At 48.9% G+C, this 1,153,433-nt stretch overlaps 3 protein-coding genes, 5 long non-coding RNA genes, 1 other non-coding gene and 1 pseudogene across 24 annotated transcripts; 5 read left to right on the top strand and 5 right to left on the bottom strand.

Annotated features, from left to right (window-relative positions):
• The first annotated feature begins 171,703 nt into the window (after positions 1-171,703).
• LOC123589321 lies at positions 171,704-190,227 on the top strand. Its single transcript, XR_006708258.1, has 3 exons — positions 171,704-171,901; positions 178,804-178,884; positions 188,880-190,227. It is a non-coding gene; the product is annotated as an uncharacterized LOC123589321 (long non-coding RNA).
• Positions 190,228-248,779: 58,552 nt separating this feature from the next.
• Positions 248,780-331,445, top strand: LOC123589669 (annotated as a pseudogene).
• An 18,176-nt stretch (positions 331,446-349,621) lies between these two features.
• LOC123589240 lies at positions 349,622-360,955 on the bottom strand. The gene is made up of 3 exons (XR_006708227.1): positions 360,735-360,955; positions 351,991-352,041; positions 349,622-351,450 (listed from the first exon to the last, which is right to left on the bottom strand). It is a non-coding gene; the product is annotated as an uncharacterized LOC123589240 (long non-coding RNA).
• A 7,575-nt stretch (positions 360,956-368,530) lies between these two features.
• LOC123589785 lies at positions 368,531-928,973 on the bottom strand. Its single transcript, XR_006708461.1, has 7 exons — positions 928,238-928,973; positions 820,042-820,335; positions 553,814-553,872; positions 552,742-552,880; positions 383,928-384,077; positions 369,373-373,350; positions 368,531-369,033 (listed from the first exon to the last, which is right to left on the bottom strand). It is a non-coding gene; the product is annotated as an uncharacterized LOC123589785 (long non-coding RNA).
• A 2,532-nt stretch (positions 928,974-931,505) lies between these two features.
• LOC123588869 lies at positions 931,506-939,354 on the bottom strand. Its single transcript, XR_006708046.1, has 3 exons — positions 938,856-939,354; positions 934,823-934,930; positions 931,506-933,612 (listed from the first exon to the last, which is right to left on the bottom strand). It is a non-coding gene; the product is annotated as an uncharacterized LOC123588869 (long non-coding RNA).
• A 50,477-nt stretch (positions 939,355-989,831) lies between these two features.
• On the top strand, positions 989,832-1,042,252 carry CASTOR2 (cytosolic arginine sensor for mTORC1 subunit 2). Its single transcript, XM_045460991.1, has 9 exons — positions 989,832-990,141; positions 1,023,998-1,024,068; positions 1,034,873-1,035,066; positions 1,035,461-1,035,593; positions 1,036,121-1,036,244; positions 1,037,019-1,037,129; positions 1,037,521-1,037,603; positions 1,040,924-1,041,018; positions 1,041,098-1,042,252. Exons 1-9 carry the CDS (start codon positions 990,029-990,031, stop codon positions 1,041,161-1,041,163), a joined length of 990 nt encoding a protein of 329 aa, XP_045316947.1. The 5' UTR covers positions 989,832-990,028; the 3' UTR covers positions 1,041,164-1,042,252.
• Positions 1,042,253-1,049,467: 7,215 nt separating this feature from the next.
• RCC1L (RCC1 like) lies at positions 1,049,468-1,085,422 on the bottom strand. Of its 3 annotated transcripts, XM_045460986.1 has the most exons (11): positions 1,084,248-1,085,422; positions 1,078,614-1,078,743; positions 1,075,473-1,075,601; positions 1,074,534-1,074,600; positions 1,072,762-1,072,813; positions 1,071,807-1,071,891; positions 1,064,152-1,064,333; positions 1,059,665-1,059,752; positions 1,058,634-1,058,807; positions 1,056,531-1,056,616; positions 1,049,468-1,050,350 (listed from the first exon to the last, which is right to left on the bottom strand). In XM_045460986.1, exons 1-11 carry the CDS (start codon positions 1,084,566-1,084,568, stop codon positions 1,050,273-1,050,275), a joined length of 1,392 nt encoding a protein of 463 aa, XP_045316942.1. In that variant the 5' UTR covers positions 1,084,569-1,085,422; the 3' UTR covers positions 1,049,468-1,050,272. The 3 variants fall into 3 exon arrangements, with proteins under 3 accessions (XP_045316942.1, XP_045316941.1, XP_045316943.1); XM_045460985.1 differs by lacking the exon at positions 1,056,531-1,056,616 and having other exon boundaries at positions 1,084,248-1,084,631; XM_045460987.1 differs by lacking the exon at positions 1,075,473-1,075,601 and having other exon boundaries at positions 1,084,248-1,084,631.
• Positions 1,085,423-1,092,890: 7,468 nt separating this feature from the next.
• Positions 1,092,891-1,101,805, bottom strand: LOC123589213. Its single transcript, XR_006708219.1, has 4 exons — positions 1,101,494-1,101,805; positions 1,100,627-1,100,690; positions 1,095,469-1,095,588; positions 1,092,891-1,093,791 (listed from the first exon to the last, which is right to left on the bottom strand). It is a non-coding gene; the product is annotated as an uncharacterized LOC123589213 (long non-coding RNA).
• LOC123589209 (general transcription factor II-I repeat domain-containing protein 2B) lies at positions 1,100,960-1,152,110 on the top strand. Of its 14 annotated transcripts, none has more exons than XR_006708218.1 (17): positions 1,101,294-1,101,485; positions 1,109,956-1,110,059; positions 1,119,767-1,119,905; positions 1,122,356-1,122,475; positions 1,125,765-1,125,948; positions 1,126,111-1,126,139; positions 1,127,874-1,127,928; positions 1,128,264-1,128,307; positions 1,131,488-1,131,565; positions 1,134,707-1,134,763; positions 1,137,873-1,137,935; positions 1,145,083-1,145,160; positions 1,146,277-1,146,360; positions 1,147,214-1,147,397; positions 1,147,720-1,147,748; positions 1,148,649-1,148,724; positions 1,150,307-1,150,364. XR_006708218.1 is itself a non-coding variant. In XM_045460977.1 (17 exons), the coding sequence occupies exons 2-16, from the start codon at positions 1,109,961-1,109,963 to the stop codon at positions 1,148,711-1,148,713; spliced, it is 1,275 nt and encodes a 424-aa protein (XP_045316933.1). In that variant the 5' UTR covers positions 1,101,294-1,101,485; positions 1,109,956-1,109,960; the 3' UTR covers positions 1,148,714-1,148,724; positions 1,150,307-1,150,402. The 14 variants fall into 14 exon arrangements, 13 of the variants coding, with proteins under 13 accessions (XP_045316926.1, XP_045316933.1, XP_045316928.1 ...); XM_045460977.1 differs by having other exon boundaries at positions 1,148,682-1,148,724; positions 1,150,307-1,150,402; XM_045460970.1 differs by lacking the exon at positions 1,148,649-1,148,724 and having other exon boundaries at positions 1,100,960-1,101,485; positions 1,150,307-1,152,110.
• LOC123589843 lies at positions 1,106,408-1,106,515 on the top strand. Its single transcript, XR_006708488.1, has one exon. It is a non-coding gene; the product is annotated as a U6 spliceosomal RNA (small nuclear RNA).
• Positions 1,152,111-1,153,433: the final 1,323 nt, after the last annotated feature.

Raw genomic sequence — 1,153,433 nt, 5'->3', positions numbered from 1 at the left:
TTCCTATGTCCTGCATCGAGAAGTTAAGATCTCAGAATGGTGGAAGGCATTCAGAAGTAAATTGGCACATGGAAGCTGGAACACAGCATGTCATCTGTAATTTTTTGTGCATCTTCAAAAGCACAAAGTGCCATTCAGAGGTTATATATAAGCCCATGCTCTAAAGACAATTGACTGAGACACAATTGTAAAGATAAGGCCGAATCAATTGAGACGTAATGGAAAAGGTCAAATCAACAGGTTATCATCATGTTCACAAAGAGTCTGCAGAAAGCCAGCCAGATTTCTGTCTCTTTGGGGACCGCAGAGCAGATAATCTAGAGGACTAGTCCCAAGGTAGGCAGAACTTCCCACATACCGCCCTCACACATGCCAGCACCATCTTGAAAGATAAATGGTTCACACCCTTGAAAGTGACTCAGATATGAGCTCTTGGCTATGACCGATGCACACGGTCAAATAACGTGACGTCGGGAAGTCTCCTTTGAGATGGCATCTTCTACGTTATATTATGTTATGTTATTTATTTTTTATTATTTTTAACACTTTTTGTTTATTTTTGAGAGGCAGAGAGAGACAGAGCATGAGCAGGGGGTGGGGGACAGAGAGAGACGGAGACACAGAATCCGAAGCAGGCTCCAGGCTCCGAGCCGTCAGCACAGAGACCGACGTGGGGCTGGAACCCACGAACTGCGAGATCATGACCCGAGCCGAGGCCAGACGCTCCACCGACGGAGCCACCCAGGCACCACCGAGATGGCATCTTCTCAAATGGCTGACTGGTAGAAGGAATTGGTTCCATTGGTTGACACTCAACAGCACTGCCTCCTCTCCTTCAAGCACACAGCAAGGGTAGCGATATCTGCAGTAGCTAATGTTTATTGGGTAACTTCCCAGGTGCCAAGTCTGGACTCCAATCTTCACCCATATTGTCTTAATGGTGGTTCTTCTAGGCAGGCGCTGTTGGTGATAGGCAGTCTCTGGAAGCAGATGGTCCGAGGACGGAAAGGATGTAGGTTTACTGGGAGTAACATCCCTGAATGGGAAGGTGGAAGGAAGCTGGATCTGTCAGAGGGGAGCTGTTGGGCCAACGCAGAACTCGCCACGTCTCTGCCAGCCCCGTGGGGAGTTTGAGAGCACAGACTGCCCTCTGGAGGAGTCCTTCATGAGGCGGAAATGACCTGGCCTGAGTCCCACTTCTTCATTCAGCCACCGGCCAGGGGACTCCTTGAGGCCCGTGTGACCACAAGGCCCTAAGCTGAGGCGTACCCCAAAGGCATTAAAAACTAGAGGGGTCGGCTAAACCTCTACATTCTTCACTGCTTCCCTGAGTCTGGCGGGTGAGGTCAGGGAAGCATGGACCAGGAGAGACACTTGCCTGCAGTGTTCAGCCAGGAGGAACAGACCCCGGAGGTCGAACCCCCCGGGTCCCTAACCACCTGCTGTACAACGGAGGCCTCTCGCGGAAATCTTGCAGAGACCTCACAGAGATTAAGTGCACTTGAAGGCGCTTGAAGTTTCTTTGAAAAGAATAAAGGTCCATAAACGTTCAAAGGATTTGACAAATGGATATTAAAAAACAATAAGCAATATCCCATTTATTAATTTTCCTCAATTTTCCCTGCCTGCTGTTTGAGACATTTTGTTCCAGTTCCCAGAGAGGCATTAAGGAAGACTTTTCACAGCATATGAAAAGTATTAATAATTTGGGATGGTCTTAATTCATTTCATGATTCAGTTCTGCCAAATCTCCGGAGACCGCTTCTAGCCTGGTAATTATAAAAGGTGCTTCCAAATCAGTTCTGACTTGATCTTACGCTATTTGATCGTTTTATTATTCCGTTTTACTTTATTATTCGGTTTGATTTGGTTCTGTTAAGAAACCTAAGGCTACATAAACTGTGTATTTTATGTCGTTAAAAGTTCTGTTGAGATACATTCTTATATAAAAAGGCCCTAATGATAAATCGATGTCATTTATTTTTAAATCCTCGACACCGCTCACAGGCGCACGCACGGACACTGTGGGTAGAGTGGGTATGACTCGATTTGAGCTGCTCTGTCCTCACGCTTTAAACACGTAGGTTACTTTGTGCCCGTGCCAGATACGCTACGATAGGATTTTATTTTATAGCTGGTGAGTTTGATGTAATTGCAAAAGTCAAGAGGGGACTTTTAAGGTTCATGAAGGCAGGGAGGGCGGGGCTCTTATTCCTCTGCCTTCTGCATGGGGCTTTGCGCGTAGAAAACAGTCAACAAATAGCTACGAAGTGAGCGAATGGAAACCTATGGAATCATACAGGCCTAGGCTCAAACCCTCAGCATGGTGCTTTCTAGTTAGGACAGCGATAAAACTCACGTTGAGTTCCGCGCTCCTTGGTTTACCAGTAACCTGAGGTGAAGAATCCTTCCTTTCAGGGCTGTGGGGAGGATTGAAGACTGCATTGGAATGGAACCTTCCTTATCCTTCTGTTGCCAATGCCAGCGGCCCCATATCCATTAGTTGAAATCCTAACTCTCCCCAAACGAGGGTATTAGGTGGGCCTTTGGGAAGTGCTTCGGCCGCGAGGGAGGAGCCCTTCTGAATGGGAGGATTCCTTAAAAAAGAGGTTCCAGAGAGATCCCTAGCCCCTTCCTGTGTGTGAAGACACGGGAAGAAGGTGCCGGCTGTGAACCTGGAAGAGGCCGTCACCTGACCATGCTGGTGCCTTGATCTTGGACTTCCAGCCTCCAAAACTCAAAGCAATCGCTTCCTGTCATTTATAAGCCACCTGGTCTGTGGTATTTTGATGAAGACACCAGCACATGGGAGCTTTCAACAAATGATGCTGTGCACAATCTTACCCGCCCCATTCTACCCTCCCTTTCCCTGCCCCTGTGGGATGAAATGCTTTAGCAGAACTGACAGGCCGTGATCCTGACCTGAGTGAGTCTTCGTGGAACAACGGTTTGGTTTCTTTGGATGGGATGTACATCCTACCAATCACTCTGGTGCTTTGTCGAGATTTGACGGCTTGTGTTAGTATGAGCCGGGAGCATATCGTTTTACGTACACGCACACTTCACGAGCACGCGTGCGATGCTGGGTTCTTAGCGCTTTCTTATCATCCTCACCGTGGTAACGCGCCCGTTCGATTGAGATGTAGACACGGTTATCGTGATCTCCATTTTACGAAAGAAGGAACCGGACCACAGATAACATGTTTAATTGCTGCTGCCGGTACAGATGGGAGTCACACAGGGTGACCTGGTACCGGGGCTGTCCTAAGTGCCATCCTCTCTTGCCTTTGATGAGTAAAGATACCCCGAGAGGTGTTTTGTAGAAATTAAAGTCAAACCACTAGCCTGAAGGCTCAAATAACTTTTTTAAGCCAATTCACTAAGTCGTCCAGTTTTTTTATTTTTATTTTTATTTTTATTTTTATTTTTATTTTAGAGAGAGAATCTTAAGGAGGCTCCATGCTCAGCACGGGCCCAATGCGTGCCTTGACCCCACGATCCGAGGATCGTGACCTGTGCGGAAATCAAGAGTCAGACGCTCAACTGACTGAACCACACCGGGTGCCACTACATCATCCAGTTCTGTTGGAAGTGGGTAGACATAATTCTTTTTATTCTAAAGTAAGTAATACCTTTGGCTTGGAGGCTCGTGCACAGAACACACACACACACACACACATCATCATCATCATCATCATCATCATCATCAATCATCATCGTCATAGGAGCCCAGGTAGCCCTGGTTCATCTGGGAGTTGCATGTGACCCGTTCACTCTATGTGTCATGCGTTCATTAACAAACTAATAGGGGCGCCTGGGTGGCCCAGTCGGTTGAGCGTCCGACTTCGGCGCAGGTCATGATGTCATAGCTGTGAGTTCGAGCCCCGCGTCGGACTCTGTGCGGACAGCTCCGAGCCTGGAACCTGCTCCGGATTCTGTGTCTCCCTCTCTCTCTGTCCCTCCCCTCGCTCATGCTTTCTCTCTGTCTCAAAAATAAATAAACATTAAAAAAAAATTAAACAACAAACAAATAGATCACTCAATCAGTTTTACATTTTGATATCTTTCTTTCCCTCCAATCAGTCTATCTCGTTTAGCATTTCACAGATGAAGTCCACTCAGTTCAAAACAGCAGGAGTCAGGTAGGCCCATTAGGGAAAGTCACCATTTGAATTACCTAATTCTGTTGAGTGAGTTTAGACAGATGGCAGGTCAGTTAAAGTCCGATCGGTGACCAGGCTGGGTTGGTGCAGTCGAAGGCAGAGGGAACGGCAGAGAGGCTGATGTTTATGAAATGCTTGCAAAAGCTATTTGACAATGGGCACACTGGCTTTCTGATTGCTCTGGGTTTGAACGAGCCTTTGTTCGGATAACAAAGGAAGTTCTGATATCATGACGGGAAGAAAAGCTGCCTGTCCTGAGTTCTGTATTGCCCTGGATGTGTGTGGCTACTTGCGCAAGCACCTGTACTCCTGGGAATATACCACTAATATTTGATCATACACTGACAGTAAGGGTCCCCTTTTTTATGAATCAGCATTTTCTTTCTTTTTTTAAAAATTAATTTATTTATTCTGAGAGAGAGAGAGAGAATGAGAGTGCGAGCAAAGGAGGGGCAGAGAGACAGGGAGAGAGAGAATCCCCAGAAGGCTCCACACTGCCAGTGCAGCGCCCGATGCAGGACTCGAACTTAAAAACCGTGAGATCGTGACCTGAGCCGGAGTCGGACGCACGACTGGCTGAGCCACGCAGGTGCCCCCCCGGATCGCTGTTTTCATCTTCATAAACGAAGCCCTACCGAATGGGATTCAGAGCAACTATCACCACCCGTGTCCGGGGCAGAGGGCGCTAGCCAGCTTGGCACTCTTCTCCCGCGAATCTAGATACATCCTTCAGAAGCCCTCTCAGCATGGGGGGCCAGGCAGCCCCTGAGCCAGGACGGCGCTGCGTCCCTGAGCCATTCCTGAAAGTGTTCAAGCAGAGGCTGGCCGCCCACCCGTCCCTTAATGAGGGAATTTGCACGTTGAATCAGAGGTTCAGGATATCAGTGGCCTGCAAGCATGCTTATACCACAGAACCTTCTGGTGGCCTTCAGACAGGTGTTCACTGACTAATTTTTAGCTGAGACGGCTGAGGTCCAGCCAAGACCTGTTGAACCCCCGAGGCTGTGACCCGGGAGGCCGTCATTCACACATTGTCCTGAGCTGATTAGGATGCTTGGGAACGGGATCACATGACCTCTAAGGTCACTTCTGAATTCGAAATCTGGATTTCAAGACTCAGCCCAGCCCGGCGCTGGGGATTTGGTGCATCCTGCGGACGGCGTCAAGGGCGTGGAGTTTCTAAATCACCCGGAACACAATTAGCCAGAACAGGTAAGACCACCAACTGGCCTGCCATCCTCGTATGAGGGCCAAATTAGACTCCCCACGTTAGCCGTGTTCTCAGCGATATTAGTGTTCCAAGCCCTAATGTATTGTATTTTATACTTTGGAGAGCTGGAAGAGAGTACTAATTACATGCAAGTTTCCCCAGATTTCAGCTGGGAGTATTTCACATGAAAGTTAATTGTTCTTTGGGGGTTTTACCACTGGTTTATCCAATTAACGCAGAGTTTGCCCATATATCATGGTTCTACGTACAGAAGGGAAACCATATTATTCACTTGGATAAAACGGGGCTTGTTCTGAGGGTGTCGTGGAGCCGGGCCGGACTGCTTCTGGAACACGCGCACGACTGTCTTCACCTGCTGTCTTCTGAGCTGGAATGAGGTCTGCTCTGTGGGAGAGCAGCAGACATTGCTGACGAAACCCAGCGATTTAAAAAAAAAAAAAAAAAAAAAGAAAAAAAAACCCAAAAAGGCCAAGCAGGTTTGCTTCCAAGGCTTTCTGCTTACAGTCGTCCCCAGAAACTTGGAAATGGCCTTAGATCAAGGGCAGGAATCGTGCCAACCATCCTCCCGTTGGTATTATGCACAGGTGTGGGGTGATGAGGGACCGCAAGGCAAGTTCAGGGCGGAGCACAAGCCGGCACCACCCCCTCCCCAGGAGGGACGTGTGTGACCTTCCTCCAGCACACCTGGCCTCCCGCCCGAGGACAAAGGAAAGGACCAAAAACAAATGGTTAAACTGCTCCAGTCTCCATCGGTTTACAAATACCTTAGTAAATTACAAGAAAAAGGCAGTCCTATCAGTCGTCTAATCTCCAGAAACCTGTCGACTCAATTTCCTGGAGCCCCAACATCACCCTCCCTTCCACAGTGATGTGGGGAACAAAGGCCAGAGGAAATGGCAGATAAAATTGAATTTCTTTGTAACCTGCAGCCCATTGGCAAATACTTGAGGCCGGCAGGGTAGTTTCTCCGGGAAATCCCTACTGTCTTAATGTTAATGGCTTTGCCGGAGGAGGGAAGAAACAACCTTGGCTAGACCACCGCTAGGCCTCCAGTCATCTGTGAGCCCTTAGCATATGGAAGATCCCTTTAAGAAACTTCCTCTGGATTTTACCTCCCCGAACTTCATAGGATATAACCAGTCAGTGTGCACAACCCCAGGGTAGCTCTTTCCGCCCATGGGTCCTGTCCCTGCGCTTTAATAGCCTCACCTTTCTGCACCAAAGATGTCTTCGAGAATTCTTTCTTGGCTGTCAGCTCCGAACCCCACCATGGCCCCAAATACTCACCAGGGGGTACTCGGTATTTCTCTCTGTCCTCGCAGATGTGGCCTATACCCTTTAGCTAACTCCAGCGTCTGGAATTGTTTTCTGATGGGCCCTATTGTTTTCCAGAGAGAGTAATGGCCTTGAGGTTAAGCTTACCAGTCTAACCAATACCATTTCTGCCGAGCCCTGGTCAGAGCTCTGCTTCTGCCCCAGTTCCTTCCCTCCTTGGAAGCTCTTGAGATCAACATGGGGTTCACCAAGAGCTGTGGGCCTGCTCTCTCTCGAAAAAAAAAGAGGGGCGCCTATGTGGCTCAGTGGGTTAAGCGTCCAACTTCAGCTCAGGTCATGAGCTCACGGTTCATGGGTTCGAACCCCGCCTTGGGCTCTGTGCTGATGGCTCGGACTGGAGCCTGCTTCGGATTCTGTGTCTCCCTCTCTCTCTGCACCTCCCCAGCTCGTGCTCTGTCTCTCTTTCTCTCAAATATATATAAACATGAAAACAATTAAAAAAGGGGCACCGGGGTGGCTCCGACGGTTAAGCGTCCGACTTCTGCTCAGGTCATGAGCTCACGGTTTGTGGGTTCGAGCCCCGTGTTGGGCTCCGTGATGACAGCTCAGAGCCTGGAGCCTGCTTCAGAGTCTGTGTCTCCCTCTCTTTCTGCCCCTGTCCCGCTCATGCTCTCTCTCTCTCTCTCTCTCAAAAATAAATAAACATTAAGAAAAAAAGAAAAGGAAAACAAAACAGGACAAGAAAGGGGAAACCCAGATATCACGAAAGGTTAATTTTTCTTTTGAAGATTGTTTTGTCCTTATTCGACGAAGAAAGGGTCCGAACGGCTGGTGTTAGTTACTTCTGGAGTCTGGTTAATGGAGGGCTCCAGGCAGAAGAGGACTGTTTGCTGTCATTTGCTATTTTAGAAGTCCCCACTAAGAACTTGGTGATTGCCAACAGGGACCGGCTGTTCATTATCAGACTGACTGAAAGCCAACTCTCACTTTGTGACTGCCAGCGGGAGGGACAGACAGAGACAGCCAAAGAGAGGGGCAGAGGGAGAAAGGGGGCTTCCTCCCTCCTCGGAGAGGTTTTCTTCGCTTTTTGCCAGGGGAAGGGCCTCAGGTGGGTGAGCCAACCCTGGATACACTTTTTGCTGTGGCCGTGACTCATCCCTAACCTTGGAATGATTCCGACTCCCGACTCCAGGGAATTGGCTGGAAACCGCCAGCTACAGATGGAAGTTGGGGGATTCTGTCCTTGCCCCAGCCAAGGCAGTCCGACCAGCGTGCTTCCTCCAGATCCCCACTTGCCCTCACGAAACCAGTTCGCTTCAAAGACCTCTGTTGAGCTCCCTTTCTGGTAGACGGGGCTGCTTTGCAAGACAAGGTGGTTTCTCCAGCAGAAATGACCAACTGGGCTCCGTGGCATCTCTGCTCGCGCGTCAGCAAGATACATCTCGGTGCTTTGAGGCACCTTCCAAAGAGGTGGGGCTCATGGTCACGTGATCTCAAGGTGGGGAGTTGGGTAGGGACACATAAAATCCAAATTAAAAAAAAAAAACATTTAGTTTTGAGAGAGAGAGAGACAGAGCATGAGCTGGGGAGGGGCAGAGAGAGAGGGAGACGCAGAATCTGAAACAGGCTCTAGGCGCTGAGCCATCAGCACAGATCCTGAGGCGGGGCTCGAACCCACAAGCCGTGAGCTCATGACCTGAGCCGAAGTCGGCCGCTCAACCGACTGAGCCACCCGGGCGCCCTGGAAACATACAATTTTAGAACAAGGGGAATGCTAATCTAGTCCCTTCACTAGGGAATGTGTGCTTAAATCTAGAAATGAAGGGGAGGGAGTGCTTCGAAGTGATAGCCATTATCATTATTCTTATTCTAAATCTAAAAAAAACACGGGACCTGGAATTAGCTGACATTTTAATAGCATGCATTGTTTCTTCTTATGATGAAAACCGTTTTCCATTGTTAGACATTTTGAGGACAAAGGAATGATTAAAAGGTTCCCTGGAATTTTTATCGTGAAGAGTTGCACACTGTTAATACTTCGGCATCCTTCTTTCCATTGTCAGGCCCTAACCTAAGGGGGAGAGGGCAGAGGGCTTGTGTGAGCTCTAGAAGGGCAAGGACCCCCAGAGAGTAAATCGTGGGATGAAGGCTAGAAACCGGGTCTCCTGGGTCCCCGTCTGGTATTCTTTCTGCTCTGCTGTGCTGCGTAGAGACTCGTTCAGACTGTCCCTCTAGGGGCGCCTGGGTGGCTCGGGCCGTTCAGCCTCCGACTCTTGGTGGCAGTTAAGGTCGTGATCTCAAGGTTTGTGAGTTCAAGCCCCACGTTGGGCTCCGTGCTGACGGTGCGGAGCCTGCTCGGGATTCGCTCTCTCTCCCTCTCTCTCTCTCTCTCTGTCCCTCCCCCCCCCAAGAATAAATAAGTAAACTTAAAAAAAAAAAAAAAAAAAAGACCGTCCCTGAAAGCAACAGGCCTCAGGACCTGCAGGGTGGGCCTAGAAAAGGAGTTTCAAGGAGGCCCACATACCCTCGGGAGGATGCCAGCCCTGCAGGGTGACACAGCTTTGCAAACTTCTGTGAAGGTCAGCGTGCCCCCTCCCTTGCTGGTGCCCATGCCTCTATGTTATGCCAGGCCCTGTGCCAGGCCCCCGGGGCGGGCTGGGCTCACAAACCAGACCCAGTTCCGCCATTTATAGAGCTAACGTTGAAGGGGACAGAGCTCACGTAGAATTGTGTGTGTGTGTGTGTGTGATGCCTGATTCTTCTGGCACCTTCCGTTCCCTTTCTTGTGACCTACCTATGGCCTGCGTGCCTGAGAGAACACAGCAGGTACAGGATCTTTTGTGAAGGGACCGGGTGGAGCGTTCGTGCGACGCCTTGGCCTTTTCTCTTCCATCCCTGGTTGCGACGATAAAACGGAGCGTCCAGGGAAAGTTTGAAGCCACCGGGGTTGTTGGGATGATGATTTGGGTCAACGCCGTTGTTTCACCCCCGGGAAAACCAAAGCCCACAGACTCGCCCCTAAGTGACTTACCTAGAGAGAGACCGGCAGCGAGGATGCTCCTAGAACGTGATGCTTTCGGACTTTCTCGCAATGCTTTTCATCAAGGGAAGCAAATAGGTCACAACTGTGCCCTCAGCGAGGTCGGTGCATAATAACAGATAGCGTGTATGGAGGGGGTCCTGGGTGGCAAACGCCGCTCTCAAGGTGTTCTATGAGATAATTCATTTAGTCACGATACGAGGTGGGTACACTACTGTCCTCATTTTGCAGACTTAGGACGCGGCGCATGGAGGGTTAAATCAGTCACACGGGTCAGGAGCGGGAGGGTCAGAGGAGGAGCCCAGGGACCTGTGCTCAACCACGACAGGGGGCTGACTTTCTGAAGGACAGCTCCCCGGAAGCAGAGGGCAGTCTTGGAGCATTGCTTCTGGAGCAGATGGAACCCAGTTCCAGGGAACCTTGGCTTGCACCATGGCTTTAATGCGTCCTCCGCTTCTGGCTGGTGGCTGGGGACAGGGAGCCACGTGGGCAGGGAGTGACTCTCCCCCCACCCCCAAGGTCCCAGCGATATCTCCATCCGATGGCTCCAGGTCACACGGACTCCTCCAGAATAATAAGAAAAAGGCGGTTCAAAGGACAAATAGAGACTTCATCTGGAACTTTGTAAAAGGCCCCTTCATCCAAGGGGCCAGCAAACAGATGAAAAGGGCGCTCCCGCTTATCGGTAAGCAGAGAAATGCAAATTAGCACCATCATGTGATTTTATCACACATCCCCCGGAAAGGGGAAAATGGAGAAGCAACTAAAAAATCCCATACGTTGCTGGCGGGGGATGTAAATTGGTTGAAGCACGTTGGGTGTCTGTTTGCCAGTGTTTACTGATCTGATGCCGGATATACGCGCACTTAGCCATTCACACCTTCCGTGCCTCGGTATATACCCGGCAGAAATGCGTCCATATATTCACCTGTACACGAAAAAAAGCAGAGCCATGCCCCAAAGTCAAGCAGACGGGGAGGCGGGTGGTTTGCTGATGAACGGAGTCGCAGTGGGCATTTGAAAACAGTGGGGGAGAGCCAGACGTGAAGGCGTCCTATCGGAGCTAAGTGACAGGGGGCAGAGTCGGAAGATGAGGGCCTTGAGCAAGGGCTGGGGAAGTCAGCGGGGGGGGGAGGGGGAGCCTTGGCTCCCCCAGAGAAGGGGAGGAGGAAGGAGGAAGGAGGAAGGGAAAGCCATACCCTGTGGCGGGTCGTGGGCAGGCATCGGGGAGAAAGAAAGCCCGTTAACTGAAGACCAGGAAACTAAGAGGGAGACAGCCAAAGGGGCCAAATTGGTGCTCCTAACTCTCTCTTTGGAAGTACACTACACCCTTACGGCTGTTTCCTAGGTATGAAGCTAAAAGATGTGTGATAGAAGCCGGCGGAAGGGTTTGAAGAAAGGGAAGAGGACGGAGGCCAACAGCAGACTGGGTGCAGGAAAGGAGGAGGCCTTGCCAGTGACATGGAGACACTGCTCATGGTGGCGTCAGGCCTTCCGAAGGCATCATCTCTGGTTCTCAGGGTTAGCCTTCGGCCCTAGGAGAGAGACTAAAACAAACACCCCCCCGACCCAGAAATTTTGGAAGTAACATTTACGTTTGGTCCCCCCCCCGCCCCCCCGCCGCCCAAATAAGAAGGAACCGATATTGTTGAAAAGTAGAGCTTGTCCTGTCGAACATTTTAATTCGTGCTTGGTAGACCAAGCTAATCATGGTGATGGGCTCTTTCCCTGGTCGTCTGTCCCCAGTAAGACTTTGTCGTGTACCGGGGCACCTGGGTGGCTCAGTCCGTTAAGCCTCCAACTCTTGGTTTCAGCTCAGGTCGCCATCTCCCGGTTTATGAGTTCGAGCCCCGCATCGGGCTCCTTGCCGAAGGCGCGGAACCTGCTTGGGCTTCTCTCTCTTTTCCTTTCTCTCTGTCCCTCCTGTGTTCTCTCTCTCTCTCCTCTTTCTCTCAAAACAAAAAAATAAACTTAAAAAAAAAAAGAAAGACTTTGTGGTATACCTTGCTGCTAAGAGATCCCTGTGGCCTTTGGTCTCCAGCGGTGAGTGGAATTTGCAAGAACATGGTTAGCTCCTAGGCTCCGACCACAGAAGAGTGATAAGATGGCCACGATTGCCACTGTGGGCTCAACAGTGAATATTTCATCCGAAAAGGAATAACTTGAATGTGCTCCTTGGGCACGTTAGCGCACTGGGAAACGAGACTGCTAGAATTAGGCTAAAAGCTAAGAATTAGATGGAAGGCCTGTCTGTTTTTCTTCCACGACCTTCCACCCTGTGCCTCGCAACCGGAAGCAGCCCCAACCATAGGCATGTGTTTGGCAATGTACGAATGTGCCCACCTGTGTGTGAGTCACAATGACCCGGGGCGGGGGGGCATCACTGACATTTCTTACGGGAGGCCACAGATGCCAAATGATCCGCAATTCTCTGTATAGTCCAGGAAAACAATTGTTTTGTCTCAAACGCCTGTTGAGAACGCCAGACGCATACCCCAAGTTGTAGGTGTAGCCCTGGAATGAGGTACAGCCTCCATTCGTGTTTGTCTGAGAGGCCCATAAGTCAGCGGACCGTGACTCAGGGGGCCGCGCTCCCAATTTTTTGCAATTTCTCTGCTGAAATCTACTTGGGGGCTGAGACCGTGCCTCAGTTACCTTTGTGTATCCACAGGGCTTGGCAGAGTGTCTCCAACTCAGCAGGTGCTCCTTAAGTAGTTCCCAAAGCATCGGATAGATACAGACGTTCGTCAAGGCATCTCCGGTCTGTCTGGACAGGAGGGCCAGAAGTGCGGTACGAGAACAGCTTTTAAAGACCGGATGAATCTGAACCACACAGAGGAGAAGTAACAATCGTGAATAAGGTGCAAACGAATGGAAGGGGCTTTGTGGTGTTTCTCTCAGAACCTTCAGGATTTCATATCGTATTGGGCAAAAGAGTGGTTTTGATCCCAGGACGTGCACGTCCTAATCCCCGGAACCTGTGGATATGTTTCTACGCACGGCAAAAGGAACCTGTTGGTATGATTTGAGTTGGCCATTTTGAGGTGGGAGATTATCCGGGATTATTTAGGAGGGTCTGATGTAATCACGATCGTCCTTACAAGAGGGAGGCGGAGAGTCAGAATCAGAGAGAGCCTGAAGATGCCGTGCTATTGTTTTTGAAGATGGAGAAAGGGGCCGTCGGCCAAAGAAAGAGAAGGGAGCAGATTGTCTCCTAGAACCTCCGAAAGAACGCTGCCTTACCAATCCATTTTGGCCTCTGAGCTCTGGAACTGTAAGAGAATACATTCGCGTTGTTTTAAGCCAGTACATTGTGGTAATTTGTTACAGCAGCGATAGGGCTCTAATACATACCAAAAGAAAGAACCCAAAAAACAGAAAACAAAAAAAACAAAGCAAAACAAAACAAACAAACAAACAAAACAGGAGTTCAGGAGTAGATGTGTTGCTCAAGGTCACAGAAGGGGTTAATGCCCAAATCGGCCAAAACCCAGGTCTGCCGATCATGCCTGGAAGCTATCATTTCTCAGAGCTCTGCTCTCCCATCGGATGCTGTTATGTGAACTTGGAGTTGGGACATGGGTCACAGCCAACCGATGCCCAACCTGGATGTGTGGGGGTATTTAAGCTGAGGTCTGGGGGAAAATACCTGCTTGTGTTATTTTGAGGCTCCTTTGGAGGGAGCCTCCAAAATTCCCTTGAATGAGGAAATTCCAGTTAAGTGCCTTCTCTCTACCTGAAATTTCTCGTTGTTTTCCCCAAAGAGCAGCAGTGGCCATGAGCAGCGGATCCTGAGAGCTTGGTCCTTGGTAACATCAGCAAGACAAAACCCTTGGGACCGAGTGGCTCACCCCTTTGGCTTCATACCATATCTGGACCTCACAGGAACGGGAGTTTGGAGGGCGTCATAGCATTTAGCCCTGCCTGAGCCCTGTGGGCCACCGCTCAGGTCTGTAGGGAGGGTTCTTGGTAGAATTTGACTTTTAGAATAGTTTGTGTGTGTATGCATGGCCTGGGGGTGCAGAGAGAGAGATCTCTCAGAGGATAAAAGTGAAAGCATCTTAGTATGGCTCATCTGAACCTTCTCTGTTTCCCCATCTCTGGCATCAAAAGCTTCATTGGGGTGATCCAATATGGAAGCAACAATGGCTTCATAACAAAGGAATCTGTTCCTTCCTTTTTCTCCCCCCCCCCCCCCCAAGAAATGGAAGCAAGAAAGTAGACAGTCTTGGGGTAGCCGGGAGCTTATCACACCTCCGGGAACCTGGGTTCCTTCTCTGCTCCTTTCCTACCATCCTTAGGGCATGATTTCTATCTTCAAAATCATCTCAAGACCCCAGGAAGCATCTGGAGATCCAGCCACGCCCGGGCTGAGGCAGGAAGGAAAGCAGATGAACCAACACGGACCCCCACGGTCTGTCCTGATCTTAGTGACACCCCTGGGTATCCTGCTCGGTGGTTTCTATGTGCTTTCAGTGATCAGAGCTTAGCCAGGCCTCGCTGAAAGCCAAGCGGGTATACTGGGGTCCTGTGACTCAGGAGAAAGAATCAGTATTGTCTAGGCCACCAGGATTCTGTCACCCCTTTTGTGACCACATCCGCGCCGTGTGCTTTTAGATCCCCAACTCTCCCAGAAGCTATATGGCTCCCACTCCCCCATATAGAGAAGGTTAAAGTCACCCTCTTTGCCCCTTTGTGTTCTGGAAAATGGCTCACTGCAGAGACCCACCCTTGTCCATATGCCTTAGAGAAGGACTCACAGATGCCTGCTTTGTTTACCCAGACACAGACCTTCCAGATTTCCCTTCCTTGCCTCAGGAGTGATTAGCTGAACTGTTGAGTCCCCACCCGCTCGATTGGCACAAAAGACTTGTCACCCAAACCGGGGGTAAGTAAGCCTCTCTTTTTCCGCCCGCGGCCCTGACCTCTGGCCCACCCCTTCCAGAGGGAGCCGTGGGGTCCCTTCGAGAATAGGCTGGCCTCAGGTTAGATGACATTCTCTAACTCACTACCCAGTCGTGCGGTCTCTTCATCTCCCTTCCCCACATCCGGTTCTTTCTTAGCTTGAAAAGAAAACCCCTTCCTGCCTAACCCTGGGTGGCTTTGTAGATTTTGTGATCAGAGAGTGTATTGCGATGGATAATCCTTTTGAATAACAGTCTCTGTCTCCTAAGTCCGGATTCGATTTTATTCCACAGCCCAAAGTATTGGGGCACGAGGACACTTGTGGATGAGAAGGCCGGGGCCTGTTGGCAGGCAAATCTGAATTCCTGTTCTGCCATACTGCTTGTGTCCTCCTGGGCACCTGCTGTCCCTTGATGACTCAGAGGAGGGGGCGGGGAAGTCAGCCTAAGGGGCCTCGGAAGAGCTTCTATAGTTACTAGTAGCTATAACCATACAGCAGGAAGTTCCACAGAGATGTTACTGCCTGGTACAAAGGGTAGGGAAGGTTCTGTTGTGGAACAAATCCCGGGAGCCCCCGGGGTTAAGCAGGATCAGCAGGTCCCCCACCCCCGGCCAGGGAAAGGAGGGGGTGGCGGGGCGGGGGAGGGGTGGTTTCACAGCTACCTTGCAGAGCCTCTGGAGAATAAAGTCTAGTATACTTGGCTTCCCCCAATTATGTGACCATGAAATGCTTTCACGAACCAAACACCTAGGAACATCACGGGGGAACAGTTTGGGAGATGCGTTTCAAAGCCTCCCCTACCTTCTTCCGCAGTGGCCTGAGGCACCAGGCGGAAGACAAACTTCCCTTTGAGCTATTGTGGGGACAGGGGATTGATGTGCCGGTGGCCAGTGCTGCAGGCTGGCTGGCAGTTCCTTTCTTGAAGCAGGAGGTGGGGTTGGTAGCCTCTGTCCTGGGGAAAACGCACTAAATGGGTCAGATTTCCCAACAGGAAGATGCTCTGTTCCAGACACATGTGATTTACGACAGCTTTTGCCGTGACCTTGGCTTTCCCGTTTGCGAGCAGTGTCCCCAGGGTATGGGACTAATGCACGGTTGTGAATTTTTCATGGCAAGGCACGTATTTGTGCTATTGGCCTCCTGGGCAAGGGAAAGAATGCGTGGCATGTCGAGAGCAACAGGAATTGTTAGGTAAATCTTTATTCCCCCAGACCTCCCTGCAAAGACCCATTATTCGTGCCCCACTCAACCCTTCACTCATTTACAAACATTGATCGAGCAACTTCCATTTCTAAGTACTGTGGGGGCTACAAAGATGTACAAACCAGAGTGGGGACATGAGTGCTGGGGTGGCAGGTGTGAACGTGGAGAGGAGCGAAAAAAAGGCTTCAAGTGGGGTTCCCTCTTTCGAGTGAGTCTGTCGCAGTCTCAAGAGCCTGCAATAAACACGCTCATCTTGTAAAAATAAGTGTTCCCCGTCCTCTAGGGGCCCCCCGAGGGATCAAATACCAGGTGTCTTGTCAGGTTCAAATCCCAGCTCTGTGATCTTAAGCAAGTGTGGGACTGAATCCCCATTTTCTGTAAAACGAGGGGATGGAAACATAGTTTTGAATTTTTTTTTGAAGTTTTATTTATTTTGAGAAAGAGAGCACGAGCAGGGGAGAGGCAGAGAGAGAGAGAGAGAGAGAGAGAGAGAGAAGCTCAAGCAGGGTCTGTGCGGTGAGCGCAGAGCCCGACGCAGGGCTCGAACTCACGACCCGTGAGATCATGACCCGAGCTGAAATTGTTAAGAGTCAGAGAGATGCTTAACCGACTGAGCCACCCAGGCGCCCCGAAACAGTTCTTGAAGTTTTTCTTTTTCAGCTCCAAACAGGATAGAGATGAAAATACACACACATCAACACCAGAATGGACAGACGTGATAGAATGTTCACGAACGTCCGTACGCACACGTATATGCAAATGCGCGCCACTCAAAATGGGCACAGTAGAGGCTAGATTGCCTTCAGCTCGATGTGAGGTGAGACGTGGGGTCTTTCTCTGTTACATGGGCTTTGAAAGAGGCCTGAGCGTCAGAGTTGGAGGGGTGGGAGCCCGGGGTGGCGCATTCACGGCGAAATGCCAGGTCCATTGCCCAGTCTGGTGCGGGAGATGTCAGGGCGCCTGGGGGGCTGGAGCCCAGTGTGGGTCACCTGGCTCTGGCTTCGGCCCCATCCCGTCTCTCCGGCGAGATGGCTGTGTGTTTGCACCTGCTTCTCCCTGCCTGACTTGCTCTTCCCCACCTCCTTGGGCGCCTCCTCTGCAGGCTTCAGATTCCCCCCTCTCCCCCCCGGAGCTCCTCAGAGCCTGTCCGATGTCCCCCACTCGCCCTGTGTCTCACTATCCGGTTTATTTTCCTGCAGAGCGCCTCTTACCATCCACGGGAACATACCTACCATGCCTTCTCTCTCAGCTGTCCCTGGCCATAAACGTCGTTTGAATGAATGAATGAGCTGGAATTCATTCATGCCATGAAGTTCCGGGGAAACCTCCACTGTGTGTTTCTCAAGTGCACAGAGCCTGTATGAAAGTTCACGTCGTCCCCCGCCCTACCCAGCGGCCAACATACAGACATACGCGTGGGCCACCCACAAACACGCCAAGATGTTTTAACCAAGTAAGGACGTCCGGTTCCCCTGCTTTCCGGGGTTTGGCAAAAACTTCCCTCGAGGCCAGGAGTGGGGTGGGGGTAAAGCTGCACAAACGCTGGGCTCTCGTTCTTCCAGAGCCACGCCTTCGTCCCCAGACCAGCAGGACCTCAGTGCCTATCTTGGCACTGTTCCCCCCAACGGCTGCCTTTGCTAAGACTACCCCCCAACGCTGCCCTCTGTGACTCTGGCCCCCTAGATATTATTGGCCCCCCCCCCCCCACCCGCTCAGTGCTTCCTGCCCTGGCACTGTTCCTGTCCCACTACCCTCTTTGGCCCTGCCTCCCCTCCCCACTCCCCCACCCCCCAAGGCTACACTGTCCACCCCTCCCCCCCCTCCCTGTATCCCTGCCCTGCTCTCCCTGCTGCTGCCTCTAGAGAGTCTCCCTCCCAAAGTTGGATACCGATTCTGGGCCCTGACAAGGCACCAAGGTCGCCTGGGCAATGGGGAGCTGCGATCTCCTGCCAGGAGCTGCTTTCCCTGCGGGGCCCACGACCCCCTTCCCTGCCTGTGCCTTCTTCTCCTTCTCCTCCTTCTAGGTTGCACCTAGTTAGCGGGTCACGGCCCTCAGGCCCTGCCCGGATCTGAGCTCAAGCAGCCTTTGCCTTGACAGCTTCTGCCCGGGCAGCTGGTTCCCACTTTGTGCCAAAACTCCGGAACTGGTTTCCAGAGAGGGCCGAGGCCCAGCTGAGAGTTTGCACAGGTGTCACCCAAATCCCCCAAACTACGAGGATCGGACTCAACCGAGTCAGACATGTCTTGCATCATTTAAGGATCAATGTTGGCCTCTTAAGTGAAGATTGTGGCAGTAAACAAATGAACAAAAACGAAGGCACAAAACAAAACAAAAAACAAACGAAACACGGTGGCCTGAGTTTGAGCACTTGAACTCTCAGTAGTAATTGGCAAAGGATACTCCTAAGCTAATAATACTAATAATAAAGAAAGAATAGAGTTGAGTGATATTAACGTAAGCCTTTACTTTAAGAGTTTATACAATACTTCCGTTTCTAGTAAGGTCTCTCCTGGATCCTGAGAGCAGGACTTCATCATCCCAGGAAACTTGTGGCCTGGAGGGTGGCTGGCCTGATGTGGTTCAGCCCGGGAGCAGCGAAGGGTGGAAGTCAGCCCACGACCTCCTCGAAATTCTCATGCGCTTAAAAACGTCTCTGCCTTCCTCTTCCGTGGGATCTCCTTGTGTGGGGAGGCTTGGGTGAGAGCCAGCTGGGGCTGAGAAGACCTGAGAAAAATCATCAGGTAGGACCTCTTGTCGGTTTTTCTAAGGAAGAAAAAGAAGGAAGTTCTGGGAGGGAGGAGGCAGAGCCCCACTTCTGCTGAGAGCAAGAGTGAACTAATCAGGGCCCTTCTTCAACGTCACTTAATCTCATCATCAGCATCAGATGGAAATGACTTTGGGTGACATCCCGAGGCCCAGATCTTAACAGGGCCTTGAAGCCTCTGCTTTCGTGCTTTGGAATACTGACATCACCCGGCTCTGAGAAAGCCCAGAGACTCCTGAAGGATGAGAGACCGGGAGGAGAAGGGGGCAGCCCAGCCAAGAGCTAGCAGTAGCTGTGCGTGAGGCCATCTTGGATTTGTCAGCCGGCCATCCAGCCAGCGGAGCGCATCTGCGGGGCGGGAGCGGGGTCCAGGGGGGAGACCAGCCAAGGGACAGCATGACCAAGCTCGCTGTGATTCTGTGAAGCTCTGGGAAAAGAAGGAATTGTTGGCGTCTTAGGCTGCTAGGGTTGGGAAGCCAGAACTGAGACAGAAATGGAATGCGGCCAGAACCAGAACCTAAAATATGTGGGATCGACTTTGGGACCAGTGGGCGTCCGGAAGCCGCAGCCCGTGGAAGAGGCTGTTAATGAGGCTGGGAGAAAGGGCAGCCCCTGGCACGTAGCCAGACTGAATCCCGAGGGATCTAGGGAGCTCAGAACTCGAGAACTTGAGATCCTGGCTGAGGCGATTTCCAACGGCAGTCTTGAAGCGGTCAAGTTGCTTCCATAACGTAATTTATTTTATCTGCCTATAGGAAGAGATAGGAAGAGAGAGAGGAACCGAGGAAGGAGCGCTTTTGTTTTATTTTATTTTCAGAGGAAATCTGGAAGGCCCAGCGTGCGCTGGGTTGAAAACGAAAATTAGTGTCATCCGTGATGGGTCCCAGCCAAAGATTCTCCGAGTCAGAAGCGTCCTCAGACCAAATCAAGGGAGTGGCCGTGAGACCCTTAATTAATCGTTCAGATTGGGTGGCTCAGTCAGTTGAGCATCTGACTCTCGCTCCGGTCATGATCCTGCAGTCCATGAGTTCAAGCCCCGCATCGGGCCCGCTGCCGTCCCCTCAGAGCCCGCTTCACATCCCGTCTGCCCCTCCCCTGCTTGCACACGCTCAAAAATAAATAAGATATTAAAGAAAAGAAGAGTTGAGATTTGAAGCAGGTCCTGCTAGAACCTTTTGGTCTCACAAGGGCGCTTCTGAGACTCTGAAGGGCATGGCCTTGAAGCAGCCTCCCCTGTGGCCCAAAGGTGGGCAAAATAAGCTTGGATGTGGCTTGTGTCGCGGGGGGGTCAACCGCCATCGGTTCGTGGGAACGACAGAGTTTTCCAGATAGCTGGCAGTGAATTGGGATGGGAAACAAGTTTGCTTCTATAAAACAGCTGTAAAAAAAAAAAATAGCTAATATATACTAAGTGCTTGCCATATGCTGGGGCCTCACCACCGCATTGCTGGGAGACAGGGGCCGTTCGTCGCACCTTCTCCTCGAGAGACAGGAGGTTCAGAGAGGTGATCTGCCCAAGCCCACGGCACACAGCCGGGAATCCCCTCCGCTCTCTGCCTCCTATGCGACCAAGGTGATGACTTGGCTGGTTCACCCTGCCATTCGACTCGACCAACCACACGTGGAGGAAGGTTAAGATGTACTCCCTCCCCCACCATCAGTCAGCAGAGTGACAAGTGCCTGCTGGTCCCCCCCTGTGCCATTGTCCCTGTCCCCCTGGGGGGGCCCTCCAACTCCCCAGAGGAATTTCAGAGGGATTTCTCTGCCGGCTTCTAAGCTGGGAAAGTAGGTCTTGGCCGGGTTACAGCAAGCACCCCGTTCAGACCTGATAACCGTCTCCTGGCCCTAACCAGCCCCTGCCGATAATAGTTGGTGGGATCCGCGTGGGGTGAAAGACCCTCACACCCTGTTGTCCGACAGGATAATCCCTCCCTGGGGAAACTGCACTCTCCCCGCCCCTACCCCTGTCCCAGGGTTTCTGCCTCAAACTGCGCGTCTCAAAACAAAATGTTTATTCTCTTTCCATCCTGAGGCCCTGGTGCATGTGCTTGTTCCCCGCCCCCCTTCCCTCAGGAACAGAAACTTGAATTGCTGGGTAGAGAAAACCAAATTACTGAAATACAGCAAAAAAAAAAAAAAAAAAAAAAAGGGGTGGGGGGGAAGAAAGAGAGATCTTTCTTTTTCGACTCCTTCAGGATGAACACAGATGCACAGCTTGTGGTCTAATGCCTCGATTTGAGTAGTCAATACAGAAAACAGAAATGATATTTGTAGAGAGGAAAGGAATGAAGATATCAACATGACCGCAGAGAACAGCAAACGCGAAGAAGGCGGGCTGGGTTATGAGACTGACAAGGGTGAAACCCCGGGACAAGGCCGGTCCTGCGCAGCGACGTGGCAGGTGGATTTCCACACGCTAGGAATGGCGACTGGATTTGCCTGTGCCGTCAAGCACTCGGATGCTTCAGTGCATGGAATTCAGCTCTAGAAAACTCACTTCTTTGGACAAGGGTGGCCACTTATTAAAAAAAAAAAAAAAGCGAATAGCAGTACCTAAAGTTATCTAATACTTGTGACATAAGGAATTTACATGTATTTAATCTGGATTTTCATAGTTTTTTAAAATTTTTATTTGAGAGAGAGAGAGAGAGAGTGAGCGTGAGTGGGAGAGAAGGGCAGAAAGAGAGTATCTGAAGCACGACGGGGAGCCCGATGGGGAGCTTGATCCCACAACCCTGGGATCAGGACTTGAGCTGAGACCAAGAGTCAGACAACTGACTGAACCATTCAGGCAGCCCCTAATCTAATCTTTACAACAAACTTATGAATTGGGTACTCTTATTATCATTACTGTTTTATTGATGGAAAATGCAGAGAGGTAAAGTAACTTGTCCGAGGACACACAGCAAAGAAGGCCACAACCGCAATGCTGTATTGTCTCTCCTCATTTATGGTGGCGGGGGGGGGTGGGGGGGGTGTCAGTCGGGTCTATCTTTGGCTTCTTTTGTTTTTTTTTTTCATTTTTTTTAATGTTTATTTATTTTTGAGAGACAGAGAGACAGAGCGTGAGTGGGGGAGGAGCGGAGAGAGAGGGAGACACAGAGTCCGAAGGGGGCTGCAGGCTCCGAGCTGTCAGCACAGAGCCTGACGTGGGGGTTCGAACTCACGGACGGCGAGATCGTGACCTGAGCTGAAGTCAGATTCCTAACCAACGGAGCCACCCGGGTGCCCCTTCTCTGGCTTCTTACAGGCATGTGCTTAGGAGAGACAGGAGGGACATCTCCATGGGTGTTGGGGGTGCAGGGTCCCTGAATCCTACAGGAAACTGATTATGAGAGCCACCGTGAACTCGCTTTTCCAAGTTTACCACATTGGCCAGGGTTGACTGGGTTTAGATACCAGGCCCAGATAGAAGTTGATTTTTGAAGACACTTGGGAGGACCCACAGCTGATTTCCTAAATCACGGCGACGGAGGACCGCACCCCGACCACTGCGTGTCGGGGACTGACGGCCTCTGAGTAGGCAGGGATGTGTTGCCTTTTGAAGCCGGGTTCCCTGCTGGCCATGAAAGGAAGGGAAGAGCACTGCTGGGGCTTCAGTGGGAATGCTTGTCCTTGGGTCTCGGGCTCTGGGAAGGAAAGGGCTGCAAGTCCCTGTTGGCTGTAAGAACCTGTCATCGCACTCGGGGAAGTTGCCTCGGCAGGAAGCCCCGGAGGGCAGGGGGCAGAGGCCGCCATCACCAGGTGGGTGGGCTTCTCCCGTGTTCTCGTGCTGACTCTCACCAGCTGCTGTATTCGGGAGCCTATTGCCTTGACCTTCAAACGGCGGATTGCTCAAGCCCAGGGGAAGGGGGACGACTCACCTCCTTCCCTTCCCGGAGGGCGCCTCGTCGAGCTCCGTCCAGACGCCCCGTGCTGTCTTCCAGACCCTTCTCTTCCCACATGGAGCGAACTACTCTGTACCGTGTGCCCTTGGGGGAATTGTGCCTGGGCTCTCCAAGTGGACACTTTCTAAACAAAACCAAAAACGGTCTCTGGTGAGAGAGCAGGCCTCCGGATGACTCTACAGTGGCCTTCTGGACTCACCGTGGGCTTTGTCCAACATCTCGCGTTGATTAGGAGGAGTTTGGGGTCTTGGAGGAGGGGGGGGTCCTCCGCCCAGCTACACATCGCTCATGCACCTGCAGAGCGTCGATGCCGTGGTTAGTGGCTGAGTTGGGTCGTCACGTTTTGAACTCCTTGAAGGGGAAGATTAGGCCTTCCGGTCTCTGCTGGGTAGAGGGAGCACGGTATCTTGCCCAGAGCACGTGTTCAATGAGATAATTTAATGTCAGTTTTTCATAAACGTGTAGAATATCAGCCAGCAATGAAAGGGCAGCATGTCCACGGCTGGGCCCAGGGAAGCACGTGGCAACGTGTTCCCGAGGAAGGGGCCGGGCCACGCACAGGCCCGAAGGGGGAGGAGGAGCCAGGAAGGTCAAGGCACCGTGAAGGGCGGTGAGAGCTGAGCGGACCAGCTTGGCTAGAGCAGGAGTTTTCGAAGGGGAAATATGTTTAACTATATAGTTTGGGGCTAGATGTTTTTTTCATGTTTATTTATTTTTTGAGAGAGAGAGAGCAAGCAGGGGAGGGGCAGAGAAAGGGGGAGACAGAGGATCCAAAGCCGGCTCTGCGCTGACAGCAGAGGTCCTGGGGTGGGGCTCACACTCGTGAACTGTGAGATCATGATCTGAGCCGACGTCAGACCCTTACCCGACCGACCGACCGGGCCACCCAGGCGCCCCTGGGGCTGGATTTTTCAGGCCTTTTAGTTTAAGCTCATCTTACAGACGATAAGTACCTACGAATTCTAAGGACGGAAGTGATAGAAATACTATTTTTTAGGAAGTCTGGAGGACAGATGGATAAATAGATAGCCTCTAATTTTTTCCAGATCACAGCCTTCTCTTGAAAAATCGCCAGCCCACATGCCTCTCTGTCTCTGTGTCTGTCTGTCTGTCTCTGGAAAGGAAACTTCAACCCATATGGGGTGTATTGAACGAAACCAAGTGATAGAGCCGCGGCCCTTGGGGAATCTGAGCCCTCCGGGGTCTGTCATCAGAAGCCTTCCCCTGGGAACCCCGTGAGGTTGCTTCTGAATTTGGTCCTTCACGGGTCATGTGATGCTGCTCGTCATCTGGGGTGATAACTCTGTAGCCTCCCACTTATCGAGGAAGACAATTTGATCCCGACTCTTCAGGAGACACAGACTTCCCATTTTTTTGGCGGGGGTGGGGGGGGAAGGGGGATCGCAGAGTCTGTAATTGGGAAGTGACACCTGCTGGGGCAGGCTGTCTGGTAACATCAGCCCAGGGAGACGCCCAGCCTGGCCGTGGTTGCCCTCGGCCTTGACGGTGTTGGGACAGGCAGCCGTTCCCACACGTGGCGTATCTATAGTTTGAAGCAAAAGTCAGCATGTCTATTCCGGAAGCCTCTTCGGCTTAAGAAATGAGCACCTGTTTCAGGTTGGGCCAGCCCAGGTTGGATGCTACGAGTCCTGTTGAGGAAACCCTTCCTGTCTCTTTTCTGAAATTCAGGTAACAATGAAATCCACCTGATTGGGGGCGGGGGGCGGGGGGGGGGAGGGTGAACCCATGGAAGGAAGGAATATATTTGAAGTTCTTACAGCAGTGCCTGGCACATAGTAAGTGTTCAATAAACGCCAGTCGCTATCATGATCGTCGTTTCTATGGAGTCGACCGGCAAGAGGCCCGACATCATTTTCAGCAACTCTGTGCTTTATTTTTTAAATAAAAAAAATAATAATATGTATATCGTTATTCTTTAAAATGCTGGTTTCATTTGTCACTGAGAAGAAAACCCGATCTGATTTTCGGTTTGACGTCGACCTTCCGGTGTGTTCTGGTGGCCCGGTGTTGTTGGCACCAGAGTCGCGTGGTGGGGTGACGCGCGGCGTTCGAAGAACCGAGAGCTGTGCACACAATATCCCGTGTGACAGTTGGCAGCCAAACACCCGATATCCTCTCCTGTGCATTTCTAGCCTGGGGGATACTGTGTTATATTATTACGCGCTGCGTATATTATACGTTATACTGTATACATGCTATGTTATATCATTGTATCATTCTAGGTGGTGACTGGGGCTCACAGGTAGTGAGGGCACAGGCCATGTGCTATACTTGCGTTGTGTCTTTTCATGCCTTCAACTATCACGGTGCAGCTGAGGAAACTGAGGCACGACATGTTCAATAATTCCCCTAAGGTCACACAGCTGGCAGAGGGGCACGTCCAAGTCTAAACGCCTTATCTGCTACACCACTGCTTTTAGGTCCCCATCCTTACAAGTGACACATAAGAACTCATATCCTAAAAGGCAGCACGTCCTCCCTTGGGTCTGGACGCCCTGCCCCGATACCTGCGATGACCTGGCTTTGGAAGTCACCACCTCCATAGAGCCCTCCGTGATACCTCCCGAGTGAAATCACCCGCTGTCTCTTCTGGGATCTTCACCTTTCATTGATATTTTCATTATTCCCTCCGGTCACGCTCTGCGAGACCTCCAGCTTTGCGAGAGCACGGATGGCATTTTAGATAAAGGACGGCCCTTTGACGTAGCTGATTTGACGCGGCGGTCTTGAGGCGTGTGTGTGGCTCTTCTCGTGTTAATCGGGCATGGACACCCCTAATGATAGTGAAATTTCTAAATCACGCCTACATCCGGGGCGGTCGTCATCGCTTTATCTCCACTGAGTGCTTATCCTGTTCTAAGCACTGTGCTAAGCACCTCACGCGTAGGATCATGTTTATTTCTCCTGCTCTCGCATTGGGCCTGTTATCACCTTTACGGTGGGAACCGGGGCTCAAGGACACAAGGCCGGCAAGTGGCAAAGCCTGGACTTGAACTCCGATCTCGCAGCGAAGCTGGGCCGTCCTAACTCCATCCAACCCTGACCACGACCACCCCTCACCACCCCCCCCCTCGATTGTTCCTGTTCTTGACTCCCACTCAGCCCCTTGTCCCCCCTCCGTGACCCCCACCCCCACCGTATCCCTGAGTCTAGGACAGCCCTGGAGGGGCTGGTAAGTTCAAGTGTAGCGTGAAAGGGACTGGCATGCACAGATCATAGAAAAAAATAAATGAATCGTAAAACCCTTGCAGTGTTCATGACATCTGGTTCCCACGGCATCAGTCACCGAGACACGATGGCAGAAGCAAAGCAGTGCCTCCACGGTAGCTGAGGGCCTCATGGTGGAGGTGTCTGTGTGTGTGTGTGTGTAAGATGCTTACGAACATGGGCCCAAGGAATTTCTGCTGCGTTCTTTTTCATTATGAAGTGATTTGATCCCTTCGTGCCCGAAGAGCTGCGATTCTGCAATCACTCATTCATCAGTTAAAATAGAAACACGGGACTTGGAAGGGCCTTTAGAATCCAACCAACTTGACCACCGCGTTTCACGGCTGAGGCTCAGAGAACAACCCAAGGTCCGCTGGGAGCGTCCAGCAGTGTGTCCCCTCTAATCCCCCTGACATCCCCGGCTTGCACAGCGGCGACAGAGTCGCTAAGGATGGGCGTGGCCCTATTTGTTTGGAGACGGGTACCAGTCGGAGGGGGGAAGGAGCCCGGAGACTCCTTTCCTCCCGTCGGCCTTCGGTACTGAGGCCGCCCATGCAAACTGCCGCTTGGCGTGGCACGTTCTTGCGCATGGTGACTTGTGTGCTGTTTCTGTCACGCCAGAGAAACTGACGGTCTCATCGGTCATGTGTGCGGAGCCCGGCTCTGGGGCCAGAAACCCCTTTTTATCCGTGGGCTCACCATCTGGCTGTCCCAATACGGTGTGATTAATCTGAGCTGCCAGGGAGAAGAGAGAGGGCTCGAATCGCGGCAAGTGACAACAGGAGGACGGTCGCGTCACCCGTGCCAGTGATGGCCCCGGAAGATTCAGATGTGAATGAAGCCGTGCCCCGGGGCCCGCCGACAGAGGCATACCTATGCCCAGCCGGCCTTGGCATTCTGGGGCGATCCCGATTCGAGAACCCTTTGCTAGGGAAACCGCGGCTGGCTTTCGAAGCAGAAGGGCTGCGTGGGGCCTTCCTGAAAAGATTTTCCCTGCGGCCCAGATTTTAAAGTCTCGCCGATACGAACCATACCATTAGACTAGGAAGTTGAGAGCAGCGTTCCTGTGCCACAGGCAGAAATCGGTCCGCTTTCATTGTTCTTGTCAGTCCTCGGGGTCTAAAGTGAGTCATTGCTTAAGAACTGAGCAATGAAAGAAATGAGGATGCCTTCTGAGCGTTAAACTTTCATCTGGATACATAATAGATCAGAGCGTTGCCCTGCAAAGTCACCTTAAAGAGACAGGAGGGATAGACGGCCACCTCATTACGGCTACTCACGTCCTCAAAGAAACACCTTGGCAATCAGGAGAGCCCCCGCAGGACAGGAAACGCAGGTGACCTCGGGGGCTGGGGGGGTGGCGGGACCCCGGGCAAAGGTCTTGAAGCAGTTGGGGCACACGGAATCCATGCCTAACCAGCCCCAACTGTTTGGGTCCCCTTGCTAAGGTCCACTCTGCTTGATTTTGAGCCTCTCAGACGTCAGTCCAGCAAACAAACTCTCATTCGAATCATGTGCTTCTCCAGCACTCTTGTTTTTTTTCCTCTCTTACGTGGCAGCCGTCAGTGTTCTCACTATAAATCGGGAAACTGCTGCATCTGGTTATAGACATCAGGCCTGCAAGTTTGGTTACCATGAGTCTTCCCCTGAGCAAGGAATCTGCTGTAGGTGAGCCAGTAACGTCACACTTGTGGGCAGCGGGGAGCGAGGGCAGAGGCAAAGTCCTGGATGGTGGTATGTGAGCTAAGATTGGACGGGGCCACATCCGGAGGGCCCTTCGCGGAGGAGAACCATCCTGGCTTCCGGGGCGTGGAATGTATTCCGACTTCATTCCGTCAAGGCCAAGAACAAAACATCGTTTCCCTTTCAGGGCCGCGGCCTGATAGAAATATGCCCACAGATATTCCTTGAAGGGTCATCTGTGATGAAACGTGAATAAAAATGCTAAATAACACGGACCGATGTGTGGGCTTGAGTTAAGACGGCTCGGCGCAGGGCGCCTGGGTGGCTCAGTCGGTTAAGCGTCGGACTCTTGACTCTAGCTCAGGTTACGACCCCCCGGTTGGTGAGTTCGAGCCCTGTGTCGGGCTCCGCGCTGACAGCGTGGAGCCTGCTTGGGATTCTCTGTGTCCCTCTCTCTCTCTGCCCCTCCCCTGCTTGCTCTCTCTCAAGGTGGGGGGAAAAAGACCACTTGACAAAGTCTGGGGGTGGATGAAGTCAGACTCAAGAAACAGGGTCCAGGCTGCAAACACAGAGAGAATTTTCATCCTGGACCCATGTGTCAGTTCCTAGAGGCAGACAAGAGAGATCTAAAGGTAAAAATCGCCAAGCCTCAAATTCTTTGGCTCTGTGGTTCTATTCGGAGGCAAACGGGGAAAAGCCAAAGCCAAACAATAATCCTTATCATCATTAATAATCGTACTCATTGCTATACACTAGACCGGAATAAACGGGTCCTTTGTGTTATGAAAATTACACTGTCGGCTCTCCCCACAACCTTCTGCGTGTTCAGCGGCCGCTTCGGCTCCCCAGGATCCCCACCATGGTTGCATGGAATCTTCAAGAACCAAGTATTTTTGCTTAGCTGTGTTTCGTATGGGATTCCCCTCTACGGTTTCGATACAGCCCTTGTGTGTCCCCTTCCCAACCTACTTTCCGGGCCGTGTTCCAAGTAGGAAAAAGGCAGACGGGTGCGATGAGCTCCCGTGTTCCAGCTGAGCGAGCCCCTGGAACTTTCCAGAAAGTTCCATTCAACACTTACATCTCGTAAGCTGGCTGTGTGGCGTCACACGGTTACCTTTCTCTGCAAGAAAGTCCGGGGAGGGTATTTCTTTCTTGACGGATGAACGCGACGTAGCTGGGTTTCTGACGGACGTGACGGAGGAGACAATGACGGAGAGGTGGTAGGTTGGCGACGGGCAGTCTCTGCCATGGCTACCAAGCCAGAGACCTGGGACTCCCCCCCCCGCCCCCCCGGACTCCTCCCTCACCCTCTAGGCCTCCAAAGATTTCTTTTTTTTTTTTTTTTTTTTAATTTTTTTTTTTTTTTCAACGTTTATTTATTTTTGGGACAGAGAGAGACAGAGCATGAACGGGGGAGGGGCAGAGAGAGAGGGAGACACAGAATCGGAAACAGGCTCCAGGCTCTGAGCCATCAGCCCAGAGCCCGACGCGGGGCTCAAACTCCCGGACCGCGAGATCGTGACCTGGCTGAAGTCGGACGCTCAACCGACTGCGCCACCCAGGCGCCCCATAGGCCTCCAAAGATTTCTACCAACACACCAATATTTCACAGACTGGTCTCCCCTCCTATCCCTTCCTGTCGTACTTAACCTTCGTTCAGGCGCCATTACGTTTCCATTGTAGTGTCAGAATTTCGACTGGCTCCCCTCCACTCAGACTCCTGTTCAGATGAGCACGCTTCTGCTCTAGGCTCCTCGGTGGCTCCCCATTGCCCTCACAGTGAAAAGCAAATGTCTCATGCCCAGGTTTCCTCATGCCCTGTACGTACTTTTTCTCTCCAGCTTCACAGCCTTCCTTTTCTCTACTTTGCTACCGGTCTTTCCACAGCACCGAAGAAGATTGCGTGCTCGGGACCATCTTAGAGTTCTCGCTTTCTCTCACACCCTGTATCTGGTCCCTCCGTATGTTCTCCGCCTTCAAAACATTTGCAGAATGGCGGGGCGCCTGGGTGGCTCAGTCGGTTAAGCATCCGACTCTTGGTTTCGGCTCAGGTCGTGATCTTGTGGTTTCGTGAGTTCAAGCCCCTCATTGGGCTCTGTGCTGGCAGCTCGGAGCCTGCTTGGGATTTTCTCTCTCCCTCCCTCTGACCCTCCCCATTCACACTGTCTCTATTTCTCTCTCTCAAAAAAAAAATATATATATATATATACATATATACGAATGGGATCCCTTCTTGGTAACAATTGTTGAACAATGAGTGAGTAAATGCTCACAATAATGTTTTGGCAGACTGTTTTTTTCCTGTGGTTTGGTATTTTCTCTGGAAACAGCCAAAGCCTTGGCGAATACCAGAAGTTTAAGACTTGGAAAGGAGAGGGGTGCCTGGGCGGCTCGGTTGGTTAAGCACCTGACACGATCTTGCGGTTCTGCGAGTTTGAACCCCACATCGCACTCTATGCTGTCGACATAGAGCCTGCTTCGGATCCTCTGTCCCCTCTCTCTGCCCTTCTCCCCCTCACGCGTGGGCTCTCTTTCTTTCAAAAATAAATGAACATTGAAAACTTTTTTTTAAAAAAGACTTGGAAAGGAGACAAGGGTAATTGTCTCCAATAAGGATAATGTCTGGATGCTTCTTTTGGGGTTATTTGTTTTGTTCCGGTCCCCGAAGGAGACAGGATAGCACAATAATTATGCCAGTGAAACACTGGAGCTGAGCTGTCAGGTTTCAGCTCCTGGTCCTAGTTTTGTGATGTTACACATCTGCCTTAGCTTTCTCTGTGCCTCAGTTTCCTCAAATGCAAGGCGATGGGGACAATAGTGCCTCTATCCTAGGGTGGCCGTGAGGGCAAAATTGTAAGTGCTTCAGAAACCCTTGGCAGTGGGGGTCCAGCAATCACTGGGTTCTGACAAGGCTTTTCTAGGTGATTCTGATGCACATTGATGTCTTAGAACCACTGAGCTGAGGTTTTGTTACGCCGGACGTGGTTGCTCCATCATGACCCAGGGACTTGTTAAAAATGCAAAATCCCAGGGGCGCCTGGGTGGCTCAGTCGGTTGGGCGTCTGACTCCGGCTCGGGTCCTGATCTCGCGGTCCGTGAGTTCGAGCCCTGCGTCGGGCTCTATGCCGACAGCTCAGAGCCTGGAGCCTGCTTCGGATTCTGTGTCTCCCTCTCTCTCTGCCCCTCCCCGCTCCAGCTCTGTCTCTGTCTCTCTCAAAAATAAATAAACATTATGGGGCGCCTGGGTGGCGCAGTCGGTTAAGCGTCCGACTTCAGCCAGGTCACGATCTCGCGGTCCGTGAGTTCGAGCCCCGCGTCAGGCTCTGGGCTGATGGCTCAGAGCCTGGAGCCTGTTTCCGATTCTGTCAAACAAAGTTTGACAACAACAAAGTTTGGGCAGAGTTCCCAAAGTGTGGTCCCTGGCCCAAGAGCACAAGTCCCACTGGGGAACTTGTGAGAAGTGTAAATTCCTGGGGACCGTGGGTGGCTCAGTCGGTTAAGCATCGGACTTCGGCTCAGGTCACGATCTAACGGTTCATGGCTTTGAGCCCTGCATCAGATCCTCTCTGCCCCCCTACCCCCGTCCCTCCTCTGCTGGTGCTCATGCACACTCTTTCTCTCTCAAAAATAAATAAACATTAAAAAAAAAAAAGAGGGGCATCTGGGTGACTCAGTTGGTTACATGTCCGACTCCAGCTCAGGTCATGATCTCGCCGTTCGTGAGTTTGAGCCCCGCGTCGGGCTCTGTGCTGATGGCTCAGAGCCTGGAGCCTGCTTCGGAGTCTGTGTCTCCCTCTCTCTCTGCCCCTCCCCTGCTCGCGCTCTGTCTTTCTCTCTTTCTCAAAATAAATGAACGTTAAAAAAAAAAAAAAAAAAGCAAAAGCAAATTCCTGAGCCCCACCTCAGACCTATTGAATCAGAAACCAAAGGTCTGGAGCCTAGCACTCCGTGACTTAACAATCCTTCTACACGATGCAGGCTGAAGCCTTGGGAACCACGGATCTCGGACCCCAAAATTCCGTCTACGGCTGGCCGGTGACCGTGGGGGTCACGAGGCTGATTAACCACTCCAGTTTGCCACGGACTGAAAGATTCCCCAGGACACAGGGCTAACCTCGGGACAGTCCTGGCCAAATCGGGGTGGTTGGTCAACCTAGATCAAGGAGGTTTCCATTTTTTATGGAGCCGCACAGAGTCCATTGCGCTGGCCCAAAGCGTCCACGGAGGCTGACAGATGTGGTCCGGCCGTGTGCCCACGAGCACGAGGAACGTATCTTGGTGACGAGCTGACTGGTCTCTGCCAGTTCTTGGATTGTGACATCGGCATCTGGTCTTAGCAGTTCAACAGGAAGGGGGAAAAAAAAAAAAAACAAAAAAAACCCAAAAACCAAAGCTCCCCCAGCAAGCCTGTCCCGCGTTTACAGGAGGCTGCAGCTGGGATGTGATGGAGTGAGCATATGGCTTTAGGGAGGCCCATTTGGTTCACTTAGCAGAGTTCCATGGCCTGTGAATGTTCAACACATTTTAACATTGAAGTCGTCAGGCAGCTGGCCCCATTCCTGCCTCCCTGCGCTGCCTCTGAGGCCGGCTGTGCGGAAACAGAGGCGTGGGGGCAGATGATCTCCAGCGAGGCTGATGGAAGGGAACAGAGCAAGGGGCTTTCTGAATGCATCACCTGCTCCAGGGCGGCTCAATTCAGGCTTTATGCAAATGTCACGTCATCTGCCGAGGCAGGGAGGTTGTGTTCCTGTCAATAGGAGGACCGGCCCCCTTCGGTCAGGGGGCTTCTTTGAGGCAGAAAGAAATTAGGACACATGCCAGGCAAGCCTTGGCTGGCGATGAGGGGGGGAAAGACACGCTCTGGAATACGTTCCGAGCCGGATTTGCAAATGGGAATAAAGCGGGGGCTCTCCGGTTGGCAAGGTTTTAGTCGGGGTCATTTTTTTTTTCTCCCTGGGCAGAGCCCGAGACACCCTGATCTTTCGGACCCGCAGACGGGGAGGCATCGCGTGTGGTGGACGGGGCACCAGAGGACGACCTAGAAGACTGGACTGTAGCTTTGTCCCACCTGCAGCTCAGGGTTGTACCACGGAGGACCGATCCTGCACTTGATGAGTTTACCGGGGCTCTGCCACTCTCTTTGGCCTCTTGGTGGCCACCTGGATGGACCCTTTCTAGTGGCGGCAACATCCCCTCGTGGCCATCCATGCCAGTCCTTTGCTTATTGGCTCTCGGAACCGTCACCAGCTTTCTCTGTAACGTGCAACGAAAACTACAGTTCCCAGGCTCCTTTGCACCTGGCTGCTGGCTGGGCTCCGCCAGTAGGGGGAGCCCGCGGGCGATTGGAGGGCAGAGGAAGGAGCACCCTTCCTCTACAATTGCTACAATTGTAGCTACAATTGCCCTCCCATCGTCAGTCCCGCTCAGACCCACTGTGGTTCACGTTTCTGTGGGATGGACCTCACAGCTCCTGGGTGCTAGCCACCCCACCTCTTCCCTTTGTCTCCAGCCCTGGGTGGGGGTGACGGGTGGGGGTGGCAGCTTCCTGCTGGGCCAATATCTCAGTTACCTTACTCTTCCTTCTTTGATGTCCTCGTTCTTCTGTCCCCTTCACCATCAATCCCCTCTCTATAAAAGGTCCTCTTTTTCGGTGACCGGCAGTGGCTTCTGTTTTCCTGTCTGGACCCTGACTAAATCAAGGTCCACACAGCTTCTAGGCTGTCTCTCCCGTGGACCCCTAGGTACCAGCCTTGCAAGGTTTAGAACTGAACCCACGAGGCCACCCTTCTCATTTTGGAACACAAAATCATCCTTGTCCGTTTCCTCGGGCCCTTAATTTTCTCTGTAGATTTGGGGCAAACAAAATAGCTGTGTTTTTTTATACGAAGACACGGATACATTGTAGTGGAGAAGATTTTAAGGAGACACGGAATCCGGAGCGGGCTCCTGGCTTCGAGCTGTCAGCACAGAGCCCGACGACGCAGGGCTCGAACTCACGGACTGTGAGATCTTGACCTGGGTTGACGCTGGAGGCTTAACCGACTGAGCCACCCAGGTGCCACTCTTTTTGCATTTGTAAGCAGCCAGTGAACACCCTCTTCATTTCAAAGTGCCTTAGAGAAAAGGTATTAAATGCACTGCCTTAGATCATGGATGGGTAAACTTTTTTTGTAAAGGGCCAGATCGTATTTTATGCCTTGCCAGCCGAGTGAAATCTGCTGTAACCGCTCAGCTTGGGCGCTGAAGCTAAAGCAGCCTTAGACCCTATGCCAATGAATGACAAGAGCCACATGCCAATAAAACTTCATTACGGGGGTGCCCGGGGTTTCTCGCTGCACCAATCACGAACTCCCAGTGGAGACCGTTTCGTTTTCTCCTCCTCGCCATGGACTTGGGGAGCCCTCGGGCCATCGTTACCCCATTCTCTTCCCCTTGGCTCCTGCAACGTTCGCCAGGACCGCCTCCCTCCGTCACCTCATTGTGTCCTCTGGGACACTGCGTAGAGTCAAGCTGGGCTCTGAGCCACTGACCTTCCTTCCGTTCACTTGATGGAGTGACTCAGGGCCTCTCCCTCCGTTTGCAAGGCTCGCCACATGCCACACGCGGCATCCCCGAACGAATACAGCTAATCAGTGTTTGCAAAGTGACTCCGGTGGCTGAGGCGAGAGCCACCCAGAGGGGCCAGGTATAATCACTGTTATATCTGTGGCTTACCTAATTCCTGGTCCACCCCGGGGTGATTTTTTTTTTTTTTTCTTAAGTGTTGATAATTGGCGAATTACAGTGTAGGTGCTGAAAGCCAGCTGTGGTTGTAAGTGGCGGGTACGTTTCTGTAGGTGGCACCGGGGCTGGGCAGAACTGTTGACAGACGGGTTAGGGAAATTATAGCTCAGGTTCCCGTGCAGCTGCTTTGAGAGAACGTCGGACAAAGGACATCCCTGAGCAGATGCGCCAGTAGCAATCAGATGATTTGAAAGAGCCGTCTGATCGATATTTGTGGCTGGATAGAGAAAAGATACTTAACGGACTTCTGCGATCTGAGAGAGAGCAGAACGCCAATCCGGACGGCCCATCGTGTCTGGGGCTAGAAGCGAAAGGATCCAAGAGGAACAAACCAGAAGTCACATGCCTTGCACCTGGTAGGCGCCTTAATAAGAGTTTGTGAACGAATGCATGCACGCGTGCATGCATGCATGCGTGCATGAATGAATGATACAACTGGGCCCCTATCTATTCCCAAGTTCTCTTATTGGCGAAAGAATGGGTCACTGAGGATTATTAGACACCAAGGAGGCTCCTTCACTGACCGGGTGCTCCCGGATTTCCTTCTGCAACAACCCAGTGCGTTTGTAAAAGGTTGTTTTTACCGAGACTGGTTTTCCACCTCTGTCTTTCCCGGCCGGCCCTGAAGGTATCTGAGCTTGTACCTCCCGTGCTATCGTTGGAGGACGTCTGTCCTCATCCGCCCCTTTCTCCTGCTTCTCTGGGAGGCCCAAGTGTCCCAACGGCAGCATGAGCGGTGGGCAGGAGCCTCAACTGTCCACGCTCTGTACTTGCAAGAGAAAAACGATCGCCCCTCAAATTCAGTGGGGGCGGTGATCAATCCAGGGTGTCACAGGGGCCGCAGTGCCAAGATATCCGTGGATGCCAGAAAGAAAGCCTTTGTTCGAGGAAGGCGGGCCAACCCGGGGGGGGGGGGGTGGGCTGGGGAGGGGGGGGGAGGTGGGGACCAGGAGCCCAACAGGGTGAAAGAGGGGTGTTGATGGATGTGATGTGAAAAGAGGAGAGGCAAGGTGCCAGACAGCTGGGGGGCCGACGGCGCATCCGTCGCCCTCCCCGTCAGCCCTCTGCCAGCGCGGGGACGTGGGTCCCCTGAACTCTGACAGGTGCAGGGCAACTCTGACGTACCTCCCATGAATGAGGCAGGCTGACGCTTCTCAGGGCACCAAAGGCCATTCACGGGCTCGCGCTGTTTGAAAGGAACCGTCAAGAGGAAGCAGAGGGTGATGGGGTCAAGAGGAAGCAGAGGGTGATGGGAACAAGCGGGCAGTGTGACCGGCGTGTGATCTGGGCCTCTAGTCGCGTCCTCCCCCGCAAAAGGGGGGCCCCCCGGGCCGGCCCGTTTACCTGCGTCAGCCTAGAAGAAAGCCATTGTTGAGATAATCAGCTTTGTTCTCTATGCAGACATTCTGGCCTAGGGCTGAACAGGGACTAATGCCCCTGGCGGGGGGCGGAACAATGATGACATTCATGAGTCAGCATTAGGTCAGGACTGCTGCTGTCACGGCTCATTATTTGTCGCTTTTAAGGGAGATGCTTTTTGCCTGCAGCTAAGCCGCCGAACCGCCTCGGGCGAAGGGAAATGCATGTGACTCCGCCCTGGTGTGTGCGAATATTTACATCCAGACCAGGCCATCCGACGACCTGGGGGGAGGACCCCACCACAAAGCAGCCATCTGCAGGCGAGGCAGGTGCCGAGCCCTGCCTTGGTCTGTCACCTGCCTCGGTCTGTCGACTACACCTTCCCGTTCTCTCCCAGCCACGCGGAGGGGGCTGCTCCGACCTGGGGCAGGGAGCAACCGTGGCTCGGGGTCCACACGGCTCTTGGTGCTGAGAGGAGCCTTCGAGGAACCATCCAGCAGCACCAACGGGGAGAATCATTCTTGTCCCGGTCAAAGAGCGTTGTTATGGGTGCGGTGTCTCTAAGATCGCTTCTGCAAAACGTGTCAGAGGCGTCTACAGTGCCGGGACGGCTTGGATCGTTCCGTCTTAGGTCTCTGCAGCAGAACAAACTCGGAGCTCCTTCGGAGGTGTGATGGGGTGGGGAGCAGAGGCTGGATGAGACTCAGGGCCCTTCTGGGCAGATCCGTCCTCTTGCTTCCTACCACAGGCTGCTGTTGGTGGCTCAGCCAACCCTTGGACGGGGGTACAGGGCAAGGACTTCCTTTAGCAAATAACATTGTTACGGAACGAGGCTGGAACGCTGGTGGAAAAACCAAGCGGCACTCGGCACTCGGAGATCTTGGCGGATCGGAGATTTTTTTAACACCGGCAGGCTCACAGAACTTTTCTCCAAAGATCTGAGCACCGAATGCAAGCGGGAAGGGTAATTTATAGTTGCTAGCCTCCCTATTTGGGGGGTTTTCGCGCCAAATCAGGGCAAGAAGAACCCAGAAGAGGGGTTTCTCAGCCAGAGACCAGAGCTTATTTTAGTCCCGTCGGCCGTCTTATGGTGTAAAACTTCATTCATTTTCCCAACAATCTCAATAATCGTCCACGTGGGGCTTCAAAGGGGACTCTACCAATTTGATTTTTATAAGCGTTCTTCCTGGTTATGGACAACCTCTGGCATGAAACTCGCACGTCCGACGGATGGAGTAAGACACATGTTCATCAAAACCGCTTTTTTTCTTTTTTCGGAATTCTGTCCCAGCTAGAAAAAAAACCCCAAACCCACAGCCAAACTCAATATAGCTCATTCGGATTCCACGCATGACCCCCAAACAGCACGTTCATCGGGGAGTGTGCATACAGGCGGCTTTGTTCTCCAGCGTGTCCCTTTTGCAGAGCGAAACGCCGAGGCGGAAAAGTGCCTTTCCGGGGCAAGGAAAAGAACACCGGCCTCGCATTGAGGTCAAGGCCTCCTCGGCTCCGGCTCCTGGCAAACAGCTGTGTGTCAGGTGTTTACACGCCACGGGGTCTGGAGAAACGTGGGCAATTAAAAACAAAAGGCTTCTATCCGTCCATAGCATTACCCGAGCCTAGCTGGGCTTGCAGCTTGTAATGTGTTATTTATTTTTGGTTTTAATTGCAGGCAGTCCCAGAAACATTAGTGTTATATATAGTGCTAGGCTCAGCAGGAGTAATTAAAAGGCGGGGGCCCTCGTGGTCGGTAGTAAAATGCCAAGTGCTGGCTGTTTAAGAAAAATGTACCATTGATTTGCCATCAGCAGAACACAGGGTGTTAGGAAAGAACAGAGGAGAGACGCCAGGCAGAAAACACTCGCGGAACCGAAAAGGTTTATGCCCGGGGCCCATGCGTGTGTGCTGAGTTCTAGAGACAAGACAACGGATTTGGATGAGCCTTTTGAAGAGTGCCATGTGACCCTTTCCAGGCTGGAATGGATATTCTTCTCACTCTTTATGACGTACGGGGCAACACCAGAGTCCAGACGGTTCTACCTTGTTAAAAAAGAATACGGCCCTCTCTGGGAGCAGATCAGGGGCGCATTTTTTTTTAAATTTTTTTTCTAACGTTTATTTATTTTTGAGACAGAGAGAGACAGAGCATGAACAGGGGTGGGTCAGAGAGAGAGAGAGGGAGACACAGAATCTGAAACAGGCTCCAGGCTCTGAGCGGTCAGCACAGAGCCCGACGCGGGGCTCGAACTCACGAACCGCAAGATCATGACCTGAGCCGAAGTCGGCCGCTTAACCGACTGAGCCACCCAGGTGCCCCCCATTTTTATTATGACCTGTTTTTGCTTTGATGCTTTGGGGACGGAGGGGCAGAGGGAAGGGAAGCAAGATGGTGAGGGTGACTGAGGAACAGGAGTTTGTGTAAAGATGTAGAAAGAAGAGGGGCGCCTGGGTGGCTCCGTCGGTTACGGGCCTGACTCTTGACCTCCGGCTCAGGTCGTGATCTCACGGTTCGTGGGATCGAGCCCCGTGCGTGCGTCAGGCTCTGTGTTGACAGGGTGGAGCATGCTGGGGATTCTCTCTCTCCCTCTCTCTGCCCCTTCCCCACCCCCTCTCTTTTTCTCTCAGAATAAAGAAATAAAACTTAAAAAAAATCGATTGTAGAAAGAAGAGGGGGAGAAACTGGAAGGCTTACTAAATGTATCGTCCTATGTAACTATGGCTCCTTTCATAAATACGGAGCATAAGGCTCAGGGAGTTTAAAGAAAGCTTTCCATAAGGATCCTGTGTGGCTCAGCTGGTTAAGCATCTGACTCTTGATGTCGGCTCAGGTCAGGATCTCGCAGTTCATGGGTTCGAGCCCTGCGTTGGGCTCTGAGCTGATAGCTTGGAGCCTGCTTGGGATTCTCTCTCTCTCTCTCTCTCTCTCTCTGTGCCCCGCCCCCTCTCATGATGTCTCTCTGTCTCTCTCTCTCAAAATAAATAAAACCTTAAAAAAAAGAAGCTTCCCATAGCACATGAAATATGGTCGCATTTATGTGTTCCTAATACGTACATTAGCATACACACGGATGTCGGGGGCGTGTCCACGCGTGACTCCCCTCCCGGCGCTGGGGCAAAGTAGAAAGGGCAGACTTTATTTTGAACAATTTTTCAACCACACGGCAATATTGAGGGCGCAGAGGAGAGCAGTTTGGGCTGTAAGTATCTCTTATTACAAAACATCTTGCATTCGATAAACACAATAATAGCGATAGTTAATGCTCGGCACACTAACGGGTGCTCACTATTGCACGGATCCGGTACTGGTATAAGAGTTTTTCATGTACGACCTCAGTTAATCGTCCCCCCCCAATGCTGTGATGTTATTACTCTTACTGCTAATATTGCTATCCTCACCTTCTAGGGGAGGTGACGAGGCACAAATGCTTAAGAAACGGACTCAAGCTTCTGCAACTAAGAAAGGAAGGAGCACGAATCACAACATAGACAGCTTGGCTACAGGGCAAGGTTCTTGACCACTGCACTGCATTGGTTCTGAACAATTATTAACAGTCTTTCCAGGAGCCTGAAGATTAGCAGCTCAGGGGGCTGGAAGCAAGGCAGCATGAGGGGTTTGCTCCAGGGCGACGATGTTCTTTAGGGAGGTCCAGACAGGCATGCCCCAGGGAAGGCAATGGCCTACTGATGAGTAGAGGCCCGGGTCATTTTGGAGGCCAGAGGCACCCTGCCAATGCCCCAGGAAAGGGTTTAGGAAGGAGCCAAGAAGGGCAGCCATTCCCTGAAACAGGACCGCAGGTGATACCACAGTCGTGACCTGTATGAGGACACTTGACTGGGGTGGGTAAAGCTGGGGTCCAGTACGGGTTCTGCCTGCCAACACACGCACTTGTGTGTCTATCCCGAGGAAGTCCAAAGAGCCAGAGGCGGCCAAGCTGTGGACCTTTGGAACCCCATCTGCCCCGAGAGGCACCAGTCTAATTTACAAGTGGAATTTTACAGGTTAGCCCTGAGCTCAGATGTACCAGAGTGGGGGGGTGTTCCCCTGGAACCCACAGAGATGCCCAAGACATAGGAATTCGCTTTCCTTGATCTTGGTTCTTTGGCTCAGTCCCTCTCTATGGGTGGCTTCAGCGGCTGTTCTGGGGCCGGTGATGGGCTCCTAACTACAGCTGTTGAAAAAAAAAAAAAAAAAAAAAGGAGAAGGAGAGGAAAAAGAGACTTAAACTTTGCCTGGAATTTAAAAATCTCTCTCTAGCCTATGCTGGGTCTCTCTAGATGGTGCTGACCTGTGGAAAAGCCCATATGGCAAGTTCAGAGTCTACTCTGCCCAGGTTCAACTGATGCCAAGATGTAGAAGGATGTGAGACACTGGCACTGACTTGTCACACGTGTGCAGGCTGTCACATGTCAGGGAACAGGCGTCCCTGAGAAGCTCTGGAAATACCTGGGGGCCCCTGTTGATAGTCAGGGCAGGTGTAGGGGTGGAGGAGGGAGAATGAAGCCTCCGAGGTCAGAGTCCTGCTTCTCAAAGGCCAGTCTTCCAAAGAACTTGGGAGAATGGAAACCGGGTTTGAGAAGGCTCGGGGTACCACTTACCCCTGGCCCGGGAGTTCTGGGTCTGTTTCATTTCTGCATCGTTTTCTCCTCATCTTTCTCCAGCCAGTTGGTTGGTACCGTGCCTGGCACAGACAGGCCCCTCTTGCCGTTTGCTGCCTGGGCCGCCTGTGGATTGTTGGTCTGGAGCAGCTCTGAAGGGCCCCGTTGTGCTTGGACCTTTCTGGTGCCAGCCCCAGCAGATGAGGCGATTGAACACAAAGGGCATTGGCCACAATTGAGTGTTTGAGGCTTGTCTATCTGGGGCCCTTAACAACCCAGTGGGGAAAAGCAAATGTAATTTCTTCTCTTGGTTTTGCCTCAAATGCATCACAAATTAGAATCACTTCATGTCCGAAGGCTCATTAGAAAATGTTCCTGAAAGGCAACGCAGCCCATTAAGGCTCATTCTGAAGAGTGATTTTTATGTTCTTCACATTTGTGTCTATATTTGTTAAAGATCAAGTTCAATTTCTGAAATTTCCAGATGTCTCGGCTCAGCTACAGATCTGAGTCAGAACTCTTGGGGGATACCCCACTTGGTAATAATAAAGTTTCCCACCCCTTCAAAAAGCCCAACGTTTTAGCCGAGGGAATCATTATGGCTGCTTAAAACCCAGAATTGCAGATTGAACTCGTTTCATGAAAGTCATTTTCTGGAAAAGGACTGATCTCAAGTTTCCGTGCAGATAACTGATCTCAGCTGCCTCACTGGGTACCCACGGTAAAGGGCAACTTTCTGGATGTGGTCATTCTGGAGTCCTCACCTGCTTTCCTCTTCTTCATCACTCTGAGTCACTGGCATTGGAATCTGGAGTTGTCAATTTTAGAGATTTAATCTTTAAACCAAACGAACGTGGTGTATTGTGATCTCTACTTTTCTGCGAGGAAACGAATGCAAAGTTACGAAACGAGACCCACACCGCTCTTGTAATGGGCCAGGTCGGATGCCAGGTGGTATCTTGGGGGATCAAGTTGGGGTAGGCTGGGGGGGTGCTCCTTGGAGTGGCCAGAAGCAAATGAAGCTGAGAGGACAAGTGGAAATTGTATTCGAGAAGGAATCCCGAGGTCAGAAAGAGAGAACCTCGTGTATGCTCGGGGCCAATGGAAGGGTCTGGGGAGGGATTACTGAGCCAAGATATTCCAGAAAAAAAAGCCCAGGAAGGAGGAGGGGTACTAAGAGCGATGTTGCTGTCCAAAGGCAGATGTTGGGCTCCACTTTTAAGAGAGTGTTTCTGGCTCTTTCCTGAGTCCTGGCCCGGCCGACAGGCCTGCCTGGTTTAAATGCTCTTGCCAGATGGGGTGGCATCACCATTATATAGGTTTTATCATTAGAAACAAGACTTGCAGGCCCTTAGTTTTGGATCAGCCACAGGATATGTTAGGTATCACTTGTTCTCCAGTATTTCTTGGTTTCGGCTCAGGTCATGATCTCACAGTTCGTGGGATCAGGCCCCGAGTCGATTCTGTGCCGATGGCACTGAGCCTGCTTGGGATTCTCTTCTGTCTCTCCCAAAATAAATTAAAAAAGAATCTAAAAAAATATACCTTAAAGAGGTTTCTGGGTGGCTCCGTTGGTTAAGGGTTGGACTTCGGCTCAGGTCACGATCTCACGGTTCGTGGGTTCGAGCCCACGTCGGACTCTGTGCTGACAGTTCAGAGCCTGGATCTGCCTCAGATTCTGTGTCTCCCTCTCTCTCTCTCTCTGCCCATCCTCTGATCATGCTCTGTCTCTCTCTCTCTCTCTCAAAAATAAACATTAACAAAAAATAAAAAATATATCTTAAAAAAAGAAACCAATAAACTTGAAGAAGAAGGCTCATCTACATCATTGCTCCCTTCTTTCAAGTTTTGATCTGGTGCTGAAATTCTCGCCTCACAGTTAACTAAAGCAGGAAGGGCACAGTGGTTAACCGTCTTGGGAGACAGCTATTTCCGGAACTGAAACGCGGCGGGCCCTTCCCTACGCTACGTACACGAACCGCGAGCAATTCTCTTAACCTTTCCGTCACTGCAAAACAAGGTAACCGTGTCCACATTTTAGGGGTTTGGGAGAGATTTCAATGTAAAACATGAAAGTCCTCAGCACCGTTTCTTTTTTTTTTTTTTTTTTTCAACGTTTATTTATTTTTTTTTGGGACAGAGAGAGACAGAGCATGAACGGGGGAGGGGCAGAGAGAGAGGGAGACACAGAATGGGAAACAGGCTCCAGGCTCTGAGGCATCAGCCCAGAGCCCGACGCGGGGCTCGAACTCACGGACCGCGAGATCGTGACCTGGCTGAAGTCGGACGCTTAACCGACTGCGCCACCCAGGCGCCCCTACTCAGCACCGTTTCTATATAAGAGTCTAGTTTAATGTAGTTCCTGTTCTTATTTGTTCACTGGGGAAATTTAAATTTAGTGAGGATCTCAAAAAATTGCCTCAAAGTGGTTTCCTGAAGACAAGGACACAGCAGCACCTCATTTGTTCATGACTTTTGCCGCCTGCCTAGCTTTACGCAGATTTCCTATTCTACCTGAAACTCGGCTTTCTCATCTGTGGAATAAGGAAGAAACTTCCCCCGGGTGTTGAAAAATTTCAGGAAAGTCAGTGCTTATCCTCTGGATATTCAAAAGTCCCCCTCCCTCTCCTGCCTCTTGAAACTCCTAAAATAACTCCCCAAGTGATTGGTTTTTTTCTTTATGGTCTTGAAAGATCCCCTCCAAGAAACTTGTCTTTCTCTCTCCCCTGTACACAGAGTGACTCCAGGACGACCCCATTGGTTCGCCTCATGACCCTTTGCGTTCTGGGCAGGCCTGGCTGGTTCTCTGGTCTGGTCCAGAAGGGAGAGGCCCTCAGAAAGCATCGCCATCCCACCACTAAATGGGGTTTGGCTGTGGACCCTACGTAGAAGGCTGTCACACGACCAGCCTACTGGGCACATGGCACGTACAATCTCATGGAGCCTAGAAAGGGCATCTGGCTCTGCAGATGCTGTCTTGAAATTCTTGACAAGGGGCACCTGGGTGGCTCAGTTGGCTAATGGTCCAACTTCGGCTCAGGTCACGATCTCATGGTTCATGAGTTCGAACCCCAAGTTGGGCTCTGTGCTCACACCTCAGAGCCTGGAGCCTGCTTCCGATTCTGTGTCTCCCCCTCTCTCTGCCCCTCCCCTGCTCACGCTCTGTCTTTCTCTCTCTCAAAACCAAATAAACGTTTAAAAAATTTTTTAAAAAAAGAAAAGAAAAGGAATTCTTAACAATTTTTAATTTGTATGAAACTCTTAGTACCTTTCAAGCAGGGGGCCCCACATTTTCACGATGCGCTGGGCCCCTCAAGTTACTTAGCCAATCCTGGTGGGGGTGAATCTATCGATCTCTCCTTGATTGAATGAGCCAAGCACAGGGAAGGGATTTGTTGGGGTGGGGGACACAGACTGGAGAGCCAGAATGCTCTGGAAACTCTAGTGGACGACACACCTTGGTAGCCACAGTGCGGAACACTTTAGGGCAGAGACTCATGAGATCAGAGTTCTTCTTAGAAAGGTTTGTGGAGAACGGGGAAGGAGGCAGATCCCCCAATCCCCAGGAAAGCCAGGTGTTTACAACACCCTATCCCCTGTTCTTTGGAACAGTGTGAAAGTTTTCCCTTAAGACTTGAGTGAGGTCAGCTGACGCCCAAGGAGCTTCTTGGATTGGGGCCCCCACAGTCCTGAGCCCGAACGGGTTGCAGAGCTAACACTTATCACAGAAGCCAAGAGAGGTTGGCCATTTGAACAGGAGGGAGGCTCATGGATGCTGATGGGGCTCTAGAAGTCTCGGCATATCATGGCCCCTCATACTCTACGTTGCCATTGTTTATGGGTCTCTGTGAGCCTGGGAGGACTCGCTGGACCCATTGGGCACATCAAGGACCATTGAGTAATCTCTGAGAGCCTGACTTTATTGAATACTCCCTGCTAGAATGGCCCAAGGAGACCACAGGCTCAACACGGCAGCTACTGGGAAGCAGTCCCTTCTTTCTCGAAGCGATGTGTATACCATTGATCTCAACAAACTGTCTGCGGTCAAATGATCCATCTTTCCCTCCTGTTTAGGATTCTTAGTTTCTGGAACAGGCTGATGGTACCAGAGAGGCACTGTGGAGGTGGGTCTACGTGTCTGAAAGCCTGGTGTACGTCAGTGCCCTCAACTCTACCAAGCATATGGGTCTCCCAAGTCAGATTTGCTGGGGAGGGGCGTGTGCATGACAGAGGATGTTCACTTGACAGGTGGCTTTTGTGAAATGTCTTTCTTGAGTTACTTTGCCGGGTGGATGTAAAATATAGTTTCGTTTGCAAGAAAAATGAATTTATATCCCCTTCCTTGAGAAACCTTGTGTTACTGCATGGGATAAAAGCTGCGTACAGCAGGGGCGCCTGGGTGGCTCGGTCGGTTGAGCGTCCGACTTCAGCTCAGGTCAGATCTCGCGGTCCGTGAGTTCGAGCCCCGCGTCAGGGTCTGGGCTGACAGCTCGGAGCCTGGAGCCTGCCTCCGATTCTGTGTCTCCCTCTCTCTCTGCCCCTCGCCTGCTCACGCTCGGTCTCTGTCTCTCTCAAAAATAAATAAACATAAAAAAAAAAAAAGCTGTGTATAGCAAAATGCCAAGACAAAGGGGCCTTTCCCGGGATTTCTTACTGACTGGGCTTCAAAATGAGGTAGGAATGAAAAACATAATACTAATTATACAAGTAGGCCACAGACGGATTTTTTTGCGGGAAATCGCCAAAATACCCAGAACGCACCGAGTGAAGCAGTTTGGACTGTATCCTTTTAGACCGTGGCCATGCATTTTCCATCTCGTGGGCATAAATCTAGCCACACGGAGTCAGATGTTCAAGAAATATCATGCTTTTCATTTTCCATAACTCACTGTGCTATCTGATTTCAACCCCTCACTCTGTCAAGCTGACAGAAAATTTAGCTGTAGACACGTTGGAGTTCTGCCATCGCATCGGTACGGCCAAGTGGCGGGTCTTAGGCAGTGCTAAAGCCTGGAGGTGCCTGTGGGGATTTGGTCCCTGGTCCTCACAGGTAATTCCTCAGATGTCCCTTGTCCCCGCCCTAATGGTCTTCCTAAATTATGGCTCTCTGCTTCCCCTTACTCTGCTCGGGGCCGGAAAAGTCCCCAAAGGCTGCAGACCCACAGCCTGAGGACGAGTCCACCCTCTAGAAGCCTCTAGAAGTTTCTGCTGCATCCTTAGCAGGACAAGAGTGGCACCCGGTTCCCAATCTGGAAACCTCAGACTCCTCCTTCCTGCTCACGAGGAAGGTGTCCTTTCTCGAGCTCTCTGTCCCCACGTGGCTTATCTAGTTCCCCTGCTCAAAGGGCCCACCCCATTCCCTCAGTGGAGTCTGACGAGTCTGTTACAGAAGAATTCTTGGGCTTGCAGGCTACTTGTTTCTGCCCTACTCAGATCCCCGGCTCTGGGAATGACCGAGCTTAGCTACCAGTTTGGGATGCAATTGGGGAAACGCGTCTAAGTTACCCACATGCTTCGTTCTCATTTTATATACCCATATTCTCCCCTAAACCTGTTCCTGCAGTAGCTTTTCCAACTCCTTTAAATGGCCACCTCTTTCTTTCCCTTTCTTTCTTTCTTTCTTTCTTTCTTTCTTTCTTTCTTTCTTTCTTTCTTTCTTCTTTCTTTTTCTCTCTCTCTCTCTCTTCCTTCCTTCCTTCCTTCTTTCTTTTTTAAAGTAAATACCATCCTGCCTTCTAATGGCACAGATTAGTTTTTCTTGTTTTGTTTTGTTTTTTTAATGTTTATTTATTTTTGAGAGAGGAAAAGCAACCGAGAGCAGGGGAGGAGCAGAGAGAGAGGGAGACAGAGGATCCGCAGCAGGCTCCTCACTGACAGCAGAGAGCCTAGTGTGGGGCTCGAACCCACCAACCGTGAGATCGTGACCTGAGACAAAGTTGGACGCTTAATGGACCGAGCCATCTGGGGGGGTCCCTCTTTCTTTCATTTGCTTTGTCACGTTCGTTTGCTCCGCTGCTAAACACTGCTGCTTCCACCTCCAAAATGCAACAGGAACTCGAGCACTTCTCCCCAGTGTCCCCTGCGCTTCCTTTGGTTATCCTGGTCCAAGTCGCCAGCTTCTCCTCATCTCAGGAGCCTCCTAAATGACGCCCCTGCTTCTACTCCTGGCCCCTGGACCATCTCCTCTCAGCACAGCAGCCAGGGTGGCGCGGGCGACACAGAACTCGGGTGATGTCAGGGGCGTGTCTGAGATGCCATGTGGCTTGTGTCCCCTTCAGAGTAAAAGCTGGAGTCTTCAACATGGCCTCCGGAGCCCTCTATAAAGTGGCCCTTACTACCTCGCTGGTAATCCTTGTACCACGCCCCCTTCCTTTACTCCTCTGCCCCACCCTGGACGCTGGACTCTTGCACTGGCCCATCCCTTTGTCTGGAAAGCTCTGTCTGCACGTATTTACACTACACTCACCTCCTTCGGGTCTCTGCTCTTTCTGTCACCCTATTCAAATAGGACAGTCCCCTCCCGGCACTCGCTCACGCTGCCTTATTTTTCTCCCTGCCACTCGCTGTCATCTGATGCGTGGCATATTATACTTGCTTATTTGCTTCGTGTCCGTCTCAACCCGCCGGAGGAGGAACTCGGAAACTCAAAGGAAGTTTGCTCTTTTGTTTTTCATCGCGGATTCTCTAACCACCAGGACACTGCCTGGCACATAATAGGACCCCAAAAGATAATTGTGGAGTGAGTGAATGAATGTATGAATGAATAATTGGATAGAGAAACAGTATTTTCTGCCTCCATGTTTTATATAAATGCATTCATATTATAGCGATGTTTCTACCCCGCTCTTGTTTTCCTTTTAATAATAGATTGTGATGGTCTTTCCGTGACAGTCCGTAAAGAAAAAACACACCGTTGTCCCTTAACGGCTGCAAAAGCAGTGTGACTCTCTACTAAAATGTGCCCAACCGGTGTCCTACGGGTGGACTCGTTTGCAATTGCTCTCCATCACGAACGACCCTGACTCTTGGCGCGTTCAGATTCCTGGAGGATAAACGCCCAGAAGGGGACGTACGCGGTGAAAGGGGTGAAGTCCATTTGGCCAACCTCGTGTGCGTTTCTGCTCTGTTTCCCCTCCTAGGTGAGCGTGTTTCCAAGCCGGTATTTTCTTCCCCCTCGCTGATTTTCTTCCCGCTTACCCTTGCTGGGGAGAAGTTTTCAATGATTTGCCGGTGGTGGTACAATTGGTGAGCGCGTCCTATTTTCAGCTGCTGGGGACATGTGAGCCATGAGTTGGAGTTTCTGCAGATTCAGCTGTGATGGATTTTCTCCTTCCCTCAACTCCTTTGGCATTGAAAATCTGTACTGCCCAAATTGGGGCTTGATTGTACATTCTCTCATACCGTTTCGTGGAATTAATCTTACTCCTCAGCCAGATGATTAACTCTTTGATGGCGGAAGCCGTGTCTGTTAGTCCCGTGGATTTTTGCATTGCCCTCTGGATCCAACCCAGTGGTCATCAGGCTGATCATGTTCACTGGACACGTAAACCGTTGTGTGTTGAGTGCAAATAAATTGGTGCTTTATGGCATGGTGGGTGGTTTCAGAGTGATCACAGCGGTTGGGCAGAGCCTTGGGGGAACGGTTGGAGGTTTCCAGATAGACAAATCAGGGGAGAATGTTCCAGGCAGAAGAAAAAGAATACACATGGTGAACAGGCACGGGGGCGGGGGGGGGGGGTGTTGAGGAACCCACAGTGATTCTCCATGATGAGAGTCCAGGGAGAAGATAAGGGACTGGTCTGAAACGAGCTGGGAAGATTCCACTGAGGCCACCTTCTGAAGAATCGTGCCACCGTGATGTATTAGTGAGGATACCTGTGATCCCTTGTGTCACCAGTGCCGTGTGCCCGGCTGCAGTGATCTGAAGTTACTTTTCCCTGTCATCTGGAATGGCTGGAGAATAACTGGGATCTGTGGATGCTGGGGGTCCTCCAGGTAACCTAAGCCCTCTCTCCGTCTCATACCCATCTCTCAGCTTTATTATCATCAGATTAAACCCCTGCCTCTTCTCAGATTTGGGCACATGAATCCCTGGGCAAGAATTGACCTTGAAGGGCCTTGGGTGGCTCCGGTTTGACACCTAAGTCTTGATCTCATGGTGGTGAGATCAAGCCCTGGATTGGGCTCTGCACCAGGCATGAAGCCTACTTAAAAAAAAAAAAAAAATGACCTTGGACTGCTCCCTTTGGCCATCGTCAGAGGATGGGGTCATGAGGCTTTTTTTTTTTTTTTTAATTTTTTTTTTCAACGTTTATTTATTTTTGGGACAGAGAGAGACAGAGCATGAACGGGGGAGGGGCAGAGAGAGAGGGAGACACAGAATCGGAAACAGGCTCCAGGCTCTGAGCCATCAGCCCAGAGCCCGACGCGGGGCTCGAACTCACGGACCGCAAGATCGTGACCTGGCTGAAGTCGGACGCTTAACCGACTGCGCCACCCAGGCGCCCCATGAGGCTTTTATTTGAGTGCTGCATTTTGTTGGAGAAAGAAGTTCCTTAAGTCACAACCAAACAAACAAACAAACAACGACAACAAAAACCCAACAAATAACGCAATCCACGTAGCACCCTGATTTTGCATTTGCTACAATTGATTAAAAGATCTGGCTTTCCTTCAATGTTTGGAAACGAAAACGCAGAAGGTCCTGAGTTCTTATGGTTCCCTGGTGGGCCCAAACAGCCCTAGACACCAGCCGTTGGCAGTGATAAAGCAATTCATTAAAGACAAGCTCCTCACTTTCCAAATCACGAAAATTAAAACCCATTCCACGTGATGTTAGAATTATGGAGAACTCTCTCTGCCTCCAAGATGTGGCCTTCACGAAGGTCCCGGAGCAACTCTCCTGCTCCAGAGCATGTCATTTCTTGCGGAAAAGCGTGATAACTTTGTCTCCTGAGGAAGCTGCGTGACGGGCAGAATTTGTGCTCTTTATTTCTCTGGTCTCCTCTCTCTGGCACCTAGTTTTGTAAATGCGAGGATGATTGAATGCCTGTCTTCGTAAAAACATGGGACTGCTCCTGTGAAAGATGGCAGGGTGGCCTCATTCTTGATTGCTTGATGTTGAGATGTGAAAAACTAGTATGCTGACCAGGAATACTGAAATCACCCTTCAGTATTCAATATAATCTTGTAGGTTTGGCAAGAGCATTATAGCGCGTGGAGATCTTTGAGTGCGGGAAGCCGAGAAGCTCCTGTCCACATTCCGTAGATAAGTTGGCACCTGAGAATGGTTTGTCACCTTGGAGATCATTTGGTTCCGTCGTTTCCCCTTTGCATCTGACCTGCTCCAAAGCTAACGAAATGCCCCCCAAATGTCACAGTTGCCTACTGGCAAAATCAGTGCAGGAACCCAGTCCCTGCCCCCACATCCAGGGCATTGCATCACAGAACACCACCTCCTTGCCAACGTCTTGAGAGCTGGAAGTCAATGTATAATGGGAGACCCTGAGCTCTGGTGGCACAGAGGGACACAAAAGGGCAGGAGCGGGGCGGGGGGTGGGGGGAGGGAAGAAGTTTGCAACACAGCTGCCCGCTGCTGAGTTAGAATAAAAATCAAAGATGAAATAAGAGAAGTGACAGCGGAGAACATAATGCAGTATATAAACCTGGGTAAAGCTGGGCAATGGATAATAAAAAGTGAAATAGGGTGGAGGGGGTGAGTGGATGGCAATCACATCTATCACTGGTGCTTTGAGCAGAGGAGACAGCGAGGGAGGCCAGAGGAACTAGCGGCGACTTCTTGCCGTCCCCATTAAAGAAACTTCCAAGGGCTCTTGGAGGAAGCCCAACTCCGGCTTGGTATGTTGGCCTTTCTGCTGTTCTCACAAGGCTTTCGGTGCCCTCAGACCTGGGACTAACACCCGATTTCACACTAAGTGTTGCACAGATACGACTCTATGTCACGGCTCCTGCCAACGTGTCTGAGCTCACTGAGCCACCCCCCCCCCGCCCGGACTTCATGGTGCCACCCACCCCAGGCCTGCCTGGAACCCCAGGCGTTTCCTGTGACCTTCATAATCACCAGCAACACCGGCTTTGAATTTCTTGGATGCTTCCAATTGGGTACCATGCAAAGTTCAACCGAAGGGCCATTTCTCAATAGTTATTTTTAAACGGTTTTTTGGGGGGAAAGAATCTTTAACTGGGAGACAAAGAGCTTGCACATAAATCTTCCTAAGCAAACCTGCGTAAAGTACTGATGCAGTTTATAAGCTGTAAACTAGGCTTTTATTAGCCATTTATGAGCCATTTTTTATGATGCAAGTTTAATATTAAACTATAAAGTTTGCAATGCACTTATAAAGACAGATAGACTCATTCACTTTACAATTCTTGACTTGGATGCCTGGCAAAAGCCAACTGTATCATGTCATTTCAGCAAACTGGCCCAGTTGGGACGCTGGAAACTGGTGTGGGATTAGGTCTGGGAATTGACAGGCACTGGGGTATGTTGTAGGCAGGAGTGAGAGGGAACAATCCGCTGCAGCCATAAAAATAAATGCACAAGCTGGGAGGTAATTTTTCTTCTGACTTTTCTGGAGCGTGGGGTCTTTATAGCCATTTAGAAAAGGAGTATTCTCTAGAGTAGCAATTCTCTTTTAGAGCAGCAGCAATATATTGCCATTTGATTTTGTGCAACCTACCTTCTTCCTAATAGATCAGCGTGGCTGGTACTCTTTTATTCAATGTGATGAAAATTAAGTTTGTTTTGAGAGCTCGAGGCCATGTAACTACCATAATAAGGGATAACTAGGAGAGGGATCAATTTAGGATGGCTGATTTGGTTTTTCCTAGGAAAGAAATACTTGGCACATGGAAAGCGGCTGGCCCTTAGTGGACCTGATGCCGAATAAATGAATTGTCAGCGGAGGATTATTCTAATCACAAGCTGCACGCTGTGTGACATCTCAAGCTTTCTGTCTTTGAACCACACTTTTGAACGCTGGAAGTTTTTTGGGGTGTTTTGGAAGGATCAAAGACTCAATATAACACCAAATGAATCAAGAGTGGTCACAACCCTTTCACTGCTAGATGAACCACCCTCTCCCCCTGGGGTGTACAAGCATCCACAGTCGTCCCACAGTACACTTGGTGGCCCGTCCCCACTGGGTGACTTTGTGACAAGGGTTTGCTCCTCCAACTTCTCTCTTGAGGCCAAGTACCCCTGTGATCTTTTCCACGCATTAATTTGTTCATTCTTACGCCGCTAATAAGTGCCAGACTCTTTTCTGGGCACTGGAGCTCTACTGAAGAGCTTCGATTTTGTCTTTGTCGCCATTTGCTAGAAGCCTTGACTCATATGAGGGTGTGCTCCACTCTGCCCAGTGTCCAACTGCACCATCGATTCCACTTTCTCTCTGAAAGATTCCTCTCATGGCTTCACACTTCCTGAAGAGTTCTCTGGAACCACATTCGAGGAGAGGCTGTGTTCTCCTGTATCCTGTGCAGGGCCAGTTGTGTCTCCCTTTCCCTGTGTTGCTACCCCCACACCATTTCTGCTGGGAAGCTTCTGAAATCTGATCAGACCGCAGCCAGCCAAGCTCTACTCATTATCTCCACCCTCCTTCCCTCTTGACCCATGATTCTTGATGATCTAATTCACTGTGCTCCCCTCACTCCTATCCTTGACCTTGTTATTGGGGCCTCAATACACCCCTGGATGGAGGGTGGTCTAACTACTTGGAAACTTGCGATCTGAATATCTTACCCATAAGGACCCTTTCCCAACCACAATGGGGCCTCTCCCCCTGCCCCCCATGTTTCTTTCCTTTTCAGTACTAACACACCACCTCTGAATCTCAATCCTTTGATCTTCACTTCCTATCTTCCATTTTATTTGCTTTACTCACTACAGTAACTATCGCATTGAGCATGCCGGTTCATGAGTTCTATAACTTGCTTTCCACTCACTCTCTGCTCCCTGGAATCTTTACTTCTCTACAGACCAAGCCTACATTCTATAATCTGGCAAATACCCTCACACATCTTACCTGGTTCTCTCTCTTGCTTGGGCTTAACTCATTGAACCCTATACTTGGTTAAGCTCAATGATCTATATATATCCTCCTTATTTGCTCCTGAGAACTAGGTGGGGGGGGGGGAATCACTCTCCAGCTATCAAGCCATTATTTTCTGCTCTCCTGCACAGTAAAACCTTCTAAAATATTATCTGTGTTGTATATCATCTCCTTAACTCACCTGCTTTCCTCATTCACTCCATTGAAACCACCATTGTCAGGGTTTCCATCAACACCCCCATTGCCAAGTCCAGGAGCCACACTTTTGTCCTCATATACTTAATTCCTCAGAAGCATTGATACTGATGACTTTTTCCTCCCCCTTGATGTACCTTCCTCTCTTGGCTGGCTTGAGGTTTTCTTCCCATTTCTCTGACCATTATTCACAATCTCCTAAATCTTAAATTACCTAAGGCTTTGCCCTAAGACCTTCACTAAATCCATACATAGAATTTTTATCATCTCATCAAATTCCATAGCTAAAGATATTATCTGCTGGCACATGACTGTATCCCATATTAGTTTATTCACCCTCAAGTTCTCCCATGAACTTTAGTCATGCCATTGTCTCACGTATCCACTAAGATATCAAATAAGGCCACTACAACCTGGCACACCCAATCTGTACTCTAGATTTGTCCCATTCACAGTTGTGCCTTCGCTCTAGTCTTCCTTCGTGTATGAAATGGTGCCACTCAGTTACTCAACTAAAACAAACAAAACAAATAAACAAAAACATGTAACACCCAGACCATCTTTTTTTTTTTTTTTTTTTTGCTATTCCTTCAAAATAAATTCTGAATCTGGGCTGGCTTCTTCTCTGACCAATTGGTCTGATATACTTCTCAAAAGTCCATTGACTCTACCATTTTACTCCATTTAATTGTCCCTATGGATTTTATTATTATGAAATTGTTGGTTGGTAGGTTGGGTGGTTGACTGATTGATTGAAACAGGTCTTTATCCTTCATGAGTATAAATTTTAAGAGGGTAGGGACATTTCCTGATTCCTTTTCCGGTGTTTCTCCAGAACCCAACCCACTACTGGCACATGGTAGACTGTTTTTTGTTTTGTTTTTTAATTACCCTTTCTACTCTAAAATAATTGTTGATTCACATAATAAAGAGTGATTCTACACACTTTTTACCTAGTTTTCCCCAATGGTAAAACCATGCTGAACGATCGTATAACATCACAACCAGCAGATTCACATAGACACAATCCATTGCCTTTATTTAGATGTTCCAAGTTTTACTTGCTGTTGTGTGTGTGTGTGTGTGTGTGTGTGTGTGTGTGTGTGTGTATGTACTGAGTTCTGTGTAGGTCTGTGTATCCACCACCAGAGTCAAGAGTAGCAGTATTATTTTACGTTCCCACAGCAACGTATGAAGGCTCCCATTAGTCTGAATCCTCATCAGCATTCGGTATTGTCACTATTTTTATTTTATTTTAGCTATTATGATAGATGTACGTTGATCTCTACTAATGCTGTTGGTTTGCACTTCGCTGATGGATAATGATGTTGGGCTCATTTTCATACACTCCCTTGCCATCTTTGGTGAAATGTCTCTTTGTGTCTTTTGCCCGTTTTCAAATTGCACTGTTGGATTTTTTGGAGTTCTGAGAGTGCTTTAGCTTAACCCTTTGTCAGATATGTGGCTTGAAAGTATTTTCTCCCAGGCTGTAGCTTCTTCTTCTTTTTTTTTTAATTTTTAAAAATCTTTATTTATTTTGAGAGAGAGAGACAGAGCATGAGCAGGGGAGGGGCAGAGAGAGAGGGAGACACAGAATTGGAAGCAGGCTCCAAGCTCCGAGCTGGCAGCACAGAGCCCGATGTGGGGCTCGAGCTCACTGACCGCGAGATCATGACCTGAGCCGAAGCCAGACTCTTAACCGACTGAGCCACCCAGGCGCCCCTGTAGCTTTTCTTTTTATCCTCTTACCAGGATCTTTTGCAGAGCAGAAAACTTTAATTTTACGATATTCAATTTATTATTATATTTTTCTTTTATTGCCTGTGCTCTGGTGTCGAGTCTGAGAATTCTTTGCCTACCTTTAGGTCCCTAATATTTTCCCATATGACTTTTCTGAAAACTTTATAGTTTTACATTTAAACCCATGATTCAATTTTAGTTAAGTTTTGTATAATACAGCGTGGCTTTTGAGTAGCCTTTGTTGAATGAGTCATTAAATAAAACAATGATACACAGTATCCTGAGAACCATCATCTAATGAAACCAAACTTAGCAAGTTACACCCCAGCAATCGTGTCTTAATTTTTACATCAGTAATGAATCTTGAGTACAGCAGGGCGAATCAACCTTGAATTTTAACTTAAGACGTGATATAGGGCTGTATAAACTCTAGGCATTTGGGCTTGTGGGTCCCTCTTTGGTCGCGGAAGTTTCAGCGTGCAAATCTTTGTAATCGTGAAACCTGCCTCAAAGCCATGGTGACAAGTAGAGTCCCAGTCATGATGGGGAAATACTCGAGGAGCCAGAAACCTGGGAGTCCCCAGGATCTCCGATTGCTCCTATACTTCCAGCCTGAAAGGTATCATAGACATTGGATTATATTCTAGGAGGAAAAAAAATCAGACTTTGGGCTCAATTTTTACGATCAGCCTTTTTCTACCCTCCCTGTTTTGAGTGTCTGATTTCTCCCCAAACAGACAAGGTGGGGGAGAAAATATTAAGACCCAGAGATGGAGGGTGAACCCCTCCTGAAGCTGTCTGATAACTATTCCAGGGCCAGAGCCTCTGATCACTCTGCCTGCATCTAGTAAGAATGTTAAGGCAACGTTCCGCCTCCGAGTGGGATCCTGCTGCAAAGCCGAGGCGCCACGATATGTTTGATATGAGTATCAGATAACACACCCACTCAGGGCTGGGTTCTTTAGATTCAGAGATTTGAGGGAGATGAATCAGACAAGATAACTACCTGCCAGGGCATCAGAGTTTACAAAGGACTCAGACATGTACTCCCGTTTCTGAAATACTAGGCAGATTCCGATGATCGTCACGATCGGGACGATAAAACCGTGCAGGATACCAGAGAAATGCGAGAAATTGATGTCAGATTCTTTAATGTCAATCAATTGTATCTAGGCTCCAAACGAGTCCAGTTAGATTCTGCTTGATTTTTTTTTTTTAATTTTTTTTTTCAACGTTTATTTATTTTTGGGACAGAGAGAGACAGAGCATGAACGGGGGAGGGTCAGAGAGAGAGAGAGGGAGACACAGAATCGGAAACAGGCTCCAGGCTCTGAGCCATCATGAGCCATCAGCCCAGAGCCTGACGCAGGGCTCGAACTCACGGACCGTGAGATCGTGACCTGGCTGAAGTCGGACGCTTAACCGACTGCGCCACCCAGGCGCCCCTGGTTCTGCTTGATTTTTAAAAACAGCTTTATGAAGATGTAATTCATGGACCATGCAATGCATTGCTTTCAAGTGTCCAATCCAAAGGTTTCATTGGATTCAACGTTTCGTGCAACCATCACCAAAAATCCATTTTGGAACTTTTTAATCTTCTCCAGAAGAAATCTTAAACTCCTCTGCTGTCTCTCTCACTTCTACCCCAAGTCCCCCAGCCCCTGGCAACCACCAGTCTATTTTCTGGCTCTATAGATTTGCCTACTCCAGAAATTCTATGAATGCCATCATAAAATGCGTGGGTAGTTGTGTGATTGGCTTTTGTCACTTAGCATAGTGTACTCAAGGTTCATCCATGTTGAAGCAAGGGCTAGTTCTTCACTCCTTGTTATGGCTGAATTATATTCCATTGTATGGATCTACCACAGTTGATATACCTGTTCATCAAATGCTGGGCATTTGGGTTGTTTCCACTTTTTTAATTTTTTAAATTTTATTAAAAAAAATTTTTTTTAATGTTTTATTTATTTTTGACAGAGAGAGAGAGAGAGAGACAGAGCACGAGCGGGGGAGGGTCAGAGAGAGAGGGAGATAGAATCCGAAGCAGGCTCCAGGCTCTGAGCCATCAGCACAGAGCCCGACGCGGGGCTTGAACTCACAGACCGCAAGATCATGACCTGAGCCAAAGTCAGACGCTCAACCAACTGAGCCACTCAGGCGCCCCGGTTGTCTCCACTTTTTGACTTGTATCGTGAATAATGCTGGAACGCACATTCGTGCACATGTTTTTATATGGACGTATGTTCTTGTTTCTTTTGAGTAGGCACCTAGGAGTAGTCATATGGTAACACGATGCTTACACTTTTTTTTTATTTATTTATTTAAAAAAAATTTTTTTTTTCAAGGTTTATTTATTTTGGGGACAGAGAGAGAGCATGAACGGGGGAGGGGCAGAGAGAGAGGGAGACACAGAATCGGAAACAGGCTCCAGGCTCTGAGCCATCGCCCAGAGCCCGACGCGGGGCTCGAACTCACGGACCGCGAGATCGTGACCTGGCTGAAGTCGGACGCTTAACTGACTGTGCCACCCAGGCGCCCCACGATGCTTACACTTTTGAGAAACTACCAGACTGGTTCCCAGTGCCTGCAGTTTTTTACATTCCCACCAGCAATGTTTCATCAAACACCAACTCTGATTTCACCACATCCTCACCCACACTTGCTATTCTCTGTGTTTTTGATCATAGCCTGCCTAGTGGGTATGGACTGGTACCTCCCTGTGGTTTTGATTTGCATTTCCTTGATGGTGAATGATCGTTACGTATCCCTTCATGCACCTATTGACTATTTTGCATCTGCTCTGAAGAAACGTTTCTGCAAGTTTTTGCCCATTTTTCATTTGGACTGTTTGCTTCATTAGTATTGAGTTGTGGGCGTTCTTTAGATATTCCAGGTACAAGTTCCTTATCAGACATGCAATTTGCAAATATTTCTCCCATTTACAGTTTGTTTTCACTTTCTTTTTAAATATAACTTACTGTCGAGTTAGCTAACATACGGTGTATACAGGTTGCTCTTGGCTTTGGGGGTAGAGTCCCATGATTTGTCACTTACATATGACACCCAATGTTCATCCCAACAAGTGCCCTTCTCAATGCCCATCACCCATTTTTCCCTCCCCCTGCCCTCTCCCATCAATCCTCAGTTTGTTCTCTGTATTTAAGAGGCTCTTACGGTTTGCCTCTCTCTCTGTTTGTAACTATTTTTTTCCCTTCCCTTCCTCCATGGTCTTCTGTTACGTTTCTCATACTCCACAAATGGGTGAACACATAAGAGCAAAGTCACAGGATATAAAATCAGTGTACAGAAATCGGTTGCATTTCTACACACCAATAATGAAGCAACAGAAAGAGATATCAAAGAATCGATCCCAGGTACAATTGCAAGAACCATAAAATACCAAGGAATAAACCTAACCAAAGAGGTAAAAGATTTGTCCTCACTCTCTTGATGGAATTCTTTGTAGCACATAAGGTTTAATTCTGATGATGTCCCACTGGGTTGTGTTGTACAATCATTTTAGTACAACGTGAGAGGATTTTTGTCGAGGAGTTTCTTCTTTCCTATTCCACTTTTTGAAAGAGCCTGTGAAGGATTGGTATTAATTCTTCTTTAAACATTTGGTAGACTCCACCAGGGAATTTCGACTTTCTTTCTGGAAAGTTGGTTACTCAATTACCTTTACTTGTTCTAAGACTGTTAAGATTTTCTTTTATCCTTGAGAGTTTTGTTAGTTTGTGTCTTTCTAGACATTCCCCCTTGCCCCCACCATTTCATCTAGGATATCTCATTTTGGGGGCCACACACAAATTCACATTTTATTTCTGCAAAGTAAGGAGTTGCGACTTCTCTTTCATTCCTGATTTTTGTCTGCTCATTTTTTTCTCGGTCACTCTTTAAAGACTTCAATTTTGTTGATCTTTTAAGAGTCAGCGTTTGGTTTTGTTTCTTTCCTTTCTTCTGCTTGCATTGATTGGGTTTAGTTTAGTTTAGTTTAGTTTAGTAGGGTTTTTTTTTTTCGTCCAGTGTCATATTTTATTTATTTTTTTTTTTAATTTTTTTTTTCAACGTTTATTTATTTTTGGGACAGAGAGAGACAGAGCATGAACGGGGGAGGGGCAGAGAGAGAGGGAGACACAGAATCGGAAACAGGCTCCAGGCTCTGAGCCATCAGCCCAGAGCCCGACGCGGGGCTGGAACTCACGGACCGCGAGATCGTGACCTGGCTGAAGTCGGACGCTTAACCGACTGCGCCACCCAGGCGCCCCCAGTGTCATATTTTAGATCTGGTTATTTATTTGAGAATTTTAGTCTTCTGCAATGTACACATTTATAGCTCTCCATCTCTTTCTAACTGAGCACTGCTTTGTCTTCATCCAATAAATATTGGTACATTGTGTCCTTATTTTCATTCATCTCAAAGTATTCTGTAATTTTTCTTATGATTTCTTCTTTGACCCCTTTAGAGAGTGTTGTTTAATTCGCACATGTTTATAAACTCCTCCGATGTCTTAAGGTTGTTAATTTCTAATTCAATTTTGATTGGAGAACATACTTGAGACAGTTTGAATCCTTCTAAGTTGACTGAGGGCTTGATTTGTGGCCCAGCATATATGGTCTATCTTGGGGCATGTTCCATGTACACTGATAAAGAATGTGTATTCTTCGGTTGACAGATAGAATGTTCTACATGTCCGTTAGGTCTAGTTGGTTTATAGTGTTGCTCAAGTCTTTCTATTTTCTTGTTGGTCTTCTGCCTTGTTGTTGTAGCCAATACTGAAAATGGGACTATTGATGTATCCAACTATTAATGTTGAATTGTCTATCTCTCCCTTCAACTCTGTCAGTTTTACTTCAAGTATTTGAGGGCTCAGTCGTTTGGCGCATATGTATTTATAATCGTTGTATCTTCCTGATGGGTTCACGTTTGTCTGATATTCTAATAGCTCCTCCAGCTATCTATGACTGTTGTTCGAATGATGTATCTTTTATTCTGTACCTTTACTTGTAACCTTTTTGTATCTTTGAATCTAAAGCGTGTAGCCTATAGGCCGCATATTGTTGGATCTCATTTGTTTAGTCACTCTGACAATCTCTGCATTTACATTGGGTTATTTAACTCAGTTATGTTTAGTGTTATTAATAATACAGTTTGATTTATGTCTGCCCCTGTAGCTTTTGCTTTCTATATGTCTTATGTCTCTTCTTCATTTATCTCTTCTTCAGGGCTTTCATTTCCATTAAGTGAATATTTCCTAGTGTTCCATTCAACTTCCTGTGATAATTTTTATTTTTTTTTATTTTTTTTTTATTATTTTTTTTTTCAACGTTTATTTATTTTTGGGACAGAGAGAGACAGAGCATGAACCGGGGAGGGGCAGAGAGAGAGGGAGACACAGAATTGGAAACAGGCTCCAGGCTCCGAGCCATCAGCCCAGAGCCTGATGCGGGGCTCGAACTCACGGACCGCGAGATCGTGACCTGGCTGAAGTCGGACGCTTAACCGACTGCGCCACCCAGGCGCCCCCCTGTGATAATTTTTAAATGACACATGTTTAATGGCTGTTCAAAGTCCAGCAGTATACTTTTTAACTTATCAGAATGTGCTTCATATTTATATTAACAATTCCAGTGCTTTGTAGAAATGTTACGCCCCTGTAGCTCTATCTGCTCGTCTGTTTTTTCACTATGACAGTAAAAAGGCAAGATTTTCTCTTTGTTTTTGTCTCTCAACATTTTTACTGTGATATGAGTGCAGATCACTTGGGTGTCATCCTACTTAGAGCTCACTGAGTTGTTTGAATGTGTAGAATAATGGCTTCCTTCAAATGTTGTAAGTCTTCATCCATTACTTCTTTAAGTCTTTTTTCTGTTTCTTTATTGATATTCTTGTTTGATGAGCTACTGTCATCATGCCTTCCTTAACCATTTAAGCATGGTTTCCTTCAGTTCTTTGAACATATTTTTAACAGCTGCTTTAAATCTTTGTCTGTTAACCCAATATCTGGGACCTCTCAAAGGCTAATTCTGTTACCTGCTTTCCCCACCCCCAATGTATGGGTCACGCTTTCCTTTTTCTTTGCAAGTCTCATACTGTTTTTTAATCAAAGCTGGATGCTTTAGATACTATATTATAGCCACAAATACAAATGCAAATATCCTCGCCTCCTTTTCAGGGTTCACTAGTTTTGTTCTTTGTGTGTTTATTTGTTTTTGTGACATGACTGGACTATTTTGGTGAAATCTAGTCCCTTCACGGTGTGCAACCTCTGATCTAGTCTCAGTTACTAAAAATTTGTGAAATAAGTGAGTGCATAAACTGTGTTTTCCAACTTCCTGCTTTTAACCACTTTTTAGAAGGGACATCTCTTCTAGATTGTGTGGATTTTATTTTTACCGAGTTGGAGAGTTTTTTTGTGTGTCCTATGAATTAACTATTATTATTATTATTTTTTAATGTTTATTTATTTTTGAGACAGAGGGAGACAGAGCATGAATGGGGGGGGGGGGTCAGAGAGAGAAGGAGACACAGAATCTGAAACAGGCTCCAGGCTCTGAGCTGTCAGCACAGAGCCCGACGCGGGGCTCGAACTCACAGACCGCGAGATCATGACCTGAGCCGAAGTCAGACGTTCAACCGACTGAGCCACCCAGGCGCCCCAAATTAACTATTATTTTGAAGATACAGAGGCACTGTGGGAAAGCTAAGAGATGGAATAAATGACACCACTATGTCCTGCTCCCCTTCTAATAGCCTCTGTCTTCCATTTAACATTAAGTTTTCATTAAGCATTTCCTTTCCTCAAGGTACACATGATTCAGCTTTTTTCAAAGCATTATACCGCCAGATGGAAAACCTGCTTTAAATGCTTTCTCTTGAATTCATAGTGTGCCTGGGGCACCCGTTGATTTACCAGCAACGCAGGCACAATAATATTTTCCCCTCTTGCCTTAAAAGAATTTTAGGTGTTAAAAATGATGGCATAAGTATATCTGGAAAGTGTTGCAAAGATGTTCCCGTGTAAGGCCCTGTTGCGGATGTTATTATTAATTAGGAAGGGTTAGATGCTAAAACGGGGGCAATCATGCTCTTGGATCCAAATGTAAACAAACATGCTTTGGAGAAAATATCTGTTAGGAAAGGTCATGACTTCCATCTGCAATTGGAATTCACGCCCATGCTTTTCCAGGACCCACACAAGCCATCCTTTAGGTATTAGTGTTTCCTCCGATAGTCACCTTTTGCAAGGTGACCCAGATGTGAGAAAGTGTAGTGGACGAACACCTGGGGTGAAATTAGTAGTTTGAAACTGACTCCTAATCCTGCCTGTTTCTTCTGTCTAATTGTGCCCAGATCTGTTTATTCTCCAAGAGTCTCAGTTTCATCCCCAGCTAAATGGGCATCTTTCACGGTATCGTGGGAGAGGTTACGTGAAAAAAAAAACAAACAAACCATCATCACCATCCTGGGACATGGTCTGAGCTCAGTGTTAATAATAGTACTCATCTCCTGAGTGTGGACCCTGGTCCTTCTTCATGAGATGATGCCTCCGTTTCATTTTCAGGGTCTCCGGGGCTCCTGGCATAGTTTGAATAACAACAGTGGAGGAAGGACATGTGATCTCAGAGACTGGTTGGATTTTATGGCGTCCTCCTGATATCTTCCTAGTGTTTATCAGAATAACTAGCAGGGCACAGGACTTTAAGGATGTGGCACTCTAGAATGGTAAGCACCGAAGAGAAAAATGTATGCAGAGGCGGCAACAATCAGGTCTCCTCGGCCATTGGAAATGACCTGGCCACATCGGGCACTTAGAAATAAGTTAGGGACCCACAAGAAGAATGGGGGGCCCTAAGGGAGCAAGGTCAGGATACAGGGAAACTCTTTTGGGAACATGAGAATTTTCTGATGTATTGTCCCGGCACGAACCGTGAGCACGGAGATCTGTCCCAGCGGTCCATCAAGAACACTGTTTTGTGATTTTCTGCTGCAGAAATCGTGTCTCGAAAACGTTTATCTCCCAAGAACAGTCCACTTAAGTAATTTATTAAGTAATTTATTTTCTCATTCTGACTCCTTCAAGATATATCCATCTGCCAAAGAGAATTTCTGCTTTTCAGGAGATAAAAAGCAAATGACTTCTCCCCAAATTCTCCCTTCTTTTCTCCCTCCCACCTGTATCCGCCCCTCTCCTGGTTTTGAGACCCCCCCCCCCTTTAATTGATTCCCACCGAGGCCGTATTTACACGCAGTAGGGCCAGTGCCAGGCATTAAATTCCATTTTATCCTACTTGTCTGCCACGGGTGAGTGGTGGGGGGGTCTGTATCCACAGCGCAGTCAATCAGCTGTGTTACTGTGCCCATGAGGCTTGTATTGGGCGCCAGGGGATTACTTCCTGTTGGCTTCTCAACGAAGGCGACGCGTTCTACCTGCATCAAATAATTATCGACGCTGCCATCCAAATGGCAATTTTGTGCTGTTCTGAGAAGAAAAATAGCGCATATGGGTTTGGAGAACAGCGCATCTCCTTTCGTTATGTTGGAAGGTACAGCTCCTATAAGTAGAAGTTGCCGTTTCTTCTCCAACCTTCCAAAGGACAAGTGTAAAAACCACGTAGCTTTCCGTGTGAAAATGAGGCCTGAGCTCTGTGTTTCTCTCGGCTAATATTTGTCTGCTAAAAAGGAAGCAAACAACCATCGCAGGAAAAAAAAAAAAAAATGTTCTGCCGGCCACTGCTTTCACTTAACTTCGGTCAAGTTGAATCCAAAGCTTTTTCATCGCCACATAATCCTTTGCTTTAATGTTTATTTATTTATTTATTTTGAGAAGGAGAGAGAGAGAAAGAGTGCGTGCATGGATGGGGACGGGGCAGAGAGAGAGAGAGAGAGAGAGAGAAGGAGGGAGAGAGAATCCCAAGCTCTGCATGGATCCTGATGCGGGACTCACTCCCACGACCCTGAGATCACGACCTGAGCTGAAATGGGGGATCGGATGCTTAATTGACTGAGCCACCCGGATGCCCCCATCACTGCATAATTCTTGTGATTCGTAGTAACAACGGTAATAGGCATCACAGAGCAATGAAATAATTCAGTGTGGTTCCTATGGGTAGGCAAAGGAAGGGCTGAAAGTAATCCAAAGTCGGCCTGATTTCAAAGCCCATTTGCTACCTTTTCTACTCTATACTGTCTTCACTCCTCTCTCCTCGGCCTTAGTTTCCTGTCATTACAAGTGCCTAGAGCCTGCTGCCCTACCTCCTTGCCCGCTCAGCTGGGTCGTTAATGCTCAAAGTCACGGCTGGAAGTGCATCCCCACTCTTCCCTGGACCCGGATCGTGGCTGGCCTGGCTAGTAATTGCTTGTACACACGCGGTGATAGCCATCCGTGGTTAACTGGATACCAACTCTATGCGGTGTAATACCAGGCATCCACTACCTGACCCCTTTTCTTTGGCAAAGCACTCCTTCATTCCCCCGGGTCCAGGTAGACCAGTTGGCCGTGATCTTCCACTCGTGTGGCCGAGGGTTTGGCAAGGGGTCAGGTGAGGCCAGTCAGGTTCTCCTGGGACGAGACCCCGGGGGGGGGGGGTGGAGCGGTGTCTGGATATACCTGAATTGAGGCATTGCCATGGTATCACCCAGCATCGATAAGAGATCCCATCACGAAATCCCCCGAAACGCTATGATTCCGGCCCTTCCTCAGGCCCGGTTTATCTGCTGTTTGATTTTGCGACCCCCAACCACTCCAATTCTTCTCCCTGAATCCCTTTATCACCTACATTCACCAGAGTGGATTTGAGCCCATGATTGCGTGGTTTCTTCACTAAGGGATCCAGAAGCAGGCCGTGGCTTTAGAAGTTTGGCTCGCGACAGGACTTGGCGAGGGTGACCTGGCAGTCTTTGAGCCTGAGGAAACTGCCATCTTGGAGAAGATATTGAACGCCTCCCCCTTCCTGTGTGTGCAGCATCTTTTTGGCTGAGGTGTGAACAACATTTGCAAAGAGTTGTTTTCACGTTCTGAACACGAGTCGCTGCACAGCAACCAGAGCGCATTTGTTTGCTTGTGATTCTGGGTAGAGAATGAGAGGACCCAAGTGATCTGAAAATTCAAGAGCGTGAAGCTCAGAAATAAAAGCCTTCAAGGGTACAGGGTCTCCTCCTAGAGTGATGAAAATATTCTGGAACTCTGTGGCCATGATGATTCACAACAAGGAACCTACTAAACGCCACTGAGCTTTATACTTAAAATGCTCAGATGATAAAGGGGGGGGGGGAAATGCCATTTTTTTTTAATATATGAAATTTATTGTCAAATTGGTTTCCATACAACACCCAGTGCTCATCCCAAAAAGAAAATGCCATTTTGAATCAAACCCTTTTTTGAGCCCTACTTTAGTCCGTTTCATTGGGAATTCATGTCATAGTAGAACACGTGTTCATGTTCTAGCCCCTGTAGAAAATGACAGTAATCGCTCAGGACACTTGGGTAAACTGGAGGGATGTGAGGATGCCCATAGATGGCTAAGAAAAAAATTCATTTTATTTTCCTTACATTAAATGTGACTAAGAGAAAAAGTAGGAAATATTAGGGAAGATATTAACTATCAAATTTGTATGAAACTTTTCAACACAGTCTTGCCACATTTTTTCATGAGAAACTTCAGCAAGCTTCTGTCCACATAACTTTCCGCATCATCCCTGGCTTTATTGAGACATAATTTACATACAGTAAAAGTCACCTATTTTGAATGAACAGGGATGAGTTTCAGCGATTGTCTACGCAACCAAAACAATCCAGGCGTAGAATGTTTCTTTCGAGTCCAAAAGCATGGTACAGAGCTTTCCCATTCATTTGCGGTTGATTCCCTAATCTGACTCCTGGCATGAGTCAACCGCTGATGTGATTTCTGTCACTAGAGTATTGTCTTTACCAGACTTCCGTGTAAATTGTATCATATAGTGGCATTTTGTCTTTTTCTTTTTTTTTTTGAATTTTTTAAAATTTTATTTAATTTTTCTTAGAGAGGGAGGGACAGAAGGAGAGAGAGAGAATCTTAAGCAGGCTTCAGGCTCACCACGGAGCCCAACCCAGGGCTTGATCCCACGACCCTGGCTGGGATCATGACCTGAGCCAAAATCAAGAGTCGGACGCTCAACTGACTGAGCCACCCAAGCATCCCAATTGTTTGACTTTCTCTTATAATGTTGTTAATATTGTTCCATGGCACTGTGTATTTCACTCCTTTTTATCACTCAGTAGTATTCCATTGTACAGATAGATAATAATTTGTTTATGTATTGTTGGTGACATGTTGGGTGTTTCAAATAGCTGACTCTTATCAACAAAGCTGCGATGAACATCCACGTCAAGTCTTTGGGTGGACATTCTGGTTTTATTTATTTGAGTCGTCCTTCATTTTCCGGTGGTTTTGCTTAGCGATGGTAAGTTTATGTTCAGCTTTATATGAAGCCACTTGACTGTTGTCCAAAGTGGCTGCAGCATTTCACTTGCTTACCAGAACTGGAGGAAGATTCCAGTTACTCCACATTCTTACCAACTTTTAGTGTAGCTAATAGTTTTAACATTAGCCATCTTAGTAGACGAGTAGTGGAATCTCCTATTAGTTTTAGTTGGCATTTCCCTAATGAGCGGTGATGGTGAGCATCTTTTCATGCATGACCTTTGTTGCTATTCGTATATTCTGTTTTGTAAAGAGTCTGTTTAAAAAATTTGAATGTTTTTTCTTGGACTTGATTAACTTGTAAGACTTATTTTTAATAATTTGGATATATGATCTTTGCCGTGTGTGTGTGTGTGTGTGTGTGTGTGTATTTTTATAAAGATGTATATGTATTAAAGATGTAGGGGAGACTGGGTGGCTCAGTCCATTAAGTGTCCGACTTCGGCTCAGGTCATGATCTTGTGGGTCGTGAGTTCAAGCTCACATCAGGCTCTGTGGTGACAGCTCAGAGCCTGGAGCCTGCTTCAGATTCTGTGTCTCCCTCTGTCTCTACTCTTCCCCTGCTCACACTCTGTCTGTCTCTCTCTCAAAAATAAACAATGTTAAAACCTTTTTAAGCTGTAGATATATAAAGATGTATATATAAAAATGTTTGTGTATATATATATGTATATATATATATATGCAGACATACACACACACATATATATGAGTAAGGATAGATAGATACAGAGATATGTCTTTGTCAGATATATTAAATCTCTGGTATGTTAGATATGGTAAATATGTATCTTTGTGCTTTTAACTGTGTCTTTTTAAAGAGCAAATGTTCTTAATTGTGATGGTGGCCATTTTATCAGTTTTCCCATGCTTTTGAATCTTTTTAAAGAAATTTTTGCTCAACCCAGTGTCATAAAAATTTCATATTGTGTTTTCCTCCTAGAAATTATTGTTTTGTGTCTAATGTTTTGGTCTGTGATCCAGTTTGAATCAAGTTATTTGTATGATGTGTGGTAGGTTCATTTTTTTAATGCTAATATCCAATTATTCCAGCAACATTTATTGAAAATTCTAAATATTCCCCACTGAATGATCTTAGTACCTTCATTAGAAATCAACTGACCATATCCATGTGGGTCTTCTTGACTCCGCCCTATTGATCTTGAGGTCTACCCCCTTGCTAGTTCTCTACGCTTATGATGACAGTTGTAATAAGTATTAAAATTAGGAAATGTAAGTCAAATTCTTTTTTTTTTAATGTGTGTATTTATTTAGGTAATCTCACACCCAACACAGGGTTGGAACTCATGACCCCAAGATCAAGAGTCGCATGCTCTTTGAACTGAGCCAGCCAGGTGCCCCATGTAAGCCAAATTCTTTGGACAACTGCAAGCCTTTAGACCTCCCATATAATTTTTTTTTTAATTTTTTTTTCAATGTTTATTTATTTTTGGGACAGAGAGAGACAGAGCATGAATGGGGGAGGGGCAGAGAGAGAGGGAGACACAGAATCGGAAACAGGCTCCAGGCTCTGAGCCATCAGCCCAGAGCCTGACGCGGGGCTCGAACTCACGGACCGCGAGATCATGACCTGGCTGAAGTCGGACGCTTAACCGACTGCGCCACCCAGGCGCCCCTAGACCTCCCATATAAATTTTTGAATCACCTTGTCAATTCTTCAAAAAAGTCTGTTATTTTGATGAAGATTATTTTGAATATACAGACTCATTTGGGAAGAATCGTGATATTAGCAATGTTTGAACCCTTGAAGCCATCCGTGTCATATGTTTTTCCATTATTTAGATTACTTAGGCTTTCTTTAATTTGCCTCAACAATTGTTTCGAACGTTTTAGCATAAATGTTTGCACACTTTCCGTAACATTTATTCATAAGTATCTGATTTATCGTTTGCCTCTCGTTGTACATTGACTTTTATTTCACATTCCAATCATTCATCTACGGTATATAGAAACACAATTTTTATATTTTTATCTTGGAAACTTTGTAAAGTCATGTATTCATTCTTAGCAGCTTTTTGTCGATCGTTTTAAGATTTTTAAGGCACATGGTCATGTCATGTCCAATACAGATTTGCTTCTTTCTTTCCAAATTGAGTGCTTAACAAATGCTTTCCTGGCCAACCTCAGTGGTTCAAACATTTAACACGATGCAGTATAGAAGTGATGGTAATGCACATCCTTGCCTCGTTCCTGCTTTTTAAGTAGAAAGTGTTCGGTTCTTCACCAGAGGATGATGCTAGCTCTGAGTTTTTCATAGATGCCCTTTACCAGATTGAGGAAATTTCCACATATTTCAAGCTTTCTGAAAGTTTTCGTTTCTTTTTCGAGCATTTTCTCTGCATCCATTGTGTCTTTTCCTCCTTTATTCTACTGATAACTGATATTTTCAGCTGTCACGCCAACCTTACATTCTGGTATAAACCCTTCTTGGTCAACACTTATTATCCTTTCAGGGGTCCCCGGGTAGCTCAGTCGGATGAGCTTGATGTCAGCTCAGACCGTGATCCCACAGTTGTGGAATGGGGCCCCGTGTAGAGCTCTGCACTGAGCATGGGGCCTCCCTGGAATTCTCTCTCTCTCCGTCTCTCTCTCTCTCCCCCTCCCTCTGCCCCTCTCCCCTGCTCACACGTTCCCTCTCTCCCTCTCTAATATAAACAAACAAATAAATAAAATTTATTATCCTTTTATATATTGCTAGACCCCGTGTGCTAAAATTTTGTGGGATTTTTAGTGTTTTGACAGATGTATGTAGATGTATATTGTCTCCTTACAATATATTCGTCTGGTTTTGTTAGCGTAACACTGGCTCCCAAAATGAGTTGAGATGTAATGCCACTATTTTCTGAAAGATTTTGAATAGAATTGCAAACATTTCTTTGGTATATATTTGCTAGGGAACATGTTCCTCTGTGAACATATCTGGACCTGGAGGTTTCCTTGCCAAAAGCTCTTAGTTATGAAGTACATTTCAAAAATATGTATAAAATGCTAGTCAAGTTCACAAACTCTTTCAGGGTCAGTTTTGGGAATTCGTATTTATCAAGGGATTTGTCTACTTTACCTAAGTTGTTGAATTCGTTGACACAAAGTTGTTCATAATGTTTATTTTTCTTTTTATGTTGCAGGATCTGTAGTGACATCTGTCTCATTTGCGACATTAATAATTTGTGTTCTCTCTCCATTTGTCTCTCTTTTAACAATCAGGTAGAAGTTTTTCAATTTTATCAAAAAAATTTTTTTAGGGGCTCCTGGGTGGCGCAGTCGGTTAAGCGTCCGACTTCAGCCAGGTCACGATCTCGCGGTCCGTGAGTTCGAGCCCCGCATCAGGCTCTGGGCTGATGGCTCAGAGCCTGGAGCCTGTTTCCGATTCTGTGTCTCCCTCTCTCTCTGCCCCTCCCCTGTTCATGCTCTGTCTCTCTCTGTCTCAAAAATAAATAAACGTTAAAAAAATTAAAAAAAAAATTTTTTTAAAGGATCAGCTTTGGCTTTCATCGATTTCTTTATTGTTTGTCCCTTAAAAAAGTTACTGATTTCTTCTTGCCCATCTTTATTAATTCTTTCCATCTACTTATCTGGGGTATTATTTTCTGGGGTTTTTTGGTCTGTTTTTGTTTTTGTTTTGTTTTTGTTTTACGTTAGAAGCTTAGAGAACTGAATTTAGACCGTCTTCTCTATGAATTTGAAGTTATACAATTCCCCCTAAACACAACTTTACCTCTATCTCCCAAATTTTTTGTATGTTGAATTAGTATTTACCTCCAAACACTTCTCTTTTCTTTTTAAGTTTTATGAGACATAGATTATTTAGGAGTATTTTGTTTGGTTTTTCTAATATTTGGAGCTCTCTAGATACTTTATTGTTATGACTTTAATTCCATTTTAGTTAGACAACCTATCTGTATGATTTCAGCATTTTAAAATTTATTTTTTTAATGTTTGTTTATTTTTGAAAGACACAGAGGGAGAGAGAGAGCATGAACAGAGGAGGGACAGAGAGAAAGGGAGACACAGAATCCGAAGCAGGCTCCAGGCTCTGAGCTGTCATCACAGAGCCCTACGTGGGGCTTGAACTCAGAACAGTGAGATCATGACCTGAGGTGCCCCAAGATTTCAACACTTTAAAAGTTGTTTGGGCTTGTCTTGTGGCCCAGGGTGTGGTCTGGAAAGTGAGCCATATGCCTTGGAAAGACTGCTTTGTTGTTGTTGGGTATGGTGCCCTGTTAATCAAAGTCTGTTGATAGTCAACAAAGTCAAAAGTCAATGTAACTGATAATGTTGACTTAATTATTTGTATCCTTGGGTATGGGTTTGCCAATTTAGTTTCAGTTTTTTGTTTCCTTGGATTTTTTTGTTTGTTTATTATTGCCTTCCTCTCTTTTGGGGGGAGGAGTATCACTTGGTTATTTTTAAAAATCCATTTTTTTTGGCTTCTAACTTTCCTTCTTGCATTACATTGCAGTGGTCCATTTAGAGGTCGCAATGTAAATTCTTAAGTTCTGACATTTATTTATGGTTAATATTGTACCATTTCATGAAAAAGTATATCAACGGTGCCACAGAGACTTTGAAAATTTCAGGTATTGTATTTGTTCATCTACAGACTTTCCTTTTAAGAGAATCAACTGAGGGTTGATGGGGGGTGGTGGGAGGGAGGGGAGGGTGGGGGACGGGCATTGAGGAGGGCACCTGTTGGGAGGAGCACCGGGTGCTGCGTGGAAACCAATTTGACAACCAATTTCATATTCAAAGCAAATAATAAATGAATGAATAAATAAATAAATAAGTAAATAATAAAGACTTCCATTGTTTTCATCTCCGTGTTCTTTTTATTATTTCTACGTGTGTGCTGTCACTTCCTGCTCACGACTGGCGTGGATCGCTTCACCGAGCATCGTAGTTATAACGGCTCTTGTAAACTCCAGTTTTGCTGATCCTAACATCTGGGTTATGTTGGAACTGACGACAGTCCATTTTCTCTTGCGAGCGTCTTCCATCTTCCTGTTTCTTTGTATTTCAGATGCATTTGTTATTCTGTCTTCAACATTATGAATAGGCAGATGCAGAGCTAGCGGATTTTTACATCTTTCTCTGATGAGTGTTAGTCGGTTTGGTTTGGCGGGCGATCCGCGTGGACGTGAACCTCCTGTTCATTGCTGTTTCTTGGTGGGTAACTCCCATTTCAATTCAGATCTTGGTGTTTTACTGAGTCGGTGTGATTCGTTTCCATGCCCTTCGTGGTGTAGAGGTTAGCCAGGGCTACGGAAGGACAGAATTTCCGGATGGCATCTCTGGTATTTTGCCCCTCTCTCTCCAGCGGCTACAGTTGACCCAGATTTAATTGGTCTCTTGGACGGAAAGCTACGGTTTCTCTAGCAGCACCTAGATGGTTCCATGCTTCGCGCCAACTGTGTTTGGCCTCAGGCTAAAAATTGTGAAAATAAGGACTTCGTGTTACTCTCCTGGCGGCGGGGAGTCTCCAATGGGACGTGCCTGCTTCTGTCCACTGTCTAGGGCCTTCAGGTCACAATTTGTTTTGTGTGACAACCACAGTTGATAGTTATTACCTGCAGGTGGGTTGGCCTGGTTGGCTCTTCCTCAGCTATGACCCTTCGTGAACATAATCGTTCACATCAGGTTTATGCTTGACAAGTCTACCCTCACTTCCTGATACTGACCTTTGGAAAGACGATCTTCTCAAATTTCTGAGACTCGTCATTGGCAGGAACGTTTATTCACCCTGGTAGGTGGTAAAAAATTTAGAATCACTTTTACAGCTCTTCAAAATTTGCAGTTGTTCAAAGGGTAGTTAGAGGAGCTCACAGCTTCTCTCTCTCTCTCTCTCTTTTGCCCCGACAAACGTAATGCTGAAATTTTTTTGTGATAAGGCGAATGGGTTTCAGATCCAACGGAATGTTTTCATATCAAGTATTTCAAAATAAGGATGATGTGCTAATTAGTGGAAAACACATGCATTGTTAGAGCAGTCACCCTGCAGCTAGCCTGGTTGCCACTGAAAGGGCCTATTAGCTGCAAAAATGTGTGAAGGCAGAGGTTCAGAGCCCCCGGAGCTTGTCTTCCAGAAACACCTGCTGATAACTCAGCCTCCGAGATTCCAACACTTGTTCCTTCGCCTGCGCCCCTGACTGCTTAGGTATTTGGAACACAAACTACACTAGCAGGTCGGTGGGCCTGTTGTTGACCGCGGCACCACACAGCTGGGGTTCAGGACACATGGAACCTCCCAGCAGCCCTTAGAGAATTGTGGCAAGTCACGGGTATTGTTTCCCCTGCCCCACGCTTGCTGAGATATTAGAATCCACTGTCGGACCCACATCTGCTCAGCTCGCCTTCCTAGGAACCCTAGATGAAGCTGTTCATGCTTCCGTGCGTGGGCTTTGGGTCTCCAAGCTCCAGTTGGATGCCAAGGAGGCGGAGAAGCTGGGGCCAAGACATAACTCACTTGTAACCCATTCACTTTCGTCCACTGAGAGACCCATCTTTACTTGGTAAGTACTTACAACGACGATTGTGGTTGAAAAATAACGTACTTTCATCGGAGATGGTCCAAAGCCATGATTTCGCTCACCCAGCATTCTACCCCTACTCTGACTCCCCAGCTCCTCCCTGGGACCTTTCCTCACCTTCCTCCTTCTACGTGATGATGACTCATACAATTTGAGTTGTTAAGTCCTGCAGGGTCTCTCAGCTTTGCTGTGCATTGTAATTCCTTGAAAGCTGGTTACAGGGCAGATTCTGATGGGGGGAGTTGGATGGAGGTAGGTGGAGAGCAGATTCGGCACTTTTACGAGCTCCTAGGAATGCTGCAACTGCTTGTCTGTGGGCCATACTGAGGAAGAGGGATGTATTTTGACTACCACCTCTGTATTATTATAGGGCATCAATGAGAAAGTTCTGTGGTTACGAGGGTGGGAAACGGGATTTGACTGCCCTAAGTTCAAATCTTAGCTCATCTGGTAACTAGCTTTGTAATACCCTGCAAGCTATGAAAACCCTCTGGGCCTCAGTATCTTCAGCAGTAAGTGAAGCTAAGACAACATCTCTCCTAACGAGGTTGCTGCCATGATTAATGGCATAATATGGGTAAGAGTTTAGAACAGTGCACACACCTAATAAGGTCTCAGTAAATATCAGCTATTGTTATTATGTCTCCCCTCAAGTGGCTTACAAATTTATTGTAGCCAGACACACAATTTCCCAATCAAGGGAAAACACGAACATCTCATCTGAGAAGCTTAATCAAACCCCAAAGTGTCCAGTAGAGCAGATGTGTTTTATTGACGTCAGGAAATTTTCTTAAAAGAGGTAGCCCTTGAAAGTCGAATGGGATTTAGATGGCGGGGAGATTCACCCACACGGCACAGAGCCTTCAATGTGGATGCTGTCCTTGAACTTGATCTAATAAATCATAAGCAGAGTCCATGGACTCCTAGGGAGGAGAGAAACGTGATTGTTCTAGTTATGGACGTGTTGGTGGTAGGAAAAATGGGGCTCACACAAATTAACACAGGGATAGGAGGTATATTTATAGGATCTTCCTGCAGGGAATCCTAGGAAAAGCTGGAGAAATAATGTGGATTCAAGGAAGCACAGAAATAAAGGTCATTCTGGATGGAACGTTGTCTCATTTCCATTCATTTTCCTTGTTTTTTTGTTTCCCACTCTCCTTCCCGACGAGTTATTAGGTTGCTCGTATGATAAAATCAACTAATATCTGTGGACTTCCTGGCATATACTGGGCACTGTTCTAGACGTTGGCATTAGATATATCTGCAAACCAAAAAGATACCATCCCTTCCCTTGTGCGGCTTCTATTTTAGCAAGGGAGAAAGATAATAAGCAGTGGCCATGATAAACAACTACATTGTATAGCCCAGAGGCCCACGGAGGCAGATTGGGGTCAGGACTGGGAGAACGATGGAGAAAGAGGGCAGACGGGTGTGGTGATGCCTGTTAAGCAGACGCTGGAGGGACTTTGGCTCTTCTTCTCGTGAAATGGGAGCCACTGGGGAGTATGAATCCAAGTATGAACATGGTGGGCTAGACTTTTGAAAAGGATACTTCTAGCTCGGTTTGGAACATAAAATGAAGGGGCAAGGTTGGAAGCAGGGAGGCCAGTTACAATAGAGAGACGATGATGTCTCAGACCAGGTGGTGAGAAAGGGTCAGATTCCAGACACAACGAAGAGGAAGATCCAGGGGGATCTGCAGATGGACTGGTGATGGGATGGGAGAAAATTCCAGTATGTGAATGCTATCAACTGATATGGGGAACACCTGCAGGCAGAGAAGTCGGAAGGCCCGAGTGAACACGTGAACACGTCCAAGTGGAAATGTTGAGGAACAGCGGCGTGTACACGTATGGAGTGCCGGGGAGAGGTTTAGTCTAGAGGTATGGACTTTGGAGTCGGCATATGGATGGCAGTTAAAACTTTGAGGTCTGGAGGAACTGTAGGCGAAGGGACCGAGGCCTGAGACCCGGGCACTCCAATGATAAGAGTTTGGGGAAGAAGGGGAATCCAACAAAGGAAGCAGAAAGGCAAGCCATGAGGACACCTAGAGAGTCTTGGTTTTTGGAAGCCAAGTGAAGAAAGTACATCTGATGGAGAGGAAGCGAGTAACCATTGGTAAGTGCTATGGGCTCGTGACGTATGATGTGGGCTAAGGATGCGCCACGGCATTCAGCAACATGGAGGCTGTGAATGACTCTGACGGGAGCCGTTCCTGCAGACCAGGAGAGGTGACAACTCAACCGAAGCAAGCAGAAAGAAAGAACGGGGGGCTGGGAAGTTGGAGACAGGGAGTGTATTCAGCTTGTTAGAGGACAATCTGGGGGAGAGAGCTGTATGGTTGTGTGCATAAGCCTTGGGGGCCGGGTGGGGGGGTTGCTTCTCTCTGCCTGGCTTTCCTGGGTCACACCTGGCCCCCTGGGGCCAAGGTCTTGTAGCTGTTCCTGCTCTGGGATCTTGCTATCAATGTGTAATAGAAACCCTTCTGAAGAAGGAGGAATCATACTACACAGAAGGAAGCTTGAAGAATTGTGATTGTTCAGACAGCAAGCACATAGCTGTCTAAGTAAATAGCAGCCTGCTGTGTAAATTTCTGCCCTGACCCCCTGTGGCCGACGGATCTTGGACAAGCCCATTAGGAATCAGTGTTGATTCCACCACCCAATGTATCATCATCCTTCTGAAAACTATTTTATGTATTTGTTCCAGACAGCTTTTCAGAGAAACAAGTTTCATCTGTTTATTATCGACAGTATAAAAAAAAAAAAACAAAAACAAAAAAAACAAAAAACTCGATTTTTGTTTTTTATCCTAAGATTATCTTGCTCACTTTCAAAAATGGGAAGAAGGAGTGGTGATAGTTGATTTTACACTCAAGTGAACGTCTGGGCACTGAACGCGGTGAAGCAGAGATACAGAGATTGTGGGAAGCCCCCTGCTCTTTGTTCTAGGATGCATTGTTGTGGAAACTTTGCTTTTTTCCAAAAGAACACGCCTGCATCTTGGTCTGTCTATTTCCACTCTGTCTTCGGAGACAGGTCATACAAGAACAGGGTCGCGAGACATCGGTTTTCCTGATACAACAAATGAGGTTCGTGACAAATGCCGCGATCTCAGTAGATTTGCTAGGATCGGTGCTTCTGGTTTTGTTCTTTCGTTTTCCATTGTGATATGATGTCCTACCGACACCCATTCCCTGTGATGGCAAAGGAAACTGCCAAACAGCAGACCCGCTGATTTGGTCGTGGTGCCATCAGAGTTCGCGGTTGCCCTGGCTCTGTTCTTTGTATGTTCCTGAGTCCGGATACGTTTTACGGGGATCATTGGTCAGTATTCCAGTCTTGCCTCTGCCCTCCCTCAGCTCAGGGCCGCTGTTCCACTGAGGGCTGATGCTTCATTCTGGGGTCTGTCTCCAATGTCGGCATGGTGAACTCTGGGAAGCCGAGGTCAAGGAGTCCATTTTTCCTTATGGTGTGCGGCACGTCGTCCCCACGAGGCTCAAGGCTTTCACCGTGCTGACAAATGAATGATAATAGCAGTGATTCCCTTATTAGGGACAGGTGAGAGACTTCTCAAAGAATAAAATGAATGTCCAGATGGATATTCCAAGTGTTCGGTTTAGCACGATGTCATCTTTTGTATGCCACATGTTGTCCATGGATTCAGAATATTCATGGGGACTTTTGACAAGGTCTGTGTAGGGTTCATCCGAAAAAAAAAAAAAAAAGAGTTTCTGGGAGGAGGGTTGGGGATGCTGGTTGATTTGGGAGTTGCAGAGAGATGGTAAGGTATTGGGGAGGTCATCCGAAGCGGAGGGGGGAAGCCCAGCCAAAACTCCAGCTCTCACTGTGGGCAACGAAAGCTTAAGCCTGCAGGGAATCTTCGGGAAATGCTTTAAAAGACACATTTCAGAATGATCCGAACCAAGGAGCGAAGGAGCTGGGGTATTTATATTCCCATCGGTTAAGGGATGTGAACATCCTGGAAGGATACAAATCCCCAGCTCCTTCTATCCCTCCTTACACACAGGCTGCATGGGTTCTGGCAGCCCAAGGCCGGCCAGCCAACAGCGACGCTGTTCCAGGCTCTTTCAGGTCTGACAGGTGGGCACGGACGTGGTAACGGAATCTGACGGGGTTTGGGCCCGGCCCAGACAGGGGCCTTCCACCCTGAAGTGCTAGTTAGTAAGCCGTTGTTTTCTTTGTTTCTCCTTTTTACTCCCAGGATCAATCTCTGTTAATGAAGGAAAATGCCTTTTAACGTAGACGATAACGCACGGGAAGGCACATCTTGGAATGCATTTTCTGAACGGTGACGTGTGGTCCGCGTGTCTCGTGATCCTTCTGGCAAAGCTGCTGTTGCCTCCAGCTTGGTGGTAGTTATCAGCACCTGAGAGTGTTAGTAGACCGCATTTCTGAGAATCAAAGTGATGGGCGAAACTGCAATACAATTCCAGTTACGCGGAATCGATAATCGTCCAGACCGAGGCCCCGTGCCTTGCTTGAATAAATTCAGAAATGAAAGAAGAAAGATCATCCCGACAGCTGTTGATTATTTCTCTCCTGGGGAACAGTGGCCAGTGAGATCTTCACCAGGGGCTTATACATATATAAAATATTTTAAATGGTGTATGTTTGGGGAAGAGGCTGTTTGATCTGGGTCTGGCCTCTGGCTCTCTTACTTCTTTGATGTTAAAAGTGCCTGGTCCTGCCTTGATATTTAATCTTATTTGAACCCAACCAAGGACTTCTGAAGCCACAGGGTTGGCTTCTACTTAATGTTTTATACGACTACTGTCCAGGATCATGCCTTCTTTTTTTTTTTTTTTTTTTTTTTTTTTTGGCCCAGTCCCCCTTGAATCAGGCCATTCGGTTTGGATTCATTTATCTTTCATGCGTGACCTTTAGTGACTTAAACAAGCTAGTATCCACCTCTGGAAAGTTCCACCTACACCGGTGTCCCCAAAGCTACCACCCCGTTGCCCTCAACTTGTTCTCAGCTCTCCACTGGGAACTCCCGGAACGCCTTCCTGCTGCGGCTACCCACCATGATGGTTCCTCCTGGCGTAGAAGAAATAAATGCAGGGTGAAGGAGAGGCAGGGGTGGGTATGGAAGCCATGTGGGTGACGGAATTATCAGGATTCGTGACTGGACGTGGATGTGAGGGGGAGGTGTCCCAGATGATGGATTACGTGAATGTTGGTGCCTTCCGTGGAGAAAGGACCTACGAGAACAGAGCAGGCCTGGCTAGCAAGATACACGGATACCTTTAGATCTTCCTTCCCATTGAGTAAGACGCAGCCAACATCAGTTGTGGGTGAGAGCAAACCTCACTGTTAAACTGTTAACGTTGATTAACAGCACAGTAAAGGACGAGACGTGATTATTTTCTTCGTCATGTTGCTAATGATAGGGCTTAAATTTAGTAACATGCAAATAACTAATAGACTACATTTCCCATTGATAACACATCTAGAGTCTTAAGAGGCTTCTCGTTTGGTGAGAGGCACGGGGGAACCTCTTTCTGGTTGTGAATCGATGCGATTTAATTAGAAATAATAAAACTTCATTGTACTTGACCGGGAAGTTACCCGGACGTGTAAGGTTGGGTGTAATCCAGTCTCATTTTCAGGAGTTGAGCCAGGAGACCTGGGGAAGGATGTCTGGGGGTGTAAACTTTCTGTACTAATGGGGCTGGCATTGCTGAGTCAATTAGATTTAATTTGGTTTCTTGTTTGATCCTCTGGCTGGCCCATAACTGAAAACCTGAGTATTTTCTCCTATTACTATTGTCCTCAGACAAAGACCTCTCGAATTCACACAGCAATCTCTAATGTAGCTCTCTATTTTCATCTGCTCTGTGTGCAACCTTAACTGATAGCTATTCAGACATTTATTTCAGATAGCAGTGCCTGTCATGAACTGAGGGTCCTTTGAATCTGGGCTTTTGAGATCCAAATTGGTAGCCTTGGAAATTTCTTCTTCGACAAAGGTCTGCCGAGGGCTCTTCTCATCTGGGAGAAGAAGGAGAAGAAAAACAGAGAGGCTCACAAAACCTTCACCACCCTCTTTTATCTACAGAATTACCAAAAATGTTCTTAGAAGAATGGTCCACGCAGACCTACCTGACGTCTCACGAGTATAAGTAATTCCTGATTATTTCTAGTTTCTCTGTTTGAATCTGGGTGTGATCCAACAGACCCATTTTTCACGGAGTGGATATGATGTGATTTCAAATGAGAGAACCAAAGGGGAGAATGAACACATCAGCTAAGTACTGCAAGGAAGGACCAGTTCTCGGCTTTGGGGAATGCAGCCCAAGAGGAGAGCGCTGTCCGCGCTGGAGCCACCTGGAGATATAAATGGCCAGAAAACTTTATCCACCAGAGCTTGGAGACCAATAGCAAGTGTTGAATATTCACAGAGGCATTAATTTGTGTCGGACACTGTCCTAAGCACCCTTTCTATATTGTACGTTTAACGATTTAGGTCCTATTATCCCAAAGTTCTAGAAAGTGAATTAGCTGGGTTTCTTCAGAGAAATGAAACTCATAGTTAGCACTCTCCAGGGAAACAAAACCTGACACATTATAAGGAACATAAAAAAGAAAATCCCAAGATCTACAGTCGGCAAGGCGGAGACTCAGGAGACCTGATTGTCCGTGTCCAGTCTGAGTCTGAGTCCGAAGGCAGAAGACTGATGTCTCAGCTTGAAGACAGTCAGACAGAAGAGGGGTGAATTCTCCCTTCCTCAGCCTTTTTTTCTATGCAGGGAAGCCTTCAACTGATTGGATGAGGCCCACCCAGATGGGGAAGGACCAGGTGTTTACTCAGTCTACCAATTCAAACGTTAGTTTTATCCAGAAACATCCTGATTGATACACCCAGAATAATGTAATATCTGGCACTCTGTGGCCCAGCCACACTGACACATAAAATTGACCACTGCAGATAGGGAAACTGAGGCACAGGGAAATAAGTAACTTGACTAAGATCACACAACAAGCACAGAACCAAGACTTTTGGCTGGAGGACCAGGTCTGTAACCGCTATGGGACATTGTCTCTCTATGCCGTGGTCTAGGACGCATGTCAGAGGTACATCACATGGTCCTGTCTCCTTAACCCTGTAAAGGGAAGTCTCCTTGAATGCAGGGCATGGAATTGGATAAAAAAAGCATCTAGCAAAAATAAAGGGGGTTTTATTAATGCCACAAAAACATGAAATGTAAACACAGGGAAAAATTAATCTGTTTTTAACCATGGTGAAGTGTTTAATCAATGGTGGTTGAATTAATCAATAGTTTTTGAGTGAGTGGATTTAATTATTGGTCATTTGCTGAAGTTTATTGTGAACATGTCCAGCTTCCACAAATGGATGATAATGGACCCATGGGCCAGAAACGTATCTTGTACATGTCTCTATTTACCACAAGGTCTTACGTGGCTTGTGGGATCACGGGAGGAGCCTGATAAGTATTGGTTGATATGGTTTGATTGGTAACTAAAGATATAATTAATATCTTTATTAATATTAATAATAATTAATTATGAATAATTATAATTATATATAATGATATTCATAATGAATAATTAATATTCATTAATTAAATGAAGTAATCATTACATATGCTGATAAGTATATGTACATATATAGTTGTACATATATATGTGCATATACATATACACATGTACATATACAGTTGACCCTTGAACAATGTGGGTGTTAGGGACGCTGACTCCCTGTGGAGTTAAAACTCCATGTATAACTTTGGACTCCCCTCACCCTTAACTACCAATAGCCCAGTGTTGACCAGAAGCCTTACCAATAACACAGATACTCGATTAACACATATTTTGTATATTACATGCATTATATACTGTATTCTCACAATAAAGTAAGCTAGAGAAAAGAAAGTGTTTTTAAGAAAATCACAAGGAAGGGGTGCCTGGGTAGCTCAGCTGATTGAGCCTCTGACTCTTGATTTTGGCTCAGGTCACGATCTCACTGTTTGCAGGTTTGAGTCCCGCGTTTGGCTCTGTGCTGATGGCGTAGAACCTGCTTGAGATTCTCTCCCTCCTCTCTCCCTCTCTCTCTCTCTCTCTCTGCCCCTCCTCCTGCTCTCCCTCTCAAAAACAAATAAATAAACATTAAATAAAAAGAAAACCATAAGGAAAATACATTTACAGTACAATACTGTATTTATTGAAAAAATCTGTGCATAAGCGGACCCACATGGTTCAAGTCTGTGCTGTTCGAGGGTCAACTGCACATCGCTTTTCAAGAAGAGGAGAGTATAGAAAAGTTGTTCAATAAATACTGTTACTGAATCCAATTTAAATATTTTGCAGTGGGAAAAATTCTTCCTTTTTTTTTTCAGCAGAAAAATAAAGAGGAAAAGGAAAAGTTTTTGCTCAGTTTCATCCTGACGACGGAGATGGGGGGTGGGCACAGCCAAAGCAGATTGTAATGAGCAGAATGACTTAAATAGTGGAATGGTCGGCTCTTGTCTACAGGTTTACAGAAATGAAATTAAACTTGGGCTTTCTATTGCAAAACAATAAGCAAATTGAAGGCCAATTATACCAGCTCATCAAAAAAGGCAGGCGGACTGGAGAGGATTTTGCATTTCTGAGTAGAACGACTTTTCAGATGAAAGAATTTATTACAAGAAATTGAGAACATCTGGGCCATCAAAGACAGAATGCAGTGAATAATTGGACAATCATAGACTGGCATCCATTTGAATGAGATGCACTTCCTCGGTTCCCAGTAGGGAAAGTGTTCAAAACTCCTCATCTAGGGGGAAATGAAGCTCAGCATTTAAAACATGATTCTCCTACCTGGTTGTTATTTGGTTATGAAAGAAATCTAATTTGGGAACCTCAGTTCCGCAACGTTACGCTTGTGACCAAAACTAGGGGTAGAATAGAGAAGTGGTTGGCTCTACCCTCTGTATTTTAAGCACTGGGTTAAGTCTTACCCGTTATTCGTTTCGGATCCCAGCAACCATTACATTCACACCCAGCCATAACGACTCTGCTTCTCCCCATCCTTTGCTTCTCTCTTCTTTGACGTCTCGAGAACGAGGGGCCACCCTGCTGACATCTTGCAGGTGCCAGACGGATGCTCATAGCCATCGAAGCCATTGAACCCGATGGGATGGGCCTTTGGGTGGTCCACGTGAGCAGGGCTGACCTAACCTCGTCTTCACTTCACTGAGGGCTGGGCATCCTCCTTGTCTGTGATCATGATCGTATCCAACATCATGCCCTACTTTAGGTTAAACACTGAGCCGGACAGTTTACACCCATACGCTATTTTCAGTCACTCCAGTAGTCCCTCTAGGTGGTAGTGATGACCCCGTTTTACAGTCAAGGACCCGAGGATCAGAGACAAGATGATCAGTCAGACGATACAGCCCAGAGGACACTGCATAATTAAGTCAATGCTCAGTGACTTAAAACCACAAACTTCTGATGAGTGATGTATGCAAGTGCTGAATCACTCTATTGTACACCCGAAACGAATATAACGCCGTATGTTAACTATACTGGAATTAAAATAAAAAAAAATAAAACCACAAACGTTCATTTCTCATTCAGACTACACGTCTACCAGGGGTGGCATGGGGTTCTGCTCATTGTAGTCACCTGGGGACGCAGGCGGATGGAGCGGCCGCCATCTTAAATTATGCCAGTCTCAGTGGTTGAGGGAAAGGAAAGTTCTGGAGGAGCGTCAACTTTAAAACATGGCCCTAGACTTTTTCCATCATCTTCCAGGGAGAGGTGAGGCCTATGTTCTCTCCTCTTGAATCTGGGTGGGCCTATGACTGCTGTGACCCGTGCAGTACAATGGAAGTGACATTGTGTCCCCTCAATGCTAGACCAAGAAGCTTCTTTCTTGTTTGCTGAAGCATTCCTCTTGGGTCCCTGAGCCACCACGGGCTACCCTGAGGTCACCATGCTGTGAGGAAACCCAAGCACGTGAGAGGCCACATGTGGACCCCAACCTGTCAGGGTCATCCCAGACCAGGCACCTTCAGATATGAGTGAAGAGCCTCCAGATGATTCCAGCCTCTAGATGTCACCCCCAGCCACCTACGTCTTCCCACCTGAGGCCCTGGTCATCATGGAGGAGACACAAGCCATTCCCACTATGCCTTGCTGTACTTAACAGAATCCATGAGGCCCAGACAATGGTTATTTTACACTACTAGATTTCGGCATGGGTCATCATCGAGCAATAGAAAGCCGGAAACACGAGATGAGGGGAAAGAGAATCATAGGCAAACATCAGGATCCGTGCCAGACGTAAGCCTGGATATTTACTGGCTCCTAATGACACGCTTTCCTGGAGAAAATGGGTCCATTTAAAGGGCTTTGGATTTGGTCACCAGAATCGGCCTTGCATAGACAATGTGCTCTGATTTGCCACCTCCCATCTTGCCAGCTTCCTTCATAGACCTGACCATACCTATGCCCCTCTCTTCCTGCGGAGACCTGATTTTGACATCTTGCCCACCTTCTGGTCACCCTCTGGTTTCAGCTTTTGGTGGTCTTACTGTGCTAACTTGACAGAGATAGCTGTTCTCTCCTCCTCTTCCTTCTCCTCTTCTCCCCTCTTCCGTTTTTTTCTTAGTTTGGGATTGGTCTGAGACTAGTGCTGGCGACTCACAAAGCACACACTGAGCTTTCTCAAAGATGCCTCCGTTTCTGACAGCTCAGATCCCTTTTAGAAAACTTACGGAAGCCTCCCTTTCAGGCTTACTCGAACCTGACCAGCAGAGAGGAGGGTCCTTCTCCTGCTGTCTGGAACCCCGTCTCTTCTCCCACACCGTCTGGAAACCCCCTCTCCTGGCTCACGGACCAGGCACGTGTCCCAGAGGATGAGGGTAGCCCGCCACAGAGGCACGGCACTCTTCTCGTGAGTCATTCTCGGAAAATAAAGGGCTACTTTTCTAACCCCCGTTTTGCAGGAGAAAAAAGTCCGGATCTCAATGTCACAGCACTATGTTCTTTTCCTCCAACTGTCCCCCAGATGAGGTTTGGTTGTCGAAAGACTCGAGCCTTTTCCAAAAGCTGAGGTTTCCAAGGATGTGTCCATTTGAAACGGGCTTCTTGGTAAATTTACAATTTAACCACTAATTTCACCTCCCTTTTCTGGAGGCTTTCAAGTACCCTTGGCTGTCTGGCATCCCCTGAGACTCTCGGAAAGCCTGAAACTTGTATTCCGAGCACTGAAGTTTCGGCTGTCACTTTGGGGGGAGGTTGAAACAAGGGTGTGACATCAGTCTGGGTCTGTTTTCCAAGACTGATAGAAAAATGACCCGGGTGAGCACCCCGAATGTAGGTCAGGAGACACTTTCACATCCCCCTTCCTGTTGATGGGGCCCCTGTCAACCTTGTGAGAGGCTCTGGTTTAGGTAGTGTCAGCAGATTTATCAGGGGCACGTTGGAGGCTCGTGGGAATCAGCAGTTTTGCTTTGCCGGGATTTTCTAGAAGAGCTTGCTTTTGCCTCGTTTCATCTGAGTTCACCGGAACGGAATAATTTCAAGGAAACAGCAATTTAGACACTCGAGTTTCTCACGGCCCTTGGACTAAATCATAAATCAACTCCTGCTCACTCGGAATGGAGCCCCCGCCTGGATCTTCCAGAAACTTCCAAAGACGATCGTGGGCATTTCGGTTAGGCCTGTGGAAACTGCCAGGCAGCCAGTTCGTTTTCTGCTTCTCTTTTCTCCTTCAATCCATGCTCATCAGGGCTGAGAATAACAAGGCTTGTAATATATATTTGCATGTCAGAGATGGGGAAACTGAGGCTTAGGGAAATGAAATAACTCACTGAAAATTTTAAAAACCTGTTAGTGCAGTTGAGCGGACCACAACGCAGATGCCATTTCTATCCCAGGGCCTTGCCTTCGCACCTTGCTGTGTTTCCATTCTCCCAGTGAATATTTATTGTTGCAATTCCCGTAGGGATATAAGACCTTGACGTGGATTTCTACAAAAGGAGAAACTAGACCCTAAAAGTGCGCATAGAGATATGATTAAGTAATCCACGTTGGATCAAATTGCAGAGTCAAAACCGGATGACGATTTTCAAGTTGTCTGGTCAAGCCGGTTGTGTTTAGGCAATGGGGACTTCTGGAAGGAAGGCAGGAAGGAAATGGCGCTGCGGGGTCGATCGGGTGCATACAAATGGCATAGCATGCATAATGGCGTTCGTGAGGAATGATGACAATCTTAATGTCAGGGAATTATGATAATCTTAATGTTTCTTTCGGGGAAGGTGATAATCAGCCAGTGTGATTGATAGTTGCTGCCCTGACTAAGTGCCTTTCTGTTACTACGGTTCCTCCCCTGGATCACCTACCAGTTGCCCTGCCTCTAGCAGCAACAAGGTTAACGTCTGGCATGGGAGGAAACTTCCGGGGCCCCTTTCTGTGCTAAGCCCAGCATCTGATCTGAATATTATATTTTAGTTTATTATTTTAATACAGGTGTTTTTATGCTGTTTCAAGTCCCTTGCCAAATGGGGTTGTATATTAATAAATGAAGAAAAAAATTCACTGTTTGTCCCATTATTTCAAAGAAATATATATTATATTCCTTAGTGTAAAATAAAGACACATTAAAGCCAATGATAACCATCATCATGTCAAAAGATGAAGAAAAAGATTCCCGTTACACAAGTTTGGCATTTAGTTACTGTTCCTTTACCAGCGACTGGTAATTGAATAGCTAATCACCCTACCTTCTGCCAGTTTCCCCCATTTAACTAATACTAAAGACCCAAAGACTCAGAAATATTCATCGTGTAGATTAGACCCCAGATACCGTCTATGCACGAAAAGTAATGTGATTTAAGAAGAGAACATCAGAGGGGCACTTGGGTGGCTCAGTCAGTTAAACGTCTGACTCTTGACATCAGCTCAGGTCTTGATGTGTGGGTTGTGAGTTCAAGCCCCGCATTGGGCCCCACTTTGGGTGTGGAGTCTACTTAAAAAAAAGAAGGAGGCGGAGGAGGAGAGGAAGAGGAAGAAGAAGAAGAAAAAACATTAGAAACTTTGCATCACAGAGTCCACGTATCCATTATCAAAGTCTTTGCACATTTTTTTCAGGGAACCTGCGACGTTTAGGAGGATACAACCGACAGCTTACTTTGTGGCTCTCAGACTGGAGCGGGCGTCAGAATCACCCGGAGGGCTTGTTACAACCCGGGATGCTGCTTTTCACCCCGAGGGTCTGATTCAGTAGGGCTGATTCGGAATTGCAGAAGCTGCTGGTCCTGGGAGCACACGCTGAGAACCACAGGCTCGCAGCTGTATGGGTGCCGGGCCAGTGCCTTGATGGGAAGTCTGAAGACCTTTGGGTCTTTGGGAGGAAAAGTATTGTGGGAGGGTCTGAAGACGTTTTTCCTGAGGTTGTGGCCGAAGAGCAAAGTTCAGAGAAGTGACAGGACTGGAGGATGTCAGGCCAATCTTGGGACAAGTGCAATTGGACTTTAGCAAAGGGAACCCTGGAAATCCGAACGGCCCTCGGGGATGACATTTGAGAAGTGGTTCTCTGTGCAGCTTGTCGGGATTGCAGACACTTAGCCCTCTCTGTTGACCACCACCACAATCTTCTGGTTCCTCCTATTACGCCTGGAATGTTGCCTTCTCCGTCTTGTTTTGGAATTCACTCCTTTCTACCCCTCCCCTCAATGTCAGTGTTTCCATGATTTAAATGGTCAGTCTCTCTGGGTCACCTTGTTTACGTCCGTGATTTCAATGATCACCTACCAGCAACCTCGTTCTGGAACTTTGGAACTGCCTTCTCTAAATTTTTCAGATACATATCCCACAGGCACCAAAAATGCAGCGTGGGGCCCCTGGGTGGCTCAGTCGGTGAAGCGTCCGACTTCGGCTCAGGTCACGATCTTGTGGTTCATGAGTTCGAGCCCCGCGTCGGGCTCTGCGCTGACAGCTCGGAGCCTGGAGTCCGCTTCGGATTCTGTGTCTGTCTCCCCCTCTCTGCCCCTCCCCTGCTCATGCTCTGTCTCTGTCTCCAAAATAAATAAAAACATTTAAAAAATTGTTTTAAAATGCCGTGCAACCAATATTAAAAATGCTGGACCCACGAGGAACCCACAATGTGTCTTAGTTAATGGTGGTTTCATTCACCAAATCGCCCAAGAAAAACCCTAGATATCCTTATGGATTCTCCTTTCTCCTTTCTGCCCCATCTACCAGTCCTGCAGACATTGACAACTCTACACCCTGACCTCCTCTTGCCTCTCTCTCCTCTTCTCCGTTTCCATAACCACATGTGGCACTGGGGTCCTCATTAGCACCTTCTGAGGTTATTGAACTTTTCAGCTTCCTGAGGGGCCCTGCCACTCCGCCTTCTATAAGTGCCACACGCTTTCTATTCTGACCACAAAAACATCACGGTAATTTTTCCAGCTCAAAAAATTTAAATCGTTCCGTATCTCCTTCACAATAAATCCCAAGGCATCCAAGGCATCTCATGACATAAACCCAAACGACTTTGGCAGCCTTCTCTTCCTCTTCTGGCTCACGTGTCCCTAAATTTCAATTCTGAGCTAACACTGTTGCTGAACTTGCCATGTTCTTTAACTCTCTTGGCCTTGACTAGTTGCTTTTTCTGCATGGAATATGTTTCCTACCCTTATCTGCCCCATCAGTCTTATTTTCCCTTTGATACCCTGCTGGCTTATCATTTCCTCTGTGAAGGCTTCCACAACTGGGCCATGTTGAGTTTGTTGTTCTTCCCTCCGGGGTTTCTTGGCAAATCGGAAGAGACCTGATGATAGCACACAACACATCGTAATCGTCGTTGTATGTCTGTGTCCTTCACGAATACCTCTAGGGCAGTGTCCACAGCTGCCCTGTCCCCGGCCTCTAGCAAGGTATCTGGCACAAAGTGGATGTCAATACATGTTTGTTATACGAATGCTCTCGATTTCACGCTCCAAGAAATACGACCCAAAGGGACGTCAATACTATGCCATGGTACTTCTTTGTGTGAGTAGGAGACAATTCAATGCACAATTTTCACATTTTTCAATAGCATAAAATAAGCAATGTTTGGGCATTACCTGGGAAATGTATTCAATTTTCTTCTTGTCTGGATCATTTCCAGCATGTATTCATGTCAACTAGTCCTCTTGTCTGTAATCCTCCTCTTGGAATAAGATGTTCATTTCATACTTTTATTGCCTTGCTTATCACGAGTTGTAACCGCTATAAAAGAAGCTCCCTGCATTTATCATAAAACTGGAAGCTGTAATTAGGAAATGCACAAACGCACTGGGATTGACTCCAGACAAGTGACTACCACCGAGAGGCAAACTAAGAACCTGAGAGCCTTTTCATCTGAAAGGGACAAGGGTATTCTCCTCTTGCGGGTGGGGAGAGGGTAGATCCTAGCAAAGAAGGGTCACCACGAACAGCTGTGGGAACACCCGGTCTGGAACCTAGTGTTTCTGTACTCATCTATAGGTAGACTTCCCGCTTGGTGTATGACCTCTCACAAGGCAAAGACATTCTTCACACCATCCAAAAGTCGAACTCTCGCAGGCGTCAGAAGCCTGTTACCGAACACTTGAAAGGTGGTCAAGTAAAAGAGGGAGTGAAGTCATTTACGGCCATCTGTTGACCCAGAAGTCAATGTTAGAACGGTGAATGGAATTTAGAGAGAGGCAAGATTTTGCATTAAATTAGGAAGTTGGTTTTTTTTTTGAAAACGAAATCAGTTACCCTCTGCTTGGTGAGTTAAGGGACTCCCATGATAGAAAGACAGTCTGGATGGTGATTTGCCCTGGGTAATATAAAGATGACTTATGTTTGGGAAGGAAGTGGTCTGGGGGTGACCTGGGATTCTTTGAGGACATCATTCTATAGAACCCTGATCTCCTTGCCTCCAGAGAAAATGTTGCTACCTGAAGAAACTGGATGGTTGATGGCCGTTCTTTGGATAACCGCCATCTTGAATCATGAGCCACGATATTAAGTCTTTCCCCAGTTCGCTCCCTTCTGCAAGGCTTTGAGTGGGTGTTAAAGGGATGAGCCTCCTGTAAGAATTCTCTAGGCAGAGATTGGAGGGAGGCGGATTCAAATGGCAGCAGAAATGCTCAGTTTTGTCCTGATTTTCATGGCTTGTTACACAGCCATTCACATGTTTCTTTGTATGAGCGATATAATCACAAGCTTTCAAAAGGACAGACAGCATAATGAATGGATTGTAAAACATGCTCATAAAAACAGTAGAGTGTGTCTAGAAGTGTGTGTTATCTGCTTTTGATTTACTGTGTACCCTGTTTTGCATTTGCCCCTCATTTGCAAGTTTTCTATTAAAAATAAGCATTTAATGGGCATGCAATTAATTTTAATTTTTCTTTTTTCCCCCCGCAAGGTGATAAAAAAGTGTGGGGTGGGTGGGGGTGGGGGGCATTTTCCAGTCCTGACAGAACATTGATATTATAGCCATAGAGTTCATTACAGCGTAATTAATGCATGCTAAGTATCTTGTAAATATTATGTGGTACAAGCTCTAAATAAATACACACTCCAGCTGGAAAGATCCGCTCCACCCCTGCTCGTTTGCTCCTAACCACTTCAGCACAGTCCCCAGGGACTCTCTCTTTCTACAAACGTGTTCCCATCCCAACGTGTCCACCTCTGACTCCTACGCTGTTCAAGGATGTCAGCATTTGCGGATGGGCTTAGCTGGATAGAGTGAGTTTTCAAAGGGGCTGGAAAAGTCTTCCTCTCCTACCTTTGAGACGATGCCTCCCCTCAACCTCTCATCTGCTATCTGTACTTCCTAAAGAAAACAACAACAACAACAAAACCCCCCAAGCCTTAACACCCTCAGTGAGAGAGGTGGTTCCAAACGCAAACCGCTGGGGTTGGGGTCCACCTCAGGTAAATGCTGATCTAGAATAGATCCTCTGGTTGGAATGGAACCGTCGTCGGACCACGAGGTCTTGAGATTCCTGGGAAGAAGAATACCTAGAAGAGGGGACAGGGCCCCACGAGTGTGGCCGAAGTGTCCAGAGAAAAACTTGACCCACTTCGAGTTAAGGAAGTCCAAGTATATACTATGACACCATGGTCCTGGAGATACCAACAAGACAACGTATGAACATCCTGAGCACCGATATCAATAGGCAAACCAGCTGAGGGTCTTGAGCTCATGATGTCAATCGTAGGCAGGGACAATTAAAAGTCTGGGCGCAGGGGAGCCTGGGGTGGCTCAGCTGGTTAAGCCTCTGACTCTTGGCTTTGGTTCAGGTCACGATCTCACGGTTCATGGCTTCTTGCCCTGTGTGGGGCTCTGCACCAGTGGTGAGGAGCCTGCTTGGGATTCTCTCCTCTCTTTCTGCCCCTCCCCTGTTCACTCTCCCTGCCCCCCTCTCTCAAAATAAATAAATAAACATTAAAAAAAAAACCAACACTGTTTGAACAAAAAAGGATGGGGCAGGGAGATAATCCTCGTAAAATACTAAGGGCAGAGCCTGGGGAGATGGAACCTTCAGCACATGCTGGTGTTGTTCATTGTTAAGGCACATGGTCTCTTCTCCTGGCATGGTCATGACGCTAGAGAAATTCAGGCCTCTAGTTCTGGTGGAGGTAGAAAGGGGACCTCATGGAGCTAGTTTATGGCTAATTTTTTAAAATTCTTATTCTCATGGCTGGGATGTACGAAAGGATACAAAGTGAAAGCAGCAAGGGGAAAAGGCCCATGGGACAAGCTCTGAAGGAAACCAGGCACCGGCTCCCAAGGCTTAAATCCTCTAAGCATGGGCTTGCAACAACACGGGTAAAATGTTGTCTACCCAGAAAGCTCCTTAGAGACTCAAGGCCCGTGGGCTTTAGTGGAAGCTGGTCACATAGGCACCCTTCCCCCTAGCGCGTGCCCCAATTCTGGGCTCCCGATGTTCAACATAAACTGCAGCGGACCTTTAAGCAACATGGGTTTGAACCGCGAGGGTCCACTTACACATAGACTCTTTGTTCGATTAAATATTGTGCAGCACCGGTAACGTATTTCCTAGTCCTTGCGACTTTCTTTTTAACATTGTTTTGTTATTTGAGGAGAGTTGACGAACAACGCGAGATTAGTGGCAGGCGCACGACGTAGTGATTCGACAATTGTGTATGTGATGCTGTGCTCATCTCAGTGAGTGCAGCTGCCGTCTGTCGCCACGCAATGTTACGACAATATCATCGACTGTATTCCCTACACTGTGCTTTTCATCGCCATGGTCTGCTTATTTTATAACTGGAAGTTTGCCTCTCTCACTCCTAAGGGCCGATCTTCTTGAGTATCGTTGAAGAAAACAATCATCCCGATGCCTACATAAAACGTCAAGGAAGATTTTATTCAAAACTATTGCAAATACGAGAGAAAGATGGAACCCAATTCCAAATGTAATAGGGACAGATGAGAACGAACAGGTAATGGGCTGGGTGGGGACGTGGGTGGAACATTAAGTTGGTGGAGAGAATTTGATTGGCTGACAAGGATGGAGGACTTTTTTTTTTTTTTTTTGGTATTTATGTAATTTTGAGAGAGAGACAGACAGACAGGCAGTGGGAGAGGGGCAGAGGAGGAGAGGGAGAGAATCCCAAGTAGGCAGCCCAGAGCCCAGTGTAGGGTTCATACCCACGACCCATGAGATCATGACCTGAGCTGAAATCAAAAGCCAGATGCTCAACTGACTGAGCTACCCAGGTGTCCCAGGCATGGAGGAAATTCTTGAAAAACTGGCTCAGCAGCCCAGGGACTGGGACTGACTAAACTTTAGTCAAGGAGAGAAGATAATCCCTTCTCTCCTTTAAGGAAAGAAGAGTCATTAGTCTTTCCTCTGGACGATATAAGTCCCTTTCTTACTTGGTCATCTTTTGTTTGTGAAGAACCAGGTGAATCTTCTGTTGAGACTTAGTCCTAGAGGGTTCTTCCTGGAGGGTGTGAGCCACCAGACATCTTAAGAGGACCTACTTTTTAAAAATACTTGGCTGCATTTTGTGAAGGTGGGAATTTGTTCTTAGAAGGACAATGGATTGACATCACACACACACACACACACACACACACACACAAAGAGGGTATATCAATCGGGATTCAACCTGAGAAACTTAACCAGTAGGGTGGATATATGTTCATGCATTTATTGCAAGGTTGATGTGATGGTGGGGGCTGGCTATGTCCAAAATCCATCAGGGGATAACACTGTGAAGGGTAGATCCCACACGGGCTGGAGCTGGGGGTTGCAGGAGGGATTTTTCCCCTCCCAGGGAAGTCCCAGACCTGCTTTTAAGGTTTTCCGATGGATTGAATCAGGTCCACCCAAATTATCCAAAATAATCTCCCTTACTTAAAGTCAACTGATTAAGAACACCTAGGTGAGTATTTGATTGAATAAATGGGAACTGTAGATGAGCCAGTGCAGGGTGGGGCAGGGTGGGGGGGGGAGGGGGACACCACCACCACCAAAGCTAACGAAACTTTGCTTTAAAAAATGCAAACCTGGGGGCGCCTGGGTGGCGCAGTCGGTTAAGCGTCCGACTTCAGCCAGGTCACGATCTCGCGGTCCGTGAGTTCGAGCCCCGCGTCGGGCTCTGGGCTGATGGCTCAGAGCCTGGAGCCTGTTTCCGATTCTGTGTCTCCCTCTCTCTGTGCCCCTCCCCCGTTCATGCTCTGTCTCTCTCTCTGTCCCCAAAATAAATAAACGTTGAAAAAAAATTAAAAAAAAATGCAAACCTGGAAATAAGGCAAAAGAGATAATAGTGTGACCCTCTAATGCCACGTCAGAGCATTTTCTCATATGTCCTCAAGAGGATCGTCGGACTCTCTCAGGACTGTAACTGGGTTTGACCAACAACCGATTCGGACGCAAACATTTCACGGTCCTGTAGAGCTATGGACAAACGCGTGGAGAACTGGTGATGTGTGACGATGTTTTCTTTCCTTCTGCTTGGGAAAGAAATAACCCCGAAGGCTTTATTGCCCTGCAGGACCTCTCCCTAGTTTTGTACCTAACGTGGCGGTCTTCCCTTCGCATTTGTCCATGCGTTATAGAAATCCTAGTGTCTCCTCCTCCAGAAAACCACTTCTGTCATTCTGCTGGCTTCCCCAGGAGAGACTTAAATGAAACTCTGACATGCAGTCATTATCTATTTGTTTGAAAATGATGTTTTTAACGATTGGACAATGACGCTCCGACAGGCCCGGAAGGGGGGTGTAGTCACGGATGGGTGGTTGGGTAGGAAAGAGACCTTGGAGAGAGAGAGAGAAGGGGGTAGCTGTTTGTGTATGAAGGGGTAAGTTTCAGTCCAAACGAGGTAGAACAGGTCTCACTGGCTGGCTGGAGACAGACCCGTGGAATGTAGTTCTTGAGAGGGTAAGGACAGACTTTGCTAAGCCTCTGAGGAGGCTGAACTAACCAGCAACAATTTTCCATGCCCTTCCTTCCCACCAACCCCCAAACCGGAGAGCGTGAGAGAACATTCTCACACAGCTTCTGTGTAAACCAAACAAGGAGCCCTCCACAGTGGTACCGCGACCGTGGTTGAATTGAAGGTCAAAGGCAAGCGATACTCGGGACGGTCTCATCCAGTGCCTTTTAGGTTCTGAAATTTCCACCACCGGTTGTTCCTTGGGCTTCAGGCTTTGACAGACATGATTCAAAGCAAGGGGTTATCAATCCTTCCCAAAGGCTTCTTCTTAATTGCTTTTATCATGTAAATGGATCCCATATCAGGACACGGGGTGTAAAATACAGGTAACCAAATTTACTCCTGGAGCCATTTTAAAGTGTGTAATTCAGTGGCATTAGGTGCCTTCGCAGTGTGGTGCCGCCCTTGCTGCTGACTAGTTCCCGCACATTTCCATTAACCCAGAAGGAAAGAAACCCTCTACCCATGAGAGAGTCCCTCCCCCCTTTTCCCCTTCTCGTAGCCCCTGGCGACGACTTGCTTTTTGTCTCTATGCCTTGTACACTGCTTTATTATGGTCCTCAACACTCACATGTTGAACCCTAACCCCCGGGGGGATTAGGAGGTGAGACCTTCAGCATGTGATTAAGTTTAGATGAGGTCATGAGGTTGGGACTCCATGATGGGATTAGGGTCCTTAGAGAGATTAGAGGGTCCTAGGAGAGATTAGAGCTCTCTGCCCTCTCCGCCGTGTGGGGACACAGCCAGAAGGCAGCTATCCACAAGCTAGGAAGTGGGTTCTCACCACGCGTTCAATCTGCAGACACCTTGACCTTGGATTTCCAGTCTCCAGAACTGTGGGAAGAAAATGTCTACTGTCGTTACAGCAGCCTGAACTAAGATTACAGATTTGCCTGTTCTGGAGACCTCATACATCCATGGCCTTTTGTACAGTATGAGTATTTTTTCCATTTTTTATTTATTTGAGAGAGAGAGAGAGAGAGAGAGAGAGAGAATCCCAAGCAGGCTCCATGCTCACCACTGAGCCCAATGTGGGGCTCGATCCCACGACCGTGGGATCATGACCTGAGCTGAAATCAAGAGTCGGGCACTCAGCTGACGGAGCCGCCCACGCGCCCCCATGGTACAAGCATTTTTGATGAAAGGGAAGGGAATGACTGGAGAGCCCAAGTCCACAGAGGAGAAAGAACAGAGAGTGAGACTCGCGAGCATGGGATACGGTCAGAGGCCGCCTTAGAGCCCCTCTGCAGGTCAGGAAGGAGAGGCATGGTGGCAGAGTCCCCGTGAACTGTGTTGACTTCATTGGCCCATCTCCGTACATGGCTTCCAAAATGAGTTACAAAGGGCCAGGGTGAGCGTCTTACGGTGCAGGTGTGACTTTTATGAAGACCAAATAAAAGTGGCCCTAGTCCCCGAGCCTCCTGGGAGAGCATCATTCAGAGAGGTGGGCAGGCACCTGCCAGGGCGGGTCCGTACCCAGGCTCTGCGCTCTGTGACCCCACCTTCTCCCCCACAAATCTCTCTTCCCTCTGTCTGGCCCTCCCAACGGCAGCATGGCATTCCACAGGGTGAATTTGCACCCCCCGCCCGCAGCTACTCAAACCCACAGCGGAACTTCCGGGCAATCTGAAGCCCTGCTTGTTTGCCACCATCCAGGCAAAGCACATGGGAGCCCTTTCGGGATCCAAGCATGTTACAATCAAGCCACTCCAGGCGCGGGCCTCTAATAGTACAGTAATCAGTGGTAATCACCCATACAGTTTATGTACAGGAGGGCCTAATAGGATGCATGCCTCTGTGGTGAATACATTTTCATTTATAGGACTAAACGCAGGCATACATTACCTGTTTAATTAAAAACAAAATTCTCCAGCCAACAATTTGCTCCCTCTCCTGGGTGCATGCTACATACATTAGCGATGTTTCCTTTAAATCTACTGATTACGTATTCCTCAAGTAACTTGTCATTGTGTGTGACCGCCTGCAGTGTCTGAAGGGAAACCCTTGCTCCTGGCTTCTCTGTGCTGAGACATCAGGGTCCCCGCGTGTTGCTTGAGTGCAAACATGGGACCCAAGTGCAGATACGTAGATGGGTGACGGTCCCCGTTAAGTAGGATGCCAGAGGGCAGTGGCCGTCCGGTCCGGACAAGGGAAAGGCACTGGGAGCTCACTCTTTTTTTTAATGAGTTTTCCAAATGTTCATTTATTATTTTGACGGGGGGAGGAGCAGAGAGAGAGAATCCCAAGCAGGCTCCGTGATGTTAGCACAGAGCCCGACGCGGGGCTCGATCTCACAGACAATGTGATCATGACCTGAGCAGAAATCAGGAGTCAGACGCTTCAACAGCTGAGCCACCCAGGCGCCCCTGGCAGCTCACTACTTCTAGGAGTTTTAAATACTTCTCGCGTATTTGCCAGATTATCTTCTCCTTGGCCCCTATCTTGGATGTAACCAGACACCATGTGTGCAGGTTTGCGATGGTTTTCTCATTGAAGGAAAACAGGTGTCTCCAACACATAGATGACGTATTGACAGTCTTGCTGAGCCCTATGCGTGAAAAGTTGGACGGGGGTTGAAAGGACTGAAGAAGGTGGCATCGCCAGCTGTCGCCCAGCCTTGAAAACGTCTGGGTGCCCTCCTCCGTGATGTCCTTGTTTTCAGATGCCCTGTGCTTCTGACCGCGAATGCTCCCCTTCCACAAATGCATGCATTTACAGAAAAACCGTGGATTGCAAGTAACTTATGCGGCGAGTTTTCTGCAAGACGAGCAAACATTTCTAATACATCTCGAGTCGATAAACAAGGGGTGTCTTGCAATACGAGTCGTACGTGATGCCGAACGTCACATGATCACAACTGAGCCAATGGTTCTTGACATTCGCTGTGATATATGAGTTCTTTGGATTACAAGCATGTTTCTGGAATCAATCATGCTCACAGACCAAGGTTTTACCGCGCTTACGTGATGAGCATGAAGAACAGAAGAGTTCCATCTTCAAAGAGCTCCAGGGTTGGGGTGGGAAGGAGAGGACTCAAAAGAATAGTCCAGTAACTTTGTGTCTTTTCCACCGCTGTTCACGAAACAAGAGTGGAGGTTATTTGAAAGAATGATTCAACGGGCTTCCATTTATGGAAAGACGAAGTCCTGGGGATGAAAGGCACAACATAGGGAATAAGGTCAATGGTGTGGCGATTGTGCTGTGTCATGACAGAGGGTAGCCACACTTTTGAGCACAGCATAATGTGCAGACTTGTCAAATCACTGTGCTGTATTCCTGAAGCTAATGTAACGTTGTGTGTCAGCTGTACTCAAGTGTGAAAAATAATAATGATAAAAATAAAAAGGATAATAAAAGTTGAAAAATAAAAGGATGATTGAAGAACAAGATAATACCGTTAATGCAGGATGAAACAGGGGTATACGGGGTGGGGGGAGGGGTAAAAATGGCGGACTCAAAATGGAGGCAGGAAGGGAGAATATGAAGGAATATGGACTTTGGATTCACACAGGTCCAGATGGAAAACTAAGGTTCACGGCTTTATAGGCATTTCTTGAACTTCTCCTAGCTTCTGTTTGCTTATCTACAGATAAGCAAGAGTAACCAAGAGTATATAAACCAAGAGTAACAAGTCTGGCAAGATAATATCTGGATGTGTTGACAGAAGCATATTCCTTGTCTTTCCTCCCTCCCTGCTCACCCCCTTCAGTTTACTGCACTCCTGGCCCTTCCTCATGTAGTTGGTGTGCAGAAAAGAGTTAACATTATAGGCCTAAATGCTCAACTTGGAAAGACCTGCTTGGGAGGTTGACCCTTGGCTGTCATCTGGAAACTTGGATTTAACCTTGATTGTTGCTGCATTGAACGGGCATGAGGGAATGGAGAGGCTCCAGGTTCGTTTTCTGAATTGTGATTCGAATGCTCAACTGCATGGGCGAGGTGGTTGTTGACGAGGATGGGAGATCTAGGATCTGGTTTGGGGGAAAGACAATGAGTTCAACAGCTGTGATCCTGAGTTTCAGCAACCTCTGCGATGTGGTGAGGTCTGTATGTGGTGTGGAATTCAAGGAGGTGGTCCAGGATGGGAGATACAGCAATGGAAGTAGTCAGAGTATACCTGGAGAGTCAGTATTACCAAATGGCCGAGAGCTGCCGGGTCCCTGAACCCACATTGACCAGAAGTGATTCTTGCTTTGCCGCTTAACTCACTTCTTGGCCTTGGGCAAGATATTAACCTCTCTGTGTTTCAGCTTACTCACTTAGATCATGAGATATTGATGGTCAATACCTACTTCTCAGGCGGCTGTGAACATTACAAGTGTTAGTGTGCACAAAGCTCCCGGAAGAGTCCCTTGCATATCAGCAAACTTAAGGAAAGAAAGAGAAGAGAAAGATCCAATGTGGAACCTTGCCGTCCTCTTGATCCTTAACATGTGGGTGAAGGAAGGGCCCAGCCTAGCTTGTGGGCAAGATGCCATCAATGTGATGGTGAGAACCTAGGAGAAGTTATCACAGAAGCTAAGGGGCGAGAGAGTAAGTCGCTAAAGGAAACAAAAACCAGCATCAGATGTCTCAGATGTCCAGTAAGTTAAGGACTGAATAAGCACTTGCTTATTTACTCACGTGACAAATATTTTTTTCATGTTTATTTATTTTTGAGAGAGAGGGGGTGAGAGAGAGAGAATGTATGAGCCAGGGAGGGGCGGAGAGAGAGAGGAGGGGGACTGAGGATCTGAAGCGAGCTCCACACTGACAGCCGAGAGCCCGACGCGGGGCTCAAAACCATGAACACTGAGATCATGACCTGAGCCAGAGTCAGACGCTTAACCTACGGAGCCCCCCGGGCAGCCCATCACTTGACAAATATTAACATGTTTGCTTGGAGCCAAGCAACAAAAAATCCCAGCTCTCACGGAGCTCACATTCTCACCGGAGGATGCGGACGTGGTCAGAAAAGAGAAGCGAATTGCGTGTTTTGGCAGAAGTCCCATGGAGACAAATAAATCAAGAAAAAGACACGGGAATGCCCGGGAGGGGACGCATTGCTATTTTCTATTGGAGCAGGTCGGTATTGTAAATTGATGGATTTAGAGAAGGTCGCACAGAAAAGGGGGCATTTGAACAGACTATTAGTGACCTTAGGTTGTAGCTGTTTGTGGAGTAAATGAGAGATAAGGAAATGGAAGCAGAAAGCATGAAGTGCTATTTCAAAAACTGGACCTTGGAAAAAGAAGGAGTGATATCGGATGTAGCTGGAGAGGGACTCAAGGTCAAAGGAGAATGTGTATTTCAAAATGAAAAGACTTTGGCCTATTCATGATGACGCCCATTTTCGAGATGAGAAAATTAAGGGGGGAGAAGCAAAGCCTTGCTCAAATGTCCACCGCGCCGGAAAGTGACAGAGCCAGAATGCAAAGCCAGGGGGGCTAGGATGCCGAGAGCCCGCAAGATCCCGTTGTAGATGGCTTTCGCACACAGCCTCATCGACGGATGTCTAAGAATGTGCTGCCTGCCACCTCAGCCAAGGTGTGAATGTCATTCGACATCTTTCTCGGTGTCTGTCCAGCTATGTCCCTCATTCCCCACTGGGGATGGTCAACATCCATACCTCTTTCCCTAAAACCACTTGTCTGCTGCTGGAACGCAGGCAGGCAGGGTTAAGGGATTAGAATATATTGTCAAGAAAGTGTTTAAGGTAAGGGGCCCTTGAGTTTGGGCGGGATAGAGACACAATCATGCCCAGGAACATAGGGAGAGAGCCCAGGTCTCACACGCGATCAAGCTGATCAAGGACCAGGAAGTGTAGGTGGGATGTTTCTGGAAGGTGATTAGACAGGCCTTTGCACTGGGGGAAAGTTTTAAGCAAAGGGTGCAGAGTTATTAAAACCTAAATTGCAGCTTAAACTATGTACAAAGCTATTCCCATAGTTTGCATTTCTTTGAAGTTTCTCTAAAACTTTTAAATCTTCCATTCCTCATTTTGCTACACTTCCAACTTGGGCATCTTTTTGTTTTTAATTTTTTTTCTTTAACGTTTGTTCATTTTTGAGAGACAGAGAGAGACAGAATGCAAGCAGGGGACGGGCAGAGAGAGAGGGAGACACAGAATCGGAAGCAGGCTTCAGGCTCCGGACTGTCAGCACAGAGCCCGACGTGGGGCTCGAACTTACGAACCTTGTGATCATGACCTGAGCCAACGCCAGACGCTCAACCAACTGAGCCACCGAGGCACCCCCATCTTTGGCGTCTTTAATCTCTTTTTGATCCCCCACTGAAGACCTGAACCTTCTCTCCTACACCTCACCTAGCCCACAGCTTGACATGTGAGGGAATTTCTATTTCTGCCCTCCAGCTTTGGGCAGAACCAGTAAGAAGCGGTCCCAGAACTCTACTGGAATAGATGACACAGTTGACCCTCCCTGTGTCCCTTGCATCACATATGCAGATATAACTTCTGTTCATCTAAATACATCTTCCTTTATCCTAAAAGGGAAATACCAGGGGAAAAAAAAAAAAAAAACCTTCATTAGTTTAACCTAAAAGGACTGGTATGGAATTTGTATTTTTTTTCCTTCATTATTATTTGTTTTAAACGAAAGTCTTCCTAATTTCTTTTATTTTTTAAATTTTAATTTAAGTTTTTATTTTAGAGACAGAGCGAGTGAGCAGGGGAGAGGGACAGAGAAAGAGAGAGAATCTTTTTTTTTTAATTATTTTTTTAACGTTTGTTCATTTTTGAGAGACAGAGAGAGACAGCACGAGCGGGGAAGGGGCAGAAAGAGGGAGACACAGAATCTGAAACAGGCTTCAGGCTCTGAGCTGTCAGCAAAGAGCCCGACGTGGGGCTCGAACTCACAGACTGTGAGATCCTGACCTGAGCCGAAGTCGGACGCTCACCCGACTGAGCCACCCAGGCACCCCGAAAGAGAGAGAATCTTAAGGAGGATCCATGCCCCTCACAGAGCCCGATGTGGGGCCCGATCCCACAACCCGGTGATCGTGACCTGAGCCGAAATCAAGTCAGGCACTTAAGAGACTGAGCCACCCAGGGGCCCAATGATACAAAATTCTAAGTTGTCATGGTTTATAACATTTTCAGATGTCTTATACTTGGTCCCATGGCAAATTGGATTCAGTGCTTAATTCTAGTATCGTGGCCAACCTTTCATCATTGTTCACTTCTTGGCTTAAGTTTATTCTTTGGTGGTTTATTTAAGAAAGGTTCATGGGGACGTTATTACGTAAGGCCTTGGAAGACCAAAGATGTTCGTGCTTTATAGTTGAGTGACAGCTTGGCTGGGTATGAATTCCTTAAATTACACTCTGTTGATATTGCTCAAGTGGTTTTTGTCTTGTTTTGCTTTGGTTTTAGTAATGAACTTGGTATAGAACGATAGGAGGCCATTTGGGTTTTTCTTTCTCTCTACATAGAAGAAATTTGCTATTTTTTGCTTGTCTTCGCTTTTGCCTTCTTTCTTTATCTTTGAAGTCTGGTAAGTCCACACAGGCACACTGAGTGTTAGCTACTGTTCTTTTTATCGATGCTGCCTGATTCCATATCAATCATTTCTTTTCTAATCCAGTGGTAAACACTTCAGACCTCAGTCCAAAGCTGGGGGTTAGTTAACAGGATGTCCATTCTTGGTGGCCCCTGAATTGGACCCTGATATATTAATTGTTTTTTTTTTTGTCCGATATGTATTGCTAAAAAGTTCTTTTTATATATGCTCCCCAAATATCCATCCTATAATTGTCAAACATCCTTTCCAGTTTCCAATCAATCAAAAAATGTATTGGGTGTCTACTCTGGGCCTCCAGTTATGTTAAGCCCTGCTAAAAGATAAACTGAGGCATATTCAGATTTTCAAGAGTTTATGTGAGCAAAAAGGGATTCAACTTGAATCAAGCCGTATCCCATCTAGTGGGTAGGAAAGGTGTTCCAAGGAGCTGTACAAAATGAAAAACTTTTATAGGCAGAGGGAGCTGGAGCAAGGAGAAGAGGCGGGGTGGTTATTGGAAGGTCATGTTCCTTTAGGGGATCATCTATTGGGCAGATTATCTGCGTGGTGCTAATCAGGTGATTCCTGACAGACTGATCTAAGATTCCATTCCTGGGAGAACTGAAATTGTGGGTAAGTCGGTTTGGTGACATAGTACTTAGCATAAGTGACTCCATTTTGGACTGGTTGTCTTGTTTTTGTTTTTTTGTTTTTTTTTAACAGCATTAAAGGGGATAAATGTTATTTTTTTTAATGTTTATTTATTTATTTTCAAGAGAGAGAGAGCACAAATGGGGTAGGAGCAGAGGCAGGGAGACACAGAATCCGAAGCAGGCTCCAGGCTCCGAGCTGTCAGCACAGAGTCTGACGCGGGGCTCGAACCCACAAACCAGGAGATCATGACCTACCTGAGCCAAAGTCGGGCGCTCAGCCAACTGAGCCGCCCAGGTGCCCCAAGAGGATAAATACTCTTAAGAGATCCTAAACCTTGTGGGGACATAGAAAGCAATTATAAGTTTTATTTCAGATTTTGTTGCTACTTACTGTAATTACAACGAGAGCTTAGTTGAGGAGACAAAGGTGAGGCAGCTTCGCGCAAGCGGTAAATTTTGAATTGGAAGATGCGTGGGTAATATTTGGATGAGTGAATGGAGAGAGAAATGACATCCCAGGTAAGTCATGGTGAGGACAGTGAAAATACTTTTTATATTAATTCAGAATCGGCACATAGTAAGGACACTAGCAGGAGACTGGGTTCGCTTCAGGAAGACCAGGGTATAAGACAGAAGGCTCCACATACTATGCAAACGAGGTGGGCCAGTGGTGGCTGGTCTTTACTGGCAGACCCAGGGCGAGGCAAACCTTTTGGGGCATCGCAGACGATGGAAATAAATGATGGCAAGTTCCAGATGTTGAGTCAGTCCAGTAGGAGTGGTTCCTCACGTTGCTTTGGATCATGAACAAAAGGAAGGGAGAAGCATCCCGAGCAGAGCACAGAAAAGTGAGCTTAGTGCTAAGTGCTGAGGCCAGGATGGAAGGGGATAGACAGCGCTTGTCATTTGAGGTCTGCGTTTGTAAGGATCGGGTTTTTGTTTTTTGTTTTTTGTTTTTTGTTTTTTGTTTTGAGATGGGCAGCCTGAGATGATGACTTCACATAATTGAGGCAATATTTCAAGTGATATACGCATGTTCCTGCTGGATAGATCTTCTTCTCTAACTAGCCATCATCCTATTTTATAATGTTATCATATTTTTAATTATAGTCTACATACTTGTTTACGGCTATTTGCCGTATATCCAGGGTGACATTATGATAAATTAGTTTTTAGCCATTGTCTCTGACTGCTCTTGGCTACAAACTGGGCCATAAATATGGCACCTGAGAATGCTTGTTCAGATTATTTATCACGCTGGTGGGCGACCTCCATAGCAATGGCCCGAGGCAGAATGGCCTGACTTACAGGAACCCTTGGAGGGGGAACGTCTGCATCCACACTACGAGGCTCTCACATTAAAACGTGTCTGGGAGCAGTGTCGACTGCTTGCGTGACCGAATATTTAGGGAAGGGTGTGGTACCGGGGCTCCTGCCTCTCCCCTGATGGCTGTGGCTGTTGGGCCACGTAGGGTGAAAGGTGGTTGGTAAACCAAGAAGAAGGAAAGAGAAAAAGCACCTGGAACTGTGGCGTGTACATAGGAAGTTTCAGGAAATGGTAGCGTCTCTTCTCCCTTCTGCCCGGGCAGAGGGAAACGGACCAGAAATGGACAATAGCAGCTTACTGAGATGCCTCATGTTGGCTACCTCCGAGTGCAGCCAGAGTCCATACGAAACATCCAGCCGGGCAGGAGTCTCATGTTGTTTCTCTTACTTGTCCAGCTGTGGCTTGCCTGTGTTAGGAACGGGGCTCCTGCCCGGTCCACTTGGGCCAGATCCCATTTACGGTATCGGTTGTAAGAGCTGCTTGAATTTGTTGAGCGTGTGTCATAATGTGCCAAGTGCTTTCTACGAACCGTATCATGGAATCCTCATATAGGCGCATGAAGACGAGACACAGAAGCGTGGAGCCTTTTTGCTCGAGGTCACCGTGTAGGCACACCTGTGGAGCCTGGGTGAGAGTCCACGTTGGCACGACTCCAAATCCCATGCCTCTCACCATCTGTTTCTCTTCCGGCTCTGGCTTTGTTCTCATGGAATAGAGTATCGGCCCCGGGAGCCCAGGTCCCCAGCGATCAGTTTTCCTATCCCTCTACAACAGAATTTCATTTCTGTGTCATCAATATCTGTGGCTCCGCCCTCAACCCTTCCACTTGCTTTGCTTCCCGGGCCTCCACGAAATGTCACTCTATGGCTGCCATTTGGGAAAGAGACACAAGAAAAGAGGTGTCCTGGGCTTCAGTGGTGCCAACCGCCCACGTACGATGGAGAGACGGTTAAGTGGCTACCTCGTGACAGCCAGCTGCACTGGAATGATACAACCAGGAAAAGGAAGAGGAACAGAGATTATAGCGATAATGGCACTGGGTATATGGAGGCCATCACTGGAGAAGTGCAGATGCCAGTTCCTGTCTTGGAAGAAAAAGGCAGAACTAAGGGGCAAAGTTATGTCTAGCGAAGGATGCCGAAAGCCAAGTAAGTCCTTGCCGTTCAATAGGGTCAGTAACTGGGAAGTCAGGGGACGTATCGGAAACAAATAAGGGGCAGCCTATCGACTACTGGTGGGTAATGAGCCTCTGGCTTGGGCTTCATTTATAGGATTAAGTGTCTTCCTACTTACGAGCTTGGCAAGTTTAGGGACCCTCTTAGCCGTCGAAAATTACCTCCATAAGCACTTGAACTTACGTAGCCAGAGATCTGGATTATTGCCTCTTCTTGTTCCAAAGCTTAAGAACAAGATTGATGCCCCATGGCCCTCCACGGAGCTTGGAACCACCCTACTTGCATAGTCGGTGTTTAATAAATGACGCTGTTGACCTCTGTGGATAAAGAATAGCACCAATTTCATGCCCTACCCCCCACGTCCCTCAGGGGAAAATTGTAATGTTGCACATGGGAGCAAAAAGGGTACCAAAGGGATGTTTGACATTTTAAGAGCCGATTTCAGATGCTCAGAGACGTCTAGCGAGGCATTGCGTTTCTGCCCTAGCAACATCTATGATATATTCACAGCAGGTAGCATCCAACAAAACCCTGCCATCACACGGGGTTAGCTATTTGAAGGAGGCAGGTCAGAATTCCAACAAAAGTTTTGGCAACAGAGAAGCGTGGAACACAGAATCCCTTGCTGACTGAACCAAATCCCTGGACACAGAGAGAGAACAACTGAAGGGACGCTCTGATGAAATAAACCAGCAATCGCGCTCGGAGAGCCAGACGGCTGGAAAGAGCATTGCCCCCACCCTTACAAAACAAAGCAAGAAATCTAGACACGTTGAAAATGTATTGCTTTTCTTGAGTGCATCAAAAAAGCCCAGCAAAGGTGGGAGAGAGATGGCAGGAGAGAGATGGGTATTTGCAGGGAGGAATGGGATCTTAGCTTCCGGTTACCTGGGCACGTGTCACTTGATGTCTCATAAATGGGTAAGCAGATTCGGCTGGGACTGTTTCCATATTGCCGAAACTTGTTAGTGCAGGCTGGTGTGCGAGTCGGGCATCCTTGGAAACTGCAGACATGGGCAAGTTCATGCTATAGTGCTCTCTGGGGGGGGGGGGGAACTCAAAGCCAAGTGGGTGACCTCATGCTACATAGGAAAAATCATAGGGAAAAATAGGGATCATAGGGAAAAATCATGTGGCAGATTAACCCACATCCTATACACAGGAGGCTGCTAGAGGAATCCGAAACTCCCGACGTGCTGAGCATACCCATAGCGAGGACCAAAACCCAGGCCAGTTGGGTTGGCATTCAGCCCCCCCTCCTAACTAGGCGAACAAAAATCTCCACGCTAACAGCTTAGCCGATAGAAAGGCATCATCTCCAAACACGAAAAATATTTCTCTCAGTACTGACGGTCCCACCTAACATACGTGGTCTTCCGCAGTTATGGGGCATATAAAAAGGGAAGAGAAAATACAGTCTGAAAATACGAAGCAACCCTCCAGAACCAGGCTCCAGACACGAGGATGCTGGAACTCCCAGACAGGGAATTTTCAACACCTGTGACTCGTATGTGAAAGATTCTAAAGGAGAAGAGTAGACAACATGCGAGTTCAGATAGGCACTCTCTGGGGAATTAAAATAGCTATCATCCACTAAATTGTGAGAATTCTGAGGATAAGTTCGTTGCTTTAGTTATTTCTGTATTTTTATGACATTAACTTTAATGACTCATTGGTGTTCCTCCGTTGTATGGTTCTAATGCTGGACATCTTGGTTTATTTCCGTTATTACCTGTGGTAAATACTGATGTGATGGCTGGCTTTAAAACAAAGCTTTGTTCTCAAAGCGGAGTACTTTCTAGGGTACCAGGCAAGTAGCCCTAAGGCATGGACCATCCTGGTGTGTGTTTATAGATTGGCAGGTAGGCGGGAGGGGTCAGATGGTATGTGAGAGGGGAAAAGGGGCAGGAGACGAAACCTAAGAGAAAGGGCAGGCTCAGATCACAAAGGGGAGCGACATAAACCGGGTTAAAGATTTTACCTTTCGTTCCTAGTGATATGGGAAGCCATTGGAGGATTTTGAGGAAAGAAAAGAAATGGTTAGATTTATGTATAAAAGAACCACTCTGGTCATGATTCCAAGACTAGATTATTAGCAGCGGGAGCAGGGAGATCAGTAAGGGGGAACCCCTCAGGCAGCCAGAGTCCCAGCGCAGGAGAAAGAGGCAGTAGCCTGGCTTTACCATTAACTGGCTGAGTGATTTGGGGAAAATCATGGCATTTTTTGGTTTCACTTTTCTTACCTGCAGACACATCAAATACGGGAAGAGAGAAAAATCACTCTTTCAGGTTGACAAATTACCAAAAGATAACTGTTAGTTGCTTGTTCTTTCCTGTAAAAAGTGATGCAACTAATCACAGGGTTTTTAGGATTTCCAGGCTTGACAGGCTGAGCTGATCCAGAGAGGGAGAGTTAGGGCCAAAATTAGAGACCCAGACTTAGGCAGAGGTGGCCCCAAGCACACGTTGAACTGAAAGTCTGGGTAGACCAGAAGCACAGAACCATGATTCCCCCCAAAGAGAAGATAATCAGAGATGTACAGCCCCCCAAGGCAGATTTGTTGCCTTCTAGAAAAAAGAGATAAAATATGTTTATCTCAGTCACTTTTAAAATTAAGAACAGGGGGGGCGCCTGGGTGGCTCAGTCGGTGGAGCGTCCGACTTCAGCTCAGGTCACGGTCTCACGGTCCGTGAGTTCGAGCCCTGCGTCAGGCTCTGGGCTGACGGCTCAGAGCCTGGAGCCTGCTTCAGATTCTGTCTCCCTCTCTCTCTGACCCTCCCCCCGTTCATAAATAAATAAAACGTTAAAAAAAAAGTTTAAAAAAAATTAAGAACAGGGGATTATTATCCCCTGGGGATTAAACTTCTGATCCTATTTTGTGACCAATTAACAGGGGATAGTGGTAGAAATAAAAAAGGAGAATGTGAGGGTTAATTTTGTGTATCAACTTGACTGGGCCATGGGGTGCCCACAGAAAACATTTTCCTGGGTTTCTCTCTCTCTCTGTCTCTGTCTCTCTCTCCTTCCTATTGGTTCTGTTTCTCTGGAGATCCCTGAGTGATCTGGAAGGTCTGAGAAGGGGCTCAAGGAGTCTGGTGAAATTAGGGCAAAGGAGATGATGTGACCACAGAAGCAAAACAAGAAAGAGAAACAAAGATACAAGAGAAGTGTTAGAAGCCAGAAGGACAGCCAGGCACCTGTGGAAAGGGAGGGGGGAATGTGTTGAGGGAGGACATGAGGGACTCCTGGGAGGCTGGTAGTGATCTACTTCCTGATCTGGGTGCTGGTTTTTGCTTTGAGATGATGCCCTGAGTCGTGGGTTTATGTTTTGAGCATTTTTGCCTCTTTGTGTTTTATTTTACAAAAATAAAGTTCTCAAAGAAAAAAGAAAGAAGGAAAGAAACAAAGGGAATGAGAGGGAGAGAATGATAGATATGGAGACATGTGGACAGGGAAAGATATAACTCAGCAGGTTTTGAGGAAGCTTACCGAGGGTCCACTGACTTGTTCCTTAGGTTGAGGTATCCAGAGCATTCTCCCACGGCCCAGTACTCCCTCTGCACGACGGCAGCCTTCTGTCCTTCCAGCAGCCTGTCCTTCTCTCCCTCTCCACCTTCTTTTTTGCCGGCATGGAGACATTTCCTGATTGCATTTCCCAATGCCACTGACGCCAGCCCCGAGCCCCTGGAGCCCTTGCTTCTTCCTCTGACCAGCCTGGACCACGACATCCATCATGCCAATTCTCCTGCTTGACCTGCTCACTCCCAGGATCCTCTGTAAGACGAACGCCTTTCACCAACCTGCAATCTTTGATCCAACCTCCAGTTTTACTTCTCCTGTCCCTCCCACAAACACCACTTCCGCAGACATTTATCGAAGGCCTATTTTGCTGTGCTGTTCCTCCGAGCTGAGCCCACAATTCGGTTTCATGCTTCTAAGTTCCCAAACAATGCAGGTCCTTCCTTTTCGACGATCTCTTTCTCCCTTGTCTGTCAAACTCCTGCTCGTCTCTTAAGACTATGTGGAGACGGTATATCCCTTCTTCACAAGCAACTACTATCTTACCCTTCCAACTTTGGGCTATTATTACGGGTTGGATTGCACCCCCCAAAAGGATATGTTGAAGTATTATCTTCCAGCACTCTGAATGTGAACTTTTTTGGAAATAGTCTATTTATTTCGAGAGAGACAGAGAGAGAGAGAGCAGGAGAAGGGGAGGGGCAGAGAGAGGGAGACAGAGAATCCCAAGCAGGCTCTGAGCTGTCAGTGAGGAGCCCGACGTGAGGCTCCATCCCAGGAACTATGAGATCATGACCTAAGCCGAAATCAAGAGTAGGATGCTTAACTGACTGAGCCACTCAGGCGCCCCTGGAAATAGTCTTTGTAGATGTAAAGAAAATAAGACGTGGTGATTAGGGTGGGCCCTAATCCAATATGACTTGTGTTCTTATCGGAAGAGAAGAGATGTGCACAGAAGAAAGAGACAGAGAATGGAGTTCTGCCATTACAAGCCCAGGGACACCAAGGGTTGCTGGTAAACCAGGAGCTAAGAGAAAGCAGCAGATTCTCCCCTAGAGCCTCAAGAAAGCACGGCCCTGATTACCCCTGACCCCAGATTTCCGGCCTCCAGAACAGTGTGAGTTACAGTGCCTGGAAAATCGCCATTTTCTGAATAAAAAATTTCCTTAATGGATGGATAATGAAATGTCTTTGACTAGGGATATGTCGTGTATGTGCTTTGCCTATGTGGGACGTTTGTTTTGTCCCTGTATGCCTCAGAACCCCATTGGCAGGGAATGGGCATTCAAAGAACATTGAGTTAGTCATTGTTTACAAGTCTTCAGCTGCTCTCATCTATGAACCTGTAAAGCAAACTTGTTCGGAGATGTGGGACCCGAGGCCCATTTCGCACCCTCAGCCACGCGTGCCTCGGGAATACTTGAGCAGAGTCTTAGTGGAATGTTCTGTCATGGTTACACAAAGCCCAGACCTTGAAGGGCACGAGAAACAACCACATGATGCTTGATGGCTAGTTTACAGTTTTGCTCTGAGCTGTTAAGTTTCACTGATTTGGTAATTTTCACCTAACAGAAGGCTCTTCTGAGAGCCACTTTGCGATGAGTAGAAAAGCTGAAACCTTGCCAGAACTCTGTTAGGCTACAGGCCACATCTGGATCTGTATATGTTATCCATGCCAGGCATTGACTTAATAGGCTAGATTAATATAAGGGCCCTTTTTGCTGGGGGACCGTGATGCTCCTTTGTTCTTTTAACTTCTTGGTCTATGCTCCACACCCCTTGCCCACCACACCACCTAGAGCTCTGACCCTCCTCCAGAAGGGAAGCTAAGTGGAGGGAGATGGGAGACTCTTCTACCCCTTGGCATCTCTTTTTAGAATCCTGGCTTGTCCTTCCCCCTCACTGCCACTCTTCCTCTCCAGCTCCAGCTCCCGCACACTGTGCGGAACAAGTATATAACAAAAGTTTGTTGAATGAGTGTTAAACATCCACATAAGCCCACTGGCCCAGGCACACAGAGGCCACAGTTGCAAAGACTCTCCCGTCAATTGGTTTCGCCATATGGAAGTGCGTGTGCCATTTGGCGGATGCGGCCAAGTGCCTGCGTTTGGTGAGCTTAGCGCCGCTGTGAAGGTTTGTTTATGTAGCACCCATTTTTACACATTATCTTATGCATAACTTCGCTATCAAAACGAATAAAGAGCTGGAACAGCTCTTCCCCCAAAGGAGAGAACCAGCGTCTTGTTTTGTTTTGGTGTGGCTTGTTTTGTTTGGTTTGTTTGTGTCATTCTGTTTTGTTTTTCCTTCTTCCTGCACATTCAGGAAGCATCCGAAATATCATCTTACCGTCAGGCTGACCCTCACCTGGAGTTAGTTGGCTTCTCATTGCCCTGACAGACAGCCTCTGCCAGGTGAAAAGGCTCGGGCTCTTGGTCACCACTGGGCAATTGACGACACCGCAGTCTGAAGCTTCTGTCTCGCTTACCTGGGGACGGATGAGCCACCACCGTCATTTAGCTCATGGACGTGGTGGCTCATCAGCGCTCAAGAGTCAAAGTTGACAGCGTCGCTTGAAATATTAACGTTGTAGGGCTGTTTCAGGAAGCCCCATCCCTGTTCCGAGCTTGCGACATTCTCTACCATTGAATGCTACACGCCTTTCTTGTCGCAGTGACCATCCTCTTTAACACTGACGAACTATCTCAGTTGGAACCTTTCCTTGGGGACTGTGGGGCAACAGAAGCAGCAATAATATCTTCCTTACTAAGTAGCAGTGGCTGCTTTGAACTCTGCCTGAATCATACTCAAGCTTGGAGCTGGATCCATGGAAGGGGGAGGGGGGGCCGGTTACATTGAAAGAGCCACTGCATTGGACCCCTCATGCCCATGGCCAAAGGCATAAGTGTGAACATGAGTGTGGCAGATGGCCCTCATGTCCATCTTCACCCTTCCCTCTATCCATGCCTTATGCCATCAGACTGTCCAGCTCCTCCCACGAAGAGGCAGAATCTATTCCTGGACCCGGGATTCCAGGTTTAGCCCTTTGAGCCTCGCTTTGGCCAATGGGATGGTAGCACACACAACACAAAACAGGAGGCCTTGCAAAATGCCTGCATGATTGTCCTTGGCCATGCCCCTGAGAAGGACATGCCTGGGCCAGTCTACTGGCCCCGGGATGAATGAGGTTCATGGGAGCAGAGCCAAGTTGCTCTATCTGAGCTCGACTAGTTTAGCCACACATGCACAGAAGCCTCAGACTGTATAATGAGCCGACCCCCCCCAATGGCCAACAGATTAGTGAGAACAAAGGATTGTTTCAAGTCCCTCTGTTTTGGAGTAGTTGGTTACCTTAGCCTTATTGTGACTGGCTCTAGACTGAATGTTTCTGTCCCCCCAAAATTCACATGTGAAATCCTCATCCCCGATGTGATGATTTTCAAATGTGGGGACTCTGGGATGATTAGGTCTTGAGGGTAGAGCCCCCATGAATGGGATTAGAGATCTTATGAAAGAGCCCCCAGAGAACTCCCTGGACCCTTCCGCCATGTGAGGAAACAGTGAGAAGACGACCGTCCATGAGCCAGAAAGTGGACTCTCACCAGATTCCAAAGCTGATGGTGCCTTGACCTTGGACTTCCCGGCCTCCAGAACTGTGAGAAGTAAATGTTTGTGGTTCATGAGGCACCTGGTTTAGGGTATTGTGTTACAGCAGCCTGAATGGGCCACACATAGCCTAGTTAACTGATACTATGGGAAATTTCAGAGAAAATAAGTGGCCGGAATTGCTCTGGAATTGTAGTTTGAAGTCTGTGAATAGCCTTAGTTGTAGGCCTTTCCAAGATGCTCTCAGTCTGACTACTCTGCACCAGTTCCCGTCTCTATGCTGGTCCAAGCCATCATCATCCCTCACCTGGGTTTCTACAAGACCCTCCTACCAACTTAATTGCTTCCACACTTGCCCTCTTACAATATGCTTGCCACACAACTGCCTACATACACATTTAAAATCTAAAACAGATCATGAACCTTCTCTGTTTAAAAATGAATGAATGAATCCAAACTCCTATATAAACTAGCCTCCTTCCCCTAATGTTCACGTACCCGGTTGGTTCCCTTTGTCCCCTCTGCTGCAGGTGCTTGGCTTTCTACTACTTCCCCCTTCCTCTTCTCCCACACCCAAAGTTGATTCTTCTCCTGGGGCTTGACCCCTGCTAGTCCCTCTCCTTGGAATACTCTTCCTCCTAGATTTCCGCATCGTCAACCCTCCTTCAACATCAGCAATAAGATCTTTGCCTGTAAATGTGCCCCCCTAAACTCATCATATAATACCTTTCCAACAACTAGTTACTCACTATCTTCTACTCTGCTTTTCATGACTCTCAGTCATGACTCTCTGGAAGTCTTTCTACTTGCTTCTTATCTGTTTCTCCGTCTGGACTGTGTGCTCCTGGAAAGGAAGGATCTTGTCTAGCTTGTTTGTTGATGTATCTCCAGGGCCTGGAAGAGTAGGAGATGATCAAAATGTGTCAATGGAATGCATACATGAAGGAAGAAAGAAAAGGAACAAGACAGCAGACTTAGAATTAGGTGTTGGTCTGTGGGTCTAACTATGGACATTGATGGATCAAACATCTTTGTCTGGGATTAGATCTGGACCTGTGTCCCCAGGTTAAACAAAAGTCAAAGGTGGACTGGTACATAAAAGTCAGGTTAAAAACTGAGAATAAACTGAGGGTTGATGGGGGGTGGGAGGGAGGGGAGGGTGGGTGATGGGCATTGAGGAGGGCACCTGTTGGGATGGGTACTGGGTGTTGCGTGGAAACCAATTTGACAATAAATTTCTTATTTTACAAAAAGTTAGGTATTAACAAGCATTCCAAACTCCCTGAAGAATTTGGACCATGGTGTGTGTGTGTGTGCACGTGTGTGTTTAAATTAAAGTATAACTTACCTAAAATATAATGCACGGGTCTTCAATGTTGAGTTGGGTTAAATTTGGCAATTGTCTGCCACCCCAAACAAGGCGCATAACATTTTCATCATGACCGAAAGCTCATCTGAGCCCCGTTCTGGTCTGTTGCTTACCCCTCACCGTGCCCTTCCCCATCTGCTGATTCCTATCAACAGATTTCTTTTTCCTGTTAACTAGACTTCATAGAAAGTCATAAATACATCGTAAAGACATCCTGTGTTCCTTTTAATACTCAGTATAACGAAGTCGAAATTCAACCAGGTTGTTGTTTGGATCAATTGTTCGTTGTTTATGGCTGAGTAGTATTCCAAAATTTATCATTTAACTGCTGGTGGTGAGTACTTTTTTTTTTTTTTCCAGGTTGAAGCCATTACGAATAATGAGAAGGCTGCTAAGAGCATTCTGGCAGAAGTCCTTTTGTGGTCATATGTTTTCATTTCTTTTGAGTTAAAAACCTAAGAGTGGGATTGCTTGAGTCACAGCTGATGAATGCTCAACTTTTATATGAGAATCGGCCAAAGGGATTCTACTATTTTATGACAATTCCACCTCACATTTCCAGTTGCTTGATAGCTTCATCAACACTGATATGGGCCATCATTTGAAATATTGTAGCCACTCTAGCAAGTGTGAGGGAGCTCTTGTCATTTCCCTAATGACAGATAGACTTACTAGTCATTCATAGATCTTTCCTTATAAAGTATCGATTCTAGTTTCTGCCCATCTTGTATTGGATTGTTTTCCTGCTTTGTTGATTTGTATTCTGGACATGAGTTCTTTGTCAGATATACATATTGCAAATATTTTCTCCCCGTCAGTAGCTTGGTTTTTTTGTTTGTTTGTTTCTGTTTTTGTTTTTTACTTTCTTCACTCCTTTTGATGACCTTAATTTTTTTTAAATTTTGATAAACTCTAATTTATCAACATTTTCTATTGTATTTTTTTGTGATCCATCTAAGACATATTTGCCCAGCTCATGAAGATTTTCTCATACCTTTTCTTCTTGCAATATTATGGTATAGATCATTCTTTTTTTTTAAAAAAAAATTTTTTTTTCAACGTTTATTTATTTTTGGGACAGAGAGAGACAGAGCATGAACGGGGGAGGGGCAGAGAGAGAGGGAGACACAGAATCGGAAACAGGCTCCAGGCTCTGAGCCATCAGCCCAGAGCCTGACGCGGGGCTCGAACTCACGGACCGCAAGATCGTGACCTGGCTGAAGTCGGACGCCTAACCGACTGCGCCACCCAGGCGCCCCATGGTATAGATCATTCTTATGTGTGGGTCTAAGAGCCAGCTTGGATTAAATTTTGTGTGTGGAGTGAGATAGACTTTGAGATCTCATTTTTATTCACACGCCTCTCCAGTTTGGTCCAGCACCGTGTGTTAAAAAGATGTTCCTTTTCCCATTGGATTGACATGGTACTTTTGCTAGAAACCGATTGATTATTCAATTGACTATTCAAGTACCATTTGCTGAAAAGAGTATCTTTTCCCCATTCGGTTGCCTTAGCACTTGTGTCAAAAATCGGTTGGTCATATATGTGTGGGTACACGTCTGGGTTCTATTTTCTGTTCCGTTCGTCTATACCCCAATACCACACTGTCTTCAGAGCTGTAATTGTATAGTAAGTCTTGAAATTAGGTCATATACATCCTCCAACTTGTTCTCCTTTTTCAGAACTGTTTTGGGTATTCTAAGCCATTCATGTTACCATAGAAATTTTAGATTTGCTTTGTCAGTTTCTACACCATTCTGCTGATGTGTTGATTGGGATTGCATTGAATCTATGGATTAATTTGGAGAGAATTGATATCTGAATAATAATGAGTCTTCCAATCCATGAAAAAGATGTATCTCTCCGTTTATTTGTCTTCTTTAATGTCTCAGAAATACTTACGGCGTTAGTATATAGATCTAACACATACTTTGTTACATATTTCTACAAGTTTTGAGTTTGATTGCACACCATGGAGTTTTTTAAAAGTTTCATTTTCCAGCTGTTGCTAGCATATCGGAATATAACTTATTTTTTGTATATTTACTTTTTGGCTATAGTAGCCTTTGCGTATAATCTTCATGATTTTCTGCATACGCAGTCATGTCATCTGCGAATAAAACTAATTTTACTTCTTCCTTCCCAATCCGGATGCTTCTTTTATTTTATTTTTTCTTTTTATACTCCCGGATAGGACTTCCAGGGCAATGTTGAAAAGAGGCAGTGGAAATGGGTATCCTTGCCTTGTTCCTGATGGTAGTGAAGAAAGCATTAATATTCACCATTAAACCTGATATTACTTTTAAGTTTTGCATAAATATCCTTTATCAAATTGAGAAAGCTCCCTTCTCCTCCTACTCTGACGAGAGTTTTTATCATGAATGAATGTTGACTTTTCTCAAAGGATTTTTCTTCATCTTGAGATTATCATATAATCGTAACCAACTGAGCTCAGACAACTGAGCCACCCAGGCACCCCAACATTCGCCACGCTAAAGCAAACAATGAAGTAGCATTTAGTACATTCCATATGTTGTGCAACCATCACCTCTATTTAATTCCAAAACATTTTTATCACCCCAAAGGAAACCCCGCACCCATTAAACAATCGTTCCCCCTTCTCTCCTGCCTACAAGTCTCTGGCAAACACCAATCTGCATTCTGTCTCTATGGATTTATCTATTCTGGATATTTCATGTCAGTGAATCACTGACATCTCTTCAGAGTAGGAGATTCAGAAAGTATAGTCCACAGCCAACGGTGGATACAGATATATCTGTTTCCAGCAGCATGGCAGATTTTATAACCCTTCTTTTTACTTACTAATTTTTGAATATGAAATTTATTGTCAAATTGGTTTCCATATACACCCAGTGCTCATCCCAACAGGTGCCCTCCTCAATACCCATCACGCGCCCACCCTTCCCTCCTACCCCCCATCAACCCTCAGTTTGTTCTCAGTTTTTAAGAGTCTCTTATGATTTGGCTCCTTCCCTCTCTTTTTTTTTTTTTCCTTCCCCTCCACCATCATCTTCTGTTAAGTTTCTCAGGATCCACATAAGAGTGAAAACATATGGTAAATGTCTTTCTCTGTAGGACTTATTTCACTTAGCGTAACACTCTCCAGTTCCATCCATGTTGCTACAAAAGGCCATATTTCATTCTTTCTCATTGCCACGTAGTATTCCATTGTGTATATAAACCACAATTTCTTTATCCATTCGTCAGTGGGTGGACATTTAGGCTCTTTCCATCATTTGGCTATTGTTGAAAGTGCTGCTGTCCACATTGGGGTACGAGTGCCCCTCTGCATCAGCACTCCTGGATCCCTTGGGTAAATTCCTAGCAGTGCTATTCCTGGGCCATAGGGTAGATCTATTTTTACTTTTTAGAGGAACCTCCACACTGTTTCCCAGAGCAGCTGCACCAGTTTGCATTCCCACCAACGTGCAAGAGGGTTCCCGTTTCTCCACATCCTCGCCAGCATCTATAGTCTCCTGATTTGTTCATTTTAGCCACTCTGACTGGCGTGAAGTGTGGTATAACCCTTCTTTTTAAAACAACTAAAAATATTTTGTTGAAAATATTGAGAAAAGCCTTCTGAGCTGGCAAGAAATTAAGGAAATCTCAGGATTTAAGGGAATCTCAGTTTCATTCCAACAAAATGAAAGTTGGAATTTAAGGGCACCCGGGTGGCTCTGTCGGCCGAGCATCCGACTTTGGCTCAGATCATGATCTTGGAGCTCGTGAGTTCGAGGCCCACGTTAGGCTCAGTGCTGTCAGCGTGGAGCCTGCTTCAGATCCTCGCCCGCCCTCCACCCAATCACTCTCTCTTAAAAATTAAATAAACACTTTTTAAGAAGAAGGTTGGACTTCAGAAGGGAAAAGAGCTTGGTGGTGGCTTTGGCCTTGGTAATACCACCAGAAATGACTGATATCCCTATGCAGTTTTGGGGGGCCTAATGACATAGGTTGGTGTCATTGAGTGTCTGATTCGATGGGGTGGCTAATAGGAGAACCCCACAAGAACCGTGACCTCTTAAGTCTCATTAAGACTTAAGCCTTAAGTATCGTGTACGAATAAACGAGACATATACTTTCTCCACATCTCTCTTTGTTCTGGGCCGATGAAACAGATACATCTACCTTTGAATGTTCAATTACGAATTGGCCTTCATATAGGGTTGTAGCCCTGAATCATCCTACGTGGTTAGCCTGAAATACTTCAAGCTGAGAATTTATCGTGAAGCGATCCTAGGTGGGTAGTGTCACCTAGACTTTCAGTGGGAACCCAATCAATACGTGTTAGAACGTACTGAGCCTTCCATAGATGTCGGCATCTTCAAAAAAGGCCCCCAAAGAACATTCACAGATGGCATTTCATGGGAAGGTGACTCATATTCAGTGTTCATAAAGCACACAGAAGTGCCATCGTCTGAGCCAGCAGGGCCACAGACAAAAGGATCAGATGCCTCATTATTCAAATGCCGGGATTATCAAACACATAATGTTCAATGACTATGATTAATACCTTTGAGGAAATAAAAGAGAGATGGAGACTGTGGGTACAGAAATGCCCAAGTAGATCAGAAAAGTGAACAACCAGGACTTCTAGATGGCAGGGTGTCTCCTGGAGCAGACTGTGCCACGTTGCCCCATGACTGGGACCCCCCCCTCCACCTCTTTGAGGCGAAGCTGTGCCAGGAAAAAAAAAAAAAAAAAAAAGACAGGTTTGCTCCCAAAGAAGGTTTGCTCCTAATTAGATCACTTCTTCACGTGTCATCTCCCCTCTATGACCTGCCTACTTTTGGTTACTTTACAGAATCTTTGGGAGTTCCTTTTCGTGTCTTCTCTAGAATTCAGAGTTGTAATTAGCTGGATGGGTGAGCCATAAGAGTATCTCACCATCATGGAACCCAAACCCTACCACAGTATAATGATTAAAAATACTAAATTAACAGGGGCGCCTGGGTGGCTCAGTCGGTTGGGTGTCCAACTTCGGCTCAGGTCACGATCTCGCGGTTTGTGAGTTCGAGCCCTGCGTCGGGCTCTGTGCCGACAGCTCGGAGCCTGGAGCCCGCTTCGGATTCTGTGTCTCTCCTTCTCTCTGCCCCTCCCATGCTCATGCTCTGTCTCTCTCTGTCTCTCAATAATAAATAAACGCTAAAAAAATATACTAAATTAACATTGAAATATTAACCCATCCTTAGACTTCATTCAAATTTCTTCAGTGACCCAACTAATATCTTCTTTCTGGTCTAGGACCCAAACCGGGATCACACATTGAATTGAGTCACAACTCTTTAGCCTCTAACAATCTAGGACAGTTTCTTGGTCTTTCTTTGGCTCTGCGTTCCTTGGCTCATGGCTCCCTTTCATCTGGAAAACTAATAATGGTGGGTTGCGTCTTTCCCATACCACATAGCCTGTCCTGGTGGCTATTTTCACATCTCTTTCTCTGATTTTAACCCTTCAGACCTCCTCTTTAACTTTTAAGGACTCTTGTGATTACATTGCTCCATCTGGACACTCCAAATCTAAATCCCCCTTTGCCCTGTGGCTTAATATATGTACAGGTTCCAGGGATTAGGGCGTGAACCTCCTTGGGAGGCCACCGTTCTGCCTACCATATGTGTGCTATAGTTGAAAATCATCTTCACCTTCTTTTCCAACTCTCATGTCAAAATGTCACCCACAGTCATGGTTCTCCTTTGTCTAGAGGGCTCTAGTACTTGGGGACTTCTGTCCTTCACCCTTAGCCAGCCCCTGGTGGTGCATTCCCTCACTTTTTTCTTTACTGGAGAGAGAGAGAACACGAGCAGGGGAGGGGCAGAGAGTGAGCAGGAGAGAGAGAATCTCAAGCAGACTCACCATGGAGCCCAAGGCGAGGCTGGATCCCATGACCTTGGGATCATGACCTGAGCTGAAATCAAGAGTTGGACACTCAACCAACTGAGCCATCCAGGTGCCCTGACTGTCATGCATTCTCTATTGGAAATATCCCTCAAGTGTCAAGGATCAAATTATTGACGCAATCTGTTGGTCCAATAGCCTGACACCGAGTGACACTCCCGCCTATTGCCCTGAAGTTGCTCCCTCTTAATCCCTGGAAGTAGAATAACATTTTACTTAGTGCCGACTATTCTGGATTTTGGAGCTTGCCTCTGGACTTGGTTTGTATCCCCCCTCCCCTGTGTCCCTGGGGTTCCTCTTGGTGTCTGTCATCCGTGGGTCTCACTTTCTTCCCCTACACTGGGGGTTCCCTAACATGATTCAAGGAACAGTAGTATTCCACGATGCACTCCACCATGTGTGTGCACAACACATTTTATAAAAGGAGTTGTCTGTCAGGCTCCTCAGGGAATTCCTTTCAATGTCTGAGGGCTTATTCTGTAATAAATACTCTCAAAACCCATTCCGGTTGAAGCCACAGAGGATGAGAGACAACAAAGAGCCTCCTTGAAAGAAAAACTAAGAATAACACAGTCAAGGTGCATAGTGGGTTGACTTGTGTCCCCCCCCCCCAAATATATATCCAATCCTAATCTGTGGTACCCAAATGTGACCTTATGTGGAAATGGGGTCTTTGCAGAGGTAGTCAAACTAAGATGAGGTCATACTGGATCAGGACAAGCTGTAAATCCAATGACTTGTGTCCTTATAAGAAGAGGAGAGGACTCTCAGATGCAGAGAAACAGGGAGAGACAACTCCATATGTACTTGGAGGGAGAGACTGTAGTTTTGAGTGCTGGAAGCTACCAGAAACTAAGAAGAAGCGAAGAAGGATTCTTCCCCACAAGCCTTCAGAAATAACATAGTCCTGTTGACACGTTGGTTTCAGACTTTCAGCTTCTAGAACTGTGAAAAAAATAAATGTTTGTTGGTTGAAGCCACTAAGTATGTGGTAATCTATTATGGCAACCCAAGGAAACTAATACAAGGTGGTACCTCTCAGAGAGCAGAACTAGAGCTGAAATCACAACTTCTATTATATACAAATTTGTACTTTAATTTTTTTTAATGTTTATTTATTTTTGAGAGAGAGACAGAGCATGAGCAGAGGAGAGGCAGAGAGAGAGGGAGACACAGACTCCAAAGCAGGCTCCAGGCTCCGAGCTGTCAGCACAGAGCCCGATGTGGGACTCAAACTCGGGAACAGTGAGATCATGACCGAAGCTGAAGTCAGATGCTCAACCAAGTAAGCCACCCACGTGCCCCTACACTCCCCTTATTTTTGATGACAGATGTTAGTATTATGAAAGAGAATAAAATGTGGCAAACTATAGTCCCTGAACCAAATCCAGCTGGCTGTCCAATTTTGTAAAGTCCTAACTAAGAATAGTTTCTGTTTCTAAGGCTTTATAATTATTTAAACACACATATTTATATATAAATATAATATAAATATAAATATATATTTATAATATATTTAAATATAAGTAATATATTTATATTATACAAATTATATAAATTTATATATTATATATATAATTATATAAATATATAATATAAATACTATATTATATACAAATATTATATTTAATATAAACACTATATAATTATAAGTAATATATTTATATAAAATATACTTATATAGTATATAATCACTATAATTATATAATTATATATTATATAATTACTAGAGTATTATATAAATACTATATAATTATAAGTAATATATTTATATATAAATATATAATATATATATTATATATAAATGTTATTATATATTTACATATAAATTATATATTTTATATATAAATATATTACTTATATTATATTTATTATATTATTATTTATTTTATTTATTTTTTATTTTTATTTTTAATTTTTTAATTTTTATTTATTATTATTTATTTATTATATATTTATATTATATATTATTATATGTAATATTTACTATATCATATAAATTTATTACTTATATTATATTAATTATATATTTTATATATAAATATATTACTTACAATTATATAGTATTTATAGTAAATATAATATTTGTATATAATATAGTATTTATATTATATTTATAAATACAACATATATATATAAATACAAATTTATATATAAATCATCATATACATATATAAATAAGTAAATATATATGTGTGTGTGTGTGTGTGTGTGTGTGTTTGCTATCTGGCCCTTTAAAGAAAAATTTTGCTTACTCCCGAGCAGAGGAAAGAGCACACACTCAGTATGTACTGGGTTCTGTATGTACTGACTTAGGTTATTGTTGCCTCAGTTTCCCCATATGTAACATGAACTACAAAATCCCTGAGATCCCTTCAGTCCTAAGATTTTACATGAACGATACGAGATAGTCCTATTAAAATAGACTCATCTTGTTGATATCAGCACCCTCACATCTGTGTAAACGATGGCAAACAATCATTACAAAGCTGAGATTTAAAAGGGCTCCTGTAACAGGTCCCCAGAGAAGCCACAATGTGAGCAGTAAGCTGGGAAGTGGGGGTGTCAGGGAGGCAACGGGTGCCTGGAGAGGACAATGGGCACTGGGTTCCTACCCTGCATTCATTAGCCCTGGTCTCTGCCTAAGGGAGCTTTGTGACTCAGATTACAAATTTCTCATCTACGACTAACTGGCAAAAAAAAAAAAAAAAAAAAAAAAAGGAAAACACCCATGGTGTGTGTGTGTGTGTGTGTGTGTGTGTGTGTGTGTGTGTATGCAACATCTGATTTGACTACAGCAGCAAGAAATTGGTCTTTTGTGAATTGATGTGATTTAGAGACGCCTACAAAAATAAAAGTATGGTACTCCAGGAAGAGATGACTAAAATACCAGTGTTTTATTGGAAGGATGCTGTGCAGCTAACAAATTGTGGCGTTCTGGAAATGGAGAAATTGCATCTTTCAGAGCGCCAGCATGCGCGAGTGCACGGGGAAGTGTGCTATTTGGCTGCACTTCAGCTACCATTAAGCATACCTGATATTTTCCTGTCTTCTCGGTGCTGCTGTGCTGACTTGGAAAGGTGGGTGGGGAACGTGTTCCCCAGTCGAGCACATTCTGTTCTCTCCTTGATGGGATTCCAAACCCATGACTCCTGTCCTCTCTTCCAGGGAGGGGAAACTCAATCCGTTTGGTACCGGGTGAACATGTTGAGTGATGGCCGTGCTAACACAGATCCTTTCCAACCAGCATTTTATGTGAAGAAAGTCTGCTTGGAAATTTTCTGCGCCGTTTCGAAGGGAAGAAATGCCACATTTCTGGCGAGCGGAAGTTTCTCTTTGGGAGAAGGTGAATTAATATAGGGATCCTTAATGAGGCCAACGCGTGTTTCCTTTTCCTGAGTGTAGAGCTCAGAGTGAAAGTCTTCTCTTCTTTTTTTTGGTATCTTACATGTGTACTCGAAATAACCAAAGTGTGGTGTTCCATATCAAGCCCGCGTGGCAACTAAACTTCTAGAGTAGAAATTCCTCACCTAAAGACTCGGTTTTTAGCAAAAGATCTCTTTTCTACCCAGCTGTCTAGCCCGGTCCATGTTCTGTCTCGTTCTGAAGGAATAACATGTCAGAGTTACCCAACTGATCCCGGAATTGTGTTAGTTTATGTGGCTAGAAGGTGAAGTCCTTCTAGTCCGGAATGATATTAATTAGTGGTCAGGAATCAGAACGTAGCTTTCTGCGATACGCAATGGCAAGGTACAATGATTGCTTGGGTTTACCTGACCTAGGATCTTTGCACAACTAAGCGACCAATGGGATGGACCAGCGTGAGGGATCCGAGAAATCCCATGTTTTCGGGGGCAGGATGGCCACTTCTAACAATAGAGAATGACAAGCTCAAGTCCCCGAATCCTTGGCTCAGGGCATGATAAACAAAGACTCCCTAATGGCTGGTTTAAAGAAAAAGCAGAAACAACAACATAGTGAAACTCTAAATTTCTGCAGCTATAGATCTGAAGTAGCCAGAAATTACATAAAGAGATTAACTCTTTGGTTACTGAAGGTCAGTGACCATTGAATCAACGTCTCGGTAGGTCTCTTATATGAAGGTTCAGGCATTGATCGAGAAAGACTGACATGCCAAAAGCTAGAACAGGTTTCTGGGAAGATTCAGAGGACTCCGGGGATATGCAAACTCCAAACCCACCCTCAGTGTCCCCCACCAGCCAAAGAGGAAGAAAAGCTCTTCTGATGTTCTTACTGAGAACTCTCAGTTCTTACTGAGATGTTCTTCCCCCAGTGTTTGAAGAGGTTGTTTATCCTTTATCGATGACTCTGTAATTCCTCCAAACTCTCAGTTTCCAGAACCAGAGTCAGATCCCGCCATGCCCGAAGGTACTATGAGAATGGGGGCATAATGAAAGAACGACAGGAACTTGCTATTTTATAAGAGGAAAGGAAGTTGGGTAAAGTATGTGCCAGTAGAACGTAAGCAAGCTTGACCTAGGACCGTCTCCCACAATATTGGATCCATCTGAATTTACTGACATGAGTAAACTCGTCAGAGATTCTGGATGCAATGGGCTACTCCGAAACGAGTTTTCCTTCTAATTTTTTGTTCTTGTTGTTGGTAGACTGAAACAGAGGCTGAGCGAGGTTCAGATATGAGAAACTACTTGATATAACATAAAGGTCTTCAGGGCAGAGGGATTTTGCAGTGGGTTTATCATAGGGCTTCCAACCATCTCCCTAATAGTATCAAAAGCCAGAGAAAGAGACATAGCCTTTCACAAAGGGACTTGTAACCATTTACAGGCATAAAGGTCCTGGCTTTCTGGGTATGATTAAACAGTGGCTCTGAGTTAGTGCTAATTCTGGGGACCTAGAATGTCATTGTCGTTGAGCAGTTAGAGTGGGGTGTGAACCCAAACCGACCTCACAAGTGCCCGGTGGGCTCCTAAAACTTTCCTGAAGTTGGTTTTTCCAGTTCTTATGGGTTGGAATAATTATCTTGTGCACTTGGGAGAACAGGCCGTCCAGATGTCCTTGGAGTTCCTCTCATTTAACCAAAGAGCAAATCATTTCTGAAAAACCCCAAAGAATGGCATTGCTATCAGTAACGCGGAATGGTAGATGTTTGGTATATGTCAGCGGTGGCCAGGTTTCAGAGTTTGGGATGGATCATTGTATATCGAATCAGATGGTCATTCCGATTGGGGCTGCTGGCCCCGATATCATTTTCTTAGTGGATTGGTCCCTGGTGTGGCAAATTTTTTTTTTTTTTTTGCCTCTGTCTCAGTAAGAACATCAGAAGCACTTTTCTTCCTCCCCATAGGGTCATCAGTGGCGATTACATCGGCGTAATCTTACTTCAGGTTTGAATCATTAATCTGAATCTATGCTCTACAATTTCTTCTTGATAAGTTAAGACCGATAAAAGCAGAAGACTAAAACTTTTAACTCATGAAGGGCAGTAAAAGAAAAGTCATGGGCAGGGGGTTCTAATATCTTTGAGATGCTTGATAGTGAGTGCTCCCTGGAGGCCAGGGTGGACGGTAGGGAAACATGACTTCTCAGCATGAACAGGGATGATGGGATTGTGGGAAGGTGGAAAGAGTTGGCATCAGAGGCAAGGCTGATATAATTGCCGTGATGGGCAGGAAGGCTAAAGCAGCAATTAAGGTGACATTTTCTGTAGGTATCTTTCATGATGGTTAATGGTGATGTTCCTAAAGGGGAAGCTGGGTTCCCGTAAGAGAAGGATCTGCAATATCGCTAACCATAAATGGATAGAGGAGAGAGAGAGAGAGAGATTTCCTCAAATCCTTCCTAAAATGAAGCTTTATCTTTTTGTCAGGGTAACTGAACCCTAGGAAAAGGAGGATGCCAAGAATTTTTGAGGTCTATTGGACAGAAAGTGAAATTGATTCCAGGGAATCTGATAAAGCCAACCTTGTTCCATAGTTAGAGTCAGAGCTTAGGCTAAAAATCAACTACCCTAGGGGCGCCTGGGTGGCTCAGTCGGTTGAGCATCCGACTTGCGGCTCAGGTCATGATCTCGCGGTCCGTGAGTTCGAGCCCCGTGTCGGGCTCTGTGCTGACGGCTTGGAGCCTGGAGCCGGCTTCAGATTCTGTGTCTCCTTCTCTCTCTGCCCGTTCCCCGCTTGTGCTCTGTCTCTCTCTCTGTCTCTCAAAAACAAATAAATAAATGTAAAAAAAAATTAACAAAAAAATCAACTACCCTACAATCCAACAATTGCACCTAGGTGTTTACTCAAAGGATACACAAATGCTAAAACAAAGGGATACATGCACCCCGATGTTTACAGCAGCATTATCAACCATAGGCAAATTATGGCAGGAGCCCAAGTGTCCATCAACTGATCAACGGATCAAGAAGATGTGGTGATGTATGTATTTATAACATATAAATATAAATACAAATGTGTATACATAAACATATGTCTACACACACACAATGGAATATTACTCAGCCATAAAGAGGATGAGATCTCGCCATTTGCAATGACATGGATGGACCTAAATGGTATAACGCTAAGTGAAATAAGTCAGGCAGAGAAAGACACATACCGTTTGATTTCACCCATGCGTGGAGTTTAAGAAACAAAACAAGCGACCATAGCGGGGGGGAAAAGAGAGACAGAGAGAGGAACACCAAGAAACAGACTCTTAACTACAGGGAGCAAACTGATGGCTCCCGGAGGGGAGATGGGTGGGGGATGGGGCGAGATAGGGGATGGGGATTAAGGAGGGCACGTGTCACGATAAGCACTGGGTGCTGTTTGGAAGCCTTGAATCACTCTGTTGTATGCCTGAAACGACTATTACATTGTATGTTAAACGGAGTTTCAATAAAAACTTTTAGAAAGAGCTTATTGAGAGCAGTGAGGTTTGGGCCCAAATCAAATTGCTTTCGTTAGGCCCTCAGATCTACACGTGGTTATTTCATCCGTTTCCCAACGTATGACTGCAACTGATGTGTTTAGCAACTGGGAGATTTCTCAATTTTATCTTTTCACTGTAACGATCACGGCTCGTGATGTTAAGAAAAGCCAAACGGAGCCTCTGGGACTTACTCAGAACTGGTCATTCCCAGCACCGATATCAAATGCTTGAATGATGCCAGGGTGGCCGTTCTTATCCCATCTCCTTTCGATGAGCCCTTCTGGTCTCTGCAAACACCAGGCGGGTCTTTCCAAATGACAATGAACTCTATAAACTTCACAAGGTGACAACCCCGAATACAGCTGTTGTGCCAGATGTGTTACATTTACCGGGCAATCAACACAGGCTCTGGACCTTGGTGTGTGGCCGTCAGTTCAGTGAATGCTGTCTGCTTGGGACTCATTAGTCCGAGACTCAAAAGCGGTAAGTATTTGCATAGCAAAGACAGCATTACCCCCTCTCCGTGGATCTTGGGGCCGCAAAAACCTGCCCGTTTCCCGTCAGAGTGCAAGCTAGGGATGTGGATCATCTTGAGATTCCGTAAGAGATTACCCTGGCCCGCGATACTTTTGACATCAATCCATATTAACCGGGTTAGTGGTTAGTGGCAAGCACTAGAATATTCTGACAGGCATACACATGCCCAATGAGGACATAATCCCCATGAAGATGAAATGATATAGGTGTCGAAGCACAGCTTTCTTCTAAGATAAGAGACAAGCCACTGTACCTTGTTCTTATCACTAAGAAAGAGACAAAAAGAAAGAGACATCACTAAGAAAAAGGTTTGGTGGGCCTCTGGAGTTTAGAGGCAGCATATGCTATACTTGTAAATAATGCTCCAACCCATTTATTTTGGGACCTAACACATTGTCAGTTTTGGAGTGGGATGCAGAACAAGAGAAGTTCGCGATTGGAGTTCAACCTGACGTGCCCCTGGACCATTTTGATGGTCCTTGGATAAATGAGGATCACGCAGGGCGCCTGGGTGGCTCAGTCGGCTAAGTGTCTGACTTCAGCTCAGGTTATGATCTCACCGTTCATGAGTTTGAGCCCCGTGTCAGGCTCTGTGCTGATGGCTCAGAGCCTGCTTCGGATTCTGTGTCTCCCCCTCTCTCTGCCCCTCCCCTGCTCGTGCTTTGTCTCTCAAAAATAAATAAACATTGAAAAAAGTTTTTTTTTTTTTTTTTAAATAAGGATCATGCAAGAAGCTTCTGGAAAGTCCCCCAAGGGAAGTTTTGTCACAGACCCTTAGAGTTCTAGGAGAAAACCATGACTTTCAGAGCCGAGAACCACCTTTATCTGGGTCGCCTCTTTAGATCCTCTTAATATCCTATGGCTTTAGCCATTTGCTTGTCTGGAGCTGTCCCCACAGAGATGAACTTCAGTGGGCTCACAGATTCCTAGGACCCTGAATGGTGCCTCAGTCTATGTGTCCTCCTACCCCTTCCCGTGGAGAAAAGAAATCTCCCCAGAGACTAAAGCATCGGGCAGTATTTCTTACCATCCAATCTGGAAAATGATTTGTCAAGGAGATTTAGGACCCGATGAGGGCAAGACTAGAATATTTATGTCTAGGAGTTTAGGGGAAGTCGTGCCAATGGATTTCCCGGAATGGGCCCAGAATGTAAAAAATATTGGTACCCCGGTGAAAGCCCACAAAAGGTCTTTACTGAAAATCTCGCTGTAATTAGGAATATGCCAGTCAAGGTGCTTGCTTAATGAGTTCAGGAACTGAATGTTTACAGAGGCAGCAATACAGGTATACGTTGATTAGGAACTTAGATTTAACTCTTCTGATCTGACCTGGCTTCTCATTAGTCAGCGACCAACACTGAGTCCCAGTATACCAATATTCCTAGCGATGGACGGCAGCCAATAACATGCGGGTCTAGTGATCTCATTAGACTTTAATTCATCCCAGAGTGGGATACAATCTCTGTTCACTGAGGAGACCCTTATTTTGGATTATTTTTCCCCCTTGTCTTCTGTGCTTTTGCAAGTGTGCTTTTGCATGTGCGGGCCCCTCAATGTCATCTACACTGACACGGCGGCTCAATCAACGTGTGGTCCGCAGTGAAAGACGCATGATAATGGGTTATACCAGTGGCGTTCTTTGGTCTTATCGTGCACTCCAAAGTAGCAAGTCGTATGGAACAGTGGAGTAGCCTCTCAAAGATTCATTTATGACACTATCTGGGAGACAGTTCTTTGCCATAATAAGGTGACGGAACCCAGTTCCCCGAGAACAATCGGGTTGTTGCTGGAGGCAGGGAGAAGCAGGGATAAAACGTTGTGTGTTCTTCATACACCTACTGTCTCCTGCACCTCCACGTGGGCAGGATGACCAGGTGTCTTAGGACCGAGGCTTTAGATCCACCCACAGAGAAGAAAATTACAATTTTCCAGTTCCACTTGTTCTCCAAAAGTGATGAAAGTTCTGGGTGTTACAGTGACTGACAGCGATGATTTTGCCTGTAAAGGGCAACTTGACTTCGGATCCTCCATAACGAAGCTGGATGATGTAACTAGCAAGACTTTGGCTCCCCGCCGTTGGCGGGTATACGGTGCAGACGTGGACGTATGTGGAATACGTGAGACCTAGTTCCAGTGATTAGGCAGCACATCCGTTTGTAATGGATGCGCGGTAAGAGGAAGAACGATAAACGCTATGTAGGTGTCATATGAACAAGACCGTGGCCCCTGCTATACCTCTGGTCATTCGTCGGCAAAGTTCTTCCTTTCAGGTTCTTCCTCACTCTGAAAATGCAAGGTGATAGATAGTCCCTCGCCCCAGTTTCCAGAAGGTAGGCTGTGGGCTCTACCCAAAGCTACGACAGTCAGATGATACACCCCACTGGTTTAAATCTTGAAGGCGTGATGTAGACACATACACAGGAAAATGACAGAATTCTCCAGGTGCTGGCCAGAGGAAAGCTACAGGGACGGGTGTCCAGCATTGGAGACCCAACTCGCTCTAATCAGACCACTGGGTCATGCCGTGTTCTCACCTCCTGTCTTTCCAGCTTGATGCCCCAAGTCATTCCCCTTCCTGCTGAAGTCATCCAGCGTTGGTGTCTGCTGGGACCAAGAACCCCGGTAAAGAGGCAATTCCAAGTCTGCGTGAGTAAGGGGACGTCACGTACGAAGTCAGGAGGAAACAGCCATTCTTACTGGTACGAAGAAGGAGGCTTCTCCTCCATTGTGATAGGTATGTTAGGACAATGGAGAGTTACACACAAGGCTGAATTTGGAACCTCAGTCCCTGTGCGGTGTTTTTATTCTTTAAAAGAATTTTTTTTTTTTTTTACATTTTTATTTATTTTTGAGAGACAGAGAGAGACAGAGCGCGAGCGGGGAAGGGGCAGAGAGAGAGGGAGACACAGAATCCGAAGCGGGCTCCAGGCTCCGAGCTGTCAGCGCAGGGCCCGATGCGGGGCTCGAACCCACGAACCGTGAGATCATGCCCTGAGCATGAAGTCTGACGCTTAACCGACTGGGCCACCCAGGCACCCCTGGGGTGATTTTATTCTTAAGCCCCTGACCTGAAGCAATGGTTGGGGGAAGGGGAAAAATAGATTAGCTACATAGCTCTCATATGTATTTTTATTGAAATCCTAAGTGGCTGTTTGTGTATCGAGTTTATTTCAATAGGTTTTATGCAAAGCCTAAGCTTTAAGACGTGAAGATTTTTTTTTTTTTTTGACTTAAAGGATTTGAAATGAAAGACTGGCTCTTTTTTAACCATGGCTGAGACTTTTGTGATTTATGCTAATGGGTGGCAGATGATGTGTGCAAAGATGTTCATCACGGTGCTGTTTGGCGGAGAAAACTTGGGTAGAGACTATTGTGTCAAACAATAGATGATGAGGAAAATACGGCAGAGTATGTGAACTCACCAAGCCTCTTATTTACGGAGATTTTAATGATTTCACAAAATACTTGCGATCCAATATTTGGGATATGGTGTTCGCTGAGAAAAATAAAGTTGTGCACAGTATGATTACAAGCCTGCAAACACACTCATGCGTTCCTGCCCGTAAAACCTTCTAAAGGGAAATACGTGATCGCAATGTCTATTTTATTCATTCATTCATTCATTCATTTGTTTATTTAAGCAGTCTCGACACCCAACACGGGGCTCGAACTCAGGACCCTGCGTCACATGCTCTACTGACTGAGTCAGCCAGGTGCCCTGCCATTTTATATTTCAATACGTTTTCCAAGGGGCGCCTGGGTGGCTCAGTCGCTTAGGCGTCTGACTTCAGTTCAGGTCATGATCTCACGGTTTGTGAGTTTGAGCCCCGCATCAGGCTGTCTGCTGTCAGCACAGAGCCTGCTTGGGATCCTCTGTTCCCTTCGCTCTTGGCCCCTCCCCCGCTTGCTCTCTCTCTCTCTCTCTCTCTCCATAAACTTTAAATAAATAAATAAATAATTTTTTGTGATTTTCCAGAGTTCTACAAAGGGCATGGACAGTTTCTACCATAAGATAAAGATGCGGTATTCACTCTCTGATTCTTCCAACTTTTCTCTAAGTTTGAAATTTTTTTTTTTTTTTTTTAATTAAAGGCATGTGTCCTTCGATGGTATTATCACCCATTAGCTACCTGACTTCCTGGCGGGTGGCAGTTCCTTTTCTGTTCTAAGGCGGATCGGCGTGTCGCAAAGATTGTGTAGGCTTTGGGGAGAGACACATCTGGCAGAATCCTGTTTTTTAGTAACTGCATGACCACTGGCAGTTTATTTACTCTCTAGAGACTCAGCGTCCTCATCCGGGAAAAGGGGAATAATAATATTCCCTTTGGGAAGATCCAAATGTGGGTGAATTGCCCAACATACCATTTCATCGCGGCTGTGCAAAAAATTGCAAATGGCTTTTAGCCGGTAAGTCTTCTTGGAAGGCTTCTCCGATTCTCCAAAAGCGCGAATCAGCATTGCCTCGATTATTTATGAAGCTCCGAATCTTTCATTCGTCTTTGTGCTTGGAATAGGCCGACCTCTGCGGGTCTCCCTCAAGCACAAAGCAGAGAGAAGGACTCTGAATATTTAGGCAATGAAAAAAAAAATCTATTTACCACTCCCTGATCATTTATAATTCTGGGCCAGGTACCTTACGAAGGGTTTTTTGTTTGCTTGCTCGCTTGTTTTTAAACGGACCATTCACTGAATCTTTACCACGAGGCTATGAGGTAGGAGAGGTACCAAACCCTGTGAGAGTGATTTTAGGAAGGAGGGAGGCAGGAAGGGGTTCGGAAACTTGTCTCAGCTGGCGGTGTCACGTGTAAACTGAGATGCCTGCGCTCTTGAGCCTACGCTGGTCCTTCACTGTCCTGCCCTCTGCTTCTCAAACTTCATATGAAGCTGAATTACCCAGAGATCTTGGTAAAAAATGCAGATTTGGATTTGGGTGTCGGTTAAAGTGGAGATCTGCGCGCTATGCGCTCCCATGGTTCTGATGAGCTTCTGGATGGTCTGGATGGTGGTGGCCCGGGGGTGGGGCGGGCGGGGTGGGGGGAGGATCACACTGATTAGGGAGGGGATCTAGAAGATGAAATCCAGCTCGTATTTGTTGCCCGGGTTCAGGTGACCCGGGATGGCTCCCCGCTTCCAGGCCTGCCGTTTCTTGTTACCCAGCACCCCATGTGGGTTGTAATCCACAGCCAGTTCAGGCCGTCGCGGGGCTGGGCTCTAGCCCATTGCTGTTCGGTACTCTCATGGGTCTATGCCTTTACCCTGCCCCTTCCGCATGAAAGGGTCTCCTTCCTCGGGATGTCACAGCGGTAAATGCTTTCCTGACCTTTTTCAATCCAGCGTCAGCTGTCGCTTCCCCTTAGAGTGCCATGAACACGCTCTCGTTTTCAGCCCTCAGGTTTAGGGCTGTACTTGGTCTGAACTTCCGGATCTCCCTCCAGATGGTGGGCTAGTCAAGGGCTATTGCGGTGCTCTGTTTGTCTGCATACCCTTAACACCGAGCAAGTGCTCGTCCCATACGGGGTCCTCAATCCGTGTTTGTAGAGCGATGGGTAAATGACAAGTGATTGGCAAGGGGCACCTGGGTGGCTCAGTCGGGTAGGCATCTGACTCTTGGTTTCGGCTCAGGTCGTGATCTCAGGGCTGGTGGGTTGGGGCTCCACCTGTACTGACAGGGAGGAGCCTGCCTAGGATTCTTTCTCTCTCCTTTTTTCCCTGCCCCTCCCCCATTCACACTCTAGAGCACTCTCTCTGTGTCAAAATAAACAAATAAACTAAGAAAAATATGATTGGCTATAGGAGTGAACAGAGAAGGCAAAGATGGGAGGCCACACTTTTTAGGCTATAACAGTAATCTGCAAACTCTTTGGATTTTTAGAAGGGGAGCTCCCTTGTAAACATTTGGGCATGAATCATATGCATACGTATGTAACACATCTTATTATATCTTACATACACTTTATTTTATTTTATTGTGTTGTATTTTTTTTTCAACGTTTATTTATTTTTGGGACAGAGAGAGACAGAGCATGAACAGGGGAGGGGCAGAGAGAGAGGGAGACACAGAATCGGAAACAGGCTCCAGGCTCTGAGCCATCAGCCCAGAGCCCGACGCGGGGCTCGAACTCACGGACCGCGAGATCGTGACCTGGCTGAAGTCGGACGCTTAACCGACTGCGCCACCCAGGCGCCCCTTTATTGTGTTGTATTTTAAGGTTTTTTTTTTTAATTCATTTTGAGGAGAAGCTAGAGAGCATGAGCCGGGGAGGGACAGCGAGAAAGAGAGAGAGAATCCCAAGCAAGCGTCTTAATGTCCGCGCAGAGCTGACCCGGGGCTCAAACTCACGAATCGTGAGATCATAACCTGCGCCGAAATCGAGAGTAGGACCCTCAACCAACAGTGTCCCTTACGTACATTTTAAAACAAACATAGGGTCGCCTGGGGAGTTCAGGCTGGTTAAGCGTCCAAACTCCGGTCATGATCTCACAGTTCGTGGGTTTGAGTCCCGTGTCGGGCTCTTTGCTGACAGCTCAGAGCCTGGAGCCTGCTTTGTTTCTGTGTGTGTGTGTGTGTGTGTGTGTGTGTGTGTGTGTGTTTCTCTCTCTGCCAATCCCCCACTCACGCTCTCTCACTCTCTCCCTCTCTCAAAAATAAATACACATTAAAAAGTTTTTAAAAAATAAAACAAATATATTAAGCCAGGATGATTTAAAAATAAAAGAAATAAAACGTTTAATAGTTTATTAGCGCCCAACAGTGGAAGGTCTTGTAGGCTCTAGGGTAAGGAGTGTGCACCCACCTCAGAGACCCCCGGGCCAGATGGTAAGTGAAGTCACTACATTTACTAAGGGGTAGAACGCACTTTAATGGTGCACCCATGAGTATGAATCAGATGAAATAAATCGGGAGAAAAGAAGCAGGTCCAGGTAAGTATAGGATCCCCAGGGCCCGGGCCTTTCCATTCCTCTGGAGACAGAGCCAAAAATTATACAGGGTGACCTCAAACCCAACCCAAGAAATCCCTGCGGTTTGATAGCAACGTGCCTCCTCCGCTCTGGGCCGGTGACTGGATCGTGACACTAAAACTGGAAGGACGCGAGGCCCCAGGGGCCCCAGAGGATGATTCAAGACTCACCCCCAATACACGCTGGCTGAAAATTAAAACACTTTATTTAGCATCAGATAATTTGAAACCGGAGTTTAATGGTCTTCGATAGGGAGAAAGAGGTCCCTTGCTCATTTCACTTTGTTACTGAAATTAAACATTTAAGCCTTTAAGGCACTCATGTCCTTGTTGGAGGAGGAGGAAAGCCTATCCAGGGCAAGGGGCCACCCAAGAGTAGAGGCGGGAGCATTTGATTCGGCTGCTGAGGATGCGAGGCCAGGGTGTGCGGACCCACGCCCTTTGCGCACAGCTCCTGCTGGGATGGTACTTACTTAACTCCTGGCAAGCCACAGCTCAGTCTGGCAAGGCGGTAACTCTCCGTGGAGGGTCTGTGGGTGTCAATGCCCTTGGAGGTTAACTATGGCCTCCGAGAAGCTCTATGATATAGACACCATACGTGGGACTCCAGCCTGCACATTTACACCTTGATTTGAGTGTGGGTCACTGCAAGCATCTTCCCAGAGGTGCCCCGGGGGTTAGTCTCCACTCACTGCCCCTCCTGTACTGTGGTGTCGTTGATCCTTAGCTCTCGCCTGATGAGAGCCTTCTGAAACAGATCAGAAGCTGCTAGAACTCTGGTGGTTCAGCCGTAAGAGTCCCTCTTGAACCCGCTCCACACCTTGCCCCCACTCACCTGGAAGAGCTGTGCCAGGTGGGTCTGAGGCTTAGGTATCATTTTCTCTGTCTCTCTTCTCTCTCAACAGCTATGTTGCAGACATTGGACACCGTCCTTCATGTTACCCCCTTTCTCTTCCCAACTCCTAGCCGTCAATTAAAAAAAAATATATATATATGTATATGTATATGTGTATATACATATATATAATATTGAAATATATATCATTGAGAAATCATTGAAAAAATTATATACTATTGTAAAATATATATATCATTGAGAACTATATACGAGATATTGCAATAGTTTATATATACATATATATATAATATCGAAATATATATCATTGAGAAATCATTGTAAAAATTATATACTATTGTAAAATATATATCGAGAACTATATACGAGATATGCCAATAGTTTATATATACATATATATAATATCGAAATAGAAATGTATATCATTGAGAAATCATTGTAAAAATTATATATTATTGTAAAATATATATATCATTGAGAACTATATACAAGATATGCCAATAGTATATATATATATATATATATATATATATATATATACACGTATGTGTGTATATTTGTCAATGAGAATGTCTTCGGAACTCTACAAAGGAGGTTTTGAGTTGTAATTAGATATAGTTCATTGTGCCAGTTAACTCTTGCTGGTTTTCCCTTTCTCACTCAAGTTGACACCTCCTCTCTAACTTAGGTGTCCCACTTCTGAGCCCCAACAGTCCCTCCACAGACTGTGTTGCTAACAGCTAAGTGAGTGTTTGATTAAGATAAAGAAGCCTCATGCCAGATGGCGTGGGGCCAGATTCCGCCCAAGCTGTGCACCTTTGGGCGAACTACCTGACTGCCTCTTCTACTTTTGGCCTCAGTTTTTTTCATCTGTAAAATGGGGGTAATAAAAATGTCTTCCTTCCAAAACTATTGCAAGGATTAAACGAGGTACGTATTTAAGGTGCTCAGAACAGTACCCGATAGGGCGTAAGCACTATAGGAAATGTTGGCTAATGTTATAATGTTATAATGATTTGCTTTGTTGCCTCTCTGATCCGATCTGCCCGTCAGTTTTTAAGGTAGGGTCTGTATCTTATATATCTTTGTGTTTCTGGTTTGTGCCCGGCACTGGCATAGGATAGATTTATGAGAAATGCTTGTGGAATAGATCAGTGAAACCACAGATGGTTTAGGAAAGGAGCCTGAAACAAAATCGTATTCTTTCCTTGTAGAGTGAAAGATACGCTATAAGTAAATTTTATGTACTTACCTGCCAGCCCCTTACACAATTCTGATGGGTAATCAATACTGCTCCCCCCTATATTCTAACATCTATCTCATTACAGATTGTACAAGCTCACTTTGCTGATGAGGTGTCAATAAATCCCGTCTAAGCGGTAGAACGGTTTTTTTGAGAGAGGGCAGGGGGGAGGGGCCGAGGGAGAGGGAAAGAGAGAATCTTACGCAGGCTCCACGCCCCACGCGGAGCTCGACGTGGGGCTCGACCTCACCACTGGGAGGTCCTGACAGCCGAAATCAGGAGTCAGATGCTTAACCAGCAGATCCACCCAGGCGCCCTCTGTAGAACATTTTAGATGGAACCCCCAGTGAGTGATTCTTAAAGCAAAAGCGAAATTCCCGCCTTCCCGTCTCTACAGCATCCCCTTATTCGGACCCTCATCTGGGAGCTGGGTTCAATTCTTCAGATTCCTGCAGGCTCTTGTCCTGCTGGGGGGGTTGGGAACACGCGGCTGTGCCACAGACCTGCTCGTCTGCGTTTCCTTTCCGGCTTACTTGTTTTGCTTCCTCTTTCCATGTGTCTCTGTTATCCATGGCTGGTAATGTTTCCTCTAATGTTTTCACGCTTTCCCCACTTCTTACTTAAAACGAAAGGTGCCGAACAGCCTGGCCAAGTCTGTAAGCTAGAGAGCTGCCTGGGCCTCATTTTCCTGGAAGATTATACATTTAGTGCTTCAGAGGCCGTAAAAGCCTACGACGGTGTGGGAAAAAACCTTCGGTCTGCCAAGAGTCCCTCCCAAAGGAAAAAAAAAATAATTAACGCTTAGAGTTTATTTTTTATTGTAAAGTTTGGTGACAGTGATATTTTGTATCAATGAACTCCAAGTTAAATTACTTATGCACAATCTATCAAATGGAAAGGTTCATCGTCTGAGCGAAAAAGTCAGTTCATTGTGATTATCTAATTCTGCTTAAAGAACATGATTAGGTACATTTTAATAGCAGTATCCAGAGGCCTGACTATAAGCTTATATTTCTCATTAACAAAGCTTCATGCTTGGCTAGCAGGCCTTGGGATCAGCTGCCATAAGAAAACACTGCTTTTGGATCTGTTAAATCATCAAGACAGCACAATCTTAATTAGACATTTAAGCTAAAATGACTGTTTGAACATTGAGGCTTCCTTAACTCTTTCTTAATTTTTTTTCCCCCCCATAAAACACAGACGTGTCATTTCCTGCCAGAGTCAACACAAAAAGGCTTTGAGACAGGAGCTGGGGGCGGGGTAATTTCACTCCTTCAACCTGCCTGCTATCTGCAAAACCACTGATCGAAAGCAACAGATTGAATTGACTATTAGCACCTGATTGCTCGCTGAGCAGGTTTCCATCTTGTCCATCCATCCACCGACCATGTCTGTTTTCTGTCTGGTTCTACGGATGTAGGCCACTGCTTAAGGCACCCTGGAAGATGGCCCAAGCACAGTTTTAAAGACAAAACAGACCCCACGGGCTGCATGAAAGCCTCGCTCCTTTTCGCCCGTTCAGTAAATGTCCTAAGTCGTCACAGAACTCGTTGATCCAATAGCAAGCCATCTCTCCTTTTCATTGTGCTCTGATAGAGACAAGTGACACAAACATGGGGACATACTCCAAACCAGATTTCTTTTCTCAGTATTTCAGATGGGCTTTAGCGGCGACACGGCATTCCCAAATCTAGAAAAATTTATGGACGCGCGGCTTTGCCAAATGTCTCCAAACCTACATTTCTTTTCACATTCTCAACTCTTGTCTTGCTTATTAACTAATTTAACTATTTCTGTGAACCATGCTTATTAACGATTTAACGAATATCTCAGCCAAATGCTTAGGTAATGGGTCTCTACGAAACTGTATGCATGTGGGGGGGAAATGGCAGAGGTTGGAAAGAGATACGTGGTTCTCTGATCACGATTGTACAGGATGTGAATGTGGAGCTTACACTCTTTTTTTTTTAATGTTTGTTTATTTATGTAGAGAGTGGAAGCAAAAGAGGGGCATGGAGGGAAAGAGGGAGAGAGAGAGAATCCCAAGCAGGCTTCCCGTTGTCGGCACAGAGCCCGACGCGGGGCTCAAACTCACGAACCGTGAGATCATGACCTGAGACTAGGTCAAGAGTCAGGCGCCGAACCCACTGAGCCACCCAGGCACCCAAAAGCTTAAATTCATGCCGAAGGGGACACTTGTGAGGATCAAGACAGAGACCTATAAAAGCAAGCCAATTCTTTCTAATGAACCCCACGAAGACTTGTAATTTGAAGTCACTAGGTGCCTTCTGGCCACCCGCCCAGTGTGCTGGGAGAGAATCGTGCTCCCCACACTGCAGACAGCAGGACCATATTCCCCGGAGAAACTAAGCTAGAGGTGTTCCAGGATTGGAAGCATCTGTTACAGAGGCCAGCATCTGGAGAATTAAGTAAGCCTCTTCAAATAAATCCAGTCGTTATGTTTCAACAGTCTTCAGGATGCTGGCAGCCAGGCATCCTGGCTCCACACAGCAGAATAGAAGCTCTTTCTCCAGAGAAATTTAATCTCCTCAGAGAAAAGATATACAAATACCAATATGGCAGTGGGGGGCGTTTCCAGCAAAAGTATCAGCTGGCCACTCAATAGTAAAGTCGACCCGTTGAAAAGCCTCATCTGTGCTTGCAGAAATTCTGATTCACTCTCCAATGCCTCCTTAAATATGAACAGATGGTCAAGGAGCAATCGACTTTTAGGGGAAAGTTTCATATATGCAAAGGGGCGAACTTGAAAAAATAAAGCGTTGGGCGAAAAAAAACGCAGGAAGCAGATGTGAACTCCAAAATGAGTATACCTGATATCACCAATGAGTGACTGAGCCACTCAGGTGCCCTGCGTGTCCCCTCTCTTAATGATCCCATGTGTGGCCAGTAAGAGTCCAGAGTCCAAGATAAGTACCCTTGAAACTACGTAATGATGATCTAAAAAGGAACCTTTAGACAATCGAGAATAAGCTCTTGGAAATTAAACATACAGATAAAGACTTGGGTGGGAAACAAAATATGAGAGAATGAGATAACCAGTTAGGAGAGAGAACATTCGAGGAGGTCAAGGAACATAGAAGAAAGGAAAACGTGCCAAGGGAACGATCAAGGAAATAATGTAGAAACACTTCCAGACTGGAAGGACACGTAAGGCAAATCATCATGAGAATTCAGGACAAAGGGACTCAAAGGAATCAAAAAAAGCTTTCCAGAAAGCAAATCAAAGGACCAAGAATAAACAAAGGCATCCAACTTCAAACGTAGAACACCGGAAATTCAAAGACAACGGCACTATGCCTTCACAAACAGCATCGAAAAGTATATTCTAACCTAGAATTCTACATGCAGCCAAATTATTATCATTCAACTATGAATAACAAGGTCTTTAACACAAGAGAGCCCTAAAGGATTTCCAGGACAACCAAGGTTAAGTCCATAAAGACAGTGGTACGGGAGGTCTAAAGAGAAATCAGTTCAGCCTGGAGCTGGAGGGTCTCCAGAGGGGTTATCCCCAGAAGACGAATGAAAACAGAGAGATCGTCACATGGTAAAGACTTGTTTTGAGAGACGTGTCTCAGAGGGGAGGCGTGGTAAGAGCTTAGGCTCCTGAGTTTGATCTCGCGGTTTTTGAGTTCGAGCCCCGCGTCGGGCTCTGTGCTGTCAGCTCGGAGCCTGGAGCCCGCTTCGGATTCTGTGTCTCCCTCTCTCTCTACCCCTCCCCTGCTCATGCTCTGTCTCTCTCTGTCTCTCAAAAATAAATAAATGTAAACAAAAATTTAGAAAATATAGGTAAAAGTGCTGGAAAACGGTTGCTTCCGTGGGATGGGAGAGGGATCTGATATTTTTAAGGAAGGTCTTTTAGTTTTATGTGACTTTAAGGCCATGCGTTATTTTTTTTTAGAATATTTTGAAAATCTGAAAATAACAGCAAATGAGGGTTATATCTCATCGAATTTGGCAGGCCAAATTGGTGCTTCAAGAACATTGGCCACATTCACTCTGCAGTTTCAGCCTCCTGCCTCCCACGTGACCAGATACACTTGGGGTCTATGTACCCGAATTTAAGAAGCGTGGGCTAGGCTTGGTCATGATGGGAAAAGATACAGTTTCCATTAGGTTTTCCCCACTCTCGTCTTCTGAGACCCTCCCTCCATGCTTAGATGGTTTCATGTCCCCAATCTCTCTCTCTCTCTTTTTTTTTTTTAAATGTTTGCTTATTTATTTTGAGACAGAGTACAAGTAGGGGAGGGGCAGAGAGAGAGAGAGAGAGAGGGAGAGAGAGAATCCCAAGCAGGCTTCACAATGTGGGGAGCCCGATGCGGGGCTCCCACTCACGAACCGCCAGATCGCGACCTGAGCCGAAGTCAAGAGTGGGACCCTCGGCCGCCTGAGCCCCTCATGTCCCCTCTCTTAATGATTCCACGTGTGGCCAGTAAGAGTCCAGAGGCCAGAGACCTTTGTCGGTACTGACCGTGAAAGCAAGGCTCAGGGAGGTCAGCGATTTGCTGATGTCCCACAGCAGTGGTTTCGCGATGGTTTCCAAGCTGGCCATTTGGGCCGGTTGCTATGATGCTTTATTATAATCCAAGCCGGAGAGAGGTAGGTCTATTTATATGTCCTTTCAATTTTTTCTCAGCTAGAGGCTGAGCCCACGGAGAGGCTATTGAGCACCAGCTGTCTACGGTTTATATTGTTAATTCATTCAACTCCATGCCTTATCCTCTCCGGAAATCACCGCCATCCCGCTCACCGGCAAACAATAACTCTGGGGCGCTTGGTGCGGCGGTTGCTAACAATATCAATTACCCAGTTTTCTGCCAATTCCTATTAGACTTTTTCTAACTGGAAAATTTACACCGTGTTATTGAATTAAAAACAGCGGAAGGCTTTGGGGAATTTCAACTAATTAGCCGGCGTTTGTAAACCCCTTTGTTGAAGATAATGTGTTTACATGGCGGATGCCAACCTTTTCACGATGGGGGTCTGCACGGGCCACGGAAGGTGCCACGGTGGCCACACTTGGCTGGGCACGGCGAGGCCCACGTGGCGAAACTCATTTTTCTTTGTGACGAGGTGGGATGCCCCAGCTCACTGGCACCTAACCTGGCATCTTAGCATGTTGATAATTACACTTGGGAGAAGCTTTGGGCTTCCCAGGCTCCCGGCTGTGCCTTTTTCCAAGCAATTTCTCATCCGTGTCAGCAGGGCAGCTCCGCATAACTATTTTACCGATTCTCCACCTTTTCGTAAGCTTGTCCCCGCCCCCCCACCCCCTCTTCCCCGCCGTTGACTCCTCTTAGACCTCTTTGTCTTTCAGAAGTCATGATCCAGTTTTTCAACGCTAAGATACTCTACTGGTGATACTACGTATGGCCCATAATCGTTCATTATCCGACCTGTGGGTACTCGTCACGTTAATAACTGCACGGCTCCGGGGAAATACAGCTGAATTTGCCCTGGTAAAGGGGAACGGAGAAGACCGACGTCCCTTTTGGCTACAGCGGATCTGCTGGTGTGGTTCTCTCTAATGAAGACTGAGAAAGGAACCGGGTCAAAACGTAAATTGTGATCCTTTGTGGTCTTTTGACACAGGCTGCTTAAATGCAGCTTTCTTGACGAGGGCGGTCGGCACACCGCGTATTTTCTAAGAGTGATGCGAAGAAATAATATCCGTTCTTGCGATAGCCGTACGTATTTTAATGAACTGAGTACTTTAGCTCAGATTTAAGGACCGGCTTGCCACATAACCTCAGCAAGGGCAGAAAAGTGTAACCGGCACCAAGTTATTTCCTGAGCTGATGCCTGCTCAGATGTTTTAAATCCGAAAGAAAAGGTGGGTTGATAAATAATTGAATGTGTGGATGAAATGTTTAATCCTTTCTCCTTTCTAGGTCCGATGAGTAAATTGTCACCTTGGAGTTACAAATTAATATCCATGGCAAGTATTTTAATTTTTTTTTTTTTTTTTTTTTTTTTTGAGAGACAGACAGACAGAGCATGAGCGGGAGGGGCAGAGAGAGAGGGAGACAGAATCCAAAGCAGGCTCTGGTCCCTGAACGGTCAGGACAGAGCTCGATGCGGAGCTCGAACCCACGAACCGTGCGCTCGTGACCTGAGCCAAAGTCGGACACTTAACTGACTGAGCCACCCAGGCGCCTCGTGGCAAGTATTTTAAAGCACTGTATTCATATTTACAGGTATGTTGTCGGCATGCCCTTAGAGGTTGCTCTTTGTATTGCCTTCTAAGGCAGCATCTGAAGTAAAAGAGGCCATCCCTCCCTCATGGCATATCTACCCCGCATTCTTTGTTCTGTGCGGAAGGTAATTAAAGTCTCCCTTGGCCTTCTGTAAAATGGTGGGGCGGGCAGGACTTGGAGGTCTTTAGTTAAAATTCAAGGAAGGTTCTGTTCTCACTTCCTCCTGATTGTGTCCAGTGAGGATATTTTTCACTTAATTTCCACGTATTTGCGCTGATGTGCAAAGAAGTGCTCTCACTGAGGCTGGCGTCGATGGCCTGCTTTCTAGGCATTACATCACGGAATTCTGCATCATCCCTAATGGGCAGTGCGGCAGGATATCTTTCTGCTGAAAGGGACAAAACCCAACTCGAGGTGATTGGAGTAAAAAGGCATTTGTGGCTCCCAGAGTAGAAAAGTCTAGATTTGGCTTCATACTTGCTGGAATCAGGTGCTCAAAGGGATTTGCCTCACTGCAAATCTCAGCTGTACTTTCCTTGGTGTTGGCCGGATTTCACGTAGGATTTCCTCGAAGGGGCACATAACCCACAGGCACACAGAACGTGGCCCGAATCCTCCCCTGAGCTGGGGTTTTGTCTGCGATGTGTGTTGCAATCTCTTCAGAACTTGGGACCGTGCTTGGCACGTAGTAGATCCTCAAAAATACTTCTTCAATGAATGAAAAATGGTCCTCCTTGGTTCTCATGCCCAATCTTAGAGCCTGGGGTTGGAGTCAGCTCTAGCTGATTCATGTGGCGAAATGAGGGGTGGGTGGTTCAGTTGGTTGGCTCAGGTCACGATCTCACGGTTTGTGAGTTCGAGCCCCACATCGGGCTCTGTGCTGACAGCTTAGAGCTTGGAACCTGCATCGGATTCCGTGTCTCCCCGTCTCTCTGCCTCTCCAGTGCTCATGCTCTCTGTCTCTGTCTCTCAATAATAAATAAATGTTAAACATTTTTTTAAAAAGGGGTGCTATGAGCTGAATGATGGTGTTTCCCCAAAATTCATATGTTGAAACGTATTCCTCCATTGTGATGGTATCTGAAGGTGGAGCCCTTGGGAGGTGACTAGTTTCATGAATTAATCTCAGGAGTGGGATTAGTGTCCTTATAAAGGAAGCCTCCACCATGTGAGGGGGGCTAACAGTGAAAAGGTGGCCATTTATGGACCAGGAAGCGGGTCCTCATCAGTCAGTGAATCTGCCAGCACCCTGACCCTGGACTTCCCAACCTCCAGAACCGCGAGAAATAGATTCCTGTCGTTCGTAAGCCACCTAGTCTATGGCCTCTTGTTAGAGCAGCCGTGTCACGTTGGCCAAAACTGGACTCACATCATGAGAGTGCATGTTTCCCCAGAAACGGTTGCCAGAATAGAGGAAAATAAATGCTGAACTAGAAAAGCCTAATAGATTGGCCATGTCACCGTGGCCAACAATAGCGTTCCATATGGAACGGTGAGAGAGTGATGTAATAACTGGTCGCATGGGATCCTGGGACTTCATTTGCTTTTGCATATACATTGCTAGGTAAAGGAGGGACGGTGACTCACAGGATTATTAAGATGCCGTTGCCAAAGAAAGTGGAAAAGAGACAGTGAGGCGAAACAACAACGTCACTCCAGAGAACATCACCAGGAGCGCCAATAGATTTAATTCAGGGGGCGCAGAGCTGAAGGGCGACCAAGTGATTGGGGCGGTAACTGGATGAAAAGCAATCTCTCCTTGTGAATCGGGAAAGTTTTGAGTATTTGGGAACGTGACAGGCGTCATCTTCAGTTCCTGTGCGGGGAGCACAATGCAATGAGGGCACAGGAGGAAGCACGAATGCCCACCCAGAGCCTCTGGGTGTGCCGCCACATTTCCTGGTCTTCCGTGCGATTGGACGGGTCACGTGACTCATTCTGGCCAACAGAATATGAGTGTGTCATGCAAGGCCAAGATGGGTCCATAATTGGTCGGTCTTCTTTATGCGCTCTGGTCTAATGTCGTCCCACCTGCCTATGGTAGGATGCCAGGGAGAACGTGGAGTCACAAAATAGAGCCACCAGGTGAAAACAACCGAGCGCCTAAATCAGTACTTCAAAGACCACCATATTCTTTTCGTGAGACCGAGATATGGGTGAGAAACAAAACGTGTTTGTGTTCGGCCACAGAGAATTTGGGGATCCTTCGAGTCAGCGGCTAGCCACAGGTCTTGAATAATCTGCGGCATAAAGGCAGAAGCAGCGAGACAGGGTTTGAGGGGCTTCTGCAATCACGCAGGCTGGAGGCGAGGGTGGCTTGGAACAAGATGGCAGCAGACGTGATCGGAAGAATGTGTGGATTTTGAATATGTTATGAAGACAGAGCACAAGGACTCGACCGAGGATTCGATGGGTGGGGGGGGAGTATAAGAGAAAGAGAAGCCTCGGTGATCACTCGAAGATTCTTAGCCTGAACAATACCAAGGATGGGTAGACATTTACTTAACTGGAGAAAACTGCGAGGAAAGCAAGACCACGGGAGGAAGGAAACACAGACATCATGAGTTCTGTTGCAGACATCAAGTTTTGTGATATATTCAGCTGGGCATTGAAGTAGGGAGATCAAGGGGACAGATGGACAAACGTCTGGAGTTCGGAGATGTCTGGGCCGGAGATACTCACGAGTTGTCAGTGATCGGAGGTATTTTCCACCCCAAGAGCAGATGAGATCACCACGGAAACGATCACACATAGAGAAGGAAAGCAGGTATTAGGAATGAACTTTGACAGTGGACATGTGCAGATGGAGAAAAGCGAGGAGCAACAAACGTGGGGGACCTAGAAGTTGGAGCTAAAATGGGTAGAAGCTAACTAGACATTCTAGAATGTTCTAGAAGCACGAGCGACTGAGAAGTTGGAGCTAACACCAGGTAGAAACAGACTTGTGAGAGAACGTTCTCGAAGCATGAGCGACTCGGAAGTTGGAGCTACAACGGGTGGCAGCACACTCATGAGAGAACGTTCTAGAAGCCAAAAGGAGGAAGTAAAGATTCATGTCAGATGCTGCTGATAGGTCAGGTGAGAAAGGGAATGAGCACTGACCCCTGGACCCAGCAATTGTGGAGACCATGAATGTCCCAAACAAGAGCCGGTCCAGTGACAATGGCGGGGGGAGGGGAGGGGACAAAAGCCTTGTGTTGACTGCATTAAAGAGAAAACGCTTGGGGAGGAGAGAATTCAGAAAGGATGTACATAAACCCCTTTTCTCAAGGACTCCGCTAGCCAATGAAGTGCCCCCTGATTTTATTCGGTGGGAAGAGGCAATGATTCTTTTCTTTTGCTACACACATCCCTGTCTACACCTCGGTTGTGTGTCTCTGGATGAGCACCTCTCCCCCACCCTGGGCCCCGTCCCAGCCCCTGCATCTCTTCCTTTATCCCTTCACCATCTTCATTAGCGCCCATGCTAATTGCTCATTAATGACTCCATTCGGTCCTACACCACCGGCCTGCAGAGGACCTCTTACCTGTCAGACACCGTGCTGCATCCGGACCCATCGCGGCGGGTAAAACAGCCTACAGACCAGAACAGGGTCGTTAAACCTTTCTGCTTGTGACTCCCCTGAGACAATTTTGGAAAAAAAAAAAACCAAAAAACTGCGATGCCTCTTTCACCCAGACTTCAAATTTAAAACGAGATGTGTGTGTTCTCAGCGTCTTGCGGAGGAAGGAAGGAGAGAGGGGGCTCAGCAAACACCTTCTGGGGGACCACCATACCCCACGTCCAAATACATTAACCTACTACAGGCTTCTTGTTACACACAAGGAGTTTGTCATGGTCCTCAGGGAGGAGGGGCCTTCCGGAACCAAAGGCAGGGACAGGAGACCTTGCAATAGGGCAGCACAGCCGGTGCGGACCAGCCTGGTGGTTCGGATTCAGCAAACTTCAAAAAGACCAGTTGGAATGAATGCGGATTCGAAAATCTCCCCAGCGAGAGCCGCTTTGGATTAAGCCAGGCGGGGAGACTTTCACTTTCTAAACTCTCTTCAATTATTGACCTGCCCTACTGACTTATTGTGGATAAGCTGTTTCTTTATCATCTTTGGCCCATGTTTAAATTCATATCTAAATATTTTCATCACGAGTATACCCGAGTGCAAAAGGCATTATTTCCAGTGAATGCTAAACATTTCATTTAGAAAAGAAAACCATTACGGGGCACCTGGCTGCTTAGCCAGGGCAGCATGTGACTCTTGATCTCAGGGTCAGGCCCCACCCTGGACATGGAGCCTACTTAAAAAAAAATAATAATAAGTAAATAAAACACAACAATCACTATCTTCTTTTAAAAGTATCCAATAGATGGGATGCCCGGGTGACTCGGTCGGGCTCGGTCGATTCTTGGTTTCTGCTCAGGTCATGATCTCATGGTTTGTGAGTTTGAGCCCTGCATCGGGCTCTGCACTGACAGTTCAGAGCCTACTTGGGATTCCCTCTCTCTCCTTCTCTCTCTGCCTCTCTGTCTCTCTTTCTCAAAATAAATAAAGAAACTTAAAAAAATAAAAATAGAATAAAAGTACCCAGTGGAATCTACATATCGTAACACTGAAACATGACATCATCTATTTTTTTTTTAATTTTTTTATTTTTTAATGTTTTTTTTTGAGAGAGACAGAGACAGAGACGGAACACAAACAGGGGAGGGGCAGAGAGAGAGAGGGAGGCACCGAATCCGAAGCAGGCTCCAGGCTCCGAGCTGTCAGCACACAGCCCGACACGGGGCTCGAACCCACAGACCGTGAGATCATGGCCTGAGACGAAGTCGGACGCTCAACCGACTTAAGCCGCCCAGGTGCCCTGCATCATCTATTTTTAAAACATGCAAACAAACCCTCCTTTAGCGGTGAGAACATTTAAGATTTCCCTTACTAAGCCTGTATTTCCAATCTGATCTCTATCCCCCACACAGGATTTTATCCTAATATAATAGTTTGGGCTTGAAAGACTTTTATTAGTTCTCTTACCATGTTTCGCTGCAGCAAAAATTCGTACTGTAAATGCCCTCCAGCCAAAGGCCAATCAGAACGTGCCTGTAATTGAACAAATCAGGTTTATTCATTGAAACGAGGGAGAGCACACACCACGGGGAACCATTGGACATCTGAGGACAAGGGTGCTTGATAGGGTTTATTACACGACTTGAACTTTAAGTAATTGAGGGAACGCTTAGGGTAGCTTGGCTTCACTCTGGATTGGATGCTCTCGGGGAGTGGGGGCAATTTTATGATGGGTTATCTTAATTTTATGGGGATGGTGGTGTGCAGGGTAAAGGCTTCTAATGGTACGGAATCCTCTTACCTGGGACTTTGTGCTTTCTTGGCCCCTTCTTTTAGGCAAGGACAGATGAAGTCAGACTGCAGGATATTAATTTGCGACGGGAGATTCTGCTGCTCGCGGTCAAGAGGGTGTCTCCTGAACCTTGTCTGTAGTCAGACTAGGGTCAGTCCATTTTCTCTGTTGTAAAATGAGTTGTTGAACCCTCTGATGGGACAGTGGCTGCCCAGGAACATTTAGGACTCTGGACCCGATACCTCGGCCAACTGTAACTTTCCGGCAGTTCCCGGAAAGCACGTGATTATTAGTCCTTGTAACAGGTCTCAAAGCAAGAGGCCTAGACCGTAAACCCCAGGCAAGGAAAACATATCCCAGCATCCAGCAGGGCCTGTGTTTAGAGACTCAGGCGGTTTCTTCTTTTCGCCCAGTCTTGAAACTTGCCCTGTAGTATTTACACAGGGGCCTCAAGCTTCGAGGAAATCAGACGCTACGTGATTGTCCATGGTAAGTCTGGCTAATGAAGTTAGACTCATGTATTGGGTACCCAGGGAAGATGCTGTGTTATTTACGACATCTGCTGGGGTCCATGACAAGTTTCAGATCACTGTGGGACCTGCAATCAGGAGGGTCTGCATGAAGAGGGCATCAGTCTGGCCTCCCGGAGTGCCCTGTGTTTACCTCATGCTGGAGGTTCCTGAGAGGGGTGGTTGTTTGGAATATCTCGTAGTCTCCAGTAATTACCCCCAAACTCATAGGTACATGAGAGGGAAGCAGGCAGGTGTGAGCCTGATAATTGCTTCCGAAGTACAGTCCCAGTGGGGCACCCACTCTTTTGGGAATATAAGTATCATTTATCACAACAGGAACGAATCAATTCGGTGTCCATTTTCCAAGGGTTCCCCGTTGTGCTCAGGAAATCCTTGTGGGTTTTAAATCATTTAAGTCAAGGATTAACCCAAACCATTTACCTCTTATGATATGTGTATATACCGTATATATACGTATATATATATGTATATACACCATATATATATATATGTATATATACGGTATATACACCATATCATATATATATATATATATATTTGTTCTTTTATCATTTTCAAGTTAGTAGGTTTCGCTAAGGGCAGTTAACATAGGCATCTACACTGATCTAATTTCTGTGTGAGGCCTAAATGTCAATGGCAAATTCAGCTCTGTAGAGCAGAATGTCTTGGCAATTTCTAGTTGTTTTTTTTTTAAAGCATGATCCATCAATAAATAGATATACATCAGAAACACAAAAAAGTCTCTAGAAGGTTCGAAAAAGGCGTGAATACTTCCCCAAAGAGGTTTCCTTACTCCAGACAAAAGAGAAAACTAGAAAATCAGGAACTGTCTCTTCTTAAATAAACGAGCACTCCTATCACATCGTTTTAATAATTTTGATAACAAAAAAATAAATGAATAAAGAAATGTAAATATATAATATCATCGAAAGGCAATTGCTATAAAACTGTTACAATTGCTCAACAAAAACAATTTGGTAATCTACTGTCATTTAAGAGGTCAGGATAAATCATGTTTAATGACCAGCGTTTTTGGGGGGGCCTGGGTGGCTCAGTCGGTTGAGTGTCTGGCTTCTGCTCAGGTCACGATCTCACACTCGTGGGTTCGAGCCCCGCATCGGGTTCTGTGCTGACAGCTCAGGGCCTGGACCCTGCTGCAGATTCTGTCTCCTTCTTTCTCTGCCCCTCCCCCGCTCGTGCTCTGTCTCTCAGAAATAAATAAAATATATAAAAGAAACCTTAATGACCAGTGTTTTGTACTTGTTTCTTAATTAAAAACTGTCCTAGCATCCAAAGATTGTTTGTTAATTAATTCAAAGATTTGTCTAAAGTCTTTTTTTTTTTTTTTTTTTCAACGTTTATTTATTTTTGGGACAGAGAGAGACAGAGCATGAACGGGGGAGGGGCAGAGAGAGAGGGAGACACAGAATCGGAAACAGGCTCCAGGCTCTGAGCCATCAGCCCAGAGCCCGACGCGGGGCTCGAACTCACGGACCGCGAGATCGTGACCTGGCTGAAGTCGGACGCTTAACCGACTGCGCCACCCAGGCGCCCCTTGTCTAAAGTCTTAAAATTAGTTATGGTTCTGAAAAATATAACTTGGCTAATACACTAAGTCCTTATGATTTGTGGTATTGCGAGAGTTGCATAAAATTAAACCCTTTAAAGACACATCCATCATCATCATTTCATTTTTACGAACGTAATTTGATGTGTATAAATTTTTAATTTTAAACAAGCTATGGAGACAGTGGTAACTGAAGTAACTCGTAAAACCAACGTAGGCAGTTTAGAAAGTTGAAATAGGAGACATTTAATTCTGTACTTATACCAGTAAAATTTTGTGCTGGAAGGTATTTTTACAAGGTCAACTCATGTTTAAAGACTGACTCATGCCCCAAAGTCTTGTTTCATCTTAGCGCTAAAGCCATTTCTCCCCTAACCTCATAGCTGTAATAGCAAAGGCTATTATATAAATATACTTTGGGGGGGTCCACAAAGAAAAACACCACATAATCACTTCTTTCTTTTTAGACATTGTTGGGTGTTTATCTGGACTAGATATTCCTGGAGTGCTGACTTAGCAACTGAGCAGTGTTTTGTTTTAAATCTTTAACCTCTCTTTCCCCAAGAGAGAGAGGGAAAGAAAGAGAGAGAGAGAGAGAGACGTACAGTGAGAGAGAGAGAAAGAGAGACAGAGAGAGAGAAAGAGATAGAAACAGAGAGGGACAGAGACAAAGAGAGACAGAGAGACAGACACCAACAAGAGGAAGCAAGCTCCAGGCAAATACAAAGTTATCATTATAAAATGCTAATCATGTCTTCTCTACAGAGGGAGGACAGTAAGTCTAGATGCAAAAAAAACCCGAAGTTTGCCATGTGTGTTCAGAGAGGGTGGCATGCATCTGGGTTTGATGTAACTTCTGGGCACGGGACAGTTTTCTCAGCCCAAGCAATCAGCCAGTCGGCAGTCACGAACTCCCAAGTGCTGAAATGGCAGAGGCGTGACTTCTGGGTTAAACAAAACGCTCCCTCTTTTAGACAATCAAGACAGATAATGCCCTCTCGAGGATTTCTTGTTCCAAGCTACCTTCCAAATGAATACTCTTCTTCCCACCCAAAGCTCCCCAAAGTGGCCACTGCCATGTTGAGCGGTCCCTGGTGAAATGGCACAGTTAACGACAGAGCCACACAAGTTAGCGTTACAGCGAGAAAGCGAGAGGAAGTGGGTTTGGTCTGGGAGAGGCATGGTGTAGAGTGGAGAGAGAGAGAGAGAGAGACAGTGTGGATGGGAGGGAGGCACAGAATAGACAGGGGAGAGGCACAGTGGAGAGAGAGGAGAGGTAACAGTGTAGATGGGAGAAAGACACAGTGTAGACAGAGGAGGGCGCCGTGTAGACGCAAGGAGGCACTGTAGGTGGGAAAAAACAGGGTGTAGATGGGAGAGAGACATAACATAGACAGTGGGGAAGCAGAGTGTAGATATAGGGGAGATAACAGTGTAAACGGGGTAGGGGTGCAGTGTAGATGGAGGAGAGCCTCAGAGCTTCTGGAATCCATCAGAAGGGGCTGATTTAGCTTTGTGGCTCTGGGTCCTGGCCAAAGGCAGTCCTCACCCAGCCATCATCAGGAAGCTGGTGATTCTCAGCTCCCGATTCTCAGAAGACGAAAATAAACACAATTCTCAGAAGCACCAACACAGACCTGAAGGAATGTCCTTATCTGGTTTGAGAATGGTGATCCAGATCAAAGTTGGTCTGAAACAAGATGCCAAGTGCCAGGGAACACAGTGAAGTCCTCAGTCCCCGGGGCCCAGCCTGGGGACAGATTGATCAGCCCCGTTCCCAACTTTTGCCCGGGATGGCCAATGCCATGCGTCAATCCGGCCAGGCCACAATCCAGTCCCTGGTTATTCGGTCGAACGTTAACCTGGATATTGCTATGAAGAGGTTTTGTGGATACGATCCCAGCCCATAATCAGTCATTTTAAGTGAAGGAGGTTATTCGCCATAATCTGAATGGGCCCGATTCAAGCAGCTGAAGAGTCTCAAAAACAGAGCTGAGGCTTCTCCGAAGAAGAATTTTCTGTGGATACAAGCTTCAGCATGTGCTGAGAGTTCCAGCCTGCTTCCTGATGGCCTGCACTCCGGACTTTGGACTTGCCTCACCGATTCATTGCAATAAATCTACTATAGACAGGTCCTACCTGTTCTATTTCTGGTCGAACCCTCACTAATACATCTCCCGGTAGCCATTTCCTGTTAGAGACAAACAAGGCTCTCTAAGACTCTAGGCAAGCAGACAGACCAGGAGCAGGTGTTAGAAGACTGGAGAACAATTTCATCAACGTGCAGGGTAAATATGATCCAATACACAAGCTAAACCCCGGAAGGCTGGGATATTTAACAAAATATCAGAGCTCGATGTGGCATGAACTTATCTCTCGGTCACGTACGCGGGGGCGGGGGGGGGGGGGCACCTCAAACACGTTAGAGACACAGCAGGTCTCGGATGTGAATGCCAGCACCGGGTCCACGGTTTCCATCCTGGACAGTGAGGACTGGGGCTGGATCTCGGGGGTACCTCCTTTTCTGTCTTCATAATTCTTCTCTGGAAGTCTCCTTTTATGGAAACCTCACCTAGAAGAGAAGAGCGGGGCTAAAGTAATCATCGGAAAAGAGGCAACAGTCACTCCTATTAGCTGGGAGAGGGTGATGTGTGGTACTATCATCGTGTCCACGATAACTTTGGGCTATCGACCCTGTCCCCCAAAAGTCTTGATTCCCAATGTGATGGTATGGGAAGGCGAGGTCTCTGGGAGGTGATTAGGTCGTGCGGGTGGAGATGGGATCTGTGCCCTTCTAGAAGCGCCTCCATGGCGCTCCCTAGCCCCTTCTGCCATGTGAGGACAAGGTGAGAAGATAGTCCTCGCGGAGCCCGGAAGCGGGTCCCCACCAGACACTGGATCTGCCAGAGCCTTGATCTTGAGCTTACCAGAATCCAGAACTGTGAGATGGGAAAAGGATGTTTGCCATTTAAGCCACCCAGAATGCAGTATTTTCAGTCTAGTGGCTTGAACTAAGACACTTTGGTTTCGTCTGTGCTTAGATACGATTCTGAAATCTTTTGTGTTTTGTCCGTTTGTTGTGGCTGTTTTGTCTCCCTGCGTCATAGTCACAGAGCACAGAGCATCAGACGCCAGTCGGATGCTGGCTGATGTCTGTGGATTGCTGATGTCCCCCAGGAGGGCACCGTGGTCTGGCTGTGAGCTCCGGGACGGTCCTTGGACCGGTTCTCGGACAACGCCAAGGTCTGTTCCTAGACGACGTCGGAAGCTTCCCTTTTCCTTTGGTGTACGAATTGAAATTCGTTTTGATTTTTCATGGTCCAGGATTTATTTTGTCTAATGTGAACTGAGCTACAAATAGTGTAATTATTATTATATCCTATTTACCCAGACAATAGAAATATATAGCATATTGTGATCACTTCCAAACATAAAGATTTTAACGGAAATCACATCTTGATGAGATAGAAAGGAAAGTTTTCGTGTAGGTCGTGTATTTATGAATAAATATTGCTTATTCCTTCAACGAAAATAGTTTGATACATTATTTATTCACTTTCAATTTTTATTTATTGAGATGCTGAGAAAACTCATGTCCTTAAATGAGTCCATGGGAGCAGAATTTTAAAAACAACAACAAAAAAGGACAACTCAATTTTTTTGGGTTCGCTGCAAAGCATGCATTTTGATATACTATCAGAAACTAATTTTAATGAACTGCCCGTTCACGATGTAATGGAGTCCTCAAATTGAAAGAAAAGAATCAGCAACTACAGAACTTGCAAAAGGACTTGTTTTTCCGTTGTTAGAGCTTGTCCTTTTCCAACCTCGAGACCAACATTTTAAATTCTCCTTTGTTCAAAACCCCAGAAGTTTCCCCACCCACCCCTCCACCCCCCCACCATGAAGAAATGCAATTTTGTGGGTGATGGGTGAGATGTGTGTCTGTCTTTTGCACAATGTGAGCAAGGTGACTTTTTAGGGGAAAGTGAGGACAGAAACCACGTCACCTCCACTGCAGGTGAATTCCCAGTTAAAAGAGTTTGTTGTTGTTGTTGTTGTTGTTGTTTTAACAAAGAATATAAATGTATGATGAGACTCTGGATGTTGATTCTCTGAAGCCATGCGAGCTAAACACCTGTTGGCAAGTCTATTGCTGTCCTCAAGATGACCTGTGTTTGACTTTGAAGACTCATCAGTGACCCATACATTGCTTTCCTGGGAAGATCTGCACCGATACAATAGGATCATTATGGACCAGGGTCATTTTATTGTTTGGCAACGTTGCCCTCATGCCTTGGATAGCACCTCAAATACTGTCTCTACACATAGGAGTTTCTCTGCAAATATTAGCTATAGTGGAAGAATCCATTGTATTGTTTTAGGTGAGGAAACCCAATTAAAAATGGCGGCCATTGTATCCCATGGAGTACCAGTCCTTTTCCAAGAGGTGGCCAACAATTATCGAGTGAATATTTATCATTTATCATTCATGGAATACGTATACGGGCCTGGCACTTAACATACCTGTGTGTCCGGATACGTGCACACATCGCCTTACAAGATACATATCGTTATCTCCATTTAATAAGTGTCCCGAAAGAAGTTTCTCAAGCCATAGAGCTAATAGATGGTCGTGCAAATGTTCTAATTCCGTTCCAAAGCGCCTGTTGTTTTCCTTACCTCTTCGTCATGCCTGGACTTACATCCTGGTTCTCCTGGAGAACACAACAATTTCTTTAAAAAAAAAAAAAAAAAAAGCGTCTCTGTTTCCTAACATTGAAAAGGAGGAAGAGGGGACACCTGGGTGGCTCAGTCACATGAGCATCTGACGCTCGGTTTCGGCTCGGGTCATGACCCCAGGGTCGAGGGATTGAGCCCCACATCAGGGACCCTGCTAAGCGTGAAGATTACTTAAGATTCTCTCTCCCCCCCCCACCCCTCTCCCATATATGTGCATGCGCGCACGCTCTCTCTCTCTCAAATAATAATAATAATAAATATTTTTTAAAGTTTATTTATTTTTGGGACAGAGAGAGACAGAGCATGAACGGGGGAGGGGCAGAGAGAGGGGGAGACACAGAATCGGAAACAGGCTCCAGGCTCTGAGCCATCAGCCCAGAGCCCGACGCGGGGCTCGAACTCACGGACCGCGAGATCGTGACCTGGCTGAAGTCGGACGCTTAACAGACTGCGCCACCCAGGCGCCCCTGTTTTTTAATTTTTTAATGTTTATTTTTGAGAGAGAGAGAGAGATCGTGAGCAGGGGAGGGGCAGAGAGAGAGAGAGAGAGACACAGAATCCAAAGCAGGCTCCGGGCTCCGAGCTGTCAGCACAGAGCCCGACGCGGGGCTCGAACTCACGGACCACGAGATCGTGACCTGGCTGAAGTCGGACGCTTAACCGACTGCGCCACCCAGGCGCCCCAATAAATATTTTTTTAAAAAAGGAGGAAGAGAAGGTCTCTCTTGCACTTGTGAGACGAATGTGCAAAATACCAACATGCATAGAACACTTGGCATATTTAATAAATGCTGCTCTCCTCTCCATCTGAAGGGAGATTTGGAAGGAAATAGAAATAAATCCGTCGAACTCAGGACTGATACATTTGGCTTTTGACTGGACTGGGTGACATTTTTTGGTGAACCAAAACATTTTCCAATTGACCAAGTCTCAACCCAACCTCACCAGCTACTTGGCTATTTTGAAAGCCCTTCTTAATGCAAGACCACTTTAACACAATTCACGAAAGATGGATTCAATCCAAGCTGCAAAGATTAGAAACACTCCACAATTTTCTATCATTTTAAGAAGGAGAACACAACCTGAAAATGGAATATAATTGGGGCTTAGAAGCATCTCTGGGCTGCCTGTTTTAGTCTCATTTCCTCAGGAAGTATTCATATTTGATCTCTCAGTACACGAATGGGAATTAGAACCACTCACTTTGCCTTTGAAACAGGCAAAGGGTATCAGCGTGGATGTCAGGCACGCTGTTGAACCACATCAAACCACTGATCTGATCTTTAACAGCGAACAGCCCCCGGTCTGTTTAAAGGCAGAGGAAATTCTGCAACATGAAGACAAAAATGAAGGCAAGCTGATTCCGTTCTCTGAAGAATTTCTTGCCTCCAGATTCAGTCCTCGTGGATCTGTTACTTTTATTTCCTCTTGTTGTACATTTGGTGAAACAGTATTGAAACTCTGGGAATTTATATATCCCAATGTATACAAACAGATCTTAAAGCAAAAGCGAACACAGGGAGAAAAAAAGGTGGGGGGGGGAAGGGGGGGACGGTGCCTGGGTGGCTCGTCTGTTAAGCATCTGACTTTTGGCTCAGGTCACGATCTCATAGTTTGTGAGTTCGAGCCCCACATTGGGCTCTGCGCTGACCGTGCAGAGCCTGCCCGGGATGCTCTCTCTCTCTCTCTCTCTGTCTGTCTCTCTCTCTCTCTCTCTCTCTCTCATTCAAGATAAATTAAAAAAGAAGAAAAAAAAAGCAAACACAGGATCTCAGAGGCGGTAGGCATCCAATGAGGCAAGTTGGCTTTACATGGAAGTCTGGACCTCAGAAAGATTTGGGAAAAGTCTTTTCCCTTTTCCCTCCCTACCCAAGTGTTGAAAAGCTCTTAGGAGGCAGAGGGACAATCTGGAGAACCTCCAAAGTCTTCTTCTGTTAGCTTAGCCACCTGCAGGGTTTTGTTCTTTGCCCCGGTGTGGCAGAGTCCCCTCCCAAAGGAATTTGGAAAAAAAAAAAAAAGGAATGTCCCCTCCCTAAGGAATGTTAAAACAAACAAACAAGCAAACAAACAGAACAAACCCTCTAGGCAACCTGGCTATAAGCTTTGCTAGACATGGCTCAGGACCTTGTAACTTCAGACCATTTCATCAGCCTGCATGTTTATGTGTTACCCTATATGGGAGACAAAAAATATCTCTATATATCTGACTATGCCACGTGGTGTTCAGGTCTCAGTTCTTTGGGTAGGAACCCACCTGAACGGTGCCAGTGCCCGCAGGTAATAAAGTTGCTTCCTGGAAAGAAAAGCCTCAGGGTCATGACCCTCTGTGCAGGAATCCTGCTACACTGGGAAGGGTTAAAAGACGCAGCAGTGGTGACAGGGGGGAAAAAATAGAATAGGTATGCATTCCTCTTCTGGGTCTTGGCTGGCTTTCAATTCCAAGTTCCTCTTTTGAGGTTGCATACGGGCCCTGTGTGTGCTACAGGAGGGAAAGGTACCAGGAATGCAATGCCATGAGCAGCACAGACTTTCTGTTGTGGAAACACTTAGATGGCTTCCTGGATGGTGCCCCCACCGCACTGCAGGACTTTTGAGTCTCTTCCCATTGGACACCATTGTGGATGGAGTTGGCTTCCTTAGGCTGTCATCAGGGCAGATGTCTTTCTGCCACATGAAATCCCAACTCTAAATCCCCCTGATGACTCACAGACAACAAGTGACCAAAGCGTCGTGGCCATCAGCGGTCATGGAGCCTGTATGCCGTAATTGTTTCCTACCGCTGCTCTAGCAAATTATCACAGATTATCTTAAAGCGTCTCCGGGCAGATTTATTCTCTTCCAGTTCTGGAAGCCAGAAAGTTAAAACGGGTCGGCGGGGCTGGTTCCTTCTGCAGACTTAAGAGGAGGAGAATCCATTTCTTTGCCATTCTCAGCTTCTAGAAACTATCCACATTGCGCAGGCCAAGGAGGCAAAACGCAAGATCACTCCAATCAAATACCTAACCAATCGAACAGAAAGAAACAAAGATGGCATGTTGCAAGGCCAATATTGAGTCAGTGCCAAAGGAGCTGCCAGGGGCCAGAGAGGCTATTGAATTAAAACTTAAAGTATAACAAACACCTAGAGTTCATGCTAATGTAAATGCATAGAATGAGGAAGGAAGGAAGGAAGGAAGGAAGGAAGGAAGGAAGGAAGGGAAGGAAGGAAAGAAGGAAAGAAAGGAAAGAAGGAAGGGAAGGAAGGAAGGGAAGGACAGGAAGGAAGGAAGGAAGGGGAAGGAAGGAAGGAAGGAAAGGAAGGAAGGAAGGAAGGAAGGAAAGGGAGGGAGGGAGGAAGGAAGGAAGGAAGGAAGGAAAGGAAGGAAGGAAGGAAGGAAGGAAGGAAGGAAGGGAAAGGAAAGGAAGGAGGGAGGGAGGGAGGGAGGGAGGAAGGAAGGAAGGAAAGGAAGGAAGGAAGGAAATGAAGGAAGGAAGGAAGGAAGGAAGGAAGGAAGGAAGGAAGGAAAGGGAGGGAGGGAGGGAGGGAGGAAGGAAGGAAGGAAAGGAAGGAAGGAAGGAAGGAAGGAAGGGAAAGGAAAGGAAAGGAAGGAGGGAGGGAGGGAGGGAGGGAGGAAGGAAGGAAGGAAGGAAAGGAAGGAAGGAAGGAAAGGAAGGAAGGAAGGAAAGGAAGGAAGGAAGGAAAGGAAGGAAGGAAGGAAGGAAGGAAGGAAGGAAGGAAGGAAAGGAAGGAAGGAAGGAAAGAAGGAAAGAGATAACTCTTCATTGCAGAATAATTCCAAATAACAAATGTGGAAGGAAATAGAATGAGGGAAATAGAAAATCCATTAGAACACCTTAGTAATAATTACTGCAAGCAAAATTATTATAAATTGTAATTGCACTGTTTTTCCTCTGATAGTTTGGCATATGTACAGGATACGTATAGAACAACAACAAAATGACCCATGTTCATGGCAGTATTATTTACAATAGTCAAGAAGTGGAAACAACCTAAGTACCCATAGACAGATGAATGGATAAGGAAAATGTGAGATACATACATATCTCCAATATATGTATATGTATTTATATATATTGGAATAATACTCAGTCATAAAAAAAAAAGAAACCCTGCCATTTGCAATAACATGGGTGGACCCTGAGGGCACGATGCTAAGGGAAATAAGGCAGAGAAAGAGAAATACTGTATGATCCTGCTTATAGGTGGAAGCTAGAAAAGAAAAAAATAAATAACTCAGAGATACAGAGAACAGATTGGTGGTTGCTGGAGGCAGGAGTGTAGGGGTGGTTGGGTGTAATGGCTGAAAGAGGGTCACAAGGTGCAAATTTCCAGTTATAAAAATAAATGCGTCCTGATGATGTAAGGTACATGGTGACTATCATTTGCAATACCGTACTGCATATTTAAAAGATGTTAAGAGAACAGATCCTAAAAATTCTCATCACAAGAAGCAAAGTAACTAGGTATGGTGATGGATTTTAGCTAAACATATGGTGGTGATCATTGCACAATACATGCATATATCAAACCATTTTGTTGCACACCTAAAACCAACACAATGTTATATATCAATTCTATCTCAATTAAAAAAAAGATTCGCTGAATGATGGGCGAAATCACTGGATGAAAGTGTAAGGAGAGACATGATATTTGCATAGTCTCAAAGTATGCATGATATTTGCACAGTCTTCCTCAAAAGTAATGCTTATGGATTGGTAGGATCCATATTTCTGGAGAAATCCCCCAGGCAGCATCTTAAACAAGTGACCAAGCTGAGAACCGATTGCTATAAAATGCGGCAACATCAGGTACTCCTGGGTGTGATGCACCGAGAACTCAGAACACATCACCTCGGTAAAATCCCTCCTGATAATTCATGACCTCAGTCCAATCACGGGAAAGCAGGCAAATCCAATCTGAAGTGCTGTCTATGAAATAACGGAGTCTCAAGGTCACGAAAGGCAGGAGAGGCTCGTCACAGTTGGGAGGAGGCTAAGGAGACGTGAAAACCAAATGCCACGTGGGAGTCTGGATTAGATCCTGGGACAGAAAAAGGACATTGGCAAAACCTGGGGAGTGCTGATTAAAGTTTGTAGCTTCGTTAGTAACATTGTGTTCATGTTAGTTTCTTAGTTTTGGTAGTTTCACGAAGGTTATGCAGAATGCTACCATGGCCGGGGCCAGCCTCAGTCTAAACTTACCTTAAGATGAAAAGTCAAAGTGAAACCAGAGCAGGAGGTAGTGTTGGCAGCTTTCCGCATGAATGCTTTCTTCTGAATGCTCACGTCGCTATTGTCCCATGGCTGAAGGCATGATCTGGTAAAGAGTAAGGAGTCCCTGCCTTTGCTTGGCAGAGTTCCGGGAATGTTTTCACAATGGTTTTCCCATTTGAGCCTCTCAGCAATGTGCGTGATAGGTATAGAGTGATGCTCTTTGTGTGTGTGTATATATATATGTGTGTGTGTGTGTGTGTGTGTGTGTGTGTGTATGTGTGTATATATGTATATATATGTATATATATATCTGTTTTCCGATATAGATAGGATACATATATATATCTATGATATATATTTAAGATATCTATGATATATATAAGATATACACATAAGATATATATGATATATAAGATTATATAAGATATATATGATATATATGTAAGATATATATCATATATATGAGATATATATGTTATATATATGTTATATATGAGATACATAAGATATATATATGAGATCTATCTCATATATAAGATATATATATGATATATATAAGATATACATATATAAGAGATATATATCCTATATATAAGACATATATCATATATATGATATATATAAGACACATATCATATATATGAGATATATATGTATCATATATATGAGATATATAAGATATATCTCATATATGAGATATATATGTATCATATATATGAGCTCATATATATGATATATATATAAGATATATCTCATATACATGACATATATAGGTATGTCTCATATATATGACATATTGACATATATAAGATATATCTCATATATATGACATATATAAGATATATCCTATATATATGTGATATATATATATGATATATATAAGATATATATCTCTTATATATAGGATGTATATATATATCACATATATATATATATATATATATGAAGATATAAGGCTATATATGAAATATTTTGTTTAGGGATAGTACAGGTCCTGCTAGACACATCTACAGAGTTTCTCTCCCTGATAACTTTTCAGCATTCAGAAAGGGTGAGGGTTGAAGCCTTTCCTTACTCTGATACTCTTTTAAAGAGCTCCCAACGATCTGCAAGTCTGACAGCCTCGTTTGCATGTACCTACAAAGTTCTGGCTCGCTCTCGTGGCTCAACCTGATCATCTAACAGCCACCGCACGACAGAGTCGATTCAAGTTTTGAATTTATGGACGAGTCAGCTTTTCTAAATTTCAAAAGCACCTTTGAGGATGGCGGGATGGGTGAGCGAGGGATGTGGGCACTGGGAGTGATAAGAGTTTCCGTGGGCTGGAGCTTCAGACACCCACTATTCACGCCCGTGTTTTGATGTGGTGATTTCACCTGTCACCACCCCAGGGTGAATTTAGGGCTGGAAGCGAGTCTATTGGCAGTCTGGGTTAAAAACAAATGCAAATACATTCTGCCACGCTACAGAGCCCGTCCTTCCCTTTCTCAAAGCACGCCTAAGCAATGGAGAACGGCAACTGCCTCAGTCGGCTTGGGGCTGCCATAACAAAGTACCATAGATGTCGGGGTGACTTAAACAAAAGACATCTATTTACTCGCAAGGCTAGAAATCTGAGCTCAGAGGTCAGCAGGGTTGTTTCCTGTTTCCCCTGAGGCTTCTCTCCTTGAAGTCTAGGTGGCCAGCTGACTTCCCCTGCCCCGTGAGTGTCTATAACCACATTTCCTCTTCTTCTAAGGACTATAGGATCTAATCTATAGGCTTGGAAGACATCCTAATGATCTCATTTGAACTGAACTCTTGAAGGACCCTGTCTCCCCAGGCCATCACCTTCTGAGGTGCTGGGTAGATTAGGGCCCCCACCTATGAATTTTAGGGGGACACCGTTCAGCCCAGAGCAACGTCTTTGTTACAAACACACAATCGACCTGGTCGCACTTGACAAGCTTCTGCGGGCTCCGTAGTGATCCCCAGCTCAGGTCTGGCTCTTTATTCCACTTAGGGGGGGCTTTCAGATTGCAGTTGCTACAACCACAACCTGGGTCCACCGTAAAACTGCCCAGACGGGGTCATCTTAGCGCCATCGAGTATCCTATAACATCCCTCTCATTTCTTCCCCATGCCGTAGCCTGATGGTTTCTTCAGCATATGGCCGTGAGGGAGATCGCACCCAAGACGCGTTTTCTCCCTCTCTTTCCTTGTGGTACATCTGATGCCTCAGCCCGCTATTTATCTCAGGCTGTCAGTTTCTGAGAGGTCACAGTTTTCAGAGAAGGTCGTAGTAGATTGTCCAGGGCTTGGACCAGAGGACAAGTGGCCATTTGAAAATGGAGGCTTTATGGGGCGCCTGGGTGGCTCGGTCGGTCGAGCGTCCGGCTTCGGCTCAGGTCACGATCTCGCGGTCCGTGGGTTCGAGCCCCGCGTCGGGCTCTGTGCTGACAGCTCCGAGCCTGGAGCCTGCTTCGGATTCTGTCCACCCCCTCCCCCCCGCCCCTCCTCCGCTCATGCTCTGTCTCTCTCTGTCTCAGAAATAAATAAACATTAAAACAATTTGGAAAAAAAAAAGAAAATGGAGGCTTTATTATCATTCAGGTGTGTTGAAGCCGACGCATCAGCAGACGTTGCCAGTGAAAACTGTTCGTTTCTCACAGTTCCCAAGAGGGAACATGCCATCCCATGCAGGCCACATGGGGAAGCACCAGGGTCGGTCGGGAGCCACGGGGAGATACAGGCAAGAGCTTTTATGGTGGTTTCCATGGGACGGTACATGTGAGTTAGGGTCAGCGGGCTTAGGACTGGCTAGTGGGGATAATTTCTGCAGTCTCTGGGGTATAAGGACTTTTATTTTTTAAAAAAAATTAATGTTTATTTTTCAGAGAGGGGGAGAGAGAGAGAGAGAGAGATAGTGGGTGAGGGGCAGAGAGAGAGGGAGACCCAGAGTCCGAAGCAGGCTCCAGGCTCCGAGCTGTCAGCACAGAGCCCGACGCAACTCATGAACCCCGAGATCATGACCTGATTCGAAGTCGGGTGCTTAACCAACTGAGGCACCCAGGCGTCCCTGGGGTGTAAGGACTGTTTTAGTTGCCTTGTACCTGGCCCTGGGGTGATTAAGGCAGGCGACTATTGGCCTGGAGGACGAGAGCCCAACAGGGGAGGTGGTGGGGTGTAGGCTCTGAATTGGATGGTGTGTACGTGACAGATAGGCCCGTGGGACAGTCATTTACCATCTGTAAGAACTGGCTCCCCCTGAGAAGGGCAGTCTCCTTGGGGTCAGTAAGGCCCCAGATGCTGACCATCAGAGTACAGAGAAGTGCTTAATAGGGGCGCCTGGGTGATTCAGTCGGTTAAGTGTCCAACTCTTGGTTTCAGCTCAGGTCACGATCTCACGGTTCATGAGTTCAAGCTCCACATCGGGCTCCACGCTGTCAGTGCAGAACCAGCTTTGGATTCTCTCTCTCCCTCTCTCTCTGGCCCTCCCCTGCTTGCGCTCTCTCTCTCTCTCTCCCTCCCTCCCTCAAAATAAATACATAACCTTAAAAAAACAAACAAAGATGTGCTTAATATAGTGGCCCCTACAATCGTCCCACTCCGGGAACCATTGGTTCATGTCCTGAACTGGGCTGAGACACGTGTACCCCACCTGCCCTCCGTTGACTCAGACCCTCTGTCCAGAGAGCAGGGGAGACAGGCCGTTAGGATGTGAGGCATCCAGCCTACTTTGCTTGGCCAATAGAAAACAGTAGCCCCTGTCAGAGTTCTCGGGCTCTGCCAGGTTGCTCTTCCGAAAGGTGGCCATGTGCCCTAGCTCACTTCCCCCTCCTGGGGAGCCCCACATTTGGCTGGCAGTCGCTGCCACGTGGTGGTGCGTGTTGGCCAGAAGGAAAGGGAGCCGAAGCTGCCAGAGGAGGAGCCGTGACATTGGCAGAGACTTGGGGCGGCGAAATCATCGTCCGAGCTGGACAGAGGGCAAGGAAGTGGCGAGACGGCAGGCAAGGCAGGGGTCGAAGCAATCCCATCCCACGTCTTGGCACGGGCGTGGCAGACATTGGACTTCTGGGCACCCCACACACGGGGTAGGAGGACCGCGCTTCCTGGGAAGGGCCGAGTAGCAACCGAAGACGCCGCTCTCTGATCCCGTCAACCCCCAAACTCATCTGAAAATTAGACAAAGCCGGTGCAGGGTGGGCGGTGTGGAGTCCGGGAACCCTGGGGCAAGGAGCTGGCCAGGAAAGGCCCCTGCTGATAAGGCCCTTAGGCAGGCTTCCTCTGGTGTGATACCCTAGGGTGGATGGAGAGAGTTGGGGACGCAGTGAGCTGTGTGAAAGAGAGATAGCCTGGACGCCACAGGAAGCATCCAGAGGTGTGGATGCGACGGTCGCCACACCGTTGTTCCGTTGTAAATATCCGTGAACACTTACTATATCCTGGGTACTAGACCCTGGGATTATAGTGATGAGCCCACCACACGTGGTCCCTGCCTGGTGCTTAGATCGCTTTCACGGCCCAGCTCTGGTCTGCAGTCCTCCAGCAGAGAGCTTTCTAGCATCCTCAAATACCACCAGCTTGCGGGTGACCACTCTTTATGTCCTGACCATCTCTTTGGGTCTGGGAGCCCCATCTAGAACATTCCATCGCAATGCTCTACCCTTCGTGACTCCCAAGATACCTACCTTGAGCCCGTCACTGTACAGTAAAACCTTGGATTGCGGGTAACTTGTTCTGCAACGTTTCCGCAAGAGGGAGCAAATATTTCTAACAAATTTTAACTCGATAAAGGAGCGATGCCTTCCAGTATGAGCAGTACGTGATGCCGAATGCCACACGATCACCACTGAGCCAGCGGTTCCTGAAATTCGCTTTGATATACGAGTGCTTTGGATTGCAAGCATGCTTCTAGAACGAATTATGCTCACAAACCAAGGTTTTGCCGTGCCCTTTCTATGAGGTAAGATTATAATCCCTTCTTATGGATGTAGGCATTGGCTCAAGAATGGTGGGGCAAGTAGCCAAAGGTCACTCAGAAGAAAACCGACTGAAAGAAACCCAGCTCCCTCTGACTCTAGAAAACCAGTGTTCTTTCCAAATCGTCAGGCGTAGATGAATGTGAATTGTTAACCTGATTAAATCATCCCATTTGCTAATAGGTATTACATCTATTTCTAGGTGTGGGGATACATGCTTCTTAGTAGCATTTTGACTCCTAGTTAATGAAGTGATATGGGTATACCCAAAAGATGAGTGGATAATTTACAGGTTATTTTAAAAAATTTTTAATGAATAAATAACAACGCTTTCTTTATTTATCTAGTTTAAAATGTTAATGAATAGCTACCCTTCTAATTGCAAAGCTGAGTATTTAAGGGAACCTGACACTTCATAAATATCAAACTGTGAGGTTTCATGTGTTGGTTTTATATAAACAGAGGAATTGAGTAATTACCACCCTTGCTGTTCATTAAAATTCAAAATTAGATAAACAATAAGCAGGAATGTTTTTGTTCATTATTATTCATATCGAGTACTTTGCTTCGAATATCCCCCTGCTTCTTTTCATGATTTCTTTTGAGCACAAAAAAAGGACCCGTTGGGTGGAAAACGCTGCTTTTCCTTTGGGCTGTCTTTTGGGTTTTTTTGTTTGTTTGTTTGTTTGTTTTTCCCCCCCTCCCAACTAAGTCATCATTTCATTTGGAAAGAGTGGCAGCAACGGAGAGAGACAGGTCCGGGCTCGTTTCTTGCCCTGATGGAGCTTTATCAAATAAGGACACAAACGATTGATTCTAAGGGTCAGGTACAAGAGTCTGTCTTCACCTTGGTGAAGAGCGATGGTGGTGGTTGAATCGTGTTCCTTCGAAAGTGGTCTTGTTAGATGCAAGTTAGGTCTATTCTGTGTTTTGTTTTGTTTTGTTTTGTTCTCCCTCCTCCTTTCCTTGGATCTTGCGAGCCTCCTGAGTGGTTTCGCTGGCAAAGCCCTCTTAGGGATGCGGGATCCGAGGACAGTTTGTGAGCTTATGGGGACGTACCAGGTCACAGGTGGGGGAGGATGGCACACCTCAGGGCCAAGATGCTCGCACCCCTGTCCCTGGCCTGCTGCTACGGGATTTCTGCCGCTTTGCCGAAACACAGCCCCGCACAGTTAAGGAACCGTCCAAACCCACTCTTCGGAAAACAGCTTGATGAACCTGAGCTTTGAGCTTCCACCCGAAACAGCCCTCCGGCTCTCGAATTTCACATCCGCTAATCTGATTCCCCCAGAAACTGACGAAGGTTCTAAGCACGCACGATTTCTTGCTTGTACGTACGACGATCTACGATTCCTATTGCAAGGGACTTTGCTTGCTATAATAATCTACTTGTGATTTTGGTTTTATTTTTTTAAAAGGAGAAAGAGACACGGCAGAGACACGGTCCCTGCAGGTTCCCCCGGGGGAAATACCGCTTCTATCTGGAAGAAGTCTGTGCCGCGAAGCTTTATACCAGCCTTGGACCACAGAGGCCACTTTTCGTACCATGGGCCACGGCGTGAGGGTTGGCTTAGTGCCAGGACCTGTGTTGAAGCTGGCCACAGAAAGCTCTCCAGACCCAAACGTTACTGGGGTTGGAGACAAAACCCAGGACTATGCTGGAAGCAATGCATGTCTGTGTGAAATGAGCTGAGCTGGGAGGGGACACGGCAGAATCTCCGGGAAGCCTTTTAAGAACCCAGATACACGCATCTCTGCCAGGAGACCTAAGGACCTGTGGAGAAATCAGACTGCTCGTCACAACTGAGATGCTGTCCCCACCCCCCTCCCAGAGCCCAGCCTTGTTTCTTCTTTAAAACACTTTTTTTTTTTTTTTTAGGAGCCCCTGGGTGGCTCAGTCGGTTAAGCGTCTGACTTTGGCTCAGGTCGTGATCTCACAGTTTGTGAGTTTGAGCCCCGCGTCGGGCTCTGCGCTGACCAGCACAGAGCCTGCTATTCTCTCTGTCTCTCTCTGCCCCTCCCCTGCTCATTCTCTCTCGCTCAAAATAAGTAAATACACTTTAAAATTTAATTTTTTTAAAAAATTCGGGTATAATGAACATACAGTGTGGTATTAGGTTCCGGGGTACAATGCAGTGATTCAACAATTCTATAGATTACTCAGTGCTCATCAAGGTAAGTGTATTCTTGATCCCTTTTATCTATTTCACCCATCCCCCCACCCACCAGTTTGTTCTTTGTATTTAAGAGTCTGTTTATTTCAGTTTGTCTCCTTTTTTCCTTTGGTCATTTTTGCTTTGTTTCTGAATTCCCACATATGAGTGAGATCATATGGTATTTGTCTTTCTCTGCCTTAGTTCACATACTGTCACAAAAGCTTCTAGATCCATCCATGTTGTTGCAAATGGCAAGATTTCATTCTTTTATGTGGCTGAATAGTATTCCATATACACACATGCACACACAACCCACATCTTCTTTATCCATTCATCTATGGATGGACACTTGTTTGCTGTTTTTTTTTTTTTTTAAAGATTTTTCCTATTGGGCGCCTGGGTGGCACAGTCGGTTAAGCGTCCGACTTCAGCCAGGTCACGATCTCGCGGTCCGTGAGTTCGAGCCCCGCGTCAGGCTCTGGGCTGATGGCTCAGAGCCTGGAGCCTGTTTCCGATTCTGTGTCTCCCTCTCTCTCTGCCCCTTCCCCATTCATGCTCTGTCTCTCTCTGTCCCAAAAATAAATAAACGTTGGAAAAAAAAAATTAAAAAAAAAAAAAAGATTTTTCCTATTTTAAAAAAAATTTAATGTCTATTTATTTTGAGAGAGAGAGAGAGAGGGAGACACAGAATCTGAAGCAGGCTCCCGGCTCCGAGCTGTCAGCACAGAGCCCGACGCAGGGCTCGAGCTCACGAATTGTGAGATCGTGACCTGGGTCGAAGTCAGACGCTCAACCGACTGAGCCACCCAGATGCCCCAGATTTTTTCTATTTTTAAGTAATCTCGACACCCAACATGGGGCTTGAACCCACAGCCCCGAGATCAAGAGTCACACACTCCACCGACTGAGCCAGTGGGCGCCTTGAGCCTAAACGACACTTCTAATCCCATCCAGAGAAAGCGGTGAATGGGCTGTCCCCCTGGGAGATGCTGTCCGCACATGACATGCCTCTGAGGGCAGCACTGGAACCTTTCATATCAGACCCACTTGTGCCGGATTCCATATTGGCCTCATCCGCCCCCGTTATTTTGTTCTCAGATTTATCGAGGTACGACTTACAAACGACAAAATGCATGCATACTGAGCCTACAGTTTGGTGAGTTCTGGCAAGTTCATGGCCTGTGAAACCACCACCACCGTCAGGATGGAGAACATTGCCACAGTCACCCCAGAAGTACCCTCGCGGCCCCTGACGGCCGCCCCTCGTCCACACGCAACCCCAGACCCATGCCGATCTGCTTTCTGTCACCATAGACGCGTTTGCTTTCTCTTGAACTTGATCCATACGGCACATTCAGTTCATATTCTTTTGTGTCTGGGTGTTCCCCCCCCCCCCCATTTTTCACCGGATGTGTTTTCAAAATGCATCCACACTTTCTGCGTATTTCTGGGTATTGCGTTCTTTGCCGGGGCTGAATCGTTTTGGGCTCGATGGACGCCGCACAATTGGCTTCTTCGTTCACTTGTCGACGGATGCCTAGGTTCATTTCTGGCTCCAAAGCTGCTGTGAGCAGCTCAAGCACAAATCTTTGAGTGGACCTGTTTGTATTTCATCGGGATAACTAGCCAAGAGTGGAATTCTGGGTGGCGTCGCAAGGATATGTCTCGCTCTGAAAGAAATGGCCCAAATGGCTTCCAGAATGGCTGTACCATTTTGCATCCCCACAGGCAACGCAGGAAAGCCCCATTTGCTTTGCCCCTTCACCAATACTTGGTATTGTCGACCTTTTTCATTTCTGCCACTCTTTTGGTTTACTTCTTTTTATTATTTTTATTTATTTGTTTTTAGTTTTCTTTGCAACAATTATTTATTTTTGAGAGACTCAGAGAGACAGAGCATGGGGGGTGGGGGAAGGGTGCAGAGAGAGAGGGAGACGCAGAATCCGAAGCAGGCTCCAAGCTCTGAGCTGTCGGCATAGAGCCCGACACGGGGCTCGAACCCACGGACTGTGAGATCATGACCTGAGTGGAAGTCGGACGCTTAACCGACTGAGCCACCCAGGTGCCCCCGTTTCTGCCATTCTAAGTGGATATAGAGTGGTAGGAACAAATTGCTTTTTTTAAAAAAAAATTTTAACGTTTATTTTTTATTTTTGAGAGAGAGAGAGAGAGCACAAGCCAAGGACGGGCAGAGAGAGAAGGAGACACAGAATCCGAAGCAGGCTTCAGGCTCTGAGCTGTGAGCACAGAGCCCCATACGGGGCTCGAACCCACAAACTGTGAGATGATAACCTGAGCCGAAGTCCGACGCTCGACCGACGGAGCCACCCAGGCGCCCCTGAGCAAATCGCTTTGAATTTCCTTACACGCGCCCGCCCTCACTCCTTCCAAAAGGAAATGCTTCCCGAAGAGCTTTTTTTATAGATGACACGAGAAAGCTTATCGTGGGTCGGGCCTGGCATACAATAGATGTTCAATAAATATCAGCCCCACTTCTCCTGGCCGCAGTTCCCAAGCCAGCTGCACATCCCCTCCACCGGGGAGCTTTTAGAAGGTTTCCAAGCCCATCATCAAATTAGAATCTCTGGGGAGGCCTGAGACGGGCCGCTGTGCAGGGAACAAAGCCTAGTCGGCCCCGGCACCGGGCCCGGCCTGGGTCCGGCCACTCGCAAGTAGCAGCTGGTGACCACCGCGACCCCGAGTGTTTGAGGTTTGCATGTGTGCGAGCGAGTGAACTAGCGGTTGGAGCCTGCCCAGCCGCCGCAGTGGCCTTCGCAGGCAGGCTGGCCAGAGACAGGCATGTTTGCAATTTCCGAGGAATCTGCAGGGTGGAGAGGGAATGTGCAGGAAGAACGTCTCCAGCCCAGCAGGCCGTGGCAGCAGGCGGAGTGGGGATCACGGGCAATCAGGCACAGCCGCCTGGAGAGGCAGCCGTAACCCACTCTGTCGCTCCTTAGGCCGGCTTTGTGTGGTTTAACAAGGCTTTTCCAGTCTCTCCTCCGCAGCCAGCTGGCAAAGCCGTGGGATCAGCCAGAGGGTGCTGCCGAGGTACCCTTCTGAGGACGGCAGGTATGCCCAGAGCCCCTCCGCTGTCCTGAGAGCGTGATGCACGGGGAGGGGGCAGCCTCCCCGGCCCCCTCCAAAATAAGAGACCCCTGCTTTCGGCACGCCCCGAGAGCAGAAGAGGCCCCGGCCTCCCTGTGGCTGTAGTTTCTGGAAGGGCTTTCCTGTCTGTCATTCTCAACAGCTGAGTCATTTTCCAGAGAGTTAGAGCAGGGAGAAGGACTCTTCCCCAGACGGGAGGTCATACACAGTCTTTGTCTCAGCCTTGTCTTTCCTCCCACACCAGACCGCCTGTTTACTAGCTGCCAGGTACCTGATAGGTGACTAGAACTAGGTTGAAATCAGAATTTTTGGAGGATTTGGATATTTCACACTCAGGGGCTGATCGGAGCCCATGGCACCCAGAATACGGGTAGAGGACCCCCCTCCCTCCATTCCATTCCACGCACCACGGCTGTGAAGGCGACCACCCCGAATGCAGTGACGCAAAATCACAGCCTTTCACTGTGCTAACAGATTCCGTGGGGCGGGAATTTGGACAGATACGGTGAGGACGGCTTGTTTCTCCACTTCATGAGGTCTAGGACTGCAGCTGAGAAGTTGTCAATGGCTGAGGGGGACTGCAGAGGTCGGGGACCGGAGTCATCTAGAAGCTTCTGTACTCATCAGGCTGGTGCCTGGGGTAGGACGACTCGGAAGCTGGGCCCGGTGGAGACCATCAACCAGAGCATACGGCCTACGGGTGGCCTCTCTATGTGACTTGGGTTCCCTTACAATGTGGTGGCCTCATGGCGGTCAGGCGTCTTACATGGAGTCAGAGTCCTAAGAGGAAGTCAAGGGCATCAGAAGACACATCAGGTCACCTTTGTCATACGTTATGAGTCAAAGCAATCATTAGTCCTCATAGATTCAAAGCGGAGGGACGTTTATCCCACCTGTCAACCGAAAGGAGCCTCATGTATTCTGTGTTAGAGTAATCTGTGCTTTGATTTGAAATATTTTTTTGATGTTTATTTATTTATTTATTTTGAGAGAGAGAGAGGGCACGAGCAAACAGGGGAGGGGCAGAGAGAAAGAATCCTAAGCAGGCTCTGAGCCGTCAGTCGGGAACCTGATGTGAGGGCTTGACCCTCGAACCCTGAGAACATGACCTGAGTTGAAATCAAGAGTCGGACGCTGGGGGCGCCGGGGTGGCTCCGTCGGTTAAGCATCCGACTTCGGACCGAGTCATGATCTCATCGCTCGTGAGTTCAAGCCCCGTGTCGGGCTCCGTGCTGACAGCTCGGAGCCCGCAGCCTGCTTCGGATTCTGTGTCTCCCTCTCTCTCTGCCCCTCCCCCGCTCATGCTCCGTCTCAGTCTCTCTCTGGGAAGCCGAGGAGGGCTTGGATTGAGAAGGAGCAACTCCAGGCTCCCCTTCCGGGGGCCTCCCCGGGATCCCTCACGGGCGGCTCCCACTCCCTGCGCTGCTGGATTGCAAGGGGAGGCAAACAGTTGGGCCTCAAATCCTACCCTGAAGGCTTTTCAGTTTGCTCCTCTCCTTGGCCCCTGGAAGGGCTCACGGGGCCAGCTCTCAGGAGAACACTGTTCCAGGAGGATCAGAAAGGTGGCGGCGAGCTGGGTGGAAAGGAGAGGGGACCTGTGGGCGGGGCGACCCACGAGGCGAGCCGGCTAAGGCTGCACGGAGGGGAGAGGAGGGCCGTATCTCCGAGACCAACGGCAAGATTTGGGAGGAAGGGGAGGGGGCCGCGGCCACTTTCCAGAAAGACCATCCGCTACATCAAACACACGGCCACGCTCTGCGTCAGGCTCCTGAGTACGTGCAGATATGGTTCCTCCCCGCCGAATGGCTTTGAGTGACTCTAGCATCCCAGGCCCGTAGAAATCACATCAAAAACTGAGTCAGCTCTTCCGAGGTTCCTATTCCTCATGAGCCCCCCGAGTGTGGGTGCGGGTGTGGGGGGATGGGGGTTCCTCGCCCCTCCACCTTCGCTGCACAGGAAACGTATGAATTTTTAAACCTGCAGGGAGCACATTGTTTGTGATTACCCTAGACCTTGAAAAGGAAGCGCGACCATAAATTTTGAGATGAACGGCCGAGTGCCGGAAGCCTGCCTCTCTGCTTGACTTCAATAACTTATCTCAATGAATCCCCAGCAGAAAGCATCTTCTACACTTCGGTTCTTGAGAAGATGAGACGTGAGTGCTGGGGAATTATAAGACAGAGGGGCTTTATTGCAACAGTGAACAAGCTGAAAATTACAAGGTAATGGAATCTCAGTAGGAGGTCCCCGTACCCTGCCATTAGCTAACTCAGACAATGATTGCGGCAGAATAGGCAGAAGGGTCTAGAAGCCCCGCGCGGGCTTCTGCACTTTGCAGCCCGGATGGAGTCGTGCTTGAAGGCCCAGAGGGTACCCCTGGCTGCCGGGGGCTTTGACCCCGGCAAAGGTTTGCTTTCAGTCCCCGGCGGGGAGAGCACACGGGGTCAAAGCTCCCTTCCAGTCTCCAGGATCACCTGCCTTGAGAAGCCTTCCTCCTGTCGGAGATGGGTTCGCTCGGAGCCCCGGGGATGCGCGGAGGCTTAAAGAGTGTTCGGAAGAGGTAAAGCATCTGGGCCAGACCTAGAGGAGATACTGATCTCCGGGGACATAGCTCTCCAGGTGCTACCTCCCGCGCCACTTGTGGGCTCCCTGAACCACGGGACAGCCCGAGAAGGGACCCCGGTCCAGAGCCACGAAGGCTCCAAGGCTGTGACGGAAATACGGGGGCCAAGGTGTGTGCCCTGATGGTGGGGCGGTGAGAATGCGATCACACCGGATGGAATTTGTATACCAGGTGCCGGGCTGGTGTTCCACACACCTTTCCTCTGACCCTCGCCACGACCCCTCGGATCTTACCCCCATTCCGCACGAGAGAGAGACGTTTGTCCTCTTAGCGCACCACAAATTTGGATAGCTTCATCCCGGGAGATACTGTTTACCAAAAGGTGGCTCTTTGGGGATCATCTTTATGACTTCGGCCCTATCCGTGTATTTCGGCTCAGTGCACCCAGCTTGCCCACGCTTAGCTTAGGGGAATGCAGCAGAGAGGTGGGGCGCAGCCTGGGAAGAGCCAGGCACTGCAACAGGCCGCGTCCCACTCGCCTGACCCAGCTAGGAAAAGTAGCAGGTGCAGCGGCGGGCCGCAGCTTCTGGAATCCAACAGGAGGCAGGAGAAGGCGGCAGACGTCACAGAAGGGGGAGGGAGGGAGGGAGGGACACAGCCTGGGCAGTGGGGCATTCTGCGGGCGTCCTGCAGGGGGCTGGGGTGGGCAGGGGGGAGTAACCCACAGGAATTGACACCCTCGGCTGCGACGTGTCACTGGGGACTTCCGGTCCCTGGGAGGGGCTGCTGACCAGAGCCCAGCAAGGGCACGCTCAGGGAGTCCGGCTGGTAGCACAGAGCGAGGGTAGAGTCTGTTTCTAGAGCTGAAACCGAGGCAGAGAAATGAGGCTGGAGCTCTCTACAAACGCCCCATGTTTGGGGGTTTGGAGGGTAGGCTCCCGACTGCAGAGCCAGCATGCCTGCAGGCGGGCTGGAGGGACCAGTGGACGTCCGTCTGTCCGCCTGTCCGCCTGTCCGCAGCCCCAGCAGCAGGGAGAGGAAGGCTGGGGGGGGCGGGGGGCTGGGCACCGCGCCTAGCAAGCCCCGCCCCCAGGGCAAGCGGCCGGTGCTTTATGTTAAGACGACAAAGGTTTGCTTTCAGTCCCAGCGGGGAAAGCACGCAGGTCAAGTGTCTGCACAAATGAGCCAACAGCGCCGCTGAACAGCCTCCGTTGAGCCCACCTTTGTCTGAAACTCCTGAGTGCATGCTAATGAGAACCGTTTCCAGCTTGGGTTTGTAAGCGCCTGCAAACAAGGGCCCGGCTGTCATCCCCAGTCAGAGGTAAAAATGCGGCTAATTATGTAAAATGGGATGGAGCGCTAAGCCTAGAACCGCTGAAGGGGGGAAGAGAGGAGGAGGGGGTGGCTTGACGTTGGGGGAGGCTCTCTGCAACTTGGGGCCTTTGGTGTTCCTTTTTCACTTTGTTGAGAAGGCTTGGCTGATGCCCCGGGTGTGGCATTCAATTCAGTTCACCCACCATTTCCTAGGAGAAGTGTACTTTGGAAGAAAACAAGAAGAAAGGGAGGAAGGAAGGAAAAGGGAGAGAAGGAGGAAGGATGGAAGGAAGGAAACATGGAAGGAAGGAAGGGAAGGAAAGAAGGAGGGAGGGGGAGAAGGGAAGGAAGGAGGAAAGGAAGGAGAGAAGGAAGGAGGTGAGGGAGGGAGAGAAGGAAGGAAGGAGAGAAGGAGGGAGAGAAGGAAGGAGGGAAGGAATGAAGGAAGGAAGGGAGGGAAGGAAGAAAGGAGGGAAGGAAGGAAGGAAGGAAGGAAGGAAGGAAGGAAGGAGGGAGGGGGAGAAGGGAAGGAAGGAGGAAAGGAAGGAGAGAAGGAAGGAGGTGAGGGAGGGAGAGAAGGAAGGAAGGAGAGAAGGAGAGAGAGAAGAAAGGAGGGAAGGAAGGAAGGAAAGAAGGAAGGAAGGAAGGGGGGAAGGAAGGAAGTGAGGGAGGGAGAGAAGGAAGGAAGGAGAGAAAAAGGGAGAGAAGGAAGGAGGGAAGGAAGGAAGGAAGGAAAGAAGGGAAGAAAGGAGGGAAGGAGGGAGAGAAGGAAGGAAGGAAAGAAGGAAGGAAGGAAGGGGGGAAGGAAGGAAGGAAGAAAGGAAGGAAGGAAGGAAGGAAGAAAGGAAGGGACCCAAACAAGCAAACCCCCAAACAGACATTCTCCCGCTAGTTTGGATATCATGCTCTGCACACACTCTGTTTTCCTGAGTGTACCTGCCTAGTCACCAGGACGGAGTGACCTGTGTTCCGGTGTGTGCTGTGAGTGATCTAGAAAGAAGTGTCCCTCCTCCCCATTAAAAGAATAATAATAATAATAATAATAATAATAATAATAATAATGAAGACTGCCTATTCAGAGCCAGGAACTGTAACAGAGTTTGTCGTGTGTCACCTTGTTTGGCTCTGGAATCACACAGGAGGAGCTATGCCGGCCCCGCGGTCATTTCCAGACCTCACGGCAAGTGCATTTCCTGCTCAGATGACCCGCTCACTGCGTCCGCAGGTGGGGCTCTGCTTCTTGTGGGACCCATGCTGGCGGAACAGTCTCGATCTTGCCCGTCCCTGGTGGCCGTTCTAGATAGAAAGGAAGCTCTGGAGAGCCCACCCCAGCAAGAGGGCTCTTGTCTGAAAGCGAGGGACGCTCCGTTCCGTTCGCAGCTCCTTCCGTGGTCGTCGCACGGCCCCATCCTGCCCCAGGAGCGCCCGACGCACGATCCCACCTTGTGCCCAGAAGGCAGAGCGTGGGAGGTTCTCGGTCAAGAGCACCAATGGACACCAGTGGCCCCCACAGTGCTGAAAATAATACCTGACTCACAGCATCGGCGGGATCATCCTTCATTCTACGGATGAGGTTTCCAAAGCTGGGACAGCTTGATTCGCTGAGCCAAAATCAAGGGTTTTCATGGCTTCCTACGGTTTTGCTTTTAGTATCCGTGACTCTGTTGCCTGGAAAAAAGCCAACCTGTGGGTAGATCGACAAAACTGAGCGTCCCAGCCTGAAAGCTGGTTGCCTTGCGGGGTCTTGCCCACGTGGCTGGCCACTTCGCTGGCCTCTTTCCTGTGAATGTCTTTTTATGACGCCGTTCCAACCAGCATGAGGTTTCCCAGACAAGGGTCCCATAGAATGTTAGTTCCATTCGATACCAAAAAGCGTCCCACTGGGGCGCCTGGGTGGCTCGGTGACTAGCAAATGATATTTGCCAATAGCTTGAAGGCAGAGCCCGTGGCTGTGTGAGTCTCTCCACCTGCCGTACCGAGAATATAGCACAAACTCGGTGTGTGATATAATGAATACCACCATCCCGGAATTTTCCTGTGCCAGAGCCACTGCGGGACAGGAGTTTATGGTCTGTATCTCTTAAAATGCAGTAAATATCAGTGCCACTCATTAACATCTTGGTCCCGTGTGTCCCTGTTAAGATAGCATCCAGAAAACCAAAGCCAGTAGGTTTACGGCACGTCGTGTGCTATCAAATGCCGTTTGGTAATCACAAGGAGATTTTGGAGAATCTGTTTTGGAGAATCACAAGGCCTGTTGGCAGATTCAAGCCTTGAATGGGATGCTTTTTTTTTTTTTTTTGAGTTTATTTATTAATTTTGAGATAGAGACAGGGCGAGTGGGGGAGGGGCAGAGGGACAGAAAGAATCCCAAGCAGCCTCCAGGCTGCCGGAGCCCAACGCGGGGCTCAAACCCCTGAACGGTGAGATCATGACCTGAGCCGAAATCAAGAGGAAGACGCCTAACTCACTGAGCCCCCCAGGTGCCCAGGAAGGCAGTTTTTAAATCTCTACGCCAGCCTGACCACATAGTTCTCATCTTCATTTTCTAGGTAACTAAGAGTCAGATTAGCCTGCCTGGTCAAGATCACAATGCCGGTACGAGACTGAGCCTGGATCCCCACCTGGGCTCTTTCACTCCAGTGCTTGGCTGCTCTCTGCCAGATGCCCTGCAGGGACCGAAATCGACCTCACAGGAGCATCGCGGGCACAGGCTTGCAAAGCTCAGGGTAGCCATAGTTTCACTCTTCAATGGGGCTTCCACAGCTTTCTATCGACGCGTTCTGTGCACGGAGGTCAGTGGTGCCCAACCTTGACCGGACAGCAGCAACACCCGCGGAATGTCATAGAATGCCCCTGTCAGTCTGTGCCCCCACCCCAGTGAGATCAGAACTTCTGGGGTGGGTGCCCGGTATTCGGGTTTTTTTTTTTTTTTTGAAGCCCCCCAGTGATTCCAATGTGGAGTCGAGATTGCGAACCAGCGGCATGGGGCACTTGCTTGGCCTGTGGGAAGGACCCGCTTCGCTTTGAGAAACTGTAGCCCTCACCTTCACCTTGGAGCGTGAGATCACACCTTAAATATGTGTATTTAAGGGATTCCAAATCCTTCGGCAGGGGCCAGAACTTTGGGTTTGGACTATCCAACGTTCTGCCCTTACGGCTGTCCAGACTGGGGGACGACTGCATCTCTGGTCTGCAGTGTTGTTTTGTTTTGCTTCGTTTTTGTAATTGCATCTATAATCATGCCTTCTGCACAGGCTGGTGCGCAGAGGAAGGGAAGGAAATGGACACACCTTCCTTGTTCATACTTGCTGTATAGCAGGTACTCAAACACGACGCTGTCCCTTTCTCTTCCTTCACAGGTCCCTCTTCTCCCCTAGGCCTAATTTAAAATGAACCAATAATCTTAAGAATATTAAGAATTCCACGGCTGCGTTTAAAACTAAGCTTGGTGGAAATCCCGTGTTGGGACCAGGGAAGACCTAGAGTCAAGTGACAGCTTGTACCATTTTCCGTTGGCTCGGGCAACGTTATTAGTGGTGGTACCATTACAATGGCCTTTGTTTAACTGGAGGAATCGGAGTCAAATGTTCACTTAAATCAGTGAAGTTCAACGGAGACAAATATGTGTGTAGAGTCTCCATTCATAGATGCGCTAATTGCTGGCCCGACTCACTAAATTCTAATTAAAACCATCCCACCAGATGATTTTATTTTATTCCTTTCAACTTGCAATTAAAGCATTTGCTGGCCAACTATCCGGAAGAAATGAGGAAAATCTGCTTAGGTGTTTGCAGAAGAAAATGGGATGAAGGCCCCTGAGGTGGTGACGGGTGCGTTTGTAGTTGAACAAGATGGACTCCTCGTTGGTTGGATACGACTCTGGGGGGAGGAGTTGGCTGCGCGCTGGGATATCGAGTTAGCTGGATGCCAGCTTAGTTCGAGAATTCGGTTCTTCACGGATGTATTGACTGCGGGTCCGTGCCCGGGAGCAGGACCCTGATGTGAATCACCAGTCTCGGAACGTGTGAATGGCAAACCCAAGCACGGGTGGGGACCCACACTCTCAGGACTTTCTCAGGATGCTGTACCGTGGCCTTTTCCCCTTTGCTCTCATTCTCCTGGTTGGGTTGGTTCCAATTTCCTTGTGTTAATCCCCCACTTAATGACTGTAATCAAATGGGCACCCCACCCCCCCCCCCCCAGAATTCTCTCAGATTCTATTTGCCCCGCACTTAGTGGCCCTCTCTTGTATCCTTCTAGATACCTGGGGGTAGGACTTAGCCAGATACTCACCTAGCGCTAGGTTAGCTATCACACAGACTATGGAGGTCACCATCCTTAATGCAGAGACCGCAGTTACAAACTTATAAGAAGAACGCTGAGGCCCCAGTAGATAAACAAAGACATAAATCCTTAACAACATGAAAATACGAATGACTCAGAAACAAAACAAATGAACAGAATAAAGAAACAGACCAAAACGCCAGACTCAAATACAAAGAACAAACTCCCAGTTCCCCCGACGGGGGTGGGGGAGGGGAAGGGGATTAAGAATGAGGGGCGCTGAGTCGAGTATAGACCTGTTGACTTATGGTCTATTCATCGTATTATGTTGTATACCTGAAACTAATATAACATATCAATTCAACTGTACTTTAATTTAAAAAAAAAAAGCAAATGCTAACGATATGAATGACCAAATATGTTTAAAATACAGATGAAAACAAGCATGAGATACTATTTTTCACCTATTTAACAGCGGGATCATCATAGTTCGGAATGTTGGTGAACGGGCACATTCAGATGGGCCGATAAGAGTAGATACGGGTATCAGGCCCTCCACCAACAAGCTCAGGGCCCAGAACAAACGTCCAACTGGAGGCCCACATGTCATGTGTCTACACAGGTCAAAGTCACAAAGCTAATGAACTGTTAAATATTTTCAGTCTTCCCACCTTGACAAATAACGCCTTCCCAAAGAGTTGGATGAACTTTAACTCCTGGATTCCCAAGACTTCTTTCAAGAACTTTGGATGGGGAGAGTGAGCCCTAGGCCCCCAGCCCTTGGCCTGTCCTCCATATTTTTCCCACCCCAGCTCCACCTGCATTGTGAGGGGTTTTGTGCGTGTGTATGTGGACACCCTAAAAGCGCCTTCAAGATCTTTCCAGGTGCTTACCCACCCCACAGACAGCAGGGCTAGGGGTATGGACATGGCAGTTGAGGTCTGCTCTTGAGAAAATGGCCCCAGGGAAGAGACACCAGAGCCCTGGAAGCAGGCGTGAGAAACTGAGACAGGCATTTCTAGGACTCCTAGGAAGAGTCTAGAAGTCAAGGGTCATGATTCCCAATGCATTATCTCCTTGGCCCATGGAACCCTTAGTCAATGGGAAATACCATGACCCGAGGAAGGTCAAAGAAGGGCCCAGGAAAGTGTGGGACCAGGACAGGGACTCTTCTTGCCAGGGTCAATAGTGATGGTATTATCTCTCTAGGAAACAACTAAACAATACGCCTCCACAAATTAAAAATGTGAATAGTCTTTCATCCAGACACCCAATCTTTAATTAGAACTCTATACAGAACACTAAACAAAAAAGTGAATTAATACCTATATCTAAAATATTGTTTGGTAGTGTGATGTATCATTACCCCTCACCCCCCAAAAGAACCCCACAGCCTAAATGTCTAACAATAAGTCGGTTACTAAGTTATTCATGGTACCATCCAAATAAGTCCGACGATGTTCAGTGTCAAAAGTAACAATAAGTTATTTAATACATAATGTCAGGTGACAGATTTAAGTGAAGTGTTTTTATACGTAATGGAGAGCGATAATTAAAAAAAAATAGATCAAGATGTGAAATTTTCCATACATCACTGGAGGTATAGAAAAAATACGTATTTTTTTAAGTTTATTTACTTTGAGAGAGAGAGTGAACGCACGTGAGCCAGCGGGGGAGGGCATAGAGAGAGCAGGAGAGAGAGAGAATCCCAAGCACGCTCCGTGCTGTCAGCGCTTTGCCCAGTGTGGGGCTCAAACCCATGAACCCTGAGATCATGACTGGAGCTGAAATCAAGAGTCAGACGCTCAACTGACTGAGCCCCCCAGGCGCCCCAAAAAACATTTAAATGTGAATTCTCCCAACTAGAATATTAACTGCTGTTGATGAAGTAGGTAAGGGTGAGGGAATGAATTACAGGTAATATTTTTCTCTTAATGTTGGCCTTTGTTTGGAGAACGTTCTAAATAACAGCTTATTAATTTTGCTCTCAAAAAAAAAGAATGTACAAATTATTTTCTATGTTTGGAAATGGAGCTGAAAAACGCAAGAGAAGTCATTGTCATGGATCTAGATTTTGGCTTGGGGATGGGTTCATAGGTGCTTACGACATTGTTAAAAATAAATAAGTTAATATACAAACAAAGTAAGCAAGGACTTACTTGCGGGGAGCAATGATCAAGGTGTGTCGTAAGCCAGAATTATGATTAATCTACTCCTGGACAGCCGAGGTCCATGTAAATCCACATGAAATTTCATAAACTAAGGATAGAAATAGAAATACAGGGCCAAAAACAAAGGAGAAGCGAAGATTCGCTGCCTAGAAGGTAAACGCCATTGATCCGAGGTTGTTCTCCCGAGCTTACTGGCGGGCACAACAAGGAAAGGCCACAACGGGCACTTCTTTCTGTTTGTAACCAGCACCTGCTGAGGCATGTCACTTCACACGATGCTGTGTTCGTCTGTCGTTTGCGGGTGCACTGTCTTTCTAGAAGGCGTCCTTGTCTCTCGATTTCTGGTTCGGTTTCTGAGAGTGGCGCAGTAAAAAACAGGTTGGACTGGGCTCTGACATTTAATATACCTGCGTGTAAGCTGTTGAATCGAGACATTTCTCTGTCCTCCCAGGTCCCAAGGAGGCTCAGCGTTGCCCCGAACGGGCACTTTGCAGCAACCAGAGAGGAAAAAATGTTTGTCCCTGCTCTGAAGGTGGGTACGGAGAATAACTGACGGGACAGCCTGATGGGGAAAATCGAGAAGACGTAGGCTATCTGTGGGGCAGTTTGTGGGAAGAAATTTTCTGAACACAGGGCAGGAGACAGCGCTGAGTTCACGAGTCCCCAAGACGGCCATTACTTGTGACCTGGAAGGCAAGTTCAGGGTCCCCCAAGTCCACCCTAAGATTTGACCATTTGCTAGAAGGACTCATAGAGTCACTGACAGTCGCTAGATGCGATGTTACAGTTTATTATGGTAAAAAGATGACGATTAAAATCAGCCCGAGTGGCGGAGCATTCCACACGTGGGGCTTCCGGTCATCACCTTCCGGTGGAATCACAGCAGCACTGCCTTCTCCCAGCGACAACGTGTGACAATGCACTTGGAGTATTGCCAACCAGGAAAGCTCACCCAAACCCTGAAGTCCAGAGTTTTCATCAGGGCTTCAGCACGTGGACATGTGTGACCACCCACGTGGCTTGACCACGGTCTGGGGCCCCTCTAGAGTTTGACCTCATGCTGCCTGGCCCAAGGCCCTGCCCGTGAATCACATACAGTGACAGTGTGGCTCAAGGCCCCCACGTAAACAAAGATGCAGGTCATTCTAAGGTTTTAGAGATTACCTCCCCTATAGGGATTAGAGAAAAGGCCAGATCTCTCTTTGGGTAAAGTTAATTCTTTTTTTTTTTTTTAATGTGTGTTTATTTTTGAAAGAGACAGAGAGAGACAGAGTGCAAGTGAGGAAGGGGCAGAGAGAGAGAGGGAGACACAGAATCCGAAACAGGCTCCAGGCTCTGAGCCATCAGCACAGAGCCCGAGGCGGGACTTGAACTCACAAACCCAGAGATCGTGACCTGAGTGGAAGATGGGTGCTCAACCGACTGAGCCACCCAGGCACCCTGTTAATTCTTTTTTTTTTTTTTTATGTTTATTGATTTTTTTTTTTTTGAGTGAAAGAGAGAGGCAGAGAGGGAGAGAGAGAAATCCCAAGCAGGCAGAGCCTGACGCAGGGCTCAAACTCACGAACTGTGAGATCATGACCTGAGCCGAAACCCAAGAGTCGGACGCTTAACCAGCTGAGCCCCCCCGGGTGCCCCTGGGTAAAGTTCATTCTTGACTACACAGACAGACATACTCAGATGCTCTACGTACTGTCATTGGGCATGAAGGGATCATTTGGATTGTTGCATATTCAGGGACTCTACACGGCTGTCCCCCTTTCCCACCCCTTTCGAGTGCGAACAATCCAGACCCGAAAACAACACAGGCCTCGTGAAAGCAGCCTTTCGAAATAGTAACGTTGCAAGCAGAGCTCCCCGGAGAGGAATTTCTGGAATGGAGTCAGATGTGTGCCATATTTATGAAGGGGTACCTGTGGGCAGGAGAATGTGAGCCCCACAAATGCCTACCTCAAGATCCCTGTAACCTGTGAATGTGTTACCTTGCACGGTAAAAGGGGCTTCGCAGCTGTGAATAAGCTAGGGATCTTGAGATGGGGAGGTTAGCCTGGATTATCTGGACGCGTCCAATACAATCACAAGGGCTCACACAGCAGGGAGGGTCAGAAGTCAGGAGGGGTGGGAAAACAAGAAGGAAGTGTAACAGTAGGAGCAGAGGTCTTCGGGGGGGGGTGGTCTGAAGATGTTTGCGAAGTTGCCGGCTTTGAAGAGGAAGGAAGAAGCCAGGAGCCAACCAAGAAACCCGTCTCAAGAAGCCAGAAAAAGCATAGATTCTCCCATAGAGCCTTTGGAAGGCCCATGGCCCCGCCGGCATCTTAATTTTAGCCCAGGGAAGCTTCCAGAGCTATGTGTTCTGTTCGAAACCACCGCGTTGGTGGTCTTTGGCGACAACAGCCGTTGGAAACCAATGCAGTGCCCTTGGGAGGGCGAGGAAGCAGGTGTGGGGCGAGAGGCAAGTCCCGCAGAGATACTCAGGTCTCAAGGGCGGCCTTGACCGACTGTCGGGGGAACCCTGTAGTGAGCGAACCCTCCAGGGCTGTCTGTGATCAGGCCCGGCCTTCATACCCCTGTGTCCCCCAGCCAATGCTGCTGCAGGGGCAATGGCCCCCCCAGTAAGGCCTGCCCGCCGGCTGTGACCCCGGCTTACCGGAAGGGGCATCTGTGCGTTACAGCCCACAGGGCACTCAAGTCGGCGTGAGAACCCCATCCCTCCCCCCCCAGCTTGGGTCAGAAGGAACCGAAAGGAGACCTGTCCCCTTGTTCTCTTTTGGGGGCAAAAGCATGTTCGGGAAGGTTCTGGCAGACGTGAAGCCTTGCATTCGTGCAGACAGAGAAGAGGAAGGCTGTTGGGGGCGGGGGGGGGCCTGTTGAAGCTTATGCCAAATTTGTGGCTCCTTGGTCTTTACATTTGCATAAAGGGGCTGGGGCGGTGCCAGGATACAACCCTCAGAACAAGTCAGGGCAGTGGCTATAAGACGCTAAAATGCGAATACTCGCAGCCCACACCTCGTTGTTGATTACCGTGACCCCTTCTGAGTGCTTTAGGGTTTTGCCACCCGGAGTGTGGGCTGCCCTCTACGCCCCTTGGGAGCTCATCAGAAATGCGGACCCTCGGGCTTCACCCCAGACCCCCCCAGGAAAGCCCGTTTTAACGAGATCCCCAGGTACTTTACAAGCTCATTAAGGTTTGCCTTCCGTATATTCACCCTTGACATTCTCACCGAAAACCCTAGGAGGGAGGGGCCGTTGTTATTCCAGTTTTACAGATGATGACATTCGGGCACAGAGAGGTTCTGTGATCTGTGGAAGGTTCCACAGCTGGGAGGGGGTGACCGGTTTTGTTGCAGCATCTGAGCTCTTTTTTTTTTTTTTTTTTTTTAAGTTTATTTATCCATTCTGAGAGGGAGAGAGAGGATCCCAAGCAGGTTCCACGCTGACACAGGGCTCGAGCTCCCGAACCGTGAGGTCATGACCTGAGCCGAAATCAAGAGGCAGATGCTTAAGTGACTGGGCCACGCAGGCACCCCCAGAATCTGAGCTTTTAAGCCTTCCTGCTCCTGGAAAAAAAAAAAAGTGACTTTGGAGTTGCGCCGAGCCGAGTTCATGTATCAGCTCCTTCTTCGTGGCTGCGTGCCTCCAGACAGGTTGCAGAACCTCTCTGAGCTGCTGTTCCCTCATCAGGAAAGGGGCTCAGGAATCGCAGGTACTTCATAGAGCTTTTGTGGGCAGGATAAGAGAAGGCTTGTGAGGCATTTAGCAGTCAGTGTTCGTTTTTGTTACGACCGTCGGGGCTGTCCCCATCTTGGCCACGATGCCGTCCTTGTCATCGTCACCCTCGTCATTGCCATCGTCGGCATCAGATTGCCAGGGTGAGGACCCGGGGTCACGGGGGACAGGACCTGCAGGAACTGAGCAGAAAGTCACCCGGGGTGGAGCGGCCACACGGGTGCTGACAGCCGCCTCGGGGCGCTGACCACAGAACCTGTTTCCTCAACCTCCCCTAAGCCCCGGCGAGGTTTGTGACTCGTGTTCTGGACCCTTTTCTGCCCACCCAGAGTTGCGAGCCCGGACTGAATATCTTCCTGGGATGGTGAACTGGAAGGCGGTGTTCTCCCCAGGCGGCGGTTGCTGTGGAAACAGGTGCCCCCCGGGGACCAGGACAATGCTGGCAGAGGCTTGACTCCTCATCTCCTAGAAAATAATTGTCCACTTCTGCCTGGGCCTGTTATTCCCAGGGGACGTTTGCCAAAAAGGCACCCGCCGTCTGGCCCGCATCCTCACCATCACCTCTTGGCCCTACGGCTGTCGGAAGGAGCGTGTCCTCTGGCTTGTATCTGTGTCTTTGCAATTGGTGCTCGCGGGCCGGGTTACGAGCGGCGCTGACTCTTTGAGGGTCGCTTTTTATCGATCTAGCCCTGCGTTTCCTTGCCGCTCCTTGCCAACACCCCCTTATTTTCTGGGCCTCCTCGAATGCGCCCTGCCACCCTTATTTAAGAGAGAGCCAGAGTGTCCGAGGCTTTATTTAGCCCGGGAAGGAAACTCTCAGGGAAGGGAACAACGTGCGTCCAGATGGCTCTGTTTCCTGATGTTTGCCCTCCTTGCAGGTGGAGGGGTTCTGTTTGGATTCCTGCTGTTTCCACCACCCTTCCTTCCCGGGGGCGTTCGCATCTTTTTGTAATCCGTTGATGTGCGTGTGTGTGCGTGTGTGCACAGGCACAGGGAAACAACTTTCCCTTGTTCTCCTTAGCACAGCCAGAAAGGTTAAAAAGAACTTCACAAAACAGCGAGGAAAAGCAAAAGAGAAACAAAGAAAGTTATAGAGGCAGAGAACCCGTCCAGAGCTCCGGGACAGGTGCTTAACGCTCTCATCCCAGAGTTCTGGCTCCTTCCCTGGGTCCTTTCCCCCTTCAGGGTCAGGCTTCCTCGCTCTGCTATGACCTCATCGCGAGGAGTTGGTTTCCCGGCGAAGTCTTGAGGCAGAGGCCAAGAGGAAGGGTTCTAACCCCGCTCTCCCCAGCCAACTCCCCAAAAAGAAAGAGACCATTCTGGAAGAGAGCAGGACATAAGAGGAAATGTTGTGTCCAAGCCATCCTGGACCCAGAGGCCCCCTCTGAAATATTTCTACAGATGGGACTGCGCTTTGTGGTGAGTTGAGGTGAGCCATTGTCATGTCGTCTGGAATTTCTCCTGCTTCGAAATTAGCCAGACTTCCCCTGTCCCTCTCTCTTTCCCTTTCTTCCTTCTTTGCTTCCATTTATCCGTACAATAAATACCGAGTTTCAACTGTATTTTTTTTGCTTCCATTTATCCATACAATAAATACTGAGTTTCAACTGTGTGTGAGGTGCCTTGGTATGGGGCCTTGATTGGAAAATGTCTGTTTAGGGGACACCTGGGGGGGCTCAGTAGATTAAGCATCTGACTCTTGATTTCGGCTCAGGCCACGATCTCACGTTTCGTGAGATCGAGCCCCGTATCGGGATCCGCCCTGTTGTGGAGCCTGCTTGGAATTCTCGGTCTTCCTCGCTCTCCGCCCCTCCCCCACTCGCACGCCCGTTTTCTCTCTCTCTCTCTCTCTCTCTCTCTCGAAATAACCACAGAAACTTGAAAAAAAGTTTACTTTCAACACGTTCTTTTTGTTTAGGCTCAATAACACTGTACCTCGCACATACTGAAACCTCTCTCCCTTTCTCGAGGACGTGACCTTCTGCCACTCCACACACAGATGCGTTCTCGCGGTCTGTGTGCCTCCGCGGGCTTGCGTTTGGGGAGACACACGCGCCAGAGTGCGTGTGCACGCGTGTGCCTGTGTTTGGAATCCACTTCTCTGTCCGCGTTCGATTTAGGTCCACTGGCCCGCATGCTCTGTGGAGGCAGACTTGCCGAGCCTTCAGCAACTCAGTACCTGACCCACCCTGACCACTCGACATGCCCTGTGCCATCACCCTGCGGGGAAGCTTATACGGTTCTTAGGGGCCCCGGGAAAAGGAGCTGACCGGATACCTCAGGAGGGTGGAGCACAGCTGTTTCTCATGATTCAAGTTCCAGAACAAGCCGTGCCCCGCGGGGAGCCCTCTCTCCACTAGGTAACCAGGGAGGGAGGTGGCAGATGGCATCTCTGTTTCTCCGCTGAACCCTCCCCCACACTAGAGCCCCACGTAGGCCTGCTTCTTATCTCCACTCACCGTCCTGGGGACTCTGTTCATATCGAACAAAGCTCTCCTCCAGGTTTCCCTTCCGAGCAGGAGGCGGCTCTCAATCAAGCAACCACCAGAAAACGGCCGGTCTGCTCTCTCCGTTCCCCAGCAGCCCACGTCGCCTCCCTGCATCCTTCTCCTTAACTGCTCTCCCAGGCGACATCCATCCCAGACATCTGCGACATCTACGGCACGAGCTGCCTGGATGCCAGGAGCGAAGAGCCCACGGGACAATGAGAACCATTTGCCTTTATGGAGTGCCTTTCTTTCGAGGATCTCCAAGTACCTTTCAGACGCTTAAATGTTATGGTTGCAAATGGGGAAACTGAGGACGAAGTAAATTAAGCCTTTTCCTCCGAGACACATGGCTGAGGACGTGAAGAATCCAGCCCACCTGCCCCTCTCCTCTCAATCCTTCCGAAAGAATGCAATTTACAAGCTGGGAAGTGAGGGTATCACGAAACCCCGGAGCTCATTTTCTTCTTCTCTCCTTGACTGCCCTTCTTCCCGTAGCAGCTTCTCCTCCTCCTCCCAAGGGTCTGCATGCACTGAGCGTCCAAGGGTCCTGCCCTCATGCAATTCTGGCGGAGAGCTGGGCTCCAGGAAAACAGGGGCAGGAAGGTCATTGTAGAGGCCAGGCAGGAAATGGCCTCCCCGAGATTTGTTCCTACCTTAGCTTAATCCATTCATCTTGCGTGTGTGTGCATGCTTGTTGGGACACATGAAACATCTTCCGTGGGTCTGACCCTACGGATACGACAGAAGACAACACACACGTGGCTTCTGTCCCCTGGAGCTGGCAGCAAGTCCCATGCTAATACCGTGCCCACCTCCGTCTGTATACTGACACGGCCAGAGGGGTCTCATTTTCTCTCTTGTAAACCAAAGCTTGTAGTTACCACTTCCGCCCACAGGAAAGGCGTGAGCCAAAGGGCCAGGAAGTTCCTGGGATTATAAAGAGCATTCTGTTTATGAAAAATACCTTTTTTGGGACAAGAAAGACCATTACAATCTTGATACATTTTTTCTAATAATGAGTCTACATAATAATAGTAATAAGTATTGAAGAAAATAGCCACTATTTTTATATATATGGGGTAAGTACTCAGTATTGAGCTGCATTCTAAGCCCTATATACACATGATCTCATTTACTCCTCATATCATTTTTCTGAGCCAGGACCTACTGTTATCCCCTTACATAGAGGAGGAAACTGAGGCACAGAAGTGTTAAAAAGTTCTCCCGGGGAATTTCACCAGCTATGAGCATAGGATTTTAAGTAATCTATCCCAAATTCATTCTGCAACTCTGAGAGGTACTCAGCTTTCCATGATGAAAGGCAGGTTTAGGGAATGAAGCCTTTGTTAAGGTACACGGGTTGCGGGGAGACAACATAGGTGGAATCACGGCTGGCTGTCCCCACAGCTATGACTCTTAATACCAGTGTCCCCTCTGGACATCGAGAGGCCGCCTTTATGCTACAGTCCATGCAGTGCCTAGCATGGTGTTAACCCACAATACACATTCCATAAGCACCTGCTCATTTAAAAAAAATTTTTTTTAACATTTATTTATTTTAGAGAGACAGAGACAGACAGAGCGTGAGTGGGGGAGGGGCAGAGAGAGAGGGGGAGACACAGAATCCGAAGCAGACTCCAGACTCTGAGCTGTCAGCACAGAGCCCGATGTGGGGCTTGAACTCACCAACTATGAGATCATGACCTGAGCCGAAGTCGGAAGCTTAACCAACTGAGCCACCCAGGCGCCCCACAAATGCATTTTTAAAGCAAAGCATCCAGGATTAAGTAACTATACACTCCTTTGAATTACCCATGTTATTACTCCCAGGAATGTGGATAACGGAATTTGAAATCCGGATTTAATTTAGGATCTACTAACGCAATAAAAAAAGAATGAGAGGGCCCCTGGGTGGTTCAGTCGGTTGAGCATCGGACTTCAGCTCAGGTCATGATCTCACGGTTGTGGGTTCGGGCCCGCGCGTCGGGCTCTGTGCTGACAGCTCAGAGCCTGGAGCCTGCTTCCGATTCTGTGTCTCCCCCTCTCCCTTCTCCTCCCCCACTCATGTGTCTCTATCTATCCCCAAAATATATAGATATCTAAAAAATGCATTTGTGTATTTATGTTTGAGGATGGATTTGTTATTTATGGGGTTCATGTCACTTCTTACAAAATAAGGAAGCTATGGCCTGATGGTCTGACTCAGGAGAAGCTGGGAGCAACTGTATCACTCCCTCCTCAGTGTCTTTCTGTTTCCAGCTCCCATGGGGGCACAGATGTCATCTCATACACTGAAGTCACAGATTGGCCATCCTGGCTGTCCTTGGCTTGTGAAGGGCTTCTGTTGACTTACAGGGTGAGTCTGCTAAGTGATTTTCTTCTTCCTTCCTTCCTTCCTCCCTCCCACCCTCCCCTCTGTCCTTCCCTCCCTTCCTCCCTCCCTCCCTTTCTTTCTACGGCTTTTATTATCCTTGTCAACATTTCAAAAATGAGGAGATTATGTCTAGATGTCTGGTTTCTCCTGAAAAACTCTAATATCCGCCAACGTAAGCCCCACACTTGCACTTGGCGGTTAGCTGGAGCTAATTAGGGAACGGCTTCTCTCCTAGACGGGCCCGTGCCGTCCACGTGATCTCAATCTTCACCACACACTCTATCGCCTCCCCGACACCAAGGCTGAGTGTCAGTTACCACCCATCCTCATGTCTATGTGGTTGTTTTCCTGACTCCCGGGCAGTGCCTCTCAGTCCTGTTATAGATCCAGCAGCAGAGGCATCTGGGTGTGTGAGCCCCGTCTCCGATGATGCGGACCACCCAGGGCGGGAGGAAGAACGCGCGAGACGTCACTCCAGCCCGTCCCCATGGTCCACCTGCCTCGTGCCTTCTCCCTGCCGGGGCACCAGTGAGCGCAGCATGAGATGGAAAGGCTCTGGGTCCCCTGCCAAGGCCATGGAACTTTCCAGCTTCTCTCAAGCAACCCAGGAAGAAGAAAAATATTAACCTTGAAGGTTAACTGCCACAGGAGTCCCCTCTATGTTGAAACTTCTCAGGGACGCTTGGGTGGCTCGGCTGGTTAAACGTCTGACTTCAGCTCAGGTCATGATCTCGCCGTTTGTGAGCTCGAGCCCCGCGTCGGGCTCTGTGCTGACAGCTCGGAGCCTGGAGCCTGCTTCGGATTCTGTGTCTCCCTCTCTCTCTCTGCCCCTCCCCTGCTCACGCTCTGTGTATCTCTCTCTCTCCCTCAAAAATAAACATTTAAGTAAGTAAATCACTCAATCAATCAAACTTTTCAACTAAAATAATACCCTTTCTATTAAACCACTTAGGAGGGAGCCAGTAGTCCTCATCCAAATAATGTACAGAGCTTTTTTTTTTTTTTTTTTACTCCGGTGTGCTTGCTAAGTGACTTATTCCTCTCCACGAGAGCAGTGAGTGACGTTTGGTTGGAGAAGAGAAGAATCCCATGCCTTACTGCATGCCAATGGCATGTAAATGGGGTCACTGGTGCCACTGGTAAAGAACCGGAGACAGCTCTGTCTTGCCAAAGTGGCCACAAGTCAGCAGATTGGTCAAGTTGTGTCGAGACACCAACGGACGTTTCTGCCACGTTTGGCAGAAGTTGGCTGCTTATGTGGGTTTTTTTTTTTTTTTTTTTGTGGGAGGTTGAATTAGCCTTCCCAACACTTCATTCTCAGAAGAGAATTTCTGTCTCCGTGCCTCTTTCCCTAGGACTTTGAAATACCTTCCACTAGAGTCCGGGGAGTCTATGCCTCCAGCCAACTTTGGACTTGACCGTGCAATTCGCTTTCATAAGGCGCTGAGGGTTAAAGAAGTTAGCAAATTTCCACCAGCCCTACTGAGCATCTGCCCTCTGTAGAGAACAAGATAGATAAACATAGACCCCCGGAAGCTGTAGGTCCTTCAGTCTGGGTCTCGGGATGAACGTGTGGGGAACAAGCTCGGATCTAAGGCAGCCCCGCCGAGCCCAGCTAAGATCGGCCGAACCACAGCCAAACCTCAACCCCTAAGCTTGAAACAAATATCTGCTGCTGTGAGGCCCTGAGATTTGGTTGGTGGCTTACAACAGCTCACAGAAAAACAAAAACAAACACAAAACGAAACAAACAAAAAACCCCAAGAACACCTAGATAATACAGCTAGTAAATGGCGGGGGGGACGAGGTTACTGGTTCGACTCTGCAAATCATTGAGGATTTTGATTATGCTATACAGGGTGTGGCTACAATTTTATCATTTACTCCACAAGTGCACTTTTCCTAAGATTTTCTTTTGTTTTGTCCTGCCGTTTTCAGGGTGTTGCTGTGATGGCACGTGCTGGTCACTTCACTGTGCATTGCACTAAACCGATACATCTCCTGCGATAAGTGAAGGCGTCCTCCTCCGTGGAATCTCTTGACGGGAACCGCAAATTTACCAGAAAGACGAGGAAGTGTGGCGGGACCCAGAAGAAAGAGCGGGTTGCACAGGCATTTCGTAAGTTGTCCTGGGTACGGTAAGCCCCTGATTTTTCTCACTAAGAGAACCCAAGGTGTTCCAATCCACCTAGCTTCACCAGCTCTGCTTTTCCGTCTACCTAATTCCGTCAACCCCCGTTATCTTCATTCCATGGGCAGCTTCGAGAACGAGTCTCAGTGGTCCTCTTATCTGTTCATTTACAGTCATCTCGTTGGGGTCACAGATAAGTACCCAACTCATTAGGCGCTGACCCCTACTGGAGTAATCACCATAAACCACCTCCCAGTTCAATTGATGTGTAAACTATTTAAGGACGAGATGAAATGGACAGGAAAGATTTTCTGGTTTAGTTTAATTGCTTCTCAGGTGGCCTCTCATTTACCAAGCTCCGCTACAAGTATGAACCAGAACTACCCTAGTGAAACTAATATAAAAGACCCAAGTACTTCGGGGAATACAGCTTGATTCAACACGGCCCGGGGAACCTGCCTTTGCCAGATTGAAAGAAGGACTTTTTCAGCCTCCTTGGTTATGCCGGTGGTGGTCCTTCTCTCCTCTGCGCGGGCATGACACAAAATTGCACTCTCTTTGCATTTGATGAGCGGATTATGCTGCCCACAAATCCCTTGATCTTTCAACTATATATATAACACAAAAACAGATGGTGATGTTAAGCACGAGTCAGGTTGCCTCTGCTGGGATGTCTTCGCTGGGATGCAGTTGAGGCATCGAGGAAAAAATGACCTAAAAATATTGCCACGAGCAGGAAACAAGATTGGCGGAACTCTGATGGTTGCTGATGCAACATGGTACTTCCGTGAATGGTTGCCTCTGCCTGTGTATGTGTGTGTGTGTGTGTGTGTGTGTGTGTGTGTGTGTGAAGTTTTTCCTAATAAAGATGAAACGTTTGTAAGTCTGCAGTCATATCAACTCGGATTTGAACCCAAATCTTATTTGGGGACTTACCCTGTGTCTCTTTGAGAAGGTTTTTTTTGTTTTGTTTTGTTTTTTTGTTTTTTTTTTTCTTGAACGAAAGAATGGCTGTTAGGAGACACCGTTTCACAAAGAACATTGGACCCTGGTGTTCTTACACTTTTGCTACTTTATCAAGCCGTGGAAACAACTGTTTCAGGGTGTGACTATCATGTATGTGCAAGTGAAATGTTCTTGCCTTTTAATCTTTGCTGTCATCTTCCAATTGGTGGTTTTTTGTGGGGGAGGGGAGGCAGGATGGGTGCAGGGGGTCAAAAGGTACAAGCCTCCAGTTATAAAATAAGTAAGTCGTGGGGCGCCTGGGTGGCTCAGTCCGTTGAGCGTCCGACTTCAGCTCAGGTCATGATCTCACAGTTTGTGGGTTCGAGCCCCGCATCGGGCTCTGTGCTGATGGCTCAGAGCCTGGAGCCTGCTTTGGATTCTACCTCTGTCTCTCTGCCCCTCCCCCCTTCTCTCTCTCTCTCTGCCTCTCTGTCTCTCTCTCAAATATAAAAAATAAAACATAAAAAAATTTTTTTTAAATAAGTAAGTCGTGAGGATGTAAGGTAGAGTGGGGTGACTACAGTTAATATTAATGGTATTGCCATGTTTAAAAGTTGCTAAGAGAGTAGATCTTGAAAGTCCTCATCAGAAGAAAAACAACAAAAAAAATCCTTTTGCAACTACGTTTGGTGACAGATGTTAAACAGACTTATTATGGTGATCATTTTGTAATGCATACAAATATCCGATCATTATATTGTGCACTTGAAACTAGTATACTGGGTTAACATAGCTCAAAAATGAAAATTAAGTTTTAGAAGATGAAAAGCAGGGGGGCGCCTGGGTGGCTTGGTCCGTTGAGTGCCTGACTTCGGCTCAGGTCATGATCTCACAGTCCATGAGTTCGAGCCCCGCGTCGGGCTCTGTGCTGACAGCTCAGAGCCTGGAGCCTATTTCAGATTCTGTGTCTCCCTCTCTCTCTGCCCCTCCCCTGTTCATGCTCTGTCTCTCTCTGTCTCAAAAATAAATAAATGTTAAAGAAGATGAAAAGCAGGGATCACGATATCAACTTGGTAGGGCTGACATGAAGACTAGATCAATTATACGTAAAATGCATAACATGGTGAAATAGGTGAAGTGTGATGGGGCGCCTGGGGGGCTCAGTCAGCTGAGCATCCGACTTCGGCTACCGGATACGAACACACGGCTATCGATTACCTTCTTTAACTTAATCAAGGGATTTTAATGTTTATTTACTTTTAAGAGGGACAGAGACAGAATGCGAGTGGGTTAGGGGCAGAAAGAGAGGGAGACGTGGAATCCGAAGCAGGCTCCAGGCTGTGAGCCGTCAGCCCAGAGCCCGATGCGGGGCTCGAACACACAAGCCGTGAGATCATGACCTGAGCCAAAGTCGAACACTTAACCGACTAAGCCACCCAGGCGCCCTTTTAATCAAAGGATTTTAAAAACAAAACAGTAAAAAAGTTTTAGTGTCACCATAAAACTTCTTGAAATGGAATAAATTTTGCTTAAAAACATATATTAAAAACTCATTGTGTTAGAACTTACATAAATAAATGTATAACTTACAGAATGTGAGTAATAAATGTATAACCTACATAAATAAATGTATTACTTACGGAACAATATATAATCACAGGAACTTATAGAGTTAAAAACCTAATATATTTTCTTTACTTTGCCAATTCTTTTTTTTATATAATCTTTTAAAGTTTATTTATTCATTTAGAGAGAGAGGGAGAGAGCAAGCAGGGGGGAAGGCAGAGAGAGAGAGAATCCCAAGCAGGCTCTGCACAGTCAGCACAGAGCCCAGTGTGGGGCTCGAACTCACGACCCGTGAGATCATGACCGGAGTTGAGATCGGGAGTCAGACGTTTCACCGGCTGAGCCCCCCAGACGCCCCTTTATTTCCGCATTTAACTTGCTTCATCTCTGATGCTCACAGCCCTGGAAGAAAGGCAGGAAAGGGCTTTGGCTGCAATTTTCAGGAGCAGATCTGAGACTGGGAATGGGCAGCGACCAGTCTCCTGTCCCTTTCCAGCCTTGCTGCGGGTCCTGGAAAGCAGGGACCTGCGGTCATCACCCACTAATCCTGTTTCCTCTGGGGCAGCGGGAGGGAGGTTACAGCAGGCAGAACTTTGTAGACACACAAAGCTGAGCCTCCCTGTGACTGCCGGAGCCTCGTAGCCGAAGCTGGATGGCCACCGGAGGGTATCTGCACCCCCTTTTCAAAAGCATCTCCGATGACTTGAGGCTCAGACCTGCCAGCCCTTCCTTTTTCCCTGGAAAGAGATTGCCCAAGCCCTCCAGTTGGACTCACATTCCATGGTGAATCAGGAGAGAGGATGAGATTGATTGATTGATTCATTCATTCATTCATTCATTCATTTATCTTAAAAATTATTTTACTTAAAATGTAAATAGCGGGGCGCCTGGGTGGTGCAGTCGGTTAAGCGTCCGACTTCAGCCAGGTCACGATCTCACGGTCCGTGAGTTCGAGCCCCGCGTCAGGCTCTGGGCTGATGGCTCATGATGGCTCAGAGCCTGGAGCCTGTTTCCGATTCTGTGTCTCCCTCTCTCTCTCTGACCCTCCCCCGTTCATGCTCTGTCTCTCTCTGTCCCAAAAATAAATAAACGTTGAAAAAATAAAATAAAATGTAAATAGCAAATATTCTGTCGCAATACATATAATTCTCCAAAAAAAAATTATTTTACTTAAGTAATCTCTACCCCCAACGTGGGGCTCAAACTCACGACCCCGAGATCAGGCGTTGCATGCTCTTCCGACTGAGCCAGCCAGGCGCCCCTAGCGGTTGGAATTTCGCATCAGATAGTCCTGGATTAGAATCCCAGCTGAATCTGCCTGCATATGAACATAGTGCTTACTCTCTCCCAGCCATCTGCATGTGAGAAATGGAGACAGTGATTAAAACCTCCGAGCGTGTTGAGCATTAAGGGGGGTAACGTGGGTAAGTGAAGTTCCTGATGTCTTTCTCCCAGGGCTGCCGTGTACGGTTGTACAGGTTGGGCCTTGCTCAAAAAGGCTATTCCAGGGGGCCAAGTGGGGATGGAAATCCAGTCAGTGCCTGGATCCTGAGTCTCGTGCTCTGACGGGGGCTGCAGCCGGGGCCGGAGAAGCGTCTCACAGTAATTGCTACACTCAGAATGGACACCTCTTCCCGTCTCCGAAAGGCTCTGAACGCCGTAGGTGGGTCCTGCTTTCTCTTGAATCCCCTCCTTTTGATCATTTCCCCCTTAATGAACACGGGGCGTAAAATCTACTACTCTGAGCCACTGACAATGTTCCAGGGGCTGCTCCGCCCCCATGCACTGGACCGCACCCGCTTCTAAGCAAATGAGAGGAAGAAGATTTCTTGTTACCTCCAGGGCCCTGATCAGGATTGGTTCTGTCTCCAAATGAAATACCCTTTAAATGGCCCTTAAATTGCATTGCTTGTCTCCGTTAAGTGGAATCCTATGGACGATAAATCTGACTTGAGGGGCCTCAGTATAATTTGACTGAGATGCTACAAAGGGTTTACCAAAATGTAAAGCATTTGTCTATGGAAAATCGATGATGGCCCCCAATTCAGCTCACTCCTCACTTTCGGATAGCACGCGTGCACACACACACATACACGCACTTCGGGTGCGGTGGCCAGGGTCTCGTGTTGCAAGGACTCCATGGGCGTTGGGTGTGGCTTTTGTTGACGAATGATAAGCACGTTCTCAACTGCAGCGATGCTAGCACCTTTCACGCGCTGTTTCTAGAATGCCAGCTCCTTCCAAGCCAGCCGCTGACCTGGAGAAAAGGGAGAAAAGAGCCAGGATTGTGCTCGAACTCGTGACCCTGAGATCAAGAGTTGCACGCTCTTCCCCTGGGGGAACTAAAGCTCTGAACGAACAGAAGGAAGCAAACCCGAGACCACGGCATGAATGGCCAGCTCGGAACATCCAATGGCCCGAAGGGCCAGTTGCCCCCTCACGTGGATCCCTTCCTCTGGGGTCACAGCCTTGTTCCTCCAGGCAGGGAGACAGCAGAGGATCCTTAAGACAATAGAGAAGCAGAAGAAAAAGTCTGGAAGTAAATACTATAGTTATCACTCGGTTCAAAGAAATCACTGGGAAACCAGAAGGTCCGAAGGGATGGTGGAGAGCCGGGAACGTGGCTCTGCCCTCCCAATGCCACCAGACAGCCAGGACTCAGGCTGCACAACGCAGTCCAAGAACTAGCAGGGACCTATTTGAGAGGGGACACAGGCGATGGCTCTTTCTATGTGGCTCAGGATCCTGTACTCCTGTAATCTCCCAAGCCCTCCACGTCCCCTCTTAAGAGCCCCCCACCCCCCCCCAGAGCCCCCCGGTACTCTGGGAAGATCAAAGGACAGAAATGAGGAGAGGGCAGTCCCCGCCGAGGCTGCGGGGAGGTTTGACTGACATAGTGTTTGCCACATTAAAGGAGAGGGTTTTTAATGGCATGAAAATGTCTTTAATCACAGGAGCTAAACTGTGCTCAGTGTAGGTTCAAGGTGATAGAGATGTTCTTGTTCTACAACTGCATTTTCATCTCACTTAGATTAATTCATATTTTAATTGCTTCTCTCCCTGATTGAAGTGCGCGGAAAGGAGCGCTCTGATTCCTTTGATCTCACTGTTCTCCCTGCAAGGCCAAGGTCAGGCAGGGGCGCTGGAGCAGAGCAGGAGGATTTCCAAGAAGGGTTCCCGGAGGCGGGCGCCGCCTTGTGAGCAGGGGCACGCTCCAGGGGGAGAAAAGGCTGGTGGGGACGGGACAGGGGCAGGGCTGGCCCCACCAGGCTAAAGCCGGGAGCACTGTGGCTTTTTCAACCAGCGAGGGGCAGCGGGCAAGAACAAATATGGTGACTTTGCCAAACTGAACCGTTGCTCAACACACTGCCCTGAGCCCTGTGGTTTGGACCCCTGCTTTGGGTTTGTCTTCAGGCCACGACATTAATAAGAATGTAGCTCACACTAAACATCACCTGGCAGGGTCCCCGGGTCTTCTGGTCCCAATGTGTCACCTTGCCCTCTAGTAGGAAAATGCAAAACACCCCACCTGCAAAAGCTCTGGGGTTCTGGAGGGGTTACATGTCTGTGTCTTGTGGCCCCTCTTGTTCTGATATCCTGTCCCTGCTCCCATCTCAGGGTGGTGGCAGTAAAAAAAAACTTCCCGGGCCCTCCCCACCAGCAGGGACTGCCCATAGGCCAGCAGCCCTCCTGGTTCCCCAGCCATGAGTGCCCCCGTCCGGGCAGATCATTTCCTGTCTTCCTGCCTTCTTTTCCTATGTTTGCCTCTCAGGGATGTTGGAACAAAGTGCCACGAACTGGGTGGCTTAAACAACAGAAATCTATTGTCTGTGCAAGTCCAAGATCAAGCTGTTCGCAGGGCCACGTTCCCTCTAAAACCTACAGGGGAGAATCCCTCCTTGCCTCTGTCTAGCTTCGGGGGTGGCCGTCCATCTTTGGGGTCTCCTTGGCTTGTGGCTGCCACTCCAATCCAATGCCTCTGTCGTCACATGTCTACTGTGTGCCTCCTCTGGCTTCACATGCCCATCTTTCCTCTGTGTGTGTCCGTGCCCCCCAATTTCCTTTGTCTTCTCAGGACGCGAGTCACGGGACTAGTTCCCACCTTCATCCAACGTGACTTCCTTTTGTCTTGATTACATCTGCAAAGACCCCATTTCCAAATACGGGCACATCCGTCTGTATTGGGGGTTGATACCCACACCTATTTTTTTGAGGGTGCAACATTTCCTCTCTTCTGGAAGACTTTAAATCCTTCCTTCCTCACTGGGCCGAGAAGTTTAGTTTTGCATGTTTGTGCTCCAAGCCATTGGGGCCAAGTGGACTATGTGATGGGGGTCGGGGGGAATTAAAGAAGGCAGGTGGCAGGACACAGGACATCCAAAAAGACCCTCCAGTATTTTCCCAAAGAAAATCTCTTCCCTCCCTAGGATGGGAATCTTGTTTAAAATAAGTTCAGTTTCCCACTTATCAATAGTCATTACTCTTTAATGAGCACCCACCATGGGTCTGTTTTCTTTTCTCTTTCTGACTCTCATATTTGTCACCGCAATGCTGAAAATGGGACATTATCATTTTCTTTTTTTTTTTCATTTTCTTTTTTCTTAATGTTTATTTATTTTTGAGAGAGAGAGAGAGAGAGAGAGAGAGCGTGCACAGAAGCCAGAGAGGGGCAGAGAGATAGAGGGAGACACAGAATCCAAAGCAGGCTCTGGGGTCCAAGCTGTCAGCACAGAACCCGATGCAGTGCTCGAACCCTCAAGTGTGAAATCCTGACCCAAGCCGAAGTTGGACGCTCAACCGACTGAGCCACCCAGGCGCCCGGGACATTATTATTTTCAAAGCTCGGGGACTAACGCTCCGGGAAGCCTAGCAACGAGCAGGTGGAAAGTGACAAAGCCAGGGTAGAACTCACTGCTGTTCAGCGCCAGGGCCAGTCCCTGTAAGGTGCGATTGATTCCGGCTCCCTCACCCACTGGTGGACCGTGCCGTCCATCTCCCCTTCCCCTTCCCCATCCCTGGGCCCTGCAGTGACCGCCTATGTTAGCTTCCTGTGGCTGCTGTACCAAATCACCATATACTGGGTGGTTTAAGGCAATGCACGTTTGTTCTCTCACCGTTCTGGGCGCCAAATTCCGAAATCAGTTTCACCGTGCCAAAATCAAGATGTCGGCAGGGCTGTGCTCCCACTGGAGGCTCTAAGGAAGGATCGATCCCTGGCTTCTTCCAGCTCCTAGTTGCCAAGGCTCCTTGGCTTGTGGTCACATCGTTCTAATAGCTGCCTCTGTGGCTTTCCCTCTGTGTGTGTGTGTGTGTGTGTGTGCCCAGTATCTCTGCTTCCCTCTTATAAGGATACACATGATCACATTTAGGGCCCACCAAGATAATCCAAGAAAACTTCCCCATGTCTGCCTCCTTAGCTTAGCAAAGATCATTTTGTGGGAAACATTCGTGGGTTCTGGGGATCAAGACGTAGACTGAGCTTCGGGGCCCATGATCTAGGGTACCCCCCTGTCCTTTACGGCTCTCTCCTGACTGCTTTGTGGCTTGCAGGCACTGGGTTTCTTGTCCTCCTGGCCCCTTCCAGCAGTGGGAGGTGGGGGGGTGGGGGAGGAAGGGAGAGGTTCTTGTGTGTGGCTTGCACCACAAAGAGGCATCAGGGAGCTCTCTCTGTCTGGGTTTTATAAAATGGTTGTAATAATGCTTGTTTGAAAAAGGGCTGGAGATCATGTCCTGAGGATGAACGTACAGGCTGTTTTGGATGGTAGATTGCTGCTTTGAGCCTCCAAGATCTCGTAAAATGGGGGTCTCGCAGAGCCGAGACGAGGAAATTATTGTCCTGCTGGGGAAAAGCGTTCTTCGGAGTGAGAAGGGGGCGGGAAGATGCCTGCATGGGGACCAGTGACGAGGCTGATGGCGTGGCCGCTACCGGAGGACAGACAGGCGGCGCCTCCCCACTTGCCACCTTACGGACAACAGCCATCGTTGCAGATTGGTCACCAGGGCTTGGGTTAAGAAATCCCCACACGTTCCTCCAGCTTTTCCGCAGTAATACCTGATGTTGCAACCTTTCTGTCACTTTTCTGTTTTAAACGTGTTTACCCTAAGCTGATGGCACATCCCCAGTGGTCTCCAAGCATAAAGCTTTTTTGGCTTGAGGCGTTTTGGGATGTTGTGGTGCCCTGAGGCTCGCAGCCCGGTGGCCAATGGCAGCTCTCTAAAGATGAGGCTCTGGATGAACGAATTTGGGGCTCTTGATTTGAGATAATCAATGGCTGTCTAACTGCTCGGCAGGTGCGTCTCTTGGTCAAATGAGGCGGGCTGGATGTGACTGGCTTCAGCTGAGAAAACAATAAAGAAAAAATGGGAAAGTGCCTTCACGGTAGAGACAGGATGTGCCCACTCTTCTGAGTCCCTGAGAACGTTGACTGGGAATGGGCGAACCTATTATTTCTGATCCACGCTGTGGTGCTTTTGAAAGTAGAGGAGACGTTTCTCATAATTCAGTTGGAATCCCCGACGTCTGTCCAGACTGCCTCCATTTCCTGTCTGTGAGGAACGTGCACTTCTGCACGGCTGGCCTTGGGCAAAGCGCTTACATTATTCTCTTGCCGCTCGCTCTGTTCTCCTCTGCCTGGTATTCCGAAAGCCATCCTTCTGGAACTTGACGGAAACCGTTTCTCACATCTCATTTTGCAATCCAGGAGGCTAAGAACCCAGGAGATGGCGACTTGTGGTTCCACGGTTAACATGGAGGTGGGGTTAGGACTTGTCTCCTCAATCCGGAGGAGAAAACAGGTGCTCTTTCTGGCCGTGACCGGCCAGGGTCCGCCACTGCCTGCCCCGCGGAGCCCAGCTCAGTTCACTCGCTCGGCTTCTGTCCTCTGGCCTCCAAACTTTGGTGCTCAGGTGAGGTGACTGATGGGCAGCTGATGAATTAGCGAATGCTATTATGACATTGCCCTTTGGGGACGACCGCACGTTTTCTCTAAAGGGCTTCCGTAGCGTGTCTCCGTGCAAAAGAATGGATCTCGAATGTGGGCATTTCACCTCCTGGTGGCAGATTTAGCCAAGAGAACTTCAGATATGGGAGGATCTGGGGGGACACACGTACATAATTTCTTGTATTCGTGCGCAGAAGGAGACAGCAGGAGAGAGCCTAAGAGTGCATCCATGGTGGGGAGAAGGGAGGAAGGGTAGGGCGCGTGAGATCATGACCTGAGCCGAAGTCGGCCGCTCAACCGACTGAGCCCCCCGGGCGCCCCCGGTTGCACTTTTGATCCTCCTTTGATCCTGATTTCTTGCCCTCAGATTTCACTCAGATTTGTTATTCCTAGTTTAACTTCTTTCAGTTTCTATCCCACATGCCAAGTTGACCTGCTAAGACTCCCTACTCTAGGCAGTAACTTCCCAGGATTCCTTTTGCCCTGACTCTATTCCTTATCCTCACATGTAGGGTCCCTCTTGCGTTCATGTTGACAGATACAGAATTCGGAATGCATTCCCGTGTCTTTCTTCTCCTTCTATGTCCCAAAGCCTGGCGCAAGTTCAATCAATATTCATCGAAATATACATATACACATATATTTGTGTTATATATATACACACACACACACACGTATACACATATATATGTATTATATATGAGTATGTATTATTTTGTATGTGTATATGCACACATATATACACATATACATGCATATACATACACATATATATGATTTATATATATACTATTTGTATATATTAGTGTGTATATATACGTACATATATATGTATTATGTATATGTGTATGATTATATATATACACACATACATATATACACATGTATGTATTATATATGTATGTATTATTTTGTATGTGTATATACACACATACATACACATTTATGCACATATACATATATACGATTTATATATATACTATTTGTATATATTAGTGTATATATATACATGCATATATATGTATTATGTATATGTGGATTATTATGTATACACATACATATATACACACATATATGTATTACATATGTATTATTCTATGTGTATATGCACACGTATATACACATATACACACATATGTATTCACATACATACACACACACATATATACACAATATACATATACATATATACATATGTATATATACAATATACATATGTATATATACAATATACATATACATATATACAATATACATATGAGTACATATATATTCAACATACATATATGAATCAATGGATTTCAGAGGGTCCATTTGTAGTGACTCTATTGCTTTTAGGTGTGGTGACAAGGTTTGACAAGCCCCATGTCAACATGGACGCTCTGGTCAATAAAAGTGCTTTCATTGGGAAAACAAGGCATGATTCTTGACACGAGGACTGCCTCGTACACTGAGGATGCAGGACTGTAATTTTAAAGATAATCTTTCCTGTCGTGACCCGCCCCCCACCTCACCCCACCCCAGCTTGTCCAGCTTTAGATACATTTGCACATCCTGCCTTGATTTGATTAGCGACAGATGCTATTATCTGAGGAAATCTAAATTGCCTCTTCCTGCGCTAATGAACTACTGTACCGAGTACGTGGGGGATTTGAGAACGAGATAGATTTATTAATAAGCACCTAATTAAAGGGACAGTTACAGAGTTCAGGTGGGGGGGGTCGGAGGTGTGGGGGGGGAGCGTTTCTATTTCTTATAAAGATTGGCACTTTCCGTGGCAAAATTACAATGCTCTACACCTAGTTTAAGGTTTTCAGTGCCGCAACTTAGAAACCGAATGTAGAGTGAAGTTTAATTAAATGCAGTAGAACGTGCCACCCTCCTTCTGGCTGGGGGTCAGGTCTATAGGACCTGGGAGCCTCTACACCCGCTACCGACCGTCCGCATCCCTGGGAGGCCTGCCATGGTGCCCATCATAGGCCCATGATAACAAAGTGGAACGAGCGCTGCTTTTTGAGGCATCTGAGAGGGAAACCAAAGCCCGGAGAGGCTTGACCTCCATCAAGGTCACTCGAAGTTACTCCAGTGCCACGAAGAAGGAGCATCACAGAAAGGTCGGTTCGCATGGCGCAGTGGGCTGCAGGAGAAAAGCAAAAGGGAAATGAGGCCAGAGAAAAAGCAGATTTCTTCAACGAAGACAATCCATCCATTTAAAAAAGTCATTCCCTGAATTATCTTTCATATCCCAGCTGCCTTCCATTGCACGGAAAAGGGGTTCTGCATTCTCTTCGCGCCTCCAGCCAGGAGGCAGACAGAGAGGCTGGGCGAGAGAAGCTAGTCCTTTAATTCTGTTAACCAAAGATACCGTTTAAAATGACTGGTTCACAGGGCGCCTGGGTGGCTCAGTTGGTCGAGCGTCCGATTTCGTCTCAGGTCATGATCTCACGGTTCATGGGTTCAAGCTCCGCATCGGGCTCTGGGCTGCCAGCTCGGAGCCTGGCGCCCGCTTCAGATTCTGTGTCTCCTTCTCTCTCTGCCCCTCTCCCGCTCATGCTCCGCCTCTCTGTGTCTCAAAAATAAATAACACATTAAAAAAAAAAAAAAAACTTAAAATGACTGGTTCACCTGCAGAGGCCCTAGAGTTCAATGTCCCTAGAAATATTTTCTTAGTCTTCGAAGACTCACACAAGGATTTCTCAGAGAATGTTGTGGCTTGGGTTACGGTGTTTGTAACAGACGCAGAGAACAGGAGAGGCATGTTTTCCAGCCCTGTATGCATGAGAATAATCTCATCCATTTATATAATGAATAGTAGTCTATTCCACGAGATTTCCCCAGTTGGTCCGCTATGTCTTATTTTACGAGATAAATAGAGGTGCACCGTGAAATCATCAGCTCCTTCGTTGCAGAAGCCGGTGGAGGTTTAAAATTGGTCTCCCCTGGTAAGAAATCATGACTGCCTTCTTACGCAGCTACAGCGGAGAAGTTACACAGCCGAGAGATGCCATATTTCTCCCGGGCTTACAAATAGCAACTACAACATCAGCATTCTGGGTTTAAAAAGGAGGGGAATAGATTGGCCCCAACCTAGCCAACAGGTTCCCCAGAGAGAGGGACCAACAGTCCACATGCGTGGTTTTAGCTCAGGCTCGTAAGAAACAGTGTGTGTTGTAGTTGGTGGGCCTTTGCGACAGGGTCCCCTGTGCCGGGCAGCTATTTGGGGTGATGTCACGCAAGAGGCAGCATCGGCCCTGGACCAGTAGACACGACCGGGGGTACAGGAAATAGTCTCACACCTCCTGGGGAGAAGGCCTGGTTAGAGGTGCCAGAAGATTGAGATTCAGATCTGGGCGCGTCACAGTGGGAGACGTCCGCAAAACCCTCCCGGAAAGAGGGAAACAGACGGGGCACCAACTTCCCAGTGGACTAGAGTCTGGGAACCAAGCTTGGGCGGGTGAGAGTAGCTGGCCTGCCCATTCCACAGAGGGGTCAAGGGAGATTGAAAAGATAGTATCCGAAGGTGATTCTGGAGTCGAGATGCAACCAGACTAAACCGACCAAAGTCTTGGTTAGGGGGGAAAACCATTTCACGCAAGTCAATGGGAAAGCACAGATCCCTAACCTTCAGTGAGGTCCGTGTGGAGCCCTATCGTCAGAAGAGATAAACTCCGTCAAGCCTACTTTGAGAACCACTCCCCCAGGGATGTTTGTGCTGGGGAGGTCGGGGATACAAGTGTCCAAAGGTACTCTGGGGGATTTTGAGATGGCGTGGGATGGCTTCTCCAGAAAGAGCAGATTTCGGGCAGTCCTACGTGCCGACATCCCACAGATCCCCAACGTGCCAGGGCAGGACATACGACATCTCCCTGCCACCAAAGACACCGTGTCTCTACTAAGCTGCTGATTAGAGTTAAGAAACGCAAATCTCTCTTGGGGTACCTAGGTGGCCCAGTTGGTTGAGCCTGATTTCAGCTCAGGTCGTGATTCCAAGATCATGGGATCGAGCCCCATGTTGGGCTCCACACTGAGCGTGAAGCCTGCTGAAGATTCTCTCTCCCTCTGCCCCTCCCCCACTCTCTCACTCTCTGTCTCTCTCTCCCAAATTAAAAACAAATGCACTAAAAAAAGAAATGCAAACCTCTCTCCGTTCACGGATGTGAAGAGTCAGATCTTAGAATCCAGGTCTGCCAGAGGACAAGGGCTTTTCAACTCCGCTCTTGCAAAAGGGAGACCAGAGAGAGAAATTTATTTTCCTGGAGGACCCGGTAGTGAGTGGAGGACGTGGGTTCGAATTCAATCTCTTAACACCCTGACCCTCAGTGAAAAAAAATTTCTTAAGAGAAAGGGTGTACCATGTCATGCCACATCCATCAAGAGCTCTATACATTCGCCAAAGGAGGAAGGGGAAATAACGGGGTGGAGTTTCCATGCCTGGATCCCGCGATCTGTCACTTCTCCACAGGATCCTAGATTTTCCTTTCTTTACGTCAAGATGAAATGACTGCCTTTCAACTTGGGCATCCCAAGAAGGAGGCTTTCTGGTCTCACTCTTTTACCGGAAGCTGAGCACAGGGTCCTCTTCACGTCAAGCCCTAGAGTCAAGGTTCCAGGGCCAGCCCTGGAGTAACTGTCGCTTCCCTGTCATTGGAGGATGCATTGCCAGGAGAGGCAGAATCAAAAAAAACTATCGCTTCTTCCACAACCACCCTCTGTTGTCATACTCTGCTCCTGAGTCAGGTACATAAGAGGACAAGGACGTAAAAGAACAAATTCTAACAGAAATCCAGAGGACTGGGGGGACTAATAACACCCCACCAGCCCCCCCCCCCCAGCACACGGTACTACTTAAATCACAGATGGAATGATAAAAATTCTAACAGGAAAAAATGGGTAGATATGTCTTTATATAGGTCCTCCCCACTCTGGATGGAGAAGAGTTGTGTCTTAATAACTCATCTGAAAAGTGTTTTATCAGGAAGGTGGAGGACAGGACTCTAGCTAGGGCCCCCAAACCTCGCCTCACTGGACAGTTCCCCACTGCTGTTTTCTATGGTTGTCCTTATTGCATGGGGAAGATCTGACTGGAAATGCTTCAGGAAGAGCATCTTTCGCATGTAAGACCCAGGTCACTTCCGCCCCCATGGAGTGTGTTCTCCATGGACTGGACTCCACGCAACACATGGGCTTGGTAAAGAGAGTGGCCCCTGCCTGAACTAAAGTTCCGGGTTCTTATTTTATATGGCCAGATTGGCCAGAGTTTTAATGAGTTGGGTGGAGGGATGTGATGGTGGTGGATGTGGGTTGGAGGCTTGAGTCAGATCATTACAAAGAAATGTCGTTATCACAGATTTTCAGCCTCACCATTATGATGAAATTGATTAATCATTTAGACAGCTTGTATTTATTGAGCCATTGAGCTGACTACAAATATGGCTGGTCCCTACACTCTTGGAATATTACAGACTCCCTGGGAGACAGAGAAGAGACCAATATCATACTTAAAAGTTGATGCACTGGGATGAGTGCCACACAGAAGAACACCATGGTTCTCCAAGAGCATGGTGACGTGAAGCCAGCATATGGGTTGTCCAAGAGCATGGGTACGAATCCAGTCTATGCAGGAACCAGACAAGACTTTCTGCCTCACTGTTTTTCACTGCTCTTCTAAAGAAGCTGATTACTCAACCCAAGCTTTGAACCCTAACAGTATTTTGGTTTTGCAGAGTATGTGTGCCTGGGATGGCATCACTTTTAGCACATACTTGTCATTATTGAAGGGATGGGGGTTCCAGTGACTGAGGGCAAGACCTTAGAGGTACAGTGTCTGCTTCCTCCCAGAGCAGGAGACTATAGTTAACGGTTAAGTTTAGTGCCATTCACCTGAGACCTGTATTAGGCAGGCTTTCCAGAAAAACAGGACCAATGGGATATATGTAATTATATAATTCTTCATATGATATTATCATATAGATATAATAATATATTAATATTATAATTATGTTATAAAATAAAATATTGTGTAATGTTGATGAATATTAATAGTTGAATATGTATAATGGGGCGCCTGGGTGGCGCAGTCGGTTAAGCGTCCGACTTCAGCCAGGTCATGATCTCGCGGTCCGTGAGTTCGAGCCCCACGTCAGGCTCTGGGCTGATGGCTCAGAGCCTGGAGCCTGTTTCCGATTCTGTGTCTCCCTCTCTCTCTGCCCCTCCCCTGTTCATGCTCTGTCTCTCTCTGTCTCAAAAATAAATAAACGTTAAAAAAAATTAAAAAAAAATAGTTGAATATGTATTAATATACAGAGTTAATTATAAATAATTATAATTAATAATAAGAAATATATTTACATATATAATATACAGAGAGAGAGAGAGAGAAAGAGAGAAAGAGATTGATTTTAAAGAATTGGCTCATGCTATCGTGGAGGCTGGCAAGTCCAAAATCTGCAGGACAGACCCAGGTAAGAGATGACATTGTAGTTCAAGTCCAAAGACCACGTGCCTCGAAATTCCCTCTTATTCGAGGGCAATCGGTCTTGGTTGTATTCAGACCTTCAACTGATTTGGATGAGGCCCACCCACGTGAGGAAGAGCAATCTGCTTTCCAAAGTTCACAGATTTAAATGTTAATCTCATCCAAAAAAACATCCTCACAGAAATATCCAGGGTAACGTTTGACCACATATCTGGGCACGGTGGCCCAGCCAGGTGGACACATAAAATTAAGGAACGCAACACCCTTCAAATAAGCTGAAATATTGGGTGAAGAGGGAAAAGTCGAGGGGCTCTGTGGTGTTTGGAGAAGCTCTTGGAGGAGACGGGAGTGAAGCTGAGTGTCATTAGAACAGGAAGAATTAAGGAGGAAAGCAGTGAACACGGTGAAGACAGAATGCTCATTTTCCAGCGTTTCTTAAATCAAGAACATCTGGCACGGAGACTAAGACACAATCAACACGTTCACTACAAACCATAACCCTGGGGCAGGAGTGGGTGTGTGAGGGAATACAGGGCCCTGGAATATTCCTTACTGGCCCACTCCCACCTCCTGAACCTTTAAAGCTCTTGGCGAGTGGAATAATGAACAGTGAAAAACACTGGTCGTGTCTCACTGCTCTTATATATCTGCCAGAACTATAGGGAAAATCGTGACACTTCTCAGAATATAGTCTGTTTCTGTTCGCCTGTCTCATAACACACACATTAGTGGTTTAAACCCTCACGGCCCCAAACCCTGCCTTACTTACCCCTGTGCTTCCGAAACCCAGCACGGTCATGTCCTGGTTATGTGACAGATGGGCGTGTGCCCTCGGGAAGAAAAGAGGGGCTGAAAAAGTGGGTGGTCGTCCCCCCAAACTCACCCACTTAGGTTCTCCACGATCATTTCCCATTTCCCCAAGTCCAGCAGGAAAAGAACCCCTCACTTTCTCTCCCGTCCCCAGCCTCCCACCACCTACTCCAGCGACGTGCAGATTAGTATTGAATTCCTACCATCTTGCGGATCCCTGCAGCGGAATTCTGCTTTATTTGATGTCATAAAACGCGGCAACCTTGCATTTCAGCGCGCCAACCGAAGAGACCCTTACGCAAATGGGTATATTTCCACAGACCCCACACAATAGGCTTAATTGCGTGGGTTTGCAGTGTAAGTGGAGGTCGTTTGATTACTAGCTGTTTTGTACCAGGAAAGTGCACATTAATTATTTAAAAGATGGACTTATAATTATTGTAAGCCTTAAGTAATTACCTATAATTTTGGCAAGGGTTAGAAAAACGGATAGTCTAGCAAATTCAGGTTTTAGTCGTTAGTACGATCATAATTACATTTAAATTGCAAAATGAAAATTATGCAATTTATCTCCCCAATAATGCATAAACATTACAGTGATTGTAGGTTTTAATGGACTATAAAAACTAGAGCGGCAATGGGCAGTCAGGGGCACTCTCAGACCCTTGTTACTATTTTATATTTTAACTGCTTCCTCCACACCCCTGCGCTGTCCTCTCCTTGGGTTAGCAGCGTGGTGCTCTAGAATGTCTTTCGACAGGAACGCAGGGAGCACTTTGCAGGAGACGAAGGACGCGAGGCTCTTTTTGATAAATCTTAAAAGAACACTGGAGTGATTGCAGCAGAGCGAAGGAAAGGAGGAAACTACTTAGGGTCTATCCCAGAGCCGCAAAATCCTTTCAAACTTGAATTCGCATTGGAATGGGCTTATCACACCTGTTTTGCAGGTGGGGCCACTCAGGCTCAGCGAGGGGACAAGAGCTGTTCTGGCAGCTGTATGGCCTGGGACCAGAGCCTCGCATGTCATGTCGATGCGATGCGTTGTGGCTGGCTGTCACTCGCTCCTCTGTGCCCTCTTCAGGGTCAGGACCCATTCAGTTGCACGTAAGGCATTAGATGGGCTGCTTTTGCTGGGCGAACACAGCCATGCTCTACTGAGGCATAAAATCATGACATTTTCGCCCGACACCCTTCGCCTGAAGTCTCTTCTCCTCTGGGCGGCCCGTGCACCTGCCAAACGAAGCTCAGATACCGCCTCCTGCGTGAAGCGTTTGCTGGAGCAGAAGCCCTCACCCCCTTGCTTTGTTCCCATATTGACCTGATCAATGTCGGCCTGATAAATGTCTCCGTCGCAATTCGCATTCATGAACGACAAGCTGCAATACAATACGACCGTCTCCCTCGCTGCGCTGAGAGCCTTCAAGAAATCATCCTAGTTCATGTATCGTTGGCAGCCAGCGGAAGCTGAGGAAATGTTTATTAACTGAGTCAGTCAACTAATCAATCACGTATTATTTGTCCAGTCTGCTTATTGTCTTCCGTTCCAGGCAGCGCTGGTTTTCACGGAAGCGAATGACAGGATCTCGAGAGATACCGCAATCCAGCAAAGAGAAACAAACAGCGGATGACAGACAAAATGACAATGCCGACATATTTATCGTCACTGAGCAAACGGTGCTAGCGTTGCAAGTGTTTGCTTAGATCAGTTATCATTTTTTCCTCTGCCGGAAGACCACAGGAGTTGCCCAGACACCTATCTGCCTTGCTTAATCAGGTTCAGTTTTACCTCGATGCAAGAAGGTAAATATTTCCCGTTGTCATCGTCTAATTACGGGATGATACCAACAATAAATATTGACTGAGAACCTAATCTGTGCCAGGCTCCATGCTGGGAAGTAGGACGCCAAAAAGAACGGGCTCCAGCCTGTGCGTTTCTCGGGGAGACAGACTTGGGCAGCGCAAATGAAAAGCCAAACAGATGTATGCTTTTCATCAGTAAGTGCTACAGGAGTGGGGAATGGGGGTACGTGGAGGGGTGGGTGAGGGGGAAATGCCCCAGGTGGTGGGGACAGAGAGAGAGAGAGCCTAAGGGAGACGTGGGTTTTGAGACCACCCCGAAAGATAGGAACGATTTCAGTAGTCCAGGAAGAAGGATTGGAACGGTCATTCCAAGACTAGGTAACACGACAGCTCAAGGCATGAGCTCCGGAGCTCCTGGGGGGGGGGGGGGGCTCAGTAGGTTAAGCATCTGACTCTTGATTTCAGCTCAGGTCATGATCTCATGGTCATGAGATCGAGCCCTGCATCAGGCTCTGTGCTGACAGAGCTCATAGCCTGCCTGGGAATCTCTCTCTCTCTCTCTCCCCCCCACTCTGGCTGACCCTCTCCCGCGCTCACGGTCACGTGCTTTCTCTCTCTCACAATAAATAGACATTTAAAAAATAAAATAAATAAAATAAAATAAAATACAATAAAATAAAGCATGAGCTGTGTTCAAACTGCACCGCTGATGTTCCAAAGCTTGCAATCTTGATGAGCTCTTAGGGTAGCAACTCCTATAGATTCCTGATTCTCGTTTCCCTATCCTAGGCTGATCCTATGCTCTGATCCTGGCTCAGACTTTCCTGAGGGTTACTATTTGGACGGCCAACTGCCACCATCATCCCATCATCATAGTGGCTCAAAATGAAGGGAGGTCCCCTCAGGTAACGGTGCTTTGCGGAAATGGTATGTTTGCGTGCCTGTTTTATTTTTTTTTTAAGTTTATTTATTTTGAGAGAGACAGAGCCAGCATGAGTTGGGGAGGAGCAGAGAGAGTGGGAGACAGAGAATCCTAAATAGGATCCACCCTGTCAGCATGGAGCCTGATATGGGGCTCGAACTCAGGCAACCGTGAGCTGGAGACCTGAGCCGAAACCAAGAATCAGACGCCTCACCCGCTGAGCCAGCCAGGCACCCTTTCATATCTGTTTTGAGCAAAAAGAGGTCTGTAGGTCAAGTGGTCTTGGGGTGGGCAAAGTTCTGGGAGCTTGAAACTCACGCTTAGAACACAGTGTTGTCGGAGGGAATTTGCTTGATTCGGAAATGCAACTGCTTCCAGAACTCGGCTCCCAAGCCCAGAAGAATTGGACGTAGATACGACTCAAAAAGAAAAGAAAAGACAAGGAAAGAAAGCTAAGGGAGTATGTCTTCTCACGTGACTGTCCAGTGCTGAATATTATGAGGACTAGCAAACCAATGGTCACACAATCTCTGCCCTCCGGGAACTTTGCAACTAATGGAAGATAAGGGGGAGGGGGGATCAGACAAGTACATACATGGCTTTATTATATGGGAGGTTATAATGGCCATGAAGATATGGTAAGTATAGTAGGGCAGGGAGAGTGTGGTCGCTTCAGCTGAGAATATCAGCTGCCATTTTTGATTAAGGTTTTGGCATTTAAACTTGGTCTTGAAAGAAAGGTAGGCTTCTGTGTGTTAGAGATAAGGGAATGTGGATTCGCAGAGGAAGCAGCACCTACGGAGGCAGGCGGATGGGCGAAAAAGCACCTATCACCTGTGCTCGTTGGGATTATGTTGGGCGCAAGTGACTGAAAAATCCAGTTGCCACAGCTCAGGTAAAATGGAGATTAACAGTGAGGCTCACAAAGTTGTGAGACTGGCAGGGGAATAGCTGGTCGCAGGGGCAAATGGGACAAGGGGCCTGAAAATCACCAGGACTCACTGTGACCACCTCCGACTCTGATCTCTCAGCTTGTCATTTGTATTCTTCTAGACTCTCTGTCTCCTCCTGGTGGGAACCGTGGTGCCACTCTCCCGTTAGCATACCTGCCGGATTCTGGTTCAAGTTCTAAAATCCTGTGAGAGAGGCCAGTTCAGGTTGAACGTGCACTCCCATACCAATCGTGAGGGCCGTGAAGGGGGTAAGGGGTCATATGAAAACACGGAATTTGTAAGAATAAGGATATCACTTCTGAATCTGCCTTCCGGACTTGGGAAAGAGCATTTGTGGTAAGAAGGGGAGGGGTGGGGATAAAATATGAAGCCTATTTCCCAGAAGAAAATAAGAAAAGTGCGGACCTAGAAAGTAAGAGGTGCCCCAAAATACAAAATATGAGTACGGAAGTCATGGTTGGAAACATTGGGCCAGAGACGGATCACAGCGCACGTTGAATGGTGGGCGTCGACGTACGATCTCTGGGCTTGAGACAATATTTAGCACTGGTGAGTTTTGAGTTGACGCTTTTTTATCGTATCGTTTTACCTGGCTTTTCACTAGCTCTCCATTAAATCAGGCCACTGATGGATTAGATTGAAAGGCAGCTTATCGGATAGAAAAAAAAGTTGAGATTTTATCACAAAGACTAGGCAGATAAACCAGGCAAGGTAGAGATAATAATATAAGGCGTCCATTTGAAAGCGTTTTACGTACAAGATAATGGCTAATTTTAATCGTGAGTGCCTGTGTTGAGTAGGCATCCAGGAAGCTGAGATGGTCACGTCCCCTGGGGTCAGTTTCCCGGAACTATGCCCTGCTGGTCTCCTGACCCCACAGGGCTGGCTCATCAGACCCACCTCAGAGAACTGGAGCTTCCGAGCCTGTAGATCCACACAGCTGACAGCCAACTTCTAGACCTCGTTTAATAGAATACACCCGCTGCGGAGAGTATGAAAGATGTTGACCCCATGGGGACTTGAATTGTAGTTTTCTTTTGGAGAATGAACACAAGGTCTTCTTTCCAAAGACATGGGGCTTCCCCACGCATTAGGCTGGAGGGCCTTGTGGGATTTCTGAACCAACCTGGCCAAAGGGAAAGCGTTATTTAGACGATCTCCCACGGACTAAGTGTTCCTAAGCTCTGCCCTGCCCTTCTTCCATTAGTTTTATTTGAGCTGGACATACTTACGAGGGAACCGGACGACTGTGTTTCTTCCATTGAAAAGTAGCTTCCTTTCTTGTGTGGGGTGGAGTTTTCTGCATTCGGGCGAGCAGTAACAAGGCCAGCGCTGAAACGCTAACTTCTCAAGAAACGATGGCAGGTGGACTGAGTGGGGAGTTTGACTGCAACAAATGAGTCAGTTATCCTTGCCAAAGGCTGGCTTCCGATGTCCCAGCCGGAGGGTGGATAGTCCCCATTCCAGGCACGGTGAAGGCTGTCTCCTTCTTGGGTAGGGATTAGGTCTGGGATTGCTTAGAAATGAGCCCCCCCCCACCCCCCTGAAATCTTGGAGGGCTTGCCGCCTCTGTGTTCATCCACGGAACAGGAGATCCATGGATTGTCTCTGCCTGGGGTCAATACCGAAGACCAGGCTGGATCAGATTGTGTGCCCATCTTCCTGCACAACCCTTACTCGTTCTCCCCAGATCTTGACACGTATCCGTAAAGATTCACGGGTGCACGCGGCATGCCTGGGATGGGGGGCCACGGAGGGTCAGGAGGGAAGAGGGGCGGCCAAGATTGATCACCAGGCCGCCCTCGGAAGTCACAGAGGCTGAGCCAACGTCAGAAGTGTGCCCCAGATGCTGTGACACGGTGTTTAAAGGCGATGGCGGGCTCAGCTGCGGTTGAGCAGGCATCTGTACGGGTAACACCTGTACCAGCTTCCGCGAGAGGGGGCATGATGTACACGGAAGGCCAGGTTCTTTTGTCCCAAGTGCCACTGGGTACTGAGACCGAGGCCGCCGAGGGGGCATTCTGGCTCCATCAGACCCAGAGCTACCTTAGCTTCCCCTGCGGTGTCCCTCGTACACCAGGTGGTTGGGGCTGAGGAACACCAGCACAGGGAGGTGACTGTGGGCCTGACCTGGTCATGGAGACATTTTCTAATTAGCTCCAGAAGGCTAGTAACGGCAAAAGACAATTCCCCTGACTCTGGCCTACTGGAGTTTCCTTTGGAAGGATCCTCATCTGTCACAGGTGCTACGAGAGGATTCTTGACGGCCTAAAATGTCACTTCCAAGTCCAAGACTATCATTTCCTTATTCCATTCTACCAAAGGCCTTCGGTTTGTAGTTACAGTAGCTCCTTGTTTTGTCTTACAAATGTAATACACGCAGATCGTGGAACATGTAGAAAAATGTTAATCAAAAAAAGCAACATTTTCGGAAGATGACTACAGTCTCGGAAGGATAAAGAGCTAAAATTGGCAAGTGAAGTAAGACAAAACTCTCATGGCTATTTTTTCCCTGGGGTATTGGTGCTGTTTGGCCGTCGCTTATGGATATGCAGAGGTGATCTTTCCATTAACGCATGCAAGGCAGGCAAGCGAGGGCATAGAGGATACAAAATGGGAGAAGCCAAAAAAAACCCTCTTCTTTTTGATTTTTACACGCATTTTCATGCTTCCATTTGAGCGGAGACTTGTCTGGTGTATTTGAAAATTCACTTCAAAGGAAATAATAAAATCTCGGTGTAAGAGAAATTGAGACGCTTTCCAATTTCCCGACTTCAATAAAATGCTCCCCAGCACGTCTCCGAAAGTCACTCTGCACAGGAAATTGACAACCGTGGTTCATTTCCAAGGTGATGAGGGAGGGAACAGGGAGGACAGCACAGGGACAGGGAGACACTGGCCTCACCAGCCTTCGATGCCAAGCTTTCAAGGCTTCACGTGCAAAGAACATGGCCAGTGGTGGTCTAGGTGCAGTCTTGAAAGATCTGAGGAAGGGTATGTGGCTCCTGAAGCTTATGGCGGGCGGTCAAAATGATAGACCCAGGAGAACCACTCCAGTGGAGACAATGGGGGTTTATTGTGTCTGGGCGCTTAAATGGATCCAGATTATCCATGTGACTCAGTATAGAGAACAAGGCCAGCTGAGAGCAACACGTCCGTTCTCCCTCTGGCATGTATCTTCATTGCCCTCCCATGAGCCCATCGTCCTGCACACCCCTTACTCATTCTCCCCAGATCTTGAGTCCTTCGGCCATTCTTGGGCTTCTGCTACTGACCTCAGACTTACTTTGCTTTCATGATAGTCTGGATTTCATAGCTGTCAGGATATTTGTCTGCCCAGCCTGACTCTTTCCAGGTATAAGCTTCGATTCCACGTCTCCATTCACTCAGATCCTTGGAGACCCTTCCAAGAAAGCGAACTCCAATAAAGAACAGCGATCAAGGTTTAATCCTCTGTTGGTTGGATGGAAAAGCCTTATTGGAATTAGGTCAAAAGGACAAGACCACAGGCAACTAGACTGGATTCAGGGCTGAGAGCTCTGTCCATTGGGAAAACGAAGGCTAAATCCACTCCAGAGAGAAAGGCAAGGCTCCACACACAGACCACAGTCAGTAGGTTGGACTCCTGCGAGAGCCCACCTGAATATTTTGCAGTCTGTGAAGTCGGTGGTTAATTTAACTACCACCCACCCAGCCTACATGCCATGTGAGGCAAACAAGAGGAAAGAGAAGGGAAATGGTTTAAAATACAAAAATGCATATATGACATCAGCCATGCACCTTATCTGTACGCACCGTATCGATCTCCAATTGTAGGTGCTGTACGTCTGCCTTTCGGTGTCCAAAGTGACTCTTGATCTGTCCCCACAACCTGCACAATTTTTCTATTTTTGTGGGTCTGGCCAGAAGCCTTGGGGACATCCTTGACCTCCTCTTTTTCTCATTCTATATCACTCTGTCTGTAAGTCTCACTGGTTTTACTTTCAAAAATACATATGGAATCCGTGGGGCGCCTGGGTGGCTCAGTCGGTTAAGCGTCCAACTCTGGGTTTCGGCTCAGGTCATGATCTTGCGGTTCATGGGTTCGAGCCCCACATGGGCCTACTTGAGATTCTCTCTCTCTCTCTCTCTCTCTCTCTCTCTGCCTCTCCCCTGCTCACAGTTTTTCTCTCCCTCAAAAATAAACAAATAAACTTAAAAAAATACATGTATGGAATCCAAGCACTCCACCTCCTTTCCCTGTTACAAAATCCTGTTTCAAACATCACCGGCTCTTGCTAGGTTTACGGCCATAGCCTCCTGACTAGCCTGCCTCTTCCTCTTCTTGCCCTGCTCTCATCTATTCTTAACACAGCGGCCAGAGTGAACCTGTTGAAAGGTTGTCAGATCAATATCCACCATCTTGCCCTCACGCCCAGTGGCCTCCAGTATGCTCTACAAGAAACCAGACTCCTCAGCATGCCTGCGGGACATCCATGATCTGGACCCCATGACTCCCTGACCTCGTGGCCCGATCCCTCACACTTACCCTACTCCAACCACCCTGGCCTCTTCAGTCCTCCCCCAATATGGCCGGCTTGTCCCCACCATAGCACGCGTGCACCTGGCACCCCTCCTACTTGGAAATCTCCACACGCGGCTTGTTCATCTGCAAGCCCTTGGTGTCCTTATTCAAGTGTCACCTTTTCAGGGAGGCCGGCCCTGACCCCAAGGCCTACGTCCTCCTCCAACATGCGGTTCGGTTTCTCTGTGTCTATTTGCCTGTGTATTTCTTATCACCTTCTAGCATGATATACATTTCGTTTCTTTATGGGATTTGTCACTTACACAGACTCCATGAAGAAAGGGAATTTTGTCTGCGTCATTCATTACTTTACCCCTTGGCCCAGACAGTGCTTGGCACATAGGAGATGCTCAATAAACGCTTGTGGAATGAATGAATGAATGAATGAACGAACGAACGAATGTTTGAACTGCTCATGGGGCAGTGGCTGATGTCCCGCCAATCTATAATGCTTCCCTCTTCTAGAACCCATTCTACTTTCCCTCCCCTTTTCCCAGGACCTCGGCCAACGGGGGGCCCTTTGACAGGTTACAAAGACCCAACTCTGCGTCCTGACGGCTCTTAGCCTGTGGTGTATCTGCCTGTGCAGAGTTATTGCCATTTCCCGTGAAGCTTTGCCCCAGGTCAGAGAGGTGTGACTGTCCCAGACAGAGCTCTGTCTGTACTTGGCCTCCTCGCCACTTGTACCAGCGGTCCCATTTCCCTTTACTACTCTAGTCGATCGTCCCCGCCAACGGGGTGACCACTTTCGTCCCAGTAAAATGAGTAGCAGGAAATAGCTGGGTGGGCAGTCTCTGCTTCCAATTCCACTCTCTGTCCTAAGAGAGTCAGAATCAAGGATATCGGAAGAAAAACATTTACAAACGGGTCTTCAGGTATGTCCGGGCGGGGTGCCCTTGGCGTTTTCCCCTCCGCATTCCTGGGCCCGTGCGCTCTAGACGCCACGTTCTGGACCCTGGTGCCCGACCTGCGGAAAGACGGCCGCCAACTTAGAAGGTATTGTCTTCCAGCCGGCACTGTAATTGAGCCATCCGGGAGCCTTTCCACCAAGCTGTGAAGTCAGATGCTTCTGGGTGATAGGATTCATGATAAGAGTGGATCGCATAGGCATCAGCTCATTGCCTTTCTTCTCTGCCCCGGGAGTACATTCTTTGGTCAGAAGCAATGTTGTGTGAGACAGTGAATAATGTATTCGGTGACTTGACAGATGACAGGGCTGGCAGAGGCCTGACAGGCCAGGAAGAAGAAACAAAATCAAACCCAGAATGAAGGTCCGTTCCATCAGGACAAATTGCAGAGGCCCCGGTGACAGGAGTGGCTCGGTGTAATTAACCTGCCACCAGGTAGCTGGATGACCTCCTCGAGGTATTTTATCATATTGATGTCCCTCATGTCTACGGTTGGTTACAAATATCAGCATCCCGGTCAGTCTAGAGTGGCAGCAGGTGACAAGAGAGCTTTGGTGAGAGGAAGTCCATACCGCTGAGCCTTTTCCTCCCCTCCATCCCTAGTCCCGTAGATGCCACTTTAGCCACCGGTTTTTCTCATTGGTACTTGGCTATTTGCAGAGGAGGGGGATTGATACTGAAGGAAGAGTCCATTGGTCCACCCTCAGTGAAAGGGGCTTTTCGGTGAGCGTTTACACTGGCTACAAATACTCTCAGGCCCGTGGAAAAGTCCCCCAACCGCTTTGTCCTCAATGCCCCGGTCTTGCTCCTTCCAAGTCCCTGTTTGTCGTAGCCACCCTAGCCCTCCGTCCTTGACTTCTTTGTATACTTTATAGTGTCTGTATTAGCAGCAGCCTGATTGGCCCACGGGGATTGTGAGATTCTAGATGATCGTGGACAATAGCATCATTAGCTGCTTTAGCTTATTGTTTATGACGATTTGGAGGAAGGAGAGCTCCAAGAAGCGAAGGGAATATTGAGGAGTGAGGACCAAGGGCACTCGAGGGTCTAGGTAGCATGGATTTTGCCAGTCCCACCAGAGCCCAGCTGCTGGAGTAACCGAGCGGGTATCATCTTCATGCCCACCGTCACTGCTCAGGACTCACGTTCTATTGCGAAGCGTCTGATGGATCCAGCTCAGATGCGCGTCCCTGCTTCGTGGCTGATCCAGACTGTGTCTCGCGGGAGGGAAGCGGTTTCCCCAAAGGCAACCAAGACGCCATATCAAAAGAGCCCCAAACTCCACAAATGTCCGCTATGCCGGACTCCCTGGTCTAAAGATCTTCAAGAGGTTCGGGGTCTTTTAGGGGCGATGGTTGTGGCGATCAGGCGGGGAGGGAGTGACCAGTATCCGTAAGCTGATTTGGAGAGCTGATGGATGATACATGCTAGATTCTTCTTCCCACCCAAGTCTCTCTTTCTTCTGTTCATTCCCCAGCCGTCCCCCCCCTCTTCCCCCCACCTCTGTCCACAGTCTAAACTCATGCTTTTCTTGTTGGATATATGCTCACCAGCCACAATCATCTCAGAGATGACCTTTGCCCTGGTGACCTGTGTTCCATCTTTTTTTTTTGTTTGAAGTTTATTTTATTTTGAGAGAGAGAGAGAGAGAGAGCACGAGTTGGGGAGGAGCAGAGACAGAAAGAATCCCAAGCAGGCTCTGTCAGCACAGAGCCCGACGTGGGGCTCGAACCCATAAACCTAGAGATCGTGACCTGAGCCAACATCAGTCGCTTAGCCCGCTGGGCCACCCAGGCGTCCCAGCGTGCTCTTTTTAAGGACCGCCCCGGTCTCACGCAGGTACGTCAGACCACACAGCCCACTGGTGGCTGCAGCCGCCCCGGCCTGCCGGCCCCAGCCTCCGCCCCTGGACTTTCCGGACATAGGATCCTATAAAAGGCTGCCACAAAGGAAAGAGAAAAGCAGCTCATGAGCGCGTGCGCTCAGCCTCACGACAGGTTTTCTTTAGCTCTCGATGACGTTTGGGCCAGCAGTCCCCGAGGACCCCCAGAAGAGGCACGCCATTCCTGCACTCAGGTGTCAGATCCAGAACTAAGGCTTGGGCTGGGGACGAGGAAGGGCCGTGGGGAGAGCGGCGGAGGTGTTCTAGAGCGCTGCACCCGTCCGACCCCCTCTCGGCGTGGTTCTCTGCCCAACCCCAACCTCCTGACAGGGCTCCCAGAGAAGGAACCCGGGCACCTCCAGGTCTGGTAGCCTGCGGGCTTTGTCGCTGGCGCATGTCCCCTCCGAGCCTCCGTTTCCCCTTTCCGGGGAGCGCGGGGAGGAACCGCGTCTGGATCAGCGTGGGCGCGCCCGCGCCTGTAGATTTCTCCCGCGCGCAAGTGCGCTGCACCCAGCGATGCATTTTCTCTACGCGGTTTTCCTTCAGAGCCGCGTCTAGTCTTTGGGCTCGAATGCTACCAAACGGTATTGTCTCGACGAGAAAGCTGGCTCATGGAAGGAATTCATTTCTAGACGCTCTGGCATCAGAATCAACTGGGCAAGATCAGACCCGAATACCTGCGCTGCCTCTCTACCTACGCGGTGAGCATCCGGGGCGGAGCGGCCACTCCATAATCATCGCTGCGCTGTTTGAGCATGTGCTCAGTGTCCGGGCCCATGAGTGTAGACGGCTCCACACACACGGGCCTAGCTGCCATGAGCAATATTTCGGCAGTGCTAGCCGCTGAGAGCATTTTCATATGCTAATAGGAATTAATAATTCATGCTCCGTAATCTGCCCGCTGTTTTTTTTTTCCATCCTCGCGTCTCACCGGGGGGCCCAAAGCGGACCAGACACGATGCCTCCTGGAGGAAGGGCCAGGCTGTCTGCAGAGCGAGCTCCTTGGAGGGCGAGGTGGGCCTGAGTCTCTTCTGCTGAAGGTAGGGAAATGACTGAGGCGGGGGGATTAGAGGAGAGGCCAGTCTTTGCTTTAGGGACCCCTTCGTGCTCCGTGCTGGCAGCCGGGGAGCCGCAGGGAGCGGCCTCCGCCTGCCCTGGGAATGTTCTCTGCTCCCGAGCATTGCTACATTTTCTGACTCTTGGCAGCGATCGCTTTAAATTAGGTGCCCTGTGACTTTCTGGACTTTGTGGAGCCCCAGTAAACCCTCCTTGGAAAGCAGGCCTAGCAGGCCACGAGGGCTTTTCCTATTTAGGCTAATGTCTGTGTCACCCTCAAGCTTGGAGGAATTTTCCAAGCCGCTAATTTGTACTTTGCCAGGAGACAAGAGTGATGAGTGGTATTATTTTAGGCTTTCTAAATTGGAGCACCGCTTCTGGGTACTAGATGTTCTCAATTTCGTATTTCCTTCAACTCCGAGATCTGGCAGGTTTTGTTGTGTTATTTCAAAGGGCAGTTGGGTTTTTCAGAGAAGTATTTCTGGCTCCTTTCCTCGGTGTGCTAAATGATCACTTTTGGTTCTGCAATTGAATTCAACAAATATTTATCATGTGCTTATTAGATGCCAGGCTCAGAGCTAAGTGCTACAGAGGGTGTAAAGATTGATGACCCTTGTGTTTATTCATGCATTTGTCGGGTCATTCATCCAACGTTTTTGAGTACCTGCTATTGACCAGTTACTGGCAGGTGCAGAACTGGAGCTTTATGTCAATTAAGACTGGTTACTGGTTCCAGTAACAACAAACCTAACAAAAGTGTCTTGAATAAACACGGGCTTTTTTTTTTCCTTATATATCAAGAAGCCCGGAGTCAGATACTTACGGTATTAGCTAATGGGCTGTACGATGTTTGGGCTGATACGTCTGCTATCACTAAGCCTCTTCCTCATGCTCTCAAGGTGGCTGCTGCACTTCCAGCCATCACTTCTCCTTCAAGGCAGGAAGAAGGAAAGGCCAAGCATGCTGTTGGGATCTTTTCCTCAAGAAAGCATAAACTTCCCCACGTCACTTTCTCTCAGCCAAATTCCCTTTATGTCTCATTGGCCAAGACATAAAGGGCCTGGTCGGGCCCGAAGGTACAAGGGGACCCGGACAGGGGACAGAGCTGCCGTGATCGGCTTTGTCATGATACGTTGTGGAGCGCCCTCTTGGGCTTCTGTTCGTAAGGAAGAAAGACTGGATGCACAGTAGTATTTGCAAAAGTCCTAAATGAAAGAGTCAGGGTACTTGCCTTCAGGAATTTGTCGTCTAGAGGCAGAGGCAGAGGGAGGGGGGTGGGGGGGCACTGGTGGAGGGAAACACCACGGTCGCAAAGCACCTCACGTGCAGGGGTTCGTTTGGTTCTTAATATAAACCTGTGATGTGGGCAGGACAGAAATCATTAGTCTCACTTTATAGATATCCCTGTCTATGACATAAAGACACCAAGGATGCTTTTGGGGGCCCCAGGGTAAGGTACCGTATTTCAGGGAACAAACTGTAGGTCTGCTGACTCTTATCGGTGTTCCCATCATATCCTTTTTTTTAATTGTTTATTTCTTTATCTTGGGGGGAGGGGCGGAGAGAAAGAGGGTGTAAGCAGGGGAGGGGCAGAGAGAGAGAGAGGCAAACAGAGAATCCCAAGCAGGCTCCTTGGTGCAGATCCCGACGCGGGGCTCGATCCCAGGAACCGTGGGATCGTGACCTGAGCCGAAGTCGGACGCTCAGCCGACTGAGCCACCCAGGCGCCCCGAAAGTCAAATATTTTTAAAGGGAACACAAACTAGACGGCCATAGGCCAGTTTTAATCGCTTTTTCTTTATGCTCATACTCCTTTGGATGTCCTGCACAAATCCCACGGTGCTGGCTCTCCTACCGGGATGAAATGCCACGTTCCCGACCTTCCGTACTGTGTACCTTTCAGAAATGAAAGGTCTCAAGTCAACTTGCCCAAGAAAGTCAGCCGGATGGGGAAGCATAGTCCCCAAATGCCTGGCTGGGGCTAAACATTTCGCAGTTTACCCTAGAAGTGTCGTTATCTCCGTATAACAGATAAGGACCTTCCAGCCCAGAAAAGGTAAGCAACTTGGCCCAGGGTCACACAGCTAATATGAGCGGGACAGAGTCGCAATTTCAACTCAGGCTCGCCTGATTCTGAACATTTGCTCTTAAGCCCTGGACAAAATACAAATCTCGGCTGCTGTCCTCACTAGGGCTTTCCAGCGGCCCTTTTTTGACGGTGGGCATATTATACGCCTGTGCTGTCTCGTTCGGTAACCACCAGCCACTTAAAATGCAGATGGGGCAGCGGAGGAAATGGATTTTTAATTTCATTACGTTTTGATTAATTTAAATAGCCACGCGAGGCCAGTGGCTACTCTGTTGGACAGCAAGGCTCTAGAACATTTGCAAAACCGAGGCCAGATGAAATGACTGATGTCCCCCCCGTGGCAGACCTGAAGGGCTCCTGGCGCGCAACACAAAGGACTAAGTACTTAGGAATGAAAAGTGCACGGAAACGGTTGACCCCAAATCCGCTACTTGGAAATAAATGTCTAAATTTCAGGCTTGCGGCTCGTTGGCATTGGTCAGGCAATCAGAAAACTGCTGTCGGTGTTTTAGGCAGGATGGCACTCAACTCAGGAAATTCATCCAGAACCCCACCCCCCAACCCCCCAGTCTCACCGCTAGAGTTGCCGATGAATTTGATATTGATAACGCCGACTCCGCCTTTTGTAAATGCGAGAATCGCGAGCAGACACGCTTTGGCGGGGGACGGGGGGACGGTTAACGAAAAGATCATCTGGTGTGGGGTTACCGATTCTCCTCCGCGGCACATTGTAGGGAAGCGGTCACTGTTCATGTTCAATTCATGATTATTTAAGAGTCTAAGAATAGAGGAAGCAGAGGGTGGCAGAGAGCACTGAGAAGAGACGTTTTTGAGAAATAAAGGGGTCTCATTGCTGTTGTGTGAGCGGATAAGTAGGGAGAATTGGGGGCAGTCAGGCCAACGGGTCCTACCAAACTTGGGGGGGCGGGGCCAGGGCGGAGCTGAAGATACTGACATGCCAGGACCCTGGGGCGGGAGCCTGCAGTCACTTCCCTGGGAGCCTTCCAGGTTTGGCCAACCTTATTCCCTACGCTTCGGAAGTTAAAGCACCTAGGGGCACCTGGGTGGCTCAGTGGGTTGGGCGTCCGGCTTCGACTCAGGTCATGATCTCATGGTTGGTGAGTTCGAGCCCCGCATCGGGCTCTGTGCTGACAGCTCGGAGCCTGGAGCCTGCTTCGATTCTGTGCCTCCCTCTTTCCCTGCCCTTCCCCCCCCCCCCCCCCCCCCCCCGCACACACTCTGTGTCTCTTGCAAAAATAAATAAACATTAAAATCAAAAACAAAACAAGCTACCTAGACCCTCTTTTGCTTCAGCCGTTCTAGCTCCTTTCTCGTGTATGAATTCCCTGTAGACCCTGGGTTGACTTGCCCCGGAAACCCAAGGCTGGCATTGCTGAGGGAGAACGGATAGCGTTCTCTGCAGTCTTCCAGCCAGGAGGCAAGACATTAATCTGATGGAATCAGGGCGCCACCCTTATGACCTCATTCAACCTTAATTACTTCCTCAAAAGCCCCGTTTCCAAAAAAACAGCCTCACTGACGGCTTCAGCATATGAATGTTGGAGGATCACAAACATTCAGTCCTTAACAATAGGCTTCTCTCGTTCCTTCTAGGAAGGCAAGAGCTCAAAGCCTTATTCTCTATGTTTGCCATGAAAGATTGTAAGAGTCTCATAAAGGGACAGACCAGACAGCATACAGGCGGTGTTCGTGTCTATCCATGAAAATAGTCTTCCCCGCCCCTCTATGAGCACACGTACTTCAAGCACGGAGGTGGTCCTAAATGTTTAGTACTAAATGAATATGTGGCATTCAGCCCATAACATTGTTCGGATTGTCAAGGCACAAATGAGTGGTAAATAAACTCGGATTTTTTGGTGATACAACCCCAGAGCCTGGACAGAATTGACAGTCAATTGAGAAGTGTTTCGTATCACGCGCCTTAGAAAGGTTTAGCCAGGGGAGACATTCTCCATACCCACCTGCACTTTGCACATTTGAAAAGGGGGCAATCGTTTTCTGACTAAACGAGGAAGGATGTGCAAGGCAGAGTAGTTGTCTCCAATTCATGTTGATTTTATAATCGAATCTGTGATTGAGAACATGGGTCCCTTGTCATTAACTGTGAGCATCCGATTAAAATGTAAAATACACAAATTGTTCTTTCCTAACATCAAAACCTGACTTCTTCAATACCCCCCCCCCCATTATTAAAGACTAATAAGGGAATATGGATTCATTGAGAAGGATTCAGCTGTCCAAAGCAGCAGTGAGGTCATTGTGGGAAACTTTGTATTGAACCACCATTCCATCATTTGCTATTTTCACGACTCTGGCCAAGGAATTTAATTTCTATGAGACTCGTTTTGTAAAAGCTACTGCCCCGCTGGGTTGTGGTAAGGATCGAATCAGATCACATTTCTACAGTACTTAGCATCATGTCTGGGACTTCATAAGCAACCTATAAATGTGTGCCTTATCTGAATATGTAATAACACAAATCATTTGAACATGCTTTTCAAAACCTGACCGTCAACGTGGAGCAAATGGAAATGATAACAGAGGAATTTGCATCTCAGACGCTCAGTGGGAACGTTTGTCCCCAACTGTCTTCTTTCCAAACAAATCAGTTAGTGTCAGTCCAAGCGATATGGTTAGATATGGGTGTGCTGTTGTGATTTTAGGCAGAGACACGGAAACCACTCCAGATATTGTCAGGAAGGGATTGAATGCAAGGAATTGGGTGCTGAAGTGTAAAAACGCAGTGCTTCCTCCTGGGTGTCCTTTATTCTCATGCCACTGCCACACCTACGGCCCCTCTGACCCCAGATGTGCGGAGCTGTCCTCTACCGGGCAATTCTCTGAAACACCAGCTGGGTGTCCTTTGATTTCCCTCGACTCTGAAACCATCTACCTGAAGGTAGCGTCGGATTCCTCGTGTTAAGGGCTCCGTCCTCCAAGACCAGCCTCCCCTTCAGAAGTCAATTTCATGTCCCGGTTGTTACCTGTCCTGACTGATGGGCTCTAGGTCACAGGTTCCCGGGACCCCCTCCTCAGATTCGATTCATTTGCTAGAGTGGCTCATGGAACTCATGAGAAGTTACTTATGTTTACCCGTTCATTAAAGGAAATGAGAAAGGATACAGATGAACAGCCGAATGAGGAGTTGCATAGGGCAGGCTCTGGGAGCGTCCCAAGCACAGGAGGGTCTGTCCCTACTGGCGTGGATGTGGTCGTTGACCTAGAAGCTCTCTGAACCCAGCACTATTGGGATTTTCACAGAGGCACGATCGATTATTAATTCCATTTCCGGCTCTTCTTCCCTCCCTGGAGAATGGAAGGTGAGGCTGAAAATTCCAGGCTTGGACCCCTGGCTTGGTCTTTCCGGGGACCAGCCCCCATCCCAGAGCTCACCCAGAGCCACCACGTTAGAGTGAAAGATGCCCCTCGCGTTCTTATCACTTAGGACTTGACCAAGGTTTCAGGAGCTCTGTGTGAGGGATGAAATCAAATATATATTTTATTATAAATCACAATATCACAGGTGCTCCAGAGAACTTGCGGCGAAGCGGGAGCTACGCACATCAGGGGGAATCGTCAGTGATGCCCATCAGCAGGATATAGGGCCGTTGGAGGAATCGTAAGCAACTGTCACCCAAGGCAGGTGATTCACAGGAAAATGGAACCACAGGAAATTGGCAAGCTTCATAAAACGTCACACAGCCTTCTGCTGAAACCCACACACCTGCCCACCTACAGGATTAGAACTGTCCCTGCTTCTCTCCCACCTTCCACATCCGATGCGAGTTCCTGCCTCTGGCGGAATCGAAATAATAATCCGGCGGACGAGGAAGCCTGCAAAATATCGTTCTCGGGCTCCTGACAGCCAACGTACAGAGGAAAGCTTAGAAGCAGGAAGGTGCCAGCGGTCCCACTGGTCCTCACGGACCATGGATTCTGTATTTGCAAATTCACCCACTCACTCTCTAAAATGTATTTGTAATCCCCAGGGCAGTATTCAAAGTACATTCACGGTCACTTGCTGGTGTGTGCAGAGAAGCAAAAACGTTGGTTCCCCCAGTGTACAGCTCAGGCTGTGTATTCACCCAGCGTCCCAGCTCCGGCTGAACAAGGGGACACTCTGCCTCCTTGTTTCAGACCTCAGGCCATTTTTCAGGGTCTGTTGAGTGACATTTTTCTTTTTCATCGCGTTTTTGGTTTGTTTTTTTGGTGGTGGTGGTGGTGGTAATTTTGTTACTTAAAATGGTTCCCGAGCACAGTGTCAGGGAGCTGTCTAGAAGAAGGTTGTGATGTGTTAGACAGCCTTGGTGAAGGCAGGAGTTATAGCACTGTCCAGTGGTAGTGAATAAACAATATAGACCAACCGAGGTGTCTTTAAACAGAAACACGCATAAAACAAACTTACGCATTGGTCAGTTGCTAGACCTGTATCCAGAGGCTCACAGAAACCTAACTGTGTGTATTCTAATATTTTTTTAACGTTTGTTTATTTTTGAGAGACAGAGACTGAGCATGAGCAGGCGAGGGGCAGAGAGAGAGGGAGACACAGAATCTGAAACAGGCTCCAGGCTCTGAGCTGTCAGCCCAGAGCCTGACGCGGGGCTCAAACTCACGAACCGCGAGATCATGACCTGAGCCGAAGTCGGACGCTCAACCGACTGAGCCACCCAGGCGCCCCAGACTCTGTGTGTATTTTTTGTAGAAGCAGCGATCCAGGATCGGCTAATTCAGTGTTTACTGCCACTTAATGGCATGTAACTCCTTTGAATGGGGAGAATTAACTGTAATATTTAGTACAGGATCAGAGACGCTGCAAATGCATCTGTGATACGTTTCTTAGCTTCTGGTCCTGGTCCCTGAGTGGTGGGGACAAGATGCTCATGCTTTGATATCTCGCGATCTCTGTGTGAGGATATCCAGTTAAGAAGAGACGTGGTTCAGCACGCTCTGACATACTCAAGGTCACCCCCAAGGTCACAAGCAGGAGCCGGCTTTAAAATCGGGACTCTAGGAATTCCGGTTTGTCCGGAATTGGTTTTTCCAAGTCTGTGCATCTTCTTTTGTAGATTTGGTGTGTGCGTGTGTGTGTGTGTGTGTGTGTGTGTGTGAGAGAGAGAGAGAGAGATGATTTATAAGATAAGTAACCTCTGTTCTGAACCTCCAATGTTCTTCAAACTTTATAAGGAGGAATATACAAGAATTCATGCTGTTACCTTGGTGAGGGAGGGGAGATTATGGGTTTAGCCCACTGTCCTCAGGCAGTTTTCTCTTGTTTTACATACAAAACACCTGAAACCCACAAAGTTTAAGAGGTTAGCCTCAGGCCACCGTGAGGTCAGAAAACATGCCTCCTATTTGACTCTCTTCTTGCTTTTTTGCTTGGTTGCATTCAGATGCAATCCGATTGCTTATAGAATGAGGAATTTGAACTAGCTGATCTCTGAAGTCCCTTGCAAATCTAAAATCCCATGACTTTGGCGCCTGGGTGGCTCCGACTTCAGGCGTGGTCTCCAGGTTTGTGAGTTCGAGCCCCGCATCAGGTTCTGTGCTGACAGCTCAGAGCCTGGAGCCCGCTTCAGGGTCTGTGTTTCTGTCTCTCTCTGCCTTTCCGCCGCTCTCACGCCCTCTCTCTCTCAAACATAAATAAGACATTAAAATAAACAAATAAAATTCCACGCCTGTGACTCTCATTCACTGAAGGCTTAAGACCGTTCAGCACTATGCTGGAGGCTGGAGGTAAGCTGGTGAGAAAAGATATAAGAGAACACACTGAATCTTCCACAGAGAGGTTATATGTGTGCAAACAGATCACAGAGACGTAAAAATGTGTATAATGGTACATGGTACCCTTCGTGCCTTTGATCAAATGACACCTCCTTCGGGAAGCCAGCCTTGATTAGGTGTGTAAGAGTATCACACTGTGGCTTTAATTTTCATTTCCCCGATGACTGGTATGTTGAACATATTTTCACATGCTTACTTGCCAGCCTTACATATTCTTTGAAGTGTCTGTTCAGAACTTTTGCCAATTTTTTGTTTGTTTTCTTTTAATTGAATGTCAAGAGTTCTCTCCATATTCTGGATGCACGCACTTTATCGTGTCTGTGTTTGGCAAATATTTCCTCCCGGTCTGTGCCTTTTCTTAACAGCACCTTTTGACGAGCAGGACTTTTTAATTTTGATCAAAGCCAATGTATTTAATTTGTTCTTTTATAGGTGGTGCTTTTGGTATCATCCCCGAGAAGTCTTTTGGTAACCCAAGCTCATTGCAGTGAATTTCTCTGATGTTTTCGTCGAGATCTTATACAGTTTTAGGTTTGGCGTTTAGTTGCACGATCCCCTTTGAGTTGTTTTTCTATACATTGTAAAGGATGGATAGACATCTGTGTGTGTGTGTGTGTGTGTGTGTGTGTGTGTGTGTGGTTATGAACTTGTTCCATCATCGTCTGTTGAAAAGACTGTCATTTTCCCACTGGATTGCTTGGCACCCTGTTGAAAACCACTTTTCCATATAAATGTGGGTCAGTTACTGGATTCTCGTGTACCATTGATCTAGTTGCCCTTCTGACACAAATACCGTACTATCTTGATTACCGTAGCTTTCAAAGAAGTCTCGAAATCAAGTAATGCTTTCTAGTTCTTTTTCATCGTGGTTCTGCCGTTCTCGGCGCTTTGCTTTCACATACGAATTTCAGAATCTGTCAGTTTCTACACATGGCTCACGGAGGTTTCAATTGGGATCGTGTTGAACGCACGTAGATAGATCAGTTTGGGAACGGGCGTCTTAACCGTATGGAGTCTTCTGACCCACGAACACAGCAGTTCTTCCATCTATTTAATTCCTTGATGCTTCTCAGTGTTTTGTACTCTTGGTCTATGGGTCTTTTCTTTTGTCATATGTTCTCTGAGGCCTTAGCATTTTTTTCACGCTTGGTAAAAGGTATTTTAATTTCAAGTTACCATTGTTCAATTACGGCACATAATATTACGATGATTTTTGTAAATTGATCTTGTATCCTGCCACCATGTGATCTCACTTATTAAGTTTTTGGAGATGTTATCCTCTTTTCTACATCATTCATTGTAGGGGAGGGAAAGGTTTTCCTCTACCTCCTTAGGTTCTGTACGTGGGGGCAGTGAATTAAACTGATAAAAGAAAGATTAATAGGGGAAAAAATGAATACAAATTTAATTACGTTGTTAATTCTGCATGCAAGGAGGATACACAGAAGAGAAGTAAAAACCCAAAGAGGCGCTTGGACTCAAAAGCTTATGTACCGTTTTAACAAAATGTGATAAGAAGTAGGTGGACAAAGCAAAGGGGAGTGTGGGCTTCCGGGGGCAGTAAGTTGTGGGAAGGCAAACCTGCGGGGAAACTAAAGGAAGAGAAAGGTTACTTTAGCAAGGCTTGTTTGTACAGACTCATCGCAATGCCCATTTTGTGTCTTCTTCATGGCCATACACATCTCCTGGACAGGGGATTTCTAGCAGCTTCCTTTCTCAGAAGTTTCTGGTTTTAGTCAGACAAGGGAAGCTTCAGGAAGGCTCCTTTATGCATCTGTCAGTTCTAAGTTGCCTTCAGCTCAAAATAACCTGTACGCCAAAGTGACATACTTTTGGGTCGCCTACTCTGATCTCCTTTACTGTCACGTCATCTGTAATAAGGGCAATTTTACTTCATTCTTTCCAATCTGAATGTCTTCTCTCTCTCTCTCCTTTTTTCCTTCCTTCCTTCTTTCCTTCCTTCCTTCCTTTCTTCTTCCTTCCTTCCTTCTTTCCTTCCTTCCTTCCTTCCTCGCTTCCTTCCTTTCCCTTCCTTCCTTTCCTTCCTTTCCTTCCTTCCTTCCTTCCTCCCTCACTTCCTTCCTTTCTCCTTCCTTCCTTCCTTCCTTCCTTCCTTCCTTCTTTCTTTTCTTTCTTCTCCCCCCAACACCCCCCCCCATCTCTTGCCAATCTCTTTCTTGTCCTGTCCCTAATCCCAGAGGGGAAATATTCAGCTTTTCACCATTCAGAATGATGATAGCTACAGGTTTTGCTTAAGTGTCCTTACCAAGTTAAGGAAATTTCCCTCTATTCTTAAGTTGTTGAGAGTTTTTATCCACGGTGGATGTTGGGTTTTGCTAAACGCTTTCTCTGCATCTATTGGGATGTTTGTGTGGTTTCTCTTGTGGAGTTTGTTACTATGGTAAATACATTGATCGATTTGCTAGTGTTAGAGCCCAGGAAAGACTTCCCTCAAAAGTCTTTGTGTGTTACCAAGACAGGGAATCGTCTCTTCCCTCCATTTCCCGAGGAGGGAGGAGGAATGTGAATCAGAGGAAGTGTGGGTGGTCTGAAAGGTGAAAAACAGGCCCACCTCACCCATCAGTCCTGAGACTGCACTAAGACAATTCACAGAAGTTGGTTGAGGGAGTTTGACTGGAGGGTACAAAGATCTCCGAGGAGAGCTTCGTGGCTTTCGGAGAAGAGACAGGAGAAGCCTCCGAGCGATGGGCAGAGGTGGGGCTCTGGGCACTTTAGTGACACTTTTCGCACGCCATTGCCATTTCACTTATCGATGGAAGGGAAAATACAGCTGAAAAGTGAGAACTTCCCTACTACTACCAGGATTCCACCGGCCCTTAGCACATGACACATCACCTCCTTTTAGCTCTTTGCTCCAACTGCTACCTGAGTGATTAGCTTAAATATCCAAATATGGCCATGTCTCTAACCGGACTATAAAATGTCTGTGCCGGGGCGCCTGGGTGGCTCAGTCGGTTAGGCATCCGGCTTCGGCTCAGGTCACGATCTCGTGGTCCGTGAGTTCAAGCCCCGCGTCAGGCTCTGTGCCGACAGCTCAGAGCCTGGAGCCTGTTTCAGATTCTGTGTCTCCCTCTCTCTCTGACCCTCCCCCGTTCATGCTCTGTCTCTCCCTGTCTCAAAAATAAATAAACGTTAAAAAAAATAAATAAATAAAATAAAATGTCTGTGCCATTAGCATGACTTACAAGACCCTTTACATTCTCCCTCCGACCCCTGCCCCCCCCCATCCCCGACTTCTTCCACTGCCCTCCAGGCACACTCAATGCAGCAGAAAGGCCAACATTTCTGATATTCAGGAAGCAACACACTTCCTCTCTCCCAAGCCCCATCCCCTTTGTCCGAAATGCCTTTCCTCAATTTTCAGTCTGTTTCTGCCTCTCTCCTTTTATGGGCTCAGGTTCAGAGTGATGTTAATCTCGGTTTTATTTTTGTTGTTTTTCTTTCAAAGTAAATAAATAAGGGCATGTATTTATTTTGACAGTGAAAGGGCGCGCGTTGGGGAGGGGCGGGGGGGTGGGGGAGAGAATCCCAAGTCAGCACACAGCTCACTTATCCCCGATCCCACGACCGTGAGATCGCGACCGGAGCCAAAGATCAAGAGTCGGAGACAACCGACTGAGCCACCCTGGCACCCCTTCATCTCAGTCTTAGTTCCTTGCACACTGTCATCTGTCCACGGGGTTACCTCTGACCCCCAGAACCCACATAATGCCGCAGTGGAGTTGTATGAGAATTTCCCTGGGAGACGGACGCTCAGAAGTACAAGTCCTTGCTGGAGAGCATTCGCGTACCTAATTTCACTAAATATTAAGAGATTGTTCTGCAGAACGATCTATATCCTCTGAGGTTCAGGAACACTTGGCATCATCCAGCTTTCTAGATTTCCCTGATAGGAATTAATTACCATGCTTTTGAACATATCATCATGTTCTTGGCTTTGACATTGTGATCTGTCAATTTCCCATTTGTATCCTTTGCCCCCCTTTGCTGCTGCCTTTTGCTTCCTTCTTCACGTAAGAGTCCCTTCTACAGTCCTCGTGTGGGACCCAGTTCAAACACCACTACGTCTCTGAAATCTTTCCAGACAGATTTGAAATTTCCCCCTTCTGGGTGTCTATGGCACTTTGCTTATACCACGTACAGATGGTCCCCAGCTTAGGATGCACATTGCAACTTACGAGTTTTTGACTTTACCATGGCGTGAAAGCAATATGCAGTCAGTAGAAACTCGATTTCAGATCTTGAATTTGGGGCTTTGTAGGGGCTGGTGACAACGCAATTCAACCCTCTCTCGTGATGCTGGGCCCTGAGCAAGCCACAGCGCCACCCCCCCCCCCCCCCCCCCCCGTCAGCTACGCCATCATGGAGCTACATAACCAATATACTTAACAACCCTTCTGTACCCACACAACCATTCTGGTTTCTCGCGGCCAGTAAAGTTGTCACCACATTCCATGAGGCATTCAACACTGTAGTATAAAATGGGTTTTGTGGCAGATGGTGGTGCCCAAATGTAGGCCAATGGAAGCGCTCTGGGCACGTTTAAGAGTTGTTAGGCTAAGCGATTATGTTTGGTAGGTTAGATGTATTACATGCATTTGTGACTTACCATAGTTTCAACCTACCATGGGGTTTATTAGGATGTAACGGCGCCCTAAGTGGAGGAAGATCTCTCTCTATATATCATAAGATGCTGTCAGCATTCACTTCCTGTTTTGTTTTCTCTACTAGAAAATGAAACAGACGTAGATAATAACACTCTTCCTTTATCACCAGATGTAACACAGGGCTTGGCACAAAGCTGGATCCCAGTCACGTTTGACGAAACGAAAGGGAGAATTGCACATATTTTCCATGGGCAACAGGATTAAAAGTAGTCCTAGGAGGGGCGCCTGGGTGGCCCAGTCGGTTGAGCATCCGACCTCGGCTCCGGTCACGATCTCACGGTCTGTAGATTCGAGCCCCGCGTCGGGCTCCGTACTGACAGCGCAGAGCCTGGAGCCTGCTTCGGATTCTGCGTCTCCCTCTCTCTCTGCCCCTCCCCTGCTCATGCTCACTCGCTCGCTCTCTCTCTCTCTGCCTGAAAAAGAAATAAACATTAAAAATTTTTTTTTCAATAGTCATAGGATAAGTCAATCTATGAAATCGAAGAGAACGCAACATAGAAATACAGGTTCTCCAACAGCATGACACACGTTGGAAAGAGGGCAGTTCCCTTCGGAGGACAATCCCATGTCTAATTCTTAATGCAAACATCCGTTTCTTTCAATCGACGTCTTAACAAGCTGGGCAAACTCACTGCTCTAACAACCACATGCATTCGCAGTGTTTTGTTGACACTGGGCCAAAAGGCATCACACTGAGTTCAGATGATTGGAAGGACAGATGTGTTAACTCAGCCTCTCAAGACACTGCCAAGCACATTCACATCAATTTGCAAAGCTCCCGTCGCAGTTAGAGGCGTCATCTTGAGGGGTCGCACTCGGAGCCCCGGAACTGTTCAAAACGAAACAAACACGGGGCTTAAATGCCACGGGGTGGCAAAGGCAACTGGGCTTTGGCTGGCAAAGAGGAAAGATGTTTCTATTCCCAACACCCAGTGAGTATGGTCGGGGTCGTCCTTCGAGCTGCATCAATAAGGATAAAACTAAGCTTCAGGGTTTGTATGAGAGGGGTCCTAGTAGAAGGACAGGCCTGCCCAGAAGACATAAATCCGGTCTGCTGTTTCACAACCCTGGGGTGGTGAGGGCTCTAGACCCGGAGATTGGCCAGGTCTTCCCAGAGTGATTCTGAGGCGTGGCCGCCACACCACGGCTGGAGTGTGCAAGTTGGGGCATCCCTACCCCAGCTGCTGCCTAAGGTTTGAGGAGGTAGCATTTGAATGAGCAGATCACCACCGCTGAGCGGGCAGCCAGCAACTTCTGCTGACATAACGTTTGTTTAGGTTCGTCCGTGGGAGATGCCACGACGGTGACAAAAGGAGCAGAAATAGGGACGCAAGGGAGTCACTCGCCAGTGAATATTAAGTACGGGTCTACCGTGTGTCGATCCCTTTGAAGCCTTCGGAGATATGTCAGGGAATGGGACAAAATGGGTCCCTGAATGCTTCAAGTGCACACACCTAGTTATCAAAGATCCTCTGTCGTTAGAGCCATGATGAAGTCCCTGAAAGAGAAAAGAACGACAGCCTGGGGGGGGGTGGGTATAGGACAAGGATTCCAGGCCAGGCCAGCAGAGGTAGTGAGCTTGTCCTGGAAGGAATGGCCTCTCTGGGGAAGAAATGGTTCAGCTGAGATCAGATGAGCCAAGGCAGGTGGGGAGGTTTTGAAGAGCATTGAAGGCTGGGGGCACAGCATGTGCCAGGGCCCTGAGGGATAAGAAGCCTGCACATTGAAAGAACGGAAGGGCTGGTGTTGTGGCTGCGTGTGTAGGACAGGGAGAAAGAGATCGCTGTCAGCCAGACCCCGCAAGGGCATGGAATCTATACTGAGAATGTTCCGTTGGCCCTCCGGCCAACGGGAGGATGTTAAGGAACAATCGAGAAGGGGATGGCATTATCTAATCCGCGTTGATAAAAGCTCGCTCCGGAGAATGGGTGATGGCGGCCGGAGGCCATTGCAATGGTCCAGTTGAGAGATGTGCGTGGCTTGGATTGGGGTGAAGGTAGGAGTGATGGTCGCAAGCGAATACATTCCAGATGGGGCGGGACAAGGGACAAACAAAAAGACAAAGGGGAATGGACGCCCGAGAAGGTAAGAGCGGGTGTGTTCAGTCATCTGCCTGCAGGGCGGTGCTCAGGAGTAAATGGTGGTCAAGGTGGGCGGGTCCTGGCATCTCCTGTGACTGTCACCTCCCCGTGGCTCGTCTTGTCACTCTTGCAACTGCTGCCATGGTGACTGGTAGATGGGTGCTCTGGGGATGTCAGTGGGAGGGGACCAGCCAGAGAGACGGCCGGGAGCAGAGCAGACCTGGGTGGAGAATGGAATGCCAATCCAAATCTCTCTTCAGTGGTAGAACTTCATTTCGGGTCACCTCGTAAGGGGCAAACAACATATCCACTCCCCCGCCCCACCCCAGGCCGCCGTGGGCAAGGCAGCGTTCTTTGGAGGAGAGAAGAGGAGAGGTGGAGAAGATCTACAGCCCCCATCGCCACCCAGGTGTAACGTCCGCCTCTTCTCCCCGGGCTTGAATACCTCCATTTATTAAATCAAAAAGTAGAGAAGTATTTCTTTGTTTTAATTTTTGTAATGTTTCTATTTATTGTTGAGAAAGAGAGAGAGAGAGAGAGAGAGCGCGCGCAGGGGAGGAGCAGAGAGAGAGGGAGACATAGAATCCGAACCAGGCTCCAGGCTCTGAGCTGTCAGCCCAGAGCCCGACGCCGGGCTCGAACCCACGAACCGCGAGATCCTGACCTGAGCTGAAGTCGGGCGCTTAGCCGAGTGAGTCACCCAGGCGCCCTGAGAAGTATCTCTTTGGCCGCTGCCGTGATAGCTACAGAAATCATCATCGTCCAGAGTCAGAGCAAGAGAAGCCATCAGGCGGTTATTCTTTGAAAAGGAGCAAAAACAGGAACGTGGATGTGTTTAGGATTGCCCCGTTCCCAGGATCCTGTTTATTTCATTTTTCCAGGGACTCTGGGAGGAGTAGCGCTTGGAAGACAAGGGCATTGGGACTGGGGGTTTGTGTCACCTGCCTCAACGTCACTTCGCGGAGAAATGGCGGATCCAGGGTTTCCCTCCAGCTCTTCCAAATCAAGCAAGCTTCATGGTTGACTGTCCTATCCAGCAAAAGTCCTTGAGGCTCAGAGTGTCAGCCCCGTGATTCTGTGACTGCGGCATGTGGGGTCGGTGGGTCCGCAGCTGAGGACACAGCCGGAGAGCTTTGTGCTTGTCTGGAGCCCTGGGCCCCCCAGCTCTCACCCCCTCGTGCTGCCAGGGAGAAGATTCTGGAAAGCGTCTTCTCTCCTTTAGAGGAACTGAAGCAACAGCCCCACCGCCCGCTTGTGCCCCCCACACACTCACACACACGCGGGGAAGAAGACGGGGGACGTTTCCTCACTGCATCCTTGTGCGGGAAGAAGGTCCTCTGAGCTGTTAATAGATCCTGTCTCACTGGGGCTCTAATGAGCCCAGCGGGGGACGGTGTGTGCTGCACGAGGCCCCCAGCTGTCCTCTCACCGGTCACCTGATGTCACCTGATGTTTCAGCTTCAGCATTCAGGAGTCCCCGAGGGCTCCGGCTGTCCAGGCTGCTTCGCAAACACAGGGCAGAACCGCTGGGCAAGCACCCACCTGTCCGTGCCGGGGAGAGAGGGATTGATTGCAACGGACTGGGGTCAGGTTTCTATTATGTGACAGACCCTTCCTACCATGTGATGCCCAGCTCTTGGTCCCTCCGGGACCTCAGAGCCTGCCTCGGCTTCCCTGACCTGCATTGCCCGTGGGGCCCCGGGCTGCAGCCTGCAGTCTCCCAGGCTTTATCTGGGTCCAGCCAGGGGGGTGGGGGCAGAATCGGTGCGAAGCTCAAGGCAGGGCGTTTGCAGAAACCGGAATACGGCTCTGCTCCCACCGGACCCCGGCCGCATCTCTAACATCAGCTCCCTCCCCTGCTCTGGCTCTGGCTTTGCTCTCCCTTCCCCTCTCCCCCTCTTTCTCACCCTCCCCCTTCTATTTATGGAAAACCTGACTATTTCACCCGCAGGACCACCAACAAAATGCGGCCACTTCACAAGGCTTACTTTGCTTATTTGGCAAGCAAGCACGTTCCTGGTTTTGCCAGATCCCTTAGAGATCACTCACTGTGTCATTCAATGCTCTGTCCCATTTGGGGATGGTGTTCGCCTGTGCTGGGCCTTCTTACTCAGACTAATTAATAACGTGCCGTGCTTGGGGCGTTGGGCCGGCAAAGCAATGGTTTCCTTCGCAAACTCGGGGACGCTGGATATTCCAGCCTAACACCTCGCTGTGAAATGAGCCCAGGTTTTGAACCGACGGGCTTGTCCTGAGGGCCTTGCGATTCCTTCGGATTCCAGATGCAACCCCGAAGTACTCTCAGGAAGTGGGTTTTTATTGTTGTTGCTGTTCTGCTTGCCCGTTGGTTTGTTTTCCTTCCGGGACCCAACACTCGCGGACCTCCGCTCAAGATTGTCTGCTGATAATACCCACCTTGAACGCACGTGTACAAAATGGGGAGCTCCTTGTCCAGAAGCCATTTCTAGGGTCAAAAAGAAACCACAGAAAATCTACGTGCACGATTTAAAACCTGTAGGGAGGAAATGGAGTATTTATCCCTGAAAACGCTCTGATTTGGAAGAGCGGGGTTTTGTGGCCAATGTGGGATTCCGTAGGACGCTCGATGGCTTGCTGTGCACCTGCTGGGGGTCAGTCAGCGTGGTGGGTGCTGGAATCCAGCCTTTCGTGAGCCTCAGCTTGTCCCTCAAGCGTGTCGTGACGGAGGGGGCCCGGGAAAGCAGTAGACACACAGTTGAAATACACGTGAAATCTTGTGCTGCCGAATCACGAACTCAGACTTAGCAAGCCGAGGAGGGGGGGGCATCACAGAAGGGAATGAGGCGGGAGACAGACCTGGCTCACGGGACGTCCTTGGCCATGGTCGTTGACTGAATACCATCACTCTGCTATTCAGACGTGGAACATTTTTTTTTTTAATTTTGTTTTCACATCTATTCATTTTTGAGAGACAGAGCGACAGAGCACGCGCGGGGGAGGGGCAGAGAGAGAGGGAGACACAGAATCCGAAGTGGGCTCCGAGCTGTCGACACAGAGCCCGACGGGCGGACTTGAACCCACGAACTCTGAGGTCGCTCAACCGACTGAGCCACCCAGGCGCCCCTGGAGCGTTTGATTCAACACCAGAAGCACCTTTCTTTCCTTCCTCCCTTCACTTGGCGCGAAGGCACTTACGTACGGAAGGCACCCCTGTGCCTTCTGCTGTCCTAGGCCCTGGATGTAAAATAGTTTGTACTAACCGAGAGACAGTTCTCATGGGGGAGCCAATAGAGGAAATCAACAGGTATGAAGAATGTGCTAAGAGCTGTCCCTGCATGAGGGCTCTGAGCACAGCCTCTGCCCAGAATGTGAGGGCTAAGAAATTCCACAGGGGGGCGGGGGTCCTACGGAAGGTAAACTTCTCGCTCGCTTGTTACGTTCACAATTGAGAAAAAAAGCGTGTGTGTGTGTTTTCTGCTAATAAGAGGTGGAATGAACAAAAAATGCATTTCACCTATGGCTTTTGAAATCAACCCTGAGCCATGCTGCGCCCCCCTCCGAACCCGGAGACTCCAAAGATGTCAAAGTAACAGTAATATGGGAATTTCTTTGGGGGATGCTGTGGAAGGAGGAGAGGAAAGGTTCTGAAAACAGGTAGTGGATGAATTTGACATGTGGCGAGCAGAGTAGAGCTGTTCCGTGGAGTGTGCGTATGCTTTTGCTCTAAAATATATTGCCTTTTCTTCGGCGGGGGCCTGAGGGATCAGAAGTAAGGGGTTGATTTGAAAATAAAGGTTATGAAAAATGGTAAGGCCCTGGAGGCCCTGGAGACACTTTACATGAATTTCCAAAGCCAAGAGATTGTCAGCTGGGGCCGTGGGGCCGGCACTGGCCTTCCAGGAAGAAACGTGCTCATTTTTTTGATTTTGGTTTTTTTTTTTGTTTTTGTGGGTTTTTTTTGTTTTTTTTTGTTTTTTTTTTTTTTTTTTGGCCAAGTAGAACCGGGAATTGCATTCTATTTCCTGAGCTGAAGCAGTTCAAGTCACGGGTGAGATCTCATTTGCCCATCAAGTCCTGGTGGCCGGCTGTGAAAATGTGAAAACCAGATTAAAGACAGCTCTGTTTATGGAGTGCCAAGGAACGGAGCCTGGCTTTCCTGCCAACTAAAATCCAAAAGTTCGCCGCGCTTCTGTGGACTGAGTTTTCTTTGTTGTCCCCAGATTTCACATGTTGAAACCCTAACTCCCATCGTGGTGGTCGGTAGATGGGGCCTTTGGGGGGTAATCAGGGAGTCATGAGGGTAGAGCCATAATGGGATTCATACACTTGAGCTTCCTGTCTGTCTCTTCCCCTCCGCCATTTACAAAGGAAAGGAAAAGCCGTGTGAGGACACAGCAAGAGGGCAGATGTCTACAAGACAGCAGTCTCACCAGGAAACCAATCTGCCAGCTCCTTGATCATGGACGTCCCAGCCTCCAGAACTATGAGAGATACATGTCTGTTGTTCAAGCTGCCTCGTCTCTGGCATTGTTGTTACCACAGGCTGAGCTGCCTCAGACACAACCTAAATGTTTCAAAACGTGCCCCAAACTCAATGTGACCGGCTTGCTTCCTTTATCACCTCTCATCCTCGTCTTTCTTAGGGGACAGAATCACCCACTTACTTGCCCAGCCTAGAGACCGCCGAGTTACATGTGGCCTTTCCTCATCAGACACGTTTCTCCGGGACCAGGTCCAAGAGACGTCGGTTCCATCCAGGCACCCCATGAGTGCAGCTTCCAACCAGGCTTATCCTAGCTTTGGTTTTCCTCCCCAAGCCATTTTCCCATAGCACTTTATCACAGGGAGCCTTTAAAAACAACCTTGAACTTGAAGACTGTATTTGTTCCCTCTTTGTCTACGGTCACCAGTCAAAGATCCTCAGCACGGCCTAGAAGACCCTTCCCCATTTGGCTACAGCCCACGCTTCTAGGCTTATCTTCTGCTCCCCTCCCCTCACCCTCCTACATTCCTGGATGTAACTGAAAGGACTCACTTCTTTTTTCTTCTCTAGCTACACCTGCTTTCGTGTTCCTGGTCCTTGGAGCACGTTGCTCTGAATGCTTAGAAGAGTTTATCCCTCCCTCTTTGCTTGTAATGTATGACCAGCACTCAAGGCCAGGACCAAGGCAAAGCAAGCGAGGCCGCTATGGCTCAACCACAAGCTGCCAACTCTCCAGGTCATGTAAATGTGTGAGAACAAGGGCCACCTTCTTTCTCTTCCCTAGACCTTCAGTCTCCTTCCCGCTTGTCCCAGCCCCATCTACCTCCTCATTATGCTGGTGGGCTTTGCACCCAAGTCTGGTCCAACAGGTAGTCGATTCGATCCATTGGGCATTTACTGAGGATTTGCCATGTTGTACAAATCAACTCAGAGCGCTTTGGCCATTTTGCTTTTACTCGTGAAACCTCCCGCTGCAGCTTCTGGGATCGAGCGCGGAGTGAGTGCTGATGACTGTGATTAAGAAACCACATCGGTGTAGGTTTCTTAATCCACTGGCATCAGACTTGGTCTCTGCATCTGTGACAGTCGCCCGTTGTAGAGGAAAAGCAAGATCCTGAAACACAGACAAGGCTAATTTTGCAAGTCCCCGAAAACTCATTCTTTCGTCACCGGCTGAAGAGACACGAGACAGTCAACTATTCGGAAGGTAACGTACGAAGATTAGGGGATAATCTCCCTTTCTAATCATACAAATTATTGGTGATGCCAAGTCCCCCAAAACATCAATGATAAGCAAGTAGGGGGCTCCTTGAAGTGCGCCTGGCTCTAGGCTCCGTGTATGTAAATCGTGGGGGAAGAGGATTAATATTCCTATACGTCATCCCATAGCCATGGACATGGAATAAATAATCTGGGGGAAAAGGTAGAGAATTCTTCTAAGGGGAGCAGCTGAGAGGGAGCAGCGGATGGTTGAGAGCACACCCTCGGGGGCCTACTAACATGTCATGTGGAAATTAGAGGGCACAATGTTTTCGTGAACAATATCCATCAATTGTGAAGAGTTGAAGGCAACTCTCTATATCATTTCTGGTGTATGAGTTTGCAAGGATTTTCATGGTTGAAGAAAATGGGTCAGAAATTAGAAACAAACTCATTTCGCAGATACATCTTATTTCAACCAATAGGGGGGGATTATTTGGAAAACAAATTGGCTTGCTACTTGGGTTAATTAGGGCTCTTTTGGCTGAAAATAAAAGTAACCAAAAAAGCATTCTTTTTTTTTTAAATTTTGCTTTATTTTTCTCTGAATGATGAAAAGGACAGAGTGTATATGGCTACAGGCATGTCTGAATCCAGATAGATAAAATAATGACATCAGAAACACATCTAGACCTTTCAGTGCTGCTTTTTCTGTGTTGCTCTCACCATTAAATAGGCAAGGATGGCCACTGGTAGACACAGGTGCACATTTTATCACCTTCGAAACTTGTGAGAAAAGGGCTTCTCTTCTCCAGCATTCTAGCAAAAGTATTGTCTCTGACTCATATTAGTAGAGTTGGGGTAATATGTTTCTTTTTTTTTTATATTTTTTATTTTTGAGACAGAGAGAGACAGAGTATGAGTGGGAGAGGGGCAGAGAGAGAGAGAGGGAGACACGGAATCCAAGGCAGGCTCCAGGCTCTGAGCTGTCCGCACAGAGCCTGACACGGGGCTCGAACTCACAGACCGCGAGATCATGACCTGAGCCGAAGTCGGGCACTTAACCGACTGAGCCACCCAGGCGCCAGTGGGTAATATGTTTCTTAATCAGTCACTGTAGTGAGGGATAAACTGTGCTCTGACTGCCCATATTTGGGTAACGTGCCCCGTTTTGGAGCCAGAAGTGGGGTTATGCTCACCATCACACTGTGTGAACTGAAAATGGCGGATGGTAGTTCTTTAAATGGTTTCCAGTATGGACAAAGTATCCACTAATCCCATTGATCCATTTTTCTGAGATGGTTGGTTCATTCGTTTATTTGCTCATTCATCCTGTTTTTAAATCCTGTCTGATATTCATTACTTTTCAATCTGAGGATTTTGTTTATTTACATTTAGTGTATCCATTGATCTATGGTTATATTTAGGTCAGTTATGTCACTGTTTTATATTTGTCCCATCTGGTTTTAGTTCCCTCTCTCCTGACCTCTTTGAATTGACCAAATATTCTTGATATTCCATTTAAATTCACTAATAGCCTCTTAAGCTAGTTCTTTTCTCATATCAGTCTTCTAGTGGGTACTCTAAGGATTATAACATGCAACCTTGTTATATTCTACTTAGATTTAATATTATATCACTTCGCATAAAATGCAAGAACACGCCAACAGTACAATATCATTCTGTTCACTGTTTCCCTACGTACCGTATTTTATAGCTACTTATTTTATAAAGCCACAAAACAGTGTTAACATTCTTGCACTAAATAGTCATGTGTCTTTAAAGAAGCTAATAAGAAATGATTGATGACTCTACCCATATACAGCTGATACTCCATTATTCGTGGTAATATTCTGTCAAGTTGCTATCGAGTGAGTGAGTGAATACTGAGCTTTCGTTCCTACGGCAAATACGGGGTTAGGTTCCTGCGAGACTCTGGTCACAACATTTTCGTCCAGTCATCAATAGCTAACCTTGTTTTATGTGGGTTTATGTTTAAAGACACCTTAGTTCATACATCTTGTTGATTCGTTAACATTGACTATGGCCAACAGTGCTGTGACTCATGCCTGAACAGAGCTTACCCCCACACATATTTTCTCATGGCATAGCCCGCTTACACTTAGGAACACCGGACAGCTCTTGAGTGCTACACTGAAGGGGCCATTTGAAATGGCAAAATCCCCGAGAAAGAGCAAAGACGTGAAAAACGTGGCGGTAAATAAAACATACAAAGATCGTTTGTACGTTGAGAGCTGAAACAAGAAAGCAGAGAGTCACCACAGCTGGGAACATGCATATCAGGCAACTCACACTTTCTGCCACTCTGCACATGTCCCTGAAGGACTACAAAGGAGCCGCGAGGGTTTGTTTTTGGATCACACATCAATTTTAGTGAACGGGTCAATTCACATGCATGCATTCTGCGAATAGTAAGGACTGACTCGACTTACCATTTCTGGTGTTCTTTGTTCCTTTCTATACTATTTAGTTTCTATCTGGTTTCCCTTATTTTTCGGCTGAAGAAACTTCTTTAACATTCTTTTAAAATACAGCTGTTTTGACTATGAGATCTCTCATATTTTGTTTACCTGAAATGTCTTTATTTTGCCTTCACATTCAAAGAATATTTTTTACTAGATGCAGAGTTCTAGGTAGACATTCCTTTGTCTCCTGATCCCTATTGTTCCAAAAGAGAAGTCATTTATAAATAGTGTCATTGTTCCCCTGTATGTCTTGTGTCACATCTCTCTGGCTGCCTTGAAGACATTTTTTTTTTTTTTTTTGTTCTGTTTGGTTTCCAGAAGTGGAACTATGATGACCTACTTATGGTTTTCTTTTTTTTTTTTTTTAATTTTTAATGTTTATTTATTTTTGAGAGAAACGCAGGGTGAGCACAGGAGAGGTAGAGAGAGGGAGACACAGAAGGCGAGGCAGGCTCCAGGCTCCGAGCTATCAGCATAGAACCTGACGTGGGGCTTGAACTCACAAACTGTGAGATCGTGACCTGAGCTGAAGTTGGACGTTTAACCAACTGAACCACCCAGGTGCCCCTGGTTTTCTTTATATTTAGCCTAGTGAAGGTTCATGGAGTTTCTTGGATGTGTAAGTTAATGGTTTTCACCAAAAATTATAAAGTCAACAATTACTTCATATATTTTTCCAGTCCTTTTTTAAAAAATCCCCTTTAGGGATGGCAATTACACATATTTTCAAGTATTTTCTATTTTCCCATATGTTTCTGAGAACTTCTTGAGTTTTTCCCCAGTTTTTTTTTTTTCTGTTTCAAGTTTCTAGCCACTTTCTTGTATGTTTTTAATCTGCTACTTAGTCCGTCCAGTAAATTTTTCATTTCAAATGTTATTTTTAAAGTTCTAGAATTTAATTTTGGTTCTTTTCTTATGGTTCCTGTTTTTCCGTTCGTATTCCTCTTCCATTCACCAATTATAACTATCTTTTACTTTACATTCCTGACCATATATGTAATTACTGCTCCAAAGTCTGTGTTTGTTAATAACAACATAGTTCTGTATGGTCTTAATCTATTGATTGAGTTTTCTCCTGACTATGAATCACACTGCATTGCCCTTCCCATGTCCAGTAATTGTTTATTGTGTACGGGACATTGTAGATGTTGCAGAAACTCATTCCTTGGATGAGATGATTTTTGCTGTACCAGGTGATCTAATTTCTTACTAATTTACTTGAACTTGTGGATGTTTTGTTTTATCCTTTGTTAGTGTGGGTCACTTTTAGTTTTTCTTTTAGTCTTTGGATGGAGCCTTAGTTCTGGGAAATCGTCGTTTAAAGCATTGCCCTTAGAAATCAGCGGAAATCTGAGATGTTTACCAATCCTCTGTAACTTGATGGGATTCAAACTCTGAACTCCACTGCTCCTCAAGTAGGTCACAGCTGAAATCTCTGCTCAAGTTTTTCAGCTTTCCATCCTTTGCTTTCTCTTGAGGGTCTTGGCAACACCACTCCCCCCTCACATGTACGTAATTCAGAAGACATTAGGATTTGGGGGGAGTTTACATGTAAATTGGGGCACTCCTCTTTCTGTAGATCCTTCCTTTTAAACATTCTCCTCTCCCTAAATTTGTAGCTACTCTGGAACCCCCCAAATGCTTCCCTCTGATACTTCAGGCTGAAAGGCTGGATATTTTTGTTTGAGTTCTAGGCAACCTACATTGAGCATACTGGGGTAGTCCTCAGGGGAAAAACTATATAAACATAGCTCTCACCCAGCGCATTTTCTTTCATTCAAGGGTTGACTCCATTCCAATTTCTGCCTGCTTTTGATCATTCTCCAGTGCCAACAGAAACATCCTCCGTTGCCTTTTTGTTTTGTTTTGTTTTGTCCTGTTTGTCCCAGTTTCATCATTGTTCTCTGCATGAAATTTAATCCGATAAAAGCCATTTCACAGTTACAAGAATTGAAACTTGCATCGATTCTGTCTTTAATCCATTTGTTTAATGAAAGACTTCCAACCTGTGATCTGAGTCTGCCAACATGGTATGGGCAGTCCCGTGGAGAGATGAGGGAGTGGAATGTTTGGAGACCCTCCATAGATGGCTGGAGAAGGCATTTTCTGAACAGGAATGCAAATCGAGTAGCAAATATTCAAGGAGAGAACCAAGATTTCCTCTTGGCAAAGTGCGCACGTGAAGGTGTTCCGTGAGACAGCAAAATGATTCTGCATAACTCTGGGGTGACCGGTGTGGGTCCTGGTGGGGTGTAAGTTTGATGAAAGTCTTCAGATTGGTTTGTTTTCTCCCTTTCGTCTTGGTTTTGAGCAGCGTTGGTGTGGAGAAAATGGGGGTTGGAATAACAAAATCAAGCTTACTTCAGTGGTTCGATTGTCTCTGAAACTCTTCCCAGTCTATGTGTTGTTTCTCGCACCTGAGAACCTGACATCAAGTTATGTGCAATTTGAGCTATCTGCCGTCGCCCGGGTTCCCCCAGGAGCATACCTGGAGACGGGATTTGGATACGTACGGTTTGTTTGCAAGGTGATCCCAGGAAGCAGTGGTAAAGACAAGAAGTGGAAATACGAGGCAGGGAAGAGAGGGAAGGGAATATGGGCACATTCATGAGTTTTGAACTGGGCACAACTCACAGTGGTTAATCCCACTGGAGACCCTGGCGAGCCTCTCCGGAACATCCTAACCTAAGGGATGAGGAAGCTGGTGTCCTGACTCTCCAACTCCCATTGGTCATCTAGCTGTTCCCAGTGCTCTGCACTCTGGCCTGCTGTGTGCTCAGATTCCCGTAGAGAATCACTGGAGACCACAGTAGAAAGTGGCAGGTCCCGAAATGACGAGTGTCGAGATCCAGGCAGAGCGCCAAAGCATCTGTTACTCTACCAACTACGAACTGGCTATTCACTGGCCCACCACCTTAGGATATGCACAGCAACCATCTCCCATCAAGTTAGAACGTTATGAAAGAGCTCCGGGTTAAGCAGGTCCGAAAGGGAGGTAAGTTGAGTGAACAGGAGGCCCAGATTCCTATGTCATCGATTCCCGCTGCAGAGACTACTTTCCCTCGATCCACATCTATGGCCTCCAAGATGACTGGTTTACTGAAAACAAAACAAAACAAAACAAAACAAAACAAATGTCTGGATCCGGGTCACAGATTTCTCTGCACAGTGTGCTGCCACCATTGTGAAATGAACGGCTGTGGTGTGCCAGCTCTGGTCAGGAATATTCTGGAAAGATACCCGATAAAGGCCAATCTTCCGCAACGGCAAAGCTTGGGGCAGTTGTCCGTCCACTTTGATTGGACCGAGCGATCGGCAATTTGGATACATCCTGATTCACGTGCAGTAGCGAAGTGTCTGGCCAGCTGGTCAGGAATCAGAAGGTATAGAATTGGAAGACTGGCAACAAAACGTCTGGGGAAAAGGTATTGGGTGAGTACAGTGTGGAAACATACTTCTGTTGCATGTGCATGCAAAGCAAAGGCCGTGCACCACAGGGAAGGCTCTCGATAATCCCGTGGGCAAGATGACACATTCTACAGATGACGGTCAGATGTACAAAGTGCCCGTGAGGACACAGACAAAGGCTGTGTATTGGCTCACCAATATGGTCTGAGGACTTAAGCTTCCAATGGCAAAGGCCAGTGTTGAGCCCTGCTTTGGTGCCTTTCTCCCGGGTGACCAGATAGCCACTTGGTGACAGACCATCTGCACCGATCTCCTTCCAGTAGGAAGAAGGCAGTGATTTGTCCACACTAGGATAGTTACACATGTGCCTTCTCTTCTGTCAATGCTTGTGCCAGCACCAAAACCCATGGACTTGTTAAATGCCTTATTCTCAGTCACTGTGTGCCACACAGCGTTGCTGCCGAAGGAAGAACCTATTTCACGGCAAGATAAGTGTGCCCATGGATTCACGCCTGTGGAATTTACGAGTCTTACCATGTATCACATTACACGGAAGCCGTTGGTCAGATAGATGGGGAAGTGGCTTGCTGAAGAGTTGATTATACCGCCAGTTGGGAGAGAGAACTCTGAAAACCTGACGTTGAAGACACTTTCAAGAAACGACCGATGTCTGGTGCCATTACTCTCATAGCCTGAATGCAGGGGTCTGTGAATTAACACCCCAGATGATCAACTTGCAGATAAATTGTTTCCATCCTTGACACTTGATGCTTAATTCCCAGCAGAGGAGTGTTTCCCACAAGGTGCCCGGCTACGGTTCCATTAAGTAGCAAGTTTAGTCCCCCGCCTGGCCATTTGGGGCTCCTCATGCCATTGAATGAATGGACAACGAAGGCTGCTATTCTGTCCGCTGAAGTGACAGATCTTGATTTTTTTTAGGGTTGCAGCTACATAAAAGTGACATTCCAGGTCATGCTTCACCCTTGGGATTCTCTGGAGAAGCCACTTTTCAGTTTCACGCTCAGTAGAAAACTCTACCAATCAAATAAGGGCAGGGCCACTCAATATTCAGACCCTTCAGGAACAAAGGCTCACAGCATCACATGAGGTGGGTTTGGGATCTGACTGAAGACAGAGGGAGCGTGGAATGGTAGTGAAGAGGAAAGTTATAAATATCAACAGTGACTAGTTACAGAAATGTACCTGCTTTCCTGCCTGGACAGAAGTAACACATCCATGAAGAAACGGATATGGGCTTTTTAGCCATGTGTACGTTTTGCATAAACTTCTAACAATCTCTACCAGGCTTTCTAGGGACAATGGGTCTTATCTTCCTTAATGATCACGGTGGACATGAATTTGGGCATGGCTCCTTCCAAAATCAGCATCGCTTGGCTTTAAGACATGTTTTGACGCCTACCGCGGACCGAGGCACCTGCGACGTTCTGGGATTTCCTTTCCTCTCCAGATAGGGAGATAACGGCTCCAGTGTCGCTAGAAACGTGTCTCAGCTTACGTTCTGCTCCCTGGTCAATAGCCATGCCTCTCCTGAAACCAGAATACAAGCAATCTATGATTCTAAGTCCTTCAAAATGGCAACGAACATGGTCCCTACAGTCCCCAGCCATGCCCTCCCCCAGTTTCTGAGAGCATCAACGAGTTGAAAACTTGGGTTTTGTGAAGTTTTCCAGCATTCTGTAGAATGCAGAGAGCTGGAAGGTCGAGTGCCTGCGGAGGGACAGAGCAGAGTCCGGCAGAAGATAAGAAAGGACAGGGGACACCGCTGTCAGTAAGCTTAAAACCATGACTTACCACGTGAACCTGTAGTGGAATATGGAAGCAGGAGCAGCCACTGATGCATCACACCCAGGCCCCCGGCCATGGGATGTTTTTTGGGGGGGGAGGCAGTTATTATCTGTCGGGGAGATGATCTTACTTGGGGTGAACAAAAGACAACACGAAGGCACGGCGTGCCGCCCTGGGCTGGAGCCTCCGGGCTGAGCCGTGCCGCTAAGAGCTGCAGCTAGATGGAGGTCACGGCTAAATCTTTGGGCCTGAAATGGCAAACCGTGGCCTTTTCTCTCCCTCTGAATGACCACCTTGAAGGCAAATCAACAGGAGTGATGGGGGGGCGGGGGAAGAGAGAGCCCCACAGCTGAGCTGTCTGCCCGCCAGAAGGGAGAATTCAATAGTGCTCCCCTCCGAACTGAGCCCCGAGTCAGCCCTTCTGAAATCCAAGTGACATTTCTGCCCGTGAGTGAATGGAAACACACGCCTTTCATTCCGGAGTCGAGCGGTGGCGTTTTGTCTGCGGTCTCCTTGCTCTCCTGGCCTGATTGTTTGCTGAGGGGGGGTGGGGAGGGGGGAAACAATTAAATCTTCTATTCAATTATGGCCTGTTTGGGTCTGAAGAGCTGTTTAAAACCAGAGAGCCTTATCATATTAATGAGCACTGCTGCAAAGATGAATACCTGAGAAAGAGATTCCCTGGGGAACCGAGGAACAGCGCTGAGAATATTAGGATGTTATGATCTGCCCTTGATGGAAAACTACTGATAAAATGGCACATTACCCCCAGAGATAGGGACTTTTGTGTTAAATAGGCATGACAGTGAACATATATATTTCGCAGAGCCTGATAGCACAAACTTGGATGAGACACACACACACAGACACACACACACACACACACAGCCACAACTAATTATCTGCCTAATATCGTGGGGGACCCGGCGCTGGCGATGTCTATGGGGGAAGGGTCAGAATCGGGAAAGTGGGAGTAAGAGGGGCAGAGGGGTAAGCCGGCTCAGACTGGTCAAGGTCTGTTTGCGTCAAATTCAAGGGCAAAAGCAAAGTTCAAGCCCCCGAGTCAGGCTCTGTGCTGACAGCTCGGAGCCTGGAGCCCGCTTTGGATTCTGTGTCTCCCGCTCTCTCTGCCTCTCCCCCACTCATGCTCTGTCTGTCTCTCTCTCTCTCTCACAAATAGACATTTTTTTAAAAACCCACTCATTAGCTCAAAATGGAATGTGGTCAGTGCTTCACAAGCACGGAATGACTGGGGAGAATGCAAGTTGATTGGTGTGATGTTTTAATTTGGGGGTATTTTGACCCGCGTTTCATCTGCCATCATTCACTCAGTACAATTATTTTGATTTCTCCATGACGGTGCCTTTATCAGTAGCTCGTTCCTGTCGATTGCTGCTTAGTACTTCACTGTAAGGACATACTACCTTCTGTGGATCCGCTCACCTCTGAGTGCGCATTTGGGTTGTTTCCAGGGTTGAACTCTTACAAATAAGGCTGCTCGGAATATCCATGTGTACGTCTTTGAAAGGACACGGGCTCTTACTTCTTTGGGGGAAATACTTGGGAGAGGAATGACTGGCTCGTATGGCAAGTGTATGTTTGACTTTTAAAGAAACTGCCCAACTGGGGCGCCTGGGTGGCTCAGTCGGTTGGGCGTCCGACTTCGGCTCAGGTCGTGATCTCACGGTTCGTGGGTTCGAGCCCCGCGTCGGGCTCTGTGCTGACAGCTCAGAGCCTGGAGCCTGTTTCCGATTCTGTGTCTCCCTCTCTTTGACCCTTCTCTGCTCATGCTCTGTCTCTGTCTCTCAAAGATGAATAAACGTTCAAAAAAAAAATTTTTTTTTTTTAAAGAAACTGCCAACTGCTTTCCAAAGCGGTTGTTCTGTTTCAGGTGCCTGCAAGCAGGGTATGCGAGTTCCAGGGGCTGAACGTGTCCACTGGCATTGGCATTGTCAGTATTTTTTATGTTCACCAATGTAATAAGCATCTCTTCATGGCTTAATTTATATTTTGTGAATGGCTAATGCTACTTAACACGTTTTCCTATTTATGCTTATTTCCTGTTTATCTTCTATATATATCTGTTTATATTATATTATATTATATTATATTATATATTATATACTATGTAATGATATTATATATTATAATTAATTATATATTATATATACTTATATATTTTGTTTATATTTAATTATATATTTATTATATGTTATATGTTATATATTTTATTATTATAATCCACTATATATAATATATGTGTTATATAATATATATTATATTAATTCAATATAAATTTATATTTATATACAAATAAATATACATGATATAAATATTACATCTTTGGTTAGAAAAATATTTTCTCCTAGTTCATGGCTTGTTGATTTTATTTTCACTTTTTTCTTAATGTTTATTTATTTCTGAGAGAGAAAGAGACAGAGTGAGATCAAGGGAGGTGCAGAGAGGGAGGGAGGTGCAGAGAGAAACTAAAGGCACACAGAATCTGAAGCGGGCTCCAGGCTCTGAGCTGACAGCACAGAGCCCGAGGCAGAGCTCGAATGCACAGACGGCAAGATCATGACCTGAACCGAACCAACTGGGCCACCCAGGGGCCCCTTTCATTGGTGTCTTTTGAAGAGCAAAATGTTGCAGTTTGTATGAACTCCGATTTACCCATTTCCTTTTCTTTTAACGGACCATGCTTTTAGGGTCCTATCTGAGATATGGGGTGCAAAATTAAAAATACTTTTTCTTACGTTTCGTTCTAAAAACTTTGTAGCTTTAGATTTTGTACGATATAACTTTCCGTTTACCTATTTCTTTTTTAAATTCTCTTGGTGCTTCTCCGAGAAAACAGCAAATGGCAGATGATGCCAGTGGGCCCGGGGACCCTGGAATGGGAGGCCTCGGCGGCTTCCGCAGAGGCTTCCGTAGAGGCATCCTGGGCCGGGGCTGTGGCTGGGGTCAGGGCAGAGGCCGGGGCCAGGGCCCGGGACCTCGAGGGGGCAAGGCCGAGGACAAAGAGTCGATGCCCAACACCAAGCTGGGCCGTCTGGAGGAGATCGATCTCTTCTCCCTGCCCATCAAGGAATCTGAGATCATCGACTTTTTCCTGGGGGCGTCCCTCAAGGACGAGGTTTCGAAGATGATGCCTGTGCAAAACCAAACCCGCGCTGGCCAGCTGACCAGGTTCAAGGCATTTGCTGCCATTGGAGATGACAATGGGCACGTCGGTCTGGGTGTTAAGTGCTCCAAGGAGGTAGCCACTGCCATCCGTGGGGCCATGATCCTGGCCAAGCTTTCCGTCTTCCCCGTGCGGTGAGGCTACTGGGGGATCAAGATTGGCAAGACCCCATGCTGTCCCATGCAAGGTGACCGGCCACTGTGGCTCTGTCCTGGTGTGCCTCATCCCTGCCCCTGGAGGCACTGGCATTGCCTGAACCCCTGTGCCTGAGAAGCTACTGATGTTGGCTGGTATTGACGATGTCTACACCGCAGCCAGGGGGGCTGTACTGCCCGCCCCCCCAGGGAAACTTCACCAAAGCCACTTTGATACTGTTTCCAAGACCTACAGCTCTCTCACCCCTGATCTTCAGAAAGAGACTGTTCACCAAGTCTCCCCATCGGGAAATCATACCAGAGTGTCCATCAGAGGACCCAGGCTCCAGCTGTGGCCATCCCATAGGTTTGCACCGGAAAAATAAAGTGCATTAAAGCTTGTTTAAAAAAGATAGTAATACGTAAAAGAATAAAATAAAATAAATTCTCTGGGCAACATTTGGTGGCTGTCAATGTACAAGCCTCGCACACTTTTTGTCCTACGTTTTCCTAAATAATTCGTACTTTGATGCTATTTTAAATGGTATTGCTTCTTTCATTTCAGTGTTATGATTGCTCATATAGAAATATGATTTATCGTCATATATCAACCTTAGATTCCGCAATTTTTCACTTTTTAGATCTAGAAGCATCTTTTGTAGATTCCACTGGATTTTCTACATAGGCTATCATGTGGTCGGAGAATAAATACGATTATACCTTCTTTCTTTACAATCTGGATGCATTTTAATTCTTTTTTTTTTCTCCCTGATTGCACCTGCTACAACCCAAAACACAATGCGGTGTGGAAATGATGAGAGAAGTTACCTTTGTCTGTTCCTCCTCTTAGAAGCAAAGTTTTTAGTCTTTTACCGGCAAGTAAGGTGATATCTGCAGGGTTTTTTGGTAACTGTTTTTATTTGATTGAGGAAGTTCCCTTCTATTCCTGTTGAGAGGTGTATTTTAAATGTAGAGGAGATACTGTATTTTAATGCTTTTTTGCCTATTTAGATGTTCAGATGACTTTCTTTTTTTTTTTTATTATACAGTGAATTGATCTTGATTGCCTTGTTAATGTTAAACCAAAATCGTACTATTGAGATCAACTTCACTTGCTCCTGAGGTCTTATTTTTATTTTTACATTTAATTTGCTAAAATTTGGCTTTGAATTTTTGCATCAGTGTTCATCAGGGACATTGGTACGTACTTTTCCTTTCTGGCAATATCCGTATCTGGTTTTGAAGTAAGTATAATACGACCCTCATTGAATGAGTCAGGAGGTAATCCCTCCTCCTCAGTTTTCTAGAGGAGTTTGTGTTGCGTTAGAATTATTTCCTCCTTGAATGTTTGGTAGAATTTCCACTGCAGTAATCTGGGCCTGGAGTTTTCTTTGCGGGGAGGACTTAAACTACGAATTCCATTTCTTTCTTTTTTATGTTTTATTTATTTTTGAGAGAGAGAGAGAGAGACAGAGTGCGAGCAAGGGAGGGACAGAGAGAGGAAGACACAGAATCCAAAGCCGGCTCCAGGCTCTGAGCTGTCAGCACAGAACCCGACGCGGGGCTCAAACCCAAAAACCATGAGGTCATGACCTGAGGCGAAGTCGGACGCTCAACCGACCGAGCCACCCAGGCACCCCTACAAATTCCGTGTCTATAATAGATACAGGACTCTTCAGATTATCTATTCTTGAGTACGTTTTGGAGAATTGGCCCTTGTTACCCACATTGCGGAAACTATTGACCTACCCTTTTATTATCTGTAGAATCTGGAATGATATTACCTCTTTCATTCATGGTGTGGATAATTTGTTTTCTCTCTCTCTCTCTCTCTCTTCCCTTCTTTCCTCTGCTCTCTTCATCCTTCCTTCTCTCCTTTCTTTCTCTCTATGTGTCTGTCTCTGTATGTCTCTGAATCTGCCTAGAGGTTTATCAGTTATATTGACCTACAGATCCGTCTTATTGTTTCGTTTATTTTCTCCATTGTTTTCCTGTATTTTTGTTCTTGTTTTTGCTTTTACTTTACCAATTTCCTCCTTGATCTGTATTATTTCCTTTCTTGTGTGCAACGTAGGTTTAATTCGCTCCTCTTTTTCCAGTTTCTTAAGGTAGAAGTTAAGGGTATTGATGTCAGATCTTTCTCCTCTCCTAAAATAGAAGTTTAATGCTATTAAGTTCCCTGTGAGTACCGTTTTTTTGTATCATCTTATATCTTCTGATATGTGTTTTTATTCTCATTCAGTTCAATAATGCTTTGATTTCCTTTTTTTTCCCCTTTTCTTTCTTTTTGTTGTTTCGTTTTGATTTTATTTGTTCGTTTATTTTTTGGAGTCCTAAGTAATTTAGAATGGTGTGGTTAGTTTCCAAATATTTGGGGAATTTTTTGAAGTTCTTTTAGCTGTGGATTTCTAACTTAATCTCATTGTGGTCAGAGAACATGGTTTGTATCACTTGACTCCTTCTAAATTTATTAAGACCTGCTTTGTGGCCCATAATATGGTCTATTTTGTTGACTGTATTGTGTGTACTTAAAAAGAATGCGTATTCTGCTGTTATTGGGTGAAGCCTTCTGTAAATGTTAATTAGGTCGAGATGTTTGACCGTACTGTTCACGTTTTCTATATCCTTACTGTTCTTATTTGTTTGTTCCATCAATTGTGGAGAGAAGGGAATTGAAATATCTGCCTATAATTGTGGATTTGTATATTTCTCCTTGCAATTAGGTCAGCTTTTGTAATCATGTACTTTGAAGGTGTACTATTAAGGGCAAAAATATTTGCCCTGTGTCTTCTCAATGAATTGACCTCATGTATCACTATGCAATAAGTTTCTTTATCCACGATAATATTTTTTGCTCGAAATTTACTACATAGGTAAATATAGCTATGTTAACTTTCTGTGTTTATTTTTTTAATGTTTATTATATTTATTTTTAATGTTTTTTTTTTTTAATTTTTGAGAGAGAGAGAGACAGACAGAGCATGAGCTGGGAAGGGTTAGAGAGAGAGGGAGACACAGAATCTGAAGCAGGCTCCAGGCTCTGAGCTGTCAGCACAGAGCTTGACACGGGGCTTGAACTCACGGACCGTGAGATCGTGACCTGAACCAAAGCGAGACATTTACCTGAGTGAGCCACCCAGGTGCCCCCTATTATATTTGTTTTTGAGAGAGACAGAACAAGAGTGGGGGAGAGGCAGAGAGAGAGGGAGACAGAATCTGAAGCAGGCTCCAGGCTCCAAACTGTCAGCACAGAGCCTGATGTGGGGCTTGAACCCACAAACCACAAGATCATGACCTGAGCCAAAGTCAGACGCTTAACCAAGCAAGCCACCCAGGTGCCCCTAGCTATGGTAGCTTTCTTCTGATCAACTTTCTCTTGGTTTTACCATATTATGTCACTTTTCCTTTTTATTTATGCCTTTTTTACTTAAAGTGAGTCTCTTGTAGGCAATTTACAGTTGGATCTGGCTCCCCCAAACCCAAATCTAATAATCTTTGTCTTTTAATCATATTTAGACCATTTACATTTAATGTGATCATTGATAACTAGTTTAAACCCATCATGTCACCATTTTTTCTTTCCGTTTTTCCTACCTGTTCTTTACTTCCTTCTCCCTCTTTTTTTCTGTCTTCTTTGGGACAGAACTAAAATTTTTTTATGATTTGTTTTAGTCTTCTTTGTTGTGCACATTCTTTTCAAGTGAACATAGGACATTTGCCATGACAGACAATAGTCTGGACCACAAAATAAGTATCAATAAATTTACAAAGTGTCAAGTCATACAAGGTATGTTACTAGAGTTTGATCTCTGATTATATTGGTATGTGTTTGTATAGTGCTATCTTAGAGCATCATAATTGGATTCCCATGGTCCATTCAATGCCATTAACATTTACACATAGAGCAGATGCCTGGAGTCCCTTTGACCTAGATATAGAAATGGGAAACAACCAGAAGGCAGAGGGGATTAGGAAGGGTGACTGAAAGGAGACATTAGCAGATCTGGGTTTCTTTGATCCCCTGAAACACTAGTCCTGGAATGATTTTCTGCCAGTTAAGTATCAAGCTTTCAGGGAAGAATATAGAGCAGATTAGAACTAGATGGAAAAGCCAAAGGAAACATCATGATTCAAGTCTACAAAATCCCCATGGATATGAGAAGGATTGCTTGGATTGCCCACCAGACCCTTGAAAACTAGAACTATTTCTGCAGCCTGTCTTTTAAGTATAAATACTGCAAAATAATAAGTTAGAACAAATAAGATGAGGCTTAGATTTCTATTTCACTCAGTATGAAGTTGAAGCTTTTTTGAATAAGTGGATGGATAAAAAGATGTCTTGCCAGGAAGAAATGATAGCACAGATCCAAAGCCTAGATTCGACTATGGAGTGACTCATGAAGTTAAGGGTGATTAATATATACAGATTCTGAGCTGGATTTCCATTGATGTGACTTAATGAGACAGCCCGGATGGAAAGACAGACAATGTGATTCCATGCGTGATTTTGGAGCTCATTCAGAAATCTTTGTGGCCAATCTGCCTCAAGGGGAGGCGGATGTAACCTGTGAACACTTTTGATTTCAGTGACTAAATTAGGTTTAGTCGCTTAGTAGAAGCAAAGGAAATACAAATGTCGCTCCTGGGAAGGTGGTAATACCACACGCCCCACTCCCTTGGCTTTATATAGACGACACTACTTGAAATAGGTGACATAACTGCCAAGCACAGAGGCATGCCCGCTCCTTTTGCCGGTGTCTTGGCTCTCTATCCCAGCTCCTAAGAGGTCTAGAGCACGACAACAGGGAGGCAACCACCTTTTGTGTAGCTGACAGCAAGAGGACACTTCATACAAGTCCTATGAGTTTCAGTTCAGTGGGGATCTACTCTCAGTAGCTTTGGATTCTTTTCCATAGTTCATTGCTTTCTAATCAGTCGCGCCCCTTGTCAGAAAGAGCTCCTCTTAGACTCCCAGAGTAGAACAAATCCATAAGTCAGACACAATGAAATTTTGTTATTGTTTTCTCTTTGTTTTTTTTTTTTTTTTCTCCCCCCTCCTATCTGCACATCTCCGTTGGCTCAGAGAACAGACACGATGTAATGTCCAGGATAGCACAAAACACATGTCTGGAAACATTTTTAACTACTATTATGGACAAGCCTTGGGCCCAGAGAATTCTGCCCTTTCACTGCAGTCTGTTATCTTATTTATCTTTGAGCAAACTCTCACGGATATTTTATCAACCAGGCCTTCGACCACACCGTAAAGACAGGCATCAGAGGCCGGTTGCATAACATAGACATAGACGCTATGGAACATAGGATTTCTGAGTCTGATACATGCAGCCTGTCTCCTCTCATTAGCATCCCTATTTCCAGATAAAGCCGATTGGCCTACAAAAAAAAAAAAAAAAAGTGTTTCTCAGCAAATTAATTATATAAACACAAACCCCAGGAGAATGATTAAACTACTTAGGAAAAAACCCAACTCTCCGTGCTCTCCAGAAGTGCCTTCGTCTTCGTATTCTTTTTTTCAAGCCATGCTTATCACAGACGTGTTACCTACTCATTAAAGCAGGTCCCCTAAGGGTTTTTGTTGGACAATGTTGTGTTGACCCAACTTTAATTACTCTATGCATTTGGAAGAAACAAAATTACATGTATTTTGAGACAGTCTGTCATCCATAGGCCCAGAATACTGATTTTATTGAGTTGGTTTCGACATTATAGCCTCAACTTTTATTGAGAGATGCTATTGAGAAATAGCTTTATTATTTCCTGTCGGGATTTTGTTCCAAGCATCATCCACTTATTTCTCATTGTCGCAGCGATGATCAGTTTATTTTAGAATTAATTGATGGCTGGGGCGCCTGGGTGGCGCAGTCGGTTAAGCGTCCGACTTCAGCTCAGGTCACGATCTCGCGGTCCGTGAGTTCGAGCCCCGCGTCAGGCTCTGGGCTGATGGCTCAGAGCCTGGAGCCTGTTTCCGATTCTGTGTCTCCCTCTCTCTCTGCCCCTCCCCCGTTCATGCTCTGTCTCTCTCTGTCCCAAAAATAAATAAACGTTGAAAAAAAAAAAAAAAGAAGAAAAAAAAAAAGAATTAATTGATGGCAAAAACTTAGCTCCCCTAAGAGATTTATATGAAATGTCCTTAGTGACAATGGAAGGTATATAACTGGCATGCTTTCCTTTTTGCTCTGTTCACAGGTAATTTGAAAACCAATTTCACAGCTAAACTTTCTAGCTAAGCAGGCCCTCCAGGCGATTCTGATTCATGCTAAAGTTTGAGAAAGCCGTGCTCTGCATTATTTCCAACGTATTGCTCTTCCTGGGGTAGTTTCTTTACTCCTCTTGGGGGAAATAACTTGGCAGTTCAAATCTTGTGCACTCACGCCGTTATTTTCTGATTCTCCATGCGATGGGATTGATGTCTGTGACACCCTAGAATATGTACGTTGAAACCCTAGCCCTGTGCTGGGGCCATCTTTGGAGATGGGGCCTCTAAGGAAGTAACTAAGGTCCCCTGAGGTCCTAAGGCTGGAACCCCGATCTTGTAAGATTAGAATTAGTGTCATTTTTAGAACAGAACACAGAGAGCACACTGTCTTCTGCTCCCTTCCTCTGCCCTTCCCTCCCTCTCTCTGTCTTTCTCCCTTTCTCTCTGCGTATGCACAAAGAAGAGATCACAGGACCACACTGTGAAATGGTGGTTACCGACAGGCTAAGAGAAGAAGCCTCAGGCTGCGACTTACCTGGCGGGCTCCTTGCTCTCGATCGCTCAACCTCCAGAACCATAAGAAATACATTTCTGTTGCTTACGTCTCACAGTCTGTGGGTTTTTCGGTCCCGGCGGCCCGAGCTGATGAATGGCAGTACGGTACTTTAACTCCATTCCACCCTGGACAGTAACCAGGTAAGTGTTAGCGTATGAGGATTTTCTTTTTAGTTCAATTACTACCTTGCTGTTTAACCTGAAACCCATTTTTCCACCTCACTCCCCACAGTGATTTGCACGATATCCGAATGAGACAACAACTTTAATGAGCCTCCTCTCTTTCGAGTCTGCGGATTCTTCAGGGTTGGAGGAGAGCTTAGTAATCATCCGGTGAGAAACGTTTTATTTCATAAATGAGAAAATGCAAGTCCAGAGAGCTCGTTGGTCTTAGGACCAAAATGAAAGCCAATATCCCTGGATCCTCAATCGTGTTGATTGTTTCCGGAGGCCAACACATGGCACCAACTCCGAGTTCCTGATTGCCTGTAAGCCAGCTGGTGGGAATACAGCTCTCTTGATCCCCATTTCGTCATTCCGCATAACTTGTCTTACGGGGAAAGCTAGCCACAGTGAAATTACACTCTGATTTATATTTTTCAAAGACACGGGAAGCCACACAGACTTACGTTCAAATTTGGCATTGCCCCATGCTAACAGCGTAACCAGGGCAAGTGCCTAACTTCTAACGAAGCTCAGTTTCTGCTCTGTAATGGAGAGAACACGACACCTTTGTCATGAGCCGCTCGTGGGAAGTCAGTGGATCGTTCATATGGAACACCCAGCATAGTGTCGAGAATGTGCCACAGATGTTGGTTCTCTGGACTTTGTATATTCTTCTCCCATACGATCGACCACTTGCAAGGGGTAAATTTTTACTTGAGTTCCCAGCTGGCTTCCTTCTTTGCCATCAGTGTAGTTTTGAAGGCACTACCCGATAGGTCCCAGGAGAAGTAAATGTAAGACCGAGAAGACAAGATGGCCCCGCCAATGACCGTAGCAGATAAGAATGGCCAGTAGGGGACAATCACAGGGAGCAGGAAGGAGGGGAATTGACAGGCAGAATGGGAAACTTCTGGGCAACAGGAACTCATATGGTGTCTGAAGGTCGGCAGCTTACATGGAAAAAGAACAGTCACAGGAAGATGAATTTCTCTGAAGTGATGGGCTCTAGGTACGCTTTATGAGGGAGATGAGACGGAGGGTTACTTGAGAAGCTATCTGCAGCGTGCCGTAGACCTTCAATGAAGACGTTTCCAGAAAAACACGTGACTCATACATGCTAGGAGTAAAGCATGAGAGTTACTACTGCGTTTTTCCGAATTTACACAAATTCGAGCCACGTGCAAAATTTTAAGACTCACATTTGGTCGGAAGCACATCAATCTGTCATCTTGAGGAGATTCACAATTTCCCAGGAGAAAATGTAATTCTTGAACTTTTTTTTCATTTGCCAGAAGGATCTTTGAATTTTTTTTTCATGCAGATTTTAATCACATTAGTAGATGCCTATGTAAAAAAAAATCAGAGGTCAAAAGTTCTTTAGCAAAAAAGTAACCGCCTTCTCCTTCTGATCCCCATTCTCAGCCACAGAAGCTAGAACTTTTGAGTCCTTCTGTATTTCTCTTGCTTCCAGGTAACGTGCTTATGGCAGTGTTTCATAAGTTATTGTTTGTAAAGCATATATACTGACTGATAACGTAAAAGAGGAACTTACCCTACTCTCACGGTCACGGTATTTACGCTACGTAGAATACAGCAAGAACCTCTTCAGTCCTGAATTTTTATATTCAGAATATTTTATATTCAGAATATTTATATGATTTGGATTTATATGATCTGAATTTTTATATTCAGAATATTTTATATTCAGAATATTTATATGATTTGGATTTATATGATCTGAATTTTTATATTCAGAATATTTTATATTCAGAATATTTATATGATTTGGATTTTTTCCCCGCGGTGATGCTCACAGTTTTATTTTATTTTATTTTATTTTATTTTATTTTATTTTATTCTATTCTATTTTATTCTATCCTATTCTATTCTATTATTATTTTGAGAGAGAGGGCACAAGTGAGCGAAGGGCAGTGAGAGAGAGAGATGGGGAAAAAGAGAGAGAATCCCACAAGGGGCAGAGAGAGAGAAGCGGGCTCGCCCAAAGCGGGCCTGGTGCTCACCCGACGCAGGGTTTGAACTCACCCACCGTGAGATCGTGACCTGAGCCGAAGTCTGATGCTTAACCGACTGAGCCATCCAGATGCCCCAATGCTTACCATTTTAAATAGTATATTTAAACTTCTGATGCTTCTTGAATAAACATTAGCAGATGCCTGACTTCACGCCATCGAAGTGGAGTCTTTTACTCATGTTGGCCTTTTCTCTGCTTCCTCTCCTTCCCGCCTCCCTGCCTCCATTCTCCCACCTGTCAGCTCAACATCACTTGTATGAGATCAAGACTGAAAACGCAATCATGGTGTTCCACAACCCAAATGAGGGCTTGTTAACTTTTCCTATAGATTCATTCTAAAACTTGAAAAAACAATTCACCCTAACGTAACTATGTGAAATTTTTAGTCTACAGAGCCATAGTGGATACCAGGATTATATTGTCTTCTTGGGAATAATACCCACTCCAGAGAAAAGATTTCTAACATGTAGATTGAGTAGAATTTCTCTCGCCTTTTTTTGAATACTCTGTTAATGACTCAGAAACATTTCCATTTTATTTTGCTTTATATTTGGATCCTGGGTTTCTTTCCCCCAATTGGAGGTCCTTCCTTCCTTCTTTCCTTCCTTCCTTCTCCTTCCTTCCTTCCTTTCTTCCTTCCTTCCTTCCTTCCTTCCTTCCTTCCTTCCTTCCTCTCCTTCCTCTTCCTTCTTTCCTTCCTTCCTTCTTTCCTTCCTTCCTTCTTCTCCTTCCTTCCTACTTTCCTTTCCTTCCTTCCCCCATCCCCCTCTCCCTCCCTCCCTCCCTCCTTCCCTCTTGTCTGCTGATAAAACAATACTGTGTCTTCCTCACGTCCTCAAAACTTGCACAGTCTGTCCACGATTCCACTTACAAAAGCACCCGGTTTCTTTACTGCAAACACACTTCCTGGATCCTCCCAAACTGCCTTTTCTATCTCAGTCCAGCTGCTTCTTGGCTTCTGTCCCAGAACATCTCGCAGTTCTCCGTTCCGTTCCATAAGGACAGGCGTCGAGGGAAGGGTTAACGGCCTAGCTGTTCTGAGGACAAACAACTGTTCAGTGAAGTTCTTTGCCTCTGCTCCCTCTGTTTCTGCCCGCCTCTATTCTCCCAGACCTCTGGTCTAGAGTCTGTCCCAAGCTCTTCTCAGAAGACCCGCTTCTCCACCATTATATCCCTTCCTTAGCCTATTCTGAGCTAAGGGCCTTCCCTTTTATCCATCAACACACCTTCATCGGGCTTTTGTCTTCTTTCAGTGTCTTGCGATCTCTCAACCGCCAATGACAGTGACCCCCTCCCATGTTCCTTCCCTCTGTTTGAGCGGCCATTCTTTTTATTTCATTCGGATTCCTCTGGGGTTTCATGGGCAGACTTGGTGATGGTCAGTTTGTTCCCCTGACGAGGAGAAAGCAGAAGCCTTTGGCAGGTGTGGAGCAGAAGGGAACGAGCCCGGCAGATGCGAATCTGGTAGCATCCTTCTTTCACGGATTCCGAGTTCTCTTGCTGTTTCTGTCTTGTCCCCAGGCCCCCACTGGCCACTTTTCTACTCACTTGGTCATGAAGCAGATGGAACAGGAAGGGAGCAAAACTTGGGGAACCCCGTCTTCCATGGCTGTTCTTATTCTGTCCTGTCTTCAAAGTTAACAGTCCACTGAAGACGGTGACTGATAAAAACCATGCCTGCCTTGCGAAAGTAGTTAAACATTTGTACTAATTTAGCCACTCAGAGACCCTTGAAAAAGCGGGTCTTTTTGTTGCTTTGCATGGCAATGCGTAGAGCGTGGATTTAGCGACTATCCCCCAACAACAAGCGTCAATGTATATGAAGGTCATATACAGGAGGGAGAAGGGAGAGGTGCGCGGGCTGACCAGGGCTGCTTGGCTGTGCTGACAACTGAGAATCACACGGAAGATGTGCCTGTGGTGGAGACACCAAGAGAACCATAAGGAAGAGGTCCACAGTGAGAAATACAGGCGTCTCAGGTAGGGGTTTGTGTGGCTCCCTCCCATGAGCCTATTCAAAAACATAGGAGTCCATGCACAACAATAAATTCCAAGGTCCTGGGGCCACTGATTAGGTTTTGTTCTTTGGCCCCTTCCGGCCTCACTATGCCTTGTATTCCCTCTTGACAAAGTAAGGAGGGAACATCTTACAGGGAACAGAATAATTCAGGCTTTGGACGCTTGACCTTTGTTAGCTGCCTCCATCTTGGGCAACTTACATACACATTCTCTGTGCCTCAGGTCCCTCCTCTGTGGCACAAGAGATAGGGAGGAAATGTTGACAAATGGGGGGCAGATGCTCACCATTAAAAATGGCAGCCGCCACTCAAGAAGTGTCTTGTTAGAGGGGCGCCTGGGCGGCTCAGTCAGCTGAGCGTCTTACTCTTCATTTTGGTTCAGGTCACAATCCCAGGGTCGTTGGATTGAGCCCCACGTCAAGCTCTGTGCTGAGCATGGAGCCTGATTAAGATTCTCTCCCTCTTTCTCTCTCTGTCTCTGCCTCTCTTCCCCACTCATGCTCTCTCTCTCTAAAATAAAATAAAATAAAATAAAATAAAATAAAAATTAAATTGAAACATTAAAAAAAAAAGGATTTTGTTAGAGTAGGGGAAGAAAAATAAAGAGAAAAGAAAAATACGGTCTACATCCAAAGGGGGAAAAAACCGCTCAGCAAGATGCTCCACAGCTCAATTTTTAAGAGTGACCTTCTTGTCACCTCTGGCCTGCCTTTCCCCACTGGGTTTGGGAATCCGTGAGGCCGGGTTGGCTGTAGGCAGTAGATCGGAACTTGCCCTCTGGAATTCTCTTCTTGAGCCATTAGCTAGCGTGAGACGGTCTTTGTTCAGCCCTACCTTCAGGACGATGGAGTCACATCATGCCGACCGCCGGCCTTTCCGTCTCTCCCTCACGTGGCCCTCAGCCGTGGGAGGCATGCAGGGGACAAAGCATGAGGAGGCGCTCATTCAGAGAGTCCCACCCTAGTCCAGGCCCATGTGGCCCTACTGGGGTCCCCAGATCCCCTCCTCCCCAGCACACGCAAATATGACCCAGGATACTGACGTGGAACATCAGCGCACGGCGCTCACAAACACGCAGAACTGCCTGTATTACGATCCCACCTTCCGTTTTTTTTTTTTTTTTAAAGCTTATTTATTTGTCTTGAGACAGAGAGAGGCAGAGAGAGAGAGAGAGAGAGAGCGCGCATGAGTGGAGGAGGGGCACAGAGGGAGAGAGAGAGTCCCGTGCTCGGAGCGGAGCCCCACGTGGGGCTCCATCCAACAGCCCTGAGATCACAACCTGAACCGAAACCGAGAACCGGACGCTCAACTGACTGAGCCACCCAGGTGCTCTCAACCTCCCATTGTGGAGCTAGGTTTTTAATCCGGACACGTACAATTAGCAGGTGACTTCCTGTGACCTCACGGAGAGCAAACTGCACAGCAGAGGAGGGAGGGCAATGGCATTCTTGCCCAGACGCCGTGTCACACGGAGTATCTGGAGGCTTCCTTGCGCCATTTTGTTTCCCCCTCACAAGCGGTCAACCTGACCCTTCTGATGAGGAGCTCAGGTTTTAAGAAGTGATCCGGACCTTCGAGACCTCGGTTCACAGAGCCGGAGGCACAGATGGATGAGGAACCAGCCAGGGTCGCGAGGGCCTCCCCGTGTGTTTGGTTGTGCCGGCCGGACCGATTTCCTGGGTCACATATTGGAAACTGGACCACTGAATGAGCCTGGGGAGCAGCAATTCTGGTTAGAGGGATGAGGGAAAATATCTCCCAACTTTGCCATTAAGGGACATCCGGTTTTGCAGACCGTATGGTCCAGGATGGATGGCCTCTTTCCTACAGGACCGAGGCAAGCTCTACGTGCAAATCAGACATTTGTGTGCACAACTGTGTGTGTGTGTGTGTGTGTGTGTGTGTGAGAGAGAGAGAGAGAGGGAGGCAGGGAGGGACGGAGAGGTGAGTCATTAAAGAAGCAGTTCAGCTAAATAAAGGATCTCATTATGTGAGCTATTTTTATTCCTCGAATGTCTGCCTTCCTCTCCCCCCCTCCTTGAGGGTCCTACTGAAATCTGACAATCAGGGTTGAACTTCACTGTCAGCTTCCATTAGGCAAATCAAGCAGGAAAAAAGGGAGCGTGCGTCTGGCCTTGGCGGGGAGCTGAGTCAGCAGTGATAATCTGCTCGAGCTGGTGGGGGCCAGCTACCAAAGGCTTTAATTAGTCAGCCGAGGTGTTGTCGCCACCCCCCCCCCCGCCCGCCCCCCTTCCTGTCCCCTCACCCGCCAGGCTCTGAGATGAGTCCCTTCCCCTGCCTTCTCTGCCTCTAATTCCCGGGAACGCAGCTGGAACGGCGCATACCCAGGGCCGGGCCCCTTGAGCACGCTGCCCCTGTCAAGGGCATTTCCTCCCTGTCGAACTGATGCGCCCCGATGCACCTGCCCTGGCCGTCTCGCCCCCTCCCTCTCTTGGCTCACCCACTGTGAGCAAGCCTGGACCCCTCCTGGGAAAATGAGGCCAAAGCCTCATCGATTTCTTTCCCAGGGGACTCAAAAGCACCCCATCTCCCTCCCTGACCCAGCCTCCCTCTCGCCTTTATCACGCATGCAGCCATTCATTCAAAACAAGATCACCCTGTGGGCTCAGGCTGGGTGGATTCGGAGAGGAGGTCTCTTGATCTAAAAAGAGATGTTCAATGTAAAGGGGACAGAGGGACACGAGACAGGTGGCTGTGGTCTAGAAAAATTAATTGGGGCAAATGGACCACAGCCAGCCAAAGTACAGGACGGAAGATATTATGCACAATAAGGTTAAGAGCTCTGGGAGCTCCAGGAGTTCAGAGGATGACCCATTTCTAGAAAAGAATGCTTCAGGGAGTGTCCTTGGAGCTGGGTTTTAAAGGTTGAATATGGTATAGGGATGCTGGGGTGGCGTCTGACTCTTTTTTTAAAAAATATTTTTCAATGTTTACTTATTTTTGAGAGAAAGACAGAGTATAAGCGGGGTAGGGGCAGAGAGAGAGGGAGACACAGAATCTGAAGCGGGTTCTGTGCTGTCAGCACAGAGCCCGACGCGGGGCTCGAACTTACGGACCGCGAGACCATGACCTGAGCTGAAGTTGGACGCTCAACCGACCGAGCCACCCAGGCGCCCCAAGTGTACTTACTCTTGATCTTGGCTCGGGTGGTTCATGAGTTCAAGCCCCGCATCGGGCCCTGTGATGACAGTGAGGAGCCTGCTTGGGATTCTGTCTCTCCCTCTCTCTGCCCCTTCCCCTCTAACACTCTCTCTCGATAAATAAATAAATCGGCTTTCTAAAAAAAAGTTTGAGTAAGATATAATCAAGTAAGAGAGGGGACCTGCTGGTCTCCAGTGGGTGGGGGTCCCTCCGGCATCATCTGAGAGGGCCCCCCACTCCATCCTGCTCTTCTGGACTCAGTCCTGCCTCCTGTTCCATGGACTGCTCCCGTGTCACAGCTGGACACTGCCATCATGGGTCTCGTCTCCCCACCCTTGCCCACGCTGAGTCACATGAGGGCTGCTACCACCACGGAGGCTAAACTGATGTCACTTCCGCATGCTTCTGGCAGCTTCTCCATGCCAACTGTCCACACTGGGGTTGAGTACGGCCCTCTCTACGGGGTTGAGTACGGGCCTCTCTGTGGGGTTGAGTATGGTCTCTCTGTGGAGTTGAGTATGGCCTCTCTGTGGGGTTGAGTATGGCCTCTCTATGGGGTTGAGTATGGCCTCTCTATGGGGTTGAGTATGGCCTCTCTGTGGAATTGAGTATGGCCTCTCTGTGGGGTTGAGTATGGCCTCTCTACGGTGTTGAGTACGGGCCTCTCTACGGGGTTGAGTACAGGCCTCTCTACGGGGTTGAGTACGGGCTTCTCTACAGGGTTGAGTATGGCCTCTCTGTGGGGTTGAGTATGGACTCTCTGTGGAGTTGAGTATGGCCTCTCTGTGGGGTTGAGTATGGCCTCTCTATGGGGTTGAGTATGGCCTCTCTGTGGAATTGAGTATGGCCTCTCTGTGGGGTTGAGTATGGCCTCTCTATGGGGTTGAGTATGGCCTCTCTGTGGGGTTGAGTGTGACCATGGCCAGGCTGTGTCTCCTTTTAGCCATTGGCCCTTGATGGTTCTGTTTACTCAGTTTCTTGGAATACCAAGGTTTCCAGAGGCTGGCGGTCACTCTCTTTAGGATCTTGGATGGATTCCCTTAAGATGAGGCTCAAAGATGGTAAGTGTGGCACCAGCTTAAATGCTTCCACCTTGCTACCAACAACCGTCCACCCAGCTCTGTGCCCCGTACCTAGTACCTTTATTATGTGGTCCAGGGGAGCAAGGGGGCCAGGGTGCTGCTCCCCAGTGGGTTTGGGAATCTCAGTCTTGGGCGATCATCATCCTGTGGACTTTCCTCACACTGAGTCGACGACACCGTCAGACAAATAGCACCTTTGGTAGCCGGTCGCTTTGTCGGGCACTCTGGTTCTCACAATATGCCCTGCTCAGGGCTCCTGTCTCTGTATTTAACTGAATCTAACTGAGCTAGAGGGTGACTCAATTCATCAGAGACCCATTCAGAGGCTGGATTCTCTTACTCCTCGTATGCTTTCTGGAAAACACACACACACACACACATGCATCCACACATGCATGTAAAACAAGGCTGCTATTTCCCCCTCTTGGCAATATTCAGATTTTCAAAGGCAACAGTCATTGCTTTCCAGTTCTGCCTCCTCAATCCCAAGCCACACATTCCAATTCCTGCTGGGTGAAGTCATGAGCCCGTGCGCGCAGGTGGGAGGGTGGGGTACCTCGACGCCCCTCCATTCTTCCAGATCTCTTCCCTACGGGGCCACGCTGCTGGCTTGTTCTCTGCGGGGCTCAGTCCCTGTCTCCAGAAGCTGGGGATACTGACCTAGCCCTGCAGTTCTTCTAGTCGTGAGCATTGAGATATGATATCATGGAGAGTTCCGGAAACCCAGAGCTCTAACACCCGTGAGGCTTTGGTTTCCCATTATAAACTTGGCACTCTTCCAGAGGGAGGGTTCCTCCAAGAGATTTCAACCTCAGGAAACCAGGACTGTGCCTTTGAGTGGATTTTGACCCCGAGTTCGTCCTGTCACTAGCAATGCAGAGGGAAGAGCCCGGCCTTGGGCAGAATGCCATCCATGCTGCTGGCATCGATGTCCCTGTCCATAAACTCGGGACAAGAGGACCACCTTCCAGGGTGCTTCGTGAGGCGCTTCAAGGAAGAGATGTGTGAACATGCCTGGCACAGAGCAATTGAGTGACTGCCAGGCTGTACTGGAGAATGAGCTCCGTTCTCAGCAGCCCAACGACGAAGGGGAGGGAGAGGACAAAGCCCCACATACAGCCCTGCCCGTGCTCCCCGAGTGACCGCTGAACCCAGGATGCCAAACAGGCGAGCAAGGTTCTGGTAGATATTTCATCTCAAATAAGAGGCTGAGACATAAGGATGCCATTATCATGCGGTGTTTCGTGGGTAAATATAACAGATCTCGATGAGCGTGTCTCAGAGGAGGACGCCCCAGCAGCACAGGCAGTGTAGACGAGGCAGTAGAAGCGGGTCACTCGATGCAGCCGCCTGCACCTGGGCCGAGGTGGCCAGACATTCCCATTTGCTTTCCCTGCACGAGCCCAGATTTGGGCCACCCCGGGCAAGCGTGCAAGGCCGGGGACAGAGGGGCCAGATGGGCTAGCGGGAGCGGGAGACGTTTGTACCCTTCTGTCCCATCCTCTGCTCTGGCTGCACAAAATAAGGGTGCATTACGGAGGCCCGCTGAGCCTTTGATTTCCCCCAGCGGCCAGCCCGAGGGCCACTTTCCTGGAAATGGAGTGTAGGTTTCAGCTGTTGGCAGAGGGGAGAAGGGTTCCACGTTCACCGGGTGCCGTGCTGCTGGTGGTCCGTCCCGTTCTCCCCTACCCTGTCCCCAGTTTCCCCAGCAGCCCCTTCAAAGGCTGCCCACCTCCCTCCGCAGGAAACTGGCCAGGATCCGAAGCCTTCCAGTTAGAGATACTGCGTCTCACAGCACCTCGGTGGAAGAAAGCAGTCAGGGGGGAGGCTGTGTATTTGTCCCACAATACACCTGCTCTCCATCCTTCCTCCCCTTCCCTCTCTCCCTTCCTCCCCCCGCCCCCCTTTTTTGTTGCAAAATGAAACAAAACAAAAACACAACCCAACAAAATCAGAACACTTTCCCCCCCACCCCCCCACTAACAAAGTGATCTCAAGAAAGCGACTCTTCTGGAATTGAAACATGCGGAGGAAGCACCCGGGGCATCTTGGTGAAATGCAGATTCAGATTCAGTGTCTCTGGGGTCTGACCATCTTCTCTGGCTCTTGCAAACGCTCAGGTAACACCGATGTTGCATGAACCCCCTGGTCCATGGACCAAACTTTGGAGTGGCAAGTGTCTAATGGCCAACACATCGGGTCACGCCCCCTCTCGAAACCTCAGGTGGCTCCCTGTTGCCTATGCAGTAAACTCGAGACTCTGGAAATCACACAAGAACTTTCAGCCTCTGGTCATTCATCCATTCGTTCCTTCAGTTCATCAGCAAATGTTCATCAAGTGCTTCCTAATGGCTAGAACCCTACTGTTCCTTTCCAGATGCATCTCTTAGCACCCCTTTCCATGGCAGCTCGGAGCCTGGAAGCTGCTTCGGATTCTGTGTCTCCCTCTCTCTCTCTCTCTCTGCCCCTCTTCCGCCCACACTCTGTCTCAGTTAGTTTTGTGACATCAACTTTTACTTTGGAAAAGTTGCAGATTTACAGAAAAGTTATAAAGATAGCACCAGAGCGTTCCCAAGTTTTCCTATGTCCTCTAGAACTGTCACCCTGTGTTGGGATGGTACCTTGGTGGGAAGCCTGGGTGGCTCAGTCAGTTAAGCGACTGACTCTTGGTTTCAGCTCATGTCATTATCCCACGGATCGTGAGATTGAGCCCCACGTCGGGCTCTGCACTGGCAGCACAGAGCCTGCTTGGGATTCTCTCCCTTCCTCTCTCTCTGCCCCTCCCTGTGCTCTCTCTTTCTCTCTCAAAATAAATAAACTTAAAACAAAGGATGCTACTTTGTCCTAATTCATGAATGAATATTGCTACGTCGTGATGCCTTAAATTCTATGCTTTATTCAGATTTCCTTACTTTTTTTTTCATTTCTTTTCTTTAACATTTATTCATTCCTGAGAGTGAGAGAGACAGAGCATGAGCAGGGGAGGGGCAGAGAGAGAGGGAGACACAGAATCCGAAGCAGGCTCCAGGCTCGGAGCGGTCAGCCCAGAGCCCGACGCGGGGCTCGAACTCACGGGCTGCGAGATCATGACCTGAGCCGAAGTCGGACGCTCAACCGACTGAGCCACCCAGGCGCCCCAAGATTTCCTTACTTTTTGCCTAATGCCCTTTTCTTTCTTTGTTGCTTCAGGATCCCATCGTAATGATCAACCTTGATCACCTGTAGTTGACTATTTGACGTCTTGGAGTCATGAGTCCGAATCTTTACCGCGCCTACCACCCGTGGGGGGTTGCAGGGGTCACATTTCACCCCTTCCAACCGCAGATCCCAACGTCCGTGCTTTGCTTCCCGCCCCACAGGGAACGTCCGTGACTGAAAACTTGCCACCGCTCCAGAAGGAAGACTCCTGTCAGCGATTTCCTCTCACTCCGTCTCTGACCGACCCTGGTGCCTCCTCTTGTGGCCCCTGTGTGACGTGACGTCCCCCCTCCTCTTGGCGAATGGTAAGTGGTAAACTCTTCTCTCAAGGCGGTCGTCTCCGGGTCTGTCGTCTTACCATACCTGATTAGAGCAAACCCCAGGTACGTTCCAAAATGATTGGTGTGGCAAGCTGGGCAGCTCGGTGACGGACCGTGATGACGTGCCTCTCCACTGCTCTTGGCTTACTAATCGAATTCAAAGAATGGCATGCATGGCCTGGAAAGGCACCATGGGCTGTTGACCCGCTTACACTTAGCTGCCACTGCCTTCTGCTCAGCTCTACCTTGGTTTGCTGCCCTAAGTAATTGTGGGACCTGAAGGAGAAATCCCTACATAGCTTAGGGTAGCCGTGTCTGGACGACAGTCCCCAGTTTACGTATCCCACGGATGCTTAAGATGTGTCTAGTGTCTGGGCAAAGGGCGCAGGGGACACCAAGGGTAATTGGCTAACTGACAAGGCTAAGGCTGGAAAGGCTTCCTAAGGGTTAAGGGGGGTGAATGTGACCTATATTCTGAGCAGCACCTGGGCCCCCCCATGGAAATTCTAGAGGCTGGGCTTTATGTCTACTCTTTTTCAAACTGTCTTAGGTTAGCGTCTCCCCTCCCCATCCTCCTTATTGGGGTTGCCTCACACATCTGTAATTTCGAGGGCTTTAGGGGTCACATTCTGTGTTCCAGCCTGGGATCCCCCGAATTCCTACCTGACTCCTTTTATTTGCCCGCATGAAGCTTCGCCCTTTGTGTTGTAAAGCTCTACGGCTTTTAACCAATATCGAGCGCGTGCCATGTATCTGCCATCACAGGATCACACAGATTGCTTTGGCCACCTTCCAAAACCCCACGTGCCTCCTCTCTTCAGCCCCCACTCCCTTCCCCGAATCCCGTGGCAACCACTGATCTGTCTGCAATCTCTATAGTTTGGTCTATTCTAGAACATCATAGGGAGGGCATCGTTCATATGTAGCCCTTTCAGACTGGCTTCTGTCACCTAGCAATGTGTGTTTAAGATGCATCCGTGTCTTTATGTGGCTTGCCTATTTGCTCCTGTTTATCGTTGCGTGGTATTTTCCTGTATAGACATACCACAGTTTATTTATTCACTTGTAAAGAGCATTGCAGCTGCCTCCAGTTTTTAGTGATCACAAATAAAGCTGCCACGAACATTTGCATGTCGGGTTTTGCGTGCATGCAAGTTTTCCAATTACTTGTATATCAGACTTAATGTTAACCAATGAACATTTAGCGGGAAGGGGTCAACATTTAAACAATTTCCTTGGAGCTGCTCTGAGGGGGTTGTGTAAGTGAACAGAATCCCAAATCACCTTGTCGCCACGTCCCCCCAAGAGTGAAATGATAGATCCAACAGTTGTCCCAGGAGGGAGAACTCAGTTACATACGTTATGTGGGAGAGCTTGGTGTCGAAGGCCCAGGTGAACAGTACAGTTTAATTCAACAATCACCTGTTTTTTATTTGTTTTGTTTTGTTTTACAGATGAGGGAAGGGGAGGGAGAGAGAGAGAGAGAGAGAGAGAGAGAGAGAGAGACTCTTAAGCAGGCTCTACACCCAGTGCGGAGCCTGACATGGGGTTCAATCCCACAACCCTCGGATCATGACCTGAGCGGAAATCAAGAGTCAGACGCCCAACTGACTGAGCCACCCAGGCGCCCCTCCCCTGGTTATTTTGAAAGCAGCTGCTTAACAAGTAGATTTGAGGGGAGGTGAAATCTAGCAATTGATTCTAAAAGCAGTGGTTTCTAGCTACACAGTCTGGTTTGGAAATTGGCAGCTGACTTCAGTCATTTTCAAGTAATACGGCTCCTTGCCTCCTGTCTGATTTCCTCTGCAGCCGGGCTTCTCTGTGTCCTGTGAATACAGCCCTCCTTTCCGAGTATTCATCCACCTGCTACGTATGCTCTTCTCCTCTTCCCTCACAAATCCAAATCTGACCGAATCCTTTGGGATTCCTTTGGAATACTTAAACACGTATTCAGAATCCACTCTATCCCCGACCTTTTGCTCGGCTTTAGTTGATGGGGGAATGTTTTCCAAAGGGGCCTGTGCTCACTTTCACTCTTCACCCCTGTTACCTTGCACTTTAATCTTCTTCTTCAATGAAATAATAGGATATTCCCATGGGTAAGGATGTCTTTTTCTCCTGCATCCTTAAAAATACCCCTAACGGGAATGGGTGCGTTACAATAATGGCTACCGTTGACGGAGCGCTTACGAGGCGTTGACGTCGTTCTCAGTGCTTTGCTGATGGCCGTCCGGAGATGTCTTCATATCCTCTCGGATTGGCTCCACAGGTTAGGAGCCTAAGGCAGACACAGGTAGTTTGGCCCAGCCATTAAATGGCATGACCAGGATTGGAGCTGTAGGAGGAGGACACAGGGCATTTGCTGGCCCCCATTCCCACCCCCACCTGCACATACACAAACTGCTTTAACCACTATGCCCTCCCGTCTCTCTAGTAAACAAGTGCTCAAAGACTTGATGCTTTTTTAATTTACGCTTCTTCACGGAATGAGCCAGGCACCAGCCCCCTTGTGACTTGCACCCAACAACTCAAGAAAATAACATGCTCGAGAGACTGAGAAGACAAGCCACGGGCTGGGAGAAAATACTGGCAAAAGACACAACTGCGAAGAGCCTGGTACCCAAAATATACCAAGAACGCTGACAGGCCAACGGTAAAGAAAACAGCTCAATTAAAAAATAGGCTAGGGGCACCCGGGTGGCTCAGTCGGTTGAGTGGCTGACTTCAGCGCAGGTCACGATCTCACAGTTGGTGAGTTCGAGCCCCGCGTCGGGCTCACTGCTGTCAGCTCAGAACCCGCTTCGGATCCTCTGTCCCCCTCTCTCTCTGCCCCTCTCCCGCTCGTGCTCTCGTTGTAAAAAAAAAAAAAAAAATGAATAAACATTAAAAAAAAAAGTAGGCCAAAGACCTTAACAGACAGCTCACCAATGAAGATCCACATATGGCAAATGCACATATGGAAATATGCTCCACGTCATATGCCATCAGGAAGATGCAAGTCAAAACAGCTATGAGAAAGCCCCACTCATCTATAAGAAGGGCCCAAATCCAACGCAATAACAACACCAAATGCTGGTGAGCCTTGGAGAACAACAGGACGCCTCGTTCGCTGCTGGCGGGAATGCAAAAGGGAGCAGCCACTTCGGAAGACAGGCTGACAGTTTCTTAGCACGTAATCTAACCATCGCACTCCGGTTTTTGAAAGGAGTTGAAAACCGTGTCCGCACAAGAGCCAGAACACGGGTGTTTATAGCCGCGGTACCCACAATCGTCAAAACTCGGACGCAACTAAGATGTCCTTCGGCAAGTGAATGGATAAACAAAACTGGCACATCCAGACGATGGAATATTATTCTGCGCTAAAAAGAAATGAGCTATCGAGCCGTGACAAGTCACGGAGGAAACTTAAATGCGTGTGACTGAGGGAAAGCAGCCTTTTGAAAGGGCTACATGCTGTATGATTTCAACCATACGACAGTCTCGAGAAGACAAACTGCAGAGACAGGAAAACGATCGTGGAATGCCAGGGGTAAGAGGGGAGGACGGGATGAATACACAGAGCGCAGAGGGCAGTGAAATTTTTTTCCCCGATACTCTAACGGTGGATAGCCGTCTTTTATTCTTTTGTCAACCACCCCCCCCCCCAGAATGTGCAACCCCAGGAGTGAACCCTAAAGGAAACTGTGGACTTTGGGCGACTGTGACGTGTCCACACAGGCTTGTCAATTGCAACAAACGTAAAGCTCCGGAGGTGGATGTTGGTAAATGGGGGAGGCTGTGCATGTGTGGGGAGGGGGGGGGGTGTGGGAATTCCCTTACCTTCCTCTTAACTTTGTCGTAACCCTAAAACAGCTCTAAAACAGCCTCTTAAAAAATAAACAAGGTATCCATTGGATTTCAAAGTCTCCCCCCAACGGGTCCTGCCTCCTCTCCTTGAGATGTGCTTGACTCTAGCACAGATGGGTGGGTGTCCCACTTTACCGTGCCCCGGGAAGGAATTTTTCTGCAGCTTTGGGGTAATTCTCAAGCCTTTCTTAGAACTTTCCCCCAGAGAATATTCCATATCCAGAGTGCCGGAGTGGGCGGACACGCATGCCTTTATTTATCGATTCAAACATGCCCGATTTACTTAAGTTGTAGGGACTGTCCTGTGGCCTCGGGGAATGTGAGTAATTTTCAGAAGCCGTGTTGAAACCAAATCCAACTGACAAATGTATCTTTAAGTAACAACTTACAGATCTTATAGCCAAGGAAGGCTGCCCTGAACAGAGATGGCTGTACATCTATTATTCTAAGTATCCTTTGTCCTGACACAATTTTTCCCTAAAGCCTTTGAAATGTTAAATTTCTGGCAGGCAAGCCCACGTGAATTCCAACAACTGGCTTGATGGATTTTTTTTTTTTCACTTTTTTCTGTGAATCATATCGCATGCCAGAAATACCCTGTGACAAGCAGGCCGCCGGTACCGTGAGCCTTGCTAAGCCAGGTAGCACGAATCCCAGAATCTGAGGATAGCGTGAGGTCTAGCTTGATGTGGGACAGCCAAGGTTAGGCGGTGGGAGAGTCTAGTATGAGTGTATTGATAGGGGGTGGGGTGGGGTTATTGTGTTCTTCCGCTCAGAGGTGCCTACCTGTGGTACAAAAATATCTTTCGGAGCCTATGTAGGGAACAAGCCAGAAGAGCTGATAGTTATATCAGAAGCGCTGTCCGGTTGTGGGCCATCACAATGCGGAGCTCAGCAAGGTCATTAAGGGATTCTCCCGGCATTCACAGTTGAACCTCTCTCCTAGCAGGCCACAAGGGAAAATCAGGAACGGAGGTCAAAGACGTCACGATGGGGATGAGGTAGGGAGGCCATCAGCCTTCTTAATCTTGTCCAGAGCTGACACCAGGTTAGGGAGGGCTGGTCTAATTCCAGAAGCCAGCCAACCAGAGCGGGGGGTCTGTCTTCCTACACAGGCATTGTTCCAGCACAGATCCTGCAGGTGGAATGGAAGGGGGGGGGGCTCAGCATCCAGAGGAGCAGCCAGAACTGGCAGAAATAAGCCACTGCTTTGGTTTCAAGGAGGTTTCAACTCATGCTCTCATGGAAGGAAAGGCATATGACAGAGATCTCTTGGAAATTGGTCTCTTAGTAGTCGGCATCTGAAGATTCACACCGAGAACTGGTATTCCCAGAAGATCAGAGGCTTCTTTGTGAGATTAGTTATTGGGATTTCCCAAACCCCACATGTGAGCTGGGCTCAGTAAGGGCTGTTCCCCTGCTCTGAATAGTGTGGCATAGAAGGAGGCCACCACCTGGCCTCCAGTGCCCACTAGACAGTAAGAGCCAATGACTGCCATGTCTACCCTCAGCTTTGCCCCCCCCTTCTCCACCCAACATGGGGGGGGGGAGCTTTTCCCAAGTGGCGGTACCAGACTACTCTCCCACTAGCAGACTAGGAAAATTCTAGTGCTCCAAGTTCTCACCAATGTGTGGCGTTGCCAGTTTTTTCCCTTGACTTTAACCATGCTCATTTTGTGTGTTTGTAATGGTATCTTATCGTTCTAATAGCAAAACCTTGGGTTGAGAGCACAATTCATTCCGGAAACATGCTTCTAGTCCAAAGCACCGTATTACCAAGCGAATTTCGAGAATCGTTGGCTCGGTGGCGATCACGTGACGCTTGGTGTCACATCCTACTCATACCCCAAGACATCACTCGTTTATTAAGCTAAAATTTATTAGAGAATTTTGACACTCACAGAACAAGTTACTCACACGCCAGGGTTTAACTGTATACATCTCCCCGTCAACCAGTAATGTTGAGCAACTTTTCATTTCTTTACTGGCCATTTGGGCATCTTCTTTTATAAAGTACCGTATCCAGACTTTTGCAATGGCAGTTGGTAGGGCATGCGACTCTTGATCGTGGGGTCGTGAGTCTGAGCCGCACGTTAGGCCTCGAGATTACTTTTTTAAAAATTAACATTTGTATAAAAAAAAGAATTTTGCAATATCCCATTTGTCATATATCAGGCAACAAATGTGTGTGGCACTCCATCGATCTGGTTTGGGTCGAACCTTGGGCCCGAAACCAAGTGTATTCTTTAAGGGAGATAACAATCGACATACAGTATTATATAAGTTTAAGATATACACAGTATTGATTTGATACATTGATATGTTGTGATTTGATGACCATTATAGCTTTGGCCAGCACCTCTAACGCATCACATAATTATAATTTCTTTTTTTGTGGTGAGAACACTTGGGATCTAGTGGCTTAGCAACCTCGGAGCAAATAGTACAGTACTGTTGACTGTTATCACTATTTGCTGTGCATTAGATTTCTAGAACTTACTCATCTTCCCGGCGCAAGCCTCTCCCCTGTAATGACACATCCCCAGCTGTCCTCACCACTGGTAACCACCCTTCTTCTCTCTTTCTCTACGAGATTTGGATTTTGCAGATTGAGAACTAGCATACAAAAAAATTCAGTTTTCTGACATACCCTTTCCAGTATTCTTTTCGTAACACTTTGCTGCATAATTGTGCTTCTATACGGACCCATGTAATACCTGCTTGCACAACTCTTTCTAGAAAAAAATTTCTTTAGTGAGCATTTGCTGGGTACAAATTTTGTCAACCTTTGCTTGTCTGAAAATGTCTTTATATCACTTTTCCTATGAAAGCATATTCTCATTGAGTATATGATTCTTGGGTTAGAAATAATTTGGGGTGGCACTTTGGTAGGCACATTTTATCGTTTTCTGACTCACATAATTTCTGTAGGAAAATATATCTCTTACACTTTTAAAAATAATAATTATCATTGTTGTTGTGCCTTTGAAGACAATGTGTCTTTTTTTTTTTTTTTGATGACTTCTTTCAAGAGTTTCTATATGGCTTTCGAGATTTTTATTATGATGTGCCTTTGTAGGACATTCTCTGTATTTAAGCGTTTTGAATGTGTGACTTTGTGTAGTTTATCAGTTTGGGGAATTTTTCAGCCCATGTCCTGAAAATAGTATTTCTGTCTCATTCCAGCTTTTCTTCCTTCTAGGAATCTAATTCTAAGTATGTTAGCCTCCTGACTATGCCTTAGATGTCCTACATGTTCTATTCTATAATTTTCCTTGTTATTTCTCTGTGCCCATTCTATATATATATATATATATATATATATATATATATGTATATATATATGTATGTATTTTTAAATTTCCATTTATTATTGAGAGAGAGAGAGAGAGACAGAGCATGAGCATGAGAGGGAGAGAGAGAGAGGGAGACACAGAATCCAAAGCAGGCTCCGGGCTCTGAGCTGTCAGCACAGAGCCCAACACGGGGCTCGAACTCACAAACCGGGAGATCATGACCTGAGCCAAAGTCGGATGTTTAACCGACTGAGCCACCCAGGTGCCCCAATCGCTCTGAATATTTTTGTATAAGCTACTTTCCAATGTATGAATCCCTTTCTCTGCTAGGTCTAAGCTACTATTAAAGCATTAATTTTTCACTTTAGCCATTACTATTATTTTTTTGTTCTGGGATTTCCATTTGGTTATTTTTATAGACACTAATTGTTGAAATTTTCCACCTTAGCTAGTTTCTTAAACATCTTAATCATGGTTAAAATTAATATGTGTATCACCTGCAGGTCTGTTTCTTTCTTCTGTTTTACTTTTTCTCTTGGCCTTTGGGCACTTACTCCCAACTCCTGGCATGCAGAGTAATTTTTTTATGGAATGCCAGACATTTTGTATGAAAAGTGGTTGGGTAATGGCTAATTCCATGTTCTTCCAGAGAAGACTTAAAGCTTTTCTGGCTCTCAGGTACATTCGTCATCTAATAAGGGGCTGAAATGATTGAGGACCAGATTTAAGGTTCCCCAGGGGCTTGTCTATTTTTTGGTCCATCCTTACTCCTGGCGCATAGCTTGTTATGGGTCTCAGTTAAACTCACCCATGAGTGCTTAACCAACTTCTTGGCTCTTTCTGAAGTTCAGTTTTGTTTCCTTAGCACCACAAGGTGGCTAAAAGCTCTGATTATAGATTTTCCCCCCCACGTTGCTATATTATTATGCTTTGCTTATCAGCTTTTTGTCCAGCTCAGCTATGGGTTCAGCAAATGCCATGAGGGAAAAAGTGGCAGAGAATGTCTCTGCAGGCTCTTTTCTCCAGGATCTTGACTTCTCAAATCCTGGAAGCCTTTGAAGCCCTGAACTCTCATTTCTATCCCATCCCCATGATAGTTCTGAAAGCTGTAGTCTGACACTGTCGCTGATGGCCATCTAGGCTTTAGGCTGGGACTCAGCAAATGCCCGGAGGCAGGGAAGGCACTGCTCACATGGCTTCTCAAGACTTGGTTGCCTTGGTTACGCCTTGATGACGTCAAAATGACTTTTAAAATTTTGTTTCTGTATTTCATCAAGAATTCGTCGTGGCTTTCAATGAGATGACAGTTCTAAGAGAAGATGCCCGTTATCACTAGAAGCAGAAGCCGTCGATGATTTAGATTTCAGCCACCAGAAGTGGGGATGGGAAATAACTCTGTAGTGTGGAGAGTAGCTTAAGTTACAAGCAGTGGTATCCCGGCCAATACGTAACAAGAGGCTCTCATTTGCGGTGCTTGCCCATTGCGATGGTATACGCCCTCTAGTATGGGAAATTTCAGGCCACCAACCTGACGTCCCTTTACACAGGGTTGGAAAAGACGTGCACAAGTGACTACTGGTAGCTGGTGTGACCGGGCTCTCGCATACCACTGCCCATAGGGCACTCTTCTTCAATGAGGCCAACGGCCCACTGTTGGCAACCCAACTCCCCTGGGCCCCCTCCATCCATGAAGGCCAGCAATTCATCCTTACAGGGCTATGTATCTAGACCAGCAGTGAGTTTTGTGTATTTCTTTTCCCCCCACAGAGCCTACGCATGCCTGATCCATACCTATAGAATCCCATACAACATAGCCTTCAGCCAAGGGCCCACCTGATAGTACAATTTGAGCATGGGCATATCGTCCACCGCGGTCAGGTGATAACACTATGCCATCCAGAAGTAAATGGCCCCCCAAATGCTTACGTAGCCTTCTAAATGCACAGCTGAACTACCATCTTGAAGGCGATACCCTGAAAGTATAGAATGACCTCTTTCAAGGTGCAGCATATACTTTAAATCAGAGACCTTTATCTGATACTGTGCCCATTATAGGAAGACCCCGTATAGGGTCTTGGAACAGTGGGGTGAAGGCAGGTTCATCCCTAATTATCATCACAACCAATGAGCCCTACCCCCCCCCCCAACCCCCACCCCGGGAGACTTTGTATTTTCTATTCCTGAAATCCTGGGTTCCATTGGTTGGACCCCAAAGGGGATATACTTACTAGAAAACACAACAGGGTCCCATCAAACTACAAGCTATAAGTGCTTCCAAGACACTTTGGACTCCTTGTGTCCAAGCATCAGCAGAGAAGTCAGGGAGTTACCAGCTTGGCTGCAGGTGAGAAGAGGGGTCTCTAACTTGGCACCAGAAATGGTCTGGAGTCCACATTGTATGGCTGATGAAAGATATCTCCCTGGGATGCAGCCTCCTGGACGGAGCTCAGCACGCAAGGAGATTATCAGGGAGTGCTCTTGGAAAAGAGGAAGCAGGGAGTGCCAGTGGAAAGGAAGGAGAGAAGCAACGCTGGGCAGAAGGAGACGTTGAAACTTTGATGCAGTCTTTGCAGAAATCTCGCCCAGCCTCTGGGTATTTCTCAAGAGGGCATGACCCTTCAGAGCTGCCCCAAGTTGGGGTGAGAAAACCCAGCTTTCACTCCCCCACGCCCATCCGTCACTGGATGCGGGTCGTTCCAGGAAGCGGCTGGGGGCTAGGGCTCTCTGCTGTTAAAGCCATACCCAGAGGTAGCTGAGAGCTGCTGACGGTCTACGGACAGCACTCCCAGCAGCGGGGTCAAGAAGTACTCTATTCAGGGAGCACAACATCCACTACAGATCTAAAACTCAGAGGAGACCTGAGAAAGTGGAAGGTCACCTCCTTCTCTGGATTCAAGAGGGACAGTGTTGTATTTAGCTACCAGAACTGGTTCCCTAGGAAGGGTCCAGGGTGATATCCATAGGATCCTGGATGACCTTGAGAGCCTTGTTGAAGCAGAATGTCAATCGTCTCCTGAGAGTGGAGACTGGGACACAAGTGGGACATTGCTGCCCTGGGGACAACAGGCAGGGCTTCACATTGCACCCATAGCATCCTGATGACCCCCTAAACCAACCCACCCATTGTACAGATGAGGACACTTGAGCTCAAAGAAGTTGGATGAGTTGTCTCATCCAACATATGGCTAATCCCTGTAGGTCAAGAACCAGCATCAAAACTCCCCGCTCGCTCCGGGGCTCTCCTGCTCTCTACAACACCAGGGAACTTCTATGCTGTCCCATCCACCATTTTAACCTTGCAATCCAGAAGCCCAGAGTTTTAATACAAATCGCAACTGACTCACACGGAAACTGGTGAGTCATACGTCGTACAGCCCCTAATGAGTGTGAACCAATTAAAGTATTATGTTGAAATAATTTATGGGCTGTGTCAAGGCAAAAAAATGAGAAATTCGATTTGCTTACAGCACTATTGGTTAGCATGCTGTATCATCACTCGGAACGCCATTCAGGATGGCGTTCAAGGAATCCTGAGATGAGAGAGAGACACACACACACGGCGCACAGAACGTCTCTATTTGTGAGCCAAGTAAACCATATCACCAACCCCAGCTGCCTCGGTCACCCCTCCCTGTTCCCCCAGCACTACAGCACTGACAGATCTAAATACGAAGAAGAAAAATGTCTCCGGCAGGCTGTTATTTTTCTGCCTGAATCGTGTCAGGGAAGTGTAAATATAATCACATTTTATCCGCCAATCTGAAATGGATTTCAGAGGAAGGGATCACAATGTTAGGAGAAATCTTTTTCGTTGGAGCACGCTTTGATTGAAAATAACTCCCTTGTTACCATCAGTAATGTGTTCAAGGTAGAAAAAAACAGTGCGGTTCATGACAGAATTACTAGGCAATTCAATCAAACCCCCGTGCCTTGCTTTTCAGGTTATAAGGGAGACAGGTAAGCCCAAGATTTGCCTCAAGAGTACATTGATCGTTCTGAAAATCTTCACGGAAACATCTGTATCTCCAGTGGTTATACTGACGACCACTGCGGAAACACTGGCCTCTCCCAATGCAGCCATTCGGTCTGTTGGCTTGGCCAGTCCTGTGCCCATTCAGCAGACTCTGAATTCCAGAGCTGCGTGAACGGGCCCCTCTTGCTCCCCCCGCCCCCCCGAGACCCTAACACACTGCATTTATAACCTGATCATTAATCACTTGGCTCTTACATTTTATCGAATGAATATATATATACATATACATATATATATATATATATATATGCACACATGATTGCCAATGAGACCTTCTTTTCAACATTGGGTAGTCAGGAGGGGTGGAAATAACTCGATCCCCAGACGGAGGCAGCTGATATTTTTGACTGTGGAGCCTTGAGTGTGTGTGTGTGTGTGTGTGTGTGTGTGTGTATACATACATATGCATATGTCCATTTAACTTTTAAAATATTTAGGGGCACCTGGGTAGCTCAGTCGGTTAAGCGGCCGACTTCGGCTCCGGTCATGATCTCGTGGTTCGTGGGTTCGAGCCCCGCGTCAGGCTCTGTGCTGACAGCTCGGAGCCCGGAGCCTGCTTCGGATTCTGTGTCTCCTTTTCTCTCTGCCCCTCCCAGGCTCATGCTCTTCTGTCTCTCTCTCTCTCTCTCTCCCTCTCTCTCTCTCAAAAATAAATAAGGATTAAAAATTTTTTAAATAAAATAAAATATTTAAAATCAGCCCTACGCACACCCACAGCCTCCCACGCCTTCTCTGTTGCTATGGCTCTTCAAGCATATAAACTAATCCCCCCCCTTCAGCCCCCCGCTCCCAGAGAATAAGCACCCCTTGAAGGATGATAAAATGCATGAAGGACCTTTCAGACTGTCCTTGCGGCAGCCGGCTCCCAGAGATCAAGCAGTGTGTTCCAGACCACTCCCTGTTGTCACAGCACATGTAATGTTGCTTGAATTACTTGCAGGGAAAAGCAGCAAAGATCACCTTAGGCGTCTGCCAACAATGTGACTTGACATTTTAAGCGGGTCTCCCCTTACTTTTGCTTTTTTCCCTGAGAAGTATCCACATGACACCTTCTCAAAATCGTCAAGGCACAAATGTAGCCCTAATCTTCCCCCCGCTCAGGCAGTAGACCAGAAGGAAAACCAGGAGTATTCACCCCCGTCGCGTTCTCGGATAAAATTACTGATCTAATTTTAGAACTAGGCCAGGCTTTGAGGCTTGCCCTCCATTCGAGGTCCAACACATGAATTTTCCAGGCTCGCTTGGAAGGGGGCGTTTAACCCAATTTGATCTCCACTCGCTGCATCGGGAGCCGATTCTCTGCCGCTGGGAGAACCACACTGCCCGCCCTGCAGTCTCTCCACACTTTGAGAAGGATTCTTTTTGATGTCAGTGGGAGCTCCATTTCCAAAAAAGAAGCAATGACACAGGCACCTGCGTCTAGAAACGGAGAGTCAGGGACGCTGTCTCAGAAAATCTCTTTTTCCAAAATCGCCAGCCGGTAACACCCACCGTGTCCAGGGCCGTGCCTATCACATCGTACCCACGGCGCTGGGAGGCGGTTGGCGAGGCGACGTTCTCTTATCACGAGAGAAGTAAGGTTGGGATATTCAGTCTATTTTAAGGCAAGGCCTCTTTCAACAAAGAACAATGAGCAAAACCATCACTTGAGGCCGGGTTGATTTTTCTACGATCTCAGCTACGACTCTGATGAAAAAAAGGACAACTCCCCGAAGCACACAGCCATGTATGTGGTCCATCCATAGGAGAGAGTGAGTTGGAATCTCAAACATCTTCTCTCCCACCCTGGGCCATCCCCTCGGCCCAAACCACTCTTCTCTCCCCACTGTCAACACGGCCCTCCGTGAACCACTGATTGTCCTTGACAAGGTCATTGTTAAGCAACCCCCCCTCCCCCGTAACTCCATGTTTCCTTCCGCTGTGGGAGGTTGTACCGATTAGCTTTTGCTGCATTAAAAAGAAAAAAGCCTCTAAATTGGTGGCTTAAAATGCCATCATTTCTAGCTCACGTTGGGTGGGCAATTTGGGCCGAGCGTAGCCAGGCACTTGCCCTGCGGTTGTGGGTTGGGCTCACTATATGTTTGCGGTGAGCAGACGGGCAAAGCCTTCACCCACATGACGGGTGGTTGGCCGGCCATTGGCTAGAGGACCGAGTAACTGGGCCCCACACCCTCATCATCCAGCAGGCTAACCCTGGCTGATTCACACCGTGGTGGTTGCAGGATGCCCAAGAACAGCAAGGTCTCGAGAAACCGGGGTCGGAATGTGAACGGGGCCATTTCTACCACATCCGAGCAAGTCAGAAGGCCAGCTGGGATCTGAAAGGTGGATAAATGGGACTCTACTCTTTGATAGAGAAGCGGCCAAACACGGTGGCTGGCTTTGCAAGCTACCACCCAAGGTTTGCCGAGGTTACAGTTTTCATACTGTGCCCTGCAGCTTGGAGTGGCCCGTGGGCAGGGACCACGTTGAACTTGAGCTTCTGTCTCTGGGGGCTTACCTCGACCGGCAGAAAATAAAGGATTGGACAAGGGAACGATGTTGAATGAAAGCAAGTGGTGAGTTTTAAAATCTACATCTTTCCGGGGCGCCTGGGTGGCTCAGTCGGTTGAGCGTCCGACTTCGGCTCGGCTCATGATCTCGCGGTCCGTGGGTTCGAGCCCCGCGTCGGGCTCTGCGCCGACAGCCCAGAGCCTGGAGCCTGCTTCGGATTCTGTGTCTCCCTCTGTCTCTCTGCCCCTCCCCTGCTCGCACTCTGTCTCTCTCTCTCTCCCTCTCTCAAAAATAAATGAACATTAAAAAAATAAATAAATAAAATATAGATCTTTCCATAATGACCTAATGCCGGTAAAATAAACACAGAAGGTGACACGAGATCAGATGAGATCAGGACAATCTCACTCACTCAGGCTGAGAGAGAGAGAGAGTCACTGGCCCTTATTGGGGTCCTTCTGCCCCCCCAGCTCTGCCTCTTATTTTTCCTCCATTCATTTTATGTCAAACTTTCTCATTTTTTGAGAATTTGTGGGAGTCTGCCCCCTCGAGTTTTTAGCTCTCGGCAAGGATAACATCGCGGTGATTTATGCCTTAATGGGTTTAGCTAACTGTGCCACCTTTTCAGAGGGATATGCGGTATTCCCATGTTAAATCTGATCTCTAATAGAAAATATAAGCCTTTATTGCCTGTGAAATAAAAGTACAGAATCGCTTTAGATAGTGTGAAGTATCTACAAAAGATATAAATTAGTTTGGGATGGAAAATGAACTACACTTTAAAAAAAAAAAAAAGCGTGACGGGACGCCTGGGTGGCTCCGGTGGTTAAGCATCCAGCTCTCAGGTCACGACGTCTCATTTCGTGGGTTCAAGCCCCGCGTAGGGCTCTACTCTGATGTCGTGGAGCCTGCTTGGGTCTCTCTCTGCCCCTCCCCGACTTGCACTCTCTCTCTCAAATAAATAAATTAACTCGAAAAATAAAATAATTTTTGAAAAGCGTTGAGTACAGAGAGTTAGGGGACCACTTGGAATGGGGATCTTTCTCTATCCTTCATCAAATTGAACGCTCTGCTCCATTGGTCATTTGCCTCTGACTGAGGTTACCCCGAGGGTTTGTGACCTTCCAAACTGACTCCTTGTCTAGCCCAAACTGCTCCTGTCCCTACATTCTTTTGTCCAGATCCCGAGCAGGAGTCTTGCAACATTTGCCTGTGGTTCCAAGGTGAGAGCCTTGGACTCTTTCCAGAATCATCGTGTCCCCAACGATCCCAGCCACCTCCCCCAGCTGTATTTGGGGCACTTTCTGAAGCCGAAACTCCTGCTGAGGTTGGGGGAACCCAGAGCCTTTACAGCCTGTCCCAGAGGGACGTTCAGTGACCCCAGAGAGGACAACGGGAAGTCTTTGTGACGAAGACGGTATTAAGCCCACAAAGCCAACAGCCAAACCCGCAGAAGCTCCTTCGGTTAAACTTAGGCCGGTGTCTTCACCGCCCCCTGTACGTGTGCCACGCTTTCTCTACGTTTGTTATAGAACGGAGGCCTGGCAGAAAGCTGCAAGGGATAGGCAAAGTGGATCGGGTCGCCATGGACGTTGCCCCTCACTGCACCCGTGGAAGGGCATGATGCTTCTCCCAGTGAGGAAAACTCACTGTTCTGCTCTGTTCACAGGCTCAGAGTGAGCTAAGGGATGCAAGGCACCCTGGGTCGGCCTGACTCCACCATCCGGTCACTGCCCCCCGTTCGCCTCCTTGACAGGTCACAAAAATGCAGATGTTATGAAGGAGAGGAAATTAGCCCTGGAAAAGGGGTGGGCGCTATCTGGTTCAATTCCCTTGGTTTTAAAGGTTAACATAGCATCCCGGTGGGCAAATGGGCATGTTAGTTTCCTGCTGCTGCCGTAAAAAATTAAAGCCATAAACGCTTAGTGGCTGAAAACAGCGCAGAATTATTATGTTGTGGTTCTAGAGGCCATTAAGTCCAAAATAGGCTCAAATCAAGTGCCAGCGGGGATGTGTTCATTTCTGGAGGTCTTCGAGAAGGATCTGTCTTCTTGCCTTTGCCAGCTTCTGCATTCTGTGGCTCACGGCCCCCTTCCAGCTTCAAAGCCAGCAAAGGCTAGCTGACTCCTCCTCAGGTGACATTATTCTGACACTGATCTTCTTCCTCCTCCTTTCCCATTAAAACACTTTTATTTTTTAACAATTGGACCCCCACCCAACTTTTAACTTCGGGCCCCCTCCGAGGATTCAGTATGATCTACTTATCTCAAGGTCAACTGATTAGAAACCTTAATTTCATTTGCAACGTTAATTCCCTCTCTGCCACGTGATCTAACACGATTACAGGATCCCAACGCCATTAGAACACGAACGTCACGGAGGGGGATGATTCTGTGTGCCACAGCTGGCCAGCTTGAGGTCACGCTGGCATGTAGGATAGCTAAAACCTAGATGATGCCTTCACCCATTTCCAGTGTTTCTCTATGAATGGAAAGCAAGATAATTTCTAAGTATCTAACAGCAGTCGGCTTCTCCCTGAGCCCAAAGCGCCCTCACATCTGAATTTCAAAAGGTCTGGGTCTCCCTGAGCCAAGATTGATTTCTTTCCTCTGATATCCCTAGTTGGCCCTAAATGTTAACACAGCCAAAGGGAAGTTTACAGTGCACATTGGGGAAGTTATAGAATCATGCAAGATGAAGTAATCTTAGGTGGAGCCATCAATATATATCCAGAGGAAGGATAAGAGGAAGGACAGACAGACAGAAGAAAGAAAAGAAAGATGATAGAAGGAAGAAGGAAAGGAAAGAAGGAAAGGAAAGGAAAGGAAAGGAAAGGAAAGGAAAGGAAAGGAAAGAAGGAAGGATGATAGAAGGAAGAAGGGAAGGGAAGGAAGGGAAAGGAAATGAAAGGAAAGAAGGAAGGAAGGATGATAGAAGGAAGAAGGGAGGGGAAGGGAAGAGAAGGAAAGGAAAGGAAAGCAAAGGAAAGAAGGAAGGATGATGGAAGAAGGGAAGGGAAGGAAGGGAAAGGAAATGAAAGGAAAGAAGGAAGGATGATAGGAAGAAGAAGGGAGGGGAAGGGAAGGAAAGGAAAGGAAAGAAGGATGATAGAAGGAAGAAAGGAAGGGAAGGAAGGAAAAGGAAATGAAAGGAAAGAAGGAAGGAAGGATGATAGAAGGAAGAAGGGAAGGGAAGGGAAGGAAAGGAAAGGAAAGAACGAAGGAAGGAAGGAAGGATGATAGGAGGAAGAAGGAAGTGGAAGGGAAGGAAAGGAAAGAAGGAAGGAAGGATGATAGGAGGAAGAAGGGAAGGGAAGGGAAAGGAAAGGAAAGGAGGAAGGAAGGGAGGGAGGGAGGATAGTAGGATACTAATACTCTGTTCCACATGGTGAGACAAGATTATTTATTTATTTGTTTGTTTGTTTGTTTGTTTATGTAACAAATGTCTAATTGAACTCCTTTTTGACTAATACCATGTATCAGAGTCTAGGTTCTGGGGATACAGCCCTAAAGGAGGCATCCAAAGAGGTATACATTCTTGCCCCTAAAGAGTAGTGGAGGAAAAAGGCAATAAGCAAATACGCAAACCCATAATGCCATACGGTGACAAATGCCACAAACGTATTAAGGAGGGCCGTGAGATAGCAAGTGACGGAAGACAGATGACACTGCATCATTGCCCCCATGACTCTGAAGGCAAATGTCCCTTTCACCAAGGCTCAGTGTGCTAGACAGGGGTAGGTGCCATAAGAAGCGCTATATGATTCTAGCAACGCCTCTGCCGGCCCACTGCCCCACTGCCGGCCCACAGACAAATTCTGATGGCCTCAAAAGCAGGACAGCTTTACCTTGAATGTGCTGCCATCTCCAGTGAGCTCACGGAAGCCCGCTTCTCTGGTATTGTCATTGAAACTGAAGACATCCTCACGTGCAGGGACAGGGGCATGCAAATAAATGGGCTCGGGACCTTAAGTCACCCTCTACTCGTGCATCCTGTTTACATCTCCGGACTTACCAGATCTATTAGAGCCCTCTGGGGAGCCGGTTCAAAGAATCAATAGCAGCCCCCTCAAGGGACAGAAGGGCAGTCCATACCAAAGAATGCAGAGATGGTTTAAGGCCACTGCAAAGGGGAAAGTCAGGCCATCTGTCATGGCTCTGAGTCTCCCCTGGAGTCATAAGGAAAACGAGTAGTCATAACTCCTCAATGGGGAAAGACCACCAGGTTTCTCTGCTGCCCTCCAGCCAGCCTTCTTTTCCAGGTGTTTTGCAGCCCAGGGGTAATGGATAGTTCCTAATTCTTCACTCTCCTATCCACAGCCGTTGCCACGTGAGTTACAGTCTCTCCTTGCTCCGTTAGCGGTGGGGTGGGGTCTACTTCCTGTCTCAATGGTATTGGGCTTGACCACATAGAGTGCTCTGGCCAATGTGATTGTAGCAGACACATGCAAACAAAGGCCTGAAACATGCATGTGTAGTGGGACATTTTCCTCTTGCACTTCTACCACTGCGACGAAAACAACAGGCTGGTCCAACAAAGGTGAAAAGTAGGTGTTGCCACAGGAGGAAATTTACAACCTGGAGCCAAGACCAACCAGGTTGAGTCCAGATCAGCTGAACCCCAGCCAAGTCCAGGCACTTGAAAGAGAATAAATAATCATTGCTTTAAGCCACAGAGTTTTGATGTGCTTTCTTACACAGCATCACTGTTGCAATTAGCTGACTGATACACAGGGGAGCAGAGCTTCCCCTGGTACGAATCTTGAGTGCAGTAACAAATATTCAGATGAGAGCTTTGAAGACATGGAGGGAGTTTTTGTTGCTGCTGTTGTTGTTGTTTTTGAGAGCAGCAGCTGAACACAGAGCCAACTCAGCCCTGAAACATCAGCATAAGAACTGCGCCGAAGAAGTCTTATTAACTAGAAAACACCAGAGCTGACTCACTTGACGACGCCGAGGACCCGGGGTCATGCTTTTCCCAAAGCCGGCAGGTCTGCTCTGCGTTTGACCCCTGCTGGACTGAGTTATTTTGGATCCGTTCTTGTGACTCTGGGGCTTAAAATAGTCGCTGCTGAGCCATCTGTCTTGGGATCCATCTAACTTCTGAAACGTGTCGCAGCTGTGGCTGAATTGAAAGCAGCTCCTGTTAAGAAAGTGAACAATCTCTCGGCTTTTCTCCATCCTATGAGTGTGCCCTGGGGAGAAAATAAAATAGAGGGCATTTGGCTGCCAGAGAAGGATAAGAGCTTCAGAAGGGAACTGGGGAGATGCCGGGCAGATAGAAAACAAGAATTGGGACAGCTGCCAGAGGACCTGGAAAGGAGCCAGGTTATATAAAGTTCAGACAAAGATGCTGCCAGCTGGGGGTGCAGGAGTAGAGCCCAATGGTGCAGAGTGTGGCTCTGGGAGAGGCAGAGCTATGAGGTGTGCCGGAAGGGGCACGGGGCCAGGGGCCAGAAACCCCAAGCCAAAGACCCCACTCCACCACCAAAGTTGTCACCATGTGACAGGTCCCTGCATCTCCCAGCCTGAGCTTATCCACCCTTAAAATGGGGTTAATGATGCCTAGCTCAGGTTCCGAGGGTTGATCCGAATAATGCGGACAAGGACTAAACTATATAGACCTGAGCAACACAGAGTCCATCACATAGAGGTCTAGATGGTCATTTCACTGAGGCAGGAACAGGGTCTGTCCTTTTCACTGTTTTTTTTTAAGTTTATCCATTTTGAGAGAGAGAGAGAGAGAGAGAGCATGGGAGCGAGCACAAGTGGGGAGGGTCAGAGACAGAGGGAGAGAAAGAATCCCAAGCAGGCTCCACAGCAGCTCCCTTGCGGGGTTTGAACTCACAAACCGTGAGATCATGACCTGAGCTGAGATCAAGAGTCGGACGCTTAACCCACCGAGCCCCCCAGGTGCCCCTCTTTTCACTGGTTTACGGTGTATTTCCAGGACTTAGCTCAATGTCTCGTATATACACGGACACACATGCGCGCGCTCAGTAATGTCTGAGGTTCCTAAATGCCCTTAACACAGGGACTAAAATATATTACTCAAATTCCAGGCCAAGGAAGAAAAAGCTGTTGTCTGTAGCTTTCTGGAAGTTACATGCCAAGGCAGGGTAGCCACGCAGGACAGCCACGTCAGAGCCCCAAGAGCAATCGTTACCCTGAGCAGTATTCCAGCCCACGTGGAGCTGGTGAGATCCTGGGGGCGGGGGGAGCTTGTAATAAGGAAGAAGGTGCAGGCTGCTGGGAAACACCCCGTCTTCCACCTCACTCTTCCTAACGTGAACGTCCTCATCGTTTGCAGGGATTTCGGTGCAGAATTGACACGGTCACTGGACTCAGATGCACCCTGGGTTGCCACCCCCAACCTGTGTAATGTTTGGAAATTAATCTCTTCGCCCGGCTTCCTTTTCTCCATCATAGGAGAAGTACTAATAACACACTCCGACGGGTTGTTTAGAGCGAGGGGTGGGCACGCTACAGCCCGCCGGCCAAGACTACCCTGCTGAATGTTTGTTTAAATAAAGTTTTATTGGGACCAAGCCAGGCCCGCTCACGGACATGTTGTTTATAACATTTATGGGAACACAGCCAGGATCGTTTGTTTCCACGCTCTCTGCGGTTGTTTTCGTGCTTTGAGGGTTGAGTGGCCGCCACAATGCTCCTAAAACCTAAACAAGCTCATACCTGGCTCTTTGCAGTTTGCTAACTTCCCGGCTTGAGGAGGAATCGAGGTGACAAATGGAAAAATACCGAGTCTGGGACGTGGAACAGTCATGGAATGTTGTTGGTACAATGAGGATAAATAGAGCTGCTTTCAAGGGTTTGAAGAGAAGGGCTGTTGACAGAAACAAGTCGGGGTTGGGGCTTGGACCACAGGCTCCACAAGAGTCAACGGACGCCCAAGGAAACCCCAGTCACGTTGACACAGGCTGGAGTCCGCATCAAAGACAGAGAAGGGGGACTCTTGAGGCTCCAGGAGAGAGTGACGAAAGGCAAAAAAAAGGGGGGGGCTCAAAAGCATGACACGGAGTTGAGAGATAGAGGCTGGCAGGTGCTTCCACGAGGGTTTGCTCCCGAGTGAGAGCTCTTGGGAGAGGCGTTCAGTCATTACGTAAGAACATTTTCAAGGAACGGCAGGGGGAAAAGAGTGCTCTCCCAGTTGGAAAGCTTGATACTCTGCGGTGAAAGGGGATTCCACCGTGAAGTAAGCATTGCTAAAAGTCCCTCACGATAGGCTCAGGGGGAAACTGAGGAAGCTAGGCATAGGCACATCTCCCGTTTCAATGCTTGCAACACCACGGACTTTTGACTTCTGTGCATTGCAACTCGTCAGTTGCCACACAGCCACCTCCTAGGACACATCCTGCTCCTCGGGGCTGAGAAAGAGATGGTGTGACATCTGTTAGCCCAAGAGCAACGGTGTGGTAGGTGGTTTAACTCCCGTCAGCACCGAGCACGATTCTTTCCAAACAAGTCGTGTAACCTGTCTCGGGGTGTACTGCCTTCAGTCTCCGGGGACTCTCTGTCTCCTGGATTGCACGCCCTAGGACCTCACGTAAACATTTTGGTTGCTTTACAGCCTCTTCTTGTTCGACACCTGAAAAGCTGCTCACTCAGCAGCAGCTTCGAAGACCTCTCAGGGGCCACCCTCCCTTTACACTCACGGATAATTTTCTCTCTCTCCCGCTCCACAACAATTTATCTTTTTAACACCCTCTGTTAGTAATGCCGGGCTTTGCCCGCTCAGGTGTTTCCAGCGTTGCCTTAAAAAATGTCAGTGGCTCACTCGACGAACCTTTTCAAAGGAACACAGAAAAAGAGAAGCAGAGGAATATTTAAGGAGGCTGGCGGCCAGGCGAAAGGGAGTGGAGCGGTAGAGGCGGAACCTTCAAGAATCTTTCTCCAGTTGTAGTGTTGATGAAAATCGGATCATGCAGGGATTCTGAAATGAGCTGGGTTAATTAAGTTTTCTTACTCTAATTGCTACCAATTTTTTTTTTAACTTCCTGGACTTCAAGTAGTTTGGGGATGCACTGCCCATCAACCCCCAACCACTGACTCCTATTCGAGAATTATTTTTCTTTGTGAGATAGGACATCTTAGTGGTGAACTTCCAGACTTACTCTTTTATTGCAGAAATAGACTATCTGTTGAAGTCGTGCTATGTGCCGAGCATTGTGCAAAAGCCTTTCACATGTAAAGCATCATTTGAATCCTCAGGACGAGCCTCCAGGCTGTAGAGACAGCCACGCGGAGAAGCAGCACCCCTAGGGGATATGGTCAGTGCAGTCAGAATTCGAACCAAGTCTGTTGGATTCTAATCTCCGTGTTCTTACACGTTCATGAGAGGCCACGTTCTAAAAGACAGCATCTGCAGAGTTGTCCAGAACTCAGCACGAGCGAGTGGCTCTCCTTATGGAGTAGAGGCTTCCCAGAAGCAGCACTTAATTCTGGGGCATTGTAGCATGCCAGACTTGCCCGCCTACCCCGCCTTTCTGGAAGAGTAGCCCCCAGGAATGAGTCTGACCATGCCCTGCTTATCAGTAAAAACGGGCCTTGTCACTATGTTTCCAATCAATACCCCTGACCCCGTTTCCAGCTTAAGTCAAATCATCTCCCAAATGACGCTGTAGGTTGACATTATTTCATGGGTTAGCTCGGGGGCAAGGGGCGGAGGAGCAGACCTTTTAGAGAAAACAAACCAAAAGCACATTGCAATTTTGTACACTTAGCAGAGGCTCCTTGAAATCAATCTGCCCTTGAGCCATGTTTTCCACGGGACTCGATTTAATAGTGTTTATGTATTTTCAACCGGCTTGCCCAGTGAAACTTACACTGTATAGGTAAATGTCCCAATAATGCTATGTGGCCGCACCGAAAGTGTCCCATGCACCTGCTGTGCAATTCTCCAAAGTGAAACTCCACCCGCCTCCACTTTGGTGATTTCTGTAGGACTCCTACAGGAAAGTTCGATACAAGTGGTAATTCTACTTGAGGTTGTGGGGGGAGGTCATGGAGAAGACACGACCGCTGGCTGACCCATGAGCAGGACCCAAGCCACGGGGGCCTCCCCGTCCCCTGCCCTGTCCTGGGAATGTGCGTTCCGCCTGCCTTTCCCACTCCCAGAGGCTGCTCCCAGGACACAGCCTTGAGATAGTGATGTGGTGTTGAGCCAGTGAACCCAGTTAAGGCTTCTATATGAACTTTTAAAAACCTTTTACCTACTGGGGCACCTGGGTGGCCCGGTTGCTTAAGCATCTGACTCTTGATTTCAACTCTTGATTTCGACTCAGGTCATGATCACATAGTTCGTGAGTTCAAGTCCCGCGTGGGGCTCTGTGCTGACAGCACGGAGCCTGCTTGGGATTCTCTCTCTGTACCTCTCTCTCTACCCCAACCCCACTTGTGATCTTGCTCACTCTCTCTCAAAAATAAATGACGTTTTTTCGCTTTTAATTTTTGTTTTTAATAGAAGTATAGCTGACATGTAATATTATATTAGTTTCTGATGTACAACATAGTGATTCAACAATTTATTACCAACTTCTCAGCACGGCAAATGCAGTTACCACCTGTCACCGTACTATGTTATTAGGGTATTATTGACCTAGATATTCCCTACGATCCATAGGCTGATGCAGAGACCTATTTGTCCTGTGGCCACCCAAGACAAGCCTGGTAGGTGAGGAAACCCCTGGGTCCTGAATGTCGCCTCATTCTTGGGATTCATGAACCCGTCCCTCCGGGGGCACCGCGATCTTCCAATCTACTCTTCCAAGTTCTGGTCTAAGTGTGGATTCGTGTCCCTCCCCTTGATTTCCTTTTTAAAAAGAATATGGAGAACAATATGAAATTCACAGAAGGCCATTCAAGAAACACAGCTTATCACGTACGGGTTTCCGCTGACTTCTGCCTCCTGTTTCCTGTTGTAACTTGTACAGAGACGCATAGATTGTGATCACGCCACAACTTTGTTCTGTCTGTCATTGTGCCTTTAAACGTTAGCTCCCAGGGTCGTTTTACAGCCTGTGTGATGATTCTCCTAGCCTGCAAAGTCTTTGCTTTCTCTGCCACTCTCAGCTAAGAGGACGTCTAGAAGTTGCGTGAGATCACAAACACACATTGGTTCAGAAACTTGAATGCTCACACCATAATTGAAATAGAAACTCTGGACTTGGCTGGAAGCCTGCAGTAGGAGAGGAGAAGAGGGGCCAGTGGTTTCCAACTTCCCTTCTTCGGAACCACCCCCACCCCCCCCTCCCTGCACCCCCTGCCCCTACAGCATCAGCCTCTGGGGGCTGCATGGAGGAGGAGGAAAGGGCAAGAAAGTTGTTCCTTGAACTAGCTCTGTGTTTACCTGGCTTTTTGTTCTCTGTGTCTGTTCACATTTTAAGGTTGTTGCTTCTTGGGGCACCTGGGTGGCTCAGTCAGTTGAGCGTCCAACTTCAGCTTCAGCTCATGATCTCGCGGTTCGGACCCCGCGTCAGGCTCCCTTCTGTCAGCCTGTCGGCGCAGAGCTGGCTTCAGCTTTGGGTCCTCTGTCCCCCTCTCCCCGCCCCTCCACCAACTGTGCTCTCCTTGCCCCGCCCCCCCAAAAGTTTTTGGTTTTTCCCTTTGTGTACTTTAGAAGATTGTGTGGTTCCCTTGGCCTGGGGCCCGGGGTGATGTTTCTATTTCAGGTCACGACTTCCCATCTTTCTTCACCCCTGGGCACCCAGCCATGGTCCTCTGGCCTCTTTCTGCTGGGATTCCTTGCTGCTCTGGGCAGCCTGAGGAACAAAGATGGCCCCACAGTTGCCTTCTCTGCAGTGTTGCCCAGGTCCGTTCCACAGGAACACTCACATCCCCCATACCCCTTTGCTGGCCAGTCCCAATGCCATTGACTCCAGGCTCCGCCACCAAAGCAAGTGGCCAGCCATCCCCCCCACCTCCAGATCTTTCGGGTTGGAAATCTGACCCAGTCTGTGACCCATGTTCCTGTTCTCAGGCATCAGTCTCCTGTGCCCCCTGAAAGAAGGAACATATTTGGAAGCTCTTAATGGTGCTTTAAAGCCCCCTTCCCTTCGTTTCCTCTGGGGAGGAGACAGCTCCACAGCCTTTTGTCGGGCTACATCTCCAGAGTATATCCTGTCACACCTCCCTCTGCCTCTTTGGGTACCCTGGCTCTGCAAAGCCTCAGGACACCTTCCTCTGGCTTCCTTTTAAATAGCTGCATGGGCAGATTCACCTCAGCTCAGTTTAGAATGGAAGGCTACCAACTGTTACAAAGTGGAAACTGAGGCAGGAACGTCATTCCCTTATCCTGGGAAAGTTGCCACCTTGCCTTGCGGGATGAGGAGTCGTCTAGACACTCAGTCCTAGACACTGAAAGGAAGATTCTAGTCTAAGTCCTAGCCAGGCCCCTCCGCAGCAACACACTTTCTGATCCGTGCTGCAGATCGGAACGCCCTGTGAATCTGGGGGTTGGCGTCGCGGAAGCCCCGTCTTTAGTGGAGATTCTGCCTCCTTGCCTCCACTGGGGGTAGACCGTATCATGGGGGTGGAATGCAACATGTAGTTTTAGGAGAGGTCCTGAAACAGTCTACAGATGGGAAAGCCACAGAAGCTCGCTTGCCGGAAGGAGAAGGGCAGACAAAATGGCACAGAGGAAGGAGTCCATTGGGAGAGTCCAACTGGACCATCGGGATCTAGGGTACCTGGGAAAGAATTGTTGCAGGGGAACATAGGACCCAGGATCTCCAACGGTGCCACTCAACCGTGGGTCTTACCTACCCCCCGCTCTGCACCCCCAGCACCGAAATGAAGAAACAACAACAAAAAAGGAAAACTTTCCTGGCAAGCAAATGAGGAAAGTCCGTGCTGGAAATCTGGAGGTGGGTGGAGGTTAGGAGTTGGTGTTGCCACAGCCAGAAAATCCGGAGCTGAGGGGCAGATTGGTACCCCCTTGTCGATGGCCCAAATGGGGGTGGTGAGCCAGCTGGAGGTACAGGATGTGGCAGGAGTCCTATATGAGGCAAATATCCCTTCCTCCCGTGGGTCCCAGAAAAATGCAAGAGGGAGTGATAAGGCCATATCCCTTGACAAGTGAGGCTTATTATTCCGGCAGACTTAGGGACAAACAATGAAAGTGACCTCAATTAGCATCCAGAAGCACGTAGGGCCGAGCAGAATAAATATGTTGCAACCCCAACACAACATCTACAAATGCATCATTCATTTGATGAGAAATATACACGTAAAGTAATAAAGGGGTGGGGGCAGGGGGCAGGAATGGGAGCTAGCTCAGCTACTCAGTGGTTGAGGACCTTATTCAGTGGTTCTCAAATCTGAGAGCAACGTCCTGAAATAGAAATGTGCCCTGGGCCCCATTTCTGGAGTTCCAATTCACTGGTTTGGGATGAGTCCCGGGCAGAGAGAGGTGATATGACACGCATCCGCACCCCCCAGTTGAGAGCCACGGGATGAAGTCTCGGACGGGTTTACATTTACCTCTGTTTCTGTCTCATGTGTGACCATTTGATTTTCTTTTAACAAGTCAGTAAGAGAAGGCTGGGGAACAGAAGAAGCTAAAAGCAGCGGCTTACGCTTAGATTATTGTTAAGTGGTTCGGATGAAGTTTCAGTAACCAAGCACACGGAGGTCGGTGATTCCAGACCTGGGTGTTGTGGGCGCATGTCCATGGTGCATTTGCCAAATAGAACCACAAGTGTGACCCCATGACTGAAAAAATCAAAAAGGGTTGGGGCGCCTGGGTGGCTCAGTCGGTTGGGCGACCGACTTCGGCTCACGTCATGATCCCATGGTTCGTGGGTTTGAGCCCTGCGTCGGGCTCTGTGCTGGCAGCTCGGAGCCTGGAGCCTGCTTCGGATTCTGTGTCTCCCTCTCTCTCTGCCCCTCCCCCGCTCACGCTCTCTCTCCATCTCAAAAATAAATAAACGTTAATAGAAATTTTAAAACACGTACAAAAAGAAAAAGTTAAAAAGGGTTGAATTAAAACAACCACACTATTCTGAAATGCCGTTTGATGAATAATGAGTTGCTCAATACTTCAGAAAGGAGGGGGTATGCACACTCTTTCTTCCTCCGTCACATTTCTACAAGTAGAGATATTCCAGGAGTTTTCTCGAATTGGAGCGTGGATAACGAGATTTGCCTTTTGGTTTTGCAAGGTAGGGGTTGCTCAGGGAGCGGGCCAGCAAGCCATTTTGGAAAAGCAGGCATGGAAGTGGATTACGCGTACCATATCCACAAGGACATCTCCACAAGTCCGGACAGCGCTTGGCACTTGGCCTGGAAATCTGTGCCACATCAGAGCGACAAAGGCCCGCTTCTGGGTGTCACAAGGCGCCTTGCCAACTGGCTTTTCCAGAGAGACCAAGCATTAGGCTCCGTGAAGACACGAGAAGCAAGCAGACCACAGAGACAAATGGGATGCCCTGTGTTCCGTGTTCAGAGAGACCATGATTCACTTCCTTACACCTGGCTCACTGACTTAACCAAGAGCCTCAGTTTCCCTTGTGAGAGACCCGTTCACCAAACCTGCATGCTTCTCTGAGGCAGTTGGTTGCCCTCCCTCCATCCCATTCCCTTTGATTTCAGGCAGGGCCAAGTGGCATGGTGGTCATGTCACTTCTGGACGGGAGCTACCGGCCAGGTTGCGATTCACCCCGTTCCTTCTCTGTGCCCCCTGAGACTGGCAAAGGTGGCCGCTCTGTTGTCTGGATCCGAGGGGGTGAGGCAATCTGGGAGCAAAACTGCCAGCTGAATGATTAGACATGCAGTGTGACTAAGAAACCATTATAAGCCACTGAGACAGGAGGGATGTTTGTTACGGTAACATAACCTAGCCAATCCTGACTGATACAGGGTCTGCTCGTTTTCGTGGGTGTACAAAATTAAAAGAGGCAAAGCTGCTCTTGTGGTGTTGGGTATATAGCAGGTGATTCATTTATTTAATCTGAAAAATAAATAAATCAACCTAACAAAGAGCTAACATCACGTTGGAGTTGGGTGCATGGCCAGCTGTGCTGGCAGCTCGGAGCCTGGAGCCCGCTTCAGATTCTGTCTCTCTCCCCCCCCTCTCTCTCTCTCTCTGTCTCTCCTCTGCTCACACTCTCTCTCTCTCTCTAAAAAATCAATAAACATAAAACAACTTTTAAAAGAAAGAAAAGAAAAATAGGCTTGAGATTCAACAGTGACCTCTTGGACAAAAATGTTATCTCACACAGGTTGCCGTTAGTTTGGTGGGGTGTGTTTTCTGTGGGTGCTTTGCTCTTGTTGCTGCAACCCACCCCCTTGTCAGTCTTGGCAAACGGGTCTACGTGCAAAGGATGGCTCTGGATGTTGTGCTCGTCGGCCCTGGGGGAAAAACTTGGCCTGGGTCAAATTCCCTTGAGGCTGGCTACCTAGATCACAACGGGGAAGGTGACTCTCTGAAGCCCTGGAGAGTTCAATAAAGCTGTCGCTGTTTCCAGCCCCTCTGCCTCCCGGGTGTCTGGAATGCCCCCATTCAAGAGCCCGGAGCCAGATGGATGCCAAGAGATGCTCCCGATGCTATTTGGGCCACGGACAGGGGCTGTCAAAGCCTCGTCTCCTTGAGATCCAGTGTCCTCTGTACTGGGTGGCTTCATTCTGGGGGAAAGACAGCCACCAGCAGGTTTCTAGACACATTATTTTTTTTTTCCTCGCTTGACTGACAGGAGCGAGGTGACAGGAACAGTGGGCTTTCACAGGAAACGATGCCTCTGCCTCCATGTTACTCCAACAGGAGAGCACTGCACTCACAATAACTCATCATGTCCAAAACAGAGCTCATTATCTCTCCCCGCAAGCCGCCTCCTTCCCTCCCCACGCTCCGTCTCTGAGTTAATAGCATCACCCTACACTGAGTCACCCTGGCTGGAGAGCTAATAAGTAGGCAGGAAGGAGAGGAAAAGCCCTGGGATGATGTGGAATTAGAAGAACATGATTTAATCGGCATTTTCAAGATGGAGGGACTTTGGGCAACTGACCTAACCCCTCGGAGCTTCAGTCACCTCCTGCATGGGAGTAGTAATAATCTGGATGTGTAGGATCTCCCCTCTGCCCAGCCTTGCTTTGGGGGTTTTTTTTTCCTGCTTCACCTGGTGATTTCTTTCACTGGAGTGGCCCATTTTGCCTCACCAGGTCTGAGCCCTCTGGCCCCCTCAGTTGACCTGTCCTTAGCTATTAGTCTGGTGCACTTGAGAGGGACCGGCTGGTAGACCCAGCTCCTTAACTCACCTTTGTTCTTTCATCCTGCTGCAGCCGTGTGAACCTTCTTTTTCTAAAACAATGCATTTCCGGATTATAGAGATAATATATATTTCTGTTAAAAAAAACAACAACAAGACTACAGGAGAGTAAAAAAGAACAGAATAAAAGCACCACACAGCACAGCACGTCGGAGAGAACCACAGATGCTATTTTGTTAGAGTCCCTTTCTGGATATGCTCATGAGCACTTAAAAATTGTCAACACTGGCGCAGGTGTGCCCCAGTTGCAGGAAGTAGGCCAGGCGGTCAAGAGGAATTGTACCGAGAGCAGGCTTCCGTCAGCTGAAGGCAGTTGGGGTCTGCTCACATGGGCACGGAGGAGCCCTGGACACTTCAGCAGGGAAAATTCCTTCGGACCTGAATAGTGGCCCCTGCCCTTCCCAACACAGATCCTTACCTCCAGAAAAACTGTACCAGGAAAGGGACCAAGACGGGAACAGTACGGACACGGAACAGGGAAATAAGAGGCGATAAGCAAGAGAAAATGGCCCATGAGAAACCCCCAGAGGAAGAACACGGCGTTCGAACAGAAGAGTGTCACTGTAGTTTCGTTCACGGAGGAAGATTTCGAGGGAGCGTTTTGAAAAAATAAAGCTCGAGGCAGAAAGATAAGCGCACAGAGAATATATGGCAAGATGACACAATGAGATGAAACTTAAGCTGGCAGAAAGAGGCGAACAAGGAGGAAGTAGAAGAGAATAATAAAAAACCGAAATTTACAAGCTACATTAGAGACAGGACAAAAAGGAATTCGTGTGGTTAAAAGCACAGGGGTTATTATGGAGGGAGGAGTCGAGACCATCTGTACATCATCTGTCTATAACATTGTCTATATCTTATCTATCCATCCATCCACCTACTGTCTATCTATCCATCCATCTATTCATCCATCTCGCAATCTATCATCTATTATCTAACTCTGCATATCGATGTAGAGAACAAAGTCAAAAGAGTTCCAACGTGCCATAATTATCATCCCCAAGAGACTGAAATAATTAAACAACAACAACAAAAAACGCATCTTAAGATTTAGCATTTAAGAAAACTCTCTATGAAATAAAGATCAAACCTATATAATGAAACCACAACATGCTTTCCGGAAAACCTGACATGGGACCATTCGCACCAAGATGTAGTCTAAGAAACAGTGAACATTTAGATAAGCGGTCCTTTTGGTGTTGGCTCTGAGGCTAAAAATCACTCATCAGACTTCAGCCTTCTCTATACTCAGTGCTGGAGTCAACTGAATTACACCCCAAAATCTTCAGAGTAAGAAATGATAACTACAATCTTTTTACACCCAGCAGAACTTTTGTTCAAGATAAAGGCCAAAGGAAACCATTTTCGTACTGGCATAAGGTAGACATATAGATCAATGGAATAGAATTGAGGATCTAAAAATATGCCGTCACATTTACATGCAATTGATTTTTTTAATATGAAATTTATTGTCAAATTGGTTTCCATACAGCACCCGGGATCATCCCAACAGGTGCCCTCCTCAATGCCCATCGCCCACCCTCCCCTCCCTCCCACCCCCCATCAACCCTCAGTTTATTCTCACTTTTTAAGAGTCTCTTATGGTTTGGCTCCCTCCCTAACTTTTTTTTTCCTTCCCCTCCCCCGTGGTCTTCTGTTAAGTTTCTCAGGATCCACATAAGAGTGAAAACATATGGTATCTGTCTTTCTCTGTAGGACTCATTTCACTTAGCGTAACACCCTCCAGTTCCATCCACGTTGCTACAAAAGGCCAGATTTCATTCTTTCTCATTGCCGCATAGTATTCCGTTGTGTATATAAACCACAATTTCTTTATCCATTCATCGGTGGATGGACATTTCGGCTCTTTCCATCATTTGCTTATTGTTGAGAGCGCAGCTATAAACATGCAATTGATTTTTGACAAAGGCACCAAAACAATTCAATAGCAGAAAGAGTACTCCTTTGAGCAAATGGCGTTGGGAAAACAGGATATTCACACGCAAAAAAAAAAAAAAAAAATGAATTAGGCCCCTACCCCATAGCATATATAACAATTAATTCAAAACCATCAAATGCTTAAAAGTAATAGATTTATAGATTATGAAACTTTTTTCAGAAAACATAGAAGTAAATCTTCATGATCTTGGACCGGGCAAGAATTTCTTAGATATGGCATCAAAAGGGCACACAACACAGAGAAACATGGTGAACTTGGGCTGTATCCAAAATAAAAAGTGCGGTGCTTCAAAGGGAGCAAAAAGACAGCCTCCAAATGGGAGAAAATGTTTGCAAATCATATATCTTACAAGGGAATTCTCACTAGAATATATAAAGAATGTTAGTGACACAACAATAAAATGACGCATGACCCAGTTTAAAAATAAGCAAAGGGTATGAGTAGAGATTTCTCCAAAGAAGAGACACGAATGGCCAATAAGCCCGTGAAAAAGGACGCAACGTCATCAGCCACCATTTGCCTAATGGTAAACACAGAGTTCCCATACAGCCCAGCAATTCCGCTCCTGCGTGGACCAAAGGTCCATGAAAATGTATGTCCACACAAAGACTACGTGAACGTTCATAGCGGCATTTTTCAGAACAACCGAAAGTGGAATTACTTGTTCAATGCCCGCCAGCAGATGAATAGATAAACAACATGTGGTGTTTCCATACCTTGGAATATTTTTCAGGGTAAAAGGAATGTACTGCAATGTGGAGGAACCTTGAAAACAGTATGCTGAGTAAAAGAAGGCCAGTCACAAAGGACCCCATATATTGTATGATTCCATTTATGTGAGAAATGTCCCTTAAAGATCAAGCTATATAGACAGAGAACACATTGGTTTTCGTCAAGCACCAGAGAGGATAGGGGGGAAAATGGAGGGTGGCTACCAGATTCCTTTTGAGAGTGATAAAAATGTTTTAAACTTAATTGTGGTAATAGTTACACAACTCTGTGGATATACTAAAAACCATTGAATTGTGCAAAGTGAATGAATTGCATGGTATACGAAATATAACTCAATAAAGCTGTTATGGGGGTAAAAAAATATTTTAGGGTTAGAGAATAGAAATCCCATAGGATCTTGTTAAAGAAATTCTAGATGATAAACTTCAGCCAACCGAGAAATGCAACCTAGAAATGGTAAACAGATTGGCTGTAAACATTGAGTCCATCTAACTGTGTAAGACTCAGCTAAAAAAAAAAAAATCGTGATTTCAGAACAGCGTGTAAGTGTCATGGATTATAATATAGTGCGGAAAATAAGAAGATCTGGGTCTGTACCTAGGTACATAAACAAATGGAGAAGGCAGAACTCTACATTATAGTAAAATCAAACTAATAAGTAATAGGAATGTTAGAAATGGAAGGTCACCATCTGGCAGCCATCGTGGTGGTCGTTGGATCTTCAGATTGAGGATGTACATAATGACACGATCTCACAATATACCCCCGTGGAATGATAATGGGTTACAAGGAGGAAAATGATGCCATTACGGTGGAGAAACCTGGCACACACCAGCATGACCGGTTGATCAAGGTTAATATCAGCATTGGTAGGAAGAATGGGCTGACATCATGTATGTCTAAAGGTAATGTGCTGAGAAGGGCACGGCATCATTCCCGTGATGCCCCTATCAAGGATGCGTGAGTTGGAGCTGGTCCCGGGGAGACCACCCTGAGGGGCATCTGACAGCATGTGAGGCCGGTGCTCTAAAATGGTTGAGGACAGGAGAGGCAGGAAAGACAAAGAGTTGTTCTAGGTTGGAGGGCATAGCATGCTTCACCACAAAATGCAGCCCAGGTTGCCGGGTGGCATGCTAGACCATGTCGAACAAAGACACACGGTTGGGACAACTGGCAAAATGGAAATGGGATCTATGGATGGGATGGTAGCATTGGAAAGATGTTGTCTTCCTGACTCGTAGGCTTGGAGAGTGGTTATCTCTGTTTTAGAGAATATATACTAGAATATTTACAAATGAAGGCATATCACGTCTATGGCTTGCTCACAAATGGCGAAGGAAAAAGATGTGTGTGTGTGTGTGTGTGTGAGAGAGAGAGAGAGAGAGAGAGAGACAGAGACAGAGAGAGAAAGAGAGGAAAAGAAAGGAGGGAGAGGGTGAGGGAGGGAAGGTATGAAGTAAGGCAAGGAGACATTAGCAGCTGGGAAATATGGGTGAAAGAGAGATTTTTTAACTCTCCTTCATCGTCAACACTTCCATCCTTTCAACTCTTCCTTACGTTGGCGATTATTTCAAAATAAACTGTTTTTGAAAAGCAATAGCGGGGAGGGTCCTGGGTGGCCCAGTCGGTGAAGCGTCTGACTCTTGATTTCGGCTCAGGACGTGATCTCACGGTTCCGTGGGTTCGAGCCCCACGTGGGGCTCTGTGCCGGCAGCGCGGACAGAGCCTGCTTGGGATTCTCCCTCTCCCTCTCCGCCCCTCCCCTGCTGGTGCTGCCTCTGCCTCTCTCAAAATAAATAAACTTAAAGATTCAGAAAGACATTACGAGTAGAATGTAAATGTCACAAACCCTGAACATGTGCAAGCCTTGTCAGTATCGAAACCAAAAAGTTGCTCTGAGTCTCTGAGCCTGTCATTCCCCTCCCCCTAGAATGCTCTCGCTCCACATTTTAAATTTATTATTTTTTTAACGTTTATTTATTTTTGAGACAGAGAGAGACAGAGCATGAACAGGGGAGGGGCAGAGAGCGAGGGAGACACAGAATCGGAAGCAGGCTCCAGGCTCTGAGCCATCAGCCCGGAGCCCGACGCGGGGCTCGAACTCACGGATGGCGAGATCGTGACCTGAGCTGAAGTCGGACGCTTAACCGACTGAGCCACCCAGGCGCCCCTCTCACTCCACATTTTAAAACCCTGGGCTCTCTGGGGTCATTCGTGTCCCTGCCCAGCTGTCCTCAACAGGGGACATCTCTGGCCACCATCACCCCCTGCTTTCTTTAGGGCCCTCGACACCAGCTGGCCTCCTCCTAGCTGCTTGGATATGAAGCCCTCGCTCTGATAGACTCATTGTTGTACTTTGCCTCCTTCTTCATTTATGGTCCAGATGCTGCCGGGAACAGACCTTGCATCCGGCTGTCGTGACACCTTCATCCCCTTCCAATTTTGGCACCTAAAAAAAGTGTCTGGCATATGGTAGGTGCTCGTTAAATATCCTTTATTGTTGAAAAGCTGAGTGGGGACGGAGGAGAGGAGCCGGTAACCTTTAGAGAGCACGCCGCTAAATGGACTGCGTCCTCTGTAGCCATTTGTGTACGAAAGGTCAAGAAGTAGGAGGGGATCCCTGTACATGTGGGCTGTGAAGGTTCAGTGCCTCTCCAGGATTATTTCTGACTGTGAAAGGCGGGGACGCTCCCTTGACCGCCCCCCCCCCCCACACTCTGTAGTATCAAAGAGACTGTCTTGGCTGGCCCCGTCCAATTCGAGGGCAGAGGATCGCAGTTGTGAAATTCACAGGTCCCAGAATCAGCCCACCTCGTTCAAATCCCGGCTCAGCCATTCGTTAGCCGAGCGATACCGGGAAAATTTACCCAAGCCCGCTCTTCCTTGGTGTGTTCATCTGTGAAATGGGCACCGTAGCAGAACCTGGCTCCTGAAGCGTGAAGAGTAAGTAAAAATGTAACGTGCCTACTGGAGAACTTGGTGCACGATAAGGGTTGGCTCTCGTTATTGTCAAAAGACTCGGATCTTGTGGTTAATCTCTGCTGATCGAACCGTGATGGGATCGGTGACTTCCAAATATTAGACAGACCCCGTTATTTCCCCTGGCCAGGCAATCATCCCAAGATCTGCAAAAGAACTGTGAGCCGCTGTCCGATGTGTCCTGCGACATCGGTCATTCAGAGACCACTGTATGCCCATTCTCCCTTTTCTCCTGAGCCCACAGGGAGGGGCGAGTGGCTGCGTTCTGGACCACGGGATGCGCACAGAATGATGCACACTGCGCGATGCCCCGTGCGTCTTCCTGGCCCTCATGTTTGGCCAGCTGCAGAATAGCCACTGGAAAACTCTGGCCCCCAAAGGGCTGATAGCGTCCAGGTTTCAGAATGATCCCCAGCTGCCGTATCGGGCTGCAGTCTGAGAAAGGAATACCCTTTCAAGGGCTTAAGCCACGAAGTTTGAAAACTTGTTCGCTAGAGCCCTTAGCTGGCCTAGCTGAGCAATGCATATTTAGGCCAAGGAAGGAGTTGAAGGAAGACAGTGGAAGGAAGGGGATTGGAGTTAGGAGGGTCAGCCTCGGACAAAGGAAGTTCAGACTGACTGAAACAGACCAGAGACCCAAGAACCCAGGATAAAACCTTTGCAATAGTTTAGTTCCAACAGCTGGGCTTGGGCAACTGGAGGTGAAAAGGAGGGGAGTATGTTCGTCTACGCCCGCAAATACTTATCGACTGCTTTCCGGGTGAGAGGCACGGCTCCGGGTACTTGGAGGAAACAGAAAAAGCATGAGAAGCATTTCTGGCGATGCTTGTGGGGGTCACACAGCAAGGACAATAGTTTGCATTTCTTATCAGGGAGGGGCCCTCTGGATCGTGCCCACCACAAGAGTGTGGGAGATTAGAACAGGCTGCTTTCACTGCTCGTTCGGAGCTAAGCCTTCCCAGATGAATAGTTGGGAGGAGGTTGGAAATGGGCAGTCACCCCTGTCCCAATCTTTTGGGACAGGTAACTATTTATTCATAGAAAAATGCAGGCTTCCCTTGGATTTATTAATTCACCAACAGGACACCTGGGTGGCTCAGTCGCTTAAGCCTCCGACATCGGCTCAGGGTAGGATCTCCCGGTTTGTGAGTTCGAGCCCTGCGTGCAACTCTGAGCTGCCTGGAGCCTGTTTCAGATTCTGTGTCTCCCTCTCTCTCTGCGCGTGCACTCTCTCTCCCTCTCTCCCTCTCGCTCTCTCTCAAAAATACATAGCCGTTAAAAAAAAAAGGAACTACAGGCCTAAAATGGGGTCACTTCTGAGAGGACAAGTCTCCAAACTGGGGCCGAATGCCTAACCTCATTGAGGTTGCAGCCTTCCCCAGAAATGTCTTCATGGGCCAGTCAGGAATTTTCTGGTCTGCACCCATGAGGTCATCTGTCACATGGGCTCTCTCCGTCCCCTAAAGAAAGGTGAGGTGACCCACCTACTAAGACCCCCTGCCCTTCCCCTGTGATCCGTGCCCGAAACAATCCTTTCTTGTCTTTTGCCAGTAACGTCTTGTCCCACCATCCTTTCTAGAAAAACCTTCCACTTGAGACAAGTCTTTGGAGCTGCCTTCTGTTGGCCAGGTGACTCCTGATCCGTGGATCATTTCCTAAAGCCAGTTAGATCTTCAGATTTACTCAGTGGAACCTTTGTTCTTTAACATAAAGCGGGGAGAAAAAGAGAACCAGGGTGAAGCGGGTAAAAATGCCTACAACCAGTAAAGGATCATTTAAATAGTGATAGAACAAGGCATGGAACAAAGTGGGCAGTTAATCGTATGAGGAAGTGAGGCTCTGCAGAGCTCTGCAGTGGAGTAGGAAATTGCAGTCCGAGCTTCCCGACAACCAACGGGAAAAGCAAAACGTGGCAAATTAAGCGTATTATGTGATTATGATATATATATATATATATATATATGCACACATAATATAATATACATATACACATATAATATACATAATATAATATACACATATAATATACACATATAATATACATAATATACATAATATAATATACACATATAATTAATGTATAATATACATAATATACATAATATAATATACACATATATTATACATAATATACATAATATAATATACACATATAATATACATAATATACATAATATAATATACACATATATTATACATAATATACATAATATAATATACACATATAATATATACATATAATATACATAATATACATAATATACATAATATAATATACACATATAATTAATGTATAATATACATAATATACATAATATAATATACACATATAATATACATAATATACATAATATAATATACACATATAATATACATAATATACACAATATAATATACACATATAATTAATGTATAATATACATAATATAATATACATATATAATATACACGCATAATATACATATTATAATATATATAATTTTTTTCAGATAAAATGTTTTTCCAGCACCAAACCCCAAAAGGAACTTATCTCAATAATCCTTTCCAATAGCTTAAGTTCAGAGACTGGAAAAGTCATTAACGTTCAGAATCGTAGGCCGAGAATTTATGGATGAGGTGGGACCGAAAGTGGTGACGTCCCTGGGGGACAGGTGGGGACTTCTTGCAGTGTTGACCCAGCCCCCACCAGCCTCTCTCTCTGCCTCAGTGACCTCCCGCGATTTCCTCCCCTTCCTAATACGCAGGCTGTTAAGCCCTATTGTGCTGCTTTGACATCTGGAACAAATCCTTTTGTCATACGCCATCAGACTTTAAACAAATAAGAGCTAATGAGTTATCCAGGCGCCACGATTTTGCCTCCACCAATAATTACTTTGTTCACTCGAGGGTAGTAAGAAGGTAACCGGCAGGAAGATCTCTCCTCTCTCACCTCACATTAGGATCCGTTTGCTTTGACAAATATCTGACTTGGCTGATGTGTACAGTGTAACATGTTCATTTTTCCAGGTCTGCCCTGCGTGTCATCCTGTCCGGAAGCTCCAACCGGAACGGCATGGGAAGCGCTCCGTTGAAGCCCAGCCCAGGCGAGTCTCTCCCTGGCCTCTCGATCCCTGTGTGAGGGAACAAGGATGAGCCAGGGACCCTTTTGGGGCCTCAGTGTCCTCACCTACACACTGGAGGGAATAGCACGTACCCCACAGGGTGGGATTACATGACAGCCCGACAGCATGTCTGAGACATAGTGGGACATCCATAAACATTGGTTCCCATCCCATCCTCACACCGCTTTCAATCAGTGTGCCTTTTGAGGACATGGTCAATCGGTTTTTAAAAGCTAGGACGTACCTAGGTAAGTGCACCTTGAGGGCATTAGTTCTAGTCTAAAGACAATGAACGAGGGTGATCTTCTTCCCTCTGCGTGATGCCTCTTCAAAGTCTTCTGCCCCTAGGGCACATCAGGAGGACGTATTGGCAGCCTGGCATAGCGGAAAGTTGACAAAATGGAGAAAGGACTATTGGGGATAACAGAGTGCGCACGCTGCCTGTCAGGCTGGCTCCCGGGGGGCCATGAGGCCAATGGACGATAGCTGAGCGTCCAGTCCCTGGGAGTAAAGAGCATGGGGAGGGTAAGACCATGGCTCCAGGAATGTCTGTAGATGACCCCCACCAACCAAGCGGGCCTACCACCAGCTGCAACAGCCACAACTTCTGGGAGCTATTGGCACCCCTTTGAGAGGAAGTAAACCAAGGACGAAGCACCGGGTTTGGGTGGGATGTCAGAACATTTCCTGTCCTCGGAAGGAAATCTGAGACCGAGATCTGGAGGTACTCAGTACAGAGTGGAGCGTGTAGGGAAGTCAGAGGTGATGGGGCCAGTGGGTGTCAGCACGAGCTGAAGCCAGCAAGAGAGAGACGTGGCATCTGTGGCCAGTGCATGAACTGCCCAGACCAGCTGCCGTGGGCGATGGCTCAAGGGCTTTTTTTTTTCAACTTGCTTTTAATAAATTCATTAAATGTACATTTTATATGGGAAACTACACGAAACAAATCTGCAGTAAAACCTTGGATTGCGAGTAACTTGCCCTACGAATGTTCCGCAAGACGAGCAAACATTTCTAATGCATTTTAACTTGATAAACGAGTGATGTCTGGCAATACAAGCAAGATGTGATGCCGAATGTCACATGATCACAACCGAGCCAATGGGTCTTGAAATTCGCTTCGATGCACGAGTGCTTTGGACCGCAAGCCTGTGTCTGGAACGAATTATGCTCACAGACCAAGGTTTTACTGTATGTAACAGTGATGCGTCAAAATGCAAAACCCTCAAAAACATGCTCTAAAAGCCAGCGCCCCAGAAACTTCTCTTGGGTCCTTGTGTAACTACTCCCCCCTCGTTTCTCCGGGAAAGTAACCCATATCTTAACTAGGATGTTGAGTATCCTAAAAACTTTCTTGTTTTTCTTTATAGTCTTACTACATAAGCAGGCATCCTCAAGTATAATGGACCGGTTTGCCTATTTCTTGAACTTAATATAGTCATACATGTGTTTTTGGTATCTGGTTTGTTTTGCCCAGCATGATGTATGTAAGATCTGTTCATGTAGTGACAGATCATTTATTTCGATGCTGTGGAGAATTCCATTGTATGAATGTTCTGTGATGGACTTATTCATTCTAATTCTTTTTTCTTTTAATTTTTTAATGTTTATTTTTGAGAGAGAAAGAGAGAGAGAGAGAGAGAGTGCATGAGTGTGGGAGGGGCAGAGAAAGAGGGAGACACAGAATCCGAAACAGGCTCCAGGCTCTGAGCCGTCAGCCCAGGGCCCGACGCGGGGCTCAAACTCACGAACCGCGAGATCGTGATCTGAGCTGAAGCCCAATGCGTAACCGACGGAGCCACCCAGGCGCCCCTGGATTTACTCACTCTAATGCTGATAAACATTTAGATTGTTTACAGTTTGGGCTTACAACCCCAAACGCAGCTATGAGCATTCTTACGTACATCTGTTGGTGCAAATGCGAACACGTCTCTATTGAGCACGCACACCAGCACACCCACGTGTGAAGTCCCATGGAATCTACCAATCTACCAAATACCCCTCCCCCAACCCCCAACCCGAGCCAACGTGAGGAAACAACAGAAAATGCAGGAAACAAAGGTTGTTCCCTCCACACCAAGCCCAGACAAGGCTTCTTTGGGTTCAGTCGAGCTTTGCCTGTACAGCAGGTGAAGTTGTGTCCAACCCCCCAGACCAAACACTCAGGAGTTTGGAGCCACCCCTCCACCAGACTTGCTCTTGGCCCGAGACAAACAAGCCTGGGTCTGGGGCCAGTGTGGATAGCGGAGGTAGATTTTCCAGGCAGCCTCACAAAGCGCTAGGACAACAGCAGCAAAAGGGAAGCTCCGTAATCAACGCCTAGGAAGAAAATGTAAGTGAGGCTGTGCAAGAAATCTGCAGCGTGAGAATTGAGGACAAAAGATATGAGGAGAGGAGGGAAACCTTTCTCGTGGATTTATTTATTTAATAAATTTATTTTGTCAAGTGGAAAAACTGGAACTAAATAACCGTTATTTTCCCTCAATTATGATCAGATGGATACTTATTAGGCAATGGCGAAAAAATAACCAGGAAATAACTAAAATGAAAACATCATATTAGGAATGCATTGGCTGCAAGCATTTAGGCAATGGACCTTTCCCAAGAGAAATGAGTACTTACAAATAAACATTATATTTCTGATTCAATTTCAGGGGATTCTGAGACTGTCAGAAACTTCTGTTTCGAATGTAAAATGGTTAAACCACTTTGGAAGGCAGCGTGGCAGTTTCTTCTACTTTTTTTGTTTTCAAAGTTTATTTATTTATTTTGAGAGAGAGAGAGAGAACAGGAGAGGGGCAGAGAGAGAGGGAGAGAGAAAATCCCAAGCAGGCTCCAAGCTGCCAGCACAGAGCCCCATGTAGGGCTCAAACTCACGAACCGTGAGATCATGACCTGAGCCGAAATCAAGAGTGGGACGCTTAACTGACTGAGCCACCCAGGAGCCCCAGCAGTATGGCAGCTTCTTTAAAAAGTGAGTACAAGGGCGCCTGGGTGGCTCAGTCGGTTAAGTGTCCGACTTCAGCTCAGGTCGTGATGAGTTCAAGCCCCACATCGGGATCCGTGCTGGCAGCTCAGAGCCTGGAGCCTGCTTCGGATTCTGTGTCTCCCTCTCTCTCTGCCCCTCCCCCGCTCGTGCTCTCTCTCTCTCTCTCTCTCTCTCTCTCTCTCTCTCAAAAAAATAAACATTAAGAAAAAAAATTTTTTAAGTGAGAGTACACACACCATATGACCCACGGATATTTCCCCAGGGGAAGTAAAACCACATGACTATAGGAAGATTTGTATGCAAATGCTCATACCGGCATTATTTACAATAACCCCAAACCTGAATCCCTCCAAGCATCGGACAACAGATGAATGGATAAACCAAGCTGTGGTTTATCCTTGTAATGGAATACTGCCTCGCGATTCAAGAGAATGAAATTGATACCTCTGGCAAATGCAAGAGTCTCAAAAGAATCATGCCGAGGGAGTGGTACTCTTTGCTTTCATTTATTTAAAGTTCCGAAAAATTCAGACGAATCCATAGTGGCAGAAACAGCGGTAGTTGCCTGGCAAGGGTCGGGACCTTGGGAAGGAGGAATTACAGACAGGCACGGGACAACTGAGGGGTGATGGAGATGTTCACTGTCTCGATTGGGGTGACGCTTTCACGGGTGCGTACATGTGTCAAACGTGATCAGGCTGTACCCTTGAACGCGTGCGGTTCGTTACCTGCCACTTATTCCTCCGTATGGCGGTTCCAAGCATGATGCTTCACAATACTGACCACCGGGGAATAAAATCTGCATAATCCTACACTTCCGATCGCGGGGCACAGATTTATCACCTGCATGGAAAGCAGTTTTGCAAGATGCATCCTAAATTGTTACTATTACTGTTACTACAGTACAGATGATTGTAAGAGGATTGGCCCAAATAGGCAAGGAAGAGGCAGTTCAGTGGCAGGTGGCGTTAGTCCCTGAGTTGTCTTTTAGGGAAACGCGTGCTTGGAGATGTTAGAGATCCCCCGATCAGAGCATCCGGCTCTGTGAGTGCAACATCTCGTGTCAACCATTTGGCTAATGTTCATCCACAACCACCAGATGGGTGCGGCGCGTCTGACCCTTTGTTCCTGGCGTTTGAAACAGAAGAGTGAAGTTCTTTAATTACTCCTTTAGGGACGGTTAATGCGTTCTAAGTGTTTACTAAGTCTGGGAAAGTGAGTGATTGTCTCTAGCTAATACTTTTATACTCAAGGTTAATTCTTGTTTTCGGATAATATTTTTAATTCATTAGCCTCCCTTAATGCAGCTGGTGACCACTGGTTAGTTAAGCGGATAAACCATTAATGCGAGAGCCAGTATAACACGGGGTCAATCTACTAATTTCTTGGTCATAGGCAACACGAGCAGACCCTGTAAAATAAAAATGCTTGCTTTGAGTACCTTCTCCTTAACTAAACGATGTACTAAATGTATTTTCCACAGTCTGGAGCTTGCAATTTCAGCAAGGGTGAATAATTGTGAAGAAGGCAGGGCAAAGGAAGTGGGGGGACAGTGGAGATGGGGAATGGAGGGAAGCATAGCATAACCGGTTCCTCATTGAAGGGGAGGAATTAGGGACAGAAATTCCCAACCCCATAAGCCCACCTAGCCGGCGGGCGGTGGGGGCCGGGGGGAGAAGGGGGGGGATATATCAGGAAGAAGAAAGAGAACCCAAACATTTCTGGCACTTCACAGACCATCTCTGAACCTTATGTTTTAATAAGTTATGTTTAAAAGATGATGTGCCCCTGATGACAGAAGGGAGACGAGAACATGCTCACTCCACGTCGAGTCTAGGCTGGCTCTCTGCTGATTGAATTCTCCAGAAATCAATAGAGATGCATTTCAAAGCCTGGAGCAACTTCAGGGAGTCCTTCCAAAGACAAGCAGGAAACAGGTGCATTCTTTAAAGAGGGCTAAAAGGGAGCAGAGCAAAGCTCCTGAGAGTAAACTAAATCCAGGTATGCATTTCTGACACCATAACTCAAAGCAATGCGTGTAATTAATAAAGATTGAAAATTACGCAGCCGCTGAGAACGGCAGAATTAGGAAGGCTCTGACAAACCTTTCCACATGGCTCCTTCCTGCCTCGCTTTAAGCAGTCAGTTATGAAACGCCAACAGTGATCACGGTGTGATGTTAGGTAGCAAAGTGTGGGAAGAGAGAGAAATAAATATTTGGTGGTCATTTTTCATCTTGTCACTGTCCTGTTGGAAAAAAAAATAGCTATTGGCCTTGTATTGCTTAAAACACGAAGACGAGGGGCGCCTGGGTGGCGCAGTCGGTTAAGCCTCCGACTTCAGCCAGGTCACGATCTCGCGGTCCGTGAGTTCGAGCCCCGCGTCGGGCTCTGGGCTGATGGCTCGGAGCCTGGAGCCTGTTTCCGATTCTGTGTCTCCCTCTCTCTCTGCCCCTCCCCCGTTCATGCTCTGTCTCTCTCTGTCCCCAAAATAAATAAACGTTGGAAAAAAAAAAAAAAAACACGAAGACGAAAGGCCTTAGCAGGCATTAAAGTGCGTTGTTATTCTGTCCCCAGTTCACCCATTTCTCAACATAGGCCCTTGCCCACCATCCAGTCAATGGGTTTGATGTGTCAGGACATGCACGGTACATATATGTTTACCTAACACCAAGTATCAGGTAGCAATACCAAACATTAGGTTCCTTAATCCTGGTTGCTGTGACAAACACAAAAGCAAATCAAAAACAAGAAAACCAAAAGGCTCACCAATAGCGCAGTGACTCAATGTAAAAGCTCACCCAAGTACGATTTGTTCACTCAAAGTCCAGTGAGGATATTCCTAGATGGCAGCTCACTGGACAGGAACCTTCTAAATAGCGACTCTGGCTCATGCCCCTTCCATTTGGATTGCCCACGGTCTCTCACAGCCTCCTTACAACCCTCTCCTCTCTGGGTTTATGGCCAAGAGAGCAAGGGGGCGCTCTTGCAGAAGGTTTTAGGGGCCAGGCCTAGAACTGTCCATTGGTCAAAACCAACCACATGAGCCCACCTAGACGGGGAAGGCGGGGGGCATATATCAGTTATGTGTTGGTACATAGCAAACCACCCCAAAGCTTCGCTCGCAGTTCTGTGACTTGGCAATTTACTCTGGATTTCGCTGGGCTGACTCATACATCTGTTGGTCAGATTCTGCCTCCAGTGGTTGACCGGCTGTGGGCTGGAACAAAGGACTTGGCCATGAATCTCTCGTCATCTACCAGGCTTGTTCCTGGCTTCTCAGATTTCTCAGAACTGTATGAGAGCAAGCCAGTTACAGCGTGCCGATGCTTTTCAGTACCTCCGCTGTGTTGCATTTGCTACTGGCTTATGGGCCAAAGCGACCGGATGGGTTGAGCGCTTTGGGGAAGGGTGCGTGTATTTTATACGTGGCATTTGACTCTTTGGAGGCTGGAGGGTAGACTGTGACAGGCAGAATAACGGGCCCCCCTAAAGGTGTCCACATCTTAATTTCTGAAGTGTGTTAAAAAAAAGGAATGTTACACGGCAAGGGGGAACTAAGGGTGTTAATCGGCTGGCTTTAACGTAAGGAGACGACCGTGGCGTATCTGGGTGGGCCCCTGTAATCATGTAGGTCTTTAAATGAGAAAGAGAGAGGCAGGAGAGTTAGAAATGGAGGGATGACATCACGAGAAAGACCTGACCAGCCATTGATGGCTTTGCGGATGGAAGGGGATGGGAGCCAAGAGATCCAGACAAGCATCTAGACCCCGGAAAAGTCAAGGAAACAGATGATCCCCTAGAGACTCCAGACAGGAAGACAGCTGTGCCAACATTTGGACTTCAGCCCACCGAGACCCGTTTTGGACTTCTGGCCTCCAGAACTGCAAGAGAATAAATTTACGTCACTTTATGCCACTAACCTTGTGGTAATTTGTTATCGCCGCAACAAGAAGCCGACAGAGCAAGCCTCTGGGGCAAGCCCAGAGTCAGAGTGGGAGGCACACCATAGACACCATCGGGCATGGATCAAGCAAGATGTGAACAAATAGGGCTGTTCCAACAATCAATTTGCCCCAGGTGGGTAGAAAATACAGTATTCCCGAGCGTCCCGGAACATAACACGGTTGGGTAAAAAAAAAAAAAAAAAAAAAAAATAGCTTCGTCTCTGCAATGTGTGTTTTAATAAACAACCAGGGGACTTGGATAGGCAGTTGCTTTTGTGGACTGCTTGGTATGGAAACCCCATACCATTCAGTCATTCCCAATTACCCCCAACCTGGCCCCCACCCCGCCCTTGAAGGGAAACAACACGTCCTGTGACGTTACGTCCCTGCCTAAGCCCTTCTGATGATTTCCCAGCATCCCACTGCATTTGTGATTAAACTACACGCCCTCAAGTTACTTCATCCAAATTTATCTGTCCATCCCCGTCTCTGCTCCTTGCAGAGCAAAATGGTCCTGCTTTCGGGTCCCCACATGCTATCCCCTGCTGGTGCTCTGGGCCTTTGCACGTGCTGTGTCCTCTCCGTGGGCCACGCTGTGCTGTCCGCTTAGTACACGTAACTCCGCCCCCTCTGAGTTTTAGCTGAAGCCCTTAGCGAAGCTTTCCCTGACCTACTTCCCGTCTCGCCTGGACTTCTCTATCATACTTTCTCAGAGCAGCTTGCATTTTTTATTCCCTACCATTTATCACCGTCTTAAACTATACACGTGTTTGTTTGATGGCTTGACTGAAGTTCTTCCTTTACTGATCTACAGCATTTGTAGACATAGGGATTGTGACCTTTTTGATTGAAGTATAATTAACATACAGTGTTACGTTAGTTTCAGGTATACAGTGTAATGATTCAGCAATTCTGTACGGTTTTCTGTACTCATCATGGTAAGTGTGCTAGTGTTGAGAGAGAGCATGAGCAGGGGAGAGGGGCAGAAGGAGGGGAGGGAGGGAGACAGAGAGAGAGAGAGAGAGAGAATCTCAAGGAGGCTCCACACTCAGCACAGAGCTCCATGCAGGGCTCTCTATCCTGTGACCTTGGGACCATGTCCTGAGCCCAAATCAAGGGTCAGAGGCTCAACCCACTGAGCCATCCAGGCGCCCCATACATTGATTGATGTAATAACATCTAATAGGAAGTTTAAAATCAAGATACCATATAATCCTAGCAATGTTACGAAAACCATCCCTACATCGAAGAGTTCCCTTAAAAAGCGGAGCACGAAACTCAAACGGATCTTCATGGTGCTTCCCTGTGGTGGGTGCAGCAATAAATCTCTATTTTTGGTCTGGCCTTTGCTTTTCTTATTCTCAAAATGTTTTTGAAGGAGGAGTTACTGCCTTGACGGTAAAAACTGAACATTAAGCAAATAAAGGCACCAAATGAAGTGTTCACTACGGGAGGAGCCATCAGCGGGGGGCTGGGTCTGCCCATTACCCCTCCGGGCTGAGGGAAACACATGTGATCCGTTTCAGGCTCGCCACCTTCCCGTGGGATGACGGCATTCCCGGTGGCCCCACCGGCCTCCGCACTTAGAGACGCCTTCTCAGTGGTGGTGTCGCATTTCCTCCGGATCATGCGCGCTGCCCCTGTGACTCCTGTCTGTGGCTGGCTTGCTCTGGGAGGAGTGCACCTGTCTGAGCAGAGCGGCCCCTAAAACCCCTGTGCTAATTAGAACAAGGCACCCTTTGCGGGCAGATAACGGCCTGGAGCCAGGAGGTGTCCGTGGAGAGCAGAGCCAGGCTGGAATTTTCCCCTTCCCCAATCCTACCCGCCCAAGGTGCATCTCCCCTCCAGCACCCACTCATCTGGGTGAAAAACTAGTGACGTTGAGGGATCATCAGCTCAGTTGGTGTTCAGCCAGCAAAGGGGAGATATTCATTCCCATACCGTCACTTTTACAGAACTCTGAGGGATTGCCCGCAAGACGTTACAGCACTTAGACACGAAGGTTCCACGAGGCAGGGGAGACTTGATCAGGAGCTCACCTCCCAGAAGCTCAGATCAGGGTACCGCACAAATGTGCCAGGTTCAAAGGCAAAATACTGCATAATTGTCGCCTCTGCAAACAGCAACAAGGACTCAATTCAGAGCATGGAAAAGTTAGAAGGAAAAATTTAAATAATTTTTAATGTTTATTTACTTTTGAAAGAGAGTGCAAGCGAGGGGAGGGCAGAGAGAGAGGGAGACACAGAATCTGAAGCAGGCTCCAGGCTCTGAGCTGTCAGCATGGGGCCCGACGTGGGGCTCGAACTTACGAACCTTGTGATCATGACCTGAGCCAACGCCAGACGCTCAACCAACTGACCCACCCACGTGCCCCAGAAAAAACAACTTTAAACAATCTAGTCTATCTGATAATAAGGAAGCCTGAGGATTTCAGGAGAATATGATAGTGATAATAACAGTCATAACAATAATAAAAGAGCCTAAATGATGGAATGAGAACAAGAGGACAGACACCTAAATAGAATGTGTGGCTCTACGTGGAGTTCTGGACCGGAAAAGGAACTCTTGGGAAAAGGTGAATAACGTCTGTAAATAGCTTTGTGCCCGTGTGGACGTCCTGAATTTTGATAATTGTACTGTGGTTGTATTAGATGTAATATTTGGGGAATCTGCACCCAGGGGATTCAGGAATTCTTTTTACTTTCTTTGCATATTTTTTTAATTTGGAAAAAAAAAAAATAACACCATACACACACACACACACACACAACCACACAAAGATACACACACAAGCTGGTCCCGGCATGCAGTTTTAAATTTAAACACATTTTTTTTTACACTTTAAACAAATTTAAAAAAAGGGGGGGGGGCGCACCTGGGTGGCTCGGTTGGTTAAGCGTCCAACTTCGGCTGAGGTCGTGATCTCACGGTTCGTTTTGTGGGGCTGGGTTCTGAGCCACCCAGGTGCCCTGCTCCATGCAATTTTATAGGTGAGGACACTGAGAATGGAAGCCTCTGGCTCAGAGTCAGACAGTAAGTGGGAAGAGAGGAGTGTCTCCCCAGCCTCCATTTCCACCATCTGCCTCATATGCCCAAGTCAAGCCAATGAAACCCCATGGATGGGAGGAGTGTCTTGGGAAAAAATACCCCTGAGTTGTTCTCTTTCAGCATCCTTGGTCTGCTCGATATGATCAGGCTTGGTCTAAAGACCCCAGAAGCCCAGGAGGGAGGACGTAAGCCAATACTGTGCCCCATCCAGTGCGTAGGCTCGAAGAGGTATCATATTCACCTCTCCGGGCCAGTTCCCTCCAGGCTCCAGTTTTTTTGGAAGTCCATAGTCTCCTGACATCCTTGCTTGAGAGAAGCCCTCCGAGGCTGTGGGGGAGAAGGTCACTGCAAGGTGGTTGTTGGTTGCTCAGGGGTCATGACAGAGCTCAGCAGAGTGTCTAGGGAGCTGGAGGCAAACCTGGGTTCCAGTGGGTGCTTTAAAGGACTTTGGTCCCAACTGGAGAGGAGGTCGATTCACGGTGCAACATGGTAGCCCTTGGTCTCTCTCTCCAGAGAGAAGGGCTTGCACTAGATAACTAACACACAGAGGACCCTGAGTTGGTTGCATCCGTCTTTCTGACCAATGGACGAACAGGTTTCGCTCAGACCTTAGGGCATATGATGGCCTTGTTCCATCTGGACCAGGGGCCCCACATCCTGTATTTCTTGGGATAGGGAGAGTCACATGTATTGTCATGGCTGTACCACATGCTCCCAACCGTCACCGTCCCGAGTCCTCCGCGGTCAAGGTGGTTTATGCTTAGGTGCTTCCCCATCTCCGGAAAGCAAATGCTCCTCACCGTCAACAAATTTTGATATTGGGGGCCTCCTTCCAGTTTTTCCACCTGATGCCTCCAATGCCTGGTCGTGCGTGTGTAGGTGTGTGTCTTTGTGAGGGTTGGCCGGTTTCCTGTTTGCAAGCCCGTTTGTAGGCACTTACAATGTAGCTTTTCCCCCTTAGTAAATCCATTGTTATTCCCACCAGGAATGTTCATCTTCAAAAAATTGTCATCCTTTGACCTCTGCTCCTTCCTCCTCTCCCAGATGGCCCTGGGGGTTTGTAACCTTCAAAATATGTCTTTATTGACTTTCTTTAGCTGGGGTTTGGGAGACGCAGAGATAAACGTGTAACTTCCGTCCGTTTTGGTTTGACTGAATGTATAAAGGTAGAATTTTCAACCTCAAATCAGTGGGAGGGGTACCTAGGCACTGTGCACAGCCGCGTAGACCATCCATTCCCAAGTGCGTCACGCACAAACGACGTCGGCGCCCCGGAGGAAGGAGAATCAGAGCTCGGCTTTCAGACGTAAGAGGCCAGCGTGCCCTCGAAGACCAGACCGGACACCTGAACCTGAGTGTTTGAAATGCTGCGTCATCTGCATGTCTGAAAGCGTCAGGGTCAGGGTTAAGAGGCGTGAGGGTGACCCCGGGGTGCCTTGCTTCCACGTCATTGAGTTTAGTCTCTATCTGTAAAACGACAGTGGCACTGTAGATAAGGCGCTAACTTCTCCCCTAAGGCTGAAACTTCTTTGTGATCCTGTGAGGTCTACACCCGCTTGCACTGAGCCACTCACCCGGCCCTGCCTGCCATCCATGGGGTGCAGGGGGCTCTCCGCGAGAGAGCGCACAGCGATTGGAAACACTCCGCAGCTGTGATGGAGTTTTCACTGGTTACGGGGCAAATGGAAAAATATGGCCACTGTGATATACCTGTTGGTGAAGCCTTGCTTAATGTTTTCTGTCGCAGGCACTGCTCTTTGTTCTGAGATAAGGTCTTTGCCTTCTTGTTTTTGTTGTTATAAAATCATTTATTTTGGAACGAAAGGGAAAAGATGAAGGTGAAATGAAAGAGCGCCAGCTTCAGTCCGCCATCCCTGGGGGATTGCCAAGATGGGCTGTGGAGCGTCCCGGCAAGACGCCGGCAGCGGGGTGAGGGAGAAGCCAAGGCCACGGTCAAGGTGGAAGGTGAGGCGTGCGGTCAGGATCATCTCCTCGACACCCACAGAGACCATCCGTACGTCAGACTGAAGCCCTGAGCTGATGGGAGTTGTAGCCAAGGAGAGGACTAGATGTCAATGCGGAGCAAAACGGGGCTCTTCAGCTGTCTGATCACCAAAGGTCTTGGGACTCAGAGACCCAGGCATGGCGTCTGTGATGGGTCGCTGTCTTCCTGAGCTACTCCCCCTGCCCTCCACATGCACAGCCAAGGGGGTGGGGAGTGCCACCTCTCCGTCTGGATTGTTCAGTTCCGTGTCCTGCTTGGGTTGGTTGTAGGAGAGCAGGTGCAGAGGAAACCGCTCGGATACACGGATGAATCACTCAAGTCAGCTGAACACAGGTGGGACGGGGGGTAACAGCCAGCAGAGGCGGGGGGGGGGTGCTGCCGAACGGGCTGTCGGCTTCATGGGACACATCTGTTCACGGCGAACTTGCTCGAGTGCAAAGATGTTGGGGGAGGCATTCAGTGATCACCTGCTCCACACCCAGTCACCTGTGACCAGAAAGGTCCTTGGAAGGAGGTGAAGATGGGCTGGGGCCATCACCAGCGACCTGCAGGGCGCATAAGAGGACATTGGTGGTGGACATTTGCCGAGGACCCCGCGGCCTCCCCCCCCTGTTGCTTTGAACATGGATGTTGTTCAGCCACGCTCGCTGCTAGCAATGAGTGGCAACTGACAAACCACGCCGGAATCAGCCACTAACGGTTTACGGGGCACCCTTGTGTGACGCCCCCAAGGACAGGACTACTTTCTCGTTTTCCTTGCCACCTTGAAGAGATTTCCCAGGATGGTCGGTGACCCTGATTTTGACGGTAAATGTGACCATAGCAGGCATTTATAGAGTGTTAGCTTAGCACCTGACTTCTCGTATCACTGGCTCCGAGACGGGACGTGATTGTCACCCCATGCTTCCAACCCGACTGACTTAATTCAAACACGGTTATTGTTTACTCTGCATCGAGCGGGGCTGATTTTCTTCCTCCAAAATATATATTAAACCCATTGCCTTCTTCTCCTTTGTTTCCCACGCCCGGGCCAGCCCTCACCTCCTCTCTCTCGTCATCAGGACACTGGTAAGGACGTGCTAACGTGCCAGGGTCACTCCGCCTCTGTTCTCTCCTCAAGTCGCCGTCCAGCCCGAAGCGTCTTCCAAAATGCCAGTCGGCGGCAGGGCCGCCCACGGGTCACAATCTCTGTAGTGACTCCCCATCACCAACAGAATACATTTCTGCTCATTTTCTGGGCTCGCAAGTACTCCTCGAGGTGAGCCCGGCCCGGGACCCCAACCCCCCTTAGCACCACCTACCACCTGAGCACATTATACTGCTTCCCTTCCGACTTCCGAACGGGGCACCGTTCCTTCTGGTCACCCCCTTCCCACCCTGCTCCAGCCCCGAGCTCCCGCAAAGCCCAAGGTTACCCTGCGCACACCTCTCTTGTAGCGCTTACCGCCGTGTTTTAGAATCACCTGTCGGCGCGTCCTCACTAGACTCTGAACTGCTAAAGGCGGGTCTCAATCTTAATTATCTTTGGATCACTATCTTTAGACGGTAGCTAAACACACACTCCATACTTGATAAAAAGCCTCTTAGGTGGTATGTGACTGACACTGGTAAGCCTCTTACAAACACTTCTAGAGTCTCCGTGAAAATGTGTGACTGAAATATGCCATGAGCCGTTGGACACACACACACCTGCAACCTAGAGTGGTCTTTTAAAAAAAAAAAAAATTTTTTTAACGTTTATTTATTTTTGGGACAGAGAGAGACAGAGCATGAACGGGGGAGGGGCAGAGAGAGAGGGAGACACAGAATCGGAAGCAGGCTCCAGGCTCTGAGCCGTCAGCCCCGAGCCCGACGCGGGGCTCGAACCCACGGACAGTGAGATCGTGACCTGAGCCGAAGTCGGACGCTTAACCGACCGAGCCACCCAGGCGCCCCTAGAGTGGTCTTTTAAAAACGTAAACCAGGTCATGCCTCTCTATTCCGCGCCCCCCCCCCCCCCAGCCCCACGACCCTTTCTCTTGCTCACTCACTGTGCCTGGGCCCCGCCCTGGGCGTCCTCCATGTCCCGGAGGAAACACGCCAAGCTCTTTTCTACCCCCCGCGCCTGGCACGTGCTGTTCCCTTGGCCTGGAACTTTCTGGCCTCAGAGCTTCAGCTGGCAGACTCCTCTTTCTCACGTAGGTGACAGCTCACTTGTCACATTCTCAGAGAGACCTTCTCCTGTCTGACACAGCCTCTTCCTTCCACCCTTGAGTCAGGAGTCCTGACCACATCAGCTCTTTCCATTTTTATCACCGCACTCATCTTACCGTGGAGTCTGCTTGTTCCTTCATGTGAGCTCTGTAGTGCTGCCTCCTTCTGGACTGGGAAAGAAACACCATGGAGGCAGGGTCTCCTCTGTCCTCTTCTCCACCCCCCCCCTGAGCTCAGTGTACTTCCTGGCACACAGATTCAATGAGTTTGTTGAGTATCTAATTTATTCCTCCTTGCAATCCCAGGAGCTAAATACTATTTTTATCCCCATTTTACAGATGAGGTGGGGGGGGGGGAGGGGCTCCAAGAGGTCCATACAGTAGACCGGGCAGCTATTCAGCTGAGCAACCTGCTTGGTTTTACAGCCGGCACTCTTTGACTACTACACTAGTCCAAGCCTTACCCATCTGAGACCGCCTTCCCGCCTGGTCTAAAGGCCCTCCATGTCTCACCCCTCTCCCCACCCAGCAGGAGGAGGGACTTCTATTTCTCTGCCCCTGCCCTCCCATCCCTCATGTTTTCTCTTTCTCTTCTGAGGCTCAGCCTGGCTGCACACACTCAAGACTGCCTCAGGCCACTCCCACAGTTTGGTCAGACTCCGCGTCAGAGTCAGGAGACCTGGCATGGGTAGATAGTACCTCCCAGTTCCCAGTGCCTGGACCAGTGTGTCCCCTTCCAGTGCTCCCATTTCATAATGACTTGTGTTTTCCAACACCCATTCTACTCCTTTGAAATGAAGTGTGCGTGCGAGAGAGCAAGGAACATTCTGGAATGCGAAGCTTTGGCATGCATTTAGGGTCATCGAGATGGCATGTTCATTGGCCATCAACTTCCTTCTTGCCCAGAATGGCTTAAGGTCACAATATCAATCCCACAGTCGGTCTCCATAGCCCAGACTCTAATTTTGTGTTCCTCTAGAGATGGGACCTCAGTTTTGACGATTTTTTTTTTCTCCAGCTTTCTTTTTTTTTTTTTTAATGTTTACTTATTCATTTAGAGAGAGAAAGAGAGAGCACGCCAGCAGGGGGGAGGCAGAGAGTGAGAAGGAGAAGGAACTACCTGTCAGTGCAGACCCTGACGTGGGGCTCGAGCTCACAAACGGTGAGATCACGACCTGAGCTGGAATCAAGAGTCAAACACTTAACCGACTGAGCCACCCCGACGCCCCCTCCAGGTTTCTTACCATAAAGAAGACGGCCTGAAATTCATTCATTCATCCATGCATTCATTTCACATGCAATTCTGGCCCCTACAGGGTGTCCCAAGTGCTGTGGATGCTAAGTGCTGGGGCAACGCAGATGCGTAAGACATGGTCCTCCTCCCTGCCATGGTCACTAGGGCTGGAAAGTATATGACAGCCTCCTGAAGGGAGCAATAATTTTTACTTTCACCCTTGTACCCGATCCCTCGCTCTACCATCCCGACCTCTTAAATTCAAGACAGCTTCCCTCTGACCATGAAAAAGCACCCGAGGTTACATGAGAAAACATTAGCTGGTGCATAAAGCTGTCAAACTCCTGGAGAGAACTGGCCCCAAGCAGACACTTGGAAAGACAAAGATTGAGGAACCCACCGGAGATTAAAGGTAGCATTTTTCACCTTCTAGTGTGGAAGGATGCCCGGTCACAAAGCCAGCAAAAGACCCAAGGAGGTCAATTGAGATGACCTAAACACCAAGTCAAAGTAAATTATGGAGGGGAAGCAAGAAGGAAGAAGAGAAAATAGGTCTAAAACACAATGCGTATACCCAGAAGTGCGAACTGCGTTTCCCTTGGAGGCTGCCAAAAGGAGCATATGTTTGGGGTCCTGGAGGGCAGGGAGCAGGGCTGTTGGGTGCATTCAGCTGACTTGGGGGCTACCGTTCCTGCCCCTGAAGCCTATGCCTTAATTCGCTTAGACAGCCTGCTTTCGACTCCGCTCGGACCAGCTGACTTGTACCGGAACAGAGGTCATACAAACTGTTACCACCAAGATGATTAAGCTTGGTCACTTTAAAGACTTCTCTCTTTCAGCCTTTGCCAGCTTCAATTGATGTTTTCGCTCTACAAGGCAAGGATAGGAGAATGGGGGGTGGCCATGGAAGCCCCAGGGAGTCACAGACCCCCCTACACGAATTCTGAGACCGTATTTCAAATGTTCGCTGACTTTCTGGGGTTGTTGTTTGCCTTAGATTCCCATCTGATTAGGGAAGGAATAGGGAAGGAATCTGCCCTGTTTGGTGAGTAATTATTCTAGGATCCAGAATTTTTTTGTTGCTAGTAAGATCATCTCACTTACGTGCAAGTATATAAATTAATCCTATTTTTAAAAAAATATTCTTCTTGGGGCGCCTGGGTGGCGCAGTCGGTTAAGCGTCCGACTTCAGCCAGGTCACGATCTCGCGGTCCGGGAGTTCGAGCCCCGCGTCGGGCTCTGGGCTGATGGCTCGGAGCCTGGAGCCTGTTTCCGATTCTGTGTCTCCCTCTCTCTCTGCCCCTCCCCCGTTCATGCTCTGTCTCTCTCTGTCCCAAAAAATAAATAAACGTTGAAAAAAAAATTTTTTAAAAAAATAAAAAAAAATAAAAAAAAAAAATATTCTTCTTATTTTGAGAAGGGAAGAGAGACCACATGACTGTGCATGAGTGGGGAAGGGGCAGAGAGAGAGAGCAGAGAGAGAATCCCAAGCAGGTTCCGTGCTGTCAGTGCAAAGGCCAATGTGGGGCTCGATCTCATGAACTGAGAGATCAGGACCTGAGCAGAAATCAAGAGTTGGATGCTTAACTGACTGAGCCACCCAGGCGCCCCTAAATCAATCCTATTTTGAGGAGGTAACTTTCACATTTGAAATGCACACTTTCGCATCGTGGTTTGGTTTGAGGGCAGAACCATAGCAGGAGAGAGAGGGAAACAGAGGCAAATGTTCAATCCCCTTCTTCTGCGACAAGTTTCGAGAACAGCATCGCCATTAGGGATGTGAGCATAAAGGCTGTGTTTTTCCCCTTAAAGGAGCCATTAGCAAGTGGCCCTAGCTGAGGGCTGCGATTAGCCCTTCCCTTCTCGATGTCCTGTCCGTAATTGTCGCTAATGCAAATTCACTGGACATGTCAGCGAGCCCAAAACCTATATCCTGATCTTTAGCTGAAAACATCTCTGAATTAGATCATGAAAATTAGAATAAAACTCATCCACCAGTGGCAATTAATGAGTCATGACTAACTGAGGAAGGAGGGGGAGGGTGGGAGAGAGTAGCTCTCCTTTCATTGCTGCTGAGGGTTACATGGAAGGAAAAATTACACTGCACTTTGTGAGTTCACAACTTGCCATCACACTTGGGAGACATCAGACGTTGCGACCCAGCTCTGGGGATTTCTTTTCAACACCCTAGGGGAAGAAGATATCCAGAGAAATGTGGAAACAGGTGATCTGGCTTCCAGCCTTTGAGCTGCTAGCAATAAGCTTTGTCACCCTAGGCGGGTCACACGGCCGCTTTGAGCGTCTTTAAGATGAAGGCACCTGTCCACGTGGTCCCCGTGAACACGTCCAACCCACGTGCCAAAGTCCAGGGGGTACCCACAGGACTTGCCCTGTGCCTCCATAAACAGAGCCAATCAGGTTCAAGAACATCGCCCAAATCTTGGCTCTCTGTTCCACAATAGAGGTAATAGAGACAGGGACTCTAGTTAACAGGCTTGGCATTGTACATTAAGAGACAGCCACGATTGCCTCCTTGTGGCATCACACCCAGGGCCGCTCGCCTTGTCTGAGAAATGGATGGCGAGCCATTTCAGCCGGCTTTGCTGCCGGGTCCCTGAGCTGAGAGCCTCTGGGGCACAGTGTGATTGAGCTGGGGATGCTGCACAGCCAGACTCTCCCGGGGGGGGAATCCCTTTTTCATTTACATTTTCCAATTTCCAGACTTGTCAACACTCTCTGCCTCTCTTCTCCAAGAAGAATGGAAACTCAAAAACCGAGGGTAAAAAGTGCACGCGAGACTCAGCAGCTTTGGGCTGTGAGAGCCCCCATTTGCCAAGAGCGATGGCCTCCCTGTGCCCTCAGTGACAAAGGCCATCTTGGGGTGTGCTGCCCTTAGGGTGAAACCACAGGGAAAGGGGACGGCCCGCTCTCTCGGCTGTATCCTAGTCAAACTGCCTCCTCTTTCCAGTGGCCACCCAAAGCATCCTGGTCTGTGCCACTCGGGTCTTAAAAACGAAGACATAATTCACATGTTGTAGAATTCACCCTTTTTAACTCATCACCCCAAAAGGAAACAGGGACCCCATTGAGCTGTCCTACCCTGCTCCCTCCTCCCCCAGTCCCTAGAAACTACTGATCTACTGTCCCTAAGAATTCCCATATTCTGTATATTTCACACAAATGGAATCATAGAACATGTAGCCTTTATGTCTGACTGACTCCTTTCTCTTAGCACAATGTTTTTAAGATCCACCTATATTATGGTATCAGTATTTCTTTCTATACCTAAATCATAGTCCATTGTATGAATATCCTACCCAAGTTATCCATTCGTCAGGTGATGGGCATTTGGGTCGTTTTCACCTTTTGAGTAGTATGAATAATGCTGATACGAGCATTCATGTGGACAAGTTTCTGTGCGAACATATTTCAATTCCGCAGGTCCCTTCTCCCTAAGAGCGGGAATTTGCCACGTTGTATGGAAACACCGTGTTTAACTTTCTGGGAAACTACCAACCTTTTTTCCCCAAAAGTGGCTGCACCATTGTACTTCCCAGCAGCAATATATGGGAATTCCAGTTTCCCCATATGCTCACCAACACACTTGTGGTTTCTGCCTTTTTTGTTGTTGTTGTTTTGTCATACCCATGAGGATGGGAATATCCCACTTTGGCTTTGACTTGCATTTTCCTAACGACTGATGACACGGAGCATCTCTTCATGAGCTCACTGGCCATCAGCATATCTTCCTTGGAGAAATGTCCGTTCAGATCCTTTCCCTGTTTGTAAATTCTGTTATTTGTCCTTTCATTTTTGAGTTGGAAGAGTTCTTGATATATTCTGTGTACTCGACTTGTATCAGATATGTGATTTGAGTGCATTTGCTTCCATTCTGTAGATATCCCTAACCTAAAGTACCTACGTCTTTAATGTTGATGAAGCCCAACTTTTTCCCTGCGAACCCAAGGTCACGAAGGTTCGCACCTGTATTTTCTTCGAAGAGTTTTACGGTTTTAGCTACTGCACTTAGGTCTTTGAGCCATTTAGAGGTCATTTTTGTGTACGGCGTGAGGTAGGGGGTCCAACTTCGTTCTTTGGCATGTGAACATTCAGTTGGCCCAGGACCATTGGTTGCAGGGACAAATCTTACCCCATTGAATTCTTGTGCCAGTTCTTACAACTCTTAGTAAATCCTGCCTTCTGTGACTCGCCCCTCGCAGTGGGTTTCTGCTCTCACTGGCTAAATGATCAGCCCCATGAACGCAGGAAGTGGGAACAAACCTTTGGGTCCCCTATGAGGTTGCACACAGGGTTATTCACATTCTCTGAGTTTATTAAGTCATTCTGGAAATGGCTGCAGTGACTCTTCCCTCCCGAGTAGTTTCCACTTAGTGGCCCTAAGTTTCCTGTATAGCTCATGCCGACATTCATTTTAGTTTCATGACGGTTGATGACGTCAGATCCAGGAACAGGCATGGGGATGAAGCCACCTTGGCCCCTCCGCCCACCCCACTGGCCTTCAGGCTTTAGCAAGCGCCCTTAGCCTGGGTGACTGAGGAACCAGGCCTTTCTTTGCACATCTGAGGATCATGAATTCTTTTCTAAAAAAAGAACTGAGCCTTTCTGCGCATCACCAGACCCTCTTGCACACACCCCACTCTGCCCGAGGCACCGAGGAACCAGACCCTTGTGCAAAACCTACCGAGCACTGAGATAACGTCTGTAGCTGGTACCATTGAGTCTCCAAGTACTCAAGATATATTAGGGACCACTGTACTTCCGTTACTGATTAACTGCCTTAAACTCTTTTAAGAACCCATGGGCCAGGCAGAAAGCATCCAGTTGGCCTTTGGACAAGAGTCCGCCTCCTCCCCAGGGGGCCGGCCTCCTGAATAAGACTCATAAGCCTTTCCAATCAAAACTAGTCTCTTGAATATTGACTTTTCAAGCCACAGGCAGGCAAATTTAGGCTTCGGTAACAGGGGGAGTGGGGGACAGTATCTTCAGACGAATTTGTGCTCCACGCCTGACAGGACAGCCTATGAGAGCTTCGTAGGGAGGCCCTGGCAATCGAGAAGCTTCACCATCACCCTCACCTGCTCAGAACGATCCAGGAATGCCAAGGAAGACAGATGCTCCCCCTCAGCCCATGAGATCCAGGACGGAGGAGACACAGACAGGGAGGAGGAAGGTGGGGACCCGAAGCTGGAGAGCAGAGAGCTGGTCGCTGGTGAGATGCTCCTGGAAGGCAGGTCTCCAGACCACCTACACAGACTAGAAGCGGCCCTGGGAAGCCCAATTCACCAAAAAAGGAAAACAAAAGCAGCCTTTGCCTATACTCCTGGCAACAAATTGTTAAAATAATGGTTTATGGTTCCAAGGTTTCTTGCTCTGCTTTTGATCAATAAAATGTTCTTTGGATCGATACAAATGTAATTTCGCGGCTGGCGGCCGTTTAGAGCACACCGTGGAGAAGTCGCTGCCCAGCGAGCGCAGAGCTCTGCTGGCTGTGGGCTGTACTTGGGACCAGCAAGGACAAACAGACGAGGCTACCCGCCAGTAAGCTCAGGGTCAGCACCGGTGTCCTGGTGCCCGCATGGATCTCCGCAGCTGAAGGCTTTCGGCAGAAAGAATCTGGCTCTCCTAAATTCGCTTGGAAAACCAGAGAACCCAAAGAGTGGGGTGTGACTTTAACTCTCCCCACGCGCCAGCAACTGTTTTAAGCGCCTTCTGTGCGTTAAGACATCAGAACCTGGCACACACCCGACGAAATCACCCCATTATCACCCTCATCGCATAAGGATACTGAGGCACCGAGAGCTCGAATAACGGGCCCCGGGCCGCACAGCTGATCCGCAGCGCAGCTGGGATTTAGAGCCGGGAAGTCTGATCGCAGGGGCTCGAAACTCTGCACTGGGTCCTGCCTGAGCATCACCTTTCGTCTCTGACGTCTCTTTGCCAGATGCTCACCGCGTGCCAGGCCACCGTGCTCCGTACATTCGCGTGTTTTATGATCGTTAGTCCCTTAACCTTACTTTACGGATGAGAAAGTGAGGCCTGGAGAAGATCGGTAACCTGGCCGGGATTCCGCTGCCAGGAAGCGGAAGGGCCGATTTTCAGACCCAGGTATTCCGAAGCCAGCACCGCTGTATTCTCTTCTCCCGCTCGGGGACGCAGCCGGCTGGTGTGTATTTCCTTCTTCCGCAGCTGCCTGTGTGAAGAACGAAGGATGTGGGCCCAGGGAGCTCGAATGAGGAAAAGCCCCTGAGGGGGGCAGAATGAGTAAACCAAAGACAGACCCCCTAGGAGTGGGTGAGCAGCCAGCCAGCCAGGTAGGACTTCTCGGAGAGAAAGGCGGTCCAAGCTCAAATCCCCGCTCCTGCAATGGCCTCGCTCTGCCTCTGCTGCAGGGCTCGCACGTCCCCCTGGCTGAGGAACAGAAAGAGCTTAGCCTGAGTTCAGCGCTCTGGGAGGGTCACGGCTCAGGCGCGGGCAGGGCTCGGAGCGAATGTGACTCCAGGCGTCTGATGCACCTGCCAGGCCAAGCTTCACGAAGACGGGCAGGTAGTGAGTCAAGAGCCCTGGAGCAGGCACCACAATCCCTGCGTGTGCACGAACAAGTCCATTGCTTTCTCTGAGCCACATTTTCCTGTCTCTGAAACCGTGACGTGGGGGCTGCTTCATCTCTGAAGTCTCTCCTGGGTCAGGCTCTGTGGGCATCAGCGGAAAGGGAGAGGGTCAATGCCGCTGAGACCGAGATCAATCTCCCACTCATCCAGCAAAACGCATCGAATGCGCGTCACGTACCAGGCGTGGAATTCAACAACACGTGAGATGGACCGCCTTCTTTGTCCTCGTGAAGCTTCAGACCTGGTGATTTGTGGGAGGCCAGAGTCATCCATTCACTTGCCCAGTCGTTCGTTCAGTCATTCACTCATTCATTCCGACAAGGACCTACCGTGGTTCACGTGCCAAGGCGGGTACCGGGGTTTCAAGGATGAGACGGTGCCCTGGAGGCACTGAAGAGTCAACAGGAAAGTAAGCCATTGTCAACAGACGCACCTCCATTTTGAGGTTGGAACCAAGGCCATGCTGACTCTGAATCTATCCCCTGGCTCTGCCTGAAAACCAAATGTGGGGCGTCTGTGTGGCTCAGTTAAGCATCTGGCTGTTGATTTCAGCTCAGCTTACGACCTCATGGTTTGTGAGTTCGAGCCCCGCGTCAGATTCCGTGGTGACAGTGTGGAGCCGGCTTGGGATTCTCTGTCTCCCTCTCTCTCTGCCCCTCCCTGCTCATGGTCTCCCTCTCTCTCTCTCTCTCAAAAATAAAAATTAAAAAAAGAAAGAAAATCAAACGTGTTATTTCACTTAACCTTATACTCTCTAGGCCCAACCACGTTGTAGCAAATGGCAGGATCTCGTCCTTTTTATGGGTGAGTAATATTCCATTCCACATCTCCTTTATCCATTCATCCATCGGTGGACCCTTGGGTTGCTTCCATAATCTTGGCTGCTATAAACAATGCTGCAATAAACATAGGGGATGCATGTATCTTCTCAAATTAGGGTTTTCATTTTCTTTGGGTAAATACCCACTAGTGGCATTATCGGATCGTCTGGTAATTCTATTTTTAATTTTTTTGAGGAACCTCCACACTGTTTTCCACCGTGGCTGCACCAATTTGCATTTCTACCAGCAGTGGAATTTAAGAAATAAAACAGATGAACAAACAAGGGGAAAAAAGGAGACAAACAAAAAACAAACTCTTAAATACAGAGAATGAGTGGGGGTGGGGTGAGGGACGGGTGAACAGATAAAGGGGTTGAAGAACGCACCGCAATGAGCACCGAGTGACGTCTAGAATCGTTGAATCTTTATATTGTACACCTGAAACTAATATAACACTACAAAAATTACACCTACACTTAAAAACTCAAATGCAGGGGCGCCTGGGTGGCGCAGTCGGTTAAGCGTCCGACTTCAGCCAGGTCACGATCTCACGGTCCGGGAGTTCAAGCCCCGCGTCGGGCTCTGGGCTGATGGCTCAGAGCTTGGAGCCTGTTTCCGATTCTGTGTCTCCCTCTCTCTCTGCCCCTCCCCCGTTCATGCTCTGTCTCTCTCTGTCCCAAAAATAAATAAACGTTGAAAAAAAAAATTAAAAAAAAAAAAAAAAACTCAAATGCAGGGCACCTGCGTGGCTCAGTTGATGAAGAGTCCGACTTTGGCTCAGCTCACGATCTCACGGTCTGTGAGTTCGAGCCCCACATTGGGTGTCGCTGTCAGCGGGGAGCCCGCTTCAGATCCTCTGTCTCCCTCTCTCTCTCTGTCTTCCTCTCTCTCTGCCCCTCCCCTGCTCTCTCTCTCAAATATCAACAACGTTAAAAATTAAAAAAAAAATCAAACGCAGTAAGTAAAAACTAATAAACGGTTAAGCATCATGGGTGGAGAGGTAGGAATAGTAATGAGACTATTTACACCAGGGCTATGAGAGAGAGAGATTCAGAACCATCATGTCATTTCTTTCCATTTGTAAATGAGGGGATACGGGCTCTGAGATGCGATATATTTTGCTCAAGGACACAGCTTACGCGAAGGTCCTGGGTCTCACGGAGAAGTCGGCTGGCTCTTTAAGCCATGGTTCCACGGAGCGCTAAAATCTCATCCATACGGTTGCTGGAAAAATACAAAGCGTGCTGTGCTCCTACCTTTAAATACAAGCCTGCTGCTTTCAGACCCAATTAGGAGCAGGTAATTACCTGTGGGAAGTGGGGAGTTGGGCGGTCTGCCGGATCGACCGGAGAGTACGTGAGCTAGTCTTTTCTAGTTACCAATAAAATGCTACAACAAAATCGTTATTTGGCAACGTGTTTATTTAATATTTCATCCCACAGGCCCGGGATGGAAGATAACCATGGTCACCCCTTTATGACAGCATTTTGGATGGGCATCTCTGGCTTTGCTGTCTGTGTTCGGCAGACATACGCCCTGCCAGAGGATGACCTAATTTTTCCAGAATTCCATAAATAGGATGGTGTAATCTCGTAGTTCTCAACCTCTCCCCACCTTCGCCCCCAGAGCCTCTGGTCCCTCCCCTTCGAGTCTCAGCCTTGATGGGCCCCCGAGAGGATCCTGAGCGAGGTAGGCAGAATATCCACTGCGTGAACCCTGCGGCTGGAGGAGGGGGTTCGCCGAGGCCGGGTGCCTGGGGCCCTACAGGAAGTGCCTGGTATGTCGTTCTCGCTGGATCTCACCAGACCAGGCAGGCACCTTAGCTTCTGGCTCAACTTCCCCTCCCGGCCCTACGGGTGCCTGCCAGGAAACGTATGCTCAGCCTGCATGAGGTTGGCCCTGCGAGGGTCATTATACACCGTCCGTCCTCTTCCCCCGGGGGCTGGATTCTGCTCCCAGCCCACCGGTGACAATCACGATCCTGCCACCTTCTGATTCTGAGTATCGTCTATCTCCTGGTCGCGGCCGCTTCCCTCCACTGCATCTGCTGACCACGCGAGGGCCAAGCAATAAAGGGTTCACTGAGTCCTGCCTTCCTTCGGCTACACCAACCTGAGTCCCAAGGGCCCCACCAACGTTCCTGTAGGAGCCAGGGGGTCCCCGATGCCTCCCTACCGTGGCTTGGCCCGAATAGTGTGGCTGCCTGCTTAAAGGACATTTGAAAGTCACTGAGTAAGCAAAAAAAAAAAAAAAAAAAAAATGCTGCGTGGTCCTTTCTCCCCTGGCGGTGGGGGGCGGGGGGGGGGGGAGGTCCTTCAACCTTGGCGACTTCCCCCCACTTGACTCGTTCCTTGAAACAGACACATAATTGCAGCATCCAGGAGACATCGACAGTAGTAACTGGCTCCACGATACCCCCTAATTACCGTCCTTTGCCCTGCCCCGTTTTCATTCCTCAGCCCCCTGTGGTGTTTCCCACCCTATTCTGCACTCAAATACTTGTCTGCGTGTCTGCTTTTGGGGGAACCCAACAGAAGATGCTGGAGCGAGGAGGCTCTGATTGCTCAGACCCCCGCGGGGTAAATGGAGACGCCTCGCGTGGTGGCTGCTTTTAGGTGACAGCTTGACTGGATCACAGGGTAGCAAGACATTTGGCCAAACATCGTTTTTGGGTGTGTCTCTGAGTGTTTCTAGATGAAATTAGCCCTCCAGTCGGTAGACTCGGAGAAGCCGTTTGCCGTCCCCAGGGTCGATGGGCATCATCCCGTCCTTTGGGGGCCTGGATACGATGAAGAGGTGGAGAAGGGAGGCATTTGGCCCTTCCTGCCTGGCTGTTGAGCTGGGCATCGAATTCTCCGCCTTTAGCTTTCCTTGATCCTAGGCGTGCTGACCCAGACCGGAACCTTCATGATCTGCGTCCTCGGTTCTGGGACCTTTCGACTCGGACGGAACTACACCACTGGCTGTCCTTGGGTATCCACCCTGTGGATGGCAGATCTTGGGATGTCTCACTTTCCATAATTGCGTGAGCCAATTCGTTTTTTTTCTTTTAAGTTTTTTTTTTTTTTTTTTTTTTTTTTTCAGAGATACAGATAGAGCGTGAGCGGGGAAGGAGCAGAGAGAAAAGGAGAGAGAGAATCCTAAGGAGGCTCGGCACGGTCTGGCGCGGGGCCTGACGCGGGGTTCGAACTCACGAACCGCGAGATCATGACCTGAGCTGAAACCAAGAGGCGGACACTTAACCACCTGAGCCACCCAGGCGCCCCTGAGCCACTTCTTACAATAATTCTCTTTAAAATTGTTTTAATGTTTTCTTATTTTATTTTTGAGAGAGAGAGAGAGAGAGAGAGAGAGAGAGAGCATGAGCTGGGGAGAGGCAGAGAGAGAGAGAGGGAGACCCAGAATCCGAAGCAGGCTCCAGGCTCCGAGCTGTCGGCACAGAGCCTGACGCGGGGCTCGAACCCACGAACCGTGAGATCATGACCTGAGCCGAAGTCAGACGCTCCACCGACGGAGCCACCCAGGCGCCCCAATAATTCTCTTTACTTAGATGGATGATACAGATCCAGATCCAGACATGGATCCTGTTGGTTCTGTTTCTCTAGAGAACCCTGACGAATATGCCTTATTTGTTTGGGGCCTTCAAGTGCCATGTTGCCATCCTGTCATCCAAGCATCTGAGACCATCCTCAGGGACTATAAGACAGGAATTCGCCCCGTGGTGGTAGATAAAGCGTTAGGAAAATGGTGGGCCTTGTCGCCTGGCTCCGTGCTCACATCATGGGGCCTGCGGGAATTCTCAAGCCAAGAATGTTTGCAAAGCTGCTTGTGTTCAGCCCTGAACATCGCTACAGAGGCGGGGAGGAGAAAATGGGAAAACATAAAGTTCTGCACAACAGGAAATCACGTTAGAAAGCTGTGAAAATCATGTATCCTTTTGAGGCGTAATGGTTTTAATTTTCTCAGGCTCTGATCTCCCTGGCAACAATTTAGAAGTGCATAAGCATTCATGAATCAAAGTTGGGCACGTCTGCATGTTTAATTATGTGTCATCGGATGGAAACCTTCCTTTTGATCTTAGCATTTAAGGGGATTTACGCTTTAACAATTACATTTTTTTTTCTCCTCCCGAAGTCAATGTGGTTATTGAATAGTATCAGCGTGGTTGGGGGGTGTTGGGGGGAGGATGCTGAGAAAGTCGAGGGAGATCTCTGTTCTGTCTGGGATGGGGAGCCGTGCTGCCCCCATGCTCCTGATCTTGAGAAAGAAGTGAGTGGGGCGGGGGGAGGGAGGACGCCCCACTCTACTGCAAGGGTACCAATCAACGAGCTTCGTCACTCATTCCAGAAGAGGCTGGGCCAGTAAAGACCAGAGCTTGGGTCTAAGACAGATTGGGGGTCTCCTTGCCCCATTTGAAAATGACCCCTGGTCAGCCTCCCGATCTCCCCAGTAACAGATTGGTTCTAGACTGATTCTGCCTTAGTAGATTTTAGTGGTTGCCTTATTCGTGGTTGCCTTCTGGATATCCAAAATCAACAACAGAGATCAGACGGATACCAGAAACATAACGGAAGACTATCCTTGGGGCGCCTGGGTGGCTCAGTCAGTTGAGCATCCACCTTCGGCTCAGGTCATGATCTCACGGTTCGTGGGTTCGAGCCCCGCCTCGGGCTCTGTGCTGATAGTGTGGAGTCTGCTTGGGATTCTGTCTCCCTCTCTCTCTGTCCCTCCCCACTTGCCCTCTCCGTCTCTCAAAATAAACAAACTTTTAAGAAAAGAGGAAGAAGAAGAAGACTATCCTCAATAGAGTTTGGATGGCTTTCCTTTCTTTTTCTAAACCTTCCCTTCCTTCACCTTCACCCCTGCCTTCCCCCCACTACCCCTGGAATGTATTTCCGTGATTCTTCTGAGATGTCCATTGGGGCACAGGTGCAAGAGTTTTCAGGAACCCTTAAGGTCTAGAGGTGGACATTCCTAACCCTTTCAGTTTGGCCCACAAGTAGCACACCACTGACGCCAAGATCATTATCCTCTCCATCCCCTCCTCGGAGGAAGTTATCTGGACTCCTTATTCAGCTATATATTCCCTCAGACTCTCATCCGTCCACATAACACTACTTACTAAGTCAGTCGGCCAGTGCCACACATCTGTGAGGCCAGACCGTTTCTTCTGGACTCTGCCATGTGCAAATCACTCTCCCTTCTTGTGCCTCAGTCTCCTCATCTGTAACATGGGCGTGATACGCCTTCGCTGGGTTGAAATGAAAACGCGTGATAACTTACAATGTTCGGCTGAGTTCCTGGAGCTAATAAACCGCCCCCAAACTTAGTGACTTTGAAACAGGGTTCGCTAACGTTTTCCGTAAAGGGGCAGATGGCAAATATTTCAAGCGCTGTCGTACCGACCCAGGTCTGCTGCCACCATGTGAAAATAGCTATGGACGATACATAGGCACCTGCGGGAGGGGTGTTCCAGTACAACTGTATTTGCAAAAACAGGAGGCAGGCCACATTTGGCTGGTGGGCCACAGTTGGCCCACCCCCGGCTTAAAACAACCACCAGTGATCTGCTTCACGGTTCTGTGGGTTGACAACTTGAATGAGGAGCTGTTGAGTCGTTGCCCTGGCCTTGGCTAGGCTTCCTCCTGTATCCGCAGACGGCTGCCAGGCCGGCTGGGGCTGGCCGGTCCAGAACGGCCTCAGCTGTGTTATGTGGTCTCTCGCCCTGGCCAGCAGAGACTTGGCCGAGCTCCAGGAGACTCAGCAGATCCGTGCAAGGCCTCTTGAGGCCCACCATTTTTGCAAACAACCTCTACAATTAGCCCATCGTACGTGCCCCATCAATGTTCCCTATTAGCATGGGCTTCTTCTGTATCATGTTCAGGGGCAGAAATGGGAGAGACTATAAAGCTGTGAAGGTCCAGCTTTGAGACGCTCCCGGTCCAAAATGTGAAATGACGTTTGTTCGCAAATAGCCGTAACAACGCATAAAAATAAGAAAACACTCTCCAGCCTGGGTTTCAGAGCTCAAAAGACAGAAACAACAAAGATGCAGGGGATAAAAAAGTTCTGGCAAGTTTACGTGCCCCTTAGGGACCGTATCTCAGAGCTCTTCATGACAAAACAGTCTTATGGAGTATTCTAGGCCCTAGACACCTGAATTGAGAGTAATCTAGCCTTCTACCTCATGATGGAAGGTTTCCCATCAGGTGGCCTTTCACGGTCACCCTCCTGATCTCCAACAGGGGAAGAGAGCCCCAGCATTACTTAACCCATTGAGTGCTTTATGTCCACCACGCTAGCAGAAGGAATGCAAGGGAAGATACAAGAAATAGAAGAGATCTACTGAAACTGGGGACAGCATTTCAGAGAGAGAGAGAGAGAGACAGTGAGAGAGGCTGATGCCAAGGCCCTGAGATGGGAGCATGCCCTGTAGGTCTTAGGAAGAGTTAAGAGGTTGGTGTGGCCGATCCGAGTAAGAAAGTCAGAGAGTGCTGAGAGATGAGGTTGAATGAGGTCGGAGGGTAGCAGTAGCCAGATCATTCTATAAGGGCATAGACTATGGGAAGACAAGAATCAAAGCAGGGAGGTCAGTTAAGAGAGGTGCTGGGATACTAAATATGTTTTGCACGTAAGGCAGGCAGGGTTTTCTAAGATATTAGTCATACAGAGCAAGAGAGAGGAACCAAAGATAATCCTGAGGTTGTTGACCTGGACCACGTAGGGCTGGAGGGCTATTGCCTGAGGTGGGGTAGACGGAGGCAGGGGTTCAGTCTGGGAAAAAAATCAAAACCTGATTTTTGGCATGAGACCCCTATTCATATACATGGTAATATGGAGCGAGAACATGGAGTTTAAGGGAGGGGTTGGGTTGAAGTCATGAGTTTAGAATCCACCAATGCATATATGGCATTTAAAGACTTAGGATATAATATATCACATATATTAAGGAATGAGGGTAGAGGACAAGGGAGGAGAGGACTGAGCCCCAGGCCCTGCAATGTTCTAAAGTCAGGAAAACAAGAAGAATCTAGCAAAAGTGGCTAAGGAACAAGCAGCCTCTGAGATAGGATGGTAGGAGAATAATCGAGGGAGGGAGAGAGAGAGAGAGAGGGAGAGAAAACTGTGTCCTGAAATCCAAGAGCTAGGAGTCAGAACACATTAGATTTACCCCCTTGATTTACCCCCCTTTCTCTTGATGAGCCTCGGTTTTGGGGTGTGGATGTGTGGGTGTGTGCCACAGGAGAAAGAGTATGGTTTAGGTCATCTATAAGATCTGTTTCAACTTGGGTGATCTGTGACATGGTCCGTCTGCCTGTTTCATTTCTATATACTTCTTTTTTTTTTTAATTTTTTTTTAAATTTTTTTTTTCAACGTTTATTTATTTTTGGGACAGAGAGAGACAGCATGAACGGGGAGGGGCAGAGAGAGAGGGAGACACAGAATCGGAAACAGCCTCCAGGCTCTGAGCCATCAGCCCAGAGCCTGACGCGGGGCTCGAACTCACGGACCGCGAGATCGTGACCTGGCTGAAGTCGGACGCTTAACCGACTGCGCCACCCAGGCGCCCCTCTTTTTTTTTTTTTTTTTAATTTTTTTAATGTTTATTTATTTTTGAGAGAGAAAGAGACAGAGAGTGAGCAGGGGAGGGGCAGAGAGATAGGGAGACACAGAACCCCAAGCAGGCTCCAGGCTCTGAGCCATCATCACAGAGCCCAATGCAGGGCTCAAAATCACGAACCGTGAGATCATGACCTGAGCCAAAGTCAGACGCCCAACTGACTGAGCCACCCAGGCGCCCCTCTACATACTTCTTTACAGAATATCTCAGCATCTGGGAGCAGAAGGCTGGCTGACACTGTCTTTCCCATCTCCCTCACTTGAGCATTCAGCCATCACTGAATTTATGTGGGGCCCTGACAGCTCTCTCTCTACACGATTAGCAGACTCTGCAGCACTGAAGAGACCAAAACTCTAACATATCATCCGTGACTAACCTCCTGTCTTTATTCTCCATGCAAAAAGCATCTGGTGAGAAAGACTCATTCTATGGAGTTAACAGGTTGCTTAATCATATGAACTTGAATTTATTCATCCGGCTATTTATTCACTTATTTATCCCATCCGTCCACACATTCATCCGTCCATCACTCCATTGTTCCATCCATCTCTTTCTCATCCATTGATCCATCCATCAATCCATCCGTCCATCCATCCTTCCTTCTATTTATCCATCCATCTGTCCATCCATCATCAAATGAGATTAATAGAGCACTTTCTCAAAGCCATGCCAAGTCTTGTGGAAGCATAAATGAAAAGTACATGTTCTCTGAAGGGTCTACATTTCATTTATTATTCATTTTATTTATGTTGGTAATAATATTATAATATATAATATAATATAACATAATATAATACAATATCTAATACTTACAAAGTGCTTTCTATATGACAGGTGCTGTTCTAAGTGTTCTATATATGTGAACTCTCTAAACAACCCTAAAAGGCAGGTGTTATTATTATTGTCATTTCATATGAGAAAACTATACTTAGAATCTGCCCCCAATTCAACTCTTGTTTCAATATTATGACAACAGCCCCAGTTTGGGTTCCAGCCATGGATACTTGAAACGAATATGTTTAAGACAAAAAAAATTTTTTTTCAGTAAACACATTTCTTCCAGAAAGCATTGTAGAGAGGAAAGAGAATCGGTCTAAAACTCAAGAATCCGGGTTCTGTGGTTAGCCGCGTGACTTTGGACGAACTCTTTCCCTTCTCTGGCACTTTCCGCCTCTCGAAGGGATCGTATCTCAGTACAAGGGGGTGGAAAAGCAGTGTTGGCAGTGACTGGATTTAGCAGAACTGATGAATACGGTCACGGAAGTTGTACCCTGCACAGCTCTTGGGGCCACCGTGTCTATAGGCTACATGTAATGGGGCCACCTGATGTTGTTGAACATGATGGTGGGTCTCTCAGGTGCCTTCTGCTTTTGTAATTCGGTGATAGTTTTCCTTCATTTAGAAATGAAACACTATTCTTCGTGCTGCAAAGGGGATCGTTTTTCTCCCCCAATATTTTCTAGCCCGGTGACTTCGGGGTACAATCTAATTTCACTCAGAACTCTCCATGCAGAAAACAATCTTCTCCAAATTCTTTCAGCACCTCTACTTCCCTTCAAAATTTCCCCGGAGAGATCTCTGTGTTGTGGAGGGGTTTGTGCATACTGAAGCAGGCAGGCCGATTTGAAATTGTGTCTTCACAGTTGAATACTTTCAACCCAAGGCGGAAGTCCGTCAGTCGTGGGATAGGAGAGGACTCCATCCTGGAGGCAGGGGATCAGCCTTCAACAAGAGCAGAGTGGCTGATCCCAATATGCCACAAGTTCCAAGGACCCAGAAAGGGGGTAGGAACATGGCTACCACCTCCCTTGGTTCATCTCCTGAACCCACTGACTGATGTCTAATTTTTTTTTCATTGAGACTCAGCTTTTGAAGACTCCTGCTTCTCCTTCTACATACAGATGTACCATTCAGACTGAGTTTCCAGAAGCATTTATTGAGAAATGTAGGTCTCTAATGGCATTGATAAATACTAAGGATCTGAGAGTGGGTACAAATGTCTACTTTAAGAAAGTTTATGTCTTCTATCACACACGTCTCATGTGCTCGTGGTAGAAAATTTAGAAAATAAAATTTTAACATGGTGTTTTTTGTTTTCCTTTGTATTTCCCATTTCTCTCTTAACTTTAAATTGTATACACTTTTGATTTTTACTTTATTTGAATCTACTTGCCAGAATGGTGCCGCGCATAAATTTTACGACTATTTTAATTTTTTACAGCCTCTGGTTTATGTTGTAAACAATTTGTTGCATGCTATCACAGCCTCTTCGTAAACATAATTTTTAATTAAAAGTTTTACTGAGATAATCATAGATCCACATACAGTTGTAAGAAAAAATACGCAGTACTCAACCCCGTTTCCCCCAGTGGTAGGAGCTGGCAAAACCATAGTACAATGTTAGCACCGGGTTGTTGACATTGACATAACCCACTGATCTTATTCAGACTTCTCCAGTTGTATTTATAGCTCATTTCTTTTGTGTGCGTGTGCACCCGGGTGCTCACGCGCTTAGTCTTACACAATTTTGTCAGATGTGTAGATCCCTGTATCCATCACGATCGGGTCTGAATATTTCCATCCCCACAAGGGTCCCCTGTGCTGTTCTGTGGGAACCACATCAACCCTCTCCTTCTTCCACCCTGTCCTTGACTCCTGCCATCCCCTGCTTTGTTCCCCATTTCTCTATTTCGTCATTCAAATGGAATCACACAGTACGTGACATTTTGACATTGACTTCCTGCATACTCTGCATACTTCCTGGAGATTCATGTACATTTTGGGATAATTTGTTCCTATGGAAAACACTGTGGGGTTTCCCCAAGAAATTAAAAACAGCACTAGCCTATGAGCCAGCAATTTTAATGCTGGATATCTGCTGAAAGGAAATGAAAAATCAGTATATTGAAGAAATATCTACGTTCCTATGTTCACAGAAGCATTATTCACAACAACCAAGGTATGGAAACAACCTAAGTGTCTATCAATGGCTGAATGGATGATGTTCCATATATGTGTGTGTGTGTGTGTTTATAATATATATAATTGAACAATATTCAACAGATACATTATTCAGCCATGAGAAGGAAGGCAATCCTGCCATTTGAAACAACATGGAAGGAACTTGGTGGCATTATTCGAAGTTAAATAAGCTAGACAAAGAAGGATGAATACTGTGTGATCTCACTTGTACGTGACATCTTAAAAAAAAATTCAAACTCATGGAAACAATAGAAGAGTAATTGCTAGGGGCTGGATGGTGGGTGGGGTGGATGGTAGAAACAGGAAGAAGGTGGAAGGAGGTACTAACTTTCAGCTATAACGAAGCGGGGGGAAATGGTTCTTTTTGTTGCTAGGCTGTGTCCCACAGTATGTATATGCTACACTTTGTTTCATCTTGCCCCTGTTGAAAAACAGCTGAGCTAGTTCCCATTTGGGGCTATTCTTTTTTTTTTTTTTTTTTCAACGTTTATTTATTTTTGGGATAGAGAGAGACAGAGCATGAACGGGGGAGGGGCAGAGAGAGAGGGAGACACAGAATCGGAAACAGGCTCCAGGCTCTGAGCCATCAGCCCAGAGCCCGACGCGGGGCTCGAACTCACGGACCGCGAGATCGTGACCTGGCTGAAGTCGGACGCTTAACCGACTGCGCCACCCAGGCGCCCCCCCCCATTTGGGGCTATTCTTAATAAACCTGCTGCACACAGAATTTTTTTGTGGAACTAAGTTTTCATTTCTCTGCAATAAATGCCCAAGAACGCCATTGTGGGATCATGCAATATTTATGCATTTAACTCAGTAAGAAAACACAAGGTTGTTTTCTAATCTTTTTAATGTTTGTTTTTGAGAAAGAGAAAGAAAGAGAGAGAGAGAGAGAGAGCTAGTAGGGGAGGGGCAGAGAGAGAGGGAGACACAGAATCCGAAGCAGGCTCCGGGCTCCGAGCCGTCAGCACAGAGCCCGACGTGAAGCTTGAACTCACGAATCTGAGCCGAAGACAGACGCTGGACCGACTGAGCCCCCCAGGCGCCCCTCAAAATTGTTTTCTAGAGTGGCTTTACCATTTTACATTCCCACCAACAACGAGTGGGTGACCCACTTTCTCCACACCCTTACCAGAATTCAGTATTGTCACTCTTCTGGTCATTCTGATAGATGCGTAGTGACCTCTCGTTGAGGTTTCATCTGGTGGAGCTCTTGAATCACAAGTTCAATTTCTTTAATGGTAGTAAAGCTGGGGAGATGGTCTACTTCAGAGGTTTCCCTGGCCTAGCACTTGTGGCGGGACACCTCCCTTCTCAGGGGGGCCCGAGAGTGCTTCCCCAAACCAGAGGCGGTTGTGGTAGAATCCTTTCCTGGTGTCATGTCTTCTCAGGGTCTCTGGGTGGTGACACAGAATCTCAGGTCTATGGGACAAAGAGCCTTGGGGTGGGGGGGAGGTTGTGTGTTGTAGCAGGTTTCTCTTGACAGGTCCATGTCTCTGCCCCAACATCTCTCAGTGAGGGAGGGGAGTCTCTGACCCAACAGTAGGGGAAGGTGCTTCCCTTGGCCACTTACTCATCCTACTGAAGTTATGCCACTCTCCCCCCGCCATTTGACTCAGGGGAAGATGATGTTGGGTTGAGGACTGGGCAATACTGGTCTGGGTTACCTTCTGTTGGGCGAGGGCGGACATCAGACACTCTGCTACTGCGTTTTTCCTCCAATGCCAGGGTCCCAAACCATTATGTCTTCTTCCTCTTACCAACTTTCAGAGTTGTGGTTAGTTGACTCTTATTTGCAGAATGTATCATTGTGTTTGGCGGGGAATCACAGGGAGCTACGAAGATGTTATTTGTCTAGACTGGAAAGCCTTGACATGTTGACCGCTCCGTCGTATTTCATGGAATTTCCTACCATCTCATTGTGTGACTTTGGCATAGTATTGTCGTCCAAGTGTGGCAGTAACAGGGAAATGGTTCCTCCCAATATGTTGCCGTTAAAAAATTGCTCTCTGCCTAAAAGTTGTTTCCGTTTGGATTCTAAGTCATAGGGCATGACCCAAAACGATATGACACTGCACGTTAACTAACTGGAATTAAAATTAAAAAAAGAAAAAACTTAAAACAAACCAAAACGAAAAAGCAAACACATAAATAAACACGTAACATATATAACCCAGAATGGAAATGGCGCTTCAGAGAGAATGAACATTCTAGAGTTTCCCTAGTTTGGCCATGTTCTGATTATCTACAGCTGTGTCACAAACCAGCCTAGACTTTGTGGCCTAAAGCAACAGCAATCACATATCGGAATCTGTCGCACAACTGGATTTAGTTGGGTGGCTCTCTCTCGAGGCTCCTCCTGTGGCTGCCGTCAGACCATGAGTGGGCTGGACTCATGTTGAAGCTTCCCCATTCACAGGCCCAGGGGTGGATGCCAGTTGTGAGCTGGGACCTCGGCCATGCTGTTGGCCGGAACACCTACGCAAGGTTTCCCTACGTGGCCTGGGATCCAGCATGGTAGCTGGATTCCAAGAACGGGTGTCCCAAGAGAGCGTCTAGGCCGTTGTGCTGTGTTACCTTTCATGACCCAGCCCTGGATGGCACAGACCATCCCTTCTGCCATATTCTGCTGTGAAAAGTGGCTCACCAAGCCCAGCTCATATACAAGAGGAAGGCCATCAAACTTGATGGGTAGAGTGTCAACAGATTTGAAATCAGGTTTTAAAGCCGCCACATAGAGCAGGGAAAAGAGGAAGGAGGGGTTGACCGGGTAGGAGGTGCCTATACCAGATACGGGTATTATAAGTTATCACGAGTGGGGGGGTGGGCACCTCGGTGGCTCAGTCGGTTAAGCCTCCAACTCCGGATTTCAGCTCAGGTCATGAGGTCGCAGCTTGTGAATTTGAGCCCTGCAGCAGGCTCTGCCCTGAATCCCTCCGCTGCTTGGGATTCTCTCTCTCTCCCTCTCTCTCTTTCCCCCTTTCCTGCTCTTTCTCTCTCTCTCTCAAAATAAATAAATAACTTTAAAAAAAATCTTTACAAAACAAGTTATCACTGGCTAATTCTGTCTGCAAGAGAAGAAAAGGTAAGAGGAACCCCGTGAGTTACAGGAGAGAGTTCGGCAGGTGGGCTATGGGAGTAACTATCTGCCATTCGTAGAATGACACCCAGGAAACACCACATCTCTCGACATGAAAAAGTGGCTTCTTTCAAACCAATGGGGATGAAATTCCGCATTTCTTATCAAATAGGAAGACTAAGTTTCTGGAGGAATTCTAGGCAACAAGGAGACAAAATATGGCCGTGGTATGTTTTTGCACACACAGACGCTTTGAGAAGCTCTGTTCCGTGAAAGAACCTTATTATATTTCTTACAGAAATCAGTGATAGGGGATTGAATGTAACACCATGAGCAGAACATTTCCAGGGGTGTTTGGCATTATGAGAGGATAATAGGGACATTATGAGATTCTGCCCAAGGTGGCCTAAATGTTCATTTAGAATATTTCATCCACGCGACGACTCAGGAAGCAGGAGGGAGGCATAAGCTTGTGCTAAGAGTTTTTCTCATATATAAAAGCTGCATGTCTTATGGCCCAATCATATGATTAATGTAGTTTCTTGATTGATGGTTTATATTTTATTTCTTTCTTTGTTTGTTGATTTATGTATTTATGTATTTATCCTGCTAGTTAAGTTTTTCGTTTTATCGTTTTAGTTCAGTCTTTCAGCTTTTTAGGGCAGTTTAGGGTAATCAGACATCCCCCAATCACGTTCAGGCCAAAAAAAAAAAAAAAAAAAGAGAGAGAGAGACATCATAACAAAGAATAACATTTTCTAAGTGTTTTTAAAAACTACAGACTAGTGGGGCGCCTGGGTGGCTCAGTTGGTTGACTGTCCAACTTCCGCTCAGGTCATGATCTCACGGTTCGTGGGTTCGAGCCCCACGCCGGGCTCTGTGCTGACAGCTCAGAGCCCAGAGCCTGCTTCGGATTCTGTGTCTCCGTCTCTCTCTGACCCTCTCCTGCTTGTGCTCTCTCTCTGTCTCAAAGATAAATAAACATTAAAAAAAAAATTTAAAAACTACAGTCTAGAGTCGTATCTTAACTCTCATTCAGGGCACCTGGGTAGCTCAGTCAAATGTCTGACCCCTGATTTTGGCTCAGGTCATGATCTCACGGTCATGAGATTGAGCCCAGAGTCAGGCTCCACGCTGAGTGTGGAACCTGGTTGGGATTCTCTCTCTCTCTCTCTCTCTCTCTCACTCTCGCTCTCGCTCTCGCTCTCTGCCCCTGACCCGCTCTCTCTCTCTCTCTCTCAAAATAAAGAAATATTAAGCAAATAAATAAATAAACTATCATTCCACTTAAAATTTCCTCCTTTCCCCAGATCAGCCCTGACAGAGGGACAGTAGATGGTCGCCTCTTTCCCTCTTGTCCAAAATCCACCACTTTCTGGCTGTACTTTGGGTCCGTCCAGGGTTGCAGAGGATTAAGGGGGAAAGACAAGGGGCAGGGACCTTCTTACTTGCAGGATACCTTTGCCATTGTGATTGGGCCTCCGGGGTGTGGCAGTTCTCTTTTTCACGGGAGGCCCTTGAGGGTTCTTTGGAGACCTTCCCCATCACCAGGAATACCTCGTGTCTGTGTGTCCCTTAATGGCGATGCCTCTTCCCCCTGGCTACTCACAGCTCCTTCATCCACTCTGTTGGGGGTCACTTGTCCTTACTGTCCCCTTAGCAATTCTAACATCTCGCACACAGAGACCTCCCCAGGTTCCGCCCTGCCTGCTCTGGTCACAGACCATTCCGGTCCAGTCCTGTCTTCGCCTTGGGGGAGACGGTGTGAGTTCAAACCCATCCCATAGCCCCTCAGGCCCAAGTGGGTCAAGCATCTGGTTCCCTGTGTCCCCAACTCCAACCCCCCCCTTTCCTGACCTGAGGCCCCCATGGGAGGGGAATCGGGACATACCAATGCCTTTCTCCAAATAAATTGTTCACGTCGTCCTGAATCGATTCCTACAGAAGCAGCCTGTGTGGTGGGACCATCGCTGGCTGAAACAGTTTCACGATCTCTTAGCACATCCTGCACTGGTCTGGGACCTTAATTAAGGAAGCTCATGTACTTGGCACCTTTCATGCTGTTCTCTGCCTTTGCAGCCTCTGCCAAAGAGTCTGGGCAACACGGTCACATCTATTTAAACACAATTTTTCTTTGACACTTCATTTCACTGGAGAGAGTGACTAGGAAGCAGGAAAAAGAGAATCCTGATAAAAAGGGACTTGGCCAGCTCCTCAAATGAAGGGCTGTTGAGGAAGCCTGACTCTTTGTTTCTAGCCTTGAACAAACCACTGCATGATAATCTTCTGTTCTTTCGTTACAAATTATATTTATTTTATTATTAATAGAGCTAAACTTATTTTCAAATGTGATTACCCATTCTTATTTCCTTATAACATTGCCCATTCATGACCCAAGCCCATTTTCTTGTTGGTTAATGAGTGCTCTTTGTATCTTGAGGACCTTAACCAACATTTTATTAGAGCCATTTGATTTATTTTCATTGTTTTAAAATTGAATTTTATTTCATGTGTACTGGGAAGCCATTGAAGGATTTTATGGACAGGAGGGATGTGATCTTATTTTGATTTAAAAGATTCTTAAATGTCAACTTTCTTGAGGTATAATTTACATACAGTTAAATACACTTACTTTAAATATACAGTTTGATGAGTGTTGACAAACATATACATCTATGTAAACACCACCATAATAAAAATTTATAATGTTCCTATTGCTCCAGAACGTTCCCTCATGTTCCTTGACAGTCCACGTTCCCATCCCCACCCCGATCCCAGCCCTAGGTGAGAGTTTCTGGAGACCTTTCACCCTGACTCCCCTAATGTGATCATCTTATATAATCAATTCCACTGCAACAAGGCTGTGGGAAAATTCAATTAAAGTAATAAAACTAAATGCGATCTTGAGCTGGATCCTGGAATAGAAAAAGGACATTAGTGAGAAATTTGGTGAAATCTGAGAAGCGTTTAATTTGGTTTGGTTAATAATTTCACACGAGGGGTGCCTGGTGGCTCCGCCGGTTAAGCGTCCGACTCTTGATTTCAGCTCAGGTCATGATATCGTGGTCATGGGATTGAGCCCTGCACCGGGCTCTGTGTTGACAGTCCCTGCTTGGCACTCTCCCTCCCTCTCTCACTGCCCCTCCCTTGCTCTCTCTCTCTCTCTCTCAAAAGGATATAAATAAACTTAAAAAATAATAATTTAATGTGATAACCATAAACATCTAAGGACAGGGAACGCTCTTTGTTGGACATATCTGCCTCCTGGGGTCCAGTACGTTAGGTGACCAGCACGGATAGATTTTGGCGGCTCTCATTTGTAGTTGGGACCGGGGTAAGGCTCCACCCACATGCCTGTTGATTCTTAGTGCCGTCCCTTAGATTACAAATGGAAACACACTGTTTTACAAGGGTGTTTTAGGACTCTGCCTCCTGCTACATGGATCCTGGCTGGGAAAGGACTTGGCATTGATTGTCCAAGGGGGATAGCTGGAGCTTCAGAAAACCCCTGGAAGCTCTGCACTGGATATTATTATTATTTTTTAATGCCATAAGGAGTTCTTTTAGACACAGTCTGGACACTCGAGGTCTGACCCTCTGGTTGGCAACCAGCAAAGAGGCATTTAGTCAAGTTGCAAAGAAAGTCAGAGCATCAGCTGGCATCTGGCAGAGGTGTGGCGCCCTGGCCAGACTCCCCTCTGGACGACCCTGCCCGACACCTTTTTTGAGGTGCAGGCAGGAGACCAAGAGCGGAACAGCGGTTGCCAGGAGAAGCACCGGGGTGAACAGAGCTTTGTCCCTTCCTGACATCTTTCCTGCAGACGCCGTTTCACATGCAGTGATGGATCCTAGATTGTTTTTCCCCTCTCTCTGCCAGAGCCAGCCACCTAGTTTAGACATTTCTATTAGATTAGGAGCCAGGAAATGAGAAAAACCCTGGCTCCAAGGGAGTTGTTCTCAGGTCACAGGCCTGCCTGGTAGAAATGCAGAGAAATACACAAGAACGCTTTATTGGGGTGAATAATCACCTTTGTGATTTCTCTGGTCTCCCTGCCCCTTCTTGCTCCCTTACCCCCCTCCCCGCCCCCCCCCATCCTCCTACCCACACCTCTCTTGCCAAGCTGGGTCTGCAGAGTGTTGGAACCCTGCAACTTTAGAAGAATCCTTCAGGATCACCGAAGCATGCAATCTTAAAATCACAGAATGTTCAATGCTCGGTGTTGTAGAAGCAACGTGTACTTCTGAATTGGGAGGAAGGGAGAGGCGAGTCCCGGTTTGCTGCCCATTAGCTGTGGGACTGCAGGAAAATCGCCTAGAACTAGCATCTGGAAGCCCTGATGTCCTTATCCGTAAAATAAGGACAATGGCCACAATGGTCAAAGTGGGCAATTCGCATACCGCGACTACCAACAGTGCGCATAATAGGAATTCAACAAACCCAGCTCCCTTTAGATTTTCAGCACCTTGAAATCCTAGAATGGGAACAATTAAAATAGCCACTTTTTAATTCAATTGCTTATACTGTTTATGAATTTCCTCTAAACAATCTATACATTGCCTGGGTGCCTGGGTTTTTTGTTTTGCTTTGTTTTGTGTTTTGTTTTTGTTTTTTTGTTTGTTTTTTGTTTTTGTTTTTGTTTTCTTTGAGAGAGAGAGACAGAGCACAAGCTGGGTAGGGGAAGAGAGAGAGGGAGAGAGAGAATCTAAAGCAGGCTCCACACTATCAATGCAGAGCCCAGTGTAGGGCTCGATCTCTGGACGGTGAGATCATGACCCGAGCCGAAATCAAGAGTTGGACGCTCAACCAACTGAGCCACCAGGGTGCCCCCGTGTTCGTTTTAAAAAACATCATTCAAAACTGAAGTCGTCTGACCAGGGCAAAGCAAAGATGGTCTATACACTATGGAGACATCAGAGTGATAGCCCTGTGAGTCCCTCCAAACCCCTGAATCTAGGAGGAGGCCCAAATTTGCTATTTGTGCAACCATATTTGGGGCTTAAGTGGAGACGTTTACATTTATTCCTGCTTCATTCCACTTCACTGGATGTGGCCAGTGATTTGAGCCCCAATCACGCCCCTCATTCCCCCCCAGTCCCCGCCCAGGGTGGAGGAAAGGCTCTAGATGAATCACATTCCAGGGCATTGACTGGCCCCATTTGCGGGTGATCCGTACAAACTTGTTCACGTGGCTATGACTTTCTCTCCGGCATTCTCCTCTACCAACTTCCTTCTATCTCTGCTCTGCAAATCTTAATCCTAGGAAGAAAGCCCTACCTCTGTTCTTCCACCCAAGCGAGTCTAGTTGAGAACAAGCCCAGGTGGTCCCACGTGCCCTGCTGTGCTAGGCGGAAGTCAGGTAGGGAAGGCCCTAGCAAATCTCATGACCATGTTCTGTGACTGATTCTCCACGGAGACCGACTAGTGTAAGGGACCGGGCCCTACTTTGAAGACATTTTCGCCTAGCAACTTAGGATAAATGCTTTCTCATGTGATCCAGAACTTACCAGAGCTCTGTAGGCAGGGTCCAGGGTCCAAGCCCAGCTAATACTGATCACTTTCCTTTGCTCTGCGCTGGAGAGGACATCTCCTTCCGGAACTCATCATCCTGAGTTACTAGGGTCAGCCCCCATCAAAACCCCCTGATATGTCGAGTCAAGGATGATGGTCGAAGCCTCTACTGAAGATCAAACAAGATGGCATAACTTTAGGTCCTGTAGAAGGTGGCTGAAGACTGACTCTTTGCTCCTTGTGATCGTGGGAACTTAGTTCCCATGGGACGCTCACGATTTGGTAGAAATCTCCACCCCCACTACTCTCTAAATTTGACTGTAACTAGAAAAAGGGTTTGCATGTATTCCTATAACTAAAAGTGTTGGGCAGTGCCTGAGTTCAAAGCAGTAAGCTCACATTCAAACCACTCTCTGCCGTGTAGGAGGTGACGTTACTGCACCTAATAAGATACACAATAAATATTTGCTTAATTAATAAACTCCAGAGTGCGGCTTATGGCGCTGAAGGCGCAGTGGGTCATTTAAATATAACTGGCCCTGAAAGACACATGAAGTCAGGCTGAGATCCGAGAAAAAATGGTGTTTCACTCCATTTGCTCACCATTTATGTACATTAATCCTCTCCTGCCAGACCATATGGAAGATGAGGGGGAAATGTCCTCTGGGGGCACCTGGGCGGCTCGGTGTTGAGCATCCGACTCTTGATTTCGGTTCAGGTCGCCATCCCAGCGCCCTCCACACGGAGCGTGAAGCCTGCTTGGGAGTCTCTCTTTTCTCTCTCCCTCTGCCCCTCTCTCCCGCTCATGCTCTCCCTCTCTAAAATTTTTAAAACACTGAAAGAAGAAATGTCCCTTGACCTCACGGATCCTAAATTCTCAAATAAGGCGAAGGGATGTGTGCACGGAGACACTGATTTTTCCCTCGTGACCGAGTTACAAAGAGCAATGTAGCAAGTTACACGAGAGTGGGGAGCAGAGAAAAAACTGGTACACAGACAGGGCACCAACTGACACCGGGTGAGGTCGTCTTATCATTCGGGGTGAGGAGGTCGATAGCCACCCAGTGTTGAAATGAACGTAACCAGGCACACTCATCCGGCTACCACGCGATCCCTGTCCTCAACTACCGGGGTACGCAATGGCTAAAACCACGAAGTGCTCTGACCCCCAGCCCCCGTTCCCCAAAGGCGGGAGCAGTTCAAGAGCGGACGGCTGCGGTCAGAAACCCGAACTTCATCTCTACTGGTCATTAGCAGACCCTGAACGCGGGGGTGCGGCGGGGGAATAAGGAGATGTCACCAGCAAAGTCCCTGCCCCAGAGACCATGGAGTCGGGTCCCGGAGACTGATGTGGAATTAAATGTGCCACTCTCAGAGGAACAAAACCCCAAATGATAACATAATCGCTTTTTTTTGCCCCCCTGCATTGTACCTTTGCTTGTACGAAAAGTCTGTGATGAGAACTATTTATCACCTCCCCTATAGATAATTCTCACTCTTTGTTTTTCTTTTTCTTTTTTATTTAAAAAAATTTTTAATGTTTATTTATTTTTGAGAGAGAGGGAGAGAGAGAGGCCAAGTGAGTGGGGGACGGGCAGAGAGAGAGGGAGACACAGAATCCGAGGCAGGCTCCAGGCGCCGAGCTGACAGCACAGAGCCCGACGCGGGGCTCGAACCCACAAACTGTGAGATCGTGACCTGAGCCGAAGTTGGAGACTTAACCCACTGAGCCACCCAGGCGCCCCATTCACTCTTTTTTTTTTTTTTTTTTCTTTTTCTTAATCAAACCTCTGTTTTGAGTGCCTGTAACAGCACTGCGTCCGTGGAACTCAAGGAGGAAAGTCCCTCAGCCGGAACAAGGGAGGGGTCACAATTTGTCTAAACCAGGCATGGTGGGTGATAACAGAAGCAAACAGCAACCCGAATCCATTCTGCCCGTCTACTTCTGCAGCTGGGGCCGCCCCCAAGGCCAGCTTGGGAATGCGTTTTCCAGCTCTGTTTGCTGTGGTGCCCACATGTGACTATGCTTCTGCCAGTTCATATAACTCAGGCTTGGGTTCCATATGCCACTTGCTGAAGAAGGAATCTCAGGACCAGAATTTCCGGGCTTTCCACCTTCCCCCTGGCAGGACGGGTGATGCGCGGAATGACTTTGGAAGCCATCGGCCTGGATTCCTGAGTCAGTGCGTGGAACAAAGCCGCCTGGCATCCTGAAACGCTTAACGGGGAGCTTGTGCTTGCGAAAGAAGAAAATGTTTATATTTGTTGAGTTGGGGGAACTATGGGACTTTTTATGTCACTTTATTTTGGAGTCCTTTTCAGCACCGGCCAGCTAGGATCTATGGGATTTCCTTTCTCTTCGCTAGATTTTAATCTGATTTAGAAGGGGGGAAGAAGAGTAGAAAAGAAATTGCCGAAGGAAATTCACTTTTGGTTTTGACACTTTCTTTCTCTGTCAGATCCCTGTGTGTGGTCCCGATGCCTGGAACAGCAGCAGCCATTTTGTGGCCATGAGGAAAAGCCAAGAGAATCCGGAGGTGTTGGCCCAGCACCCTGACACCACTGAGCCAATGAACCAGCCCTGGAAGCACCTGTCTTTTGCATGTAGATAAAGAACACGCATGGCCTCTTTTAGTATTCATACATACCGAGGTTAGAGGGGATGGAATTGGATGTTATCGGAAAAATCTCAGCTCGCTCAGTTCCTTGCTTTTTTAGACTGGGTTCATTCAGTCATTGTTGCCGGAAATGACTGGAAATACCACATTTCCATGAGAGTGGAGGTATATGAGGAAATATAGTTGGATATGAGACTGTCCTGAAGTGTCTACGGGGCACGTGGCCGATCACATCTGGAATGTGTCTATTCCGCATTACGTGTGCGATTGCATAGCTCACGTACAAAGATGTCAGAGCTCCCACGTCAGTGGCTGTTCGTGAATAGTTCAAATGCCTCCAGCCCATTTGGGATTGTCTCTCCCTCTCTCTCTGCCCCTCCTCTGCTCATGCACACCCTCTCTCTCTCTCTCTCTCAAAATAAATAAACTTTAAAAAAAAAAAAGCACTGAGAAGTTTAAAGAGGAGTCTTGTAGACATTGTAGGGTCCGTTTAATGCCATCTCTTTAAATACCCTAAAGATACATAAAGGGAATTTAACATCAAAAAACGCTTCAGGCAAGACAGCGACTAATAGATTTCCTATTACTTTGCGTCTCTAAGACACCTTATTTCCAGAAAACAAAACAAAAAAAAAGGGTATCTTGGATTCATTATGTTGCCTTCAGTGTGCCATTGACTCACCACAGTTGGAAAGTGTTCACGTTTCCCCCTAAGAGCTGGTTCTTCCTACTGTTTTTTAATATGACAGTCCTTTGACTTACGGCAGTGCAGAAAAGGGACTTAAAATTTATCCTCTCCAGTGGAAAATGCCTGTCCAGGAATCAAGTGCATTCTTGCCACCTGAAAACCATTTCAGGCACAGCAAAGGATTCTCCAGTGAACAACTTCTGTCGCAGGTATAATCCACCCTGGCAGGGAAAGGCCAGAGTAACCCTTAGGAAGACGTGGCTGCTGACTTGGGAAATGTTGCAGTTCCTCAGGGTCAGGCGGGGAGAGGCGTCTGGGTCAGGCTGAGTGCTCCTGCTTGCTGGAAGAAGTCAAAAATCTCCGGCAGGGATGTCCTGGTGTGCTGGACAGCAGGTCAGCAGGACAGAGCGGACGGGAACGCAGTGGGATCCAGGAAGGCACCAGAAGCCAGAAGACAGGACAATGTCAACAGGGAAAGGGCCACGGACTGCTGGGGCTGGGTCCCGGCCCCAAAGCTCAGCCAAGAGGCCAACTCCTTGAGGCAAGGTGTTCCGGGGCGCCCCACGGGGGTGCAGTCAGAGGGTGACGCCCGGCACGGGATCGGAGAGATGGGGAGACAGCTCAACGGGTGGGGCAGGAATGGGAGAATTTCATTATAAAACCCAAGGCCAAGAGTATCTGGCCAGGTGGGAATGGGTGGGCACCGAGACCCCAGTTACAGGCGCGGCCAGAACCCACAGGTGCAGCTTCCGGAGGCCCGCATCCCAGTGTGAACATGGCCGCCGGAGGGATCTGGAGTGCAAGGTCGAGTAGACACAATGGGTCGCAGAAAGACAGCTCAGCCCGGGAAGGATTCCTTGGCCAGTGGCGGCCTTGCCACGCCACTCTTGAGCCCACAAAATCCTGCTTTCTACCAGCTTACCTTTTTCTTATTTTCTCTCAATCTTCTCAAGTGGTGGGATAGCCTCTCGACCTTGAAAAAAAACACCCCGAAAGTTAGGGACTCGGAACAATTAAGCTTCAGTGCCTCGGGTGAGGAGGTTACTTTGCGGGCTTCTGACACATTCGTGTGGCTGTGATTGATGGAAGGGCCCGTAGCATGGGACGGTCCGCGCTGGCCTCACTCACAGGCCGGAAGGTAGGGTTGGCTGTCGGCTGGGCGTTCTGAACCCCCCAGGGAGACCCGCGCCCATGTGGGTCCTCCAAATGGATGTCAAGTCGGGATGTGACATCTAAGAGGTTTATCGGGGAAACTTCTGTGAGGGGAAAATGAGAACGGGGGCAGAGAAACCCCAGGAGCCATCAGATCATGATGTGGTCAATGCCCAGGGGAGACAACAGAGAAAGGGGAGGTAGGGCAGGACCGGACTTAGAGCAAGGGTCTGGGGAAGCTTCCATGAAGCTGATGGGAAGCCCTGTCAGAGGACCCGGCCCCAGGACCCTGCTACCCGGGAGCAGCTGAGGAAGCATGACCTCTGTGCTACCCATGGCGGTATGCTCTAGAACATGGCGGGTGGGGCCACTGGTCACTTGGCACCCTGTGGGCCAAATGCAACTTCCCATGGCCATCCGTGGTTGGCAGAATAATGGCCCCCTGAAGACATCCTTACCTCGTCCCCAGAACCTGTGAACATGTGACCTTACATGGCAGAAAGGATCTTGCAGGTGGGGTTGAGAGATAGGGAGATTATCCTGGATTATCCAGGTAGATCCAAAGTGATCATAAGGGTCCTTCTAAAGGGGCAAGCCGGAAGGTCAGGGTCAGAAAAGAACATACACATGATGCTAGAAGCATAGGGTGGGGTGCAGTGGGGCCCTGAGCCAAGGAATGAGGCAGCCTCTGAAATCTGGAAAAATCAAAGACAGTGTTCTTTCCTAGAGCTTCCAGAAGGAATGCGGGTCTGTCAACACCTTGACTTTAAACTAAGGAGACTAGGGGCGCCTGGGTGGCTCAGTCGGTTAAGCATCTGGTTCTTGATTTCGACTCAGGTCGTGATCTCAAGGTTCGTGGGTTCGAGCCCCGTGTCGGGCTCTGTGCTGACAGCTCAGAGCCCGGGCCCGCTTCGGATTCTGTGTCTCCCTGTCTGTCTGCCCCTCCCCCACCTGCTCATACTCTCTCTCTCTCTCTCTCTCTCTCTCAAAAATGAATAAACATTAAAAAAAATTAAACTAAGGAGACTGATTTGGGGAATCTGGGCTCCCATAACTGTACATTAATAAATCTGTGTGGTTTTAAGCTACACAGTTGGTGGTCATTTGTTACAGCATCCATGGGATGCTCGTACATGGCCATGAGCTTCCTCCCCAGAAGAGGGCTTCCTACCTGGGGGTCTCCTACCTAGCGTCCCATGAGGCAAAGGTTCAAGCCCTCTGCAACCTGAGGCTTGGGGGATGTCACCAAATCACTTCTGCCGTGTTTTACGAGCCGACGCTAGTCCCCAGGCCCACCCGTATTCAAGGAGGAACTGTCTCCCCCCCGGGTGGAAGGGCCAACAGCTCACGTTAAGAAGGGGCAGTCTCTGCGGTCCCCAAACAATCCACGACAGGTGGCTTCTGGCAGGCAATGGAGCAGGTCTCATCCACCAGGGCTCAGGAAGATAAAGTTCCAGCCTAAAGGTTTGCAGTAATGATGGTCAGGCCTGGCTGCGTGACAGAATCCTCTGGGACACCGGCCAGGGTTCTGCGAAAAAACAGAAACCACTGCACATGCTCCACGGCGACAACGAAATGAGGGGCGTTAGTAACCACGGCGAGGGAGGCAGGATCCACGGGTGATTAGGAAAACAGCTTCAGGAGATTTGCCAGCAGGGGGGCAGCCACCAATGACCTTGGGGGCTGAGAACCCCCGCAGTAGGTGGCTCTTAGGGAGACACCAGAGACCCTCAGGCAAAACCCTGGCAGAACAGGAGGCCTCCTGGCAAGGAATCTAGGAACGGGTCCAAGGATGGTTTAAAGGGCGGCCGTGATGCAGGATGCCAATGAACAATATCATTCTGGGGAGTTTTTCGGAAAGCGCCCGGGCCCCGCCCAGGCCAACTCAGCCAGCACTTCTGGGGATGGAACCTCAGCCCCAGGACTGTTTAATTTTTTTTTTTTTCAACGTTTATTTATTTTTGGGACAGAGAGAGACAGAGCATGAACGGGGGAGGGGCAGAGAGAGAGGGAGACACAGAATCGGAAACAGGCTCCAGGCTCTGAGCCATCAGCCCAGAGCCCGACGCGGGGCTCAAACTCACGGACCGCGAGATCGTGACCTGGCTGAAGTCGGACGCTTAACCGACTGCGCCACCCAGGCGCCCCAGCCCCAGGACTGTTTAAGTGACTCCTGGAGACCTCCATGTGCAAGGTTGAGAACCACAGCTTAATACCTCCTGATGCTCCCCTGCCGGTGCACGTGACACCTGCTACTTGTCCATTTCCCCTACTGGGAAATCTGTCAGAGAGGAAGTGACTTTCCTGAGGTCGCGTGGAAGGCCTGGCTTTTGCTCCCTTAAAACAAATGGGCTCAGGGGCGCCTGGGTGGCTCGGTCGGCGAAGCGCCCGGGTCTTGATTTTGGCTCCGGTCGTGACCTCGCGGTTCGGGAGTTCGAGCCCCGCGTCAGGCTCTGCGCCATCAGCCTGGGATTCTCTCTCTCCCTCTCTCTCTGTCTCTCCCCTGCTCATGCTCGCTCTCTCAAAATACATAAATGGACTTTTAAAAAAGGAAAAATGAATAAAACACACGGGCACGGCTGCATGCCTGTGACGGCCCCCCAGCCTCCCGGCCATTGCTGAAGAGGTGCCTTGGATCCCGAGTATCGGCCCCACCTTGGACTCCACATCGCGACTCACGTCCGATGCCTCTGCTCCTGGCCTCACACCGCATCTCCCAGCGGTGACAGGCTAAGACCAGGACCCCTGCTCTTGCTGACTGACCCTCCCCCACGGGCCACCTTTGCTTCTAGATTCTCAAGGAATGAACGAGCGAGCATTGCAGCGAGAGTCACTGCAATCCTTCCGGGGCCACCTGCCCGGGGGCCTCTCTGATTGCGTCTCTGCTTCGGTCTTTGCCTCGCCCCCCATACATGTGACCCTATGCTCATCAAATTAGCCAGAGTGACTCCTGGACCTCTCTGTTCAAAATCCCCCAATGGCCCCTCGCTTTGCTTAACAGCAGAAGCAAATTTATTCAGGGGGCCCGTAAGACCCTACAGAATGTGCTGGACTCTGGTCCCCATAACTTCTCTGCCTCATCTCTTCATCCCTCCCCATGCTGCCTCCAGCTGCACTGCCTTCTTTGCTGTTCCTCACCATGCCAGACATGCTCCTACCACAGGGCCTTTGCACTGGCCATTCCCTCTGCCTCTGACTTCCTGCTTTTAAGTCTTCGCTCGAATTTCATACCCTCATAAGGGCCATCCTGATTTCAAATTGTGATTCCCTCCCCCCCAGAAATCCCTTACCTCTACTCCCCTGTTTATTGTTTATTGGCTGTTAAAATGTAAGCTTTACAAGGTAGGGGCTCTTACTGAGCGTTGTTCATGGACATGCCCCAAGAGCCTGGACCAGTGCCCCCACACCACAGACATAAAATGCGTATCGGTCAGAATGCCATAACCCAGTGTGACCCTTTGGAGTCTACACTGAACTTGCTTATTGAAGCAATCACCCCAGTGGGAGTTACATCTGACCGGTGGTAATTAGAAGAGTATGACCCTGACTCCTAGACTTTTCCTTTCCATGTGGTCTCTGAGAAGACAATATTACCACGAGGCAGGGGAAGTGATGGGCCGCCCGGCCACCGGCAGTATGCAGAAAGATGTCCAAGAGGGCAGGCAATCGGCCTGAGGTAGTTCTGGCTGGTAGTTCCCTCAGCTTTGGGGGCCAAGGCAGGACTACCTCCTCTGGTGAGGCCCTGGATTCATAAACAAAGCAAGACCATTGCTTCCGAGGGGCCAAAGTCTTCCTTAAGAGATAGAGTATACGTCCAATGGGTCTCAACAACAACGACAAGAACAAGCCAGAAGGTTCTGCCCTCGTTTCCATGCATCAAGAGTCTGTGATGAGCCTCCAGTTTCTCCCCATCCTCTGCCAAGCTCAGTTTGACTCCTTTAGCTTTCCAGAAAAAGCAAAAAAAAAAAAACATGCATGGTCCCCAGCCAACCTTTCCAGTTGACCTGCCAGGATAAAGGCCCTTGGTTCCCCCAGAATTTCAATCTTCTCCCACAGCGGTGCTCTGTCCCCCTGGCTGGGACACCTGCTCTAGAGTCCCGTGGAGACCCCCTTCTCCCTCTTCTCTCCCCTGCTAAGGTGAGTACGCATGACTGCCCCCTGCCACTGTCAGCAATGTCTATGCTCCATTTCCCTTGTCACCAATCCAAACCTGCTTGTCTGCCCCTTTGCTCCCCAGGACCCTGGGGAGACGGGAGGACATAAATGACCCAAACCCCAAGGTCTTTTGCCTCTGTCTCAGACAAGAAGTTGGTTCCTTTTGGGGCGCCTGGCGGACTCAGTCAGAAGAACGTGTGACCTTGATCTCGGGGTTGTGCGTTCCAGCCCGACATGGGGTATAGAGATTACTTACATAAAGAAGAAACTTCAATAATAAAAAAGAATTTGGTTCCTTTTAACCTACGTCCATCCGTTGTCTGTTTTCTTCACCGAAAAGTCCCCCTTTGGTTGGTCTTTCCCCTGGGAACCCACGGCTCTATGAGGACATCCGGAGCCTTCCCCAGGCCAACTTTGGCCTGTGAAGAATGTCTCCAGTGTCTCCTGTGTACACATATTGCAGAGGCTCTCTGGGGGGTGACGTTGGGTGCAACTTGGTCTCATTCGTCATCAAACACTGGGCTGGCAGCGGTGGCCGCCTCGATGGTCTCAACACCAATAGGCACCATGGCCCATGCGGGCCCAAGATGGCGGAGGGGGTGGTGTCCCACAGGACTGCCTGCCGTCAGGTACCGGGGAAATGAGGCAGATACACGAGGCCATCTCTAGGTCCTTCCAACCTTGCCTCACACGTTGCCGAACGGTCCCATCACATTTCTGCTTCCGTCTTCCTTACACTTGGGAAGCTCAAAGAGGAAGCAGGTGGCTAGCCTCCGAGTGGGTTCACAGAAGAGGCTAAGGCAGAGCGACCTGCCTAAGGCACCCAGCCGGGCCGCGGTCTCAGCACAAAATCCCTCCCTGGGCTGGAGAAAGGAAAGAGTTCACGGAGGCATGGAGCTCATGTCTCCCCGGAGTGAGAGGTTCCAGAATTTCTACACAGGAAGGGCATCCGGCCTGAATATGCATGAGGTGGTCGAAGCCGAGTTTCTAGAGCTCTACCCACACGCCCGAGACCACGCGAGAGGCCCGTTTCAGAGACCGGAGGATGGGGCTTCCCCCGGCGAGGACGGCTGTTTGCTGCCCTTTCTGCGCAGCGTCTGATACACTTCCTATCAGTACCACGTCGTCCTTGGACCTCAGGTCCGACGTCAAGCGAGCCGTCTTACTTCCCTGGGCCTGAGGCCACTTCTCCGCTCCCTTAGCCGTGCGTCCTGACATCCTGAAATCAGGCCTTGCCCGATTCCCCCCACTCTGACAGATTCTGTGTCCCTGGCCAAGTTCCGCACGGAAGACGTTTTGGATGGGTACCCGGTTTCCTGCCTCGACCTCACCAATCCCTGCGGTCTTGGAATCTGTCTCCATCCCTCCATCCATCCTTGAAACATTCGACGAACACCTACAGTGTGCTAGGAATCGGGAACCCAGGTAGGACCTCCCACCCGACATCTGCGACGACATCCTCTCTACGAGCGCTTCCCCGATGGCACGTTTCAAACGTCAAACCCCTCTCCCCCAGCCCCACACTCCCTGACCCGTTCCCCGCCGTACCCCTCTCCATGGCAACCATCACTGTGGCACATTCTACGGCTCCGACTTGCTACTTGCTGTTCTGCTGGAACGTCAGTCCCACGAGAGTGGGGTTCCGGGTGTTTCATTTGGTGCCGTGTCCCTGCCGGGCTGGCCGAGGAGGCGCTCAGAGAACCGTTATGGACTAAAGCACGAAAGAAAGTCCACAGTCTGTTACGCACCGCCCCCCGGGCACTCTGGATCTGTTATTTTATTCCACTTTTTTCTCCACCCCGTCGTAGTCCTTCGTGAGAGGCAATGCGGTCCTCTAATGTGAGTGAGGTCACTTTGCTCTCGAGCGACGGCCCAGATGTGAGCCCAGGCCCGCCTCCTCCTGATTTACTGTAGTCCTGGGGACCACGTGGGGCCTCGTCATGAAGACAGAGAGGGAAGAGGAGAGGGCGACAGGCAGGAAGACACGGGAGCACCCACACGGATTCTGGCGTCTCCGGGTAGAACGTTCTGAGTTCCAGGACTAGAAAAGCATCGTGGCTGTTTGTGTCGTTTGATTTGTTGTCCAGCCGACCCGACCGACATTTTAGCACAGCCCTCCTGTGATGTGGCCGCATCACAGGGGCATGAGGGGAATCTTCGAGAATTGGAGTGATTCCCCTCCTGGGGGCCACACGTCACCAGCATCCCCATGTGGGGGCTTCTCGGAGCCGTCAATAGACAAACGATGAGCAAGACACAGCGATTGCTAGTCTGCCCGAGGGCAGGAGGAGAAAGCCACCCAGCAGATCGGCCCCCCTGAAGATCCTTCTTACAAGGAAATGCGTGATTTATGAGGCATTTAGGACACAGCACGGAGGCCCCGTGTGTTCCCCTCCAGGGAAGCGGCTGTGGTCGGAAGCCGAGACGCGGGGCCTCGAATGGCCCTTCTTGTTTCTCAAAGAGGGACGGAAAGCCAATCTTAGGGTGAAAGATGGCCTGGAAAACGCAGGAAGTACAGTGTAACCCTCCTGTCGCAGAAGTCGATGCCTCCAATTTCATGTTGGAGAGCCACCCTGACACGTAAACCTTAGGACCACGCACAAGGAGTGTGGTGTTAAAAGTGAAGGACTTTTTGAGTCCACGGACCAGAGACATCACGTCGACCGCTCCTGCGGACCCACTGTGCGCCGCTTTGGAATGCAACTCATCTCGGGATGATAGAGCTCCCTCCTCCCCCCGGAGAGGCTCAGCGAGACCGTCCCATGTGGGACCGCACGGAGGATGGCCTGTTTATAGTCCTTCTGCACGTCTGTTAACCCGCCACGCGGCCTGAGGGACATCCCTCACCCTTATTCTCTTGGGTTTCCCCTCTGTACAGTTACAGGGCCCGGCAAGTTAAATTCTCAGGACCATTCAGCGGAAACATTCTTTACGCACATGACGTTGCGGCTAAAACAGTACAGTTTTGGGGCGCCTGGGTGGCTCAGTGGGTTAAGCGTCCGACTTCAGCTCAGGTCGTGATCTCGCGGTCCGTGAGTTCGAGCCCCGCATCGAGCTCTGTGCTGACGGCTCAGAGCCTGGAGCTTGTTTCGGATTCTGTGTCTCCCTCTCTCTGACCCTCCCCCGTTCATGCTCTGTCTCTCTCTGTCTCAAAAATAAATAAACGTTAAAAAAAACTTAAATAAAATAGTACAGTTTTGAACTTCGCAGTAATCCTGAATGGGAGTCGTCTACCTTACCCAAGAGGTGAGCTTGGCTGATTTTTCGATACGTCCGAGGGGGACGGATATCGTGCAAGCGGGGACAGAGGCAAAGCCACTTGCTGAATTTCCACACTTGTTCCTAGGACCTCTCTAGGTCTCGGGGGCCGGTAAGGCTCGGTCATTTGCAGGAGAGAAAGCAACTCTGTGGGAGCATGGGGACCGGCACGAATACTTAGGACACCGCTAAGGACCAGCGTTCTGTTTCTGGGGGTGCAGATGTGGCAAAAGCCAAGGTCCAAGTTCCGAGGTATCAGAAGCAAACTGCATCTGGGACCGAGGGGGCGCGTTGGGCGGGTTGGCAGGTTGAGCTGCACGGGGAGCCCCACGGTCATTTGTTTCTCCGTGTCCTTCCTCGGAACAAGAAACTCGGCTGCGGGAGCCCTGCTGCTGGTGTGCCTATTACCAGCGAGCTAATTGAGTTTGGCGGCCTTGAAGATCCATCAGGGGAGGTAATGTGATGATGTAATGCTATGTTCCTGTCCCCTGGATTCCCTTCCTGCCATTACCGAGGCCTTATTTATGAGACCGGAAACGAACAAACAAAACAAAACAAAACAGGAAACAGGATGGCCTTTGGATGTGGCTTGGACGAGGCTGGAGCAGAGCACGGCTTAGCTGCCCTTGGACTTCTCGTGCGTTCGAGATACGGGGGTTCAAGTCAAGCCCTAGTAGGCGGGTGGCCATACGCCCCCCCCAGATGCCACTCACCCCAGAAGACGGAGGCTCCAGCTTTGCTAAGCTGTTTTTTTTTTTTTTAATTTTTAACGTCTTGTATTTATTTTTGAGAGACAGAGAGACAGAGCGCGAGCAGGGGAGGGGCAGAGGGAGAGGGAGACACGGAATCCATAGCAGGCTCCAGGCTCCGAGCTGTCAGCGCAGAGCCAGACCTGGGGCTTGAACCCACAACCCATGAGATCATGACCTGAGCTGAAGTCGGGCGCTCAACCGACGGGGCCACCCAGGCTACTTTAACAACAGCATCCGGGCCAGGTGGCCTTCAGATGCCCAGGCATCCACTGCAGGTAGCAGAGAAGGGCTTAAGGACTAGGAAGAAACTCCCGGAAGAGTTCCAATATGGGAAACATCGGTCACTTACTGCCGTATAATCCGGACCGGCCTGACAACCCACGTGTCCCCTCCAGCCATTCTCCTATGTTGCCAAGGGACTCGAGATTGAGATCAAACTCCGGCCCTTAGGAGCTGTGCAGCTTTTTGAAAGTCACTCGACTGCTGGGAAGTTCGGTTCCTCATACCCTCCTAAGGGCTACCTGAAGACACAGGAGAAAACATGATAAACACCTGCTAGATACAGGGGCTCTGAGAAGCTACGACTGTTATTTCAGTCTGCTGGTGTCAGAAACCCTTCTTTTTTTTTTTAAGTTTATTTATTGTTGGGGGTGGGGGGGGGCGGGTAGGGGCAGAGAGAGGGAGAGAGAGAGAATCCCAAGCAGGCTCCATGCTGTCAGCACAGAGCCCGGCTCGGGGCTCGAACTCACGGACCTCGAGATCATGACCCGAGCCGAAGTCGGCCGCTTAACTGGCTGAGCCACCCGGGCGCCCCCATCCGAAACCCTTCTGATGAAATGGACAATGAACGTTTGTTACGAATTTTATCCTTCGCTCTCCAGATGCAGAGACCTGAGCCTCTGTGCTCGTCCCTGGGACATCTCTTACCTTCCTGTTTTGCCCCTTAACGCCTGCACCCTAATTACCCTCTTTTTGCGTGGCCTCTCCTCTAATGGGACACTCGGTGCGACTGCTTTTTTGCGTCGCAGCTCCTGGAGGTCCTCGTACACGTAAAACAGCCCGGAGATGCTCAGAAGTGTTTCCTGAGTGAATAAATGATGGTGGTATCCCTAGCCTCACGCGCACACACACACACACACACACACACACTATGGGATTATTGCAATACTTTTCCAAACCCACTGCACAGCAATATTGTCTGCATTGTCTGAATCCCTCCTCGACAAAACGGGGGAGGAAAACTCATTGAATTGGACGGTGAGAGCTGAGCATCAACACGTGGAAGATGAAAGTCCTGTTTGTGGAGAGCCGGGAAAGCAGGAGAGCTCGCCTCCGCGGCTAATGGAAGAGAAATTTCTGCGAAAGGAAAAAATATAAAAGGCAGCGTGGAACAAAAGGAAGATGAATCGCTTCCACCCTGAAAGGAACACGGTGAAACAATGGTGCTAAATGAGATACAATGCCTGACAAAGATCTTCTCTGTTCTCCCAGGGCTTTTCTTGTGCTGCGTGCACCAGGAGTTATATGTTTTATCTTCCCCCAAAAAAGAGTCAGTGTACTTTATTTTAAGCATGCTACCTCTCTCTGCCTCGCCTCCCTGCTTGCTGAGATTTAAGTCCCCTATTGTCGAGCTGTATCTCTGATCAGCCGCAAGGATCTGAAAAGATCTGAGTTTGCAAGAATAAAAAAAAAAAAAAAAAAAAAGCCTTCGGGTTTGACAGTGATAGATCCTGCCTGTCCCCTCGGGATGACATTCCCCACACTCTGAAGACCAGAGATCCTCCTGATAGCAAGCCATAGCTTCTGGCTGCCTGATGCCTTTGTGCGGAGGTCAGGCACCTGCAGGGGGGCGGGAAGGAATTGCCCGGCAAGCTGGAGCTACTTTTAGGGAGCACCGCGGGGGGCAGCGCCCTATCAGATGCAACAAGTTTGGGGTGAAGGGAATCTGGACATACGGTCTTTGGACTCAGGGATGCCGTAAGGGAAAACAGGGTCCGAAAGGCAAAAACGGTCCTTTACACTTGAACCTCCATCCCTGCTCAGCTACCTTCAAGAAGTGCGGCGTTGCATCCCTAAACCTCGTTTTCCCCGTCTCTAAAATGGGATAGCAGGTGGGGCGCCCGGTGGCTCAGTTAAGCCTCCGACTCGGGCTCAGGTCATGATCTTAGGGTTCGTGGGTTGGAGCCCCGTGTCCGGCTCAGCGCTGACAAGGGGGAGCCCGCGTGGGATTCTCTCTCTCTATCTCCCTCTCGGCCCCTCCCCAACTTGTGGCTTCTCTTTCTCCCAAAAACTAAAAAATAAATGAATAATTAAATAAACAAACGCCTTCCAGACAGGTAGGCGAGTGTCCCTTGCAAAAAAAAAACTCTTTGTTGGGAGTGAGGTCACGCATGCGGGGGCCCTCAGGTGCCACCCCGCACGTGTCGCTGTCGCGAAGGTCTGGAAAGGCACCACGTGTGGTGATGATTTTCACAGACTGCGAGATTTGTTTTTTATACCCTTAGCGTTATTTGGCACACTTCGTGATTAATGCCTTTTGATCTTTAATGAATGAACAATTAGAACACAATTAGGCAAAGGGAATTCCATTACTCTTCTGATTAAAAACCCAGTACCCAAAGGATGAAGTCCAAACTTAGCAGTGGCTCCCTGTCTGGCCCCGGGGCAAGCTCTGAGGAACCCCCACCCCCCCCCAAGCCCCCACCCAGGTTACGCATGCCCACTGCTCCCCGCACCTGAACTTGCTTGGCATCTGTAAGGCTCGATGGTGTGGGTGGGTTGGAGGCCTCCCGTTCACTCTTCGCGGCCAAGTCAAGTGCTCCGTCCCCAGCGAAGGCTTCCCTGAGCCGCCCCAAAGGACTGAGCTTCTGCCTCCTCTGGGCTCACGCCGTGTTTCACAGCTGTGGTTCTCAAAGTGTGTTCCCTGGACCGGCAGCATTTGCATCAGCAGGGACCTTGCTAGAGACGCAAATTCTTAGGCTACTGAATCTGAAACTCTTGGGGGTGGGGGGAGCCCAGCTTCCTGGGTTTGAATGAACCTTCCCGGAGCTTCTGACGCAAGCTCAAATCGAAGAGCTGTCGCTCTGAGCAAACCCGACTGTAACACGTCTCAGACTGGGTTACGGTCACTTGCCTAAACCGTCCTCCAAGAGTTAGCACTTAGCCAAACTTTTTTTTTTTTTTTTCCTGTGTCCTAATGTCCCTTATCTGTAAAAGGATTCCTTGCAGGAAGGCTTAAAAATTAGAAATAAATAATGTCCGGGGTGCCTGGGTGGCTCCGTCGGTTGAGCGTCCGACTTCGGCTCGGGTCATGATCTCGCAGTTCGTGGGCTCGAGCCCCGTGTCGGGCTCTGTGCTGACAGCTTGGAGCCCGGAGCCTGCTTTGGATTCTGTGTCTCTCTCTCTCTCTCTGCCCCTCCCCTGCTCACGATCTCTCTCTCTCTCTCTCTCAAAAATAAACATTAAAAAATTAAAAAACAGGGGCGCCTGGGTGGCGCAGTCAGTTAAGCGTCCGACTTCAGCCAGGTCACGATCTCGCGGTCCGTGAGTTCGAGCCCCGCGTCGGGCTCTGGGCTGATGGCTCAGAGCCTGGAGCCTGTTTCCGATTCTGTGTCTCCCTCTCTCTTTGCCCCTCCCCCGTTCATGCTCTGTCTCTCTCTGTCCCAAAAATAAATAAACGTTGAAAAAAAAAATTAAAAAACAAACCAAAAAGGAATAACAAATGTCCGCTGTGACATATAGTCTACATAGCACGACTCTCCTCCTGACCCCTCCACCCCCAACTCCCAAATGTTTGTTTGTGATGGCCTAGCATGTGGGTCGTTATTGAAAATGCCCCCCTGCCTTGCGAACTATGAACATTTTTGCGATAAATGAGTGAGTGGGGCACATTCGAAACAGAGTCAATGGACCAGGCCGACTGACACAGGGTTGTGTTGGCAAAGCCACAGAAGATGATGAGGTAGGGAGGGGGCTAATCCTAGAAGGGTTTGAAAGTTTTGCTGGAAAATCTGGACTCGACTCCACAGCCCGTAGGGAATCGTGAGTCCCTAGAAAACCAGAAGTGTGTCTCATTACCTGAACACATTTACTGAGCACGCGGACTGTTCCAGACATCACACAAAGCTAAATTCAGAGAGCATGCGTGCATCTAAGGACATCGGCATTGGGGAGGGGACAGGAGTTGGCCGTGTACGTAAAGCAGAGATGACATGGGACAGGAATGATGAGTGCCATGCGGGAGAAGCAGGCATCCAGGCCAAAAGGAGTGGGAAGAGATTACAACTTTTCACTGGGGAAAACAGGAGTATCTTAGGGAGCCCAGTGTCACAGCCGGATATGGGCAGTCAGTGTAGGGACGGCCGACGTGGAATTAGGGAGGCAGAGAGAGACTGGCTGGGTCAGTGTGGTCACTCATTTTTGCCTCCCCCACAATGCTGAGCGGAATGCGTCTCACGGCTGGCGTTTAACGAACATAATCTGTTGTGTGATTACTGGATATCCTAAAGCAGGGGAATGCCCGGGAAAACCAGAGATATTTAATACGCAATTTCTCACCAACCCAAAATACTACTCAGTCTACAGGGAGTGCTATAGGTGGGCCCACCAAGTGGCCAAAGAAAGAATGGTCGGCGTGTGGGATGTGAGTAGTTTATCGTGGCCAGAGAGTCCGTAAAGGAGCCATAAAGTAGGCGAATCCAGCCCATGCATGAGTTTACACCATGTCAAGGATTTCATCCGAGAAGCATCCTAGAAGGGAGCCTTGGGAGAGTGCTACCCCAGGGGCGTGTGATCAGACCTGCATTTTAGGAACATCACACGCCTGGCTTGTAAAGAGGGGGATCCGTAGTGTGGGGTCCCCTTCCTCTTTGTTCCCATAGTAACTACATATCACTCCTTCCGTCACCACAAGCTTCTCGGGGGGTGGGGAGGTTGTGATGATTTGCAGATTGTCCCTTGAGGTCACGGAGTCGATCTCACTCATTCGCAGGTCCAAGCGGTGGCCAACTAGAAAGCACTCGTTATGACAGTTGTTAGCATAACCTCCCCTCTTGTAGGGAGGAGAAAGAAAGACACAATTTCTGTGATTCAGGCAAGAATTAACAACGGCCTGAGCGAGGATGGCATTTGGAAAGGATGGGTCATAGGCGACATGTCAAATTCACCAAAGTGGTGACCTATATATAAAGGGCTTTGTGACAGATGAAGGGCGAAGGGGAGGAAGGGATTGGGTTTTGGGATGACTTAGGCAAAGCAGCCAGTGACAGGTGGCCCTTTGGAAACAGAGGAGGAGAATTTTTGAGAAGCACAGCCCCAGTCCTGCTTTCGATGTGTTGTGTTGAATAAACCAATGGGATTTTGAAGTCAAGATGTCTAAAAATGGGTTGGACTTGGAAGGCTCAGCTAAGTTATCTACTGAGTCCCAAATCCACAGTGACACATGGAGACGAGGAAAGACACGAAATCACCCACATTGTATCTAACATTAGGCATCATCTACCTTCCTGATTTGTGACATCTGGATGATTAGTGAGTGGTATCACAACGGTGTTCTAATTTTCATTTATTTCATCGCTGGTGAGTTTGAGCAATCATTCATATGCTCGATGCTCACCAGGACTTCCTCCTCTGTGAATTGTCTTGGGATACCTGTGGCCCAGTTTTCTCTTGGTTTTCCTTACCTTTGTGTGTCGGTATGATGGATCTCTTTGTATATTCCAGAAATTATTCCCTTGGCTCTTTTAGGCTTTGGAAGTATCTTCCCCCAGTCTTAAAGGGGAAGAGATACATTAACCGGGCCCCAGAAATACCGTGGAAGAAGCATAGTTTCGAAGTAAGATGATGAGTTGGATACTGGACAGGGGGAGTGAGGAGGGAAGGATTTGGATGGGCTGACCTGGAGGGGGAGACGTGCCTCTAGGCATGCCCAAGAGGGCACATTCTCAGCAAAGCCCGGGCATGGTGGTGGGTGGGGTGAGGGGCACGTGGGAGCAGGAGGTGAATAAGGAAATGAATAAGATATTTGTGGTAACAAAAAGCTAGGAGTGGGGGAGGGGGTTGATCATTCCAGAGCCCACAGGGCAGCAAATGCCGCCTGTCCAAGGACTTGGCCTTCATCCAGGGTGGCTGACATCAGGGACAGATGCCTTCATTTATTTCTCTAATTTTTTTTAATGTTTCTATTTATTTTTGAGACAGAGAGAGACAGAGCATGAGCAGGGGAGGGGCAGAGGGAGAGGGAGACACAGAATCCGAAGCAGGCTCCAGGCTCCAAGCGGTCAGCCCAGAGCCCAACGCGGGGCTCGAACTCACCAACGTTGAGATCATGACCTGAGCCAAGGTCGGACGCTTAGCCGACTGGGCCACCCAGGCGCCCCAAGCCTTCAACTCTTGATTTCGGCTTAGGTCGTGATCTCACAGTTCATGGGATCAAGCCCCGTGTCAGGCCCTGTGCTGACAGTGCAGAGCTTGCTTGGGATTCCCTCTCCGTCTCCGTCTCCGTCTCCCTCTCCCTCTCCCTCTCCCTCTCCCTCTCCCTCTCTCTGCCCTCCCTCCTGCTTGTTCAACACACTCTCTCTCTCAAAATAAATAAGTAAGCATTAAAAAAATGGTGAAGATGGGTACATTTATTTTATGTTTTTCACCAAAGTTTGCCAAAAAAAAAAAAAAAAAAAGCAAACTGGGGTCTGAGGAGGTTAAATAACTCAACGTGACATCATCAATCAGCAGATAGGTTCAGATCAGCATCTATGTCCCCTGAGGGCCGGCCCAGCGTTCTTCCCATGATGTGCGCTATGCAATTCATACGTGAGAACTTTCCACCTCTTTTCCCTGGGGCAGTGTAGATTTGGAGGAATCGAGAGCTGGCTTTGAGATAACAAATACTCACGTCGATTCCAAACATTTCTGTTTTTAATCCTTCCTGCACAGCACTGACGTTTCTAATCAGTCGTGAAAACACATCTCGAGGATTTGCTGGATTATTTGTGCAAGGCAGTCAGGTGTGGTTCCACTTATCAGTAAGCAAACAGGTACAGGAATGGAAAGTTGCAAGGAGGGAGAGGAGGCCCCGGGGCCTGGCCTCCATCCACGTCTGCGATTTCGAATGACAAACCAATGACACGTGGGAATTAAGTAGCTGGGGGAGCTCTGCGCTCCCTCCATCAGAGCAGAAGATACGAATGCGGCAGACCCACCAGCACAAAGTACGCTCAGCGAGTGCATCGGGCCCACGCGGGAGACCTCCAGACTGGAAAACTCCAGGTTGCTGCTACCCAGGAGGCAAGAGCTCCAAAGAGGCTGCTTCCCAGCTGTTCCGTCTGCTACCCTTAGCCGAGTCGGCAAGTCCTGAGCATCCTTGGAGAAGCAGGTCTCTCATTTGGTGCCTTTGAAAGGTCTTATCATTTCAATTAGCTTTCTCCAAGGACCAGATAAGAAAATCTTCGCTGAGGACATCCCACCGACAGAGAGAGAGAAGGCCTTAGGAGACTCATTGCGTCAGGGCTATCGTGACAGAAATCCTGTAAACTGGGGGGCTTACGCAACAGACGGACGCTTCTCGCAGTTCTGGAGGCTGGAAGTCCAAGATCAAGGGGCTGGCGGGTTTGGTTTCCCCCGAGGCCCCTGGCTTGCGGGTGGCCAGTCTCCTCCCTGAATCTTCACATGGCTTTTCCTTTGTACACACACAGGGAGAAAGCACACTGGCTTCCATTCCCCTTCTTATAAGCAGTCCTGTTGGATTAGGGCTCCCCCCCCATGACCTCATTGAACCCTAATTACCTCCTTAAAGGCCCCCTTCCCAGCTACAGTCACACTGGGGGCTAGAGCTCCAACATCTAAATCTTGTGGGAACAGAATTCCGTCCACAACACTCACTTTGGGACCCTTCCTCCCTACCGTTCTCTGTATATGCCTCACAGGCATATACGAGGCAGCTATATTGCCCTGAACCAATTACACCACATCACAGGGTTCATGTCTTCCGATCACGGGGCCTAGGGGTTGCCCACGTCTCCTGCATCTGGTGCGGAACTGGTAGGTTCTGGATTCTGTCTTCATCAGACAGCCCCTCAACTCCACGCTGTCTGGGAAACCGTCCCAGTCAAAGCCTACCCAGGCCTACGTCAGATCAACCAGCAGGTGGAGGACAGCTATAAGCCCAGCAGAATTTGCAGTAGCCTGAACCCCAAGAGAGGAGGGTCGTCCAGAGCCGCCGCTGGAGATGCCGGGCCATGAACGAGCCCGTCAATTCAGAGCGCTTATCTACAGCGCTCACCTCCAGGGAAAAGTACGCAGAGGGCTCTTTTGGTCTATTTGGTGACCCGTAGGCCCCGATGTTCCAATGATGAGAGGGTACATCATCATTGTAGTACGTATACACACTACATAGAATACAGGCATCAAGGTCAACAGTTTATAGAGACGGCTCCCAAATGTTTGAAAGGGTAGAAAAAATTGTAGTCAGGGAGACCGAGGGCAGGACATTCAAAACCTTTACCGTCACCAGATGAATCAAGCCATCTGATGTCTTTCTCACCTCCCCTCCTCTGCCAGCTCTGGGTCCGATTGACTGGTGTCGCGGGAGATTGATGGCGGCCCTGAACGGTTGGTAGAGAGCGTTGATCAGGGTACACACACAGTGCTTCTTCCTAAGGGCCGTGGAGGAACTTTGGTTACCTGTCGGCCAGCCTCTCCCCTTGCACACACACACCGACACGCACACAGATGCACACGCACACCCAAGTGCACGCACTTCCTCCCCTAGGCGCGCTAGGACCTGAGGCGGTAGGACCATCGACCAGAACGGATCCCCCATGACCGTCCCCACCCCCCCGCCACCTTGTCCTTGAAAGTGTTTTGGGACTGTTATTCGGAATCATGCCTGAAACGAAACCTCAAGACTTTTGTCTGAAACTTTGGAGTTTGGGGCTTTAATGGGCTCCACGTATCCGCACGGTAACTCGCTGCCCCATTCAACCAATAGTTACCAAATGCTGGCACTGGGGACGCAGAGATAAATAAGGCAGAGTCCTCGCTCCTGGCTCGTGGTCAAGTGCAGGATACAGTCGCGCAAACAGACAACGGGAAATGCCGAGAGACCCGGATGTTGAGGGCAAGGAGGGGATGAGCTGGGTCTTGGGCGAGGAACAGGATTTTTTCAGGGGGAGGGGGGAGGCCATTAAGACAAGGAGCAGAATGTACGCAAAGGCACCGAACGTGGGGAAGGTGGGGAGGGTGTGAGGGCTGGGTGCCTGGGTCTGCAGAGGGGAGTCAGGGAACAGAGCTGGAGGGTGGAGGGAGGGTCCAGATCACAAGACCCTGCCAGTGGCCCTGCTGTGGCATCCAGGTCCTGACTCACAGGCAGTGGGAAGGCAGGGGAAGTCATCCAGCAGAGAATAATCCATCGGGGTGGGGGGGGGGGAAGGGTTGATCTTGATCTAGAGCTAGATTTTAAACATTACCTCTGCTTCCGTTAAGAGGAATGGAAAACACTCGGGGGTGATTGCAAGAGCCCAGCCGGATCAGGATGAGGGTCTGGACAGAGACAATACCAGAGAGAAAGAGAAAACCAGCATGATTCTAGAGATTTCACAGGCAGACACTATAGGACGTGGGGACTGAGTAGGGAAGCTGGGATGGCAAAAGGGGCTTGACTCTGCAGTAGGACCCACGGACACGGGCAGGAGGGCATGGGAGATGCCCGGTGACACATCCAGCCGATGTTGACTTATACAAAATGTCAGTTTCACATGGTTCGACCTAATCATAAAAAAGCAAGGCCATTCCAACATACGCCCTTCTGGAAAAGGCAAAGCTATGGAAGCGATAAAAAGATCAGCGGTTCCCAGGGGTCAGGGAGGAGTTAGGGGTGAACAGTCAGAGCAGAGAGGATTTTTAGGGCAGTGAAACTACTCCATATGTTTCTCTGATGATGGATACATGACATTACCCATTTGTCCAAACCCATACAACGCATAACCCCGAGTGAACCCTCCAGCCAGCTATGGACTTGGGGTGATAATGATGTGTCGATGTAGGTTCATCGATTAAGACAAATGTACCAACTGTAGTGTGGGGGGCGGGGGGGGTGCGGATGTCAGTGGGGCAGGGAGCTGTCCATGCGTGTGCACAGAGCATACATGGGAAATCTCCATCCCTTCGGCCCAATCTTGCTGTGAACTGAAAACTGCTGTGAGAAAATATATATTAATAAAAAAAAAAAAAAGAAGTAAGACCGAGACTTGAGTCCAACTCGGCGAAATCCGACTATCTTCCTTCCCGCGACGTTGCTCAAGACTGAACATCTTCCAAAGCACTTCCAACATCGGGAAACCAGTCTGCTAGCTCTCTTTCAATAGTCACTTGAGACGTTAGCCCTCAACAGGTGTATCTTGGAAAGAACAATGCAGTGAGGGGAGGGACGCCTCGCTGAGAGAAAGAAAACAAAAAGGATCAGAAGCCAGTCTCAGTTGACAAATTCCGCAACGACGCAAACGTATCGGGCACAAAATCACTGGACCTTCCTCGTGCCTACCTCCGCCCATCCCCCCGTTGGTTCCCCGGTATGGTTTCCTCCCCAGCCTCGGCTTCAACCTGACCTTGCCTTTTCTAGACTCGCTCGTGCTTCGTGAGCTCACGCCCTGACCCATCACCACACACACAGAATTCAGGGGGTCAACTCTACCCAAGACACAACCAAGCCACTTACAGATACGATGGGGGGTGAACGGTACCCACAGCGACCAAAAGACGGAAGCCTGAAATAGGGACGGGAAGGAGAAAGCAATGAGCCAGGGGCAGAGCCCTGATCCTTTATTCTTTACCCTTTTGCTTCCCTGAAATGATCCCCACAGACACCCTCAGTTTCCGCCTACACTTGGCTTCGTTCGGTCTTCCACCTGTGCTGTGATTCTGTTTCCAAAGCTTCTATCCCCAGCGACACCTGGACAGGCACGACGCATTTACAGGGACGCCACCTGGGGCGGGGGTGGGGGAGGATTCTCCCCTGCTGATCTGCAGACTGGCTTCCCGTCCCTCCGTTTCCGCCCCCCTGAGCCAACAGACCACTCCCAACACGGCTGGCTGTGTCCCCAGCCCGAACAGTCCCCTCCGTGATGAGGGAGGCACAAGGGACTGCGTGGAGTCTGTGTCTCCTCTCTCCCTCGGGGACGGGAAAGGAGCCCAGCCACGGCCGGAGCAGGAGTCACTGGGCAGGCCGACAGGCTCACGGCCACCAGCTCCAGCCCTAGGGTCTGCCAGTGAGCAGGAAGCAAAAGGGAGGGAGCCCACAGATGGCCAAGTCTCTTGACCCCCACTTGGGGGGAGGAGTGCTCAGGCTCGGCCCAGACTTGAACCTGAGCCAAGGCGGCCATCCGGTCTGCCCTGGAGGCATTGGGTGCGTGCTGTGGGGCCTCGTGCCGGTCAGAACGCGTACACAGGTGTGATGGCGCGGCTAGACCTTGCCCTTGAGTGAAGGATGTAATGACTCAGCTCAATAAATTAAAAAAAAAGCAGTAGTTTTGGATGCTGTGTCGTTCTTACTGACTAGAACACAGTTTGGGGGCATTGTCTGCTAGTTTTGTCCTCACAGCCCAGAATGGTAGGAGAAACTCACCTATTTAGAAAAGGAGAAGAAAGTCAGGCCAAGGATCAGCACAGGTGTTGAAGGGACCCTGGGTCCCAGGCTGACACCTAAATGTGTCAACGGCTCCGTGGGACCCGTGCCAGCCCCCTCTGTCTCTCAGTTTCTTCCTCTGATAATTCCTGCCCTTTCCATCTCCGGAGGGTGCGAGAAAGACCCAGGGCCAGCATGGACGTGGAAACGTTTCAAAAAGGCGAGGTCCTACCCGAGGGCGTGGTGTTCAGCTCCCCCAACGACCTCACCCGGCGCAGGGGCCTTGGAGGGCTGAACGACGAGGTAAGGGGCACAGAAAGCCCTTGCAAATTCGAAACCGCGAACTAGATGGAGAATTATAGAAGCGAGGCCTGATTATCTGTGGGGTTCCGATAACAACACCATTTTGCCACCTGCTGCCCGGACATTTCTGTCACCGCATGACTTTGCGAGGACGTGAACTTGGCATGCTGGGGTTTGCCCAGCTGTAAAATGAGATACCTCCGGGAATGGCAAACACCACCGGCTCGCGTGGGTCCACGGGGGTGTTTAGCTTGGAGATGAGATGTTCAGGGGCAGGGTCACGGGCTTCGGGGAGGATGTGAAGAGAGTTGGCTCGGAGGATGGATGCCGGTCCGGGGCAGGTCTTAAAGGACGCAGACTGGGCTGAGGGCGACACTTCCCAACACCCAGGGACCTCCGGAAACGCCTCTGCCTTTGACTACGTCGCCACCTTCGACCTCTGCCCGCCAGCCTGCGAGATCAGTTTTCCTATTACGCCCATTTCACAGACGAGGAAACCGAGTCTTAGGGGCTTACGTCCACGGTCACACGGCTTTGAACGCGAAGCAAACAGGATTTATTGGCACGTCAATCTGCCACCACCACAAAGCCCACGCATTTACGGGGATGTCCAGATCGGCGATCTACGTAACACCCGAGCCGAGGTTGTTGAGGACGTTCCCCTGCGGGGTCACAAACTGGACCTGAGCCAGAGCAGCCCTGTGAGGGGGACACTGCAGAAGTGTGCAGGGGGATGCCACGTTAAGACCACTGGCGGAGAGCCTGCGCAGATCAGATCCCAGGCCCTGTTCTGGAGCTGAGGCTCAGCAGATCCAGGGATGGGCTGTGGACGAGCATTTCTGGAACCTGTCCCCAGGAACTGGCCGGCACCTCGCTGAGAACCACGAGCCCCAGAGCCCGCCCGACACGGAATGCGCAATCCCGCTCGTCGTTTCCGCCTGGTGGGACAGGTTGGCCGTGGTTCAGTTCAGAGGGACCCCTGCGCTTTAAAGATGTGGCCAGTCTCGTATCTTCCTCATCTCCGTCAGATCGGCCTCGGAGTCTTGTCCTGAGGAAAGCGGGAGAATGTCAGGCAGTGAGAGGAAGAGGCACCAAGGTATGGTTTTGAGAAGGCTAAGGACAGAGAGAGAGAGAGAGAGAGAGAGAGAGAGAGAGGGAGAGAGAGGGAGCGCATGCTGGAACATGGGGTCTTTCCAGCGCTTTGACCTCTTGGAAGAGAAATGAGTTTCTTTGAAATGATTCTTGATGGTGGGAGCCGTGTGGGTCCGAATGATGCGGACGATGGCTTTAGCCTCCTATGCAGCTTTATAAACCTCCGGTCCCAGGCGCTCAGGCCTCAAGCGACACCTGGACAGGCACTGACTGCTGCTTACTTAGCACGACCAGAGACAAAACACCTAAAATTGGGGCGCCTGGGTGGCTCCGTCGGTTAAGCATCCGACTCTTGATTTCGGCTCCGGTCATGATCTCACAGTCCGTGGCATCGAGCCCCGCGTCAGTCTCGGCGTTGACAGTCGGGAGCTTGCTTGGGATTCTGTCTCTTTCTCTCTCTCTCCCTCTCTCTGCCCCTCCCCCACTCGAGCTCTCTGCCCCTGTCTCAAAATAAAGACACATGAAAGAGAAACCTAAAATAACTCCAGAAGACACAAAGGTCATCTTCAACCAGCGTTCAGACCAGCCAGGGTCCAGCTCGAAGCCGCCTGGCCCCACCCCAGAGGCTAACGCCCGAACCCCACCCCCTGCCCATGGCAGCAGGCTTCATCTTCAGATGTGTCCCTGCCTTCTCCTGTCCTTACTACAATTTTTTTAAATGTTTATTTATTTTTGAGACACAGAGAGAGACAGAGCACAAGCAGGGGAGGGGCAGAGAGAGAGGGAGACACAGAATCTGAAGCAGGCTCCGGGCTCCGAGCTGTCAGCACAGAGCCCGACAGGGGGCTCGAACTCACGATCATGACCTGAGACAAAGTTGGACACTCAACCAACTGGGCCACCCAGGCGCCCCTCCCGTCCTTACTATTCGGAGCCAGGCATGGCTTGTGGCCCGACCCCCGCAAAGCCTTCCCCCATCTGTCTCGCTACGGGAAATTTCTCCACTGGGCTCCCCGTCTGCCCCACCGCTAATCGTGGGCTGCGAGAACACAAGCCAGGACTGCGTCTGGAAGCCTCGCCTTGTCTTCCCGATTACGTTTTAAGACCCTTAAAGGCCAGGACGAAGGAGCAGCTTTTGCTGCCGCCATACCTCCCAGACCTAGGGGGATCTCAGGAATTACCTGGGACTTTGGAAACAGATGCGCGTTCCCCAGCCCAGACCTGCTGTGTCAGAATCCCAGGGGTAGAAGCCAGGAGTCTATTTTTAAAAAAGTTCCCTGGGTGATTCTGCTGAATAGTCATCACAGGGAACCACTGTGATCCCTCCAGCATCTCCTTAGCACAACACGGGACACCTGGACCGTTCTTAGACTATTTGTTGTCTAACGATTGATGGACCAATCCAAGCAGCAACGTGCATTTCCCTGGGCCGGTCACACCTGCCTTGGATTTGGAAACGCAGTGCTGTCTGGCAAGGCTCTGGAAACCCAGGAGAGCTGGCCCATGCTGTGAACGTCCCCCCCAGGCCCCCCGTCCAAACCCTGAGCAGCATGCTTAGTGCACATGGGCTGTCCCACATGAGCTTCTGCTCGCTCGTTCTCTTGGTGGCCTTGGTTGGGGGAGGGGGGGCAGTCTTCCCCAGATTATTCCCATCAATGGCTGGGCGACAGCCTGCTCACCGTGGGGCTCCCACTGCCACTCCAGGACCAGCCGCATGACTCAGCACCCGGGGTTGCTGTTGGACGGGCCTGCCACTCGCTCTCAGCAGCCATCCCGGCAAAGTCAGCTCCGGCTTTCTCTGCCTTGCATGCTAAGTCAAGGGTATCTGCTCCATATGGCAATGCATAATTTACAACACAATATACTTCCTGCTTATATAGCCTATTCTGTACAAAGCTTCCATTTGCATATTTATTAATTTACAAAATTAATGCCGTTTTCTTAGTCCCTTACAGGATGTGTGGCTGGTCCCTGTCTTTGAATTAATTTTAATCTAAGGTGGAAACATTTGTTAAGGGAGTTGGCTCAGGCCAAAGTAATCAAATGCACGGTAATCAAATGTTGGTAAGACGAAAAGAGAGGGCAAACATTTACCGAGAGCCTACCTCTCGCTTGGCTCCAAGAAATTAATGGCGCAGAATGTAAGTCTCCAGAAACATTCCTGTGATGACGTATTGTTGCTGTTTCATAAACAAGGAAACTGAGACCGGGAGAGAGTAAGTTGCTGGCCCGCCTAAGTGGCGGAGGCTTAGACGCCCACGAAAGTCGAGAAGCAGGGTTTCCATCTGAGAAGGGCCCTCCCTCTGAAAAATTATCCCCCCCCCCCCCCACAGAGGGTCCTCGACACTGCGAATATGTCAACACTCACAGGTATTCCTGCCACATAACCTGACCTTTGAGACGAACAGGGCTGGAAGGTACCCATGAAGAATCCTACCCTACCATTGTTGCCAGCCTTGGAGCAGATCAACTCAAGAAAACAAATGCTTTGGCCAACGTTCTCACTTGGTGGCACTGGAAGGCTTCAACAGGAAGCCAAGCTACTACGCACGAACCAAAAAAATCCCTACCCTAACCCTTCCCGTCACCCAAGTCACCAACGCAGACCTTCGCCTCTCCATCACCTGTTTGAAGATACGGTTCTCCGATGTTCCTGTCCTCCTCTCTTCCTCCTTGCTCCCTCGGGCTGTGCCAATATGGTCTTCGCCACCCTCCTTCGCCACAACAATGGCGGGCTCTATCTCACCTACCTTGGTGTATTGTGCCATATACCTATTCCTCACAGCTCGGGGATTGTGTCTCCTATTCCTTCAACCCTCAGCATCAACATTCAACGGATTATAAAATAGTATCAGGTCCTTCCAAATACGCTTCTGAAATCTACCTCCGAAAAAACTTCCAAAACTTCCCCTGGTTTTATCCCTCCCCATCTGCCCCAAGTAAGTCCTCTGCAGTCTCTTAGGGAAGGGAAACGCTTCTGTCTCCAGTCCTTCGTTTACTCTCCACGCCAACATCAGTAATGTTTCTGAGACACAGCTCTGATCCCATGGACCGTTTTGCTTACCATTTTCTCTGACGGCTCCCCAGTACCCTTGGATGGATGCCATCACCTCTGGATTGCGGAGTGGAATTCACACTCCCTGAAGGCAAGGAGTGAGTCTGCTGTTCACAGGTCTATAGCCACCCCCAGAGCAGTGTTTATAGCTGATGCTCCAAAAATACGTGTTGAAAAAATGAATAGGAGCCCCGCCATTTTGTGAAAGCCATCTAATTCTTGCTTTGTCTTCCAAAGCTCCTGCCGTAGACCTCGAGATTCAACCATCTCTAACACCAACACATCATGGCTTGGTCCTTGTCACAACTCCCAACTTTTGTACATGCTGTTCCCACGTGGTTGGATGTATTTCCCCTACAATCCACTTGGCACACTCCTCCTTCACATTCAAAACTCGATTCTGACTTTACCACCTGCGAGAAATTTTCCTTCATTCCCTCACGACAATGAGCGAATCTTTCCTCCATGGAACCATCCTCCTGTTCGCTTCCAGGATAAAGAGAGAAAAAAAAAACATATTAGCAAACTAAGAATCAGTATCGACATGCAACCGTGAAGCATGGCGTTAAGTCTTAGGCATCAGCAAAGCCACGAGGTAAACTACATCCGTGTCTCTGTCACTGGATGTTTCTGCCCCAAAACAAAGACCCAAGGCTCAATGATCACTTTGGTCTCCTGCCTCTAGAATTCCAATTCTGGCTCTCAAAACATGCTGAGCTTCCTTGACTAACTCTATGGCAATACTTTTTTGCCTTTGACCCAAGCCAAGGATGATGAGGTCTTGAGCTCCCCCTAGAGGCCAGTAGTGGTAGCGAGGAAGAGAAAGCAGCGAGACTCTGCAGGCCAATATAAAGGACAGTTATGACATCATTCCTTGGCAGGAGGAAAGCTGAGATGCCTGAGGACACCCGAGAAGTGAAGGAAGTGCTCCCAGGAGCATCAGCCCAACAGGCCTGTTCACAGCCCATTCTGTAGGCACAAGGCTGTCATAGAGATATCTAGCAAAGCAAGCCTCTAGAGCTGGGAACTGTGGATTTCATCCTCAGGAGACACTGGACGAACAGAGCAAGGAAACTGCCCTCCTCCTGCCATCATGTGCAACACATTTGTAACCCATAAATCTTAATTTAAACACTTGCTGCTTTTAACCCGCACAATAAACCTGAAGGCCAGGCGTTCCTCTTCTCACGTGGCAGGGACGAAAATCAAAGCCCCCAGTTCATATTAAAAATAAGGGTGATCTTGGGGCGCCTGGGTGGCTCAGTCGGTGAAGCGTCCGGCTTCGGCTCAGGTCATGATCTCACGGTTCGTGGGTTCGAGCCCTGCGTTGGCCTCTGTGCTGACGGCTCGGAGCCTGGAACCTGCTTTGGATTCGGTGTCCCCCCCACCACCCCTCCCCTGCTCACGTGCTATTTCTCTCTCTCTCAAAGATAAATAAACATTTTTAAAAATTAAAAAAGAAAATAAGGGTGATCTTGAATTTGGACCTTAAATTAACTCCAAAAGCCTACACTGTTTGAATTTGCCACGCTGCCTTCGAGGGAACAGAAGTCTGGGGGGCAGTTTCCGCTGAGCGTGGTCTGGTGTCCGTTTGATGATCCGACATGAACGCTCTCATTGCCTTCCCTGCCAAGTTGGCATCTCTGTGCCAAGGGCTTCGTACGTATTCCCTCAGCCTTCACAATAAAGCTGTGAAGGGGCTATTACTTGTTATCCCCTTTCAGGGATGTTGAATTACCCAAGGTCATAGCTGGGAAATGGCAGAGACAGATTTCAACACAAGCGCTTACCTAGAGCAGGGCTTGGCAAAGATTTTCTTTGAAGAGCTTTGAGTTACCCTGGGAAAGCAGCTGTGGACTGTCCATAAACAACAGGCATGCTCACATTCCAATAAACCTTTATTTATAAAAACAGATGGAGGGCAGAATTCGGCCGACTGACTGTAGTGTGCCAACCTCTGTCCTAGACTCTTTGTTTGGCTAAGAGATGGCGTACGGGAGAGGGTCTCACAAGGGGTGGGCTCAGGCATTCCAGGCACAGTCACCAGTTGTGCCAGAACATGACGTATTTGGAAATGACAAATGTCAGGTAGAGGTAGGCTTGCCTGGGACAAGTGGACCGCGTGGCTGGAGAAGGGACAGAAACTCAAGGCCACGGGAGCAGATTTTAAAGAGGGGAGTGACGCCGGCCATCTTGGAAAGAGCCTTCTACTGGCAGAGGTGAGTCTAAGGCGTCCTGAATTGAGATCATCACGCCCGTGCAGAGAAAAGTTAACAGTTCTGTCAAACGTCCATCAAAGGATGAATGGGTAAAGAAAAGGTGACATATACATTCAATGGAATATGCTTCAGTCTCAAAGGGAAGGAAATCCTGTCACCTGCCCCAACATGGCCGAACCTCGAGGACATTATGTTCAGTGAAATAAGCCGGTCACCAAAGGGCAAATACTGTGTGATTCCACTTGTGTGAGGTCCCTAAGAGAGGCGAACCTAGAGACCCAGAAAGTAGAATTAACGGTTGCCAGGGGCCGGGGGAGGGGGAATGGGGAGTTGTTTAATTGGTATAGCGTTCCAGGTTTGCAAGGTGAAGGTTCTGGACACTGGCTGCACGACAATGGGGACATACTCAACACCGCTGAACTGTGAATCTAAAAATGGTGAAGATAGTATGGAAACCGATTTGACAATAAACTTCATATATGGAAAGAAAAAAGAAAAAAATTAAAAAAGAAAAATGGTGAAGATAGTACTATTGTGTGTGTGTTTCTATTATGTGTGTGTGTGTTGTGTGTTGTGTGTGTTTTTTTTTTTTTTTTTGCCACAGTTAAACATAAAATAGAAGAGCTGACGAGGTTGCTTTTCAACCAAGGCTGCACCAGAGGGAAAGGTGAAGAAGGCAGGAGAGAAAGACGGTCTGGCGGCCATGACAGGCCCACGCCGTCCTGCAGACACAGCACTCGGCCACCTGCTTGGTCTTTCAGCCTCATTATTCCTGCCTGGTGGCGTCATTAGGCTGCCATAACCGTGAACGGGGTCCTGGCGCTCTGGCCTGGACCGTCAGCCGCGAGGCTGGGCTGCTCCGGACGAGTCCATTCGCTGTGTCGTCTCCCGCCATATGTTGGGCCACCCTGTTCATTCATCATGCCTCCTGAAAAGTCTCTTAATTACATTATGTTCACAATCCATAAAACATAATTAAAATATGTAAATCCATTATATTCTTTAATGAGCACATTGAGACCTCAAATTTTTAAATTAGATATAAAATTGATGTGGACCTACTACTATCGATTACGCGTGGTAATAAATCAGCTTCAATCTGGATTGAGAGGACTTCCCTCCTCCCCTCGGCTTGTGTGTGTGTGTGTGTGTGTGTGTGTGTGTGTGTTGTTTCTTGGACTTTGGTTTGTTTTTTGTTTTGTTTAGCATTTCCTGTGACTGTTCAAAGTTGCCTGCTATCGGGGCACCTGGGTGACTCAGTGGGTTGAGCGGCCGACTCTCGATTTCGGCTCAGGTCACCATCTCATAGTTCGTGAGTTCGGGCCCCGTGTCGGGCTCCGCACTGAGCACAGAGCCTGCTTGGCATTCTCTCTCTCTCTTTCTCAGAATGAATACGTGAACATTAAAATAAATGAATAAGATTACCCTCTATCTTTTAAGGACAGCCATGCCTGGCTTGCTCTTCCCTGACCGTGCCAGTAGCGAAAGCATCACCCGACGTTTGAGTCGGTGCTCCGGGGCTTACAGAGGGCTCGTGCAAAACATCTTCTGTTTCTCTTGTCGCGATATCTTCGTTTGCATTTCAGTATGGATAGGCCAAGTTTTCATTATCCTGGAAGGTATCGGAGGTATCGCTAGGCTTCGTCCCTCTCTGTCCCCACCTGCTACCCACCCCTTAGCCACATCTCCTACTCACACTCAGAGAAGTCAGTTACGATTTTCCAGACGCACCGCATGGCTGTCTGTCTCCCCAGCTCTGTGCAGGCTGGTCTGTCTCTGCAGTGAATGTCCTTCTATAATCTGTCCGTAGGGGATGTGCACACATTTTCAAGCAGTGAGTAGAGGAGGAGCAGAGAGAGAGAGAGAGAGGGAGAGGGAGAAGGAGACAGAATCCCAAGCAGGCTCCGCACTGTCAGCGCAAAGCCCAAAGTGGGGCTCAAACTCATGAACCCACGAAGTCATGACCTGAGCCAAAACCAAGAGTCAGATGCTTAACCAACTGAGCCACCCGGGTGCCACCCACACCCCCCTGGAGTTGTTGAGTCTGGAGATCTGGGGTGGGACCCAGAAGTCTGCATTCCTTACATGTTCTGGGGCGATGTTGCTGCTGTCGAGCCAGGGACCTCACACCAACGTCCTGCTTCTGTCAACGGTGGCAGAGCGCCAGACGGAAGGACCGTGGATCCCCAAGTCGCTGCGTGGAAGACGCCCACCGAGCGCCCACCCTGGACCATGAGTGTTAAACCTCTGAGAGTCACGGCTTATCTGTCACAGAAGCCACACTTACCTAACAGACTAAAAGGTACTTGTTTCCGTGAAGAAGAGGAACGGGCAGTGAGTTCAGGCCCCCGAGTTTTACTCCTCGCCTCAAAATACAAGAGTCGCGTTCCCTAACCTTCTTCCTCCAAGTCTCCCCTCGGCCCCCCGCTGCCATCCTCTCTCAATTCTAGGTCCACCGTGTTGTCAGAGGCGTATGAAGGAAAGAGGCCAAGAGTGAGGTCAACTCAACTGGCCGAAGGATAGCGTTGGGAAAGTTCGTGTATAAAATCAGAACCTAGGGGCGCCCGGGGCGGCTCAGGCAGTTAAGCTTCAGACTCGGTTTCGGCTCGGGTCAGGGCACAACCTCACGGTTTGTGATTTCTAGCCCCGTGCTGGGTTCTGTGCTGATAGTGCGGAGCCTGCTTGGGATTCTCTCTCTCCCTCTCCTCTCTCTCTCTCTCTCAAAAATAAATAAACACTAAAAAAAAAAATCAGTATATAATGAGGGGCGCCTGGGTGGCTCAGTCAGTTAATCGTCTGACTCTTGGTTTCGGCTCAGGTCACGATCTCACGGTTCACGAGTTCAAGCCCTGCATTGAGCTCTGTGCTGGCAGCATGGAGCCTGCTTAGGATTCTCTGTCTCTCTCTCTCTCTCTCTCTGTCCTTACCCCACTCACACTGTCTCTGTCTCTCTCAAAATAACTAAATCAAATTAATTTTTTTTAAATTATAACATGTTTAAAAAAATTAAAAAAATCAGTATACAGTGAACTCCGTAACTCATTCATATTTTGAAAGATCTTTGCTGCGTGCCCATTGTAGGCAGGTACCGTTCTAAGAAGTGTAGAGCCGGTGATGAACAAGACAGCTGAAGTCTCAGAGGAAACACACAAAAGGTCGTCTTCAGGGTCCTTACTGGCTGGCTTCCCCGGTGGAAGCAAGATATAACCATAATCTAAAGGAACGGGTTAAAAACCTCAAAAAACTAGGATTCTGTTTCAACTAGAAGGGGCCGTTGTGTGTTAATATGGCAAAGAGTCAGGGAGGCATCCTTTGGCCTTGGTGACATCCCTGTCCAGGAAAGAGCTGGCACTAGGACCCTTTTGCCTCGTCCTGCTAGGGAGGAGTGTTCCTCAAGCTGTCTTAGCTGAGAATCCATCGTCTGTGAACCTACGTACAGAGGCACAAAGTGCTGATATGTTATCCTGACTCTTAATTAGGTTTGTCAATGGCAAGTGACACAGGTTTTCTGGTTAGATATCAGTCTACCAAGAGTTGAGCTAACGTGAGTCTGTCTAAAGACTGAATCCCCTCACGGTTCACCGATAAAAATCGAGTTTCTTGGCTTGCTTGCCTGGAGCCTGCTTTGGATTCTGTGTCTCCCTCTCTCTCTCTGCGCCTTCCCCGCTCATGCTCTGTCTTTTTCTCTCTCTCAAAAATAAACATTAAAAAAATACTAAAAAATTTACAAATATCCAAAATGCAACGATTTAGCACAAACACTTTATGCCCCTGACTCTAGCTTTCTCCCTGCCTTAACTGGTATCATCTGCTCTCCCTGTCTGTTCTGCAGAGCAGATTTCCGCTGAGTTATTCCCGAAAAGATGCTCCTTCTGATCTCTTCTGGGGACTTGTCCGACCACACAATATTAATTCCATGCAACTTAAATGCCCCAGCCATTTAGCTTATCTCTCTCATTTATGCTACAGTAAGATTCCAAGATGTACTTGCTTAAGAGGCAGAAGGAGGCAGCCTCTGATTCATACATGATTTCTTCTCAAATGCGCGCTCTCTCTTATGGCAGATGGTTCACAGGCTCATCCTGTGAATGTTATGATACTTACAGCATAAGACGACTCTAGTGGGGGAGGAAGGAAAAATGAAGATGAGATCAAAGACAATTACCATTTGTTTATGCTTCAAATCCTACTTAAAGAGTCGTGGCTCAAGACGGGAGGGTGGGAACCAGGTGCGGAGGAAGCCGGTTCCATCCGCGATAAAATCTAGAGGCGGAGAAGACGTAATAACCTGACCACAGAGATATTACTTTCATCAAGGTCCAGACTTGGTTTCTTCTAATCTGCTTATTCAAGTATTCGGGCTTTTCTAGGGAGATCTCCGTTTCTTGCGTGAAAATTGCAGTTAAGTAAAATTACTATGAAAATTTTTATAACAGGGGCTCCTGGGTGGCTTAGTCAGTTGGGCGTCCACCTTCAGCTCAGGTCATGAACTCATGGTTTGTGAGTTCGAGCCCCGCATCAGGCTCTGTGCTGACGGCTCAGAGCCTGGAGCCTGTTTCGGATTCTGTGTCTCCCTCTCTCTCTCTGCCCCTCCCCTGCTCGTGCTCTGTCTCTCTCTGTCTCTCGAAAATAAATACAAATGTTAAAAAAATTTTTTTTTGTTAGGGGGTGCCTGGGTGGCTCAGTCGGTTGAACATGCTCATCCTGTGATGAAAAGGTTGACTTTGGCTCAGGTCATGATCTTATGGTTCGTGCGTTCTCTCCCCACATAGGGCTCTGTGACATTTGTGCTTTGTCTCTCCCTCTCTCTCTCTCAAAAATAAATAAGCATTACAAAATTAAACAAAAATAATTCAATGTGGGAGAGGGAGAGAAAGTTTTTACAAAAAGGTGTTTATCACATCATTAATAGGGTAAAATCAGGAGCAAATTAAATACTTCTTAAGTCTGGAAGTGTCGTTTCGTCCCAGTAAAAATTTATAACAAAATATCCTGTGTCTTTCACCCATGACCTTTGTTTACATCCACAGGGAGAATAAGTGGCCGTGTAAATGTTCTTCTAGTTTTTTGTATTCCCATTTCTTCCATTGAACCCTTTATTCTCTGCGGGATGTATTTCAACATGAGATGTGAGGAGACAGAGGATACGGTCCCATCTGTATGTAACACCAGATGGGATACTTTGGGCAAATAGCTTCATCTCTCTGGGTCTTAGTTAACTGGTCCACCGAAAGTGAAAAAAAAAAAAATCACACTTACCTTACAGTTGGGTTGAGAATCTGAAGTGAGTTTGCACACATGGAATCAGCGAGCGTGGCTTCCACTGGCAACAGGCTTGGAGGTGAGGGTCTGATGGTCCATCTGTCAGGAGTCAGAGAGATCAGTAACGGAACAGCCGGAGAAGCGTGTCTAGGAAAAAAAGGCAACTCTGAATCAAGTATTACAAGTAAGGAGAGGAGCGCCTGGGTGGCTCCGTTGGTTAAGCGTCCGGCTCTTGGTTTTGACTCAGGTCATGATCTCACAGTTCCATAAGTTCAAGCCCTGCATCGGGGTCTGTACTGAATACATGTGTCTGTCCAGCAGTCGTAAGTTGAAAAGTCTAAGACATGCGGGCCAAAGTATCCTAGACTAAAGCTCGTTCTAGACTTGCCTCAGAAGGTGTAAAACTCAAAAGTTATAGATAACCCCAGGTAACGTAATTTTGTCCCAGACCAAAGCACAAAATATTTAAAGAGATCGCCTGGGAATACAAAGACTTGTTCCACATTCAAATGCCCGTAAATGTAGCCTGACACAGCAACAGAAAAACATTAAAAGAAAACACTACATACTCATATAAATTATAAAAATCATTTGATCATTCAGCATTCATTAATGTTAATAAAAACGTTCAGCAAAGTAGACTTAGAAGGGAACTTTCTCAACCTGATCAAGAGCTTCTGGAAAAACAATATGCTTTTACCCCGAGGCTGGGAACAAGGCAAGACAAGAGTCGGTCTCACCAGCCATGCAACATAGAATTACAAGTCCTAACCCAGTGAGGGAAGACAGTGAAATAAAGGCAGATAGATTGCAATGGAAGCAATAAAACTGTCTCTATTTACAAATCACACGATTATCTATGTACAAAATCCCAAGAAATATGGAAAAAAAAAAGTTCTAGGACTGAGTGTAGCAAATTTGTAGGAAATGAGTACGATGCTTAAAAATCAATTATACTTCCGTAACTAGCAATGAACAATTGGAAACACCATTTTAAAGGAGTGCAATTTACAATAGCAGCAAGAAAAGAGACACGTTCAGGTCGACATCTAACCGAACATAGATCGTTTCTGAAAACTATGAAACACTAATGAAATAATCAAAGAAAGCCTAAATAAATGTAGAGATATAGCTTTTTCGTGGACTGGATGGCCTAGTGTTGTTAAGATGTCAGTGCTCCTCACACCGATCTATGGATTTAATGCCAATCAAATTCCCAGCAGGATGTTAGACGTAGGTTCAAAAATGTATGTGTAAAGGCAAAGAACCTAAGCATGGCCCACAAAACTTTGTGGGGTGATTGGGTGGCTCAGTCGGCTGTTAAGCGTCTGACTTCAGTGCAGGTCACGATCTCACAGTTCGTGGGTTCCAGCCCCGCAACGGGCTCTGTGTGGACAGCTCAGAGCCTAGAGCCTGCTTTGGCTTCTATGTCTGCCTCTCTCTCTGCCCCTCCCCTTCTCGTGTTCTCTCTCTCTCCTCTCTCTCTCTCTCTCCAAAATAAATAAACATTGAAAAAACACTTTGCAATAGAAGAGAAACACTGAAGAATCTCATACCTGATTTTGACACTTGTTGTAAAGCTAGAGTAATTAAGACAGATATCGGCATATAGAGAGACACGTAGATTAATGGGTTGGAATACGGTGTCCACGTACCTGACCAATTTATTTTCAACAAAGGTGTCAAGACAACTTACGCGTTTCCCAAACCGTTACATAGACAGGTGCACACACGCACAAGTTGAATCTCAACCATCACCCCCCACCACATAGAGAAATGAACTCAAAATCAATTATAGACCTATGTAAGAGAAAACATGTAGATCTTAATGACCTTGAATTGGTAGATTTCTTGAAAAAAAATTTGTTTTTTAATTTTTTAGAAAGAAAGAGAGAGAGAGAGAGTGTGCACAAGCAGGGAAGAGGGGCAGAGGGACAGAGAAAGAGAGTCCCAAGCGGGCTCCATGCTGAAGCCTGCTGCAGGGCTCTATCCTGTGACCTCGGATAAAATCGAAGGTTGGCCTCTCAATGAAATGAGCCACCTGGGCACCCTGGTCAAAGATTTCCTTCTAGGAGACAAAAGGCATGCATTAAATGCATTAAAATGCATTAATACATAAACTCCAATTAATACATAAACTCCAAACAACAACAACAACAACAACATAAACTGCATTAAAGAGAAAACACGAGGGGCGCCTGGGTGGCACAGTTAAGCGTCCGAATTCAGCCAGGTCACGATCTCGCGGTCCGTGAGTTCGAGCCCCGCGTCGGGCTCTGGGCTGATGGCTCAGAGCCTGGAGCCTGTTTCCGATTCTGTGTCTTCCTCTCTCTCTGCCCCTCCCCCGTTCATGCTCTGTCTCTCTCTGTCCCCCAAAAAATAAATAAACGTTGAAAAAAAATAAAATAGAAAGTTAGGAAAAACATCCTGTTAGCGAAAATTAAAGGTGAGCCACCAGCTAGAACAAATATTTTAAAAATAGGTATCTTACAAATGACTTGTATCCAGACTCTATAAATATATTTATATATATATAAATATATATAAATTATATGTTTTTCACCCCTACATACTATCTAAGACAAATGAAAACATAGGTTCCCATAAAGCCCAGTGCAGAGAAGAGTTATTTATGACAGCAAAAAACTGGAACCAACCCAAATAACGCCCATGACCCGGTAAACAGTTGCACAAGTCGTGGTCTATCCGAGACACGTGACGAACGGAAACAGACTCACTGAAGCACACAGTCGCACGGATAGATTTCCAAAGCTTTATGCTAAATTGAAGAAGCTGGACACGGAAGGCTAGGTGCCTTAGTGGGATGTTTTCAGCCTGCGTCCAGCCCCATTTCTCCTGGTACTCGGCATTAGTAGTTAGATACGTGGAAACAAAAAGAAACTCTACTCTTTCCATGCACGACACCAGGCTTTGCTGTAGGAAGCTCCCCTCTTGAGTCTGGATTTATAACAGTCTTCATTTATAATGCTCTATGTCTCCGGGGAGCATAACTGTGCTTCTAGATTACAGTATGGTCTAGCTGCAAAACCACATTCCAGACTGCACACAGCACAGCCAAATATGGAAAGACTCCTTAAAGAGCAAGGCTGTTGGGCTGGATTTGCTAACTCACTCGTTGAGAGACTCTAAGGAAGATAGTAAGTATCTTGAAAGCCTTGATAAACTCATCTATAAAAGGGGACCAGTAGGGTCACGTTGAGGATTAAATGAGGTATTTTAATGGACCTCCGTGGCTGTCAGGCGGTTCGATACCTTTGGGTTCCAATATGTTACCAACAACCTTGCTATGACTTGTGGGGCTTCTGAGCTATCATTTCTCAGATGACAGGAGACACTTACGTGACTCAGTTGAGATGGGCGAATTAGTTCAAACGTTGCTAACCAAGAATAGTTAGAAAGCTCAACACATGTGAATTCAGGCAAGGAAAAGTTGCTGTGTCTTCTCCCCACAGGGAATTCAGAAGGGTTCCATAGGGACAATTCTAAAGGAAATTCTAAATTCTTCCCATGCCCTCCTCTGTAACTGCCTCTTCCTTCCCTATTTCTCCACATAGATATTCCCCCCCTAGCGAATCTTCTCACAAATAAATAAACCAACCAACCAACCAACCAACCAACCAACCAACTTGCCTACTTACCTACCTACCTTTTGGTTCTCTTAATCACCAAAAGTCAAGGAACGTTAACTGTGCCCAAAAGCTCAATATGGCAGTGAAAGTCATTATCCTTGGTGACCGAGACCCTACCTTCTCTGGATACCTCCCCAGGTGAACTGAAACTAGCAACCAAAGATTCAGAAAAACCAAGTATAGTGACCAAGTATATTTCCTGCCAGAAGTATGTGATACTTTTTACGATAAGAAAACCGTAATACTCAACAGCCTGTGCGAAGAATCTCATCTCAGCCATAGCTAAATCCAGGGCTAGTTTAACCCTCACGGAGGCACCTTCTGTTCTGAAACTTGAACCGCTGGAACACACATCACATTTTCCGTCTCTTTCCTCCTTCTATTTGAGTCCAGTCCAATGATGTCTGCAATCCGACGTGGCTATCAAACTCGGAGGCCCTCTCAGAAGAACATTCAGTCAAACCTAAGCTCTTTTCATTATCTCGGCCACTTTTCCACTTGACGTTTTCTCTGAACGTCCCTCCACTGCAGTGTGGAGCAAACTCTGAAGACTCAAAGGGGCTCCCTCCCCTCCGTTCCTGCCGCTGCTGCTCAGAGGCTGGTGTGCGGGGATGACAAGGGAGGAGAGACACGTGTAGCTCCTAGGCTGGCAGAACACTCTCCTCTGAACTCAGCTGTCATCTCTCATGGTTCCCAGAGAGGCAGACGACCAGATAATTCTGCTCCCGACACAGCGGCAGACTGGCCTCCCACGCAAAGAACCAGGCCCCTTTTGACTTGTCATGGGGGTTAGTATAGCAACACATTCTCAAAATCCGGCTGTTCCAGCTGTAATTCCTTCAATATCCCATGATTGAGGGGGACGGGAAAGAATCTTCTATCCTCAGGAGATGCATATTTTTGTATTTTAATGACCTTCAACCTGTTAGTTTCAGGGTAACTTCTTGCTCTAAAAACTCCGCAGGCCAAACTTCCAAGTGTCATTGCCTGTCTATCGTCTATTTCTTGCCTATTTTTACCCAAGACATCTCAAGGTCTCCAAAGGTGAAGGAGACACTTTTCAAGGGATTTTTCATTGAGCGAATTCATTAGGGGACTACAGAGACGTATGCCCAGGTTCAAAGAATTCTTTGGCCATCCATACTCTCTGGTAACTTCTACAATCACATCCCATTTAGAGGAGACCTCTCTTTCATCGATATAGTAACATGAAATCACTTGTGAAATCACCTTGACACTTACCCATGCAATTAAAATTGATCTAAACCTCACTAACATCGTTGTTATCAATTTCAATTAATTTCATAGTAAGCTGTAATACACATCAAGACACGACTGTAGACCTGATGCCTTTAAATACACTGGAAATGGAACAGAAGACACCAGAATAGGAGTCCTCCTTCTCAAATTCAGTTTAAATCTTGTATGTCGAGGGCACACAGAAGAGGCAAGCAGATACTTTGTCTACAAACTCACCGGATAGGCAGATTAAGGCACACATGAAGGACATCAGCAGAGGAACATCAGACCCCAAGAACAATCCACTCTCGAAGAATCTCATTCAAAGCACTTACTCAAAATATTTAGAATGAAAAATCAGACAATGTCAAGTGCGTCTGTGGCTGTAGAACAAGACAAACTGTTAATGGCGATGTAGGTTGGTGCAACCGTTTTGGAGGCCGGTTTGGTCCTCCAAAATGTGGAGAGGCACACACCCTACAATCCAGTGGTTTCTCTTTAGGGATTTGCCCTCCTGAGTCTCTCGCACAGGTGCACACGTGCACAAGGAATGCTCAGAGCAGCACTGGTCGTAATAGCAAATCTTGGGAAACAAACTCCACCCATCAATAACGGACAAGATGAATCGGTCGCGGTATATTCACATAAGCCTAGGGAAGCGGTCAAGCGGCATCTGTGGGGGATGGGGCCTGGTGTTTCCACTGCTTTATGAAATAACATTCGGTGTCAGTGAGCTAGGGTGTTCACAGATTATTGACACTGTGGTCTGGAGGGGTAGGTTGACTTGTCGAAGGTAAACCAGTTGGTAAAATGGGCCAGAACCAGCTTCTCTTGCCCCCTGGCCCAGAGCTTTCTCTAGTAGATCACATCACCTTCCTACAGGTCAAAAGAAGATAATGTACTTAAAGGAACCCAGTACTCCAGCAAGAGTGTTAAACTACCTGTGTTGACTTTGACTTAAGGCGAGCACATCATCCTTCTTGTCTATCCCTTGGGATCTGCTGCCCCTGCTGACTAGTCTGAGCTTGTGGTCTGTCCATCCTAACTAGAGAGCCTGAATTTGAAGGAACCTGGAGACAGAGATGATGGAGATAGACACACGGGATACACACGGGAGTCAGAACTCTTGTGTTAAACCCAACATTTCCTTGGAATGCCAGTGCCTCGTTAAGCCCCTCCTGCTTGGCTGTCACATGGGTAACACCATACTTCCCCAACATACCTCCTTTCACAGGGCTTAATTTTAGACCTGGCCTTGGCCTCTCGCAGGATTATGGGCTGGTTGCCTTGGGCTCCTGCTCATTCACTAGAATGTTGGTCCGCTTCTAGTACCTCAGGGGGTGCCATGGGCTGTAGGAAGTGCCGGGTGACATCAGAATTGCCGTGAAACGGGTATCCCTACAGGAAGGACAGACAGAAATGTGGAAGTCCCAGTCATCAGTGGAGAAGAGAGATTGCCTGGCGTGAGGGGCAGGCGTGGAGCTCTTCATGTGCATTTATCCATTCTTTGGTTGCTTCAATGACTGTTCATTCATCCCATAAACACTTATTGTGTCCCTCCTTGCTATGCCGAGGATACAGCTGCGGATAAATGAGACAGGACCGTCCCGAATGCATGGTGTAAAAGGGAGAATAGACAACTCTGTAAACGGTTACAATCAAGTGAGATGGAAAGAAGAAGGAGCTGTGGGTAAAGAAGGGGGTCTGTACCAGCTTCAGTAGGGAGGGAGAGCTTCCTGGGGGAACTGGCATTTAAACTGACACCTGCCAGTGGCACCTGGGTGGCTCAGTCGGTTAAGCTGCGGACTTCAGCTCAGGTCATGAGTTCAGTCTGTGAGTTCAGGTGAGCTGGAGCCCTGCCTCAGGTGAGCCCACCTCCTCTCTCTCTCTCTCTCTCTCTCTCTCTGCCCATCATGGGATTCTCTCTCTCTCTCTCTCAAAAAAAAAAAAAAATTAAAAAAATAAATAAACTGACACCTGTCAAACGAGATCTGGATCAGGTAAGGGCACAGAGCACATCCAAAGCCTCAGAAGCTTTGGAGGAATCATGGCACCAACCAATAGCTGAAATCAACTATAGCTGAGCCTGGACCACGAGGGGGCAGGTGACAGGAAGTGAGACCAGAAAGGTGGCAAGAGTCAGATGAAGTGAGTTATATGGTTATGGATCCTATACAGGAAATTGGCTGCCACGTGGAAGACAGCAGAGGCTCTGTCCCTCGTCTTTCGGATCATGACCTTTTTCCACTATTAGACTTAATGACATCCTGGATGGGATGTTTCTCATGCCTGTGCATTTCTTTATGCTGTGCGTGTGTTTATTTACTTATACATATATAATTTAGTATCATTTATATATAATTATATAGGGGAATTATATACAATATAATATAATATAAAAATAAAATATAATAACATTATAATATAGTTATTAATCATACAAGTATTAATGTTATTATATGCTGTAATTAGTATATAACAACACAATAATGTTAAAAACAGAGCATATATAATAATTATGGATGACTTATATCGCTGTCTCACATTTTCCCCGTTTTTTTTTTTTTTTTTTTTTTTTTTAATTTTTTTTTTTTTCAACGTTTATTTATTTTTTTGGGACAGAGAGAGACAGAGCATGAACGGGGGAGGGGCAGAGAGAGAGGGAGACACAGAATCGGAAACAGGCTCCAGGCTCTGAGCCATCAGCCCAGAGCCCGACGCGGGGCTCGAACTCACGGACCGCGAGATCGTGACCTGGCTGAAGTCGGAGGCTTAACCGACTGCGCCACCCAGGCGCCCCACATTTTCCCCCTTTGTATAAATGGTGGTACCCTGTAATAATTCTTCTGCAACTTACTTTTTCACTCGTTATGGTTTGGGGTTCCATCCTGTGAATACACACCTGATTCTTTTTTTTTTTAATTTTCTGCATTTTTTTTCAGGCTTTATGACCTCCCATCATGAGGAAAAGCAGTATTCGACTGTGAACAAAAGTCATCAGAAATGTTTAGTTTGCAGGGGCTTAGATTATGACTATACCTACTGGCTTCTCTTTATGATGTCATTTATTAACTTTTATCTATCACTTCTCACTTAATGAGTCACCAACTGAGGAGAAAAAGCTGAGAACTTGGACTACATGGGGCTTCTTAGACTTCTTTTTCATTTCCAACACTTTTCATTTTGTTAAATCTTTGCTATGCTTTACCGTGAATACTCCGTTTAAATCTGACGGAACATATTAAACATAATACCCGATTTGGTTTTAATATTGCTGACCCTGAACTTCCCATTTCCATTCACGTAATTGACCCCACGTGGCAATTCCGGGGGTCTCGTCCCATTTTGTTTTAGTATTTCTCTTAAAAGTAACCAATACGTGAAGGAAAAAAAAATTAAATCTGAGACTTACCACCCTTTTAAAAATGAGAATGTATGTTGCTTATATTTTTTTTAATTTCTCGGTTTTTTTTTTATTGAAGAACAGTTTACGCACGATGTTATGTTAGTGTCAGGTGTATCCCTAGTGATTCAGCAATTACGTCCGTTATTTAGTGGCCACGACGATAAGTGGGCTCACCCATCCTCTGTCACCATACAGCGTTACTACAATACTATTGACTAAATGCCCGGTGCTGTACTCTTCACTTCTGGATTATAATTTTTGTTCTTGCTCTGAAATCTTCACTCCTATTTTAAATTATCTATTTTATGCTCCTTTATTATGCCTATGTTGTCTTCCAGCGAATGAACCCCCTCATTCATTCACTCAAGAGACATTTACTGAGTACTTAGTACATACACAACTATTTGCCTTAAAATGCTACTAAGATGGGAACAGTAGAACAATAAACTATTTACACTTCTGCCAACATCATCTCCTCACATGTCATGTTCTCACAATTCATAGGTACCTAATCAATATCATGTCAAACCAATATAAACCAATTTTTTTATCATGGTAAAAACCAGAAAATTTTCTCCTAAGCATTTTTACATGTACCATACAGTCGTGTTAACTATGTGCATATTGTTGTGTAACAGATTGCTGGGATGTTTTCCTCTTGCAAAATTGAAATTCTACATCATGCGAACAACTCCTCCCTTCCTCCCTCCCGCCGCCCCCCCCCCGCCAGCCCCTGACAATGACTCTCTTACCGTCTAAGAATTTGACTACTCTACGTACTTTATTAAGCAGAATATGTAGTATCTGTCCTTCTGTGACCGGCTTATTTCACCTAGCATATTGTCCTCAAAGTTAGTCCATGTTGTCACATATTATGGAATTTAGTTCCTTTATTGACAGTTTATTCTGCCGCACAAAAGTTCTAAAATTTGACAGAGCTCCACAGGTTCTGTTTTTGCTTTTGTTGCATGGGACTTCAGCGTCGCATACAAGAAATCATCGTCAAATCTCATGGCCTGAAGCTTTTTCCCTATGTTTTCTTCTCAGTAGTTTCAAGTTTTATGTGTAGCCTTTGATTTGTTTTGAGTTGACTTTCGTGTACAGTGTAAGGGAAGGGTTCAAATTCATTCTCTCGCATGTGGACATCCAGTTTTCCCGACATCATTTGTTGAACAGACTATTCTTTTCCCTTGTCACCCTTGTGGAAGATCATTTGACCACACGCACAACAGTTTATCTCTGTTCTGTCCCATTGGTTCATATGTCCATCGTTAGGCCAGTACCATACTGTTTTGTTCACTGTTGTTTTGTAATATGTTTTGAAATCAGGAAGCATGAGTCCTCTAGCTTTATTTTTCTTAAAATGTTTTTAATGTTTATTCTTGAGAGAGAGGGAGAGAAACAAAGCATGAGTGGGGGAGAGGCAGAGAGAGAGGGAGACACAGAAACCGAAGCAGCTCCAGGCGCTGAGCTGTCAGCACAAAAGCTGGATGCGGGGCTCAAACTCACAGACTGTGAGATCATGACCTGAGCTGCAGTCGGATGCCCAACCGACTGAGCCACCCAGGTGCCCCTAGCTTTGTTTTTCTTTATCAAGGTTATTTTGGTCATTCAGGATCCTTTGAGATTTCATATGCATTTTAGCATATTTTTTTTTTCTATTTCTAAAAAAAAAAAAAAAAAAACGTCATCAGATTGATGACTGATAGGGATTACAAATACAGATATTTTAAGAATATTAAGTTTTCCAATCCAAGAATCCAGGACCACTTTCCATTTATTTGTGTCTTCTTTAATTTCTTTCAGCAATGTTTTGTAGTTTTCATTGTAAAAGTCTTTCACCTCCTTTGTTAAGTGTATTCCTAAGGATTTTTTTTTTTTTGATGTTACTGTCAATGGGGTTATTTTCTTAATTCTCCATTCCACATAATAACTGTAAAGGTCAATCATCAGTTGTTCTTTAAAAAGTACCATCTCTGCATTGTTCAAAATATTTTCCAGTTTTATTTAGTTATTTATTTATTTCCCCCAAAGGCCTTTGGGGCAACATGTATCTGAGACTCTGCAGACCTGAGAATACCTTTCTGGGCCTGAGATGTGACATATGCTAACCAACTAGGTGTTGAGGTATCGATAATGACAGAAAGAAAATCTGAAACTAACTTGGTTTTAACTCCTCTGAAAGTAAATTGTTCCCCTTCCTGAAGGTCACCGGATTATCTTTTTATCCTTCAAATTTAAAATCTTCCTAAGGGATTTGTCTCGTTTATTTGAATTTATTTTGTCCTCTTGATTTCCAATCTTTGGATTTTTCCATACTAGTTTTGAAGATAACATTTTGAATTGGTTGCCTTATTTTTAGAGGGGTGGTGATTACTTTCCGTGGGAGGGACTCTTTTTATTGACAGATTCCATCTTTCTATTCTGACCGCCATGTTGATCATCTTTCTCGTTAAAGTAAAAACCAATAGTAACCAAAGTACTGAATTCTTATAATATTTTAATATCTCGTTCTGTACATTCTTTTCCATTATTTTTAAACTTCTCTGCTATATCGTGGCGATAACTCTCAAATAGAAATCTGAGAATCTGCCTGACAGCTGATTCTGCAAACTGTTTGCTTTGTTGCTATCTGCTCTCTTTCTTTATATTTGAGTGCCTGGGCTCTGTTTCAGGGATAGTGTGCATCCTTCTTTTATTCTCTAATGGAACAGAAAATCCCTAATTTCAAGGTTTGCTCTCACCCATGAATTAAGCTCTAATTTGGGGAAGAAGATGGGATGTCTATGGTAATCTCTGTGTGCACGTGTGCGGACCTTCATAATAATCTCAGCGTGTACCTCATCGGCCATCTTCCATGGTTGACCCAAAGGACCCAAGTGAAAAACATTATGAACATTCAACTTTGTTTGGTCTGTGTTTCCCTAGTACAATAAAGCAGATGCCAGTCATATACCATGAACAGATCTCGCAAGCCATACTGGCATAGAGCTCTATTGTTTCATTAGCGAAACACAGAACTTAACATTATTTCCGTGGCTGTACAGGGAGCTGGAAGAACTCAGTCTACTCTCCACGCTGCTAGGTCCTTGGCCTTACTCGTTGAGGCCACACTGGACGTAGTTTACTGTGGTGGAAGGTCCTTGTGTTTTGGCTTGGAAGCTGTTATGCCAGACTTTCTCATTGGGGGGATTTACTTCATGTCTATACCTATGTCATGGTAATTTCAGTAACATGTCAGTATACTCTGAAAGCCCCTCCGATTCCTGTTAATTTCATAAGGGGGGGCGAAGCATTCATTTTACAAGGGAGGGAGCGTTGTTATGATCGCTCCACTGCCACCAGATTTTCCTACGTTCTTGTCATCGACTTTCCTTTTTCCCCCCGCTGTGCTAATTTCCTGTGGTTACCATGACGAATTAAAAACTTGGTGACTTGAAACAATGCAAATGGACTCTCTCTTGCAGTTCTGGAGGCGAAACATCCAAAAGTAGTGTCTGAGCCAAAATCGTGGTGTTGGGCAGACCACTCTCCTTGTGGAGGCTCAGGAAGGGGGTGGGATCTGTTCCTTGCCTCTTTCAGCTTCCGTTGGCTGCTGGCCTTCTTTGGCCTGTGGTGACGGCCCTCCAGCCTTCAAGGCCAGCACGTTCAAATCTCTCTGCTCTGTCTGCACATGGCCTGCTCCCCTGTTTGTGTTTATCCCCCTCTGCCTTTTCCTTATAAGGATGCTCATGTTGGCATTTAGAGCCCATTGGGTAATCCAGGATAGTTTCTTCATCTCACAATTTTTAATTTGATTACACAGGCAACCCCCTCCCCCTACACACACGCGCACACACACACACACACAAAGACCTTTCCCCAAATCAGGTCACATTTGCAGGTTCTTTCTAATGCAAATCGCCAACTGGTTTCAGAAAAGATGTGGGTCCAGGAAAACGACTCCTCCCAAGAACTAAAGCACAGGATCTAATGAATGGAGAAGCCACAATTCCATCTTCATGAGAGTTATTTTATCAGTATTTCTTACGTGCATTGAGCTGGTGAATGTAAATGTGTATTTTTTCTCATTTAATTTTCCCAGTGACCTTATGAGGTTGGCACTGTTCTTGTGCTACTGTTACAAACCCCGAGACACAGCTTAATCAGCTTTCCTAAAGTGATAGAGTCAGAACTTGAATCTAGATTTAAGACGTGTTTTAAGACGTCACAAAAACTGTCAGGTTTCAACGTCTCCTTCCAGTAAGGAGTCGGGGTGGGGCGTCAATGTGTTTCTAAAGACCAGTGGCAGGAGACAGATCTGGAAGGAAGAGGAAGGCTGGAGAGCGGAGCATGAAAAGGAAGACACAATTGGCCAAACCAAAGCAGGAGAAACTTCTCCAAGATCGGGAGGAGAACTGCTACCGTCCTACCTGGCAACTTGGAGGACTTGAGAGATGAATGAGATAGAGTCATGGGTAGGTCATGGGGCCCAGGCATTGGGACTCCTAGACTCATCAAGGAGCCTGTTGGAGGTATAACACATGCTGGTGGACATGCCCTCATGCAGGGGACTCTCTGTGCTTAGAAAATGTCCATGTCAGGGCGCCTGGGTGGCTCAATCGGTTAAGCATCCAGCTCTTGACTTCAGCTCAGGTCATGATCTCACAGTTCAATGAGATCAAGCCACATGTCAGGCTCTGTGCTCAAATATAAAGAATAAATAAATAAATAAAACTTCGAGTTCTGGTGATGACGGAGATCTAATGTCTCAACCTCATGCCTGCCAAAGAGCTCAGGGTAAGACAGATTCGGGGAGAGTAAAGGCACTTCTCCGCTTCTCACATTCAAATGTGACAGTGGGAAAATTGCGGTCCCCTCAGCCTGAAGCTCGGCTCTTCACAGTCGGCCACAGGGCTGGATGTCAAGATGGGGACATTTGAGACAGGCCAGAGCCTGTGTTATTACGGCCATTGTCAGTGAGGGCAGACTTAGGCTTGGATTCACCTAGAAGAATGGAACTTAGTGGAGACCATCTGTGCAGTTGACTCTCATGCCACCATCATTTCTGAAATCCACTCGTCATACTTTGTAATTAGTTTATTAATGGCAATTAATAATGCCAATTATGGCAATAATATATAATATATTATATTAATATATTGTATTATATATTATATTATAATAATATAATATAATAATATAATTAATTATTGGCATAATTAATATGCCAATAATGGCAATTATTATATTAATATATTATATATTATATTATAATAATATAATATAATAATATAATTAATTATTGGCATAATCAATATGCCAATAATGGCAATTATTATATTAATATATTATATTATAATAATATAATATAATAATATAATTAATTATTGGCATAATTAATATGCCAATAATGGCAATTATTATATTAATATATTATATTATATTATATATTATGTTATAATAATATAATTAATTATTGGCATAATTAATATGCCAATAATGGCAATTAATGTATTATTTATTCCTGGCAAGGAAATATGCACCAGGTTATTTTCTGCATCTCTGAAAACAATAACGTTTGCACTTAAAAAAATTCAAACAATTATTACTTGTTTGCTGGCTTTTTTTTTTTTTTATTCGTGTGGTCCTGTGATCCTCATGGCCGTTGTGAGTGACACATTTTCCCGAAACTCGAGGCTGTCGTGGGGGATAAATTCTCTTATCTCTACAGAACTTCAACTGCTTCTCATGTGTCTAGTAATTCTAGGACTTATTATATTTTTGGTCTTTAGACCCCAGTAGCCATTTAAGTGCTGGAGCAACAAGAGATAAAACCTTTTTTTACCAATAAAATACTTTATAATGAACCCATGGTCACTACCGTTATATTCACTGCTGCTCTGCCCTTTCTGCCTACTCCTGAGAGTCGTCCTATAAAAATCCCGGGTCTGAAAGAAACATCTAGAAAACTCGATTATGCCCAAACAAAAGAAGCCATCATTTTTAAGGCCGCTAAAGTGTATTTGGCATTTCCAAATGAACCTCCTTTATCTCAATAAGCAACAATTACTCCAAGTTCTTATTTTAATTCTGCAGCTACTTTAGAGGCAGCCGAAAGACTGCCTCTAAAACTGGAAATAAGTTTCCCATGTTGAGGTCTCTATGAAATATTTCCTCCTTAGCTTCAATAGCCTATTTTCTGAGACAGAGATTGAGTGACAGCTTAAAAGAGTGCGGATTATAAACCCATTTAAGAGTGTTGCATTTTTTAAATTTGTCACAAATGGAAGGAAAAACCAGGGCGACACAGGCAAGGCTCAAGTGCCAACATGTGTCTTTCTGTTTATTCATTATTCAAGGGTCAGACCCTCAACCAGGGCCAGAGAGAAATGACAAAAATAAATACATATCTGTGCAACAATCTGCAATTTAAAATAATGGAAAGCAAGATTCCTATTCATTTTTATGGCACAAACCTGACATCACTTCACTCCAATTTTCTATAATGGAACCAGCTGGGCTCTGGGAGGGAACTAGTAATAGGTTTTAATGGATAAAATCTGCCATTGAAACTGGCCATTTTCTAGAACGATCTCAGTGCTTGGCACCCGGCCCATCATACAGCATCATGCCTTCCGCAGCACTGGGCCAGCTCACGGAACCGGAGGGGTGTGCGTGCAGGGCTGCTGAACTTGGAGAAGCCTCTCGTCTCTCCGTTAAGGGAGCGTTCCAAGCCCCAGCTCGGGTTCCATTGACCCAGCTGGACAGACCACTGGGGAAGAATCAGGGAAATGTCATTGTCTTCGATCAAGGCTTGCAAAAGCCATAGCAACAAGGTTAGGGGGAGAGGCAGAGGGGCCCAGACCGGGTGAAGGCAGTACATTCCCCATTTCAAGGCCAAGCCCTTGAACGGACGGCCGGTTCCGTTTGGAACAACTGGGTTTTACTGGCTCTGGGTTAATAACAAGTGTTTTTCCCTCTCGCCTCCCCTCTCATTCCGTTAAACCATTCCTTCTCTCCTCCTATTCAGCTCTCAAGCTGCTGTTAACATATGAAAATAGCATGCAAAGAATGGAATGGGCCGCCTGCCACGGAGATAAAAATGGGATGTTCATTCTAATTTATTTCATGGCATCACGCCTCTTCGCTGCCTCTGTTTTCTTTGCTAGGCAGCTTGATTGCCTCTTTGAGAGTATGACTGGTCTGGCCCTCAGCCTTGTATTTGAGCCATGGTGGAGGTTAAACAGGTAACCAGCCTTTGGAGGTCTGACGCAAATCTGAATAGCCACCTGGCCAGGTTTCTGTGGGCACAGGAGAATTAGGCTCGCGCGCTCTCTCTCTCGCTCTCTCTCTCTTTTAACTAGTAGCAGATTTTCGGCTATATGATCTCTAATGTTCATTTTGGTGAAATGCTGCCGGCTCTAAAAATAAATGATGTTTTCAAATAATGTCTACTCACTTTGCCTAAAGCATGTTCCACAACTTCTGTTCTGACTGCCTCGTGGCAATGGTCCCGAAGCACGGGTACACGATTTACAAGCAAATTTGCAATGCCTGTCAGAGTACCAGGCGTGACCTGATCAGAAAATGGAGATGCACTCAGTATGCTCGCTTCCTCAGCACTCACGTGTCTTTGTTGACATTCCCTGACTTTGTGACCACATGCCTTTTTCACGCACTGCCTCCCTGAGATGGCTGTGCTCTCGCCACCAAGGTGTGTGACCATACAGAACAACAGCAGAGAGGAAACTCGGTTGAGTAGACATTATCTTGACTGGGGGGCGCCTGGGTGGCTCAGTCAGTTAAGTGTCCAACATCGACTCAGGTTATCATTTCGAGGTCTGTGGGTTCGAGTCCCGCGTTGGGCTCTGTGCTGACAGCTCAGAGCCTGGAGCCTGCTTCCTGTTCTCCCTCCCTCTCTGCCCCTCCCCCACTTTCTTTCTTTCTCTCTCTCTCTCTCTCTTTCTCTTTCAAAAATAAGTGAACATTTAAAAAAAAATGTTTTTAATCATTATCTTGACCACTAAATAGGAAAGTCTAAATTCTGATCCAGGGTCAACGGCCTCTGATTTGCAGTTGGCCCAGAACACGACTGCCATTTCTTTCCTTCGGCAGCTTTCTTGTCCCACTCAAAGTGCAGCATGTCTCCAGCCTCCCCAGAGCCTCCCTTCCCATCACTGCCCATCACGCACACTGCATCCCAACCCCGTCCGACTACTGACCTTGTCTGTTCTTCCAGGTCTTCTTCCAGTTACCGACTCCTAGCGAATTTCTGCTCTTTCTTCAAGGTGTCGTTCACCTGCTCCCAGCAGGGCTGCTTTCTCGGTTCTACTACGTGCTTATACTTCCAACCGTCAACTGTCCACACTCCCACCTCGTGAGCACCTCAAAGGCCAATCTCCAACGCGGAGAACAGAGTCGGATGTGTCGAAGGTGTTTCGAAGGCGTTTGTTATATGACTTGGGGGAAAACTCATGGAAAGTAAAAGATCCCTAAAACCCCAAAAGGAAGGGCATTTGCTTTTTCCTCCAGATGTTCCAGAAACACAGGCACCGCGGCTTCCTTTCCAACTCTGCACTGATTGTTGTTCTCTGACTTTAGATCTTTCTAGCACTGTCAGCTCTGCTGAACATAATGAAGGGGGATAACCATGACATGAATAATGATAAAAAAGATGCTTCGAAGATAATTTATCTCTGATATTCCGAACAACGTATTTTAAAGCCGTGTTCCTTTCCAACATCACGTAGGGGAGGGATGTTGCAGAAAGCACTCTGAACTTTAATAGAACCACTTGTTAACCACTTGGTTTATGATTGTGGCCAAGTCCTTCTCTTTCAGCCTTAGTTTCTTACCCTCAAGGTGGGTTCCTTTCCATGTGCAACTAGCGTTGTTCCCAGTAAGAGCGTGAACATGTCCCCCCTTGGAATCGGGAGTGCAAGAACTCTAGGACCTCTGGAAGATTTAAGGTAGTGTTTGCTGGTGGATCTTCTCAGCCAGACAACAGGGTCTCTGAGAATCTTGCTGTCCCATAACAACCCGAGAAGCCCAAAGTAGGGAGAAGCTTGTGTCAAAGAGAATCATGGATGGGGCTTCGGCGACCACAGCAGGATTCATAGAAAACACACAAGGTTTAGGGGCGCGTGGGTGGCTCTGTCAGTTAAGAGTCCGACTCTTGATCTCGGCTCAGGTCACGAGCTCACAGTTTTGTGAGTTCGAGCCCCACGTCGGGCTCTGCGCTGACAGCGTGGAGCCCGCCTGGGCTTCTCTCTCGCCTCTGTCTCTGCCCCTCCCCGACTTGCACTATATGTCTCTCTGAAAATAAATACATAAAAATTAAAAAATTTGGAAAAAAAGAAAAGAAAACCCATAAGGTTTAATAATGATTGTACTAGCAAAAGACTCCTGAACTGGACTCAAATAAAAAGTGCAGAGTAGGGGCACCTGGGTGGCTCAGTCGGTTGAGCATCCGACTTCAGCTCAGGTCATGATCTCACAGCTCGTGGGTTCATGCCCGCGTCGGGTTCTATGCTGCCAGCTCAGAGCCTGGAACCTGCTTCGGATTCTGTGTCTCCCTCTCTCTCTGCCCCTTCCCCACTCATGCTCTGTCTCTCTCTCTCTCCTTCAAAAATAAATTAAAAAACAGTAAAAAAAAAATGTTTTTTTAAAGTGCAAAGTAGCAAGAGTCCTCTGGGTGCCCAACCCTACATATTGGCCTAAAATAGGATGAGAAAGCTACTTAGCTGTAAGCGTGAGCCCTTTATTTATGCGAAAGACAGAATGACCCTGAGCACAGAGCCCAGAGCGGAGGAAAGTTGTGGAGTAGGGAACTACTCTCAGATGCAGAACTGGACCCTAACCAAGGGACATTTCCCATCCCCAGGGCTGGGGAGCTCACTATATGTGCCTGACTTCATGAACAGGTGTGTCTGTTATGGTTATTCTGTTCTTGTCTTGCTGTTTATATTGGGCGTATTTGTGTGAGGCGAGGCACTTGGCTGGGCTTATTTTTGGTGGTGGTGTTAGTGTTTTGGTTTCCAAAGTCGCCAGAGCAAGAGGAAACTTAGCTGAGTAGTTTCATCCACATCTAGCCACAGCCAGACCCGGCTTTAAATCCTGGCTTTGGGTCTCAGTCTGAGGCACTGTTTGAATGACACTGAAGATCTTTGGGTTGGGCAGATAATATTTGCACATGGGAGGCACATAAATCGCTGTGGCTACAGGGCAGGCTGGGAGGTTGTCTCCAAATATGGTCACAAATGACTCTTCTTATGTTCCACTTTTGTATGCACATGGAGCTCTTCCCGTTGACAGGTGGATTCTGCCTCTTGAAGCTTGGCTAGGCTTTGATTTGTTTTAATCAGCAGAAGGCAGCGGAAGTAACACTCTGGCAATTCTGACTCGAACTCTTAAGAGTTTTGGTAGCTTCATCTTTCGCTTTTTTGAACCACCACGTAAGGTCCCAGCCACCCTGATGGAGAGAGAGGGCCCGCTGACCTCCAGACATTGCAGTCTTCCTACGTGACCTACCTACATGAGCTCTGAGACCCCTATCAACTCCTACGTGAGCATGTGAATGAGGTTACTATGGACATTCTAGCCCCGGTCAATCTCTTAAATTAATGCAAATGAATATGTGACTTCAGCCAGCAGTGCATGGGGCAGGTGAAATGTCCAGCTGAGCCACTAAATTGTGGGAAATAATAAAGCATTGTTGGTTCAGGCCATTGAACGTGGGGGCCCTTTGTTACACAGCAACGCACACACTCTTAACAACTGGTCATCCATAATTAAAAATATATCGTCTGCTCAGATTCACCACAAGTGGTTTAGGTGAGCAGTCCAGAAGTAGAAAGGATGCAGGTTTCCTGCTCGGTACTGAACACAAGTTGTAGATATTTTCCCATAAATAAGAGTTAACTGTAGTTTATTTTTGGCCCTTACTTATCTCTGTCCTATTCTGTATTTATGTTCAGCCAGGACATCTAACTAGAAGTGGGAACACCGAGCCCATTACCTGCTATTCAACCTGTGTGGAGCAAAATACTAATCCGAGGAGACTTAGAGCCCAGGAACAATCAAAAGAGGGCTCCTCAAGAGGAGTAGAAGGTCCAGAGAGAAGCAGAGAGAAGTCCGTGTTTGCCGAGCAAGCTAGTGGCCTTTGAGACAGACTGAACGAACGACCAGATGTTTTCATCCCAGCAACTTGGCGGAAAAGAGAGAGTACCTTAGTTCTCGTGCCTATGAAAGGCACCTGGAAAAAACAAAACAAAACAAAACAAAACAAAACAAAACAAAACAAAACAACACATTACTTCTTTCACATTTGGTGGACGCCTTACTCTGTTCATGTGAAATACCAGGAAACCTCATAATGAACTAGATTTGAAACAGTGACGTATTTACCACGAAGTAGACCCCATCGGAACATGAATTCCACGCAAGAAGGTTTGGTTACGAAATTTTTCTGAGATTTTTGTTATAACACGCTCTCACCTGGGTAGTACTACCAAAATTCCTGAATTCAGGAGACGGTAAACAGGTAAAGAGGAAGCATTATTGCATCAAATGAGATTCAAAAGACATACCGTATACAATATACAATATGGCGTATCTCAATGACCAAAAGACAATTTACGTATATCTATAATATATAAATATATATATTTATAAAATATATAAATATAAATATATAAATATAAATGTAAATATATAAATATAAAATATAAAAATATAAATATATTTATTCTATGTTTATGTATGTTTATATAGGTAAGATGATTTTATATATATAACATACAACATATATTATATATGTATACATATATATATATATATACATATATATATATATATGGAGCCCTTTCTCCCCTCTCCTGAGGTGTAACTCTAGCCTTTTGACAAAGTTTATAACCGAGCTCTTGCTGTTGAGACGCATTTGAGAAATCGCTCCACTTCTGGGTTTCCGTGGAGACCACTTCCCAACTTGTGACTGAAGGTAACCCCTGTCGACTGTGGTTGGGGGTAGTTATCAAGCTGTCGCTGGCAATTTTCCCCCTCATTTACTAGAAGCAACATTCCAGAGAGGAAACAGCGGGATGACATAGTGAGAGCACGGTCTCACGTTGAGGCCACCATCGGGGGAAGACTTCTACCGCGGGCTGCAAGCTCCTGGTCCCAGCGGAGTTTGGCTGGGGGTACAGAGAGTGGGGAAAATAGGTCTGGACTTGCGGGCAGACTAAGATTTCGGCCCCTTTCCTGCCGGCTGGAAGAACTTGGGTAAGAGGCGTGTCTGTTCCCTTCTTCCTTTCTTATGAATACAGAATAACTGATTTTGCCCTGCCTACTTTGAAAGATTCTTACAACAATCAAATGAGATAATAGAGACAAATGCGCCTTGTAAACTGGGAAGGGCTATATGGATACGAGGCTTAAGAGAGCTAGGGGATAGAAAAAAAATGACAGGGTGATTCATGGTGTTTTCCAGGTCAAAATTCACGGATGCCCACACGGAGTCTAGTACTGACGTGAGTGAACTTGCTAGAAGTTGCTTCCGTCCACGGAGAGAAATTGCTGTAACAGTTTAAACTGTGCAAAGGACAGATCTAACATATATATTTTATGAAAACACGGGCACTGCCTGTATTTTATTTTATTTTTTTATGAATGTAATGTGTTGTCACATAGGCTTCTATACCACACCCAGTGCTCATCCCAACAAGTGTCCTCCTCAATGCCCATCACCCGTTTACAGCTAAAATTTGGCAAGTGATCTAGGAGACACAATCTTCCAACTGAATAAGGTCTTGTTTTGAAAACAGAGGCTTTGTACTTTTAATGGCTTTCCATTCTCACACTCTGTGGGCCGGAAGAACTGGATATTGGACTTACAGACAGCTTACAGCTGCCCTTTTCTATTGCCAAGAAAATGAGATGTGTCAGTGTTTCACTTAAAACCGATTCCAAAGGATAACCCCTGAATCGGGAAAAATAAAAGTCGAACAGCGAATGGTTTTGTTTACATAAGGCCAATTAAATAATTCAATGACATCTAATTAAACAGACACCCATGAGGTGACCATTCTACCCCAGATAATGTGAGAGGTGCTGGAGAAACCAACCAACCACCCGACAAATTAAGTCATGAATTTGTTTCCAAGAAACCCGACAGTTCGGTAAGTAATTACAATTTAGTGTTATTAGCACAGTAACATAACCACCACATACAGGAGGTAAAAATAACTAAAGAACTCGTTGGTTTTCTGGCTTGGGCAAGAAAGAGTCCTTGGTGAAATACATTTCAGGTTTGTATTAAAGGATCATAAAGAATATGGCAATTGTGCAAGGTCAGGAAAGATAGACACGTAGAATAAGGCCAAGGGAATAGCTTGTTCACAGTCATAGCCTCATTGTCTCGCAAAGCACAGTTGGAGAGCTACAGGGTGTCTGATCTTGCTAGTGAACAGGAAAGGCATGGAACACTGGTGGCTGGGACTGGAGAAGCAGTGAGGAACTGAATGATGGAAGCCCTTGTATGTCATGCTAAGCCACTTGGACTTCATCTCCTAGATCTGTAGCATCCAGTATGGACAACCCAAGCCATATATGGCTATCTCAAATTCAATTTAACTGAGTTAAAATGTTTACAAATTAATTCAGTTTCCCATTCTTACCAGCCACTCTTGATGGGCTCAATAGCTCCACATGGCTAGTGGGCGCCATATTGAAAAGCTCATTTACAGAACACTTTCATCATTGTTGTTTATGGCACGGTGCTGTCATAGATAGTTGGGAGCCTTTGAAGTGATTTAAATGGGAGCGTGCTATGTTAATATTTGCATTTTAGAGAAATAGCTTTGACAGGAAGATAACTTGGGGAGGAAGAAGAAAAAATAATATGCTGGGACATGTGGGTGGCTCAGTCAGTTAAGTCTCCGATTCTTAATTTCCACTCAGGTCATGATCTCACGGTCCTTGAGTTTGAGCCCTGTGTTGGGCTCTGTGCTGACAGTGCAGAGCCTCCCTGGGGTTCTCTCTCTCCTTCTCTCTCTCTGCCCCTCCCCACTTGAGCTCTCTATCAAAATAAATAAATAAACTTACAAAAAGAAAAGAAAAGGGAAAAGTGGCGTGCCAGTCTACACAAGATTACACAAAACTACAGAGGCAGTGAGCATGGGAACTGTAGAGTTGGAGCAAACAAAGCTTTATCATTGTGTTGATTGTTGTATGTCTAAACCCATCAGGGATGTCAATCAGGATGGTTACTGAATAGGGGTGCTTGGGTGGCTCAGTCCGTTAAGCATCCAACTCTTGATTTCCAATCAGGTCCTGATTTCGAGGTTCGTGAGCTCGAGTCCCACCTCAGGCTCTGTGCTAACAGTGTGGAGCCTGCTTGGGATTCTCTCTCTCCCTCTCTGTCTCTGTCCCTCCCCTGCTTGCACTCTCTCTCTCCCGCTCTCAAAATAAAGAAAGAAATTTTAAAGCCATTCAGATGGCTGCTGAAGAAATAAATATGTGTGTGTGATGAAGGGCTCAGCTAACTTTGTTTATATACGGAAAGTGGATTGGGTTTGCTGAAAATAATAGGATAAGAACCAACCAAACTGGTTCCATGGCCCCATGTAGACCATGAAGTTGACAGCCTGGAATTTTCATTTTCAAGCAATATCTTTGACATTTCCGAAACCACAGGTATATTTATCTTCACATCAAAGCACTAAATCATCTTTATAAATCTTTAAGAGGCTGAGAGGCAAGTTTAGAAAATGAAGTTCTCATGAAAATCTTACAAGGAAGTATGGCTCGACATTTCCAGTGTTCTGATCTTTCAGCAATGTCTGCCAGTGTTATGGAAATAAGTCCAAGTCTAATATTTTCCCACTGTGCCTTCTGATTGAACAGATCAGCTACAGTCCATTTGATGAGCGGTCCAGTTAGTCAAAGGGATAGTTGCGGTTTCTGTCAATTGAACCACAGATGGAGGTTAGGTCACTTTGTTGAAAACCAGGGTCAGAAGGGGGACGTGGTGAAGAAGCTAAATGAGTAAAATTGGAGACAGAGTAGCTTTAGTAATTTTCTTCCTGGCAAACTTGTAAAGTTGGGATATGAAGTCTCCTAACGAACCCCCCCTGCCCCCTCCACTCAACATTTTTCTTCTCTTATTTTTTTCCAAACATCCCCACTATTAACTACATACACAACTACTAAGAATGATCATGGCTATCGTCTGTTGACACATATGATGTGCCATCCGTGTGTTACGTTCTTCTGAACATTATTTCTCTCTGTCACTTCGGCTAGGAGTGACGGATTCAGGTCTCAGACCAAGCTCTGACCCCAAAACTGTGGATCTAACTGTTCCATGTTTCCCCTTCTCTGGAGAATGATGCGGGACCCATTGGGTCCTCCATTAAGGAAATACTGGCAGAGCTTGGCACTCAGCTGTCATTTCCATAGTCATAGAAATGGCTGTCTCCCCCCCTCAATGAGTCCTACAAGAAACAGAAAAACTGACCTGCAGTGGTGAAGAGAAGAGATGCTAATTTGGCTCTTGCAACTCTGAGAGAGCTTTTCCTGTCCTTCCACCAGGAGTAAGTGGATTCAGTAGGACAAGACCAATCCAGGAAAGTGGTTAAAAATAATAATAATAATTAATTAATTAATTAATTAAAATATGTCAATCCAGAATGAGGCACAGAGTTCAGTCCAAGGCTTTGGGGGTCAAGAAGGAAGCTGGAAACCCACAAATTCAATAGTACCAGGATAGGGAGTTTCAACTACCTCAGTCTTCAGGACATTAATGGTCATTCAAGACAACGGTCTCACTCCACCCCACCCCCAAAAATCTACAAGCAGTAGATCGTAAACATCTACTAAACGTGAAGCACATGCAAACCCACAAGATATTAACAACATACTATGTTATGCCGTCCAAAGTAGCTAGAATGATTTTGGAAAAACACAAGTTTAACGGGGGTATGCCGACGTGGGCAATTGCATGCATCACTGATGGGGGGTAACTATGAATCATCTGCTAAGAAAGCACTTTGGCAATGTTTGAAAAGGTTAATGTGATTTTTTTCACCCATAATGCTTTCTCAAGAAATATATTCTAAAGGATGCATTCAAATACAAATAGACAGAAAGCGAAATGAACATCAGGAGAGAGATGGAGAAGGAAATTCTAGAGTGTTCATAACATTGAAATTTTTTGCAGTCAGTAAAAACAGAGTCCACCAATATAAAAGTGTGCATTAATAAAGACTGCAGGGTAAAAACAAGAGGAGGAAGGAACTGGCTGGCTCAGTCTTCGTCTCAGGGTTGTGAGTTCAAGCCCCATGTTGGGCATAAAATTACTCAAAAAATTCAATAAGGTTAAAAAGTTTTTAAAAATATAGAGACTGCAGGAGAATATAATAAAATGCCATTTGTGGATGGCTCTAGGTGGTGAGACTGCAAATGCTTTATTCCTCTTGTATTTTCTCTAATTCCTCAGTTTTTGGCAAAAGACTATACTTAAACTGGCATAGACTAAAGCACTAGTTTGATATGGTGGAAAGATCGCTGGGCTTTGGAGTCAGACTTCCTAAGTTCAGATACTAGCTCCATACTCATTAACTATGTGACTTTGAGCCATTTGCTTAACCTTTCTGTGTATAAGCTCTCCCATCTATAAAATGGGATGCCTATACATACCTCACGGCAGTTGAGTTAATACCTATAAAATGCATCTTGAACAATGCCTGGAATGTGGTAGAATTACATAGCACTAGTAATTATTGTTGTCCATATTAATATTGTGGTGAAGGAAGAATGTCAGTCACATTACATACATACGTTAGTTGTGTGACGTTCATTTCAGCCAGCTATCAATCCTTGCCGAAACTCAAGTTTTTCATTTGTAGAATGAGTATAATAATGCCAATATTGTATTTTTATGAAGATTAATGATTGTGTATAATATCCCTATATAATATACATAGTATTATAATATAATATAATACTATTATAATATATATTATATATAATACTATAATATATAATATGTTACTATATATTATATATAACATAAATAATACATTATAGTATTATACTATATATATTATATATACTATACAATCTATATTATGTTATACATGGTATACTATATATAGTATACTATAGTATACTATGTATATATGTATATAGTATAATATATACTATATATAGTATAGCATATAGTATAATGTATACTACATATAGTAAACTATAGTATACTATAGTATACTATAGTACAATATATATATTGTATATATATAGTATACTATAGCACACTATATATAGTATATATTATTCTATATTATATACTATATATAGTATATATTATACTATATACTATATATAGTATACTATAATATATACTATATAGTATACTATATATTGTATATTGTATATATTGTATATTGTAATATATAGTAATTGTAAATATAATTGTAATATAGATATATACACATACTATGTATACTACAGTATATACTATATATAGTATACTAGTATACTATATATAGTGTGTGTGTATATATATATAGTATACATAGTATATATATATATATATATATATATATATATATATACTATATATATACTATATATATGCTATATATATACATATATACTATACATAAGATAATACTATATTACATTAATACTATAATATATATAAATGGTTGTTTGCAAAGATACATTATATATAGCCATATATAATGTGCATAAACTTAGTGAATATATATATATTTTTTAAATACATATTATATGTACTTAGCAGAAGCAAAATATAGAGCTATTTATGTATATAATATAAGCTAAATAAATAATATCTGCTATTAAGTTGAAAAGCGGAAGAGCATGTTGTACATCTGAAAAGCATGCGTGTAGGGAATGTTCGAGGGTCATCATTCGGTTGTAATATCTCATTTGTGTTCTGTAGTGTTTTCTAATGAACAGACTTCTTTATGTAATTCTGTGCTAAGAGTGCACAGGACGTTGTGTGAGGAGAGGCAATGCTACCTGTTTCAATATCACACTAAATATTCCCAAATGTCCAATATATAAGCCCCATGGAGTAATGACAAAAGTCCCAGTGTCTCCCTCTGAGGCAGAATCAGCTCAGAGATGAGTCCTTTGAAGGTGCAGTCTGATGATAAACAGGTAAGGGATCAATGATGTCAGGATATCTGTCATTTAAGGAGGGCTGTTTCAGAGCTGCCGAGAAAGGTGCTGAGCAAGGTAGGTCCCTGGGGAGTGGAAGATAGGGGTGTGTGTGTGTGTGTGTGTGTGTGTGTGTGTGTGTGTTGGGGGAGCCTTCCCTAACACCATCTCCTTCCAAATCTCGTGGTCTGTGCTCTGGTCTTCTGGATCCTTACCTGACTTCTCACAGTGGAGGCCTCTTGGAATCACATCTCACAGAGAAGGTCCGAGAAGCGCTTATGGCTGTCCCCAAGGGGCCTCAGCTCAACTGTGACTTCCCAGGTAGACTGTCTGGGACTGTCCAGGGCAGGGCGCTCACCCTTGTCTCTTCTGACCTGAATGGCAGTGACTGCATTAGCATCAGGTCTCTGCGCCCCGGGTGTTCGGGTCTAAGCCACTGGCGCAGATTAGATACAAATTGTCCTCCTGAATGAAAGAGTTCCATACTCAGATGAAAGCTGTTGATTTCCAATCTACTCTCCAAATGACCCTATCATTAGGGCACATTAAGTAATTTCCTTCAATTTTGACTTTTGGATTTGGGCCTGAGTTTCTATGGTCAGGCCATACCATTAAGAGTTGTTTAATTAGTTGAAAGAAAGAAAGAAAGAAAGAAAGAAAGAAAGAAAGAAAGAAAGAAAGAAAGAAAGAAAGAAAGAAAGAAAGAAAGAAAGAAAGAAAGAAAAAGAAAAAGAGTTGCTATAAACTAGGGCATTTATTCAGGATTCTAAGATCACCTTGCTTCTCCTGTCCCCTACAAGCTCTTATCAAGAATGTGTTAAGGAATTTAACATCTGATTCTTACTGGTGAGTCAGGAAAATCATTAACAGTCAACTGTAACCACCACCTCCAGTCTGGAAATACCACCGAGGCTCCTCTTGAGAATTTATTATACTCTGAAAAGATGTCCTGTATCAGCCTCTGCCTTAAAAATACCATTTCTCCCCCAAATGTGTAGCACATCATAGACAAGGGATGTTTCCTAAATACACAGTGAGCCTTTATGAATCAACATAAACAGGGGCACCTGGGTGGATCCATCAGTTAAGACTCTGACTTCGGCTCAGGTCATGATGTCACTGTTCCTGGGTTCAAGCCCCACATCAGGCTCTGTGCCAACAGCTCAGAGCCTGGAGCCTGCTTCTGATTCTGTGTGTGTGTGTGTGTCTCTCTCTCTGCCCCTCTCCTGCTCATTCTCTCGCTCTCCCTCGCTTGCTCTCTCAAAAATACACACAACATTAAATTTTTTTTAAATAAATAAATTGTGCTCCTGGGTGGCTCAGTCGGTTGAGCATCCAACTTCAGCCCTAGTCATGATCTCACGGTTCGTAAGTTCAAGCCCTGCATCGGGCTCTGTGCTGATAGCTCAGAGCCTGGAGCCTGCTTCCGATTTTGTGTCTCCTTCTCTCTCTGCCCCTCCCCCGCTCTCTCTCTCTCTCTCTCTCTCCCTGTCTTTCAAAAAAATATTAAAAAATTTTATAATAAAGAAAGAAATCAACACCAGCAAAAATCAGTCAACAGTTTCAGTTGGCAAGGGCAAAAATCTTGTTCGTTTGGTAACCAGCGCCCTCCTGCTTCCCAGAGAACATGCCTGGCATGGTGCTCGAAGACATCTAAAGGAAAAAACGGGTAAACAACATGAATAAGACAAAGGACATACAAATATGCTTAATCTCACTAATAAATAAAGACACACAAATTGGAATACAATACAGCTTTGACCTTGACACAAAAATGAAAAAGGCTAATAACACCCTGTGCTGGTGGAGGGGCACAGATAACAGGCACTTTCAAACGTTGTCGGCCGGGGGTTTAAAATGATGAAATTCTTAGGGGGAAATCTGCGTAAAATTTCTACTGAATGCTGAAGCATCCTACCTTTGACCCAGCAATGCCACTTCTCTGATTTCAGTCCACAGACAAACCATTCTCACACGATGATGTGTGAGTAAGGACGGTCATTTCGGGAATATTGGTAAGAGTGAAATATGGGAGAACACACTGGCAAGCATTTTTATAGCCACAGACAATAGCGGCTGAGCACTTCCTTCGTGTTCATCTCCTTAGTATGGGTTTCAAAGGTAGTATCTCATTTAATCTGCTCAATACATTTAGGAAATTGATTCTACTAATATTCTTTAGGCTCGGATCAAAACAGACTCAAAGGCAGATGTTGAACCAGGAAAAGCGTAGGACTCTATTTTTCTTCCTCTTCTCTCTTTTAATACCTAGTGCAACATGATGTTCTAGAGGCTTTACTCCTTTGACAAATTTTTTTTAACTTTTATTTATTTTTGACGGGGGGGGGTAGAGCATGAATTGGGGAGGAGCAAATAGAGAGGGAGACACAGAATCCGAAGCAGGTTCCAGGCTCCAAGTTGTCAGCACAGAGCCTGATTCAGGGCTCGAACCCACAAAGTGTGAGATCATGACCTGAGCCGAAGTCGGACGCTTAACCGACTGAGCCACCCAGACGCCTCTCGATGCTTTACTCCTTTAAATGCATTTAACATAATTTAGGGTAGACCTCTTATCTTCCTCCTCGTTTTACAGTTGAGGCCCCTGACAGTTAATACAGGCTAAGTAACTTGCCCAAGATCCCACACATAGCAAGTGGCAAATCAGGTGCTATTAACCACTGTGCTCCGTGCCTTCCTTAGTAAGGATGGAATACTTAGCTTCGTATCCTTTTTCTGACCAATTAAATGTTCTAAGCCTCCATTTTACGTATGAGATGGGAATAACAACATTATCTTACAAAATTTTGTGAGTTCACCTATCTACATCAAATTGTACCAGGCTTGACGTAAAACTACAGTTAAAATAGCATTCCGTTAAGAAAAGAAAAGCCAAGTATATTTTGTCCGTAACAAATGCACTTAAAACACAAAGCCTCAAGTAGGTTAAAAGTTAAGTGGAGTTAAGTTAAGTAATCAAAAGAAAGCTGGAGTCACTATATTCAGACAAAGCAGACACCAGAACAAGAGAAATTATCAGGGATAATGAGGGGCATTGCATAATAATAAATCACTCATTTCTGCAAAAGATGCAATTCTAAATGTATATGCACCTAACAACAGGGCATCAACATAGGTAAGGCAAAAATTGACAGAATTATGAGAAGAAAAAGAAAAATCCAATAGTATAGTTGAAAACTTCAACACACCCCTTCAGTAACTGATAGATCAGATAGGCAGAAAAGCCAAAAGGATTTAGCTGCCCCGAACTATCAATCAACTCATCTAGTTGACATTTAGAGAACACTCCACCCAAAAAGAGCAAAATGCACACATCTTTGTAGCTAATATGAAACATTCCCCAAGACTGACCATATTCTAGGCCATAAAACACACCAACAAACTTTTAAAAATATAACTCCTATAAAGTATATTCTCATACCGCAATGAAATTAAACTAGAATTCAACAAGAGAGGGCGGGAAAATCTCCAAATATTCAGAACTCAATAATGCACTTGTAAATAGCACATGGGTCATAGAAGACGTCTCAAGACAAATCTAAAAATGTTTTAAGATAAATGAAAATAAAAATCAAACTAAGTAAAAGTTGTGGGTTGGAGCAAAAGCAGTGCTTTAAAGGGAAATTTATGGCATTGTATGTATGCATCAGAAAATAAGAAAGTTCTAAAATTAATAACCTAAGTCTTCCACCTTAGTAAACTAGAGAAAGAAGGACAATGTAAGCCTAAAGCAAGCAGAAGAAATTTAAAAATTAGAGCAGATATCGAAGAAATTGATGGGGCACCTGGGTAACTCAGTTGGTTAAACATCCAACTTCAGCTCAGGTCATGATCTCACCATTCATGGGTTCAAGCCCTGCATCAGGCTCTGCACTGACAGCTCAGAGCCTGGAGCCTGCTTCAGATTCTGTGTCTCCCTCTCTATCTCTACCCCTTCCCCACTCATGCTCTGTCTCTCTCTGTCTCTCTCAAAAATAAATAAACATTAAAAAAAAAAAGAAATCAAAGAAAGTGAAAACAGGAAAGCGATAGAGAAAATCAATAAAATCAAAAACTTTCAAATAATTTGAAAAAGTCAATAAGATTTGAAAAGTCAGGCTGATCAAGAAGAAAAGAGAGCAGACACAAATTAGCAGCATGAGAAATAAAGAAGGGTCATCATTGCTGGTCCTCCAGATGCTAAAAGGGCAATAAAAGAATACTATGAACAATAATACGCCCACAGATTGATAACATAGATAAACTAACATCTTGAAAGATGCCAGCTACCAAAACTCATATAAGAAGAAGTAAATAGTCTCAGTAGGATAATATCTGTTAAATAAATTGAGTCAATATTAAAGGCCTTCCAAAAAAAAGAAATCACCGGGTCCAGATGGTTTCACCAATAAATTCTCACAAAGATTTAAAGAAGGAATGAAGCCAATATTACAATCTCTTGCAGATTTAGGAGAGGAAGTATTTATTAATTCATTCTGTGAGACCTGCATTCCCCTAATAATCATACAAGATAATAACATTACCAGAAAGGTAAACCTCAGACCTGCATCTCGATTGAGCATAGATGTAAAAATATCCTACAAAATATTAGCAAATCTAATAATGTATAAAAGGAATTATACCCATGGCCAAGTGGGTTTTATCCCAGGTACACAAGGCTGGTTGAATATTTGAAAATCAATGTAACAGACCACATCCATAGGTTAGAGAAGAAAAATCATGATCATATCGATGGACTCAGAAAAGCTTTGAGATATTTTTGACAAAATATAACACACATTTATGATTAAAAACTCTTACCATACTAGAGGTACGGAGAGAATTTCAATTTGATAAAGAACGTCTACAAAGAACCTATGGTTGACATCGTAGTTAATTGTGACAACTGGATGCTTTCTCCCTACGATTTGGAACAAGACAAGATTGTCCTTTCTCACCACTTCTGGTTAACGTTGTACTGGAAGTTCTAGCCAATGCAATAAAGCAAGAACAGGAATATATATAATACTTGTATATGTATTGTATATTTTTATATTACTGCATATGTTAAAACATATATAATAACATAATATATATAAATTATAGATCCCGAAAGAGATAGATTAGACAGGAAGAAATAAAACTGCCTTTATTCACAGATGATATGATTGTTTATGTAGAAAATACAAAAGAACCCACAAAAACCTCCTGAAACTCATAAGTGAGTGTTGCAAGGTTTCAGGGTGCATACACAAAAGTCAATTGCATTTCTATTTTCCAGCAGGAAGAGTAGGAATTTACAATAAAATGACTATTTACAGTAGCTCCCCCAGAAGTGAAAGATTCAGGCACAGTACCAGGCATGAATCTAACAAAATATGCACAAATTATGTGTGCATGTCCTTGAATAGGTGAATGGATAAGGAAACTGGTATAGCCATACCACGCAATATTTTTCAGTGATAAAAAGAAATCATCTATCAAAACCCAAAGAGACATGGATGGATATTAACTGCATATCGCTAAGTGAAAGAAGCGAGTCCGTTAAAATTGCATAATGTGGGATTCCAAATGCATGACATTCTGAAAAAGGCAAAACTACAAAGATTAGAAACAGAACAGTGGTCACAGGGACAGGGCTTCCGGGGGAGAGAGAGGAGGGTTGACTCAGCATAGGGAATTCAAACATGGGGGATTTTTTTTTAGGGTTATCAAAACATTCAGTATGACACTGTAATGGCGGAGGTGGACACTGGGTGTTTTTCAAACCCCGTAGAATTTTACAGCACAAAATATGAACCTTGAAGTACGTGCATTAAAAAGTAATTTAGGAGGACAGAGGATCCCAGATAGAATGCACAGTGTATGTATTATAAATGTATAAAACAACCTAGCTGAAGTGGGGGGAGAGAAAATGTGCCGATCCAAATAACCTTGGAAATGAGTGAAGGCTGTAAAATTAAAGGCGAAACAAACTGTGCAGAAGCCCTATATTCTAGATGATAACTGTATATCCACATATGTGGACTATAGAGAGATGAGTTAACAATTCTGACCCTGCTATCCATTGATATTTGAGATGAACAATGAAGCAAATGGATGGAGGACGGTGTGAGTCAGGTTTTCACTGTTGCAGTAGAAATTTACAGATTGGCAAAGGGAGGAGGCTAGAATAATCAATGCGGTAATGAATTAGAGTTGGAGATATCGGTAAGAACGGTTTGCATTAATATAGAGATGGTTACATGTAGAACTGTGTCATAATATGTATATGCATCAGTTACTATACACACATGTATCTCCTTGCTCTGTCAGCACAAAGGTCAGGAAGAAGGTCAAGAAGCAAGCACACCCCAGTAGCAATGAGCACACCTATGATCCAAATCTTGGTTTTTAATACCATTCTCCAATAAAAAGAATGAGGGTGTTTGGAAAAGGGGCTGATTCTAGGACGGGGCAGGAAATATGGAAGATGAGCCTGGAGCATCTTGTAATGACATATAGGAAGGAAATACCACCTCCCTAAAACAAGCAAACAAACAAACAAGCAAAAGCAACCAAAAATATTCAATGGTGAGGGTATTTCAGAAACACACAGCATCAACTAAACTCCCAAAAGCTCACAGACAATCTGAGCAGCAAAATCAATAAAATAGTATTCTCAGATACTGTTCCCAGTAGAATAACCCAAAGTATAAAATCAATATCCACGAGCCCAAGCTAATACAAATAACTGAATAAACAAATAAATGGGGCGAACAGATAAATTTTCCATGCAGAAAAATTCCAAATAATTTAGGTAACTACCCTGCCTTCAAGGAGGTGGGGCATAACCCCCCCCCCCAACCACCACCACCACTCCGTAAGCATGGGCTGTACATAGTAACCTCTTCCCAAAGAGCACAGCATGGAAAGGGAGAAAAAAAGAAAAGTAATTTTATAGTAGAGAAACCTGACAAACGGCACCTTGGCCAGGCAATCGTGGCCATCATGAACAGCCATAAATCATGTGGACAGCACGTCCCCTTGATATCATGTGAAGAAAATGACACTCCACCTCTGTGGTTTTCTTCCCCAAAACTCATAACCCCAGTGTACTCATCAGAAGACCATCAGACAGATTCCAATAAAGGGCCATCCTGCACTATATTTTATAGGACGTTTCAAAGCATCAAGGTCATCAAAGACAAGCAAAGTCTGAGAAACTGCCATAGCCATCAGGAGACTAAGGAGACATGACAATTAAACGTGATTTGGCACCTTGGATGGTATCCTGGAACGGAGGAAGGACATTAGGACATAGTTCCATAAACTGGAAATTTGAACAAAGCATGGACTTTGGTTAGTAATGTATCGATATTGGTTCACTAATCATATCAAAGGTATCACACTAATGTCATATTAATAGTAGGGGAAAATGAGGAAGCGGTCATGAGAACTCTACTATCTTAACGCTTCTGTAAATACAAAACACTTTTAGGTAAAACTTTAAAAAAAACCCAATATTCACATAAAAATATTGTTCTGGCTCAACTCCCACCTTTTCTGGGAGAAATCCAGCCCTGTCCAGCTGCCCACAGAATGTCTGGGAATTCTCCAGAAAGTCTCTTCGTTGACTATTAGGACGTTTCTCACGGTGGCCCATGACAAGGTCCCAAACAGGACCATTTGCAAACTTCACCTTGAAGCTCTCTCATGTTCCAAAAGAGAAGGGCACTATTATCACAATTAATGGCCACCGCCAGTGGTCACCGCTATTTTATGTGCGGTTTGGGGGTGGGCTTCTTAGAACTCTGAAGGGAGCAGAAAGGGCTATTTTGTGGAGGAACCTGCCCTTCCTTTTCCAGCAACCAAAGTGTCTGTGAAAGGGGCACGGGAACCTCTGACATGAGCTTTTGTCTTGACTAAAGGTCCAGTAAACTTGTTCCTTGTGCCCTTTTAATGAATAATTTCTGACTATCAGGTACCAGGTGTTCCTTTTAGGATATCAAGAAATAAGAAGTGACACTGAGTGCTTCTAGGAAGCCATCCAGACCCAGCAAATGTCTTTAGTCGGTGTCTTAATGTCACTCCATTTTCTGCTTCCACAACCTTGCCTGGGTTTCTTTGTCCCTGACCTGTGGTTCGTGCTCAGGATTATCTCTTTGAGAATCTGCCCCTGCCTGAACATCATCTTGTTTTCCATATTCCTGGCTGTGTTTTCAGAATCTTGGTCCTTAGAATTTGGCTGCCTGGCCTGACCATGGCCCTGGGATCATTGGCTGAACTCCCCACCCTCCTACTTACCGGTTGGGGAGACTAATTTCTTAATTTCTGGACTCTCTCTGATTTCCAGCCCCATATCACACCAGTACCCAGACAACTATAATAATAACATCAGGCATTTGTTGGCCATGCACTATATATCATCAAACGCACAGAGTTCAACTGCCTGAACTCTCCCAAGGTAGGGACCTTGGGTAAGTGTGATTATTATAAAAAGCTGTGGGCTGGAGTTAGGAAGTTGCTCCCAGAAAATTAATGACAGTGAGGATGCACTTGATTCCACAGAAGTAGAAGGAAGAGGAGAGGGTGACTCTGATCCAATTTCTCATCTAGCTATTTAAGTAAAACCAGGGATGTAAAACTCTACCAGAAAACCCAAGCATCAGGAGTGGTGATAGGAACACATTAGAGTCAGGGTAAGAGGATCTATTAGGAACAAACCCGTGGAAGCTTAGCTCACTTTTTTAGTAACTGGCTGGTAAAATATCTTTGGTCCCTAGGATGGGGATGGCTGGAACTCATCCTTTTCTCCCAATGGATACCACCTAGCAACTTGGCAAGATGTTTTCCCAATGGGCTGCCTACGCCGACATGGACGCTGAGTTTGCATGGTGACTCGAGTCTGTGAAATGGCTTTGCACCTGTGGAAGGAAACAGTCCCATAAATTCCTCACGTCTCTTGTTCAGAATGCAGACCATCTTTCCAGGGATGTGTAGTGTGGAATGGCCTCTCCTTCCACTTCTGCTCCCAGACCATTTCACTCGGAGCCCTTCTTCCACATCTGCTTCTCACTTCTTCTAATTGTTGCTCTGCTGGAAGTAAAACGTGACCTTCTTCCCCAGAACTTGGCCATCCCTTGGCCTGTGATGGTTAATTTTATGCGTTAACTGGCTATGATAGCCCATTATTTGGTCAGAACCGAGTTTATATATATAGATGTGGATATAGAGAGAATCCGTGGGGGCGCCTGGGTGGCTCAGTCGGCTGAGCATCTGACTCTTGATTTCAGCTCAAGTCGTGATCTCATGGTCATGAGATCAAGCCCTGCTGTGAGCTTTTTGCTGGGTCTGGAGCCTGCTTGGGATTCTCTCCCTCGCCTTCTGCCCCACCCTGCTCATGCACGTATGCAGGTGCACACTCTCTCTATCCCTCAAAAAAAGGAATAGAATAGAATATGTGCATATATAGGGTATATATGGATATGGATATATCCATATATATATATATCCATATATATATATGCAGTTGACCCTTGAACAACACGGGGTTGAACTGCGGGGGTCCACTTACATGTATACATACATAAATAAATGTATACATAAATAAGTACAGTGTTTTACATGTATTTTCTCTTCCTTATAATTGTCTTAGTAACATTGTCTTTTCTCTAGCCTACTTTGTTGTAAGAATATGGTATGTAATACATCTAGCATACGAAATACGTGCTCATTGTCTGTTTATGGTATCAGTAACGCTTCTGGTAAACAGTAAGCTATGAGTGGTTAAGTTGGGGGAATCAAAAGTTATACGCAGATTTTCAACTGTGCAGGGGGAGTCAGTGCCCTTGTGTTGTTCAAGGGTCAATTGTGTGTATTCTGCTCCTTTGGAGAAGTCTGACTGATGACGGAGACATCAGTGAGCAAACCCGACACAGTGAACAAAATAATGGTAATAAATGAGCAAAGGTGTTTTGTTGCCTTAGGTTTCACTTTAATAGAAAAATAATAGTAATAGTAGAAAGAAGTAGAAGGATTAGAATGAGAAGGATAAGGAGAAGGGGAAGGGGAAAGGGAAGGGGTAGAAAAGGAAGGAGGAGAAGGAGAAGGAGAAGAGGGGGAAGGAGGAAGGAGGAATAAGGAAGGAGGAAGGAGAAAGGACTGTCCTCATAGCAACAATCATCTCTATAGCTCACTGTTAAAAATAAGAAAAGCTCCCCCATTGCCTTTCCAGGATTGATCACGGAGAGACCTGAAAATGAAATTCTTTCACCTACTTTGACTAGTGTCCAACATCTGGAGAAAGAACTTAATGTTTCTGGAAGTCACGCTATGGAGGCATGATTGATTCAACCCCAGGGCTCCATTTGTTCAGCTGTCACAGGAGAGCCTTTATGGTGGCAACCACGGCCACTTGTGGGTCCATGGTGACATCAGACCCAGAGTGCCCTAGAGGGGTTTTCAGATAGTTGAAGGATTGCCATGCAGAGGAAAGCAACACTGTTTTTGTTTGTTTGTTTCTAAAGGCAAAATCAATGGGTGAAAGTGACGGGAAAACTTCAAAAAATTTCACCTGGCTGGGGGAAGAGTCTGGCTGCCTTCTGAGGGTGACCACTGTCATCCATGGATGAGTGGCGTATCTGGGAAGATAATGTGGTTGGTTCTCTAGTGTAGTACACACACACATGTACACACACCCACCCACACACACAATGTGGGCTTTAAAGAAAGTTTCATGTTCACTTTCTTCGCTCCATCATTCAGTCACTGAGTAGCTATAGGCACGTCACATAATCTCCAATCCTTAGGGTTTTCTTATCTGTGAAAGCCCAATGACAGTACTTACGTTGCAAACATGAACGTGAGAGAAAACAAAAGGAAAGGGGTCGATACTTTGTTCAGTAAAAGTGATCGTGATCCTTCGCTGGATGAAGTGAACTCCAAATTACCTCATGGATGTAGCGAGGTATAAATCTCTGAATCTGAGCTGTGGCGGGAGAAGGCATTGGTGTATCAGTGAGGACAAAGATCACCTAACCACGAATGGGTTTGACTTGTGGTACAGGTGGCAAATGGGTGGTTTTCTTTGAGATCCTCCTTAGGTTCAGTTCACCACTAGAGAAATTTCTGCTTTACCATAGACATGGTAAAAGGCGGTTGGCTGTTTTTCTCTGGGGGTTGGGACAGAGAACCCCCAGTTGGCTATTTTTCTCTGGGGGTTGGGACAGGTCTCCTGGATCTGAGGGAGAAGTACAGAGTAGACTTTTCCAAGATTTCTGAGACTCCTTTCCAGTGGCTCAGCACCCAACAGAGAATCTATCTATCTATCTGCCTATCTGTCATTGATGTATGAATCTATCATTGATCTATTGATTGATGTATCCATCCATCTATTGATATAACTATCTATCTTATGTTGAATTAAAATGAAAGTAAGTCATGAGACTTCTCACACTAACTGGCCCTCTGTAATGGAAAACAGTCAACTCTTTTAGAAATGATTAATTAAATCTTACAGAATGAACATTTTGGTTTCTATGCATGTTAGAGAATACCTTTTGGTTACAGGGCAATCATTTCAGAAAATGTACTTTTTAATTCAGATTTCAATTGATCCCATTATTTCATTTGCTTCGCTTTCCACTTATTTTAGAATTCCCAGATTTTGTTTTGTTTCATTTTGTTGTTTACATAATGCACTTTTTGCTAAATTTGCTGGTAGGTGAATCGGCATATTTAAATGTAGATTTCTATATTTAATGATGAGTTCAAACTTGTGCTTTAAAAAAGTTGAAATTTTGCAATTAAGTATTGACATAATTGTTTGTTTGCATGTTTTTTTAATTCATATTTTGCCAGGCCCTTTGATATATAATTTCCTTTAATTAAATGTTAACAAATATGCCCTCATTTAAAGAACATTTATTTTATTTTATTTATTTATTTATTTTATTTTTGAGAGAGAGAGAGAGAGAGAGAGAGAGACCGAGCGTGAACAGGGGAGGGGCAGAGAGAGAGGGAGACACAGAATCCGAAGCAGGTTCCAGGCTCCGAGCTGTCAGCACAGAGCCAGATGCGGGGCTCGAACCCACAAACTGTGAGATCATGACCTGAGCCAAAGTCAGACGCTCAACCTACTGAGCCACCCAGGCGCCCCTGATTTAAAGAACATTTAAATAGTATTCAGTGTTTTATCCTTTTATTATTGGGGAAGTATCTACTATTAAAAAGTGGCTCAGTTGGTTAAGCGTCCAACTTTGGCTCAGGTCATGATCTCACGGTTTGTGAGTTCGAGCTCCGCATCGGGCTCTGTGCTGACAGCTGGGAGCCTGGAGCTTGCTTCGGATTCTGTGTCTCCCTCTCTCTCTGCCCCTCCCCACTCATGCTCTGTCCCTCTGTCTTAAAAATAAATGAAACATTAAAAAAAAATTTGTAAGTAAATGTTTCTTGTAAAGTTTCATTTCCTCCATCAATCCAAAACAGAGTTCCTAAGGCTTAAATTAACCCGTGCCGCACGGATCATGTAGAAATGCCCCAAGCTGGTATAGCCAAGGGGATGCTTTAAAGGTGACTAGCAGAAATGTGAGGGCATTTATATTTTTGCCCAGGACAGGTCCCTTTAGAGTTTGGACTACCAGAAAGATACTATTCTTCTGCCAAAAGGGGTTTAAAATGTCTATTCCTTATTTGCACACAAGGAGGAAAATGGCAGACTCCGCCCAACATACAGATCTTGTGATGAGGTTAATGACACACTGGAAAAACCACATGGCTGTATTTGCTAGAATTCTGCCAGCGTTTTGCAGAGCCTATTGAAGGCCAGGAAGCCTCCACGGGATCTAAGAGCGATGGGTTCATGGACGCTGATTGCATTATTAAGACGCACTAATTGACAAATAAATAATTAAACAAGAGGCCTGGGCAATGATGGAGGGTGAGTGTGCCATGTGAATCCGGGATTATGATTCATCCATTCTTTGCAGCTGAGCTCCCTTCAACCCGAAACAAAGCAGAAACCTCGGTGGTTACAGACAGCAAGCTCTGTATAAGCCATCGCTAGAACCTTCTGAGATGCAAAGGACAGGGTCTGGAGCTGATGTGCAGTGTGGATGAGTATACAACTGCTGGACCTGTGAACCCGTGAGCTCTGAACAAAAATGAGAGCTTCAGCCATGCTGGTTGGGTCTTATGGGAAATGAACTGGAGCTCCATGGTCCTTCCTTTGCGATTCATTGTCTGTGGTTCATTATACGAACCACAGAGAAAAATATATGAGGTTCACCCTACCAAGTACATGTTTAGTAATTCTCAAAACACTGTTTTGGCGTTGATTTCTTATGGACCTGAATTAGGATCTTCTTTGCGGTCTGTTCTCAGTTTCAAAATGCACGGGGCAAACCCCAGCTGATGATTATTGCCTTGATCTTCAGACCACAGAGTTGGCAAATCCTGGTCACTTTTATTTCAAGGAAAGAGAGCCAGAATTTTTATAAAATACACAACATGTAAATCAGAATTCCCTTGAGAAAAGACGAGGCACTGTAGGCATGCCAAGTAGAAAAGGCTCTAACAGAGGGCATTAAAAGCCTACATAATCATTGGAAGTCGTGCAAAAACGATGGATAGCGAAGTTTTGAGAAGGAGGTAATTAACAAGAGCTCTCCAGGAACCCACCACAAATCTCAGGAAACTCAAAGGGTTAGCTGCCTACAATATCGAGACAGGTAAGCTTTAGGACCTCGCCTAGAAGGCACTAGGAACTTTATACTGGACATCTGCTCATGTGACTATGGGCAACTGCCATCAATAATAATAATAATAATAATAAATAATGGCTTCTCTTTTCTGCCTTCCAAATTTCACTTGTTTGCACTGCCTTTGGGAGTCTCTAACCTGAAACCACATAAAGATAGACATTCTGAGAAATGTTATCTCCGTGTTTTTCCCTCGTTATGCAAAAAAAATAAATAAATAAATAAATAAGACTAGAAGAGGTCGGCGAGGTGACACCGAGTTAAAAACAGATAATCCAGCATAACGAGGAAACCCAGGAAAACTCGGGAGAAGGCAAGAATCATTACAAAACTCTGCTTTGTAACATGGTGGTCGGACTGAATTACCGCTCAGCAAATATTCATTCTCCCTTTCCCTCCAGCCCTGTGGGAGAAATTAATTTTCCCTCCCGGCCCATGTGGACTTGGGCATACAGTCTTGCTTTGGCCAAAGGAATATAAGCAGAAGCGACCGTGTGGAGGTTCCAAGGAGGGGCTTTAAGAGGCTTTGCACATTTCTCCCAGGATTCTTGAGATTCGGCACTCGAGAATCACTGCCCCTTCAGCCCTGGAGATGCCAGGTTAAAACAACAACAAAACAACACGGTGCCCGGCCAACAGAGCCACAGACAACCTCCAGACCCCTGACACACACTCACCCTTATAAGCCGTGAGATGTGGGGGGTTGCTTGGAACCTCAACAAAACATCCGGTCTCTGAACCTGTCCTTTATGTATCGCCTATTTCCTATGGGGATAGTTGTATTATACAGAGGAATTAGCCCAGATTGTGGAGTTCTGGCTCTATCCGATCCTAATTGCTCTGCCTGCAGGTACATTTGCTCTTTCTCAGGCTCCATTTCCTCACATACAAGAGGATGAAATAATAGAAGCTCTCCACACTCACAATGTACTTTGCCCTCAGCGTATCGAGCCCTTATGTTGATTGCCTTTCATAGTTTCAATAGAGCGATGGCCTAGGAATTTATTAGTCACACATTATTAGGAGACCGAGGCCTCTATAAATAGACTTTTTTTTTTTATCCATGACCACACAGGGTTAAGAATCAGTGTAAGAACTAGAACCGAGGCCAAAATCTATCCTTTAGAGCCCAAGCTCTTACTGTAGGGAGGAACTAGAATTATGACGGGGTACGGTAAGCCCAGTGCCCACTGCTACCTTCCCTTCCTTCCCCCAAACTCTCCTCTTCAGGCTTTGTAGAACCTATCATTCCATGTTCCCCTTGCACTTCCCATCACTTTGCTGGATCTCCTAAACCGGTGTATCCAACGAGGTTAGGGCGCTGAAAGGTATTTGTAAGATAAAGAGACTTCACCCAGGAGAGCAGGGTTGACGAAGCTCTAGGAAGACAAGAGTGGAAACGTCAGGGAAGTCCACGACCAGATCTCAAGGTTACCACTAGCTTTGCGGGAAGCTGACCGCCCACGTCAGGAGAACACAGGCCCCCAAACTGACGTCCACACTTGTCTGTGCCACAGGGGCAGGTGAGTCATAAGAGCCTGTCCAGACGTTGGCGTAAAGCTTCGTGCCATGTGTACCAAAGCCCAAACATCGGCTCGCTACTGTCCAAGGAACAGGAGTGGCCTTCTGCTTCACTTCTGTCTTTAAAGCTGCCTTTAGTGGAGTGTAAACCAGGTGCTGACCAGGGATCCTGGGAGGTGCCCTTCCTGGTTTCCTCACCTGTTCTATAGGGAGAGCACAGGAGGGAGCCAGAACGGTGCAGAATTCTGGTACGGCAACATCTGGCGCGGTCTTGCCCCTTTTGACACCTTGCCTGTATGTACATTTCCAATATTTAACTTCCAGGCACGAGGAAGGCAAGAATCTAATATGAGAAAGCCCCACGCGGTGCAACCAAAGACCTACTCCCTCTCTGCTCCAAAGGGAAGGCTCTGGTCCCACCGGACGCTGTATCTACCCTCTGGCTGATGTTGGTTCTCCTTCTACTCATTCTTCAGCAACTTGTACCCTAGAGAGTATCTATTTCACATAATTACCACCAGTGTGCCTTACATAAGGTAGTAAGATAAGAGGACGAAGTACAAGGCAATTATAAGCAAATATTTGACCAGAAAACCTGGAGGAACTCGCACGTGTGCTTTCCGTGTGTTGATTTGCTTGTTGACAACAGCCTCGGATGTGACACTTGGTGTCCAGAACTTCCGTCTTTACCCACGTGCTCTCTGATCCCTTAGTAGCCATGGTTCTCTCTCTGATGGGGTGACAGACTTGCCCTCCCACAAGGTGGTCCCGCCTCTATTTATCCTTATCACCCACTCGCATAGAGCATTTAGAAGGGAATTGCCAGGAGTCTCCTCCCCAAAGAAAAATGCTCCCAGGTTTCAGATAGATACTTCCAGATCTACGCTTCTCAGGCTCCCACCCCCACTCCTATTCCTTGGGCTTCTACCAATGCTAACAAAATATCATTATTAGTTTTGGTATGTAAACTGGCTCCGCCCAGGTGAGAACCTGTAGAGATCTCTCTGGGCGATGCTGGGATCTCACCCAGTTATGGGTCTGGAGGCGATGAGGCGGTAGCCAGGGTGGTTCTTGAGAATGGCTCTCGTCAAGGTAAAGTCATTGCAAGGTCTTTAAACGGGGCAGGGGGGGCGGCATGGGGTTACTTCTGCCTTCAGTGGAATTAGGTGGGCAACGGGGGGGCCAAGGGAGTTGTGTTTATCAGAATCTCCAAAACTCAATGTTCCCCAAGCAACACTATCACACACTAAAGGAGAAAAGGCACAATAGACCGTTTCCACCTGTAAGGTCCACCATCCCCTTCCAAAGAGAAAGCGTAGTACCAACTATCTCTTAGGTCAGGACCCACAGCTGCTGCCAGGCTCCTGGAGGGACCACCAACAGGTGTTACTGTGAGAGATTGCTTGTCACCTAAACCCGCGGTCGTACCCACCGCTGTGAAAATGGCTTCCGCTTCTCTTCCTTCTTCCAAATCTTGCAGGAAAGCTCTGGGAACACAATGTAAGCCAGAATCCTGCTGGCAAGGAACTGGAGGAAACAGGTGCCCAGCTCTCGGCACCTACCCTACCCAGGAGAGCATGGAAGGCGTTGACAGACAGACACTGCCGACAGACAAGTGTCCGGCCCATCGGGGTTACACGTTCTCCTCCACAGTTCTCCTCTCAGCACTTTCCACGTGGTGCTGGAATGTTCTCTAAGCTTTTCTATCATTGCTTTAACCTCTCTACCTGGCCTAACATAGCCGTGGCTTAGTGATCCTTGAACGTGTGAGGATTATCACCCGGGTCCATGACTATGAAGGTCAAGCTCTCCCATTGCACTCCAGTCTTTATTAGAAAAAAAAGGAACCCATCCAATCAGGAAAGACAGAAACCGCTTTTAATAATACTCCTTTGTTACTTGGAAAATCAACCCCATCATGTCGCCCAGTCAACTCCCATGAAATCCAACCCCACAGTTTCTCAAATGCCGTTTACCTCACTTCAGGGAGGAGAAACCTTTACAAAGTATGTATGCAGGAAAGCCAACTTTAGCTGTCGATATAACTTCTCCGGGTTTCTTTTTTTTTTTTTTAATTTTTTTTGTGTGTGTATTTATTTTTGACAGAGAGAGAGAGAGAGAGAGAGAGAGCATGAGCGGGGGAGGGGCAGAGAAAGAGGGAGACACAGAATCTGAAACAGGCTTCAGGCTCTGAGCCGTCAGCACAGAGCCCGACGCGGGGCTCGAACTCACAGACCGTGAGCTCGTGTGACCTGAGCCGAAGTGGGACGCCCAACCGACTGAGCCACCCAGGTGCCCCCACTTCCCCGGGTTTCTTAAAGCCTCATTAAAGAGATGGGAGCCATGATGCCACAGGGATCCCTACACTCATCAGCGAAATGCCAGGGAAGGAGATAACAGAGGCCGAGGACTATTAGCCGAGTTATCACGGAACCCACACTGTATTTAGCTGTAAGCACTGTACCTCGTGGCTTAATTAGGAACCCTGGTTAACCCAGAGTCAGACTGACAGTTTATCGTCCGGTCACGCTTCTGAATTATTCCTTATGTGGAATATGTGGTGGTTTCCCAGAAAGTCAACCCTGATATTTCATGCGTGGGCCCCAAAGAAGGCAGGAAATACTTGGAAATAGGCGCGAGAGACAGATGGGAGCAACCATAGGCACTTGCTTCTTTATTTAACAAGGGTGTTCGTTCATTTAACAAGCAGGCATCGGGGGCGTCTGGGGGGCTCCATCAGTTGAGCGTCCAACTTCGGCTCAGGTCTAGATCTCATGGTCCGTGGGTTCGAGCCCTGCGTCGGGCTCTGTGCTGACAGCTCGGAGCCCGGAGCCTGCTTCGGATTCTGTGTCTCCTTCTCTCTCTGCCCCTCCCCCGCTCGTTCTCTTTCTCTCTCTCTCTCTCTCTCTCTCTCTCTCTCTCTCAAAAATAAATGAACACTAAAAAAAAAATAATAAGCAGGTATTGTGCTAAGCACTCTGGAGAAGATAGTTACAAGAGATGTGGTCCTAGGGTTCTAGTAGGTTAGACTCTAGGGAGGAAAATGGAGCGAGCTGTGTAGGTTCTCTGGATCTCAAAGTCTCTTCTGGAAGGTGTTGGGAGTGATGTTGGGAGCAGTAAGGAAAAAAAGTCACAGAGGCTAGCTGTAAAGAATAAGTTAGACAGACAGATATGTGATACCTACATATATGTGTATACATGTGTTCATATACACGTACGTACGTGCATATACTTGTGTGTGTATAAGCTCTCCATGCCATCCTGGGGGACTGAGACTCAGTGAGCCTGGAAGAAAGCACAAGCCGAGGAAGATACGAAAACTGCTTGATTTTTCAAAAATGTTTTACTTATTTATTTTGAGAGAGAGAGAGAGAGCCAGAACAGGGGAGTGGCAGAGAGAGAGGGAGAGGGAGAGAGAATCCCAAGCAGGCTCCATGCTTCCAGCATAGAGCCCAACCCGGGGCTTGATCCCATGAACTGTGAGATCATGACCCGAGCCGAAGTCAAGAGCAGGACACTTCACCGACTGAGCCCCCCAAGCGACCTGAAAACTGCCTGAATTTTTAACAAACTTCTCCACCCGCCCAGATCCACAGCCCATCCTGAGTCATTTGTCACTTTGGAAGTATGTTGAAGCATGTGTGGCATATGTGGGGGGGGGGCATAGATCTGTGTGGGAAACCTTAAGACCTTAGTATTGATCATACATTTTCATAGAAGTGATTTTCCTGCTTATCACGGCCAACAGGTTATGCCTTAAATGCTTCTGTTACTGTCCCTCCCACCGGCAGTCACCTTCTCCGTTTCGATTAAGATTACTGTTCTCGACTTTGTTTTTTAGACTCGGGAAGTCATTTCTCTTGAGATATATGTTTCAAGCACAGCAATTCTTTAAACAAACATATTCCCCTAGTCTGAGACTCTTGTCTGTTTGGCGGTGGAATTTACACTGTTAGTTTTGTTTGCTGTAACAGCTTCACTTTACCCAACCTCTGTCCCCCTTTTTAACGTGTTCTCTTTATGCTCTCTTGGTGAGCCCTTTCTAATGTTGCCCTCTGATGTGTGGGGAATGCTGGTTTTTGTCTTTGTCAGTGATTTGGAAGAAAAACATGCAGGGTTTAAATTCTACTGGGGATTTCTTTAACTACTCTCTTTTATTTTTCCTTTTTATTCAAGTATTTGGAAGCCACCTAGGTAGATAGATGGATAGATAGATAGATAGATGATCGAGAAGATGTGGTATATATACATATATACACTTCAACTATTTTTTTTATTTAGAGGGAGGGAGAGCGTGAGAGGGGGGAGAGTGGCAGAGGGAGAGAGAGAGACAGAATCTTAAGCAGACCGCATACTCAGCAAAGGCGAGGAAACAGAGTCTCTCCTGAAGCCCTCACAAAGGAACATGGCCCAGTTGACACCCTGTTTTTTTTTTAATTTTATTTATTTTGAGAGAGACAGACACAGCGCAAGTCGGGGAGGGATGGGGGGGGGTGCGTGGAGAAAGAGAGAGAATCGCAAGCAGGCTCTGCGCTGTCAGCACAGAGCCCGATGAAGGACTCGAACCCGTGAACCGTGAGATCATGACCTGAGCCGACACTGAAACACTTAACCAACTGAGCCACCCAGGCTCTCCGACACCTTGATGTTAGCCTGTGTCAGACTTCTGACTCTCACCGAATGACAAAATTATACATTCGAATGACCTTAAGCCACGAAATCTGTGGTATTTGTTACGCAGCAATAGGAACCTACTGCAGTCTTTGCTCACGGCGGGGGAGGGGTGTCCTGGCACGCCTTACCGGCCACCTCCGAGCCACATGCGGGATAGTCTGCTCTGGCTTTCCCAGTCTAGTCAGCCTTGGCTTCTCGGAAAGCCACTGGGACGACTTTGACATTGCTGGGATATAGCAAAGAGACACAAGCACCCAGAGACTGGATCCCCAGGGAGGTAGGGCCCCAGACTTGGTGTTATTGTCCAGATCAAATGCGTTCATATAGTCAACATGCTTTCAACAGTTGCCTGGTGGAGCCCGACATGGGGCTTGGTCCCACGATGCTGATATCATGACCTGAGCCAAAGTCAAGAGTCGGACCCTCAGCTGACTGGAGCCACCCGGGTGCCCCTCATCTTGTTTTTGAATGTGTCCTTATAAGGTATGTATCTTAGTCTTGCATACGTGTCATTTTTAATTTACATAAATGCAATTGACATTTTGCACGAGAGCTAGTTTTTTATTCCTTTGGGGGGTTTTATTTTGTTTTCATTTTTTTTAATAATTTATTGTCAAGTTAGTTAGCATACAGTGTATACAGTATAGTCGTGGCTGCGGGAATAGATTCCCACGATTCATCACTTCCATACAATACCCAGTGCTCATCCCAACAAGTGCCCTCCTCAATGCCCATCACCCATCTTCCCCTCACCCCCAACTCCCCCATCAACCCTCAGTTTGTTCTCTGTATTTAAGAGTCTTTTATGGTTTGCCTTCCTTGTTTTCACTTTTAACTTTTTTTAAGACTCAAGCTTCTCTCCACATAACATTCCATGGGGTCAACCCACCTCATCTGATCCGTCCAAAAGGTTAACATCGAAAATATTTAACCTTTGTACAACACAAAGCCCGATCAGGAAGCTGCCTCAGTGCTTGAACTGGGTCCTACAAGTCCCTGAAGTGCAGGACTGTAATCTTTCATTGCTGCATAGACGAGGACTGTGTAGGTCTCAAAAGGAGATACAGAGGCTCTGAGTGGGTTAGGGGACACAGCCAGTTATCGGCCCGCACTGTTTCCCTATTTCAACAACCAGCATGGCTGTACTATGTCTCTCAGCCTGTATCACCTCTCCCTGTCCCCTCTTCAAGTGATGAATGCCCAGCTTGCCCCCAACTTCCTCAACATCAACTATGACCTACCAGACTTTCTTGCTCATGTCCCGTGATGGATCCCAAGAATTTTTCCCTGGTTTGGACACCAGGCAAAGAACTGCTGGGTCAACATCATGCACGTGCGTAATTTGCACGGAGGGTGCCATGTGGTTCTGCCATAACGGCAACACCAGTCCACCCTCCCCGACAGCAGAGCGCCTGCACCCCTCCCCCCGAGGCTCCACATCCCGCCAATGCCGGTGCCACCTCACTCTGATTTTCACCCATTTGTAGGCATGAAGGAGTAGCCCCTGTCGTTTGAAACGGCGTTTGACGGATTCCTAATTGCCCACGGGCTTGGGCTCTCGTCTTCACGCTTGAAACTTTGGTGCCTTCCCTTTCTCCGAACGTCCTTCTCGCGGCTCCTCTCACTGTCCCGTTGGGCTTTCTGTCTTTTTATCACCCATATGCGGGAGCTGCCTGTGTGAGAATGTCAGTGTGCGTATCAGCGGTGCTAACTCCTCACGCTTCCCAGGACCACACATCCTCCGAGTGCCAGCCGCGTGCTGCATCCTGAGTCAGGGCAGGGAGGCTGATTCTCCGACGACCACCTCGTGGTCTGCCACCTGCACCCTAGAGTTAGCAGCGCCTGTGCCCAGAGTCTGAAATCTCTTCACGAAACACCTGTTAGGGCCGCTGTCCTCACACCCTGGCTGAACAGTAGGGTTGCAAGCCAATCTTGCCGAGTGGCGGAACGGGAGGGGGAGAGATTTTTGTCGTCTAAAGCAAACCATAGCTCAGCCAACCCAAGTGTCCTTAAATGGTATCAGTCACTTAGATTTACCAGCTGAAATGATTCCTCATTGGGAGTTGTAGGGGTTAGGCGCCCCCATCAAGGTCAGTGATTTTCACCGATTTTTCTTTCTTGGGCCACAAATGTCCCACCCGTGGCAAGATTCTTGGACTCCGCATTCTCAGATTTCGTAATAGGCATCTGGTAAAGAAAGAGCTGAATGCTTGGGACGCCTGGGTGGCTCAGTCGGTGAAGCATCTGACTTTTGATTTCGGCTTGGGTCGTGATCTCACGGGTCGTGAGTCTGAGCCCCACATCGGGCTCTGGGCTGACACCGTGGAGCCTCCTTGGAATATTCTGTCTCTCCCGCTCTCCTCTCTCTCTCAAAACAAATAAATAAACTTAAAAAAAGAAAGAAAGAGCTCAATGCTTGGATACGATAGAGAGATCTAGGTTAAGTAACCACCTATTTTTTTTTTTAATGAAGAGTTTCTCATTACGCGCATCGTGGATTTCAGAAAGGTATACGTAACATCAAGCAGGAGCAGAACCAGAGCAAGCATTGCTGTGGCAAAATGAGACTATTCTAGAAGGCGAGTCCTCTCATCTCATCTCCACTGCATATAACGTTGCAGCTTGATGTGACAGCTCATCGAAGCCTCAGTTTCTGAGTCTGTACTATGAGGACAAGAATACAGTTCCTGCATAAAGACAGGAAGCTTGACGCCAGGAGTTGGACTGGGTTTCTGCTTCCGCCTAGAACTTAGTCATGTCCAAACCCCTCACGCCTTGACCCACAAACCTCTGCCCACCCAGCCCTTGTGGGAAATACCCCACGGGACAGCCAAGATACCTCGGCAGCCGTGGGTAGTGACGCTTGAAGCAAACCCTTTTGTTGATTTCCTTGGGCTTCTGTAAACCTGGAGTGGAGGGCTGTTGGAAGCCCAGCAGTAATTATGCATCTGGGCGTCCCAGCTCTTGCTCCAACAGGCTGTCCCTGGCAGAGACACATGCTCCACTGGCACAGACCATGTTTCCAATCACAGCTTATCCGAGCAGTGTTCAAAGTCCAAAGCTATTATTTACGGCTCCGTTGAGGAGACAACAGAGAATCAGGAACTGTGAATGAGACCCAGCTGCAAAAACCACTGTCACAGGGAGTGACAGGGTTTGAGACGCATAAGGAGAGGGGAGGAGGGGTTTTAGGATCTCTTAAAGCCTCAGAGATCTGCTTCCTCCCCTTCCCCAGAAGCCTACATTGGTCACCTCCTTCCCTAACCCATTGCATTAGTCAGGGTCACTGGAGAACCTCCAGAAAAACAGAACCAGGAGATCTATGAACTCTGACTCTCTCTCTCTCTCTCTATCCATCCATCCGTTGTCTATTAGAACCCTGACCCAAGCATTGATTGATTGATTGATTGATTGATTGTGAGGAATTTGCTCACATGATTATAGCGGCTGTGAAGTCCCACCATCTGCCATCTGCAAGATAGACACCCAGGGAAACCCATGGTGTAGTGCAATCCAAGTCCAAAAGCCTGAGAGCCAGGGGAGCCAATGGTACAAACCCCAGTCCAAGGGCAAGGGATGGCATGGAATGTTCCAGATCAACAGTGAGGCAGAATAAAAGGTGGTTGAATTCCTCCCTTCCTCTGCCTTTTGTTCTATTCAGGCCCTCAGCGGGGTGGATGAGGGCCACTCATTGGGGGTGGCCATCTGCTTTGCTGAGTTCATCGATTCTCATGCTAATGGTCCCCGGAAACACCCTCACAGACACCGCCCCCCTTCATAATGGTTAATAACCTGGGCACCCCTTGGCCAGCCAAGCTGATACAGAGAAGGAACCATCACACTAACCCTATTCCACCCTAGAGTGACCAACTCCTCCCCCTTTTCCTGGGGCTTATCCCAGTTTTCTAACTGAAAGTCCAGTGTCCTCGGAAACTACTCCAATATCTGGCAAAGCAATACAGTTGTCACTCTCCCCGTACTATCTAATTAAGCATCTGTCACTTGATTATGTTTGGTTTAAGAATTTGGTCATATTAGCAACACTTATCAGGTGTCTATTGACTGCACTGTGCTAATCTTTGAGGTCAGACTGTTCTAATCTGGTTCGTGTGTGTGTGTGTGTGTGTGTGTGTGTGTGTGTGTATTTGTTTTGCCTCTTTATTTTTCCACAACACTTTACAAAGTGCTCATTCTATACCCGGTACTCAGATCTGTTATCCATATAGCGTTGTCCAAGATAAGGAACCAGAGATCTTCGAAGAAATGGTTCCTTTCAGGACTGGGGGAGGGAAAATAAGATGAGCCCAAAACAATTTGTGATTCCAGGAGGTACGAAAGCGGACATATTGCAGGAACATCTCAGAGGAGAACAGGACGTAGCCTGAAGAAGCCCCTAATGACCAAATCTAGGAAAATTTAAGCAACAAGATAATTAATAATAACCGATTCTAACCATCGGAATAATGCTCTGTCTTGACAAAGTCTTGGCAAACCCAAAGGGGAGCCCCAGAGCAAGCTTTGTCCATAGAGGGGGCACCCCATCTCCTAACACACCTGCCGTGAGCCCAGAAGAGCTTAGCTCTACTTCAGTTATTTATTGATTAGAATTTTGCTATAAGAATATATCTCCATTATTCTGTTTATTTGATTGGATTCATTCATTCATCCATCCATGTGGATTCATGGACATTTACTTGATTCCAAAGGATTGTCTGCCCACAGACAATCTCAGCTGCAACTAGCCCTTTGCTTTCTGGGAGGTTTCTCAAATTTTATTCTTACTTTTTATTTTCTTTTATTTTTTAGACAGAATGTGAGTGGGGGAGGGGCAGAGAGAGAGAGAGAGGGAGACACAGAATCCAAAGCAGGCTCCGGGCTCTGAGCTGTCAGCACAGAGCCTGATGCGGGCTCAAACCCTCGAACCGTGAGATCACGACCTGAGCCAAAGTCGAATGCTTAACTGGCTGAGCCACCCGGGCACCCCCGGGAGGTTTCTAATAGATGGTTTTCTCCCATCTTAATATTTTCCTCTCGTGGAGCCACTAAGTCATTTGGGGCAGAGGGAACCAGGCTGATTTGGCCAGGAGACCACTTTTCAACTCTGATGTAAATAATTGAGGATTTTGGAAGGGATAAATCATGAGCAATGAGGAGGAAGTGAATGTGTTTGAGCAGGGGAGAGCCACGATTCACACATGTTATACCATCCATTGGTCCGAATTCTTGGGTGGTTCAAAACAAGACACCACACTCAACATCCTAATGTAAATCCTGGTTCCACTTCTTAGTAACTTGAGATTCAGGGCAAATTACTTGGTCACTCTAATTCTTGACGTTCACTAACTATACCCCACCGACAGGTCTAAATATGACAAAGCGGTCAGCATAGCACCTACCTCATGGTAAGTGCTCTAAGACTTGAGTTCTTATCAGAGCCCAACTGGGGTTTTCTTTAAAAATAACCTTAAGAAAGCGGTCCTAATGAGAGAGAAGCGTTATCTAGAAGCTGGAAGACCATTCCAAAGGTACCGGAAGCCAAGAACCTGTCACTGACCATAGTTCTCTTTTTCCCTCTTTTCTATTCTCTCTCATTTCCCCATAAGGTTGCCGGACTTCGACAGTGGCTTAGTGCACATTCTTGATTTGTTGATGCCGAAAATGTACAATGGCAATATTTTTTAGTATCAGAGAGAAAACTTTCTTTGCTCCTTTCTGGGAACAACTGCAAAATAATATTCTAGAAGTAGACTAAAAGGCAACATTACCATGTATGTTATGTGTGTACATATATATATATATACATACAGTGTTTATATATATTTATATATATATACACATAACATACTATATAAACATATATAAACACTGTATATATATATATACACACACATAACATACATATATGTAGTGTTTAATGTTTGTTTATATATATATACACATATATAATGTTTATATATATATATACACATATATAATGTTTATATATATATATATACACATACACACACAACATACATATATATATATATATATATAGTGTTTAATGTTTATTATTTTTTTTTTCAATTTTTTTTTCAACGTTTATTTATTTTTGGGACAGAGAGAGACAGAGCATGAACGGGGGAGGGGCAGAGAGAGAGGGAGACACAGAATCGGAAACAGGCTCCAGGCTCTGAGCCATCAGCCCAGAGCCTGACGCGGGGCTCAAACTCACGGACCGCGAGATCGTGACCTGGCTGAAGTCGGACGCTTAACCGACTGCGCCACCCAGGCGCCCCTAATGTTTATTATTTTTGAGAGAGACAGACAGACAGAATGCGAGCAGGGGAGGGGCAGAGAGACACGGAATCCGAAGCAGGGTCCAGGCTTCCAGCTGTCAGCACAGAGCCCGACACGGGGCTCGAACCCAGGAACTGTGAGATCATGACCTGAGCCGAGGTCGGACGCTTAACCCACTGGGCCACCCAGGTGCCCCCCAGAAAACTATATTTTATCTTCTTCTCTGTCAGTGGTCATTTTCAGGAGTCAGTTTCTCTCCAAACTTACTCTTTATCATTTTGTTTGCTTTGCCATCAAACCCATCGTTTCCCACGACCTTCCAGAGGTACCGTTTCTGCCCAGTCAGCAACCACAGGGGCCGTGGCCGGTGTCTACGTCATGACGAGGCAAATGCAGACTGCTTGGCACAGGGTCTGGGGCGAGGGACTGAAAGGAGAAATAAATGCACTAACAGAATCCTTCCAAACGCGCGGGTCACTTCCCCACCTCGCGGTTGGATGCGTGCCATTCTGTGCCAAGGGCAGGCGGCATCGGCTGACATTCAGGGACCACCCGCCCCGACCGTGTACCAAACGCTGTTGGAAGGAATAAGTCAGCTCATTTTATACTCCTAGATGATGAGAGACTCTTAGAACAACCAGTTCACTGAAGGGAGAAGGAGAAGGAAGCAGATACAAAGTTCCTCGCCTGGTCCCATAAGCCGGTGGCAGGGACACTACTGAACATTATCACATTGGCGCTGTGAGCCTGAGCCGAGCGAGTACCACCTGGGCAACACGGGGAATTAAGTGGCAGGTGGTTACTTTCAGCCTCGCTCTTTTATTCCGTGCAGTGCCCTCTTTAATTAAACCCATGGTAGGTCTCCTTCTTTCAAGGGAGAAGAAATCATCCGCCTCCACCCTGCAGAGGGAAAAGGGTAATGCTCTGTGTCCAATTTTCTTTTCATTGCTATTTTTATTATGGAAACACAAATGTTCAGTGATTCCAAAATGAAAACAGGGAAAGTTAATTTTGTCATCCTTACCTAATAAAATTCTTAATGGGTTTCTCACCCATTATCATAAATACTTTTATTGTTTCTAATGTTTTTTGCCCACCGCACAGTAGTATATCTTGCTTTCAAAAAAAACAAAAAATAAGAAATTTAAGAAGAGACAGGTTCCTTCGGTGTTTTTAAGAAGAGACATGTTCCTTCGGTGTTTAGATCTCTTAAGTACCATTTGCTACTTGGGATTTAGCTCTATTTCTGCAATTTGGATCAGATAATAAGCGTCCTAAGGTAGACTTCGCATGTTTGGGGCCAATTTTATGTAGTGAAGGGAGGGGACGCGAGAACTCTTTAAAAAGGAAGGGATTCTTGAAGTTATTGTAAAAATCGTTGCGTGAACTCTGTTCAATACCTAAATCATCTTCTGATAGGCAACATTATCACGCATTCATTGTATGTTAAATTCCGCATTCAATGTTCAATAGATGAGAGACAAACAAACTGGACACACCCATCCCCACTGTCAATAAACATTTGTCAAGCACTTGGTAGGTGCAGGGCATTGCGCTAAGATGGGCAAAGATCATATATGTATTTCTTCTTGAGCTTCAAATAATTGTTTGGGGGAATATGAAAATAAGTAAAAAACCAAGGTAGGCTCTATGATCTCTAGACACCTTATGGCTCCTGGCATTCATCACGTGTCCTGAGGTTAAATATTCAAGTCTTTCACCAGTCCATAATATTCTCGTCTATTACCTCTCTGGACACTGAAACTCACCAACTCATTCTGTTCCCTTTTCCCATAACACCAGCTACACAGACGGGTCCTTTTCTTCTCTTCTTTCTTTCCTCCTTCTCATAGTTTCCTCCTCTTTTCTCTGTGCTGATTTCATGGTAACATTTCAGATCTACCTTCAGGGTAATTCTGTCATTAGCTGCATCAAGCTGCTCTCCAACTTGTCCATGTTTTTTCAATGTTAATGTCCTCAAATTTTTTGGTTTTTTGAGATCTTTAGGAAATCTTCCTGGATATTCTTACATACTCCCTTGTTCCTTCATCATTTTTGATCCATTTTATCCATTTAAATGTATGAAACACGGGCGCCTCGATGGCTCAGTCGGTTGAGCGTCCGACTTCGGCTCAGGTCATGATCTCCCGGTTCTCGGGTTCGAGCCCCGCGTCGGGCTCTGTGCTGACAGCTCGGAGCCTGGACCCTGCTTCGGATTCTGTGTCTCCCTCTCTCTCCGCCCCTCTGCCACTCGTGCTCTGTCTTTCTCAGAAACTAAATAAACATAAAAAAATAATAAATGTATGAAACATACTCTGTTTCCATAGGGTTGTCAGTGACTCTGCTCTGCATAGCTTTTGAGGGTCTGATCCTACAGTTTGTTGTTTCTGTCAGCTCTTGGTCCAGTGGCCCCTTCTTCCCTCCAGACACCATGCTCTCTCTTATTTCCGGTCCTAGGAAGCTCAACTGTGTGAATGTGCCCTAATCTAAGATGGTGAACTGGATTTCTCCAGGAAAGGTACGTGGGATGAATTCTGGCCCAAATCTTCACTATATATTCCTAATTAGGGATTCTCAAGAGACTTTTTCTCTTTGTCAATATCTCAACCCAATGCTAAGAATGATGCCAGCAATTTTGTCAAGATCTTTCTTCTCCAGAAGAGGAATCTTATTGACTGTATCTTCTGAGGGTATCATATATCTAGGGCCCTGACTCCCCCACAGGGTTTGTGACCCATCCATACACTATGGGGACTCTCGATCTTGGTGTCTTGCTAGAACCCTTCACAGACGAACACTTGCCCTCAGGCAAAAAGCCAGCTTCAAAAATTAATTACTTTTCTCAAATCGTGCTTCATTTCTGTTTCTCACCTCCAACTTGCTTTTGAGCTCTGCAGACTTGAAATATTTAAAATGTGTTCTTCAGCATGTTTACGTTCCTTGATTGTGTGTGTGTGTATATATATATATATATTTTCCTGAATGGCTTTACGTTAAAGTCATCTCATGAATCTTAATTTTCCTCAAAATCACTAAAATGATCCTAATACACGCACCAAATATTAATAACAATTTGATTTTTTGGTGCTTTCTGGTGTTATTATTATTTTTCCTTAATGCTCACTTCTATTTTAAGAATGTGAAATGAGGGGCATTTCTTATTTTTGTGATTAGGACAAAAAAGGTTATGAAATAAATATTGTAGTGAATAATTACATTATGGAATGGCACTGAAATGTGAAATCCCACCAATTTAGCTGTGAGTTTTCTATTTTTTTTTCCCCTCCTCGTCTTCTAGCCTGGACCCAAAGGTAGTTCTAAATTCAGAACTGCACTCAAGATACAGATAGGAAAAGTTTCAAGACAATGGCTTTTATTTCTGATAAATTTATTTATGTATTGAATCATTTATACTAGAATGGACTTGTGGATATTTATTGTATCATTTGGATTATAATCCAATGCATGTCATTTACTACTATAGCTCTCAGATGGCACCATATTTCAGTCATCTCTGTACCCTTTTGACATATGCACCCCTCATTTGTTTTTTCAGACCTTCCTTAATTTCGGGTACCACACGGTGCTCTAGACTTATCTGGTATATTCCCTGTTCCAGACCGGAGCCAACCATTTCTCCGAGAAGCCCCGATTCCTTTTGTTTTGTTTGTTTTTGCGCTTTTTGACGACAGTCCCCAGGCAGTCCTACAATGCCACTGGCAGCATTGCGAGAACTGCTACTTGGCAACGAGAAAGAGTGAAATCTGGCCATCTGCAGCAAGGTGGATGGAACCGGAAGGTATTATGCTAAGTGAAATAAGTCAGGCAGAGAAAGACCGATACCACCTGTTTCCACCCATAGGTGGGTCTTGAGAAACTTAACAGAAGACCGGGGGCGAGGGGGAGGGTGAAAAAAAAAAGTTACAGAGAGGGAGGGAGGCGAACCATAAGAGACTCTTGGACGCTGAGAACGAACTGAGGGCGGATGGAGGGTGGGGGAGAGGGAAAGGTGGGTGATGGGCACGGAGGAGGGCACCTGTTGGCATGAGCACCGGGTGTTGTGTGGAAACCAATCTGACAATAAATTATATTGAAAAGAAAAGAGATAAGTGCATGGGAAGACTGAAACTCTGAAAGAGGGCTACCTTGCCCTCTGACCAGAACTTCTGTGCCAAAACTGAGGTGGGAGAATGGGGTCTCCATGGTTCTTTTTCTCTGAATATGCTCTTACACAGCTTAGATCCAGAAGCAGACACAAGTATGTGGTGCAGTGGGGAAAATCAAGGTCCAGAGTTCTAGCCAGAGAATCAGAGAGGGAGCCGCTGGGGGGGGGGGGGGGGCGCAGAACGGAGATCATAGAGAGGAGGGAGTCCAAGGAAACAAGACAGTTAGAAGACACTAACAATGAAGTTACGTCGATGTTGAGATTATGGGACAAAGACCCTGCCTCAGGCTCTGTGCCGACAGCACGGAGCCTGGAGCCTGCTTCAGATTCTGTGTCTCCCTCTCTCTCTGCCCCTCTTCCCCCTCTCAAAAATAAACGTTAACAAAATTTTTTTTTAACTTATTCAAAAAGAACCATATGGAAATTGTATATAATAACCACAATTTTAAAAAATCATTGGATAGAGGCGCCTGGGTGGCGCAGTCGGTTAAGCGTCCGACTTCAGCCAGGTCACGATCTCGCGGTCCGTGAGTTCGAGCCCCGCGTCGGGCTCTGGGCTGATGGCTCGGAGCCTGGAGCCTGTTTCCGATTCTGTGTCTCCCTCTCTCTCTGCCCCTCCCCCGTTCATGCTCTGTCTCTCTCTGTCCCAAAAATAAATAAAAAGTTGAAAAAAAAAAATCATTGGATAAACTCAGAAGCATAATGGAGAAAACAGAGGGAAAAAAAGAAGCAATGAATATGGAGAAAGACCATGAGATTACCCGATCTCAACAACGGAGAAAATAAAGATAATTGGGGGGAAAAATTAACAGAGCTTCAGGAACCCATGGAACAATACCAAATAACCAAATAACACAATACCAAATAACATTTGTGTCCATAGAGTCCCAGAGGAAGACAAAGCGTCATAGAAAATTCTTTGAAAAAAATAACGGATGACGTAAGTAAAATGAGCAAATACCTGGAACAAAGTCTTGAAAAATCTTTCGCAACAAGAAATATAAAACCAAAGCGATCCTATAACAACTCAAATAAACTGAAATTACAGTTTAAAGTCTTTCACAAAGGTAGCACTAGACTCAGAAAGTTTTATCGATGAGCTTTACAAAATATTCAGGGAAGAAAGAATTCTAATCTTATGCAAATTAGCTTGGAGAATAAGAAAAAAATAAGCATGCTACAATTCATTTGTGAAGCTAACATAGCCTTAACAATGCAATAATTAAATAAGAAAAGAATTTATTAACATAAATGCAAAAATTTCAATCAGAATGTTAGGAAAGCGATACCAACAATGCCTTTAAAAGACTGTACGTCATGATCAAGTCAGGTTTATTCCATAAACCCAGTTAATAAGAAAAATCTTATTAGCGAAATTTATAATCATAATAACAGATAGAAGGAGAAAAAGATCTAGAGAAGCAAAAAGTGCATTCAAATTAAAATTATTAAAATATAACTGAATCTTTTAGCAGATTAGGAAGAAGAGAGCACCTCTTTAACTGGAGAGTGCACACATACACACACAGCAAATGCACACATACACACACAGCAAATGCACACATACACACACAGCAAATGCACACATACACACACAGCAAATGCACACATACACACACAGCAAAACGGATCCCATGTATTCTCTTTAAAATCAGGAACAAAACAGGGATGCCTGCTAGCACTAATTTAGTCAACTTCAAATTAAGCATCCAAGGCAATGCATTTAGATGCAAGAAAAATACATAAACATTCAAAAAGATACACAATACTCAGTGGTCACAATGTATAAAATTATCTACATGGACAACGCTAAAGAATTCACAAACAAATTATTAGTTTCAAGTAGGTAATTGAGCACTGTTTGCATATGTAAACATTACAGAGGTCCCCTGAATTCCTAAATACTCGCGAGAAACAATGAGACAAGGAAGTTGAACGAAGATACCATTTACAATAGTGACACAGATTATGCACTAAGAATAAAACTAACTAGCAAGACTTAAAATCTTTGAAGGAGGCACAAATAGGGGCGGCTGGGTGGCTCAGTCAGTTAAGCATTCGACTTCAGCTCAGGTCATAGTCTCCCTGTTCCTGGGTTTGAGCCCCGCCTCTCACTCTGTGCTGACAGCTCGGAGCCTGGAGCCTGGAGCCTGCTTTGGATTCTGTGCCTCCCTCTCTCTCTCTCTCTCTGTCACTCCCCCACTCGTGCTCTCTCTCTCTCTCTCTCTCTCTCAAAAATAAACATACAAAAAATTAAAGAGACACAAGTAAATGGAGGCATTCACCGTGTCAGGGAGGGGAGGACTGGATATTGTAAAGATTTTAATTCTCCCCCAAACGGATCCATATGTTTAATGCAACACCAACATTTGTGACTGGATAAGCAGTTCCAAAAATGTAAGTACAAGAGGAAAGGATATGGACTCAAAAAGATAATGGAAAGCCCAGGAAAGGATCCAGACATGTACGGAAAAACTTACATAGCAGGGCTAGAATTACAGCTTTCTGAAGAAGAGTAGACTGTTCGTTCATTAAGTGAAGCAGAGACAATTGGACTAAAAATTGAATTTGATCGCTAGCACATACCATGTAAAAATATAGAAAGATAGATGATAGAGAGACAAATAGGTAGCTGGATCAATAGATAGATAATGCATCAAAAACTTGTACACAACAAGGCAAGCCCTTAAAACTTTTAGGAGAAAATATATAGGAGACTGTGGATGATCTCAGAATGGGGAATCATTTTTCAAGACACAACTGCACAAATGATAAAGTAAAAAGTCGCCAAACCGGGCAGTCTTACATTTGAGTTCTTCACCCCAACACAAGAGAAATAGAACGTAAAGCAAAAACACAAACTAGGAGATGTTATCTGCTACTCATATAACCGGGAAAAAAAAAATTAGTATTCAGTGTGAATGCAGAACTTTGAAAAATCGAAAGAGGGAAAAAACCTACTCATTGGGAAAACCGGCAACAAGTAGAAACAGACATTTCACAGGAAAAGAAGCATGAAGAGCCCGTGATGTCATGAAATGATTCTAAATAATAACCAGAGAGATGTCATATGGTCAAGACGTTTGAAGTTGAGCGATATCGACCACTGGCAAGGATGCACTGTGTCAGGCATTTCCAAGGGCTACTTGTGAGCATTTAAATGGTCACAGTTGCTTTGGAAAACACTTGGCTTGACCTTATTTGGCAGACCCCCCCCCCCCCCGGGGATGTCCTCCAAAATTCATTCGCCCTCGCGTAAGTATTGGATTGCCCCTGAGCCGTGCCGGATGAACCTGGTGGCGTATTTCTTTGCCCCTTTGCAGGTCGGTGCTGCCGGGAAGTTAACCGTGGAGTATGGACAGAAGCTGTCGGGTCATTTGCAGGCATTTAAAAAGTGGCTGAGTCTCTTTCACGTTTCCTGCCTCTCCCCACTGCTCAAGCTCGATGAGAGGGACAGCAGCCCTAAAATGGGAGAGGTCTGAGTCCCGGAATTACCTTCTGGGGGTGACCGTCCACTAATCCGGAATGCATTTGGGCCACTACGGAATATGAGTGTAGAGTAATCTGGATTTAAGCACAGACAGACTTTTGTTTCTAGTTGTTACTCTAGCCTAGACTAACGTAACTAATGTATCCAGAAGAGAAGAAGCGTGGGCACATCCTAAGACCCGCTGTGTCCACTTGTAACCATTTGCCCCAGAGAAAACCCTGCCCAGTTTTCCCAGAAGTCCCGTACAGTAATAATCGTAAGAGCAAAACATAAACTTCACACAACAGAAATATGCATTAATAGTGGAGCAGGCCCATAAATCGCAGGCTGACAAAGCAAATGAAAACTTTCGAGCAGGAATAATGGATCACCCAGAGCTGCACACAGTCAACATGTCTGAATATCAGAAACATAACCAGGAACAAGAAAGAGTAAATCACGGTAGTACATGCTATATGATGCCATTTGTAAAAAGTTCAAAACCAGACGAAAGAAGAGAGAGAGAGAGAAAGAAAGAAAGAAAGAAAGAAAGAAAGAAAGAAAGAAAAGAAAGGAGGGAGGGAAGGAAGGAGGGAGGGAAGGAAGAATGGAGGAAAGAAAGAAAGAAGAAATAAAAGAAGGAAAGAAGGAAGGAAGGAAGAAAGGAAGGAAGGAAAGAAGGAAAAAGGAAGAAAGAAAGAAAGAAAGAAAGAAAGAAAGAAAGAAAGAAAAGAAAAGAAAGAAAGGAGGGAGGGAGGGAAGGAAGGAGGGAGTGAAGGAAGAATGGAGGAAAGAAAGCAAGAAAAGAAAAGAAAGAAGAAAGAAGAAAGAAGAAAGAAAAGAAGGAAAGAAGGAAGAAAGGAAGGAGGAAGGAAGGAAGGAAGGAAAGAAGAAAGGAAAAAGGAAGATAGAAAGAAAGAAAGAAAGAAAGAAAGAAAGAAAGAAAGAGGGAAGGAGGAAAAGAAAGAAAGAAAGAAAGAGAGAAAGAAAAGAAAAGAAAGGAGGGAGGGAGGGAAGGAAGGAGGGAGGGAAGGAAGAATGGAGGAAATAAAGAAAAGAAGGAAAGAAAAGGAAGGAAGAAAGAAGGAAGGAAGGAAGGAAGGAGAAAGAAAGAAAAAGAAAGAAAGAAAGAAAGAAAGAAAGAAAGAAAGAAAGAAAGAAAGAAAGAGGAAGGAGGGAAGGAAAGAAAGAAAGGAAGAAAGAAAGAAACAAAGAAACAAGGAAAGAAATGCCTTGTCTCAGCCTGTGCCATAAGCTCGGTGGCTTATAAGCAAAGGAAAGTTCATGCTTACAGTCCTGGAGGCTGGGAAGTCCAAGATCAAGGTGCCAGCACAGTTGTATTCTGGTAAAGGCTGTCTTCCTGCTTCATAGCAGGAGGGCCCTAACGGGGTCCTCACGTGGTAGGAGGGACAAGGGATCTCTCTGGAGCTTTCTTGGAACCGACACTAATCCCACTCATGAGGGCCCCACTCTCACGCCTTAAACACATCTCAAAGGCTCTACTTCCTAATACCATCATCTTTAGAAGTTAAGATTCCAGCGCAGGAATTTTGGGGGAGACATAAACATTCAGACCCTAGCAGCACGCATTATTTAAGGGTACATACTTCTACGTGAAAGAACAAAGAGAAAATCAAAGATTTAAACATATACCTGAAACTGTAAAACTCCAAGAATATATAGGAGCAAAGCTTCAAGACGTTGTTCTGGGCAATTATTTCTTGCGTACGAAATACGTACCAACAGCACAGGCAACAAAAGCAAAAGTAGACAGATGGGATCTCATGAAACCACAAACCTTCTGCGCAGCAAAGGAAGCAATCAAAAGAGTGGAAAGGCAAGCTACAGAATGGGAAAAAATATTTGCAAAGCACATGTCTGGTAAGGGCTTAATATGCGAAACATATAAGGAGCTTTTGCAACTCAGTAGCCACGACAAAACAAAACAGAAAGAAAAAAACTCCCAGATATCTGAATTTAAACATGGGCAAGGTGCTTCGGTAGTTTTCCAAAGACATTCCCACGGCCGGCAGGTATATGAAAAGATACTCAGCGTCACTAATCCTCAGAGGAATGCAAATCCAAACCTTGTGCGCTGGGACTGGGAGTGTAAAATGGTGTAGCTGGTCTGGAGAAAAGTATGAAAGTCCCTCGAAAAGTCCAAACAGAATGACCCTATCATCCAGTAGCCCCACTTCTGAGTAGTTATTCAAAGGAATTGAAATCGGTATCTCAAGGAGTTATTTGAACCCCCGTGTTCATTGAGCCATCATTTTCAATAGCCAAGATTGTGGAAGCAACATTATATAGAGAGCTGTATATGTTTAATGTATATAAATATATAGAATTATATATGATATACGCATGATATAATATGCAAATAAGTATTGATTAATGTAAACCTTTGTATTTATATTTAAAATAAATAACACGCATAGATATTAGATACTTATGTTGTGTTACAGCCTAAGCTGGGAGGTGCACGCACCGAACTTAGGTTTGTTTATTGGTATTGTTCACACGGTGTACATAGGGCAGCTACTCTTTCCTCTGTGATTTATTTCACGCACAACCAATTTACGATCGAAATGACATATGACACACAAAGAATTTAGCGCAGGACCGAAAATGTGTTAAGTTTCGCAGTAACAGTTGAATAACCACTTGCTCATCATTTTTATTTCTTTCTATGGTATATAGATGTATATTATACATCATGTATACATCACGTATACATGCTGCGTGTAAGTATACATATGTATAAGTATATATTAGATGTGTAAATTTCAGTGTGTGTATGTAACATATTATATATCACATTGTATACACAAGGTATGTGATACAAGTCATGTAATATACATAAGGTGGGTTCATCCCCGACGGAACTTTGTATCCTGCTTTTTGCACCTAACACTCAAGAGTGAGTAGAAAAGAAGCCATATTAAATTCCCTTCCTAAACATGGCATTCGATGACTCCATAACGTGCACGTCTATGGATGTGCTGTAATGGACACAATCATTCCTCTGGTGATGGGTGTGCCCTTCGCAGAAACCGAAATGTTTGACTGCCCCGCGTTCCCCACTTTAGACTGTGAAGGCTTTGAGGGGACAGGCTGCGGAGGGGCCGGGACCCAAGGCCCCGCAGTCACCTGGTGATGGTCTGCGGGATGTGAGTGGACCCCGCTTCCTTCTGATTCCCTGCGCCCCCTCCCCCAACACACGCCTGGGGGGTTCATTTCTTGGAAGAAGCCTGATAGGGAGCCTTTCCTACAAGGGCGGCGAATTTTCCTCCTGACGGTCGGACCACAATGGAAAGAATTCTACGGTATCTGGAGACCGAAAATAGAAAAAGAACAGTAATTGCCTGTCCTGGCACTTACACACGGAATCCAAGGACCCCCATTGCACGGGTTCCTTGGAACAAATAACACTTGCCTTCGGTAACTGTCTGACGTTCAATACCTTTCTGCGAAGGCTGTTATTATTCTTGTGCGTTTATCTAAGACTCAGAACTCGGAGGAACCTCCTCACATCCACAAATTAACAGAGGGGTGATATCATGGGTCTTGGCTACCTTGTAAAAATAACTTCAGCTGAAAGCAAAGCTCCCATTTGGGAAGAGATTCTGGTCCGCTTCCCAGAGAGTCAGGTAATAAACTCGCGCTGATGGACACGTGATTTGCCGGCGCATTGCCTTTTCCAAAATGCGTCTTCAAGGCTTTCTGTTGGAGGGACGATTTGGGCTTGCTTAATTGATTGCGTTTGATAAAGATCATAGAATTTTATAGCTGGGAAGAGCCTTTGTTTGACACAGGGGAATAGAAACCCAGGGTCCCACAGCCAGGTGGGCACAAGGTGGGTAGATCGGGACAGAGAACTAACTCCCTGCTCAGGATGTGTACTAGGTGCCTGGACGGTGTGCGTTTGACCGTCAAGAAGCCGCTGAGGTAATCCCACGTCTTAGAGGCAGGCCACTGTATTATTTGGATTCTTCTTCTTTTTTTAATGTTTATTTTTGAGAGAGCGACAGCGAGAGAGAGCGAGAGCGGTGGGGGACAGAGGATCCGAAGCGGGCTCTGTGCTAACAGGAGGCAGCCCGACATGGGGCTCGAACTCACGGACCGTGAGATCATGAGCAGAACCGAAGATGGATGCTTAACCGACTGAGCCCCCCCGGGGGTCCCTCATTTGAATTCTTTAATTGTGAGCGTCACACAATCACTAGCCACCTGAAGAGACAAAGGGGATGATGGTTTTTTTTAATGTTTATTTATTTTTGAGAGACAGAGAGAGACAGAGCACGAGTGGGGGAGGGGCAGAGAGAAAGAGAGAGACACAGAATCCAAAGCAGGTGTCCAGGCTCCGAGCTGTCAGCACAGAGCCCGACGCGGGGCTCGAACCCATGAACCATGGGATCATGACCTGAGCCGAAGTTGGATGTTCAACCGACTGAGCCACCCAGGCGCCCCGGGGATGACGTTTTGAAGGCAGAGCTGCCTCACTCTGTGGGGTCCCTCTCTCCCTGCTGTGCCCCGTTGTCCCTTCTGTTGGCCCTGCTGAGACCTCCCCATGGCAGCCGCCGTGGCCACCACAGTGAGATGTCACCTATAAGCCAGGGAAGGACTCAGGCCACCAGATGCCAGGAGGGAAGCCTGGGACACATCCTCCCTCCCAGCCCTCGGTGGAACCACCCCTAACGACCCCCGGACTTCAGACTTCCGGCCTCCATCCCTGTTGTCTAAGCTGCCCCGTGCGTGGTCTTTGTTGGGCGGCCGTGGGAGACACACAGGAGGCATGCCTCTGCTTCATGACCTCTTGCTGTCGAGCGTTCCCTGCCAACAACCCTTTTTCACGTCTGTTTCTCACTTCAGATGCTTTAGAGAAAGCTCTATTTCTTTTTACCAGAGTCCACATCTCGGGTTAGGGCCCCACACCTGGTTGGATCAACTCTGATGCAAACAGAGCGGGTCCCTCCAGCTGAGAGCGGGTTTCAGGCAATGCCCGTGGCTCAGGGAGAGGGCCAGGCCCGTACACAGGAGATCGACACACGTCCTTTCCATCGTAAGGAAAACCGCACGTCGTGTATAATGTACAAACCTCTGCGAAGCCCTCCTGGCAAGGACGGAGACTCTCCAAGTCAAAATGGTAGGACAGAGGCCCTGAAATTAAATATGGCTGCTGCGCGAAGACCTTGGTAGTCTAGCCAATTGTAATAAAACATTTGAAAATATATATATACGTCTACAAAGGGAAGATACCAGAAAGAGTCTAGTAAGACAAAAGGAATGAGCACAACATAACAATACTTCCTTAGCTGCGTTTATTTATTGGTTTGTTGGTTTTTTAAGTTTGAGAGAGAGAGAGAGAGGGCATAAGTGTATGTGCAGGTTGGCGGGGGGGGGGCAGGGGGAGAGAGAGAGAATCTTAAGCAGCCTCCACATTCAGCACAGAGCCCAACATGGGGCTCGATCCCATGACCCTGGGATCATGACCTGTGTCAAAATCAAGAGTCAGACACTTAACTGAATGAGCCACCTAGGTGTCCCCCCCCCAAGTCGTGTTTAAAGAAGAGAGACCCTGGAACATTCCCATCCCATGAGAAGAGGCCAAGAGAGTCCTCCACGAGTTGTGTATGGGGTCCTTCGAAACTACCCCCCCCCCACCAGTTACTATGGTTCTGATTCTATCCTTACCGAACAGCCTTCTGCTCAGTACTCCAGGAAGACGATGCCCCGGAAGATGGACATGGAAATTCTGGTCATTCCCTTGCAAGGGATTGTCATTCAGATTTATACATCAGTCTCTTGTGAGTTTAGTCAATATGAATCCATTCCCCCTGAGACTCACATACCCTTCTGTGACCTGAAACAATCAGGCAGCCAAACCAAAGCTCAGAACTAGATCCTGGACAGTAACCACAACAAACGCTTCTGTTGACCGGACCTTTCTGAACAATGCTGTGCCTTTCCTTTCTGTCCCCTTTTGTGCCTATTTGCCAGTAGGAATCTAAGTGACTATTAAAACCGGAGGCAGTCCCACCCACACGAAAGAGGATTGAATTTGGACTCTGGCAGATACGACTTAAGTTCTGTCTTGCCACTTTCTCTGCTCGCAGTTCTGAGCCAGTTGCTTGACCCCCGTTTTCTCAACTTGAGAATGGGAATATTAAAATCTATCTTACGGGGCAGGGAGAAAAAAGGCACCGTGCACAGAGCATAGCACAGAACGTGTACATAACAGGTGACAGCTCCTTGCCCCTGCTTGTGGATTGCTCCGGCGCCGGGTGACTTTATTAATCTTCTCAGTTATATCCTCTTACCAGTAGCTGATGGCTGTTCAGGGAACAAAAATTAATTTTTACATTAGCCCAAGCAAAACATAATTAGGAAGTCGACTCTGTTGCCGTAGCAGCCAGCACTGTGAAAAATAGGAATGCGCCTCAGAGCTAATGGCGTATTTAGCAACCGGGAGCGTCCTTGCACGCCCGTCCCTCGCACACAGGGCGGAATTTATGGGGATTTCATGGCACGAAGCAAAGGGCACTGGGCATGGAATCGAGAATCCTTCATTCGAGTCCTGCTTCTGTCATCTTGGGGAAGACCTTGGGCATTTCACCTCTCTGTGCTTCCTCATCTTAATGGGACAGTGTTCCCAGCTCCCCCTCAAGATGTGCTTGTCCTTGAACTCAGGGAAGCCTGGAACAAGGGGACTGGTGAGTGGATATCCTTAGGGTCTGTTGGCATAAAGGGACAGGGGCTGTGCAGCCGTGGGGGGTAGGCCACTCAGATCTCCCTTCGAGGGAACCTGCCATGAGGAGGGCAGGCAGTGGCCAGCCCCCAGCGGTTCGACCTTCCCCGTCTTCCACGGACCCTCCATGGGTTCACCAGAACGAATGTTCGCGGGGAACGCAATTCTCAGGGGAGTCACACTTCCCTCCCTGCTGCTCCCGTCGAATGGCTGGGCATAACAAGGTTCTAGAGCCAGGCTATTTCTGCCCAACATGGGCTCCTCTAACAGATAATCACGGCTGGTGGGGTGTGGTAGCCAGTCTCCAAGATAGCCCCATTGAGCCCACAAGGAACGCTGGGTATTCCCACCCTGTGCCGACCCCTCCCAACAATGGGCTGATCTTGCGACCAGTTGGAGACCACAGAACTGATAGTGTGTGGCTTCCCAGGATGATAAAAGATGTCATAGCTTCCATCTCATTATAGTCTCTAGGACCGTCCACTCTGGGGGAAGGAGCTCTTTGTTGATGTCCAAGTGGCAGGGAATAGTCTCCTGCTCAGCCAGCCACATGAGCGAGCCACCTTCGGACTATATCGTCCTGCCCAAATCGGGTCTTCAAATGACCACCGCCAGCATCTTGCCTGCAACCTCATGAGAGACTGAGCTAGGACCATCCAGCTAAGTGCCTCTAGAAATTCTAACCCACAGAAACCCTGAGATAAGGGGAGTACGTCGTTTTAAGGCATTAAGTGTTGAGTTAACTGCTTCAGGCACCCCCTATGACCTGGCCAAGACTCTTGGAGCCACGCCGCAGCTCAACCTCCTTCCTACCTGGTGCCCTTTCCTTCCCTCTCTCCTTACACTGGTGTCCCCTTACATATGGCGTCACTGCATAGTGACCTGAAGGCTCTCTCTACCAGCTCTGCTCCTTCTTCCCTTCGTCCTTCAGAGAAATTCCCAATAGATTCTCCCAATAAATCTTGTCTGTGTCCACCTCCTCGACTTCTGTTTCTCCAGAGATCTGAACTGATACGGGGGAAACACAAAGAGAATGGAGGTGCCCAAGTCTGGTTCAAGAACGGCCATTGTGTGTGGATGGTGTAGTTCCAAGGAGAGCAAAGCGTGTGCTCCTCAGCTTGTGACTCAGTTTCTGCAACCGAGTACCAGGATGAAGAGATTGTAGAAGATCGTAGAAGAGATTGTAGATTCGTTCTACGAAACAAGCAATAGGGCCCTTCTCTATAATCTCCACAGGCATGGAAATGGTTGGTAGAATCACATCGGCCGCCATCTTGGCAGCCAAAACGTGTAGTGTTGGTGCCTAATGGATGGAACCAACCATAGAGGCACCACAGGGCGTGCTGTTGACGCTGGCAGTGATGCGCTGGTAACGAGTTGGGGCAACGGTATGTGCCACTGACAGTGGCCACTGGTGACACCACAGCCTTCATATGCCACTGACAGGAGCAAAAACTTCTTGGCAGTGTGCAAGCTTTGGACAAGAGCAAGCAAAGAGAAAAATGCCAACCCCACAAGGGAGCTAAGAGCCTGCTTCTCGAGACACACGGGACACAGCCCTTGAGAGTCCCGAAACCAAGCCTGGGAGGGACAGGAGGAGGTAACCGTTTTCAGCTAAAAGGGTTAAGGGTTGATGTACAGCCAGAGAAATTCTCATCAAGGGTAGGGGTGGTCATCACCTTGTCTCCAAATGCCAGATCAGTTGGGGAACGACACATTAAATGTAAAAATTGGGAGCCTGATTGTGTTTCCCCAGGACCTTACGTTTGACATTGGCACATCACCGCCAATGTCAACACCCCTCTGGATGCACTGTGGTGCCTCCGCTACCCCTCTCGGCTGCCAATATGGCAGCTGACATGTTTCTACCAATGATCTCCACACCTGTGGAGATTATAGAGAACTGGTTCTGTCGCTGGAGGGGGAGAACATTGAAGACGAACTTTAAAAATGAACAAAACCGAGACTGTCGCTTCTCTTTCCTTCCTCTCTCCCCTGTGCACATGGCCCAAACCAGTTCTCTCTGATGACAGGCCAGAGCTTCCTCACCACTCAAGGCTTCTTTGATTTTGTCTCTCTCTTTCTTACCAACCCAGAAAGCAGGCATTGATACGACACGCAGCCCATCGGCAGCAGACATTGCCTGGACCCCCTCCCACTGGGCTGGTTCCCTAAGTGTTGAGGCAACTCCTTCTTTTTCAGGGTCAGTTCTGCTTCCTTCTGATGCCACAGAGGGTGCTGAGCCTCCTTGGCCTGGTCCTGAATTTGAGATGATTGTCAGGTAAGTCACCTAGTCAGAGATTCTCCATCCACTTAAGGCCAAGCCGTGCCCCCTAACGGAACTCATTAGCCTTATGGCTGGATGTGCAAGGGGTCTACTGTGGTTTGGAGCCAGCTCTCTCTCTCTCTCGCTCTCTCTCTGATAAATGTACATTCATATGTACATTGAAGGGACATACCGTCATGTGCCAGAGGTGGTAGAAAAGCTATAAACCCTGACACCAGAGTGAGGATGACCACTGCTCTGCATCTCCACTGATATCACTCAAGGCCAAGCGTCTGACAACTCTTGTCTAGGCTGCCATATTTATTTCCTATCCCTCCATTCTTGCCCTCATCCACCACCTTCTCCTCACAGCACAGAGTGAGCCTTTAAAAAGGCAGCCCCATTCTTATCTCTCCACCCCTTCCAACGCTGTTGCTTGTGGGCCAAGTCCCAGTGGCCCTCTGTGACATGGCCACTGTCCATCTTGTCCACATTGTACTCGTATCTCTATAAAGTCCTCATCCATGCTTTCCCCCCATGCCTGGTAAATTTGTCCTACATGAACCTCTTCTTACTCGTTCCTTCTCCCCCTCCAATTCTCAGCTGAGTGTCACTGCCCTGGCAAAGTCTTCCATAACACCCTCTCTGGTCATGGACTTCACAGCATGAGTCACACATATGATTAAATAAGCGTGTGTGGGATTACCTGCCTCATGTGTTTCATTCCCAGAAGGCAGGTATGTAATAGGCACTCAGAAACATTTGCTAGATGAATAAATGGTTGGATGGATGGATGGATGGATGGATGGGTGGATGGCCATGTCAACTGTCTGGGTGGTCTCCCCTAACTTTGCTTCCTTAAGACAAGCTTTGACTCTGACATCATAAACTTGACATCTAATGAATGAGAGCTACAGAAACCATGATGCTATCTAATGAACTGCCCTAGGACCCTTCTTCATTCCTTCTTCATTCTTTTTTGGATTCCCACATTTTACCCCTTGATTCCTCATCACCAGCTTCCTCTTGTTAGCAGACAGGTTCTCTTCCTGCTTTGCTTGCTGTCCCTATGCTGTGCCTCCCTTTTATCTTCCAGTATCTGGAAGAAATTAGACCTACCCCCTCAGTCAATACCCTATTTGAGCTGTTGTTTCTTTGAGACCCAACTCCTATCCCTTGGCCATTTGGTCAACACTTAGTCGTGCTTTCCCAGGCATCAGTGCCTTCCTCTGAGCAGACAAAGCGCAGACTCACCACTGTCTTGGGTATCTGTGGGCCCAGCTTGAAGTATGTCGAGTCATAGATGGCACTTGACATTTCCACAGAGGAATCTTTGGCGGGAGCATTTTCCTGACACACAGTAGGCACCTGGTAGTTACTACTGAACACACGAATGAATGAATTCTCCGGATGAAGGTGGGTGGGGGAAAAGCAACAATTATTTTAGCTGAGGAGACAGGGGCCGGCCCAGCCTGCTGTCCCCAAGTGCTTTCGATATCTGGAGGGCTGAAGATAATTAAATGGAAACCATCCATTCAACTGCTCACCATGACAACTATCCTTGATTGATGAGCCCCGAGGAATAGCCTCGAAAGATTTCAATCTATCTGAGAGGATCACCACCAACCAGGGATTTTTCTGAGCTGATTTTTCTAAGATCTGCAGATAATGTTGTCACTAAGTTTGACGGAATGACAATTTTCAATTCATCCCTCTGGTACCTCACGGTGTTATCTGGCAGCCAGCACGCTGGCTAAATGGTATTTTAGTGTTAATGCAACGGCGTCGCGATCCTGTGTGTCTCCTTCCTCTCATCTGGTTTAAGGACATCTCTTCAAGGGAACAAAAAACAAGAAAGCGTCAGGTCCTCCCATGATACTATTTGTGATCAAGAACTGCATAATGGCAGAGTGTTATGAAAAACCCAGTCACGCGTTTGAGGAATTGTGTCTTACTACACACACTCGAATACCATCCACGAGACCGTATTCTACTAGGTTCGTTTACTGGCAGGGCTCGGTCTCAAGGTGGTAAGAGATGTCTGGACTCGTTGCTCTAATTGTGAGCACAGGTCTACCCCGGCTCTGTCCCCCCACGCCGGTGGTGTGTGGGCCACAGGTTAGGAATTATTGCTCTCGTTCATCTTTCTGAAGTTCAGGGTTCAAAACTGAGAGTGCTTCTTGGGTGCAGCCCAAGGGGTCCCGGGGTATTAAGCACCCCACCAAGGAGGGCATGCATGTTCCAGACGGGGTGGAAGGATGCTTCCCTCCCAAGTGGAGAATGGGAACCTCGGGGTGAACCAGACTTTACGCGCGACCTCAGGCTGACTGTACCCCCCGGTGACTCCTAACCGTTCTCCCATCCCAAAGCCTCTGCCATCTCCCTGCAGCGTGATACAGCTCCCTGCCTCAACATGCCCATCCCTACCCCATCCCTAGCTCCAAGTGCGTCCCCAGAGGCCCCACTGAACTAGGATGTCCCAAATTGCTCAGATCACTCTTGTAAGCGAAAGATTCCACGGCTGCCCTTGGTCCCAAGAGCAACTTCATCCCAATGCTTAACATGCCTGAAGGATGTCGACTCCAAACTCCAAACTGCCTGTAGAGTTGGACCTTCCCCGGCCCATTGGTACCCGCTCCGGGGCGCAAAGGCAGCGGGCAGGTGGATTCTTCTCCGCTTCCGGGTCACGTGCTGCTGTCCTCCCTCTGATTGGCGAGAAGCCTTTGGCGCCTCCTACTTGGGAGGAGGAGTCAGACACGAAGACCGGGAAGGGGCAGGACTGGTCAGGTTGGTCTCGTCTGCCCACCGGCAGCAGTTTACTGGCTCCTCTCGAGTAGGGGTCGTTTTGTGGGTCCTTTGGGGCTCCCTTAGCAGGGGGCCCTCCAGCAGGCTGTCACAGTCACACGTCCTCTGGCTTCCCACTGTTCTGGGGTAACGTGCATCTTTGCCCCGCAAATCCGAGCAGCTCTTCCGGCGTCCAACGTGCTCACTGCTCTTCCCACTCAGCTGATCTGAGACGCTGCATTCCAGGAGGCCCCACAGGAGCATCCCCGGTGGCCTCCTGGAAGGCCCTTGAGACCGGGGCCAAGAGACAGCCACCAACTCGTCCTGGACTCTCCCATTTCAACCCCATGGGATTCCCCCTGTGGGTATTGAGCTAAGAGGCACAGAGCCTGCTGTCTGCCACCTTCGGGACGCTAGGGGGCGGTGATGCAGACACCTGATCACACCCAAAAGAGGGGGGAGGGTGACGGGGAAGAAGGAGACTCTGAGAGCACTGGGGGAGTCCTTTCTGCGGATACACGCAAGATGGATGGAGCTAACAACGTCATGTTTAACAAAAAGGAAGGCTCAGAAGAGGACACACGGCGAGATTCCACGTCTATAAAGCCCCAGAACAGGAAACATTACCATATTAGCAAATCAGAGTAAAGGTAGTGACCAAGCAAAGATACGGCAGACCTTCTGGAGTGTGGGTAAGACTCGGTTCTGATCGGGGAGCTTGGTGTGTGTTTGCTTTGTGAGACCACCTCCCACCGCGCATGCATGAGGGGTGCGCCTCTCTCTACACACGTAAGGCTTCGGTAGACAGATTCCTTAAGGGAATGAATCAGACACAGGCAGAGCATGTGACCAGGCACTGTGGCACTCGAAAAATGAATGATCATAGCCAAGGCTGAGCAAGGGCGTGGCCGGCCAGCCGGAGCCTTTGCTGGGTGGGCTCTGTGCCCCTGCAGCCTTGAACCCCGGTGCCTGTAGAGCCCCGCTGGCTTCCAACGCTCATTTTCCCCTCTCCCGTTTCCCATCCCGGTGTCGGGTCACAAGTGTCTGTCTTCATCTGACCTCTTCAATGGCAGTCGGTTCGCTTCTTCTGTCTGGTGATAACAAGGAAAAGGCATGAGATTTTTTCCCCAAGGTTTTTGTTTTGCTTTGTTTTCCAGAGCCGTTTTAGGTTCACAGCAAAACTGAGAGGAAGATACAGAGACTTCCCATATATCCCTGTCCTTACGCAGGTGGAGCCTTCCCCATATGGACATCCCCCACCAGAGTGATACATTGTAATCCCCCCAAACCCATGGTTTACATTGCAGTTGGCTGTTGGAGTTGTACATTCTGTGGATTTGGACAGATGTGTATCCACCATGATCATATTCGCTGCCCTAAAAATCCTCAGTGTTCTGCCCATTTATCCGTCCCGCCCTGCTAATGCCCTGCTAACCCTAACCCTAATCCTAACCACTGACCTTTTTACCCTCTCCATTGTTTTGACTTTTCCAGAATGTCACATAGTTGCAATAGACAGTATGTAGCCTTTAGAGCAGGGCTTCTTTCACTTAGTAATAAGCTTTTAACATTCCTCTCTGTCTCTGTGTGGCTCGATCGCTCACTTGTTTTTAGTGCTGAGTAATATGTCCTGGGCTGCCTGTGCCGCGGTTTGCTGATCCATTCACCTGCTGTGGAACATCCTGTTTGCTTTCAAGTCTGAGCAAAATTACCGACAAAGCTGCTGTAAACACCTCTGCACAGGGTTTGGAGGGGGCGGGGAACAGGGGATTTTGAAACAGAGTATCTCGCTTTGCAGCCCAGGTTCCCCACCCGCTGGCTTGGCTTTTTTGAGCAACTTGTGGATGGCTCTCAGCCTCAGTTTCTTTCTCTGTGAAATGGGAATAGTACCGCATCTTTCCTGGGAGATTCACAGAATGAACGGCTCGGAGGGCGCTCTGTGGCAGTACAAGGTGATGGACACGTTGTAGTTCACGGTTACTAGTCTTTGCTTTTAGCTGGGGAGTTGGCCCAGGACCCAGTCACCGGGCAAGCGGACGGAGGCCTCTGGTCACCGATCGCTGCCTGCAGTGGCAGAGAGGGATTGAAAGCCGCTCTCTATCAGTCAGTCTCTATCATCGTCTCAGGCTCCTTCAGACTGTCTTCACTCCAGAGCGGCTCAGTCCCTCCTCTTCTCTACCCTCCAAGAGGGATAGAGCCACACGGAGAAATCAATTGCCAACGCCTGCCGCTGCAGACGGGAAGAAAGTCGCAGCTGCTCTCTCTTTGCACTGGTGATTAATCGAGTTCACTCCAGGCGCAGACAAGCCCATGGAACAGTAGATAAATAACAGGCCGAGTTTAAGAAGATGCATGTTCTTTGAGTTAATAATTTTAACAGCCGGAGAAATGCTGCCGTGGTTCTCATGGTAACAGAGACCTGTGATTCAGTCTCTAATTTGAGAGCCTCAGACTAATATGTACAGAGAGCTACCCTACAGGAACTTCATTCTTTCCCTTAACTGGAGCCTTTCAACGAAGCATGGCTTCAATGAAGCAATGATATGATGCCATTTGGAGAAACAATGCAGAATATTACTCGTTTGCTCTAAACTTGCCCATGAAGTGCATACCGGCCAACATTTTCTGGGCTGATGCGGAGGGTCTGTGACATCTGCTTTGGTGTGAACCTCTGCTCCCTGAAGAGTCTCCTGAGGCGACATCGGCTGTTCGCTCCTGATTGACCAGACGTTTCAAGGGACTGCGGTTCTCTTTTGCGATAAGGACTTAGGACGCTCCTTGGCTGTCGCTAGCGTCGTGTCTTGGATGGGATTTGGAGGGAGGCAAGACAAGGAACACCGTGAGTCTAGGAGCCGGGATGCCGAAGTCTGTTCCTGAACCAGTCTTGCTGATCTGGATGCGAACTAAGCCAGACAAGACCTTGAAAGTTGGAACGCTAGGGAGAGCTGACTTTTGGGACTGGTCAGATGGGCCACTGTGTCCCGATTCTCTTGTAAGCTGCTTCCTCCTCCGAGGCTTCTGGATTGTGAGGAGATTCCTCCTCACCGGGGAGTTTCCCTGTATTCGCACCCTCACTTTCCTCCAAACATTCACAGCGTGCCAGCCACTTTCCTTCCTGAAGCGATTCAAACTGCCCGTCGATCGTGCTGAAAACATCTTCCTCTGGTGTCTTGGTGCCCCTCTTCTTGGGCGCTTGGAAGCGTGACAGCGCCTTCCCCGAGCCTGTGACTCGGCTCAGGGCTGTGGAAAGCTGTCTTCAATCACGCACACGTCTGGGCATCACATTTTCCCCCTCCCGCTGGCCGCGGCGTGCCACTGGTTTCGGTGGCTGCACCGGCCACACCCACGACTGGGGCTGTCGACACGAGTTCCGTGCAAGAAAGGCTGTAAATGGGAGAGGTCACAAGTCAAGCCCTGACACCTGGTGATTCTTTTTAGGCTGAGGTTCCCTTTGGCCCGGTGGATCTCTTGCGTGTTACCGCCGACGGCACCGTGCTTGGAAAGCGATGAGGGGGAGGAATCTCCCGGAACGCAAAATCCAACCCCACATGCAAAGTCCCCGTTAGTGATCATTCATGGCCCAGCTGTGGGCCAGACCTGAACCATGTGTACAAGGCTTCAGGAGAGGTGTTAAATCACAAGCGAGGAAGAGAGCAGAATCACAGGAGGCTCAAAGCCTGCTTTGTGATAACAGAGAGATCACAAGAGATCCTTCTGCGTTCTTGGAAAATCCCAGAAAGAGGGTAAGGTCAAGAAGGTTCTTGCCCTCCTGTCTTCCTCCTTCCCCTTCTCTTTGGTTCTCATCATCCTGTCTGGAGGGGAAGCCCTACGTCCGAGGGTCATTGTATATACCTATCCTGGGGTACCATCTCTGGTCTTTGAACTAACGAAACAGTGATGCTAACCATGACCACTGGGCAAGCTACTATGCAAATCTCTAGTTGTACTTGAACCTTGAAAAAAGGGGCGCCTGGCTGGCCCGGTCGGTAGAACATAGGACTCTTGATCTCAGGGCCGGGAGTTCGAGCCCCACGTGGGGCGTGGAGATGACTGAAAAATAAAATTTACAAAATAAGTGGTCACGGATGCTACAAGCGTTTTCTAGCTGGGGGTAAAAAATCCAAACGCTGCTCCAGGCAAATCTTTTGCTTTCTCAAGGTGTGCATCTCCCCTCTCTGTTTTCCAAGCTAAAAAACAGCCCTCCCTCCCCCTGCCCCACACTCCGCCCCCCCCACCCCCCGCTAGATTCTCCGGAATATTTGGCACATCAGGCTGTTAGCCCCTGACAGACTCTGGCTCTTTGAAAGTTCTGTCAAATCTTTTCGTAGATGTAATTGGTTATAGTTTCCATGTCCTTAGAGCTGCTAAGCTAGCAGTTTAATTTATCCTAATTCAGAGCCTAATTGTCTTTCACTGCTGGCTAATTAAATGTTCAAAGAAGTGATAAATTAGGCAGGTTGATCATTACAGCACAAGTAATTAGCCAGTTGATCTGAAGCCAGCCAGGTTTTTAGGACAGGGCTTGGAAGGGGGGAGCCATGCAGAGCGATGAGGCCCTTCTATCACATGGGCTCGTAAGGATAAGGAGGGTGGGTTGAAAAGCCTCGGACCTGTTACCACGACGCTACCACAACCGTAGGTGGGAGTCTTGCCTTTCAAGGCTAAGAGTTGGCCCAAGTCTCGGGGAGGCCCAAGTTCACATCAGGCCACACTGGCCTCCCAGAGTTCCCTGTGGACGTGTCAGCATCCGTTGAGATACGGAATGGAGCGGGGCAGGGACCCGGTCACTGGAGGGTCCGCACAGCTGAGCCAGGTAGGGATTGACCTTGAAGACTCGAAGCAGGTTCCTGGACAGGGAACGGCACGACTACCATTGAGTGGGGCCGAGCTGAAGATCCCAGGCTGGGCCGCGCAGCGGTCAGGGTGAGACAGGCTTGAAGGGGCAGAGGTGACCTCTGGGATGATTCTGTAGCCGAACCAGCCTGAGTTTGCTTCCTGGGGAGTCAGAAACTGTACCAGCTGAGTTGTCGCACGAAGAAAACTTTCACTGGGGCGCCTGGGCCGCTCGATCGGTTAAGCATCCGACTTCAGCTCGGGTCGTGATCTCACGGTTCGAGCCCTGCGTGGGGCTCTCTGCTGATAGACAGCTCAGAGCCCGGAGCCTGCTTCGGATTCTGTGTCTCCCTCTCTCTCTGCCCCTCCCCCACTCGTGCTCTGTCTCTCAAAAATGAATAAACATGAAAAGAAATTAAACAGAATAGGGCTGATATCAATAATAATGATGATGATAACAAAGTAAAATGGCCATCTCCACCTGGTATGGCTACCGATTCTCTTCCTATCTCCACCCCCAACGATCCTCCTGAAATGCACCCTGCCTTTGAGGGTCCCCTCGGGCGTCTGTCAGGCCACAGTCTGCAAGTCGTGTCTCAGAACACATACATCTTTTCCCATGTAAAAATACGGAGAGGGGCGCCTGGGTGGCTCAGTCGGTTAAGCGTCCGACTTCAGCTCAGGTCACAATCTCACGGTCCGTGAGTTCGAGCCCCGCGTCGGGCTCTGGGCTGATGGCTCAGAGCCTGGAGCCTGTTTCCGATTCTGTGTCTCCCTCTCTCTCTGCCCCTCCCCCGTTCATGCTCTGTCTCTCTCTGTCTCAAAAATAAAAAATTAAAAAAAACGTTAAAAAAAAATAGGGAGAAACTCGGCTACCGCAGTGTATCTTAGGAAGAATCCTATTTCTTAAGTGGAAAGAATGTCTTAATAAGCCCACGTGGGGTAAAAGTTAGGACCCCCCAGAAGGGCAGGAATGCAAACCAGCGCCCAGATTTCAGGAAAAGAGGGAAAACTGTTCCACCTAAGACCAGGAGAGATTTTCCCCTTGCTCTCGCTGCATCGAGCCCGGAAGCCATCAGGAGCCCATGTGCTATAGGATGAGACCCTTCCTTCTGAGCACAGATATCCGGCAAACCTACGAACCCCAAAGAAGATTTGGTGGGAGCGGGTTTGTGACTAAGAAAAGCAGAAGTGTTACACGAGATGAATTAAACAGACAGGCGCAGTCTGATGGGAGCCCACGAGAAGGGTGGCAAGGAGACCTTAACCGTCAACGCTAGAGCAATCTAGAAGTTCTGCCCTGCATGCTCACCAGCCACAGGTGGCTCACGGCTGTGCTCGGGGTGGCCCAGTGTGTCCAGGGGCAGAGCTGACGTGATTCCAGTGACCGGACCCTGGCCTGCGACTCAATCAATCTCTTCCGCAGCCAGAAGCACCCCCCACCCCAGCCCCAACGCCTGCCCGGCTCAGCCTCTTTGCATTCGGATGCTGTCTGTCCCCGGCACCCCTCCGTCTCCCCCCCCAAATCCCCTTGTCATCAGCTCCTCACAGACCTCACCTGCCCCCAGAAAACCCATCTCTAAAGAACACCATTCGACGGACACAACGCCCTTCACGTTCTAGGAACAGATGATGTTTAGGGAAACACCAGGTTGGGCACATTAAAAAAAAAAAACAAAAAACAAAAAACGACTGCAGAGTTCTGCCGGTCTGGCCACAGAACTGTCACTTGGGGAGCTCACTCAACATCAGGATACCAGGAGCGTCCCCCCCCCCCCCCGCATATAGATACTCTGACAAACAGCCCATATTTGCAACGTAGGAAGGGATCCCCTCCTTGGCTATGTTTGCCCCATGAGTGACCCGTGCTGCGGAGCTCTGGCCCGGCTACATTCGAAGAGGCAAGTTCCCTGCAAACTCCCAAGCGATCCAAGGGCCAAGGATCTTCGGTGACACCCCCACCAGCAGGCGGAGACTTCTTCCCCCACCACCTCGGCTGCTGAGCCTCCCTTTGATTGGCACAGGAGCTGGAAGGTTCAAAGATGGCTCACTTGCAGCGCGAGATGGCCTCAACACCCAGCAGCAAGCTCTTTCAAGGCCATCGCTTTGGAGATCATTTTCTCGGCCAGTCTGCCCCGTGCCGCAACCCGCCCCCCCCCCCCCCCCCGGAAAGGTAGTTTTAGTGACTTCTGGCTTCTGGTGCTGTAGCAAGCGGACCACGCAACAGCTTCCGAGGAGGCTGGATCTGACTCCTAAGCCCTGTAATGAGCCGGGTGTTGGAGCAGTTGTTGTAGCCTTGACCTCACAGCACCTGCGGGGGGAGCGGGGGGGCCAAGGAGCTGCTGTGCGGCCCCTTCTGGAGGCTCACAAGCCGTAGGAGGAAGTAGGGGATGATCTCCAGCGGCCACACAGCAACACTGGACCTGACAGGGCTGAAAAAATCACATGCACTTGAGGCCGCGCTTCTCTCCCGCCCTTGTGGCTTTCCCAGAACCCACGGAGCACAGAGCCACACCCTGGAACATTCTTCTGTGCCCCTGCAGAACACTGCTGTACCGACCGGGCCTGTGGTCCGGGCTGGGGTGTCCACGTGACTCAGGGGCCTGTGGGTCCCATTCTACATCCCCAGGTCTCGGCCAGGAGATATCCTTCCTTCACCGGGACGCTGATGAGTTTCAGAGAACCCTGAAAATAATGCTTAGGACGCGCCGACCGGCTGTGTTCACTCCCCGGGGCCACCGTAACAAAGCACGAAGAACCGGGTGGCTTTAAACAACACAGATTTGTGCTCTCGCAGTGCTAGGGGCTGGATGTCCAAAATCAAAGTATCGTCAGGGCCCGGCTCCCACCGCAGGCTCTAGGGGAGACCCCTTCCCCAGACGGTGCTCGGCTTGTGAAGGCATCACTCCAGTCTCGGCACGTACCTTCACGTGGTCTCCTCCACGTGTCTCTCAAACATGACTGTCCCTCTTCTGTAAGGACACCAGTCATGGGATCGATGGCCACCGACAGCAGTATGACCTCATCCTAACTAAGTACAGCTGCGATGACCTTATTTCCAAATAAGGTCACATCCTGAGGTGCCGGGCGTTAAGACACCATCACTATAAATTTGCTCAGACCCCTGGGGAGAGTTTTCATAAAAGAGCAGTGAAGCCTTACTCAGTGTAGCTCTGGAGGGACGAGGGCCATGGGGGAGGTGGAGAGAGCTGGCCTTGGTTGACCCAGAAGGGGAACCCCAGGACCAGGGACGTAGCAAAGCCACTGAATGGACTATCTTGTGCGTAGAGTTTCTATTTATCCCAAAGCGGCATCGTTTCATCACATGTATGGGTCCTTTTCATCTCCGTGACACCTTACCCTGTATTTATTATTTCCCACTTTCTACTAAGAAGGCACCTGATGCACAGAGGGGTTAAGTAATTCGCCCGGGATCACACAGCTAGTAGGTGACAGAACCGGGTTGTGAACCCAGCATATGTGACCTCCAGTGCCCATCCCCAGGGGTTTCAGCATTTTTATTCGAGCAACTCCATTAGGTCAAGCACTGTCCTAAGCAAAGAAGAACGCACTCTATTGTTCCATAGCCTAGAGATATGTTGAGTTTCGAATATTTCCATCACTGGGGATGTGTCTCCACACGCGTGGGCGCTGCCTCAGGTCACTGTCAACGTTAGGAGATGTTCTGACAGTTTACCGAACATTTTACACATGCCATCTCTTATGCGACTCCCAAAAAAAAAAAAAAAATGTCTGATGAGAGGTAACATCACCACTGGCGTCTTACAGATACACTGAGTTGGGAAAGCAACAGCATGATTCGGTTATCCCGGTGTTTGTCGGTGGCAGAATCCAGATGTTTCCGTTATCTCTTGCTGCGTAACAAATGGCCCCAAATCTTAGCCAAACAAAACAATGACAATCAGTTTAGTCTTGCCTCACGTGGTTCTGGGGATTGACTGGGCTCAGCTGGCTGGTTCTCACTCAGGGGGTTGTGATGAGACTGTGGACAGGCTGGGTCTTCTGAAGGCTGCCCCACTCATGTGTCTGGTGCCCAAGCTTGGGAAGATTCAGAGTTGGGACAAATACAGAGTTCCTTGTCTCTTTCTCTCTCTGTCTCTCCCCCTGCCCCCTCATCATTTTGCATGGGCCCTCCAGCCCGGAAGCTTCTGAGAAGTCCAGCCCTTGCCTAACAGCTCAGGACTTCAAAGCAAATTGCCCCAGAGGTTAGGGCAGAAGATGCCCGACCTTGGCCTTCTCTAACCCAGCCTTTTAAACCAAGCAGCCCCACCTCTGCCACATTCTATCCAGAGACGATCACAAAAGCCTGCCCAGTTTCAAGGGAGGGGGGGGGCACACAAACTCCCCCTCTCGATTGGGAGCCCGTCACAGAATTCACAGACACATCTTCGAACCACCACACCCGGGCTGTTGATCCCGCATATCAAGAGGTTCTACTGGGTTATCTCCTCTAAGAGTGAATGCCAGAGAGAGGTTCAAGTTGATGCTCTGCCGGACCCTTGTTATTCCCTTAGCCAAGTCCTTACTAGCGCGGCTCTCTCTCCTGGGGGCCAACGAGAGACAGGTTGAGGGCAGCGTTGAACAAGGAAGCAATGCAACCGGCAGGCACTGGGGTTGGGGGGGAGGTGGAAAATGAGAGCGGCGACCGAAGGAGGATTGATGGGGGCGCAAGAGGAAATGGCAAATGCCCCTTTCCCCTCCCCCTCCACTCTTCCTTCTCTCTGCCCCAACATCCCCCACTGGCCGAAGCATGAGGAGGGCAGGACTCTGCAGCTACGCGCGTCTATCCCGTGCACCCCCGGCTCCTGGGCAGCCCTGCTCAGAGCTTTGTCTTTGCTTAGGTTGCATCGTCAGTGCAATCGATGCCTCTGGGAGTTTCCAAGTTCATGTATGCCTGGGAGACTGGGCTCTGAGCACTTTGCTTATTCCTAGTAACAAAGTTTTCATCAAACCATCTTTTCTTTGCAATTAAGCCAATAATTTCACTCCTGTCTTCCGGGCTGAGTCACGCTAGCTATAACCTGACCGTGGCTACGTGAACAAACAGGAAGAGTGATGCCACAGCAGGAAGGGCAACAGAATTAGCATGGGAGGGCCGGGTTCCTGCCCCGTTGCCTACCTGCTGGGTGTCTCTGAGCTAGCCGCTCAACCTCTCTGAACTGCTTTCATTTTATGTAAAACGGGGGAGATGCCCTCCTTGCGTCCAGTGAACGCCAGAAAAGAGTCCCTAGCACAGAGGCTGGAATGCAGGAAGCAGTTTCCCTCTAATTTTCTCTACTCGTTTATTAATAATGCAGAAATGTGAACAGCCCGATTCATACATCTTTGCCCACCTCTCTGATTATTTTCTCAAGACAGATCCCTCCGTACCGAATCACTGTGTCAAGGGTATAAACATTTTAAAAGATCATCGAATGTATTGGCAGAAAGCGTTTTCAGAATTGGTATCAGTTTATATTCCCATCAGCTGTTTGGAGGATTTCGAGCTTACCATACACGGCCCAGCATTATTATCTAGAATTTATTTCTTCGTCCGTTTGCTAGGCAAAAGAACGATCTCTCGTGTTGCCTTATTTTTTCCCTCTCTTCATTAATTTTGTTGTTTTACTTTGAAATAATTGTAGATTCACATGCAGCTGTGAGAACTAATACAGAGACCTCTCTCGTCCCCTTGTCCCCCTGCTGCCCAGTGGTAACATCTCATAAAATCAGAGTTCGATATCACCATTGCGACTGATACCGTCAAAATACAGAACATTTTCTCACCACAAAGATCCCTAACGTTGCCCTTTGGTTACTACACTCACTCCTCACTCCTCCCATCTCCGTGTCCTTGACCCCTGACAATTACTAACATGTTCTCCATTTTGTGAATTTTGTCACGTCGAGAGTTCTACGTGAGTGGAACATAGAGTATGTAACCTTTGGGGGATTGCCTTTTTCCACTCAGCCTAATTCTCTAGACGTTTACCCAGATTGTCGTGGGTAACAAGAGGCTGTTCCTTTTTGTTGCTGAATAGTACTCCGTGGTACGGATATACCACAGTTGGTGAAACTGTCCACCCTTTGAAGGACATCGGGGCTGTTTCCAGTTTCGGCTATTTGGATAAGGTGCGATAAACATTTGCATACGGGTTTTTGTGTGAACATGTTTTCATTTCTCTCAGATAAATGCCCAGGAGTATAATTGCCAGATCAGATGGTATTTGCGTGTGTATAATTTCTTTTTAAGAAACTGCCAAATTGTTTTCCAGAATGACTGCATCATTTCTTTAATTTCCTTTCTGATTGTTCATTAGGTTGAATAATTATAACACTTTTTGTTTATTTTATTTTTTTCTAAATTTTGTTTAATGTTTATTTATTTTTGAGAGAGAGAGACAGAGTGCAAGTGAGAGAGGGGCAGAGAGAGAGGGAGACACAGACTCCGAAGCAGGCTCCAGGCTCCGAGCTGTCAGCACAGAGCCTGACGTGGGGCTTGAACTCACGGACTGAGAGATCTTGACCTGAGCTGAAGTTGGACGCTTAACCGACTGAGCCACCCAGGTGTCCCGAACATTTTTTATTTTTTGATGTCTATTGATATCCTTTTTTTTTACAGTTCTCCATTGAGATGCTCTGTTTCTTATCAATTCAAAAGATCTTTTCCAATAAAGTAATAATTAATAGTCGTTTCCCCTTACATTTCTTTGCTTGTTTGCTGTCATGATTTACAATGTTTTGGATGAATAGCAGTTTGATGTATTTATGATGTAACCCATAGATTGGTACGATTAGAAAGTCTTTTCCTATCCATCAATCAATTTACTATGAGCTTGTTTTCTTCCTGGACACTTTAATAATCTGGAATTTATTTTGAACCGGAGTTGAGTCATGAGCCCTCCCTTCTGACTGCGGCCCTTCATCACACTTTCTAGCCCCTGATTCTTTGTTATGTTTTCCGTTTCACGTTGGCTCACAACTCCTAACATATTTTCATTACATAGCTTCGCGGTTATGCTCCTTATGTGTCAGGGCGAATCACACCACACCGTTCTCCTTATTTTAATTTTGTGATTTCCGCGAATCTCTCAATTCTTTGTGATTCTTACCCCTTTTTCTTCCTGATTGCTTTAAAACTTTTCATGTGACATAACTGTAGGCTCCCAGGAAGTTACAAAACACAGTACATGGAGTCCCGGGTCCCCTTTACCCATCATTCCCCACTGGTAACATTCTACGTAACTATTGTACAATGTCGAGACCAGAACATTGACATTTGTAGCTTTCGTACTGTTAACTAGACTATCAACATTACTACATCATGGATGTGCCATTTTTTTTCCCAATTTTTTAATGTTTAGTTTTGAGAGAGAGAGAGACAGAGCATGAGTGGGGAAGGGGCAGAAGGAGAGAAAGAGAGACAGAGGGAGACACAGAATCCGAAGCAGGCTCCAGGCTCTGAGCTGTCAGCACAGAGACCGACCCAAGACTCCAGCTCACAAATGGTGGGATCATGACCCGAGCCGAAGTCGTGCATTTAACCGACTGAGCCATCCAAGGCGCCCCATGAATGCACCATTTTTATATACAACACACAGTTTTGATTTTCGCCCATGCACGGATTTGTGCAAACACTAGCACGGCCAAGACCCAAGGCTGCTCTGTCACCACAGGGGGCTCCTGCATGAGACCCCCGCCCCCTTTACTTCTCTTTCTTTATAATTGCATCCCTGTCCCCAGCAACCACCAATCTTTTCTCCATCTCTGTAGTTCTGACATTTGAAGAATGTGATATAAATGGAAACATACAGTATATAACCTTTTAAGACTGGCGTATTTTCACTAAGCATAAAGCCCTTGGGATCCATCCAGGATTTGGTGTATATCAACAATTCATTCTTTTTATTATTATTATCATTATTGGGTTTTTTTTGTTGTTGTTGAGTAGTATTTCATTGGCCAGGACTCATTCACCCATTCACCCATTGAAGGACATTTGGATTCTTTCCAGTTTGGGGTTGCTGCAAAGAAAGGTGCTGCGAACATTTGTGTTCAAATTTTTGGGTGAACGTAAGTTTTCATTTATCTGGGATAAAGCCGCAGGGTGTCATTGCTGGGTCCTATGGTCAGCGTACATCAACTTTTATTTAAAAATTGCCAGTTTCCCATCGTGGCTGTTCCACTTTCCATAACCACCAGCGATGTATGAGAACCCCCCCGTGTCTCTGCAGTAACTAGGATTATGTTTTGTTTTCGCCTTTCTAATAGGTGTACAGAGATCTTTCACTGTGGCATTTTTTTTTTAAGTTTATTTACTTATTTTTCAGAGACAGAGAGAGAGAACACAAATGGGGAAGGGGCAGAGAGAGGGGGAGACACAGAATCCGAAGCCGGTTCCAGGCTCTGACCTGTTAGCACAGAGCCCGTTACGGGGCTCGAACTCATGAACCGTGAGATCATGACCTGAGCTAAAGTCAGATGCTTAACCTACTGAGCCACCCAGGTGTCCCTCCTTTACTGTAGTTTTAATTTGTATTTCGTAAAGTTGAATACTTTTTATTTTTCCAGATGAACTTTAATTTCTATTTTTTTTTTTAATTTTTGAATTTCGTTTAAATCCAAGTTAGCTAAAATTAATGTAATAATGACTTCAGGAGTAGAATTGAATGAGTCATCACTTACATATAACCCCAGGGCTCATCCTAACAAGTGGCCTCCTTAATGCCCATCACCCACTTAGCCCCTCCCCCTCCCCACCTCCCCTCCAGCAACCCTCAGTTCATTCTCTGTATTTAAGAGTCTCTTATGGTTTGCCTCCCTCTCTCTTTTTATCTTGTTTTTCCTTCCCTTCCCCTATGTTCCAGATGAGCTTTAAAATCATGATTCAAAGGTGTCCCCCGCCAAAAACTTCCATTAATATTTTTCTTAGATTAGGCCGAAATATACCTTAAGTTGAGAGTAATTTACATTCTTAAATATTCAGTCTTTCCAATCAAGGGATATAGTATCTCTCTCCATTATTCATTAATATTTTTCTCAGTGAAATTGTGTATTTCCCTTCAGATAAGTCTTGCACATTTTTTATCATATTTGGTACCAGTCTTTGCTTTGCTCTATCTCTTCTGTTTTTATTTTGCAACGTTCCCAGATAGGATTTTCTCACTATATTTTTAAGCATGTTGATAGACTATAGTAAATATTTTTATTTTTATTTGCCTTTTATTCAGTCGCTTTTCTGAACTCTCTTACGAAGAGAGGAATAGCTTTACAGTTTTTCTCGCTACATAAATATACGCAGTAAAATAAAAGGGTCTAATAGTTAATATTTATTGAGCATTTGGAAGGTACCAGCTGGGGCGCCTGGGTGGCGCAGTCGGTTAAGCGTCCGACTTCAGCCAGGTCATGATCTCGCGGTCCGGGAGTTCGAGCCCCGTGTCGGGCTCTGGGCTGATGGCTCAGAGCCTGGAGCTTGTTTCCGATTCTGTGTCTCCCTCTCTCTCTGCCCCTCCCCCGTTCATGCTCTGTCTCTCTCTGTCCCAAAAATAAATAAATGGAAGGTACCAGCTAGAAACCGCGCTCCAGAAGCATTATTTCACTTAAATCCATCTGTCACCTTAAGAAAGGCTCATTGGCTAGGTGTACCTCTTTGCTAGAATCAACTGTGCCTCGAATTGGGGTCTGCTGTGAAATGTACTCATAGGTTTTTCTAGAACATGAGTGCGCACGCCCTGGGCAGCTAGTCAGATCACAAGCCCCCGCTGAACAATCACACTGGCACGTCACTTGCAAATGTGTGCAGAAGGGGGGTGGGGGGCAAAAGGTAGAAAGTTCCAGATGAACAAAGAAGAGAGAGGGAAAGCAATGGTTTTGTTGGACAAACATACAGGACAGGAGCTTTTATGTAAATGATTTGAGGTCCTCCACCGCACCCCTGACTCCCATCTGTTGTGGACATCACAGGCCAATTACAGAAAGCAGGTGAATCATAGCTCAGCCTGCCCCCTTTCCTTCTCTCCCCACTCCACCCCCTCACAAGCCTCCTCGCCCAGAGCGGTGCGTCTGATTTCTTGGCTCGGCCATTTGAACATCTCTTGAGTTGGAACACGAGTTGGTTTATTTTGATCCTTCCTGGTTTAAAAATTGAAGTATGTGCAGGGCGTCTGGGTGGCTCAGTCGGCTGAGCGTATGACTTTGGCTCAGGTCACAATCTCTGGATCCGTGAGTTCGAGCCCCGCGTCGGGCTCTGTGCTGATAGCTCAGAGCCTGGAGCCTGCTTCGGATTCTGTGTCTGGCTCTCTCGCTGTCCCTCCCCTGCTCACGCTCTGTCTCTCTCTCTCTCAAAAATGAATAAAACAGTAAAAAAAATTTTTTTTTTAATTTAAGTATGTGCAAGGGCACATTTATCTCTCAATTTTGCTTTAACCGCCTTCCGTCAGAGTTGATAGGCATTATTCCGTCTTCTTTATTTTTTGAATGGCCTATGATTATGGTTGTGATTTCCTCTTTGACTCAGCAACTTATTATAGTTTTTGTTTTAATTTCCAAGGAAGTGGGTATTTTAAGCATTTATAATTATCATTATTCTTATTTGCATTGTGATCGGAAAATATGAACCCTGCAATTTCTGCCTTTTGAAATTTATTAAGTTTTCCTCAAGACCTGCTATATGGCCAATTCTCTCATAAATGCTTAATAGGGAGGCAGAGTCTCTGTAGATTAAAGAGGTTTATAGATACATAGAGATGTGATAAAAGTAGACAAATAGATATTAATGAATCCACTCATATTTTTCTGTTCAAATGTTTCATCATTAAAACACACAGCTACTTAAGGATTTGTGTTTTCTCTCACATGTATTGTTTCCTGGTTTTTTTTCCCTATTTTTATTTCTATTTTATTTCTATTCTATTTCTATTTCTATTTATTTCTATTTTATTTCTATTTTCTATTTTCTACTTCTATTATTTCTATTTCTATTTTTATTTCTATTTTTCTGTTTTTTTCTATTTCTGATAGCCGTCTTTTATATACCTCTTGGTACCCTTGAATGTTACACCCATCACCAGAACGGAATGTCCCTTTATGTTAATGTGTTTTGCCTTGAACGCTACAGTTTCCGGGGCCTTTTTACTTTGAGTTCTGCTATGTCAAATTACTTTGCTCAAGCTTGTTGTTTCTGTCTGCATTTGAGTCGTAATGCCCACTGTATCTTTGCTCATCCTTGACGCAAAGTGTGGTGATACAAATTAGTCTCACCACCCAGGTGGATAGTCAGAAAACCCCATTCTAGAGCATTCCCTTGTCTTCTGGCTTGACTACCTTTCAGGCACAGATGTGACTAATGTGTCCTTCAATATTTCGTGGAAAATGAGAAAGGAGAGTCACACTTTTTCTTAAGACCTAAGTCAATGCGTCAGGGCGTGTGCCTTTCTGTGGTTTTTACAAACACAGACGATGACCAGTTTTCACGTTAGCCCCAAGTCTGTGGTTAGTCAATGTCAGCTGGGTGGCCAAGAAGAAAGAAGGCAGTGTTCAGTGAGGACGGACTGCCTAATCCTGATTTGTATTTCAAGGTCTTCTCGCCCTCTGAAGGAGGCCGCTCAGACCCTTGACTTGGCTGGACGCGGCTGCGCTTTGAAGGAGAATCAAGGCAAGGCTTTCAAACATCAAGGACATGAAGTCATTTTACTGGCATGTGTTTCTGGTCTAGCCAATCAAAGCTGAACAGGTAGCGGGGTGACAGTAATTTATACACGAGAAGAGGAACAATTTAGAATTTCTAGAAATGTAACTATGGCAACAAATTAAGAAAGTTAGCTACAATTTGTCATTCCTTAAAGTCATGCATATTACATTATCCTAATAATTTACGTAGTAATTACTTAACAAGCTCAAATGAGAGGAATAAGTAATCATGTGAGCCCACGGCGGAGATTTATGTGTGGTTTAAGAGTGGATGGCCTTGTCTTTTTCATTAAACCTTCCTATTTTCTACACATTAGGTATTCAGAAAAATGGATGACCTCTGCTTTCACAAATGTCAGGGTTGTAAAAGCAAAAATTGTCCCCACGAAGACAGTCACAGAAAGTCAGCACTACATACTTAGCTCTTACAAGTACATAGTCAACGGTGGAATGTTTGGGTTAAATAGTCGTATTCTGGAGCGTCTTCGGTTCCAGTCTTTAACAGAATTATACTTTGGCCACGAGGGGAGGACAGATTTTATCCACTTCCTCATCAGTCGTCTGAGGTATGGGTGGCCAAGTTCTTTGGTGCAAACAACCCTTCGAAAGGGCCAATCTAGAGCCAAGTTGTTGATTTTCCGGAGGGTGACGTTCTACGGGGCCCAGAGTCGGTCAGGATCCAGGAGAGTTTAGGTAACCCGGCCTCAGGTCTATGCCAAAGGAATTATTAAATTCCACCAACATGGCAAAACACGCTTTTCCAACGTTTCTCCTAAAGTCAGCCCGTGACCTGGTCCCTTTGGCCCTTGGGACACAGTATTTCCTTTGGCCATTCTAGGCTTACTGGTAGAAACAAGGACGAAGCAAAAGCAAAACAATTATTCCACAGCTTCTTTCCACTTAGAGAATGGTTGGGATAGCCGTCCTTTGCAAACTCCTCCCTGTCCTCACGTTGGCCCCCAGCTTCCAGGTCATTTTCCACGTCAATTCCACAGTGTTTAGTGAACACCTACCATGTGAGAGATGTTGAGAAACCATCGTGACCCAGGCCCGTCCCACAATATACAGTGATGGCCTCATGCTGGTATGGAGTATTCTTCTCCTCTTCCACCTGCCTCCTCCTCAGTTATTCACTCATCCTCCTCTCCTTAAGAGGAGTAAACCCCCTCCTCCCAGTCATCAGGTGGCCTCCCTTTCCCTGGTGGCAGCTCTCAACTCCCGTCCTTCAACAAATCTCAAAACACAGCACATTAAAGCCTAGGCCCGTAGTTCACCTGGTCCCGTTTGTGTGTTTGTTCATTTCGCTACAATTAGATGCCATACAAGTGTTTTCAGAGGGCAGAGAGCCCTTTGTACAAACAGACTTGCATCTGCAGCCCACGCCTTGGTATAACAAGCAGCTGTAAGCATTTTTAGAGGCGGATAAATTAAATCTTATTTTAAAGGTAGCTAGGGGAGTTGGTTATTTAAAACGATCACGTGTTCGATCTTTTGTGAAATAAATAAGCTCCTCTTTTTCCTGCTTTTCTAGACCATTAATCTATTTTTTTTTTTAAAGATATGTTCAGGGGCGCCCGGGTGGCCCAGTCGGTTAAGCACCCGACTTCGGCTCAGGTCACGATCTCGCGGTTCGTGGGTTCGAGCCCCGCGTCGGGCTCTGTGCTGACAGCTTAGAGCCTGGAGCCTGCTTCTGATTTTGTGTCTCCTTCTCTCTCTGCCCCTCCCCTGCTCTCGCTCTCTCTCAAAAATGAATAAATGTTAAAAAAAAAATTTAAAAAAAAGATATGTTTATATACCCAAGCACACACACAGACCCATACTGTGTGTCTGTGTATGCATGTGTTTGTGCTTGTGTGCGTATCTGATTTCGCCTAATGTAAGGGCATCTGTAAAGTGCCTAACAGAGTGCTATGGGTGATTAGCTTCTATTTAAAGGGCTTTTTTCCCCATCTACTGATGATGGCAAGAGGGCAGGGAAAATGATTAACAGGTTAGAAGCAGACTGTGAGGGAAGACTAAAGGATTTATGGATATTTGCCTGGAGCCAGAAGGCTGATATGTAGTTAATTACAGTCTTCAAGTTAATGAAGCAATATTTTATGGGTGATAGCTAGCAACTGTGTTTTTTATTCCAAGAACAAGAAGACCTTATGTCGCAACAAGACAGATTGAGTTTAAAGTAAGAATTTTGGATGTCGAAGTTTGAGGATGAGCAAATCAGGACCTAGGCAGATCTTGGGATTACTCTCTGGATTTTTCTCTTCCGGGGAGAGAGCGCGAGCGAGGGTGGGGCAGAAGGAGAGGGAGAGAGAATCTTAAGGAGGCTCCGCCCTCAGCACGCAGCCTGACGTGGGGTTTGATCTCCCGACCCTGAGATCATGAGCTGAGCCCAAATCAAGAGTCGGATACTCAGCCAACGGAGCCCCCCCGGTGCCCCCCTCTCTGGATTTTTAATAGTCGATAAACCCCTTCTTATGAAGCTTCATGTTACTCAACTGTAGTAACTCACTTAAGTAACGTTAGTCTCCGTGCCTTCCCTCCCACCGTCCTCCTAGTCACAATTCCCTCCGTCTTCCATCTATACGTCGACACCCTTCTTATCTTTCAATGATTATTATATAAAGCTTCTCTCTCTACTCCAGAGCTCTCACTTCTTGGCTTGAGCCACGTATTGCTTTGTCAGAGTGCATTAGTTAGGATGAGCTCGTCTTCACCGCAAAACCCAGCAAACCTCCAAATCCCGGTGGCTTAAAGGGAAGGCTTCACTTCTTTGTTTGGATTGTTATTTAGGCCGTCAACTTTAAACAGTGACTCAGAGATCCTGGCTCTTTCCATCTGGTGGCCTTGCCATCTCAGGACCTCTATGAGAGATGTGGCCCAGACAGAGTTGGAGGGATAGTCATGTGCTAACTCTTCAACACTGTGGCGTGGATATGACAGCATCGCTTCGACTCACGGCACATCTCCCGAAACCAGTTCTGCACAAATCCCCCTGCCTGCGAGGAAAAAGGAAAAATGCAGGGGGCACTGGAGGTCCTTAAGGGCATGTAGGCAACTGTATTATAGTTCTTTACTGTGTGGAATCATCTAACTACTGCAGGTTCAGTGGCCTATGTCGTTCTGACCTAGCACTTTGAAATTGGTACATGTCTATTGATCATAATGATGGCATCAGTTGTCCCACTTAAGAATGCCAGTTTTAGGGGTGCCTGGGTGGTTCAGTTAGTTGAGTGCCTCTTGATTTTGGCTCAGGTCGTGGTCTCATGGTCATGGGATTGACGCTCTCCAACATTTGACCTGATTGTTTTGTTTGTCTGCTGAAGAACGTTAGAGTCCTACACATCTGAGGTCAAACCTTCTTTGTGAAACGCAGAGAACAGGTCAGGGGAGAGGATCCTGCCTTTGTGGATTATTGTGAAGAGGAAAAGGAATCAAGTATGAAGCATTCGGCTAAGTGCCCAAGATATAGGAAGGGCTCAGTAAATGCTACCCATGGTTATTATTAAATTATTGAAACAGCGGGGCGCCTGGGTGGCGCAGTCGGTTAAGCGTCCGACTTCAGCCAGGTCACGATCTCGCGGTCCGTGAGTTCGAGCCCCGCGTCGGGCTCTGGGCTGATGGCTCAGAGCCTGGAGCCTGTTTCCGATTCTGTGTCTCCCTCTCTCTCTGCCCCTCCCCCGTTCATGCTCTGTCTCTCTCTGTCCCCCCAAAAAAATAAATAAACGTTGAAAAAAAAATTATTGAAACAGCAAGTTTGAAGTACGTAAGGGTGAGTTTATGGATATCGTGGTTTACTTTTACTATATGAAAAAAATATTGTAGAACGAGGGACAAATGAATTGACACCAAGGTGATGAAGAAAACATAGCAAAATGCTAACAGTAGACTATAGCTGCTGGGCATATGACTGTTCACTGTACAAAAGCTTTCCATTTAGCTGCATTTTGAATGGTATTGTAATAAAATATCGGGGGGAATCAGTAAATTTAGATATTTTTCCCCTCCCTCGCCCCGCCCCGACATACAGAAGACTGAAACCCGGCACTTGCCTTGGACAGGTTCCTAATAAGAATTCAGGAATCTTGTGATGCCCCCTCTTAACTTCTACGTGATGTTTAGAGGGCTGTTTGCCTGGCAACTAGGGCACAGTGGGACAGGGGAGGAAGGAAGCAGGTGTCTGAAGCACCAGGAACCAGGATGCGGAATTTGCTGCCGGGTGTTTGTAGAGGGTCCGCATAAAATACGAGCCTCTTTTGTCTTGCACGTTATCCACCGGGGAAAAGCAGGGCTAAATACTCCTGCAGTGGGCCGTGTGTATTCCGAGAGGAAACAGTTCTAATTCGATGTGGAGTACCTGACAGATTGTATGTACTACCAAGATAGCAGGAGGTTCAGGGAAATACGAGAAATTCTGAGCAACTCAGCAAGCCATGCTCAGAAGAAGCCCCTGCCTGTGTAAGCCCCCTGGGGGGCTCAGTCGGTTAAGTATCCGACTCTTGATTTGGGCTCAGGTCATGATCACACGGTGTGTGAGATCAAGCCCCATCAAGCTACCAGCTCAGAGCCTGCTTGGGCTTCTCTCTCTCTCTCTCTCTCTCAAAATAAATAAAGTAAACTTAAAAAAAGAAAAAAGAAAGGCCACCTCAAGACCACAGTTACAATCATTGAAACTGACACTGCGTAACATCCACTCCATTCTTGTGTTTTAAATGCGGAAGAAAGAGAAGCCTGAGACCCAATGAAGACGGACCGAGGGTGCTAACGATTTTGGTTTCAAACACAGCCCTCCTCTCTTCTAGTGAAGGCGCGACAGGGTACCTCGGGGTGCTTTCTACCCTCCTGTCCATTTCCGCCAGTGTCCCCGACACTCACCCAGCTGCTGGAAGGGGACAAACACAGTCTGAGGTGGAGCTCTGGGCTGCCTTCGCAAACCCTTTTCCAGCGAAGTCTCCTAGCCCTCTCCTCGGAGCTGACTTCCAGCCCCAGGCGCCCCCTCCGTGGGGAGTCTGCAGCTTCCTCTGTGTCCCTCGACCACAGCCTTAATGGAAGCCCTCATGACTCCCGACCTGGAGTTCGTCAATTGCTTCTTGACCACTTTCATGACACTCAACATACCCCCGCCCCCCGATATGTCTTTCAGGTGCTGCAGAATTACCTTTCTCACCACACGGTTGGGGGCACATCACTGCTCCCCTTGGGTGTTTAGGGCCATTCCTCACCTCCCCCTCTTGGGATAAAAGGTCACCCAGGGACTCCTCACTCCCTACAGTCCATTGGATTCCACCATCCCTGGCATGCCCAGGCAGTTCAGGCTATCAGTGGGCTCCTGGGGGGACCCCTGCTTTGTGAGTACGGTCTGGAAACCTGTAGACATGATCCAAGCCCCTGCCTGTGTAATTCTTCCCCTTCAACTCCCAGAGCAAATTCTGGCGCCCCCATGAAGGGGTCTCTATCTGATGCACCGATAGCCCCCCTTTCCTTTAATCTCCCCTAACGCAACATTCGGCCTTCTAGTATGGGATTTCCCATATTTTGTCTTATGCCACAGCTTGATTTTTAGTCTCCTTGCTAGATTGGAATCTTCTTGAAGCTCCAGGAGAGGAAAAGCCAGGCTATTACTAAGCGTTTACTCTGTGCCAAATTTCCTTGTCATCTGTGTAAACCTCACCCTGACGAGGTGGTGGGCAGTCATTATGCACCGTTCACAGCTGAGCGAGACAGGATTGAGACCTCAAGTGCCTTACCCTTTACACGATCTCAACACATACCTGAGGAATGAATTAACTGGATCATTGCCAAAGGTTTGGGACTGTTTATTCAGATATGGCTTCTCCAAGTTCCCAAAGGACTCAAAGACAAAGAAAAATGTTTGGTGTTGCGTTTTCTGCTGACCTTTATTGATGATGCTTTCTTATATATGCATCGAAGGGCCTCTAATACCCCCATTCTCAAACAGATGGTTAGGACGGAGTTATGAGTCTTAAGAGTTAAGATTCTTTTTTTTTTTTTAATTTTTTTTTCAACGTTTTTATTTATTTTTGGGACAGAGAGAGACAGAGCATGAACGGGGTAGGGGCAGAGAGAGAGGGAGACACAGAATCGGAAACAGGCTCCAGGCTCTGAGCCATCAGCCCAGAGCCTGACGCGGGGCTTGAACTCACGGACCGCGAGATCGTGACCTGGCTGAAGTCAGACGCTTAACCGACTGTGCCACCCAGGCGCCCCAAGAGTTAAGATTCTTAAGGAGAGGTCAACACAGGAATGTGAAATGCTGGCTGAGAAGCAGTTGACCTCCTCCAAGAAAGGGGAAAGTCAAGTGGCAGATGCTTGCTCTTTTCTAGAAGACCAGACCAGGCCTAAGCTTGGGTGTGCTTGTCTTGGGATAGGGACACGATGAGAATTCACCACCCTCAGAATCTTAAGGGAACAGCTAGCTTAAGAAGGGGGACAGTATCTTTCACTCACTCAACCACATTTCGGCCTTTTGCAGGGGCGTTACGAAAAGGAGGTGGTGTTGGGGGGTCGAAGGATCCAGATGGAATCCTTCTTGATGGCGTGCTCACGCGCCTTATCATTCTGCCCAGGAGAAGCCCCGTACAACTTCCTTTCGTGCCTTCAGTGCCAGATGGTGCCTGGATCCGTTGCCGGAAGGAGAAATACGCTCAAACCATAAATCCATTTGGACACTTTCCTGAGAGTCTCCAGTTTTGTGGCCTGAGTAATTTCATGATAAACGAGATGAGCAGATAGTTTTTCATTCATTTAATCAGGATTAACTGAGAATCCAGACACTGTGCTTTAGGATGGTGGAGCAAACACATCGTGTGAGACAGAGCGGACTTCACACCTGTGTTGAGTTAGGAGAAGCTTTATCTCTTGGGAGAGCAGCTCGGTAAGGGCCTGGGCCCACGCGTAAGGGGATCATGCAAAGCTCCTGGGGATCTGCACCCCACTCTTTTCTGAAAATCACCACAATTCAACTTCAAAGTTTCTATCTTTGCAGTGCCGGCGAAGATACACGATGGTGCTGTTATCTTGAGCCGTTCCCACACTGTTCGAACCAAATCCCACACCCCATTCATGTTCGGTCTTCGCAGTTGTAACCTCAGATGATGCCTGGTCTCCTGTATTCGCGTTGTTGACCCCCAGCCTGAAGTTAGGATGGGATCAGGCTCAGTCGGTTAAGCGTCCGACTTCACCTCAGGTCATGATCTCGCGGTCCATGAGCTCGAGCCCCACGTCGGGCTCTGTGCTGATGGCTCGGAGCCTGGAGCCTGCTTTGGATTCTGTGCCCCCACCCCCTTTCTCTTCTCCTCCACTCGTGCTCTGTCTCTGCATCTCAAAAATAAATAAATGTTAAAAAAAATTTTTTTTAAGTTAGGATGGGATCCAAGTCCTTGAATACACAGAACAATTATTTCAAGTGTCCAGGGATAAGAAAACCTAGGGCAAAAGAGACCTGTTTCTCAAAGAGACAAAATGGAGAAAACTAAATCCGCCCTCAAGGTCAAGGGTTGGGGTGACTAGGACATGGGCGATGGGATGAGTATCAAAAGGTAAGATGAAAGCACAGAGAAGCTGGAAATGAAACAGTGAGGGTCTGAGGAAACTTCTAGGAAGAAGGATGAAGTGTCAGAAGTTTTAGGTTAAAACACATACGTAGATGGATTGGTCTCAGGTGACACGGGACAAGGAAGGACAACTGTGGGTCTGGGTATGGCCCGTGATAGAGGAAGTCATGGCTACCGAAACGACATCGGAGAGTTTCCATGGGGAACGAACTCTGACATCACCCTGGAATTTCAAATCGTTCCAATGCAATCACGCTCCCTTCGGGGGAGGGGGGTGTGGGGAATCTATTTAACATTGCTTCAGAGAATTTGTATTTCTACAAGTTACAAAACCTTTGAAGTTGCACTGAAGTTACACCTCAATGTGCTATATTTGCATCCTATTCATTCATTCACTTGGGTTGTTCTTCCTAATCTCTACATCACAGCACAAATGCCTTTCATGCTCCATTTCCCACACACGGAAACCTCCCATTTTGTACGTAATGTTCTTTTCTTCCATTATGGTTACAAACGACTGGGAGAAAAACACACAGGCCTCAACCAGCCCTGGGTAATAACCTGCCTACCTCCACAATGTGAGTTCCTGCTAACTTCTTGTTTATTATACCTTCTCCACGTACGATGGTTCCCTGTCAGAGATTTTTCTAATGACAGAGGCTCTTGGGAGAGCAAACGTGGATTGAGAGATGGGACGTGCCTTTAGACTTCTTGCCGACGACTTGGGCTCAACCTGTTTCTCCCAAATTGTTATTATTTTTTTTTTCACTTTAATTGTACCTAAAGTGTTTTTTTTTTTCTTCAAACCTTTTGTTAAAAACAACATTGTAGCGGGGTGCATTTTTTTTTTTTCTTCAAAATTTGCCATACCTATATATCTGGTCCAGATACTCTTTCGGAACATTGCCTTTCCCCATCCAGAGACGGGGTCTATTTTTCCTCACCTGAATATTGGACAAGCCTTTGTGGCTGCTTTGATGAACAAAATGCAGGGTGAGTGACATTACGAGGTCAGAAAAGGCAATATGGCTTCCCCCTGACTCTGCTCACCCTTGGAACGCAGCCGCCATGTTGTGAGAAGCCCGGGACACATAGAGAGGCTCCCTGTGGGGGTTGCAGCCAAGTCCCAGCTAAGGTTTCAGTTGACAGCTCGCATGAATTGTAAGACATGGGAGTTGAGTGAGCCTTCAGATGGTCCTAGTGCCCGGCTTCTGATCTGCCCCAGCTATTGCCAACTGGGGCAAAGATACAATTATCCCTGTCAAGCCCTGCCAAATTACAGATTTGTAAGAAAAACTAATTCTGCTCTTTGCTTTAAACCATCGTGTTTGGGGTGGTTTGTTACACAGCACTAGCTACCTGGAACTAACAGACACAGAGAAGAAATACACACACAATGCCATAAGTAGGCCGGCCAATGAATTTGCACAATCCAAACACAGCCATGCCACCAGCACCCAGATCGTGAAATACCTTCTCGGGGGGCACCTGGGTGGCTCAGTGGGTTGAGTGTCTGACTTCGGCTCGTGTCATGATCTTGCAGTTCATGGGTTCAAGTCCCGCATTGGGCCCTGAGCTGACAACTCAAAGCCCACTTCGGATCCTCTCTCTCCCTCTCTCTCTGCTCCTCCCCCCGGCACTCTCTTTCTCAAAAATAAATAAACATTAAAAAAAGGGGAGGGGGGGTTCCTGGTGGCTTAGTCAGTTGAGCATCCTATCTCAGCCGGGTCACGATCTCACTGTTCATGAGTTCAAGCCCTGTGCTGGGCTCTGTGCTGACAGCTCAGAGCCTGGAGCCTGCTTCAGATTCTGTGCCTCCCTTTCTCTCTGCTCCTCTTGTGCTCTGTCTCTCTCAAAAATAATAAACATTAAAAAAGAAAGAAACACCTTCTCAGAAGCCCTCTTCACTCCTTCTTCTGGTTACTAATTGCCAAACATAACCACTAGCCCAACAGCTTGGGTTAATTTTGCCCGTTTTTGTATTGGTCAATTTTCACTTGGCTTTTGTGCCCCATCAGAAGTAAATGAGGCAGGACATGAATTGAGATCCCAGGAAAGGGAAATCCAGTAACCAGAAGCATTTCCAGTTACATGGGGACCCGCTGAGTGTGAGGGACTGAATCGTGTCCTGCCCCCAACCTCCAGTCCATGCCAAATTCATATGTTGAAGCTTTAACCCCTGGAGTGACTATATTTGGAGCTAGGACCTTAAGGGTAGTTAAGGCTAAAGGAGGTCATGGGAGTGGGGGTGCCTAATCCCATAGGGCTGGGGTTCTGATAAGAAGAGGAAGAGATACCAAGAGAACATTCGCGGAGGAAAGGCCATGTGGAGATACAGTGACAAGACAGCCATCTATGAGGCAGGAAGAGAGCTCTCACCAGAAACCACCCCTGCTGGCATGTTGATCTTAGACTTCTAGCCTTTAGAACTATGATAAAATAAATTAATTTTGGTTGAGTCACCAAGTCTGTGACACGGAATAGTTGATGGAACTGAGGTCTATGACGGTAGAGCCCTTGAGTGAAAACAAAAACACTGAGGCAGATGTCCCCTCAAATCTAGAAGGTGTCGCTAAAGAGCTATGGTGTAGAGTCAACGATGAGTAGACATCCTTCAAGTTCAGAGTTTCCGCCCAGAGTGTGCCCTTGATGATCCACAGCCATCGATGATGGAGAAAGCTTAAGGGCATTGGCTACCAGAGTTGAACACACTCGCCTGACCATAGCTGACTGGAAGAGAGGTGAGAACCTAGTCAAAGTTGAGCCCATTGGATTTAGTCTCTCTCTCTTAAGCACCGAACCTAGAGGCAAACCAAACAGCAGCAGATGCTGGGGTTCCAAGGTCATCTCGTCTCAGGAGTAGTAGCTGATTTAACTTATGCATCATGGCAAATAAGCTAAAACAAAACAACAACAACAACAAAAGTAAGCCAAAGAAAACAGAAGAACGAAGTAGACACGCAAAGAGCAGCCCATACCACAGCCTGAAATGGAGACAGAGACAGCAGAGGCACAGAGACAAAATCTGGGGATACGTCCTGCAGGAAGGGCTCAGAGAATCCCTTCTTTGTTCTTAACATTCCCTTGCACTCGGGCCATTTAAAGTGATGCCGAAAGGGGCGCCTGGTTGGCTCAGTCGGTTAAGCGTCTGACTTGGGCTCAGATCGTGATCTCACGGTTGGTGAGTCTGAGCCCGCATCAGGCTCTGTGCTGATGGCTCGGAGTCTGGAGCTGCTTTGGATTCTGCGTCTCCCTCTCTCTCTTCCCTTCCTCCATGTGCGCTCTGTCTCTCTCTCTCTCTCAAAACTAAATAAACATTAAAAAAATAAATAAAGTAACACCAAAGGTGGGTACTGAAGCATACGGAACACTGGGCCCATGTTGACAGGAGCAACTCCAGGCTGTAACTCCTTTGGGTTTAAAATAGTGAATCTACCCACCGCCCCACTGATGACTGCTTCCGGGCACAGGCAGGGTTGAGGCTGATAGTTGAGGGGTGGTCTGGTCCACAGGGGGACCCGCATAGAGGACACGGCCTCCACCTGTTCCTCCACATCCCAGGAGTAGCTAGGGACTCTTAGCATTTTGTCCATGTCCTTTAGCATTGAGGAAAAGCTTCAGTGTCATTCTTATATTGTGTTGTCTCATGAATTGTTCACGGACGATCGAGAACCTCTTGAAAACAAGCAGTGTGCCCCACTCACCTCTGTATTCCATCGGGTTCAAGTCCAAGGACACAATGCACATGAAGTGTTCAATGTCTGCAGAATAAATGCATCATCGAGTGGAAAAAAAAAAAAAGAAGAAAAACCTGCCTTCCCATCCATTCTGTGACTAACTAGTTGTGTCACCTCAGGCAAATCAATGAACCTCTCTGGGCTTCGCTTTTCTGATAAAGAAAGATGAAATTAGGCTCTCGAGTCTTTTAGCCTCCTTCAAGCCCTCTCAATGTAGTTCTATTTATATTCTGCAAACCTACGAACCGCTCATAGAAGAGAAACCAAAACCCCAGTGACCGTCGTCTCAAACAAGCATCTAAACGAGGCTGCGATCTGTCCATCTGTTTACTTGGAAGATCAGTCGCGTTCCCGTTTCAGAGCACTGATCCTGAGCGCCGTCTCTTCCCCTCCGAGGCTGCCCTGGGTCCCGTCCCGGTCTTGTCTTGTGTAGCAGGCTGACGTTTGATCTTGGGTTCACATTTGTTCCTGCTCTTACCACTCCTGGGAGGCTGTATTACCCTCTTCTAATGCCGTCAAAGGCTACCTTTCAGTGTATTGTGTTGTCATCTTGTAGACGCTGCCGAATGTTAGCGTCGCGTCGCCCAGGGACCCCGCGGGACCGGTGAATGACAAATGAGCAACGCACTGAAATTTCTCTCTTTCACCTGGTCTCCACATAAAACTTGCAAACCGTAAGGTTGTCTGCCCTCATGGCTAAGGGATTTCTGAATGTAATTTCTTTGCATCCCTGCCCCCCGGACCAACGGCTGGCAGGTGTGACAGGAAGGACGCGTAGCTACGAGCAGAGAATCCTATTCCAGGCTGTTGTGCCACTAACTAGCTTAAGTCAAGAGTAATACACTCAATGTCCTGTACTCTAGGTCCTACATGTAGATTTTCTTAGCTTACCTTATAGAAACTGTGGCTGAACTGCTATTTTCTTTTATCTTCTTTTATCTTATTGTATCTTCAAAATAAATAAATATGCTTTAAAAAAAAAAGTGCCCAGTTGTGTAAACTCATGTGGTATCACGGTGTCCTATTATAAGCTCTGGGGGAGGAAATGTGGTAAGATCCCATGGCTTCCAACGGTGATCGTTCGTCGCTAGAGCTCCAGTCTCTGAGACGGCTTTCCCAGAGTGGGTTGGTCCCCTGGGGCACCAGATTCACAGGCGGGTCCTCCCAAGCAAAGCTCTGCGGTGTCATCCGTGCTGTCGTGAGCTGCCTGAATGCCCCCACATCAAAGCAGGGCTCTGGGATGTAGTGGACGCTGCTGGGAGCTGCCCAGATGCCCCACTCATGAACTTCTCCCCTCCAAGAACTTGCTCTCAGCTGAAGAGGGATGCCTCACTCAGAGCTATCCTCCCATTCAGGGAAGTCTGCGTCTTCTCATGCTCCATACCAGGGCTCTGGGGCATGGCAGTGGTGTTAATAAAGCCCCAGATGCCTTGGCCCACCCTGGGACAGACGCGAAAGGCCTTCCCAACCCCGGAGCTCCCTGGCGGATCGGCCAAATTCAATTTCTTCACTGGCCAGTCTTGTTTTCTTCCACAGGTTGTTGATCCTAGGAACCCACCCTAATGAATTTCCGTACACACATCTCAGAGCATCAGGGCCCGCCTCGAGAAGGGCCTTACGTATATTCGTGTATCAGAAGGGCGTTTACCAAGCCCATGCGCTCCGGCAACAAATGGAGCTCGCTTTGAACCTGGACCGTAACACCTGCTAGCTGTGCCTCTTTGGGCAAGTTTCTGGGCATATCCAAACTTGAGTTTTCTCATCGGAAAACCCCTGGTATTTATAGTAGGCAGTTCCTACAGCAGGCTAGACATGCAAATGTGCTCACTGACGTCAGGCCAGGTGCCTGGCTCTGAATTGTTACCAGCTTTGAGAAGGCCTTCAGCCAAGGAATCTGTATGACCTGGTTCAAACCAGTGGGTTCCAGGCTCTCCGGGACCCCTGAGACTTACGGGGGGTGGGGGGGGACCCTTTGGAAACTTCCCCTCTCTGCAGTGTAAAGTGGAGGGGGGCGAGGCTAGGCATTGAGGTTCCCTTTCCCACCTACTACTTAAGAAAAGCAGCATTGACCTAGGCCCTTCATAACCTCAACTGCGGGGTAATCGGCATCAGAGGATGTAGAATCTGGAAGGAGGAACAGGGAAGTCGGAGGTCTTGCAGCCGTGTAGAGAAGTCTCCTCTGAGGTCTGCCTTGTTTGGACGGTGGGTCCCTTTCGTGGCTGTCTCTCTTGAAACTCACTTGCTCCAATTGTTCAAGGGCAAGGGGTGGCCTTTTGTTTGAGCGGCTGGAGTGGTTCTTGGCTTGGAAGGCTCAGCAGGGCCCGGGCCAGGCTCTGGGGCAAAGACCAAGAATGGAGGGGACGATGAAGGTTTTGACCGGCTGCTGTCAGCTTCAGGCCAAAATGCCTGTGCTTTGGTCCTACTTCCCGTGACTATCGTCACCGCTACAATGGTCAAATCCTGACCGATTCTGGAGCAGTGGTTTCACACCAATTGCATATTGTACAGACTCTAATAATTGCACTTGAAAAAAGGGAGGGGGGCGGCGCTTGGGGGGGGGGTCAGTCGGTTAAGCGTCGGTGAGTTCGAGCCCCGCGTCGGGCTCTGTGCTGACTGCTCAGAGCCTGGAGCCTGCTTCAGATTCTGTGTCTCCCTCTCTCTGCCCCTCCCCTGCTTGCGCTCTGTCTCTCTCTCAAAAATAAATATACGCTAAAAAAATTTTTTTAAATGGGTGGGGGATAGTCACCATGACCATGAGAGGGGTCCCCTGGTGGTTAGTGGTTAGAAACCAGGGGCAAAGCCCCACCCAATGTGTGCAACAGTCTCATCCCAAGAAAAAATGCCCCCACCCTATATTTGAATAGTACCCCCACTGATTCACACACAGAGGACACGCATTAAAGAGCCTTACTCAGCCTGATTGTAGTCAGGCGCTCAAGCAGGGCAGATTCGAGGAAGCCTCTGACCCCACCAGCATGCCTCATCAGAGCGTGAGGCCGTGGCATTGTGGCCGGAGCGAGAGGGCCCCGTGTCAGTGTCCTCCCTGGAAATCTGCTGAGTAGGAAGTCCGGTCTCTGAATGCTGGTCACCTCTCCATCTCTTTCAATCAGAGGAAAGAACCACCATTGGGAACCCCTTAAATTTCTGGTCCCGTTGATGTCCCTTATGCTATGTACCAAACCTGTGCATTACAAGGGTATTTTAAAAATTTTTATTTATTCATTTATTTATTTAGAGAGCACGAGCAGGGGAGGGACAGAAAGAGAGAGACACAAAACCCGAAGCAGGCTCCAGGCTCTGAGCTGTCCACACAAGAGCCCGACGCGGGGCTCGAACTCGCGAGCCGTGAGATCACGACCTGAGCCGAAGTCAGACGCCTAACTGACTGAGCCGCCCCGGTGCCCCTAGAAAGGTATTTTCTTTTTTAAGAAAGAGAGGCTATAGCTGTCATGAGAATTTCAGCACGGTCTCCCCAACACTGGAACCACTACGTTCCATGCATCTGAAAACAAATTCGTCTGCTAATTAACTTTTAACGGGCTCACCCTTGCTCACGATCTTGCCCAGACCTTTCTGCTGGTGTGTGTGTGTGTGTGTGTGTGTGTGTGTGTGTGTGTGTGAATTTTCCTTTGAAGCATGCCAGACTCCTAATGCAATTCTCTCTACCCCCCTGATGTTTGAAATACCTGGTTTCTCCTTCCCCTTCTCTGTGCATCTCCCTCCTAATCCGGGCACATCTATTTGCCCGGCCACACGGCACTTTGAGTTCAGAGTGGTGATCCCGGCCCGCCTTTCCCCTCTGTTATTTCCATACACCTGACATCTTCGTAGTAGCCTTCTGGAAAATAACAAGACCCTTCTTTACAAGCCATCCCTCTCTCTCCAAACACTTGATGTCCAAACTGTGGGGGCGCCGGAGGCACTGATCGGGCAAAGGAGTTCTAAGGCGCTGACCATACAGCTGCAACAGCCTGGGAGTCAGAGTTCCAAGCCAATGCCTGGCAGCGACTGGAGACAAAGCCTTAAAAACTCTAGGGCGAATGGAGAGAAGAGAACCAGGTGAATTGCCCCGGGCTCCGAGCAAGCATGAGTATCTGAGGGACTCGTGAGACCCAGACCTCACCGTGGGGAGCAGCTTGGGGGGGGGGGCAGGGAGGAGGCAGCTCTGTGGGCCTGTGGGGGCCAAGCGCCAGCCCAGGAGAAACAGTCAGGCCTGAGCTGCTAGCAAAGGGCTCAAAGCCACCCCGCCACAGGAACCGGCAGCTGGCCTGGGCCCCTGGGACCCCGGGCGCCCACAGAGCAGAGAGCTCCTACCCGGGGCCCTGAGCTGATGACGGCCGTGGCATAATCCAGTCGTTGCCTCTGCCTTTGGCACCGAGAACATAAGGGAAGCGGCCTCAGAAGCGTGGTCTGTGGGCCACGGGTCTCTGTGAGGTCGAGCTGTACCTGTGGGCTCTGTCCGGGGCCTCGCAGAGCTCAGCTCCTCCTGGGCGCCCTTTGTGAGATCAGTTCCGGACCTTGCCCTTGGCCGGTCGCCCACTCATCCCCTCAGCCGGTGAGGGTCCAGGATGGCACCTTTTCCAGGGAACCGTGCTTCTTAAGAGACCACCCTTAGACCCTGAGAAGCCTTTAAGGGCCAAAGGAATCGAGCTCTAGAGGTGACGTCTCAGGCAGGAGGTAGGGCACCAGCGTGCAGAAATGTCCCCCCTGGGTCATCGCTGCCACGCAGGACACGGGCCGGCTTTCCCCGGCTGGGACCGGAGCCGAATTTTCTAGGAGAGGCACCGCGCCTTCCTGTATATAGCCTTGCTGACATCTGGTGAAAGGGGAGATCATCACGGAGGAAACACCACCAGACGGCCGCGTGTAGTAGCACAGGGCAGGGTTCTCTTTTACAGCTCGGGAGGGAATCAAGCGACAGCGCACGGTCCAGTCAGTGCACTGATATTCCGGAACCTTCGAGAGCCTGGGTGTCATTGATGTCATGTGAGTCTCATAGCGATTGACCGCAAAACCAGTGGCTCAAAAAGGAGCCTGGTTTTAGAGCCAGAAAAGGAGACGGTCTGGAGAAGCTGGATTCCCCTCGGCCCCTGTGCCTGGGGAGAAGGAGCCTCAAGTGATTACATCCGGGCGCCAATGGCTCAGTCGGGTGGACATCCAACTTCGGCTCAGGTCACGATCTCACAGTTCGTGAGTTCGAGTCTCACGTTAGGTGAGTTGGAACCCCGCTTCGGGGGAGTGTAAACCCCGCTTCGGGTGAGCACAAGTCCCGCTTTGGGTAAAAAATTCGAGCCCTGCTTCGAGTGAGCCCCCCTTCCCTCTCTCTCTCCCTCTTTCCTTCCCCCTCCCAGCCCCTTGCTCACTGACGCCCTCTCTCTCTAAAAAAATAAAATATAAAAAATAAAACCCTCTGACGCAACAAAAACATTAAAGTGTGCTTACCAAAAATGAACAAAGGGATAAATGAATGAACACAAATCAAACCTCTAATCACGTACAGTTATACAAACAGTGCGGTCCTAGTTTAATCTTTAAATCTCACAGAAAGGGAATTTAACTGGAAGGTTAGTTTGGGGGTTGGATTGAGTTGGGATATAGCTCAGTAAGGAATATTCAGAGAGGAAAGAAAAAAGAAATCAGAATACCTCGAGTTAAATTCTTCTGTACTGTTGGATTCAATGCTCAGGGCAGATTCACACTGGTTCCTGAAACCCAGAGGTTCTGAGAATATTCCAAACGAGAACAACACCTAGACATACTCAGCAAACACAGCACATACAAGGTGCCATTCACAGAAAGCATGGAATAGAGCTGCGGGCCCCGATATATTTCTGCCTTTGTATTTCTAACATTTTTTAATGTTTATTTATTTTTTGAGAGAGAGACAGACAAACAGAACGCAAGCGGGGGAGGGCAGAGAGAGAGGGAGACAGAATCAGAAGCAGGCTCCAGGCTCCTAGCCATCAGCACAGAGCGCGACGTGGGGAACCCACGAACCGTGAGATCATGACCTGAGCCGAAGTCGGACGCTCAACCGACCGAGGCTCGACCAGAAATACCACCTACGATCTAAGTCCCCAGCTGCCCCCACTGTGTTTGGTGTCGAGTTCAATCTCTCTCCCCTATTGCAATAGTCTTGAATAAAGTCTTCCTTGCCTACTTAACTCTGTCCAGGATAATTTTTCTCAGATGCGACCCAGCGTATTGGACAGAACATTGGTCAGGAAGTCCTATGTGTTCAGTGTCAGCGTGGGCCCCTCGACCACTCACCAGCACAAGAGAGTGGCCGGCTTCAGATGCAGGATGGCATCTCAGCTAAGAGATGAGCTAAGGCCTCGGAGACCTGCAAACGGGCATCTGACTCCTTGCTATGGTCTGAACGTTGTATCTCCCCCAAGTTCATATGTTGAAATCCTAATTCCCAGTGTGACGGTATTTGGAGGTGGGGACCTCAGAAGGTGATGGGATTAGCTCCCTGAAAAAAGAGACCCCGGGGAGAGCTCCCTTGACCCTTTTGCCAATGAGAAGACAGCCATCTACAAACCAGGAAACGGGTTCTCACCCGACACTAAATCTATGGGTGCCTTGATCTTGGACCTCCGGCCTCCAGAACTGTGAGAAGTAGATTTTCCTTGTTTATAAGCCCCCCAGACCACGGGATTTTGTGAGGGCGGCCCAGGTGGACGGATATCTTGCTTCCCGTTAGTCCCCCTCTGGCCTTCGGCCGGCTGCTTAGCTCTCCGGGTTTCTGTTTTCTTACCTATAAAGCGAGACAATGGTAGCACCTCCTTAGGGTTTTCGTGAGGAGTAAAAAATGAGGTATTGTTTGTCGACAAGGAAGGAGAGAAGGAAGGAAGGGAGGGAGGGAGGGCAAAACACAATCTGCACGTCAATCCTCAGCTACTCTTATGAAGACATATTACTTTCCACCTGCCCTTTCGACCAGAAAGGGATTTGGTCCCATCTCAATGGAAGTTCCAGCCCTTAAATGAATTTGGCAAATGTCTGAGTGATAGTGCCTGGTCTTACTCTTCGTAAATCAAAGCCGGGGACTAATTCCAACGATGCATAAACAGAAAATATGAAAATTAATGCTTGCAGGAACCTTATTTAATTTTGCTGTAAACGGATTTCCGTGACATGTATGCTGTTTGTGTTGTGCAATTGTGTGGGTTTTTTTTTTTTTTACCCCCCTCTTTATATTTTGTTTTGTGTTTTCTTTTTCCTCTTGGCTCTGTTTCATGGAGCCTAGTTATCTGCACATTTATCTCTAAAATGACCTTCCTTTCTTGCAACGCATGTCCTTCTGTTTGTAATAAAAGGTCGTAAACTTGTCGGGCCCATCAAAGCCATTACTATGGCAATACACTACAGGATTGCAATTATTAACCTCTGGATAAACAGGCAGTCAGGGAAGATGGATGGAGAGGGATAAGGCTTGTGTTTATACACATTTATCTTTAGTAATTAGCCATCTGGGGGAAACCGCAAATACAGGCAACAGAAATTGATTTATCTTCAAATAATAAGTTTTGCTTTACAACAAGGTCTAAAAGTGGATCCTCTCAAGTGCTAATTTTGCGTGTCACTTGCATGCTTTAAGGATGAAAGTAGCAATTACCAGGGCTTTCATATGCAAAAGTAAGGTGCTGGGGATTGGGATGGCTTCATCTGGGAGAAAAGAAAGAGATGCACCCCCCCGCCGGAAGCATGCCAGTTTCCAGAGGCTTTCTCGGCTCCTCAAGGCTGGGCACTAGAGGGCTGTATCTCCCTGGAGGTGCAGGGCCATCCATGCGGGATCAGCAGCAGATTCACACGGTCGGGAGCTGGACGGTCTCTGGCTCCATGAGGGCATCCCTGACCACGGGCGAACCTTTCCCCAAGGATGCTAAGGTTCACGGCCAGGAGAGGAACCACATCAACGCGGGCGCCAAGCGAGACGGGGTTCTCTGCCAGACCGCAGCCGGGATGGACGGATCAAGATGCCGTGTGTCTCATTTCCACTGCTGGCTCACTATCTTAGGGCTTCCTATCCTCACTTGCACCCTGGCCACATGGCCTTCTGTTCCAGGAAGTAACAGCCCAGACCAGAGGGCAATTGGCCCGGGTGATTTCACTTTCCTTCCTCATTAACCTTCAGGGAAGCGCCTGCTTTTAATTAGCTGTGGTTCAAAACCATCCATCCAGGCTCGCACGTGGCACCCTCCGAGTCTGTTCAAAGACAAAGGAAAACAAGGCGGGACACTCCGGAGGGGCCCCGGCGACATCCGACTGCTACAGCTGCGCATCCTCCCATTAAACCCTTCGCATAAACAGCCCCGGATCCCGCAGCCTTCCACCACATGTTCTTTGAACTGTTGTTATTAATAACAAATCGGAATTAGCTGCTGTCTGAAATTGGCCCTGCAGGCCGCCACCTGTGAACCCCTTCGGGAAGAGGTGGGGCCACCTTACACGTGGCACCTGTCGGCACGCTGCGTGCGCTGCGGGGCGACGCCCGCAAGCCCCGCGCCCGCTGGTGGGTGACCACGATGGAGGTGACCCCAGGGGTAGTAAGAGAAGGTGGGCTGAAGCCCTGAGAGCCAAGTGCGGACCCCTCCTCTGCCACTTGATCTTACTTCGCTAGCATACATTGGAGATGATGCCAGTTCCCATCCCATGGGGCCGTTGTGGGCGGTGAAGGTCAATCGCGCAGGACTTCTCTACCCACCGCCAAGTGTATAACCCGGGCCTACGCAGGCTCTGCCCGCTGAACTCAGCAATGTTGTCACTGTGAGATACGAGGCAGGACCATTCTTCTGAGCCCCGATGATGACAATAAGAATGTGATTTTTTTTTTTTATTAAAGTGTAATTGACATACAATATTCTATTAGCTTCAGGTGTATATCACAGTGACACGATATTTTTCTACATTACAAAATGAGCCCCGCAATAAGTCTGGTTACCATCTGTCACCGTGCAAAGTTATTACAATATCATTGACTGTATTCCCTATGCTATAATTACTTTTTAATGAAAAATAAATAAAATACTTATAGAAAGCTCTCAGCCCGTGTCTTGCACATATGAGGCGATGAATAAATGATGGCTTTTAAAGAAGTTTTGTGGGGCACCTGGGTGGCTCCGTCGGTTGGGCATCCGACTTCGGCTCAGGTCGTGATCTCTCGGTTGGTGAGTTCGAGCCCCGCGTCGGGCTCCCTGCCATCAGCCCGTCCAATCCTCTGCCTCCCTCTCTATGCCCCTCCCCCGCTTGTGCATTCCCAAAAATAAATAAATATTTTTAAAAGAGAAGTTTTGTGATTGGCATCTATGCTTACGTGAGTACACTCTCACTACAGGTAGACATTTATGAATAAATAGAGGTTTATGAATAAATAGAGGTCTGCCCACGGTCGCTCCTGACCTTATCAGCTGTAACATATCCTAAGCAGGACCAGCAGAACTGAACGGGAACTTACTTGGGCCCCCCCAGCGCATCCTCCCTTTCCTCTTTTGGGAAATAGAAACCCAACGTTATAACGGGCTGCCCAGCTACAGACCACATTTCCCAGCTGTTTCTCAATCACCGCCAACGAAATGGGACCACAAGTGTCACCTCACCACCCAAAAAAGGGAGCGTTGTCCTTCCCAGACTCGCCCCTTCCAGGGACTGGAACATGATGACCCAACTTGGGTCATTCTGGCAGGCACCGCATTGTAGGGCATCACCGAGCACAAGAGAGTTAAGACTCTGTACGACCTCACGAAGCAAAGCTTCTGGCTGTCTCCCATCCACTTCCCTGGGACCGTTGTCTGGGCAAAAAAAAAATACATGCATTTCTCTCCTCTTTACGTCGTCGCTGTTGTGGGCTTCTTTGTCACTACTGCTTGGTCCGTATTCTAATACGTGGGTAAGGAGGGTCAACAGAGGTAACGGTCTGTGGGACCCCACCCTCCCACCCCCCCTTGACTATTCCCAGATGAACTGTGCCTCCCTGACTTTCTTCTCTTCCGATCACCCGGCTGTCCTCACGTTCCGCAGGCTTGCTTTATGGCATCAGATCAGTTGATCTCAGTCCAAACTATGTTCTGTTTAGGCACAAATGTTTCTTATTTGCCCTCTTCTTTCTTCTTTCCTTCATTGCTAGCCCTGACTTCAGGCTTGAAGTCAATTTCTCTGGCCCCTATGCTGTTTCTTTCTTTGTCTTTCTACATCTCATTCCTACTGACTGCCTTGCCCCTTTCCAGCCTAGTAGCTCCTTTTCTCTCTGACAAAACCAGAGGCAATTAAAGCCAATAAGAATACGAGGGCACGTTGGCAACGCACCCGTGACAAGAAAACAAGGAACTGTGTACTAGACGCATCAATGGTTCACAGACTCGTACTGGCAGAAGGGCACCGGAAGACCCCTGATGATAATTGTCATCAGTGGCCGTAGGGAGATGACACCAGGCCACGGGATGGGAACAGGCTACACAAGTAACAACTGGAATTAAGATGCAGGCCCTTTGGGGCACCTGGGTGGCTCAGTCGGTGGAGCGTCCGACTTCGGCTCAGGTCGTGATCTCGCGGTCCGTGAGTTCGAGCCCCGCATCAGGCTCTGTGCTGACAGCTCAGAGTTTAGAGCCTGCTTCGGATTCTGTGTCTTCCTCTGTCTCTGCCCCTCCCCTGCGCATGCTCTGTCTCTCTCTCTCTCTGTCCGTCAAAAATAAACATTGAAAAAAAATTTTTCTAATAAAAATGTAAAAAATTGCAAACAACAAACAAACAAATCGCAGGCCCTCTGACTTCTGGTCAAGCCTGGGATCCCCCAGTTTATACCATGCCTCCACTGACACGGCTCAAAGAAGCATGCATGGCTCCTTTCCACTGCACGTTCTCTTCCGTGGAAACTCACTTCCGCTCCAGACAGAGCTCCCTAACAACGTGTTCTATACTGTGCTGTACCAGGTTTCAAAACCATGCCAAGGGTGGGGGGCATCATAAACTGGGCAGGGACTTCCCTGCCGGTCAGAACATCCACTCACTCACCTCTCTACAAGCCCAGCCCCTGACCGAGTCCCTGGCTGGTGGGAGTTCCCTGAAGACTTCTCAACACTTGCCTTCAGCACCGTGCTGAGAAAATAGTAGAAACTCAATAAAGACTTATCAATTGATTTTCAATTCCTAAAGAGAGCTTTCCGTGGCTGGTTTTTATAACCTCCCTGCTCCTCTCGCACCTGCCCTCTCTCCCCTCTTCCAAGGCCCTTAGAAGTCCCACTTCCTGCTGACTACATGGTTAACAAGCTCTCTTTCCTCCTGACTCATGAACTGCCCCTTTCCATCCATACTGCACGACTCAACACTTACTCATTCAGTCAAGAATCATTGGTGGCTTCTAGTGTACTTGGCCAGCTCCTCCCACTAGACCCTAAGCTGCTGCCCTTCGTGAACGATTTGGTCAGACACGTCTCTGAGCTGGAACAGTAACATGACTCGCCAACTGCTCTTAGACGTGAGGGACCACTTCCCCAGGGTAGTGTTCCTCCCCCGGCCCCCGTCTGAGGCCTGCTTCACCCTCTCCATGCAGGACTACACTCCAGGCAGCGGTCAACTACAAGAGTTCCTACCCAACATCTCTGCCCTGGAGGGCTGAGCTGAGCACTCTTCAGTACCCTGAATCCCATGGAGGTCTACTGTATGGGTGTCATATCTGTGGCCAGAAATTCTCCTTCCTGACGCTAATCCTGTATGGAATATCCTCAAAGAACATCTGAAAGGTGGGTTTTCATACCCACAGGAATGCTCTTTATGACATTTTTACCTCCAAATAATTGTCAGCCTAAAGCTACACATTGTCTTTGATGAGCACTATTTTTAATTTGCTTTGTTAAGCTAGTGAAATGGAAATGTAGAGGGTATAAAGAAGAAAGTAGGCAGACAGATAGATAGATGGATAGATGCAGTGTATAGGCAGTCACATAGGCAGGTAGACAGGATGGTAAATAGAAGACAGATGCAAAGAGACACAAGCAGACAGATGAGAGAGAGATAGATGATAGATGCATAGATTGATGGATAGATTAATGGATAGATAGATAATAGATAGATAGATAGATAGATGATAGATAAATGAGTGGATGGATGGGTGGATGGATGGATGGATGGATGGATAGATGGATAGACTGATGGATAGATGAATGGATAGATAGATAGATAGATAGATAGATAGATAGATAATAGATCAGTAAATGGGTGGATAGATGGATGGATGGATGGATGGATGGATAGATGGATAGACTGATGGATAGATGAATGGTTAGATAGATAGATAGATGATAGATAGGTAAATGGGTGGATGGATGTGGATGGATGGATGGATGGATAAATAGATAGATGAATAGATAGATAATAGATAGATAGGCAGATAGATGATAGATAGGTAAATGGGCAGATAGATGGATGGATGGATAGATAGATATAGAAATAGATAGATGATAGATATATAGAAATACCAAGCATTCTAGGACATTAGCCCATGTCTGCAATGTGGAGAAAATGTCTCACTCTCAGGGAGATGATGTTCCTGCCTTAGTGACTTAGCTGGCTCACGACAGAGCCCTGAGCATCACCTTGCTTAACCGTATGAGAAACCGTTTCCACAAATCTGAGAACTTACTGTGAATGCCACAGAGGCCAGGGCAGATACTGCATCTATTTCCAGAACAGAAACATGAGCTTTACTGTGATGCTCACCCACCCCCTCCCCACTCCGTACTACCCACGTAATAAACCCCTGCAGCCCCATCTCAGCGGCAGCTGCCTAACTGGGGCTTACCGCTGTATCATCACGATCCGGTCAGGAGGGGGAACCACACCAGTCATCGGACCGCGAGATCTGAATATGAGCCTTTAACTGGGCCACCAAAAGAACAAGGAGAACATTACGGGGTTTGGCAACACAAATAAATACGTAAGTGTCACCACCAGCGCAGGCTGGGAGCACAAAGGAGGGGGTTGGAATTATTCAAACTCAGAATCTCGATGGAAGGGCCTGTGGCGTCAAGGCTCAGCCCCTGGAGAGAGTACGGTACTGAGCTGGGTGCGGGTCTCTTGGTGGCCGGGGACTGGGCAGCTGGGTGGCTGAGTGGTTGTGTGGATGGTGGAGGAGAGGGATAAAACTGGTGCCACAAATGTTGGGCACACGCGATCCAGCCACTGCTCTGGATAGGAATCGCTGCTGCCAGTGGGGAGAAGGTCTGTTGGAGCCACAGAACGGAAAGGAAGGAAGCCAATGGGACACAAGTGAATCACAGCTACTTCCTCCTTCCTCCTCCCACAGCCAGACGTTCTCTCTCTAGTGCCCCTCATGAGCGGCACGTAACGGGGAGCCAGCTTGAGAACCAGCGGGGCTTTCAGAGTCCGATTCCAAGCCTCACCAAGCAGAGTCTCGAAGGCACAGCTTATTGCTGAGACACGTAATAGTCGGCACATCTGGCGGGCAGGGAGTCCCCACACCTGGCGGCTGTCTTGGCGTGGGTGAGAGGGGGCCTCCTCCCAGTTCTTGGGGATAAGAAAGCCAAGAAGGTCATCTACCCGCAGGGAACACAAATGGGGAACCCGGAGATGACGAACTTTGCCACGTTGAGCAGATGAGCAGAGGGAACCGGTGGAGGTCAAAGAACATACAGATTCTTCCTTGGGCGGGAACAGAGCTTGCGCGCAAGACCGTGGCCATGAGTAGGCTGCGGGGAGTCGGGTGGGGCTGGGGGTCCCCATTCCTGGCGAGTAGACCCCTGAACTGAGTCGGGCAGAGGGGTCAGAACTCACACCTTTGACTAATTCCTTGGACCGTATCCACCCTGGGCCTCAGTTCCTTCCTCCACCAAACGAAGACGTTAGTCCTTTCAACGCCAACATTCTGTAACTCCTTCCCTTTGTCCTCCGGCATCTGCCCTAGAAAGTAACTGGCAGGTCTGTACGTTTCTCGGAAGTTTCAATTCTTTCTTCCAGGACGTATAAATATTCCATGAAACCTCTCTACGGGCGGGAATTATCACATATCCAAGAGAGCAGCGTCTCTAGAGGACCCGCCCCCGTGCTCCCCAGGCAAGGGGGTCCAGGACACAATTTCTGATCTTAAGGGCATTACTATTTAGCTCATTGGCTCATGCAGCCAATGTTTGTCGAACCCTTGCCTGTAGGAACTGATTTAAGCTGAGAGAGTGCAAGCAGGACTGACCGTGTCCTGTCTTCCTGGAGCTTCGGACTAATGGGAAAGACACGGCGGAATACACGGCAAGGAGATACATACACAAAGAAATGAATCAATAACGGGAAATTCTGAGAAGTGGTAATCAGAAAACAAAGAGAGGGCTAAGAGGAAGTAATAAGGTAGGGTTGAGGGTGACGGGTTGCTTTGGGTAAAACCCACGGGGGAAATCTTGCTGGGCAGAGCTTGAACACCAGTCAGGAAAAGGGTGGGAAGGGGGGAAAGGAGGCCTTTCCAGGCAGAGCAAGCAACACACACAAGAGGATGAAGGGTACAAAAGAATCCACCTGTCTGGGTCCCTAAAACAGGCTGCGTGTCCAGAACGAGAGAGGGGAATGAGGGCAAGCTGCAGAGGAAGGTAGGACCCAGATTGATCTATTGGGCTTTCCGTGTTAAGGAGGTTATACTCTGGCTGCTGGAGGGGAACAGACGGGAGAGGCAGGGCCATCAGCAAGGAGACTGGGCCATAAAAGAGATTTACAGGCTTGGATGACAGTGGAGGTGAAGACAAATGCATGAATTAGAGATCTAGCTTGAAACAACCGAACTTGTCCCTGGGTGCCACGCAGGGAGTGAGAAATCAAAGTGAGTTCTAGGATTCTTTGAGGGCGAGCTGTCAGCACAGAGTCCGACGCGGGGCTCGAACTCACAGATTGCGAGATCACAACCTGAGCCGAAGTCGGATGCTCAACTGACTGAGCCACCCAGGCGCCCTGGAAAAATAATTTTTAAAAAACCACTTGTAAGGGACGCCTGGGTGGCTCAGTCGGTTGAACGTCTGACTCTTGGTTTCGGCTCACGTCATGATCCCAGGTTTGTGGGATCGGGCCCCACGTCGGGCTCTGTGCTGAGCAAGGAGACTGCTTAGGATTTTCTCTCTCTCCCTCTGCCTTCCCCTGCTGGTGATCTCTCTCTCTCTCTCTCAAAAATAAAAAAAAAAAGAAATAATAAAAACCACCTGTAGACTCAGAAACATTAAAGATCATATGTATTATATTATAATATTTAATAATAAAAGGTTAAAAATAAAATAGAAGAGTGACTATCGATAGAATGAGAGAAAAACAGACTGGGAAGGGATGCAAGGAACCATTCTGGGCGTTGGATGTACCCTAAATCCGGATTTGAATGGTGAATGATTTGGTGTTAGTGTAGATTATACATGGCCACGAATGCTTTGCGCTTCCTCCCGCGGAAAGACTGGCCTCGTGATCTGCTTGCACACTGGAATTAGATGGAAACTGACATTCTGGGACTTTTGAGGTCTTGCAACTTCCGCCTGGTTTGCTTGGGGTGTCCATCATGGAGCAAACCAATGCCTACAACATTCTGATTATCTGAGGCTACCATGTTGGGAAGGAGCCCAAGCTTGCCACATGGAGAACTCCAAACGAGAGAGAGAGAGAGAGAGAGAGAGGTAACGGTGCCTGCTTGTTCCACCATCCCAACCCAGGTGTGAGACATGTAAGCCAAGAAGCCTCCAGAAGCCTCCAGCCCTAGCCGTTATCTGATGGTAACTGAGTGAGGGAGAACCACTTGGCTGTGTCCAGTCAACTGACGGAACCAGAGGAGAAAATAAGAACTTGTTTTAAAACCACTAGATTTTGAGGTCGTTTATGACTTAGCAATATAACCAGATCACCAGAACAGGTATATTATACATATGTATATTGGACCCTTTATAAATGTATATTATACTTCAATTAAAAACAAGTAGAGGGGCGCCTGGGGGGCTCAGCTGGTTAAGCATCCAACTCTTGATTTTGGCTCAGGTCACCATCTCATGGTTGGGAGATCGGGCCACTCAGGGGTGAGGAGGTAACGAATACTTGCCTTTTCCTTCCTCTTTCCTCTTGCTCTTCCTTGGCAAAACCACTTTCTGCTTTCCTTTCCCATCCAGCGGGAACTTCCCTTATATCCTTCCCTCCCCCTCTTTTTCTCTGGCCTTATGGTCTAGTGTCAACGGCGTAAAGTTGAAAAGGATGAAACCAGATTTACCGGGAAAGTATTTCAAAACATATCATCCCATGACGGTGGTATCTCAGGCGAGCTGTCTACACGGATGCCATTGGAAAGAATGGGGGAATGGGGGCGGGGGCAGCAGGCTGTAGGTTCAGGAAACAAGCTAGGACTGGGGGGACCAGGATAGGCCTGAGGCCAGGCTGAGACACTGGTGCCTGGGGAGTGGGACAGGGTGCAGGATGGGTTATATGTCAATTCTCAGGTGAAGACAGAAGGCACACAGAGCACGTTCAAGCAAGAACTAATTCCAGGATGCAAAGACACTAACTAGGCAGCGGGAACCCCGAGAACGGTGTGCCTATAACACGCACTTGGCCTTGAACCTGTCTCTCTCTGGTTGTGTCACCCTCCTCCGGCGTGCCCGTATTTACCCAATAACAATCCTGGGGTCCAGACACACAGGACGATGGCGTTGATGTGAAATACCCCTCCCACTGGGAGAACAGAGCAGAAATTGGGGCATTCATGCGCCCGGAGCTGCCTGGGTTCTGTCTGTGAGCACTGTTAGGGTCATGGCCCGACCTCCAGCTGAGCCACTGGGCCACCCTGCTGTTCTCCCTTCTATTGCTGTTCCTTGCGATCGCTGTGCCCATCAGTCCATGCTCCTCCCAGGGTTTCTCTGCCCGTACTCAGGCTTTGGCTTGGCTCAGGCAACTACCCTGACCTGGAACCCCCACCTCCAATCTAAGTCTTCTCTACATAGATGGTCCGTTATAGCACCAGATGTCCAACCCAGAGTCATCGATAAAAGAAAGACAGAAGTCGAATCGCAACTGGCAAACTCCATCGAAGAATGTAGAGGAAATGGGTAACACATTTTAGGAAGATTCGTATTTAAAATTACTTTCTTCGGGGCGCCTGGGTGGCTCCGTCGGTTAAGCGTCCGACTTCGGGTCAGGTCATGATCTCACAGTTCATGGGTTCGAGCCCCGCATCGGGCTCTGTGCTGACAGCTCGGAGCCTGGAACTTGCTTCAGATTCTGTGTCTCCCTCTCTCTCTGCCCCTCCCCTGCTCGCACTCTGTCTCTGTCTCTCTCAAAAATAAATAAAACATTTAAAAAAATTTAATTACTTTCTTCTTTCTTAAGGTTTATTTATTTATTTTGAGGGAGAGAGCATGCTCAGGAGCGGGATGAGGGGCAGAGAGAAAGGGAGAGAGAGAATCCCAAGCAGGCTCCATGCTGTCAGCACAGAGCCTGACGGAGGGCTCGATATCATGATGATGAGATCATGACGAGAGCCGAAATCAAGAGTTGAACGTTTAACCAACTGAGCCACCCAGGCACCCCATAAAATGATTTTCTTTTTTCTTTTAAAAAAAATTTTAATGTTTATTTACTTTTGAGAGGGAGAGAGACAGAGCAATAGCGGGGGAGGACCAGAGAGAGAGAGGGAGACACAGAATCGGAAGCAGGCTCCAGGCTCTGAGCTGTCGGCACAGAGCCCATCACAGGGCTGAAATCCACGCACCGTGAGATCATGACCTGAGCCCAAGTCGGGCGCTTAACCGACTGAGCCACTTAGGAGCCCTCCTTTTCTTTTTTAATTCAGACTTTATTCATCTAATTCAGCTGCACGGAATAATACCTCTTTCCATGGCCACGTGAAATAAATGAGGTGTTTCTGTGGCTGGAAAAAAATGTACACAGGCACCAAAGATTTAAATAAATTGTAAAGTTGCTGGCTTTGCCCCACACGGAGGACATTTATTTTTTCCAGGCATTTCTGCTGAGTTTATCCCAAGTCCAAAGAATGACCTAATTTGTAACTTAAAGAAAGGTAAACATTGGTATCAAAAAGAACTCTCCATGTAGCAAAAATCACATTCTCTTAAGGATATTAACATACCCCCTCCAGGGAGGCTCTAAAATTTTTAGAGGCATCTTCTGATTGCTGTCAGATACTTATTAACCAGACTTTTCTTTTAAGGGCTATTCTTCGATATAATTTTGTCCAATTATTTTGAGAAGAGTATTAGATTTGCCTCTCGGTACTTTTTTCCCTGAGCGGAGATTAGGAACTGTATTGGGAAATAATATTGATTTATCCAAATGGATTTGTTTTACAAGGTGAAAATAATCCCGTAATATCGCTATGTAAATATGGATGAGAAATTGACCATATAATTAGCTACCCATCTTTTTTGCTGCATCCAGTTTGTTACTAAAATGTGTCTTCTGGTAAATCCGCATTATAACTCTGGGCGTCGTACCACAGGCAAGTTCTCAGGATACGCCTTTTGCATTTCCTTCAAAATCAGAAAGTCATCAGCAAAGGACTAGAGTGGAAAAGAGCATCTCCACATCCAAGGAGCCACTCCTCTGTGGCATGATTCAGTCTATGTGGATGCTCCTTCTCTGCTGGGCATTTCAGTGACTTCTGCCTTGTTCCATTTGTCTATCCTGCCCGACCACCTCCTCTCTGCTGATTCATAGCACCAGTTATAGACCCACATCAGCCTGTAGACCCAGGATGTGGGAGACATAACAAGGGCTTTGAAATCAGATCTGAATTTAAAGCTCATACTACATTTCTAGCTGTATGAACTTTGGCAAGTATAAGTGTCCCCCAAAGCAGGAACACTAGTTCCCCTGACAGATTTGTGCCTTCTAATCCACCGGTAAGGTCAGTTTGTCCCTTTATTACTCATATTAACATTGTGCATTTGGCTTAAGGTGGTGCCTATAACACATCCATGTAAAGGGATTCTTGGAGACTTTGTAAATATCTCGTTTCCCACGTCAAACTTTCAGCTTACTTTTAGCATCCGTTGTCAATGTTTAACTAAATCGGTTATTATTCCGATGACTTTCTACTTCATTCTCCCCACATTTATTAGTTGGCTCCGTCCCATAGCAATGAGCTTTGTCTTCTTTTTTCATGATCATTGTGGGTTTGTAAATTCTGATTTTATTCAGTTCAGTGCTCATACTGCCCCAGAGTTGGCCAGGGGGACTTCCTTCTGGCTGGCACCTGTGTCCTCTTATGTGTCCTCATCACTCTCTGAGGACGTTCTTATTCCCTTTGCTCATGTTGTGAGTTCCTCCTGCACGTTTCTTGCCCCAGCTCCGGAATCCGCTTGGTCGGTGAAGCATCCGACTGTTGGTTTCGGCTCAGGTCATGATCTCGCAGTTCGTGAGTTTGAGCCCCGCGTCAGTGGGAACCTGACAGTGTGGAGCTTGCTTGGGACTCTCTCTCTCCCTCCCTCTCTGCCCCTCCCCACTATAAATAAATAAATAAATAAATAAATAAATAAATAAATAAACTTTAAAAAAATAAATCAAAGGGTTTGACAATTTCAGTACACACTGTCAGTAAGGAATGCCTTGAAGTCAAGATACAAGACGTGTTTCTTGGCTGCAGACTTCCAGTCGCTGGTCACCACCAGTCCAGCCATTTACAAATCCTTTTGTGTATTCGCTACACCAGATATTTGCTGATATGGGAGGTCAGCCAACGTTGACAAATGTGCCAGATAAAGCATGCAGGGGTCAACGACGACACTCCCTCTTTGTCATTTGCTGTCTGATGCTCCATGACAAACTGAACTCTAGGCAAGATCCAGATTTCCCGCTCAAGGATACTGGCGTGTTTACCCCCCCCCCCCAGAGCACCCCAACTTTTCGGCTAATGAAAGATAAGGTATATGGGGACTAAGGAGGGCACTTGTCCTGATGAGCACCGGGCGATGCACGGAAGGCCGAATCTCTGTATTATAGACCCGAAATTAATAGAGCACTCTATGTTCACGACACTGGAATTAAAATAAAAAACTTAAAAACAAAGTTAAGGTATAACAAGCTTCCCGTTGAGGCTGCAATCAGAAAAAAACAACACCTACTCTCGGTGACCGGCTGAACCTCATGTCTCTCTACCTCATTTCATTTCACCTTTGTTATCTGGAGCACAGGAAGTATATATTTTCTCTGGAAAAGGAAATGGGGTTTACGGTGGAGAAGGGATGCGTCCCCCGTCACCTATTCAGCAAGTAGAACATTTGAACCATGTCTGACTCTGACGCTGATGAAGTTTTCTAATTGTTAGAAATTTTGGGGGGAACGCCTGGGTGGCTCAGCCGGTTGTGCGTCTGGCTTCGGCTCAGGTCATGATCTCACAGTTGGCGAGTTTGAGCCCCATGTCGGGCTCTGTGCTGACAGCGTGGAGCCTGCTTGGGATTCTCTCTCTCTTTCCCTCTGTCTACCCCATACACCTGCTCTCTCTCTCTCTCTCTAAATAAATAAATAAATAGATAGATAAATAAATAAATAAATAAATAAATAAAATCAGCTGCCTTGCCTTCGCTTGGATTCAAAAGGTGTCTCTCTCATCTTTGCGTTATTTTGACATTAAAATGCCTCTAGGTACCTCTAAGCAGGCAGCTAATAACGAGGCCTGTCTCCAGTGCCTTCTGTGACACAGAATCGCCCCAGACAAAGAGCAGTATTCTGCTTCCCTGTCTGGTTTCCCCTTCCCGTTCTGGTTCGTTTGTTTGTCTGTCTGTCTGTTTGTTTTACCCCATCACTGGCTATGGAGACAGAGGGACCCATTGTAGCCGCACAAGGTACCTGTGGGTTGAGACCGTAGGCCACACACTTGGCATGTTTGAGCCCACGTGGCTCTTCAAACCCAAGCAACTGCCAAATCAGTGCTGGGAGGAAGCATTCCTTTTTTTTTTTTTTTTTTTTTTTTTTTTTTTTTTTTTTTTTGAGAGAGAGATTGAGAACGGGAGCAGGGGAGGGTCAGAGAGACAGAGGGAGAGAGAGAATCCCAAGCAGGTTCCACACTGTCAGCACAGAGCCCTACTTGGGGCTTGAAACCACAAGCCACGAGATCATAACCCGAGCTCAAACCAAGAGTCAGGTGCTTAACTGACGGAGCCCCCCAGGAGCCCCAGAAAGCATTTCTGATTCCAGCCAAATTCCAGACCTGCTTTCTGTCAGCCAGCTCTCCCCTGCTCACTGTTGTGGTTCCTGCCACCCTTCCTTTTAGGGACATGCTTGGCCTCCCCTTTCTGGCTTATCTACTCATTTAGATCTTTGGCTAGATGTCCCTTGCTCTACTTAACTTCTAAATAGCACTTAATTATTTAACAAGCAGACTGCTGATAACGTGCTGGAGGTGTGTGGGGTACCTGATCCATTTATAATTTGCTTCCACTGGAAAGGTCTTCAGAAACCCTTTCAGGAAAGTTGATTTCCTCCAGGGACCTGGCAAGTCTACGTCCTCCGGGGGAATCTGGGATCCTAAATCCTTTGTCCCAGGAGCACTGCCTTAATCAGCCTGTGCTGCAGACTGACCCAGTTTGAACAACAGTGTTTATTCCTCACAGTTCCGGAGACTGAGAAGTCCAAGATCAAGTTGTCAGCAGATAGGAGTCTCTTCCGCACATGGCGGAGAGATCATCACTCTCCTGTCCTCTCTTTCTCTCTTTTTAAAAAAATTTTTTTAATGTTTTTATTTACTTTTGAAGGAGAGAGAGAGAGACAGAGCATGAGGGGGGGAGGAGCAGAGAGAGAGGGAGACACAGAATCTGAAGCGGGCTTCAGACTCCGAGCTGTCAGCACAGAGCCCGACGAGGGGCTCAAACTCACAAACTTCGAGATCAGGACCTGAGCTGAAGTCGGACGCTTAACCGGCTGAGCCACCCAGGCGCCCCTCCTGTCCTCTCTCTTAAGGGCACTGATCCCACTCAGGAGGGCCCCACACTGTGACCTAATCACCTCCCAAAGGCCCCACCCCCATGTACATCCCACTGGGGGCTGGGGTTTCAGCATACGAATTGGGGAGGGACAGGAACATTCAGTCCCTGGCTGGCACGTTCACACTCATCAGTACACACACTGATCAGTAAGTACGCGAGGCCCCATTTTCTGGTTCCAAAACTTACTTGTATGGGAGCGGGGTATTTGATCCCAAACGAGGGCAAAAAATATTTTTGTCCAGGGATTTCGTTTCAAATACATGGCTGAATTCAATTTTTAAAATAAACTACTTTTTAAAAACGATTTGTTTTCTAACAGAACTTTCTAGAGATTCTAAGATTCTCTTCCGCCCTGTGTTAAGAATGCCCAAGTGGGGCGCCTGGGTGGCGCAGTCGGTTAAGCGTCCGACTTCAGCCAGGTCACGATCTCGCGGTCCGTGAGTTCGAGCCCCGCGTCGGGCTCTGGGCTGATGGCTCAGAGCCTGGAGCCTGTTTCCGATTCTGTGTTTCCCTCTCTCTCTGCCCCTCCCCCGTTCATGCTCTGTCTCTCTCTGTCCCGAAAATAAATAAACGTTGAAAAAAAAAAAAAATTTAAAAAAAGAATGCCCACGTAGGTGGATGCCTGGGTAGCTCAGTCGGTTAATAATGTGTCTGACTCTCGATTTCAGCTCGGGTCGTGATCTCACCGTTCATGGGTTCGAGCCCCGCGACTGGCTCTGTGCTGACAGTGCACACACAAGCACGTGCTCTCTCTCAAAATAAATAAATAAACATTTAAAACATTAAAAAAATAAATAAGTAAGAATGCCCACGCTGATGAGTCAGGGACTTCGAACAGAAGCTGTGAGTCCTCCGCTATGTCACCTGCAGGAAGCCTTGAGATCCGTCCACACGGTGACTAAGGCTCGCGGTGTTCCAAACGCGGGCAGGAGAGCAGCGACCAGCTTTCCTTTACCGACATGGGGCAGTGTCTTCCCAGGGTGGTATGTTAGAAAGAGCCCACTGGGAGCCGGGCAGGGTCGCGGTCAAACCCTGTACCCCCTCTTACACAAGTGTCCCTTCGTTTCGTAATCTGTAAAATGGGCATATTTGCTGTGTGAGGGTGCTTTCCAGATCTGAAGCGGTCAAGTTCTCGGCACGCAGTAAATATACAACAAATGAAGCTAGGGTGATTCTCATCCGACGAGGAACAAATGTCTTTGAGAAAGCAAGCTCTACCCTTTTATATTGATCTACTCAAAATGCCATTGTATCTATACATGATAAAATGATCTAGAAAATGAGCAGCTAAGTATTCTAGCAGCAGCAAAACATGGAGGTCTTCGTTCCAGAAAACAGTTTTCTCGACCCCGATATTCTGATGAAAAAGCCCAGGTCAGGCAAAGCACCCCCCACCGCCCGATCTTTGCCCTTTGGCTTTTTTAAATCACCACTGCAGATCGTTTTGTTTCCTCACTGAGGTGTTCTGGAGTTGGCATGGGAAGAAAAAAAAAAAAAAAGCATAATAAAATAATTCTTTGAGACAAGTTTAGAGAGGAGCTTTCCCAGAAGACCGGATCCTGGCTTTGAGTCACATAAAGTGTGTGCTTTGTCAATAACACAAGGAACAAAGGCATGAATGAATTTTATTTTGTTGGACAAGCAGTTCGGAATACAGATAAGGCCAGGCAAGCCACTAAACTCTTAAATAAATGTTTTAGCACTATCTAGAAAGAAAGACTGCAATTGATTCCAATCTTTTGTGACAGAAAATCAGTTCTTTTAAAACTCCCCGGGCAGCAAACAGTAACAAAAATGTCCTGTTTCTAATAAGAGTCCGGGAAAGGGTTGCAAAATAAAACATTGTCTCTGGAAACCTACAAGCTGCAATTAACATGCATGAAATTTCCCCAGGTGCCTTCCTTCCCTTTCCCTTTTGTCTCAAAGGAAAAAAAAAAAAAAAAAAAAAAAGCAAAAACAAGCTTACTGTGATTTGTAATTTTGTAAAACGATATATTCTAATTATCCGTAGGGTCTTTCAATATTTCCAAAGACACAGGAAGAGATATTTTAATACCAAACAAGTCCAAGTGTGGAATGCACGGATAGCACTAACACGCTGGCCACGACTGCTACTGAGTTTTTAGCGTGTGGAGGGATTTTCTTTTATTTCAACAATGTAACAGTTGCTAGGATCTGCCCATACCCAACATCTGCTGGGCTTACAGACATTCACCTAGCAGAGGGGTTCTCTGACTTGGGCCGCCATGCATCGGAACACCTGGAAAAGGGGTCGAATTTGCGCATCTCCGGGCCCCACCCCCAGAGTATCTGATTCAGTAGGTCTGCCTGGGGTCTCGGAAGCTGCACCTCTTACAAGTTCCCAGATGCCGCCGAGGCGGCTGCTCTAGGGAACTCGCTTTCAGAACTACCACATCAAGAATGACAGACCGCTTTCACGGAAAAGGATAAGAATTTACCACCAGAAACAATCATGTGAAAGGCAGGATGATGTTGAATAACTAGCATTGTCCTTTTTTGTTCCTTAGGATAGTTTTAACAGCCTCATGGAATGTCCTACAAGTCCATTTATTGGTTTTCTACCTGCCTCTGCATCTGGTCCCTGTGTTCTTCGGTTGCCTGGGACCACCCGCGTGCCGCTGACATCCAGCTCTAACCATGCCTCTGCTCAAACACCCTCAGTGGCTGGGCATTGCCTGTGGAACAAGATGAAGTCTCCCAGGCGTGACACTCAAAGCTGTCCTCCATCATGACTTGCCACCTTGCCGGGCTCACTTCCCGTCTGACCTTGCCACCAACCTACAGTATTTGCCATGCCCTTGCTAGACCTAGGGTCAACATGTCCCCGGCGAGTGCTTAACATCTCCCAGCCTGAGTATCTGAGTACATAGGTGAATGGAACTGTACCAAAGCCAATCCATGGTGTCCATCACAAATTATCCCAACTTAAACTCGTTGAACACCTGCTCGCTCATATCTGTATGTTCCAGAATAGAGCCGCGGGCGGTAAATCGGTGTGGGCTTATGGGTTCCCACAGATGGTTGGCTGTCCCTTCCTAAGCATCCCGCTCGGAGGAACCTCATCCCCACCATGTTCTGACTCTCTTTGCTTTGGAAAGCGATCAATCAAGCTTTGTCCACTGCAGGGACATTCGCGGTTGTCTTTGGCTATTGGCCAACAGTAGGTAGGGTCTTTCTTGCTCAGGTGGAATAACATGAATCAGAGAGGGATGTCATTGTCACAACGGGACGGTGATGGGACTGACTAGGGGTCCACTGACGCCATCGGTTACAGATTTAAAGTTTCTTTAGCGACAAAAATACAGGGATACACAAAGATGTGCACACCCCTTGTTCCGGATGGAGGTACAACGTCTCACACCCCAGCACTCCCATGGGAATCAGACCTGTGGATCACACCACTTGCTCTGAGCGAGGATTCCCAGATGAGAAGAACTTTCTATGCCTTGGGCACAAGGTTTATACCCTCCTGGACTCCTTCCCATCGGATCACCTCAGGACGGCAGCCTATCGACCTGAAACACAGCAATCTTCCCTTCCCCCGGTCCTGAGTAATTATGGAGGGTGAGGGAACCAGAAGCCAGTTTCCCCGGGCATAGCCTCTCCCAGCATACCCCAGCTCCGGAGCTATGTGAGATCCGTCCCTGTAATACACCAGACCCTTAGCACGATGGCTAGCAGGCAGTAGGAGCTCCATGAAAGTTTGCTCTCCCTCCTCATCCGAAAATCCCACCATCCTTTAAAAGCCACTCCATTGGCATCTCACGGAATGAAACCTCCGTTCCCACCGCAAAAGCACACGGGAAACTCTCCCTTCTTGAGAAGCCCACCGCACCCTGAGTGGGTGGCTCCCATGCTCCATCCCACTCTCTGGGGACCTGACCTCGCCCATGACCGCTAACCCCTTGACTCGAGAGCCCGCATCACCCATGTTTGCACATCACCTTGTGCCTAACACGGACCCTGCATCTCAGAGAGTCTAGCCATTTTATGACGGACACGATTGTTAATTTTAGAGCCAAAATGCAATACCTTGCGCCGTTTACCTATTTTTATCCCAGCTGGCCTGCAGGAAAACCCACAAGAACGGATTTCATAAAATCAGAAGTAGGACCTCTGAAAACAGGTTTCCCAAACACTCACAGTTGCGTCAGCTTGTTATATCTTTTCTTCTTCTTTTTTTTTTTCAAGTAGAAATAAACCAGCGGGTTCCTTGAGCCTTGAAAATAAATTCGCTGAAGGCTTAAATCCACTGACCCTAATAAATTCCTTTTCTTCAAGGAGTGGCATTCATAGTGGAGATAATTGCTGGTAACCCTAAGTGATTCATTTCCGTACAACGTCTGAAAGGTGGTGGTATGTGATATTTCGGCGTTCGCAAACCCGGTACGCAGATCGCAGAATGGGTTTTTGTTCTTGTTTTTTTTTAAGTGTTCTTCTGTGTCAAGCCCTGGGTCAGATGCCATCTTCCAGCACACTCTGCATAAAATTTAAATCGCGGCATTAATTATCGTGACAGGATGCAGATGTTAATTTTCCGAAACGTTTTCAGGCCTTAGCCTCACAAAGTTCGGAGCGGTGTCGGGGGATGGCAGTCGGCAGCAGTGAAAGCACAGACAAGTGACTTATTTTCTGGACCTCCAAAATAGCAGGGGTGATCACAGGCACCTCACATGGTTCTCGTTGGAATGAAATACCCCGAGAGCGCTGGGTACGTTGAGGAGTGCTTCACAAAGGTGAGTTACTACCGAATCTATTCATAGAGACATCATATGTCACAGCAGGAGAGGTGCTCAGAGACCCTCTCATCCATCATTGAGCCCAGAGTGGCTGTTACTTGTTTGAGAGTCCAAGGGTCAAAAGACTACCCCTCTTTCCACAACAGAGCCGAGCACAAAGCTAACTTAGCAGAAGCCAAATTTTCTGTTAACTCATACGTTACGAATATTTCTAAACCGGAAACACCGGTAGGGGTTCAAAGCTATCTCCTCAAGAAAGATATGTTGGAGTCCTTAACCCCAGTCCCTTAGGATGTGATGTTCCCCGGAGATGGGGTCTTTATAGAAGTGATCAAGTTACGATGAGGTCATTAGGATGGGCCCTAATCTCAAGGACTGTTATCCTTATAAAAATGGGAAGCTGGCCACAGAGACAGGCACACACACACACACACACAGAGAAGGCCATGTATGTGAACGTGAGATGGGGTGATGCGTCAGCCAGCTGAGGAACTCCAAACGCCCAAGATTGTCAACAAAAACCGCCAGGAGCTAGGAGAGAATCATGGAACAGATTCTTCCTCGCTGCCCTCGGGAAAAAAACGAACAAAAACAAAAACAAAAGCAAACAAACCAAAAAACACACACAAAAGACCCCTCAGACTTCCTGCCTCCAGAACTGGGCCACCAGACATGTCTGTTTTCGCAGCCACTCAGTGGGTAGCACTTTGTGACAGCAGCCTTTGCAAACTAACACAAGCATCGTGTTCTTTAATCCATGAACTTGACGGAACTGTTGATTGCACTTGGACCGTTTGCAAAAGGAGCTTTATCTCCAAAACAAATTTCAATACCTTCTCTCATTTTATCTTCCCAAGATGCCTCTGAGGAAAATAGGCATTTCAGTTTTATAGATGTTTTTCATATGAATCATTTATATACCGTTGCACACGGAAACTATTTGGAGGGGACGAAATAAAGGTTTTAATACAAATAAAAAGCAAAATGATTCTTAAATTACAAAATAAAGAAAAGCCTGACGTGACAAAAGCAATGGGGGCAGGGTTTAAACAAATCACGAGCACGGATATACAGTGTCTGAAAAATCACAAGAACCGATCGACAGATTTAAGTTTCTCAACGATTAAGGCCATAAAAGTAAAGAACAGTGTGTTATAATAACGAGAACCCCAAGTAGTATTTCAGTTCTTTTTGGATTATCTTATTTGCTTCTTACGAAAGATCTTTGTGCCACATGTTATTAAGATCCCCATTTTACAGATGTGGAAACTGACAACTAGGTTATATAATCTGCCCAAGACCACAGAACTAATCCTAGATTAGTTGGGATAACTACAGTTTAATGGCAGGGCTGTCCTCTCACCTCATGCCATTGGGTGAGACAAGATTCTCCTAACTCAACCCTGAGGGGGCGCCTGGGTGGCTCAGTCGGTCAAGCACCCAACTTCGGCTCAGGTCGCGATCTCACAGTTTGGGGGTTCGACTCCCGTGATGGGCGTCGGGCTCTGGGCTGACAGCTCAGAGCCTGGAGCCTGCTTCGGATTCTGGGTCTCCCTCTCTCTCTCTTTCTCTCAAAAATAAATAAATAAACATTTAAAACAAAATAACGATTGGACCCTGAGATAAACGGGCCATGACTCCTATAGAAGGGACATGGAACACCACCAAGAACGAAGTCAATCACAGTTCTGCCTAAAATGCCCAGAGATTTTACCTTAATTTACCTGCAGCAAACATTAGCCAAATACTTGCCATGCATTTGGTGCACTGTGGGTATTCAATACAGTGTGTCAAATGTAAAGGGCAGAATGATCACGAGGCTGCCCAACACTGGCTGTCAGGAGGGAAAGGGGTGTCTCTTTCCTAACAGAGTAAGAAAGAAAGACACCAAGGAAATCATTTGGCCGCCGTGGGCTGAGCGCCCTCGTAAACGCGTGTGCTACCCACCATGGTTATCGCAGAGGAGAGGATGATCCCTTCAAACCACCGAAGAAGGCTGAGCTTGGAAAAGAAGCAGCAGCAAAGGAGGCGGGATCTACCGAGAAGGGTTTTCTATCATAAACAGCAACAGAAACGTTGCTGTGGATGATTTTCCTTGAATTCTCTGGGGAAAATTCAAGAAGCGGCAGGATTCAGTTTTCCTGCCGATTACCTTCCTGTCGCTGCTCTAACAAACCATCACCAACTTGGTGGCTTACAACAATATCCATTCATTATCACACCAGTCTTTTTGTTTTTCAATGTTTATTCTTTAGAAATAGAGAGAGACAGAATGTGAACAGGGAAGGGGCAGACAGAGAGGAAGAGAGTCGGAATCCCAAGCAGGCTCCGCACTGTCAGCACAGAGCCTAACGCGGGGCTCAAACCCGTGAACCTCGAGATCATGACCTGAGCTGAAGTTGGATGCTTAACCGACTGAGCCACCCCGGCGCCCCATTATCTTACCAGTCTTGAGCTCAGGAGTCCAACATGGGTCTCCCCAGTTATAATCAAGGTGTCGTCAGGATTACATTCCTTTCTGGAGGCTTTGGGGGAGAATCCATTCCCGTTCTAGAGGCTGTTCAGATTCTTTGGCCTTATAGCCCCTGCTCCCATCATCAAAGAAGGCAACCTTGGAGCGCCTGGCCGACTTAGTCAGTGAAGCATCCAACTCTTGATTTCAGCTCAGGTCATGATCTCGCGGTTCATGAGATCGAGCCCCGTGTCAGGCTCTGGGCTGACAGTGCAAAGCCTGCTTGGGATTCTGTCTCTCACCCTCTTTCTCTGCCCCTCCCCCACTCACGTGCATGCTCTCTCTCTCTCCCTCTCTCAAAAATAAATAAACATTAAAAAAAAAAAAAGAAGGCAACCTCAGGCCAAGTCCTGCTCATGTTTCCACCTCTTTGGTTCCTTTGCTCTGCTTCCCTTTTCCACATTTAAGGACCCTTGTGATGACATTGGACCCACCCAGATAACCCAAGAGAATCTCGCACTTGAAAGTCAGCTGATCAGCATCCTTAATGCCATCTGTACCCTTTGCCCTGCAACCTAATGTAGTCACAGGTGCCGGGGCTTTGGGTGTAGACACCTTTGGAGGGGACATTACTCTGCACACTGTGCCTGCTGTATCTCAGAAAAGGAAGTTTAGTCTCTCTGGGTCATGTTCCTAGGGAGATCCCAGCTCTAGGGAAATCAAGCCATTTCGCCTTTCGTAGGGCACAAGCTTTGCCTCTAAAGTTGTTAGTTGGCCAATTACTGCCAAGGTCTTAAAAAAAATCTGCAAGGCAGTGTGCCTTTTGGGGAAGAGTCCTTAGAAGGACTTTCTAAGCCAGCACTTTTTATGTGCTCTCAGCCAGGGACACAATAACTGGCTAGTGGCATACCTCAGTCCTACTAGTTTCGCTATACAATATACAATTCAATATACAAAGCCCATCCCAAACATCAGCCATCTGTAACTCCAAAGAGATGTAGGTTTACGGGTCTCGGTTTTGATCCGCTCGCCAAGGTCGATGTTCTGTAGCCAAGGCAGACGCACGGAGCAAATGGCCTCCCCAAGGTTCTTGCTTATCAGCAAGTTAAGATTGGATTAGAAGATTCCCTTCCAGTCCCAAACAACACTGCATCTTACCCATTGAATTATTTCCTTTTTGACTTGCTATCTTTAACAGTCTCAGGGAATTCTAGGAGATGAATCTGTAATTTATTCTTTACTAAGATACCCAGAAAACGTGTTACTGATACAAATATTGGAAGGTGCAGGGAGATCGTGTGATGATGGAAAAAGAAAAAGGACCTCAGGAGGATGGAAATGAATCTCTGATTACCTTGGATTCAGGTTTAGTTAAAATTCGACTTCAAATCGGAAGCCATGAGGATTTGGGGGGGCAAACATTTTAATGAAATTTAATAAGCTTTGGAGTGTGAGCGCTTTTGAGAAATCAAAGCATTGAATTAATAACCTGTTACATATTTTACAGAGGTTTGGTGCCTATCGACGGAAGTCACCATAAAGTTTACCTTAAATCTCTACCTATTGTCTATCTTGTCACCGTAAAGGTGAGTATTTAAATCCATTGGTTAAGAAGAGTAGGATTTTCCCGGAATATTAAAATGTTGGTTTTAATATTCCCAAAGACGGTTGATTTATGGCCTTTATCAGCTATGAATGTTTATCGTAGGAGACTCTATTTGTCTAGATAACCGTTGATTCCGTCAAAGTCATAAACTGTATTTACCGCAAAGGGGTCAACCTGCTCACCAACCTTGTGATAATTAATTTGCCAACCATGACCTCACTGGACCAGCTCTAATTAGCTCTCCCGGTAAGAACAACGGTGCAAATTTTCTAAAAATTAGAGAATGGCGAAAGGCCATTGTCCTTGCAAACAATTATTTTCCACGTAAAATAAGGTGACCCTAGCATGGTGCTTCTCAGACTCTGTCACATACTAAAATCATCTGGGGAGTATTGAAGAAAACAAAGTCCAGGTCGCAGCGCAGAGCAAATTAATCAGAATCTTCAGGTGGGGGTTCAGGTAGCTCGTGGTAAAGCTCCCCACCAAATGTGAGTGGTTATGCGAACCTTAGTATCACCTGGGCACATGTTCGATCCAGAATCCTGGGCCACAGCTCAATTCTACCGCCTCAAAACCCACATTTAACCACATCCCCAGGTGGTTCTCAAGAACATTCAAGCGTGAGGAGCCCTGAACTTTGCCCAGTGCAGAATCCTGACTGAGCAAGAAGGCCTGAAACCCAGCAATGAACCTGACACCAATCAAGTAGGCAGGTGTGACCGATTCATTTACCTTCCTTGAGCCTCGGTTCCCCACGTGTTAAACGATGCTATTGAGCAAGATCACATCTAATGTCTTACGCACCCCTGAAATTCTAGGATCTTATTAAATTACTCGACTACTCTGTATTCTGTGTGCCTATAGATGTTCTACCATTGTCGATTCAGGGCGTTCAGATGTACCAGCCAATTCACCCATTGGCACACAGGCTGGTTGAGAGGCATTTACTTCTAATTGTAGATGGGCATACGCTATTTACTTCTCGTGGAGTCACAGGTGACTTTTTGGAAGAAGACCATGGAATTTTCAACATAATGCGCTTTATTTGCGGGCATACGTTCAAAGAAAAGGGCTAACATTCAAATATTACGGCTTGATTAAGGAGATGGCAACGTCCACAGAGTCGCTTTACATAATCTCTCTCCAGCCTTATCAGTTCAGTCTCGCTATTTCACAAGGTGCCTCCTAGAAGCATCACTACTGTGTTTTCTTGGTGACACAGCCTTCAGAAGATGCCCTCTGTGAGTCCGCCCCTTCCCCGGGTGCCCTTGACAGTGAACAGTGCAAGAAAATGAGACTCAAGAGAGCCAGATTTTTGTCTTGGATTTGCCATTGTCCAGCTCTGTGACCTTGAGAGGCTGACTGACAATATCTGTACCTGTTTTCCCCTCTATAATCAGATTATAGCAGAAAGAGTCCATGTCTGATACGTTGAATCTGTGCTTATTCCCTATGTTCCTTATTCCCTAATATTCCCTTATTCCCCCTGCTTAGTGTGTATAATTCCATTCGATTCCTGTTTTCTGAATGGGCAGAGGACCCGGTTGATTTTCTAGGTAGAATCTAGACTCCTTGGGTTTTGTCTGTGGTTTGCACAACCTCCTACCTCCCACCAAAATCTGAAGAAGGTGAGTGTATCTTGGGTGTAGGACACAGGCTAACTTGAGCTGTAAAGGAGTTCATTGGAAAGCTTTTGGGTGCTCCCACAACAAAGACCCCCATGAAGCCGCCACAGGTGTGGGAGTGGGGAGCTGGCAGTGTGACAGGAGCAGGTGTGCCAGGGGTGTGAACTACATGCTCATGCAACTGACCTTTGCCTTGAGGACCCACTTGGCTTGGTCTTAACTACCACTGGATGATGAAGGCTCTTTGTTGGCCAGGAGAGTCAGTGCTAGCTGCTATTGTAAACAGCCCCCAGATCTTAGTAGTATTTTATGCAATAAACATGTATGTCTTACCCACATTCCAGTCTGAAGCGGGTTCAGATGTCTCTCTTGCAAGTAACGTCACAGTCATCCGGGTATCTGCGGGAAGCCATGTTGGATTCCTTGACGTCCAGCCCCATGGACGGGGGAAAGACACACACGGAAGGTGATATGTTGCTTCTTACTGCGCACATGGCTTCAACCCACCACATGGCTCCAACCTAACTGAAAAAAGGCTGTCGAACATAATCTACTTGATGCTAAAAAGAAAAAAAAATGCGGGAGAGGGAAGCATCTGGGCAGGCTTGTCACAGCTCTCCGGCACATGCCTAATTTGCGGCTAAGTGGATTAGCTAATACCTAGTTCATTATGGGCAATTGAGGTCACATTATCACTCAGAGCCTCATGGGCGAGAATTCGGTGTCCACTCAAGAACCATTAACAAGTTAAGAGCTGGTTTCTCAAAATGTTAATTGATGGAAAGGACACAGCCTCCTCTGGTTTCTCTTATCTAATTGCCACAGGCTGTATGAGGACCTTCAAGGTTATAAGGGAACAAAGGCGTTTGCACTTCATCCAAGAAAACGTTCTCTTGTTCTGAGTTCCATTTTAAACCTTGTAATTTTGGGGACTGGGTGGCAAAGGACTCAAATATAGCTTAGCTCACTGCATTCTCTCCCCCTCTTAGCAGTACCCCCAAACGTCTTGCAGGTGGCAAGCTCCAACATTTTCCAGAGATTCATCTCACATCTTGTGAAATACGTGTCTCAACCAAGACACGATCATTTATTGTGTTCTGTGTGCCAGACCCCGTCCTGACTACGTCCATTAACTCCTTTGAGCCGCACGAAAGCCTTACGAGGACCTGGCTGTGGTTACTGCCATTTTACAGATGAGGAAACTGAGGCTCGGGAAGTTTAAAGCAATTTGCCAAGCTCCCACCCCGAGCTCCAAGTGTGGGTGGTGGAATTCTAACCGAGCACACACTCTACTATCCTCTTTCCCTAGAGTAGCTGGTGTATTTTCTATTTCCTAGGCCCTGGTCCCATTCCTCGACATAATGGAACAGCATGGTTTTGTTTGGGGACGTTTTCTTGTTTGTTTGCTTCTTCTTATTTTTGGTCTTGTACAGCTAGAATGATAAGGTTGCCATTAACTGAGATGGAAAAGGCAAGAAGATCAAAGGCTTACTTTTGAACGTATGAAACTTGAGGTCCCCGTGAGACATCCAACTGGAGCTACCAAGGGGACAATTGAATATGCCGGTCTGGATTTGGGGGAGAACGCTCAGGTAGATTTGGGGTGGTTAGCATGTAGATCGCATCTGAAATCATGAGACTCAATGTTGACCCACCTGTCGAGGTTAAGGGCGAAAGTGTACCGTCGTTACAGCCAATGTAACGCAAATTCTGCCCGTATTAGAAAAAAATCATCAAATATGTTTGATATCAGATATCAAATACACATTCATATCGGTTTCTGGGAGCTATATTCGTTTGCTCCAGGAAAGGAACCATATCTAAATGAGCAGCTTTCATGGGAGTCGCATGATCCCACCTCTGACAGTGTAGTGCCACTCTCTACGAGTCCTCACCAAGAGCCAACCTCGAGCGGAGAATTAAATAGACACATAAAAGAAAGTATTTTCTTCTCATTTTACAGACTTTTCCTAGTGGCACCAATCTCCGTGGTATTCACAGCAGTGTTTTGTTCTACACTCTTTCAGCAGGGAGAGTGAGATTTGGGGACTTCTACATGGACCTTCCTACTAACGAACGTCTTTCCGTCAGAGACCCATGAGACAATGATGGAATGCTGATGACTCTCAAGCCTCTGTTCCAACTACTCATCCAGAAACTGGGAAACCAACCATGGAATGCGTTTGGGAGCCCAAAGATTTCATCTGTGGAGTACATTTGGGTCACATCTCCACTGATGACACAATTTTGGTGAACTGAAATGGTATTCTGAGTCCTCGGAAAGTGCCCAGGAAGCCCCCCCAAAGAGGGATGCATTCATTTCCTTAGGTCACCGTTGCCTTGGGAATAACCATTAATCACCTTGCAAAAAGCTAGAATACAGACTCACAGTATTTATTTGTTATGTTAGCACGAGGGCTTCAAGGACATCGGCTCCCGTTTCAAGGAACTCCGCCCGTCTGAACTGACTCCTGTGTAAGAAGTTAGTAGATTTTATTGTAACTCCATTGTGGTGACGTAACTCAAGTTTCTGCTCAAGAAATCTGGAGGAGTCTTTTTTTGGTCTTTTGACTAACAGAAATTAAGTCCCTTGGGTGATTTTCTCTTAGCCCGCGACAAAGTGCTCCGCCATCGGACCTTTCTGAATACTGCAAAGCCCTGTTGTCTAGTGTGATAACTGCCGCCATTTTGCCCCTGGAAGTTAAGTGCTGTTGCTCGTCTATCCCAGCCCTAGATCCTCTATGCCCCCATTCCCTAGTTAGTCAGAAAGTTCATTTTAATGGTAACACCTCACCCCAACGTCCTCAGCCTACCGAACTGTTTTTCAAAAACTGTTAGGATTCCCCTCACCAACATATGTCAAAAGATCTTAGTGCCGAGGCTTTACTGAGGGTCTCCTGAAAGAATATGGCTGCACATTAAAGGCTAAATCTCATAGCATAAATACCTCCCAGCATGTATCTCTCCCAAAGAAATATATTTCTGCACTGTACCAAGTCACTCCCGGTACCTATCTAGGATAGGCTAAATCTGGATTTAGGTAAGCAAAGTACTAGACTTACTCCCAGACGCTCAAGTTGGGACACTGACTATGGAATCGCTAAGGACACTTACATAAACTCAACCTAATCTGAAAATATGACCCCACCTTGGTTGATGGCCCTCAGAGTTCACATGTTTTCCCTATTCTTCCACTGTTAACTAGCAAAGTTCTATCTGATGTGTAAGCCTTGTCCTGATATTGATTTTGTAATGGACTCCTAGAGGCTCTCTGGGAACCTGCCTTCCTGTGATACGTAATCCCCGGAAATGTCTACTGCGCCTCACAGAACCCACGTGAGCATCCTGGCGAGGGCAGACATTTAGGACCAAGCACTGGGGGCAGTTTTCTGAGAGTCTAACCCGATTGGCTGCAGAAGATAAGAGATTCTTGGAGCATGATAATCACAAAAACCGGGTTTTCAGCCCACAACTGGCATAGAGAACTCAGGAACCTGATATTGTTATCTTTTCTTTATTTGGTGATATTAGATGCAGCCCCTCCCGTGCGATCTCTGCATCCCTCATGCTTCCTATATCACATTTGAACAATTCACTGCCCCCCCAAATCCTGTCTCTTGATGGACACTTGATTTCAGGTGGCCGCACGCAATAATTCTTACCAGATTCACTGATGTATAGTAAACGTATCACAACCTGCACATATCCAAAGTGTGCAATGTGATAAGTTTTGATATATGATCGAAACCATCACTACAATCCAGATAATGAATATATCCATTATCCCCAAAAGTTTTAAATAAATGTTTAAATTTGGGGGCGCCTGCGTGGCTCAGTCAGTTAAGCGTCCGACTTCGGCTCAGGTCACAATCTCACAGTCTGTGAGTTCGAGCCCCGCATCGGACTCTCTGCTGACGGCTCAGAGCCTGGAGCTTGCTTCAGATTCGTTGTCTCCCTCTCTCTGTCTCTGTCTCTCCCCAGCTCGTGCTCTCTCTCTCTCTCTCTCTCTCTCTCAAAAATAAATAAATAAACTTAAAAAATTTTAAATTTGTAAGGAACTACCTACCTACTTTCCATTTTACATTCCTCACCCCCACTCTGCCAAGCAGAATGTGAATGTTCCAAGCCTTCTACTTCCTGCCATCAAAGAATTGAACAATTAACAACTCGAGGGGCGCCTGGGTGGCTCAGTCGGTTGGGCAGCCGACTTCAGCTCAGGTCACGATCTCGTGGTTCCTGGGTTCGAGTCCCACATCAGGCTCTGTGCTGACAGTGCGGAGCCTGGAGCCTGCTTCGGATTCTGCGTCTCTCTCTCTTTCTCTCTGTCCCTCCCCGACTCGCACTGAATCTCTCTCCCTCTCAAAAATAAATACACATTAAAAACAAGTTAAAAAAAATAATTAACAGCTTGAGATAAATATAGCTCCCGTCCTCCACCCTCTAACACTAGAAAATACAACTAATCCCCAGTCATACAATTTATTATTATTATTATTAATTATTATCATTATTATTATTTTAGAAAAGGGGACAGAACAGGGACTAGGTTTATGAAGAAAGGAAAAGAAGTGGTAAAAATCTTTTTGGGGCCTCACTTTACCATAATCTCCTTCAAACTGGGTCAGTTTCCCGGAGTTCGTACTCTGAATACCCAAGTGGGCAAAGATTTCTCCTGAAAAGGCCAGTTACCACTCTATATTGCAACATACCTCGGAGAACAGTCCTTATGTTTGCTTCTACTTTCCCAGACCCTGCCACTGACAATATCCCAGGCTTCTCGCAAGCTTTCGAAATTGGTGTTGGCGACCATATCACCAGATCTCCATGAAAATGGCTTTCTTCTCCCGGTTTACATTCAAAACCTCTTGATTTCAACTTCTTTGCTGAGACTTGCCCTCCAAGCAACTCAGTACTGCGATTAGCATAGGCTTTGTCTAGTGGTTTCTCAGAGCAGGAGTTGTTTCTCTATCCTGAGCTCCCCTAGCCATTGTCACTGCCTCTTGACGTGGAATTGCCTGGAACAAATAAACCTGCAGCTTCAGAAACGTCTGCCCTGTTCCCACATTTCTTAGCTACGAAATCCCTCTCAGTGGTCTTTGAACTTAAAGGGAAGTCCGTACCGCTAGGGGCCCAGTGAGTGCTATTTCTCCTTACTGGAATCTTTAAGAGAGAGGAAGGAAAGGGAAGGGAAGGGAAGGGGAGGGGAGGGAGTGGAAAGAAGGGGAAGGGAGGGGAGAAAAAAAACGAACATCTTAGGCCTCGAGTACTATTTCTTTGTCTTGTAAAAAATCTAGAGATTTTTTTTCACCTGCTCTCATTAACCCTTAGAAGACTCAGCTGATTTTCTAGCAATTTCACCCATTTCTCAAGTTTGCTTCCTCTCCCTCTAACGTGCATAAGGTGAGTTTGGATTAATGACCCCAAATGCCTTTTGCATTTCTTCTCTACCTTTGCACTTTATCTTGGACATGTGTGCTTGTGTGTTTTAATTTAATATACAGTGAAACTGACGTCGTGTAGCAAAAAGCATTCAGTGCTATGAGTTTTTTCCATGTACGTGTTTCTGTGACCACTACCACATCCAGGCTATGGAACAGTTCTGATAACCCAAAAAAGTAGGGTTCACCTGCACGCTGCCCCTTCGTAATCACACCTAACCACCACCCTTACCCCCCAGTGATCGCTCCGTTCTCTGTTGCTATAGTCAGCCTTTTCTAGGCGCTCATTTCAATGAAATCATACAGTATGCAACATTTGAGACTGGCTTCTTTGGGTGAGCGGAACGCCTCTGTGATTTATCTGCATTGTTGCATTTATCGATCGTTCATTACTTTTTATTACCGAGTAATACTCCGGTGTATGGATATGTCACTGTTTGTTTCTCCATAAACCCACTGAAGCTTATCTGCGTTGTTTCTGGTGATTTGGAAGATGGCTGCCATAAACATCAGAGTACAGGTTTTTGTGCAAACACACACTTGGATTCCTCCAGGGTCAATACCCAGGAGTTGGGACGGCTGTGTCATATAGGGGGTGTATGTCGCTATTTCCTTAGACCTCCTTTGATGCCTTGGATGGTAAATATCTCGTGATGAGATCAGTGCCCTCGTAGGAAGAGGAAGAGACACCAAGGTCCTTTCTCTCTTCACTACGTGAGGACACAAAAGGAAGGCAGCAGTCCAGAAGCAGGAGGAAACTCTCACCAGAAGGGACCACGCTGGCACTCTGGTCTTGGGCTTCCTGCCTCCAGACAGTGAGAAATACATTTTTGTTATGAAACCCCTCAGTCAGTGGTATTTTATTACAGCAGCTTCGAGCAGAGTGATGCACAGAGATTGGCCCTTCCGCAGTGAGAATTCCCTCTTGGCCTCAAATGCCACCCAGAATACCTAGAAGAGACCGGAATTTGGTACAGGTGCTAGAACGCAGCCCGCTAAGTCACAACGCAAGCAACAGTTTACAGTCCTGTCTGATTGGAGAACCTGGGTGGCTCCGTCGGTTAAGCGTCTGATTTCCACTCGGGTCATGATCTCACGGTTCATGAGTTCGAGCCCCGAGTCGGGCTCCGTGCTGACGGCTCACAGCCTGGAGCCTGCTTCCGATTCTGTGTCTCCCTCTCTCTCTGACCCTCCCCCGCCCATGCTCTGTCTCTCAAAAATGAATGAATGTTAAAAAATAATTCAAGTCCTGTCTGAGGAAACATAATGGCCACCAGATATTTTCAACCTACCAACTTCTAAAATGATCCAACCCCCACCTCAGCTTTGTCTGCAGTAGGTCAGAGTTGAAGTACACTAATGTGTATATAATGGCCTGCATGGACCAGATTTGTTAAGGTCTTAAGAGGTCTGCATTTAAAAAAAAAATTTTTTTTTAACATTTATTCATTTTTGAGAGATAGAGACAGAGCATGAGCAGGGGAGGGACAGAGAGAGAGGGAGACACAGAATCAGAAACACGCTCCAGGCTCTGAGCTGTCAGCACAGAGCCCGACGCGGGGCTCGAATTTACAAACCACAAGATTAGGACCTGAGCCGAAGTCGGATGCTTAACCGACTGACCCACCCAGGTGCCACAAGAGATCTATATTTCCTAAGATCTTCTCTGCCTGTAAAGCATCAGTCATTCTCCTCTGGACACAGCCTGCAATGAGTCACATGGGTTAATTCCCCCCACATTAGCCCTACTTACTCAAGACTAAGGGAGAAAGCCATCAACTCTCGGCAAGCTGGGATACACATTTCACTTTCCATATGGTATTTGGGCCCCCAGTTTGATATCTACTTACTTCACAAGTGTCTTAGTCCCATGACTTAAGATACTGGGTTTTTCTGAAAGCTCATGATCAGTACCATTGTAGAGGGTTTTTTGTTTGTTTGTTTGTTTGTTTGTTTGTTTGTTTCTTTGTTTTTTTCCCCTTCCAGATTCTAGAACCAGTTGAGAGGCAAACCCATGAATTAGGCAGCCGAAGATCAAAATATTTTTCTTTGTTACCGACAAAGCTGTTAAGGTAACCATGCCTCCTACTTTGGTGAGGAGCGAGGGGGTAAGGGTGAGTAAGAAAGTGAGGGAATACAGAGCAACCGAGACTAAGGCTAATGGCAATTTTTGTCACAGGAAGTGGATAAACCAGGAATGAGCAATTTCCATGACAGTCATATATTTTGCCCTGGTGTCCAGAGAGGAAGAGAGGGGGCGCCGAAGGTTCCTGATCCCTTTGCATCCGGAAAGGGAAACAGGACTCTATCTCCTCCCAAGACTCGCAATGGGAAGGTATTTAGAAAAACTAAACAAAACAGTGCAAAACTTCAACAACAAAAAGTCAGTTGTCCACTCCAAGGAGGAACGTGTTTCAAGTCTTCTTTAAAGTATGTCTTCTTCATCCCAAATATGCTCTTTTCGTAAGTTCCTCTCTGTGTCTTTACCTCTGTGTGTCCTGACTTCTGCTCTAAACGGCTGCTGGACCCAGGTGGTGCTACATGGCCCAACGTGAGTCACAGCTAGCAATGAGTATCAGGGCACCTATTACACAAAATGTAGAGGATTCTCAGGAATAAGTCTCCCAAAGTGTAATATTAATCCTATGGGGCTCTACTATTAAAATAGAGCTAGCAGTGGGTGGGGCAAAAACTTTCAACTTTTTCTCTCTTCCATTCCCTGCTAGGGAGGTGGCATTATCTTAAGCTTAAATGGCTTTGAATGGCCAAACATCTGTGTAACAGTTTCCTTTTTGTCCTTTTATTGCTCTAACTAATTGTCTTGCTATCTGCAGCATTCCCCAGATAAGACCCTGTGTCGGAGATTTTAAAAGCTTCACTTACCTTACTTTTTTTAAGTCACACGACCAAGTTCACCTACGGTTTTATGCGTTTCAGGATAGAGCCAAGGTTTCTGAACATGGTCACAAAAGAAACCTCTACAGCGCTTTTTTAAAAATATTTTTTAATGCTTTATTTATTTGTTAGTTTTTTTTTTATAAAGTTGTATTTATTTTTGAGAGAGAGAGAGAGAGAGAGAGACAGAGTGTGAGCAGTGGACAGGCAGAGAGAGAGGGAGACACAGAATCTGAAGCAGGCTCCAGGCTCTGAGTTGTCAGCACAGAGCCCGACATGGGGCTCAACCTCATGAAACCATGAGCCAAAACCAAGGGTCAGACGCTTAAATGACTGAGCCACCCAGGTGCCCCTCTACAGCGCTTTTGCTACTAGGTTAATGTGACAAGAAGAGAATTAAACTTATCTTATTTTCACTAAGAAAACTCTGTGAAAGTCTCTCCCTCTGACTTAGGCTTGAACTAGAGGTTGTCTGACTTCCCATAACTAAAGCCAAGATTCGGAAGGCCAATGGGCTTTGTCTTAAAGGTCCGGGAATACTTGGGGGTTCTTGACGAGATTGATTATGATGTCCTAGTTCCTTGCCCCTCACCCTGGACATCGTGTTCCCTGGACTGCCTTCCACACCTGGTTCAAAGAGAGTGGGTTCGCACATTTGCAGGGCCACATTATGATTAGAATAGTACCGCTATCAGGAATGGTAGACCAACTTATTGCTAAGGGTTCCCATGTGTCCATGGTTTCAAAACAACAAATAAAAATATAATAAGCCCTTTAAATTGGCTTTTAAGCCCAGTTCATTTCATCCTTTATACAGAACAGAGCATCTGTTTAATGAACACCAAGCATAAGGCAGGAAATATGGTATACAAGATGAAAAAGGAAGTTTGCCCATAAATCATGTTAGTAGAACCAGTTTTTTAAACAATGCATAAGGGGCAAATAATGTTTATAGTCATTCTGGAATCACAGATTTGGGAAAATTGCCTGGTAAAAGCACTGAAAAATCTCAGTTCTCCTATCACAAAATAAGGGGCCCTCTGAGTGATTGTGTGTGATTCCTGCTAGGCCGATTTATTAGCACCATCACTAAAGTCAGTTATATATTTGATATTAATGTTTACATTTCTGTTTCGGTAGCCCAGGTCTACAAACACACTACCCCAAAACTTAGTGGCTAAAAGCCTTAACCATCGCTTAATATCTTTCAAGGGAGATGCTTCTGTTGGTCTGGCTCGTACCCTCTTATGTGATTGTAGTCAGACGGTCACTGGGCCTGGAATCATCTGGAGGCTTGACTGGGACGGACTCTTCTCTCCATGGGGCCACTCCTAAATGTCCAAGCTCTTCCCGGGTAGCTGAACTTCAACATGGCGGTTCAGAGATTACCAAAATCGCAGCTACAGAAGTTGCCTGAGCTCAGATGTCACAGAACATGACTCCTACTGCCTTCAGTTGGTGAAACAAGCCAAGGACAGTGTCGATTCAATACGGGAGGGGACCGCACAAGGGTGTGACCACCAGGAGCTGCCATCTTTGGAGACTGGGTGCCACAGGCTCCCTCTGGATATTTTGTGTAAGTTACTTCTCTGAGCTTGGACATGGCAATAGCCTTCTGGCTGGCCTCCCTGCCACTATACTTGCCCCTTCTTCCATCTATTCTCCTCTGCAGCGACAAAGGTCCCATCGGAAGACAGTGGGTTTTTTTTTTTTGTTTGTTTTGTTTTTAAAATTTTTTTTCAACGTTTATTTATTTTTGGGACAGAGAGAGACACGGAGCATGAACGGGGGAGGGGCAGAGAGAGAGGGAGACACAGAATCAGAAACAGGCTCCAGGCTCCGAGCCATCAGCCCAGAGCCCGACGCGGGGCTCGAACTCACGGACCGCGAGATCGTGACCTGGCTGAAGTCGGACGCTTAACCGACTGCGCCACCCAGGCGCCCCAAGACAGTGGTTTTTTATAACAATTTCATTAAGATGCAATTCGCATAACGTAATATCCGTCTTCTTAAAGTATGCAAGCAGGCATAAGGGTTCCAATTGGTCCACATCCTGCCCAACATGTGTTACTTTCTGGTTCTTGAAATTCTTAGTACATTGGGGCACCTGGGTGGCTCAGTCAGCTAAGTGTCCAACTCTTGATTTAGCCCTGTTGGAGCCCTGTGTGGGGTTCTGCGCTGACAGCTCAGAGCCTGCTTGGGTTTCTCTGTCTCCCTCTCTGTCTCTCAAAAATAAATAAATAAATTTTTAAAAAACTAAAATTATTAGTACAGCCATCTCACGGTTCTGATTTTCCTTTCTCAAATGACTCATGACGTTGAGCATCTTTTCATGGGCTTATTGGCCAGTGTATATCTTCTTTGGAGAAATGTCCGTTCAAGTTCTTTGCCCATATTTTAATTGGGTTATTTGCCTTTATTGTGGAAATGTAAGGTTTCTTTATTTCGAATACAAATCTTTTATCAGATATATAATCTGCCATTATTTTTCCGTTGCGTGGCTATCTTTTCACTTTCCTGATGGTGTCTTTTGAAGCACCGATGTTATAATTTTGATGAAGTTGAGTTTTTCTATCTTTTCTTTTGTTGTTTTTTGGTGTCATATCTCAGAAACCATTGCCTTATCCGACGTCACAAAGATTTAGTCCCATGTTTTCTTTGAGGGTTTTTAGTGTAATCTCTTATATTTAAGGCTATATTCCCTCTGACTAATTTTTGTACATGGTGTGAAGTAGGCATCCAACTTCATGATTTTGTAAGTGGATATCCGACTTTCTCAGCACCATTTGTCGAAAAGACTACTATTTCTCCTGTTGAATGGTCTTGGCACCCTCGTAAAACTCCGCTGACCAGAGACACATGGGTTTGTTTCTGAATATTCAATTCGATTCCATTAATCTGTATGTCTATTCTTATGTTTTTATGCCAGTACTGCCTCTCTTAACGATATACATGTGTAGAAGTTTTGACATAAGGAAGTGAAGTGAGTCCTCCACCTTGGATCTTTGTCTTGGAGTTTTGTTTTGTTCTTAATTTATGCAGAAATGGAAGCTGGAATTTTAATAGGGGTTACACTGAATCTGGATCAGATGGGGGAGTATCATCATCTTAACAACATCACATCTTTCAATCCATGGACATGGGACTTCTTTCTATTTATTCAGGTCTCTTTTTTTGTAAGTTTATTTATTTATTTTGAGGAAGGAGAGTGAGCAGGGGAGGGACAAAGAGAGAGGGAGAGAGAATCCCAAGCGGGGGCCCACACGGCCAGCACCAAGCTCAACGCGGGGCTCGAACCATGAACCATGAGATCGTGACCTGTGCTGAAATCAAGAATCAGAGGCTTAACCAGCTGAGCCACCTGGGAGCCCTTCTATTTATTTAGGTCTTTTAAAATTTCCTCCAGGTATGTTCTATTGTTTTCGGTGAACAAGGCTTACACCTCTGTGATAAAGAATCTGACTCTATTTTTTTTTTATGTTTGATGACCATGGACAGTCACTTCTGATCAAGCTGATGCCCATATCTCATCAAGCTGGTGAGAAAGCCTGCGTGTTCCCCTTGGTGCTGGTGGAAAGCTCAAACTATGTACGGGAGTTCTCACCCTCGATCCACCCCAGCCACCATGAAAACACCTGGTCTTCCTTCCCATTTTCAGACCAGCCTGGGTAACCTGTTTTGCTCTTCCCAGAAAGCTTCATTATGTGAGTAATAAACCGTTGCATCATCTCTGGTACCCAAGTGGCATCATCAGTCTTAACGTCTGAACCGAATATTGGATGGGGGGAGGGTCCCTCCACTCTGCAGAGTGCTCACACCTTCATCGGTCCAGTTTCTTCCTAAATATATTGTATGCCATCATAAATGCAATTGTTTTCTAATTTCACTTTCAGAGGTCACATTGCTAGTGTCAAAAAAACAAAACCGACTTCTGCAACCTTGCCGCACTCATCAGTTGTCGTAGTTTTTGAGTGGATTCTCTATATAAAAGATGATGTCGTCTGCAAAGAGACATAGTTTTACTTCTTCTTTTCAAAGCGGGTGTCTCTTATTACTTTTTCTTGTCTAATTGTCCTGGCTAGAATGTTGTCCTGTGATGTCCTGTGATGTTGAGTAGAATGTCCTTGTCTTTTCCTGATTCTCGAGGGAAAGCATCCAATCTTTCTCTTTTAGGGAGAAGTGTTACCTTTGGGGTGTTTACAGATGTCCTTTACCAGCGGGGGGCAAGTTCTCTTTCCTTCCTTGTTTGGTGAATGTTTTTAATGATTAAAGGATGGTAGATTTTGTCAAATGCCTTTGCTGCATCTACTGAGGTGATCGCACAGTTTTTTATTTTATTTTAAAGATAAGGTATATTGCATTGTATCACATATTATGCTATATGGTACATTCCACAATTTTGGAAATTAAACCAACTTTGGCTACTCAGATAAATCCCACCTGGTCATGAGGTATAATTATTTTTATATATATGGATTCAGTGTGCTAATTTTTTTAAATGTTTATTTATTTTTGAGAGAGAGAGAGACAGAGTGTAGGCAGAGGAGGGGCAGAGAGAGAGGGAGACACAATCTAAAGCAGGCTCCAGGCTCTGAGCTGTCAGCACAGAACCCGAAGAGGGGTTCGAACTCACAAACTGTGAGATCATGACCTGAGCCGAAGTTGGATGCTTAACCGACTGAGCCACCCAGGCACCCCCAGTTTGCTAATGTCTTTTAGGATTTTTGCATCTATATTCATAAAAGATATTGGTCTGCAGTTTTCTTTTCTTGTGATACCTTCGTCTGGTTTTGCTGTCAGGGGAATACTGGCCTCACAGAATGAGTTGGGAAGAAAGCCCTCTTCTTCTATTCTTTGGAAGAGTTTATGGGAGATTGGTGTGTTTTTTGTTTTTACTTGTTATAGTTCCATTCAAATTTCCTAATTTTCAGGGCGCCTGGGTGGCTCAGTTGGTTAAACAACTGACTGTTGGTTTAGGCTCAGGTCACGATCTCACAGTCGTGAGTTCAAGCCCCACATCTGGCTTCAGGCTGACAGTGCGGAGCCTTTTTGGAATTCTCTCCCTCTCTCTTTGCCCCCTCTGGTTCATTCACTCTCTCTCTCAAAATAAATAAAAACATGAAAAAATATTTTTAAAAAATTTCTTAATTTTCGATTTCTTCTTGAGTCAGTTTTGGTGTGTCTTTCTAGGAATTTGTCCATTTCATTCAGATCATTGAATTGATTAGCATACAATTGTTTATCATATTCCCCTATAAACCCTTTTTATTTCTGTGAGTTTGGTAGTGATATCCTTTTCTCATTACTGATTTTAGTAACTTGAGCGTTCTCATTTTTTCTCTTAGTCAATCCAGCTAAATGTTTGTCCATTTCATTGATCTTTACAAAGAACCAACTTTTGATTTTGTTGATTTTTTTCTATTCTCTATTTCATTGGAGATTATTGATTTCATATCTCTATTGCCCTTTTACATAAGCATTTACAGCTATAAATTTTCCTCTAGTCAATGCTTTTGGTGCAAGCTACAAGTTCAGATACATTTTACTGTCCTTTTCATTTACATCAGAGTATCTTTTGATTTCCCTTGTGATTCCTTCTTTAATCCATTTGATTACTTATTTAATTTCAACATATTTGTGAATTTCTCAAATTTTCTTCCATTATTTATTTCTAATTTCATTCTATTGTGGTTGAAGATCATACTTTGCATGATTTCAACCCCTTTAAACATTGCTTAGACTTGTTTTATGCCCCAACATATGGCCTATCCTGAGAATGTTCTATATGCACTTAAGAAGAGTATGTATTATTGGGGCACCTGGGTGGCTCAGTAGATTGAGCATCCGACTTCGGCTCAGGTCATGATCTCGCGGTCCGTGAGTTCGAGCCCCACATCAGGCTCTGGGCTGCCAGTTCGGAGCCTGGAGCCTGCTTCGGGTTCTGTGTCTCCCTCTCTCTCTGCTCCTCCCCTGCTCACGCTCTGTCTCTCTCTCAAAAATGAATAAACATTAAAAAATTAAAAAAAAAAAAGAAGAGTATGTATTCTGGTGTCATTAGGTAGAAAGTTCTAGATGGCTTAGATGGTCGTTCCACTTTTCTATCTCTTTCTTGATCTTCTGTCTACTTGTTTTATCTGTTACTGAAAGTGGGGTATTCAACTCTCCCATTCTTATTGTTAAAGTACTTTTCCCTCGAATTCTCTCAGTTTTTGCTTCATGTATTTTGGGATTCTACTGTTTGCATAAGTGTTTGTAAGTGCTATATCTTCTTAATGGGTTGAGACTTTTAATCACTACAAAACGTCCTTCTTTGTCTCTAGTAGTGATTTTTGTCTTAAAGTCTATCTTATCTCATACCAGTGTAGCTATCCTAGCCCTCTTTGGTTACTATTTTCACGGTTTATCTTTTCCCATACTTTTGCTTTCAACCTATTTGTGTCTTTGACTCTGAAATGTGTTTCTTGAGAGTAGATAAGTGGCTACCAGGGGCTGGAGAGGGAGAGAAATAAGGGGATATTGGTAAAAAACAGAAACAAACAAACAAAAAAAACCCCATAAGATGAATAAGGTGTGAAGGTCTAACGTAAAACATGATGATTACTGTTGATAACACTGTATTATATAACTGAAATTTGCTAAGAGGGTAGGGTTTAAATGCTCTGAAAGAAAGAAGGAGAGAAAGAAAGAAAGAAAGAAAGAAGAAAGAAATTTTCTTTCTTTTAATTTAAAAAAAAAATTTTTTTAATGTTTATTTATTTTTAAGACAGAGAGACAGAGCATGAGCGGGGAGGGGCAGAGAGAGAGGGAGACACAGAATCCGAAGCAGGCTCCAGGCTCCGAGCTGTCAGCCCAGAGCCCAACGTGGGGCTCGAACTCACGCACCGTGAGATCATGATCCGAGCCGAAGTTGGACGCTTAACCAACTGAGCCACCCAGGCGCCCCCCTTTTAATTTTTTTTAATTAACTAGAGGAGGAGAATCATTTCACAAAGCGTAGGCAAATAAAATTGCCACCATGTACACTTTAAATAGCTCACAATTTTATTTGTCAATTATAACTCCGTAAAGCTGAAATTTACACATAATAGACAGCATGCAGCGGGATCATGTTTTTAATCCTTTCAGGGCAGTGGCTTTTGTCTGTTTTTTACTGTATCTACAGGACCTTAAAGAGTATCAGGCACGTACTAGGTCCTCAGTGGATCTCTGGTGAGTGAATGAATGAGTCTTTATGTGTGAAATGAGGTGACCTCTACCTTTCTCGCTGCTGTACGGTCAGGTGGGTCATCAAATGCAATCACTTGAAAATCTTAACACGGTTTATAAATTTAAGCAAACGGAGAAACCCTCTTCAACCCTAAGCCGGAAGCCAAGTTCGGGAACTCCGTTTAGCAGGCAGCCTTGCTTTGTGTAAAATCTAACAGATACAGAAGTTATTCCGGGACTTGCCCCTCCCTCCCTGACACCCCCAGATAAACTCAGTCACCCACCTTTCTTCTGCCCTCAGGCATACTTCCTCTGGTTTTTCTTCCACGAGGGCAGGTTCAGAGTTACTGCAAGGATATGTCCTTAAGAAGCCTCCAAGCCAGCCCCCAACAAGGTCATTCTGACTCTTATTCTTAGACCCACTGCAGTGTGTGTCCTTAGCCTGAAGGTTAGATTCAGGACCGAGGTGCTAGGAGCCACCCTGCTTGAGTCTTGATCCAAAAATCACACGTGGCAGCTTCGTTTTCCAGAAGTTCTCTCAAAGGGTATTGAGCATGACTCCACCAAGAAGGAAGTTTTAGAAGGCCTTGCCCCCCCCCCCCCCCTTACCGGCTCTCCTAACCTCCTCTCGGGTCTGTGAACAATCACCTCATTAAACGCTCTTTAGAATGTAGAGGGTATTCCTGCCCGGACCTTGGCCAAAAGAGCCCCGGCTCCAAATCTCACTAGACTTTCTCCTGTTGCCCCTCAGGTCTGGGCAAATGCTGTCTCCTCGCCGTTGCTACTTTCTGAGCACTTGTCGCTCCCTTAATCTTGTTCAGAGTCCTTGGTTTATTTATGTCACCTCATCCCCTTATGACTTTCCCACACTCACCCTAACACCAGGATCCTCACAGAGGCAATCCATCCCAGGTTTTCCCCACTGCTCGAAATCTGGCCAAGAGATGACTTCTGCTACCATTCCTTACCCGATAGTTGTTGGAAAAACAAATGTACCAATGTTCCTCTTAGAGCAAGAGACCTGGAAACAGCAGTCCCTACTCAATCTGCAACTTTTCTCATTCTAAACCCTGCCTCCCAACGAGGTGTTCACTCCCACCGTCTCACAGACCCCAACATCCCCAGTGACCTCCATGTTACTAACCACCTGGACCAATGTTCAGTCATCTTCTGACTTGACCATCAGCAGGATTAAACAGAATTGGCCACTCCCTCCTCCTTGAAACACTTTTCTGTGTATAGCTTCTGAACGTTGGAAAGCCCCGGCTCTCAGTCCTTAAACACCGTTTCTTCTCCAATTACACTTACTCCCTCAGTGGTCTTTGCCAGTCTCGTGGCATAAATACCATCTGCGCGCTGATACAGAATTTCCAGCTCTAGCCTGGACCTCTCCCTGGAATTCAAGCTGCCTGTATCTACCTTCTCGACATTTCCATTTGGGTCTCTAATTGACATCTCAAGCCAAAATCCTCCTTTTCCTTATTTCAGTAAATGGCAAATCCATTTCAGATGCTTGGACTAAAAATCCATGACATCATCTTTGGCTCTGCTCTCTCTCTTACCCCAAAATGAATCCATCAGTAGATCTCATATCTACCATCGAGATATATACAGGATCCGACCACTTCCCACTACTCTGGTGCAAGTCGTTAGCATACAAAAATGCTCTTGCAAAAAAAGACAGAAGAAAGTCCGTTTACACAGTGTCCCTCTGGCTAACACGGTTAGTTTGGTCTCATTATTTTGATCTCTTTAGAGGTCTCATTCGTTTGATCTCTTTAGAGAAATCTTCACTGGCCCACCCATACCAACTTCTCCTCCAAATTCCTCTGGCCGTGACAACATTTTATTGCCTTCATATTCCTTATCGCTATGTAAAAAATTATATTTCATGTGTTTATGTGTTTGTTCTCTTCTTCATTTCTCTAAATGTATGTGCACCTTCTAGACTCTGAAGTGCCCAGAGACCGGCGGAAGGCCCACCACGTTGTGGTCCTCAAAAAATTTTACTCAGTAAAATTTTTTCTGGTGTTGTCATGGGAAGGACATGATGTAATATCACACGAAAAAGTGCATTTTAAGCTATGAAGCATTCTGAATGTAAGAAGATGTTCTTATTAATAAACATTGAAGGTTTCCTAAAATGACGTCTTTCCTGAAGAAGCAGGACCCTGGTTTGTAGCATTTCCCTGGCCGAGGCAATCCCACAAAGTGACGGGAGCACATGTGGGCACCCAAGAGTAGGGGCAAAACTTACATCGCACGCATATGTCCTACTGCTCTGTAATGGTCGCTTTGGCTTTATTGTGTGAGTTACAAATGTCGAAGGATGCGGTAGTCCCTACCAAATGGAACTGTTAGCTTCCTCTGCTTTGACGCTGGTCCCCAAAGTGTCCTGAGCAACTTCCCAGAGGCCCTATAACCACACATTCCAATGTCAAACGCATGGAGAAATTGTCTTAATTCCAACCTTTTTTTTTCACCTGGGCGTCCAGGGCTCGGGCTTTTGTGTGCGTCTTGGGTAAAAGAGAAAATACACGTGTATAGTATAAAGCGTGACTGTATGTGGCTTTTTCCTTCTGTTTCTAATTTTAAGAAAGGCTCCACTTTTATAGGCTGAGTCGGGGGTAGGGTTGAGGCAACATTAAAAGGGAGAAACGCTTTCTTTTGTTGTAAAATCTTACTCTGTTTGACCTGCGAGTGTTCCAGGCCTTTCCAGTAAACCGGGGTACCCAGTTGGATATACTGGATGTGGTTTTGTCATATCCCGTGGGCCCCGTCCAGCCAGCCACCCGCCCACATCCCCTCTCCTGGCCCCCTGACCGCACTCCATACACCAAGCATCTCGGTAGCCTCCGTGTACCTTTCTCTCTCCACTCCAATAAAACTGGCAAAGGAAAGCGAGAGGACGTGATCACTTTGACAAGGTGCATCGTTGGTGTTATGTCTCTTGACTCAGGGACTAACGCGGTGCACAGTTCTATGGTTCTAGGGGTTGACTGGGCTGAGTAGGGGACTCTCACTCAGTTTTCTCAAGCGGAGGCTGTAGTCATCTGAAAGCTCCACTGGGATGAATATCCAAGATGGCGCTCACACGGCTGGCAATCATGCCGGCCATTGGCTGGCAGTTCAACTAGGGCTAGTTGCCAGAGTGCCTACACGTGCCCACTCCGTATGGCTCGGGCTTACTACAGAATTGTAAGGCAGTCCCAAAAGAAGCTTCTTCAGAGCGAATTTTCCAGGAGACTCAGGCAAAACCTCCAAGCCTTTGAAGTCCTAGAATGCCATATTGGTTGCACTCCATTGGTCAAGCAAGTCACTATAACCAGCCTAAACTTAAGGGGAGAAGAATTAGACTCCATCTACTGTTGAGGACATGGCAAAGCCACATTATAAAAGAACAAGAAAGGAAATATTGTGGTTGCTATTTTTGGAAAATGTCATCTATCATACAGGTATTTGAAAACATTCCCAATTTTTCCTATTAGCTTCGTGAGAAGAGAGACCTTTGCTTCTTTAAAAAATCATCTGTAGGCACCCCCTCCCTTCCTTTCGTTCACTATCTACCCTGATCCATTCTCTGTCAAGAAGAATGTCTTGCATGTGCCAGGAAGTCCATGGATTTTGTTTGTCAGTGGATTTTATTTCTTTCATGAGAACAAAGAGCAAATGCGTCTTCACAAAATTATTTTAGGGGTGTGGACAAACCCTTATCTCAATATTTGAACTTGTACCTACAGGTCAAGTCCTATAATTTTGTTCCCTCTACTTGGTATAATCCTCTTTAAATACACATCTGCCATCGGAAATCTGCCCCCCTCTTCAATGCCTTGACATAACAGCGACTGTTTATTAGTATTTAGAATGTGCCAGGAAGTGTGCAAAATTTTTTACCTACATTACGTCTTTGGAGCTATTGGATGCCTCCCCAAAAGATTACATTCTCACTGAGGACCAGAACTCATCTGATTTTTACTGTATTCACTGCTACAGCCAGCACAGGGCCTGATACATGGCAGTAACTTGGTATTTGTGTGTTGGTTTGAATGATATTATTGGGGGAGGGGGGAGTGAAGATCATTTAATGCAACTTTCAGACCTCTTGATGTTCTTCCAGGTTGTGTCAGTGAATATTTGCTTGTTATCTTGTGAGCGACGCAAACACACTGTCTTTGGTTCTGTTTTTCCATTTGGAAAAGCACACACTGCTATTTATGGTGACCAGATATTAAGATGGACCCAGACAACCTGCCCGCTAGTATTTGCGCCCTTGGTGTGATCTCCCCTACGTTGAATCATAGTTTGTGTGATCAGTAGGGTGTGGAAGAATGACAGCGTGTGACTTCTGAGGCTAGGTCATGAGAGGCACTATCGCCTCTTACCTGGTCTATTGGACCACTCGCTCCAGGGAAAGCCAAGCCACCATGTTGCAAGGAGAGTCACGTAGCCCTACGGAGAAGCCCACATGGAAAAGAATCGAGCCCACCTGCCAATGGCCATCACTAACTCGCCAGTCAGGTGAGTGAGGTGCCTTGAAAGTAGACCCCTCAACCCCAGTCATGCCCGGGGGAGTCTTCAAAACTACCCAGGCTGAGCCACAGCCAGAAGACTCTGAGCATCCCAGGAGGTCTGACCCGTTGTAAGAAGTGGGGCCATCTCAGAGAGAGACCATGTGAGTATATCATGAGAACTGGAGCCGGAGAGATGTACTTGATGCCCTAGGGAGCGTGGCCTGATTCAGGAGGGGGTCCAGTGCTAGAGGTTCTTGAATAAATTCTTTCCAAGAAAGAAGCACAGTTCAGGCAACCACTCTATGGAGAGCACCAGTAACACAATCATTAAGACTATTCGTTCTCCTACTCCCACATGGTAGTCTAAAAATGCACCCGCCCTCGAAATCTATCTGCCTCCCAATCTCTGGAACCTGTGAATGCTACTGAATTTGGGGAAAGCATCTTTGTAGATGTGGTTAAGGTCAGGATTTTGAGATGGGACAGTATCCCGGGTGATGCACCTGGCCAATGCCATCACACATGTCCCTATAAGAAGGGGATGGGGACAGAGGGGCCATTACACGCAGAAGAGGCAAAGCAACATGGCCACAGAGACAGAAATCAGAGCGATGCAGCCAGAAGCCAAGAACACAGCCTGCAGCCCCAGAAGCTGAAAGAGACAAGGAACAGATTCCACCCTAGACCCTTTGCAGGGAATGTGGCCCTGCTGACACTTTGATTCCAGACTTCAGGTCCCCAGAACTGTGAAAGAATACATACGTGTTGTTTTAAACCACTAAGGCTATAGCCTTTTGTTACAGCGGCTGCGGGAAACTAATACACTCCCCTTGGCCAACGCTGGAGGGCCATAATTTTTAACAATGTCGAGATGACAGAGTCACAGTAGAATGGGGGGCGGGGGGGCAGCAAGACACAAGCCGCCTCTACATCACTACCCCCTGCCGCCTTTCAAGCCTGGCTCAGGCCTGCGCTGGGGGAGAGGGAGACCGTTTCATGACCCTCCCGCCATGGAGATTTGAAATCTGACCTCCTAAAGTTTTTACTTGGAACAGGCTAGACGTTTTAGGTGCTTAAAAGTAAGGCCGAAACACACAAGTGCAAAATCGATGAAACCAGCCGCCAATATTATCCACGGAAAGGCAGGGGGAAGCAGGTATGAAGACTGGTGGTTAAAAAAACAATATAGACGATAGATAGATAAATCCATGCCAAGCCCCTGAATGGAAGAAGGGCAGAGACGTGGCCGGGGGGGGGGGGGGGGGAGGGGGGAGGATGGCAATGCGGAGTGGAGGCCAACGCACCTGCACTGAGCCCAGGGTGACTTCCTCTGTCCCCCAGCTGCATCCGTTGGACTCACCGTGGAAAGAAAGGATGACAACAGCTTCCCTTTGAGCACCTCACCCACACCAGTGCTACCGTTGTGTCTAACCTCTGCAATCACCACGCAAGGTGGACATTTCATCCCATTTTACAGATGCAGAAACAGTGGGCATATTGTTTAAGTAACTGCCCTGGGGTTGCACGGCAGCTGAGGGACACCAAGCCACGCAGCCCCGTGTCCATTCTAGAGTCTCACCCCCTGCGCCTCCAGGCCTGGCGTCGACTTTATCACCTCTACGATAATATTAATATGGTAGGAGCCAGCGCTCAAGAATTAGAAACCTGCCCTATGGAGTGTGCCCTTAATTAGGCCCGCAGCTGCTATCTATTGATGTGGCTTGTTTCTTAGAGCTATGCATGAGTTCAGGAAAGCATCTTTGCAAATAGTCTCTGAAATAGACTGATTGCTGCTAATTAGGTTCTCATAACATGAAAGAAGGAAATGACTGGCTTCTCCCGAGTTCTGAGAAAGCCCGGTGGTGGTTACAATATGTGCGGTGACGCACAAAATTGGTTGGATGTTCCAGCTTTGCCGGAGACGCGGCGTAAGATCTGGGCCACTCGGATTCTGGTGAGAACTCTCTTCCTGGCTTAAAGACAGCCACCTTCTGGCTCTGTCCCGATGTGTCTCTTCTTAAGAGGGCACTAATCCCATCATGGGGCCCCACCATCATGATCTCATCTAACCCTAGTATCTCTCAAAGCTCCCAGGTCCAAATACCACTACATTAGAGATCAGGGCTTTAACATGAATTTGGGCGCAGGGTGGGGGACACGATTCAGTTCATAATAGCTTATGACACTGTTGATGTCTGGATCCCATATCCAGAGAATATGATTCATTACGTCTATGATGTGGCTCAGGGACCCACATTTTAGCGAGTATCCTATGATATTCAGAAGCATGAGGTCTACAGACAAGAGTCTTAAGAAAAACCACATTTCAGCTCTTCACCTGGGCTGTCTGTCTACAATCACCCTGGAGCTTTTAAAAATCATCAGTGCCGGGCCCTGCTCCAGATCAATTAAATAAGGGTCTCTGGGTGTGGGATTGGGACATCAGCATTTCCTCAAAGGTCTCCCCAAGCGATTTCAGGGGGGAAAAGCATCATTCTGGTCCAGACTTCACAAAGAATGAGATCGCCAAGTCAACCCATTGTGTCCTCACGCTGTCTTAACACACTTCAATGACGCCCCATCGCTGAGAGCAGTGGTTTTCAAATGGTGGGTCGTGACTTAACAGTGAGTCTCCAAATCACAGTGGGTTGCCAGCAGGTTTTTTTTTTTAATGGAAGAATAGAACAGAAAATTTTCCTTTAAATTTGAGTGCCTAGAGTCGAGCAACTGTAACTTATTTTGTGACACGTGCCGTCACTTTATCATTAGATCATTTCACCTGCTATGCCTTCTTCCTCTTGTCCTCCTGATATTCATCCTTCGGAGCCCAACCGAGGCGTCTCATCCCTGCCAAGATTTTCCCCTCCCCTGCACTCAGTTACCATTCCCTCCATGTTTATAGGGTGTCTTCTCAGGCCACTAGAACATACACTTCTCGTCATAACTACTTGTGGATGTGGCTGGCTGTTTCTTCCCTGGGGACATCTCCTTCAAAGGTAGGAACTGGGTCCTGTACATTTTTGTGTGCTCAACCCAAAGCTCATCACCTAACACTGATCAGTTAATGCTTGTGGTGGTAGTTAAGTTCTCCAGAGACACAGAACCAATAGGAGATTACAATAGGAGATAATGAATCTATTGAAAAATATTGACTAGATAGGTAGATAGAAGGATATAAGTAGATCTCTAACTGGTTCTGTCTCTCTAGAGAATTCCAGAAACATATAGATATAAAGATATAAATATAGAGTCCCTGGGTGGCTCAGTTGGTTGAGCATCCAACTTTTGATTTCAGCTCGGGTCATGATCTCAGGGTCATGGGATAAAGCATGAGCACAGAGCCTGCTTGAGTTTCTCTCTCTCTCTCTCTCTCTCTCTCTCTCTCTGTCTGCCCCTCTCCCTGCCTCAAGCTCTCTTTCTAAAATAAAAGAAAAAATTTTTTAATTAAAAAAGAGATATAAATACACACGCTTCTTACTAGTTCTGCTACTCTAGAGAACTCTCACTCATACAACAAGGTATATTTGTTTTGTTCACCAATATCCCCAGTGGCACCTCATAATGCGATCAATAAACTTGTTAAAGGAATCCATGCATTAAGAAAATTTAATTTATACCCGTTGCAATCTTGGACAGCTCATTAAAGGTCTCTGAGCCTCTGTCTCCTGAACTGTAAATGACTTTACTGCTTCCTATTGAGGACTAAAGCAGATGATGCATGTTAAGTATGGTGCCCAACACACGCAAGAGTGATGAGTTTTATGGTTGACGTTTCTGTCACTGTTAATCTATCCAGTGGCCGGTCTTAATTTCCCAGCCCAGGTACCATGATGGGTCCTTCTTTTTCAGCCCCTCTCCCTTAGTCACTAATCAAAAAGAAACAATACTTAATGATGTAAATGTAATTCACCTAATGATTGCTTTATATAAGACTCTGTACCATTTGACTTGAAAGCCATACTTCCAAATATAGACTCAAACTAATTCACCGAAATGATACAGAGAGTCACTGAAATGATACAGAGAGAAGTCCTGAAAGGCTGCTAGAGATATGGGAAGTAGACATTAACGATGCACATCTTATGATTACTTACTGCTGGTAAAAGTGTTATTAACACAATGCTTATTCACTGGTCCATATGATTTTAGTCTGGTAAAGGGGAACATTTTTACAAAGGCTTTTGAGGTCCTCTTTCCAATATCCTTAGTTTTCCAAAGGGACACATTTACTTGATCGTGCATTTTCCCACCTCAACCTCTACGATCCTAACCTCTGCGGTTGAACAGGAATTATTCTATTAACTTTTTGAAGAGTGGACATCAACAAAACTCAGAGACGGGAGGTATGAAACCAGAATGTCAATTCACTAATTCTTAGAGAGGAAATAGTGAGCCTCACGTTATCATCAGTCTACCTCAAACATTCTCTCCGAAAGAAAAACTGTTGATTTGCTTCAGAGTCTTGGGTCTTTAATAATTACTGTAGGGAGCTAGACTTAGCAACCCAGCTCCTTCTATGGGCACACAAACACTCCTCTTTTCAACCACCATTCTTGTCCCCTCCAACACGCACTCCCTTGGTAGTTTGAGCGACTCACCCCTCTAATGGTTAGTCGGTTGTGCTTGCTGTCACATATGCTTTTCAAAAGTAACGTTCCTTTTCAAGCGTGTTCACTTCTGTCTAGTCAATGGTGTTCTGAATTATGCCCTCCGGGCCTTTCAACAGAAAGGGCTCATGGTGAAAAAATGCTAGAGTTTGTAGATCTAAGCATGTCTTTGTGCAACTTTCACAAACGAATGACAGCTTGAGTGGATACAGCAGTCGGGGGGTCAGACCCCGATCCCGTGAGAATACTCAAGATGTCAACCTGGTGACTTTTGCAATTGACTGGAGTGGAGAACTTACTTCTTCCCCTTCTCCTGCTTGGAAACTTGTTCCCCGAGAAATGTAATGGTTTCCACTTATTAACTTTAACTACAAAAAAGTAATCTTTTAAAGACTTTCCAAGCTTGTTTCTTTCTTTAATCTCTGAGAAGCTTTATTTGTATACACCATCGATTACCGTAAATTCTACATGATTTCAAATAACTTGCCCACAAGGTAATTTTGGGAAACTTAGCAAGTACATTCTAAAGTCAATCTGGAGAAGTGAATGATAAAGAAAAGCTCAAAGATGGAAAATAGTCAAGACCAGGATTTCCCTTCTAGCGATCAACATAGCCGAAAAGCTACATAGAGTAGAGGGTAGTGTTTTAAGAATAGACAAATGGGGCAGTGAACTGGGATAAAGAGACCCATATGTACGGATATGTATTTTTCTATGTAACAATTAAAAATCCTCTAGGAAAGACCCCCACAACTCAAGGGACAGAGAAGGCATACAGCTAGCGTATAATACACGAACAATTAACAGTCATAGCACTGTATATCTTGAATATAGTCACATTTGGGGAAGGAAAGGCAGATAAACTTAGGAGTTGAATCTACCATCGTGATATAAAAATCTGGTTAAAACTGTTTATGAGGTCCTCAAGGAAGGAGAGGACTTGGGTTGGGAAAACTGGGCTGTACTCGTAAGGATCTCTGGGCAACCACTGACCCTCGTCTCCACCACTGAAGTATTCTGACACTCCCAAGTAGTCCAGCTTTATGAGACCTCAGCTCAGTGGGATTTACCGCCGTGGATGCTGCCTATGTTCACGCTCTAAGACCCAAGTTCCAGAAGAAGATATTAAGATGAGTATCTATTTTCTCAACCTCACCCTTTTTAATCTAGCCTCATTCCTAAGTAGATATACCTCCCCTCCAACCTCTATCCACTCCGGACTATTAAAGGCACAAGGGGAGAACTTAAAATTAAATTTCAGCCTAAAATCAAGTTTGAGGTTGAAGTTTTCAAATAGACTGGATGTTCCATAATCAAAACTGACTAAGGAGTTATTGGATTTGCCTGAGCTGCCCTTGAAGGACAAGAATGGGTGATCTGACTGCTCATGGTTGATTAGAAACAGTTTGATCTTTATACCCCCACTGAAGCATACCCCTGCCACAATGAAATAAACTTCAATCTCTTTTTTTCATTCAAAGAAGAGAGCTAACAAGCTACATCTTGGTGGTGGGGTCTGCTTATTCATTTTACCTAGAGTTGAGTAACTGTTTTTAATCTCTCTCCTTTTTTTTTTTTTTCTTTTTAGTTTTGGAATGTTCTTTGCTTACACCCTTAAGACGATTAATTCTGCCCCATTTGCTTTGTCTTCTTCTCTTCTCATAATTATCTCCGTGACAGATTGGAGTTCCCTGTTCTATCTGCTACCCCATCGCTTTCCATTCTTTTTCTGTTAATTTTTTATAGAAGGTCTTTTTCTTGCCTCTGACTTTTATATGGGCTAATATGATTTTCTGCCACATCAGTTCAGTCTTTTACTGCTTCAATAATGATCTGATTTGGGTTATTGCACTTTTCCATCATAGAGTGGTCCTGTATATTAATGCAACACCTCTGGTGTCTTCCCGAACATTTAAAGCACATCTTGAATGATAAGTGAGAGGGTTAGGATGACTTGGATTTGAAGCCTTACTCTGTCACTTACAGAGCACGTGACCTTACAAACACAGGGAAAAGATAAACCAGGTTAGTCGCAGATTCGGTAGAATGTGTCCCATGATAGCAGGAAGACACTGGCAGGTGGCGTCTAAAGGGAAGGGGGAGGAGGGGAAGCATATACAGGTTCAATGTGATGGATGTGGGGGAGGGGCTGGGTCTGAGTCCTAAGACGTGAGGTCGGGAAGGGATTAGATCATTAACAGAGTTGTGTGCTTGAATCGGGTATCCAGGATTTTATCCTGTACACATCTTCTTCTTCTTCTTCTTCTTTTTTTAACGTTTGTTCATTTTTGAGAGACAGAGAGTGAGAGACAGAGTGGCGGAGGAGGGGCAGAGAGAGGGGGAGACACAGGATCCGCAGCAGGCTCCAGGCTCCGAGCTGGCAGCACAGAGCCCGACGCGGGGCTCGAACCCACGAACCATGAGATCATGACCTGAGCTGAAGTCGCACCCTTAACCCACGGAGCCACCCAGGCGTCCCCAAAATCAAGTTTTAAGGTAATCTGGAATCTCTACAAGTGTATGTGACCTTTAGCGGCCCCTCTAGTCTTACACGCCATTCGGGAGGGCAGCGAGGAAAAGCCACCTGCCCCCCACCCCCACAGCCTCTAGGAGCAAACTGGCTGGAAACAAGAGCCTTGAGGGGCCACACATCCCCTCCAAGCAAGGATAGGTGCTCTGATTAGGTGGTTTAACTATAAAAACACCCCAGCCCTTCAGAAGCCACTGTCCGAAACGGAGATAAACTAAAGACAGTGCTCCCCACTAATACTGATGTAGTTTCAATTTATGCAATCCAGAGTGCAGTGGCCTGCACTGTCCCCTGCCTCCAGTGATTAATGGCCTGGCCCCAGCTAGGGTCCAAAAAGAAAGAGCCGAAGGAAGCAGATGCAGTGGGTTTTATATTATCATGACTGCAACAAACTCATTCTGTGGTGTCAGCGCTGACTGCAGGGTTCTGATTATGAAATATGATGCATGTTGAATTTAATGACTTTCTGTGCCCTTCTGGTGAGTTCACTGCTTTCCAATGTCATTTTCTGTTCTCATCTGAGTGGTAATAAAAGGAATATCATTGACTGTGGTAGCTTGTAACCACTGTGTGTTTTACAATAAATTGCATTTCGGGACCTTTCTCCCCAGGAGAGAAGTGCATGGCCAGACGGATTATTCCGAGGCAGGCTCTGGGATCCCCGTGTGCAGGACAATGGGGGATGAGGTGGAGTTGCCCTTTTTCGGGAATTATCCCCCAAGAGCACTCATTTTTCAAGCAGTTGTACATCAAAGGTCAGTTCGGACCAGAGGGAAAAATGACAAAACACAGACCCCAAAGTAAAAATGACTGTCGCCCGACCAGAATCAATGCCGAATGGACAGGTCTACTCTCTTAATAAGTTCAGGAAAGAGGGCTGGGGAGAGTGCAAGTTCAGAACTGGGAAGAACCGGGAAGACAGCCCCCAAAGCCCTGTTCTTCCTCCGTGTGTTCAAGCTGACCTCTTGTCAATATCCCATAGGAAGGTCATCTCCATGTCGGAACAAGAAGGAGAAGAAAAGGAGTATCCAATGGGAGACAGCTGCATACCAGACCTGTGCCAGGCACTCTACGGCTCACTGCCGCCTACTGTCCCCTCCTGTCATGGTGCTCTTGCGAACCAGGTCTTATTACCCCCAATTTGTAAATAAAGAAATTTAGGCGAGACAGAATCTTCGGGGTCACAGAGCCAGGGTCCAGCTCCTCCGATTCCCAGAAGCGTGTCCCATGGACCAGAAGCACTGGTTAGAGACGCAGAACCTCGGATTCCCGCCCAGTCGTGCACATGGAAGTGCGTAAAACATGCCATGGGCGCCAGGCAATGGAGCTGGACAGAGGACGTGAAGTTTCCTGACACTCGGGCCAACCAGGACAGGCTACTCTCTTCAGCGTTCGGAGGGTCTCCTGTGCGATGTTGCCTTAACCATCAGGATCTCAGTTCCGTTGCTTGACCAGCTGGGAGCGGTGTCCCTGGGGACAGTAGTCCTCAAACTCCAGAATGCCTGCCAATTGCCTGGGCACCTGGTGAAGGTACAGACCCCTTGGTTCTGCACTGTGTTAGCCACGCTTCTCCCCAGACACACAGAACCAATAGGCTGTGCGCGTATGTAGAAAGAGATTTATTTTAAGGAGTAAGCTCATGCAATTACGGAAGCGGGTAAGTCCCAAATCTCCAGGGTGGGCCACAAGGGCTGCAAACCAGGGAAGAGCAGGTGTTGCCAGTCAAGTTCAAAGGCCGCCTGCTGGCAGAATCCCCTCCGACTCAGGGGAGGTCAGTCTTTGTTCTAGCAAAGGCTTCACTTGATTGGAAGATGCCCACCCACATCAGGGAGGCCACTCTGCTTCACTCAAAGTCCACTGATTTAATCTCATGCAAAAGCACCCTTGGAAACATCCAGAAGAACGTTTGACCATGTATCTGGGCAGTTTGACCCTAACAAGTTGACGCACAAAATTAACTATAACGTATATTGCAACGGTGGTGATACAAATCTGCAAGCGTGAAAAGGTGACACAGGACTATCTACATACGTTGTGCAAACATTTGGTTTTGATACTCCAGTATCATTATTGATTTAGTATTTAATGTAAATTTAGTAATGTGAATTATTTACATATTAAATGATTCCTTAAGGGGCGCCTGGGTGGCTCAGTCGGTTAAGCACCAACTTCAGCTCAGGTCATGATCTCATGGTTCATGGGTTCAAGCCCCGCGTTGGGGTCTGTGCTGATGGCTCAGAGCCCAGAGCCTGCTTCGGATTCTGTGCCTCCCTCTCTCTCTGCTCCTCCTCCGCTAGCACTCTGTCTCTCTTTCTCAATAATAAATAAACATTTTTAAAAAATTAAATGATTACTTAATAACTATTACAATTATTAAGATAGAGGTATCAGGGGATCCTAGCAAAAGGGACATGAGACCACGCTGTACTATCTTTGCAACTTCCTGTGCGTCTAAAGTTATTTCCAAAACACTTTTAAAGAATTTTTTTTTAAACAGTACAGATCCCTGGTCATTTGCACCTTCTCTTTGCCCTTCCTTTGCTCCTAGGATTCTGGTCCACTTGGTCTGTTGTTAATTTGGATGTAGGGAGGCTTCTGTTGACCACAGTGTGAGAATGGTCCCCAGGGGTGACATGATTTTCCGGGCGCTGTGGTTCAATCTACGTGACAAGGAGCTACATTATAGCACTTTTCCACCTTAGAGAAAAATGGTGAGAATAGCAGATTAGGAAGGAATTTGGTACCGAAATCAAAGCAATGATCCTGCATGATTTCTGGTTTATAGCATCATTCAGTGTTAAATAATGAAGGGGCAGGAGGGATCATTGATCTGTTCCAGATACCTCATTGCACAGGTGAAGAAAAGACCCAGCATTTTCTGCCACCCCCAGCCCCTCACATCGACAGTAGTAAAGTCTGGATGGGAAGCACAACTCTAGGATTCTCAGGGCCCAACCCACCCGAGCTGTGGAAATGCCAGGAAAATATAGATCTCACCTAGTTCTTCTTTTTGTTTTTTATGTTTATTTCCAAGAGAGACAAAGCATGAGCAGGGGAGGGGCAGAGAGAAAGAGAGGGAAACACAGAATCCGAAGCAGGCTCCGGGCTCTGAGCTGTCAGCACAGAGCCCAATGCGGGGCTCGAACTCATGAACCGCGAGATCATGACCTGAGCCGAAGTTGGATTCTTAACCAGCTGAGCCACCCAGGCGCCCCTAGATCTCTAGTTCTAATTCCAAGTCCAAAACACTGCCACAGTGATTTTGCTCAAGTGTAAATCCGACCCTATCACTCCCATACTTAAACTCACTCAGCCCTTCAAAAGGAAATCAAAATTCTCTAGCTAGAATTCCAGGATGTCCTTGGACTGACATCTCCAGCCTCCTTGCTCTGGTTAACTCCTGGTTATCCCTTTAAACCTGGCATTCAGCCTGCTGGGAAGACGTTATGTTCCCCCTGAGACTGATTTTGTAAGCTTGTACTGTATTCCCATGGCATCTCATAGATCCCATTGGCATCTGTGCCTCCCTCTGTCCTCCAGGTGGTGAGTTCTCTGGGGGAGCTCCTTCATTCCCAAGTTACCAGAGTCAAGTACACTGTGTCGGCTACGCCAGCTATCCCATCATGAGAAGACGGAACGTCCTGACACGGAAATCGCCAGGGCATTTAGACGAGAAGGTGATCAGGGAAGCGGGCGTTGACCATGTATTCATGAGTCTCCCCTCTACGTCAACCCTCCTGCAAGTGGTAACACCACCACCTCTGACAAATTCCTGCCCAAGCTCTGACTTGAATCACATCAAGCCTCAGAAATAGCGTACCTGTTTGCAAGACATTGAGAATACAACCCCGTCGGGATGCGATCAGCAAAGTCTAGAATGTAGGAAACCCTAGAGGGCAAATGGCTTGGTTTGCCTATAAAGTAAATTGCAAAGGGAACCATTTCATAAAGAGAAAAACAGGGAATCTATTGATGAAAAAAAAAAAAAAACGCTCTCAAGACATATCAACCGCACAGCGTCTGGCCCTTAAGAAGATTTCATTCAACAAGCCAACTGTGTAAAAGATACTTGTGGGAAAATTGGAGGAATGTATTCATTGAAATGGTATTTGATAACCTTAAAAAACAATGGTTAATTCCATAAGATGCAACATTGGCATTATGGTTATGTATTTTTTTCTTTTATCTTTTATTTTTTTAAAATAATTTTTTATGTTTATTTATTTTTGAGATAGAAACAGAACATGAATGGGGGAGGGGCAGAGAGAGAGAGAGAGAGAGAGACAGAGGGAGACACAGAATCTGAAACAGGCTCCAGGCTCTGAGCTGTCAGCACAGAGCCCGACGTGGGGCTCGAACCCACCAACCATGAGACCATGACCTGAGATGAATTCGGACGCTTAACCGACCGAGCCACCCAGGCGCCCCTAGTTTTTTAAATATACTGACACATCGATAGGCATCTGGGAAGGTCAGTATAGATGAAAAACGATTGGCTATAAACTAATGATGGTCGAAGTTAGGTGATGGGTATTTGAGGTTCGCTGGTATTCTTTCTCCTCCCGTGTACGTTTGAGTTTTTGCAGAACAAGTTAAAAATGGTGAACACAAAAGATGCCCCTGTTAGCCCGTTATTTACAATTACAATAGCAGACACTAGTAAATAATTACAAATGAGTTATTTACAGTTGGGATGAGGCCAGATGTACTCACGACCCACGATGTATTAGTATTGAATTCCATTTAAGAGCTATAGGAAATGCTTTCTCAACATTCTGTTTCGCTAAGATCAGCAGTTTGTAGGGGTCAGGGCTAAAACTCTTCCCATTCATTGTCAAAATCCATGTAGGCATGTCCATAAAGATTTGGTCTTCTTTCTAAGGTTTGGAGGAAAATCTAGGGTCGGCAACTGCCAGGACCCCAGGTATAATATAGGTCCCGATGCCTGTGCTTGGACGGGATTCAGCTACTTATAAAACAACTGATTGCAGCACATCTCAATTATTATTGCTTGCGTGATATTTTCTAAGCAAATTCTTCCTGAGCCTACCTAACTACTGAGATTTCAGGGTGGTTTGGCTTTATACATTAGAGGGAATTCATAACAGCATTCCCAGTGCTTGCATTTCTGTTGGTCCCCATAGTGGGTCACAAGAAGCGGGGAGGGGCTTCAACTAATTTGCTGGATTTGTTTAAACCTCCCGTCGTCCCCGATTTATCTCTGCCACTGCCCCTTGTCATCCTTGTACTTAAATGGCAGCTATGGCAATCACAGGCTGTTGTCATGCCAACGGGTTGTGATTTCATAGGTATTTCCTTTTCTTGTTCACTCTACCGGAGGGTAAAATGTTTTTTAATTTTTTTAATGTTTATTTTTGAGAGAGAGAGAGAGAGAGACAGAGCGTGAGAGGGGAAGGGGCAGAGGGAAAGAGAGAGAGAGAGAGGGAGACAAAGAATCCAAAGCAGGCTCCAGGCTCTGAGCTGTTAGCACAGAGCCTGACGCGGGGCTAAAACTCACAAGCCGTGAGATCATGACCTGAGCCGAAGTCAGATGCTCAACCGACTGAGCCACTCCAGTGCCCCTAAGGTATAGCATTTAGGAGCATTAAAGAGAATAGCAGAGAAAAGTTGGAGGCATTTCCAGGACAAAAAAAAGCACAACCATAGACGCCCCCGTGGTAGTTTGCAAGGAGACACAGAGCTAGCAGGAAGGACTCAGGTGGGAGAAAATTAGACCAAAGAAGCCAGAAAAGCTTCGATTGACCAGGTGGGGCCAAAGAATGTCTGAATGAAGAGAGATCTTGAAGTTCTTTGGGCAAATCTGTCATGGAGAATGATCTTTGGTCTGGAAAGATAACTAGGATGTGGTTCACCCAATCCCCACGCTGACCCCTAGAAGGTCTTTCCAAACTCTAAAGGCTAGAAAATAGAGATCACATTTCTCAGACTCTCATACACCTAGGTTTCTTCATGGGATCCAGACTCTACTGAGTGGATATGCAGACAAGACACATGAAGAAGGACCTGAACATTATAACCAAGAGAATTTGTTATATGAGAATTGGTGCTTTGGGGACCAACAGTAACCGCTGTAGCTTCTTGGTCATGGCAACAATGGGTCTAGGGTTGACCATGTCATGGGCCAGGGGCTGGCAGTGGGGAGCACGGGCTTACTAAACTGGCGGCTTCCCACCGCAGCAAAGGATGTGGGATCTGGGACCCAGGCTGGCAACAGCTCCCCCAGCAGGCCAGCTCTGTGGTGGGCTTCCAGGAGCCGTCCCTAGAAACTCGACTCAGAGTGTCACTCCAATTTTATCTGGGTCTCTGTGAACTATTTAATACCCTTTACTCCCCTCTTTCCTGCTCAAAATGGCCAGAGTGGATTCTGCTGACTTCGGCTGAGGAATCTGACCCATTCGAGAAGAGAGGAAACTGGTCCTTTTACATGGTATCTACATGAGTATTTACACAAATATTTACGTGAATATTAGGGACAGCCATGACTAGAAAATCCTGGGACATAATTTTGGGAGTATCTTAAATTTCTTCCTTTAAATCTATTTCCTCTTGACTACTAACAGTGAAACCCCAAAAGAAACACTAAGAGGGGCCATGTGTCCTTTAGAGATAATCTAAAGTATGTGCCTGCACCAATAACATTTGGGGGAGGAAAATGTCAAAGATTAAAAAAAAAATGAGTGCTTTCAGTAGAGGAGACCAGACTCAGTCCATTCAAAGACTCCAGAGTGAATGAAGAAATGTGCCAATTAAACGTTTGTAAATAAACTAATCATGTTGGACCTGTCCGTCAGTGACCATCTATCAAATAACAGCTACAGTACTCAACATGGGTGAAACCAAAGAAGGAAGAAAACAAGATCGACTCTTGTCTCGAAGAATATATCATTAGTTATTGCAAGAAGAGAAATGTGCAGCAAACACCAGAAAATAATCTAAGGGACTATGGAACTAGGTGGAAAAGGCTGTTAGTAAAGACACCGGTCGCTGTGGGTAGGGGCCATTGGAAATGGCCCCATAGAAGTCATACCGACTACCCTAACTCTGGGTAAAAGAGCAAACTCTGGAAAAGCAGAGAAAAGTTGGAGGCATTTCCAGGACAAGAAATGCACTTGGTAGTTTCCAGGGAGACACAGAGCTGGTGGGAAGGATTCAGGTGGGAGGAAATCAGACCAAAGAAGCCGGAAGAGTTTCCATTGACCAGATGGGGTCACAGAATGTCTGGATGAGGAGACATCTTGAAGTTCAGCTGCCCCAACACTTGAATCCTTTCCACAACTTCGTCTCTTCTCATCTCACTAATTTTAGAAGGTGGGCAAAAGAAAAAGGGTAGATGTGAGTTTTAAAACTCTAGAGAAAGCCTCAGTAGAAAGATCTCCTGGCTAAATCCACGATACCAATAGCTTCAGGAAAACAAACTGTGAATTAAATTTAGGAATCACGGCTTCCAACACCTTAATTTTACAAGTGAGCAGACCTTCCCAAGGACTCCCAAAGGCCACAACAGCTCCTGGCCCCTGGTCTCCCCACACCCAGCCCAGGTCTCTCCCTCGACCAAGACTTTCCTGGCTCTGTTCTGAGAATACTCCATTTCTCTTACTATGCATGAAAAATGCTAATAACCTTCTCTCTCCAAACAGCCTTTCCCCAAGGAATAATAGATCTTGGGAAGAGAGAGGTTTGCCATCATGGAGGGACATTATCATTTTGATACAAATGCTAAAACAGTTCTGAGCTCTCAGCCTGAACTAAGCTACCTTAATCTTACCTGTGTCTCACACCTGGGGGAACTTGGTTTGGGGGGGGCAGGAGGAGGGGGAAGGCAAAAAAAACCGTGGAATCCATTTCAAGTGTTCTATCTTAAGCCTCTCAGTTTGCACTCAATTTGTTTTATCACATAGTGATAGGAATTAAAGGCCTTCACTACAGTTTAGGCAGCTTGCCAATACCTATTTTATAGCAATAAAATATGTACAAATTAAGGAATCTCATGTGGAAAATTTATTCAACAGCCTCAAAAGCCAAATGAATGGTAATTACCTTGAACACAATGTGGCAGCAATCAAGCACGATTGGATCATGCTTTTAAATGTACGTCTACATTTTAAGAACTAAGATAATTATGAATTATGAAAATAACTAACAGAGACAATGGCGTAGCAAAGCTGTTGTTTATGAAACATGAAAGGGACATTTTGAGAGGAGTAGGGGAAATGACTCGTTTTCTGCACCTGCCAGGGAATATTGAATATGACACAGTTAAAAGTACAGAGCTGGGATAGGCTTCTCTTCCCAGCCACTTCACGTGGGGATCGCTTCCGTTGAGCTCCAGTGTTTGCGGAGGAGGAAAAGGGAGGGAGGAGACACGGAAGTTTCCAGGTCTGCTTCCCACACAGTGCAAGATTAAATACCCATCCATCATTGTACGCATCCCAGTTTTAATAACCCCCTGTTATGCCTAGAAACATGCATGAAAACGTTCTCTGGCTGATCAGTTGCCAAATCTCTTTCTCTAAACACGGTTATTCTGAGAAACATCTCTTAGAATGGAGACACGCGAAACAAGGTTCTTTTGCCCGTCTCCTCGCTTACGTCAAATCCTAAGGAGGTCATTCAGCCTCTCTGTGTTCCTCAGTTTTCCCAACTTGAAAGTTACGGGGCTGGCCAACTGACCTCCAACATGTCATGCGTCTGTGCTATGACGTAGATGGTATGCCCTGGTGGCCATGGGGAGTGAGCGACGGGGACATCTCAGGGCAGAATATTCCAGAAGGGGATAAGGAGCAAGGCCACAAGACATCGGCATGTCTGCTGCACTTGAGGAAGAGGAGGAGGCCAGAGTGGCTGGAGCGCATGAGACGAAGAACGAGAAATGAGATCAGAGAGAAATCAAGACCGGATCACGTTGGGCCCCGAAAGCGATTGCGTGTTGGTGTTCACCCCGAGCAAAACGGGAATTCCGACTGCATGGTGAGCAGCGGAATTGCGCGATCTGACTTAGCACTTTACCAGGACCCATCTGACTTGTGGGGCGAGAATACGCAGAAGGGGAGTAAAAGTAGAGACAGGAGATGAGTGTCTGATTACATAATTGGGCACCGTCACCCAGCCCAGGGGGCACATACGACTAACAATCACAGAGGCTATGGCAGAATATTTGCAAAATTCTTCTCCACGGTTTCCCTCCCCATATCTGCGAGCTTCTACAATTGACTTTGTGGCTCCCCCTCATCAAGAGATAGATTAGGCTTCCCCATCCCTTGAATCTGGACTAACCTTGTGATGTTCCTTGACCAACAGAATGTGTGAGAAGTGACACCATACCAGTTCCAGCCTAGGCATCGACAGGTTTTGGACGTTTCCCGGTGTTCTCTCTGGGACTCTGTATCCTCCGTGTGAAGAAGCCCAGGCTAGCCTGCCGGAGGACCAAAAAACTACAATGACATCCCGGCAAAGGCCACTCTAGAATACCCCCGATGTGTGAGCAAGCCCAGCTGAGATCAGCCCAGCCCGGCCCGGTGAAGCAGAACTACCCAAATTGACACGTTGATTTATAAAGCCAAATGAATGTTTGTTTGTTTGTTTGTTTTGTATCTTAAATTAGCAAAGTTTGGAATGGCTTGTTATACGGCAGAAGCTAATGGATACAAAAGGAAAGTCAAGACAAGGGTGAATTATCAAGCCAGCCACTGCGATGGGGAATTGGAGGTCAACCCTACTGGAATTCTCTGAGGAATTATGCAGAATGACCTTCGGGACTGTTTATCTGACAGTAGAGGAGAGCATTGGACCCAATAGCGTCCAATGCTTCCATTACTATGATCTGCTCAAGCTCACCATGAAGTCTGACACAGAGTCGTTCAAGGTGGTGGTGAATGGCTGGCAGCAATCTCCACAAAACACACCTTGTAGCAGGTTCATGGACTAAACTAAAATCTTTGCTACCACAATTGGTCTCGAGGGTAGAACAGATCCTCGTATCTCTTACTTATTGCTCTTCTGGACCTTCTTGGCTTTGGCCGACACTTCGGCAAGTCCGGGGTACTTACTAAATGGGTGATCCAGCTCTTCTTCTGCAAGGGGTCTGGGTTTTTATTGGCTTTGCCTTTCCTGAACTGTGTGGCTGTTGTTGTCCCTTTCCAGCTGTTCTGGGGCTCCTCTGGGGAGGACAGCGTTATGGATGACTTTCTGCCGTGACTGTGTTGCAACACCCCTGATTCCTCATGGTGGTCAGGGAAATGATCTCTTCTAAAATAATAAGTCCTTTCTTTGCCTACTGGGTTACACAAACGAGGAGCCCACTATGACCAGGTGGAGGTCACAGGTCCACGTTCAGTGGAGTTCTTACCATGTCCCCTCGTGGCAGATGTTCCTCCTTGGAGAGCGGGACCTCTATTCCAGCAGAACCTAAGGTTTCAGAGATAAGAAGAATATCTTTTTTAGATGTGTTACTACCTGTGACAGTGACAGAAACCAAATCTACTTCCCCTGCTTTGTTCCTGACCAAGAACTGTATCGTATTGTAGTTAATATGACATATTGGCTGCCGATTCAATGCATACAATGCATCCTGGAGGGAGGACGAGTGTCCCACCCCCACAGGATTTTTGCCCACTCGAGCTGGCAAAATTGCCAAGACTTTGACAGACCATTCTTCTATTGTATCGTGGCCATTGGGGGTCAATGTGGTCTATGATAGGACCAGTAGATCCTGTGGCCATGCACTCACGGTCACACCTCCTCGGTCCTAAAATAGGTCCCTTGGTTTGAAGCCAGTTTGGGGATAATCCGGGTCAGTAAATCAGGCGCTATTATGGTGGCGTTGGCAGAGGAACCAAACACAGGGAAGACAGACCATATCTGGACGAAGTGGCAATTCAAATGAAGACGAAAAGCTGTCAGCTCTAGGATGAAGACCAACTTATCAACCTGCCACCGAATGGCTGGTCGGTCGCCTCATGGATGGCACCATGATGACTGCTCACAGTCGATCTCCACCGCCAGCAAGTTGGGTATTCAGCAATGGCGGCAGCTAGATCAGCCTTAGGCCAATGTGTAACCTCCATCCCTTCTCCCATGACCACCCTTGCAGCCCATTGTACAGGCACCAAAGTGGCCTGGGAGAGAGAATGGCTAGCCTCCGCCAATGAGCCATCCTGTCCATCGGGTCACTGAGGGACCGCCGTGAGGAGTACGCTCTCTGCTGAGCATGAAAATGAGACACACAGTTTAACCCACTTTGTGTTTCTTCTGATGCATTTACCCACCTGCCTGTCTTAAACATCCTCCTCTCCAGTCTTTCAGTCTTTTCCCCTTTCATGATACGAGTACAAGTACGGTGACAAAGTACAAAGTACTAGTCATAGCTCTGTCCCTTGGAAACATCTGCTTTACATTCTGTCCTTCGGGGATACTCTGGCGTGTAACGGTACATTTCCATGAGGATGAATGTATTCAATATTATCATCTATATGTTAATATGTGATATTAATATCTGTACATGTTCATCTAATATACGTATCTCTGTGTAACCCTGGAATTATCATAATTATACTCATAGGAACCCATCCCTGAACCATGGCTGAATGTCCGCTCTATCAGAGGATCCGTTGGAACACCACGAAGCCCTAAGTGTAAGTTCAAGGAGAGGCATTCGTCCCAGAGAGGTACTTAACGTGAAAGTCTAGACCACCTGTTCTTGTTTCTCATCTGTGCCCTTGGGAATTGTTCACATCCAGTTCTAAATGTCCCATTTCCATCACACAATCAGCTGTTGCTCCGCCCACTCCCTCTTGTGACTCAAGCACATTTGCGGACACCTCGTTAATGGCGGGCAACTTTGTCCTCCTAGTCCCACGATGGCCCATGGTCATGCAGTCTCTCCTAAAGCACGACATGCCTGGAGGGGATGTTCCAACAGCAGGCAGGCCTCTGCCACGGAAGGCACGGCCTTGCTTCAGAATGCTCTGGACTCCAAGGGGGGTCGGCACTCTGACGTGCTGATTGACATGGATGGGTGTCCATAGCAGGGTCAAACCTGCTGGGGGATACGGCCTGAGCAGCAAGATATCTGTCCACACCACCTCCTCGTGTTGCAGAATTCACTTCTCCTTTGGCCCAGCTCCTCCCGTGATTTTTCCCAGCGCATATTTGCCAAGTCTGGCAATTCTTGCAACGGTGACTATGCCATTTCCTTCCAGAGCAAGAGTGGCTGTGCTCTTGCGTGGCCTGACCCTCGTGATTGTTCTGGGGTCAATGCAGGGATGCAGGGGTGAGTCATAAGGTGAGCAAGCATCATCTTGCCAGCTGACTTCTTCAGACCTCAGGGCAAGGGGAGAGAACAGTTCTATTCAAGGGAGAGAACAGTTTCTGAACCCAGACCCAAGGTTCTCAGGCTACCAACAAAAATCCCCATCCCTGTTCTCTGGGTGCCAGTGTTTCCTTATTAAGGCCCTTATTTGATGTGGGAGACCTAGTAAAGCTATGCATCCAGTCTTTTTTTCAATCTCTGTGCTGAAAATTAGATCCCGAGTCTAATTTTCGGCCCAGATTGTCCTGTAACTAAAGGACACGCAGAGCTATCTGAACGCTTCCACAGAGACTTTCTGACACCCACAGTGTGCCCTGAGTACATGGCTGACGGGTCTGAGCCTTTCCTTCTGTTTCTTCAAGGCTTCGAAGGCCGTTAACCAGGGGCAGTGAACTCCAGAGGCTCTGCCCTGACCATTGTCCCCATACCTGTCAAAGTCCCCTGTTCGAGGCAAGCCAGCACTCTCTATCTGCCATCACTGAGGAACTCGGTCGCTGTGAGACTCTACGGGCCAGGGGTCAGCAACACCCCCCTTCCCCTGAAGTGGGGCCCACTGAGGTCCGGTTTCCAAATCCCATCCTAAGGATCTGCTTTCTAGGGATGTTTCCGGTATCGATTGTTTTGCCTGTCTTCCTCCAGAGAGCACAACCTCACATGACCACTGTCCAGGTAGGGCTTGGTTTGGTGCGGGTGAGAAGGGACTCAGAAGCAGAGGACTGGAGAATTACTCAAGAAAGGAGGGAGAGCGGTTAGGGATGTCCACTCGTGAGCTGGTCACTTCCAAGGGCTCCCGGGCCTTGGTCCTTCTGGGCTGTCTTAGTCCCATAGCATATCCACCAGTTAGTTGGGCGGAAGAGGGGAGTATTCACCCATCGGTAAATGGGTGTCTGTCTCCTGTCAACAGGGGTTGGCCCAGAGGACGATAGTTCCCCCACATTTGGAAAGTGAGCATGTTAGATGCTAAGAAGATTCCCACCGGTGTCCAGTCCACGGCCTCTGAGAAAATCTAAAGCAGAAAGAGCGTGATTCACGGTTCAGACGAGACAAGGAGCTGTCAGACCACCTGCGTGAAGCTGAATTTGGGCCGCAATGGCTGAGGTAAAAGGGGGCCAAAAGGGGCGAGGTGAGACACATTCGCTGTGTGAATGGCGTGTTAGAAGAATGACCAACAATCTTCTCAAAACCTCTGCTTTCACATATGCCAAGTGGGGCTGTGAATCAACAGCTTCCGACTGTAGGCAGCTGGGCTCACTCCCGGGGAGCCCTTTGGAAAGCCGTGTGGGTCCCCCTCGTAACTGTCCCACCGAGCGCTGTGGAAGCTGGACTGTTTATTCGCCAATGTCCATCACTCATAGGTTGAGAGTTGCTCCGAGGGACTCCGGACGTTTCCAACACCGACAGTTGACCTCCGGCGTAGGCCAAGGACTGGCCACCAGCAATGTTTCTACGAGTATCTCGGCCTCTTCAAACACTGGCAGGCGGGGGCGCCTGGGTGACTCAGTCACTTACGTGCCTGCCTCTTGGTTTGGGCTCAGGTCATGATCTTATGGTGTGTGGGACTGAGCCCCATGTCAGGCTCTGTGCTGACAGTGCGGAGCCTGCCTGGGCTCTCCCTCTCTCTCCCTCTCCCTCTGCCCCTCCCCCACTTGCTCTGTCTCTCTCTAAATAAATAAATAAACTTAAAAATGAAAAAAAAAAATCACTGTTGGGCAGGGGAAGGGGCCAGGTCAACTGGGACGGTCGGTTCTCAGAATTTACCACGTCATCCGAATACTTCAGTCATCCCCCAACATCAGGGAGGATCTTCCCATACAGGCGTAAAGACACCCCGAAGCACCCTTTGAATGCGGCACCGTTTTGTTTTCGGACCAATGCACGGCCTGTTTATTCCCAGGCCAGCAGAAGTTTTAAAATGGTGCAAGACTACCGCCCTAAGCCTTTGTGGAGGAAGCTGCAAAGTAAATGCTCGGGTTGCCGGGAAGGAACAGACACGCTGTGCAGACATTATCTTAGAGCTACTACAAAAGACCTCTTCCCACTTTATTAAAAGTGGCAGACAAGCCGGAGCGCTGGAGCGCCAGGCCAAGGAGCCTGCAAGGGCGATCCGCGCTCCGTGCGGTGCTAATAGGCGACAAGTTCTGATATTCCCAGAATTTCTAATTTGTGCCTGCTTTCACGTTCCCAGAGCAGATACCCAAATTGATTCTGCCTCCTTCAGGCTCGATGTGTGAAAACGCTGACTGACAGAAACACCTAAGGGTAATACGTCTGCCAAGTGATTGGTTAAACAGCTATTCATTTTGAAATATATCTTCGAGAAGCAGAATAACAGAGGGCCACTGTCGTGTGCGGCCCATTAATTATACAGTTGACAAGAAAATTACCCTGCAGATCAACATTAGTGAGACTTGGCTGGAGGGGGGCCGGGGGTGGGGAGGGAGAACAACATTCAACAGGGTTACCTGCACAGACCACTGCATTCCCCCCCCCTCCCCCCTGTACTGGGGAGGAGTGAGTCAGTGCGTATAGAGCATCAGTGCGAGTCCTGTCTGTGTGATGTAGGGGAACTTCCTGAACCTTCTGAAGCCTCGTGGTCCTTATCCATACAACAGGGATGACCAGAGCAGTGTCAAGGGCAGCTACAGAGAGCAAATGAGAATACGGCTAAAGCACCTGACCCGTGATGACGCTTTGCTCATTGCACATCTGTTTCCATCTTCTGTACGACAGCTACCTGGGCACCTGCTTGTAAGGAAACCCGGGAGCCCACCTGGCTGTGGGTACCTGCTCTGTCAACCCTACTTAGCAGGATGCCCCGAGCCATGGGGGTCTAGCTCAAGGGTGCGTTAGGAGTACATGCCCCTCTAGAAAGTGGGGTCTGGACACAGTCTGTCGCTCCCCAGCCTAGGTGTGAATTTCTGGAGGGAACTGAGCATCTGGTGCCCAAGTGCCAGGCCGGCCGATTCTCCTGTGAGTTCTCGGCTGCCTCCTGGACCTACCTCCCCTCCGGGACTGTTCCCGAGTGTGAAACCCGGTTTACCCACAGGGGGGCTCGGGATCTAGATGGCTCATTCAACCTAGGAAATTGGAGGGAAGTTTAGTGAGAGGAGCCATTGATAAGAGTACTAGCTGTCACCGCCCTGGGGCGGCAGGGACAGGAAGAGGGTGGGCTTCCCAGAGCCCAGAAAGAGAGAGAGGGGACCGATTGACGAGGCCGGGGCATTTCAGGCAGGGATGCAGCCAGGTCACGGGAACCTCAAAGGAAGGAAGCTGGGAGATTAAACCCCTGAGCCTCCTGCCCCTCCTGCCCTGGGTTGAACTCAACCAGAAGCCAGAGGGTGAGACAGCTTCTGGGACACAGAGACAGCAGGGCAGAGGAGGAAGGAACAGTAACTGGAAAGCAGCCAACACTCAGTCCCAAGCCACCCCCAGTTGGGAACTGTATTTCATAAAGCTACCTTACAAGGCGTGGATTCCGATTCTGATTTCCAACCTGCTGGGGCTGGGGGCCTGCCAACTTCGCCCATATGACTTTGTCCCCTGCTCGAGATTTGAGGCTCCCAAACCGGGTGACCGGAACTCCCTAAATGCCCCACCCAATCCAGTCTGTGATAACTGGCATCCAGGCAGGAAGCAGGGGACAAAGTCACACTGGAAAATCTTGAGTTGCGTAAAGGATTTACTTGCAGAGGTGCAAGCTCTTCCTGTCCCGAGATCTGGCGGTCAGGCTCCATCTTCCATGATGGCCGCCAACTCCATCACTCATCCTCGAGTTTGTTTTCCAACCTTCTCCATGAGCCCCTCGCTCTTATTTCATGCCATCATTGCCCAGATAAACTACCCGCACTCAAGCCTTTATCGGCATGGGAAAGACAAAGGCAAGAATGGGTCCAGGCTTCCTTCTTCCTTGGGCAGCTGGGTGGATGGGGCGCCATTTTGTGAGGCCGTAGCCTATGAGAGAATTTCCTAGCTAGAAGGTTCTAGGAATTCCAGTCATCCTAGATTTTCTCCCTGCCAAATGTTCACCTCTTTATATATCCTCTACATATATGCAGCCAGGATCCTTCCAAGGATTTGGTTATAGAACTCTATTTATAGGCTAAAATGTCTTCTCTTTCAGTTGAACTAACCCAAGTTAGAATTTTAAAAATCCAACTTTGCCAAGAAACCTGTACCACACCAACTTATAACAAAGACTTGGAGGAGTTACAGTGTCGCTTGCCTGGAAGTTTTCTAGGCACGAAGTTCCTTACGTTCATTTCTGGGCACTGCAAAGGACTTAATCATTCAACCACGGGTGGTACCCACACCCAGGCCTGCCACGACAGCCAGAGCCTGAGAGGGAGGACGGTCAATCTGAATGCCTTAGACTACACATCCCAGGACTGCTCATGGCAAAGGGAACAAAGACAAAATCCTGGATAATCACTGCAAACAAGGGTGAAGCAAAAATGGAAGCAGCCCGTGAGGCTGGAAAAACCACCTTCCAAAGCTGATGAGCGGACAGCTTGGGAAACCAGAGGGGGGAAAGCAGGTGTCCAAGAATGGACCGGATGGTGATGGGAAGGATCGTTCTGGGGATAGATGTCAGGCTGCAGTAGCAAATGTCTTTTCCATGCAACGTGCTGGAAAAGACCGTGAGCTTCTCTTGTTCAAGGCGAATGAAACCTTTCAAAATCAGCAGGAGAGAGAGGCTTGTTTCCCGAGTGTTGACTATAGGCCAAGCACGGTGCAAGACTCTGGACTGGTACATTTTATTCAATCCTCATCAACCTTAAAGTAAAGACTGTGTCCCCCATGTATCAAAAGAGGAAATTAGGGCTTGAAAAAATCAAATTAGTTGCTGGTCAATCTGGGATTTAGGTTTCCTGGTTTCTAAAGTCCCTGTGAGTTAGTTAAAAAAAATTTTTTTTTTTAACATTTATTTATTTTCGAGAGACAGAGGGAGACAGAGCACAAGCACGAGCAGGGGAGGGGCAGAGAGAGAGGGAGACATAGAATCCGAAGCAGGCTCCAGGCCCTGAGCTGTCAGCCCAGAGCCCGACGCGGGCTGGAACGCACAAACCGTGAGATCATGACCTGAGCTGAAGTCGGACACTTAACGACTGAGCCACCGAGGCGCCCCAGTCCCTGTGATTTTTACTAGCATATTCTAATTTCTCTAAATGTGGTTTGCTTCTCTCTACCTCCTGTAAGGCTGAAGTGCTATTTACGTCACACTGTTGCTTGTCCTGAGCGTGAGACATACGGTGTCTGAAGAACATGAACAGGTGACAGTGACGAAGCTGGGACTGAATGGGACAAAGGCTGAGTCCGGACCCACCTCTGACTCCTGAGGGGTCCAGGGTAAGAGAACAAATGGAGGCCTGCAGGCCACGCAGAAAAATTAATAAGAAAAATTAATAAGTCGAGCTAACAGACTGCCCGATAAAATGGGTTCTATTCCGTATCTCCTCTTTGACAAGTAGACCTTCACAACAGCCCAAAGAGCCAAACCACAATGGAGAATTCTTGGCCTTCCTCTACGTTCTGTGACGAATGTGGCCTTGTGGAGCCCCTCGCCCCTAACCGCCGCCTGACTCGTTCCTCCCCTTCCAAGTTGTGTCCTGCTGTGCAAGAGGCCTTACACACTCACACATGTCCGAACTCTGCCCACACCCCACGCGAAGAGCTACCTTTCGGCTGAGCCCCAAGCCCAGAGCTGTGCATAAAATGGTGGCCCACAAGGGAGAACCCGACAAAGGCCCTGAAAACAGGATCATAGCTGATGAGGCAAAGGGTTCTTGCATCTCAAGTATCTGGACAAGGTCTAGAAGGAGAAGGCGTGGGCTCTAGCCCTTTGACCAGGTGGCCTCCTGCCCCTAGAGGAACCCCTGACTGGAGGATAGCCCTGGTGGGAGTCCACAGACTTTGTGAGCAGGGCAAAGGCCACTTGCCCGGGTCTAAGGCCAATATGTCGGATTATCCAATCCACACGGCAGCACAGAGAGATCGATGCACTACAGGGTGGTTCAGGCAAGAGGTCCACAAAGCCGTTCAAACAAGCAGGCTGGTCAGGTTTCTGAACAAGCACAAAAGGCAGTCTCCCTCCTGACAGTGGGAGCCATCTGGGATCTGGGAACGAGAGGGAGGAGGCTTCAGCCCCCGCAGGAGGTGGCGGTCGAAAACCAGGGAGGACAGACTTGAGAGCTCCAGCCCCATGGCGGACTGCAGGGTTCCTGGAGAAAGGCAGGACTCTCACTTATTTCTGAATAATTCCAGGCCCTTGTCCCTCTGGCGGGGCTGAGGTTGCCGGCCAGCTTTTGCACCGGTCAGGGCTGGCTCAGGAACACACTGAGTCTGGTCCCCGGGGCGGAAGGCACCCGTGATTCTAATCGGGAGAGACAGGGGAAGGCAGGAGCTGATCATTTCCCCATTAGGGTTGACAGCATGCACTGGGAGAAGGACAGAGACAGAGGCTTCGGCCGCCTGCTGATGGGGGGACTCCCCCAAAGTCAGTTTAAACTGAGGGAAGAGGAGTGTGCCGCCCACAGCCAGTACAGAGATCTACCAGGGAAGCTTCAAGATGCCCTATTGGGTCTGAGATCACGGACTGGGGTGGTGGTGGGGGGCGGTGGCGTGGGCAGGGAGAGTAAGGGGTCAGTAGGTTTGTTTAAAGGACGGTCTTTGTCATTAATGTGTTAGGGTCCCACAGCCTCTGGTGCTCCCGCTGCATACACGTGTTCATTTTTTTAATAGAAAATGTCATTTATGTTTCCATTTCATCCCATACGTATCTGCATTTGGCTGTTTCTTTGGGATAAGAAAGCCCGTCTTTGGATCTTGGCACAAATTAAAACTGGGATAACATCCGCTGCTTTGGTTTTCCTCAGACCCAGGATTCAAGTATCGTCAGAGAAAGAGCCTGAGATTCAGACTCGAGGGAGGTTGGTGATAGCTCTGGCTTTACCATCAAACCTCACTATAGGTTCATAAATGTTATTTAACGTTTTTGGCCTCAGCTTCCTCGTTTGTCGAGGAAGCAACAGTCAAAGCATCAGGACTTATCCAACTCAAAGGAAGTTTGAGGCTCCCGTAAGATAAAGTGGAAACAAAGAACGTTCAAGGGAATGGGAGGTCATGCGAAGGGAGTTACTTCAGAATGAGACAGACCAGAGTGTGAGTTTTGGGTCTGCCGTTTACTAGTGTCTCATCTTGGGCAAGGCTCCTGAGAAACTTGGTTTTCATTTGTTTCATCTGTAAAATAATAGCCATGATACTTATTTCAAAGGGTCTCAGAAAGATTTTGGTGAAATAATTGTGGAAGAAACTAATGCAGTCCTTTCTGTATAGTCGATCCTTTAAAATATTCATTTCCTTTTTTTTTTATATAGAATAAAGCACTATGAGGGTCTAATTAGACCTGAATAATTGATCCAGAATATTTGTCTTTCTAATCCCTCAGAGAGGAGAGGAGAGGAGAGGAGAGGAGAGGAGAGGAGAGGAAAAGAAAGGGAAGGGAGGGGAGGGGAGGGGAGGGGAGGGGAGGGGAAGGGAAGGGAAGGGAAGGGAAGGGAAGGGAAGGGAAGGGAAGGGAAGGTCATAAAATCCAAGGATGCTATAATAATAGGAAGAGACCTCTAGATCCCACTTTCAATAATGGATGGAACGCCACAACAAGAGAAGACTTGAAATCCACAATAAACCCACCAGACCCAACAGGCATCTACAGACCATTCTTCCCACCAACAGCAGAATGTAATTCTTCTCAAGGGCAATGGAGCATTCTCCAGGAAGGACCATGTGTCAGGCACAGAACAAGTCTCAATAAACTAAGAAAGACTGAGAGCATACAAAGCATCTTCTCTGAACACAATGAAATGAGACTAGAAATTAACAACAAAAGGGAAATGAAAATTCACAAACATGTAAACTAAACAACACACTCTTTTTTTTTTTAATTTTTTAACGTTTATTTTTGAGAGAGACAGAGCGTGAGCAGGGGAGGGGCAGAGAGAGAGGGAGACACAGAATCCGAAGCGGGAGCCAAGCTCCGAGCTGTCAGCACGGAGCCTGACGCGGGGCTCGAACCCACGAACCGCCAGGTGATGACCTGAGCCGAAGTCGGCCGCTTAACCGACTGAGCCACCCAGGCGCCCCACAAACCACACACTCTTAAACATGGGTCTAAGAGGAAATCACGGGGGAAATTCATAAGGACAAACTTGCGAGGATAGGCAAATTCATGAGGAATTATGGCTTAAGGGGTACAGAGTTTTTGTTTGGGCTGATGAAAAACTCGGGGAATGGAGGGTGGTAACAGTTACACGACATCGTAGAGGCAATCGATGATCCTGAACCGTACAATTAACATGGCTAAGATGGCAAACTTCAGGTGGTGTAGATCTCATCCCAATAAAAAATTAAGAAGGTAAAAAAAATAAAACAGGACAAGGGGCATTTAGAGAAAATGTGGAGACTGGAGAGTTCAGCAGGTTTCTGGAAGAGTGGAAGTGGATGAAGTAATAACTGAAATGCCAAATGAGATAAACTCGGGATCCTGCTAAGGCGCATACTGGGCAAAGTAAGCTTCTTTTTTTTTTTTTTTTTTTTAATTTTTTTTCAAAGTTTATTTATTTATTTTTGGGACAGAGAGAGACAGAGCATGAACGGGGGAGGGGCTGAGAGAGAGGGAGACACAGAATCGGAAACAGGCTCCAGGCTCTGAGCCATCAGCCCAGAGCCCGACGCGGGGCTCGAACTCACGGACCGCGAGATCGTGACCTGGCTGAAGTCGGACGCTTAACCGACTGCGCCACCCAGGCGCCCCAAAGTAAGCTTCTTGATCGTCCCTTGGAGCTCTGAGTGAGCTCAGCAGTCGGGGCAAGAGAAGGCAGCTACCAGGTGTGGGGCTGACGGTAGGTAGGTGGGTTGAAATTCAGGGCACAGAACAGGAATCTCCCCAAACTCACTGCGGGTAAGTAGGTATTTTGCCAAACAGAAAACAGGAAGTTTATTCTCCGGAGGAACCAAAATAGAGTAATTCCAAATGTAGGACCATCACACAGGGTGGAGAACACGAGTGAAAAATGTTGAACTACAAGTGCGAAATTAATTGGGGCGCCTGGGTGGCTCAGTCGGCTGGGCGTCCGACTTCAGCTCAGGTCATGATCTCACCGTTTGTGGGTTCTAGCCCCGCATCGGGCTCTGTGCTGACAGCCCAGAGCCTGGTGCCTGCTTCGGATCCTGTGTCTCCCTCTCTCTCTGCCCCTCCCCTGCTTGCGCTCTGTCTCTGTCTCTCAAAGATAAATAAAAAAAATTTTTTAATGGGAAATTAAGTGAAAGCCTACAAAATAGATATTAGTCACCAAGTTTCTATTTCCTGGTCTGCTCACTGCACCCCTACAACTAGCCAGTGCTACTCGGGACAGAAGACTGGAGGACTTCTTCTTTTGAGACACAGAATAGCCTCAGAGATAAGAAGTCAAGATGTTAACATTTGAGAAGAGTCATCGCTGCTTGATCACCCTGTTTAGAATCCCCCAACTACAGGATTTCATTAAGCTTTTTTAAATCACTTTTAAAAATTTATTTGATATTTTTTTTTATTTTTGAGAGAGAGAGAGAGAGAGAGAGAGCATGCGTACAAGCAGGGGAGGGGCAAAGAGAGAGGGGGACAGATGATCCGCACCAGGAGGCTGACAGCAGCCAGCCCAGTTCGGGGCTGGAACTCACAAACCCTGAGGTCGTGACCTGTATGGAAGTCAGATGCTTAACCAACTGAGCCACCCAGGAGCCCCTTAAATCACTTTTAAATATGAATGGGATTCTAAGGCTCTCCAAAGTCTTAGGGGAAAGTTCCAACACAAAAGAGGGATACCAAAGCCCACAGGAAGATGAAAAAGGAACCCAGAGGAAATGAGAATAAAGCAGGATACCAAAATTCGTCCCCACACCGCGTTTCCTATCTTCAGAGAGATAAGACACGGCAATCGTGAAACAAGTACAGGAAACTATGAAAGAGGAACAAGCAAGAAGCAAGAAAGATCTCTCACAAAGTGTGTTTATTAAAACATTAACATTCTACAAGGAATTTCACTTTTTTGCTTACTGACCTTGAAGATGACTACCCTTGAGTCACTTGGAGTCCTTACGTCAAAGGGACTAGTAAACAAAGAGTAGTTCTATATGAAGAAGTAATTAACCCTGAGTACCACGAGGATCTAGGTTAGAGAGAAGGAGAGGATATCTGGAACTCAAGGCATTCACTGGGACATTCCCAACTGACGTCATGCTCGGTGAACTTGGTGAATTGACGAAGGCACGTTGAGTGATAAACAACAGAGCCAAGAAAGGCAAAGCAACTCAGGGCTCAGACCCCTCAGGAATAACGGTCTAGGTCACCCCAACAACGATCAACCTGAACCAAGTGAGATTTTGGCTAATGGTGAGGGAAATCTAGAAAAGCTGACGTAAGAGAGGGATGATAGATGTTACATCTGATCCTTGGATTACATGAAGCAGTAGAACCTGTGGGTTGTTATAGAAATAAAAAAAATATTTGTCTTATGTCTTTTCGGAACCAGCCACCCGCCACCTTATAAAGGGGATCACGTGATGGACTGGACTTAATCTGGATGGTGCAAGAGTGGGCTGTATCCAACGCCTCCGTGCACACTGCCAACCTTTCTGCCCCGACTCTTGCCCCAGCTGCTACTGTGGCAACCTCTTCCACACAGGGCACCTGGGTAGCCCCTCACCCCAACTTCACACGACTTAACCCCTTGCTTCCTATCCTCGGGATTCTCTGACGTCGTGGCATAAAATGGTGACGGGAACCATGGCGGTCACGTATGCACAACCAGCAACTCAAGAGGAAAGGGGCGGAGAGAGGGAAGGGAGGGAGGGAAGGAGGAAGGAAGGAAATAATGAAGGAAGGAGGGAAGAGGGGAAGGAAGGGAGGGAGGGAGGGAGGGAGGAAGGGAGGAGGAAGGAAGGGAGGAGGGAGGGAAGAAAGGAGGGAGGGAGGGAAAGAAAAGGCAGGCTGGGGATCTGGAAACACTAAACCCAGTGCAGCACACTGACCAAGGGAATTTCCGGGAAAAACCGTGCTGCCGATTCGGAGAGCAGACACTGAAGACAAGCATCTGGAGAGATTGGATAGGCCTGATGGCACCCAGAAAACAAGAGATGGCCACACAGAACCACATTTTACCTAAACAGGTAGATGGATGGGTAGGCTAGGGAAGAAAAGGCGTGCGTGCAGGGAAGAAGCATGGAAAGGACTAATTCATCATTTGCCACGAGAATAAAACAACAACATGAGAACATATTTAAACTGATCCATCAACAAGCAACAGTAGAAAACACAGGCATTCAGTTAACGCACCTGCCAGCCGCTGGGAGTGCTCTCAGTCCGAGGTGAGGGGATAAACACACAATGATTTTATTTATCTCCCCTGATCTCTGCCTTCCACTGTGCTATACTGAATTTCATCTTCCCTGTGCTTAGTAACCTCTGGGCCAGGCCCCCGAGCTCTCTGATCGTTTTAAGAAAGGCGTGAAATGTCCAATCCACCTTCCTTCATTTTAAAACCGCAGTCTTCGATCCTGCTGAACGCCCTCCTTCTCTCCCATCCCGGGCTGAGCCTCTGCCAAAGGGCCCCAAGCAGAGAGGAGACGTGTTGGGAATTTCAGCCTCCTCCGGGGGGTTCCGGAAGTGGGGGTCAGAGTAAAGGGGCAAACATCCTTCTGTTGACCTGATATCTCCTGGTTAACACTGACTGGCTGGTCTTAGATTTCGACTGCGTGGCAAGAGTCTTGGTCCCCGATTTGCTCCTCAGGCACCCAGGTGAGTTTCTGGAAGGTCCCTCGGGAGTCTTCCCCCCGCCACGTTTACCTCTTCCGACTCCACCTAATCACACATCCTGGCGTCTCGCTGTGCCTTCCAGCGGAGTGCCCACAAAATGACCCGAGCTTGGCTAATTTCCCCAGTGCCCCCTTGGTCTATGAGGAATCCCGCATCCTTGCCGCGATTTGACTAAGGCGAGATCCTTTGAGAGTTTCTCATGCTCTGCTCATTCCGGCTACAGGGGAAGGGTAAGAACCAGGCCAGCAAGAGGCAGTGCCATTTGACGGTCAAGAGCCAGGCCATCGCAGACAGAAACCTCTTTCTGCCGTCGGTCAGGATGACTTAACCTGTCTAATCCTGAGTGACCTCATCTGGAAAACAGAAGGACTTCCTAAGGTCACGACAACAGTTAAAGGCGTCGGTGAACCGCAGGAGTTTAGAACAGGACCTGGGACAGGTGTTAGCTGTTCTTATTTCTGCCACGTCTTAGGAAGACCTTGGGAGATTAGTCACCTTGTCCATTCTCTTTAGACTGCGGGAGTTCTCAGCACCGATTATTTTCAGCTCTGAGGCTATAGCTACGATTCTGTGATGAAAGCGAACATCTATTTATTGTCCTTAGGGGCTCCTGGGTGACTCAGTCAGTTGAGCGTCTGACTCTTGATTTCGGCTCAGGTCATGATCCCAGGGTCGTGGGATGGAGCCCCGCGTCAGGCTCTTCTCATTGAGCATAAAGCCTGCTTGAGATTCTCCCTCTCTCTCTCCCTCTGCCTCTCTACCCCACGTGCTTTTTCTCTCCCTTAAATAAAAAAAAAAATTAATCTATTTGTTGTCCCACTACACATATTATTCAGAAATATGGAGATAAATACTGGAAAACTGGCTAAAAGAATAGCCAGTGATTGTCTCTAGAGGGCAAGACGGTGGCTGATAAAGCCCTGCGGGGGACCGCGGTGCCTTATTCTAAGCCCTTCGAGTACTATTTGATATTTGAAAACCTAGATGCGTGCATTAGCTTTGATAAATATTAACTCTTAGGGTTTTCTTAATTTTTTTAATGTTCTATTTAAGAGATAGAGAGAGACAGAGTGCAAGCAGGGGAGGGGCAGAGAGGGAGGGAGACACAGAATCCGAAGCAGGCTCTGAGCCATCAGCACAGAGCCCAACGCGAAACTCACCAACCGCGAGATCATAACCGAACGGAGAAACCCAACGAAGTCAGACACTTAGCCGACTGAGCCACCCAGGTGCCCCCACTCCTAGTTTTTTAAAGAAGAAAATACTCTAAGAAGGTAAAAAAGAAGCCCGTGTGTTAATGAGCGTCTATTTTGTTTTGCTCCCATTTTAAGGGTGTCCTGACAGACTTAGAAAAATAATAGCTATCGGCCAAGGTTATCACCAAATTGGCATAGGAAATTTTGTGTGTGAACACTGCAAAATAACCCCCTCCCCCCAAAAAACCCTTAAGTACCTCTTTAACTCCTTTTTTGTTCTTTCATAACTAAGAGGAAAACATCCCCTCATTTTCATTAAACACAACACTCTAAATTTTCAGTAGGGTTGATTTTTTTTTTAGGGAGTTTATTGCTTCATGGGTTACGTATCACCTCCCTCATGCATGATGGTGTATTCCATGTATTTGATCGGGGACCTATGGGAAACCGGGTGGGCTTACCCCATGGCAGCGAGGGCCTCAATGACTTTTGTAAATGAATGAATGAATCACTAACATTTTAGTAAACATCCAAAGCACGTGTGCAAAATTAAGGGTTCACAAATGCATGGAACCTGAGAGGCTCACATGCCCTCCTTGTCCTCAAGGCCAGCACAAGTCAGCTGGAAGAACAATCAGGCTAAATCTGGACCGTGTCGCTGGAGCAGTCAGAGCAAAAAGGATCGAGAAGTATCCATCATGGCCAAATGACCACAGGCTTCTTTCATAACAACTACCAGGGGCGCCTAGGTGACTCCGTTGGTTAAGCGTCCGACTTCAGCTCAGGTCATGATCTCCTGTCTTGTGGGTTCGAGCCCCGCGTCGCGCTCTGTGCTGACAGCTCGGAGCCTGGAGCCTGCTTTGGATTCCTTCTGTCTCTCTCTCTCTCTCTCTCTCTCTCAAAAATAAATTAACATTTTAAAATTTCTTTTAAAAGAAGAGCAACGACTTTGTGGCTTCCAAATACTTCCTAAAACTCGCCGCCCTGTCATAACGAGCCTGTGGGGTTGGTACCATTCCCTCCATCTCATGTATGAAGCATCCTACTTGTACAGGACGAAGCAAGTCAAGGGGCATCAAGTCATGGGCTCCAGGATGCGGGGGCAGAAAGCGGCTAAGACAAAGCGGGGCCAGATCCCTGCCTCGTTGCCCAGAACTTTCCCCTTCCGTGCAATCCCTTAGCTGTTCAGGATATAAGTACAGATTGATTCCAAGTAACCCACCTGACCGAGTGGGGTGACAGATTTCATGGTATAACTTCAAGACATGTGCAGTTGAGTTCAGAAGGCATGGCCCCACATCTAGCGCTAACTTGTCCTCTGACTTTGGGCCAGTCACTTCCCCTACGTCAGATCCTACATCTAAAACCAAGGCTTCAGCCAGCAGCATCAGGGAGGTGCGTTTCAGCACAGAGGATTAGAATCCCATAGAACTTGATAACTGAGAGGCAGCATTTTTGAAGATTCCAGAAGCTGGGAGACCTGGCATGGATTTCTGGCCCTACCACTTTCTGTGGGTACAGTTGTGAACAACTCACAGGTATTTTTTTTTTTATTTTTTTAATGTTTATTTTTATTTTTGAGAGAGAGAGAGAGAGAGAGCATGTGAGTAGGAGAGGGGTAGAGAGAGAGGGAGACACAGAATCTGAAGCAGGCTCCAGGCTCCAAGCTGTCAGCACACAGCCTGACGCAGGGCTCGAACTCACCAACTGTGAGATCATGACCTGAGGCAAAGTTGGATGCTTAACCGACCGAGCTGCCCAGGAGCCCCTCACAGGTATTCTTATTTGTAAAACATAGTGTATGAAAAGCTATATGTTAAGTGTCTGGCTTATGTGAAGAGTGATCCCTCCTTCTCCACCCCCAACCTTTTAGAGTTCATTTTCTGCTCAAGTCTCTGTGGCTTAACTCAAAGGAATGGCTCTCTAATGGTGGAACCGGGACACTGTGGGACATATTCCTTCTGATGATCTCCCAACCATGTGACTCAAGGTAAGTCTTTGTATCACCCCGCTATGGACTGAAGTCATAACTTCCTGCCAGACCCCACCCTGGCAGGCAATCCAGACAGAATTGGCTAGGACACAGCCACCTCCCCCTCCCCACCTGTCCCAGTAGGGCTCCTTATGCTCTGGTTTTGTGCAACCGGCTACACATCGGAGGATGTGACACGTCCAATGCCTCACAGCTGCCGGGAGAATCCAGTTGGGGGGTGATCACAATGGGAGATGCCCCAGGATGGGGGGGTGCCTGTCGGTGCCGTGTGGGGGCTCACTTACCCAGCCCGCCTGAGTGGGCATGTTAGAAGGAGCAGCCGGGCCCTTCACTGTTCTGTCGGTCCCTGCAGTCTCCACATCAGAGCGATTCTTTCTGCTTGTCTGGGATCAGAGACGGAAGTTTGCAATCTGCCTCGGGATCTAGGAACGTGGCAGAGAGTGGCGACACCCGTCAAGCACTTCACAGTTTGTTTTTTAAAACGATAGGCAATTTCAACCCATGGAAGAGTACGGAATATGATAGACCCAGCCCTGTGCTCCCCGCAGAACTTAAACGGATGTTAACACTTTGCCATGTTGGATTCTAGTTGTTGTTGTTTTGTTTTGTTTTGGCTAAGGAAATAAGCATGGCATTAACATCTGAAAATCACAAACCCTCCTTTACCTCTGGGAAGTAGCAAATGCCTCAGGTCCCCTGTGAAGTGTTAATTTCTTTACAGCTACTTTTACTACATGGTCTAAAATTGGAAACAGCCCGGATGTCCATCCTCAATAGAACCAATCAACTCCTTTTGTTATATTCATGCAAAGGATTATTATAAAGCAAAGCAAAGTGAACGCAGGGCAGCTATACGCATAATCATGGAAAAACACTCCTAATATAATGTTGGGCAAGAAAAGCAAGGCTGGAAAGAATACATATAGTTTAATTTCATTTAAATAAAGTTCAGAAGCAAGCAAAAATGAATGCTTCTTCCTTAGGGTGAAATACACACAGAGTCAGGCTAAGGGTTATCTGCACAGGGATGGAAGGGGCTGGATTGTACCAGAAGGGGATACACAGGGGCTTCTGGGATGCCGGCTATGTCGTTTCACGGTGGTTCACTTTATAACAATTGAACTACATATAGATAAGCATTCTGTGTGGGGTTTTTTTTTTCAATGTGGTGTTCGCAATAAAAGAATCCAAAATACGCGAGTTTTGCAAGATTTAAAACTGTACCATCGTGGTGTTAGAGTGTACAAGGCCTGCTGCCGTCCGTTCTTATTCAGATTTATAATGTTCGGCTTTATCTGGTTTGACCCATGTCAATCTAATTCATCTCTTTTAATGGCTGTCCAGCGTTAATGTGTGTCGGCCACAGTTAGCTTGTCTGTTCCCCGCCTGAGCAAGAGTTAGGTCTAGAGAAAACGTGGCACTTTCTTCCCTATGCACAAAGTGTAAGGGTTTCTATGAGAGTCGAATGGACTTGTCTTTTTCTAACTGAGACTTAGGAGTTCTTTATATATTGTGAGTACTAATCCTTCAATGCATTTATGAATTGCAAAGACTTTCTCTTGGTCTGTGGCATATCTTTTTTACTTTATTACAAATAACATGGCAAGAAGCCACTTAGTTAAGGGGCAGGTTTGAGAGTCAAATCACCTGGTCCCTTCACTTGGTCTGGCCACTTATAAACTAGCCACTTGGCATTGGGAAAATTACTTGGTTTCTCTGTGCTTCAGTATCCTCATCTTTAGAATGGAGATAATAATACACTTTTATGTTGGGGTTTTTCTAATGTTTTAAATGTTTATTTATTTTTGAGAAAGAGAGACAGACAGAGTGTGAGCTGGGGAGGGGCAGAGAGAGGAAGACAGAGGGTCTGAAGCAGGCTCTGTGGCGACAGCAGAGCGCTCGATGCAGGGCTCAAGCTCATGAACTGCAAGATCGTGACCGGAGTTGAAGTCGGATGCTCGATGGACGGAGCCACCCAGGTGCCCCTATGTTATTGTTATTAGAATTAAATGAGATAATATGTGCAAAAAACTTGGAACAGAGACCATTCCAAAAAAAATAGTAGTTATTTTTATGCTGTCTGTTATCACAGATGTTTAAAGTGTTGATGAAGCCGATTTTAGCATTGTCTCCTTTTATGATGTTTTCCTTTTCCATCCTATTTAAGATATCCTTCCCTGCTCCAAGGTCATAGATTCTCCCAGATGTTCCTCTAAGTGTTTTACGGTTTTTGTTTTATTTTGTTTTGTTTTTTGACATGTAGGACTGTAATCCACGTAGACTTTATTGGAGGTATTTATGTGTTGTGGAACCAATACGATGTTTCCTTTAGGGATGGCCATTGGCTCCGGGAAAACTTACTGAATGGCTGGGTCTGGCGAAGGGGCAATAGAGACACATGTGGCTTAGGGTCAATGGGACATATATACATGGTTTGCAGTCACATTTTCTAGCCATCCTGGCTTTCAAGAGCCCACTGCACATAGCCAGCTCCCCCAGATCCTGACACAGCACCAGAAGCATATTGGTGGCGGAGCAGGAACGAGGCATGGAACACATGTGCACAGGGTTTTTCTTACATCAGACAGGTAACAGTACGTGGAACGTTGGGTTCTCATCGATGGCCAGTCGAAAACGGAAATGCTCTCGTGTTAGGAATTCATCCAGTGATACAGTGCCTACAATTTACACACCCCCTCCTTCTGTTTTCTGATGAGAGTCATGCCACATAGAATCTATTAGAATCTGTGTGTTTATGGGTCACAAGACCTGGCGTGAGACCACAAACAGCCAAGTACAGCCGTGGGAATCATGTGTTTCCTGTGGTCCGATTATCAATAATTAAAAACAAGTTTCCATCTGACAGGGTGAATTACCTTTCCATCCTCCCTTTGGAAAAGACAACGAAAGCACCTATGAAGAGGTGATCAAAAGGTATGCAGCCAAATAATACAGGAAAAAAACATATAAGGATTTGTCAAGCCATTTGTTAATTATAATATTTGGATATTTTTTCGGGGTTTTGTGATTTTTGTCATTTTTCAGGGCTTGGCAATGTGTAATCTGTCAGATCCCTTGGTTCCTTAGAGACTTTTACTTTCACACCCAATTCTGTATTATTTTCCAAGAGCCCACACGCCCCCCGCCAGGCCCCACATTTCAGCTTCAGGGCTTTCAAAAGCTGAATCTGTCCCTGCTGGCACATCAACGATTTCAAAGAGATTAGATTATTGCAGAGCGTTCTCTTTCTCGGTGGCTTGCCAGGTGATAAAACAGAAAACCAGAGAGGTCAATCCGTCTGCCTTGGGTCACACAGCAAGTTAGTGGTGGGGTCGGGACCAGAACCCGTGCCTCTGAGACGGATTGTCTGCTTTGTGTCACGAGAGGTCTGTGTGCCATGCTGTCCCCATCACCTTGCTGGCCTGGGGACCACTGCACGACACAGAGCTTTCTGGCCAGGTGCTCATGTGCATTCTCGTGGGGTCACTCTGAGCGTGGTTTACATGCCACCCCTTATCTCAGCCCCAGGAGCCCTCCCCTCCTCATCCCTTCTCCCTCCCAGGGGAAAGGTTGACCATTTCCCTGGGGTGTTTCTCTGCCCTTTTCGGGAAGCATTCTGTTATTTCTGCCCTCTGCCCAGCTGGCCTTTCTGCTCCAGTGGGTCACAAAATACCATGTTCTCTCTCTCCCGTGCAAGTGTCATTGGCTTGTCATTCACTGCCTAAAATACTCCAAAGGCCCCCTGCGGCCATAGAATGAAGTCAGAACTCTCTGGAGTGAGAGGGGCCAGCCGGATCTGTGAGCACTCCTCATTCATTCTTTCTTTCATCCACCTGTCAGTACGTCGTATCTGTGTCTTGTCCTGAATCCTCACCAACGTTCCCAAAACACGTCTGCTTCGTCTTCCGTCTGCAGATGGGGACACGGAGTCGCAGAGAAATCGGGCGACTTGCTCAAGGGCAGTGAGCACTGCCGATGTGCTACGCGGCACTGATTCCGCCTTTTCTTCCTTCCCAATGAAATCGCGAGCTTGTTCAAGTACCTAGCCCTCGTCCACGCAGACCCCGCTTCCAGCTCCGGGCCTGCATGGAGGGCGGGTAGTCCAAGCAAAGCTTGACAAAGTCTTCCTGTAAAGAACCAGATGGTGAATGTTTCAGGCTCGCGGGCCAGGTAGCATCTGTCCAAGTACTCAGCTCCGCCGCAGCGGCAAGAAAGTTGCAACCAGGGGCGCCTGGGTGGCTCAGTCGGTTAAGTGTCTGACTTCTGCTCAGGTCATGATCTCACAGATCGTGGGTTCGAGCCCTGCGTCGGGCTCTGTGCTGACAGCTCAGAGCCTGGAGCCTGCTTCAGATTCTGTGTCTCCCTCTCTCTCTGCTTCTCCCCTGTTCACACACTCTCTCTCTCTTTCAAAAATAAATAAACATTAAAAAAAAATAAAAAAAAAAATAAAAACAGACGGTGAGCTGGATTTCGTCCGACGGGCTCTGGTTTACCAACCCCTAATGCATGGCGTTTGCCCGGCAATGCTAGGGGTGGCCCTTCACCCAAGGGGACCCAGTTACAGCGAAAGGATCTTACAGGATGAATAACCTTATAGAACTAAGCTTCCATAGAATTCCAGAGATGGGGATTGTGGGAAGGTTAGAAGCAGGTGCCTCTGTTGGTGCGGTTCGGCCCCCCATCCACTAACGTCACAGACCTGAGATCCTCTCCTGATTCCAGTCTGTCACCAGAGTTCTTTTGTTTTGTCAATGTTTATTATTTATTTTTGAGAGACAAAGAGACGGAGAGAGAGCGCAAGCAAGGGAGAGGCAGAGAGAGAGAGGGAGAGAGAGAGAATCCCAAGCAGGCTCCGGGCTGTCGGTGCAGAGCCCGACGTGGGGCTCGAATTCACAAGTTGTGAGATCCTGACCTGAACCGAAAGCAAGAGTCGGATGCTTAACTGACGGAGCCCCCCAGGCCCTCCCATCACCGGAGTTCTTGCCCTGCCCCCCCCCCCCACCTCGCTACAATTGACACGGGAGCAAGGTGGCACTCCGGTTTTGCACTACATCTCTGGAAGGTTCATTCTGAGACCTGGTGGAGTCCTCTAGGATTTCAGGATTGATGTCCCTCTGCAGGGACCGAGAGCGATCTGACCCGCTCCCTCCCCCGTGGCCCCCCAGGAGGGGCGCCCACCCCAGGACACGTGGCCCGAGACTCAGGCTGACGTGACCCAAATCTTAACAGAAGACAGATCTAGACGTGCTTCTGATATGCTCTACGGTTTTCAATATTGATTTGGATCCCACGAGACCAATTAAAATCATCTACTCCAATCGGTCGCCACACTTACCTGTTCGGTAACGTGTCTAAATTCGTTAACCGTCTTGTTTCAACACTCTTTCATTTTAAAGTTTAATTTTATCTACAAATAACAGCTTTATGACTATATTAGCAATAACTCATCACCATCCTTTGCAAAGCCAGGAAGGAATTCGCCACTTTGGAGAGTATCCAGCACCTTTCATTGGAGAGTGTGTGCAAAAGCTGCAATGATGAGATCATTTGCAGTCACAAATCAAGTGACAAGTGTTCACCGTGGCACAGAGGCTCTACTCAGGGAAAGGCCCCCCTCTGGAAGGTGTCCCCTCCACCCTTCCCAGAGCTGAGCTCAGGCTTACAAAGGCCCGGTGGCCAAAGGAAATATTTCCTGGGACGCTGGGGCTCACCACTGACATTTCGTCTTAGTCAAGTTAAGATGGTTAGTGGCTCCGAAGGAATGTTCGGGATCCATTAAATATTGAACATCTCCGAGTGGGGTCCAGTGCACTTAACGTGGCAGATTGCCTTCCAAGATCAAGAGAGTTTTCTGGTACTTTTTCAAGGGCTAGTCACTGAAAAGCTAGTCTGCGTCTCTCCCCACCCAGCGGGATAATCCAGAATGCTCTCAGGGAGGGCGGTCGTGGGGAAAGACACCACCACAGGGCCGAAAGGACCAGCCCAAATGCCAGAATTGGGAATAACAGCTGGAGGGTCTCAGCCGCATGGAGAAATGACGGGAACTCACACGAGAGCCCTTGAGAATGTGCCCAGGGCTGTTTCAAGTGCTCTGCCTACTGGGTCTCAGGTGAATCGCACGGTGAGACTATAAACCAGGCAGCGTCGCTCCTGGCCTGTAAGATGAGAAAACTAAGACTCGAGGAAGGAATGATTGCGATGGGTTACAGACCAGGTCGACAAACACGCGACGTACTGGCGCCTGGGATTGAATTAGTCCCCACAAAGAACTCTGAGATGGGTATGACCCCAATTCACAGATAAGAAAACAGAGGCTCCGAGCCCCGGCTCACATCCTCAGAAGTCTCAGCTAACAGAGCTGGATCTGTCTGGCTTCCCAAGCCCTGTGCGCCCCCACGTTGGGGCCCGGCCCAGTGCGTAGTAACTGTGCACGGGACACGAAGGACGGAAGAGATGGGGCGTACAGCCAGAGGGGACAGCCAGTAGGAGCGTCGGGAGCCCTGACGAGAGCCGTCAAGGCGCCCTTGCAAATTGAAAGCACTCTGCTGGTCAGAGTTCCTTTCCTGCTTCTCTTTTCTACTGTTTCTTTTTGGTGCGTAATTAACAAAACCGTAAACTATTTAAAGTGTGTGTGATATGATCCCCGTAAACACTGTGGAGGGATTCCCCCACTGAGTTCATTAACATGGGCACCACCTTCTATATTTATCTATTTACTTGTGTGTGTGTGTGTGTGTGTGTGTGTGTGTGTGTGTGTGTGAGAGAGAGAGAGAGAGAGAGAGAGAGAGAGAGATCAAAGCTGTAGTCTCTTAGCCCAGGTCAGATTTTCAGAGTCCGCAAAAGAACAGCAACCAGAAAGACCACTGGACGGCAATTTCTTCTCCTGCATTCTCTTTTGCCACCTGCCCCTCATAATGTCCCTGGCATTAATCTGCAGGTGACAGCCAGTTCAGCCCACGCTGCCTGTGAGTCGAGTCTCCTGATCGGCTTGACAGCGTGGAGCGGGTCACATATACACCCCCCCTTACACGCACACGGGCGCGCACACACATGTCCACACTCGATGGCTCCCGTGCAGAGAGCTCTGGACTAAAAGAGTTGAGATCTCATTGCGCCCACCTCTGCGGCTATGAGTCTGGACACATCTCCTTCCCGTTCCCTCTCCGCTTCCTCACCCCGAGGCAGCCTGGTTTGGAGACATGTGACGAGACGCCGGGTGGCCAAGGATATTTACCGGGCCAAGGACGCTTAGGAAGGATGGCCCTGCCCCCAAAGCTAACGGCGTCTACGTTGGAAAATCTGTGGCTGCGGGACCCCGAGGCCCTCCATGCACGGGAGACAAAGCCAAGTTCAATGCTTGCGCGTTCCTCTCCGGGGCTGGGGCACAGGACCCTTTGCCAGGAAATGGCAGAGGGTCCAACCAGGGGCACGGTGTCACGAGACAAGCCCCTGGTGCCGTCTGCTGGGCCCCTCCCAACCCGGCCTTCGGAGCAAATGCTTCACATCTTCCCTGGCCTGGCATCTGCGGGGGGCTCCCAGAGCCAGACAAACGCCACCTGGACCGGCTCCCTCTGTCCCCCTGACGAGGCCCGCGGATGTCATAGGGCACGCGCCTTCTTTGAAATTCCCTGGCCATGCACACGTCGTCTATATAAGCACCTTTGTTGCCGACGCCCCAACGACCACAGCAGGATGTTCTGGAATAGTTCTCAGAAGGGTGACTGGAAGTCCCTGCCCGTGAGACTTCCATACGGTCACTTAAAAGCCTTTCTCCCTCCTCGTCGTCACCCGTCAGGTGTCTGAAGGCAAGACTCGAGGGCAGGGGTGGCAAGATTTGACTACCGTACCGAGGCCCCACTGTCAGCGGTGGACGTAGGGAAGTGTGTGGTGAAAAAGGCCCCGAGGTCATTCCCAGGCTGGGCAGGATGACATTCTCCGCTCGATTAATGTGACAGTTCGTGGAACACATGATGTGTCTGTCATTCCTGCCCTAGGGGTCCAGTCCTTTCTGACCTCAAAAGCGATGTCCAGGGGATGTGTGGCCTAAAGCAGGGAGAAAGTCATGAGGCGGTCTGGCAGGCGATGGTGACAGGGCCCCCCTCGTGTGGGGAGGACAAGCAGAGGAGCAGGGCAAGGGCAAAGGGCGCCCACACGGTCATGGTCGTCTGCCTTCGGGACAAGCAAGTTGTCCAGAACCGGGCTGGTGAGCTACTCGAGCTGAGGTTCTCCCTGACCAGACCCCACTCTGTTCAGGCACAAAACGCAGCCTGAGAACGGCCACCAGGGCTCACAGGGTCAAGGCTGGGGGGCTCTGCGGCCGGGAGCACCGTCCACCTAGCATTCTAGAACTGATCCCTCCACCTACAAACCACCCCCGCACCGCGGGGCCGGGGACCCCAATCCCGGGCCCTATTCAGCCACCTCTGAATGCCGCACACCCTCCCCCACCCCCACTACGAATCAATTCTGCAAAGAGCCTCCTTCCTCGGGTCACCGCCTACTCAATTGATCGTGGGCAGTCACATCTGGTCAGCATCACCGTGCCCTAGTTGGGAGGGAGCCTGGAAAAAAGAAATCCCAGCTTCTGTCTTGGGAGGCAAGACTCCAAAGCTTGGAAAGGTCCTGACACAACAAGGGTGCTCAAAAGATGCCCGGGCGGCCCGGGACGCACGTCGGCCCCGGGGGGGGGGGGGGGGACCCCTGCGGACCGTGTGGAGGGCACAGCGCGGTTGCAACACAGGGTCGGGTTGAGCGGCTTCCTATTCCCTTCGCTCGACGGGGCCTGTCCAACACCATGGCCGCTTGAAGCAGACGGGTCTCTGGTCCCCCCGCTCGTCCCCCACTGGCCTGCGCTCAGTTCTGCTTCCTTTCAAGGAAGCACGGCCACTGCCCACTCCCTGGAGGCAAGCCGCGTCAGGTGGCACCGGGTCCACGAGGCCACCCTTCTCAACGTGGCTCTCATCTTCCAAGGATAAGAGGGCCGTCTTCTCAGGCTTAAACCGAGGCGGAATTCACATAACAGAAGACAAACCATTTGAAGCGCGTGACTCGTTGATCCCGTAACACATGCACAGAACATTTGCATCCCCGTCCCCCTCCAAAGGAGACCCCCGATCGCTCCTCTCCCCCACCGTCTCCCAGCCTCTGGCAACCACTAATCAGTTTCCGTCTGGATTGAGCTCCCCCGGGGTATTTCATAGAAATGGAATCACACCACAGCTGCCCCTTAGTACCCGGTCTCTTTCACTCAGCGTCATGTTTTCGAGGTTCACCCATGCTGTAGCAGCCATTTGTGTTGTGACAACATTATATTCGTTTAGGAGGGCTGCCGTGACAAAGCACTACATGGGGCGCCTGGGTGGCTCGGTCGGTTAAGCGTCCGACTTCGGCTCAGGTCACGAGCTCGCCGTTTGTGAGTCCGAGCCCCGCGTTGGGCTCTGTGCTGACCGCCCGGAGCCCGGAGCCTGCTTCGGATTCTGTGTCTCTGTCTTTCTCTGCTCCTCCCTCGCTCACTCTATGTCCCTCTCAAAAATAAATACATAAACTTTAAAAAAAAAAAAGAAAAAAAAAAAAAGCACTACAGATGGCCGGGAGCAGGGCTCCAGCAGCAGAAATGTATGGTTTCATCGTTCCGGAAGCCGGAAGCCTGAGGTCAAGGTGTGGGGCTGGGGTGGTTCCTTCTGAGGGCTGGGAGGAGAATCTGTTCCAGGCCTCCCTTCTCGGTTGGTAAACGGCCCCCTCTCCCTGGGTCTCCACATCAGCCCCCTCTATGTGTGTCTTTCTCGGTGTCCAAATTTCCCCCTCTTAATTTTTTTCTGACGTTTATTTATTCTTGAGAAACAGAGAGACAGAGCATGAGTGGGGGAGGGGCAGAGAGAGAGGGAGACACAGAATCCGAAGCAGGATCCGGGCTCTGAGCCGTCAGCACAGAGCCCGACGTGGGGTTCAAACTCACATACCGTGAGATCATGACCTGAGCTGAAGTCGGTCGCTCAACCCACTGAACCACCCGGGTACCCCTCCCCCTCTTTATAAGGACACCAGTGGGCCCACCCTGATGACCTCGTTTTCAGTTGGTTCTCCCTTTAAAGATGCTGTCTCCAAATACAGCCACATTCTGAAGTGCTGGGGGTTAGGACACGAACATATGAATTTGGGGAGGACGTCATTCAATGCATAACACACACTTTTTTCGCTGAAGATTAAGGATACCTAACAAGGACTCTCCAAATATTGTCAGCACAGAGAAGTCTGGTAGATTTTCAAGACGGCTTGAAGTTGGCTTTGGGTGGTCATCAGAAGCCTAACACTTTCTCCCTTGTGCCATGTTCTAGAGGTTGGTCAACCATCCACGTCTTGTAGTTTCTTTTCGGACCACAAAAGGTGAAGGAGTTCTCCATGAAAGTCTCATTCTTCTGGCTCTTGGGAGCCCACCCTCTTGCACACAAAGAAAACACGTGTATATATCAAGGGCCTTCAGACACCTGCTAGGGCAGGATGCCCACTTCAGCCCCCGCCCACCCCAGGACCCTTGCATGTGCCCCAGCTCTTGACTTTCTTCCCTTCTCTCCCAATCTTCAGGGAGAGAGGGAGAGATCTGCCACCAAGTTATAATGTGGGTTAACAGGTTTATTCCAATCAAGTAATCCTTTACGCTGGATGGCCCTTCCAAGAGAACTGGAAGTCTTTCCCTGGATAAAATGCTTGTAAGGAACACAATAATGCCGGGGATCCTGAGGCTTGGAGGGAGGGGTAGCCCAAGCCCCGGCAGCTGGATTCCCCTGTGCTGGGATAATGAGATGGCCACATCTCTTTTTTCCCCTTTCCCTTCTGCAATCACTAGAACCAGTCTTGCTGATTGCCAAGGGACCTCAGTCCAGTGGAAAAGACCAGGGGCCCTTCCCCGGAAGACACGACCAACAGTTAAATGGTCAGCACTTGTGTTTTGCATCTTTTTTTACCTAGGATTGGAAATTTGGAACTTGACATGTGGCATAAAAATCAGTATATTTTGCTGTTCGATATGCTCTGGTACAAAGGAATCCGAAATGCATCATCACGATAAAGCTTGACATCTCTCTTTTAAAAAATGGCGTGTGAGTGGCTGGCCGCATTCCACTCCCTGGCCTCAGTCTACCCATTTGCCAAAAGGGGCTAACTGCACCCATCCTACTTACCCTGCCAGGCGCTTAGGATAATGAATGAGAAATCGCTCGAAACATAAAAGGCAATGCAAACACGAAGGATTTTTTTCCGCTGCTGTTGGTTCATTTAGCACGGCGGTCCAGTATAGTTTCACACAGGGGTGGAGCCCCGGGGAATGTTCTCTGAGCTCGCCAGCCTTTTCTGACCTCGTCCAAACAATTTTTCTCGGTTCCGTGGGAGAAAATCCAACGCTTCATTTAGTGAATTAACCTCAGATGTTAGAAATGATTTCTTCATAGCTATAGGGAGGCTGTCCGGGTTATGTCAGAGTCGAGCCAGCAAGGGAGGCCAAAAGCCAATCTATTGGAAAAGCAATCTGGATTTATCTGAAAAGGAGATTTATCCTTCAGAGAGCAGGGAACAGAGCAAGGGATTGGTGAGCGCTCCCGGATCAATTCTCTTTTAACCTTTGAACTGTGAGTCTGTGCTATGTCGTCCCGAGTTCAGACGGGCTGAGGCCCCTTCCATGCAAAACAACGATCGTCTCATATACAGTGAAACAGATGAAGTAGAAGAAATCTGTTCACCAGCGCTGCGGCGGGCAATTGCCTGTGTTCTCGAGACACGCAAACCCCGTTTCCACACACTTCCATATGCTACATTAACTTTGCCTCCAAGTAAGATTTTGGCTCAGACGTGAAATAATTGCTCCTCCGACAACGTGTGACAACAGGGGAATTGCCCGGTATTGATACCGATGTGTTCTAATCCATCCTAATGTGTAAAGGGAGGGATCCCTGAATGGTACGGCCAATCTTCAAGGGGCCGTCCCTCCCCCAGTCCGAAGGCTGATCTCATCTGTGTTAAAAAATTAGTGTTCTGATGCTGGAGAGATCGTTTACGCTTCCCTGCATGTACGAGCTCTGTGCATTCGCAATTATATTTATCGCGCTGACTACGGGAAAGAGGGAAGGTGCTCGGGGGTTTGCAGAGGCGGAGAACCGTTCTGGCGACTGTCCCCTATCCCTTCCTGCCGCAAACTTTCCATCTGGTTGGACTGGAGCGTATCCCACTCGGCTCTTCCGGAAACGCACGTTGCCAGCGGACAGAACTCTCTGGTGAGTGCATCCGCAGTCCGGTCAGGATTTGGGGATGCCGCTGGTGCAAGCCAGGACATCTGAACTCGTCTACAAGAAGCTAAGAGTTTCAGGATATCTCCCAGGGGGCCAGGGAGTTTCCCAGCCGGGCCCTTCCGACAGACAAGGTTCCAACCTGCGCAAACAGCAGGATCCCTGAAGGGCCAGTGACCACGGGTTCCCGGGGCCCCGCTCTGAGATGTTCTGATTCAGCAGCGCCGGGTGGGACCTGAGAGGCTGCGTCTGTGACAAGCTCCCAGACGATGCTGCAGCTGCTGTGGGGTGACAAGCTTCAGAGGAGTTACGATCCCCATTTGATGCACACACAGGACCCCGTCCCAAGCCTCGAAACCCGCACCCCCCCACCCCCCGCTCCAATCCTGGCATGCTGTCTCTCCCTCAGAGAACGCGGCTTCTCGGCTGCCCCAGGCCTCAGCTTCTTCCTCAGCAGGGCCCGAGTTCCCACTTGGAGTCCAAAATTGCCCTTCGGGACGGAGGAAGCAGAAATCAAATGGGGGCCCCATGTCTGCCTCTCGCCCACCCACCTTCAGTGCTGCATCAGAGCCGGCAGGGGTCCTGGCCGGCACATCTGACCATGCATCTGCTCCAGTTATAATCTAAAAACCCCTCTTGCATTTTCCTCTGCTTTTGGGGGCAGCTCCCGACAGGCGGGGCTTTGCTTTTCCTGACGTTTCTCCTGCAGATCCTCCCCGGGCCACATGCCCTCACCTCCTTCTTCCCAAAGTGCTGTTTTCATACCTGAGTGCGGCAGACGGGTTTCTTAACGAAAACATTAACGAATGTTCTCCTCCCCTCCTCTCCGGGGCTTGGCGACATCGTGCGTTCAGGGCTCGGGCGCCTCGCTAAAGCCATTCCACCTCCTGCCGTGGTACCGACCGCCGTCCCCACTTAGCCTCAGGACTCCACTCTTGAACTTCACCTGCTAAGTCTACTCTGTTGGTTGAGGTTGAACCCAGAGGGGTAGATTTCTCTGGTTGCCTTTTCTAGCCTCTGGGACACGATGTTGGGAGACCAGTGAAAACATGTCAGATCCTTTGGATTTTATCTAAGGGGACTTCCCGGTTGACGTCAGCATGGGTCTGGATATGTTTTCCTGTCACTCCTGCATTTTGACTCTGGGCCATTTGGGGGATTCCTAATACTCATGCAGGCCCTCCCCTGAGCCAAATGCCTCTGATCTCCTCCCCCGGATGCCTTCCAGACAGCTTCCACCCACCGAAGAGTACGTTCAACCAGAGAGAGGTTTCCTGGGTGCATAGAGTCTCTCCAATTTGCCCCCAATAGAGTTAATACCTTTGCATTCATACACACACACACACACACACACACACACACACACACACCCCTCCAATCTAAGCAGGCTTCCTGTTGCCTGTTTCACAGACTTGGCTTCTAGTACATTTGTTTTGGAAGAAAAGATTTTATACAATTCCATTACTTCATCTCACAGGTACAGAAAGTGGGGGCTCCAAAACCGTTGGCACAAAAATCGCCACGCTAACCCGTGTCGCAGCCAGGGATACCCTGCTGACCTCTGTTCTCTTCCCTTTTCTGCTTCTCTTCCTCCCCCCTCCTTCATAGTCTCCTTTTTGGCATCCTTTGACCATACCTTACCGCTTCATGAACCACCTTTTCCGAAAGCAGTTGTTATCAGATGGAAAAGAGCGATGAAAAAAGTCACCCGGTGGAATTGAAATTTTTGATTCTGAGAAATTAAATACCACCGGTGCTTTGCTCTAGTGCACTGAGCTGTAGAGTTTCTCCCTGGTGAGTCTCGTAAAAGACAACCTCCCACTAGATACTCGGGAGCCATTTTTCCCTTCCAAGGCTCTGTTGTCTACCTAACAGAATCTACTCCACAGCGCTCAGGACCAAAAGCTCTTATGCTATTGGTTTTCTTTTTTTTTTCTGATTACACTAACTTAGGTTTTGGAGACTCCTGGCAAAATTGCTTAGATACAGATGTCAGCATTTGCGAGGCCCCTGCTGTTCCATAGGGTTATACTGGAGTTGTGACCGCCCTGGGGTGGACAGGAGGTCAAGCCCTCCATACATTCTTGGACGTGCTCTGGTCCACGGCGGTTGCCTCCGAGACTCAAAGAACACACCCGCGTGCCAGCCTTCGCAGGTCCTTCTTTTGGGTGCCTGTGACCTTGGTGTTTAAGATCAGCCCCCAAGCATCCCTGGGCTACCTCTCTGGTGGTCTTTCCCATCTTGGAGAGCCACATCAGAGCACCTCCTCTATATCCCCCACTGATCTCAGCAACCACTCCGTTCCTGACTTCAGACCCCTTGCTCTTCAGACTCCACACTTTTGTGACAACCCGGCTGTGTTCTTCTATGAGCCAAAATACAGAAGACTCTTCTTTTGTCCTTGGAGTAAGCCCACAGCATCAAGGCAACTTAGCCTCTCAAGAGGGAAAGTGGGGGTGGGGAGTGCTCTCCTTCTTCCGTGTTGACCTCCCCTCCCTAAAATGAGGCAGCATCACTGTCTCATTCTGTGTGTCAGGCTCCAAGGCTTCTGCCTAAAATCCTTCCACCACCTTCTGGCCAGCTCCTTGGTGACATCCAGGCAGAGAGAAAGGGATATCACGCCATGCCGATGTTCAGCGTCTCTGGCCATGGCTGGGGGCACGCATATTACATGCTGGGCTCTGGGACAGAGGTCTTGCCCTTTCTAGCCTTCCACTGAGGGGGTCTCTTCCCCCTACCTCACCCCCCTCGACCCGGGGTAGCCCTCTGTAGGGCTAAGAGGTGGCTGAATAGCTTGTCTTATCTGACCCAACCCACACCCAGATTCTCTGTCTTCTCAATACACCCATCCAGCGGTCCAGGACTGCAGCCGATTCCAATTCCCTCCTTAGGCCTTGGTTCTGGCGTTATTCATATTCATCCCTTGTGAAAATTAATAAAAGAAACTCTTGTTTCGAATGGAGTTGGGAGGCGAGCAGGAGAAGTCCCCGTGCATTACCACTCACGGTCAACTGCAAAGCCAACAGAAGAGGTTACTGGCAAGACGCCGCGACTTCACTACCCCAGCAGGAGGAGGGAAGGTTTTCCTCCTCCCCCGGCAACAGCCCAGCCAATGAGAGACTGTCACCACTCAGCCAATGAGAAGCCACTACACTCCGAGCTCCCAGTTTCCTCCAATGGGCTTATTTGTAACAGTCTCTTACCTGACCCCTCCTTTTCTATAAAAGATGGTTTGTTCTTCATTGTTGGGTGGGCTTGCCTGTGGGGTTTTTTGTTGTTGGTTTGGGGTTTTTTTGGTTTTTATTCTTTGTTTTGTTTTGTTTTGTTTTGCCATAGCTTGCTTGTCCCGGATTGCAATTCTCCACTATTCCCGAATGGGGGCAGAGTTTTGGTTTTCCAAGAACAAAAAGAGGTCTGGAGATGGACGACAGTGAAGGCTGTACAACAGCGTGAATGCACTCAGGACCCCTGAACTGCACACTTGAAATGGTTAACACGGTGAGCTTTATGTTAGGTACATTTTAGCACACAAAAAATGAATAAACAAGGCTCTGGAAGGAATTCTCAGCACGACAACACAGCCCTGCTCCCAGTCGCGGGGGCTGGGGACAAGAGATCCTCAATTGTGACACGTTTTAATAAAGAATGCTAAATTTTATGTGGGTGGCATTAATAGCAACCAGGCTCATAGAACATGGGATCTAATGGCTCGTAAATGAGACGCAAGTTCATTTTTTACAGACCCAGTACAATAAACTAATTACTTTGGAACTCTCCAATTATGCATTTTTTTTTTCAAAAAGCTGAATTGCCTTAAAAACATGTTATGGCTTTATGGATCTTGTCTGTAGGGAGAGGAGGCGATTCATTTGCTCCACCAGTGCCCAGGGAGAGAGAGACAGGCAGAGACAGAGAGAGAGAGAGAGAGAGAGAGAGACGGTGACAGGCCAAGGATAAAGAATAAGCCAGCCGCCTAATGACAAATGTAGTGAAGGGACACACGGGGCTGTCAGTTTCCTCATCAATTATGGCCGGTCGCTAACCCGCGAGAGAGCAAATTGCCGCAGCCATCAGAGGTGGCTTGGTTAAAATTATGGAGTTTGAGATCTCCACTGATTTATTCAGTGCCTGGGGTACAGAAGGGTGTCTGTTGCTTCGGGATGAAGATTTCTCTGCTCAAAGCCATCCAGAAGCTCAGGGATAGCCTGTCGATGTCAGAAAGACTCGGCTCCATATGCCCAGGTAGGAGCAGGTGTGTGACGATGGGCCGGCCAAACACCCCAGAGACACAAGGTAGAGCTTCGGGGGAGGATGCTGGGAGAGAGCTGATGTGCCACACACTCTCAGGTCATGAAAGGGAGGGCCTCTAAGGGATCAAATGTTCGCACGCGTTTCTGAAGGGCCCACACACCCCCCTGGTTACCTCCATGGCCAAGTTGGGCTTAAACCCCACCTCTGCTGTGCAGAGTCCACGGGACAGCCCCCCAATTTGCTTAACTATTGGGGCGGGAGGTGGGGTGGTTTGAGACTTGTTGTTGTTGTTGTTTTTTATATGAAACATTCTACACTCTTCTTAGAATAATGGGTATGACCGCTTCATAACCATAGGATGCCCAAGGTTGGTCTCGTCGCTTTGATTTTCCCAGTGAATAACGGAACCACTTCGCGTCTAACTGGCGGGACACCTCGTTTTTCCTCGTGAGGCTTTTCTTCTCCCCACATTATCCAAAATGGGAGAATTTGATTTCTGCACTCAAGAGGCATTGGTACTGGAGCCTCTGCCTTGGCTACTACTCTCCTTGCCTGTGTTGGGGCTGGTAGCCCCTGCCTGGTGCCCGATTGATGGGAAAGTCATGTTTCCACGAACTCCACCAAAATGTTAAGCAACCTTCTCTATTTCACCAGGAAGAAGTTTCTTTCCATGGCCAGGAGCCCTGAACGCAGATACCCGGGGACACAGACTCCACTGCTCCCTTCTCTGGTTCCCACTCACCCCTGCTCTCAGGGTGCCTCAGCCCCAGGGGTGCAGGTTGGCCCTATAAGTCCCGGAAACGGTGACTGTCTTTTATCCCCAGGGACTCAGCACTGGTGAACCCAGGGTTGTCCTCCACCTTCGAAACCCATGTTGCATTCTCTAGTATTTCTCCCGCTCCTCAGGAAGAAGCCCCCTTCATGGAGTCAAAGGGGATCTTTCTAAAAGAGAATCTTTAAGTGAAGCCAAGGAACACCCAGAATCTTCTGGAGAAACAGGAGGTGTGGGCGATTTGTGGACATCACACTCTAGGGGAGGGGAAAACCCCATGGATTTCGTGTCTGTCGGACAAAACACACCCAACCCACCCACACATAACCAACCAACATTCTGCCAAGCCTCCTTCTTTGCCTTTTCTCTGCGCCCTATGTAGAGCTGTGTGCCCAAACCATGTTTCTCCTACTCCAAAATACCCATTTTTTTTTGTTTTCAGAAGATGTTAACATTTCTAAAATTCAGATGAGCTTGTTGAATTGATCCGTACGTACATTCTTTAAAAGTGTTACGATATCTGTGTATTGTTATCGTTAGAGGAATTTTGGGAATAGATCAAATAAAGATTTTCGAACATACAAATAAATATTTACTTCACCTCACCAAATTGAGATCATAACACATAGATAGTTTGTATCATGAGCATATCTATTATCGTTAAATATTCTTGAAACTCGTGATATCTCGACTTTTACTCAAAATAAACTATTTCACAGATATGTCTCCATTTAATTATCCACTTGCCTGTTGTGGGACATTAAAACTTATTTTTCTTGGGGCGCCTGGGTGGCTCAGTTGGTTCAGCGTCTGACACTTGGTTTCATCTCGTGCTTTGTGAGTTCAAGCCCCGTGTCAGGCCTGTGCTGGCAGCTCAGAGCCTGCTTGGGATTCTCTGACATCACCTCTGCCCCTCCCCCAACTCACGCTGTCTGGGTCTCTCTCAAAATAAATAAATAAACCTTAAAAAAAAAACTTATTTTTTTCAGGAGAATATAGTCATGAATATTCTTATGCATGTCTCTGCCTGCATCTTTGATGATTTCCTTTGCATAAGTTTCTAGAAGTATAATTACTGTCAAACAACACGGACATTTTAAAGACTCTCGGTAAATATTGTCAAAACATTGCCCAAAGACCTTTTATTTATTTTCAGGCACATGACATTACTTCTCTCTCTACATCTGCGATAGCCTTGTGTGTTATCATTTAATTCTGATCATTTCAGAGCCTGGAACTAGCTCAGTTTTAATTTTCACTGCAATTGTCATTAGCGAGATTGAGAGTGGCATACTATTTTTAACCAAACCTACTTCCTCCTTTGTAAGTTGCTAGTTCTCGCCCTTTGTCCGTTATGATCGATATCCTAGTGCTTTTCTTATCACAGGTACAAATGTGTACGGAGAAGCCCCATCCCCCCCACCACCATCGTAGGTGAACAAACCGACAGTCAGAAGCAAGAATGATGATTTCTATCTCCCACTTCACGGTGGCCCTTGGCACGCTGACATTTGATCCCCAGATCTCTAGCAGCCGGCCCAATACATGTTGAATGAATTGATTAATTACAAGTAACAACGATGCCATGTTTGCGGCAAGGGTTTCCCAGTTTAGCTGCCTTGAAATATCTTCCTGCTCTTTTGGATCTCTCCTTTTGTGGCTCCTTGTACTGCTTCCGAACCATGGACATCTGCCCCATCCAAGAGGGTGTTATATGGTCAACTCTATTTTCTTCTCGTTTTCCTACTGTTTACTGTTTTACATTTATTTCTTTAAGTGTGTTTGTTTGTTTGTTTGTTTAGAGAGGGGGAGGGGCAGAGAGAGAATCCCAAGCAGGCTCTGCGCTGTCCGTGCAGAACCCCATGAGGGGCTCGATCCCACGAACCACAAGGTCACGACCTGAGCCCAAATCAAGAGTCCCTGACTCAACCGACTGAGCCACTCAGGTGCCACGTGTTTTACATTTCATTTTATTTGTCATGTTCTGAACGGACACCAAGGAGCCGGACGGGACCCAGCGATGGCTCTTTAGAACGAAACGTTTGGGTAAACGGTCCCCTCCAGCAAGAAGGGCACCCGAGGAGGCGGCTTATTGGGCTGCAGGCTTTCTCCTAGAGAGAATAATTTTTACCAGCAGGCTGAGCTCCCTCTGCCCAGAAGGCTGTCATAAACACCACCCCTCTGCTCACGGTGTGGGGCTTCACATGAAATCATTTTTCTCCCCTCCGCGTCTGAGAAGCGGGCCGAACAGGGGCTTTATTTACAAAGGTTAAACGTTCCTTTAATTGGATTGCTGGCATTTAAGCCCGGAGCCCCCTCCCCTGCCTCTCGGTCCCTCTCATCCTTACCTGGAGAAGCCCCTAAGAGAAATACCAAGGGGAAATTTCATTTTAACAAAGAAGAGATGAGACGGGTCCCTTTGGAGACTTGCATTACACCTTGGAGCTGCCACAAACTAATGAATTGAATCGCAGAAGGTCCCCAGCCACTTGGTGGTGAAGCGGAAGAAACGTGAGAACACTCTGAACGGGAGAGATTCTAGCAAGATTTGGAACATTCTAGTAGGATCTGGAACAGGTGTGGCCTGTTCGCCACGAGGCGCAGTGTCGAGCACTGAGAACAAAATTCTTTTCCAACGCACACGCATCGTCTGACCATCTGAAAGCAGTCACGAGGTCGTATGCGGACACTGAGAACACGGGCAAGAGACAGAACCAAATTTCAATCCACGCTTGGGCACTGGATAGCGCGTGAGAGCAGGCATGTCGCACCCTCACCCGTCCTCAAGCTTCTGGGTGTGAAAAGGTCCTATTTCTCTCCTCCCATCTCTGACACTCTCTGTCCCTCCTGTCTGCCTGTCTCAACAATGCTAGTAGTGTCCCTAGAGCGTCAGGGATGATATGGACAGAGAAAGGGCACAAGATAAATCCAGAACTATGCACACTTACATACTTCCTCTATGAGACTCTTACTTCACCTCAAAGGTCAAAAGTCTAAATTTCTTGTATACTTGGTAAAACTAAGAAGTGCAACCGTTGGGGCCCCTGGGTGGCTCAGTCAGCTGAGCGTCCGACTCTTGAGTTTGGTTCAGGTCATGATCCCAGGGTCATGGGATCGAGCCCCACATGGGGCTCCTTGCTGAGTGTACAGACTGCTTAAGATTCTCCCTCTCTTTCCCTCTGCTCTGCTCCCCTGCTTGCACTATCTCTCTTTCTCTCAAAAGAAAGGAAGAAAAGAAAGAAAGAAAGAAAGAAAGAAAGAAAGAAAGAAAGAAAGAAAGAAAGAAACAACGCTTTCACGTTTTCCCCAAAGGAAAATGAAAACAAACCAAAATAACAAATAGCCACAGAAGGAATGCATGCTCGTTAAGCACCAGATTGGGTTATGCACGTACATAGACATAAAACTGCCCACTTTCTACAGATGTAGAAACCATAGGTAGAGTCCCGATGGACTGTATGCTTCATGAAGGATAGACGTCTTCTGTCATTGAGTTAAAACAAACTCCCTACACCCATCAGGATCCTGACAAGGAGAGAAGGCGAAATCTGCTGGGGTCTTGAAGAGACTTTCGTGAAGAGCCTCTACATAGAGGTTTGGGCACCAGCGAGGGACGTTGAGGCAACACTGGTTGGCCTGAAGAAGCAAGAGGAAGAAGAGTAATGTTATGTGAGGCTAGCAGAGGTCTCGAGTCAGTCACAGAAGAGACGCCAGAGAAGAAAAGAGAGCAGGGAGGAAGGCCTGCCCACCTCACTGCCCACACCCGTGTTCTCCGCCAATGCCTTCCGCCCACCAAATACAACTGGTGGCCCCAGGGCCCAGGAGACCAGGCGAGAGAGAGCTCATCCCACCTTCCAGAGGGATCAGAATTCTGGGACACCGAGATGAGCAAATCCAGGAAGGGGGAGAAAAACAAAAACTCCGGAGGCAACGTGAGAATCATCAGTGCAATTCAACCTCAACCCTGAGCTCCCAAGGCCACTTAAGAGCAGCGAAGGCAATGGACGATGGTACACCAGAACTGACCACCCCAGCACCGGTTTCACATCTCATTCAGTGTCTAAATTGTATCCCACTATTTCAAGAGTCGTCTGAAAGCCTTGGCGTTTAGGAGCTCGTTGGCAACATGCCTCAGGGCTGACTTTGAAGAGATAAAATCGTTAACCTAAAAGACCTAGCCCCTTTTTTCTGTGTGTTTCCCATCTGCAGAATTTCCAGCACCTTCTCTTGGCTCATCTCCTTGTCCCTTCAGGTTTTCAATGGCCTGACAGAAACTTGGCTGGCCAGATCCCATCCTCCAAGGCGACATGGGCAAATACCGTTAAATAGCCTCATCCGTGCCCATATTTGCGTATCTTTCCACTTTCCCTTCAAGCCAATTGGCTTCAAGAGCCACAATTCTCCTCTCTCTCTCTCCATCACCTCCTGTGCATCCCTACACCCATTCCTGTTTTCCCAGTATAGATCTTGAAGGTTAAGGAGAAGGCAATCTGACTCACACCATGACCTCAGAACTATAAAAATTCACAAGGCCGTCTCGCCTAATTGCCCATCTGAAACTTGGCTCTCCCGTGCAAGAATCATCCGTTGCTGGAGCTCCAGGGGTTCTGCACCATGATTTCCCTATTCGGGTTTGTCAGAGGTACGATACCCCATCCCTATGTGCCCCAGATAATTAGAATATCAAGTGCTGACAAAGTTGGAAGGTCCAAGCATCCGACCATTACAGTCTAGACCAACTGCAAAGCCATCTTCTGGTTGGGGCCCCACCTGAAACTGGCAATCCATTGGACTACCCAGTGAATGGGTCAGAACAGCACCCTCAAATGTGGATTAGATAATCTCCAAAAGCCAAAGAGGCCCGTGAAGCATTGTATCTCTTTCTTTATGGTGAAGCAACACAAAATGCAGCAAGTCACCTCTCACGTGAAAATATATATACACCCACCACTCTCAGACCACTTGAAACCTAGAGACTGCCTGCGGCAGATCCCTGAATTTTCTTAGGATTGATCTTGGATCTTCTGGCGTATATGTGTGACACTAAGGCAGTGGTTGTCACACGTTAGCATGCACTAAGATCACCAAGAGTGTGTCGTAACACCCAGATGGCAACATCTAGTCCAAGAGTTTCTGATTAAATAGTTCAGGGATGTATTCTGATAGTTGGCTTTTCTAACCAATTTGCAGGTGCTGCTGCTGGCCAAGGACCACACTTTGAAAGCCACATACTAACTCACGGAAAGTGCCTGTGGATTCGTACTCACTGGATCCCGTTAGCACAACCTCACCAATGTAGAGCACAGATGTGCTGTTTTTGTGGTGTACCAAACAATCAAAGGGGCCCCTGGGTGGCTCGGTCGGTTAAGCGTCCAACTTTGGTTCAGGTCATGATCTTGCGGTTGGCGAGTTCGAGCCCCGCATCAGGCTCTGGGCTGACGGCTCGGAGCCGGGAGCCTGCTTCGGATTCTGTATCTCTCTCTCTCTCTGCCCCTCCCCCGCTCATGTTCTGTCTCTCTCTGTCTCTCAAAAAATAAACACTAAAAAAAAAAAAAAAAAAAAAAAGACAATCAAGATTCATCCAGGCTGTTACATCAGTGAACAGAGGACTCACCACAGGTAAAACTGGAAGCGTGTGCTGCCACCTCTGCCGTGTGAAGGTAATTAACTTACTATTTTTAGAGAGAAGGATAGAACAATAAAGCTTTTATAGGTCAATAGCTACATTATCAGGTGCAGGGCGGAAGAGAAAGGGCAATACGTTGGCTTCCTCCAGCAAAGCCACCGTATCTGGAACACCAGCTTTGATTGGAACATCCACGTTGTTGCGTCTGTGATAGACCCCAATCATTCTCCGACAGCCACACATCTTCTGCACCGGCCAAAAGAAGAATTAAATGAAGATGTCACTGTCCTGCACTTGTCAGGCCTCTTATGATGGAAGTAAACTCCGCTGTTCCCCCAGGGTTACAATGGTACATACATTTAGCAATATATAACATTATCATAAAACCCATAATATAGATGTTATATATATATTATATGCATATATAATATATGTATTACTTTATGATATAAACAGACATATACATTACATATATATGCATATATATTAAATTATATATTACAATGATTATTTGTATATACATGTATCTGTATATATATTATATATATACATATATATCATATATGTGTTATCATATCATACATATATCATATATTATCATTCTGTGCCTGGCTTCTTTTCAACATAATAGTAATATTGTTCCGATAGATATATATGCATATTTTTATATATACACATATATAATAGTTATTATATATATAATATATAGTTATATATAATAGTTATTGTATATAATAGTTATATATATAGTTATATATACACATACACAATTCATTCTATTTATTGCTAAATATTATATGAATAAACCATAAATTTTCTTATAGATGACCACTTGGGTTATTATAAGCTTTGGCCATTATGAAAAAAACCTGCCATGAATATTCTGGAATTATATATATATATATATATATCCAATTGAATTATTATTATATTCATTATATTATATATATATATTGCCAATTTCATATATATGTATATATATCCCTATGGCAATAAAAACCAGAGCAGTGGCTTGCCTCTAGGATTTGGAGATTGACAGGAAGGAGGCATAAGAAACTTTTCTGGAGATGACAGCACTGTTCTATATCATGAAATCCATTAAACTGTGTTCTCAATATTCGTGCATTGCGCTCTATATAAATTTTACTTGAATTTTTCAAATATAAAAATAAAAAGGATTCGAAATGGATTCATTTGTTATATTTGCATGAGTTAGATGAAGTGTTCCCTCCGGGAAGATGTAAGCCTGTGGGCATATGGCTTAGCTATGAGCGAACAGTGCCTTTGTGCAAATTCGCAAAAAAGATCCCTTCCTTCAGGGAGTGGCTGAGTGTGGCTTAGACTCCCGCTCCCGGCTCGCTCCCTCAGCCACATGCCCCAAGAAGGATAGGACCTGCACACCTGGGTACGGCAGCCCTAGGTCAGAGAGTGGTAAATGCATGTGACAGGCAGCCCATAATTTCTGCACGAGGACATCGATAACAGGGCTCAAACACCTTCTCAACTCACAGCGGTCATCTGGTTGGGTGGCCGTAGACGGGTACCCTTCTGTCATCCTCTCTTAAAGCCCACTTCTGGTGCCCTGGACCATTCAGGTTGTTAACGAATCTCATCTTCAGGCTTACGGATAATATTAGCATGTAGCAAATATCTAGACATCATTTGGCCCTAAAATTTATAGAAACTAAGGGTAGAAGAATAGACCTTTTGATTGGTCTCTGTGTCTTTATCCTAGAGTCTTATTATTTCTATTTAAAAAAAAATTTTTTTTTTGCGTTTATTTATTTTTGAGAGACAGAGAGAGACAGAGCACAAGCGAGGGAGGGGCGGAGAGAGAAGAAGACACAGAATCCGAAGCAGGCTCCAGGCTCTGAGCAAGCATTCACCACAGAGCCCGATGCAGGGCTCGAACCCACGAACTGTGACATCATGACCTGAGCCGAAGTTGGTCGCTTAACCGACTGAGCCACCCAGGCGCCCCAATTATTTCTATTTTTTAAAAAAGAGTTTTAGCCCACAATCCAGCTCAACAAGGAGAAACAGCCCATCAGTTGGTACATACTAACATTCACAGCACACATTTCAACCCACAAAAGTAGAGTGCTTTGTTTTATTTTATTTTACGGGACAAAAAATATCTCTCCTTAATTTGATCCAATGTATGCATCTCTCAAACCACACCCAAGCTTACAAAAGTCCTACTTCTGGGCATGGAAAGAGTAGAGTGGACCCTTTTTAAATAGCCACCCAAAGAACAATACTGAATTCAAATAGACTTCCTCCCGCAGTCTATTATAGTGATCTAAAGGGAGTATCGTATTCGTAGAATTACAATCAGCCAGTCATTTGCAGAAGATAAACAGGCCGGTTGAAGATGAGTCAAGCACTTATATATTATGTGGCGAACCTAACTGCATGTTAACCAAATTGAATATTTATGTAATTACTCTTATCATGTATTTGTTTCCCACGTTGGGGTTTTCCTTCTAACGGGAGGTGGGACGGCCTGGTCGAACCATCCGCTCAGTGACCGTGGAAATTTTCGTGCAGCCCACCTAATGCTTTCCATCATTGCGTCGTCCTTGAAATGTACATCAACCCCTTCCCAGTGGTTCCTGATTTCGTTATCATCAGTAAAGTAATTAACTGCTCTTGGTAGGGCACTTCTAAATTTCCTCCTTTGCCCCACGTTTGTGGGGCTCATCTTGTGACTCCATTGCCTTGTTGTGGGACAGCTGGCTGGATTGAAAGGCTCTGGCTCACTGCTTCTGAATGGTGATGACGGGTTTGCTTGTGGCCAGGGGCTTTCAGCATCTGAGGCCTATGATGTTCAAGGTCGCCAGGAAGGCAAATTCTTCAAAAAAAAAATTTTTTTTAATGTTTATTTATTTTTGACAGAGAGACAGAGCGCCAGCGGGGGAGGGGCGGAGAGAGAGGGAGACACAGAATCCGAAGCGGGCTCCAGGCTCCGAGCTGTCAGCACAGAGCCCGACGGGGGTCTGAACTTATGAACTGTGAGATCATGACCTGAGCCCAAGTCGGAAGCTCAACTGACTGAGTCACCCAGGCCCCCCCAGGGAGGAAAATTCTTCAAAATGGAAACCCTAAGTGTAAGGCATACACCCCGACATATGGTTGAGGATGTAATGGTGGGAACAGTAGACAGTTCATGAATCGGGAACTTGATTTCACTTCTGCCCCACCCACCGCCTCATGGGACCCTTTAAGTGTCCACCTTCTGGTCTCCTGGGAGTTGCCCCACTTCCAGGAAAAGTAATACAATGGAGCCACATGTGGGCAAGTGCGTTGCCTCGGTGGGCCTGAGTTTCTTCATCGGTACACAAGGTGGGAAAGTGGACCCCTCACTGCTTCCTCTTTGACAAAATTTCAGCGAATCCAACATTTATCTCTCAGACCCAATCTCGAGTAGACTCAACTCTTTTTTTTTTTTAATTTTTTTTTTAACGTTTATTTATTTTTGGGACAGAGAGAGACGGAGCATGAACGGGGGAGGGTCAGAGAGAGAGAGGGAGACACAGAATCCGAAACAGGCTCCAGGCTCTGAGCTGTCAGACAGAGCCCGACGCGGGGCTTGAACTCACGAACCGCGAGATCATGACCTGAGCCAAAGTCGGACGCTTAACCGACTGAGCCACCCAGGCTCCCGACTCAACTCTTATTTATAAAACTTACTCATCTCACATGTATAATCAATGCATGCTCACTTCAGGAAAAAAAAAAAAAAAAAAAGAAAATTCTAAGAAGAAAAATAAACACAATTTTTAAATCACCCACTACCCCAAATTAACTCCTGTTAATCATTTTGTATAGTTTTCTTTCAGAAACATAAAACCTATTTTACCAAGTCCTTCTATAAATATCGTTTTGATGTCTTTCAATTCCTAATTAATATGTTCTGAATATCTTTGCTGCCTGCAAATGTTTCTTTTCTTTAAAAACAATTTTTAACGTTTATTTATTATTGAGAGACAGAGAGAAACAGAGCACAAGCATGGGAGGGGCAGAGAGAGGGGGAGACACAGAATCCGAAGCGGGCTCCAGGCTCCGAGCTGTCAGCACAGAGCCCGACGTGGGGCTCGAACCCACGAACCACAAGATCATGACCTGAACTGAAGTCGGACGCTCAACCGACTGAGCCACCCAGGCACCCCTACAAATGTTTCTTAAGTCATCATTTACTTACATTGTCCAATCATATAAATAGAACTTACTTAATCAATCTGTATTATGGGATATTCACTTGCTCTCACTCTTTGGGTAATATAAACAACGCTGAAATGTATATGCCTATAATAAATGCGCAAAAATCTAGAAATGGAATTCTGGATCTGCATCTGCGTATATTCTTAAGACTTTTAAGTATCTTATCAAATTATCGTCTAGAAATATTACACTCCCATTCCTGTGTTGAACTGCCCGGATACATCCAGTCTCACAAGCTTAGGGTCGTACCACGGAAATCTTTAAATCCTTGCCAAATCAATTAAAGGAAAAGAGCACCTCAGTACTTTGTCTTGCAGCCCTTTGATTATAAGTTATATGGAGCATTTTTTCTCAGAAGTTGATTTGAGAGCTTTGTTTAGTGAAGCCTAATTACCTATTTTGCTTCATTGTTCCTTTTAATAAACAGTTCTATTCCCCAAGCTACTATAAAACACCTCCCCCCCCCTTTTGTGATAAGTGTTTTATTTTCATACCCTTCATTAAGGAAGAGCCAGAAACAAGACATGAATCACTTTGGTTCTCACAGACAAACGACGCCACCCGTGTGCATGTTTTCAGGTCCTTGGGAGTCACCTGCCAGAAGGCTGGTGGCCTCTGGAAGGGGCGCTGGCCCGAGAACCTTCCCAGGCCATCTTGATTCCTCAACTCCGCCCACAACTGTTCTTCCACAAGCCCACCGCGACCTCTTGTCAAATTAATTCCTCTCCATGGTTCTCCATTACACTTCCTTCTCTTGGCTTCTCTGCGACTGATCGCCCCTGGTTTTCCTGAAAGTGCCTCCAGTACCCCTTCCCCGCCTGCTTCGCCAGCTCCTCTGGGCATTCATTCTACACTTGCCTCCTCCCTGACTCGACGTCTGTATTCATTTCCTAGGGCTGCTGTGGCAAAGTACCAGGAACCAGGTGGCTGTCTCGCACTTCCTGGAGGCGGGAAGTTCAAAATCAAGCGGTTGGCGTGGCCACACTCCATCTGACGGCTCTGGGAAGAATCCTTCCTTGCCTATTGTAGTTTCTGGGGTTTGCCAGAACTCCTGGGTATTTTTGGCGTGTAGCTTCACCCCTACAGTCACGTAACCGTCTTCTCCTGTGACATTACATCATCTTCCTTGCGTGTGTGTCTATCTCTGTGCCCAGATGTCCCCCTTCTCTAAGGATGCATTGGATTTGAAATAAATATGTGCTTATGGAAATTAAATAATGCCTAAAACTCTCCGAATTGGAGAAACTAACCCAAATGCTTTTCAGATTCCCATAATTTGGGTAAATCTTTGATAAAGAACAGTCATTTAATATTATTGGTTTGATAAGACAGCTGTGTTTTCTGAGTTACCATGTGTATGAAGCTGATGTGTGGAACAAAAGTGTTGTTTTTTAATGTTTATTTATTATTTTAAAAGAAAGAGAGACAGAATGCAAATGGGGGAGGGGCAAAAAGAGGGGGAGACACAGAATCCGAAGCAGGCCCCGGGCTCCGAGCTGTCAGCACATAGCCCAATGCAGGGCTTGAACCCACGAACCGTGAGATCGTGACCCGAGCCAAAGTCGGACGCTTAACCGACTGAGCCACCCATGCACCCCTGTCTGCTCTTAATAAAGGATTGCAAGAGGCTTTTCTCTGCCTTTTGAATACCTGCCTTGGAAACAAAGATTCTGGGTCTCATCAGATAATCTCCTGTGCTGGGGTGCCTGGGTGGCTGTAATGGAAGTATTTACATTCTGAAATGTAAGTATTTCAGAAACTGTATAAAGTTCCCAAAAATTCGCTGGTGCCTTCGTTCTCTATTTGTCTTGATTTTGCTTTGGCTGGTATTAGAGAAAATTATGATATAATAGAATCAATCATAAACCCGGTTATTATTGTAGACCATGGCATGTGACAGAAATAACCAAGTCTCCTTGTCAATTGCGTCATTTTTATGATGAGCCCTCGTCAGATCTTGAATCATGGACAAGTCAAGTCTTTTGTCATCCACAGATAGTTTCGCGTTTTACTCTGATTCTTCTTCCAAGAGCATCTGCCATCAGCCAAAGGCCAGAGTGCTTCACAAGTTCATCAAAGAGCAGCTAGCAGCTAGCTCTGAGACCCATGGAAAGGACTGTGAGATACTCTGGGGTCCAGGCATCGCTGGAATAACGGAGATTATCCCACTTGATCATGTAAGGATTTCCAGAACTCTGGTGGACAAGCGGAAGTGGCTCATAAAACGTCTAACCTGAGATCGAGCAGTAAAAGAATTAATTACGTGGGACTGAATGAACTGATAAAGCATGATTATGATTTTTAACGGCTTCGCTGATTTCATTTTTTTTTTTTTTGCTCCTTTAATGTTCTACTTTGTGATTATAAGGAACCTCTTTCCCTTTTCTCTGGAACTATCTAAAACTCACAGCAATTTAGCTGATTATTGTTTTGTAAACAGAAAGGAAACACGTATCCTTTTCTCTTTGCCTGGTCTCTCCAGAATTCAGAAACTCTTATGGTATATTCCTATATTCATGGGGATACAATTATTTATATGAGTTCAGTAAGAATCTGTGTTCCTTGTAACTGAACATGACTGGAAACATTGGTTTTGTAACCAAGGCTTTGACTGCAGTGTTACATTTGAGAATGATGTGTATAGAATCAGATAGGACCGGACAGTTTTAAAGAACTAAGATTGACTTCAAAATTCAGCCAATGCTTACAAAGCTCTTCTGGGAAAACCAGCCAGGTAGTTGAGCTTACAGGGTTCCCAGCCTTACACGTGAGTAAGGAAGGCCACTTCCGACCAGCTTAAGAAATTTAGGTTATTTTGAGACGTTGGTAAAATAAATGAACCCAAATCCATAGATCCTGCAAGTGAGGTCTGGTGTTGAGTTCTTAACTTGGCTTTCTAACTTCAAGAGGCTTTTGAAAGTCTAATCTGAAATTTCTTATGGAAAATTCCAGCAAATCAGGGGTGCCTGGGCGGCTTAGTCGGTTAAGACTAAGACTTAGGCTTCGGCTCGGGTCACGATCTCACGGTTCGGGAGTTCGAGCCCCGCGTCGGGCTCTGTGCTGACAGCTCAGAGCCTGGAGCCTGCTTTGGATTCTGTGTCTCCCTCTCTCTCTCTGCCCCTCCCATGCTCGTGCTCTGTCTCTCTCTGTCTCTCAAAAATAAATAAACTTTAACATTTAAAAAAAAAAAAAACGAAAGAAAGTTTCAGCAAAGCCAACTTTAAAATATCTATGCAGTCAATTACCATTCTTGTTGCACTGAGGTAAATCATCAAGCCAAATCATCTGATTCATTCTGTCAAGAAGAATAAGCTTGTCTTGGTTACCTTTAATCAAAAAAGGGGGTAACCATAAAGAGAAATACTATGTTTCAGTGGAAAATTGTAGCACGCCCTGGTGGGTTATTAGAGTCTGGATCTCCATTTCTGATGACTGGCCCCTCATGGCAGAAGCAGGTGAGCTACAAAAGCCTATTGTCTCTGTACCCTCCACCATGCAGCCCACACTGATTGAACAAAGCATCAACCTTGGTCCTTTTCAAAATCTGGACCCATCTTTATCTTGCCCACGTTGTGCTTCTCTTACTTCTTTGTCCTTTTATTTGCCTAGTCCCACCTTCTGGATTTACGTCTATGTTACGTCTGGGCCAATACGTGTCTCTTGACATGACGAAAACTTGACATCTTCTGACCCACGCACATGTGCACTAAGGGAGCCCCCACCAGCTTATATGAGTTCTCTTATTTATTTTGAAAAAATGACAAGTCACTAAGTTCTTCCAGAAGAGACAGACAGAAAGGATGCATTGTGGGCCCATCAGAAAGTCACCTCATCCGAGATGACATTTAGCAGAGATGCTGGAATGTGTTCCGTTTCCTCAGGATGTTGTGTAGAATCAGCCGGATGACACACGCTTTTTGGTGAGTATTTTGTTCCCTTCTGAAAATAGATACTGGCTTTGGAGAAGCCCCAGAGTGCTTCTTCTTGGCTCCAACCCCAGCACCCCCCACACTTTCCACCTGCCTACTGTAACTGTCCCCTTTAGGCTTAATAAAAAGAAACCTAAGGCATTAGGACCAATTCCCGGTCTTCACCTGTTAGAGATTAAGTGGTTCACATACGGTCTCAAACTCCAGAGTGTTCGCAAGCATCACTGAAAAGATGAGAAGGTGCACACTGGTTTTTAAACATAAACAAGGTTGGGGGGGTGGAAAAAAAAACTCTTTCCAAAGTTATCACAAATGTGTCCACCCCAGAATCGTGCGACCGGGAAGAACCATGAACCTCTTTTATGTTGTCACGGTGGGTGAGATTTTCCAGCACTGGCTGGGTGTTACGGAATATTTCTCACGCTGGATTGGACCCCGCCCCACAGTGCACGTTCTGCTCAACATTTCACTCCGGAGACAATGGAAACGGCGCACACCCTCAGCTGTAGGAAAGAACAATTTCATGCATCGATTAAGATTAAGTTGCATGCATATCCAGGACTCAAGAAACACTGCGTGGGGGCATGCCGTTCGAAAACCTTGCCTTCATGGCAGGAGTCACTGGTCAGATTCTAGACTAGATGTTAGCCCCACCGCAAGGCTAGCCCGGTTGAAATGGAGGAGGTGACTAGGAGCCACGCACGGGCCAGAGGGAGCTAGGGTGTAAGGCGAGTCAGGATGTGGGCCATACGGTCATCTAGGCATCGGCCAGAGATAGGCAAAGCCAAAAAGGTGAGCCTGTTTGGTGCCCAATCATACAACCAGCTGGAAGGAAGTGGGCCCAATGGCCAGGGCAGGAGATGTCAAGAGGTGGGACCCTACTGTTGATTAAGTTCTGTCCTGCTACCGGAGAAAAAGACAGTTGAAGTCTTGACTCCTTATACCTCAGAACGTGACCCAATGTAAAGATATGGTTTTCACAGAGGTAATCAAGTTAAAATGAGGTCAGGCTGCGTGGAGGCAGAAAAAAATCACGTATGCGTAACATACATACATAGGTAAACATACGGACGAGCACAAATAGAGACCTTATAAGTCTCAACGAGTCGAGTAAACACAATAACGTGAAACTCACTGTTTCATATAAAAGAGTTGGCCCTCATCTTTGCCCACCTCCTATTTTTACCCAAATTACCCAAATTGCGTTTCTGACAGATGGGACAAGTTAAGCCTACCTGCTTGCTATGACAGTTCAAGTTTTGTTTTGTTTTGTTTTTTTTTTACCAATTATTTGTAGGGGAGGCTTTTAGGATTTTCCTTTGCCCTGCTCTGTAGTTGCTTTCAGTCTCATGAGCCTGAATTACACTTCTTTCTAATTTCCAGTCCTTTGAGAGCCCCAGTGGGGGAAGGGGGCCTAAAGCTCCAGGGGGCTGTAGGGCTGGAGTGGGCAGAGAAAGTTCTAGCAGGGTGGAGAGAGAGGTGGAAGAGGTTTGAAGGGGGCACCAGGGAACTGGTAGGAAGGTTGAAGGTGGTCAAAGAAAGAGGTCTTAGAGGAACCAACTTGGGAAGATCTTAAGTTTTTCCAAAGAGAAAAATGAACTCCCAAATTATTCTTGGTAAAGCCGTTACCAACGAGGAGTGAAGTAGACAGAAAGTGCCATCATGGTGGCGTATCCAGCCATCAGAGGTTCACAAAGAGGGATTTCAGTCAAATGAGAGGCTCAGTGCAAAAGCCTGAGACTCTAATCCAGTCCTAGTGTGGGGCACCTGGGTGGCTCCGTCGGTTAAGCATCCGGCTTCGGCTCAGGTCATGATCTCACAGTTCGTGAGTTCGAGCTCGATGTTGGGCTGTGTGCTGACAGCTCAGAGCCTGGAACCTGCTTCTAATTCTGTGTCTCCCTCTCTCTCTGCCCCTCCCCAGCTTTCTCTCTCTCTCTCTCTCTCTCAAAAATAAATAAACATTAAAATTTTTTTAAATCCAGTCCCAGTGTCTTATGAACAGAGATGCCAGGGACTCTAACTCAGCCTCTACTTGCCTAGGATTCAAATCCAGCTTCTAGAGTACACTCAGAATCTTAAGCATCAAAATCTGAGCAACCTATTGGGTCAAGAGTCAGACTCACAAATGGATCCCTGATCCATCATCTGTGACGACGAAGGCTTAAGGTGTGCACCCGGTGTCCTGGATGAAAGGCCAGGGGGTCCAATGATGAATCTGATCCTGTCCAAGTCACAGGCACCATAACTGTTAAATAAGAAATTATTCTGACACTCGTTAAAACCAGAAGACTTTATTCAAAGCTACTGCAATAATGAGGACAGGCCACGCTCGACTCTGACCTCAAAGGAGCCTAAGCGATGTCTGGTCCGAGAGAGATTGTGTCAAAAGTCTTGTGCCAAAGACAGACTTGTGCCAAAATACCACAAACTTGATGGCTTAAAATAATAGAATTTTATTTCCTCACAGTTCTGTGAGGCCAGAATTCTGAAATCAAAGAGTCAGCAGTGGCATTTTCTCTCCAAAGGGTCTAGGGAAAGCCTCTTCCAGCTCCCAGTGGCTGCCAACATTTGTTGGCTGGTGGTCACCTTGCTCTAGTCTCTGCCTCTGTCTTCACACCATCCTCCCCTCTGTCTGTGTAGTTTTGGATCTTCCTCTGCCTATGTCCTCTGTAGAGAGTGGTGATGGTCTTTCAGGACGGGGTTAGGTATGGAGGGTCCGAAGGAGGTGACAGAGTGAATATCACAGGTGGGGGGGAGCGGGATAGGGCGCTTAGCTGCGTATCAAGGTTCAGGGGACTCTTGCTAAAATTGCTCTCAGCAGGCCAAAGGCCAGGCCTAGTCCAAGATCGAGCTCAGAGGAGCCTGACCAAAGTTAGGTCAAGGAGGGTGTCCTCGTCACTATAATGCCAAGTAACACCAAAGTCCACACGTGAATTCTCTGCCTATACCCAAAGGTGAGAGCTCATTATCCGAATGGTCTGAGACACAAGGCTCGTCTTTACGGGAGAATAACAGAGGGATGCCTGTCATCTGCACTAATTACCAATTTCATAGGCACTAAATTCAGGCTGGAGAGTCCCCCACCCCCCTCCCCAGGGAAGAAGGAAAGGGGAAAATGTGTTCCGGGAGAATTTTGAAAAGCTTCAACAATTATCCCTTGGCTTTTCAGCTGTATAGTGGGTACGTGGATGTGTACTAAATTCTGGTCTGTGCCTCGTACGTTGGGCATATCTCATCATTTTAAAACTTGGGATAGCACAACGTTGCTTACAGGGCAAGTATAAGTGGTAAGCACAAGATGATGTAAACCAGTTAGGCCTGGAAACCAGGAAATGCTCCAGAGAAGTGACAGTAATCTCGCTGGAGCTGGATGGACACGTCGGAGTTGATTAGATGGAAAAAGGAGAAGATACCCCGGCCCTGTGAGTGGCCAGAGTATGTGTAGAACAAAGTTTGTGAAGGATCCACGAATAGCAGGAGAAGCTCGGAAAACCTTGTGCAGATAGATAGATGCCGTAGGTCCATCTTCTTGAAAAGCGTGCTTGGAGCACCTGCCTTGCAGCGCGTTCCGTGAAAGCAGGCTTCCACCGTCAGAGATGTCTGGGCCTGCCACCTGCCTCGCACACCTCTTGAACATCCTTACTCCTGCTCACGAAGCACGTTCATTCCGTCATTGGAGGATCCGTCACCTCCCCGGCGAGGCTCTGTCTACTTCTGGCCCATTACCGGCCCCCTGAGCCCTCTAACGAGAGACTGACTTATCCTATGGGGCTCTGTTAGGGACGGAATTGTGTCTCCCCCAAATTCCTGTGTTGAAACCCTACCCCCCCGATGGGACTGTAGCTGCAGATGGGGTCATTAAGGAAGTAATTAAGGTTAATTGCAGTCATTAGAGTTTGGGCCTGATCCAAGGGACCCGGTGTCCTTATAAGAAAAGGAGGAGACACCAAAGATGCACGTGCACAGAGGAGAGGTCATGTGCAAAATGGCAAGGGACAGCCACCTGCATCCAACTCCAGGAGAGATGCCGTGGAAGAAACCCGCCCTGCTAACCCCTTGATCTTGGACGTCCAGCCCCCAGAGCTGCGAAGAAATAAGTTTCTGTCGTTTTAGCCCCTCGCTCTGTGGTATTTCATTATCGCAGCCCCAGCAGTGTGAGAAGAGGAAGGTCCCAACGTTTGGCTGGTGCGGAACCTAATCTTAGTCTTGCAAGACTGTCAAAAAAAAACTCCGCTGTGAGTCTCTTTCGGATTTTAGTGTCCCGCCCTGCAAAGGCCCAGTATCTGATGAATTTTCTCAGAGGAAAACTGGCTGAGTACCTGAATCCTGCAAATTCCCCTCCAAAGCTGGGTTGGTGTTTCTGCCTGTCAGCCCTGCTCTGAAAGGGTCCACTTCCGCGATTTGTAAGTCACATATGCTAAACAGAGTCCCCACCAAATACAAGTGTAGAAATCCTAACCTTCAGGACCGCCATTTGTGACCGGATTTGGACACAGGTCTTCAAAGAGGTAAGTTGAAATGAGGTCGGTAGCATGGGCCCTAATCCAATAGGACAGATGTCCTTATCAAAAGAGATGAGGGGGCCCCTGGGTGGCTCAGTCTGTTGAGCATCCGACAAACCAACATAGCATGGGTTCTGCACTGGGTTCCGCCCCGGCTCGTGCCCTAAAGGGCAAGCCCCCCAAGCCACAGGCCAGCGCCACGCCCAGCCCAAACTTTTTCTCTCTTCCATCCTCTAATTCTCTCTAGAGAGTTCTCTGCTGCCTTCAAACACATGACCTCTGCATTTCACCCGCCTTTTCCAGGTGTCCCAGGCAGGACTCAGGTTGGGTTCCAGCTAATCCATCCGCCTGGAAGCGGAAGTCTTTGATATAAATTTCTTGTGATTATCCTTCTCCCCCTCCTCCTCCTTCTTCACAGCTCTCTAAAATAGAACCGTACACTTTTAGAGGGAAGGGACCGTTCTTTATCCCTTTGTACCTCTTTGTAGCACCTAGCCCAATGTCTGTGCAACGCTTTTGATTGTAGAATTCAGCACGGAGCTAAATACATGGTTGCTACTCAACAGACCAATCCATTGATTCAAAACAACGCACGTCATTGGGAATCTGGGATACGGCCAGGAAATCACAGAGCCAGAAACCAGAATACACAGGGGCCACCTTGCCAAATCCCTCCTTTTCCAGATGAAGAACATGACTATGAGGTTCACGGGTCCTCCTAAAGGTACAGCTCATGTCGGAGGCACAGCCAGGCTGAGACTAAAGCTGCAGATCCATGTCATGTGTTTTTTTTCCCCCTAAACTTCCCGCCCCAGTCTCCCTTGACTTCACGTGACCAAGATGAAGTCAGTTAAGGGTTTTGTCCCAAATGCCGGAGCTAGAAATGATAATTCCGAGAAGGTCTCGTGAGCCTGAATTATACGTCTTTCTAATGTGAAGGGGGCCAGGAAGGGGACCCTGTTGTCAAGGAGTCCCATCCAGAGCCCAGGGGGAGGGTGTGGCCTGATCTGTTGTCCTTTCTGCGAACATCCCAGTATCTGTTCTGCCTCTCAGAACAGAGCCCAACTCCCCCATTCTTGTTCCTCTGTCTGTATAACACCGAAAATTACAACGTACCAGATTCGGTCAACTGCTTACCAGATTCCCTTAAAAGTATATAACATTGTTAAAACCATTGTTTTTATTTATTTTTTATTTTTTTTAAATGTTTTTATTTATTTCTGAGACAGAGAGAGACAGAGTGTGAGTGGGGAAGGGGCAGAGAGGGAGGGAGACACAGAATCTGAAACAGGCTCCAGGCTCCGAGCTGTCAGCACAGAGCCCGACGCGGGGCTTGAACTCATGGACTGTGAGATCATGACCTGAGCTGAAGTCGGACGCTTAACCGACTGAGCCACTCAGGTGCCCCAAAACCATTGTTTTTTTTAAAAAAAAAAAAAACTACTTTAATGGAAAGAGCCCAAATGTCCATCGATGGATGCATGGGTAAAGAAGATGTGGTATAGATATATGTACAATGGAGTATTACTCGGCAATCAAAAAAGAATGAAATCTTGCCATTTGCAACTACGTGGACGGAACTGGAGGGTATTATGCTAAGTGAAATTAGTCAGAGAAAGACAAAAATCATAGGACTTCACTCCTATGAGGACTTTAAGAGACAACACAGACGAACATAAGGGAAGGGAAACAAAAATAATATAAAAACAGGGAGGGGGACAAAACAGAAGAGACTCATAAATATGGAGAACAAACTGAGGGTTGCTGGAGGGGTTGGGGGAGGGGGGATGGGCTAAATGGGGAAGGGGAATTAAGGAATCTACTCCTGAAATCATTGTGTCACTATATGCTAATCTGGATGTAAATGTTAAAAAATAAAAAATAAAATTCAAAAACTAAATAAATAATTTTAAAAAATAAAAAAACTACTTTAAAACGTGACATTTTTGGGGCGCCTGGGTGGCGCAGTCGGTTAAGCGTCCGACTTCAGCCAGGTCACGATCTCGCGGTCCGTGAGTTCGAGCCCCGCGTCGGGCTCTGGGCTGATGGCTCAGAGCCTGGAGCCTGTTTCCGATTCTGTGTCTCCCTCTCTCTCTGCCCCTCCCCCGTTCATGCTGTGTCTCTCTCTGTCCCCAAAATAAATAAACGTTGAAAAAAAAAAAATTAAAAAAAAAAAAAAAAAAAAAACGTGACATTTTTTACCCCTTATATTAAGATAAACTATAAAGTCATCGCCAATATAGATGTTACCCTTTGATTTAAAATTCCAACTTGAGTAGACTAGGCGAGGAACCTTAAAAAGCAGAGAGGATTTTAGGACCCGCGGGTAATGCTAGGATTTGTGGCACGTTCAACACCAGCGGAGCATATTTGAGCCAGTCTTGGCTAATCACATTTGGGGCCCAATTAAACCTTTCCCGACTTGCTCTGGTTTCTACCTGGGCCCCAGTGAAGGGAGAACAGCAGGTGAAATTGCCGTAGGCGGAAGGAAATTTCAGCTGGGGCTGGCGAGGCCAACCTTACTGTTCATTAACCAGGCTTCTTCCAGATTCTGAAGGACAAGCGAGAGCCAAGCCAGAGTGAAGCCCATGGTGGGAGCCTTAAGCCCCCAAGAGCTGCTCTGCGTTCTGTCTTCCTGCGAACAGAACGTCACCTCCCACTAAGCAAACGGCAAGGGTCCTCCCACTTCGAGGGGCAGACGAGTTCTATGGGGTCGATGAGTTGGGACAAGGTGAGATTCTGCCATCCTTCTGCGATCGTTATTAAGCCGGGTGGCCACAGGTGTGTGGTGATCTGAGCCATCTTTTTGATAGATGAATGGACACACGTGAGCACATACACACACACACACACACGCGCACACACACACACACACAGGAATATTACTCAGCCACAGAAAAGAATGGCATCTTGCCATTTGCAACAACATGGACGGATCTGGAAGGTATTATGCCAAGTGAAATAAATCAGAGATGGACAAATACCACATGATCTCAGTCCTGCGTGGAATTTAGGAAACAGAACAAATAGACACACAAGAAGACAAATACAAAAGCAGACTCTAAAATACAGAGAGGGCAGCTGGGTATCTCAGTCGGTCAAGTGTCCGACTCCTCGTTTGGGCTCAGGTCATGATCTCGTGGTTTGGTGAGTTCAAGCCCCGCGTCAGGCTCTGCACCGGCAGCATGGTGCCTACTTGAGATGCTCTCTCTCTCTCTGCCCCTTCCCCCCTCGTGCTAGCTCTGTCTCTCTCAAAATAAATAAATAATCTTTTAAAAAAAATTAAATTAAATTAAATTAAAAAATACAGAGAGAAAATGTGGTTGCCAGGGGAGAGGAATGTGAGACACAGATAAAAGGGATTCAAGAGCACATTTACCATCGTGAGCACTGAGAATGTATAGAATCGTTGAATCACTATATTGTATACCTGAAACTCATATAACACTGTATGTTAATTATATGTGAATAAAAACTTTTTCAATTAAATAAATAATTTCTTAATTAAAAAAAAAAAACTACGCCCCCTTTTTCTTTCAAACTTATTGAGAAGGGCATCCAGAATATTTCCCTCGGTCTCCTTTGGAGTGATTATCTGAGGTTCCTGCACTCAACAGTCTGGGGAAGACTTGCTTAATGCTCCTTCCCTTGGAGGAAGTGATCCCTTTGGTCAACCTGATGTATGTTTAGGGTGTTTGGGTTTAGGGGAGGGGATGAGGGGATGCCTTCAGGGGTGACGGAAGAAAGATCCAACAGATCTGGGAGCAAGAGAACCATTCTCAAGAGGTATTTTTCTCTACTCTGCCCTGAGCTCAGAGCCGGAGGCGCCCCCTCAAGAAAGAGAGCATAGAAGAGTGGAACCATCTGCCCCCAGGTTGTCCACCGGAGTCGGTGCCAAGCATAGGACATCCAGGGAAAATGGAACCCGTTGCCCTGAGCAGAGCCGCTGGTGACCACATGCCTGCCCCACTCTCCTCTCCCCCGGTGCTCAGGTCCATTCAAACTTACGCAGGAAGGAATCATCAGCCATCAGGTCCCCCTGCTCCCACCAGGATGAAACAACTTCCCACGGCACCTGCAGCACCCCACTCTGTGTCTGACACCTATCCATTCTCACTGGGTGACTTAGATGGCCGCCTTCTCTTCCTTCACTCCTTCAACAAATCTTTATTGAGCCCCTGCTGTAGGCCACAGCCTCGTACAAAGCCCTGGGGCTGTGAAATACCCTCACTCTCAAGGACTGTATATTCTGGTTGGGGTGGGAGCCGGACCACATGCAGATAAACATGCGACCCCAGGTAGCAACAGCTACCAGAGAGAGATAAACATGGCGGCGCGACGGGGAACAACCGAGGGAGGGTTGACCCTCTTTATGGTGGAAATCAGGGCAAGCCACACGGGGGAAGGAATATTTGAGCTGAGAACTGGGGCATGGAAAAAGCAGCAGTCACGTGAAAAACTAGGGTCAAGACAGGAGGCAAAGAGAGCCACAGATTCAGCTCCGCACAGGTGGGAAAGTGTGAGGGCAACATGCAAAGGAGGCTGGGAGGCTGGAGCAAAGAGAGCAAGGGCAAAGGTGGAAGGAGGTGGCTAGGCATTTGTGGGGTGCGGCCAGAGGTGGAAGGTGTGGGTGGTCTTCCTGCGCGGAGGTCCTCCTCTGGGCAGGATGCGTTTGAGACGTCTCAGGCATGCAACTGGGAGGAGGCAGCTGGATGTCCATCTAGAGCTCGGGGAGACGTCTAACTCCGCTCCCTGTCTCCTTCGAAGGAGACAGAAAACTGTCACGAAAAGGATCTCAGCCTGGCAACAGAGAGACGGGGATTCAAATCTCCTCTCGTGCGCTCGAGCGCTGAGTGACCTCGGGCCCGTCTCTCAGGCCACAATAGGCACACGACACACGGTAGCTTCTTTTTCTTCCTTCTTCCTGCCCACCCCACATCCCCCCCCCCCATCCCCGATCACCTGCAGTTACTACCCGGGTCTGGGGGCTTTCTGGTTCCAGTGAGTTTCCAAACAAGGCCGGAGTTTTGTCCTGAAACAGGAAGTCATTTACCAGATATTGACCAATCATGGAAACCTTCACTTAGAGTCACATGTTGGCGGAAGGCAGTCCCCCTTAGAGTCTCGGGAGCTTCTTCGCTTTGAGTGCTACAGCCAAGATAGGGCCCCAGCCCCTGACCCTCCCAAATGGACGTGGCTCCTGTGAGGTCTGGTCCTTCCCTATTCTGCCCTGTATTCTTAGCCTGAATGACCGACCTTGCCTTACTCCTCTCGAGATATTACAAGAGGCTGCTGGCTCATCTCCCTGTCTGTGCTCTCCACCAGATGCATTTATCAAGAAACAGAGCCCCATCTATGTCATTTCCTTGCACAGGAACATCCAGTGCCTCCATTCTGCTCACAAAAAAAAACACAGGGTCACCTTGGCATCTCAAGCAATGGGCAATGTGTCCCTGGCCTACCTTTCTGAACCTTTCTTGGTCTCCTTCTCTACATATAATCCGTATTTTCACTGAGACATTCTCGAACTTTTTGCCCTAGGACCCCTTGGCACTTTTAAAAGTAATTGAGGACTGGTGCCTAGGTGGCTCAGTCATTAAGCATCTGACTTCGGCTCAGGCCGTGATCTCACGGTTTGTGAGTTCGAGTCCCACCCACATCGGGTGAGCCAGAACCCCGCTTTGAGTGAGCCCCACTTCTCTCTCTGTCTCTCTCTCTCTCTCTCTGCCTCTCACTCACTTTGCACCCTCTTTCTCTCTTGAAAAAAATTATTGAGGACCCCAAGATGCTTTTGTTGATGTGAGCTATAACTCGCGTAACTACATTCTATATATATGCTACATTACGGATCAAACCTGAGAAATTATTTACTTATTAATTAAACTCAATGACAATGAGTTCATCGTGTGAAAACACAAATGACGCGTTTTTACAAAACCTACTGTATTTTCCCACACGGTGCGACCGGGACATTGACATTTTTGCAAATTTCTAATGCCTGGCTTAATGAAAGACTGCTAGATCCCCACATCCGCTTCTTCATTAGAATGTCATTTCGGTTAAATTATATGTAGAAAAACTCAGCTTCAGGCAAACATCCGGGTGGCAAAGAGGGGCCCTCAGGGGTCTCCGGAAAGGGTCTTGGGGACCCACAGGAGTAAGGGCACCCACCTTGAGAGCCAACATTCTGGTTAAAGCAGGCTCTTCCTAATTCTCCGAATGAGCCCCTGAATTCCCTGCACCCACGCCAGGCTCTTCCTCATTAACCTGTCAAAACCTTAGTCTAAGACCCAGGTCAGAGGCTTTTACAACAGACTAAAGAAGCCACAAGGCCCACGAGGAACCAGAAGGACCACGTTAAGTAGGAACCGGCACTTGGGATGATGCCCCAGGAGCGTTCCCCCAGAGGGCTGACGTTCTCTCCGCACGCCCGCCCCGCCAGCTCCCCCTGCCAGAGCCACGCTGTCGGCAGCTGTCCCTGAGGGCTTCTAGCATATTGTCTCAGCCCGCTAGAGCAGCCATAACAAAATGCCACAGACTGGCTCGTTTCAACAACAGACGTTTATATTCTCACAGTCCTGGAGGCTGCCGGTCTGGGATCAAGGCCTGGTTGCCTCTGACGCCCATCTCCTTGGCTTGTAGGCGTCCACCTTCTTGCTGGGTCCTCACTCGGCCTTTTCTCCGGATGTGAACAGCCCTGGTGTCTCTTCCCCTTCTTATAAGGACACCAGTCCTACGGGACTAGGACCCCATCCCCATGACCTCATTTGACTTGATTACCTCTCTAAAAGCCCCATCTTCAAACACAGTCACACTGGGGGCTAGGACTTCAGCCCATGAACTTGGGGCAAAGACAGAATCCATTGCGCTCAAGGCGGCCGTTTCTGTGCCATCGCCCTCCTCTGTCTCTCCAAGTTGCTTTCAGCAAGAATTTAAACAACAAATAAGAATAAGGTCCAGAAAAGAAATTCTGGGCGGTAACAATTTTCTTTCAGTGAACCTTGTATATCTAATCATAACAGTGAAAAGCATGAAACATATCCCATTACAAAAAGGGGGGAAGGGAAACATACTAATGTGTTTTAATTCTATGAGGGCATTTTATTTTTCTCTAAAAGGGCGGGGGGGGGGGGGGGAAGCTGGAGAACTTCTTCCAAAAGAGTCAGCACCACTAGATCCAGAGAATGGATTGCACACGGACTGGCAGGACTGAAGCAATAAGTCTGTTTCCTCAACGTGACAATCACCATAGCACCTTTTCGTGCGAATCATTAGGTTTAAACAACTTAAATAATTCCCTTCATTCCTTTTTCTTTTCTTTTACTTCCAGCCTCGTTAACATACAGTGTAATATTAGTTTCAGGTGTACAATACAGTGAGTCAACACTCCCATACGACACCCGGTGTTCGTCACGACAGGTGCGCCCCTTAATCCCCATCACCTGTTTCCCCATCCCCCCCCCCCCAACCTCCCTCTGGTAACCATCAGTTTGTCCTCTATAATTAAGACTCGGCTTCTTGCTTTGTCTCTCTCTCTTTTTTCCCTTTGCTCATTTGTTTTGGTTCTTAAATTCCACATGGGTGAAATCATACGGTATTTGCCGTTATCTGACTGACTCCTTTCCCTTAGCATAATGCTCCACCCACGTCATGGCAAATGGCACGATTTCATTTTCTTTTCTGGATGACTAATAAATAATTCCTACTTCTAATCATTTTTATTTAAATCCTTTGATTGAAATGATTTAAACACTCCCTGTTGAGGGGCGCCTTGTGGGGGGCTCTGTCGGTCAAGCATCCGACTTTGGCTCAGGTCATGATCTCGCCGTTTTTGAGTTCGAGCCCCGCGTCGGGCTCTGTGCCGACAGCTCGGAGCCTGGAGCCTGCTCCGGATTCTGTGTCTCCCTCTCTCTCTGCCCCTCCCCTGCAGGCACTCTGTCTCTCTCTGTCTCAAAAATAAAAACAAACATTAAAAAAAAGTTAAACCATCCCTGTTGAAACACAGGAATATGTAAGGTAGAGGTATGAACTTCACCCACAGCAAGTTCAAATGATCACAAACCACAAGGGCGTCGCTCTCAGGGGCAATGTGTGCTCACATTGAGTTGAGTTGACGCATTTTGAGACCAACTGCAAAACTAGCTGTTCTCAGGGCGCCTGGGTGGCTCCGTCGGTTGAGCGTCCGACTCTTGATTTCAGCTCGGTTCATGAGATCGAGCCCCACATCTGGCTCTGCGCTGCCCACGCGGAGCCTGATTGGGATTCTCTTTCTCCCTCTCTCTCTGCCCCTCACCCATTCTCTCTCTCTCTCTCTGTCTCTTTCTCAAAATAAAGAAACTTCAAAAAACCTGGCTGTTCTCTGATGTGACTTCCATGTAGAAGACAACCTTTCATGGAAGATGAGTGCTAATAATATGCTGATTTGCAGCGTACCTCCATATTATACGGTACACTGTTAAAGTTCAGAAGTTACTGAACCAGGGGGTTTGAACTTGGACCCTACAAAAGATTTTCGGGGAGGGGGGAGCACTTTGTCAGGGACATGATTTAGACTTGCTTGGTGCGTGGCAACAGTAGGAGGCTGACCCACTTTTCGTCTGTTTTACTACCGTTGTTAAATTACCAAGTTTTACCCCGTTTTATTACTGTTGTTAAATTCTCTACGGACGATAAGCTTTCTGATCACTTTCCCTCAGGGTGGACCTCCCACTGCCCTGCCCCTGATGCACCACCAGCTATAAGCCTCCATCTGGCCCTTAGTTCATCCCAAGTGTAAGCAGAGGTCCCCCTGTGCCCACAGGGGCCTCAGACAGGGGCGTGGCTGGATGTGCGCAGGGGGGTGTCGGCAAGGTGGGAGGCAAGGGTCCCTTCCCGCAGATGGGCAGCGCTTGGAAGGGAGGCACGCCAACAGGCTGTTGTCTGTCCTTCCCGGCCGGATGCACACACTGAGGTCTGAGCCCGAGGCAGAGGGACCGCGGACCGAAGCTTGGGCGGTTACTCCTCGGGGGACTCGGCCAGACACAAGAGCTCAGTCCTCTGGCTACCGCGGTCCCAGCTGAGAAGTGGAGCCCAGGGGAGACACCGCTTGGCCCAGAGTCCCCCGCTGCGGCGCACTTCCGGGTGGCTTTGGCTTTGGCGGGGCCCGGACGCAGCAGCCTCTGCGTGCAAAGGGCGTCCCTCGGGGACTGCCAGCATCGGCAGCATGGAAGGGGGGCCATTCGCAGGGGCCCCCTCCCAGGCTCCCGTGGTCAGTTTTGCTGCAAACTTAGGGAAGACGCAAGGGAGATTCGGATGGCCTCATTTCTGCATCGGGTGTCGTTCTTGGCTTTTCCCAGAGTCAGCTTCATTGTTTTCCTCCAGATCCGGCGGCTCAGTACGAGGCATCACAGGGAGTGTGACGTTCCCAACGGCAGAAGGCCACGCGCAGCCCCAGAGCGCAAGCGCTTAGCTCACGGAGCGCGGTGTAGACGGCAAGGTCTCCGGAGCTGCCGGGATCGCCAGGGCCGGTCCTGCCCTTCCCCGCAGGGCCATCTGTTTGTCCCTTCTGCCCTGAGACCCCTCCCTGCCGGGAGGAATAGCTGCCCACATTCACTCCTGCTCTGAAACCCTTCTACTGCCTCAGGGACCACCCTGCCCACACCGCACCCCCCCACCCCCACCCCAGCCTTGCTGCTACTCTCATTTCACCTCTGGGTCATTCCTACCCCAGCCCCGCTTCTCAACCCAGTGTTTCCTGCTAGAAATCCACAAAGCCTTCTCTCCTGATGCACCAGGTCGGAGCTGCGAATAGCCCAACTAGCTAGGGTAACCTCACCAGAAAAACCCTTCCCTACCTTGCCAGGAGAGAAAGGCTTTTTCTGTGAGGTCCCCAAACTGCCTTTGGGTTCTCTGGCTCCTTTCTTACAGTTCTGTCCCATTCCTGGAGCAGGGCTGGCAGACCACGGGGCTTGGAGAGGACGATCCTGGCATCTTCTCTCCGGGGAGAAGCCTTCAGCAAACTGGTAGGAGCCTCAATTTCCTCCCATTGATAACTGTGATGACCCTGTCCTCCCCACATGTCTGCAAGGCGGGTCGACAGGACTGTGCCCATCCAGGGCCCGGCTCAGGGCTGCCGTGCCCAGGCACTCGGTGTCCCCCCACCCCGGGCCCACACTCACTGGCAGGACCACACTGGCCCTAGCTTTCCTTTCTGCCCAGCAGGTCTCTGGGCTCCTGTTCAAAGTGCCCATCTGGATCTTGGACTCCTGCAGTCGTAATTCCCTTAACTGGTCCGGGAAAGATCGGCTGGGCCCCTGCCACGAGCCCAGGCACCAGTGTCCCAGAAACAAGCAACACACAGTCCCAATGCTCAGAAAGCTTACCCTCTGGCGGCTGGAGACAGATGTGGAACCGGAACAAGGGGCTAGAACAGAGGCAGGTGTCTGCAGTCCCCATCCCTCCCTGCAGACCTTCCGAGTCTGACCTCCCTCTGCCAAGCTCTGGGCCTGGGCGTGCACAAGAACCTCCTGGGTCTCAGTTTACCCATATCTAAAGCAGGGGTCCTCGCAACGCACGAAGTCACGAAGTCACGCGAGTTCCCGCCACCAGCCCTCAGGGAGGATTGAATCTAGCTCTCATCTGTTCCCAAACACTTCTCGGCTCCAAGCAACCAGTTAAATATCTGAAAGAACAACTTCCCCTCGAACAAAACACAGCACAACAGAAGGCACACGCCTGACCGGATGGGGGCTGGGCAGCCTTCTTAGCATTTGTTCAGCAAATGTGCCTAGCATTTGCTAGAGAGGCACCCTCAGCTCCCCGGCTCCCTCCCTGGCCGTGGGCCTCGGAGGAGGAGGAGGAGGAGGAGGAGGAGGAGGAGGAGGGGACAGCTCGGATCCTTTGTTGACCCAGCATCCACCAGCCAGCTCAGGGCTGTGTGCTGAGAACAAATCGTTCCCTTTGAAGCCAGTGACTCCGCCCCAGCATCCTGATGAGGTGAGTTTCCAAAGCTCTCCGCTGGTTCTGGGTGGGGAGCAGGAAGGAGGCGGAAGGAATAAAATCACCTCTAAAAGCGATTACAGATTCCCAGGGCTTCTTCGGGCAGCTTCAACGTGCAGGGAAACATGAAGGGAAGTCTCCAGATGCCTCTGCCCCGAGGGCGGGGGAGGGGGGGTTGGCCATGCCCCTGCGGAGCGGAGCAAAAGTAGAGGGACACTTGAGGAGGTGAGAAATCCTAAGGAGGGGAAGAAGGGGGGGGCCTCCCTGAGTGCCTTTCTACACCTAAGCACCCAAGCCCTTCCAACACATCTCACTTAAAATTCACCATATCCCAGGGGTGCCTGGGTGGCTCAGTGGGTTACGCATCTGACTCTTGGTTTCGGCTCAGGTCACAATCTCATGGTTCATGGGATCGAGCCCCGCACCAGGTACCATGCTGACAGCGCAGAGCCTGCTTGGGATTCTCTCTTTCTCCCTCTCTCTCTCTCTCTCTCTCTCTGCTCCTCCCCTGCTCACTCCCTCTCTCGAAATAAATAAAATAAACTTTAAAAAAATTCACAGTATCCCAGAAGGTGAGTTTTACGTCCTCTACTTACTACGCGGGTTGTCCCAAGCGACGTAGATAGAAGTAAAGGAACAGGATTCCAAACCCGAAGCCTTGATTTCCAGCCCAGTCCCCACTGTCTCCTGGTGGGTCTCCGAGAGGTGAGGGGGACATCTCATGACGCCTTGGGAGTCACAGACCACTGGTTACTCTGGGATATCGCTTCAAACTCCCGGGTGGCTGTGGTCAACCCTTTATTTAACTCAGCGAGGCCACCAACCTAGCACATCAGACCTGGGGGTCGTCACCTTTGGTCCCCTCCATTTATGACAGGAAATGCCATCTCCATTCACAAGAAACTGTCCATCCCCACCCGCCTCTGCACACAGCCTTACACCCCCTTCCCGGGCTCTAAAGTAATCAGATGTATTTATTAATTAGCCATCATTATTGACTTGACATCCTGCTGTCATTTAAATAAACTCAGTGAAATTAATGAGGCCCCTACTAATAGGCAGTCTTCTTGTGCTAATTATTTTTTGGTGAACAAATTCATTGTGAACATAAATAGCAATATTAATCACGCCAGAGATCAATATTTGCGCGGGGAAGTGAGCGCTGGAGCCCCAGAGAAAGGACACAGCGGCGTGTGGACGTTGGCAGAGTTTTGAGACTTACTGGAGGAGAAGGTGGGCTCGTCTAAGGGAGGCGCTGGCGATGGGTGGGGGTGAGGCGAATGGTCCCCAAAGGCAGAAAGGAGTCTGCGGGACCTGGAGGTGACAGTAGCTGTGGCTCTCTCGCAGGCTTCTGCGGTCCAAGGGCTAACGCAAATTCAGAGACACTGAAAAGCCTGCATTTTCCTCACCGCCCCCTGCTTCCGCCGCAGGCACCGATCTTGTCCCCGTGGACCCCACCATCTAGTAAAGCCGTCTCGACGAATACCTTCTCTCCACACCCTTCCTCCAGCTCTCATCGTGGTTATGCTCCGTTTACGCTCCCCCCATCCCAAGGGGTCTCTCCCCTCCATCCAATTGCAGCCTCCCCCGCCCCAATCCAGCCTCAACACCAGAGATCAGACCATCCTTTTCCCCCATGAAGGAGTTTTCCAGTGGTCCCCACCAGCCAGAGCACAGCCCAAGTTCTTTCTAGAATGCCAGCTCCTTTCATGGAGTTCAAGCCTTCCAAATCGTAATTGGCATTATCCCCCTAACCTCCGTCTCACGTGCTCCCCACCGTAGGAACTCTGTCTCCACCCAGCATTTAACTCAGCGAGGCCACCAACCTAGCACATCAGACCTGGGGGTCGTCACCTTTGGTCCGCTCCATTTATGACAGGAAATGCCATCTCCATTCACCAGAAACTGTCCACTCTCCACCCTTAAAAGCTCACTTCTCCTGGGGACCCTTCCTGCACCCTGTTCCGAGCCCCTCCTCTGCTCCGTGACTCCAGAGGCTCCCGCCTCACAGGTCCATCGTACCGATTATAACTTTTAGTTTATGTGTCTTTCTCATTCCCCCACTCTGAACGTCTCGAGGGCATGGCATTTGTGTGATTCATTTTAGGCTCCACGAAGCCCAACGGTCCATAAACGTTTGATGAAGGAGAAGGAACTGTTTGACGTGGGAGAGACTGAGGGATCAGCGGGCAGATGAGCGGGGACAGAATCTCACAGATCGAAGGCTCGGGTGAGGGGGGCACAGGGGGCTGCCCGTGAGGGTCTTGGAGGCTTTGGTAAATGGACTAACTGTGAGTTAAGGATGCTGAAAGGAAGTGGTCAAGAGAAACCAGCAAGAGGAGGTGCCCCCGTATTCAGATCCAGCAAGCACCCCAGATGGGGCTTGAGGGAATACAGAAAAACTACCAACCGTGTTTAACTCATGTTTTCAAGCCCTGCCTGAAAGGGGAATCCAAAAGCGTTAACCTAAGCACACCTGAACTGTGTGCAGGAGACTGATTTCTGGAGGTCTCAATGGGCGAGCCATGGCAATTGCCAATGAGGGAAAGAGAACCAGGTTCTCCGCAACCCCACAAAGGAGCCTTGCTGAAAGGTTAGCCTCTTCTGCTCGGAGGGATGTTGGGACTATCACGGAGGAGGGCATCTTCCTGCCGAGCAAACGACGTGCGCGTGGATTGTCAGGTCTCCGAGGAAATATGAAGCTCTCTCCATGCACCCTGGGAGACGAGGCTTGCAGCACAGAAGAACCCTGGAGACCGTAAGGGCCCCCCAGGAGGCAGAGAGATGGGGGGTCCCACTGCCCAGCACCGAGCGAGCTCCGAAACCACATGCACATCAGCACTTCCCAGAGATTCACCGGAAGGCGCCTGGTCTGGTAACCATGGGATACTACTCCCTTCACATCCAAAGACACTCTACTGAGCCCCTGCCATGTACCAGGCACTGAGCTAAGGGCTACCTACCCCTTGAAAAGCCCTTCCTACTCTGATGAGTTTCTAAAACGTATTAGCTCACCTTTGATGAGATCTCGGGAAGCGTGACCTGAGAAAGAACCACACAGATGTTGTGCTGGGCTGGGATTTTCTCTCCTAAGAAACCAGAAGCCCCTCTTTTCTTTGACAGGTAGCGGGCTAAGAGGAGATCAGCGGTTCTTTTCCAGCATAAAAAAGGGGGGGGGGGAGATTATATGTGTGAACTACGCTTCAGTTGCGTTGAGAATCCAAAATCTCATGGCACAACTTCATCCTCCATAAATCTAACGTGAAATGAAATGCTTTTGGTATGTTGCTGTACCAAGATGTGGTACTTCGAGCCCAAGGTGGTGTTTTAATGCAATGGAAACATGCATGGTCCGTGAATAATGTATGTTACGGGGCCGTGTATAATGGTCTGGGACCACTGTATCATGTAGAAGACAAGTCCTTCGGTTGAAATATCATTGACTCAGAATTCTTTAGGGGGCGCTATCTCTCTGGTGTGGGTCACTGCGAATCTTCTCGGGCCTCGTGTGCCTGTTAAAGTGTGCAAGCCTTGCCCCTCGTCTCCACCAGAGTCTAACCTGTGAATTGTGAGACACAAGGAGTTGAGAATGGGCTGCAATCAGCTTCCTCAACGTGCTCAGTCACCACCAAAGCTCAAGGCAAAGTCGAACTGGAGACACAGCTTTGATAGGATAGGGCATCGTATCACTGCCTGTCTTAGCAGGGATGGTGAAGAAAGGAGAAAAACTCATATGCGGGTGCATCACCGAAGTCACTGCCATGTGCATCTGGGGCTCGGCCCCATGGGCATCTCACTGAGGAGCAGGCAGAACGCTGGGCAGAATTGTCCACTCCAGTTCAACCAGGAAGTATGTTATCTATTGGCTCTGGGACCCATTGGGTGGGAGTTGCTCCCCGCCGCCCCCCCCCACCCAGGCTGGGGATATGTACTTGACGAGTGAGGTCCCCCTGACGTCACAGGTGTCAGACAAACACTAGAGACAAAATTGAAAGACCATCCTGGGGGCGCCTGGGTGGCGCAGTCAGTTAAGCGTCCGACTTCAGCCAGGTCACGATCTCGCGGTCCGTGAGTTCAAGCCCCGCGTCAGGCTCTGGGCTGATGGCTCAGAGCCTGGAGCCTGTTTCCAATTCTGTGTCTCCCTCTCTCTCTGCCCCTACCCCGTTCATGCTCTGTCTCTCTCTGTCCCAAAAATAAATAAACGTTGGAAAAAAAAAAATTTGAAAGACCATCCTGGGCGCTTTCGGGAAGCTGCCCTCAGTCCAAGTTTGAAGTCCAGCCAGGAACTCTCCACTGTAGCTGTGGCTCAAACCGAATGAGAGGACAAGAAGGTGTGAACGGAGACACGAGAGGTGTGTGACATGCCCTAGATGGGAAGAGTGGAGCCCAAGGCGGGGGTGGGGGGAGGGAGAAGGTCCAGGTTCATTTTTCTAGCCCCATCAACACACTCGATTTTGAGCACATAATGAGAAACCACAGAATCCAGACACGGAAGGGACCGTGGATGTCATGTGGCCTGACCCCATCCGTTTGCAGACAGGGACACTGAGAGCCAGACGTGATTTGTAACAAGGTCACCCAAGGCGCTCTCGTGGGACAGGAATTCAGGGGTCGCCTCATTCAAGGTGTGCCTTCCAACCCACCTTGTTTATTAGCTGAAGGAAGAAAGGTCAAATAGGCAGATGGCTTTGACACCTGCCGTTTGTCCTAAGCAAACTGCGGACAGCTTTCCTGTACCTTAGATGTAGCGTGTCCAGCCATGAGGTTCACCCCATAGAATGTTTGAGATCCGGGTAACCACCGTAATAGCAAACAGATGGGCTTGCAAAGGCCGCCACAGGAAAGTACCACAGAACCGGTCTAACCAGTGGTTTAAACAGAGTGGGTTAAACAGAAATTTATTGTCTCACAGTTCTAGGGGCTAGAAGCCTGAGATCAAGGCACCGACGGGGCCATGCTCCCTCTGAAGGCACACGGAAGGATCTGTTCCAGGCCTCTCTCTGACTTTCTGGTAGTCTCAGACGCTCCTTGGCTTACGGCAACCTAATTCTCGTGTTCACATGGCTTTCTTCCTGTGTGTGTGTCTGTTTCAGAATTTCCCCTTTTTATGAGGGCACTAGTCACATTGTTCCGGGGCCCACCCTACCCTAGTGTGACTTCATCTTAACGAATTACATCTGCCACGACCTTATTTCCAAAATAAGATCACAATTTTTAGGACTAACATGGCAGCTGGGGTTGGGGGAGGGGGACACGATTCAAACCATAACCCCAAGAAATGGATTTCCATACAAGTATGCACCAAGTCCGTGAAGAATTCAAAGAGAAGGGAAGTATGTCCTCTGCACGGGAAGGGTGCCCGATCCCCTTGGAAAGGCAAATTGTAGAATATTTAAAAGTAAAGAAAACAGGGGCGCCTGGGTGACTTAAGTCGGTTGAGTGTCCGACTCTTGGTTTTGGCTCAGGTTCTGATCTCGTGGTTCTTGAGTTTGAGCCTGATCTGGTTCTGTGCTGACAGGGGAGAGCCTGCAGGGGATTCTCTCTCTCTCTCTCTCTCTCTCTCTCTCTCTCTCTCTCTTCCCCTCTCCCACTCTTGCTCTTTCTGTCAAAGTAAATAAACTTTGAAAAGAAAAGAAGAGAAAATAAAGGAAAGGAAAAGAACAGAAAGGAAAGGAAAAGAAAGGAAAAGAAAAGAAAGGAAAAGGAAAGAAAGGGAAAGGAAAGGAAAGGAAAGGAAAGGAAAGGAAAGGAAAGGAAAGAAAGGAAAAGAAAAGAAAGGAAAAGGAAAGAAAGGGAAAGGAAAGGAAAGGAAAGGAAAGGAAAGGAAAGGAAAGGAAAGAAAAGAAAAGAAAAGAAAAAAAAAGAAAAGAAAAGAAAAGAAAAGAAAATCCACAGACCGGGTGACTTACACTATGGGAATTTATTTCCTCGCAATTCTAGGGGCTGGAAGTCTGAGATCAAGATTTCCGCAGGGCTGGTTCCTTCTGAGGCCTCTGTCTGTGGCCTGCAGGTAGCTGCCTTCTCTCTGTGTCCTTCTGTGGCCTTTCCTCTGCGAGCACACATCCCCGGTATCCCTCTGTGTTTCCAAGTTTCTCCTTCTTATAAGGGAATCAGCCAGATTGGATTAGGGCCTCGTTTTAACGTAATCACCTTTTAAATGCCCTGTCTCCGTAACAGTCAAATTCTGAGGTGCTGGGCATTAGGACTCCAACATAGAAATTTTGAGAGGACACAGTTCAGCCCATAATATGATGGCGGCAGTCGGGGGTTGGGGGGGGGGGTCCATTACCACACAAAGCTAGAAGTAATCCACCACTCTGGGCTTCACACACAGTCAATGGCCTCAGGATGGCTTCTATCTGTCACCCATAAGAACTAAGGTCTCCTTCCCTTCCTGACATGAAATCTCCACCAGATTCATCAGTTGCTCATTCATCCAACATTTATTGAGCACTTACTATATTCCAGGGCCTATGGAGTACATTTTAGAGGAAAGTAATGCCAGGCACGGTTGTAAGAATTTGACATACATAGTCTCATGTGATTCTCACGACGGACTTGAAAAGTAGGCACCGTTCTTGTCCCCAGCTTATACTTCAGAAAACTGAGTCACAGAAAGAATAAACAGCTCGCCTAATTCTTACAAATTAACAAAAGGTTAAGAAGTGAAGCCAGGCCTAAGTGGTCAAGTTCTGAGAGAATTCTAGAGGTGGCAATGACTGATGTGACTGGTCCTTCATAAGGTTTCTGGACGCAGGATGTGCGGGGGCAATCGCCATTTGAAGGGGCAGAGAGAGAGAGAGAGTCAACTCACCCCTCTGAATAGGCATCTCGACATGAGAAAGTGGCACTCAGAATTCTGATGAGACCTTGGCCCTTGGGCTCCAGCGAGGTCCTTGGACTCCCGAGAGCCATGATCTCGGAGCTCAGGATGAGAAACACTCTGCACAGGTGACCTGATGATCCTTCAGATTTCAGGTGTTGGAGTCAACGTCTAGCCTCCTGGTTCAGAGAGATCTCAAGAGTAGGATGCCCCCAGTCTACGGACATACCGCCCTGAACGCGCCCGATCCCGTCCTATCTCGGAAGAGTAGGATCCCCCTACCCAGGTTCCCATTAAAATGCCCATTGAAATGGGGATTTGTTGGTTTGCTGACCCACATTCTAGATTTGAGGCAAGAATCTCCCTGGTTGGGAATCCTTGTTGCTTCTGCAGTCAAATGTGAAGGTCAAGCCTTATTTCTAAAGACATGGCATATTCTCCTTACTATTTTCTCCTGGGCTGTGTTTTAGACAAAGCATTTTCTGCAATTAGGTAACTATACCTGTATCCTAGCTCCTTTGCCATTCATCTTTTGTAAACTGTGAAATTAACAAGCCTCACCGCGACCAACTGAGAACCACCCCCCCCCCCCCCATCTCTCACTACCATTTACTGAAAATCTTTGCTTGGACATGCTTTACTGATAGCACTTGAGCAATTTTGATGAATGTTTCTCCCCTGCTAATCTTCTGATATCTCTCTGTGTGCACATTCATTAAAGGACTCCCAGCTCTCCACGTTGTGGCAGAGGTGAAACTCAGCCCCGTGTTTGCCGATGTTACACTGGTCGGCTCGCCCGGCATTATCTGATGATGTGGTATTAAAGAATTAGGTCAAATAATCTGGATAAACCTTTAGGATTAAAGGATCTGCGGTTGTCTCGCTGACCAATATTTTGAAAATCTAGTTATCATCAGGCACACACAGTGGACTCATTGTTCATTCATTCCACAAATTGTGACGGGCGCTTGCTAAGCGTGTTCGGGAACTCTTCTAGGCACCGAAGAAACAGAGAGGCCCGGCTTTCCAGGAACTGGCGACAGAGGAAGGAAGATAAGAAGCAAAACACATAAATAACAATACCGTGGGGTAAGTGACATGGCACCCAGGGGAGGGAGCGACAACCTCTGCCCGCCACCAGGATGATTTGACATACAAGGGGACATTTGAGCTCATCTTGAAAGATGGGAAAGAGTTCGTTGGGTGCAACCCAGTGTGGGTCCGAGGAGGCCTTAAAGGTAAAGGAAATAGTGCATACAAAAGGGCAGAGCCTTGGTGTGCTTGGCACTCGACCCAGAGTGAGTGGCAGAGACCGTGCTGGAGAGGCCCCCGGGGGCCGGGTCCTGCTTGACTTGGATGCCAGACCAAAGAGTTGGTCCTGATATTGTAGCCCACTCGCTTCAAACTGTGTCCCGTGGGGCCAAAGCCCCCCTTAGCCACTTCAGGGAGCAACGATGAGCAGGGAGAGAAGTAAGGAGAGGGTGAGTTCTTCACCCCGCCACCCCAACTTCAGCCAAAGCAGTTTGGCTCAAATGAGGGCAGCAGACATGGTTATGGCGATAGGAAAGAAAGCAGACTCAAGAAGCATTTGCAACGCAGATGCACGAGTCAAGATGTTCCAGAGAAACAGAACCGACAGGACATCTATGTAAAGAATTTTATTATAAGGAATTAAAGGGATTGGCTCCCGCAATTATGGAAGCTGAGAAGTTCCAAGATCAGCAGTTGGCTAGCTGGAGACCCAAGAAAGTTGATGCTATAGTTCTGGTCCGACAGCTGGCCCACTCAGGATCCAAGAGGTGAGGGTGTTTCGGTTCCAGTCCCAAGACAGGAGGACACCAGTGCCTCAGTTCAAGCAGTCAAGCGAGAGGTGTGCCCTCTTAAAGCTTTTGGTTCTTTCCAGGCCTTCTACAGATTGGCTGAAATCCACCCACATTAGGGAGACCAACTTGCTTTATTCAGCCGACCCCACCGAACGTTAGTCTCATCCAAAAACACCCTCATAGATGCACCCAAGAATCAGGTTTGACCAACTACCTGGGCATCCAATGATCCAGTCAAGTTGATGCGTAAAATTAACCATCGTGTAGAATTAACAAAACTTGAAATTAAAGCAAAAGTTTTGGAGGTCAAAGACTTTGCGTTAGTACAGCCTGTAGCAACAGAACAAGGGAGAACGCTGGAGGGAATAACCATCCCCTCTTGCTCTCTTTAGGGGCCAGGGCTAGCCTCCACAGATCTTACCAACACCCCCCTAGCAGCCACTTCTGAAGGAACTTCAGTAAGTGTCCTTTTTTTTCCTTTCAAGCGAAAGAACCCAGCCAGTAACCAGCCTGACTCCACCCACCAAGAGATCCAGAAACGTGTTTAATAAGGCTCCTGCCTCAACTGTTGACTGATGCAGACCCGTAGATACCTGTGCGTGCACTCTGGGACCTGAGTCACTGTGTATGCCCATCAGGGAATTAGGAGCCTCCTGAAGCCCATTGTCCAACCTGAGTTGGGTGCCGATGCCCCTTCTCTTCCTGACAAAGGTACCAAGGTACTTGTGGGGGGAGACACAGTGTGCCCAGCTCCCCTGAGTCAAGCACACAGGCCTGTCTCCTGGCTAAGTTTGTGGTGCCTTTCACTGCAGGACAGCTCTCAGTAGATGGGGACATAATAAGCATGTTGAATTGGCAAACTTTTTCAAGTGTGCAAAGGGCTTCCGGTCCAGTCATCGCCCCTGGTTCATAGTCTTCCCTTTCTGGAATGTCCCCAAAATCTCTAGGGCTCTCAGTGTATCTGTCTCATCCTCCAAAAGGGATCTCGGCAAGCTTCCCAGCCCCTTGGACCCCCAGCCCCCATGGCTGACCTTCCATTACTGAGATGTCTTATTCTGGAATAAGCGGAGAGGCGGGCATGTGAGAACTAGGGTCATGGGGGGGGGGGGCCCTTTCCAACTAGAGTATTTGTTCTTCAGTGACTCCTCATTCTGGGCCTCCGCCCTGTCCAACAATGTGCCTGAAGATGCACCTTGGGATATAGCCTCTTTATGCCCATCCCAGGATGTTTCTGGGGTTTACATGACTGGAATCAAAACGCTAACCTCTGCGTAGGTAACTAACGACTCCTTAGCTCCAGTTCCGCACAATTTACTTAGGATGAAATCTGATGCTCCAAATCCACACTGTGCTGTTTTCCTGCTTTGGCCTCACAGTGAATTTGTTCAGCAAGAAATCACTCTTTAAGACGCGCTGATGTCTCTCCCCTGCCTTCTGATTCTGGAGTGCGAGTCTGCAGAACTCCCGGAAGGTGGAGCTTTCGTCTTGAGTCCAAAGGCTGCCACAGTAAAAGAGCAACCACTAGGAACTCTTGAAGGCCTGTCGACATCCTTCCTCCTTTGAGCACCATACGGCACAAAGAGAATTGCCCTTGGAGTCAACAAACCCTCAGCCATTGACTTATGTGACAAATATAATTGTCAACCACGTGGCCGGGCACTGTCCCGAGTGTTGGGCATACATTCGTGAACAAGATAAGCATCCCTGCTGCCATTATGGAACATACGGTACAGATCCTTTATGTCTTTTAGCTGTGTGACCTTGATCAATGTGCTTCACCTCTCTGAGCCTGACTCCTCTTCTGGTATCTGAGGATAATGACGCTAGCTTCCATGAGACGGTGTCTGGAACAGTCTAGGCATTCGTTGACATGCAGAGATTTTCCGTCTTGACCTCGAATTTCTGGGAACACCCTCAAGCTGATGGGAACAGCTTTATGGCACGATCAGATTCAAACGGGGGGTGAGGGGGTTTGTGAGCCAGCCTGAAAACACTCGAAGTATAAAAATTCACAACCGGTGTCAGAAAAGCAAATACAAACTTTTTTATGTGGTTCCCCGCTTAATTTATTTTCAACTTTGTCTTAAGTGGTATTTCTCGCCGACGTATACGAAACGGAAAATATCTAACTAGAGTTGAAACTCCCGGTGAATGCTCCAGATTCATAAACCAGCTCCCGTGGGTGCTCTGGAGCGGGTCGGTGGCGTGCTACTGCCCCCGTGTGTAGCAAGCTTTGCTAGCAAGGACCTGGGAGCTGAGCAGACATTAGGCTGGGGGTTTGGGGGGGGGGGGTTTCTTTTGTTATTATCATTATTTTTTTTTAACAAGAACAGTTAAGAAGGAGAAAATGGACTCTGAAAAATCCTCTTTATCCACGATCCAATAGAGTAACACCCAACGACGTCAGGGCAGCTGGCAGCCATTTAACAAACCCCAAGAGTACGCCCTTCATCCTTCCCCTGGCATGCAATGGACACCAGGCTCCGTTCGCGGGGAATAGATCCATCCAGTCGAGAAATAGAGAAAACTCCCCGAACAGCACTCAGAGCTCAAACACGCCCTGAGCGGCAAACTGGTGTGGGGAGTCCTCCAAGATTTGTAGTCGGCCCGGCAGAATCTCTGGGGCACAGCTGTTCAGGTGGTCTGGCTTCTTTTCTCCACCCACGAAGCACCTGCCATGTCCACCTGCCAGGAGTCAGCACAATGGATCTGTGTGCTCTCTATTTCCAGAAACGTTCACTAAACTATGGCTCATAACCCTGCCAGAAGCCCAAGATCTAAGGAACACATAATCTAAAGGGAGAAACCAAGGGACAAAGTGACAGAGTGCGCCAGAACTGGACAGAAGGAAGCAAGGCTACCGGCTACCCCAGTGGAAGCGGGAAATGCTTCCAGGGAGATGATTACGCCGTACCTTCCCCCGAAGAGATGAGTTGTCCAGCGAAGAAGCAGGTAAATGGAACCGCAGGCAGAACTTACGTATTACGTGAAGAGTGTCCGGGCGTGAAAGTGCCTAATGCTCTGGGGAAACCGAATGTAATCCAGCCTGATGGGAACACAGGGGTCATGTCGGCGAATGGGAATGCTACAGAGGTGATCGTGGAGCCACTTCACGCCAGACTAGAGACATGGACGAAAAGGCTGGACCACAAAGGGTTACAGAGGACAGCAGGGAAGTCCGACTGTCACCAGGGCGACAAGGGACAGGTGAGTGAAGGAAGGAGGTCAGGACGCAGAAGCAGCCCATGAGAAGGCTGTGACAACAGCCTCTAGGCAAAATAAAAAGTCCAAGTTTAAATGAACTCTCAGAAGGCATGATCAGAGCATTATCCCAAAGAAAATCAAGTAGGTCTTGGGAGTTGTATTAGCCAACCCCCACTGCCTTCGCTAACAACCTCGACGGGGACAGATGAGGAATTAACTCCCTGTTTTCACTCTGGCCTGGTGTGGTTCCCAGTCGCCACAGGAACTGTTCCTGATGCTACCCTGTTCCACTTCTCACATCCCAGGCCAGGTTCCCAAGCCCCCCTCTGCCCGTCCCTTTGACCACATGCACCTCTGCCAGCAAGGGGTCATGGCGAGGATTTCACCAGCTCGAGATCTGCTGGGCAGCTCAAAGGAGGGGATCGTGATTGCATTGTGACTCTGGGGATTCTGAAGGCTTCTAGCATGACAGCAGCTAGCTTAACCTGGGATTGGGCCCAGACGCCTGCCTCTCCTCTGGGTTTTATCAGCTGATGACTCTATCGACTATTCAAGCCTCCTACCTAAGAGTTCCTGGGTTTTGTCAGCTCTATGTCATAGGGCATATGCTCAGAGGAGTCATCTACAGAGAGACAAAATGAGGACACGGGACGAGTTAAATCCTAGGGCCCTGTGCAATCTGGACAAGCCGTTTAATCTCTCAGAGCCTCAGTCCTATCGACCTATCCCATGGGATGACCGATGGTTTTTTCAGGGGACGATTGCGAGGACAGGATGAGGTCATAGAAGTAAGTGCCAGGGCAAAGCACAGAACAGGTGGTTGTGATAGTTTTCAGCCACGTGGAGGTACGTGGAGACCACGACAGGGAGCCCTGGCCCTCCCCCCACACGAACACACTCCTGAGAATAAAATGACTGCAGTGCGTGAGACCACGTCCAAGAGGCATGGGGTTTGTGTTTGGGTGTCACAGCAGGTCCCTGGTACTTGAACCAATAAATAACAGTTGAGAACACCCCAGTATCTTTCCTCGTGTTTGCTAACCGTAGAGTTTGTACAACCAAGAAAATGGTAGCTTTCAGATATTGAAGTGCGTATATGCACTGAAGAATATTAGCCACTGGATATCAATAAGCAATAAAAAGTAAGGGATTTTTTTTTTCTCATAGCTTTGAAATTTTCGCGGTTCAAGTGGTTTCAGAACTGAGTCACTTATAGTTAGTCTCCACAACGTGGATGGATCCCATATGCCTAAGTTTGAGTGAAAGAGGGTAGATACCAGACTACATATCTATGGTTCTATTACATAACAGTATTATGGTTCTGGAAGATAAAGCACTAACACGGGCAAAGGTAATCTATGCTGTTAGGAATCAGGACAGTGGTTACCCTGGGAATAAGGGTAAAGACTGAAAGGGCCGATGAAAGGGGTTCATCTGGGGAGACTGGGACCCACTGGAGATGGGTATGTTCACTTTCTGAAAATATATAGACCTAGGCATTTACATATACTTGTGTACGATTATATACTTTATGCATATTATACTTCAATGGGGAAACTTTGGGGGTTCTACGTACATTCTTAGCCACTATAAGAAAACAGAAGTCTTTGCCCACTATCGCCATCTTAAGTCAACACCAAGGGTCTTCAAATGATAGTGCTAACATCTTATCCATCACTTTGTCTCTACTGCTGTCCCTTTGCCTGACCACTGATAAATCACAGCTCTGTGCAACTTCTCTTAGATTACAGTGTGAATCAAAGGTAGCCGAAAAAGTCAAGGTAAGTGGCGGCCCTGGGAAGAAGAGTCTACTTTGAGCAGGCCAAAGCATCCCAGCTGGAAGGAAGAGAGAAACATGGTTTATGGAGAGGCCAAGGCCATGGCCATAAAGTTGGTGCTAAGCCTAAAGCCTCAGGGAAAGGGCAAAGCCAAACTGGGGAAGTGAATGTCAAAATCAGAAGTCAGGAAGATAGACGACCGTGGGCAGAATGGAAGCCAATGTCAGCAATGGAGACATGGGCAGTTCAGAACCAAGAGTCTGAAATAGAAGAAGCTGGAGACTCACTCTCTTAAGCGATGCCTTGTGTGGCAGGGGGTAAATCTAAAAATTAAAAAAAAAAAAAAGGAATAGGACATTGAGAGACCAGGTCATCTAGACTTGTAACTCTGAAAATAAGTGTCCCAAGCAAATGTTGCCATCAAGGGTTTTTTTTTTTTTTTTCTTTCTCTGTTCCTCTGAAACAAATCAATCCCCAAGTAATGTGGGGTCACCAATGATGCGCCTGGCTTTGTGGGAGACATGGGGCCTCCCTCACTGATAGAAGATCATTCTGAGAAACACTACAAGTGTCACAGGATCCAGGCAAAGGGTGCCCATTTAGGGAAGGCCTCCAACAGTCTGAGGAACTTGAACTGGTCCATGAACTGGGGACTCTAGTGACCCTACTCGGATAGGCACAACACCAGCCAGAGAACACGAACATTGGCTGCACCTGGGGCCCTATGCTATCATTAGCTCGATGATATAAGTGCTTCCAAAAGCACTTGGATGGAATCTCAAATGCAAGTCACATATTTCCCGGAAGATGATATCTCTTGAGTGATGTACTCAAGGGCGATACCTGAGTGCAATTGACCATAAAGGCTAGAGACTGGGGAGCTAGTCAGAAGATCACCCATCCAGCAGAGCAAATGCTGGCCCAGTCAGAATGGATGTCAGCACACGTGTACTTGACATAAATATATACACAAGAAAAGCGCCATGACGGAATTCTAGGACATCAGAGCTGGAAACTATCATAAAGACCTTCTTACCCCTTCACCCAAGTCCCCCCATGAGGGGCTCTCACTTTCCCAGGTTTAATCTGCCACATGCATTGGGTTTGCCCAGGAGCTCAGCTCATCAGGTTTCCTTTGGTACAACTAGAAGATTTTTGTGTTTTGCCTACAGGCGGCGAGTAATATAATTAGGAAACATAATTATACAGAAGCATCTTGGTTTAAATTCTATTTATTGAAAGCAAGCTGATCCACATCTCCTTCCAAGGATAAATCATGGTGCCAGACACGGACACTTAGCATATCCCTATGGGATGGGAAGGCTGCCTAAGCATCGTGTGCCTGGGACCTAAGGCTCTGTCGGAGACCATCTCCAGACAGACAGTCACCGGGGTCCCCGTGCTGGAGTTGGAGGTTGAGATGTTGGGTTTCCACGAAAACACTTAACCTAGCGACAGCATCTAATATTAACCTGGCTGGACAATCAGAGCACGAAAAGGCACAAGAGGAACAGGGACGGACATTTGGACTCAGAAAGTTGTCATTACGTCCAGCGTGCCACAGAGACTGGCACCAGGAGGGAGGATCGTGACTGACGGCACATTCCAAATCCTGGCCACAGAGGAGTATGAATCCAGCCCTGGCTCCAGATATCAAAGGCGAAAAGACACATGGCGTGGGATCCCAGGCCTCAAACCTGGGGAACTGCGCATCTCAGGGTAGGGCTCTGAAGCAGTGCCCAGAGAGCAGGCTCGGGGTCATGGTTCCTTGCTATGGAAGATCGAGGCTCTGCCCTCTTCTGTCCTGGTCACCTCTGCCTGGCGGTGGCCAAGTCTCCAAGTCGGTCTGACCACATACCAGACAAAGACGTTTGTTCAAAGACTCCTGCTGCCCGTTCAAGACGAATTAAGTCTGATGCTCATTATCCCTGGATGCGCCGCTTAGTGTAGGAACCCAGAAGGCGGTCAAGAGGGCCCCTGCTCCCAAGGAGCTTACGGTGTGGTCGGAGGAAGAGGACACACACCGTGGAGGGCCAGGTGACAAAGCCAGGCTGTGAAGAAGTGGGTCGTGGGCCGTGAGGTCAAGGAAGACCCATAGATCTGACCGGCAACATACTGATACCAAAGCCATTTTATTGTTGATCGATGGCATCTGTGAAGGATCATGTGGCTTGTCATGGAGGAAACACAGTAACAGAAGGAGCGAAAGCATAAAGGTCTGAAAGCAGGAAGTCCTGGATCTACTCATGGCACTTTGACCTCCTGACCATGTGACTACGGGCAATCATTTCCCATCTGTGAGCTTCAGCCTCATCAGTACATGAGACACAAAACCCTCCGACCCCTGGATTCCACTGATCGTTAAATGAGATCACAGACCCAGACGACCTAGCACCGTTCCTGGAAAATCTCCTCGACAAACATTCATCCTTAAGAAACCTATTTCTCAACAGAGAAGGGATATCTGAGCAAACAATTGCTTTTCAGAATGAGAGCACTAAAAAAAAGGAGCAAAATGAACAAATGTGACAACCCCCAGATTTAACCCGGGTAAGTAGATTTACCGAGTGATTGGGTAGTAACTCAAACCACAAAACTGAAATAGTCATACTTACCCTGTTCAGACCCTAAATGAATACCAATGTATTATTCATTACACCCGAGCCAAAGCCAGACTATATACACTAAGCCAAATTTAATGTTTGCTCTGGTGGCGTTCCTGGAATTCAGGTCAATGGAGACGTGAACATCACGGCAGCCTGTTGGAGCCCAGGGCAGATTCCTTTGATCTTGAAGCTGCTTCAAGTGCAGGAACCTGATTTTCTCCCATGTGGGAGAAGTTTAAGGATCTCACTCCCTGTCTCACACCAGCAGGGAACTTCCTAAATAGTTCCCTTCTGAATGCAGCACAGTCTTTAAAAGGACCTTCTCTGAAGCCCAGATTCTCAATGAACTAGGAGGGTTCCAGGCTTTGCTTTCAGAGACTGGTATTAGGTCTCAATAATGGCCGGGTTTTCAGTGAATAGTCAAGGGCTTTTCTTTGAAGAAGAGTTGGCTGGTTAGTATTGTGCCTCTCCGTCTTGCCTTGAACTACACCCACGATTGGGGCGACCATATATTTTATAATGGAAACTGCGGCAGTCAAAGGGGCACTGTTAATAATTCGGGAGGGCCACCCCAAACACTAAGCTGGTCACGCTGTAATATGGTCATCGGATCTTTTCTGTGGCTATCAGTTCATCTCTCTGAGCCACTGCAGAAGGCATCTGGGAAGAACCCTACACCCCTCCCCAACCTTTCCCAGTGACCACATCCAGCCTAATTTGACAGCCACATTTTTAACTTCTTGTCTACACTGAGACTCTCTCAAATGTTCAATTTGCTTTTCATATACCCCCTTTCTTCCTTTTTGTGCTCATACTGCATTCGTTTATATAATAATCAAGTTGTGTAATCACAGTAGCAGGTGCAGCTGGTGTACATGTGACCAACTGTTGATGGACGTTCAACTCAGTTGGGGGCGGCCGTGCACGTCACAGCAGATGGCAGCTGAGTGGCTGTAAGAGGTCATGATAACACGAGTTAGTGTGTCTCCCAGAGGTGAGAGGCAGTAAGCAAGCGGCTGAGTTCCAGCCCCAGCTTTGCCCCATATTAGCTGGACGAACTTGAGCAAGCACTTAAACCTCTCTGTGCCTCAGTTTCCCCATCTACAAGACAGAGTTGCAGTGGTATCTACCTCATATTGTTGTAAAGACCAAATCACTTAACAAAAAGTAAAGTATTGAGAATATTCTTGGAATGGACCAAGTACTAAGTCTTTGCTGTTATCATTTGGTTGGTCAAGTAGAGTGTGGTTGAAGGAGTTTTGCTCTATGTGGAAGAAGGAAGGAAGAAAGGAAGGAAGGAAAGAAGGAAGGAAGGAAGGAAAAGAAAGAAAGAAAGGAAAGAAGGAAGGAAGGAAAAGAAAGAAAGAAAGAAAGAAAGAAAGAAAGAAAGAAAGAAAGAAAGAAAAAAAGAAAGAAAAAGGAAGGAAGGAAGGAAGGAAGGAAGGAAGGAAGGAAGGAAGGAAAAGAAAGAGAAAGAAAGAAAGAAAGAAAGAAAGAAAGAAAGAAAGAAAGAAAGAAAGGAGGAAGGAAGGAAGGAAGGAAGGAAGGAAGGAAGGAGGGAGGGAGGGAGGGAGGGAGGGAGGGAGGGAGGGAGGAAGGAAGGAAGGAAGGAAGGAAGGAAAAAAGGTCTATATTGTCTGAAGAAGACAGGCAACCTTGAATTCAGAGCTAAGTAATTCTATCACTTGGGAGAGGTCAGGACATCTAGAAATGGCTCTCTAATTGGTGACCCCATTAAGAATTTGGGAACTATCAAAAGAAGGGTACGCTAGCCCAAGGGTTCAGCTCGTACTAAGACAGAGTGACTCAAGAGACGAGGCTGTCTTCAAATATGGTTGGAGGTGTGTTGGGAGGAAAGGAGAATAAGGTTGGGAGTTATACAAGTGAGGCCGGAAGGGCAAGGGATCAGGCTCATTTCCTGAAGGAAATGAGGGCAGATGCGGGAGAAAGCCTGGAGCATCTCTGGTTATGGGCAGGAGGCACCCAGGAGGCCCACTTAGCAAGGAGGGTGGGTCATGGCCACACAAGCACTCAGGGTAGAAAGCGGCAAAACCACCCCAGCTCAAAACCCAAATAACACATTTGAATCCAAATGTACAACGGGTCCAGGTCTCTGTGCAAGCTGTCCATCACATCTGGTTGTTAGCATGTTTACAGCAGGATGCAAACTGATGTTCAATTACCCACAGAACTTTATCATTAAAACAGAACTTTAAAATATGCACGTAGAATTTTTTTAAAAAATAGCTTGCGCTAACGAAACCAATTCTTAAAAGTCTGAAACAGGGCTTTGCCAGGTTTTCAAAGCCATCTGTTTTCAAAGCCTACCTTCCACCTTGTTTACCGCAGTCTGTCTGCTGTTTTAACAACCTCCAGTGGGATTTCACACGCCTCATTATGCAAAATCACTGCTTATGCATTCACTCTGCCACTTGCCTAACTAAGCTCAACTCATAACACCTTTCTGAGGAAGATCCCCAGTCTGGAGTTCTCCTACAGGGCTGTACATCAAGAAGGGTGGTAGGAAATACTGAGGCAAGACAAAACGCATCCTCCCGTGTATTACTGTTATGAGGCAGGCTTGATCTGAGACCCTACTTGAGGTGAGATGCCAAAAAAAAAAAAAAAAAAAAAAAAGGCGCTCATGATTATAACATAAATTCGAACCTCTCTATTCAAAACATAAAAAAGCAGGGTGAGGGGAACGTCTTGCACCGGGTACCAGTTAGTTAGAAAGGCAAGTATCATTCGCTTCTCAGCCACCGCGCCCCTCCTGTAAATTACCTAGTCAAATGTTTCTCATTCCTTCCTCAGGGCCTGTCCTCTCTCGGTTCTGAACATGCAGGGCCGAGGTTCAAATCCTAGCACCTTCAGGGGTCTAACAACTGAACGGGGCTCCCCATACCAGGTGCACATGGGGCCAAGTAATGAGTGATGTCTAAGGGAACGACATTGATTCTCGGTCCAGGGTGGGGATTCTCAACCCTGGCCGCATGTTAAACATCGCCTGGAGAGCTGAAAGTCACCAGGACCTCCTCCGATGTTCCCATTCAGTGCAGGGTGAGGACCAAGGGCCAGCATTTGTTTTGGAAAAAAAAACATTTTCATATTAAAGAATAGCAAATCAATTTGCTATGTGTACATGACACAAATCTTCCACGTACGGCCCCACAAAATGTTTCAGAAAGCGAACTTCCCCTTGGAGTCACTGCCTAAGAGAAGATCTAGAACACAGCCAGCCTTCCAAAGGCTCGCCTCCTGCATTTTCCCACTCTTTGATCCCCACCCCCCAGGTGACCACTATGTTGACTTCTGTCCCCACAAAATTGCCCACTGTCCAACTTTGTACAAATGGAGATACTTCTCTCTTGGATATATAACCAGGACTGAAATTGCTGGGTCATGGCATATATGTGGGTTCATCTCCAGTAGTAAATGCCAGTTTTCCAAAGGAATTAAGCCAACTCCTTCCCCCCAAACGGTGCATGACGATCCAGCCGTCCCACATCCACACGGCCTTATAAATGTTGGCGTAGAGCAGGACTACATTTGGGGTTTAATTTGCCTTTTCCCGATGACATAATGGGGAACGCGCATCACGTGCTTGTTGGCATTGGGATATATTAGTTTGTGAGGTTCCTCTTTTGCCCAACCTTTAAATTGGGGTGTCAGGGTTTTGTATAGATTTGTCGTTCAATAAATACTTGCTATATGGGCCCATGGGGATATATTTACGGCATACGTCTTCCCTCGCTCTGCAGTTTGCCTTTTTGCTTCCTTAGTTCATGTCTCCTGATGAACAGAACCTTCTAATTGTAGTGAACTCTAATTGATACATCCTTTTCCTTGTGACAAGCGTTTTTTGAGACTTGCATAATTTTTGGCTGCCCCAAAGCCATGAAAATGTTCCCGTATTGCCTGCTATAAGCTGTGCATTTCTTCTTTTGTATTCAACTCTACGATCCAGCTGGAATGGACTTGGGGATATTGTGTGAGGCAAGGGTCAAGGTTCATTTTGCTGCGAGAGATACCTGATTGATCCGGTTTTTGAAAAGACCAGCCTTGTCCGCCCCGTGACAGTGGCGATGAGTATTTCTTTAAGCATTCGTGGTGCGAAAGCTGATTTTAATATGCTTCCAGGGGGGGAGGCTGGCTGCTCTAGATCATAGGTTGACATAGCCCTCTGGAAAAAACTGCCAATATCTTTGAGTGTAGGTTTAGGGGAAATTGACACTTCTTGGTTGAGTTGGGAAATCGAAACATCCGCACATCACAGCACCAGCCACACCCCCAAAACAACTGAGCTCAGAGCCCAGCCCTGACTCCTTCGAGATTCCTCGCCAAGAGTCCGTAGAAAATGGTGTCCACAGCACCAGTTCCAGGCCCAGAAGATGCTCCGCGGCGAAGCAGGTGAATGCTTTTTGACAGACCGTACCCCGGAACAGCAAGGTGGCCTAGCAAAAGGAGAAGGGTGTGCCTCCCTACCCACAAACCCTGTTCCCGCCGATCGTTGGTTCTTATGAACTCAATGGGCCACCAGCATCCTGTGCCCGAGCCAGAACCACAGTGGGTCACAGGGAAAACAAAGTCCCAACGGTGGCCATGTCTCCAACCCCTCAGAACCAAGCCTCCATTCTTGGAGGAACGACTTTCCTTTCCAAGGCTCGCTGGACGGACTTTCGTAATTAATTACTAGTGGCAAACTGGTAAATTGGAGTTAATTATCTGGACAGATCTAATTGCAGCTACAACTTCGAAATTAGATAAAACCACCACTTTAAAGTGCACAGAGCCTTTCAAAGGCATTACTTGAGGGCATCCGAACATATCCAGCAGAGACAGGGAGCTCGTTGGGGTGCAGTGGTTGGAGAACGGGTCTTTAACACCCCAGTCCTTGGCGTACTGCACTCCTGACTCATCCACCTTCCGGGAAGGAAGGAGCCAGCTCCCCCTTTTCTGCCTCTGTCCCATGGGATATCTGACCCAAGCCCAAAGGGCTGGCAGAGTCTGGTGCATTCTTCCCTGTCGCTGCTGTTTCTATCCTCACCTTGAACATAATCTTGTTATGGTTGTTGGCTCTCATTCCCATACAGCCTCTTCAAGAGGGCACATGCCTCAACAGCCTTAGCAACTCAGGGACACACAGTGTCCAGGAGGGCAAGCTGAGTCTGGCTGGGGCCTGGAGAAAGAATAGGGACAAGCCAGATAAAGGATATAAAGGTACCCCCAAGAGGAGGAAGAAAAGGGACACGCAAAGTGCTGAAGTCAAAAACTCTGGAACCCGTGAAAATCTACGACTCATTCAGTGTGGCTGCAGGTAAACGAGCCATGAACGAGTCTCAGCCATGAGACTGGAGAGTCTGCCTAGGAAGAGGGGGAAAATGTCCAGGCCATCATGGAGAGCTGAGGCCTCACCCCAAAGAACCTTCTAACTCGAAGAATGTATTGAAACAGGCCAAGATTGAAGGACCTCTCACAGGAAGAGAAGGTTGTGTAGCTGTTGACGTTCTTGTGGGGAATCAGGGCACCTAGTTCTCGTTCCCCATTGGGCAAAGGCCAGCTGTGTAATTTCTCTACTTCCTCCTTTCCTCATCTGTAAAATGGGAATGAACGCTCGTCTACCTTCCCTCTTAGGGGAACACTGAGGAACACTGACACTTCATGGTCGCGAAGAGAACTGCAGACATCCACAAAACAAAGCAGAGTTGAATGACTGTCCCAACACCCGAGAATAGAGCCCAGAGCCTGGCCCCGATTCTCCCCAGATTCCTCTTCAAGGGCCCCCATGAAAATGGCAACTATGGCACCAGCTCCAGTCCCCGGAGATGCTCCGTGGTCAAGCAGGTGAATACTTTTCAGCAGCACCCAAAAATCATATCAAAGGTGAGATCATGCACATACACCTTTAACCTAGACATCTAAGACTTGGAAATAGCTTGTATTTGGAGACACAGACCTCCCCTTCAGATCCTGCTTTCCCGACCATACCCCTGGATGTTACCATCCCCATAACCCACAAGCCCTCCAACCCCAAAGCCCATCCCAGCAAAGCATGGAGGCCATTACACCCTTGGTTTCCACCTTCTCTCAGGTGTGGGGTCACTCTACTGATGGATCTATCCAGGTAATTGAGGGGGTCCAATCCTACCCATCTTTCTCCCTGCCCCCACTCCACTGAGTTGGCCCACACCAGGTAACCTCTGGGTTCCCTTTCTGTTTAAAACTCTGCTTTACCACTGAGGTTGTAGCCTACTGAAGCTAGGCCCATTGGTCTGGCGTCCTTTCTAGCTGCGTCTGTCCCAGCCCTTGAGAAGGAAGCCAAAACCTACCACCAAGTTGGCCAAGCCAACAGTATTGCCCTTGGTCAAGATGGAGCCAGATCTGACCTCTCCCCAGTGACCCAGAGCCCTGCAAGGGTCAGTTCAGCCTGGGTGGTGACAGGTGCCAAATTCAGATGAGCAGTGAGGCAGAGAGGTTGGGAGGGAGAGCCCAGCAGTAGGGGAAAGATTCCCCCTTCAACAGCTGCACGACACTTACCGCGTCTGAGCTCTTATTTCCTGTCCTTCTGAAAGACCCTTGTGGGCTTAAAATCCCCTGGACACAATGAATAGTCTGGAGATGTTCACACAAGGAGGACAAAGATGTGGGACAGAGCAAAGAGGATCCCTAGGGTCCAGACTTACCTCTTATCACTCTGCAATGAGGAGGTCTTGTGTGGACAAGCAGCAGTGGGGACCCGGTCCCGGGGGCTGACAAAGTCAGGGAGACACAAAGCTGACAGCTCTCTCCCAGTGGCACTGTGGCCACCGCCATCTCTGAGTGCCTCCTGTCCAAAATGCCAGCAGGGTGTGGGGACAACAAAAGAACTCTGGCCCGGACCCCGGCGACCCTAGGTTCTGTTCCCCCGCCACGCTGCCTTTGCGATTTCGTAAAACTCTTCCTTTCTGTGACGGTCGGTTGTCTTCATCACAGACATAGGGATCCGAACCGGATCCAGCTCTGGAATGCTATGAATCAATGCCACAGTGAAAAGCGATAATGACAACACTCATAATTATGACAGCTAACTTTGAGGGCTTACTCTGTTCCAGACGCTGAGCACACGACACATATTATCTTACTCAGTCCTACATGACCCACACGGGTGGGCACTGTGTTTACACCGTTCTAGAAATGGGCACCTGCCACGTTCCCACAGCAGCGGGTGCCAGCCTCCCCACCCATGAGCCTTACCCTTGACCCCCACCCTGCCTTAGGTCTTGGTTCCCAAACTCTGTTCCCTTGAGGGGAACCGCCCAGTGGGTGTTTTCCTGAAGCCTGGCATCAGCAGAGGACCCACCGTATTCGAACACCAGCTGGGAAGTATGACGTGGCCTTGAAATTGGACAGGCTTCAGAGAGGCACTTTAGACCAAGAAAAAGACACCCCCTGGGGAAACTGCCTGTGGTTAGCGAGAAGTCAGAAAGCTGGATTGGCAAATCCCAAGCAGCCCTTTGGGACTGGGAGAAGAATTGGAGTGAATCAAACCCAGCCTCGGAACATAATAAGATCGAGGAGCGGAAGATCAGCCAGGAGCGAGAGCTGCCCCCAGCTTGTCTGTGAGTCACTGGGGAGGGTGGGCATCCTAGAGGAGGCCCCGCCTGGCCAGGGGGTCCTTCCTTCCTGCCCGCACCAGCGGGAGCCTCTGCTCCCGGGGAGCCAACAGTCTACCGGAAGAAGTCTGGCCCAGGTCATCCTGCCCAAAGCACAGGGAGAAAAGTCAATGCTAACCAAAGGAGCCGGGGCCTGACCATGCCCCCCAGAAGAACGCACTGGTTTGCCCTCCAAGGTCCGGAAGTGATTTCTGAGCCCCCAGTAGGAGTGCAGAAGGCAATAAAGACCATTTCAGGCAGAAAAGAAAGGAACGAAGTTGCAAAGATGTGAAGTAGGCGTCCGGGAAGGGGGAGGCTGGGGCTGGCAGCGTGTGGTTGGCTCCAGGGCAGGGAGGCTCAGGAGGCCAGAAAAGGAGGCTGCAAAGGCCTCCCGCAGGAGGTGTGGATGCTCCTGCAGCCTCGAAAGGTCACAAGCCGGGAAGCTGCATGGAGAACAGCCAGCTGGACAGCAGAGAGCGGGACGGAGGGTGGACTGGGGCGCCAGTGACTCGGGGCAGGGAGACGCCTGGTCGGGGCGGGAGGGGAGATGAGGCCACAGATCCAAAAGGCAGCTCAGAGGCGGGGAGGTCCTGCTGGTGGAGTCGGGTGGGGGACGGAAGAGCCGAACTCAGAGGCTTTGCGCCCCCCGCCCCCCCGCCCTGCAGAGGCAGCGGCGATGGGGGTGAGGCAGCCCTGCCAGCCTGGAACCGGAACTCAGAGGGAGGCGGCTGTTCCCTTAGCTTCTCCCGGGGGCTCACTGTTGCCATTCAAGGCAGCTCAGCCTGTCACTCAAAGATCTGGCAACCGGCTACCTAGCAACCCGGCTTCTCGGAACCGAGCCTGCCACACTCGTGCACGCAGTCACACACTCGCTGGTGCACACGCACACGGGCGTGCACAGGCAGCACACACACGTCCGCACTGTTGCACACTCGAACGCACGCATGTGCACGCCGGCGTGCAGGCTTGCACACACACATGCGCTCGTGTCTGTGTGCACGGTCGTGTACACAGGCAAGGGCACACGCACACACACACACACGAGGCAAGCTCATCCCCCACCTTTGCCCACCCGCGGCTCTTCCCGCATCCTTCCTGCAAAGCCCCTGCCCCGCCCTGATCGGTCCTAAGCTCCCTTCTCCAGGAAGCCTTCCTGATTGCCCCATGCAAAGCCCTCTCACGGTTGGGGCTGTGTGATTACGTCTTTCTTCCAGAACCCCTTGCGACGTCATTTTGGACAATATAACAGGAGCCATGAAGAGGCGCACGCACTGAGGGGTCCAAGGAGGGATATTAAATGCTGACCGGGGCCAGGAGTGAGACAGATGATTAAATGTGGAGTCATGGGCACAGACAGGGACGAGGCTCTGAAATAGGGCAGGGGATGCCCTGGGAGCTCAGGGACAGGGGAGGGGTGTGAGGAAGGCCTCCAAGAGCAGAGGAAAAGGACAGAATCCTGGCCCAGCTTTGGGGGGACCCTTCCCTTAGATTCTCAGAACCAGGTCAGAAGCATGTTCCAGACAGCATCCTGGGCTCAGCCTGATGCAGGGCACCCCCCAGACAGCACGACCGGGGGCCCCGGGGTAAGACCACCTCCCAGGCTCTGCTCTTGGATACCCAGGGTGGCGTCGGGCACCTGAACAGAGAGAAAAGCACAGGGGTGGCGACGTCCAGGTCTCAAAAAGCAGTGCTGAGAACACCCGTGGCCACCACAGAGGGGGCCGAGTGGGCACGGTGACCACCTGGGAACCCAGGGGAGGTGGAAGGGGCTGGTGGAGGGGACCCGGGCTCTGTGATTAAGCTGGCAGGCCTCGAGGCAACCCGTCTTGCTTTGCGGCTGTCGCTGCCACCCTTCCCACGTGACCGGATCCCCAGAATGAATCCACGCTTCCCAGGACGGCTCCCGCTGAGCCCCTGATGTGCCTGCCTCCCCCCCGACACCCAGCCTCTGCCCAGAGAGCTGACAGGCACCATAATGCCGACAAGGTCGGAGGCCGTGGCAAAGCCAAGAGCGCTTTTGCGGGCTGGTTTAATTTGTCCTTGATGCTTGCAATTCTGAGGCCTCCTGGATTAAAGACACGGGGTCACTTGTTTCATTCAATCTGCCCGATCCTGGGGTCACTGGAATCAGCCCAGGTGGCCCCTGAACCCTCTGTGACAGCAGCCGATTCCTACATCCCAGAGCCCCTGCCATTTCTTAGGGAATATTACACCATTCCAGGAGCTCTCCCTTAAGAGAGGAACAAGCTGCACTTGACTGTCTTCAGCTCCAGCTCTGCCATGAAGAAATCATCCAGAGCCCTAGCTTCAGAAACGGGAAAGTGGGAGAAATCGTACAGAAACCACAAGGCCAAGGTAGGCACTCTGTGTAAGGGGCCTAACACCAGGCCTGGGGCACAGCAGTGGTCAGAGATCGGACCTTGCTGGGTGGAGACGACAGTGGCCATGAGAGGGGGCCCTTCCCAGGCCAAGAGTGACGGGATTCTTTCTTGCAAGAGCCGAGGCAGGTCTGACCAGGAGCTCTCTCCGTTCTGCGCTCAGGGTGACCCAGAAACGAGTCCAGTGTCTGCCGTGAGTCACTTGACCCAGATTTCCCCTGCCCCCCTCCACAGGTCCTAGTAAAAGCACAACCCCGCGACATTGCTAACGTTAACAATGAAATGGTTAAGATACGAGATTCCCGACGGACGGCTTTGGACTGCCTCCACTAGAAGGCCGCAGACAAGATTAATCCCTGCAACTTGCAGCCTGTGAAATGTCTCCCATAGCCGCCGTTCGGGGAGTCCTCCCGCCAGATACTGCGCAAGGCAGACTGGGTGCAAACGTGGCTGCTGGTTGCAACGCGACTTTGCACTTCTCCCGTCAAGAGGTGGAATCTATTCCTCCACCCGTCGAATGACTCACTTTGGCCCAGAGAATGTGGTAGAAATGGCGGGATGCCAGTTCCAGAAGCCGAGCATGCCTCTACTCCTTTTTTGGGCGCCTGCCACGTGAATAAGCCCACGTTAGCCCGCCGGCAGCTGACAGACAGACGTCCAGTAACTCCAGCCGCCCACCAGCCACCTGCCAGACATGCCTGCGAGGCTACCTGAGATGGCCAGTCCTTAGGCCCTCCACCAGGTCAACACAGACACGTGAGCCAGCCCAGCCAAGACCAGCCACGGCAGGCCCAAAGAGCAGAATTCTCCGCTGAGGCACAGAGTGCCTTGTGAGTGGTAATGAATGCCTTTTTTTTTTTAAGCTTCCGAGTTTGGGGTACTTTGTTACGTCGCAGTAGCTTACTGATACACCATGTTAAGTCGTTTGATGACGTCACTTTATCTTTATAAGAACAACTCCGTGAGCTAGGGATTCCTATGCCAATGGTACCATAGAGGAAACCAGGCCTTAAAAGGCTTTAGCCACTTACGCAGGTTGTCACGGGTAGAAATTGGTAGAACCGTGAAGACACCTCTCCTCTGCTTGACCTAATAGGCTGTGTTCTTTTCACTAGGGCAACTTCTCTCGTTCCCCCTGGTAAGACTAACAGATGGTTACTGACACAAGGGGGATTGGAGAAGCCCAAGCAAGGGTGATTGCTCTCATGACGGGGCACATCATACCGTGCGGCTCACGTTCCCGGCCCTCATTAAAAAGCCTCGCGCAACTTGGGGGCAGTTGTTTTTTATCTTTCAATGTGACTTCCCATCGAGACTCTCCGTCCTTTCCCGCACGTCTAAGAGCTGAAGCTTTGACCTTCTCTAGCTCGTTAATTGGGGGATTGGAGGGAAAACAGAGAAACCATGTGTATGGGCAGAAGGAGAGTTTTCGAAAACAAGTGCTCCTTAGGACCACTCAACTGAAAAATTTCATTAATTCATTAATTAAGATATACAGCATGAGAATTCCAGGGAAAACAACAAATACCATCTGTACTGTGTAGAGGCCAAATTTTTCTTGTAGCCTCTAAGACCCAGTAATGAGCACATGCTCTGAATTATTCTCCAAATTGACTGCTTTGTGGGAGAAGTGAGGTATTGGCAATCCAATTATGTGTCAAACGGCGTTCAGAAACTGTATCTGTGAGGCTTGGGAGTGATCTTCTTGGACCGAAGTTATAGGGAGGCAGGTTATGTATAATAGCCGAACCTAAGAAGCCTCTTTCCAAAAAGTAGGTCCCAATAGTGTCCCAGTAGTGTCTTGGGATGGAATGGTCTGCCTCGTAAGGTGGTGAGCCCACCAGCACCAGGGGTATGCAAGCAGAGCCTGAATCTGGCTGCCGGAATTGCTATCTTCTGTGGGAAGCTGGGGGCTAGATGAAATGCCTTCTGTGGCCACTTCTAACTGCGAGATTCTATTTCATGATTTCTGAAAGGTGAGCCCTTTGCCTACAGAGGATTATCTCCTTGACTGTGTCATTAGAATGTTAGTGGAGGCATCGTCTCTGAACATCTTCTGTGGTCACAGCAGCATGCTGATATCAGACACTCTAGATGACTTTCCAGCAGGATGCCAGGTTCCACGAATCATTAAAATTCGAAGCATTTTCCCACTTGGTTTAAAATTTCCAGCTTTGATAGCTCAAATTGGGGGCCTCGCAGGAGACATTTCAAAAGCAAATTGTGACTGATGATGTTATTTTGGCCTCCATCGGACTGGCACGTTGGGTGACCATGAGACATCAGGCGAGAAACCTCTTTTGACACCTTACAAAATGTTTAGATTAATCAAATTTTAAGGCCGGCTCCTGGGTGGGGAGGCTGGAGTTTCCAGGAGTGGCTGGAACATTTTACCTTATCTGGGCTGATCACAGAGCCTGATGCATCTGATTTTCTAGAAATTACAAACATTGAGTCAGACAAGTGCTGCCTCGGTATGTTTAATTGGTAAAAATACTCTAATTAGATTTTTAATAGATGCCTTCTGACAGCAAAAACAACAAAGATGATTGATTTTTCTCATGAAGTCTTTGGAGGGAAAAATCTCCCACTTTCAAATTTGTTTAGAAGCCATTTCTCTGAAGCCCCTTCAGTTAACATTTGGGCTCTAGCAAGCCTCTCGAGCACTGAGTATGTTTCAAATATTAATGGGGGTCTAAATCTGTGTTCTTTCTCAGCTCAACCTTTTGCGCTCAAAATTCATGAGTGTATATTGATTTAGGCAGCCTTCCCAGGACCCTTGTACCACTGGGTTCTTTTGTTCAATGTTAATATGCCCCAACTTATCAATTATTCACTTGCTAAGTGAGAGCAATATAAATCTAACATTCTGAGCAAAAAGAACGGTTCTTCCCATTCCCTAAAAATACGACGGCAGCAGAAGCTGGTGACTTGGCCAAACGAACGCTTGATTTACTGGGTAACGATGCCTGTGGGTCCTCATGTGTTTTCTTCTCTTCTGTCGGAGGTGCAAGAGGCAGTAAAACCAAAATTAGCAAACACATACCCTCTGGAACAAGTTTTTCACGTTATACTTGGAGGGGAAAAAAAAGAACGAAAGAAGGAAAGAAAGAACAGGGAAATAAGACCAGCATCGGAGATTTCATAGGAAGGGAAAATCGGAGATCATCCGAAAATGGAGGTTTCTCTGCTGCATCTTTAACACCGTCCACCTCTGCTCCCCTAACATGACCATGACCCCGGGCCATGTTGATGATAACAACACGGCTACAATTCACGCGGGACTCCCCTCTGGCCGCCAGCAACTCTGCACAAGGCAGGCGGTGTGGTACATTTCTTCGGATGACGAAGTTGAGCTATGAAAAAGGAACGTGGTTGGCTAGAGATCACACAACCCAGGAAAAGGAGGAAGAACTTGAATCCAGTGAGGTTTACTCAGGTCATGTAATTGCCTTGATTGTGCTCAGTCAAGGTCAGCTCAGTCAAGGTCACACAGCTAGCTGGGGTCAGGATCAGGGGCTGACCTATTCCAAAACCCCTGCTCGATCCGCTTCTAACATTGACGTCCTGTTGATATTCTCAGATGTCTCTGGCACCCATCCGTGTTCTTAACCAGCAGAGCAACGTCCAGTAACGTTGAAGATGCTTCTCAATTCTGTTCTGTGTCAAAGGGGCCAGTCACGTTGGCCTCCTTCCGTAGTCACAAGGATGAAAGCAGGTAATGCTATTTATGTAACCTACCACACAGATAGTAGACCTTCCATAAAAACTTATTTCATTTCCCTTCTCCCTTGACTCTTTCCCCTTCCCAACCCTGGCAGGACAGAGAACTTGGGTACGCCGGAGTGTTCGCGGTATGACTTAGAACGACAAAGGGTTTCTGGTTCATTCACTCTCAGTTAATCAGATAATTCAATTAACCACAGCACTTCCATTCCCCTGAGCAATTGGTTAATTGAAGTTTTATTGTATACCAAGCATTTCAGGGTGCCATCCAGTAACACTTCTTCCATGAGAGACGGAGGCAAACGACGGGAGGATCTTTGAGTCGACCTCCTCCGCCACCTTCAGACACAGAACCAATAGGTTATAGTTAGTTATATTGAAAGGGAAAGTTTCTGTGCAACTGGCTAATGTGGTTCTAGATGAGACGTCCCATCTGCTGTCTGCTAGCTGGAGGTCCAGGAAGGCTGGGGGTGTGGTTCTGGTCCAAACCCAAGGGGCTGCGAACCGGGATCACCGATGGTCAAGGGCAGAAGGTAGGCGTGACAGCCCAAACAGAGAGCAAGTTCACCCTTCCTCTGCCTTTTCTCTTGTAATCAGGCCCTCAGTGGATCACGTGATGCCCACCTGCGCTGAGTGGAGGTGGTCTTCTCACTCACTCTACCAATTCAGACGCTAATCCTCCTGAAACACCCTTCACCCAAAAAAATGTTCTACGGGCTCTCCGGGCATGCCTCAGCCCAGCCAACCAGCTACATACAACTGACCATCACAATTCCCCTCTTCATCTTCTTGACTTAATACCCAGCCACGGCCCTTCCACATCTCCTCCCACCTAAAAACTCCTCTCTCTCAAGAGCCATCTTGGAAAGGGGAGGATGCATCCAACGTAAGGAACCCTATCATTGACTCGCCATCCATCCATGACTTGCCACTCATAGTCCCGATGGACACCTCTGGCCCCAGCATTATCAATATTACAGCTCCCCTACTTTCACTGTCTACGGGGTCAGAGAATTTTCTTTGTTCTTTAAATGTGCCTTCTCTACCTGTACTCAAAACCACATCCATCCTATCCTATTTTGATCCATTCTTCCTTAATTATTTCCTTTTTCAGCATCTTGAAACGGACACATTTGCTGAGAATTTTTGAGCATCAGATAACTCAACAAGGAGCCTCTTCTGCTTTCCAATATGATCAATTCTGCCACTTTCGAGGCAGGTCACATTAATTAAGACCTACTGTGTGCCAGCCATGGCAAAAGAGGCCTCCGTAGACATTATCTCGTGGGGACTTCAGAAAAATCTCCTCTCTCTTGACTCTTCCCATTTCTGGTTCTTAGCCAATCACCTTCCTCACTCATCAAAAAATATTTCGGACATGTTGCCTATCTCTTTGTCTTTTCTTTCTATCTTCTTCCTAATACCCCATAATAAGAGGCCTTCGACCCAAACACTCTTTCACTCTTGGTTGTTCAAACCAAGAGTTGGTTGGTTCAAACACTCTTGGTTGTTCTTTTCAAGGCAACCAAGGACACCTTGCAAAATCCAAATGACCTCACTAATTCCGAACCTACTGGGCTTCCGTAACATTTGTCACTTTGAGCATTTGGCTCGGTCATGAAAATCAGCATGTTACTTAACCACTGGGAATGTTACTTGAGTTACCTAATGCTCAAGTGCCCTCAGAAAATGTGTCTTCTTCTAAGAGAAGGACAATGATGGAGGATCCAGGAAGGATCCGGGAAGGATCCATGAGGAAGACTTAAGCCAGTGTGAAGCACGTGCCCAATGCCCCCCAGGTGTCACCCATTGGTATTGCTAACAGGAACAGAGGACAGGTGCCTCAGATGCCTCGGGTGCCGGCAGATGGGCACGTGCAACCTTCATTTTCAAAAACTAGAAGGCAGACTGTCCGAGCTCTAAAAAAGAAAAGTCTAGCTTATAACGGACCCCCGGAAGAATTCTAAAAAACGTTCCCAAAAAAGGCACAAGGGACGGCTCATGGGAACGTAGAAAGCAAGCAACAATCCTGAGGAACGAGAGGAGACTCTTTAAAGATGAATCGTGTTGGATTTTCTGCATTTCCCTTTTAACTACATTACCCAACCGGCTAATGAGGGAAATGCTGTAGCGAAGGGTCTTGATTGGAGGAAGTCTGCGGACAATGGCTCTCATAATTCTATTGTTAATGATTTGGGCAAGAGGCAGCTTTCCTGTGACTTCTCCAGAAAGGTTTAAAGCAACCAGTGTCTGCATTCATGAGCTTTGCATTGGGTAAAATTTGCATCTATATCTGCGGACGCCGTGAGGAGGAGAGATCCAGAATGAGGTCAACGCACTGGAACTAGAAAGGTCTGAAGAGACCGGAAATAGAAATGAATCACAATGCGAGGAAATTGAGAAGGAATGAACGTTAACTCCTGCGCTGGAATCCAAAACCCGACACCGCAAATGTAGAGCCGACGTGGCCGAGCCTAGAAGCGGTGTGTGTGGAAAAGTCTCGGGTCGTAGCTGTAAAGACACTAGCAGCCTGGAGCTCCCATTATGTCTGTCACCAAGCAAAGAGACCCCACCTGAAAACAGAGCTCACCTGGAAGAAGCAGAAAGATGGTGATGAGAGAGACGTCTCAGCCAGAGCCAGAGTCCAGCTGTCCCTGAGGCAGACACAGTCCCTGGGCCGTCAAGGAAGCCAGTGCATTTTCTCTATTTTTTTCCCTCAAACTACTATGAGTGGAGTCTCTGAAAACCCTGCTGCTGGAAGACCCCTGATTAAAGTAATTGTCAACATTCATTGACAGTCTGTTTGTGCTGCTTCTTAACCTCCCAACTTTGTTAGCCTGGGCAATCAGATCAGTCCTTCATGTATAAAATGGGAATATATTAGGGCGCCTGGGCGGCTCAGTGGTTAAGCGTCCGATTCGGCTCAGGTCATGATCTCGCGGTTCTTGGGTTCGAGCCCCGCGTCGGGCTCTGTGCTGACGGCTTGGAGCCTGGAACCTGCTTCGGATTCTGTGGCTCCTGTTCTTTCTGTCCCTCCCCACCGCTCTCTCTCTCTCTCAAATAAATAAACATCAAAAACATTTTTTAAGTAAATAAAATAAAATGGGAATATACTCATGCTCTATGGCTGTGGCACAAATTACCACACGTTTACGGATTTAACACAGCATCTATCATTGATTCACGGTTCTGTAGGTCCAGGCACAGCATGGCTGGACTCTCTCTCTTTCAGGATCTACAACCAAGCCAAAATCAAGGGGTCGGAGGCTGCGTTCTCATCTGGAGCTCCGAGTTCACTGCCAAGCTCATTCACGTGCTCGGCCAATCCTGTCCCTTGCTGCTCTGTGACTGAGGTTCCGGTCTGCCTCCCAGCCGGGGTCACTCTTGGCCACCAGAGGACATGTTCAGATTCTTGCCACAAAGTTCAAACCAGCAGGAGCCCTTTCCTCACACTGCCTCCCCTCCTGCTCTAGATCTCTGAATTCCTGTCTCTGACCTCTGGAGCCAGATTTCTTCCTTTAATTTTTCATGTGCCCCTGAGGTCACATCAGTCCCACCCTGATCACCTCTCTTTTGTAAAGCCTACTGTGCCAGATAACATATCTAATCAGGGAATGAAATCCATCATATTCACAGTCCCGAGGATTATGCAAGGAGTCTACACCCTGGAGATAGATCTTGGGAGCCCTCTGAGAGCTCTGCCCATGCCGGGGATCATCATAACACTCTGCAGGATTATCGTGAGAATTGAGATAAATTGAGCACAGTGCCAATCACACAGCAAGCGTTTGAGGCATTCGGTGTCACTTCTCTTGGCTGACGTGGGAGCCCAAGATGAGTTGAGCCCGGGAATTCCTTTCGAGAGACAATCTCGGCTGGTCCCTCCAGCTGAAATTCACCCTCTCCAACATCAGAGCTTGGCTTTGCACCCACCACCCTCCAACCCCAGTCCGCCATGTTCCAGTCATGGATGCCCAGGGAGCGCCCGTGGATCGAATACCCACTTTAAAACCACACGAGGATGTTTCTGCTGTAATGCCAAGACAGCGATTCCTGCTGGCGTCCCCTGAAATCAGCCCGGGGCTCGTGGTGAGGAATAGATTGATAGATCAGTATCTGCCCCTAATGGCTTCAGAAACACATTGTGAATACTGGAGCTGTCGATGTTAATAACGCACTCCAATCCTGTCCTTTAAAAAAAAAAACAAAACAACTGGCTTCTAAAGGAGGATAAAGAGAATCTAATTGAAAACATCGTGTGCAATCCTCTCTAAGTAGCAGCTATAGCATCAATATTTAGTAACAAAATTCTGTTTTGTTTCATACCCCTCCCCCTAAATTATTTATAGGAGAAACATCAAAATGCCTGCTGCTTCCAGCCTGATGAGTTTTTATATATATATATATAAACACTGGACTGGGAATCAAGGAGTCTAGATGTTATTTCTGGCTTTGCAGCCAACTCTCAAAGTGACCTCAAGCAGCTCTCCTTCTCTCTGGACCTCAGGCTCTTCCTCTGAGGGGGTGAGGCAGTAGAGACCAGTGACCCCTGAGGATCCCGAAGCACTAGAATCACGGGAAATAAGCCCGGAAGACTCCTGTCTACACCCTTCCCTTTCTGAGTCATCTCAGTACCTGTAGCTCAGAGCATAGCATGCAGTGTTACATGGCCATGTCTCTCCAGGCACGTGATGTCTCCCCCGGTGCATGATGCCCCCCCCCAAGATGTATGATGTACCCCCAGGTGCGTCATATTCCCCCAGGTGCGGGGGGACTCTCTCCAGGTGGACTCTGAGGTCCTGCAAGCCACTGGCTGTTGTACCCAACCCGTTGTACGAACACCTTTCCTTCCCGGATACTCATTGTGCGCCGACTCTGGGTCACATATTGTGCTGGGCCCAGAGGATACAGTGATGGATGAGACACAGTCTCCTCCCACAAGGACGCCACAGTCCAATAAAAATCTGGCTGTGAGCGTGTGATTGCAATCCAGCTTCGGACACGAGTTGTAGAGGGCAATGCCAGGCACAGGGCTCGGGGACAAGGCATGAGGGACGGTAAAGAAAGGAGGAGGAGAAGACATGGGGCCCCAAGGGACAGAGGGAAGGTAGCAGATGCACCTTGGAGAACAAATGCAGCCTGGAGAACATTCCAGGGTGTTGGCGTCTGGAATGCAAAGACCTGGGGACAGTTGAAAGACACAGCTCAAGGAAGCAGGCAGCGTGGCAAACGATGGAGAGGGAGGCAAGAGCCAGGTCTGGGAAGCTTTGCGTTGTAAGAATCTCAGGGTGAGTCTCACAGACGTGGGGGAGCCCTTGTAAGGACTTAAGCCGAAGGACTAACGAGGGAACACGGGTATTTTAGAACAACTGGTCTGTCGAACAATACCCACTGCACTGCAGGACTCCAGGGAGCACCTTTCCCATCGCATCCTCGGTCAGTGGTGCTCCCCAGAACTCCATAGCATGTAATGCCGGGAGGACCCCCGGAGTCGGGGAGCTCTGCATCTCTGCAGACAGCAGTGACAGGTGCGGCCTGGAGGAGACAAGACTGAAGCAGAGAGAAGTCCGGGGGCCGCTGCCACGGCCGAAGAGAGAGAGAACGAGTTCAGAACCGACGCAACGACAGCAGGCTACTTGGTCCCCGACCCGAAGCACCCCTCGGTCGGAGTACCCAAGTGCACCAAAAACAAAGCAACCATTGCCCGAGTTGTGCGCTTAGCAGTGAAGGTACCAGCTAGCTGGTCAGAAATGTAGCCTTCTTGCCTCGGTTCTGCAGGCCCCAGGAAGCCCATGTGTCCCTGCAAAGGGCCCGTGAGTAGGTCTGGAAGTTCTCACGGGGCCTGCAGCCCTGGAGCACCCGGGACTGAAGATCAGACCTCCCTCAACCCACAGTCCCTCCTTCTCCCACTGAGCTGGCAGAGACACGAGCTGGGAAGAAGGCGGGGTGCCTGTAGATCCAGCCGAGGGAGGGGAACCCGGCCAGGCTGCGGGATGGGGGACCGGCCCTGCCCAAGCACCCTCCCCAGGCTTGCTGAGCGCCACAGCCCCTGTCACCCAGAAAGCTTTTGGTTTGGGTGGAGGAAGAACCACAGCCAAAGGCCTGGCCTGAACCATAAATCAGAACCAGGTTTCCTTTGAGGTTCATTGACTCTCAAAGGAGGTGAATCGAGAGGAATACGAGAGCCTGGAAGGATAGTGTGACAATATCACACACACACACACACACACACACACACACACACACACGCCCACACAAATTCAATCAGGAAGCCAGCCCAGAAAGCCTCATCTTTAAAGATCTCTCAAACAAATGGCATCATGCCCATTTTCCATTATGACCCAGCACTGCACGGTAATTGAAAGGATACCCACCAAGCAACGGCCGTAAAGCACCGACCCCTCTCTCCTGGTAATTACGTGATCAAACTATGAAGGCCTCTGAGCCAACGTCTCAGCTTTTATGATGCAGTGGAAGACCCGTTGATCCCTACTGGAGGGAGGAAGAAAGGGAGCCTGGAAAGTGTCTCTCGCTCCCATCTGAAAGGGATGAACTTCTTCCTTCTCTGTGTTCCCTTTGAATTATCAGAGGCAGACGATTCTCTCTGACGGGTAGAGTGCAGGCATTTTCCAGATTTGCATTGCTAGTTGTTTTGCAACAGCCTTAGAGAGATGAGCCCACGCAGGGGGAGAGCAACACAGAGAGAGCCCTGAGCTATAGGTTCAGATTTTTATGTTCATGTGATCAACGTTGATAATATAGGGTGCGTCCCATCCTGGGGTGATTTCTTTCACATCCGTGGATACATTTAGATCTCCAAAATCTGTGAATGCGAATTGAGGTCACGTTTCTGTTGATGTCCAAATACTAATGATGTAGAGCCCCACCAGCCCATGCAGGTTTTAGGAGCCCCTCACGTGTGTGCACCCTGAGTGTTTTAAGGAGACCGGGGTGCGACCTTTGATGCTGGGAGGGAGTCTGTTCTGGCTCCTGTGCCAGATGTCTGCGTGAGCCCTTCTGTCCATTGTGCCTACTGAGGAAGCCCTTCTTGAGAGGGCCCCATGGCACCAGCTCTGGTCCTCCCAGAGTATAGGATGTGGAAGAACCATCACCCCAACAACCTACAGCCTTACTTTGGGTTCTGAAGCAGCACAGGGCTCCGAGAGTCTCACACAGTTCCTCCTGAGAGCTGGCCTTAATTTCTGAATAGAATGGGGATGGAAGGGGGCTCTATCCTGTGGATAGAACCTCTATCTTCCCAAGGACAGAGCCTCTATCATCCCATGGATAGTTTCTATCATCCATGGATGGATCCTCTATCATCCGATGGATAGAGCCTCTATCATCCCATGGATGAACCCTCTATCATCCCATGGATGAACCCTCTATCATCCCATGGATAAAACCTCTATCATCTCATGGATAGAGCCTCTATCATCCCATGGATAGTTTCTATCATCCATGGATGGATCCTCTATCATCCCACGGATAGAGCCTCTATCATCCCATGGATGAACCCTCTATCATCCCATGGATAAAACCTCTATCATCTCATGGATAGAGCCTCTATCATCCCATGGATAGTTTCTATCATCCATGGATGGATCCTCTATCATCCCACGGATAGAGCCTCTATCATCCCATGGATTGAGCTTCTATCATCCCATAGATAGAGCCTTTATCATCCCATGATGTTTTGAAAACATTTACAATCTGGCCCTTTACACAAAATGTTCGGTGAGCCCTACCCCTTGTCCCAAGTGACCATCAGAATTCCCTCCTTCCATTATACAATTCTGATCATGTCATTCCTCTCATTTAAAGTCCTCAATGGTATTCCCATTCGTTAGAGGATAAACTCTATGAACACCTCAGGACAGCAGAGCTCCTATCGACAGTAGAAACTCATCTTTATCTCTACTTGAGTAATAGGGGTACCAGAGAATCTGGAGGCTTCCCACCGAGATGAACCCAGTAAGGAGAAAGAGCAAAGTCTCTTGCATATCAAGCACAGGCCCTCTTGGGGACAATCAGATAATCAAGAGCTATTGTCCAAGAAGGAGGCAAGAAATAGTTTTGATTTAAAATTCAAAACTGAGAAGTTGCCCTCTGGGTACGTCCCTTCCTCCAAAGATAGTGTGTGCAAACAGGCCTTTGGGTTTTGAAGGTCAGGTGGCCTATCAGAGGCAATCAAGCTCTTCAGTTTGATGAAGAACCTGAGATGAGTCCTCTTTATGTTCAAGGAAAGTGGTTGGCAGGGGAAAAGGATGGTGGATAGGACTTCGTAAGGTGCCAGATCCTGCCTGGTATCATCTGTCAGTAGCCTAGGAAAAGGGGGCGCCTACGTTTAGAGGAGAAAATAGTTTATGAAGTAGCATCATGCTCGTGCCCGGAACAGAAGTCAGAAACTAAGAGCCAACCCAATACCATGCTTACGGACACGGCTTGTGTGCGTGGACACCCACGCTTCCATCTGGGTTAGAAGGACGTAGCCCAGGAATCTCCCTGGCCACCACGTGAGTCAGCATTTTGGCCAGCTGTGCACTTCAGAGACACGGTGCACCGACTTCCCCGGTTGCTCTTGAATTGGGTGCTGAGCCTCAAGCTCCGTGCCCTGAGAATGTTCTAGAATGTGCTGGTAAACACAGCTAGAAGATAGCAATGGACACCGCTGACACGTGAACGTGACGTAGCAAACGTTTTCACTACGCGTCCCATCACTGCCTTACAGCCAGACCTACTGCTACCCTCTGGCTTCGCTCCAGCCACACACACCTACTCATTGTGCCCAGACCACCCACACACTTCCACTGAGTGGTATTATATTTCCTCCAAGAGCCAGCCTAGATGCCACCTCCTCTGTGGCATGTCCCACATAGACTGAGTTCAGCTAAGGGGCACTGGCCAGATGTGTCCATTTACAGAAAGGAAGGTAGTGGCGATGCAGGAGACAGGACAGTGACAAAGGCGTGTGCCACTTAGGCAGAAGAGGATGAACCAGGACGGAGGTACACTCAGCGTCTCCTTGGAAGAAGCTTTTCAAGGATTATTCTAGAGAGATTACCACGAGAACAACACTTTGCTAACTCCCTGTCCCTGGGAGACTCGGAAGCCATGACATCAGGTGCCCTTAAATCATGGCGCCCAAAACAGGTCGATGTTTTCAGTCTCCCTTTCCCCCAACACACCTGTTCTGTTGAACTGGCTGCTCTTGAACTTCCCGCCAACGGGATGCGTCCACTTCAGGCCCGGCGTGACCCTCCACGTGCCAACCTTCCCCAAGCCTCCGGAGGCCCGTGCCATTCCCTCATAGTCTGGCTACTGTTCATCTCACCTTGACCTTGCCGGCTGCGTGTGTTCTTCGTACCTCGACTTGCCTTCCAGCTACAGTTTGGTGGGTTGGGGTTTACTTGATTATTCTCTCTCCTCCTTGGCCCAAAATACGTGTGGATAGCTTTCTTTTACGCTTTCTTTTTTCATTGGGGTACACTGAAACACGGAACGTGAACTTCACGTTTCAATTATCTGAAAATGTATGATTCAGTGGCGCTAAGTAGACCTGCAGTGTCGGGCTGCCATCACTGCTTCTAGTTCCGGAAGTTTCCATCACCTCAGATGGAAACCTGGGGCCTCTTAAGCAATTACTCTCATTTCGAAAAGGAGTACTTCGCTCCTGTTCATGGCTGGATAATATTCCATCGTGCGGACAGATCACATTTGGTGTATCCATTCATTGACTGAGGGATATTTGGGTTGTCTCCATCCCCGGGCTCCTGGGAAGAGGGCCGCACTGCACATTCTGGTACAGGTTTTCACTTAACATCCATTTTCAATTCTTTTAGGTATAGGCCCGGAAGCAGAACTGCTGGGTCACGTCACGTGGTGCCCGGAATTCAGTCGCATGATCTCAAGCTACCCCGCAAGGAAGGAGAGAGAGTGTTCCCTTCCTGCATTTGGTGGAAGAGGAAAATGAATCAGGGTGTGGTGAAGACAGCCATGTTTCTCCAGAAAGGCCTGGAGGCATTCGTGGTGTGGGCCGTGGAGTGCCGCAGAAGGGCAGCAGGAGGCCTGGAAGGAGGGTCAGGAAAATGGACTGGGGGGGGGGGGGTGCAGAAATGAATGGTGGCAGGAGAGGGGCTCGCCCCAAGCCCCCAGAGCACCCCTTCCGAGACCGGTCCACGCTGAGAGTGATTTCACAGGGTTGCAGAGCTGGCAAGAGCCAGAAAGATCCAGAAAGAGCCGGAGCTCATCTTATCCAATCCTGTCATTTTACAGAAGAGGGCACAGAAGCACAGCATGAGGGAGTGACTCGACCATGCGAAGGCTCAGACAACACAGGCCACTGGCCAGCCATCTTGTTGAGCAGAACTGCATTCCGGCCAGGAATAAGCAGCTAAAGTTCTCCCCCAAAAAGAGAGAGAGAGAGAGAGAAAGAGATTGATGTACAGAGCAGGAGCTACTCCGAGCCACCTCAGCTCAGAGACATACTCCTGACACCTCAGGGACATGCAGGAAAAGCAATCACTCTCATGGTGGCATCTGAACCTCGGTGCTGTCCTGGGAGACCACGCCCCCGTGTACATTGCTTCAGCTCAGGATCATCGCCCCCACTCACTTCAGTCGGGTTGACCGCCTGTCTCTGACGGGGCCCTGACGAGTCCACAGGGGAAAGGCATCGAGTGCAAGAAAACTGACCTGACAGGTTAAAATAAAACAAGATGAACGGAACAATTGCCCAAGCCCCATGAATATTTTGAAGAAGTTCAATAGTGCAAAATACCTCTCTTTTCTTTTTTTAAGTTTAGATGTATTTTTTGAGAGAGACAGAAGTGGCATGAGTGGGCGAGGGACTGAGAGAGACGGAGAGACAGAGAATCCCAAGCAGGCTCCGTGTCCAGAGCAGAGCCCGATGTGGAGCTTGATCTCACCGCCCTGAGATCATGACCTGAGCCAAAACCAAGAGTGAGACGCTTAACTGACTGAGCCACGCAGGACCCGCCATAATACCATCCTTAATCACAAGAGGCCATAGCTTGTGATTATTAAGATATGACAAAAACCAGCTGCCAATGCTGAGTCGGATGCCGCAAATAGCCAGAGAGGCGAGAAGCACTTGATTCCACAGTGTGTCTGACTTGCTCGTCTCAAATCCCTCAAACTCCTCATGAGGTGTGCGTTTTGGTTGATCTGCCTTTCGGCTCAGACAGTAACCTTAATGGGGTTAATTAACAGAACATTTTTTAAAGTCCCCCTGTAATTTTTTTTTTTTTTTGATTACTGTTATAAAAGACACCATAGTAACCTTTCCCGCTCTTGTAATTACTGGTTTGTGAAATTCCAATTATTTCCTCTTTACGAGCAATCACCTTTAAAGGAAGTTTCCCTGGTCATTGTTATGTGGCTTTTGGTTTGATAACAGAAATTACAAACTGCCACAGCCCACTGTGACGGGCCATAAAATCCATGTCATGTAATGTTGCGTGTAATTACATACTGCCTTAAATTGTTCATCCCTCCATTGTCAGCCTGCATTGTGATGATCTGTTTACATGTCTGTTTCCTCCACTAGGTTCTGAAAAGCTCAAGGGCAGGCACCTGCAATACGTAATTCATCTCTGAGGCCCTAGCATCTAGCAAAGGTCCGCCCACCCCCCCAGATTCTTCTTTCTTGAGTAGATGTGTGGATGATGGGAATCAGGTATACCATTCAGAAGCCTTCACTTCTTTTGCTCCATCAGAAAACACTCCCTCCTTCAACTATTTGTTCTATGCATAATATTAGTTTGATTTCCTTTTCTTTCAACCCCATCTGAGGGCAATGATCCTAAATGTTAAAAATCCTTGTCTCTGAATAGCAAGGCAAGTAGTGGTTTTTATTTGCTTCTTCATATCATTTTGCATTTTCTAAATCCTTTCCACCGAATACAGAGTTCTTTCCAATCTGAACATATTTAATGAAGGTAAGCTCTAAGTTTTAATTACATAAATGTGCCAAGCTCAGTGAATGGAACCTTAGGGTAGACCACCCTCTAGGCAGGAGGGGGCATTCACATAATCAATGTCACTATCATAACTAACTGCCTGGACCACGTTGAACCCGCCATGACAGGGCTCTGACCCTATTTTCTCATCTACACAATTAGGGCGGTGAATGCCAGGCTCTCTGAAGTTCCCTCCAGACCCCCAATTTTATGGCACAAATAACTAATTTTCCGTAAGAAGTGACCCACAGCATTCTTGAGACACGGATACAATTATCTGAGAATGCCAGGGATGGCGATATCACCTCTAGTCAGGAGATCGGGACGAGTTTTATGGAGAAAGCAGTTATAGGGCTGGATTTGGAAGCGTGGCTGGGATGTCACTGTGTGATGAGGACGGTGGACGGGCTTCGGGGAGGAAGCTGCTGGAGGAGAGTGGGAGAGGGCAGAGAGGCAAGGGGCAGAAGGGAAAAGGGAGCTGGACACAAATGGAGAAGCTCTGGACGTGAGGCTGCCAAGGCGGTCTCTGAACCATGTGCTGGATAGGCAGTGAGCCCGAAAAATGGCAGAGCTCAGGTTACAGGTGACTCTTGAGCAACGTGGGTTTGAACTGCATGGGTCCATCTACACATGGATTGTTTACTCAAAGTGTATTCTCTCTTCCCTTCGATGTTCTTGATGATGTCTTCTTCTCTAGCTTTACTTTATTGTAAGAAGGCGATACAGGATACAGACTACGTACAAAATGCGTGTTCACCCACTATTTCTGTTATTGCTAAGGCTTCCAGTCAACAGTAGACATTAGGAGTTAAGTTTTAGGGGAACCAGAACTTACGCATGGATTTTCTGAGGCACAAGGGGTCACCGCCCCTAACCCCCCACATCGTTCAAGGGTCAACCATCGATGGCTGAATCTTTGCCTCAAGTAAAGCCATAGCATGGCCATAGTGACTGGGTGGCTCAGGTCACTATAGAAGCCACTTAGCCCCCAACACTGGCACTGATGGCCCAGCATCACCACAAAGTGGGTTAGACTATGGAATCACAACGGATAATAGAAGCACGCCTGCGATATCATATTTTGACTTAAAAATGTATAAATGTACATCCCCTCCTTGGGGATCCACTTGACTTCCAAATCGCCATTTTATATACTACAAGTGCAACAAGAACTTCAGAGACAGTCCCAGGCAACGGAACCCAGAATCCTTCCCAATTGATACGTTCTTCCCCCGCCCCCACCATTTTATCGTTGCTTGGCCTGCACTCAATTCGATAGCAATTTTTTCAGCAATCTGCCATTAGTAAGTCTCTCCCAAGCATGCGACTTAATTTCCATGGCAATGACAGCTCTATTTCTTTCATACTCACACTCCGTCAGTAGGGCAATATCGACCTAATTCCATAATTGCTATAACAAATATATTTTGCATGAACAGGTTGGGGACAAGTGTAATCCACTCTTGATGAGCACACAATTTCCCTGACTGGAAGGGCTGTGAGCCCCGGGGTGGATGAGGGCACTGGACCGTGGGTGTTACGGAGGGAAAGCGCGGCAAGATGGGGAAGTGGAGGGGCGCCTGGGTGGCGCAGTCGGTTGAGCGTCCGACTTCAGCCAGGTCACGATCTCGCGGTCCGGGAGTTCGAGCCCCGCGTCGGGCTCTGGGCTGATGGCTCGGAGCCTGGAGCCTGTTTCCGATTCTGTGTCTCCCTCTCTCTCTGCCCCTTCCCCGTTCATGCTCTGTCTCTCTCTGTCCCAAAAATAAATAAAAAAAAAAAAAGTTGAAAAAAAAAATTAAAAAAAAAAAAAAAAGATGGGGAAGTGGAGGCCAGTTGCGAACACCGTGTGCCAACAAATGTCTCACACCTGGCTGTGGGAGGGCGGCTGATGAGTGGTGGTTGCAGATTTCTGTTGGGAAGAAACACGCACAACCAGCCCTCGTGACCCACAAACACCAGCTCCAAGATGCACTGGTCGAGAGCATGCCTTCAGCCATGGTGATGACACATCTCCCCACGAGGACCACGAAGCGAGCAAAGAGGCTCTCAAGAATTTCCAAGGCAGGGCCTCTCAGATAGATGGCATTGTAGTAGCATGGAAATGCTTTCGCAAAATAACTTTTCAGCGACGGCGCTTGGTTTCTCCCTGGCTGTGTCTGTGCCTTTCTCTGCTGCCCCGTCACCATGCTGATACCTGTGACACGTGCTGGACAGCCTCCTGAGTCACCCGCATCATTCATGTGACCCCAGGCTCAGAACAGATCTCCAGGAAGTGGGGGAAAGGAAACCCTGGGCAGGCTGGACCGCATCCTGATGTGCGAAGGGGGACAGCTGGAGAAAAGGAGTTGGGAAGGAAGGAAAGGAGAGTCTGCCAGAGACTGAAATGGTTGCATCCCCCCACCAAATTCATCTATTGAAACTTGCCCCCCCAATATGAGAGTGTTAGAAGGTGGGGCCTTCAGGAGGCCATTAGTTCATGAAGGTGGAGCCCTCATAAGTGGGATTAGTGCCCTTATTAGTAAGGACTTAGAGCTCCCTCGACCCACCCACCACATGAGGACACGGCCAGAAGATAGCAGTGCATGAACCAGGAAGCGGGCTCTCACCAGACACCGCCTTGATCTTGGACTTCCCAGAGGCCACAAGGGTGAGAAGTAAATGTTTGTTGTCGAAATCACCCAGTTTATGGTACTCTTCGGATGGGGGCTTGAAAGAATAAAATAGAGTCAGATGCCCAAGGAGAGAGGAGCCATGGGGTCTCCACCACACAAGCCCAGGAGCTGGGTGCTCAGGTCCCTTTGTGACAGTCCATGTGTCCCCAAGCCTCATGGACACAGCCCCCTGAAGATAGCTGGGATTTGTCAAAGGCATTATTCTGCACTGGAAGTCAGCAGTCCAGGGCTCTGTCCTACAGCGTAAGCAAACCTAACTGAGTGCTCACCTAACTGAGTCAGGCATTCACTCCTGCAAGGACATGGTCCCCAGCTCTGCAGTCCCCACCCTGCTCAAGCAGTGAGTGGGAAGATGGAGATCCTTAAGTGGAACTCCACATCTCCCACGTTACATGCCCCCTACTATTCCATCAAAGAACCTGGGTCTCCAATCAAGTGAAACCCCAAACCCACATTTTTCTGAGGAGGAAATTAATGTGTTTACAAATATTCTATGGTAGCTGTCATTCACGGAGCTGAGGACGCCAACGGCACACTACTGTTGTCAATGCTTTACAGCACGAGTGAACAAAGCAGCAATTCTATTAGTAATCAGTGATTGTTACAAATCTGGTGAGCATAAATGTTATTATTATGGCAATTATTGTAAAGCACGTGAGTTAAGAAGAAATTGTCAGAGACGTGGAGGGAGGGACTGTTGAAGGTACGAGAATTCTCAGAAATCCTCAGGAAGACCCTGTGATGCTCCCTGGGGTCTGTTCTCCACCTGCTACCCGTGGTGAGCCCCTGCTTGATAACGACCAAGGACTGGATGGCCTCAGGGACCCTTCTCGTTCATCTTGGCCATTTCTACAGATTCCGATTCTCTAAGAGCTTGACCCGCCAGCATGTAACCAGCTTTCCCTGGCAGTTCCCCACCGCTTTCCCTCCTCGGGAGACCTCCCTCTGCAGGAGGGTGGCTGAGGGTCTGGGCAGGTGTCCTGCCACAAACCGGGGTTGGCACCTGTCCTACCGGAGACCCCTGCCTGGTGAGGCTGTCCCTGGCTGGAACACAGCCCTTTCTAGTCCGAGGCTCCAAAGCAGGCCCTCTTGGCAATCTCAGAGCCCCACTGGGACCCAGACAACTGCCACTGGAGCCCCCTTCCAGCCCTGCGCCCCTTCCCTTTGGCCCCAGGGGGGTTGCTCTCGTGCTTTTTCCATTTCCCTAAAGAAGTCCCAGGAAACTGGATTCCATCTGTCCCTGCTACTCAGATCCTCTTCCTGCCCAAAGCATGGGGACCAGCATCCCCAGATGCTGTGGGAGAACAGAAGGGGCTCAAGGAAATATGATACCGGAGGACCAGCAGTTATTACTTCCAAAATGCTACGCCACCATACTTTGAGATGTCAGTGGGGCCGAAGTGCGTGATAAAACCCCCAAACGTGCTCAAACAGGCCATAACCTGCCTCTGAAGGACAAGGGTCGTCTCTGCCTCTGGCCTTCATGGGGCTGAGCAGATATGGACAGGGCATCCGCAGCAGGGGAGCAAACCTCAGCGAGGCCTCTGGCCCCAGTGTCCCACGCTTCAGAAACTAGCACGGACACCTTTTTGTTTTGAGAACAATACCAATTAATCTTCACAGCAGGGAAAGTGCCATCTGGTTCCAGCCTGAGAAGAAAGGGGCTCTAAGCATCTATAGGAGGAACCACAGGAGGTAAGCGAGAGCCCTCATCACAGGCCCACGGGATTCCAAGATGAGGAAGTCAGTGGGGGAGATAGAGGGTACTGGCCCACTGCCTTGACTGTCTGAGGCCTGGCCCACCTCCTGAAATCCCTGCGATCTCCCGGATTCTCCCGTATTCTCTCTCCCTCCCTCCCTCCCTCCGTCCCTTCAGTCTGCTGTAACAAAATACCACCCTGGGTGGCTAATAAACGACAGACTTACCTCTCACAGTTCTGGAAGCTGGAAGTCTGAGATCAGGGTGCCACGTGGTAGAAGGGGGAGGGAACTGTGTGGGGTCTCTTTTATAAGGGCACTAATCACCCCCCCAAGGCCCTGCCTCCTAGTGCCAGCACATGTGGGGGTTAGAATTTCAACACGAATTTTGAGGGCAGAAAACATTCAGACCAGGGCATTCCACCACCCAAAGTCACATCCTTCTCACATGAAAGCTGCATTCCTTTGATCCCAACATCCCCAGAAGTGGTAACTCAGTTGAGCATCAACTTAAAAGTCCCAAGTCCAAAGTCTCATTAAATATCATCAAATCAAGTGTGGGTTGAGACTCGGGGTTGAGATTCATTCTGAAGCAAAATTGCCCTCCAGCTGGGAACCTGTGAAATCAAGTAAGTTTTGTATTTCCATAGTACAGTAAGCGGAGGAGGCCTAGGACAGACATTGTCATCCCGAAAGAAATAGGAGAGAAGGAAGGGGGTGACAGACCCGAAGAAGTCCAAAAGCCAACATGGTAAACATTAAATCTTAAGGCTTGAGAGTAATCTTCTCTAACGCAATGCTCTGCCCTCTGGGGCGAGGGTCCTGCCTTCCAGACACACTGGATCATTCTTGCCTACCCAACCCCTCCCCCGCCCCAACAAATGGCTTTATTGGGCACGGCCCACACAGTAGTTCATCCAGATGGGAATAGCACACTGGTGACTCTACCCATCTGGGGTCACTTGAGTGGCCCTGCCCCCCGCAGCTCCACTGGGCAGGGATCTGGTCCCCAAGGCTTTGGGGGACATCGTCCCCATGGCTTTGGGTGGGGCACCGTCTGGTTTGTTAGAACCTAGGTGCTGTTCCCTCTTTTTGAAACCAAGGAGGCAGCCCTGATGATCTCTGAAGTGTCTTTGGGGTCCTTCTTCCCTTGTCTGGAAGAATATCACATGATCACAGGGGACGAGCTCTAGTGTCCTGTCTGTAAAATCTAAGTAGGACAACCTTCCTTCATCCCTCCCTGTCTCCTCCTTCAAGTCCAACTTGGCTATTTGCCTGGGGTCATCAGTTACGTCTGTGCTTCACACCCACACTAATGTCCTTATCCGAAGGTCCTTGGCCACACCCTAAGCATCCTCTTAAGAACATGGTGTCTTGTTTTTTGCAAACGAGAAGGCTGAGAATCATCCAAATTTTTCATTTCTGCTTCCCTTTGGATGAACGATTCCATCCTTAGGTCGATAAGCATCCAAGGGAAGCCGAGCTGCACCTCCAACATGCTGCTTAGAGAAAGACTCAGCCAAATATCCAATTCCATCGCCCGCAAGTTTTACCTTCCAGAAAACACTAGGATGTGAACACAATTCCGCCAAGTTCTTTGCCACTTCATGATAAGGATGGCCTTTTTCTTCAGGATCCAAGAGCACGTCCCCCACCCCAACGGAGACCTCACCAGAATGGCCGTTACTGTCCATACTTCTAGGAACATTCTGTGGAGGGCCACTTAGGTATTCTCTGAGAAGACTGAGGCTCTCTCTATAGCTCTCCTGCCCCCCTTCCGAGCTCACACCAGAATTGCTTTTGATAATCCGTTCATGGCGATGAGCACTTTTTCTAGCACATACCTCCAAACCCCTTCACCCTCTGCTCATGACCCCATTCCAAAGCCGCTTCCAGATTTATAGGTGTTTGTTACAGCAGCGACCCACTTCTGGTACCAATTTCTGCCTTAACCCATTCAGGTTGCTATAGCACAATACCCCAGACTGAGGGGCTTATCAACAACAGAAACCTATTTCTTACAGTTCTGGAGGCTGGAAGTCCAAGATCAGGGTGCCGGCATGGTCGGGTGAAAGCCCTCTTCCAGGATCCAGACTCCTCCTTGTTTTCTCATGTGCCAGAATGAAATGGACATCATTCTGGAGCCTCTCTTATGATGCATGAATCCCAGTGTAGCTCAATAATTGTTGGCGTTGCTTTTTATACATATATATACATATACATATACACATATATGTGTGTGTATATATATTACATAGTGTATATATATATATATATATATATATATATATATATACACAGTGTATATATATTTACACAGTAAAACCTTGGTTTGTGAGCACAATTCATCCCAGAAACATGCTTATAATCCAAAACACGTCAAAGAGAATTTCAAGAGCTATTGGCTCAGCTGTGATCATGTGACGTCCAGCGTCACGTACTACTTGGATTGCAAGATGTCACTCATTTATCAAGTTAAAATTTATTAGAATTATTTGCTTGTCTTGTGGAACACTCGCAGAACAAGTTACTTGCAATACAAGGTTTTACTGGTGTATATATACATATACACACACACGCACTGTGTGTGTGTGTGTGTGTGTGTGTGTGTGTGTGTGTGTGTATAATCTGGGTCTCAGTGTTTTGATTGATTAGTGTGAAGAAATAACATTTTAATGAAAATCGAGTTTGACATGTTTGTTTTTAAGTAGTATTGGGGGAGTTGTTGGGGTTTTTTGCATCTACAGCACTGGTTACTTTGAACAAATAAAAGCTTTCTAAGGGCGCCTGGGTGGCTCAGGTTGGGCAGCCAACTTCGGCTCAGGTCATGATCTCACGGTCCGTGAGTTCGAGCCCCACATCAGGCTCTGTGCTGTCAGCTCGGCGCCCGGAGCCTGCTTCAGATTCTGTGTCTCCCTCTCTCTCTCCCCCTCCCCCACTCGTGCTCTGTCTCGCTCTGTCTCTCAAATATAAATGTTTAAAAAAAATTATTTTAAAGCTTTCTGTAATTGCTTCCTTTATCAGAAAAGGATATTTGCAACCATGGGATATTATCCCCTTGCGTTGGAGAACACCTTTTCTAAATGTTGGGGGAAATCTTCATAGTCGTTACTCAATCAGAATGTGTGTTTAACTCCTATATGCCTAAGGACTATTCTGGGGTTTTTGTTTATTTGGGTTTGTGTGTGTGTGCATACTTAAAATACAGACATAAATGGTTTTCTTTTCTTTCTTTTTTTTTAACATTCCCCAAAATAAAAACAGCATTTTATACCCGTGGCTAAGGGGATATGTGTTTCTGGATGCCATCATTGTCAGCAACCTAAGACATAAATCACTTAAAGTTAAATTGAAATTTTTCTGGAAGCCTTAACCTCTCAAATTTTGTAACTAATTGGACAATTTAAGTGTAATGTAAGCAATTTAAATTGGACAATAGGAAAGCAGCCTATCAGAATCCATATCTACAGTCATACAAACGCAAGTTTATGTGCAAGATCCCTGAAAGGAAAACTTTATCACTCCCAACCACCTTCCCACCCACAAGTCCTAGTGTGCTTTAACTAGGTAAGCAAAACTTAGTTAAATGGACATTTAAAGCTTCCTTCTAGTGAACCGTTCTTTTTCAAGAAGTTGAAATCCCCGTACTGTACTGACCAAAAGGTCTAAGACGTGGCTGATAGAAACCTAATCATAATCGGAGGGTTAGAGACGTGGGTGATTTAGCACCTGCTGCAATAAATGGGGGGACAAACCCCTATAATCGAAACTCTTGATATGCACGTTTTTCCTTTACCCCAACTCATTCCTTACATGTAACCTCCCTCTTCTCAGCATTTGAGTTACTGGTTTAGCAGCAACCAGGAGAAACAATCACTTTGTGGTCAAACTGTATATTGTTTGCTTTGTTGTAAATACTGGTAAACAGTGGTCAATAAACAGCCTTCTATTCTTTTAAAAAATATTGTGAGTTATTTTTCTTTGGTTTTGATTTGTTTTTCTATTTTCTATATGATCTATAGTAAGTATGGTATAGTATAGTATAGTATATAGGATAGTATAGTGTTTTACTTTTCTGATCAAGAAGAAATTTTAAATAAAAATCTGTAAAACAAAGGAAACAAAGCCAAAAATCTCCAGGGGGCTTAATGCAGATATTGCACCAAAGGAAAAAAAAAATACAGGAAGCAACAGAATTCTTTGTATATCCGTGAATGGAGGTAATTTTGTGTCCTGAGGACCATGGTGTCTAAGCATATTGGAACCTCAGTCAAAAGGGCTCTTATGAATCCATAGGTCCATGAATCCCTAGGTCCATGTCTGAATCTCCTCTTTATGAGACAAAAGTTGAGTTAGATTTTCCTATGAGGAGTAGTAGGGTGGGAAGGCCTCTGCCTTGCCCAATGTGGCAACCAAAGGCCTTGGCCTGGACATTGATCCTTAAAGATTAAGACAGAGGTCTCTCTGCACTTGGACCTTCACTGGGTGGGCTCAGGTCCAGTTGTCCCCATATTCCCAGATGTGCCAGGCACGTAACAGGTGCTCAATAAATACTGCCTGTGGAATGAGTCACGTTAAAGGGACCAAGGCTGATTCAGGGCAGGAGCAGAGTTAGTGGTGACTGACTACGTAGGGATGTCCCCCAAGTATGGCGGCCAGTCCATGCCCCACAGCATCCAAAGGGATGTGACAACCAGTGGCTAATAGCCTAGTACAGGGAGCAAACCCCAGGTACCTGAAGGAAACAGGTCTTGTAGGTTCAAATAAAGTGGAAACACAGTTCCTTGGTGTGGGTCAAAAAGGGGTGGGAGATATGAAAAGCATCTTCACGGCCACTTCCCCACCCTGTCGGGATCACCTCAATGTCAACCCCCTGTTGACTGTAACTGAGCTGACGAGAGGCGAGGCAGTGCTGATCACAGGAGTTCGCTCGAGTCCCATGTACTTGTGACCAAATCAAGGAAGGTCTTGTCCAATGAAGTGTGAGTAGCTTTGGCACCACAAGGCAGGGGCTCAGACTCTGTCTTTGGTGGCTCTCATCTCCCGTCACTTCCTGGCTATGCCTCTTTCTGCACTTGGACCCCGTTCTTCTCCTGCAGACGGTCTTCTCCCATGCTGTGGGGAAGATGGTTCCTGGCCACCAAAGAGTCACGTCCTTCTAACCCCCGGCTCCCAAGGGCCAAAGGCGCTCCTCCCAGCTACACCCAGCAGAAAAGTCCCGGGAAGCAACTCTGATTGGCCCAACTAGAGAATCACACGTTCATGCCTGAACCCATCACCGTGGCCAGAGGGCGGAAGGCTTCCAAACAGCCAGACCCAGTCAGGCGCTCTCTCCTCAAGCAGGGGATGAGATCACGGCTGGTTCTGCACTTGCCACCCCAACCAGAACCGTTTGGAACTGAGCGGTGGGAGGCAGTTCCTGGAAGCAAAGGGGGGGGGGGGGGCCCTGCAGCCCTAACCAACACGTATCTTTGACAAATCCTAACTGCTCTTCCTGCGTCCATCTCCCCTGCCACCGCATCAGCCCCCCATTTTGCATATGAATTATGTAAATCTTCCGCATCCTCCATTGCTCCCGAGTTTCAATCACGGGCCTGTTAATTAGGCCTGTTCCTCACCGTGCTTCAGTGCCTTTGGTTCTGTGACACGGGGGCTACAGGGAGAAGCGGCTAAAGAGGACTAATTAAGACTCGGAGTGCTTTCAATAACGTACATGGAAATGAACAAATTAACTGATGACGCCAAAAAGGCAATACTGCCCCAGTGGGGATTCCGCACGCGGAGATAACATTAAGGAGGGCAACAGTCATCGAGAGGAAACCATGAATGATGAGTGGTATCCAGGGCCATTGCCTCGGAGGTGTCCGATTATGGCAGGAAAGCGTCATCAGATGTTAGGAGACAAAACGAACTGAGGTTAAGAACGCCCTCGTCGGGGAAGCAGAAGGACGGAAACGGTGAGAGGCTGAGTTGGAGACGTTTGGCTTGCACTTGGGGGGCGAGTCCCAGCGAAAATGGCCTGTTCTTGCTGACCAGTCTTTGCAAACATGTGGCATCTTCCTTTTGGTGAATGAAGACTCCTTTTCCATCTGTTTGGCATAGGTAATACTGAGGAAGGCAGGTCTACACACTCAAGGAGGAGACAAAGGGATCCCATGGGGGTACATTTAAGACACTGGACTTCAAAATGGCGCCCCAGGACCATCAGTGTTAGAACCACCTGGAAGTTTCTTAGGAACGCAAATTCTCTAGGCCCCATTCCAAACCCACTCTGGGGTGGGGGCCCAGCCAAGTGATTCTAATTCAGGCTAAAGGTGGAGAACCACTGGTCTCAGCATTAAGGGCCAGTGGGGGGGTGGGGTCTGGTCCAAGCTGTGCCAATTACAGGCTGACTTGAACCCCTTTGATGCTTCCATTGACAAATCTGTCACCAGGTTCCTATGAGAATCCAATGAGACTGCTGAACCGCTGACAAAGTGGAGAGTGGCCCAAATGCAATCAATTATAATGATTATTTCAGGTACAGATGGCTCAGCGAAACCTGAGGATCCCGATTTGGAGATGCCAGAGGAGATGGTACGAAGGTGAATAGAGGGTGTGGTGTGAAACCTGGGTTTCTGAAAAACATGGCGAGTTTTACTTCCCAAACAAAGGGTCTTAAAAAAGGTTTCCTGGCTCTTAAACCCATTTCCCTAGACAGTTTTCTGATGAGTTAAGTGTAAAGGTATCAGAAGCAGCTGGTTCTCATTTCCCTTTAAATTCACAGGAGCGTAAAGATGAAAGGCACTGGGGCTGCAGAGAGTGCGTTGCCAAAGCCCCTCTGCAACTGAAATGCCTCCAGGTGTGCAGCCCTGGGACATGTGGTTGGACTGTTCATCCAGGCAAAGGCCAAATCCCCAGGGAGCCAACCACAGCGGAAGATAAGGCCATACTGTGCCTGCCAAGATGGTGGCCCTGGGACTCCTGGAGAAGGGAGAGGTGGGTCTGGACAGATGTAAATTATGTGCTCTCCCCCACCCCAGGATAAGTGACTAATGAGAGGGAAGATGAATATTAAAACCATCCACGAAGGGGAAAAAAAACCCTCAAGAGTAGATGTGCAGCTTGGCGGTGGAAGGGAAGAAGGTGTGGGCAGAACCTCACTTTCCTTGGATGTTGTTGTGTAAGCTTCAGAGATTTCCTTTTTTAATGTTTATTTGCTTATTTTTGAGAGAGAGAGAGAGAGAAGGGGAGGGGCTCATAGAGAGAGGGCGAGACAGAGAGTCCCAAGCAGGCTTCATGCTGTCGACGCAGAGCTCGATACAGGGCTCGAACCCAGGAACTGTGAGATCATGACCTAAGCTGAAATCAAAAGTTTGGACAATTAACTGACTGAGCCACCCAGGCGCCCCAAGCTTCAGAGATTTCCTCATTGAAGGTCTCCTCATAGGATGTTGGAGGCTGAGAGGATTCTGGGATCTCCAAACCCACTATACCCCTTCCTTTCAGATGAGAAACTGACTCTACAAAGAAAGGCTCAGCTCAGATGCTGGTCCTGGCAGCTTTAGGATTTGAACTCAGGTTTTCAAGCCCCTGGCTGAACAATCTGGATGAGTACCCCAAAGGCCAGGGTCTAAGGCACTTTCTGCCTTACCTTTTCCCTAGGGGTCAGCTCTGATGGGGGAAGAGCTCAAAGTAAATACTTGTGGGTTAATACCAAGCATCTTGTGACTGATATGGCCAAGAGCAAGGATGCTGATTTCACTGCAGTATCACATTGTAGACCAGTATCTCCAGGATGCATAGAGGACACGTCCAGCCCAGAAGCATAACAGAGGGTCCCGGCGGTGACTTGAATAAGCTTTATGGCTTCCTCACTTCGCACTCACTTGTTCTGGTTATTAACAAATGTGGCTTTCGGATGTATTGGGGTGGGAAAACCCTGGGTCACCAGAAGAACCAACGTAATGAGAGACCTCACTGGCATCACCCAGTCTTGGTTGCCTCGTATTGGCTTAAGAAATAAAGATTTAGATAAAATTTTAAAGTACATAGTGCCTTTCCCTTCTCCTTTAAGACCTGATCTGGTCTCAAGCTCTCCACACCCCCACTTCCTTCCAAACGGCGGCTCGCCTTACATTTCCAATATACTGCTCCTGCTGAGGGGTGGGCGGCTCGCAAAAGCCCCGCTTTGGAACAAGGGCAAAGGGGGTGGGCACTTCCAAGTCCAAGGTCTGTGCTTGAAGTATGGTGACAAGCTACACGGAGCTGCATGGGATCACCAGCATGCAAAAGAGATGACCCCAGAGGCCACCTTGGATGAGGAAAGAGATTTGTTTGAACAGCCTGCCCCAGAAAGCCCTGTGATCATCAAGTGATTTACCAAAGCTGAACGCGTGTAAGAGAATTTCTGGCTGCCTTTGTTTGAAGGAGGTGATTAGTTTTCCAGACTAATTGCCAGTCTCGGCAATGACACACAAACATATACACACGTACTGAGCGGTGTCTTAACAAAGGCTTGGCCCATCCATCAGAGAGCTGAGCCTGCTCTTGGAGAGCTAATTGACCGTGCATAGATTTCCTATTGAAAGTTACGACAAAATTTAAAAAATGTAGACGGGGAGATGTTGTTTTTGCGATGAATGATTAAACCAACTGATGCTTCTTTGAGGGAAGGTACGGGAGGGAGGAAGAGCTTCAGCTGCTAATATTTCCAGTATTTGTGGAACGTAAATGCAGAGATACGGATTCAGAAATGCTCCCGACTGACATTCAAGGCTCTCCCAAATGCTGCCTCGTTATGGCTTCCCAACAAGATGCGAACCCTTATGATCCAGCCAAACCAGGGGTGTTCTATTCCTAGAACATACTTCCTTCCTCTCTACCTTTGAGTATGATGTGCCTTGGATTCCTCTTTGGCCATTACCTCTGTTTGCTGAAACACAACCAACTTTTGAAGGCATGAGACTCTCCCTCGGTCATCTCATTCTAAATTCATCCCTTTTCTTCTTTGTGCTCCAATCACTCCGTGAGCTTGAGGTTTATTTTTTATTGCAGCTAGAGCGCACATCCCCCACCACATCTGGCTATAAACCACTGGAAGATGGGAACAGTCACTGGCGTCTTATTCAGCGTCTTCATGTCAAGTTTTCTCTGTAAGGATTCCACAAATGCCATCTAATTTCTCTGAATGTGTACGACATTCTTCTATACTTGATTAAATGCGATTGCATAAACCGGATCAATGAATCCTGGCTCTTCTCGGTGGCTGACTCGTTCCTTCACTTACTCAAAAAGTATTCATCAGACGCTGAATCCCTTCCTCGTGCCATGCTCAGCACTGGGAAGTGAGTAAGACACGTGTATTAGTCTCCTAGGGGCTGCCGTAACAAAGTACCATAGACTGGGTGGCTTAAACCACAAAAATGTATGGACTCACAGTTCTGGAGGCTGGGAGTCCAAAATCAAAGTGTCTCAGGGTTGGTTCCTTTTGAGAGCTGTGAGAGAAGGATCTGCTCTTCTTGGCCTGTAGATGGCCGTCCTCTTCTTATGTCTTCCCACTATCTTCCCCAGTACGTCTGGGTCCAATTTTCCTCTTATAATAAGGACACCAGCCATATTGGATTAGAGCCCTCTGTAGCAATCTCATCTTAATTTCATTACCTTTTGGAAGCCCCTGCTACCAACTATGGTCACATTCTGGAGTGTTGGGGGGTTAGGACTTCAACATATGAATCTTTGAGGGGGGCACAATGCAGCCCATAACAGTACGATTATTGCCTTGACAGATGTTACAGTGTGCAGGAGGATAGTGACAAGGAAACAGGCAATTATAATGTAGTGTGATGAATGCACAATAATAGAAGAGATAAAGGAGAGTATGGATGGATGGACATTCAATCCAGACTTGGGGCTTGGATGGGGAAAGCTACCCAGAGAAAGTGATGGTTAAGCTGAGACCACTGTCCTCCGAAGAAATTACAGACAGTGGGCTCTTCAGTTGCCAAAGTGGATGGCACAGAGGTTGCCCCAGATTCAATCTAAGTGGTATCCACCCACCTCTTCCCCCCTAACAGGAGTAGGAAACACTGGAGGAGGCCAATATCTGCTCCAAGGACTCTGGCCGTCATGTCCAGAACAGTGGGAAGCATTAACATGTAGCAAAGCCTTGCCCACAGTGGAGAACGTAAGGGGTGATGCAAGCAGATAAAGTCTTCTGGGTCTTACAAGAAGAAAAGATGGCGCCATGCGTGAGAAACAATGGACAGGAAGGAAAGCAGGCAGATTGGAGAGATAATAAGGAGATCAAAGAGACAGCACTTGGCAATCGTCTGGATGTGGAACGGAACGGGAAAGAAGTGAGTAGGACACCTTGTTTCTGGCATCCAAGTGGGAAGCACATGGCCGGGGTTTCTATTTCTTGTATCATTCTGGGAGAGAATATGGTGAGTTCAGCTTTGAATACAACAGATGTAAGTACACATACAATAGATCCGTGCTGCTGGCGGTTGGATATGTAGATTCGAATCTGAGGAGAGCGATCTGGGGCCAAGACGTGGGAATGATCAGCATACGGATGTTTTGAAGGGGTAAACGAGGGACAGCATGCAGCATTGGATATAAGGACCAGATGACAACATTTAAGGACATAGCCGTAAAAGAGAAGAACACAAAGGAAATAATAACCATGAACAATTATTTAGCGACGTACTTTGTGCCAGGCATTGTTCCAAGTGTTGTACGTGTTTTAACTAATTAAATTCTCATGACAGCCCTCTAAATCAGAGGCGCAGAGAGTCTATGGAACTTGCACAAAAGCACCCTGCTAATAAAGGCTGGATCCGGGATGAGGACCCAAGCAGACACGCTCTAAAGCCTGAGCTCTTCACTGCACTACCAGGGCCATGAACCTGAAACATGCAAAAACAGTTATTTCAAGTAAGAGGGAGCAGTCCGATCAGTGCCAAGTGCTTCTCCTCTGGAAAGACAAGACCAAGAAGGGCCCCTCAGATTTAGCAGGAGGCCAGCCACTGGTGATGTTGGCTACTGCAGTTTCCCTGGAGGGATGAGGTGAAGGCCAAGGCTTCGAGGAAGAAAGGAGAAAGGATGCGTGAGCACAAACGGTTCTTTCAAGCAATTTGACAGGGAACGGAAAGAAGTATGGGAAATAGAGCAGGAAAGTGAAACGGGCTCAAAGAAAGAGTTTCATGTGTGTTACGGGAGAGACTTGGGCACACGTAACTGAGGTTGGGCAGCAGAGAAGGAGAGAGTAAGAGAGAAGGTTCTGCCTGAGCAAGGGCTCCAGGCTGGCGGAAGAGAGGGGATCCAGAGCGGAGATATTCATCTTGGCCTGGAAGAGGGACACCCTGTCCAAAGGACGAGAGAACGAGAAAGGCTCAGATGGAAATGAGGCTATGAGCTTGCCGAGTGCAATGTGAAAATGTTTGTGTCTGATGATCTGTATTGCCTCCCTGAGACCTCAAATGAGCACACCTGCTGAGCAGATGGGTGGGGTGATGGGTACAGATGTTTGAGGAATGTCTGGGTGTTTCTTCCCTCCTGGAGGGCGAAAACATGCACGATCTGCGCCCCTAGTGCCTAGAGCGATCATGAGACAGTGCACACGTCGAGTACGTGTTTGTGAGTTACAGGCTGTACCCGCATGGGGTTGGAATTCCTGAGGATCCCAAGATGGGATCCCAGTGGAAGGAGCCTGATGAGTCTAGAATGGTCCATCCTTGTCACAACCAAGTTTTCCCTGAGGTAAAAGCGAGCCTGGACAATTGAGTCTGGACCACCAGGTGGCCAAAGCGTCTCCTTCCAGCGGGGATCCAAGGGCAGGATGAGGAAGGTTAATCCCTCTCATGGTAACGGGGTCTCCAGAGGGTAGCTGGATGAGGGCCCCCCCATCACGAAGCAGGAGAGCCGGAGTAGCAAGCCTCTCGAGGGTGAACGACAGCTGCCAGGGTTGCCCAGGATCCATGCCGTCCTCCCAAATTAGGTACTTCGTTGCAGACACTCATTCAGTGCTCAGTCAACTCTCGGCAACACTCTTGCTCAAACATCTGGTTTATTGTCCGAGGACAGCCCCTCAGTATGACCCAACTGAAGTTGATCCAATCCTCATAAATGAAAAGCACACCCTCCACAAAATTAATGGTGCGTGGTCTCCTAGGGCCCCTCCTCTGAAATATTCACCCAACAAATCACAAGACGGGGGCCCTCAGCCCGACTTCTTCACCAGGAGCAGATCCTAGGTGAAACAGTGGTATTACTGGTCTTTGATCTATGCTATTTCTTCCTCTTGACAATTTGGCTAAGCAAATTGTAAGAGCTGAGCACCCTAAAGAGATCCCTCACGAAACCAGGCATTTTATTTCATGAACCAGAGCCACGGATGGCTCAGACTGTGTAGATGCTACAAAGGTCTGGTATTACCACTGCCCTGCTCGGCGTGAACCACAGCATCCCTGGAATCCGGTGGTGTGGAAGGGAGCCTCGAGAAGAAATGGACTGGCGCTGGGCTCTCTTTTGGACTCAGATACAAATACCTGGCTCTGCTTTAGTGACTGGGAACGGGCTCTCCCAGCAGAGCAAAGGAAGGATGCACTTCCTCGTCTCTGTTAAGTGCGTGGCATTATCTCTGTAGACACAAGGGCCATCCAGAAACCACTGCAATCAGAAAATCAGCATCTGAAGCCCAGCTAATGGGAACTCTACAAAGCAAAATGAATGGGCCCAAATAACGCTGACCAAGAAACCAAGTCACTTGGTTGTCACAGAATCCAGTGTGCCCCTCGGCCCTTCTCGGGTCCCGACCGGAAGGCCAGCCGGCACAAAACCACACAGTTGGCAGAAGTCAGTGTTCTTTTGTGACACAGGTGACTAATGCCTGCTCTGAATTGTTCCTGGCCAAGGCCATTCTGTAAGACTCTCAGACATCAGCAATGCACTTGTCCGGGCCCTATGACAGATACAAACTTCTCAGAAAGGAAAAATAAACATTTGCACCATCCACCAGTGTCGCTAAGGAATAACATGGCTGTCCTCGGGATGACAGCAGAGTTAAGCTGCTTCCGGAAATGAACAGCCATTATACGGCCTCCATGTCCAATATTTACTGTAGCGATGTCAGACCTAATTTGACCTGTTTAAAAAGTTGGGGTGGGGGGAATCCAACCCCCCAGGGGCCAAGGGGTGCCTGGGTGGCTCAGTCAGTTAAGCATCCACCTCTTGATTTTGGCTCAGGTCATGATGTCACCGTTCACAGGCTAGAGCCCAGCATGGGACCCTGCACTGACAGCATGGAGCCTGCTTGGGATTCTCTCTCTCCCCCTCGCCTCTCTCTCTGCCCCTTCCTCACTTCTGCGCTCTCTCTCTCTCTCTCTCTCTCAAAAATAAATAAACTTAAGGGGCGCCTGAGTGGCTCAGTTGGTTAAGCGTCCAACTTCGGCTCAGGTCATGATCTCGCGGTCCATGAGTTCGAGCCCCCCGTTGGGCTCTGTGCTGACAGTTCAGAGCCTGGAGCCTGCTTCGGAGTCTGTGCCTCCCTCTCTCTCTGCTCCTCCCCCGCTCATGCTCTGTCAGTCTCTCTTTCAAAAATAAAGAAACATTAAAAAAAATTTTTTAATTAAAGAAAATAGTTGGGGCGCCTGGGTGGCGCAGTCGGTTAAGCGTCCGACTTCAGCCAGGTCACGATCTCGCGGTCCGTGAGTTCGAGCCCCGCGTCAGGCTCTGGGCTGATGGCTCAGAGCCTGGAGCCTGTTTCCGATTCTGTGTCTCCCTCTCTCTCTGCCCCTCCCCCGTTCATGCTCTGTCTCTCTCTGTCCCCAAAAAAATAAATAAACGTTGAAAAAAAAATTAAAATAAAGAAAATAGTTAAATGTGTAACTTCATAGTTCTAGTTGGATTATCTCATTTTCTATATGGTTTCTTTCTGTTCTCGAAGACTTCATTAAAAATATTTTTTAGGGGCTCCTAGCTGGCTCAATCAGAACAGTATGCAACTCTTAATCTTGGGGTTGTGAGTTTGAGCCCCACATTGGATGTAGAGATTACTTAAAAATAAAATCTTTAAAAATGTTTTAAATATTTATTAAAAATAAATTAAAATAAAAAGTATTAATTATTAAAATTATTTCTTTAACTATCCATATTTTTGAAGATTTTTTCCCAGTTGGAAAGTGAGCATACTTAATACAGAAATTTAGGAAAACAAAAGAAAGCAAAGTGAAGAAATATTTGTAACATCACCTCTCCCCCCCAACAAAAAATGACTTCAATAACATTTCCATATATTCCTTCCAATGTTATATTTGTATCTATTTACATGTAAACACGTAATAGATACACTTGATTCATTATTTATATTTGTATTTTTATTTATTTTTTGTGGGAGAGAGAGAGAGAGCACGAGTGAGGGAGGCAAGAGAAAGCGGCAGAAAGAGAGAGAATCTTAAGTTCCACACTCAGCGCAGAGCCCAACTCAGAGCTTGATCTCACGACATTGGGATCATGACCTGACCTGAAATCAAGAGGCAGATATTCAACTGACTGAGCCCCTCAGACGCCCCAATATTTTTATATTTAAATATATATTTTTTAAAAATCAATAAATAAGTGTATATTTAATGAAGAGAATAAAATCACCCCCATTTCTCTTTTCCTCCAAATTCTCCAAGAGATTGGGGGCCATTATGCTCCTAGGACCTAAGTGTAACTGAGTCTTTTCTAAATGGCAATTTTAAAGACTTCACTGGCTATTTGTGTGGCTGAGGAAGTAGCCACTCAGAACTATGGTGAGGCTGTTTTTTATGTGCTTTTGAATTATTCGGTCTTGACATAATGTTTTATAAATTAATAAAGTCTCGCTTTATGCTCGACACTATCAATAATACTAGGTCACCAAACGGAAACAAAAAAAAAAAAAAAAAAAAGGAAAAGAAAAAAAAACAACACAAAACCGTGTCATCAAGAATTGTTCAAGTTCAAAGCCGGTGGGCTGGGAAGAGAGTGACTGTGCCCACCTGTTGCTTGGAGGACATCGGCTGGGAAACAGTGACACGCCCCTCCTCCCCACCCCCACCCCCGGGGCTGTGGGCCTGGGTACCCCGCCACCCTGTGTCTCCATGAGAATTTCTCCCGGTAGTCTGACGGCTCTCAGATTATGATTCCGACATTTACTCGTGTTGCGATTTAAAATGCCTTTTTATGCCCTGTAACAACGTCACTCAAGCATTCGTACCTCAGCGTACAAGCGCCAGGGCAAAAATCCACATCCCCAGACCAATAACTCAGCAGGGCAAGTTTAAGGTGATAGAGCAGTATGGTGCATCGTGCTGTGGATTTAGGAGACGTGCGGCACAAAAGCAGGCACGAGTGCACCACAAGTCGGGGGCAGCAGCACTGTTTGTGAAAGCCAAACTCGGACAGAGCCCGAACGTCACGTCCCCCCGCAGCGGGGCGGTAACCCCAGGCCGGTGCGCTCCCACCTTGGCGCTCTGTGCAGCCTACGAGGAAAGGACCCCAAAACGCCAGCACAGCAAAAGCTCGAGCAAAAGAAGCCGGACCTGCCGTCAAATGCATACTCCAGGAATTCCGTTAGGTCAAGTTCGAGAAAGGGGGCAAGATCAAACCAGCGCACTTGGGAAGGCGTGTTTGGGTGCTGCAAACACGCACCAAAGCGAGCGATGCCTAATAAAAATCAGGGTGGTGGTTCTGTGAGGGAGGAGGGTGGGAACGTTCTGGTTGCCCGGGTGTCTGCCTTGTGAGGAGGCTTTAAGTTGCACATCTCTGTGCGTTGTGTTGTCCCTGTGTTACATTCTTTTTTTAAAAAAAAAATTTTTAATGTTTATTTATTTTTTTTTTTAAATTTTTTTTTTTTAACATTTATTTATTTTTGAGACAGAGAGAGACAGAGCATGAACGGGGGAGGGTCAGAGAGAGGGAGACACAGAATCTGAAACAGGTTCCAGGCTCTGAGCTGTCAGCACAGAGCCCGACTCGGGGCTCGAACTCACAGACCGTGAGATCATGACCTGAGCTGAAGTCGGCTGCTTAACCGACTGAGCCACCCAGGCGCCCCTTAATGTTTATTTTTAAGAGACAGAGAGAGACAGCGTGAGCAGGGGAGAGGCAGAGAAACACGGGACACAGAATCGGAAGTGGGCTCCAGGCTCCCGAGCCGTCAGCACAAGAGCCCGACGCGGGGCTCGAACCCACAAACCGTGAGATCATGACCTGAGCCGAAGTCAGGTGCTTCACCGACTGAGTCACCCAGGCGCCCCATCCCTGCGTTATATTCTGCCATATAAGAAGTTATGGAAACCGCGTGGCAGGGTTATATCCGAAATTGTGAATGTTTTTGTTCCCTGTGAATATCCTTGCCTCCCTTCTCTCACTTTGGCCCCCAAGGGCCCCCTCCACCGCCTACCGCAAAGTGAGAACATAGATTCAAGGTGCCAGAGAAAGAAGATTGATTTTCAGGGCCAGTCTCCCGGCTGCCGGAGGCGAGGAGCTGGGGGTGGGAGGGGGCGGGAGTATCCGGGATCAGGTGGAGGTGGAGGAGGGACCTCCTTAAGCAGAGGTCCCAGAGGGAGGACAGGGGGATCCAGACTGCCTTTGAAGAGTGGTCTTGGCTGCACACAGACCCACCGCCCACAGAAACTATCCTGCTCAGGCAGCGGTCCAGCTCTTGTGGGCAGACTCAATGCAGGATAGCAGTGGGGAAGGCACGCGCGACTGGAGACGGAGGCAAGAGGGAGACTGGCCGAGGTGGACCCGCCGGGAAGCAATGGGCCACCTCACTGTTACATTTTGCCCCTTGAAAATTCACAGAATGTGAGATCATGACCTGATTGACTTTCTTAACCAACTGAGCCACGCAGGCGCCCCTCCGCCTGGCTTATTTGTAACGTTGTGTCTTTCCCGAACTAAGGAGGGCATTCTGCTTTCAAAACATATTTGCAACAGTGATTGAAACTTCCCTCTGTGTTTAAATGACTCTAGTGCTGCCTGTCCTGTTCCTCGTGCCCACTTTGGCAATTTGTGGAATCTTGATCATGATACATGCTGGGCGTGGCCGGCACGCATCTTTGATAACTTTCTGAGCACATGTCGCTGGGCCGTGGTATCTCTGAGTCATTGCCCATCTGGGGACGCCTCCCTCGCGACTTCACCCATGAATGTAATTGCAACCATGACTCCGTTTTCCATCAGAACTGTATCAGCGATTTGCCCTTGTCTCCGACTTAAGGCTGCAAAAGCAAGCTTGATTTTTTATTCTTTTGTGGTTAGCTTGCTCTTTCCAGAGAATGCATGGGTGATTATTTGTCCAGAGTTCAATTTCACCTTGACTATTTCTAGGTGTTGGTCTATTTTCCTCCTGGGGCTTGGGAGTGTTCTGATCTGCAAATCTAGATAGGGGTTTCTCCAGCTCAGAACTGCTTTCTCCTGTAATTTCTTTGGATGCCACTCCTACCCCTGTGTTCCGTTCTCTCACTCAGTGACGTGGGTTTTCAGAACGCTGAGGTTCCGCGGTCTGTCCCCCGAGCTGTCCTCACTTTGGTGAGCTGTATATTTTCTTCTATCTATTTTTGTCAGAGGGAAATTCCAGCCACCTGGCACCACACAAGGGGAGAGGTGTTACTTTCAGCCCCAAGTACAGACTGTTACAATATGAGCAACTCATGAATCAGCCGTCAGCACAGCAAAACCTCTGGGCTGATTGTCAGAGACTCCTGAACAGCCTGTGTTCTAACGTTCTTTCTTCCATATTCATTGTACATCTGGCATCTGACCTCCAGAGCACAGCCTGGGGCCGGAGCGGGTGGGGAATCAGAATCAGAAGCTGGTCCTCTGCTGGAGAATTATCATCCGAATGCCCACAATTACCACTGGCTTCTTTGCAGGGGGGCTAAGATCGGGAAGACCCCAACTAATTACTTACTGGCCATCCAAGCGAGTGATGTATAGAACTGCTTCTCCAATTCCCGCATGTAAGAAATGAATAGGAAAGTCAGCTTTGGCCGGATTTTAGGCTTGACCTCCAAATCACGTGCATTGAGTCATCCCAGGGAATCGTAATCGTGTCTATCATTCCAAAGACAGGAGAGGGTTAGGGGCAAATGCATTCTTACTTTTGATCATTTTCCGAGATACCTTACAAAGATCTCTTATCTCTTTAAGGGTCCCCTGGTTGCAGAGTTCTGATCATTAAAAAGTTCTGTCACCCAACGCCCTCAGCACAGCAAACACCAGGGTTCAAGGGCGGTGGCGCTGGTTGTAAGCTTCTGAAATTTACATGATTTTCCAACTGTCCTCTTTATCCATAGAGGCATCTCATATCCTCTCCGGGAAAGGATATGGTATGAATTATAAAGATCTCTGCAACCGAATGCCTTGGTTTCACAAGCTTGTCAATACAAATGTCTTCACATTAAAGCTCCCACTTAATTCTCGGTACTTAAATCTTGATAGATGTAATCAGCTCTCACCGATTCATGTGGCAAATCTCGTTCTCTTGATGAATTAAGCACCTGTCTTGGCCTGTGCTCTCCCAAAAGGCAGAGCCTGAGGCAAGGGCTTACGTGCAGGTGTTTACATGCACGGCTTACATGCAGGTATTTATCCCAAGGAATAGGGGTACAATCCAGAGGGAGTCAGCCATGCCAAACCACAGCTGGGATTTTAAGCCGGTCAACCACCTCAAGCCTCGTAGAATGCACCTCAGGGCTGTTTCTCCCAGGAGGGAAAGGGTCACCTTTACATGCCGCCTCCTCTGCCCCAGTTGTCAAGTGCTGCCCCAAGGGAGGGTTCCCCACACACTTCCAGGATCGCCTGGGTGCACGTGAGAGTGGCTACTTGGCTTCTCCAGGCATCTGGAGAGAGAAAGGCTCTGGGCAAGAAGGCGAGAGATGCCTGGTACAACCCAGGAGAGGTGCTACCAAGTTACCCCTGCGGGCAGCTGGTTACCACGGCGACGGCCGGACTAAAATGTGGGCAGAGAGGACGTGAAGGGAAGCACAGGGCGGGTCCTCCACGCCGGGCATTTGCAAGGTGTGGGGCTCCCGAGGTTGACCCATTCCACAGGTGAGGAAGGCAAGTTTCAGAGAAGTGACGCTTCCAGGCTCAGCCACTCGAGAGAAGCCAAGTAAGGTTCAGATTCAGGAACATCCGACGTTAAACCAACTGCGCGATATAGTACTCAAGATGCTTGGTGTCTCGGATTTTAACTTGCGCCAAATCGACCAATTTAATTATTTTAGCCAGCAAACCGGCTTGAATATTTTTTTCTTCTTTGGTTGGTTGGTTTTATTTTCACTCTCATGAGAGCTTCGGGCTTTCTTTCCAATTAAAGGGTGATTGAGGCTTCGTTGCTAATATGCAAATGAAAATACACACATGGGGCGCAACTGAGAGGCTCCGCCTGCTGCCCAGACGACTCTTGATTTCCGCTCAGGTCATGATCTCACAGTTTGTGGGTTTGAGCCCTGCGTCGGGATTCTCCTTTTCTCCCGCTCTCTCTCTCTCTCTGCCCCTCCCCGGCTCTCACTCTTTCTCTCAAAATAAACAGACAAACTTAAAAAAAAGAAGAAGAAGAAGAGAAGAGAAGAGAAAAAAGAAAAGAAAAGAAAAGAAAAGAAAAGAAAAGAAAAGAAAAGAAAAGAAAAGAAAAGAAAATATACACATGGCAGGAATGGCTTTTGGTAATTTGCAGGCTAAGCTGATACAGGCTAGCCCCACCCTTGCCAAAACCAATAGAAATCTGCATACAATAGAAGAATAAAAATGCAATGCATAGGTGGGTTCAAAACTAAGATTGTGAAATCCTCAACTGTCAAATTGAAGGAGAAAAATTAACAACACAATGGAAAACCAAACTGACTCCACGGGGAACCTCTTGGTTTCTTCCCCAGATTATAGGTCCCAGTGGTTTCGATTCTAACTCCTACACGGGAACAGGGAATATGTGTTCAGGGCTGAGAAAAAATTGGAGAATTAAAACCGAGCTATGAGCGTGAAGCCCAGAGATTCAAAAAACTGCCTCATCCTTAAACAGGAAATCGTTGAAGTCCATCTACCTTCCTAGGGAGGCTACAGGGAGTTTATTGTCTACGGAAGCTTTTGGAGAGAAAGTTACCTATAAAATATCCAAACCTGAGACCAGTTCAACACAACACTGTGAAATTAAGTTACATTATTTGAAAAACGGAGGCATTACAAGCCAAATGTTTAACACACAAAATTTGCCGGTCAGGGGGCCCGCCCCCCAAATGTCATCCAAAGGAAAACATATATATAACTGCTCAAAGGGGAGAAGTTTGCAACCCCCGGCACAAAGACTTCCCATAGAAATAAGTCATCCCTGATTGGTATAAATTGACAATACAGCATTGCCGAAATATGAGAAAAATGAACCACACCGGGGATGAGTCAGCAGATCTGTCTTTCGGGAGACCTGGGTCCCAAGAACTGCAGACAATGGAAGAAGAAGAAGAAAGAAAACGTGAAATAGGCAGATTTAAAATGATCTAAGAGTTAATAGTTTCAAGAGAAAGTATAATGAAGAACAGACCAATATAAAAAAGGGGAGAGGCAGGTTTGGAAAGGAGATAATAGAACTTCTAGCAAAGAAACATGAAAAGCCAAAATCATAAATATTTAAAGCCCGGTGGACGGGTTACACAACAGAATTGGGGGGAAAAGCTGTGGCGATAATTGGTGAACTGGAAGACAGGAAAAACAGAATGCACTAAACAACAGAGGGATGGAAAATATGAAATGAAGATAAAGAGCCACGGAGAATAACATACAAGAATTAACAATGAACGAACACGTATCTGGAGGCAGATACGTATTCCAGAAGGGCAGGAATGAGAAGGGAAGGCAATACTCCAAGAATTTGCGACTGAAAATTTTCTAGAATTGATGTGAGTTTTTAGGGGTTTTTTATTTTTTACTTTTTTTAGGTAAATCCTAATGTGTTTTTAGATTGAAGTTCCAACATCCGGATTGACCTCTCAAAAGAGAAGAATCGGGAAAAAAAAAAGAAAACTCTCTAAAGCTGAATGATAAACAGCACAGTCTTCTCATCAGCAGTAGCAGTTGCCAGAAGAAGGTCACAGAATAACAGTTTTAAAGAACTGAGCGAAAATAAGGGTGAGTGTAGGATTCTGCAGCCAGATGAGCCATTTTTAAGGACGAAGGGCATGGAATGATAAAACTGAAAACTAAGAATGAGGGGAACAGGAAAACATTTGCAGATAAAGTCAGAGAAATATGCCCGTTCACATGCGCTCTACGAAAGAACAGCTAAAAATGAAATTTAGTAAGAATGAAACTGATCCCAGAAGGAAGATACGGAGTCCAAGAACCAGCATTGAGCATCCCCCGAAAAAAGCAGAGATGCTCGTGTCCAACAAGCATATATAGTAAAAAAAAAAAAAATAAGAGTACAGTTTTAGTTAGGTTAAAGCAACATGGAACTAGAATACTCAATAACAATTAAATAGAAATTAGGATGAGGGCGATTGTAGTTAAAGCAGTCTGACGCCCGTGTGCTCTTCAAAAGAAAACAAAAGTCATTATTAACTTGAAACTTCATCGGACACACACGGTAAGAATTTTTGGAGTAAATGCTTATAGATGAGGAGGCAAGTACAACCTCCAAAGCAGTAGCAGGAGAAGAGGTGCCTCGTAGACATGAATGGACATAATACTAAACTGAGGTCAGCTCCAAGAAGATAAACATAGAGTCCCATTCTCAGTCAGTGGATAGAAAGTGATCGGGCAAGTTGCAAGTAAGTGTGAATAGAGAAGAGACGAGATCTCAAGAGGGAGCCCTGGGGCTCTGAAGCAGGAAGGGGTTGGGCAACGGAATGCTGTCCTACCCTGGAAACAGGACAACCATTGAGGAAGAGGAACCAAGGAGAGTTGCTGAGTCCTGGAATCCAAGAGAGGCAGTGACCAACTGTGACGCGTGTTCCCAGTAGGTCAAGAAGGAGCATGATGGGATTGGCCACTGGATCTCACAATGCAGAGGTCTTGGTCAAACTACTGGAAATTTTTTTCTTGAAGTATTTATTAGGACATACATGTGGCACCTGGGTGGCTCAGTGGGTTAAACATCTGACTCTTGATCTCAGCTCAGGTCTTCATCTCGTGGTTGTGAGCTCAAGCCCCACACTGGGCTCCTCACTGGGCATGATGCCTCCCCTACTTAGTAAAAGCATTTATTAGGTCATACATAAAACCCCAATGCATAAACAGGCCACCAGAGAGCCCGTGAACACACCTCTGCATGAAAGGGACCTTGGTACGAGACACGGGTTGCATTATAAAACAATAATGGGGAAAACTACTCTATCAATTGTATCAGGACACTGGGTTATCCATAGGGAAGTGAGATTTTTTTAAATAAAAAAAAGTAAAGGGCACCTATGTGGCTCAGTCGGTTAAGCGTCCGATTTCGGCTCAGGTCATGATCTCACGGTTCATGAGTTCAAGCCCTACGTTGGGCTCTCTGCTGTCAGCACAGAGCCTGCTTTGGATCCTCTGTACTCCCTCTCTCTCTCTGCTTCTCTCTCTCTCTCTCAAAAACAAATATTTTTTTAAAAAAATTAAAAAAAACCAAATAACTCTATCCTTAATTGGGCAAGAATGTCTTCCTCAGTCCCAAAAGGCAAAATCGAAACAGAAATATTTGATAATTTTGACTTCATTAATGTTTCAAAATTCCTTCCAGGCTACCATAAACAAAGCAAAAAGCTACCCAGCAAAGCAGAAGAGGTTAGCAACCTACATGCAAAAGACTATCCCCCTCAGGGCACCTAGGTGGCTCAGTCGGTTAAGCATCCAACTTGGTTTCAGCTCAGGTCATGATCTCATGGTTCATGGGTTCAAGCCCTAAATCAGGCTCTGTGCTGGCAGTGTGGAGCCTGCTTGGGATTCTCTCTCTCTCTCTCTCTCTCTCTCTCTCTCTCTTTCTCTCTCCTCCCCTCCCCCACTCATGCTGCCTCTGTCTCTCGAAAGAAAGGGAGGGAGGGAGGGAAGGAGGAAGGAAGGAAGGAAGGAAGGAAGGAAGGAAGAAAGAAAAAGACTGTCCACCAGATTTTGCAAATGATTTCCAAAAATCAATAGAAAAATACAAGCAACGTAACAGAACAGGCGGCAAGAACTGGAATGGATAATTCACAGAAGAGGGAAAACCACATTTTTTAATATTAAAAAATTAAAAAACTTACACCTGCTAGTAATCAGGGAAATACAAGTGTAACAATGATAGGCTATGTACGACTTCATACCTGGTGATCCGACAAAAATGATAATAGGGCAATGGAGAAGTCCAGAACCGCCATCCCTGCTGATGGGAATATTAACTGGTACAACCACCTTGGTGGTCAATTTCCATTGAAGTTTAAGCTCTGCAACTCTTTCAATGCAACACCACCACCCCTCAGTGCATTTCTCAGAGGAGCTCTGATGTCCCTACATAACGACATTGAAGTATGCTCGTGTCAACTTATATACAAGTGAGATATTAGAAATAACCCAAACATTCACCAATAGGGAAACGGGAAAAATAACTGCAATGCATTCTACAATGGAGTATGGCACAGAAGTTAACAACTAAACTATGAAATTATACAAATGGATGCGGGAAAATCTCAAAAACTTAACACTGAACGAAGAAAACACAAATTGCCAGAGGATGGTTTGTTATGAGAACATCGGTATAAAATTTATCATGCAAAAGCAGTGCTAACATTTCTTATAGAAACTAACATAAGAACACGGACGGGAAGGAAAAGCACTGGTTTCAGAAAAGCGCGTTCTTTGGTGACAGAGCAAGAGAAACGAGATCAGGAGAGTCCGGGGGCGCCGGGGTGGCTCCGTCGGTTAAGCATCCGACTTCGGATCAGGTCATGATCTCAGGGTCCGTGAGTTCAAGCCCCTCGTCGGGCTCTGTGCTGACAGTGCGGAGCCAGGAGCCCACTTGGGATTCTGTGTCTCCCTCTGTCTCTGCCCCTCCCCTGCTCATGCTGTGTCTCTCTCAAAAATAAATAAACATTAAAAAGAAGAAGAAGAGTACAAAGAAGGTTTGGACGGTTATCTATAATGTAAGCCCTTGGTGGGACAGAGGTGCGTGCTTGCAAATTGGGAGAGATAAAAAGAGGGGTGTAGGCACGGAGCATGAGTAACCCCTTCGGTGGAGAGACAAAAGGAAGAGAAACGGAGGCTGTGGGAGCGTAAGATTGTATTTGGACAAGAGAAAAACCTCTCCGAACCACAGAGGAAAGAAAGAAAAAAAAAAAACAGAGGGAGCCAGTTTTTCTAACTTGCAAACAGCCTTAGTAGTGAAGATCCAGGATTGGCCTGACTTTCTCTGGACCGCAGATGCCCTGGGGGGGAGTGGGAGCCAGCCCCGGGCTCAATAGTGAGCTCAGAGGCTCATTGGGAGAGCAGTCCCCTCCCTCTGGTGCTGTGAGAAGAAGGCATATTGTCGCTCCAAGGACAAAAGACCCTGCAGGTGCCAGCCGCAGACCCTTTGTCCTCTGGGTGGTGGCACTACCCAAGAACCGGGGCACGCAGAGCAGGATCCTTTAAGACATCAGGGTTTGAATCCCAGCTGAGTGCCTGGGAGGCACGGGAGACTATGGGGCCGGACAAACCGCCCCACTCAAGTGGGGCTGTGAGGACGGCCCGAACAGTGGGGTTTGGGACACCCGGTCCAGAGAGGAGAGACTGGGGTGTCGCCTTTTTCTCCCCATCACCAACACAGTGGGGCTTCAGGGAATAGGAGAGCGGGCCCCCAATGGAGGCAGGACCCGCTTATACCAAATCCCGTCCCCCAGCCTAGTAACTGCTTACCTACCAGAGCGAGATTGACACTGACCGAACCAGACAGCCCTTTCTCCAGGCCAGCACAGCCACCAGTCCCAAGTCACCATCAGACACCTGTCAGGCAGTTTTGCATTTTCTGATTTGAATTTTGGTCAATTCTTATTATTTCTTTCTTTCTTTCTTTCTTTCTTTCTTTCTTTCTTTCTTTCTTTCTTTCTTTTTTCCTTTCTTTCTTTCTTTCTTTCTTTCTTTTTCTTTCTTTCTTTCCCTTTCTTTCTTTCTTTCTTTCTTTCTTTCTTTCTCTTTCTTTCTTTCTTTCTTTCTTTCTTTCTTTCTTTCTTTCTTTCTTTTCTTCTTTCTTCCCTTCTCTATTCTGGTTGTCGGTTTGTTTCTTTTTAATGTTTATTTATTTTTGAGACAGAGAGAGACAGAGCATGAACGGGGGAGGGTCAGAGAGAGAGGGAGACACAGAATCGGAAGCAGGCTCCAGGCTCTGAGCGGTCAGCACAGAGCCCGACGCGGGACTCGAAACCACAGACCGTGAGATCATGACCCGAGCCGAAGTCAGACGCCCAACCGACTGAGCCACCCAGGCGCCCCAAGTTGTTGGTGTGTTTAAGCAGGCATTTTTTTATCTATTCTTTTTACACCTCTCCTGTATCGCCTTCTTTATTTCTCTCTCTCTCTGGATTAAGCCATATAGTGTCTTTGATTCTCTGCCTGGTCAATTTCCCCCCCTTCCCCATCATTTCTCTCTTTGTATGGGATAAGGTTTCTCCCACCACCACCCCTCATTTTTTATTTTTTCCAGGGCTGCTTCAGTGAACAGATCAAAGCACACCTGGTGAAGGTCAAAACCACCACCACAAGTAGGGGGATAAGGCAACTGGAGTCACCACAACACAGAGCACACAACAAGCTCCAAAAACACCTCCTGAAGGGCCAGGCCCTGGACAGTGCATGACCCCTTTTTAATATAGTAGTACTCACAGGGGCAGGACACATGACAAGCTATTAAAACACACAGGGGCGCCTGGGTGGCTCAGTCAGTTAAGCGTCCGACTTCAGGTCAGGTCACGATCTCACGGTCCGTGAGTTCGAGCCCCACGTCGGGCTCTGGGCTGATGGATGGGAGCCTGGAGCCTGCTTCAGATTCTGTGTCTCCCTCTCTCTGACCCTCCCCCGTTCATGCTCTGTCTCTCTCTGTCCCGAAAATAAATAAACGTTAAAAAAATATTTTTTAAATAATAATAACAATAATAATAAAAAAAAAAACACACACAAAAGACAGAAAACTAGCCAAAATGACGAAACGGAAGAATTCTCCTCAAAAGAAATTCCAGGAAGAGATGACAGCCAAAGAATTGCTCAAAACATATATAAACAATGTATCTGAACAAGAATTTAGAATAACCATCATACATTTCATAGCTGGGCTTGAAAAAAGCATAGGAAACAGCAGAGAATCTAGTGCTGCAGAGATCAAGGACCTAAGAAATTGTCGCAATGAATTAAGAAATGTAAATGAGGTGCAAAATACATTAGATGCAGTGACAGCAACAATGATGGAAGCAGAGGGGAGAATAAGGGAAATAGAAAATAAAATTATGGAAAATGAGGAAGCCAGAAAAAAGGTAAGAAAATACTAGACCACGAGGGGAGAATTAGAGACCTAAGTGATTCAGTGAAACGTAATAATATCCGCATCATAGGAGTTCCAGAGGAAGAAGAGACAGAGAACGGGGCAGAAGGTTTATTTGAACAAATTATATATTCCCTATTTTGGGGACGGAAGCAGACATCCAAGTCCAGGAGACACAGAGAACTCCCTTCAGAATCAACAAGAACAGGTCAACTCCACAGCATATCATACGGAAACTGGCAAAATACAAAGACAAAGAGAGAATTCTGAAAGCAGCGAGGGACAAACAGGCCTTAACCGACAAGGGTTGACATGTAAGGGTAGTAGCAGACCTGTCCACTGAAATTTGGCAGGCCAGAAGGGAGTGGCAGGAAATATTCAATGTGCTGAATAAGAAAAATACCCAGCCAAGAATCCTAGACGGAGAGAAAAAGGCTTTCCCGGACAAACAAAAACTGAAGGAATTCATCACCACTAAACCAGCCCTACAAGAGATCCTAAGGGGGATTTTTTGAGTGAAATGTTGCAAGGACCACAAAGTACCAGAGACCTCACTACAAGCATGAAACCTACAGACATCACAATGACTCTAAACCCCTATCTTTCTATAATAACACTGAATGTTAATAGACTAAATGCTCCAACCAAAAGACATAGGGTATCAGAATGGATTAAAAAAACAAGATCCATCTATATGCTGTCTACAAGAGACTCATTTTATTTTTTTTTTTTAACGTTTATTTATTTTTTTGAGACAAAGAGAGAGCATGAACGGGGGCGGGTCAGAGAGGGGGAGACACAGAATCCAAAACAGGCTCCAGGCTCTGAGCCGTCAGCACAGAGCCCAACACGGGGCTCGAACTCACGGACCGCGAGATCATGACCTGAGCCGAAGTCGGCCGCTTAACCGACTGAGCCACCCAGGCGCCCCCACAAGAGACTCATTTTAGATCTGAGGACACCTTCAGATTGAAAGTGAGGGGATGGAGAACTACCTATCATGCTACTGGAAGTCAAGAGAAAGCTGGAGTAGCCATACTTCTGTCAGACAAACTAGATTTTAAACTAAAGACTGTAACAAGAGGGGCCCCTGGGTGGCTCAGTCGGTTGAGCGTCCGACTTCAACTCAGGGCATGACCTCGCAGTCTGTGGGTTCGAGCCCCGCGTCAGGCTCTGTACTGATAGCTCGGAGCCTGGGGCCTGCTTCGGATTCTGTGTCTCCCTTTCTCTCTGTTCCTCCCCCACTCATGCTCTATCTCTGTCTCAGAAATAAATAAACATTAAAAAAAAAAAAAAAAAAAAGACTGTAACAAGAGATGAAGAAGGGCATTCTATCAAAATTAAGGGGTCTCTCCATCAAGAAGACCTAACAATTGTAAATGTTTATGCCCCCAACTTGGAATAACCAAATATACAAATCAATTAATCACAAACACAAGGAATCTTATTGATAACAATACAATAATTGTAGGTGACTTTAATACTCCACTTACAACAATGGACAGATCAACTAAGCAGAAAATCAATAAAGAAACAATGGCCCTGAATGATACATTGGACCAGATGGACTTGACAGATATATTCAGAACTTTTCACCCAAAAGCAGCAGAATACACACTCTTCTCGAGTGCACATGGAACATTCTCCAAAACAGACTACATACCGGGCCACAAAACAGCCCTCAATGAATATAAAAGGATTGCGATCATACCATGTATATTTTCTGATCACAATGCTACGAAACTTGAAATCAACCACAGGAAAAAATGTAGAAAGCCTCCAAATGCATGGAGGTTAAAGAACATCTTTTAAAGAATGAGTGTGTCAACCAGGCAATTAAAGAAGGAATTTAAAAATATATGGAAGCAAGTGAAAATGAAAACACGACAGTCCAACCCTTTGGGATGCAGCAAAGACAGTCCTAAGAGGAAAATACATTGCAGTCCAGGTCTATCTCAAAAAATAGGAAAAAACCCAAAGACAGAACCTAACCTCACACCTAAAGGAACTAGAAGCAGAGCAGCAAAGAAACCCCAAAGCCAGCAGAAGAAGATAATAAAGATTAGAGCAGAAATAAACAATATAGAATAAAAAAAAGCAGCAGAACAGATCAATGAATCTAACAGCTGGTATTTTGAAAGGATAAACAAAATTCATAAACCCCCTAGCCAGACTTCTCAAAAAGAAAGGAGAACCCAAATAAATAAAATCATGAATGAAAGAGGAGAGATCACAACCAACACCACAGAAATACAAACAACTATTAGAGAATATTATGGGGGCGCCTGGGTGGCTCAGTCGGTTGGGCGTCCGACTTCGGCTCAGGTCATGATCTCGCAGTCGGTGAGTTCGAGCCCCGTGCTGGGCTCTTTGCTGACAGCTCAGAGCCTGGAGCCTGTTTCAGATTCTGTGTCTCCCTCTCTCTCTGACCTTCCCCCATTCATGCTCTGTCTCTGTCTCAAAAATGAATAAACGTTAAAAAAAATTTTTAACAAAGAGAATACTATGAAAAATTATATGTGAACACACTGGACAATCTGGAAGAAATGGAAAAATTCCTAGACACCCACACACTATCAAAACTCAAACGTGAAGAAACAGAAAATTTGAACAGACCCATTATCAGTGAAGAAATTGAATCAGTTATCAAATCCCTCCCAATAAATAAGAGTTCTGGGCCAGATGGCTTCCCAGGGGAATTCTACCAGCCTTCTAAATTTTTTTAATATTTATTCAATTTTTGAGAGACAGAAAGAGACAGCACAAAGAGAGGCAGAGAGAGAGGGAGACACAGAATCCGAAGCAGACTCCAGCTCTGAGCTGTCAGCACAGAGCCCAACACGGGGCTCAAGCCCACAAACTGTGAGATCATGACCTGAGCTGAAGTCGGACACTTAATCGACTGAGCCACCCAGCCTCCCAATACCAGACATTTAAAGCAGAGTTAATACCTATTCTTCTCAAGCTGTTCCAAAAAATAGAAACGGAAGGAAGGCTTCTGGACCCATTGTAAGAAGCCAGCATTACCGTGATTCCCAAACCACCAAACCCCCCTAAAAAAGAGAATTACAGGCCAATATCCCTGATGAACATGGATGCAAAAATTCTCAACAAGATACTAGCAAATCAAATTCAAAAGTATATTAAAAAAATCATTCACCATGATCAAGTGGGATTCATTCCTGGGCTTCAGGGCTGGTTCAATATTCACAAACCACTGTGATACATCACATCAATAGAAGCACGGATAAGAATCACATGATCCTGTCAATAGATACAGAAAAAGCATTTGACAAAATACTCATCCTTTCTTAAAAAAAAAGAAAAGAAACCCCAAGAAAGGTGGAATAGAAGGAACATACTGTAACATCATAAAAGCCGTACATGAAAGGCCCATAGCTAATATCATCCTCAATGGGGCAAAGCTGAGACCTTTCCCCCTGAGATCAGAAACACGACAGGGATGTCCACTCTTACCACTGTTGTTTAACATAGTGTGGGAAGTCCTAGCCTCAGCAATCAGACAACAAAAGGAAACAAAAGGCATCCAAATTGGCAAAGAAGTCAAACTTTTCCTTTTTGCAGATGATGTGATACTCTACATGGAAATTCCGAAAGACTCCACCAAAAAATGGCTAGAACTGATACATGAATTCAGCAAAGTTGCAAGAACATAAAATCAATGTACAGGAATCGGCTGCATTTCTATACACCAATAATGAAGCAACAGAAAATCGAGGAATCGATCCCATTTACAATTGCACCAAGAGCCATAAAATACCTAGGAATAAACCTAACCAAAGAGGTAAAAGATCTATATGCTAAAAACTATAGAAAATTTATGAAAAAATTGAAGAAGACACAAAGAAATGGGAAAACATTCCATGCTCCTTGATAGGAAGAACAAATATTGTTAAAATGTCAATACTACCCAAAGCAATCTACACATTCAATGAAATCCCAATCAAAATTGCACCAACACTCTTCTCAGAGCTAGACCAAACAATCCTAAAATTTGTATGGAACCACAAAAGACCCCAAAGAGCCAAAGTAATATTGAAGAAGAAAACCAAATCGGGAGACATCACAATCCTAGACTTTAGCCTCTACTACAAAGCTGTAATCATCAAGACAGTATGGTATTGGCACAAAAAAGACACATAGACCAATGGAACAGAATAGAGAACCCAGAATTGGACCCACAAATGTATGGCTAACTAATCTTTGACAAAGCAAGGAAGTGTATCCAATAGAAAAAAGACAGTCTCTTTAGCAAATGGTGCTGGGAGAACTGGACAGCAACATGCAGAAAAATGAAACTGGACCACTTTCTTACACCATACACAAAAATACACTCAAAATGGATGAAAGACCTAAATGTGAGACAGGAGAGCATCAAAACTCTACAGGAGAAAACAGGCAACAACCTCTTTGACATCAGCCACAGCAACTTCTTACTCGATACATCTCCAAAGGCAAGGGATATAAAAACAAAATTGAATGATTGGGACCTCATCAAGATAAAAACCTTCTGCACAGCAAAGGAACAATCAACAAAACTAAAAGGCAACCAACAGAATGGGTTGCAAATGACATCAGATAAAGGGCTAGTATCCAAAATCTGTAAAGAACTTACCAAACTCCACACCCGAAAAACAAATAATCCAGGGAAGAAATGGGCAGAAGACATGAATAGACACTTTTCCAAAGAAGACATCCAAATGACTATTTAATAGACACATGAAAAGGTCCTCAACATCCTCATCATCAGGGAAATATAAATCAAAATCACACTGAGATACCACCTCACGCTGGCTAAAATGAACAAATCAGGAGATTACAGATGCTGGCAAGGACGTGGAGAAATGGGAACCCTCTTGCACTGTTGGTGGGAGTGCATACTGGGGCAGCCTCTCTGGAAAACATTGTGGAGATTCCTCAAAAAATGAAAAACAGAATTACCCTACGACCCAGCAACAGCACTACTAGGAATTTATCCAAAGGATCAGGAGTGCTGATTCATAGGGGCACTTGTACCCCAATGTTTATAGCAGCACTATCAACAATAGCCAAATTATGGAAAGAGCCCAAATGTCCATCCACTGATGAATGGATAGAGAAGATGTGGTTTATATATACAAGGGAATACTACTTGGCAATGAGAAAGAATGAAATCTTGCCATTTGCAACAACATGGATGGAACTGGAGGGTATTATGCTAAGTTGCTAAGTAAAATAAGTCACTCGGAGACAGACAGAGATCATATGTTTTCACTCATGTGGAATTTGAGAAACTTAACAGAAGGCCATGGGGGATGGGGAAGGGGAAGAATAGGTACAAAGGGAGAGGGAGGGAGGCAAGAGACTGTTAAATACAGGGAACAAACTGAAGGCTGATGGGGGGGCAGAAGGAGGGGAAAATGGGTGATGGGCATTGAGGAGGGCACATGTTGGGATGAGCACTGGGTGTTGCATGCAAGCAATGAATCATGGGAATCTACTCCCGAAGCCAAGGGCACCTGTGTGTTAGCTAACTTGATAATAAATTATATTTAAACAATAGATAGATAGATAGATAGATAGATAGATAAATAAATAAATAAATAATCAATCCAGTGAAGGAATGGGCAGAAGACATGAATAGGCATAAATAAATATTTTTTAAAAAATAAATATTTAAAAAAATAAATAAATATTTTTTAAAAAGAAAGTCGTTTCAGATGCGCAGTAAAGTTGGCTAAGTGCTAATCTGTGTCATCATGGAAATGGCTACTTCCCTGTATATTTGAAATTCTTTTATGATAAAAACAAGTAAGCGTGGTGGGAAGTGTAGGAAGGGAGAGATTACAGTGACTCACGAACGAGGGATATTGACGTGAGAGTGACCCGTATTGATTACTGTCTCACAATTAATGGTCAACAGCCTCCTGGTGGCCCATAGCATTCTCTCAAGGCTCTCCCAAAGCAGATCCCCCAAATTACAAGTCCTTCCTGTGGTTTATGTTGAAAAACAGCTTTCAATTTCACAGACATTCATTTTCACGTACGTATGAAACCTAGTTTCTAGATTGTGATCCCTGAAGACAATTTCTCTGGTTGATACAAGTAAGTTGTAAACCAAAATTCTGGGTGTTTCCCAAGGAGTCCAAGTCAGAACGCTATTAGGTCAATTTGTTTGCCGTCCAAACCGGGTCCACACCACACAGCTCCTGATATGCGTGTTCCAAACCACCCAAAGGCATAGCAGCTTAAAGCAATGGCACCTATTTTGCTCATAACTCTATAACCAGGCAGGACTAACTGGGAATAGCTTTTCTCTCTCCACTCAGCGTCAGCCGGGGGCTTGAAGACTGGAAGCTGGAATCACCGAAGGTTCATTCACTGGTGGCTAATAGTTGAGAATAGCCATCGGTTAAGGCTTCAGCTGAGAGTCTGGGCTGAAACGTTTACATACGGCCTCTCCTTGCTGCCTGGGCTTCCTTATAACACGGTGGCTGGGTCCACTGATAAGAATCTCAAAAGAGCTCAGGCCCACATTGCCTTTGATGACCTAGTTTTTGAAGTCCCGTTACAACTTTCTCCCCATGATCTGTTGGTCAAGGTAGTTACAAAGATCCACGGACCAGAAATATTGCAATGTCTATATTTAGAAAATACCACACGGACAGACATACAGAGTGGTGGTCCATACAACCCTCTACAACTTAACAATTTTACGAAAGGACATCTGTGGGTCCTTTCGCACGTGTGTGTGTGTCCTCGAGGCTGTCCAGAGTTTTAAGCACGGTTTTCAGTTGCTGTTATATTTTTCTTTTTGATTTTAAATTAAAATTTTACAACTAGTCCATAATTATCCACTTAGTTGCTGTAGGTTATTTGCTTCACTTACATTAATCATGCATATTTATATCAATGTTTTGGTATACAGTTTATAATAATTAGAAATTAAGATGTGTGTGTTGTACTTCCAGTCTGAAGCATCAATAACGGAATGGATAATCACCCCAAATATACTCCACAATGAATTATGCGCTGCCCATGAATTCACGCTCTTTAAATAACCCACATTATATCGTCGACGGTAATGAAAGGACTTTTAAGTTCTTTAATATAATAAGCATTTTGTAAAGTAAATGTGTAAGCTCATCCTGAAACTTATTTATTTAGCTGTTCATACAATCATCAGGGTGAATTAGTTTCTTATTTGAAAGTGGGAATGGGAGGGAGCGGGACAACAGTATTTTTCCTGCACGAAGATCTCGACAAGGTGCATTGAACTAAGCTGAAGTTGTGTAACTCATCCCCTCATTGGCTCACTCATTCATTCATTCAAGACAGCGATGCACTGAGGAAGGTGAAAGAGAGAGGGAAATCAAGGATGACCTCAGGGTTTCAGACGTGGGCAGCTGCGCGAACAGTTGTGTTTTTCCTAAAACAGGGAAGACAGCAGGAGGTCAGGTATTAACCTCCCCAGGACCGTGAGCACACATGTATAACGGGAATTACCTGTGTGTCCTATCAGTCCTCCGAGCAGGGTGTGATTTGAATCTCAGTGTCTGTTTCCACTGATGAGGTGTCAACACTTAGAGTTTAGATGTGTCTGTCTCTCTACACTGGCCTTGGGTTGTCAACAGCTAAGAGACTCCCTTCGCCAATCAGTGGTACGACCGGGGAATCATAAAGACAGCCTGGAGAAAGCCACTGAGTCTCCATTTAATCCAACAAGCATAACACATTTAAAAGCACGAAAGTCATGACAGCAGGATTTCGTGGATACGATGCGTGATCTTTATTTTGCAATAGTAAGAATGGTATTCACTGATCCAACCCCTTATCCACCAGTTCACCAGAAGGATGTAAATATCATAAAACAGAGAAGGAAAGGGAGTGGCTGACAGCACTGGACCTTGGCCTTGGGCTCCTAAGTACCCACCTCCGACCTACAAAACAAATCACTGAGAAATGAGTTCAGTTTCCATACAAACATGTGCTTTCCTGACCACTAGCTTCCCGCCTGCTTATCTTAAGATCTCAGCCCACCAATTCCATTAATTCTATCAAATCCATTGATCCAACCATTTTTTTGAATATCTGTCATCTTTCTCGAGTCCTCACTTTCCTCTTTACCTGGTTTAGGCTCTGTATGTCCCTCGCCCTAACAGCCCCCTTTACAAACACCTCCGCTGCTCACCCCCTACTGCAAAATGCTCAACTGGCAGATCCCCTCCCTTGTTGAAGCCAGCCACTCACCTCCTCTGGGCCCCCACTCAGGAAGCTGAACCCCACTGGAAGAGAAATCCCACAATCATGCTAACTGGTCTCCCTTTAAATCCGTGAGCACCTTTCTCAAACCGGTGCTCAACACTGGCCAACAACCATGCCCTATTACCCTCACAATGTCACCTTCTCACTTTCTGAGATGCTATCACAACTGCTTGCTTGTCAAACCTCCAAGACACCTCCCTTCCAGCTGGGCTGACAGCATCATCTTGTGTTTCTTTGAGAAAATAGGAATGGTCGGATGAGCCTGATTTCCCTCTTCCGTTATCAAATCCAGCTGTCCCCTGGCATTCATGCCCAAATACCTTGCCTTTAATCCAGTTACAGGGGATGAATTGTCCCTGAGCCTGTCAAAGGCCACTTGAGCTCTCTATTCTCTCCCCGTTCACCCACTCAGGGACTTTATTCCTACAATTATCCCTATCTTTCCATAACTTCCATTGGTTCCTCTATCCCAAAACACAGAAGCATGTCCAATTATGTTCCGTTTTAAATCATTTATTTTTAATGTTTATTTATTTTCAAGGGAGAGAGACAGAGCACAAGTGGGGGAGGGACACAGAGACAGGGAGACACAGAATCTGAAGCAGGCTCCGGGCTCTGAGCTGTCAGCACAGAGCCCAACATGGGGCTCGAACTCATCAACCGCGAGATCATGATCTGAGCCAAAGTCAAGATGCTTAACCAACTGAGCCACCCAGGTACCGCTATTTTCCATTTTAAAGATACCCTATCCTGGTGCCACCTTGCCTTCCAATTACTGGAGGGCCCCTTCTCAGCTCCCCTTCATGGTAAAATTGATCAAAAATATTTTCCAAACTTACCGATCTTCTTCCTCGTCTCTCATTCTCCCTTAAGTCCGCCAAAAGGATCTTCATGTAATTTCGTCCCACCCAAATTTTTAGGTGAGGAAACTGAGACCCATCCCTGTATGAGATTCCCACAGCTCATCCGTGGCCAAGTCAAGACCCAAACTATTGCCTCCGAACTTCTGTTCCTTCCGGGATGTTCCCGCACACACCCCTTTGATCTCACCCCCTTTGCCTTTGACTTTATTTCATTCAAAACGATGTTGGAAGAGTTTTCCAGCTCAAATTTCCCTGAAACAGACCCAGGTGAGCCAATCTCTCGTCTTCTGCCTTTCCCCGGTGCAGGCCAAGGTTGGGTCTCCCCATTGCCTCTGCAAGGGTTCCACAGGTATCTGTGCACTCGAGAGAGGCACAAGTGTGAGTGTGCCAATCACATTATCTTCAACATCCCTTGTTTCCCCAAGCTCAAACTGAGTAAATCATATCAGCAATTTAACTCTTAATCAAGAGGCCCTTGAGTCTGACTTCGGAGACTTACTTTTATGGCTCCTCGTGTGTCAGGTATGAAAATGAGGAATGCCTTACTCGCTCCGCGGTGATGCTCACACACAGTAAATCACAGAGGCATGGCAATGAGATGAGACCATATTTCAGGAAGCCAAATGCAAAGGGAGGGCTACGGCATTGACAAGGCAGGGAAAGAGGAGGGAGCAGGAGGCAAAGCCCAGAAGCTCAAGGGGTTGGGCAGCAGGCATTCTGAAATCCCGGCTGACACGGAGCAAAGAGGAAATGGCCCGCTCTGGTGGTTTCACAGGACCATCCCTGAAGGAATGGAGAACAGCTTTCACAGACCAACCTGAAGAAGAGAGGCTTCAACTCCACAAACCAGAGAGAGGAATCCATTCAACTCCTGCCTTTCCACTCTGCTAGGCCCCCCATCTGTTGGGTACAGTTGGGATTACCTTGCCCAATGAGACACCTGTTCCAGGTGTTCCCCAGGATGATGTCACCCCTTGTCCTCTTCGTCTCTCTGCTTTCTGGCTAGTTTGCATTAACAGCCTCTGGCCTCATCTCATTTTGGGTACCAGGATAAGTGACCTTCCTTCTGATGACTGGATTCAGGTTCAACCCGGAAAGCGTTTCTGATCTGATTGACCAACAACAACAACCAAAAAATACTCTCTCTTTTCTACTTCCTCAGTTTCCCCTTGACTTTCTCAGAATTGGTGGGGAGCGGGAGGTAGAGAAGAGTTCCTACAGAAGGGAGGATCCAGGCATTTTAGTCCTACAAGACAACAACCTTTTTCTGTATAGGGTCAGGTAGTCATAATTTCAGGCTTTGTGAGCCATATGGCCTCTATCTCAACTGCTCAATTCTGCCACCATAGCACCAAGGCAGCCATAGACAATATGTAAATGAACATGCATGGCCACGTTCCAATAAGACTTTACTTATCACATTGGATTTTCTTCCACTTCAGTGGAAAGGGTCAGTTCACTGACCCCTAATGTAAATGCTTACTTAGCACATTGCTCAGCCCAGAGTAGGAAACTATTGTCTGTCTGTATCTTTCTACCTCTGTAGCCCTATCTTTAACCAAATGATTGGACAGCCATGTAACCCTTAGACATGTGTCCTGAAGGCTCAAGTGACTGTCGACTTACATCCTCTCTGAAGCACATGCTCACTAGAAACCTGCACGGAGAGTGGCCACGTGGAAGTCACACACAAGTGATCCATGTGAAAATGTAATAAAAGTCATGAAAAAAATATACAGCTGAGTGTTTTGCACAGATAGATAAAGTGCACATAGAAATCTAGAAATTGGGGGAACCGAAAGTTATTCAAGCAGAGTTGATAATACAAAAGGTAAGGGCACCTGAGTGGCTCAATCAGGTAAGCAACTGACTCTCAGTTTTGGCTCAGGTCACGGTCTCACAGTCACGGGATCGAGCCCTACGTCAGGCTCCATGGGGTGAGTGCAAAGCCCTGCGTGGGATTCTCTCTCTCCCTCTCTCTGCCCCTCCCATCCATGCACCCTTTCTCTCTCTCTCTCTCTCTCAAATAATAAATAATTTTTTAAAGGTAAAAATGTAGAACAATTAAAATACAAGAGACACGGTGCCCAGGGGAGTATTAATCATGGCAACAGGGGGATGTTCATCATGGCCTATAAGCATCTGAAGAAAGAAAGGAGAGCTCGTCTCCAACAGGATGCTCAGAAAAGACCAGCAGGTGCCGGATCTGGCCCTGAGCCCACCTGGCAAGCAGATCTTATGGAACAATGCAGAAAAGAGGTGGTGCAGGGAGGCAAACACAGCCACGACTGCCTGCATTTCCCACTGTGGTTCAGGTGAGTCCCCAGGAGACCTGAGTGACCTCCAAGACCAAAGACCCAGAAGGCGTGGCTACTCTCTGCTCCATTTTGTCAGACCCCCTTGTGCCTTCTCTATCATGGTACGCAGCTCACCAAACTACAATTGTCGTCTACACACCCAGTCTCAGTATCTATTTCTCTGATCCTTGAGTCCTCAGGGGTCATTCTGGCCTGGAGAACCTGCTATCCCTGAACACGTCCAACAATGATCAACAGCTGCCTTTCCCTTGTGCGTTCAGACTCTCGAATCGATGTCATCCCCGAAAAGCCTTCACTGACTGCTGACCCCCAATAATCTCCAATCTGTTCCTGATTCGTTTCCATCAAATTACTCACTCCTAGCTCATATTTTCCTGTTGTTCGGTCAGATACTTGACTGATTTGCTTCGCTAATTAGAAACGTACGTCTCAGAAGAGCCCAGATGGTCTGAGCTTCGTTCACCAACACTGGCACAGTGTTTGGCACTTGGCAGGCACTCAGTAAATATTTGTCGGACGAAAGATTGTCCCCTGAAGGGCAACGAACGCTTTGAAGTCAAAGGCCATGTTTCAATCGCTTCAAGAAAGGAAGAAGGAGAAAGAAAACATGAAATGGTGGCACCACCGGGACATTTCCATTTATGTCCCATTAGTCAGACTGTGTCGTGTGTCCCCCCCCCCCCACCTTAACGGTAAGGGAGGCTGAGGAACTGTGCCTGACTAGGAACAACGCCACCCTGAACAGTTGGGGTTCATTTATCAGGGAAAGTCGAAGAGAACATTCGGCAGGCAGTCAACGGTGCCCACCGTGGTGGTTTTCCCGAACCGGTTTGGCTTAATACTCATGGTGGAAATCGTCTTGAGAGCTTTGCCTGTCTCCTGATGCCACCAAGAAGGGAAATGTCACCCATTATACGATATACAGAGAAAGGGTAGTCAACACTTACAAAATTTATGATGGGCCATTAGTCTGTCAGTAGCAGTGGAGAGAACAGGACGGAGCGATATGGAGGCACGGAAAGGAAAAGAGAAGAGAAAGAAAGTGTCTCTCGAGGATTCTACACTCCTCCTCAGCATCTCAAAAGTTCCCCGTCCCTTCTCCACGGTCCTTTACTCCGATGCCCCAACCCAGTCCTCAAGAGCCTACTACTACTCTGCCCGTAACTACACGCTTCTTGCTTCCTATGCTGCCAACAACCCCTCTGAGATTTCCGGGCACCGTTGTCCTCCCGGCACGGCTGCCTGTTAGCATCCCTGTGTCCTCAGGAGTGGATACTTTCTCCCTCGAATCTAAAGCCTGTGATTGAAGGTGGGACCGTCTAGTCCCTTCAGAGGGAGCTCAATCTCCATCCACGGGAGAATGGTCAGACCCTAAGGCCCTGTGGAGACACACAGACCACAGCGCGGTACCATTCGGTCCGTCGGGTCGAAGACATGCATTCCAAGTGCGGACAGCGACAGGAGGCTCTGTCTTCTTCCCTTTCAAGTGATCTTCATTAAGGTTTCAGAAAGGCTTGGGGCTCCTCCAGTCTTGCCCACTGTTTACCCCCTTACCTTTGCTCCCTTATCTCCATTTTCAGACCCCCATCCCTGTTGGCCAATATGCCCTAGTCCAGAGCCTCACAACTTCAATGCTTAGAACCTCTGACCCCACCGACACTTTTCACCCCGCCCTGTGACAGCCAGGAGACACGGAAATGCTTGGCATCTGTTAAGTGTTTAATGTGCAGCCTCTGTGAACAAGACGATTTGAACGTGAGGATTAAGAATCAACCAAAAGTATGAGGGAAAACGTGCATCGCCCAAGGGGGTCCAGAGTAACCAGAGAGAAGGGGCAGTTAGCAAATGCAGCATCTTCTGTGTTCCAGGCTGCAGTTTCCTACAAGTCAAAGGTACCAGCTCACGAAGAGACGACAAAAAGGCAAAAGTAGACACAGCACCCTGCCTTCCAGGAGCCACACTACTGACTGGAGACTCCTCTTGAGAGATCATCAGAATTCCCCGTGGATGAAGCAAAACCAGGTTTCTTAACCTATTGTAGTCAGAGACAACATTAGCTTGACAAAGCCTTAGAAGCAGAGCAGAAGGAAGAAGTTAGAGGCAGATATTCATAAGATTTGGGGGCTTGGTTCAAGGGAGTTGTGGCAGGTCTTTCAACGCAGGGATCTGATTGGCACCGTGCAAAATTTATGTTGTCACAGTGTAGGATTGACGGACAAAGCAAAGTGAGGGTCTTGAAGCAAGTCTGGGGAAGCATACAGTTGTTTGATCATTGAGCTCTTTGCCCAGAGGAGCAAACTGTTGCCTGAATAAATTGGTTTTGAGAAACTTTCTCATCCAAGCAGTGAAGTTATTTACTGGTTTACAGTCTTATCTTTCCGGGCAAGAGGTTCCTGGAACAAATTAACAAAGTCATACTGACACAGATAGTCTCAGTTCCCAGTCCTGATAGTTGAGCTCTGTGTATACAGGTGATCTCAGTCCTCCACAAGGAACCAGAGCACAGCCCCGCCCCCGTGGTGGCTAGGAGCCCACATGTGTCCTAAGAACATAGGACCAGCGCTATTGCCTCTACACTCACCAGGCTTTGAACAAACCAAGCTCATAGACGTACAGAGAACACAGTGAAGCTCTCTCAGGAACAACCTTCCTCCGTCTGCCCAAGACACAGGCCCAGCATCCTGAAGACAAGGGCTACTCTCGAGTGCCCTGCAACAGCCCCAGCCTTGATGCAGGCCTTGCAGAATATTTCCTTGGACATTTGAAAGGCAGCCTGTACTAAATTCTTTCAAGATACATGCCTTCAGACACCATCATGAAGCGAAGCCAGGTAATACTGGGCAAAAGAACTCACGTAAGCCCTAACACTCGACACTAGGGTAGGTGGAGCCTTGGGATTTCCATTCAGGGTGTCTCTTTGCTTGCCTCTGGCCCCAGCTCTTAAATGGTCACGCCTGAATACGAAAGTTTAACCACGAACGTGTCTGGAAAATATGCAGCTATGTATGCATACTTTGTGAAGAGTCCGTAAGATAATAAATCATAACTCTGCCACTTGACCTTCAAACTGGCTCTCCCTTCTTGGTCTTGTTATGATTTCCTCATGCCTTAGTCTCCCTTTTGAAGGTTAACAGGTAGAAGTGAGATGAGGAGGAAGATCCGACCTATCTAAGCCCACATCGAGGGCAAGCTAAGGTGCTCTCGACACCTCAAATCCTGACTGCATTTTTTCTCCCCAGAATATGACTCATGATAGTGTTAGGACTACTGACAGTTGTTGGAACCCTTGGGGAAATCCAAGGATAGGATACGAATTAATATTTTTCTTTTCTCAGGTGTGATAATGGTACCATGGTTATGTAAGAGAATGTAATTTCTCCTAGGAAATAGATGTTAATTTACCGACTGGTTACGTTGCAGGATACCTACTACTTAGTATCTCAAGGTTCGGCAAAACAAACGAAAAGAAATGTTTTATACATAAATATGAAGCAAAGGCAATGCAGTATTAATCGTTGGATTTAGGTGAAGAGTAGAGCATATAAGTGGTTGCTGAACTATTCTTCCAACTCTTCTGTAAATCTAAGATGTCCCAAATACACCGTTGGGAAAAAAAAATAATGGCCATAGGCATGGCTGAGGGGAGAAGGGGGGTCTGCTGCGAGTGGGCCTTCTTTCTACCTACCAAGAAGCTAGATCTAAGGTTACGCACTAAGAGTTAAGCTATGGAATCATCCAGAGTGTATCAGAGAGGAGCTTTACAAAAATCACACGAAAACAGAGGGAGTCCAAGGCCCAAGTAAGGCCAGATTGAAGATATTAACAAATTTCAACAAAGAATGGAGTCATCTATGGACGCGTAGAAAAGAAAAGGAAAAAAAAAAAAACAGAAAAACAAATGCTGGCAGGGACCACCCAAGCTCTGTCCAGAGGACAGGACACCTTGTCAAATGGGCTTTGAATGTGACAGTCCCACTGGCAAGGAAGTCTCCTATTACAGACATGGACTCAAGAAGCTGACAGGCCCTGAGGCCATTAAACTTTCAAAATCACATAATTAAAAACCCCTTTTGCTTATATCCCATGCTCAGTAGGATGCCTCCTGACTACTACGTGCCTTTGCACAGAGCCTGCCTCCAGGGAAAGACTGTATTGCAGGAGGTAAGTGTCCTTCCCTCGACGGTTATATTTCTCATGATAAATTTTAAAACTGGCATCCTGATTTTGCACATCGGTCTGCGCTATCTGAATGGGTCCCCTCCTGAGAGGTGGATTCACGAATGAGGTGCAGATAAATTACATTTCTGAACTTGCAAGACTGAAAGCAGATTCCTTTTACTGAAGTATAATTGGCATATCATATTACGTTAGTTTCACGAGTACAACATAGTGACTCGGCATTTGTATACGTTGCAAACTGATCACCATCTAGTCTAGTTACCATCTGTCACCATATCTACTGCAAGGTTATTATTCAGAATACAAGAGATAAAAGGTTATTATTCAGAATGCCAGATCAGCAAAAGCTAACAGAGTTCATCAACATTAAACCAGTCTTACAAAAAAAAAAAAAATCTTTTTTTTTTATTTTTTATTTTTCTTTAAATTTTTTTTTATGTTTTATTTTATTTTTGAGACAGAGAGAGACAGAGCATGAGTGGGGGAGGGTTAGAGAGAGAGGGAGACACAGAATCCGAAGCAGGCTCCAGGCTCCGAGCCGTCAGCACAGAGCCCGACGCGGGGCTCGAACTCACAGACGGTGAGATCGTGACCTGGGCCGAAGTCGGAAGCTCAACCAACTGAGCCACCCAGGCGCCCCCCCAAAAAAAAATCTTAAAGGGACTTCTTTAAGCTGTAAAGAAATGACTTCAATTAATGACAAGAAAACATATGAAAGTAAAACTCTCAAAGCAAAAGGTAAATATACAGCAATGATAGTGCATGAATCACTTACAAAGATAGTTTGAGGGTCAAAAGTAAAAGTAATAAAATTAACTAAAACTAAAATAATCAGTTAAAGGACATATAAAATAAAAAGATGTAAAATGCGACCTCAAAAACAGAAAAGAGGGCAGTAAAAATGTAGAGTTTTGGAATGTATTCAGATTTAAGTTGCTATCAACTTAAAACAGACTATTATATACATAGGATGTTATATGTAACCATATACATATGTAACCAAGTAACTGTGGTTACTTCACAGTAACCACAAAGTAAAAGCTTACAATAAGTAAATACACAAAAGAGAATCAGAAGGGAATCTAAACATAATACTAAAGAAAGTTACCAAACCACAGGGAAAAGCACAAGAGAAGAAGAAAGGAACAGAGAAGAACTACAAAAATAGCCAGAAAACAATGAACAAAATGGCAATAATTACATACCTGTCAATAATTAAATGTAAATGGACTAAATTCTCCAATCAAAAGACACAGAGTGGCTGAATGGATTAAAAAACCAGACTCTTCCAAACACTGCAAAGACTCACTTCAGAAATAAGGACACACAGACTGAAAGCAAATTGATGGAAAAAGATATTCCACGCAAATAGAAACAAACAAAAAACTGGTGTAGCTATACTCGTATTAGATGAAATAGACTTTAAAACAAATGCTATAGCAAAAGACAAAGACATAATAATAAAGGGGTCAATCCAACAAGAAGATATAACAATTGTAAATATTTATGCACCCAATATAAACCACCTAAATATATAAAGCAAACATTAACAGACCAAAGGGTAAAAATGACAGCAATACAATAAAAGTAGGGGTCTTTAACACCCCACTTACATCAATGGATAGATCACCCAGGCAGAAAATCAATCAGGAAACATCAGCCATAAAGGACACATTAGACCAGATGAACTTAATGCATATAAACAGAACTTTCCATCCAAAAGCAGGAGAATCTATATTCTTCTCAAGTGCACACAAAACACTCTCCAGAACAGATCATACATTAGACCACAAAACAAGTCTCAACTGATTCAAGAAGACTGAAATCACACCAAGCAACTTTCTGACCACAATCATATGAAACTAGAAATCAATTATGAGAAGAAAACTGGAAAAACCATAAACATGTGGATATTAAACGATATGATACTGAACAACCAATGGGTCATCAAAGAAATCAGAGGAGAAATTGAAAAAAAAAAAAAAAACTAGAGACAAATGAAAACAGAAATACCAAGATCTATGTGATGTAGCAAAAGAGGTTACAAGAAGGAAGCTCATAGCAATACAGGCCTACCTTAAGAAACAAGAAAAACCTCAAGTAAACTATATGACTTTATATTTAAAGGAACTAGTTAAAGAACAAAGGAGGGGTGCCTGGGTGGCCCAGTCGGTTAAACATCTGACTTCAGCTCAGGTCATGATCTCATGGTTCGTAGGTTCGAGCCCCGCATCGGGCTCTGTGCTGACAGTTCAGAGCCTGGAGCCTCCTTCGGATTCTGTGTCTCCCTCTCTACCCTGCCCCTCCCCTGCAGACACTCTGTCTCCCTCTCCTTCAAAAACAAATAAGCATTTTTTAAAAATGTAAAAAAAGAAAAAGAACAGATGAAACCCAAAGTTAGTAGAAGGAGGGAAATTAAAAAGATCAGAGAAGAAGTCAATTAGATAGAGACTAAGACTAAAATGACACACACCAACAAATTGGGCAACCTGAAGAAATGGATAAATTCCTACAAACATGCAATCTTCCAAGAAAGCCAGATTTATAATGGGGAGAATCCACATTGAGACAGCTACGCGGACTTCTAATGAAACCCAAATCTTGTAGCTCGCCTGTCCTAAGCAGCGAAGCTTGCACTCTGGTTTATCTAATTGCCATCTCACTTTGTTTTTCTGGGAAAATATTTTCTGATTTCAAAATTACTAACTCACAAATAATATTTTGAGCACAACCCATGCGTAATTTGGAAGCTGCCAATAAACAAGGAGAGATTCCAGGTCAAGACTGCAGAGTCTGCTCTCGTTCTGTTCTGTTCCCCCTGTCTAAAACACAAAGAAATACTACTCAATGTATACGGTTTTTTTTTAACCTTCAAAATATACATCCACAAAAATGAGGAACTCCGGGGTGCCAGAAACACCGCAACGCGTATAAGGTGAAACTATATGGCCATAGGAGTAACCACACTAGATACGTACGTACTTTGTACAACGAGATTTTAAAGGTTTCGTGGAGGCTAGAATTGAGGCCAAGGGTCTACAGTTTGGCACAGGAGCTGGATGTGAGTCCCTTCTCAGGAGCCAGGTATCAGGAATCAGGCAATGTTTTTCCCGTCCTTCAAAGTAGAATTAGAACATTTTTACTCACTGGCCCAAGACCTTGACTCTTAAGAAATAAAATCCTGATTTGTTCAGGAGACTATAGATGCTGGAGAGGATGTGGAGAAACGGGAACGCTCTTGCACTGTTGGTGGGAATGCAAACTGGTGCAGCCGCTCTGGAAAACAGTGTGGAGGTTCCTCAAAAAATGAAAAATAGATCTACCCTATGACCCAGCAATAGCACTGCTAGGAATTTACCCAAGGGATACAGAAGTGCCGATGCATAGGGGCACTTGTACCCCAATGTTTATAGCAGCACTCTCAACAATAGCCAAATTGTGGAAAGAGCCTAAATGTCCATCAACTGATGAATGGATAAAGAAATTGTGGTTTAGGGGTGCCTGGGTGGCGCAGTCGGTTAAGCGTCCGACTTCAGCCAGGTCACGATCTCGCGGTCCGTGAGTTCGAGCCCCGCGTCAGGCTCTGGGCTAATGGCTCGGAGCCTGGAGCCTGTTTCCGATTCTGTGTCTCCCTCTTTCTCTGCCCCTCCCCCGTTCATGCTCTGTCTCTCTCTGTCCCAAAAATAAATAAACGTTGAAAAAAAAAAAAATTTAAAAAAAAGAAATTGTGGTTTATATACACAATGGAGTACTACGTGGCAATGAGAAAGAACGAAATATGGCCCTTTGTAGCAACGTGGATGGAACTGGAGAGTGTGATGCTAAGTGAAATAAGCCATACAGAGAAAGACAGATACCATATGGTTACACTCTTACGTGGATCCTGAGAAACTCAACAGAAGACCATGGGGGAGGAGAAGGAAAAAAAAGTTAGGGAGGGAGCCAAACCATAAGAGACTCTTAAAAACTGAGAATAAACTGAGGGTTGATGGCTGGGGGAGGGAGGGGAGGGGAGGTGACGGGCATTGAGGAGGGCACCTGTTGGGATGAGCACTGGGTGTTTCATGGAAACCAATTTGACAATAAATTTCATATTAAAAAGAGAAAGAAAGAAAGAAAGAAAGAAAGAAAGAAAGAAAGAAAGAAAGAAAGAAAGAAAGAAAGAAAGAAGGAAGGAAAATTCTCAGGGCGCCTGGGTGGCTCAGTTGGTTAAGGGTCCCACTTCAGCTCAGGTCATGATCTCATAGTTTGTGAGTCTGAGCCCCGTGTTGGGCTCTGTGCTGACAGCTCAGATCCTGGAGCCTGCTTCAGATTCTGTGTCTTCCTCTCTCTCTGCCCCTCCCCTTCTTGCACTCTCTCTCTCTCTCTCTCTCTCTCTCAAAAATAAATAAACATTTAAAAAAATTTTTTTAAAAAGAAACAAAATCCCCCAAACTGCATTTCCAGGGAGTATGCAATCAGGATTCTTAAACTGCCAATATGATGCAACATCCTTGAGCCAAAATGTAAATGTAAAAATTTTGTCCTCGTCCTTTGTGACCCCAACAGAAGCAAATATAAAAATTCCCCAAAGAAAAATTCTGCAAGGCAAAACACGTACCACCAATGTGAAAAATATTTCAAGCTGAAGACATGGTCCAGACAACTCTTGGAGAACTCCAGTGCTCTAATACATCAACCGCAAACACAATAAATAAAATTCCCAAGGAATCATAAACAATAGATCAATATGAATGGGACTTTAAAATAATATTAATTGCCATGTACATGTATAAAGAAAGGAATAAAGTCTATCAGGCATGAAAAGGATATAATAGCAATCAAAAGAGGCAGATCTGAAAAAGAAACAAATAAAAATTATAGAAATAAAAAATACAGTAATAGGGGGAAAATACTCCACTAAAAAGGTAAATAAGAGACTCGAGCTGGACAAAGAGAGAGTTGATGAAATGGATGATAGAGCTGAAGCAATCTCTCAAAATGAAGCAAAGAAAAAGAAAAATAGGGAATAACAAAAAATTATGAGCTCCAAAATACATGTGAAGGGAGCTTTAGGAGTGAGTAGAGAAAATAAATGCAGTGATTAGGCTACGTGTTATAGAAAGTCCAACCAACTGTGACTTAAACAAGAGGGCCATTTGTCTCTCACAGCAAGACGTCTGGGGAAGAAGCTGTCCAGGGCTAGAATAGAAGTTTACACCATGTCAAAACAAATTAACAAATTAGATGATAGATGGATAGATCGATAGATCGACTATAGATAGACAGACGATAGATAGATAGATAGATAGATAGATAGATAGATAGATAGAAGATACATAGATTGATTGATTTAGGTAGATTAAGGATATAAACATAAGAAGTAAATTTTAAAATCATCAGAAGAAAATATTGGGACCTAATTTTATCACCTACGGTAAAGAAATCTTTCTAAAACCATTTTCTTAGCAGAAAACAATCATAGGTTAAAGAGATCAGAGTTTAAATTTCCTGAATGATAGAGGATACTTTGGGCAAAAACTCAACGCAACAGATTGGGAGAAAATGTTTGCAGTCCAAATAACCAATGAAAATTACTGTCCGGAGTTTCTACAAATCATTAAGAAAAAAAAATAAACAGGGGCACCTGGCTGGCGCAGTTGGTGAAGTGTCCAACTCTTGATCTCAGGGTCGTGAGTTAGAGCCCCACGTGGGGTGTAGAGATTACTTAAATAAATAAAACTTAAAAAATAAGATAAAGATAAACAAAAAGCAAATACCAACAATAAAAAGGCAAAGCATAAGAAAATGCACAAAGGGGGAATGACCCTCAATGAGTAGCCAAGGAACGCACGAAGCAGTCCTCGTCCCCATCCTCACTAGCAACCAGGGAAACGCAAATGAAAGCAGAGACAAAATTACACAGTGTCACACGTTGGGGACAGGGTGGTGAGACAGTTAAGCGGAAACTTTAGCCCTGGCTGTAGGGGCGGTGACACAACATAGTCTCTTGGGAGAGCAATTTGGCCAAGTCGAGTGAAATGCAAACCTAGTACTTTACTTCTAGGATTACACTAGAGAAATGTTCTCATGAACCCTCCAGGATTCTTTTTCACAACCTTGTTAATAACAGCAGTAAGTCAGAAACAATCGCATGCTCACCAGAAATGGAATGTCTGGATAAATCTTGGCATATCCGTCCATACCCCACACATTACTGCTAAAACTGCTCCCACGAATGAATGATCTGAACTGACGTATGTCGATATGGACAACTGCCAAACCCAAAGAATAAATGAACGAGTAGGGATAGCTCCCAAAAACCCGACTATGAGTGAAGAAGGGCTGCAGAAGATACACAATGTATACATTTTATTTATTTATTTGTTTGTTTGTTTATTTATGTATGTATAATGTTTATTTACTTATTTATGGAGAGAGAGAGAGAGAGACGGAGAATCTGCACAAGCAGGGAAGGGGCAGAAAGAGAGGGAGAGAGAACCCCAAGCAGGCTCTGCACTGTGAGCACAGAGCCTGTTTCGGAGCTCAAACTCAACGAACGGTGAGATCATGACCTGAGCCGAAACCAAGAGTCTGACGCTTAACCGACTGAGCCCCCCGGGTGCCCCAACACAATGTGTACCTTTTAATAACATTTACATAAATTTAAAAACATGTGGAATCAATCCCTATACAGTTTATGGATAGACACAAAGTAAGGGTATACCCTCCAAGGTATGATAATGTTTGCTTCTGACAGAAGAGAGATATTATATCAGGGAGGGGTACAGATGGCACTTCAGATTTCCCTTTTCTCTTTTAAAACATCGAAAACAATTATGATCCAGCCTGCCTTTGTTCACTGGGGATAGTAAGTGCATTGTTGTTACCGGTTAAATGGCTTTCTATATTTTCTTAATCTTTATTCCTTCTAATTAAAAAAAAAAAAAGCAGAAGGGAACTTTTCAAGGTACGCTTGGCTATTTTTTAAAGTATTTTTTTAGGGGTGACTGGGTGGCTCAGTCCGACTTTGGCTCAGGTCGTGATCTCATGGTTCATGAGTTCGAGCCCCGCGTCGGGCTCTGTGCTGATAGCTCAGAGCCTGGAGCCTGCTTCGGATTCTGTGTCTCCCTCTCTGTCTGCCCCTCCCCTGCTCATGCTCTCTCTCTCTCAGAAATAAAGATTAAAATTTTTTTTGAAGGAATTTTTTAAAGATGTGCCTTTTAAGCTTTACCAACATAGAGTAAGTACAAAGATGCCAAATCAACAAAGTCCTCCTTTACCCACCAGACGATCTGTTCGGCTTTATCAAAATAAATCCTGTGGCTCGACCTTCTTGTCGGGAATTCAGAACATTGCTTGAGAAAACCTGCCTTCTCCCTCCCCTCCCCCAAAAGACCGATGTATTTCATTAAGCAAACACAGGACGTGTGAAAGGACCCAGAAGGGGGACGCAGGAATGACACACGAAGATGTCCTGATGAATTGTGTTTCATCTCAGCCGGCTCACTTGACTCTTGCCTTGTGTTAGAAAGGGGGTCCCAGTAAATTATTCAGCATAAAGCTTCTCTGCTTTCCAAAAAGGGCTGCATGTTGGATCCAGTCTCCTACGTAATCCTACATAGTCTCACGCGGGTACCATTGCAGCCAGCGTCTAGCTGGTGCCTTGACCAGGTCTGGGGCAAAATTTGTTTAAATGCAATCAATATGCACGAGGTAAGAAAACAAGGATTGCACAGAGCCGAAAAGGCAAGATATAGATTTCCACTTACAAGTCGACACAGAGCTAAGGATTCACCCCAGATCAGCCTGTGCGGGAGCCTGGACTTCTCACCAAACGCCCTGTCCGCCCCTCTCACCCCACCTTACCTCTCCCCCTCCCCCACTGCACCCTGTCTCCCATGCTCCCCTAAAGGGAAACAGGCCAGGGAAAAAAAGATTTGCGGGGGGGTGAGAGGATGTGGTCGATTCGCGGAGGCCCAGAATAGAAAGAGCCTGTCAATGTTGAACCCAAACAAAAAAATCTTTTTTAAAAAGTCAATGCTCAGAGAGAAGGATTGCTCTCCTCTCTGTCTCTCCCCTCAAATAGTCAACAGTGAAGTCTTCGTGGCATTTTCAAACCCTCAGAATCTTAGGTAAGACTGACATGATGTGGCAGAAACCCTGTAACTTCTCTGGCAGTGGCTTAGGATTTAAGATACCTGAATTCCAGCCCCAGCCTTGCCCAGGAGGCCCCTCACCTGGGGCATCTCTCTGGGACTCAGCCTTTCGACCTTTAAAACAGGATGCCAATGACCACCGTACCTTCTCTAGTGTGCTTTGGGGATCTTTTGCTCAATGCACGTACTGGAAGGCCTTTCAAAAATCTGAAACAAATACAGTGCGATAAGAATTTAAAAAGAAATAAAAAGAAATGCCAATTCAACATGTTCTCCCTGCTTTAAAAGTCTGGAGGGTGAACGTCAAAGCAAAGACACAAAAATGTTTTCTAAAAAATAAAAACAACAACAACAAACTTTTAAATATAAGCCACCTGACTAGCCGACCCCTAGATCTGTGGCCAAGTGCTTTGATCGAGGAAGAAATCAGGGTGACTCGGGAGTTAGCACGACTGACTTGAAAACAAATAGGATGTCTTTGAGCTTGTTTTGATAGGTTGCGATCTTTGAAGGTAACTAATTAAGTCCAAGCTGTTACAACGGAGTACAAAAATGAACGTGATGCCCATTTTAAAATAAAATGGAATTAATAAGTAAAGAGAATTAATCAATAGAATCAAATTAATAAATAGAATTGCTGAAACATGTAACTGGCTGGATTGCTATAATAGATGCTCAATAAATATCAGTCACATGAATGAATGCTATAATTCAGGAACGCATACTGATGCCCAGAATGTTCCCCACCTCCAGCCCCCTTTAACTTCACGTTTCTATTCTGCCATCAAGATCAGAGACCTCTCTTCCATAGTGGGTTGAAGGATGGCCCCAAAAAGGATATACCCATACCCTAATCCCCAGGACCTGTGAATAATATTACTGATACGGCAACAAAAGGGTGAATATTATCTCTTTTTTTAATGTTTATTTATTTTGAGAGAGAGAGAGAGAGAGAGAGTGAGTGTAAGCGAGCAACAGAGGGGCAGAGAGAGAGAGGCAAAGAGAGACTCTGAACCAAACTCCTCCCTGTCAGTGCAGAACCCACCGTGGGGACTCTTTGCAAACCTTGAGAATGAACCTGAGCCGAAATCAAGAGTCAGACGCTTAACCCACTGAGCCACCTGGGCGCCCCCAAAGTGAATATTATCTTAAGTATCAAAGGATGTAATTAAGTTAAGGATCTAAAGAGGAAGCATTTATCTTGGATTATCTGGGTGGGCCTTTAAAGCGATTGCACATATCCTTTAAAAAACAAGAGGCAGGGGGAGTGTCGAGTCAGACACAGAACATAAGGAGGCCATGCGACTATGGGCACAGAGACAGGAATGATGTGCCTCCAAGCCCAGGATGGCCCGGAGCCACCAGAAGCTGGAAGAGGCCAGGAAAGACTCTGTCCCAGAGCCTGCAGAGGGAGTATAGCTGTGCTGATGACTTCTTGCCTCCAGAACTGTGAGAGAATAAACACTGGTTATTGAGGCTACCCCCTCACTGGATATTTGTTTTAGCAGCTAGCAGAAACTAATACACTCTCCTTTCACTAACCTGCTTTCATCTGCCTTTCTCTGTGCTCGTGAGAAAGCCCCCCGCCCCCACCGCCGCCCCAGCTGCCCAGCTGCAAAGATCTTCAGTCTTGTCCACGGCTCAGAGACGGCTGTCCCGAGGCTGGCACTCCCTGGGCACAGCTCCATCCCTGAGCCTCTGGCTGCCTCCGCCCGGGTCACACCTAGAAGCCGAGTAAGGCAAACAGCCTGAAAGGGTGACGTCTGCCTGTCATTCCTCTACAGCTGCTTTGGGGACTCCAGGTGCCAGTATTTCTGCCATTTGGAACTCCGTGGACAAGAGTGTTGGCTCTGGCTGGCTGGCAGTGTGTCCGTCTGTCTATCGTTCTCAGCCTGTCCTATCTCAAGCAGAGTGTAAAACTCAGGCATCCCCAAGACGACGGACACACACAAGTGCTCCAAGCAGGACAGCTTGGCGACGGCTGTCCCCGAAAATGGATGCCCGCCGGGAGATGCTCATGGACCCTGCATGATGGTGACTCGAATGGCAGTTCCAGTCACGGCCAGGGAAACAGCTTCACAAATCCCGAAGCGGAGTTCATCACAGGTCTCGGGCAAATGGGGCTGAGGGTCCTGGCTTCTGCGCCCCAAGAGGCAGAGCCATTCTCTGCGTACGTGCTGCTTGTAAGTGGATGTTACCCATCTTGCAAGGAACAAGCCCACAGTTTGGTTAATTTTACAGCTACGGAAACAGATATGAAATATCAGCTATGGGGGCTGCTTATCTATTTATTATTTCTGCCCACCCTTTTTCTCGGTAGTCTATAAAAGCATCTTAAAGGAATAGAAAACTTCGGAAACTTGGAGCACGCAACTCACGATCTCAGGGTCGTGAGTTCAAGCCCCACACTGGGCATTTTTTTACTTAAAAAAAAAAATAGAATAGAAAACTAATGCCGAGGCGGGGGGGGGTGATGGAGGAAAGTAATAAATACAAAAGATGGGTACAGCAGGTATGAGGTTGAAAACATCAAAATGGCCCCCACCCTTATGGTGATAAGCCAATGAGTGTCGTAAATCATGTGGACAGGGAGGCTTCAGCAGTCAGCAGTGTCCAGAAGATGAAAAAAACAAGTACTCAGGGAAAAGATCATTTTTTTGTAGTAACGTGGAGTGGACACAGTCTCGTGTGATGGAGACATCCTCAGGAGCATCTCCACAACGGCCGCCATGACGAGGTCCTGATGGTCCACACAGGCCCTCGAGATCCCCTCCCTGCCAGAAGAACAGACAGAGACGACAGGCCTGTGCTCTTGGCTGAGACCCTTTAAGGAAATTGCCGGATCTAAGTTTCGTCAATTAGGGTGACAGCCTTGCCGGCTACCACAGAAACTATCTGATGACTCTGTCCACAAGACAGCCATGCCTGATGTCACTGGTTAGCGGGTGCAGGTGTGAACAGCAGAGCTCCCTGGTCTCCTAACCAGCCACCCTCCACGAGCCTCCCTACCTTTGGCCCAACATCTGTATCCTCCTCTTCCATCCATTGTGTGGCTTCCTAGCCAAGCTCAAAACCCTTTCCAACCTGACCTCAGCCTCTTACCTCCCATTACCCTCTGCGTCTCCTCCCTTCCACCAGCCACATCGACACGATCTCCATTCCACAGACGTACCCTACTCTTACGTCTCACGGCCTCACGCTGTTCCTTCTGCCTGAAACTCCCTTCCCTTTGACCGACCTCAAGACCAAATCCACACAGCATCCCGTGCACGTCCTGCCCTCTGGGTTCCCAGGTTACGTCATTCACGCTCTGGCACGACACTAATCACAATATGCTACAAATTCATTTTTTGTCAAGGATGAGAGTATGTCTCGCTCCTGGTTTCCATAGGGAATCCCAGCACGTGGGTTAGTACCAACCCAGTCAACAAGTACTTCTGAGCGAACCAGAATTTGAAGAGTACTTTATCACTTAGCCCCTAACGGGGCTGTATACGGCACCTGGCCCACTCTTCCTGTCTTGAGACTGTTGCTTTCGGATTTCGGTGAAGTTTAGAGGGGCCCGAATCATCCCACCGATGACTGCTGGGTCTGCTTGGTCTTGCTACGTGTTTGCAACTAAGATGATTCACGCGGGAGATTCGAAAGCAAGAACTTGCTTAAAAAGATGTGCATTCTGGGACTCACGTATGCAAAACAGTGACGGAAAGGTACTTGGCCAATCACTTGAGTTAAGAAGGGTAGGAGCAGGGCTTTGAAAATTTCAAGTCCTGATACAGCAGCGGGTTGTGAAATCAATGTGCACCATTTTCAAGTCATGACTAAAATTTAGAAATAAAACGGAATGGGGTGTGATCAAATAGGACAGATAGGACGGATGCATTGCGCTGCATAGACTAGAGAATACCAGACCGGGTGCATCAGAGGTAGTAAGAGTTGAGTATTCCGAAAGTATTTTCAGTCACAGCATAATAAGTATTTCTAACTGGGGGCCATGACCAAAACGTTGGAAATCCACTGTCTTTGAACCTGGAGATCAGCAGGAAATCAGGCAAGGAGGGGGCTGGCCGAAGTGCCTTAAGAAATTTGCTCCCAGAGGAGCGCCTGGGTGGCGCAGTCGGTTAAGCGTCCAGCTTCAGCTCAGGTCATGATCTCACGGTCCGTGAGTTCAAGCCCCGCGTGGGGCTCTGCGCTGACAGCTCGGAGCCTGGAGCCTGCTTTGGATTCTGTGTCTCCCTCTCTCTCTCTCTCTGCCCCTGCCCCGCTCATGCTCTGTCTCTCTCTGTCTCAAAAACAAATTAAAAACATTAAAAATTTTTTTTAAAAAAAGGAAATTTGTGGGGCGCCTGGGTGGCGCAGTCGGTTAAGCGTCCGACTTCAGCCAGGTCACGATCTCGCGGTCCGTGAGTTCGAGCCCCGCGTCAGGCTCTGGGCTGATGGCTCAGAGCCTGGAGCCTGTTTCCGATTCTGTGTCTCCCTCTCTCTCTGCCCCTCCCCTGTTCATGCTCTGTCTCTCTCTGTCCCAAAAATAAATAAACGTTGAAAAAAAAATTTTTTTTTAAAAAAAGGAAATTTGCTCCCAGAAAGAATGAAGAAGAGAGGGGGAAAAAGGGCAAAATAGGGAGTGATGTATGATCAAAGGTTAGAAGAAGTTCCCTTGCGATGAGCTGTCAAAAGGCATTTCAGGAATGAGAGATGCCTGATGTGCAATTAGAGGTTGTTTTGCAGAAAGAAGAAAGACTTCTGAAATCTACTAACACATGCTTGGCCCTTCCTTCACCAAAATACACACACAAACTCATTCTGCAAAGAGAAGGTGATCTCTGTTTAAACAACCATTGGCTCAGGCTAATTACATGTAGAACAGAGATAGCAACACAGCCAACAAGGTGGTCCAACCACTACGTCAAGGGAGAGGGCCCCACATCCCAAGAAGGGCATGACAATGCAAGCCCTCTGGGAATTTGCATGGGTCTTACCAAGGATGTCATACAGCCATGGGGGACAAATGGGGATCTGGGCCTCTTCTCTAAGACTCAAGGGGCTGACTGGAGACCCCAGCTCAACGTCTGAGTCTTCTGTGAACGTTCACACTGCCCGGTGGTGAGGGGTGCCGCCATCACGTTACCAGGTGAGATAGCTAAATGAGATGTCACTCGATCCAGCTAGATGCCCCTCTATCCCCTCCTCCAGAAGCCATCCCGAGGCTGCCATATACATCTGCAGAGATGGAGGTGACGCTGTTCCCTGTGCTACCCTTTCCCCTCTATCAGAGCCCCGAAGACACACAGAACAAGTCTCGTGTTATATGCCTTCCGACTCCTGAGCATACACTCTCGGCCCCTTGCCCTTGGTCTTCTCTTCTGACCTGACAGCCACAAGTTCCCCAAGCTTCCCTTGGAGGATGTGGCTCCTGCTCCCCCTCACCAGATGGTCCCCTCAACCAAACAGGCTTCACCGGACCCCTTCTTCCTCTACATTGCTCTAGTCGTGGGTGACCGCGGGCAGCATCCAGAAACCTCAGCCATGATTTCAGATGCTACATTTGTCTGAAGGCAGTCTGAGTTGTGGTTGTTGGCAATCATTCAGTTGGTCTAATTAAGCTTGGAGGAAGTAGGAAATTTATGCATGTCTTGTCCAGCTGTCCCGTGGCTTTCAAAACCCGAGTTATTCTTGCTAATTCAATATAGAGTCGGCGTTTCCTCGACAGATCCTGACAACAGAAAATGCGATTTCCTGCAGCTTATTCATATAACAAAGTTCCACCACAACAAAACAATTCAATGTTCCTGTGTTATAATAGTGTTGTTGCTATTTTCACCCAATAACCAGTCTCGCGGAACCTTCTCTTTGGTCTGCATTTTCGAAATCGTGATATCGATTGCCGTTCAGCTTTGCAGAACAGAAGGAGAACGGGGTAGGAGTGCGGCTGCCTGGGCTCAACGCCTGGGTCCATCATTAACCAGCTCTGTGAACTTTGCGAGTAACTTGTCCTTACCCCTGACCTCTCGGTGCCTCAGCTTGATCAACTCTAAGGACAGTGGGAGAAACCACTGACTGTTTTGACGGTTGTGGGGCCACAGTGCACGTGAAGTTTGGGTCCTGGCCCCAGGCGCCTGGCCCATAAGCAGAGTGGAAATTTAATCTATTGCCCAGATTGGGGTAATCCGGAGAGTGAAGAATACCATTAAAAGTTATGTGGAGACACGGTATCCCAGGGACACAAGACCTACCTGTCAACATGCATCCGCCATGTTGGCAATGATGATGTTCTCCGTACCTGAGCCTTCATCTCTCAGTCTACTAAAGAGCGATCGTTGATATCTGTGTTTTCGGATCATCAAGAGGATTTTTAAAAACCTACATTAAGTGCCTGGCACAGAGTAGTCGATCAATAACCAGTAACTTTCTAAATATTATTTTTATGGCTACAGCCCAAACTCCCATTTCCTTCATGATGTGCCCCTTCTGACGTCCTGTGCTCCATGGCTTGATATCCAAGTATAAACAGTTAATAACTGAAGAGAACGGTTGTGCAGTATGAGTCAATCTGACTCCTTTCTTGGCTCCGGCTGATGAATATAAATGATTCGAAAATTAAAAAGCCATTAGGCTATTAAAAATAGCTTCTAAGAACAATCTCTCAATAAATTATTTTCATGCTTAAAAACCCAACTGGAAAGAATATAAATGGTAATACAGGCCATCTGAAAAGTCAATAACCAGACATAATGGTCAATTTCTCTAATATTATTGTCTAATTAAGCAATTTTGCTTTAGTCAAGATTGCATTTCACTGAGTCACTGTCGTCTAAAAGTGATGGAGAACCGATTTCTTTCAAGCTAAGGAGAAAAAAAAATAATAAAACTTGAGTACGAGGAGGAACAGATTCTGATTTACATTCTGTGCTCAACTGGCTGCCTTTCCAAACAAAGTACAATGCAAGAACTAAAAGGGAACGTGTCAAAGGGGCCAGGTGCTCAGCTGGAGACTCAAATACCTAGACCCCAGGAGCTGGCAGTGCCCTGCAGGTGATGGGAGATGCCGTGGACATGGCCTCTTGCCCACAGAAGGAAGAGGCTCTGAGTGGTTCTCTCTCAGGCTTTGGAGAGCTTTTAAAAATCCCATTGCCCAAACCACTCCCCAGACCAATCATTTTAGAATCACTAGGAATAGGACATGAGCTGCAGTATTCTTTAAAGGTCTCCAGGAGATTCCAATGTGCACTCAAGCTAGAGCACCCCTCTTCTGGATGGTTCCAGAAGCATCCAAAAGCACTAGCCAGGTGGTCTAAGATTCCTTAGAAACATGACCTTTCCAGTTGAGGGCCTCAGTGCCTTGAAGGTGGGCCTACAGGTTCTCCCCATATCTGCACGGACACCTCTGAGATCCTGGGAGAAACCACAGCAGGAAAGATGAATATTCCTGGTGCTGACAGCAAAATTCACTTGGGTGAGTAAGATGATTGATTTTGGGCATCACCTTGACTGGGCCACAGGGTACAAAGCTCTTTTGCCGAATGTTACTCTGGGTGTTTCTGAGAGTGTGTTTGGGGATGAGATTAACATTGAAATCACTGGACTGAGTTTAGCAGATCGCTCTTCCTAATGTGGGTGGGCCTTGTCCAATCAGTTGAAGGCCTCCCTAGACCAGTAAGGCTGACCTTCCCCCAAGAGAAAAGCATTTCCCCTGCCTGAGTGCCTTTGAACTGGGACATTGGCTTTTTCCTGATTTTGAACTTGAATGGAACAAGTATCACCCCTACTTGGGACTCGAGCCTGCCATCCTTCAGACTGGAATTATACCACCGGCCCTCCTGGGGTTTTGGTTCACCTACTAACCCTGCAGATGTTGGGACTCGTCAGCCTCCCTAATGACCTGAGCCAATTCCTTAGAACGAATCTCTTTATGGAGTTAGAGAAACATACAAACATACATACATGCATTTAGGGTCCGTTTCCCTGGGGAACGCTGACTAATACAGTGAAGCTGCTCCTTAATGCTGTTCCCCCAGGTAGTCGCCTCTCTAAAAACTGCAGCCTGCCCATGACATAACTAATAGCAATGTAACTAGCAATGCAGGTATGAAAAGCAGCTTCCAACATGGCCCTCAATGATCCCTAACTCCTGATGGTCATGATTTTGGACAGTTCCCGCCCACACCGTATCAGGACCGGTTTGTGTGACACAACAGCATGTCACTTCCTAGGCCAGGTCCTAAAAGGCACTGTGGCTTCAGCTTTGCTCTCTCTTGGAACTGGCCGCTGTGGAAGACGTCAGCGGCCACGTCACGAGGACACGGAAGCAGCTGTGCGAGAGATGCACGCGGCTAGGAATCGAGGCCTCTGTTCAACAGACGGCAAGGAGCTGAGGTCCCCTGCTAAGAGCCAGTTAAACCTTCAGATGACCTGGGCAAATGGCATCGGCCCCTCCCCGGCTCTCCAAGCTCACCTCCTCCAGCAGCAAACACCGTCATCTCTCTCCTGACAAGGTGTCTTGAGTTCATCCGTGTCTCTCCTCCCCCAGTCATGCCCTGGTTGTGTTTTACTGGGTCTACACCCAACTCACCCCACTGCCTCCGCTTTTATGCCCCTCTCAGCTGTTCTCCACACGGTAGCCAGAGGGAATTTTCTAGAACAGAGGCTCTATGAAAGGCTCCCAAACGTTCTCAGTTCATGTCCATCTCCGTGACCTCGTAATTGTTTCGACAGCATCCCTAGTCCAAAAGGAATACCCGAGAGTCCCGTTTGGTTAAGCCCAAATAACTTATTAAGTATTTATGTCCTAACAATTTAGTAGCCACCTGAAAAAGAAATGAGACATACAATTTGAAAGAAAAAATTGATATTTTTATATCTTTCTTAAATAAACCACAGTAACTCCCTCCCGGTATGTGTGCACCTGTTGGGCACTGCACAAATCCTCAGACCTCAGAATCAGATTAGACCCGGCCGCCTTCATTTCCTGTTTCAGGTTGATTTGGGCTTTTTATCAACTGCGAATGTTGCCCGTGAGTTCCCAGTTTTTGTAATCAGCCTGCAGTCCAAGCCCAGAAGACTTTTCTGTGGTTTCAGAAGGGAATGTAGGTCTTATACACCCACAAATGCTGAAGTGACGTGAGGGGAAACGAAGGACAGGGCAGCAATATCAACCATCTACATGTATGGATCAAAAATTCTTGCAGAGTATTTCATTCAGGCTGATGGTGGAAACCAACAGAAAAACGAAAAGCTGCAGTCGGGTCGGAGGTCTGAGCCTAAAAAATGGAGGTGGGAAAGATGTTCACTTTTCATTTCTGTACACTCTTCCTTTTATAGCCTTCGAAACCACTTTTTCAACCACACGAACGTCACTTTTATGAGGAAAACAAAGCACTGTCTTTCCATCCAGTTGGGGTTATAATACCTCCATTCTACAAGTCTGCCTTCCCCCCATCCTTCCGCCTGACAAGCCAGCTTAGCATGACTTTTTGCTTCTGGGTCAGGCATGATGTTCAGTCTCAAGATGTCACTCATGTCCCGTAGGACGTAACTTGTTGTCTTCAGGTGCATTTCCAGATGGTTCCTCCCTCCAACACTCCATAAAATACAGAGTCCCACCCCCTCATCCAAGCCTTTAGCTCCTAGGAAACAGACTCTGTCTTCATTCTTATTTATATGTCCTCTGTACACAGGTTAGGGCCACCCAAGGAAGACATTCTGTAAACAGTTGTTTTCCAACCCCAGGTCCATTTGGCTACAAATGGCTGAACATTAGCCTCAAGAGAATGGGACATGTACTTGCCTTCTTCAGTGGCCTGGGTTCTCCTTGAGGACAGTGCTTGGTTTTTATACATTCTCGAGTTATTAGAGACGGATAGATGCCAGCAGAAAAGGCTACCCGGTGCTTGAGTGTGTAATGAACGAAATGGAGGCATGAACAAAGACAACAAGTTGGAGGGAGAGTCCTCTAGAATCAAAATCCTTGCTCCTGCAGAAATGATGGTAACGTTCTTCCTTTGAATTCCATTTTGCATTAACCTTTGACATAAAACAATGATTCTGGCTGTATCTACCTGGGTTCCAAACCTATAGTATTTAAAAGAGATGTGTGCTAGAGATCTTGGCACATTTATCAACATTCCTCATTTGGATCTGAGTTTGTCTAGGAAAGAAGAAAGCTCTAGACTTCTTTTTGTTTTTGTTTTTATTTCAATTTGCCTCAGTAACACCCAAACTTTTAGGAACAGCCAGGATCTCTCTCTCCCTCCCTCTCTCTCTCTCTCTCTCTCTCACACACACACACACACACACACACACCCCACGATATTCATCTTTCAGCCTCTCGAATCCCATTGAAAGCCCAGAGGATCTGTGAGACTTTATGAAAGATTCCCTTTGTGTGACACATCTTCAAGAACTTCTCTGAGATGGCCCCAAACCCTTGAAATACTTCAGACTGAAAGCTATTACCTGCGTTAAGTGGAGCACTGCCTACCTCTCAAAGGCCTTTTAACTTGCCAAGGAGTGTTCACGTTGCCTTGGGAGCTAAGAAAACCTCCAATTCCTGGTAAATGCTATTAGAATATGACAGTGAAAATACACCAGCGGCTATTGGTGTATTATCCCAAATATATTTCCTCTGCCAGGCCCAAGGCTCGCCACAACATCCCATCCTGTATCTGTCGGATATTGATGGCCCTTCATTGCCTCAGCAAAGGGACCGGTCAGAAGGCCACTAGCCATTATTCGTCAAACATCTATTCTGTGTCAGGAACCATACTCCACATATACAAAGAACCTAAGACAGTGAAAAGACAGTAAATGTCACCCCAGGACCGGCGATCACCCCCTTGGGGAATCTACTGTCAGATGGCATTACCGTCAGATGGCCGGGTGCTCTGTGGAAGCTCTGTCCATCTCATCTTCCAGAGTGGAAGAATCAGGTGTCTGATGTCCAACATCTATTGATGATCCGGGCTGGAGGGCGGGATCAGGAGGGCGCGTGGGGAGGGAGCCTCCCTCAGCCAGGCAAACACACATGCGTGCACTTGGTAGAAAGATGAATGAGGTTCATCTACAGCGACGGCATCCAACTCATACGGAGTCTGTGTGCCGCGAGGGATTGGAGCTCCCCACTCTAGTTAACTCGTCCCCAGGCCCCATCCTCTGCACAAAAGACACCACACTCCTACATGCAAGGTGCAAGGTGCTTCAGATGGCCACAACTTGACCAGCAGAGAGGACCCTCCGTGCCTGGCACTCCCCATGCCCTTTCCGCCTTCGCTTTTCTTCCCCCCGGTTTCCCATGTCCTCATCTGCTGTGGACGCCATCATTTCTGCTCTGCTTGATAGTAAGAGAACACTTGAGCCTCAGGAGAAGGGAAAAGAGAGGCAGGGGAAAACCTCAGAGAAAAGGTTTCTTTTGGGTGAGTATCTTTTTTTAAAAAAAGACTCAGGCAGATAAGCTGTCCTGTAAAGATTTGCCCTTTGTGAACATATCCTTGGATGGGGCAATCCAGGGAGACGGCGGGCAGAGAAATCCCACCCAGAACATACATGCACGGTGGCTGTTGTGGTTGCGTGCCCTACGTGTATTATCTCATTTCATCCACAAAACAACCCATTTCAACCACAAAACAACATCCACATCACAACAACAACAACCCTGTGTTGTGACCTCTACCTCACAGAGTTGGAAATCATACTCAGAGAGTTTGCTGGATCGTTCTGTCGTCAACCGTGTGGATTCTGTTTTCCATAAGTCCCTTGCCTACAGGGCTCTGAGTTAGAGACGGCCACGAGGGGAAATTGTGCCAGACTCACAGGGACAGAACTTAAGCGATGAAGGAGTTCAAGGGCAGGTATGGCGACACACGGAAACAGAGGTGCCCGACGGGTTCTAGCTTGTTCTTCCTTTCCTCCATCCCAGCAGGAATTGAATTCCACCTCTCCTGCCAACGCGCTGACCCTGCTGGCCAACAGTGGCCCTGCCCGCCACCGGATGTTTGGCTGCAGACCCACGGAGGTAGCAGCTTCCTGTAAGCCTCTGTACGAGCTCCCCTCGTCCCGTTTCGGGAGCTGGCTTTGCCTGGCCTCCTCATCACCGGGGCTTCAGAAAGCCAGCTAGTGACTTCTCCAATCTTGTAGCACACCTGCAAGATCTAAAGTCTAATTCCTATATTATACCCCTTCTTCCAAATATATCTAGTTCTGCTTCCCAGACTGAACTCCGACCAGTAAAGAGACATGAAATAACATTCGATGGCCACCGACATAGGAAGGAGTGGAACGAGAAGCCAGGTAGGTATGAAACCAGTGGGCAGCATGGAGGGTGGGACCAGAAGTGGCAAAGGTCATCTAGCCCGAGAGGCTGGTCCCAAGGGAGCCCCTGGGGCTTCAGGCATGGTGTCCAAGTCAATGATAAGCTTCAGCTTGGGCACCTGAAGGCCCGGGTACTAGAGCGTCCCATCCAGTGGTGGCATGGTCCCATCTAGTGTTCAGTGCCACTGGGTGAGACCCTCGGTCTTGTGGATACTCGTCCTGTCCGTCAGGAGACCCCTTCAACGTCCAGGTAATAAGGTACCTCCTTCCTCTCACCTCTTTTCCAGGAAAGAAGGGATATCAGTGATCAGAATCCAGCAGGCAGCTACGAGAAGGCACCAACTCTTTTTGGAACTAGAATATGAGGTACAGAAGCCGGACTTTAGGAAAAGGAAGAGACCGAACACCACGTCTGCTTTCCGAGTCCCACCCCGGGGCCGGCTGTGGCCGTTAGTGACCTGACTGCCTTGGTGAAGCTCGTCTCAGGAACCGAGGAGCCTCAGTGACACCCTCTGGAAGAGCTGGAAGAAAAGGTGGCATGGGATGGACAGACACCCTTGGATTCTCCTGAAGGAGCCTACGGAGTGGCACAGCCTTATAGCTGAGAGCTCGGACCACAGAGACAGAGCAGGGGTACCAAAACCCTCCTGCACGAGTGGGGAAGGGCTCTAAGTCTGTTGTAGCCAGTGCCCTCTGTTCCATATCGGACCACAAAGCAGAAGTGAAACAGGTCTCTACAAAGAAAGTCTACGATGGGGCGCCTGGGTGGCTCAGTCGGTTAAGCGTCCGACTTCAGCCCGGGTCACGATCTCGCGGTCCGTGAGTTCGAGCCCCGCGTCCGGCTCTGGGCTGATGGCTCAGAGCCTGGAGCCTGCTTCTGATTCTGTGTCTCCCTCTCTCTCTTCCCCTCCCCCGTTCATGCTCTGTCTCTCTCTGTCCCAAAAATAAATAAACGTTGAAAAAAAAAATTAAAACAAAAAAAAAAAAGAAAGTCTACGCAAGCTGCCTGGCTTTGTAGATGACACCTGTGAACGCCTCGGTGCTTCTGCCCTGACCACGCCCACCTAGAAAGCAGTGTCCTCTGGCCTGTCCTGCCTCCACTCGACGCCCAGGATCAACCCGTCGGGCTGGTGGACCAAAGCATGGAACTCTTGCCTCACACTTCCTCTCGAGCGAGCCCTGATTAGGCGACTTCATCATGGAAACCGGCTAAGAATACACAGGGTTCCCCGTAAGGGCTTAATAAATGCTAGTGCTTATTAAGCACTTACTGCTTCCCAAGCAAAGCTGCAACAAAGCCTCGACCCCACCGAGGGCTGGTGGGGACGTAATGGGCAAAGCGTCCTCCCAGCCAGCGGTGCTGACAGCGGGCAGTCACGGCCGGACTCCGCTACGGATGGAAGCGTGTCCCCCACACACGCAAGCGACGCCGGAGTCCTAACTGCCAGTGCCCCCGGATGTGGCCTTTTTTAGAAATCAGACCTTCACAAAGGTCATCAAGTTAAAATGAAGTCATTGCGGGGGGTGGGGGGGGGGGTCCTAATCCATTAGGACCGGTGCATCCTTATGAAAGCAGGCCACAGTCACACACGGGGAAAGATGGCCGTGTGACTGGTGGGTGCGGATGCCACCCACAGCACGTCGAGAGGACTGCCCGTGAACACCAGGAGTCGGGAGAGGCAAGGAAGGATCCTCCCCCAAAGCCTTCAGAGAGAGCACGGCCCTGCCGACACCTTCATCTGGGACTTCCAGCCTCCGGAACCGTAAGACAATACATTTCTGTTGTTTTAAGCCACCAATGTTTGGCCCTTTGTTCTGGCAGCCCTAGGGAACCAGAGCTGCCTGGACCCTGGAGCAGGGAAGGCCCACCTCCCACCGGTCAAGGGGATCGAGGGCAAGAGAAGCCAGTGAGCAAAGAGAGCAAGAAGAAGAATCTAGAGATGCAAAAAAGCAAGATACAGGGAAAGCCGATTTTGATCGCTCTTTGATTCTCTGGGTGGTCTTTTCTCGAGGGCTGATTCCTTCTCTGAACTCGGAGAGCACCTATGTCCCTACAAGAAACTCTCCTTGAGGTCTTAATCTAGCTCAAGCGGGTGCTTACTATTGGCAGCCACAGGGACCTTAAAAATGCAACGGCCACCGATTCGGCGTCATAAAAGTCACCTCCAAGACGCGGCGGACAGAGTGTGGGTAACAAGAACGTGCAGAGGACGGGGGGTCCCACCACGCGACAGCAGAGGGAGGCTTTCCGGAGAGGTGACCATTCTCCTGGACTTCACGGGGTGCCGAAGAGGTGACACGCAGGTCAGGCAGCGTGACCCCCTGTTAGATACCCGTGCTTCTCAGGATTAACACCGAGCTGGTTGACACTGGGAAGGTTTTCATCAACCCTGAGCTGAAAAACAACGCGACTAGAAATAAAACCTCTGACCAGTTGCCACGTTCAATTGAGCCACGCGTTGACAGCTGTCCAGCAGCCTCCAGTGTTCAGAAGGAAGCCCCTAGTTCTCTGCCAACTGAGACCACATCTATCGATCCCGGAGCAAATTGACTCCCCTGCCCGCGTATCGCAATTCAGATGCAGACGCTGAATGGTGTTACCTTCTAATCACAAGAGCAGCATTCGGCCTCCACAAATCTTTGCTTTGTTCCTCAACACTCTCCCAATTAAGCCCCAGGTAGAGAGGAAGATCACATTACAGCAGGCTGAATGGACCAAAGGTTGTAGTTAGGGATCGGGATACAGGTCTCATGGTCAAACAATAAATTCCTCCTTCTCACCCCAGGATAGGATAATGTGGGACGTTTCTTTTTTCTGTTTTCTGTTTGTTTGGGGTTTTTCTGAGAGAGAGAGACAGAGAAAGTGCGAGCAGGGGAGGGGAAGAGAAAGAGGGAGAATCCCAAGCAGGTTCCACACTGGTCCACGCAGAGCCCATGCAGGGCTCGAACTCATGAAACGGCGAGATCCCAACGTGAGCCGAAATCAAGAGTCTGACACTCAACCGACGGAGCCACCGAGGCACCCCAGGACGTTTCTTTAAAGTCAACGTGTACTGTGGTCCAGTGGACCCTTGGGACCAGTTCCCTGCCATAAATAAGCAAGTTGTTCGTGTCCCGGCCCAGAATCTCAATGACCCACTGTGCCCTGCTCTCAAGTTCTTCCTCTGTCTTCTTTCCTTTGCTTCCCATTCTTCCTTCCCTACTTTTCTGTTCTGTTTTGCTCTGGGTCCATCTTCGGTGGGGGGTCTGGTGGGAACGCAGCCTCCTGGCCAGAAGAGAGGACAAGGAAATGATGAAAGTGTTCTCTATCTTCTGGTGACGTCAGGGGAAGAAAAGGTGAAACAGAAAAGCACGTGACTTCATCCCATCCCAGGACGGTCCTGTGGGTCCCCGGCCTGGGCCCCCTGTGTCCTCGCCGGGCTGAGCCTGGTGTAACGGGGAGATGAGGGGCCCCGGCCTGGAGCAGAGCTTCTCAGGCCGTCTGGCGGCCCTCATTAGACTCAGACTGCAGGAAAATGATCCAGGCCACCCGCGCGCACAGCCAGGAATCTCAATAAACCCCATGCCGGAGGGAAAGGAAGGGGAAACCTTTTGGGAAATTCCTGCTGCCTGTGATCAAGAGCTCCTTGACGGGCACCATCGGAGCTCTCTGCTGGTGGCCCGGTGGTCTCCACAGAGTCACTGACGTGCGCTCTGGGCCGGACCCGAGAGCTAGGCGGAAACAAGACGCTCACCGGGCCTTGGGGAAGCTCCAAGTCTGGGAATAGCCCTGCAGACAGTACCCCCCCCACCTCGTCCCCCGGCTTGGGGATGCATCAGGTGGGCAGAACATACAAGGCCACAACAGAGCTAGGCCGGAAGGCACACGGGAGTGAAGCAGGTGAGGGAGGAGAACGGGATTCTGGCAGGAAAAAACAGCATGAGAAGTAAGGAAGCCTGACGATATGCAGTAAGGCAGTAAGAGACTCCAAGCTCATCCTGTGGCCTCAGGCCCCAATTACTGGGCCTGAGACAGACCAGCCTGGCAGAGAACGAAGCCAGACCTGTGTCCTTACGCCTTGTCCCCTGGGGCTTAAACTGTCTTTCACCGCGAATGCTTTTGTGGCAAGACAGACATCACATAAAACGTTATTATGGGGGCGCCCGGGGGGGCTCAGTCGGTCAAGCGTCCAACTCTCGATGTCAGCTCAGGTCATGATCTCGCGGTTCGTGCGATCGAGCCCCATGTCAGGCTCTGCGCTGACAACACGGGGCCTGCTTGGGATTCTCGATCCCTCCCTCTCTCTCTACCCGTTGCACGCATGTGAGCGCGCTCTCTCTCAAAAGAAACAAGACTTTTTAAAATGTGCCATCTTAACCGTTTTTAGGCACGCAGGTCGGCGGCACTAAGGACGTTCACATTGTTGTGCAGCCCCACACACCGTCCGCGTCCAGAACTTTGTCTCTGCCCCAGCGGAAGCTCGTCCCCGCGAAACACCACCCCCCTTCGCCCCCACTCCACCAGGCCTTGGCAGTCACCCTTCTGCTTCCCCGTGTCTGTGAATCTGACCCCTCTGGGTCCCTCACGTAGGTGGGATCACGGAGCATTCGTCCTTCTGCGAATGAGTTATTTCACTTCACATAATGTCCTCTCTTTCTTCAGACTGAATAATATTTGCAAAGAGTGTTTCTACCGTGAGCATGCAACTTTTGCAATTGCAATACACTGAACTACCTAAAATAGGCAGGAATGTGGCAAAAACATTAAAATTAAAAGAAAACAAACAATCCAACCTTTTGTTTCCCCATGACAGAAGATCCAGCTCAAACCAACTGAGGCAGAGAGAGGGGCTTCGTGGGCTCACTGACTAGGGCGTCCAGGGCAGGGACGGTTGGATGCCAGGACTCAGAGGTGTTACCACGACCTGGCCCGGCAGGGGCCAAGCGCTGTGCCGGGGACTGGGCATAGAGGAGGGATTAAAACCAGTATAATTCCAGCCCTAAAAGAGCTTGCGCTCCTCTTGTCGCCTCTCCCCACGACTGAGCCCATGGCTGACATCTCTAATTGGCCCTCGTACTGGATCGGCTGAGCTTGGCTGGGCCTTCTTCACGTAAAAGATCTGTCTTCACGTAACGCTGCAGAAAAGTACCACTTACGGGTTGGAATTGTCTCGTGAGATAAAACCACCCATCGTTATGCCCCTAGAGCACAGTGATGATAACTACAGCTCATGCTTACTCATGGCTCACTCTGCGTACCGGGCTGTTAACCACACTAACCCATCTAATCCCCAGAATAGCCCCGAGAAGTAGGGACCCTTCACCTACCCCATTTTACAGATGTGGAAACAGAGGCACGGAGATATTAAGTGACCTGTCCAAGGATTCGAGCGCATTGGTGAACCCAGATCTGAACCCAGGCTAGCTGGCTGCCCTCTGGGGTGTCACCTGGGGAACCACTCCCCCCCCACCACCACCACCACTGAGCCCTCACCCCTACCTTCAAACCACCACAGAAATGTGGAACACAATGACAGGATTCTAGAGGGAATGACAGCATTTTCTAAAGTGCTCTGGCTTTCTATCCAACCTCAAAGAGAGGCGTGAAAACGACTTAAATTATAATTGGACAATACGGGTTTCTGAATTGTAATTGGGGTAATTAATTTACCATCAATATAATGCAAGGAGTTAAAAATAACGGATTGAAAATGGTTGAAAACCCATTGAAAATGTAGTATGTACAAGTGAAATACTCGTCTTACATGGAAAGTACTTAACCAAATATGACACAGTCTAATAAATCTCTCTCTTAGTCATTACGGCCGCATATGTTACAGTTCACAGTCAAGCTTATCAGTGGAGCATAAGAGCTCGTACAATTCCTCTCTAATCCCTCTCAAGACCCCCTTTTGGCATCAGAATAAATTTCATAACAGCACATTCTTTGAGAATTTCTGCTTCTCGTGCTTGGACGCTCATTCTCACAGGAGGGCTCAGTTCGGGGCCCCACTGCAATGGAATCAGAGCATCACAGGCTCTGGAAACGTCGGCAGGGCAGCTACGTAGGGAGTCAGCGTACTGACTCGGGCAGAGCTGGGCGCAAATCTCAGCTCTGCCGCCCATAGCTGGGGGTCTCGTAGCCTCTCTAAACCTTAGTTTGTTGATTTATTTTTTTTTTTGAGAGAGAGAGAGAGAGAGAGAGAAAGTTGGGGAGAGGGGCAGAGGGAGACAGAGAGAAATAGAGAATCGTAAGCAGCCTCCACATTCAGTACAGAGCCCAACGCGGGTCTTGATCCCACGACCTTGAGATCATGACCTGAGCCGAAATCAAGAGTTGGATGCTTAACTGACTGAGCCACCCAGGTGCCCCAATTTTTTTAATGGATAAGCAAATTACCTTCTCAAAGGGTTATGGCAAGGGTTTAGAGAGAAATGTGAGTGAAGCCTGAGCACGGCACTTTGCACATAGGAAACGCTATGATTTGTTTCTAAAAAAAAAAAATAGCATCAGGGGCTCCTGGGTGGCGTTCGACCTCGGCTCAGGTCACGATCTCGCGGTCCGTGAGTTCGAGCCCCGCGTCGGGCTCTGTGCTGACAGCTCCGAGCCTGGAGCCTGCCTCTGATTCTGTGTCTCCCTCTCTCTCTGACCCTCCCCCACTCGCACTGTGTGTCTCTATCTCTGAAAAATGAATAAACCTTAAAAAAAATAAAAAAAAAACAAATCCTAGTATCATAATCTACATAGACGGATACTAGAACTAGAAAATGCATTTTCTGAATGAGTCCTGGCTCCCCCCCACCCCCCGCCCCACCAGAGGCCACCGTTCAAGTGCCAATATATGAATGGAGTTGGGAATGTGGACTTCATAGCACTGGTGCCCTTCCCGGTGCCAGGAACTGTCCTGGGACCCGCAGAAGCCCTGAACGAGATGAGCTGCTTGCCTTTAGGGAGCTCACGGAAGAGCACGAGTGGATAATTGACAGCTTGCATAGACCACGGTGAGGGGCATCTCTATGGCAGCGTTCTCTGGGAAACCCTGAGCCTTTTCGACCACTCAGAGGCCCCTGCCTCATGCCTCCCCAGGGACGTCCTGTGTCCGACATTCTGGTCCAGTGAGACCACGGGACACAGCGGGAGTGTAGAAAGCAAAGCAGGGCTTCAGAGGAACCACTGAGCAGGCTGGGAGGTATAGAACCTGCTGGAACACTGGGGGCGGGCGGGGCGGCACCCTGCGCAAGCTGAAGTCCGAGTCTGGTGGGAAAAGGCAAGTCAGAGATGGAAGAGGAAGCCATTCCTGATTTCCAGGCGCCCCAAACACAAGGCGGATGGCGGGCAAACTATGCCGCCCGCCCCACCTGCCAGTACGTTGGATATAAGGCTCAAATACCAACGGCTAAATCCCCCAAATGGAGATCACACCAAGAGACGCTCTGTGCCGCCAGTGACCCACGATAAACCTACCCCCGGCCCCCCAGATTGGAACTTCAGATGCAGAAGCCCAGTTCTGTGCTTTCCTTCAAAAGGGAGGGAGGGAGGGAAACTTCAGGGCCATTTCCGGAGCCTGTGAGGACCACGTGCCCAGGGGGCTGGCTGGGCGGACGGCAGCATCGGAGAGTGACGGCCACTGCTTTTGATTTTCGTTTTACCACCAGTCAGGGAGATCCTGCTTCGCTCGGAATAAATCCGCATTAAGATGAGAGAGATGGCTAGACACATTTAATCCAGAAAAATCCCTCTTTGTGGGAGAGCGCACATTGTGGCGGGGGATGGAAAACTAAGGGCCCCGGTGTGACGTGTCTGTCAGGTGTGGTAGAGTCAATAAACACAGGGCACAACGTAGCAGGATTGTGTCGGAGGGCAGAGGAGATGGGGGAGGGCCCAGGGAAGAAAGTGTTGCGCTTGTCTCAAAGGATGAGTTTGAGCCTTCTGGTAGACCAGATGGCCACTGGCATTCCAGGCGGAGAAAGGAGAAGGGCAGGTCGCAAGACATGGCCAAAACAGTGGAAGGAGGGCAGCAGAAGGGGAAGGGCGGGCCCAGACCCAATGAGGAGGGTCTCATACGTTCAACTACGGAGTCCACACTTTCCTTCCCCAATGCGATGCTTCTAGCTCTGTCTTGCCCTGTTGGAAAAGACTTTGAGGGAGCCAAGTGTGAACTCTATCCAAAGGTCAATGAAGAATAATAGTGAAGCGACACGATCAGTCATAAAGTTTGTGGAAATGCCTGCCATTAACAAGGGCTCGACACACCCCAGTTTCCTTCTAGGCACTGAGACAAGAATCCTTTCATTTTCTGGATGTTTCTGTCTTCTGAGTACGCATCTAGTGCGGTAATGCCTCGACATCATCTGTAGGGGTCAAGGATAGAGCGGTCATGTCACAGATGATTGCTGGGTTTAAGCTGGAGTGGAGGCATTGCCTTGGGCGATGCTGTGGCTTCGAGAACACAGAAGGGCATCCCTCTCCTACGGGGCAGTCCAGGAAGGGTAGGCAGGATCAGCTTCGCAAGGTCAGCAAGGACCCCGGTCTTTATCTCCATTCTCAGCTTTGAGGTTGCTGCATTTCCACAGCTGCATTTAGCCACAGGACAGGAAACTGGGGACATCCCAGGCAAACTACTTCAGCCTGAAGGGACTCCCGCTCACAAATGTAAGACTTGAGTTCAAAGGAGGCCCTGGTCTTCCCTCACGACCTCATGACGGGCTAATAAAGGCCTGTCGTCAAATAGTAAGACAGCCTGGGTTACAATCACTGTTCGGCGGCTTAAGGCTCCAAGACTTTCCACAAGTCATATGCACTTAACCTCCCTGAAATTATTTCCTGATCTGTAAAAGCAGCTTGCGATGGGTGGCTCAGTAGGTTAAGCGTCCAGCTCTTGATTTCAGCTCAGGTCATGATCTCACGGTTCATAGGTTCAAGCCCTGCATCCGGCTCTGGGCCGACAGTGCAGAGCCTGCTTGAGATCCTCTCTCTCCCTCTCCCTCTGACCTCCCCCTCCCCACCCCGACTCTCAAAAATAAATATTTTTTTAAAACATAGCTTGTGATGATGATAGGAATATAAATAAAATATGCAAAATGTCTGGCTCGTGGTAAATCAATGCCGCCCTCCCTTCCTTGTGAACAGAGGTGATAGAGCCGAAGCTTCTGAGGGAGATCAGGGTTCATTGAAACGGCTTGGGGGTTCTCTAGAATCTTTCCATCAGGGGGAACTTCACTGAAGCTGAAGGTTGCAGTAGGAGGACAAAATCACAAGCAGACAGACGTCACAGAAGCAAATAAGACATTCTGTCTTTCAACCAGCATGCCTGAACGCCAGCACAGCCCTAGACCTGGGCTCAGCTCAGAAGACAGTGTGGTGAGAGGGAAAAGGGCCAGCGCTGGCGGTGAGACTGGAGCCCGCTCGCTGTCCCCTTCCCCCCGCCATGTGAGGACATAGCGAGAAGGTGGCCATCTGCTAGCCGGGAAGAGAGCCCTCACCAAGGACCAAACCTGCCTGCACCTTCACCTTGGATTCGCAGCCTCCAGGAGTGTGAGAAATACACGTCTGTTGGGGAAGCCATCCAGTCCATGGTACTCTGTCTTAGCAGTCCAAGCAAAGACACCTACCTCGCTGGACAGGTTGCAGAAAAGGTGAGTAAGGTGCCTGGGTCAGAGCTGGCACACGGTAGGTGCTTGATATAGAGTAACGTGGATTATCGTGTCCCAATTATTTCCATCACCATCGTTATCATGCAACCCCTGCCCTCAAGGACCTCACCGTCTGGCAGGGGAAACAGATACATGAAACAGTGTTTGGGGAGCCCGAGTACTGTGGCTGCCCTGGGTCTCAAGAAATAAGGAGATCTTCCCCTGGGAAGAAAGCTGAACGCACACCCAGAGCCACATACAGTCTGCTGCTGCACCAGGAGCCCCAGGTTGAGCTCCAGCCTCAAGGCTGACTCTGGAGATGCCCCCAACACCACCACCACCCAGGCAGGGGGCGGATCCGCAGACTGTATCCTGCCCCTCCGCTCTGGCGCCTAGCTGAGTACAGCTCCTGGCAAACACAGCAGGCATGGAAACGCAGGCCGCCTCCCGAGTTGTGATACACATTGGCATCCTTCTGGGTGCGCAAGCTGTCCCCGCTGCCGATGCCAGAAACATTGCCGTGGCAATGTCACACGGAGATGCGTTCGCCCCTCCCCCACCCCCACGCCTGGCAAAAAGTGAACTGTGCCTTATTTCACTTCGGGTCCATATGCCACCTCAATTTCTGATCAGAGGTATTACAAATTACAGTCTGTCTCTACAGAACATTAAAGTAGGCTCATTTCTCTCCCTGTGTCAACAAATTAGTTTCAATTGTTTGAGAAAACGTGCTAGATGGCGTTCTCTCCATGCACAGATCATTTCTTTTCTCCGCTCCCCAGGGACAGGACCCCTGGTTAAGATGTTCGCCTCGCCTCCCTACCTCATGCCCCCCACATGATTTAATCTGCCCCGGGGCAGGCAGGTGGTTTTGCAATCAAAGTGTGCGATTTAACAATTGGAAGAGAGATTAATTAAGGAAGAAAGGATTTTCTCCCTTTCTTTCTTGTGGGTTCAAAAGCTCCTTTAATAAGAGGAATCAACAGACATCAAAATAACAGAGTGGAAACTAGGTCCCGTGATCCCTCCTGCTCCCCCCACCTCCCAGGTCTCTTCAATCTGGCCCTGAGGCCCGGGGGTATGGGCTGTCTTACCCCAGCAGCCTCCCCCCCACCCCACCCCCGGCAGATGCCCTCGCAGAAATCAATCAGGCGCCCGTGCGGGGACGAGATGGACAGAAGGAAATTTAAACGGGATTTTGATAAATTTCATCAATAGCAGCACAAAACAGAAGCAGGACAGCTTTATTGATTTAAACATTAGAATAACATGCACTTTCTCTGCATTTTCCCAGAAGTGATAATGTTGCTTATTTTTAATCTAGATTGAAATCTCCAAGAGTTTCCACAAGCCCCTTGTGGTGATTACCAAAGATTAGTAATAACATGTCTAATTAGTGTAGAAAGACATAAAAATCAATGGCAGTGGGAAATGTTACCCTGCCTGCCGGTGCTCAGAGGTGAGCCTGCGTGTGTCTCCAGGGACAGGCAGTGCCTGGCGGGCCCACCCCCACCCCACGCAGCCCCAGCCCCAGGAGTTGGCTTACACCCATCCCCAAGGAAGCCCGGGGCTTTGCAGGGGCTTCCTGAGTTCCCAGATAGCCTTGCTTCCAGCTTCTGATGTCTTTGTTGAAGGAAATAATAAAAAAGAGAGCATGGTTCCCAGGCAGGTGGAGTGAGCCAACCCAGCCAGTGCCCAGATTCTCAGTTCTGCCTTTTAGGGCAATTCAACCATAGTTAGCAAGCACTCCCAGCAAACAAAGGGAGGAAAGACGCAGCCCCTGGTGGCCTACACGCCCTGACCCCCTGAGAGAGAGAGGGTCCTGTGGGTGGTGGGGCCCCATGTGCCCGTCTCTCAAACTGGGGATTCAAGAGGCTGGTTTGGTTCCATCCGGGCAGGAGGTGAGGGTTCCCTTTCCATCCCATACAAGGCCGCCATGCCTCCACCCACTGTCTAGCTCATCCTCCAAGGTCCCTTCCCTTCTGCTCTGATGGCCTCCCTCCCTCCCTTCTCCCAGGCCCAGGGTGACCCAGCTTCTGCAGACTCTCGGGAAAGACCTCCTTCCACACTCCAGAAAGCATTTCCTCAGAGCCTCGGTTTCTGCGTCGCCATACAGGGGGGTGGGGGGTGGCCCTAGAGGCCAGAGAGACAAAAAGAAGGAAAGACAGCAGGACACCCAGATATAAATGGATGCTTAGAGATTATACATAGGTACAGATCGCCATTCAAGTCCTGCTAACAAATGACAACACAATATCCTAAAAGGTATAATGAAGTGCCCAAGACATGGGTGAAGGAGAGGTTAATTCTGCCTCCCAGGTGAGATACGGAAAAGAGGAGGGCTTGGAGAGGAGTCTGGAAGGAAACAGAGGTGGCAAATGGAGGTAGGCTTGTTAGAACAAGCCCATGGACAACAGCCGAAGCAACGAAGTAGAGGGAGAGGACAAGGAGAGATCCATGTGGTTGGGGCAGTGACTGCCTTCCATCCCCTTACACTCCACCCCACCACCACCTTCTGCCAACCCACCCCTCCACCACGACTGCCAAAGGCCAACCCACCCCTCCCCCAGGACCGTGGAAGGCCAACCCGATGGGCAGCGTCCAGTCTTTATCTGTTTGCCTCATGTTGCTGCATTTGACCCTGTGGACCAGTCTCTTCTAGAAACATCTTCTTCCTCGATTTCTGTAACTCCGTGACCTCTTGGACTCCTCTGTCCCTCTGTCTCCTTGTCCGGGTCTTTCTCTCCTCTCTTGAGAATCCCTGTGGCTCCATTCAGAGTGCCCAACATCCTCTGCCTTCTCCCTTTGGATGGCGTCACTCAGACGCACGACCTTACCTCCATTTTTATCCTGCTAAGCCCCCAGTCTCCCTCACCAGCCCAGCTCCCCTCCTCATCCCCTGACCCACACGCCCAACGCTTTGCCTAACATTTCACCTGGGATGTCCCATGGACAGATACCACCCAAGCACTTATCCCTCCAACTCCTTCCCCAGCATCTGCCACACACTCTTGTCTTCAAAGCCGTATGAGCCTTGGTTCAGGACCTCTTCGCTCTTTGCCCAAACCCCAACAAGAGCCCCTTACAGATCTCACTGTCCCTCCCACCGTCCCCTCCCAGGCGGCCCACACCCTGGCCCTAGAACACAAATGCAATTACGTTATTTTTCCTTCTGACATGTTCTGAGGCTCCCTGTTGCCTTGGAGACAAAGTAAAACCTCCTCCGCTTAGCACACAAGGTCCTAGGTCACCCATTTTTTGCAATTACTTGCCTAACATCGTCATTTGGCCAAACGTCGTCATTCCAGCTAGATAGAACCACGACGTGTGTTGCCACTGAGGCGCGAAGCTGAGTCATCGCTTCACCATTTTTGTAAACTGAGAGCCTCCCACATCCCAGGCGCCGGGAGCACAGTCGACATGGCAGACAGGTCCTCAGTCTCCCGAAGCTCACGCGTGGAGCCCGGCACGGAAATGCAGATGAACGAAATGGAAATAATATGCAGGGAGGTAAACCGATGGAGGTGCTGGGAGCCAGGGGTGGACACACAGGGGGCTCAAATTCATCCTTGGGGTCTTTGAGCTTGCGGCTCCCTCTGAGCCTAACGTCCTCCCTCCCCTCACACACCAGCCATACCTTTCATCTTCCACGACTCAACTCAAGCCCCTTCCTCTGCAGTTGACTCCGTCAACGACCTCTTCCTTCCGTGCTCCCATGACACCCCGTGCTTACCCCTCGTCTCTCTCGATCTGCGTCACAACCTCTGTGTCTAGAACTGTTGTCTTTTTTTTTTTGTTTTTTAGAAATCTCTAGAACCCAGCACAGAGCCCAGCACAAGCAGGCACTCGATACCTATTTGTTGAGAAAAGGGAATAAATGAAGTAGCACAGAGGTCAATGTTTTCTTGTGTCTAAGGGGGGGAGGGTCAGAAAATCATACTGTAATTGCTAGTCGCCCCCAGACAGGATGAGAGGCAGACATCTTGGAATTCCTTGGCAAGTCCCCTTTAGACGCTTCACCCCGACAGTCTCCCCTTGGAGGAGGAAAGAGGATGAGGACCCCCCCCCGCACCGCTGCCTGGTGGGTTTTGAAAATGGAGATCCATAGAGAGAAGGCAGAGGGGTCCATGAGCCGTGAGACGCTGGCACCAGTCCGAAACCAGTATTCCCGGGATGAGATGGGTTCTAGAATGGGGCTGTGGATGTGAGGTGAGCTTTAATGAAGGACAACCTCGGGGAGCCAAGCCTGGAGTGCCTTCGGCCAAACCGTGGGATGGAGACAAGACTCATCTCAGAAATTCCCAGAAGTCTCTGCCAAGATTTGGATGGACCCAGCCTGGGCGATTATGCAGGACAGAGTGCCAACAGCGACACCATGTGGCCATGAGAAGCAACAGCAGGCCCCGCATGGCTCCTGAAGGTAGCTGTGGCGTGAAACCAACCTCGCTTTGGATCGTTGTAATGCTTGAAAAAGCCAAGATTGGGACAGGCTTCAAGAGAGAGAGAGAGATGCTCACTTCCTGGGAATAAGGCCCGCTGGCTCGTAAGCCATCGCTTGGAAAAAATAAGACCTAAGTTTTCATTTGCACTTAAAAGATTGGGGAACTATTCAGGCTGGTTAGCAGAGGGTTAGGAGTGTGGCGCCTGGAAGGCAGCCGGGGCCAACAAAGGGCAGCGAGTGCCACTGTGTCATGTTTAACTCCTAAATGTGAACGTACTTTTGAACCTTGAACTTTGAAATAAATTCGGACTTATTAAAAAATAAAAAGCTGCGCCCGCGGGTACGAGTGATTCCGATCTACCTTCATCCGCCTACCCTGAATGTTAACGTCTTACGCAACCACAGCACGAGGATCTAAATTAGGGAATCGAAATTGACACGAGGCTCTGAATTAATCTACAGACCTTATTCAAGCTTCTCCAACTGTTTCCAGAATCTTCTCTACTACGGCCCCGGAGTGCATTCAGCTGTGAGGTCTCCTTTGTCTTCTCCAGCCTCGGGGAGTCCTGTCGTCGTCCTCCGTGACTTTGACATTGTTAGAGAGTCCTGGCCAGTTAGTTTGGAAAACGTTCCCAGGTTTGGGTTTTTCTGAGGTCCCCTCATGTCTACGCTCAGCACTTTAGGCAGGAAAATCACAGAAGCGACGTTGTGCCCTCGGGGCAGTACCTCGGATCGGGAAGTACCTGATGTCACGAAGCATCTCATCGCCCGTTGGCTTTACCGTCCTTTGGTGGGTTTGGCCTCGAACGGTCATCAGTACGGTGTTCCATCGTCCCGCCCACGTTCAAAAATGAGAATCCGACTGTAAGGAAACACTGCCTCTTCGGCCTAATTACTTATTTACTCCCGTAGGCCAGCATGGATTCCTGGTTAGTGATTTTGTTTTACGTGTCACCCATGACTATGATTACTTCGTTGCTCATCCTCAGATTCGGTCCCCGGGAGCTCCTCCAAGCTGGCTCCTACCTCCTCTGGACACGGTCCTGTCATTTTTTTTTTTTTTTTTTTTTTTCAAGCAACCTTTACTTGTTGGCGACAAGACGTCCCGGGCTCATCTTGTGCCTTCCCCACCCCAGCCCTGGAACTGATGTCGTCACACGCACTAACGCACTAACGCAGCCATCGCGACTGGTGTGAGAGCACTGTGTTGAATCTATCATTGCTTCCTCCGACTCAGCCTGGACGCGGTACCTGACGGTTTCCTTGCTCGGCAAATTACCGCTTACTGAGTAAAAGAGAATGCGTGGCATCTGCCCATCGGCTCGGCGAGAAAGCACCAACCACTTACCACACACCGGGCCCTGTGCCAGCGGCTGAAGAGAGAGGGTAGCCAAGCCTCAGTTCCCCCTCCAAGAGCTCAGAGGCAAGTAGGAAGACGGAACAGCCAGCAGAGTCCGGGAACAGCACTGAAACACAGGCACCCGAGACAACGGATATCACATGCCGGAGGAGACCCAACACACACACAGGGTGTGCCAAAGAGCTGTGTGAATTTTAGGAGTTGATAGCTCCAACCTCCCCCATACCAAGGGTTGCGGGGTGAAGATTAGAGAAGATTCTTGAAGACCGCTACTTTGGAGAAAGCGGGGCTCGGCCCCAACCCCAACCCGGCCCCCACGGGGAAGGCACAGTCTCCTAATCCGAGCCCAGAGTCCAAGAGTTCAAGGAAAGGCAATTAAGAAGAGGTGGAGAGCCAGCTGTTGACGTGAGAGCCCCACCCCCTGCCAAGCTCGGAGGGGGGTCATGTGGTTTCAAAAGCAACCCCCAAAGTACTCGGTACATAAGGGGCTGGTGTCTGTTTCCTACGTGGGAAATATACAGCATGAGAGACGAGTCGGTGAGGGGCTGAGAGGGGCATTCCGGTCCGTCCTCGCCCGGTGGGTCAGGACAAAGCACCCACTCATGTCTCCCATGAGCCAGGTGTAGACCCTGCCCTACGGGGCCACTTGGAGGCCCAGTGGACCTCAGCAAAGAGAAGCTAGAGACGCTCCTGGGAGCATGGGGGTCAGCGAGGAGTAAGCAACAGGTCCCAGGAAAAGGCATCACGGGGCACCTGCGAGGCTCAGTTGGTTACGTGTCTGACTCTTGATTCCGGCTCAGGTCATGATCTCACGGTTTGTGAGATCGAGCCCCGCATCGGGCTCTGCACCGGGAGTGCAGAGCCTGCTTGGGATTCTCTCTCCCTCTCGTTCTGTCCCTCCCGTGCTCTCTCTCTCTCTCTCTCTCAAAATACGTAAAACAAACTTCAGAAAAAATTTTTACTTTAAATACATCACTCACATCAAGGGAACCACTGATGAGCGGTCCTCAGGAACAGGGTGAAGGTATCTGAAGAAGTCAAACTCCACAAAAGTCACCCCAAGAGAAAAGCCCCTCAATCCCCTCAAGGGCGGAGAACGTGACATCCTGCCCTCAAGGATGTGGCGTTCCCCTGACCCCCTCTCCCTCCTCGGACCCCAGGTCTGCAGGGGTCAGAGGCTGGTGGTAGGAACATCAGGAGAAGCGGGAGAAGAAGCAAGAAGGGGAACAGAGGGGCCGGTGGCAGCCGTGTCCCAGACACCCCACGGGAGTGTGGGATTCAACACGACCAATCACCTGTGACTTTCCGCTATCACACAGGGCTGGGATGCTCTTCTCAGACTCAGAGTGACCATGAGAGCGTTTCTTCCAGAGCGGCCCGGCCCGGTGGTCACCGAGGGGCCAGTGAAGGATTAGCCCCACGGAGCAGACGTAAGGGGACAATGTAAAACCCCTTCAGGATTACAGTCCCTGATTTGTGTGACATAAATAAACCCTGCGGCAGGCGCATGAGCAAAAACCCTGCAAAAGCCCAAAAGGAGAACTTGAAAGAAAGCTGTCGTTACCGGGCACATTGCTGTCCTTGTGCAAGAGGAGAAATAGAAAGACAGAGAGAAAGAGAGAGGGAGAGAGGGAGGGAGGAAGAAAGAGAGAGAGAGAAAGAGAGGGAGGAAGGAAGGGAGGGAGGGAGGGAGGAAGGAAGGAAGGAAGGAAGGAAGGAAGGAAGGGGGAGGGAGAAAGAGAGAGAGGGACGGAGGAAGGAAGGGAGAGGGAGAAAGAAAGAAAGAAAGAAAGAAAGGAGGGAGGGAGGGAGGAAGGAAAGGTGACGGAAAGAAGGAAGGAGGGAGGGAAGGAGGGAGCAGAGAAGGATGGAGGGAAGAAGGAAGAAAGGAAGGAAGGAAGGAGGGAGGGAGGGAGCAGAGAGGGAGGGAGAGAAGAAGGAAGGAAGGAAGGAAGGAAGGAAGGAGGGAGGGAGGGAGCAGAGTGGAAGGGAGGGAGGAAGGAAGAAAGGAAGGAAGGAAGGAGGGAGGGAGGAAGGGAGAACAGTTAGGATCCAGCCGTCCTGAGGAGGGGTATGCTTGGACGGTGTCCCCGCCCTCCGGGCGAGACCCCGCACCTAGGCTGTCTTATTTCATCTGGGCCTCGACATTGAGGACTGTGGCCTGATGCCAGATAAAGCTGGCTAAAAGAAAACCGTTTGTCTCAGCGGATGCTTGCACACCAGAAATCTTCATTTGTCGCCCGGCGGACAGGGAAGGAAGAACAAAAGAATCCGAGCCCCTGGATTCAATCAGCTTTTCTTTCTTTATTATTTTTTTTTCTTTGGGAGCACTTTTCACCACCTGGCAATATTTCTCTTTTTAAGCCGGGCTTTGTGCTTTTAAAACTTTATGAAATGTGTGGCTCAGGCTTCGTTCTCCTGGCAGGCAGACTATTCCCAGGGCCCACCGTCCCCTGTAGCAGTTTTCTCGGGCTGATGTCACCAGGTGGGGAGGCGGCACCGTCGCCTGTCCCCGGAACGCATCTCCCTGCAAACCCCGCCAGCAAAAGGCTCCCAAGGAGCAGATGTTTCTGTTTAAGGCTGACAGCGGCTGCAGGGACCGTTTTCCTCTCCATCCATTTTCAAGTGCGAGAGGCAGCTGTTTGCCAGGAACACAGACCCGGCTCCTAATGAGGTTCGTGGCCGAGCCGGGCCTTGGAGAGGGAGGCCTGACCAACACCAGGACGAGGTGATGAGCCAACCCCGGGAGGGAGCTGGCCGCGGGCCATTTCGAAATCATCTGGAGGAGAAATGTCTGGTTTTCTAGGACGCGGTTGGCAGTTTTCAAAAGCATAATCAATGGGAATTGTTGATTTCATCTGATTTCTACCAGGGGTTGTCGCTCAGCTTAAAGAAAGAGCAGCCAAGTTTTTCAGCATATCGGGGACGCTCCGACCAAGCGTTTCCCAAACTCGGTCTGTCCACAGAATCAGCATTGGCTTTGCGGTCGCCCTGGGACGTTCAGCTAACGGAATGCGACTTGGCTAATTCAGATTCGAGTCCTTGCAAGTTCCGGCTATGATGGGTGGCAGGAGACCAATGTTTAGGAACGAGTTTCCGACGTGGCTTTGGAGTGGAAAGATTACAATGGAGAAAATCCAAGGCATTGACTTCGGTGTTGCTACAAACCGGGAGACGGCTGCAATTATTGTTTAAATAGGAAGTTATAGAAACAAACCTTTCATTTTACAATGAAAACCCTACAGACTTAGGATCAAACCCATCTGGGGGGGGGGGGGGGAGACGTTAATTCAAAATTCACTGTTAAGTAGCTTAATATTACAACCTATCTTATGTGCACGTTTTCATAAGGCAGAGAATGTAACCAGAGAAAATAAAGGGCATGGCATTTATTGAGTTATCCATATGGATTGGGGGCCCTCATACATATCCCATTTCCTCTACACTGCAATTCAAAGTTGATTTTTTTTTTAATGTTTATTTATTTATTTTGAGAGAGAGAGAAAGAGAGAATCCCAAGCAGTCTCCATGCTGTCAGCACAGAGCCTGACGCGGGGCTCGATCTCATGAACCGTGAGATCATGACCTGAGCTGAAATCAAGGGTCAGACGCTCAACCGACTGAGCCACCCAGGCACCCCCTTTTTTCCCTTTTTTTTATTAAGTTTTTGTTTCTAAATATGCATACGTGACTGATAGCCATAGGTGAAAACCAGAGGTTACCCCAATATACTACCTATGTTCCTCTGTATACACGTGTGTGCACAGTCATGTCCCCATTTAAAAGTCAGTCATATCATACACACGATTGTGCACCTGCTTTTTCGTTGTATGGGTCCTAATTGTGACTCCCTAACTTCCACGCTATCTTTCCTTGTCCCATAATACTCCGCTGCATCACTGTACAAAATTATATTTAACCACTCCTCAGGACACCCCGGGGGGCTCAGGTGGTTGAGCGTCTGACTTTGGCTCAGATCATGATCTCACGGTCCGTGGGTGCAAGCCCCGCGTCGGGCTCTGCGCTGACAGCTCGGAGCCTGGAGCCTGCCTCGGATTCTGTGTCTCCCTCTCTCTCTATGCCCCGCCCCCACTTGCGCGCACACGCGCGCGCTCTCTCTCTCTCTCTCTCTCTCTCAAAAAAATAAACATTAACCATTCCTCTGCTGTACAATTAGACTATGGCTATTTCTTCCTATTATAAACAATGTTGCAATAAACATCCTTGCAAATACACCTTTGTCTGTATCCAAGATTGCTCTTTCTTTCTTTTTCTTTTTCTTTTTCTTTTTCTTTTTCTTTTTCTTTCTTTCTTCCTTTTTCTTTCTTTCTTTCTTTCTTTTCTTTCTTTTTTCTTTTTCTTTCTTTCTTTCTCTGTTTCTTTCTTTCTTTCTCTGTTTCTCTTTCTTTCTTTCTTTCTACTTTTTTCTTTTTCTTTCTTTCTTTCTTTCTTTCTCTGTTTCTCTCTTTCTTTCTTTCTGTTTCTTTCTTTCTTTTTCTGTTTCTCTCTTTCTTTCTTTCTTTCTACTTTTTTCTTTTTCTTTCTTTCTTTCTTTCTACTTTTTTCTTTTTCTTTCTTTCTTTCTTTCTACTTTTTTCTTTTTCTTTCTTTCTTTCTCTGTTTCTTTCTTTCTCTGTTTCTCTCTTTCTTTCTTTCTACTTTTTTCTCTTTCTTTCTTTCTTTCTTTCTCTGTTTCTCTCTTTCTCTCTTTCTTTCTTTCTTTCTTTCTTTCTTTCTTTCTTTGTTAGAAAGGGGGTGCAAGTGAGCAGGGGACAGAGAGAAAGAGAGAATCCCACAAGGAGCACAGAGAGGGAGAAGTAGGGCTCACCCCGGGCTCATGTTCACCCGAAGCGGGACTCGAGCTCACCTGATGGGGGACTGAGACTTATGAACTGTGAGGTCATGACCTAAGCCAAAGTCAGATGTTTACGGCGGGAGCCACCCTGGCACCCCAGGATTGCTCTTTAGGGTAAATTCCTCCAAATGGAATTTTCTGAGGTCAAACAATAAGCACATTTTTATACATATTGTGAAATCACACTCCAAAAAAGGGTCCCCCAGGTTAAATCAGTGTAGTCAAGCGCCCCGTTTCCTCAAATTCTAAAGCTAGCACTGTCTTTTTCAAAAATGCCAATTTTTTGGCCGAAAAAATGACATGTTGTTTAAATGTTTCTTTAATTTTTTTAATATTTATTTATTTTTAAGGGGGGGGGAGGGGCAGAGAGAGAGGGAGACACAGAATCCGAAGCAGGCTCCAGGCTCTGAGCTGTCAGCACAAAGCCCGACACAGGGCTCGAACCCACAAACTGTGAGGTCACGACCTGAGCCAAAGTCAGACGCTCAACCAACTGAGCCACCCAGGCACCTCCAAATGCTTCTTCAATTTGGAAAGATACTGCACTGACTTCATGTTTCTTGGCCATTTGCCTTTTCTCTCTTGTGAATTGCTATTTATGTCTTTTGCCCAATTTATAACCAGGGCATTTATCCTTTATTTTATTGATTTGTAAACACTCTTGGCATAAGAGTATCGCACTTTTTTCCTGCATTCTATGTTGCAAATAAATGCCCCAGCTCATGTCACACTATTTTTTCTAGTTTCTGGTAGTAATTGGCCACACTAAAATTTTAAATGTTTAGGTGGTCAATTGCACCAATCTTTAAAATTCTTTTTTTGACTGGAATATAAAAATCAACATACGTATTATTCTCTAGCTCTGATGGGTTTTTTTTTAATCTTTTAACGCGCCCTGAAGTTAAATGTCCAAACTGTTAGTAACTCATTGACTAAAATCATTCCCCTCGCTTTATCGTACACTGAATAGTTATGTAAACTCGGGCCTCTCTGTGCATTTTATTGCTTTGATTTGCTTGGCTCTGAGCCACGGCCACTTGCTTGAATCATTGCGGGTTTAAAGTGGCTTTTCAAGTCCGGTCCTCGGAAGCTACTTTCTGACCACAGAACCTGTGTTTCTCCGAAAATACCCCGCCTGGGGGCTCAGGGACAGGACTGGCCCCCTGTCGGGGTTGGGAAGCAAAGCTCTTACACAAACACATCACCACTGTCCCGCTGTGGCCGGAGGTGGTCTTGCTGAGGAACACGAAATGCACAGAAGATTCAGGGCAGTGCAGATATCGAATTAAGGCTGGAAGAGTCAGAGGACTCATCCCATCTTCGAACCACAAATGGAGGTTAACGTGTGCTGAGAATTACGCTAGGCTCTGGGGACATTGAGGGGAGTAAGACACAATCCCTGGTCACAGAGCCGTGATGTGTAGAGGAAATCAGATCGGACGCCCTGACCTCACCTCATGTCTCTGCCTCTCCCCAGCCTCTCTCAGCTGGGAACCCCAGCCCTGAGCTCAGGATCAGCTCTGCCTTGGCTTTTGATGAGGCTGGAGTTACCTAAGCAGCACACCTTCCCTCCCTCCGATGTGTTTGCTGCTAAATCAGTTCCCTACTTTCCGCTAAGTGCTACAAGATTTTAGTTTTGAATCCTAATTGTTAACATGGATCAAACACAGCAAATAGAAACACAATTGCAGTACCAAAAAAAAAAAATTTTTTTTAATTAAAATTAGGGGCGCCTGGGTGGCTCAGTCGGTTAAGCATCCGACTTAGGCTCAGGTCATGATCTCACAGTTCATGAGTTCGAGCCCTGCATCAGGCTCTGTGCCGACAGCTCAGAGTCTGGAGCCTACTTTGGATTCTGTGTCTCCCTCTCTTTCTGCCTCTCCCCTGCTCATTCTCTCTCTCTCTCACTCTCTCTCTCTTTCTCAAAAATAAATAAACATTAAAAATTTTTTAATTAAAGTTTAAAGAATAAATAAATCAAGTTCCCTATGAGCCTTCCCCAAGGAAAAACAGTGTGCCCTCTTCCTAAAGGTTGCGGCCGTAAACAGTGCTGGGGTCAAAATTCACCAGTGCTGACCCTGCCATGCCAAGTCATTCCATGTAGTTCAATCTCCAGACTTCTTCCCTCCTCATATAGGTACCTTTTTCCAAGTACCTTCTTGGATAAATCTATGGGTGATCATATGAACTAATATGATGAACTGTTGATGAGGGAGGCTTCAGGAAAGCTTATTTAAAATATCTGACTCAGCTAGAATGCCCTTTGACTTTTTGCAACTTCTTCTCGTTCCTGCATGGAAAATGGATGCAGTGGCCGGGACTGCAGCAGCCATCTTGGGATTATGAGGCAATAAGAATGAATACAAAAGCCTACACACTAAGAATAATGGAGCAGAGGAATGATGGCTTGGGTCCCTAACGTTATTGCTGAGCCAACCACGGCATCCCTGAGCCACCTACCCCAGGCTTCTGAGTGAGAAATAAAAAACCCTCATTGATTTCATTTATTGTTAATACAACTTCTGTTATTTATATCCCCCACCCCATTCCTAATGTGACCCTCATGCTGGATTCTTGTTCTAGAAACATGACTGGTTTCTCTGTGTGTCTGCCCACTCCACAGGACAGACTGATGTCTGCCCTAATTTTTTTTTTTTTTTGAGATCAAATTCCCATGAAATAAAATTAACCATTTTTAAAGGGCATCATTTTAAAGAGTATAATTCAGTGTCACTGGGACGCCTGGGTGGCTCCGTCAGTTAAGCATCTGACTTCGGCTCAGATCATGATCTCGAGGTTCCTGAGTTCGAGCCCCGCATCGGGCTCTGTGCCGACAGCTCAGAGCCCGGAGCCTGCTTCGAATTCTGTCTCCCTCTCTCTCTGCCCCTCCCCTGCTCACACTCTGTGTGTGTCTCTCTCAAACGTAAATAAAACATTTTTAGAAATAATAATTCAGTGTCACTGCGTACCTTCACAATGTTGTATGATCATCATTTTTGTCTTGTTTTAAGACAAAAAGAAACTCCACACGCATCAGAAGTCACTGCTCCTGCCACGCCTGGCCACACCTAGCCTGTTTTCTGGCTCTACGGATGTCCCCATTCTGGACATTTCCTATAAATAAAATCCTGTAATACGTGTCCTTCTGTGTCCGGCCCCTTCCACTTAGCACCCTGCTTTCAGGGTTCATCCAGGCTTTAGCGTACGTCAGTCTGCCGTTCCTTTTCATGGGCCAATAATACTCCCTTGCATGGAGACACTGCACTGTTCATCCGCTCGTCAGTTAATGGACATCTGGGCTTTTTCAGTCTGTGGCTATGGCGGAAAACGCTGCGACTCATGTGGCCGTTTTTGTGTGAACATCCGTTTTCAGTTCCTTTTGGTGTGCAGGGAGGGGTAGAATGCCGAGTCACGTGCTAACTCGTTGTCTGACTTTGTGAGGAACAGTAGCCTAACTTGGAAACGCGTTTCCTTAAGCCCTGGAAGATACTCCCTGGGTACGAAACCAGGGGCTGGAACACCGCTGTCCGGGGACCGGGCTGGCCAGGGCCACACACGCTGTCCAGCCGAGACATTCCTCCCACCGCACTCCCCACACAAGTGGCCCAGACAGTGCTGCGGCCTCAAGGCGGGGCCGACCGACCACAGGCCATTGTCTTGACCGGTGGTCCTGCTCCTCTGGGCTAGACTGTCTACCCCACCCCAGGCACTGGAGAGAGAGCATTCAGGCGTGAGAGAAAAATCGAAGGGGAGGGATGGAGAGTTCCGGCTCTCCCGGGAAAGTGAGCTCCGATGGAGGTTTTCAGGGTGAGAATGAGGCCGGAGGGGGCCGGTCTGGCACCATGTGGGGCCGACAGAGACAAAGGATGAGGTCCAGGGAAACGCCAAGAGGGCCAACGTCGTAGGAGCCGGACCCAGAGGCGGGAGGCAACGAGGAGGCACAGGGGAGAACTAGGCCTCAGACACTGAGCAGACTCCCTCAATGCCAGGACATTTTAGTGTCCGAGAGTCCCGAGAGTGGGGTGTGCCGCTCAAGGCTCTGTACCCCTCGGACAGCAAGCCTTTGTCACCCCCCAAAATGAGCCTCAGCCTAAAAAAAAATGCTTCAGTCCCCACCGGCACATGGGCCTGACTGAACCACATCAGACACTCTAAGAAAGCCCAAAACCCCGTCGATCTTTTCAACGAAAGTTGCACATAAAAGCAGTAATACGTTTGGGCTGTGGGTGGATATACCAGCACATTTTTCATATTACAGACACAAGAGTTGCGGGCCTCGATCTTTGCTTTTATGTAATTTATGAGCGCTAGGAAAGCATGGGGATTTCTAAAAGGTTGCACACATTTACGTATTAACCCAAAGTGGTGAAAAATCAAACACCCGAAGTCTGATCTTCTCTTTGTTTCCAAGGAGACCGGCAGATTCGTCTCATGGTGTCCCGTTGGCCTTTTAGTAAGAGAAACAGAGGCACACACGCCTCCCCTCCCCCCACAGAGAAATGAAGCTCATTATTCACCCAGCAGAGCAGTGGGTGAGTCGGGAGGGTGGCCTGCGCGAAATCGGGTGATGGGTTGTTCAAGGCCGTAGGCAGGTTGCCGTTGAGTGAGGACAAGAGCTCGGGTCTTTCCCCATCATGCCGCCTCCCTTCCTGCCGCCCAGGATGGGACTCCAAAGACCAGAAGTGATTACTGCCCATCAGTAAACCGAAGGCTCTTGCTCTGGTCTGTGTTCCCAACACAACTGTCAGAACTGTTGGAGAGCTCCCTACACAGAGTTCAAGTCCCAAGTCAGGTCTTCCGTCCCATGAGAGCTCTGATTTTCTTCTTCCCAAGGTTATTACCCATCTTATTCAAAGAGGACTGACCATGAGTGCTCGTGAGGGTGGGGGTCTGGCCACCCTAAGGAGTCTGAGACTCCAGGCGGATGGGTTAAGTCTTCAATAAAAATAGTACGAAGGAGGGGCGCCTGGGTGGCTCAGTCAGTTAAGCATCTGACTCTCAATTTCAGTTAAGGTCATGATCTCACGGGGGCACCTGGGTGGCTCAGTCGGTTGAGCTTCCGACTTCGGCTCAGGGCGTGATCTCGAGGTTTGTGAGTTCGAGCCCCACGTCGGACTCTGTGCTGACAGCTCGGAGCCTGGAGCCCGCTTCCGATTCTGTGTCTCCCTCGCTCTCTGCCCCGCCCCCACTCGCACTCTGTCTCTCTCTCTCTCTAAAATAAATAAACATCAAAAAAAAAAAACCACATTTAAACACATTCTCTGGCTTCTAGGTTATGTTAGTTGATTCTAAACTAAGATGCTTTGCTGGCTCTTCGATTAAAAAGCATGCATGGCTCTTGAAGAGAGTAAAAATCCTTGTGCCCTGACATCAATGGACTCATCAGAGGGAGATTGCTCAAGAGCTCTCAGAAAACGTACAAAATCCCAACCGGGTATTTCCGCTGCGCAAACAATGAGCGATGTGCACAGAGGTCGTGCATAGGCCACTAGAGGATGATGCCCGATGACCCATTTCTGGGAATAAAGAAGGAAGGAAAGGGCCAGGGAAAGGAAAAGACGGGGCATTGCCTAAAACAGCTAAATGTCTAATAAAGACGGGTTAAATCATTACACATAAGCATCTTTATATTCATATATGTCATATACTTATAGTCACTTTATGTCTGTGTGTATGATGTAATAAAAGCAGAATGCAAACGCGGTGTGAATTTTGTTTTCAGGAACGTCTGTGTGTGTGTGTGTGTGTGTGTGTGTGTGTGTGTGTGCATTCATGGGCTCAGACACAGGACCGGAGCCTCGTGCCGTGGTCATTTCTGGGTTCTGGTGTTACAGGTGATCATTTCCTTCCTCATACTTCCGTGTTCCCAAAGTTTCTGCCAAAGACACACGGCTTCTACCATCAGAAAATCCACAAAAATGCACTCTGAAAGAGCACTGTTTGGACTACTCCAAAAAATATCAACAAAAGTTAAATTAATGTTCTGGGGCACCCATCCATGGGCTAGGCACCATGGTGTGCGCGGGGACACAGGAAGGAGTCGGATATGGCTCTTAACACGTCAACTTCAGAGACCAGTGGTGGAGACAAACTTAGATAAACGCGACACAACGTGAGTAGGTATCGCATAGGATGATAAGTCACAGGGCTGCGGAAATGCAGAGGGAAGAGCATTCACTCCGCCGGGGGAAGGTGAGCGAAAGCATCACAAAGGGGATATTTGCGCCGGGCTGTGACGACAGAAGAGGAGTTCGTCAGGAGGCCAGGGTCAAATCAGGGCATTCTCCATAACCCGAGCAGCACGGACAAGGGGAGAACAGTGGGGCAGGATCGGTGTTGGGGACCAAGGAGGGACGGCACGAAGGGAAAGTCTTCGATGGCCGATTACAATTCTGGATTCCATCCCGTAACAAACGAGGAGCCCAGAGCAGATGTGGGGAAAGATGACTTCAGCGAGACCATTGAGGGGCGGCCTCATGCAAACTCGGGGAGAAAAGCTTACGTAGCCAAATCGTTGTTTAACAATTAGTTGCCTTTCATAATTTTTCCCTTTAGGATGGTGAGCGTTGGGTCATTTCCTTTTTTTCTACTTTCCCCTTTTTACATATGCCATCTTGTTCCTAAATTCATTTCATAATTTAAAATACGGGGGGAGTGGCGGGGGGGAATAAGTCTACAGTCAACCAAAATTTTCATTTCAGATGCTGTCTCTTCTCAGGATTGAATGGTATAAATCAGGTTGGAAATACCCCAGCAAAACTGTCCCATCAACCAGACCATTAAAAACTTACTCCCCACGGGGCACCTGGGTGGTCAGTTGGCTGAGCAGCTGACTCTTGATTTCGACTGAGGTCATGATCTCCTGGATCGTGAGATCGAGCCCCACATTGGGCTCCCCGCTGTGAATATGGAGCCTGCTTGGGATTCTCTCTCTCTCTCTCTCTCTCTCTCTCTGTCTCAAAATAAGTAAGTAAACTTAACAACAACAACAAAGAACTTACTCCCCAGAGGAAAGCCTTGCCTCCTCTCAACTGGCTTCCCGATGTCTGGCCATGCACCTTCCCCCAAGGTGTGGACACCCCGCGTGTACGGATCTGGAGCCTGCTTTTTTCACTTCCCCTAAACGCTCCCCCGTGTTGTCATCTGTTCCCTGAAGCACTGCCTTCAAATGGCTCCTTAATCGTCCAGGAGCAGATGCTTCGTGGCTTACTTAAATATTCCCACCGTTGGACTTGCAGCTTGCCTCGGCTGCGCTAAAATAAGGCTTCCGTGAAGCTCGTTCTATGTCAACTGATTTCCTGGGAATCTGTTACTAGAAATGAGTATCTGTGCTAAGGGTGAATCGAATCAATCCCAAAGGGGGTGGAGAATGCGAACATTTCTAAGACTCTTCATACACATTGCCAAATTGCTTTCGTGCGTGGGGTGATTCGATTCACACTCCGAGCGGAATACGGTGTTTAGCCGTTGCTCTTTTTTGCGGCAAATGGCCCAGATCTTAGCTCTCTATCTGTCAAGCAGGGGCCAGGCCCCCTTCGGGTCTGGCCCGCCGTTGGTTCAACGCAGGGAGGGGTTTTACACTTACCACGTCGGTTTCTGTTCTCTAGGATTAATAAGTTTGGAATTAAAAGAGTATGTGCTGTTATTCGGAGCTATTGCCCTTGAAAACAGCATCTCTTTTCGGCCGCCCCTCGTTGGCTCCATTTTTTTCCGAGGTGAAATGGGGCATGAGACGACCCTGTGCCTTTCTCCCACGCACCCACCCACACATCTCATTTTCTGCCAGATTTAAAATGCAATCGTTACCGAGTGGCGCCTAGTATCCGACTCAACACGATGCCCATACCCGGAAGTCTGGTCACCGTCGTATATAATTTATGAACCCAACCCAGAAACCAGGCAGAGAGAAAATGCACACGGGCTCTAAGCGTCTGTGGTAATGAAATCACTTTTCGGTCTTGCGTAACTACGCCTCTCCGTGCTCATTTTTATGTCTCGATCTCTTCCCAAATTTGTTACCCCCGTGACTGACGCTCCAATTACGATTTCCTTCCCTCGCTCGCTCACACGTTATCCAATAAATGCCACGGCCTTTCGCCGCGCCGTGAACCTTATTTCCCAATTACTGTGGGTAAACAGGGATGAAGCCTTGAAATCATCTGATTTGGTCCTGACCCCAACGGCAGAGACTGAGACATATACATCAAGGCCACGGTCTCCAGACATCACAGGCGGTGGGAGAAGCCTCCGGATCGGGCCCTCTTTGGCGAAGAGCGGTGTCCACGGGGACATCTCGGCCCCAGAGTGACTTCGCGGTCCAAAAAGGCGGGTTTCCAAGTCCATTGGAGGGACGCCCTCATCCGCTTCCATTCTGAGCTAGTACCCGTCAGCCTCTTCAATCTCCATTAGCAGGTTAGAAATTTATTTAGAAAGCCGACAGGTACTATTTGGGGGATTAATGACCACTGATTTATGAATATTGAGCAGCATTTCAATAATCGGAGACAGACTAATCACTGGTGGCTGCAGTCAGCTCTCCTTGTCACTGCCGTCTACAGCAATCACTCAAAGCCAGTTAAATGCTTCTGATTTATGACCTTAACCTTCAGGGTCCACTCCATTTGCTCTCTCGGTGTGTAAATTCTAAAAATGCAATTCCCTCCACCTCCAGAGAGCCAATTTAAGTCAACATTATGCATGATCCGAGAAGGCGGGAATTCTCGGATCTCTTACTTCACTTCATTAAATTTGCACCGAACATCTTGCAATTAAAATTTCATATAGATTTCTCCTTATGATTGACAATCGGCCTTGATGAAATGAGTTCACATTTGGTCTCTCGGAAGACTCAGAAGGAGAGAGATGGGTCCGGACATTGTTTCGAGAGACGTAACGACGGGGCGCTCACACTTGGATTAGCATTTGGAACAGACGCATCGGTGAAAGGGTCCGCCTTTATCACACAGCGAAACCAAGCCAGGGATGAGAAGCAAACCCAGTCCGCTTTGAAAACACAGCGCATGTTGTCTGGCAATGATAAAACAAGAGAGTCACAGGCCCTTAGAGCAGGAACGAGCCTTGCAGGGCTTGTGGGCCAAAGCTTCCATATTTCACACACAGAACCAGGTCTCCAGAGGGGGAAAGATTCCCCAGCACGGCAGAGATGTGGGTGTTCCCAAATCTCTTGTCTGTGAGCCTCCCTGGTGATCATGAACCCCGTGACCATGGGACCAATGGAATATTAAAGAAAGTAGTGCCTGGGGCACCTGGGTGGCTCAGTCGGTTAAGCGTCCGACTTCCGCTCAGGCCGTGATCTCACGGTTTGTGGGTTCGAGCCCCACATCGGGCTCTGTGCTGACGGCTCAGAGCCTGGAGCCTGCTTCGGATTCTGTGTCTCCTTCTCTCTCTGCCCCTCCCCCACTTGTGCTCTGTCTCTCTCTGTCTCTCAAAAATAAAAAAATGTAAAAAAAAAAAAAAGAAAAAAGAAAGTCGTGCCTGAAATATTAAAGAAAGTGCTGACTGCCACCTCCAGGCTGGCCCATAAAATCCATCCACAATGGATCCTCAGTCTCCCCCATCTTTCTGAATCGACAGTGGTGTGAGTGAGGAAGAGATATATGGAATTAAGCCACCCAAGTTGAGAGGTTGCTTTCACAGTTAAAACACCTCCAACGCAGACCGTGGATAAGTCCTTGCCTGAGACACCCAAGAGCACAAAGTTAGTGAAGGAGTAAAAGCCAGAGCCCTGGCTTCCAGACGGAGGGTTCCGCGCCCTTCTACTCCATTCAAAGTGTCTTGGGGTTTCATTTGAGAGGTTAGAATTTAGAATGTATACATCTAGTGGCTCGGTAGGTTGAGCGTCTGACTCTTGATTTCGGCTCAGGTCATGATCTCGCGATTCGTGGGATCGAGCCCCGCCTCGGGCTCTACGCTGACAGCACGGAGCCTGCTTGGGATTCTCTCTCCCTCCCTCTCTCTCTGCTCTCCACCCTCCTCAAAATAAATAAATAAACTTAAAATTTTTTTTTAATTAAAAAAAGAAAAAGGAATGTACGCATCTTAAGGAGGCAGGATTTGGAAAAGTGACTCCGGTCCCCCATGCATCTATTTAAACAGATATGTGTGCCCCAGGTAATTGTTTTGTTTCCTTTTGTTTTGTTTTGTTTTGGGGGGATGTGTGCCTGTTTTACTTCAGGCACAGGTGCTTTTCACAGAAGGACAACGGGGTTTATTGCAGGTCTGGGGGTTTGTTTTTTGTTTTTGCAAGGATAGAGCCTGAGGGAGACAGAAAGGAAAATGAGAAGGCCCGTCGCCGCCTACAAGGTGACAAACAGCAGGGCCCTGAAGGGGCCGGGTGGATGGAAGGTGACAAAAAACTCAGGCGGCCCAGTGTAGCTTCGGGGACACTAGAGCAGCAGGGACAGTGACGCGTAAATGTTAACGGGCTGACGGACCCTCGGGATACAACGTTTGCCAATTTCCATGGTGGACACGCTCCCCCGTGGCCAATCCCAAGCCACCCCTGCGATGTCATGCTCGACCTCGGAGTTGGGAAGAGACGCACACAGTAGGCCCTCACAAGCCGGGAGGAGCCAGGCCCTGCTGCACCACGGGCGTGGAGCCTTGAGAACCCAGGGTGGCTTCTTCAGCACCCTGTAAGTTTGACGGGGCCTCAGTGAGGAGGGACGGAGCCCAGCTGGAGAGACCCCCAGCGGGTGGAGGGCGGGTACCAGCCACAGAGGCGGCAGAGGCCCCTTTCCTAGACCACATACTCGCAGCAGATCGCAGACCAAAGGGAGAAGGTGGCAGAACACACACGGACGCATCCTAGGTGCGGGGACTGCGTCAGGGGAGCAGGTCCAAGGCCGGGGACCTGGTGTTTCACAGCTGGAGAAAGAAGGCGGCGTATTTTGCGCGTCGTCTTTCTCTTTGCCCCCGGGCTGCTGAGCGCTGGGCCGTTTTGGACACCCGAGAAAGACAAGGCTGACGTTTGGAACAAGAGGTTTTACCCAGGCTGGAAGTCACTGACGTCAGCGGGGAGGGGAGGGGGGATCATAAGGGAAAACCACATTGCCTGGTAGAACGTGAACAGGAACGGAAGTGAGGATATCCGAGTCGGGGCTCAATCCCTGCCACTTTACGTCTCAAACTTCGTTCCTTCACCTGTAAAAGAGGGCGGAGGCTCCCTGTCAGAGTGCGATGAGACAGGACGAGTGAAACACCTCCCACCTGGGGCTGCATCACAATCCCAGGAGAGGACGGGAGGGTGGCCCGGCTCATCTGGACCAAGGACGTGGCCTGTGACAACCTCTGAGCCGAGCTGGAGGCAGAACAGCATCCGACTTCCTTCCCCACCTTCTCTGCACCGCAGACCCAAGCCCGAGCCCAGAGCCAGCTCTCAGGAGGCCGCCAATCGGCTGCACGGATTCAGGCCAACTGTGGTTCACCCCGCCACCTCCAAACGCCAGGCAGAGCCGCACGGAGGACATGGGCAGAGTTTCAACACACAGGGGCCCATCGGGCGGACAAACGTGTTAGAAGGAATGACCGCCCACCCGGGGGGAGCCCCGCTGCCCAGGAAGCGTGCCTGCCTGGCACAGGAGAGGAAAGTGCATCCGTCCCGCGGCCAGGCCACCCGGGAAGGGAGCAGTGCCTTCCCATGGAGCACGTCTTCTCCAAGACTGGTGGCCCTGTCGGGGTGACACCGTCCTCTCCCTCACCAAGCTAACGTGGGCACCATAACGGGGTAGAGGAAGGGTGGTAACTATAAGACAGGGCACGGCGCTCAGCACACATCCCTAATTCTTTTCCTTCGTTGGCTCATCAGCGAGTGGGTGGTGCTGTGTCTCAGGGCCCAGGCTGGGAACTGAGGGCACAGGTGGTGGGACACAGGGTCCCTGCCCGCTAGCAGCTCAGTCTGGGAGGAGCGGAGGGGCCGGGAGACACGTCTGTGAACAGATCACAGCCAACAAGCGACTATGGATGCCGATCCCGTCTTATCCGGATGGGGCCTGGTGGAACGAGGGGCCAGGACCCAGGATGGGCAGCGGTCAGCCTAGCCTGAAACCTGTGTCCCTTAAGGTGAGTGTGGAAGTTCCCAAAACAGTCCGGAGGGAGGCGGTGTCTAGGGCAGAGGACGCTGTAAGTCAAGGCACCGATTTGGAGAACGGCATGGCAGTTCGGGGCTCTGCCGATAATCCAGTTAAACCAGAGGGTTCCAGCAAAAGGAGAGGTAACACCGGGGGGGTGGGGGAGGGCAGACTAGGGCCTGACCCTGACCCCATGTTCCTCTGACCAGCATGACCGTCGGTCCTTCCTCCCTAACTAAAGAGAAGCGTATATGTACAGGGCTCGGGACACGGGGGCAGCGTGCGTGCTTGTGGACAGAGGGCGCCATGCAAAGATACCCTGTACCCTCCCTGTACCCTCACCGGCAGACAAGGTGCAGATACGCACACAGTCCCGGGAGCCTGTTAATCCGGGCCGTGCTGCTGACCGGCAACAAGATGTGAGAGGCAAAAATGAGCCCAGCTCCTGGGACGCACTGACAGGGCACACTGGATATCGGCTCTCGGGGAGATCGTTGATTATGACCACCTATGAGCTCCCATCAACACTTGTCTGCGACATCAGGCGTCTTGTGACTTGTCTGCCCGGCGTTACCCCACTGGGTGAGACTCAGCAGTGCCTCTAAAACGCCGCCCTCGCATCCCGTAACCCCAGCCGAGCTGCACGGAGCTAAGGCATGCCATCGTCCCGCTGATAAGTAGATCGGATGAGGGCAACAATCATTCTCAAGTGCATTCCTACCACACCTTAGGGTCCTGGTGAACTTTTGCCCACACTGCCTCGGTCGATCCGGCTCCTGGGCGGGCAGCTCACGCATGCTCAAATCAGACTCCTTGCAGTCAGGTCGTGGGGCTCCCGTATCCGGCTCTCCGTCCCTTACAGACTTGTCTGCGCTCCACACTGGCTTAGTGCTTGGCTATGGGGCACGGTGCCACTTCATAGACGGGTGTTACTCGAACAGTAACCATCGGGGCAAACATATCCAGTGTTGATGGACATTAAAGGGGTCGGCATTAGCGTTCCCATTTTACAGAAGAGGAGCCTGAGGCTAAGAGGCAGTTCACTTAAGGCTCAGGGCCAGCCAGTGTGAGAGCTGAGTTTGACCTGGTTTTGTCGAACGCTGTCGTCTAATAAACAGGCACGTAAGTGATCACCGCTGTGTCGTGAGCCTGAGACGGAAGCAGTGCACAGAAGCACCCCCAAGGCTGCCTGCGAGAGGTCCCCATCAACCCGTGCCCCGGGTGGGTGAACCTGGAGGGAGGAACACATCACCTCCGTGAGCGGCTTCGGGCGGAGGTGGGAGTAAGCCATGGAAACAGCCTTTGTCAAAGTGCAGTCATCTTTTCTCTCTGAGGCTCTTTATGGACTCACAGGAGCAGCGAGGGTGTGTGTGCACGCGCGTGTGCGTGTAAGTGACAGAAAGAGACGCAGAGAGCTCTGGACCGATCAACAGAGACAGAAGGCACGCCTGTTTCAAAGCAACATTCAGGACCGATTCTTAAAAACTGCAGCACGCCTCCTTCAGTCGGGGTAGATACGCTGAGCTCTGAGCGGCCGATATGGGGGCGTCTGGGAAGCAACCGTGAGTGGTCTCCCCACCAGGGGGGGCTCCCCGCTCCGGTCCCCACAGCGCTGCTCAGTTCGATAGCTGGCACCACAGCCTACTACGTCTGACTGCCTGTGCAGATCAGGAAGGTAGGAGGATTCCAAGCGTGTTCCCAAAGGGCAGGACTTCTACTTTGTAGGTCCCCTCCCCACGGTGCCCAGCAGAGAGCCAAACACATGGTAGATGTTCAGCAAACCTTTGGGGACTGAAAAGCCCACATTCTAGAAGGGGAACCCAGCCTGCAAACCAACAGGTTTTGCTATGGGACAGTGTCACCGCCGTGGGAGAAACAGCGACCACGCACAAGACAGATGACTATACGCCCATGTTCATGGCAGCATTATCCGCAAGAGCCAAAAGGGCCATCGACGGATGAGCGAATAAGGAAAATGGGGTCGATCCACACAAGGGACTATTATTACTCAGCCATTAAAAGGAAGGAAATTCTGACCCCTGCTACAACATGCGTGAATCTTGAGGCTGTGATGCTAAAGGAAAGAAGCCAGACACAAAAGGATAAATATTGTATGGTTCCTTTTTTTTTTTTAACGTTTATTTACTGATGAGAGAGAAAGAGACAGAGCATGAGCAGGGGAGGGGCAGAGAGAGAGGGAGACACAGAATCGGAAGCAGGCTCCAGGCTCTGAGCTGTCAGCACAGAGCCCGACGCGGGGCTCGAACTCACAGACCATGAGGTCGTGACCTGAGCTGAAGTCGGACGCTTAACCGACTGAGCCACCCAGGTGTCCCTTGTAGGATCCCTCTTACGTGAAATACCTAGAAGAGGCAGACTCATCGAGACAGAAAGCGGATGCAAAGTTACCAAGGGCTGGCGGAAAGGGAGGGACTCCACTCTCCACTCCCGCCACCCCCTCAGAATCTGCGAGCCTCCCCTCCCCTTCCACCTCCTCCTCCACGAAGCCCCCTCCTTGGCCCAGCCTGCACCAGCTCTCCCTGTTCCACACATTCTGAGAACGTAATTACACACCGCTTTGTATGGCTTCCTAATTCCGGGTCCCCAAAGCCATTCTGGGCTTTCCGAATCCCCCCCCGGAAGTGCTCTGTGAACAAGAGTTTCCACGATCAGATAACGTAGGGAAGTGTAGCAACCCCTCCCTTTGGACGGCACAACGCGCACGAGTGCTTCAAAGACCGAGAGGCCCGGCACCGTGTCACTTGGTCTTGTCCAGCACACTTAGCACCGTCATTCGTCCGCGCGAGGCTCTTTTCTCCCGAACGCTGGTTACGATCTTTGGGGCACTTGCGCTCCTTGGGACCTCGTTAGGGAAACTCGGCCCCGAGAGAGAGATGCGCCCACCAAAACCCCTTGTCTTCCCAAGAAGAATGTAGGCTCGTGGAGGGTAGGATCTCCACGAGCACTTCCTTTCCTCCCGTCCCCTCCCGGTGCCAAGCTCATCACCTCATGGTGCCTCCTGAAGGATCCCGTTGCCTTGACGACCAGCGCGGAGTTGCTATTTCAGGACTTCTCTCTCCATCTCTGGAGCCCCAGGAAGGCAGCAAATGCCATAAGGCATTAGTCGGACTGTGCAGCGTTTCCGGCAAAGTGGCGTTAATAATGTTCCGCGCGTCTCATCAGCCAGGGCTCCCCGAGACAGGCGGGACAAGACGCTGCCGGTGACATATCACCCCAGCTGCCGCCTCGAGAGCCTGCTGCGAACGGTATTTTTATTTTTCCAGCTAATTTGGAAGGTGGGAAGCGGGGCTGGCTGCCTCGTTTCTGCCTCGTTCCTGGAGGTAATACGACCCCTCCGGTGAGATCCCCCCATCTCCGAGGCACCATCTGCTTTTCGCCAACAGCTCCCCTGTGCTCACGGAGCACTTTACGGGGCTGCTGAGGCCCAGGGGTGTCCTTTGTGCCTCTAATTATGAGGAGAGGGCGACTGCCACCTGGTTCCAGAGAAGGAGGCACAGGCGAGGCTCCCTCCCTCCTCGGCTAAGTACCAGCAGCAGCTCCCCCTGTCTGGACCCTCCGCTGATTCCCCCTGCCAGTCCGCGGTGAGCCCGGGGCTCCGTCTGGCAGGGACGGCAGCCTCAAGCTCTTTCCTGGTGGCACCACTCGGCCAGCAGAGCTCAAAGAAACAGACTCGACCCGAGTGAAGGAGTTATCCGTGGCCCATTGGCTGGAAACGGTCAAATACCTACACAAGCAATGTCGCGATGGGCTTTGGTCGTAGGTTATGTTTATTACTTCCAAGACCTCCCCGGTGTCCAGCACACCACCGGGGCCCCGCAGCTGGTCCAGTTGTCTGTGGCCTCGTAACAAGCTGTCCCAAGACTCAACGACTTCAACAACAATCATCAAATTGGCTCGAAAGTCTTCAGTTCGGGCAGGGCTCTGAGGGGCAGCTCGTCACCGCTCCATGTGGCATAAACCGGGGCGGCTCATTGGGATCAGAGGCCCCAACTCCAAGATGGCGCACTCATGGGCTGGCAGGTTGCTGGTGGATCAGCTGGGGCTTTCATTTCGGGTCCTTGCTTCCTTTCCACACGGTCTTCCTTGTCTCTCCAGGAGGCTCCGTGGGCGTCCTCACAGCACGGAAGCTCAGGGCGACGCCACGTTTTCCAGTCTCTTAAGATCTGGGCCTGGACACTGCCATAGGATCACTGCCACCCATATTCTAGGTGGTCAAGCAGCAATGGAGACCTCCCAGATATAAGGGGAGGCGCCTAAGCCCCATTTCTCAACGGGAAGAATTTCAAAGAATATGTGGTCTTGCGTCCCTTAGATAAGATGCCAGCAAAGTTTACCAAAACCCCGCCCCTTTTGGTATGAACCGACCAATCCTGCCTTAGCCTGGGAACCCCAAAGCACCCCACCCAGGGACCCTAATAAAGGCTATCTCTCCCTCTGCCTGCACCCGGCCTTGAACTCCCCGTATTGTGGCCCCTCAAGGTATGTCACTACCTCCTCCGGGACCTGGGGGAAAGAGACTCTTCTATTTAATTCTCCCTGGTCTTTTGTTGAACCAACTTCCACCATCCAACACCCTGGGGCTGTCCTTAACAAGTGTTAATTTAACACACTCACAACACCAGCTCAGAAGGAAGAAGGAAGGAAGGACCGTCATCTATGAAGAACCTAATTACTCTGGCAGTAGAGATTTCTCCCTTGTTTTACAGATAAGGACCCTGAATCACACAGCTATGGGTGGAGTTGGGATTTGAACCCAGACCCGCTTTGCTTCCAAGGCTCTGCTTGTCCTACCTTGTCCGGGGAAGCCAGAAGTCTTCCCTGAGCCAGACTACCTTCTTCCTCACCTTGGGGGTCTCCACTCAGGACCCCTGAGAGCCTTTGAGAGAGGTGGCTTGGTCCATGTTACAGATGTCAGGGTCACGCCATGGCCTGTCTCCTACCTTCACCCCTGCCGTCCACTGTCCTGAGATACCTGTGGGGAGGGTGGTGTCGTGTCGTGTCGTGGAATCCAGCAAGCCCGGAGCAGGGATTCCCTGGTCTCAGCCGCCACCCCTCCCCAGGGCCTGGCACCAGGCCTGGCTTTTGCTTCGGGACCCACACTTAGCACTCAAGCTCCGCCTCTCTGGCTGGAGCCCCGCCCTTGAACTCTAGGCTTCCTGGAGACCCTGAGACCCTGGGACCCCATCCAGCTCAGTGAGTGGGACCCCTGATGCACGCTGCCACCCCCACCGCCACCCCACTCTTCACCTGGGCCTCCAGCGGGCCTGGTGGCCTCTCTCTTTGCTCTGCGTGCCGACCTCCTTCACTCCGGCCTTCTCTGTCCCCTGGCTGTCACTCATTTTGCTCAGACTTGTGACAAAGACAGCAGCCCGCCCCAGGAAGCCTTCCCTGGGCAGGCAGGCTGTCTGCACTTCCTCTGCCCTGGCTGGGTCGTGCTGGGATGTCACCTGTTCAGATAGGCATCTCTGCCCGAGACTGAGATGCCCGAGGGCAGAAGCAGGCAAGTGCCCAGCGGCGCGCTTGCAGACAGGGAAAGAGGCGACAGCCCAGGGAACCACACGCTCACCCTGCGGTGCAACAGGGCGCTTGCCACGGAGGCCCAGCAGCGGGCAGACGTCGCCAGTGTCCCTTCCAATTCCAGTAACCTGGTGCTGGTTCCCCTGGCTTCTACTTGTGTCGCGTTTCCCGGATGCCCTTGTCGCAGGAGCCTGTTGAACCTCCCTGTCCTCTGCGGGAGGGCGCTGTCACTCCTAGTTTGGGTCGGTTTGCTCACTTCACGGACCTGGGGCCGCAGCCCGGAAGGGGAGCCGAGGGCAGATCACTGATACTCCTATACTCCTTCTGGGAGATAAGCATATCTCTCTGCCAATTAGGGTCTCCCTCTCCCTCTCTCCTCTCTCTCCCCTCCCCTCCCCACCACAAACGGGAACCACAAATTCCCTTCCAGTCTATCACAGGCCCGGTTGGAGGCAGGAAGCAGCGTGTACTGTGGGCCTCCCGGAACAGGTGCCGGATCGGGTGCTGTCCATCCGTGACGCGCTTACCTTCACAGGATCCCCAACACGCAGGGATCCAGAGTCTCTCGTGCCGTTGAGGTGGATTTCACGGAGGTCACCCCACTGGTTCGAGTCACGGGGTTAATGGGCGGTAGTGCAGAAGCCTGGGTTAGTTTGTTTCCAGAGTCCACACATTCCCGTTGCCCTCTGAGTCCCTCGTGTCCCTGAACCCACCCGGGCTTCTTCAGCCTGAGTTTGATGAAGTCACGTTAATATTGATGCCAGATTAGGGGCGCCTGGGGGGCTCAGTAGGTTGAGCGTCCGACTCTTGGCTTTGGCTTCAGGTCACGATCTCGCTGTTCGCGCGATCGAGCCCCACGTTGGGCTTCGCACCGACAAAACGGAGCCTGCCTGGGAGTCTCTCCCTCTCTCTCTGCCCCTCCCCTGCTTGCACTCTCTCTTTCTCTCTCTCTCAAAATAAATAAGCAAACTTTAAAAAAATAATTCTCTCTCTCTCCCACTCCCTCTGTCCTTCACCCACTCACACATGCGTGCTCTCTCTCTCTCTCTCTCAAAATAAATAAATTATATATCTTATAGTATATAGGGTATAGTATATATATATATATATATATATATATATATATATATATATATATAAATTACTACCACCCTTCATCTCCACTGGCTTACTTGGGGTCCCACATTTAACACCCTAACAGTCTTTCCAAAATAATCCTGAAGTTTCCCAGGGATGCTAGAAGAAGATCGCCCCCAATAAATATCCAAACACTGGGCGCCTGGGTGGCTCAGTCGGTTGAGCGTCTGAGTTCGGCTCAGGTCATGATCTCGCGGTCCGTGAGTTCGAGCCCCGCGTCGGGCTCTGTGCTGACAGCTCAGAGCCTGGAGCCTGCTTCCGATTCTGTGTCTCCCTCTCTCTCTGCCCCTCCCCTGCTCACACACTCTCTCTCTCAAAAATAAATAAAACATTTAAAAAAGTTAAAAGTTTGGGGCACCTGGGTGGCTCAGTCGGTTGAGCGTCTGAGTTCGGCTCAGGTCATGATCTCGCGGTCCGTGAGTTCGAGCCCTGCGTCGGGCTCTGTGCTGACAGCTCGGAGCCTGGAGCCTGCTTCGGATTCTGTGTCTCCCTCTCTCTCTGCCCCTCCCCTGTTCATGCTCTGTCTCTCCCTGTCTCTCAAAAATAAACGTTGAAAAAAATTAAAATATATATATATACACATCCAAATACATCAGATGCTGCCACACCCAACTGCTTAAATGGGACACCACAACACTATATTCCAAAGTGGACCCTGGACAACCTTCCAAATCTGGGACATTGGGGGGTGGCATTGAAGGGAATCAGACAGGCATCTGAGTTCCAACTCGTGTTCTCTGGTCCAAATCACAGCCCACTTGGGGCGCCTGGGTGGCTGAGTCGGTTAAGCATCCAACTTCGGCTCAGGTCATGATCTCCCCATTTGTGAGTTCGAGCCCCACATTGGGCTCCCTGCTGTCAGCCTGTCAGCACAGAGCCTGCCTCAGATCTTCTGTCCCCCTCTTTCTCTGCCTTTCCCCTGCTTTCTCTCTCTCTCTCTCTCTCAAAAAGTAAATAAATATTTAAAAATATATATGTATGCTACCAACAGTCACTCTACTATTTATTTCTTTTTAAGTTTATTTATTTTGAGAGACAGAGAACAAGAAGAGGGGAGGGAGACAGAGAACCCCAAACGGGCCCCAAGCCGTCAGCGCGGAGCCCGACTCAGGGCTCAAACTCGTGAACCGTGAGATCCAGACCTGAGCCAAAATCAAGAGTCCGATGCTTAACCGACGGAGCCCCCAGGAGTCCCAGTCCCTCTACTGTTAAAGCATCGTGTCTCCTTGCCTTACAAATGTCTGGTCCTCCTCTGAACCCTCCACTAGAATCCAAAAATCCCCCCCGAGGTGTCATAATCTGACCCTTTCTCGGCTGATTGCAGTCACACCCAGTTGAGTGAGGGCCTCAACTCATCAGCATGGAAACGTAAAACGGATTTTATTTTTTCTCATTAGTGCAACGACGGTGCCACCAAGCCCGCCCTCCTCCTGGGCTCTCGGCTTCTGATTCAGCTCCATTTAATAAACTCACCGTGCTCCTGTTAAGGTGGTCCCATCCCCTGTCCCACGTGACTCCTGTATTTCCGCTTCGTTCTCTCTCCTCCCTTCCCCAGGGCCAGCTGGGGCTGGACACTCCAGAGGCTTGGGGTGGGGGGGGGGGGGGGCTTCTGTTCTCTTGCTGCTGGGTCCGCTTGTCAGCAGGTGGCCATGGGGCACAGGTGACCTTGATGGCTTCCGTGCAGACGCGCACTTGACCCCGGGGGAGCTCACCACCGCCAAGCCCAACAGCAGGACAGCCTCTGCCCTCCCCACCCCGCCTCCAGGGTGCCTTCTCCCCCCTCCTCTCCCCCCACCTCCATCTCCCCCTGTGCCAACACACCAGGCACATTCCCACAGCCTCTGGCATGATGGGAAGTACTTCAAACAGCCCAGCACACGGGAAGGCACAGTGAGGGCCAGAAAATTTCGTGACATATTCTCACGGGGAGTGATGACTTCTTCCCACAAACTCCCAGTTCTCCCAAAAGGCTCTGTCTGGGTATAGCCCTCCCGCACAGCATCTTGAGGGGCTGGAGGTAGGGCGAGGACGCGGGCTGGTCCTGTGCGTGGGCAGGGCCCAAGGGCAGGCTCCGTGGCCACGGGTTTCCTGAGCTCAGCATTTGGGATCCTAACTAAGCACCTGTTGTTCTCATTTGTCGCTTTTTTTCTTTTAATATTTATTTCTTTTTGAGCGAGAGAGAGAGAAGGGGAGGGGCAGAGAGAGAGAGGGGGAGAGAGAGAATCCCAAGCAGATGTGGGGCTCCAACGCACAAACCGTGACATCACGACCTGAGCCGAAATCAAGAGTCGGACGCTTAACCGACTGAGCCCCCCAGGCACCCCTCATCTGTGGCTTTAATAAGCAATTCAGGAAACAGGAATAATGGCTCCCCGCGGACCTCATTTGGGGGGTGACGGTGGGGCCATGTGCTGGAGGTGGGGGAAACCGAGAGACAACAAAGGCAGCGTCTCCGAGCAGGCTGGTGGCTGGGCCAAAGGTGAGCATCGCCCGCGCCCCGATATCTCGGGGTCTCTAAAGTGAGCTGGTGACTGTGACCGAGGCCTGCGGGCGTGTTTCCACCCTCCGTGAGTTAGCGCCCTCGGACTTGCCTCTAGAGACCACTTATGCGGTGACATGGGGGGAGAGAAAGGCAGCCCTAAAACCTGAGCCTGAGGACCTTCTGGTCACACCCTCCCGGCTTGTCCTCAGTGCTCTGGGCTCAGTTTTGTACCCCCAAAATCCAGATGTGGAAGCCCAAACCCTCAGACCCTCAGAATGTGAGTAATTTGGGGGGGTGCCTGGGTGGCTCAGTCGGTTAAGCATCCGACTCTTGATTTCGGCTCAGGTCGTGAGCTCCGGGTTCGTGAGTTCAAACCCCACATCAGGCTCTGCGCTGACAGAGTGGAGCCTGCTTGGGATTATCTCTTTCTCCCTCTCTGTCTCTCTCTCTCTCTCTCTGCCCCTCCCCTGCTCATTCCCTCACCCCTTCCCCCCACATTCATAAATAAACATGTTTTTAAAAGGCTAAGGTGGCTTCTCCAGGATTCAGCCTGCCACACAGCAATAGAGACGGGAGAACAAAGCCTCTCCTGGGGAACCACCACTCCCCTGCCCCACCCCGCCCCATCCCAACAGGCCCTGGCACTGGGTCTCCTGGCCAGTGCAGCCATGACTGTGTCCATTGGAGAAACTGAAATTCTCTCCAACTAACACATCACCACCCTGCTGTGACAAAGGCAGAGAGAAGACTAACCTTTCTCTTAATAGCACAGAGTGTTCAGTAAGAGAAAACCCAGACGCAACTCTTCTAAAGTATGATATTATATTACGTCATGTTCGGTAACACTGTCTCATAGTATAGGATGGGATGGGATGGGATGGGATGGGATGGGACGGTATAATATGGCATAGTATGCAGTGGTCCAGTATAGCATAATACAGTATAATATAGGATGGGAAGAGACGATACAGTATAGTATAGTCTAGTGTATTTCACAAGAATCCCGTGTCCCATTAGCACCGAATAGCTCTCCGTTCCCTCACTTGCCCAGAGAGGTGGTTTTAGTCAAGATAAATGGCCAAAAATCTACACATGTTCTTTACTCTTACAATGTTCCTTTTATGATTGGGTTGAAAACTATAAAATACCTATGGATGGGTTTATGAAGAAAGGCACAAAGTGCCTATGAGGAAAACAATAAATGTTTATTAGAATACATGAATTCTTTTCTTAATGGGTATTTATTTTAAGGGGGGCGGGGGCAGAGAGAGAGGGAGAGAGAGGCTCCCAAGCAGGTTCTGTGCCGTCAGTGCAGAGCCCGACGAGGGACCCGATCCCACGAACCACGAGACCACGACCTGAGACAAAATGGAGAGTCGGACGCTCAACCAATTGAGCCACCCAAGTGTCCCTAAAATGCATAAATCCTGAGCAAATGGGGAAAATATATGTTCGATGTTCCCGAAATGTTAATATATAACTTGAATGCAATTCCGTATAAAATCCCGACAAGCCATTTTTGTTTATATGTGTGTTTGTTCGGGGTTTGGGAATTGTACGACTGTCTTAAAGAATAATCAGTCGATTTAGTTTTGGTCAAGGCATGGATAAATCAGTGGCACACGGTAGAGAACCCAGAATCAGATGCCATTGTATTATAAGTTCACTTATGACAAGGATGGCAGTTTAATTCAAAGGGAAGTGAATGGATTATTTATAAAGTGCGCTGGCAAACTCATTGTCAATCCGAGGGAAAGAGCGAAAACAGTCCATATTCTCTCTTGTACAAAAAAAAACAAAAAAATGCTAATAAAAGGCACAGCATAAGGAATAGAGTCAACGCGACGGTAACGATGAGATATAGGGATCCACCCTTGTTCACCTGCGGTGAGAATAGCATAATGTATAAACTTGTCGAATCACTGCATTATACACCTGAAATAATGTGTCAGCTGCACTCAAAGAAAAAACATTAATTAACTCAAACAACAACAATAACAACAATAACAACTTACGGGTGTGTAAAAAAACATAAATATGAGGGGCGCCTGGGTGGCGCAGTCGGTTGAGCGTCTGACTTCAGCCAGGTCACCATCTCGCGGTCCGTGAGTTTGAGCCCCGCGTCGGGCTCTGGGCTGATGGCTCAGAGCCTGGAGCCTGTTTCCGATTCTGTGTCTCCCTCTCTCTCTGCCCCTCCCCCGTTCATGCTCTGTCTCTCTCTGTCCCAAAAATAAATAAACATTGAAAAAAAAATTAAAAAAAAAAAAACAAAACATAAATATGAAAACGAAAACCGGGGGGGGGGGGGGTCCGGCTGGCTCAGTCCGTTAAGCGTCCGACTCCTGGCTCAGGTCACTATCTTGTGGATTGTGAGTTCGAGCCCCACGTCGGGCTCTGTGCGGTAGGTGCAGAATCTGCTTGGGATTCTCTCTCTCTCCCTCTCTGTCTGCCCCTCCCCTGCTCGCACTCTCCCTCAAAATAAATAAATAAATTTTCTAACGGTAAGTTACTTAATAATTAGAATTATATTTAAAATATCTCTTCTCTGCTGGATCTTGACCCCGCCCCCCCCCCCCCCCCACCATGACAACACGGGCTGCGTGTTTCTGGATCTTTTGCATCCTCTGTAGCCCAGCGTGGCTTTGTGAGCACAAAGTAAGCAGCTCACACGTAATTATCCTGCGAACGGGAAAAATCTAAAATAAGGTTTTTCCCTCCATCACTCAAAGCGGGAAGAGACACAGAGGAACCCGAGAGGCTCCTTATGCAATAATTCTTCTCTCTTGGCAAAGCTCTTCAATTCTAACAAATTAACTTCATAATGAAAATGTCTTTAATGGGGGCAATATGGCAAAAAGTAATTAACTCCCTAATTGAAATCTAGAACTTTAAAAGTAATTAATGGGAGGGCCAAATTGTCCTTCGTAGCAAGAGTGCAGGGGCAAAACCAGCCGGCGGAGGGACTCCGGGAAAGTGTCGTCTGAGCGAACCATGTCTGCCTGACGAAGTGTCCCCCTTCATCAGCGTGGAGATGCCATCAACCAGCGCTGGCTGGTGCCACTTTGCTCCATAAGAAAGAACTTCTCTTTTTTTTTTTAACGAGCAGAGATTTGCATCAGCCTGGCCCCTTCTCTCCGAGTCGATGGGAGTCAAGGGCCACAGAATTCGGGGATCCCGGTGCCCGTCTTCCATCATCTCGGGGGCTCTGGCGTTCGTTCGACCTGACTGTAGGGTTTTCTGTGGCTTCTCACTGGCTTCCTGCAGCCTCCCCTCCCCGCCTGTAAGGAAGCGGCTGCTAAGTGGGGGATCAGTGATAACATATTGCACAGCAGCAGATGGAATCTATATTTAGAGGCCCTTCAGAGGAAGGATTAATGCCATTTAGAACACACCACAGGCCAAGAAAACGAGAGTTGAGTGTTCCAAATGAATCCTTAAAAAACCTCCATTTGTCCCCTGTTACCGGCTGAGTTGTACCCCCCCCCAACTCATATGTTGCAGTCTCAACCCCCAGAACCTCACAATAACAGCATTTGGACCTTGAGTCTTTAAAGAGGTGATTCCGTTAAAAGGAGGTCGTTGGGGTGGACCCTAATCCGACAGGAAATTGTGAGAACAGGAAATTAGGACACAGGGAGAAGACAGCCATCCACAAGCCAAAAAGAGGGGCCTCAGAAGAAACCAACCTGCCCACACCTTGATCTGGGACTCCCAGCCTCCAGGACCGGGAGAAAATACATTCCTGTTGCTTAAGGCGCCCGGTCTGTGGTGCTTTGTTATGGCAGCCGGAGCTGACCAATTCCCCGCACCCCCCCCCCCCGCTCCCCATGCACATAGGACACGGCACTATCTCCTTAGCTTGGTAAGCTGGCCCCACCCACCCTCCTGAGTCCCTCTGCCCCTTCCCAGGCCTCCCCTCCTCCAGGCACATGAGCCCTCACCCTGTTACCCCACACACACCACACACGACCTTTCATGCCACCGGGCCTTAGCACATGACCTTCCCTGTATGATCACTCTCCTCGCCCTCCTCTTGAGAAGTCCAACACACCTTCCAGACTCCACTGAAATGCCCCCTCCCCAGAGAGGACCACCCCAAACCGCCCACCCCCACTGGCAAGAGAATCAGCAGGTTCCTGCTCTGCATTCTTGTTACTCGCTCTGCATGCCTGTGGTCTGGTCAAGGCTCCATGGGGAGCCAGACTGTGTCTCTGTCAACTTCGAGCTCCCGCTCCGAGCCATCCCTGGAATGAGGGAACCCAGTGGTTCGGGCCGCATCGTCTGAAGGACTCATGGCATGAGAAAGGGGAACCGGGAAGTGGCCAGCCAGTCTTTGCTGCCTGAAAACAGCCCCACGGATGTAACAAACAAACACAAACAGAACACTCGTGGTAATGACAGAAGCCACGTAGAAGCAGAATTAGGAACGCCGTAACGCTGTGTTATGGGCCGACTTTTCTGGCGCTAACTTGCCACAACTTGCCATATGACCCTGACCTCTCCCTCCATCCAAACTTGGACTTGTTCATCCCTAGCTCTGAAAACAATCTAAGTGTTCGTGACTCCAGAGCCTTGGAAAAATAAAATAAAAAGACTGTCACTCTTCCACCCCCATATTTATTCATGCATTTGTTTATGGTGCGTGTATTTTTTAATGTTTATTTATTAATTTAGAGAGAGAGCGCGCAGAGGCGGGGGAGGGACAGAGAGAAGGAGAGACAGACTCCCAAGCAGGTTCCGCACCATCAGTGCAAAGAGCAAAGCGGGGCTCGAACTCATGATCCGTGAGATCGTGACCTGAGCCGAGATCAAGGGTCAGCTTAACCAACTGAGCCACCAAGGCGCTCCTACTGTGCATGTACTGAGCACGGATAACCTGCCGTGAGAGTTGGAAGTTGCCAGGGGAAGCAACATTTGAGCAGGATCTTGCAGAAGGAGACTTAGAAGTGAAAAATAAATAGCATTTCCATAGAAATTAAATTTCCCAACTTCAAAGAACCCTTCCAACTCTTAACAATGTTATGCTTTTCCATTCCAAGCACAGAACAGTGCGTCTCTTAAGCATGAGTGGGTGAGAGGAAGAGGGAAATAAGACATTTCTGGAGGCGGGGGTGGAGGGGGGGGCAGGGATCAAGGCAGACAGAGTCAGAGGTGGGAGCAAAGCACACAATGGGGTGTGTGAGAGTCACGTTCTGGAAGAATGAGGCACCTGCGGGGCAGTGGGGAAGAGGTCACACTTTGGTTGGGGTCGCACTTTGAAGGGGCTCCAAAGTGACCCCTCGGGGCAGCCCAGGAAGGCTTCCAAGCTGCAGCATGAGCTAAGCGGATTTGTGTGTTGGAAAGAACTTGCAGGAAGGTGCTCGAAAGTGGGGTGGGGAGGCTGATTCTGGAAGCAAGAACCAAGGGGATGGCTCGGGAGACATGTGACGGGTCCTGGGGCAGGCCGGGGGCTGGGCGGGAGGGCGCGGCACGGGTTCGCCAGGGTTGCTCAGCCCTGTCTGTGTCTGCAATGATGGCGGGCCGACCCCAGCAGGACGGCTGATCATCTCATTAGATCCCAAATCCCCAGCAGAAACGAAAGAGCTTTAAATTCAATCATCGGTTGGAAGGCATCTCTTCTCATCAGCCGCAATCCATGGCCACCGCCACGCGCGTGCACGCGCACGGGCCCAGCCTTTGTCTTTCCGTGGGAGGCCAGAGAGTTATGTAGCCTATTATTTAGTTTAGAGAAGATCCATGGGATTTAAATCGGAGGCTTCGGACAAATTGCATTTGAAATTGAAAGGGGGTGAAGTACCCAGATGCTGTCATCAATTTAGGAAGATAACTAGGGTATTGGGTGGCGACGATGGCCTGTTTTACTCCAACTGTTACTTAAAATAAAAGACCCCAAGCTGAGCAACTCTAAATTTCTCGATCTGGGCCTTTGGCAGGACGCTGAAGGATTCATCTGTAGCCGTCTTTATTTTTCAGTAAGACCCGGGGCCTTTTTCTTCCCCCAATGAATGAAGACGACGCCTCTGAATAACAAGCTGAACCTCATTCTCTTCCTCCCCTCCCCCACAGAGTCCATGTGGAAAACAGGCTAATTCATTCAGTCTGGATGGAAGCAAAGCGGAGGGCCAGAAGTCTGAGCACAGCACAAGAGTTCCAGCAGATGCCCTGCCTAAAGAAAGAAAAATAGAGTGTCTGTGAGGTCTAGGAAAGCAAAGAACAGCCTCGTAATGTCCTGTAATGTCAGCAAGAGCATCCCGGAAATGGCCAGTTTGCATATGTAAGTGTTACCTTCATGTATATATTTTTTTTAATTTTTTAATGTTTATTTTTGAGAGAGACAGACAGAGTGCGAGTGGGGGAAGGGCAGAGAGACAGAGAGAGAGGCAGGCTCTAGGCTCCGAGCCATCAGCACAGAGCCCGATGCAGGGCTCGACCTCACAAACCAAGAGATCGTGACCTGAGCCGAAGATGGAGACTTAACCAACTGAGCCACCCAGGCGCACCACCCCCCCCCCCATCATATATACCACTATGATAACATTTATCAGGAAGGGATCCCTTAGAATAACGGGATCCTAAATTTACCCAGAAGCAGGAAAAAAAAATCAGCATCACCATTTAAACACCTACTTCTCACAGGACGTGAATTTTAGGTCTCTACATATGTTCCATGTCAGAGCCTGAGCTGTCCGTCCACCCAGACCACACTGGGTTCGAACCCAGGTTCAAACGCTTTGAGACTGTGGCATTGAGCTGGTGAAGTAACCTTTCTGAGATTTGGGTTCCTCATTTGCAGATCAGAGTAATGAAGGCATTTATATCCTCACACAGCTGTTCTGAGAGTTCAGCGAGATCATGCACGTAAAAACACGTCTTTGGTAAAATGTTGACTACAGGGCCCCAGCTCGTGGTGAGGGCTCAACACATGAGAGCGATTCCTATAGTTACTGTTTCCTTTTATTGGGTTTGTACAAAAAAGCAACTCGTAATCTCACCCTCCTCTCTAAAAAAAGCTAGAGTTAGTCCTGCTCTCGGGTCTGAGTGTTTAAAAATATTTCGAACGAAAGGCAGACTGGCTGCTGGGGGTGGGAGGCCTGAGGTATTTGGGAAGGGAAGACATCACAGATGGCCCATCAGGAACTTCACAGAGTGTCACATCCAGAGGTACCTGCCAGCTCAACCAGGGATGAATCTTCTATGAGGACCAGATGCTACTAATTGGCGAGGAATCCTGTGGCTGCCACCCAAAGAAGGGAACAAATTCTTTGCCACCACATGGCTCCTTTTTCCCTTCCAAGTGCAGCGTGTTAACTCTTTCCAATAGTCGTACAAGCTTCGGTCTCCGAAAGCCCATGTCCACAAGTAGGAAATTCCTAAGGAAGATACTGGAGCGTTGATTTCATTGATTCTGATTCTCTGCTCAACAGGCGAGCCTGCATCCTGCATGATCTTTGGGAGAACCATTGATAGGACCCTCTGGATGAGGTGTCAGCTGAGGGTTCCAGGGTGGGACTCAGAAGTTCGATGCTCCCACTCTTCGCCTATTCCTGTCCTTATGCCATCCTTCTCCATGCCTCTCTCCCCCTTCCAAATTATCACCTCTTCCAAAGACAGGGATTGCTCTTTGTGCCCGCCACCGGGGGCTCCCAGAGCCTATCAACGGGCCTGCCACGTGGGATCGCTTTGCTCAACAGGTAGATAAATACGACTGGGGCCCCAATTACCTTTTTAGCATTTCCCGCTGCCTCAATTCCCATACCTCAAATTAACACCATCTGCTCCCGTCTCGTCAAATTATTCTCCATGCACTCCCACACATCCAGGCCTTCCTGCACACTGGTGTTTCTGTCTAGAGTCCTCTGCGTGGGACGGGCCAAACCCCATAAAAGGAGGACATGACAGAGCAGAGGTTATCAAAACCATAGCCTGTAACTCCCACCCACTTCCTGTGTCTGTCAGTGATGTTTCTTTGGAATATAGCCACGCCTATGTGTTGACACAGCGTCTGTGGCTGCTTCTGTGCTACAAGGGCAGGGTTGAGTAGTTGTTCTAGAGCTTCTGTGGCTCAGCAAGATTCAGGTATTCACTTTCTGGCCCTCCCGCTGGAAAGTTGCTAAGCGTCATTTTAGAGGCAAAAGCGTGGGCTGCATAGCAGCAGACTTGAGCTCAAATGCTGCTGTGTCCATCAACAGTAGCTGTGTTATTTCCTCTCTAAAAAGGAGACAATAACCCTATTTGGCAAGATGATTATAAAGGCAAAATAAAATAATAGTGTGGTAGCCAGCAAATGGGTACACAGTTAATAACTATTTCCTTCTCTCTCTCTCTCTCTCTCTCTCTCTCTCTCTCTCTTTCTCTCTTTCTTCTTTCTTCCATGTATCAGTGAGCTCAGGCTGCGTAACAAAATATCACACCCTGGGAGGCTTCAACCACAAGAAGCTTATTTTCTCACAGTTCTGGAGGCTGGAAGGCCAGGATCGAGGCATCTGTCTCCTCCACCTGCAGATGGCCACCTTCTCACTGTGCTCTCCCGTGACCTCTCCTTTGTGTCCAGAGAGAGCTCTCTGGTGTCTCTTCCTCTTCTTACAAGGACTCAAGCCCTATAGGATTAGAGTCCCACTCTTATGACCTCATTCAGTTTTAATTATCTTCTTAAAGCCCTATCTCCGAATACAGTCACATTGGAAGTTGGGGCTTTACCATATGAATTGGGTGTGGGGAGCACGCCATTCATCCCCTTAAACTCTAGTTGACTCATTTTCCTTCTCCTCTAACTTCGTGGGAATCTACCCAGGTTAGATTGTAGTATTGGCCCCATTCTTCACCCCTCCTAATTTGTATCTACACCCTATGCCATGTTCTTTTACATTTCCTCTGACTAAAATGGCAGAGTGTAATTATTCCCTACCCTTGGACTTTGGGCTCAACCATGTGACTTGCATTGGCCAACAGAATGAGGTCGTGTGAGACTCTGGGCTGTCCGTTAACAACAATTTTGTGTTATCAGCTAACTGATGCACCACCAATCCATCGGTCTTGAAGACACGACCACAATTCTATCTTGTTTGGGTTCAAACCCTAGCTTCCCCATTTACTAGCCATGTTGTCTGGGGCAGGTGGACCAGACTCCATTTCTTTCTCTCTAACACCAAGATAAGAGCACCACGCCATAGTTTCTGTGAGACTGAGGTGCAATTATTAGATAAGATGACACGTGATGGACGCTAAAATAACTATTGGTTTTCGTTCCCCTTCCTTGCTACTCCAAGAAGCTTTCCAAGAAATGCTGGGATAGAAGCAGTCATTTCTCACACTAAGTTTTTTTTTACCTCCCTCTGTGCATATTACTTGTCACTTGGCCTGCTTCCCTCGCTAGTTTATACAGGGGTTCCCACACCGCAGCAGCCATCAGGATCACCTGGGGACAATTTCAAACACACCAGTGAATGATCTACACTTTAGTCCTGCTAAATATTAATGTTCAGGAATGGATACATAAATTCCCAAACCTTATGTATATTCTCCCCTGGCTAAGAAGCAAGGAGCAGGAGACTCAGGGAAGCAGAAACCGTATCTCAGAATCACTGAATCCCCGGGTTCCCCATCTGACCCAACACAGAGAAGATGCTCAGCGTACATCTTTTGAATGAATGAACTTTTTAAAGTGCACGCCTTTATGGAGAATCACAGCATTTTAAGAGCTGACATGAAGGCTCGTTATCCCAACGCAAAAGCAGAGGTCCAGTCTTAAGATTACAAAGGTGTCTCTTAAGGTGCTCCTCCCAGACAGAACGGGCTGACTTCCGAGAAGGCAGGAAAGCTGCCCTTTCTTGAACATGTTGCACTTGCCTGCTTTGAGACCCTCAGCCCCTCAGTGGAAGCCCAGGCTGTGGTAGGTGGACAGTCCTGCATTTGGGTCCAGGAAAAGGAGGTCATCTGCAGTCTTACCCAAAGACTACTAGAGGCCCCACTAGGGCTGGAGGGCACAAGGCAAGGTGGACCCTCTTTATGAGCAACAAGGTGTTTATAACCGTGGACTCTGAAATACCATATGATCCCATAATTCCGCTGCTGCATATTTACCCAAGGAAGTGAAAACACTAGCTCAAAAAGACATATGCGTTCCTATGTTTATTGCAGCATTATTTACAATAGTCAAGATATGGAAGCAACCCCAGTGTCCCTCACTAGATGAATGGATAAAGAAGATGTGGAATATTACGCAGCCATAAAAAATGAGATCGTGCCATTGGCAGCGACATGGATGGACCTACAGGGTGTAATGCTGAGTGAGATAAGTCAGACAGAGAAAGATAAATCCCATATGTATTCACTTATATGTGGAACCCAAAAGACAAAAACAAGCGAATGCACAACCAAAAAGCAGAATCAAGCCTGTAAATACAAAGAACAGCCTAATGGTTTCCAGAGAAGAGAACGTAGGGGGGATGGGCAAAGGGGGTGAAGGGGAGTGGGAGGTACAAGTCTCCAGTTATGGAATGACTAAGTCACAGGGATGCAAGGAGAGTATGGGGAGTATAGTTGACCGTATTCTAATAGTGACGGATGGTGACAGATGGTAGCTATGCTTGGGGTGAGCACAGTATAAGGTATAGAGTTGTTGAATCACTATTCTATACACCTGAAACTAATGTAACATTGTGTGTCAATTATACTCAAATTTTTAAAAATTGAGGGGCTCAGTCGGTTAAACGCCCGGCTCCTGGTTTCGGCTTCGGTCTTGATCTCACAGCTTCGTGGGTTTGAGCCCTGCCCTGGGCTCTGTGCTGGCAGTATGGAGCCTGCTTCGGATCCTCTCTCCCCTCTTGCTCTGCCCCTCCCCGACTTGCGCTGTCTCTCTCTCAAAATAAACAAACGTTTAAAAAATTAAAATTTAAGTTAAAAAGATTGTTTTAATAAAAATTAAGTAAGAAAAAAACCAAATAAATTAGAATCTCCAATCCTGTTTGAACTCGTGGGTTCACTAGCCAAAGGAGAACCTAAAAGCGAAGCCTCTGGTTGGCCTCCTTATGCTCCAGCAAGGTTGGTAACATCCACAGGCAAGTGGTAGCCGACACTCGGATCAAAAACGATACACACGATTAAACGATTCTTAATTATAAATTTAATCTAATAGCTTTGGGGACAGCAATGTTGTAGTTCTTTTTCCATCTTGGCAAAGCTTGCCGGTGCTCCCCAAATACTCACCTACGTTCTGCTCAGCCCCAGAATGTCTGTGGAGCCATGTGACCATTTCTGGCCAATGGGATACGAGCAAAAGTGATTATCACTGCGACACAAGCCCTGTCCAGTCTTGGAACTTGAAAACGTTGCATGGCATGGCCCGCCTGCCACAGTGACCATGGAGACCCCGCATTCCAACTGGCATAGCTTCAAGTTGGAAGAAACCTAGATTCCCCAAGCAGGCAGAGATGCCCTGAAGACCCACGAGACCCACATCTGACAATATCAAGAACAGAAATAATTTCGTTCTGCTTGCACCACTGAGATCTCAGGGCATATTTTCTACTGCAGCATAGCATAGCCTCTCCTATATAAGACGTCTGCCCATCACAGTACAAAGAAACCCACAGATTCCCATTTATCTTTTTTTTTTTTGAGGGGGGGCGGCAGGGTGGGGAAGGGTGAGCTGGGAAGGGACAAACGAAGAGGGAGATAGAATCCCAAGCAGGCTCCACACTCAATGTGGAGCCAGACAAGGGGCTTGATCCCATGACTGTGAGATCATGACCTGGGACGAAATCAAGAGTTGGACGCTCAACCGACTGAGCCACCCACGTGCCCCCCATTTATCTTCTAAGTTCTCCATCCCCGAACGTGGTGACGGTAAGTCATGGCGATGGGCACATGGGCCACACAAAAAGCCAGCAACCCAATGAAAGGGAAAAGCAAAGCAAACAGCTATAACAGCAACGAAATACGTGTCCTAAGAGAGAGACGGAAGTGCCCTTGGCAGCCTTCTGGCGGTGGCGTGAACGAGAAAGACTGAGAAATCCAGCCCCTACAAGACACCCAAAAAATGCTGGACTGAAAAAGAAAAAAAGTCTTCTTAAATACACAAGCCAGTAGTCTAGAGGCAAAGAAATCCCTCAAAGCCCTTCCCTCTCCCGAAAAAGGAGAAGAAATGGGAGCAGAAATCCAGGAGTGTAGTAGAATGCTGAATCTAGAAGCTTCCCTTGGGCTATCTTTCAATTCTCTCCCCGGGATTCTGCACTTTGACCTCATGGCCGTGCAGAGAAAGGAGGACAGACAGCCTGGGATCCACACAAGGTCGGGATAATATCAGACCGTTCTTGTACAGGGCCAGGTTCTCTGGGGGCCACAATTCCAAGGAGGCAAAAACTAGGAAGGAAAAAAAAAACTTTCCCCACGCAGGGGGAAGATGAAGACGACCCGTCTGCCAAGCCTTCCTTAGAAGGAAGGAGGTAGGGATTACTTCCTAACCTCTCCTGAGAATTCCCAACCGCAGATGTGCCACTCGCGGGGCTTTGGGAGCTGAATTTATACCATTTGATTTGTTTTAAAGCACAATCGGAGAATTTAAAGTGGTCCTGCGGTGGCAGTGCCTCCGAGCGGCTGGCAAATGTCCCCGAGCAAACAGAAGCAAATGTACGTTCTCCCGAACATGCCCTCAAAGAATTATCGCAGGTATGAATTTCAATAAGTATGAGCTTACCACCAAGAATCACAAAACTCAGGAAGAAAAAACATGGCAATCAGCGACAGCAGCAACGACAACAAACAAGCGGGATAAAAGGCACAAAGGACGGCTTTCTACACCTGCAGAAGGTCCTCCGGGGATATCGCAGGCACAGCAGTCCCAGGGGACAGTGAGCAGCCCCAGACCAAGAACTAAGTGTGAGTGTTGACATTGGCCAGGGGTCCGGACTGGTGTCCCTGCCACGAAAGAAAATCAGACAATCAGCTGGCCAGGGAGACAGCCACCGTCCTCGACCACTGCCATGGGTCTAATCCACAGCGTGTGGGCTTCTCCAGCAGACACCGGCCTGTTCTACCCTCCCCTGTGTCCATACAAATAGACAGGACCACGAAATGCAGGCCATCAGCAAATACTAACAAACTCGGTGTCTTTCTTCGGGCTGCCATAGCCAAGCACTATAGACTGGGTGGCTTGGAACAACAGAAATGTATTTCCCAAAGCTCTGGAGGCTGGGAGTCCAAGGTCAGGATGCCAGTATGGCCAGGTTCTGGAGAGATCGCTCTCCCGGGTTGCAGACTGCCGACCCCTTGCTGTACCCCCACCTGGCGAAATGCGGGAGAGAGTGATCTCTGAGGTCCCTTTCCTAAGGGCACCAATCCCACTCGTGAGGGCTCCACCCTCATGACCGAACACCACCCCCCAAAGTCTCCACCCTCAAATACCATCACATTGGGGTTGGGGATTTCAACCTCTGAATTTGGGGGAGACGCAAGCATTCTGTCAATAGCATTGTTTTATTTGGCTTTGGGTAGACCATAAACTCGTGAACTCGGGAACGTGAAAGAAGTGAATTTTATGAACGACGGAGACGAATTAGCCAAACTCTTTTGAAATGAAAAGACAGAGAGAGAGAGAGAGAGACAAAGAGATGTCTGAGCTCAGCAGTGGCTAAGATCCAGAGTAAATAGTGAGCTTCACAAAATTACCCCTTTCAGTTTCGATCTTTTATACTTTAATCATCTCCGGCCATGGACACGGTTCTTGCCATGAAGACAAGGGCTCAGAATGAACGCAAGGATAATGAAGGTGAAATGCTATTATATTTAATACCATAATATCATTAATGCAACTCCAGTCAGAGATCAAGGACGTCCCAAATTAATTATTTCTTGTTCCAACACACACCATGAAATGGGCTTTCTAAATCAGAATGACACATCCCAACCTTTTCTTTATTAAGATAATTCTATTTTATTTCTTGGATCCTTGCAGCCGAGGCAAGTTTTATAAATATTTAAGAGAAGAATTAGACGAGAAAACGCTGGATAATGCATGAATAGCAACCAGTTGGCTGAGACAGGGGCACGCAGAGAACTCACTCTGGAATCGTCCTGCTTTCGGTACACAAATTCTGCAAAATCTAGACAGTCTTTTCCCTTCGCGGAAAGATCAGCAGTCTCTGTAAAGGACACTGAGAACTTGCACGCCCTTCCAGATTTGCATTTTCCATTTTATTGCCAGAGTGAGGAGAGAAAGTCGCTGCTTGAAATACGCTCATTAAGGCTGAACTGAGTCTTCACGGTCAGCAGTAAAAATTAGGAAAATACGGATGACTTGCCTATTCACGGTCTCTCCTCGGTGGGTCTCTAATTGCTTGAATGACTGATCAGCTTGCAGAAAGTACTTTCCCCCCTCATTGGGGTCTCCAAAGAAATCTCAGCGTAGACAAAGACCTTGATCCTTGGAGATATTTGAGGATCTTGTGACTTGTCCGCACAGAGCGATTTGCGTGGCGTGGCAGAGGGTCCCGTCCATTGTGAGGGGACAGCCGCCTTTTGTGGCTGGCAGAGCATTTTTATGAGCCCGTGTGCTGATTTCCAGGAAGGCACCATCAACCGCCCCAAACCGAGGTATCGCTTCTCTCCGTGCGGTTGGACAGCTTCTTCAAAGAAAACGCTTTCTGCAAAATGCCTCCCCAGTTGACGCTTCACAGTTGGCTAATTGCCAGGGTAATCGGTTCTAACCATTTCCCTTCTAAAAGCATCACTCTTGACTTGATCATTTAATTCTCAAAACGCCTTCGACTGACGGGAAAGTATGCTATTTTACTTGCAAAGCTGATTGCAAATTATTTTCTGATTGCAGATTTATTTTGTTTGTGACAAAACGTTTCCCGCTAATTGCTAAAATCATCTTGTAGGAACTTGCGTTTGAACACCTCATCTATTAACCCACTGTAGTTTCTCCCTAATCCCTGTTTTCATCCTTTTATTTATTTTAAACACCTATTTACAGGATCATTAATCCTCATCAATATTGTCTGGAATCCTTCAGCAACTACCAGGACTGTCTCTGCAAAGAAAACCTTACAGTCAGTGAAACTCGACACTCAACAGTCTGCCTTGCTCATCAACCTTTCCTTCCTGGGGTGGATGAGAGATGAAGAGAAAAGCCCTCTCGGCTTGATCCACGATGGGGAATGGAAGACAAGAGACACGAATCTGGTTGGTCAAGAGAGAAATATCTATTTTTTTTTTTTTAATTCAAGTTAGTTAACACACAGTGTAGCCTTGGCTTCAGGAGCAGAACCCAGAACCCAGTGATTCATCTCTTAACATCTGCAGCTCTGTTACTTGGGTTTAGTTTCTATCCTCCAGATTTTTTCTGTTATTTTGCATTTGAGATGGAAGGAAATAGTATTGCACATAAATGTTCATTTCTTTTTTTTTTTTTTTAATTTTTTTTTAATGTTTATTTATCTTTGAGACAGAGAGAGACAGAGCATGAGCAGGGAAGGGGCAGAGAGAGAGGGAGACACAGATGTGAAGCAGGCTCCAGGCTCTGAGCGGTCAGCACAGAGCCCGACGCGGGGCTCGAACTCACGAACTCTGAGATCATGACCTGAGCTGAAGTCGGACGCTCAACCGACTGAACCACCCAGGCGCCCCTAAATGTTCATTTCTTGAGGGGCTTCTGCACAGTGACCGAAGAGAACTGATTTTTCCTAAATACCACGGAGATGACAGATTTATAAACCCAAAGACCAATCTTGGAGACTCTCGTGTAGGGAGGGGTCTTGACAAATGTCAGCCCGTGCCAGACCGGAGGTCCTTCTCAACACTGCCCCCTCCCCTCGAAGGCCAGCAGAGAGAAGGAACTCAGGTTTGGGGCCGAATAAACGAGCACTTGACAATTTCTCTGGGCTCTGGGAGGACGCAGCAATTGTCAAGAAAGAACTTTTATCTGACTCTAATTTTCCCCAACTCTGCTTGGCCAAAGTTCATGTCGAGTTGACCTTAATTCATTTAGCGTCTTGGATATGCTTCAAGCTTAGCTATATTAACTCTTCCTTCCTAGTGGGCTTCCGTGCTCACTGCAAACCCCTTTCCTGGATCTGGCAGAGAATTGCCTATAATTATCCTTAATGTACTCCTGGAGCAAAGATATGCGCGTTAAGAGCCAAAATAGAAGGTTAACTACAAACTGCACAGTAATGCAATTACCTCCCAATTATCCCTTTCAATGCTTAGCGAATGAATAGGAGACATTAAGCTCAATTCTGCAGTAGGATCTCTGGATATTGGACGTGGGGGTGGAGGTAGGGAGAAGCAGAAGGAAGGAGCAAAATAAGGCTGCTGTGGGTAATGGATGCCAGGGAATACTGGTGCCGTCTCACTGGAACAATCCCTCTCGGTATTGGATTTCTTTCAAATTCTTCTGGTTGCTGTATCCTGCAGAAGGTGCATTGGGTTAACAGAGTGTCCCATCTCTATTTGATTTAGACCGTACTCAGCAATGACCTTGTGCAAACGTCTCTGTATAGGGGGCAGGTGCGTTATCCCCCAGAAGTGCGTATCTGGAGGTTATCAGATACAAGCGGTCCATCAGACGTAAGCCAGTCAGGAATGTTCGGCTGGGATGAACAGGGTATATACCCTGCCCAGGTTGGGCTATACCACAAAAGAGGGGCTCCACAAAACAGAGGAGACCTGAAAAGGGAGTTTAACCAAGGCAGCCTAATTGTAAAGCCAAGAGGAAGGACCCTAGTGCAAAGAGTGATGGGGACAGACTTTTCAAAGCCAAGTCCCTCCAGAGAATGTTGAGATTCCTCTCTGGCTGGAGCATGGCACCAGACTTCCAGGATGGCAGATGACTTATAGGAACCCTAAGAGTTGGGGAATTAAAGGCACTCGTGTGCCAGCTTTACCAGCACCTACATCCCCCCCCCCCACCCCGCCCTGGTGTCACACACGAGGGCAGCTACTCGTTATCAACCTGGACTTTGTCGTTGGTCAGCTGCAGCAAGCGACCCAGTATTCAAGACATAACCCTTACTTCTTTGTTTTTTTAAGTTCATTTATTTAAATTCAAGTTAGTTAACCTACAGTGCGGTATCGGTTTCCAGAGCAGAACGCAGTGATTCATCACTTACACCCAGTGCTCGTCCCAACAAGGGCCCTCCTGGATGCCTGTCATTCTTTTAGCCCATCCCCCCTCCAGGAACCCTCAGTTTGTTCTCTGGATTTAAGAGTCTCTTATAGTTTGCCTCCTTCTCTGTTTTTATCTGATTTTTCTTTCCCTTCCCCTGTCATCTGTTGGGTTTCTTAAATTCCACATACGAGTTAAATCCTATGATATTGGTCTTTCTCTGCCTGACTTATTTCGCTTCGCTTAGCACCCTCCAGTTCCATCCATGTTGTTGCAAATGGCAAGGTTTCATTCTTTTTGATCGCCGAGTAGTATCCCATCGTATATATATATATAGACCACATCTTCTTCATCCATTCAGTGGTCAATGGACATTTGGGCTCTGTCCATACTTGGGCTATTGTTGATAGTGCTGTTATAAGCATTGGGGTGCACCTGCCCCTTTGAATCAGCATTTTTGTATCCTACTTCTTAAATGGCTCTTGTCCATTTTCATCCACTTAACAGAGATTTTTTTTTATTTTTTTAAAGTTTATTTATTTTTGAGAGAGACAGAGACAGAGCATGAGCAGGGAGGAGTGGAGAGAGAGGGAGACACAGAATCTGAAGCGGGCTCCAGGCTCCAAGCTGGCAGCACAGAGCCCGACGCGGGGCTCGAACCCACGAGCCGTGAGATCATGACCTGAGCCGAAGTTGCATGCCTAACCGACTGAGCCACCCAGGCGCCCCTTGACAGACATTATTATTCATCTAAATTATAATCTTTGTGATTATATTGGCTGCTATGGTCATATACTGTGGTGTAATAAATCATCCCAGAACTTAGTGGTTTCAAACAGCAATCTATCATGGTATGTCATGATCCTGCAGGTAGACTAGGGTCAAGGCAGCTGGGTCTGTCTCAAGGTGTCTCGTGTGGAGGCAGCTGGGAACGTGCTCATCTGAAAGGTCACCTGGTTCCATGTCTAAGGTGGCTCATTCATGTACGAGGCAGTTGCCACTGGTTATTTACTTAGGAGCTTAGCTGAGACTGTTGACTGGGGTACCTACATGTGGTCTTTTCTTTTTAGCTTGGGCTTATCCCAGCTTGGCAGCCAAGTTCTGAGAGAGAATGCCCCAAAGATAAGCATTCCAAAAGACCCAGGCAAGAGCCACCAGGCTTCTGATGACCTACCCGCAGAAATCCTAGAACGTATCTTTATCGTACTCCACTGGTCAAATGAGTCACTAAGGCCAGCTGGGATTCAAGGCTCCAGCTCCTGATGTGAGAAACACCACATACTTATAGGGAGGGAAAGAATGGGTGGTGGCCATCTTCAGAGGCAACCCGCCACAGGAGCGAGAATCCCAAATTTCTATCATATGAAAATTGATATTCTTCCTTCAGTGCCATCATTGAGAAAAACAGTGATAATGCAGGACTGAGGGGAAAGGTCAATGGCACATTGCTAGCATCTTCCTTCCAGGTTAAGGTCTCTCAAATTATTTCTGACCCTGTATTCAATGGAATTAGGTTTATCTATGAGTCACCGGGAAAAAAAAAAATGACTTTTGTGGCCTTAATACCACAGAAGTTCATCACTCATATAAAATCTGTCCAATGGCAGAAAATTCTGGGCTGTTTTTATAGACTCTGTTCCACAAACTCTTCAAGGACATGGGTCCTTCTAGTTCAACACTCAGCCATCCTGAGAGCACAGCCCTCCTCAAGGTCCAAGATTGCTTGGCATTGGCCAAGTGGCAAGATGGAAATAGGGATGAAGACGAGGAGCTGAGAGCTGACGCTAGCTTCTCGTCAAGCAAGTCCTAGAATCCTCCATGCAATACTTCTGCTTACGCCCGACTGGCTAGAACCCAGTCACACAGTCAGACCAGCTACAAAGGGACCCGCAACCTTTGTTCTGGGTCACCATCTTCCTGTTGAAAATTCATGGGTTTAGATTCTTTTTTTTTAATGTTTATTTATTACTTAGAGAGGAGAGAGAGAGAGAGAGAGGTGGGGAGGGAGGGACAGAGAGAGAGGGAGACCCAGAATCCGAAGCAGGCTCCAGGCTCTGAGCTGTCAGAACAGAGCCCGACGCGGGGCTTGAACTCACGAACTGTGAGATCACGACCTGAGCTGAAGTCAGACGCCAACCGACGGAGACACCCTGGCGCCCCCATGGGTTCAGATTCTAAAGGAAGCCTGAAATACTGGTTATAAGGGGATCCACCAGTGCTCTCTGGGTAAACCCACCCCCTTCTGCCCTTCCGAGTAATCACACTCTTGACACTCCTATCACGATGCTGGAAGGATTTGCTCCTCCCCTTTGAAAATCTCTGTTCTTTCCGTATCCCGTATCCAAGATGTTTTGGTGAAACTGTATCATCCTTAATTTCCATTAAGAAAATAACAGGCATTTTTGAGTTTCCAATCATGAAGTTATAATATTCAATGTGCCCTTTCAAATATTCTTCCTCTCTCAGATATTCTCATTAACCTGGTCACTATTCCCAATACACACACTGTCCTGATCGAGAGTCATTCCTTCAGGACAGACAGAGCCACAGACTTCATTCAGAGTGCCAGCTCGGATCGGAAGTGGTAACCTGGAGAACTGCATCTGGGCACCTGAGACTCGTGTGTAGAGCCCAGGTTCTCCCTGGTCTCCACACTGAACCCCAGTAAGGGGTATGGGCTACTTTGCACTGTCCACCTCTCCCCTGGCCTCGTATCAACCCAAGTTGACCAAGTACCATTGACATTGTGCGTCGGACTTCTGACCACTGCCTCTGGGGGTCAGCCCCACACCCAAGCCAGGCTCCCAGCCTCCATGCTGCCTGATCCCCAGCCTGCTTCCTCTCCATTTCCTCCTGAGGGGTGAAGTCCCAGCACGCCTTGCTACTCAAAGCCCCAGGGTGATGGCGTCACAAGGGCTGGGTCCTATGGAAATGACAATGAGGGCAACGGAAATCCTGAAAGGGGAGTTATCCGCATGGCTGAGATGTCTCCACTCCCATCGGCAGGGAAGGGAGCAGAACGATCACCCAAGGAGGCCAGCAACTGACAGACAGGAAGTGAGCACAGAGAATCCTAGAAAAATCCCACCGATCATCAGGGGCCAGAAACCAGGGGACAAGCCTGTAAGCGAAGAACCAGGTGGTGCCAGACTGAGCGGGTGGTAAGACTCGGAGGCGGGAACAAAGAAAAGAATCAAGGACACCCGATGCGAACAAGGCCAGGTGCCCAAAATGCCATCTCACTGGGCACGGAACACACAACAAGAGGACAGTCAGCCTGGCCAAGGGGTCCGGGGTCAGGATGGGCACCGCAATCAGAAGAGAAACTGACTCACCCGGGACTTAGCTTGGAAGGGGGGGGGGGGGGGAAGAGCCTATTCCAAGCAGACAGGTCTGGCTTAGAAGAGCTGAGACAGCCAGCAGCCACTTCAGATGGAAAGCTGCCCGCGCTTCATCGAGTGCTTTTCCAAAGGCGGCCCTGGGAAGCCGCGGCTGCGGCTGTAACAAAGCCAGCCGAGCCCCAGACAAGCCTTTTGTAAGGCTGGTTGCTCCATTTTGTTTCACATAATTTATTGCTCAGTACATATCGATAATACGATTGTCAGCCCCGCAGACATTTTCCATTTTAATAGTTCACATGAGATACCGCATTATTGATCCTACACCACTAAATAAAAAACTCGTTTGTCAAGGGAGCACAGAATGGCTTTTAATGGACACAGCCAAACACCTGCTACTAGTTAGGGAAGAAAAATAACCATCCTGCCGCAAGGACATTTGGAAGCGGCCTCAAGATGCTCTTTTTTTAGGGATTCGCAGGGCTCTCGGAAAACAGGGGTGCTTTCTCCAAACGTCCGAAGGCTGACTTTCCCATTGATGGTAGGAAAAAGCTGCCATTCACAAAGCACCTACCATGTGTCAAGCATTTTTACCTTCTGTGCCTCATCTTACGTGGCCTTCGCGGCGATCTAGCAAAGGCACATATTGGTACATTTCACAGGACGCTCTGGCAAGTGAGGCACAGAAAACAGCAGCAAACGGAACAAGGTGTCTGTTTCTCATTGAGAAAGTCTGATGGCCGATGCTCAGGTGCCGACTGATCCCAGGGCTCTGTCATCCTCTCAGCTTTTCCCACACGGCCACGAGGCAGATGCCAGGCAAGCAACCAATGACGTCTGCCACTTTCGGATGAGGGACCCTGGGTGACCTCAGCGACTCAGCGCATGTTCCGTGACTAAGAAGGAGCAAAGACGCCAGAATCTTTGTCTGCAGGGTTTCAAATGAGTTTTCTTGCCATGGATGATACCAACACTTTACCAACCACACCGTGGTATGGGCTGAGCTGTGTCTCCCACATCCAAAATTCATATGTTGGCATCCTAACTCCCAGTGCCTCAAATATGACTGTATATGGAGATGGGGTCTTTAATTTTTTTCAGTGTTTACTTATTTTTGAGAGAGACAGAGCATAAATGAGGGAGGGGCAGAGAGAGAGAGGGAGACACAGAATCCGAAGCAGGCTCTGGGCTCTGAGCTGTCAGCACAGAGCCCAACGCGGGACTCGAACTCACAAACCACGAGATCGTGGTCAGACCTTGAGATTGTGGTCAGACCTGAGCCGAAGTCAGACCTTCAACCGACTGAGCCACCCAGGCGCCCCAAGATGGGGTCTTTAAAGAGGTAATTAAGTTAAAATAACATCATTAAGATGGGCCCTAATCCAACCTGACTGGTGTCCTTATAAGAGGTTAGGACAGAGACATGCACAGAGGGAAGACCATGTGAGGACACAAGGAGAAGGCGACCATCTGCACACCAAGGAGAGGCCTCAAAAGAAACCAACCCTACCAACACCTTGATCTTGAACTTGCAGCCTCCAAAATGGTAAGAAAATGAATTTCCATTCATCTGCTAACTGTCTCCTTTCGTCAGGAATTTCCCCCTTCCAGTTAACGTGTGTTTTTTCCTCAAGGACCAACTAATATTTCACAGTGTTATAGAGCTGTAATTTATATAGAATAAGGTGCATTATTTTTAGAGAGAGAGCATGAGTGGGGGGAGAGGGGCAGAAGTGGGGAGAGAGAGAGAGAGAGACTATCTTAAGCAGGCTCCGCACTCAGCATGGGGCCCGACTTGGGGCTCGATTCCACCACCCTGGGATCATGACCTGGGCTGAAATCAAGAGTCAGATGCTCAGTAGGTTGAGGCACCCCAAGGTGCACATATTTGATAGGCTTTGAGATATGGATACACTCGTGAAACCATCACCATATTCAAAAAAACGTACACATCATCGCCCCCGAAATTTTCTTTGTGCCCCTTGGTAATTCCTCTTCTCTGCCCCCACCCCACCCCTGGCCACCACTGACCTGCTTTCTGTCCCTATCAGTCAGTTTGTGTCTTCCAGAGTTTTATATAAATGGAATCATGCAGGAAGTGTTCTTTTGTCTGACTTCCTTGACTCGACGTAATTATTTTGAGATTCAGCCATGCCATGTGTCTCACCGGCTCATTCCTTTTTATTGTTGGGTAGCGTTGCATTGTATGGATATACCACAGTATGTTTCCCCAATCACCTGTTGAAGGCCGTTTGTGTTCTACCTAGTGTTCGCCGTGAACATTCACATGTAAGTCACTGCATGGAACAATGTTTGCTTTTGTCTTCAGTGAACATCTAGACATGGACTGGCCGGATCCTACAGGGAGTGAATGTTTAATTTAACTTGTGAAGAAATTGGTGCCCTCTTTTCCAAAGTGGCTGTCCCAGCCGTCGGGGATGGCAATCAGTTCTTCTGCTTCATCCTCAACACTTGGTCGATCTTTTCCTATTTTAGCCATTCTAATAGGTGTGCAGGGATAGGCTCACTGTGGCTTTAATTTGCATTTCCTTAATGATGAATGATGCTGGCTATCTTTTCATGTACTTAGTGCTTATGTACATCTTCTTTGTTAAAGTGTCTACTCTGGACACTAATCTGTCAGCCTATGCATTGCCTCCAGTCTGTGGCTTATCTTTTTCTTCTCTTTTTTGTTAACCGAAGTCTAGTTGACATACACTGCTACCCTTTGTTCCAGGTATACAACATAGTGATTCAACATCTTTTTATTCTCTTAGTGTTTGGGGCAGACGAGAAGTTTTTAATTTCAAATGAAGGTCGGCTTAGCACATTTTTTTCTCTGAAAAATCGCACTTAGAGTATTGTCTCCCGACTCTTGGCATAGACCACGTAAGACATGACCCAGATAAGCCCTCCCTTCGCTGTCCTTCACTATCTTACAAGCCTGTGTCTTCCCAAACTCCAGGCATGAGGGTTCGCCTTATAAGCGGAGATGAACACGATGTTGGAATCACACTCTTTAGTCTTCAGTAATGACCTTCTTCACCCCAAGACATGGGCACCATCCAGAGCAGGCAACCACTAAGGTCAAGCCAGGAAAAGCTTTTAGAGAAAATATCTGCTTTTCTCCCACACGACTGGAGAGGGTCCGGCTGAGTGGGATCCGTCTTGCCCCGCACACATCCTTGCCTAGACAGTCACCCTTCTCTCTTACAGCTTCTCATTTGGGGAAGAGCGGGGTGAATGTATGAGAACTAGAGCTACCAGAAGAATATCATTCTCTGTGTGTCCGAACCATGTGGCATTTGTATATATTAATATTAATTTTAATAATCCTGAAATCTTAATAGGATCATACAATTCTAATAATAACCATTAGCTACGGGGCACCATATAGTGTTAGGTAATTTACATACTTCATTCGTTCATGAATTCTTCCCATACTTTCATGCTTCCGTATTTTACTTTTAGACCTTTGATCCATTCGGAATTTACCCTGATGTAGACATGAGGCATGGACCCGGCTTTTTTCCCCCTCCAGTTAACACAGCCCGATTTATGGATGAATCCATTTTTCCTCCACTGATTTGAAATTCCTCCTGTATCATCTACGAACCTCTTTCATATATTTCCATCTGCTTCTGAACTTTCTATTCTTTTCCATTGATCTGCTTGACCAAGCGCCTTACTGTTTTTATTACTGAGGCTTTATGATATGTTTTAAAATCTGGCCAACGGTCCCCCCCCCCCACCCTCTTTTTTCCCCCAAAGGTTTTTGGTATAATCATTATTATTTAAATCTCCATTCAATCTACCCAGTTCCAAATCGGGAATCGTGTAAAGATGCTACAGATTTTTCGTACTCCGCCCCAGCCCTCCCACACGGGAGTCTTCATGAAAGGAGTCAGGACTGTGTGTTTTTAACAACTGCACCAAACACCATCAGCCACCCAGCGTGTGGGAACCGCGGCTTGGAAAAGCGGATCCTGAAAAGAGCCAAGAGGCGTTGCGATGCACCAGGTGACAGCCTGACAGGTACACGTGGCGTCGGATGACCGCAGGAACCGTGGATCTCTGGGAACTTGCCCTAGGCCTGGCCTGGCGTAACGCTCAATGCACCTGTGCTCGGTAAGTTAACGGACAAAAGAACGGACACAGACAGAGGACAGACACGTATCATGGAAAGGGCCGCGGGAGGGCTTGCTGGGAAACCCCTTCCTGCTCAGACACCACGACGGAGAGACTGGCCAAGCAGAGAGAAGTGGAAGGAGGGACGCCTTCCCTGAAGGCACCAGCAGAGTCAGGAGCGGGGGAGGCCAAGAAGGTGGAGAATGAGACAAGTAACTGACATGCAGGCCTAGAGATGGGTGTCATACCTTTCTGTGCTCTTGCGTTTGTCCAGGTGATCGAGGCACATGCCACAGCTTCAGGTGTGGGTGGAGGAAGTGAAGGAAAGAGTTTGGAGGAGGTAGGTGAAGTGAACAGTCCCCGCAAGACCCAGTAATGACGGCCAGGACCGGGCTCCGGAAGAATAAAGCCCAGGAGCAGAGGGCGGTCAGTCTCTGTGGCCGGAAAGAAGCATTTGCCCCGACAGTGCAGAGTCAGAGGCTTCTTGAGGCAGCTGGCCTGGGGAAGGATCCTCAGAAGAAGGGGATCTATCTATCCATCCTTTACGATCTTCCCCCCACTGTGGTCCTACCCCTGGCCCACAGAGAAAATAAAATCCCCGCCCAGCTTCTTACCTGCCCCAAAGAATGCAGGATGCGAGGGAACATCTGCCCCCCTCCCTACTCCTTCCTTAGCTCCTCCCCACAGAACGTTCTGATCATCCCAAAGCAGATTTTCCCAGGGAAGGTGTCAACGTGGAGACCTAGGCAGGAGAGACCCGGAAACAAAAGACATTTCAGGCGCTGGCAAAGGGCCAGGTTGGACCAACGGACGCATGAAGTTCACCTTCAGTCCACTCACGTCACAAAAACGTGCTGGCATTGCTTTTATCCATTTTTTATAGCTGAGCAGGCGGGCGCTTGGCCAGAGTCACCAAAACGTGTGCGTGTGGGAGGTGTGCCAAGACGGTCCAGAAACCTCTCCGAGCCTCTCTGGCGAAGGCAAGCTTCTTGCACCTCGTAAAATCTTCATACCGCACAGAAGGAATCGGCAACAGCTGCACATCTTCGTGGAGGCCGGGGAGGGCCGGGAAGCCCAAGCCACCATCTGGGAGTGTGCAACGTTATCTTCTGCTGCAAGGAACTGTCTTCCTAAGTTCTCTTGGCCCTTGCCAGGAAAGGAATAGTATATCCGCTGACTGCGTCCGTTGGCATCTTTCCATTGATCATGTCACCGCTGCACTGTGACAATGACACAGTGACAGAGGGGGCACCAATGTCTCGTCTTGGTCCTTCTCACATGCGACTCACTAATCGACATTGATCACAAGCCCTGGATACCTCTCCGTCAGAGGCACCATTAATTCATACAAACAAGGCCTTGGTTCATCGGGGCAAATCCACTTGTAAAAGTAGGGACTGGTCCATGAAATTATCCACTGGCCTGGAGGCTACTGTGGTCTTGATCACATGGATTCTCAAACGGTGCTCCCCAAGGCAGCAGCGTCGGGATTACATGGGAACTTATAAGCAATGCAGATTCTCAGGTAACCCCGCCCCCCCCCCCCCCCCCCGCCCAGAACAACTGATTGGGAAACTCTGGGGGCGGGGCTTAGCAGTCAGTGTTTACCTCACTGGTAAAACCCCACTCTCCAGTGTGTGAACCACTGGTCTGCACAATGTAGTAGAAGCCTGTCCTGAAGTTCCCCGGAAGGCTTCAGAAAAAAATCCTTATCCTTTGTGTGGGGGAGAGCCAGGACAGACGGTCCAACCAGATCCACCCTCTGTGGGTTGTGAAGGTCCCCACTGGTGAAGGCCACACTGCCTTCTGCACAGCCTTCCCCGTGACAGCCCAATATGGGGCTGTGAGCAAGACAATCCTGCCACTAATGGAGTCATTACTATTCAAGTCAGAGTCCCTGGAGCTCCCGTTGGCCCATCAGAACCTCTAGGAGGCCTTTCCAGAATTGACCTACAGACGCAGATCATTCTATTCTAGCACTAAGGTCACGTACCCAAAATTTAAAGTCACAATGGGCCACCAACCCTCATTCCTCGCTGGAGTCTGGACCTCTCAACTTCCTGGCCAGCCAGCACATCGGGAGAGCTGAGCGGTGTCTGGGGAGCAGGAGAGTCACCCACCAGCCTTGAATTTTTGTAGCTGGAGAAAATTCAATGGGAAGGACCAGAGGCTGCTTCGAAAGGGAAGACGTGAGCAGCCATTCATAGCTTATCCAGACGCAGTAAGAGCTAACGGCTACTGAGGGCTCACGGTGTGAGCACTGAGCCTCCCACACTCTGTCCTGGTGTCCCCACGGCAGCTAAAAACCCTGTGGGGCTTCAACATCATTATGCCCACCATACGGATAGAGTGACTGAGGCTCAGCCAGGCTGAAGGATTTGTCCAAAACCACGCAAAGAGAGAACGTTGAAATCAAAATTTGACCTGAAGTATGGTCTGACAGCAGCAACTGCAACTCTCATGGCCCTCTTTAAAAAAGGAGAGAGAGAGAGAGAAAGAAAGAAAGAAAGAAAGAAAGAAAGAAAGAAAGAAAGAAGAAAGAAAGAAAGAAGAAAGAAAAGAATTTCTATAGGGGCACCCGGGTGGCTCAGTCGGTTAAGCAGCCGACTCTTGATTTTGACTCGAGTCTCACGGTTCGTGAGATGGAGCCCCGCGTTGGGCTCTGCTCGGACGGCGTGGAGTCTACTTGGGATTCTCTCTCAGCGCCCCCCCTGCTCCTTCTCTCTCTCTCCCTCCTTTCTCTCTCTCAATAAATCAATAAGTATTTTTTAAAAAGAATTTATATTGGGGCGCCTGGGTGGCGCAGTCGGTTAAGCGTCCGACTTCAGCCAGGTCACGATCTCGCGGTCCGTGAGTTCGAGCCCCGCGTCAGGCTCTGGGCTGATGGCTCGGAGCCTGGAGCCTGTTTCCAATTCTGTGTCTCCCTCTCTCTCTGCCCCTCCCCCGTTCATGCTCTGTCTCTCTCTGTCCCAAAAATGAATAAACGTTGAAAAATAAATAAATTAAAATTAAAATTAAAAAAAAAATTAAAAATAAAAAGAATTTATATATACAGTTGACCCTTGCACAACACAGGTTTGAACTCTATGGGGCCGCTTATATGTGGATCTTTCTTGATAAGTGTGATAACAGTATTTTCTCTCTTCCTTATGACTTTCTTAATGGCATTTCCTTTTCCCTGGCTTACTTGATTACACAAATACGGTATATAACATGTGTAACACACAAAAACATGTGTTCACTGACTGTTCACGTTATCAGGAAGCCTTCCGGTCATCAGTAGGCTGTTAGTAAAAGTTTTGGGGGCATCAAAAATTAGATGTGGATTTTCAACTGTGCAGGGGGTCGGTGCCTCTAACTCCTGCACGTTCAAGGGTCAATTGTACAGATTTGGGTGAGCGTGTGTATATGTAGGGAGGGGGTTATAGATCACAGTTCCTCACAAATAATCCTTTGGGTTGCCTCTTGATAATCTTGGGATAAGCACTCATCAGGGGAGTGTAAGGAAGCAATAAGGGAGACATTGCTACCCCTAATCAGGAACGCAGAATCATGGGCTCAGACCAGGTCGACCAGCTGACTAGTGCAGGGCGCTGGGCCAGCAGGGTCGGGGCCTGTTTGGATGAGACAGTCAGCAACCCGTACATACATACTAAGCATGCACAGCACAGGGATGAGCCCCGGCAAAGGAGGACACCCACCTCCTTTATTAAGTCACTGAAAGTATAATTCCATTCAGCATGTAACTGGAGAAGAAAATGCTGTCCCTCCGTGCAATTCTGGGCTCTTGACAGTAATGAAATGTGCAACCTGTGAGCAATTATTTAAATATTCAGCACTTTGCATGCATGACTGGATCAGCCCTGTAATCAGAATCCTGGGAACATGGAATTTTGGAATGGAACAGACCTTAGGGGCCATATAATTCAACCCCTTGATTTTCACAGATGCAGAAATGGAGGTCCAGAGAGGTCCTGTCATTCTCCTAAGGTCCCTGGGATAGGAACCCACCCCAGATTCCTGGTCTTGTATCCTTTTAGAAAACAGGGCTGGGAGAGCTAAAACCCTGCTGTTGCATCATTGTTGGATCTGACACAGCCATCTTATAACTGAACGCAAGCACGGGTTTGCCAAATGCCCAAGTCACAAGTTATGCCGCTATGATTCTATTCTCAAGGATTTATAAAATACCCCAGTGCTGGAATCCTATACACGGAGCCATTTAACATTTAATTTTTTACAGAACACATATTGATGGGAACAAGGACGCTCAATTTTTACAAAATCTTAGCTACCTGGAATATGGAACAAAATATAAACAGCGTTCATACCTTTTTATTTCACACACACAAAAAACTGCTCCTTCCCATTTCTGTCTACCTCTATTCTTGCAACCTCACGTGTATTTGAGTGCTAGCTGACATCCCGCGGATACGACCACAACAAAAAAGAAGAGAAAAATGAGAGCTGATCATTTCTCAATGTTTCCTGGCTCATAAACACAAAATTTTCCTTGGCGGGGGAGGGCAGGGGTGAGCGGGATGGGGGGCGGGGGGTCGGGGGGGGGAAGGTGTATGTACATTCAAAAACAGACATGTCAACTTGTTAATTAAGTGATGCAAGACAAGAAGGCTGACCTATTTCAGCAGATGTGTATCAACTCTGCCTCAAAAGCACCACAAAGATTTCTAAAAATAACAACGCGCTACGCTCTTCAAGGTGTGGTCACATGGAAGGGCTCGCATACTGCTACCGGAAGTATAAGGTGGCATAGTCACAACATACTATCACTGAAGTGCCATTAATCAAGGAAGACGCGTTGGAAGAGTTGAGCTTTAAGCCAAGTCTCAAAGAAGGTTACACAGGTGGAGGAGAAGAGAAGAGCGAAGGGTCAAGATGGAGGCACTCTGACCTCTGCCCACTCCTCCCTGTTCCTTCTTTAAGGACCGCCATGATTACATTAGGCCCACTTGTGAAATCCAAAATAACCTCCCCATCTCAAGATCCTAAACGTAATCACGTCCACAAAGTCCCTTTGCCATGAGAGGTAACATTCACAGGTCTGGGGCACTGAGACCGTGGATGTCTTTGGGGGCCATTACTCTGTCCCCCGCAGTTCTTAACCTACCGTGCCTCTATTTCCCTCATCTGTGACATGGGTTTAGTAATACGGTATCCACTTCCTAGGGTCATTGTGGGGATTAAATGGCTTAGTACTTCTCAAGTGCCCAGAACAGTGGCTGGCATTAGTGAAAACTCAGAAGCATGTTTTCTATTTCGATCTGGAACGCATGAGTGGAACTTGCTCCTTCACCCCTGAGCTCCTTAGGACAGTGGTTTTCAGATCTTCTTGACCATGACTCACAATAAAAATACACTTTACACCATGACTCAGTACACCCAAAGATTTATGTACTCACCCAGCTAAAATCAATGTTTCACAAACAAAATTAACGCCATTATGCGTAATGCATCCCGATATATTCCACTTCATTTTCCTGCAAGGAAATAAGCCCAGAGGAGCCTCGTTAAGACTTCCACCCTGGCATCCAAACTCAGCATCGTTTCTTTTTTTCCACCTGGTGGGACCAACAACCAGCAGAAGCTGTGTGAGGCTGCAGACCCCTCGCTGCTGCTTCAGGAAGTCCCGCTTTCCCCAGTTAAGCTGGAAAAACTGAAAGGAGAGAACAGGAAGATCGGGGCCATCACTCCCATTGCAGACTTCGGCTTTCGTATGTCAGCATTCACACTCTTGTGATCATTGAGCGGCTTTAAGGAAGTTGACAAGCTTTAATTTGTCAACCTTCTTGGCGTCGACGCTGGAGAGCACCTAATTGCCCTGTCCTCCTTATTCACGCCGTGTGACCGGGGTGAGTTGCCACTGGCTCATCACGTCGACAAGGTTTCCGTGACAGCCTCTCTTGTCCACGCATAACCAAATCTGGAGAGGCTGTCATTCGGTTTGACAAAGTGACAAGACAGCACTGTCAATCTCCCAGATGGGTGCGGGAACGCGGTGACTGACAAAAATCTAAGGGTCATGACAAATCCGATCGTTACTGTGTCCAGAGGCTGACAGCCGAGGAAGCATTCCTCCGATGGTTCAAAGCCTGCACATTTTTCACCTCAACTGGCCTGAGAAATATTGAAAGGTGACCGGCATGCGTATGTATTTCGCTCGGGACGTGACAGTCCCTGCCAAGGCTCTTCAAGAGCCTTCCTGCTGCCACCGACCAATGTGGCCACCCCTCAACTTTGCCTCTGGCTCCCCGGGTCACTGGACAAGACTGTGAGCTTCCCTGATTCACAGGTGCCTGGGATATGACATCTGAGGGGGCCTCAGACACCCAACCCAGCTCCACAAAGGCACGTAATACGCAGACACTCAAGAGAAGAGACCTGCGTGTGGACAGATATGACTGTTAGTAATCACGGGTATGGGTCTTGCAGGTAAGTAACATCAGCATCCATACAACATGCAGGTAGAGTCAGTCATTTCCAACCCTGGCTGCCACCTAGAATCCTCTAGGAGCTTTGAAGAAGCATCCATGTCTGGGTCCAACCTCCAACTTCTGATTTTATTGATCTGGGGCGTGTTCCGGCATGGAATTGAATGCTCACTATTTTATAATGGCTCCAGAGGACTGGATTGCACGGCCAGGGTTAGGAAACCCCTTGAGCTTGGCTGCCTGGGTTCAAACCCACGTGTTCCCAGTTACTAGCTGTGTAACCTCGGGCAGGTGATTGAATTTTTCTGGGCCCATTTCCTCATCTGTAAAAATGGGAGTGAGGATAATAACACTTCATTCCCAGAGTTGTTTCAAGGCTTAAATGAGCTGTTAGATAGAAGGTCCTTACTACGTCGCCTGAGAGAGAGCACATGATAAATAGATGTCAGCTATTCCTGTTATTTAAGGATTTCCTGTATTTAAAAAAAAAAAAAAAGGCCCAAAAAGAAGGATTGAGCAAATCACGCAGCACTGACCTTCTCTTCATGGCCTTCTCTAAGACGGAATGTTGAGAGAGAGAAGGAAAGAGTAACTCTAATGCTCTTGGCCTGAGCGAGTGGAAGAATGTTTCGTTCAGCTTCATTTTGTCTGGTTCGATCCTTGTACCATTCCCATTATACAGAAGAAAACAACTGAGGCTCAGAGAGGTTAAAGAGTTGGCACAAGATCTGCGTCTGGTCTTTAAAAAGGTGACGCATGTGGGCGGGAGGCCATGAAAGAAAGAAAGTCCAGTTGGATAGGAGTCATGAAGGAGCGATGGACTCAAAGCCCTTTGTGTCTTAACGGTCTGTGATTTTGAGACAGAGACAATGCTCCACCCGCAGACAAGCGGGCTGGCATTGTCCTTCCCTGGAGGGAAGGACCCTCAAGCAGAGAGGAGCGTGAGCCCGGCTGGAGAACACAGCAGTGAGGGGCCCGATGGCTGCAGACCTGGGAGTCTGCACGGTAGCCTGCAGGGCCACAAAGGTGCCGCTCTGTTGAAAATCCTTATTAAACTCTGTTTAAATGCGTTACGTTAAATCATGCAAGCTGCAAAAAAAAAAAAAAAAAAAATCACAATGTGAGAAATTATACCCCACGGATGATCCATTGTCTTCAACAAATAGATGGCAAGAAAAACACAAAAAAGGGGAGAGACGGTGAAGATTAGAATGCCAAATGTAATGGCGGGTTTTGACAGAATGCCGATGCAAACAACGGAAACACACGCGCAGGCACGCACGCACACGCACAAGGAGTGATCGTGGAAATGTGGGTGCTGGCTGGATATTTGAGGAGCTAATGAATCCTTCCTTTGAGTACATTACAGACTAGCGAGCACGTATAAAGAGGGAAGTCATACATCTGAGTTTCGTAAGACAAGGGTAAAGAGTGCTACAAGTTCTAGAGAGAAAATCCGTAAAATGCCGTGATGGGTCTGAGGAAGGAGTTTAGTGTCAGAACAAGGAAGAGGGGAGCTCCCACTGGTTGAGCATCATCTGAACACAATCTGAGCCAGGCCCTTCCTCGCTGCCTTTTATAACCAGCAGTGGCTTTCAAACTATGCTCGGCCGAATCCAGGGGGCTCCCTGAGAGCCCCACCCAAGGCCATGTTGGTGGCTGAGGTTCAAGTGTTATCGTGGGCTCCTTCAACCAGGAAAGCTCAGCTCTGGGAGTCTCCTGGAGAGAATCCAGTTGGAGAAAATGCGTACCTGAAAAGAACCCCCTGAGCTATGGGTTTCCTAGTTGCCTCCACCCCCGGCAAGCTGCCCTTAGCTCTTCCCGATGGTCAGGTTCACCGTGAAGGGCTTTGCGGAGAGGGGAAGCAAGCCAGCGAGAGCACAGACCCCAGCCAGCTGCAGTTCAGCCGACTCAAGTCATACACGGCGCATTAAATTAGAAGTGCACGATCTACTTCGCCTTATTAAAAAGGACGCCGGAGCGGATAAATTTTATTGCAATAAATCTCATCGTGGACAAATGGCAGCCATATATCTGCACGGTAAAATCTGATGATTATATACGGTTTCTACGATTTATTGGGCCAATGAGAAGGGCGTGATTCAGAGCCGAGCGCTGCGTCCAGACGTGTGGATCCCAGAATGAAGGTCCTGGCATCCTCCTCCAAATGGAAAACACCTGCCAAGGACACCGGACTTTTGCAGACACAGAAAGGTCCCTCTGGGTTGGGCCTCTAGAGCAACGACATGGCAAGGCAGGTGGCAGGTGGCAGAAAGCTCTACCCCGACACCAGCAGTGCAAACCCCTGCTTCGGAGACACGGAGCCTAAGCCACCGGTCAGAAACTGAGGCAGCGAGTCCCTCTCTAACGTGACATCTGCTTCCCCAGCCAACCAGAGCCCCTCCGTGTCCCCTTACCCACCCCATGACACCCCCAACTCTTTCTGTGACCTCTAAAACATCACCTCCTCACAACACTCATTCCCAAGATGCTCCTTCAAAATAAATATCTGCAGCCAAACATATCTGGGGGAAAGTTGCATATAATGCGCCTCCTTTCAGAGGTCCGTATCATCTTTACTCTGTACAACCGACACGCCGCTTTGTCGCTCCGGTTTCCGTGGCTCTTCTGGAAAGTGCCCTTCCCCATCTCTGCCCTTCATGTATGTACTCAGGGAGTGCGCGTTCTGCTCAATGTGATGGGGGCAATCTTGGCTGCAGCTGATTGGTCTAAGAAAAAGCATCTGCCCTAAGCTTGGCCAATCACAAAATTCTTTTCCCAGACTCCACCTACTAGCCACATTTGATTGGTCCCAGGATGGGTAATTGAGTCACATGAGGCCAGGGAATGAGGTCCTGGGAATTTGGGACAGAAACTGTCAGGACTTTTCTCCTGTTTGAAGCCGTAATCTAGAAAGCTCTGAAACCAGCCATCACTACATTTCCCACCATGATGAACTACAGAGCAGGAAGAGGTTTGGATGTGAGGGGTGGGGGGCTGGATAGTGAAAAAGAGGCCCTGGAAAGAGCATGGATGGGAGACAGGAGTCTGAGTGGATCTTGAGTCCAGCCAGAGGCACTTCTGGAGGCCCCCTGCATGGTCGGCCTGAGTGCTGTGAGATAAGATATCCCATGTCCTGGTGAGCAGTTTTCCTTTTCACAAGTTTGGCTTCTCCACTTCAATCAAAAGATTCCAGCACAAGGGTGCCTGGGTGGCCCAGTACTGTTAAGCTCCCGACTCTTGATTTAGGCTCAGGACATGATCTCAGGGTACATGGGTTTGAGCCCTGCCTCAGGGTCTGTGCGGACAGGGCGGAGCCTGCTGGAGATTCTCTCTCTCTCTCTCTCTCAAAATAAATAAATAAACATTTTTAAAAATTCCAGCACGACTTACTGGAGTGAAGAAGCCCGTTTAGCCTGTAAGAGCCCAACATTTCCAAATATATTTGCCCATTCTACCTTTTTTCATGTTAATGAGTTATCTAGTTAATGGAATTATTTCTTCTATCGTCTCCCCTTAAACTTTCCATCCCCTTCCGTGAAATGCTCTTTTGGGAAATGCTGTCTTAGAGAGAAACTCCTCGAAATATAACATGGCCCCAAATGAGACATGTATGTAAAAGTTTATTTCACGGACGTGAACGGGGAGCCACAGACCCTGTGGACTAGAAATCTCCAAGGTTACTTGTAGCAGAAGAATTATGGGCTTTGTCAATTACCCGGAAACACCTTCACTTCCTCTAAGGGACCAGATGATGAGAGCAAGAAAGAACTCTGTTGTGAATAAATGCTTGTTGTTCTCCAGAAACGTGGCCATGGGCTGTGTGCATCCATTAACCTCCAGCCTAAGATCCCAAAAAGGGATTCTGGCAGAACCCAGGCAGCCTGTGAAGGGGATAAAAGAGACCATATACCCTGTCTGTTAGCAAACACTGACCTGGGGGAAGAAGTCTCTTTGCTCAAAGATACACACACACACACACACACACACATACACACACACGGAAAAGTGGGTCTGTAAAAAGCATAATAGGCACATGAAACTTAAAGTGTACACATTGTGTTGGGGTGCCTGGATGGCTCAGTCAGTTAGGCGTTGGCCTTTGGCTCAGGTCATGATCTCACGGTTCGTGGGTTCGAGCCCCATGTCAGGCTCTGTGCTGACAGCTCAGAGCCTGGAGCCTCCTTCGGATTCTGTGTCTTCGTCTCTCTCTGCCCCTCCCCTGCTCATGCTCTGTCTCTCTCTCTCTCTCAAAAAAATAAACATTAAAAAAAAGTTTTAATTAAAAAAAACTCTCAAATAACCACTTATATATTATATATATATATTTATATATATATGTTATATATAAATATATATGTATTATATATATAATTATATATATATATAACCACTTATATGTTATATAATATATATATATGTCCCCAGTATTTATTAACAAACACTTATAAATATTCAGATATCAAAAATAGAATGGGGCAGCTTGTATATAATGTACTCATGCAAAATGTATTTTAAACACCCTGTGAGTTTCCCATCTTTATGGCTGCCGAGCTCTTTGCTAACCTCCGACCCTCAAACTCCTTTTCCAAGTACCCAACAGCCTGAAGGCAGGTGATGTCACATTACAGGCTTTCAACATCACATCACTGTAGGAAACCAGCATCCACAGGGCTCCTCTGCCTGAAATCTGGAAATTGGAAGGGAATACTTTAATGTAGTGATTCTAGCCGCTCGTGCCTGGGGGTAAAACCATCAAGCAACTTAGTGGGAGAAGAGCGACACAGCAGGATCTCTTCTCCAAATTTCGGTGGAGTTAACAGTACCCACCACCCCCCCCCCGCCCCGAATCGCCCTTTGGAGGTCTGTCAGCTGTCAGTCTCCCAGTGTGGAAACCTCGCACGCAGCTCTCACTACGCGTTAATAATCCTTCTGCACGAATCTATTACCATCAGACGTTCCCCGAAAAGTATACCTATATTTTTAGCTTGAACTCCCTAAAAAAAAAAAAAAAGGAAAGATTCATAAATATTTCAGGTGGAGGCTGAAAAAAAATAAGATGAAAGAATTAAGAGGACAAATGGTTGCTGTCCTTGGGATGCTGTGTCATCAGTGGGGCTCCTGGCATCCAGAAGTGAGAAAATGCAGACGAAACACCAGGCGGTGTGCAAACACACTTGTCAAATTCACAGAGCCGGGGGGGGGGGGGGCAGCTATTCCGGCAGTTTATCTGCCCCAAGTGGATTAGCTACTAGCAGAGATTGCGGAGATTTTGCTGAGTTTACAATTTTCATTGTTAAATCTGAAAAAAAAAAAAAAGGAGAAACATGGGGGAAATAAAATGCAGAGGAAACAGAATGTCAGAGCTGGAAAAGAGCCAAGAGGGTTAGTCCGGCTCCACCTCTGACAGGTGAGGAAGCTGAAGCCCATATAAGTAACCTGACGCACCCGAAGTCAAAGGAAGGAAGGAAGGGAGGGAGGAAGGAAGGAGGAAAGGAAGGAAGGAAGAGAGAGAGAGAGAGAAGAAAGAGAGAGAAAGAGGGAGGAAGGAAGGAAGGAAGGGAAGAAGGAAGATAAAGAGAGAGAAGAAAGAGAGAGAAAGAGGAAGGAAGGAAAGAAGGAAGGAAGGAAGGAAGGAAGGAAGGAAGGAAGGAAGGAAGGAAGGAAAGAAGGAAGATAAAAAGAGAGAAGAAAGGGGGGGAGGAAGAAGGAAAGGAAGGAAGGAAGGGAGGGAGGGAGGAAGGAAGAGAGAGAAAGAGAGAGGGAGGAAGGAAAGAGGGAAGGAAGGAAGGAGGAAGGGAGAAAGGAGGAAAGGAAGGAAGGAAGAGAGGAAGGGAAAGAAGGGAGAGGAAAAGAGGAGAAAGAGAGAGAGGGAGGAAGGAAGGAGGGAAGGAAGGAAGGAAGGAAGGAAGGAAGGAAGGAAGGAAGGAAAAGAGAGAAAGAGAAAGATAGAAAGATGGAAGAAAGAAAGAAAGAAAGGGAGGGAGGGAGGAAGGAAGGAAGGAAGAGAGAGAAGAAAGAGAGAGAGGGAGGAAGGAAAGAGGGAAGGAAGGAAGGAAGAAGGGAGAAAGGAGGAAAGGAAGGAAGGAAGAGAGGTAGGGAAAGAAGGGAGAGAAAAAGAGAAGAAAGAGAGAGGGAGGGAAGGAAGGAAGGAGGGAAGGAAGGAAGGAAGGAAGGAAAAGAGAGAAAGAGAAAGAGAAAGATAGATGAAAGAAAGAAAGAAAGAAGGAAGAAGGGAGAAAGGAGGAAAGGAAGGAATGAAGAGAGGAAGGGAAAGAAGGAAGAGAAAAAGAGAAGAAAGACAGGGAGGAAGGAAGTAGGAAATAAGGAAGGAAGAGAGGAAGGGAAAGAAGGGAGAGAAAAAGAGGAGAAAGAGAGAGAGGGAGGAAGGAAGGAGGGAAGGAAGGAAGGAAGGAAGGAAGGAAGGAAGGAAGGAAAAGAGAGAAAGAGAAAGATAGAAAGATGGAAGAAAGAAAGAAAGGGAGGGAGGGAGGAAGGAAGGAAGGAAGAGAGAGAAGAAAGAGAGAGAGGGAGGAAGGAAAGAGGGAAGGAAGGAAGGAAGGAAGAAGGGAGAAAGGAGGAAAGGAAGGAAGGAAGAGAGGAAGGGAAAGAAGGAAGGAAGGAAGGAAGGAAGGAAGGAAGGAAGGAAGGGAAAGAGAGAAAGAGAAAGATAGATGAGAGAAAGAAAGAAAGAAAGAAAGAAAGAAAGAAAGAAAGAAAGAAAAGAAAGAAAGAAAGAAAGTCACATGGATTTTATTAATGACAGGCACTGGGAAAGGAAAATGGGGAAAATGACCAAAATCCAACCTCACGGCTGTCTCTCCCCAGCTGCATTGTAGGCCCCGGGGAGGGGGGGGGGGGGGGTTGGTGAAATAGGGGGCGGAGCTTTATTCCCAAATGCATCTCTCCCCCTTAATCTGCCAACGATATATACTCCCTTACCCTCTTCTGACTTTTGTTTCCTTTACTGTTGCTATGTAACAACCCACCCCAAAGTGCAGGGGCTTAAAACAACAACAATCCTGTTTTGCTGGTGGACCCACAATCCAGGCAGGACTCGGTGAAGAGACCCCTCATCTCTGCGCCACGATGTCTGGGGCACGGCCGGCAAACCTCTCAGTTGCTGGGAGCCCTCAGGGGTTGGTGCTTCTGTTAGCTAGAACCTCAGCTTGACAAATTGTTGGCTGGAGCACCGACATGTGGTCTCTCCTGGTGGCGGGGATTCCTGGCCGTCTGGTGGCGGGGATCCAAGGACCAAAGTCCCAAGAGCACCAGGCGGGAACTGTACTGCTTCAGGACCCAGCTTCAAGGGCACATGGTGCCCCTTCTCCCATACTCGCTGGTGACCCGAGTCCCTTGGAGGGGAAATAGACTCCACCTCTCGGCGAGACAACTTGTTACCTTGTTAAGTTGTGAAAAGAACACTGCAGAATGGGAAATGTTATTGGCGCCATTTTGGAAAATATATTCTGCCACAACTTGAGACAGGAATCTTCCACGAAAGGTTGGGTCGGGAGAGAAAACTGTACTTTTGAAGGCAACTGTGGGGGTGTAGGGACTGGAACAAGGGGGAGGAAAGAGAGGTGTTGAAAACACATAATCAAGTGTTGTAATTCGTATTTGGAAAACACAAAAATGTTTTCACAACACAGACTTCAGAAAATAAAGCTTAACAAGATCTCCTTGACTGGTAGGAATACACAGACAATACCGTGATTCCCAGGTTGCTGTATCAGGGTGGAAAAGCTCAGACTTTTATGTTTCAATAGAAGAGAGACCATGGGTTTAAAAAGTCTGAAATTTATTAGCTGAAGATTTCTGTCTTGCGATAAAGGTTGAATCTCCTAGGAAGGCTGGTACAGTTAGCCTGCCTCGTTATATACACTTCATTAAAAAGTAAGCTTGTTGTATCCTTTTATTAAAAAAAAAAAAAAAAAAAAAAAAAAAAAAAAAAAAAAAGAGGTTTCAGTAAGGGTGATAAAACATTCCAGGGCCCTAAAGTTGTGGATGGGGAGACACTGCTGAAGAGAGAAGCTGGAATAATAGGGGGGAAAAAAAAAGAACTCTCATGGTTTTTCCCAGGGTCAGCTCAGCTTACAAGGGTCATGGTCCTAGTTTGGCTTGTGCTGCTACTTCTTGGGCTATTACCTAGTCCTTCCAGAATGTTCTGAGAAGGGTTCTCAGTGCCAGAGACCAACAGAGCTAGACAGAGGGGCCTTTATGGTTGATATACATGTCACTATGTCCCTCTCAGGTCACAGCAAACATTCCTAGCTGATCAACACACCCTTCCTGCTGATTTCAGGCAACTCAGGATCCTTCTCAAACATCCTCCCGTCCTCCTGGCCCCCAACATTCAGTGATCTGATCCAATGAGGAGTTCTCAAACTTTGGCTTCAGAACTCCTCTGCATTCTTAAAACGACAAAGGACCCTATGCTGGGAAGAATAACCATGGAGCCATCAGCCCGGACGGCAGAGCCACAAACCAGGGAATTATTTCCAAGCCTTGAAACCTTATGGGGTTTGCCCATCTCAATTTCAAAATTGGTGAGGACTTACGATTCCTTTTTTTCCTTCCATTTTCTCCCTCTTGGAACCAGCATGTCTATAACTGTTACCCAACGCCTGTCCCACTATCGTATTCCAGAAGCAGATAACCTGTTTTCTAGTTCACATGGAGTGAGGAATTGTGCCCCTTGGATCACACCCAGAGTCTCAATGGATCACCATCTGGGGGCTAGATGGTAAAAGAAGATAGGCAGGATAATGACCCCTCAAAGATGTCCACACCCTTATCCCTGAACCTATAAATATATTACTTTATATTTGCAATATAAATACATTATTTGCAAATGTGATTAAGGGAAAGGATCTTTAAATGGTGAGATTACCAGGGTGCCTGGGTGACTCAGTCGGTTGAGCATCCGAGTCTTGATTTTGGCTCAGGCCATGATCCCAGGGTCCTGGGATCAAGTGTGGTTGGAGCCTGCTTAGGATTCTCCCTCCTTCTCCCTCTTCCCTTTCCCCAGCTTGCAATCTTTCTCTCTCTAAAAAATTTTCAAAAATTGTTTTAATATTTATTTTTGAGAGAGAAAGAGGGACAGAGTGTGAGCAGGGAAGGGGCAGAGAGAGAGGGAGACACAGAATCTGAAGCAGGCTCCAGGCTCAGAGCTGTCAGCACAGAGCCCGACGCGGGGCTTGAACCCATGAACCGTGAAGTCATGACCTGAGCCAAAGTCGGATGCTTAACCGACTGAGCCACCCAGGTGCCCCTCTCTCTAAAAAATTTTAAAAAATAAAACTTAAATTTCAAAAACTGAGGACATTACCCATGTGGGTCCAATCTAATCACATGAGTCATGAGAAGTGGAGAACCGTTCCTAGTTGGGGTCAGAGAGGAAGCTAGAACTATATAGCCTTTATAGATAATTGTGTGTATTCTTTTTGGGCACTACACCAAAATGCAGCAAGCGGTCGTTGCTGGCAGATTGGATGCAATGTGGAATCGGTACCATATAAATGAACTTTTCATTCTCCGTTACTTCCAAACTCATTGACCCACCTTGCGCTCTGAATGGGTCTTTTACTGGAACGTGAGTTTGGGACATCGCTCCTGGAAAGACGCGAGCTCACGGAGTCAGGCGGGTCTTCCGAATGGTGGCACGCTTTCTCGTACAAAATCAAAAATCCAATTAGTGAGGATCCCACCAATCTCATCAGAAAAGTGTGACCTATAGTATGGGGAAGCCATCAAGCTCAGGGCAGGGGCAGACAGGAGTCTCTCAAAGTTCTAAAATCCACTTGAAAGCTTGAGTTTTATCATCGGTAACAAGTACCGTGAGCTGTTTTCCTCCAAGCGACAGGCTCGCTGTGTTCATTTTCAAGGAAAGGGGTGCCGTGGCTTCTCTGTCAACTGTTCTTTCGGGTAAAAATGTTCTTCCTTGAGAAAAGCAGCTAGTTCACCTTGAACACATGTGTGCTTCCTTTCAAGGCACCCACTGTGCTTGCGTATGTCTATGGCGTGTGTGGTCACCCGGAAGAGTAGAAAGAAGTGTCGTCAAGGGTCAAAATTTAATACAGTCAGTAATTTTTACTGCTTTGGGGACATCTGGGTGGCTCCGTTGGTTAAGCATCCGACTTTGGCTCAGGTCATGATCTCGTGGTTCGTGAGTTCGAGCCCCGCGTCGGGCTCTGTGCTGACAGCTCGGAGCCTGGAGCCTACTTTCGATTCTGTCTTCCTCTCTCTCTGCCCCTCCCCTGCTTGTGCTCTGTCTCTCTCTCTCCTCTCTCTCTCAAAAATAAATAAGCATTAGGGGCGCCTGGGTGGCTCAGTCGGTTGAGAATCCGAGTTCGGCTCAGGTCACAATCTCGCGGTCCGTGAGTTCGAGCCCCGCGTCCGGGTCTGTGCCAACAGCTCGGAGCCTGCTTCAGATTCTGTGTCTCCCTCTCTCTCTGCACGTGCTCTCTCTCTCTCAAAAATAAACATTAAAAAAAAGATAATAATTTTTACTGCTTCCAGGACATTCTTAGGTGACGCTGGATTTTTCTTTAAGTGCCCGTGCTCGCTGGTAAGACTTGCGATGACATCAGCATGGCTCGATGTCACCACTAAGGCACCACTGGTTTGGCGCCTTCCGTGCAAGCGGCAACTCAGCGAAAATGGCAAATAAATACCGGCAATAATATGGTGAGAACAGCTCTGTCCTCACGGACATCTTGAAAGTGTCTTGGGCACCTCGAAGTGCCGGGGAGCACTCTTTGAGAACCTCTATTCCAGTGCGCCATTTTTGTCTTGCAGATGAAGAAACTGAGGTCCCCAGAGGAACCGACCCTTGGCCTCAGCCTTTTCTCCCTGCATATCACAGGTTGGGTCTGGCAGAAAGCAGACTCCCAGATGGAATTCAGCCTGCAGGGTATTTTTAAGGGAGGCCTCCCTCCCACACCTGGGAAGGGGGGGAAGGGGAGGAAGGGGGGAAGGGGGGAAGGTGGGGAAGGAAGGAAAGGGGGTGGCTGGGGAGAATTCCAGCCGCCCTCAGACCCAGCCCCCCCGCCTGCCGGTCACTTTGCCTGGGCCCTGTATCCTCACTAAGGAGACGGAGAAAAGGTTCTGTGCGTTCCAGGCAGGCTGACGATTCAAGACGTCTCGCTGAAAAGTTTCTTTGCTCCGGAAATATTCTGCCCTCGAAATAAACAGCCGATGACTTATGAAGGGATCTGTGGACACAGAGGCTTAAGGATTTCATTCGACTCCACTTCAAAGGCATCTCTCTTGCTTCCAAGGTGTCCCCAGGTTCCCTGGGACCTAGATAAATACTCTATTTGCTTACACAAAAGCCTCAGAGAATGACTCATTACTCCACACAATAGGTGACTTAATCTGCAGGTCATGGTTAAGTGACTGCACCACTTGACGACACAGGCAGAGGCCGCATAATCTCCCAGGGCCCTCCAATCAGACAAGAGAGGCTGAGGCTCCAGCGCTCAAGCAAATGCAGACCTTTCCTGTCCCTGCTCCCCAGCCCAGCTCTCAATCCATCTTGCGACAGCTCAACCTTGTAAGATGCCCCCAGGAGGCCGGTCCGCCTCCAGTAATCCCCTGCACCGAGTTCAAACTCCTGCCCCTCTCTCGAGGCCGCCTGTCCCCTTCTAACCTCTAACACATGCATCGTGTGTCAAAGAAACTGGCCCCCTCTGCTCCCTCGCTCGGGCCCCCGCCATTGCTCACGGGGCTCCCGCACCTCAAAACCGTCCCAATTTCCCAACGACCTTTGCAGAACAGATCCCTTCTTCAAGGCGGAGTTCAGATCGTCTCCGCCTGACCGGCCAGCCCTGCCATCTGGACTCCTCCTGTTCACGTTACGTGCACCATACCGCTCTGGACTTAATGATCCACCCTCTAACATCATCCCGGATGTTCACCTTTGTCTCATGTCGTGCTCGACCCACAGCTAGTCACCGAGGCCTTACTGTCTCCCAGGGCCTGAGCTGAACAAGGGGTGCAGAGAGGAGCCACACAGGACTCTTGTCTCGGAGGGGCTGACTTTGGAAACCCACGCCCCACAGCCACGCTCTGAAACGGCCCGTCGCTCCCTTCAGAGAGATGCCCTCGCACCTGCCCCCAAGGAGGCAGCACCCAACAGACACCCAGCCAATCCAAGGTAAGCTCGAGCCCCTCCACCTGCCGGCTTCCCGCTCCTCACTGTCCAGCAGCCTGAAGGTCTGGACACCCTCCTGTCTTAGCACCAAAAAAAAGTCAGGCAGCTCCTGTATATATGGATAAACTCACAGCTGGACACAGAGGTAAATAACAACGAGACTGTGTGCCAGGATTAACACACTTTCTTTTTTTTCTTTGTTTTCATGTTTATTTATTTATTCTGAGAGAGAGCGAAAGAGAGCGTGAGCGGGATAGGGGCCGAGAGAGATGGAAACAGAGAAATCCCAAGCAGCCTCCTTGGGAGTCTCTATCCCTCTGTCTCTGTCCCTCCCCTGCTCATGCACTCACTTCCTCCGTCTCAAAAATAAAATAAGCACTTAAAAATTAATTAATTAATTAATTTGATTAAATAAATAAGCCAGAGACACGAAAAATACAGCCTAGGGAATATACTCAACAATACTGTCATAACCTTGTGTGAAAATGGGTAAGAAGAACCCTCACTAAGTGGACCAGGGATTCGAGAAGGGGAGGCTGTTGGGGGGGGGGGGGGGGGGGGGGGACCGGACCACTCCCTGTCAATTACAGGAAGAATTGTTAATTACAGGCCCCACATAGAAAGACATCCACCACCCCTGCAACTCAGTCAATGGGAAACCCTCATCACCCTCAGCTCTTGCTTCTCTCCAGTAGACTTTTGTTCAAAACAACCCCAGGGAGTGCCTGGGTGGCTCGGTTGAGCCTCCAATTTAAGCTCAGGGCATGATCTCTGGGTTTGTGGGTCTGAGCCCCACACTGGGATCTGTGCTGACATCTCGGAGCCTGGAGCCTGCTTCAGATTCTGTGTCTCCCTCTCTCTCTCTCTCTGTCCCTCTCCCACTCACGTTCTGTCTCTCTCAAAAATGAATAAATATTTTTAAAAATTAAAAAAAAAAACAAAAAACTCCCAACTTCCTCCTCCTTCTCCATTAAATGATGGTCCTTTCTTTTGTTTCTTGGGCTTGCCTACAGTTTGGCGGGAGCCTGATCGTCCCAGATGGCAATTCTCTACTATTCCCGAATAAGCCCATTTTTGCTGGTGAAATAACGGGCAGTTTTATTTTTAAGGGTGACAGTTATATGGTGATAGAAGGTGCCTACGCTTAGCAGGGTGAGCACTGAGTGCTATATGTAAGTGTCGAATCACGATGCTGTATTCCTGAAACTAATACAACACTGTATGTCAACTATACCTCAGTAATAAAGTGATTAAATAATAAAGTAAATAAATCAATTAGACGGGGGGTAAAAGGAGAGATCCTGCAGATCTCCCTAGCCCCCTCCACTGCACAAGGACATAAGAAGTCTGTGACTCAGAAAACAGCCCTCTCCCGACCATGCCGGCCCCCGGATCTCTGACTCCTGGCTCCTGAAATAAATTTCTGTTGTCGATAAGCCACCCTGTCTGGGATATTTTGTTATAGCAGCCAGAACAGACTAAGACACCCTGGCTGGGGATACGCAGGCTGCCCCACACCTGTCCCCGCCCCCCATCAACTCCGCAAGACCGCAGGGCAAGATGCTAGGGCATCAGACTTCGGGGTTAGGCAAGCCTAGGCTTGTGGTTCCTCTCCAGAGGGAAGTTCTGTCTTGAGAGTCTGGAGACCTTGGGCGAACCCCTTCCCTGTCTGGCCCTGTGGCCCTCCGTCACTAAAGTGAGGGTTAAGTGACATGCCTAGGGCTGGTGCATTCCACAAACTCAATAAACGGTAGCTATGATTAGTCACGATCATTAGCACTCTGTGCCAGGCCGCCTGGAGGGTTCTCTCAGTTTCCTCTGGGGTCCAGGGGACTGACATCAGGAAGGACCTGGAAGCATCCAGTTCCTTCCATCCAAGTTCCTTCCTTCGCTGCCCTCTCTTTTGTCCCTGGCATTTACCTTCAGACTAAATTTCCACCTAGAAAGAGTGCTCTTGGATTCAGCCCTCCCCTCCCTCCCATCCCTGGGGTGGGTTTTGAGGATCTCGTCAGGACGTAATCAACGTGCTAAGTGGACACAGAGACTAATGCTCTGTTACAATTTCTCTGCGCACCTCATTTATCCTAATGGAGAGCTAATACGATATTCAAAAAGTTAATATTGTCATATGTATCTCAATTAGCTTGCCGCGGCCCCCCTTAGCAGAGGCAGCGGGCTGGGCGAAAGCAGGCTGCAGGGCCCGCGTCAAGGGACGGGGTGTGCTGGGCCAAGAAGGGAGCCCGGCTCTGGCATCGGGTGCTGATAAGAGCTACTCCGGAACATTCTCACGTAAACACCTCCTCCCCCAGGCTTCCACTGTGTTGATGGTGTGGCCTCAAGGTCCTTCCATCCTTAGGAAACATGCATTTCTCAGCAAATTATCCTACAGCCAGTATCTCTCAAAACCTCATTTTCGTAGCAGGCCCATCCGAGCAGGGCAGAGAATGCGGCCACGCGCGTTCAGGGTCAGTGGCGGGTTCCCGGAGAGTTTCTGGGTTTGCATCAGGTGGATGGGGAAGGGGCAGATGACTTTGAGAGGAGGGGGCCCCGGGGGGGGGGGGGGCGTATTTCTCTCCTCTTTAAATGTGCACATGTATCATTGCCTTTTCCCTCCATCATCACCATCTCTAAAAAAAAAAAAAAAAAAACTAAGATATTCTTAACAATAGTCCGTAATTACTTTGCAAATGGTTCTGTGGAGTAATTACGCCATCAGTCCAAGTGCTTCTACTTCAAAGGTTTCCCTGTCGCCTGGGAGCCATCCGTTGGAGTCAGGGAATGAGTAGAAGCTCCTGGGAGCCTGTGTGAGAGGGACCCGGGCTGTATGCACGGGCTGCAGAGACGCCCTTCTTGGCCTGTCTCCTGTCAAACCAACCATCCCTGCAAAGGACTCCTTCCCTGCGGGAAGGCAGGGCGCCAGGCCCCGAGTTTCCAAGGAAAAGAGATTAACAATCGGCCTTGGGAGACGGCGCATTCAGGCAGCCGCCTCTGGGGATTTCTGGCCACACTAGATAGAGAAAGCGGGCTCGGAGCCCCCTTTAACCCGTTGGGTATGACAGGCCCCAGCCACGTGAAGGTCGCCCCTCCCACAGCTAACATATCCAGTGGGGAAACCTTTTGTGTTTCGAGTAAACCCAGATGAGAGAGCCAAAAGCTACAGGCCGCCTTGGCTTGAGTGCCCCCTCCAGGTCAGCTCCTGTACTGCCCCCCCCCCCCAACTAAATGCTCACAGGGACAGGCGCAGGGTAAGGTGTTTGTAGCCACTGAAAACTGTTTCTGGCTGATCTGCCAGTCAAAGAAATAACAGCGGTTTGACAAGATTGAGATTTCCTTTTTCCCTGATAAAATAAGTCTGAAGGAAGGCAGGCAGTCCAAGGCCATCGTGGAAAACCCAGCAGAAAATCATTAATGTCCAGCCTTCTCCAATGTTTCTATCCCAGCATCCTTAGTGGCTTTTATCCTCATGGACACCCCGTAGTCAGAAATAGCTGCAGGAGCGCCAGCCGTCACATCCACGTTTCAGACAGGAAGAAAGAGGATATGGGGTGGGGGGAGAGGCAACAGGGCCCTTTAAAGAGCTTTTCCAAATCCTCACCCAGTGACTTCTGCTTCAATCCCATTGGCCTCCCCATTGCTAAGGAGATGGAGAAATAGAGTATTTGGCCAAGCAAAAACTGAGTTTAAAAATATAAGGTGCTAGGGCGCCTGGGTGGCTCAGTCGGTCGAACGTCTGACTCTTGATTTTGGCTCAGGTCATGATCCCAGGGTCGTGGGATTGAGCCTCGCATCGGGCTCCCTGCTGAGTCCAGTGGAGCCTGCTTAGGATTCTCTCCCTCTCCCTCTGCCCCTTTCCCCCGACTCGCTCTCACTCTCTTTCTCTAAAATAAAAAATACACGGTAACTAACTAGGCTTACTGGGGGAATCATTTCGTAATGGACAAAAATATCGAATCGCTATGACATACTCCTGACGAATAGGATATTATACACCAATTATACTCCAATTACATCTACGTGTACCAGTACAGAGTTCTGTTACTAAGAAAGGAGAGACTGGACAGTGCGTAAGCAAGCCACATTCACCATCCTTGCCCTTGACGCACGTTATTTCATGCAAACACCCACAGTTGACCCTGCAAGGTGAGTACCGTTAACGCCCATTTTGTAGAGGAGGCTCGGAAAGTGCCAGGTCCCCCGCCTGGCACAGGACGTTGAGTTAAGTGGGTCTGACCCCAAAGGGAGGGGCTTCACCACTGGGCTCGCCGGCACAGGCCTGGCAGCAAGGACAGGGCAGGGGCAGCACCAAGGGATGGGGCGTGTATCACTGGTGGGGAGGCACCCGACCCTGCCGAGCGAGAGGGGGGGGCCGAGAGCTGGGGGAAAAGGGCGAGCACTGCGCCTGCCCCCCCCCCTCGGGTGTGGAGGAAGCCGCCGGAGCTGAGCCGCCCGCGGTGCTGGAGCCCCAGGCGCTGCCGCCCAGAGGAGACCAATGTCCATCCGCGTCACTGCTCCAGCCCTGGTGCCCACGGAGCATCCCGCCATATCGTCAGGTCAGTGAACGGGTGAACAAACCAGCAATTGAAATAATAAGATGACTCGGAGCCTGCTTGCTGCCTTCTTCAGATGTCACTTCCTTTTGAAAAGGGGGGGGGGGTGTGCCTGGGGGGCGCAGTCGGTTAAGCACCTGACTCTTGGTCTCGGCTCAGGTCATGATCTCATGGTTTGTGAGTTGGAACCCCGTATCAGGCTCTGCACTGATGGCACTGTGGAGCCTGCTTGGGATTCTGTGTCACCTTCTCTCTGCCCCTTCCCTGCTTGTCCCCTCTTTCTCTCTCTCTCTCTCTCAATGTCTCGTAAAGTAAAAATATTTTTTTAAAAAATGTTCCATTCTGACTCAAATTCTGGTTGTCCCAGATCAGGGACCACAAGTGCTGATAAAACAGAGGGGGCGCCTGGGTGGCTCAGTGGGTTGAGCGTCCGACTTCGGCTCAGGTCACGATCTCCCAGTTCATGAGTTCAAGACCCGTGTCGGGCTCTGGGCTGACAGCCCGGAGCTTGGAGCCTGCTTTGGATTCTGTGTCTCCCTTCCCTCTGCCCCTCCCCTGCTCACGCTCTGTCTCTGTCTCAAAAATAAATACACATTAAAAAAAAAAAAGGTTTTTTTGAAAAAAACATAGAGGCACACAGCAGATCTATGGCCTCTGGATGACTAGAGGTGCATTTTATAATTTTGGCAACTATTTAAATCTGCATGTTGCAGTCCATAATTTTTTATCCATCTGCAGCTGTCAATGTATTTGGTCCATATAAGTAAGATAAGGAGTCTACGTGTTGCTAAGGCAAGTGTTGCATTATGATTGATTGACTGATTGACTGACTGATGGCTGGTTGTCCTCCCAGATTCCAGCAGGTGGGTAGGAGGTACTCAGCCAGCAACAGGAAAGATGCCCCAAGTCTCCCCAAATCCTTGACCCTGGTTCAAGATATTCTACTTCATTACTCCCTCAAACCACTACCATTTTTTTAAAGGCACCAGTTAACAACTCCTCTGGAACAGACAGCCCTTCAGCTCTGTGACATCCCCCCCAAAAGGGAAAGAATCCCTCGGACCCCCAGGTCCCCCTCCATCTCGTGATAAGCGACTGCACTGAGGCTCTGGGCGTTCCGAGGGGCGCAGGAGGGGTGACTTTGGAGCCTGCAGCTCTGAAAGGGGACCCAGGGTAACTGGTGGGCCACACCTGGAACAGAGGGCAGCTGAGGGGTCTGGGCAGAAAGGCAGTAAAGCTTCTAGAAGGGGGGGGGGGGGGCACAACAACCCTGCTGCCCTCTGCAGCCGCCGAGAAGCCTGAAGAATGTGGCATCCCTGAAGGGGGCCCACGATGCTTTGCTTCCGGTTTTCCTACTTATCTGCACTTTTGTCTCAAATTGCGGGGTTAAAGACACATATGCTAATCAGTTCATTAACATTCCGATTTCTGTTACTCACCTCCCCGGAGATTCTGATGCACTGAGTCCCAGGGGCCCTGGAACGGGCATTTTCAACAAGATGAGGTGGTGATTTTGTTGCAATGAGAAACCCTGCCTTACCCTCTCCGTCAACTCATTACGACTTGTCAATTGTGCTTTTCTGCCTTTGCACGACCTCTAAGACCCAGCCCCGGGTGGGGAGGCCGGCCTGGAGCACGTCCCCAGGGAGCACGAAGGAGGAGGCAGCCACACGCCGCGGACAGAGGTGCAGTTAAATCCGGAAGAGGCAGGGTGGCTGCACAGAACTGTGAACCGGAAGCACGCAGAGAGTTCTGAAGTCAAGGGCAGGCCCGATGGGTCGTGGGTGACCCCGCCCCATCTGTTCCCATTTCCAGCTGCTCTTGGGTTGAGCCGATGCCTACCTCTCTATAAGCCCTTCTGACAGGGGCCAGCTCCGTCCAGTTTTCTTCCAGGGCCTGGCTCTCCAACCCCATCCCAGTTGCCACCCAGTCTGACCTCTCTGCTCCCCTGAGGCTGGGAGCACGGACACAGAAACCCTCCCAGCCCTGCGGACTGTGGCCCTTGGGGGCCGACACTGATGGAGCCTCCTGTCCTCCCCGGAATGTCCCAAAATCCATCAGAGTGCAGCCTCAGCCACTACAGCACGAAGACAGTGCGTTAGCTCGTCTGGCTGGGGTGGGGGGCGTGGGGGGCTCTGCTCCCGTCCTCCGACTCTTACACCTTGACACACGAGCATCCTGCCCCAGACATGTGCATAGACCCCCACTCACCAGTGTCTGTTTCCGTGCCTGGCTCACTATGGTATTTCCAGCCTTTCCGGGTGCCTGCACCTGACCGACCTGCAGCACGCAGGATCGCTCCCCACGTCTCAAAACTCTTAAGCTGACTCCCCCTGCCCCAGGTCCCTCTCACCTCACCGGAAGGTCTCCCTGCCTGCTCCGCGTATCTGCTGCAGGCTCAGTCAACTGTCCTGCCTCAATATGATCATCCTCAATCCCCTCTACAGTCACAGGGACCACACACGGGGACTACGATGTATCGACGTTGTAAACTAGAACGTAAACTCCAGGAGGGCAGGGACCTGCTCCAAGCAGGCCACTTCTGCCACCCCAGCGTCCCCCAAGTGCCCCGCCACAGACACTTAGTAAATATTTGTTGGATGTGAAATAAATTCTTTAAGGGCTCTCCAAAAAATTAACTTAATCCTCACAGGAACCCCGTTGTGGTCATTTACTTTTGAGAGAGAGAAAGAGCGTGAGCGGGGCAGGGGCAGCGAGAGGGGGACAGAGGATCTGAAGCGGGCTCCAGGCTCTGTGCTAAAAGCAGCGAGCCCGAGGCGGGGCTCGAAATCACAAACCACAAGATCATGACCTGAGCCAAAGTCAGACGCCCAACCAACTGAGCCACCCAGGTGTCCCATTCTTTTTTGTATAGAGGAAAAAAAACAAAGTTAGGTAACTTGTAGACACAGCACAGCAAGTGAACAGCAGAGCTGGGATTCCAACCCCAGACAGCCAGAGGTCAGAGCCCAAGCTTCTTTAACCAAACTGCCTCTTCACAAGGCCAAGACAGGGTCACCTGCACTGCCCTGACACCCAGGACAGTGTCTAGTCTATTTTACAGATTGTATCAGCGAGCGATGGCTGCGTAACAAATTTCTCCGAAGCTTAACAGCTGAAACCAAACATTGATCATCTCAGGTTCTGTGGGTCAAGAATCCTAGCACAGCTCAGCTGGTTCCTGTGGCTCAGGGTCTCTCAGAAGACTGTGACCAAGCTGTCAGCAGGGCTAGAATTCACTTCCGAGCTCTCTCCTATGGTTGTGGGCAAGAGGCAATTCCTCAAAGACTGTTGGTCAGAGGGCCTCAGTTTCTCCCTGGCTGTTGCCCAGAGGACACCTGTGATTCCTTCCTACATGCGCCTCCCATGGGGCAGCTCCCAATGTGGCAGCTGGCTTCACCAGAGCAGCTGAGAAGAACCAGAGAAAGTGGGAATGGGGCAGAAATCACAGACCGTCTGTAACCATATTTGCCTGCTAGGGCCGCCGTTGCATATACCACAGAAACGCATCGTCGCGGTTCCGGAGGCTGACAGCTCCAGATCAAGGTGTGAGCCGGGCTGGTTTCTTCCGAGGGCTGCGAGGAGAATCTGTTCCATGCCTCCCCACTGGCTTCTGGTGCTTTGCTGGCAATCTTTGGGGTTCCTTACCTCATCGACCCATCACCTCACCTCTGCCTTCATGTTCACCTCGGGCTCCCCTGTGAGTATGTCTGCCTCTGTGTCCACAGTCCTCATTTGTATAAGGACACCAGTCCTACTGGATTAGAGCCCACCCTAACGACTTCTCTTTACCCGACCTTGTGTGCAAAGACCCTATTTCCAAAGAAAGACACTACGTTCTGTGGAACCTGGGGGTAAGCCTCCATCATACCTTTATGTTTCTGGGGGGAGGGGGCACAGGGGGACACAAATGAACCCCTAAGAGTACCCCAATCTTGGCAGTGACACCCCAGAGTCTATTTATTAGAAGAGAGTCACGAGGTCCGGCCCGCACCCCGTGGCTCCAGTGATCGCCATTTTCTGACACAGCCACACGTGTCCGTAAACATTACGTGAACGAGTAATGCACCTACTGTGCTTCGGCTGGAATTGTTTGTGTATTTACTTCTCTCCCCGCCCCAGCCTGTGGGCTTCCGGGAAGCAAGAACCATGCCAGATTCCTCACTAGAACATTCTAATACCTAATACGAGACGTGATAGGTACCCAGTCAATATTTATTGAATACATAAATAAACAAGTGAATGAATGTGAAGCAGATAATGTTTCTCTTTGTCAAAGGGAGCAATTACTTCTAAACTCTGTATCAGGAGAGCATCACAACAGGCCATTGCCATTATGTCTGGGATTAAATGGATTCTCCTCCAGCTTGCCCAATCTTAAGTATCGATCAGAAAACTAAACACTTGTTTATCTAAGGGGAAAAAAGCAACATCGTCTGCATACAAAGAATTCGCGGGACCAGTCAGATGTCTGATGAGCAGTTTTCCCTGCCATTTAATAAGACTCGCGAGGTACATCTGTTTCAATCACTTTGATCAGAACTGAAAACAACCTCAAACATTCTGCCTAACGCAGCACCTACCTGACAGGTGTGCAGGGAGCGATTACATTGTCTCGTTCGTCCTCCGAAGCATTAATGAGAGACAACGACGACGACGACGTGACTGGCAACCTTCGATGCGGTGCCTCAAAGGGCGTGGGGGAGGGAGCAGATCCCGCAAACATCCCCACAGAGAAGCCGCTGGATGGTGGGGGCAGAGCCCACGTGGCAGTCTTGACTCGGAGGAGAAATGGGGGCCAAGGCCAGGACCTCAGTTGGGACCTCTTCCCGTCACAGGCCAGGTTCTCAGAACGGGAATCAGGCGCTTGGGTCTGTCTGCAAGAGAGTCAATTTGTCAGATTAAAATAATGACCGACAGGGGGCGCCTGGGGGGCTCAGTCGGTTAAGCGTCGGACTCTTGATTTCAGCTCACGTCATGATCTCAGTTTAGGAGTTCGAGCCCCGGGTCGGGCTCTGTGATGATGGTGCAGAGCCTGCTTGGGATACTCTCTCTCTCTCTGTGTCTCTGCCCTTTCTCGATCTCTCCCTCAAAATAAATACATAAACTTTAAAAAAATAAAATAAAAAAGAATAGAATAGAATAGAATAGAATAGAATAGAATAGAATAGAATAAAATAAAATAAAATAAAATAAAATAAAATAAAAATGACCAACAGCACACACATGGGAAGCACCTGTATTATTCTGGGAGGAAGTGTTGTGCCGTGAGGCGTGTGTTTGAATCCTGTCCGTGTCCCTTGCTAGTTCTATGATCCAGAGACGTCTGCCTGAGCCTCAGTCTCTCCAACAGTAAAACAGGGACATGGTCCTCACAGTAAAGTGTTGTGGACGTCAGCCCGTTATAACATCCGCGAAGGAGCCCAGCACAGCCCCCAGCTCACAGGCGGGTCTCAGAATACACTGGGTCAGTCAGCTTCCTTGCTGCGTCAGTCAAGCTGAGCATCGGCTTGGAAAGTAGCTCGACAGTGATTTCTAAATAACTATTTTCTGGGCCAAATGACTAGAGAGAAATCGGTGTGTCTGTTCCATAGAGCTGTGTCTTAACCTTGCTGCTGTGGTTTCTCGAGCTACGTCCTTTGGGCGTGTGTGTGTGTGTGTGTGTGTGTGTGCGCGCGCGCGTGCACGTTTCCATGAACATGGATGTGCGTGCATGCGTGCGTGTCCATGCGTACTCACATTTGCACACACACGTGTGTGTGCTCAGTTCCCAGAACTCCAGTGATTACCCGTGCTGTCAGAGACTTTGATAAAGTATTTATAAAAGCAGGGCAATTGGGGGCTCCTGGGTGGCTCATTGGGTCAAGTGTACGACTCTTGATCTCAGCCCAGGTCTTGATCTCAGGGTCACGAGTTCAAGCCCTGTGCTGGGCTCCATGCTGGGCGTGGAACCTACTTAAAAAACAAAAAAAAAAAAAGCAAGGCGATTGGGAGTCTCTAGGGGTTCCATTCAACCCACTAGATAGAAAAATCATCTGCTTTATCCATCGTTCGTGAGGGATATAGTGAAGCACTTAAGAGCACGGACTGTTTCCCAGAGGCCCGAGTTCGAATCTCTGCTCTGCCACTCTGTTTGTGGGACCGCTCCTCTGTGACTTGCTTTCCACATCTGCAAACTAGAAATAGCAACAGGCCGCCTCCTAGGGTCTTCGTGAGGACTCGGTGAATTAGGCTTTAGTGGAGGCGTCCTGGTCCCCACGTAGCCGTGTCCCGCTCTGCGTAGAGGAGTCGGGGCAGAACACTGTCTGTGTCCCTTCAACGTGCGTTTGGGGAGAGCCATTTCTGTGGCACCCAGGGCACAAGCAGGGCAGGTCTGGCAGATGAAAATGAACTGATGAGTAAATGCAAAGAATTGCACCTGCTGTTAACAGAGTCCACGGAGAAAGGGAAAGACCAGTCTAGGTGTTAGCTCTTAATAGACGGACGCTAAGCATTTGGAAAGGGGGAAACTATTGGAAAGTGATTCCCTCTGTCTCTCGGCTGGGCCTCCGGATGTTCTCACGCTGAGCAGGGATGAATAGTTTACGGAGACAGGGAAAGAGCTGTCCCCGGCAGCGCACTAGAAGCCCGACCGTCAGCCGGCTTCCCTGTCGTGCCGAGACGTGTCTGCTCCCCACAGGATGCCCACAGGGCCCAAGACCCAGGGGCAGCTGTGCCCCTCTGACCACCCCCAGTGCAAAACTCCCTGCAGATGCCTCCTTCCTCATCTTGTCAAAATCCACCTCCTGCGTGACTGGGAAGCTGTCAGTGTGATCTATAACCCCCAGGCAGGCCTGGAATATGAGCTAAATTGCCTGAGTCACTAGCAATGATAGAGTCATTCTGCAGGAAATTGGAAATCAATTCTTGTCATCACTGTACAGAGCTCCTTTATCAAGAGATCCAGCTCACCACGGAATGTAACCAAGAAGGACTTAAAGGCTGATAGGGCAACAACAACGGGAAAGAGGTGTGTGTGTGTGTGTGTGTGTGTGTGTGTGTGTGTGTGTGTGTTTATCCAAAAACGTATCAACATCCAAGGATAGTGCCAAGACCCCTCTGGCCGGCAGAAGAACTCGAACTCGGCGTCCAGTGGATGGAGACGTTGCATCCTACATGCGCACCTGCTCTAAAGTCACTCGAAAATGAGGTGCTGTTTCTGGAGCCCGTGGCAGGCCCTCTTCCACAGCGGACCACGGGCTACCGCCTGCGCGGTGCTGGTGCAAAACAAAGCACCTGATAACAACGCTGTCTCTTTTGCAGGGTGCTCGGGGACACCCCGACAGAACTCCCAGCACACTGTCCCAACGGGACGGCACCGAGGGTTGTGGCTTGCTTTTGATTTCCGGTGGGCTTGGCTTGCACCGTGCAGTTGTTCTGTACTTTGAGAGGCGACAGGGTCTGAAAAGTTATCCAAAAGACCTGAATCCAGGCTCTGCCTTTTCTACTTATATATATATATATATATACTCACATATATAATACTCACATATATAATACTCACATATATACTCACATATATAATAGAGAAAGAGGCGATAGATTTCTCCGAATCTCATTTTTCTGTACTGTTTATAAAATACGGAGCATAGCACACTTAGGAGAGTGAGCACACACGGTGAGTTTACATAGGGAGAAGGGCCATGTAAATTTACAAGGCTACGCAATGAGTGGCTCTCACACCGACGCAGACAGATCGCCTTCAGACCAACGTGCAAACTGTGAGCCCCACGGAGGTGAAACGACTTGCCTAAAACTAGTTGGTGTCGAAAACTAAAAGCAATAGCTAATGTTGATTTCAGGTGAGAGAACACTTGCTCATCCAGAACAAGCAGAGGGGAGCAGGGTCGGGGGACGGACAAAACGGCGGAAGGAGGGAGGGAGATGCCGGCTTCTGTTCTAGAAGGAGCAGGGTCACGGGGATGGAAGACTGCGTAGGGAATGCAGGCGATGACATCGTAATAGCGTTGTGTGGTGACAGACCGCAGCTACATTTGTGGAGAGGATAGTATAATGTAGAAACTTGTCGAATTAGGGTGCCTGGGTGGCTCGGTTGGCTGAGCGCCTGACCCTTGGTTTTGGCTCAGGTCATGATCCCAAGGTTGTGGGATCGAGTCCCATTTCGGGCTTTCTGCTGGGCGTGGAACTTGCTTAAAATTCTTTTGCTCTCTCTCTCTCTCTCTCTCTCTCTCCCTCTGCCCCTCTCCCCAGCTAGTGCACTCTCTCTCTCTAAAAATCAAAAACAAAAAAGTTGTGGAACCTGAAACTAATGTTAACGTTGTGTGTCAGCTACACGTGACTTAAAAAATAAAATAAAATAAAATAAAAATGTTTACTCATCCACAATGGATTTTTGGAACAAGGATCCAAAAAGTCCTCTCGGCGCGCCTGGGTGGCTCAGTCGGTTAAGCGTCTGACCCTTGATGTCTGCTCAGGTCACGATCTCGTGGTTCAGGAGATCGAGCCCCACATTGAGCTCTGTGTTCGCAATGTGGAGCCTGCCTGGGATTCTCTCTCTCCCTCTCTCTCTCTCTCTGCCCCTCCCCCGCTCATGCATGCTCCCTCTAAACAAATAAATAAATAACTTTAAAAACAATAAAAATAAAAAGTCTTCTCCATCCAAGGAAGGGATGTGGGGAGCATTAGGTAAGAACTCACAAATTAGGGACTCGTGACCTGGCGCTCTTCTGCACTGGGACTTACTCCTGGTTTGCAGAGACCTCTGGGTGCCCAATCTGACTGGGAGTCCTTTCAGGAAGGAGGTGACACCCATATTCTTGAGCGTCCGCGTGCTACGCTATGGATTAGGACCATCGAGGGATGCCCAAGAAATCTTGGAGGAGGAGGAGGAGGAGGAGGAGGAGGAGGAGAATGGTAACGCAGTGTTTCAATTCCTCATTAAAAGCAAATACTTGTAGGTCTAGTGGAGAGGCCAGGGCTAAAGGTCTCAAATTCGGCAGACGGCACGGCCTGACTGCGGTCAGTCACGTAGGTACCAACCCCAAAAGCTGTGACCACATGGTTGTGCATGATGCCGGGGTCTCAGCCATGCAGCTGGAAGAAAAAGAGACCAGTCCGCCCTGGGAGGGTTAACCGAGGCCCAGGGGACAAGGTCCAGGGCTGTGGTGAACCGCAAAGTGCTTCAGGAGAGCACAGAGATCCAAGGGAACCCATCCAGGGGGCAGGACCCTGCTGAACGAGGCCGAGCAGAGGTGACGCTCAGAGTCTGGAGGCAGCGTCTTCCTCTTCCCCGGCGTTACCACTCCCAGCCCACAGCCCAGGTCCGTGAGGGAAGCCCAAGGGCGAGGGCGGTGGTAATAAAGAATGTGGTTCAAGGCGCCTGGATGGCTCAGTCGGCTCAGCGTCCGACTTCGGCTCAGGTCACGATCTCGCGGTTCGTGAGTTCGAGCCCCGCGTCGGGCTCTGTGCTGACAGCTCGGAGCCTGGAGCCTGCTTTCGGATTCTGTGTCTCCCTCTCTCTGCCTCTCCCCCGCTCTTTCTCTCCCTCTCCCTCTCCCTCTCTCCCTCTCTCTCTCTCTCTCTCTCTGTCTCTCAAATAAACACTTAAAAAAAAAAAAAGAACCTGGTTCCATTTTTGATGTTACACTCACGTTCCTCTTCCTGCTTCTGCCCTGCATCGGGGCACTGGGACGAGAAAGCCCAGGTCCTCCCCGCTCTGGCACAGGTGGGAAGATCAACCCACAGACGCACAGGAGTTCTCACTCTGTCCCACCCCCTGACTGCCTGTGGGGACTGAATCGAGTCCCTCCCAAAATTCATAACCCCCCAGGGTGATGATATTTGGAGGGGCGGTCTTTGGGAGGTGATGCGGTCAGGAAGGTGGAGCCCCCCGTGAATGGGATTCACGACCTTGTAAAAGAGACCCCACGGAGCTCCCTCGCCCCTTCCGCCCCGTGAGGACACCCCCAGGAGATGATCGTCCCTGAGCCAGGAAGCAGGGTCTCACTCCCAGCACCTCGGTCTTGGACCTCCCAGCCTCCAGAGCTGTGCGAGGAAATTTCTGTCGTTCGAGCCACCCAGTGTGTGACGTCCTGTACCCAACTGTCGCCACCCAGGCTGGCCAGGACGCCACCATAAAACCCCCGAGCCGGTCGTCTCGCATGCCATTGCCAGAGCAGATACTGCCCCCAGAAGGCCTCATGAGGGGATGGATAAGTCCTTTTATATTCTCTTAGTACACCCATGGCACCCTCAGTCTCAGAATCGGAGCCAAATCTGGGGAGCGGATGGGTGCATCCCACCTTTGCGGAGTGGTTACAGGTGAAAAGCCAGCGACGATGCCTGACCCCCATAGTCCAACAAGCTAGGGCGTCTGGCCCAGAAACTTGAATTCAAGTCAGAGATTTCTAGCCAGACTGACAGGGAGCAGAGGGCCGGAAAGACTAACCTCAAAATACTATGTAAAAAACCCTCAGCTCCCACAAGACCAATGCCTGCCCCCACCCTCTGGTGCTCTGGGGCTGATTCAGGCATCTGCAGGGCTGGGTCTACAAAAAGAAGGATGCATGCCTCCCCCAGAAGGGACCAAGGAAAGCAGGGGCTGATTCAGCACAGCGTGTTCATTTAAAGAAACTCCCCCTCGAGGGAAAACCTGGGCTCTGCAATGCAGTCATGCTGTAAGCTGAGCAGAAACCGTAGGTTGGCTTCCCCTGACTATTCCCGGTCCTGGGTTTCTTCCCTCTCTCTATTTCAGAAAGCTAAACTGTTTTCTATCTTGAGTCTCCATTTCAGCTAAGAATGACGCAGTGACATAGCTCTGGACAAGGAGACAGAAACAGAAATTTTCTAGGGACGCCGGCTCCTCCAGGTCCAAAGGATGAAGCCCACCAAGAAGAAATCCCTTCCTCCTTCTTTCTGCCTGGAATGCAGGTGCAGAGCGGTGAAGTGCAGCAGCCACATTGTGACCACGAGGACGGAAGACACGTGCCAGGGATGATGCGGCAGAATGATGGAAGGACCTGAATCCTCCCCGGGTTGCTCTGTGAGCTCCTGATTACGTGGGGGAAATACACGCTGGGCTTGGTTAAGCCACTCTGGTTGATTTTCTCTTACTCACAGGCACGCTTGAGTAAAACTTCTGGCACATCAGCAAAGCTGGAGGAGAAATCCACTGATGGTCAAGGGCGGAGGCTTAAGCATCAGCTCTGACAGACCTGAGCCTGTGCCCCATCTCTGACTTCGTACCAGCTGGGGGGACTTGGGCAGGCTCTTCTCTCTCTAACCCTTCGTTTCTTCCTCGGAAAAATGGATGTGATAAGAGTGCCCTTGTCAGATAAATACAAACTTAAAGGCAGAGAGGGCAGGCCCAGGGCTTGGCACAGAGTAAGGCCGCAGTAAATGTGGATTAATCCAATAGAACTGGTTGTTTCAACACGGTCAGTGCCCCATCTTTCTTGGCGGAACAATTACAGATAAACTAACTGTACCATTTCTTTCTTTTACCTTTCAGCCATTCCGGGGCTGCTATCACGTGCTGCTGTGATTTTCCTGTTCAGAGGCCAATGGGTCACATAAATGGATCTCAAAAGATTCGCTGAGAGAGAGACTGAAATTGTCAGCTGTGACTCCTTCCTTAAAACTAACAGCAGAGACAGGTCTTTAAAAGGACTTTAAGTGTGTCCCAAGAGGAGTGTCAGGATCAAGCCCCTGTGTTCTTAGAGACGCTGGACTGGGCCGGTTTTCCACTTAGGAAACAGAGAGGGAAATCTGAGGGGCAAAATATCAGAGAATCCTTCCCCGGAACTCTCTTGGTAAATCTTTCTAGCCGATAATTGAGGCTTGGCTTCTGTAATGAGCACTGAGCTTTAAATGCAAATCCACTGGAGACAATGCAAATCCATTGAAGATACATGAACTTCAATTCTCTTTAAACTATAGATGACTGGCATCCGGGCATTTCCAGACAGCAGGGCTTCAATGCACCGGGACCTTTCCAGAAAGCAGCGGCAGAAAAGACTAAACGTGAGTGCAGAAAGAGGAGGCCAGGGGCCCAATAATATACTTTGTAATGTTCACAATTTCGCCAGGAGCCAGTCCTCCATATGGATGCCGTAACAAACCCCGAATAATGCCTTCTGTCCCCATAGGGGACAAGCCTGAGACTCACTCCTTCCTTCTCACCCAGAGATCACCAGCCAGTTGGGCTCCTAAAGAGCCACTGGAAAATGAACAAGTCAGGAAACAACAGATGCTGGCGAGGATGTGGAGAAACGGGAACGCTCTTGCACTGTTGGTGGGAATGCAAACTGGTGCAGCCACTCTGGAAAACAGTGTGGAGGTTCCCCAAAACATTAAAAATAGACCTACCCTACGACCCAGCAATAGCACTGCTAGGAATTTACCCAAGGGATACGGGAGTGCTGATGCATAGGGGCACTTGTACCCCAATGTTTATAGCAGCACTTTCAACAGTAGCCAAATGCTGGAAAGAGCCTAAACGTCCATCTACTGACGAACGGATAAAGAAGTTGTGGTTTATCTACACAATGGAATACTACGTGGTAATGAGAAAGAATGAAATATGGCCGTTTGTAGCAACATGGATGGAACTGGAGGGTGTTATGCTAAGTGAAATGTCAGGCAGAGAAAGATATCATATGTTTTCACTCATAGGTGGAACTTGAGAAACTTAACACTAGACCATGGGGGAAGGGAAGGTGGGGGGAGGAGTTACAAACAGACAGGGAGGAAGGCAAACCGTAAGAGACTCTTAAAGACAGAGAACAACCTGAGGGTTGATGGGGGTGGGGGGGAGGGGAAAGCGGGTGATGGGCATTGAGGAGGTCACCTGTTGGGATGAGCACGGGGTGTTGTATGGAAGCCAATTTGACAATAGATTATATTAAAAAAAAAAAAAAAAAAAAAAAGAGCCATTGGATTCCCACCAGGAAAGTGCCCAGTCACCTCCAAAACACAAGGCGCAGTGAGGTCCACCTTGGGACCCTCACAGTAGAGCTGGCCCATGGGTGTGCTGTGGGCCGCGGACCCCACATCCAAGGCCATCCACAGCTGGCTGCATGATGAGGTCCCCTGAGGCCATGTGGCTCTGTCGGGCAGGTGGGGCTGGAATGCTGGAGCATTCGTGGACCCTCTGGTAAACCCCAATCCGGGGCCTCCAAGCTCTGGCCCATGAGGCAAGCCTCTCCCCTCCCGAGGGAAAGAATGAAAACACAGAAAAGCAGAAATCCTCTCTCTAAAGCAGGGATGTGGGTGCACGCCCTCCCTCCCCACCCCTACACACACAAATGAAACATGACTTCATTGGACCTTTTCAAGTATGAAACCATCTGGGCAGATATCATCATCCCAATTAACAGGTGATCAAACTGAGGCTCAGCAGGTTCAAACGTGCCAAGCCTACGAGTAAACGAGGGCCCAAGGCTCTCGGGAATGTCCACTCTGTCTCTCTACGTAACTGCCCTAAATAGCTCCCACATGCTCCTCACGGGAGATCATGAGGCCACCTGGCCCCTCAACAACAGCCAGGAGGAGGCTTTACATTTTTAGTTAAGGGCGGAGATGCCTTCAATGGTTCCTGAAAGCCCTTCTCTGGATGAAAAAGAATCTGGTTGGCGAGCCTGCCCTACAGATGGCCGAGGCTAAATGGCTAACAGCTTCGGTCCCGCATCTGATGGGAAGCCGTGTAGAAAAACAAAGGGATCTTTCCACTTTGAAGACACCCGCCCGGCTTCGGCACATTCTTTTGCGCCGCTACTCAGGATGTGTGCGATGCCCCCCCCCTCGATAATTTTTAGTTGTGTTGTCCTCCAGGATCTTTGAAGTTTCTCTTATGGAGAAAACATTGTCTTCGGTTGCGGGCTTTAAAAGGAATAAATAAATAAGGCGCAATATGGGAGCCTTATGATCTTAAGTCTCGCAGCTCGTAAATACTTGTGCAGAAGTGCTAGCCAGGCCTGTAAGGACTTTGCCTTGTTGTCCGGGAGAAATTAAAGCCCCTCACGGCATGACCCGGCTACCACGGCTCCTTTGCCAGCAGAAGGAAGCATTCACTGCCCTTGCCAAGGCCTCCAGGACTCTCCTGGAGGGAAGTGGGGTGGTTGGGGGGTGGGGGGGCAGGAAAGAAAGAGGCCGAGGTCAAGGCCACTTCCCCATCAGCTGGAAGGTCCAGATTCATCTGAGAATCGAGGCAGCGCATAGAATCTCCACCCCCCCATTTCCTCCCAAACACCACCCTCCTCCGGCTTCTCTGAAATCCTATCTTGCACCCAGTTGCAAAAGTTACCTTTTTCAGATGCCACTCCTGACTCAGCACCCCCTTTCCAGGAAGCTTCCCAGCCTCTCAATGGCCCATTGTGTCCACTGGAAACCCTCGGAGCCCAGACGGGAGTGCCTTGTCACTTGCCTCCGTGCAGAACCGACCCACTGTGGCTGCCTTGTGAGGGGTCAGCCTCCCCCGGCCTCTGTCACACGTCACACGTCACACCCTGCCACTGAGTTTCCAGTCCTCTCCTTGTCCCAGAACCTTCAAGGGTTTCTTCCGCCGCTGCGTTTGCAAAAACGGTGCCTTTGGCTTGGGGGGGGGGGGGGGGCGGCGTGGCGGGGGGGAGCGGTCAGGGAGACCTGAGTTCAAATCCCACCCCTGACACTCCATGACGGCTCACGCCTTTGGCGCGGAGTGATTTACGAGAACTAAAACCAATATATAGCACACTTGGAACTTCACACCTGACACAGAGGAAGCAATATGACGCCATGTCTGGGTGTAGAGGCAAAGCGTTAGTTGTATGTGTATCTGTTAGCTGTTCCTTTTGGTAACGGTGCTTAAATGCATGCAATATACATATTTTGAAGATGCACAAGCAACCCCTTTCCCCACAAGCACCCTGTCCCCACTCACCTGACATCCCTCCTGTGCCTTTTTCCTTTCTTCCCAAGAAGGCCGCCAAATCAGGTGGTGGCTGTCCTTGCTAGCCTGTCTTTACTCCTTTGTTCTGCGTCCCCCATGCGTGCTAACCATCCCTGCCCTACATCGGGGCACTTTAACGGCAAGGCACACAGAAGCGATGTCACGCTCATCACAGGGCAGAAAGAGGAGTGTGGGAGCGTGGTAGGTATTAGGTTCGGGAACTTCACCCCAGGAGCTAGGACCCAAGAGATCATCACGAAGCCTGGCTTGTCCCCCAGGGGGGACATGCCAGCTGGCAGGCTGATAGGGCCTGCCAATAATCAGTGCTTGGGAAAATAAAGAAATGAATGAACAAAGAAATGGATCGCCAAAATCTGGATCTTGCAGATCACAACGGCCACGTTCGACTTCTGAGCGACCCAGAGACATGTTCAGCCGAGCAGATATTACCCAGGTACCTTGAAAGGTGAAGGTGAGGTTCCTTCAGGGAACTTCTCCCTGATAATGTCTGGCGGAGGTTTGCTCACAGGGGATAGTGGGGGCTCGGGAGGACTGCCACCAAGGAGAAGCCATGAAACCAGGAGGTTAGGACACACACCTCTGCCCTCCCCGCCGCCCCCCCCCCCCCCACAGAGCCAGCAATCCAGGTGACCAGGTCTATGGGGTGTGGTGAGACTCTGGAAGGCGAGGCTCGTGTTGCCATCCGGAAGACGTACAATGCAGTTCGGAGGTTAAACGGAGCTGAGGTCCCAATAACCACCCAGAATTAGCACCACACCTGGAGGAACCCAATTCCAGGCCATTCTACTGGCAGAGAAGGTGCCTTCCATTCACCGTGTAGACCAGCTTACTAGATGGTAGGACTGGTAGAAGGCTTTTTAATGTTTTCTTCCAGTAACAGAACATATGCTACTTACAAAGAAACGCTCAGATGGGACCCATCCCAGCCCCACCTTCTGGAGTAGTTATGAGACTCAGGTCTGCCTAGCCGCCTCCATGCCCCTGGCTGCAGTGATTGGTGGGTGGAAGGCCACATGACCTGAGCTGAACCAATGGGAGTCATCCTTGGGACTTTGGCTGCAGTTGTGGCTGGGTGAGGTTGCTTTCTTTTCCCGAGGATTCCCCAGCTTTACGGACGATGTAAATCCACAGCTGTTGGAGGCCAGCACATGGGGAGAGGCTGCCTGAGAAAGGAACCCACCTGGGGAAAAATAACCGGGAAATGAAAAAGAGAGAGACTCCCAATGATTCATGGATTGAAACCCTGGATCCAACCATACCTGTAGACCGTATTCATCTCCCTTGAACTTCCCTGGGACACAAGCCAGCAACGTGTCTTTTTTCTTTTAATTTCGGTTTCTGTAACTTATAGCTAAAACCATTCAGACTTAAGCACCTGGCTGCCTGGCTCAGGGCCAGGCCGAGGGTTCATTCTTCAAGTGTCTTCATTCTTGGACGTTAAGCAGGATTGGGGCAGGCAGGGTGTGCATCTGCAGGACGACACCGCGCAGAAGAGCCAGCCCCCAAAAGCAGGACAGGGGGAGGGGGCTCACAGCACCTTCCTGTTTACATCCCATTGGCACAGTGAGAAAGATCCAGAATTTAGCAGCAGGCAGACTGTATTCAAGTGTCCATCCTTCCATTTACCAGCCGTGCGACCCGGGCTGCTTACTTAATCACCCTAGACCTTCATTTTCCTATCTAAAAAATGGTAACAATAACATCTACCTCGTAGGCTTTTTGTGAAGTTTTAATGAGATCGGGAATATAAAGGACTTGATCCTGTGTCTGGCTCACAGCGGGAGTTTGATAGATGACAGCAATTTTGTCACCGTGGTGTATCTGTCCTCACGCGTTCAGCACTGGGAACAGAACACCATAGATTATTGAAAGACGTGCGTAAGGTCCTCAGAATTGCATTGCCACTAGTGATTTCAATGTTCCCCTGTTCTCTTCTTTTTTTTTTTTCTTTTGTAACCACAGCTGCTAAATTGCCAAGCAACCAAATCTCCCAGAGGGATAGCAAAGGAGGGGAGAAATCACAGTGCTGTAGCCTCTGGGTGGTGAATCCTGGACCCAGGGAGGGCACCCAGAGCTGCCTCCTCTTTTTGGCCGGAGAATGCAGCGCCAAGGGCCCTGCCTCATCCCCGAAGAGAGTTCCTGTTCTCTGCAAGTGACACCTGCAAAGTCCATGCCCAGCTCGGGCACAGAGGCAGTGCGGCATAGAGGCATCCGCGCTGGGTTAGGATTCTGGACACCTGGGTCCTAATGCTGGGTTCACGGTCAACTGTGCTTGGCTGGGCCTCCGTTTCCCCATTTGTAAACTGGGAGTACAAATCAGATCATCTCTAAGGTCCCTCCCGGCTAGGTGCCTCTGAGTTCATGGAGGGCAGCCTTAATTCGGGATCCCTCTATCTGTTTCTAAACCATGCTCCCACCTCAACCTCCCACAAGATATCCCTTGACGGATTCCACTAGGGGTAAGTTTGGATCGAATCTAACACTGACGTGGCACAGAGCTTCTTGGCCTGCAGGGGTGTTCAGGGACGAGAGACTAACAGATGGCGTGGTTCTCAGAATGCCATCCCCAAACCCACAGCATCAGCGAAGTCACCGGGGAGCCTGTTAGAGATGCAAATCCTTGGGGCCCAATCCGGGAGCCTGTTAGAGATGCAACTCCTCGGGGCCCAATCCGGGAGCCTGTTAGAGATGCAAATCCTCGGGGCCCAATCCGGACCTCCTGGGGGTGGAGCCCAGCAATCTGTGTTTTAACAAGGCCTCGGGGAATTACCACACACACAGCCTGCACAAGACCTATCTTGTCCAACACGATAGCCACTAATCATGCGATTTTTGCTAATCAGTGAAAATCAAATAAAACTGGAAAGCCAACTCCTCGTTCACACCAGTTACATATCAAGTGCTCAGGGGCCACGCGTGGCTGGTGGCTGCCATATTGAACGGTGCAGAAATAGAATATCGCCAACACTGCGGAAGGTTCTGTTGGGTAGTGCTGGTCTGGGCAAGCCTTGCTTCTCAGGGTGGGGTCCACAGAACCGGCAGCACTGGTCCCACTGGGAGGTCGTTACAGATGTAGACTCTCCGCCCTACACCAGATCTGCTGGATCAGAACCTACAGCTTCACAAGACCCCCCCAAGGAATGGCAATGTGTCGCGAAGTCTGAGAAGCACAGGTTGAACTATTCAGAACAGAACAAAGGGGGGGCGACCGCCCTAACACTGCCAGCACAGAGTCTACCAGCATTAGGACAGGACAAATCACAGCCTCCATGAAGCCAACATTGGGATGACCACACATCCCGACAACACAATGGCTTCCGGATGGCTCAGCATTACGATCAGTGCGAATCGCGGGCATCACGGCCTCCGTCAATGACAACCACATTGCTATTTCGATACAAACAAGGTCAAAGCTACATACAGCACACCACAACTGCGACAGAGGTTACATTATTGCTCTCTGTATCAAAGTCTCCTCGACAGAGGTTACATTATTGCTCTCTGTATCAAAGTCTCCTCCTGACCGCTACTGCCTCCACCTGGGGGGTCCAAACCGGACTTGAAAAAGGGACTTCTCTAGGAACCCATAGTCTGAGGAGCAGACACCCTTCAGGACTTACAGCCACGAAGCTCTCGATGGCTGTGGGGCTTGCCAAGTCTGCCTGTGGTATCTGATGCCCACCAGGACTGAAAGTCACATCCAACATCACGCTTCTGTGGTTGCCATGGAAAGTCTCCTCGTCAACGTCCCCTGAGCCCAGATGGAGACATCGCTGCTCATCTCGGAGCAGGGGAACCCACCAGCTTGTTATGCAGAGCTGCTGGGAGGCTGCGGCCCTCCCACCAGGAAGGGCTGGCCGTCCCCGAATCCAGCTCTGATGGGAACATCCACTGACAAGCCCGTCTCCAGGCTGCCATGCCTCAAGATTACTAACTGATCTAAGAGAGGTTCCCCAAAGGGGTGTCAATGGCCAAGAAGAATGGATAGCGGCCATGTCTTCATAGCAACTCTGTGGCTGGTGGCTTTTTCCTGCTCCCGTGGCCTCTCGGCTGCACCCTCCAATATGGCGCCTGGTGCCGACAGCATTGGAGTCATGAATCTTCACAAGCCAGCTGATGGCAGGTTGGCGGGGATGGGCGGGCAGCTTTCAGGGGTTCCCAGAGCAGGCCGGGGCTCCTAAGGCCACTGAGCCTCAGACCAGTCGTTGTGAGTTGCCCTGGACCAGAAAGCCCAGATTCCAAGTACCCCCCTCATTCTCTAGACCCCAGACGGACCCCAGAACCCACATTCCTGCCTTCTTCGCTGATGTACGAACAAGACCAAAGGCTTTTCCCTCAGCCTCAAGTGACCCTGAACTGAATCTGCGTCTTCAGCTCCAGCCTGCCGTGAAAGGTGGCGTCAGGAAAAGCGCTTTGGAAGGCGCAGCAGGCCGGGAGTCCAGAGCAGGGTCCGAGTGCCCGCCTGACTGCTGGTGAGGCCTCTGCTCACTCACCAGGGAAGGGGAGGTGGGGAACAAAGTGTCTCTGCGGCCAATCACCCGCAGGGCGTAGCGGTGAGAAACTGCCACTTCTTGTGTTCTCGAACCCTTGGGTCAGATATGAGGACAGAGCACAACAGGACGCCTTATCTCTGCCCCGTGGTGTCCGAGGCCTCAGCTGGCAGGTTGGGGCTGGAACAGAGGGGCTCCTCCCAGGGCTCTCTCCTCGTGACCTCTTGCGCATACAGGCTCCGGGGTCACCGGATGTCTTACGTGTCAGCTCAGGGTTCCCAGGACACGAGTCGAGAGGCTCCCTGCCTGGGACCTGCTTTTCCTGCCTTGATGACCCAGTCTCAGGAGTCACCCTGCATCGCTTTCTTGGCATTCGTTGACCGGGCAATGAAGGACAAAGTCTGTCCAGCTGCAAGGGGAGGGAAACCACCTCTCAATGGAGAACTGTCAAGGTCACATCCCCAGAACATACGTACTGGTGTGGCCATCTTTGGAAAATAGAACCTGCCCCAAGAATCTCTCCCTTAAAGAGGAAATGCAAGGATTGAGAGTCATGATGACTGTAGTCCCTTGGAGAAGACGGCTGCACTCGTGCCCATGCATTCCACAGGCATCGACCAAGCTCTTTCTTTGTCCTACACACCACGGGATGCTCTCAAATATCCCCATCCCGCTGGGAGATGGGGCGTGTCCCCAAATGCTTCTAATTCCAGGGAGGATGTGACAGGGACAAACAGAGGCATAAACAAGGAGTGGGGTGGCCCATGGACGGACAGGCAGACGGACAAAATAACACGAGCAAAAGCCCTTTGCAAACCATCAAGAGCCAGGATTTGGTGGTAACAGTAACGATGGCAAAAATCCCAGAAAGATGAGAAGACCCTTGAAAATACTCTTTTTTTTCTCTCTCTCTCTCTCTCTTTTCTCTTTTCACTATTCTTTCCCCAAACCCAAGATCCACTCATTCAGTCAGTCATCTGTCTGACAACGGTTTAGGGAGCCTCTGTTCCACGCTGGACATTATGGGAAACCGCAAGATGAACAAAACAGTCTGGCCCTCCAGCGGGGTGGGGGAGGGGGAGTGGGGGGGGGGGCTGAAACCGCATTTTAAATAACTGACCCAACTGGGGCACAGAAGGAGGAAAGCAGGAAACACCTGCAGGATGATCCCTACCCGCCGCCGGTTTGGGGAAACCAACTCCCACCCCCCGGGGTTGCTGATCTGCCCTTGAAAGCCCTGGGTAAGCAGAGACCTAGCCTCCTCCTCCGGGAAGGACGCCAGCCCCCAGAAGCACGGTCACTCCTTTTTGGCCCCTCTCCTGGCTCCCGCCTCCCTGCGGGCCTGGCCTCCACAGCGAAGATGCCCACGCCTGCCCCCAACCCTGCCTCCCCACCGCGCGGGGGTTAGCGTTTCCTAACGCTCCCTGCAGGGTCTCAAATGCCACTGTGAGCACCATTTGGAAATTGCTTTCTCAAACTGATCCGCCCGCCGCCTCTTAGAAACGACCACAGTGCCATCGTGTGGCCAGAGTCCGATTCCACTCACTGCAAGGTTCCCTCTAGGGCTCCAGGCTGCTTTTAAAGGACTCCTGGGGCTCCTTCAGGAAAACACCCCCACCTCACATGGGACCTCACTACCCTCACGTAGCCGGAGCCCTGGAAGGGGAGTTCTGGAAATCGAGAGCAAGTTACCTGGAAAGCTGAACCCGCATCTAAAATCAAAAGAGAAAACAAATTGGTGAAGCAAGGGAATTAACCCCCGCGGCCACCCTTGTGGTGGGCAGGAAACATCCGGTGAAATGAGAGGGGTGCGGGCTGGAGCCTCTAACTCAGACACGGGTTCCCAGGCTGGGGTTCCATACTTGGAGGGGCAGAAGTTTGCATGGCCCGGTGTCTGGATTCGAACTCAACAGTTTGTATTCAAGCCTCCTGCCAGGGCGGGGAGGCCGGGGAAAGAAGGAAGGAATCCACAGATGTTTACCCGTAAACATGATGCGTATGTTTTTGAGTCTGGAATTTTCCCAACAAACGGCTTTTCCGGGAGAGTTACGACTTTCTAGATTCATATATTCGTCTTTCTACGTTCGTTCATTTGTTTGTCTGATGCAGTGCCAGGCACTGGTTGTAGGTGCTGAGAATACAAACGAGACAAAACCTTCTGCCTTCATGGAGCTTGCTTTCTGCTAGGAGGGGACCAACAATACACAAAATGCAAGTAAAATGCGTAATTGCACGGGGCGCCTGGGGGGCTCAGTCAGTGAAGCGTCCATCTTTGGCTCAGGTCATGATCTCCCAGTTGGTGAGTTCCAGCCCCGCATTGGGCTCTGTGCTGACAGCTCAGAGACTGGAACCTGCTTCGGATTCTGTCTCCCTCTCTCTCTGCCCCTCCCCCGCTCATTCTCTCTCTCTCTCTCTCTCTCTCTCTCTCAAAAATAAATAAACATTAAAAAGTCTTAATGCATAACAGCATGGACGATGCTACAGAAAATAATTAGAGCAAAGAAAAGCAATAAGGATGGGGGTGAAGTCATTGCACATCGGGGTTCAGGGAAGGCCCAAAGGTGATGCTTAAAGAACGACCCAACAATGGTGGAAATACACCATCAGCTTCTGGAGAAACAGAATTCCAGGCAGAGGGAACAGAAAATGCTAAGGCCTTGAGATAACAGTTTGCCTGCCATGTTTGAAGAGCACTGAAAAGCCAATATGGTGGGAAGAGGGTGAGTGAGGACCCCAGAGGGAGGAGAAGCAGAGAGAGAATGGGGCCCAGATTCTGTAGGAACCTGAAAGCCAGTGCAAAGGGGGGTCTGAGGCTGTGGCCTGACTTGCTTGTGGACCTCTGAGCACGCTCTGGTTGCTTCTTTAGGGTAGAAGGAAGGGGGACAATGGCAGAGACAGCTGGAATAGTTAGAACCCAAGCACAAGAAGAACAGGGATCAGACCAGGGTCATAGCAGTGGGACCCTGAGAAGTGACCAGACTCGGATATGTTGCGACGGTGTGGCCAAGTGCTGGTATCGCTGAGAGCGTGGATGTGGTGTGAAAAGAGAAAGAGAGTGACCAAGGAGGACTCCAAGGGTCTTAGACTGAGCAACTGCAAGGCCCAAGCCAGGAACTCAAAGTCTCCCTCCCAAAAATTGGGAATAAGAGTTAGAGACTGATGACAGTCAGTGGCAGGGGCCGGAGCAGAGAGGAGGTGAAGTAGAGAGAGAGCCTGATGGGCAACCGTGTAGAGCCACACGCAAGAGGAGTAAAAAGAAGATGGATGAGAGAGAGGAACAAGGCAGACACCCAAAGATGAGCACAAATTAAAGGAATCACCTCAAACCTGATAGACGGAGAAAGATGCCCCAGTCCCTGGCTCTCCAGATCCGCTCCAATGCAGGGCCACCATGTCACACAACTCTGGAGGTCACCTTGCACATCACAGTCCATGCAGTGGTGCCTCTGGACTTGTGCAGTGCACAGCTTGCGCAACCGAACATGGCAGTCCTGTCCCTGGCTATATTTTACTTCTATAGCCTGACGTCCATGGCATTGTCTGCTGTATCTTCATCATAACCCTTTCCCTTGACCTAGCACAACAGGTTTCTGGTTTCTTCCAAAGAGTTTTGCCCCAAAACAGAGGCTTAGGAGGCAAAGACTACTACGTTGGGCCCCACTCCCTTGATTGACTAACTGACTCCCAGACCACCAATATCTCTGTGCTGCACATCTACAGGGAACGTGATCCATCTAGGGACACTGAACCTATCTGTTTGAGGCACCTGAAATATAAGTGCCCGTTCCATGCTGTTGTGGGGGGTTGGGGAGTCCTCTTGAGCGGGCGGTCCTCTTCTTTGATGGAATTCACAATCATGGCTTCTGTATGTCTGTGGTGTTTGTGCTTGATAGATCTGTGAAAGACAGTACCCTGAGGCTCTCACTAGACGACTGGGAAACTGGTTTGGTGTGGGGCTGAGTTGCCCCTGGGGCCGGGGATTTTCATTCAGGGCCAAGCGGCTGGTGGGTCCCACATCAAGTGGGATGATCTAAATCCTGCATAGACTGTACATCCCTTTAAAGCAAACTCATCTGCGTACATATCACCCTCTTTTCTCTGGTGCCCGGCATCTTTGCCTGAAAGAGACGTAAAAGAAAAATCTATTGCCCACGACTAACACCTAAATGGGGAGAGGCCGCTGATCAAGGATATTTAGAAATCATTTCCCTCTTCCCGTCCTCCTCCCTCTCCAGCTGCCTAGAGCCTGGGGTCCCCCACATTTAAATCTCCAATTTATCCATGTGGCAGCTCATGAAAAGGAATTTTTTACCAGCGATCTTATATTTATTCACATTTCACATGCCATCTACATTTTGAATAAAGTATATTCCCCCAAAGAAATTCCTCCATTTATTCTAAGCACATTGGAAAGCTCACTGTTTGCATGCTCATTGGTTTCCTGAATATCAGAGCGTCTTCTTCCTCTCCAGGCTGCCACGAATGCATCAAGTAATTTAATGCTGTTTTTAATAAAGGGAAAGATCAGAGCGCAATTCAAATGCTGTGGCATTAAGGCATTTGTGTGATGGAGGTAACATTTTCCACAACAAGATACATCTCTGGTTCCTACGGTCGTTATTAAAACCAGAAATTGAGTTGTGCATTGTTGGAAGCAAATGGCAGGCTGTACACATTGTGGATTCTAGAAACAAAGAAGCGGCGGCTGGTCTCAGAGGCAACATGAGTGTTACCTGGCATCTGGGACGTGAAGTCCCGAGCAGCGATTCTCAGAGCGGTCCCAGACCAGCCACGGCAGCATCGCCCAGGAACTTGTGGGAAACGAACATTCTCGAGCCCCACTCCACGCCTACTGAGTCAAACACTGAGATCTGTTTCCTCCAGCCCTCCAAGTGAGTCTGATGAATGCTCAGCTTTGAGAGCCAAAGAGTTCTAGATGTCGGAACTCTGTAAAAAGTAAGTTATTGCTTCAGGAAGGCACATCGAGTTGAGTTGTTTTTTTTTTTAATATATAGTCACAGTCTCCAAAGACAAGTGGATGCCCCCAAGAGGGGTACCTGAGAGCAAAATCAATAAATAAACATTAAAAACATCAGTGAGGTTCCTACACTGTGCCAGGAGGTAGGGATTTGGGGCAAGTAAGCGATGGTCCCTGTGTCTGGAGGAGAGAGTTTTGCAGGCGAGAGCCAGAAAGTCCCAGGGAATAGTTAGATGACCTAATCGTTAACTCAGAGATGTGGGCTGACCATGGAATGAGGAAGGAGGGAGGCCTCACTCCGGCTGGGACAATTTGCTCCACAGGGGAGCAAATTCTTGAACTCGGCCTCGAACGAGCGGAAGGAACTGTAACAGATGACACAACAATTAGCTGTCGGGCAAGAACTACCCGTGGAAAGGGACCTGAGGGGCTCAGGGGGCACGGAGAAGAATGTGGCAGGCCTGGCTGCTTTAAAACCATGCTCTAGCCTCAGGGAAGGGCACCACTGTGTGCGGAAGAGGAAGAGGCATGCTAGGGAGCTCAGAATGACACCCAGAACGGCCCCACACCCCAGAACCAGCACTCCGGCAGCCCAGGGAAGATCTTAAAGGATCACCCGCTGCTTATCCGGCACTCGCGTTTTCTTTCATAAGATTGCTGGTTGTCTTACACTTCTGCTTTCAGAAGGCCAGCTACACGCTGAGCCAGGCCACCCCCAGAGGGAGACAGGGACACCGTCATGAGGGAAAGACTGAAAATCAGGGACTAGAAGGTCCGCATCCTGTACCGTCAGGAGGCCTTCCTAGCACACCCACCAGATGGCCATCCAGCTCCACCATCTGGCTGAGAGAAGTTGGGGGCCGGCTACGTAATCTCTCTATGCCTCACTTTCTTCATCTGTAAAATAGGAATAGGAATAATCTCTACTGGGTTATTAAGAGGATTGCAAGATTTAATATAGAGAAAACACAGAGGACAGTGCCTGCAAAGAGTAAACATTACCCAGGTGTTGGCCATTGTCACCATCATCGTCATCACCGCCATCATCATCAGCACCATCACCATCCAGTCTCCTTAATCCCAGAGCCTGATCATCGGAGTTGGGAATACCAGGCCAATGGTATGATCCCAGTGAACAGACAAATACGATAAATGTATTTCCTTCACCTCAATCCAATCCCATTCCTCAGTGGAAGCTTGCTCTCCGCCACATCTCTACAAAGCATTTTCTCATCCATGGTTGAATTCTCTCCCTGGTGGGAAGCAGACTCCCTTCCCAGGAAGCTCATCCAGCTCCTAGGTCCAGCAGTTTGACTCTAGACCTTTAATATTTCTGCAATTCCGGGAACATCCTTGCTGACCTACTGTGGAATTACTTCTGTTGCCTCAATAAAATTGGAAAATGGGCCATGATCGTGCCATTTCCACTTGTTTATGCCAAGACACGTTTTTTGTTCCTTTTCCCATTGAGCGCTGGAGTCTAATTCCTCTCCCTTTGGGTCTGTCCTTAGCGACTTACTTGATCAGTAAATATAGCAGAAGTGGCTTCCACCCAGGTCTCTTGAAATACTCTCAGAACCCAGCCACCACCTTGTGAGAAAGCACAAGAAGTCCCGTGGAAATGCCCACGTGAAGAGGAACTGAGGCCCCAGCCAACAGCAGCAGTAGAGCTCCATCTGGCAGCCAGCACCAACCCACCAGCCATGTGAGTGCGCCATCTTGGAAGTGAATCCTGCAGCTGGTCTACCCAGCCCATCCCCCCAACTGATGCCGCATGAAGCAGACGTAGCTGTCTCCATCGAGTCCTGATCCCGTCTCAAATCCGTGAGCAAAGCAGACAATTGTCCTTCGAAGCTTCTAAATTTGGAGGTGATCAGTTAACCCCCAATAAATTACCGAAATATCCTCAAATCACTGAAATCTCTTACCCCTTATCTGAGAAGCCCCCTTAAGCTCCTCCAAATCAAAGCATGGAAGGAAGCCACTAATAACTGATCTGAGTCGGCGCTGGAAGTTCCATATCATCCTCACATTGGTCAGATGATTCTTCTTTAGGATGAGGACAACCTTGCTCTCCTTAACTTTATTCATCCACTCAACAAACACTTATAAGTAACTTCCACACGCCAGGCACCATGCCGGAGACTGTGGAAGACAAAAACAAACCGGCCAGTGTCTCAAGGAGTTTATGCTCTAATGGAGGAGATCTGAGCCCTCCCACACAGGGCAATGTGTTAAATGAGAAGTATTGTGCAGTTCCAAGAAAACTCAGAGACGGGAGGATGGCGTTCCCCATGGTGGGGGATGACAGTGAACTGACTCCACAGGCTGAAAAGGTGGATTTCACAGATGGAGAAGAGGAGGAAGGTGATGGCGTAGCGGGAATGAAGGTCCACCACAGAAAGGACCTGGCACCTTTAGGGATCCGTTAGGAGGCTGACAACGGAGGGAGCAAAGGGCATGAAGCAAAACACAGAGAGACGAGGTTGTGAAATTAAGTTTGGGTCGGATAAAGAAGGGCTTCGTAAACTGAGTCTGGACACTACCCTGAACACAATAAAGTGGTACGGAGGGGATTTAGGCAAGGGCATAGCAGGAGCAGACTGGCATTTCCCAAAGAACCGTCTGGCTGTAGTGACAGAATCAAATAGAAAGGGGAGCAAGCAAGGGGATCTTGTCAACAGCCTGGTCAGGAGATGAGGGGGTCCTGAAACAGGGCAGTGGAGATGGCAGAAGACATTTATTTGGGGGCGCCTGGGTGGCTCAGTTGGTTAAGCGTCCGACTTCGGCTCAGGTCATGATCTCACAGTTCGTGAGTTCGAGCCCCGTGTCGGGCTCTGTGCTGACAGCTCTGAGCCTGGAGCCTGTTTTGGATTCTGAGTCTCCCTCTGTCTCTCTGCCACCCCCCCCCCACACACACACACACACACTCTGTCTGTCTCAAAACTAAAGAAACATTAACAATTTAAAAAAAAAGAAGAAGAAGAAGACATTTACTCAGGAAGTTCACAAGTTCTAGCTGGAGATCAATTGAGTGGGGCAGAAGAAAATCCATCAAGGAAGAAGAAAATCCATCAAGGAAGAAGAAAACCCATCAAGGAAGAAGAAAACCCATCAAGGAAGAAGAAAACCCATCAAGGAAGAAGAAAATCCATCAAGGAAGACTCCGGACTTCTGGCTGGGGCAGTGTCACCCAACCAACCACCAAAGACAACAGGCACAGATATGAAAGGGGGCAGACAGAAGCTCCCTTTGGTCCTTTTTGGACAGGTCCAACGTGGCCCCTGGGGACATCCCAAGCCCTGATTCCATTCCAAATGTTCGAAGACAGTCATAACATCTCCAGCTTCTTGCGGGGGTATTTGCTTGGGTCCCATCATTCCCGTGGTCTTGTTTCTTCATTCCCAAGAGAATCGGAACACACATCTGACTAATGGGGAAAGTCTGTTCTCCTAAACCCCACGCCAAGAAAATCAGACCCTGCGAAGGTTTTTATTATCCTTCTAAACGTCTTTTTTAAGGATTACAACATCAGCATATGGTGTTGAAAATATTTTTACATACATAAAAGTAAAAAGAATTATACAAAAATCACCCACAATCCCATTCTCAAGAGATTGCTAATATTTGGGGGGTATTCCCTTTCAATGTTTCCTCCGTTCATATATATTTGCTTTATCTGATTAACACTGTAGTATGAGTATTTTTCCAGGTCTCTCGTATTTCCTGGGAAATATGTATTTTAAATGGCTGTGCAGAGTCCAACAGGGATGGACCTAAATTAAATTAATCCCTCTAATTGGACATTCAGCTGTTTTCGTGTGTGTGTGTGTGTGTGTGTGTGTGTGTTGAGTTTTGTATTTTTGCTGTTACAAAAACCTTATGTCAAGCATGTTTGTGGATAAGTCTTGGGTGTTCTTTTCTAATTATTTCTCTAAGACAGATTTCCTGGAATGGTCCAAGGATGAAAAGATTTGAGCACCCTGAAGTTTCCTTGGCACTTCTGACAGAGGTCCTCCCGAAATAGCAAATGATGGTTTTGTTGGGTTCTCCCCCTCTCTAGCCTTCCCCAGTCGACTGTGGAGGAAAACACGTGGTCACACTTTTTGGAACCTGAAGTTTCTGGAAAACATTTACTGACTGACTCTTGGTGGAAATTTGAAACTCGGTCCCCCCCCTCCCCCGCCCCTCCTGGGATGGCCCTACCCTGTGATTTACTACCGGCCTGAGCCGGCTTAGTTGCCACAACACTGTCATCACATGCCATCCACCAAATGGAATAAAACTCCAAGGTCATCCACCCTCTGAGCAAACACCAGGGAACAGTGGCTGCTCTTTCCTGCTTCCAAAGGAACATGCTGCTTTAATAACACCCGAGAATGCTTTTGTGAAGTCCTTCTGCTCCCCAGAACTTTCCCATCCGGCCCAGAGTTATTCTCTGGGCAGCATATTCTCTGGGCCTGTCTTTCCTGAAATGTCATGGCCAGCTAACCAAGTCCCTGGCCACCTCCACTGCCAGGCTCCTAAGCCCTGCACGAAGACCCTGGGGCATGCTGACAGACCGGTGTCCAAGGAGCATGAACAGCGTGCCTTGACCCAGACTTGGAATCTCCATCCAAGGACTGGCTGAGCTTCAGCTGGCTGTGTCCAAAACCACCCCCTCCAGTCCTTTCTGCAAGGTACACAGAGCTTCTCCCTGAAACCAGACTCGTTGCTTAGTAGGAGGAGGAGGAGGATTTTACTCCCAAGCAGGTGTGGATCCACTTGCTTGGATCCACAGCTGAGTCCAGACCAAGAGAGGAGAGCTCTTCTCCAGGCATGCTCAGAATCTGCACCAGGGGCTCAGCCACCAACCAGGGGAAGGAGCTGGAATGGGGAGGGGTCACAAAGTCTCTGAACAGGAGCACCCCCTTTTTTTAGAGGTAACCCAGCAAGGGGGGCTGGTGGACAATGGCAGAACTAAGTAGAAACAGGCAATGCATTGGTAGGGAGGGGCCACGTGGCTGTGATCAGGATAAGAGGCCAAAGACAAGGGCAAGTGCCTGCGTCTCAAACTTCAGTCGAAGCTGAACAGACATAGTAGTGTCTCACTTTAGGAAGATCGCTCAGCACATCGAGAAGACCTGCTGAAGGCAAGACCTCGAAGCTGCAGGATGTCATGAAGATGCTACAGTTGCCAAAGAGAGAGATGCTGAAGACCGAATCGAAGCTGGACGAGGGGATGGAGGGAAGGAGAACTCACGAGACATCAAAGTGCAGAACCGATAGAACTTGATGACTGTGGGACCTTCGGCTGGGGATGGCTGATGGCAATGACGTAATGGCATCTGCTGCGAAGGGAGTTTTCGGATCAGGTCAAGTGCATGTGCACGGTGCTTAGGACAGTGTCTGCCTTAGTCAAACTCATTAAGAATTGGGTCCTAAAAGAAGTATGATTCAAACAACATCATTTATATAAGCCTGCAGGTCACGGCGAAACACAAGTCTACACGTGGATGGCAAGTCAAGGCACAGGAAAGGACAGGCGTGCCCAAGACCCGTGGGCACCGCATGGAGACAGAGGGACGGGATGGAAATGTGGGGGCACCGATGCCAAGGAGTTGCTTGGGAGGCATCCGCGGAAAAGGAGAGTGGTGAAGAGCAGCTCAAGCTGGACCAGGAGAGAATGTGCCACAAAAATAAGGAAAAGCATTTGGAGGAGAGGAAGGTAGCCGGTGCATCTGGTAGGTCAAATAAGACAAGTTGGATCGGGGTCCATTGGATTTTGCCACACAGAGGTCACAGGGCAGGATGTTTTCCGTGGCGAAGGTGAGATGGCAGGAAATGAATGCTCATCTCCACATTACACGTCATGGAGACAAAGGGACACAACCTAGGTGCCCAACCGTATGTCATGGTACAACCATAGTGTACTTTTTTTCACTGCGTTATATAATAATTATTCTAAGACACCGTTATGACGCAGCAGAGTTAGAAAACAGAGGCGGATTAACAACGAACAAAGGAAACCCAAAGACACAGGTGTCAAGGTAATGCGGGATACGTTTTTTTAAGGGCTTGTGATGACATAAAGGAAAAACGGGAATGCAGAAAATGACCACTACATGCCTTCGCTGGAGAGATTTGTGGAGACCAGAGAGTTCAAGACCGACCAAGATGACTCAGGGACTAGCAAATACAACGGAAAATAAGCAAGCGTGGAATATGGTCTGAAGCATTTTGTGGAATGCAGGTTTATGACTGTATCGCGGGTAATGGGAAGACCTAGCAAATGTGAATTCTCATGAGGACTCTATACCATAAATGTGTGCAGTTCTCCACTTGCCAGAAAGTTCCATGAGGACTGGGGGCCTCGCTCTCTTGTTCTCTTTGGGATTCCCAGTGCCCAGCGCACTGTCTTGTAGACACAAAGAAGAAGGGGGAGAAAACACGGAAGACTATTATGACGATACGAAGTGAAAAAAAAAAACAAGATAGCATGTAAATATAGCATGTAAATTAGAATTGAGACTATTTAAACGTGCGCACAGGGCCGGGTGGGGGAGGCAGGACATAAAAATTTTAAGAGTGTGTTAGGGTCTGGGATCGTGTATGTGGACTTTTTTTTTTTTTTTTATTTCCCTGATTTTCCATCCTGGGTTTATACTACTTTTATAGTGTTAAAACATATGCCACAGACCAAGCCTCAGCTGGGACTTAACAGCTGGCAATCTCCCTTATCTTTTGTTTGGGTTTATTTTAAAAACAGCTTCTCATCTGACCTTGCCCCCCTGGCAGAACGGATAAAAATAGTCGGGGGAACAAGGCACGGGGATGTTCGTGTATGATATCATGCTATGCCCTCCAGTCTTTGAACGAATGTTTTCAAAACACACGATGTCCATTTACTTGGTCACTAAACCTTCGAAATCACTGTGCGAGGTACATACCGTCCCCGTTGTTTGGATGAGGAAGGTGAAACCCAAGAGGAGAAGTGTGTTGTCCAAAGGCACATGGCAAAGGGGCATCGAGAACTATTTTCCAACACAAAGCCCAGTGTTTCTCCCCCACAGCACATTCTTCTGCAGGACCTGACGCTCCAACTCAGTGCGGTTGGCCACACAGCACAGATCTCATGACAGTGACAGGTCAGTAACTGCAGACCCTAAGAGGGGCCAAAGTGAGCAAACACTTTCAGAACAAAGAGGCTGAGAATCTATGGAAGAAGAATTGGGGGACGGTCACCTTCAGAGCAGGACAGGGTCCCATCAGGTGTGCGTCTCCCACACTGCCCCTGCTGTCCCCTGCTGTCCCCTCATTCTCCAATAACGACCCCTCTTTACTAAATGCACCATCTGGAAGCTCCTCCCCCCTCCTGCCCGCCCCCCCCCCACCTAAATGGAAAGATTCACGTTGAGGTCCTATGGCATGAAAATGGCTCCAAGGCCCTACTTCTCATGTTTGCATTGTGCCTGGGGACTCCAAAGGATGCCGTGTTAGCACAAAAGCAGAGCCTGAGACAAGGAGTTGGGTGCAGGGAGTTTACTTGGGAGGTGATCCCAGGAAGCAAGAAAAAGGCAGCATGCAGAGGGAAGACAGAAGGAAGGACAAATTGATAAAGGATGAGTTATCAAGGTCACCAGTATTTTGAGGATAATGATTAACATGTGTTCTGCTGTCTCTTAGAGAGCTCAAAAATGAAACACAGCCAGCATCACACTTTCCCGCACAGCCGAAAACAGTCTCCGCAATCCAGACGGACTCTGTCTAGACACTCGGCCTCTGAGAAACATCTGAAGTGCCTTCAGAATTATCCCTCAGAAGGACAGGAAGCTAGGATGTTTATCCACAAGGCCCCACCCCCATATATAACGTAACCTAACCAAGAGAATGGCATCCTGTTATTTTTGCCACATGCTATTGGTTAGAAGCAAGTCACAGGCTTCACCTCACTCAAGGGCGGAGGTTATGCAAGGGCATGGCTCACTGGGGGTCACCTTAGGGTGTTTCTACTACACACACACCGTTCTCAAACTGGCTGCACAACACAATCACCTGGGAAGTGTTTGCCAAAACCCAGCGCCTGGGCCACGCTCCAGAGATCCTGATTTAATTGTCCTGGCATGTGCCTGGCCATCAGCATTTCTAAAAGGTCCCAGGTGATTCTAGTGTGCAGCCAGGGTTGAGAACTACAGGCATGAGAAAAGGGGGAGGAACCAGAGTCCTCAGAACAGAGAAGTCTCAGCCCAGTTCATGAGTCGCAGCCACAGCAAAGCAGTCTCAGGCCAAAAGCAATCTGTATTTTTCATACCCAGCAAAACTAGCCACCGCCAACTTACTGCACAAAGTCCCTGCTTCTGCCGGCAGAGCTGGCTGGGCTCCTGCTCCTCGCTTTTGGCCCTCCCAGTCCTTTCCCCTGCCCACACCTTTCTGTGGCTCCCCATCACTATGGCTGCATGCTCTCTTCTTCTACCATTATTCTCATTCCTGTCACTTTCTCACTCTCTTTCCCATTCACTTCCTGTATCAGGAGAAGCAGAGATCAGAGAATGAGACCCACCAGATGTGTACCTAGGGACCTGGCCTTGGGCACCTGTGGGAGCTGGTCACGTGGGCCACGAGAGGGTGTTGCTTCCGTGTCTGGTGCAGAAGCCTGAAGTCCACAGGGCAGATGGTCAGGAAGGGATGATGGACATGAAGTCAGGAAGAGAAAAGACATCCTGCAACCTGTGAGGATGGGCCGGAACTCACCCTGGTCTTTTATTTTCTCGGGATCGCTGCCTTCAATGGTGGGGCTGATCTCCGGGAGACACTGCTCTACATCACACGCCTGACCCAGGAATCAGAGAGGTGGGAGCCAAGCAGGCGAGCCAGAGACCAGCAGACAGGGGCCCTGTCTTCCACATACCAGGTAGGACGTCCTTTGTGGGACTAAGCTGAGAAGGGGATTCCAACTCTGCTAAGTCAACGTGGCCCGAATCCACCTACTCCTCCCCTCGCCCCTCCCCTTGCTCATCTTTTGTCCCTGCAATATAAAAAGGCCTTATCTCGGGGCGCCTGGGTGGCGCAGTCGGTTAAGCGTCCGACTTCAGCCAGGTCACAATCTCGCGGTCCGTGAGTTCGAGCCCCGTGTCGGGCTCTGGGCTGATGGCTCAGAGCCTGGAGCCTGTTTCCGATTCTGTGTCTCCCTCTCTCTCTGCCCCTCCCCCATTCATGCTCTGTCTCTCTCTGTCCCAAAAATAAATAAACATTGAAAAAAAAATTAAAAAAAAAAAAAAAGGCCTTGTCTTTTTATTCTTTTTTTAAGTTTTTATTTATTTTTGAGACAGAGACAGAGTGCAAGCCGGGGAGGCGCAGAGACAGGGGGAGACACAGAATCGGAAGCAGGCTCCAGGCTCCGAGCTGACAGCGCAGAGCCCGACGCAGGGCTCGAACCCCGGAACCGTGAGATCGTGACCCGAGCCGAAGTCAGACGCTCAACCGACTGAGCCACCCAGGTGCCCCCAAAAAGGCCTTTTCAGTCGTGATGGTTCCCCCTATGTGAATCTAAATATTCAATGACGACTTCTGGGTGTTCAACTCTGTGCTAAGGACTATTGTCCAGGGGAAGCTGTCTGGTAAAGGTGGGGGGACAAACCCCCAACCACCTTCACCTTCTCGCCCAGGCCGGAGGTGCTGCAGGGGTCCACATGGACCTACCCCCGTCAGCTGCCTCCCTGGGCCTCCCCAGACCCTTCTGTCAGGGCCGGGACCGCTCGCTACCTGTCACTACATCTAGGCCGAACTGCGACATTGCCCCTGACCTGGGGATCGATGGTATTTGCCACTACTGTGTTTCTTTATGGCCATACCTTTTGCCAATACCGGCAGCAGGCCAAGAGAGCAGAGAGAGACACACACTCTTCTCTGAGAAAACTGCAAATGAGGTACTCAGTGAGCATCAGATCTTGAAAGGACACACGCTTCCTAAGTCACAAATGAGGCAACCGAGGCCCTGGAGAGGGAAGTGACTTGTCCGAGGTCACTTGGCCAGGAAGCAGCAGACCCACGTTTCCCGTGGAAGTGCCCTGACTTCTGGCCACGGAACTTTCTCCCCTGCAGAGCTCCCCTGTGAAGTCAAGACTCAGGAAGCAATGCGGTTCAGGCCCCAGAGGGCGGGCCGAGCAAGACAGCCTGGCTCCAGATCTAGGGCAGACGTTTCTTTGAAGTGAGGGTAACACCTCGCAATGCAAATCCAGCTGCTCAGAAGGGGTCGTTTGGAATTTGGGGCCCCCTTGTAGAATCCGCTAGCCTCCTCGCTCGAGCAGTTGCCATGTGCTGCGCTGTCCCCGAGAGAGCTCCAAGAGGGAACACAGCCGGCCGCCACACTTCCCAGCACAGCTGAAAACAGTCGGCAGGGGCCTGTCTGGAGCAGCTCGGTCTCACTGGAGTGAAAAATAGTAGATGTCGGAGTTCGCGAGCGGCCCCAGGAAACCCGAGCCCCGCTGCCCCCAGCGCTGCCCTCACAAATCATCCTTGTACAAATCACTCACTCATGCGAGGCAGCCTCTTGGCTCCTGGCTTCCCTTCCGCCCCAGAGGCCCATCTGTGGCTGCCAAACAGGTTGGCAAGTTGGAAAGGAACCCTAGCATCTCCTCAGGGCCTCCAGGAGGTTTCCCGGCTCCAAGTCAGAGATTCCTAGACTCGTGGGACAGTCCAGCTTGCGTGGCCCCTCGGAGGCCTCTGGTCCAACGCCACCATCCCACGGATCAGGGGACTGAGGCCCTGACGCGGCAAGTCGGCTCTGAGGCTTTGACAGTGACCCCCGCCGAAGCCAGGCTGGAAAAGCTCAGACCTCCGAGAGGTTTGTGCCTACCTTAAATACCTTCTGTAGCAGCCAGGAATGAGTGGATGGATGGATGGATGGATAGATAGATGGACAGATGGATGGACCGAGAGGGAGAGAGAGGGAGAGAGAGAGAGAGAGAGGTAAACAGAGATGAGCAGAAGGAAGGAAAGGAGAACGAGCAGGACAGAGAAAGGAAAAGGGCGAAGAACAAACCAGGGCCCTCACCTGCTTCTCTCTGACCCCCAGGGAGTAACAGCAACTCCGACGTGGCCTCCACAGGGGCTCTTTTCACCTTGCCCCCGGGCCAAAGGTGTCACAGGGGCCTGGGCTGGCCTATCCCCAGCGGTCACCTCCCTGAGCTACCACTGTCAGGGCCCAGCACCCTCGCCACCACATTCTATGCCTAGGGATCTCGCCATGGCAAAGGCCCGCACCTGAAGGAACTTTCCTTTCGAGTTCCCCCTTGTCTTTGGAATTCGCCAGAGCTTGCTTTCCGCCCAGACCCACCCTTCCTCGCTTATTCTCCAGACAGATGACGCCCACCTGACCACGTCAGCTGAGGCCAGGCCCCTCTGAAGTTCCTCCCCTACCCACCCCTGCACCGGCAGCATGCCAGAGCACATCTTATCAGGAGGGGCTCGCCCCCCGCGCAGGTTAGACCGGCAGATCGGCATCGGGGGCAGGTGCGCGAGATCCCACCCCGACTGACTCTCTTAGTCGCCAGCCGGGTAGTTTTGGGGGAATCCCGCGATCCTCACCTGTCAACGGGGATATAATACCCAGTGTTGCTGGGAGGATGGCCTGAGATTAAGCGCTTAGCGCAGCGCCGTGCACACGCACGAGGGCTTGACGAACAGAAGCCACTCCTAGAAGAGCACCCAGCGTGAAGCCCATCCGAGCAGATCCTGGCAGCCGTGAGTATTATGGACTGTACTGGCAAAGCGTGTGGCCTCGGTGGCCGCAGCCACGTCCGGCACGGAGCAAACCCTCCCTGATGGACGGGCTAGTGGCGGAGGCATGCGCTGTTTTCTCCAGCAAAAGCACCAGCTAAGGAAAGGAAGAACTGGCTTCAATTGCCTCGCGGCAAAACGGCCAACCTGGCAAAGCCCGTGGGGTAGAGACGTCTCCAGGAGAACGCGGTTTCAGTGTCGCGTCCAAATCCCTGCGAACCACTATGCACTCCCCACACTCCACCGCCTGCCACTGTTTGGCACGGCTCCAAAAGCACGATGTGGAGCCGAAGCAGCCGCGTGTCTCGTGCGGGTGGCTGGGCCTCTGCACCGGCGGCTGGGGGAGGCAGGAAGGGGCAGTGCATCAGAATTGTACCGAAGGCGGGGGGGGGGGGGGGGGTGGTGGATTGTGTCCAAGACTTATTACTCCACCTTTAAACTGGAGCTTTAAGGGGGTGCTCAGTCAGCGAAGCGTCCGACTTCGGCTCAGGTCGTGATCTCACGGTCCGTGAGTTCGAGCCCCAGGTCAGGCTGGGCTCTTATGCTGACAGCTCAGAGCCTGGAGCCTGTTTCGGATTCTCTGCCTCCCTCTCTCTCTCTAACCCCTCCCCTGCTCACGCTCTGTCTCTCTCTCTCCTTCAGAATAAATAAACATAAAAAAAATTTTTTTTTAACTGGAGCTTTCAGGAAGTGTTTGGGGGTGGGGGGGGATACTTGAGAAGAAAGCAGGAGAACGTCAAGTGGGAACAAATATCGATGAAGCACCTACCGCGTGCCGGGCCCTGTGACACCCCAGAGAAGTCCACGGTCTACACGCCTCACAGATACAGACACACACAGACCTCTGTGGCCAGTTCTGAGAAAGGGGGCAGGAAAGGAAAGGGACGGAGGTCACCAGTGTAGCCTGGGATTTGGGTCCCTAAACTAGGCACCTGGGCTGATGTGGAACAGGGAAACACCAAGCTCATCCCCAGGAGGAGCCAAGTCTTCCCACCAAAGTTTCCGCCCGGATCCCGGTTCCCGACTCCCTGGCAACATCTTTTCCTCGGGCTCCCTGGGCCACCAGGACCAGCACTTTCCAGAGGCCGTCGTGCCTCCGGACTCCCCAGACTCCCCCGTTCCCTTGCGCTCACTGTCTGATGTGACCGTGGCCTCCTCTCACGGGACCTGTTTCTGCCTCTGCATTTTCACGTCCCGGCTCTGCTTCACGCTGCTGAGTGAGAGGCTGTCCTTGGTCAGGAAGCCCAGCTTTCCTTTTCCACGGGTGCCCTTGGCTGTGGGACGCCCCCGTTATCTACCGCTGACCTCGTTTCCCTGCGCTCCGGTCACGTGAATCCACCTCTCAAAGCTACACGCTTTCTCTTTGGCCACCTGCCTTAAAGGAGAAATCTCAGAAAGACACCACCCAGACCTCAGTAGGGGTCTGCCTGATCGCACCTGCACGTAGGCCCCCTCCAGTTACGCTAGCCAGCGGTTGCCAAGGCCATTCTGGTTCGTGGTCAGGCCTGAGCTCACCCCGGCTGTCACGCCTCTCTGATTCCCTCACCTCCGAGGTCTTCAGCAGGTTGGCCCTCCAGGAATTTTATCTAGAGCCATCCCTCGCTCCCTTCGTACAGAAACACTTTACCAGTTCCTCTGCTGCCCCAGGCATGTGAGGACTCTCCCCGTCTCCTTCCCCTTCTCCTTCTGCAAGGGCTGACTTCTGATACTCCACTGAGAAGAGAACCTCAGTGGACGAACATACCAGATGATCACCATCCCTTACCCTTCTTGCTACCTGCCTGCCCCCTGCTACCCCTGGTCAGTTTCAGGCAGGTCGAGCCTGCAGGGGGGACGCAGGGAGCACCAGAGGTGGGGGTGGTACCGCCTGAGGGACAGAAAGATGCGGGGGATTAACTTGTTCAAGAGTCCCTGATTGAGCACCTGTGCTGCACTGGGGACACCAGACTAGACGCTGCGGATTCCCAGTAAAACAGAACAGGTGGGTTCTCTGTCATGGGAAACGTTTCGCTTCAGTAGAGAGAAACAAAGATAACTTGATAGAATATAATTTCAGACCACAATGAGGTTCATGAAGAAGAAGCGGGAGAGCTGGCTAGAAAGTGACCGGGGCGGGGCGCCTGGCAGGGGGATCGGTCGCGTAAGCGTCAGACTCTTGAATTCGGCTCAGGTCATGATCTCACAGTTTGTGAGATCGAGCCCCTGTGCTGTCAGTGCAGAGCCTGCTTCGGATTCTCTCTCTCCCTCCCTCTCTCTCTCTGTCCCTCCCCCAATCACTCACACAGTTGCACATGCTCTCTCTCTCTCTCTCTCTCTCTAACTAAATAAACATTTTTTAAAAATGAAAGCGATGGGGGGAGGAAGCTGTGGAACAAAGACAAAGTGACAAGGCCTGGGTGGTGAGAAGTTGGTGACTGGCTGAAGATCGGAGGGCAGAGATTTTTCTGGGGGAGGGGACAGCACGTGCAAAGGCCCTGGGGTGAGGGGGTAGGGGCGTGAGAGACGAGGTTCGTGTGTAGGAGGAACAGAAATGGGGTCAGCGAGCAGCAGCTAGAGAAGTGTGAAGTAGGGGAAATGGGGAAGAGGCTGGGGTGGGAGCGTAAGGGTCTCAAAGGGACTGGAGAACGGCCGCCCGTGTTCACGCGTCGCGGCTGCTTCAGGCTCGAAGACCGGGTCCTCACCATGGGACACGGTGTGCACGCCTTCTTGCGGCCCTAATGGCTGAGAGGTCAGCTGTAAGGTCTTCTCAGTCACCAAGGCGCCAGCCGAGTGTTGACTCCAAAAGCATCCCCTCCCAGGAGCCAGAGAACTCTCAGCCGTGGCCCGAGACAAAAACAAAAAGCCTGCCAAGGCCCTGGGCGTCTTGACACAGATCTGGACGTAGAGTTTGTCCCGCAGAACCCCAGCCGAGAGCGGAGGAGGGTGGTCCGCAGAGGCCTTCCCCCGCCAAACACCTGCACCCACAATCACCTGCACCCAGGCCGGCGTGATTCATGTGTCTCCCTCGGGGGAACATTCTCCATTCCCATCCTCAGCAGATCGTAGCTCAGTTTGCCTTATGAAATGTTTTTGTTTCCAATTGCACACCTAATACGTAGCCAGCCTCGAATATTCGGAAAAATCTGAGAACGTAACAAAAAAGATGGCGTCGGCGGGATCTCCTGAAACTCTCTCTGGATGGTTCCAGGCGCTTCTGGTCGGCTGTCGGCGCAGGGGGTCCCGTGGCTCTTAGCATCCAGGGAAGCCCAGCTCCTGCCAGCGACAAGGGCCCCTGGTCGTTCTCGCCCTGTCACCCCCTGCTTTCCTGTCCACCGGCCACTTACTCTGGCCATCACCATCACCAATGAGGAGTCTGCAACCTGTCAGGTACCTGAGGACTGTCCCAGGGTCTGCCCAAGCCCCACCACAGTTGGCCAAGGGAGGACTGTGACCCACAGCCAGGGCCCGGTCCTCAGGATCAGCCTTGAGTCATTTTGCCCCCCACCCTCCACAAAATAGCCGGCGGGGTGGGAGGGGAGAGGAGTCGTTTTGTCCAGGAACATCTGAAAACTAAGGCTCTGTCTAGGCCCCCCGCTGCAGAATGAGGAACCCCGAGTGAGGGCCACCACGCCGAGCCAGATCAACCCCAGCACCAGGAGAGGAGAGAGTAAAACACCCGCCGTGTTTGGGGTCATTTGTTCGACACCTTCTGCCCCGAGAGAGAGAAAGAGGAACCCAGCACGACTGCCAGGTTTGTTTTCTCAAATATCGGTGCCATTTGTCAAGGGGACACAGGAGGATGTCCAGGCTCGAGGGGTGCAGAGAGAACATCCGTTTGACCTTGCTGCCTTTTCTCTCTGACCCCTCCCTCAGGTCTGCTTCTGGTTTCTCCACCCCCCAGTTCCAACGGGCCGCGGCCCTGCTCGCAGCCCCCCACTCTAGGGGCCAGCCCAGCCCACAGCCTGCGTGAGGGTTCGCTGCCTGTGGCTTCACATGCATCTGCTCCATTTAGAGAGTCAAGGGGCCCATGAGGTTTCCAGCAACCCCCCCCCCCCAGCTTTCAGAGCAGCCGGAAACCGCTTACAGAGCAGGAGTGTGGGACCCAGGCAGCTCAGGGACAGCAGCCACCCCAGCTTCTTCCGCTTGTACCTCACCCCACGAGAGGCGGGCCAGGGGTCTGCATTTTAACCTGGGAGCCCCAGGACAGGCAGAGGAAGATAAAGGCAGGGGCTCCCCAACAACAGGTGCATGAGCATCACCAGAGGGCTCCCTGACACAGGTCCCTGGGTCCCCACCCCCAGAGTTCCAGACTCCGTAAGCGTGCCGGGGGCCGGAGCCCGAAGATCTGCATTTCTAGCAAATTCCAGCGGTGGCTCTGGCACTTACAGGATGAGGGAGAGAAAGCATGGTTGCAGCGGGTGGGGGATGGGGAGGAGACCTCGGCCACTGCTGTCCCCCCAGCGCGCAGGACACATAGTGAGTCCTCCTTGAAGCACTTACTGAATCGGCCACCCTAAATCGGAAAACAATGACCCAAAAGCCCAGAATAAACGTCCTCCCTTGCGGGTGGCAGGAGGCAGCTTTGAGACAGAGGGTCAGTCCCATCAGGTCCCATCCGGTCCCAAGCCTCAGCTCCTGTCGCCGGGGTTCAGCTCAAAGAATAGAACTCATCCCCGCCCACCCTCTCTGCTTCCTTCCCCCCTGAGCTGGGAGCTGCCTCATTCACATGCAGCCCACACAGCTGCAGGGCTCACTTCTGGATCACTGAGAAATGGGTCCGATTTGAAAATGTCAGGATCTCGTTAGCAATTCCAATGGCCACAGCAGTAATTACGCCTTTTCATGTTCCAGCATGTTCCACCGCATCAAAGCTGACACAGACGCCTGGTTTTATAATATCACGGCCTGGAAATAAGTGTCCAAAATGATATGAAAATGTACTAGGAAGAGATTAATAACTGTTCTTCCAGGAAGAAAGATAGCCCTTTTCAACCAGTATATTATATATTTTTTCCTCTTAAAAAAGCCTCTCTGATAGCATCTCTCCTTGAGGGGAACTGAATTATATTATCACTCACAGGCAGTAATCACTTCTGTCAGCTGCAGGGACGAGCTGCTGGCAGGAAGAGGGCAGGAGGCTTTGGAGGGAGGCCGTTCCGAGGGGCGGGCCCCGGAAGGGACAGCCCACCCCCACCCCCACCGCATCCCACTGCCAGCCCAGACTTTTTCTGCCCGGAATAGACAGAGCCTGGATCTGCTGATTCATGGACACCTTATTCCCAAGCAGGAAGGCTGGATGGGGGCAAAGTGACATCTGTTTTCCCAATGGTGTGTTTTCCAGTTCCAGCAGGGACTGTCTCTCTCTCTCTCTTTTTTTTTTTAATGTTTATGTATCTTGACAGAGAGAGAGAGAGCGGGGAAGGGGCAGGGAGAGAGAGGGAGGGAGAGAGAGAAGCGCAAGCAGGCCAGATGCAGAGCTCAATCTCATGAACAGCGAGATCATGACCGGAGCCAAAATCAGGAGTCAGACGCTCAACCGACTGAGCCGCCCGGGCGCCCCAAGGACCGTCTCTTTTAAACTCGGTCCAGAGGGGCACCCGGGTGGCTCATTCGGTTGAGCATCGGACCCTTGATTGCAGCTTGGGTCACTATCTCACAGTTCCATGGATTCAAGCCCCGCTGCGGGCTCCGGGCTGACAGCACAGAGCCTGCTTGAGATTCTTACTCTCCCTCTCGGCCTCTACCCTGCTCACACACTCTCTCTCTCTCTCTCAAAATTAATAAATAAACTTTATAAATAAATAAATAAACAAACTCCATCCAGACACAGGGCCCAAAGAAGGGACCAAACAGCGACCATCTCTGGATGGAGTTACCTGCTTTCAAGGTCTCACGGTCCAGCTGGGTCACACAGAAAGAGGGCCCGCCATGTGCCGGGGGGGGGGGGGGGGTGCTGGGCACTTCATATGCATTACGTCACTGAATGATCTCCCCAGGCCCCAGGAGGTTGGCACGATCTTCCCGTCATATTGATTAGGAAACTGAGGCACAGTGATATAGGAGTCACTTTCCCAAGGCCAGGCAGTAAAAGAGTTGCACGGTATGGAATCTGAGTGGGTCTTTCTTTCCCAGGACTCAGGATTACTTCCAAGGTAGCAAATGCTAAAGGCCACATGGCAGCCCAGACAGGAAGCAGATGCCTGAGCCGGAGGCGGCAAATTTCAAGGAGGCGTCACAGCCAGTGCAGGGCTGGCTGAGAGATCCAGATTAACATAAAGTGGCGGTGGGTAGGAGGCGTGTGTGGTTGGAGAAGGACCACACAAGGAACCCTTCTGGTGATGGAATGGTTCTGTCTGCATCTTGACCGTGCTGATAGATACTCGAACTTTCGCGTGATAAAATTGCATAGAAGTAAACACACACGTGTAAGTACGTGTAAAGCTGGGAACAGCTGAGTGAGGTCAACGTCAGTTTCCTGGTGGTGAGACTGTTCTGTGGTCTGCAGGACGTTACCATTGGGGTAAACGTGGAAAAGGGTATACCAGATGGCCAAATGATTACTTTTACTTGCGTGTACATCTCCAATAATCTCTGAATAAGAGTTAATTCTTGGGGCGTCTGGGTGGCTCAGTCGGTTAAGCGTCCCACTTCGGCTCAGGTCACGATCTCACTGTCCATGGGTTCGAGCCCCGTGTCGGGCTCTGTGCTGACTGCTCAGAGCCTGGAGCCTGCTTCCGATTCTGTGTCTCCCTCTCTCTCTGACCCTCCCCCGTTCATGCTCTGTCTCTCTCTGTCTCAAAAATAAATAAATGTTAAAAAAAATTTTTAAAAAAGAGTTAATTCTTTAAAATAGCTAAAAGGGGGAAAGCATTCCATGCAAGGGATGCCCTATGACCAAAGGGGCATAGGCTAGAGGTTGACAATGGGCTTAGTCCAGGTTCGGCACTGTTTTCTGATGAAAACAGAAACTTCACATGGTAACAGGTGATGTGATTGGCCATTCTCAAAGGCAGGGGCCATGCGTCCTCTTGGAAACCCTCCCGGTACAAAGACTGACAGTGTGCTTCTTTGTGGCCCACCTCCTGGTACATATCGGTGCCAAGCAAGCCATTGGCTTGGCAGATGGTATGACATCATGGAAAGGTAAAGATCTGGGCACACAAACCTGGATTCAATTCTTGCCTTTGGTGAGCCTGGGTGGCTCAGTCGGTCAAGCATCTGACCCTTGATTTGGGCTCAGGTCATGATCCTGTGGTTCGTGGGATTCAGCCCTGTGCCAGGCTCCACGAAGACAGCACAGAGCCTGCTTGGGATTCTCTCTCTCCCTCTCTCTCTCTCTCTATCCCTCCCTCTTTCTCTCTCTCAAAATGAATAAATAAACTTTACAAAAAAAGAAAAGGAAAACAATTCTTGCCTCTGTCACTTAACCTTGTTGGCCTACAGGTAAAATGTGTAACCTGTACATTTATTTGCTCATCTGTAGAATGGAACTGCCCCCTCCCCCCCATCGATTGGAGGGATTCAAGGAGAAAATATCTGTAGAGTAGGATGGCCAGCACATGGCAAATGGAGGCCACTGATAGTACCACTGACATTCACCTGGCTGCAGGTGAGGAACACTGAAATGAGCTTCTCATGCCTTAGAGGAGAATGAGGCCTGATACTGTGAGGAGAAGACATCTGATGTGTGTGTGGAAGAGGGAAGAGACCTCCCTGCGTGGTGCGACTATTAGTGGGGGTTTGTCTGGAGGCCACCAGGAGCTGTCAAGGTAGAACATCAAGAACTCAGTTTGCGTGAAGGTCTCTCAACGTCTTGAGTGAGAAAAGATCTGAGACGAGGAGTTAAGACCATCGGATGTCAGAGGGGATGAAGGCGGACCCAACCCCTGCCAGGAGTACAGGGAGCTGAGCCTGGTTTGAGGTCCAGAAGGAGGGCTCCGCACATGATGACGACCAATGTCAAAGGTCAGCCCAGCCCCCAGGGAACTCACTCTAAAGGTCCTGGCTCTCATTACACCCTTGGCTTGCTTGCTCTCGGTGCGTCCATCAGGCACACAGGGAAGGAGCTCCAACGTTCGCTCACGCTTCCCAGCCCTGGTTCCGTACTCAGCTCTGTACGAACACACACATACACACGTGCACAACACACACACATTCACACACACACACGCACACACACACATGCAACACTTACCCACACACATGTACACACTCACATATGCATACGTGTATATACACACATACCCATATACATATCATATACACACACTATTACACACACGTACACATATGTATATGCATATACACACATGTACACATGTACACACACTCCATCCTGCTCCCAGAATCCTTGCTCACACCCCACTTCCAGCCTTAACTTGTCCCATGGGCTAGGCACTCAGTACCACAGGCCCAGCCATGACCTTAGCCCCCCTCATTTATATACCCCCTTCAACAACGCAGGGTTTAGGGACACCAACCCCCTGCACAATCCTAAATCCAAAAACAACTTTTAACACCCTAAAAACTTAACTACTAATAGCCCACAGTTGACTGGAAGCCTTACCAATACCATACAGTCAATGAACACACATTTTGTATGTTATATGTATTACATACTGTATTTTTACAGTAAAATAAGCTAGAGAGAAGAAAACATTATCAAGAAAATCGTAAGGAAGAGAAAATACATTTATGGTGCTGCACTGTATCAGAAAAGCCTGTGTGTAAGCGGACCCCTGCAGTTCAAACTTGTGCTGTCCAAGGGTCCACTGTATGGATTTCTCACCCTCTTCTCTACGTTGCCTCAGCCTACCCTCGATAAACACTATTTGGGGGCGCCTGGGTGGTTCATTCGGTTAAGCGTCTGACTCTTGATTTCGACTCAGGTCACAATCTCACAGCTCATGAGTTCCAGCCCCACATCGGGCTCTGTGCTGACAGTGCAGAGCCTGCTTGGGATTCTCTCCCCCTCTCTCTCTCTCTTTCTGCCTCTCCCCACTCGCTCTCTCTCTTAAAATAAATAAGTAAACTTTAAAAGTAAATACAGGGGCGCCTGGGTGGCGCAGTCGGTTAAGCGTCCGACTTCAGCCAGGTCACGATCTCGCGGTCTGTGAGTTCGAGCCCCGCGTCGGGCTCTGGGCTGATGGCTCAGAGCCTGGAGCCTGTTTCCGATTCTGTGTCTCCCTCTCTCTCTACCCCTCTCCCGTTCATTGTCTGTCTCTCTCTGTCCCAAAAATAAATAAACGTTGAAAAAAAAAATTTAAAAAAAAAAAAATAAAAGTAAATACATAGGGATGCCTGGGTGGCTCAGTCGGTTAAGCGTCCGACTTGGTTCAGGTCATAATCTTGTGGTTCGTGAGTTCGAGCCCCACGTCGGGTTCTGTGCTGACAGCTCAGAGCCTGGAGCCTGCTTCAGATTCTGTGTCTCCCTCTGTCTCCGCCCCTCCCCTACTCGTGCTCTGTCTCTCTCTGTCTCAAAAATAAATACAAACATTAAACAAAATTAAAAATAAATAGTATAAATTTTAAAAATGAATCTTATCCAAGTCTTCCTGGTTCAGAACTTGCTACCTTAGCGTCTGAACTCCATGGGTGCCCCCGCTGGCCCTACTACCAAAGACTATCTAAAAAAGAAGACAGGAGGGGCGCCTGGGTGGCGCAGTCGGTTAAGCGTCCGACTTCAGCCAGGTCACGATCTCGCGGTCCGTGAGTTCGAGCCCCGCGTCGAGCTCTGGGCTGATGGCTCAGAGCCTGGAGCCTGTTTCCGATTCTGTGTCTCCCTCTCTCTCTGCCCCTCCCCCGTTCATGCTCTGTCTCTCTCTGTCCCAAAAATAAATAAACGTTGAAAAAAAAAAAATTTAAAAAAGAAGACAGGATTGACAAGGCTTGGCCATATCCTTGGAGCCCATGTGGGAGGGGAATACTGGACAGCTGGGAATCCCAGTTGCAAGACACGGCAGAGTGAGGTGGATGGATGCCCAAGATTCAATATTTAAGTGACTGTGACCGCAGGACCTTGGCCCAAGGGAGCCGAGACGAACCAAGGCAGACCTGGGTGATGCCCTGTGCCCTGTCTTCATGCACGTGACCTCACAGCAGGGCCTCCTGACCTCCCCCAGGAAGGGGCACCTCCCCCCACCCCAGACCTGGGAAGAGATGACAGGCCCCCAGGGGCTCGGCCACTTTTTCACCGTTAACACCGAGCCGGGCATTGAGAGGTGGGAAGCTGGCTCCGAACAGAGCATCGTTTCTAAAGCAAACCAGCAATCTTCAAAAGATGGGAATCAGCAAGATTAATGAGGCCGATTACTGCCAGCTGCTTAAAGGAACTTGAAGGCTTTCGATGTCAGTACATTTATGATGACAGAGTAATTAGAGCTAATTAAGAAAAAATGAAGCCGAGAACAGTGCAGTTGGCTCATGCTGGCTGAGTGTCGAGATGTCTCGGACCCTCTCTGGAGTCCCCAGAAGCGCTCTCGGGGGATCAGCCTGCGGCTGCCGGCCCCCTCTGTTTGGACTCTAGAAATACAGGATCATCTAAGCAAGGACAGAGCTGTGGATGAGACGCAGTGAGGACGGGGCGGGGAGCGGGGGAGGTCCAATTTCATCCAAAATCAGAACCCTTTCATCCAGAGGAGAACCAGTAACCGTTACAAAGAATTTCTCTCTCAAGCAGGTGGGGGCGGGGGGGGTTGCACAAGGTTAGCTAAGAGGAAGAACTCTTGATCAGATGTGTCCTACAAAGACTGACCCAAAAAAGCGGCATCCTTGCTGGACAGATGCCTCCCAAGGCACAAGCTGATACAGCAGGTGACACTGGATTGAGTTCACACGACAAGCAGCTTTCCTGATGGGTGAACGGGAGGCCCCAAACCATCCGCACTCCTTCACTGAGGCTACCATTTCCAAGTGGAGGCACGGGTTTGCAGGGAGGCCAGCCAGGACTGGGGAGAGTTCTAGAAGAGAAAGGGGTAAGCGCTCTACCCTGAAATTCAAGATGGCAGAAAGCAGATGGATTGACAGCTCTGGTTCATCTGGCATGTTCTTCCCAGGCTTGGTCGAGAAAGCTATTCCCCAGGCCTTATTCACAGGCTGACACAGGGAACAGGGGCATAAGAAGACTGGGAGAGCCGTGGAGAACTCCCAGCCTGCCCGGCCCACCTTCGGATCCCTGAAACTTGCTAACAGAGAATCAAACCCTTTACCCCACCAGGGGAACCCCAGCCTAAAACGCCAACACCCCCAGGCACGGAGCACGAGACACAAAATTCTCACTCAAAAGTAAATGGCTGCCGCTCCCCCATTCAGCCAACATGCAGGAAACCCAGCCCCGGGTCCTGCCATTGCCCCCGTCTTCCCGCCGCCACGCAGGACCAGGGCAGGCCAGGGGCAGGGGCCGGTTCTACAGGGCTGAAAGGGGGGCAGGTTTTCATCACCATCTTAAAAAAGAAAAAAACAAACAAAGGATCCATTCTGAGGACGATGTTTGAAACACACCCCACCAGATGGAAATAATAGGCGCCTCTCGACTGCTTAGTTACGGTCCGCCTTTGAGCACAGAGATCTTTACGGCAGGAGTGGAGTCAGCTCATAAACGCAAGAGTCTGCTGCTTCTTCTTCAACGGGCTGAGAAAACCGAAACGTATGTACCAATGCCACTGCTGACCCTTACCAGCTGCTTCCACGGGCGGGTCCCGCGGCCTCTGTGGGCCACCTCGCTCGTCTGTAAAGCACCAAGGCGGCCTTAGACTCCTGCTCACCGACATGCGTCGAAAGTCCTGCGCACATCTCTGATTCCTCAGCACTTTGGCTTAAGTGGAATCACAGGAGGGGAGGAAAAAACCACCCTACAAGAACCAACGGATCTATGTCTTGGCTAACAGGCCCCATTTATTCTGGAAAATGAACTGCATCCCTGATAGGGCCATTAAATCAAGCAGCATCCTGAAAGCACATGTTCAGGGCCACGGGAGACATGTGAGTCCAATTAAAATATTTAAGCTCGTTTTCTTTCTTCAGAAAATCACAAAGTCTAACCAGACACACATTTCTGGCATTTTCTGAGGCTTTGTGATGAGGTTTTTGCATGAGTTGTTTTGCGTTGGAGTATTACCGGATCAATACCAGGTGCGGGTTGTATGATGAAAAAAACTGAAAACGAAAAAAACCTGGTGTGCTATTCTCTCTTTATGTTTTTTTTTTATGCCTCCTTTTTATTTCTTTAGCCATTCCAAGCATACGGGGCTCATGCTGTAGTTTCTTCCAGCCTTACTGCTCTGCTACAAGCGTTCTTGGCACGATCCGAGTTCGAGATCCTCGCTGGGGGTCAAGGCGATGACTTGTCTTCATGATATCAGCACAGGCGACCAGGAATGCTACTGGTTGAGGGGGTGCTGGACTGTCTAGGAGAAATCCTGGGGAGGAACCAGCCTGAGTATGAGACTCCCTTCAGATATTGATGGAAAGTCTCCTTCTATTTCTGAGGCACGTCCTGTAAGAAGACCAAGATGATGCATAAGAGAGGTATCTTCTCTTCTGAATCCTCTGCCGGCTAAGGAGTCCATCAGCAGCAGGAGCATAGCTGTGAAGGGAGAGTCTGAGCTGCGGGGACAGTAAGACCCAAAATGCAACGCCTCACCAAGTTGGAATCACATTTGTTGCTCACAGAACAATCCAGAGAAGCCATCCCAGAACGAGGAGGGCAGCTCGGCCACCCTCAACATGGCGGCTTCCCAATCTGGGTCCAAAGTGGCTGCTCCAGCTCCTGCCATTATAGCCACCTCTTAACCAGGGCAGGTAGGGGAAAGAACAAGGCAAGTGCATCCTCCTTTTTTTTTGAGATTATGTTATGAAGACTGCTGACCATCCACCAAAATCTGTTGCAAGGGTTACTACACTCGCCAGTCTCCTGGCCGCTGGTCATGGCCATGGAAACAGAAATGAAAGATCAGGCAAGAGGATCTTATGGGCCATGTATGGACATGCCTTCACTCGGCCCCATTTCACTGGCTGGAGCTCAGTCACATGGCCCCACCTACGTGCAAGGGAACCTGGGAAATGTAGTCCACTTGTGTGCACGGCCCCAGATTCCCTCTGCCTCCACCACTCAGACGTCCCTATGGAAAAGAAAGGGTGGTCCACGCGCCACGAATCAGTAGCTGTGTTAGGTCCTTGGTAGATATCAACCTAGTTAATTAGAGAATGATTAATTTCTATTTTGTAAATGAGGCTCAGAGATCTTAAGAAATTTGCCCAAAGCCACACAGCTAAGCAGCGTTGTGATATAGACACTGAACTTTCCTCCACACCAGGAAGACATGTCTGGGTTCTTCCCAAGCAAAGCAGCTTTGTCTGCCCCTCAAAGGGGCTGCTTTGACCCCTTCACACTGACTCACACACTGTCCCTGTCTGATTAGGACCTAGGCCAATGCTGACAACAAAGGTACTCTCCTTTGGAGATATCTGCTCTCCTGATGAAGGCAGGAAAGCGATCCAGGAGGGGGTCCAGGGCTTTCTGAGTCGCCCCCTGCAGGAGACACAGGCCCGGCACCCTTCGGGAGACCGTGAACCTTGGCCATCATGACAAAGGCCTGGAACAGAAGGGGTCAGAGGAGAGGGGTATTTACAGCAGCAGGATGGTGAAGGTGATGGTCATGATGGAACCTGGCCACACCCACAGATGCCTGAAACAACCCCTTTCTCACATACCAGACAGCCCCCAACCTCTCCTGCCCGGCTCTGGGGCTACTGTGGTCCAGTTCCAAGGAGACCATGGGGAGCTTCTGGCTACATGAATGGGCCACCTCCCTGATGCAGAGAAGTGTGAGATTCATCTGGGCATCGCTCTTCACGTGTGAGCCACGACAGTCCTCCCCACAGCCCAGCCGAGAGAGCCTGAAATGGAATCGCTCATCAGTCATCTTGTTCGGAGGCAGAATAGCACAGATTCTGGAGGCAGACTGCGTTATTACAAGTGTGACCTTGGGCAAACCAATGACCCTCACTGGGCCCCAATTTCCTTATCTGTAAAATGGGAATAAGAGTCTCTACTGGCTCCAGGAGCCACTTGGAAAATCCTGCATCTCGGGCTTCGGGGATTTTTGGCACATGACACGTCTGCTTTCCCCTGGGAAAGACAGGAACTTATGACTCCTCCAATGTTCCCCATCACGGTACCCACAGCCTTGGAAGTGTCGCTCCAGAAATCATTTATCCTTATTACTCTAACAGGAGGAAATGAAACTATAAAGTGCTTTGCATAACTCCTTTATCTTGTTCTTTAGCTTGAAAAAGTGGGCACGCTTGTTACTCCATTATTTTCTTTTTTTTTTTTTTTTACTGTTTATTTACTTTGAGAGAGAGAGAGAGAGAGACAGCGAAAGTGCAGGAGCAAGAAAGGCAGAGAGAGAGGGGGAGAGAACGGATCCCACATGGGCTCTGAGCTATCAGCAAAGAGCGTGATGCGGGGTTCGATCCCACAAACTGTGAGATCGTGACCTGAGCTGAAATCGAGAGTTGGATGCTTAACTGACTGAGCCACCCAGGCGCTCCTGTTAACTTCTTATTAGAGAATAGATGAAGCCGTTTTCCTCGGGTCCCAAATGAGCAAGGGAAAGCTGTGACTGGCTGCGGCCATGGTAATCCTTTCCGATCTAAAGGCCTTCCCCCAGGAAGGCCAGGTCAGGCCCCCAGAGCTTGCCCATCGATGACAAAACTCTCTTTGTCGTCATCCTCTCCACTATTCAGACTTTGGGGGGTGGGGTGGGGGGATTCATCGAATTAAGGGCTGATAAACCAGGGAGACTGTATCTCATTTCATGATATTATCTTGAGTAGAAAATAAAAGGGATTCTGTTTAAAATCCCTCGGGGGCCATGTCTACGTCTTAGATCAGCCTCTTTTGCTCACTGGGGTATAAAAAGAACAAAGATACCAAGCAGAGCCTGACGAAGTGATGTGGCTTCCCTGATCTCTGGCCAGAATGTCCCCAAGGTCACCCCGGGTGTGGATATAAGAACTAGATGCCGTGTGGTCCACACGTGCCTGGAAGAGGCCTCGGCGGTCAGGTTCTTGAGGAAGGGCAGCAAACATGTCATTCAGAAAGGACAGTTGACTACTGGTCCCTGCCCATAGGAGGTCACAGTCAACATACCCCAAGGGGCGGGGGCCGTGGGAAGGGAATCAGACCACGTTCCCCAGGGTCAAGCCCCTGAGGAGGTGTTGGAACAAGTCAGGCAGCAGGATGCCAGGGGAGAGAACTCAGGGCAGACCCGGATGCCACTGAGCACTTGGGGAAGGCAGGTGCCCCCAAAGAGCTGGAGCAGAGGGTGGGCGCAGAAGTAAGAAGCGGGGAATGGGTCTGAGATGAGGTCCCCCAGGAACAAAGGAGAAAGAAGGGGAGCTTCTCAAGAAAACAAAAGGGGAGGAATGTTGGTGAAAGGGGAGGTGGGATTGGAAGAGAGGAAGACAAAGGAGTAGAAGTGGAGGCATTTTCTTAGTTCCCTCCAAGCTGAGGTGGGGTGAGGCCAAATAGAGCACCCAGTACGTCCCACTCTGTTCCACTGGGCTCAGAGCATAGCAGCAACCTTGACCATCAGTTTTCACAAATAAAAGAGGCCTGGGGGTTAACAGTGCTAGACTGGGTACAGTGTGGTTCAACCATGTCATCAAAGACACAGCCTCTTTGGTCCCCTTGCTTTGCCATCCCCAGGATGTCAGCTCTCTGTCCTTGAACTTGTCACTCATGGTCACAAAAGGGCTGCTGAAGCACTACTCAACCACATTCAAAGCAGGAAGATGAGAAAGGGCACTAGCATCCTCTTTTATCAGAGAAAAACATCTTTTCCAGAAGGCCCCAGGAACTTGTCTCATGTCTTCTTGGCCAGAACAGGTCTCACACCCACCCCCAGACCAATCACTCACAAAGAGGAAGTGGATTATCATGGCCGATCTAGGGAACCCGAGGTTCGTTCTCTGGGTCAGGGGCAGTTTTACCTTCCCTGAGCATATTGCTGCCTGCCTGAAAAAGGTGCAAAAGTAAGAACCGTTAGCACAGAAGGAGGTAGGAATGAAGGAGGTAGCACAGGTAGGAATGAATGGCTGTTGAGTGGGTTATGTCCTGGCATGGATTGCTCTCGCCCACAACTAATGCCCCAATTCCCTGGGCATTGAGGGGATCAGAGGAGCCTTCCCCAGGGAACCAGGAAGTGTCCCCTCGGACACAGAGGGCCACAGCAAGAACAGTTATTCATCCAGAGCCTGGCAGACAACGCCCAGCCAGCTCAACCTCCCAGGACCCCATTTCCTTTGGGGGTTGCTTTTTTTTAATTGCGGTAAAATCTACATAACATAAAATGTACCTTCTTCCCCATTTTTAAACGTACGGTTCAGTAGAATTCGTACATTCTGGTTGTTCAACCAATCTCCAGAATTCTTTTCATCTTGCAAGACCGAAACCCTCCCCCATCCCCTGGCAACCACCTCTGTCCATTAGGCTTCTGAGAGTTTGACTCCTTGGGATCCTTCATACAAGTAGAATCATACAGTCTTTGTCCTTTCGTGACTGGCTTATTCCACTTGGCTTAATGTCCTCAGGGTCCATCCATGTGGCAGCAAGCAGCAGGCTTCCCTTCCTTTTTTAGGCTGGATAATATTCCCTTGTACGTACTTACCATATTTCGTTCATCCATTCATCTGTCAGTGGACACCTTTTGGCTCTTGTGAATAACGTGGCTATGAACATGGCTGTCCAAATATCTCTTTGAGATCCTTATTTCAATTCTTTTGGAAAGGTCCCCAGAAGTGGGATTTCTGGATCACACGGTAATCCTAACTCTTCATTTTTGGGGGGGAACTGCCACACTGCTTTGCACAGTGGATGCGCCATTTTACATTCCCAGCCACAGTGCAGGAGGGTCCCAACTGGTCCACTCACTCACTAACACTTATTATTTTCTGGGGCTTTTTAGTAACAGCCATCCTGAGGGCTTGAGGTAGGATCTCATAGTGGTTTCGAGTTGCGTTTTCCTAATAATGAATGACGGTCAACATCTTTCCGTACGCTTGGTGGCTATTTGTATGTCCTCTTTGGAGGAATGCCTATCCAAGCCCTTTGCCCTTTGTCATTCAGTTTTAAGAGCTCTCGTATTTGTCTTTCAGTAACTTTGGAATGCAAACTTGGACGTGGCCTCTTCTCCTCCAGCTGCCCTCACAACAGCAGTTACGTGGAACCTGCCTTCTGCATTGGGACTCCAGCTCAGCCCAGAATTGCCCTGAGCCTGCTCCCCCGGCTCACACGCTGCCGGGGTCAGGACAGTGCCTACTAGCCCCGAGGCTAGACCCTGGCCAGGCAATGGGCATTTCACCCTGTGCATGGAAAACTCTGCCAGCTCCTGTCTCCTCTGCAGGACCGTCCAGCAGCTGGGAGCCCCGTGCAGAGCACTACACAGGGAGAAACTAAACAGCCAGATAATGGCCAGCTCGAATATAAAAACAAAACTCTCACTCACAATCTGCAGCAACCAGTCCAGGGAGCCAAACTATGACTTCTGTGGCTACCAGCTCAAAAGAGTTGGGGCTTAGGGCGCCTGGGTGGCTCAGCTGGTTAAGTGTTCAACTCTTGATTTCATCTCAGGTCACAATCTCAAGGTTCATGAGTTCGATACCCACATTGGGCTCTGTGCTGACAGTGTGGAGCCTGCTTGGGATTCTCGCTCCCCCTCTTTTTCTCCCCCTCCCTCCCCCGCCCCGCCGTGCTCACTCACTCTTTCTCTCTCTCTCTCTCTCTCAAAATAAATAAACATTAAAAAAAAAAAAAAAAAAGAGCTGGGCTTAATCAATAACTGATGACTTCCCAAAGTTCTGTCCTCACTTCCAACTTAGGACCAATCAAGGGAAGCCAATCGCATAGGACATACCCTTTCCAATTAGCCTGCCAACAGCTTCCCCATGCCAACAGCCATCAGTGTCACCTCCTATATGATCCCCTGGGAGCCTTGTGCTGGGGATCACTGGCCTCGACTGACAAATGAAGAAACTGAGGCCCTGAATGATGAGGGGTCAGTTAAGCATCCAACTTCGGCTCAGGACATGATCTCACAGTTTGTGAGTTTGAGCCCCGTGTAGGGCTCTGTGCTGACAGCTCAGAGCCTGGAGCCTGCTTCAGATTCTGTCTCCGTCTCTCTCTGCTCCTCCCCCACTCATGCTCTGTCTCTCTCCTCAAAAATAAATAAATATTTTTTTAAAAAATACTCAAACCGGGGCATTTTTACCACATCACAATTTCTTCTCCTGCCAGAGGTCTTCGATTTGGAATAACACATTCATAGTAATATCTCTAATAGGGTGGTGTCTCAGTCTGCTCGATATGCTGCAGACAGGGCAGCTTACGCAACTGAAATTCATTTTCTCAACCAAAGCGGGAGGCATCACAATCCCAGACTTTAGCCTCTACTACAAAGCTGTAATCATCAAGATAGCATGGTATTGGCACAAAAACAGACACATAGACCAATGGAATAGAATAGAGACTCCAGAATTGGACCCACAAAAGTATGGCCAACTAATCTTTGACAAAGCAAGAAGGAATATCCAATGGAAAAAAGACAGTCTCTTTAACAGTCAGTGCTGGGAGAACTGGACAGCAACATGCAGAAGAATGAATCTAGACCACTCTCTTACACCATTGACAAAAATAAACTCAAAATGGATGAAGGACCTGAATGTGAGACAGGAAACCACCAAAACCCTAGAGGAGAAAGCAGGAAAAAACCTCTCTGACCTCAGCCGCAGCAATTTCTTACTCGACACATCTCCAAAGGCAAGGGAATTAAAAGCAAAAATGAACTATTGGGACCTCACCAAGATAAAAAGCTTCTGCACAGCAAAGGAAACAATCAAGTAAACTAAAAGGCAACCGACGGAATGGGAAAAGATATTTGCAAACGACATATCGGACAAAGGGCTAGTATCCAAAATCTCTAAAGGACTCACCAAACTCGACACTCGAAAAACAAATAATCCAGCGAAGAAATGGGGAGAAGACATGAATAGACACTTTTCTAAAGAAGACATCCAAATGGCCAACAGGCATATGAAAAGATGCTCAATGTCACTCCTCATCAGGGAAACACAAATCAAAACCACACTGAGATACCGCCTCACACAGCGTGGCTAAAATGAACAAATCAGGAGACTATAGATGCTGGCGAGGATGTGGAGAAACGGGGACCCTCCTGCACCGCTGGTGGGAATGCAAACTGGTGCAGCTGCTCTGGAAAACAGTGTGGAGGTTCCTCAAAACATTAAAAATAGATCTACCCTACGACCCAGCAATAGCACTGCTAGGAATTGACCCAAGGGATACAGGAGTGCTGATGCTTAGGGGCACTTGTACCCCAATGTTTATAGCAGCACTTTCAACAATAGCCAAATGCTGGAAAGAGCCTAAATGTCCACCCACTGATGAATGGATAAAGAAATTGTGATTTATATACACAATGGAATACTACGTGGCAATGAGAAAGAATGAAATATGCCTTTTGTAGCAACGTGGATGGAACTGGAGGGTGTTATGCTAAGTGAAATAAGTCATACAGAGAAAGACAGATACCATATGTTTTCACTCTTATGTGGATCCTGAGAAACTTAACAGAAGACCATGGGGGAGGGGAGGGGGGGGTAGTTACAGAGAGGGAGGGAGGCAAACCGTAAGAGACTCTTGGATACTGAGAACACACTGAGGGTGGATGGGGGGTGGGGGAGAGGGGAAAGTGGGTGATGGGCATTGAGGAGGGCACCTTTTGGGATGAGCACTGGGTGTTGCATGGAAACCAATTTGACAATAAATTATATTTAATATTAAAAAGAGAAATTCATTTTCTCACAGTTCTGGGGGCTAGAAGTCCAAGATCAAGGTGTGCACAGGTTGGTTCTTTCTGAGGCCTCTCTCCTTGGCGTGCAGACAGCCAAGGTCTTCTCCCCGTGTCCTCACATGGTCTTCCCTGTGTGTGTCTGTGTCCAAATCTTCTCTTCTTATAAGGGCTCCAGTCACACTGCGTTACCGCCCACCCCAAGGACCTCATTTTAACCGAATTCTCTCTTTCCACACTTTATCTCTGAATATTGTTACATTCTGAGGTGCTAAGGTTAGGACTTCAACACGCGAATTTGCAGGGGGCACACGTGCTAAGAAGACAGATGTGGGGCCCAGCTGCTTGGGTACCGGCCCCAACCCTCCCACTTTACCAGCTGAGGGACCTCTGGCAGGTCACTTAACCGGTCTATGCCCCGATTTCCCCACGAGTAAAATGAGTTTAATAGTAACGACCGCCTCGTTATGTTGTGCTCTAACCGAATGAGTTAGGTAGTACCGTCCTTAAAACAAGAGGAAGCACTGTATAAATATCATTACTTATTATTATTAGTTACAACTACACCATGTCGGGGTTTATTTTTATGGAATCACCTTTTCCAAGCTGAAGTTGCGTTAAATGATCATAATGGAAAAAATAAACGAAGACACTAAAATGATGAGAGTAAGCCATAATATATTGCCACAGGTGACGGTCCTAAGAAGCAATTTCTTTTTTTCTTCATTCTTTTTTGACATTTATTTATTTTCTGAGAGACATAGAGAGACAGAGCACAAGGTGGGGAGGGGCAGAGGCAGAAGGAGACACAGAATCCGAAGCAGGCTCCGGGCTCCGAGCCGACGCGGGGCTTGAACCCACAAACCGTGAGATCGTGACCTGAGCCGGAGTCGGACGCTCAACCGACTGAGCCACCCAGGCGCCCCCTAAGAAGCAATTTCAAGAGATGCTATGGTCTCAAAATGGTCTCAGTTCTCAACAGGCCAAACGGGGGCCATCTGGGTGGCTCAGTCGATTAAGCATCTATCTGACTTTGGCTCAGGTCGTGATGAAACAGTTTGTGAGTTTGAGACCCGTGTTGGGCTCCACGCTGACAACAAAGAGCCGGCTGGGGATTCCCACTCTCTCCTCTCTCTCTGCGTCCCCTCCGCTCATGCTTTCTCTCTCTCAAAATAAATAAACTCTTTGAAAAATAGATAAATAAACAATAAAAGGCCACAAGGATTTTGTGGCAGGTCCCAGCTAGACAGGTAAGGAAAATGGTAGACAAAATCAAAATGAAATGCTGCTGCTAGATCACAGCAAAGATCGGTGCCGATCGTGGTCTTAGGGTTGGTGTTAATTATTTGGAAGGGGACGGCATGGTGTGGAGGTCAGAGCATGGCCTGGGGACAGACACCGAAAGGCATCATGAGTCCTGCGGCCTGTCAGCTGCCCACAGCAGGGCCAGGGACAGAGACACATTCTGAAGACAATGTCATTCTTGCCGTAGACATGAAGCGGACCATGCACAGCCAGGCCCCTCAAGATGCACATCGTGTTCACCAGCTGACGTTAACACACAACACGCACATTCGCGCCCCCTGGTTCCTAACGGGGTGAGGCCCGCCATTCATGCCCTGGGGTGTTCCGAAGGCAAAAACCATTCTCCCTGAAACGGTTACTCTGGAGTGGGCCCTTAAAGTAACTATTTGTTTTCTCACACCATTTCCATGCAATGGCAGCAAAGTAGCATCCTCTGAGCTGAGCACACAGTAGGCAGACAAGAGAGATCCGGGGTCCGGGAAAGGAGAAAGGCCCAGGCAGGGAAATAGAGCACAAAAGGCCTCTGTCATCATCCTTCCCGCGCCCCCTCCCCGCCCCCACCAACCTCCCACCAGCCCAGCTAAGGCGAACAGTCTTACAGCTTCAGAAAGAGAAATCTTTAACCCAATTATGTCAAACCCCACTGGATGCATTTGATCCGGGAAAAATATCATCTCTGGCAATCGTAAAGAATATTAAGGTATTAGCAGGCAGTCATATTAGAATTGCATTGGAAGGGGAGCCGGAAATAATTGCACATCAGTTGCTCAAAAATCAGCAGTAAAAGAAATTTACATTAGTGTATAAATTACCCTCCCAGCAATATAAATTAGGATTTTATACCTCCTAATGACAACAGTCCAGGCCCTGGCTGTGCTAAGCAGAGATTTCTTGGAGGAAGGGGGGGCCTGTGCTCTGAATCCAGCAGGCACCTGGGCCCGAGTGCTGAGCTGGAGAGCAGAAGTGATTTGAATCTGCTGTCACCCGCCTGGAAGCCGGCCCTGCTGGAAGATTCTCCAACTCAGCAGAGCACCGGGGAGGCACGCAAACCCAGCACAGACTCTGCAGAGAACAAAAGTAATTTGCCTCCACTGCCCCGCACATGCAGCCCTCCCCGTCCCCCCACCTTAGAAGGCTCTGGATTTATTGGAAAGCTGTGTTATCAACACTTTTGTTGCAAACATTTGGGGGCTTGCGCTGCTGGCCTGCAAGCTCTGTGCTTTGTGGCAGGGCAGCCTACACAGCTCAGAGTCATAGACCATCTTTGCTGGAAGGGCCAGCAGGAAACACCCAGAAACCCCTGGGAGTCCGGAGACCAACGCCCAGGACAGGGAGGGTGAGCCGATGGGGTGGGGTGGGAGGGACTCTTCCTGTGGCAGTGACAGAAGCCCCAGGCAACTTCACTTCATAGAGCAATTGGCTAGAGCATGACAGCTCCCTCTGGCTTCAGGGATAGAGGCTCCATGAGCTCAAATAATGGAGCCAGAACTCCATCGATCCATCTACCCATCTACCTATTTGTCTCTCCTTCTATCTATTCATCCATTTATCCATCTATCAGTCAACCTATCTATCCTTCCATCTACATCCATCCATCGATCTACTTACCTATCCATCTATCTGTCTGACCTATCTATTCATCTATTCATCTCTCTACCCATCTATCTATCCAGCTATCCATTTCTCTATCCACCTATCTATCCATCTATCCATCTATCCATCTATCTATCTATCTATCTATCTACCCATCTATCTATCCATCTATCTACCCACCTACCCATATATCTATCCATCTGCCCATCTATCTACCCAGCTACCTATCTATTTAACCATCTATCTATCTTTCAGGTCTGTATGACTCAATGCATTGCCTTCTTCTCTCTGACTATACAGACTGACTTTTCCCATTGAGCCAAGGAAGATGATTGCCTCCCCCGCCCAAAAAAAGTGAAAATATCAGCTGTTTCTTCTCACTCTGAAGGAGGGACTCTGATTGGCTCTTCTTGGTTTCATGGCTACCCCCTGGGCCAATCACTTTTTAGAGGGGATGGAATATTTCCATCGGCTAGGCTTGGGTCACAGGTTGGCCACTGTCATTGGGTGGGCAGCGATGCTGGTGGCAATGATGTGTTTACAATCCCACCGTGGAAAAAGGGAGAAGAGCAGGTCTCCCTGGTGAAATAGAGGGATGGAACTTGCCTCCAGTGGTTTGTTCAAAGGGCTCCAAGAAATCAGTGACGGAGCCCAGTACCTCCAGTCTCTCTTGGTGGTCCTGAATACTTTCTCTGGGCAGTGCACCCAGTTTGGGAGCAGGGGCTGGTCTGCATCTCTCCACCACTTAGAGAAAACAGTCCAAGTACTACTTTGTGAGAGAGAACAGGGAACCCTATGGGCCACGAAATACATCCCTGGGCTCGGGCGGGCCTGTGCATCTGTGATTTGAAACAGCTCCCCCAGCAATCCCGATGCCAGCCAGCACTTAAGGCTCTGGGCTTAGGCTCTGGAGTCTCCTGTTCAAATTGCCAGTGGAGTGTGGGGTGAAGGCACAGAGTGACAGGTCAGTGCCACACCACACAAGCAGGTGCCACGAATGTCTCTGGACATTTGGAGCTCTGTCAAGGGGTTCCTGGTGGGATCTGTAGTACTAATGAGTCAAGTGAATCCCCAGAATCACAGATTCGCAGCCTCTAACCCTGTTTCAGAGGCCTCTCCCGGGAAGAGGATACTCTGTGGGAAACCCTGTTTCAGAGGCTCTGAGGCTGGGGCAAAGGGTCAGCCAAGGCCACGCTAAGGTCATAGCTGAGGTAGGACTAGAACCCATCTGTCCAGGCTTCCTTCCCAGTGTCTTTCCAGCCACAAAAGAGAAAGGGGGGCAACGTGGCATCTGACCCAGGACTCTGCCCTCATCTCTTCCCTGGTTTTATTTATTTTTAAGTTGATTTACTTATTTTGAGAGACACAGAGACCGTGCGAGTTGGGGAGGGGCAGAGAGAGAGGGAGACAGAGAATCCCAAGCGGGCTCCGCCCTGTCAGTGCAGAGCCCCACGCGGGGATCAAACTCACAAAACTCGAAACCAAGGGTCAGACGCTTAACTGACTGAGCCACCCAGGCACTCCTCTTTCCTGGTTTTAACAGGCTTCCCTCCCCCTCCCCTGTGGGGCCCCGGAAACCTGGTGCTTGGTGTGCGAGGGTCCCCCGATTCCAGGAATTGGGGCCGGGTAATAACCTGGATCCATGCCTGCGTGTTTCTGCTGTGTGGGGGACTTATGTCCCCAAGTGGATGGGAAACCCTTGAGGAACCCGGGATGACGGTGAGGTCATGGGGGAACGTGCCCTCTGGGAAGCAAGAAGAAGCTGGCTTTGCGGTTTACGGGCTGCGTGAGAGCATCCTAATTCCCGAGGATTCCGGAACCTCAGTCTTCTCCGCAAAATGGGGACACTGGCACCTACCTCCCAGGGCAGAGGGGAGGAGCAAGGGGATCCCTGGGAGGCCTCCTGCCTCCTGCCTCTCCCGGAGGCCAAGTCCCACCCCCTGTGTGTCCCCCACCTGCAGGAACCGGGCCCCCTCTGCCTGGCTGATTAATTAATGTGGAGACCAGGTCTCCACAAAGATGTTTTCTGATGATAAAAAAAAAAAAAAAAAAAATCCCTGGAGAATGAAATGTTACATGTCACTTGTCAACAAAGCCCAGTACTTTTCAGTGAAATAAGCATCTGATTCTGGAAAAACTTAATTAAAGCTGCTGTTGGCACTGAAGTGATTTATACCATCATTCCCTGCCTGCGCCTGGTGGTTCCCTGGGGAGACACCAATTATCTCCTGGGGATGTTGTGAAATTCTCCAAATACTCCAGGAAACAACATGAATTTTTAATTCATTTTAACTTAACAAGAAGGAAGGAAGGAAGGAAGGAAGGAAGGAAGGAAGGAAGGAAGAGGAAGAGGGAGAGAAAGAGAGAGATAAGGAAGGAAGGAAAAAGACAGAGGCAAGGAGAGAGAGAAAGGAAGGAAGGAAGGAAGGAAGGAAGGAAGGAAGGAAGGGGAAGAGGGAGAGAAAGAGAGAGATAAGGAAGGAAGGAAAAAGACAGAGGCAAGGAGAGAGAGAAAGGAAGGAAGGAAGGAAGGAAGGAAGGAAGGAAGGAAGGAAGGGGAAGAGGGAGAGAAAGAGAGAGATAAGGAAGGAAGGAAAAAGACAGAGGCAAGGAGAGAGAGAAAGGAAGGAAGGAAGGAAGGAAGGAAGGAAGGAAGGAAGGAAGGAAGAGAGACAGAGAGAGGAAGAGAGGGAGGAAGGGAGGAGGGAGGGAGGAAGGGAAACCAAATCATGCAGCCTTGTTCCAGAAACAGCTACAAAGATTGGAGCAAAGTGGAACTCAAAGAAACGGGGGACGGGGTGTAGGGCTCTTTCTTGCAAACAGGCCCGCGAGGCATGGATTCAAACTCCTGTTGAAAGTCCTCCGTGTGCTAGTCACTGGGCAAATCCTAGGCTCACTCTTTTCCCCCTGACTCGAGAGGAAGTGGACTTTGTACACAGAAGGTGGCCAGGCTCTTGGTCTCAGCTCCCAGCAGCAAACCCTGGGTTAGCAGCTTCTTGCACGAACCCAAGAACTGGCAAATGCCCGCAGGGGAAAAGTGGCTGCAAATCTTTAGTTCACCTGCCATCTCTACCCTCCAGAGTCCCTGCCTCTCTGCTCCTGGTTGCTCCCATAGTTCCCTTTAAACACACAGTTTTGTGTTTCTCCTAACTTTTCTTGTTGTTCTTAGCAATATTGTTCACCTGCCACAATCTACTCCATTCTCCCCAGAAGTGCACGTTCAAAATTACATGTTTGTGCCCGTGAAATACGGTCCTGAGTTTATATGGAATAAATTCATTCATTCGTTCGTTCGTTCAACAAGCATTTATCATGTGATAGTTGATGTCTCTGGGCTCATCGCTTTGTGGGAAACAGGATGAGTCCCCATCAGAGAGTGAACATTACCCTGACTTGTTACAAAAGGCTGAGCCTCCACCCCTCCTTGCTGCTGTAGAAGTGGCCACCTTCTTTCAGCTGTTCAGGTAGCATTTTGCCCTTTATGACCCTATTTCTTTTCCAACCTGCCTTCAAGGCTCTTTGTGACCTGGCTTCATCCAGATAAATAAACTGTTGTGTAGGAACGGCAAATAACTGGCATATATATACCATCTCACCCATTTCTGTGCCCATGACAGGCATTGCTAATCAATCTTGGGAATTTTCCCTCGGAGCTAAGCTATGGCCTCATCATCACATTCGGCAGCCACTGTAAATCGATCACAGAAAGCAAGCAAGATGAAACACGTTTGCCAGCCCTGGGTGAAAGAAATTCCAAATTCCACACCTGACCCTGGCTCCTGGTGCCTGGTCCTTGAGCCTCTGTCTCTGGCTCAGACCTTATTTTCTCTGACCTTCCCCAAGCTTTAACCAACAGCTGCAGACAGCCCCAGGATTCCAAGCCTTCAGCTGGCTTCGGTCACTCACGTCCCAGTCTTAGACCAGGTTCACCCTACTGTACTCCCAGCCAGCCTCTGTGCCAACTCCTTGCCCTGGATCCAGAGCCCCTCCCACCTCTTCCCAACAGTCAGAGACACCTCAACTCACTGCAGTGACTTAAAGACGACATTGTAACCCAGTGCTTCAGACTGGCCATGTCTGAACCATGGGTCAGGGGGCCACACTACTAGTCCCAGCTTTGCCTCTAGCTGTGTGACCTCAGATGAGCACTCTCCCTTTCCAGGCCTGTTTATCTTCATGGGCAATTGGAACGGTTTAAACTACATTCAGGAGGCCAGATTCCTGGTGGGCATGCTACCCTTTCTTGGCCCTGAATCCATGGCAGACATCACTAATCAATCGCAGAGCTCCAGGAACCCGAACGACTGGTGCTGATGACACACAGGATTAAATGTCCTTGCCATCCCTGCGCTGGTAACGTCCCAGTTATTTGTCCCACAGCAGCTTTTTGAAACTTCTTCCAGACTAAAACTCTCAGCACTGCCCATTCCCACCTGCGGGAGGCAGAATAGGGCCCCACGAAGACATCCATATGCATCCCCAGGGTTTATGAGTACGTTACCTTACATGGCAAAAGGGACTCTGCAGGTGTGATTAAATTAAGGACCTGGCAATGAGGTGAATAATCCTTGATAATCCGCATGGGTCTAATGTAGAAGAGCAGCATCAGAGAGAGAGAAGGCATGAGGACAGAGCAGAGATCCGAAAGGAGAGAAAATGCTTTCTGGCTGTGAATCTGGAAGAAGAGGTCACAAGCCAGGGAACACAGGTGGCCTCTAGGAGGTAGGAGAGGCAAAGAAATTTCGCAGGAGACACTGGCAATCCCACCGCCACTCCTCACCTCCAGCCCTCTGTGCCGTGAACTCTCCCCCTTCCCTGCACCGGGCGCCCGATGCACCTGTCTCCAGAGCAGGTGTTCTCCCACCTGGTTCCAGTTACCCCGCTGCTGTGACCACCAGCAGACCGTAAACCCCCAGGGGAAAGTGCTGTACCTTGAACCTGGTATGTCCATGGCACCCAACAGCCAGAGGAAACCCATTGAGACCTTTGGCTTTGTGCATATCTGGGTTTGAGCCTCAGCTCTGTCCCTTGCTAACTGTGTCTCTTTGGAGATTCTGCTTCCTCATCTGTAAAATGGGCAGAGGAACAGTACACGTAGGGATACTGCCAGGGGTTAATGAAGTGTTGACCAGGAGTGTCAAGGGTCCGTGCCACAGGAAACGTAATTTTCCCGAGACATTGATTTGAATCAGTCATACCAGAGGCCCAGTGAGCCACCCAGCACTGCCTCACAGGCGGACTACCCCGTCTTGCTACTTTTTCATTCTTGATTCTCATAGCAAGCCTGTAAGCCAGCAATCCCACTTCACAGGTGTGAAAACAGAAGAAGTTACTCATGACCTTGAGTATAGCATCTTGGGACTATATAAGGATCCCACACATGAAAGCCAGGCCTTCTGGGTTCAAATCCCAGCTTCACTCCTTCTTCATTATATAACTTTGGGCAAAGTATTTAAAGGTTTTGGGTCTTAGTTTTCTCTTCTGTAAAAGAAAAACAGTAATGATAATAATATTCACCTCCTGGGCGCCTGGGTGGCTGAGTCGGTTATGCGTCCGACTTCAGATCAGGTCATGATCTCACAGTCTGTGGGTTCGAGCCCCGCGTCAGGCTCTGTGCCGCCAGCTCAGAGCCTGGAGCCTGCTTCGGATTCTGTGTCTCCCTCTCTCTCTGCCCCTCCCCAGCTCATGCTCTCTGTCTCAAAAATAAATTTAAAAAATTTTAATAATTTTTAATAATATTCATCTCCTAGGTCGTTGTGAGAATTCAGCATCAATGACAGACAGGCAGCCCCCTCCTCTTCTCCCCTCCAAGGTCAGCTGGCATCTCCAGATCTTTCTCAGCCCTAAATCCTGGGGTTCTGACCTGTTTAATGCCCAGCTACGTTCTCACAGTGATGAACACAGGGCTAATGAAGGTCCACAGATCCGTCAAGGTTCCCTCTGGACCTCGGCTTCAAGAAAGAGGAGCAGCCTATGTCTCCCCTCTCTGTCCCCACCTGCCTCAGGCCCCAGCTGCTGTTCTCATCTGCTGAGCCACGTTCCCCACATTGCTCAAAATGCCATCTTTTGAGCTGGTGTCAGGCTGCCAGCCCCAGAGAGCTGACACAATCCCCCCTGGGGTGTAGTGGTGTCTTTGCAGAGAGCTCCTGAGCCAAGGCCACGGAAGCTCTCCCGCCACAGATCTCGGCACTGACCTCAGGGAGCTCCAGCTGCTCCTTGCCTGACTTCTTTGGAGCCTGGGATCACTGGAGGCCAGAACAAACCTTTCCCACAGCTGCTTCCTATGATCTCTGAGAGCTCAGGGACCCTTCTGCTCCTCCTCGTGTCACCACAGACAGAGGTCCAGCTGTGCACAAAGAGCTCAAAAAATGCTGGATGGATGGATGGATGGATGGATGGATGGATGGATGGATGGGCAGATGGATGGATGGATGCATGGATGGGCAGATGGATGGATGGATGGATGGATGGATGGATGGATGGATGGATCGGAAGATGGATGGATGGATGGATGGATGGATGGGCAGATGGACAGATGGACAGATGCATGGATGATGGATGGATGCATGGATGAATGGACAGATGGAAGAGCAGATGGCTGAATGGGTGGATGGATCGATGGATGGATAGATGGATAGATGGGTGGATGGATGGATGGATGGGCAGATGGTTGGATGGGCAGATGGCTAGATGGGTGGATGGATGGATGGATGGATGGATGGATGGATGGATGGATGGACAGATGGTTGCATGGGTGGATGGATGGATGGATGGATGGATGGATGGATGGGCAGATGGTTGCATGGTGGATGGATGGGCAGATGGATGGATGGGTGGATGGATGGATGGTTGGGTGGAGGGATGGGTGAGTTAGTAAGTAATTGAGAACATAAATGAGGGAATGGATGGAACATCTTCTTCCAGACAATTGTCTTTAAGTATGTATGGGTTTCCTTCCCTCTTTCAGCTGACTTCCTAGGGAATAAGACATTTTATCCCAGATAAAAGGAATCTGAGGCTCCAAGGAATAGGTATGTGTTATTTGGATTGGAAGACCACATGAAAGAAAAGGGCCCCAAACCCCCAAACCACATCATGAGACCCATGCTGTCTCTGAGGGTGGCAAAAGCCCTGAGTCTAACCCTGACCAGCTCTTCACTTCATCAGAGACCTCACGGCTGCCACCCAGACCCTTAAGGAAGCAGGTCTGGGTCCCCAGAAGCAGGAGCATCAAAGCCACGACATACTCAGAATCCTGGGTCGGCCCAAGACTGTGGCTTTCTCATCCACCAAAACAACTTGAAGAGCCAAGAACACTCTGTCTCCTGCTTGAAGAGACATTCTAGGATGTGTCTCCAGCCCTGCTTTGTCCGCAGCTCAATCATCTCTGTGGGATTACAGATGTGAATCCAGGGAAACTTATGTACGGTATCCCTTTTAAAAGCTCCAGTCACCTTTGAAAGAAAAAGATAGGAAGTGGGATATACAGAAATGAAGAAGTAAGGCTCCTGACTCAAAATGACACGGCCTAGCCCCCCTTTTCGCTGGCTTTATGACCTCGGAAAGTCACTAAACTGTACCTCCGTCTCCCTGACTACAAAATGAGTGTAATTCCCTTCGCATGAGACCATTTTGCTGATTAAATGGCACAGTGTCTGGAAAGCCCCACATGGAAGCACTTGCCCGGAGTGGGTCTCCAACAGGCTGCAGTGACAGCGTGGCTCCTGGAGGGGACAATCAAGGCTGACTCCAAATCACCATGATCCCAGAGATAACATGGCGCGTGACTGCGGCATAATGGAAAAGTTCTTTGTTCTTGGTTCCTAGCCTTCAGAAACTCAGGAATTCTTGAGTGATAGGAGCGCCTTTTATTATTTATGACAAGACCCTTTCCACTCACGGTGGAGGGGCCCCTCGACAGCTTCAGGATGGAGAGTGGGCTGCAGAAAAACCAATCGCAGTAAAGGTCTGGAACTTTCAGCCCCACCCCTGACCCCTGGGGAGGTCGAGCAGCCGGAGGTTGGGTTTAGTCAGGTGGCCAGTGATTCCATCGATCGTGCCTATGTGAGGAAACCCCAGATAAAAACCCTGAACCAATAAGGCTGAAGGAGCATCCGGGCGGGCGGACATATCCGTGGGCTGGGAGGGTGGCTCGTCCTGAGAGGGCACAGAGGCTCTCCTCCCCTCCCATCCTTTGCCCCATAAATCTTTTCTGCTTCGCTGTTCAGGGGGCTGTAGCCTTCTAACAGAACTGTAATCATAAGTATAGTGCTTTCCTGAATTCTAAGAGTTGTTCTAGCAAATTATCAAGCCGGGTGGTAGGGAGAGGGTGTTGGCAATGCCCCTGAATCTACAGTCAGCCAGGCAGAAGCATCGGCCGCTTGGGAGTACCCTAGAAGTCTGACGTTGGGGGGGGGGGAGGGAGACAGTTTTGTGGGTTGAACCCTTAATTGGTGGGGTCTGCAGGGTGGGTAGTGTCAGAACTGAACTGAATTGTAAGACACCAGTTGGTCTGGGAGAGCTGTGGCAGAGCCGAATTACATGAACAGGGAGCAGACAAGGAGCTTGGGGAGGGTGGGGGCAGAGGACAGACCCAGAGGAGGGAGAAGGGAAAGAGAGCTTCTAGCTGAGCATGTTGAAACCCTCCTCCCTCCCCTCCTTCCCCCTGCTTCTCCCCTCCAGCCTCCCCCACCCCACCTTTGCTGGGTCCCAGGAAACAAAAGACTTCTACGGGGAGAGGAGACGCAGCCGGGGCCAGGACGATGGGAGAGAAAGAACCTCAGACCCCCTGTGTCCATCCCAAGTTGAGGACAAGCCCCACCCCCGCCCCGCCCACCACCCTGCTGTAGATTCCCGCATGGTCCGCACCCAGTCCCTTCAATCCGCAGGCTAGCAACGCCCTGAGGACAGGGTAGGGGGCTCCGACAGATGTGGAGAGCCCGGCCCAGGGAAGACAGATGCCCAGAGGAGGGGCTCTCACGCTCTCAGCAACGTGACAGCACTCAGGAAGAAGATCTCTCCCAAGCAAGGTCTGTTCCATGACAAATTCCCCCCCAGAGTAAAACTCCCTTTAAGTGTTAATAGCAGAATCCATAAGAAAAAAAGGTTCCTGTGAACAGAGCATATTCCTGAGGGGCCGCTTTGCTTCTCGCTGTGTAGTTACGGCCCTCCAAGGAAGGCTGTCTTGCCATCCATTGCTTGTCTCCAGAGAGCAGAGGGCCAGAGTTTGACAGAACAGGACAAACATCTCTCAGCCAGACAGGCAGCAGGGAAAGGGGGTGGGGAGCGGGGGTGCGGGGAGCCCCCAGCCAAAATGACACGGTGGAAAGTAGGTCTGGGGGCCCTACTTTTAAAACACTCTACCAATTGTGACCCTATCCAAGCCAGCCCTTCTCTTGGCCTTGGTCGCCTCAGTCACCGACTGGGGCTATCATTGCCTGTGCATAAGGCTGTTAGAGCAAAAACAAGACGACCCATATAAAGATCGTTGGCCCGGAGAAGATGGTCAGTCATGCATGTTGACCCCACACGGCATCCAGCTCAGGGCTGTTCCAATCAACCCCTACATCAGAAACACTGGGAAACAACGAAAATAGAGACGTCCGGGCCCCAGGATCGCAGATTCAGAGACAGGGCCCGAGGATCTGTATTTTTAAGGGTAAGCACTGAGCCCACTGATGAGCTAGGACACAGTGTCAGGATACTGCTGGAAGATGCCCAAAATGAGGAGCTGGAAGCAGGCAGAAGGGGCGGGAAGGGACGTCTCTCTGTATCGTTATTTCTCTCGGTATTCTAGAGCCATCGTGTCGTCCTTACCAAGCCGGCTACCGTATCTGTCTCCATTCTCAAAACGTTTCCCCCATATTCTCAAACGTTGCAAATTTCTAGGCTGGTTCTCAAACTGGGGCACATATCAACATGGCCTGGAGAGGAGAGGGGAGGGGAGCTTATGAAAACACAGGTCAGCAGGGGGGGGCCCCACCGCAGAATGTCTGACACAGCAGGATTTGCCCAGGTGGTCCCCATGCTGAGGGGCCAGATACAGCACTGTTCTAGGCTGAAAATCTGTTTGGGTGGCAATCTAAATATTCGGAAGGAGTGTGGGGCCCCCAAACCGACTCTCTGCTCCTTTTTGGCTGGCTCTTCTTGTGGGGGAGGGAGTTCTTCTTCTGCTGCCACTTGAGTAGTATCTCTCAGATGCCCCTTGTATCGGCCCGCTTTGGGGGAACAGGCTGGGAAATCTGATTACAGGAGCAGAGGGAGGCTGGGGGTGTCTCTCCTGCTCCTGCCCTGCTTCCCGGCAATGTCTCTGGCATCCCTACCCCCCAGCATCCAAGAACCCCATCCTATCCCTGCCCTTTCAGACCTAGAGGTGGTAAGAGCTTCCAGAAAGTGGGGGCGCCTGGGTGGCTCAGTCGGTTGAGCGACCGACTTCAGCTCAGGTCCTGATCTCACAGTTCGTGAGTCCGAGCCCCGCGTCGGGCTCTGTGCTGACAGCTCGGAGCCTGGAGCCCGCTTCGGATTCCGTGTCTCCCTCTCTCTCTGCCCCTAACCCACTCGCATTCTGTCTCTATCAAAAATAAATAAGCATTGAAAATTTTTTCTTAAATAAAAATTTTAAAAAGAGCTTCCAGGAAGTGCCCTGAGTGCCTCCCATCCCTTGTGGCCTCCCTTGACTCTGCCCACTGCTCTGAAGTGGTCCCTGCACTAAATGACAGTATTGTGAATCATCTGCGGAGACCCTGGTCGATGATGTACATCTCCGTGTGAATCAGTGCTTGCATTCTCAAAGTTTGGCTGCACGTTAGAAACATCCGAGGGTTTGTAAAACAATATGAGTGTCTAGGTCCCACCCTCAGAGGTTCGCATTTAGTTATTCTGAAAGATACCCTGGATATCAGGATTTTTTAAAGCTCCCTGAGTACTTCTCCATCCAAATAAAGAGTACATTCCTATTAAATACAGCTACAAAACGCACAAAAAAAGAAAACTACAGATCAATATTCCTCAGGATTACAGGTGCAAAATCCATAACAAAATATCAGCAAGCAGAATTCAGCAATATACATTTTGCAATACACGCATATATTGAATCATCATGTCGTACACCTAAACTAAGACAATGTGAACGTATCAGTTATGTCTCAATTGAAAATTAATTCAGCAATATATAAAAATCATTATACACCACGACCAAGTTGCGTTTATTCCAGAGACACAAGGCCGGTTAGATATTTAAAAATCAGTAAGTCCACTGTGTTAGTAGGCTAAAGAAGAAAAACTATATGATGATATCAATAGATGCAGAAAACCATTTGCCAAAATCTGACACTCATTCATGATAAAGACCCTCAGTAAACTAGCAATATAAGAGAACTTCCTCGACTTGATGAAGAGTATCTACAAAAAAAAAACCTACAACATACAGTACACTTAACGGTAAAAGACTGAATGTTCTCTCTCTAAAATCAAGAACAAAGTAAGGATGGCTTCTCTCACCACCCTTATTCAATATAATACTGGAAATCCTAGCCAGTGCAATAAGGCAAGAAAAACAAAAGGCATGCAGTTCAAGAAGGAAGAAATACAACTGTTCCTATGTACAGATGACATGATTGTCTGTAAAAAAAAATGTCTTTAAGCTCGCAGAATTAATAACTGACATTACATAGGACACAAGCTACAAAATCAACATGCAGTTATATACGCTAACAACACATGGAAACTGAAATTAAACAATACAGTACCATTTACAAGTGTTCCCCCAAAATGATATACCTAAGTATAAGTCTAAAACAAGATATATAGGACATAAATATTGATGGAAGAAATCAAAGAAGATATAAATAAAGGGAAAGGTATGTTGTGTTCATGGACTGAAGACTCGGCAAGATGTCAATTCCCCTGCAAATTGATCTAGTGGTTCAATATAATTCTTATCAGCATCTGGCAAGATTTTTGCAGATATAAACAAAATCATTCTGGGGCACCTGGGTGGCCCAGTCGGCTAAGCGTCCGTCTTTGGCTCGGGTCATGATCTCACGGTTCATGGGTTTGAGCCCCACATCGGGCTCTGTGCTGACAGCTCAGAGCCTGGAGCCTGCCTCAGATTCTGTGTCTCCTCCTCTCTCTGCCCCTCCCATGCTCATGCTCTGTCTCTCTCTGTCTCTCAATAATAAATAAACGTCAAAAAAAATTTTTTTTTTTAATCCTAACACCAGGGCACCTGGGTGGCTCAGTCGGCTGGGCGTCCGACTTCAGCTCGGGTCATGATCTTACGGTTCATTGGTTTAAGCCCTGCATCAGACTCTGTGCTGACAACTTAGAGCCTGGAGCCTGCTTCGGATTCTGTGTCTCCCTCTCTCTCTCTCTGCCCCTTCCCCACTGACACTCTGTCTCTCTCTTTCAGAAAGAAAAACAAATGTTAAACAAACTTACTCTAAAGTATGTGCAGAAGGGCAAAGGAATTAGAATAGACCAAGCAATTTTGAAGACGAAATAGAAAATGAAAAGAATCCATCCAACTGATCTCCAGACTTACTCTACAGCGATCGTGACCAAGACTGTGTGGCATTGGTGGAGGGACAGATGCATAGCTCACTGGAACAGAATAGACATTCCAGAAACAGGCCCAGGCAACCACAGCCAGAGGATTTTTGACAAAAGGTGTAAAGAAACAATGGAGGAAGGATAAACTTTCCAACAAATGGTATTGAAACAATTGGATCTCCATAGGCAAAAAAATAAACCTCCACCACGCTTTGCATCTGATACAAAAAAATAACTCAAAGAAAAAAATCACAGGGCTAAATGTAAAAAAAAAAAATTCTAAAATTCTGAAGAAGACAACGTAGGAGAAAACCTTTGGGACCTGGGGCTTGGTGAGGCGCTCTTGGGTAAGACACAAAAGCATGATCCATAATAGGAAAAAATTGATAAATCGAACTTCACCAAAATTAAACCTATTTGCTCCATGAGAGATCCTGTCAAGAGGGTGAAAACACAAGCTATGGACTGGGACCCATGGAGAGCGGGGAGGCTTCGGTGGGTCAGAGGACAGAGGCAGGACCAGGAACGGAGCAGAGGGAGGCACCCGGGAGGTAACAAGAGAGCCCTGAAGACAAAGCTGTTGCCGTAGCTTTGTGAGGCACGAGCCCTGGCCCCTAACACGTTTTATGGTCAAGAAACTGGCTTCTGCCCCACCTGTCATCTTTGCTACAAGTGTTGGAAAGCTTTGATGTTTGTTGAGGGTGTCTCGTGGGAGCACCTGCCACGTGTAAAAAATGCACCTGCGAAAGACGCTTGCGGTCTGTCAAGAGGCACGAATACTCCTATAAATATCTGGATTGATGGGCAAATCGCAGGGCAGGGTCTGGAGCCCAGAATCCCAGCTCTGCTCCCCTGCTGTGGGGGGAGGGGGGGGTCTGCAGTGAATCCATGAGCCTTGGTGAGTCTCAGTTCCACCCAAGGAAAGACGGAGGTCGCTATATCTCCCACCAAGCGATGGGGACCCAGGGACTTCAGAGATGCTGGCATTGAGGGGACTGTACAAACACGTCATTATCGTCCCCAGGAGCGGAATGAAAACCACAGCATTCGGGCAGCGCTCACTCTGTGCCAGGCGCTTCTCCGATGCGCACCACACGTGTGAACTCACTGAATTTGCCTAAGTAAGCCGCGACTATCCTGAATTCCATTTCACAGACGAGAAGGTAGAAGCAGGGAAGCTAAGCACCTCGCCAAGTTCACACCGGTCAGAAGTGGCGAGTCCAGGATTGGACCCCAGGTAATCTGGCTCCAGAAGCCAGTCAGCTTTCAAAGCCACAGACCCAAGGCTGCTCCTGATATGGCTGAACCCAGACCCCCAGACACACGTAAAGGGTGTGTGTCAAAGTTACTTTTCCATCTCGACCACCTACAGGGGGCGAGGCAGCAAAGCAGCGGCCTCTGACCTTACCTCCGTCGCTCCCTGATGTGCAGGTCGCTCCCTGATTGTGCAGCTGCACAGGTTGTTTACTGCACAAAGTTGCCCATCCCGCTGGGCCAGTAGGGGCTGAGATCTAGTTTGCACTCTGCTCACCAACCCTTGCCCCCTGGCACGAGGCTGTGTCTGTCTGGAGGGGGTGTCTTTCTCTATCCTCATAGACTGACTAAACCCATCCTATTTAAATCAGCTTCTCTTTCTCGCTTCGTCTGCTTCCCCCACCCGCAACACGACAGTGGGCTATTGAGATGACCTCCAGGCCCCTGACAGCTCTGAAATTCCCCGACTCGACAATGAATCACTTTGTGGGCTCACCAAAGGGCCGCCCCAAGCCCTCTTGGCCACAGGCTGCTTTTAAAAGCATCCGAGCTGGCTTTCTTGAACTAAATCCCCAGTGATCTGCTCCCTCTCGCTCCTGAGAGCCCTGACTGAAGCTGAGGATTCTGACGGTCGTTTCTTCTCGGCTCTCATTATCGAGCTCATTGCCACAGACGCGCACCGAGGAAAAGCACACAAAAGCTCCCACTGGCATGGAAAACAGAAACATCTGCCCGCGTCCGCGGGCAGCTGGCTGCGGGAGTCTGGTGGGGGACACGTCTGCGCGGCCGCTCAGATCTGCACACGGCCCTGCAAGCCATAAACCCTCCGGACGGGACGGCTGCACGCAGTCGGGGGTTTACCGGCTGGGCTTCAAAGGACGCGGTGCAAAGTGCCGGGGAGACGGCGGGGGTGGGGACACCCCGGCAGCCTGACTCAGCCCTTCATCCTCTGATCAGTGCCCGGTAGCTCCAGTTTCTGGCTAGCACCGCACAGCTCGCTCCAGCCTTTCTTGCTTCCCTTCTGCTCCTCCACGAACCTTTCCCCAGCCCCTCCCCAGCCCCGTGCCAGGCCCTGTGTCACATCCGTCCGGCCAGGAATCCGGGTCCCCTTCTAGAGGCGTCCACACGCTAGTGGGGGAGAGAAATACGCAATCACATGGCTGCCATCCGATGGGAGGGTGGGCGCTCTCTGAGCAATCACCGAGTGGTACCATTGCTGAACACGGTCCCTGGGAGGGTGGTCTGCAAAGCAGGGCTGGGGGGGGGGGGGGAGTGTGCGTTATGGAATCCAGCAACACTGGCTCCGGAGACACCCCCCCGCCCCCGCCCACCGCGAGCACGTCTCATTTCGAAAGCCAAGATGCTAACGGCAGGTCACACACCCTGGGCTGTCCTGGCTCCTTGCACCCACCTGCTGGTTCCACCACCGGCTGAGAACGACCACACCTAGCTGTCCTCACCCTCTAGCCACTTGTCACCAGGTTTATCTGCAGAGCCAGACCGATGTCACTGGCCACTCAAAAGACCGCCGGGTGCCTCCCACTGGGCTGCGGGAACAAAACGGCGTGAGGGATACTTTCCAAAGTCTGCGGCCCCAGCGGACCCCACCATTCTTCATGTCTTTGTCATCCTCGACCACTGTCCTCTGCCAGGAGCCGCTCCTGCTCCTTGGGGTCCTCATGACGAGGAAACCCCCTCCCCTCAACCCTCACTGACTTCGCAGCACACTCCATTTGTATCTTGCCTTAACTCATCCTGAGCATGGGAAAGCATTTCAGTAACAGAGTGGCCAGTGACATCAAGTGGCCCCAGAGACCCCCGAAGGGCAGAGAAGTGTATACCTGGGATTTAGCGGCAAGGCCAATGAAGAACTCAGTGGAGCCGGTTTTAGGGGAGTGATGTCAGAGAAACCGGATTGTAGTGGGTTGCGTTGTGGATGGGAGCTGAGAAACAGAGGGGGTAGTGTAGACAAAGACTTCCAGGGAGAGAGAGAGAAAGAGAGAGAGACAACGCAAGTGGGAGAGGGGCAGACAGAGAACCCCAAGCAGGTCCCCTGCTCAGGGCAGAGCCTGACACGGGCTGAGCCAACATAAACGGTTGGACGCTCGACCGACTGAGCCACCCAGGCACCCCAAGACTTCCAGAAGGTTTGATGAGAAGGAAAGGGCAGAGAGGGTGACAGCTGGTGGGAATCAGAGGGCCCAGCAGACGACGCAGAGGGAGCCACCCTCGAGAGAACTCTGTGCCTTGACGAATGTTCTCTCCGACCCCGTGATCCTTTAGTCCATTAGTGCCCAGACTGGCACATGCTGTGTGTCACAGCTTGAACCGACGTTATATGCTCAGCCCAGCATGCTGGCTTCCACAGGTGAGGATACCCAAGACCAGAGAGGTCAAGTGTCCTGCCCAATGGCACCCAGCAACCAAGGGACGAAACCAGGATGGAGTCCCCCCCCCTTCTCATCCTCTGAACCTGGTTATGCTCCTAATGCCATGCAAATCAAGTTACCCGAAATAAAATCCATCGAGTGAGTCTGGGGGTGTCATAAACACGGGCAGCTGCACCAGAAGCCTGTTTGCCCAGAGACCGAGAGAGGGGTGAGCCCAGGACAATGGGCCCGTCCTCAGATGGCCGTGTGGCATGGCAGCATGGTCACGCACGCCCACCCCCAGCCGGTCCCACTAACTCACAGCCAAGTGCCCCGAAGGCAAAGGAGTTCTCAACAAACCCCCACTTCGTGTTTTATAAAATCCCGCTGTGACCTTGGAGCACAAGTCACACCTAGGAGGGGCCCCTCTAGCTGAGGGTCATGCAGAAACGAGGGGGCCTTCTCCACCCCACTGCCATCCCACGTGTCCCCAAGGGCATCCACTGCTTTGGGACTTGAAGGCAGGAGAGCCAGGTGGGGCCCGGGGGGGCGCGGCAGGGCTAGGAGTTGATGGCAAAGCCACGGAGCCCCGGGAGTCCCAGACGCACCCGGTGAGGGATGGTGGGGCCGTGGCCAGGCCGGCTAGGGCCGGGCACAGCCATGAGCCATGTGAGACACCCCTGAGGGCTCCGGAAACACGCGGGAGGGGCTCTGAGGTCCTACAGCAGCAGGTCCTGGACACGAGGCCTGTGCACACTCACCTTCCAAGAAGCCGATGGAAAACCTGCCCGTGTGTAAGTTGCAGTGTCCAAGGCTCGCCTCACGCAGCCCCCTGGCACATCCCTCTCCTCTCCTACGTGCCCACGTCCCTCTCACGGCCAAGGCCAAGTCAGGCCCCTCCCAAGAACTTCTGCCCGCTGCCCTGTCCTCCCTCTGAAGGCTCAGATCACACAGGGGAGCCTTCATTTGGGCTCTTGCTTTGATGGTGTGTCCCCTCCCCCTGCCAGGGACAGGGGACAAGAGGGCAGGCCTGGCACCCAGCTCCCCCGTGAGCCTGTGCAGATCCAGCCCCGACCATCAGGTCACACGCAGGGGACAATTAGGAAGGAGCTACAAGTCCCCACGGAGGCCTTCACTTCCCCTCGGGCTGCACAGGGAGGCCTGATGTCCCACAGCCACCAAGTGGGATGTCAGACCCTGGTCCACACTCTGCTGGGACAAGAAGTAGGGGCTTTTGTTAAATTTTCAGGGTCTCTGTGATGTCTCGTGCTCTCTCTCCCAGCCTGGCTGTCAACAGCTGAACTGTGTGTGCCTTCCCCCCCACCCCAAAATATGCATCTAGTGAGGTCCTAACCCCAGTAGCTCAGAATGGTACTATATTTGGAAAGAGGGTCTTTAAAGAGGGAATTGCGTTAAAATGCTGTCCTTGGGGTGGGCCCTTATCCAGTAGGACCAGTATCCTCTTAAGAGGAAATTTGGGGGCGCCTGGGTGGCTCGGCTGGTTAAGCGTCTGACTCTTGATTTCAGCTCAGGTCATCACCTCATAGTTTGTGAGTTCAAGCGCTGTGTTGGGCTCTGTGCTGGCAGCATGGAGCCTGCTCAGGAGTCTCTCTCTCTCTCTCTCTCTCTCTCTCTCTCTCTCTCTCTCTGCCCCTCCCTGACTCGTGCTGTCTCTGTCTCTCTCAAATGAACAAATAAACTTTATGGAGAAGGAGAAGGAGAAGGGGAAGGGGGGGGGAGGAGGAGGAGGAGGAAGAGGAGGAGGAGGAGGGGGGGAGGAGGAGGGGGAGGAGGAGGAGAAGTCTGGGCCTAAACAGGCACAAAGAAACGGCCACGTGAGGACACAGGCAGGGAGCATCACCTGAAGGCCAAGATCAGCCTCCAGAAAACCAACCCCGCGAACACCTTGATCTCAGATTTCCGGCCTCCAGAAGTGTGAGAGAGCAAATTTGTGTGGCTTCATGCATGGCAAGCCCTGGCGGACTAGCCCGCCGTCCGCAATCTGCATGTGGCCGCATAGGGCTTTTCCACTCCAGGCCATAAATGGAAACCACTGTTTGCAAAGAGAGGGGCCTCTGCTCCCTGCCCGGCACAGGGGCATTGACTTCCCTGTTGGTATTTTCACTCTTGGAGGACTACAACGCCCTCGGCCTCTCTGAATACCGGCTCTGGGGAAAGATGCTCGGGGACAGGGGACCAGGGGCCGGGAACAGGTGGGTCCTTCTAAAGTCTGCACACCCTCCCCACCCCACAGCCAGCCGGCCCGTCCACCTGCTGTGGCCTCCACCTGGGCCAGGTCACCAAATCTCCAAGCTCCCTCCTCCAAGCTTCTTTCTCGCCGGCTGCGGCTCCTAGCCTCCCTCTGTCGCGTTCTGAATTCTCCCAGGGCGCCTAAGAACACACACCCGGTAGAAGGATCGAGGGTCATTGTGCGGGAAATCTACAAGAGGCCCTCTAAATGCTGATGAAGCTATGGCTCGTCCACAGTGTTGAACTCTGATTTATCATCGTTTTAATATCTTAGCAAGTGAAGGGCACCCTCGTAAAGCATTATTGCAGCCTGTAAATGGAGAGAAATCGTTTCCCCGCTACCAGGGCAATGAAACTCCGTTCTCGTGATCCGCAGTCCAAGAGGAAGCCCTCCGCAGAGGTTAAGAACATTAATACCAATTGAGCAAGGCTTTTTCATATCCTACTGAGCAAACCACTTCAGAGCCGTTAACGTGCCAATATTTAAACAAACTCACATTCTATTACGAAGGTGGCCGCAGGGAGCAGCAGGTGCATGGAGGGGATGGAGAAAGGAGGTAGCAGCCTCCAGATCCCGCATCCGGGGACCCCTTGCTGCCCAGCCCGGAGGAGCACACAGCCGTCAGCCACCCGGTCCTCCCAGGCTTGCTGGGGACCGAGGGCCCCCATCCCCGGTGACCAAGCGAGGCAGAGATACAAAGGCCCAGCCATTGGGGCCCAACACGGGACAACTCCGAAGCCCAGTGCTTTCTCCGGACCCCCCCCCCAGGGTGTCCCAGCCTTCACTGGGTCTGCACCTCCCACTCGACTTCTCGGCCCAAGGCCGCACCCCCCATTCCATCCCAGCACCTGCGTCTACAGCATGAGACAGGTTAAGAACGCCAAAAGGGAGCTCAGGGCCACACCTGGCCCTGCCCGGCCCAGGCCCCGGTACAGGGGAGCGTGCGGGGAGTGTGGCGAGCCTGACATGCCCCGGAGGGGCTCCACCAACTTGCCCAAACTCGCACGACACTGACAAATGCCCAAGACACACAGGCCACACCAGGGGAACAGAGAGGCAGTCTGGACGTCAGGCACCCCTGGCCATCCGCCATCGGATGTGAGAAGGAGAAGGACATACCGGGCTGGCGAGAAGAAGGGCTGGGTGGGGGGAGAAAGGAAGCGATTTTGCTTCTGACTATATTGGTTGCAGTGGCACCTGGAGTTGGGGGTGAGAAGAGGGAGGAGCTCAAGTCTAGGGGCGCCTGGGTGGCTCAGTCAGTTGAGCGTCGGACTCTTGATTTCAGCTCAGGTCACGATCCCAGGGTCGTGGGATCGAGCCCCATGTCGGGCTCCTCCCTGAACATGGACCCTGCTTGGGATTCTCTCTCTCTCTCTCTCTCTCTCTCTCTCTCTCTCTCTCCCCCCTCTACCCCTCCCCCATCCGTGCTCTCTCTCTCTCTCTCTCTCTCTCTCAAATAAAATAAATTTTTTTTAAATATCAAAATAAAAGGTCTAGAAGGTGGGGCTTAAAGGGGCCCGGGGCTCTGAGCAGCAACCATCCTGTCCTGGAGATACGGATCAGGGAGGCATTCGCTGTTGGATGATGCAGCCAGGAGCCCAGAACACAGGAGCCCGCCAGCAAGCACACAGGGTGCCAGAAGCGGCAGCACCAAGAATAGGGCTAAACGGGTCCCAACCGTGAGGCTACAGGAATCCACAGAAGAGGTTCCTGTGGGTGGTGGTGGTCAGCCAAGAGTCCCCCCAAAGACCCGGAGGGACAGGTAGGAGAAGACCCCGTGCAACCACAGTGGAGGCCGTGTGGCCAAGAGTGAGCATGAGAGGTCCGGGGATGGATGGTAGGTAGTCCGTGGCGGACCTTCCCGTGTCACCAAACTGCACGCTTTAGAATGGTTACGATGGGGGCGCCGGGGAGGCTCCGTCAGTTAAATGTCCAACTCGTGATCTCAGCTCAGGTCTTGATCTCAGGGTCATGAGTGGAAGCCCTGCCCTGGGATCTGCACGGGGCGTGAAGCCAAAAAAAAAAAAAAAAAGGATGGTTACGATGATCAATTTTGCGTTTGTGTACTTGTGCCACAAGAAAAACATTGGGAAAAAACAATTGACGATACACGGCATGATGCAATGAGACAAACACGGGTTGGCTGAGCTCTGGGATCTCAGAGGGGAATGCCAGGAGCCTAAGAAAAACATTAAATATCGAAGCATCTTTTTTTTTAATGTCTATTTATTTTTGAGAGAGAGAGAGAGAGAGAGAGAGAGTGGGGGAGGGGCAGAGAGAGAGGGAGATACAGAATCCGAAGCAGGCTCCAGGCTCCAGGCTCTGAGCTGTCAGCACAGAGCCCGACGCGGGGCTCGAACTCATGGACCGCGAGATCATGACCTGAGCTGAAGTCAGACGCTCAACCGACTGAGCCACCCAGGCGCCCCTATCATAGCATCTTTTTAAATTAAGAATGTTGGGGTGCCTGGGTAGCTCACTCGGTTGATTAAGCATCAGACTCCTGATTTCGGCTCCGGTCATGATCTCGTGGTCTGTGAGTTCGAGCCCCACATCGGGCTCTGTGCTGACAGCTCAGAGCCTGGAACCTCCTTCGGATTCTGTGTCTCCCTCTCTCTCTCTTTCTCTCTCTCTCTCTCTCTCTCTCTCTCTGTCTCTCCCCTGCTCGCTCTCTTTCACTCTCAAAAATAAATAATTTTTTTAAACATCTTAGGACTTCTGTTTCCTATAACAACGAGGCAAAAAATGTCTTCTCCCCTTTAAACAAAAATGCTGAACAATATTTAACATTTAAGTGATCTTCTTTAAGGTGTTCCAGTTAAGGAACAAAGTGTTGTACCCTATTAAGCGCTGGGGATTTGTGGTGGCATCGGCTCACTGCTCTGTGTCCTTGGGCCCCACGTCCCCAAGGCTCTCTCTTCATCCATAAAATAGAGCCACGATACCTTCCTTGCAAATTGTAATAAGGATTCCAGAGGACGCGAGAAAAGTGCTTGACACGGTCCCTGCCAAGCGGTAGGTCCTAAACAACTCGTAACTGTTTTTATGACTGGGGACATCTCACATTTTAATATTCAGCAGCAGATACAGTGGCTCCCTTTGAAAATCATTCTCCCGGAACAGAACTATTAGTCGCCACATCGGCGGAAAGCTATTGGGCTGGCGATCCATCAAATGCACTCGAGAAAGTTTGAGGGACGGTGATTTGATCCGCGGGACGTGCGGACAGATGTACTGACCGATGTCGGCACGCCGGGGGTCGGCACACGATGTCGGCTTCCCAGAGGAAGCCCGCCGTCTCAGGAGGCGGGATGTGACTGCAGTCGCGTGGAACAGCATGGGGCAGCCGAGGTCTCGCTTTTGTATTTCATTTTGTCCTCGAGACGAACTTGCTGAGCAACGGCCGTCACCTTCACTTTCACCGCGGAGGAAATTAAAGCTCAGAGGTGCCGAGAGCCTCGCCTGAGGTCACGCAGCAGTAAGCCGTGGGGAGCAGGATTTGAACCCACCGTCTGAAGCTGGGGTCCTGAGCGTTCCGCCCCGGGACAAGCCATCTTCTTTCCACTGGTCTTGCAGTGACCTCCTTGCCCTGTATCCCTTTCCCCATGCTTGCTTGCTTTCCTTTCCAGAGACGACGTCTCCATCGCATCCCTCCTCCACGAAGCAACCCTGGTGAGCCCTCAGCTTGAGCCCAGCCCCCCCCCCCCGGCGGGGGTGTCCGTCTCGCTGCCACCTTCCGGCCCCAGCCCAGCCCTCCCGCCTCATCCCATCTTCTGCTCCACTTAAACACCATCCAGTCGGGCCCCTGCCCTTGCTGTCCCCCGGCCGGGCTCCCGTCCCCAGCCCTGCTGGATGCCACCGTGCTGTCCAGGCCTGGCCTCTCCAGCCCCACCTCTACCGGTCGAGGAGACCCCCCCCCACCCCCTGCGGGTGCTGTAATCACCTTCCACCCACTTCGTGCCTTAAAACCACAAACGTGTTCTCGGACCTTCTGGAGGCCCGCATTCCTTGGCTCGTGGCCCTCCGCCATCTTCCAGGGCAGCGATCACGTGGTTCCCACGGCTGCCTCCGTTGTCACATCTCCTTCTGTCCCTCTGCTACACCTTGTCACATCATCTCTGACTCTCACCCTCCTTTCACCCCCTTGTAAGGACCCTGGTGATTGCATCGGGCCTAATCTACGCAATCCTGGACGGGGGCGGTTGGGTGGCTTGGTCAGGTAGGCATCCGACTCTTGATTTCAGCTCAGGTCAGGGTCTCACGGTCCACGGGGTTGAGCCCCAAGTCAGGCTCTGGAACAGAGCCTGATTGGGATTCTCTCTCTCCCTCTCTCTCTCTCTGCCCCTCCCCCCACTAGCTCACCTGCACTCTCTCCTCTCAAAAATAAACACTAAAAAAATAAATAATCCAGGAATATATAATAAATATATACAATAAAATATATGCAAAATAATCTCTTCGTCTCAAAACCCTTGACATAATCGCATCTGCAAAGTCCCTTTACCATGTAAGCAACATATTAGCAGTTTCTGGGGATGCAGACGGGAACATCTTCTGGTGGGGGGACTGGACCTTACTGTGCCTGGCACATTGTTAAACTGCCTTTAGGTGACAGGTGCGAATTGTACGTTCCCAGCTCAGCGCCGTCCACCTTCCTACCAGAACTCGGATTCCTTCTTGAGTGATTTCTGTTCCGTGGCGGAACGTGGGATCTTGGTGCTTCCAGATAATCTGGCCACTTGGGAGTTAAGCCAAGCCTTTGGGGCATGACTCTTCAAACAAAGACCAGCATCTTAGACACTGTTTGCTTTCTTCTCCCAGCTTCCAAGGAAGGGACTTGAGTAGGCGAGGAATGAATGAGTGGGGAGGGGTAGGGACGCAGGCTCTTAGGACAGGCAAATGTCAGCCTGGCCACCCTGCCAGGAGCCCCCCCCCACCGTCACACCTGCGTGTTGGGGACTGCCTCCCACGCCCAACGTGGGAAGGGGGGGCTCTTGATAAGACACAGATTCTGAGGAGGTAGGTGGCGAGCGGGCCCGAGGCTCCACGTTCTAACAAGCCCCTGGGTGATGCCAACGCTGAGGGTCCACGGGTCGCAAGAGGAGTATCACGGTGCTGCCCTCGGTCAGCCGCGAGGACGAGCCTCCACACACAACACAAATACTTGCTGCCTGACACCTACCCCCTGGATTGCCACCTTCGGCCCCAGATACCCACAGCACTTGGGCTCACTCCTTCCCGTGTGCAGACATCAGACAGACCCCCGGTGCCAGCTGTGAGCAGCAGAAACGAAACACGAGTTCCACCATCAGATCCCCAACCCTGCACCACGGCTCATCCACTCCTTCCCCCAGTGTGGCAGAGGGAGCGCTCGAACCCACTGAAACACGCCCATGCACACACCCACACACGCACGTGTGCTCGTGCACATACACCCACACGCGTGCACGATCACACACGCACACATGCACATATACATCCACCCACAGGCGTGCTTTGCATACACGCGTGCACCCACATGGGCACGTGCACGTGCATGCACACTTGTCACATTTGCTGCACACGAGGTCAGCCTCGCTCTTGGCCTTCAGTCAACTCATGAGTCGCCCGCCTGGGCTCACGCTCCTCTCCGGCCTGCTCTGAGGCCCCACGGCCCCTCCGTGCCAGTCGGGGTCCTCGGGCCTGACCGGACAATGCCAGGTGTGGACTCACAGGGCAGCAGCAAGGATGACCGTGACAAAGGCAGGGCCGCGGCTAGCCTGTAAGTCGCCTTTGTGCAAATGAGGAAAAAGTGCCTCTGGAGGCAGGCGTGCTCCCTGTTAGGGCGTGTGGCACTCAGGCTCCAGCGCCCCCACCCTCTGGCTGAGACCAGCACCGGCGAACGAGGGACAACAGAGGTTCATCAGTCCCCCTTCTAGCCAGAGGCCCCGGAATGCCATCTCCCGGGGGAAAAAAATGTAAGGTTTCGAGGAGGCGGTGAATCAAGCTTCAAATCCTAAAGCTCCAGACAGTCAAGGCAGCAAAACTAAAAAGGAAAAAATTAAACTTTGGGCTAGAAGCATATTCGTCTGCACCAGAAAAAGAATTGCTTCCTCCAAGCCTCAATCAGCAAGGAAGACAGAGCAAGAGAGAGAGAAGAGCCCACAACAGCCGTGAGCACTGTATAAATCCCCAGATAGGAGCTGGCCACTTGGAAGGGTAAGAATCATTTATTGCTGAAGAACGAGAAAAACTCTCCCACTTTGGGAGGCCAGCTTCTCCCTGGAACATCCTGATGGTGGGAACTCAGGGCAGCTGGGTTCCCAGCTCAGTCAGGCCCACCTATAGCTTTCTCATAACGGTTGGCAACTCAAAGAACCCTCCCCCGACCCTGTCTCTCCAGAACCCATGTCCTGTTGGCCCATTTCCTGTGGCACCCCCAGAACCACACTTCGTGATTACTGAGCGGACCAGGGTGCACTGCACTGAAGGAAGAGTGTGGACACTCAACTCTCTTCTGCAGAAGAACACATCCTTCCCAAGGTCCTGGCATGGAGAGCGTATTGGTCAGCACAGGGCAGGTGATGCTGCGTAACAAATGACCTCAAAGTCTCAGTGACACAGAACAACCAATGTTTGTTCTCTTTCTTGCCATGTGTCTGGTGTAACTCAGCTGGGGGACTGGCTTCGTGTCATACTCATTCTGGGGTCCAGGCTGCTGGGGCAGCCAGGGTGTCTCAAGCATTGCTGGAGAGAGGGGACGGAAACACAGAGGAGAGGAGGGGTTGTCCATTTGCCCCAGGCAAAGATGTCCCCCCCAAAAAACTCCTGGGTAATTGAGAATATGCTCGGTTACTTTGCTCTCAGGGAGAAATCTGAACATTTTTACTTTTGTTCTGGCTCTGTTGGAAGGTGCTAAGACCCAGGGCCCCCAAGAAGAATCTGTACCTCCCCGTCTAGAGGAGGAGGGTCGGCCACCACAGGCCGCCGCCCAGATCATTCTGTCTGATTCACCTTGCCCGTCTCCTCCTTCACTCCCCAGAGGCCGCTTTAACCCACTGAAAGTCTTTCTGGGAAATCTCATTTCGCACCCTGGCAGCGTGCTCAATTCCTCCTGTCACATCCTGGTGGCAGTCCTATAAATAAAGCCCGAATTCTTTATTGCTGGAGTCAGCAGAAGGCTTGCACACAGGATGTCCTCACTCACACTGTAGGCACATTTTCATAAAACCTGTGCATAGAGCTTCCTATAAAGAGGGACATGGCAGGAAGGTGGGGAAACGGGCCCCACTGTGCAGCCAGAGCCCCTCTCCCTTTGGGAAGTTCTCAGACTGGCACAGAAGCCTGGAAATAGAAAAGAGTGCCAGTGACCTTGTCCACTTTCAGACAGAAGGCGGGTTGGCTGATGACCCAACAGAGCCTGCCTCGTCTCCTGGATGAGCCAGGCCCTGCAGCGGTGTCCTTGTATAAGCCAGGCAACTGAGGTCTAGACCCAGCCAAATGCATTCTCAACTCCCCACCTGCCCTGGTCCGAGACCATCTTCCCACCCACTTCCGAAGAGGCAAGCAAGGTGCCAGTGAATTCTTCATACGCTCAAAGTCAAGGTCTCAGGAGAACAAGAGTCCAGTCTTCCAGACCCTACTCATGGAGCAGGAGTGGGCTTCACAGACCAAGCAGAGCACAGAGCAGGAAGACGCACGTGTGTGTGCAGGTGACAGCAGGTGGCGAGGGTGGGAGGGATGTCTGTGAGCTGGAGGCAAGTTATCTTCAAGGTTGGAAGTCTGTGGAAACATTGCTGGCATTCGCCAGTTCACCACTGCTCCTCCCTTCCAGGTATATAGATCACTGGACTCGTCAGTCCCCTGGAAGCAGAGCAGGGCCATGTTCTAGAGACTGGGACTAGCCAGTGAGTTGAGGGAAAGGTGACAGCTGCTGCTTTCAGGCCAAACCATAGAAAGCCGGAACAGTTGCTGCGACCCTCCATTTATCTCCCCTCCCATCACTGGATCATAAAAGAGGGCTCCTACTGACATGGGGCCACCAGATCGAAGGAGCCTGGCTCACTGAATCACCGCATGGAGGAGGGTTGACTTGAAGAGTTACAAACCCTTCAGGGAACGTGATGGGAGGGTGAAGCCACTGAGCTGTTGGGGTTGTTTGTTACCATGGAACATAACCCACTCGAACCTTGACTAACATGGTCCTTCCATGTCTCACTGGGTCTCTTTCGTGAGTTGGGCAGCCAGGGGTCAAGCCACCCACCTTCCAACAGAGAACTGGAGCCAGCTCTGGATCTCATCTTTAGGATCAGAGACCGAGGCTGAACGTGAAGAGAAATCCTGGCCAAAGAGACTTCACTGTGTCTTCTTGTGAACCTGACTGTGCACGTTAACCAACAGTCCTTCTGGACATTTGGACATCTACTGTGGTATCCGAGATTCGGTCTGGCTGTTAAGCAGATACATAACAAAGTAGGGACAAACCAAAATTGTGGAATCTGGTCATCGTTTCTGTGCTCTTCCTGCGGAGAAGCTACCTCTGTACTCGTCCCACCAGAGAAAATTTTAAACTTCAGGTCATGATCCACTTACGGGTCAAATTATCAACTTAGCGGTTACATCCACCATTTTATGAGGTGGAGGGGAGTGGAATGAATGGGCCAGGATAAATATTCATGATTTTTTTTCCGTTTCATATGTGTTTATACATACATGCATGTGAGCATGTATATGTAAATGCAAATTCTATTTCTTACACTTTGGATCATGGTCCAAATGGTTCCAGGAAACAACCCACATGTCCGTGGACAGGTGAGCAGACGCACAAAATGTGGCCTAATCATCCAGTGGAAGGCTACCGGGCAGCAGAGAAGGAATCACCCACTGATATTCTTAGTAACATGAATCCTTTTTGAAAACGGCACATTGAGCAAAAGAGCTCAAAAGACATATTCTATATGATCCCATTTATACGAAGCTGTGAAACAGGAAAAACTAACTTACGGTGACAGAAAGCCAATCGGTGATTTCCTGGGGTGGAGGTGGCGTGTTAGCTGTAGCACGAGTTGAGCCATGTCCCCCCCAGATGTGTACGTTGACGTCCTGACAGCCAATACCTCAGAACATGACCTCATTTGGAGACAGTCGTCACGGAGGTAATCAAGTGCAAATGAGGGCATGAGATGGCTTGTCTGGTATGAATGGGAGCTTTATAGAAAGGGGAACTATGGACACGAGACACACATAGCAGGAAGACAATGTGAGGACACCGTTCCCAAGCCAAGGAGAGGGGCCCAGGACAGACCCTCCAAAGGAACCAAGCTTGCCGAGCCTTGATCCTGACTTCCAGCCTCCAGAGCCAACAGACGGTAAACGTCCGTTTTTCAAGCCACTCAGTTTGTGGGACTCGTCACCGCAGCTCTGGCAGACTCATACAGACGATAAAGAGGCATGGGGGAGGGGCACCTGGGTGGCTCAGTCGGTTAAGCGGCCGACTTCGGCTCAGGTCATGGTCTCACGGTCCGTGAGTTCGAGCCCCGCGTCGGGCTCTGTGCTGACAGCTCAGAGCCTGGAGCCTGCTTCGGATTCTGTGTCTCCCTCTCTCTGACCCTCCCCTGTTCGTGCTCTGTCTCTCTCTGTCTCAAAAATAAATAAACGTTAAAAAAAATTTTTTTTTTAAATAAAATTAGGCATGGGGGGACGTTTGGAGGCGGGAAAAGTGTTCTGCACCCTGGTCAGCGTAGCAGTTACGTGAGTGCACTTACCGAAGCTCGCCACGCTGCATCCCTAAAATAGATGCATTTTATTAGGACATCCATTATTACCTCAATACAGCTGATTTTTTTTTTTTAATTTAATGAAGGACTCAGGGCCCCTGACTCAGGTCACATGGAGAAGCAGGCAGAACTCTCCCCGCAAACCACTAGCTGTGTGCCTCAGACACATCATCCCCTGTCACCTTCCCAGTGGCCCTCCGACAGGGGGGCTGGCTTTCTCGTCTAGAGAGGCTCAGAAAGGTCACTTGCCCCAGATGGCACCAGCTGAGAGGAGCACATCTGTCATTTGGACCCAGTCTGGCTGACTTTCCGCCGCCTTCGGGCCAACCCGGCGCTCAGGTGTCACCCAGTTCCATGCATTTTTATTTCTTCCCCAATATCATGGACATTCTCGGGATCCTATAAATAAGGATGGCTCCTAGGCTTCCAGCTCCCGCAGATAAGCAGACTTCTGACAGCCTCGCCTTCACCTTGATAAAGGACTTGATGAACCAGGAATAAAAATCCCTGGAAGAGAACCACTACCTGCCTGCGGGATGCAGTTGTGATTCAGAGGAAAATGCCTCCATCCGCTCTTGAACCCCCCTGTGTACAAGAAGAGGTGGCCCCGCAGGAAAATAAGCTGGAGACACTACACTGAAGCATCGAGACAGCACGAAAGGAAGATGAAGGAAGGAAAAGAAAGTGTAAGAAAAGGCCCGCAGGAAGCCGATCGGCATGTTAGGTAAGGGTTATTATGTTTGGTCTAGTTCAGGGATTTCCCAAAAGGACGTGTGTCCCCAGGCAGACTGGACGATTCCCTCAGTTCTGGCCTGTGTTGTCTGATTCGTTTCAGCCCTGTCTTGTACGAGGAGACATTTGCTGGCTCAAGGACGGTTTGGGGACCAGCCTCCTGGGTGCGGTCTAGAATGCCTGGACAGCGTGCATAGCACTGGCTGTACCCAGCTTGCAGGAGCGGTGGCTCAGGGGTCGCACAGAGGGAGGGGACCCCAAGGCCTGAGCCCAGCTGCAAGGAGTGTGGATCGGGGTGGGGGCTTGGAATCAGAAAGAAACTCCAAACTGCCGTTCTCTTAGTTTGGGTCCCCCGAAGCAGAGCCTGAGACAAGGACTGAGATGTAAGAGGCCTATTAGGGAGGTGACCCTAGGGAGCTCTGGCCAGAGACAGCGAATGGGAGGCAGACGATAAAGGGTGAGTTATCAAGCAGGCTAGTAGTGTGGGCAGTGGAACCGCACCCTGTAGGGACTTCTGGGACACCACGTAGAATACGCATCTTAGAGTTTTCCCATCTGAGGGGTGAGGCGTCTGGACGGTTTTCCCTCCAACTCCCACCGCCATTGGTAAGGGCTGCTGGAGGGCTGGGGGTAATTCTCCAGCACTGAGGGCCTACTGGGCCTGCCCAGAGAAAGCCTGCAGGAGAAGGAACAGCACGGGCTTCCAGGAGTCTGGTAGGGCCAAGAATAAGGCAAGTGCCCTGGAGGCACCGGGGGGGTGCTGTATTCATCAGCTAGAGTTGCCATACCCATTACCCCTACAGCACCCATTTCCTCACAGTTCTGGAGGCAGAAGTCATATCCAGGTTTCGGCAGAGTTGGGACCTCCTGAGACCTCTGTCTGTGGCTTGTGAATGGTCCTCTTCTCCCAGTGTCCTCTCATGGTCGTCCCTCTGTCCTTGTCTGTGTCCTAATCTCGCCCTCTTAAGGACACCAGGCAGATTAGACTGGAGCCCACACTAAGGACCTCATTTCAACTTAATCCCCTCTTTAAAGAAGCTGTCTCCAAATACAGTCACGTTCTGAGATTCTGGGGGTTAAGGCTGCAATATATGACTTTTAAGGGGACACAATTCAGCCTATACCAGGGGCCACCAACTTCTGCTGCAACACTCAGCAAGAGGTGCTAACAGAGGTCATAATTTAGAAAGTCAGGGTCAATATTCATAGACCAAATCATTGTGCTATCTGTGCTGATAGCTCAGAGCCTGGAGCCTGCTTCAGATTCTGTGTCTCCCTGTCTCTCTGCCCCTCCCCTGCTCATGCTCTCTCTCTCTCTCTCTCTCTCTCTCTCTCAAAAATGAATAAACACTAAAAATTTTTTTTTTTACTAAGAAAAGAAAAGAAAGCGAGCGGCCATTGCAGAGAAGTCATGCCTCAAGTCGTAATCCCAAGGGCACTTGAGGACCCATGTCCGTTAGGAACGAGTGCCGTGAAGGATGCCATAGTGTTGGAGGCTTGCTCTGTGGGGTGCTGGCTGTGTGCTGGTGGGGTGATCAGCATCTGTCAGTTCCCTGGGCTTCCAACACTGCAACTGGTGGGTCCCGGGCTCCTATGATCCCCTGCACAGGCTTACCAGCTGGCGATCGGACAGGCCACCCGTGCTGGCGGGCCAATGGCATAGGAGGGTCCACAGAGCACCGGCCCTAGGTTTCCTCTCCGCCGTCGGCTTGCTGGGGGACATCAGCCACCTCCCTTTGCCACCTCGGCCTCTGTCCCCTGATGTGCAAAATGAGAGGAACGAAGCCTTCAGTGACCACAGCCCGGTCCCCAGCATACACTCAGCATCGATTCACGCACACTCCATCTCACACACACCCTATGGGAAGAAAAAAATGGTTGGACCCCTTTGCAAACCTACCGGACAGCACCCGCTACAGCTAAAAACACTCCTACCCTACGTCCCAGCATCCGCTCCTAGGTACGAACCCAACGGACATGACTGCACATATCCACAAAAAAGTTATACACCAACTGTAGTCACCGTGACCGGCGAAACGGCTTTCGCGCATCTATCTGCTGGAGAACAGGTGCCCAAAGCACGATACATTCCTCCAGCAGAATGCAACTACCCACGGCAGCGTGGGCAAATAGCACCGACAGCTCATTGCACAAACATGGACATCCCTGGAGAGGATGCAAATTTTAAGTCCGGGGTCTGGGCGTTATGCACCCCTGTATCCGGCACCCTGTGCGGACCAAGTGCCCAGTAGATGGCTTTCTGAAGCAACAAATGCCTTCATGCGTGTGTGCGTGCGTGCGTGTGCGTGTGCGTGTGTGTGTGTGTGTGTGTGTGACTACCTCCACAGCCTTCTGGTCATGAAGCAAGCTGACTGCCAGCTGCCGCCGTGGCCGGGGTCCTGGGAAAGGACCACAAGCTGGCTCTGCAGCCGGATGAGCCAACATGAGGAGTTTTTAATAAGCTCGCCCCACGCAGCCAGCCCGCGGCAGCTGGCCAAGCCCCATCAACCCCGCACACCGCTGCGACTAAAGGGCCCCAGAGGGGCGCTTCTGCAGGGTGGGGGCGAGAAGGCCCCGTGCCCCTCCACCTCTCCGTTAGGTTCATGGCTCTCCAGGCTCTAATTCACCCACCAGTCGCTGGAGGCTGAACTGGCTCGAAACAGATATGTTCACGGATCAGAGTCATCTGACTGAGCATCTGGAGGCTGGCCCCGAGCGCGGTGTGTGGGGCTCTAAGTCTGCACTCGGGCTGCGTCCGGGACAGATGGATTAGCGGGGGGGGGGGGGGGGGGGGGGGGCGCACCTGAGAAAGCCCGGTGACCCGCTTGCCCCCACACCACCAGAGCACTGTGCGGGGACCTGTCCTCAGGCCCCTTTCCCGCCAGGCCCCGGATTGTGATGTGGCAGGGCAGGACTTACGGACAGGTGGGATGTCCTCAACCTCCTCCCATCTCACCGCCTCTCCCCTATCCTGCTTTAAAAAAAGAAAAAAAAAATCTTTGTCAGCTGGTTCTGGGATACGTGTGATGCCAAGCGAAAAGAAGCTAAATTGATCCACGTAATGAAAAGCCGTGAGAGGGAAAAGGAGCGGCGTGGGGACGCAAACACCAGCCCCAGGGAAGGGAGAGCCGGGAGCCGGCAGGTGATGGTTCTCGAAGCGCCACCGGAAAATGAAAATAAGGGCCGGGAAGGTGGTTCTACGGCGTGGCTGAGGCCGCTCTTTCCACCCACAGGTCCTGTCCCCCTGCTTTAATCAAATCGCCTTTTTGCACCAATCAACAAAGAAATAATGAAAATAAATAAATAAAGCGTGGCTAAGGATTGTAGATTGGGACCTCGCTGGTGTTATTTGTGACACCTAAACTGGAAGTTCTTTCCATTGCCGCCTAAGGGATCAGATGCTGCACAAAAGCCCTAGTCATGCGAGCCCCTGCCTCTACTTCCCATTAGGAGGTCATCGGTGCCAAAGACCATGCCACCCAATGGTGAAACAAGTCCCACCCGCTAGGTGCCTGAGGGCAGGCCAGGCGAGGATGCTGTGTGCCCAGACCTGAGTTCAGGGGCAGTGCTCTAGGCCTCCCCGACCACTAGTACAGGTCTACGTGTCACGTGGGAATCAGCAGAAGGACAGAGGAGCCCATCCTGGTGCGTCCCCCTAACAGGAGCCCACGGGCTCCCGTAGCATCGTCAAATCAAAACAAATCCGGACTCAGCATAGAAAACTTTCATGCAAAAGGGTTATTGCGGGGAGAGGGGAAGGACGGTCCCAATAGGAGGAGAGGGGACGTTTGCAAAAGGGAGAATGCTCTGACCATAAGGTCTGCAAGCTTCCCAAGAGTTGAGCGAGGAGAGTTTTCCTTTCATAGGAAAGTTCGAAAGAACCCCGCATGGGGAAGGGGGTGAGGCGATTGGACGGCAGACCGGAGAATGTTGGACTCCAAAGCCAGCCTACTCTCAGGAGGGGCCATCTGCTACCAAGGTTCAGGAGCCTGGGAGGAGAGAAGGTTCACCAAAGCACTTTGTTCTCATCGGTTCGTGGGGACAGCATTTCAGCTAATCACTTATGAGGGACAAAAAATGGAAATGTGGAAGGTCTGGGTGTGCCCTTGTCATGGGTAAACAATGAGGGCGTCTGTGCGTCTTCTCTGAGGCATGCGGAGAAGGGCAGTTCTCTGCCCATCTGGAGGTCTCCTGCAGCAGACCATACAACAATGTGAGTGCGTATCACACAACCAAACTGGACACGTAAACGTTAGTAAGGTGGCGAGTTTCATGTTATGTTTTGTATGTCAAGGAAAAAAATTTTCATTAATTACCCGTGTTCCGGCCCTGAACGACAGCGTGGTGTAGCAGAAGGCCAGAGCCCTGAAAACTAGTTTGATGGCCATTTTCTAAGATGGTCCCGAAGCTGCCTCGGAAGAAGAGTGTTGTTGGTGTCTCAAGGGAGCAGGTGCATCATCCGGGCCTCGGGGTGTGGGCCATCTACCCTCATCTTGCAGAATTCAAGGTCTGGGGCCCATATGCCAAGACCCTGCCGACCTATACCACGGCCTTCTGCAAACTGCAGAAGAGTGCTCCTTCTCAGGAGACCCAGTCCCATCTACACATAGCCTGGGAAGTGAAGGAAACTTGGTACAAAGAAAACGTTACCCCGTCCTCTGAGTCGAAGCAGGCCTGCATCATGGTGCGTGACTCAATGGGCAAAATGCACACTGGAATTCAGCCCTCGCCCACCCTTCTCCCAGTTGCCTTTGTTTCAGTGCACAAACCACATAACTGTAGCCGGCGGGCCTGCCCATGCCCCCTCCCAAGCAGCATCTCCGGAGTCTGACCTGCCTCCCCAGGGCCTGTCCACCGAACAAGTAATTTCCTGTGTGGCCTTTCTTGGGTCTCTGCTGACCCTCAGCTGGGCCTTCCTCAATTTCTGGAATTTCCTCCTGCTAAATCCATTGGTTAAAACTGGCCCCCTAGGAGGCACACAACCCCAAGCCCCATCAACTCCATCACTGCCATCCAAACTTAGCTTGTAATGTGTGAAAGAATCATCCAGTATGTTTACGTTTCAACCTAACCCACAGAAGTTCAAGTAACATTTGCTTTTGTATCCAGGCCTGCTCTGTGTTCAGGGCTTTTCCTCCTTGGGGAATACCCGGGAATGGATGAGGTCGTTTCCCTCCTCCCGGCGGCCCTCCCTCCACAGAGTCACCCGGGTTTGTTGGAAAACACCTCATTCCCTAGGGCTCGGAAATTACCTCTTATGTCCTATGACGTACTGATTATCACAGCAACTGAGACCCATTTCCCAGCATGCAACAGGGGAGGGCAATTCTGGCTGGAGTTTATTGCACAGGGATGAAGTCCCCACTCTGGCTGATTCCCCCGACCCGGGATCAGTCTGCTCTTTCAATATCCCATCTCAGTGGAAACGTCATTTTCACAGAGGAGAAGAAAGCCTTGCCCATGTTTTTTAAAGAAAGGGAACAGAAAAAGAAAAGAAAAGAACTTCTAGCATCTGACCTGCTGATGGTTTTGTGGCTCCTCCCAAAGCGTCTTACAGAAGTTGGCTTGTCCTTTCTGGCTCTTAAAGATTAAACTAGACTTAGTCTGGTAAGAAACGCTGCAGCCCTATCGTGAAAGGGAGCCACCTCCAAGCCCCCAGGCCCCTGTCCTGCTCTCACAGGAAGAGGACCGTGTCACTGCCAGGGGTGGGAGATGTCATCGGTGCTGGCAGGTACCGCCGTGGGCTCGGCAGAAAGACGGCTGCCCCACCGAGAGCATCGGCTGCTGTGTCGCATGTTCCCAGGCGGGATGTCACAGAGAACAGAAGGAGACGACAGGGGAGTGCCCCAAGCAGAGAGGACTGTCACATGGAGAATCATCTGAGCCCGTCCTTCCACCTGTGCCCTCCCGTTTACGACAGAGACACCCGCAACACCCCTTCACTTACTCCCTCAGCACACAAAAATGAACATCTACACCTCCTCTGACACACTTCATTCATTCATTCATTCGTTCGTTCGTTCGTTCACTCTTTATGAAGTCCTACTGTGATGGGCTGAATTATGTTCCCGCCCTTGGATTTACAGATTGGATCTCTAACTCCCAGCACCTCAGAGCGTGACCGTATTTGGGGACAGAGTCTTCGCAGAGGTGATTCAGTTAAAATGAGGCCCCCAGGGGGATGCCCTAGGTCAATCTGACTGGTGTCTTTATAAGAAGAGGAAATCCGGGCACACAAAGGGACACCAGGGAGGCACAGACACAGAAGAAAGACCACACACAAGGACACAGGAAGGAGGTGGCCATCTGAAAGCCAAGGGAGAGACCTCAAGAGAAACCAACTGCGACTCCAGCCTCAGAACTGTGGAAAAATAGGTTTCTGTTGTTTAAGCCGCCCAGTCTGCGGTGCTCTCTCCTGGCGGCCCGAGCACATTAATGCGTCTACTATGCACGCCCCAGGCACCGTGCGGGGTGCTGAGAAGGAGCGTGAGTCACATTCCTGCTTCAGGGACTGTCCTGAGGACAGCCGCAAGAGCCTCCGTAAGCTGCCCCTGCCTACCCCCGCCCCGCCCCGCCCCTGCTGGGGGCTGCCACACCAAGTACTGGGCGCCTACAGTCCCCACACTCAGGAGGCCAGTTCACCTCTGTGGCTCCCAGTCCCGCTCTGCCTGACACGCCCCTCCTGCCCCCTTTACCAGGCTGAGCCCTGCCTTACTTAGGGGCCCCTCCCTGACCTCGTCCCCACCACGCAGGGTGAGCTCTTGCCTCTCCCCTCTGTTCCTATCGTCATTTCTCTACCGTTGCATCCACAATGTTGTATTACGATTATCTCTTTGTGAGCTTGTCTTTTCCACAAAACTGTAGGTTCCTCTGGAACAGGTGTTATGTTGCACTTATAACATGTTTTCAAAATCTAACAGAGTAAATATGTAATAAATAGTGGAGGCAGAGGGATGGATGGATGAATGGACTGACAGACGGACGGATGGATGGATAGCATCACTGATGAGATAGCACCATATACTGTCAAGACATTAAATGCCACTGCTCACTCCATAGACTTTGCAAATATTTACACTCTGAAAAGTAAAACAAAGCTGGACTGTCTGCATTTTTATTCTTAGAACAGAAGAAATAACCATTGCTTGGAGAGTGGATCGGTTTGAATGCTATTGCTTCCAAGGGAAAAAAAACCTGCCCCCAGTGTCCTTAAACAAGAAGGAGAAGTGATTGCAATAGCTTAAGTTTCCAAAGTTAAGATGGGCTTTAGAAATAGTTAATCATGGGGGCGCCTGGGTGGCGCAGTCGGTTAAGCGTCCGACTTTCAGCCAGGTCACGATCTCGCGGTCCGTGAGTTCGAGCCCCGCGTCGGGCTCTGGGCTGATGGCTCAGAGCCTGGAGCCTGTTTCCGATTCTGTGTCTCCCTCTCTCTCTGCCCCTCCCCCGTTCATGCTCTGTCTCTCTCTGTCCCAAAAATAAATAAACGTTGAAAAAAAAATTAAAAAAAAAAAAAAAGAAATAGTTAATCATGGCTTAACTATTAACTATTAGCAGATCTTTCTCTATGCTTCTCTTGGTGTCGTTTTCCCCTGAGTGTCAGCTTTGTCTTCAGGTTGGCTTCCCTCATGGGTGCAAAGTAGCTGCAACAGTCCCAGACCTCACATCTGTACACCACACCAAAGTAAGAGAGCGTCCTTGTCTCGACATTCCCAGAGAGAATCCCAAGATTCCTCCTGATTTGTCCAGCTTAAGTCCAATGCCAAGACACCCAGAGTCAATTGCAATGGTCAGAAAGATGGGATTGGTCGGATTGGCTTGGACTGGCTTGGCTCAGGTCATGGGTTCCCCCCGCCGGCACCTGGGAGTGAAGCCAGTTTCCTCAAAATCACATGCATCCCCAAACAGAAATTGGGGCACACTGAATGTTCACTACAGCCAGGACCAGGAGAGGGATGCTGGAGAGGAGATCCCAGAATGGCTAAACGTTGTCCCTCCTAAAAGTAGCACAGTTTGAATACAACAGTTAAGGAGGAGGAGAAAGAGAAGAAGGAGAAGAGGAGGAGAAGGAGGGGGGAGGAGGAGGGGGAGGAGGAGGAGGAGGGGGAGGAGGAGAGGAAAGGGAATGGGAAAAGCAATCAGTATGGAAAACAGTACGGAGGGTCCTCAAAAAAATTAACAATAGGACAATCCAATGATCCAGAAATCCCATTTATGGGGAATTGATCCAAGAGAACTGAAATCAGAATCTCAAAGAGCTGTCTGCGCGCCCATGTTCATTTCAGCATAGTTCACAATGGTCAAGACGTGGGAACGACCTAAGAGTCCGGCAGATAAATGAATTTTAAAGAGCGGTATATACGAACAACGGAATATCGTGCAGCCTGGAGACAGAACAGAGACCTGCAGTGCGCAACCACATGGATGGACCCGGAGGACATTCAGCACTCACAGAAGGACGAATACCGCGTGACTGCACTCATGTGAGGCATCTAAGATAATCAGAGGGGCAGTTGCCATGGTCTTGGGGGGACTGGGGCACAGGGAGCTCTGGGCATCTGCCAGACCACATCGGGCCTGTACGTATGAGACAGTATTGGACACTTAAAACCTGCTGAGGCTAGATCTCACGTCAAGTGTTCTTAGCAAAACAAAATAAAACTGGATGGCTCAGTCGGTTGAGAGTCTGACTTTGGCTCAGGTCACGATCTCACGGTTCGTGGGTTCAAGCCCCGCGTCAGGCTCTGTGCTGACAGCTCGGAGCCTGGAGCCTGCTTCGGATTCTGTGTCTCCCTCTCTCTGCCCCTCCCCTGCTCGTGCCCTCTCTCTGGCAAAAATAAATAAAACATTAAAAGAAGATTTTTTTAATTTAAAAACAGAAAGAAAACCACCAGTTCAGAGCTGGTCTCCCCGGCAGTGACAACAGAAGCACCCCAGGCAGAGGAGACAGCAAAGCGGAGGCACGGAGGCCGGGACGAGCAGGTGCATCTGGGGATGGCGAGTTTGGGGAGTCCGACTCCGGCGGCCCTAGCTCCAGGCACTCCGGGGTGAATTTCAGGGTTGGCGCTCTTCTTAAAGGGGTCAGAGTGAGGAAGGAATAAGTGGTGTGATTTGTGTTCTAGAAAGCTGGCTCTCATGAGTCTGAGGGGGCCCAAGAGGGATAGGAAAAGAGGCCCAGAACAAATACATGAAAGGTGGGTCCCGCGGGCACAATCTCCATGCTCACAGAAGGCAGCCTGGCCAAGGTCATCCGTGCCCGAGGCTGGCTCAGGGACTTTGGCATCTTTTAAATGGACCAGACGCCCAGAAATGCCTCCACAGTCTGAGCTGGTGGCCTCACCACAAACCGTCGTTCCAGAACCCAGCTGCTGCACAGACAGGACAGTCCTGAAGTCTCCCGCTGGGGTCTGGTCGTGGGAAGCCCAGGGAGGCAGCAGGACCCCTTCCCCCAGTAGCTGCCCCCCAGTTTGAGCCTGGGGTCAGGACCCTCAGATGACATAAGGGTGAACACTGGTAGTACCCATCCCTTCTGAGGGACCCCCACGTGACACGGATGAACCTTGGAGGCAAAAGCTAAGTGCCACGTACTGTAGCCTCCTATTTAAACGAAATGTCTGGGGGCCACCGGGGTGGCTCAGTGGGTTAAGCATCCGACTTCGGCTCAGGTCACGATCTCGCGGGTCACCCGATCTAACCGGCACTTGCCACAGGTATGAGACCCACAGCCAGCCGGAAGTGACTTGCCCACAGGCGCACAGCGGGGTAGCGGAGAACCAGAGCCACCGTGTGCCTATGCCAGACCGCCCCAGCCAGGACCCCATGCTTCAGGGAATGAGTGGCTTGTGAAGGGCACGTGGACCCCATCCTGGTTCTGACTGGTTCCTGGATGCCTGAGGGAGCGCGTGCATCAGACCACAATTGCCAGTAAAAACCCGACCCCAGGGGCGCCTGGGTGGCGCAGTCGGTTAAGCGTCCGACTTCAGCCAGGTCACGATCTCGCGGTCCGGGAGTTCGAGCCCCGCGTCAGGCTCTGGGCTGATGGCTCAGAGCCTGGAGCCTGTTTCCGATTCTGTGTCTCCCTCTCTCTCTGCCCCTCCCCCGTTCACGCTCTGTCTCTCTCTGTCCCAAAAATAAATAAACGTTGAAAAAAAAAATTTAAAAAAAAAAAAAAATTAAAAAAAAAAATTAAAAAAAAAAAAAAAACCCGACCCCAGGCAAGGACGAGACTCATGCTTCTCTCCCTTTCCAAGTCTGCTGGACGCTCAGTCCACATGTGCTCCCTCTACACCTTCCATAATTCCTGCTTTCACCTCCTGCGGGCTCCCGTTTGATTTCCAGCCTGCATGAAGCCAAGGACCCTTTTGGCTGGTCCTGGGGGAGCCCCTCTGGGTGCCCAGACCTGGCCTGCCGGCATCAGAAGAGCCACTGGAATCTCTTTGATCAGATCAGAGCGTTAAATGTATGCCTGATATGGGAAAACCCACTTCTCTGTCCGTGCCCTTGGAAGTCAGCCAACACGATGTGCCTGTGACACGGGGCAAGGACCAGGGAGAAGACGCTGTCAGTCAAGGTCCCCGCCCCTGCCACCGCCTCTGGCCATCCAAGACCTCTAACCGGACCTGACAAGCTGGTGTGTAGGGGACGGTGCCGTGACACTGGCATCTGCCCATCCATATCCAGCAAGACTGCCCTGAGCACACCCCCAACAGTACCACGGCGTCTTACAAGCACAGAGTATTTGCAAGGCACTTCGTCGGCGCTCTGCCCGAAACACAGTGGAGACTCCCAACCTTTTATCATTGGGAAGGGGCGGGGGAGGGGGGGGAGATGTGTAACTGGAGAGTGTTTGTAACGTACTTATTTTGTGCAGAGTTCTGCCGTCCAGAAGCTGGTAAGGATAGGACTTTCTACACTCACTCAGAATGTAAGGCAGATGTGTGATCGAGTGACACTTGTCATTAGGGCAGGAAGGAGGCTGCAAGGTGGAAGAGACAGGAAGCCTGGGTCTCTGAGCAGGGGCCCCCTCCCCATCCATCAGTGTCTAAAGGTGCCACGACTCGATGAGCCGGAAGTCTCGTGCCGATGACCTTCGGACTGCTGGTCTCCTGGGAAGTGTTATAGATCTGAACCCTGATCCCAGGGAACAGTAGGACAGGATCCCCCTGTCCTGTGGCCTGAGTCAGAGAGGGGGATGGAAAGGCACTGCAGTCAGGGAACAGCCTGCCTTCCAACCCTTCCAACTCCCTCCCCAACTGGGAGAGGGGACTTGGGAAAGCGTGTGGGGTTCCAGCTCCTGGGACAGGTACGCACACACCCTGGGCCGGTGAGGGGAAGGCCCTCCTAGCCCGTGGGGTGAACGCTGAGCTTCCCCGGGAATTTGGGCAGGAATGAGTCACGATAGCAACACAGGCAGGGAGCCCAAGGCTGCTGGGCACACAGTGGGTGCTCAGGAAAGGCTGGCTGTCCCTCGGGGTGTCTGTTATTCCACAGTGAGCGGAAGCCATGAATTTGTGATTTATGATAAGAAATCTTTCGTGTACTTGGTTTCGTCCCCAGTTCTGGCACAGAGCTTCTAAAACCCTTGCAATTTTCTGTGATGACAGCAATACAGGTATCTTTTGCCGTGTTAATTAGGTGGCTCTGGGACCACACCTAAGGGTGTGGGCTGGCGGCCAGTGGAGCCAACCTTGCGACTAGAGTTGGAGATTTCAGTCCCCACCCCACCCACCCCGCAGTGGAGAGGGGCTGCAAGTTGAATCAATCGTTAATGGCCAATGATTTTTTTTTTTAATATAATTTATTGTCCAATTGGCTAACATACGGTGAATGCGCTGTGCTCTTGGTTTTGGGGGTAGATTCCCATGGTTCATCGCTTACATACAACACCCAGTGCTCATTCCAACGGGCGCCCTCCTCAATGCCCGCCACCCATTTTTCCCCTCTCCCCCACCCCCCGTCAACCCTCAGTTTGTTCTCTGTATTTAACAGTCTCTTACGGTTTGCTCCCTCCCTCTCCCTTTGTACCTATTTTCCCCCTTCCCCTCCCCCATGGCCTTCTGTTAAGTTTCTCAAGTTCTACCTATGAGTGAAAACATACGTTATCTTTCTCTGCCTGACATTTCACTTAGCATAACACCCTCCAGTTCCATCCACGTTGCTGCAAACGGCCAGATTTCATTCGTTCTCATTGCCAAGTAGTATTCCGTTGTATATATAAACCACATCTTCTTTATCCATTCGTCAGTGGATGGACATTTAGGCCCTTTCCAGCATCTGGCTATTGTTGAAAGTGCTGCTATAAACATTGGAGTACCAGTGCCCCCATGCATCAGCACTCCTGTATCCCTTGGGTAAATTCCTAGCAGTGCTATTGCTGGGTCGTAGGGTAGTTCTATTTTTAATAGTTAATGGCCAGTGACTTAAAAAGAAATCAATCAATCCTCTGCAGTAAAGCCTCCATAAATACCCCAAAGGACAACATTCAGCGCTTCAAGGCTGGTAAGCAAGCACAGATTCAGAGAGGGTGGTGTGCCCGGAGAGGGCGCGGAAGCTTCGAGCTCTTCCTGCGTCCGTCTGGCTGTTTCCGAGTTACATCTTTTTATGACGAGCCGGCAATATAGTAAGCACAATGCTTCTCTGAGCTCTGGGAGCCGCTCTGGAGAGTTAATGGAACCCAAGGAGGGGCTCGTTCGAATCCGCAACCTACGGCCACAGCTCAGAAGCCCGGGTGACAGATCTGGGACTTGTGACCGGCGTCTCCAAGGGGAGAATGTGGCGGTCTTATAGGACTGAGCCCTTAACCTGTGGGATCTGCAGGGAGATGGTGTTGGAATTGAGTCGAATCGTAGGACATCCAGCTAGTCTCTGAGAATTGCTTGCTGGGGGAGGGAGGGGAGGCGGGGAGGGGGGGAGAACCACTCACTGGAATTAGGCGCAGAATCTTAGAAGGCCCTTCACTCCACCACCGCTTACAAGGCAGACCAGGCATCTCCACTCCAGGTGCCCACTCAAGGTTGGCCTCCGTGTGGCCAGCTGAGAAGTGGACCTCCACTCCCTGTGAGCTGCCAATGGATGCCAACTGGGGCCCTGCTGTCACAGTGTGGGTTCTTCAGAGAAGCAGAATCAAGAGGATCTATAGATACGTAGAAAAGGGCTCATTGTGAGGGACTGACTCACGCACTCATGGAGGCTGAGCGGTCCCGCGATCTGCCACCTGCAAGCCAGAGGCCCCGGACGGCCAGTGATTAGGCTGCGGCCCAAACTCATAGGCGTGAGAGCCAGGAGCGCCGATGTCCAAGGGCAGGAAGCAAAGAGCAAAGCCACCCTTCCTCCTCCTCTTTGTTCTATTTGGGTCTTCCACAGATTGGAGATGCCCGCCTGCCCTGGGCACCAGCTTCTTCGCTCAGTCTACCAAGTCAAATGCTAATCTCTTCTGGAAACGCCTTCACAGATGCACCCAGAAATAAGGTTTTACCAGCTACGTGGGCATGCCTTTGCCCAGCCAAGTCCACACATAAAATTAACCTTCACACCTGGGATGGAGGTTGCCCCCTGACCAGCATGGGCCGCCCCCTTCCCAGCCCCCTTTTTCACATTCCCCCCAACCCCTTCCAGCTCCCGTTCCAACCCCTGCTCGTCTCTCTGCCTCCCGCCATCTCTGTCTCTCTCCCTCAATCCGTGTGTGTGTGTGTGTGTGTGTGTGTGTGTGTGTGTGTTTTACCACCTTTCTCCTTATGCCACTCTTTAACCATCACCCCCCCTTTTACACTTGGGGGTTGGATCCAGCCTGGTGCTTCCTGGGGGCCAGTGACTTAATCTCTCCGCTCCCTTACCTGTAAGGGAGACCAAGCACTACCCCCTGACCCTGAGACCGACTCCATCATCGTTTCCCAGACAGACCCAGCATGATCCCACCTGCCCCTTCCTCCTTCACTGCTGGGAACACCTTGCCTGGAGGAGCACCTCAAGCATCCGTCACGCTCCAAGCCCCCCTGCTTCCTTTTCCTTCCTAAGACTAACTCTCCACCTGAGAGGACACCATACATCTGTTCATCCCTCTGCTGTCTGTCACCGCCGAGAAGGTGAACTTTTTACCACGAGGCCTTTGACTGCCCCGTCCCTTGCTGTATCTCTAGCCCTTCGAACAGTGCCAGGCACACAGCGGGCACCCTACCAATCCCTGTGCGATGGTTGAGTCATGTCTGCAAACGCCCATCGGCAGGTGCTCAGTGAGGACAGAGACAGTGGTGACAACAGCAGTGATGAAAATTCAGTGAAAACTCAAGGGTCTGGGGTGGAGGATGTCCCCAGATGACGGCACCTTCCCCGCAAGTGGGTAAGGAGGAAATCTTCTTCTCCCTCCCTAGAGCTGGCCCGACTGGGGCCTCAGAGGGAATCATCCCAAAGGCTTGGTGTTCCAAAGACCCAAGACCAGAGAGCGACATTTGGGAACAAACTGAATCCTGAGAAGTAGGATCAGTGGGGAACACACACTGGGTTTGCTATATCTCAGGGTGACAAAGTGCCAGGCTGGAACCATTTGAGGACTCCCCCGGCCGGCCTCCTTGGTCCCCTGGGGCTAGGCCTCCAACGCTTCCGGCTCAATACCCCACCCTGTGATGGCCCCAGCTCGGCCTGTGCAGCTGACCCGCGGGGAGGTCACAGAGACTAGTGGAAAGGACTCAATCTCGAAACGGAGAGTCCAGGGGCCCGGCTCTCACCCTGCCTCTAACAAGCGTCCTTACACGGGCTCTCAAGTCCAGCCAATCACCAGCCACAGGTCCCTGTGATGTTTCCTTCTTGCTTTGTTCTCTGCGACATTCATAAATGGGTTTTTTAATTTATTTATTTTGAGAGAGAGAGAGAGAGAACAAGAGAGCATGAGCAGGGGAGGGGCAGAGAGAGGGAGAGAGAGAATCTCAAGCAGCCTGGAGCTCAAACGCACAAACCGTGAGATCATGACCTGAGCCGAAAAACCAAGAGTCAGACGCTTAACTGACTGAGCCGCGCAGGCGCCCCTGGCCTCTGTGACATCCAGATCCGACGCGCAACCCCTTCTCCCTGCCCCCTCCCCCTGGTAAAGCTATGGGACTTGATAGCCTGGATCCCTGCATCTGCCCTCATCCTTCTCTTCTATTTTTAGTTTGCCTTTTGCCTGATTCACCCCTCTCTTATTCTTTATTTTGGTGGGTGGTTTCTATCTTGTAAGCTGCCTGAGCTACTTGGGGAATGAGACGGGGAACAGGCAAACCAGTAAACAAGGAGAGCTCATAGTAATAGCCAGCATTCACCAGCCGTTTGCTGCGAGATTGACCCAACACTAAGCCCGTTCCCCTGCGATCATTTGCCTCATCTTCCCAAGCCAAAGCCTGTTACAGCAAACCTAACAGAAGACCTACGATCAAATCGATTTTTTGTAGGTGGAGAAACTGTACAACAGCAAGACCACAGGGTTTAACCTTGATCGGCCACCCGTGGCCCCCTGGGTGAGAACATTAGCACACTGCAGATCAGGTCTGCAGAAAACGAATCTGGCTGTGTCCCGTCCTCCACACCGTCCTGTTTGCATGATCTGAGCTGCACGCTAGGGCCCTGCCCAGTCCCACCGACGCCGGGCCCTCTGAGGTACAGCGCCCTGTGCGTGCGTGGCCTCCTGTCTCCATACACTGCACCCGCCAGGGCCTCGGAGCCGTCAGAGCAGGTGCCGGACATGAGCCGGGGCCCAGGCCTCCCGTACTTCCCACTGGAAGCAAGGTGATCACGGTCCACTCGCCCCAGACACAGAAAAGCTCCTAAGCCCCTACGAAAGCGTCAAGTGCCTTCACGTGTCTGATTTCAAGGGCCAACCTCCATTTTTCCCACAGCGCCAGCTTCCCTTCCACGCGGACTGAAGGTCCGTCCGTACGGCAGGTAATCGAATCTGCATGGCGACTGTGTTTGTGGGTGCCCCGGGCTCCCCACACCCTCCCAGGAGGCCCACCCCCCCCCATCTTGCATGCATCCACGCTCACACACGCGGACACACGCAGACAGCATACGTGAACGCACACACTTACACACACACTTGCACACACACCACCCACATACGCGTCCCCCCTTTGACTCCCTCCCTGGAGCTGAACCATCGGGCCACAAAGACTCGGGCGCGTACAAGCTTCTAACTGGTCTGCCAAAACTCGCACGGGGAGCTCAGGCCGTATGGAAATCAGATTGAGTCCTGGAACACACGTGGGGAGAAAACACACACAGGTCATGTCTACACGGTACCAGAAACCGCTCTCAGTGGTACATGGAATTCTTAGCTGGAAATGCGTCAGAAAATACACGATGCTGGGCAGAACATTCCAGATACGCTCAAATGCCTGCTGGCTGGTGTGCAGATGTGAGTAGCAAACAAGTCAGCAGGAAGGTGGGCTTTTTTTACTCGGGTATGGACTGGGGCTGCAGCAGAGACTGAATCAGATCTGGGGGGCGGATCTCCAGACAACTGGCCCCTGTTACAGATGAGGATACTGACTCACAGAGGCCCACTGTCCACCGTCTGCCAGCTTGAGGCAGGCAGGTCAGTCTGGAGCCTCCCCAGAACCCAGGATCCCCATACCTCTGAGGACTTCTGGAATTTTCTTTCAGGCTGAGAGACCCCAGGCGCCCTCCTCACTCTTTTCCTTCCCAGGTTAATCGAGCCTGACATCCACATAAGAGCAGAGAAGAGGCACCCTCTCCGGAGAAGAGCCCTGGGCTGGGAGATTTGCTCCCATCTCGGGCCCTTGGTTTCCCATCTGTAAAATGGGAGGGTTGGGCAGGTTCCCTTCCAGTTCTGCTGCCCCCTGACCCTACTCCACCCCACAGAGCCAGCACGGCTGTGACACTCACGAAGTCTGCCCTCTGTTGCCTTTATGTCCCCCCTTCTGAGAAACTGTTTTCCAATCTTGCTCCCGTCCCACAGAAAAGCCCAAAGTTCTAGCACTATCCCAGCCTCTTGGTCTTGGGGAAAAGACCGTTAGGAAAAATAGCTCACAAACTCTAAGAAACCAGAGCCCCGGAGCGCCTGGGTGGTTCAGTCAGTTAAGCGTCTGATTTCGGCTCAGGTCATTTCACGGTTTCGTGAGTTCGAGCCCCCCCTCGGGCTCTGTGCACTGACCACACGGAGCCTGCTTGGGATCCTCTCTTTCTCTCTCCCTTTCTCTCTCTCACTGCCCCTCCCCTGCTTGCACTCTCTCTAAGTAAGTAAGTAAATACATAAATAAGAAACCAGGGCCCAAAGAGGCCTGACATGCTGAGCCCAACAGAGTGACAGGAAACGGTTAAGTCCAACCCACAAACCCCGTCATCTGACTCCCAGCTCAGCACCCTCCCCGAGTCACCTCCGCTGCCTCTGGGGCAGATCCTCGCAGGGCTGAGATGGGCCCACACTCAGCCTGTCCTCATCCCAGCCCCCTGGGACCACGGGTCTGGCACATGCACCTGTTCCCGAAGGTTCGCTAAATGAAGAAAACGAGCCCTGTGTGGGAGACACCCCCGTGCACTGACTCGGCCAAGTCTCGGCCAGCCCTCGGCGCCATGCCTGCCCTGGTGGGACCCACGCCTCGTGAACTCAGTCCACCCTCCAGGGACACCATCCAGGGCCTCAGCTCACAGCACCACACCCCTCTCCACTCCCGACGGGGGCTACCCTGTCACCATGGGGCACAAGACACTCCAGACCCACGCCCTGGTGACCCGTCCTGAGCTTCTCACCCCATCCCCTCTCCCCGCTGCCCCACCACCCTGAGCCGTTGCCCTCACCACCGGGCCTTTGCACAGGCTGCACCCTCTGTAGGGAATGCCCTCTCCCCTCCTCTAGAAAGCCCCCAACCCCCAGTGTGAGTTCATTGCTCTTCCCCCATGAGCTCCGGGAGCACTTTGCACTGGGCTCTGAGAGAAAGCATCTTTCAGCAGGTTGTTTGTCAGCCACTGGTTCCTCTGGGTCCCTGCAGGACCATGGGCTCCCCTCCTGAGGTCAGTGAGACACCCAGCCTCGGTCCCCACAGCAGCCCCTCCAACCTGCCTCTCTACCTCACTGCTTTTTTCCTCAGTGTTTCCCACTCCACTCGGAGACCCCGAGCGAGAGGAACCCGCTCCCCAGCGTCCAGAACAGAGCCTGGCCACGAGGTGCCCATCAACACTGTCCACTATTTTTATTAGAATCGTTATCTTCCTATCTCGAAAAGAAAGGAGAGGGACCAGGTGCTTCCTTTTCTAACCGAACACGTTTAGCTCATTTTTCTCCGGTCCATCTCTAGGCTAAGGGAAGGCATTTCCAAACCCGCCCCCAGAGATAAAGGAAAGGTTGTGACCTCAGAAAGAAAGGGTCATCCAAGTCAAATGTTCTATAAGAGGAGAGAAGCAAATCAGGTTATCACCCACACGGGGACAAAACCCAGAAACAGGGACTGTGCTGAGCCAAGTCTGCGCCCAAGGCCATCCCCACCCCAAAAGCAGCCGAGGGGATGCCTGGGTGGCTCAGTCAATTAAGCATCCCACTCGACTTCAGCTAAGGTCACAATCTCGCAGTTTGTGAGTTCAAGCCCCGCATCGGGCTCTGTGCTGACAACTACTTGGAACCTGCTTGGGATTCTCTGTCTCCTCTCTCTCTGCCCCTCCCTGATTCATGTTCTCTCTCTCTCTCTCTCTCTCTCTCTCTCTCTCTCTCTCTCTCTCTCTCCCAACAGTAAATAAACTTTAAAGAAAAAAAAGGCAGCTGAGAAGGCAGGTCCCCCACTCGTGGACGTGCCTGTCACCCAAAGCCAGACCGGCCATCAGGGCCCTCCCTTTGGTGGAAACGAAACAGACCCCGGGCAATGTTCTCCCAGTGTGGCCAAGCCACAGCTCAAAAGGGATGGCTCCCACCCACGGAGCCGCTTTCCGGACAAAAAGGGAGACCACACCGGGGCACGGAGAACTCCCTGGCGAAGCTAAAGGATTTCCGGGGAGCCAGATGTCTTCCCCAAACGCTACTTGGGGGTCGGGCAGGCGTGAGCAAGCCTGCTTCTCTGCAGGCAGGGATCTCAGCCCCGGAACCCTGCCAGCCCAGAGCCCTGGCGTCCTCGGGCTGGAACAGGGGCCCTGCTGGCCCTGCGGGGTCCTGCCAGGAACATCTGTTCTGACACAGTGTGAGGTGTGTGACCACGAGACCCCTATTAGCGCGAACAGTTCAGCAGGAATGTGCCGTCACCTTCCTATCGCAGCCAAGGGCAGGAGCGCCAGGCCACTGAAAGTCATCGCCAAATACGCTGCCACATTCGACCGTGCGCGTGCTCCTAGAAGGGAGGTAGTTAACGCCCAGTGGGGCAAAAGTGGGCACGTGCTTCCCCTTCCTCTCCCAAGGACTGTCCTCAGAAGCAACAGCCGACAGCCGCTGGGACGCCTGTCCCCTCCGCCCAGCCCTCCCACCCCACATCAAGAACAGGCCTCCACAGGGGCACCTGGGTGGCGCAGTCGGTTAGCGCCCAACTCCTGGTTTCAGCTCAGGTCACGATCTTCCGGGTTCGTGGGTTCGAGCCCCGCATCGGGCTCCGTGCTGACAGCGCAGAGCCTGCTCAGGATTCTCTGTCTCCCTCTCTCTCTCTCTGCCCCTCTCCCACTCGTGCTGTCTCCGTCTCCCTCAAAATAAATAAGTAAACTTAAAAAAGAACAGGGGTCAGCCACGCTGCACCCCCAGCAGCAGCCACCGCAGCCGCCTCCACAAGCAGGCCCTGCCCTCCCGGCTCCCTCTCTGCCTTGTCCCTCTCTTGCTCCCTGGGACCCCACTTTCCGCTAAAAAGGAGACCCCTGCTCTCCCGAGCAGGCTCTGCACTCATGGGACATTGACTGAGCCCCTGTTGCACACCAGGCGCTGTGCCAGGCACCGTGAGGGCCAGGAGCCACAGCATCCAGCCCCCCTCCTCTCTAGGGGCTGGCGGACCCAGGGGAGAGCAGACACGCAGAGAAATGGTGACAAGGAGGCTGGTTACACCAAGTTCATCCTTTCCTGCTAGATTTTCCATCTGGATAACAAAGCCCGTTGAACATACGCGGCTGGAGCTGAGAGGCTTCTCCAGACCCAGGGTCAGCCTCCCTGCCTCCCTGCCCGCCCCACGTGGCTCCCCCCAGGGCTGCGATTTAGGGCCCAGAAAGGCCCATGGCATCACCCAATCACCCATTCAGACTCCTCTTCCCAAGGACAATGACATCATTTTGTAGAGATGTCTTTGGGATAAGGAACAGCTAGGGGAGCAGGAACAGAGACTCTGCCTCAGTTTTTCCATCTACGAAATGGGTAGATGGTAGCTAATAATCATAACTTCCTGCCCCAAGTTAAAAATGAGATCACGCATGATGTATTTAGCCCAGGACCTAGTACGCAGCAAGTGCTCAATAAATATTTATCGTCATCATCTGCCTGTTTGTTCCCCGAGCACACACATGTGCAAACGCACACATACACAAGTGAATCAGATTGTGCATCCCCGTGAGAATCAAGTCTCCGCTCTCTCACAGGCCCTGCATAAGCTGGGCCCTGCCATCTCTCTGACTTCATGAGGGGCCACCCCCCATCAACGGTGCTCCAGCCATGCTGGCCTTCTCACACACCAGGCTCCCCTCCACCCCAGGACCTTTGCACTTGCTGTTCCATGTGCTTCCCCCAGATGGCCGGCCAGCTTCTCATCCCTCAGGTCACAGCCGGCAGAGACTATCTTCCCGCCCACCTGCTTCTCCTCTTCCCTCTCCAGGGCCCCATCCTCATTTTATTCATTTTATTCCCCCTTGGAACAGCCCCACCATCTGAGACATGTCGGTTCATTTACCGGTCTACTTGTCTCGTGCTGCCTCCCCACTTGGCTACCAACCCTTCGGGAGCTGACCCAGTGTCCATCTACACAGCAGGCCCTCCGTAAATGTGGCTGTCTACGCAGACAGACAGGGTGCCGCTGGGCTGCTCTGTCTGGATTAGCAGGGCAGACAGTGAGCCCTTCTAGAACAGAGAGAAACAGGCACCACCTCCCCATCCTGCCCCTCTGGGCTGAGCTGCTGGAGAGATGGTGGCGAAGGGGAGGGAGGCGTGAGGGGAAATGGGAGGCCTGGGTCTCCAACACACACACACACACACACACACACACACACTCGCTCTGAGAGCCCTGCAATCAGGCGCCTGGGAGCGGAGCCCTTCACGACCAGGTCAGGCAGTGGGCAGAAGGGCTCTGGAGGGGCCATCTCAGCCCCAAGGAGGAGGGTTAAGCCAAAAAAACCACTGCCTCTCACTTATTCTTTCGACCACGGAAGTGCCAGAAAGATCTTCGCCTTCCAAGGCTCCTGTTCCCAGCCGAGGCCCGACGGGTCACTCCGGCTCGCCAAAGCTTTGGGGGTCCCAAACGATCATCGCTCCACAGACCATGGCGAACTACACCTTGGGCTGTGCCTGCGCCGTGCCCCACGGTCTGCACGTGCAGCCACATTTAACGCTGCCCCACATCCTGGTGGTGGGGACAGAAGCAAGGGCTGCAGGGACGGGGATGTGGCCGATAGCTGCTGCCCGGCTCAGGGACAGCAGACCCTCACTCCCGCCCCACCGTGGGACACGGCAGGCCCGCAGGCCGGGGTCTTCCTGGGAGCCGAGCACAGGGAGCCTGCAGACCTTTTCCACGAATCAAGAGAGACACCTGGTGGCTGTCAGGAGCGCCCCCGGTATCTGCTCAGCCTGTTGGTGACTCAGCCCGGCCTTCTGGTCCTTGGCCCTGGCCCAGCTGCCTCCAGTCCCCAGCCTGCCACCCCCGCCCCTTCCCAGGGGCCAGCTGTCTTCCCGAACGACTTCAGAAGTCCTGCCACGTTGGCGGGATCTCAGCTCTGGGACCCCAAACCCCGTGGAGCCCTGGTGTCCTCAAGTGAAAACGGTGGTCCTGCCACAGAGCTAGAGAATGAGGTCAATAAATCTCTTTCTTTTTTTTAAGCTTATTTCTTTCTTTTGAGCGAGTGAGAGAGAGAGAGAGAGAGAGGAAGAACCCCAAGCAGGCTCCGAACTGTCAGTGCAGAGCCAGAGGCGGGGCTCGAACTCACCAACTGTGACATCATGACCTGAACCAAAATCAAGCATCAGATGCGCTTAACCAACTGAGCCACCCAGGTGCCCCTAAATAAACATCCTACTAGTAGAATTTTCCCTGCCAGGAACCCCTCAGAAGCCTGGCCCTGAGTCCAGGAGGCCCTGCCCACCCCCGTGACCCCAGGAGGGTCACCTCCCCAGCTCCCTCCCCCAGAAATGCAGCTCCCTCTCATGAAACTCCAGGTTGGGATAGGGCAGGTCCTTGGTTCTTCATGTCTGACTGGACTGGAACATTCTTGACATTTCTCCCAGCATGGCCTGACACCATGAATTATTTTTTTTTTTTTTTTTTTTTAAGAGAATGAAGACTTTTAGTGCAGGGACACAAATGCTGGGTTCCGCAGACACTTTTTATTGTTTTAGATACAGGGTGGGGTTGTTATGTTATTTATTTATTTTGAGAGAGAGAGAGCACACAAGCGGGCCCCACGCTGTCAGTGCAGAGGCCAGCTCGGGGCTCGATCTCAGAAACCGTGAGATCATGACCTGAGCCGAAATCAAGAGTCGGACGCTTAATCCGCTAAGCCATCCAGGCGCCCCAGGCTGGTTTTTTCCATCGTGGCAAAATACACATAACATAAAATGTAGCAAACAGAAACCCTGTCCGCATTCACCGTTCACCCCCCACCCTCTCTCCTGGTCCCCCCACCCCCACCACTCTGCTTTCTGTCTCCAAGAATTCGACTACTTAAACCGTGAATTAAGTTGCACGCATTTTATGTTCATTCTCCCTGCCCCTCCGATGGGGATGGGATTTCTCCAGTCCCTCCACCCGGTCACATTCTGTCCCCAGCACCCGGCACTGCCCGCCCGGGGGGAACGGTGCACACAACTGGAGGCCCGGTTGTCCCTGCATCTCCCAACCGTTCTCGGAGCCTCTGCAGAGTCAGCTGATGACACATTTGGGGAGAACACAGCCGCGCCCTCTCGGAGCCGAGTCTGGAACCAGTGAGGAAACCCCTCACCAGTCATGACGCAAAACGTTTACGCACTTCCACGATCGTGATGTTGCTGTTCGAAAACATTTGGGGAGCTAGGAGGGCAGGGGTATTTATTTAGTTGGGGAAATAAATGAGGCTTCCCCGAGGAAGTTTCTTGTGGACCAAACCCTCTGGAAAGAGGAAGAGGGTCGGAAGACGGGGGCAGAACAGAGGAACCAAGAGGTATTGGCCTCTCGTTACTTGCTGTAACAAGTTCCTACCGGGGCAATGGCTGAAAACCGTGGGGACCTGTCCCTCCTCCGGTTCCGGAGGTCAGAGGTCCTAAAATCGAGAGGTTAGCGGGGCTGGCTCCTTCTGGAGGCTCTAGAGGAGAGCACATTTCCTCGGCATGGCCAGCTTCTACAGGCTACCTCCACTCCTTGGTTCACGGCGCCTCCTGTGTCTTGAAAGCCAGTTCAGTGTAGCTTCTCTCTCTCTCTCTCTCTACCCCCCCACCCCCACCCCATCATCACATCTCTTACTGTCTTCCATAATCCTGTTTCCTTCCTTCCTTATAAAGGAGCCCTGTGGCTACTTTGAGCCCACGTGAATGACCCAAGATGGTATCTCCATCTCAAGGCCCTCACCACGATCACCTGCAAAGTCCCCCCGCTGCCATGCAAACTACTGTATCCGCAGGTTCTGGGTCAGGACACGGACATCTAGGCGGACCATTATCCTGCCTCCCACAGGAGGTGACGGAACCAGAGTTAGACGCCTCCTTTACCAAAGGGAAAACAGATTTTTACGGATGGCTTCTGTGCCCCCAGGGAATGTGACAGCCACCACGGTGTGGCGAGGTCGCATTTAATCTTCCTGTGACCTTAGAAAGTGAGCCGTGCAGTGGTCACCCCGCTTCTCACGTGGACAGAGCACAGGAAGCAGGCACTCGGTGCCGTGCCTGCCCCGTGGTGAGACCTCAGCAGACGGCGGCGGGGAGGGTGATGCGGCAGCAAAGGCGGTCCCCCGTTGTAGGTGTGCCCCCCTCCTTCCATCCACTAGCCCCCCCCCCCAACAGCAGGGGGACGAGCCATCCCCACCCCGACCACTCGCCAGCTTCCTCCCGCCCCACAGCCCAGCTCTCTCCTGAGCCTCCAGCCTCCAGATTCCAAGCCAATCATCCCGAAGCAGCACCAGCTCCCACTGGAATGTATGGAAACCCAACGAATTCGTGATGCCCCCCTACCCGCTGAATCAGAAACGCGGGGGGTGGAGCCACACTCCAGGTTTTGGCAGGCTCTCTGGGCGGTTCTGATGCTGCTCAAATAAGAAGCTGCTTGCTCTTCGGGCCCCTTCTTACCCTCCCGACCCAGAGCTCAGCTGGGCTCCTTCAGGGCCGACCTCTTGTGTCTCCACTCGTCCATGTCAGACTCCTCCCGCTACTGGGCCTCGAGGAAGGCCCTCACCACTGCACCCCACAGGGCCTTTGCACAGACCTCCTAGGGGCAGGCGATGTCCTCCAGCTTCTCTCTGGCCTGGGAGCAGGAGCAAGACCTTGACCTAGCTAGCACTCTCCCCAGCACTCTGTGCGTGTGTGCATGCATACGTGTGTGCACGTGTGTGCGTGTGGGAGCGCGTGCACGTGAGCATGGATGCGTGTGCGCCTGTATACGTGTGTCTGGTGTGTGCACGTGTGTGCATGCATGTGCACGCGTCCCCCCCACACACACTCCAGGCTGCAAACTGCTCCGGGGCAGGGAGCGAGTCCCAGCAGCGGACCCAAGCAACGAACAGAGAACGGATGCTAGTCGGCCAGACGTTAAGCACAGGCGACGCGAACGAGGCGACCTGGATGTCACCGACCCACTCGTGCGGGATTCCGGGCACGCTCTAGGGACGGAGAAGGGGCACTGACCTTCCTCACCACCGCGGTGGCCCCTTCTTGGGTGGCTTTGGAGGCCACGGCACGGCTGATGGGCGAAGAGGAGGGCTGGCTCCGTCCGTCCTCGGCGCTGGAACGCGGCGGCCACGGGCGCCATCCCGCGCCGGAGCCACGACGCTGCCGCCTGCGAGAGCTGCCCGAGCAGCGAGCGGGCCGGGCTTCTTCGGTGGTGCTCCACCCGTGCTCCACGCGGCCCGAGCGTGTCCGCGGAGGGGCGGGGCGGGCCCCAGAGAGGGTGGCCTCCAAGCGCCCACCTGCCGGGCCTTGCGTCCTCCACAGCATCCCTGCGTGTCCCGGGAACCGGTTCCAGAGCCAGAAGGCGCGCCCCACCGAGCAGGGGCAGCAAGGGCGAAGCCGCCGCGGGTACTGCCCGGGCCACGCTCCGTGGACCCCCCCTCCCCACCCCACCCCTGCAGGGGCTTCTCGGAGGGCCCCATCACGTTCCAGGTGCTTCCGGTTATTGCAGTCCAGTCCCGGCACCGCTCGTCTTCTCCTCTTCCCGCCAAGGGCCTCGAGGCGGGGCCCGAGGGCGCTCTTCTGGTTGCTTCCACGGCCCTGGCCCCTCTGCCGTGTTTGGGGTGCCGAGAAGGAGCGGTTGCCTTGGTAACGAGCAGCCCCCCGCCGGCGGGTCCCGCTCGGAGGTGGTCTTCGTCCTTCGTGGCGGTCCCTGCAAAGGCGGCGCAGGTGTCGGTCAGGACGAGGAACGGCCGCCGCCGCCACCAGGCCCCTCAGCGGCGTCCCCCACCCCTCCCCCCATCATGCCACGGGCTGGTGCGCATGCGCCGTGAGCACGCGCCGTCCTCCGACCGTCCGGGTGCGGCTCCGGCAGAAGCCAAGAGACGGAGCAGGCGCAGCCGCCGGGCATTGCCTCGGCCCAGAAGTGACTCGGTCACCTGGCCGGAATTAGTCAATGGCCCCAACTGAACTTGAGGGAACGCTAGAAGCGGCTCGTAGACTGCGGAGCGAGCCCTGTGTTTACCCAGGGTGCGCGGCGGTGTAAGTAAAGTTGCACGCAGCCTGCTCCATGCTGGGGGCAGCCACAGAGAGACGGACAGCCAGTGGGCGATGCTCCCAGCCCCTCGCACACCCAGGCTCGAGTCCCCCTCCACCTTCTCCCCGTGGAGCTAGCCACGGAACCCCTGGGGTCTCCTCCCAGAGCCGCAGAGAACTGGGCCGGGGGTGGGGGGGGGGGGTCTCGCCCCTGCAGAATTCCCTACACCGGAAGGTCCGCAGCCATGTCAATTTTTCCCGATAAACCCACCAGCGCATTACAGGCCAGTCTGATGGCAGGGCCAAAGCCCACGAGCTGACTCACAGCTTAGCAAGGGCAGGAGCGGGGAGGGCGCCCCCCGCCCCACCGCCGCCCCCAACCTCCTCCAGCGAGCCTTTCCTGCTCTCTCACTCGCTCCCGGGACAGGGGAGGGAAATGCCACAGGGAGGCCCTGGAGAAAGCCCTTTACCTCACGTTCTGCCCCTTCCCTTCCCCTCCACCGTCAGATGCCATAGACCCAAGGAGGGGCGGGAAGCAAAGATTGCATACCTTGGAGATACTGCAGGTTTGGGTGCAGACCATTATGGTAAAGCGAATATGGCAATAAAACAGGTCAAGTGGCTTTTTTGCCTTCCCAGTGCGTGTAAAAGTTATGTTTACACTAAACTGTAGCCTATTAAGTCTGCAATAGCATTATGCCTAGAAAAGCAATGGACAGATCTTAATTTAAAAAATACTTTGTGGGGCGCCTGGGTGGCTCAGCCAGCTAAGCATCCAACCCTTGGTTTTGGCTCAGGTCATGATCTCACCACTCATGAGTTTGAGCCCCACATTGGGCTCTGTGCTGAAAGCTCAGAGTCCGCTTGGGATTCTCTCTCCCCCTTCACTCTCTCTCTCTCTCTCTACCCCTACCCCACTTGTGCTCTCTGTCAAAATAAATAACTTTAAAAAGTTTTTCAATACTTTATTGGTAAAAAATGCTAACCATCATCTGAGATGAGAGGGAGTCATAATCACTGGTCACGGATCGCGATAACAAATACACTAACGAAAAGAATGAGCAATGTTGCGAGAATGACCAAAATGTGACCCCGACGCACGAAACGAGCAAATGCTGTTGGAAACGTGGCACCGAACGACTTGCCCGACGCAGGGCTGCCACAAGCCATCAAGCTGTAAAAAACACAGCATCCGCAATCCGCACCAGAGGGAAGCACGCTGAACCGGTGTGCTTGTACCATCTGTCTCCAAGGGGGTGGGTGGCCCCAAAAATCTGCAGCTCTCCGTGCAGTGTGAGGGGCGCGGTAGCTTCTTTCCCCAGCCACAGCAACAGGAAAAAAAAATCCTGGCTAGCCTGTTCCACCATATCCGCCTTCCGTGTGAGATCTTACCAAAGTGACACGTTCTGTAATTAGCAGAAAAGGGTCACACAACCCGGTGAATGCAGTAAAAACCACTGAGCTGTACGCTCTCAAGGGGCGCACTTATGGTATGTGAATTGTATCTCAACGTTTTGAGAGTGGGTGGGAAAAAGATGTCACCAGAAGACAGGATTCCAAGGCTGGAAAGAGCTGAAAGCCACCAGACTGGCTGCTGGGGGTGGGCAGCCACCTGCGCTGCGCACGCGCTGCGGCGGCTGGGGCTCCCTGGGTTATTAATGGGGGACCACTGCCACCTAGTGTTCACACGGATGAACAGCAAGAAAAGGAGAAGACAGGTGGAGGGGAAGGGGGGAGCGGAAGGCGGGAGAGGGGGCCCAAGCGGCCCATACCCCCGAAAACGTTCACACCTTCCCTCCTCCCGGAACTACACACCAACAGGATGCAGTGGCTCAAAATAGCCAATGCCTGATTCTTGGGTAGCTGTGTAAACAAAACTTGGTGAGTAAGATCCAAACCCACTTCTCTGTAATTATACTCACAAAATGGGGGCGGCTCCAGGCCCGGAGGGCTCCTGCACCTGCTGTGAGCCTATGGGCCTCCTACTGCTTCTAGAATCTTCTATGATTGTCTTAACCGAAAATGGCGGGCCCATCAGGAAGCACACACTTAGTGCCCACCTGGCCAGGTGGGCTCACCCAGAGGAGGGGAGCAGGCCAGGTGAGGAGCTGGTACCCTAGTGCCCCTGCCCCGTCTACAGACCACCTGACTGGCTCCAGCAGGACCCCAGGCTCTGGGAAGGGGGCGGGGGGGGGGGGTGGCGGAACAGAGCTATTAGTTCACAGGAAGACCCACAGAATAAGACAAAATGTAAAATCTTTCAGAGTTTTATTTGCCACCAGCTTCATTTTTTTCATGCATCTCCTATTATTCCTGCCAGAAAGGCGTAACTTGCTTGGAAAGCATCAGACCAACCGAACCTGGGGGCCATTCCACAAAATAGCTTCTCAAACGTACCAAGATGAAAAGAAGACAAAGACAGAGAGTTGAACTAGTGCAGGTGAAAGGAAAACAGACACAGGACGAGTAAACGCAATGTACCGTCTTGGATTAAATGCTAGATCAGGTGAGGGAGAAAAAGATCGCCAGGAAGGACCGTCTGGGGAGAAAAGGCCAAAATGTAAATATGTCTGTAGAGTAGACAATGGTATTGTACCAAAGTCGAATTGGACGACTGCATTTTGACGGAGAACGTGTTTACTCTTATGATACACCCACTGACATATTTAAGGGTCAGAGGCATGAGGTCTAAAACTAACCCTCAACTGGTGAAGGGAAAAAAAAGTCATGTACGTGCTAGAAGCAAAATGTGGCAAAATGTTAATCGTTGGTCTTTATACTATTGTTGCAACAGGAAGTTGGAAATTATTTCAATTTTTTTTTTTTTTTGAAGATAGCAAGATCCAGCCCGGGGGTCCCCAGTTCCCACTCCCAGGGTCAGGCACCCTCCGAGGGGCTTGTAGCTCAGACGCGGTGTGGAACGGGCCAGGCTGGCAAACCCAGGCTGCAGGAGAGGCTCTGGCCTCTGGCTCGCCTCACCTCTTTCTCTGCTCCTTGCTGTCCCTCTGTCCCTCTGTCAGTGGGAGGGTGACCTCCTCCTGTCCTTCCCTGATTCACAGGCCGGTCCTAGGTGCTGTGCCTCACAGGGACAGTCCCAGCCCATGATTAGGTGCCTCCCAGTTCCCAGGTGACCTTGGTAAGTAATTCCACCCCTCTCGAGTCCTGCTTTCTCTACTAGTAAGACGGGGCAGCAGCTAAGACGAGGTGCCATCCAGGGCTGGGGGCTGGGGTGGGGCCTGGACAGAGAAGCCCTAGGAGGGTCCCATGGCCCTCAGAGTCACCTATGGCGGGCAGGGGTGCAGGGAGGGGCGGGAGGAAGGAAGGCACACATCCCTCCCTCCATCAGATCAGAGTCTGTACTTGTGTTATAGCTGCTTTGCACCCTGTAAGGTGGGAGATGGGGAGTAAGAGCTAATAAATCCTGACCATGGGCTGGCAATGCCAGTAGGGAAGAGGGGAGACAGGTGCCTCGGCCACCCTCTCCAGGTGCGCCAGCTCCAAAGAGAAAGCTGATTTTAAGCATCCTTCCTGCCTCCCCGGTCATCTCAATATGGGCGGTCACCCCAAACCTCCTTGGCTTCTAGGTCCCAACAAATCCGCAGGCTCAACTCCACGGGCTTTCTCTGGCCACACGGAGGAGTTTCCAAGATATCTGAACTTGACCGGGTCTTCACGTGTTGCGCCCAGCCACCGACTCGCGCTTCCTGCCGGGGCCGAGGCCACTGGAGTTGAGGGTCCGAGCGCTTTAGGTTTTAGTGCCCTGAGCTAGAAACCAGGTCAGCCCAAGCACCTCTCTGATCCGCTCGCCCCACATCCGATCCGTCTCTCAAATTGGTCCGCAACCCAGAGCTCTCCTGCATCCCTGCTGCAAGGTCCTCGGGCACATCTTCTGCGCCAACTTCGGCATCACCCGCCTGCTCCCTGGTCTTGCCTCCGAGCTGCATTCATACTGTGGCACCATCCACCTAAACGCACGCGTCTGAACCTGTCCCTCTTCCTTTTAGAAATGTTCAGCAGTGCTCAGGCTCCACCCCACCTCGGCATGCTTCATACAAGGGAAGAATATCCCAGAAACTGTTTACAGGTATTTTATATCTCGCTCCTTGTTCACTGCCTCGGGGGGTGTTTTATGTTTCGGATCCTCACATATCACTTAAAATTCCAAATACACGTATATGGGGGCAGCCAGCCTGCTCAAGTCTTTTCCCCACAGCAGGGCACAGTCTGAAAACTGATCACCGCCTCAGGCTGAAGACAGACTCTGCTTTGCCCAAAGCCATCCAGTGATGGAGCCAGGTGTCAAGCTTCCAGACTGTCCGACTCCAAAATCAGCACATCCTCCTGGCTACCAGGCTTTCCTGGAAAAGGCAGAAAAGTCAGGAACAAAGTGAGCTGTTAGTGGGTGCAGAGAACACCCACTGTGAATGGAGGGACCCCAGCCGTGAGGAGGGGTCAGGGCTCAGCCTCGGCCCCTCCCTGACCTCCCCGTGGAGGACGGAGGGGAAACGGACTGGACTGTTTCTCAGATCAGGACAGTTTGCTTTGCTTTGCTTTTCCTTTTTCAAGTGTATTTATTTATTTTGAGAGAGACAGAGACAGTGCAAATGGGGAAGGGGCAGAGAGAGAGAGAGAATCCCAAGCAGGCTTCATGCGCCCAGTGCAGAGCCTGATGTGGGGCTCGAACCCACAGAACTGCAACATCATGACCTGAGCTGAAATCAAGAGTCGGATGCTCAACCGACTGGGCCACCCAGACGGCCCCAGGACAGTTTTATTTTCAGGTGAGCCCATCTGTTTCTCCCAGGGAAAGAATCTTAAAAAGTTATAATCATAAAATCCATGAAGCTGTGTGTTACCATCTACTATTCTTTGTGGAAAGAATAAAGCTATATAAAATTTGGCCCTCCTGGAAAATTCTGGATTTGCCCACCAGCTTCAGCCTCTAGACGAGTATAAATCCCATGGACTGCTCAGTTCCAACCACCCCCAAAAATGTCAGAAATTGAAACCACCTGAGAGGACTCTGGTCTGGGTAGGCACCGTGGTAAATGCACTGGGGGTACTTTTGTTTGTTTGTTTGTTTTTATTTTTGAGAGAGAGACAGAGTGCGAGCAGGGGAGGGGCAGAGAGAGAGGAAGACACAGAATCCGAAGCAGGCTTCGGACTCCGAGCTGTCTGCACAGAGCCTGATACGGGGCTCAAACTCACGAACCACAAGATCATGGCCTGAGCCAAAGTCAGACAGCCAACCCACTGAGCCACCCAGGCGCCCCACACTGGGGGGTACTTTTTAAAGTTGCTCTGAGGGGCGCCTGGGTGGCGCAGTCGGTTAAGCGTCCGACTTCAGCCAGGTCACGATCTCGCGGTCCGATCTCGCGGTCCGTGAGTTCGAGCCCCGCGTCGGGCTCTGGGCTGATGGCTCAGAGCCTGGAGCCTGTTTCCGATTCTGTGTCTCCCTCTCTCTCTGCCCCTCCCCCGTTCATGCTCTGTCTCTCTCTGTCCCAAAAATAAATAAACGTTGAAAAAAATAAAATAAAATAAAATAAAATAAAGTTGCTCTGAACTCACCGTGGAAAGTAATTTATGATGTAGACCACAGTCCCCCGTGGCCACTCATGCAAGCTGACGCTGACATGTAAACCATCATTTCCATCAGGCTTCAGTTTTGCACCTTAACTGGAAGCGGGCCACATGAAAGATAAACAAAAAATATGATTATTTAAAATTTTAATTTAAAATTATTTTGGGGGGGGGGGGCGCTTGGGTGGCCCAGTCGGTCAAACTCTGACTCTTGATTTCGGCTCAGGTCCTGAGCCCCGTGTCGGGCGTGGAGCCTGCTTGGGATTCTCTCTGTCCCCCCTCTCTGCCTCCCCCACTCGTGCTCTCTCTCTGTCTCCCAAAATAAATAAGTTAACTTTAAAATGAGTTTTTAATTTGTTTTCCCAGAGACCACGTACAAATACAGCCTGGTTCACAACCCCAGCTCGGGGCCACCCTGGTGTTACCTGAAGGGACACGTGGTGGCTGTCATTATAGGCTCTCGCTCACATCCCCTGGCTTCCTCCGCTCAGACTCCAGCCTGGGGGCTTCTGTGCCCTGTTTGCCAAGTGGGCAGACTGGGGCTAGGGGCCTGGACCAGCATAAAAGCCTCTGTCAAGTTTCCTTTCTCCTCGGCATAAAGTGTGGCCACTACCCCCTGGGTCTGTGAGGTTTCTGACCGTGAGCGTTCTGCCCGGCGGATTGGGACTTTAGGGGATAAGACCCAGTGACTCTGGGTGGACCTCTCTGGACAGAAAGGACAAGGCCCTGCCCTCTCACAGCCCCATCAGCTCTGTGGCCAACCTGGGGAGAACCATGGGAGCATGAAGGGTCCGTTTGCCCCCAAAAACGAGCACTCAGACTCCTGAGACAGATGGACAGACGGATGCATACAGACACAGACAACTTCCCAGCAAAGGTCCGCTGTGGGTGGGGGTATTATTTATTCCCATCTTACAGATGAGGAAAGTGAGGGCACAGAGAGGTTGAGTCACTGGCCCAAGGTCACACAGGCAGGAGTAGAAGGGCCATCTCAACAAGCCTGCTTATCAACTCCCAGCTGAGCCCCCTCCACAGGCAGGATGCCACTAACCCCTGCCTCACTTGGGTCAAGGATCGGGGACAGCCGCCTCCTTCCCGGGAGGGGGCAGTGTGGTGGGATGGTCCCCGAAGATTGCACAAGGTATTTTTGGCCGAATGTCCCCCACCTGGGACACAGTGTTTGCACCCGAAACCTGAGCCCCTGATTTCTAGAGTCGAGTGGAAAAATACCTCCCAATCCAGCTCAGAAGTCATCTCTGCCCAGGAAAGAGAGCAAGACAGGCCAGCCTGCCGAGTCCCACCCCCGGCCCAACCCAGCCCGGACCAGACCAGGAGCCGAGCTCATCCAAAGACATGTAGGACCAGTCCACCTGGTCCTGCCAGGCCAGAGGCCCATCAAGCCGCCCATCCCAGCAACTAAAAATGTCTGGTGTGGAACCTTCCAGAGCCCGGCCCTGTGCATAGCACAGCCCAAGATACATTCAACCAAAGTCAGAGCCAACACCAGCCCAGCCCAGCATAAAACCTGAGTTACTCAGCTCCAACCCCCCTACGGCCAGCAGCAGGTTCACCCCACCCCTTCGGAGGAGCCAAAGGAGCTCAAAGCTTCACCGGGCCCCCCGCCGTGCAGCCCAGGCCAGGCCCCAGCCCAGGGGGCCCCACCCAAACAGCCTACGAAACAGCCCAGCCCGAGCCAGCTCCCCTCTGCCTAGCCCGGCCTGGCAGATGCAGAGGGGGAACCTTCCAGAAGGGATGAGCAGGAGGTCTGGGCCTTCGTAGAGAGAGCTGGCTGAGCAGACCTCCTCCGGGCTTCCAACCACAGCCCCCAGCAGGCGAAGCCGCCTCGGGGCCACACTCCCATCGAGGTAGAGAGGGTGGTGTCCCTTCTTCCCCAGGCCTGTGCAGGCTCCCGGGAAGGAGCTAAGAGTATGGAGAAGAACAAATCCAATACTCTGGACTTCCAAGGTTTTCCGAGCAAGAACTGGGCATCCGCTGGCTTCTCTGGGTGGGGAGCCACCAGGGATGGGGGAGGGGTGGGGAGGGAGGACCCTGCATCTCAGAAACACAGCAGGGATCCTGCTTCAGGGACCCTCAGATCCTCCCTGCTCTAACTGGAGCTGTGAGACCCCAAAGTCCAGAACAACCCAAGGTGGCGGAAAGCCCAGCCAAGCGGCCTCAGGAAACATCACGAGTGATTACACTGTTGCCTTTCTCCTCCGGAGTCTGGGTGATGGATGGTTCACAGGACTGCCTCTGGAGCCAGATGATCTGAAATTTGAGTCCTGGCCCTTGTCTCCTACCTGTGTGACCTTGGGCCAGTGTCCCAACCTCTCTCTGGGCCCCTACTTCCCTTGGCTCTAAGGCAAGAAGGAATAAACAGCATCTGCCTCCAAGGGTGCAGTCGAGGTATTTAACTGCCAGTGTCAGGCAGCCACCAACCATGCAGGACAAACCCGTGCCGGGACTCTGAAGGGCCAGGAGTTGACCGTTCCGATGGGCCTCAGAAAGGTCCAGTGGCCAGGGTACCTGGGGCCACGTGACGGCTGTGTGAACAGAGCCACAGGATACAGCTGGTTAGCTGTTACTACTCTATACCAAGGAGTTTACAAAATCCAACTCCTGTCCGAAACTTTTTCGTGTTGAGTGCTTACAAGTCACGACATAAATTTATATTTTTTTATGTTTATTTATTTTTGAGAGAGAGAGAGAGATGGAGCTTGAGCAGGGGAGGGGCAGGGAGAGGGGGAGACACAGAATCCGAAGCAGGCTCCAGGCTCTGAGCTGCCAGCACAGAGCCCGACGTAGGGCTCGAACTCACGGACCACGAGATCATGACCTGAGCCAAAGTCGGACGCTTAACCGACTGAGCCACTCAGGCACCCCATCACGCCATAAATATTAATTAAGCATCTACTATGCACTAAGTGTCATGCTAGGACAATTACCAAAAATTATAAGAGGTCAGTGATAGAATATTCTATTACCTATTTTAGAGTTTTCCTCCCTCCATTTTGGATATTTTTGATATCCAGCATAAATGTGTACATGACGTTTTTCCAAATTGCTAAGAAGTTCTTTAATACTATAAATTAAGTAATCGGGGCGCCTGGGTGGCTCAGTTGGTTGAGCATCCGACTTCAGCTCAGGTCATGATCTCACAGTTCATGAGTTCGAGCCCCAGCATCGGGCTCTGTGCGGACAGCTCAGAGCCTGGAGCCTGCTTCGGATTCTGTGTCTCCTCTCTCTGTCCCTCTCCTCTCAAAAATAAATGAACATTTTAAAAATAAATAAATAAATAAATAAAAACACATAAAAGATTGGGGCACTGGGTGGCTCAGTTGATTAAGCATGGGACTCTTAACCTTAGCTCAGGTCTTGATCTCAGGGTTATGAGTTCAAGCCCCCTGGTGGGCTTACACACACACACACACACACACACACACACACAATCTGACAGTAGTACAATTAAAATGAAAAGGGACCTGCTGGTGTGATTAATTGTTGCAAAGTTTATCAACAAAGTGCTCATTTCAAAGTCTTAAAATGACTCTACCATGAGTCTGGCCGTGGGAACCCATCAGAATAAGCCATTTCCTCCAAAGAGGAAACTCACTTCACACAAAAGGGAATGCCTGCTTTTGAATGGTTTAACCTTGAGGCGACCCAAAGAAATGCAAGTTAAAACTACCATTGGGGCGCCAGGGCCGCTCCGTCAATTAAGCCTCCGACTTTGGCTCAGGTCATGATCTCGCAGTTCGCGGGTTCCAGCCCCACGTCGGGCTCTGTGCTGACAGCTCAGAGCCTGGAGCTTGCTTCGGATTCTGTGTCTCCCTCTCTCTGCCCCTCCCCTGCTTGCACTCTGTCTCTCTCTGTCTCTCAAAAATGAATAAGCATTAAAAAATAAAAATTTTTAAAAAAGGAAAGCTTTGTTGTCCAAGGCACTGGGATGCGAGGCTCCTTTGCAACAGCAGCCGACAATGGTTACCCTGCCCGTGCAACTACACACAAGTTTTCTACTTACTTGCAAATATCTCTTGGCAGCCTCCACAGCCCCCGGCAGGAATATTCCAGTAAATGACCAGTCGCTCCTACACGCTTTGGAACGGCTCCGAGAAAGTCCCTCCGAACGCTCAACATCAGCAATTTCGGAGACGCCTCCCTGCCTAGGGACCGCCCCCCAGATGTCAGCTGTCGCCTGAAGCCAAGCGACTGGCCACCCGTTCAGTCCCTGAGACGGCACCAAATGAACATTTTATGGACCTGTTCAATTGCAAAGCGATGCAGGCAATTAACTTCCATGGCGGTTTTATGGTGGAAAGATGTTGCAAGCGCAGGCCCCCGGAAGTGGGGCTGTGCGTCAGTTCAGGAAACGCGGCTGCCAAAGCCCGGTGGGGTCCATCAGCAGAGCAGGTGTGGAGCTCGGATCGGCTGCTCGTGGCCAATGGGGCTGCACCCAATCTTGCCCACGGTCACCTGGCACTGAGCCTGGGGCTCCATTCTCCCAGCAGAGGTCCTGGAAAATGCTGGACTGAACCAGCACCCCCCACCTGCCTCCTGTGTAGCATGGAGTGATGTTGAATTCACCCCCAGAGGGATGGATGGGTCATAAAAATCTGGTATGTTCAGACTTGCTGGCCTAATCCTGTGCCCACAGCAGACCCACTAGACTGCTGTGCAATTTCACATCAGACATCTGTGGGGTAGCATCTATTAATGGATGAGAAAGAGAGAGAGAAAGAGGAGACAGGATTTGGGCCACTGAGAGGCGGAGGGGGGAGCAGGAGAGGAGGGCGGGCAGGCTGGCACCCCCTCCCCAGTCCAGAGGAATTGGCATGAGCAGTGTTTCCCCAGCAACAGCCTCTGATTGGTCCCTGTCTGTCCACCAGCTGATTTGGGTCCTGCACAGCCTGTCCTCAGTCCCCCCACGGGGCAGAAACGTGTAAAAGAGGCCGGGAGACCCCACTCAGGCCCCCTCCCCAGGGCTGGAATGGATCTTGAGAAGGACTAAGCATTGAAGATGGTGATTCCCCACGCATGCCCCAGCCCATCTCTGTACCATTCACAGCAAAGTGGTATTTTTCAGAATGACACTCAACTTTATTTTTTTTTTTAATTTTTTTAACGTTTATTTATTTTTGAGACAGAGAGAGACAGAGTATGAACGGGGTGGCGGGGGGCAGAGAGAGAGGGAGACACAGAATCAGAAGCAGGCTCCAGGCTCCAAGCTGTCAGCACAGAGTCCGACGCGGGGCTCGAACTCACGGACCGCGAGATCATGACCTGAGCCGAAGTCGGACGCTTAACCGACGGAACCACCCAGGCGCCCCGACACTCAACTTGGTTAATGCTAGAATTGCAAGGGCCTCTTTCTCGATTCTCTGATGGCAAAATTCTGGGTGAGCTTGTCAAAACCAAGCTCTCTTCTGGCTCTACGTGTGTATGTGTGCACTTTTGTGTGAGTGTAAGAATGTGCGTGTGTGTGTGTGTGTGTGTGTGCTCCCCAAAGTCACTCCCTCTGTGGAGGGCCTCAGACAGGCTCTGTGTCCTCAGGGAAACCAGGGAAAGCCATCTGGTCTGGGGAAGTGGCCAGAAGGCTAGAAATACCTGCAGGGCAGAGGGGGTGGGGGGGTGGGGCCTGGAGGCAGGATGCTGGACATGAGGAGGGCGGTCCTGAGGCCTGTCAAGGCTATCCCTGGATGCCGGGCCAACTACATCAGGTCCCAGCAGAAGAGTAGACTAAGACCAAAGACCAGGAGCCACCAGCAGCGGTCACAGCACACTGTCACCACAACTGAGCTCCATTAGACGATACGCTGTCCTCTTAATCCGCACAAACATCCCCATGCGCCTTTGTCCGCAGCCTTCCAGATGAGGCCTAAAAGTTCCGAGAGGTCAAGCGACTTTCCCAGAGTCACACAGCTAGTAAGCGGGGCAGCCAGAATTCAAAGCCAGCGGACCTCACTACACAAGCCGTTCTCTTTTCTCTGTGCTACCTCGGGGGAGTGACAAAGCAGGTCTCAGAAGTGGCGGGACGGAGCGGAGGCCGGTGACGAGGAAGTCACGTGGGCAGGCAAGGAGGGTGCAGGGAATGAGAAAAGTCCGTGATAAAAGGCCCTGACGGCTCTTCCCGGCCAAGGAGCGTCTTGGATGGAGGCATCCCAGGAGTCGGGCCAGAGACCCCCGCCCCTGGGCTGCCCCCCCATCTCCTGTCGAAACAAAAACGCCAGAGTGCCAGCAAAACAGATTCCTGCTTCCTCAGCAGCTGACAGTCCGACCCTTTACGATCTCGAGTCCCCGGCTGCAAACTTGCAGCGATGGTCAATCCGCTCCCAAGGCCGACCGCTGCAGCAACAAAGTAACACATTTCTGAAAGTCAGTGAAGTCCTCGCGGCCTCTCGGGGTGCCCTGAAACTACAGCCGCTGCGATGGCCGGAGAGGCCGCGGGACTGGTTGTATTTCCTGGGAGAAACCGGCTACACGGCAGGATGGATGTTCAGTTCGCCATGGGGGGGTCGTCCCTTCGGTGGCTCATCCTTAGCAAACCTTGGGTTCGTTCTCTTTTGCTAACGGTTTGTGCTCATTCTGCCTAATGACTTCTCGTGCCGGCATTTGGTGCTCCTCTCTCCTCTGCGTGTGTCCCCCCCCCCGCCCCCGGCCTGGGAATTCAGACGCTCCTCTCCCTCCGGGAAGGGTCTGAAGAGGCAGCTCGGCCCCGGCCCAGCCTCGGCCCACCCCCCCACCCCGGAGGGAGGGACGGTTGTTCTGGGCTCTTCTGCCCCACAGGGCACGAGTCACTTAGGCGGGCTGCAGGGTGGACAATCCTCCCACCAGAGACGTGCTACCTCTGGAAAGCAGGGAACCGTCTAGTCGCAAAGAGCATCTAGGGAAGGACAAATTGCCCTCCCCGTCCAGGGTCAGGCCTCACACTGCGGCTACGTCTGGGGTGTGAAGGGACCACACTCCGCACCTGTTTTAGGTGTAGGATTTGACTGCTTTTGACACATGTAGGCGCGCATGAACCCGCCACCCATCAAGGTAGTGAATTCGGGGGCGCCTGGGTGGCTCCGTTGGTCTGACTTTGGCTCAGGCTGTGATCTCGCGGCTCGTGGGTTCAAGCCCCGTGTCGGGCTCTGTGCTGTCAGCGCAGAGCCTCTTTCAGATCCTCTGTCCCCTTCTCTCTCTGCCCCTCACCCCTGTCAAAAATAAACAAACACTCCAGAAACAAAAAAAAAGATAGGGAATTTATTGCTTATGCTCAGCGGTTTCCTCCTGTCCTTTGCAATCCTGCCTCCCATCCCTCCCCACCTTCCATCCTTGTCCCCAGACAGCTGCTAACCTGCTTTCTAATACTACAGATGTGCTTTCATTTTCTAGAGTTTTCTATAAATGGACTCCTGCTGTATCACTCTCCTTCATCTGGCTTCTTTCACTCAACGTAATCATCTGAAGATCCTTCCGTGTCGTTGTATGTGCCACTAGCATATTCCTTGTTATTGATCGGTAGAATCCCACCACCCAATTAAACTACAATGTGTTTATCAATTCACCCGTTGAAAAACATCAGCATTGTTTCCAGTTGTAGGTATTAATTATAGCAGTCCTAGGAAACTAAGACAGTCCCCAAGATGCACCCAATGCCATCCCATCTCCCTGAGTGTGTATCATGGTTCACTTTAAGAAAGAGAGATCCTGGGTGGGCCTGACCTAATCAGGCATGATGGCTAATTTGACAGGCCAATGCCCAGATATCGGGTCATGCATTATTTCTGAGTATGTCTGTGAGGATGCTTCTGGGACACCTTAGCATTTGAGTTGGTAGGCTGAGTAAGGAAGACGACCGTCGCCCAAGTGGGTGGGAACCGTCAACAGGCAGAGGATAGAGAAATTCTATTTCTCTCTGCTTGACCACTCAAGCTGGGACCCTTGTGTCATCAGGGTTTCTGGTTCTCAGGCCTCTGGATTCAGGCTGGAATTTATACCATTGGCTTTCTGGCATTCTCAGCTTGCGGATGGCAGCTCATGGGACTTCTCAGCTCCGTAATGCCATTAGACAATCCTTATAAATAAATCTTAATTTGGATATATATATCCAAATATGTGTGTGTGTGTGTGTGTGTATATATATATATATATTCTATATCTATAGATATATCTATAGATATAGATATTCTAGGATATTCTAGAATATCTATTTAGAATTTCCTAGAATATCTATGTAGGTATTCTAAAATACCTAGAATATCTATATATAGATATTCTAGAATATCTATTCTAGAATACCTATATAGAATATCTATATGTAGATATTCTAGAATATCTAGATAGATAGATAGATAGATAGATAGATATTCTACTTTTCCGGAGAACCCTAAGTATTATGCCCAGTACTGCCCACCTGTGCCCATGATAATGAGCCATCTGAATGAAACCTGTCACCACCTGCATTTGAGGCCAGTTGTGCAGAAGGGCTGGGGAGAAAAGGTGGACAGCTAATGAGTGGCTGACCAAACAGGGACCTTCTCTGGGAGCAGAAAGCAGAAGCAAACAATTGATGTGGTTCAAATCACAGACGGAGGGCAAATCCGGAGGTCAGGACCACACGGCTAAGAGAGTAACCAAGAAAAGCCAGGTCGCTAAGGAAAAGTTCCTCCCCAGCGTGGCGGTCTCCACGACTCAACTCAGGGATGTCCTCAGGGCTGTGCTGTACAATGACCTTAGCCGCGCCACCTCTGTGACCTCTTCAGGGGCCAGGAAACGCTCTGACTGGCAAGACCACATGTTTAGACATTGCACAAATGAAAGAAGCTGCTTTCCCGCCATGTGGGTAGATCAAGTTCACCGGCAGTCGGCAGAAAACGATGTCCTCCAAGGAAAACCGGCAGCTAGCAACCTGACCAAGACCCTCCTCAGGTTGCCGGTGTCTCACTGGTGACCTTCGTGTCTCACTTGCAAATTTCAGTTCCACGGGTCCTGGAAAAAGCAACAAGGCAAACCTGGGAGGGAGGCTGCTTGAAATCCAAGATGGCCAAGTCCAGGAATTGTCCCAACAGCTCACCTCACCTGCCACACAGGTGAGCCCGGGCGCCCTCCTCTCCGTGCAAGACACAGGCTCACAGATCTCTGAAAAGACGTCTCCGAATTTCACGACACCATCAAGACACCTGCTTCGTGCTCCTCTTTGCCCTGGGGGCAGCTCTGAGTGTAAGCGTGTGAATGTCAAACACCTTCCCATTGGGTTTTCTTTCTAAGTCTTCAGCCAAATTTATTTTAATCCCCAGAATAAAAAGTCCAAAACAGGAAGACCCCTCAGATATGTCCTTGTCCCAGCCGTTCTTAGAGGAGATGAGAAAACTGAGGTCTGGAGAGCCCAGGAAATTTGTCCAGGGCTCATGAAAATTAGGCGATGGGGTGATGAACCCTATGTATCTGATATCATTTTTTTAAGTTTATTTATTTCTTTTGAGAGGGAGAAAGAAAGAGAGCACGAGTGGGGGAGAAGCAAGAGAGAAGAAGAGAGAGAGAATCCCAAGCAGGCTCTGCACTGTCAGCACAGAGCCTGATGAAGGGCTCGAACTCACCATGAGACCATTTCCTGAGTTGAAGTCAGATGCTTAACGAACTGAGCCACCCAGGTGCCCCCCCACCACACCGCATTTTTTAGAGACAGAGAGAGCACGAGCAGGGGAGAGGGGCAGAGGGAGACAGAGAGAGAATCCCAAGCAGGTTCCATGCTCAGCACAGAGCCTGACACGGGGCTCGGTCTCACAACCCTGGGATCAGGACGTGAGCTGAAATCCAGAGTCAGAAGCTGAACCAACAGAGCCACCCGGGTGCCCCAGTGATATCTTTTTGAGACCTGAAATGCAAACTGTTGCAAAGATATTAGATAATGTCCTATTTCTTGAGTTGAGTTGTAGGCTTAGAGATGGTTTATAATTATGCTTTGTAAGGTACACACGTAAATATACTCTTTGGTGTGCGTGATTTTAAAGAATTCAAACATTCAGCTCTTTGTTTAATGTTTATTTAGAGAAAGAGAGAGAGTGTGTGTGTGTTTTTGTGTGAGCGGGGAAGGGGCAGAGAGAGGTGGGGGGAGAGAGAATCCCAAGCAGGCTCCACACTGTGGGTGCCACAGCCCAGCTCAGGGCTCCAACTCACAGACCGTGAGATCATGGCCAGAACTGAGATCAAGAGTCAGACACTTAACCGACTGAGATACCCAGCCGCCCCAACATTCAGCCCTTTGAATTTCTGAGTGCGGAAGCACTTTCTAGGAGACGGACCCCATCCATCTGGGCACAAGCCCAAGGTGGCTACCAGTTGGTGGTAGAAATGGCCGATGTACTGGGCCATAATGGGAGTTTGTTTGTACCCACGGACGTTCACGACTCGAGAATCTGTCAATCGAGACATGTCCCCATCACGCAGCTCCCTCCATGTCTGAGTCTTACCCTAGGGCCAACCCCGATCTCCAGGCTGGGGATGGAGAGGGCTCAGGAATGGGATGAAATTCGAGGAGCAGGTGTGGAATGTGGGAGGATTTGGGAATAAAGTAGCGTGGCAGGGAGGGCTGTGAGTGGAAAAGAGGAAGGGGTGGCTCGTACCTAGCAGTCAAGAAGGCGCGATTTCACATTGTCGCCACTGCATTTTGCTATGGCCACTTTCAACATGCCCGTATCAAAACCTTCATTAAGACATGGCAGCTCCATGCAACGACAGGTGGGATCCCGGACCAGAGAAAAGACATGAGTGGGAACCCTAGTGAAATTTGAACAAGACCCGTATTCTAGTTCATTGGATCCTACCAATGTCAATGCTCTGGTTTTGATCATTCAACCTTGGTCATATAGGATGCTAACATTAGGGAAGCTGGGCGAGGGGTCTACAGGAGCTCTCTTTACTACTTTTGCAACTTCCATGGGAGCTGAGAATAATTTTTTTTGTCGAGAATTATTTTAAAACAGAGTCTTTTTACACATGAAAAATGCTCAACTTCATTCGTCATCAGGGAAATGCAAATCAAAACTATCATGAGATGATGTCACCTTACACCCATCAGAATGGCTGAACTCAAAAACACAAGAGGGGTGCCTGGGTGGCTCAGTCGGTTGTAATGATGGGGCGCCCCTAGAGGGGGCGCGGTCCCACCAACCCCTGGGCCTCCAGCACCGTAAGGTGACAAGGTTATGTTGCTCTAAGACACCATGTTTGTGCTGTGGGTTACAGCAGCCATAGGAAGCTAACACACTCAGGGATCAAGATAAATAATACTGCAATGTTTCTCAAAAATCCAAATGAACACGAAAAATCCACACTGAACAAAACATAATTCTTTTTAATTATTTTATTTAATTTTTTGAGAGAAAGCGCTCCAGTGGAGGAGGGACGGAGAGAGAGGGGGACAGAGGATCTGAGGCGGGCTCCCCACTGACAGCAACACCCAATGTGGGGCTCGAACTCACAAACCGTGAGATCATGACCTAAGCCCAAGTCGGATGCTCAACCAGTGAGCCACTCAGGTGCCCCCAAAATATAATTTCATTTTTTTTATTAAAAAAAATTGTTTTAATGTTTACTTATTTGGAGAGAGAGAGAAACAGAGTGCCAGCAGGGGAGAGGCAGTGAGAGAACGAGACACAGAATCCAAAGGAGGCTCCAGGCTTGGAGCTGTCAGCACAGCACCCGACGCGGGGCTCGAACTCACAAACTGTGAGATCATGACCTAAGCTGAAGTCGGACACTCAACCGACCGAGCCACCCAGGCGCCCCCAAAATATAACTTTAAATAAAGCCTCAGTCTTACCGACTCCTTTTTGGCCTCTGGCGTGGTGCTGTGACTGAGGTTGCCAAACTCTTCCCGCTCAACTGTGGTCCCCAGCCCAGCCCCTGCTGGCGGTGCCCTCCCCTCAGCTCCCCCCACCCCAAGCTGCCCAGCCCTGGGGGTGCCAATAACCCGGGCCTCCCCTGAGTCACAGCTTACTGCCCCCCACATCTCCCTTCCCTGGCCTCCGACATAGGAACGAGCAGCCCCAGCTCGTGCAGCCGGTCCCCAAGGGGTACCGCATTGCCACAGGGTCAGCAGGTGATCATGACACGAGCCTCAGCAAACGTGAGCCCTGTGGTTTCCAGGACAGTCCTCTGGGGACCTTTGTCCTGCTTCGAGCCCCGTTTGTTTGTTATTATCTTTGTTAGAGCTCAGGGGATGCCTGGCTGGTTTGCTCAGTAGAGCGTGCAACTCTTAATCTCAGGGTTGTGAGTTCAAGCCCCACATCGGGTATAGCGATTACTTAAGAAAGAAAAAGAAAGAAGAAAGAAGAAAGAAAGAAAGAAAGAAAGAAAGAAAGAAAGAAAGAAAGAGAGAAAGAAAGAAAGAAGAAAGGAAGGAAAGAAAGAAAGAAAGAGAAAGAAAGATCTTTAAAAAAATCTTTTTTTTTAAAAGAGTAGCTATTCTAGTACTCTATGCAAAAATGCCAAATCTTCGGGAGCCACCAAGGGATATTTGAGGGCTCAGGAAGCAGACCTCTCCAAGCGAAGTTACTGGAAGACATATCCTGGCCGTCGAGAGCACAAAACAACGTAAAGTGGAAGGAAAGAGAAACCAGTGGAAAGCCTGACATCAGTAGAACTTGGAGGTAAGTCCAGACAGCCTCGTTGATGTGGGGCTAAGACAATGCAAATTTCCAAATCCTTGAATAAAAATGTATGCAATGTGAATAATTTAATGGTTTTTTTTTTTTTTTTTTTTTTTCATTTTAAAGCCCTGGTTAGATGCCAGCCGGGCAATAAGGAGGAGAAAGGAAAGGAAAGCTTGCTGCATTTTCATTAATGCTGAGACGAATCAACAGATAGTGTTTCCCTTATCATTTGGAAGGATAAAGAAACATTGGTCCCATCGCTGGGGAGTCAGCTAGTCGACTTCCAGCAGGAAATCCGTCTTAGGATGTCAGCATAAAAGCAAGGAAAGCAGAAACTCTATGGAAAGAGAGTAAAGCCGGGAAAATCACAAGGAAGCCCCAACTTCGAAAGACGATAAAGCAAGAAGAGTATAAAAATCTCTTCTTCACACATGGCTGAGAAAACAGGTTACACGGGACAAAGTTTATAGCGCGTTTCAAATCTGGTTAATATTTGAGAGAGATTTGGGACAGAAACACCCAGAAGTATACACCTTAAAACGTGAATGTCGACAGCGGGAGCTCGGGGCCTGTGGTGGGTTTATGGGTCACTTTTATCTCTTTATATATGTATTTTTTTTTCTGCTTTGCTGAAACGTCTGGAGGCGAATGGGAGAATTCTACATATGCTGCTGGGGGATAAAAACCGTCAAAACTACAATCAAATGCAGCGGGGGGTAGACAGATGGGGTCCTGTCCACGAACATCGGCTGCGTGTGCCAGGCTTTGTGCTGGGGGTGGCTTTGGGATGACGGAGACAGAGCCCCTGCGGAGTGCCCCAGGGTGCTGAGGGGCAGCTATTTGAGAAAGGACAGCACAGTGTGTCGTGTAGGGAACAGACTGGCTCTGCAGGCCCAAGGAAGGGCCTGGAGGGCTTCATGGAGGAGGAGGCGCTGTGGGCAGCACCCTAAGATCCCCTGTGAGGCCAAGGAGAGGAAGAGTGGGTGCAGAGACGTCTGGGCATCACCAGGGGCCCAGAACAGGGCAGAGTCCCTCACGTGTGGGACCTGGGACACGGGAAGGGAGAAACAGTGACCATTGTCTCTTGAATAACGAGATGATTTGGGAGGCAAGGGTGACTGCCCCCAGGGGGTAGCAGCAGGTCTGATCAACCCTCCCCATAGTATGGAGATGTGGCCAAGTGCCCTAGAGGTCCCCCCAGGACCCACAGCCTGGGTTCAAATCCAGACTCAACCTTCTTAGTACCGAGTGAAGCCACCTAACTTCTTTGTGCTTTCGTTTCTTTGTCTGTGAAACGGGGATGACACTAGGATTTACCTCCCAAACTTGCTTCAGTGACTAAATGAGACATATCTGTGGGGCACCTGGGTGGCTCAGTCAATGAAGCTTCCGGCTTCGGTTCAGGTCATGATCTCAAGGTTCACAAGTTCGAGCCCCACATCGGATCCCCACACGGATCCTCTGTCCCCCTCTCTCTCTGCCCCTCTCCCACTCGGGTGCACACACGCTCCCTGTCTCTCTCAAAAATAAACATGAAAAAAGATAAGACATATCTAGAATGTATCTATTCCTTCCAGCGAGATTAAATTAAACGTAATGAAATGGTTACATATTTTAGTAACAGTGCCAGGTACAGAGTAAGCTAGAGCTCAGTAGAAGTGAGTCATCAGTACTGAGGTGAACACCAGGCTGAGCTTTGACATGCTTCCCTTCATTTAATCCTTGTCATAACCCTATGAGAGGATCGCCACTATTATCCCCATTTCAATGAGGATAAACTGAGGCACAGAGAAGTTTGGTGCTTTTGCCCAATGTCGCACAGCTAGCAGGTGCAGGGGAGAGGTCTCCCCTGGGGAACCTACTTCCGACGGCACGGCTAGCCCCGTTGTCATTCCACCTGTCACCGAGCACCAGTCAAGACCAGAGAGCCCTGGGCTTGTCCCACATCACACACACAGGAGGCCGACGCCTCTCCTCCAGGAGCCGTGTCTGGACAGACACAACTCATAAATCCGCCAAGCATCGGAGCTAGAAGGAGCTCAGACACCATCCGCTCTAGAAGCTTTGAGAAAGAGGGTTGGGGACACTTTACCCGGATCTGGACAGATGAGTCTGCGTTTTCTGGTCGGACAAGGTGGAGCAACAGTCCGGACAGAGTGACTCTAGGGTGCAAAGGTTCAGGATGTTGAATCCATCAGGAAGAGTTGGCTGTGAGGTGCAGAATGCCCGGTTTACGTGTAAGCAACAGAGACGGAATCTAAGACGTCTAGAGGTAGGTGATCAGACTGCGCTGAGCCCAACGACATCGATGGCCCAGGATCTTTCTGTCTGTGCTCTCAGATTGGGGCTTTTTTGTCTTTCCCCCGCTTTGGCCTCATGGTTCCAAGACGGCTGCCACAGCGCCAAACATCATGTCCTCACACAGCTTTTTTAGAAGCTGGATGCAGGAAGCAGCCAGAGCCTAATCAAGCACTCCTCACATGACTTTCTCCTTTTATTTAGGAAAGAAAACACTTTTCCAGAAGCCCCAGCAGACTTTCTTTGACATCGGCCAACATCACATCAAAAGCCCGGTCTTGGACTTTGGCAATCACTGACAAAGAAGAACGGGTTACCAAGGCTGATTTGGTTCTTGTAATGTTTATTTTTGAGAGAGAGAGAGGGAGAGAGCATGAGTAGGGGAAGGTCAGAGAGGGAGACAGAGAATCTGAAGCAGGCTCCACGCTATCAAAGTCCAATGTGGGGCTTGAGCTCAGGAGCCGTGATATCATGATGAGCCAAAGTCAGATGTGCAACCAACTGAGCCACCCGGGCGCCCTGCCATGGCTGATTTAGATCATATCTCTTGGAGCTAATGGAGGGTCCCAAGCTCCCTGAGGGTCTTGTGCCCACCTCACGTGGGAAGAAGGGACACCCAGCCAATCTGGGGAACTTCAGGGGCTTCACGGATGTGGAAACTGAGGCGCAGGGACAGGAAATGGCCTTTTTGCCGTAGCTTTCAAACGTGGCTGCAAAGCCTTTTGACTCTGGGGCGACCTTAGTAATTGGACGGTCCGTGAGGAGGGCAGAAGTGATGCTAACTCTCCAGAACATTTTCACTGCAGCCCCGAGCTGCCCTGTGGACAGTCTGATTGCCCTGAAGCAACCATACTTTGAGGAGAGTCCCAAGCTGACCCTGCAGACGTGCCCAGGTGGCAAGCCATCCCCAGCCAGCCTTCAGTCACCCCATCCCACTAATGCTGCCCCTCCCACCTGTCACCCCCCACCCCCCACAGCCCCCAGCCTTCCTGAAACAGCAGGAAAGACCCCTCATGCCCAGAACCGTCCGGCCAGGCACTGTGCTTCCAGAATCCCTGACCCAGAGAAATCATGACAGGCACTAAACGCGGGGTGATCCAGTTTAGGCCACCACATTTTGGGGCTTCTTCGGGTTTGTACGAGCAGCAGTGGGTATCAGAACACACGTCAAGGTCACGCGGTGGCCAAGCTGTGACCTGCACCTGACTTCAGGCTGCCTCTTGGATTCCCAAGCAGGGGAGGAGAAATCGCTCTTGAAAATGCCAGAAAAAAAAATTTTTTTTTAATTTTTTTTAACGTTCATTTATTTTTGAGACAGAGAGAGACAGAGCATGAACGGGGGAGGGTCAGAGAGAGAGGGAGACACAGAATCCGAAACAGGCTCCAGGCTCCGAGCTGTCAGCACAGAGCCCAACGCGGGGCTCGAACTCACAGACCGCGAGATAATGACCTGAGCCGAAGTCGGACGCTTAACCGACTGAGCCACCCAGGCGCCCCCAGAAAAAAAATTTTTTAATCATTATGGGTGGTGAAGTCATGTGCGCCAGAGAGAGAAAAAGCCTGTCGGGCAAGGAGGGTCGGGAAGGGCGGGGGGACACCGCAGCGTGGACACGGGATGCGCGGTGCGCTGTGGGGGGGACGGGTTCCTCAGGACAAAACGCCAGGAATGGCTGTGGGGCTCTGGAATCGAACATAGGTTAATAACGCTGATAAATGCGAGGCAGCTTTGAACGCATCACCCCGCGAAGGATGTGGCTGCTCTAATGAGAGAAGCTGGGGCAGAGGCAGAAGGGAGCCCTCTGGTCAGGCCCCGAGCTCTGGGTCAGCGTCAACGCCTTTGCTGACAACCGTGGCAGGGTCAAGGTCTTTGACCCGTGTGTCGATAATCCGTGCCTTCTGGTGGGACAGGGGTCGAATGCTGCCGGCTCAACAGCAGGTCGGTGGCAGGCTTAATTGGGAGGAGGGGGACAGCCTGTGCGGCGACAGAAGGCACACAGATCCCTCTCCAGCCACAAAGGAGAGCCCCGTGGGGCTAAAACCTTCTGATAGCTGAGGAGTTCACAAGATCCCCATTAAGCCCGCCCCGTGGAGGGCAAGAGCGGGATGAGGGGGGCCAGAAGGGGCTCAGCATGTCGCAGCCTGCCCCCCCCCCAGCTCACCCTTGGCCTCGGCTTTCTCTCTATTTCTTCGGGTCTCAGGCCCAGGCTTTCTGCTGGGGGGGTTGGGGGGGTGGGGGTGAGGGGGCTGGGGGCTGGCCAGCTGGAATGATGTTCTCTGCAAGCCAGAACCAGCGAAGACAGTTCCAAACAAGCAAGTACCCGTTGACCCAGCCCCACACTCGAGTCTCGGACTCACTCCTGGGAGACTCTTTGTGGTTGGTTTAGTGTCTGTATTAGTTTGCTGTTGCTGCTGTAACAAATTATCGCAAACCTGATGACTTATAACAACAGATACTGTAACTGAAAACAGATAAGAAGGTGGGCATCTGTTTGGCTCAGGCAGTTAAGCATCAGACTCTTGATCTCAGCTCAGGTCTTGATCTCAGGGTCATGAGTTCAAGCCCCGTGTTGGGCCCCGTGTTGGGCGTGAAACCTACTTATAAAACAAAATAAAATAGGGGTGCCTGGGTGGCTCATCACTCAGGCGTCAGACTTCGGCTCAGGTCACGATCTCTCACAGTTTGTGAGTTCAAGCCCCACATCGGGCTCTGGGCTGACAGCTTAGAGCCTGGAGCCTGCTTCAGATTCTGCCTCTCCCTCTCTCTCTGCCCTTCCTCTGCTCATGCTCTGTCTCTTTCTCTCCCAAAAATAAATAAACATTAAAAAATTAAAATAAAGGGGCTCCTGGGTGGCTCATCGGTTAGGCGTCAGACTTCGGCTCGGGTCACGATCGCTCACAGTTCGTGGGTTCGAGCCCCGCATCAGGCTCTGTGCGGACAGCTCAGAGCCTGGACCTGCTTCAAATTCTGTGTCTCCCTCTCTCTCTGCCCCTCCCCTGCTCACACTCTGTCTCTCGCTCTCAAAAAACAAATAAAACATTTAAAAATTTTTTAATTAAAATTAAATAAAATGATAAAATAAAATAATTGGAAACAGATAAATAAATGCTTGTTCCCTGATGTTCACAGCAGCACTATTTACGATAGTCAAAAGGTGGAAACACCCCAGATGGCTATCAACTGATGACTGGGTCAACAAAATGTGGTACCTCCGTACAAGGAAATATTACTCAGCCACTAAAAGGAGCAAAGTACAGTTGACCCTCAAACAATACGGGGCTTAAGGGAATGGACCCCCCCACAGAAAGCCCACATATAACTTTTGACTCCCCAAAAACTTAACTGCTAATAGCCCACGGGGAACCGGAAGCCTTAGCAATAACAGAAAACAGTTACTTGACATGTAGTTTGTATGTTATATGTATACTTACAGGAGAGTAAGCTAGAGGAAAGAAAACGCCCTGAGAAAGTCATGAGAGGGGCGCCTGGGCGGCTCAGTCTGTTAGACTTCAGCTAAGGTCATGATCTCACAGTCCGTGGGTTCAAGCCCCGCGTCCGGCTCTGTGCCAACAGCTCGGAGCCTGGAGCCTGCTTCGGATTCTGTGTCTCCCTCTCTCTGCCCCTCCCCTGCTCATGCTCTGTCTCTCTCTGTCTCAAAAATAAATAAAAACATTAAAAAAAATTTTTTTTAAATAAGAAAGTCATGAGAAAAAAGAAAATACACTTATAGTACCGGGCTGTATTTACCAAAAATAAAAAAATAAAAAATAAAAATCCGTATATAAGTGGGCCTACGCTGCTCAAAGCAACTTTGTTCAAAGGTCAACTGTACTGATTCGCTACAATGTAGACGAACCTCGAAAACATTATGCTCCCTCAAAGAAGCCAGACAGAAAAAAGCCACAGACTGTATGATTCTTTTTGTGTGAAGGGTCGCAAATAGGTAAATCCACAGAGACAGATAGCGGATTTGTGGTCGACCAGGGGTGGGGACCTGGGGGGCTGGGGAAGTAGGGGGGGTGAGACGTGAAGGTTTCAGATGATGAAAACGTTTTGGAACCAGACAGGGGTGGGGTTTGCACAACGCTGTGATGGACTAAAGTGCCACCACATTGTACCCTTTAACACGCTCAATTCACGCTCCGTGATTTTTACCTCCGTATTTATTAAATAAATAAATGAATGAATAAATAAATAAATCATTCTTAATCGCAGAGTTCTGGAGGCCAGAAGTCCAGAATCACTGGACGGAGCCTGAGGGCGCGGTGCTGAGCGAAATAAGCCAGATGGAGACCAATAGTGCCTGGTATCACTTATATCTGAGGAATTTTTTTTTTTTTTAAGGCAAAGTCACAGAAACAGAGAGCAGGAAACCAGTTGCCAAGAGCCGGGAGAAGCTGGTCAAAAGACACAAGCTTTCGGGTGCAGGATGAGCAAGGTCTCAGGACCTAATATATGTCATGGTGACTGTAGGTAACACCGTATCGTAGAACTGAAATTTGCTAAGGAAGTGCAATGTTAATGTTCGCACCAAAAAAGAAAAAGAAAAAGGGAAAGGGAAAGGAAAAGAAAAGGAGAGACACAGAGATCTAGAAAGAGAAAGAGAAAAAGAAAGAGATAGAGATAAAGAGGAAGAGAAAAAGGAAAAGGTAAAGAAAAAGGAAAAGGAAAGAGAAAGAGATCTAGAAAGAGAAAGAGATAGAGATAAAGAGATAAAGAAAGAGAAAAAGGAAAAAAGACAAAGACAAAGACAAAAAGAAGAGGCTCTTCAGTGGCTCCGTCAGCTAAACATCCGACTCTTGATTTCGGCTCAGGTCACGACCTCGTGTTGTGAGTTCGAGCCCCGCATCCAGCTCTGTATTGACAGCACAGAGCCTGCTTGGGATTCTCCGTCTCCCTCTCTCTCCGCACCTCCCCGGCTTTTGCGTGCATGCTCTCTCACGCTCTCTCAAAAATCAATCAACGTTGAAAAAAGAAAGAAAAACAGGAAGGTAAATATGTAAGGTGGGGCTTCGCCGATTAGTCTGGTGGTGGAAATCTTGTCACAATGTATACACATATCAAACCATCACCATGCACCCTAACGGTGTTACAACTTTATTTGCCTCGATGAAACTACAGGGAAAAAAAAAAAAAAAAAAAAAACCTTCTGTTGCTTCTACCCCTGTCTGGCTCAGAAGCGGGTTCTGGGGACCATTTGCTGCTCCCTGTGTCCCCAGCCCGTCTCCAGGAGCCTCCCAGTGGCCTGCAGGGCATTTGCTGTAGAGGCTGCCGACTGAGGAGGTCTGGCCAGCAGCGTAGGGTCTCAGAGCCCTGCTCACCAAGGCCACTGCTCTCCTGTGTGCTGGCCCTTGGTCACAGGTGCCAGAAAGATACTTCCCCTGCCTCCACCTTCCGCAGGGGACGTCTTTCTGTCCCCCCCTGTGAGGCTGAGCCCCTCTCCTGCCACCTTTCAACCAGCTGGTCAGAGTCTGGGAATAGACCCAGCCACTAAAGCGCTTCCTGAGCCTCAGAGAGCCCCAGAGAGCCCTCAAGGAACCCTTGAGTCGAACACTGAGACCCAATCAGACCTAAGGCCAAAGGCTCAACAGGTCAAGTGGAACCCTCTGTTGCCAAGGCCATACGTCCTCAAGCCAACCTGGAGACAGATTGGGGGGGGGGGGGGGAGGCTGATTGGATTCTAGCACAAGGATATTAGGAAGAATCAGCAAATATCCTTAAATCCACACTGCGTGGTATTTTGTCCCTAAAAATAAAAAAGTCAACAACAGATACTCCATTGGACTTTATCAAAAGCTAGAGAGCTTGAGAATTTCTTTGGTTTTTATTTAGAATGTGCTGTAGGCACTTTTTTTTTTTTTTTAGTTTATTTATTTATTTTGAGGAAGAGAGAGAGATCAGGGGAGGGGCAGAGAGAGAATCCCAAACAGGCTCCACACTGTCGGCACAGAGCCCAAGGCGGGGCTTGAACTCACAAACAGGGAGATGGTGACTTGAGCCAAAAGCAAGAGTCGGACACTCAACCGACAGAGTCACCCAGGCGCCCCTGCTATGGACACTTCAAAATTTGTGTGGTCCTAGGCAAGTGCTTTTACTTGCCTCTGTCTGCTCAGCTGTAAAATGGGGGGGGGGGGGGTCCCCCACCCCAGGATATGCACGAGGATTACAAAAAATTGAATGGGAAGGACGTACTTTGCACCCACTGCCCTTGGCAACTGTCAGCCCTAAGCAGAGTGGCGACACGGTTCCTAAGGCCCTGAGCGGCCAATATGAGGCCACCCTCCCACCGCTCCCCTGCCCAACCGCCCCTCTCCTACCCCTCTTTTTTCCAGCCTCACTAGCCTCCTTCGGGACTCCGAAATTGCCAAGCTCTGCCCTACTTCAAAGCCTCTACGCTTCTCTGTCTGGCTTCTTTGAATCATTCAGGTTGATCCCAGCCAGCCAGGCCTTCCCGGACCCCATCTCAATCAGCCCTTCTACTGCGGTCACTCCCTGCCTGTGGCTGGCAAGTCTGGTGTGGCCTCATAACTGATCAGGTAGGCTCTTTGTGCACTACTGGGGGCAGTCTTCATGGCCAAGGCCCAAGGGGTCAGGGGGCTGGGTCACACCAGGGGGTGGCGAACTCTTCTTGTAAAAGGCAGAATGGTTTCTTTAGGCTTTACGGCCCTACAGCAGCATCTGTCACAACTACTCAGCTCTGCTGCTCAGCACGTGCAATATGCAAGCAAATGAGCCACTTTTCTATTTACAAAAACAGGCAGCAGGCTTGGCTCGGCCCATGGGCCACAGTCTGCCAACCCTGATCTAGATATCTAGGCAAGGAATTAGGTCGTCCCCCCAAGTACCGGATTCTCAAGACCCAGGTACGTGGAGAAATGATGGAAAAAGAGAAAGACGGTGGGAGAAGGGACATACAGGTCAGAAAACTGACGGAACCATCTAGATGTGCTTTATGTATGCGTTCAGTGGCGTGTCGTGGGCCTGCTCACAAGCATTTCCACTTAGTCTACTGGGCAGTTCCTTTGAGGCAACCTACGTCTTCCTTTGGAATCATGTGGAAATTTAACAGGAAGGTACGAATCCATTTACAGAAATTTATTTTACAGTCGACTGTTAAGAGCCATCATAGCATTGGGTTTCCGAGCACCTTCGACATCAATCAGTGCTTGAATTCCTCCTATATAATTCTGGTTAACTAATCGATCTGACTGTGCCGGAATATCTAGTGATAGGAAGCTTGTGTCCTCACAAAGAGGTCCAGCCTGCAGTCGGATGCTTACGCAGGGGCAAAGTTTTCCCTTTCGATGAACTGTCTCCCTGCATCTCTGTCTCTCTCGTACTCTTATCCTGACCAAGAAGTTTGTATTGGCCTGTAAATTACTCACGTACTACTGTGTAACAAAGCTACCCCCAAACCTGGAGGCTGTACCAATAATAAACATAGTTTCTTCAGGACAAGAATTTGGCCTCCAAATAACACATAAGTCAAAAAGGAAGCCTCAAAAGGAATTTTTAAGTATTTGGAACCAAATGAAAATAAAGATAAAACTGTAAAAACGTTTAGGATTCAGCAAAAGCAGTGCTTAGAAGGGAATTTATAGCCTTGAACGCATATATTAGAAAAGAAGGAAAATCTAAAAGCAATAATCTACACTTTCACTTTAGGAAGCTAGAAAAAGAAGAAATTAAACTCAAAGAAAGCAGAAGAGAAGAAACCTAAAAAATGATGGCAGAACCCTATGAAATTGAAAATAAGGAATCAACAGAGAAAGTCAATAAAACCAAAAGTTGGTTCTTTGAAATGATCAATAAAACTTACAAACCCCTAGCCAAGTTAACTGAATGAAAAAGACAGAAGCACAAATTACTAACATCAGAAATGGAAAAGGAGCCATCACTACTGATCCAATAAGCAGTAAAAGGATAATAAAAAGATCTTAGGAATAGATCGATGCCCACAAATCTAATAACTTAGATGAAATGGACCAATGCCTTGAAAGACACAACGTAACAAACTCACACAAGGAGAAAGAGGTATTCTGAATAGGCCTATATCTATTACATAAATTGAATCAATAATTAACCTTCCAAAACAGAAAGCACAAGATCCAGAAGGGCTCACTGATAAATTCAATATCCTTATATAGGCCAACAGTACCCTAATACCAAAAATCAGGCAAAGACATCACAAAAGAGAAAAGCTACAAATCAATTATTAAACATAAATGCAAAAATGCTCAACAAAATATTAGCAACATAAATCCAACAACATATAAAAAAAGTCAGACATCATGACCAAGAGTAATTTATCCCCAGTCTGCAAAGCTGATTCTACCTTTGAAAATCAAATACTATAATCCATCACATTAACAGGTGGAAGAAGAAAAATCATATGATCATATCAATAGATGCAAAAAAAAAAAAAAAAGCACTTGACAAAATCCAACATCCATTCATGATAAAACCCTCAGCAAACTAGAAATAGGGAGAACTGCATCAACTCAACAAAGGACATCTACCAAAAAACCTACAGCTACCACCACATCAATGGTAAGAAAGTAGATGATTTCCCACTAAGATCAGGAACAAGGCAAAAATGTCTGCTCTCGCCACTCTTATTCAACATTGTACTGAAAGGTGTAGCTAATGCAATAAGACACAAAAAGGAAATAAAAAATAAGTTATGAAGGAAGAAATAAAGCTGTCTTCATTCACAGGTGACATTGATTGTCTATGTAGAAAATCTCAAAGAATCAACAAAACCTTCTGGAACTAATAAGCTACTATAGCAAATGTGCAGAATACAAAGTTAATATACAAAACTCAATTGGTTGTTTTCAAAGCAGCAATGACCGATGGAATTCAAATTATTTTAGCTGAAATTGAAAACAATACTATTTACATTAGTACCGTGATAGAGGTCCCCAGGTATAAACCCAGCAAAATACATACGAGATCTGTTAATAGTAAAACCACAAAACTCTAATGAAAGAAATCAAAGAAGATCTAAATAAATGAAGAGACATCACATGTTCATGAACAGGAAGATTCAACATTCCCAAGATGTCAGTTCTTTCCAAATTAACTTACAGATTCAATGAAATACCCATCAGAATTCTGGCGAGTTATTTTGTAGAAATCAACAAATCGATTTCAAAGTTGATAGAGAAAAGCAAATGACCCAGAAAAGCCAACAGAATGTTGAAGGGGAAAAACAAAGTTGAACAACTTCAAGTCTTAATAAAGTAGGTAAATAAGTAAGTAATTACTTTACTAGAGCCAAAGTAATCAAGTCACAGTATGTTATCGATAAAAGAATAGATGATTAGATCCACAGAATGGAAAAGAACACCCAGAAACAGACCTACCCAATATATAGTCAACTAATCTATGACAAAGAATCAAAGGCAATTTAATGGAAAAAGTATAGTTTTTTTTGACAAGAGGCGCTAGAACGAGTGAACATGCACAGGCCAAAAAAGAAAAAAATTAATTTCGACACAGACCTTGCATCTTTCAAAAAAATTAACTCAAAATGGCTCATTGACCTAAATATAAAAGGTGAAACTGTAAGACTTCTAGAAGATAGATAGCATAAGAGAAAATCTAAGTGACCTTGAGTTTGGTGAAGACTTTCTAGATAAAATAAAGACATGGGGTGCCTGGGTGGCTCAGTCGGTTAAGCATCCGACTTTGGCTCAGGTCATGATCTCACAGTACGTGAGTTCGAGCCCCGCGTCGGGCTCTGTGTTGACAGCTCGGAGCCTGGAGCCTGGAGCCTTCTTCCGATGCTGTGTCTTTCTCTCTGTGTCTCTCCCCCACTCATGCTCTGTCTCTCTCTCAAAAATAAATATTTAAAAGATTTTTTAAAAATAAAGACACATGTCATATGATCTTTCTTATATGTAGAATCTTAAAAAAAAAAAAAACAAAAACAAAAAACTCATAGATACAGAGAACAGACTGGTGATTGCCAGAGACCGGGGGTGGGGGGGATGGCGAGACAAATACGAGAAATCAGTGAATGGTTGATGTTTTAGCTTAAATAAGTTGAATGAATGAATACATAAATAAATAAATAGGACATTTTTATCCCTGAATTTTTGCCTGCATTTCTGCTTAGTTCCTGGAATTCATAGTAATTCCAGGAAATAAGCTATGAATATCTTTTGGTTATAGATCCACGAGGTCAGATGGCTTCCCAGAGAGTCGAAACCAATTTGTAGTCCTGTGAGCAATGTATGAAGTCCTGTCTAATCTCACTTCTGCCAGCGTTGAATGTTTTCATTTTTATAGCAAGGGAGTGCAGGGCGCTATGTGACCCAGAGCTGGGCTGGAGAAGAATCTCTCTTCCTGCTAACACCCTCAGGGAGGGAGTCCAACACGCTCAGACCCTCGAGGCTACTGCGACTCAAGGTGAGGCTCAAGTCTCTGCTCAGGGCTTGGTCGCCATCCAAGGAACGAAGGCCAGATGGCAGATCTGGGGCTGGAAGGGGCTCCCGTCAAAGAGCTCCAGGGTATTGAACTTGGAGGCGGCCGGTTCCTTTTGGCCCCATCTCCCGACTGTGGCTTTTTTCCTTTACTACTGAGATTCAAATTCCTGGTTCCACAGAGATCTCTATTCATCCCGCCTCTCCACATGGAAGGCTGTATAATTCCATTTTTGTTAAAATGCAAAAGCAAAAATAACCTGGACCTACAGAGAAGAAGGGCGGGGGGGCGGGGGGGAAGCCAGACTGTGGAATCAGACGGTTGTGGTGTCTGTCCAAACCCACCGAGGACGGGCTGTGCGATCTTCAGCAAGTCTCTTAACCTCTCTGAGCCTCAGTTGCCTCTTCTCTACCACAGAAGACTATAACCCCCACCACCCTGGGCCGCCATCAAGAACAAGGGCGGTCATCACATCCGCCCAGAAGCTGGCCGAGTACCCGGCACACGGAGACCCATGACAGGTGCACATCTTCCTTTCCTTGTGTCTCGAGCCCTCCAAACACAATCCATTTCTCCACGTGGTCCTGGGGTCACTACCATGGATGGCAAGGGGCGGTGAGTTCTGTCCTTCCAAATGCTGCTGGAGGAGCATGGGCCTCCGGGTCCCGGGGGGGGGGCTCTGTGCTCTGCTCGGGGTTCGCTCCTTGCACAGGATGCCTCCTCGTGTGCACAGAGCATGGTCCAGACCGGGACATTATCCACGCGGCAAACAATGGTCAGACAGTCTAGCTCTCCCGGCCGCCTCATCCTCTGTCCCCCCTGGGAAGCCCAGAAGGCCTGTGCAGAGAAGCCCTCCCTGTGGGCGGCATGGCTGGGAGTCACCTCTAGAACCACCGAGAAACCAGGCAGGCTACCCGGCCGGTGCACGGGGGTGGATTCTGGGGCTTCTTTTTTTTTTTTCTTTTTTTTTTTTTTTTTTTGGAGCATACTTAATATTAACTGGGAATTTTGCCTTAATTTAATGTAGTTTCATCTTTTAAAAAAAATTAAGATCCTCGTGAGTTCCCAAAAAGCTGTTTCAGAGCATTTCAAAGTGGGCCACAAACCCCGGCCTCGTGTCTGTCGGAGCGGCATCAGCCTGACAGAGAAGGACATCCTGTTCGGAGGGAGGAGGCAGGTCAGAACCTTGACCTCCCCTCGGGGCCCTGTGGTCTGTAGAGTCACATGACTGCTTGGGATAAGTAGGGGCAAACTGCAGAGGCTGGGGCTGGACCTGGTCAAACCACCTACTTTAATGGTGTCTTTTTTTTTTTTTTTTTTTTGCTTCCGGTAGCGTAACAGCCAACTCAGAAGACCTTAACATTCAAGGCCTGTTATTCCCATTAACAAGAAGCTCAAAGTAGGGTGGGTTCTTGAGTTATTTCCATGGCTTAATGAGATTATCAGGGACCCAGGCATTTTCTGTCTTTTCTCTCTGTCATACAGCTGTCCTCATGGTCACCAGATGGCTGCCACTGCTCCAAACTTCACACACGAACACAACCATGCCCACTGAAAAAGGAGGAAAGGGCTTGCTTCTTGCACGTGTCTTTTTTTTTCCTCCCTCCCCATCACTGTGCCCCTCCTCAATCACCCCCCTCATCCTCCCCCTGGGCCATCATCACCATCCTGTCTTTATGATACTCTTTTCCTCACTTTTCTTGACCATTTCACCCCCTATGCCATCTATGTACCCATTCTTGGACAATGTCATTTCGCCTGGCCTGCTTTCAACTTCCTAAGCGTGGAATCGTACCGTCTTACTTCTGGTCTCGCTCTTGTTTGTAGAATTCGCACGCGGTGCTGCACGTAGGGGCGGCTTCGTTCTTTTTCATTCCCTGGGAAGAGTTTGCCAGGATGCCTTTGCCCCCTCTCCTGCTGGTGGACGCCTGGGTCCTTCTGGGGCCACCAACGTCGTCCGTGCTGTTGCTGCGAACATCCTTCTGCCCCATGCGTGGATTTCTTTAGCACGCGCACCAGGAGCGGAGCTTTTGGGTCGTAGGGTCCCTGCAAGGTCACACCTAGTCCTGGTTTCCCAGCGTTTGTGCAACATCCATTCTGTCCGGCACAGAGCAGCGGCCTTCGCTCCGCATCTCTGCCCGCACAGTTCTGGCAAGACTGATCTTGCGGAAAATGGGAACCGGATCGTGTCATTCTTTGGCTTCAGATCCATTTTACTTGCAATAAGATCCACACACTTTACCTTGTTCGTCGGGGCCCCCCGCACCCCCCACCCACCCCCCGTTGCCACCTGTCACCACCAGAGAGGAGCCCTCCAGCTGCCACGTTCCTGCCACACGGGTCATGTTCCTGTTCCCCCGAATCTCTATGCTCACATCAGCGCATGGGTAGGAATGGGAATCGTTGAGGCTGGAGGAGGGGGGCTGGGCCAGGCTGGGGAGCCGTGCCAGGAACTCACCCCAACGTCTACTGTACAAGACACGTCCATGGACCGGCCAATCCGCCCCTCCCCTCAGGGGATCACAGGCTCCTAGGCCCTACACCTAAGTCAACCGGGTCACCCGGAGCAGAGACCAGTTCCAGCCCCGACGCTGGGGGAAAATCTGCTGCTTGGAGAAGAAAAGAGCGACGGGGAATAATTGAGCATATTGACGAAGCCAGGGTGAAATGAATGAACCAGCGAGGACATTCGAAAGTGCAGTCCAAGCACAACAAAGTCTACCAACCGTCTTTCCAGAACATGTCAGAATCGATTGCTCAAATCCCACATTTCCGGGAAACAACATTTGTCAGCCCTCTGTGAGGTCTGCGTTGCCTGGGGAGGAAGGTGAAGAGGTCTCCATTTTTGCTGTTGTGGTCGTTGTTGCTCCTGCAGCTGAAGTGACAAATATTAGACGGGGTTACTAAGCATTTTCTCTTTCTGACCGTCTTGACTTGGAAAGGAGAGTCCTCTCCGCAGGTTTTGTCTTGCTAAAAACGAGGGCCATCCTCAACGTCAACTGAAATGAGCGGAAAATCTGGAAGGAACGTGGCCGAACATGCAGTCCGGGGCTGGGAGAGCCAGCAGGAGGAAGCAGCCTGAGGCCGGCCTTGCCTCGTGCCCTAACTGTGACGTAGCAGGTGCACATGAGTTAGGGCAGGCCTCAGGCTGGTCCAGAAGGTGTGACAGATTGCATTTCCCAAAGACGGTCACGGCGATCTCTCCCACCCCATACAGCCTTCCTCAAGGTGGCCATGTCACTCCTCCATCGACAGGTGGGGTCCGGGGCCCTCCCTTAAATCTCAGCAGGCTTGCGATCTCTCCCACCAATATGGTGGTAGTGATAGGCTCTCCGAGACCTCATCAGAGAAAGTTGCACGGCTCCCACTTAGCTTTCTCAGGTTGCTCGCCCTGGAAGAAACTAGCTACGAGGTCAGAAGTCAACCTCCCAGAAACGGCCACGCTGGAGAGCCCACAGGTAGTCAGCATCAACTGCCAGCCAAGTGAGCGCACCATCTTGGACGGCCAGCCCAGTCCTGCCTTCAGATGACTGGGTTCCCAGCCCACCACGACCTCGGCCAAGTGAGAGCTGGCCCTCTGAGCCCTTTCCCAATTCCTGTCCTACAAAATAGCGAGCAAAATAAAATAGTTACGTTAAGCTGTTCCACGTGGGGCTCCTTGCTGTGCAGCAGTAATAACCCAAACCAGAAGGAGAGGAGGGGGAAATGAAGTTGGCGGGGAAGAGACAAGGGAGGGAATGCTGGCCACGGCAGCTCGGAGGACATTGAAGAAGGAGACGAAGCTGGAGGTAAAGAACATGGAGATGATGAGGATGTGGAAGAGTGAGAGGAAGGCAGACGGAGAAAGCACTGGCTGAGTCCCACCTTCCTTTTCTGATTGGTTTTGCTCATCTTCTCCGGGCCCCGGCTGCAAGGGGGGTGTCTGTTCTTTTCTCTTATGTCACCGGGCTCTCTCCTGAAGTCTCTCTTCTGCCCTCTTTATACCTTGACATGCGATTTATTTGGGATGGGGTGGGAGTTCCGTTCCAAGTTCCAAGTTCCTTTCTATTCCTTGCTTTCTCAACAGAGCTTTTACGGAATGCACACGCCATTGTGCTCCCCTGGCCCCGCTGGCCGCCAGAGCCTGCCAGAAAGCTACGGGGAGGCGGGCAGATGCCCCGCGTTCTTCTTTCCCTCACCTGTAGCCATGCGAGTATGGACAGCAAGCAAACAACAACACGTATATGTCTACTCTCCGTATAAAACAACAAATGAGGGGCGCCTGGGTGGCTCAGTCTGTTGAGCGTCCGAATTGGGCTCAGGTCATGATCTCACAGGTCCATGAATTCGAGCCCCGCGTCGGGCTCTGTGCTGATGGCTCAGAGACTGGAGCCTGCTTTGGATTCTGGGTCTCCTCTCTCTCTGCCCCTCTGCCACTCGTTCTCTCTCTCTCTCTCTCTCAAAAACTAAATAAACATTTAAAAAACAACAACAACAACAACAACGACAAAACTTTTCTGTCTCCATGACAGCAAGGATCTTGCCCATCTTGTCCCCTGTTGGAGTCCTAGCGCTAAAAAGACAGCCAATTGGCTCTCAATAAATATTTGTTTAATGAACGAAACAGGCCAGGGTTAACTCTGTAAGGCTATGCTGTTCCACTCGGTAGCCATTAGCCTCACGCAGCTGTTCATACTTAAATTGATTGAAATTAAATTTAAAAACTTCTTGGGGCGCCTGGGTGGCTCAGTCGATTGAGCATCCAGTTCCGGCTCAGGTCACGATCTTAGGGTTCGTGAGTTCGAGCCCCGTGTCGGGCTCTGTGCTGACAGCTCAGAGCCTGGAGCCTGCTTCGGATTCTGTGTCTCCCTCTGTCTCTGTCCCTCCTGTGCTCGTGTTCTGCCCCCCTCTCTCTCTCTCTCTCTCATAAATAAACATTAAAAAAATTGTTTTTAATTTCTTAAACTGGCCATACCATTGGAGTGCTCAGAGGGCATGGGCCACACGTGGATGGATGGCTGGCATATTGGACATCACAGACATAGAACGTTTCCCTCACAGCAGAAAGTTCTACTGGGCAGCGCTGACATCAAGGATCCCAATGTGGTGGGGGGGTGGGGGGGTGCGGGTCACGGCAGCAGAATCTCTCAGAGGCGGGGAGGGGGCAGGGAGGTGGGAAGCACTGTTATAAACACCAGGAAGGACCACGGCCCCCTCTCCCTGCCCATCTGCTCTATGGTGACGACTGGCTCAGCTGTGTTAGTGACACCGTCCCTTCCGACGGCCGTGCAGGGCAGCTGCTGTCACCGCAGTTAACGATACGGAAACTGAGTCTGCAGTGATACAGGCAGCGGCCGCAGAAAAGGCACTTCCGGTTCAGGGGCTGGCTGGAGGAGAGGGGCACCAGGGGCCCAGCCAAGCTGGCCAGATCTCAGGGATGAACAACAGCCCCAGTGGAGAGCTACAGCATGAGATGGGAGACTGAGGCAGGAGCTGCACTCCGTAGTCGGGGGTACCTCACAAGGGAAGGGGACCACGTGGAAATGGGCCCACAGGTGTCCAGGGCTCGGCTACCCACTGGGTCCAGGCCTGAGGCCGTGAGAACAATGCCAGCCCCAACGCCAGACGAGCGGAAGCTGTCGGTCCGCGCTCTGCCCCGGCCGGGACCGGGCCCAGAGCCCTGACCCCACAGGATGAGTCCTCGGTGACCTCAGAGACCTCAGTGGCCTCAGTCTTCAAAGGGCTGAGGAACACTAGAGATATCGGAATGGCCAAAGCGCCAGGGCACCCTTGAGATCCCAGGGCAGCAATGGCTGGGCCGTTGTTGGCCACGCTTCATGGTTGGTTTGCCAAGTCCTGGAGCAGGCAGCCTCCGGGAGGCAGAGCAGGGAGGGCACGGAGTGGAGGGCAAGGTCATCCGATGGTGCAGCCGTCCAGCTCTAGAGAGGAAGCCCCGCCTCCTGGGTGCACTCTGGGTGCTCACCCAAAGTAGCCAAGGGGCTGCGGCGGCACGGAATGAAACCACCACCCAAGGACGCGTCGGCCTTCAGCGCTATCAGCAGCCGGAGTTCCAAGACAGACGGAGCTCAGACTCCAGGCCCCCTTCCCAGCGGGGTGGGTGGTGGTCGGGCCTCCCCTGGGCCGGATCCTTCTCCCCTTCTCCCCAGGGCCCCCGGGAAGCCAGGCCGAGAAGCAGAGGCCCTTTATGTGCCAGACAGGACCGCCGTGAAGGGACTGCAAATCTGCTGGAGGTGACACATGTCTGTTTTTAGAACAAGAATGTCACATCAGCAGGAACCAGTGGCCAGAGATGGAGGGAGGGGGGGCGGGGAGCGGCAGAGCGAAGGGGATTAGCGTCTGTCTTTGAGTTTTGGGTCCGCTGCCCACGCACCTGGGGCGCATTTGCCCAGCGCGGAAGGGCCACCCACCTGCCTCAGCTTTGTGCAAGAGGACCTCGGCCTGTGTTAAGTCACAGCATGCTCTCCACAAAGTGGCAGGCAGGTGGCATTGTTCTTGCTTTGCAGCTGGTGAAACAGGATCTCGGGCCACTGGGGTTGGGCTGACAGGGCGCCCCAGGCTCCCCTATCCCAGGGCCCAGGAGCCAGCATCGGGGGCACTTTCCTGAGAGCTTGCCTTATCTCTGAGTCTGTTCTGCCCCAGCGGGGCCAGGACAGGCGCTACTGGGGGGGACTGGGGGGGCTCACCAATGACGGATGGGACTTGTTACCTAAACAGCACAGTGACCTCACTCGACAGGATGGTCAGCTCCGAGAGGCCCCCGCGGGGTTCACCTCGACTGCCATCACGGCGACTTGCTCAATGATGTCCCTCTGGTGGCTCCCTTCCTGTCCCTGTCTCACTTCTCCATGCCCCTCCCTGGGCTTCTGAGACGTCTTGTATTTGAATCCCTGTCTCAGGGCCTGCTTGCGAGGTAACTCCAACCAAGCAGAGAACAGAGGAGAAAGCCGGCCGCTCGGGGACCGCTTCATTGTACAGCCTGCAGGGAGGAGGTCCAGGCATGGGGCTCAGGCGGGCTGGCCACCAGGAGGTGTGGCCCTGTGACAGAGTCTCCAGGGAGGGAGCCGCTCAGCCTAGTGCTGGCATGGGATTCTAACGTGGACAGCCTGTGCGGATCACAGCAGGACCTGAGACACGGAAAAGGCCAGCGGCCAGGCCTGGGCAGCTGGGCCAAAGCCCAGGACTGAGGTGTAACCACAGTGTTCAGCCCAGCCGAGGCAGACATCCAGAAGGGTCGACTCAACACACCCAGGGGGCCAGAGGAGAGGCCGGTGCTGGGTAGAGATAGGATTCTTGGTCTGGGGCCCACGGGACAACTGACCTACTGGAGACTGCCATCCCCAGGAGTCGGTCCCAGTTGGTTCAGGCAAAGAGCGGGTGAGTTCTGTGCATGAAGGTCTCACCCGGAAAAGGATAAGCAAGACAAGGGCTTGGACTCAAACCTCTGTGTCCCCCCCCCCCTTCCCAACAGCCGCTGACCTGTGCCATCCACATGTGGCTTGGGTCCTCAGTATGTCTCCCTTTGTCCTCTCTCTCTGTCCCCACTGCCACCTCACCCAGGCTGGTCTCCTCTCTCCTGCCCTTGTCCTTCTCCTGTCCTCTGCCCCCACAGAGTAGCCAGAAGGAACTGTCCATGGGCCAAGTCTTTTCTTGGCTTAAAGCCTTTGGTGGCTTCCGATTTCCAGTGCTCCTTGTATCCTGCCCCTTCTCATGCTGCTCCCTCCGCTTGGATGGTTCCCTACTACCCCGCAGTCCCTTGCCCCTAAGTGACATCCTTCCACCTTTCAGATCTCAACTCAGACATCACTTGCTAAGAGAAACCTTCCACGAAGCCCCATTCACAGAACCATTCCATTACTGATGATGTCCTGACCACCATGGGGGCACCAAGAGCCAAAGGGAGTAAATGCCCAAGGGAGCAGTTAAGAAATCTGGAGGACCGATGGAGAGGCCTCGACATTCATCTCAGAGAAGTTCCAGGAAAAGGAAAGGAGGAAACAGTGGAGAAGAAATATGCAATGGGACAATTGATGAGAATTTTCAAGAGCTAATTTGAGACCTCGAATCAAAAATACACTCCAGGGAGCCTCGGTGTCTCAGTCAGCTGAGCGTCCAACTCTTGATTGGGGCTCAGGTTATGATCCCAGGGTTCACGGGATCAAGCCCCATGTCAGGCTTTGTGCTGAGCAGCAGCTTGCTTAAGATTCTCTCTCTCTCTCCCTCTGCCCCTCTCCCTGGCTCACATGTGCTCTCTCTCTCTGAAAGAAAGAAAGAAAGAAAGAAAGAAAGAAAGAAAGAAAGAAAGAAAGGAGAAAGAAAGAGAAAAAGGAAAAATCTATTCTGAGAACAGACAACATAAATTAAGAGAAATTCATATGCGGCTCTATGATAATTAAACCACAAAAAAATCAAGGATAAAGAGGAAATCTTAAAAATCATTGAAAATTAAGTGTAGCCATCAAAATGAAAAAGAAACACAATCTAAACCTTCCAAACCAGCAAAGTTTTAAGTGTCCTTCAGAATACACAGGTATGCATGTGTGTGTACATGTGTCACCAATAGAAGACAGAGAAGACAGAAAGCAGAAGAAAGTAAGTTCAAAAAAACATGCAGTGAGTCCAAATATATTCTCAATCACATGTCATTTGAGCAATGAATAAATTTAATCAGATGTCTACATGTATCTGTATGTGTGTGTGTGTGTGTGTGTGTGTGTGTGTGTATAATGTGGCACTCAACGAATTGAGAATACCTGTAATTTTCACACACATTCACATAAACACTAATCATGTATTAGGTCATAGAGTTTTGACAAATTTCAAAAAAAAATAAAAATGTAGAGGGGCGCCTGGGTGGCTCAGTCGATTGAGCGTCCGACTTCGGCTCAGGTCATGATCTCACAACTTGTGGGTTCAAGCCCTGCGTCGGGCTCTGTACTGACAGCTCGGAGCCTGGAGCCTCTTTCAGATTCTGTGTCTCCCTCTCTCTCTCTGCCCCTCCCCCACCCACATTCTCTCTCTCTCTCTCTCTCTCTCTCTCTCTCTCTCTCTAAGATAAAACATTAAAAAAAAATTTTTTTTTAATTTAGAGCCTATGGAGTACATCCTCTGACCACAATACAATTAAAATGGGACTCAAGAATAAATCTTGAAAGTAAATTTTTAAACTTTGGAAACCTAAAAATTCCTGGGTAAACAGGAAATTGTACTTAAAATGACAAATGCTTGGTAACTCATGACATTAGGTTTAACACTTGTGAAATGCAAGTAAATGGCTGTCAGAGGGAAAGGTTTATTTAGCCTTACAGTCATGTATTAAAAAATCAAGAAAGATTAAAAATGTACTCTTTTTAAAAAAAAAAAACTGTAGGGGCGCCTGGGTGGCGCAGTCGGTTAAGCGTCCGACTTCAGCCAGGTCACGATCTCGCGGTCCGTGAGTTCGAGCCCCGCGTCGGGCTCTGGGCTGATGGCTCAGAGCCTGGAGCCTGTTTCCGATTCTGTGTCTCCCTCTCTCTCTGCCCCTCCCCCATTCATGCTCTGTCTCTCTCTGTCCCAAAAATAAATAAACGTTGAAAAAAAAAAAAAAATTTAAAAAAAAAAAAAAAACTGTAAGGTTTTATTTATTTTAGGGAGAGAGAGAGAGCACATGTAGGGGCAGACAGAAAGGGGGACAAAGGATCCAAAGTGCGCTCTGTGCTGAGAGCACAGAGCCCGATGTGGGGCTCGAACTCACACACAGTGAGATCACGACCTGAGCCGAAGTTGGACGCTTAACCGACTGCGCCACCCAGGCGCCCCTAAAATTTTTTTTTTTAACTGATCTCTACCCTCAACATGGGGCTGGAACTCACAACCCTGAGATCAAGAGTCACATCCTCTACTGACTGAGCCAGCCGGTCAGCTCAAGAGAGATCCAACATAAATGATCAAAAAAAGGAGCCAGGGAAAGGACGCCAGAGCAAAGCTAGAGAAAGTACAAAGACAGAAATAACAAAAATAGATCAGAAATAATGGGGTAGAAAATAAAGAATAGAAAGGAATTTTAAAAAGAAACCTAAGGTGGAGACTGGTCTCCCCCGGACCCATTCTCTATTACCTACAAAGTAGTGGAAGCTTTAGGACGTGTATGGCCACCCAGCAGCCTTTGTGGCTACATGTGACACCTGGGCACAGCCCTGCTTGCAGGCTCTGGGCCGCCCTTTCCTTCTGTCTCTCTCCCGGATGGCTGAAACGCCGGCCTGATGGCAGATCACGTTGAGGACGGCAGATAAACAAGATAGAAAGAGCCTGGGTCTCCAATGACCTCCATAACATCTGGACTTGCATGTGAAATCTGGAGTCATTTGCTAGGACTGCCATAACAAATACATCGACGGCACCCATGGGTGTCAGAAATTAACTTCCTCGCGGTTCTAGAGGCCGGAAGTCCAAGATCAAGGTATCGGCCGGGCTGGTTTCTTTTGAGGCCTCTCCCCTTGGCTTGTAGATGGCCGTCCTCTTGATGTGTCTTCATGTGGTCTTTCCTCTGGGCCCACATATGTCTGGTGTCTCTGTGTGTCTGGATTTCCTCTTATAAGGACACCCGTCAGACTGGATGAGGGCCCAACCATCATAATGACCTCATTTTTTATTTAATTGCTTTTCGCAAGACCCCATCTCCAGGGGCGCCTGGGTGGCTCAGTCGGTTGAGCATCCGACTACCTCTTGCGTCATGATCTCACAGTTCATGAGTTCGAGCCCCGCATCGGGCTCGCTACCGTCAGTGCGGAACCCGCTTTGCATCTTCTGTCTCCCTCTCTCTGCCCCTAAAAATAATAATAAAAAATAAAGGCCCCATCTCCAAATGCATTCTGAGGTACTGGGAGTTAGAACTTCAATATGTCGGGGCACCTGACTGGCTCAGGCGGAGAAGTGTGTGAGTCTCGATCTCTGGGTCATGAGTTCAAGCCCCACATTGGGCGTGGAGCCTCCTTAAAATAAAAATGTAAACAAGAAGGTAGAACTTCAGGGGCGCCTGGGTGGCGCAGTCGGTTAAGCGTCCGACTTCAGCCAGGTCACGATCTCGCGGTCCGTGAGTTCGAGCCCTGCGTCGGGCTCTGGGCTGATGGCTCAGAGCCTGGAGCCTGTTTCCGATTCTGTGTCTCCCTCTCTCTCTGCCCCTCCCTCGTTCATGCTCTGTCTCTCTCTCTGTCCCAAAAATAAATAAAAAAAAAAAAAACGTTGAAAAAAAAAAAAAAAAAAAGAAGGTAGAACTTCAACATGTGAATCTGAATGGGGTAGGACACAATTCAGCTCACAGCAGGTAATGATAAATGCATGGCCTTTTTAGGTCATTAATAATTCCAGGTGTCAGGGTACCTGGGTGGCTCAGTCGGTTAATCACCTGACTTCAGCTCAGGTCATGCTCTCACAGCTTGTGGCTTTGAGCCCTGCATCGGGCTCTGAGCTCAGAGCCTGGAGCCTGCTTCCGATTCTGTGTCTCCCTCTCTCTCTGCCCCTTCCCCATTTGCACTCTCTCTCTCTCTCTCTCTCTCAAAATAAATAAACATTTTTTTAAAAAAAAAAGTAAAAATAAGATGTAATCTAGAAATAGAATATAATGTTCCTAATGTGAAGAGTATTTGTTGAAAACTTGCTGCAAATATTATTTTTAAGGGTAGAATATTAGAGACAGTCCAATTAAACTCAGAACAATGAAAGATATACTCTGTCACTGCTTCCTCTCGGTATTACAGCAAAGTACCTAGCCAATGAAAGAAGACAAGTAAAAGAAATAAAAGACATGAAGTAAGAAAGAAAAGTGTACCTGGAGAAAGTATGACTGTTGGGCATAGAACGTTTAAAAGAATCTATACGTAAACTTGGAGTCAGCAAGATTGCTGTATATAAGATTGACATATAAAAATCGAGAACATTCCTATGTACTACTAGTAACTAGAATATATATTTTTATTTTTTAAGTTTATTTATTTAGTTTTGAGAGAGCATGAGCATGAGCAGGGGAGGAGCAAAGAGGGAGGGAGAGAGAGAGAATCCCAAGCAGGCTCTACGATGCCAGCCTGAAGCCCCACACACAGCCAGAACCCGCAAACCATGAGATCATGACTCGAGCTGAAATCAGGAGTTGGGTGCTCAATTGACTGACCCATCCAGGCACCCTTAGAATGTATTACTTTTAAAATTACATTTACCACAGCAAGAAATAAAAAACTAAATTAAAAACTACCAGGCACCTAAAATAAATCCAGCAAAGGTTGTGCAAGACCTTTATGGCGCAAGTTACAAAACATTATTGAAAGACTCAACAAGAATATCTGAGTGAATAAAGAAATGTATACCATATTCATGGATGGGAAGATTCAATATCATAAAGGTGCACATTCTGCCCAAATTTATCTATAAATTAAATAGAATTAAAAAAAAAATCCAAAAGCCTCTTCGGAAATTTGCCCAGGTGCTTCTTTTTTTTGTTGTTTTTTAAATTTAATTTATTGTCAAGTTAGCCAACATACAGTGTGCTCTTGGCTTCAGGAGTCGATTCCCATGATTCATCGCTTCCCCATGCAACACCCAGTGCTCATCCCAGCAAGTGCCCTCCTCAATGCCCATCACCCACTGTCCTCTCTCCCCCATCCCCATCAACCCTCAGTTTGTTCTCTGTATTTAAGAGTCTCTTATGGTTTTCCTCCCTCTCTCTTTGAAACTATTTCTTCCTCTTCCCTTCCCGCATGGTCTTCTGTTAAGTTTCTCAAATTCCGCATATGAGTGAAAACATACGATATCTGTCTTTCTCTGACTGACTTATTTCACTTAGCATTATATATATATATATATATATAGAGAGAGAGAGAGAGAGAGAGACGGGGTGGGGGGGGAGAGAGAGAGAGAGAAAGGAAGAACAAAGGGTCAAAAATAGCCCTAGACAGATTTATTGTATAATTAAGGTGGTGCATAGATACAAGGACAGAAAAGTAGACCAATTGAATTGAATGGAGTGCCCAAAGCATGTATAAATCAGCGGGAAAAGGGTGGACTCTTCAGTAAATGGTGTAGGGTCATGTATACAGAAAAATTAAAATTAGATCCTTACATCATACAAAAAGATCAATTCCAAGTGAAGTAAAGACTTAGATGTGAAAGGCAAAACTTTCAAAAGTTTACAGGAAAAATATCCTTCGTGACCTTGACAGAGAGAATGATTTCTTAGATAAGACACAAAAAGCACGAACCATAAAGAAAAAAAGACAAAAAAAAAACAAAACCCTCAATCATATTAAAATTACAAACTTCTATCGATAAACAATACTATTAGCATTGTTAAAAGACAATCTGTGGACTGAGAAGGTATCTGCTACCTATACAGGGGATTGTAATCCAGAAGGGGATGGGGAAAAAAAATCTTCATACAAAGCAAGAAGAAAAAGACATATAAAACCATCGAAAGAGAAAAAAGAAACAAAGAATATAGAAAGGCAAGTCACAGAAGAAAAAACCCAAATGACCAACGAACCTATTCATCAGTCTCACTCGTAATCAGGGAAACTGCAAAATAGAACAACGAGATACCATTTTACATCCATCAGCTAAGCAGACGTTAAAGTCTGGTAATGCACTTGTTGACGGAGATGGAGAAAACATGAAACACACACTGGTAATAAAGTGTCCGTTGGTCTAAGCTTTTGGAAACCAAAGTGAAGATGTTCACATGGGATGCCCCATCTCTTCCATATCCCAAGTAAGTATCCTAGAGAGAAATCTCAGCACCTGTTCTCCAGAATATACATAGTGTCAATTCACATAAATCTCAAAAATCCTTAATGGCAAGCAACAAAAAGTTGCAGAATATACATACAGTACATTCGACGTACATAAAATGTTTCTATTTTATTTTTCACTTTTTTTTTTAAGTTTATTTTTGACAGAGAGAGACAGAGACAGAGCATGAGTGGGGGAGGGGCAGAGAGAGGGAGACACAGAATCTGAAACAGGCTTCAGGCTCTGAGCTGTCAGCACAGAGCCTCACATCCGGCTCAAACCCATGAACCGAGGGATCACGACCTGAGCCGAAGTCGGACGCTTAACCAACTGAGCCACCCAGGCGCCCCTTTACTTTTATTTATTTAAGGAATCTCTACACCCAACGTGGCCCTCGAACTCACGACCCCAACATCAAGAGTCACGTGCTCTTCCGACTGAGCCAGCCAGATGCCCCCATAAAATGCTTTTATTTTTTAACGTTTATTTTTGAGAGAGAGACAGAGTGGGAGCAGAGGAGGGGCAGAGAGAGAGAGAGGGAGACACAGAATCTGACCTGTCCATACGGATCCCGACGTGGGGCTCGAACTCAGAAATGGTGAGATCATGACCCGAGCGGCAGTCAGACGCTTAACCGACTGAGCCACGCAGGCATCCCCATGAAATGCTTTTAGGTGCAATAGTTTTAGCCTAGTTTACTGAGATATAATTTGCATACAGTAAAATTTACTCTTCTTGGTGTATAATTCTGTAGGTTGTAACAGATGCATACGTTGTGCGGTCACCATCGCAGTCAAGATATAAAACAGCTCCAACACCTCCTAAAATTCCTCGGTGCTCGTCTGTAGGCACCGAATCCTGTCCCTCCACCCACAACCCCTGTAAGCAGACCGTATGTAACCTTTGGCGCCTGGCTTTATCCACTTACCAAGTGTTTGAGACTCATCCAAGTTATCGCGTATATCCACAGTTTTTATTGCTAAATGGTATTCCATCACCCGAACGTACCGATTTATTTATCTATCCACTGGTTACAGTGCAATTGGGTTGTTTCCAGGTTATGGGCAATTGTGAAGAACCCTTCTGTAAACATCGGTGGACTGGTTTCTGTGCAAATATGAAGTTTTCATTTCTCCTGGATAAACAACCAGAAGCAGAGGTGCTGGGTCATCGGGTGAGTGTATATTCAGTTTTACAACCAGCTGCCAAACCAGTTTCCAACTTTCCTGCACAGTTTCGGGTAAGAGTTCTAGTGCATGGTCGCCAGCATTTGGTGTCGTCAACTTTGTTTTCTAAGTCATTCTAAGGTGCCTAGGGGTCGCGCATTGTGTTGCTAATTGCATTTCTCTACTAGCTGAGCGCCATTCTGTGTATTCATTTACCATCCATATACCTTCTTGGCTACACGGTTTGCTCAAGTCTCTTGACCACTTTTAATTGGGTTGTTTCCTTATCGTTGAGTTTCAAGGATCCTGTATATTCTGGATACAAGTTCTTTATCACATGAGTTCCGCAAATATTTTTTCTCCTACTCTGGAGCTTGCCTTTTCGTGTTCTTAAATGTCTTTTGAAAATCGGATGCTTTGGGGGCACCGGGCTGGCTCACTCAGAAGAACATGTGACTCTTGATCTCAGGGTCATGAATTCAAGCCACGCATTGGGTGTAAAGATTAATTTAAAAAAATAAACTTTAAAAGAAAGAAAATCAGGGGCACCTGGGTGGCTCAGACAGTTGAGCGTCCGACTTCGGCTCAGATCATGATATCATGGTTCCTGGGTTCGAGCCCTGCATCAGGCTCTGTGCTGACAGCTCAGAGACCAGAGCCTGCTTCAGATTCTGTGTCTCCCTCTCTCTCTGCCTCTCCCCTCCTCCGCTCTGTCTCTTTGTCTCTCTCTCTCTCTCTCTCTCTCTCCCTCTGCCCCTCTCCCCCACATGTGCTCTCTCTTTCTAAAATAATAAATAAATAAGTAAATAAATAAACAAACAAATAAATAAGAAAAAAGAAAAGAAAAGCAGATACTCTTAATTTTGATGAAGTCTAATTTAGCATATTTTTCTTTAATACCCCGTGGATATAAAAAACTGTATCTAAGGGGCGCCTGGATGGCTGGGTCAGTGGAGCACACGATTCTTGATCTCGGGGTTGTAGGTTTGAGCCCCAAGGTGGGTGCAGAGATCACTGAAAAATAAAATTTAAAAAATACGCCTGAAAGAATTTTTGCCTAACCAAAAATCACAAAGATTTTTCCCCTTTGTTTCCTTCCAGGAGTATTTTAATTTTAGGTTTTGCATTTAGGTCTGTGATCCATTTTGAGTGAATTTCCATGTAAGTTGTGAGATAGAGAGAATCTTTTTTTTTTTTTTTTACATGGGTGTCTAGTTGGCCCAACAGCATTTGTGGAAATGATGCCCGTTTCTCTATTGGATCGCCTTTGCTCCTTTGTCAAAAATCAACTGACCGTACATGTGCCCGTCTGGTTCTGGTTTACAAAGTTTCAAAACGAGAAAAACAGGATCGGCCTTTACCAACCTTGGGGAGAACAAGTAAGGAATTTCGATAGATACAATTCTGTAAATTTTTTTCAAAATATTTTAGCCATTCTAGGGGAGCTGGACCACACGGGGTGAGGCCACAAATTCATAGGAGGCGGTCTGAACAACAGGCCTTTGCAGGTAATCATAGTGGGAGGGTGGGGAGGGTGGGGGGAGTTGGCATCTCCCTGCTAATCCTGAGGCTGAGCCCTTTTTCAAATGCTTATTGAGTATTTGCTTATACAGTCTGCAAGCAGGTGACAAAGTGGCTTGGGGCATTACACAGACACAGGAGGACGCTCCCCAATGTCCCCCCCCCCCCCCAGCATCAGCCTCTGCATATGGCCCTGGGAAGCCATCCGGAGAGAAGGGGGCGGGGCAGTCTTAGTCTTTGATTTCCTAGGAAATAAGAGAGGAGGAGAAGGGGTCCTGCTTTAATCTACACCCTGGCCCTCCAGACTCCAGAGCTTCCGAGGAAGAGACGTCCCCTGCAGGAAGAGAAATGTCAGGCCCAAATGGATGGTGCTAGATCGGTCCCTCTGGTCGACCCCGGGCTCAGCCCCAGGGATCCTGGGTCTGGGTCCCGGGGAACGAGAACTCAGGAGAACACTGGACGACCTCGTATCTGGTATCTATTGCCGTGAAGCCAAACTATGTGGCTTCAAGCAACAAAACATTGTTGTTGTTGTTTATTTATTTAGTCTGAGAGAGACAAGGTGCATGTGCCAGCGGGGGAGGGGCGGGGAGAGAGGGAGACAGAGAATCCCCAGCAGGCTCAGCGCAGAGCCCGATGCGGGGCTCGATCCCACGACCGTGAGAGCATGACCAGAGCCGAGATCAAGAGCCGGATGCTTAACGGCGCCAAGCAACAAAACATTGATTTTACTTACGAACCTGGAGTGCTCGCAAAGCTCCGTGGGGACAGCTCATCTCTGCTGCAGGTGCCATCGGCTGGTGAAGATTCCCCAGCACCAGCAGCAAACACGGTTTCCTCCCAGAGCAACTTCCCTACCCGATGACAATTTCCGATGATGGATCAGCTTCCAGTGCCCGGCGCTATCCCTAATCCTCACCACCACCTTGCCATGGCCATGTTGTCATCCCCATTCTACAGGTGATGTCATGGAGGCCTCCGGAGAGCCCGCAATCTGCTTGGAGATACGCACGAAGGATGCTGCAAGGCCGGGGCTCACCGAGGCTTCCTGGGGACCCCACGCCACCTGCCACCGGGAGCTGGGCAGTCCCAGCGGAGGAATTCAGGGCGACGCACCGGGGGCACGCAGCCTCCCGAGCCTTCTGTCGCTGCGGGCCTGGGGCAGGGACGGTGCCTGACCCGCTCACTCTGTTTGGGAGTCGACCAGTAAATTAAAGGGCTTCATTATCTCATTTGAGAGTGGCATAAAACACTTTGGAAAGGCTGGCGCATTGACTGCAATCATGTTCTGAAAGGCCCCGGATCCCTGGGAGGGACGTCCCCTGATAAATTGCTCTTTTCACCGAGATGCGGCTGATACGTCGCCAGCTGTTCCCGCGGTGTCTGCTGCAGACAGGCTTTGCATCTTCGCAAAGGATTTTAAGGAGACCAGATTCCCTCCCGAGAGAGAAAATCCTCCTTGCAATGCCCAGAAGGAGGGCCCGGACACCGCTCCCAACCTGCCGAGGAGGAACTTGGGCTGCTGTGGATCCGGGGGCCCTCGGGAGCCCCAGGACGCCCCCTCCCTCCACCCCCACCACCACCCCCTCCCCCCCCGAGTTGCCAGTCGTTCCACAAGCCTTGAATGAACGTCACTGCGGGGAAAGCCACCCGCCATCCGGACCCTGCCCTCCTGACTTCAGGATCCCAACTCGGCCGCGTGTGAGTTCCACGGGACTCGGTTACGACTTTGCCGACAGCGATCTCAACGCCTTCCTGGGCCAGGCAGCCATCCAGACACCTGCATTTTGGTGATCATGAAATGAGGCGCAATTTGCCCAAAATCACACCCTCCGAGAGTCTCAGGCCGTAGCCCTTTCCAGAATTAGTTCCCAGGACACTAAAGAGCTGGAGTAAGGCCGGCCTTGGGAATGAGCAAAGTAACAAAAATAACAATAATAACAACTGACGGCTGTCGGGCACTTCCCACAGGTCAGGCCTGGACCCAGCATCTGCCCACACCACCCCCGAATCCTTACAGCAACTTCTACTGACAGATGAGGAAACTGAGGCACGGGAGTGTCAGTGGTAGGGACGTGGAGGCCCCTCAGTCTCCACCACAGTGTCAACCTTTTGGTTCTTAGAGGCTTTGCAGGCTGTCCTCAGCCACAGACTATGACAGAAGAAGACTTGGTGGCCCCCTGTCCTGCCCCGGCCCTGCCCAGTGATGGCACAAGAAAGGGGATGACATTCCCACTGTGACCATGGTGACTGAGGGTCCCTCGTGGATTCGATCAAGGAGGGTTCCTTAAGTAGCTGTCCAAGCTCAGTCCTGGCAAAGACCCTCAGGAACCCCAAGGAAAGCTGTATCCACAGCTTCCCCTACTCCTAACCTTCCCCAGCCTCTGTCTTCCCATCTGCAGAATGGGCATACGGATCCCTACCTACCTCCGATGCAACCACATACACGTAGGCACCAACCATAAGCACACAGATTTCTTTCCTTTCTTCCTGCACGGAGAGGAATCACCAGCTGGGAAGGAGTAGAGAGTACAGGTCCCAGAGGGGGCCCATCCTTAAGGCCAGGGTGTCAAAGGACAGCTCCTCAATGCTCTCGTGCTTTCATTCACTGGGCAAATATTTACTGGCCACCTACTATGCGCCAGGAACAGTGCTGGGTGCTTTCCTAAAGACATTCTTTCATTTAAGCACCCCCCCCCAACACGTGCACCCACCAGCCATTTTGAAATCCTTCCTGATTTTCGAACAAGGGCCCTGCCTTTTCATTTCCCGTTGGGTCCCACAAATTATGCAGCCAGTCCCAAACTGGCACAGGAGGAAATGGGGCACGGGGAGGTCAGTGATCTGACCTGAGGTCCACACGGCTTGCGAGCGAGAGAGCCGGGAGGGAAGCCGAGGCCCGACCGGCCACAGATGCCAAGCCCTCACGTCGAACATGGTGCCGCCATGTTGCCACGGAAATTGATCCCTGCAGACACGCAGTTCTTACTGTCCGGGAGAAATCTCCATTTTTGTAATGTTTATTTTTTTTTAATTTCTTAAAATGTGTATTCAGTTTTGAGAGGATGAGAGAGAGAGAGAGAGCAGGGGAGGGGCAGAGAGAGAGGGAGACAGAATCCGAAGCAGGCTCCAGGCTCCGGGCTGTCAGCACAGAGCCCCACGCGGGGCGCAAACTCAAGAGCCGTGAGATCACGACCTGAGCCGATGTCAGATGCTCAACCGACTGAGCCCCCCAGGCCCCCCAGGAGATGTTCTTGATGGAGGATAAAGGACGAGGCACTTCCTGCAAAGAACAGAGGCCACCCTGGTCACATACCAAAGGAATTTATTTTTAAATATTGAGTAAACCGGGGTGCCTGTGTGGCTAAGTCGGTGAAGCATCTGGCTTTGGCTCAGGTCATGAGCCTGACCCGAGCGGTCGTGGGTTCGAGCCCCGCGTCGGGCTCTGTGCTGACAGCTCGGAGCCTGGAGCCTGCTTCGGATTCTGTGTCTCCCTCTCTCTCTGCCCCTCCCCTGCTCATGCTCTGTCTCTCTCTCTCTCTCTCTCTCTCTCTCTCTCTCTCTCTGTCTCTCTCTCTCTCTGTCAAAAATAAAAATAAACATTAAAAAAAAATTTTTTTTAATATCGAGTAAACTGCCACAGCCAAGAAGAACCTAAGGAGACATATGACATGGCAACTAAATGTAATGTGGTTTTGGCGATGGAATCTTGGGAAGGCAAAAGGATGTCAGGTAAAAACTAGGGAAATCTGGGGACACCTGGCTGGCTCAGTGGGTAGAGCGTGCAACTCTTGATCTCGGGGTCATGAGTTCAAACTCTACCTCGGGTGGAGAGATCACTTAAAAATAAAACCTTTTAAAAAAGAAACTAGGGAAATCTGAACAAAGCGTGGGCTTCAGTTAATGCTAATGTGTCAGTATTGGTTCACCAATTGTAACAAATTGGTTCACCATACAAAGAAAGATGTTAACAATAGGGAAACTGGGTGAGGATACAGAGGAACCTCTGTAGTATCCTTGCAAGTTTCCTGTTATTTCAAAACTATTCTAAAATGAGTATGATTTTATTTTTATTAAAAAAATTTTTTTCATCTTTAGTTTTGAGAGAGAGAGACAGAGCGTGAGTGAGGGAGGAGCAGAGAGAGAGGGAGACAGAATCCGAAGCAGGCTCCAGGCTCCCAGCTGTCAGCACAGAGCCCGACGCGGGGCTCGAACCCACGAGCCATTAGACCCGAGCTGAAGTTGGACACTTAACCAACTGAGCCACCGAGGTGCCCCTTATTTTTAAGCTTTTATTTTTTAAGGAAACCCAATGTAGGGCTCGAACTCACGACCCTGAGGTCAAGAGTTACACACTCTACCATGAAGAGTGTGATTTTAAATTGGATGAGGGGGCTCCAAAGGTACAAACTTCCAGTTATAAGATAAATACCTGCTAGGGACGTAAAACCACAGTTACCACCACTGTGTGATACGTAGGGAAGTTGAGAGTAAATCCTAGGAGTTCTGATCACAAGGGGAAAAAAAACTCCTTTTCATTCTTTTTACCTATATGAGATGATGCATCTTAACTTATTGTGGCAATCATGTCATAATATATTTAAGTCCAGGGGCACCTGGGTGACTCAGGAGGTCAAGCGTCCGACTTCAGCCCAGGTCATGATCTCTCAGTTCGTGGGTTCGAGCCCCGCACCAGGCTGTCTGCTGTCAGCACAGAACCGGCTTCGGATCCTCTGCCCCCCACCCATGCCCTGCTCGCACACTCTGTCTCTGTCTCAAAAGTAAATGAACATTAAAAATAATTTTGAAAAAAAAATGTAAGTCGAATTACTATGCTGTCCACCTTAAACGATATACCTCTGCACATCAACTATCTCTCAATAAAATAAGGGTAGAAAAGAGTGTGTTTTTAAACTATTGAGTCAATTGCAGAAAACTAAACACACACGTTTACACGTAAAACTGTGGAAATATGAATAAGCTCAGTGCATTGTATCAGCGTCAACTCCCTGGGTGTGAGATTATGATGTATTATTTTGGTTTTTTGTTTGTTTTGCTTTGTTTTTTTTTAAAGATCTCTCTCTCTCTTTTTTTAATGTTTATGTATTTTTGAGATAGAGAGAGAGAGAGAGAGAGCGTGAGCAGGGGAGAGGAGAGAGAGAGGAAGACACAGAGTCCAAAGCAGGCTCCAGGCTCCGGGCTGTAAGCACAGAGCCCCACATAGGGCTCGATCTCACGAACCATGAGATCATGACCTGAGCTGAAATCAAGAGTTGGACGCTCAACCGACTGAGCCACGCAGGTGCCCTGAAATTTACTGTAGTTTTTACAAGATTCTACCATTGGTGGAAACCGGGTAGAGAGTCTGGGGGACCTCCCGGATTATTTCTTACAACTGCACGCAAATCTATAATTCTTTCAAGATTAAAAAAAAATAAACCTCAATGTAAAGAGATTGAGAACAGACTCTTTGGGAGAGCTGGAGAAACAGGGTCTAGGCTGAACTTCTGGACCCTTCTCTGCACCATGGGGCCGGACCTCCACCAGCCACACCTTCTCCTAGGGACCTCACCTTTACTCAGGCAGCAGGTGTCCCCTAAAATGGCACCACTAAGAATTCCAGATGACTCGCTCTTCAAGGTGACGTTGTCATTCTTCCATCGCGAGGTGGACCCCTCCTCTTGACTCAAGACCGGCTTGGGCCTGTTTGGACCGAGAACACCACGAAAGTGATGGCATGTGACCTCTGAGGTTTCAAAAGGTTTCAACCTGACTCTCTTGGAACACAGCCTCTGGAGGTGCTTCCTCTGGGAATCTAGCCTCCCTGCCGTGGGAAGCCCAGGTCACACAGAGGAGGGCTCCCGCTGACAGTCCCAGCTCAGCCCATCCAGGCGCTGGACGTGCGAGTGAAGAAACTTCCAGATGATTCCAGCCCCCAGCCTTTCAAGTCACTCCCAGGATCCAAGCCTTCCAAGGTGAAGTCCAGCCAGGTACGTGGGAGCAAAGCCTAACTGTCCCCACACGCCCTGTCTCAGTTTCCAACCTACGGAATTTGCGGGTTCATAAAATAATAGTCGTTTTACTCTACGAAGTGTGGGCTGTGCGTTACGCAGCAATAGTCACCGGGACAAATCCTATTGTCGTCCCTGAAAGCCTGATCCCTCTCAGCGGCACGTGCACCTGTCGTGCCTCTGGGCCCCTCTCGCGCTGGTCTGATACGCCGGCCTCGCAGCCATGAGGGAGGGCGTAGAAGCTTCTACGTTGTGAACACAGGACTCATAACAAGGGAAATCATCAAAATATACACTGGGCGGCCACCACGGACAGACGAGCACGAGGTCAAGCCAAGGAGGTAAGGCTCCCTGCGTGGGTTAAGAGTATGACCAGGGACAGAAATGACCTCACCCCTCCCCTGTAATTTCTACATGAGTCCAGACCCTGCCACACTGCTCCCATGCTGACTTCCCTCTTCCATTAAGGCAGTGGCTCTCCGACTCAGGATTATGTCAGCATCTCCCGGAGGGCTCCGTGAAACAGATACCTGAGGCCCCCACCCCCGGAGTTTCTGACTGAGCATTTCTAACAAGCACCCAGGTTAACGCTGTTGCTGCGTCTGCGGCTCAGATGCAATTTGAGAGCTGGGCGTTGAGGCTTCGGGGTGGTGGTTTTCCACCCCGGCTGCACATGTGCAACTGCCAGGGAATGTGGGAAGGAAAAAAAAAATGCCTGATCCCACCCCAGATCAATGGAATCAATATCAGCCTGAGTGAGCACTTCTCGACCCGTGGAGAGGGGCCAGAACCTTCTTGGAAGGGGGTAGACATTACAGGTGCTTATCTTCTGGAGAGAAAGTGGGCTCTTAAGCTAGGAACTCACAGTAAAGGCCACGCTGGGCCCCGGCCAGGCAGAGTGAGAAGTCCTATCCATCTCTGGGCATTGCTTTCTTGCGTCCAGAAACTCTAGACTTGCGTGGAGAAGTTGCTGGTGTCCACACTCCCACACCCCACTCCCCCCCACCACACCCCCAGTGGAGGGATTGAGGCCTGGGGGGTCCAGGCTCATCGAAGCAGGAGAGGGCCTGGGGCTGGGTATTTCTGCCTCCAGGGATTCTGACACCAACCACAGTTTGAGAACAACTGTTCTGGAAAAGTGCTGTCCAAGAAAATACAATGCAAGCCACGTGTCATTTGGAATTTTTAAAAAGTGAAAAGAAACAGGGGCACCTGGGTAGCTCAGTCCATTAAGCAACCGACTTAGGCTCAGGTCATGATCTCGCAGTTCATGAGTTCAAGCTCTGCATCGGGCTCTATGCTGACAGCTCAGAGCCTGGAGCCTGCTTCGGATTCTGTGTCTCCCTCTCTCTCTGCCCTTCCCTCCCCTCCTCCCTCCCTCTCTCTCTCTCTCTCTCTCTCTGAAAAATAAGTAAACGTTAAAAAAAAAATTAAAGGGCACCTGAGTGGCTCATTTGGTTGAGCATTCGACTTTGGCTCAGGTCATGTCTCATAGTTCTTAGTTCAAGCCCCGCATCAAGCTCCCTGTTGTTCGCACAGAGCCCGCTTAAGATCCTCTGTCCCCCTCTCTCTGCCCCTCCCCTGCTTGCACTCTCTCAAAAATAAATAAAACATTTTTTGGGGCGCCTGGGTGGCGCAGTCGGTTAAGCGTCCGACTTCAGCCAGGTCACGATCTCGCGGTCCGGGAGTTCGCGCCCCGCGTCGGGCTCTGGGCTGATGGCTCAGAGCCTGGTGCCTGTTTCCGATTCTGTGTCTCCCTCTCTCTCTGCCCCTCCCCCGTTCATGCTCTGTCTCTCTCTGTCCCAAAAATAAACGTTGAAAAAAAAAAAATAAATAAAACATTTTTTAAAAATTAAAAAAAGTGAAAAGAAACAGATGAAGTTAATTTTAATAATATATTTTATTTAACCCGATAGCTAAAGTATTTATCATTTTGACATGTAATCAATATAAAAAATTACTGAGATATTTTGCATTTTTTTTCTATACCACATCTCTGAGAGCCACAGAGTATTGTACATTTATTGCACATCTGTGTTTAGATTTCAGAGATTTTCATAACCAAGTGGTTCCACAGTAGTGTGACCGACGTGTCCCGATTTACCCCGGTCCTGGGTTTAAAACTGAAAGCCCCAAGTCCCCAAATCCCCCTCAGGCCCAGAAAAACCAGGACAGTTAATCACACTACTCCAAACACACGTGAATGTTTTCTAATAACAGAATTGAGTGGCAGTTTTTAAATGTAAATAAAACGACGTAGAGGCCCCTGGGTGGCTCAGTCACTGAAGCATCTGACTTTGGCTCAGATCATGATCTCAGTTGGTGAGTTTGAGCCCCGCATCGGGCTCTGTGCTGACGACTCAGAGCCCGGAACCTACTTTGGATTCTGTGTCTCCCTCTCTCTCTGCCCCTCCCCGCCCCCCATACTCTCTCAGAAATAAATAAACCCGAAAAATAAAATAAAAAAGAAGAGGTGATTAGGATGCAGATACAAACACACAGGGAGACCTTGTGAGGACACGGGAGAAGACAAGACATCTACAAGCCAAGGAGAGAAGCCTCAGAAGGAACCCATCGTGCCCATGCCCTGATCTCGGACTTCCAGCCTTCCGATTTGTGAGACAACACACATCTGCTGGGTGAGCACCCCCCCCCCACCCCGTCTGTGGCAGTTTCTTACGCAGCCCTGACAAACCAAGACAAGAGGCTTCCTGTGGTCTGTGTGGCCCATGCTTCCTCACAGCATGGCAGAATAGCTCCAAGATCAAGAGTCCGTGGAGGACCAGGGGCACAGGGTATCACCCGTCACAGGGAGTCATGTCCTCCGTGGTCACAGACCTGCTCCAATTCGAGGGGAGGGAACCTAGACCCACCTCCTCATGGGATGAGGGGGACGTTGCGGGAAGCAGCATGGAGAATGGGCGGCCATCTTGGAAAACACAACGTGCCAGACCAGGTGGGTAACTTGAGGAAATGGGGTGGCGTCGTTAACCAAGACGGGGATCACAGGAGGCAGGGGAGAAGGTCCGCGGTGGGTTAGATGATGAGGGAAGGTTTGAGAAGGTTGGGTTGGCAGAGGCTGTCAAACTTTCCGTGGAGGTAGCCAACCCCTAGGAAGTTAGGTATGTGAACGGGGGCCTTGGGAACATGTTTGGACCTGGAATTGCCAATTTGAGGACCATCAACCTATTAGAAGCCAGAAACTGAGTATACCCGTCGAGTCAGAGAAGGTGAGGGTTGAGTTATCTATTGCTACATAATATACCAGGCCAAGTAGGCAAACCCTAAGACACTCTTTTTTTTTTTTTTAATGTTTATTTATTTATTTTGAGAGAGAGAGAGAGAGAAAACGTGAGCAGGGGAGGGGCAGAGAGAGAGGGAAAGAGTGAGAATCCCAAGCAGGCTCTACACTGTCAGCGCACAGCCCAACGTGGGGCTCGAACTCACGAACCGTGAGATCGTGATCCGAGCTGAAATCAAGAGTCGGATGCTGAACCAACTGAGCCACCCAGGTGCCCCCGTAAGAGACTTTTAAAGACAGAGAACAAACTGAGGGCCGCTGGAGGGGAGGCAGGTGGGGAGATGGGCTAAATGGGTGATGGGCATTAAGGAGGGCACTTGCTGGGATGAGCACTGGGTGTTGTACATAAGGAATGCGTCACTGGGTTCTACTCTGGAAACCAATACTGTGCTGTATGTTCACTAATTTGAATTTCAATAAATACGTTTAAAAAAAATAATAAACCACGCCAAATTAACAACTATTTAATATTTTTCTATAGGCGGGCTGGGTAGTTCCTCTTGTGGCTCCACCTGGCTCGCTCATGGGGCTGCGTTCATCCAGACAGGGAGCTGGAAGATCCAAGAGGGTCCCACTCACACGTCAGGTAGTTGGACGCCAGGGATGTCAACCATTGTTCCAGCTGGGCCGCCTGGGTTTCTATTTTCCTGTGGTCTCTCACCCGGGCGTCTTCACAGCATCGCGGTCTCAGGGCAGTGTTCTAAGCGGGCGGGTCCCAGGGTACAGGACTTATCAAGCACATTTGCTAACACCGCACTGGCCAAAAAAGTCCCATAGCCAAAGCCAAAGTCGATGCGGGGAGGCATGATTCACTGGCAGTCATTACTGTAAAAACACACGTACAAGGGGGCGCCTGGGTGGCGCAGTCGGTTAAGCGTCCGACTTCAGCCAGGTCACGATCTCGCGGTCCGTGAGTTCGAGCCCCGCGTCGGGCTCTGGGCTGATGGCTCGGAGCCTGGAGCCTGTTTCCGATTCTGTGTCTCCCTCTCTCTCTGCCCCTCCCCCGTTCATGCTCTGTCTCTCTCTGTCCCAAAAATAAATAAATGTTGAAAAAAAAATTAAAAAAAAAAATACACGTACAGGAAGGAACACCAGGTGGGCCTGCATTCATTTTAGGGCAGGGCAGAGAAGAAACCATAGATGGAAAGCTGGAAAAACCAGAGCAGGACCAGAAGGGGGCAGGGCTAGGGAATAGAGAGAGAGAGAGAGAGAGAGAGAGAGGTGAATTCTACTGGGAAAGCGCCACACCAGAACTAGCATGACCTTGACAGTGGGTGTCTCCTCGTAGTCCCAGCCTGAAAGCATCCTCTGGATTGGGCAACCCGCAGGTCAGCATCTTTAACAGCTCAGCATGGATTTTTGTAGTCGTGTCACAAAAATCGTCAGCCCCAAATACGGCTCAGTGAGAGCGATTCTCCCAGGCAAACCGATGCCACCTCCATTTGCAAACTTTATGGTGGTCTGGCTTGACCAACGAGAAAACTCCCGGTGTGGCCGAACGCTTTCGGCCAAGACCACAGTAAGAAATAACCTTTGCATCAAGATCCAGCACGCGGGGGCGCCTGGGTGGCTCAGTCCTTTTAGCACCCAACTCTTGGTTTCGACTCAGGTCACAAGCTCACGGTTTGTGAGTTCGAGCCCCACTTCGGGCTCTGTGCTGATGGTGCAGAGTCTGCTTGGGATTCTCTCTCTCCCTCTCTCTATGCTCCTCCCCCACTTGTGCATGTGCTCTCTCTCAAAATAGAGAAATAAACTTAACAACAACAAAAAGATTCAGCACACACACGCGTGTGTGCACACACATGCACACACACCTGAATGCACATATGGACCCACATGCCAAAATTAAAGTTTCCTGCAACTTAGAAAAGATGATATACTAACTACCCTTGCTCTGTGCAAAACTCTGGCATTTTCTTTTCTTTTTTTCTTTTTTTTTAAAACGCCGGTCAGGTCCTGCTAAACTGATTTCACATTCCACTCATGGGTCATGGCCTACAGATCAGAAAATAGTGACTTAGGGAACACCTGGGTGGCTCAGTCGGTTAAGCATCTGACTTTGGCTCAGGTCATGAGCTCATGGTTCGTGGGTTCAAGCCCCGTGTCGGGCTCTGTGCTGACAGCTCGGAGCCTGGAGCCTACTTCCATTTCTGTGTCTCCCCCTCTCTCTGTCCCTCCCCTGCTCATGTTCTGTCTCTCTCTCTCTCAAAGATAAATAAACACTAAAAAAAAAAAAAAAAAAAAGAAAATACTGACTTAGGCCATCCAGCGCAGAAGTCAGAAAAGTGACTGAATCCTATCTTTAGCCTTGTCTGTTTGGTTTCACCAGTTGCTTTGTTGTTGTTTTCTTTAACTGAATGTGATACCTTCCGACAGGCCTCCCTTGTCCCGTTCCACTTATGACTGTCTGATACCGAACTGGTTCACACACCTATGTTACTCACCTGGGCCCTGAATGCATTTCTGTTTGGGCCTTCTAGATCCCTAGATTCTGAAAGTGTCGCGTTTGCATGTATGCACTCACCTGCCAGTCACATTGCAGGCCAAAATCACCACCTTCGTGGACGTGAGATTCTAGCAGAGGAAGACAGACCCACCAATCAACCAACCAACAAAACATAAACATATTCTTTATTAGAGGGTGATAAATTCTTTCGTGGAAACAAAGCGGGAAGGGAGGGGATCAGCCAGCTCTAAGAGCTACCAGATTGCAAGCTCCAGACCCCTGTGTGTAAATGAGGGGGCCTCGGAATGCTCCCACCTGACCTCACAGACGAGGAGGGCTGAGAGAGAGAATGTGGGAGGGCAGAGCCGGAGTCTTCCTCAGAAAGAGCCTTCCCAGACTGCCCCAGCAGGTAAACCTGACCCATCACGTCCCCAAATTACTCTGCCAAAGAGCAAAGCGCCAGCAACTTTAACCTAGACGGTTTCACACCAGTCAGCCAGTAAGGGGAAGCGTCCCAGGCCACGGTCACTGGTACAATGCCTCTGCGGTGGGAAGCCCTTCGGATCATTTCAGACTTTTCGCTAATTCGGCCTTCGCAGCCCCCAGCACCCTCCCTCGCGCGGGCTAAACGGCCACCTCATTAGATCTGCATACATGACCCCTCTCGACCGGACTCCTGGTGACTGCGCCTGCCTTATCTCTCGCCTCTCCTCCCTCACATTTTCCGCTCCAGCAAAGCCAAACACAGCCCAGTGGGGGCTTTCACGCTTCTGTGCTTTGGACACGCTGTTCCTTCTGCCTGGAAGGCCTCGGGCCTCCGGCCCCGCCCCCCTCCTCGGCGAGCTCCCATGCATCCTTCAGAACCCAGCCCGGATGACCCCTTCCCCCAGGAAGCCTCCGCTGGACCCCTCGGCCCCACCTCTGCCGCAGCACCCATCTCTGGTTTGCTTCTCCGCACCCTAACCAGAGGTTTCTAGCAATCTCTCACCCCCCATCCCCAGACCCGGGCCTCCTCCTGCGCCAGGGCTGTGCGAGCTGCTCGCTCGCTCCCCGGGGCGCCAGGTCCCGAGCTCGGCTCGGAGTGAGAGCTCGCAGCTAGGCCCAGGCTGGCCCGAGCGGCCCCCGGCCTGCTCCGCACCACCCCCCCCCCCAACCCCCACTCCTACCCCGCCTCCCCTGCGGCCCGGCGGGCGCCCGCGCTGCTGCCTTCCGCGGGCGCCGGGCCGGCCCCTCGCGCGGCCGCCCAGCCCCCGACAGCCCCGGCCGGCGGCGCCCCGGCCGCGCGCGACTACAAGTCCCGGCACGCCCCGCCGCGGCCGCGCATGCCCAGCGGGCCGGCGTTTGAGTGGCAAGTTGTTTGTTACAGCGAACACCAGCTGCTCTCCGCGCCGGGCGCCGCGCGCCGCCGCTCCGCCAGCGCTGCCGCCCTCGCCCGCCGCCCGCCCGCCGCCCGCCCGCCGCCCGCGGCCCCTCGCGGCTCGGCGGGCCTCCCCTTTGTCCGCCCCGGGCCGCCCGGCGCCGAGCTCCCGGTCCCCGGGCCGGCCGCCCGCGGCGCTCGGTGCCGGCAGGGCGCGCAGGGGGCGGGGGCCGCGGCTCGCCCCCCGCCGATGAGCCGCCGCGGAGCGCGGGCGGACGATGGAACTCCACATCCTGGAGCACCGGCTGCAAGTTGCCAGCGTCGCCAAGGAGAGCATCCCGCTCTTCACCTACGGCCTGATCAAACTTGCCTTCCTGTCCTCCAAGACCAGGTGAGCGCGCGGGGACGCGGCGCCGGCCGGGGAGAGACAAAGAGGCGCACCCGGGCGGCTGTCCTCGCCGCCGCGGCTCGGAAAACAACTTCGAGCCCCGGGGAGCGCCCCCGCCCCGCCGCCCGCCTTGTTTTCGACGAAGCCGCCCGATCTGCCCTCGAGCGGGGTCCTTCCACCCCGAGCCCCGCCTCGATGCACCCCCGCCGCCGTCTCCCGCCTCCCCCCACCCCCCGCCGCATCTCGGCCCGCTCCCTCCCATCCCCTCCCCGAGATCCGAAGGGCCGGGGAGGCTGCAGTGACGAATCCGTGAATGAATGAACGAACGAATGAATGAATGAAAAACAGGTGTGGGGACGCGGCAGTGGAAAAAACAAACTAACACCCCCATCCCCCAATGCCTCGGCTGGGCCGGCCCCCGTAGCCAGGGCCGGGGGAGGGATTCTGCTGAGCGCGGCTACCCAGAGAGCAGAAAATCATAAAATCATTAGTGGGTGTTTATCTCAAGGTGTCTGTGAGGGCTGCGGACGGCACGAGAGGCCGGGGGGAGGGCCCGAGGAGGGGCTGCGGGTGAGGGTCGGGGTGTTTCTTTCTCCTCCAGGTCCAGGAAGGTTGGGGGGGGGTGTTGCCGAACCGTGGAAGGGGGAGGAGCAGGCGTGTTTATGGCTCAGCCTCGAGGCTGGGCTTGGATGCTGCAGGGGGAAAAATAGTTGAAGGCCTTGGGAGGTTGGGGAAGAAACAAACAAACAAAAAAAACCAAGTTGGATTTTCTCCTGCCGGGTCAGGATCTGACTGTGTGAGCCCCCCGTGGGTGCTTGGTTTGGGGTGTGTTTTTTATGGTGCTGGAGCCCCATGGAGTGTGAGCGCGAGCTGGCCGCTGTAACTTAAATCCCTTGTTTGTCCACCATTGTGACTGTTCAAAGCCATGAAGTTGTTGCTGGTTGGGTCTTTCGGGGTTGGGGCCGAGGCGGTTCCCCCTGACTGCAAAATGAATGAGTACATTACAGGTCAAGGTTAAGGTTAAAATGACAGGCCCCCTAAGGCTGCCCCCTTGGGCGCTGAGCCCAGGGAAGCTCTGGGGATGCAGGGAAATAATTCCATCCGAGCCTCTTATCTGCCTGTTAAAGTTCTTGCCTGGAAATCTCACTTTGATGTGTGTGTCTGAGCGGGCAGTTTAGTCCCGCCATTGTTTGCCAGATGGAGCGAGCCAGATCCGCCGGTGGGATCTTGTATACTTTCTTCTCCCGGCTGGGCTGCTCGGTGGGGTATGGAGGGTTGAAAACCTCTCCTTTGCTGGGCCCTGGGCTCCTTTGATGGCAAAGGTAATTATTAAACAGGTCATTTGAAAACAAAAGCCAACAGCTGAAATTCTGAACCTTCCCCCCCCTCGGCCCCCCTCTGGCTCTTGACCCCCCCCCAACCCTCCTCTACCTGCCCTCTGCCCCCCACTCCCTAGCCTGTCTTGCGCTTCCAAGGCTGGAGGTGAGAGAAACCGGCCTTGTTTTTCCAACCCTTGGCCCTCAGCCCCAGGCAGCCCCCTGGCTGATGTGCCGGCTACCATTCAAACCAGGATGATGACTCAGGCTGTGGCTGTGTGGGGCCTGGGTGGGTGCTGGGAGGAGGGGGCATTTGGGGGCTTCTTAGAAGGGCAGCAAAGAGCCCCTCCCTCTGCCCCTCACCTTCTGTGTAGGGACTGGGCCTCTTCAGCCCCCACCGCAGGGTCCAGTCTAGAGGACTCACAGGCAGACATGCTGGGAGGGGGGAGCGGGAGGGGGGAAAGGAGGTGGGAGGAGCAGTGAGCCCCTGCTGACCTGTCGGACCACAGAATTGAGTCCTGAGTCCCCCTTCTCTGTCCCCTGCTGGAGGCAGCTGGTCTGTGGCCCAGGTGACCAGTCCGGGCTCCAGATGACTCAGAGGTCAAAGGTCATCTCCTCGTCTCCAGGGTCTGGCTCCAGAAGGTGCTTGCCTCTTCTGCACTCTGGGCCGGAACACTGCCTTCAGGTTGCCCCTAGCCCCTCACTGCCTGAGTGACCGTGACCGTGACCATGGCAGGGTCCCTTTCCTCCTCTAGCTCTCCCTCTGTCTGTAATGGAGACAGCACCATCTGGCCCCCTGCTTCTCCCAGGGCTGCTGTGTGCAGCATGGAATGATTGTGGCCATTGGCTTTTTAGCAAGTAGAAGGGGTGTGGGGTGTGGATGTATGATTGGAAGCTATTTTCAATAAAAAGTCCTCCAGGGCAAACTTTTGCTTCTTTTTGATTCTTCCACCAGCCCCTGCCCCCAAGTGGTGGCCCATAGCCCTGTCGTTTGCCCCATCCCTCCCCCAACCTGACTTTAGCCCAAACTAGTGCAGTATAGACGCATACACCCCCCTCCCCCAGCGTCTCTGTTAACAGATTCTCCACCGCTTCCTGTGGGGTCATATCCTTGGCATGGCCTTTGGGATCTAGATCCAGAATCCTCGATCTTTACCCATTCTGGCCAATACTCTGGTCACCCACAGTTTCCTTTTCCTTCCTTTCACACCTCTGTGCTTTCGTAGTTGCGATTCTGCCCGGAAACATGCCCCTCTGCCAGTAAACTTCTGTTCACCCCTCAAGAGGTAGTGATACCACCCTGAACCTTTCCTGACATCCCCCGCCCCCACTTCTCTTTATCCCCAGCAGACTTAATCACTTTTTCCCTCTACTTTCCACCTGGGTGGAGGGTTGGGGAAGACGTCGCATTGGCAGGGACCCCACTCTGGGTGGGGGTGCCGCTGGATCTAAGAGATGCCGAGATGCCCTGCCCCTCCCTCTTCCGAGCCCAGAGCCTGATGGGAGAGAAGGAAGACACAGTTACAATAGAGCAAGGTGGAGTCAGGGAAGGGGGTCAGGTGGAGTAGCAGACAGGCCTGAGGGAAGCCTGGGAGGCTCCCTGCAGGAGGCGGCATGGGACCTTAGGGCTTTCAAATAGGAGTTAGCCAGGCGGGAAGGGGATCCTAGTCCAAGTTCCTGCACACGCCAGTCCACCGCTCCGCGAATTGGGTTTTTACACCTCCTCTGCAAAGAAGGAGTCTGAGGCTCAGAGGTCAGGTGGCTTGCTCAAGGTCACGCGGGTGAAGTGGCAGAGGCAGGATTCGAAGCCGCAGCTTTCTGGCTGAAGCCCAGAGACTTGCTATTCCAGGTTCAACAGTTAGGTCCAGCTCCCCTGTGGGCCGCACGCTGTTCCAGAGCCTTTAGGAGCACAGAGCCCAAGCCCTAGGCTTCCTGTATCCCTTCCGCTCTGCCCCTGTGGGCCTTTTCTCTCCCAGGAATGCTCACCGCTCGGCTCGGCTCGCCGCTGGTCACCTGCCACCTCTACTTGGCACTTCCACACACCCCCCCCCCCCGTTCAGGTGCTCCCTCCCTGTTTAGCCGTCGTCCTGCACAGCGTATTGTTGGCTTCTTTCTGTCCCACCCAGACGCCAGCCTTACCCTCAGGAAGTTTTCTGAGAGTCGTTTTACTCACTGCTTCCCTCCACCCCCACCCAGTACCAAAGATACTGGAGCAAACTTTTGACTTCACCCTCCCTTACCAAGAGGTACAGATGCCGGGTTTGGAGAAGGAAGGCGGCTTGCTCAAGGTCACACAGCTGGGAAGAGACAGAATTGGGATTTGAACCAGGTCCTTTCTCCGCTGTGCTTAGCACACTGCTTTGTAGGCACTTAGTAACTGCCTGTTTGATGGATGTCCGACTCCTGCACAGAGTGACCCAGATTTCAGCCAGTCTCGTCGGAGTGCCCTGGGGGCTGGAAGAGGCACCTGGAGAAGCCAGACCCAGCGCCCCCTGCCCCCTGCCGAGGTGTAGGGCAGCATCTGGGTATGGCCGGATCCTGCCCACGGCACCGCGCGGGAGGGCGAGACCCTGAGTGAATAAAATCAAGGCCATCCACGGAACTTCTCTGCCTTCGGGGTAACCTGGGGCTCTGCAGCCCGGCTGAGGGCTCACTGCAGCCCTGCCCGCCCCTCCCCAGCCTCACCTGTCCCGGCCTCAGCCACAGAGATTATTTCTCCTGCGTGCACGCGCGTGTGCATGCACACACGCCCTATGGCCCAAAGCCTCAGACCTTTGTTCTGTCTGCCCGGGCTGTTATTCTTTACCCTTCCCCCTTCCTCCACCGGCTCATTCTTTTTAGATTCCATTTTCACCTCACCTCCTCCAAGAAGTCTTCCCTGAGTGCACAAGCCGAGCTTAGACCCTTCCTTCGCGACAATGGGCTTGATCCCAAGAAGGTCCCAGCCGCGAGATATCAGCAGGCTGCTTTGGGCTGCAGATAACAAAAAGCCTTGACTTCTCTGGCCTAAATAATAAGTGTGTGTGATAAGAGGTTGGGAGTCAGGGCTGCTCTAAGGTTAATAACTTAAAGGCTTGATGATGTCCTCAAGGACCCAGGTCTCCCCGTCTTTGTCTTTGGCCATCCTTGGCGTGACGGTGTGGCTCCCTCTGGAATGGCCGGGGCAGCTGCAGGCTTTATTGGCAGCTCAGGAGGAAACCGAAGGGAGGGAAAGGCCCCTTGCCTCCAGAATGTCTCTGAGAAACCTCTCCAGGAACACTCCCCGGCCCGCTCTGCTCCTGCACCGACTGCTGGAGCAGAACTGGGTCACATGAACAGGCCTGCACCAGTCACTGCGCAGGGGATGAGACCATCGCAGACCAATCAGGATCCATCACTGCAGGAGGGCCCCGCCGCCTGGGGGCTCAGGGCCAGGGGGAGGTGGAAGCCCACCAGTGTCCTGTAGGACTCAGATTTGCTCTCCGCGGCCCTATAAGGCAGAGCTGGGGTCCACTGATGAGTATATAGCGAAAACTGTGACCGCTCCAAGTCGGAGTTGGAATATTCCCATTCTACAGATGTGGAAAGCAAGGAACACACAGAAGGGGCAGGGCTGGGATTTGAACCCAAGAAGTAAGGCGGTAAAAGCTGTCCTGATGACCAGGCAGCCAGGCCTAAGGGCCCGCCGGCTTGGATGCCCCGTCCCCAGGGGCCACTTAGCAGAGGTGCCGCTGAGAGGTCATAGCAGCAGAGGGAGGACAGGGGCAAGGTCATCATCCTGAGATGCATTCAGGTGGCAGGAAGCTGTAAGACCCCCTCCACCCCCCCCCTTTTTTTTTTTTTGCCCATAAAATGCTCTTATCTTTAAATTCCACCCAAGGAAGTGCATCTCATTCGACTGGCAGAAAAAGCACCCAGGTGAGTATGTGGTAAGCAGGTGCCCACAAAAACCCACACCGCCCACCTGGGCCAGACCCACAGCCTGCAGGTGTCGGGTGCGTTCTGACCTGTGCGCGCCCGTTCGTGTTGCTGCCTGTGGGAAATCTTGCCGACAAGCCATAGTGAGCGCTGAAGATTTAAGAGGCATTTCTAGGAGGGGTGCCTGGGTGGCTCAGTCGATGAGCATCTGACTCCTAATATCGGTGGCTCAGGTCGTGATCTCACAGTCGTGGCATTGCGGCATATAGATAGATAGATAGATAGATAGATAGATAGATAGATAGGCAGGCATATAGATAGATAGGCAGGCAGATAGACAGATAAATTTTAAAAGGAGGCATCTCTAAGAGAAAAGCTCAAAATTGCAAAAAGTCCATCCAAAGCCCTCATCGTTTTCCTGAGTGCCTTGGGCTGAGGCCACCACTTGCTTGCAGTTTAGGGAAAGGTGGGCTAGCAGCGGTGTCCGGGCCTGGGACCGGGCACCTCAGGTGGCATCCCAGCACTGCTGCCTCCTGGCTCTGTGACCTTGGGCAAGTTGCTTGACGTCTCTGTGCTGTCAGTTTCTTACCTCTCAAACGGGGATCATGATCATGCCTACTGTCTAGGCCGCCGTGAGGACTTAACAAGACATGACAAGCGCTTCAGCGGAGTCTGGTCCACTATAAGCTCTGATAAGCATTAGCTGAGAGAAAATGCCCTGGTTAAGCTGGCGAGTGCCAGGGCGGAGGTGGAAAAGCCCAGGGTTAGGAGACTTTTTACGGCTCCGCACATGCATACACTCTGATTCTAGCAAGTGGACATTCTGTCACTGCTCTCCAGGAACCTGCCTGAGGACCTAGGTTGCTTAGCCTCGGCAAGGGGCAGCCAAAATGCTATAGGACCCCAGAGCTGCAAGAGGGTAAAGCTTCCTGGAGGAGACGGCACCATTTGAGCTGAGCCGGGGCAGAATGGGAGGACGGCAGGGGGGTGGAGGTGTGGAGGATGAGGGAAGACAGGCAGCTGGAGGGGGTGGGCACTGGTGGGTCGGGAGGGTATGCGTGGAGAGCACAGGGGGGCCCCAGCTGCCGGGCGCCAGGTGTGGAAGGCACAGCATTGTCCCTGGCCTGCCCCACATCCAGCTGTTTGGCGTGGTCTACCTGTCCTTGCCCGTACCCACTGCCCCCTGCCCCCGCCATGCCCCGTCCTTCTCATCTCTCCCCTGATTTAGCCAGACGGCTTTCCCCTGGGTCCCTCCACCTCCAGGGCTGTGCAAGTGGCAAGCACAGCCAGAGCACTCCGGGCAGGGGACACAGCAAAGGCCTGGAGCCTGGAAGGAGAGGTGCATGCAGAGTGCAGGCTGTGACTTGTGGTCGGTGGGACGACAACTTGTGCTTGGTGCACATGGGCGTTTCGTTCATGCAGAAACCCGGCAGCGTGCACCTGCTGTGTGCAGGGCCCAGCGGGAAACACAAACGGAGCTTCTGTCCAGTGGGGAGAAAAGGTGCATTCTCCACCCGAGATCAAGGGTGAGAAACCCAGAGGAAGGGGGCAGTGGGTCAGGTAGGGGCTGAGCGGAGGCCGTGTGGCCCCACTGGAGTCTGGTGCTGGGGCAGATGTCACGGTTCACTCTGCTTTGCTCAAAAGCCCTTTTCAGACCATCCCCTGCTTCTCCCCTGGCATCGTGAATGCTCAGTCTGATTTCCTCTGTCCCGTCTCTGCAGCACACACGCCCTATTTTAGAAGCGGTAGTTGTTAGACATCCGAAATTCTTTGACGCTTTTCCCTTCCGAAGCCAGGGCTCCCCTTCATTGAAGCGGGGCCTGGATTAGCGACTTTCTTCGAACAAGCAGAAGGTGGCAGAAATGACAGTGTAAGCCTCCGAGCCTCGGACGTAAACGGATAGCTTCTGCCTGGCCGAGTCTCTCAGTCTCTGTCTCCCTGTCTCCCTCGGGTCCCTTGCTCCGTGGGGGCAGCTGCCATGTCGCAAGGACACCGAAGGGGCCCCGCGGAGGGGGGACTGAGGCCTCCCACCGACAGCGAGGCACCTTGAAAACAGACCCTGCCGCCTCAGGCAAGCCTTCCAGTGAGCACAGCCTTGGCCAGCACTTGACTGCAGCCTCCTAAGAGGTCCTCCTCCGCAAGTGCCCACTTTCCTAACCCCTAGGACCTGCGAGAGACATAGAAGTTGGACGTACTTTCAGGCCACTGAGTTTTTGGGTAATTTGTTACGCAGCAAGTAACTCACACAGTGACTGCAATTTATCACCCGCACGGGGACACTTTGGAGAATGACAGGGCGCCCTAAAAATAATTACCCTGGACAACAGGGCAAACCAGAATGTGTGGTCACTACAGCTTTAGTCCAGCCCGACAGCCCTCACCGGTCCTCAGACTGAACACGGATGACCCCGGGGTTGGCTCCCGCCTCACCTCCTCCAGGAAGCCACCCTGAGGCTGGGTGAGTGGTGTCCTGGGATCACTGGCACCTCGGGGTACGGACTAGGAGGACTGATCCCCTCTGTCCTCACTCCAGGTGCACGTCTAGGCCTTAGGACCAGCGCTCTATGGCACCGAGTCATTTCTGCCCAGAGCCTGCGGGGTTTTTTCTTACGACGACCTCTGGGGGTACAAGGACCAGCCCCGGATGGACCTGCCCGGTCCCGCCAGTGCTTGGGGCCCATTCTGATCGTCCAGCAACCAGACAGGCCCACCGAGATGTATGGCAGCTGACCGTGCACAGTTTGTTGTGAGTGCGTTCGATGAAAACGTTTAAGGGGAGGGGCGCCTGGATGGCTCAGTTGTTCGAGCGTCCGGCTCTTGATTTCGGCTCAGGTCACCATCTTGCGATTTGTGGGTTTGAGACCCGCCTAGGGCTGTGCACTGAATGTGTGGAGCCTGCTCCGAATTGGCGCTCTCTCTCTCTCTCTCTCTCGCGCTCTCTCTCTCTCTCTGCCCCTCCCCTACTTGCTCTCACTGTCTCTCTCAAAATAAATAAACTTAAAGAACTTACAAGGGGAAACTCACCTCTAGATGCCTTACACTCATCCTTGCCTTAAATGCAATATATTGGACATACTCCTACCTCTGAGATCTATGCTTAAGATCTATGCTTAAACCCATGTTTATGGGCTGCAGTATTCGTAATATAGCCCAGAGGCAAAAGCAGCTTTGTGTCCGTCCACGGGTCACGTGTGGTGCATACGTTCAATGGAATACCCGTCAGCCTTAAAAAGGAAGGAGGTTCTGACAGCTGCTACACCGTGGATGAACCCGGAGGGCGTTACGCCGAGTGGAATAAGCCATTCACAAAAGGACATATAGAGTCCTGCCCGATGCCACTCACATGACGTACTTAGAGCGGCCGGATGTGTAGACACAAAGTAGAACGGCGGCTGCCAGGGCCTGGGGAGAGGGGGGGATCGGCTGGGGAGGTTGTCGTTTAGCGCGTGCTGAGTTTCTGTTTTGCAAAATAAAGAGAGTTCCGGGGAGATGTCGCACAGCGACGTGATGCACATAACACTACCGACCTGCGCACTGAGAAACGGTTCAGGTGGTGAGTTTTATATCACGTATGCTTTGCAAAAATTTTATGAAAAGAGAAAAAAAGCCCCGGGAGCCTGGAGAGCATGTGGAAGCCGAAGGGCTGGATGGCGGATTCAGGCCGAGGGAAGGAGCTGACATCCGGCAAGACAGCTGCTCAGAACGTGTTCTCTGTTAGCTCACTTGGTCCTCACCGTGGCCCTTATCACGTAGGCACGGTCACTGGCCCCATTTCCCAGAGGAGGAAACTGAGGCATCGCGTGGATCAGTTCCTTGCCCCAGATCACAGAGGCCAATAAGGGAAGAGTAGGGGGTGTTTTATTTTGTTTTTCAAAGTTTATTTATTGTGAAAGAGAGAGAGAGACGAGCAGGGGAGGGGCAGAGAGGATCCGCAGCAGACTCTGTCCTGACAGCAGGGAGCCCGACGCGGGGCTCGAACTCACGAACCGTGAGATGGTGACCTGAGCCAAGGTCGGACGCTCGCCGACTGAGCCACTCAGGCGCCTCAGAGTAGGGTTTTTTGTTTTTTCGTTTTTTTTTTAATAACCGCTTTACTGAGATCTAATTCGCATACCATGCAGTTCCCTGCCTTCAAGTTTACAACTTGGTGGCATCCACTGTGCTCCCGGAGTTGTGCAACCATCACACCTGTCTAATTCCAACACACTCTCGTCACCCGCAAGAAACCACACCCGTTAAGCAGTGCCCGCCCTCCCCGCCCCTTCCCCAGCCCCCGGCAACACCCGTCTACCTTCCATCTGTCTCTGTGCATTTGCCTCTTCCGGACATTTCTTTTCAAGGCAGTCGCACCACATGGTTCTTTGCGACCGGCTTCCTTCACTTGGCGTTCTGTTTTCAAGGCTCCTTCACGCTGTGGCTTGTGTCGGGACGCCGTTCCTTTTCACGACCGAATAATACTCCACTGTATGGCCGTGCTGCCTTTTGTTTATTCGCCCACGGATGGCCATGTGGAATGGCATGGTTTGGCCGTCATGACTAACACTGCTGTGGACACCTGTGTACACTTGTTGGCGTCGACCTGTGTTTCCGTCGCTCTTGGGTGTTTGTGTACCTGGGAATGGGCGTAGACATCATACGCCATCGCACGGTGACTCTGCGCTTGACATTTTTGGACACGATTTCTCTAGAGTTTCTTTCCTTATTTTGAGAGACAGAGAGCAGGGGAGGGGCAGAGAGGGAGACAGAGTCCCAAGCAGGCTCCACACTGCCAGCACAGAGCCCGAGGCGGGGCTCGAACCCACCAACAGTGAGATCGTGACCTGAGCCCAAATCAAGAGTCGGGTGCTCAACCGACCGAGCCCCCCCCAGGCGCCCCTGTGCACTGAACATTTTGAGGAAACACCGGGCTGTTTTCCGCACCAGTTGTACCTTGTAACATACCTGAGGTGTGGGGATTTGAACCTGGGGCCGCTGGCTGTGGAGTCACCGACTACCACATGAGCTCAGTGTGGGGAGGAGCCTGGAGGTCCTTACTGGGTGACAACGGCCGGGGCTGCCGAACCTCAGAGCCACTCTGTTGCTTTGTGGGCAAACAGGATTCTGGGGAAATGATAGCCTGCGTAAACGCCTAGCCTGCGGCCGGCCCGTCCCATAGTCCTTCTGGTCCCGAGCTGGCGGGAAGTTGGGGTCACCTGCGTGGTCACACCCGTGAGTGGAGGTGAAGACGTGTCCTATATGGGTTCCAGTGCCTCCTGGGGCCCTCAGAGCCTGCTCTGGTTGTCACCGGTCTTGAACAGGTGTTTGCTGGAGGGGTGAGCTTCTGGAGGGTACATCGGCCCTGGGGTGGCCACACCTGGTGGGGGGGGGGGCCCGGTGAGGTGTCCATGGAGGAGAGTGGCCCCCTCTCTGATCCAGCCTAGGCTGTAGCCACCTGATCTGAGCTGGGGGCTGCCAGGAGATGAGCAGGGAGGGAGGGAGCCAAGGAGGGAGGGCGAGTGAGGTCAGCCCTCCCTCTGCACTGGCCGAGCCCTAGGCTGTAACCAGGTGCTGATTTTCAAGGTAGGGTTAATTTTCCCTCAAAGGCTGGCTCTCCCCTGCAACCAGGCCGGGCCTCCTGGACGCTCCCCTGGACTTTCCCCTCCACTGTCAGGGCCTCAGCCTTCCTTTAGATCCCTTCCCCACCCCATGGTTGACTCCCTTTCCTGAGCAGCAGAGGCAGCGGGTGGAAATTTGTTCTCAAAGTTCAGTGTTTTTCCTTCAGAGCTGAAAAGTCACCAATGCGGTGACCGATCTGGGGAATTTACAGCAGACAAAGCTTAACCTCTGCGATCTTTCTGAAGTGCCTACTATGTACTGGGGCTTTGCGCCATTCACCCCCGCCACGGCTCCGTGGGCAGGAGAGGGGCCCACCCCAGTAACCCGCCCCAGGTCCCACAGCAGACACGTAGCAGATCGGGGTTTGGGCGGGCTCCCCTGCTCCCAGCCCTTCCCTGCCTGGGCCCTGCTTCAATCATGCCTGCTCTTAACTCCGCACGGAAGATCTTACTCGAGTGGCCGCTTCTCTGGGACGTGCCTGCCACGGTCAAGAAAACGGGTTTTCACTCCTGGGTCTGTCGCTTGATCAGCGGTGTGACCGCAGGCAGGTTGTCAGGAGCCACCCCCCGGGGCTCAGTGGCCTCACCTTTAAAATGGGCAGCACGGTAATCAACCTCTTTGGGTTGTGGCGACGAAATTTTAGGTCGAGGGCTCAGGCGCCCAGTGCATGGCGAGCTGGTTATCCGTAGGAATTCAGCGGATGTTTATTGAGGACCCTGAAGGGGGCAGCTGCACGGAAATCTGATCCCTTCCCGCACACGTGTCGCCTGCTCTGGGGCCGAGTGTGGCCCTGCCACCTGAGTCCCGGGCCCCGGCCCTGCCCTGGGGTCCTTGTCTAGAACACGGGTCAGCTGGTGGCACAAGGCAGCCTGGGGAGGTTCTGCCCAAGTGAGGGCAAGCGTCACAAAAGGCCCAGCCTGACAAGGGCAGGGGCTGTGTTTGCAGTCACAGGTGGCCTTGAGCATAGGGACTTTTCCGTGCCCATCCCCCCTGGGGGTCCCTGCACGGCCTTGACCCCTCTCCGTCGTCTTCAGGATGCAGACAGAGTCCTGCGTGTCCACACTGCGTGGTTTGTGGGCGAGTCTAAACATGGCGTCAGAGGCCTCGGGATGGGTACAGAGCTGTCACCCTGGCTGTGTGAGCCGTGACAGCAGGGAGGAGCCCCACTGACTCCCGTTCTTCTCAAGGGTCAGAATTTGGAGCCTGCAGGAAGATCTGGAACACTGCCAGGGAGCTGCGGGGCAGGGGAAGGTTTCAGAAGGCTCCTTGGACTCTTGCCTCCCTTAACCGCCTCAGGGGTGAGACTGGGTCGGGGTGAGACTGGGTCAGGGCACTGAGGGACGGGAGATGGCCCCGGCCCCCCCATCCGGGAGCTGGGACCTGTCCCTGATTCTTGTCTCCCCGTCCCACGGCTCGGCCCCAGGCAGGTGCAGCTCTGAGGTGGGGGGAGGGCTCCATGGTGAACTGTCTGGGAGAACTCGTTTGCACCCACCACGGCTGGATGCCCTCCCCTCCCCCCCCTCAGCTCAGCAATCCTTTGGGGACAGGTTGCCCACCCAGAATGTCACAGATGGGAGCGAGGGGACCAGAGGGGTTGCAGGGGTCACCTGTAAATGACAGGCTGCCGTATCAGCTCCCGGAGCCGGGCCTCCGCAGGCCCCCGGTGGGTGGCCCAGATGTCAGGAGGACCCGCGCACGTTTCTTTTTTTATCTGTTCTTTCTAAATACTCTTCAGAGTAGCTCTATTCAGAGTGATCTCCCCCCCACCCCCCCTCAGCTTCCCTCTGGCCATTTCCCTCCCCCAGCCCTTCAGTCCAAATTAGCCTGGTTTAACCGCCTGTAGTCAGGTTCCCCTGGAAAACAGAGAAGGTGCTAACGTCCGCGTCACAGGGCTGTTCGCAGGGTTAGTGTGGTCACACAAATCAAGGGCTCAGTGGGTGCCTGGTCCGGAGCCCAGCACGGTCAGGGTCACGGGACCTGGAGGCGGTGGCATTTGTAAGATCCCACGTGTCCCCCTGTGCCGTGGGCCTGCTTTGCATTTGTGCTGCTAGAATGTCCCAGAAAAGTCAAAGCATTGGGAAAACGCCCTGTATTAACGCCCCAAGGAGTGCTTGTTCCCAAAAGCCGGGACCTCTGAATCCTCCCATAGAATAAAGGTTCTCGCATCTCCCCCACCCCCGCCCCACAAAGAGCCGTCTGTCCCTGTGAGGGCAGGTTTCCTCCACACTTCACCCCTGCTCCCGCAAAGGAGGGCCCTGTGGGAGCAATTCAGGTGAGCATGTCTCTGGGAAGCCTGTTCTCCAGCCTCCCGAGGGCTCATCTGTCACCCTGAGGGGCATCAGGCCCTTTGGACGGTGGCTGGGGAAGGCAGGGCCTGCACAGGGGGAAAGGTTCTCCCTTTCTGTCTGTGACTTCCTTATACCTGGCCCTTGAGGCTTCCTCCTTCCTCACCGGCTCACAAGTGAGTCTGGATGCCAAGCCTATCCTGAGTGCTGGTTCCACGGGGGCTCAGACCCCAGCCCCGGAGTTGGGGACAGCCAGGTGGGGGTAGACAGCTCTGTAAACCCTTCATCACACCGTAGTCTGGAGAGAAGGACGTGCTCGAGCACAGGGAAGGAACAGCATGTGCAAAAGCACGGAGGCCTGGGTGGGGCAGCCCATCGTGTGCTGGGGCAGCGTGGGGGCTGGAGGGAATGGCCAAGGGTGAGGGTATGAGGGGAAGACAGGGTGGCCACGGGAGCTGAGGGGGTCTTCCCAGGCTCTTTGGTTGGGATCCATTTGTCGGCCTAATCCCAGGGCCAAAGAAAGCTACCAGGGCGGGAGGGCAGACAAGGAAGAGGACGTCTGGGGGCAGGGCCCGGTAGGAAAGGAAGTGAGAGAGAATAAGGTGTGGAAAACAGACACTAGCAAAATCCCACTCTTGGCCGTCTATACCCAGGAGAGTTGAAAGCAGGATTTCGAAGAACTCTTTGTACACCCGTGCTCCTAGCAGGCTGTTCACAGCAGCTGAAATATGGAAGCAACCGCGGCTCCGCGAAGGGATAAGCAGAATGTAGTCTGTGGACACGATGGAATATTACACAGCCTTCAACAGGAAGGGGACGCTTCCTTCCTGCCCCAGCACATGAACTCCGGGACATTATGCTCAGTGGCATATACCACACGATTCCACTCACGTGAGGTGCTTAGAGTGGCCAGATTCATAGAGACAGAAAGCTGGGTCCTGGGTGCCAGGGATTGGGGGAGCGGGAACGGGGAGATCCTGCTTTAGGGGTACAGAGTTTGAGTTGCACCAAATGGACTCTTGGGATGGTCGGAGGTGATGGCCACACAGCAATGTGAGTATGTTTGTTACCGCGGAGCTTAAAAATGGTTAATAGGGCAAACTTTGTGTTCTGTGCATTTTAATACAATAACACCTACAGAATTGCAATGCAGAAATGCACAGGGGGGGCGCCTGGGTGGCTCAGTCGGTTGAGCGTCCAACTGTGGCTCAGTTCATGATCTCTCAGTTCATGAGTTCGAGCCCTACATCCGGCTCGCTGCTGTCATCCTGTCAGCACAGAGCCCTCTTTGGATCCTCTGTCCCCCTCTCTCTGCCCCTCCCCTGCTTGTGCTCTCTCAAAAATAAATAAACATCTAAAAAATGCATACAGAGTAACAGCAGCAACCAATCCATGTTAGCGAGAATAAGAAGAAAATCGAGGCGCAGGGGAGGGGGTGGCTGGAGGGAGAGGACTGTCCTGGGGTCTAGACAGATGTGAGTCTGAATCTCCTCTGTGCCGCCCGTATCCGTCTGCTCGGGCTGCAGTAACAAATACCACAGACCAGGCAGGCGGAAGAACAGACTGATTTCTCACACTTCTGGGGTCTGGAAGTCCATGATCAAGGTGCCCGCCTCTGCTGGTGCCGGTGAAGCCTTACAGATGGCCGCCTTCTCCCTGTGTCCTCACGCGGCCCTTCCCCGGCAAGCGAGATCTTTCTCTTTCTTTTATGAGGATGCTAATTGCATCCTAGGGGTCCCACCCTCGTGACCTCACGTAAACCCGATCATCTCCCAAAGGGCCGTCTGCATTGAGGGGTCAGGGCTTCAACGTAGGAACTCGCAGGGAGACACGGGCATTCAGTCCATAGCACCCCTGGAGAATTCTTCCGCTTAAGTAAATCACTGTTTTCTTTTCTGGAAGGTGGGGGTGCTGCTGTTGCCCGCCCCCAGGGTATTGTGGGAAACCCGTTGTTGTTCGTGTGCGTCCATTGCCCAGACACCCAGCACGTGTCTCAGCAGACCTCAAGCGTCGCATGCCGTCTGGAGATCTTGGGATACCTCCCTCCTTTGTGGTTCACCCGGGCTCACCCAGCAGCTCTACTGGGAGCCCTGCAGGGAGAGAAGGCAGAATGCACCAGGGTCAGCTTTAGGATAATGGGTCATTTGGCCTGTTAGGTGGGTCAGGGTCAGAGTCCCCTGGACCACAGGGTTACAGACGGGAAAGAGGTGGTGCACCCGTCTGGGAGAGGCAGGGAGCCCCATCCATTCTCCTGGCATCAGGTCATGGCCGGGACGTCCCTGGGCTCCAGGTGGGAAATGACTGCCGGGGTCACGGTGCAGGTACACGGCGGGCTCCTGACGCCATGCCCCTAACCGCTGAGCCCCTCCCTCCCGTACCCTCTCGACGCACCCCAACGTTACGCCCCTGCCTTTGCGATTCACCCCAGTCCTACCTCCTCCTGCAGGAAGGCCTCCTCACCTCACTGCTTTCTTTTCTCATTTGTAATTTTGGGGTAGATAGCAAAGTCACAACTTGTCATTCCAAAGAGACGCAAAGGTGCCCAGCGATAGCTCCCTCCCTCGCTCCCCTGTTCTTCAGCCACGTGGCTCCTGCCCCACCGACGACGACGGGGTTTGTGGGGACTCTTGGGGAGATAAATATACGTAAACTTGCGTCTGTGGTATTTTCCCTCGTTTTTCTTTGCTTTCGTAGCATCAATTGGTATTAAGCCACGCTCACCGCCCCCCGTTCCACACTGGCTCTTTCTTTCAGCTGACCCTCCCCTTAGCAGAGATTTCTGCCAAAGTCCCGTCCCTCCTTTTAACTCTCACGCCATCAGCCACGGAACAGGTGACTGTCGTGTCTTCAACCTGTCCCCCGCTGGCGGACGCTCGTTCCCAGCCCTCTTTGTTGTTGTTGTTGTTGACAGTTAATGCCATAACATACCATTCGGGACACGGACCTCATCTTGCCTGGGACTGCGTTTGCAGGCAAAGGTCTAGAAGCTAAGCCGTGGGTCAGAGCATCTGTGTGCGGGGGAGGTCCTCACGCGGCCCCTCCAGAGAGAGGTTCTAGTTCAGGCTCGCGTCACGGTGTCGCGGGCCTGCCCCTCACTGTCTTGGTGCCCATCGAGCCTTCAGACAGCCTGCTGGTTGAAAGTGCCCCCTTTATGTCCTCTTCCATTCTGGGGGTGCCTGAGTGTGCGTGCCCATGCGTGTGGGCCCTGAGGTGCCTGGTCGCCTTCTTGTTGGGGGCTCTTTGCCACCGTTCACCTTAACCTCCCCCGCCAGCTTGCAAGACCCCCGTGGGCTGCAAGAACCTTGGAGTCTTCCCCACCCTATCCCACCCCCAGCCCCTGCGCACCCAGCCGGAAGTCAGCCCGCAGAGTGAAAGCCCCGATTTTATTTGCTCCTGTTGTGTGGGTATTGGCTTATCTGGATGGCCAGCTCTCCCTCTGTCCCCCCGACGTGCAGGTGAAGGCAGCTGTCTGTCCACCAGGCCCTGCGGCCCAGGCAGCGAGACCCACACTCAGCCATCCCCGGTGCACCCAGCCCTCAGAGCTGGGTCCCTCCACCCAGGGAACACCCCCTTCCCGGATCCTGGGCTCGCTCTCTCCTCCATGACCGTTGGAGACTGTCCCAGGTACCAGGACCCCAGCCGTCCCACCCTCTTGCCAAACTTAACTGATTGAGAGGCTTCAGACTCTGGGACCGGCTGGGCCCGAACAGCACCCTGCCCGGGGCCTGCATGGAGTGAAAGCTGTTCCCAGAGGTGACGGGTGCCACACCCCCATAGAAGCACCTTCCCACCCCAGGGCGGTGAGTAGGCAGCTTCTGGCCCCTTTCACCCTCAGGGGGCTCACTTCTGCCAAAGATGATCAGCCCTGGGGTCACCCACCTCCTTCGCAGTTAGAGAAGACGATGCCACGGAGGGTCTGACCTCTGGGGCCCAGAGGGTCTACTGACAGCCCCCATAGACCACTTACCTGTCACGCGTGGCACATTCTATCCACTTACCAGCTCATAGCCTTTGGCAGGGCGTTGACCTCTCCGAGCCTCGGTTTCTTCATCTGCAAGATGGGACGATAATGCCGACTCGGCCGGCTTGGCCATTTTTACGCCGCTTTCTAGACTTTCTCTCCTTTTCTCTGTCACCACTGTCTCCCTCACTTTCTCTGTCTCGGTGACTTCGGCAAATTGAACGCTGCCCTGGGGATGTTGGCCATAGTCAAGTGAGAATTCTAATAAAAGTGAGCAATTTGTCCCAAAGCCCGTGGAAAGCCCTCAGGGCCTAGACCTCCTCCCCAGGGGGCAGGGCCGGTTGGCCGCTGGACTGTCACCAAGTGCTCAGGGCAGCTCCGAGAGGCGATGACAGGCGTAAACCGGGCACAACCAGATGCAGTGTCCTTGGGGAGGCAGCGCTGGGGAGGTTAGGCTCTAAGGGGGGACCTGGCTCCGGGGCAGGGTGGGGGGGGGTTGCATGTGTCGGTTTTAGGCCCCAGTCTTGACTCGAAGCCAGTATGCAGTTAGCTAGAGTGCGGGGGGCCGTGAGGCAGCTGGGGCGTGGGGCTTGTAGGTGGGTTTCAGCTCAAGTTTGACCCCCAGGCCAGGTGCCTGAACATTCTAGAAAGCTCAGGGGCCGGTGACCTCAATCCATGTGGTAAACGAAGCCTCGCTCTGGCTGGGCCCACCTGGGGAGAGCAGACTGCCAGGGAGGCTGGAGACAGGGTGTCACATCTGCCCCTCTCCTGTCCCCACCCACAGGCCTTCCTCCCATCATTTGGGTAAGTGCTGTCTTCCTGGGGGAGAAGGATAGCACGTTGAGTCCCTAGTTGTTGGCTGCTCTGGGCAGGACCAAGCCTCGCATCGCGGGCTCCGCTTTTATTTCATGGATTTGGAACTGAACCCCAAAAAGAAAGGACTGGCCGTGGTGCACGGTGGTCACACCAGTCCCCCAGGGTATGGAGCAGGCCCCGGCCCCAGGGCCCTGCGGGTGGTGTCTACTAAGAGATGTCAGGAGGGCTGTTGCAGCTAAGACACGGGGGTGGCGAGGAGGGAGCGGGGCACGGCCTCATTCCTTCTCCCTCCGTGTGATCACGTGTTCCAGCTTCACACACTGTGCTGGGCCCTTCCCGGGGACCCCCTTTCTGCCCTCTTGTCCTTGAGGGTGCAGCATAGAGACCCCATGGGTGGGGTCCCAGCTTTGTTCGCCCTTGACGTGGCTCCCCCCCATTCATGGCTGTGGGCCGAATGCCTGTGTCCCCTAAGACTCATGTGCTGACACCCTAATCCCAAATGGGGACAGTATTTGGAAATCTGGCCTTTAGGAGGTAGTTAAGGTCAAATGAGGTCAGAAGGGTGGGGCCCTGACCCAGAAGGATTAGTGTTCTTATAAGAGATGACACCAGGGAGTTCACAGTCTGCCTCCAGCCTCCAGAACTGGGTGAGATCAGTTTCTGTGTTTTAAGCTGCCCAGTGGCTGGTGCTGTGTTAGGGAACTCTGTGCCCTCTGTGTCCCCCACGCCACCCCTGCCCTCCCAGGCCCCGGCAGTGAGGACCAGTGGAAGGAGCCCAGGCTCTGGGCTTGTTCAGACCCTCTTCCTTCGCTGACGGGACCGTGTCCTGAGCCTCAGTGTGCCCACCTTGGTAATGGGAGGGGGAAGAGCGAAGCAGGAGGTCAGGCCCCGGAGGCACAGCAAACAGTTTTCCTGCCCTTTCTTCGTGGCTCAAGGCTGAGCTCCTTGGGGGCACCTGGGGGGCTCAGGCGGTTAAGCGTCCGACCCTTGATTCCGGCTCAGGTCATGATCTCGCGGTTCATGAGATCGACCCCTGTGTCAGGCTCTGTGCTGACAGTGCAGAGCCTGCTTGGGATTCTCTGTCTCCCTCTCTCTCTCTCTCTCTCTCTCTGCCCCTCCCCTGCTCTCTCAGAATATTTATTCTCTCAGAACAAATAAATAAACTTAAAAATTGTTTAATAAAAAAAGAAAAGCTGGGCTCATTTCAAGTGCTCAGGGTCAATGTCTTCTCCCAGGAGCTCAGCAAACATCAGAAGGACTTTCTGGGGACAGTAGTGAGTGCTGTGTCCCTGAGGGCCTTGCTGACGTTCCTGACATCACGGAGCCAGGATGGAACCCGAGCCTGGAATGGTCCCGGTGCTGACTGGGGGTGGGGGGGTGGGGGGGGAGCTGGTTAACCACAGGGGAAGATCAGGGACCGGGGTGGAGGCTGCTGGCGTTCGAGCGAGTAGGGGACCGAAAAGTCCCAGAACTGCACCATCCACATTGGTAGCCTCTAGCCACATGTGGCTGCGCAAACGCAAATTAATTAAAATCAAATCAAATCACGGCTTCCTCAACCGCACCAGCCACATCTCAAAGGGCTCAGTGGCCACATGTGGCCAGTAGCTATCGAACTGGACGGCATGGGTGCAGGACGTTTCCGCTCTCCAGGAAGCTCTCCCAGGCAGGGCGGTTCTAGATCTGCTTGGACTGAGGTTCTTCTGCTTCTCGCTCGGGCACCACCACCTCCAGGATGCCCTCCCTGAGCTCCCGACTCCCCAGTGTCTACCTGTTACCTGTCTCTGCTTATTCCCTGAATCCCGTCCCCCCCCCCCCCCCCCCGCCTTATATAAACACATCGTCACCCACAGCAAACAGCACTGGGCCCGTGGAACCGTGGTGGACAGGCCACGCGTTCCGACTCGAGGAGTGCCAAGGTACAGCCCAAAGCTCAGAGAGGCACAGGACATACCTGGGGTCACCCAGCTTGCTGAGAGCGGGGCCGGGAGTCAGAGCTCGTGCTCCTTCCTGACTCCCAACTGAAGACCCTTGCAGGGGGGTGACAGGCGAGGAGACCCTGAGCTGTGCCTTCCCAGGCTCTGGGCTTGGGCACCGGCGAACTGCAGAGGGAGGCGGGCCGCTCAGAGCAGCGGGCTGCCGAGACTCCCACTTAGTGTCCAGAGCTGGCACATTGGAGCAGGCCGCTTGCTTTGATCTGGTTTACATTTTTCTCCACCTGCTCCTGACCCCAACCTCAGAGGCCGCCCGGGGAGCTCTGAGCCCCCTCGGTGCTCCAGGCGCAGACCCCACGAGCGATCATATACACGGGCACCCCTTGCCATCCAGGAACTTGACTCCCCCCCCTCCCCCACTCAAACCCAAGACCCTTGAGAACTTTTAGGGGTCTGGGAAGGAAAAGGCGGTATTTGTAAGCCAGACGTGTTTTCTTCGGCCCACCTGGTGTGTTCTCAAAACATTTTAAACACGGAGAGAGATCACAAAACTCTGGATTTCCGTCTTCTCTGGAAAATTTGGAAGACCTTGTGACCCAGGACCCACGGGGTAATAGGTTATCAGAGCTGAGTGGCGGCTGACTCCCCTTTCAGCAGGGAAGGAGCCTCCCCACCGCCCAAGGCAGCCTCGATCCTTTCTGCTTCCTGCCCCCCACCCCCGCCCCCACCCCCGCCCCCGGCCAGACCAGGTGCTGGACCCATTGGTCATCGTGTTATCACCGACCAGTTTCTTGGGTCCAGAAAAACACGTCTCTGTTCTTCTTTCCCGAAAGTGCAAGGAAGGAAACAGGCTGAGAAGGAACACCTGCTTCTTGGTGCAACCAGTGGACATTCCTGGGTGTTTAACATGCAAAGCAGGTCTTAACCCTGGCTCCCTTCACCCGATGAGCTCAGCCGCCTGCCCCTCGCGGGCCTTTGAGTGTAACCTCTGTTCTAGACATTTCCAAGCTCTTCCTTGACTGAGATCCACCCCCTCCCCCCCCACCCCCGTCCTCCTTCCCCACCCCACCCCCGCTTTGTTTCCTGTCCCTGGGACCCCTACAGGTGCATCTGTGTGCAGCTCCTGATCTTGGGGGGCCCTCGGGCAGATACTGCTGACTTGGTCCAGACAGTGGTGGCTGGCTGGGCACAGCTCCTCGGGGCTCCTGACTGGAGGGGCACGGGAGGTGGGGGTCCGCCTAGGTGCCTGTCTGACATGGCCAAACTCACGGGCTTCCTTTCCTGGGTCCTGCGTCCCAGAATCCCCCGGGGTCCCCGCTTTGGGCTGCAACGGATGCAGCCTGAGCCCAGCCCCCCCCCCCCCCCGAGGGAAGACGGGACCCAAGCAGGAGCAGAAACCACACAGGGACATTGCGGGGGACATGCAGAAATGACTCTCCATGCCACCAAAGTGGGCTGCTTAAAACAGACCCAATCTGTTGCCGTCACCACCCCCCCAACCCCGCCTCAGAGGTTTCAAAGCTTTTTTTTTTTTTTTTTAATTTGATCATGCTGAATGGTTTTCATTAATTCATTTAGTCAAAACTTTACCACCTCGTCTGTGCCAAGTGCTGGGCTAAGGTTTTTTTTTTTTTTTTTACTTTTTTTTCTTTAATTTAAATCCAAGTTAGTTAGCATATAGTGTAATAATCACTTCAGGAATAGAATTTAGTGATTCATCACTTACAGACAACACTCAGTGCTCATCACAAGTGCCCTCCTTAATGCCCATCACCCATCTAGCCCAACCCCCAACAAACACCCCACCAGCAACCCTCACTTTGTTCTCTGTATTTAAGAGTCTCTTAGGGTTTGTCTCCTCTGTTTCAAAGCTTTTAAAAAAAAATTTTTTTTGACGTTTATTTATTATTGAGAGACAGAGAGAGAGCATGAGCAGGGGAGGGGCAGAGAGAGCAGGAGACACAGAATCCAAAGCAGGCTCCAGGCTCCGAGCTGTCAGCCCAGAGCCCAACGACGCGGGGCTCGAACTCATGAGCGGTGAGATCATGACCTGATCTGAAGTCGGATGCTCAACCTAACTGAGCCACCCAGGCGCCCCTGGTCTGTGATACATATTGATCCCACTTTAATTTTACATTTGTTTATTGTTTGAAGAACAGCACCCCCGTCGCTGCGACCACGGCGTTGACGGTCACTGCCTCCTACCCACGCTTACCTTTCCCTTGACTTCTAGTTTGGTCCCATGTATGTATCTGAAAAAGGCCATCTGGCTGCGGGTCATCTTCTGGGCCTTGCTTTTGTTCCCACTCAACATTGTATTACAAAGTGTAGAAGATGTTCCACCTTTCCATGAGTGTAGACAGTTCAACCACATCACCGTAAGACTATTTCCCTTCCTTGAGTTAGGGTCTCTCCATTCAGGATCCCTCTGTGTGCTGCGTCCCCTGCCTAGATCTCTTCCTCCAGGCCTCGGCTTCTGTGTCCCTCCTCTAGCCCATCCTAGGCACCCCACCCATGGGGGGGTGGGTACTTAGGTTGGGGGGGGGGGGTGGTCAGAATGTGCAAAGAGAGTTCTTGGGGAGAGCCTGAGCTGCTTTTGTGGAATTATGGGAATTTGGGGCCTAGGAAGCCAGCCAGGAGATTTGTTGTTATTGTTTTTATTTATTTTTTTTTTTTTTAATTTTTTTTTTTTTTTCAACGTTTATTTATTTTTGGGACAGAGAGAGACAGAGCATGAACGGGGGAGGGTCAGAGAGAGAGGGAGACACAGAATCGGAAACAGGCTCCAGGCTCTGAGCCATCAGCCCAGAGCCTGATGCGGGGCTCGAACTCACGGACCGCGAGATCGTGACCTGGCTGAAGTCGGACGCTTAACCGACTGCGCCACCCAGGCGCCCCTTGTTATTGTTTTTAAATACGGAGGTTCATAGTGTCTTTATCCATAGTAGCCAAAAACCGGAAACAACCAAGTGTCATCAACAAGAGAAAGGGGCAAATAAAAATATGTAATCAATACATATAAACATATTTTTTAGCAATAAAAATAACTATAGACTCGACAGAGAAATGGGTCGATCTCAAAATACATTAAAAAATTTTTTTTAAATTTTTTTTTAATGTTTATTTTATTTTTGACAGAGACAGAACATGAGTGGGGGAGGGGCAGAGAGAGAGGGAGACACAGAGCCCAATGCGGGGCTCGAACTCAGAGACTGCCAGATCATGACCTGAGTCGAAGGTGGACACTCAACCGACTGAACCACCCAGGCGCCCCTAAAAAACTTTTTTTAATGTTTTATTTATTTTTGAGAGAGACAGAGAGAGTGAGAGCAGGGGAGAGGCAGAGGGAGACACAGAATCCAGAGCAGGCTCCAGGCTCTAGGCTCTGAGCTGTCAGTACGGAGCCTGACGTGGGGCTCAAACTCCCAAAGAGATCATGACCTGAGCCGAAGTCGGACGCTCAACCAGCTGAGCCACCCAGGCGCCCTGATCTCAAAATACGTGGAACAAAACAAGCCAGACACAAAATGGTATCCACTGTGTGATTTCCTGGTGGTGAAACACACAACGCAGACTGATCCATGCAGTTAGGACCTGGAGCAGGGGTTTCCTGTCGTGGGTCGTAGGGGCTGACAGCGAGGGACAGAGACTCTGCGGTGCTGGGGACATTCATAAGTTATTGGGACAGAGCTACATGGGATTATACATCTGCAGAAACTCATCCTGTACACCTGAAATGTGTATGTTTCATTATGGTAAATCATGCCACCGTTTTTAAAAAGTTTGGGGTAAAAAGGGGCGCCTGGGTGGCTCCGTTAAGCGTCTGACTCTTGGTCTTGGCTCAGGTCCTGATCTCATGGTTCGATTCATGAGATCAAACCCTGCATCGGGCTCTGAGTTGACAGTGTGGAGCCTGCTTCAGATTCTCTCTCTCTGCTCCTCTCCTGCTCGTGTACTCCCCCACCCCTCTCTCTCTCTCTCTCTCTCTCTCTCTCTCTCTCTGTCTTTCAAAAATAAACTTTAAAAAAATTTCTTGTAAGTTTGGGGTTAAGAAAAAAAAGAAGATCTAAGAAATTATGATCCAAGCCCAGCTTTGATCTCATTAAAAACATTTCTTGGGTCACCTGGGTGGCTCAGTCAGTTAAAGCATCTGTCTTTGCCTCAGGTCATGATCTCGCTGTTTGTGGGTTTGGGCCCCACATCGGGCCCTGTGTTGGAGACCACATCGATAGAGCCATCTAGAAATAAGCCACCCCTGGATGGAATAAATCACCTCGAAAAGGAGTGAGCTTCCCTAACCTAGGGGCATGCAAGCAGGAGCTGGGTCACCCTCTATCCACGATCCCATTGCTGAAAGAGGTCGCACACCGTGGCCTTCCTGGCTTGACGTTGTGGTTTTTGTTCAACGGGGAACCTGTTGTAAGCTTTCCGCAAATTAAATAAACCCTCACCGCTCCTTTCCCTCTGCTCACTGGTCTGGCTCATAGATCTGAGCTCTCAGGGTGGGTCTGCTAGGCCGCGGCCCCGCCCCCACCACCCTTGCCTCCTGTTGAAGGTCCATTGCCCGAACAGGACTCCCAACTGGCCGGGGCTTGTCGCATGCCTGAGGGGAGGCCCGTGTGAGGGCCTCGCTCTGCTGGGCTAGGAATCCAAGAGTAAACAGATCGAGTTGCCAGTGTCAGCTGGGCCTTCCGTAACAGACGCCACAGCAGTGGAAAACGAGAATGTTCTCTGAGATGACTCAACCTCCCGGCCCCCAGGTGGGGGCAGCCCCAGGCCTCGGCTCTGCCCTGGTGACTGGCTGTGGGCCAAGCCCAAGGGGGTGGCCGTGGGTTTTTAGGGCTGAGGACTGGGGTGCCTGTCAGGGTGAAGGGCACACACGTGTGGCCATCTTGGCTCTCTGACAGGTTCCTGTCCTCGGTTTCCTCATCTGTGAAATGGGATCAACACTCTCTCTCCCCGAGGGGCAGGTGTGTGAAGTGAGTCCAAAGCAACGTAGGCAAAGTGCACGTTGGAAGCTTGGGACCACCGCCGCTGGGACCCTGGGAGTGACAAGGGTGCCCCCTCAAGGTCTAGCTGCATCGGGGAGAAGGAGTTACCACAGGAAACCAAAGAGGAGTGTCACTGTCAGAAGCTGGTAGATTCCAGGGTCCAGGGGAGGCCGATCAAGGGCAAGGACGGGAGGGCGTGACGGAAGAGGCTGCGGAGTGGCTGGGGGGGGTCATTGCTGAGCTGAGCAGCACCGTCCCGGCCGGTGGCAATAGCCAGGGGGTTGGCGTGACCGGCTGGGGGAGGGGAGGGGAGGGGAGGGGAGGGAAGAAGGTGGCGGCCTGAGGAGGAGATGAGGATCAGGGAGGCTTTTTTTAGGATGTTGGAAACTTGAGCCTGTTGGTCGTTAGGACCAGGAAGCCAAGAATGAGATGGAGACCCGAGAGGGAGGCGCCTGTGGGAGGGGAGAAAGGGAGAGAAGGTTGCCTTGGGACTGGTTTTCTCTGGCCAGAGACAAGGCATAAGATGGGTGAGAAAACCGAGCTGCTTTGAGAGGGGGCGCTCCCCAGCTGGCCTGAATCGTAGGAAATTGGGGGTGCTGCTTGGGGTGCGGAGGGGGAGGGAGGGCCGAGCTGATCCCGAGAGGGGGGATGGGTAGGAGCCAGGCCCTGGAGAGGGGGCATTTCCGGCTGGAGGCCATTGCTGAGAAGGACGGTGCTGGACAGGGGTCATCTAAGGATGGGGTCAGCCAAGGAGGCCGCCCAGGACACCCTGCCCCAGAGCCAGCCACACACGGCACGGCATCGGAGCGGCCACAGGAGCACTGGGGTGACCCAGCAGCCGGGGGCACTCATGGAGTCGCCAGGCAACAAGACAGCAACCCCAGGCAGTGCTCCTGCTTGGCTCTAAAGTCCTGCAATAGCAAGCCATCTAGGGACTCTTGTTTCTAATTAACAGTGTCAGGGACTTGGGGAGGGGGGTGGCCAGGACTACGATTGCTTTGGCGTCCGGTATTTTGGTTCTTGTTTTCAGCATCCTGGCGCAAAGCCGTTTACATCCTTGGAAGGGCAGGTGGGCAGGCTGTGTGTGTGTGTGTGTGTGTGTGTGTGTCCTCAGCGGCTGTGTGAGGGTGCCGACCTCTCACCCTGGCCCTGGCGATCAGGGGCGGGGTGGGGGACCCCTCTTGATGGCTGGAGAGACAAGCTCAGGGGCTGTGGAAGTGTCTAAGGCCACAGTGCCGATGCCGTCACTGGGACTCGAACCCAGGCCCCCTGACTCCAAAAGCAGTGCTCTTTGCCAAGCGTGAGCTCGTGGCCCACAGCACCATCGGAGGGTCACACAGAGCCTGGACCGTGGGGACCGAGTTGGGGAGTGAAGCTCTCTCCGTGGAGCCAAGGTGAACCCCCAAATCACTGGCCAGCCACGGCCCAAGTGGGTGAACTGGACCGGGGAAGGGGGGTGCTGTAGTCCTGGGGCCAGCCCTGTCCATCCCGTCCTGGGGCTCTTGTGGATTCTGGCGCCTGGACCCGTCTCCAGCCACCTCTTCCGGGTGGCTCTCGAGCTGCGTTCCCACACGGTCTGCCTTCAGGCCATGCCTGCGGCCCCTCACATTCGCCCCAGGGGACCTCGGCCCAAGCGTGTCCCTGTGACCCTCCGTGCGTCCTTGCAAGCCCACCTTAATCACTTACCTGACCGACTCGCGTTAGAAGGTGCAAAGCCAGAGCAAAAGAAAGGTCTGGACAATAACCTGTGTTTGACCAGAGGCCCCCCCACCCCCTCCACCCCCAGGTAATCGCACCCTTCACCCCCTGGCTTCTTTTTTTAGGTAGTTAGGTGGCAACTACACGTGGTCTTAAAGGTGGTGTTTTGGGTTTTTTTTTTTTTAATTTTTACACGATAGCTCCTAATTCCGCCAAAATATACGACGCTGTGCATGATGTCTGGGGGCTGCCTTTTCCTTCTGCTGTCGTACGGCTGAGACGCATTCATATTCTTGCAAGTCACTGTGGACCGTTCATTTTGATGGCTGGGTAATCGTCTTCTGTCATTGTCCTTCTCCTCGCCCAGTGATGGGCGTCTGGGTTGTAGCCAGGTTTTTGTTCCTGAGAACAGGCCGTTAGGAATTTTCTGGCCGGTGCCTCCCGTGACGTGTGTGTTTCAGAGGGTGGGCACCTCCGAGGGGAAGAGCTGCGTCACAGAGATGATGCTGCGGGGCCACACCTGCCTCCCGGCTGTCCCGCCTCAGAGACCAGCATAGTGGACCCGAGGCAGTAACAGCCTTAACCTAACTGAGCGTCAGTTTTCCTGCCGGAGAAGTGGGAACAAGTAGTTATGCCACACGTGCATTCAGTTGGTGCCGCTGATGCCCAGACCGTGGCACATCCTGTGCCAGGCGCGGGGGAAACCTGGGTAAGAAAGGCTCGGCCCACCGCCCTGATGGGAACAGGGAACAGATGGATGGCCGAGCCAAGTCAGATCTGGAAGCGAATGATCTCTGACGTTGTCATCACGGGGGAGGTGGTGGACCAGGGCTGTGACCTGCCAAGGGGTGTCGGGGTGGGCTTTTCGGCTGGGGCCCCTTTGTGCGACTGACCCTTCTCGGCGAGGGTTGCGGTGGGGGCCACAAGGAAGGGGGAGATCTGGAATCTGGCAGAGATCATTTAACACCAGAGAAGCCACGAGCCTGTACGCAGAAGGCGTCGTCCGATCCACGAGGCCTGCACGCTCCCTGAGAATGCTGCTGGGGGGGGGGGGGGTCCAGTTCTGCCCGGGGTCCCCGGGTCAGCTCCTTGACTCAAGGCATCGCGTGACCACACGTGCTTAAGCAGGATCTTTTTTTTTTTTTTTAATGTTTATTTATGTATTTTGAGAGAGAGAAAGAGAATCCCAAGCAGGCTCCACGCTGTTAGCACAGAACGGGGCTTGCACTCACACTCACAAACTGTGAGATCATGACCTGAGTTGAAATCAAGAGTCAGCACTTAACTGAGCCACCAGGGCGCCCCATGCAGGATCTTGAGCACTGCTTTGTGTGCTTAGGGCCTCCTTAAATCCTACCCTACTCTGCAAGGGAGTTATTAGCTCTTTCAGAGATAAGAAAGCCGCTCCAACCTTGTCTTGGGTGGGTGGGTGTAAAGCCAAGGTCCACACTTAGGCCTTTTCCATCTCAGATCCCCCAAGGAAGAAAGAGAACCACCAGTCAGCTCAGATGTGCTCCGCGCTTGGGTATGTGTTCATGAAGCAAGAGGCTGGACTTCACCCAGACTGTGTTTCCACCCTGGCACAACCTGTTCCATCCTGCCGGGCTGCCCCAGGCCATTGGGACATGCCTAAGGAAACAATAAGGAAGCCACTCTCGGAAGCTTGTGGCCTTGGCCCTCAGGGCAGGGCTTGGCCAGCCCTTTGCCCCAGGTTTCTCACCTTCCCTTGGTGTCCCTGGAGGAAAGAAGTGAGGGGTCAGTGGAGGCCGGAGTCAGAGGTGAGGACAGTCTGCTGACCTCCCTTCTGGTGCCTCTGGCCAGAGCGCTGGCTGTGGAAGACCACCGTTCCCTGCCATGGCCTTGTGCTTTTCACTGACCTTATCTCCTCAGCTTGTGGAATCTTGTTTCCTGGCCGCATAGGGACCCACACCCACGGCCGCCAGCCTGGTCCAGCCCCCCCTACCCCGCCGCCACCCCCAGCTCCTGTCAGCCTCCTTGAAGAGAGTAGCCTCCCAGCTGGTCTTAGGGCCCCCACCTACTCCTTACCCTTGGCCACAAGGTACTCCCCTCCCCTAGGACCCTTCTACGGGTCTTATGGGGACCTTCCCTGTACCTGCTCAGTTTTCTTTTTTATTGTGGTCAAATATACATAACAAAATGTACCATTTTAACCTTTCTTTTTTTTTTTTAATGTTTATTTATTTTTGAGAAAGCGAACACACGTGAGCAGGAGAGGGGCAGAGAGCGGGATGGGGTGCGGACAGAGGATCCGAAGCAGGCTCTGTGCTGACAGCAGAGAGCCCGATGCGGGGCTCGAACTCGCGGACCGTGGAAGATCACGACCTGAGCAGAAGTCTGATGCTCACCCGACTGAACCCCCCAGGCGCCCTTAACCATTCTTAGGTGCACGAGTCAGTGGCGTTAGGTATATTCACCCTGCTGTGCAACCGTCACCCCCATCCATCTCCAGAACTTTTCTATCCGCTCAGACTGAAACTCTGTTTCCATTAAATGACTGCTCCCCATATCCCCTTCCCCACAGCCCCTGGCAACCGCCCCCTGCTCCGTTTTAGATTGCAAACCCCTGTTCTGCCAGCCCTCTGCCCCTTCTCCACGTTTTTGATTTGCTCTGTGACACAAGCATCTCATGCACTATGTCATGTGTCCCACCCCTCCACAGTAAATCCTAATTGTCCAGTTCTTTAAGGCGGGGCTCCAGCACCCGAAACAGTGCTTGACACATAAAGATGCTTAGTGATTTGTTTGTTGAATGACTGAATGATCTAGCCGCCGGGGTTAGGCTGCTGCCTGGGTCCGGGAGCTTTCTCCAGACCCCAGTGATTCCTTGTGCCCCCCCCCCCCCCCCGTTTTGCAATCCTGCCCGTGTGTGTCACCCTGGAAGCTGCCAGCGCCGTCCCCCACACTGTGATTGTCCTGGCCCCCCGTGACACAAGCACACGGGTTTTGCCCGTGTTGACAGAAGAAGAAGCCCCTTTTCAAGATCGTCCTTCAAGTCCAGAACTAAAGCTTGAAACAGCAGCCTCCAGTTGCCAAAGACAGCAGGAATGAAACGGAGGCAACACAAGAGACCTATCGAAGACCCAGGAAAAACATAAAAAAGGCTGGTTGAGAGAACAAAGCCAGACCCACGCCATCCGCCTGGCTTTCCTTTGGGAAGGACCGCGCTGGACAGACCCCGGAGCGCTTCTGTCGCTCGCGGTGTGCGGTTGCAGAAAAGCATCAGCTGGGGCCAGCGGGGTCTCAGGAGCAGGTCGGACCCCGGCCCCTCGGCCTCCTCGCTGGACATGCTGCACAGAGACAGATGTGGCTGAACTTCCCTCGCTCCGGACCGAACCCTCCGCCCTTTGCAGGAAACACTCCCGGCCTCCCAGACGGAATTTCAGAATGGGCTGGTGGGCATTCAGAGACCCCAGCGGAACGAAGGAACACGAACGTGTGGAAACAGGTCCCTGGGACGTGCTAGATGCCTGTTCTGGGCCCCGTTTGCACGGCCCATCCCGTGGGCATGAAGAACGTGGGCTCATGTTAAAGCTTGGCCGGCCAGGCTGTCGTCACAAAGGCTTGCACGTACCCTGTGATGAGCCGGCAGGTGACCTCAGCGGGGTCTGGCCGACACAGGGCATCATGACCCTGCAGGAAGCAGGCTCCGGTCCCAGACGGGGTCTGGCTCCCGAAGCCAGCTCGGGCCTCCCCCTAGATTCAGGTCTTCGGCTCAGGATTCCGCACACGGGGAACCCTTGCTGATCCCTGACTGCGTGGAGGGGATGTCGTGGTGTCTGGGACGGGAGGGCAGGGGAGTGCGACAGCCTGGCAGGGCCATCAGTCAGCCAGCAGGTGAGTGGAGAAGGTGACAGAGAGGCCCCTAGGGGCCCCGGCCTGATGGCGATGAGGCAGGCCACCTCCCCGGCTCCCCCCACGCGGACGGTCCATGCGCTCAGACACGGCGGACGTCCGTGAAGATACCCAGGCCTCTGCGTGGCCTGTCGGGATGCTGGGGTGACGTCAGGCCCGGCCTCTTGCCTCGGAAACCGTCATCCTGGCTGTCTGCTGGGGGCCGGGATGCTGGCGAGGCGGACGGAGACTTTTCAGCCAAAGCTTGTTGCTTTGGAGGGTCAGGTGTGCGAGAGCTGGGACTGCATGGGACCCTGGAGGTGGCTGAATTCATCCTCCCCTTGGAGACCTCATGCCCCCTGCAGCCCGCTGGTCTGTGTGGCCTCGCTGGCTTTTTTTTTTTTTTCCCCCATGTTTCTTTATTTTGAGAGAGAGAGGTGGGGGCGGAGAGCACAAGCTGGAGAGGGAGAGAGAGAATCCCAAGCAGCGCAGAGCCCCGTGCGGGGCTTGAACTCACCAACTGTGAGGCCACGACCTGAGCCGAGATCAAGAGTCAGACGCTTAACGGACTGCACCTCCCGGGCACCCCGCCTAACTGTCTTCAGAGCTTCTCTTTACTTGGAACACCAGCTGGCCTCCGTGTGGCCTTCCCGCCAGCTACCTCTGCCTTCCAAGAAGAATAAATAGCCAACGAGTTAACTGCTAACTATAGTTACAACGGGTCTTCACTCATTAGTGCTCCTTTGACGACAACCCTGTGAAGTAGATGCTATTCTTATCCCCATTATACGCACGAGGAGACTGAGGCACAGAGAGGTTAAACTTAAGGTCACACAGCCATAAGCAGCAGCATTGCCTTCAACCCATGGTGCACGACAGCCAGGTGGTGGCTGGAATCTTTCTCCAGGCCAAGAGGCATGGTCTGGGCTCTAGAACCCCTATTCTGTTCAACAGAGCCCAGCGATGCACAGGCTCCCCCGAGATGGGGGACTTGCACAATTCTTGGGGTATGTCCCGAACCACAAGCTGCTGTCCCCCCATCTCTCTCCTTCGTTGCTTGGGGCTGTAGAATTTTACATCCTGTCTACCTGACGGCTCCGGCAGAACCTGCCCGGTGACAGTCATACACAGTTGCAAGGGTTGTGCACTGCTCAACTCCGAGAGCGCTCTTTCACAGAGACTATGAGGTGAACGAGCCCCACCCCCAGAGAAGATGCTGACACCGGGTCGTGGAGGATAAGCAGCAAGGCTCCAGCCAAAGAAGAGGGAAGGCTGTGCCGGGCAGTAGAAAGAACATTTGTCAACCTTTGGAGGCTGGGGAGGGAGGCCGAGAGTGAGGGAGCGGGATGAGGTGGGAGGTCACATGGAGGGGAGTGGTAGACAGAGGAGCTTGAGAGGCAAGACAGGTGGGACTGAGCGCCACGGAGCAGGGGAACAGGGAGCAGGAAGAACCAGGGGCCTGTCGGTCCCTCCGGCTGATCCGCGCTCCCGGAGGCCTGCCCGCCCCAAGGAGCGCATTTCGAGATAGGCGTCTGGTAGCTGGACCTCAGAGGCCCTCGACCCCGGGAGACGGGTCACATCAACAACATATTTATACCCCGTTTACACAGAGGCTGAAGCAACCGTCTGCTGGTGTTTATGCCTTTCCGGGACGGCTTCCATGGTCTATTTCTGGAGCATCCCTCACGGCCAAGAGGGCACAGGGAGCGAGTGCCATATCTCCTTGCCTTCGCAGACAGCTGGGCGGCCGCTGTGCGTGGCGGTCTGGTGACTGGGGGGGCTGCCGGGGCTCCGTCTGAGTGCACGGGGGTCCCCAGGAAGGAGCCAGGCCGGGCCAGGGATTGCCACTTCCGGAGGTGGTCGTCTGCCGTTGTCCCCGAGCAATTGCAGATTTTCTTTGTCCAAGCAACATTGCCAGTGGGATGGGGGACAGAGATGTGACACGGAAACCGAAGAGCCGGATGGAGCTTGAGGAGTGTGTGCAGCCTGTTGAGCAGAGTGTCAGCGGGGAGAAGAGTGACACCTTGCTCACGACTCTGGCACAAGAAATTTCTTTAGAGTCAGATGCGTCTGGGGCGCTTGGGTGGCTCCGTCGGTTAAGCTTCCGACTTCGGCTCGGGTCACGATCTCGCGGTCCGTGAGTTAGAGCCCCGTGTCGGGCTCTGGGCTGACAGCTCGGAGCCCGGAGCCTGCTTCAGATTCTGTGTCTCCCTCTCTCTGACCGCCCCCCCCCCCCCGCCCCGTTCATGCTCTGTCTCTCTGTGTCTCAAAAATAAATAAACGTTAAAAAAATAATAATAATAAAAATAAAGTCCGGTTCGTTGAGGTATGCCTCATTTGCATACGGTAGAACCCACCCCTTTTAGGGTATAATCCTTTGCGTTTTGACAAATGCGTGTGGTCTTGTAACCACCGCCTCGGTCAAGATACCAAGCACTCCCGTCAACCAGAAATTTCCTTGATGCCATTCTACTTCTGTCTTTAATTTGTTTTTAATGTGTATTTAGTTTTGACAGGGAGAGGGAGAGCACAAGCAGGGGAGGGGCAGGGAGAGAGGGTGAGAGAGGATCCAAAGCGGGCGCCTCGCCGACAGCAGTGAGCCCGACGCGGGGCTCGAACTCACGAATCTCGAGTTCGTGACCCGAGCCAAAGTCGGACGCCCAACCGACTGAGCCACCCAGGCGCCCCTCTTTCCCGTTTTAACCCCTGTGGGAGGGATCATTGGGCCCGTGCCGGGGTTACTCGTCAGGCCTCTCGCTGCCAGGGCTCCCCGCGATGGATGGGTTTCGCACGCTGGGCACCGAGCCCGGGCCAGGCCTCCTCGCGCTTGAGAGCCACAGCGACGCCGAATAACCACAGGCCGTTTCCGGCTGCCGCTGCTTGTGTCGTTCTGGGGGCCCTTGCAGCTGGATGAGGGACAGGGAGGCAGGCACCAAGGGGCAGTGAGTGCCACACCCTGGCCTGGAGGAATCGAGGGTCTCGTCTGGGGACAGAAGTGAGCAATGCACACCCGAGGCTGATCCGTATTACCGAAGGTGACGGGTGACAGTTGGGGGATCCGGGCCCCCCAAAGGGCACAGACAGCCACACCTCTTTCTCATGCAAGGAAGAAAAGTACCCTAAAGGCTGGGCTGTCGGTTGGGTGATGTGACTTGGGTGTGGGATGACCGTGGGAACTCCCGAGTTGGTGGGGGGTTGGGGGTGGGGGATTGGGGGGGACAGCGGTGGAGGCTTAGATGTCAGAACGTGGGGGGGCCTACAGAAGGTAGTTCACCCACCTGCTCCCTGCCAGAGCCCCCCTTCGGCTTCTTCCCCTGGGAAAAAGTGGGATCTAAGCCCCTTCAGCTGTAGTAGGGCAACCTAGAGGCTGGCTCAGGGGTCCCCAAAGATTGGGGGGTGAGAGGGGACCACCAGCCTCTCCAGGCCCCCCTGAGGCCTCGTGAGTTGGAAATGGAGGGCCTTGGCGGGGGGGGCGACTAACACCGTGTCCTCTGTCTGTCCGTCCGCCATCCAGGTGCAAGTTCTTCAGTCTGACCGAGACGCCCGAGGATTACACCATCATTGTTGACGAGGAGGGCTTCTTAGGTGAGTGCTTCCACCACTGGCGCTCGGCCTGCACTCAGTGCTGGCTGCCCGCCGCCTTATTTCTGCCCCTCTACCTTCTTACTTTTTGCCCGCCGCCTTATTTCTGCCCGCACCCGCCGCCTTATTTCTGCCCGCACCCACCGCCTTATTTCTGCCTCCCCTCCGCCTTCCTAGCGGTGGGTTAGAGAGTCAGCAGGGGGTCTGTTTTCTTCTCTCCCTGTGCCCTGGCTGATCCCCTCCGTTTCCGCTTGTGAGACTCCCCCGGGAAAGGCGACGGCAGAGCCAAAAGGGTCAATAAGACGGTGCTTACCCAGCTGGGAACTGAAGCTACCAAGAAGGCACCCAGGGCTTGTTTTCTTGAGCACCTGCTGTTGGGCGAGGGGCTTTAAAATGTCCTCAGTCCTCGTTCCCTTTGGAGGAAGCCCTGATTATCTTCCTTTTGTGATTTTCCTTTCCGTTGTTCCGTTTTTCAGATTGGGATATCATTCACGTATCACAAAGTCCACCATTTTATTTTAGTTTTGAATTTGTTTAACGTTTATTGATTTTTGAGAGACAGACAGAGTGCAGATGGATGGGCAGAGAGGGAGACACAGAATCCGGAGCAGGCCCCAGGCTCTGAGCTGTCAGCACGGAGGCTGACGTGGGGCTTGAACTCACAAACTGTGAGATCATGACCTGAGCTGAAGTCGGTCGCTTAACCGACTGAGCCACCCAAGCTCCCCATAAAGTCCACCATTTGAAAGTGTCCAGTTCTGTGGTTTTTGAAATGCACGAGGTTGTGCAGAACATTCCAGAACATTTTCATCACCCCAAAAAGAAACCTCGTACCTGTTAGTATCACTCCCCCTTCTCCCCGCCCCCCGTGTCCTTTTGGTGTCATCAGTAAGGTTTTTATTATGTTTGTCCTGCTCTTAACCTCGAAGCTCCTGGAGCAGAGGGGACGTCACGGGCCCAGGCTCACCAGCCACCAGCTGGGCTCCCCCCAGAGCAGATGTTCCTTCCAAGCCCCTCAGTTCCGTTCCTCAAAGCATGCAGAGAACGCAGCAAATTCAGAGTTTTTATAAAAACCCTATTTTCCGCCCCAAAGACAACTCCTGGTCACTTTTTTTTTTTTTTAACATTTATTTATTTTTGAGACAGAGAGAGACAGAGCATGAACAGGGGAGGGGCAGAGAGAGAGGGAGACAGAGAATCCGAAACAGGCTCCAGGCTCTGAGCTGTCAGCACAGAGCACCACGCGGGGCTCGAACCCACAGACCGTGAGATCATGACCTGAGCCAAAGTAAGGTAACATTTCCTGTGATATCCCAGCCTCTCACCATGCACGTCGTGGTGGACGGGGCCTGCCTCCTCACCGGGTCCCCAGCGGTTAGAATCCAAGCTGTTTCCTTGTTCTCTAGTGATAAATTTGTGAACTCCTAAAATGTGTAACATACATTCTTATCTGGGCTGGCTCCTAAAATGAGGTCTGAGACGTGGTGTTTGTGGGGTCAGAAGTCAACCATCTGTGTGGTTCCCAATGCGAGCTGAGGGGCGGCCGAATGAGACCGTCCTCACTGGTGAGCACGCGAAACCCTGGGGGAACGGATACGGCCCCCACCTGCTCTGTCATCCTTACACGCCCCTGCCCTGGGCACCTAGCCAAGGTTGGGGGGCTGCACCCAGCCCCCCCCATATCTAAAGGCGCACGGTTTCCCTCCCGCCGAGGGGACAGCTGCCCGGCCACAGCAGGGACAGGACAGGCCCTACGGGAGGCCCTGCCCCATCATCAAAGTTATCTAGCTAGTCATTCATTCATTCATTCATCCGTTGACTCACTCATTCACTCAGCAGATATTTTCTGAGCCCGCGGGCCGCGAACGAGAACTTTTGCCTTAACCACAAAGTGCGGTCCCGTGAAGAGTGCGTGCCTGGGCCACCCGAAGCCATCTGCATTTTTGCGTGGGGACGCGTGCCCTTGTGCGGGAGCACCGAGGAGCGCCCCGGACTATCTCTTCTCTAGGGTCAGATGCTCTGTCTGGTCCGTCTCCCCGGACGAGACTGACTCTCTCCATCGTGAGGCAGCAAAGGAGGCATCGCGGGGAGCGGGGAGCCAGGGAGCCGGGTTTTGCAGGCCCTGGGAGCCCACGTGTGCAGGAATTGTCAGTAACCGGGGCGGGAGGTGTCCCGCAGCTAAAGGGCCGCCTGCTCGGAGCCCCCCCCCCCCCCCGGCCCCCTCCTCTGGATTGCAGGAGGCAGCATTTACTGAGCACCTGCTGTGTGCCGCATCTCGCTGAGCCCTGGAGGGGTAGCCGGGGGTGGGAAACACCACCTCTGACCCCATGAGCCTCAGGGCCTGCCAGCTAATGGCACCGTTCTCGTGGTCGGTGCCGTGCAGGGAGGGTGTGGGTGCCGTAACGGCATGTCGCAGAACATACCCTGCTGTTCAGGAGACCCCCTGGGAGGGGCCCTCGAAATAGGAAGCAAGATAAGCCGAGAGCAGATACATGCGCTCCCTGAATCAACATATACTGCCTTATTTCACTGCCCCACCGGGGCTGCTATCTGTTGACGCTGTGCTAATAAGCCCTGGGAAGGACTCTTTTTTTTTTTTTTTTTTTTCACGTGAGGCTTGGAACGGGATGTAGCATCTTAAAAAAATTTTTCAAGTTTATTTATTTAGAGAGAGAGACAGAGCAGGGGAGGGGCAGAGAGAGAGGGAGAAAGAGAACATCCCAAGCTCTGTCAGCGCAAAGCCTGATGCGGGGCTCAAACCCACAAACTGCGAGATCATGACCTAAGCTGAAGTCAGGGGTCGGATGCTAAACCGACTGAGCCACCCAGGCGCCCCGGGAAAGACTTTTCTTACCTTCGTTTTATAGATGAGGAAAGTGAAACACAGAAATGTGTGTAACCTGCCCAAGATCTCACCGTTGGTGTCACCTCTGGATGCTTCCAACGGCCAGGCCCTGGGCAGGGGAGGTCAGAAGCACAGGAATCCAGCCTTTGCCCCTCAGGTCTTGGGAGGACAGACACACAGGAACCAGAATTACAGCATCAGTGGAGAGTGGCGCTCAGCTTAGTGGACAGAAGTGCAGTCCAAGAGGACTTCCTTGAGGAGGCAGGGCCTAAGGCAGACCCAAGGAAATGAGTAAAGAGCTACCCAGTGGAACCTATGCAGTTGGGGTTGGGGACACTTCCAGAATGGAGGGTTGCTTGGCACTCTCAGGGAACTGAGGTCACTGGGCACATGAACAGGGGAAGGAGGCAGGACGAGTGAGACCAGGAGAGGCAGGGGCAAGGGGGAGCCAGTGAAGGGTGTTGCCTGAACTCGAAGGGCTTGCCCGCAGAGAACCGAGTGGGGAGGCTGACACAGTGAGGACAGATCAGGAATCCTTCAGCATGTCCCTTTCTTGGAGGCGGGGGGGCTCCGAAGAGGAGACTTTGGGGGAGCTCGTGTAGTCAGGGAAGGCTTCCTGGAGGAGGCAATTTTTTGCTGCCCTTGATGGGCTGAGGAGGGAGAGAGCATGTCGGTAGGCGCCTATGAGTAAGTACAGGAGAAGAAGCAGAGACCAGGTCCAGTTCTAAAACAGAGGTGAGCAAGGTAAATTTGCACCTTATTCCGCAGACAGTAGGGAGCCATTGAAGATTGTTGAGCTGGAAGAGAGTCATCACTGAGGCTGGATTCAGGTAGAGGCAGCTGGGTGAGTGTACAGGAGGGGAGTGTGAGGTGGGGGCCTCCCTGGGTAGTGTATAAGCAGGCTTTGTCCAAATTGAGGTCTTGAGGCCCTAACTGGCCCAGGGAGGGGATCACCCACCACCCTGAAGCCCTGAGGTTCCCCGGAGCCAGTAACAATCGCCTGGCTTCTCCCCCAAACCTTTTCCAGTGGCAGGGAAGTAACCATAGCAAAGGGCTCATCTGCTCAGTCTTCAAGTCAGGGGAAGGTGGGACCTGGGACAGGTTTGAATTATTCACCCAGCAGGGGCTGGGAGGAGGGGCCCAGCCTCTGGCCACCCTTAACTCTGTGACTTCCAGGTAGGGGGTCTTGCTTCCAGGCTGCAATTCCTGGCCAGCAAACCGGGCTTCTTGGTCATCCGTTATTGCCCAAGAAAAATCTAGAAACATCGTGTGCCTCTAATGAAGTGTGCTGTCTCCTGCACTCATGTTCTAGAGCTCTGGGGTTGGGTGGGGGGGGGGGGGGGGGATACACAAAGCCAGACTCCTGTTCACCTGCACAGCCTTCCTGTTATGAGCTCAGTGGAGACGCCTCACCTCACGGGCTCGTTCCAGTGGTTAAGAGCAAAGACCCGTTTTACAAGTGAGAAAACATCACTGTGAGTGATGGATGGGGTGCGGATTTGAAGCAGGAAATGCCTTTGCGACGGTCCGGGCAGAAATAAGGAAAGTACTCGGAGAAAGTGGTATGGGGGTTCCAACAACCGAGGTCAGGAGCAGCTGCTGAGAAGTTGGGGGGGGGGTGGCAGGCAGTGGGGGAAGGCTCTTAGAGGCAGGATCTGGGGGAGGGGAGGGGTGGAAGGAGCCACACGGTTCCACCTTCTTGCCCAAGCTCTGGGAGGCTTCTCTTCAGAAAGGGAGTTTGGTCTGTGGCCACCTCCGTGGGACACCTGGCTGTGCCAGCTGTGCAAACACTGCTTGTCCCCCAGAGGCCTCCCGTGGCCTCTGTTAGCATCAGCCAGGGAGCCTTGGTGACTGTTCACTGGCGTGGAACTTTCACGGTTAGGAACCGGCCGCCCTTTGCAGTTCACTTGCACGGAAGATGAAGAATCTTGGAGGGGGTGGGGACAGGACGTCAACCAGACAGCTCTTCGTTTAATGTGGAAATTAAGAGTTTCTTGGCTCAACTGGACGCTGTCCGTCTGGGTGGCAAACAGAAGCAGGAAGCGTGTGTGGGTTTCGATCTTTTCCATATTTGATGAGCACTTACTATGTGCGGTGCAAGGTGTTCTTGGGGACCCAAGATGACAGTCCCTGCCCTGACTTCTGGGTAGTGGGCGGAATCTTAGGTTTGCAGTTTCAGAGGGGCCCGGGGGTAATTGGGCTCCCCATCACGGGCCCCCACAAAGTCCCCGTATCTGAACGTGTGATCCGTCGCACAGTGGGGAGGGGCAAGCTCAGGGGCTGCGATCGGTCCAAAGGTGAAGCAGGAAAGTCGTTGAAAAGCAACTCCTGGCCTCACCCTGGGCTGAGACGGGAAGACCCAGGTTCGGGTCCAGCTCTGCCACTTCCACTGCTTATGATTCTGGACGAGCTGCTTCATCCCAAACCCAGGATCACCCTTCCCTTCCAGAAGGCGCGCACATGGCCATACTATGCACCCGTGCTCCATAGGCATCAGGGAGTCGCCGTGTCTACCTTGCACGTCCACGGGGGCAAAGAGGGCTGTGCCCACCAGAGCTCTGAGCCCCTAGCTTGTCATTTACCATTTCAGTAAGGGGAGGACAAAGTGGTGCCCCCAGCAGGGGTCGCCTCTCCAGGAAGTCCAAGCTCCCAGCTCAGTCTGTCCGGTTCTTATTGTTCCCCTAAAGCTGATCCTCCCAGGGAGCACTGGGGGGACCGTGCCCATCTGCATGTGTAGTGGCCTCCTACTCACTCCCCCTCCGCCCCTGCCTCGCGTGAAGTAACACCCCGGAGCTGAGATTGCATTTGCCAGGATGGGGAGAGAGGCAGGGAGAGCAATGAGGGATGGGGAGGGGTGGGCCTTGAGTGCCTGCCCCCTGCAGGGTCCTGGCCATTCCCGTGACACCCCAGTTCCCACCCACCCTCCGACCTCCCTCCAGGGCCGCCTTGTGGCAGATCTCTTCCTGCGAGAGCTCCACGGTCTACACCCCCGTGCTGGCCCACAGTGGCTATGCTTCCTGTCTTTTTATTCCACCCAGTATAGTCTCCTGCTCATTCCCCGATACCAAGTAGCCTTCCAAGGCATGCCTCCCTTCTCTTTACGTTTTGGCAGTTTTCAGACCCGCACCGCAGCTGAGAGCCTACTACGCTAACCGCCCCCGTACCCTCCCCCTGGAAGGGGGACTCCCCACCTGTTAACCTTTGAAGACCATTGGCCTCTCCCTCCTTCCAGTAAACACACGCGCACGCATTTATCGTTTGCTGAACCATCCGAAGGACAGCTCGCCCCTAACCACCTGAGCACCTGTCAGCTGATAATAAGAGCCGCGTCCTGTTCATCGCGCCCGCGGAATGAGACACTCCTTCCGTCTCTAACATCCGTTCTCATTTAGACAGCTACCCAAAGATACGTTGTGTAGCTGGAAAATGTGCTTTTTAACCGGACGTGCAGCGTTCTGTGGCCGATGAGCCGTGGTCCGTCCGCCTGGGTCTTCATTTGAAATCCCTGGGTTGAAGCCTCACCCGTGAGTCTGTCGTCGCCCCGCGTGTCAACTGCTCCTTCCCAGGGAAGCCACACAGTGAGAACACTCTCGTTATGTTTTGCCCGACTGCGGTCCAGAAACCATCGAAACTACCACCAGCAACGTACTAACAAAGTCTCTGGCATGTGGTGAGGGCTTGGATGCCAGACGCTTAGCTAAGCGCTTGATGGGGATTATCTCATTTAATCCTCGAAGCATCTTCTGGACCTGATCCTGATTTCATCATTCTGTGTTTGAAAACTTAAGAAACGAGGGGGCGTTGACTTTGTGCCCCGAGTCGTATCGGCAGGATTAAACCCGCCCGTCTGACCCCAGGACTCTTGACCCTGTTGCAGGCAGGGTAGGAGAAGCCTGAGGCACACAGGCTGTGTGGGGAGGTAGCAGCTGTGTAGCACAGGGGACCGCGGGTCCTACAGCCGGAACAGGGGAGTCCTGGGGACGTGGGGGTATGGTGAACAGCGCAGGGGGCGCTCTACCCGGCAACAGAGCCGCCCCACTTTGCGGCTGGGGGTGACAAGACCAGTTAACCTCCTCCACCACAGAGCGTGTTCAGCTCTGAGTGGCTATTTTTAGGGTCTGGTACTATGTGCAGTGACAGAAATAATCCATTTCAGTCTTGGAATGGGTCCACTTTTCCTCTAGGGAAGGGCAAGCTTCCTGCCTCCTGGTCAGCCTCCTGGAAGCTCATTCCCATGGCCCCAGAATGCCAGCTCGGGCACCCTGAAGCTTGGCCCCGGGGTGACGCTGGGGCCTGGACAGGCCTGCCTTCCCTCTCCCCTAGAATGCCAGGGCAGTGCTCTGAGGTCCCGGGGGCGGGAAGCCGCAAACAACTGTGGTTTCCAGATGCTTCTGCTCCTCTGGCAAAGCTCACCCTTTTGGAAGTATGGTGACCACCGGTCTGAAACTGACCACTGTCAGTGGGTTCTGTCCGGGGCCAAGAGCCAGGAGCAGGGGCCCTGAGGCTGGGAGCAGGGCGGGCAGACCCAGACTGGCCAACGGTTGGATTGGCCTGAAATCCTGTGTTCCCACCCCCACCCCCACGCCCCCATTTGCAGCCTCAGGCCTGGGTTTCTCTCCCCGGGACTCCTCCAAACCTGCCGAGAAAGACTCCCCAGAGCAGAGCCTTGGCTGCACCAGCACCCCTTAGCCATGCACACGCCCAGCGGTTCACCGACGTCGCGCCTTCCCCGCTGTATCTGCAGCATCTCCCTGGCAACCTCCCCTGGGCAGGGTGGAGCCAGGGTTTGGGGTGTGTCACTGTCCGAGAGCCCGAAGCCTGTGTCCTCTGCCCTCCTCCCACCTGCTCTCGGGAGACCCCCCCCCACCTTGCCCCGCTGGAATGCGGAACTCAGGTCCGCGGGGCAGAGGAGCTCCCACCTGCGCGGTGAAGGCCTCGCGGGGTCCACTGAGACCACATGAAGGCAACGCCTGGGTGTGGGACTCATGGTGTCCCAATTGGAGCCCCTGCTGGCCCAATGCCTCCACTTTACAGTCCTGGAGCTAAGTCTTGCGGGGGGGGGGGGGGCTTCCCTGATACTCCAGGGTGGGCTGGTGGCCAAGGTGGGTCTGGAAGGCATTCCACGGTGCCAGAATGAGATTGCCCTGCCATTTACTACCCAGTGATCTTGGCGGACCGTCAGCTTCCCTCTCTGGGCCTCAGTTTCCGACCCTGTGAAATGGGAGCAGGGCTGACTTTTCAGCCTATTGTGCGTCCATAAGTAGATGAACAGCGTTCAGACAGCATCCCTGATTCACCGATGTCTGGGCCCCTCTTTGGAGCCCCCTCCCTTATTGGGGACCTGGTCCTTCTTCCTGGTCAGTGCCCAGAGCAGAGCATGAAGTCTGTTTCCTAGTCGGACCTGGGTTTGAATCCTGGTTCTTACGCGTCCGGTGCGTCCACAAGCAGATGGGCCTCGGTCCCCACTGGTGGATTGTAAATTCAGAGAAGTTGGCCGGCTCTGGGAATGGTCTCTGTGGGAGTGGCATCGGCTGCCCCGGGGCCATTTGCCCGATCCTGGGAAGGTGGATACAAGAAAGGGATGATGTTGGGGGCCACCCCCCACCTCGGGTCTGGCAGGGTGACGGAGCACTGACCAAGCTGGGCGGAAGTTGGGGGATGGGGGGCGGGGAACAGGGGAGGTCGGGGGGTGGGAACCGTGCGGCCCGGACAGAGTAGAGCTGCCACCGTCCCTCATCCACTCATCTCACACCTCCGCGGGCCGGGCGCTGAGCCTGGCGGAGAATGAAGCCGACCGGGGCCAGCGTCCCGGTTGAGGGTGACGCCCCGGGGACTCATACCCCCTGCCCGGGACGGTAACCACTCACCGTGTGCAGCCATCAGAATTGAAATGCACCAAAATTAAATAAAACTCACAGTCTGTTTCCTTCGCTTGCACCAGCCGTATCTCTTCTGGTGGGAATGGCAACCGTCTGGGGGCAGCGCAGGTGTAGCACCCCTCTGTCCTTGCACAGAGCTCCCCCGGACAGCGCTCACTGAGGAGAGGACTTTGGCTTTTCTTTGAAGGATGTGGGAAGCCGCTGGGTGCTTTCGGGTTGTGAGCAGCTTGGAATGGGCAGGCAGAGGGTGGATATGCCAAAGCTGACGCGGCCTCGTGTTAGCATGCAGCAACATGAGTGAGCCTTCTGGAATTTTCCGAAGAAGGCTTCAGGGGTTCTGCCCTAATGAAAAGGGACACTTAAGATTTTTCGTCGCCAAATACATTACAATGGTGCCTGAGATGGCTGGCCACCGTCGGGGCCCCGCGACTCACAGGGTGGACCGTCGGGACACCCCAGCCCCGGGGGGCTCTCAGTGCCGCCCCTTAGAATTTCAGAACTGAGCTCCTGGTTCTGGGGAGCATGTTTCCTCTGGAGGTCTGTCCTGGGGCTCTCTCTCTTCTGACCCCCCACGTGACAGACTAAAGGTGTCTCCCGACTCGTGATTTCAGCTCAGGTCATGATCTCCAAGCTCGTGAGTTTGAGCCCCGCGTCGGGCTCTCTGCTGTCAGCCCAGAGCTTGCTTCGGATCCTCTGTCTCCCTCTCTCTCTCTGCCCCTGCCCCTCCCCCAAGATAAAACCATTTAAAAAGCCTTTCCCCCTGCTCTTCCTCCCAGACTTCCCCCTTTTGTGGGAAGCCGCCTCCCTCTCCAGCCAGCCTGGCCGGCCCGGTCCTTTCTCAGCAGCAGGACCAATGGGCTCACTAGCCTGTGGTTACCATGGCAACCGGAGCTGGGCAGGTGGGAGTCCAGGTGGGGCCTCACTCGGTTTCCCCTCCTTGGAAGCCGTCTTGCCTGAGGCCAGCCCAGCCTTCCTAGGGCAGCACGGTCCTCCTCACTGTCGTCCAGAGAGCCTCCCTGATTCCCCAGTGACTGAGCCCCTCTTCTGGTCTCCCGCCCTGACTGAGGACCTGGCCCTTCTTCCGGGACAGTGCCCAGAACAGAGCCTGAGGTTTGTTTCCTAGTCGGACCTGGGTTTGAATCCTGGCTCTCACTTGCTAAGGGATCTCGGGCGGTCGCCAGCCCCCTCGGCGCTCTGGTGCGCCACGCCTACAGTGGGAATGACAGTCCTGGTACAGGGTGTGTCTGAGCAGACGTCTGTGATGCGCAGAGAGCCCCCTGTGCAGCCCGCGTTTCGCTCTGTAGCTGTGCATTGGAGACACGTGCACCTGCGTGTACCCACGTCCTGTGGGCCAGACTCCAGTCCTGAGTCTCAGAGTGCTCTTCTATGGGACCGGCTAGGACAGGTGAACATTTGGATTCCGGGGGTTTGTGAGCTGGTCAGGAAGCCTCGGTGATTACTGCCACTCCGGCCCTCCCGGTGCTCACCCCCAGGATCCCTGGGCTGTCTGGAGGGACTCAGGTGGCATCCTTAGGAACCCTCCTGGAGCTGTGTGTTCTTCCAAGACGCAAGTCTGATAGAAGCAGGGAGAGAAATCCTGGGGCCCCCCCACCCCCTGCCCTGGCGCTGGCCCCCTCTCTACCTCCGGCCCCCTAGGAGGGTCCTAGGAACCCAGTATGAAAACCACAGGGCCCATTCCACCAGTATGAGGGTGGTGATGGCAGCCCGACTGTGGAGCGAGAACTGGAAATAACAAAGTCACTACTGACTGCTGGATACCATGGTTGGTATGAGTATCATGGCGGAGGACATGGAGGCCCAGCCCCATAGGGCCCCTTGTCACCGAGGTTCCTGCCCTGCTGAGCTGCCTGGCGCATGTCTGCTCGGTGCTCCCGGCCCGGGACCCCAGACCCCATCCTCCTTTGACAGACGAGGGCACCGAGGCCCAGAGGGCGGGGCTGGCCGGGGTCACACAGCCACCCCCGTCCCTGCAGCCCTGCCCCGCCCCCCTCCCCCCCCCCGCCGGGACCTGGGACCCAGCAGTCACAGGCCTGCCTTCCGTGTCCTCCCCTCCCTCCCCCAGAGCTGCCCTCCTCGGAGCACCTGAGCGTGGCAGGCGCCACCTGGCTGGCCCTGAACGTGGTGTCGGGCGGGGGTGGCTTCTCCGGCTCCCAGCCCATCGGCGTGACCAAGATTGCCAAGTCAGTCATCGCCCCGCTGGCCGACCAGAACATCTCCGTGTTCATGCTGTCTACCTACCAGACAGACTTCATCCTGGTGAGCCGGGGCCCCGCCCGCCGGGGCCGTGGGTGGGGTGGTCCACAGTGGTCCCCGGCCCCGGCCCGTGATCCGCTCACGGAGACGTCAGGGGTGCCTGGGGGTCATCGGTCGGGGGTCAGCACCACCCAGGTGGGGCTTCGGGGCCCTGCCCGGCCCCACACACCGCCTGCCTTTCGCAAGCCATGCTTGCTTTGACCCGGGAGCCAGGCAGTAAGGGGCACAGACCTGCACCTCCCGGCCCTCCGTGAGGTGTCCTCTGCCCTGCATCCTCCCAGCTGCCCCTGGGGAGGCGCGCGCACCCGGTTCCAGGCTCCCATCCGCCCCCCCCCCCCAGGGTTGCAGGAGGGTCAGGGCCCACGGGACACTCACATCCTTGACTCCCCGCCCCCAGGTGCGTGAACGGGACCTGCCCTTCGTCACGCACACCTTGTCGTCAGAGTTCACCATCCTGCGGGTCGTCAATGGCGAGACGGTAGCAGCCGAGAACCTCGGCATCACCAATGGCTTTGTGAAACCCAAGATGGGTGAGTTGGGGCGGGGGGGTGCCCTACAGGGGAGACCCCGAGAAGTGACCAGGTCCCACCCCAGAGCGGCCCCAGAGCGGAGCGTACATTAAGCACCAGACGTAACACAGCATAACAGTCCTGGTCAGACATTGCTGTCAAGGGTTAGCAAGGAGGGGAGACATGGATACAGCCAGCGATGGTCAGAGGCCACTCCTCACCCACCCAGGGTATCAGGGCAGACCTCCCAGAGGCAGTGACTCTCAAACTGAAGCTTGGAGCACAAGTAGGAGCTCAGCCAAGTGGTGGAGGTTGGAAAGGGCATTCCAGGCAGACAGCAGGGCATGTGCAAAGGCCCAGGGGTCTGGAGGTGAGCCTAGAGAATCAGGAGAGCTGTGGGTGATATTGGAGGCTACAGAAGGGACAAGGGCCAGGTCTCCTCCACCTTCCCGGGCCCTCCTGCCCGATGCTGCTCTTCCCTGAGCACCTGATGTCTTTGCTGAGCCCTGAGCATCAGGCCTGAGCACCTGATGTCTTTGCTCTCCCAGTCCAGAGGCCTGTCATCCACCCTCTGTCCAGCCCAAGCAACAGGTTCTGTGTCACCAGCCTGGACCCTGACACGCTGCCTGCGGTCGCCACACTCCTCATGGACGTCATGTTCTACTCCAACGGGTACGGCCCCCTTGGGCATGAGAGGCTACAGGGGTATCAGGGGGATGGACATGACTCTGCCTGGGAGCCCCAGTCCGAGGAGGGAGACACAGACCTGCCCTGAAAGCTGGTCTGGTGGTGGAGGGGGGTGGAGGGGGTGCATCACGGCTCTACCCAAAAGCCCCGCTCCAAGAGGGGAGGCATTCTTCCTGGAGAACCCCGAAACTGGGGGAAGCCCCGAGTGCACATGTACATGTAATGAACACCCCACTGTCGTCCGCTGAGGTCCAAGGGCAAGAGCCCAGTCAGTCGAGGAGCCAGGACCTTGGGATTTTTCGTTCAGCAGACAATAGGCTTTGCATTTTTCCTCAGAGAGGATTTTAAGTTTAGGCCAACGCTGAGTGGGGTGGGACCAGGGGCCAGTGAGCTGGCAGTGACCACAGCCTGTGCCCTGAGACTGGGATTGGTGCAGGGACGGAGGACGCTGCTGAGGAAGGGACACGTGTAGTCTGCATTCGGGGCCTTCCGGGTCTCCGGCACTGCGAAGTGTGGTGCACGCCTCGGTGAACACCGTGGGCTCATCTGTATCTCACCGATGACGAGACTGCGGGTGGCGGGGGGCACAGGTTCAGGGTCACCCAGCAGGGCGGGGTCAGGGCCAAGTCCTGGGGCTTTCCCGGGCTTCCCAGCACTGTGTGCCGAGGCCCGTGGGCGGGCAGGCGGGCCGGGTGGGGGTCCGGGTGCAGCGGGGGCCCACTGCCCCCCCTCACCAGCGCCCCCTCCCCGGCCCCCCAGAGTGAAGGACCCCATGGCCGCCGGTGAGGACTGCGGCCACATCCGCTTCTTCTCCTTCTCCCTCATTGAGGGCTACATCTCCCTGGTGATGGACGTGCAGACCCAGCAGAGGTGAGTCAGGCCCAGGGTGGGCTGGCTCCGTGGTGGGTGCCCTTCGTACCTAGTGGGTGCTCAGCACAGCCCTGCCTCGTGGGTGAGCTGGGCCCATCTTTCAGATGACAGCAGCTCAGACGAAGGCCTGGGGCCATCGGGCGCTCCCCGTCTCTGGGGTCGGGGCTGGGGATGGCATCCTTCGTGCAAATTGGCTAAGGGGGGCATTTGTTCCAAAGCCCGCTCCCAGCCTTGCCCTCCCCTTCTGCCCCGATGAGGAGGGCACGGAGAGGGGGTCCTTGACACCCTGGAGCTCCCGAGCCCCCTCGCTGTGGCCCCGCATCAGTGCCCCGAGGGCCGGCCAAGGGACCACGACCAACGTCAGCCTCTGGGGTTTTCTCTCTTTGTTAAGGTTCCCTAGTAATTTGTTGTTCACGAGTGCGTCCGGAGAGCTCTGGAAGATGGTGCGGATCGGAGGACAGCCCCTGGGATTTGGTGAGTCCCGTGGGGCTCCACACCGGTGCGGGGGGTGGGGGGCCTAGCATCGCCGACCTCCGTCTGGGGTCCCTCAGCCTGCGGTGCGGATGGGGAGGCTGAGGCTTGCCGAGCCGAGGTCCCCACCGCCACGGGCCCTTGACCGGCGAGCGACAGGAGGCACGGGCCTGCAGAGAACGGGAGGAGCTCCTTCAACCCAAGCGCCCTTGTTTTTAAGTCACTCGTTAGCCCCATCTGCTCACAGGCGGTGGCTGCTGTTGCTTTGATGAGTTTCCCTCGTGTAGATCAATACAGTTGCCGAACAGTCTCCCAGTAAGACTCCAGACACCCCCGCACTCACCCCTGAATATCTCACCCTTCCTGTTCTCTCCTCCGTAACCACGACAAACCGATCCCATGGGAAGAAATCCCCAGTGATTCCCCACGACTCCGTCCAGACTCGGTTTCCACAACTGCCCAAACAGTGTCTTTGGGCAGATAGTGTTTTCCTTGAGCATTTTACAAGGGGCCACAGGGCTCAGGGCCCTCGGTAGGTAGCAGGGCCACGTGGCACCGATCCGCCCGGTACTGGGTGGAGGCTGCTGGCCCCGTCACCAGGGATGCAGCCATCAGAAAGGATTTCTTTAGGCTGGACTCGCTAGATGCCAGAGCTCGAACCCGGGAGAGGCTGTCAGTAAGTTACAGGGCAGTCGTTTCTGGGAGCATCCTCGGCCAGCCCTGAGCACTGATTTCCCACAGATGGAATGAAGAATGTTCCAGATAAAGCTCAGACTGCTCCAGGGGCCATCGTGTCAGCCCTGGGCGCTCAGTTCCCGGGACAGGAGATGGAGGTGGCAGGGCATTTTGACCCGAGGGCGAAGGGTCAGCGAGGGAGCCATGTCCTGCCTCCTGCCTCACCCACCTCTGGATGAGCCTGCATGTGGACAGTAACTAGCAGGATGGGACAGGTCCCCCCACCCCCACCTCCCACCCCAGCTCTGCTCACATCAAGGCCAAAGCCAGAGCCATGCTGGGGGCAGGACAGTAGGCTGTTCTCTGGAGTGCTGGGAAACGTACACTGATGGCTCCTGGTCCGACCCTGGGACCCACAGCCTGCCTCTCAGGACCTCCTCCTCCACAGACCCCAGCCTTTCTCCCGCCTACTTGTGCAGGGTCATGGGGATGTGGAGATGAGCCCTGGGCTGGAAGAAAGCGGCAAGACCGCAGGCAGGCTGCTTAATCTCTGAGCCTCAGTTTCCTACTATGTAAGATAAGGATGACCGTAGATGCTGCGTCCGGGTGGCGAGCACGCGTGTCTGTTACCCCAGGTGCTCAGCAGGCTGCATGTGCTGTCACCGTCACATGGAAGGACCGGGTGATTGGAGAAGGGTCAGGAAGGGAGGGCTTCCCGGTGAAGGTGACTGGTGGATATTCACCCGGCTTCGGGGAGGAGAGGGCAGTAGCAGCAGAGGGAGGTATGACGTGACACCCAGGTGGCTCCCGGCGGCCGTGCCCAGGGTGCAGAGTCCAAAGGTAGAGAGGGCGAGCTGGTCAGGTCACCACAGGCAGCGCGGCCAAGGCCAGACCGAAGGGCCTGTCACTATTTCTTCCTGAAGGTGGAGGCGTCCGGCAGAGCTCGGGCAGGCATAGCGGGGGCCGCCGGGGGGTCACCAGGAGACTTGGGCCAGAAGCAGGAGGACACGTGTGTCGGCTCGCCTTTCAGCCCCCAGCTCTGGTTCCGAGTTGATCGAAATAGACCGCGTAGAATACAAAAACAGAAAGTCCAAATAAAGAAGAGATACAGAGGGGATGGGTGGGTGAAACCCAAAACATCTCTCCATCGGCAAACGTCTGCGCGTCGCCGTGAGGCTGTTTTTGTCTGCGCGGCCCCGTGGGCGGGCAGCCAGGGGAAAGGGTGTGTGTAAGAATCGGCCGCGGAAGCTGGGTCTGCCTGCCTTCCCGGGACGCCGCGGGGTTCGAAGCCATGCTTCCGGCTATAAATAGCCCCGCAAGAAAAATAGCTTCCCGAGAATCCAAAGGATTCTAGACCGGCAGATCCCATATGTTTTCGAGCATGGTTTGGAGTAAACACGTTTTCTAATCCTAACCCCGCGCGCGCACACGCACACAGCCCAGATTGCATTTGCACAAAACCGTACTCGCTCCAGCTCTGCGCTGTGCCATTTGGTCTTTTCCTCTGCCGTCGCATCATTTTGTAAAATGCTGGCCACCGGCCTTCTAGGTGGGTGTCACGGATGGGTCCCAGCCCACAGTTGGAAAGGCGTGGTTCTAGACTCTAATCTCCCGCCTCCGTCTCTATTGGGATCGTTGCGTCTGGAGCTAAAGGGTCTTGGATACAACCAGTCTCCACCGCTTGGTGGCAGAGGGTCACCAGATGTGCAGGCCCCAGGCCTGTACGGCCACCGAAAGGGCCTTCGGGTCCAGCCAGGAGCCCCCCGGCAGGCCAAGCGAAAAGCAGGAGTTTGAGAAGCCTAGCAGGTCACCACACGGGTCCAGGGCTGGGCTGACAAGATCAAGAGCCGGGGCCAGGGAGTGAGGGGGCAGAGGGGAGGCTGGATGGGGTGATAATGGGGTGTTGTAGTGGTGCAGCCGGGGCTGTTTCCCAGGCTTCAGCCTCAGAGTCACGGGGGGAACTGGTGACCCGATCTGGCCTCTCCCACCCAGTCGGGGACAGTGTTGGGAAAAATGTACCATTGTCAAAATCCGAACAGTGGCTTTGGGAGAAGCCACCTGAAAACTTTGAGTGGGTTGTGTTGGTGACTCAGAGTGGTCCTCGCACCCTGGAGGTCTTCCTGTAGGAGGAAGCCTTGAATGGTGCCTTCAAAACAGGATGCTGGAGGCGAGGGACTTTGCAGAAGTCCCGTTCGGGCCCCAAACAAATGCCTGGCACCGCCCTTAGGACAGGCAGAGGTCACTCATTACCCGGTGGGGACTCCTACGGGGAAGCTTACGCTCAGAGAGAGGAAGTGACTACCGCTCTGGCTAGAAGAGAGTCAGACGGCGACAGGAGAGAGGGCGTGAACCCATGTCCTCCCGTCGGCCATAGCTCCATCTCAGAGAACTCGAGAGGTGGCAGGGAAGGAGGCCTGGAAACAGGACCGAAGCCGGACAGAGCTGGGCTGTGAGGAGCCCCACAGAGGAGAGCTCGTTGCTGGCCAGGGACATCCGAGAAGGCTCCCGGACGGAGGGGCCTTGCGCTAAGGTTTCAGGGAGAGGGGCAGGAACGCTTAGACACTGCGGGTGCGTGGCAGGCGCTGTCAGCAGAGCAGGGCGGAAGGCTGGCCGAGGAGGCTGAGCGTGGTCCCCACCTCTGTCCCCAGATGAGTGTGGCATCGTGGCCCAGATCTCCGAGCCCCTGGCTGCCGCAGACATCCCCGCCTACTACATCAGTACTTTCAAGTTCGACCACGCACTGGTGAGTGTCGAGGGCGAGGGGGCGAGGGATGCCAGTCCGGGGCTCATGGCTACTTGCCCCCCCTTCCTGCCCCCTGCAGGTACCAGAAGAAAACATCAACGCTGTCATCGGCGCCCTGAAAGTCAGCCAAGCAGAGAAGCATTAGGAGGGCCTCTTCCACTCCTCCCTGTCTGCCCCCCCAAGCCTGGGCCAGGCCCCTCCCCCGAAGATTCTTCTCACAGTATTTCTCACGGACTGGAAAATCGGCCCCGGGGGCCCCCAAGACAGGGCCTCAGGGAGACACCCCCTGATTGCTCACCTTGCCAGGCCTGGGGCTCAAGCCAAGGCCTCCCCATGCCCTCCTGCCTTCCTGGAGCCCCCAGACCCTCCAGAGAACCCTCCCTCCCCCCAGCCGCTCCTCCTCCCCACCACCCCTACTCCAGAAAATGATGTCTGAGGCCCAGGGAGTTTGCGAGCCGACCGGCCTTCCCCTCTGGCCTGGCCCACGGCGGGGGGGGGGGGGGGGGGGGCAGATGCCGAAGGAAGCAGGCCCCTCCTACGAGACAATGGGGTTCTGACTCTCACGTCATCCTGGGGAGCCGGCCGAGCGGAGCTGAGTTCACGGAGACCGGGGAGACCCCCGTGAGGACCTGAGGCTGGATGTTGTGGCCGCTGGTCTCCCGTTCCGTCAGCTCCGGGCTGGTTCCCGCAGAGTGGAGGCCAGTGGGCGGCCCTCGGGTCACGCGCTGGGGAGGCTCCGACAAGCAGGGGTGGGGCCCTGATCTGGGGAGGACCCAGGCCACCCAGAATTTCACCTGCCATCCACAGGGCCCGCGCCCCGACTCCCAGCAAGACTGCCAAGGGGCCCTGTCCACACCCTCCCCGCCATAAGCACTCACTCCTGGGGGCGGTTCCCAGGAGACCCACCAGCCTGGGGCACGAGCTCCTGTCCCCGCTGCTTTCCCTGGACCCTCCTTGGGCAGGCGGAGCCTTGGTTTCCCCGAAGCGGGGGGCATCCCCAGCATTTTGGACCTGGGGTTTCTTGGGTCACCCCCACTCCCCAGCAGTTGACTAGACCAGCACAGGGCTCCCCGTTATCCTGCCCCCTCCCCTGCCCCACTTTTGGGGGGATGTGGAAGGCCTCTGCCCCCAACTCACCTGCCTGCCCGCCCCTCAGCTGGGGCCTGTGGCATTCATGAGTACTTGACCTGGGGGGGCAGCTTATCTGAGCCTTAATAGAGAAAACCATACCGTACGTTTTAGTTTCTTATTTAATGTATTTGCGCCCAGGCTGTGGTCGGCGGCAGTTTCAGGGGACAGGGGACGACGCCTGCTGAGTTCTGTTGGGGGACCCAGAGGCTCAGGGTCCTTTGGCCGATGCCCTGTGGCTCCAGGGACAAGCGTGGGAGTCTGTAGGCGTCACAGAGGTATCAGCCCTTTGTCTGGAGCAGGAAGCCGGCAGCAGAGGTGTGTGGCGAGATAGGGGTTCCCGCGGGGTGCCCAGAGGCCACGGGGCAGGGGACAGCCAGGTGGCAGGCCGACCAGGGTGAATGGGGGTGAGCCCCAAGGCGGCCCCTCCCTCCCTGGTGCTCCTTCTCAGGCGACAGCTGCCTTGCGCTCAGAGGAGAAAGGAGGGTCTCTCTGGTGAAGGGCTTGTGTGAGCCCCACTGTCCTGTTCTCCCAGCGTCGGGGGACCCTCTGAGCCCGGGACGCCCACCAGATCCTTAAAGATGCTCGGGGCCCAAGCACTGATGAGGAACCCACTTTTTTTTTTTTTTTTTTTAAGTTCATTCATGTTGCACAAAACTCTTAAAACAACCAAAACGTGTCCATCTGTTTGCTGGCTCCAAAACGGGGTGGGGGGTGGCCGAGCAGGCAGGAAAGCACCTGAGATCCCGCGTCCCCTTTCTCTCCTTGGAAGGCCTTGATTCTCCATGGCGCGCCTCTCCAGACTCCTTCCCCCTCGGGTCCCCTGATGATGTCACTCCTCCACGCTCCCCCCCACCCCCACCCCGCTGAGCAAATGTGTCGGCCCCGTGACCCCGGAAACGTGTGCTCCCCAGGCCCACCCCCCCCCAGGACGTATCTATTGTACACACTTATAAATACCTGTGTTTTATGTTGATATAGATATATACTGTAAATAGCATATATACTTGAGCAATATATATGTTAATATATGTGTGTGCACGTGTGTGGGCGTGGGGGCCTCCTGCCGCCGCGTCTGCCGTGCACGCGGGCACGTTTTGAGCCACCATATATTTTTAATTCAAGTATATAGGCAATACATTATTCGAGAAGCCCTGACTTGAGAGGGAAAAAAAAAACCAGCAGCCCAGGAGCGGAGCCCCAAGACTCCCTCCCCCAGTCTCCCTTGGAAGCTGGATTCAGCCCCTGCCTGCACCCCCGTTTCCATGGTCAAGGCCCCCCGGGCACCCTTGTTTTATCTGGGGGACGGTGGTATAGAGGGAGGAGTGTTGGAATTTCTCGGTCTTGAGCAGAAAGGCCCTGTGACCGTTGCTCTTTGCCCAAAGACCTGGGCAGGTAGGTGGTCCCGCCCTGCTTTGCAGCCTGGGCCCCCCTCCCCTCCCCTCCCCTCCCCTTCCCTTCCCCCTGGCTGACTGCTTACCTGGTCCTTTTCACCGGCAAGCTGAGAACCTTCGGCTTCTTTTCTCAGGCCTCTTCCTGGACACTGGCCCCGTCTAGTCAACAAAAGGACCGAGGCCCTTGACCTTGTGTCCAGGGGGGGCTGGGGCGAGGGCTGGGCTCTCCAGCCGCTTGGGTGTGTTGGCGGCCGTCTGGGCCTGGGCCCCGAGCTGCCGTCTGGATCTTCCCGTTCCCTGGGCTCCCCTCTTGCTGTGCCCGTGACGAGCATAGTCAGGGATTTGGTCTCCATGGCAGTTTGGGAGGGAAGAGTGCCCCACGTTTGCTGGGTGCGGGGGGGCTCTCCAGACCCACCAGAGTGGCCTGAGGGATGTGCCATCGGGGCGGAGGGTATCTTGGCTCTGGCCGGTGGGGCACATGGCAGGGGCAGGAAAATGGGGTTCCTGAGTGAGGCTGCTGAAAGGTAGGGGTGAGTGGTGGCCCCAACCTGCCTCCTGGGCTCCAGATGTGCATGTCTTTGCCTCTGTGCCACTCCGCGGTAAGAAAAGCTTGCACCAGCTTAAGGCCACCCTCACCCCTCACCTGCCCCATCCCTGCACACTAAAGAGAGGAGGCGGGGAGACGGGGAAGCACGACCACCCCCTTCTCCCTCACCCCCAGTTACAAAAATCTCTGTGGCTCAACCCTCAGCATGGGCTCCTCTGGTTTCCAAGAAACGCCTTCCTCCCTCTGCACCCCTTCCTCCGTGGCGGGCTCCAGAGCCCAGGGCACACATCCAAGCTGGAGAGGTGTGCAGACTTCCCCTCCCCAGGATTTGGGGGGTCCGGAGCGTCCCGAGCACCAGCATCCTCCCCCTGCCACCCACGCCAGGCCACAGGCCCCTGGTGGGCAGGAAAGGAGCCAGGTGACCCAGAGCTGCCCGCCATGGCCTCCCCCATCAGACAGCGTGGCCCTGGTGACCAGCGTGGTGTCCAGAAGAAGATGCGTGGTCTGGCGAAGCTTGTCCCCTGTGAGGTGACAGAGGACAGCAGAGAAGGTTCTGGGGTGATGGGTAGGGTGAGGCCCCTATCCCAAGCCAAGGGCACCATTTGCCTGATAGTCAAAGATGAGGCTGTTAGAGGAGTCTTGTGGCCACCCTAGGCTGCCTTTGTGGGCCTCTGGACTGGACTTGGGGACAACTTGGGTTCCCAGCCAGGGTTAAGAGGGACGTTGAGGACCTCTCAAATGATAGCCAAGCACTCCTGTGCTCTGTGACCTAGAAATGTTTGGTACCACTTCCTGAGTGAACACTGAGTAGGGGGTAGGAAGAAACCCCCCAATATGTCCATGCTCCCCTGTGAGCCAGGAGCAGCCAGTCACGGCTGTCACAGACACTGGGAAATGGACCTGTTGTGTGGCTGGCTTGGTGAGCAGAGCTTGAGAGGCAAGGATAACGGAGTCTCCCCCCTCAACCCCAAAGACCAGAGCTTTGGCTTCTCAGGTTTCCCAGACGCTCTGCTGAGGGAGGTGCTGGGCCTGGAGGGGGCGGTAGCCCTCCCTACAAAGAGGCCGCCAGAGGGGAGCCAACCAGGATGGCCGCTTGGTGGTCAACCCAGCAGAGGGCGGGCTTGGGGAGAGAGGCCCGGGTTGAGGGCAGTTGACTCCTACGCTAGCTCGTCCCTTTTCCTGTATCTCAGAGCCCATCCCAGCTCTTTTTCTTTCTTTCATTTTCAAAGTAGAGGTAACAAAAGGGCAAGCTTAACTGTCTCTTACTCCTTAGACCCTGGGGAGAAAGCCACAGGGTGGGCAGTGGTCTTCAGCTTTGACATCCACGACCTCCTATGAAGCCTGCTCTCTTGAGAAGGCGAAGGCAAGGCGGGAGCTGTTGGCTGAGGCAGCCTGCCATCCTTGGGGCCGATGGTGCCAGGAGTGGCCCGGGTCAGAGGGAGAAAGAAGCCTGTGGCCTGGACCACGGCATCCGTGGTGGGGAGGGAGTTTGAGGCTCTCGGAACAAGGTGGGGAAAGGCTGGGAGTTAGGACAGTGTCGTGAGTTCGGCCGCGTGTGTGTGTACATACACGTGGGAGTGTGCACGCCCTGTGTCCTACACATCGGCGTGTGTGCAAAGCCCACATCCGAGCCAAGGGCCTGGCTCGTTCAGTATTTTGAGGCCTCAAGGGCATTCTTACCCGGGGGCTGCCTGTAGGGTTGATAGGGTGTGGGGGACAGGGATGTCCCCAGCAGGGGCTCTGCTGTGCCCCACAGACGCCTGGCGGCCCACGCAGCCCATGCAGCCAGCCCCAAGGGGCTAGACCTGCCGGGCCAGCTCTTCAGGAGCGCCCAGCCCTGAAGACAGTATTCACGGGGAGACGGGTAGGGTGCCGGTGCCCCTTGCCTACCGGGGGCTCGTCTGCAAAGAGCGTCCAGTGAAGTCAGGGACCAGGGTGGGGAGTGTGGTTGGTGGTGGATGAAAAACGGGCCAAATTTGTGTCCCAAGACCGAGGTCAAGCCCAGTGCGTTTTCCCGTCCTCTGCCTCAGTTTACCTATTCAGAAAATGGTCCAGGGAGAACTGAGCAGGGTTGGCTCCAAAACTGGGCGGGGTGGAGGTGGGGAGAGGGCAGGGGGCTGACAACAAACAAAATCCCAAGTCCTTCTCTTGCTCTATGCCAAAATTATTTCCGTTATCCTGAGATGGGGGTGAGTGGATGTTGGGTGCATGATGGGGCTCCGAGGGGCCTCTGCCCTGCCCAGGGCCTCGCCTCGGGGGGTCCGGCCCTCACCTGGCAATGCCCCGGGTCACCAGCAGCAGCAGTGGCACTTAGATCTGTCCCGGGGCCTGGGCGAGGGGGGAGCACCGGGTGACCCTACGCCCCGGGGGCCCTCACGCTTGACTCTTTTTTCTTGAAGAAACACAAAACCCTCGAGATTCATGTACTGTATGACGGAGAGAAAAAAAGTACCTAATGTTCCCCCCCCAAAAAAGACAGTATATTTTGTACTTTGTAAAGTGTTAATTAAAATGGACAAAAAAACAGGTGGTGGCTGACGGCTGTGTAATTTGGGGCTGACCCGGGACCACGTCTATCTTTCCCTTCTCTGCCACGGTCGGGAGCGGGGGTGGGTGGAGGACAGGCGGGGGGTGCTGGGAGGAGGGAGAACAAGGCTTCCAGCCCAACACCCAGAGTCTGAGAGAGGAAACGTGCCCCAGAGCGAGAGGGGCCGAATTAGTTGCCTGGTGCTGCGTAACGAGTGGCCCCCAAACTTAGCAGCTTGGAAAATGACTGCACCTGGCGGTTTCTGTGGGTTAGGAATCCGGGAGCAGTCTGAGCAGTTCTGGCCCAGAGCCCCTCGCGAGGCTGCAGTCGTCTGAAGTCTTGGCCGAGGGACCCGAGGATCTGCTTCCAAGGCAGTTTGTTCACACAGCCAGCAGGTTGGGCCCGGCTGCTTGCAGGAAGCCTCTTCCTCTCCGCGTGGGCCCCCCCCCCCCAGGGTTGCTCGAGTCTCCTCGCGGTAGGGTGCCTGGCCTCCCCCAGAGCAAGGGATTCGAGGGCCAAGGGAGAAGCCGGAATGGTTTTTTTCTTCCCAGCCTCAGAATTCACACACCACCGCTGAGCGCCATGCCGTCATCATACAGCCCAGCTCGGATTGGACACAGGCCGAGGCCGCTCAGGGGTGTGAGAGCCGGCAGGTCGGGGGCTCGGGGGCCATCCTGGAGACTGGCCACTACACCCGCCATTCCTTCCCAGACCTCTGGCAGAGGTGGGGCCGGGGGGCGGGGGGTCATGGAGGACAGGGCTTCTTCCCCGAGCCTGGAGCCCTGCTGTGGACGTCCCACCCCCGGGAAGGGTTGCTCGGACAAGATACCCTGGAGGCAAGAGGGAGGGCACCTGCCCAGCACCCCTCCCATGAGCCTCTGGTGTCTGGCTCCTTGCTGCCTTGGTAGGTGGGCATCGGGGCTGCCTGGGCACAGAAGAGATCCTGGAATCTCTCTCTGGCATTTTCCGTGGAAGGCAGGTGTGAGCAGGGCGGGGCTGAAGGCCTAGGTCTGTGCTTGGCCCCACCCACCGACCCCCACGCCCACCCCACCTCACCCCTGCCCCTGGAGATTGACGGGCTTGGCGCAGGGGGGCTGGAGCACTCTTACCACCCTGAGTTCCAGAAAGTTCTGCTGCCCTGAAGGCTTTTCCCTCTGGGGTCTGCAGGCTGAGCGCCCTCTCAGGCCTTCAGATGACGCATCAGAGCCAGGACATCCACGGGGACCCAACTGCCCAGTGCTGGGAGGGTCAGGAACGAGGGGACGGAAGCGGAGAGCTTGGCACAGAAGACGACTGTGGAGAGGGCCTGGCGTGTGGCTGACGCAATCCGACCAGCCAGGCAGACCAAGCCCGACCGAGGGCGTCCCTTACAAGTGCCGCAGTCGCAGTGTCCAAGATGGAGGTAGTCACCGGATCCGAATCTGGGGTGGGAGGCTCCAAACCACTCGACATTCCCTGCCCAGCACCATCACTTCCTGCCCCTGAACACCACCGGGGGTACCCCTGGCATGACCGTGGCCTTCTGGGACACTCCCCCTCTGTAAACCGGCGGGTGCTTTAAGATCCGTAGTTCAGGGAGGACAGATTTCTGTCCTTCACCGCTGGGGCGACACAGTACGCGGCCCCACCATGAGTTTGGGGAAGGAAAGTGACAAAGCATTTTCAATTTGTCTCTCGAGTTTATGCGAAACCTTTGCTGTAAAGCTTAAGAACTGGTTCTCCACAGAGAAGAGGAGGTAAGCATGAGCCCGACAGGGGTCCCGGGGCCGCTCCCCCGGATGCAACCTGGCTGGTTCCTGCAGCCTCTGGCCACACACAGCAAGGACTCCTGCTTAAAGAAGTGACCGTTCCACGTTTTTTTTTTTTTTTTTTTAAGACTATTTTTGCAGCGCCTGGGTCAGCTGAGCGTCCGACTCTTGATCTTGGCTCAGGTCATGATCCCAGGGTCGGGCTCCATGCTGGGCTTGGAGCCTGCTCGGGATTCTTTCTCTCTCCCTCTGCCCCTCTCCTCCACTCTCTTTCCAAAATAAAAAAATATTTTATTTTTTTTTTAAACGTTTATTTTTGGGAGAGACAGAGACAGAGCATGAGTGGCGGAGGGGCAGAGAGAGAGGGAGACAGAGAATCCGAAGCAGGTTCCAGGCTCTGAGCTGTCAGCACAGAGCCTGATGTGGGTCTCGAACTCACAAACCACAAGATCATGACCTGAGCCGAAGCTGGACGCTTAACCGACGGAGCCACCCAGGCGCCCCCATAAAGATTTTATTTTTAAGTAATCTCTATACCCAATGTGGAGCTAGAACTACAACCCAAAGATCGAGAATCTCCCGCTCCACGGCCCGAACCAGCCAGGCACCCCAACCATTCCACTTTAGACCGCAAAGCGCCCCACATCGCCAGCCCCCTTCCCCTGCTTTTTCTCCACAGCCCGCATAACCGTCTTACCATATTTTCCATTTTGCCTCTTTACGGTGTTCCGCCTCCTAGAAGTCAGCTTCATGACACCTGCTCGCGGGGCTCTTGGCCCCAAGTGACCCAATGTGCTACACGAGCCTGGCATACAGGGGCTGACAGGAAGTATTTGTTGAGTGAATGGACAAAAGGAAGGGGGTGCAGCCACTGAGCTCCCCGGGTTGTGGCACGATTATCAATTATTTCAGATTTCGTCATTTTCTCCCAACTGAACTGTGGGAGGACACCCTGTTCAGAAAAATTGCCTTCAGGCAAGACTGTCCCCTAAAGTTATTTGTCACTGGCTTCTAGCTGTCTCTTTGTCCAAAGCCCGGCTTTTGAAAGCTAATCTCTAACTGACCAGGTAAAGTAAAAATAAAAGACTTCTTCAGTGCTCAAAAATAAAAAGACAGAAAATAGGCTTTATTGCAAAAGAGAGTTCTAAAAGAAGTTTTAAGCAAGAGGACAGGTTATGTTACTCCTCAAATGTTTTCCACACTTTCTGAGCCTCTTCCCCGGGGCTGGCCCTCCAGCCAGGCTTCCGCGGGCGGGGCGTGTTCAGTGCCCCAAGAATCGGGCCTCGCTCTTCCTCCTGCGGGGGCTCCTCAGCTTTCCCCAGCCAGGCGGGGAGAATGGTTAGGAGGCTCCTGACGGCCGTGGGCCGTGCGTGCCGCCTGGGGCCCACCGGTACTCGTAAGGGACTGCAGCTCGTGTCCCAGCGCGAGCCAGCCGCGGGGCAGCAGAGCCGGGTGACTGGCTGAAGCCACAGCCCGACTCCCTCGGTCAGGCCGGGGCTCACGCTGGGGTCCACATGCCATCCGTGAGCTCGGCCGTGGTCAGAGGGTCACAGAAGCCCTCCCGGGGCCCAGGTCCCCCTTTACGATCAAACATGCCGTGGAGCTAAGCTTTCCTCGGACCCGCCTCTCCGGCCAGAGATGACCCCGGGAGCCGTCGTGTGTTCCCCGGAAAGAGCGGAGACGTGTGGATTACCCTCGCCCTGCCAGGGCCGCGCGGCCTGGTGAACGTGGCAGGTCTCACCCGCAGCCAGAGGGACTGAATCGTGGGACTTCTTCCAGTACATTCCTGCTAAGGGCACCGGGAGAGCGTGTCACCCTCCACGAAGGGCCCCGATCCCCTCTGACCCCCTGCTGAGCAGTCCAAGTGGCTCTGGGGCCAGGTCCGGGCTCGAGCCGGTCAGGAAGCAGCATCAGATGAACGACTTGGCCAGAGTCACCATGTGATCCACACCACACGCCACATCCACGGGCTCCCCGGGCATCGTCACCTGCAAAACAGGACCCAGCACACCGTGAGGGGACGGGGCCAGCTGGGAGGCGGACGGGCTTGGAGGAGGCCCAACCTGGGCCTGACCCCTGGCTCTGCCTCTTGGTAGGTGACTTACCCTCCCAGAGCCTCGGCTCCCCACCCTGCAAATGGGGGTGCTTCTACCTAGCCAGCAGGCATGTTAAGACGAATAAACGCGATCACCGTGGAAAGAGCCATCCTGACGTCCCACCCGGCCGGTGGCAGACGTGACTCTTCATGCCCACCCGTCGGCGAGGCTGCTAGAACATGCCTACTCCCCCAAGTATGACCCTTTCACAGGTCAACACCTGCTCTCACGCCAGGTGCTTGCTGGCCATCCCTAGGGGGTCACCACCACGGGTCACTGGGGCAGCTCAAGAAACCCCTTCTCCTGCAGCCAGGTCCACTTTGGGAAGGAGGCTCCCGGGCCGGCGTCTTCACCCGAGTTAGCCGCCAGCCTCAGTCCCAGGTCGGCCGTTTCCCAGATGACAGGCACCCTCGAGGGGCGTCCCCCGTGTCTCAGACGGTGCCAGAGGCCTTGCCGGCAGTCCCATCGGCACTGCCCACCTGTGCTGACATTTCATCGCACGCAGTCCAACCAGCGAGGTGACATCAGGCTGCTGTGGAGGCTCTGGCCTGCTTGCCTTCAAAAGACCTCTCACTGGGGGCGCCTAGGAGGCTCAGTCGGGTAAGCACCCGACTCAGGATTTTGGCTCAGGTCATGATCTCGCGGTTCGTGAGCTCGAGCCCCGCGTCGGGCTCTGTGCTGACAGCCAGGAGCCTGGAGCCTGCTTGGGATTCTCTCTCTCTCTCTCTCTCTCTGCCCCTCCCGTGCTTGTACTGTGTTGGTCTCTCTCAGGATAAATAAATAAACTTAGAAAAGAATTTTAATTTTTTTTTTTTCAATGTTTATTTATTTTTGGGACAGAGAGAGACAGAGCACGAACGGGGGAGGGGCAGAGAGAGAGGGAGACACAGAATCGGAAACAGGCTCCAGGCTCTGAGCCATCAGCCCAGAGCCTGACGCGGGGCTCGAACTCACAGACCGCGAGATCGTGACCTGGCTGAAGTCGGACGCTTAACCGACTGCGCCACCCAGGCACCCCTAGAAAAGAATTTTAAAAATAAAATAAAATGACTCTCATTGTCCTACAGGCCTTGGAAGTGACCACCCCAACCAGCTCTGGGTGGGCCCACAACTCAAGGATTGGCACGTCCCCATAGCCAAGCCCGTTCTCCAGAGGAGGGGTGCTTTTCTTCCTCCTGTGACAATATTATCATCATTATTTTCAAGAGGTGAGCCACTCTCATGGCTCCCCCATAGAATGACATTCGGTGAAAAAGAACGAAAAGGCATTAGATACCTTTTTTCCCCCCAATTTTATTTTTAAGTAATCGCTACACCCAGTGTGGGGCTTGAACTCACAACCCTAAACTCAAGAGTCGCACGCTCTTCCTACTGAGCCAGCCAGGCACCCTGGTATTAAATACCCTTTGGAAGTTTATCAAATGTTCATTTATTTTCAGAGGGAGGGAGAGAGAGAGAGAGAGAGCGAGCATGTGCACGTGGGGGAGGGGCAGAGAGAGAGGGAGAGAGAGGATCCCAAGCAGGCTCCACACTGTCAGCAAAGAGCCTGACGTGGGACTCGAACTCACAAACTGCGAGATCACGACCTGAGCCGAAATCAAGAGTTGGATGCTTCACCGACTGAGCCCCCCAGGCGCCCCCTAAATATGTCTCAGTCCCACCATGTCAGCATCTGCCCCTTTATTCCCACCTTCCCTCGGAACTGGATTTTTAACTGGTTCCATGAGCCTTCCAGACAGGATGCTGCTGCCTCCGACCCGATCCAAATGCTGCCACCCTCCCTCAGTGGCAAGCACTCCGCCAGGCAGCGTGACAGCTGGAAAGGGGGTCCGTAGCAGCCCGTGGAGTTTACTGAGCATAAGAAGGGGAAAGGGCTCCCCCAGATGGCCTGGCCTAAAAGCCCAGAGGCAGCGGAGCCTGCTGCCTTCCGTGTGGGGTGGCAAGTCCATTAGGGGCTCCTGGCCGGCAGGCAAATGGATGTGAGTTACTGAGTCCTGCTACCTGCCCCTCCCTCCCCAAACAAACGTCTTCGGCGACACCCATCACAGAAATCACTGAGCACACCGAGCAGCGCCCCCGGCTCACCGCAAAGGCACAGAGGTGCAGAAAGCGGGCCAGGCTGGCCACAGAAGCAGAAGGAAACAGGTTGCCTCTGGGGTGACTGGGCCCAGACGAACTCCTAGCAACCTTCCTGGCCCATTAGAGCGCATTTTGTTGACCTTTCCCGGGGAGGGTGCCGCCCTCGGCACTAATGTGTCCCCAGGCTGCGGCACGCAAGCACCTGTGTTCTTGCTCCCCAAGCGCTCTGGCCATTAGGGCCCCCGAGCAGAGTAAACCACCTGGCCCTGGTCTACCGGCTCGGAGGCTGGTCGGGGCTAGGGCTGGCCTCTGAGCCCCTTCTGGGGAGCAGCAGGGTTCCTGTGGTTCCCGCTCCCCCTGGCATGTGGGGGCTCAGTCTCTCATGGTCTCTGAACAGCGTCCGAGAGGAGATTGCCCCCGGCCGCGTGTTCTGTGTCTTCAACGAGGTTGAAGTTCCTAGTCTAAATCACTTTATGCTCACGACAGAATTACTGCAAAGGGAAACAGTTCCAAAAACTGAACCTACATCTGACCTGAAGGACTCTTAAAGGTTTGAGCAGAATCCTTCAGGAACATTCCTCTTCACGACGACAAGGTGGTAAGACAAACATCCATGGGACAAAGGCAGGGGACTCGGAGGGAACACGGAGCTGGGCTCCCGGCTGCTCCCCGACTTGGCTGCGTCTGCCAGGTCGTTTGTGGCACGAAGAGGTCAGCTCCCCCAGACACCGTCCTGGGGCCCAGGGCCCATCTGCCAGCCTGTGCGCCCCAACCCAACCCGGTCCTGACCCGAGGGGCACAGGGTGAGGGGCGGCGCTGCCTGCACACAGAGCCCCAAGTTCGGGTCACAGCCCCTGCTTCTGAGTGGCCATGAGACGGGGCAGCCCCCTTGACCCCTGAAGTCAGTGAGCCCGGCTGCAGGCTGGTGTGGGGTGGGGGGGCTTCAGGGGGTCCTGAGACCGAGGGAGAACAGCAAGGTGCCCAGCACGCCGGAGAGCTGTCCCCTCAGGCAGGCAGCGACGCTGGCCCGGAAGGCCACACTGCCGGGTAGGTGGGGCGCGTGTCCCAGGGGCCTGTTCCCACGCCCACAGTGCCGCCATACAGGTCGGAGGGTCCCGTAAAGACCTGGACGGTGAGTCCCCGCCTCCCCCCACCGCCGGGGACCTCCAGCTCCAGCCCCGGGCCCTCCCAGAGGGCGGCACGGAGAAGAGACCAAGTCAGACACATCGGAGTCTGAATCTGGGCCCTGCTGCTTCCTGGATGAGCAGCCCTGAAGACGTCACTGACCCTCCCTGAGCTCTGAGTGTCAGTGGGCGGCAGGAAAACCTCCTGGAAAGCTTCCGGAAGGAGAGGGTTTTGAATCGGGTGGCTCTGCAGTCACTCCCTGGGCCTTCGCATTGTCGGGGAAGGCCGGGCTCTGGAAGCCTATCAGCAACAGACTCAGTGCCATTGTAGGAGCTATAAATAAGGCTTTACTGGTTTTCCTCCCTTCTTGGAATGCTTTTATTTTTTTTTAATATGTTTATTTATTTTGAAAGAGAGAGCACGAGCAGGGGAGGGGCAGAGAGAGAGGGAGACAGAGAATCCCAAGCAGGCTCTGTGCTGTCGACACAGAGCCCGATGCAGGGCTCGATCTCATGAACCATGAGATCATGACCTGAGCTGAAATCAAGAGTCGGACGCTTAACCGACGGAGCCACCCAGACGCCCGACCTTCTTGGAATACTTTTAAAATGATAGAACAGTCCCCCCCCAACCCCCGAAGATTAGTAAGAAAACACAGTTTTTAAAATAAAAGTTGCCTGTAATTTAAAAGACAGTGAATGCTGGGGTGCCTGGCCGACTGTACAGAGCCTGCTTGGGATTCTCTGTCTCTCCTCTCTGCCCTTTCCTCACACACACACACATTCTCTCTCAAAAATAAGTAAACATTAAAAAAAAAAAAAGCTAGTGCAACTGAACAGACTAGAGTGAGGTCTGATCTGATCTTGAAGGAATCCAGCCCCGCTGACCCCAAATCTGGTTCCTGCCACGGCCCTCCCCAGAGCCCAGCCCAACACAGAGCACGGGAGGGGCCAGGCCCCCGGCACCACCCTCCACAGTGCTCTCCTTCGCCGGCCCCCCCCGAACCTGCAAACACGCAGGGCTCGGAACACGTGCCAGGGGAGGACGATGGTCTGGCAGCCATCAGGGGGACAGCCCGGGGCGTCCCCTCCCCAACCACGTGGGTGCCCCACTTGCTGAGTAGGGAGTCCGCGGAGGCGGCTCCGGTCTGAACAGCAGATGGCCCCAGGCCCCGGAAGCCTGCCCATTCCAGCTCCCCAACGGATGCCAGAGCCCAGCCATTTTTCGCTGGTACGGCGATCAGATTTGCAGTCTTATCTCGTGGCTGACCGTCACTCCGATGCGGAGGACGGGAGGGCAGGTGGGGAGTCACGCCGGTCATTCATCCAACACCCAGCTGCTCTACCGCGTCCCCAGCTTCCCCTCGGAGTGAAGGCAAGCGGGGCCTCTACCTTATCGATGCTCGCATCACCTGGCCTGCCACCCGCTGGCCACAACCGGCTGTCCACTCCTCCCACGTCACGGGAATCCCAGGCTCAGGGGAACAGGCGCGTGAGCAGTGGGCAGCCTGCAGACAGCTCTGGTGCACAACCATTTATTCCCAACCAACATCAAGCCTCAATCCTGCCCTGTGTTCTTAGAGACTGCATACATGGTTTTTCTAAAGGGGTCAGGGCCTGCCGAGGTCACAGGGGGCCAGGACAGTGGGCAGCCAAGGGAAAGAGCCCCTAAAATGCTCAAGTGCCTCCAAACGTTTTGCAGGGGGATTTGGATGGGCAAATCCTCATTATTTAAGTTATAAATTCCTTTTGCATTTTTACATGTCGTTTCAAAAAATGCTTTACACAATTTCAAAATGTATTTTTTTTTTAATTTTTAAAAAATGCTTATTTTTGAGAGAGAGAAAGCATGAGCAGAAGAGGGGCAGAGAGAGAGAATCTTAAGCAGGTTCCGCACCCACTGTGGAGCCCGACATGGGGCTCGATCCCATGACCCTGGGATCATGACCTGAACTGAAATCAAGAGTTGGACGCTCGGCTGACTGAGCCACCCGGGCGCCCCTCACAACACATGATTAAAATCCAACGTTCACAGAAAATACTTTAAGCCGAGCACACACACACACACACACACGTGCACACACACATGCTTTCTATGCAGAGCCTGCTGTTTCCGGAAGGGAACATAAGAAACCAGTGCCAGCGGCTGCCTCCGTTATAAGAGATGGGGGGGGGGGGGGGGGGGAGTCTCATATTTATAATACCTCTTGCAGCACGTACGTTTGTGCTGTTCTCAAAAATACCAACAGCTTTTTCGGTTTTCAGGAGAACTTAGTAAACAACACTGAGATAAACTACAATTTAAGAGAACCTTTCTCCCCTTTAATTTTGAAACGAGCCTTTTTTGTGTAATTGCATCCTCCCCCTAAGAAAAACTTATTTTTTTCACTCTGCCGGCTGTGGTTAAGGCACTCTGACTATGAAACAGCCCGCTTTCCTCCGAATTCGCTGTCAAACTTTCCTCTGCACAGGCCTCTGGGGACGGCCCCTGGCACAGCACCTTCTTCGTCTCGAATCTCCCCCTCGCGGGGGGGGGGGGGGGGGGGGGGGGGCCGGCCTGTGCCCACTTCTCTCCCAGGCACTGGCGCGTCGTCTCCCCGCTCCACGTGCCCACGGCCAGCCTCCCACGAGGCTTCTCCCTGGGCACCGAGGGACTGGAAGCCTCGGCCAGGCGGGCCACTCACTCGACGGGCCCCAGGACGGAGCCGAGGGCAGCGAGAAGTTGGAGCCGGGCGCCCGCTCGGGCTCCTCACCACGGCGCGGCCTCCCCTGAAGCCACAGGGCGGTGGGGAGTGGGTCCCCGCGCCGCCACCCTGGGGGTGTGGGGCCTCCCTGTGGGTGTGGCCTGAGCCCACCCGTGCAGCCTTACCCTCCACGGGAAATACTGGTCTTCCAGGCGACCGATGCCCAGGCACCCTCGGATGTTCTTGCCCCACACAAACAGCTCTCCTCTGTCTGCAAAGAAAGGAAAACGGTAGCTCGGTTGGGGCCAGGCCAAGGGCAAGTCTCCAACAGGGGGAAGGGTCATGAGAACAGGCTTTCTAGGCACCCACAGGGCCCGACGTGAAATCTCAATTTCTCCCAGACGTTCATGCTTTCCTCTGAAGGGAAAAGTTTACCGCCACCAGAACACGGCCAAGCCCAGACCCGCGCTGTGTCCGTCACGTGGGAAGCTGGCACATGCGTGGGGCTCTGGCCACAAGCCCACTCTTACGCACACCCCCCCTCAAATCTCGAAAGCTGAGCACCCTCAATCCCCGGTCATGCCCTGGCGGAGTGAGGAGTAGGGTGATGTATTCCTTGCCTGGGTTTCTCTCTCTCTCGGGAGCATCTGGTCGAGAGCTACAAAGTGACCAGAGCCTCTCTGGGACAGGTCTCCGTCTGTGTGCTGGGAGCTGGGACACAGCACTGACCGAACACACACACAGTCCCTGTCCTCATGGGGCTGGAGCTAGACACAAACAAATGAGCAGAACTCACTGTAAAAATGCAGGTTTACAAACTGTAAAACATGCCGTGAAGGAGGACAGACAGGGTGCCGTGGAGGATGGCCGGGAGACAGAACCCAGACGGGAGCTCTGGGAATGCCAACCTGCCCGACGGAGCCCCAGCCCTAGCAGGGCACCGCCCAGAGCCCAGCACTCGCTTTAGACTTCCGTACACACCAGTTTGGGGTGCTCTGTGACACAGAGAAAAGGCTTTGGTCACGGGGACTAGAAGAAAGGCCGCGGAGAAGCCGGGATGACAATAATCTGGTCTGATTAAATAAAGAACCCTTTTGTTCCGAGCTGGCAGATCCCCCTGATCCGACCATCCTCCTTGGTCCTCCGCCCTCAGATGCGATGTGTTCAACAGACCCAGTCAGTCTGGGCCCCCAAAATGTTAGCAGACCTCAGGGTAAACCCAACGTCGACTCCCAGCTGGGCCCGGGGGCAGGGCGGAAACCCAAACTCCGATGCCCCCCCCCCCGCTAGGGACGGTGACCCCCACGTGGAGAGTGGCCAGGTCTTGGGGGAAATCTAGACGGGGAATTCACTTCAAGGTGACCCACAATGGCCACACGGCACGACCACAAACAGAAAACCGTCGCCCCCAGGCTAACACTCCGTATGGATTTCCAGGCAGGCGACTCTGCACACAGACGCAGAGGCCTGAAAACATCCTGTGAGACACATCTGCACTGCCTCCAGAATCCGTCCACACCGATGCTTACTTGCTAAAAGCAAAATAAGCTTCAAAAAACTCACGTGACTCAAGACGACCCAAACTCACGGTCCCAGCCCAGATGCTTAAAGAAAAAAAGAACACAAACCAGCCAATTCCTAACCGCGAAACGAGAAAAAGGGCTTCTAATTGCAAAGAAACCGCGAGTCTGCTTGAGAATCACAACACGAAACTCAGTTCAGTCTTCCTATTTGACTAACATGGGCAAACTGAACCAGCAGTCGCTGTGGTTCAAGAGAAGCACGCAAGCTAGAGGGCCACAGAGGAACCGGATGCTTCACGGCCTCGTAGTCTGGCAAACCTGTGCGCAAACCCCGTCTCGCCTCCCCTCGGTCACGCTCCTGCCAGCCCTCTGGGGCACTCGGGCAGACTCACCTCCACAAAACCACAGGAGGGCCGACAGATCTGCCTCTTGCCACCCCACACGACCAGTTCCTAATTACCCGCCGTGGGCTCGCCAAACCTCCGCCGGTTTCCGCCGGCATCCCCAACACGCTCGACGGTCCCTCTCCCACCACCGCCTGGGGTCCTCTTGAGAGAACTCACTTTAACGTTAACCCGACCACAAACCAAATGAACCAAAAACACAACTTTGGGATGAAGAGAAGGTACACATCATACGTCCCCAAGCCAAGCAACTCTGGATTAGCCGCTCTCTTTAATTATCCACGCGGAAACATCACCCCACTGCCTGGGGAGACAGCTAAGCTCTGCCTGTCTTTGGGGCCACACGGGCCTGGTCACTTACTGGTAAGGGCAGCAAAGTGGCTGAGGCCGCATCGGATGAGGGAGACTTGGACTTCTGGGTTGAACTCCGTCAGGCCAAAGAGGGTGGGTGGAATCATTTCTGGAAATGCAGTTTCCACGAGGTTTGGTCCTTTCCCAAGAATTCCGTAGCCCCAGACAAAAACATGTCCTTCTCCTACATTACAGCAAAAACAACGGTCAGTAAGTCAAATCAAGTGCAGCCCGCCCTCATTAGAAATTCAGAGTGTACCACCAAGACGCGTTATGTCCACATGGATTTTTTTTTCCCCTCCTTGCTTGGCAAGAACATACGGACAGATACTTAAAATAATGTTTCTTTTCTCCTCTTTCTAATTCTTGCTTGTGGCGAATGTCTAGCCGGCTAGCCCACCTCAGGATACAAATTTCCCACATCTTGAGGGTCACCTGGATGGGCCCAGTTCATCAATCACGCAGAAGCCCCACCATGAGCACGGGGGAGGCCCAGAAGGATGGTTTTCCCCACACTGACACTCTACGTTTCAAACGGATCGGGAGGCCAAGCCAAGTACACAAAGAACCTCTGGCCCGATTTCTGCAAGTCTTAGAAATGACTCTTTTCGTCATAGAAGTTTTTAATGCTCCTCAGCGATCCTAGACACTTAATCCCAGGGGCACAGGCCTCGGTATCCAGACCCTACGGCCCTTCTCCTGTCTGCCTTTGTCTCCTGGCACAGCCTCGCTGGGAAGGCAGGGCTGAGTCTCTGGCCGAGGCTAAGGGAGCGGGAGACACAGCTCGGCCCCTCCGGAGGTCTGCTGTAACGGGCCAGAGTGACTGTGCCCTGTTGCTGTCGATCTGTCCACATCTGAATCACGACTATTACCTCCTGCCAACAAGTCAAGCTCTCCCTCTAGTAACTGGGCCCAGTCTAGCTGGACCTTCCCAGGGCCACGCTGCCCCCCCTCCCTCCCTCAGGCTAAGGTCTGTGGCTGTGACGCCAACGGACACTGACCCTTCTCCCGCCCAACCCACTGGCCGTAGGAGGGTCTCACCATTTAACACCGCACAGCCTGTGCCACCGCATGCGGCCTGCTTCACCCTGCCCACTCCTGAGAAGGGCAAGCACCGGGGCACGTTCACCTGAAGCAGAGCAAGAACCACGCTGTTAGGAAGGCAAACTCAGGAACGTTCCGTCTTGTGGACAAAGCACGGAAGTCCCGGTTTGTTCGTTCAATCTACAAATATTTCCTGAACGTCCAGGATAAACTAAACATCTAACTGGGCACTGGGAATTCGACAGGGAACAGGAGACTCGGGCCCTCTCTCAGAACGGAGTCTGGTGGAGAAAGCAGAAGCTGGTCAAAATTAACATGAAATTAATCTGCGCTGAGGAGAGTCCAGGGTCTCTGAACGTCGGGGAACCTGATCTAGTTTGGGGGTAGGAGCGGTCAGGGAAGGACCAGGAAGGCTTCATTTGATCCTGTGACCTGAAGGATGAGCAGAGGTAACCAGGCAAGGGGAGAGAGGACATCCCAAGGAGTGGAGATGGCACGTGCACAGGACACCTTCGGGGAGTCTGAACAAGGTCGCAGTGGCTGAGCAGACGGGGGAGGGGGGATACGGAGCATGAGCTGGCGAGGAAGGAGGCCAGACCGGCAGGCCCGTAGGCCACAGTAAGGAGCTGGTCTCTATCCTGAGCACAATGGGGAGCCAGCAAGGGTTCTGGGTAGATAGGCAATGTCAGGGGACGTGGGAGCCAGTGGAAGACCGGGATGTGGGGGATGTGCCTGCATTCCCTGGTGGATGTACCCAACTCACAGCGCCCAGGGACGGCCGAGTGGAAATGGCAGGTGACGTTCACAGATGCGTGACCCTGAAGAACAGTGTGGGCCCAACGTGTGAGCTGGGGAGTCACTGGCACACAGCCGGTAACTGCAGCCACGGGTGCGGGTGAGACCTCTGAAGGGACCAGACACAAGGAGAGGACCTCCAACATGTAAAGCCCGGCACAGGAGGAGCACCAGAAAACGAGGCCAAGAAGAAACGACGAGGGAGTCGGGAGAGTACTTAGGAGTCGTTAGAGGGGCCCAGGGAGGAGTGTTTTAACAGACAGTCAACAGCTCATGATCAGGGTCAAATGCTGCTGCGAGGTCAAGATGGATAAAGGCTGGGATATGTTCTCCAGAGTCTTGGCTATTATGTGAGCAACATGAAGGCCCTGGTAGCCCAGTGAGAGGCTCTCTGCCAAGTGAGAAGGGTGGAAGCCAAGTGGAATGGACTGAGGAGTGAGGAGAGGGAGACAAGAAGTGAATGTGGCTCTGAGAGTTGGCCCTAGAAGTGGAGGCAAGGGTGGGTGGAGATAAGGGGTGGGGGGTGGGGGGGAGTAAAGATGGGGGAAGGGGCAGGGTGGGTAGAGATGGGGGAGGGGTGGGGGTGGGACAGGGGTGGGTAGATATGGGAGAGTGGAGGGGGAGACGGCGGGGGGGGTGGAGATGGGGGAGGGGTGGGGGTGGGTAGAGATGGGGGAGGGGTGGGGTGGGTAGAGATGGGGGAGGGGTGGGGGTGGGACAGGGGTGGGTAGATATGGGAGAGTGGAGGGGGAGACGGCGGGGGGGGGGGTGGAGATGGGGGAGAGGGCAGGACTGGGTGGACACCAGGAAACCCACACAGGGCTTCTACAGACAAAGGCCACAGGGGGTCAGGTGTAAGGACGGCTGGGGAGGGACCAGTGGAGAAGGGGAGGTTGAAGCTATGGGGAAGAAGGCCCAGTAGATGGAGCAAAGCTCCTGGGAAGGCGGGAGGAGACAGGACCCGGGGCCCAGGGCGGGAGGCGCCTTCCCCCAGCCCCGCCCCCTGCTACAGAAGGGGTGGGCCTGGCTGGAGTGTAAAGGGCTCGGCGTGGGAAACTGGGGGCACTCCCATCTGACAGCACGTGTTTTCTCTACTAATCGGGGGCCAGACTCGACACGAGGGTCGGGGGTTTAGAGGATGAGGTGCTGCCCACTTAGCTCTCCAGCAGGACTTGGTGTTGGTGCCTCCACCGAGGCCGAACCCCGGAAAGACAGACCTGAAGTGCTTCAGTGGCGGCCACGAATCTTTTCGGAGGTACTTTCAGATGCGGACAGCTGGAGGCTGACAACCCCTCAGCTGACTCAGAAGGAACAGGCGGCCTCACTGATCCAGCAAGCGCCTGCCTGGACGAGGCGAGGCGGTCAGAGGGTCTCTACCCGCCCGTGCTCTGGCACGACGCGCTCGGCACACACCGAGGAACACGCCGGCACAGGGCCTCCGGGAACACCCCGCTGCCGCCACTGACAGGACGAGGCTCGGGCCACGGTTAGAGCTGGGGCCGCGGTGGGCTGCTTCCAAGACCCGCGCCCCCCGCCCCCGCCACGCACACCCGAGTGTAACCCTGCCCTCGTGTGGGGCTGGACCCCCCGACTGGCTTCCGACGAGCAGAGTACCGGGGAAAGCAAGGCGAGGCCACTGCCAAGACTAAATTACGAAACGCTGGCTTCTGTCTCACTGGCACTCTCTCGCCCTCTCCTTTGCCTGCTCGGATGAAGGCAGCTGCCATGTTGGGAGCTGCTACACGGAGAAGCCAGGGACCAAGGGAGCCTTGGCTGACAGTTAGTAGCTGGCTAGCCACCAGCAAGCAACTGGGGCCCCAGTCCAACAGCCCACGAGGATCCGCATCCTGCCAACAAGCACCGGGGTGGTCCTGGAAGCGGGGCTTTCACCCGCGGAACCCTACTATGCCTGCAGCCTTTCGGGGACCAGGGCCAGAAGACCCGGCTAAGCCACCCCTGGATTCCTGACCCACAGAAACTGTGAGGTAATGAATGCGTGTTGCTTTAAACCCCTAAGTCTGGGGTTTAAACTAAGTTGGGGTTTAAACATATCGCTGATATGCAGCGATAACAATGCCACGACACCGGACGTGTCCCCCACAGGAAGGCCGCGGGAGCCATTTTTCTCAGCACTGGTAGCAGGAAGTGCAACACTCTTCCCGAAAACAGCATTTGTTTGTCTTATAGAAACAAAGAATCATTTACATGGGTACGTTTTCTTCTCTGCTTTGGCTACTAGGAAGCTCAGAACCAAACCTGCAACTGCTTCTAGCCACTGTGTTGGACCCCAGGGAACGCGTTCTCCTCATCTTCTTCACTGGCTTTTAGTTTCTCTCCGTGCTGATCTCTTTATCAATATACATTTAAAACCCTCTGTACCTTGTCAGCAATTTGGTGGTATTAAGGAATAAAGTATGTTTTTTAAATAGTCCCTATCTTTTTTTTTTCAGTTTACGTATTTATTTTGAGAGATAGACAGTAAGGCACAGAGAGGGAAAGAGAGAATCCCAAGCAGGATCCACGCCCAGCATGGAGCCTGATGCGGCACTCGACCTCACGACCTCGAGATCATGATCTGAGCCGAAATCGAGAGTCAGACGCTTAACGGACTAAGCCACTCTGGCACCCCAGTCCTTATCTTTTAGAAATATGTATGGAGACTTTTATGGATAAAATATGACGTCTGACCTGAGCCTAGGTGGCTTAGTCAGTTAAGCGTCCAACCCTTGGTTTCGCCTCAGTTCACGATCTCATGGTTTGTGGAGTTTGAGCCCCGCCTCGGGCTCTGGGCTGACGGTGCAGAGCCTGCTTGGGATTCTCGGTCTCCCTCTGCCACACTCGCTCTCAGTGACCTGGGATTTACTCAGAATAATCCAGGGCAGAGGAGCAGATGGCAACAAACACTGGCCATTAGGGCATGGGACTTTTGGCGGGGGGGGGGGGTGGGGGGGGAGGGAGTGCGGCAGGTAATGAAACGGTTCTGGGATTAGCCCACTGCACAACCTGGGACTCCGCTAAAACCCACCAAATTCTACACTTGAAAATGGTGAATTATATCTGTTTTCTTCTTTTTAAATGGGCCATTGGTTGGTAATCGTTGAACACGGCTGAGATACATAGAGATTAATCATGCAGGGAGCTCTACTTTTGGTTTTTATTTGCAATTTCCCTTAACGTTTAAAATCCTGCCGTCCTGTACTGACTGCGGGTGACTCCCTTCAGTGAGGAGGAGGGCGTGGTGACCGGAGAGGCCACGGGCAGTGGCTTCTGAAGTACTGTGAGTGTCCCACTGCTTGCGGCGAGGGGGCGGGGGACACAGGCGTCCTCATCCAGGTGCACACTCAGGATCTGCACCCATTTGGGGCACTCAGGTTACACTGCAATAAAAAAGCACAGGGCGACCCCACGGGAATGACATGAACAGCCTCGTACCCCTCGTGAGACGGGGTACACGGCCACACCTATCAGCCTGCTCTAGACCAGGACTATCGCATCAAAGGGTTGATAACGATGGCTTTGAACCCACGCTTTCTTTCCGGACTCCAACAAGATGGCCAAGAAGAGGCGGTCTTACAGGTGGCCAGGCCTTCACAGCCTGAAGGCCACACTTTGCTGAAGAACTTCTTATAAACACCCTTCACGCTTCGTCGTCTCCAAATCCCCCAGCCCGGCCGTAAGCGACCGCATACCTGCGTGGAGTCCGTGACAGAGGCCAGCTGCAGGTACTCGGAGTTTCCCCAACCGAAGAGGCCACCCTCAGCAGACACGGCCAGGCAGCAGTCACCGTAGGTGGCAAGCTGGACGACGTGCACCCCGGCCAGGTCTCCGCCCAGCTTGGTGGGTACGCTGGTGATATTGTAGTGACCCAGACCTAATACAGTGGGGAAGCGTTACTCTCGATTACCGACTCTTGGGACACTTTCGCAGACTTACTGCGCGCCAAGCACAGTTTTGCACGCTTAACAAACATCAGCTCGGAAACGAGAATCTGCCTCTGCACTGTCCGCAACTTCCTTCCCCGGGCTCACTCAGTGCAGGATAAACAACGTAACAGTCACTGTTTATTCGTAAAACCCTTGAGACAGAGTCTGATTCACGCGAGAAACCCGTGAGACAGAATACCACTACAGTGAGACCAGAAGACCCTATGACAACACACACAAAGAATACTCAACCAGCAATCTCTAATGTACTGCTGGACTAGTGAGAAGATAAAGGACGTCTCCGAGAGGGTATCCCACCTCAACCCCCCAACATCGCCCCCCGAAATAACAGCAAACCGAAACTGGCAAACTGGCATGGCAGAGGAAAAGACAGGGCTGGCCAGAGGATATCAGGACGCATATCACTGCCAGCACTGTGATGGCGTTAAGCCCTGGGCAGACCAAGGCAAAATGCACAGCACGCACTCCCGCTTTAAACCAGGCTTCTGTAAATAAACATTTTTAAAAAACAAAACAAAAACAAAAACACAGGGGTGCCTGGGTAGTTCAGTCCGCTGAGCGTCCGACTTCGGCTCAGGTCACGATCTCACGGTTTGTGGGTTCCGGCCCCGCTCTGGGCTCTGCGGTGACAGCTTTGAGCCTGGAGCCTGCTTCGGATTCTGTGTCTCCCTCTCTCTCTCTCTGCCCTTCACCCACTTGTCCCCCCTCCTCTCTCTCTCAAAAATAAACAAACATTTTTTAAAATAAAAATAGGCCAGGCTTCCGCAAAGGGACCCAGAGCAGCATCAGAATGGCAGCACCCTTTAGCAACAGGTACAAGCAAATCCGAATCCTCCCTGGAGGAAATCATCTCCAATTAAGGCCCTGAGAATTTCCACCAATTCAATTCAGTGAAATACGAGCCCACAGTCAAAACTTACTAAACACATAAGGAAGGATGCCCCTATGAGTCAGAGAGTAGACTGAACCAACAAACTACCAATTGACGGCCTCCGGGTTTCAGACCCTGGGATTATGATATACAAAATAAAAATAACTCTGTGTGCAATGTTTACGCAAATAAAAGCAGGAATACGAGGCTATCGAAAATGGCCAGGTACATCTGAAAAGGAAGCAATAAGAAATGAAAAAAAAGACAGTTAAAATTCAAAATCCAATCGGATGGACAAAAAGGCAAGCCACCATCTGGAAGAAAACACATACAACACTAGAACTGCAAAGAATACAGATGAGGGTAAAGAATTCCTAAAAACCAATAAGCAAAAGACACATAAGTCAACAAATGAGCAAAGAACACCATGTACATTTCAGAGAAGAGAAAATAAGACTGGCTTATAAACGTGTAAAACGGTGGTCACTCTCAAGCAGTTTTTCGGAAAACGAAATTGAAACCTCAATGAAATACTATGTCACACCCACGAGACAGGGAAAAACTTCGAAGTGGACGATACCAAGCCCTGACGAGGCAGTGAAACACCACCGTGTGGCCGGGGGTGACTTATTACAACTATTTTGGAAAACAACCGTTTGAAAACAGCTCTAACCCACGGACACTCAAGGCATCTTCACGAGAGCGACGAGAGCTGTGGAACACGTGACCAAGGAGACAGACAGACGGCCCCGGAAGCACTGCTTGACATGTAACAAAAAGTTGTAAACCATCCAAACATCCATCAACACGAAACTGAATAAATGGAGGTATATTCCGTGGTAGGATGTCATCCAGCTATAAAAATGGACTGCATTCAGCAAAGAAGCAGAATACAAAATCAACACAAAGAAATCAACTGCCTTTCTCTACACTAACAATGAACAATCCAAAAAACAAAATTAAGGGGCGCCTGGGTGGGTCAGTGGGTTACACCTCTGACTCTTGATTTCGGCTCAGGTCATGATCCTCGGGTCACAGGATTGAGCTGCACAGTCAGCACCTGGGATTCTCTCTCTCCTCTCTCTGCCCCTCTCCCACTCGTGCACGTGCACACATGTGCATTCTCGTTCTCTCTCTCAAACAAATATTTTTTAAAAAAAGAAAAAATAATTAAAGAAGACAATTCTATTTACAGTAGCATCCAGAAGAATAAATACTCAGGAATTAACTCAACCAGCGATGTCAAAGACGTGTACAAGGAAAACTATGAAATACTGCTGACGGAAATTAAAGAAGGCATAAATATGTGAAAAGACATCTTATGGGGGCGCCTGCGTGGCTCAGCCGGTTAAGCGGCCGAATTCGGCTCAGGTCATGATCTCGCAGTCCGTGAGTTCGAGCCCCGCGTCGGGCTCTGTGCTGACAGCTCAGAGCCTGAAGCCTGTTTCAGATTCTGTGTCTCCCTCTCTCTGACCCTCCCCCGTTCATGCTCTGTCTCTCTCTGTCTCAAAAATGAATAAATGTTAAAAAAAAAAAAAAAAAAAGACATCTTACGTTCATGGGCTAACAGATCTAATATTGTTAGGACGTCATTACTATTCAAAGTGATCTATAGACTCAGTGCAATCTCTAACAAAATCCCAATAATGCTTTTTACAGAAATATTTATCCTATTATTCATACGAAATCTCAAAGGACCCTAAATAGCCAAGTAATCTTGGGACGACTCACACTTCCTGAGGTCAAAGCTGCAACAGTCCAAACAGGGTGGCAGTGGCATAAAAGACAGACACATAAACCAACGGAATAGAACAGATAGCCCAGGAATAAGCCTTTGCATTTATGATCACGTGATTTTTGACAAGAGTCCCAAGACCGATGGGGAAGGGTAGTCTTTTCAACAAATGGTGCTGGGAAAACTGGATATCCACCTGCACAGGAATGAAGTTGGGCGCCTACCTAACGCCACGTACAAAAGTTAACTCCAAATGGATCAAAGACCTACACACAAGGGCGAAAACCATAAAGCTCTTGGGAGAAACACAAAGAGCGAGAGCTTAACGACACCGAGTTTGACAACGACTTCTTGGAAATGACCCCAAAGGGACAGGCAACAAAAAACAGACAAACCGAACTCACTATCAACAGGGTAAGAAGGCAACCCACGGAATGGCAGAAAACATTTGCAAATCATATATCTGATAAGGGATCAATATCCAGAACATAGAGAGAACTCCTAAAACTCTACACCACCACCAACAAACAAAGAAAACAAAACCCAAAACCCCAAACAACCCAATTAAAAACTGGGCAAAAGGACTGGAACACACGTTTCTCCAAAGAAGATATCGAAATGGCTGATAAGCCCAGAAAATGATGATCAACATCACTGAACACTAAGGAAATGCAGATCAAAACCATGAGTTATCAATTCACATCCATTAGGACAGCTTCCATCAAACAAAACAAATTAAAAGTGGCCACCTGGGGCGCACGGCTGGCTCGGTCAGTGGAGCGTGTGACTCTTGATCTCGGGGTTGTGAGCTCGAGCCCCACGCTGGGTGTGGGGATTACTTAAAAATAAAAATCTTTCTTTTTTTCATTCTTTTTTTTTTAAGTTTAGCTTATTCATTTTGAGAGAGAGTGAGCGAGCCAGGGAGGGGCAGAAAGAGAGGGAGAGAGAGAGAGAATCCCATGCAGGCTCTGCACTGCCGGCACAGAGCCCGATGCAGGGCTCGAACCCATTAACCACGAGCATGACCTGAGGTGAGATCAAGAGTCGGACGCTTACCTGACTGAGCCACCCAGGTGCCCCTGAAATAGGTCTCAAAAGTCTACGTCTTTAATTGGGTAGTACTCTCACAAGTATTGATTTTATTATCACGTTTTATAATTTACATTTATGTTGCCTATCGCTATTTTACTTTTTGTATTTTTTTAAAGATTTTTAAGTAATCTCTACACCCGACAGGAGGCTCGAACTCACAACCCTGAAGCCAGAAGTCGTATGTTCCACCGAGCCAGCCAGACGCCCCACCTGTTGTTTTTTATTGAGATAAGGTTCACATGCCACAAATTCACCACTTCCACTCTTCTGAAGTGCACAACTCAGTAGTTTTTAGTACATTCACGATGTTGTGCCACCGTCACCTTTAATGAATTTAAGGACATTTTCATCACCCAGAAAGAAATCCCCTCCCCGTTAAGCATTCATTCCTCACTTCCCACCTCACCCTCAGCCCTGGAAGCCACTATACTTTCTGTCTCCATGGATTTGCCTCTTCTGGGCACTTCACATCAATGGAATCCCACAACATGTGAGCTTCTGTGTCTGCCTTCTTGCACTTAACAGCATGTTTTCAAGGTTCATCCACGTTGTAGCGTGCATCAGGGCTTCGTTCCTTTTTAGGGCTGAATGATATTCCATTGTATGCATATACTGCATTTGGGGGCTTGGTTGGGTTAGCTTGACTTTGGTTTGGTCTGGTCTGGAAAAGGTCCAACGCAATTCGTCTCCAATCCTTCCCTGCACCGTCCCCGGGATTCCCCGTGCAGCTGAGTGGGTGAGCGGCGTGTGCGAATCCGGGTTTAGGGGGATCTGAAGTCCGAGTGTGCGACTCTGAGTTCGATGCCCTGGAAGTGCTTCCACAGGGCGCTAGGCAGTCTGTATAGCACAGGACTGGCAAGGGTATTTGTGTAAATGACACCTGCTACGGGATGGACGTGAGGAGAGCAGGCATTCGGGGTTGGGCCGTGGACAGAGATAAATGAGGCTGTGCTTACTTCTTCCACTGCTGGAATTCTTCCCTGGTGTGTTGGCTTTTTTTTTTTTAATTTGTTTATCTTTTGACACCCCCCCTCCCCCCTTTTAAATAAAATGAATGCGTGCCGTTTATCCATTCAACAGCTGATGGACATTTGGGCTGTTTCTACTTTTTGGCTGTCATAAGGAATGTTGCTGTGAACATTTGTGCACAAGTTTTTGTGTAGACAAATGTTTTCATTTCCCGTGGGTCCCCGGCTAGGGGTGGGACTGCTGGGTCAGATGGTAATTCTATGCTCAACTCTCTGAGCACCGGCCAAACTGTTTTCCACTGCAGCTGCACCATTTGACAATCCCCCCAACAATGTCTGAGGGTGCCAATTTCTCCTAAGCCTTGCCAACGCTTGTTATTTTCTGGGTTTTTTAAATAGTAACCATCCTAATAGATGTGAAGTGGTATCTCATTGTGATACCAATTTGCATTCCCCTAATGACTAATTAATGAGGATCTGTTCCACATGTTTATTGGCCATTTGTAGATCTTTGGAGAAATGCCTTCACAAAACTTTTGCCACTTTTTTTTTTATTTATGTATTTTTGGGAAAGAGCAGGGGGGAGGCAGAGAGAGAGGAAGACAGAATCCCAAGCAGGCTCTTGCACTCGACACGGGGCTCAAACCCACAAACCATGAGACCACGACCTGAACCGAAATCAAGGGCCAGACGCTTAACCAACTGAGCCACCCAGGTACACTATCTTTTGCCATTTTTGAATTAGGTTGTTTTATCTTGCTATTGGGTTGTAAGAGCTCTTTATATATTCTGGTCCTAGACCCTTATCAAATATACAACTTACGAATATTCCTTCCCATTCCGTGGGTTATTTTTTCACTTTCTTGGTAGCATCCTTCGATGCATAAAACTTTTTCATTTTTGTAAGCCCAATTTACCTATTTTTCCTTTTTTGGTTATGCTTCGGGGGTCATATTTAAGAAATTGCTGCCTAATCTGAGGTCACAAAGATTATACCCACATTTTCTTCTAAAAGTTTTACAGTGTTAGCTCTTAAATGGACTTTGATCCATTTTGAGTTCAAGTTTATTTATTATCTTGAGAGAGCACGCATGCGTGCACACACGAGTGGGGGAGGGACAGAGAGAGAGGGAGAGAAAGGGAGAGGGAGAGAGAGGACCCCAAGCAAGTTCCACACTGTCAGCACAGAGCCCGATGCAGGGCTCGAGTTCACGAACCACAAGATCATGACCTGAACCAAAGTCAGATGCTTAACCGACTGAGCCACCCAGGTGCCCCATTTTGAGTTCATTTTTATGGATGGTGTAAGGCAGAGGTTCAGGTTCATTCTTTGGCATGTATGTAACCAGTTGTCCCAGCACCATTTGTGAAAGACTTTTCTTTCCCTCACTGAATGGTCGTAGCGTTCTTGTCAAAAATAATGGATCACGTAAAGAAACTACAGTATACAGGTACAATGGAATATTACTCAGCCAGAAAAAAATAATGAAATCTTGCCATTTTCAACAACATGGATGGACTCTGACAGCATTATCCTAAGTGAAATAAGTCAAACAGAGAAAGACAAATACTGTATGGTCTCATATATATGTGGAATGAATGAATGAAAGAGAAAGAAATGGTGAAGGAAAGGCAGACAAACAAGCTCATAGATCCAAGAGAACAGACTGGTGGTTGCCAGAGGTGGGGGTGGGGTGTGAGCAAAGTGGGTAAAGGTAGAAACTTCCAGTTATAAAATAAGTAAGTCCTGGGGATGTAATGTACAGCATGACAACTACAGTTAATAATTAATAACACTGTACTGCAGGGTGCCTGGGAGGTCTGACTCTTGATTTTGGCTCAGGTCATGATCCCAGAGTCATGGGATTGAGTCCCACATTGGGGCTCAGCATGGAACCTGCTTAAGATTCTCTCTCCCTCTGCCCCTCCCCCACTCGTGCTCAAGTGCGCGCGCGCGCTCTCTCTGTCTCTCTCTCTCTCAAAAAATAAAAATAACAAAGGGCACCTGGGTGGCTCAGTCGGTTGGGCATCTGACTTCAGCTCGGGTCATAACCTCACAGTCTGTGGGTTTGGGCCCCGCGCTGGGCTCTGTGCTGACAGCTCGGAGCCTGGAGCCTGCTTCCAATTCTGTGTCTCCCTCTCTCTCTGCCCCTCCCCTGCTCACGCTCTGTCTCTCTCTCTCTGTCTCTCAAAAATAAATAAACATTAAAAAAAAAAATTTAAATAAGACGAGCACGTAAAATCACACCTATGGTATTATTATGATATAAGAGATGTACATGCGTGAACAATAACTGGAAGAAAACACAAAACAGTGAACGAAGGTGATTTGATGCAGTGGTAGGATGATGGACGATTTACACAACACTGAAGTCTTAAATTTGAAAAACAAAGCACACACAAAAAAGAAATAACTCTTAAATGTGAAGGCCCTCCCTTCAGACAAATACCAAAACAAGAGAAGGATTAGATAAGCAGGGTTAATACCTCCCGCCCTTAATCACATTCTCCTCAAAACAGTTAAAACCGAGCTCCCTTTAGATGGCATCTGTGCAGCTGTTTGTTGAGCAGCGGCCGTAACCCTGTCCCCAACCCTTCATGGGTTGTTCGCCGTGGGAGCCGGGGGTGAGGGGAAGGAGACAGAAGAGTCTAAGGAAGGGGGGTTCTGGCCCATGAGAGCCCTACAGCCCACAGCCCCCGGGGCGCCACCCCGGGGTGGGGGTAGGTCACCCACCTGTTTGCCCGTCGGCACCCCAGCCACACGAGTACACCTCTCCTTTATCTGTTAGGAACAGGCTATGGTCCTGGCCACAGACGACCTACCGGACAAACAGAGAGGAGGCTGATGAGAAGAAATCCACGGAGGCGCAGGATCCCGGGGGACGGACCCACAGCTTGCCACGTGCCCTACAGCAGCGAGTGGGACGGCCGGGTCCGGCAGGCTGCCCCGCTCGGCCTCCGCATCTTACTCATCCCCAGTCTGCCTCAGCCTGGCGTTTGCGTCCCGCTCCCCGAAACTGCTCCTGCTACAGCCAAGTGCCAGACGTGCCGAGGAGACCCTCCCCTCCGCCCCACCCCTGGGGAACCTCTCCCTTCTCCGTAAGCCTTTCTTTCCCCCCTTCCGCTCCTCTGCCTCTCTCTTTGGCTCTAGCTCACCATCTACCCTTCCAAGCCCTAGGCTGCACCTCCTTCTGCCATGAAACCTTTCCTACCACCCAGCCCCGTTCTATCTGATAAACCTGCTCTCCCTCCCACTCCACCCCTGGCAGACTTAACAGACCTCCTGCGCTCAGAGCCCTTCGTGTACGCACCCGCTTATGTATCTAAGGATTTTTCATAAGTACTTACCACGTGCCAGGCACTGCACCAGGGATGGAAATAAAATGGTGGGCCAGATGCAGCCAGCCTGGGACACACACAGAGCGCTGTGGGACACTGTGACACAGCTAGCCTCACTTGTCTCTGCCCCCTAGAGGGTGACCCCCAAACCTTATTACACTCTGTACCCCCATAACCTAGTGTAAATCAACACTCTCCTGACCTACAGGAGGCAGCCAAGACTTTTTACTAGAATAATTCACCAATTCAGAAAACTGCCCTAACCGAGTTGCCGTCACCCCACCCAGCTTTCACCCCTGCAAAAGCACCCCCGGGGGCTGGCTGAGTGGCTCTCAGCACGTGTCCCTTACCTGAACCACCTGACCTTCGAAGTCCTGCAGTCTAGTGACTCTGTGACTTTCGCTGCAGCCAGAAGCAATTTGGGGAGAAACAAGAGATATGGTCACGGCAAGCACTGTGTGGTCCTGCCTCCTCTTGTCACCCCTGATGGCAGCCCCCCACAGGCACACAGTAACTATTAGGGAAATTCTCAAGGTCAAATATAAGGCAGGGGTAGGCCTAAGCATGAAAGTAAAACAAAACAAAACAACATCCCTTCGGTGATTTTTTTTTTTTAAGTAGGCTCCACACCCAATGTGGGCCTGGAACTCACGACCCTGCGATCAAGAGTCACACAGTCTACTGACTGAGCCAGCCAGGGGTCCCCCCTTTGGCAATTTTAATACGATGTCAGAGATGAGACTGGTATTTAGACCCAACAGTATAATGTGAGGAAGGAGAGGGGAATTCTTTTAAAGACTAAAACAAACAAGGGGCTCCTGGGTGGCTCAGTTGGTTGAGCGTCCGACTTCGGCTCAGGTCATGATCTCACAGTTCGTGGGTCTGAGACCACATTGGGCTTGCTGCCGTCAGCGGGGAGCCCACTTTGAATCCTCGGTTCCCCTCTCTCTCTCTGCCTCTACTCTGCTCATGCTCTCTAAAAAATAAGCAACATTTTGGGGCGCCTGGGTGGCGCAGTCGGTTGGGCGTCCGACTTCAGCCAGGTCACGATCTCGCGGTCCGTGAGTTCGAGTCCCGCGTCAGGCTCTGGGCTGATGGCTCAGAGCCTGGAGCCTGTTTCCGATTCTGTGTCTCCCTCTCTCTCTGCCCCTCCCCCGTTCATGCTCTGTCTCTCTCTGTCCCAAAAATAAATAAACATTGAAAAAAATTAAAAAAAAAAAAAAATAAGCAACATTTTAAAAAGTTCATGTGTTATATATATATTATATATATTATATATTATATATTATATATATTTTATATTTTATAGTATATATATTTTATATATTACATACATATTTTATATATTATATATATATTATATAAACACATAAAGAATGGAACAGAGAGGAATTTTAATTAATTTGGTAAAAATAAAAAACTAATTGGAGGGGCACCTGGGAGGCTCAGTCAGTTGAGCATCCGGCTCTTGATTTTGGCTCAGGTCATGATCTCACGGTTTTTGAGTTCAAGCCCCACATTAGGCTCTGCGCGGAGTGTAGAGGCTGCTTGGGATTGTCTCTCTCCCTCTACCCTTCTCCCCTACTTGTCACTCTCTCTCTCTCAAAATAAATAAATAAACTGGGGCGCCTGGGTGGCTCAGTTGAGCATCCAACTTCAGCTCAGGTCATGATCTCAGGGTTCGTGGGTGTGAGCCCCGCGTCGGGCTCTGTGCTGACCGCTCAGAGCCCGGAGCCTGCTTTTGGATTCTGTGGCTCCCTCTCTCTCTGCCCCTCCCCCACTCATACTGTCTCTCTCTCTCTCTCTCTCTCTCTCTCTCTCTCTCAAAAATACACATTGAAAAAAAATTTTTTTAATAAATAAACTTAAAAAAAAACCTAACTGGAAATAAGTTCTACACACCACAATCAACGCTAGTCTGCCCTCCCTTCCACCAAGCTAGTGTACGGAGCTCAACCCACAACGGAACAATGGCACAGATTTCCAGTGACTTCTCACTGCCCCTCTCAGGCATCAGGAAGCCTGCAGTTCCCTGCTCCATGGGTCCATCACTTAGTAACCACACGAGAAACGTTAAATGCTTAACGCAACTTGGGGAAGGGCAGTCCTTTGGGGAACTCACCTGTAAATTTCATCTTCGACCACGTTTCTTCCACACTGCCCGTAAGAATTGTTTCCCATGCTGAAGACTGAAGAATACCACCACCGATTAAAACCATTCTGCAGGTTCACGGGATCCCTGCACGTCAGGACTGCAAGGCGGTCTCGGAAGTGGTCTTAGTCCAACCGCTCATCCTCACCGCCTCCTGACCTCCTTCTCTGACAACCCCAGCCCGGCAGGCACACCCACAGGCGTGCTGGGGTCTAGCCCCGCACCGACAGCCTGGGCCACCGTGACTGTTCCTTCTGCCTTCCCCCCCAGGCCCTCGTCCCACTTCTCGAGAACTCCACGTTTTGAGGCCAGTCCATCCTGGGGAAGGCCCCAACACCCCACTCCCTGGACCTGTCACTAGGTTGCCCTCCACGTCAAAGCTACTCTTGAAAGAGTTCCTGAACGCCACCGTTGCCTTTTCCCGCAAAGCATGCTTAGCCAGAAAATGAAACTGGAAAAATCTAGTCCAGTTGGCCTTTCCGTAGACACCACCGGTCTTCTGGAGAAAGGCAGTGTTATCTGGACTCCGAAGCCCACCAAATGAAACAAGTATTAGCAAACGGGCTTCTTTCAGTACAAGAGAAAGACCTGTCTCCACACACGCACGCGCACACACGCCCACACAGCCCAGCTCGGGGACTTCACAGCAAAGCGAGCAGGAGGCCTTGCGGTATGCGTGGTCACATTTCCAAATCCCTAAGGTTTTCGAAGAATCGCAGAGAGGAGAGGACACAAAAGAGCTGGCAGAGTCTGCCCAACGTGGTGACCCTGAGCCATCCTACCGATTCGCTGGGGAAATGCCAACAGCCTCACTGATGAGGTGCGGTGCAAGCAAACGAGCCACTGTGGACCCAAGGGCAACCGCGCGGCTCCCCCACTCCCCCGGGAACCCGGAGCAGGCCCGTTCACCTCCTTCGCGGTCTGTGAGGATGAGGGAATGGGCTCTGCCGCACGAGACCTGCAGCACCTGCGTGTCCTGGGGTCTGTCCAGAGGCAGCGGCACAGGCGAGGGCTCCAGCACATACTCGTATCCCCTGGCTGAAACGAGGACGGCCAGCATCACAGCACGTCACACTGGCGGAGAGGCACAGCGCTTCGGGCGTTAGAGATCACCCCCCACACCACACTGCCCCGCGGCCAGAGATCCGAGCGGCTGCTCAAGGCACGCAGGCGAGGGGCAGAGCGAAGCCCAGAGGCCCAGTCCCCATTTCTGGACCCACGACACCCTCCAGGATGCATCGGGCGGCTGAAAATCAGAGTCTAATTAGCCTTCCCGCGTCAGCGAGCACCATTTGCGCCCAAAGAAAGGAAAGCATTTTGCTCCTGTCATACCCACTACCATTTCTCAGGAAGGAAAACAGCAGCATATACTGGCCGATACCGCTTACATTAAAGCTGCTTACGCTAGAAGGAGGCGGAAAGAACGCGTAGAGGCATCCGCGTGTCTATACGCTAAATCCCTCTAGAAGGAGACGCTGGAAGCTGTGGACAGGTTGTCTTCCCAGGGAAAAACCGCGTGGCTAGGAGGGCAGAGGCAGAGAGCAGCCTTTTCACCATACATTCTACCCACTGTTGGGATTCTAAAGGTACACGAATACACTCTCTACTCAAAAAAAAAATTTTTTTTTAGGGGCAGCTGGCCGGTTCAATCGGTAGTGCGTACGCCTTGATCTCAGGGATTGTGAGTTCGAGCCCCATGTTGGGTGTAGAGCTTTAGTTAATTAATTAATTAGGAATTTCTCATTTAATTTAATTTTATTATTTATCATCTCTTTTTTTAGGAAAATGTGAATTTTAAATAAGCAAGTAAGGGAGACCGTTTTTTAGAAGTCACTCTACAGAAGAACCCTAATGTTCTTTACAATCCTGCAGGAGAAGCCAGAATGGCCTACGTGGGGAATTCCCCTTACAGGTTTTAAACAAAGAGCTTTTCATTTTAACATCTGTAATGTTGACTGAGGTTAAGGTCTGCAAGTACCAGTTCTCAACTTGTCACTAACAACTCCCGTGGTTTCTCCTATGGACCCCGTGTTTAAAAAGACTCTACCGAAAAAATGGCACTGTTACGGTCACAACAGCACACTTGCTCATTTGTATTCATCAGCGACTGATAGAATATTCAGAGAGACCTTTCGATCAGCATGGAGTAACTGCTTTATCACTACGAGAGATGATGTCATTTGAGGCAAAATCAAAAGAAACTGGGCAATGCTGTCAGCAGACGCAGCCTTATTAGCTGAAAACATGTGGTGCTTCCAAATACTAAAGAGTGATTCACATACCCCATTACTATCTGCATAGAGCCCGAAGGGCCTGGGAAGCAGTAATTACCTAACATTTAAAAGGAATCTGGCTCTAAAAAAGAGGGGAGGGAGGGAAGGAAGGAAGGAAAGAGGGAAGGGTTGGAGGGTCAGTGGGTGGGTCCGGCTCTAAATGCAGCCATCAATTGACAGGAAATACAGAGGACAGAGGATCGTGTTAAATGGCACCACAGGGATACATTCAGCAAACTCCAGACTGGAGAATTCTATAGGGTAACCAATGTGATTTCTCTTCTTTTTGTTTTTATTTTTTAAAGATTTTATTTTTACATAGTCTCTGCTCAACTGACTGAGCCAGCCAGGCGCCCCTCGTTTCTTTGTTTCACAAATAAAGCTGGATGACTTCGTTGCCAAAGTCATTTCTTCGGCCAATAAGCTTCAAGGAAAAAAAGATTAAAATAGACTTGAAAGAAGTCTTATCAACGGGGGGGGGGGGGGGGGGGGGGGCGCCTGGCTGGCTGAGTCGGGACAGCCTGTGACTCTTGGTGTCCCGTGAGTTCCAGCCCCACGCTGGTGTGGAGTCTACTTAAAAAAATAAATCTGAGGGGCGCCTGGGTGGCGCAGTCGGTTGGGCGTCCGACTTCAGCCAGGTCACGATCTCGCGATCCGTGAGTTCGAGCCCCGCGTCGGGCTCTGGGCTGATGGCTCAGAGCCTGGAGCCTGTTTCCGATTCTGTGTCTCCCTCTCTCTCTGCCCCTCCCCCGTTCATGCTCTGTCTCTCTCTGTCCCAAAAATAAATAAACGTTGAAAAAAAAAAATTAAAAAAAAATAAATAAATAAAATAAATCTGTACATACATACGTACATTGGTCTTATCAACTGATTGCAATGCCGGGACCTTATCTGGATACTGATTCAAACAAATGTTTAAAAACTGAAATAAAAATCTACCGACATTGATGAGACAACTGACCGCTTGAACACTAACTGGATATTTGATAATATGAAGGGACTGTGTGGTTCATTATTTTTACGCACTTGCTGTTTTTTAAGGGTCTTTTATTTATTTATTTCTTAGATACATACTGAAATGTTTACTAATGAAATTAACAATGTTGGGATTTGCTTCAAAACAAATCAGGATTGAGTTGGAAACTGAAGCTGGCCACGGGACATGGCATGCTTTACAGGACTCGGCCCATGTCTGTGCGTGCCTCTAGGCGCTCCCAGTAAAGGGCACAGCAAATGGAATGTGGCATCTCACAGCCGAGACTTCAGGACTGACTTATAAAAGACTCTCGATATAAAACTAAGTGGGAAAAGGCAGAAAACATACAGTGATCCAAATTGTGCAAAAAAAAGGCACATGACTAAGAGAACAAGGAAACAACAAAAAGGTTTATCCAGGCGGTAAAGGTACAGCCGGCCCCCCCTTAACCGTGTGGGATACCTTCCAAGACCCCCAGTGGATGCCTGAAACCTCAGATAGGACCAAACCCCATATATACTGTTTTTTCCTGTACGTACATATCCATGATAAAGGATAAGTTATAAACTAGACTCAAAAAGAGGAATATCCTTGCTTATCAGCAAATGCTCTCTAGCCTAAAGGTTCAGTGTTCTTCCCAATGAGGCTGATAATCTAGTCCAGATGGTCTCAAATAACATCCGTTTAAGACGCTATCTTTTCTGTTGTCCCAGTCTGGCTTATGTAATCATGTTCTGGAAAACAAAAGGGAGCTCTCTCAGACCAATCACGGCCCAGGGAAGCCAAGGTGAGAACACTCACTAGTATCCTTGCGGCTCCTGTGAAACCCAAGCTGGGAATCTTTGTTGAGTCCCATGCCCCAGACTTTCGTAACATCCTTGGTTTTAGAGGACAGCAATGTGAATCCATAGCCACAGGCAGCAGATGAAATCTGAAAAAGAGTTCCATGAAACACTGATTTGTGATAATCGAGTTTTCTCAGCAATAAATGAAGGTTCTTTACCCAAAGAACACGTGCTATTAACGTAGCGAGTTAACATTTTTCTTTAAGATTTCCTTTTTAATTAATCTCTACACCCAACATGGGGCTCGAACTACAATCCCTGAAATCAAGGGTCCCATATTCTACCAACTGAGCCAGCCAGGTACCCCAAGTATAGCGACTAACATTTGCCGAACATTTATTGTGTTGATATGGAGTATCTCACTTAATCTTCATAAACACCCGAGAAAGAGTTATTATCGTCAACCCCATTCACCACGACACGGTCTTACATGGTAGTAAAGTGAAAACTGCCTTTGTTTGAATCTCAGGTCTACCCCTTACCAGCTCTGTGACCTCAGACAGATCACCTCTCTGTAAAACAGAAATAGTGTCTCTCGTACTGGGTTGTTGTAAGGACTAAATGAGTTAATAAAGCTGAAGCCTTATGATAAATAGTATGTGACTTCACCTAGAGCTCTACAATGTCCTGGTAATTATTATTGTTGTAGTAATAACAGTACTCTGTAGATGGGAAAACTGAGGTTCCTAGAGATTAACTACAGGCTATTGCTTCCAGAGAGCATGCTCTTGACCCTTATGTGGCACTGTGACATTCTCAAACCAGTGCCTAAAGAAGAATTCGTATCACAGCTACGGTGAATTTATTTATTATTTTTTTAAGATTTTTTTTAATGTTTTAATTTATTTTTGAGACAGAGAGAGACAGAGCATGAGCAGGGGAGGGGCAGAGAGAAAGGGAGACACAGAATCGGAAGCAGGCTCCAGGCTTCGAGCTGTCAGCACAGAGCCCGATGCGGGGCTCGAACTCACGGATCCCGAGATCGTGACCTGAGCTGAAGTCGGATGCTCAACCGACTGAGCCACCCAGGCGCCCCAACATTTTTTTTTTTTTTTAAATCATCTCTATACCCAACACAGGGCTCAAACTCACAACCCTGCGATCAAGAGTCGTGTGCTCCTCCGACTGAGCCAGCCAGGCACCCCCAAAATATTTCTTTTAAATGTGGTTTGCTTTTGCCTTGTTTTGTTGTCATCCACATGGATTTTCCCCTCCTGTTGCCTTGTGATATTTTCTCCCACAATTTTCGTATGGAATTTACACACATGCAGCCATGTTCAAAAAACCTCAGTTCTCTGGCCTTCTGCAGCCCCTACACTTCTGGAATGGCTCCAACTCCACAGAAATGACCCAGTGAGGAAGCAGGAGACACAGAAAAGGAATAAATCCTAAGGCGATACCCGGCACACTACAACTATTCTCTTTGCTTGTGATCATCTGTTTATTCAACAGTCAACAAATATCTCCTAAGTACCTACTTTAATATTAAATCTACTAACAGGCGAAAGGACTTTGAATGATACCTACACACAGTCAGCATTACATAATTTTTGTGGTAACGTGCCATCAGGGGACTTCCAACTATGGCGGTATGAAGAGGTTAGCAAATCTCTCCCCCCCAAAAAAGTACAGAATTGGACAAAATTGTGAAACAACAACAACCAAAAACAAACAAACAAACAAACCTCAACCATTTCAGGGATGGAGAAATCAAAGGCAAATAGACTGAGAAATGTTTACTTGTGAAGCGCTGGGGTAGCTCAGCTGGTTAAGCATCCAACTAACTCTTGATTTCAGCTCAGGTCATGATCTTACGGTTTGTGAGTTCGAGCCCCGTGTCAGGTTGATAGTGTAGAGCCTGCTTGGGATTCTCTCCTTCCCTCTCTCTCTGCCCCTCCCCTGCGTGCATGCTCTCTCTTTCTGAAAATAAACAAATAAACATTAAAAAAAGAGGAGGAAATGTTTATTTGTGAAAGACTGCTAGAACTTCAGGTAACAAGAGCGGGAGTCTGCAGATTTCCCGTCTTGGGCTGTACCATCTACTCCAGCTCAGTGCACAAGTTTGAAAAGGCCAGGGTTGATCACCTTTGTGGCCAGGAAGGAAAGACTTACTTTAGGATGTAAGGTGAAAACTCATGCCTGGTAGTGAACTCAGCGGGAAACAAACAAGGAAAACAAACCCACAACTCAGCCAGTCTGTGGTTGCGATCCTGACCGGGGCAAGGGGAGAGGAAGACCAGCCAGAAGGGTGATGGAACGATCCTAGAAATGAAGCTGTCACAGAAGGCTCTCCACACATCCACGGCTGACAGGCAAACTCCACGAGGGGACATGGGAGACCTGAGCACCCAGGGCCACGTAAAGCTGAGGCAGACATGAGAACAGCCTGATCGCTAAACGTGGTCTCCAAACCTATACTCAGAATCAAAGGTAGAAACCTTAGAAGCCCAAAGCGTTTGAGCACAACCTCTGCCCGAGTCATCGGCTGACCGCAAAAGTACACGGATGGGGGCGACACTCAAGAAGCCAGGCTAAAAAAAGGAGGGGGAGGGAGACAAATCAAAAACCTGAACAAAGACATCAGTGGCCGTGCACCGCAGGGGAGATGAATTCTACACATGAAGTACATACAAGTTACTTAAAAAACCAAAAAACAAACAAACAAACAAAAAACCTCAAGGGAAAAATATCAGAATCCAGAGTCATTATAAAGTATCACCCAGAAGTCCAGGTTTTAACCAAAAAGTAAAAGAATTACAAAGAAACAAGAAAGCGTGAACTATACAGAAGGGACAAAAGCAGCTGACAGAAACCAACACTAAGGGGACACATGCTGGAGTTATCAAAGACTTCAATAAACCACTGTTCAGGGGCGCCTGGGTGGCGCAGTCGGTTAAGCGTCCGACTTCAGCCAGGTCACGATCTCGCGGTCCGGGAGTTCGAGCCCCGCGTCGGGCTCTGGGCTGATGGCTCAGAGCCTGGAGCCTGTTTCCGATTCTGTGTCTCCCTCTCTCGCTGCCCCTCCCCCGTTCACGCTCTGTCTCTCTCTGTCCCAAAAATAAATAAACTTTGAAAAAAAAATTAAAAAAAAAAAATAATTAAAAAAATAAATAAATAAACCACTGTTCAAAGAATATTTTAAAACCGTGTTTAAAGAATGAAAGGAAAACATGATGACAATGACTTCACAGCTATGGAATCTGAATGTAAAAATAAAAACATTAACAAGTTAAATGGGGGGGGAGGGACACCTGGCTGACTCAATGGGTACAGCATCTGACTCTTGATCCCAGTGTCATGAGTTCAAGCCCCACAGTGGATACGGAGCCTACTTTAAAAAGTTAAACGGAGGGGCGCCTGGGTGGCGCAGTCGGTTAAGCGTCCGACTTCAGCCAGGTCACGATCTCGCGGTCCGGGAGTTCGAGCCCCGCGTCGGGCTCTGGGCTGATGGCTCGGAGCCTGGAGCCTGTTTCCGATCCTGTGTCTCCCTCTCTCTCTGCCCCTCCCCCGTTCATGCTCTGTCTCTCTCTGTCCCAAAAATAAATAAAACGTTGAAAAAACAAAACAAAAAACAACAACAACAACAACAACAAAAAAAGTTAAACGGAATTTCTAGGGTTGTAAAGTACAGTAACAAAGAGAAAGAATTCTCTAACAGGCTCAGCAGCTGATGTGAGATGGCAGACGAAAGAAGCAGTTCACTTGAAGAAATATCAAGTGAAATTATTCATTCCGAAGAACAGGATGTAAAAAGAAGAAAAAAGAACAGTGACTCAGAGACCTATGACCTAGGACACAACATCAAGTGTACCAACATCTATGTAATTAGAGTCTCAGGAGGGCAAGAGAGAAAGGGGAGGAGGAGAAAAAAAAAAAAAAAAAGGCTTTAAAAAATGGCAGAACACTTACAAATTTTGTGAAAACATAAATCTGCAGATCAAAGCTACTCAATAAATCACAGTTAAACTGTTGACAGGCAAAGAGAAAAATCCTGAAGGCATCAAAAGAAAATGGACTCAGCAAGGACAAGGGAACAATAAGTTTAACAGCTAAGTTCTTATCAGAAACCAGGGAGACCAGAAACCAGAATGACATATTCAAAGTGCTGAAAAGATAAAAACTGTCCACCAAGAATGAATTCTGATAGCAGGAAAGGCCCAAACAAAGACTGAGCGAATTCAGTAGACCTGCCTTAACAAGTCCTGAAGGGGGGCCTTCAGCGGAATTATAAGTGTAACTATAAAGCACTGCATGAATAAATCTTTTCTCTTTTTGTCCCTTAAATGATTTAAAAGACAATTGCATAAAACAATAATGGTAAAATTGTATTACTGGGCTTAAAATGTATGAAGATGTAATGTGTATCACAATAACCACATAAAGGGGAGAGGAAGAAATGGAGCTTTGCTGGAACAAAGTTTTTTCAGAATTAGGTCGCTATTAACCTAAAGTAGACTATGATAAGTTAAGACAGATATTATAACCTCAAGAAAGACCTCCTCAAATGTACAGCAAAACACCCAACAAAGGGATTTAAAAGGTACACTAGAAAAATACCTATTTAACACAAAAGAAGGGAGCAAAAGGCGAACAGAGAAACAAGAAAGACATAGCAAAATGGCACATGTGATCCAACCACCTCGGTAATTACATTAAAAGGACATGGACTGAGTGACATCAGTGAAAATGGAAGGGCAACAAAGAACTGGCAAGCGTCAGAACCAATTTTTTCAGAACTCTGAAAATTACCCAAAGACTTAAAGCAATCTAGGGAATGTTTACTCAAGAAAAGCAGCTTACTTAAGAACCGCAAGCTCTGCAGCATTTTAACTTGACCTATTCCCATCCACCTCTGCTCAGCTCTGCAGTGGCTCTGAAAACCAACAGCTCACAATTACAGCGCAAGCCAGCGGTCTTTCAGCCACTGGAGGGGACAGAAAGGGACTGAAGCAACTTCAAAGCTCCACTCCCGGAGCATTCCCATCCATCTGTCTGGTGGATCCCCGGAAGACTCCATTCACAAGGCTCCATTGATTTGACCTGACCCAGATATCACTCGGTGCGAACAGCCTTTACCCCCAGGGATATTTGTTGAAAACAATCAGCGGCTAACGACGAACACTGCAGCTGCCTGAGCAAATAATATTTTAACCGAGCAGTTACCGACTAACTTGACCTGACATCAACTCCGCCAACAGCCGAACACACATCCCTTTTCAGGCACACGTGGAACATTCTCTTGGGCAGACCGTACGCTAGGCTACGAAACAAAGTCTCGATACATTTAAGAGGGCTGAAAGTAAAGAAGATATATTCTGTAGCCACAACGAAATTAAACTGTAACTGATCACAACCCCGACTCCGGGTGTGACGTGCGAAGGACGCCAGTCGGGCACAAAACGGGCACGTTTCGGCCAATCGATAAATGCGAGCAGCGCCCTAACGCCTTCCCCTGCCGGGCCTGCAGCCCGCTCGAGGGTCCTCCTCCCTGACGTCGGACCACCCGGCTTCCCAACTTCTCGCAGAGGGCCTCGGGGAGCAGTGGCGGAGGCCGGAGGGCGCGACCGAGGGAGGGAGGCGCGGCCCGCACCTTCTGGTCCAGCTCCAGGCGGTAGGGCACAGGTTGGATCCTGCGTCGCGGCCGCGAGCCGGCGCGAGGCTCGGGCCCGGCGCCGGGCAGCACGAAGGTGGGCACGCCCAGCGCCCCCGAGAAGCTGAAGCCCCACACGAAGATGCGGTCGGCACGGGCCGCGCGCTCGCCCACATATTGGAACACGGGCGTGTCTGCCTCGCGCGGGCTCCGCGAGCGCCCGGCCGCCGTCCAATGCCCTCGCCCCGGCCTCAGCTCCGGTCCCGACCCGCTAAGCCGCCACCCCAGCCGAACCCTGGCGGCCAGCGCCGCCAGCCCCATTCTCAGCTCCACGCCTCAGCGCCTCCTGGGCGCCGCCATCTTGCGTGACCCTTGGCCCCACTCCGTGACGTCAGAGTCCGAGGCCACGTCGACTACTGGCTGAAGGCAAAGGCGCCGAGGGCTGCCATTGGCTAAAGGGAGGCGGGGGGCGGGGCGGGGCGGAACCGGGGAGCGGCGGGCCTAAGTGGGCGGAGTGCCGGGCTGGGAGTTTGGTCACTGATCTGCTCTCCTGAGCGCGGCGGGTCTCCGAGCTGCGCAGCCGGTCGAACGCCTCGTTATTGAGCTCCGGCAGGAGCGGAAGGCCTTTGTTGCTTGTCGATTAGCAGAGGTAAAACTTAGGGGTGGCCCGCTCTGCGCGACTCCCTTGTAGTGGTCTCCCCTTGTCCCTGTTTTCCTGCCTTGTCGCAGCCTTCCCGTCCGCTTCCAGGACAATCAGTCGTGCTCCAGCCAGAGCGCGCTAGAGTGCAGTTCTTACGGGCGCGGGCGCTGACCCTGACCCTGCCGCCGACCCTGACCCTGCCGCCTTCCAGAGTGCTTCCTCTTCCCCAGCTCAACTCGCCCCACAGCCCCGCACGCCACTGGAGTCAGGTAGCTTTACTTGTAATTTCCGAATCCCAGGGCCGCTTCAGGCCTCCCTGGTTTGCACAGAGTGCCTCGAATGTTCTTCCCGCCGCCCTCTTCCCTGCAGATGTCTGGCAGACTCCTGCTAAGATCCGGCACCTCCTCAGAAGTTCCGTGAAGGAACCTGGGGACGTGGGTCTAGTCCTGGCTCTGCTACTGACCTGATAGGTATCTTTAGCAAGTTGTGTCCTTTTCTCTGGATCACACCTCTATAGGAAGGTTTAAAAAAAAAAAAAAAATCAAAACGTGAAATGAGTTTTTTTAAGTGAATGAGATATCTAGACTTGACCTCTTACGGCCCGTTATGATCCATGATAGATGTTCCCAAATACTAGTCCCTAGTGCTGAGGACAGACTGTCCCGAAACTGGGGACCCCGGAGGATGGTAGCGTTCCAGAACAGCAGAGCCAGGTAGCTGGACTTCGTTGTCACAAGTAAGGTAGGTAGACTTGGTAGATGAAGCGAGGACAGGGTGGCCACCGCAGTGGCCATGACACCAGCGATCTATGCCATTGGCTCTCTGACCATGATATTCCAAAGGATGAGGTATAAGGGCCGACAGCTACAGTGCTGCCTTGACTTGAGGAACCAGAAAAAATCTGACCCAGTTCTCAGACCAGAGTCCAGCAATTGTAAGGGAGGTAGAATCCGCTAGAGGAAGGACCCCATAGAGCCAGCACAAGTAGAGGCAATACTCTAATCGTTCCCCAAAGGCATTTGTGGTTATTTACCAGAGTTATACACTGGAGAAATTTGTGCAGTGACCCCAGAGAACCTGAAACGCTAGAAAGGACCCCAGTTAGAGTGGGAGCTTATGGGGCCAGGCAGAGGCATGTCTCTCAGTGGGTCAGGGTGTGCATGGACCCACCCTGTGGAAATTTCCTTGGTTCTGAGCACACAATTGGGACAGACATACTCAGCAATTTGTATTGTTTCCCTCCTCCTGTCTTGACTCAGCCAGCATTAAATCAGAAGCCATACTGCAACCCCGGGTGGAATTGTAGACCTGAGTGCCATCTTCAAAGATGACGATTCAGGGGTGGTGGTTCCCCGTCTTAACCCCATTCAGTTCACTTGTTTGGCTCCTGCAAAAACCAGATGGAGCATGGCAGGCCATGGTAATAAACTACATAAACTTAGCCAAGGGCGTATAGCCCAATCATCACTGCTGTGCCAAGGGTAGCGTTTTACTGGGCCAGATCAACACAGCTTCTGGAACTTAACTATGGGATACTGATCTGGTGGATGGTTTTTTCAATTCCAATGGTAAAGACGCTCAAAGGCAGTTTGCCTGTATGTAAGAAGGACCGTATTGGGGCGCCTGGGTGGCTCAGTCGATTAATCATCTGACTTCGGCTCAGGTCATGATCTTACAGCTTGTGGGTTCGAGCTCCACATTGGGCTCTGTGCTGACAGCTCAGAGCCTGGAGCCTGTTTCAGATTCTGTGTCTCCCTCTCTCTGCCCCTTCCCTGCTCACTCTCTGTCTCTGCCTCTCTCTCTCTCTCTCTCTCCCTTGCTCTCTCTCAAAAATAAATAAACATTTAAGGAAAAAAAAAAGGACAGCATTATACATTAACGTTCCCTGCCCTTTCACTCCTGGTACCTCCCAAATTAAGTATCTGTGTACAAGATCTTGTCTCTAGCTCTGCTTTTATTTATCAGTCTGAGACATATATTGATAAAGAAGAATTATGTAAATGTTATCACATTGGTGAGGTTTCTCCAGAGAAACAGAACTAGTAGAAACAGGAGTCCCATGATCCACCTGCAAGCTGGACACTCAGGAGAGCCAAAGGTATAGTTCCCAGTCTGGGTACAAAGGTCTGAGAACCAGGAATAGTGGTGTAAGTCCCAGGTCAAGGTCGGGAGACTGACGCTGCATCTCAAACAGCCAGGCAGAGAGAGAATTCAACCTTCCTCTGCCTTTTTTGCTCCATTCCGGCCCTCAGTGGGTTGGACCCTCAGTGGGTTGGGTGTGGCCCACACATTGGAGAAGGCAATCGCTACCTGGTCTGCCAATACAAATGCTAATAATGTCTTCCAGAAACACCTTCACAGACACTCAGAAATAATGTTTAACCGTCAGTCTGGGCATCCCATAGCCCAGTCAAGTTGATGTATTTAATAGCATAATTAACCATCTCAATTATTAACATCATTATAGAATGCTTATTCATGAAATGTGTGTCCGGTTTTCAACTGTTCTTGCACAAACAGGACCATCCTTTTATCTGAGTTCATGGCCTCAAGTATCTGTTCTTTTACTGGCCATGGTGATAGATTATGCTTTTAAAACATCCTTACTTGTCAGAATTTAAAAATTGATAACCCAGGGGCGCCTGGGTGGCTCAGTCAGTTAAGCTTCCGACCTCAGCTCAGGTCATGATCTCGGTGCTTCGGGCGCTGTGCTGACAGCTCAGAGTCTGGAGCCTGCTTCGGATGCTGTCTGTCTGTCTGTCTCTCTCTCTCTCCCTCTCCCCCTCCCCTGCTCACACTCTGTCTTACTCTCTCTCAAAAATAAATAAGCATTAAAAAAATGTTTTTTAATTGATAACCCTACGTAGGTCCCTTAAATTTATTTATTTTTTAAAAGATTTTATTTTTTTAGGGGTGCCTGGGTGGCTCAGTCGGTTAAGCATCTGACTCTTGATTTTGGCTCAGGTCTTCATCTCATGGTCCGTGGATTTGAGCCCCACGTCGGGCTCCACACTGACAGCACAGAGCCTGCTTGGGATTGGTTCTCTCCCCCTACCCCTCTCAAAAATAAATAAATAAATTTTAAAATTAAAAAAAAAAAACATTTTTTAAAGTAATCTCTACACCCAACATGGGGCCCGAGATCAAGAGTCATGTACTCCATCAACTGAGCCAGCCAGCTGCCACTGGTCTCTTGAGTTTATAAAACATTTGACTGTTAAGGTATATCCAAAAGATAGAAGCATTAGTTTGAGAAGCATTAGTGATGAATTCTGCAATGTGAGCCACAGCCACTAGGTGGCAATGCTTGCCCATCAATTTTGTGTCTCTTGTTCACCAAGAAATGGGATAAAATCGACTAAAAGCCGGTTTTGCCAATGAAGAGCTGGGTTTGTAGTGACAACTGGGCCTTTATATTTTACTATCAAAACCTGGTTGTTTTATATACTGGCTGTATGCTAATTCTTGCGTTTCTGTCCATATTGTTGCTGGGGAAAAAGATGGTCCTACAGTGAAATATCAGCTCCCCTGGAGTATTAAAATATCTACTAGTGTTAACCAAGCTCAGTTTTTCCCCCCACCTATGATGATGTTTTCCTGTAGATGTTCTCATTTCTTTGTTACATTGGGATAGCTGAAATTCTCTGGTCTGGGAAAGAGTGAACCTACCGAGTCATATATACTTTAATTATTGTTATTAACTTTTAATTATGCAATTAATATATGATGAAGTCTCTTTGTAAAATAATTACTTAAGTGATTTATAGCGATAAAGGTAAAGGCTCCTTCTCCCCCACCGTGTTTATTTTTGAGAGACAGAGAGTGAGCAGGGGAGGAGCAGAAAGGGAGAGGGAGGCACAGAATCCAAAGCAAACTCCACGCTCCAAGCTGTCAGCACAGAGCCCAACGCGGGGCTTGAACTCACAAACTGTGAGATCATGACCTGAGCCGAAGTCGGACGCTTAACCAACTGAGCCACCCCGGACGCCCCTAAAGGGTAAGGGTTTCTTTAACCATAGCCCCACATGTATCCATTGCCATAGAAAAAATATTTTTAAGTTGTTCTTGCATGTGTGTTTAAAGAAAATGATATAATATGTACCTCATTCTGCACCCTTGTCTTTTCACTCAAAACTATGTTGGAGATAATTTATTTATTTTTTTATTTTTTTAGTTTATTCATTTTATTTTGAGAGAGAGGGAGAGCATGAGCAGGGCAGGGGCAGAGAGTGAGGGAGAGAGAAAGAGAGAGAATCCCAAGGAGGCAGCGTGAAGCCCAAACTCACAAACTATGAGATCATGACCTGAACCAAAATCAAGAGTCAGACACTTAACCAACTGAGTCCCCCAGGAACCTCTATTGGAGATACTTTCATAGCAATTTGTTTTCACTTAGCTCATTCTTTTTCACTCTTGCATATTAGTATGAATAAGTCTTAGTTAACCATTCTTTTGGTGGATATTTGGGTTATTTCCTCTTTTTTTTTTTTTTTTTTTTTTGCTATTACAATATTACAATGAATGTTCTGGTACATGTTTCCACTTGCACCTGTGTGAGGGTGTCTCTTGGGTAGATTCTGGTAGAACTGCCAGGTCATAGAAAATGCTCATTTTAACTTTTTCCCTTTTTTTTTTTTTTTTTGAGTAGGTTCCACACCCAATGTGGGGCTTGAACTCATGACCCTGAGATCAAGAGTCCCACGTTCTGCTGACTGAGCCACTCAGGTGCCCCTGGGAAATGCTCACTTTAAAATTTTTGATAGCTATTTTCAATTCGTTCTCCAAAAGTTGTGCTTCAGTAGTATGAGTTGATTCATTTTTTTCTGTATACCCAGCACCTGATAGAAACTTTTTAAAATGTTTGTCAGCCCAATACCTAAAGCATAGCTCTCATTGATTTTTTTTTTTCCCATTTCTATAATCTCTAGGAAGGTCGAATACCTTGTGGTTACTGGCATTACATGTTTCCTGTACCAAGAATTGTTTGGCCATTCGTATCCTTGGGCACATTTCTGTTGAATTGTCTCGTATTAATTTTGGGGAGTACTTGATATAATCTGCATGAAACCTTTTGTTCTGAGTTGCAATATTTTCTCCTGTCTTTTTGCTTAATTTGTGGTGTCCTTCTTTCTACAAAATTTTATTTTCATGTAGTCAGCACTAATCTTATCCGCTAGAGCTTTTCTTTTTATTGCTTGCTTAGTTAGACTACCGATTATATAATATAATTATGTTGTATAATATTTGTAAAACACTTAATCTAGTACTGCACTTTTATTTTTTATATTTAGATATGGAGTTAACTTTTGTGAATGGTATGATTGTATATTTATTAATATTTTATCTGAATATGATTGTCCCCAAATAATTAACTGGCTATAACAGACTTTAAAGATTTAAAATGCCATTTATAGGGGCCTCTGGGTGGCTCCGTCAGTTAAATGTCTCACTGTTGATCTCAGCTCAGGTCTTGATCTCAGGGGCATGAATCCTACTTTAAAAAAAATTTTTTTAACGTTTAATTATTTTACAGAGAGAGAGACAGAGTGTGAGCAGGGGAGGGGCAGAGAGAGAGAGAGACACAGAATCTGAAGCAGGCTCCAGGCTCTGAGCTGTCAGCACAGAGCCCAATGTGGGGCTTGAACCCATGAACCTTGAGATCATGACCTGAGCCGAAGTCCGACACTTAACCGACTGAGCCACCCAGGTGCCCAGGCATGAATCCTACTTTAAACAAACAAATAAACAAATAAACAAAATGTCATTTATAACATATGATGCATTTCTATATACAGGGGTCAATTTTGGGAGTCTGTTCCTTCTGATCTTTTCTTGAACTAATATACAAGGGTTCCACGGCTACAGCTTTACACTATGCTTTGAGTTTTATTCAATCAAGTCCTCTTTGTTCTTTTACAAAATTGCCTTTGCTACTCATAATACTTCCATATAAATTTTAAAATCATCTTGTCAGTTGCATGAAAGATCCCCCTGGGACTTTTGTTGGAACTAGATTAAATTCATGACCTAACTGAGATAAAATCACGAACAAATGACGTTTAACAATCTTGAGTCTTCCCATATCACATAAGTGTGTGTCCTCTCTGCTTGAATGAATTCAACCCTTCGCTTATAGGTAAGTTTGTCTATCAGTTTTCTGAGAACAGAATCTTCCAAAGTTTTAGGGCAATAATCTCCAAATTACTTTGATTATATATCCATATGGGTAAAATTTGTGAGCATGAAAAAACACATATGAATTATTTACACACATGACTGTCCTCATATGTACTTTATGAAACATACGAAGATACTATGTAAGTAGTGTGATAAAGATTAAACAATATTTTTTTTAGTAAACAATAATTTTTAAATGAATGTCCTACTTTTTTTTATTTTTAAAGTTTATTTATTTATTTTGGAAGAGAGCGAGAGCATGCACCCGTGTGTGAGCACACAAGCAGGGGAGGCACAAAGAATCCCAAGCAGCTCCACACTCCATGCTTTGCCCGACGTGGGGCTCGATCTCACAACCATGAGATCGTGACCTGAGCCGAAATCAAGAGTAGGATGCTCAACCCAACTGAGCCACCCAGGCACCCCTGTCCTGTTTTGTTTTCTTTTTTAAAAAAAAATTTTTTTAACGGTTATTTATTTTTGAGACAGAGAGAGACAGAGCATGAACAGGAGAGGGGCAGAGTGAGGGAGACACAGAATCTGAAACAGGCTCCAGGCTCTGAGCTGTCAGCACAGGGCCCAACGCGGGGCTCGAACTCACGGACCGCGAGATCATGACCTGAGTCGAACCGAGCCACCCAGGCGCCCCTGTCCTGTTTTGTTTTCTAAACCATTTACTCTCATTAAAAATAGTAATGGTAAAAAAAAAAAAAAAAAAAAAAAAAAAGTAATGGTAGGAAGCTAGCAGTCGTAAGATGACGTGAGAAGAACAGTGTGACTGCATGTGCTTAACTTCATGATACAGAAATGTCAACGGCTGAGTCATCAATATCGGGGTAAATTTTTGCATAATAAACTGCATTCATTTAAACTGTACAGTCTGATGAATTTTGAAAACTACTCACTTGTGCGAGCACCACGACAGTTGAGGTGCAGCACGGTTCCATCCCCCTAAAAGCATCTTCTTGTCCTTTTGTGGTCAATCCCTTTTTCCACCGCCGGTGCTAGGAAATTGCTGTTTCCCCACACTGTGCGATACAGTTGATCTTTGAACAGTGGAGGGGTTGGGGTGCCCAGCGCCCATGCAGTCTAAAATCTGAGTGTAACTTCAGACTCCCCCAAAAAACTTATGTAGTAATAACCTACACTTGACTGGAAACCTTACTGACAACACAGTCAATTAGCATACATTGTATGTTGTATGCACTATATATACTGAATTCTTCCAGTAAAGTAAGCCAGGGAAAAGAAACAGTCAAGAAAATCATTAGGAAAATGCATTTACAGGGGCGCCTGGGTGGCTGAGTCATTTGAGTGTCAGGCTCTTGATTTCAATTCAGGTCATGATCCCAGGGTCATGGAATTGAGCCCCACATTGGGCTCCATGCTGAGGGCGGAGCCTGCTTGAGACTCTGTCGCCATCTCTCTCTCCCTCTCCCTCTCTCTCTCTCTCTCTCCTCTGCCACTGTCCCCCACTTGTGCATGCTCTCTCTTTATAAAATAAAATAAAATATAAAATAAAATAAAATAAAAGGGCGCCTGGGTGGCTCAGTCAGTTGAGTGTCTGACTCTTGATTTTGGCTCAGGTCATGATCTCGTGTTTAGTGAGTTCGAGCCCTGCATCAGGCTCTGTGCTGGGCATGTGGAGTCGGCTTGGGATTCTCTCTCTCTCCCTCTCTGCCCCTCCCCTGCTCGTGCTCTCTCTCTGTCTCTCTCTGTCAAAAATGAATAAACTTTTTTAAAAGATTAAAAATAATAAAAAGGAAAATACATTTACTGTACTTTTTGTTGTTTATTGAAAAAAAACCCACATAGAAGTGGGCCCATGCAGTTCAAATCTTTTTATTCAAGAGTCAACTATAGTTTGCACTTTCTAGAATTTTATAAATGTACAGTCATAAAATATGGATTATTTTATGGCTGGCTTCTTTGACTAAGCATGATGAATTTGGAGATTACATGTACCCATAATTCATTTCATTTTCATTTTCTTTTTTTTTTTTTTTTTAAGTAATTGCTACACCAAAATGGGGCTCTGGCTCATAACCGTGAGATCCAGAGTCACGTGTTCTACCAACTGAGCCAGTCAGGTGCCCCAATTCATTCATTTTTAATTCTGAGTACTGTTCCATTACATGGGGTACCACAATTTGTTTCTTGATTCACCGGTTGATTGACATTTGACTTGTTTCCTGCATCCAGATATCATGAATAAAGCTGCTGTGAACATTGGCGTACGAGTTCTTGTATTCTCATATATTCCTTTTATCTTGGGGGTAAATTCTTGTGAGTGGCATGGCTACGTCATGTGGAGGGAAATTCTCACCTTTAAAGTGTTTGTGGTAAAATATACATAACATAAAATGCATCATCTTAACAATTTTTAAAGCTACAATTCAGTGCAATAAGTTGAATTCACAATGTTGGGCAACCATCACCACTTCTATTTACAAAACTTTTTCCTGACCTCCAACATTGTTACAATAAAGCCAGCTTTTATCGATGCCCATACACTTCCTTTTGTTGAGATCTTTATTTCTCTGTATGGCTTCAAGTCACCGTCCAATACGTTTTCATTTCAGCTTATAGAACTCATCTGAACGTTTCCTGCAGGGCAGTGGTAACAAACCCTCTCCTTTTGCTTATATTCAGCAAGGGTGTCAGGGCCATTCAGTAGGGAAAGGACAGCCTTTTGTAACTTTGGTTTGAAACTCCATGCCTTCTTTTCTACAGGTTTTAAGAGAGTAATGCATTTAAAAAGAATTATTAGTTTGTGTTTCTGGGCACACAGTGTATAAAGATGTAATTTTTGTGACATCAGCGATCAAAAGGGCGGGGTTGGAGCTATTAAAGAGCCGAGTTTTCATATGTCGTTGAAGTTAAGCAAGTGTAAATTTAGAATGTTACAACTTTAGGATGTTAAATGCAATCCGCACAGTAACCCCAAAGAAGATAGCCATAGAATATGCACAAAAGGAAATAAGAAAAGAATTTAAACATTTCACTATAAAACTCAACTAAGCACAAAAGAAGACTGTAATACAGGAAATGAGGGACAAAAAAAAAGCTGTAAGGCACCTAGAAAGTAGTGCAACACAGAAGTAAGCCCCTCCTTATCAGTAAGCGCTTTACTTTTTAAGTAATCTCTACACCCAACATGGGGCTCAAACTTAAAACCCCAAGATCAAGAGTCACACTCTACTGACTGAGCCAGCCAGGTGCCCCAGTAGTTACTTTAAATGTAAATGGATTAAACTCTCCAATGAAAAGATAGAGATTGGCCAAAAGATAAAAACACAAGATCCAAATGTTTGCCATCTATAAGACGCTCACTTTGCATCAAAGACACAAACATTGAAAGTGAAAAAATGGGGAGCCCTGGGGGGCTCAGTTGGTTAAGCATCCAATCTTGCTTTCAGCTTAGGTTGTGATCTCATGGTTCATAAGATTGAGCCCTGAGTTGGGCTCAGCACAGAGCATTGGAGCCTGGTTGGAAGTTTTCATTTATTTTTGTTTAATTTTTTTAATGTTTATTTTTGAGAGAGAGAGACAGAGTGTGAGTGGGGAAGGGCAGAGAGAGAGGGAGACCCAAAATCCAAAGCAGACTCCAGGCTCCAAGCTGTCCGCACAGAGCCCGATGCAGGGCTCAAACTCATGAACCTCAAGATCATGCATGACCTGAGCTGAAGGCGGACCCTTAACCGACTGAACCACCCAGGTGCCCCAACACGGAGCATTAGAGCCCACTTGGGATTCTCTCTCAAAATAAATAAACTTGAAAAAATAAAAACTAAAAAGAAAGTGAAAAAAATGGAAAAAGATATTCCATACAAATGGTAACGAAAGATCAGGAATGGCTATACTGATATCACACCAAATAGACTTAAAAACAATTCCAAGAGACAAGGAAGGACGTTATATATTATATATTAACAAAATATAGCAAGATACAATAAACATTCACCCACCTAATGATACACCATCAAAATATATGAGGCAAAAACTGACAGACTCGCAGGGAGAAACAGACGGCTCTGTGATAATAATTAGAGACTTCAGCACTCCCATTCATAACGGATTGGGCAACCAGGCAGAAGGGGATAAATAAGGAAAAGGAGGCATCACACAAGACAATAAACCACCTAGACTTAACAGACATATACAAAATACACTTACAGGAATAAGCTGGCTCTAAAAAGGCAAATGCTGTGTGACTGCACTTATAAGGCACTTTAGTAGGCAAAGTCACAGACAGAAAGTGGTATGATAGTTGGGCAGAGGGAGAATGAGGAATCCTACTGAATGGATATGGATGGAGCGTCAGTTTCACAAGAGGACAAGAATGACAGAGATAAATGGTGGCGATTGCACATTATGAAGGCATTTAATACCACTGAACTGTACCTTGAAAAATGATTAGGATGGGGGGTGCCCGGGTGGCTCATTTGGTTGAGCATCCGACTCTTGATTTCGGCTCAGGTCACGATCTCCTGACTCATGGGGCTGAGCCCCACATCTGGCTCTCTAAACAAGTAAATAAATAAACATTAAAATTATTTTTTAGGGGCACCTGGGTGGCTCAGTCGGTTGGGCATCCTACTTCAGCTCAGGTCATGATCTCGCGGTCCGTGAGTTCGAGCCCCGCGTCGGGCTCTGTGCTGACAGCTCAGAGCCTGGAGCCTGTTTCAGATTCTATGTCTCCCTCTCTCTGACCCTCCCCTGTTCGTGCTCTGTCTCTCTCTGTCTCAAAAATAAATAACATTTTTTAAAATGTTTTTAATAATAAATAAATAAACAAACAAACAAACAAATAATTTTTTAAAACGGTTAGGATGGCAAATCGTATGTTGTGTGTATTTTACCACAATTTTTTTAATTGGGGGGAAAAGCTTATTGGGAATTTTTATATCTGTGTTCATGAGAGACATTGGTCTTATTAGTGCTTTTCTTGTGATGTCTTTGGTTTTGGTATCATGGCAATGCTGGCTTCCTAGAATGAGTTAGAAAGTATTTCCTCCTCTTTGGCCTTTGAGAAGAGTTTGTGTCGATTTTTTTTTAATGTTTATTTATTTTTTATAGAACACAAGCGGGGAGAAGAGAGAGAGGGAGACACAGAATCTGAAGCAGGCTCCAGGCTCTGAGCTGTCAGCACAAAGCCCGACGCGGGGCTTGAACCCACAGACCATGAGATCACAACCTGAGTTGAAGGTGGTTGCCCAACGGACTGAGCCACCCAGGTGCTTCCGTGTAGATTTGCTTTTTACCTTAAAGTTTTCGTAGATACCATCAGTGAAATCATCTGGGCCTGGGATTTTTCTTCATGGGAAGGTTTTTAACTTAACTTTCAATTTTTTAAATAGATACAGAGTTATTCAAGTTACCTAGTTTTCTTTTTTTTTTTTTTTTAATTTTTTTAAGTTTATTATTTTGAGGCAGGGGGAGGGGCAGAGAGAGGGAGACACAGAATCCAGAGCAGGCTCCAGGCTCTGAGCTGTCAGCACAGAGCCAGATGCGGGGCTCGAACTCTCACACCACAAGATCATGACCTGAGCTGAAGTTGGATGCTCAACTGATTGAAGCACCCAGGCGCCCCAAATCACCTAGTTTTCTTGAATGAGCTTTGGTAACTTGTGTCTTTTAAGGAATTTGTCCATTGCGCTCAAATTGGCAAATTTAGTGCCCAGACTTGCTCGTAATTTTCCCTTATTATTGCATTCTTTAAAGTTTTATTTATTTATTTTCAGAGAGAGAGAGGGAGCTCAAGTGGAGGAGGGGTAGAGAAAGAGGGAGAGAGCGGGGAAGGGAGAGAGAGGATCCCAAGTAGGTTCTGTGCTGCCAGCGCAGAGCCCAATATGGGACTAGAACTCACAAACAGCGAGATCATGACCAGAGCCGAAATCAAGAATAGGTTGCTTAACTGACTCAGCCACCCAGGCGCCCCTACTATTGCATTTTTTTATTCTCGTGTTTGTCTTTTAGTTGTTTCAGGCGAGAAGGTGAATCCAATCCTGGTGACCTCACCTTGGCTGGAAGCATAACTCAGGACCTTTTACTTTTGTTCTGAGATGGAAAAGTTACAAGACAATTGTGAGCAGAGGAGTGAAACGAGTTACGGGTTCCAGGATTTTTCCAGTTGCTGTGTTAAGAAGGGTCTGAAGAGAGTTAAGGGCAGGATCAGGGAGACAAATTAGGAGTCTGTTGCAGGAGACGATGGCGGCTTGGACCAGTGTGGTGGTAGTCGTGGTCAGAGGGTACTTAGGAAATCCGGAGCTGACTGGCTTGTCTGAAGGATGAGCAGCGGGAATGGGAGAAGCGAAGTAACTGGAAGAATGGCGCTCCAGTAACTGCGATGGGAAAGAACCACATGAGAATCCCCAGAGAGGGTGGGACGCGTCTGGCTTGAGCTGCCTCTTCCTCCTCCCCGCGAAGTGTCAAAGTAGCCAGTCGGTTGTACAAACCAAGCTGGAGGTGAGCGGGCGGGGCTGAAGATACCTACTTGAGAAGCATCACCATATGGAAGGTTTGTAAAGACCGGAGATTGGACACAGTCATCTAAGGAGTGAGAGCAGGCAGCGAAGAGATCCAGGACAGCGCCGGGGAATGGTCGTGTCAAGTGCTGACAGATCAAGCGACTCACAAACTGAAAAATGGCGAGCGATGCGGGGGTCACTCGTGACCTTGGAGTGAACAGTTTTAGTGGAGTCGGGGTGGGGGGTGGCTAGCTGGAGTGGGCTCAAGGGAGAATAAGAGGAGAGAAATCAGACTCTTGTTGATGTCAGCTGCTCTTTCAAACCAGTGGCGTGTTTTGACATTTTATTTTATTTTTTTTAATTTTTTTTTCAACGTGTATTTATTTTTGGGACAGAGAGAGACAGAGCATGAACGGGGGAGGAGCAGAGAGAGAGGGAGACACAGAATCGGAAACAGGCTCCAGGCTCTGAGCCATCAGCCCAGAGCCTGACGCGGGGCTCGAACTCACGGACCGCGAGATCGTGACCTGGCTGAAGTCAGACGCTCAACCGACTGCGCCACCCAGGCGCCCCCCCATTCATGCTTTCTTGGTCATCCTCAGACACGCGCCCAGTGGCAAGAAAACAACTGGGCATTGCCTGATGCACACTTCCCAGCCGAGGTGGGCACGCTTGTGTCAGCTCTCGCGCTGTAAACAAGTGTCCTTTCCCTGGTCTTTTTTTTTTTTTTTTTTTTTAATGTTTATTTTTGAGACAGAGCATGAGCGAGAGGGGCAGAGAAAGTGGTAGACACAGAATCTGACACAGGCTCCAGACTCCGAGCTGTCAGCACAGAGCCTGATGCAGGGGCTCGAACTCCCCAATTGCGATAGCGTGACCTGAGCCGAAGTCAGACACTTAACCGATGGAGCCACCCATGCACCCTTCCCTGGTCTTTTTAATGCTACGTTTTCCACATTTTGTGCTTCCTTGTTGGTGATTTTGCTGCTTAAAGTGGCTCTCAGACATAGTGCTCAACTGTTGTCTGGTGCCCCTAAGCACAAGAAGGCTGTGATGTGCCTTAAGTAGAAAATACCTGTTAGGGGGGCGCCTGGGTGGCGCAGTCGGTTAAGCGTCCGACTTCAGCCAGGTCACGATCTCGCGGTCCGTGAGTTCGAGCCCCGCGTCGGGCTCTGGGCTGACGGCTCAGAGCCTGGAGCCTGTTTCTGATTCTGTGTCTCCCTCTCTCTCTGCCCCTCCCTTGCTCACTCTCTGTCTCTCTCTCAAAATAAATAAACATTTTTAAAAAAGCATTAAGTATAGGGGCGCCTGGGTGGCGCAGTCGGTTAAGCGTCCGACTTCAGCCAGGTCACGATCTCGCGGTCCGTGGGTTTGAGCCCTGTGTCAGGCTCTGGGCTGACGGCTCAGAGCCTGGAGCCTGTTTCTGATTCTGTGTCTCCCTCTCTCTCTGCCCCTCCCCCGTTCATGCTCTGTCTCTCTCTGTCCCAAAAATAAATAAACGTTGGAAAAAAAAAAAAAAAGAAAATACCTGTTAGGTAAGGTTCCCTCAGGCATGAGCTGTATATAGATAGTGCTGTTGGCCATCAGTTCAACTAATGAATTGATAATGCATGTTACATAAGGTGTCTTTGAACAGACACACACATAAAACAGGGTTACGTATTGACAGGTTCGCAAAAATGTCATGACCAGAGGCTGGCAGAAACCTAACCTTGTATTACCCCACGGAGTAGTGGTTCAGTCTTGCTCACTGTTTGCCTAACTTCATAGAACACAACTCTTTGGAATGAAGAGAATCAACAGTAACATAATGGGAATATTTTCCAACATCTCTTTTAAAAATAACATCAAGGGGCACCTGGGTGGCTCAGTCGGTTGAGCGTCCGTCCGACTGCGGTTCAGGTCATGATCTCATGGTTGGCGAGTTCAAGGCCCACATCAGGCTTTGTGCTGACAGCTCGGAGCCTGCTTTGGATTCTCTGCCTCCTCTCTCTCTCTGCCCCTCCTCTGCTCTCTCTCTCTCTCTCTCAAAAATAAATAAACATTAAAAAATAATAAAAATTTTAAAAATTAAAATAATGTCAAAAAAGCAGGCACTTTGAAAAAAAATTTTTAATGCTCATTTTTGAGAGGGAGAGACAGGGACACAGAATCTGAAGCAGGCTGCAGGCTCCAAGCTGTCAGCACAGAGCCCAACACAGGGCTTGAACCCATGAACTGTGAGATCATGACACAAGCCGAAGTTGGATGCTCAACAGTCTGAGCCACCCAGGTGCCCCTGAAGCAGGGACTTTTCTAATTAAGTTTTTTTTTTTTAATCCCAGTATCGTCAATATACACTGTTATATTAGTTTCAGGTATATAATACAGTGATTCAACACTGCTATACATCACTGAGCGCTCGTCATGGTAAGTGTATTCTCTTTAATCCCCACCCCCCTCCCCTCTAAGTAACCAGCTTGTTATCTATAGTCGAGAATCTGTTTCTTGGTTTGTGATACTTTCAAAATTACTTGTTGAATTGTTAGCTTTACTTTGAAAGGATACGGTTTTTTTTTAATGTTTATTTACTTAGAGAGAGAAAGAAAGCGTGGGCAGGTGAGGGACAGAGACAGAGAGAGAGACAGAGATAGAGAGAGAGAGAGGGAGAATCCCAAGCAGGCTTCACGCTGACCGTGCAGAGCCCGACTAGGGACTGGATCTCATGGAGTGTGAGATCTTGATCTGAGGTGAGATCAAGAGTCAGATGTTAAACCACTGAGCCACCCAGGTGCCCTGAAAGGACAGGGTTGTTTTTTTGTTTGTTTTTTTTTTAATAGCATCTGCTAGAAAGCATATCTTTGATAGACACTTACAGAAAGAAAGTCTCAGCAAATTTGAGACACTTGTCTTTTTGCAAAATAAATGTATATTAGTGGAGCACCTAGGTGACTCTGCCGGTTCCCGGACTCTGATCACAGCTCAGGTCTTGATCTCAGGGTTGAGTTCTGCCCTGTACTGAGCTCTGTGCTGGGAGTGGAGCCTACTTAGAAGGAAAGACAGACAGAAAGAAAACGTGTACTAGAACATATAAACTGCGAGACAGTAATTACCCGTGGGGAAGAGAAGGGAATAAGAACAGTGCCTTCGGTTGTGTCTCTGTAATATTTCTTAAAACTATGAAATAAATATGGCACAGGTTAAATCTGAGCGATGGGTAGGTAAATGGTTTCTGTTCTTTTCTCCTTTTGGCACAATAATACACGTAAAGCGTAACTAAGAAGAAATAACACTACTGTAATACTGGGCTATTTGCTGGAGCGCCACCACCAACGGATGAAAGGCTCAAGATTGGTTGGCGATGGCACTGACCCTACCAAAAGGTCGGGACACGCCGTTACAGTTCCTGACAAATAACTCGATGGCTTCAAGACAGAGTCTCGGGTCCGTCGAGTTGCAACCTCACCGCTTTAAAGCCACAAGCTACAGGCGTGCAAAATACCGTATTAAACAACTGCATGAAAGGAGGCCCACGTCTGGGGGCGGTGTGCAGGGGTGAGGCGGGACACGTGCCAGCCACTCATCAAAAGCTGGGGACCGAGGCGCACGCCTGGCCTTCTGCGGACCGCGGCTGAGCCTGCAAACAAATCCGGCGTGCAGCTTCCCTGGATTCCACAGCACCGGAAACGGCAACGCCCACTGGGGGCGCTGCGGACACACGAGTGGAGGCTGCCTTCCAGGAAGCCAAAAAAAAAAAAAAAAAAAAAAAAAAAACCAACAACGGGGGTGGGGGGGTGAAGAAAGAAAGAGAAAAAGGAGGGATAGTGGAGAGCCGGGCCCCGGCCGCCGCCCCCACGCCGCGCCCCGCCTCTTCGCCGCCAGGGCCGCCACCGCTCCCCACGGCCGCTCCCCGGCGGTCCAGCCCTCAGACCCCTCTGCCGACCCGGCGCTGCCCGCCGCCGGGGACCTCAGGTGCGTACCCGGCCCCCGCCGCGGCCGCCATTAAGAGCGGGTGCTTCTCCTGGAACTTTCTACGCTCGCGGGGCTGGCCAGTGGGAAGACTGGGGCGGGGGAGGCAGGCCGGCCGTCCAGGCGCACGGCGGGAGGCGCCCCTGTCGCCGTCCCGGCTGCCCCAGAACCCCGTTCCCCGCGGGCCGGGCTCAGGAGTGGGGGTGGGGCAGGGAAACCCCGCCGCGGGGACAACGGTCGCGCGCACGGACGCGCAGCCCTGTCCTCTCTGATTGGCTGGGCGGGGGCGGCGGGGGCGGGCGTCTGTAAGCTCTGGGCTCTCTGGGCCCGGTGCGCGTGAGGTCACGCTCGGCCTGGCGTACGTGGGGCTCTCCCGCTGCGTGCGGACGTGCTTGATTGGGTAAGTGAGGGGCGGGGCCGCGGCTGTTGCCTGGTAACTGCCGGGGCGACACGGCGAAGGCGTGGGACTCCGCCCCCCGCGTCGCGCGTGGCGAAGGGTCCCCCGCTTGGGTTCTCGCGTGGATTGTGGTAGCGAGCGGACTGGGGCGCCCTGTCTGTTAGAAGAGGAGCTACCGACCCCGTGCTGCGGTCCGTCACGGTGATGGCTTAGAGTTCAAGGGCGGAAGGGCATTCTCCGCCGGTCAGACCCAAGCTTAGCTGTTTTAGTAACGGCTTTATTGAGATAGGTCGTCAAGTGTGCCTTTTATAGTGTATGATCCATGGTTTTGGGTCCACTCAAGAGAGCTGTGCAGTCACCGCCGTCGTATCAGCACTTTTCCGTCACCCAAAAAGAAGCCCCCTTCCCCTTCCCAGCCCCCTGCAACCGCCAGTGTCCTGTCTACCTCGGTGGTTCTGCCTGTTCTGGACGTTTCCCGGTAGATGGGGTCATCCTTAGGAGTCTGTGTCTTTAACTTCTTTTTTATGGCTGAGTAGTGATCCATTGTATAGTATAGATATGCCATGTTTCCCCCTCCCCGCCAATGGATATTTGGGTTGTTTCTACTTCTTGGCTGTAATGAGTAATGCTGTACGATGGACATTCGTGCACATGTTTTTGTGAGGACCTGTTTTTTACTCTTCGGTATATACCAAGGAGTGGAATTGCTGAGCCCAAATTTGCCTTTCGAGGGGAAAAGTTTTCATGTTTTGGTGGCCTGCTGGTAATGGTTTGTGTGACTGGCACAGGGGGCCTTCAGTACCCACAGGACTCGGTGTCAGGCTGCAACAGGTGTTAACCTGCAGTGCTGATGTGGACTGGTTCTCATTTCTACCGGCCTGCCTGCCGGTGACTTCCTGAAGTGGGCTGCCTGAGCTCTGGGTCTTTACCAGGACCTTTACCTGGAATGCCTGGACATTCTCTTCCTCACTCTCAAGCTGCCCAACTTGGAAATCATGCTGGCGTGCCTTCATCATCTTATCCCTTTCGGTTACTCTGTTTCCACATGCCCTGGACCATTTCAGGGGTGGTGTGGCTTTCATTTAGCCTTTATTACCTGTTATTCCGCCCGGTCTATGGAGGTCTGTCTCACTTGAGAGCAGTGGAGGTGGAATTTATTCACCTTTCTTTCTTGGTGCCCTTCCTGTGAGCAGAGTGTGCTGGGTGCTCAAAATGTGTTTTTAAGTTTTTATTAGTTAATTTTGGCTAAGCTAAAGTTCTTGACTAGTTGTTAATATTTAAACTTGACTAATCTTATTCTGTGACCTTGAAAATACGTATTATTTCTTGTTCTCTTCCATATTCCTTGCTAATTGCAAAATAGAATACCTTGTTGTCTTGAAATTTATTGATATTTATTTATTTTAATTTTTTTTAATCTTTATTTTTGAGAGAGACTGCCCAAGCGGGGAAGGGGCAAAGAGGGAGGGAGACACAGAATCCAAAGCAGGCTCCAGGCTCCCAGCTGTCAGCACAGAGCCTGACGCGGGGCTCAAACTCATGAACTGCGAGTTCATGACACGAGCCAAAGTCGGAAGCTCGACCGACTGAGCCACCCAGGCGCCCCATTTATATATTTTTTAATTTAATGCTTCTTTCATTTTTGAAAGGAAGAGAGCGCACCAGTGGGGGGCGCAGAGAGAGAGGGGGACAGAGGATCCAAGGCAGGCCCTGCACTGACAGTAGAAAGCCTGATGTGGGGCTCAAACTCACAAACCCCATGCGGGGCTCCAGTCCATGAACCGTGAGATCATGACCTGAGCTGATGTCAGAAATGTAATGGACTGAGCCACCCAGGTGCCCCTGTTATTTTTTTTAATATTTATTTATTTGTTTTGAGAGAGAGAGAGAGAGAAATCATGCGCATGAGCCAGGGAGGGGCAGAGAAAGAGAGAGAGAATCACAAGCAGGCTCCATGCTGCCAGCACAAAGCCTGATACGGGGCTCAGTCTCACGAATTCTGAGATAATGGCCTGAGCCAAAATCAAGAGTCGGACACTCAACTGACTCAGCCACTCCGGCACCCCTGTTGTTACTTTCTTTTTAAGTTTTTATCTGGCTTTATTGAGATATTATCGGCATGTAACGTTGTGTTAGTTTTAGATGTACAGTGTAGTGATTTACTATATGTATTTATTGCAATATGATCACAACTAGTTTAAGCAACATCACCTCATGTAAGTTACAAATTTTGTTTTTTAATGTTTATTTATTTTTAGAGAGAGAGAGAACACAGACAAGGGGCAGAGAGGGGCAGAGAGAGAATCCCAAGCAGGCTCCGCACCGTCAGCACAGAGCCGGACAAGGGGCTCAATCTCATGAACCGTGAGATCATGACCTGAGGTGAGGTCAAGAATTGGATGCTTTACCGACTGAACCACCAGGCGCCCCACGCATTGTTGTTTTCTTGTAATGAGAACTTCTAACATTCATCCTCTTAGCAACTTTCAAACATACAGTACAGTATTGTTAACTCTAGTTGCCATCCTGTGCGTTATAGCCCCAGGACTTCCTATTTTATGACTGGAAGTCGGTACCTTTAACCCCCTCCATACATTTGTGTTGAATGTTGAATAGGTCCACTTGAGTTTATAGTTCCCATTTACTGTGGCCCGAACTTTGGAGAAGGTGATAACTCAGGAACTTAATTAAAATCAAGGTCTCCGAGGGGCGCCCAGATGGCTCGGTGGGTTGAGTGTCCCGACTTCGGCTCAGGTCATGATCTCACAGTTTGCGCATTCGAGTCCCGCATTGGACTCTGTGTTGACAGCTCAGAGCCTGGAACCCGCTTTGGATTCTGTGTCTCCCTCTCTGCCCCTCCCCTGCTCATGCTCTCTCTCGCTCTCAAAAATAAATAAACAAAAAAAAAAAAAGGTTTTTTAATAATAAAAGAAAGGCCTCAGACACCTGAAAAATTCACCTTTGGAAAGGAAAACCCAGAAACAGTCTGAAAAATAAACTGGGCCACTATTTCAAGATGTGAGGGGTTTGCCAAATGGAGCAGATGACATTCTAAATGATGAACAGTATAGGTGCTGGAAGTGAATGCTAGATCAGGGATGGGCAAACTTCTTCTGTGAAAGGCCAGATAATAAGTATTTTCGGTCTCTGTCACATGCATGCAACCCTGTCTTTGCAGGAAAGCAGCTACAGCTGAGATGGAAACATCTGTGTTTCAATAAAACTTTATTTACAAAAAGACGTGGCAGTCTGGATTTGACCCACAGGCTGCGGATTGGTGACTCCTGTTCTAGATGTTTGCTTTTCATTAGCAAAATATTTGCATTGAACAGGAGAGACCCACAGCCCTCAAGGATTGCTGGGAAAATATGTGAGATTTGAGAGGGGTTTTGTTTTGTTTTGTTTTGTTTTGTTTTGTTTTGTTTTGTTTACATCTCCCGTCTTAGAAAAAAATCGGGGCCCCTGGCTGGCTCAGTCGGAAGAGCCTGTGACTCACTCGATCTCGAGGTCAGGAGTTCGAGCCCCACATTGGGTATAGATTGCTCAAATAAATATACTTTTTAAAACCCAATAAATACAAGAGCAAAAGGTTAAGCACTGTGTAAAATCTCTGATGTAAAGGAACATTGCTTATTCTTTAGATTTGAATAGAAAAGAATTAATCACCAGGTAAGCTTTGGGAGATTTTACTCTGTGGTACAAGCTCTCACCGTTAAGGAATTTTAGCTTTGTTAGAATGAAACATGGGGACCCCTGGGTGGCTCAGTCAGTTGAGCGTCCAGCTCTGGATTTCGGCTCAGGTCATGGTCTCATGGTTCGTGAATTCAAGCCCTGCATCAGGCTCTGTACTGACAGCCTGGAGCCTGCTTGGTATTCTCTCCCTCTCTCTCTCTCTCTCTCTCTCTCTCAAAATAATAAAGTTTTTAAAAAGGGGAGGGGGGAGAATGCAGTGATTTTTTCCTGGAAAATGTTCTCAGGGTGGGAGACCCCAGATCAGCTCCTAATCATGTTTCATTACATTGTTTTAAGTCATCGCTACACCCAGCACAGGGCTTAAACTCACGACCCCAGGATCAAGAGTCACTCACATGCTCCAGCGACTCAGCCAGGCAGGCGCCCCCGGCTTTCATGATTTCTAATGCTCCATTACTGGATGGGGGGTTCTAAGTCACAAAATTGAAAAAACAAGGTTCCTGCCTGCATTCGTTGCTAGGTGAAGGATGCAACAAAACGATAATTATGCAACACTCGCTTTTTTGTCATTGCGGGTAGCGCAGTCGATACCAAGTGATCATATCCTTTTCAGTTCCACCTCGCTTGATTTTGCCTATCATTTATTCTCTTGTAAAAACCAGAGTTTTGACATCACAGTCCTCTTAGGGATTACTGTGGTGTAATTAACAGAAATGATACCTGTACCACGGGCACTAACAGATGTCAATCAAGCAACTCACTCTTGGGTTTTGCAGGAAGGCTTTGCTAGAACCGTCTCCATGCAAAAAATCGTGCAAAAGAATAGATAACCACGGTGCTTGCTTCAGCAGCGCATAGGCTAAAGTTGGAACAACACGGAGAATAGTAGCACGGCCCCTGCACGTGGATGGCACACAAAATTAAATAGATACAGTGGTGTACCATCCCTGCACTTAACTTAGGAGAGTTCAGCCATGGTCGAACTGCAACAGTGAAAAGAGGAAAATCACTATTTAAATATTTTAGGCACCTTCTGTCGTTCCAGTGGAGGAACATCCGACTTAGGAGCACGCAGGACACAGGAGCCTGGAATATTCCAGTCCCTTAAAGGGTCTCAGTTCTCAGGGGCCTCTCAACAGGAGCATCTCAAAGCACCATATGGGATTCCAGTGTTTTAAAATGTGTTTTTTGGGGCATCTGGGGTGGCTCTGTCGGTTAAGCGTCCGGGCTCTTGGTTTCGGCTCAGGTCATGATCTCGTGGTTCGTGGGTTTGAGCCCCGCATCGGGGCCTGTGCTGACAGTGTGGAGCCTGTTGTGCTCTCGTTCTGTCTCTCTCTCTCTCTCTCTCTCAAAAATAAGTGAATATATTTTTTAATGTTTTTTTTCGGGTCACCTGCTGGCTTGGTCGGTGGGACGTGTGTGACTCTTGATCTCAGGGTTGTGAGTTCAAGCCCCAAGTTTGGTGTGGAGATTGATTAAAAATAAAATCTCTGAAAAAATGTGTGTTTTTCATACATCGTGGCCCCTAAACTAGTTCACTGGATGATTAATGGAAGAAACCATGTCAACACTGCAGGGAAAACTGGCTGGCGGGACTCCATGAAGGGTTACGATCAGAGACATGGTCACAGCGAATGTAGCATTCCTGCCATCAACACGTGAGTCATCAAACAGTGGCATTTCGTGTTCCAGTTGCTGCTTGGTGACCAGCCAAATAGGTGATAAGATTTTAGAGAGATGGAAAATATTAAAATTGTGGCTGAAAGACATAAACTCTGAAGACACAGCCATTGATGGCAAAATTCGGAAAGAAAAGGGAACCCTCCCCGACCCAAGAAGAATGGCCTTCTGATACGCAGCTCAAAGTCACTCTGAGTGGTTGACATGTTTCAGGACCACTGACTTGAAAACATGTGCGTCGTGTTGGCAAAGTTGCATCGGGTGATAAAGAGCTAGAAGTCAGCTCCCCAAACAATTAACTCATAGAAGGAAAATGTTCCCTCTGGGACAGATAATTTATTGCTTCCTAAGATAATTTTGACCATGGGTGAATTTGCCTTTAGACGTACCTACTTCCATTATAAGATGGGACTCTGTTGTAGGAAAAGGTTTTTTTTTTTTTGTAATGTTTATTTATTTATTTATTTTGAGAGAGAGAGAGAGAGCGCACATTCGGGAGCAGGAGAGGGGCAGAGAGAGGGAGAGAGAATCCCAAGCAGGCTCCTTGCCACCAGTGCAGAGCCCAATGTGAGGCTCTACCTCATGAACCATGAGATCATGACCTTAGTTGAAATCAAGAGTCAGATGCTTAACTGCCTGACCCCCGCCCCCACCCCCCTACAGCTTTTTGTTTTGTCTTGTTTTGTTTTTTTAGCTGACAACAGTCTGTCAGATAGGATACAGAACACTTGGAATTCTCATGTATTAGCAATAGGAACACAAAATAGTACAGCCATTTTGGAAAACAGTTTAGTCCTTTCCTATGAAGCTTAAAAAGCCTACTTCTCTTGGGGCGCCTGGGTGGCTCAGCCAGTTAAGCATTTGACTTCAGCTCAGGTCGTGATCTCACAGTTCATGAGCTTGAACCCCGCATCCAGCTCTCTGCTGACAGCATGGAACCTGCCTTGGATCCTCTCTCTCCCTCTCTCTCTGCCTCTCCCCTGCATGTGTGTACATGCACCCTGTCTCTCTCAAAAAAAAATTACAGATCTTACACTAAAATGAACTTTACATAAATTATACCTTAATTAAAAAATTTTTTAAATGACACGAACAGGTCTTTCTTCTTTAATAACCAAAGATGTGAAATGTAATCCTACTAAGGATCTAGTATACAGCAATTATAAATAATTTTAAAATAAAAACTTTCCTTTATTTAAAAGGAAACTGCGAGTGATCATTTTGACCATTTTTTTTCCTTGCTAAATAAAATCTGCAGACATAAACAATGTTTGAGTTCAGAGATGAGTGCCCCACTTTGATTGCTTTATGCTCTGCTTCATTGAGAGACCTCTGTACTTGGAGGTTATTTTAAGCACATGGAACACCATGTCCTTTTTCATTTTACAAACCACCCACACACAAACAGTTTATGATTACAGACTTCTACTTGTTCTCAAAAATGGGTGTGACAACAAGAAGGCAGTCAAAGGTTTTAGGATCATTATTTAAAAGCTTCAAATTGGGGGTGCCTGGGTGGCTCAGTCGGTTGAGCCTCCGACTTGGGCTCAGGTCATGATCTCACGGTTCGTGAGTTCAAGCCCTGTGTCAGGCACTGTGCTGACACCTCAGAGCCTGGAGCCTCCTTCGGATTCTGTGTCTCGTTCTCTCTCTCTGCCCCTCCCCTGCTTTGCTCTCTCTCTTTCTCAAAAATAAATAAAAACATTTAAAAAAGAATACAAAAAAAAATACAAGCCTCAAGTTGAAGGGTGTATATTTCCTCAGTCGCTCGTGGCCAGGTCATGCCTGGTATGAAGTCACATTCTATTTCATGATAGGAGACTGATTTATAAAAAGTTTTAACCAAAAACATTTGCATCCTAATGGTTCTGCTAGTCTATGGTCTGTCTCAGGAAGAACATAAATCTAATTAAGGCATCCTCAAGTGTCTTCAGAGAATTTATTTATTATTATTTTCTTAATGTTTATTTTTGAGAGAGAGAGACAGAGCGTGAGCAGGGGAGGGGCAGAGAGAGAGAGGAAGACACAGAATCCGAAGCAGGCTCCAGGCTCCGAGCTGTCAGCACAGAACTAGACGCGGGGCTCGAACTCACAAACTGCGAGATCGTGACCTAAACCAAAGTTAGACACTTAACCGACTGAGCCACACAGGCACCCCTATCTTATTTTATTTTATTTTATATTTTATTTTATATTTTATTTTATATTTTATTTTATTTTTATTTTTTTATTCTATTCTATTCTATTTATTTTATATTTTGTTTTTATTTATTTTATATTTTATTTTATATTTTATTTTATTTTTATTCTATTCTATTTTATTTTTATTTTATTTTATTTTATTTTATTTTATTTTATTTTATTTTATTTTATTTTTAGTGTGTATTTATTTAGTTTGAGATAGAGAGTACAGGTGGGAAGAGGGGCAGAGAGCGAGGAGAGAGAGAGAATCCCAAGCAGGCTCCACGCTGTCAGCATGGAGCCTGAAGCGGGGCTCGATCTTACGAACGATGAGAGCATGACCAGAGCCAAAATCAAGAGTTGGACTCTTCACCGACTCAGCCCCCCAGGCGCCCCGGTTTCTTCACCCATAAAGGGAGGTTGGAGCTAGGTCATCTGTGAGAACCGTCCCAGCTCCAGGTGCATACTTAGAGGTCACTGTGGATTTCTACCACTCACTGTCTTGTTACTTCTCATCGACAGGGATCATGGCCCAGGTGGCGGTGTCTGCCCTGCCCATGGAGAACGAGGAGGCCTCAGAGAGCAGGATGGTGGTGACGTTCCTCGTGTCCGCTCTGGAGTCCATGGTGAGGCGGTCTGCGGTTCTGTACAATGTCCCCTAGTTGGACCACTGTCGAAATCCTAGAGCTGGGCCACACGCTGACGCTCGGCCGCAGTTCTATACCCTGTCTGTGTAACTGTTCCCCTCTGCATAGAGGTCACGGGCTTGGCAGGTGATTTTAAAGCCGCTTCTTACATGGTGGAAGTAATTCTGTCAATGTGAACTTTCCGGATCTGAAAATTTAATGAAGGCACCTCTCTTCCCTTGTTTGAGAACGTTTCTGCTCTAAATTCAAAAGGAAACCAATAGGCTATTTCTGCACGTCTATTTAGGTCCGATGTGCAAAATGTACCTCGTGGGTAAAAACGTGGTGAGAAACGTGTATAACCTCAAAGTGTCTGATTGCAAGATACTTACCGATTAGAAAGGGAAAATCAGCACCTTAATAAAAGTGGAGAAACGTGAGAAACACCCCCTTTAATCAAGCGAGCAGAGTGGACATCAGCAGTAATGGGACAGACCGACATCCCATGCCTCCCGACGTGACGCTCCAGGCAGGGGCTTCTCCATTTCTGTGCCATTCCTGCCCAAAACGCATGCCGAATCTAATGGGGAAACACCAGGCAAACCACATTGAGGGACATTCTACAAAATGACTGGGCTGGACTTTTAATAAACGTCAGTGTCACGAAAGACAAAGACTGGAGAACCATTTCAGACCGAAGGACAACTGAAGAGCCAGGACGTCACGTGGAAACTGTGACCCTGGGCTGGATCCTTGACCGGAAAAAAATAAATAGATTTATTCTTTTTCTATAAAGAACACTACTTTTTAAAAAATTTTTTAATGTTTATTTATTTTTGAGAGACAGAGACAGAGAATGAGTAGGGGAAGGGCAGAGAGACAGGGAGACACAGAATCCAGAGCAGGCTCCAGGCTCTGAGCTATCAGCACAGAGCCGGACATGGGGCTCGAACTCACGAACTGTGAGATCATGACCTGAGCCAATGTCAGACGCTTAACAGACTGAGCCACCCAAGTGCCCCTCTATAAGGAACGTTATTGGGTCTGGGCCCCTGGCTGGCTCAGTCTCAGGAGTATGCGACTCTTGATCTGGAGGTCGCAAGTTCAAGCCCCACATTGGGTGCAGAGATTACCTAAAAGTAAATAAACCTTTAGAAAAAGGATATTACGGGGTCAGCTGGCAAAATACCAAACACACACGAAGCTCCCTCTCATGCACATGTACATGTGCACACACACACGTGCTCACACCCCTAGAACCATCATATTTGAACTAGAAAACCAAATGTAAAGAGAAATTTTGAAAGTAACCCAAAGTAAACTGAATAATGGCCCCCAAGATGTCTGTGTCCTCACCCCCAGTGCCTGTGAATGTTCTTACTTGGCAAAAGGAACCTTACAGATGTGATTAAATTAAGGATCTTGAGATAGGGAAATTATCTTAGGTTATCTGAGGGTAGATAGATAAAACTGTTTTTAAAAAAAACTTGGAATAAATTTTAAAAGAAAGCGTCAGTGTCTGTTTGAAAAACAAACTAGAAATGTTTTACTCAAGAACTGACCGTCTTCCTTCCCTTGACAAATGTTCATAAAGTGCCTTCCACGTCTGGGCCCTTTTTTAGGCACTGGGGCCACAAGCTTTTTGAAAAGACAGATAAGGTCCTCCTCAGACAATCCCATGTCCTATTTGGGGAGACAGACGATAAACAAATTCCATGTGGATGTTTATATTGGTAAAGATAATAAATAACAAAAACAGAGGGTCAGGAAACACTTGGAGTGAGAACAAGTGGTTATGGCGGGGTGATCTGGGGGAGATTCTGTGGGCAGTTGCCTTTTATGCAAAGACGTGGATGAAGGGAAGAAGTAGGCCAGGCCGGTATCCAGCGGCAGAGTGCTCGGTGAGAACAGCTTGTGCAAAGGCCCCGAGGTGGAAACAGGTGTGGTATTTTGGAGGAGCATCAAGAAGTCCAGTAACGCTGCAGCAGGGGGAGGAAAGGAGAGGTGGCCAGAGGTAAGATTAACAAGGCACCAGGTGGCCAGATCATGTAGAGCTCTGGGCTTCTCTCCTCAGTGCTCTGGGAAGCCACTGGAATGTTCTGAGTGAAGGAATCATTTGGGGGAGTGGTTCCAACGGGAGTGGACTAGGCTGGAAATGGTGGAGGTGGGGAGAAATGATGGCTCCAGAAGGGTCTGTGGAGTTGACAGGACTTAGCGATGGGTTGGACGTGAGCTGTGAGGTTTTCTTGGGGAAAAAAAAAAATCAAGAGTATTTTTTATATTGTGATAAGGTATATAAAGATCACAAAATTTACTGGTTTCACCACTTTTAAGCGCACAGTTCAAGGGCATGAAATGCAATCGCATCGATGTGCTGCTGTGGTCACTGTCCCTCTCCAGAGTTTTCCGTCTTCCTCAATTGAAACTCTGTCCTCATTAAACAAAATTACTCCCCACCTATCCTTCCCCTAACCCTATGGAAATCAAGGAGAGTTGTGTTGTTGTTGTTGTTGTTGTTGTTGTTGTTGTTGTTGTTGTTAAGATTTTATTTTTAAGGGGCGCCTGGGTGGCTCGGTTGGATGAACCTCTGACTCTTGATTTCGGCTCACGTCATGATCTCACGGTTCATGAGTTTGAACCCCACCTTGGGCTCTGTGCTGACAGTGCGGAGCCTGCTTGGGATTCTCTCTTTCCTTCTCTCTCTGTTCCTCCCATGTGCTTGCTCTCTGTCTCTCTCTCTCTCTCTCTCTCTCTCTCTCTCTCAAAATAAGTAAAATAAACTTTAAAAAAATTATTTTAAAAGATTTTATTTTTAGGCAATGTGAGGCTCGAACTCACAACTCTGAGATCCAAGAGTCACATGCTCCACCAACTGAGCCAGTCAGGCGCCCCTGATTTTTTATATAATACACTTTTATTTAGGAATACTTTGTTTTTATTTTTATTTTGAGAGAGAGCGTGCACGCGCAAGCAGGGATAAGGGGCAGAGGGAGAGAGAATCCCAAGTAGGCTCAGACCAGAGCCTGACGCGGGGCTCAATCCCACGACCCTGGGAAATGACCTGAGCCGAACTCAAAAGTCAGACACTCAACCGACTGAGCCACCCAGGTACCCCTGTTTAGAAATACTTTAAAGATGTACGGAAAAGTTGCAGAGTGAGAGATCTCCCACGTGCCCCTCACCTATCACTTACCTAACTACGGCACATTTGTCCAGATTGATAGATCAGTATTGGTACGTCACTACTAGCCAGCTCCATACTTTCCTCGATTTTCATCAGCATTGTTTTGTTTTGTTTTTTTTTAACATGTTGTTGTTTATTAATTTTTTTTAACATTTATTTATTTTTTGAGAGACAGAGAGGGATAGAGTGTGAGTGGGAATGGGACAGAGAGAGGGGGAGACACAGAATCCGAAGCAGGCTCCAGGCTCCGAGCTGTCAGCACAGAGCCCGATGTGGGGCTCGAACTCACGAACTGCGAGATCAGGACCTGAGCCGAAGTCAGATGCTTAACCGACTGAGCCCCCCAGGCGCCCCAAGATTTTACTATTTTTTTTTTTTATTTTTTTTTTTCAACATTTATTTATTTTTGGGACAGAGAGAGACAGAGCATGAACGGGGGAGGGGCAGAGAGAGAGGGAGACACAGAATCGGAAACAGGCTCCAGGCTCTGAGCCATCAGCCCAGAGCCCGACGCGGGGCTCGAACTCACGGACTGCGAGATCAGGACCTGAGCCGAAGTCAGATGCTTAACCGACTGAGCCCCCCAGGCGCCCCAAGATTTTACTATTTTTAAGCGATGTCTACACCCAGTTTGGGGCTCCAACTCACAACCTTGAGATCAAAACTCGCACACTCGTCCTTTCTCTGTCCAAGGTCCACCGGTGGCACCACATTCCTTCCGGTCATCAGGTCTCCTTAGGCGCCTCTCATCTGTGACAGCTTCCCAGTCTTCCCTTGTGTTCCATGACCTTGACAGTTTAGAAGAGGACTGGTCAGGCCTTATATCGAGTCTCTGTCAATCTGGGTTTCTCTGAGGTTTCACCTCCTGTTTGGACTGGGGTTTTGGAAAGAAGACCACAGAGGTGAGATGTACCCCCCCACCCCATCACATCGTATCGGGGCGCACGACATCACCGTGACCCGTCGCTGGTGGGGCTCACCTCGGTCTCTTGGTCAAGGCGGTGTGATGGTTAACTTTATGTGTCGACCTGACCGGGCCACGGAATGCCCGTTATTTCTGGGGGCGTCCGTGAGGGTGTTTCAGGAAGAGATTAGCACTTGAATTGCCGGGCAGAGCAAAGCAGGTGGCCCTCCCCACCATGAGTGGGCGTCACCCAGCCCGTGGAGAGCCCGAATAGAACAGAAACTCAGAGGAATGGTCCAGTCCCCTCTCTGTCCGACTGCTCGAGCAGGGACATCCATCTTCTGCCCTTGCCCTTCTGGCTCTCGGGCCTTTGGACTCAGAGTTGAATCTATACCGTCAGCTCTCGGGCTCTCAGAACTTAGAACTGCCCCTCTTGCGTCTGCAGCTTGTGGACGGCCCGTCATGGGACTTCTCAGCCTCCGTCATCGCATGAGCCAATTCCTTATGAGGACCCGCACATTAGCGAAAGAGAGAGACAGAGAGAGAGAGTCCTAACACAAGTAGTGTCTGCCACGTTTCTTAATCATACAGTCACTGTATTTCCCCCTCCATGTCTGGTTCTTGGGAAGCAGGTCGCAAAGTCCAGCCCACGACTGATGATCCTCATAATGGGAAGGTGTCATGGCCTCTGTCACGGTGCTGGTGGGAGTATGAGCCCCGCTGAAATGTTACCTGTAATATGTTTGAAGAAGCTGACAAGAACTGGGGGGGCGCTGGGGTGGCTCAGTCGGTTGGGCATCTGACTTCTGCTCAGGTCATGATCCCAAGGTCGTGGAATCGAGCCCTACATCAGGCTTGGCATTGAGTGTGGAGCCCACTTGGAATTCTCTCTCTCTTTCCCTCTCTCTCTCTCTCTCTCTCTCTGTCTGCCCCTCCCCCCCCCCCCACACTCTATGTGTAAATGAGTGACTCTAGGGGCACCTGGGTGGCTCAGTCAGTTAAGCCTCCCACTTCTACTCAGGTCATGATCTCACGGCTCGTGAGTTCGAGCCCTGTGTTGGGCTCTGTGCTGACAGCTCAGAGCCTGGAGCCTGTTTCAGACTCTGTGTCTCCCTCTCTCTCTGCCCCTCCTCTGCTCACCCTCTGTCTTTCAAAAATAAATATTAAAAAAAAATTTGGGGGGGGGCACCTAGGTGGCTGAGTCAGTTAAGCGTCTGACTTCAGCTCAGGTCAAGATCTCACGGTTTGTGAGTTCGAGTCCCGCATCAAGCTCTGTGCTGACAGCTCAGAGCCTGGAGCCTGCTTCGGATTCTGTGTCTCCCCCTCTGTCTGCCCCTCCCCTGCTCGTGCTCTGTCTCTCTCTGTCTCTCAATAATATATAAACATTTAAAAAAAATTGTTTTTTAATGAACAACTCTACTGCATACCAGGTTCTCTATTTCAGATAGATTAAATGCCGAATGTCAGGTTCATTCAACACAAACACAGAGAGATTTGCCATGAAGCTAACAGAGCTTAAACTTCCTGCCCTCCTCTTGCAGCGGCCCCTCCCGTGGCTGTGGGAGAGCCCCAGCAATATGTGCATGTATGCATTTGCACAGATTTCTAGGTAAGATATTTTCTTTTTTTTTTTTTTTTAATTTTTTTTTAACATTTATTTATTTTTGAGACAGAGAGAGACAGAGCATGAACGGGGGAGGGTCAGAGAGAGGGAGACACAGAATCTGAAATAGGCTCCAGGCTCTGAGCTGTCAGCACAGAGCCCGACGCGGGGCTCGAACTCACGGACCGCGAGATCGTGACCTGAGCTGAAGTCGGACGCTCAACCGACTGAGCCACCCAGGTGCCCCTCTAGGTAAGATATTTTAACCACAACAGCTAAAACCACATCACTGTCTCCTGCTCTCACTTTCTTGCTGCCACAACCCCTGTATCCGTTTCCCGTTGCTGCTGTCATGAAGTCCCACAAACGTAGTGCCTTTAAACAACATGCGCTTACTTCCGGGCACCTGGGTGGCTCAGTCGGTTGAGCGTCCGACTTCGGCAAAGGTCATGATCTCGCAGTGTGAGTTCGAGCCCGGCATCTGGCTCTGTGCTGACAGCTCGGAGCCTGGAGCCTGCTTAGGATTCTGTGACTCCCTCTCTCTCTGCCCCTAACCCACTGGCATTCTGTCTCTGTCTCTCTCAAAACTAAATAAACATGTTAAAAGAATTTAAAAAACAACAACAACATACACTTACGGTTAAGACAGTTCTAGAGGTCCGGAGGCAGGAAATGGGGTTTTATGGGGCTCGGATCAAAGGATCACTGGGCCTCCATTCCTCCTGGAGGCTTCCAAGGAGAATACGTGGCTTGCCTTTTCCAACTTCTGAAGGCTGCCTGCATTTCTTGACTCATGCTCCCTTCCAGCAAGGGTCCACTCTGCCCTCTGCTTCCCTTGTCACCTCTTCTTCTTCCTCCTGCCTCTGGCCCTTATCAAGAACGTGGTGACTGCATTCGGTCCACCTGCATAGTCCAAGATAACCTTCCCCAAAACAGTCACATCTGCAAAGTCCCTGTTGCCACAGGAGGGAATATATTCACAGGCTCTGGGGATTAGGATATGGACATCTTTGGGGGGACGTTATTGTGCCTCCCAGGATCCCCTGTGGCAGGGGATACTGGAGTGGACAGGCACCTTCGGGGTCTCAAAAGGGGAAGCTCCGTTGCATATACGCTTGGTTTTAGTTTAGCGTTTTATGTGACTTGCTGTCATTTCTGTGTCGAGGTGAGCTATTGCTAGGGACCCCAGCATGGGAACGGTTTCCAGGAATATTCTTACGATCCAGTGGGTCCACTCACCCAATGATGGGACATCAAGGGGTATGTTACGACCTGAGGTCACCCTGTGGTGTGAATATGTGCTCAACTCCAGAAGGATGTGGGGAGCAGAGGAAAAACGGGTCTTAAATGTGCAGAGCCAGAGGGGCCTGGGTGGCTCAGATGGTCGAACGTCTGACTCTTCATCTTGATTCAGGTCATGATTCCAGGGTCATGGGATCGAGCCGCGCATCGGTCTCCGCACTGAGCGTGGAGCCTGATTAAGACTCTCTCCCTCCGCCCCTCTCCCCTGCTCATGCTTGTGCGCGCTCTCTCTCTCTCTCTCTCTCTCTTTCAAATGAATGAATGAGTGAATGAGTGAGTGAATGAATGAATGAATGAAGCCAGAAGCTAGTCCTGGAAAATCCTTCCGGTCGTTAAATGGGTAAATTGTAAATAGAGGACTTGTTTCTCACTGATGCCTTCTCAAAACAGAACTCCTCTCTGGTCAAGAACAGACTGTCCACTGTAGCATCTGCAGTCATAAATACACCACACGTTCTTTTAAAATCTTTTTTTTTTTTCAACGTTTATTTATTTTGGGGACAGAGAGAGACAGAGCATGAACGGGGGAAGGGCAGAGAGAGAGGGAGACACAGAATCGGAAACAGGCTCCAGGCTCTGAGCCATCAGCCCAGAGCCCGACGCGGGGCTCGAACTCCCAGACCACGAGATCGTGACCTGGCTGAAGTCGGACGCTTAACCGACTGCGCCACCCAGGCGCCCCTTAAAATCTTTGGAAGGAATCGCACAAAGTAGAATTTTTCAGAATTCTTGTCTGTAGGGCATATAGCCTGTAGCACTGTGATGATAGCCGGCGTGTCTTACATAGGAATTTTCATGTTTTATGCATCCCTACCGTCAATAATAAAAATGCAATCAACCATGTTGGAGGAAATATCAAGTTATCTCTCTGTCCTCTCTATAGAAAATATTACAGAATTATTGTCACAGGAAGAGGCGATCAAAGAGTCTGTAGCCAAAAATGTAGGGGAAGAGGGCATGTTGGAGAGGCATGTCACTGGTCAAAATACTGCACCCAATTTCGACAAGCAACAAGCAATTCTCTGGCCCCAGTGTCCTGCAGTTTAACTCAGTTCTGACTCTTATCTCTGTGGAGAGAGCGTCAGATCCCACGGGTTCGGGGCTCAACCCTCCGAGGCCGCCCATCACTTCAGACAGTAACATCAAATCCAGGTTGCCAGCTGGGCTTCTGACCGATGGCTATAGATTGGAAGTTCCACAGCCCCCCACGTTGGGTTTGCTTGATGGGCTAGAGCAGCTCACAGAACCCAGAAGCATTTTACTCACTGGATTACTGGCTGATTACAAAAGGATGTAACTTAGGAACAGCCAGAAACAAGAGATGCAGAGGGCAAGGTAGGGGGAAGGGTGCGAAGCTGCCGTGTCCTCGCCCAGCTAGCCACTCTCCCTAAATCACCAAGTGTTTACCCACCCGGGAGCTCCGACTCTGTCCTTTCGGGTTTTTATGGAAGCTTCATAATATAGGCACGGTTGATTACAACACTGGCTGCTAGAGATTGAAATTAACCCCTATCCCTCCTCTCCTTCCCAGAGGCCAGGGAAGCCACTCCTCCAATCACGCGGTCGGTTCCCCTGGCCACCAGCCCCATCAGGTGCCCACCTAGAGTTACCTCATCAACCTTGACCAAAGACACTTATTGCTGTCAGGAAATTCCAAGACTTTCAGGAGCTCTGTGCCAGAAACAGAATGGATGAAGACCAAATGTGTATTTTTTAGGTGGCTAATAAAAATATGGCCTTCTTGGGGCGCCTGGGTGGCGCAGTTGGTTAAGCGTCCGACTTCAGCCAGGTCACGATCTCGCGGTCCGTGAGTTCGAGCCCCACGTCGGGCTCTGGGCTGATGGCTCAGAGCCTGGAGCCTGTTTCCGATTCTGTGTCTCCCTCTCTCTCTGCCCCTCCCCCGTTCATGCTCTGTCTCTCTCTGTCCCAAAAATAAATAAACGTTGAAAAAAAAAAACTTAAAAAAAAAAATATGGCCTTCTCTGGGTTGTATGATGTTTATAGTATTTGCTTAGTGGATGCATTTCATTTTTCTTTCCTGGGGGACTTTTCTTATTTAAAAAAATTTTTTTTACCTTTATTTATTTTTTTGAGAGACAGAGAAAGAGCACCAGTGGGGAGGGGTAGAGAGAGAGAGACACACACACACAATCCAAAGCAGGCTCCAGGCTCTGAGCTGTCAGCACAGAGCCAGACACAGGACTTGAACCCACAAACCATGAGATCATGACCTGAACCAAAATCGGACACTTAACCGACTGAGCCACCCAGGCGCCCCTGTATTTTCTTTTTTAATTGAGTAATCTCTATGCCTAACATGGGGCTCAAACTTACAACCCTGAGATCAAGAGTCTCATGCTTGAGGCACCTGGGCGGCTCAGTCAGTTGGGAGTCTAACTCTTGATTTTGGCTCAGGTCATGATCCCAGGGTCATGGAATCGAGCCTTGTGTTGGGCTCCGTGCTGTCAGTGCAGATCCCGCTTGGGATTCTCTCTCTCCGTCTCTCTCTGCCCCTCCTCTGCTTGCATTCTGTCTCTCAAAATAAACAAACATTAAAAAAAAAAAAGTTGATGGCTTCAAAAAGGAAAGTTAAAAGAGTCTCGCGCTCTACCAACTGAGTCAGCCTGGCACTCCTATATTTTCTGCTTAAAGCAGACCCTCTTAGGCTCCGCAAAATCTGGTATATAATACTTCATTCTTTGTTTCTATTTCAGTGTAAAGAATTGGCCAAGTCCAAGGCAGAAGTGGCCTGCATCGCAATGTATGAGACAGACGTGTTTGTCGTTGGAACCGAGAAAGGACGTGCTTTTGTCAACGCCAGGACGGATTTACAGAAGGATTTTGCAAAATACTGTGGGTGTTAACAGTTTTATCCTTTGTATTCATGACTCTTAAAATACTTGCAGGGAAGACTTATGTAATGTTTTCTTTTACAACAGTCTCAGCAGGGGCACCTTGGTGGCTGTTCGGTGGTTAAGCGTCTGACTTCGGCTCAGGTCACGATCTTACAGCTTGTGGGTTTGAGCCCCGCATTGGGCTCGACAGCTCGGAGCCTGGAGCCTGCTTCAGAATCTGTGTCTGCCTCTCTCTCTGCCCCTGCCCTGCTCGTGCTCTGTCTCTGTCTCTCTATCTCTCTCTCTCAAAAATAAATATTAAAAAAACCTTTTTTAAAAATAGCCTACACGTTATCCTGAAAATGGTTCTGATACGTCTCTTGACTTGGCATACCAGTGAATATCTGCTTAATACTGATAGGTCCAAGAAACATGGTCAGTGTATTTTGTACTTTGTCCTCAGAGGCACCCTGGTTTTATAAAATAAATTTGAGGAACATAGAGTAAATTGTCTTTGATTCCTAAAATAAACCCACATTAAAATAAATTCTTATTTTACTTGTTCCCAGAAGAAAGGGAATAAAAAAACCTCTGGGCTCGTCAGGTGGTCCATTGAGTTAATAACCATTTTCTCTTTTTTCGCTATGGGACCTTCAGAGCCTTTTCTCTTTTCTTTAACGTTTGTTTATTTTTGAGAGAGAGAGACACACACACAGACTCGGAAGCAGGCTTCAGGCTCTGAGCTGTCACTACAGAGCCTAGTGTGGGGCTCGAACTCACGCACTGTGAGATCACGACCTGGGCTGCAGTCAGACACTTGACTGACTGAGCCAACCAGGTGCCCCTTTAGAGCTTTTAATGTGTTACAAGCGTCCAGCAGCTCTAGTGAGTGGATGTGGCCGCGTGCAACAGAAACTAGTCTAGGATGTTAAAACCTACACCTTGTATAGCAACGGTCTCTACCATGGTAGGTCATCCACCTAGCACCTTAGTATTTTCTGGAACCAAGAAAGGAAAAAAAAAAAAAAACCACCAAAGTTATGAGAGGATGTAATGTCATTAGGACTGTGGAGAGAGACAGCGGATGAATATAGCTGTAGATGTTTCCAAGGGTCGTCAGAGGGAATGGGAACATGAATAAATATTTACATATGTCCAGATCATCGGTATGTATGTGAGGGAGAGAGGGATTGATTGATTCAGATTGGTTTCCAAGACCAAAATTATAGTCTCCACAATCAGGAAGATAGATTCAAATATGAAGCAATCTTTAAATAATACAGTAAATGTATAATGGATGAACAGGAAGGGTGTCCTCAACTCATTAATGTCAGTTGCCAGATGGATGTCTAATTGTTGAGATTTAATTACAGACTTTTTCAAGTTTCCCAGTTGCATACTCATTTTTCAGATATAGGGCTATTCATACTTTCTATTTCTTCGGTGCCCATTTCAGTAAACTTTGTTTTCAACTTTATTATTTTAAAAAAATTTTTTTAATGTCTATTTATTTTTGAGAGGGAGAGACACAGAGTACAAGCAGGGGAGAGGCAGAGAGAGAGAGAGGGAGACACAGAATCCGAAGCAGGCTCCAGGCTCTGAGCTGTCAACACAGAGCCTGACGCAGAGCTCGAGCTCATGAACTGTAAGATCACGACCTAAGCCGAAGTCAGATGCTTAATACACTGAGCCACCCAGACCCCCCTCAACTTTATTTTTAACTTGTTCATTTCATGTACGTTGTCGAATCTTTTGGGGAAAAAAATGGTTTATAGTATTTGCTTTGTAATTTTAATGTCTGTGTTGATGTCTCTACTTTTGTCACGGTGAAGGTCCTCCTATGGTCACTTTCAGACCGTATAGCAAATAACATTTTTGTTATCATTTCCTCTGAACTATTACTATTCCCTCTGTGTTGAATTATCTATAGTTCTTTATCAACAGATTCATTTCAGAGGTGACCACCATGTTATACTATCCTGTTCATCATAAATACCCTTTCTTGGGGCGTTTGGGTGGCTCAGTCAGTTGAACGTCCCAGCGTCAGCTCAGGTCATGATCTCATGGTCTGTGAGTTCGAGCCCCCTGTCGGGCTCTGTGCTGACAGCTCAGAGCCTGGAGCCTGCTTCAGATTCTGTGTCTCCCTCTCTCTCTACCCCTCCCCCACTCATGCTCTGTCTCTCTCTCTCTCTTAAAAATAAATAAACATTAAAATGTTGTTTTTTAATGTTTATAAAAAAATCCTGTTTTAGGGGCACCTGGCTGGCTTAGTCAGTAGGACACGTGAGTCTTGATCTTGGGGGCCATGTGTTTGAGTCCCACGTTGGGGGTAGTTTACTTATAAAAAAAGATCTGGTTTTATGTTTATCCATTTCCCCCTCTTTCCGGTATAATACCAGAAGCGTAGACATTGAGGGAATGTTCGGAACAAGCACTTGAAGACTGACTGTGCCTGTTGCTTGTTTACAGGCATTGCCGAAGGGGTGCGTGAGGCCAGATCCCCATGTGCTGCGAACGGGATGCAGATCGATTCAGGAGAAACAGAAATACTCAGAAAAGCAGTTGAGGACTATTTCTGCTTTTGTTACGGTAAAGTTCACGTCACCCATTAGGATTGGCATAGGTCACTAAGGAGCTGGAGTGTCACAGATCCCTTTACTGGTGTGACTGTTTAGATGCCGCTAACATTTAAAACTCTACATTCTCCTTAAGCCAAGAGCCAGGTCTTCAGGACCAGAGGGCGCCTTGCAGAAGACAGCTTGATCTCCGCTGGTCCACAGAAACCTCTGATTGATCAGCCTTCATTCTTCATTCTTTGCTTCCATTTGAGGGAGCCCCCACTGCAAGGCCAACGCAATTGTACCTGACCCTTGAACCATGCAGGGGTTGGGACACCCACCCCCACTGCAGTCGAAAATCCCTATCTAATCTTTGACTCCCCCCAAACTCAGCTAATAATAGCCTACTGTTGACTGGAAGCCTTACTGGTAACAAAAATAGTCCATTATTACCTCTTTCGTAGGTCATACGTATTACACAACGAATTTCTGCAATACAGTAAGATAGAGGAAAGAGTTATTAAGAAAACTGTCAGGGGGCGCCTGGGTGGCGCAGTCGGTTAAGCGTCCGACTTCAGCCAGGTCACGATCTCGCGGTCCGTGAGTTCAAGCCCCGCGTCGGGCTCTGGGCTGATGGCTCAGAGCCTGGAGCCTGTTTCCGATTCTGTGTCTCCCTCTCTCTGACCCTCCCCCGTTCATGCTCTGTCTCTCTCTGTCCCAAAAATAAATAAACGTTGAAAAAAAAAAAATTAAAAAAAAAAAAAAAGAAAACTGTCAGGAAGAAGGGCATCTGGCTGGCTCAGTCAGCGGAGCGCGTGACTCTTGATCTGGGCGTCGTAAGTTCGAGCCCCACAACGGGCGTAGAGATTACTTGAAAAAACAAATTCTTAAAAAAAAAAAAGAAAATCGTAAGGAAGAGAAAATACATGTGTAGTATCATATGATGTGTTTATTGAAAAAAGTCTATGGATACATGGACTTGAGCAGCTCAAACTTGTGTCGTTCAAGGCTGAACTATATTAAAGACATTCGCTGCTGGTTCAGGCACCAACCTCAACCTCATCAGTCTCTCCATGTACTCATGTCTTTTTTTTTTTTTTTTTTAACGTTTATTTATTTTTGAGACAGAGAGAGACAGAGCATGAACGGGGGAGGGTCAGAGAGAGGGAGACACAGAATCTGAAACAGGCTCCAGGCTCTGAGCTGTCAGCACAGAGCCCGACGCGGGGCTCGAACTCACGGACCGCGAGATCATGACCTGAACCGAAGTCGGCCGCCCAACCGACTGAGCCACCCAGGCGCCCCTTTTTTTTTTTTTAATGTTTATTTATTTTTGAGAGAGAGAGAGAGCACGTGAACAGGGGAAGGACAGAGAGAGAGGGAGACACAGAATCCGAAGCGGGCTCCAGGCTCCGAGCTGTCAGCCCAGAACCCGACACGGGGCTCGAACCCACGAACTGTGAGATCATGACCTGAGCCGAGGTCGGACGCTTACCCGATGGAGCCAGCCAGGCATCCCTCCATCTACTCATGTCTTCCACAGGCATTAAGAGGAATTTTTCTTAAGTTTATTTATTTATTTAATATAATCTCTACACCCAATGTGGGGCTCAAACTCATGACCCCAAGATCAGGGGTCACATGCTCCATCGAGTGAGCCAGCCAGGCACCCCAAGATAAGGATTTTTTTTAATACCTATGCAGAATTTTATCTCCTTTTATTATTAAAAAAATTGTTTTTAACATGTATTTATTTTTGAGAGACCAAGGGAGACAGAGCACAAGTCGGGGAGGGGCAGAGAGAGAAGGGGACACAGAATCTGAAACAGGCTCCAGGCTCTGAGCTGTCAGCACAGAGCCCGATGCGGGCTCGAACCCACGAACCGTGAGATCATAACCAGAGCCAAAGTCACACACTTAACTCACTGAGCCACCCAGGTGTCCCCTATTATTTTTTTTATTTGAGAGAGAGAGATAACATGTGCACACACAGGGACAAAGGCCAGAGGGGTAAAGAGAAAGAGAGAGAGACAGAGAGATTGAGAGATGGAATCCCAAGCAGGCTGTACATTCAGCACAGAGCCTGACGAGGGGCTCCACCCCTCAACCCTGGGATCGTGACCTAAACCGAAATCAAGAGTCAGATGCTTAACCGACTGAGCCACCCAGGTGCCCCATAAAATTTTATTTTTAGGGGCGCCTGGGTGGCTCAGTCGGTTAAGCATCTGACTCTTGATCTAGGCTCAGGTCACAGTCTCGGTTCATGGGATTGAGCCCCAAGTTGGGCCGTGTGTTGACAGTGTGGAGCCTGCTTGGGATTCTCTCTCTCAATCTCCCTGTCTCTCTCTCCGCCCCCTCCCCCTGCTCTCGTGTGCCTGTTCTCTCTCTCTCTCAACACAAATAAATAAACATTAAAAAATAAAATAAAATCTTAAAAAAGAAAAGCTGGGTAACTCAATAACCATACAGGCGTTGGGCTTAGTTGTGACACAAGCGCCTGCCTTAGCCTCTCAGAGTCCTGTCACTTTTAGAGAGCGTCACACGTTTATGGGACCTGCAGGTCCCTGTGAGCATTTGAGTGTGGGGGACCTCGAGCCTAGGGGATCTCAGAGTCTCAGGCTACGCTTCTGAGAGAAATGGGGCTCCTGCACCTGGGGGCTGGCCAGCCAGCGCAGCACGGCTGACCCGGCCCCAAGGTGGTGACCCGAGGCCACGTTGACTCCGTAACTTCTCCACAGGCAAGTTGGCCTGAGTTGTGCAGAGCCACATAGGGGGTCCTTGTGGACCTTCGGGTGGGGACTCTCATCCTCTTTGGGCACTGAGTAACCGTGGGGCGCCCTCTGCTGCCCTGGGTGCACCACCTACAACCGAATGGAGAAGACCTGTTATTTCCTCTTTCTTATGTGAAGATGTAAAGTAAAACGTCTCATAAGCTTTTCCTGTGGCCCTTTGGGAATTTTATTAACGGGTTATAGAGGACTAGGATGCTTCAGCTCTTACTGTGGCTTCAAAGCCGGGCATTGCCACCTGTGTTTCTTTCTTTTTTTGTTTGTTTTAAAGTGTATTTATTTATTTTGAGATGGGGGGAGGGGCAGAGAGAAAGGGAGAGGGACCCCCCAGCAGACTCCGAGCTGTCAACACAGAGCCCGACGGGGGGTTCCATCTCACGAACTGCAAATCACGACCTGAGCCAAAACCAAAAGTCAGACGTTCAACCGACTGAGCTACCCAGGCGCCCCAGCACCTGTGTTTATTGCACTGAATGCAGCTGACAGGTAGGGTTTATGTTCGACCATCTAACGATATCTCCCCTCTTCTAGGCAAAGCCTTGGGGACCACAGCGATGGTGCCTGTTCCGTATGAGAAGATTCTGAGGGACCCAGCGGCCGTGGTTGTGGAGGGGCTTCCAGAAGGAGTGGCCTTTCAGCATCCCGAGAACTATGGTCTCACCACCCTGAAATGGATTTTGGAGAACAAAGCGGGGATTTCATTCATCATAAACAGGTGGCAGGCTCTATCCCCCTCATAAAGCCTAGTTCATTTGAGGATAAATTGACAGCTTAATTTCAATTCGTTTGTTAATTATGTCCTCTTACACTTAGAAGTTGGTTATTCAAATGTTTAATCTGTCTTTCATGTCGGGTAATAGTATCGGTTTTCTTGCAGACCTTTCCTAGGTCCAGCGAATCAGCTCGGTAAGTGACAGCTTCTCATAATCGGTGACTGCCCTTGGCTACTAAGCCAGTCCTGCTTTTCTTTAAAAAAAATTTTTTTTGTTTTAATGTTTCCTTTATTTTTGAGAGACTGAGAGAGACAGAGTGCAAGCGGGGGAGGGGCAGAGAGAGAGGGGGAGACACAGATTCCAAAGCAAGCTCCAGGCTCTGAGCTGTCCGCACAGAGCCCGACGCGGGGCTCGAACCCTCGAGCTGTGAGTTCATGACCTGAGCTAAAGTCAGATGCTTAACCGACTGAGCCACCCGGGCACCCCTCCAGCCCTGGTTTTCTTACTTGAAATGCAAGTCTGGTACATTCTAAAGCTTGTGTGTCTCTTGCCTGCTCACCATGGAGGAAGTAACTTCTGGCACCCCGGGGTGGGGGGACCGTGCCTCTTGTGGGGTGCTCAGCTCAGGGAAGGACACACCCCGACAAGAGCTGAAGGGATTCTGCTCCCAGGTCTCAAGCCGGCAAGCTCCCATGGCCAAGCTCCTAGGTCTCAAGCCGGCAAGCTCCTACTGCCCACAGAGGACAGTAGGCCTATCTTGTCCTCAAGTCCAGGGTCATGAGGATGCTGGGTCACTTGATAGTCCTTTGACCCCCAGCCACAGGCCGGGCATCGTTGGGTTCGGGAGTGGATGGAGGAGGTATGGCCATTTCTCGTGCTTCTGAGACTCATGGTCTAGAAGGAGCAAGGCTGTCCAACAGAGAACCAGGGGTGACCCGAGGTCTCCCCAGGATGCCCGGCGGAAATCCCCGGGAGTCCTGGGGAGGGTTTAGAGTTGTATGATCAAAGGGGCTTTGTGGAGCCACCAGGTGGCTCTCAAGCCGAGCAGGGTCTCAACACGTTGCTTCTGCCGGGAGGCCCATCCACGTGCCCAGGCAGAAAGCAATGTGGATGGGTGTTTGAGGCCGAGTTTGAGAACCCGGGGCCCTTCGTAATCTCCTCAATTTACGACGACGAACGGACCAAAAGAATAGCAATTTTTCCAGAAGTGTTTAGAGATCCACTTCTGCCCACTTCTTATTTTCCCAGATTATTAATCTGGAACATAGCTGGAAACTGTGGGCCGTACCTGTCCTGGAGAGACCAGGTCTGTCTAAGAGGGTGCTGTGCTGAGACTACCTAGGTACAGAGACAGGATGTCCAGAGAGGGGTGGGCAGAGTTCATGAGGCGCACGCGGGAGCGCACAGGGCTTGGGCTGCTCACAGAGCCAAGTCCGTTTCCAGAGCAATGGAACGTTCCCAGAATTCCCTAGCTTATGTTGAAGGGGAGACCTGAGGGCGAGGGGCGGCAGGTGACTGGGTGACCTTTGCCCCAGACGGCTTGTATTTTCATCATAGAACAGTAATAGCCGCACCCGCTAATTCATTGCTTCCGGCATACCTGGCATGGTTCTGCGTTCTTTGCACGTTTTAATTGATCCTCACCCAACCACCATTTTCAGATGAGGAAACTGAGGCCCAGGAAGGTTTAGTGACTTGCTGGAGGTCGCTGCGGCCCCTGTCTACTCCTCAGCCCCCACTCTGCCCACACACAGGGCGCGAGGACACGGGGGCCGCTTTGAATTGGTCTCTCCCCACTACTATTCTGTAAAGGCCTGGAGCTGGAGTTCTGTTCTCTCTGTATTTACTTTCACGTTACGTGCCTTCGAATGGTGTCATTTTCAAGGTGCAGAAAGGGGCTAGTGTGTGTCTTTTTACTCCTGCACAGGTGGGTCTTTGGTGGTCACGGATGCTAAGAGATCGGTGACGTCACCAAGTGAAAGGTAAGGGAAATAAAAAAATCCACATCTAACCCCAGAGTGTTAGTTTTTAGACCATGGAAAGTTTCCCTTGTTTTGTTATATATTCTTTATTCAAAAGGATGTTTGAGGTCTTAAGACTATGTTCAATGGACTCCTTTAATGGTATAACAGATTATTAAGAACATTAATGTTACATGAACGAGTTAGTTTTGCATTGAGCTGGATGGCGGGCAGGGGAGGTAGGACAGCGTGGAGATCTGGAGATTGGGGGGGTTTGAGTACAGTGCGTCCGGATCCCCATGGTCACGTCTCACCCCGGCCGGCTTGTCTTGACAAGGGTTCCCTTCTCCTTGCAGCTGTGGCCCCATCAGTGTGAAAACTGAACCCATGGAAGATTCAGGTACGTACACGGATGCTTATAGAATCGAGTATTTGGCAGATTATCATTTGACCCCTTTCTTTTGTTTTACTTCTAAAACATGGACTTGCAGTAAACAAAGAATGGGGGGCAGGGCGCTTCCTCAATTTGGTTTTAAAAATCTACAGAAAGCCGAGTGAGAAGCTAGAACCTTTCCCACTGAGGTCAAGAACGAGGAAGGATGTCCCCTCTTGAACTTCCTTCCAGTGTTGTACTGAAAGTCCTAGCTAATGCAATAAGACAAGAAAAGGAAATATAGGGCACACAGATTGGGAATGATGAAATATAACTGCCTTTGTTCACAGATGACATGGTCATCCATATAGAAAATCCTGGGGAGCCTGGGTGGTGCAGTCGGTTGAATGGCCGGCTCTTGATTTTGGCTCAGGTCATGGTCTCACGGTTGTGGGATCGAGCCCCGCATCGGGTTCCGTGCTGAACGTGGAGCCTGCTTGAGCTTCTGTCTCTGTCCCTCCCCCTGATCACTCACTCTCTCTCTCTCAAATAAAAATAAATGTTAAGAAAACCCCAAAGAATTGACCAGTGAAAGGGGTGGTGGTGACTAGGGCACCAAATAACCTCAATAGGGGCCTTATCCCTGCCTTCCCCCACTCCTTAAAGAAAGAAAAATGGCATTGATTAGAGGGGAAATGTTAAAAGGTCAACAAAATGTTTTAGATGCAAATGCTTGAGGGATGGGAAAATCTTTGAAAGCATTAAAGGCGCAAAGGTTAGAAAGTACATAAAACCAAACCTCAAAATTCAAGTTAATAAAAACGAACACAAGCTGGGGCACCTGGCTGGCTCAGTCGGAGGAGTGTGTGACTCTTGATCTCAGGGTTGTGTGTTCGAGCCCCATGTTGGGCGTCGAGCTTACTTTAAAAAAAAAAAAAGAGCCGTGCAGTCGGTTAGGCGTCCGACTCTTGATCTCAGCTCAGGTCATGATTTCACGGTTCATGAGATGCAGCCCCCCGTCAGGCTGTGTGCTGACAGCACAGAGCCCCCTTGGGATTCTCTCTCTCCCTGCCCCTCCCCTGCTGGTGCTCACTGTCTTTCTCTCTCTCTCTCTCTCTCTCTCTCTCTCTCTCAAAATAAATAAACTTAAAAAAAAAAAATAGGTCTCTTTTTGTCTTTAAGCTCTAAACTGAACCCGGGGCTTGAACTCACAACCCCAGGATCAAGAGCTGCACACTCTTCCGACTGAGCCAGCCAGGCGCCACGAGGCCTCTTTTGTTGATGCTTCCTTTTGGAGATGTGGTTCAGTTTAGACAAAAATGTGCTCCCTACTAACATGACTCTCTACCTTGGATTTCATGATGCCATTCAACTCACTTCCAGCTGCCTGACGGCCCCTGAGAGCCTCATTTCTTGTGATATTTCTGCACCCCTTGCTACACAGAACAACTGTCAAAATGGTTTTGAGTTTCAAATTTCTCTCTTTCTCTTTCTCCCCAAAACAAAGTGGCTTCAAACAATGATTAGTCTTTTTTTTTTTTAATGTTTATTTATTTATTTATTTATTTATTAAAAAAAAAAATTTTTTTTTTTCAACGTTTATTTATTTTTGGGACAGAGAGAGACAGAGCGTGAACGGGGGAGGGGCAGAGAGAGAGGGAGACACAGAATCGGAAACAGGCTGCAGGCTCTGAGCCATCAGCCCAGAGCCCGACGCGGGGCTCGAACTCACGGACCGCGAGATCGTGACCTGGCTGAAGTCGGACGCTTAACCGACTGCGCCACCCAGGCGCCCCAATGTTTATTTATTTTTGACAGAGAGAGAGACAGAGCACGAGTGGGGGAGAGGCAGAGAGAGGGAGACACAGAATCCGAAGCAGGCTCTAGGCTCTAAGCTGTCAGCACAGAGCCCGACGCGGGGCTTGAACCCACGAACTGTGAGATCATGACCTGAACCAAAGTCAGATGGATGCTTAACTGACTGAGCCACCCAAGCACCCCCAAACAACGATTAGTCTTTCTGGCAATTCCACACATTGGCCGGGCAGCTGTCTGCTCCCAGGTGACCTCGCTCCTGGGTCCGAGGCTGCTGGGAGAGCCTGGCCTCTGTCCGCTTGGTCTCACGTTCCCTGGGAGCCCGGGCACGTTCACATGGCCACTCAGTTCCGAAGCAGCAGCTTGGACGCACCTGCACTCTTCAGGCCTCGGCTCGCGTCCTGTTGGCCAACATCCCATTGGCCAAAGTGAGCCATGAGACGAGGCCCAGCTTTACAGGATGGAGAAGTAGCCTCCACTTCTAGAAAAGAGCAAGAGAGACATTGCAGACAGGCATGCACACCGGGGTGGGAGAAACCTGTGGCTAATGTTGCAGGCTACCACACCTTTCCCTGATGATGGCTTTTGGTTTCACTAACGTAGTTCCCCCAGGTTTTGAAATTTTGAAATTCATGTCTTTGTCATAGGTAAGATTACACGTAGCCACCGAGTGATGTATGGAGGGCTTGAATCACTGTATTGTACCCCGGAAACTGATACTACACTGTGTGTTAATTAACCGGAATTTAAATACAAACTTTACAAAAAAGGGGGGCGCCTGGGTGACTCAGTCGCTTAAGTGTCTGACTTCGGCTCAGGTCATGATCTCGCGGTTCGTGAGTTCGAGCCCTGCGTCGGGCTCTGTGCTGACAGCTCAGAGCCTGGAGCCTGTTTCAGATTCTGTGTCTCCCCCTCTCTGCCCCTCCCCGCTCACTCTCTGTCTCTGTCTCTCAAAAATGAGTAAATGTCAAAAAAATTAAGAAAAAAAACCTTAAAAAGGTGACATGTGCAAATGCATATCGCATTGGAGAAGAATATTTTACCGTATTTTGCATAAACGCACGTATGTACGAAGCCTCCTTGAAAAGGAAAATGTTCCCAAACTGGGAACCAGACCCTCTTCTTCCCTTCTTTCCCTCCCTCCCCCCTTCTGTTCCTTTCTACATCCTTCTCTCCTTCCTTCCTTCTTTCCTTTTATATTGATTTTATAGTGTTTTGGTTCTGTTACTTGTATCGTATACGGGAAAGCCGACTGTTCAGTGTGTGAGCCCCACGTTGTTTTGCTGGCGATCACGTTGCCCTGTTCATCAAGGCAGAGCCTGGAACCGTCCCAGCCGGTCCTAGTTCTCTGTGGCCTAACACGCGATTTTATGATTTTCATTGCTTCCAAAGGCACGGCACTGAGAGCGACGGCTGTGTCAGTCAAGAAGGAGTCCGAAGATCCTAATTACTATCCGTATAATACGCAAGGTAATCCCATTTTATTTTCATTTCCTTCCCCAAATGTTGTTTGTGACAGGAAGTTTTTTTTGTCGTATTTTTAAAAATTAATTTGTTGTGAGAGAGAGGGAGATAGAGAATCCCAAGCCGACTCCACACTGTCCGTGCAGAGCCGGACGCGGGGCTTGAACTCGCAAACCACGAGATTGCGACCTGAGCTGAAATGGAAGAGTCGGACGCTCCACCGGCTGAGCCACCCAGGCGCCCCCGAGATGAGAAATTTTAATTAGCCCCCATCTGAAAAACAGGCCGAAGCAATACGTTTACTGGGATGTAGCATACTGCCATTTAAAGTAAAGCATTTTACGGTTAGGAAATAGATCTGTGTTCAGCCTAAATCCTCATGCTTCGGGGCAAACGTGAAGACAGAGGTATCCTGGTGCGTTTTACTTGAGCTTGTCTGTTAAGTATTCTTATTTTGCATGTTCTAAAGTATGTCCCCCTAATCCTTTGCTGTCCTGTCTGTCCCCTAAGTTACTGAGAAAATACCGAAAGATCAAGACATTCAGGTACCCCGTTCTTAATAATATTTGCTTCATTGACGTCATACAAGTTAAACGGCGGAACAGCAGACACTGATTAGCTGCTAGGCGGTCTGTGCACTCGCCTGGCTTGGTCCTGTCCCCAGAGACCAGATCCCTGCTGGACCCCGGCGTGGTACCAGTTTGACGACGTGGTGTTGTGCGGGCACGGTTCTAAATCCTCGACCGCGACCAGGTTTGAAGCGCTTCCTACAAAATCTTGATTTTGAAGTTTTCCTGCAGCATTACAGAGCTCTGTAACTTACCCACTTTTTTCAGAATACCTGGGTGGCTCAGTCAGTTGAGCCACCCCCTCCTGGTTTTGGCTCAGGTCATGATCTCAACGGTGCATGAGTTCGAGCCCCGTGTTGGGCTCTGCGCTGACAGAGTGGAGCCTGCTTGGGATTCTCTCTCTCTTTCTCTCTCTCTCTCTCTCTCTCTCGCTCAAAATAAACAAACCGCTTTTTTCAAAAACTCTGAAGACCAGTGAAAAAGTGTCCATTGTCGCGGCACCTGGGTGGCTCAGTCGGTTGAGCGTCCAACTTCGGCTCAGGTCACGATCTCACTGCTTGTGGGTTCGAGCCCCACATCGGGCTCTGTGCTGACAGCCTGCTTCCGATTCTGTGTCTCCTTCTCTCTCTGCCCCTCCCCCACTCACACTCTGTCTCTCTCTTTCTCAAAAATAAATAAACATTAAAAAAAATTTTTTTTTAATAAAATACTTAAGGGGCACCTGGGTGGCTCAGTCAGTTAAGCAGCCAACTTTGGCTCAAGTCATGATCTCATACTTTGTGGGTTCGAGCCCCGTGTCGGGCTCTTTGCTGACAGCCCAGAGCCTGGAGGAGCCTGCTTCAGATTCTCTGTCTCCCTCTCTCTCTGCCTGTCCCCCACTTGCGTGCTGTCTCTCAAAAATAAATAAACATTAAAAAAATTTTAATACTTAAGAAAAAACTTAACCAAAGAATTGCAAGACTTGTACACTGAAAACTATAAAACGTTGTTTAAAAAATTAAAGGAGATCTAAATAAATGGAAAGATATTCTGTGTTCATGGACTGGAAGACTTCCTTAAGACTGTTATGAAATTCAAGGAACCCAGAATAGCCAAAACAGTCTTGAAAAAGAACAGACAGAAGACCCACATTTCCTGATTTCAAAACCTACTGCAAAAGCTACAGTTATCAACTGTGATCCTGGCATAAGGTTAGACAGTAGATATTCAGTGGAATAGATTTGAGAGTGCAGAAATAAACCCCTATCTTTATAGCTACTTGATTTTCAACAAGGGTGCCAAAACAATTCATTGGGGGAAAGAATAGTGTTTTCAAAAAAATGGTACTAGAATAACCAGATTTCTACATACAGAAAGATCCATTTGGACCTCTACCTCACACCATATACAAAAACTAACTCAAAATGGATCAAAGACCTAAATGTAAGAGTTAAAAATTCTCATGCACTTAGAACTCCTAGACGCAGATGGTTGTGACCTTGGATTAGATAATGGTTTCTTAGCTAGAGCAGCCAAAGGAAAAAAATAAATTAAACTTCATTAAAATTAAAAACTCGTACTTCAAAGAACTCTGTCAAAAAAGTAAAAAGGCCACCAGTGGAATTATCGGAAATGTTTGCAAGTTATATATCAGATGAGGATATCATATCCAGAATAAGAACTGTTTTAACTGAACGACAAAAATGCAAATTATGCTATTTAAAATGGAAAACGGGGTGCTGGCTGGCTCAGTCAGTGGAGCATGTGACTCTTGATCACGGGCTTGTGAGTTCAAGCCTCACACTGGGTGTAGAGATTACTTAAAAATAAAATCTTTAGGGGTGCCTAGTTGGCTCAGTCAGTTAAGCGTCTGACTTCGGCTCAGGTCACAATCTCATGGTGCGCAAATTCGAGCCCCACATGGGGCTCAGACCCTGGAGCCTGCTTCAGATTCTGTGCCTCCCTCTCTCCTTGCCCCTCCCCCGCTCATGCTCTGTCTCTCTCTCAAAACCATAAATATTTTTAAAAAAAGAAAAAAGGCTCTGAAGATCCCATAGTGAAAAAAGCAGGCACAGAAAAACAGGATATGGAGTTGGTGACTGTTGGCACCAGGGAAGGGCCACATGGTATTATTGTACCATCTCTGCTTCTATAGGTGTGAAACTTCTCCAAAGTGCAGGTAAGACAACAAAAGACATAGAGGAAGGATCATTTGTGTGAATTTTATTTCAAGGAGTTAAAGTATTTTTCATGTGCATTGCTGCGTGGGTCTTGAACTGTTTGGATGGTTTTAAATGGATTCTTGTTTAGGGACACCTGGGTGGCTCAGTAGGTTAAGCGTTCAGCTCTTGGTTTCGGCTTAGGTCATGATCTCACAGTTCGTGAGTCCCAGCCCCGTGTCAGGCTCTGTGCTGACAGTGCAGAGCCTGCTTGGGATTCTCTCTCCTTCTCTCTGCCCCCTACTCTTGCTGTCTCTGTGTCTCTCAAAATAAATAAATAAACTTAAAAAAATTCTTTTAAATAAAAAACATAAATGGATTCTTGTTTACATTTTGCATTTGCCCTTTTTAAATATCTGTATCATTTGCTTCCCTTCCAGACAGCCATCATCCTTCTGGGAGCAGCGACATAATGGACATGGAAGTATCCATGGAAGGTTAGAAAAGCCATTTTATGCTTTTTTCTTTTTTCTTTTCTTTTTTTTTTTTTTTTTTTTTGGTTTTGTTTTAGTTTACAGTATTTTGCAAAGAACACAGTCTTTTTTTTTTAATTTTTTTTTTTTAACGTTTATTTATTTTTGAGACAGAGAGAGACAGAGCATGAACAGGGGAGGGGCAGAGGGAGAGGGAGACACAGAATCCGAAGCAGGTTCCAGGCTCTGAGCCGTCAGCACAGAGCCTGACGCGGGGCTCGAACTCACAGACCGTGAGATCATGACCTGAGCCAAAGTCGGATGCTTAACCGACCGAGAACACAGTCTTTGAAACGCCCATGACGCATGTTTGAAACTAAGGCAGCTTCCTGGCATGCCTTCTTAGAAAACCAGATGAGTCTTAGCCCTAGAACGTGGCTCTGGGAATCTGTCAGTCTCTTCCTTCTCCGACCTGTAAGAGATTCTACATAAAGCACCTGGATTAGAGGTCGCGTGGTGAGAAAACTTCACATCTGTGTCATTCGTTGCTTTATTCCATTTTCTCTTCTTGAATGGGTATACCAGAATTCTTTTTTTATTAATGTTTATTTATTTTTTGAGAGACAGAGCATGAGCAGGGGAGAGCAGAGAGAGAGGGAGACACAGAATACGAAGCAGGCTGCAGGCTCTGAACTGTCAGCACAGAGCCCGACACGGGGCTCGGACTCACGGACCGTGAGATCACGACCTGAGCCGAAGTCGGACGCTCAACCGACGGAGCCACCCAGGCACCCCAGTGTTGTTGTTTTTTTAATGTTTATTTATCTATTTTTGAGAAAGCACAAGCAGGGAAGGCGCAGAGGGAGAGGGAGACAGAGAATCCGAAGCAGGCTCTCCACTGTCAGCACAGAGCCTGATGTGGGGCTTGAACTCACTAACCGTGAGAACGTGACCTGAGCCAAAGTTGGACACTTAACCGACTGAGCCACCCAGGCATCCTTGTGTGGTCTTTTGTTTTTGTTTGTTTGTTTTATTTTATTTTATTTTATTTTATTTTATTTTATTTTTAACATTTATTTATCTTTGAGAGACAGAGAACAAGCAGGGGATGGGCAGAGAGCGGGGGAGACAGAATCTGAAGCAGGCTCCAGGCTCAGAGCTGTCAGCACAGAGCCCGACGTGGGGCTCAAACCCACAAACTGTTAGATCATGGCAGATGCTTAACCAACTGAGCCACCCAGGCGCCCCTATTTATTTATTTTTGATGAGGGTCGTACAGAAAGGGGGAGGGAGAATCCCAAGCAGGCGCGGGGCTGGAATCCATGAACCGCAACATTGTGCCCTGAGCTGAAATCAAGAGTCGGACACCTTACAGACTGAGCCACCCAGGCGCCCCTGTGTCATTTTTAATAGCTTCTCTGAGGGGCACCTGGGTGGCTCAGTCAGTTGAGCGTCCGACTTCAGCCCAGGTCATGATCTCACGGTTCGTGAGTTCGAGCCCCGCATCGGGCTCTGTGCTGACAGCTCAGAGCCTGGAGCCTGCTTCGGATTCTGTGTGTGTGTCTCTCTCTGTCTCTCAAAAAAACACGAATAAACGTTAAAAAATTTTTTTGTAAAAAAAGATAGAGGAAGGCCTACATGGGAATCCGGGTAGAACCAGTATGGAGTGAGAATCAGAGAGATGTCACTGGATGTTGGCCTTTGAAATACTTTGTTTCTGAAGATACTTTTTTTTAAGTATTTTTTTTTTTTAGTAATCTCCCCACCCAGCATGGGATTCGAACCCACAACCCCAAGATCAAAAGTTGCACGCTCTACTGCCTGAACCAACCCACGCCCCCAAGAGGTTTTTTATTATTGTAGTACAGCAGGAAACCCACTTATGATAGACCTGAATTCGTTTGATTTGGGGTTTTTTTTTTTACCTTTTTAACTAAAGATTCACAAAAAGCTGCAAGAACAGTCAGAGAGGTCTGGTGGGCCTTCACCCGTTTCCCCCCAAGCATTACGCATTCCATTACCACAGTCCAATATCCAAACAGCTGATGTGTTTTGCGTCTTTCTCCCTTCGTGAACAATTAATGGAAGGTTTGTTTTTTTTTTTTTTTAGTGTGTATTTATTTTTGAGAGAGAGACAAGAGTGCTTTCTTTGATCCCTGTGATTCCTGACAACAAGGAAACGCTATGGCCACAGGAATTCCATTAGGTGGACATTCTGTGTCCCCTGACGTGGGTAACCGGGTGTTGTGTTATAAGATCTGAGAGTTTCTTCTCTCCCCTTAACCCTTATAAGGTTGTCCTTTCTTACCCTGTGATCCCTTTGAAAGTTAAAATTACAGGGGTGCCTGAGTGGCTCAGTCCGTTGAGCGTCCAACTTGGGCTCAGGTCATGATCTCACAGTTCGTGAGTTCGAGCCCCACGTCGGGCTGTGTTCTGACAGCTCGGAGCCTGGAGCCTGCTTCAGATTCTGTCTCTCTCTCTGTCTCTCTCTCTCTCTCTCTCTCTCTCTCTCTGGGCCCCTCCCCCGTTCATGCTCTGTCTCTCTCTGTCTCAAAAAAAAAAAAAATTAAAAAAAATTTTTTTTTATTTTAACTAAAAAAATTTTTTTAATCTTTTAGTAAAATAAAAGTAAAGTTAAAATTACCTTCAGGGGTGCCTGGGTGGCTCAGTTAAGCATCCGAGTCTTGATTTTGGCTCAGGTCACGACCTCATGGTTCATGAGTTCAAGCCCTGCATCAGGCTCTGCACTGGCAGCACGGAGCCTGCTTGGGATTCTGTCTCTCCCTCTCTCTCTTCCCTGCCCCCACTCGTGCTCTCTCTCTCTCTCTCTCTCTCTCTCTCTCTCTTGAAATAAATAAACTTTGAAAATGCTTTCAGGTTTAGGGGCGCCCAGCTGGCTCAGTTGGAAGAGCGTGTGGCCCTTGATCTTGGGGTTGTGAGTTCGAGCCCCACGGTGGATGTAGAGACTACTAAAAAAATAAAAATAAATAAAATTGTTTACAAAAATTACCTTCACGTTTATACCTCTACATGTATTAAGTATGACACATGTCTAAAATGCCAGGATAAGCTCCTCTTGGAAGGCGAGATTACATAATAACAGATGTCATTTTAGAAATTTTTTTTTTTCAAGATTCCACTCTGCTTGTCCCATCAGAAGCGTGTGAGGACCCCGAAGCCGAGGTGAAAATTGAAGGTCAGTTGCCTAAAGCTTTGTCAGAGTGACACATGGCTGAGTGTGGCGTTCATCCATTCCTAAAGGGGTTATTGTGGGGGGGGGGGGATGGGATATGCGGGGGTGGGGTGTGTATGTGGGGGGTGGAGGTGTGTGTGTGTGTGTGTGTGTGTGTGTGTGTGTGTGTGTGTGTGTTTTACGCCATGCACATCAGCACCAGACTGTCCACCGTCCCCAGTGAGGGAAGAAGGAAGGGGGATGGGCAGGGAGGGGAAGAGGGAAGGGGATGGGCAGGGAGGGCTGCATTTCCCTCAGAAAACAGACCCCCACTTCCGCTAGATGGATGAAGAGTTTACAGATAACAACTGATCGGGCCTACAAGCAGTAAACTCCGTCAAACGGCAAGTATCTCACGGAAGTCAAGTTCAAAGTGTGGTTTTAAACAGATTTATTTTTAAGATCCACCACGTAAGATAATTTTCGTTGAAAGACTTACAAACTGACGTGTAATGTGTTTGGGTTTTGTTCAGATGTCTGTTTCAAAACCACATCCAAGGGGCGCCTGGGCGGCTCAGTCGGTTGAGCATCTGACTCTTGGTTTTGGCTCAGGTCATGATCTCACAGTTTGTGGGTTTGAGCCTCTCTCTCTCTCTCTCTCTCCCTTTTTTTCCTTTGCTTGTTTGTTTTGTTTCTTATATTCCACATATGCGTGAGATCATATGGTTTTGTCTTTCTCTGATTGACTTATTTGTTTAGCATTATACTTTCCACATCCATCCATGTTGTGGCAAATGGCAAGGTTTTGTTGTTTTTTTTTAATTTTTTTTATTTTGGGGAGAGCACACGTGGTGGAGGGGCAGAGAGAGGGGGACAGAGGATCTGAAGCAGGCCCTGAGCTGACGGGCTGACAACAGTGAGCCCGATGTGGGGCTTGAACTCCCGAACCACGAGATCATGACCTGAGCCGAAGTCAAACGCTCAACCGACTGAACCATCCAGGTGCCCCAAGATTTCATTCTTTTCTTTATGGCTGAATAATGTTCCATTGGATATATATATACATCCCTTCCTCTGTGGATAGACATGGGCTGCTTCCATAATTTGGCTATTATAAATAATGCTGCGATAAACATCGGGGTGCACGTATCCCTTTGAATTCGTGTTTTTATGTTTTGGGGGTAAATACCCACTAGTATGATTACTGGATCATAGGGTAGATCTATTTTTCATTTTTTAAGGACCCTCCACACTGTTTTCCAGAGCGGCCGCACCAGTTTGCATTCCCACCAACAGGGCAAGAGGGTTCCCCTTTCTCCGCATCCTCGCCAACACCCATTGTTGCTCGTGTTGTTGATTTTAGCCATTCTGACAGGTGTGACGTGGCATCTCGTTGTGGTTTTGATTTGCATTTCCCTGTTGCTGAGTGACACTGAGCATTTTCATGTGTCTGTTGGCCATCCGGATGTCTTCTTTGGAGAAGCGTCTGTCCACGTCTTCTGCCCATTTTTTAATTGGATTATTTGGTTTTTGGGTGTAGAGTTGTATCAGTTCCTTATATATTTTGCATACTTAACGCTTTATTGGATCTGTCAATTGCAAATATCTTCTCCCATTCAGTAGTTTGCGTTTTAGTTCTGTCGACGGTTTCCTTCGCTGTGTAGAAGCTTTTTGTTTTGATGTCATCCCAACGGTTTACTTTTGCTTAAAAGCAAGATTTCCCTCACCTCGGGGGACATTTCTAGAGAAATGTTGCTACAGCCGATGTCAGAGAAATTACTACCTTGCTCTCTTCAAGGATTTTTATGGTTTCAGGTCTCACATTTAGGTCTTTAATCCATTTTGAGTTTATTTTTGTGTATGGTGTGAGGCGACCCGGTTTCATTCTTTTGCATGTGGCTGTCCAGTTTTCCCATCACCATTGGTTGGAGAGACTGTCTTTTCCCCCTCATATATCCTTTCCTCCTTTGTCGAAGATTAATTGACCATATAATTGGGGGTTTAGTTCTGGGTTTTCTGTTCTAGTCCATTGATCTATGCGTCTGTTTTAATGCCAGTCCCATACTGTTTTAATTACTACCGCTTTGTAATAGAACTTGAAATCTGGAATTGGGATGCCTCCAGCTTTGTTTTTGTTTTTCAAGATTGCTGTCCGAGGTCTTCGGTGGTTCCATACAAATCTTAGGATTGTTTGTTCTAGTTCAGTGAAACATGCTCTTGGTATTTTGGTAGGGATCGCATTGAGTCTGTAGATGGCTGTGGGGAGTATGGCTATTTTAACAGTATTTGTTCTTCCAGCCCATAAGCATGGAATGTCTTTCCATTTCTTTGTGTCGTCCTGAATTTCTTTCACTGGTACTTTTTTTCTTTTTTAATTTTTTTTTTTTTTTTTTTACATTTTATTTATTTTTGAGAAACAGAGTGAGACAAAGTGAGCAGGGGAGGGGCAGAGAGGGAAGGAGACACAGAATCTGAAGCAGGCTCCAGGCTCTGAGGAAGCAGTCAGCACAGAGCCCGACACGGGGCTTGAACCCACAAACTGTGAGATCATGACCTGAGCCGAAGTCAGACACTCAACCAACTGAGCCACCCAGGCGCCCCTTTTCACTGGTACTTTTAATTTTCAGAGTACAGGTCTTTTCACTTCTATAGTTAAGTTTATTCGTAGACATTTTATTGTTTTTGGTGCAGTTGTAAGTGAAATTGTTTTCTTAATTTCACTTTCTGCTGCTCCCTTATTAGTGCACAGAAATGCAACAGGTTTCTCTATATTGGTTTTGTATCCCGCAACCTTAGTGAATTCCTTCATCCATTCTGGTAGTTTTTTGGTGGAGTCTGTGGGATTTTCTATATATAGTATCATGTCATCTGCAAATAGCGAGAGCTTTATTTCTTCCTTACCAATTTGGATGCCTTGTATTTCTTTACATTATCAAATTGATAAGCACGTTATCAAATTCTTTACATTATCAAAAAGGGAGTCCTTTTTAATTTAGAGATAATATTACTTCTCATGAAACACCACAGGGTCTGGATTGATTTTGCCTCAATTAGGGAAATTTTGAGAGTAAATGAATGTTCCCATCTGGACTTGATTCTTCCATTTGTACTTCATATATTTGAATTCTAAAAATGGTGTCATCAAGTTCATTGTTTTAGGGGGAAAATCCCTCTCATCACTATTTTTGTTTAAGTTTATTTATTTTATTTTGCATGCATGAGCGGGGGAAGGGCAGAAAGAGACGGAGTTAGAGAATCCCAAGCAGGCTCCGTGCTGTCAGCTCGAAGCCCAACGCGGGGCTTGATCTCATGAACTGTGAGATCACGACCTGAGCTGAAATCGGGCCCCTTAACCAGCTGAGCCACCCAGGCACCCCTCATCACTGTTTATAACAGAGAAAAAGCAGGTGTGGCGTAAGTGCCCAGCAGTTAGTGAAAGGGTCGTGGCCACCCGCTGGGGAAAATGCTCATGGGCATTCCGTGAATGTCAGCTGTCTGGCTCAAGACAAGTTAGAAACAAAACAGAGGGACACTCAAGTCATAATTTACAGTAGGATCTCAATTTTGTTTAGAAAGAAATTTCATATAGAAAGAGAAAACTTAGGCGAAAATACAAAAAGAAAGAAAAAAGAAGCCATAGCCACCAGAATTAGAATTAACGTGATTTTACTTTTCTTCCTTTTGCCTTTACCGTTTCCCCGCCCCGCTCCACCGGAAGCATAGATTTGTTAAGTATTAGGGGGAAAAGTCAGGTCCTGATGGGTTCTGTGTGAAGGGACCACTTCTCTGCAGGGTGTTAACCCTGAAAGCTTTATTGGGAATTATGTGGCGATGCCGTCAGGATAATTAGACTCGGAGGAGGTGCTTTCCTGTCCGGGGACGATGTCCCTGACCCCCCAGCCAGCAGGGGTAGATGGATTTTTCCCTAGACGGGTAGATGTGTGCGGATTCACTCACACCTGAAGTCAGGGGGGCCTCAGTGGGTTTAAACGTGATATTTACATTGCCCAATTTCAGAGCCATCATAAGGCCTCCGGTACCTCCCATTCTGAGCCATACGGTGTGGGGCTTTTTCCCCTTAAAACCCCACGAAAGGAAACCCTTAAATTACCTTAACTGCTTTTTATTGTGGTGAAACTCACATCACATAAAATTAACCATTTTAGAATAAATGATTCCGTAGCATGTAGTACATTCATGGTGTTGGGCAACCACCACCTCTATCGCGTTCCAGAACATTTCTGTCTCCCCAGAAGGAAACCCTGTACCCATTACCATCCCTCCCCATTCTCTCCTCCCCCCCATCACGGTCATCCACCAATCTACTCTCTATCTCTGGATTTATTTGTTCTATATAGTTCCTACCGGTGGGATTGCACAATGTGTGACCCTTGGGGCCTGGCTTCTTTCACTTAAAGTCTCCAAAGTTCAGGGCTGGGTGGCTCCGTTGGTTGAGCATCCAACTTCAGCTCATGTCATGATCTCATGGTCCGTGGGTTCAAGCCCCGCATCAGGCTCTGTGCTGACAGCTCGGAGCCCGGAGCCTGCTTCGGATTCTGTGTCTCCCTTCTCTCTGCCCCTCCCCTGTTCATGCTCTGCCTCTCTCTGTCTCAAAAATAAATAAACATTAAAAAAATTTTTTTTTTCAATCATGGTTTATCCGTTCTTCCATTGATGGATGTTTGGGTTGTTGCCTCACAGTACTTCTAAAAATATAACAGGGACACCTGGGTGGCTCAGTGGTTAAGCATCTGGCTCTTGATTTCAACTCAGGTCATGATCTCATGGCTCATGAGTTCAAGCCCCATATTGGGCTCCATGCTGTCAGTATGGAGCCTGCTTGGGATTCTCTCTCCACCTCTTCCCCGCTCATTATCTCTCTGCCTCTCTCCCTTTCTCTCTCAAACATTTTTAAAAAAATATAGCGGAACATGTCAACTCACTATGTCGTACCCCTGAAGCTATTGCGACGTTGTATGTCACATCTCCTTCAATTGAAAAAGGAAACGGGGGAGCCTGGCTGGCTCAGTTGAAAGAGCGTGTAACTCTTGATCTCAGGTTCATGAGTTTGAGCCCCACATTGGGTGTAGAGATTTTTTTTAAAGAAATAGCTTTTTTTATTTTTATTTCTTTTCAATGTTTATTTTTGAGGGAGAGAGAAAGAGCGAGCAGGGGAGGGGTAGAGAGAGAGGAAGACACAGACTCTGAAGCAGGCTCCAGGCTCCAAGCTGTCAGCACAGAGCCCAACACAGGGCTCGAACCCACGAACTGAACCATGAGATCATGACCTGAGCTGAAGTCGGACACTTAACCGACCGAGCCACCCAAGTGCCCCTGGGTGAGCACCTTTAAACTAACTTACAGTTGAGCAGTAACTAAGAAAGACTCGTTTATGTACAGAGATAGTTTTAGGAGAGTTAAGGTTTACACCCATTCGTGAAAATACCATCCATTTATTTGAAATGTGCGGGGCCATCAAAATGGGTTAACTGCCAATTTATGCATTAATTACAATCGGATTTTGATTAGTTTGCAAATCGTGCTTGGTATGTTTTATGACAGATTTTACATGTTGAAGAGTCAGTTTTATCTTTATTTTTAAGTTTATTTGGGTTTTTTAAGTAATCTCCACACCCAGCGTGGGGCTCAAACCCATGACCCCAAGATCAAGAATCACACGCTCCTCTGACAGCCAGCCAGGTGCCCTTGGAGGAGTCAGGTTTAAGGATAAAACATTAGTACTTTATCAGATCATAATGCCTTATCTTCTGACACTGTTTCTTAATTGAGTCTGGTGACTCAAATTAGTTCTGGGCTTTTTGGAGGCTCGACGGTGTAAAGTGCCCTGAAAGATTTTTTGTTTGTGTGTTTGCTTTTTAATTTGAGAGGCAGTGGGGAGGAGGGGGGAGGTGGAGGTGTGGGGGGGGCGACAGAGAGAGAGAAAGAGAGAGAGAGAATCCCAAGAAGGCTCCACATTCAGCATAGAGCCCGACGCAGGGCTCGATCCCACAACCCCGGGATCACGACCTGAGCTGAAATCAAGACTCAGACGCTCAACTGACTAAGCCACCCAGGTGCCCCGGGAAGGTTTTTCTTACTTCAAGTTGATGATGGAAACTGACAGTAGTTTCAGTAAGCTCTTAATGTTCAACCAGGTTGTTAAGGATCGGGCTTTCCAGGACCTACTAGATTTACCAGAAATATGAGTCATTTTGGGGTCAAGACTTGCAAACTTTGCCACATTTCCTCCCCAAATTCTGTGTTTGAAGCAGCCCCGGAACACTGCAGGACAACTTAATGGCTTTTGTTGACAATGTGGCTCATGTCCCTTTGAGGTCTTGCTCTTTAGATGCAGAAAACGGTGGGGCGCCTGGTGGCTCAGTTGGTTGAGCGTCTAACTTCAGCTCAGGTCACGATCTCACGGTGCGTGAGTTCAAGCCCCGCATTGGGCTCTATGCTGACAGCTCGGAGCCTGGAGCCTGGTTTGGATTTCAGATTCTGTAACTCCCTGTCTCTCTTCCACCCCAGCTTGCTCTCTCTCTCTCTCTCAAAAAATAACAGTAAACAAATTTTTAAAAAAAAGCAGAAAACCAGACACCAGATGATGGATCGTTCGCAGAACACATGGATCGAGCTTTAAGTTCTCAAGGGACTAGAAAGTTCCTTTACATTTCCCACATATAACTTCACTTGTGTTTGTCGTTTGACCAGAAAACGTGATAATGTCCACTCTGCTTTTGTTCTTTAACCCTGTCTGAGCCTTTCCTTGACTGCCTGTTAAATCGTTTTTCAGAGGACGTGTGCTTCTTAAATGTCCTCTTGGCCATTTATGTTCTATTTCCCCTCCCCCTCCCCGTCCCCCTCCTTTAAACTGAGTAACAACAAAGAAAATACACGTTTAAACATCCCTTTGAAGTCAAATTATACCAACTGATGCATTAGAGGCTATGAACTAAATAAAAAAGTTAGGCTCTTTCCCCTGTGACCTTGACACTGAACTGCAGAGACCCAACTATCAGTTATGCTGTGGCGCCTTGTTATCCTGCAGCTAATTGTTCTCCAAAGCTTTAAAAATCGAATCTGTGCTTCTGACCAAAGTAGCACCTTGGCATTTTTAGAGGAGAATTGACCTAATTTTCTTCAAGTTCTAAATTTCAGTTTCTACTTTTAGGAAGGACAACTGCCTCGGGTATTACACGTTCCGCAGTGGGTGTTGAAGATCTTAACATCGTTCAGGTGACAATTCCAGGTATGGAAGCTTATCTGGCTTTATCATTATTTATTTTCTGTTTCCTTTTGTTCTATTTTTTTAAATTTTGTTTTGTTTTGTTTTTGAGAGACAGAGAGAGACACAGCATGAGCGGGGAAGGGGCAGAGAGAGAGGGAGGCACAGAATCCAAAGCAGGCTCCAGGCTCTGAGCTGTCAGCACAGAGCCCGACACAGGGGCTCAAACCCACGAGCTACGAGATCATGACCTGAGCCCAAGTCAGATGCTTAACTGACTGAGCCACTCAGGCACCCTCCTTTTGTTCTGTTTTAACCATTTTGTGACACGGGTTAGTCCCTCAGAGCTGGTATTTATCTATCTATCTATCTATCTATCTATTTATTTATTTATTATATTTTGCTTCACCCTGTCAGCTAAGCAATGACAATTCAGGAATTAAAAATATGCTACAGATTGTCACACACTGCATATCTCGCTCATATCAGACATCATCAGATCTGTTTCTTTTCACAGCCATGCCCTGGAATTACCTGGAAAATACCCGCCAGGGCAGGCAACTCCAACCACCAGCTACCGTTAAATTGGAATTGGCCATAGAGGAGAAATTTATCTGCTGCCTGCCAAGCAATCTCTTCTGATACGTATATGTAAGGTCTATCTGGAGAGATGCGAAAGAATCTAATAACCTAGTTTCTCCAAGGAAAGAAACAGACTGAAGAGAGGGATGGGAGAGAGATGTTTCATTGTACACTATTCTGTGTCTCATGAATTTTGAACCATGTAATTTCTTTCTAATCCTACTACATCTTCTTCCTTTTACTTGTCATATTGCATTGGCTAGGATTGCTAATGTTGAAGAGTAGAGGTGAAAGTGGACATCCCTGTCTTGCATGATGTTCAAAATGTTCCGAACCTAAAGTAGTATGGAGTGTGTTTACATGGAGTTATAATTTGGCAAATTCTCTGTCATCTGTAGCATTTTCAAAATGCTTAATTATTGCTAAAACTGAATTGAATGATAAGCCAGGTAAAGTGTTTTTTTTCACGTGCCATCAGGCACTTCCTCCAACAGCTTTCATGGGGGCAAATAAATACATCAATAACCCTTGTTTGCTTGATTGTCTAATTATTTTTAGATAATGAGAAGGACCGATTATCCAGCATTGAAAAGATAAAACAACTAAGAGAACAAGTCAATGACCTCTTTAGTCGAAAATTTGGTAAGTTTTTATATTGTTATGTATCCAAAATGTGTATTTTGAAGTATTTCTTTTTAATTGAATACTTTATCCAAGAAATTGATCTTTCTGGGGGCACCTAGCTGGCTCACTCATAAGAGCATGTGACTCTTGATCTGAGGGTCATGAGTTTGAGCCCCATGTTGGGTGTAGAGATTACTAAAAAAATTTTTTTAATAAAATTAAAAAAAAATTTTTTTAATGTTTATTTTTGAGAGAGAGAGAGAGAGAGTGGTTGGCGGAGGGCAGAGAGAGAGGGAGGCACAGAATCCGAAGCAGGCTCCAGGCTCCGAGCTGTCCGCGCAGAGCCTGACGCGGGGCGCTGCAACTCACAAGCCACGAGATCATGACCTGAGCCGAAGTCGGATGCTCAACCGACTGAACCACCCAGGCGCCCCAATATTTTTCAAAAAAGAAATTGATCTTTCTACGAAGGGGTTATGATCAAGATGCGTGTGAATTTTTTCCCAAAGAGCTTTTACACGCACACACGAGTTACAATGATAATAGCTATTTTTGATTTCCTTAGTTCTTACCGTGGCTGAACATTGCTTTTAGCACTCACCTGTGATTAATCACGTACCCTTCACAAACCTTTACCCTCTTTCGGGTGGATACTATGATTGTGTCTCTTTAACGGAGAGAGGAACCAGATCTGCTTTACGGCCCGTTGCCAGTTTCCCAGTCAGTAAGATTATTCGAGAAGTAGTAATGGCTGATCGCCCGTGTTGGTCACTTGGCGAGAAGGATTTTAACCTCTTGGCAGTAACCCCACGGTCTGGGCAAAAGTAAGTGACCCACTCAAGTAGGCCTTTCGTTGTCTGTCTCATCCCAGGGGAAGCAATTGGGGTAGATTTCCCCGTGAAAGTTCCCTACAGGAAAATCACGTTCAACCCCGGCTGTGTGGTCATCGACGGCATGCCCCCGGGGGTGGTCTTCAAAGCCCCCGGTTACCTGGAAATCAGCTCCATGAGAAGGATCTTGGATGCTGCGGAATTTATCAAATTCACAGTCATCAGGTGAGTGAGAGCTCCCTGCTTGGCCATGAGAACCAACACGCGGCTCGCCGTGTGCACAAGGTGGGCCTTTTTTTTTTTTTTTTACCCCAGGAGGTGGGCGGTGGGTCCCTGAAGCCAAGCTTCTGCGCCAAGCCGCCTCCCCCACTGAGTTTACCGTACTCTGCTCCTGGGAGCCGTGTGTCCATGTCCCTGGTGACGGCGGCGGCCTCCCCCACTGCACCTAGCATAGTGTTGACGCTCGCCGAAGCCCGTCAACCAGAACTGACTGGGCAAGAGGGGACGGATGACCTCTGTTGCATTCACCGTGTCTCTTTCTCTTCAGACCGCTTCCGGGCCTCGAGCTTAGCAACGGTGAGTATCCCGGGTGGCGAGCAGGGCGTTCCGGCACCCAGCGTGCGGTGCGACGCATCTCGGCGGGCACTCCTTGCTTCTTGAGCCTTGAGCCTTAGAGCAAAGCGTGGTGCTCTCTAGATGCAGTTTCTTTTTTCCCCACTGGCGATCAGGTCCTTTAATTCTGCTGCACAGCCAGGCATTTCTTCTCCCAAGATGGTTTGGTGCGGCTCACTGGTGCGCCCTCATCCGGGAGCCCTCCAGGGGCTGGTAGGTCGATGCTGAACTAGCCCATCCTAGCCGGTAAATAGGGCCTGCCTGGCCACCACAGCTCCACCCGCCCCGTGATCCCCCACCCAGATCTCCCCACAGTTCAGACCCGAAAGGGGTACCGCCTGGCACAGACAGGGGCTCCCAGGGCCCCCTCAACCTGTTCTGACAGAGCAATGCCCCAGCCACCGTGCGTGGCAAATATCTCCCCTGGAGTCCTTGCACGCAACTTAACACCCTGGAGGGTGAGTAAAGCAGGTGGAGAGCTGTTCGCAAGAGTGCGAGTCACGAGGGAACCTCCTCGTTTACAGTTTGAAAACAACGAAAACACTCTTGACAAACGCCCGACTGTTATTCCTAAACTCACCTTGTTGCCAAATGAAATTTTTTTTTTGGTACGTTTTTGTACCCAGCTTTACGGGGGCATGGTTTACATGCCGTAAAACTCGCCTGTGTGCAGTGTGCACACGTCAGTGATTTTTAGTAAATTTACAGAGTTGTGCAACCGTCACCACAATCTAACATTAGGACATTCCTGTCACCCCCAAAACATTCCTTCTACCCATGTCCCGTCATTTCCCGTTCCCACCCCCAGCCCCAGGCAACCACCGAATTGACTTTCTTTCTGTCTCTGCCTTCATTTTCTTAAAGTGAATTTTTAGGCCTGTGTTTTCTCCCAAGTAGAGCTCACCTGCATCGTGGCCAGATTTCTTTAAATTTCAAACAAGTAAGTTCTGTGCGGTCCCTTGGCTATCTATGACCATGGTCTTTTGTGACTCACAGCAGGTAAATCACGCGCCTTCTGTGGCCATCCATGTCTCTGTTATTTCAAAGTTCTCTGGAGACCCAAATGAAAAAATATGCATTAAAATGCAAACATACTGCCAGATCATTCTTGCTTAAACCAGATGTGGCAAACATAGGTCCTTGCTGAACTTTACAAAAGATGCCTTTCTTTTGGCTCATGTACCTTTTTTTTTAAACTTTTTTTTAAAGTTTATTTATTTATGAGAGAGAGACAGAGAGACAGAGTGTGAGGGAGGAGGGGCAGAGAGAGAGGGAGACACAGAATCCAAAGCAGGCTCCAGGCTCTGAGCTGTCAGCACAGAGCCTGATGTGGGGCTCGAACTCACGGACTGTGAGATCATGACCTGAGCTGAAGTCAGATGCTTAACCGACGGAGCCACCCAGGCGCCCCTAATGCTTATTTATTTTTGAGAGAGAGAGGAGAGAGAGAACGCAAGCAGGGGAGGGGCAGAGAGAGGAAGACACAGAATCCGAAGCAGGCTCCAGGCTCTGAGCTGTTGGCACAGAGCCCAACTTGGAGCTTGAACCCATGAACCATGAGATCATGACCTGAGCAGAGGTCGGACGCTTACTGCGTAAGCCACCCAGGCGCCCCTGGTTCATGGACCTTTTAAAAATGGGAACATGCGGCCAACATTGAAAAGCCAGGGACTTTTGCAGAAAAAAAAAAGAAAAAAGAAAGCCACAGACTTTTTCATAAAAGTCTATTTCTGGGGGTGGGGGGCACCTGGCTGGCTCAGTGGATGGAGCACGTGACTTACTCTTGGGGTCGTGAGTTCGAGCCTCACCTGTGGTGTAGTTTACTTAGAAATTTAAAAAAAAAAGTCAATTTCCAAAGTTTCTTTTTTTTTTTAATTTTTTTTTTAAACGTTTATTCATTTTTGAGAGACAGAGACAGAGCATGAGTGGGGAAGGGGCAGAGAGAGGGAGACACAGAACCCAAGGCAGACTCCAGGCTCCAAGCCATCAGCACAGAGCCCAACGCGGGGCTCGAACTCACAAACTGCAAGATCATGACCTGAGCCGAAGTTGGTCTCTCGACTGAGCCACCCAGGCACCCCATTTTTTTTTAATTTTTTTTAATGTTTATTTATTTTTGAGACAGAGAGCATGAATAGGGGAGGGTCAGAGAGAGAGGGAGACACAGAATCTGAAGCAGGCTCCGGGCTCTGAGCGGTCAGTACAGAGCCCAGCGCGGGGCTCGAGCTCACGGACCTTGAGATCATGACCTGAGCCAAAGTCGGAAGCTCAACCGACTGAGCCACCCAGGAGCCCCTCCAAGATTTCTTTAGAAATCTGAAGATCTGGCCACTATGGGCCCACATTCCCTCCAGCGGCAATTCGCTGGAGCGGAGGGTCTGGCCGTCCCTCTCGGCAGGGGTGGGTTAACCATGCCCATCCCCCAGCCACTTTACCCCTGACATTTATCATCATGCTTTTGCAATCATTTTTCGTAAAGAGAAAAAGTGAACTATTTCTTGTCTCCGTGTCTCTATCAAAAGTGGGAAAGAGAAAGATAGACCAGGAGGGCCGCGTATTTCAAGAAAAGTGGGAGAGAGCATATTTCTTCGTGGAAGTGCAGAACATTCCTACGTGTTTAATATGCAAACAGAGCATGTCGGTGTCCAAAGAATACAACCTCCGACGTCACTATCAGACGAACCACAGTAAGCACTACGACCAGTACACGGAGAAGCTGCGTGATGAGAAGCTCCACGAGCTGAAGAAAGGACTCAGGAAGTACCTCCTGGGGTCCTCAGAAATCGCGGGTCCCGAGCAGAAACAGGTGTTTGCGAACGCGAGTCCCGACGAAAACGCTGCCGCGCAGCCCGTAGAAGACGTGGCTGGGAAATTATGGGAGAAGTTACGTGAAAAAATCAAGTCGTTTGTGGCTTATTCCATTGCAATCGACGAGATCACGGACATAAACAACACCACCCAGCTGGCCATATTCATCCGTGGCGTGGACGAGAATTTCGACGCCTCGGAGGAGCTTTTGGATACGGTGCCCATGACGGGTACAAAATCCGGCCACGAGATGTTTCTGCGGGTCGAGAGAAGTCTTAAGAAGTTTCACATCGACTGGTCAAAACTGGTAAGCGTGGCCTCGACCGGCACCCCCGCGATGGTAGACGTGAATGATGGACTGGTCACAAAACTCAAGTCCAAGGTGGCAACGGTTTGCAAGGACTCGGACCTGAAGTCTGTGTGCTGCATCATCCACCCGGAGTCCCTCTGTGCGCAAAAGCTGAAGATGGACCACGTGATGAGCGTGGTGGTGAGCTCCGTGCACTGGATCTGCTCCCGTGGCCTGAACCACAGCGAGTTCACGACTTTGCTGTATGAACTGGAGAGCCAGTACGGCAGCCTGCTGTATTACACCGAGATCAAGTGGCTCAGCCGCGGGCTGGTGCTCAAGAGGTTCTTCGAGTCGCTAGAGGAAATCGATCACTTCATGTCATCCAGAGGGAAGCCCCTACCTCAGCTGAGCTCTCAGGACTGGATCCGAGACTTGGCCTTCTTGGTCGACATGACAACGCATCTGAACACCCTGAACATGTCCCTGCAAGGGCACTCGCAGGTCGTGACGCAGATGTACGACTTGATCCGGGCGTTCCTCGCCAAACTGTGCCTTTGGGAAACTCACCTGGCGAGGAACAACCTGGCCCACTTCCCCACGCTGAAGTCGGTTTCCAGAAACGAGAGCGACGGCCTGAACTACATTCCCAAGATCGTGGAACTAAAGACTGAATTCCAGAAGAGGTTGTCCGACTTCAAACTCTACGAAAGCGAACTGGCCCTGTTCAGCTCCCCTTTCTCGGTGAAGATCGAGAGCGTGCACGAAGCGCTCCAGATGGAGGTCATCGACCTGCAGTGCAACACGGTGCTCAAGACGAAATACGACAAGGTCGGGGTCCCGGAGTTCTGCAAGTACCTGTGGAGCACCTACCCCAAGTACAGGGTCCACTGCGCCAAGATTCTGTCCATGTTCGGGAGCACCTACATTTGCGAACAGCTCTTTTCCATCATGAAACTGAGCAAAACCAAATACTGCTCCCAGCTGAAGGGCCCGCAGTGGGATTCCGTGCTCCACATCGCGACGTGACTTTGAACGCGTCCCCGGCCGCGCGAGCCTGAAATCCCCTCAGCCCAGGGGATCGTGAGGTGAGAACGGAGTTATGAAAGATCGCCGTTGCCTGTTTCTTCCCCACTTTGACTCGGAAATGGAACTTGCCGTATCCCTGTTTGTATGACATTTTATGCTTCACCCATAGTCCAGTAAAAAATCAATACTGTTTTCTTGTATTGCTCTGGCGGTCCCCTTCTCTTAACGCCTGGCGGGTTTCACTCGTTCACCAACGCGCCCGACCCCCGCCGGCGTTGAGGCTGGCACGCCGAAGGTTAAATCAGTCAACAGAGAAACAGAGAGAGAGGTGTAGATCATGGAGGGGTATATTTGCACACACATCTGTCTCCCCGCTTGTTACACGGCGCCCCATGTGCTCTAACGGGTTTGCAAGCTTGGGGACAGTCCCCTGGAGACACATTCACATACTCCTATATGACCTGTCCCTACCTCCATGCCAACCCACAAAGGTAGGACTTACCAACGGAAAACCCCAGAAAACAAATAACACGGGCTTTCAAAGGCTAAATTATTGGCCAAGCCTAGGCTTGAAAGTTGTCTCTTTTTTTTTTTTGGTAAACTTTATTTGGAGGGGCACCTACCTGGCTGGCTCAGTCATGAGAGCACCCGACTCTTGATCTCCAGGTGGTAAGTTCGAGCCTCGCGTTGGGTGCGAAGATGGCTTTAAAAATAAATAAATACACTTTATTTTGAAATAATTTCTTTTTTAAAAAAATGTTTTTATTTTGGGGGCGCCTGGGTGGCTCAGTCGGTTGAGTGTCTGACTTCGGCTCAGGTCACGATCTTGCAGTTTGTGAGTTCGAGCCCCAAGTTGGGCTCTGTGCTGACAGCTCGGAGCCTGGAGCCTGCTTCGGATTCTGTGTCTCCCTCTCTCTCTGCCCCTCCCCTGCTAGTGCTCTCTCTCCTTTAAAAAAATAAAAACACTTCAAAAATTTTTTATGTTTATTTTTGATAAATAGAGACAGAGCACTAGCAGGGGAGGGGCAGAAAGAGAGGGAGACACAGAATCCGAAGCAGGCTCCAGGCTCCGAGCTGTCAGCACAGAGCCCGACGCGGGGCTCAAACTCCTGAGCCAGGAGATCGTGACCTGAGCCAAAGTCGGATGCTTAACCGACTGAGCCACCCAGGCGCCCCCTATTTTGAAATAATTTCAAATATGTAAAGAAGTTGCAGAAATGAGACTGGTACGAAGAATACTTACATGTCCTCTTGCCAGATTCTCACCTTGTTGAACTTTTACCCCTTTGCTTTACCACTTGTTCACCTGGTTTCTGTCTTTCATATGCGCGCGTGTGTGTACAACATTGCCTGCAAGTGTGCACGCCTGAGTGGTTTACATACACCATCTACCCCTACTTGTGGGAACCTCTTCCAAGAACGGGGATATTCGCTCACACAGCCACGAGTTAGTCACCAGCTGCAGAAAATCGAACATCCATGCGGTACTTTGATCTCGCTCACCGTGGGTGCTCCAGTTTCCT

The sequence above is a fragment of the Leopardus geoffroyi genome, chromosome E3 (genome assembly GCF_018350155.1).
Source record: "Leopardus geoffroyi isolate Oge1 chromosome E3, O.geoffroyi_Oge1_pat1.0, whole genome shotgun sequence".
Lineage (NCBI taxonomy): Eukaryota > Metazoa > Chordata > Mammalia > Carnivora > Felidae > Leopardus > Leopardus geoffroyi.
Note: the sequence above shows the minus strand (reverse complement) of the source record. Positions and strands in the feature narration are given on the sequence as shown.

What these genes read in the sequence shown, in the direction of transcription:
- CASTOR2 (XM_045460991.1), top strand. Translation starts at nt 990,029, where the DNA reads ATGGAACTCCACATCCTGGAGCACCGGCTGCAAGTTGCCAGCGTCGCC. An exon ending in ACCAGACAGACTTCATCCTG is followed by an intron (nt 1,035,067 to 1,035,460) that starts GTGAGCCGGGGC and finishes CCCCGCCCCCAG; the next exon opens with GTGCGTGAACGGGACCTGCC. An exon ending in GTCATGTTCTACTCCAACGG is followed by an intron (nt 1,036,245 to 1,037,018) that starts GTACGGCCCCCT and finishes CCGGCCCCCCAG; the next exon opens with AGTGAAGGACCCCATGGCCG.
- RCC1L (XM_045460985.1), bottom strand. Translation starts at nt 1,084,568, where the DNA reads ATGGGGCTGGCGGCGCTGGCCGCCAGGGTTCGGCTGGGGTGGCGGCTT. An exon ending in CAGGAGCCGCAAGGATACTA is followed by an intron (nt 1,075,602 to 1,078,613) that starts GTGAGTGTTCTC and finishes TCCTCGTTTCAG; the next exon opens with CCAGGGGATACGAGTATGTG. An exon ending in CCACTTTGCTGCCCTTACCA is followed by an intron (nt 1,050,351 to 1,058,633) that starts GTAAGTGACCAG and finishes CCTGTTTTGCAG; the next exon opens with GTGACGATGCCCGGGGAGCC.
- LOC123589209 (XM_045460970.1), top strand. Translation starts at nt 1,109,961, where the DNA reads ATGGCCCAGGTGGCGGTGTCTGCCCTGCCCATGGAGAACGAGGAGGCC. An exon ending in TGAACCCATGGAAGATTCAG is followed by an intron (nt 1,128,308 to 1,131,487) that starts GTACGTACACGG and finishes TTGCTTCCAAAG; the next exon opens with GCACGGCACTGAGAGCGACG. An exon ending in CCTCTTTAGTCGAAAATTTG is followed by an intron (nt 1,146,361 to 1,147,213) that starts GTAAGTTTTTAT and finishes GTCTCATCCCAG; the next exon opens with GGGAAGCAATTGGGGTAGAT.